At 37.9% G+C, this 1153433-nt stretch overlaps 3 protein-coding genes and 2 pseudogenes across 9 annotated transcripts in view; 3 read left to right on the plus strand and 2 right to left on the minus strand.

Annotated features, from left to right (window-relative positions):
* The window catches only part of MBOAT1 (membrane bound glycerophospholipid O-acyltransferase 1), a gene marked incomplete at its 5' end in the record, with an annotated part of 100554 nt that extends 94394 nt beyond the window's left edge, over positions 1 to 6160 (minus strand). The window contains one exon of the mRNA XM_081056470.1: positions 6065 to 6160. Coding sequence (XP_080912596.1) covers positions 6065 to 6160 — 96 coding nt within the window. The remainder of the gene's footprint in view (positions 1 to 6064) is intronic.
* A 147523-nt stretch (positions 6161 to 153683) lies between these two features.
* On the plus strand, positions 153684 to 228594 carry E2F3 (E2F transcription factor 3; the record flags this gene model as incomplete). Of its 4 annotated transcripts, none has more annotated exons than XM_081056371.1 (7): positions 153684 to 154070; positions 215651 to 215762; positions 216990 to 217209; positions 218540 to 218698; positions 221682 to 221796; positions 222904 to 223039; positions 225060 to 228594. In XM_081056371.1, 7 exons carry the CDS (start codon positions 153684 to 153686, stop codon positions 225320 to 225322), a joined length of 1392 nt encoding a protein of 463 aa, XP_080912497.1. In that variant the 3' UTR covers positions 225323 to 228594. The 4 variants fall into 4 exon arrangements, with proteins under 4 accessions (XP_080912497.1, XP_080912498.1, XP_080912499.1 ...); XM_081056372.1 differs by having other exon boundaries at positions 217008 to 217209; XM_081056373.1 differs by lacking the exon at positions 153684 to 154070 and adding an exon at positions 155008 to 155257.
* A 32465-nt stretch (positions 228595 to 261059) lies between these two features.
* CDKAL1 (CDKAL1 threonylcarbamoyladenosine tRNA methylthiotransferase) lies at positions 261060 to 890272 on the plus strand. 2 transcript variants are annotated; one of them, XM_081056268.1, is made up of 16 exons: positions 261060 to 261162; positions 261966 to 262009; positions 284233 to 284408; positions 285871 to 285983; positions 372103 to 372187; positions 444340 to 444436; positions 458147 to 458195; positions 479916 to 480036; positions 552980 to 553083; positions 639422 to 639588; positions 677990 to 678135; positions 731360 to 731540; positions 764146 to 764208; positions 856124 to 856207; positions 859182 to 859346; positions 888840 to 890272. In XM_081056268.1, exons 3-16 carry the CDS (start codon positions 284239 to 284241, stop codon positions 889023 to 889025), a joined length of 1731 nt encoding a protein of 576 aa, XP_080912394.1. In that variant the 5' UTR covers positions 261060 to 261162; positions 261966 to 262009; positions 284233 to 284238; the 3' UTR covers positions 889026 to 890272. The 2 variants fall into 2 exon arrangements, with proteins under 2 accessions (XP_080912394.1, XP_080912395.1); XM_081056269.1 differs by lacking the exon at positions 261966 to 262009 and having other exon boundaries at positions 261068 to 261162; positions 888840 to 890240.
* LOC308500909 (small ribosomal subunit protein eS8-like) lies at positions 719506 to 721528 on the minus strand (annotated as a pseudogene). Its single transcript has 2 exons — positions 721525 to 721528; positions 719506 to 720126 (listed from the first exon to the last, which is right to left on the minus strand). The product of its transcript is annotated as a small ribosomal subunit protein eS8-like (transcript).
* Positions 845857 to 846412, plus strand: LOC308500828 (large ribosomal subunit protein uL22-like; annotated as a pseudogene). Its single transcript has one exon. The product of its transcript is annotated as a large ribosomal subunit protein uL22-like (transcript).
* Positions 890273 to 1153433: the final 263161 nt, after the last annotated feature.

A 1153433-nucleotide genomic window follows, 5' to 3' on the forward strand; every position in this document is an offset into this window, starting at 1 on the left:
TACTCCACACCTCTGCACGCGCTGTTCTTTCTACTCACTTTGCCTGATAAATTCTCCTTCATCCTTCGAGACCCAAGTGTTCCCCCTGTCCTAAGAGATGGTGTCTGATGACCACGCCTCTTCCCCTTCCACTGTGACTGATTAACTAGTATCCTAATTATCCTTCGACAGCAGTGGTTCTCAAACTTATGGGCACATCAGCTGAAGGACTCCTTACATAACCTGTGGCTGGGCCTGTCCACAGAGCAGCAGATGGGGGCACTAGGCAGAGAACGTACATTTCTAACAGGTCTCCAGGCTGAGGCTGTACATAGCTGTCCCTGAGGCTGGTCCAGGGACTACACGTGAGCAACTTTTGTTGATGTTATGTGTCCCCCACCCCACAATGAGTTTTTTGATAATGGGCCCCATATTACTCAAGTTTGAATCATCACAGCCTAGCACAACACCAGGAATTCCTGGAACACAATAGAAATGCAATACTTGTTTGCATTTAACCAAATTATTTTCCTCCTGAAGCTTAATCGTATCAGAGAATGAAGGGGAAATTAAGCAGGAAGAAGAGACCTGACTTTGCAGGAACTACTGAGGCTAAAAAAGAAAAATAAAGTGGCTCTGTGCTACACTAATGTTCTGTGGCCTGCCATACGCATCCTGAGCTGGAATGAACCAGAAAGCCCCATGGTGAAGAGAGGATTGTTGAAGTCAGAAACACAAGGGGACAGCCTGGGGGTGGCATCATCTTGGGGGCAGGGGGAGAGTTAGGTTCAGGAGCCTTCCTCCCATAAAGGCCAATCTATTGTCCACTTTAAAAACGACGCCCTGTATAACGAAGTTTGATCATGTATATCAGTAACATTGGCATATGTGATAATGAATAAATGTCACTAATGATGAACATTTATTGAGCACCTACTATTTCCTTGGAATACAAGGAGGGATACAACCTGGACCTCAAAGAAACTTTAGTTTGAAATTCAGCATATAAACCCAGAAAGATAACTAACAGTATAAGGTAACGTTTACTAAATGTCAAATGTAAACTGTGTCAAAGGTCAACAGTAAATTCTACAGGAGTCCTGTGTCCTATGGCTTTCCCTTTTCTGGTCCACCAAGGCTCCACCTACAAACCGCTCTCAGCACCTCACAGGTGTGAGCATACCACACTTATATACTTATATGGGTGCTTTGTCTCCTCCACAGGAGTGAAAGCTCCTCCAGAATGGGGAAGACATTGATTTTTTTTCATCCTTGTATTTCTACCGCCTGGCCAGGTACCTAGCACTAATAGTGTTAAATAAATATTTAATCGATTTAATAATGACTGTGGAATGTGAGCTGAGCTTTTAAGGAAGGGCAAGATTTAGATTAAAAAAAAGAACTGAAGGTTGGGCTTTCCAAGAATGGGCAAGGGAACAAATAAGGTGACTAAAAGCGCCAGACAGGTAAAGAAACTTGGGGTCAGAGGCTCCAGTGGAATAATCAGCCCCCTGCCAGGTTGAACATGCCAGGACTTCAGAGCTGGTCTACATTCATCCAGCTTTTTAAACTGTAACACAAGCTTACATTAATAGTCCTAAACCTTTGCTACTTTAATCTCAAAATCATTTCCTGGATTCTTATGTTCTGGTCTATTTTTCCCTTGCCCCTGTTTTCTGCCGATTAAATGAGAGAGAGACAGAGAGAGAGAAGAAAGAAACCCAAAGAATCCTAATTTAACACTGAATTAACATTTTATGCAAACACAAAATTTGGGGTGCCAGTCAGTAAAAATAGCTTTGGCACCCAGAATGCCCTACCACCAAAGTGGAAATTCCCTAAAGCCGGGAAACAGTTCCTCAGCTTTCACAGCAACTAGGCTATAACGTGCACCACACAAATTAATAAGGTCAATATTGCATGTATCCTGGTACCTGAGTCAACCTTGTAAACTCAGATTGTGTCACACTCCACAACCAAAACAAAGTGAACAGGGCAGGAGCAGATGATTTAAACAAGAAATGAAACACTCATCCTCCGTTCCTTGATTCCCCCTACATGGGAAAGAAAAGTTCTTACCTAGAGTTCCCAGGTGGGAATTCCCGCCCAGTCTCAGGAATTCTTTTTCCCTTTCCTGTTCCCGAATCCAGAGATTTGTTTTCCAGAGAACTGTTTTCTGTTCTCCACGATGAATCATTTCCACAAAGTGACGGCAATACTATCACCCACCTGGGTTCAAGGAGCCAATTTCCCGACCAACTTTTCTCGGGATTCGGGAATGGAAAAGCGAAAAAAATTCCCCAGAACAGGCGGGGATTCCCATCTGGAAACCCTAGCGATAAATAGGAAAAATGTCTAAGAGATAATTGTGAGTACGTTTATTTCCCATTGTGGGTATTACTGGGTTCAAGGAGCCAATTTTCCTGACTTCCCGACCAACCTTTCTTGGGATTCGGGAACGGGAAAGCGAAAAAAATTCCTGAGAACGGGTTGGAATTTCTGCCTGGAAACCCTATTCTTACCTAACTTATCCTGGGTAAGTGAAGCTTTATATCTGAATAATCCTACTAATTGCTGGAGCTCCATATTTGCTGGACAGACAGGGACTCACTACTTCAGAAATTAAATTCTCAACAAACTCATCTGTGAGGTGTCTGTGGCGGTCCATAAGTCATCGCTCATTTCCGATGGTCTATCTGAATAGCTGTGCTCCACCTGTTTCTAATTAAATAAAATGATCTTACATTTAACATCTTTAGAAGGATGTAAGACAAATAAAAGTCTCTGGAAACTAAAAGCACAGACTTTTTTCTTCAGTATAGTCACAGTTGCACACAGGTTTCCCCCAGGAGTTAACAGAACAGGTAATGGAAGAATCAGATGAAAAATAATAAAAGAGTTCTTCACTCACATAAGAGAGTTCTCAACATTTCAGTTTTCACAAATAATAAAGTGTTTGACACAGGGAGATCCAGAAGCCAAAGATATTCTCAGAAGTGCATTCAATTCAGAAATGACAAATGTACATGTGAAATGTTAAGACCTCATTGGGAAAAAAATTCAGTGTCTTTAAGTGACATGTGAAGAACTATTTTTGTAACTTGAGGCATATATTTATAATTTTTAGCATATCACCACCCAACAAAAGTCACTCTTTTATGGGACAGGAACAAATGTTTATCAAAGACTACACTCTTATCCTTGTATTTTCCTCCAGATCTGGCTCTACCTTTCTCTTCCCTATTCTGTGCCCAGGGAGGAGCCCCTGCAGATGACATTACCCAGGAGCCCCAGGCCAACCATCTTTGGGAGGGGTCTGACCTCCCCAAATGGAGATGGAAGGCTGTGGGGTGGGAGAAGGGCTGAGCTTCTCTCCTGGCAAGGCTTGAGTATAGCTCTCACTGGGCAGGTGCACCAGGATTTCTACCCCCTTTCCCTTCAGCACCCCCGTCATCTTGGTACCTGAACATCATTTGTCAGTTCCCTTAATGCTGCCCACACCCCTCTAAGTAGTTCATTAGTTGAATTCTGTTTCCTGCCAGGATGCTGTCTGATACAAGGACCTTCCTGAAGTGGGGCATTTTATATCCATATAAAATTTCGCCTGGCCAGGTGGCTCAGGCGGTTAGAGTCCCATGCTTCTAACTCCGAAGGCTGCCAGTTCGATTCCCACATGGGCCAGCGGGCTCTCAACCACAAAGTTGCCGGTTCAATTCCTCGCGTCCTGCAAGGGATGGTGGGCTCTGCCCCCTGCAACTAAGATTGAACACAGCACCTTGAGCTGAGCTGCCGCTGAGCTCCCGGATGGCTCAGTTGGTTGGAGCGCATCCTCTGAACCACAAAGGTTGCCAATTCGATTCCTCTACTCCCACAAGGGATGGTGGGCAGCGCCCCCTGCAACTAGCAACAGCAACTAGACCTGGAGCTGAGCTGCGCCCTCCACAACTAAGATTGAAAGGACAACAACTTGACTTGGAAAAAAAGTCCTGGAAGTACACACTGTTCCCCAATAAAGTCCTGTTCCCCTTCCCCCAATAAAATCTTAAAAAAGAAAAAATTCTCAACTCCAAACTGTAGGTCTTCCTGCCATCTCCCATTTTACACATGAGCATGCTGAGGCTCTGAGAGGGTAGAGTATTAGCCATGGTCACAAAGGAAGTTTGCTGATAGAGTAGAAATTACATCCAGGTCAGTCTGACATCTAAGATGTTAAAAAGCCCTTGAAAGTGTGAGGGAGAAAAACACATCAAGCTTGCAAAGTCTCAAGCCACACTTTAGCTTCAAACGACATTATTTATGGTTTGGGATTTTTCCCTGGGTCAAAAACAAGCTAGCTGGGGCATTGCCCTATACAGTAGGCTTCTTCCACCAATAGTCATTCGGATTTGACCCTGCTGGAGGGCAGAGGAATTGTCCTAAGATCTAAGAGATCACAGGTGCTCCTTCCTTGCCCATCACCCACATTCTTCTTTCAGTTCATCCCAGAAATACCTCCCTCCCCGCCTTAAACATCCCTAAGGCTCTTTTGTTCTCTTTTATAAATTGAAAACAGGGTTCCTCTGACAGAAATCCAGGAGGTTGAAGATGTAGTTACAAAGCACTCAATAACATCATACTGGCACCTCCCAGTCATAATTCACCAGGTTCCATTAACAGTCTCTCTTTCCATACACAAGGCCGCCCTGGATTCCACTCTCTAGTTGTGCAGAATAGCTTAAAACAGAAAATTCAATTAAAATAAATTCTGATGGGGTGGGGGTCGGGGAGTAGGTACAAAACAAACTCCCCTTAAGGAAATTCCTCTATGAGTTATACTCATTTCAGGGCGAAAGACTTAGCTGTTATTTCTGCCTATTTCTAGGTCCCTGGGTCTCTTTCCCCTCTGTACACACCGAAGAGTAACTTACAAAAGCACAAGTTAGCATACCTCTCCCAAGTTCTTAGCTTTCTGGATTTTGCAACTGATAAGGCAATGGTGAGATCAGGTGGGGTTCTGAATCAGATCCGCAGAGAGAGCCTGCCAGGTAGAACGGTGGCTCAGTAAATAGTATCTGAGTAAGGCAACCACCAGTTCTCACTTCCTCATTGCTGGAAAAAGGTGAGGGGAAAGGCCAGCAGGTATGCTTTTGTTTGCAGAACAGAAGGGGGGGGGGAAAGATCACTAGTGAGAGGCAGAGAAAGAAACCTGGGCAAAAACTCAATATGAAACAAAACAGGCAGGAGTCCAGCACACTCCACCCGATTCCATTTAAATCAACATGTATTTATTGACTCAATACTAAATACGGGGCAGATCTAGCCTGCAGCACCTAAAAGAGATGTGAAAATGAGTTAAGAGCCTCAATGCTCAGGAAGATTTCTTACCAGGACTTACTGTTCTTTATTGCCGGTTTCAATTTTAATGGTAGCAGATGGTATGGTACCATCCAAATAACCTGAACAACGCCCCTCTTCTCCCACTAACCGGTCCTATTGGGGAGCCTGGAAGCTCAAGGATAAACGGAATAAACCAAGGCACTGGGAAAACCACTGTCCTGTGTCCCTCCTCCCATTCCAATGAACAGCACACAGGGTGCAAAGTAACTGTCGCTCTGATTTGACAAGTCTCACTGCTTAAGCTTAAAACCCCGGTCTCTCGTTCAAAAACTATAGGTCATAGCCTCTAGATTCATCGGGCATACTTTTTAAGGAGAGTCATCTAAATTAAAAATAAGAAGGCCTTAACTCCACTGAGGGAAGAAACAACTGATTCATCTATCAGAAGACTTTTACAACTTGGGAACAGGAAACAAGGCAACCCAAAACTTAAAAAAAAAAAAAAAAAAAAGAAACAAAGTTCATTCGAACCTGTCCGGCAGGGTCTTTTATTTATTTATCTATTTATTTGTTTATTTATTTATTTATTTTCACATTCATAGGAGAAAAACACAAACTAAAAAAAAAAAAAAAAAAAAAAGCCCACCTGTGTAGTTTGCAGCTGTGTAAACTCTGCTATGGGGGCGGGGATGGAAAGAGGTAACACTTCCCCAAAAGGCTCCCCACCCGCACTGGCTCGGGGAGGGTGTCCTGCCCCCGGCGCGCTCACCTGGTCGAGCGGGATCCCCAGGAGCTGGCTGAGCGGGTGCAGGCAGGTGGAGCCCGTGGTGCGGTAGGAGAGGCTGGCAGGCGGCTGGGCTGCCATCCCGCATCTTCGGGAGGCGGCTGCCCCGGCCACGGCCCGCGCCCCCCTCCTCGGCGGCCTTCCGCCCCGATGCTCGTGGGTGGCCGCCTCGAGGGGTTTCCGGCCGCCTCGCCCGCGGGGACCCAGGGGCGCGGCCGGGGGACACGATCCGACGCCACCTAGCCGCGCGCAAACTTAGCGTGGGCGCTGCGGCCGGGGCGCCGTGGGAGGGCCGTGCCCCGCGCGCCGCTTCCCGCTCCCTCCTCTCGGCGCTCATTGGCCCGGCCGCCGGGACGGGACGGAGGGAGGGAGGGAGGGAGGGAGGCAGGAAAAGTGGGGACGCGGAGCCCGGCGCCGAGCGCCACCCGGCCCGCCCAGCCCGGCCTGAGCCCACGCTTCGGGCGGCCCCGGAGGCCCGAGGCGTGTCTCGTCCTCCTCCGAGCTGGCCGTCGGGTCTCCCCAACACACCACGCGACCTCCCCGCGGCCACCCAGGCGCGAGCCTTTCACTAGGGCGCACCCTGGCCCCACCCTGTTTACGCACAGACAGTCACCCCTTTCTGTACCCGCACGGGCTAAGATTTCCGGCGCTTTCTTTTCGAGTTTTCTCCCTCACAGTCCTTGCAGCAGAGGGTTAATCTGCCTGTGGCTGGAGCCCAAGGACACCCCCGTGCTGCCAGCCAGCGCCCCAGCACCCAGATGCCCTTTCTTGAGTTTCATCACTAACAACTGCACTGAACTTGAAATGGCCAGGCCAGAGTTTCTCAACCCACGTCCCCTGTCCAGGAGCAAAAAAGTCCCCACCACCACTCCTTGTCTCCATGGAGATTTTATAGGTGAGGTCTAAAAACGGACCAGAATTGAAGCAATGTTCCTCTTGTCTGGAGCAAGATGATAGCTTAAGTGAAGGGTTGAAATCACTATTTTAAAAACATCAACACTTAGATATAAACTGCCACAAACGTTCTCCTGATGCTGTAGTACAGTTAATGTTAAAAGAACGATTAGATGACGGAGTATCAAGCGAATAGATCAGCTACACGGCAGATTAAATAGGCTCCTGGAGGACTGGATATGATTCCAAGGTTTATGAGAGCTTGTCGAAGTAAGAAACGTCCAAACCTATAGAAAATTTTTACAAGAGTTTCTTTGAGCCAAACTGATGTCATGTGCCAGGGAGCAAGATCTCAAATGCTCCGCAGATTCATAATTTTGCCTTTGAAATTAAGGAGGGGATGCAAGGAAGGTTGGAGAAAGCAAAGCAGGGATTGGATTACAGGATAGTAAAGAAGGTTAGCTCTCTTGAGGGTTAATATCCCCACGGAGGGACATTACTTCAGGCATTTCAAAAGTGTGTGAACGTTGATGCACAAGAATAATGGACAGGACTGGCTTAGTAACTTGCACTAAGGAAGCTACAGACTGGGTGTGACTACCCACCATGAGCTGCCCATCTAGGGATTTATGATCAGATCACCCTATCAGGTGACTTTCCATGGGACCCCTGGTTTTGATCCACAAGCTGCACCATGAACACAGGGCTTTCTTTTCCTTCCCTTTTATCCCTGTTGCAATTATCTGTCAGTTGTAAATTCTTAATAATACTTATGTTAGAAATAACTTTATACACGTTGTTTCATTTAGCAGTGACAGTGACCCATATGGCAGTTATTATAATCTCTATTTACAGATGAGAAAACTGGAGCTTAGAGAACTTAAGAAACTTGGTTTTATTTAGGGAAGTGAAGTAAAACATGTCTGTCTGATTCCAGAGCCTGGATCCTGGGTAATTATGCCATGTTGTCTCCTCCAAAACAAAGCATTTATCTCTTTATCAAGAGGCCCACCCACACACCTATGCAGGCCTGTCTGTCTGTGGACAGGCATTATATTTATTGCTCAAAATGAGGTGTCTGGAGTGATGCTATAGGCACTCTGTCTCCCCTTTTCTAGCTGCAGTAGAATGAGCTGCAGTAGAATGAGGCTTGATGTCAAGGTCAGGTTTTTAATCTCCCGTATGAAACCATGCTCAGAATGTGAAGTCATCCAGAAGATCCAGTGCTCATCCTGATGACTGGTCTGAAATTAAAGGCCAGACAGAAAGACCTGACAAAGCTTCTGGCATGTTTCAGGAAGGCAGTATCCTACTATGCACTGATAAAAACTCCACACCAGCCACAGGCCAGTCCAGACCTAGCCAAAGATACTCAACAATACTGAATTGAAATAGTCCTCAAAGTTTTCAAAGGCATAACCCCTCAGGAAGATAAAGTTCTAATGATACAATCCGTCTACACTCAGCCAAAGATAGTCACCAACAAAACCATCAACAATGATCTCACCCATGTAAAACTAAGTTTACCATTTTAATACTACCACATATTTATGTAATGATATTGTATATTCACAAAGCATATTCATTTGCTTTGCCCTTTGACCCTCCCAACCACTCAGGTTAGAAGGGCAGGTGTTATCATTTTTATTATTATACCATCATCGTCTCTATTTTTATGCATAAGAATACCAATTTCTGGTAAGTTACAGCTAGCTTATACAGCTCCCAGACAACAAAAGTAGGATTCAAACTTTTCCATTGTTCTTCTGAACAGGATTCTTTTCATTATGCTAGGAGTCCACCTTCAGGAAAACAGCAGAAATTGTTGCCTGCATCTGACATTAAACACCACGCTTAACATTTGAGCACAGATCTGCAGAATGGTCTAAACTGACCCAAATTGTATGGTATCATTCTTGCTTTTTAAACAGTTTCTTTAAGCATTATCCATAAAACCATAGGGAACTTAGATTTTGCAATGAGTGCTCAGTTTTTTTTAATGTCTTAACTCAATCAGTCTGCATTTGTTTGGAACATATATTGCCACCTACCTGCCTAACATTGTTTCAGGTGGAGATCACAGTTAAACAATCTGTTTATATTTGTGCATGTTCAGAAAATGAATCGACATAACTAAACACCTATCAGATTTTGCTATTACTGCTGAGTGATAGCATGTTTCCCTAAGAATATTGTATCATTTAGTCACTCAAGGTAAATCAACACAAATCAGCTCAGCATGCTGACTTACATACAACATCCATCAGGGAGATGCTGATATGTCTACAGACAAAAGAACCCAAAATGATATACAAACCTCTGAAAGAAAACAGCTATGAGAAATACGAAGCAGAAATCGGTCACTGGTAACTGAATGCAGAAATAAAGCTTGCTAACAAAACCTCATCAACTAAAAATACGACTTTGTACAACTTCTGAGTGGTCGGGACCGGAGCTGAAAATGTAGAAGAGAAACAGATAATGAAAATGTAAAGAATCCAGCCTTTAGAGCAAAACAAAACTGCATCTGAAAGCCAGTACTGCCTTTTACTGGTTTTGTGAATTTGAGCAAATCCATTAAATTCCTCGAGCCTCTGTTTTCTCCTTTATAAAGTGGGTATAAGACTTATGATCTCTTATAACTGGTATAAGTATTGAAGGAAAGATTATATGTGAAATAACTTGTCACAAAGTGATGGATCAAAAAATATTAATTAACTCTGCTTAGCTGAAGCTTACCCTTTACGAGCTAACACTTTTTAACTTTGGTCCTTTGGGAAGATCTTCCTAAAATGCGTTCCTGAATATTTAAATGGAGTTAGTGATCATAACTGAATTCTTAGTGATGGGTCGGCATTACTGTAAACAGGAACCCATCCTGCAATACTTGATGTCGTGGAGTCCATTGATGTGTCAAGAGTTTGTCCTTGCACTAAACTATGCCCAAAACGGTAAACTTTCTAAATTACTGTGTCTATTTTCCAGTTTTCAGTCTCCTCTTCTGCTCTCATATTTTGCTTGTCACAGCCTTACCTGCTATTTTGGTTCTCCTAGGACCTGGGGAACTCTACAGAATGCTTTAGAATCACTGGGCTTTGAAAGATAAGTGCCTAAGGAGTTCTTCAAGAAGTACTTCAATTTTAAGTAAACTTTATGCTGTCTATCTTGGATACTCAGAGGCCTTTTTTTCTTATTTCCTGCTTCTTTGGCTGTGTTCCAGATAGTTACTCTTGCCAAAGATGTGTGCTATAAAGTGTGATTGAAGATAATATTTGAGAATATAGAGATAGGCAAAAAACCTCTCTACTTATGCTGCCAGGATTCTCTGGCTGGGCAGGGCAGGACTTAGTCTGGTGCCCTGGAGCCTTCGGTGTCCTGAGGTGCTCGGCTCCCACCCTCTTCACCTTTCCAGCCCAGCCTCACTCTTGGTGTTATCATCGGGGTCACTGTCGTCTTGGTCTTCAGGAGCTCCAAAGCATCAACCCTTTACCCCAGATCTTATATTCACGTCGAAGACCATTTGGACTCTCCCTCAACTCTCGTGTTTGTACCTTCCTCTTCACTCTTGTATTTGTACCTTACTCTTCAGGCTCTGTTCTGCAGTTTGGCCCAATGACAGTGCCAAGCATAACAATGTTTCAGAATGAATGGATTTCCTGGCAATCAGTACAGCCAACGGGACTCATGACTGTCTCTTCTCCTGTTGTTCACAGCTAGTGTGGTCCTCGGTTAGCACTTTAGGCTGGCCAACCCCAACTGCCGAGTGTACACTCTGTTATCTATAGGACTCAAGTAGGTATTTGCCCCTATTTCTTGGTATTCTTCCCATACTCCTCATGTGCCATTTCTGAAACTTTTATTCATTTGTAAACATTTTTTGATCATTATTAATCAATTCTCTCAGAGTATTCTATAAAACAACTTTAGATTTTTACAAAATTATGCTAATGGGTACTCATGTCAATTGCAATCTCCAAGAAAGGGACATGAAGCTTAGTTGACGACAGGACATTTTTTGCGTACATGGTGCACCCTTCAGAATTAGCATTCCCTAGACTCACCTGGGGAAACAGTGCTTTTGCTTTGAGGATTGATGCGACAATCAGCAAATAGTTATTGAGGAGCAATTACTTATAAAGCACTCTTCTAGGTGCTTGGGATAGACATCAACTGCAAACAGACAAAAACTCCTCCTTTGCTGGAGCTTATACTCTTCCAGGGAAAGACATAAACAAACAAAAAAAATCATTTAAAAATCATATTGATATGTCAGAAGATGATAAGTACATAGAGTCAAAGGAAAGTACAGCAGGGTAAAGGGGTGAATGGGGGCAGGGTACATAGGTTGCAGGGTTTCATAGGGCGGTCAGGGCAGTCCTCATTGAGAAGGTCACATTTGAATAAAGACCTGAAGGAAGCCACAGAGTTAACTGAGCAGATATCTGGGCAAAGAACTTTCCAGAAAGAAGAACTGTGCAGAGCAAAGACCCTAAGGCAGGAGCAGACCTGGCAGGGTGGAGAAAGATCAGGAAGGCTGGCCAGGAAGGCTGGTGCAGAGTGAGTGAGGTAAGAGAGGGAGGAGATTGGGCAGCAAGGTATGGGGTGGGGGGCAGGCAGCCTATAAGGACCTCGGAGACCATTACAAGAACTTCCGCTGCTCCTCTGATTGCTAAGGCTTGTCATTGTAGGGATCTGAGCAGAGGAGTGTCCATACTCTTTAAACAACTACTCTGCCTTTTCCCTCCCCTGGTAACCACCATTCTGCTTTCTATTTCTATGAATTTGACTATTTTACATATGTCATGTTAGTGGAATCATAAAGTATTTGTCTTTTGGGTACTGGCTTATTTCACACAGCATAATGTCCTCAAGGTTCATCCATGTCATCACTTGTGACCGGCTTTCCTTCCTTGTTAAGGCTGCACCATATTCCGTTATACGTAGAGACCCCATTTTGTTTATCCATTTATCTGCTGATGGACCCTTGGATTGCTTCCATCACTTTGATATTATACGTAGGGCTGCTATGAAAATAGGCATGCAAAATTTATTTGAGACCCTGCTTTTAATTCTTTTAGACATATACCCAGAACTGGAATTACAGTACCATATTGCAGTTATATTTTTAATTTTTTGAGGAAATATCATACTGTTTTCCATAGCAGTTGTGACATTTTACAATCCCAACAACAGTGCACAAGGCTTCCATTTCTCCAGATACTAGCCAACACTTGTTTTTTGTTTTGTTTTGTTTTTGTTTTTTTCATTTTTGTTTTGTGATAGTAGCTCTCCTAACAATGAGGTGATCTCTCATTACGGTTTTGACTTGCATTTCTCTGATGATTAGTGATGTTGAAGCACATTTTCATATGTTTCTTGGCCATCCGCATGTCATCTTTAAAGAAATGTCTATTCAATAACCACCTTTGGGTGTTGCTCAGCTTGAATTGATGTATGCTCAAATAAACTCTTGAAAATGTTTTAAAAAAATGTCTATTCAAGTTCTTTGCCCATTTTTTTAGTCAGATTATTTGATTTTTTATTGTTGAATTGCAGGAATTTTCTTCTAATCTGGATATCAACTTCTTATCAGATATATGATGGGCAAATATTTTCTTCAATAGGTTGCCTTTTCACTTTGTTAATTATATCCTTTAATGCACAAAAGTTTTTAAGTTTGATATAGTCCCATTTGTCTCTTTTCACTTTTGTTGCTTGTGCTTTTGGTCTCATATCCAAGAAATCATTGCCAAATCCAATATCATGATAATTTTTCCCCTATGATTTTTTTTCTAGGAGTTTTCTAGTTTTAGGTTTTATGTTTAGATCTTTAATCCGTTTTAATTTGGGGTATGATGTAAGGGTCCAACTACATTCTTTTGCATGAGGATAGCCAGTTTTCCCAGCACCATTTGTTGAAGACACTGTCCTTTGCCCATTGGTTAGTCTTGACACCCAGCACTAAGGTTTATCTGAATGCCCCTATTTTCAATGTAAAACTATTGAACTATCTCTTTGCTTACCAAGCTCTTTAAAATTCAGCCCATAAAAGGGCTTATCATTTTCATACATAAAAACATTTTTTTCCCTGAGAGGAATTCTCCTGCCAGCTGTGAAAATATTACATTTTGCCCCAACTATTACACCTATGAACCCAGTCTTCCTGGGCTGCAGTTTCCCAGTGTGTGTGTGTGTGTGTGTGTGTGTGTGTGTGTGTGTGTGTGTGTGTGTGTAATAAAACTGCTCTGCAAACATTGTATATTTTTAAAGCTATATTGAGATACATCATATGTATAAGTGTAGTAATATATGTATATATATATATATATATATAATTTAAATAAAACTCATCAAATAAAACAATATGCATGTTCCCACAACCCATTTTAGGAAATAGAACATAAGGATATCATCAAACAGTGCCCTTCAAATAAAGGTTGGAGCCCCTGACTCTAACTCTCACCCTCACCCCACTCAGGTACATGAGGACTTTCTGGAGGATCCATAAGTATCTACCAGTTTAAGGAAATCTATTTCTAGATACACAAATTTCATATATACTCTTCCTAACCCCAGTTTGCCTGAGAACTCTTGAATTCACAATAAGGACTTCCACTTGAGCGCAGCACCCACTGCAAATCTCACAGTGGCCGGGGTCCTGGGTGGCCAGGTCTCCTGAAGGATTAAGCGAGGCATTGTATACCCACGGGTCTTCCTTTGTTTCCTATTTTATATGTATTTCTGTTAAGAGCAAAGCATGAATTTTAGAATTGAGTGTTTTGTCTCCTGTTAAAATGTTCTGAAGTCAGATCTATGGTGATAAAAAGAATGGGGGTGACCATAATGATTTTCAATTTCTTCTTCCCCAGCTCACTTTCAAAAAATGAGGAAGAGTCCTGGGAGAGCAAACCAAGGAGAACGTGGGCAAGGAATATTCAACACTTGGGCTTTTTCCATATATTTAAAAATAAGCATTTCTTTTCCACTATTCTCAATCCTCTTTCGTAGGATGTGTCATTTGCTGGAAATAAAAACATCTTGATCAGCTGAAGAAGCAAAATGATTCTGATTCTTTTCCATGTAACTGGAATGTTTTCTGGGACTGCCAAAATTTTCAAGGTAAGTTTTGGTGGAACCCAAAGATAAAACTTTGATGTAACTTCTTTCCATCTTAGTATGTGGTATTGAAAATGCAGTAGTTAAAAACTATTTTATCACCTATATTAGGAATCTTTTTGTAATGACAGTGATTCCTCATCTTATTTCGTCCTACAAAATGCTTACCATTTTCTACCTCCTATTAATAAAATAATCTTAAATGAACTAACTGCTAGTCCCACCATTCTTACCAGTGTAAACCTTTCTCTTCATTAAAAGCCTAGATCATAATTCTTCTGATAAAGAATGCATTTCCAATAAAATTTACTTTTTGTTAATTATTTCTCAACATTTATAATATATTTAAGGAGATTTGATAAGTGTATACTAATAATTAAAAAAAGAACTCAATCTAGAAGAATTTTTTTAATCTTCATGAAATGAGATAAACGTTATGAATAACATTTAATTTTGCTTTGGATCAGTATGATAAGGTAATCAGAGAACATGATCAAGCATAAAATGTATCAGGACAAAAGTTTGTGAAGGAAGTGAAATAGAAATATGATTCAGATAGAAAAAGGAAAGATTTACATATTTTTAATGTTAAAGATCTTGTTTGTGTATGTTTTAAATGGTTGGTTGGTGATAGTATCAAACTTTTATAACTTTATGTTCTATTAAATACTTTTAAAAGTGAGATATGATAGTCTTATTTTTAAATGTCAGTATTTACAACATGCTAGAAATTACATTTTTTGCAACTATTTCAACTTAGAAGAAAAAAATTTAAATGTTAACTTTAAAATGTAGAAGCAAATACATGGTTTTTCAAAATTCTTAATAGGAATAAGTAAGCAAAATATGTGACTTAAAAAGCCCTAGGTTCGCCTTCTCAATGTATCACCATCTCACAAAGGTAACAGTTATTTGAATGTTATGCTAAGTATGTATTTTCTTCTTCTTGTAGCTCTACCATATACGTACATGTACATATCTAACCATACCCGTATATTGCTAGGTTTAGCTGATTTTGACCTCTACATAAGAATTCCCTCATTTTTGTTGTTTTTCTTCACTCAATAATATGTTTCTGAGATTCACTGATAGAAATGTGTTAAAACAGCTGAATTATTTTCACTGCTGTGTAGTAGTCCTTTGCATAAAATGTACCACAACTTAGTTAACAATTATCTGGTCTGTTTGATATCTGGAAACAATTGAATCCAGATTTTTGTGTTTAAAAACCTCACATAACAATGCTGTCATGAATATTCTTGACCCCTGGTAAACATGTAAAACAATTTCTCTGTAGTGTGCACTTAGGAGTGAATATTGCTGGCTCATTAGCTAAATGCACTGTCAACAATCGAAGGTAAGGCCAAGTAGTATCCCACAGTGGTTGTTCCAACTTGCCAGTCCTCCTGCAATGTATGAAACTCCCAACGCTCCCACCATATCTTCACTAACGCTTGGTATTGGCAGCCTTTTTAATTTTTGTCAAACTGGTGAGGGTGAGGAACTTTTATTATTTTTTTTCTTATTAGCAATGAAGTCAAGCATATTTTCATTTGTCTAGAGACCACTCATGTGTCCGCTTCTCTGAAATATCTATTGATGACTTTCGCCTGTCTTTCTATGATTTGTTTTGTGCTTTATTTATTTTTAGGAGTATTTGATAAGTTCTGGATACTAGTGCTGAACATTTGTTAGTCATAATTGTAGCAAATATTTTTCCCCAGCCTGTAGCTTGTGTTTCACTCTCTTTGTTTTTAAATACATAATCTTAATTTAAATTTAGTCATACTTATCCGTCTTTTTCTTTATTGCTGCCTCTTACTTAAGAAATCCATCTCACCCAAAATTCACAAATAAACTTATTCTCTACTGTCTCCTGAATTTTTTTAATTAATAGATTTATATTTTTTGAGCGGTTTTAGATTTACAGAAAAACCGAATGGAAAGTACTAAGAGTTACCACATACCTTCCACTCCCAGTTTCCTCTATTATTTACATCTTGTATTAGTACGGTACATTTGTTACAATTGATGAGTCAATAGTGATACATTATTATTAAGTAAAGTTCATAGGATACATTAGCGTTCACTCTTTGTGTTATCCATTCTATGGGTTTTGACAAACATATAATGACATGTATCCATCATCACTGTATCAAACAGTATAGTTTCACTATTCTAAATGTATTCTGTGTTCTACTTAATCATATCTCTCTCCCTGCCCCTCCCCTTCCATCCTCCGCCTCTGTAGTTTTTTGCCTTATCCAGAATGTCATATAGTTGAAGTCACACACCATGTAGTCTTTTCAGATTGGCTCTTTTCGTTTAGCAACATGTTTTTAAAGTTCCTCCATGTTTTCTCATGGCTTAACAACTCATTCATCACTGAATACTACTGAATAATATTCTATTGTATGCAAGCACTACAGTTGTTTATACTTTCACACGCTAAAGGACATCTTGGTTGCCTAAAATTTTTTAGAGTTTGGTTTTATACTGAAGTACCTGTCTAATCTGGAATTAATTCCTGTGTATGACATGATATAGAATTCATGTTCCATTTTTTTCCCACATGGATTATCAGATGTTCCAGAATCTTTTTTAACTTGTCCATCTTTTTCCTGCTGATCCAGTTCTATCCTATATCAAGTTTTTATTTTTGCGTTGATCTGTTTCTCAGCTCACTATCTGATTCCACTGGTCTGTCTGTCTACCCTGGGCCTATACCACAATATCAATTACAATAGATGTGTTACAAGTCTTGGTACCTGGTAGGGCATGTTTCACCACATGGTTCTTCAGGAGCGTCTTAACTAATCTGGGACCTTCTTCCATATAAATTTTAGAACCAGTTGGTTGGTTCCATGAAAAACTGGAGATTTCGTTGGAATTGTATTGAGTCTATTTCTTAATTTGTGGAGAAATTCTCAATTTGTGGAGAACTAAAATCTTTACAACATATAGAGCCTTTTGCTCCATGAGTATAGTTTTCCCTCTCCTTATTCAGATCTTCTTACAGTTTTTTATAAAGTTCTATCATTTTCTATATATATATGTATTAATCATTTTTATGAGATCTATTCTAGGTACTTTATATGTTGCACTTATAAATGTTCTTTTCTTTACATCTGTTTGCTTTAATTTAAGTTTGAAATTCATCTATCTTACATGTAGCAACCTTTTAAATTTGTATTATTAATCTTATTTATTTATATATAGATTTTTTTGAGTTCTCTAAGTACAAAAATCGTATTATCTTCTTAAAAAGGTTGTGGTTTATTTCCTCCTTTCTAATCCTTATATTTGTATTTCTTTTTCTTATCTTATTGAGCTGCCTAGAACCTTGAGTACTTTTGTAGAATTTGATAAGACGTAGTTTTCTCCTTAAATGCTTTATTAGGGGAACTAAGCACATCAATATCATGCAGTGTGATGGGAAATAAGAATTGTTTAGGTAAAGTGTATGAAAACTAAATAAGGCCATATTTAATTCCTCCTTAGAAGATAGAGGTCAGGTCCTGCCATGTGTTTCTCATTATAGCTTAAAAGTATAAATTAATATTTTGCTCACTAAAGTTAATTATATAACCATTCACAAAGACAAGTAGAAAATTGTTTTTGAAGTGAGAAGATAGATTTTTAAAACCATTAATCATTTTATCTGCACATTTATTGGACATATATTTAAAATGCCTTTACGTGACATTGACCCAAATCATATGATGATAGACATACAAACACAGTCGGCTCTCAGTTATTAACTGGGGAAGGGGGAGCAGCTCTGTTTAAACAGTGCAACATTTTTGTGTCAATTGGTCCTTCCAAGAAAATAACTAACATATGGGGCTCACATGCAATCCATGACAGACATAGTAGTAAAAGCATATTGGTTAAAAATTTTGCTCATATTGAGTTAAATTCTGCCTTCCTGAAACACTTAACCACTATTCCTAGTTCTGCCAAATAAAAGGATGAAATAAAATATATTTTCTTCCAATTGACAGTAGTTAAAGTCTATGAAAACATCTCTCTCTCTCTTCTAAGCCTCTACTTTTCTTGGCTAAACTCCTATTTCTTCAGCAACAGTGTGATTTTAAGATCCCATATCTTCCTAGTCACCCTCCTACTGAGAACCTATTGTTTGTCTTAAAAACCTATTATTTGTCTCTCTTAAAAACCATTACACAAAACTGAAAACAATCTTCCGAGACATGATCAGTGCAGTATAGATGGAGTATCATCTATGTGATGATACCTCAGTGCAGTAGCATCAGCTGTTTCTAGAAGTTAAAACTATCCCTGTCATATAGAAGTAAATTTACATTATTTCATTTGGTTCCCGGGGATAGAACTGAGACCTATTGTTATGTATTTCAGGAAGTCAGATTTCAACTTATTCTGAGTAAGAATTTCTAAGAGCCATTTCCACACAAATAGCTATTAGACCATCTGTCCTCCATCTTATACTTCTCAACAGGCTTTTTCTTCATTTTCATTGCTTCTTTTAGTTCCAAATGACAGAAATCCCATTTGAAGTATTTTTAGGCAATTTTTTTTTAAAGGCAGAGGTTTATTGGCTTATATAACTAAGTAGGCGGATACCTGACAAGTTCAAGAGTATTTGCACTTCACAGGCATCTAGATCCAGGGTCTCAATGCTTTCAGGATTGGTCTTTTGCCATCTCTAGGCTTCGCTTTCCTCTGTGGTGGTTCCACTTTTATGCAATGATCCCTGTAAGATTTTAAGATGGCTGCCTGCAGTTCCAGGCTAATGTCCTACCCTCTCAGCAACCAGAGTGATTCTGTTCTCCCAGTAGAAATCTTAGAAGTGAGTCTCACTGGCTCTGGATAGGCCATGTGCCCAACTCTGAACCAAGCAAGGATGAAGCACTCTGATTGGCCAGGCCTGTACCACATGCCCATGCGTGGGGCTCGGAATTGCATTCACTCAACCCAATTCTCTTGATTGAAAGTGGTGGAGGAGTAATTTTCCAAGAATTAAAATAGGGTTCTGTTATCAAAAGAAGAAAGAATGGATGTCAGGTTTTCAATAAAAACAAACGTCCTCTTCAGCTGTAAATTTCAGATGTTTATCCCTGTTAAATTGAACTCATTTTTCTAATTCAAATATTGAGCTCTTCACTAGCTAGCACATGGTTTTGGTTTAATCACTTAACCCCTTTGAGTTTATTTACTCTGTAAAATGAAGGAGAGAAAGAGGTGAACTAATCACCAAAGCTATTTCCACTCTTAATTCCGTCATTTCGTGATATATATATTGAGTGGAGAAAAACAGGACTTTAAAATATATTCTCAATTGAGAGCAATGATAAAATTAAAATTTCTGTGACTATAAGGTTTATAAAGTATGTGAGCTCCCTGGGAATCCCTAAATTAAGTTCTAAAAATAATCATTGAGTGCCTACTATCAATCAGCAAGTACTCCTCGAAAAAGGCTCTCGGGAAATATTCAAGAGAGGAATTCTGATTTCATAATTGCAAATGATCACCAAAAAGTGGGGGGAGGATCTAAAGACATAATTTCAATTGCAGACTCTATTTAACTCTGATTTAAAATATATATATATATATATATATATATATATATTCAGGAAAGGTGGAAGGAAGGAAAATATGATATTAACTTATAAGGGTAAGCAAAATATGATAGTGACTTATAAGAAATAACAAGAAGTCTAAAAACCAGAATTATTTGAGGCTTGCCTTGTGAGACATGGCAGCACGTGGAGAGGGAAAACAAGGGTCTTAAATTCACTATTTGCTGACTTTGGGAATTTGAGCAACTTACTACATCTAACTCTATTTCCCAATCTGTAAAATGGATATAATGATTTTTCCTCAAGAGAATGGAATGATATCAAATAAAGCTACAGGCCATAAGCAGTCACTCAACAGATTCCCCTTCTTTCTCCAACAGGCCTGACCTTATGTATGTTTTTATCAATGACTTGTCCGAAATCATGGACACTTTCCTTGATATCACAAATGACATGAAACTAAAGAAACAGGAACTATATCAGATGAAAGTCAGAGTTCAGAAAGGTTTCCCACTAACTTGCTATGTGATCTTTGGCATTTGTAAAACAATTTGAACCTCAGTTGCCTCATCTAGAAAATTATGATAATTATATATTTTTTTAAATTGCAGACTGCTGTGAAGAGTAAATTAAATCATTTGTGAAAACGTGTCTAAATGTAAAGCTCTGTATAAATCAGTGATCACTCAAGGTGCCCAGTTTAGACCCCCAAGTGGTACACTGTACAAAGGGCTGCATTTAAGGAAGCACCATTCACTTCATCATCATCATAGATGCAGTGTATCCACTGCAACAATTTTCTGACTGGTGGCAACAAAGTGCCTTTGCTACAAAATTGATATATTATAACAATTTTCCAACAAAGGAATGTAAAGTGCTTTGAAAAGGGGAAGGCTTTTTTCTAATTTTCGGGAAAGCAATTTATAGACTAGAGCGTCCCTGTGGCTATTATTCCAATTAATTCCAAATTACTGAATGAAACTAGTACATAAAATCTATGGAGAAGAGTGTTTGTAACAATTATAACTTTGAAAACAAAATCAATGGAGTGAGCTCCCTGTCATTCAGGGTATTCAAGAAAAGACTGATTCACCAATAATAAAGGATATTATATTAGAAACCGTTAGATCAAGTAAAAGTTAGAATTGATCATCGCTACAGGAAAGGGAGTTAATGTTAAAGCATCAACTGTGTGTTGGGTATTCTGCTAGAAGTTCACATACTGTTATCTCAGTGAATCCTGATAAGAGTCCTTCAAACTTTGTGTCATTATTCCTGTTTTAAAGATGAGGCAGTCGAGTAACTTGCCAAAATTCATATAAAGCTAGTAAGTGGCAGTTAAGAGACTATCAGACTCTATACTCGTTTCCTGTTGCTGTTGTAACCAATTACCACTAACTTTCTGGCTTCAAACAACAGAATTTCTTTTATCACAATTCTGGAGATCAGAAGTCCAAAAATAGGTTTCACTGGGCTCAAATCAAGATATCAGTAGGGCAGCATTCCTTTCTGGAGACTTTGGAGAAAAGCCTACTTTCTTCTCTTTTCTATCTCTAGAGGCCGCTCACAATCCTTGGCCAATGAGCCTCGTCCACCTGCAAAGCCAGCAGTGGCTGGCCAAGCCTTTCTCACATCACGTCACTGGGATACTAATTCTTCTGCTTCCGTCTTTTGTCTTTAAGAATCTTCGTGGTTATACTGTGTCCCACTGGATATTATCCCTACCTTCAAGTCAGCTGATTAACAACCTTCATTCCACCTGCAACTTTAATTCCCGCTTGCTAAGTAAAGTAAAACATTCGCAGGTTATCGGGATTAGGACGTAGATATCTTTGGAGGGCCATTATTCTACCTGCACGGACTCCAAAGCCCTTGTTCTTCTTTACATCGTACTCCCTTCTCCCTGCATCTCTAACATCCTTTCCAAGTCTCAATGAATCTTATAGAAAATGTAGAAGAAAAAGAGAAGACATGGTCCCTGTTCTTAAGGAACTTCTAGGGACAAGACTAACCTGTGTAAAGTGCAGCACCCAGTTTGGGTCTGCGAGCGACATAGCCTGTGATAGACACCACAGCTAGACCTCAGTTTACAAAATCTCTGGCTATGGACACTTAGTACTCATTTTTATCCTATCACTGCTGTCTGTGCTCATGAAAACAACTTTTTAACTTTTTGAATGCAAATGGGGAGGACACAGAACTGATTCGTGGTTGGGCAGCACAGAGAAAGTGATGTCCCAAGGGAAGAAGAAAAAGGGACATGTGATGAGGAGGAAGTGGCAAGGTGAAGTCACAGAGGCAGGGAAGGCCCAGGGAGGGTGACCGAAGGACTGTGGAGGGGGCAGAAGAGGCAGCAACATGACATGTGTCAGAGGCCCATGTAAGAAACATCCAAACCTGAAGAAAACTTTTATAAGAGTTTCTTTGAGCCAAACTGATGTCACATGCCAAGGAGCAAGACCTCAAATGCTCCACAGAATAACAGTTTTGCAGCTCTTTTTGCACATTTGAAATTAAGGGAGCGATGTAAGGAAGGTTGGAGAAAGCAAGGCAGGGATTGGATTACAGGTTAGTTAAGAAGGTTAGCTCTCTTGAGGGTTAATATCCCCTTGGAGGGGTATTCCTTCTGGCATTTCAAAGCCATGTTAACCCAGATGCACAAGAACAATGGACAGGGCTGGCTTAAAACCTTTCACTAAAGAAGTTATACCCTGGGCGTGACTACCCACCGTGAGCTGCCCAGTTAGGGATTTATGATCAGATCTCCCTGTGAGGTTACTTTCTATAGGACCCCTTTTTTTTCATCCACAATAGATTAATACCTCGCCACCAGTGAGGCCAATGATCTGGGGCAAGAACGGCAAGAGGAAGAAAATGTGAAGAAAAAGATTTCTGTTTTCTGGTACTGTGGTCACTTCAGAAAGCAGCTTTTGGAAATGTGAATGTGGTTGCTGATAAATATTTAGCCTCCCTAAACTGTTTTCAGACGCAGACTTTTGGGGTGCCAACTACTTGATAAGATGTTGAAGATAGGAAAAGGACTGTATTTTTGTTCTGAAATGGTGTTAGTTTAATCATTCTGTCTTTTTTATAGTTATCGGAAGAATATGTATTAATTGTAGAGAGGGTCAGAATGTCAACAGCATTTTTTTTTTAAGGAGCGTATAGCTCACAGTGGCCCACGTAGGGATCGAACTGGCAACCTTCGTGTTATTAGCACCACGCTCTAACCAACTGAGCTAAATGGCCAACCCAGTATCAACAGCATTCAAAAGGAGCAGATCTCCCTGTAAGCATTTATATTCACCTCTCCACCAATGGCTGCTATAAATTATAGGCAAATTGAAAGAAAAGTAGTAAGTTTGATGACCACTGGATACAGCCAAAATGTTTTTCAGTAAAAAACATCAACAACAAATGTATTACTATATCTACCATTATTGATTTTATTCCAGATGAGTGTCTCAATGTGGCTCAGGATTCCAAATATTTTGTTGAGCTGACCCACCTTTTAAAGTCCTTTAAACTATCAACATTTCTTTTTATTATGTTCTGCATAGAGGAAGAAATGCTTTCATGTTACTAAATTGCACCTCACCTATCTAGAGTAGTTGCCTCTAATAGGTATGGCCACGGCTACACCTAAGTCTTTTGTGTGTTCAGGCCAAGTGAGAATTCTGTGGCTGGAGACCAGTTCTTTCCATCCTTTGGAACTTATTCATTAAAATTAGTTGAGCTGCTTTTTCAAACCTAGGATCCCATTTACTCAGATGCTCATTTAATGGAGACTATGGGGCCATAAAAAAAATTGTTATTTCTCTCTCTTCCTTTCACTTTTCAAAATTACATTTTACAGTCCATTTTCTTAGAGGATCCCACCTATTCTTCAAACTTCCAAGCCAACACTTGAGTCATGTATTCTCCAAGGGTAGGTTTTGTTTAGGTGTGTCAAGCTTTAAACAAAAGTTCACAACCTTGGCTGTATCAGAATCCCCTGGTAGACTTTTATAAATTACTGATGGGAGGGCAGTCTTCCAGTCCAATTAAACTAAAACCTCCAGAGGTGATCCCCAGCAAAACATAGATGAGCTTATTCTAAAATTTGTATGGAAAGGCAAAGGACCTAGATCGCTAAAACAATTTTGAAAAACAAGAAAGTGGAGAGAATCACTCCATCTGATATTAATGGAGAAACTGACCTAAGATGGTTTCCTGCCATGTGGAACTGACCTAAAATGATGGCCAGAGAGGAGAGAGAAGTCCCCAACCTAAGCCCCAGCCCACTTCCAAGCCACACCCCGAGCCAATCACCAGAGGACACCTATCCCTTCCCCTATTCAAGGAAGTCCCCAACCCATAAAAACCTGCTCAAAACCTTGCTAGGGGCTCAGTCTTTTGGGAGAGATCCTGCTGAGCCCGCAGGCGTAATAAAGCTGACCTTTCTAATTCTCTGAGTGCCGCTTGGGTTCTTTCCGGTCCTGGTATCCGTAACAGTATTAAGGCTTACATAGCTACAGCAATCAAGGCAATGTGCTATTGAGGGAGGGAGATACCTAGGTCAATGGAACAGAAAAGAGAACCTAGAAATAGACCCACATAAATATGCCCAACTGATTTTTGACAAAGATGGAAGAGTAATTCAATGGAGAAAGGATAGACTTTTCGAGCAGTGGTGCAGGAGCAACTGGATGTGCACAGGCAAAAATGAATCTCATTAACCTCATACCTTATTCAAAAATTAAAATGAATAACAGACAAATATAAAATAGAAAACTCTAAATCTTTTATTAAAAAAAAAAAACATAAGAGAAAATCTTCAGGACCTACGGCTACATGAAGAGTTCTTAGACTTGAAGACAAAAGTTTTGTGACCCCACAAATGGGCCTGCGTCACCTAGCTGGGCTTCTGTCCCTGGTAAGTTCCTACCCCATCCTAACTCTGTCTTTGAGAACAGCAAGGCCCACAGTTAACAGTGCGTTCTCAAGAAAGGACTAGTTAAAACCAGCTAAGACTAAGATGGCTACCGTGGTGACCTCCAGAAGACCTTAAATTTCATCATAATCTAATCTCCATCTTACACGACACATCTAGGGCGCCATAACAATTGACAATGACTGGAAGAAACTAATAAAAGAAACAGAAGAAAAGGCAGAACTCTGATTCTGAGAACGTTACCGCCTCCTTCCAGAAAAACCAGGAATATTCCTCCCGTCATCTACCTAGACTCAACCCCACCAAATATCAAGAGGTGCTCAATCCTGAGTAGACCAGAAGCAGATTTGAGAGCTAGGCTCCTGCTTCTCCATTCTCTGGCTAGTGAATAAAATTTGTGTTGTGAACACTCACTTTCTGTCTTCTGTAACTGGCTTCGCAACACCTAATGGGAAAAGAACCCCGCTTGAGGTCCTTGAAAAGGAGACTTTCACCCCTTAGGTAGCAGCACGATTCATAAAAGGAAAAATTGAGAAACTGGATCTCATTGAAGTTAAAAACTTCTCCTTGGGGGTAGCCGGTTAGCTCAGTTGGTTAGAGCGCGATGCTAGTGACACTAGTTTCCGACTTGATCCCCACATGGGCCAGTGTGAGCTGTGCCCTCCACAACAAGACTGAAACAACTACTTGACATGGATATGATGGGTCCTGGAAAAACACACTTAAATAAATAAATAAAAGTAATTAATTAATTAATTTAGTAAATGAATAGATAGGATAAATTTTTAAAATAAACAAAAACTTCTCCTCTGTGGAAGATGCTCATAAGATAATAAAAAGACAAACTACAGAGTGAGAGAAAATATTTACAAATCATATACCCAACAAAAGAGTTATTTCTAGAAAATACAAAGAGCTTTCAAAATCAATGGTAAAAATCAAACAATCCAATTTTAGAATGGATCAAATCATAAAGGGGTATTTCACCCAAGAGGTTATACAAGTGGCAAATAAGCCCATGAAAAAAATATTCAACATCATCAGTGATCAAGGAATTGAAAATTAAAACCATGAAATATTACTACATGCCCATTCGAATGACTAATAAAAAAAATGGTGACACCAGCAAATGCTGGCAAGGATGGGGAGAAACTGGACTACTTATCCATTGCTAGTGGGTATAGAAAGTTTTTCCACTCTGGAAAATTATTTGGCAGCTTCTTATAAAACTAAACGCACACTTAGCATATGACACAGCAATTCCACATGTGATCATTTTTCCCAGAGAAATGAAAACTGAGATTCGCACAGAAACCTGTACATGAATATTTATAGCAGCTTGATTCATAACAGCCCCAAATTGGAAATTGCCCAAATATCTTTCAATGGGTGAATGGTTAAACAAGCCATGGTACATCTGTACTACAGAATGCTACACAAGTTGATACATGCAACAACTTAGATGAATTTCAAGGAAATTATGCTGAGAGAAAAAAGCTTATCTCAAAATATGACACATCATACAATCACATTTAATGTGGGAAAGGAACAAACTTTCCTCCACCCTCAAAGTTCTTCTTGGTGGCTAAATAACCAAATAGACATGAGACAGATTAGCAAGAGAAAATAACCAAATTTAATACATATATATGTATGGGAACCCCGCATACATGAGAGCGTCAGGGACAGAAAGGCAACATGGCTATACAAGACATCCTGAACTAGGGATGAGGGAAAGTACCTTGGGGGCTTCAAAATGTCAATGCAAGATGAAGGTCAATGCAAGATGATAAGAAGATCAGAACTTCAGTACACAGAAGTTTGCCCTGTCCTATAGATAGGTCAAAAGAAGTTATCTTTAATCATCTATTATGGACAAGGCCTCTAATTCAAATTCTTCAAGGTAGTTAAGGAGGGTAGGTATAAGGTTCTCTTGAGCCTACGACTAAAGTTGCTCAAATAATCTGCATACCACAGAGACACATCTTGGGGTGACTCGTTCTGGACCCCCACAATAACATTCTCGAAATACCAAATTAGAGGGATGGAAAACAGATGAGTTGCTGCCAGGGGTTAGAGATGGGAGGATAGAACGAGGAAGCCTTTTGGTGATGGCACAGATCTGTATGTTGATTAGGATGGTGGCTACGTAAATCTATACCCGTGGTAAAATTGCATAGAAATACACACAAACACGCATAGATGAGCATATGTAAAACTGGTGACATCTCAATCAGCTCTGTGGACTGTACCACTGTCATTTTCCTGGAATTGATATCGTACCACAGTGTGTGATATTATCATTGGGGAAACTGGGTGAAGGGTACATGGAGCCTCCCTGTGCATTTTGTTTTTCTTTTTGCAATTTCCTGTGGGTTTATAATTATTTCCAAGTAAAGCTTTGAAGCAAAAAACAAAATAAAATACTGATGCTTGGGCCCTGTTCCAGACCAATTAGATGCAAATCTCCTGGGATGAGATAGGACATCAGTATTTTTTAAACCCTCTCCAGATGATTCTATCATGTGCATTCAGGGTTGAACCACTGTTTTAAGCAAGCATAGATTTCCGAAAACATATAAATTAAGACGATGATAACTTGCATTATAAAAAGAACCTTTGTTCTAGAATACAAAATCGACCACAAGCGATTCAAATAATGAGCCCTGTAACTCACTCAAGAAATCTCAGGTACACATTAACTTTTAGGAGCACATGTATCTATTGCTCATGCTGAAGCACACGGCCAGAGCTGTGGAGGTATTGCTATAAAGGAAAATGAGTGTTTTTTAAATAGATGTATGTCTGCCAGTAACTGCTGTCCTTACTGGTCATTTTTGTAAATATTACCATTTGATGGCAGTGCTCAAAACAGTATCAGAACTTGCGTGTTAGAAAGCCCTCGATCCATCCCTACCATTCAAAGAGTCTGGTACAAGAGTGCCAACTGAGACCATAAGTCTACATAATTATAAGTTACAGATCAAACTAACAGTTAAATAAAATGTGTTCCATCCTTCTCACTTGACAAATATGACTTCAGAATAAAAGAAAAATAAAAAATGACGTGTAAAGCCATGGTTTTTATATGATGGAAATTCAGCAAAACATCAAAGGCAACTGAGTTGAATTACTATTGCAGATGTTTGGATATTTTGTGGATGGGTTAGCAAACTTGGATGTGTAAAAAAAATTAAGATGTATAATTTGTAAATTATTTATTTCAGAAAATTTCTTTTTCTTTCCCACCTATCAGTAAAAACCACTGGTTATGCTGTACTAATTAAGATTGCCACATAATTTGTGTTTTATTGATGATAATGATTTAAAAAATTAAAAAATGAAATGTATTTGTAATCCAAGTATATATAATTCAAATACATTTTCATAAAAATATGAGATAAAAATCAAAATATTAAAATTATCTACATATATAATTTCCAAAAAAAGTCATTTTTCTTCCAAACTTTTAAAATCACCTATTAGAATAGGTGGCAGATTACAAATTATAATTAGTGAATATTAAAATTTATATCAAATTCAAGTTGAAATTTTGGGGAGTTTTCTGAGAGTTTTAATTACACATTACTAAATATTTATAAAAATAGCTACTCACAATTTTAGTCTTCAATGTTCATCCAGTACCGAATGTAAAGAATTATAATCATACTTCAAACATGTTCCTTCGAGACCTACATATCTATTTTAAAATAATACCAATTGCTTAATGTTGCAAAATCTTTTTCATCTATGATGTGCAATTCTCGTTAAACTACCTCCCCAGTCACAAATTGTAACATAAAGATAAGGGTGAAAATAGATGCTGGGAAATGATTCTTCCTTAAGTAAGAATCTTTGGATTCAGCTAAGAAAATACATTACACTAATTTATTAATTTATCTTTTCCCTTACCTAATCACACCTACTGCGCAAAACTACCCAGCTCTCCAAAGCAGTATAGGCAGATAGGACCTCACAGCGTTCAGACATTTGCCTTCTGTGTCGGGGATCATGCAGGAGCTGTAGAGATGTAGCTCCCTGGGGCCTGAACAGGGTTCATCATGAGGGCAGATGTTTTAAGGATACAAGTTGTACTGTACCAGTGTTGAACACTAGACCCTGAGTGACAGAGGTTCCACGCGTTCTTTATTTTTAAGTGCCTTTGTGATATCTGCAGGGGCACCTCTAAATCGCAGGCCAAGTATCAGGACTTAACTCCCCCAGGATTAAGGGCAGTCTGGCATATGTTTCATACTATGTGTCATTTTATTATTTACATATCAATTGTGAATCTGACCCATTTGATTACCAACTTTATTTACCATACTGGGCTCAAAATAGCTTTCGCTCTAAAAATTATGCCTGTCTACCAACGAGGGTCTTTCACCACTGAAATATTGCCAAAGACTATGCTGGACTCCAACGGAGAATCCAAAACCATGTGAACAGCGGCAGCTTCTCTGGAATATTGGTGTAGATTCTCAAGGTACAGCATTACAAAATAACAATACTGATTTGTTTGTTACATATCCTGTCATTTTAAAATCCTGTCTTGAAAGCTCATGAGTACCTGGGTACAGCTCTGCAAAAATTAGCTGTGGCTCAGGAAGCTTTCGAGCAGATAGGGAGGTTTGAAGGTTATCACAAACTGGGGCTTGATAATAAAGAAAAGAGAAGACAGTGGAGCTCTGGGAAATCTAACTCACAGAAGCTAAGCCCATGAAAAGTGAGGCAGTTCAGAAGCAGGGGAGGGGGCTTGTATTGTGACGATGGTTGTGGTGAACTTGGAATGACAAGTTGAGAGATGGATAAGCAGATCAGACTGACGGACCAGAACCTGAAGTGTTCAAGCGTGCTGAAGAACAGTCCTCTCAAAGGAAGGCAAACATGAGGGAGAGATGAAGAGTCTTATTATTAAATCCAAATTGGCAGAGACTGGGGCTGAGCTTGCTAAGAAATTGACAACCACACTGGAAAAGACAATTGATGATTTGGAAAGCTAAATTGACATGTACCAAAGAAAGGCATCTCTAAACAGAGAATGCTGGGTCAGACTTTGCTGGACCTTCTTGGGGTGTGAAGCACCCTCATTCCAGCACGTGGCTGCTCCCTCCAGACCTCATCTGACCCTACCTGCCCAGAACTGACCTTTAAACTGAGGGCTGACTTTTACCTGGAAGGCTGCTTTCTTCTCCATCCTCTCCCTTTTCCCACACTGCCTATGCCACTCTCCCCAGAGATCCCAGCTAGGGCCTGGGCCAAACACCTTTGGGAACAACATTTAAAGAAATATGAGTGGCAGAATAGTGTCTTTAAAAACATGTGATGTACCCATTTTGCAATTACCTTTATTGAGGTTGTTTGTAAAACATTTCAGATTATTCTACAGCTCTTAAACTGTATCTAAGCATATTCTCCATTTAAGAAGACAGCTTTTCAGCCTAATGCATGTTCTTCCCTTTCTCCTTACCGGAGCCAAACATAGAAACTTTATTGTTCCATAACCAGGACCATCCAAACAAGAAAGATGATTGTGGGAAGAGCTTGCACAACTCCAGAAATAAAATCCCCAAGCTTAAGGCATCCAAGGGCAGGCTTCTAAGTTGTTAGTGACCAAACAAAGAAACGTGATGAGACTGATATATAAAAACCGAATCTTTATCTCATGCTTTCTCTAATCATCCCCCAACAGAACCACTCACAGATCATGCGCTCCATATGTTATGCTGTCTACTTCCTCCCATATCTTCTTTGGAAATTACTTTTTCGCCCCTGATTTAGTCAAGCAAAACTTATCAATTGTTCCTAAATCAAAAGTTCCCTGAGTTTCTTCTACAGGGAAATGGCATTTCAAGACTATAATCAGGCACTAAGGATGCTTATTGCTACTAGGTTGATCATTGTTTCTAGGTATCTTTGGGGCCCAAATCAGAGTAGTTTGTTTTGTTTTTACTCTTTTAAAATAAAATATCTCACAGGTTCATACTTCCTATTCAAATTCAAGACTACAAGGCATTTACTCAACATTTTCCATGTTATATCTGTGAATGAGTCTTTTCTCTTCCACACTGAGAATATTGGTTCTTAAGGTCACAAAGGATAAGGTTATAATATCCATAATCACCCATTTATTTATCTCATGTTACACACATGATGATCTCAGAGTAACAATCTTATTATTTTTTGTAGTTGTACTATCCCTACACTCTCTGCGTGTATACTCATTGCATTCCATACTGTCTCCATTTGAGCCCTGATTTTATTATTCTACATGATTCTGCAAGTAACTACTTGTTCAATGTTCCTCATCAATTCTAAGATCAACATCTCCCTAGTCACCTTGGTTCTTTGAAGACTGTTTTCCAGTAGATTCCTTAGGAAGGACTCATGAAAATAATATTCTCCGAATTTTATAGGTTGAAAACAGATTATTTGTGCCCTTCATACTTGAAATTCAGTTTTCCTGTACATAACATCCTTGGCTCTCATGTTCTTTCCTTGAGTACTTAAAATATTACTCCATTTTCTCCTGGCATAAAGTATTGCTGAAAAATCTGATGATAATCTAAATTTATGCCCCTCATAAATAACATGATCTTTCTGGCTAGATGCCCGAAGGATTTTTTTTTTCTATAAAGTCTAGTAATTTTACTAAAGTCTTTGTGTTGGCCATTCTGGGTCAATATTATCAAGTACATAATATGCTCTTTTCAATATAGAATTGAATTTTCAATAGAATTAAAAAATATATTTTTTATTTCAAAATTTTTTCTGGAATTAGAATTTATAATATTTGTTCTGTTCCCTAGTTGGTATTTTCCTTCAAAAATTTCTAGTATCTGTATTTTGTAACTTCTTTGCCTCTGTTCAATAATTGTCAGTTTCTCTCAAATCCTTTTATATATTTCTTCATTTATTTTTGATTTTTAAAAATTTCCTTTTCATCTTCTTTATTTTTTTCACCTATTTCTCTTAAGGCATTTGCTCTTTTGTTCCTTCTAGTTTTGTTTTGAGAAGTTATTTATTCTTTTTTTAAAATTAAATTTATTGGGGTGACTTTACTTAGTTCTGTCAACACATTCTGAGTCTTTCTGATTCTGATTTTGTTTTTCTTTCACTTCTTGTATCATTTTCTTATTACCTTTTAGCTCATTTTGAAGTGGAAGATTACAATTTTGATGTGCCCCGTGGATATGTCTTTCTGCTGTGCTTTCATTGTCTCTAGAGATATTATTTTTCTCTTTATTATTGTTTTTTTTTATAATAACGTTGTGTAGGATTTGAGAACTATAAATTTCTCCTGGTTATTTTACGTGAATCTGATTTCCTAAACTTTTAGAAAAAGGCGTGATTCAGGTTAGCTTTCCTAACTTCATGGAACTCCCACTTCGATTGCTTGTGAGCAACAGAATGTAATTAATGTAGTGTTAAAAAATAAAGTGGCTTGCTTTCTGAGATTTCTTGGGTGTGTCTTCCCTGACATTTATCTGGATTTTCTCTTTATTTCCTCTCTCTTGTCTCTGTCCACTACTAGCATATTTTCTTCAACGTGGAGTGTCATCTTGTTAGGGAGTCCTGGTGAACCAGTTTTGAGAGTCCATGCATTTCCAGCTTCTTCAGACCTTACAGCAGGCCCCTTGCTCTCATTTGCTATTAAATTGTGTAAAATCTCTCCTGCCTTCAGCTACTGGCTATTTTAGTGTTCTCTGCTCTAAGGGCCATCGGATGTCCTAGCATTTCCTACTGCTTTCTCTTACACAGATGTTGATACCATGCAGACCCTGTGTTTTGGTATTGGTGTTGATGTTTTGACTTCACCCACTTATATTTTGGAATTTGTGAAGATATATTGTCATTTAGTTTTATTGTAAATGCTGTCCATAGGTTTTGGGTTTTGCTATCTTGTTTCCCTGTTTTTTAATAAACTTCTTTATTTTGGAATGATTTTATATTTACAGAGAAGTTGTAAAGGCAGTACAGAAAATTTCAGTATACCACTCCCCCAGTTTCCCTCATTGTTAATATCTGATATTACCATGATACATTTGTCAAAACTAAGAAACTGACCGTGGTATATTATGATTGACTAAACTCCAGACTTTATTTGGATTTCATCATTTTTCCATTAGTGTTATCTTTCTGATCCAAGATCCAAATTCATTTAGTCTCCTCTGATCCGTCATAGTTTCAAGTCTTTCTTTAGTGGTCATGACTTTGAGACTCTTGAGGAGAACTGGCCAGATATCGTATAGAATGCTCCCCAATCTGAGTTTGTCTGAGATTTTTCACATTATGGCACTGCGCTTATAGGTTTTTAGAAAGAATACCACAGAGATGAAGAGCCCTTCTCATTATACCATATCAGGAGGCACATGACATCCACATGACATCAGTTGATTAAGTAAGGTGGTTCAGGTTTCTCCAGTGTATGTTTCTATTTTTCCCTGTATATACACTATTCTTTACAAGTGAGTCACTAATTCCAGCCCACTGTAAAGGGAGGGATGGCAGGAATTAAGTTCCATCTCTTGAGGAGGTAGGACAGGGGTGGAGAACCTATGTATATTATTTGGAATTCTGTTTTTTACTTATTTATTAAAACATTTATTTGTATCATTATGGACTCATATATTTATTTTATACTTTGGATTATAATCCAGTGCTGTTTTACTTTTTATGTTACTCAAATTTTTGCAGCCCTGACTATTGGGAGCTCTTTGAGGTTGGCTGTCTTTTTTTTTATGTGGGGATTCAGAGAGTTTTAAACACTTTGCCACTACTGCCTTCGCCCCTGCTTGCATTTTTCCATTATTTCTTTTTGTAAACATTACTTCACATAATTATGGTCATAAACATATTCACAAAATTCTATATTCTTATTTGCTATTTAAGTTCTTTCTGTCTCTGCTCTACACAGAGCATTTCACTTGTGGGAACTATACTTTGCAAGCTACAGATATGCCCCATTATTTCCTGAGTATTAGTTTTTCTGGTTTTCTAAAAGGGGGAAAAGAAGAAAAAAAAGAAAAAAAATATATATGTATATAAATTTATCCAAATTGCCCAGGATATTTACACTGAAAACTACAAAACACATTAAAAACAGAGAAATTAAAGAAGATCTAAATAAATGGAGAGATTATACTACATTCATGGACTGAAAGACTCAATATTATTAATATGGCAATTCTTCCCAAATTGGTCTACAGATTCAATAAAATTCCCATCTAAATTCTAGACCTTTTTTTTTAATCAGAATTTATAAGGTTTAAAAAACGACTTATATGGAAGCACACAGGATCTAAAATAATGAAAGCAATTTGCAAAGACAATAAAGTCGAACATCCAGAGGAAGCAGTATCTCAAGTGGCCTTGTCAAGCTGGAGCCCATGCTGTTGGGTGCACATGTAGCTTCCATCTCTGCTACGATGGCCACTCTATCCACAAGCCCAGTTCTACGATGGCCAGTGACAGAGACCTATTAATGTCAACTGGCCTGAATCATTTTGCCTCCTTGGTGGTTTGATGTGTCTTCCATGGTTCATACTTTCTGATGGGTATTAATATGTGATACAAAAATCTTCACATTTTCATATGGCCATCCATATGTCTCTAACCCAGACCTCCTTGTCTCTGATCTTCCAGTCCTTTCCCTTCCAAGCTCCTGACCCTCTGGCCAGGCCACTGACCGTGGCCCAGGAATCTGTGACTTGACATGTAGAGCCACTTCTCCTTCCACACAAAGTAGATGACAAGCTTTGCCCATTTGAGAAGATCTCCTCCACCTACTATCTTTCAAGTCCACCCTGAGTATGGCTATAATGCAGCTGCTATCCATTCTCAGGTTGTACCCACATACTGAGCCAATCACCCACAAACCATCTTGGGCTTTTCCCCACTTCTGGCTGTATGGGACCTACCATATAGGTAGAGCACTAGTGAAATTGTGGCAGGTGACACAAAGGTTGAGGCTAACTGTTTATGAGCTGACTCATTCCGTCTGGTCCTGATCGGGCTCTATCTCAGATGTACAATTTCAGTCTTATGATGGACTGCAGCTGGGTCTGTCTGACTTTATGATCTTGTATTCTTACAAACACATTCTAATTGACAGTGCTAGTCATGAAGTTACCTGGTGACCCACATGCAAGCTTTCCATCTCTACCTGGACCCAATCATATGCTAGGAGCTATTTTTCAAAAGGCATATAATTTTGTGGTAATGGCACAGCCTTGCTTCAGAACTCCAGAGGCCTGCTTTGTGATTCTCTCACCCAGGACTTGATATAAAATCCACACTGCAACTTTTTCAATCACTGATACCTCAACGCCACAAGATCTGCTAGTTGCATGACCCAGTTGAGCCTTTTCCTGTACCATGACCTACTCAAAACTGGCAATCTGTCAGGCCTCCCGGTGGTGAGTTGTAGCCATATCCCCAAGGGTAGGATATATTGCCTCTAAACCTCATAGAGGCCCACCGGGCACTGTGCTCCCTTCTTTGTGTTAGGGCATGCAAGATGCAGCAAGCAGTCTTTACTTCAGAGGGTATGTATCAACACACCCCTGTCCGCTGGACCCCTGAACACTGTCCTGAACAGAAGGTCCCTGAATCTTTGTAGCGTTTATTTTTCATCCTCTGGAGCACATGTACCTCACCAAGGCCTCCAATTTTCTCAGTGCCTCTTACTCATCCTGCCTGATCAGCAGGGGTTGACTGACAGAATGGACCAGTGTGTATAGCACTATTTCAAATATCAAAAAATTGGAAATAACTAAATATCCGTCGATATCCATGATTTAATAAATCACTGTATAATATCTCATAAATGAACATGCAGCCATGAAAAGGAAACAGGTCTATAAACACACAAAGATCTCTATGATATGGTATAATTACACGGAAAAACCAAATTACAGAGTACTAGGTGTAGTCTGAGCCAGTTTATGTAAAAGGAATAAATCTGTTTGTGTACGGACAGAAAAGATGTGAAAGGATACGCAGTAAACTGTTGTGTCAGGGGATTTCCCTAGGGTTGACAATAAAATATGGGAATGAGAATTGGGGAAGAGAGCTTTCAGTTTTAATTTCTCCAAGACTGTCAGGAAATTCTGTGTTGCTCAATAAGGCTTTGGACGCAATGGCACGATTTTGAGGACACGCAGAGATACCATGTTTTTAGCTCAGATGTCACATGTCTGAAATAGGAAGCCCATGAATTACAGGGGAAATGCACATCCTAGTATATACACTTTTCCATATGACAATATGGTCTTCAAGTTTATCACTTTTGAACACTACGTAGTAGTTCATGGAGAGGTTGTATCCACTTACTTAAGCTTTCCCTTCCTCTTAAACAATTTTCCTGAAATTTTCCCTGGTTTCCATATAATTATATTTGAACATGCAAGTTTAAAAAACTCTTTGAGACTGTATCCTTAAATAAATCCCTGCCAGGTCAAAATATATAATCCTCTCTGCGATGCATGTTACCTGTTACTAGTTATCTGTTAATTCATGTTAATTCATGTTACTGGTTATCCTCCAGAATGACTGTCACTTCCAAGTGACACTGTCCAAAACAATCACCATATTCTCAACTTCCTGGAGATTTATTCAGTTAGCTTTAGTTGTATTCATTCTTCTGTGTACATCACATCAAAGGCTAGAGAAGCCTGCCTGCATTATTTTAAAGGGGGCAAGCCCACTTTCTGTCAGTGCACTAGCCAAGACCTCACTGTCCAGAGTTTCTCTACCATGTGAGAACAAGAGTCACTAAACTTCCCTGCAGTAATGGTGTCATTCTCCAATAGGTGACCTGAATAGATAAAACATAATCAAATATAATCTTTAATGGTAATATAGGTTTAAGAACAATGGGGTTAAATCAAGCTTTAAGATTTTCCTTTTTACCAGATATTGCAATGCTTTTAATATGCTAAGTTACATTGTGAATCTCCAATAAAGGAATAAAATATTCACCCTTTCCAAAACTTATTTGACCACGAACCTGTTTTTTCTTTCATGAACATATCTCCTGGTTAATGTTTTGTGCGACTCACTTTAGGAAACATTACTCAATACGATGGAAACAACACATGTGGCTTTTTTTTTTTTTTTACATAAAAGCTTTTCATTTTACTCTGCCACAATAAATTGCAATTACCACGGACTGTGAAATTTGTGATATTCCTCTTTTCAGTTGTTTAATCACTGTTCCAGTTGTAGTACTAGCGTCCACATCTCTACTCTACTCTGCATCAGTAGTATGCTTTCATTTTAAATTTAAAATTTTTCCATACTTACAGATTTGCCCTTTAAGATTTTCAATCCTTAATACAGGAGGTAAGACTTATTGACCAATAACTAAAGGATAGACTACTGAAAAAAGGTTTAAAGATATAATTAAAATAACATTTAAATGTATTTACCGATTATGATTCACATCCGTATCACTATAACTTGTGCTCTCTGCATGAAATATTTAAATAAACACACTGCAGTGTTACACTGGTACATGAAAATATAATTCAAACTGAGTCAATCCATTGATGAATTAGATAGGTGATGTATTCATGTGTAATACTAGATCTGTCTCTCTCTCTCTCTCTCTCTCACACACACACACACACACACAAAACACATGCACTACAATACAATTGTATCTTACGTGATACAGTGGTATCACTGTTATCACAAAGTGAAATAAAGTTTTACCCAAATGGTAGAGTTGTATTTAATGAGAAAGTATTTTTCACTGCTTCAGTTTTCTAAGTTAAAATAAAATTAATGAAAATTAAATGAAATGTGAAATGCAGTTCCTCAGTTACACGAGCCATATTGCAGGTGTTCATCAGCCACATCTAACTAGTAGCGCCCACACTGGGTGGTAGTTCAAGGGAAATGCAGGGACATAGAGGAGCTTATCAAGAAAAGAGAGAGACTGGCACACACTGTGCACTGAGGAGATGCTGATGATGTGGATGGAGAGTGGGTACCACACAGTGATGAACAGTGTCCCCAAGGAGATAGGAGGACATATGATGCACAGGGACCAGGCTTGGAAAGGAGGAGGGGCATCTTACTCCAGCCCTAAAGCTGCCACCATGTCCTTCTACTCCATCTCTGTATCTCTGTCCACCTCCATGTCTAAAAAAAAGTACATAAGATTAAAGTCTCCAAAGATGATTATGAAGGAAGGAGAGGCAGTATGAGATATTTTAAAAGAGCATAACCTGTAGCATCAGATAGACCGGGGTTCAAATCCTGTTTCTACCATATACTAAGTGACTTTTGTCAAGTTATTTGAACTTCTGAGCCTACTTCCTTGTAATTAAAGTGGGGAAGAAACTCCTTACCTTAAAGAACGGTATGAAAATTAAATAAGACAGTTTACAAAAATAAATGCTCAGTGCAGTAACTGCCTCTTTAGAAGCTCTCAGTCTCTCATAGCAGATAGTAAGAACACTCCTCACCTATTTTGCAAATTTGCCTGAAACTATGTCTGAACACTATGAGAACCCCAAGCCAGAATATAATAATGGAACTCAACAGAACTGTCAAAGAACAGAATACTAATGGTGGACTGAGGGCATCATGGGAGATTTAGACATTTTCTAAAGTGCTGTCCCTTAAGCACCATCCTTTTAGGTAAGGCTTTCTGCAGCTAAATCTCCTGCCCTCACATCACCGTAACTATGAGACAGAGGGAGCATAAGTTATAAGTTAAAGATGGTCAGATATCCTAGTCTGGTATCATATGTTTGGCCTTTTTTCTCTGTCTCCCTGAAAATCTAAACTCGGTGTGACAGGTCACAAAGTACTTGAGAGGTTCCCACAGTTTTGTGGGTGGGACACCTTTCCTAGACTCTTGAAAAAGGCAATCTTTGGTTTTCTGGTAGCCAAATCAGCTCAGAATAAGCCCAGACAATGCCCAGTGGTGAGGGACCCTGCTCTGGGGAAAATACCCAGCCTCCCTCCCTGCCTCCCCAGAACCCCATTAGTAAGCTCTAGGGGTGCTGAGGAATAGAGAAGTTTTTGCCCCTCCAAAGCTCCCACTTCTCCCCCAGTCACCTTCCCTACCTCCACTAATTGGTTAGAAGTTCTAGTCACTCTATACGTCATTTTTGTGGAGTAATTTCCCCAGCAGTAAATCAAAGCACTGTTATAAGAGTGGGTGTGCAGAATGATTTGATGACTTATAAAAATGATCAGTCTTCATAAAGCCTATATGCAGGTGTTTTATTATGAGGCATTTCAAGCAGACAATAAAGGAGGGAGAACAAAATAGCAGGCCCTTAGTCACCACCATCCAGATTGTTCTCATTTCCCCCATCTTTACTTCAGATATTTATAAGGAAATAAAAAATCACAGCTGTAGTTGAAGTCCTCTTTATACCTCTTCTTGAAGTTGCAGTTATTATTATATTTTAACTTTAACCTTAAATACTAGGTTTTGAGCACGTTACTGATAAATCTGAAAACAGCATTCAAAGGCAAAGTGAAGTTTTTCCTCTCGGGTTGCTATTGGCTTTAATTTAGCTAATCTTAAGGCAGGGTTTTCTTCTTGTTTATAATGGCTTTTTTTTTCATTTTTCAAAGAATCTCAAAAACAGAATTAGAATTCATTGTGTTATTCGGTAGTGAACAAAAATCAGATCTAAATTTACTTTGAAATTCCTACCTGCTTTCAATCTATTAAGGATTAAAATGCTCAAAGATGTCATACACAAGAAGATCTTGTGTATTTTCACAAGGTGAGATATTTGATTTTATGTTGTATTTCCCCGTAGAGCAGCCATGTAGCATTGCAAAAATCCCAACAAAAATAACTGAGTGCGGCTCTTGCCCAATGGAGTCTCTTGCTATTCAGTGGTCTTTTTTTCATTTCCATCAAAATCTGAATGTTTAGTTATATACCAATTCATCCAAATTTACAGAACTTGGGGTGAGAGCCCAGCACATGTAATAACTACGTATTTTTAGTTATTAGCTAAATTTCAGTCAGCATCTAAGTTTTTACATCTTAGGAGACTGCACTGTTCAGAAGTTTAGTAGTTTTTTGTTATTTCCCCAGAACCCAATTGGAAAAATCCAAATTTCTTCATCTTCCCCTTAAACTTATTAATTCAGATTACTCTTTCAGAGAGCATTGTATGCTCACTCTCAAAGAACAAAATCTGTATAAGCATGTGCTCTCTTTCCCCACCTACAGGTCAAAGAGTACAACAACATAATCTTTCCAACATACTTTCTTTGCAGAGTTCATAAACCTTCTCAAACTCTACAAAATTATCGTATTTTCCTCCAACAAAGGAATTTCTGTAACACTTTCTACTTCCTTTAATTTGATACTACATTCTGTCTTGTACTACAGTTATTTGTGAACAAATCCTGTATCTCCTTTCAGACACTGGATATCTTAACGGGCAGGTTTCTGTCTTACCCGTTCTTTTTACCCTCCATAGCATCTAACTCAGTGCTTTGCAGAGATAAAAATGAATGAAAGAACAAATGACAAAATAGACAAAAATATAAATTTGGCCATAGATTCTCATTTATCCCCATTTGGTGTTGGTTATATAAGATGACAACCATAAGAAGACACTCCCTGGCAGTGTGATGTACGGTATAACCATGCTGCTGTATGGAAAGAATGTGACCGTGGGGATCAAATTCTTACTTTTTTTTTTTCTTTTATCCTAGCTCTGCCACTAGCCAGTTAGGAAGTCATTGGTTAAGTGACAATTTATCCCAGCCTTGCTTTCCCTTTCTCTAAAATAAAGATAATAATAGCTATCTTGTGAAATGTGTGACTATTAACATAGCATAAGAGAAAGTGCTTGCTCTCATAACAAATAAACAATAACTATCATGACTGTTCCTGGAGAAGGCGCTTACTCATAGAAAGATGGAGGCTCCAGGCTCCGTTCCTGGCTGTGCCACAGGTTGACGAGCTGTACAACCTCGAGCAAGTCATTCACCCTCTCTGGAACTCCCTTTTCTCATTGATGAAATTGAAACATTATATGTATAATCTTTGAGGCCTCTCCCAGCAATGTGATTTAGAAAATAAATGTGTACCATTTCAATTCATTATCATAGTATGTCTGAGTTGAGGAACTCTACAATTTCTCTTTAAAAAAAAAAAAATAGCAACAGAGTTGCCAGAGTGATAACAACTACTACTTACAAGTTTGTTTCCCTGTGAGAAAATAAAAATTCAACTTTAAAAAAAAAAACAATCTATGTATCTTTCAGAAAAGAATATGTAATTGCTTTTATATATGACATCTCCCACTGAGCATATATTTGCTTCAACATATTTTTGCTGAATGAATGAATAATGTTTTAGTGGGTATTTGCCAAAAGTTCAAGAATAATAATTCCTATTTGCTACCAGGTTTGATTCTTTATAGACAGGCAGCTTAGCTTTTTTTTCTCCCCAAATTGGCTTTGAGTCACTGATATGATTCATAACTTTAAGAAAACAGGTTGAACCTGAAATTGCAGGAAATGAGCTAAGGAGCACACTACAAGTGAAAGGGAGATACCCCCACCAGAAAAAAAGGCAGTTCTTCTTTTCATTTTCAAGTTTCAGTATAAACCGAGGAAATGTCAACTAATAGCTTTATTCTCATCTTTGATTACATTGGTTAAAATAGTAAAATCAAATGCAAAGTACAGAGCAATTAAATCTCCAAGATCCAAATGGTGCATTTTTTAGGTGTGGCCAGCTTCCCACTCCACCTCCAGATGAGTCACTCCATAGAAGGTCAGAGAGGAAGATGAACTGACATTTGTGGGCTAATGTCAGTTAGCCATTGGCTTTCAGGAGATCCAGATCAGGCCTTGACCCACGAGAAAATTATGATGTCTGACACAGAGACACTGATGGCAAGAGCTAAGAGATGCCTATCAGAGAAAGAGGTGAAGATGACCTAGCACCAGCAGCCTTGCTCATATCCTTTAAAAGATGAGAGATGGCAAAGGAACAAGATGCATGGGCATCACTGAGAAGGAGGTCTACAGAAAGTCTGCCATGTTTGAAGAAGGACCCTAAAAGGTAAATGGCTAGTTTCCGTTTCCTGCTTTCAATATCCTTTCTGCAATTCAAATTTCCAGTAATATTCGGAAGACACTTTGCCTTCTCCTGGGCTATTTTCCCATGGTGAATGTTGTATCCTGGTATTTGTCCAGAAACCCATAAAAGCAATTATTCTGGGGAAGTAAACAAGACACTCTGGGAGAGTATAACACTGTTAAATAGGCACCAGGTGATTTCAACCCTTAGTCAAGTGCAAGGAAGTTACCTAGTACCCACCCTATCACATGGGCAAGAAAGGCTCCTGCTTTGGACCCATACTTCAGAGAGCTCACTCTTGCTCTTCTCTGGCCATGCCCTTTTTTTTATGGCCAAAGGGACACACCAACCTGGAGCTTATTACCTCTCTTCCAAATGACACTCCAGGTACGAAAAACTCTGGAGTTCCTTTCCTAAATGACCCTGAACTCTCTTCCAGGGCCTGCACTGGTCTCTTCTCTGGGTCTGCACCAACAGTGAACAGAACAGCCAGGATATCCACTCCTAGCCCTCTGGGTGGCCACAGACAGCTGTTGAGGAGGTGGTGAAAGGTGGACGGAGCTTATATGTGTCCACATACAAGATGTCCACACGTGCCATGTAGCACAAGACCCCTATAGTACAGTATGAAGCTTATAGTGAAAAGAGAAGAGGGGTGACATACAATAGAAAGTGGTCCAAGAATTCTAAAGTTGACCTTGTCTTCCATCATGAAAGTACATTCGTCAGTATAGGAAGATAGAATATATTTTGTTAAATAGGTTGTTAGCTTGGTTTATAACTTACACCTATGACATGCAGGCCTCCTTTTATACTCTTGCCTGGGCCCTGCAAATGGTGAAAGTAGGGTGAGTATGCCATGGATTTCAATAAAAGACTGGTTATTATTATTGCTTTTATGCTGATAACAGTAGTTTGAATTTGGTCAGTAGTAAAGAATTATTTCTCCGATACATATCAATTTTTCAGTCTGTCAAAGAGATTGTTATATTCTATATTCTACAGCAATTTCAACAGAATGACAATAATCGAGGACAATACCACAAGAAAGGCTATAGTCTTTAGTGTAAAGGAAAACGAAGGTGTCACGTTGGATTACAGTTTCTAGAAGTAACTCCAGTGCTCATTTTACTTAAATTTCGAGACACTTTTGTCTAAGCATCTTTATGAAAGGACAATGTCAGTTCTGCGTATTTAGCAAATTAATGCATTTTCTGTTCATGTTAGAAGGAGAACTACCAAAATATTTAAGCATATTTAATTCTAAAAAATGTTTAGTAGATCTCAAAATTTGCACTATTACTTTTGTAACTATCTGGAGCTGCCATGTTCACTTGCCTTGCTGCTCTGCAAATCACAAAAATACAAAAATACACAAAGTCTTGTTAAATGCATCCTGACGCAGTACAAAATTCTGTTCTACAGTGTGTCTCTAACATAGTTTAAGGAACCTAGGTGCCAGAAAAACTCATTACCACAGAATGTTGCTTGGGCTCTGGTTCTAATAGAACTCTCGGGGAATAGCATCGTTGTAAAATGCCAAGGACCACAAACGCAGATGTTCTGAAAGTGTTCACAAAAAATGGGGAAGGATATATTTTACTCTTCTTAGCTTCCTTGCCATATTATTTGGGCTTTGTGCATTCAGCTAATGATTTAAAATAGATATTAAATTCCATCATCTTATTCATTTGGTTACGCAGGGTACAGTGTTAAAAGAACATCTTGAATATAAGTTTACTCACTGCAGGGGAGACCCAACCCTATAAGAATGATGCCTATCCAGGTAAAAATATCAACAGCCCCATTCAAAGTGCTCAGAAGAAGGGAACATAGCCTCCCTCGTTTCTGCCCTTCCAGAGGAGTGCAGGTACCCCAGGTAAATCCTTTCACAAACCCCAGGTATTATTCAGGCTGTTCTTCTTTGCCCTGAAGTACCATGTTGCTTTCACTCTCTTTGCAGCCCTCTTGGCTGCTAATTGCCTTGCCTTACCAATTCGACACCAAGCTGGCATTTACTTCCTAGCTGCTGGAACACAGTCACGGCTGTCACAGCAAGCACCACAGAGGCTCCCCTGCCATCCTCTACCCTGACCTGGCCACGCATCACTGGTTCCACCACCGCTGGCTTTGTTTGCTCTCTCACTAGTACATTAGTTCCTTGGAAACGCTGAGAAAAGAACGGACATCTGGGCTATAGATTTTCTGTTGCCCAATGCAGGTCCTTGATGTTGCTCTTTCACCAGAGCAAAATGAGTCAAGGCAGTTCTGTAATTTTCTGTACAGAAGGGCTGGAGAGTTCCATTCATTTTCTCTGATTAGCACCCTGTGCAATATCCTCTCCTCCAGGATGGTCTTTCAGCATCTTATAAGTCCCTTATCAGAATACCGACCATGTTTCCCTGAAAATAAGACCTAGCCGGACAATCAGCTCTAATGCGTCTTTTGGAGCAAAAATTAATATAAGACCCAGTCTTATTTTACTATAGTATAAGATCGGGTCTTATCTAACATAACACAATATAAGACCGGGTCTTATATTAATTTTTGTTCCAAAAGATACATTACAGCTTATTGTCTGGCTAGGTCTTATTTTGGGGGAAACATGGCACTTGTCTGTATATCTCCTCGTATTTATTTGTCCACAAATACTGTGAGGGCAGGGACTGTATTTACCTTGCAAACTATTATTTGTCTAGCACCTGGTCCTGCCACACCATGAATGTCCTATAAAAGTTCCTTAAACTGAACTGAACCTCAAAACTTTGGGCAAAAACTGTGCAGGCATCTTTCAGAACTATAGTGTATGTCCTTCCCCAGCCTTCAACCACATTCCCAGCCCAACAATCTGAAACTATGATCAAAGAGAAAACCCACTATCACTTGGGTCTCCAGGCCAAGCCCTCCAGGGCATATGGAAGTTGTTCTGGATATCTGATTTGCATTTTAGTCTTGGTGACTGAGGTTTCAAAATTAGGGGTGGAAGGTGGAAGAAGCACATTTCTGTTAGGATCCACGAGGAACACCGCATAAGCTCCCTGCCATTGAAACCTTTCTCTGCATTGTAAGTGCTTTGAGCTTCAAACTGTAGCCCCACTGTGTCTGCTTACCTGTCTTGGTTGAGTGGTAGAAATGGGATTAGGAGAGATAGGTACTGTAGAAACAGAGTAGAAGAATAACACATAGAAGAGATATGTTCAATCTTAACTCTTATGCCAACAAAGTCATAATTAACTAATTTATAATGTCATTGTCCTTTAGAAGGGATACTTCTAACTTTCCTTCTGGCATTTGGCATTTGTATGTGATACTACTAGAAACAGTTCTTATCAGAGCTTGGGCTGTAACTGTGCCCGCCAAGACAAGCCCAGCTGGTTTGGGGCCACAGTTGCCATTTGCAGAACCATCGTGATTGTTTATAAATTGGTCTCTTTGACAGAGAGCCTTTGTGGGTCAAACAGCCTCAGGCATAGCCTCGGCTACAGTTCTTAGCAACCAATGAAGAGCACTCTTTAAAGTTTTTCTTTTGTCTTTCAACTTGGTGTACTATAGTTCACAAGATGGAAAATAATGACATTTTCTTCCTGACAATTCATTTCAGAATAATTTAGTATAATGATCATAGCAGGAAAGAATGGATGAGATTCTATTGATATAAGACAGAAAGGTATTAACCTTCAATTTATCATCCAACAAACATTTCTGGAATATCTAGCTGGGTTAGTTAGGTATTAGGTGGTAAAAATGTGAAATGACATAGAATGTCTCAGATAGCTAATAGTTTAACCTGGGAGAAAGACTTAAGTAAACCAGCAATTATAGCAAGTCTATTTGGTAAATGTTCTGATAGATTTATACTTCAGTAGGGAGGAATAGTTGGAGTACAAAAAGGGCATTCAATCAGACTGGGGGAGGTGGTGTCAGGAAATACTTGTAAGATGCATGCTTAGGCTGAATCTTAAAGACCACGTATGATATGCAGAAGATGAAGGGGGGAAGAGAGAGCAAGGGCATTCTGGAGAGAGGCCTTCTTAGTACATGCAAAGGTGCAGAAGTACAAAACTGTGGTATGTCCTAGGACTACAAATATGGCTAGAGAAAGGGGCAGGCTGGGGAGTGGTGAGAGGTGGAGCTACACAAATTGTCTAGAGCCAAACTGTGGAGAAGCTAGAGTGCTAAGCTCAATTTAAAGGAAGACAGATTGGCTTAGGCTGTCCACTGTACTGTAATGCTACAAAGGTTACGTAACAGAGTAAACTTCTCTCTCTTTCTTTCCCTCTCTCTAACTTTAATTCTAGCCTGCATTTCTCCCATGGCCTTCAGGCTAATGGTTCCTGCTATAGATATGCTAATTGACTAAAGGAATTCCACTTGAGTATTATTCAAAAACAGCCATTTGTCAGAAGGAGTCTTTGCTGAAGAGGAGGGGAAATATGTGTATAACAATGATTGTTTATCAAAGATTTGGAGGCATCTCAGGACTGGACTCAGATCAATGGGTGTTAACTGACCAACCGGGAACAAAGAGATTTGGAGATTATCCACTCTTCCTTGGACACCTGTTGGCACCTGGGTGGGGGGGCCACCACATAAAGGTATGGGGCTGGCTCAACTATAACAGGAGGACACACAAGGGACATTCCTGGAGTACTGGTGCAAGTGACCAGGGAGACTGTGTCACTGGGCCCCACAGGGCACCTACTTCATAAGGCCACCTACCCAAGACTGGGAGACATAAGCAGATTTACCTAATATATACAAACAAATACAGAAAGGCAGCCAAAATGAGGAAGCAAAGAAACATATTTCAAATGAAAGAACAGGAGAAAACTCTAGAAAAGGAACTAAATGAAATGGAAGCAAGTAAACTTACAGACACAGACTTCAAAACAAGGGTTATAAGGATGCTCAAGGAACTTAGGGGAAAAGTAGGTGAACTCTGAGAATTGCAACAAAGTGATAGTAAGCATACAGAAGGACATAGAATCCATGGGGAAAAAAACAGTCAGAAATGAAGAATACAACAACTGAAATGAAGAATGCACTAGAACGAATCACCAATAGACTAGACGAAGCAGAAAATCAAATCAACAATCTGAAAGACAAGGTAGCATAAAACACCCAGTCAGAACAGCAAAAAGAAAAAAGAATAAAAAAATAAGGATAGTGTAAGAGACCTCTGGGACACATCAAGCATAACAACATTCACACCACAGCAGTACCAGAAGGAGAAGAGAGAGAACAAGGGATTGAGAAGTTATTTGAAGAAATAATGCTGAAAACTTCCCTAACCTGGTTAAGGAAATAGATATACAATCTCTGGAAGCATAGACTCCCAAACAAGATGAACCCAAAGAAGTCCACACCAAGACACATCATAATTAAAATGCCCAAGTTTCAAGAGAAAGGGAGAATCTTAAAAGCAGCAAGAGAAGGGCAACTACTTACTTACAAGGGAACTCCCGTAAGATTGTCGGCTGATTTCTCAACAGAAAATTTGCAGGAAAGAAGGGATTCACATGAAATATTCAAAGTAATAAAAAACCAAGGACCTACAACCAAGACTACTCCACTCAGCAAGGCTATTATTTAAAATTGAAGGAGAAATAAATAGCTTCCCAGACAAGAAAAAGCTAAAGGAGTTAATCACCACCAAACCAGTACTACAAGAAATGTTAAAAGGACTTCTTTGAGAAGATGAAGGAGGAAAGAGAACATAAATATGAATAATAAAATGACAATAACTATGTATCTATCAATAACCACTTTAAATGTAAATGTATTAAGTGCTCCAATCAAAAGACATCAGGTAGCTGAATAGATAAGAAAATAAAACCCATACATATGTTGTCCCAAGAGACTCACTTCAGATCGAAAGACATACACAGACTAAAAGTAAAGGGATGAAAAGATATTTCATGTGAATGGAAAGGAAACAGGAAAAAGCTGCAGTAACAATACTTATTTCAGACAAAATGGACTTTATAACAAAGGCTGTAATAAGAGACAAAGAGGGACATTACAAAATGGTAAAGGGATCTATCCAACAAGAGTCTGTAACGCTTATAAACACTTATGCACCCAACACAGGAGCACCTAAATATATAAAGCAAATATTAACGATATAAAGGGAGTGCTCAACAGTCATACAATCATAGTAGGGGATTTTAACATCCCCATGGATACCAATGAACAGATCATCACAACAGAAAATCAACAAGGAAACAGCGCCCTTAAATGACACACTAAACCAAGATGATTTTAATTGATATTTTTTAAGCATTTCACCCCAAAGCAGCAGAATATACATTCTTTGCAAGTGCACCTGGAACATTTTCCAAGACAGACCAAATAAGGCCACAAAACAAGTCTCAATAAATTTAAGAAGATTAAAATCATATTAAGCATGTTCTCTGACCATAATGATATGAAACTAGATATCAATTACAGGGAAAAAAACCTGAAAAACACACAAACACCTGGACACTAAATAACATGCTACTAAATAATGAATAGGTTAGGAATGAGAACAAAGAAGAAATCAAAACATACCTTGAGACAAATGAAAATGAAAACACAATGACCCAAACTCTATGGGACACTGCTAAGTCAGTTCTAAGAGGGAAATTTATAGCAATACAGGCCTACCTCAAGAACTAAAAAAAAAAAATAATCTAAACTTACACTTAAAGAAACTAGAAAAAGAACAGCAAACAAAGCCCAAAGAGAGCACAAGGAAGAAAATAATAAACATCAGAGGAAAAAAAAATGAAACAGAATATTAAAAAACACACAAAAAATCAATGAAACCAAGAGCTTCATGGAATGCCCAATTGAAATGATAAACGAAATTGATAAACCTTTAGCCAGGTTCATCAAGGAAAAAAGAGAGAGGACCCAAATAAATAAAATCATAAATGAAAGAGGAGAAAAGACAACTGACACCACAGAAATACAAAGGATTATGAGAAAATATTACGAGCAAGTATATGCCAACAAATTGGGCAATCTGGGAGAAGTGGGTAAATTCCTAGAAATATACAATCTTCCAAGAAGAAACAGAATGAATCAAGAAAAAGCAGAAAATCTGAACAGATCAATCACTTCTAACGAAATTAGTGAAATAAGTCAGGTCAAGCAAGCTAAGCAAAGGTTATAACGCTTTGCCCCTTGTCAGCCTCTGAGACTCTTTTGGAGGCCTTAGAGGGACCGTATAATAAAAGTTTATTTATTTGAGAAATAATTTGTTTGGGATCATAAAATGAGAAAGATGCTCAGTCCGTGGGGAGGGCCCTGGAAGAACACAGAGTAGTCGCAGATCCCCACTGAGTATCTTCAGGGAGAGCCTGGACAGCTTCTAGCGAGCAAAGATGATAAATAGAAAGTAATTTCACAAGCCATGAGGTCTACAAAGGGCCTGGAAGATAGCATGAAAAGTGTCCTCATGTAGTGAGTTGTCTTTATGGTTTTATTCCAGTGCCATATGTGGTAGTAATAGTGACAACTAAGTTTTCACATTCCACTCTTGTTATAAGAGCTTCGCATATGTGTATAATAAGTCATTTCGTCCTATTAACAACCCATGGAGTCGGTATTATTATTATTATTATTTTCATTTTATACACAAGGAAACTGATATATAGAAAGAATGCTTGGCTCCTAAGTGGTGAAGTAGCCACTTGAACGTAGCTGGTATGAGGACATGTGAACATACACATACCCCCAGGGTGGGGTTCTTATAGGAACTGCTCATCCCTTCTCCTCAGTGGGGTACTAAGAATGACCAAGGTGGTGACTGTCAGGGACCAGTCAGAAGGGCTGTCCAACACAAACAAATGTACCAGCGGTCGTGGGTCATGTACTGGGTGCTAAGTCACCACCCATCACAGAAGCTGCTCACTGCTCACTCCGGCCCAAAGAAGGGAACCTGACCCAGGCTGAGTCAACAGAGAGCCTACCTACCGCCTGACCACAGTGATGATACAAGAGGTGGGCATGAGAATCCAATCTGCACCGTCTGATCCCTTCCCTAGGACCTTTCCAACTGAAATTCAGAGATTAAAAAACACCTCTCGTGGTTAATTCTTTCAGAATGTGACTTTGACACTTGCTGAGAGCCACTTTTTCTGTTAGGCAGAGGATGCCCATCTCTATTAATAGAGCAGGAAGCTTAGGTGGAACAGATGAGAGAGAGAGACAGAGAGAGAGAGACAGAGAGAGAGACAGAGACAGAGACACAGAGAGAGAGAGACAGAGAGACAGAAACACAGAGAGACAGAGAGAGAGAGACAGTGATTGGGAAACCACCAACAATGTTAAGGTTTCCGGTTCCAGTCCATGGGACGCCAGAAAGGCTCTGGGTCCTGCTGATGGTCCTTTGAGCTACCTCTCTGATCTTCAGAAGAATCACTTTTTGTTTAATGTAGTTTAGGTTGGTTTCTGTCACTTGCTCCTCAGTGCCCTGTCGGAACCCTCTTGGACCTTTATGCAGCTCCATCAGTCCCTGTCCTGGGTCTTGGTCAGCTGTGAGGTGCTTCTGAAGCCCACACACACCACATCCCATGCCAGTCCGCATCTGACCATACCATCTGCCTTCTGACCCGTGTATTGCAGAGATTTCAGTCATTTACACCTACAATTCTCAAAGTTCAGTTTTGTATTCATATAGCCATCTATCTAGATATTCCCACTTTAATTGCTATTGTACAAATCTAAGAAAATGCGGAAGTACAAGAAGTGCTCTAAATGACAAGCTTAATCCTTGTCTTTAAGAACAAAATGAGTAATTTATAGGTAAAATGTAGGCTGGAAAATTTTTCTAGAAGTCTGTTCCTTTCATAGTCTCTAGTGATAGCTGGGGGGAAAATGGGTACTTCCTTTCTCTTTGAAGTTTTGTTTTTTAACTATTTCATCTCCATTGTTTGTGAGTATGACTAAATATTTTGCCTGATGTACACCTGAGTTTGTACTCTAGTAGGCCACACTGTCTCTAAATACATACACAAAAATTGAAGTACTTGAAGGTATAATTAGTGAATCAAAGATGACAACCAGGAAAAGGTGAGATTTAATTTACTTATGTGTTTCTTCTAGGAGTTTTGACTTAAGGAATAAATCTTAGATTCCAACCAAGTTCCGTCTCATTTGGTTCTGACTTTCTTGTAGGATGGCTTTGTGAATGATAAACCAATAGAAACTTTCTCCTAACAGACCACATATCCTTTAGATCACCTTCCAGGGTTTTCAACATAAACACAGAAAGCTCTTGGTCCTTTTCCACTCCTGTTAGCTCTGAGGACAAGCCTGTCGACCAAAGCAATCTGGAAAGTGCTTCCATTTTCTGGGTGATGCAAGAGAAAACCACTTACAATAACTGTCACTCAAGAAGTGTTTACCGAGGGCCACCTTCAGGAAGGAAAGCAATGGCAAAGGCAACAGAGGAGGCCAGTGCCAAGGGGGTTGGCTGCCCCGAAGGCTCTAAGCAAAACTGCAAAAATGGGAAAAATTTACCTGCCTTCTTCCTTTTCTTAGGGTCTCTTCTCCCTTCTGTACCTATTCTTTTCCTAATATAACCAGTGTTTTTATGCAGTCCCACCCACTCCTCGACCTGCCATTCATTCATTCCTATATACACACATGTATTCATTCGATAAATATATATTGGGTATCTACCATGTGTTAGGCCCTGTTCTAGGCAGTGGTGAAACAGCAGTGAATAAACAAAGTTCCCAGCCCTCAAGGTGGTAGATAGAAAGAAATCAATAATAGGTCTGATGTTGATAAGTGCTGTGGAGAAAAATTAACTAGGTTAAGGGGGATAGACAGTAAAGCTGTGTGAGCTATAAATTTTTATTTATTGTTTTTATGTTATTGTTAATTTCATTTTTGGTCAAAGAAGTGTCTGCTGGAAATAGGAGACACAATGGAAGTGAGGGGCAAACCATGTAGAGATGGGATGCTGGAGGCAAGAAGGCTCCGTCAGAGGAAACCACAAAAACAAAGACCCTAAAACTGGAGAATGCTTGGAATGTTATAGAAACAGTAGGGAATCCCGGGGCAAACCATGTAGAGATGGGATGCTGGAGGCAAGAAGGCTCCGTCAGAGGAAACCACAAAAACAAAGACCCTAAAACTGGAGAATGCTTGGAATGTTATAGAAACAGTAGGGAATCCGCCTGGCTGGGGTCACATGAGTGAGACGCATGAATGGAGAGGAGGAGCAGGCCAGATCCTAAAGGCATGGAGAGAAGGGTTTGGGTTTCTTTGTGTGATATAGGAATGACTGGAGGGTTCTGAGCAGAATCTGTGCCTAAACCTGACGAAAATTCTATTTAACACTGTGTCCTAAACTTCTAGGAAGGGCCAGGTATATATAAGGTACTCAATAAATGTATGTTGAATTGAATCAAGTTGGGTAACTTAGTACAGGCTTTACATAAAACAAGAGTTTTTGAGCTGAGACTCAAAGGGTAAAGAGTTTATCCAGGTGACAAATGGCCTATGGGCTAAATTTATCAACCATCCTGACACCTTTTCCCACCCTGAAAATAAAATGATCTCTCCTTACTTAGTATAAACCTGGGAAAGGGGAGGAGGATTTAAATCACAGATCTCTAAGGTCTAAAATCTTTACATCAGTAAGTATCCAGTAAAGGTGGTAAGAGAATATTTTTTTTTTAACTTTTATTTGTGTTTTTCCAGGACCCGTCGGCTCCAAGTCAAGTAGTTGTTTTAATCTAGTTGTAAAGGGCACAGCTCACACTGGCCCACGCGAGGATCGAATCAGCAACCCTAGTGTTGCGAGCATTGAGCTCTAACCAACTGAGCTAACTGATGTCCCTGACAGAATATATTTTTCTTCTTGTTACGAAGAAGTCCATAAACCAAACCCCAAATCATAAACCATAAAGGAAAAAATTAATTAATCTCTTCGGTATATTAAAGTGGCATGGCATGGAAAGAAAAACAATATTTAGAATATAACTGAAAAGGTATATAAAAGATGTCTGATAAATCAATGAGAAAAAGATAACGACGTATAAAATGAAAGAAGGACATAAACTGTCCATACCCAAAAAGGAATTCCAAGTGACAAACATGAATGGATGCTCAATTATGAGTAATCAGACAGATGCAAATTTAAACACTAGGCAGATGCCATTTCCCACCCATCAGGCAAAAATTAGTTTGAAGGTACTAAGTGTTGGCAACAATGTTCAGCAGCACAAAGTCACTACTTGCTGCTCATAACATGTTACAAGCATTCTGGAACCCAGTTTGGCCTCTTTCATAAAGCCCAACATATAACCTAGAGAAATTCTACAAGTATTTACATAAGGAGACAATACCAATAATGTTTACAACAGTACTAAGAAAAAATAAATTTGAAGTACCCTAAATATACAATAGTTAAATGTATAAATCATAGAGTTGCTATTTACAACAGCATAGCTGCCTAAGTATTCTAAAAAGTCATCTCATTGAAAAACATCCAGATGCTGGATTAATTACCAAAAACATGTTTTAAATGCATTGCTAAGGCGTGAAAAGTAAGAGAAGTTCCCATAGCACCCTCCATCCCAGAAAACAAAACGTGCAGATTTCTGAAATCAGAGCAGTACATGAATACAGAAGCTGGGACTTGCCTGGGGGCAAATGCTAATTCCATAAATGTAAAGCTGAGGCTTAACAGCCCGCTGCAGGAGGAACAGAATACTAGGACATGGTCCCTCAAAAGCCTGAGTGGTTCTGAACCTGTGACCCACACACTCACTTATATTTGGGACCTGAAAGGGCCTAGCTATCTGTGACAGCATAGACCAGAAGAAACACTCTCTGCTTATAGCAAGAAAATCCATCTCTACCAGACAAACTCCATCTCTACCAAAGGAAAAGAAAAAAAACTCACATGAGAATTTCTATCACTAAGTTTATCTACATGTGGATCTGAGCTTACAATTTAAATATTTGTGCAACTTCTAAATACCAAATTGAGAACTTAAATTAAAATGGCCCCAGGTTATTAGTACCACCCAGGGCAAAATTAAACAAATGCAAATCCCCACTGGAGGAAAACATCCTTATCTCAGGCTTCCCCACAGATTAAGTTTTGCCAAATATGAGTTCATAATTGTTGTGGCTGCTCACTGGTGGGTTGTGGAAGAATTCACGAGGCAGGTAGAAACACAGAAGGAAGACTTATTAAAATAAGAGGAGGATCAGCTGGGTGAAGTCTAGGCTGAAGTAAATAGAAACATTGAAACTAGTTTGCATAGTAAATGTATAGTAAACAGAGTCATTATGTTTTGGGGAAAAGAAGACAAAGAAAAGAAAGGAAAGAAAGTTTTCAAAAAGTCCCAAACTAAATTACACTTGTTAAGTCGAATTATACCAGAGGTCCAAATCTCAAAATAGGAGATTTAGTGCCACCATTATAATTCCTCTTGTCTTATCAACAATCTAAATGCATGAAGCACCTGAGGGAGGAAATTCCACAAGCAAGAGTCAGCAGAAATAACAAACAAAATATCTAGAGTTCCCAATGGCTTCAGAGGTTGCAATTATGAAACACTGTATGATCAGAATATAAAATAACTGTATACGATATTTAAAGACATAACAGTTGGAATTTCAAGATGTACAAGGAACAAGTACAATTAAATATGTCTGGGGAGATTTGAAAAAAAATGCCTAATAGAAATTCTAAAAAAGAAAAGACTAATCATTGAAAAAAGAAATGGAGTGGATACATAAAAAAGCAGACACATGATAGCAGAAAAGACAATTAGTGAAACAGTAGATAGATCTGAAGAAATTGCATATAAAATAGTACAGAGAAAAAAAGTAGAAGAAAAATATGAAGGAAAGGTTAAGAAAGAGAGCCTAAAATACATGTAATGAGAGTTCTGAGGAGTACAAATGACAGTATTTGTATATTGTCTTGAAGACATAATAGCTAAGAATGCCCTATAATTGATAACAGGTATAAATTTTCAAATTTTGGGAAAATAGAAATAAAAATATACCTGTGTAGGACACAGTACAGTAAAACTTCAGAAAATCAAAGCTAGAAAGATCAAAACAGCACTCATATTGCTGGAGGGAATGCAAAATGCTACAGCCACATTCAAAAACAGTTGGCAATTTCTCGTAGTTAAACATACATTTACCATAAAACCCAGCAATCCCACTGTTAGCTATTTACTCAAGAGAAATTAAGATATATATTGATGACTGTAAATAAAAGTCAACTAGGTATTCTGTCACCAAGAGGGGTTTATTTGGGGAAAAGAAAAGATTGCAATCTGGTATGTGCAGACATGGCAAACCACATGCATCAAAGAGTAGTTAGAAGAGGAAGTTCTTTTACAGAGGAGAAGAAGTTAAGAGGAGGGGCTGCTATAGCCATAGAGCTTTACTGTTACCCTAGAGTTCTTCCCGTAGTGCTTTCATGATTGACATAGGGTGTGAGAGCTCCAACAACAGGCTCTCTGGTTTCCTGTCTTGTTTAAGGTCTCTGTATAAAATATGACAATATCCACAAAACCCTTATATGTAAATTTTTATAGCAGCTTTATTCACAAATCACCAAAAACTGGAAATAGTCCAAATGTCTTTCAACAAAGGAACAGATAAACAACTTGTGGTACATCCATTCGATTAGATACTAGCAATAAAAAGGAACAAATTAAAAATACACACAATATGGATAAATCTTAAAACATTATGCTAAATGATATGATATCCAGTAAAGAGTGAAACTATAGAGACAGATCAGTGTTTGCAAAGACTATGAATGGGGGAGGAAACTGACTACAAATGGACACTAGGGAACTTTTTATAGGATGACAAAAATATTCTATATCTTGACTGGTGATGGCTGATAAATTATATGTTTGTCAAAATTCATAGAACTTTACATCTAAAAAGGGTGAATTTTATTGTGTGTATATTATACATTTTTAAACCTGAATTTATTTTTTAAATGTTTAAAGAAGGTGGGAAATCATCCAGAGATAAAGGACAGATCACGGTAAAGAAATTAAAATTATACTGACAGCAGACTCCTCAACAACAGGAAAATCCAGACGACATTGGAAAAATAAATGATGAGATAAAATAACTGTCAACCTAGAGTTATATATCAACCCCCTCAAAAAAATATATGATTCACAATTGAGGGTAAAATAATTTTTAGATTAAAAAATAATTAGAAAGAATTAAATTTCAGTGGGCATAGAGAGGGAAATATAAGCTCTGCAGATCCATTCGCCACCAAAACTGGTGAAAATTATGACCTTTGGAAAAAAAACAATCTAAATTCTTTGAAAATGGACCCAAGGATATACAGAAATTAAAGAAACATTGACTCAAAAAAATCTACTGAAATTTAGTAAGAACAACGAAAGTCTGTGGTATTTGAACAGAGCTTCCCTCCCCCAACACAACTCAGCAAATGAAAATTTCACTCTAAAAACAAAAACACAGGGCTCCTTCTTTCCTAGCTCTCAATCAGGGAGCTATCTTCTCAGGGGAAACAGAATGTCAGCATTTTTTGTGGTGCCTCCAGCTACCTGTTACTGAAGCAAAGTTCCAGACAAGAGTGGCCAAGAGATGTAGCTCCCTTTTTTTCACCCAAACACCATTTATGGGATGGAGGCTCTACCTTCGGTGTGGCACTGCTGAGAATACTGGGACCCTGATTGCTCTTGACCCAGCTTGTAAGGCAGTTCAAGGATAACCTAAGGAAACTTGGGACTACTGTCCCTCCTCTACCACCAAGAAGTTAGCTCTTAAAGTGAAAGTGATAAATAAATAAATAAATAAATAATTAATTAAAAATAAAATAAAAAAAAGTGAAAGTGTCTCTCAGGGAGAAGTGTGCCATTGCCCCTATTTGCTTTCTCCAGAGCCAGGCTCAGAGACTTGCAGAGAAGCAGACCATAAAACTAATAACTCCTAATCACTTTGCAAAGGTAATGACTTTATTTGCAACAGAGTGTAGAGAAGTTCAAGTCTACAGGCACTCTCAAAAAAAAATTATAAAAAAAAAACAAATGGAAATTCTGGAATTGAATAGTATAATAACTGAAAAGTTCACTAGAAAAGCTCAACAGAAATTTGATCTAACAGAAGAAAGAATTAGTGTACTTGAAGAAAGATTAGTGTAGATTATGCAGTTCTAAGAAGAGAGAGAAAAGAGAATAAAAATGAACAGAGCAGCAGAGAATTGTGGGACACCATTAAGTACACCCATATACTTGTATGTGTACCAGAAGGAGAGAAGAAAGAAAGTAATAGAAAAAGTATATAAAGAAATAATTACTAAAAATTCCTCCAAATTTATCAAAAAACAATAAGCTACACATCCAGGAAGACCAGTTAGATAAATGCAAAGAAATCTACAAATATCATAGTAAAACTACTAAAAACCAAAGACAAGGAGTAAGAGAAAAATAACTTATCAATTACAAGGGAACTTGAATATGATCAACAACTACCTTTTGAGCAGGAACAATGGAGGCCAGAAGACAGTGGTATAACATACTCAAAGTATCAAAGGAAAAAATATTCAATCAAGAATCCTATATTCAGCAAAGCTATCTTTCAAAAATGAAGGCTAAATAAAGACATTCCCAGATAAACAAAACTGAGAGCATTTGTTGACAGCAGACCTGCTTTACAAAAAATATTAAAGGAAGTTCTACAGGATGAAAGGAAGTGATTCCAGATGATAATTTGAATTCACATGAAAAATAAAGAGCACTGGGAAAGCTAATTATATAATTACAAAATACAGTACAAGTGTACCTCATTTTGTTGTGCTTCACTTTATTGCACTTCTCAGATAATATAACTTTTTTACAAATTCAAGGTAAGACCCTCCACTAGCAAAAAGACTATGACTTACTGAAAGCTCAGATGATTTAGCATTTTTGTTGCAATAAAGTGTTTTTTTGTTAAGGCATGAACATTGATATTTTTAAGACATAATGTTACTGCACACTTAATAGACTACAGTATAGTATAAACATAACTTTTATATGCACTGGGAAACAAAAAATTCATGTGAGTCACTTAATTGCAATATTCACTTTACTACAGTGGTCTGGAACCAAACCAGCAATATCTCTGAGGTATGCCTGTATAAATGCACGTCTTTCTTCTTTTTCTCTTAACTGATTTGCAAAGCAGTTGTCTAAAGCAAGAACTGTTAGACCTATAATATATATAAACGTAATGTATTTACCAATAAAAGCACAAAAGAGCTGTATGGGAGCAAAGTTGTACTGGGCTGAAGAAATGATTCCAGCTGGCAACTCCACAAGAATAAATGAAGAGAACCAGAAATAATAATATGCTTGTGAGAGTACCACAAATGTTAAATAAGCTTAAGATAACAAAAGCTATAAATATATACTTGTTCTCTTTTTTTCTCTCAGCTTCCTTAAAAAGACATAAAATTATAAAAAGTAATAATTATAGCAATGTACTGTCGGGTTTATAACATTTATAGATGTAAAGTGTATAACAATCATATCACAAAAAAGGAGGAAAATAGAATAGAGCTAAACAGGAGTAATGTTTCTATATCTCACTGGAATTAAGTTCATATAAATCTGAAGCTGATTGTGAAAAGTTCTGATATATATGAGAAGCTTTAGAGGAGCCAAAAAAAACAAAAAAGCAAAAAATAGTAACAAAATGGAGAAAAAGGCAATTCAATGGAGAAAAGGTAGTCTTTTCAACAAATTGTGCTGAAACAACTGAGCATCCACTTGCGAAAAAGATGAATCTAGGCACAGACTTTACATCTTTTACAAAAATGTACTCAAAGTGAATCATAGACCTAAATGTAAAATGTAACTGTTAATCTTCTAGAAGGTAACGTAGGAGAACATATAGATGACCTTGGGTTTGGTGATGATTTTTTAGATACAACACCAAAAGGTTGATCTATGAAAGAAAAAATTAATAAGTTGGGTCAAATAAGAAATTAAAAAGGATATTAGAAACCACTTAGGAATGAAAACGAAGACACAGCACACCAAAACTTATGGGATGCAGCTAAAGCAGTGCTTAGGGGGAAATTTATTATTGTAAATGTATATATTAAGAAAGAGGAAAGATCTAAATCAATAATCTAACCTTCCACCTTAAGATACTGGAATAAGAATAACAAATTAAACCTAAAATAAGTAGAAGAAAGGAAATAGGAAAGATTACTATAACTAATAACAACTAATACATAACTAATACTATAATAACCAACAATAGTTATTAGAGAAACAGAAAAAAAATCAATGCAACTGAAACTGGTTCTTTGAAAAGATCAACAAAATTAACAAATCTTAAGCTACAATGACCAAGGAAAAAGAGAGAAAAATCTAATTAGCAGAATCAGAAATGAAAGAGGGAAATTCTACCAAGCTTACAGGAAAAAAATTATAAAGGAATGCTATAACCAATTGTATGCCAATAAATTAGATAACCTAGATTATATGGACAAATTCCTTAGGAAGACACAAACTGCTAAAACTGACTAAAGAAGAAATAAATGATCTGAATACACATATAACAAATTCTGAGATTGAATTTGTAATCAAAACACTACCCCCATACACTCAAAAGCCCAGGACAAGATGGCTTCAACAACAAAATCTATCAAATATTTAAAGAATTACTACCAACTCTTCAAAAATTCTTCTAAATATTTAGAAGAGGAGGGAACACTTCCCAACTCATTCTATGACTCCAGCACTAACCTGATTCCAAAACCAGACAAGGACACCACAAGAAAACTAAACACCATCATGTCATGAATATGGATGCCAAAATCCTCAACAAAATACTAGCAAACCAAATTCAGCAATATTGTATATAAAAAAAATGATACACCATGACCAAGTAGGATTTATCCTAGAAATGAAAAGTTGCTTTAACATCTAAAAAATCAGTTAATGTAATATACCATATCAACTGAATAAAAAGAACCACAAGATCATCTCAATAGATTGAAGAAACAGCATTTGACAAAAATCCAACAACATTTCGTGATTTAAAAAAAAATTAACTAGGAATATATAAGAGAATTTTCTCAACTTGATAGAGGGCATTTATGAAAAATCTACAGCTAAAATTGTACTTAATGACAAAAAACTTAATTTTCCTTCTAAGATTAGGAACGGGACAAGAATGTCTGTTGTCACCACTTCAATTCAACATTGTACTGGAAGTTCTAGCTATGGCCATTGGGCAAGAAAAATTAAAAGGCATCCAGATTTGAAAGGGACAAGTATAACTGCCTCTTTTTGCAGGTGATATGATCTTGCATATACAAAATCCTAATGATTCCACTGAAAGATTATTAAACTAATAAATGAGTTCCTCAAAAACTATAATATATGATCAATATACAAAAATCAATTCTATTTCTATGCTTTTGTAATGAACAATCTGTAATTAAGAAAATGTAATTAAGAAAACAATTCCATTTATAATAGCATCAAAAAGAATAACACATTTAGGAATGAGTTGAACAAAAGAAGTGTAATGCTATACTTTGAAAACTACAAAACATTGCTGAAAAAACTTAAAGAAGATCTAAACAAATGTAAGAACATCCAATGTTCATGGATTGGAAGACTTAATATTGTTACGATGGCAATAGTACTCAAATTGATCTATAGATTCAATGCAGTTTCTAACAGAATTCCAACTGACTTCTTTGTAGAAATTGGCAGGCTCATTTAAAATTTATATGGAATTACCAGAATAGCTGAAACAATCTTGAGAAAGAGCTACAAAGTTGGAAGATTCACACTTCTTGATTTCATAACTTACTACAAAGCAATGATAATCAAGACACTGTGGTAGCATGAGGGAAGACATATAGATTAATAGAATAGAAACGATAACTCAGAAATAAAACCATGTGTCCATGGCCTCCAAGACCATTCAATGTGGGAAAGAATAATCTTTTCAACAAATGGTGCTGGGACTACTGGATAGCCACATACAAAATAAATAAACAAACAAACAAACAAAGTAGAACCTCCATTTCACAACATACATAAAAATTAAACCAAAATGAACCACAGAGCTTAATGTAAGAGCTAATATTGTAAATTCTTAGAAGAAAATATAGGAGTAAGTCTTCATGACCTTGGATTTGGCAATGGATTCTTAGGTATGACACCAAAAACATGAACAAAGAGAAAAAATAAATTGGAGTTCTAAAAAATTAAAAACATTTGTGCTTCAAAATACACTATTAAGAAACTAAAATAAACAACCCACAGAATCAGAGAAAATATTTGCTAATCAAATATCTGATAAGGGGCACATATCTAGAATATATAAACAACACTTACAACTTAACAATAAAAAAGCAAATAAGCCAATTTAAAAATTGGGCAAAGGATCTAAAATGAAAAGCCATTTCTTCAAGGAAGACATACAAATGGTCAACAAGCACATGAAAAAATGCTTAACGTCATTGCTCATCAAGGAAATGCAAATCAAACCACAATGAGATATCATTTCACAACCACTAGGATGGATAGAATCAAAAAGTCAGGTAATAACACACGTTGGTGAGGATGTATAGAAATTGGAACCTTCATACACTTCTGGTGGGAATGTAAAGTGGTGCACTTTGAAAAACAGTCTTTCAGTTCCTCATATGATTAAACATAGAGTTACCGTGATCCAGCAATTCCTACGTATATACCCAAGAGAAATGAAAAGGTGTCCTCACAAGAACTTGTATACAAATGTTTATAACAGCATTATTCATAACAGCCAAAAGTTAGAAACAGCCCAAATGTCAATCAGCTGATGAATGGATGAACAAAATGTGGTATATTCATGCAATAGAATGTAATTTGCCCATAAAATAGAATGAAGTACTAATATGTGCTGCAACATAAATGACCCTTAAAACATTATGTTGAAGAAGCCAGACGCAATATACTGCATATTGTATGAAATGTCCAGAATAGGCATTTGTATGCTTTTGTATGAAATGTCCAGAATATGCAAATCCATAGAGACAGAAAGTAGATTAGTGGTGGCCAGGGGCTGGGGAGAAAGGAGAAATGGGAAGTGTATTTGTTTTCTATGGCTGCTATAAGAAATTACCACAAACTGGATGGCTTAAAAACTATAGAAATTTATTCTCTCATAGTTCTGGAAGATAGAAGTCATAAATCAAAGGTTTCAGCAGAAACATGCTCCCCCTGAAGGCCACAGGGAAGAATCCTTCCTGGCCTTTTTCTATTTTTTGGTAGCTGCGGGCATTCCTTGGCTTTCCATGGCTTATAGCTGCATCACCTTAATCTTTGTCTCTGTTTTAACATGACTGTCTTTCCTGAGTTTTTCTGTGTGTCTTCTCCTCTTCTTGTAAGGACACTAGTCATTGAATTTAGGAGCCATACCAATTCAGTGTGATTTCATCTTAACTAATTACATGTGCAAAGACCTTATTTCCAAATATGGTCATATTCTGAGATTCCGGGTAGGCATGAATTTTAAGGGGACACTATTCAACACACTATAGGGAGTGACTACTAACAGGTACAAGTTTTCTTTATGAAAATGTCCTAAAATTGACTGGTGATGCTGCACATTTCTGTGAATAAACAAAAAGCCATTTAGTTATACACTTTAAATGGGGAATATGGCATTTAAATATGGCATGTTAATTATATCTCAAAAAAGGTATCAATAAAGGAAAAAGAATCAACAAACCCCAATAAAGTAACTTCTAAGAGATATACAGAAAGAAGAAGAAACATGATCCCAAAAGGAAGATCTGAGGTGTAGGAAGGAATGGTTTACATGAGCCGGAAGATAAGTCTCTGAAGGTCAAGGACTTCATTTTGTTGACTGCTTGAGTCCCCAAACCTACAGTAGGTGTTCCAAAAATATGTGTTGGATAGATGGTTAATGGGCAAACAGATTGGTAAATACGGGCATAAATCTAAAAAACATTTTCATTAATTAATATCTAATTTTTGTGGTGAAAAACAAATAAACAAGGTAAAACAATGTGAACAATAGCATGTAAGCTGGGAGAATGTGTTCAGCGTTAGAGCAATGAAATTGTAGAATTTTTGAGGCATAGACTAAAGATATAGATTAACTTTGGACTTCATAAATCAAATATGCATGAAAATACTTTAAAAGGAACAATTAAGAGAATAAAAAGGGTATATCTTCTTAGCTAATTGAGCAAAAACTTGGAAAAAAAAGGTAAGGGAAACTCAATTAATCCAGTGAAATGCTGGAAAAGAGGATATAGATAATGTAAGACAATTAGAAAACAAAACAAGAGGGCATTAAAAATAATCCAAACACATAAAAAATAGATATAAATAGACTAAATCTTCCATTTAAAAGACAGATTGTTATATAAGATTAAAAACAAGTCCAGCTAAATACTAAAGAAATACATCTAAAACATACGCACACAGTTGGGAAGCACGCACACATACACACACCCTTAACCCAAATCCTGGAACCAAATGTAGTTCCAAATTCAGATTAATTTTAATTTAAGAAATTAATCCAGGGCATATATTACTTAATACTCCCAGTGTGGTTTGAGGCAGCACCTCATAATCAAATACAATCATATTTCTGAGAGGAACATATCAATATTCACACTAAGTTGAATCACATCAAGACTATAAATAGTTTCACATCAGCAATTCATTTGCTACCAAATGAATTATGAACAAAACTTTGTTCTCAGAGCTTTTTGATTTTCATAACAGCAGATAATGGAATTGTAGACCAGAACCAGGCAAATATTAGCCAAAAGAACTGGTATTTCTGTGGCAATATTAAACAAAATAGGTTCTAAGGCACACATTATTAGGTGTTACCAAATAATGATAAATTTTTTCAAAGATGGTATGTTCTTTTTATTGTCTAGAGAACACTAGTGTGCTTTATTTATTTTATTTTATTATTTATTTATTTTATTAGTTTCAGGTGTACAAAATATAATGATTTGACACTTCAACCCCTCACAAACCGCCCCTCCAGTTTACTACTACTCTGACATCGTACATAGCTGTTACAACATCACTGACTATATTCCCTATGCTGTACTTTACATCCCGTGATGATATGTATATATAATTATACTTAACATACAATGTTATTCTACTTCAGTTTCAGGTGTATACTGCCGTGGTCAGACATCTACACAATCTCTGAAGTGATCCCCCTGAAGTCCAGTGTCCATCTGGCACCTTACATGATCTTTACAACATTATTGGTTATATTCCCCATACTGTATTTCACATCACCATGACTATTTTGTAATATTTTAAAAGATTCACTTCACGTGGAAGATATAACAATTCTAAATTCATATACTTTTATTGAGATAGACTCCAAATATAAAGAAAAATTGATGGTACAATTATGTGTACACACCAAATAATTTCCAAATTATTATATCCTGTCTGTTCAGTATTTCAGTGTATATCTTGTAGTCCCAACTAAATTACAATTAAATCAGTAATGTGTGGTGTTTTCACGGAGGAATGTCTTCCAAGTGAAAGGCACTGGGTGAGGCTCTTTATACTCATGACCTCCTTTGAGCTACCTGACCCTACAAAGTGGGACTTGGTGTCCCCTTGTTGCAACAAGGGAAGTTAAGTAATTCACCCTAAGTCACACTGCTAAGTATCAGAGTTTGGATTTAAATTTAATTCTATTTGACTCCAAAGATCCAAGATCTTTTCAAGGTATGGTGAAATAAGCATAAGACATTGTCTATTGATTTAGGGAAATTAAAATGGCAGCCATTATACAGAATTAAAATCAGAACAAGGGATTTATACATACTACCGATTATCATTTTCCAGGAGGCATATTACCAAGTGTCCATGCACGGGAGACATGTTCTACGGGCTTACACAATCATCATCCTCTTTCATCTCCCCAGATCTTGCCATTTTCTCCCTGACTTTGAAATGAGGTGAATTTACAGTCAATCCCAAGATATTTTGATGTGTCTTAGCCTTAAACTCATATTATGCTTTTAACACAAAAATGTAGAGTTGTTTGAGTAAGAAATGAATTTAGAATTTAAAGCCTTGTAAAACCATTTGAAATGTTTTTTCTACTCTCATTCACCAATTAACCCCCATAAAATAGAAAGAGAAAATAATTATAACAGAAATTGGTCACAGTAACAGCGGTTGGCATAAAAATATACAATACAAAATAGTCTAGAAATAAAAACAACATATTTCCCTTTATGTTTAAATAGCACCAAAGTCTACTCAGGAAGTAAAATCATACAGGGTGTACTTCTCTTCACCACCGATATCAGAGAATGCTCAAGACAAAACACTGCTCCCGCCTCACAAAGAACCTCGGAGCAAGATGGAGGAGTGCGTACTCACAATTCACCACAAGAGGGCGCGCTTATCAAAAGGGAGTGGAAGGTCATCCTGCCCTAAATATGCACCGGAAGAGTAAATCCCTGTCTAAAGCGGTTGAGAATATTTTTATAATCAGGGGCTGCTGCTAGAATTGGTAACACAACGATCCAAATTAAGATTTTTCTCCAATACTATTTTTGTGTTGTCAATCCCATTTCTAAAATGAATTATTAGAGATATTATTTAAAGAATAACAAATTTTCCTGTCTGTACAGTAAAACAAACACCAGATGCATTGCTCACATAAAATAATTCTAGTAAGCATCAGTTTAAATGAATTTTATTTTAGGTGGACTTCACCAAAAATCGGAGAGTAAAAGGGTTTCAGCCTGCATGTCCCTTTTAGAAAGGAAGATGTGAATTTAAACCTTGTATCCCTTAAAAACTATTGAAGAGTAAAAAACTTGAGTTCAAATTCCAGTTTTATTATCTTTCAAAAGTGTGCATAGCAATGGTCTCATCCTCATTGTCTCTCCAAGTCATTGGTATAGCGTTTCTGTCACTTAACTCAGATCCTATAGATCTGATCCAGCAACCACGAAACTATCCAGCTTCCAGGTACCTACCAGCCAAGAGGTGGTGTGTGTCCTTGCGGGCAGGCTCTGGGGTCAGGCATTTCTGTGTTTGAACTACCTCCATCTTCTACTACCTACATATGGCCTTGGGTTAGTCTTTTAATCTGCCTATGTCTCTGTTTCCTTATCTGTAAAATGGAAATAATAATAATAGTACCTACTCTAGAGAGCAATTGTAAGGAGTCAATGAGATAAATAATATAGAGTATACAGTAAAGTGCTTAGTCCAAGAATATACTCAAATGTTAATTATTATAACCGATTTATTCACAGATATGTAGTGAGCACTCACAGTGTGCTGTGTACTATGTATTCTAGGTGCTTGTGAAACATCCATGAACAAAATTGGGAATAATCCCTGCCACCGAGGGCTTGCATTCTGGCAAGGGAACGCAGATAGTAAATAGTATGCATTCTAAGAAAATAAAGCAAACCAGAAGGTAATTGGTTATAAGTGCTATGAAAAAGAAAAGAAGTGGTGCAGACTACAGAGACTTGAGAAGGCCAGTTACGGTTTAAATAGTATGGTCTGGTAGACCTCATTTTATGGGTGGGGCTTAAGAAACAAGGAGAAGGTGTGGGGAGAATATGGAGTGGAGTGGGAGCATTTAGGCAAAGGGAACAGCCAGTTCAATGGCCCTGCAGCAGAAATGTGCCCACCTTGTTCCACAACAGCAAAGGAACCCAGGACAGCTGGAGTAGAGAGCACATCTCCAAACTGAATGACCCATTCTCACATCAAACTACATGAGGTCCAAAACAAAACATGGGGTCTTCCCCCTTTCAAACCTTCTGCCATATTTTCACTCTTTATTAATGTTAAATTCTTCCAAGATCGTACCTTAGAAGTCATTTTTACTTAAAAAAAAATTTTTAGACATGAAAATTTTTTATTTGAATTTTTAAAATCTTAAATTATAAAAGATTTCAAACATATGGAAAATCCCATGAAATGTTAACTCTTTTTTTCACTGTTGTCCCCCCAGAGCTTAGAACACAGCCTGTAACTTAGTAGCAATTCAATGAGTGTTTGTCTGTTTTTTTATTAGTTTCAGATATACAAAGCAATGTAATAGTTAGACATTTACACCCCTTACAAAGTGATAACCCAATCCCACGCTACTACCCCTCTGACATCTTACATAGCTATTACAATACCATTGACTATATTCCCTATGTTGTACTCCACCACATCCCGTGACTATATATACCTGTATATTTAGTTATAGTTGACATTCAGTATTATTCTACTTCAGCTTCAGGTGTATAGCGCATTGCACACAGTCTATGAAGCCATCCCCCTGATAAATCCAGTGCCCATCGGGCACCTTATGTGATCTTTACAACATTGTTGATTATATTCTCCATAGTATATTAACTACCAATTTGTATTTCTTAATACCTTTTTGCCCTGTCCCCAACCCCATTCCCACCTATCACCCTGATAGAACTACTACTTATCTGGCACCATTCCTAGTTATTATAACAATATTGACCATAGTCCTTATGCTACTGTGTTTCCCCGGAAATAAGACCTAGCCGGACAATCAGCTCTAATGCATCTTTTGGAGCAAAAATTAATATAAGACCCGGTCTTATACTATATTATATTATATAAGACCTGGTCTTATATTATGTAAGACCCAGTATTATATTATATTATATTATATTATATTATATTATATTATATTATATTATAATTAAAGACCCAGTTTTATATGACAGTAAAATAAGACCGGGTATTATATTAATTTTTGCTCCAAAAGACACAGTAGAGCTGATTGTCTGACTAGGTCTTATTTTCGGGGAAACACGGTATACTGAAGTCATTTAAAAATTCCTTCTCTACTTCGTTCCTTATGCTCTTTTTTCTTTTTAGTATCTTTGGATTTATCCTTTTCTTTCCATCTTTGCTATCATGACACGGAGACAAATATTTGACCCTAAGACTGGAAAAGGTATGGTGCCCTTCTTTAAGTTGCAAAGGTCTATAAAACTTCATGAAAGCTGAGGATTTCTCATTTTTAGGTACCTGCCCCTGCTTTGTCCCTGAGTATGAGCTTAGTCTGCCTCTCAGGTATCCAACACTGCTATCTTATCACCCAGCTCACTTCTAAGTTAGTTCAGTAGTTTCTTAACAAGTCAGGCCTTCAGTACCTCCCAGTTATAATCTATACAACACAAACCCTTCTAATTGACCTTCCTAAGATGTTGCCTTCATTGGTCATGTCTCCACTTAAGGACTTGTAATGACCACGTATTTATTACTTACCAGGAAAGTCTAAATTGCAATGCCTGGCCTCATAATTATGAACAACCTGAGGTCAAAAACCTCGTTTTAAACTTCTGTTGCAGTCCAAGAAATGCATAGCATGGTGAATGATACATGTAGACACTCAACACTTGAATTGATTTGAAAAGAAAATTGAAAGAAAAAAAAATAAAACTCACATAGTACCAAATTCTTCCAGCTCTGAGGACCATATTGGTTTGTTGTTGTTGTTTAAAGTCAGGTTTATTAAGGTATAATTCACCTACAGTAAGATTTACTCTTTATAGTGTACAATCTCTGAGTTTTGACAAATGCATATGGTTATGTAACCATGGTCATAATGAAGATATAGAACACAGAGTTTAGCACTCTAAAACATTCCCTTATGTCTCTTTGTAGTCCCCCCCTCCTCCCCCTAGCAATCATTAATCTGTTTCCTATTCCTATCGTTCCTTTTCTGCATGTCATATAAATGGAATCATCCAGTATATTAACTTCTGAGCCTGGCTTCTTTCACTTAGTATAATGTATTTGAGATTTATCCATTTTGTTGCAGATATCAATAGTTTGTTCCTTTTTCTATTATGTGAATGGACTACAGTCTGTTTATACATTTACCAGCTGAAGAACATTTAGGAGGTTTCCAGTTTGGGGCCATTATGAATAAAGCTGCTATAATCACTCATGTACAGGTTTTTGTATGAACATGTTTTCATTTTTCTTGGATAAATGCATGAAAGTGGAACTGGTGGAGCATGTGGTATGCTTAACTTTTTAAGGAAATGCCAGACTGTTTTTTAAAGTGGCTGTAACCGTTTTACATTCCCACCAGCAACACAGGACATTCCAGTTGTTCCCAATCCTCACCAGCACTTGACAGCTCACTTTCTTTTTTTTAAATTATTTTACCAATTCTAACAGGCATATTTCATTGTGGTTTCAATTATGCACTTTCCTCATGACAATGTTGAGCATCTTTTCCTGTGCTTACTTGCCATCTGTATGTGTTCCTTGATAAAATGCCTATTCAAATATTTTGTCATTTGTAATTGCTTTGTTTTCTTATTGTTGAGTTTTGCGAACTCTTTATAATTCTAGGTACAAGACCTTTAACAAATATGTTTTGCAAATACTTTCTCCTGGTCTATGGATTGTCTTTTCAAAAAAATTTGCATATAATCGAATTCACATTGGTGTACAATCTAGGAGGTTTAACACTTGCATAGATTCTTGTAAACACCACCACAAAAAACATATACTACATGCTATTACCCTCATGTCCCCCTTTTGGTCAGACCCTTTCCCCTCCCCCTCCTCTGACAACTCGTTCTCTGTTCCTATAGTTTTGCCTTTTCTAGTATCTCAAGTAAACGAAATAACATAGTATGCAATCTTTTGAGACTGGCTTCTTTCACATAGCGTGATGCTGAGTGCTTGTCTCTTATATGGATAGTCCACCGTTTATCAAGTTGCCCACTAAAGGATACTTAAGCTGTTACACGTTTTTTGGCAATGAGGATTTTTGGAAAATAAATGTAATACTCATGAAGAATAAAAACAAAATATTAGACATTGTTGAAAACAACAGATTCGAGCCACACTGTTGAGAAAGTCAGTGGAGAAGGGTTGTCAGGAAAGTGGAGACAAAGGGTATTGTGGGACCACCTCCATTAGGATGACATATCCACAAGGCATAAGAAGAACAAAAATCAGTCTGAGGAGTATCGTGAGCCAGAAAGGCAGCCCAGGTTAACACTGTACTTGCAGCTGAAAGCAGAAAATGTGATTGACATGTTGGTAACAGCAACCATCCGAAGCTACAAGCATATTAACTATTTTCCTTACGTGTATATAATTTCTCCTTCCTACTTCTCAGAAAGTGTTATAATAATAAAAAGCTATTTGGACTAGAACATCTAAATCCTAAATCAGAAAGTTCAGAAGCCATATGGGCGAAGCAGAAGAAAAAAATTCAGCTGAGAATCGGAAATGAGATGCTGATTTGTTCTCTGAGTTTCCTATATAGATTCCAGGGCAAAAAGAGAATTGTGGTTCTTTTGGTTGTTAATTGGAGGAAAATCGGTTTTTCAGGAGAAAAATACGTTTTCCTGTCACTAAATTCTCACGTAAATTTGTCACATAATTTCTTACTCGTGTATATAAAAGGCCCATAAGAAATATTGAATACCATCATGAAAACAACAGTTTTGCAAGAGATGCAAAAATTCCTTCATAGGAAATTGCACTGAATCCATCTTCAGCATAATCTATCAGAATATGGAATGTGGGAAAATTTGATGTATTTATACCCAGTTTCTCAAACATGGTCAGTGTTGAAAATCACCTGAGGCTACTTGATACACATGCAAATTCCTAAGCCCTACCCCATACCAACTAAATCAAAATTTTGGGGGGAGCGGGAAGAGGACAGTGCACTGGAACTGGGTACATTAAAGTTTGAGAAACACCTCTATAAAAAATTATGGCTGCTTTTAGGTCATATAATAATGCAGAAACATAAATGGAGAGGTTTAGGAAAATGAATAATTAACATATCCTTTAAATCGCTTCTCTTGATATTAATTGTTTCTGCTGTGCTTTTGGCAGCCAATTAAGAGCAGAGTCTCTGGTAAGTGCCTGGGGTGCAAACCTTTGGTATTATTAACTGAACCTCATTAATTCAAACGCTTTGAAGTGTGTAAGTCTACAAAAGAAGCTGTACTATTGCTCATATCTCTAAAAATCTTGATAACCATATTAATAAAGAAAATAAGAGGTTGAGCGTACTTTTGTGTCTATTTGCCCAACCTGCTTCAAGCATATTAGCATGCTGCATATCAGTGTCCATCACCAACAAGACATAAACACAGACCAGGAGGCCCCGGACTTGGAAATACCTTGCCAGCAGCTTTAGTTTATGTGTGGACCTGAAAGTCATAAACAACAGTTCTTTTAAAATAGTCTCAGGTTTAGATTGTGCTCCCACGGTTAGCTGCGGTTACTGAAGTGTTACAGTCTATGTTTCATGCATCTCCTTATTCTTGCTGCAGGAAACCATGAGAGGATTTGACAAGTTTCTCTTTAAAAGCAGGGCAAATAGAAGAGGCTAGCCAGTGATAAATAACTGGAAGTTTCAAGTCAAGAAAACATCTTGCATTTATTTGCTGTTCCCATTGATGCTTAGATCTGGTGCATGCCCGAAGCTCTTGCTCTCCATATACTTCCTGGGAGAAGAGGCCAGCCTGTATAACAATATCCAAGGTCATTATCTGTGTCTGGCTGCAAATACCATTTGTTAAGCCCTTGTGGGCATGTGTGAAATGCTGGATGTGAAAAGCCCCAGTAAGAGCTTATTTCAGAGGGGAAAAATAATACCACCTTAACATCGAAAGACATGTTCGAATAACTTGAATGTCTAAAACCCAATAGAAAAATAGAAAGAATACTCCCACTGAAAATAACACCATGTTGAACTTTAAATCCATAAAATAAAAAACACCATTTTTTGCCTATCAGAATGTGCAAAGAAAATCAATTCACCACTACCACTGTTAGCTTTGAAAAAATTTGAAAAACAAAATATGTGAACATTATATTTGACTTACTGATTATATTTAACTTTCATTTGTATTTAACTCAAACCTTTCTGTCTCATGGAATGAAAAATTTTGATTGTTTTCATTCAATATGGACTACCCTTTCTTTTCCCCACCCCCATCTTCAACTCTCAAGGAATGTATTTCCTAGAGGAGTTTTAAGGTCTGTGTTCTCATTTCTGCACTGTACATTGTATTACATATACATCTAAATACATATTTTGCAACGTTTGCCCTTAAATAACTTTGATTTGGCTGATTACCCTAACGCCTGATTCCTTTTCAATCCTGCAGTTGATAATAGCTGGAAGTTCCCTGAGTGTTCCCCAATTTTAAAACATTAAATCTTTTAGACTCATTCCAGGCCATTTCCTTTTCTTGTCCTTGACTCTTTCATGAAATGACCCCTTTTAGTTCAGCCAAATGTAAACAAAATTGAATTTTAGCTCGGTTCTTACAAGAGCTGTGTTTAGACTATGATTTGCTCTAGGCCAGTGCTTTTCAAAGGGAAGATTTTCATCTCTGGGTTCCTTGAAGGTGAAAGATGGCAGGGATCAGGAAGGCAGGATTTAAAAATACATATATATATGTATATATATTTGTCATTCATAACATATATTAGAGAAGAAAATAAGCTTTAGATGCAAGTAAAAAGCAACTAAGCATGGAGGGTCACTTACATAATTCAAAAATGCAAAATTATCCTATAACTCATTAAAATAGCTATTTATTTATACCCCATCTTATTTCAGAATGGATCTTATTATGTAATTCCATTTATATGAAAGGTCCAAACTAAGCAAATCTGAAGAGACAGAAAGTAGATTGGTGGTTGCCTGGGGCTGGGAGACGGGGATGGGGAGAAATGAGTAATGGGTACAGGGTTTCTTTTTGGAGTAATGAAAATGTCCTAAAATTAGGTAGTGGTGATGGTTGCACAACTCTGTGAATATACTAAAAACCACTGAATTGTACACTTTATTTTATTATTTTTGAATGGTATTTTTATTAGTTTCAAATGTGCAAAACAACCTAGTTATTAGACATTGATATACCTCCCCAAGTAATAACCCCAATAAGTCTATTACCAAATGTGACACTGTAGCTATTAGAATAGTATTGACTATATTTCCTATGCTGTACTATAGATCCCTGTGACTATATTTTAAATTGTAGTTGACATTCATTATTATTTTATATTAGTTTCTGGTGATTAGACATAGTGATTAGACATTTATATAATTTATGAAGTGATCTCCCCAATAAGTCTAGTGGAAATGTACACTTTAAAAGGGTGAATTTTATGGTTATGTACATTATATCCCAATAAAGTCTTTATTTTAACAAATGGATTTATATAGTTCCTCTCAGTCAATAAGAAGATGATAGAACAATCCAATGGAAAATGGGCAAAGGATATGTATTGGAAACTCACATAGAAGGAACCACAATTAGACAAATAAGTATGGAAACAGACAGGATATCACAGGTGGTTGGGGAAAATGCAAAACAACACAACGAGATATTTCTAACCCATTATATTGGCAAAAATTGTAACACTCTAAATGATAGCAGGATGTCGGAGTGAGAATCGCATACATAACTGGTAGGGATTTAAATTGGTACAACAGCTTTGGAGGGCAATTTGGCAATATTTCAAATTTAAAATAAGCATATTCTACAACACAGCAGTTGCTTTCCTCAGTGTACTCTCACATATTGGAACAAAGATATACGCACAGAGACATCCATTAGCACTGTTTATAATAGGGAAAAATGGAAACAACTCAAATATCTATCAATAAAGGGATGGAGAACTAAACCATGGTGCATATATACACTTTTGGAATACTATACACCGTGTTTCCCTGAAAATAAAACCTAGCTGGACAATCAGCTCTAATGTGTCTTTTGGAGCAATATAAGACCTGGTCTTATTTTACTATAAGACCCAGTCTTATATTAATGTTTGCTCTAAAAGACACATTAGAGCTGATTGTCCAACTAGGTCTTATTTTTGGGGAAACAAGGTAGCACCAAAATAAATAAGTTAGATTTACCAGAAGAATGTATTTACAAAATATATGCCACAGGATTTTTTTTAAGGGAGGTAGAATAGGAAAAATAAGATTAAGCTAAAGATTTTATGCACAAAATGAGGTTTGGCTCTCCTGCAGACCCTAAACTTTCAGCCAGTGCAGAAAGGGAAATCTGATCGACTAAAGAACTAAACTGTGATGTAAAAACATACAACTCTGCCTGACTAAGATCAGAGAGAAACTTCCTCCAGGATTTTCAGAAAGAGGCCACCATGTAAGGTGAATAATAAGCAATGTCATCCTGTCATCTACAGAACCGACTCTCATCTACACAGAGCTGCACTTTCCAAATTTCTGTCTTTATCGGAAGATTCGTTTTTGAGAGCAGGGGTAAGAAGCTGAGACGACAAAGTAGTCTCCTGGGCCGGCACAGTGTTTAAAATTGTTAAATTTCAATGCCTTAGGTGGGACATATGCTTAGAATGACGCTATCGAAGAGAACTTTCTGCAGTGATGAAATGTTCTCTGCCGGCACAGGTGGCTGCCAGCTGAGTATGTGTGGCTAGTTTGAGGGAGGGACTGAATGAAAATTTGACTTGATTTTAACTAATTTTAATTTAAATATTCACATATGGCTAGTGGTGACATTAGAGTATAGTAAAAGCTCTAGAAGGCCACAGCCCCTACCATTCTCTTCTTTATTAACCCTCCCACCCACCAGCATCACACATTTAATAGGTTATCTGGCCCCTGGAGGTGCTTTTTTGAACTCATGTTCTAAAGTACCAAGTCTTGAAGAATGGACAGATTGCAATATTATTGTATATTCTCTCTCATTCCTTTATTTAATTAATATTCATTCTACCTGTGAGGTATCAGGTCTGTGTCAGACACAGCATTTACAATCTCAAGGGCAGCATAGGCAAATTTGGGACAGCATTGTGGGATAAGCAGTACATGTGGTAGGAGAAAAGCAAGGTCAACAGGGAGCATACAGGATGGTGGTGTTAGAAAACCTACCCTGAACTTGATGGGACAGAGGCGTGCCCTGTCAGGGACAACTAACAATATGTACAAGCCGGCTGGAGTGGGAGCAGTTCTCAGAAGAGGAACCAGCATGGCTTGTTCTAGGGGTTCAAAGAAATTCACTAGAATTTAGAATGTGGGGGTGGGTGATTGTTAAAGATTGGCAGGAGTGAGATCACGCAGGATATTTGAACTGTGTGAGACTGACTTTGGACTTTGTCCTGAGGGCAATAGAAAAACCACTGAAATTTTTTAAGCGGAGGAAGACATTCCTGTCCTCTCTACATTGAAAATAAATCTACCAGAATGACCATATGATCCAGCAACTCCACTTCTGGGTATTTACCCCAAAGAATTGAAAGCAGGGACTCCAATATATCAGTACATACCCACGTTCACAGCAGCATTATTCATAGTAGCCAAAAGGTGGATACAACCCAGGTGTCCACTGACATATGAATGGATAAATAAAATGTGATCTATACATACAATGAATGACTCAGCCTTAAAAAGGAAGGAAATTCTGACACATACTACATCATGGATAAACCTTGACGACATTATACTTTATATGAGGTACCTAGAATAGTCCAATTCATAGAAAAAGAAAGAATGGTGGCGGCCAGGGGCTGGAGGAAAGGGGAGATGGGGAGTTACTGTTTAACGGGTAGAGTTTCACTCTGAGAAGATGTAAACGTCCTAGAGATGAAGAGTGGTGATGGTTGCACAATATGTGAATGTATTTAGTGCCACTAAACTGTACACTTAAAGGAGGTTAAAAAAGGAAATTTTATGTTATGTCTATTTTACCACAATAAAAATAATAAAATAAATCCTTCATCGCCTCTTGCTAAAACAATGCATAAGCCTCCTAAATGCAACCATCTTTGATCCCTCACAGTTTATTTTCTACATAGCAGGGAGAGTGATAGTTTTGAAACATAAGTCAGGTCACGTCTAATCCTTGCTGAAAAGCTTTCAGTAGGGGTGGGCCCTGGCAATCTGGTCCCTCATCACCTCTCTGGCCTCATCTCCTCCACTCCCACTCTGGCTCACCCCACTCCAGCCCCAGTGGCCTCTGTGGGGCTCTCTGAACACAGTAAGCCAACTTCTACTTTAAGGTCTTCTCTCTGAAAATTCTTTCCTCTGCTATTCCCGTAGTTTGCTTCCTCATTTCATGATGCCCCAATATCACCCCACAGGCACCTTCCTTGACCACCTGATCTAAAAACATTCCTTCCTTGCTTTTCTTTATATAGCATTTACAGATGGTCCCTGACTTACAATGGCTTGACTCACCATTTTATTTGACTTCATGATGGTGTGAAAGTGATACACATTCCATAGAAACCATCCTTTGAATTTTGAATGCTGACCTTTTCCCAGGGTGGTGATATGCGGTACAATTCTTTCTCATGATGCTGAGCAGTGGCAGGGTGTCACAGCTCCCCATAATCCACACGATCACAACCGATACACTGCAGTGTGCTGTGTTGCCACAGTTTTTGGATATTTTGTTCTGAGCATGTTTAAGCTTGGCTAAGCTAAGCTATGATGTTTGGTAGGTTAGGTGTATTAAATGTATCTTTGACTTACAATATTTGGAATTTACCATGTAATCCCATCATAAATTGAGGAGTGCCTGTGTATGTACATGCTGGTTAATTTGTTTGTTGTCTGTCTCTTAAGTTCCATGAAGGCAAGAACTTTGTTTCTGGTTTTGTACACTATGGAATCCCCAGTGACTGGAACAGTGCCGGGCATGTAGGAAACATTTGAAGGATATTTGCTGAGTGAAAGAATAATTACATTTGTAGTTTAGAAAGATTGTGAAAATGGATTGCAGTGGAAGACTAGAATAGGAGAAACCTACTGGGTGGCTTCTGTAGAAATCACACAAGCAGCTGACATGGCCAGGGGTGGCAATGGGGGGCACTGAGAGATTTAGGGACAGAAAGATATTTAGAAGAGAGAATCAAAAGGCTGGATGGAGAGCTCATTCACTGAGCTAGAAAACTCAGGAGGAGGAGATTTGCGGGAGAAGATGAGCTCTGTTTTAAACTCATTGAGTGGACTATCCCCACAGAGATGTTCAGTGGGCAGTTAGACACGTTCAGCAGAGAGATCTGGGCTAGAAATGTAGATTTAGCAACTCATAAATGTAATTTTAGTGGAAATTTTGACAACTGTTGAGCGGCAGTTAGTTGGAGGTTACACTTTTTGAAAAAATACGTGACTGTACATATTCAACACTACCAATTAATTTCAGACCCATGGGCTTTCACAGTCAGTCAAGCTGGTCATATTTTTAAAACTGCATGGAAGGCAGGAAATAAAACTTCTGTTTTATTTTTTTTAAAAAAAAGGTAGAATACTAGAATACTGCTCCTCTTGTTTTTTTAAACTGCAACTGGGTCCATTTTAATAGAGGATATCCAATCCTAAGCCATACATTCTATAATCCATCTACAAATTAAACATATAAATTAATGTTCAGCCTTCATGAGAGCATCATTATCCTTTGTATTTCAAATAAATCGTCTAATCCAACTTTGTTATTCCACACATGTGGAAATAAAATCCCTCAGACATTACTGACCTACCTAAAGTCACACAGTTGGACATTGGCAGAGTCAGAACTAGAATACAGATCTCTGACTCTGTTTCAAACTCATTCATAATTATGGGCAAATTGTTTTGATTTTTGTTTTGGTCAATCCCTGGAACGACTGCTTCAAAATTGTGCCTCATGACTGCACTGCAGTTTACCAAGACCACAGTTACCTGGATATCCTGCAGTCAGACATCTGTTCCATCCAGTGAAGCTATTGTCAGACAGCATGTTTTCACTCTTTATTACTTTTCAGCAACGTTGAACTCACTGTTAAATATGTAGTAAAACTGCTTGAGAATAAAGATATGACCCCCAGGCATGCTCAGATCTCACATTACTAAAAGGTACAGCCATTTCTGCCTTCTAAATTTAAAGCCTAGACTTCGATACCTCTCAAAGGCTCTCCTTGAATGAATGTCTTACTCATGGAAAGCATCCTTAGATGGTGTCCCTAAGATTCAAAATGTAGCGACCACTTCAAGCAGTGAAAACCTTACATTAGAGACAGAATGAAGTAGCACCTCAATTGTGATGGTCAACCAGCCAGAACTAGTCATTTTTCTGGCCATTCCAGAAAAGAATAGTAGCAGACTCTTTGAAAGGCTACCCCAAAGCCTTCCAACCTCTTCTTCCTTGCAGCGGCTGGAAGTGGCCAACTGACCCAACGGAGAGCCGTGAGACATAAGCAAAATCTTCCCAGGCTGCTGTGGGAAATTTAGCATGAACCGCCAGCTCCCTTTCCCCCTTTGGACAAGAAGGCTTGAACTACAGCAGCTATCTTGCATTTAGGAAGGAAAAGGCCAAGGGAATCATACAATGTAGGCCCTATCATTGTCTAACTACTGACCTGAAACCCACCAACTCCAGTAGATGTGTTTTGTTTCCCACAACTAAACAAAGTTGTGGCCAAAACACTAATGAAATAACTCCAATTGAAAGGATTGGGGGATAGGATGGGGCCTATCAGAATATTTGTGGGTGGGGTCCAGTTTTATATTTACATCTATCTATCAATTGATCTATCTATCTATCTATCTATCTACCTATCTATCTATCTATCTATCTACCTATCTATCTATGTGAAAGTCCCCAATACCTTCTCTCCCAGTTGGGAACTACTTGTATAAGGTTTTCTTAATCGGTCTAGTTTTACCTCTTTTTCAGAGCCACACAATCAACTATGAAAAAAAGGACCTATAACAGAAAGTCGGTATCTGGAGACAACTTCCATACACATGAAAACTTTCCTAATTTGGTAAGCTCTGAATCATGGATATCAGAAGATATCCATGAAATTATACAAACCATTACAGACACTCTTAGGGAATTTGTGACCAAGTGCTGAAGAGAAATCTGCTTTGTCCAGCCAGGACTGGCTCCACGCTTGTCCTTACAGAACCCTGTAACATCCCACTCCCTCGTCTGTGCAGTATGTGGGGCCTCTGCTGACTAAGCTGTTGTGAGCCCTGGGCTCTGTTGCTGTAGATGCGTTGGCCACATCACGGTAAACCATCTGCTAAATTTGCCTGCATCTATCATTCTGCAAAGATCACGGTTCAATTTGTTCTACCACACTGATTCCAAAGCTCCCTGATTGATAATGTTTGTCAATTCAAAAGTCAAGCTCTTGCCAACAATGGGTTGGTTGTGTTTCTTAGATCCTTTGTGGTTTTCCTCCAAGTCTTAAAAATTAACATTAATAGTAGGCCTTTGAAATCCGGAGGCATTTCCTTGGTTCCCCAACTTTGCAGGAAATAACTGGGCAGATAACTGAACAATATTTTGTCATCCTCCTTGAATTTATCACCAGCCCAGGAAATCTATAAAACTGGTGAAATCTGTAAAAATTGGCCCTTCCTGGCTCTGATAGATTACCTCTTGACACCTGCAGAGCTTCTTCTTCTCCCAGCTGCCACCTGATGACTCTCGGCCTGCCCAGAACCACCCCCTGAGAAGTCTATACACATGTGTCCCAGCCAATCATCTGCCACATTGGAGGAAGCGACGACTCATGAATAAGCCAGCCTAGACTTAAGGTTTTATACTGCCTGGGCACTGACCCTTTCATAACCACCCCAAATCTAAAGGGATGAACCTGATGGTACTACTTCCGGCACCAGTGACGGATTGCTCGGAGACATTCTGTGGCAACACCAACCCCAGAATGTGCAGACCCAGCCTGCCTTCGTTAGGAAGCCTCTGCATTCTCCTGTGAGACATTCTAATTATTCCAGCACTTAAAAATAACAAAATCAAGACAAATACAATCTGTACATGTTTTATTGGTCTTCTTCCTATTATCATCTATTTCTTAAACGAAGTCATCTTTTTAGTTAATCATGTAAGTTAGAACACGGTGCCAATGCTTGCTGTGGTGGAAATCCTAGACGCTCACCCACTGGCTGACCTGTATACCATATCACTGGAACCATACACAAGCAAAACTTTCTGCCAGAACAAGCCAGAAAAGCAGCGCATTGGGTCACTTCAGATCAGTGGCTTTCTCCAGTGACCACTAAGGATCATCTGGCTGGTCTCTGAGTACGTGAACGTTCTCTACTGTGACCTAGGCTATATTTTTGTTTCATGAATGAATTTCTTTGTTTATTCTTTTTAGTACACATGAAACATCACCTGATTGTTCTCTCATTAAGTGCATCATTAGACTCCCCCACTAATTCCGGAAATTATTTTTTTCAGTGGTATGTGGAAGCGGGCAAAGTAACCTGTTATGTCCCTGTCCTACTGCAGTGGGATGAAGAAAAAAAGCATAACAATTACAATAGCGATGTTCTAAGTACTTAAGACTGATGTCATCACTAATTTCAAAAGTCCTTATAATCATAGTCGCCACTCACACCTCCTGCCAGATCTTTCAGGTCCTGTTAAAAAGAGCCTCTAAAATCATAGGAACTGTATTCAAAGTAATTTAAGAAAACCAACTTTACAGCTTTGCAAAAATAGCCCGCTGGGAATTATTGGTGTCATTTCCCAGCTCCACAGACTGCCTGGTGTGAATTTCACCTGCCACTTGCTAGTACCCCCGGGCTTGATTCAGGACAGCCTGAGAAGTAAACAGGAGACTTGCAGAAATATTATTAGAAGGGGGCCCCTTGTCCCATGAGTATTTTTCTATTTCTCCCTTGCTCTCTGTAGAATGGACTCCCAGCCTAAAAATGCTACCTCTTAGAAGAAGCCTAATAAGCAGTGGGCAAATGCATTCTGGTCTATGATGCAAAGCAAGCCCATGCTGCTCATTCTTATGGGATAAAAACAAACCAACATGTATTGCCAGGAACATGAAGTCAAGGATGGAGGATTTCATCTTAGAGGCTGCTTCTGTCACACGATAGCAGGTGCTCGAACACATCCAGACCTGTTAACCAGTCCTGCTGTGTGCCCTTCTCTCCCTGGATTGCCCTGGGTGGGATTTCACAGGAGGCCTCTGCTCTTCCAGGTGTGAAACAAGCACAGTGATGAGCTCACATGTTAGCTATGACAGTGAGGATTGGCCTCACAGCCATGTCACTGTCTAATTTGTGTCGTTTTACTTGCCTGCACCTGCAAGACCCACATGGAAATCTGCACAGGGAATATCTGTTTCTCTGTCTTTATCACAATCTCTTTTCCTGTTCCTGCTGCTGCACTGTCTCTCTAGTTCTACTAACTTCCATCTGGCTGCCAATTCCTTCCCACAAAGCCAGATGGAATTACAACCCAATGCTGTACAATTTGAATGTGGGTTACCTACTTGTTCGATACATCCTATTTGTACTTCAATAAAATGAGAATCTTTGAACATCATAAAATTATGATTACTTTTTAGTGTTGCATGTTCAAAGGTCACAAAGAAATATAGGAAGGAGAGTCTTATCCAGTTTCTTTTTAACATTGTATGCTTCTAATCAACCTAATGGGATTACATAGTGAATTTGTGTAAGAAGTAATTTTGCACCTATTGCCTATTAATGTGGGGCGGGGGGGGGCGGGGGGAGTAGGGGAATGACAGTGCCATCATGCAATGACTTAGGTCCGGCTTACCAAATTCCTGCAGTGACTTTGTTAGGTAATGACACTCTTAAATACTTGAAGGATTAGAAAAACCCAGGGCTGGAGAGACAAATATTGATCTGTCAAACAATGTCAATGCAGTCAGCGGTTTTCCTTACTTTAAATTCTGAAGGGAATTAGACTCAATATTAATTTTATGACAAATTTTTCAAAACCTAGACCCAAATCACTGCTTCTCAAAAAATCTTTGAGAAGCAATACACTTAACAATATAATATTTAGAAGCAGTATTGCCTAATGTGAAGAGCTGAGCAATTAGGCTTTAGACTGAGATAGGTGCTCTGCTACTCACCAGCTGTACGAACTTGAGCAGATTACTAAGCTTTGGCTTCCACATCTGAAAAAGAAGAATGAGAGTATTGTGGTGATGTTTAAATGCCATTATGAAGATAAAAGAGGCACAACATAACGGGTGAAGTGGAGTCCCTGACTTGGAATCAGATCCTGACACCGTTGCTTACTAGTTATATGACTTTGTGCAAATCATATAACCTCTCTGAGCTTAAATAATGCTCTGACAAATCTTATAGGGCTGCTGTAGAATCAAATGAGACTATAGCACAGGGGTCAGCAGACTTATTTTTGAAGAGTAAGACAGTAAGTATTTTAGGCTTTGCGGGCCATATGGTCTTTGTCACAACTACTCAACTCTGCCCTTATCACACAAAAGCAGTCATAGATAATGTCCAAATGAATGGGCATGGCTGTGTTCCCATAAAATTTTATTTATGAAAACAGAAGATAAGCCCATTTTGTCCATCGGCCATAGTTTGCTAATTTCTACTCTAGTAAATTATTGATAAATGATAAAACTAGTAAAAAAAACACAATACGTAACATAATTGACAATAGATGAGATAACAAGAAAGAATTAAAGATTCTATCTAGACATCTATATGTTTAACACACTAACTCCACGTTAGAGATCCATATTATTTCTATGAACAATAGTACAGGTCACTTCCTTCTGACAAAATCCTTTAATAAGACACACAGGGTTGTAATTTCTGGGGCAGAGGGAGAAGACAAATGCAAAAACAACAAAGACCAAAAAGACAAGTTTTCAAATCTAAACTTAAATGAAAAGGACTTAAATGAAAAGAATTATAAAACTGACAGGGAGAGCAAAATCACAGAAAACAAGTTATGCACTATGGTAGATGTGGCAAAATACAGCCATACCTCAGAGACACTGCAGGTTCAGGTCCAGACCACCACAATAAAGTGATCCGTAATCTTTTTGCTGGTGCAGAGTCTTGTCTTCAATTTGTAAAAAAAAAAAAAAAAAAAAAAAAAAAAAAAAAAAAAAAAAAGACAACATCTGTGGAGATAATAATACGAGATATGCCTATACTCCCCAAAGACTCTAAGGCAGGAAGAATCACCTGATATTAACTAGGTTTGAGAACGAAAGAAGAAAATGTGACTACAAAATAATAACACACAGCAATACAGAAAGGTATCAAGAAACTTGGACACTGTTGATATAACAAAATAAATCCATGAATTTGTAAAGAATACAATTAATGGAACATCGATGGTGTACTTAGAAAACAAAAATCACAGCTAAATAGCACACAATTGATATGAATAGAAAAAAAATGGCAACCTGAATGTAAAGAATAAGAAATTCCAACTTAAGGATAATAGAGGAACTAAAGCAAACACATAAGGCCTGAATGGAAATCACTGTTGCCAGACACTGCTAGCTGCCTCTTCAGTATCCACTCTTGTGAGCATGAGGAACCACGAGGTAAAAAAACCTCACGCTACGGATGGCAGAGTAGAAAAATAGAAGGAACCTGGTGACTGATGGGAACCGTGATTGATGACGTCATACAGCGGGTAGCCCAGCCCAGGACTGCCCGCTTCCATGCTTCCTGGCATGTGAGAAAAATTAACTGTATTTGATTTTGCCACTCGAGTTCAGTTTTTCTTACAGGCAGTTGAATATAATCCCTAACTGCTGTTCATGCCATATATTATCAAGTCCAGGATGCTGTAGATGTAAGACGCACCTTTATCTTATGCACAGTTTATTAAGAAAACAATGTTGACAATTATACTATAACACAATACCATGATAATCCTTTTCAATATGTAATTGGCCACACCTGTCGTTCTTGCTTTGAAATTTCATCTATTCTGAAGGATTTTCCAGTGTTTCCCGCCATGCATTTCATTGTAGAGGGATGACAAGCAAATCTTTTACACATATCTCAGTGACTAGACCAAATCTAACTGTGGGCATCTTCTTTTCTTAGGTCCCACAAAGCACTCAGCTGTTGTTTTACAAGGCCACTGTGTATTGTTATGTAGCTTATACTTTGCACAAGAGTATCTGACCAAGTGGGACAAATGAGGCCTGAAATCAAGCCTGAACTCTAATTAATATTTTGGCACGTGGTTGCCACCAAAAGGAGATCGAGGAAATTTTTACACACACAGTTGTAATTTCTGGGGCAGAGGGGGAAGAAAAATGCAAAAACAACAAAGACCAAAAAGACAAGCTTTCAAATCTAAATATTTTAACAGGACATCTCATCTCATCTACCTGGAAAGGAGCCTTGTTCCGCTTTGCACAAAGGTTCTGTGTGTAGCCGCGCGGGGCTGGCACTAGGTATATGGTGGAGAAAAGGAGAGCCATGGTTCCTGACTTCATAGTTCTCGAAGACTTGTGAGGAAGAAGGATAAAAAAGTGCAACATGATGATGAGTGTGAAGGAGAATATCAAGGCTCTGGGAACACAAGACAAGAGTGCCTAACAGCAGGATGGGGGTGGTGGTCAGGAGAGGCTGAAACCTCAATGCCGAGGGGGCCTTAGCTAGGTGAAGGGGGACAGGTGGGGAGGAAGCCCATGACAGGAAGAGGGAACCTTGTGTGGGATGGCTGGGAGGAATGAAAGGAACATGTTTCGGTGGAGGCAAGAGTGATTTTATGAAAAGAATGTGAAGAGGGATATTTTTCAAATGGTGAAAAATGATGTGCTGACAAGCAGAAGTAAATAACCTGGGGTCGTGTGGGCCGTGATCATGAACTAGACTTCATCCTGAGGCAAATGGAGGCCTCCTACAGGGCTGTAAGCAGGAGGGTGTCATGTTCAGATTTGTGATGGTTCAGAAGACACCGTGGTCACTGTGTGGAGAATGGATTGGAGATATAAGTTAGCAATCTATCTCATAGTCCAAGCATGATATAGTGGTGGTATCGACAGGATTGGTAGCACAGGGGGCAGAGAACAGTAAATGGATTTGAGAAATATTTAGAAGGTACAGCTGACAAAATCATGTTAGATTGCCTTCTGAGGAGAGAAAGGTTCTGAGGAAAACTGAAGTGAAAAGAGAAAGACAATAGTCTGGGAGGAAACCAGAAGGTGTGCCAGATGGCCACATCATCTACGGAACTGGAGAAGAAGAACAGATATGATTAAGGGACAAGATGCTTCTGTTTCACACATGTTGAGTGTGAGGAACCCGTGAGATATTCATTTGCAGATAACTCTGTCCATTTCTCCTCAGCTGCCCACTTCCTGCCATGCTTTTCACACCAGCTTGTCTCCTCTTGCCTGTTCTCTTGCTCTCCTGAATCCAAGGCCTCCCAGGCTCAGGTCTCCAATTCCCATCAGAGGAAGCAATTAAAAATTAAAACATAGGAAATAATAAAGATTAATAATGTAATACTCCCTACAGAAGACATTTAACGATTTAATATCAGAGTCTGAAGCATCTGCTTTAGTTGGATTATGTCCCGTGGCCTGGACCTTCCCCCAAATGATGGTTTGGTATTCATCTTACATCTGCTGATTAAAAACGGTCTACAGTGGGATCTTTCTCGAAAGACAACAAGAAAATCACTGAAAGACAAATTCTAACATCTTTCCTTAGAGCCACCAGGGGTTCCATTTGCCCCGGTAGATGGATCACAACAGGACTAAATTAGATCCATGATTTTAACATGGCATTTACTTGTGGTACTCTTTGGTCTAAGGACAAATTTCCGAGAAATAGAACCTGAGATGGAAATTCTTGTGCAAGTGATTGGAGGAATGCTCCTGGGGAAGCAGAACAGGGTAGGGTGGAAAAGCTGCCTGAGGATGTGGTCTCAGCTGGAGCGCAGTGTCATCCTGATCCCTGAGGGGCCCAGGAGCCACTCTATACCACTGAGTCATTACCACTAGGCAAGAGGCCAGCCTTTTGTATCATTGGCTGAGGGCAGCTAAGTGGGGTTATAACCTCCAAGCAGCCCTATGCCAAGGGCAATTCTTTGACCAAGGGGGCAGCTGTGGCTTACAGGGAATCAATGTTTACAGCAACTGGAAGATGGGTGCACCAGGCTTGGTAAAGGGAAGCTAGAAAGAGAACTGATGGCTTTCTTCAAACACATCTTACCTGGAAGCCTAATAGATATAAAGGAAAACACACACACACGCACGCACGCACGCACGCACGCACGCACACACACACACACACACACACACACTTCTGGTAGATGGGCCTGCCTGTGCCTCTTTCCCCGAGGCACTTTCACAGAAAATCCTTAAGCTCCTTATCACCTCCAGAAGAAGAGAAAGCTCATCAGTCTGAGAAATTATAGGGGTAAACAGTAACCCCTGTGTTAATTAATGTTTAAACATGTTAGAAAAGTAAATAAATTAGATAAGATCATTATCATCTCAAAAAGATATAAAGAGTTTAAAGCACACTTTTAAAACCCTATGAAAGAAGAAAGAATAGCAAAAATAAAGATACATCTTTACAAGGAGATGCAAAAAAAAAAAGTATGACCAGCTCAATTATTGGACCCAATGCACATTTAGTGCTTTATAAAGATTTGTATATAAAGGAATTGAATTAAATCCCCCAAAACATTGTATACTGAATATTTAACGTAACACCAGAACACCATGTGAGGAAAATATAGGCAGAAAGAGAACTGAAATTTGAAATGTCAGTATTCTTAAATTCATATGTTGAAGCCCTAACTCCCAGCACCTTCGACCTGATTTGGAGAGAGGGTCTTTATAGAGAAAATCAAGTTAAAAGGTCATTCGGGTTAACCTTAATCCAATATGAGTGGTGTCCTTACAAAGAGGGGAAATTTGGACACAGATTCACACATAGAAGGAAGAATATGTGAAGAGACGTAGGGAGAGGACAGTCATCTACAAGCAGTGGAGAAGGGCCTTCCCTCACAGCTCTCAGAAGGAATCAACCTGCCAACACCTTGATCTTGGACTTCTAGCCTACAGAACTGTGAGGTAAGAAATGTCTGTTGCTTAAGGCCCCCAACCCACCCCACCCCATGGTGCTATGTTACAGCAGCCCCAGGAAACCAATTCATATGCCAAGGAGCATGCTTGGGGAAACACTGAGGAAGGGGGGGTATAGCTTGCCTATTTGATTACGAGAAAAAGAAGAGCTGCTATCTCATTGTTTGATTTCAAAGGGAAATCAATAAAGTCATTATAGAATAAAAGGTACACTACACAACAAACCCTCAGAACATCATGAGAGGAAAAAATAGGCAGAAATAGAATGGAAATTTGAAATATCAGTGTTCTATCTGACTAATCAGGAGAATCCAGATTTAATGAAGAAAGTGTGGAGTTAGTCAGTATAATAAATTCAGTAGAATTAACAGACCTGTGGAATCATAGATGTTAATACATTGTTTTCCAGTGTAATGAATCACCAAAAATATCAATCAAATAAGGCACAGAAAATTTCTTTATATAAAGAAAAAGAGACAGAGATTCTACATACCACATTCCCAAAGTCAAAAAGAGTGCAATTTGAAATAAAGAACAATAGCAGAATTGATTAAAATTTTAGCATAATCTCTTAGTAACCTTCATCAGAGGAGAAATCAACTACATAATTCCAGTATATTTTAAAGAATATATTCATACTGTACAATATACTCACATGAGCAACAATATATACAATTGAACATATGGCTGACACATAATTATGTAAACAATATGCAAGTAATGCATAAAAATTGTCTTTTGGTTGTGGCACTGAGCCTTAATTTTTTTTATGTTATGAATTTTCTAAATTATCTGCTTTTTAAAAAGGAAGAAAAGCATTAAGAGAAAGTAGGAAAAGGAGAACAAATAAATTAAGCATAAATAAAGTAGGAAAAAGCTGTAGGATCAATAACAAGAAGTTCTTTGATAATTTTTAAAAAGTGTTTATCATTGAAATACGAGGAAAACTCAAATTCAGTGCCAGAAAAAAAGCTATTGCAATTTGATTCAAAATTTTTTATTTCACTGCAATGGAGAAATGTTACGTTCAATGGTATATTAAAACACTTGATAACCAAAATGAAATGGATAAATTTTTTAAAATATCAAATATAAAAAGCTAACAGAAATAGCAGAAATGCAAGGTCTCATTCTCATTGGTGTAGCCTCCTGAAGAATACCTTGTGAGGGTTTCTGAGAACTTTTTAAAAAGTAGTGTACAGACACCAATTACCTCTGTTATTACACCCGTGAGTGAAAAATTAACAACAGGAGACTGTTTTAATAGACTTATTATAGTAGAGAAAAAAATCCAACAGAACAAAATAGAAAAAATAGGAAAAGCTCTTTCAACATAATTAAAGGAAAGGAAGAGGAGAAAAGGCCCCTGGCCCTGCTGAATTTGCAAATATTTCAAATAAATAATTCTATCACAGGTTGTTTCAAAAAACTGGAAAAGACAATATGTTTCTGAACCGATTTTATAAGTTAAACATGGATTTGTTTCCTAAGCCTAAGGCCAACATCAAAAAAGAAAATTATAACTATTAGCATAGATGCAAAGGAAAAAAGGGAGAAAAGGAGAGAGAGAAGAAAAGGGAGGGAAAAGGTGGGAGGAAGATAGGAAGTAAGGCAGCAAAGGATGAAAAAATAAAATTATGCCAAACATCAAAACACAAATGATCACTGATGAACAAGTTAGGTTTATTTCAGGAATGCAAGGTTAATATAACACATAAAACATTATCAACATGATTCATCATATTAACAGAAAAGACTAAAGATCATATCATTATATGAATAGGTACGAAGTATTTGATTGAAATACAAAGAAAGTATTTGATTGAATACAAAATATTTTCTTGGTTACAACTCTAGGAATTTTTCTTTCCTAATTTGATACAGAGTGTGCTTTTTTAAAACTGATAGTAACTATTAACACTTAGCACAGATTAGAAATGTGCAGCTTAAAAACAAGCATATGTCAAATTTCCCTTTGTCATTAATCCTACTTAATATTGTATCAGAAAGGTTGTTCTTCAGTGTGCTCCAATGTTCATTGCAGCTTTATTTATGGTGGCCAAGACATGGAAACAACCAAAACGTCATTCAATAGATGAATGGATAAAGAAGTTGTGGTATATATACACAATGGAAGGCTATTCGGCAGTAAGAAAAGATGAAATAGGACCATTTGTGACAACATGGATGGATCTTGAGATTATAATGCTAAGCGAAATAAGTCAGACAGAAAAAGCAGAGAATCCTATGATTTCACTGATATGTGGTATATAAACCAAAAACAACAAAAGAACAAGACAAACAAATGAGAAACAAAAACTCACAGACACAGACAATAGTTTAGTGGTTCCCGTAGGGTAAGGGGGTTGGGGGGTGGGAGATGAGGGTAAGGGGGATCAAATATATGGTGATGGAAGGAGAACTGACTCTGGGTGGTGAACACACAATGTGATTTATAGATGATGTAATACAGAATTGCACCTGAAATCTATGTAACTTTACTAACAATTGTCACCCCAATAAACTTTAATTAAAAAAAAAGAAAAACTGAAAAAACAAATAAATAAATGTTTTCTATTTCAAAAAAATATATTTGTTAATATTTGTTAATTTGTCATTTTAAATAAGATCAAAGAGATGCCAATATAGAAAAACGAAAAAATAAAATGTGACTTTTTAAACAAAATATTATAAATGTTTCATGAAGAAGCAGGTTATAAGGAAGATCCATACATTTTAATTGAATTGCTATAAATTAGTGACATACTGTAAAAAACAACCAATGAAACAGATGTGTTTGTTCTAGAAAACAAAAAACATGATTATGAAAATGAATGCAAATCAGGAAAGGGGTCACTATTTAATGAATATTATTGGGATAACTAAGTATCAATATCAAGAATTATGTGAATTATTAGCTTATGTTGTACAACAAAACAAAGCCTATTTTTAAAATTATAAGCTATGAGAGTATTACAGCCATCGAGTCTTGGAAGTCACTATTGTCAATCAAAAATAAGATATCAAAGTAGCATGAAAAAAAACAGCCAAACAACACATATGAAATTCATAAGCTTACCATTCATTATGGAAATCAAAATGTAAATAACTCTAGGATCCACCTTCTGAATGAGCTAAAAGTGATTTATATAATAGAAATCCAATACTTTGGGATTGTATAGAAATAGGTATACTAACAATAGCTGGTAAACTATAAAGTGGTATGTCTTTCCAGAAAGCAATCTGACAATATTTAAAAGCATTATTAAATTGTTTTGAATGTTGACAAAATAGTTATAACTTGGAAATATAGTCTCTTTTCTCTCAAAATTCCAAATTTTAAAGTAACAATTTACACATAAATAAATGTTCAATGGCAGCACTTTAACAGCAAGATGTTACAAAGAGCCCAAATGCTCAATAATATGGAGACGCTTAAGCAGATGATGGTGAATGCCATGAGGAGTGCCTCCTTTCTCTTTCATAACCCTCTCAGTGAATGACAGCACCACCTAACCCAACAGAGAAACCTGACTGTTTTCTGTACCTTATTCCAGCCCTTCCCCCATCTATTAGCTTCCTAACTGGTCTTGCCCCAATGTCATACTCCTCCAACTCATTTTCTGCAGTGGTGCCAGGGTGCTAATTGTAAAATTTAAATTTACTTAAACCCATCCCCCTCCACAATTGCCCATAAAAATAAAATCTAAACAGCCTGGCATCCAATGTTCTCCAAGACCTGACCCTACCTACCAGTTTATTTCTTCCCTCTCCCCACCTCATCACACACATGCCCTATTCTCTAAGCATATGGACAATTTTTAGTTCCACAAGTCCATCATGCTGTGACAACCTTATGCTTTAGCCTAGGGTGCCCTCCTCTGTCCTCTTGTCCTCCTGACAAACACACCTCATCTTTTAACCTCAACTCAAGCTTCACTTCCCTAAAAATCCTTCCTCATATAGCAGGGTTGAAATGTATGCACTTCATCTCGGATATGCAAAAATATATTACTATGTTTATTTGCTCTATATTATATTATTCCTGCTAATGAAAGGGGTACCTGAATTTGTCAGTTAAAAGGAATTTAGTCTCTTTAGGTTTAAAACAGTTGCTTTCGGGAAGACTGGGAAGTTTCCAACTCCTCATGAGACAATTTCTTCCCTTTCAAGGAAACTCCTGCACCCACCACTACCACCACTTCCCACGATGGCATCTGAATGCAAGGAAATACGTATCTTCAACACACCTCAGCCACCTCCCTGGCTTTAATGAGATACTTGCCTTATCAGGTTTCCAAAGGTATTGAACTGGTAGCTGCTGAGATAGGGCTTGTCCAGCATGTTTTTTGTGTGTTTGCTTGGTTGGTTGGTTGGCTTTTTGACATTGTGATGATACCAGCTGCAAAAATCTGCGACCTCTGGCATGGTCCCGAATGAGGAAGCCTCCTCATTCTGGGCCCAGGTGCCTTTCTACTCTGTTTTTTCAGCCCTTTAACAGCCCTGTTCTGAGTCATGTGGCGGTTCTAGATGTCCTCAGTGCCGGGTGCAGACTGCTGGCACCTGCCATGCTGTCTCAGACTCACAAATTTAGACCATCCTCTGCCAATGCTATTCTGTTTTTCTTGTGTCACACGGCATGTGACAATGTGATGAATTTATCCCGAACAATACACAAAGAAACAAGGAACTGCCCCAATTTTCTTGGTTGCTACAAAACCACCTGGCTCTTTCTACGCGATTTCCCAGCCCTGAAGACAGAGTCCAACACTGATGACTAACCTCTTGCCCTTCTCCTCCTCTCCCCAAAGCACCGTCTCTTAGTGCTGGAATGGGTCTCTAATTTCCCTCTCTGACCTATAGGAGTTACTTACATCAGTGCTCCTCAAAAGTGGATGTGAATATAAATCACCTGGGGACGCTATTCAAATGCAGATTCTAATTCAATGGTTCTGGAATGGGGCCCAAGAGTCTGCATTTCTAACAAGCTCCCCGGCACCTCCCACCAGGTTGTTTATGACCCCTCTTTGAGAAGCAGGGCTGATCATTCCTCTTTCAGTGGATTTTATTTGCTTCCCCCACTCTATCTTCTTGGGACAATAATAGCAGACAAGGTACAGGGAAAGGAAATAGGTGAGCAATGGGAAAAGATGTCAAGAGGTATTTCACAAATATTATCCCAGTTAGGCTGAGCACCACGACCTTTCCTCTCCCATAGGAACGCGGCGGCTTCTTTGAAACTCCCTGTATGCTATACAAATTTCTGCCGTTGCTCCTGTATTTGATTATATGTATTTCTCCTTCACTATACTATAATTTCCTTGAAAATGTAGATCAGAATCCCCAAACTGGTGGCGACAGGCTGCATATGGCCCCACAGATGTTTTGTGTTACCATCACAGTGTTTTTAAACTATATAAATCGGTTGCCAAATGCAAAGCTCTGATTCTCAGCCCCAACTGCACATTAAAATCACCTGGAAAACTTTCCAAAAATGTCACTCCTGGAGTCCGACCCCTCTTAGCGATTGTGCTTTAATTTGTCTGGGAAGGGTCCTAGACATCACTATTTGTTTTTAATAAACTTTTTTATTGTAGAACAGTTTGAGGTTTACAGAATTATTGCAAAGATAGTACTGAGTATTTTCCTATACTCACATCCAGTTGCCCAGCCTTAACCTCTTACATTATAATGATGACAATTTGTCACAATTAATGAACCATACTGATACATTCTTCTTATTATTATTAACTAATGCCGTACTTTATTCAGACTTTTGTGGTTTTCCCCTGATGTCCTTTTCTGTTCCAGATCCCATCCAGGTTACCACATTACGTTTAGTTGTCATGTCTCCTTACGCTGCTCTTGGTCATCAGTTTCTCAGACGTACCTTGGTTTTGATGACTTGGACAGTCCTGAGAACTAAACAGGTATTTTAGAATGTCCTCACTTGGGATTTGTCTGGTGTTTTCCTCATGATTAGACTGGAGTAGGCATCAGTATTGTTTAAAGATCCCTAGGTTATTCGAATGTCCAGCTCATGTTTTAAAAAATCATCGATTTTAAGAATGTGAAAAGTTCACTTGAGAGTTCAGAATTCTGGCTTCTCTTGACATGTGAGGAGATCTGAACACATCGAGACCGCAATCCTTCACAGGAACAAATGACTGGCGATGAAAAGTGGTTGCCAGCACCCACCAGTCCTCCACAAATCACTTCACCATTGGCCTTCATCTCCTCTCTCCCAGTGTAGACCTTAATTTTATCTTTTATGTGTAACATCTAGCTAGCATGGTACCTGGAACAAAAGTATACACTTGATAAATGGTCATTAAGAAAACGAATGAGTTTATAAAGGAAATAACATATAGTTACTGAAAATGGCAAATTTGTGTATTATATGATCAGGTTAAAATATTGGGGCAAATATTGCCGATTGGTTTACTCAACATTCATTCCAACCGACTTTCTGTATTATAGAGACTCGAAGGCTAAAAGCTGCATTTCCTAGACTCTCATGCAGCTAGATTTCCTCATGGGAGGGTAGTCCTGACAACTTTATCTTGCCAAAACTTGGAAGGAGGAATGAAGCCACGTAAGAAGGAATAGGGGTTTTTCTCTATGCCTAGTGGTGGAGACATTTGGTTATTCTGAGACCAGTTGTATCCTGGTTGGTACCGAGGCAGTGTGATTCTGGGGCCCAGAGAGGACCAGTCCTGCTGTGTGGTTCTCAGGGATGCTCCTTAAGCACAGCTTCGTTAAGTCTACTCTTTCATCCTCCCGACAATTTCTCTGTAAACTTACAGGATGAATTCTGTTATCCTCATTTACTCATCTTAAATGACATAATAATTGGTCAGAAACTCCTGATTGCTTACCCAGTACCCATTCTTTTCTTCAGTAATGCCTATATTTGGGAAGTGTAAATGTGTCACCCTCTAAAAACATATGCTCTATTTCCATATTGCCTTGCAGAATGAATGGCCAAGGAGGTGATACGGGGGACTTTGGACAGGGCTTCTGAGGAAGCTCTTTAAAGGGATCTACTCTCCTAGCAGGTACTCACATCCTCTTCCAACTTGGATGTGATGTTTTCAGTACCAGTGGCTTCTGGTGAAGATGGAAGCCCCATGCTAAGCATGGCAGAGAAGAAAGCCAGAAGGAGGCTGGATATTGACGCCACTGTGGTACAATCTGAGCAGCCCTCTACTACTTGCTTCCAGCCTTGCTGTTATATGAAAGAAAAACAAAACTGTCTTGCTTAAGCTACTAATATTTAGGGATCTCAGTTCCTAATATTTAGGGATCTCAATTACTATACTAAGTGTATAGTAATTTCTTAATAATACAATATAATGTAACATAATATCCAGCTGGCAATGAAATTTTTTGAGTGTTTTTAGCCCTAGGGAAAGGGGCCAACTTGGACATCTCACGTGTCTAATCTCCTTTGAACCATCAAAGTATCTCCCTCCACCTCCAAGCCAGTTTAAGGTCTCTGGAAGCTTGTCTAGGGAGTCAAGCCTAAGAGGGTGAAGGATAGCCCTGTTGTCTGGCAAGGGGATTCTCATCAGTCCTTTCACATTTTCACAAATCCAACAGAGCCCTAGGGAGAGATTGAGGAAAGGATGGTGGTCAAGGCTCCAGATTTATTTGTTTACACAGTGCTTCCTAAATATTCAGTGTGTGTGCACTGCTTTCCAGGCACTGAGCCCCAGCAACGGATGAACTCGCAGGTCCCTGCCCTCAGGGAGGGTACACTCTAGTGGGGCCTCTGCAAAGAAGCAGAGGTGGTACAGAATCAGTCTAGTGGTGATGACTGTGCAGGTGAAAATGGAGAAGAAATATGCCACCTGACCTCAGCCGTGAAGGCTCTGCAGTCTGGAATAGAGCCCCTGGTCCTTTTAGGGAGGGTTTCTCTCAGGCCAGCCATCATTCTCTAATCTGCCCTCCCCACTGGGATACAAGCTGGACATATGGCTCACCAGTTTCCCTGTTACTTTGCAAGTTATGGATAGGAATGCCAGCCCTCATATTCTGGGAATGGAAGAGAGAAAGCTGGGGCACAACGCGCTTGGAGAAGGGGTAGTAGAGGACTGGTTAAATGTTTAGAAAATCTTGGTTTTTAGAGACAGAAGTCAATTAGAATGTACATTGATTGTAACCATTCTTTTTTTATAATTAAAAATTTTTTATTAAGTGTATTGGGTGACAATGGTTAGTTAAATGGCACAGGTTTCAAGTGTACATTTCTATAATACATCTGTGTATCACATTGTATGTATGCTCTTATGAACATAGAAGGTGAACAGCATGGGAGGAACTTGATCTCACTAACTTGTCACAGGAACTCTGGAAAAGAGGTATTATTATCTACATTTTACAACTAAGATCAATGTTTAGAGAACTTAATTATCTAGGTTGGGTACAGTAAGAAATCAAAATAGCCTATCGGACTCTGAGGTCGTGTTCTATCCACCTCACTATTTTCCCTGTTCCAGGCCAGCCTACAGCTAAAGCCAGTAGAGAATATTGCCTGTCTTTATCAAGCAAACCTTGCAAATTCAAAACATAGCCACAGCAGTCATCCCATAAGAAGTGTTGCTGCCTACGACGTAGGCTGTCCAGCTTGGAGGAGGCATATGCATTTATGAATTTAGTGTTTTTCAGTAGTATTTTATTTTCTCAAGAGTATACTCAATCATAAGAAATATTTGACAATGCAATAATTTGCCCTTTTTTTTCCTTGTAATTTACATGACCTGTTCTTGCTGTGCAGGGGATTTAATGCCAATTAATACTTCCCTAAAGAGAGAAAAATATTTTATCTTGCCATTTTCACCTGCTCAGTCTTTAACTAAGACTGTAGGGTGTTCAGCAATATTCACCAGTTAATGGAACTGAACACACTAGGGGAAATTAGAGGGAAAAAAGGGAGTTGCCAGAAATTTTTTCCAGACCACTGGTTCCTCCTAGAACTAATTAACTTGAGGCATGTAGGAAGAGAGATTGTATGTCTTATGGCCAGTAGGAGGGTAGGCTAGTTACCAACTGTTTTTCTCCCCAGGCTGAGGAAACTTACTCCCCCAGACAGAATCCCTCTCCACTACCCAGATCACACTCGGAATGTCTCTCTAAATTTGTACTTACCACACATCTATCACCTCAGTATCAGGAATGATATCCTTTCATTAATGTCTCTATATCAAAATTCAGTGTTGGTGGCAAAGGACATAAAAACAAATTCAAATTTGTTTAAGCCAAAGGGAGTTAAAAGAAAAAAAAAGAAAAGAAATCTATTGGCTCATAAAACTGAAACGTTCAGGTCCAGTGCCAAACTGATTTAGCCTGGATCCAGAGACTCTAAAAATACTTTCAGAATTCCATTTTTCTCCATTAGCTCTGCCTCCCACTTTGGGCTTACGTGCTCTGTCCTGGCAATTGCAGGCTCACTTCATTCTTACTATTAGTAATCCGGGGAGAAAGATATGTTCCTGGTGCTTCCCTCTTAAATCCCTGGTTTCCTACTGATTGGAGAAACCTGAGTGACTCAGCCGCCTCTGAGCCAAATCACTAGCTAGGGGGATTCAGTGCAGTGATTGGCCAGCCCTGAGGCACATGCTCCATCCCTGCTTGGGGTGGGGACTCTCTAAACCATGTGGACTTTGCCAGGAAGAGTGGCAGTGATTCTCTAAAAGAAATTCATGGAGTTCTTACCAGAGGAAAAGATGGGATGGATAGTACATGACAAAAAAAAAACACATGTTCCTGCAGTATCCTTACTGCCTACCGTAGTGCTACTATAAAGACTCTAGGAGCTCAGAAGTCTTTATTAGAATTTATTGTTGAAGGAGGAGATACTGCCTGGTGCAGACCTATGCCTGGAGTCATGCCCTGCCTCAGGCACCCTATGGTATTGGTAAGTGATGCCCATCTTGCCTTTCTTTTCACTTGGCTCCTCTCCTCTGAGTTCTGACTCCAACCTGGTAAGTTGCACTTGATCCTAAGTAATTTTCTCTGTTTCACAACATGTCTTCTATTTCCAATCATGACCAGTCTTCCCTCTTTCCACCGAAGTAGAGCTCTTTAGCAGGCCAGACCCAAGTTTCCTCCCTTCTTGGTCTAAAGAACTTAAATGAGACACTAATTGGGCCAGGTACATTGCTACACCAGGATGAAGGAGAGGAAGTAAAGGAATGCCAGAACTGAAATTCTATTCTCTAGATCCCCCATTCCATCCTCTTTCCAAGCAACCCCTGGCCTCTTTTCCATGGTTTATCTGGGTTAGATACGGAAAGTAAGTCCAGTGGCCTTTCAAGATGGCAGCAATTAGTGTCTAAACAGTTACAGCTGCACTGGTAAAGTTCCATCTCAGTGTATTTTCTAATTGGCCCAGAAACATTGTGTCCTTGAAACAGTAAATCAATAGCTAAATGTTATATAGCATCTGTGAAAAGACACACTTATCTCCAGGCTGCTGTAATTTTGGAAGCAGTCTCCTACTGCTCTCAAAGAACTCGGAGTTGACTCAGTCTTCTTATATTATAAAACTCATATGCTAAGTCAGCATAACCAGATGGTAGCAATCCTCTTTGTTTTCCTACAATAATTACCTTTCCCTGTCTTTCTTCCTAATTGATGTGCTTATTTAAAGTTTTACATTGAACGAGTTCTGACAATCAAGTTCGCAAACTTGTTGCAACGATGTTGCTAACCTTTTCTGATATCAGAGGGATTATTCAATGTGAATTTGTACCAACTGCACAAACAGTTAATCAAGTTTTCTCTTTGGAAGTGCTGAAAAGGCTGCATGAAAAAGTTAGACGACCTGAATTTTTCGCCAGCAATTCCTGACTCTTGCATTACGACAATGTACCAGCTCACATGACACACACATGACACTCCCTCACAGTGTATGAGGGAGTTTTTAGCCAGTAAACAAATAAGTGTATTGGAACGCCCTTCCTACTCACCTGATCTGGCCCCCAATGACTTCTTTCTTTACCCAAAGATAAAGGAAATATTGAAAATAAGACATTTTGATGACATTCAGAACATCAAGGGTAATGACATCTCTGATGGCCATTCCAGAAAAAGAGTTCCAAAATTGCTTTGAAGGGTGGATTAGGCGCTGGCATCAGTGCATAGCTTCCCAAGGGGAGTACTTCGAAGGTAACCATAATGATATTCAGCAATGAGGTATGTAGCACTTTTTCTGGAATGAGTTTGAGAACTTAATTGTATGACCTTATATATAACAATAATTAAACTAATCATAAATTTGTGCTCCAGAGGATAAAAATTCAATATATTTCACCAACCATATCTTTTAAACAAACCTGAAATTTAAGACATTAAATGTAGTTATGTATTCCAGTTAGGCATCATATATGAAGCTTGGAGCAACCAATAAACTTGATTTCTTATGCATGCCAAGTAGGGACTTGTGTAAGAGAATGGGGAAGTAATCATCCAGGGGACTTGATGAGTACCTGAGGAATTAGAATATCACTTTACTACACTTTAGTCAGAGGAAACTGAAAGTAAAATACAGCATAGCTTGTAATAAGAGTTGTATTCCATATCTGTGCAGTGTATTTCTTCATAGTATTTTGTAATCCTTATCTTGGTAATCTTCATAACCACAGGGGGAGTTGCGTAGGCAGTCAATGACTCCATTTTACAGATAAAGAAATTGAGGTCCAGAATAATTGAGTTTCTCAAAGTCACATACATCAGAGATAACACTGGGAATCAGATCTACTCTTAATTATCAGTCAGTCCAGAACTTCACCTACTCATATTTTTAGATGCTAAGACCCACCCAGCTTGGTTATTAACCTTTATCCTATATACTGTTGTTCTTTCTGTCTTCCTTGAAATCCTGTTCTTAATATCTTCCCAGATGTCAATTCTCTTCCTGACACCAGAATTTTTTTTCTAATCCTTATTTTTCTCTCAGTATAAATTGATTTCCTGTTTGTGTTTCTGAAGCTCATGAGTGCATTTATTTTACCAGCTAAAAGACATGAGACAAAATCCGTGTGGCATACATTGAAATGCAGTTAAGTTGTTAAGTGGAGCACAAAACGTTGCAAAAATCAAAATGCAAAAGGTTGATGGATGCCCAGTGTTTAGGTTTTATATTATTCAGCACTCATTTCCAGGAAGCATATGTCCGTCCGTCCCTGATAGAAGTCTAAATTTAACAAATTTATTTTTTTCAGCCAGTTTTAAATAACTATTAATTTCCCAAGAGTATAACTTCCTTTAGGGGTTATAGTAAAAAGCCTTTGCAATACCTCTCATGGTTAGGTGACAGAAGAGTCACTCCTTTGGTTTTTAAATATGCTTTCGACAGCCAATAAGTAAAATGTTCAGAATGCTTTCTATGGCTTGCATTAAATACCAAACTCTTTCTTGATCATATCAGTTGTTCTTACACATATCGCAGCTTCCAAAAGGGGAAGCATTTATTTAGCATGAATTCCTTTCTAAAATGCAGTGTCTTCTAGGCCTTGTCTCCCTAATAGAAAATGTATTGTTGAAAATTAAGTACAGAGAATAAAGAATCGATATTTGATTAGACCTTCGATAGAGAGGTAGCTCATATTGGTTAACAAATTGGGCTTCAGAGAGATGTGGATTCAGAGCCCAACTCAGCTGCCTTGGAAAGTCACTTGATTTCCTGTACCTGTCCCCTTACCTATGAAACCTAATGATACCTACCATGTTTCCCCCAAAATAAGACCTAACTGGAAAAATAAGCCCTAGCATGATTTTTCAGGATGACATCCCCTGAACGTAAGCCCTAATGCAGCTTTTGGAGCAAAAGTTAATATAAGCCTGGTTTTATTTTGGGGAAAACACAGTACTTCCTAGCATCTAGGTGAAGCTAAAATGAGATGATGTATATAAAGTCTATTCTATGAATAGCAATTATTTGAGGGTACGTTTACAAAAATAAATAAGACTTTTAACTGCCCTGTGTGTAGGAGAGTCTTCAAAGCTATTTGTCACTGATGATTAGTGATAACTTGAGCCATGCGTTCTTTTCTGACCATTGTACACCTATTGGCATAGATGAGGCCCAAGACAGCAAGTCACCAGGTATCCATTTATAACTTGAATGAATACAGGTTCTCTGATCTGCTTGTAGTAGAGCTTTATACTTCCATAAGAAATAAGAGAATTGACTTTCTCTCTCAACAACGAGGAGAGAGACAGAGTTCTTTCCACTTCCTCCAGGGTCACGGAGAGGTAGTAGTGTATCCTAGATTAGAGAACTGCACTGGTTATCTTGTTTTAAATAGAAAATGTTTGTAGATGTGATGGAATTCAACTTAACTATGTTTTGCAAATGATCTAATTTGAAGCTGAGGTTAAGGCAAAAAACCTGAACGAGAGCTGGAACTCATCCTCTGACACCACTGTGGCCATAAGGCAGCTGAGCCGTCAGAGCTTGGATGTAACCCAAACTCAGTTTCTCTTCCTTTTCTGTGTGGTGTATTTTACAAACATGCAGGAAAATCCTGTGGCCAATCTATACTTATATATAACCAACAAGGCAGCTGTAATTACCAGCAGCTCCATTAGCAGGGCTTTATTTATGAGCCTCCCAGTCTTTCCTTCAGGTTCACTCTGTTACAGGTGTGGAGAGCCCTGTGGATTCCCTGCTGACCAGACTGCTGGTGCTCACAGCATGGATGGAGCTCAGTAGCACTTCTGTTTCCTGTGTGAATGAGGCAGACATCATGGTGTTCTACTGGTGGGAATCAGTTAGCTTCAGTCAGACCAATAATCACCTAGGAGCCACTGACTCCACCATCTGGCCTACCTGTGGACAAACAGCCCCATCACAGCCCCATCACGCGGCCATCACCACCCCTAGGAAGCAAATCAATAAGACTCCTTCATGTGGAGGGCGGTGGGCAGTCCTACTAGAGGAACATCGTCATATCATCATTACTGGGAACAGCCATGCCAAGTGTACATTAGGAATAAGGTAGGAAGAGTGAGAACGTGGAATGATTTAGGAAGCAGGAATCAGAGAAATAAGCATGAGGTTATGTTGGTTAGCTATTATTATTGTAACTTTTTAAAACCACAGAATATATGTGTGTGTACACGAGGGCCAAAAGAGTTAACTAGTGTGTATTAACCAACAATGTTTATTGCAATATTGAGTTGCATGTGGTTGAAAGTCCATCAGAAGTATCTAAATTCTGCCCATCGTTTAAGGCCTAACTTAAGTATCATGGTTTCAAAAAGCCTACCAGCACAAGAAGAATCTCTCCTCTAATCTGACCTTCCATTCTATTTATTGTCTATCAAAAGGTTTCATAATTTTTAAAGCCATAAAACTCTTAACTGAGGACAAAACTTCTGCAGAAGCCCATATGGAAATCAGACAGAAGCAGAGGGTTTCTGTCAAAGTGGAGATGTGATAGCCTACGTATCTCTCCACTGATAGTCTGAGGAACACTGGGCTACCTTAGAACGGCCTTTGAAAAATGCTTGCCTGTATCACTTAGCTGCCAGTTAATTGGCATACATTATTATATGTTTTTTCCTAAGTCTTGTGCATGTGCTAACTAGATTACACATTTCTAAAGGACAAAGACTCAAATGAAAGACAACAGCAAGGGCTGGAGTCTAGGAGATGGGGGTTCTGGGCCTAGAGCTGCCAGTAGCCAAACCTTGCACAGGAGTCCACTCAACACGCTGGGTCTGCACAGGGCAAACTAGACAGTATATAAGAAATGTGACCATAATTCCCAGTTTCAATGATAGTCCTGGTTTACATGTGCTATAAACCAATTCAAGTAATTATTTTGAAGACCCCTTTCACTCTCAAAATCCTCCCAATTTTGATGACCAATCATATAACCTTCCACATTTAAGGCCACATTGTGATCCAGCAAAGGACTAAGGACTTAATGACTCGATATATATTAAATTAATTCACAAGAAGACATGTTTATTAACCTAAAGGAGCTCAAAAAACTAATTGAGGGGTGACCTACACATATGAAGCTTCTAGAAATTAATACAAACCAGTGTGTAGTGAAGAGTGGTAAATTGTGAGATAAACGAGAAGGGCTACAGGCAGACCTGTGTTCTCTGTACTACAGGCAGTCATTCTCATCATAGCACATTAGATTTTAACAACAGAGCCAGGGACAGAGGTCAGATGAAGAAAGGCCAGGACCAGACTCCGCATGTAACATGATTGGGGCAACAGGGATTACAAGGTAGTGTGTGTCAGGGAGGCAGAGTGTGGGCCTGGTTAGACAGCTAGCTGGTTGGCAGTGCTCCACAAAGTGAGGCAATCGGCGGCAATCCAGGCAGGCAGTTGGTGTCAGGGAGGTCCATATGTGGATAGACCAACAGCAGTGGGGCCAGTATAGCACAGGAAAGCCAGGCGTTGGGTCCTGGCAACCTCATGCAACCTCTAGCCCTGGAGGCTAGAACAGGGCACAGCGGTTTGGGCAGGGACTTTCTGAAAGTCGGGGGAAAGTGAATGCTATAATTTGGGCTGACTTGGCTACAGGATATGCTGGGATCTCAATGGTGGGTGAGCACTCAAAGAATGAGCTGAAAATTGGCAGTGACCAAGCAAGAGGGATTAATTTGGTCTTGGACGTGGCCCCAAGGAGAGAAGCCAGCTGTCCAAACTGCAAACTACAATCTGACATGGGTTGGTGCCAGTGTTCAAATCCATCAGCAGGAGTCCAGTCCCTGCCTCTCCTGTTAGGCAGAAGCTAGAGCAAATCCCACGAGTTAAGGTAGGTCACTGCGCATGGCACATCCTCACCAAGGTGAAAGTTATAGTCGGTGAGGCTCAAGGTAGGGACTGGGAATCATGTCAAATCTTAGACAGTCAATCCAAAACTGGGTCATAAAACAAGAGTTCAACTGAGAATAGTTTCGGAGCTAAAGAGCCCAATGGGAGATTATGAAACTAGGAAAAAGGGTGAAGAATGGAGGGTCAGGGCATATAGGACACATCTCAGAGCAATTTCACGACAAAGCACAAACCCCCTGTGGTGGCCTCATATATAGCAGTTCAAACATGGGATGACATAGATGTACTTGAACTATTGAAAGAAGAGCTGAATGATGTGTGGTAACAACCATCTTCAGGGACAGATCATACATATTGTCAAGCAGCAGAGGGGTCCCTGGTTCTGGGAGAGTCTGGACAACTGAACATAAGACTCCACCTAGCAGCTGGAGACTGCAGGTGTAGCCCTCCAGGAAAGGAGATAGTCAAGACCCAAGGCAGGGTGTGAGGGCCTCAGCAATGTAGACTGGGGATCAGGGTGGAGCGTCAGTCCAGGAATAAAAGTCAGGATCTAGGACAGAGCGCAATCACATAGAGAAGACACACGCGTGTGAGGTGAAATGGGAAGCAGGAGCAGGTTAGACCTGCCCCAGGCCTACCAGATATTAGCCGAGGGCAGCAAGACTGTGGAGGGATAGAATTGGTCAATGCTCTGAACTCAGATTAATTGGGGTTTTAATCTTGATTCTATCATTTGCTGGCTATGAGACTGTCACCTAGTTAATTAACATCTCTGAGTTGTGGTTGCCTCATCTTTAAGATGGGGATAACAACATGTACTTGGCACGGTTGTTGTGAAGACTAAGTGATGTAATGTGTATGACGAACCAAGCTTGGTGCCTAGCACCATTATAGAAGCTCCATAAACAGAGCTATTACTATCATTAAGACTAAGTCCAAGCCACACCTATTGGAAGGGAGGCAGATGGAGCTTTTAATACACTGCCAGGCGGGTCCAGATTACCAAAGGCAATGGATGACATCCAGCCTGGAGATTTAAAGCTTAATGGTGCTGAGATAGGCAGAGACTCAGAGTGGGCTTGACCCCATAGAAAAGCAACAGCTAGTTTTCTAAGAATAGGAGTTTAGAGTCAGAGAAGGACCAGCTGTGGGATACTGACTTACTGGGCTCCATTTCCAGTGCAAGGAGCACGGAGCCTACGGGCAGGATCGAAACAACCTTTGCAGAAGGAGGAAAGGGACACAAGATTAGGAACCAACCAGCTCATTACACTGAAAGCCAGTTGACTCTGTATTCCAAAAACAAACAAATAAACAAACAAAAACAAAACCCTCCTTATTCAGGATCAATGGTACCTAAATCCTACCCTCATCTGTTCATTTTTTTGAATTAAATATTCTTCTCCCTAGGCATTATTGTTCCAAATGTAAGTGTTGCAGGATGTGGAACACGTTGAGTCATTTATAGTTGATGTATCCAGATCTCGATCTTCTGAGATGCCTGCAACTCCCCCAGAGACGTCATGAGGTCATTGACCTTCCCCACACACAAGGCAGCCAGCACCAGAAGAGAAGAGAAAGCATGTTTAGGACTATACAGCCTTCAGACAAAATCAAATAAAGATGGACGCTCACACAGTGTTTGTTTTCCACTTCCTGCTCACAATTGTGTTTCGTGCAAATCTAGTTTATACAATCAGTTGTCTTTGTGGGACAGAGGGTCCTAAATAACAAGAGGATTACAGGTATCTGGTCCTGGGGAAGATGCTCTAGAAAAGAAGGGAGAAGGGCATTGCACAATTTCCTTGCCATGGGGCCCAAACTTCCTTTGGTCTCCAGACTACCCCTGAAAAAGCTCATACCTATAAGTCGTGGACATTAAAATGGCTAAGGCAGCTTGATTTTTGGCTCCAAAGCTACATTGGAAATGTATGTGTGTGATGTGATTGGCTTGCAAAGGTTAAGTTTTCGACCTGTGCTGTGCATTATACAGTAGCCAAAGCCACACATGGCTCCCAAGCCCTTGAAATGTGGCTGGTCCAAATTGAGATGTGCTGTAAGTACAAAATACACTTTGGACTCCAAAGACTCATTACACAAAGGAAAAAAGAATGTAAAATGTCTCTTTAATAATTTTGTACATGGACTACATATTGAAATGATAATTCTTGGGATACGTTGGCTTAAATAAAATATATCATTGAAATTAATTCCACTTTTTAAAAACTTTTCAAAAGTGACTACTAAAATTTTTTCATTTCAATGTGGCTCACATTTATACGAGGTGTAATCAAACAATACAGTGAATATTCAAATAAAAAAATTATCACAGTAAAAGACACATTGCCATTAATCCCCCTCAAAATACTCCCCCTCGCTTCAAACACACTTATCCTATCACTGTTGCCACTTTCTGAAAATTCTGGAAGTCCTCTTTTGTGAGTGTATTTAGTTGCGCTGTTGTGGCTGCCTTGATGTCCTGAATAATTTTGACTTTGGGGAAGAGCCAGAAGTCCCACGGTACAAGATCTGATGAATAAGGTGGATGAGGACACACCGTAATGTTTTTATTTAATAGAAATTGCCATATACCAGAAGCAATGTGTGACACGGAGCATTGTCATGATGGAGGATGATCTATGGCACACTTTAAAACACACCCTCTCTCGACAGTAGCTCACACCCGACTGACTACACTGAACAAGTTGAAATTTGTCACACACTGTTACTAAAGTTCGACACACTGTTTCCCGTATTGAAGATCCCTGCCTTTCCATTGGATGGCACTCAGCAGCAGCATTCACATATTTTGTGATCACAATGAAAAGGCTCTGTGTAACACATCATCGCTTCTGGTATGGCAATTTCTATCGCATAAGGTGTGTCCTCATCCATCGTATTCACCAAATCTTGTACTCTGCGACTTCTGGCTCTTCCCCAAAGTCAAAATGACCATGACAGGTAAACATTTTGAATCGATTCAAGACACCCAGGCAGCCATGACAGTGCAACTAAAGACACTCACGAAAGGACTTCCAGAACTGCTTCAGAAAGTGGCAAAAATGATGGGATAAATGTGTTCAAAGCGAGGGAGAGTATTTTGAGGGGGATTAATGGCAATATGTCTTTTACTGTAATAATTTTTTTTTATTTAAACATTCACCGTGTTTTTTAATCACACCACTATACCTATTGGACAGCACTGTTTTAGACAAATTGATGAGTTAATTTTGCCCAAGGAGCCCCAGACCCTGAAGTTCTGGGCATTCCTGCGAATTTCTCAGGGTGGTGGGGACCTGACCTCTGCCCGGCCACAAAGGGTTGAACACCTCTGATAAGAGGGAGGGTAGTGGCTCCAGACATTCAAAGATAACTAAACATTCCTTTTATCCCTGTTCTTGGGATCTGTTAGGGAAGTGCTACTGGTATCTTGCTTCTTATTAGACACAAAGCACACTTAAGCAGTTGAGAATCTCTCCTATCCTTCACCACCATCACCACCTTATGGTTCCTGCCTATGTTGAGAAACAGAAACTCTGCACTCTCTCTCTCTTTTTTTGCCCACTGGTACTATGGAGAACAGAGTCTCCTTTAAAGCATCTCGTACATTTCTGTCTTGGTGAGCTCAAGACTCTGTGTTAACACCCTCTCATCTAAATCCAAAAACCTGCTGTAGCTCCACTCGGATACTGGAATATTAGTTCGTTATTAGATTAACAATGACACAAACTTCACCTCATTTCTCTATTCATTGAACACATATTTATGTTTCATCTACTACTGCCCAGCACTGAAGAGAAGAGCTAACAAGCAGACAAACAGCTAACAAATGGCTAACCACCCAGCCATTTGTTTACCAGCATCGTTTGATGAGTCCATCACTCTCTGCTAGAGAACTTGTTTAAAGAACTTGTTTCACATGTGGCTTCTAGATATCCCATTATCTTAGTTCTTCCTAGTTTACTGTCCATTCCTCCATCTCCTGAACTAGTTCCTAATTGTCCTGATCTTAGAATATTAGAGTTCCCTTAGTCTCTCGGGCTCCTCTTTTTTATTGTCACAAGTTACGTCTCTGTCCCAATGACTGTAAATATACTCTGTGCCCTGACAACACCTCATCTTCTCCATGACCAAATGCCTGGTCCCAATCTCTGTTGTGGACCCCAGACTCATATAACCAGCTCACCCTTCAACATTTCCACTTGGATGTCTACGAGGCATCTCAGATGTAACACATTCAAAGTTAAATTTTGGTTTCTGCTCTCATTCCATATATTGAGAATCTATTCTTCTAGTTGTTCAGATTTAAAAAGAGAATGCTTGGGATCATCCCTGAGTTCTCTTTTTTTCACATCCCATTTCTAATCTGTCAGCAAATCCTACCAGCTCTACTTCAAAATCTATCCCGCTTCCTGACCATTCTCTCCATCTCAACCTCTGCTCCCTTGGGTTAAACCATTGTCATCACATATGGGGGATTATTACAATTGTTTCCCAATTGGTCTTCCTGCTATTATCGTTGCCTTCCTATAGAGTCTACTATTAAGTCAAAAGCCAGAGTGACTGTCATGCAGGGTGCCATGCGGGGTCTCAGCTCCCGTTCCCCACATAAGAACGCAGGACATGGTGAGGCCAAAAAGGAACACCCACGGAGCCATAGGTAGGGAAGTCATACCACTATAGTCTCGCTGGCGGCTGGGTTGGAGAAACAGGAAGCAGGAGGCACACTATCTGTAACCTGCAGTTCACTTGTCTCTGCCAACCAACCCCACTTGCTAGCTGCAATCCACCATGCTACCTGCAATCCGCTCTTGCTAGCTCAGCCACCATCTTTTTGCTAGGCCCCATTTTCTGCTAATGTAGCCACGGCAGTTATATTAGTGAACAATGGCTCACTGGTTACAGCTGACGGCCAACTAGCCACAGTTGATGGCCATTTACTACCTGAGCCAGCACCCCACCACGTGAGGCCGAGAGCCTAGAAACTGCACTCCTGGCTCTGTCCCCACAGTGACCCTCAAAAAGTGTTAAGTTCTAGCATGACACTGCCCTGTTCAGAACCCTCTCCCAACAACTTCCATCTCTCTCTACGTGAAATCCACAGTACTTACTGCGTCTCCCTGACCCACCAAACTCTCCCTCACTGTCTCCAACCCAGACGTTCTGGACTCTTTGTTTTCCTCAAACATCTCAGCCAAGCTGCTCCCACTTCAGAGGCTCTGACTTTGCTGTTGCCTCCACCTGGAAAACTCCTCACCAAGATATCTGCATAGCTTGCTTCCTTACTTCCGTCAGGTCTCTGCTCAGATGTCCCCTTGTCCAGGAGACCTTCTCTGACCATCTCGCATAAAGTAGCACTCTGCATCATACCTTTCTATTCCTTTACCCTGCTTGATTTTTCTTCCTGGAGGTCATCGCCACCTGATGTGTTGTATATTCACTTGCCTGTTCAGTGCCTGCCTTGCATTAGAATGCGAGTCCTCTGACACCAGCGAGTGCGTCCTTTTGTTCACTGCTGCCTCCTAGCATCTGGTACAGCACTTGGCACATTGTAAGTGCTCAATAAATATCTGTTGAATACGTGAAGGCAAAGAAGTGGTTTTCCTTCATCAAGATTATTGTTATAAGAGGCAAACAATAAACAAGTAAAAGAATAAAATACTTAAAATTACAAATTGTGGTGAGTACTGGGAGGAAGCTAACAGGTACTTCAGCTTTAAATAGGGTGATCAAAGGGGATCTTCTACAAAGAATAACATGTAGTTTGAGATTAGAAGTAAGAGATGGGCCAGCCCTACAAATGGGGAAAGAAGACCATTCTGGAAGGAAAAAATACATTCAAAGCAGGAATGTGTTTTATGCCTTTAAAGAATTGAAAGGGAACCAGGGGTAAAGAGGAAAATGGCAAGAGACAATGTTCAAGAGGTATCCAGAGACCAAACCATAAAGAACCTAGAGGACTAAGGCGGAGTTTAGATCTTATTCACATTTTGGTCGTAGAATAGACATGTTAGTGGCAAGTGGAGAGGAATATTTGACATGGTGTACAGAGATGGAATTTAGATCCAGACCATTAACTTCAGACCATTTAGCTTCTGCATAAAGTTTCTTAGTTAGGAATGGAATGGTCCTCACAAGGAGAATATAGACTGATCACCTGCAGCAGGGCTTCCAAGATGCCGTTTCCTGTGCAGGAAGCAACAGCATTCTCCCTCCATCAGAAGCAGCCCCCACTGCTCCAGCTCTTCTGTTATTTGGTCCCCCTTTAATTATGTAGTCAGTCTGACCTCACACTGCAACAAAATAAAACACATGACACTTCCAATCCCGTTGCCTCGTCCTGCTTCTTTTCTCTGCATCCTCACAGATGTCCCTGGGCCTTTGCTCATGCTGTTTCCCTGGGGGGAATATGCCCTGTACCTCATCCACACCTAAATCCTAGTTCTAGTTCTAAAATAACCATAAAATCAGATTTATAGGCCTCGATTATGATTTCAAATTTACTTTGTTTATTACTGTAGTTGGCTTAATTTCCCCTCTCCTACTCCCATGAGATATCCACATCCTAATGTCTGGAACCTGGGGATATTACTTTATGTGGCAAAAAAGGACTTTGTAGATGTGACTAAATTAAGGATCTTGACATGCAGAGATTATCCTGGATTACTTGGGTACATCCTAGATATAATAACACGTATCTTTACAAGACAGAAATGGGGAGAAAACATAGAGAAGAGGAAGGCAGAGACTGGAGTAATGCAGCCACAAGCCAGCAGGCCCCAGAAGCTGGAAAAGGCAAGAAACAGATTCTCTCCTAGAGTCTCTGCAGAGAGTGTGACCTTGTTGACATCTTGATTTTAATTAAGCCCAGTGATACTGATTTCAGATTTCTGGGTCACCAGAACAGTAAGAGAATACATTTCTGTTGTGTTACGCCTCCAAATTTGTAGTAATTTTTTACAACAGCCACAGGAAATTAATATAACTACCTTGCACTTGACCTTGACATCTTGTCCCTTTAGGTCATCATTGCTTCCCTATTGACTTTCCTGGTGACTTGCTAGGTATTTCCTGTTCTCTTACCCTTCTTGATGTTACACCTACCCATTCATATTTATCACATACTAGTTTCACAGGGTTTGTAGGTATTTTCTTCCTCCCGTTCTCTTCATCTTAAAGCCACAAATTCAAGCCAGCCAGACTGCAGGTAAATATCTTACCAGTGACAGTATCCAGGAGAGATCATCTCAGCAGGCCTGGGCTAGCTGGGAGGTAATAGAGTATGGACTAGGAGGTGGTTTGAGCTAGTAAGGTTGTTTTGTGTGTTTTTAACTTTGACAATACTAGGTGCCTGTAATTGTGATGACCAGAAAACAAAGGCTTTGGGCATTACTGTAGCCAGGAATTTGGGGACCTGAAATGCAAGGGAAAACTGACAAGACTTAATATCTGAATAGCTCTAGAGAATGAAGAAAATAGAAACAGCAGGTTTTAAACCCGAGTCACTGGAAAAATAAATACTAATACTGTTTACAGAAATGGACATACTAGGATGCAATGAGGGTTTTAGAGACAAAAATTATTAATATTTTATTTGAAATATTGAGTCTTAGGTAAGTGGAAATGACCACCTGAAAGGTCATCTTCTATAGAAAGTTCCCTCCTCAACTCTGGTGATTCCACGATCCTCTTGTCATGCCTTTATCGCAGCCCTAATAACCCTATATCATGATTCCTTCTTGTCTGTCTCCCTAACAGACTGTGAACTTCTTAAGAAAAGAGATTGTGTTTTCTATCTTCAGCACCAAATATACTAAGTAGGTACTTAATAAATACATTTTTAAATGAATAAGTGAATGAGATTGAGCTCCGCCAAAAGGTTCAGTCTGGAAAGGAAGATCTCGGAGTTCATGCCCACTGGCACGGGTGGCAGATGAAGCCATTATAAAGAGCACAGCTGAAATGATGACAGTTTGATCCGCTGTCATCTGGGGTCCACAGTAATAGGAGGTAGTTCTAGTTGATTTTTAAACTTTGACCTGATATTCTGGTGTCAAGGATTATCATAATCAAATAAGGAAGAAGACAAGAGTCTGAGGCATTGTCATCTATCCAGAGCTTTCATGAACTAAAAGTAATTCCTCATTTGCCAGCCAGTTCAAAGTTCACTTACCCTTATCACTGTTGTCATGCAACGTTATAATAAGCATCAGTCAGAGGCTTAAAGATATTCTGTATGTGACATGTCTGACTTCTGGGTACTGGTAATTATATTTTATGTCATATCAAAGATCTGGTCAGGTAGAAAGTGCTATAGGAAATATATATATTGTTGGATATTGCTACTCCTTAAAAGCTGCCAAAGGTATGTAGCATTCTTTAAAAATGCATTTCAATTGCTACTGCAGAATGCTTTCCCTTATATTCCCAGGTGGATCCTTTTGATACCCCCTGTAGGCATCAGGATATGGGGATCAACTTCTTCTAAATGCCAAAAGAAATAGATAATAATCCGGTCTGTTTTAGACACTGTTCTTACCTTCCTGGCCTGGACCTGCAGTTGGAATTCCCTGGGAATTTTATGATATATTGACCAAACTTAATTAAACCGAGGATCTGCTCTCTGTTTTCTGTCTGCCTTAGCAGAATCTACCCACAGTTATTCGATTCACACATTTACTAAGCTACTAATAGTACAAAGCCCTGTGCTAGGCTTCTGCTAGACACGAAGAGGAATAAGACCTCATCCCTGTCATTCAGCAGTCCCATGTCTGGGAAGTTAGGGTGTATGTACTTTAACACAGGAGACCTAAGACAAATACTGTAAAAGAAATGTAAAAAGCTATCAACTTGATCGCAAAGTTTACCCGTTCGTTGGGTTGAAATGGCCAAGATCTAAATTACTTATTTGAAATAGTAATGACTCTATCTGTAGACGTTTAAACTCTTGTTCTTTTAAGCAGTATTCAAGAGAAATACTGACTCCCTTGGTCCTCAGTCACTTCCTTATAATTAACTCAGACACGTTCTTCTCATGACCATCATTCTTGTTCCTCTACTTCTGGAGCCCCTGTTCAAATGTACACAATAAGGACAGGGATTATCTTTTAGAGAAATGCAGGAACAGTTCTAGGATGCCCTTGGGTAGCTTTTGTTTCTGTAGTTGCAGAATTCCTTTTTTACATTCTGTTTTATTATGATTTTCAGTTACAATTGACATTCAATATTATTTTATATTAGTTTCAGGTATACAGCATAGTGGTTAGACATTTATATAATTTATGCAGTAGTTCCCCCCAATTATTACTGATTTCCAGTTCCAATAGTTCAGCATCTTGTTACCTGGAAGCTTTTGACCACTAAGTTTCAACATTCACATGGCGCGAGTCTCCTTTCCAAAGGACCTTAGCAAACTCTTTCCCACTCTTTCCACCTGAGAGAGATTAATATTCTTACATGTCTCCACTACTACCCACGCTTTAAGCCAGACATTCAAAAATTGGATGAAACCAAATTTCAAATAGACCTCACTCCACCCTAACTTTTGATTATTGTAGCCCTGTAGTACAAGCTAATCCACCCTAACTTTTGAGAGATAATTATGTTTGAAGAAAATCACAGATATTTCTCTGAATTTCATTTTACCTAATCTTGTCATATAACTTTAAGGTAAATGGTACTTCAATGTGTGTGTGTGTGTGTGTGTGTGTGTCCTAATGTATATACAGTATATCCTCACTTAACATCGTCAATAGGTTCTGCAACTTTAAGCGAAATGACATATAACCAAACCACAGGCTAATTGATATAAACAAGAATTAAGTTCCTGCACTGTTATAATGAAACACTAAATAAAACACTGTTATTCGAGGACCTGCTGTGTGTGTGTGTGTGTGTGTGTGTACCCTAAAGCGCATATATAGTGTGCATGTGTGTGTGTGTAAACTTGTAATTTCAAAATTGGTTATTTTCAGAAACTGCACCTGCAATTAGAGCCGACTACAACAAGGCAGTAAGTGCTTTGATTGCGTCACACAGACTTCCAGACTTAAACTGTACGTGTGGTTAACTTAAGAAGAGAATACCATGCTTTGCCTCCACACCTTAGCTTGAGCAAGTCACTTAATCTAAATCTTAGTAATCTTTACAAAATAGGAGTGATAATATCTGCCCTTCTGAACTTTGAAAGTGGCTATGAGGAAAAATTGGATTATATTGATAAAACCACTTTATATAAAACAAGGGGGTTGTGGTTATAATTATAGTCATATGTCACTTAACAACAGGGATACCGTCTGAGAAATACATCACTAGGCAATTTCATCATCGTGTGAACATCAGAGCGCACTTACACAGCCGAGATGGTGCAGCCGACTACACACCTAGACTGTATGGTCTACACTACTGCTCCTAGGTTCCAAGCCTGTACAGCGTGTTACTGTACAAAATAACATGAAATTACATCAAGGACAAGAGAAAGCAACGCAATCAAAAGATGCAGTTAACACGAGAGGTGTGAGGCTGGTGTCACTGTCACATGGCATACTGTTTTACGGCAAACTTTTTTTTTTTTAAAGTAGAAAGAGCACACTCTAAAATAATGATAAAAAAGAATTTCGAGACTTTATTTCATTAAGAGGCAACTTCAGATTCTTGGTCTCGTTTGGAAGCCTCATAATAGGCATTCCACTCAGTTTTACCAATTTTAGCGTTGTTGTTGTCCAATTTTGTTTTAAGAAAATGAGGTTTGGGCATCTCAGAAGTTTCCTAGAGTAGACACTGATTTTCTGAATCGCTTTCAGTCAGATCTGCCCATTTAACTAAATATGTGCATCAAAATTGACCTTTGCTTTTAACCAGGTACTTGGCTGGGCTCCATGGAGGAGAAAGGGTCTTGAAATATTCAGATAGCTGAGATCCCATTTTTCAGAAACTTTTCTCTAGAACAAAGGGCCTAAGACAATCTACAACAGTTCGAGCAGCCTGTAGGTCAGATGCCAGCCAGACTCACTCTAGAATGGTCTGATCACAGAGGACCAGGCTGAAGGCTGAACGCCAGGTGTAGGAAAATAAGCGACCTTCAGAGGGTCCAGGTGTAGGCTGAGCTGGGTGGCACTCTTCTTAACGAGGTGGTATGGTTTAATACTGGGCCGAACTGACTAATTTCAGTAGAAAAAACCTCTGTCCCCAAAGGGATCTTTAGACAAAAGCCAGTTTAGTCTCAAAGGACAATTTGTTTCCGAAGAAACCAGGCGTGTGTGCCAAATCGAGTACGCATAGACAACATATAGACAAACATTTAAGGCCTCTTTAATACATGCACACACATACACACATACACACAAACCTCTAAACAGCTCCCGAATAAAACCCAAAGAGCTTCAAAACACACAAAGTGGAAGCTCAATTCCGGGTAAAAAAATTGAAATAATTAAATTAAATTAAAACAAAATAAAATAAAAATGATAGAAAGTATAATATGGTAAATGCATAAACTAGTACATAGTCATTTCTTATCATTACCCAGTAGTATGTACTGTACATAATGGTCTGTACTCTACTTTTATACAACTGGCAAAGCAGGTCTGTTTATATCAGCATCACCACATACACGTGAGTGACGTACTGTGTGATGACGTTACATTGGCTACGACATCACGAGGCAACAGGCATTTTTCAGCTCTATTACAATCTTATGGAACCACCTTTACATGTGTGGTCCATCATTGACTGGGGCATCGTCATGTGAGCATGACTGTATTCAAAAGTGTCTTCTAAACCTTTGGTTGCTTTGCTCTCTATAGACCACCAGACAACCTAGCTATTATGGGTATTGAAAGTGGACTTTTTTGTATTTCCATTAAATTTACATATAATCTTGGACCCAAAATATCTAAGACCAGAAGTTATTCTACTCAGAAAATTCTAGAACTTTACCAGTCATGTATTTAATAAGTGTTCTATTAAGTGTTCCTCTGTGTCTGGCACAGCAACAGGCCCTGGAGAGTCTAAGACAAGTAATTCAGAGTCCATGCCTATAAAGGACTTGGAAAATAGCCAAAAGATACAAATAAATACATGCAATAAAATTTTATAGCTGCTATCTAGAAGCATGTATGGAGAGGAAACAGCACAGAGGAGGGAGTGGTTGAGTCTAGCCGTGGGTGAGAAGTGTGACAAACTGCTGATTGCCTACCTAACAATCATCCTTTCCCCTTCCCCTTACATCACCTCCATTAAATAGACTTGAAAGTCAAATACTCCATTTCTCACCCTCCCTAGCAACTAAGCGTGCATGTGACATAGATGTGTTCAATGAGATGTGTGTAAATTTCTGGGAAAGTATTGCTTTCTTAATAAAAGGGCTTGTGGCAGACTGTGTTTTTCAAAGATGGCCATAACAGTATCTCCCACCCTACATGCTCTTCTTAAAACGTGATCTTGAATCTCCTCCCCTTAAGAGATGGGGTCAATGTCCTCTTCCCTTGATCCTGGAGTGAGCTTTGTGATTATTAGCTAGTAAAGGACAGTGGAAGTGATACCGTGATATCTGAGGCTAGATCATAAAATCACAATGTATTTCCACCTGATTCATTAGGATACTTGCTCCTGGAAGCCAGCACCCACGCTGCGAGGAAGCCCAAACTAGCCTATGCCAAGAGACCACATGGAGAAATGATGACTAGATGTTCTGGATGACAGCAGAGCAGAAATCCCAGTCAGCAGTCAGCACTCACAAGACATGTGAGTGAGGACCAATGGCAGCCCCCACCATTGAATCATGCCCAGCGTTCAAGTCTTTCTCGCTGAGATCCCAGACCCTGTAGAGCAGAGACGACCTTTCCCCACTGGGCTCCATACAAATTCCCATGCCATAGCATCTGTGAGTATAACAAAAGGGCTGTTTTTATACTACTTAACTTTGGGGTGATTGGTTTTGCATCTGGGATGCGGATATGACTGGCAGTACTTTTCTGTCTTCCTCCAGCCTTGATTCTAGCTGCTGAGCAGGGTAGGAGTGGGGAAAGTCTAAGACCATGTGGGGAAAGCATGATGTTGGCCCTCATTGACAATGTTTGATCTGCTGAGCCAACACCCACAACTGTCTATCTCCAGACCTCTTGAAATGTAAGAAAAATAAATAAGCTCTTGCTTGTTTATGCCATTGTATGCCAGATTATCTGTTACTTATAGTTACAAGCACCCTTAACTCATACAAGTGATCTCTACTGGTAAGATTTGGTGGATTCTTGGGGAATAAAATTTGATTTTAAAATGTCAACGACTGTCTAATCAGAATAAAATTAGAGATAGGAATGTAGTCTCATCTTCTGAGAAGTTTGGATGTGAAGAAAATGAGAGACTTTTATTACTGTTGGATTTTTGTCTTAGGGAACACTATATTCCTCTGATTTAAAAAAAAATATGTTGTCATATATAGACATGTCCTCAGATGACTATCAAGACAGTGGCCCTTTCCATCTGGGAATTTTCCAGCCCTATGGAGTCCTGGGCCAGTCTAACCTAGTTAAACTCTTGGCAGCAGCTTGTTTAAGCCCTGTCATGCAGAGTGCCTGCATCATGATGGTCAAATGGACTAGCATACCTGTGAATCAATTCCTCAAGAACAATACCACATATCACCCAGGGTACAGGGCAGTTTGGTGACCCATAATACCTTCCATACGACCAGCTGAAATATTTCTGCCATAGTAATTATAAATTCTCTCATCCATCTTTCCCATCCACCACAGAACTACAATTGTGCCTATTGGATAAGCTCCAGGTCAATCTCTGAGACACATCTCATGGAGCAAAGACTTGAGATGAAGTCTCTTTAAAAATGCAGCTAATTAAAGGGGGTCCTCTATAGATGGAATGACCTTGGTTGACTCTATATGTCATCTTTCCAGGTATCTAGAAGACTTCCGGATGTCTCTCTGAAGACATGGAAAGCTAAAAATGATCAACCAAGTGATTTCATCATCACTCACTGATGTGGACAAACAAAGCACCATTCTCAATTCCTTTTTTGTGTCGACATTACCAGAACCTGGGACTTAACCCATTGTTCTCCATAGATATTTCTTGAGGTGTGGCAAAGGGAACAACAGAATGTTCTGCAAAGCTGTCATTTTCAAGCCATCAGGTATGTGCCATAACTATAGACCAGGAATACCTGAACCACAGTTCATTCACTTTCTAGATACAGGCATGGTGATCAGGTCTCCAGCTATCTGGGCTGAGTTTCAGTCCTACGAAGAATGAAAACCAGGAACTGGAACAGTGGATGTGTTGGGTGCATGGGCCACATATGGTGAGAGTTCCATTAGATGGAGAGAGGGCTTGCAATGGATGGCCATCATATGTCTATAGCCCCATCTGCCCCCAAAATAAAGCAGCAGACTATTACCAAGCTCTTTCATCCTCTCCTGCAGAGGGCTGATAATACACCACCTTACCCGACTCAAACTGGCTTGGAGCCTAGGGGGAGGCAGATGGCTTTTTCTAGCAGACAGGGGCGTGTGTTGCTGTGAGTTGGGGACATGAAGGCAGGAACTTATCTCCTCTCCCCTCACCTCTCCCATTGCTAAGGCAAACGACTTTCATTAGCTGGGCTCAGCAACCATCAAAAAATTTTGGGGGTATTTCTTTTTAATTACAAATGGGAAAACACTAGCAGATACATGGAATTCTACCCACCCAGGAGAAAAGCCAGCAAAATTTAATATATATCTTCAGGACTCATTTCTATGTCCATGATAGAAACCCTAGGGTTCGTTGCCTGCATATTGTAGCAGCCTGAAATAATTTCAGCCCAAATATCTTGAAGAAGCATATGCTCCACAGGCATACTTTTAAAAAAAACAAAAAAAACTTTTCCTTCTCTTACCCACTGTCCCAAACACAACAGCTCTCCTCTCGCCTCTCAAACCCTTCAGAAAATATGTTCCTAGATCTAGCCAATGTGCTTTCCTTCTTCCTCCCCCTTTTTCATTCTTCTCAGTTCTCATCACAAAACAAGCCCAAAAGAGCTCATCTTGCAAGGCAGGTCCTTCCACAGAGAATGAGGGAAAGAAAACTACTGGGCAGAGTTGGAATTCTCCTTTGCAGGTGGAGAGAGGGGAAAGCTGAGATCATATATACTGGCAACATTTTCTAGTCTTATCTGTTTATTTTTTTTAATAAATGTTTTTCTGTATCAATAAATATTCTTCCATGTAATATTTTTGAATGGCTTCATAGTATTCCATTGGATGGATAAACTATACTTTCTTTAACCAAACCACTATTTAGTTCATTTTCAAGTTTCACATGAGGTCTGTGATAAATTTCATCATTACTTAAATTTTTGCACAGATCATCAATTATCAACTTAGGATAACTCTTCAAAAGTAGGGATTCTGATGCATTTGTTCAGGTATTTTTGGCCACATATGTGACATGCAGTGGCTTTCATAACATGGGACTGTATTTATATTGAGGATAAAGTGTGAACTGGTATTGTAGTCCAGCTCCACGATGTCAAGGACCCAGATTCTTTCTATCGTATGCCTCTGACATCCCTAGACATTGCTGTGGGCCATGTGATCTAAAAGCACATCTGTATTCCAGACAGCAGGACAAGGAAAAGGGGAAACAAAGGGCCACAACCATGTCCTTTTAGGGCTCAATCCTGAAGCTCTAGGTATCACTTCAGCTCTCGACTTATTGGCCAGCACTTACTCTTGTGCCCATTCCTAGCTGCAAAAGAAGCTGGGCATATAATCTTTATTCTGAGCAGCCTTGCTAAAAATTCTAATACCGTGGCTAAAGGGGTTAATGTGCATACATATTTTTGAGGTTTTTGATATATCCTACCTTACAGGTCTGCATAAAGATCATAGCAATTTATACTTTCATCACCCTACCAACACAGGATATTTAAAATATCTTGCCAAATTAATAACTGAAGATCATAGTGCTATTTTATTTTTCATTTCCTTAATTTCTAGTGATGTTTGCACCATTTTTTTACATTGAGTTTCTTCTCAGAAGTGATTTCAGCAATGGATTCTAAATGCAGAATTAAGTTGGAAGCCCAGATTTCAAAATTATAGACTCTCATAGGGTATTCCAGCTTGCCCACCATCTTCCAGGGCTGTTTTCTTAGACAATTCTAATCCTGGTTCTCAGGGATGGTCCCTTTTCTTTCACCACATATAAACGTACTGTTGCCAAGTAGGTCTGCCCTTAAATTTTGTTATTTCAAAGACTTTCATGTCATGGTGAGGCAGCCCCTTTGAGTCTAGGGGTATATTACTCAGAACTTGAAGGACTATTTCTTTGGGAATTTTAGCTAGACTAAGTTCAATGTTATCTTTATTTATTTAATGTTGCAGGTCACCCAAGACCACCAGTCCTAACTCAGACTAGATAGCATGATCCAGGGCCATAAAAACTCTTGTCAGGTCTGGGAGATGTCTGTTGTATCTGTCAGGAAAGGCTAGGTAATGCTGAGGTAACAAACACTTCCAAATTTCAGTGGCTTAAAAAAACAACATTCTTTTATGCATACCTTATTATCTATCCTGGCTCAGTGTTGGGGACTCTTCTCTAAGTTCCCCTTATAGAGGACCCAGGCTAGTAGAGCCTCAACCTCTGGAACATGGCCAGTCACTGGCATGGAAAATCATGCACCCACTCATAAAGGCCCTTACTCAGAAGTGGCATATGTTATTTCCACTCACATCTCATTGTCCAAAGCTAGTCCCCTGGCTACACTTAACTTCAAGAAGGAAGGAAGTGCAATTCTACCATGTGTCCGAAGGAAGAGAACCAGAAATACTGGGGAATATCACAAATGACTACCAGACCCCTATTCCAATGGAAGTGGGGGAAGTTTCCATGATTTAACTCTTTATAGGCAAGAAGACAAAATAAATCCATTTTTTATGTTTTATCTTGTTAATCTTTTAAATGAAACAAGTAATATGTGCTGTGTCAATAAAGATATTTTTGTTGCAAATCTCCAAATCAATTTAGGCTAACTTAAAGCAAAAGCAAAACAAATATAAGAAACTGGGTAACCCTAAAAATCAAGGTAACTCCTAAAACCTCAAGAAAGACAGAAAACAAGTAAAGTTCCGAGAATCTCTTTTGACACTGCCAAAAGAAGATTCGACTCCATTTCTATGTATCTGTATCAAGATTCAGGTTCAGCGAGTATCTGATTGGCCAAGTTCGGATGATACATATCCACTTTTATGTTGGGTGGTATGGGAAGATGGGAGATGAAAACGGAGGAGTTCTTTTAGTTCCTGAGACATCCAATCTTAATGGACTGAAGGCAAGGCAGTTACCCAAAGGAATGGACACTGATTAGAACAAAAGTAATAGATGTTTACAATGTGTGCTTATAATTTTTTAAAATAGAAAATAGGTATACAGAAGGGAAATTAAAATCATCTATATTCTCACCACAGATTATATTGTGGTATATAACCTTCAAGACATTTCTCTAATCACATACAATTGTCTCCTTGCAAAAACTGAGTCATATTGTTTATCTTGCATGGTAATTTGCCTTTTTTTCATGTAAAATACTTTGTGAAAACTCTATGTAAATAGCAACAGGATTCAAATATAATTTTTCATAAAGAGACTCAAATGGATTATAATCAAAGATAACGATCAATAGAATAAGTCATCAATATTAGAGTAAGAAGTTTGGAGTCCTGATTTCAAGACTTATAGTCTTACCATGAAAAACAACTACTACCAGTATATCTGAATTTCCATCTCTCTGTATATCTGTCCACCTACATATACACCTATCCATCATATAGCTAGCTACCTACTTTACCAGTCATGATGGGCTAGGTTATGCCCCACTAACAAACAACCCTGAAATTTCAGTGGCTTAATCAGTGTATTTCTCACATGTCCAGTGCAGGTTGGGGAGACTCTGCTCACCTAGGCAACTGGGAACTAGGGTAAGCAAAGCTCCATTTCAACCCAGCAGGTGCACAGAATATGACCAAGCACATCCAGGTTCTCAAAGCTTCACCCAGAAGTGACACCTCGTTCTACTGCCACTCACAGTTCATTGGCCAAAACAAGTTTCAAAAGAATTAGAACATTTGTAAGTGGCAAGTGCAAAGACGACACTTTGGGGTTTTTTTTTTTTGAGTTTATATCTAATTTAGTAGTAGAAATTACATTGGAATAAAGAATAAAAATTTTCCCAATTTACAAATCCTTTAAGAGGATAAGACGATTTAACCATATTAGTCAGTTTGCATCATAGACCATTTCCATTTCTATCTCAAACTATATTTTGTGCCTCCCCCTAATCCTCTGTTTGTATAATATCAAACCAACCAGAAAGTAAGGACATAGATAGCTGGTGCTGGTGACTTGCACAGAAGATGATTTTATGACATCCTAAAAAGCCCACTGTTATTCATTCTAGGTGATCGAAAACAATATATCATAGTTTTGATTATTTAAAGTATTTTTCAAAATATTCTGAGGAATTATAATAAATATTAACATTAGAGCATTACAATCAATGACATTGACCAGGAAACTATTATGAAAATAATACCAATAATAATATGTAGCTTTATTTCAAGTATTGCCTACTGAATATAATTAACTGATTAAATGTTTGAGGTATTTTTAAAAAGTGCTATAATATATAGATTATAAGGAAACAACATCTGTAGCCACTATGTAGTGTGTCTAGTTATATCAATCTGTTACATTTATTGACAGATCTGAAGAGTCCGTGGCCTTGGGGAAGAGCAAGAAGGAATAGGTCATCATCACAGGACACCTGAGCCAAGGACAAGTTGGGTACTACTGGAACCAAAGCATACAACCTTACGTTTTAGGTGGAAGCTGAGCTAGAAGCAAAGGTAGCTGACTGAGTCCTACTGGAAGCTACATATTTCAGGCAGACAGTTTCCAGGGATAACTTTTGATGAGACTAGACACAAATGCTTGTTATATAGCCAATACCATCAAGTCACTAGTAAATGTGCATCTGGCATGGGAAGAGAGAAAAGGGAGAAAGGATGAAACTCCAGAAATGATGGTTTGCAGGCCTTGGAAAGGGGAGCTGAGGCAGCAGAGGATGTCCTGAGGATCAGGGAAAGGTATGCTGGGGTTTATTTCCCCTCTCCTTGAATCGGGGAAGGTTTGTGACAACTTCAACCAACAGAGTAAGCAGAACTTACGCTGTGTGATTTCTGAACATGAGTAGCTGGAACGCTCACACCTGAGCTTCCATATAAACAACCTGACTACCTCAAGGCCGCCATGCTGTAAGGAAGCCTACCCACACAGATGCCAACTAAAACACTCCAGGGGACAGTCTTGGTCTTTACTTCACGCCTGTCTAGGCACCAAACTTGGGAATGAACAAACCTTCAGACGACCTCAGTCCCAAGCTACTAAGTCACTCCTCGCCTTCACGTGTTACGAACAGAGGCCCCACACGTCAACGGACAGACAAACCATTCTTCCTCTGTTGGATTCCTGATTCACAGAATCCGTGAAATTAATCAAATAATGTTTTAAGTCAAGTTTCTGGGTAATTTTTCCTGTAGCAATTGTAATCAGAACAAACATTCTTGGAGCTCTTGATATACCCTGTCAAACTGTTTTCCAGGCAGGTTGGAGCAATTTGGCCTCCCATTTAGAGTATATGAGAGCTCCCATCTTGCTGCACGTTATCCATCCTGACATGTTTCAGAGTTCATCTCTTATGTAATTTTTAAATTTTTACTGTGGAAAATGAATATTCACAAAAATGAATAAATAGGCTATAAATGAAAGCCCACGTGCCCGTCACCCACCTTCAGTCACTCCCACTCTTATTCCATCTCTTCCCCTTCCTACTCTTCTATCGGCAGATCTGATATATTTCCACATCACTCTTCTTAAATAAAAGTATATGTGCACTTCTTGGTCAATGAAGACCAGGAGTTCCCAGAAAGAGCTAGATAAAATAATAAACAACAATGGAGTAAGAAAATAAGGTATTACCAACTACATATTAAATACAGTGGTACCTCGGTTTTTGAACGTCTCCATTAACGAACATTTTGGTTTACAAATGCTCTTAACCTGGAAGTAAATGCTTTGGTGTTCGAACATGCCTCAGAAGTCGAACATGCCACTCGGCTTCTGCTGAGTACAAGATCCTGAGGCCTAGTTGTCGGCTGTTTTTGAACGTTTCAGAACCTGAACGGTCTTCTAGAATGGATTACATTAGAAAGCTGAGGTACCACTGTAGTTACAAGAAGCTAGGGACTATTTTAAACATATCACATATAACAACACATTTAAGCTTCATAGGAACTCTAAAAGGTAGGTAAAATTAATTATCGTCCCATTTTACAGATGAGAAAATAGAGGCACAGGAAACTAAGTAACTTGCTCAAGTTTGCACGGCTAGATAGTAAGTGGTAGAGACAAAAATTGAACCCAAGCAGTCTGGCTCCAAAACCTATGCTGATAATCACTCCACTACATCACGGCTCTTGAAGGAGACTGATTTCTGTGGCTGGTTATAGCAAATTAGTTTGTATAGCACACTGAACTGGTTCTCTGAGCCACCATTACCATGCAGTTATTGGGGAGATATTTAAAAGTTGGAGATAACATATGGTGACATTTTACCAGATGGCTCAAGTAGACATATTGCTGATTTATGTGTGCAGCCTTGTAAGGAAAAAGCCAGGCCAGAAAAGAGGAAAATGTGTTACAGTCTTAAAAGGTCAGGGTTTCTACTGTATATGGAGTAGGGTCTTTTTCATATTAAAAAGAAAAAAAAAATCCAACTTCTGGATTAATATGGAGGAATGGACCTGCCTAATAGCTATGAAATAATGGGGAAAAAAGCCAAAGCAAGTCCTTGAAAAAATTCACCAGGAACAATCAAATGAGGAAAGGAACACACTCCAATACTGCAAACCTCAAAAAAGTAGTTCAGGAAGGACACAAGATATGGGAGCCATGCATAGCAGCGTCTTGGTAGGGCTGCCAGCCCCAACTCCTCTCATGAGTCATAGAATCCTAAGCATTCCCATCAATACTCAAATCTGCAATGAGCTAATCTATGCGATCATCCTTTTCTGTTTTCTGATTGCAGTGAATGTAAATGGCTGCTGGAGCAAAATGGGGTGACATGGTCAACGGGAAGCACATGGATGGGAAAGCTGCAGGCTACCCTATTAACTGGAGAAGGGATCCAAAGCCTGTGGAAATGGAGTGCACCAAGTGGAATAAATCCTCAGATGGAAATAAACACAAAGCTTAGGGTTTCTAAGGAAAAGTGCACACAGCCTCAGCTAAACCCCCCTACCATGCATGCCCACAGGGTGGAAAAAAAAAAACAACAACAGGAAACAGCAAGCCTGCCAATTATACTACTTTGGGGAAAGCAAACTGGTCTCAGATAAGGTGGGAAGGCCGTCATAAAGTCACCCACACTCCATCAGAGCTAACAGGGTTTTGACAGAGCTGCCCAAATTTGAGCAAGATGAAAAGAATCAGCCCTGGCAAGGAGGCACCGATGCCTGAGGGGCTGAGGGTGGATTGGGGGGTGGAAGGAATAGTCTAATGAAAGACAAACACACACTGCAGCTTTCATGAAAATTTAATTCTAGGAGAAGAAAGAATTGCCCTTACCAGAGTCTCAAGGAGAAGGCAGAGCCACCCAGTGATCAAGAATTCAGAAGAAGACTATCATAGAGAGGATGGATTGAGGGGAAGAAGAGAGCCAGAAAGAGAATCCCATAAGAAGGAGTTCTCCTAAGGCCTAGCTTGGGAAGTCTGAAACCTGATTCCTTTGTGTGACTCAAGGGAGTTGTGGACAAAAAAAGGGGTCCTGTGGAAAGTAACCTCACCAGGTGATCTGATCATAAATTCTTAACTGAGCAGGTCATGGTGGATAGTCATATCCCAGGCATATAAAAGGTTTATATTTGCCTTAGCAAGCCTTGTCCACTTTGAAACAAGGGAAACCACCCTTAAGAGAGCACATAATCTTGTTAACTATCCAATCCCCACCTTGCTTTCTCCCACCTTCATGTAATCTTCCCTACATTCCCTCCTTAATTCAAACTGCATAAAAGAAGCTGCAAACTAGCATTCTAAGAAGGATTTGAGATAGTGCTTCCCAGCATTTGTTATCAGTTTGAGCTCAAATACACTCTTAAAAAATTCTCTACAGGACTGGACATTCCTTGTGTCAACAGAGTGATCCAGCTCTAGCTTTAGGACCATTATTGAACCCTTCAAAAAAAGTTATATGAGTACCATGGTGTGAGGTACTAAGCTCTTTTCATGTATTAGCTCATTTTTAGTCCTTACAGCCACCCAAGAGGTAGATACTATTATCACCCCATTTTACAGATAAGGAAACTTTAACTCAAGGGCACACAGCTAGTAAGGTGGTCTGGATCCAGTCTATCCTCTTACCATTACACCCCCTCGGCTCTCCTTTACTCAATAAAGGTTTACTCTTCCTCCAGAGCTAGAGGAGCCCAGTTAGTTTACTGGGTAGACAGGAGAACTAACCAGACTGCCCATCCTTGGAGAAATGAAGAGTTCTTTGATTGTCCTATCCCCAGAGAATAGCTGGGAAGGAGAAAGGCATCTGCCATGCGGTTATACTTTCTTTTGCTAACAAACCCTTATTTCATATGTAAATAACCAGTTGAAATTAATCTGATCTCTATTAAGTGTTAAGATCTTTCTCTTAGGTAAATGAAAAGCTCTTCACCAACAGGTTTAGCTTCCCAGGCTGTAGACTACACCCCTACATAAAACACCCACACAGGTACACACAGCTTGCAGCAGTGTTTTAACACAGACATAATTATGACTCACAAATAAGCATGGTTGGAGCATAAAGCACTCAACCAGAAGTTACATAAGAAAGTACAAAATGACATCCATTTTCTACTAGAGCCGTGCTAACAGGACACGTGGTGGGTTGGAGATTAAATTAACAGAGGCAGGATAGGCCATTTATTGTAATGAATTTCTGAAGGGGAGGATCTGTCTTGTAATCACTAGTCCACTGTGGGGGAGTGTAATATTCCACCAATTAAGAATAAGCTCAATAATAAGCCCAAGTATGGATTGCAAAGAGGCATTTGGCCTGCAAGCCAGTGACTCTATGTAGATGGACGCTTTCCCTCTGGACTCAGTATCTTGTGTTCTAGAGTTGATTAGCCTTAACTAATTCTCACATGTGCATGATAATGAATTTTGATAATTCCAAGGAAGTGCGTAAATTGTTTCAAACTCCGCAAATCAAGAAGAGGAAAGAGAGACAAAGCCGGGAGCCTCAGCTCAGGAGCGTGAGGGAACATGAAATGCCTACAGCAGGGAGGGCAGGAAAAACATTTGACCCAAATGCCATACTCGCCTCCCCATTTAGTCCCCATTATCTTAATTGCTCCTTGATCATTCTCTGAAATTTTTGACATATATGTGGATGGAAAACTTTGAGAATAGGAGGAGTGAAAGAAGTTGATTTTGACCCTACCTCCAATTCCATTCTTTATAAATACTGAGGGTGCCAAAGAAATGGATACACATGAATTGTATTCATTTTTTGTTATCTGTATATATTGAATATTACATTTTTAATACAGTTTTTTTCCTTTCATAAAATATGTATACATTTTTTGTACCCTCTGTATTTACCATATATGATTATTATTATTACTATTATTGTTTTCCCAATGGTACACTCACCTGTTGGCATACATAAAGGCATTAATTGTGAAGATAAGAGCTAGAAAATACAAGTGACCTAATGTGGAGAATAGTGACTGAGAGCTATATTGGCACAGATAAAACTCCCTCCCCAGGGGATATAACCTTGGTACAGGAAATGATCTCACATCTTGAGAAACTCTGGGGCCATCCCTAAGGCAATCATGGGTATTTAGAGTCAATATAGAATAAGTCAGTAAGAACCACTATTACTTAGAAACACCTTGAATATATAAGTACTTTGGGTGGACACATGTGTAGGGTTCAGAAGAAGGAAGTACGTCAGTGGAAGAATTTGGAAGAGTAGCAAGCAAGACATGGAAACAACCAAAATGTCCTTCGATAGATGAATGGATAAAGAAGTTGTGGTACATATACACAATGGAATACTATTCGGCGTTAAGGAAAGATGATATAGGAACATTTGTGACAACATGGATGGATCTCGAGAGAATAATGCTAAGTGAAACAAGTCAGACAGAAAAAGCAGAGAACCCTATGATTTCACTGATATGTGGTATATAAACCAAAAAGAACAAGACAAACAAATGAGAAACAAAAACTCATAGACACAGTCAATAATTTAGTGGTTACCAGAGGTAAGGGGGTGGGGGGTGGGTGGTGAGGGTAAAGGGGATCAAATATATGGTGATGGAAGGAGAACTGACTCTGAGTGGTGAACACACAATGGGATTTATAGACGATGTAATACAGAATTGTACACCTGAAATCTATGTAAATTTACTAACAATTGTCACCCCAATAAAATTAATTAAAAAAAAAAAAGAGTAGCAAGATAAGGAGAAGGACTGGGGGAAAACAATTTCACAGAAGCCAAAAAAGTAGAGTTTCAAGAAGATAGGGGAGAGGCTAAAGTGTCTAAATATTAGGCTTCCTGAAAATTTTACTCTTTAAAAAAAGTGTTTTCTGAATCTTACATATTCTCCTCACAGTCTCTCCCCACAAACTGTCCAACCACACACACTCTTCCTCAAGAGAGGTCCTCAGACCTCTTCTCACTTTCCAACCCGTCACTGAGTAATTCAATTTAGTATTTTCATTGTTTCAGCCACCTCCCCATCTACATACTGCCCATCTACACACTAAATACTCCCAAATTTATTCTTCCTACCTAGACCTCCCCCCATGGTTTGTGCTAATTTTTTTCAATTACAGGTATACCTCGAAGATATTGCAGGTTCGATTCCAGACCACCACAATAAAGCACGTCTCCCAATAAAGCGAATTGTAATCATTTTGCTAGCAGACAGTCTTGCCTTCAATTTGTAAAAAAAACACAACATCTGTAAAGCTCAATATAATGAAGCACAATAAAACAAGGTATGCCTGTACTTAATAAGAAATTTCACTGGGATGTCCCACAGACACAAATGAACCCTTTATTCTCCTCTTTAGTCTATAACTCTCAGCTGAACTCCCCATTATCTAATAATTATCCAAACTGGAAACTTGTGGGTCATCTTTGATAACTCCTTGTCCTTCAATCCTCATTTCTAATCCTGAGAATTGCCACCTTTGGCTCCTAAACATTTCTCAAGTTCATCACCCTTTTCCAGCCTGAGATTCAGCCTCTACCACCTCTACCACCAACATCTCTCTCCTCTACCACCATTCTGGTCTTCTGTTATTGGTCTCCCCATTTCTGGTCCTGCCTCCCTCAAATATATCCTTCCCACATTCTCAGAATCACCTGATTGCAAAGCTCACTATTTCACTCTCCTGTTTAAAATTGTCCATTTGCTGCCCATCATCCACGGACACTGTGGAAACAACCTAAGTGTCCATCAGTGAAAAAATGGATAAAGAAAATGTGGTATGTATATACAATGGAATATTACTCAGCCATAAAAAGGGAAATCTTGCCATTTGTGACAAAATGAATAGACCTTGAGGACATTATGCTAAGTGAAATGAGTTAGTCAGAAAAAGACAAATAATATGATCCCTTATAGTAGGGTTGAAAATTAAGTTCACAAACTCATCCTAGAAAAAGTGCTATATACCTCATTGCTGAATATCACTATGGTCACCTTTGAAGTGCTCCCCTTGGGAAGCTATGCATTGATGCCAGCACCTAGTCTACCCTTCAAAGCAATTGTGGAACTCTTTTTCTGGAATGGCCATCAGAGCTATCATGGTATTACCCTTGATGTTCTGAATGTCATTAAAATGTCTTCCTTTCAATATTTCCTTTATCTTTGGGTAAAGAAAGAAGTCAGTGGGAACCAGATCAGGAGAACAGGGAAGGTGTTGCAACGCAGTTATTTGTTTACTGGCTAAAATCTCCCTCACAGACAGTGCGTGCAAGCTGGTGCATTGTTGTGATGCAAGAGCCATGAATTGTTGGCAAAAAGTTCAGGTCATTTCGTCTAACTTTTTCACACAACCTTTTCAGCACTTCCAAATAGTAAACTTGGTTAACTGTTTGTCCAGTTGGTACAAATTCAAATGAATAATCCCTCTGATATCAAAAAAAGGTCAGCAACATTTGAACTGATGGGAATTATTTGTCGTGGAGAATTCGCTGACTTCCATTGTGCACTTTGATGCTTTGTTTCAGGATTGTATTGGTACACCCATGTTTCATCACCAGTGATAACATGGCTGTCATGCGTGGTGTCATGCGGGGTCTCAGCTCCCGCTCCCCACATAAGAACGCAGGACATGGCTAGGCCAAAAAGGAACACCCACGGAGCCATAGATAGGGGAGTCATACCATTATATTCTTGCTGGTGGCTGGGTTGGAGACACAGGAAGCAGGATCCACACGATTGATGCGCAATCTGCAGGCCGCTTTTCAGCCAACAAACCTCACTTGGCAACTGCAATCCGCCATGCTAACTGCAATCCGCCTTTCTGTAATCTGCAATCCTCAATCCATGCTTGCTAGTTTAGCCACAGCAGTTGTATCAGTGGCTAATGTCTAACCAGTAACAGCTGATGGCCAACTAGTCACAGCTGATGGCCATCTACTACCTGAGCCAACACCTTTCCACATGAGGCCGAGAGCCTGGAAACTGATCTCTGGGACTCTGTCCCCACAATGGGCCAAAACATCATCTTGCCTCTCCAAAAGGTCTTAGCAAACTTCAACTCTCCTTTGCTTTTGTTTATTGGTGAGCTCCTTTGGGACCATTTTTGCACACACATTTCTCATGCCAACATTTTCAGTTAAGATTTTCCTAACTGTTTCTGTATCGATGTTTACTTGGTCTGCTATGCTTCTCACAGTCAGCAATGATTTGGATACACAATTCTATGAAGTTTTTGTCGTGCAGGGTCTCAGCTCCCACTCCCCACCCAAGAACGCAGGACACGGTAAGGCCAAAAAGGAACACCCATGGAGCCATAGATAGGGAAGTCAAACCAATATATTCTCGCTGGCGGCTGGGCTGGAGACACAGGAAGCAGGATCTACATAATCTGCCTAACAGCAGTCCGCGCTTGCCAGCCACCATCTTCTTGCTAGCCCCCATTCCATTCCTGCTAGCGTAGCCACAACCGTTATATTAGTGGCCAATGGCTTACGGGTTACAGCTGATGGCCAACTAGCCACAGCTGATGGCATCTGATCACAGTTGATGGCCATTTACTACCCGAGCCAGCACCTTTCTATGTGAGGCCGAGAGCCTGGAAACTGTTTTTTTGGGGTTTTGTCCCCACACTCCACCCCTACAGGGTCTCGCCTCACAATCTACCCAACAAGCGTCTTCTGCGAGGGGCCCTGTGCAAGGAGCCTGGAGGTGAATGCAATATCCTGGACACAGCCAGGCTCTCTGAGCACAGCCAGGGTTTCTCAGGGCACCACCACAGTACTTCTGGGCACAGCCAGACATCCTGGGCTTCTTAGGGTACCACCTGTCTCCCCGGGCACAGCCAGGTTTTCTCAGGGCACCACCACAGTACTTCTGGGCACAGCCAGACTTCCTGGGCTTCTTAGGGTACCACCTGTCTCCCCGGGCACAGCCAGAGTTTCTCAGGGCACTGCCACTCTCTCTGGGCACAGCCAGACTTCCTGGACACAGCCAGGGCTCTCAGGGCACTGCCACTCTCTCTGGACACAGCCAGACTCCCTGGACACAGCCAGGGCCTCTCTGGGCACTGCCACTCTCTCTGGACACAGCCAGACTTCCTGGACACAGCCAGGGCCTCTCTGGGCACTGCCACTCTCTCTGGACACAGCCAGACTTCCTGGACACAGCCAGGGCCTCTCTGGGCACTGCCACTCTCTCTCTGGGCTTCTCGGGGTACTGTGCTGGAACAACAGCGGCTCACATCAAGGTGCTTACATATTATCAATGGCGGCCAGTCAAGACACAAAAGCAAACATCAAACCAGTCCCACTACATGGTGGTAAGTTCCCAAACAGTCAAGCGTCCATTAAATCAGGGATAGAAGGCAATTCCTCATAGTCCATAGTCATTCGCCAGGGCTGTCCTGGGGGTGAGGGATGACCTTGACCTCACCCTCATGTCCCACAGAGGACTCAGCAAGCGTTTCCTCCTGGGACAAGTCCCCCATCCAGGCTGCCTCAGCAAGCACCACAGGGCGGCAACAACCTTGGCTTTCTCCGCTTTCTCCGGCCTCTGCTGGTTGGGGAACCATCCACATCTTTCCACCCCTCCAAGGGAATCGAGCTCTCCGACAGCTGCTCCTCCTGGTCTTCCTGAGACTGAGCTTTCATATGCACAAACTGCTCCACTGCCCTTCGGAGAGCTTTGGCCAGCACCGTATCCTGCCGACTACGCCATGTGTCACGCGAGGAACCCTGCTCGCTGCGCCATTTGTCGTGCAGGGTCTCAGCTCCCACTCCACACCCAAGAACGCAGGACACGGTAAGGCCAAAAAGGAACACCCATGGAGCCATAGATAGGGAAGTCAAACCAATATATTCTCGCTGGCGGCTGGGCTGGAGACACAGGAAGCAGGATCTACATAATCTGCCTAACAGCAGTCCGCGCTTGCCAGCCACCATCTTTTTGCTAGCCCCCATTCCATTCCTGCTAGCGTAGCCACAACCGTTATATTAGTGGCCAATGGCTTATGGGTTACAGCTGACGGCCAACTAGCCACAGCTGATGGCATCTGATCACAGTTGATGGCCATTTACTACCAGAGCCAGCACCTTTCTATGTGAGGCCGAGAGCCTGGAAAATGTTTTTTTGGGGTTTTGTCCCCACAGTTTTGCAATGTTTTTGTCAGTTTTCGTTACTGTCCGCCCTGTCCTCTCTTCATCAGTGTTGTGTTCTTTCCCCTCAGAAAAACATTTAATCCATTTGTACACTGCCGTTTTCTTCATGGCATTATCCCCATAAATTTGGACTAACATGTCCCTGATTTTCTGATTTCACTTCCACTCTTGCCAAGTTTAACAGGAAATTTAATGTTTGTTCATTGCTCTAATTCAAGCTCAGACATTTTTGCAATGGCAGACAAAAACACGTAACAACAATAATGAACACCACTGTCATGTGGGAGACCCTGCTCGCTCCGCCATTTGTCATGCGGGGCCTCTAGTTCTGCTCCCCACATAAGAATGCAGGATGTGGCTAGGCCAAAAAGGAACACCCACGGAGCCATAGGTAGGGGAGTCATACCACTATAGTCTCACTGGTGGCACTATAGTCTCACTGGAGGCTGGAGTCACATGACCTGCAACCTGCTGTCTGCTTCTCTGCCTGCCAACCGACCGACTCACCAACCAATGCAGCCTGTTATATCAGTTATATCAGTTAATGCAGGCAGTTATATTAGTGGCTAATTGGCTAACTGGTTACAGCTGGCCGCCAACTAGCCAACAGCTGACGGCCATCTACTAACTGAGCCAACACCTTTCCATGTGAGGCCGAGAGCCTGGAAACTGCTCTCTAGGACTCTGTCCCCACAACCACTCAGCAATGCACCGCCACACGTCCACACAAACTCAGCGGTGAGACACTGATATACCATGGTTATGAAACCTCACTGAGCTGTTTGTACGGTGCTGCCAATGTAAGCTCACGATGGGAAGTTCATGAACTTAATTGTCAGGCCTACTATGTGGAATAAAAGAAAATGTGCTCATTGATTACAGAGAACAGATTGCTGGTTGCCAGAGGCAAGGGGTGGGAGGTGGACAAAAAGAGTGTCAATGGTCAAAGGTACAAACTTTCAGTTATAAAATAAAAAAGTCATGGGGATGTAATACACAGAATGGTGACTACAGTTAATAATACTGCATGGTATATTGGAAAGTTGCTTAAAAGTTCTCATCACCAGAAAAAAAAAAATTGTAACTGTATGGTACAGATGTTAACTAGACTTATTACGATCGTACTTTCACAATATATACTTATATCAAATCATTATGTTGTACACCTGAAACTAATATAATGTTATATGTCAATTATTAAAAAAAAAAACGTGTCCATTTGCTGCCCAGCAACCATTGGATAAAATCTATATGGGCCCTCCACCATCAAGCCCTCTTCAATCACCTTTCAACGCTCCCTTCCCCAAACTCCAACAACAATGAACTTCATGCGTTTCTGATTATACATGATGCTATTTTATCCCTCTAGATCTCAGCTTATGCCCCTAAACGCAGCCTAGCCTGACCATCTCATACTCATATTCTAAGACTCATCTCTGCTTTCTCCAAAAAGTTCATCTGATCCTTCCAGTTTTCTCCCCAATACTATGTATATTGTAGGATTTTCAGGTCATGCAGGTAAAACATTCAGAATAGTGCCTGGCTTAATGCCATCACTCCAGCTACTCCATTGCCTCCCATATTGTATTATAAGCACCTGATTTTATTTCTATTAGATATTGATCTCCTTGGGGACTTGCAGTATACCTTCCATTTGCCATCCAGATCTACTCTAGCCTCCTCCTTCCTGCTCTGCTCCAGTAGGCTGATGTACAGATTACGTCAAATGGCTTCCTCCTCTACCAACCTCCAATTGGTTTGGAAGGGGCACCTTGGGTAAGAGTGAGGTCAGGGAATTTATTCCCCAGCTCCCTCCGTGCTAGGTTGCCATCTGCTGACTACACCCTTGACTGAAGGCCATGTCCTGTCAAGAAGCATCCTCCAGCCCCATTTCAGGCCTAAGGATGACAATCTCTGCTATTACTAGCTTTACACTATCCCATATGGTTTCCCTAAATTCTGTCTACATTCTCCTCAAATGACCTGATTTGAAGTGCCATCTGTTTTCTGCTGGGATCCTAACTGACACAAGGGCAAAGATGGCTTCTCATTCATCTCTGGAGCCACACATCTAGCATAGTGGTTGGCATATAGTAGGTGCTCAAAAATTGTTGAATGAATAGTGAATAAATGTATCATCCTGCTGCAGTTTGCCAAGTCATGCCCAACTATGTCTGAGAAAACAGAAAGTGGTGGTAATTAATGAACTAATTAAATTTAGGTTCAAGAGGAGAAAGAAGGAGATGCTTCCAAAAACAGAGGTTGGAGATTAATGTCAACAGAAGGACTCAGAATTGGTTAGGATTAGAGGAAAGGGACAATGGTCTGAATCTTCCTGGTAGATATAAGAGAAGAGAAGTTCACCTTTGGAATGTGAAGAAGGTTGGAACAACTGATGTGAGAGACGAGATATGGAAGATATAGAAAAAAGAACTGTCGATTAGCAGAGAAAGCTGATTTGATGTTAGTATTGTTTTCTTTGCATTTGTACATATTTGTGGTATGCCAGGGCAATGATTCTCTGACTTGGATGTGGGAACTGAATTCAAATAAACATTGTACTGAACACTCCCACATGCCAGGTGTTGAGGTAGAATCTGGAGACATAGGAATGAATGAGACAATTTTTATCCTCAAAAAGTTCACATTACAGAGAGGAAGACAAACACATAATCAGATAATTTCAAAACCAACTGGTCAGTATTATGGTCTGTGGGAGCACCAACAGTCACAGAAGGGTTATCCAACCCAGCCTTGGGGAGAGAATGGGAAGGAACTCCAAAAAGGCTTCCTGAGGAGGTAAGCTCTCTGAGATGTCCTAAAAGAGTCAGCCAGGTGAAGAAGGGCAGCCTAGAGCTGGAGTAAGTACACTGAGCAGAAGAGATGGTCAAAGGGGGGAAAAGCGCAAGACCCCTCAGCCAACCTCAGGTCCAAGATCCAAACACTACGGCCTGCTCAGAAAACACTTTTGTTTTTATCGTTAGTTTTAATTACAAAAGATATTATTAAAACATGTCTATAAATAATTTTTAATAACCTAAAGAAGTTTTCAGCATATAAACAGTCTGCTTTTACCTCACTATCAATCCCCCTCCGGACTTCTGAGGTAAAGCCCCCTAACAGCTAAACAGGTTTCCCAGATTTTCTTCTATGTGTGGTGGAATAGCATTTCGGTATATTAGTCAGAATGGTTTTGTCTTCAATATTTGTTTGAGATGATTTTTTGGTAATTCTTCTATATTTGTTGACTCTTTTAGTCATACTTCTCACATACACACGCCATTAAAAAGGACCCTGAGGCAGGGGCATTGCAGGAATCGAGACGATTTATGGCCAAAGCCTTAGATTCCAAAGACCTGGAGGAAAGGTATTCTCAGTTCTTAATGTTACAGATCACAATCAATGCCCTGAAATATCTGGAGCTAAGAGCTCATGGCATGACCAGTAGTTGGGAAACAGAATTCCACCGGAGACTAGATAGGAAGTGGAATGATGGAAGGGACAAGATATGATGGGGGAGGGGCCTGTGCAGCTCAGGATGATAGGGGGGATATGAAGCAACCACGTTTATGGAAGAGGAGACTCCATCTTCCTCCCTGTGAGCAGCAGAGAGCCACCAGGGGGCCAAGGCAGTGTCTGCAGAAGGTCCAGCAGCCATTTGAATAAGCCGAGCCAATGAACACTTTAGCTGTTCTGGTTGATGTCTGGTGAGGCTTTCTGTAAACAGCAGCTCTGGACAGCCATCACTTGTCCAGCAGATATGATGCCTGTGCATGTCCCAGAACTTTGCTCTTTTCAAGGTCGTGGTCATTTATAGGGGTCTAAGACGGAGGATGGAGCCAGGATACCTCAGAAATGGTGATGTCGTAAAGCAAACCACCGCATCTGTATCCAGGAGCCTGAGGAGAGCCAGCCTGAGCCCTCTCTACCTCCTGGACAGAGGGGACCACAGCCCAACATAATTTGTACACAAGTGCAGAATACTGTTTAGCACTCATGGATCACACTTCACAGGCTATTGTATAATTTAATAGTTTTAACTTTCAGCACCTGGAACAGCAAGGATGAAGTAAGTCCTAAATAAATAATATTTGTTTAATAAGTGAACAATATATGGGTGATCTTTCCACACAGAATGTACAGACTTCCATTATTCTTTTTAATTGGCTGCACAGTACTCTACCATGTGGTATAATCTATTCAACTGTTTCCCTGCTAATGGGCATTTCAGCTAGTGTATTTCTGTAGATGAGATGCAAAGTGCAACTGCTGAACCAAAGTATATAGACATTTTGATAGATACTGCCAAATTGTCCTCCAAAAAGGATGTACTAATTTATACTCCTAGCAAAGGAAAATGATATGATAGCCAATGTTAACTGAGAGTTTCTCTTACCCAAGCACCTTCCCAAATGTTCCGCATGGGTTCATTAGTTTATTCCTTAAAGTAACCCTTTAAGACGATAGGCATTTTTATCTTTATTTTACATATTTAGCAACAGAAGCATAGATAAGTCAAATAACTTGACCAAAGTCATGGGTTAGTAAATTGGACTCCAGAGCATATGCTCTTAACCATGTGCCTCTCTAAGGAAGGGTATCTATTTCCCCGAACATTCACTACTAATAAGGGTTTATGCCTTTTGTCAATAATGTTGGTGAATGTACAATACGAGCTCCAAAGTGGATGTAAAGGATAAAAGAGTAGAATTCACATGGCTCCTTATCCAGTAGACCCAGATTTTAATACTTTTGTGACTCAACAAAAAGTTCTAACACTCTTACTGGCAGCATGAGAGTATCAGACAGCAATCTGAGTTAGACAGCAGAATCCACTCTAGCTAGTTTCAACAGAAATGAATGGATCATTACTATCAAAATTTATAGAATTTCTAAGAGTGTCAGAACCAGGTTTGGTGACCACACAGCCAGGAACAATGCCACCAGGAAAAACACCCAACCATACCAGGAGCCTGTCGAACACCAGAAAACCTCTCAGCTGCCGCTGAGACCACTGGACACCAGACAATTGTGCCACCATCCAGCTGCCTGGAAGAATCAGTCTCCAACACAGGATCCTATTTCCCCATGGGCTACCAGCTCATATTATTCACTCCACCTTTCAAATTTCTGGTGGAAGCTACTTGTAAGGGAGTCTGAGAAATGGATTGGTTCCTTTCTAGCCTCTGAAGTACAACACAGAAGGGTTTAGAGTGAGTTCTACAACTGACAGTTTCCACTACAAGTATAGCAGTCCTGCCTTTATCTGAGAAGGATACATTCCGAGACCCCCAGTGGATGCCTGAAACCATGGCTAGCCCTGAACCCTATATATACTACGTTTATCCCTATACATAGATAAAGTGTAATTTATAAAATAGTCACAATAAGAGATTAACAATAACATAAAAATAGAACAATTATTAGAATAGACTATAATAAAAGTGATGTGAATGGAGTCACTCATTTCAGGGGGTCCCTCACTGACGCCTCCCTATAGACTCGATGTTTTTGATTTAACACAATGCTATCACTCAGAACACATTTTCTGTTCACGTCTTCCACCCACAAATTTAACGCCTTTTCCATCTTAACTAAGCATTTATCATGTACTGTAGCTATAAGCTTGCAGTTTGAGGTGTGACAGCAAGCGTAGCACACATTTATTTTTCCTTCTTCACAATTTCACAAATAGAAGATTTGTATTTGTTCTTCTCATAGATCTTAGTGACCTCAGCATACAATTTTTTTTCTTTCCTTATTAAGTCGAGAACTTTCACCTTTCCACTTAGAGGAAAGCACTTTATGGCTTTTCTTTGGCATATGCGAGTTGCTGGTATCACTACTCTTGTGCTTTGGGGCCATGGTTAAGTAAAATAAGGGTTACTTGAACACAAGAACTGCGATACCAAGACAGTCAATTTGATAACCCAGCCGGCTCCTAAGTTACTAATGGTAGGGGAAGGTCTGCAGCAATGGAGAGGATGGACAAAAGGATGATTCACATCCCGGGAGTGCGGAGCAGACATCGCGAGATTTCAACACAACACTCAGAATGGCACACAATTTATAAATAACAAATTGTTTATTTCTGGAATTTTCCATTGAATATTTTCGAACCTTGGCTTGCCATGGGTAACTGAAACCACAGAAAGCAGAAGCATGATTGAGGGGGCACTATTATAAAGATACACCTTTTCTCCCTAAGAATTCAATAAAGTTTTGTCTTTCGTGAATGAGAAAAAAAGTGTGATCTATAAGTATCTTAATTTTTTACTGAATTGGCCTTCTTGCAATTTGTCATAAACATGAGGGCAGGGCTATGAGTGAGAACTAGGGGTTCCAGCTGTGGGGAGAACAAAGCACAGAACTGGAAACTGGTACATTTAACATTCCCAAACCAAGATAACTGATCACCTGTTAATATAAATATAACAGAGATGGATATCGGTGGCATTGCACCCTAGCAATGCCTTCTCTGCTTCTCTAGCCTTCTCTAGCCATGCCTTCTCTGCTCCTGAGAAGTGCAATCCCCACCACCACTTCCATCTGTCTACGTGGCTACTATAGGAGCTTCCTTATTTATTCACGCTTTTCCTAACTCTTGCACGACTACATCCGCCCAGACAAATGTGACCTGTCTGAGAGTAGGCACCTGACCCATGCTAAGACAATGAGTGCCTTTACCGGTAGCTTTGAATTTGTGACTCAGGGATGGAACCCCTAAAATATGAAACGAAAGAGCTGTCAGTAGCCCTGTCTCTTGCATATAGAGGAAGCCAGTCTGCAGTGAAATAAATGAAACCAACGCAAATGAGGGAAGCATGGTCGTAGAGAGTTCCAGGAGTGTTTGAGCTTCTGGTTCAAGCATTCCGAGTCCCATTTGCATTACAACCTCTTGTGACTTCCTGTATATAAATCAAGTTGAAGACACCATCAATTAAAAGATTCACCACGATGGTATGTATCTTATGTAAATATAGTTGCAATTAAACTATCGTCTACTATCAATTATTACTCATTTTATTTCAGAGATATTTTTAATTGTAATGCAAATTTATTTTGCTTTGTTTTGTTTTCTAATATCAACTGACATTTTTTTATTCCTATCCTCCCACTCCCTCCCCTTTGGAAACCATCAGCTTATTCTTTGTATCTATTGTTCTGTTTCTCTTTTATTTTGTGTTTTCATTTGTTTTATTAGATTTTACATTTCAGTGAAATCACATGGTATTCATTTCTCTTTCTCTGACTTATTTCACTTAGCATAATATCCTCTAGGTCCATACGTGTTGTCACAAATGGCAAGATTTCATTCTTTTTTTATAGCTGAGTAACATTCCATGATGTATACATCACATCTTCTTTATCTATTCAACTATAGATGGACATCTAGGTTGCTTCCATATCTTAATTATTACTAGTAATGCTTTAATGAACATAGGAGTGCCTATATCTTTTCAAATTAGCACTTTCGTTTCCTTCAGATAAATAGCCAGAATTGGAATTGCTGGATAATATAGCAGCTCTATTTTTATTTTTTTCAGGAATATCCATACTGTTTTCCACAGTGGCCACACTAATTTACAGTCCCACAAACAGTGTGTAAAGCTTCCTTTTCCTCTACATCTTTGCAATAAAATTGTAAAGCAAATTTTAGAAACAATAAAACAGAGTCATTATTCAACTCCTCCTTGGAGTCCAAGCAAATTCAAGTTGGCTTGCTTGACTTACAATCACAAGAGTAACTAATGCATTATGGACTTGCATATGTGAATATGATGCAAAGATAAGTTCCAACCTGGGAATAAGATAAAGTGAAAAAGACACAGCAGTAAGTACTTCTTAAGGGAAAAATTATTTCATGCAAGAATTATAAAGAGCATAAATTACCCTGAAAGTAATTGTGATTGCCAGTGTCCTCATTTACTCCAGTATTACTTGGAAGCACTCTAGTGACCCATTTTGAGGTGAAGAATTCATGACAGTAACAATAGTTTCAAGCAAGTCAGTTAGGATGTTTTCCTATAATTATCAAACGTAAACACAATTTTGAATATTGCTTAATATACGTGAACATCTCAAGAGTTAGAAAGCCCTCGGAATCCATCCTCCTAATATTATTAAATGGTATTCGAATAATTAGTGATGAAAGAATGATTCGAACTCAAGAAACCTTTAAACTCCACAAACAAGCAAACTTCTCTTTGGTAACAAAACAGTTTGGAAACTCAGATTTACCTTTGTCTGAGCAGGTAAAGGGCCCTATCTAAAAGCCCACTGAGATTTACAAACCATTAAAGGTAGTAGTCTCACCAAAAAGAATTTATGGAGCTAAACGAGAATTTATTCTTACATGTTCAACTGCCCTGTAGCCCAGTTTTACTTTAAATTTGGCTTGTGGTCTTGCTTCTGCCATAGTGGGAGCTGTGAACTCACACAGTCTGCCAGATGGCAGTGGGAAGTCCATTAGTTATGCATCACACATCCTGGTCAAAACTGAAAGAAATTATGCTCAGATTGAGAAGAGATGCTCAAGAGTAAGGCAATGATTAGAATTTTCTGTATTTTTACAGAAGATTTCACATAATCGTTGTCCATAAATAAATTCATTCTTATGATCTGCAGACCCCAATCTGGGATAACTTCCAAAGGAACTCCTCTCATGGTTTGGGTCAAAACGTGCATGTTTCCATAATGTTCCTTAGAGAATGCGAAAGAGCTGATGCCTTCTCAAGGTTGTCTCAAAAAGTCTGAGAATCAGAGTGTAAGCTAAGACATTAAATTGTGTCTTTCAGGGGAGGTCTGTTCTTTAATAGGTACTGGGGAGGAAACAGAGAAATTCAGCTACAAAGGAAGCTTATGAGAATCTTCGAGAGAACAGGCTTGATGAAAATAAATGGAAATGCAGTGTATAAATACTGCTAATGAGGAAGATTCTAAGTAGTACTTTGAAAGGGGCTGAGGGAGTCAAAGTGTATGAGAATTGCAAAGTTCATAATCTTTGAAATAAAATGTAGGCTTGTGTTTGTTGCTCATCAAAATCATAAGACTGTATTATAATCATACATTACCAGTTTTCCACTAAGCAGAAGACATTTATGTAGGGGCTTGTTCTGATTTACTCTCCTAAGAAAAGATCTTCCTTTTTGTTGCTTAAGGAGAGCCAATCACTGTAAATATGTCCATGAAAGCCAGTCCCAGCTCCACATTGAACTGTCTTTTTGGCAAGGAGCAAATGAATAAATATTTCTAGTCCTCGGTTTCCCCATTTATCAAATAAGAATAAAAATGCCTATCTTCCCCCACCCACGGGGTGCTGTGAAGAAAAACATCAGTGAGGGACATTTCAAAGGGGGAAAGCTCTGTCTCAGATGAAGAGAGGGGGAAACAAAATCTCTTTCTGCCCTATCCTCCAATTTTCTGAGAAAGCTAGAGGAAATTAACACACATTCACTGAGTGTCTATTATAATTCCAAAATTAGCTCTGAGGGTAGCTTAGAGGACCACAAACATGCAAGTGCAGTAATAAAAGAAGGAAAAATCGTGCACTGGAGTCTGGGGTGAGTGTGGCCATCTAGTTGTGAGGGATACAAGTGTAGACACCCTGCTCTCACAGAGCATCCAGCCTGGTGTCCGAGCTTGGCTCTGCATCAGAATCATCTAGGAAGCTGCTTAAGAACACAATGTCTGGGTGCCTCTCCCAGGTCCAGTGAATTGGAGCACCTGGAATGAAAAGGGTAGACTGGTACAGGAGATCTGATGATATCACTGGACTTCTCATTTGAACTTGCATCAATGTCAATGGGCTAATTAATTTATGTTCAGCAAGATTTTGTTTGAACAGAGAAGTCAACATCGAAAATAAAATAAACCTTTGATTTTGAACAACCATAGATCTAATGGGTTTCCTCATAGGCAAAAAATTATTTCTAGAATTTCATTCATTCATTCAACAAATATTTATTGTATGCCTATTGTAGCACCAGGATCTCAGCAGTGAGAACAACAAAGTCCCGCTCTTGTGAAGCTATCAGTGTCATACACTGGACATCTAGGCCCCGGCTTTTGTGTTTTTGTAGGTTTTACTCTTTAACTGAACCAGATGTTCTTCCCACAATTCCACACATCTCTTCTTATCCCACCCCTTTCTGCCATTTCTTCTTACCCCATCTCCTTTCTACCACCCTTTCTTCCCTCCAGAAAGTCATTTCTATTTATTCATAAACACAGATTTTAACATTTGTCCATCTGAAGCATATTAGTCCCTGCATATTTCTGCCATTGGTTCTGAACTAGGCAATGCAGTAAAACAAGTACGTCTGTGTAACATGTGCTTGTTCGCTTGTTTCATTTTCTTCTGGTTTATATTTAATATGACATGTGGGAAATATGTCCTGGAGCAAGATGTGTACATGTGCATACCTTGGGTAGATATGATTTGATGGGCAACACAGACATAAGCAATCAATCAACAAATATTTACGGAGACATTTCCAAATACATAAAACAAAGTCTTCATTCTCAAGAAATATATTAAGCTTCTTGTGTGGGACAACTCAGTAAAGGTACCAGAGGCGGGCTACCTCTGTTCAGTAATCTGAGAAGAGAAGACGGAAGGACCTTAAAGGTGACAGGCAAATAAAGTATCTTCTCTGGGAGTCCAAAGTCAAAATAATGTCTCAGAGTGAACAGTTTCCCATTAGGATTAGGTTCTCTCTCTCTCTCTCTCTCTCTCTCTCTCTCTCTCTCTCTCTCTCTCTCTCTCTCTCTCTCTCTCTCTCTCTCTCTCTCTCTGATGCAAGAATAGGGCAAGTGGGTCCCTATAAGAATAAACTTTTCATTGTTCCTGGTAGATATCTCACTAGCTTTGGGCAGGATGAAAACAAGGTCAACTCTAGATAAAACCAATCAGAGGGAAGGTAGCCCTCTGAGTGTCTTTTTCTCCTTCGTTCCTCGTACTCCCCCTCAGGTAGGCTTTCTCATCATCATGGATTCATCAGCACCTATTCCCATCTTTCTGCTCCTAGAAAACTGTTCCCCAAAGCCCACTGCGTGTCCTGCCTCCTTACTAGTACATGAGGATGCAGCATTCACACCCACCTCACACCTCCATTCATTAACAGGGTAGGGCCAGCTTCCCCTTGGTGGGTGGGCCTTTCTTCCTCCATGCTCCAGAATGTCCCACCCAAAGCTGGCTGGTCAAAGGGAGAGGATGCACTTCCCTGATAGAGAATGACCATTGTCCATGTAAGGAGTCTACCAGTCTCTCCAACAACCATCCAACCTCTTATTGTGTTTTCTCCACCACCAAATTTAGTCTCTTTCATCCAAATCCCTTAACATTGCTGGCAAATTTTAGCAGGTCAAGTAAATGATTCCATGCTAATCAGCCAATGGGAAAAGAGCCATGGAGCCCATAAACACTAATCCTATACCTCTCTCAGGTGTCATCTGTGAATTATTACAACCTCTAAAGACAATGTCCCAACCTTTGTTCTCTAACCCAAAGAAATGACTCCAAGGGAAGGAATTTTAGGCCAGAGTACAAAGGATAGGAGATATATTAGAACTGGAAGGACCTGTACCTCATACTATTGCATATAGGTCATCCCCAACCCAAAACTAGTTCAGCAACAAAAAATTCAGTAATCTTCTTGCAAGCCTCTTCTGCGAGAAGAGAAAAAAAATTAATGTATGCGTATACTTAAAGTAGTTTTCATGCTTTATAAATTTTCTACCATAGTTTAAGTTGAAAGGGTTTTCATACAACTATAATGTGTATTTCTCTATGTTTCCAATAAAATAACCTCAGAGTCCAAAAAAATTTTATAATAAAAGGTTGGGGGAAATAAACTTAAGAATTAAATATCAATTGTTTGATCTTAAACCAAGAACATATTATTTTTCTTTGAACTCTCAAACCATCATTGAGTAACTGAAAGATAAAAATCAAAATAAAATCAAGATATTTTTGGCTATTCATAAGAGCTTTTGTTTTGTTTTGAGTAACTGAAGATATAAACAGAAAATGTTATCCTGACCAAAAGAATGTGACTATTATTTATGAATAAGTTGTGAGCAAAGGCATTTACTTTTGTTATGTAGAATTTACCTGGTGTATTAGTATCCTAGAGTTGCTGTAAGTTGGTGGCTTAAAACGACAGAAATTTACTGTTTCACAGTTCTGGAGGCCAGAAATCTGGAATCAAGGTGTTGTCAGGACCTCACTCCCTCTTAAACCTGGAGGGAAATGCTTGCCTCTTCTAGGTTCCGGTAATTTGCTGGCAATTTTTGGCATTCCTTGGTTTGTGGCTACACATTCCAATCTCTGCCTTCATCATCTCATGACAATCTCCTGTGTCTCTATATCTTCACATAGCCATCTTCTTATCAGGACACCAGTCATGTGGGGTGAAGGGCCCATCCTATTCCAGTACAACCTCATTAAACTTAACCAGTTATATCTGCAATCACCCTGTTCCCACATAAGGTCACATTCTGAGGTCCTGGGGCTTAGGACTTCAACATATCCTTTGGGGCGGGGGGGACACAATTCAGGCCAAAACATCTAGGATTTGCAATTTTATTTGAGAATGACTTGGAAACCAGATCTTGTTCTCTGGAGAAGCTGGCTACTCAGTTTAAACCAGTGATGCATCTTCAGAGCTGTGTCATCCACAGGCCATTGGGCTCCCCTTTAGAGTCTCATAAGTTGTAAAAGGATCCTTGAATCAAGAATATGAACATATGAGTTAGAAATTCAGCTCTACCATCTAGCAGGTGTGACACTTTGGGCTGGGCGTTTAATCTCTATATCCCTCTGTGTTAGGTTTCTCAGGAAGTTAGAAACAGAGGGTAAAAGCTCTTAGCCTAGTTGTATATCGTGAATTTTTTTGAAATTCTAAACAAGAATGTATATTACTTGTAAAATTAAAATATTTTGATGTAAAAGGCATAAGGCTTTATAATCTGTAAAGTACTCACAAATGAAAATATTATTACATTTAATAAACCATACCCAATGTCTTAAAAATGTTAATATTCTTTCCAAAGTACTTACCACTCACCTTATGTTCCACTTGTGCAAATAAAGCATTGGAGGCAATCATTCCCAGCATTCTCACAGTTCCATATTCTCCCTCTTTCCTTTTCTTCCTCTTGCCCTTCACCTTTCTCATTTGCTCTTCTTCTGCTTTTCCACTGTTTGTCTCCGGGCTTCTTCTCTACCTAAGGGCATCCTCAAAGCACACAGGATGCTCTATCTATACGCACGCACTTGACATAAGGTTCTACCTCATGTGCGTGTGTGTGCACATGCCATGCAAGAACAGGACTAGTGAGTACCTAGAGGGATAAATTTTCACCTTTCCTCATGGTTATCTCTCCAGCTTTGGGCAGGATGAAAGTAAAGTCATCTCTAGGCAAAATCAAACTATAGGGAAAGACGGTCCTGTGAGCTTTCAAGTATTGAAACCGAAGGCCTAGAAAAGACTTACTAGCCAGCCCTGGATCACGGTCCCACCTTAGAATAGGCAGAAAAGGGCTCAGCCTCAACTTAATCACATGGTTCCTGGCAGTGGGGAAAAGGGGCCAGCAAGCAAAAGCAGTGGATGTTTTATGTATAGCTGCATGTGAGTATCACACACATATAATCCACATACATCTATTCACCCAACATTTACTAAGCATGTACTATGTGCTAAGCACCAAAAAGACAACGTTTAGTCAAGGAAAAAGATCTACTCTCAAGAGGTTCACAGTTTAGTGGAAGAGAGAAAAATAGAAAACAATCAGAAATCAATAAATTATCACTTTAATTCACATTACAGAAAAAAGAGAAGGAGACATCTAAGTCTGCCTTGGTTGTCTGGTTTAATTCACTATTATGTCTCACTTAGATCAGAAGTGGGTAAACTTTTTCTCTAAAAGGCCAGATAGTAGGTATTTTCAGCTTTGTGGGTTAACTGTCTCTGTCACCTCTACTCAACTCTGCCTTAGTAGCCTGAAAGCAACTGTAAACAATATGGAAACAAAGGTGCTTGGCTATGATCTAATAAAACTTTATTAATGGAAACCAAACTTTGAATTTCATTTAATTTTTCATGTGTCATGGGATACAGTCTTCTTTTGATTTTTTTCAACCATTAAAAATGTAAAACGTGTAAAAATCATGCTTAGATTGCAGGCTGTACAAAAACAGACGGTGGATCAGATTTGGCCCAGGGGCCACAGTTCACTCATCCCTGACCTAGATTTTTGCCACAGTCCCTGCCCCTCCAATCCATTCCTCACATTGCAGCCAGGAGTCCTTCTAAAAGCAAATCTTATCTTGTCACACCTCCGTCTCAATGAGTTTTCATTGCCTTAAGGATGAATTCCAAATGTCTTGATGATTATTTATAAGATTCATCATGATTCCCTGCTGAACGATTTTAATTTCCTTCAACAAACCATGCATTCATGTTCTCTGCTCCCTTTCTATACCACCTAAATAATACCTACTCATTCTTCTACCTATTTCCGACACCAGGAAGCCTTCCCTAAACTCTGCCCCAAGCCTGTGTTAGGTGGCCTTCTAAATTAATATTGCCTCACACTGCAGCATTTATTGTATTATAATTATTATTGTAACATATCGTTATACTATTATTATAATTCCGTTTGCTATTCTCTATTGTCAAGTTTGATAAGGACACCTTTAAGTCTGTTTCTCATTTATACCCACAGTTTCTAAATCAAGGTCTGGCATAAAGTAAGTGCTCAATAAACATTAATTGGACAAATGAATAATATTGGGAAGGGGTGATCTGAGAATGCTTCACAGAGGAGGTGTTCCCTGAGCTGAGTCTTAAAGGATGAATAATAGTTCTACTTTTGACAGGAAGTGATAGGTATCTTCAAGCAGAGTGACAACTACATCAGACATGAAAGCGGAAGAGAGGATTTGTGGAACTTCAGGTTGTTCATAATGACTGGAGTGCTTGTTGTCTGTTGGAAAATGATGTGAAATGAGACAAGGAAGATAACTTGAGAACCTGTAGGCTAAGATGAGGAATTCAGTCTTAACTCTACAGGTAATGGGGAGTCTCAGAAAGACAGTTTGTTAGATTCACATTTTAGAAAGTTCACTTAGATCTCATTGCCCATGTAGATAGTCTAGTCCAATTAAAGTGTTTAGGATAAAATAGAAAATATCATTTTGGCAGTAGAGGTCACTGGAGTTTGATAACAACTTCACATTAGGAAATAAATTTGGAGTCTGCAGCACCAGTTCATATATAAAATAAAGACCACGTGAATAAAGGAAATGTTAGTGAAAACATAGTGAAAGTATAGATTTGAAACTCAGGAAAAATGGCCAGGTTGGATATACAGAATTAGAAGAAGTCACAGCCCATGGAGAGGACATGCTATCTGATTCTCTAGCCCACTTGTGGCTATTTAAATTTGAATTTAAATTAATTAAATAGGTGAAGCGGGTTGAAAGGTGCAAACTTCCAGTTACAAATAAGTAAGTCATGGAGACATAATGTACAGCATGGTGACTGTAATTAATAATACCGTCTTGTAAAAAATAAGTAATAAGTAAATAGAACGTAAAAATTCATTGGTCACACTAGCTACAGTTCATGTAAGTATTAGCGACATGTGGCTAATGGCTAGCTACTCTATTTGATAGGGCAGACTCATCGGACATTTTCATTATTGTAGAAAGTTCTATTTGACAATACTACACTGACTGTAGTTGAAGTTGTAGCTAAGGTCAAGAATGTCCAGGGAGTTCTTCAAAAAGTTAAATGTAGACTTACCATATGACCCAGAAATTCCACTGCTAGGTATGTATGCAAAAGAATTGAATGCAGGGACTTGAACAGATATTTGTATACTGAGGTCATGACAACGTTATTCACAAAAGCCGAAAGGTGAAAGCAATCTAAACATTCCTCAACAGATGAATGGATAAACAAAATGTAGTATATACATACAATGGAATAGTATTCAGCCACGAAAGAAATGAAATTTTCACGTATCTTACAACATGGACGGACTTTGAAAACCTTATGCTAAGTGAAATAAGCCAGACACAGAAGGATAAATATTGTATAATCCCACTTATATGAGGTACCTAGAGCAGTCAAATTTAGAGACAGACAGTAAAATAGTGATTCCCAGGATCTAAGGGAAGTGAGACATGGTGGGGATTTATTGTTTAATGGGTGGGGAGTTTCTGTTGGTGATAATAAAAAAGTTTTGGGTAGGGGTAGCTGGTTAGCTCAGTTGGTTAGAGTGTGGTGCTAATAACACCAAGGTTGACAGTTTGACCCCTGCATTGGCCACTGTGAGCTGTGCCCTCTTTAAAAAAAAAAAAAAGTTTTGGGTATAGATAGTGGCGATGGTTACACAACTTTGTGGGTGTATTTAATGCCACTGAATTGTACACTTACAAGCGGTTCAAATGATAAATATTATGCTATGTATATTTTACTATAATAAAAATAAAAAAGACTGACATGAAATTTTTAAGAGAATAAAGAAGAAAATGGTGCCATCAAGGAGATCCAGAAGTTAGGGGACAGAATGGGGAAACAAGAGGGAGTGCTGTCAAGGAAACCTAGGTGGAAGAGAAAAAGGATTGTTCTTCCATCTCTCCTTCCCTGCATGGGAAAACAGGAAGGACATCTAAATAGGAAAACCAAAAATCCATAGGCAATATTTCCAACAAAACGTCGTGACAAGTAGCCCCACAAATTCCAAAATACGAATGAGTGGGGACAAACCACCAGGTGCCCCGAGAGCTGTATGGTATCAGCGCCTGTATATGAGGAAGGAGGAAAGAAGTGAGTGGTGCCTGTTGGACCAAAGAACAGGAGAAGCCCCAAAGAGCCAATGAATCTTCACTGCGATGCAAGGAAGCTGATGTGGGAAGGGCAGTTGAAACTGAGAGGGATTTTGCCCTCCAACAGCAGGTGAGAGCGAGGAACTATGGCCGCCTCACTGCTATCCTCAGATTTATCTTTACATTCCTTTTAAACATTAATTTTGAACCCACCACATTGGATTGTCATCAAAACAAAGCCATGTAGGCAAACATTTCCACAAGTGTTAAGGGAAAGGATAGCGATGAGCGATTTTCTTTCCAGTGTCTCTGAAAGGACTTGAAAATGCAAGCTGAAGAAGGGAAGTAGAAGCAAGTTGCTCAATTCCCTTGGGCAATGATTAGAATGAGACCTGGAACAGGAGGAAGCAGAGAAACGCAAGCTACCTTTTCCTAGTTGGGGGTCGGGTTGCGTCTCTTTCCTCATGGGTTTTAAATAGGGAACGTTGTTGACAGTGCGTGACGAATGGGCCTGTGGGTACTAAATCCATACATTTGTTTTGTTTGGTTTTCTGAATCTGTATTTTTCTTACAATAAAGATGTTTCAAAAAGGCAAGGAAACAGACACCTTTGAGATAGCACCTTTCTTTGCCATCAGTGTATTTTGTCTGAATCACATTACTTGTTAAGTGAGCAGGAAGAGCTTTAGTAAAAGAGGTAAATAGCAATCATCAAAAGTCTAAATAAATAGGCTAACAATGGTAACAATAGTTGTTAGATACTACATACAAGGGAATTTTCTGTGCCATACTTGTCTAAGAAGGTAATTTTTAGGACAGAGATTGCAAGATCATGGAGGCCTGTATGCCAGTGTTTCTCAAAGTGTGCTCTTTGGACCACCTGCGTCACAATTATCCGGCTTATCATGCAGGTTCCTGGGCTCCAACCAGAGATTCAGATTCAGTAGATGTGTCATTGAGAGCTTCTATGCCGGAAGTTCATCCTATTTTTATTTTAAAATACAGAAGCTCTACCCAAATAGTGCCTTCCTGGTCAAAGAACTGAAAACAAGAAACTCTACCCTGGTAACTAAACCACTATCTATAACTATAATGGTCAATTTTCTCGGATAAGCACTTAGAAATTTTGTTACTAGTGTTTGATGTGGTAATGACTTACGGACATGCTCCTCTTTCTTCCTAACCAGGAGATAAAATAGAGAATGTTATTTCTATGTGGGTAACTAACTGAACTGCAATATAAAAGCCTTAAAATCGTAAACTAGTCTTCTCCAGACCCTAAAATTTAAAACTATATACTCTAAATTCAATGTGGCAACCAGATTTGGCTGAACTAAATTAGAAGCACAATTTAAACTTTAGATGTTACAAGGGCATTCTGGGCTTGTGAACAGTTTCTTTAATCTTCTATACCTACAATTTTTCCATCTGAAGATTTAATATCGAATTCCCACGCAACTGTTGAATAGTATTGTTTCTTGGGAGTTATTTATATAAATCTTTTGGATGTTGGCAAAATTGTATTTCAAAATTGAAAATGAAGACTTTTCAGGAAGATTGTAACATTAAACTTTATATATAGCGTGTGTGTGTGTGTGTGTGTGTGTGTGTGAATAGGAATTCAGAGTTTATGTTAACTGGCAGGACAAGAAGAGGCAGGAAGATTAGAAACACCCATCAAGGCCTTCAGGAATACGAGTGGCATTCTTGCTATGGCAGTGAGAACTAATGGGAAGCAGTCCAAAGTCAGACAGCTGACTCTCGTGCTCTAGTGCTCAAAAACATTACCTGCAGGGACTTGTTAAATGAGATTCTTGGGTCGTGCCTCAAAGGATTCTGATCCACTAGGTTGGAGAAGAGCTCAGGAATCTGCATTTCTACAAGCTCTTTAGTTGAGTCAGTGCAAGGTAGTCAGTAAGCCATACTTTAAAAAATCTTCAACAGGGGCTATAGCCCACTCTGGAAATTAGTACCATTGGTGTCCAGTAAGGAATGGTATCTTGGCAGCAATACACAATAAGGTGAATAGCAGCTAAGAGGTATGAGGGTTCCGGTAGTCAGGCTAACAGACTGTATTAGTTTCCTATGGCTGCCATAATAAATTACCACAAACTAGGTAACTGAAAACAACAGATATTTATTCTATCACAAGTCTAGAGGGCAGAAGTCCAAAATCAAGGTGGCAGGGCTCAGCTCCCTCCAGAAGCTCTAGGGAAGATTCTGTTCCTTGTCACAATCACAGGTTCTGGAGATGAAGACTTAGATGTATTTAAAGCGGCACTGTTCAACCAACTACACAGGCCAATTCTGGGACAACTAGCTGCTTTGGGCCACTGTCAGAGCAAGGGAAAGCGGGGTGAGGTGGTAGTTGGCTCTAGTGCTGGAACAGTCTAACCTTTAAGGGAAGGTCAGAGGGCTGAGACTTAGGAACCAGCCAAAAGCTGGCCACTAATAGATGAGAAGGTTAGAGTACGAGAAGTAGCACAGCTGACTTTATTTTCTTACCCTGAACTGGAGTCAGGATTCTATAATCTCTACTAACCAGGACACAACTGTTTCCTTACTGTCGGACAAAGCTAAACTGCCACAGCAAGTGGATATCTAGGAGCAGTAACAAGATTAGAGGCTGGGAGTCAGAGGGGACTACAAAGAGGTGCAAAGCACAACCACACGAATAAGTAGAGTCATTAAAAGCTGCTCCTTACTGAGCACCTGCTACATGCCTGGCACTTTGCATTTATTATTGCCTCTTTTTATCCTAACCTTTCAATATGGGGCCCTATTTAACGTATGAGGAAACAGGCTTTTAAAGATTGTTATATAGCTAGTAAGTGGCACAGCCAGAATTTAAACCCAGATTACTCTGGCTAAAAAGCCCATTATCTTTCTACTAAAGTATGCCACTTCTCCACAAATTAATAGCCTACCTCAAAACTTTAGCATCTTGTCTTCCTCTTCTCTCTTTGAACCCTTCCCTCCACCTCCTCATCCTGGGACATACAAGGACAAAACATGTTTCTCGGCCAAATACCCTACATTAAAAATATAACTTGGCCACGGTTGAATGGTAAATATTTCAAAGTTTTCTAAACCAGAAGCACAGGTATGGATCTGGATTATGAACACTTGCTTCCCTGTGGCTGTGTCATAGCCATCTTACTGCAATCACTCGTGGAAACTCCAGTGGGGCTCACGTACACAATTCCAAGTCCTAAGTTTGTCTCTTATCTGAAGATGCAGGTCTATAAAGGCTGTATGTTGCAGCACCACTCACCCTCAACCCTCACCACCACCAAATGCACGCTACGAGTGACGTTCTGCCGGTGGTACTATCTAATTACAGGATTAGTATTCTCTATAGTGACCCACAGTGGAAAGCAACATTAATGGAACAATATGAAGGAAGTTGTTAATACATAGCCTCTAGCCCAACCAGGAACTGATGTACCACCTAATCTGCCCTAAAATTAGTGTCAGTTCTATGATGAATGTTTGGGTCAATAAATGTTCGGATACAAAGCCATGGATCCTCAAGCAGCTTGAATGCAAGACCAAAATATTCTGCCAGTTGCAAGATTTAACAGTACGTTTAGCTCATTCTGTATCAGACAAAGTAACAGGACTGGAATATTAAGGAGTCTGCCTGAACTGAAACATCTTTTCAGGCCTTTCATAAGACTGAGCATATGAGTTTTTGGAAATTACCGTTAATAATGATGATGATAATAATAAAGTCTTGGGAAAGGGCTTGAGGTATTGCGACCCTCATCACCCAGTGAGCACCAGCTCAGCAGCTATTTTGTGCAATCCTCAGTGATTGGAACTGCGTATGAAGACCTGTGTCGTACATCTTTCCCCACATTCCTGCAGGGGTCCCTTTTCCTGCTCAGTAGTCTCACAGGAGCAATCTTCAATTTTAAGAACTATGAATACTTTACACCCATACAGACGTCAATTTAACAGTAACATAATACTTTTCTGATGTCAATTTCTAGGTTAGTAAAAAATTCTTTTAAAATATTTTGGGATAGGTTTGGGTCGTCGTGTTTGCTTTTAGTCAGGTTACTTGCTGGGAAACCGAGATTGTCAGGCGCCGGTGCCAGTACACGCAGCAGGGTTGGTTGGGAGCAAGACGTCATCGTGGGAAGGGTGTACTTCTTCGGATTACTGTTTGGCGGATTAGAAACCCGCAGATCAGTCCTAGGTTAGCCCCGATTAACTGACCTGGGTGCTTCTGGGCCAGTGTGGGGTGTTTGCTAGAGTCAGACCAATATTGCGTGTGGTGAGACTGTGCTCGACAAAGCATTCAGTTAATTTTTATTTAAACCCCATCCAGGCTGATAATGAAGCTACCAGGAATGATCTGGAATGTTAACTAAATGGTGCCCGCTATCACGTCAGTCCAACCTTCTGCCCCCACGAAACTGTCTGCCCACATGCTTCTGTCTATCAGCCACGGCCTCCGGATCAGCTCTCGCCGCGGCATTGGTTGGAATTCAGGAAGGGAGAAACCCATGATTTAAAGGGCTCGGTTTCCACCTGCCAGGCATCCTCCGCATGGTCCAACTTGCCTTTGGCACAGATTTGGGAGAATCTCCGGTTGTTGTTCACTTATTACACTAACTCGTCAAAGGAAAGGGAGTTCCCAAAGATGTCCCCTTGGTCACCTTGACAATTTCCAAAAGCGAAACTTGCGCTCTAGATTGGATCGACACTGAGTCTGCGGGGCGCGGAATCCCTGCCCAGGTCAGCAGCGCCCGCCCGGCTAGTGGGCGGGGACTTGGGCGGAGCTCGTAGCGGGCGTGGTCTTCCGTGGGAAGAGGACAGGTTTTGCCCCACCTCCTAAAACTCCCTTTCCCAATCAAGGCGGTCTATGCAAATAGCAACCCGGTCGCCCAGGTAACCATGATGCATGGCAGCCAATGGAAGCTATCAAGTCCCGGTCCTGCTCTACGATTGGGACTGAAGTAAGGCGACAGAGGCCCAATGGGCTGTGGGAACGGTCCTCGGCGGGTTGAGGGGCGGGGATATGCAAATATGGTTTGAAAAGCCGGCGGGAAATCTGAGTTTCGCGGGAGGACCTTGGCGCGTAAACCGTATCCCTTCATTCATTGTCAGCAGCAGCTTCCTGGAGCCATTTTTCAGCTGCCGGCCGCAGCACCCGGGCTGCCGCCGCCGCCTCGCAATCCGTTGCATCGGCCGCCCCCGACGCCTCCAACCCCCCTCGGGGCCCGATATCCGTGCGGCCCGGACCCTCCTCTCTCCAGAGCCCCGATTATTTTTGGCCCCCGGGGCCCGTGCGGTGCCGAAAAATAAAAAGAGAGAGAAGGGGCTCGGAAGCGCCGGGCGGGGAGGAGAGAAGGAGAGACTTGGAAACTCCGACTGCAAATAATAAAGAAATTGAAAACAATACATTAATATACCATAGCAATAAAAAGAGCAGGACCGAGAGATGAGAAAGGGGATCCAGCCCGCCCTGGAGCAGTACCTGGTGACCGCCGGGGGTGGGGAGGGGGCGACAGTCGCCGCCGCCGCCGCAGCCTCCATGGACAAAAGGGCACTGCTAGCCAGCCCCGGCCTCCCCGCCGCTGCCGCTGCCGCCGCCGCCGCCCCGGGCGCGTACATCCAGATCCTCACCTCGAACACCTCCACCACCTCCTGTTCCTCCTCCCTCCATAGCGGCGCCGTCGCCGCCGGCCCCCTTCTCCCCAGTGTCCCCGGCGCGGAGCAGACCGCCGGCAGCCTTCTCTACACCACGCCGCACGGACCCTCCAGCAGAGCCGGGCTGCTGCAGCAGCCACCAGCGCTGGGACGCGGCGGCGGCGGCGGCGGCCCTCCGGTAATGCCCTCCGGTTCCCAGTGTCCCCAGCCCAGGCGGAGGGTGGGCTCGCACCTTGCGGGGTGGTGGGCGCGCTTCCCCGGGAGAGCGCGGGCCGAGTGCCGTGGGCCTCGGGGCTGCCCCTCCCACGAGAGTTTATTGTTAGACTTGCGCGCTCCCCTCAGCGCCCGTGGGGTCGGGGGGCTCCGCCAGGCGCGCGGGGTAGTGGGGAGCGCCTTGGCGCGAACCACACCGAACACTCGGAAACTTTTCGCGCCCCCCCTTCTTTTCCTGCACTTTTCCCTACCCCCATTCTCCCCTCCCCTCCAACTCGAAGCTTCCTCTTTCTCCGGCGTAGGATGGGGTCACGCCCCGGATGGAGAAGGGGGTGGGGGAGGGAGTCGTGAACTGGGGAGTGGGGGACTCCGGGGGGTGCAAAGCGGGGTGCCGTTGGGCTGACCGTACCCCATCGGTCTTGGCGGCCCCTCGCTGGCCAGGGGTCCCCAAAGCGTGCTCGGAGCGCAGGACCTCTGCCACACAGCGCTTGTCACATTTTGGATCCGTAACTCCCCGCAACAAAGGGGCCAGGGGCCGCGGAGCGCGCCGTGCGGGGAGGTGGTGGAGCTGGGAGCCAGGTGGGCGTGGGCTGTCTGGGGGTGAGGGGCTCGCCGGCTGGCGCCCGGGCCTGGGCGCATCCTGGCGGTGGCGGCGGCGGCGCCCGCGTGGCCCGAGTGCCCGGGCCTTCCTCGCCCGCCCCGGTCCTGCCCTTGACCCGCCTCTCCCCTTACCCCTTCCTTCTCCGCCCTATCCCCCTCCCCGCCCCCCGGCGACGGAGGGCGGGTGCGGCCGTGTTCCCGTCCCGCCGCCCGGGTCTGTCCCTCTCCCCGGGACCCGCCGGTGACGTTTCGCACACGTGCGCGGAGGACGCGCCTGTGACTGGGGAGGAGGCGGCGGCGGGAGGGGGCGCTGGAGGGGGAGAGGGGGCACCCACTTCCTCCTGCTCGCCGGCTCCCTGGCCTGGGACCGTCCCGGCGCCCTCGCACCCGCCCCCGGCACGGCCACCCTCCCTCTCCTCTCTCTACCCCCCTGCGGGCGCCCGCCCTCGCCCGGCGCCGCCGGTCTGCTCGGCCCTCCCGGCCCCTCTCCGGCAGCCCCCCCCCACCTCCCCCGGAGCCAGGCTGGTTTCGGAAATGCCCTTACAGCAGCAGGTTAGTGACCCGTACCGCGCGGGGGCCGCCGCGGGGGCACCGGATTCTGTTGGGGGCTGGAGCCGAGGGGGTAGGCGGTTGAGCGGGGTTTTGGAGTGGGAACTGGGGGTTGGGTGCTGGAGGGAAATGAGTAAGCAAGAAAAATCTAACTAAGTAAATGCCCCGGCCTCCGGTTCTAGGAACCTCGGGGTGCGAGTGTCCGCCGCAGGGAATGGGTTTGGTGTTTACGTGTATTTTATTTCTAGGGGGTGGGGGCTGTGGATGGGCGATTGAAAACCAGAGGGGGCTTCTCGCCAATGGCCGAGTTGAGCTCGATTTTCTGTCTTCCTTTCCTTGTGCTAGAGGGGGAGGGGGCGGGTCAGAGGGTTGGGTGTCCGTAGGATTCCCAGGCCACCCGCCACCCCCTCCCTTTGTCCCTGTAATATATAAAGCGCCTTTGAGAGATGATTTAGGTCAGTATGCGGCTTCTTTTTGTTGATACTAGAAAGAAGTGTGGCCGGGAGCCCCCCCCCCCTTTTCTCTCCTTCATTCCCTTCCTCCATGCCTCCTGTCTTCACTCTCGTGGTCAGGCTTGGCCCCCACGAGGCTAGAAACGATCCAGACTCTTTTAGATAAATGGTTGGTTGATAATACCAATCGTTGACCTCACCTTGTCTCAGCTCCAAATGGGTTTATTTTTTGGAGGATCAACATTTTGCAGGGGTCTTTAAGAAGGTCAGTACCTAGGTATACTTTGGGAAATGAGATGGGTTCTGGAATAATGAAAATTTTTATTTCCCTACTCTTCCCAATTTCTCCCCGGGGTTGGATCTTAACTGCTTTACAGCCCCAGAGATACTTACTTGGGAATGTGTGATACAGTCTCAAAGAAGGTGATCGTTTTTGTGTGTGGGTTTTTTTTTTGTTTCTGTTGTTTTTTTTTTTAGTGACTAGGGTCTGCCAGGCGGGTGGGAAACAGTACTGTACCTGCTTATACATGCAGTATCTGGTGTGCTGGATTCTCGGTCACAGGAATATTCCATGCTTTATTAGCATTAAATACTACTACTGACTTGACCTAAACATGCTTGGACATATTTTAAGCATATTTATCCCCTACACAGTTGTTACTATATCATAAACCTAACCTGAAACAACCAGCTATTGACATACTTCTTGGATTGGATTGAATTCAGATTTATGGGAGGGTAGTTTTGATAATGGGAATTTATGAGACCACCAGATTGCTTTTTTTTCTTTCTTTTTTTTTTTTTTAGGAATCTTAGCCTGCTTGTTGGGCCAGGTCTCCCAAACTGTCTAGCCAAACTTATGTAGTTCATTGTATTTAAAGTATAAAAAAATCACCCTCACCACCTTCCAAGTTATTTCAGAACCTTGCCCTCCTTGCCATGAGAATATAATTCCAAACTCATGAGCCCTGAATATAAAGTTTGAGTTTTTTCTTATCAAAATTATATTAGACTTCTATTTAAGTCTTGAAATTTATTGATATTCTTTCCCTAAACAGTAACCATAAACCGGGGGTTGCTAAGTAATTGGCTGAACAAAGAGACCATTTAAATACTTTGTGTCCAAAGAGTAGTTGAGAACTTGTGTTCAGGTGGTCGGAGTTGCAGACTCACGTGGTTCTTACTCTTATGTTCTGTCTCAAGAACATCTAAGAACTTAACCAGGAGCAAATTGTTCACCTTTTTTTAATGAGAAAAAAATATGTATGAGTACTAGCTTAGGTACTAGCTGATTGCCTCTCCTTTACAAGTTGTATGATACTATCTTAGGCAAATAATGCCTCAAAACAGTTTCTTCTCCTGTTTACATAGGGACAGTAACAGCACCGACTTGAAGGTTCTTTTTGAGAGTTCAGTATGATAATGCATGTAAAACACAGCACCTAGCAAATAGGAGACACCCAGTAGAATGAGTATGCAGAAATGTTATTTTGTGTAATTTAGAGAAATGGTATAAGACCACATGCACAGCTGCCCCTTTATTTACATATACGAGCAAAATGTTTAAAAGTTTTCTAAAGTGCAATGTAATTAATTATACCTCATTGATTTAGGTTTCTAAATCTATAAAACATGGCTACCCTAGCACTGGGTAAAATAGGGACAGTGTGACGGGCCTATATGGAGATGGTGTGATGCTGAACCGCTGAATGATCGAGCATGAGCTTGTGCCTTGTGTTGTGACAAATTTAAAGCAACTCATACTCACTTTTTTGCCTGAGTTCACTCCAAGCATGACTCATGGACTTGCCAACTTCTAGGTACATCCATGCTCAGTGGCTTTTGTAGAACTGAATCTCAATTGTCACCAAGTCAGACATGCACTAGATAAACTCAGTTTTAGATGGTGAACTGTTGGAAATGGAAGCATTCTAGAGAAACCAGTCAGAAGTGCTGTTTTCTGGAACAGAAAGGGCTTTTTCATGTTCTGCCTATTCTAAAAAGAAGCTGAAATTATTTCATTCTACTTCTAGAAAGTTTGGGCTCTGTTAATGCAAAAGACAATAGACTATTACATCTGATTTCATTTCATCCAGTCATAGCAACCCACTGATTATATTTGGAAAAGAACTCATAATGCTTGAAATTTCCCTGTAAGAATGGAGGAACCATAGGTGCTATTGCTGGGTCTCTTTTTTTTCCTGTACAACTATAAAAGAAGAAATATGCCAAGTTCCTGTGGTTCTGTACTCAATAATCTTGCTTCTGCTGAGATGTATAGTTGATGCCAAGTTTAAGCTAGGAGAGAATATTTAGTCACTGCATACCCCAAAATGGAAGTTTTAATATAATACACTGCCCAGACTCGGGGCAGTACAAATAGTTCAGTGCCATAATCAGTACCAAGGGCGCCACTCTAATCATCCCCTGAAACAAAGCACCCTTAAATGTGGCACTGTGAGCTAAGGAACCCAAGCTTGCGAACAGGAAAAGATTTTTTTTGTTTTGTTTTTCTATAAATCGTCACCTTGTGTAATACTTGGAAGAGTAGATTGTGAGATTAATGTGCTGTGTAAAGCTAACTTGAAAACAGAAAATAATACTCTAAGCTTAGACATGACTAACAGCACCTGGAGATTGAAAGACTTTGGGGAAAAGTTGCTTTTATTCTCATTTCCCAGAAGTACAATGCAGTAGTTTTCTTTTAACTCTTCGGTCTTCATTGCCATCCCCAAAGATACCTTTAACCCCTTTCCAAAGGACTTGGGCCCATTTGGCAAAGCTTCAAATATTCAGTTAATTTTCTGGCTGTTGATCTAAGGTGATTTACATGTGTTCCGTTTATACGTATGTCCAGTTTATATCTACTTTCCCAGGCTAACCAATTCCCATTCCTTTTTAACCACCTACTTTCTATGAACATCTTAGATTAGAATGAGTGAAAATCAATTGTCTATGCTCATCGAATCAAGTCCCTCATAGGTTCCCATGAAACCACCCCAAATAGTGCAAGGTAAAAAGTAGATTTTAGTTCTTATCAGATTGTTTCACTTTGTTTTTTAAAGAGAGGAACTTCCCTGAATTCTTGGAGGTACTAAGCATGTGGTTTAATGCATATTTTCATGCTTGTTAGCAGCTTAAAAATAGTGTTTCAGGGACTGTATTTACAATTGCTAAGAAGCATTTTCTACTAATCATTTTTTCATGGGACTAAGAAGGGAAGATAACTGGGAAAGCAGTAAATAGAGGAAACCACTAATGGTATCTCCTTCCTCCTACTCTGATCCTCTGTTTGGCTTCAATGAGTGACTTGGAAAATGTATCTTACACAAAAAAAGATACACAGCAGAAGATACAAAAAAGCAACAGTTAAGATGGGAACAGGAAACTTGGAGGAGGTGGGGGTTAATGTAGAGGAATAATGCATATAGCTTTTGCCTCAGTAAGAAATAAATTGGTTTATTTCCTGTTCCCACTTTTGCTTCAAGATACTCTTCCCCCAAAACCGTGTGCTTTTAGATCTCAAAGAAAGTATAAGTTACAGGAATGCCTTCTCAGTCCCCCCAGCCTGGAACCTTAACTGGGGATTAGTCTTATGACCAGGATGGCCACAATTGTGTACAATATGAGTTTGAACAAGAAGAGATAAAGCCCACTGGTTGCCAGATTGTATCACAAAGCCCACTGGCACTTTGCTGGAGAACCTGAGGGAAGCAGACCACCGCTTTGCTTTGTAAACTAAGGCAGCAGTTTATGTCAGTGGGAGGTTGATAGCAGTGAGAATTGACAGCTGAAGGACTAGGGAGCAGATGAAAAGAATAAATACAATGGACTTTAGTCTGCTTTCTGTTACTGTTCCTCATGTCTCTGGGGCCATTTGTAGTGTCCAGGCAACATTCTTATAACTTGACAGCCCCCAAGAACAATGCTTTAGGTTAGCATAGGCAATAGTCAATATTTCTGACAGTGTTAGAATCATAACATTTGAGAGCTGTAAAGCAACAGAATTATGTGTGACCCAATCCCCTTCACTTTGCATTAGAGGAAATCAAGAACCAATGCCGTTAAGTTACTTGCCCAAGGTCACAAGCTAGCTAGTGGCAAAGCTAGAACTGAAACTGGAGACTTGAATTCTTAGAAGCAGTCTCATTCACCACGAGAAAGTTAACTATGTCTCCCGTGCCCTACATGAGAAAATTGGGATGTGTAGAATACATTTTAGATTGCTGTCGGGAGTAGTTACATTTTTTTAAAATGTACATATACAGTATCCTTGGAACAGTTGGTTTTCTAGTAATTCATTCTCAAAAATACAAAAAAAGCAAAACTACTTTAGATGTTAAATGAAAGGGAATTTTTCAAATGGAAGCAATGACTGACATAATAAAAACATGATCGTATTTTTTAAAGCTTTGTTATTTGCAAATTTGATTGTTTTCTGTGGAAATGACATTTCTGGTGCTCAAAAAGGGAAACATACACTTCACAGAGAATAGAACCTAAAAGGATTTTTGACACTTCAGCAGAGACGCAATGCACAGTGTGGCTCTGGAATTGGAGGTTTTGTCCTGGGCCATCCATGTCCTGAGTGACTTACGGGGTTCAGAGGGCCCTGGGCCCTTGCCCACCAACATTAAATTAGGTGCTCTTCGTCCAGGAAAGTTGCTGGTTTAACAAAGTGGCTGATCAGTTAACTCTTTCAAGAGGCAGTCCCATCCCCCAAAAGCCAGAACTAATTTCCTTAAAATGTCTTTTTTTTACTTGTGGAACTGAGAAGCTTAAAAATAGAATCACTTCAAGCCTTGAAGCCTAAAAGTGAAACACAATCCAAGGTGGCTGTAGTTCACTGACTCACTAGGGGTAAAGACATATGGCTGGTTTATAACCCACAAACCAGAAAGGTGCCATGTGCAGGTCTGGTCTGACAGCCACTGAGCAGTAAGGAGCAGCTGATGAGAGCTGTAGTTACCAGTGAAGCTGGAAGCCCCCGGAAGATCTTTTGGCGGATCGAGTCCATCTTTCAGGGAGTGGAGGGGCAAAATGCCCTTGTTCCTCCCAGTCAGTTCATGCCTGGCCACCCTGGAGATCCTTTTGGCTCCTGCAGCATGCTCTTGATGGACTGCTGAGAAAGGCTTCTCCCTGCTGTTTTCAGGATCCTGAATGTGGTGGCTCTGGACACTTGAGTTGTAGGAAGTGAACTCAGAGCCTCTAGATTTCACCTCTGCTTTGCCCTTCTCATTTCTGATGCCTTGAGGCTCCAGAAATATACCGGAGCAGTAGCCCTGTGGCCCCACACCATCCTTCGTGACCCTTTCTAGGTCTGGCAGCCCATAGGAGAGGAGCAGGCTCACCCACACCCTCCACCTAAAAGGCGAAGTGAACAGCAGGCAGCTGAGTATTAAGAGGAAGACGATGGAGCCTAGAACCTGAGTGCCTGGCTCTTTCCGCTTACTAGCTGTGTGTCTTTGGGCGAATCACTTATCCTCTGTGTCTTAATTTCCTCACCTGTAGAATGGGGAAATAATTGTACCTACCCATGGGCTTAGGAAGATTAAATGAGTTCATATTTGTCATGTGCTTGGGAACTGCCCTTCCCGTTCACGGACGTCTATGGAGCCCGGCTGTCCTTTGTTGTTTGCTTTCTCAGCTAGTCCTAGTGTTCATTGAAACCCAAAACACCTTGCTAAAATTGGTGATAATGGGGAGGCGTGAACCATGGGCTGGTTTTCTCCTAAAGTATTCTAGGATCTTTGTATCTCTTCATAAGCTGTCCATTGACTTGGGAGAAAGACTGGAAGAATAAACTTATTATAATAGTACTTTTGGTAGTAATAGTGTTGTGACTAAAATCTTTATTTCTATGATTTAATGTGTTAATACGGTTGCACTGTTAATGTGATTTCACTTCTGTACAGTAAACTGTGGCCTAAGACTGAATGGCAGAAACCTGGGTGCCTGAGGTGTCCGGGCCCTGGCAGCCTGGGAAGCCCTAGTCAGGGGCAGGAGAGGGGCTGTCTCCCAGAGTCGGGGAACCTGCTTCTCGACCTTCATTTCCCATTCCCATCTCCCCTCTCACCCTTCGTTTTTTCTATTTTGTCTGTTCTTACCCCTCACCTCTCCCTCTGCCTAACTTTAGATGGATGCCAGAATTGCATCCCTCACTGGCTGCTTCCATGACTTACCAAATTAATTACAGCCTTTTCCTTAGCATTTGTGGTAAGGTGAAATCATGTCTTTCCCATTTTGTTTCCCATTCTTCCTTAGGTGGCTGAGGTTTTCCTTTCATTTCCACTCGTTTGCTGGGTTCTTTCTACTCCCACTCTACCTTGCTCTGGCTTCCAACCACTGGCCCATCAAGGAAACAGAATCTTCCCTGATTCCCCAGGGGCTTGGACCCCACCCATCCCTCCCTTTACTGCTTTCCTGTAGCGCGACTTGGTCTTCATCTTTGGTGTTCTTGACTTACCCCTCCAAATCTGCAAGCTGCGAGAAATCAACCTGTTTTTTGTTTTTCCATCCCTTCGTTCCTGCAATGCCTTCTGCATTGTAGAGTCTCAAATGTTAGAGAAGAGGTGTTTTCACTAGACACCTACAGTGTTTGGTGCTCCCGTCGTCCTGTTAGGGATGCAAAGAAGTATGGTGTTGTGATCTGCCCACTCTTGCATTTGCAGTCTCTTTGGGGAGACGGGCTTTTAACACAAGTCGATCGAAAGCAGAACTAAACAGGAGTCGGGAGGAAAGCAAGACGCATCTAGTCATCAGTTGTATGATGTCAGCAGGAAGTGCCAGCTGAGCCGTGACAATGGGGAGGCCGAGGCCATGGCTCATTGGTCACCATCAGTCTTAGACCACATTAGGGTACACATTTGAATCACCTGAGCGCTTTCAGAGAATACCAGTACTTGGGCCACACTCACTTTAATTAGAATCTCTGGAGGTGGAGTCCACACATGGGTAATTTTTTTTTTTACGTGTCCCGGATCATTTAATGCCCACTCTCAATTGGAACCACTGAGCTAAGTGGAGAGGGGAGATGGAGGAGGTTGTTCGTGGCTGGGAAAACATCATGAGGCAAAGGTAGGGAGGCAGAGGGTAGGTTAGCCTAAGAGACTGGTTGGACTGGAGTCAGTATGGGGGAGTCCCAGGACCTACTGTGAGCTATGTTGGTAAAATTGGTCTGGATAGGGATTGTGTTCCTACCAGGGCCAGGCAGTGAATTAATGGAGAGTGGGGGTAGGGTGGATAAGTGGTGTAGGGGTTGTGCTGGTACAGAGAAGAATGTCATATCAAAAGGGAGCCATGAGACCCTGTCCCAGGCCATGGCTACCAAAGGGGAAGGCAGGCCCCATTTGTTGCCACATATTCAACCTTAAAAGTGCCAGAAATCTTCCAGTTTTCAAATGTTGGCTCTATTAAAAAGGAAAATGTATAAGCCAAACAAAGTAGGTCTCTAGGCCAGATTTGGCTTATAGGCTGCCACTCAGCAGTGTCTGGTCTCTTGGATAAGAATAGCTAGTGTTTCTCAAGTGCCTGCGTGTATGGAGGGCACTAAACTAAGTGCTTCATGCGCATTAGCACATTATCCACATAACCTGTGAAGTGGGTACTATTATCATCTCGTTCTGCGTAGGAGGAAACAGACAGTGAAGGGTTAAGGGGCTGGCTCAGGGCTCCCCTGACGAGTGGAGCAAGGAAATTGAACCCAAGGAGCCAGGCACCAAGGTGTCAGCTTATTCCTGGTTTTTATCCTCTGTGTTCTCTGATACTAATTACGTAGTAGGAACCCAAGAGACCTGTAGGAACCCAAAAGAAATAAAACAGTCCAATGTTTTTCCAGGCTTACCTGATAATAAGAATTTCCTGTAGCACTGGTTCCAGATTCCCATTTCCAAGTTCCACCTCTGCCTTCAGTCAGAGAAGCGCCTAGGTCTTCTGATTTTCTGGAGCATTTGGGAGACACTGTTATACGTAGTTGAAAACGAGCAGAGGTTTCCTGAAGCTGGAATGACCAGGTGATACAGGAACCACCTGCAGAATCCGTGCACATTTTGTTCGTTTCAACTGCTGCTTCAGTTGGAGAGAGCAGCCCTGTAGAACCAGGTACCTGGGCCAGGTGTGTTGGTACCCTATGCCTACCCTTGTGGTACCAACTTCTGGATTTCCAGGTCATTGCCAAGGCAAACCATCCAATGATGAGTTACCCAAAACCCAAAGGAGGTAAAACAAGAAGGGTTTTCCAAAAGGTTGAGAAGCTTGGCTCCGGAGGTTCAAGTGCCAGGTATTGGCTGGGAACCAGGGCGGTGATGCCAGATGCCCTGCTCTGGAGGGCTGTGCTTTGCCCTGTCGTAGGAAGGCTTTTCATTCTGTCAGGCCTGGGCCTGTCTGGGTTACCAGGTGGACAAAAAGCTAGAAATTTCCCAGGGAAGAGAACCAGGGCATACTAGTTAGAGTATGGGTGCTATAGATTCGATAAGTCTGGAAGCAGGACAGCGATAGTGACAGTGTGAAAAGGCAGGATGGAAGTGAGGGAAGGCTAAGGGAGAAAAGAAATAGAAACCCTTTGACACCCAAGATGTTTAACTCCTGGAGCTAAAAGAATGGATGAAGTTGAGTTTGTCCTCTGTCAGGGCCTGTGCTGTGTGTCAGGAATGGTTAGTTTGGTATGAATTGATGGTGGGTGAAACCAGAGACCATCCGGCTTTCTAAGAGGCTAAGGAAATGAGGCCCTGGAAATGTGTGGCTTTGGTGGACGTCTTGATGAACAATCACAAGCCAAAAACTGGTCTCCCTTGCTTTAAAAAAAAAAAAAGTTAATGTGGGACCACCAAATCCTTCCATCATTTTCACTTCTCTCTCTATAATATGAAAACGAGACAGATTCATCAGGTTGATTTGGGGGATCGATACTGTCAGGGCTCCCAGAAACAAGCCATCAGATGTTATTTATTACATGCTTTACCAGATCTGGGCTTCTAGCTGCTCTGAGAAAGCCCACGGTTTGCAGCCTCTCAAAGCAAAGAGGCAGCTGGAGAGTGCTGTGCATAATAAAGAAAGCCCACGTCACTGTCTTGAACTAAGGTGGCTCTTTTGACCATTATGTCCTGATTTTGCTGATTAAAAAAAAAAAAAAAAACCTTGAATTTTTAGCTTGTTAAAATTTAAAACTGAGAGTCTTGGAGTCCTATTCTGGAGGAAAGAGCCATGGAAATTCTAACTATCTTTATAATTGATTTTTGAATATGTAACTAGTGTTGAATTGACTTGTTTTGAGTTGACTGGTTTTGCTGCTGTATTGAGCAGTGAAACTTGGGACAATCGCACTAATAGTCAAGCTCCCACCCTTTTGTGTTGCTGTTCCCTTATTCACATCTCAGACACCCTCATTCTTGGACTGGTCTTTACGTGGTGAGGTTTTCGGCCCGGGAGACTTGAAACGTGGTGGTGGGTATGGAAGGAATGTAGGACTTGAAGGTCTGCCTTCAGAAACGTGCCTTGTCACTTACCAGTATGTGTGACCTTTTACAAATTATATCCATGAGCTGTAGTTAGCTAAAATAGTGTTCTTGTCTCCTTCAGTGGTTGGAAGGATTAAATGAGATAGTGTTTATAGGAAATGTACTGTGTGTTCCTAACTAGTGTGTGCCCCCCACCGCGATCAAAACTCTCGAGTGTTGGTTGAATCTAGATTCTCTACATTTTACCCACTTCAGGGAAAACTATTGGACAGACACTGATCGAATACCCACTTTGTGCAGAATGCAGTTCCCAGTATTCTGGGGATTTCATAGGGAACTAACATCGATTCTCTTCTTGCCCTCAAGGAGTTTATCAGGAGATAAGGGAGATGAGATGAAACATGTTCTTCAGGAGCTTAAGACAAAAGACAGTGAATGCCATAAGAAAATTATTTTTTTTTAGCAACACATTTTTATTTTACATAACTTACAGTAGTATAATCCAGAATAGCCTTCACTCTTTAACTGCAAAATAAATGTCTTCTTTTTAAAAAAAAATTTATTGTTTTAACTTTTCTGTTACAGTTGACATACAATATGATATTAGTTTCAGGTGTACAACATAGTGTTAGACGTTTATATAGCTTATGAAGTGACCGCCCCTGTAAGTCTAGTACCCACTGACACCATACATAGTTATTACAATCCTAATGACTGTATTCCCTATGCTGTACTCTACATCCCCGTGACTGTTTTATAACTGGCAATTTGTACATCTTAATTGCTTCACCTTTTTCATCCATCCTTAAACCACCTCCCATCTGGCAACCAGCAAAATGTTTTCTGTATATGTAAGCTTATTTCTTTTGTAGATTCCACATATAAATGAAATCATACGACATTTGTCTTTCTCTGACTTATTTCACTTAGCATAGTACCCTCTAGGTCCATCCATGTTGTCGCAAATGGCAAGATTTCATTCTTTTTATGGCAGAGTAGTATTCCATTGTATAGATGTACCACATCTTCCTTATCCAGTCATCTAGGTTGCTTCCATATCTCGGCTATTGTAAATAATGTTGCAGTGAACGTAAGGATGCATGTCTTTTTGAAATTCGTGTTTTGGATTTCATCGGATAAATACCCAAAAGTGGGATTGCTAGGTCATAAGGTAGTTCCATTTTTAATTCTTTTGAGGAACCTTCATACTGTTTTCCATAGTGGCTGCACCAATTTACAATCCCACCAACAATGCACAAGGGTGCCATAAGAAAATATTGATGAAGTTTCAGAGGCATCCAAATGGGGGGGTCCGGGTGGGGGCAGAGAAGGCTTTAAGAAGTTTAAAACCAGAGCAGGGTTTTGGCACTGTTGACATTTTGGCCAGATACTTCTTTGTGGTGGGGGCTGCCGTGTGCATTGTGGGAAGTTTAGCAACAAGCCTGGCCTCCATTCACCAGGTGCCAGTAGTCCCTCCCAGTTATGATCAAAATTTTCTCTGGACATTGCTGGAGTGTCCCGGGGTGGGGGCAAAATCAACCCTCCTCCCATTGAGAACTACTGAACTGGACCTTTGACTTTGGCATGCCTAACGCTTCCATGGAACCCGAGAGCTGTGATTCACTGCTCCCACTCTTTATAGATGGTATAGCTGCCCTGTGTAGCCAGCTGAAGCCCTTTTCTGATCATGCGTTCTATGAATCTGCCACTCGAAGCTTCTCTGTAAGTTGGAGAAGAAAGGATCAAAGTCTGCAGTTCAGGGAAGGCCAAGGAAGTTTTGCATTTATCATTTACTCCGCTGGGCGATAAGGGAGACCTGCTCAGGACTAACTTCTCAGCATGGCTGTTGATCCCAGCTTCTCCATAGTAGTGGATGATTTGGACACATCACTTCCCCGCTAACCTATTTCCTTACCTGTGAAAATGGAATGCTGTAATGCATATAAAGCGCTGGCTCCAGCACCCGCCTGTGCCACACACTCCCAAATGTCTTTGCTGTTATTGTTACTAAGTCGAGCTTCCCTTTCAGGGCAGTTCAGCTGTTAGCAGCCATTTCCTTTTTTTTTTTTTTTTAATTTATTTTTTTTATTTATTTTTTTTTAATTAATTTATTTATTTATTAGTTTCAGGTGTGGGAGGGGGTTGGAGATAAGGGGAAAGGTGAAGGGATTTGGAAGCAGCTGGTAACCACAAGATGGCCTCAGGGTGTTTTTTTTTGAAAATTAATTTGGGGAAGGTATTCTATAATGTTGTAAAGATTTTGTTGGGTATCCGATGGACATGCGTCCTATTTGGGAGACCACCTCAGGGATACTGTGGATACCTGATCATGGCATTGTACACCAGAAGCTAAACATTAATGAAAGCCATTTCCTTTTTGTTGGTGCTTCTGTAACCACTTTCCCTTGCTCATCCATCCCCATGCTGGCCGGTTTCTGCCATGGGGCATCCCGATTCGTGTTGTTTAGTAGATGTGAATGAGGCATCTAGTATAGACCAGCCCCTGTTGTAGGTGTCGGGGAAACGGTAGTGTCAACACAGACAAAATTCCCTGCTTTTGAATGGCTTGTGTCATAATTGATGAAGATCTTGCCATGTAATAAATACTCTTTGATGGATTCTGGTCTGTTTTCTTTTTTTTTTTTTAGAACAGTAGTTCTTATATATGTTGGCCCGGACCAATAGCACTTGGGAGCTTGGTAGAAATGCAGACTTTCAGATCATACCCCAGATCTCCTGAGTCAGCAGGAGGGTTTAATAGGATCCCCAGGTCGTTCTTATGCACCACGTTTAAGAGCCACTGTTTGGTAAAAGATACCAAGAAAAAGACAGGGGAAAGCCTGAGGCCTTCATTGGGCTGCAGTGTTTTGTACATGGTGCCGTCAGAGAAGGTGTTGCTCATATAGTGCAATTCTAATAGGTGCAGAGCTTGCAAACGATAGTCTTTGGTGTATCAAGACAATTCAAAACTGGCAGTACCCCCCATCTCTTCCTGGGCCAGGTCTTCCTCCTTGAGATGGGAGGACCCTGCGCTCCACAGCACAGAACTTGATAACAAACGCTTGGCCACCTTTGGGCTTTTCATCATCTGGTGAACAGGGAGACTGTTTCCCTCCCTTTTCTCCAGAGACTTTTGACATGTTTGTGTGACAGTTATTTTCCTTCTTTTCGTTCTTTCTCTTCTAATCGTCCTCTTGTCTAGCACCATTAAACATCTTTATATCTATAATCCAATTGCCCGCCAGATGTACAAGTGAAGTGGTTGTTCTCCTTACATGTCTGGTAATTTGGGTGTTTAAAAATGTACGGAGTAAATGAAATGAGAGACCATGGAAAGCATCCAGCCTGGAGCTTGGGCACAGAGCGGCAGCCACTGGATAAATGTTGGTACAAGCCCTTTCCCCTACCCCCAACTCATTAGACAAACCAATAAAGGCATTGAATGGATAGCACAGTTCTTTGTGTTAAAAGCTGTCGGCTAGCTACTGACAGTTTGAATGGGTGTGTGAATAACCATCATATAAATTATAACAAATTATGGAATCAAAAGTTTTGATTATTTCAAACTTTTATTAAATTTATATGTAATTAAATAAACAACTTAAAAAGTCAAAAAAATAGGTGTTACCTGACTTGTTTTCATGAAGATGAATGGAGAACAAAAAGCAAAACAAAACAAAAAACCCTAATCAGATTGGCAGAAATTTTCCCTTCTGTACTGACCCAAACCTGGATCTACATTACAAGTAACTTGTCAATTTAACAGCCATCTTCACTTAACAAATGCTAATTAATTACAACCATGTTGAAAGGAGTGTTTGGGATAGATTGATAGTTCCTTTGATAAAAGGCTGTGTCTTGAAAATGCATGTGAAAGATTATAAAGCTTTATTTTAGCCCACGTTTGTCTTGGCGGTTCTCTTCTAAAAATGTCCCTGTGGCCATTGGTGGGCATTTCCTCCCTCATTCCGTCCACCTTCAGCCAAAACAACTTATGGTTACAGTGACAGTTTTAAGTTTGCCGTTTGTGGCTGATTGTATTATAGAGGTTAGGAAAGTAAGGCAAACAGTACTCATTTCTTGCTTCCTGCCTTGCTTGAGAAGGTGAAGATCAGCTTTTCTAAGTCCTGGACTTTGAAAGTTTGCTCCTCTATATAGCAAGGGTGGCCAAGGTGTGGCCCTTAACTGTCCTCCACCCCTGAAGTTCTGAATGACTCAGCTGCTGCCATCCTTTCCAAAACCAGGTCTGCAGACTGGCGTGCGGGCCTCCCTTCTTTCTGCCTTGTGGAGTTGAAGAAACTGGAATAGAGCCATGCTGTCTACGTAGCTGAGTTTTATAAATATTTTTTAGGTGGATCTAGGCATGTATTGTCACATTTGACAGTAACAAGTTGCCAAGTGTTGAGATCTTCTGAGTTTTGCTTTTCGTTTGCTGTAATAGAAGAATAATGTTAAACTGGTCTGTTGGTTGGCTATCCTTTTTAGGTCAGGTAGGTCTCCTGCTGTTTTTGCACCTTAGAGAAGAGATCTCAATAGGAATTGATAGGGGCCCCAACTTTGCATGATTACGAGCTCAGATTAATTGCTCTGGGGGACTACTTTGTGGTAGTCTGAAAATTGATGAACTAGAATGCAAACGTATTCATTTATCTGGACGAATATACTTGCCAAGTAGACAGTTGCAGAAATAAGCATTGCTTTGTGTTCCCAATCAGAAGATTATTAGCAGAGTCAGAATAAAGAAGCTGAAGGACTGTTAGTATCTTCCAGGTGTGACAGTTCCCTGGAATGTACCTGCAGAGGTGGCAGTCCTGTTGGCCGTTTAAAGGACATAATGGACCCTTGCATTTAGTCAGGTGTCCAGTGATGACTGTTATGAAACACTGACTTCATTGCCTTTTTCTTAAAGAAAAATACTTATTTTTAGTGCATGCTTATAATTTAAAGAAATCAAAGGATATATAAATCAATGGCGTAAAATTTAAAATACCTCCTAGTCTGTTCCCTCCTAGTTCTGCTTCCCTTCCTAGAGGTAACAGCCTTGCCCTTTTATATCCATTTGCAAATATATATTTTATATAAGAGTGCAAATTGTGGCTTGCAGTTTGTATGTAGCAAGGAATTAGACGTATTTCCATACTGATGTTCATTCTCCTTGGTATAGCTGCACTGCCACCCATGATACAAATATGCTACAATGTAGTTAGCTCTTCACATTTGATTGTTATTTCTCATTTTAACTGTTGATATTATAAACTGTGCTGTACTGAATATCCTTGTTCATATGTTTTTGTGCACGTGTGTATTTCTGTAGGCTAGATTTCTCTTTATTTCTCTCACAGGGCACATATAGTAAAATGCTGATACCTAAAGGCCGGATTGTCCTCCAAAAAGACTGAACTTGTTCTTGGTCCTATCGCCAGTGTAGACAGTGCCTGCTTCTCATACTCTTTCTGGTACTGGGTAACATTAGGCTTTTTGCAGTTTTGCCGGTGCCACTGGATGGTATTTTGGGTTTCCTTAGTGATTACCACTGTTACCACCACTACTGCTACTGGCTAATATTTATGGACTGCTTTTATGTGCCAGGGTTGTTTGAAGCACATTACATGAAATTTACTAATATAAACTTCGACATCCCTATGAATTCGGTATGATTATTGTCCTCGTTTTACAGACAACGAAAGAGTGGTGGATTTGTACATTTAATCCTTTATCAGTTTTATTTACAGGGCTGTTTATAATTTTCTTATTGATTTATTGGAACTTTTAATGAATTACATATATTAGACTTTCTCTAGTATGTTATGTGTCTGCGGTAAATATGTTTCCCCAGTTTATCATTTTTCTGTTAATTTTATCTATGTGATGTATTTCTGTCTCCAGAAGTTTTGCTTATTATTTTTAAATATAAAATCACCATTTTCACAGTTGATGAATTTGGTGGCTTTGTTTGGGAAAGACTTTACTAATTCCCAAGTTATAGCAATATTCTGTTCTCTTCTTCTGACTTCATAATTGTATTATTTTGACCTTTAACCTCTTTGGAAGGGTGAGTGTTACACACGAATGCGCATGTCATCAAGGATCTGTGTTGGTCTCTATCTGGACATTCTACTCTGCTCCGTCTGTATTTTTGTCTCCTTTCTAAGGAAACAGCACACTGCTTTAAATACAGTAGTTTTGTGTTATGTTTTGCTATAAATAGGGGGAAATCCTACTCTCATCTTATACTTGTTTTTGTTTTTCATTAAAATTAGAATTTTTGTCATTACACTTTTATTACTACACTTTCTTGCAGATTTATAAATTGGGGTTCTGTCTCCCTCAGCCACCATGAATTGAGGGTGATAAGAAAGGTAATAAATTGCCTACCTTGTTGGTAGTTCTGAACACCAGGAATGGTAATGAGCATGTATTATTTCATCTGATACAGCAACCCTTTCTCATCTGTAGATGAGAAAAGTGAGGCTCAGCAGGTAAGCAGTTTGCTCCAGTCTACACTTCTAGACAGTGATAGAACCAGGATTCCAGACCAAGTGATTTCAGACTTCTTTTTTAACCCTGATGCTACCCAGACCCATGGAGTCCCGTCCCGGGTTGTTTACAGGCCTTTGTCTAAGATGGTTACTAGTTGCCCCTGTGTTCTGCAGGCAGTCGGTGGCATGTACAGCGTTTATTGTGTGAAGTGGAAGGCCTAAGAAGATCTCTCCTGAGGATTCACATTGGAGCAGCAAGAGTTGAAAAACTCAGCTTTGCCAAGGGTATTTGTTCCAACTTAGGACATGAGTCCAGGTGGGACCACAGTGTAAAATAAAAGTGAGAGGGGAGAGAAATAATTTAGCAGATGCTTCTTCTTAGGCCCGACACTTCCTTAGCCCTCTCTCAGCTCTGAGAGCTATGGGTCTGGCTGTGGGTGGGAACATGGGTGAGGAGGACACAGTCCTGGACAACGAAGGACCAGGCATTCTGGTGGCAAAAGCCATAGACACCACCCCGGGAGTCTATACCTTTTCGAAGAAAAGGCAACACGTTAGCTGTCTGGTGGAGGAACAGAGGTCTGTAGTGGGTCTAGAAACGCTTCGCTCTAGAGGGGCATTTAAACAGGGCCATTTTCCTCTGCGTTTTAGTCGATCTACCTACCAGTATAAGCCATTCCATCCTGCAGGTAGTTGCCTCTTGAGTCGGTTTCTTGATTCTTAAGGGTGAACGTCAGGAAAGTAATTTTTTTTTGGAGAACTTTGAAACTGCCTCCCTCACAGAAGTCCAGCTGAGCTCCCACCGGGAGCCTTGGAAAAGTAATCCTATTTATTAGCAGTGGTATATTGATTTTGTGTGTGAAATGGACTCAAAGACCTGTGACAATGAGTCCATTTGAAATTATAATTTAAAATATCTAACAGAATAGCTGTGCAGAAATACTACCCCAGAATATAAATGATTAGATTTATAGTGAATTTCTCGAGTGCATGTAATTAAATTGGCAATGGGTAGGTCAAGTTCGTTTTCATATCCTAAATCCTTTAATTTACCTTTTCTTCAACAGTCACTGGTGTAAGCATAGAGGACTAGCTATTAAATCTTATAGGCCTTTATAAAAATATATAGTTGTGCTTTGTTCACGTATTCGTTTAATCAGTCCACGTTGCCCGATCTTGTATTTTAAAATAAAAGGCACCTCATCAAAGAATTCTCCTTTTTACTGTATGACTACACTCTTAATTTTGCGAAAGCCGACAGGTTTCCTTCCAAGTTGAAAGGTGAATGTGTAATTATTTTATTATTTATTTAGCACATGCTGCCTGACCTTGTTTTGTATGTCTGCAGTTATGGCTGGTATACCTACTCTGTTCCCGGCCTCCCAGTTCCTGGTGTCTCTCTGATCCCACCTAGTGTCGTTCTGGGATTATGACCACAGGTGGATCTGCTGGGGTCGCGCTGGTGGTGACCACACGTGCTGGTAACCCTGACGTCCGTCCTTGGCTGTGCCTCCACTGACCTGGGCTTTCTCTCCCTCCCAGGGCTTAAGGTGAATGTGCCCGCTCTGGTAGCTGTTTTTACTCCACATTTCCTTTAACATATACCTTCACTTCTTCCCTCCCATCCCCCCCGATACAACTACCCTGGCATCCTGGCTTTTTCCATTCTTGACAAATGATCTGTTCACTGTAACTGTAGCTCCGCTGTGCTGATATCTGTTGAAATTAGACCTAGAATCTAAATGTGGCTTCATGAAACGATGGGTGAGACATTTTTCTCTTCAAATAGTCTGTGGTCTACTGGCACTCCAAATCATCTTATCTCTCTACCTTCTCCACTGACACTGGGAGGGAAATGGGGTAATATGTGTCTGAAAGTGACTTAAAATGAAAAGTTCTCATAAGGAGCAGTGTTCACTGTTTTTTTGAATCTATAATAAAGTAGAGAGATGGTCACTACCATGGGTGCCTGCCTTCCCCAAGCATATTGAACACACTTCAACCTAATTGCATTTCTTATCACATAATAGGAATCAAGAACAAGAACCCTTCCTATGTTCGCTCTTATAGCTACTTCTGACCCTTATGATGATACTTTGTAACCCAAAGATTAAACGTTTCATTTATGCTTCTTGGACCGAGTTACCCAAACACTTTGTATTTGGTCCTTTTTCTCTTAGGAAAACAATAATTTGGTACTGAAACTACTCCTGCAAAGTAGATACGTGGCAAATGTGATTTTGTTGGTGCTGGAGGCAGGCCAGACTGCGTGGTGATTACTTACCCGGAAAAGGAGGCTGCTCAGGAGAGGGGTGGGCCAGGGCCTGGGCAAAGTGGAGTTTGCTGTGTAAGTCAGACTCAGGGGGCCTGGGGCCTGGGGTCTGGGGCCTGGCAAGCGTTCCAGCCTGGATGGAAGTGGATCAATTATTTCACCTCGGCTCGTTTCTTGTCTAGCAAATGTGAATCATCTTTTTGCCCCCTTTCCACACAGGCCTTCGATGACTTTGTCCACCAAGCCACAGAGACCCAACACTGTGGCCCTTAGATTCTTGGGGACCTTCGGGAGGTTCTGCTACTCAGGGTGGCCACTCATCTGACACCATGCATGGGAGTACCATCCCATCGGAGGTGACTCAGACCTTGTGCAAAGAGGGAATGCCAGTAGGAGTGGCGTCCCACCTACCACTTGCCACACCCCTTCTCATGCCAGACTTGGTGTCTCTTACTTCTCTTCAAAGTCCTAAGGGTTAATTATGATGTTTACTGTTTACAGTTGCATTCCTGATAATGCCCTTTCGGAGTGAGTTGGCACCAGTTCATTTTCAAGTCTAAGTAGATCTCAGAATCAGGGTGTGGTTCTTGAGTTTGTGGATGTTACAATCCTACGGAATCTGAATACCACTGCCTGTCGGTTGCTGGGACTTTGGTTCCTGCCCTCCAACAACTCACGGAACTGTCTTCTTGCTGAGATTCTGAGAAATACTGAGAAATGGTATTTCCGGGTTACAGGTGAGGAAACAGAATGAAAGTCAAGAGACATTGAGTGGCTTTTTCCATCCAAGATGAGAAAGGTGGTTAAGGGGTTAGACTTTGAAGTTACTCGGGTTTCAAATCTCACGAGGTGTGGGAGCTCTGGCAAGGTACTTACTTTGCTAGATCCGAGTTTCCTCATCCATGACTTGGGACAGTTAATGACCTACCCCTCAGGGTGATGGAGGGACTGAATGAGAATGCGTGTCTGGAACATGGAAGGTGTTCAGAAAGGTTAGCTCTTAACTATATATGTGGAGCAAGTGGAGAGATGGGACTGAAAACATGTCTCTGCTCTAAACCTTGTATATTAGCACTGGACTTCTTGTGTATAAAGAAAATTAGAACCGTCTTTAAAGAGACCTGTTTACCATAATTATATGTAAATGTATATAGACAATTTCAAGATAGATTTGGTGGAAATTGTGTTACAGTTTCTTCTCTCTCTTTTGTTATTCTAAGCTGCCCTACAATGATATTTTTAAAAATCGCTGATAACTCTGAACTGTGCAATTGCCAGGGGAGAGCCAAGGCACTAAAGGTTTTCCTAGGCCTGTGGTTCTCAACTGGGGACAGTTCACCCCTCCAGGAGTTATTTGGCAATGTCTGGAGACATTTTTGGTTGTCACAACTGGGGGTGGGGGGCAATACTACTGGCACCTAGTGGGTAGAGGCCCGGGATGCTGTTAAGCATCATCCTACAATGAATGGGACAGCCCCCTTCATGACAAAGAACTAGCAAGCTCAAAATACCAGTAGTGCTGCTGTTTAGAAGTGGTGCTTTCAGGTAATCCTGTTGCTATTGCTGTGAGGCTTTCTCCCCCTACTGCAGAGTCATAATAAGCCTTTTCAAATAAGGTGTATTTATTTTCTAAGGTACATTGGGTTTTCATAGAAAGTCCTGAAAAGCTAGGACCATTTCTCAAACTCTAAGGGGAGGAAGAGGCGGGAGAGGAAATGGTTTAGTTCTTGCATGTAGCTTGAGGTATGTGAAGCTTTCAGATCCAATCAGACATTTTCTCAACAGCTTTCTTTTTGTGTGTTTTTTCCCAGTATCACATAATCCACATTGATGTTTTAGTTTATGTAAATACTACTAAGTAAACAGTAGCATGCTATGAAAATGTTGTTCTTGCTACATATTAGTTGCTCTTTTTTATACAAGTAATACATGACTTTTTTTCTTACACATTGATTTATAGGGGAATTTCAATATTTGTTTTTAAACTATTTTATTTCCTTCAAATTGAGTTATCCTACCGTGTTTCCCTGAAAATAAGATCTAGCCAGACAATCAACTCTAATGCATCTTTTGGAGCAAAAATTAATATAAGACCCGCTGTTATTTTACTGTATTATAAGACCAGGTCTTTATAATATAATATAGTATAGTATAATATAATACCAGGTATAATATAATGTAATATAACATAATATAACATAATAGCGGGTCTTATATTAATTTTTGCTCCAAAACATGCATTAGAGCTGATTGTCCAGCTACATCTTATTTTCAGGGAAACACGGTAATTGTTAGAATGAACTATCAGTTCTAAAGTAAATCTTGTCTGTTAGAATAGGAACGTGTTCTAACTAGTCATGCTTTGAGCATTCTGCTGTAGTTTATCAAAGTTAAAACAGGAAGTTTATATTTTAAATAGAAATTCTACTTTTAAATTCTAATTTTGCTGGTTTCCCATTCTAGACTATTAAGGTAGATAGAGTTGCCATATAAAATACAGGATGCCAAGTTCAATTTGCATTTCAGATAGATAACAAATTTATATTTTTAGCATAAGTATATCCCATGCAGTGTTTGGGATATACTTATAATAAAAAAATTACTTGTTGTTTGTCTGAAATTATAGTTCAACTGAGTGTTCTGCGTTTTTTTGCTAAATCTGGTAGCCCTTAAAGATAAGATTCGGGGTAATTATTAAATACCATGAAATGTCACTCATGTCTAACGTCTCCCTCCATGACTTCATCTTGGAAGTTGTACTTTAGAAAAGTATTAAATAATCAATCTCAGAGAATTATTTGCCCCCCAAAAGGAAGTGATTTTCTGAAGGTAATTTAGAAAATTTGTTGTACAATCACATTCATTGATCTTTAAGGGTAGCTTGAGTGCACCGGAGTTTAGAAATCTCACCTGATGTTCAGAAGTGCCATATATTTAACCTACAACCTCAATTCTAGAGGTGAAACCTGGATGGGAGAGATAATCATTTTCATGGGTTGGCTTCCAGTAGTTACCTAGAACTTAAATGAAGTGATTGCACAATATCTAAACTCTTTCTGCTGGTCATAAGCAGTAGAATTCATTTCAGAACTGAAGGGCCAGTTACAATTGGAACAGGTTGAGTGTGAAAGAATTAAATTGTCTTGGGAAAAGAGCAAAAAAGCCCAACCAAAATTCTCATTTAAAATAGAGGATTTGCAAGAGTCTGTTGAAAGTGAGTGTGCCCCAAGTGCGTCCTCTTCAGCACTCCCTTCCATTATGTAATGACACCCCTGTTTACCTTTTGGGAGGAAAGCAGCTGTCAGGATGCCAGGATCTTTACATCTTTGTGGCCTCCAAATGGGTCCATCAGAAATCTTGCTGCCATCAGCTGCCTTAACGATGTTTTTGCCTGGAGAAAGAAGCAGCCGTGTCAGATGTGGTCAGCTAACCTAACCGCACATTCCCCGGGTTCCACATCATAGGCTTATGACCCACCTCCAGGGCTGCGTCAATCAGTGTCCTTGGAGCTCAGATTTCTCCCTCTGCCCCACACTGATAGTAGTTTGCCTCAGGTGTATTCAGCACTGCTGTTTTCTTTCTCCCAGGAAGTTCTCCAGTGCCACTTCCCCACACCACGCACTGCAACCCACAAGTCAAAGGAGTTACTCCCTGGGGGCAACCCTCTGCCCTTTGGGAATAGAAGAAAGCCAGTGCATAGATGTCCCTGTTTCCTAGAACAATTTTAAGGGGCATTCTGGATGCTTCCACGGAGGTCCCAGCAGAACTAAGCTCTTGTTACCCAGAGCCATGACTTGGTTCATATACCCTTAAATAACTCACCTGCCTCACTGTCCCTGTTCCTGCACTCCTTCCTGGGGTCCCTTCCAAATAAACTACCTGCACCCAAGTTCTTATCTCGGTCTCCATTTTTAGAAATATCTACATTTAGACACCCGTTGTATTAATGTTCTGGAGCTGCCATAACAAAATACCACTAACTGGGATGCTGAAACAACAGAAATTTATTTTTCACAGTTCTGGAGGCTGGGCTGGGCACTCCAAGATTAAGGTTAGGGTCAGTCAAGGCCCATAGGGTTGGTTTCCTCTGAGGCCTCTCCTTGGCTTACAGATGGCTGCCCTCTTGCTGCCTCTTCATATGGTCCTTGTACATTGGCACCCCAATGTCTCCCAGTGTGTCCAAATCTCCTGTTCTTACAAGGACACCAGTCAGATTGGATGAGGGTCCACCACAACAGCTTCATTTTAACTACTTCACCTCTTTAAAGGCCTGTCTCCAAACATAGTCACATTCTGAGGTCCTGAGGGTTAGGGCTTTAGCATAGGAATTTTGAGGTGGACACAATTCAGCTCATAACACCTACCTGTAAAGAAGAAAAGCTCCATCTAGAATACAAGCCACCCCAACATAATCATTTGGTCTCACGTTTATGGCCATTTTCCCCAAACTTTTCCATCTTGTCTACTATAGGGCCTTGGGGAGGTGGGTCTGTGAACTTAAAGGATTAAATTTATCGAGCAGCCTCTATGTGTCCACTTGTGCTCACTCTGTTCTGGAGAAGACACGCAAGGCAAGTTTGCTGCTGGCCTGAAGGAGCTTAAAATCTAAGACGACAAGACCATTAGTCGTTTATCAGCAGAGAACAATTTAGCTTTGTTTGATTTACACTATATGGCGCAGACTATAAACTTGGAAGTTTAAGGGTGTCATGCTGCTTTAGTAGGGTTGAGTTTCCTGTCACTGAAAGAATGGTTATATTATTATGGGTATGGTTGAATTAGGTGGATTTGGAACTTCTGCCCTGAAATTCTGTGATTGAGAGATCAGTGTGTGCTGGCGTATGTGAAAATGTGGTGGGTGGAAGGAAGAGGGGAAGATTATAGGAGAAATGAATAGAAATAGAGCCTCGTCCAGGGCCTTGGAAGAGACCAGAGGGTTTCTGTGAAGCACTGGGAAGAAATGTTGAACAGGGTGTGTATGGTAAGGTCGAGTGCAGTGAGGGACAGGGAATATTTTATATGTTTGAGCACGGGACCCACAGCACACAAGTGTTTCAGGAAGGTGTATTGGGCAGTTTTGTGCAGGAGGCAGGACAGGACCACAGACAACAACAGCGCTTTAGAGTACAGTAAGTGAAGAAGTCGGAGAGGCCCGTGCCAAGCTTCTTCCTGCCTCTGAGCCTTTGCCCTCTGAGCCTTGGCTCCAGGGCATTCCTGACTCAGCTGAAACTTCAGAAAGTTACTTGCCACCATCCAGTCTAAAATGCCTTTGCCCCACCAGTTAGGATCTTGTGTTCCCCCGGTGCCTAGAATGTTGGCTGGCACCAGGCGATCCGTGAACATTTGCTAAATGAATGAAGATCTTGAAATAGGATGGCAGTGAACGGACTAGCTGAGACTTGGGAGTTTAGAGCGTCACCCTAGGTTTCCTCAGTGCCTTCTTGATGGTTAACTCAAGACTTATATTGATGGACACAATTCAATTGATTGAGTTCAATTCAAACTTTTACTCCGTGCTTATTGTGTGTGCCGTGCTCAGTACTAATCAGATCTCAGGAAATCAAAGATGACGAAGAGTTTCAGGAAATGATAGTCCAGTGTATAGTTCAGAACCTGGGTCCCTGAATAGCATTCTAGATATTACTTCTTTATTTTTACCACCCTCCTCCCTTCCATTTATGAGTACAGGCAATAAACCACAATAGTATTGACAATACGTATAACTTTGTCACCCACAGAAATCACACATATTTTCATATCACATTACACTTGGTTTAGGTACCTTGAGATACTGTCTATGCTCCTCACGACGTACAGTCACTTTTTGACCTGCTACCGGATCTTTTTATTCAAAGCACATAGATTATTGTTTCATAACTTTATTTTTAATATTTTGAATAGCTATATTTCAATACAAAGTATTTCCTGTATAATCCTATGTAGTTTATTTTAGGTCTATAAAAACATTAGTCTGTGGGGGGTCTAGAAGCTTCACTAGGGGCCAAAGGAGTCTGTGGCACAAAAAAGGTGAAGACCCCTGGTAGAATTATATAAAAAGAGAGGATGCTATATTAGTGATGATTCCTATCAAAAATGGTCCCACCTTCCTGCTCTATACTCATTGATTCCCTTTGAATCTCTGCACCCCCATATCTTTTGTAAATTTCAGGATGTATCTTTTGTGAGAGATTCTTTTTTTATAGTTTGGTTGGAAGAGGTACTCACCTTGTCGGGACTGTAAGAGGATATTGCAAGCTTTGATGATTGAGCAGAAAAATCTTAGGACAGCTGGTCAAAACAAAGCTTGTCCGCCTCGTGGGAGGGACAGAGCTTTCCAAATGATGTTCTGGTTAACACCTTAATTAAAAAACAACCTAAATAAGTGATTGTGTCAAGAATTTATTAAAGGAAAATAACCATGAGCGAATCCCTATTGTGGTATTTAAAAAAAGGAATGCTGTGGTGGGAGTCAGGAGGCTTGAATTCTGAACTTGGCACAAGGGAGCCAGAAACTTCAGACTGGTCACTCAACAGTCCGTGATCCGTATAATTAGGGGGTGGGTGGGTCACTAAGATCTAAGGACCTCTGCACTTGAAGACACTACCCTTTGTGGCATAAATAGTTACAGTTTAAACTGGGATAACGAGGTGTCAGAAGAAAAATGTTCAAGTAACACATCCGTTTCGCTTCTCCTGTGCCACTTACATCTGAAGACCCATTAAAAGCATCTGTATGCATCAGTGGACTTCCCAGTATTACCAAGTGTTCTGCTTGTTCTTTCTCTAGAAAGTATACAGAGAAACACAGGTTTCTTCCAAAATGGCTTGAGTAAGTATAATTGTTGCACCTTGGAGCTTCACTACTTCGTTTCACATAGGACCAGAAGGGGACCAGGTCGTTGAACGTCCCTTCCCTGCCCTGACACCCCAGTCACTGCTGCAAGCTTTGTAACGCTTGTGTCGTCCTCAGTGTGAGGGAACGCTGGGGACTGTATCATAGGCAACGCTGAGCATGAAAAAGTTAGACGACCTGAACTTTTCGCCAACAATTCATGGCTGTTGCATCACGACAATGCACCAGCTCACACAGCACTGTCTGTGAGGGAGTTTTTAGCCTGTAAACAAATAACTGTATTGGAACACCCTCCCTACTCACCTGATCTGGCCCCCAGTGACTTCTTTCTTTACCCAAAGATAAAGGAAATATTGAAAGGAAGACATTTTGACGACATTCAGGACATCAAGGGCATCTATAAAAACATTAGTCTATAGGGAGGGCCATTCCAGAAAAAGAGTTCCACAATTGCTTTGAAGGGTAAACTAGGTGGCGTTGGTGCATAGCTTCCCAGGGGGAGCACTTCGAAGGTAACACTTCGAAAGTAGTGATATTCAGCAATGAAGTATGTAGCACTTTTTCTGCAATGAGTTCACAGACTTAATTATTGGACTTTGTATGATCAGAACATGCAGATAGAGTGGGGGTGGGGAATTTAGAAAGTGACCAGTTCCGGGCACAGGCATTGGAGAGGAGGGCACAGGAGTATGGCGTCAGAACAGTTGGCACCTGCGCCAGATGTTGTGTGTAGCACCTGTATGCAAATGGTTGTGGCCTCGGATGAGTGGGGTCCTGCTGGGTTATTTCAAGATATTTCTTGGTGGTTTTTATTCTTCCCAGCAACGGCTCTTCGAAGTAGTTGAGTGGTGTAGCGATTTACAGAGGAAGGCCTGGAGACCTAGGTTGGTTATAACTTCCCAAAGTCATGTAAAAAATTAATAGTCAACTCCCAATATGGGGGAGACATGTATTGCTTGCCTTTGGATTTGATGGTGGGACTAGACCACTTTAGGATAATAAAAGTCATAGAACTTTACCAAGTCAATTTATTAACTTAAAAAAAGAGAAAGAACTATGAGCATTATTAAAAGTCATTGAATTGCTGAATACCATAATTAATACCATAATTAAAAGGATACAGGAGATAAGAAGACTGGGTTCCTTTTGTTATTATACAGCAATCATAATAATAACAATAGTAATTAGTACTATTACACTTCTTTCTTTCCTTGATTTCTTGTCTGTCACAACCTGGGGAAAAGAAAGAATTTTACCAAAGATCGAACACTAAGGAACTGTCTTGATGAAACAGGAATGTTTGAGTTTTCTCTTAAAACGTTTCCGATAGAGTGGAGACTCTGGATTTTGTACTTCAGATGTTATCCCTTGTTAGTAGCCCCCACCTTGTTCCCCTCCGCCCTTCAAGAGAAGTACCAGGAGGAGTTGGAAAGGCAAGGGGAACACACTGCCTGTAATGTAAGTCCTTGAATTCTGGTAAAGTTCTGATACGGACTTATATGAAAGTGTAATAGTTAGGCCCAGTCATTCCTTTTAAAACATCAAAAATCAGTATTTCCAGGTGGGGTGTACTACTGAGAAATGGACGTCTGTTGGTTGGCCCTCGCTTATATGGAAAGTAAAACATCAGTTATTACCAACTACGGTGACTGGTAATTCTGAATAGAATTTATCAGCATTTGAAATGGCTTTAATTTAAAAGGAGTATTTTTTGTTTCCAGAGCAAGACTATTCTTTTTTTTTTTTTAAAGATTTTATTGGGGAAGGGGAACAAGACTTTATTGGGGAACAGTGTGTACTTCCAGGCCTTTATTCCAAGTCAAGTTGTTGTCCTTTCAATCTTAGTTGTGGAGGGTGCCGTTCAGCTTCAAGTTGTTGTCCTTTCAGTCTTAGTTGTGGAAGGCGAAGCTCAGCTCCAGGTTCAGTTGCTGTTGCTAGTTGCAGGGGGCGCAGCCCACCATCCCTTGCGGCAGTCGAACCAGCAACCTTGTGGTTGAGAGGATGGGTTCCAACCAACTGAGCCATCTGGGAGCTCAGCGGCAGCTCAGCTCCAGGTTCAGTTGCTGTTACTAGTTGCAGTGGGCAGAGCCCACCATCCCTTGTGGGACTCGAGGAATCAAACTGGCAACCTTGTGGTTGAGAGCCCACTGACCCATGTGGAATTGAACCGGCAGCCTTCGGAGTTCGCAGCATGGAGCTCCAACTGCCTGAGCCACCGGGCCAGCCCCAAGACTATTCTTTTTCTGTCTTCTAATAATACCCTTGATCTATCTGGAGAGTAGAAAAATGGCTGATGCAAATCAAGTTTGGAAATGAAACTCAACAGCATTGTAACCTACAGAAAACATTAAATAATTCTCAAAATGTTTGGTCTAAAGTGTTTCTATATTGTTTTACTTCTTAAACTGGGCAAGTTGCATTTTAGAACCCTGTTTTCGTTTAGAGAGAGTGGAGAGCCACTGAGTTGGAGAAGCATCTAGTATCCAGAGGAGGAAGAAAGCCTGCACTTTGAATGCTCAGTAGGAGTGAACAGAAGAAACTGAAGCTACTTAGTTTCATAATCAGCTTGATGGAGAAGGGACTTGAGCGATTCTCTACTTAGTCCTTGTGCTTTACTGATGAGGAAATCAAGTCTAAGAGAAACCCTTGCGTAGGCTCAGACAGAGCCAGTGGAAAGCAGCCTTTATCAGCACCACCTTCCTATGCAATCTGTATTTTCAGGCTGAGTTTGGTTATACTATTTATTCAATGACATGTGTTGACTAAGACTACTTGTGATGGTGAATACCACAGATTTGATTGGGTAATGTGATCTTTCTTATTTGCTTTAAGTTAACTTTAGCCTTTAGCATGGTGAGATGGAAAGGGCACTCAACTTGGATCCAGAAGGCTTGGGTTCAAGTTTCAACTTTGACATTAACTTTGCTTCAGCAAATCTGAGGGCCCTATTTTCATTTTCTTTTCTTAATTAAAATTTATTGGGGTGACAATGGTTAGTAAAATTATATAGGTTTCAAGTGTACAATTCTGTAGTACATCATCTATATACATCTATGAACATCACATTGTGTGTTCACCACCCAGAGTCAGTTCTCCTTCAATCACCATATATTTGACCCCTTTTACCCTCCTCTACCATCTCCCCTCTCCCCTTACCCTCTGGTAACCACTAAACTATTGTCTGAGTCTATGAATTTTTGTTTCTTTGTCTTGTTCCTTTGTTGCCTTCAGTTTTATATCCCACATGTCAGTGAAATCATATGGTTCTCGACTTTTTCTTTCTGACTTATTTTGCTTAGCATAATGATCTCAAGATCCATCCATGTTGTCACAAATGGTCCTATTTCATCTTTTCTTATGGCAGAATAGTATCCCATTGTGTATACATACCACAACTTCTTCATCCAGTCATCTTTCGAAGGACACTTTGGTTGTTTCCATGTCTTGGCCACCATAAATAAAGTTACAGTGAACATTGGAGCACATACATCTTTACGGATAAATGTTTTCAGATTTCTTTGGATATATACCCAGGAGAGGGATTGCTGGATCATATGGTAATTCTATTCTTAGTTTTTTGAGAAACCTCCGCACTGCCTTCCATAGCAGCTGCGCCAATCTGCATTCCTACCAACAGTGTATGAGGGTTCCTTTTTCTCCACAGCCTCTCCAACACTTGTTATTATTGCCATTCTGATTGATGATAGCCATTCTGACTAGTGTGAGGTGATACCTCATTGTAGTTTTTATTTGCATTTCTCTGATGATTTGTGATGTTGAGCATTTTTTCATATTGGAGAGGATCTCTTTATCGGAGAGGATCCTATTTTCTTTTCTTTAAATTAAAGTTTATTGGGGTGACAATTTTTAGTAAAGTTGCGTAGATTTCAGGGGTATGATTCTATAATACATATCTATATCTCACATTGTGTGTTCACCACCCAGAGTCAGTTCTCTTTCCATCACCATACATTAGAAGTCCTATTTTCTTAATCCATAAAATGGGAATAATAATACTCAGCTTATCCTTACACGGTTCTGAGAGTAAATTGTGAAGTTTTGTAAAAGTGTAAAGTACTGACTAAGAATGAGGGTTAATCACGCATCTTTGATGACAGGCAAAAAAAGACCCATTTTCAAATTTTGGTTACTTAAATGTATGTGATCTTACTACAAATTCTTTCTGTTTTTACTCTGATTATTTTTTCCCTTTAGAATTTATTTATGCTAGGAAAGATAGCATGACATTTTTGATTCTTTATTCAGTATATGTTAATTGCATTCTGTAGAGCCACAGGTCTGTTAAGCAAATGTTCAAATTTATATTGTGAAAATCCTAGCATGCTCTCCGTTTGGGAAATGGAGCATTGAGTAGTTTGATAAGATCATCGCCTTCAAACAGCCCACCTAGGCACAGCCTTGGTACCACAGATTGGAAGAAGATTTGGTAATTACACTCTTTAGTTCTTCTGTGAATATAGTGCTGATAGGGCAATTTGGGCAGCAGAGTGGATTTTTAGGCATGAATTATTTGGTCAGATTAGCCAGATAATTGCCAGCTGTCTCCTTTGCTCTTGCTCTGTAGACCCCAGCCTGAATAACTGTCTTCTGTTTACTCGTGCAAGCCAGTTGCTGGTTTCCATTTTCAAACAGAAATGAACTACATCTTAGAATGGTATTTTAATTGAGCTATTTTTGTTGCTGATTCAAAGATTCTCCATCTCTTGCCAAAGGAGTTGCCCAGTTCAGAACCCATTAATTTAGTTGATTTGGGGGCTTCCCGTGTTGACTTTGGGAAAGACTTAAATATGTTATAAAAGAGATTTGGAAGTAGATGGTATAAGGTTTTGTGACACATTCAAAACGTATCTTAAATTCTGACCAAACATTTTTCTACTAATTTTCCTAACTAAATGGAAACTCCAGCTGTATAAATAATGATTTTTGTTTGAAAATATTTCTTCCCTTGTTTTTAGAACCATCGGGGGAATTAAATTATAAATAAGTAGCAGCAAAGCACTACTTTGTCCATGTGAGACAGAATCCAAAATTGTTCAAATTTTGTTGAACTGAGTTCTAGAATATAGAGACCACCCTTCAGCCTGGGTTGATGAAGCAGGCTGCCCTTTGGTGGGGAGGAGGAAGAACCTTACTCAGGCTTACTCTTTTTGTCTGTCTTTATTCTACTTCTTAATTTATTTGCCCATTTCTCTGTGGGATCTGATTTTAATACTGCAGTTCTTTCCGTATACTCTTAACTGCAGTGACATGTCCCTCTGCAGCTGTGTTTCCCCCCCTCCCATTTTAGCTTTAAAAAACAAAAGAAAAGGTGAATTCACATTTCACTGATGTCACAAACCTCATCCTACTTAAGCAAATATAAAGTAAGTAACTATTTGACCAATACTGATATGTTTCTCTCTGTATGTTTGTGTTTTGTTTATAAACTCCAGTGGAGAAAGCAGTAGCCAATCAGCCTAGCCAGGATGCTGTACCCAGCACTTCTCCGTCTCCTGCAGTGAAATCTCCTCGTCAAAACGTGCTGTCTGGCCCCTTCATCGCACTTTTTTGAACTCCCATTACTGTATATCAAGGATTTATTCTTGTTACTGAACTATGAGCTTCATCACATAGTTTGAGCTCGTCTTTTGTTTGAGGGAGTTGTTTTCATTGTCTTCTTCATTCCACAAATACTTAAGCAGTGCATATTTTGTGACAGGTACATTATGAACAAAGAAATCATAAAAATTATTTAACTTGGTAATCCAGAAAAAGTTATAATAACTCAGATGAATAATGTCAACAGTATCTGACATTGGCATCTTTCCAGAATCATTCAGTGGAAACAGATGGCTGCTGTGACTTTTTACCTGAGCCCCAGCCTGCTTCTTATCAAGGCAGTTATAATTGGAGAAATGTGTCCATCAGTGCAAAGAAGAGAAGAGAAAATTCAGCCCCTGCATGAGGGAGAGCAAATGATTCACCCATCTGTACATGGAGGCTTGGCCCTCTCTCTCTCTCTCTCTCTCTCTTTTGTAAGAAGTCAGTGATACCAGTAGAAAAAGCCCATTTTTCTTACTTAGGATTTGGTCTGCTCTCTGGAACCCACTGAAGAAACTGAAGTTTTCTTTCCATAATGATCTTAAGTGTTGGTAGTTACTGGCTCTGTGAAAACACATTAAGAATGACTGATTTTCCTTTCGAAGTGGAGGTCGCTTGCTGGAACTAGCAGTGTGAAACATTAGGGCTAAGGATCATAAACCTCCTGTTTTCACTCTGGTTCTCAGATTTATTTGAGCCTCTTCTGTCAGGAGTAATTTCAGTGGACATTTTAAATGGGGAAATGGACAGATGGTCATAGAGAGGGGAAGTGGTCAGAGGCAGGGGGTGGGAAGACCCTGCAGTCCAGTGTGGACCAGCACGGGTGAGGGAGTCCTCTGGAAATCCTTGTTTTGTTTGTTTTATTGTTGTAAAATATGCATAACATAAAATTTACCATTTTTAGATATATGATTCAGTGACATTAGGTATATTTATAATGTTGTGCAACCATCACCACTATCAATTTCCAGAATATTGTCACCATCCATCCCTATCGGAAACTGTCCCCATTAAACAGTAACTCTCCATGCCCCTCCCTGCCTCATTCCCTGGTGACCACCATCCTCCTTGTCGTATCTATGAATTTGACAAGTCTAGCTGCCTCATATAAGGGGAATAGAATATTTGCCCTTTTGTATCTGTCTTACTTCACTTAGCATAATATCTTCGAGGTTCATCCATGTTGTAGCGTGTATCAAACTTTCAATCCTTTATATGGCTTAATAATATTCCTGTGTACATATCCTCCAGTTGTTTATCAATTCTTCTGTTGTTGATGGACTCTTGGGTTGTTTCCACCTTTGGCCTATTGTGAATAACACGGCTATGAACATTAGCCTAGAAGCATTGTCTGAGTTCCTGCTTCCATTTCCTTTGGGTATATACCCAGAAGTGGATCGCTGGATCATCGAGTATGTTTAACTTTTTGGGGAACTTCCAAACTTTTCCACAGTGGCTGCACCCTTTTACATTCCCGCCAGCTGTGCACAAGGCAGAGACCCTTGTTTTGACCCTTCTGAATGTCACCTAACTAATTTGCCTACCAAGGCCTCGTTCATCACTGTGTCTCCCATGAGTGACTACTTTTGCTGCTTGGTGAGTTGGCTTTGGTTGGGGAAGGAGCATTGTTTGTTTAGTTGTTACCTGGTCGGCTGCACCAGCCTATGTATGAGGTGAGGTACATGAAGGCCTCCTGTGGCCGTGGGTGACTGGTGCTGTGCCACTTTGCGTTCTCCCCTATACAGGGAGCCAGCGTGTGCTCAGCCTGCCTCCTCCAGAAACAGTATGCCTTTGAGTCTTTTCATTCTCCTGGTAACCATCTTCTTGATAGCTACAGGTTCATCTAAATGAAAAATTTATCTTGTGTTGTTTACCCAAAGAAAGGGCTCCTCACATGTCAGATATTGTTTTACCAATTATCTTGGTAAGTTCTGTACTTTTATTTCTTAAAGCAAAGTTTGGAATTTTTTGAGTTTCTGTAACATTTAACTTTTTGATACCTTTTTATCGTGTGGTAACATTCTAAGCAAAGTTTAGAATTATTTGAAATGCTCTCACACCTTCAGGGTGTGTGTGTGTGTGTGTGTGTGTGTGTGTGTGTGTGTGTTCGTGTGTGTGTTCTGGACATGCTTCTTTTCATTGACCAATATAGACAAAGCCTTTAGTGAACATTTAGGTTTCTCAAATAATCACGTTTGAGGAACTCTCAAATCCGTTTCTTTAAATTTAAACTTCGCAACATTTGTGTGAAGTTTGTGGTTCATGAGCACCATTCTCTTCTTTTGGCAGATAAGGAAACAAAAGTGTCTGTCAATGAGGAAAGCTGGACCTGCCCACAAACTCCCCTTGAGGTGCAGGCAGGGAGGGACTGATATGGGGGTGGGGGGGGCACACCACCGCCTGCAGTGGGAGCAGGCATGAGTGGGGACATAGGTGTCTGCTTTCATTTCTGCAGCTCTCTCCATAAATGTGTCCTTCACAGGTCCTCATTCTTTTCCTCCTCATGGAGTTATTGTGTAAGATATGTGCGTAACTGTCCTGTATCCCAATTCATCATTTCCCCGTATCTTCACTCTTTACAAAATACACACTTTCTTCATCTGAAATCCCCAGCGTGGGGTTATAAATAACATTTTCTGAAAACTCTGCTTCAGATACTGTCTCAGCCTGTGTGTACTCTGATGGCTTTGTTGTCTATGGAAATTATTGGACATTTAATTATGTTTACCTATATTGCATGTCGTCCATCAGATTAAAAGTTAATTGTTCTACCTTATTTATTTTAATTTCCAATCAAGTATTTTATTTTTGGTTAGCTTTGAACTGATAGGATGCTCTTCCCGGCTAGACTGAAAGCTTTTCAGAGACAGAAGTTATATATTAGTGTCCCCGCGGTGTCTGGTATACTGTAGGTATACACCACAATTCATGGTTTCATATCTTGCTTTTAGGCAAGGAGATCTTTACTGTTAGCTACTTACGAGTCATAGCAAATTCAGTCTTTGTGACATACACTTTATTCAAATCCTTTAGATGTTCGTTTTTCAGTAGAACAACCTAGTTGACACCTTGGGCAGATTAAAGATTTCTTAGTTCATTCCTTCACAAAGCACTTAGTATCTCTTATGATCCCTAGTGGGCCCTCAAAAACTATTAGTTCGACCTCCAATCAGGTTGTGGGTCTTTTTATTCCACTGTGTGTGAGTTCCTTCCTATCGCTGCGTCTGGGAGACAATGCAGGAAAGCAGTGTGCGTGCTTGTCCTTGGGACTTCTTGTTTCTATCCTCACACAAAAGCAAGATCCTTGGAAATGAAATGTTCTGTCTTGAACAAAAAAATGAAAAGAACAGAGAAAACATCTTTTCTTAACCATTCGATTCAAGACTTTGTTATTAAGTCTTGAGAAATGTTGCAAGTCAGTCCAAAGGTCTTGGGAAGTCCCCCTGAGTCATGAGTGGGTGTGGGAGGACTGGGCTGTGGACCTCTGCCGTGAGGATCTCTGGGCTTTTGCTCTAACGCACGCTGAGTTCCCCCAGGGCAGGGATCCCACTGAGCACCCAGGCCCAGCACAGCTCCTGGCATGTGATTAGGTGCTCGGTCTAGGCCTTTGAACTGAGCTGCCTTGGCTGTGCCACACTTGGCTTCAAGTTCCTCCTCACTCAGGGTAGGGAATGGGGAGCATGTCACGGTGAATTGTTCCTTTTCTGTAAGAATGAGTTTATTTTATAAATATTCTAAGACATGCATTTGTTTTCAGATCTCCACATGCATCTTACCATTGATCTTCCTGTACATTTCTTTATAAAAACAGTGGCACATCATTGCGATTACGTCTTGGAATCAGTAGCTGCTTAGAGCCGAGGAATTTGTTTTCTCATCACTCTCGGAGTTAAACTGGGTTCTTAGGCAGACTTGTTTTCAGGTCTCCACTTTGCCCCTTCCTAGCTGACATGGTTTCCTCATCTGTGATGTCCAAGTTGAGGGAAGATGAAACGATATTGTGTAGCATGGCAATTCCACTTTCAGCCGAGCCTCAGTACATATTTAGTGTAATTATCTCAGCAGAAGGTTAGAACTTAAACACTGGAAGTTACACTCCCACCCAGACTTACACTCCCTGGAAGGACTTACATTCCCACCTGGAGTGCCCACCGGGTGGACACGCACAGATGCTGTGGAACGCCACGGGCAGCACTTACGGCTGGCAGCAGTGCTGATCCCTGCTGTAAAATATCTGTTTGTGGAACAGGATATGAAAAGTGAAATTTGGAATCCACCCTCTGTATTATTTTTGACAGGATAGACAACTCAGACGTTTACAGGGACTCTAGAAACTTACAAGTGAAAAATAAATCTTAGCAAAAAAAGCAGTTTCATAAGATGTCACTGTTGTACTGCGTATTTATAAAGAAATGCAGCCACCTTGGACTCAGAAGATGGTGGTCTTTTAAATTGACTTTTTTGGGTACTATCAGGCTGTAGTCTAATAAGTTAGATTAACGCATAAGCTTGTGTCTTCTTGTCAGAGAAAATAGATGGGTCCTCAGAGCATAGAGGAGTGAGGTACCTCCACATTACCCTGTTTAGTGTCATTTTGAAAGGAACTAGGAACTACTGATGCCTGGTGTTTTGCAGCTTTTGACAGGAATGGGGGAAGGGCATGCCTCTCGTGAGGTTTCTTACCCAAGGGACAAATGAGGTAAGCAATACTGCATTCTTAGTTGTGTGTGTGTGTGTGTGTGTGTGTGTGTGTGTGTGTGTGTGTGAGAGAGAGAGAGAGAGAGAGAGAGAGAGAGAGAGAGAGAGAGAGATAGACAGACAGACAGAGCCTTGCCATTTTGCTTCATATCCAACCACCACCCCCAGCCCTCAGCATAGGGACGTAATCATAACCCAAAGCCAACACTTTCTCTGCTTGGGCCTCTAAACCAGAGCGGGTCTTGGAGGCAGTTCACCACCACACCAGACTGAGACCCACACCATCTTCGGCAATTCTTTTTTTCTGAATGTCAGTGATTTGCACTGAATCATCCTCTAAGGATAGGGGACCAGATAAAATAGAGAATATGTTTTGATATTATGTTACCTTGTGCACAGACTGCTATATAATCAGGAGTCAGAAATCTAAAGTATTTTGTCCACAAGTTGGCTTACAGTACATCCCTTCATTGTGAGCACTCACCAACAGAAGAACCCACCGTCATCGCCATAATTCATTCTTGGCAGTAAATTGGGTTTTTGGGTGACAGTAAGCTATCAGAATTAAGCAACCTGGAGTTCCACAGGCTCTGTTCATGAGTGCTGCAAGAGATGTTTTTGAGACCTCAGGTACCACCACTACATTTTGGAGATGAGCAGTTTGGAACCTAGAGAGGGGAAGTGACGATGCCAGAGTCATACGGTGAGTTAGGGCTATATCGAGGACCAGAAAACTGGTTGATTCTTGATACTCTGTCCCTGGGTCTTCTACTCCATGTCCTGGTGACACGAAGGGTAGGATTTGACTCAAGTTTCACTCCTGAGAGTTGATGTGAAAGGTTCTTCTCTTGTCTGACTTATTCTTTTTTTACACGTAGATTACAGGAGGTACCTTTAGAAACTGAGCACGGGATGCTGAAAAGCTAGTTTGCGTAGTGGGCCTTTTTTGGGTTGGTTGTCATGAGTGCTCTCCGTGCATAGCTTAGAAACATCTCCAGAGAAATAATAATCAGCTCTCCAAGGAGCCCTGTGCAGACTGGCATGTTCCTGTGCTTACTGGTAAATACCCTCCTGTAAATTCCTGGCATAGAGAGTCCGTACAGGAGGGGTTGGCTGACTTGTTTTCTTTCACTGATACATGATGATCATAGAAATGTAACTCAGGTGCCTTGGCATTAACCCAGAGTAAGTTAAATTCTTCTACCATTATTTTTTAAATTAACAAAACATTTGTATGAAGTTTATATTAAATTTTTATAATTGTTCTGGTAACAGCCGTCTGACCATAAGGGATGATTTTAAGATATGATATTTTAGGGAACCTGTAAGAATTGGCATCTCTTCAGGTAGACGTGGGTACTAAACCCCTTGGTTACTATGACTTATTTGTACACCGCATGTGGGGTTCTTTGTGCGGTATCTAAAGTGTCTCCTCATTTTGAGTTAGCTGTAATACAGGTTTGAGAGGTGGGGGAAAGGTAGATTGTATTTCTTGTCTGATCTGAGGAATTTTATGTCCCTGAAGTCTGTAATTAGGTGCATATGTTGATTGTTTATTAAAACAAGGGTGGAAGAGATTGCCACAGAGTGAAGAAAACCTATGGCAGACATCTGAGCTTCTCTTAAAAGCCTAGGCTGCAAAGAAATGTAAATTCATTTGGCTTAATTGGAAGAGAGTATTTATAGAAATTGAATGATCCTGTAAAACTAAAAGCCTGGCTTCTTTGGTCTTCAGAGACCTGCTGTAGTAAATGTTCTGAAAAGTCCTTCCCTGCAGAGTGGACTTTGCCATCTAATATCTGGTCTGGAGGTCAGCAACTTTGGCCTAGCCCTATCACTTGACTCATATTTACTAAGTACTATTTTTATTTTTATTTGGCTTTGAATTGTGTTGGAAACATCTACAGGAAAAAAATGTTAGGATATACCAACATTTTCTCATTTTTCATATAGTTCTCTGCAATTTGATTTCAATAACTATTACCAAGGAAGTTTTATAAGAAAATATACTTGAAAATCTTGCTCTCAGGCCAGTTCCTATCCACCCCGCCCTCCTATGCTTTTTACAAGTCGCCATTTCCATTAGTTTCTTGCGAATTCTTCCACTGTTCATGAAAATTCAAAAATTAAATATATTTTTGTATTTTTCCTTTCTTAGAAAAGATGACAACTACATGTTATTTTGTACCTTGTTTTTACATTTATTGATATACTTTAATAAGCTTTCCATATCGGGACATATAGAACTGCCTTGTAGTATTTTTTCGAGCTGTATAATATTCCATTGTATGAATATGTCATAGATATTATGAATGGGGTTTTAGATTCCTTCCCCTTTTTTTGGCTTTTATAGTCTTTCAGTCTTCTGCTGTTATGAACGAAATTGCATGTGCTTCACTTCATACATGTGCAGGCATATCTGCAGGGTAATTGCCTACAAGGAGGATTAGAGTTTTGACCAGAGTATATGTTCATATGCTCTTGTGATAGAGTCCGTTGCCTTCACTTGTTTCATTCTGCACTTCTACCAACAACTTGGAGAGTTTCAACAAAGTGGGTTATAACATTTTTCGATTTTTGCCAAGCTGATATGCAAAATATAATATCTCGATATGGTTTAAATTTGCACGCCTTTTTTAAAAAGTATGAAGTCAGACATCTTCTCATACGTTTAAAGACCCTTGTGTTTCTTTTTTGGCAAACTGTATGTTCCTGTAGTTAACTTTCTTTTCCATTGGGTTGTTGGTCTTTTTCTTATTGATTCATGGGGCCATTTATTAATAGTGAGATTAATTAGTTGTAAGTCCGTAATATGGTCTCCAAATAGTTTTCTCAGTTTAGCATTTTCTTTAGTCTTTGAAGTTTTTTGTTCGCTTCATACAGAAGTTAGATTTTACATAGCATGTTTTTTCCATTTTTCCTTTTATGGCTTCCAGATTTTGAGTCATAGAAAGCATCTTCCACTATCCCCCTTCCACATACACATACAGAAATTGACCCTTTTATTTTTTTCAGACTTTCTATATATTTTTACATTTAAATATTTGCTCCATTTGGTGTTTATCCTACTCTTCTATAAAGTACAGATTCAATTCAGCTTCATTTTTGTCCAGATGTTACTCAATTGACCTAACTACGTAAAAAGCACAGTTACCCCCACTTAAATGCCACAGTATAAAATAAACATTTCGTAAATGAAAAATATTTCCTTGCGAGACAAGAAACCATGGGTCAAAGTTCTTTTTTATGGGGTTAGGGGGATATTTTTAGGTTCTACTCTTTAACTGTAGATAGCTCTTACACTTTCTCCTCTAAGGGTAATGTTTACTCATGAGTGAATGAATGAAGTTAACTGAAGCCATCTGTTCCTCTGTCTAGAACAATGATAAAATTTTGCCTCGTGACATCTCAAGATTTATCTTAAGACAACGTCTCATTTCACTCACAGTAATTTGTCTCTTTATCACAAAGCCTAGAACAGGTTAGAAACCTTTTTAGTTACTCAAGGAGCATGTGGTTGGCGAGTCCTTACAGCAGTGGTTCTCAAAGTGTGGTCCCCACACCAGCAGCAGTATCACCTGGGAGCTTGTCGGAAATTCCCATCTTACACCCATAGAATCAGAGACCCAGTGGGGTGGGGCCCAACCATCTGCTTTTAACCGCCCCCCCCAGGTGATTCTGAGCATGCTCAAGTTGGAGACTCATGACCTTACAAGTTATATTTCATCTCTTAGAGGAAAATTGCAGCCTTTAGAGTGCTGCCCTCGCAGTGGGTAAGTTTGGTCCTTATCTTGACGTGGAAAAATGTAAAGACCAGCCGGAAATGACAGTGTCTGTTCTTTGACAGTGCTGTTCTTAGAGTAGAAAACTTCTCTGGGTTTTAACAGGAGTCGCAAAGATAGCTCACTAGTGCTTTGGACTAGTACATCTCACATCCAAAATTCTGCCGATCGGGTCAGTGCTTCCCTTTGTCATATAATAAAAAAACCAGCAAAACTGGTTTCTATAATATGCTAGGAAGTTTTATAGCATTGAAAACTTGTCTTACCCTACAAAAGCATCATTGTTTCTTCTTGCCTCTTGCCCCTCTGCCTTTAAAAATAATTTGATATCAGAACAGAATCATTTACCTCTGGTGACTGTTAGCCACACCGTAATTGTACTTACGTTTGGCAGGTTAAGGCAGGCTTCCTGTGAACACTAGTATCTTCTGAGCCTTCTTGGCATCCAGGATTCAGCTTTAGAGCAGTGGTTCGGAAACTTTTCTGGACCTTAGGATCATCCAGGTAGCTTTTTAAAATCCTTCCACCCAGACCACACTCCTGTAACTTAACCAGTTACCTCACGGGTGGGGCCCAGGGATCAGAATTTTTTAAATTTCCCACCCAATTTCAGTGTGTGTGTCCAAGTTTGAGAACCAGGACTTGTGCATTTGTTTTAAAGTGATTTTGGTTTGAACAAAAAGGAATAGAATAGGGACCAAATATCACATGCAGGAATGTGTTTTTGAAAATGCCAAATACAATCAGAATACGAAATATGTAGTTTAAATAACAACTTGCTTGAAACAAATCACCTCCTTTTTGCGTGACTTTCTCATCGTTTGAAGAACCCATGTTGCAGCATGTGTTTCTCTCTGCAGCCTCTGTATTTCATGTGTTTCTGTATCCTCTGTATTTCATAGTCACAGTCTGCTGATTTTGTTGGCTACAGGGAAAGTGACAAAGTGCCAGAGGGGTCAGTATTAGACATTCCCATTGGCTCTGCTTTGATGCATGTAGCAGATTGATTCAAACCCTCTTAGGAAACTTGGACCTCCAGAAGTCTCTGCTGTCTCCTGGGAAAGCTGTGGTCCTTTTTACACCTTTTCCCACCCTTTGGTCCATCAGATACGGCTTTCTCCATAGCAGCATTTGACAATCCCTCCTAGAAGTCCATGGTTTTAATAGTTGAACCTGTTGTACAGTATTCCTTGTAGCAAGTCATAGTTGGCTAAAGGGGAGATGAGGAATGGGTACAAAACTTGTTAAATGTCCTGCCTTTCCTGAAGACAGGACCCTGCTCATAATAAAATGAACGTTTTTTCACATTGGCCCTGGGTCAGGGTGTCCCAAATGATTTGACGAGGGTGCCATTTGGTCATACACAGTGTGGTAGGTAATAGGGTGGGAACAGAAATTATCTCATCCCTTTTACAACCCCAGGCAACTCTAGAACCAAACCCTTAGGAACCCAGCTCCTGACATGATCCAGTGGCCACGGCTGGGCCACGCCTCAGGTTTAACGTTAACAGTTGAAGAAGCTGGGAAAGAGCTACTGTGTGTTTGGCTACAAACTAAATCTCAAGTAAAGAGACTTTTGGTATTCTTAAATCTTTGCTTAGGATTCCATAATGGTTTTTGAAATGTATTTTCCTTGTGCTCATAACTGTAATCTAGTAAAAATTTCTGGTGAATTTAGTGTTTGCCAGGTTCTGGTCAGTACATGGGCAGGGAATCCTGCTCCAAGATGGTTAGCGCAAGGTGACAAAAGTGGTCAACGTATCAGTAGGTGAGGCTTCAGAGACACTCAAAAGCATTTAGGCCCTGGAAAGAAAGTATTACGGAGATTTTTCCAGTTCTCTGTTCACTTTGTACAAATGAGGAAACTGAGGCCCAGGATGGCTCTGTAACTTGGCCAAGCTTTCTTTCCTCCAGTCTCACAGTTAAAAAAAATTTTTTTAAGTTATATTTTACAAAGTGACAACAAAAATTACCGCCAATAATATCATAAAGAGCATTCTCCTAAATTGTGTTTCAAATGGTCCTCCCTTGCTTTTTATAAAAGGACTGGCTACACACACACACACACACACACACACACACACACGTTTCAGTAAGCAATGCAATGTGTGAGCACAAATAGAAATAGATTTTGTAAAAACTTAATGTCAGTCCATTAGTTGAAAAAAGTAATCACAAAATTCATTAATCATATGTTTAATAAAACTAAAGGGCTTTTAGACTGGTTAATTTTATTTTATAAAACTCTTAACATTCTCGGATATGTAAACTTTAACTGATTTGTAGGGATCATGAAGTTTTATTTATCACACAGATAAGTGTTTGTTATTTTTTTCAATAACAGGTATTTGTTTTGCATTGGTAATGTTAATTGCAAAAAAGTTAACACTGGTAATAGGAGTTTGTAAGTGACGCCTCAGCTAAGACCACATGCAGAGATCTTTAAAGCTCATTTGGGGTTATTCATCAAGAAAAGCAATGCCCACAAGTGAGCTTTGCAGGCTGAGAACCAGTGGAAGGAGAAGCAGTGGGAGAGGAGGTATGTGGGCCTCCAGAGGAGAAGAGAGTGTTTCTCTTTCATGTACCCCCCTTGCCTACATCTGGGAATAAGTATAGACTAGGGAGAAATTGTTCTCCAAATTGTCAGGTTCAATTAGAGTCCTTTTTGAGATCCTTAGTCTCCTCATTAACAAATATCTATTGAGGTAACATCTGGTGCCTAGCGTTGTTGTATATAGGCAAGAGGTAGAGATAAATGAGTTAGGAAAACACCACTCATGAAAAAGAAGACAAGCTCTCAGTGTAGCCACCGCGCTGAACCTGCCACTCACCATTGCCACATGAGTGGAAGTCCTGTTCAAATAAACTTGCTTTTCCTGTAATCATCAAGCTGCTGAATCGAGCCAGGTCCTTGATAAACTTTATAGTTTGTTATTGATCTTTATCGTTAATAAAGGTTAGCATTATCATCATCCCTTTCCTATACAACACACTAGCATTTTTTTTTCAAAACTCATTTAAAGAACATTTTTCTTTATCAATATGTTTCTTGAATTTAGCATTATCGAGTTTGTATATTTTCAGAGCTATTGCATCCCCAGTATTCCAGCCCACATTTTTGGTAGCCTTTATTTTGAGTATGCTTTTAAGATCTTTTTGTGTGCATTGGAAGGGTGAACATTATTTCATATGTATTTGTTAGCAGTCACTGCCGTAGGCCTTTCTGTTTGACTTTTGTTCTGTACCTCAAAGGCAGTGGCTCGTTATGAAGTAGAAGAAAGCTAAGACCTTGCTCTGAACCTTCAGTGGGTAAGTGAGAGAGGCTTCTGAATGCTGGTCTCTATCGGAATGTTGACCCTCCCACCGAGTATAACCGGAAGCTAAAGTCCGGTTGGGGTGCTATAACCTGGGGAATCATAAGATCGCAGAATGTGAGTGAAGGAATTTGACTCCTTTCAGATGTGTGCTTTTTCTATGTTTATGGCTGTATTGTTTTGCCCTGGACATCTATAATAAAAAGAGGGAATCCATACTTCGTGGTGTCCAGACTGAGGAGTCTGTAAATCCTAGGTCAAGCAGTGTCTCCTGGGGGGTCACTCTGCTGCCTGCTCTCCCTGCCTGGCTCCTCTCCGTCTCCACTCCCAGACAATTCCTCCATTTCTTTGGCCTTAGAAAGAGCACTAGTGGCCTTTTTGGGAGATAAATCTCCATTCTTTGATGTTTCTTTTTTAAATGTTCACTTCTCTTCTGAGAACCAGTCCATGTCTTACTGGTATTACCTGACTCCACTCACTTTCCAAGGATTCCATTCTATCCTTTAAACTCTTAAGAGATTTCTCAAAAACAGGTAGGCCTGACTGTAAAACCCTGTCATACAAAAGGGGTAAACCTGCATTTTTTGTGTGGGTAGTGTATTTTATATAAGCTGTTCCCCAGAAACAAGATGCTTCTTTAGTAATTACTGGGGGAAACAGTTAGAATAATGGAGGCTCTTCTATCATTGGCCCTGGTCTGGGTGTTTTAGGGTGATTCTCTCATCTCAAAAGTTGCTTAGTCCTGTATTTTCTTTGTTGGCGATCACGTGAATTTGGGTCTACCGTGTTTTCCCGAAAATAAGACTAGCCGGACCATCAGCTCTAATGCGTCTTTTGGCTCAAAAATTAATACAAGACTGGGTTAATATAATATAATATAATATAATATAATAACCGGGTCTTATTAATTTTTGCTCCAAAAGATGCATTAGAGCTGATGGTCTCGCTAGGTCTTATTTTTGGGGAAACACGGTGTGTAGGAGTTTCCACAGTTGTTTGCTGTTTAGTGCCGTTTAGTGGTGTAGCCAGAAAGAGCTCCAGTGGGAGGAATGATCTTGCGTGATCATCTGAAGAGACTCATTAATCCCAGGAACAATGACACCGGCTATAAAAACCAAGTACCACTTATACCATTAGATGAAGAGACTATTCTGAAATTCTCCTGTTATCAATATATTATGTTTAATATTAGGCTTCTGAATATTCAGAGTATCAGAGAATTGACGTTCTTATGTTTGCATTGAATTTTTTAAGTACAAAGAACTTTTCATCTTAACAAATTAAAAGTTTCCTACAGGGTCCACTTAATTAAAATAATCTATATGCAAGTGCATCGTAGGCATTGCATAAAATTTGGTTTCATCTCTGAAAATTTGGGAGTTCTAGGGAAGTGGAGATAGGTATTATAGAAATGGTCAATGATCCTAAAATCTGAAGGCTCCCATTCCCCCTTCCTCCTTTCCTTCCTCCTCCCACCCTTCCTTCCTTCTTTCTTTCTCTTTTCTTTCTTTCTTTCTTTCTTTCTTTCTTTCTTTCTTTCTTTCTTTCTTTCTTTCTTTCTTTCTTTCTTTCTTTCTTTCTTTCTTTCTTCCTTCCTTCCTTCCTTCCTTCCTTCCTTCCTTCCTTCCTTTCTCTCTTCCTCTCACTCTCTCTCTCTCTCTCTCTCCTTCCTTCCTTCCTTCCTTCCTTCCTTCCTTCCTTCCTTCCTTCCTTTCTCCCTCCCTCCCTCCCTCCCTCCCTCCCTCCCTCCCTCCCTCCCTCCCTCTCATCCATGTATATTCTTTCCCTGAATTTTATTCTTTGTCATTCTTCATGGAGGCTTCCCACACCATATCTCCCTGAAGCCCAGCCATCTCAGCACTTCTCATGGACTAGCTGGCCCCCACTCTTCTCACCTTTACCTGCTGGTTCCTCAAATTTGTCATGATCTCGCCGGTCCCTGGGCTTTGTTTTTCACCTGTGTTTTGTCTGTTTATATTCTATTTTCACCAATTGTTGAAATGCATTACAAGGATATGTATTGTCACGTACCTTCTCTCAGAAGTACATAGAGTGTACTGGCCTCCTTCGCCCTTCTTGCCTTCTTCATTGCTGTACTTCCTTCCAGGTTGTTTCTCTGTGTGTTCAACAGTGGTGCGTTTTGTTTTTTCATAGGAGACCATCTTGCAAATACTGTTCTGACTTGCTTTTTTCCTTACTACATAAAGCCAAAGAGGGACCTCACCGTAGAATGCTGCAGCTGTATAATGTTCTGTACTGTGGGTGTATGGACACTGTAGAGTGGTTTATTTAACCATTTCCTTACTCATGGACACTGGACATTTTGTTTTTCGTTTTGTTTTTGTTTTTTTCTTTAACTTCCCTCTGTTAAATATAATGCTGTAACAAACTTCCTTGTACAAGCCTGTATGTACTTTTTAAAGTTTTTCTCTTAGGATAAATTGATTCCCAGATGTACAATTGTAGGGTCAAAAACACATGCATGTTTAAAATGTTGATTTTATTACCATATTACCTTCCAAAATGGCCGGTCACATACCCACCCTTCTCCGTCACTAGCTCACTATCTGAATCACACTCATTTTTTATTTATTAAATTTACTATAAAATATTTCAGATACTATGGGTAGAAAGAAGAGCACCATGTAATGACATTAACAGTGTAGTTGAAGGCTATTTTGTTTCCTTCCCCAATTGCACAGTCCCTTTTTTTCTCTACGTTTCCCTATATTGTTCATACTTTTCTATATATGTATTATGCATGTATACCTTTGCTACATATTCTATTTAATGATCTTTTCAATGTTTTAAATTTTAATATTAGGATACTTTGTACCTTCTGTGGTATAGTTTTTACTCAGTATTAATTTGTGTGATTTATCTGTATTGATAACTATGGCCCAATACTAATGCTGCTTTATAAATTCTTGTTCACACCTCCTCGTGCATATGTGCAAGAAATTATGGTGCATACTGAGAAGTTGATGGATTTCACTAAGTATTGATGAAATGTTTCCCCAAAGGGGTTCCACTACCACCACCATCACCCTTTAGCAAAGTGTAATAGTTTTTGCATGTTTCCAACACTTGGTCTTTTCAGACTTTGCAATTTTTACCAATCTGATGGGTGTGAAAACATTGTCTCATTTTAACATACATATTTTAATGTTTTGACTATTTAGTACCCTCTCCTGGGAATTGCTTCATTTTTGTCTCAGCTATTTTTCTCTTGGGTTCTAGGCCCTTTTCTTGTTGGTTTCTACTAATTCCTTATCTATTCTGGATAAGATTGCCTAGGAGATTATGTGCATTGCACATATCTTCTCTTAATCTATGGCCTGACTTCATGATTTTATTGTGGTCTTTTAATGACTAGAATTAATTTTTGTGTGTGTTTTGAAGTAGGGATACAATGACATTTTTTTCGTCTCAGATAAACAGTTATCCCAGCACCATTTATTAGGTAGCCCATCCTTTCCAGTGGTCTGCAGTGCCCCTTTTGCAATATATGTCATTTCTATGTATGTGTGGAATTGTTTCTGGGTTTTCTATTCTGTTCTTTTGGTCTGCTAGTGAAGAATTCTTTCAGCTTTTGTATCCTCGGAAAAGTCCCTATTTTGCCTTTAGATTTTATTTCTTTGAAAGATATTCTTGATGGGTATGGAATTCTAGCTTGACAGTTTCTTTCAATACTTTTAAAGATGTTGCTACATTGTTACATAATGAGAAACCTGCTGTCATTTTTATTTCTCTGTTTATAACATTCCCCCTGACCGCTGGCTGCTTTTCTCTCTTTGTCACTGATTTTGAGCAAAATTAGATTATAGAATGCCTTGGTATAATTTTGACATTTCATGTGTTTGGGATTCATTGAGTTTCTTGAATCTGTAGGTTTATATCATCTATCTCTCTGCTTAACTTTTGAACGTAGGGGATACAGTTACATTAGCTTTTTTTTATGTCCTTGTCTACTAATTTTAACATTTGTGTCGGTTCTAGGTCAGTTTTGACTGACTGATTTTTCTCCTGAATATGGGTCATATTTTCAGGCTTCCTTCGAAGCCTGATAATCTTTGGTTGGATGATGGTCAGTGTAGGGTGCTAGACATTTTTGTATTCCTGTAATTATTCTTGGAGTTGTGTTTTCAGGTGCAGTTAAGTTTCTTAGAAACAGTTTGCTCTTTCAGGTCTTGCTTTGTTAGTTGGGACCAGAGCAGTATTTATTCTAGAGCTAATTTTGCCTCACCAAATGAGACAACACTCTTTTGGGTACTCTAGCCTGTGCCTCATGAATCATAAGTTTTATTTGTTTGTTTTTTGTTTTGTTTTTTGAGTCTGGTTGTTAGGAACAATTGTCAGAACAAGATGCCTACAATTTCAGACCCTGTGGACTCTCTAGGCAGTGTTTTCTATTCCTTTTAATTATTTGTTTTTCCTGGCCTTGGGTAGTTTCCTCACATGCAGGCACTGATTAGTACTTTGCTGAATCCTCAAGAGGGACCTTCTGCAGATTTCCAAGATTCTCTCTCTCTTGAACAATTTTCTCCTTTCCAGTAGTGTGTCCAAATTCTAGCTACTTTGATCTTTCCGGACTCTTACCTCGATCTTCTCAATTCAGGGAGTTTATTGGCCTCCACTTAGGTTCTTCTTATTACTGCAGCCTGGAAACTCCCAACCTCCAAATACAGGAATTGAGTTTGCCAGTAAATGGAAGTTCAGTGAACAGGAAAGCAGTACTTTCTGGAGTTCAGGTCATATATTGGATATTCCTGGCATGATGTAAAACCAGCAGATGTCAGCTTTCAGTTCTTTGTATTTCTTAAAGTAGCATTTTACTACTTGAAGAAGAAGTTCTTCAATTAGTTCTTAGGTTCCTAAGTCTTCAAAGAGTACTCTTACTTCTTGGAGTCCTTTTATCATGCTCCTGCACCGAGAGATAATTCGTGAAAATATGTCTACCAGGACCAAGTACCTTGACCCTTGGAGTCAGAGTGATAATTAAACATGTGCCCTTTTTCTGAGACTTAAGGTGCTAGCACTGTGCTGCAAGCCATTTTAGCAACTACGTTCTGAAGTAAGCTTCTGTGAACTGACTGGTTTAGATTCAGAACAGTTACCCTGAAATATCAACAATAACTCAATGGGAGAAAGTTTACTGACAAGATTTTTTTTTTTTTTTTTAAGATTTTTTTCATATTAGTAATGAAACAGTTGAATTTACTGCTCTGTAAAACTGATCTGTTGAACCCATAGTAAGACTTTCTTTATAGGTCTTCACTGCATCTTTAAACTATCTTTTTAGCTATGCGTCATTGAGGGCATAAAAAGGAATATCTCTGAGTGTTTAATTCTTTTCTATTTATGGCATGAGGTCCAACTATTCAAATGGGCAGCTTAAATTTGCTTTCATTTTTAATACTTGTTTGTAGTCCTTATGTATAACACAAAGCATGATAGAGACATCATGTTATTACCCAAAAAAGATGATTGACTTCCTCACTTTATAAAATTTTAGTATTTGATATGCACAGTATAAATATCCTTTAATAAAAACAATGCAGATTGCCGGCGGATAATAGTTTATTCCATGAGTCCACCAACTGGCCTGCCGGCCAGATCTAGTCCACTGCCTATTTTGCAAATAAAGTTTTATTGGAATACATCGAAGCCTGTTCATTTATGTATTCTGGCTGCTTTCTTGCTACAATGGCAGAGTTGAGTAGCTACAACAGAATTATGTCCCACAAGGTTTAAAATATTTACTACGTGGTATTTTACAGAAAATGTTTGTCAACTTGCGATTTATTCCATTGGTATTGAAGTGAGGTAAAATCTTAAGGCTAAAAACTAGGAATCAGAAAAGGAAGTAGAGATAAACTAAATAGTACTCTGGTGGGAGATTCAAGTACCATTGGGAGAGACATCTGAGCAGCAGAATTAGACCCTAAGCTTCATAACTACCCACCACTAAATATATTTTAAATACTTTTGCCAACCTCCAATTTGAAATTCAGATGTCTAAAGAGAGGAATTCTTAAGTTCCATTTTATGGGCGATAACTACATATTTAAGGTTGGCAATCATTTAAATTAAAGAAAAACCCATTATGAATTTGGTAATATAAATAAATTTAAAGCCATCTTTTAAGTTAGCAATTTCATTGCAGTTTTCCCTGCTGTTTATTTAGAGTTCGAAGAGAATAATAAGGCTTAAACATTGTATGGGGGATAAAAACTTTTGCCCACTCTGATTTAGATTCCACTATGAACTCACAGATATAAAGAGTCATTGTAGCATTTGTCTTATGAAAAATATTACTCATTTTCTCTTATTTCACCTGAGTAACGTTAGACCCATTTAATTTATTAATCAAACCTTTGAGTTAAGCTTCTTATCCATTTACTCTAAATTTGGTATAGATAGATGATGGATTCGATAGATAGGTAGGTAGTTAAGATAGATAGATAGATAGATAGATAGATAGATAGATAGATAGATAGATAGATAGATAGATATAGAGATAGAGATGGAGAGATAGAGATAGAGAATTAATCTGTAAAAGGTTTTTAGAGGGTTTTACTTTTTAAGATCAACAATCAATCTTGGGCTAGAAAAGCTTTAGGGCTTCAGCTTCTATTTACAAAAGAAATCATTGCCTCTGTTATGTGAGTTCATTTACTAATATAAAGTGCCTCACACAGTACCTTACACATAGTGAGGAGTCAGTACCACTTGCTGATAAATGACAGTTAAATTCGTAGAGGGACAGTTCTGGTTCAGAAAGGCAGGCTGTCATACATATTTATCTCCTTCCCCTTGAAACTCTACGAAAATAATAGTAAACAGAAATTTTTTAACTCTCATTTTAATTGAAAATGAGAGTGGGGCCGTTTAGTAGACAAAAGGATTTAACAGATTGTGGAATACAGAGAATGAATGGAGGGGTCACAGTCAGTAACACAGAGCAGAGGCAGCTATGGGCAAAGAGAGTGTCCGTCAGCTCTAGAGAGCCACCGAAGCTCCCGGACGACGAAACCAACAGTGGAAGGGGAACCATGTGAATGAAAGTCTTTATGCAGAATAAATGTCCAGAATCTAGGAGTCTTTTCCCCAGACAAGTAATTTTTGCGAAATCATCAAAATAAGTGAATTGGCTCTGTTCCCACATTTAAGGGTATTACTTCAGCTTCAATCATACAGCTCTCAGCAGTCAGTGTATTGCTTTATTTTTAAATATGAACGGACACAATGCTTGACTAGAAATTTGAGAAAAGACTACAACATTATAGAGTGAGATCAAGATTTGTTCTTTTCTTAATGGTAGGAAAAAATGACTATGAAGAAAACAGATTAAACAGGAAACAAAAGAAAATAAAAGAAATAGTGGCATCAGAGAGGCTATCCTATTCATGTAACAAGAGCAAAATGCTATAAAAATAGAGGGATCAGAAAGCAATACAAATGTTCTTGGAAATTAAAAATGTAGTTGCCCAGATTTTTTTTTTAAAGTTTAGTGAAGTGGAAGCGAAATTGGATGTAATAAGGACAAGTTGCACGACCAAAAAAAGAAAAGCAACCTGTTGTGTTTCCAATTTATTTTTTTATTTCTGTACTAATTTTAGATGAAGCATGCAATCACCTGTGAAATGTTTTGCATTAAAACTCGACGAAATAAAAAAAAGAAAAAGAAAAACAAAATAGAAAATAAGACCTTTAGAGGATCAATCCAAGAAGAGTAGGAATTCCAGAAAGAATAAATAATAGAGACAATGAGAGGAATGATTTACAGCATAGCTATTTCTTGTAGCTGAAGGCCAGCCAAACATGTAGTTTCTAGGAGCCCATGAGTTCCTCACGCAGTGAATGAGAAAAGATACACACCTGATTATGTGTTATAAAATTTTACAATAATGTGAGACAGGCCTGGAATCTTTCAGAGAGATTAAAAATTGAATAGCTTCAAAGGAATGAGACTCAGTGCCCACAAGTTTCTTGTCAACACTGGGTATAAAAACCCCTGGAACAGTGCCTTCAGAGTTCTGAAGGCAACTGATGTTCAGCCTTAAATTCTTTACCTAGCCAAACTATCAAGTGTGCAGGTGAAATGCACATTCCAAGTACCTAGGTGCAAGTTTCTCTTCCATACTATTTTTCAGATGTGTTCCAGAAAAACAACTGATTAGCAGTGGGATCAGGAAACTAACTCCTTTGCAAGCCACAGAAACCAGCTCTGGTTGACTTAAGCAAAAAAGGAATTTATTGCAAGGATATTGGATAACCCACTGAATTGTCAGGAAAATTAGAGAACAGACAGGAACAGGAAGGATCAATAGCCAGAATCACAGCCAAAATGTCAAACCAACGGAGTCCAGCAGCACTAGTCACTTCTCCCAGACTCTCACAGCCATCACCATTGGTCTGCTTCCTTGCCAGAGTGACTCCAGATTCCAAATCCTGGGTGATGTGTCTGCCTGTGCCAACCTAGATAATGGCCTTGGCCCAGGGTTCAGGGAAGCTGGGAATGGGCACTGGCGGTCTTCAGCATCTGTGGTACACAGGTGGCTGTGCCTCCCACCAAGACTGACAAAGCGGGAAACTTCTTAACCACAGCAGGGCAGGTTCAGAGACTGGGCAGTCAAAATGACAAGTGTCCACCTCCGACTTCAACACTGCAGAATGGGAGGGAAAACTGCAGAATGACAGCCATGCAGCAGACAGACTTGAGGAACAGTTGAGGGTCTAGACAACAAGAGGTGCGAGAATTTTAGGCAGGAGAAAAAGTGGGGACTTGATAGAATACCTGACAGGGTGGAGAGTTGGCAAAAGTTGAGGATATCGTGAGGGCAAATGGTGCCATCGAGCAGGAAAGAGAATTGGAAACTCCAAAGAAAACAGGAGCTGTGCAAGAAAGGAAATGCAATCTCAGTGTAGTATTCGACTCTGCAGTGAATGATATCTGTACGGTCAAAATGCCCATCACTGGTTTTTAATTTGAATAAAAATAATGATCTAACTAGTGAGAGAAAGGGTAGAAGAGAGGTGGGTGTGGTGTCATTGAAGAAAGTCTACATAAATAACAAAAATGGCTAAACCAAGAAAGAGCTTTTTAGTTAGAGATACAGAGGTGACCACTAAGAGAAATAGTAAAATTGGTTCCCTGGGGTGGTAGCCATTATAAGCATTCTGAGCTAGTGGATTTTTAAAAGCCATGTGTATTTACTTATTTTTAAATTGTGGTAAATTATTTTTAAAGACAAAATAAATACATAGAGAGGAAGGCAGTCACCAATTCATAAGTAAATGGCTTCTGTTCCAAAAGTTGTGAGTTAGTTTGAGGTCCCTTTTCCTTTAGAAACAATACTATATATGTGGTTAGATTTCCAAAAATAAATACAATTTATAGTGAAGTTAAAATACCCTAGGTGGGTAGCTTAAAAATCAAAAGAAGAAAAATGGCCTAAGTTTGGGGGCCATTCTAATAATCCAGCACGAATGATGGGGGGATTTAGCTGAGGTAGTGCGATGGGCATTCAGAGGAACAAATCAGAGAAAAGAGAGATTCTGCTCACCCACTGGTGGTAGCTGGGATGTGGGGTTTAAGGGGAAATCTCCACCAAGATAAATGCAAACTTGCTATTCCTGTCACCACATGCCTCTGTCAGGGCCTTCTGCATGCCCGTACAGTTCACCAGTTCTCCGAGATAATTTGGTTTCTGATTAGAGTTCTCACCTAATAGCTCATAGAGACACTGCTCCTGTTAGATGATGAATTAACCTCTGGCCTAAAAAGCCAGAGAAGATCTTAAAGCTCTTCGTCTTTGGTAATCTCATCTCGGAAAAAGGTTGACACCGTAAATGTGGTTATTGGCATAGCGTTAAGAGACCGTGACCTGGCGCCTGCTTCATCTTCTGCACCAAAGCCCCTCCCTACCCGCCATCACCTCCAAACCAGGGTCCATCCATGTCTCTAAGCCTCTGCTGGAGCTTGGACAGCTGCTCAAGTCCCAACTCCACTCCCTTCTCTGCGAGACAGAGCCCATTGGCCTCCCAGGACTTAGCTCAGGCACTGCTACCACTAACTGCCCTCTCCAGATCTCTACTCACTCTCCTTTCAGCCCTCCTGTACCCAACTGTGGGCTCATTGCAGTGTTGATCACGTATTTCCTGTTACTTGTTTGCCTGTAACCTCTTATATAGTGCGGACCACCATATCACCTTTCCAATCATCTCCCTATGCAGGGCCTCATACACAGCAGACTATAAATAATTGAATGGATTGAGAAACGGTCAGCCACATTCAGTTAATATGTAGTAATCACAGCTGGAAGCTAGGTATTCTTTTCTTAAAATCCTCAAGCCCTAACATAACCCACTGACCTGATGGCCAGAATCCAAGTGAGAATCAGTCAGCCGCTGTCTGGGCTCCAGCTGGAGATTCCCTCCGTTGGGTTATTTCACTAATGTACTTAATCTGTTCTTTTTATTTAATTTCCTTTTTTTTTTTTTTTTCCTATTTCCCTTCTTCCTCTGTTCAAAATGTCCTGTCTCTTGTTTGGCTTTGAGACAAAATGTATATGATAGTTTTTTCTTTCCCTTGCCCAGATCTGCTGTTAACTGGGGTGAAGGGAGTTGAGTTTAGTGTTCACGCCGTGCCTTTTTCTTGACTTAATTTTTCCTGTGGCTCAGTTGAATGGTAGATAAGAACACCACTTGCCTTCACCCCATGAAGCTGGGGTGCCCTTTCTGTAGCATAACCCATTTCTGTGTTGAACCCATAGCCATACAAATTGAATGGAACATAAGATTTTCAATAGTCGAAAAAATAAACTACCAGACTTCTTTTGTTGAACCTCAAATGGAAACGATTTTTGTTTTTCTTGTTATGCAAGTAACCCACGCTCACTTTAAAATGATTTAGAAATATAAAAAAAAAAAAACTAAGAAGAAAATCACCATAATCGGATCACCCAAAGATAGTCAGACTATTTAGTATGTATCCTTAGATGTCTTATTCCTATGAATATAATTTTTCTACAAAAATACCATTCACATCTGCTTTAAAAAAACATATATAGGGGCCAGCCCAGTAGCTCAGGTGGTTGTGTGCTGCAGTGGGCTACCATGTGCCGCCATGAGCTGCCCGCAGCCAGCATGAGTGGCCGGCAGCCGATGAGAGCTGCTATGAGCGGCCGACCAACCAATGACTGGCGACAAACTGTCTGGGCGGTGGGGGGACGGTGCAAGGTTCGTAATACCAGCATGGGCCAGGGAGCTGTGTCCTACACAACTAGACTGAGAAAACAACGGCTTGAACCGGAGTGAGGCTTGGGGGACTTACAGATGTGTATCATTAATTACATAGCATTCCGTTATATAAATGTACAATAAATTGCTGAATTTTTCTTCTGAGACTAGGCATTTATGTTGGACATATGTGGAAAAATATAAATATTCGAAAAACTGGTTGTGCTGTTTTTACTAGACAAACCCTGGGAACAACATAAATGTTCTCATATACCATGTTTCCCCAAAAATAAGATCTAGTCTGACCATCAGCTCTAATGCGTCTTTTGGAGCAAAAATTAATATAAGACCTGGTATTATATTATATTATATTATACCTGGTCTTATAGTAAAATAAGACTGGGCCTTATATTAATTTTTGCTCTAAAAGACACATTAGAGTTGATGGTCCAGCGAGGTCTTATTTTCAGGGAAACATGGTCCTCCAAGAAGTGGAAGAATTGCTAGATTGAAAGGTAAAAATTTAATGTGTATATAGACACATCACTTTTAAAAATACAAATACTACAGAACTATAAATATGAGATAAGTATCCCATATTTTAATTCTCAGAGATTACCCCCACTAACACTAGATATGAATCTTTCCCGACCTTTACCTCTGTGGATACATGGAAATTTTTGTAGTGAGTTCTGTAGTTTAATAATTTTTTACCCCTATGAGATCATATTATGTATATCTTCCTGCAACTTTAATTTTAACCCCTTTATATTTCTTGAGAATCTTTACAAACATTGCAGGATGGTAATGTTGTAACTTTGTGATTTACCTATCAAGCAACATTTGGAATTTATTCTTTGGTTCATTCAAAATAAATAGGTAAATGTGACTGAATGCATGCCATATGCAAGGCTCTGGGGAAACTTAAGTTGCTAAAGACCTGAGCTTTTGGTCTAGTGAGGAAACCTGGAGCTTATGTGTTATAATGGAAAAAATCATGCCCTGGCAGCCAAGAAGTTGCTATGACAACAGAGGAGGAACCTCTCAACTCTCCATCAGTCCAGGGAAGTTGTGATCCCTGACAAGTTACTTGAACAGACCTGGGTTCAAATCCTGGTACCTGTAACTTATTAACTGAGACTATCGGTAATCTTTCATTTCTGTGCTCAGTACAAGATGGGTATACTAATACCTACCCCACAATGTCATCATGAATATTTATTGGGAAAATGATTATAGTAGAGGAGTGTTGAATGTCTGTTGGTAGGTGTCTGGTTAAGTAAATAAATCGTGGTATATTAATTAATAGAATATTATGCAGCTATGAATAATAAGGTCATTCTATGTGTACTGATAGGAATCTAACTCTGAGATGTGTTATTACAGTAATATGTGGTTTGCTACCATTCATGTAAAAGTTTTTTTTAAAGGTGGGAGCTATATATCTATATGTGTACTTGTATTTACATAGGCTATCTAAAAGGATGTCGAAGTAAATAGTACTTGCCTTAAGGAGGGGAAGTAGGGCTGGAAAGTAGGAGAAAGATTTGCTTGCTATGTACAGCCATTTGCGCTGTTTGAATTGCCATGTGCATTTATTTAAAGGAAAAAAAATTTTAATTATGTAACTAAAACTCTTTAAGTGTAATCATAAGCTAAGATGGCATCAATTTAATACACTTCAAATATTTTTATGTGGAAATGTTTCACAATAATTTTATAAAATGGTTATAAGCAGGGACTGTGGTGTAGGCATGTTTACTGGCTGTGGGGTGTCGGAGGAGTTATTTAAGCACTCTAAACCTCAGTTTTCTTCTGTAAAATAGGAGATAATAATAACTACTTTGTGAAGTTGTCAGATGATAACACAATCGTTTGGAAAGCAATTAACATGGTGCATGACGTATTGTAAGCACTCAAATGTTCATTGTGTTCTAGTTAATACTAAAAGGCTATATCTATCAAGACCCTTGGTTGCCACAGGTAGTAATCTGCCTCAGTTGTCATCTAACAGAAAAGGAAGTTTGTTGGCTTACACAAATGAAAGTCTAGGGCAGGACTGCTTTGGGGTATGGCTGTGTCTGGCCACTTCCCTTGAAGGTACTGGGACTCAGTCCGTTTTCAGCTCTTCACTCCCTTTTCATGTTGGATCAGTTCCCAGGTAGCTCCAGGTATACACCCTAAGGCCGAATAACTCCCAGTGAAAAGAACCCAGTACTTTCCAACAAAAATCCCAGGATTGATTGATACACCTTGCTTCGGTCATGGGTCTATCCCTTAACCTTAGTCAAGGGACTGGAATGCACTGATTGGTGGGCCCAGATGGCAGTACTCACTTTTGTAACCTTGATGGAAGGGTCAGCTTAAGATGTTGAGCAATGTCTGGCCTTTATCTTCAGGTGTAGAGACATAGAAACCACCAGAACTAAGAAAAAATAGGGGTAGCAAATGCCAGGCAGATAGAAGCTATGGATGTTCCCCACAGCCCACTGCTTGGCTACCTGGCCATTAATCCTGTTGTTTTCATATGTATTTTCAGAAATGCATAACAGTGCAACCATTTCATTCCAGAACAGTGTGATTTTAGTGGGGACTGAGTTTCCAGAGAGGTGCTGTGTGGATGATGTGCATACTCATGGTATCCATCCAGACTGACTCCTGCTGAGGACCAGGTGGCTGGGCCTTCTACTAAGCACCAGATAGATTAGTTGCTCAACTAGTAGGGGCCGTGGAATGTGAAGATCTGTTTATAAGCTGAATAACTCTCAGTTCAGCAAGGTGTTCACACTAAAAGCAAACAAAAAGGAGACAACCGAGAGCTCTAGGAGGTTTTCCTCTGCCCTAAGACTCGGCCCAGGCAAGGGGGTGTAGGCAGAGACTACCTGCACTGTTCACATCCTCCCATCTACTTTTTGGTTTGTTTTACCGAGCATGTGTGCTTGAATTGGCTAAGGTAAGCAATAAAGTAATAGTGCTCCATCATATATTAAAATTCTTAGCCCTTCCCCAAGAGTCCAATTATTATACCCATCCTCAGATCTAAGACCTGCAAGTACTCTGTGGTCCTCTCAAGTCCAGTTCAGCCCCCACTCGCAAACAAGGGAAGAAAGATAATGGCAACCCAATAGCACCATCCGTTTGGAGAAGGAAAATGACAGAGCGGTTGCCTTCTATAGCCCGTCATGCCCTCCTCTACAGGAATGCTGGCACTTGGTGACTTGCTTGTGGAGTCAGTATGGCCCCCTGATTTCTACCCTCTCACAGCTCATTTCTTTTTGGCGTAGGTGTATAGGCTTAGTGGATGATTCTCTTAGAGCAGGGGTGACCAAACTTTTTTCAACGGTTTTCACCAAGGGCCATATGCGGTAAAATACACAAACAGCCGGGCCACTCACTCGAGGTGAAGTACATATTGCCTAACCTGGTTTATTTAAGTAAACTAAATATATTTTTGGAATTTGTTGCGGGCCAATTAACAATGGATTGTGAGCCGCAGTTGGCCCACGGGCCGCAGTTTGGACACCCCTGGTCTAGAGGGTGAGAATCATAGGCCTTTGTTTTCTCAGTGTAGGAATTATCTGGCGATAGAAGTGGCTTTAAAAGTGAGTAGATTTCCTATCTCGTATTTAGATTTGGTGAACTCTAGGCTTTGGTGCTTGGTAGCCAGAGTCACACGTCCTCACTCATCCTAGTCCCTAAAGTTCCAATCTCAGTTTCTTAGCAACAGAGTCCTGGGAATTTCCCTGGCCTACAGTTTACTGCTTCCATAGGCCTTTGCCTCGAAGCAATTTTAAACAGCAGCCTGGGATGGGGAGGCAAAACTAATATATCCCAGGCTGCTGGCCAGTGGGTGGTTCTTTATTGTAAGGGTTCAAGGACAGTACAGTGTTCAGGTCCCAAACCCTTTTCCCATTTGCCTCCTCCTGTGGACTTTAGCATGGGCAGAGACTACAGCTCTCTATCTTCTTGGGTTACTTTCTGCCGAGACAAAAATTGTCTCCATGGCAAAGCTCTTTTCTTACGCTAAACATTTAGGTAAGCCTGCCTCAAGTAAAGCTTGTCTCTATCAGTAATAATTTCCTGAAGGCCAGGAGAGGTGACCATTGCACTCAGGCACTCTTCCACAGGCTTGGCAGTCTCGCCATTGCACCTTAACCCATCTTGACTCAGCTAATCGCACAGGCTGTCACTTGCAACACTTACTTTCAGGTTCTCAACTCAAAGTGCTCCAAACAAAAAAAGAGGCTTTATTGGCTAATGTAATTGAAAAGTCTGGGGAAGACCAATTGTTGCCCCTGGTGTACCACCTGATCCAGAGTTTTGAATGGTGGCCTCAGACCCCATTCTCTCCACCTGTCCACGCTGCATTCCCCTGGAGGCTCCATCCTCAGGTAGCTCCCAGCTGCCAGCTTATCAACTTAACTGGGAGGGCACACACACTTCTTGCCATTAGTTCCAGAAAAATGCCCAGAGTCGGCCTTTGTTCACCCAGCTTTGGTTGTGTGCCACCCTGGGCAGTCACTGTGGGGCCAGGGGAGGGGAAGATGGACCACAGTGATTAGCCAGGCCTGAGTCACCTGTGTGCACTTAGGCTATGAGAGACAGGGCGTGCTTCTTAAAGAACAATCAGGGAGCTTGTCCTGATGAAGAGGGAATTTTGGTGGGCCAACTAAAAACAACAGGCCCATACAAAAATTAGAATATTGGGGAGGGGAAAATGAAGTTGAGGAAACGAATTTCCAAATTGTCATTTCTAGGCCTTTAGAGTACTATTTAGCCAACAAAAAGACAATGTGTGCCACAAATGTAAGCCACATAGCAAAAAATGAAGAGAGAAGGATATAGGTGAAATAATAATTTTAATACTATTTTACTTAATATTTTATAAAACCAAAATACTATCATTTTAACATGTCATCAGTATTAAAATTATTGAGATATTTGACCTTTTTGGTACTTAGTCTTCAAAATCCAGCGTGTATTTTAAATTTATAGCACTAATCAGTTCAGATGGGCCACGTGTGACTAGTGTCTTCCTGTAGTGAACAATACAAGTTTAGCTGATACCATTCCATAGAGAAGCTGAATATTTGTCATCAGCTGATAAGTTATTACTTGCATTTTTGTGTCATGGGGGGTTATTTTTAAATTGTGAATCACTAGAAGAATCTGCCCTAAAGTGAGTTTAAATACATACATGTGGAGTGTCTGGTAGGTGCCACATCTATCTGAACATCCATCATACCCATATAGTTAGTGCTCAACAATTACTTCTTTAATTGTCTGTCTTCTCTTTGGGACTCCAAGGCCTACGAAGGCGGAGACTCATCTATCTTCCTTATTCTGTCCCCTGGGTCCAGTTCCCAGTATGTAGAAGACACTGAGTGGATATTTTTAAAGTGAAATGAAAGTAAATTTAAAACTTAGGTGAGGACTTCTCATTTGCCAGGTTTGATGACAAAATGGCGAAACTAATACTAGTTGAAGCCCAAGGCTGAGTATTTGGTACTCTGATGAATGACCATTTGTAGTCTGTGACTAGTTGTGTTACTGTGCAATCACTGTCATTGAATGTGTGTGTGTAGAGAGAGAGAGAGAGAAAGAGAGAGAGAACGAGAGATGGATAGATAGATAGATAGATAGATAGATAGATAGATAGATAGATATTGGGTACCTACAGAAACCCAGGCTCTGTGCCAAGCACCAGGCATACAAAGATAAATGGGAAACAGTCCCTGCCTTAAAGGAAATGAAAAACAGGTTAGTAAAATAACTTATATCCAATAAGGGTTGTGATACAAATAAACACAGCATTTGGGGAGCACAAGGAAGGGGGTTCAACTCAGGTCAGAGATGGAGAGAGGCAGCAAAATTTCACTGGAAAACAATGAATTTAAGTTCCATGGTGCCTGCTATATTCTTAGTATCTAACCCCATGCCTGGCACATATGTTGAATCAATGAATAAATGAACAAAGTGGCTCCTAAACCTAGTCCTAAAGAATCATTGGATTTGTCCATCTGAGTGACATGATCATTGCAGGTAAAGAGAGAGTTTGCTTGCCAGCCCAGCCCTCAGATCTGGAACCATGGCTGTGGGGGATGGCGAGACCCTGACTAAGTGGGGCAGAGTTGGTGAGAGTGGGCATGAGCCTGCAGCATTTGTCAGGGGCCAGATCCCAAACAGCCTCACTTCCTTTGATTGTCTACCTGACCGGGGCAAAACGATTGTACTTTCTTATTCCAGGCCAAGCGAAGGCTGGAGCTAGGAGAAAGCGGTCATCAGTACCTCTCAGATGGTTTAAAAACCCCTAAGGGCAAAGGGAGAGCTGCACTGCGAAGTCCAGACAGTCCCAAAAGTAAGGATTCTTTCATCTCTGATGCTCTGGGGTGTGGATTTCCAACTTTCAAAGCTTGGGGCTGGACGGGTGCCAAGGTGTGAACAATTTTGGCATGTTTTGTTCTTTTTCACTTCTTGCTGTGCCTATCCAAAAAATAAATACAATGTCTGCAGACACCCAGCAAAAGGTTTACAGAGTCCCTCCAGTACCGAAATACTGGCTTGAGGGGAGGCCTCTGTAAATGTGTGCGGTTTCATTTTTCAACTCAGAATTCAAGCTCTTTGGCACATTCTATAATCAATTTTAATTTTAACTTTCCTCAACCGACATCACTTCAGAAACTGGGGCTCACGGGGTGTAGACAGACTGTGCCAGTTTAGTAATGTCTATATCAGCCCAAATCTCTAGCTCGGTGTAAGGCGGCCTAAGAATTCATAGAGACCAGTAAATTGCAGCTAGTTTCCCTTCCTGTTGAGTACAATCACCGTTTCTTCTGGAAAGAGAGAGAAAAGTAGGTTAGAAAAAGCTAAATAGTCCCTTAACGTCTCTGGCATTCAATGTAAAGGCTAAATTAGACTTTGTTCCCTCATTTCCTGTAGTTTATGAATTAGGCAATCCACAAATTGTGTGTGCTGCTAAATTAAACCCTTGACCTGTGCACCTGTAAGAGACTGGATACCAGATTAAATATAAGAAATTTTATTCAAGAAGGGTGGGGAGATTTGATTAAAAGACTTCCAGAGAGTCTTCATCCAAATGAAGCATTGCTTGAAGTATGATAACCAGCGATACATAGAGAGACACTGGAGCCTGAACGGCCATTTGAAGAGGGTCTGTCTGCACCCCATCACGAAATGCTGGAGAGATTCGTAACCTGGCCCCATCAGGTTAGGCTCCACGTGTGCTGATTCCATGGGGCTACAGCACTTTTTCATTTATTCAACAGATATTTTTGAGCACCTACTATGTGTGAGATACTTCAGTAGCCCCAGGTAATAGGGTAAGCCAAAGTAGAAACCACTGAGAAATTCACAGTAAAATGCTTTCTTCAGGGATTTTTACTGTCCCTTTCTTTTCTAATAAAGCAATTTATAGCTTTCTGTAACTTACAGCAACAACAGCTTTGCTTCCGATACTAATACTCGGGCTGCAGTGGGAAAGGGGGCTTGCTTAACTGCAAGAAACCCTTCATTTCTTTACCTTTCCCCCTACCCTCCACCCGCTCGGTTTTTGTTTTTCTTTAAGCTCCAAAATCTCCCTCAGAAAAAACACGGTATGATACATCACTTGGTCTGCTTACCAAGAAGTTCATTCAGCTACTGAGCCAGTCGCCTGATGGGGTCTTGGATTTGAACAAGGCAGCAGAGGTGCTGAAAGTGCAAAAGAGAAGGATTTATGATATCACCAATGTACTGGAAGGCATCCACCTCATTAAGAAGAAGTCTAAAAACAACGTGCAATGGATGTGAGTATGAGTCACGCCCCCCCCCCCTGCCCTTCCCTGCCTCTGATGGGGTCTTTTCAAACATGGGGCTTCCCCCCAGTCCCCACTTTCACATTCATGCCCACACTTCATTCCTTCGCTCTCCTACTCTTTTCTACACTCTCCTTCTCTCTTCCTTCCTCACTTTCTTTTAGGCCAGAAGTTCAAAGTTTCTTTACAAAGAGACTTATTTTGATATTGTCAGAGGTAAAAGGGTTTATGTTCGATTAGCCTCAAGCAAGGGGGCCGTGGCATGAACCAGGGTCCTGCAGATGTAATGTAGAATGCCATTCATTTGTTACCATGAGGTCTATATGTGAGCTCACGTGTGTCATCTCATCGATGCTCACCCATGTTTTGGGCTTGTCTCTCACAGAATTTGCAAATTAACTATGACTGTGTATTTACACCTCTCTGTATATGTAGAATCGCCAGATAGCTTTACCCATGGTTCTAATAGCAGATTAAGTCACTTTCTGTGTAAATTAAGGCAAGACTGAAATGCCGTAGTTCCTTCTAGAAAGCAGAGGTGATAGATTATCACCTATACACCCACATGTATAATTAAATGTATGATAATGTCATTTATTAATTATGGACAGAGCACTGAACCGCCAGTATTTTAGAAGGAACTATTAAAGCAAATTTGAAAGAATAAATCTTTTATGGGGTAGCTTTCAAAAAATACTACTTCAGATATGAAAAGATGAACAGGTAACTTTTTTGTACTTTTTTGGAATTTTGTGACGATTCGGTGATCCAAATTGGCCTGTGGTTTAGAGAAAATTTGGGGGTGTTGATCTGTGTTCTTAAATGCAGCACATCTATCTGTTTCCTTAACCTCCTTTTCCTTTTTAGTTTTTGGTATAAGACCATCAGAAATTACCTAGCTCTTTTGTGTTTTTGGATATTTTGTTGGATATTGAATCATTCCATCTTTTTTTACAAATTTTTCTGTCTATCTATGTCTTTTCCCCTTGGTAAGCATGTGGCAGGAGGGACCTGCCTTTCTTTGCCCCTCGAATTTGAGCCTTCTGAAGAAACAGGCCTCCGCTAGAGGAAAGAAACCTGAAAAACAGCAGTGTTTCTTCACTTAATTTCTATGGTGTGAAAAGTAAAGGACTGTATATATGAAAAAATACGTATAAATGTTCTAATTTTAACACTTGGCTAACGAGCAGTGTGACCGCCTCTATCAAGAGGGCACATTTACCAAAAGGACCACTTCTCCCTGCCCTCCCTTGATTGTCCTTTTCCCTCCCCCTCTTTAGCCTCTCAAGTAGCCATGAAGAGTCTGTGTTTGGGTTTCTAGGGGCTGCAGTCTGTCTGAGGACGGGGGCATGCTGGCCCAGTGTCAAGGCCTGTCAAAGGAAGTGACCGAGCTCAGTCAGGAAGAGAAGAAATTAGATGAGCTGATCCAAAGCTGCACCCTGGACCTCAAACTGTTAACCGAGGATTCAGAGAATCAAAGATATCCTTTGTGGCGCCTGATCATTGGGGGTTAGTGCTTTCTGGACTGTTTACAATCTTGACTTTTATGCACAAGATAGAATTTTACTGTGGTTTCATGTGTGTGTGAGAACCTATATATCTTTGTATTAGAAGTCAGTATTTCTGGAGAGAGAGTCATCAGACTATCATGTCTATTTTGATAACAAGGAGGGAACCGTTCTATAAAGCATTTTATTCCTGTGTGATTGGAACATATGGATACACTCATAGCGTAAGGCAACACTATTATAAGATACGTATGGTGTCAGTATTAATATTAATGACAACATTTAGCAGATTCAGCTTCGCTTCCCAGATTTTGGGTGGGAGTTAGCTGTCATTGTTGGGGTTCTCACATTCTATTTTCTTTTCATCAGATATTGGAGCAAGTGGAATTTGTTGAATCTGTCTGATTGAGCTATAGTTGAAGAAATTAAGAGTATAAGAAAATCATTCTATAACTTTTAAAGAGCATTATGCTGATTCACAACACCAGAAACTCCTCTCAGAAGCACCCCAAGGCCTGAGAAATCTCAATTTATCTGTTCACCTGTAAAAATGAGTCCTTTGAATAAAAATATAAAGAGCCAGTTCTTGTTCTCAGCTGGCTGACAATCTGTTGACCATCTCAGGGAAGCTGATTGTTTACCATCTCACTTCAGACAAAAGACTGGGGAGAGTACTTCATTATTTTTGGCAAGAAGAGTTTGCAATATTCTCAGTTATTAGTAGAAGACAAAAACCAATATTTTCCAATATTTTAAATTGCCCCATCTCTAATTTTAGTTCCAAATGCCTGATTGTTCCACATGTACATTTGTGAGACAGAAAATAAAATATGTCCTGCCCCGTTTTTACTCGTGTCTCCTCTAACAGGCTTTCCCTTGGAGGGTGTGGCGACATTTATTTTCCAATTCAGGTAGTTTTTTGAAATTGCAATTGTTCATTTCCTGTTGACCAAAAGATTAACCTTGTCAGCTGGTGATTAGTGAGACGAAGAAGAGGTGTGCTAATGTGAACCCCCAGTGGTGGTCAGAGTGGGTTTAAGGGGAAGAAACAAGAATAGCTGTAGCTGGGCTGTTTCATTCATTGTTTAGTTGGGAGCCCCAGCGAGGAGGAGATGTGGTAGTTACATGACTGACAGCTTGTGTTGTTTATAGCATTGTCACCTACATTAGCTTTCTCTGGGGCCTTTGTTGCAGAAAATGAAACCTTCTTGCAGGGGGCTGCTAACCCAAGAAGCAAATACAGGAGAGAGCCACAATAGAAGCACTTTTGAGTTTGTAAGATTCGAGAATGTGTTTGCACAATTTATTTCAATTTGCCATTCAGTTCCGAATTTGGTACAGCTTGTTCACAAATGTGTTGAAATTTTCCTTCCTGCAGCATGTTGAGTAATTGTAGATGAGTTTTTATTTTAATAAGTTCTTGTCACATAGCTTTTTGACAGTGGGGCTGTGGAGTAAGTACCTGCTTATCAGTTTCCCCAGTGTTCTCAGTTAAAATTCAGAACTGTCAAGACTTCTTATAAAGGTACCAGTTGACTTCCTTGATGAGAAAAATGGTGACCTAAAACCTAGTAGAATCCTGTTTGAGCAGTCCTGGTAAGCTCAACACTGAATTGGCTGTTGTCTCAACGATTGAGACTTAAAGAAGGTAGTCTGTGATAATGCCCCAAAATGTATCTGCAGGTTTGGGGTATATGTGCTTTTTTTCGGATCAGTAGGTTCATGGTTTCCTTCATTTTCTAATAAAAAGCTACTATTCTAAGGGACATTATTTTCTCTGGGCTCTCTTAAGTCCTATTTCTGTAATCAACATGTTCGATCACAGACTCTCTATTAGCTACATTCTATTACCTGTAGAATTGCCTTCATTGAGTTGTGACTTGCTATTTTATCCTAGGCATTTTGGGGTGGGTTAATAATTTAAAAATCAACTGGCTAAAGATGTTGTACGTTAATAATGTTACTCCGTGTCCCTTATATAAGAAAGCCATGCCACCTATTCTCTCTTAGTGCCAAGTAAAAGCCTGTCTCTCTAGGCAAGTTTGCATGAGTACTTTTATTACATAATAAGTACCATATTCTTTCCTGGTATCCTCTTAGGTTTGGCTTCCAGAGCACTTAAAAGAATTGTTCAGTGCTCAGAAGTAACTACCACGAGTACTGAAATACTATTTACTCTCTTTTCCTAAATCAGTGTTTCTCAAATTCATTCAGGTTGCAGAGCATCTGGAAGCTGCTTTCCTCCTTGTGAACACTGAAATATTGATAGCGTTAATAATGTGATACAAAGGATAATTTTTCTAGCATAAATTAATGACACTCTTATCTGTAGACAATATAGAATCACAACCAGCCCAGGTGCACTTAACAAAACAAGCTGCCTGCCGGACCAGTCTTCTGAGTTCTTCCACTAAATATATCTGTTTGCTACTCGTTCATTCATTTATTTGAGTGGCGGCAGACACATAGTTATGTAGCAGGTAGAAGCTATTGGAGTTTCCAAAAAATTATGATTACTAGAGCTTAATTTTATGTTTAGTTTTTTGTAAATTGGGATCTTCCATCGTGCACTTTGAGTGACAGCACACTTTTTTTGGAGTTCCAGTTCCTCTGGAATACCTCTGCTCCAGAGGAATCTGGTTTGAAAATCCCTGACCAAATTAGGTTTTGGTTTCTTTTGATACGTCATTTTAACTATTCTGCTTCTGTGTTTATTTCAATATTTTAAATAGCCGTGGACTTTTTAACAATGGACTGGAAAAGGCTATACATTTCTTTTGTTGTTTAGAATATCACTGAGAAAACAAGATGCGTGGGAATCTTTAAAGATCTAGGAGAGACAGACTTATTGTTATAAATCATAAAATACTTCAACATTTTTCCAGGCATCTATTTTATCTTTGTAACGGTTACATCTGAGGCAATTAGTTGGAAGATTTCCTTAACACTCATTACGTTAGCTTATGTTACATATCAAGATATTCGAAAAATTAGTGGCCTTAAAGACCAAACTGTTATAGTTGTGAAAGCCCCTCCAGAAACAAGACTTGAAGTGCCTGACCCAATAGAGGTAAGGAGACAACGTCTTTGTTCATCTGCAGAGATCTTTTTGGAATGCCTGAAGTTAAAGAATCATTGACTCATGGTTAAAGTTCATAGCCACCTAAAATCTTGAAAGTTATTTCCCCATCTTTTACTTAACCCTAATTTTAAAAACATTTCAATTGTTCAGTATGTATTAAGTGTCCAAAAAGACTAACTTTAACATCGCATGGCATTCGACTCAAAGTAGTATATGATGCCCTGTCCCTCTTGTACTTTCTTTTTTTCATAATTTGTTATCCAGCGGTTTTGATCACTTTGAACCAGTGGGGAATTTTATGTTGATTATTCTGAATATGGTCCCCACTATAACTATAAGGTAAAGAGACGTAGTAAAAAGAATATGCATGGAAAATAAAAAGAGAATGAAATTTGCAAGCTCCCATCTAGGATAGAGTTCTCAACTTAAATGATAATAGCTCTATGACCTAGATGAAGAAGAATTTTAAATATTAGTGTGCTACATTCTCTTATTAAACTTAGTTTTTAGCACTTAAGAATACTATTCATCCAGTGGTTATTAAAATTCAACATAAAAAAGCCCTACCATAAAGGAATAATAGCGTGGAAATACGGTATTTGGAGCATTTAAAGAAACTTTTAATACTTTGCAAAAAAAGTGAATATATTTAGAGAGCATAATCACCTCCTCTGTGGCAGGGGTCAGCAAACTTTTTCTTTAAAGGACCAGACAGTAGCTATTTTTGGCTTTGTGAACCATACAGTCTCTGTTGGGACTACTCAACTGTATAACTCTGCCATTATATAGCATGAGGGTTGTTGGGGGAGGGTGGGAGACAGCCAGAGGCAATCCTTAAACAATGGGAATAGACGTGACTCTGCCAATCTAACTTTATGTACAAAATCAGTTGGTGGTCTGGATTTGGCCCTTGTGCCATAGTTTGCTGACCCCTTGCTTTAGAGGATGCCAGTCATTGATAAAGGTGGACTACCTGTGAAAAAAGCAAAGTGACCTATGAAAATTACCCTTTCCATTTTTTGATGAAAATTACTGTAGCTTTCATTTCTAAAAGAGCTTTCATTTTGAACTTTTCTCATTATTTTCTGTTCATAGAGCCTACAAATACACTTGGCAAGTACCCAAGGACCCATTGAGGTTTACTTGTGTCCAGAAGAGACGGAAACACACAGTCCAATGAAAGCAAACAACCAAGACCACAATGGAAATATCCCTAAACCCACTTCCAAAGGTAAATATTCTGCTTTTGTAATTTGGAAACTATGTTAAAAATGAAGGTGACTAGGAGAATCCTGTATCAAAACCACAAGTCTAGGCAAGAAACAAAATCTTCTGTTGTTATTGTTATTCAGCTATCATTTTTTCACAGGCATTCTGACTAGTTTATGGAATAAAATAATGATCTTGGGCTCATGACTCCTCTACCCACTAATGGAGCCTCTCACGCTTTTGCTATTGGCAGAAACCATTTCTTTACAGTGTTTGGGAAAAAACCAACTAAAGCAAGAAGTGAAGCTGAGAGCTGTCTGAGTGAATCATCAGCTACATTTGGCCACACACCTTTGCCTGATGCTACAGAGAACATTAGAGAGAGAGATAAAAAAAAAGTTTGGAGAGAAAATCCTCTATCAAAGAAGTTTTGTTTTAATTCCTGCCCCTCTTCCCAATGTGATGGAGAGGGGCTATGGGAGGAAACCACCCCCAAAAATAAATCTAACTACTTCTTCCACTGTTCCTAGAGCAAAGGAAACTCTTTGCAGTCTTTTTTTATTTTTTATTTTTAAGATTGGGGGATGTGTATTTAGTTTTTTTCCCCTACTGTCTTCCAATATAGCAGCAAGAATAAGAATGTTTAAGTGAATAGGTCTGATTTAATACTGATCAAAAAAATACACTAGTCCTCCCAGTGGATGCCTGAAACTGGGGATGGTACTGAACCCTATACAGTTGACTTGATCAGTGAGGTAGTTAGGGGCACCAACGCCCTCACAGTTGAAACTCTGCATATAATTTTTTTGACTCCCCAGAAACTTAAGTTATCCCTCAGTATCTGCAGGGGATTGGTTCCAGGACCCCCGTGTACTCTGAACCGCAGATCGAAGACATTAACAAGTATTTATTGAAAAAAAATCTCTGTATAAGTGGACCCGTGTAGTTCAAATCTGTGTTGTTCAAGGGTCCACTGCATATACTGTTTGTTTTTCTTTATAAATTAGGCACAGTAAGAGATGAACCACAATAACTAGTAATAGAATAGAACGATTGTACCAATATACTACAATAAAAGTTATGTGAATGTAGTCTCTCTCTCTCTTAAAATATCTTATTGAACCATGCACACCTTTCTTCATGTGATGATGTGAAATGATACAGTGCCTACATGATGAGATGAAGTGAGGTGAATGACATAGGTATTTCAGTGTAGCATTAGGCTACTACAAAGGTTACTTGAACACCAGCAGTTCATCTGATAACCAAGGCAGCTCCTGAGAGACTAACAGGACCAGGAGCATCTACGGTGTGGAGACGCTGGACAAAGAAAGGGATGATTCACGTCCCAAGCATGACAGACTAGTACAGCACGAGATTTCATCATGCTACTCAGAACGGTGGCAATTTAACAGTAATGAATCATTTATTTATTGGAATTTCCCACTTAATATTTCCAGACCGCGGTTCACTGGCGGTAACTAATTGCAGAAAGCAAAAGCACAGGTAAGGGGGGACTACTGTACAGCACATCAGATGGTAAAACAAAAGTCCATTTTTTCCCCATAGACATTCAAAGTGAATATGTCTTAATATTTGTATTTTTAGAGGTATCTTTAATAAGCTGGTTGTTTAAAAAAAAAAAAAAGACTACCTAAATTGAAATTGGTGAGTTTCTACTAGGGAGTCAACTGTGCAATATGTATGTTTTGTTTTGTTTTTCTTTAAACAATGACTAGTTGATAACAGAGAGAAGTTTTTGAACTTATGAGCCTTTAATCTTTGAAGCTAACAGTATTTGTTTGCTAACAGTAGGTAGGCATTTTAAAAGATGAGTGAGTAGTCTAGAACTAAAAAGGTTGCCAAGTCACTGCGAACAACGCTGTTAGCATAAGTCATCTATATCATGTCTTCTAATTGTCATTAGCAGAGGGTGAATGCTTTTACAACAGCAACATGGATGCTTTGCCCCAGGCTCCATCAAAAAACATCATTTTGATTTTCTCCTAATTTATTTTTGTGTTTCCACCAATTTTTTTCAGACTTGGCTTCAAGCAACTCAGGACATAATGACTGCTCGATTTCTATGGCAAACCTTTCTCCTTTGGCCTCCCCAGCCAACCTTTTACAGCAGACTGAGGACCAAATTCCTTCCAACCTAGAAGGACCGTTTGTGAACTTACTGCCTCCCCTGCTCCAAGAAGACTATCTCCTAAGCCTGGGGGAGGAAGAAGGCATCAGCGATCTCTTTGATGCTTATGATTTGGAAAAGCTCCCGCTGGTGGAAGACTTTATGTGTAGTTGATTATGCTTTGTGAACTCCCCTTATAAACCGATATTTTTTTATTATGGAACCAGAACATCTGTCATGCAGTGTTGTCCCTTCCTACCTTCTTCCTCCAAGATAGTATCATGAAGTAAACTACAAACTTCAGAACAAAGCTGACATTTTAATGAATTTTTTTTTTTTTTAATAATTGTCTAAGCGCACAGTTGCAGGCTCCCTTGGGAAACCCCTGCTTTGCCCCAGGCTCCAAAATCTCCTGGATGAGTCAGCAAGTGAGAAAATGTGCAATCAGGTGTCTCTCACCCGTACTTTTCCTCCCTCCCTCCTGGATTGGCTTGCTGTGCCTGACGGATGGGCTGTAGAGTGGGGTCTGGCCACCTGGCCCACTGGAAAACAGCAATCTTCCTTAATAGCATTTCAAGCCGTGCCTTCTCCACAGAATGCATGTCTTTGGGGTCTGCTAATATGGAATGGAACTGCAGGAACTATAAACTTGAAGTCATGCAAAAGTATGAGATGGATTTCTTCAGCTCTTAGGAATATTTAAATTACTGTCATAATTCAGTGTAAGCTATGGACTGTGTGTCCCACTAGGAGGTCAAGAGACCCTCCACAGCCTTTCGGATGAAGAGCCTGTTTTCAAATACTTGTTGCAGATACAGAATAGTCAAGTTCTGCCACTCTCAGCTGTTGTGGATTTTCCTGTCTCCATAAACCACTCCCACTCCCCTGCCCCCAATGTATTTGTGAGTTTAAAGTTGATTTGTAGCAAATGCCTACTTAGGAGTTCTTTGTGGATTGTTCTAGACGGTTTTATTTTATTAGCTGCCATTTAAGCATTCCTGTGGCACCCATCACCATTTCATTTTAATTGTTTACTTTGCAGCATTTTTTGCTAATTCAAATTATTTAAGCAGGGGTAGAGAACCTCTCTGATCAGAACATCTAAACATGTGTGATCTACGGTTTATTTAACAGCCCCTGCAAGAAGCATTGCCCCATCTGGCTTCCTTTCCCGGAGGGGGAGCTCAGAGCTAGTCGGTCCTGGAGCTCGCTGACATTGGTGGCCCATTTGGAAGGAGAACCAGGCCAGATGACATAGCAGTCCCAAGGAGCAGCATGTGTGGGTCCCTCCGTCCTTGGGCTTCCCGGGGCCCCGTAACCGGGGAAAGGGCTCTCTTCCACTGCACTCAGGGAGACCACTTCTCAGGATGGGGTCAGATGGAGAGGCCTCTAGGGAGAAAGATATCCCATTGTGTGAGTGGCATTCTATCAGTGGCATTTACTTGAGCTGGTGAGCATAGGGAGCCCCCACTTTGTGGGGGCTGCAAACCCCTGGCCAGAACCTGTTCCCCTTCCTCCTTGAAGGAGTAAGTTGCACCAAGGGAAGTGTGGACATAGAAAATGAAGCGATAGAATGCCCAAGTGTTTTCCCGCTTTACTCTTCAGGAACCATGTCCCAGGTTGGAGACTGTGTCAGCTGCAAATCCTACCAGCTGTGTCCCAGAATGGCATTCCCATTGGCCAGTGGAGATGGCCATTTCCCCCTGGGAATGTGACATAGTACCTCAAATCCATTTCTTGGATGCTAAAGACCGCGGGAATGAGGGAGTCTTATAAAAAATAAACCTCAAAACGAACAGTGAAACTGAAATGCTATGTGCCTGACACAGTGGTAGACACATAGTAGGCACTCGATTCATGTGTGTAATTGAATTGAAAACATCCCTTAGGAAAAATACAAAACAAAAAACCATGAACGCCCCAGCCAGTTTACTCTAGGTAGATTTCCACAATATGCAAAGTGGTGGTGGGGTGAAAACCATGACACCAGCACTTTAAATAATTTGTGTAGGTATGCATGGGTGTGTGTTTGGGAAGAAAAACAAAGGTGCAGTTTATCCTCCTTTTTCTTCTGCCTCCATCCTTAGCCTCCTCCCTTCACACACACTGGACTTGGTACAAATATATCGGTGTGGTCCAAGATGAAGTATTGGGGTGGGGGAGGGAGGGAGAGCTTTGTGTCAAGTGCCTACTGGAAATGCACTGTGGGGTTTTTTCCTGTATGGGAAACCAATTATGCCAAGCTTTTCCCCATTTCCCATATTTATCTCATCTGGTTAGCTGCCTCTGCTTCCAGCTTTGTGTAATTCTCTTTGCCAGCTGCACAAAGCTGATTTTTTTTCCAAAGTCTAAAGACTGAGCTCACCTGGCTAGGTTGTTGTGTGTTTTGTTGACTTTCTCGTTAAACCTTTTCGTAATGTAATGCTGTATTTATTGTTTTAAAAAAATGAAAGGAATACTAATAAGTCTTAAAAGTTCCTTCATGCATAAGATTTTTCCAGTTAATGGGCTTAACTGGTGTACATTAATTAAATGTCCATACTGTATTCTGTTTGCATAAGTCATTTTCTTTTTGGCACAGTATCTGGCACACGAAGTGGGTTAGTACTCCAATACTTGTGTTACTTTAAGTCTAAGTATGCCGGTTTCCTGGTACCATTGAGTTGCTGCTATTAAAGCTCACACATGAAATGGCTAAAAGTTACAAGTGTGCGAATTATGACTGCGTGAGCCTTAGAAAATAAACTGTATAAAGGGCAACACATGAGCTGTCAAACAGTGTTAGGTGTGTGTTTATATGTACAGATTTTGTGCATAGCAATTGTTTTATTTAAGTTGATATGTAGTCTACTCACATTTTCATTATCTAGCAATTTTGTACAAAGATAGCAGTTAATTTGTAAACACTGCCAGAATATTTTCTAGCTGGTTTGTAATTTTTTAAGAGTGTTATTTTGTTTCTGTTTTTGTTGTGGTTCTTGTTTTCATTTTTTGTTGTAAGTGTAGATCTGTAAATAAAATTGCAGTATTTAAAGCTTTAGCTTTCAGGAAAAAGAAGTAAGAACTCAGCGTGTGCATGACAACTCGTGTGTATGAGAGGAGGGATTTGAAGGAAGATGCCTTGTAGAGTGAGTCAGGTGGCAATTGTCAGATTGTGGGAATTTCTTTTCCTATGGGGTACTTGATTTTGTCAAAAGGAAGTGTTTCTCCCAAAAATTGGGAGAAGGCAAACTACTAATCAGTTTAGCTTTGTGTTGTGTGCTAGTTTAAAAAAGAAAATGTGTAATATAATGTAAAAAAAAAAAAAAGCTTTTATGATGGATTTTGTAAATAAATTTGTTACAGGGTAACCTGTTCTCTAGCTGTGATCTTACCACTTCAAATGGGTGTAATTTGAATAAATTTTGTATGGTAAAGGATCAATAAAATGATTTTTTTTAAGAGTTTAGACTTGTGGATGGATTTTCTTACATTAATTTCATTTGTAAAGACAATCTGACAAGTTAAGGTGAAAGTTTGCACAAAAGTATAAAACTCTATATGTCTTACCTTTTATTTAGGACTTCAGGAACATTTATTTGGGACTCCACAAATATTTGTGCAGCACCTGTGGTGTGTTCCCCACTTTGGGAAGCACAGACACTTGCCATATCTCTGACCTCCTGCAGAGACCACTCCCAGATACTGAAGAAGGATTTTAATACTGAGAATGTGACAATTCAATTTTTATTCCTCATAAGGAGTATGAAGTATAAATTGTATTTCTTAAGATTGGTAATTACCTCCTTTGTTCAGGATTTATTTCTTGTAATGACATCTATGGCAGATTAGGACTTTTTTGACTACCATGTCACACTCCTAACTCTGAGCTCATCATCTAAGAATTTCAAAATGTGTACCCCATGGGTGCGCGCGCACACACACACACACACACACACACACAATCAATCAATACACAAGAGTATAAAAGAAACATTTCTGGCTCCCTAGTCTATTCACCCCAGAGGTAGCCACTATTTTCATTTTTCTTGATGTGTATCCTTCCAATCCAGTTGTTTTCTAGGCATATATAAACATGTGCATGCACATGTGTATTTTGACAAAATTATACCTACTATATGCTGATTTTTAGCTTTTTTTTCTTACTAAGTACATCTTAGACAAATTTCCACCTTTGTACTTACAGATTATGTTCACTCTCTTCTAAGGCTGTATAATATTTCAGTGATTAAAAATTTATTTAGGTAATTTCCTGTTTGAGAGATTTTCACTTTGCTATAAAAATAATATGTAACGTTTATTGAATGCTTGTATTATGCCAGGTACTATTTTTTAATGTAATAAAATATGTATAGCATAAAATTAACCATTAGTGACATTTAATGCATTCACAATGTTGTATAATATCACTGTTCCAGGACATCATCCCAAAAGGAAACCCCATGTCCATTAAGCAGTCCCTCCCCATCTCCTGTTCCCAGCCCCTGGCAATTACTATGGATTTACGTATGGATTTCTGTCCTTATGGATTTACCTATTCTGGATATTCCTATAAATGGAGTCATACAATACGTGACCTTTTGTCTGCCTTTTTTCACTTAGCATAATGTCCTCAAGGTTCATCCAAGTTATAGCATGCCTCAATACTTCATTCCTTTTTATGCCTGAATAACATTCCATTGTGTGGTTATACCACATTCTGTTTATCCATTCATGAGTTGATGGAAATTTGGGTTGTTTAAACCTTTGGGCTGTTGGAATGCCAGGTACTATTATAAGTGCTGTATATGTGCCCTCTGTTTTTTCAAAGCATACATCACTAGCTAATATATATGTTATCGCTTGCCTCTTCCAGAATGTAAGCTCAGTGAGGAGAGGTACTTTGTATTGTGCACTATTATATCCCCAGTTCTTGGAATAGTGCCTGGCAAATAATGAGCACATAATACATATTTAAATGAGTTATTCCTACTTTGTAGATGAGCAGTCTGAGGTTTAAGAATGTAAAAAAAAAAAAAACCCAATGGCAACACATTAATATAATGGGCTCAAAGCTTTTTCACTTGTGCTGTCATCTCTTTTTTTCTTACATTTTTGCTTTCATCCTTAGTTCTGCCTGAAGTCCCATTTTCCCAGAATTTGGGTACTTAATTTCTGTCATCCAGCTTACTATCTACCCAGGGATTTGCACTTTTGGTCAGCAGGTATTCTATAGTCAAGCCAGTGATAAAAGATAAACAAAATGATACAAAGATGTATTTCTTCTTCCAGTTCGACTTCTGAAGGCAGGGCGTGGTGGAACCTAACATAAAACAAGAATTGCCCATATACAAACACGGTTGAAAAATGTAGACAAGATAAATTTGAATCAATCTTGTAGGGCTGCATCCTTTAAATGTGAATGTCTGACTAGGATATGTAAATATTTTATAATTCAGAACCTTCCTTGAGTATTGTTTCAGAAATGGGCTCACTATTCTGGGAATAATTTAGAAATCCATCTCAATAATATTAAGAGATTAAAAATAAAACCGTTATAGAAAAGTTAATTGTATTCACTCAGTGTCCATTAAGAGAAACTTGTTCATTTATTCATTCAGTTACTCTTTGAATATAAAAGGATTATATATGCCAAGGACTTGTAGGTGCTGGAATCCAAATAGAAATAGGCATAGTTCCTGTCAGCAAGAAGAAGTGAATAGGCTAGTTAGGGGAATAACAAGTTTTAGCTACAAGTATAGTAAATACTGAAGGCCAGATACTGAATTAAGTCATTTGTCTTTCTGAAGCCATATTTGGAAGCTTTGGAAGGACTGATGGTCAGAAGCAGAAATGGAAATGAAGGAAGGATGTAGCCTTTACCAAGTAGGAGAGATTCTGATCTGGGTTGATTTAGGGACCGGTGCATCTAGATACCCAAACAGGCACAACTCACATAAACCAACATTCATTTTCTAGGATTTAGGGAGCTGGGGAGTCTCAATGTACATCTCGACTACAACCCTGATTTCATGAAAGAAAAGGACAAGAGCCAATGGTAGGTCATGCAATGGGACATTAATAAGAATTTCTGCACTGGCTACTCTGAATTAACTAGCCAGGAATCAATTTTGAGTTAAAGGAAGTAACGTTCATAGCAGAAAGTTGAATGCAAAAGCAAGCTTTTCACTGTGTCCTTAAATCTGGGACTGAAGACTGAAAGACAAACAGAAAAGTCTATTAAAATATTCTAACGTGTTATTAACACTAGCAATTACTATTGTGCTTTGTGTGTGTGAAGAAAGTTCTGGAGTTCCTTATGGTGGATTGTGTGGGAATAGCTGTGGGAAACAGAAGGGACAGGGTTCTGTGTTATCAGGAATGTGCCTCAGAAATAACACTGGAAACTCCAGCAGTGCTTCTGTTGGGACGTTTTAGGACTTGAATATGTACCATGTAACAGAATAGATAGAGTTAGTTTTTAGGGGGAAGGGAGGATATATGTATTTTCTCTTTCCTACATCAGTTTCAGTGGCTGCCTGCACACAAGTCAGGAACACAGAAACATGGGAATTAAAAACCCACGGAATTAAGATAAACCAAAAACATTAATCAAGGCCCAATTTTTCAATGCAGACAAAACCATGTTAACTGGCAAGAATTACAGAATCACAGAATTTAAGTTGGAAGGCAGCCTCATATCCAACAAGGAGCTGGTTTCATCATGTGACAATTCAGTTATCACGTTTTTTTTTTCACCAAAAAAACACTCCCCAGAATCCTAGTCCAAAGCCCTTTCTGCTATATCCATAAGGTCTCTTCGTTCCTCTGCTCTAACATGCAAATGTGCCTCTTCCCAGACTTGGCCCTGGAACCATAGCCTGGCTGTCATTCGTAATTTTGAATTCACACAAGTTTCTGGAAGAGCCCCGTCATATTGTCCACTAGCACTGCGATTCCCTCTACTCTTCGTTTCATGGTTGCATGCGAGATACTGTTATCCTCTGTGTCTGTGCTGTGCGTGACAAATGGGGAGAGATAGAAGCTGTTGGAAGTAGAAGTCTGGAGGACTTCTCAGTGATTCTTTGGTCCTCAGTCTTTGATAAAAATAGATTTGCTCTATTTAAATAGAGGAAGAATCGAATTGACAGTGGCTTCTGAGTAGGATGTTTCATTTCCCCCTTAAAAGACTCAGGTTTCTCTTCCTGTACAGAGCACTTTTCAGCTTCAGAAGCCTTCAAGACATTGTGTATCTTATCCCTGAATAGTTCTTAGCATTGTACAGGACTTTACAGTTTACGAGTATTTTCATATCCATTGTCTCTTCATCTAAAGCCATCAGTAACTGATGGCAACAGCTGCATAAGTAACCAATCAATCTAAAAATGACAAAACAGTATGCGGACAGTGATGTAAACAGAGGAAGAGAAGCATTTAGCTTTAAGCCACACTCTGGAGATCCAAGGAGCAATTCCACAGGACAGACCTGAAATAATGACATCACTACATAAAAATGAAATCATGTCAACAAGGAGAGCTTGTTTAAATGGGTTAAGAATAGGAATAGAGATTGAATGTGCTTAGAAATGGGAGAAGAGAAGGAGACCCAATAAGCTTTAAAAAAGCCACGAACTAAATTCTGCCCTTGGCAAGAAACTAAAGAATAGGTATTCCTTTAGTCAAAGAGAAGGTGCCATTACCACACAGAGTTTGGGTATCTATTAAGGGAATAAAACGGGTGCAAGGGCAAGAGTAGGGGTGTAATGAAGGAAAGGAGAAGAAAGTATAGAAATAATTCCTTTACTTGGTCCTGGGAAGGAGATAACCAGCAAGCAGGACCAACATTATTTGTCAGTGCAGAAAACAGATTGGAGAGGACTCCCGCTCTGGTAACATGGCAGATTAGATAGCCAGGAAACCTTCCTGTTACAGACATGTAGATTACACAGAAAAAAATAATTTTATTGTGTTACTGAGATTACAGGGAATTCCCAAGGGCCAGAAGAATTTAAAAAAAAGAAAAGAAAAGAAAAAACTGAGCTGAAAAGAAAGGTTGAGGAGCATACATGTGGGAAAGACAGGTATACCTAAGAACAGCTACCAATTTTATTGCCAATATTGTTGCTGACATTGAGAAAAAATAGTCCTGGGCCAACAGAGAAAGACTGAAGTACTGAACCTAAGATGCCCAGATGAAGCCAGAGAAATTGGGAGAAGGCTGTAGTCATGGCCACCTCCCTGGCTTTTAGAAGAGCCAAATCCTCTCTGGACAAAAAGCATCCTTAATATAAGACCACAGGCTGGATCTCCCAAATATGAGCTCCCAACCAAAGATCATCAAATACATAAGGAAATAAACTGGCATTAGTAGCAGAAGTAGCAAACCTCAGAGTTAGACCTCAAAGGATTCAAATGATGGAATTGTCAGATACAGAATAGAAAATGAGTAGGTATGAAATCTTAAAGAAATAAAAGTGGTATCAGAAAAATGAGCAACACGAGGTGATTGAAACCTGCCACTTAGATTAGAAAAAGAATAAAATGTTAGAAATTGAAAATATAATTGTTGAAGAAAAAAATGACAGAGAACCAGCAGATTAGATACAGCAAAAGAGATCATAATAAACTGGAAAGTAAAACTGACAAAATTACCCAGAATGTAGCATGGAGAGAAAAGAAGATGGAAAATATAAAGAAATATTAAGAGACAGGGAGCAGGAATTGGAATTTTTTTTTTCCTGTAAAGAGCCAGATAATAAATATTTTAGGCATTGTGGGTCTTAAGGTCTTTGTCAAAACCACTCAACTTGCTTCTGTAACATGAAAGCAGCCCTAAGCAATATAAATAAATGAGCATGGCTGTATTCCAATAAAACTTAATTATGAATTTGACGGTCATGTAATTTTCACGAGTCATGAAATAATATTCCCCTTTTGATTTTTTTCAGCCATTTTAAAAATGCAAAAATTGTTTTTAGTTCATAGTTGTACCCAAAAAGGTGGTGGGTGGTTTCAGGTCCAACGTGTAAAACCTGTAGAAATTATCACTCCTATCCTGACAGCAAGAAAAATACTGAACAATGTGAAAATCAACAACTCTCCTTAGATGCACCAGAGAATTGAAGTCTCCAGCACAAAGCACAGCCCTAAAAACTGAAGGGAAAAGCGAATCAGAGCTCACCCAGAGCAGACACTCAACTGGAAGCAGCAACTGGGATGAAACTTAAAAGAGTAATTGACTAATTGTTGGGGTCTGAGGGTGAACTCCTTTGAGTTATAAAATCTCCTAAGGACCCAGTCTCAAGAGAAGAAGCTGTCACACTTTCACTAGATTCTCCTCCAGGATTCCCACCAGATTCTCAGGGTGAAGAGCTGAGAAAATGTCTCTCATGTTTCTAGCAGGGGGAGGGAAAAAGTAAGTATTCTGAAATATTCCCAGAGCATTCTGTTCTCTTTAACAAAAGTCTGCCCTCAAGGAAAACTATTTTACCAGAGCCTAACCGACGTGGATTTTGTCGGAGTCTAAATGATGTGGGGAAACGGAAATACCCAGTTTCAGCCCTTTCTAGCCTTCCTATCCCATCTAAGGGGAAAAACAAAACAAAACTGAGAAACTTGTGACGTTTACAGCCCAGAGACACTAAAAGACTAAGACCTAATCATAGAATGCTTTACTTCTCCCATATCTTACCACAACATGAATAGGGCTGTGTAGAATTATAGGGGACTACATGGAAAAACCTGCTTGTTTTTCCTCAGACTTTATTTAAAAGGGAATCTCTAAGAAAAACCCAAAGACAATAGGAAAGACAAAGTCAAAGACACTAGAGGAAATTTTAGCCACTGACACCAAAGCTGCAGCAAACAGTACACACAGCCTAATTCCTAGACAGGTAAACCTAAAACCCCACACTAAAGCCCTGTCTACCTCATTTCTTTTTACCCTACACATAATGTCTGACTTTTTGCAAAAAATGACAAGGCATGATAAAAGACAACAAACAAAGTTTAAAGAGGCAAAGCAAGCATCAGAACCCGATTCCAGAGGTCTGAAATTATGAGAGGGGGTATTTTAAATAACTGTCATTAGGATGCTAAGGGCTCTAATAGAAAAAGAGGACTTTATGCCAGAACAGATGGGCAATGTAAGCAGAGAGACAGAAGCTCGAAGAAAGAGGTGAAAGGAAATGCTAGAAATTAAAAACACAGACAGAATGCCTTTGATGGACACACCAGTAGATTTGAGATGGACGAGGAAAGAATCAGTGAGCTTGAAGATATGTAAATATAAATTTTCCAAACCAAAAAGCAAGGAGAAAAGAGAATGAAAAAAAAAGGAACAGAGTATCCTAAAACAGTGGGGAAATTACAAAAGATGTCACATGAGCTTATTGGGAAAGCCAGAAGGAAAAGAAAGAGAGAATGGAGAAAAAAAAAATTTTTTTTTAAGTAATAATGGCTGAGAATTTTCCAAAAGTAATGACAAACACCAAAACAAGGTGGGGCCCCCAAATTCCAGAAGGATCCAGGTAAGGGATGGACAGGTTCTTTGACAACCAACTGGTCTTTAGAGTTCCAAACGTGATATTTCATTGCCCAGTGTATTGCTAACTAATTGTAGAGGAATAACATACCATAGATTGAGTTCATGTTTTTTGGTTTTTTATTTGCTGTGTGGTGCAGTAAAGGCTTCTGATGGAGAGATGAAAATAGAGAATTGGGTAGAATTAAGAGAAAAGCACAGCTTTACAAATCATTATTATTTTTTTTAATTTTTTTAATTTATTGAGATGACAATTGTTAGTGAAATTACATAGATTTCAAGTATACAATTCTGTATTACATCATCTATAAATACCATTGTGTGTTCACCATTATTATTATTTTTTAAAGCCAAGAATTAAATCAGAAGCAAGAAACTTAGAAGATAAGCAGGGAGACAGAAAATTTGGAGTTTTACGGTCTTGGACTACTGAGTAGTTTGGTTTGCCCTTTTTTGAAATGCTGATGTGCGCAGAGTGCCAGAAAACTCCCTTGATAAAAAGTGCTTTTCCTCCAGGCTTCTTGTCCAGCGGTGTTCACCTACCTTCTCCTCAAAGGCCCCACGACTTGCTTATGGATCGGTTTCAACAAGGTCCACGCTGACGAGAGCAGTAGCCTCCATTGATTCTGCGCTGTGTGCTTGCTCTGTCCTGTTCCTAACAATGTCATGAAAATACTAGGGAAAGAAAACCAGAGTAAGAAAGGCCTTTCTGAGCCATTCTTGCTGAGGTACTCCTTGCTTCTGTCTCAGCTCAAATTCCACGGCTTACTTTGTTTGTATCATCTTTGCATTCCCTTACATCTTCCCCCTCTCAGGTCCACTGTGTGTCAGGCTATCCCAATCAGTGTGAACTGGTCTTGGATGTGCCTGCCCAGTACTGACCCTGCCCCTCACTGCCCTAGCCCAGATGCCCTCCTTCCACACAGGGTTAGTATTTGGCAACTTGGGGCTTGTGATTCCAGTTCTGGTTACCACAGCATGCAGTTAATGGAAGAGCAGAGACAATAAAATAATATTCTATTAAATATTGTCTGGAAGTAGCCATTCAACTCATTTTAAAAATCTATAGAACTCTGCTCTTTTCGCCCCATTTATTGTACTCTGCGGGGAAATGTCACCTACTCCATACATATTTTTCATCCTTTAATTATTTAGCTTCTTAAGTTAAACTTACAAAAAGGTCTGCTCTTCATGGTGAGATTACTAATTTTCTCCTCTTGTATTTCTTTTGGCAATATCTAGCAAAACTGAAATAGATGTTAACCTCTTAATGAAATACTGTTTCATTTAAGAGAACTTCTCATTTTAGGATGACTCTTTCTTACCAGGGCAAGGAGGAGACATGATAATAGAAAAGGAAATGGAGACTATTCTCTGACCTCTTCCTATTTTGGTGTCTACCACTTAAAGCTGCCACACTCAGGACTGCTTGCAGGTTACCAAATAAACATCACACGGAAAGCCTCAACTCTTGGAGTTAAGTATGATAATAAGTTTCTATTGCTTCAATTACAAAAAAATTTAATGGCTTCAACATAACCTCCCAAACTTAATTACATAGCAGTGTAATTAAGGAGATTTTTCCAGTTTGTTCAGGAAAGTTTAATGCCAGCAATATTTATTAGGATATCTATATCTATGTATCTATGTATCTATGTATCTACGTATGTATGTATGTATGTATGTATCTATCTATCTATTAAAATGTTACACAGCCATAAAAAGAAGGAAGGCCTGTCATTTACAACATGGATGGATTTTCAGTGTATTATGCTAAGTAAAATAAATCAAAAGGAGAAAGGCAAATACTGTATGATCTCACTTGTGTGTGGAATCTAAAAAGCAAAGTTAGATACAGAGAACAGATTGGCGGTTGCCAAGAGGTTGGGGGGTGGGTGTGGGTAAAATGGGTGAAGATAGTTAAAAGGTACAAACTTCCAATTAAAAATACATAACTTCTGGGGATATAATGTACAGCCTGTTGACTGTACTTAAAAAAAGCAAAAAACAAAAACAACCTAGTGAGGCAATTAAGAATGAAAAAAATGAGAGTTGTCTTAAAGATAATGTAGATAGGAACAAGATTAGTGTGCAAAATGCATCTAAGAATTTCTCTGAGACTCTTCATAGAAAGAACACTGCTCAAATGTAGTAAACAACAAAAATTGTTCAGTGCAGCAAATGTTTATTGAGCAACAGTGGTGGTTAATCTTAATGTGTCAATTTGGCTGGGCCATGGTGCCCAAATATGTGATCAAACTTTATTCTGGATGTTTCTGTGAGGATGTTTTTGGCTGAAATTAACATTTAAATCTGCATGCAGCATCTATGCAGTACAAAATTTTAGTGTCTGCCCCTCCTCCCTTCTCCACTGTCAAACCATAGGGCCACAGGTGGACGCTCTATTATTACAGGACACTCTTTTCCTACACTCAGCGGGTTGAATACAGTCTCTTCCCAATGAATTGGAACTGGGGTTAAGAGAGACTAATGTCTGTTTCGTGAATGGAGAAGATGTAACCATTCAGGAGTGTTGTACAGCCATCTTCCACGTGAACTGAGAAGCAGAGAAAGCCACGGCAATTAGAGAAAAAGAAGGTGAGAGAAGCAGAGATGAGAGACAAAGAGAGTAATGAAGCAAGCTGCATTCTCACCCTTATAATAAATTCCCTGTTATTTAATTGGGCTTGAGTTTATTTTTGTTACTTGCTATCAAAAGATCTTAACTAATATAAGCTTGTGTTCGAAACAATTTGTCAGCCACTAGGGATTCAGAAATAAAAAAAGATATGGTTCTCATCCCACTACATCCAACTCCCCACCAAAAAAAAGACATGGTCCCTTTCAGTACCCAAGGGAGAGGTACCCATGTCAGACAATAAAATCGACATAGTATAGCAAGTGAGCAGATATTTACTCTGGCCAGATTTAGAAAACAAAAATAAAAACAAAGTAGGATGCCTGTGTTAAATTTCAAATTCAGATGACAATAAACAATTTTTTAGTATAAGTGTTTCCAAAATATTTTATCTGGCAACCTTAGAGATATACTGTATACAGATATTAGAGAAGGGAGACTTAAACCAAACTGAGGTGTCTGTCTGAGAAATCTTGGGGGTTTTAATTAATTAATTAATTAATTAATTACATTAGTTCTTTCCTGGAGAAAAGAATACTTGGGTAGAGTTTTGAAACATAAGAGTTTCCCAGGTGAACAAAGTTGGGCGGACTATTTGAATAAAATAAACCACATAACCAAAGGTACAGAAGCATGACACTGCAGTGTGTGTGTGTGTGTGTGTGTGTGTGTGTGTGTGTGTGTAGAGAACTCAAGCACTCTGATATCACAAAAGCTCACAAGTGCCAGGCAGTGAGATTAAAAATGTCTGTAAATGTATTAGGATTAAGGTGACATGCTAAACACAAACAATGATTTCCTTTTCTGTGCATACAACTATTGGAAAGTCAGGAAAGATATTTTAAAAGCAGTAATTCATAATGACACCATAAATTTAGAAGGGCTGTAGGCAGCAGATAAAAGAGTTGAGGAATTCCTGGAAAATAGAACATTTATAGTATCAGGTTAGCAAAGACACAAGATGGAGAAACTGTAGCCAAAACACAAACAGGAGAAAGTCACTTCAGTGATATTTCAAGGGTAAGAATAAATATTCCTGTAAAAAGCCCAAGTTCATTGTATTGTCAATAAACAGAAGAAAAAAGAAGAGCCTCAACGCATTATTATGACAATTATCAAATGATCTTACTTGGAACAGAAGAATCTGTTGGAACCCCCTCCCAGCCCCATGTACTACCCCACAGTTTGCTCCCAGAATAAAGGCTTGAGAATGTTTTTTTTCTAAGCATGACAAGGAAGGCCTGAGAGTTAGAATTATCATGGATATGTGAGTCAGAGTGCACAGTAAGGAACAGCCAGAGGTAACTTTAGACTTTGGCCAAGACTACAGAGGGTGAAAAATTCCGTACTAAAATCATGAGCACTGCTCTTTAAAAGGAAGAGAAAACTGAGTTTCAGAAGAGAAGTAGAAGTCTCCAAGTAAAAATAAGGTGCCACCATAACCACAAGACAAGACCACTGTCTCTCTCTCTCTCTCTCTCTCTCTCTCTCTTTCTCTCTCTCTCTCTCTCTCTCTGTATCTATATAGGGATAGACAGAGATATCTATATCTCTATATAGAGATACATATGTACTAAGTATATATTATCTTTCTACCTTGATAAACACTCCTTTATAACAAAATTTTTAAACTACAAATTCATGGTTTTGCAAAATATCAATGATTTAATTAGTATTACATGTGTCTGCATATTCTGTTGATAAACCAATCATGTTTAAATGTGTAAAAAAATCTAAAAATTTATAAATTATTATATATTTATTCCATAACATTTATTTTTCTTGACCATTTTAGCAAAATCACTAACTATATTTTCAGTAATTGTCAGAGATTAAACACAAAATGTAATTATATATAAAATGTACAAAATTTAAATTGTTTTATCAAAATTAACATAAATGTGAAAATTATTTTTCATATGTTTTTAAAAACGTTAATTTCTTCTAAAATATTTAAAATTATTAAAATTAAATGACAAACTATAAATTAAAGTTAATGTATATTGAATTTTTAAAGCTGAAATTTAAATTTAATTAAAACATTTTTTATTTAAATGTTAATTTTTAAATAAAATACACTAAAAGTCATAAATTTAGTTTTCATTGGCCATCTAGTTGCCAATAGAATCAGCGTTTTGCTACATAGCTCTTATGTCTTAATTTAAGAATAATATAAATTGTTTAATATTGCAAAGTCTTATTCAGCTGCCATGTACAATTGTTTCGAATACTGAGCTAATTCATGAAAATCTCCAGATCCACAAAGGCAAGCAAGAAAATGGATACTCAGTCTTCATAGAAAATAATCTTTTATTATGTAAGAAACTATTGCATTCATCTTGAGAGCAAGGATTTGTCACAGTAATTAATTTGTATTTTCTTTTTCTGCAGCGTTTCTGTCTCTCAAATCTTCCCTACTGAAGCAATACTCATTTATGAAATTGATAGGGCACAACTTACAAATCTTCATGGCCTTTGAATGGGATTGTCCTTTTTCGTTTCTAGGTCATAGACAGGGCATGAGGAATAGTGTTTCTCTGGGGCTTGCACAGTGTTAGCTTCTTTAGGGATGCAGGTCTTGCTGTGCCAGGACTGAGTGCCTATCCTGCGTGGAAAAAGCATCTATGTATTCTTTAATCATGTATTTGTGTGCAGAGTCCGGGTCTCAGAGCATAAATGCCCCTACTCTGCACCTTGCTGCAGGATTCATCAGAAATAGTTTTCTGTGATCAAAACTTGAATCCACTGATAGGTGACCAGAGTCTTGCTTTGAGCATAGAAATAAGTTGTTTAATCTAGACCCACGCAGCAAATTTTAACAAGAAAGAAAAAAAAATAAAACAAAGGAAGAAACACCTAACAAAAATCAATACTACGAAAGAGGCACCAAATGCAACAAATAATAAAACTGAGACTTGTATACACAGTGTCAATAAGAGGAGAGGCAGGCAATGTCCAGAGCCTGACAGGCCTGATTATTCGCACTAAGGAGCCTAGACTTTATAAAGCTGTCAGACGGCCAGGGAAGTTTTACAACAGGGAATGGCTTTATCAAATTTATGTTGTAGACATATCACTGCAGTGTAAAAAACACTTTCAAGGGGAATAATATTAGAGTCAGGAAACAATTTAGGAATCTGTTTAATAGTCCAGATACGAGTTGATGGAGGCTTGAACTAAGGCAGTTGTGAGTAGGGATAAAGAAAATAGTCTGAAAGTACTTCATAGGTATAATCATTAGAACACAATGATTGATTGGATGTAAAGAATTAGAATAGAATCAGTGAAAGATATAATAATATCCAGTTTCTGGTGTTTTGACTGTTTGGATCATCGTTATTAATTAATTTTGAAAAACAGAAAGAAACATATTTGGTTAAAATTAAAAGATAACAGGCATAACAATAACAGCAAATAATAATGGATAATATTTATTGAGTTTCTACTATGTGTTGCCTATAATTCCATTTTATTATTTAAAATATCTACTTCTATTACTTCAGTTAATGCTATAAACATTCTGAAGACTAGATACTATTACTTAGACCCTTTTGACGGAGGAGGAGACTGAGATGTTAGCAAGGTTAAGTAACTTGCCAAAACTCACAGACAATACCCTTAATAAGCAGTGTTATCCTTAAAGAGCTAATAGTTTATTAGGATTGTTTCTTAAAATGTCTGCTGTGGGGACAAAGCCCCAAAGAGCAGTTTCCAGGCTCTGGGCCTCACATAGAAAGGTGCTGGCTCGGGTAGTAAATGGCCATTAACTGTGATCAGATGGCCATCAGCTGTGGCTAGTTGGCCGTCAGCTGTAACCCGTAAGCCATTGGTCACTAATATAACTGCTGTGGCTACGCTAGCAGAAAAAAATGGGGGCTAGCGAGAAGATGGTGGCTGGCAAGGGTGGACTGCTGTTAGGACGGCGGGTTGCAGATTACGTAGATACTGCTTCCTGTGTCTCCAGCCCAGCTGCCAGTGAGAATATATTGGTTTGACTCCCCTATCTATGGTTCCGTGGGTGTTCCTTTTTGGCCTCACCATGTCCTGCGTTCTTATGTGGGGAGCGGGACCAGAGACCCCGCAGGCCACCCTGCACGACAAATGGCGCAGCGAGCAGCGTCCCCCGCACAACACATGGCGTAGTCGGCAGGATACGATGCTGGCCAAAGCTCCCCAAAGTGTGGTGGAGCAGTTTGTGTGTGAGTCTGAGGAAGACCAGGAGGAGCAGCTGCCGGAGAGCTGGACCCCGTGGAGGGGTGGGAAGACGTGGATGGTTCCCCAACCAGCACTGGCCAGAGAAAGCAAAGGACATTGCGGCCATGTGGGCTGGGAAGTGCTTGCTGACGCAGCTTGGATGCAGTACTTGTCCTGGGAGGAAACACTTGCTGAGTCCTCCATGGGAGATGAGAGTGAGGTAAAGGTCGTCCCTCACCCCCAGGACAGCCCTGGTGAATGACTATGGACTATGGGGAATTGCCTTCCGTCCCTAATTTATTGGACCACTTGACTGTTTGGGAACATACCACCATGTAGTGGAACTGGCAGATGTTTGCTTTTGTGTCTTGACCGGCCGCCATCGAGAATATGTAAGCACCTTGACTGTGAGCCGCTGTTGTTCCAGCACGGTACCCCGAGAGGCCCAGAGAGAGTGGCAGTGCCCTGAGAGGCCCTGGCTGTGCCCGGGGAGACAGGTGGTACCCTAAGAAGCCCAGGAAGTCTGGCTGTGACCAGAAGTACTGGGGTGGCACCCTGAGAAACCCTGGCTGTTCCTGGGGAGACAGGTGGTACCCTAAGAAGCCCAGGAAGTCTGGCTGTGCCCAGAAGTACTGGTGGTGCCCTGAGAAACCCTGGCTGTACTCAGAGAGCCTGGCTGTGTCTGGGATATTGCATTCATCTCCAGGCTCCTTGCACAGGGCCCCTCGCGGAAGACGCTTGTCGCGTAGATTGTGAGGCGAGACCCTGTAGGGGTGGACTGTGGGGACAAAACCCCAAAAAGCAGTTTCCAGGCTCTCGGCCTCACATAGAAAGGTGCTGGCTCGGGTAGTAAATGGCCATTAACTGTGATCAGATGGCCATCAGCTGTGGTTAGTTGGCCGTCAGCTGTAACCCGTAAGCCATTGGTCACTAATATAACTGCTGTGGCTATGCTAGCAGAAAAAAATGGCCGCTAGCAAGAGCGGATTGCAGAGAGGCGGATGCCGCCAGCGAGAATATAGTGATACGACTTCCCTACTTATGTCTCTGTGGGTGTTCCCTTTTGGCCTCACCATGTCCTGCGTTCTTATGTGGGGAGCGGGACCAGAGACCCCACCTGACACCCCGCACGACATCTGCTTTAATCTATCGCTGCATAGAACAATACCAAAACTTATTGGCTTAAAACAACACTTTATCTCCTATGGTTTCTGTGGTCAGGAGTTCAGGGGCAGCTCAGGTAGGTGGTTCTAGCTTGAGGTGTCTTGTGAGTTTATAATCAAGATGTCAGCTAGGTGGGTAGTCATCTGAAGGCTTGAGTAGGACTGGAGGAATCACTTCAAGTTGGCTCACACTCTTGGTTGGTACATTGGTGCTGGTTGTCGGCAGAAGGTCTCAGTTCTTTTCCACGTGGGCCTCTTCACAGGACTGCTGGAATTTCCTCAAGATATGGCTGCTGACTTCCCCAGAGTGAACGATCCAAGAAAGAAAAAGACAAAGCCACAATGTCTTTTTTGCCCTAGGCTCAGAAAACACACACTGCCATTTCCTCAATATCCTATTGGTTACCCAGGTCAGCTGGATTCAGGGTGAGATGGGCATCTGTCAAGATGAACGTCATTGGGGTCATCTTGGATACTGGCTGCCACATGTCCTTTAATATGGCCTCCTGGCATTCAGTCATAGTACCTTTGTACGGGGCGGTCTAGCTCTCAGCTCATCTGACTTAATCCACAGATAGATTTTTAGAGACAAGCATGTACTCCATGCCCTTAAGGCAATCCTATATTAATATTGTATCTGTCAGCCAAGCTTTATTTTATGTTGAGCATCAGGAAATTTGACCTTGTAATCCCTGACAATTTCCCTGAGGCCAATCAACCTCTCTTGGGGGTTAGCGGTATAGAAGGCTCAGCATAAATGACCTCTGCCTGCTTCTAAACCTCATCTCAGGCTACTCTCTCTCCAACTGATACACTCCAGGTTCACTGGCCCTTTTGCCTACCTCGGAACCTTTGAATTTGCAGTTCTCTCTGCCTGGAATGCTTTCACTGCTTCCTCACACTCTCCCTCTCCCTTGGCCACCGTTTATTCTAGGCTTCAGCTTCCATGTCACCACCTCAGAAGGAACTGCCCTGCACACGTGGGACTCCAATGGAGCAATGGCCTCTCATAAATGGGGGCAGAGACCTCTGTCCTTCCATGAAGCAGATGAAAAGAAATGTCTTCTGTTCAGGAAAGCAGCTCCATTAGCACCCTCATGGGGAAGGAAGAAAGAGCACCATTTGTCATTGTTGTTATGAATAATAATAAAGACAGCTATTGCCACCGCCACCATTCGTCAGTACTCAGAGAGCGGTGGCACCCTGGTCCTCATCTCCTTCAAGAATTCACTTGCATGAAAACAATTGTGATTAAAAGGGACTTTCCCAAAGATGTCAGAGAAGAATGAAAAGAAAACAATCTGGGGGAAAAATGTCCCTTAGTTTTCCGTTTCAAAGCAACTTTCTTCACTGATCTGACATAGGGATATTTTTTCCATGGCTGTGCTGTAAATGTTTACCAACCAGCTCTTTGGGGGGTGGGAAGGGTTTATTTGTAAAGTTGCCAGCTGCTGTGGTATAATTACTCTCACATGTTTGATTTCACACTACCAACATGATGTCACTGAACACAAAGGTGTAAAGAGATGCCAACAACCAGCCCTTGGGAGCCAGTAGGAGCCAGCTCCGGCACAGCCTAACACTCCTTCAACACCAGCCTCCCTGATTCCTTCTTCTTCCTCACAGATTCACTCCATCCCTCGCTCCTACCATCAAACTTTGCATATCCAAACCCTATTCAACATTCAGAAAGACAAAAGGCCTTTAGTTGACAGGGTGCACCACAGAAAGCAGTATTTTGATAGCAGAGCTTGACTCTTAGGGTCTTAGTCCCAAGAAAAACATTAAAATGTTTCTTCTCTACTCCTGTAGTAGGTGACAAGACTAATCCAAGAGAATGTTAAGTTCCTCTATCTCCTTGTATGTACATCGTCTCATTTATAATCCCCATAATGATCATTTGGCACATTATCTCAATTTTCCAATTAGGAAGTTGAAGTTCAGGGAGTTTAAGTGACTTGCTCAAATCCAGTGAATTAGGAAGTAGTATAACTAGGATTTGCAGCTAGGGCTGTGTGATTCCATGTCAGGGCTCTGAATCCTTACCTTCCAGTAAGTGCACCTGTGAACACATTGCTGTCATTGAATCTGATTGGAAAGTACTGATACAGTCATTTCTCAGCCCCAGAACTTTCCCAGGGTGTTGCTGGAGAATTACAGAATTAGCACTCTGACTCAAATAAACAAAGTGAGTTTTAAATAAGGAAATTCATAAAACGCTTTTGTGTCGACTATGCACAAAACACAGAGCCAGATAGAGTTACGGGTATGAACCTGGGACCAAAGACATTTTCAACATTTGTAGAAAAGCAATGAATTAAGTCGTTTTACGCCAAATCCCATGAAGCGCTGCATCTTGGGGGAAATCCAGGGAATAACTGTTAACTGTACAAAGTTTCAATATGTCAGGTGGGATCCTTAGAAAATCAGTTCATACTAGTTATACTCAGTTTTTGGTGGCCAGCATCTATTCACCCTTCTTTTAATTAACAGTGCCCAATTTCTTCTGGGGAATCCTCACCTCCCCAACCTTCAGTTCAGGGGCTTTAGGTGGTATTCGTATCGTATCCTACTTCTAAAGAGTTCGTGAGGGGTGAATTTTGTGGTATACGAACTATATCTCAATAAAGCTGTTATTTAAGTAATAGAGTTCCTGTGACTCAGTTTGGCTAATTAGAATATTGCATTCTCCTGGCTAATGTGAATTTGTTCAGGATCAAGCTAATAAAAAGAAATGAGACTTTTCTGGGATTGCTGAAAGGCACATCTAAAAAAAAAATTTTTTTATTGAATTGAATCTGGGAAGATGATTTTACAGATGGCCATCTTGTTACCACATGGAGCCAGAGATAAAACCAACCTTTTCGAGACAAGAAATTGAGATGGTATTCTCATGACATTTTTGTTTAACCTTCCTCCCAACCCAGCCTTGACAAGACTTTTCAGTAACATAAGCACAATAACTTATTTTTCTTCATTTAAGCTAATTTGGATTGTGGTTTCTATTATTGTGACTAAAAAGAAGTTCTACATGGTGAAGAAATTCATACCAGAACTGGAATGTAAAAGACACTATAGCTGCAGAAGCATCTAAGTAAAGGGTAGTTTCAATAAGAGTGAAGACCCCCCCCCCTTTCCTAGACTGGAAAGTTGGTAACTCTTAATGCTTAATATGAAGTAGGAAACAGCTGATCAAATGACTATCCTGTATTTTATCTTAGGACTCAGATCATTTATTGACAAAAGACGGAATATTAGAGAACACAGAACAATGTCAGAATTTTAGAATGTGTTGGCTATGTCTTGTGGCCTATGTTATGGTTCTCCTAAAAGGAGAGCTTAGGTTAAACATGGCTGAAATCTGAAATCTAAGAGCTAGCATCAATATTTTAAAAAGACTCTTGATCCCGTAGATCCCATCCAACCACCTCTCTTAATGTGCTTCTGCCTGACAAAGTGGGCAATTACCATGTTACAAAAATGTGGCTGGACTGCTGGTCTGGAGCAGATAAGCTTCACCTACCTGCCCCCGAACGTCATTTTGATTTGCTCAAGACAGATGTGGAGATGAAGGCCATTAAGCTAAGAATTACTGAAGAACAACAGAGCACTGGAGTCTGTTGCAAAGAAACAGAAGCCCATAGGGCCAGTTCTAGACTCAACTAGTTGTCTGGCTTTGGTTATTAGCCCAGAGAATTGCATGGAAGCAAGGGCTTCTTACTAAACTCCAAGTCTGGCAAATAAAGACTAACGGTTTTTTCATATCTAAAGCTTTTGTCACATTATTAGTAGCTAAAAAGGTGTGACCTCAGGAGGGGAAATCCTTTCCAATATCCACCTTAAATGTGGCCCTGAAAGAAAAGGGACCATTTTGGCCGATGAAGAAACTTGCTCCAAGGTTGGGGGCCTTGGTAGTTCTGTCTCGCAGTGTATGATGCAAGTACTCTTGTCTTTTGCAAAGAAGGGTTGTTGGAGGCTTGGTAACAGAAACAGAAGATGTTTCTGCACTTTTATTCCTGATTCTGTTCCCCAGGCACTTTGGCATTGGGAATAGAGTATTGTGTCAGTTCCAGGCTATCGGGAAGCAGATGCTGATGAAGTTAGGAGTGCAGAAGGTTTATTAGGGGCTGGCACAGGAATCCCCAGGGAGTAAACAACAACAGCATTATACTACTCTAAAAAAAGATTTACTGGGAGTAATGTCTGTAAAAGATAAAGTTGGGGCAAGTTGGATTGGGTAGGGAAAACCTTCAGTTGACAATGCAGATCATACAATATCTGAGTCAATGCAATGGACAGCTCCTCAGCAAACTGCAATTACAGTAGCCTGCACTGGACAGACATGGCTAGATATGAATAAGCCTGTCATGCTTAATCATTGCCTGGCAGGGTTTCCCAGGAAGAGCATGGCCTCAGCTGAGAAGCTGGGCTGGGTCCTGAAGGTGCTGCTGATGGAGGCTGTTAGCCAGTTGCACTCTTCACAGCTGAGCAGTATGTTCTTTCTTGAGAGCAGATCTGTTGGTTGCACTTCCACGGCTACCATAGTGTGATTAGTGGATTTGACTATCTTGGAAATTTGATTCTCTCATTACCATCATTACCGTTATACATTGGGTATGCTGGGGTGTGTGTGTGTGCTTATGTTATTTTTATCATTTAGGTTGGGCTTTGCTACATTATATGGAGTCACCCAGAGGACTTAGACATGTGTTTTAATGAAGTGACTAGATAGGACTTTGAGTTGTCTTATTTTGAGGATGGAGTGGTTGTGTTTTGGTTGCATATGGTATTCCTGTATGGATGGATGGGCATGTTTTAAGCTATATATATGGGGAAACGGTGTGTGGAAATGTTGAGCTACTAGAAGGAATGAACTGAATAATGAAAATCCATTTTGCTACTCAGGAGCCATTCATCATTCTTAAAAAAAATACTCCAATTTTCCTCTATGGAACCACCCTGTCTCACACAACCAGTTCAGGCGCCTTAGAGAGAGCTTATTTCACCTTTGCCTCCAGAAGTAGGCGTGGCTTATCCTTAACCAATCAGTGCACTGCATTCCCTGTGTCATAATGATTCTACAAGGATAGGCAGAAGACTCAGTCAGAGTCAATGACATGCAATAAAGCTTTTTCTTTCTTTTTTTTTTTTTAAAGATTATTGAATGGAAAGTAATTTTTTTTTCTCTCCTGGATTTGAATCTGAAAAGTGGCCTGGAAGCTAATGACAACCATCTTGACACCTTGTAGAGTTTGAGCATAAAAATGAAGTAAAGATGAATGACAGAGTCAAGAGATGTAGTGAGATGGGTCCTAGGTGAAATTATTCGAGGCTCTAAATCCGCTTTTGTCTGCAGCCTTATCCATCCTAAGATTTAAATGTCCCCTATTTTACTTTAGATACACATACACACACACGCACACACACACACACACACATCACCCCCACACATACATAATATGTATGTATACACATATATACATATGCCGTTCCATTTATATTTACTTCTATATTTTAAAAACTAGTTCACACTGACATCTGCAATTCAAATCCAATACCACAGAGTTCATTCTTATTCTCTTTCATTTCCTATTTATATTCTCTTATTTGACAGTAAGACACTTGGCTCCCATTATCCTCAATATATTAACTTACTTGCTTAATCCTTCTGTATGTAACTGATCTCCCATTGTGTCCACCAAATCTCCTCCTCTGTCACCCTCCTCGCCCCACTTGGAATCTGATTTCTATAAAAATAAATATTATTTTTCCTTTATAATTTTATATTCCTTTTGATTTGCCAGCTGTTTCTGCATTCTTGTTTCTAATTCCTACGTTTTTTCTCTTTACTGTGTTATAGATGCCATTTGTTCATTATATTAGTCTCTTAAAAAAGCAGCTTTTGACTTCATTTGTGAAGTGTATTTTTAATTTCTAACATTATTAGGCTTTCAGTATTTTTTCACTCAGATTAAAAATTTTTCTTTTCTAATATCTGAAATTGAATGTTTATTTAATTGTCTATTAGGAATAAAATGATTTGAAAGCACATATTTTTTTCTAAGATCAGTTTTCTTGCATTTCAAGGTTTTTGAGAAGTACTTTATTGTTATTTTAAATAGACCTTTATTGTATTCTTAATTTTCTCCTCGATAAGTCTATTATTTAGGAGAATTAAAATATGTTTTCATGTAATTAGGTTTGTTTGTTTCATACTTTTGTTTTTAATTTCTGTTTTTATCACAACTGATGGCCTAGAGAACATTTTGTGTGCACTATAGAGTTCCTCTACCTCATTTAATGTATTACAAATATCAATTAATTCTACATTTGAAGACGGCAGGGCCTTTTATACTGTACTTCATTTACTCAGTTTCTCACCTTGACACTGGAGAATTAGAATCTCCAATATAATTTTGATTCTGTCAATTGCCTGAATTTCTAACAAACACATATACACTGAGGCTTTGACACTTGGTTCACGTTCTTCTCTGCCTAACTTCTGCCACATTCATAGGTAAATTATACGTTCCATTTCTTAGTGTCAAGAGTTCTTTAATCTCTACCCAACTCTTACTTCCTTTCAATAGCCCTCTCTTCAGGCCACATCCTGGACCTTGTTACAACTTGGGACTCTTCTACCTTTGATATCTCACTCTCAGGCCACATCCTTCCTCTCCATTCCTTACTCCCACAAAGAAGCAAACTCATCGAACCCTACCCTTCAGCCCCTCAGTTCTTTCCCTTTTTCTAGTTGGGTTTATCCCATTTGGGATTCTCTTTCTTCTCAACCCAACTTCACCCTCATTTTCAGCCACCTCAACTTCATTGTCACTGGTACCTTCAAGTTACTTCCTCTCTTATTTTTCTATTCTGTCGTACCAAGATATTCATCTGCCTTCTCTGCTACTACCTTCAGCAACTGCAGAATTAGTGATTCTTGATTGACAATGAGAAACAAACTGGAGCTAGTTTCAAAGAAAGAAATTAACATGAGGACTCAAATTTGTACCCTCAGAGAACCAAAGTTAAGAAAGTAGTCTGAGATTTAAAGGACCAGAATTAGGATTTCTCTGCTCATTATTCATCTCTGCTTCTCTCTGCCTGACTGCTGTTTGCGTCTCTCATTCTCTCTCTCTAGAACAGCCTTCTCTTCTCCCACAGTCACATGGAAGCTGTCTAACATACAACTCCTCTGTTAGAGAGGTATTGGACTGGTATTGGACTGGTACCAAAACTGATATTGGACTCTCTTAGTCTCAGTTGAGAAACCATGACAAAAGAGCTCTGATTAGCCCAGTTTTGGTCGGGATCAACTCTAGATCAATCAACTAGGGTCATAAGGGCATGGTCATATTTTATAAAAATGGCAGCCGGGGACCCATAGTTGTTACCATGTGCTCATTCATGAATCTTTTGCCTGGTAGGAGGATATGATGAAGGGGCTTGCTCAGGTTATATGTACTCATGAAATCCGGTACTGTGGTCAGAGAAATACTAGGTTCTAATTTCACGGGTCTTACTAGCCCACTAGTTGAGGTGGGAGTAGTCCATGGCCTCCTTAACCACATAGAATCAGAGTAGGTTCTTCTGGAAAAGAAAGTAGAACTATCTGAAACAGTTGCTAAATGGTAGATAAGGAAGCTGAGAACCTTCCTGGTGATTAATTATCATCTCTTTATTGAAAGTTTAATACGTGTAAGGCCAGACTATGAGCTGAGTACATTTTTACTCAACATGACTTCATTGTTTTATTTGAAGTTCAAAAACAAAAAACCTTAGAATGTTAAAAATACTCTCATTCATTGCTAAATACTGAATGTTTTCTTTCAAAGTCAAATATAAATGACTTTATTTTGGATTAACTATACCATTGTTTCCTTCCATTTGCCAATATAATCAACAATCAATTAAATAAACTTACGTGTGTCATTTGTCTAATAATACATCATAATTATGTAAAAACAAATCAACTTCAGGGAATCCAGTTTTGCTTTGGGCAAATTCATTTAGAATATGAATTCTGGTCATATTTATATGTAACATAATTAAATATATGCTTTGAAAATAAATGCTATAATTATTCAGAGTGCCTTTTTACTAAACATGTTTTCTGCCTCCTTATAAATCATTTACTGAGAAATTAGAGAGGGTAAATATAACAACACAAGGAATTAGTCTTGCTTCCTTTATTTTGTCCTAGTTGCTTTTTCTTTTGATCTCTGCTCTCACTCTCCTATTGAATCAGAAACAATCCCAAAGAGGGTCTTTGAGAAATGTGGAATAATCAAATAAATCAAATAAACCAAAACTGAATACTCTCCTCCCTTCCCTCTGAGCTGTTGCAGTATAACCTGGTTTTTCAGTAGCTTCAGGGGATAAATTCTCATGAAATCAGCTTGCAAGGATTGTTTGTTCCTGGGCAGTTTCTGATTGTTAACGGGCTCCTCACCTTTGTTATTCCCACCACTCACTCTTAAAGAGACTTGCTCTCAGTGTAATTGCAAATCTCTGAATTTCCCCTACAGATTTATCGCTTGTAAGAAAATATTTGGAAAGAAGCCATTGAGAGATGTGGCTAATAGAGAGCATTTAATGAATGCATTTTCTTTTCTTCTCTTTTCTTTTCTTTTTTTTTTTTTAACAAAAGCCACTCGTGTCCTATAGTTAAAAAAGGAAGAAGAAAAGAATTGTCTCTTCTCACATCTTCCTGGCAGTGACCACATTCTAATACTTGCCAGTAAACTATATTTCCAGAATAATATTTTAGTTGACTCTTGCTGGTCATTGCTAACGTCTTATTAGAAAACTCTTGTTTTGGAAAAAAGTCACGTTTCTTTAAGTTTGATTTTAAAAATAACATCAGCCAAATGTATTTAAGTTTTTAAAGTAGGTAAACAACCTTGATTTAGTCTCCAAATATTATCTCAGGCACTATGATATAATGCTTAGAAAATAGACACTGTCCTTTCTCAGGAATATCACTGAATAGTTTCCTCTGTACTAAATCATCAATTTCCTCATCTCCAAGGGATTCTTGTTGTTTGGCATATAAACGTGCTCATGTTTCTCCTATCTTAAAAAAATTCTTTCTTTTTGAACCCACTTTCTCCACTGTTACAGTCCCATATTTCTGCTACTCTGCAGCAAATCTTCAAAGTTGTCTATATGTGCTCTCTCCAATTCTTGTCCTTTCTTCATCCTTGAATCCATTCAACTGTTACCCACAGCACTCCACCCAAACTACCCTTCCAAGTTGCTCAATTCAATGATTACTTCTTAGACTTCGTTTCACTTACCCTGTTAGCACAAGTGGACACAGCTGACCTCCTCCATGCTGTACTTTTATCCTTTGGCATCTGGGATATCACATTCTTAGTTTTCTTCCTACCTCACTAGTTGCTCCTTCTCATTTTTCTTTGCTGGATCTTTCTCTTCTCCCTCATCTTGATATCTGAGTGCCCCAAGCCTATGTCTTTGGTCCACTTCATATTTATATTCATTCCATAGCTATCTCATCCAGTGTTTTGGCTTTACATATCACCTATATGCCAATGACGCCCAAATTTATAGCTTCATTTCAAACTTTTCACCTAACTTCAGATTCATAACTCTGTCAAGTTGATGATCCCATTGGATGTCTACTAGACATCAAGTTAAGCAGGTTTAAAAATGAGCTCCTGAAGCAACAACACCCAGTAGCAATGAGCACATCTAGTGCTTATCTCTTGGTTTCTAAATACCATTTCTCACTAAAAGGAACCAAGACTCCTTGGAGAATTGGCTGATTCCAGGCATGGGGCAGAGAAAGTACAAGATGAGCCTGGAGCATCTTATGGTTCCAGAAAATAAGGAAGTGCTTAAAAAAAAATAATGCAGACATGTCAAAAGAATATAGAAGCCAACCTGAAAGCCAATGGCCAAATCTGGGATAATCCAAGTCTCAAAATAATGCTAGTAATAGATTATAAGCACCAGAATAAATATCCATGAGTCCCCACTAATATAAATAAATAATTGAACAGATAAATAAATGATGAGAACGGACAGCTCATCTAATAATAAAAGTGGAAGGAATAGTGGAAATGGAAAACTACGTTTTGGCAAACAGCACAGTGATAATTGTTGCCTATGAGAATCATTAATGGATGTCAAAATTAGTAGGTAAATACATGCTGAGAAACGAGATACTTATATAATCTCAAAGTTTCTTCCCACAAGACACTAATAACAAAGGGGAAAACCATAATTTTACATGGAAGAGAATGTTTTTAAAGTACATCACTGGTAGTGAGACATATCAACATCACATGCCTCCTTGGTGTAATGGGCTGAGAGGGGCACGGCATCGCTTTTGTAACAGCATTGCCAGAAATTTATAACAATGACCAACTCAAATTGAGGGTTGTCTTACAAAATAACTGATCAATATTCTTTTTTTGTGTGTTTTAAAGATTTATTGGGGAAGGGGAACAGGACTTTATTGGGGAACAGTGTGTACTTCCAGGACTTTTTTCCAAGTCAAGTTGTTGTCTTTTCAATCTTAGCTGTGGAGGGCGCCGTTCAGCTTCAAGTTGTTGTCCTTTTAGTCTTAGTTGTGGAGGGCGCAGCTCAGCTCCAGGTCCAGTTGCCATTTCTAGTTGCAGGGGGCGCAGCCCACCATCCCTTGCGGGAGTCAAACCAGCAACCTTGTGGTTGAGAGGACGCACTCCAACCAACTGAGCCATTTGGGAGCTCAGCGGCAGCTCAGCTCAAGGTACTGTGTTTAATCTTAGTTGCAGGGGGCGGAGCCCACCATCCCTTGTGGGACTCGAGGAATTGAACTGGCAACTTTGTGGTTGAGAGCCCACTGGCCCACGTGGGAATCGAACCGGCAGCCTTTGGAGTTTGGAGCATGGAGCTCTAACCGCCTGAGCCACTGGGCCGGCACCATGATCAATATTCTTAAAAAATGTTAAGGTCATGAAAGACAAAGAAAGAAGGAGGAACTGTCCTAGACTGGGACAGTTAATAGTATCATAGCAATGTTAATTTCCCAGTTAATAATTATACTTCAGTTATGTAAAATGTTATCATCTGAGGAAGCTTGGTGAAAGTTGCACATTAATTAATTGAAATTGTTTTGAAACTTCAAAAAATCTGAATTGAAAAAGAAAAAATGTAATAAAAAGTTTAAAAATGTATATATATATATATATATATATATATATATATATATATATATATATATATATAAATACCCGGAATTCCTATCTCCCTTGTAGCAATCTATTTCATCTCCATTGATGGCATGGCGGTTTCATTCTTCTTGGAGTCCAGACCAAAATCTTTGAAATCACCCTTTGTTTCTGGTTCTCCCCGCCCTCATACTCTAAATCCAATCTACAGGAAATTTCATGAGTTGTGTCCTCAAATATGTCCAGAATCTAACTACTTCTTATCACCTGTACTGTAACCTCCCTAGTCGAAGATACCATCAGTGCTTGCATGGATTATTGCAACAACTTTGTCACTGACTCCTTGAGCCACTCCTCTTCTTATAACCCTCTAATGGCTCCCATTTCTTTCAGAGCAAAAGCCAAAGTTCTGACTATGGCCTAGGGGCCATACATGATCTGGTTTTGTTCACTCTTTGACCTCCTTTCTTATCACTCACTCACTCACTCACTCACTCACTCACTCACTCACTCACTCCATTCCAACCACTCTGATCTTCCTGCTATCTCTTGAACTGACCAGGTGTGCTCCTCCCTTAAAGCCTTTCTACTGGCTGCTCCCTTATCCTTGAATTTCCTCTTTCTTCCCCCACACATTCCTTGGCTAATCTCATTATCTTTTTCAAGCCTTTGCTTAAAGGTCTTTTAGTTGGCCTCCTCTGACCACCATCTTTACAAATTGTAAGCTCTCCCTCTTGGTTCTCCTTAATCTCCTGCAAATTTTCGGCCATTTTTATCACCTTTGAAAGCAAAGTATAATTTTTATTTATGTCATATTTATTGTATATTGTCTATCTCTACCTGCTAGCATAGAAATTCTTAAGAAGGTAGAGATCCTGGTGTGTTTTTTTCTCTGAGCATTAATAAAGTCCTTGGTACACTGTGTACACTCAATATGTGGCTCAGTAAGTTTATTATTTATTGATTCATATATTACTGAAGGACAGAAAATATCATCTGTCTCTTTCCCATAGAGATACTTATAAGCAATCAGGGAGTTAGACAACAGATGCAAATTATTTGTTTAAAAGTCAAGAGAATATGTAAAAATAAGAAGCTGAGTCAGGACTATTTTAGTTGCAAGGGAAAGAAACCCACTCACATTAGCTGAAGGGATACAAACCAGGGGATTTACTAATTCACAAAACTGAACAGCTCAGAAGTAAACCTAGCTCCAGGCACCCCGGATGTAGGGGGCTTTCAGTTGTCTTCAGAACTTCTTGATTCCTCCCCTTCATTGCTCAACTCTACTTTCTTCTGAAATGGCTTGTGTGTCAGGAAGGTGTTCTCCACAGGAAGTCCCGAAGCTCCATCGCAGATTCTCCCAGTTGAGTGAGAGCCTAGAATTCACGCTGGCCTGGCTTGGGTTACCCTCGCTGTGGCCAAGGTGTGTGGTGTTCTCATCGCTCTGGTCTGGGCCATAGGCACAGCCCCCAAAACACTTATCTGAGAGAGGGAGAAGGAAAAGATGAAATTATAGAATTGAGGCAAACCAATTTGTGACAAGTGATAGAATTGAATAGCTGGTATTAGAAGTACATAGCACTCTGACCCCTAGTGGTTAGTTTACATGGAGAAAATTCAGCATTAGTCCAAATGCAACAATAGCAGGTGAATTTATTTCACATCATCTTTTCCTATGATCTTTTTTTCAATTTATTTAAGAACATTGGTGTCCTTCGCTTTAGTCTTCTACGTTGAAGTTTTCTCCCATTTGGGGCAAATTGTCTTTTGACACAGTTCTCGTATCCCTTCTTTTCCCCCTATCTCTACAGTCACCATCTTTCTTCTTGGCTTCATACTTAGACCACTGTCATAGTATCCTAACTTATTTCCTTATCTTCAGTATTTTATGAAAAGCAACACCTGAAAAATCTCCCTAAAAACTGCTTTAGTTGTATGGTGCCCAGCTGGGGAATTAACTCTGACAATGTATCAGATGCAATCAAAATCCCTGGGTCTAGCATTAATTGTCATGTGCCCCTTCGTACTTTTTCACTTGAGAAAATATAGTTAGCTTTCTGTCACATGCAATGGGAAGCTAACATAAATAATAATATATTTCCATAATATATATTGATCTGTTGAAGTTTAAAAATTGAGAACACTTATTACTTTTACTTTTCTTATCTCTATATAAGAATAGATTAATCCATTTGATTGATTTAATCTTAAATTCCTTCCTTCCTTCCTTCCTTCCTTCCTTCCTTCCTTCCTTCCTTCCTTCCTTCCTTCCTTCCTTCCTTCCTTCCTTCCTTCCTTCCTTCCAAAAGTTTATTGAGGAATATTGGGGAAGAGTGTGTTTCTCCAGGGCCCAACAGCTCCAAGTCATTGCCCTTCAATCTAGTTGTGGAGGGCACAGCTTAGCTTCAAGCCCAGTCACCATTTTCAATCTTTAGTTGCAGGGGCCGCACTCAGAACATCATCCCACATTGAACCGGCAACCTTGTTGAGATCTCACTCTCTAACCAACTAAGCCATCCAGCCGCCCCTCTGGAAGCTTAGTGGCAGCTCATTGTCAATCTAGTTATGGAGGGTGCAGCTCACTGGCCTATGTGGGAATCTAACCGGCAACCCTGTTGCTCAGAGCTCGTGCTCTAACTGAGCAGCCCTAGATTAATCCATTTTAAATTTCATTCTATTAAACTTCTCTAATATTCTACACAGAAAATTTCAGGTATGTTTCTTATCATTTTTAAGAGTGAATTAAGGGTATAATTTATTTCTCAGGAAAAGATATTGATTGGGATAAATTTATAAGCACACTGGCTAATTGCTCAGATCATAAACTAAATCTAAAATATGTTTTTCTAAATTTTTACAATTTTCATATTTTATTCTTTCTTGGTTAGTGGCTGAGATAGCAAGCACTCTCTAACTTCATTATTGCCTATATTTTCTCTTCAGTTTCTATACAGACTAACATGAAAAATTGAATCAATCATTCTGAAGGCTTATAGATTTTATTTCACATTCCCCTTATCTTTTTCTGTTTTGTTATCTAATTGAAGTTTTGCGTTTTAATGAAAGCATACACTTTCTATCTTCTGAAGTATTCATATAGCCTTTTTTAAAAAACTGAAGTCAGATTGCCTAAGCTCCAGTTTTCTCCTCTGTAAAAAGAGGATAATAAAATTATAATAATAGTACTCCTAATTTATCAGATTACTTAGAGAGTTATTGTGATGAATAAATTTGATAATTCACGTAGACGCTTAGTGCAGTTACTGACACACATTTCTAAGTTCTCAAAAGTGCTAGTTTTTACTATTATTTTTTATAGATTCACTTGCATTTTTAGTGCCTTTGCATACGCCAACTATTTACCATCAAACGTCTCATATCCAGCATTTAGTATTATATTGTAGGTTGAAAAAAACAATAACATTATGGATTGTCTATTCTTGTGAAGTTTACAATCTAATTTGAGGGACAAAGAATAAAGAGTTAAAATTTATAAACAAAATGTGGTATGAACACTATGGAATGTTATTCAGCCTTAAAAAGTTCTTACATTCTACAAGTGGATGAAACTCAAAGGCATTATGCTAAGTGAAATACGTCAGTTACAAAAGGACAAATATTGTATAATTCCATTTATATGAGGTATCTAGAGCAGTCAAATTCATATAGACAGAAACTAGAATGGTGGTTGCCAGAGGCTGGGGAGGGGAGAAGGAAAGGTGAGTTATTTAACCCTTACAGAGTTTTAGTTTGGGAGATGAAAAGGTTTTGGAAATGAATGGTAGTGATGGTTGCACAAAAAATGTGAATGCATTCAATGCAGAAATGATTAAAATGGTAAATTATATATTATGTATCTATCTGTTACCACAATAAAAAAAAAGATTTAAAATTTACGTCTTCATGTAAGGGAAAATTAAAGTTCAACACTGCAGTGCAACAGATAAACTAGTAAATTATAAATTATTAAATGTCATTTTAATTTTATTCATAAAATGTATCCATTTTATTTCTCTAATAAATAATACATTTTCGTGGCTCAAAAATAAAAAGTACAAAGTAATATACAGGGAGAAGTTAATCTTTCTTTAGAGACTCAGTTCCTTTTCCCAGAGACAATCAGTTACTTACATATCCTACTAGAGAGTCTACCTATCTCCCTATCTCCCAATAGCTAACCTCATATACTGTATGCACTATGTTCCAACTCTCTTTTTCCACTCAAGGATGTCTTAGATAACGCATTCAATGAAAACTTGTTCTTCTTAAGAGCTGTATAGGTACCATAATATATTTAATCAATCCCTTATTGAGAAGCCAAGAAGAGTTTTCATTCTTTTACTATTTCAAATAATGTTTCAAAGAATAATCTAGCACATATGTCATTTTGTGTAACTGTGAGCATTTCTGCAAGATAATTTCCTAGAGGGAGGGTCACTGGCTTTTCAAATGATTCAGATTAAAAGTGTCTTCAGATTTCACCAAAGCAGTATTTAGCATTAGTTGCTTTATCCCCAAACTTGAAAATATCCTTGTATCCTTTTCTTTGGCACCCATCAATTACAAATTCTTGCTGATTTTATCTCCTCAGCATCTCTTCTGTCCTCCCTTTCTAGTTTCCATTCCTCATAGCCAACAACTCAACTTAGGCTTTCACTATTTCTTCATGTCTGAAGTGTTGTCCTTGATCCATTCTTTTGAGAGAACAATCTGCATATTTTTATGCTACCTAATACATCCAAAATTAGATCTAATGTCTCAATTTTAGCAAACAAGGCTCACCTTAATCTGGTGCTTGCACTTTCCCTCTCCAGTCTTCTCTACCGTCAACCCAGCTTTACACTTTTTGCTTTTATGATGTACAATAGTTTATAATTTAAGGCCTCCGTGCATTTGGTTTCACTGTCTTCCCAGCCTGGAATACCTTTGTCCATTTCCCTTACTTTATCCATGTGGGAAGTGTTGACCTCTTTATGAAAGAGGAGGAAGCTTCCCTTTGTGCTCCATGTGTCTGCATTCATCTTCTATGGTGATCGCTATTAACTAGTGAAACTTTCTTTGAAGTAGGCTGAAATAATGCTGGGAGTGGTCTTTGTCCGTCCTAGCTCCAGCATCCAGCACAATGTTAGAGGTCATGTGGTGTACACTAAACAAAATTTCTTTAACTGAGTTTAACTAGATCTTGGGGAAAAGGGGTGGAGTCATTTGTTCATTCTTATGTTTACTGAGTGGCTATTATGTGCAAGATTATGTGTTAGGCAGTGGGATTGATTAGAACCAAGGAGAAGATAACCTTTTGAAAGGGATGGGGCAACATAACCATACATTTATCACCAGGTGAGGACTGCAGTAGACTCCAGGTCATAGTTTAGATTCTTTTAGGGATATGTACGAGTATGAGCAAAGGGTGGCATTGTAATTAGAGGGAATTACACTAGGAATGACATCTATAAAATAAAACAATTGCTCCAAATCACTGTGAAACCCCAGAGTCAGACAGAAAGCTCATGATTTCTGACTTCCTGTTTACGGCCCATGGTCTCCACTTTTTAAAGTGGAGATGCTTTTCTGGTGAACAGAAGGTCAAATACAGTGTCTTGAGTAAAAGACACTGTTTAAACATGAGGTAACACATGTAAGACAGGTCAGTGTCAGTATACTCAATGAAAGTTCTTTTTCTCTGCTAAACTGTCTTCTAAGCATTCAGAAAAACTTGCTTGGTGTTAAATGATCTATATTAAGTTTAATCTACCAATTGCTGTTTCTCTATCTTTTCTATTCTCTTCCCTAATATGATCTCTTTTCACAAAAGGTTGAGGAAGCCAGTGAACTGTAATAAAATGAGCAGGTTTTTGGGGATTCAGCTAGACCTGGATTCATAACAGAGGGCAGTTACTACTAGTGGAGTAACTTTGGAAAAGTACTAAACTTTGGGCAAGTATTTAAATCCCCAGTTTACTCTTTTGTAAAATAAAATAGTAAGTAGGTCAGGAGAAAATGTTTATGTAAAACTCTTGCCTTAACACAGTGCTTCACACATAGTAACAGCTCAGAAGTAAGCTATCAATCGATGTTAAGAACCCGATGCCTCGGGAGCGCATTTATGCTTCTGCAAGCAAAGGAAATGTAAGCGTAATCACTATTAAATTAAATTAAACCAGAACGCGCACTTCAGCATTGACGGGATTGGATCGCTCCCGGCCACCGTAGCCGCGCATGCGTAGATAACGTGGCGGGACGTAGGTGTCATGGCGAGCTCCATCTGAAGTCTCCGCAGGTTGGGGAGAGCGGCGTGTGGTCTATTTCACTTTGGACTGGTATGTTATTTCCTGACTACTGGGTAAGGGAGGCCGGTGGATCTGTGAGGGGCTGAGTGTGGCTGGAGCTCCTTTTATGGCGGAGCCTCGTTTCTCCAGTTTCAGTCTTTTTTGGCCCTTTGCTTGTTTGTTTCGCAGTTAACTGGCCGGCTGGGTTGGGGGAACAGGGAGGCTGGTAACACAGCGAGAAGTGAGGACCGGGTCGTTGGCCTCAGGTGCTGCAGGGCTGCAAGGAGTGGTTGAGGGACCTCGTTCCTTAGTGTCCAGTTTAACTCCATTCATTTTCCCACTTTCCAGAATCCATTAGTGAATTTGTGGCCCGGGAGGAGGCTGTCGCAGTCAGCTGGCTTTCACAGCCGTATCTCATTGGGAATTGAAACTGACGTTAGGAGAGCAGGTGTCTTGTTTTTTTCACTTCTCGTTTATTCATCAGACCTCTCTCGGAGTCTCGGGGCAACGCGTGTCTTTCGGATGGAAGGTGATCTAGACGTCTACTTCATTGCCTTATTCCTTTTTTCTTTTTCTTTTTTTTTTTGTAGTTGGTATTCCTTGAATCACGCAGACGTGTTGTAGGGCTTGCTGGATAGTATGACCATGGCTCAGTCATGGCAACTATGGCAGAAGTCAACACACCTGTTTTAATCAGAAAGGGTTTGGAAATAGTGTGGAACATTATTAACCTTGCTGTGTAAAGCAGCCTTCTCTAGAGTCTAATCCCTTTTAGGAAGTTTCAAAGGGTCCTGACTGTGGTTTTTGGAACTTAACTGCAAATTTCCTTTTTCTGAGAAGTTTTTATTTTCCAGACTCTTCTTTCAAGAGGATTTGAGACTACTTGCAGGCAATCAAGGTACTCATTTGTTTTATTTTTTAAAGGTTTTTATTAAAATGTAGTTAACATACAATATTATATTAGTTTCAGGTGTCATTGTCGTCATGAGTTATTCAACAGTACCCACCTGGCACTATGCATAGTTATTACCCTATTATTGATGACATTCCCTGTGCTAAAGGAGTGATCACCGTAATAAGTCTAGCAACCGTCTAACACCATACCATGCTATCACATTATTGACTATATTTTTTATGCTGTATCCCCAAGACTTATTTGTTTTATACCGGGAAATTTGAACTTCTTATTCCCCTTTATCCTCCTCCCCTTTTTAATTTTTCAATTACAGTTGACGTTCAGTATTATTTTATATTAATTCAGGTGTATAGCATAGTGGTTAGACATTTACATAATTTACAAAGTGATCCCCCTGACTAGTACCCACCTGGCACTATGCATAGTTACACCCCTCACAAAGTGATAACCCCCACAACCTACTGCCCCTGTGACATTGTATATAACTGTTATAAACCATTGACTGTGTTCCCTATACTGAATTTTATTTACATCCTGTGACTAATATATATATTTAATTATAGTTGACATTTAACATTATTCTACTTCAGCTTCAGGTGTATAGCTCAGTGGTCAGGCATCTATACAGTCTATGATGTGATCCTCCAGATAAATCCAGTACCCATCTGACAACATACATAGTCTTTACAACATTATTGATTATATTCCCCATACTGTATTTCATATCTCTGTGACTATTTTGTGACTAACAATTTGTATTTTCTAATCACTTCACCTTCTCCCCCATCCACACCCTACTCCCATCTAGCAACAATCAGTTTTTTCTCTATATCTCTGAGTCTATTTCTGTTTTGTTTGCTCATTTATTCTGTTCTTTAGATTCCACATATAACTGAGATCATATAATTGCCTTATAATTGATCATATTTCCTATGCTTTATATCCCCATGACTATTTTATAACTGCCACTTTGTATTTCTTAATCCCTTCATCTTTTTCACCCTGCCCCCAACCACCCTCCCGTCTATCACCGCAATATATCTAGTACCCATCTGATACCATACATAATTATTACAGTATTATTGACTATATTTCTTATGCTATACCCTACATCCCCATGATTACTGTGTAACAACCAATTTATACTTCTTAATCCCTTCTCCCTTTTCATCCATCCCCAATCCCCGTCCCATCTGGCAACCATCAAAATGTTCTCTGTATCTATGAATTTGTTTCAGTTCTTTTTATTTTTTTTTATTTTGTTCTTTAGATTCCACTTATAAGTGAAATCATACGACATTTGTCTTTTGCTGTCTGACTTATACTTAGCACAATACCCTCTAGGTCCATGTTGTCACAGATGGCAAGATTCAGTTTTTTTAACAGTTGACTAATACTCCATTATGTACCACCTCTTCTTTATCCATTCATCCATTCTGGGACACCCAGGTTGCCTTCATATCTTGGCTATTGTAAATAATGCTGCAGTGAACATATACATGAGCATGTCTCCTTGAAGTAGCGATTTTGGTTTCTTTGGATAAACACCCAGAAGTGGGATTACTAGGGCCTTCTTTGTCTCTTGTTATTGTCTATGTTTTAAAGTCTGTTTTGTCATATAGGCGTTGCTACTCCAGCTTTTTTGTTTGTTTGTTTCCATTTTCATGAAATGTCTTTTTCCATCCCTTTCAATCTGTGTGTATCTTTCTGTCTGAAGCAAGTCTCTTGTAGGCAGCATATGTAAGGGTCTTGTTTTCTTATCCATTCAGCAACCCCCCCCCCCCCCCCCGCCACCCTGCCCTGCAAACCCCTGTCTTTTGATTGGAGCATTTAATCCTATTATGTTGAAAGTAATTGTTGATAGGTATATAGTGATTTTATTTAGCCATTTTATTTGTGTTTTATTTTTTATTTTTTTATTTTTTGGTTTTAAAGAAGTTCCTCTAAGATTCTGTGTAATTATGGTTTGGTGGTGATGAACTGCTTTAGCTTTTTTGTCTGGGAAGCTTTTCATCTGTCCTTCAATTCTGAATGATAGCTTTGCTGGGTAGAGTAATCTTGGTTGTAGGTCCTGGCTTTTCATCACTTTGCATATTTCCTGCCAATACCTTCTGGCCTTCAAAGTGTCTGTTGGGAAATCAGGTGGCAGTCTTACGGGCACTCTCTTGTACATAACTCATTGCTTTCCTCTTGCTGCTTTTAAGATGCTGTGTTTGTCTTTAATCTTTGGCTTTTTAATTATGATGTGTCTTGGTGTTGGCCTCTTTGGGTTCATCTTGTTTGGAACTATCTGTGCTTCCTGGGCTTGTATATCTCTTTTGTTCGCTAGGTTAGGGGAGTTTTCCATCATTATTTCTTCAAATAGGTTTTCAATTCCTTGCTTTCTTCTCTTTCTGGTATCCCTATAAACAAATGTTGGTATGCTTGATGTTGTCCTAGAGGCCCCTGAAACTGTCCTCATTTTTTTGGGTTCTTTTTTTTTTTGAGTTCTGATTGGATGTTTTCTGGTACTTATCTTATAAATCGCTGATTTGATCATCTGCTTCATCTAATCTACCTGTAATGTATTATTGATTACCTGTAATGTATTCTTCATTTCTGTTATTCTTTATTTCTGAGTGGTTCTTTTTTATGTTTTCTATCTCCATTTTTATGTTTCCTATCTCTTAGTTGAAGTTCTCCCTGATATCATTGAGCATCCTTATAACCAGTGTTTGGAACTCTGCATTTGGTAGACTGCTTGTCTCCATTTTGTTTAGTTCTTTTTCTGGACCTTTGTTGTGTTCTTTTATTTGGGGTATCTTTCTTTGTCTCCATTTTGGCCACCTCCCTGTGTTTGTTTCTGTGTATTAGGTAGGGCTGCTATATATCTTGATCTTAGTAGAGTGGCCTTATGTAGTAGGTGTGCTGTGGGACTTAGTGGCATGGTCTTCCATGTCACCTGACTTGTGCACTCCAGGTATGTCCCTTTTGTGACTTGTGTGTGTCTTCCTGTTGTAGTTGAGTCCTGGTTGCTGTTTGCCTATCAGTGGGAGGGATCGACCCCTGGGCTCACTGGTTGTGAGGACTGGCTGTGACAACAGTGGAGGAGTTGTGGTAAATGGGCTCTCTCCAGAGCAGGATCTACCTCACAGGGCTCTGATGCCTGCCTAATCTGCCCTTTGGTGTGTCATCCATGGAGGCGGCTGGGTGATGCTCCAGCTCGTATTGAAGCTGGCTGCTGGGTGCGCCAGCCCCAGGGCCACCTGGGAGGGGACCTGCTGTAGGTCAAGTTCAGCTGCAGCCCTCTACCCCACTTGGATCCACCCAATAGGAGTGGCCAATCCACAGATGGCCACTGCCCTTGCTGTGCCTGAAGGGCCTTGAGAGGCCAGATCACAAACCAAAGCCAGCTGCCGCTAGTGCCAGGCTTAGGGCTGTGCAGCTAGAGGTACAGGACATACTCGAGCCAGATGCTGTTTGTCTGGGTTTTGTGAACTTTTGAGAGACCCTAGGAAAGTCTGTAGCATGAGCCAGGGCAGGCGGTTTGTATGAAAAAGCCACTGGAAGCTGCTTGTGTGTGTCTAAAAGTTGGGTGGGACTGGGTCTCAGAATTACCTGGTTGTGGCAAATGAATGGTGTTAGCCAGCTTGAGGGAAACTCAGATATGGCAGCTCCCTGCGTCTACATGCTGGGAAGGGCTCAACAAAGAAACAGTGGCTTCTGCCAGATCCTCCATCGCGAGAAAGCTCCTCCTTCAGCCTTCATCCTGACGCCAGACAATTCAGTTCCTCCCTGTATGTCCCTATCTCCAGCTGCGGCTCCAGTGCCGGAGCTCAGCCAGTGATTCCATTGGTGAGTAAATCCATGCACGGTCCCTTTAAGAAGAGTACCTGGGACTCCAGCTGCCCTCGGTCTCACTCAGCCACGATCTCCACTGGTTTTCACAATCAGAAATTATGGGGATTTTTCTCGCTGGCACTGGAACCCTGGTCTGGGGAGCCTGGTTTAGTGCTGGGACTCCCTTGCTCCTTCAAGGGGGACCTCTGCAGCCAAGATATCCTTTCCAATTTTTTTTTCCATTTTTTTCATTTTTTTCCTTTTCCAATTTTTAATGGTCACTCATGGGTGTGGGACCAGCTGGTTCCGTGTCTCTTCCCCTCCTACCAGTCTTGAGGTGGCTTCTTCTGTATATCCTTAGGTGTAGGTCTTTGGTTCAGCAAGATCTTAGGCGATTCTCATGGTTGTTTTATAGTTTAGTTGTAATTTTGATGTGGTCGTGAGAGAAGGTGAGCACTGTGTTGACCTACTGCGCCATCTTGACCAGAGCTTCCTGTACTCATTTATGTTAGACCTTTTATATTTGAGTGACATGTTACACATTATAATGTGCAGAAAGCCTAAGTTCTTAGTAATTTTGCCACCAATATTGTATGGGAATGCCATAATCTTCATATCACTAAGTCCAAGAAACATTTTCATGCATTTTACTTAACCTTTTATCTGCATTGAGTAGCACTGATTATGTTCATTTCTTCGACATGCTCTCTGCCTTCACCTTCTATGAACTACTGATTTTTTTCCTTCTCTGGTGACTGCTTCTTGGTTGCCATTAAAAGCTCGTTCTCTTCTCTTTGGCAGTTAAATTTGGAATTCCTCAAGGCTTGGTCCCTTTCCTTTTCTGTTTTCTTTCTCTCTGGGTGTTCTAATCCACATCCTTGTCAACATTATTATTCTCTGTCTTTTTGATTTCTAGCAAGCCTAGTGGGTGTGAAGTGGTTAGCTAATGTCAACTAATGATGTTGACATCTTTTCATGTGCTTATTGGCCATTTTTATGTTTTTGGAGAAATGTCTATTCAGATTCTTTGCCCATATTTTATACTGGATTATTTGTCTTTCTGTTGTTGAGTTGTAAGTTTTTTTAAATGTATTCTGATACTAGACCTTTATCAGACATATGATTTGCAAATCTTTTCTCCCATTGTTTGAGTTGTCTTTTCACTTTCTTGATAGTGTCCTTTGAAACATATATTTTTAAAATTTTGGTGATATCCAGTCTGTTTTTTCTTTTGTTGCTTATTCATTTTGGTGTCATAACCAAGAATCAGTGCTTAATCTAACTAATGTCATGAAGTTTTACACCTGTGTTTTCTTCTGAGAGTTTTGTAGTATTAGCTTTTTTGGTATGTGATCCATTTTCAGTTAATTTTTGGATATGATGTGAGTTAGGAATCCAACTTAATTCTTTGCATGTGTGGCTATCCTGTTGTTTCAGCAGCATTTATTGAAAAAACTGTTCTTTTCCCCATTGAGTTTTTTTGGCACCCTTGTTGAAAATTAGCTGATCACGTAATATATTTTGACAAGTATTCTAGATGATTTTTATGAAATAATAAGTCAGACAGTGATTCTTAAACTTTATTGCATATCAGAATCACCTGGAAAGTTTTTAAAGATTGCTGGGCTTTCCTTAGAATATCTGATTTGGTAGGTCTAGGTCCTCAAGACCTCTCATTTTTAACAAGTTACCCAGTGATTCTGATTGTGCTGGTCTGGGAACCACATTTTGAAAACTACTGGTGTAGGACTTTGTTTCACAACTGTGGCTATACACATGAGAACTATTGGAAAGTTTAAAAAAAATATTGATGCTTAATCTCTGTCCCCAGAGGTTGATTGAACTGTACTGAAGCTCAGTTTTAGGTAGTTTCCAAAAGCGCGTCACATGAATACACATGAATACTATAAGCACTCAAAACAGAGCCTCTGCTGGAAGAGAATGGTGGTTCTTGATCAGGGTGTTTAGTGGAATCACCTGGGCAGGTTTTACGTTTGCATCCCTATGTTCTTGTCTTGAAGATTCTAATTCAGAATGCGACCTGGGTAATTGATATTATAACAGCTCTCCTAACAAATCACCTGTGTAAATTACTAGTACTCTATGATATTGCATTCTCTTTTCTTTCTATCATTTTCACTATTTCCCTTTTCACTGACTCTGTTTTATTTTATTTTTTTTAAGATTTTATTGGGAAGGGGAACAGGACTTTATTGGGGAACAATGTGTACTTCCATGACTTTTTTTCAAGTCAAGTTGTGGTCCTGTCAGTCTTAGTTGTGGAGGGTGCTATTCAGCTTCAAGTTGTTGTCCTTTCAGTCTTAGTTGTGGAAGGTGCAGCTCAGCTCCAGGTCCAATTGCTGTTGTTAGTTGCAGGGGGCGCAGCCCACCATCCCTTGCGGGAGTCGAACCAGCAACTTTGTGTTTGAGAGGATGCGCTCCAACCAACTGAGCCATTTGGGAGCTCAGCAGCAGCTCAGCTTAAGGTGCCATGTTCAATCTTAGTTGCAGGGGGCGCTGCCCACCATCCCTTGTGGAGCTCGAGGAATTGAATTGGCAACCTTGTGGTTGAGAGGACACGCTCCAACCAACTGAGCCATCCGGGAGCTCAGCAGCAGCTCAGTTCAAGGTGCTGTGTTCAGTGTTCTTAGTTGCAGGGGGCAGAGCCCACCATCCCTTGCGGGACTTGAGGAGTTGAATCGGCAACCTTGTGGTTGAGAGCCCACTGGCCCATGTGGGAATCGAACCGGCAGCCTTCGGAGTTAGGAGCATGGAGCTCTAACTGCCTGAGCCACCAGGCCGGCCCTCACTGACTCTGTTTTTATTCCCTTTATCAAACTTGATTTCCTCTACCTTTTAGAAATAACTTTATATGATCCTGTTGTTCCATTATCTTGCTTTTCTTTTGTTCTCAAATTTCCGTTTCCTTATTAGTTATTCAAAAACTTCTAAAGGCTAACGATTCCCTCTAACTGTTGGAAGTAAAAACTTTATTACTAGTGATGAGTGAGATTGTTTAGGTGCTATGATGTGCTGCTAAGTTTAGGGACCTCTACATTTTATTGTCTTTGTCTCCATTGCCTTCCTAGAAGGAATTTCTATGAATGGAATTGCTCAGTCAAGGGATATCTATGTTTTAAAGTTTGATATGTACTGCCAGTTTTATGCTTTCAGCCAGCAGTAGGGTGTTTGTCAGTCTTTTTTGCCAGTGGGATAGATGAAAATTCATGTTTAAATACTTGCCATTAGTGTATGTGAGTATTCTTTCCTATGCTTATTGGCTATTTGCATTTCTTAAGTGATTTCCTGTATTTCCTTTGCCCTCTTCCCCCCTTTTCTTTTTTGGCATGTGTTTATATCTTAGGGTCACGTTAGATTCTCGCATTGTTTGTGCTTTGCCTATGAGGCAGAGCCATAGTGGGAGAGTGTGGTGTTGAGAGAAGGCCTAGTGTTGCCATGCAGCAGCCTACCTGTCTGTCTCCTCGTACTTGCCACTAAAGCAAGGAGAGTTTGTGAGACGGATCCTTTCAGGGACTTTGCTTCACCTTTGTGCGTACACCTTATGTTTCCCTGTTTGGCTACGAAAAGATGGCTGGCTAGTCAATGACGAGTAAGATTCCCCATGGTGAGGACAACCCAAGCCAGACACAGCCACTTGGGGACCATCTGGGGAACTTGCCGGGTCGGTAGAGATGGGCACAGCCTCCCACCGTCCCCCGGCTAAGGAGAGCCTCTGCCTCTGTGGCTGTCTTCCTTCCTGCACCTGCAGGGGAAGTGACTCAATGATATGCTCTCCATCTGTTTATATCCATAAAGGTTTTGTACCTTGGGGAAGTACGTATCCTGAGACTGCAGTTCCATTGCCTGCAGGCAAGTGTGATTGGCTTAAATCAGTTTCCTATTATAATGTATGGGATTCACAGATCTTGAGGTTGACAAGCTTTACTTCTTTTACTTCCACACCTAGCTAAGCAAAGCCATGCGTTGGCACAATTCGGGACTCAGTCTTTGAGGCTTGAGTCCCTTGGCCCCTGCTTGCACTCTACTCTTGTCTGCTGTCTTTCTTAACCTTGTGCCACCCTTCTCACTTCCCACTGCTCTTGTCGTGTTGGACACTACAGCCTAGGTACTTATTCTGGGTCTATCAGTGTGCAAATCTTTTAGCTTCTCTGGACTTCAGTTCTGTAAAATAAGAGGCTTAGCAATGTTCTCTACTTCTCTAACTCTGTGATATTGGATGTCTGCTGCAACAAACCCCTCTTCTTCCATTCTGTTTTCCTTCTGTTTTCTATGGGATGTTAAAATTGTGTAATTTCTAAAAGGTGACTTTTAATATGTCATTCAATTCATAGTTCTTCGGTAGCTTTTTAGTAACATTCAGTGGTACTACCTGGTCTTAGCCGTTCTCACTTACCTTAATTATTTCATAAAATAGTAGTGATAGGGGTTAGGAATTTACTTCAACTTTTCTCCTGTATTGTGGAAGGATTAGCTGAATTCAACATAAACAAGAATTTTATTCAGTCAGTTAGCAAATATTGTGTCCCTGTTAGGTAGGCATTATTATAGGTGTTGTAGATATAGTGGTGAAAAAGAGATACCCCTTTGTTCTTGTGGAGCTTACATTGTAATGAGAAAGACGTGGTTATATATATGCTATCAGGTAGGTAAGTGTTATGAAGAAAAATGAAGCACAAAGCAGGGTTAGAGGTTAGTGAGTATGTATGGGAATGCTTGGTCAGTGTGTGGTTATTTTAGACCTTCAGAAAGGCCACTCCAAGGAGGTGTCATTTGAGTAGATAAGTAGGCAGCAAGGCCTGCAGATATCTGGGGAATGATAGTCCAGTCTGAGGAATAGCAATTGTGAAGGCCCCTGAGTCAGAAACTAGTTTGGCATACTCAGAATATCTAAAAGGTTAGTATAGTTGGTGCAGAGTGGGCGGTGGCAGAGGAGGCAGGTAGGGGCCATATTTTGTTAAACTGGGTAGTCTACAGTAAAGAATACTGAGAATGTGCAATATGCTAGACATACGAGTAGTTCTAGGTATCACTTGGGGTAAAAGAGTGAACAAAGCACAAAAAAACCTTTATTCTCACAGAGTATATTCTAATAGAAATAGGTAGACAGGAACAAAATAATGAAAACACCTAAGCAGGTGATGAAGTGCCATGGTAAGAAAACAAGGTGGAGAACTGGAATAGGAAGTGAGTGTGTACATAGTGAGGTGGGAGTTGCTCAGACAGCCTCACTGGTGACATTTGTGAAGTCCTGAAGGGCTTGAAGGCATTCTAGGCAAGAATAAGATCCTGAGCTAAGTGTACTTGGTATGTGTGAAATGGCACGGTATGTGTGAAATGGCACGGTCAAGTGGAGTGAGGGGTGAGTGGTGGGAAGTAGGGTCAGAGAGGTAACACGAAACTGATTATATATGTCCTTGGAAATATTTGGAGTGATTTTGGGTTGTTATTCGAAAGTGGAAGACGTTGGAAGGTTTTGATAACAAGCTCGAAATGAGGTTTTTAAAGGGATTAGGTTTTAAGGGTATCCCTGGCTTCTGTGCTGAAATGTCAAGAATTAAGAATAGAAGCAGGAAGACTAATTGCCAGTAATCTAGGCAAGAGTTGACATTGGTTTAGACCAAGTGTATAACAACAGATATGGTCAGAAACAGTCAGACTCTGAATGTATTTTGAAGATAGAGCTAACAGGATTTTGCTGGTGGATTGGATGCGAGTGAAGGAAGGTGGACTCAGGGATGATTCCAGGGTCTTCGATCTGAGCAGGTAGAAGGTTGGGATTGCCTTTAAATGAGATGGGGAAAGTTGTGGAAGGATCAGGTGTGGTGTTTGCGTGTGGGGTAAGGTGGGGAGAAGATCAAGAGTTCTCTTTTTCCAAGATCAGATGAGATCGGGCGCGTTCAGGCTGGTATGGCCGTAGACAAGAGTTCTCTTTTTGACTTTTGAAGTTTGAAATAACTATTAGACATTGAAGTAGGGGTGTCGGATAGGCAGTTTGACGTGAGTCTGAAGTTCAGGGGAGGGTTGGGGCTGGTTGTATAAGCATATGGGTGTTATTTCAAGGCCATGGGACTGGATGAGATCAGGATATGTCTATAACTAGAGAAGAGAAGAAATCCTATAATGGGGACACTCCGGCATTGAGAAGTTGGAGAGATGAGGAGGAACCGCAAAGGATACTTAAATTGCTAATGTGGTAGGAGGAAAACTCGGAGAGTGTGGTGTCCCAGAAGCCAGTGAAGAAAATGACTTAAGGAGGGAATGGTCAGTAGTGTCAAATGCTGCAGTTGGGCTCATATAAGGGAATTGATCATTGAGATCAATGAGAATTGATCATTGTACGTATTGTTGGAAGTCATTGAAATGACAGGCAGCTTTGGTGGAGTGGTGAGGGTGAAAGCCTGGTTCATGAAAGAATGGGATGGGGAAATTGGAGATTGTAAGTATAGATAGCTCTTGCAAGGAGTTTTCCTTTAAAAGAGAAAAATGATAGAGGAAGTAAGTGAAGGAAGTGGGGTCAAGTAAGATTTTTGTATTTTAAATTGGAAAAGTAATAGTATGTTTATATCCGGATAGTAATGATGCAGTAGCGAGACAGTTAGTGATGATGCCAGAAGAGGGAGCGTTGCTGAATTCTTTGCTTGAGTAGGTCAGAGTAGAAGGATTGTTCTTAGTGAGGTGGACAGTTATTCATAGTAACAGATTGGTAGGCAGAGTACATGGGCAAAGAATCATTTTCCTGGTAAACGAAGGAAGTCATCCATCTGTGTGGAATGTGGGTGGGGATCTGGGATCAGCTTCATTCAAGCTTTCTGTATTCAGTACCATCTTTACCGTCATTAGGAGAAAATCTGTGAGAAATTTTCAGAAAATTCCTAAGATAAACGAGTGTAAGTGTCTTTAGTGAGGTTCTTCATAGTCTTTGCTCTACCAGTACATTTGGGTATCTGTTAGGCAGAATTTCCTAAATTTATATGACTGCAGAACCATTTTTCATTGATAGTTAACATATTAAATAAATAGAACGAATTTGAGAGACTAACTTAGTTCATTTCACCTTATCTAGTTTGCTGAGTTGGCCAGGGCTCTTGTTTGAAAGAGAGAAAACTCAACTCAAACTAATTTAAGTCACAGAGGAAATTTATTGGCTCACATGATTGGGCAGAGTGACATACGGCTTCAGGCATTGGTTAGATCCAGTGACTCAAATAATATCAGTATGGCTGTGTATCTTTCCAGCTCTTACTAGGCTTCATTCTTTAGTTAGACTTCTGCCTTGTGACTGGCAGATGGTCCCTAGCATACTCAAGGTGACATCTTGCCAACTTAGCCACTTCCATGAAAAGAGAAGCCATCTCTCCTGTTAGCTTTGGCATAGAAGTCTTTGTGATCAATCTGATTGGCTAGGCTTGTCATATCCAACCCTGAACCAATCACTGTGGCCAGGATCCTCCTGGGTTATTTTGACGGGACTGGGTCACGTGCCACATTTCTGTGTCTGTGGAAGGAGGAGGCCTGTGATTGACAATCCTGCAATGCCCATGTGGTATGCACGTTAACTCTAATGTAGCCAGATCTTGATTGCCATCTGGATTATTTCTAATCTTTTGCTCTTGGTTGCAATGTAAAGCTAGCTTAGATTTGAACACAGGTTTATCTGATTTATAGGGCATAATTAGTCACAGTTGTAAAGAGTATATTACAGTAAAGGGTACAAAATGAGTCTGGCTGGAAGCCACTGTTAATTGAAAGTTGTTAATGGAAAAATGGGAATCTGGCAATTGAAGAGAAGGAAAATTCATCGGAAAGGCTTGAGACCAGAGGAGAGTAGGATCCTGAACACTGGTTTAAGCGGCCCAGATGAAGAATAGTGGTCACTGAGTGTGACCATACATTAAGTAGTCAGTAGAGTATTGCATGGCATGTGGGCTCTGCCTCATTAGACCTGGAATCCTTGTTGTGCTCTTTGGGTAAGTTAGCTTCTTTGTGTTTCAGATTGCTCTTTAAAGTGAGGGTAATAACACTACCTCCCTCATGGAGTTGTGAATGGTTAATGAGGTGATCCTGTGAGAACTTGCTTCGTGTCTGGACATAGTATTAGTAGTAGTACTACAGTAAGTATATTCATGTCCATTTTCTTTGGCTTTCCTTTTTATTTTTCCTGGTAGTTTATTTTTCTTTTAAGTATTTTAACATAATTGTAGATTCACTTATAGTTATAAAAATTATGTGGCGATGTTGTATACTTTACCCAGTTTTCCCCGATGGTAATGTCTTGCAAAACTGTAATCCAATATCACAGCAACGAGGATGTTGACATTGATATAGTCATAATATAGGAATATTTCCATCACCACAAGGATCTCTCATGTTCCCCTTTTATAGTCACATTGACTTTCCTCCCACCCATCCTGTCCTTAGTTCTTGGCAACCACTATTCTGTTCTCCATTTCTATAATTTTGTTATTTAAATCTCAAGTATGTTGTATAAATGTAATCATACAGTATGTGACCTTTTTGGATTGGCTGTATTCACTCTTCATGACTCACTGGAGACTCATCCAGGTTGTTGCATGTATCAATAATACATTCTTTTTCATTGCTGAGTAGTAATCTGTGGTATGGATGTACCACAGTATGTTTAACCATTCAGCCCATTGAGGGCATTTAGGTTGTTTCCAGGTTTTGGCTATTACAAAGAAAGCTGCTGTAAATGTTTGTGTTCAGGTTTTTGTGTGATTAGAAATCTTTGTTTCTCTTGGATAACCCCAAGAAATACAGTTGCCAGGCTGCATTGTAGTTGCATGATTAGTTTTTTAAAAACAGTGGTAAACGTTTTTCCAGAACAACTGTACTATTTTATATTTTTATATACCAGGACTGTATGAACGATTCAGTTACTCTGCATCCTGGCAGCCTTTAGTGTTTTTATTATTTATCATTTAAGCCATTCTGATAGATGTGTCGTGAGATCTCAATGTGGTTTTAATTTGTATTTCTCTCATGGTTAGTAATGTTGAATCTCTTTTCATGTGCTCATTTGCCTTCTGTATATCCTCTTAGATGAAATATCTCTTTATGTTCTTTGTCCATTTTCTAATTTTATTGGTTGTTTTAGTATTGTATTTTGAGTTCTGCATTACCAATCCTTTGTCAGATACGTGATTTGCAAATATTTTTTTCCACTGTGTTGCTTGACTTTTCATTCTTTTCATTTTCATTCTCAAAAGGATCTTTTGCAGAACAGAAGTTTTTAATTTTGATGATGTCTAGATTTATTAATTTTTCTTTTTATGGATTGTGATTTTTGGTGTCAAGTCTAAGAATTCTTCATCTAGCTTTAGGTCTAGATTTTCTCTTATGAATTTTTCTAAGAATTCTTCATCTAGCTTTAGGTCTAGAAGATTTTCTCTTATGAATTTTTCTAAAAGTTTTACATTTTATATTTAAATGTACATTTAAATTTTATATTTATTTTTACATTTACATTTTATATTTATAGTTTTACATTTTATATTTTAACTCATGATACATTTTGAATTAATTTTTGTACAAAGTACGAGATTTAGGTTGTGGTTTATTTTCTTTTGTCTATAAATGTCCGGTTCCTCCAGCACTAAGTGTTGAAAAGGCTATCTTTCCTCCATTGAATTGGTTTTGCACTTGTGTGAAAAATCACTTGGGGATATTTGTGTGGATCTATGTTCAGGTTTTCTGTTCCATTTTGTTGATCTATGTTTCTATTCTTCTACCAATAGTACACAGTCTTGATTGCTATAGCTGTATAATAAGTATTAAAATTGGATTACGTCACAGAAATGGCAGCATGAGGAGAGCTTCTTGAAATCTGCCTGGAAGATACAACAAATTGAACAGCTATAAGTCAAAAAAGGATTCCCTGGGCAGGCCTTGTGGCTCAGGTGGTTGGAGCTCTGTTCTCCTAACGCTGAAGGCTGCTGGTTCAATTCCCACATGGGCCAGTGGGCTCTCAACCACAAAGTTGCTGGTTGGATTCCTTGACTCTCACAAGGGATGGTGGGCTGCGCCCCCTGCAACTAAATTGAGCACAGCACCTTGAACTGAGCTGCCGCTGATCTCCCGGATGGCTCAGTTGATTGGAGGAGTCCTCTCCACCACAAGGTTGCCGTTGCCGGTTCCACTCCTGCAAGGAGTGGTGGGCTGCGCCCCCTGCAACTAACGACGGCCACTGGACCTGGAGCTGAGCTGTGCCCTCCACGAGTAAGATAGAAAGGACAACAACTTGACTTGGAAAAATCCCTGGAAGTACACACTGTCCCCCAATAAAGTCCTGTTCCCCTTCCCCAATTAAAAAAAAAAATCTTAAAAATAAAAAGAAAAAGGATTCCCTGTGCAGTACACAGGCATGTCTGAGAGACCTACAAATTGAATCACCTAAAGGTATGCAAATTTAGTGAGGGGGTGGGGAAAGAAAGGAGGAAGTGCAGAGATATGGGCTGTGAGCCACAGGCCACAGACCGGAGCTCAGAGCAAACAAGGTAACAAGGCAGATCAGAAATAAAATGAAAAGTCTCCAGAAAATGAACTTAAAGACATGGGAATATGTGATTTAAATGACAGAGAATTCAAGACTGCAGTTCTGAAAAAACTCAATGAGATGCAAGAAAGCACAGATAGGTAGTTGAATGAACTCAGAAATACAATCAAAGAACAAAATGAACATTTTACCAAATAGATTGAAATTTTAAAAAAGAACCAAATAGAAATTCTTGAGATTAAGAACTCAGTAAAAGAAATGAAGAGTGAAATAACCAGCTTAGATAATAGAGCTGAAGATGGAAGATGGAAGAAGAGAGAGACTTGAGAGTTAAAAGAAATGAACTCTACAAGAACTTTCTGACTCTATCAGAAAGAGCAACATAAGAATAATGGGTATACCAGAAGGAGAAGAAAGGGAGAAGGGAACAGACAGAAAGTATATTCAAATAAATAGTTAATGAGAACTTTCCAAACTTGTGGAAAGAACTGGATCTTCAAATCCAAGAAGCAAGTAGAACACCTAATTACCTCAATCCTAACAGGTATGTTACATTGAAGCTGTCAATAATTAATGACAAAGAATTCTCAAGGCAGCCAGGGAAAGAAAAGCCGTAACCTATAAAGTAGAGCCCATTAGATTGCCATCAGATTTTTCAGCAGAAACTCTATAAGCCAGGAGGGAGTGGACTCAAATTTTCATACTATTGAAAGAGAGAAATTATGTAGCAAGAGTAATATATCCCGCAAAGCTATCCTTTAGATATGAAGGAGTAATAAAGATCTTTCCAGACATACAGAAACTGAAGGAATTTTCTAACAAACGATCTGCATTACAAGAACTACTGAAGGATGCTATTCAACGTGAAACAAAAAATCAGAAGAATACAAAACCATGAGGAGTATTATGAACAGACAGACAGAAGCAGGAAATGGCAACTCCTACACAAAATAGGGCACTATACACTTAAACATAACATACAGGGTAAAGAAGAAAAAGAAAAACACTTAAAGAAGAAAAAGACAACTTGCTACTGCAGTGCAGGCAGGAATCAACTCAAATAGGGATACTTTGTGACAACAAAAACATAAAAGGGGGGAGTCTAAAGGTCTGAACTGGCATAAGGGAATGGAGAAAGTAAGTATGCTGAAGAAAATGGAATACTCTATGAAACTTTCTTTTACATAAGCATAATGGTAACCACTCAAAAAAAAAAATCCAGAACTGAACTATATAACGTACTAAAAGAAGACACAGAGAGAAAAATCATGGAATACCACCACACAGAAATAATAGACAACAACAAAAAGGTGAAACAATGGAGACACAGTCTTACCAGAAAACCAAAGATAGAATGATAGGAAATTCTCACATATCAATAATCACCCTAAATGTAAATGGACTGAACTCGCCAATAAAAAGGCACAGAGTAGCAGATTGGATCAAAAAACTAAATCCAACCATATTCTGCTTCCAAGAGACACATCTCAGCTACAAGGACAAATATAGACTCAAAGTGAAAGGGTGGAAATTGACACTCCAAACAAATGGTATCCAGAGAAAAGCAGGGTTAGGCATACTGATTTCACTGATAGGTGGTATATAAACCAAAAACAAGGAAAGAACAAAACGAACAAATGAAAAACAAAAACTCATAGACACAGACAATAGTTTAGTGGTTACCAGACAGTAAGGGAGGAGGGGTGTGGTAGATGAGGGTAAAGGAGATCAAATATTTGGTGATGGAAGGAGAACTGACTCGGTGGTGAAGACACAATGGGATTTATAGATGATGTAATACAGAATTGTACACCTGAAATCTATGTAACATTACTAACAATTGTTACCCCAATAAACTTTAGTTAAAAAAAAAAAAAGATAGTAGATGAAATAGACTTCAGGATAAAAAAGGTAACATGAGACAAAGATGGACATTTCATAATGATAAAGGGGACTATACAACAAAAAGACATAACAGTCATCAATATTTATGCCCCCAATCAGGGAGTACCAAAATATACCAAGCAACTACTAAAAGAACTAAAGGGAGAAATTGATCAAAACGCAATTATATTAGGGGACCTAGATACATCATTGACAGCTATGGACAGATCAAACAGAAAATAAAGAAAGAAATAGCAGCCCTAAATGACACACTAGATGAAATGGACATAATTGACATTCATAGAGCACTTCATCCTAGAACATCAGACTGTATGGTCTTTCCTAGTGTACATAGAACATTCTCAAGGATAAGACCATATATTGGAACAGAAAACTAGCCTCAGCAAATTTAAAGATTGAAATCATACCAAGCATACTTTCTGATCACAAGGCTTCGAAATTGGATATCAACTGCAAAAAGAACTCGGGAAGAACCACAAATCTGTGGAGATTAAACCACATACTTTTAAAGAACAACTGGGTCAAAGAAGAAATGAGAGGAGATATGAAAAGATACATACTGTGTTTCCCAGAAAATAAGACCTAAACCATTCCATCAGCTTTAATGCATCTTTTGGAGGAAAAATTAAGATGAGACCAGGTCTTATTTTAACATAAGACCTGGTTTTATATAAGACTCGGTATGTAATGTAATAATATAACATATGATATAATACAATACAATATAATACAATACAATACAATACAACACAACACAATACAATACAATACAATATAATACTGGGTATAATATACTACTGGGTCTTATAATAATTTTTGCTCCAAAAGACGCATTAGAGCTGATGGTCCAGCTAGGTTTTATTTTTGGGGAAACACGGTAGAAACAAATGAGAATGAACATACATCCTATCAAAATTATTTAGATGCAGTGAAAGCAGTTTTAAGAGGGAAATTTATATCATGACAGGTCTATCTCAAGGATGAAGAAAAGTCCCAGATAAACAACCTCACATTACACCTTAAAGAACTCGAAAAAGAACAAATGAAACCCAAAGTAAGCAGAAGGAAAGAAATAATAAAAATCAGACCAGAACTAAATGAAATAGAGAACAAAAAGACAATAGAAAAAATTAATGCAACAAAGTGTTTGTTCTTTGAAAAGATTAATAAAATTGACAAACCCTTGGCTAGACGCACTAAGATACAAAGAGAAAAGACACAAATAAAATCAGAAATGAAAGAGAAGTTACCACGGATGCCACAGAAATACAAAAGATCCTCCAAGAATACTATGAAGACCTATATGCCACCAGATTCAATAACCTACAAGAAATGGACAAGTTCCTAGAAGCATATAGCTTTCCTAGACTGAATCACGAAGAATTGGAAAATCTAAATAGACTGATCAACAGTAAGGAAATTGAATCAGTCATCCCAAAAGCAAAAGTCAACTACCAGATGGCTTCACTACTGAATTCTACCAAACATTCAAACAGGATCTAACATCGGACCTTCTCAAATTGTTCCAAAAAACTAAAGAAGAGGCAATTCTCCCAAACTCATTTTATGAGGCCAACATTACCCTGATACCAAAACCTGGTAACGATAACACAAAAAAAAGAAAATTACAGACCAATATCGCTGATGAATACAGATGCAAAAATCCTAAACAAAATTCTAGCAAATTGAATACAACAATGCGTTAAAAATTATACATCACGATCAAGTGGGATTCATCCCAGGGGCACAAGGATGGTTCAATACATGCAAATCGATCAATGTGATACACCCATAAACAAAATAAAAGATGAAAATGTTATATGATTGTAACAATAGATGCAGAAAATGCATTTGACAAGATACAATATCCATTTATGATTAAAACAGTTAATAAAATGGGTATGGAAGGAAAATACCTTAACATAATAAAGGCCATATATGACAGACCCTCAGCTAATATCATAATTAATGGTAAAAATTGAAGCCCTTCACTTTATGTTTAGGAACAAGACAAGGTTGTTCCCTGTCACCACTGTTATTCAACATAGTATTGGAAATCGTGGCCAGAGCAATCAGGCAAGAGAAAGATATAAAAGGCATCCAAATTGGGAATGAAGTAGTTAAATTGTGACCTTTACAGATGACATGCTTTATATAGAAAATACAAAAGACTCCACCAAAAAGCTGTTAGAAACAATAAACAATTACAGTCAAGTTGCCGGCTATAAAATCAACATACAAAAATCCATTGCATTCCTATTATACTAACAATTAAATTTCAGATAAAGAAATTTAAAAAAAGTTCCTTTTGCAATTGCAACAGAAAGGAAATACCTAGGAATAAACCTAACCAAGGATGCGAAGGACCTATACACTGAAAACTATAAGACATTTTAAAAAGAAATTGAAGAATACACAAAGAAGTGGAAAGACATTCTGTGTTCATGGATTGGAAGACTCAACATAGTTAAAATGACGATATTGCCCAAAGCAATATACAGATTAAATGCAATCCCCATCAAAATCCTAATAGCATTTTTTAAAGAAATAGGATAAAAAGTCATCAGATTTGTATGGAACCACAAAAGACCCCAAACAGGCAAAGCAATCCTAAGAAAAAAGAATAATGCTGGAGGTATCACACTCCCTGACTTCAGTTTATACTCCCGAGAAACAGTAATCAAAACAGCATGGTATTGGCAGAAAAACAGAAACACAGACCAGTGGAATAGAATTGAAAACCAAGAAATAAACCCATGTCATATGGACAGATAATTTTAAACAAAGGAGTCAAAAATACACAATGGAGAATAGAAAGCCTCTTCAATAAATGGTGCTGGGAGAATTGGAAAGCCACGTGCAAAAGAATTAAACTAGACTGCTATCTGTCATTGTGTACCAAAATTAACTGAAAATGGGTCAAAGACCTAAACATCAGACCTGAAACAATAAATTGAATAGAAGAAAATATGCTAAACTTCCGGACCCTGGTCAAAGAAGATTTTATGAATTTGCCTTCAAATGCAAGGGAAGTAAAAGCTAAAATAAATAAATGGGACTATATCTAACTAAAAACTTTCTTCACAGCAAAAGAAACCATCCACAAAACAGAGGCAACCAACTGAATGGGACAAGATATTTGCAAACAACACCTCCGATAAGGGGCTAATATCCAAAATATATAAGGAACTCTTACAACCTAACAACAAAAAGACAAACAATGCAGTTATGGGCCGAAGACCTGAATAGACATTTCTCCAGAGAGGTCATACGGATGGCCAATAGACATGAAAAGATGCAGAACATCACTAATCATCAGAGAAATGCAAATAAAAACCACAATATCACTTCATACCTGTTAGAATGGCTATCGTCAACAAGACAAGTGATAAGTATTGGAGAGGCTGTGGAGAAAAAAGGAACCTTCATGTACTGTTGGTAAGAATGCTGCCTCTATGGAAGGCAGTGTGGAGGTTCCTCAAAAAATTAAGAATAGAATTATCATATGATCTAGCAATCCCTCTCCTGGGTATATACCGAAAAAATCTGAAAACATTTATCTGTGAAGATGTAAGTGCTCTGATGTTCATTGCAGCTTTACTTATGGTGGCCAAGACATGGAAACAAAGTGTCCCTCGATAGATGATGGGATAAAGATGTGGTATATATAACAATGGAATACTACTCTGCCATAAGAAAAGATGAAATACTGCCATTTGCGACAGCATGGATGGATCTTGAGATTATTATGCTAAGCGAAATAAGTCAGATAGAAAAAATCGAGAACCATATGACTTCAATGATATGTATGATGTAAAAGTGAAAGCAACAAACTAACAATACAAACAAATAAAGAAACAAAAACTCACAGACACAGACAATAGTTTAGTGGTTACCAGAGGGTAAGGGGGGGAGGGCGGATAGTAGAAGAGGGTAAAAGGAGTTAAATATATGGTGATCGAAGGAGAACTGACTCTGGGTGGTGAATACACAATGTGATATATAGATGATGTATTACAGAATTGTACGTTTGAAACCTATGTAATTTTACTAACCATTGTCATTCCAAAGAATTTTAATAAAAAGTATTAAAATCGGGCAGGCCAATTGTTTTCACTTTATTGTTTTTTTACCCGTTGTTTTAGATATGTTAATTTCTTTTCCTTTCCATATAAATTTTTTAAAGGTTGTTTTATTTTTAATTGGCGAATATTGGAGAACAGTGTGTTTCTCTAGGGCCCATCAGCTCCAAGTCATTGTCCTTCAATCTAGTTGTGGAGGGCACAGCTCAGCTCCAAGTCCAGTTGTTGTTTTCAGTCTTTAGTTGCAGAGAGTGCAGCCCACCATACCATGTGGGAATTTAACTTGCAACCTTGTTGTTGAGAGCTCATGGTCTAATCAACTGAGCCATACACCCGCCCCTCCGGCAGCTCATTGTCTTCAATCTAGTTGTGGAGGGTGCAGCTCACTGGCCCATGTGGGCATTGAACCAGCAACCCTGTTGTTCAGAGCTCGCACTCTAACCAACCGAGCCGCCCGGCCGCCCCTCCATATAAATTTTGGAACAGTTTATCTCTACAAAATATCTTGCTGGGATTTTGATGGGAATTTTAAACTTTTGTATCAGTTTGGACTTCACTGACACTGTCAGGTGGGGATGGGCCTTCATTACTGGTTGTTTGGTTTGGAAATTCAGGATACCTAGTTGGCATTCTTTGATTCTACCCTGATGCGGTGTGTTGGGGCGCCTCATTATAGCCTCAGATGGGAGAAGTCAGGTCTCCCCATTCGGCCTTTGTGGCTTGTCTGGAGACGGGACTATAGTTTCGTGTTTTGTAAGGTTTTTTTTTTTTTTTTTTTTTTTAGTGGAATGGTTATTGTTTAAGAGTTTTCTGTCTTGCTACGCTGCCCCCTGACGGGTTCTTTTATAAGAAAACAGGCTTTGTTGGGGTTTTTGTCGTTTGTTTCTGTTGCTACTTCTGGTTTGCTGGCTCCTTCAGTTCCAAATCTGGGATATAAGAGGCAAAATAAACCCTAAGGACCTCACCACTGAGTTGTTCCTTGGTTTCCAAAGTCCCTAGCCTGTCTGCCTTCTTTTCTACACTTGTGAAACTCTTGTGTTTATTTTATCCAGAGTTTTAGCTATGTTTGGCAGGAGGGATAGGGAAAAGTATGTCTGTTCTATCTTCCTGGAAGTTGTGTCTACATTTTCTTTTCTTAATTACAAAAATGTTGAGCATTCAGGAAAGTAGAACAGGACAATGAACACCAACATATCTGTTCCGTTGATTTAAGAGTTGTGTTTTCCATATGTCTTAATCTAATTTTTGTTTTAGCACATTATAGGCATGACATTTCAGCTCCAATATTCAATGTGCATCTCTGAAAAATAAGATTTTAAAACAATATATATGAAAAAATGTATTCAGTGTCAACAACGTAAGAGTTTTAAACATAAGGACAGTACTTTATATCTAATGATTTATAGTAATACCTTAATATTATCTGATACGAAGTTTGTATTTTGATTTCCCTAGTTGTTCCCGAAATGTCTTAAAGCTGGTTGGACAAAATGAGATCCAAACAAGAGCATGAGTTGCATTTAGTTGTTAGTCTTTTAAGTCTGCTTTGATCTTGACCAGTTCCGCTGCTTTCTTTTCCTCCATGATAGTGATTTGTTGACGACATAGTTCCATTTGAACCTTGGAATGTCCCACTGTCAGTAGGATTTGCTTCATTTGTTTCCTTGTGTTTCTTTAGCTCTGCATTTTCTGTAAATTTGAAGCTAAATCTAAAGGCTTTATTGGATTCAAGTTCAGCAAGGATATTTCCTAAGTGATGCTATGTTAAACACATATTTCTGTTATATGTTAACACACATATGTTAAACACAGATTTTTCTGAGGGATTCATAAGCTTGTATCACTTACTCCCTTTTTATGTGAAGAGGAAGATGCCATCTGCATCCTGTGATTCTCTGCTGGATGACATAGAAGATATTGTGTCACAAGAAGATTCACGGCCACAAGATAGGCATTTTGCAAGAAAGTACATTGTTCCAAAGGTGCGAAGGCGAAATACCCAAAAATATTTACAAGAGGAAAACAGTCCACCAAGTGATAGGTAAGCTTTTTTTTTTAAAATTCAGTATCATTCCAGGGGAGAAGCTGGTACTATTGGTCTATGTGATACGCACAAGATCTCTTTTAAAAAATCTGTGAACTTTTTAGAGGAAATATGTAGATTTATTTTTTTATTTGAATATTTTTTAATTTAGCAAAGTAATTGGTTAAAAAAAGGTGTCAAAATGTATGTTCCTTGAAGGCAGGGCCTATGACAGTATTTGGCATAAAGATAGGATCCCCCTCATCTCTTTGATGTTACTGCAGTTGGTATGTAATTTTGTGTTATTTCCAAATTAAAACTTTTGCTGGAATTTGTGGTTGCTTTTTCTTAGCAAATTTACAGTTACTTATGGATCAGTTAAAGAATTGAGCACAAATAAGTTATTGTGCTGTTTACAGTATATGTTAGGTCTTTAGTGAAATTCTAATACAACCAAGACATGATTATGCAGTTATATAGTTTTAATATGCCTATATTTATTCTAGTAAATTGTTGAAAATTTTAATACACTTGATTATTTGGTTTGGAACATTAAACTTTTAAAATCTATGAACTTAAAATTTGCTTATATATTAATGACTGAAGTTTATCAAATTTGTCCTGAACATGTTCTTAAGGTAATTTCTGTTTAATTATAAATGATTAGGGCAATCTACGTTGAAAGTCCTTTTTTTCCTCTTCCTAAAACGATTACATTTTTAGAACTCTTATTTTTATATCTGAAGTACTTTCAATGATGCTATAGGGTGACAGTTTTTTCATTTTGATTTAGTTATTTTAATCTGTAAGTTATACAGTAAAGATTGTAATTAGTATATCCTGTCTTTATGAGTAGGTACCATGTTTCCCCAAAAATAAGACCTAGCTGGACAGTCAGGTCGAATGCGTCTTTTGGAGCAAAAATTAGTATAAGACCCGGTCTTATTTCCCTATTAGACCGGGTCTTATATAATATTATGTATAATATAATATATGACCAGGTCTTATATTACTTTTTGCTCCAAAAGACACATTAGAGCTGATTGTCCAGCTAGGTCTTATTTTGGGGGAAATGTGGTAGATGTACTTAGTTTTTTTTCTTTATTTGCCGTTGTTATTGGAACCATTTTCTTTGTGATTTTTATTGGTGTGTACCATTCTATGAGTTGAACTTAGTGGTAGTACATTAGTAGTACTGAATTTAAAATACAATTCAGAGAAAAGGGAGGGTTTTTTTTTTTCTTCTTTTTTTCTTGTAGAGTCTTACTGTCTTAAGTCTGTGGTTATTTTCTTGATTTCAGACTTTTGGTGTAATAACAGGTCATGGATTAAGTTGTTGCATTTAATGAATAGCTTGTGAATAGGTTACAGTGAGTGTATTTTTTTTTTTTTTGCATAATTTGCCCAGATATCATCTAGTACTTTTTATTTTAAAAATCCCTTAAAGAGACTTACTTTGTTTTTATTGATTGTTTAATAGCAATATTCCAGGCATACAGAAAATTTGGATACGAACATGGGGTTGTTCTCATAATAACTCAGATGGAGAATATATGGCTGGACAACTTGCTGCTTATGGATATAAAATTACAGGTAATGAGATCGGTAATGTATATTATTCATTAAATTTTTCAGAGCTAATTTTTTAGAGGTATGTATTCTAGATTCAGCAAGTAAACATAACTTAATTATTTTAAGGAAAAACAAAAAGGTAGCTATTAAACATTGCCTGCATAACTACAGATACCATATTTGAAAAAAAAACTTTAAAAACTTTTTTGAAATACCTTAAGACTTACAGAAAAGTAATAAATTATAGAATTTGCATAAACCCTTCACCTCCCTTCCTCTAATATCACCATCTTGCATAATTATAGTTTAATTAATAAACTAGGAAATTAATATTGCAATAGTGTTATCTAAACTATAGGTCTTTTTGAATTTGGCAATTTTCCCATTTATATTCTTTTTCTGTTCCAGGAGCCAATCTAAGATCTCACCTTTCATTTATTTGTAATGTCTCCTTAGATGACAGTTCCTCAGTTTTTTCTTGTCTTTTATGACCTTGAACTTCTGAATAAAAACGGATCATTTTGTAGAATGCCCTCAACTCGGGTTTGTCTGATGTTTTCTCTTGAATTAGACTAAGGCTATGCATTTTTGGCAAGAAGAGCACAGAGGTGATATCCTTCTCAGTGCATCATATCAGGGGGTTCGTGATGTCAATGTGTCTTATTACTAGTGTAATAAGAAATCTGTCTGCCAGATTTCTTCACAGTACAGTTAATGTTTTTCTCATTTGAGTAAGTATTCTGTCCTCAACCTTTTGTCTATTTTAGTATCTGTCAGTGAAATCTTTCTGCAGTAGTTATTACTGCATTGTTTGCTTTACAGTGATGTTGTGCTTTCTTTCTTTCACATTTATTAATTAGAGTTCTTATGAAAGGAAGAGCTATCCTTTCTGCCCCATTTACTTACGTATTTATATCAGTATGGACTTACGGATTTTTTTTCTTCAATGGGTTATAGTTTGATACTATCATTATTTATTTTGCTGCTCATAGTTCCAGCTTTGGCCATAGGACCTCGTTCAGGCTGGCTCCTGTGTCTTCTCAACATGCCCCCATTCTTGTTTGAGCACTTCCTTATTTTCTGGCACCACAAGATGGGCTAGTCTCATATTTCCCTTCCCCAGGTCTTGGAAGCAACTACTTTTCCAATCCCTTTTATTGGAACCCCTAATCCCTTTTATTAGGAGAATGTGTTTAGAACCAGATCAGAGATCTGGACACTATGTATGCTCATTGTCACCATAAAGTGTCAGGGCTCCTGGGTCCTCCCAATGAATTGAGCTAGTAAATGTATGCATACACACATCTGTATCCGTTGCTGTGTTTATATGTGTGTATATTTAATGGCACCATAATTTGAGTGCTTTGTGACAGGCACTGGCTCAATGCTTCATATATGTTATCTTGCTTAGTTCTTGTGATATGAGGAAATATTGGCATCCCTACCTTTACAGGTGAGAGTGGAGAGGTTGTATCTTACCTTAAATCACATGGGCAGTGAATGCTCTGTCACTCCAAAACACTGCTCTGCACCACTGTTGTATACCTCACAGTTGCCTTTGTATGTATAATGGGTAAGTCCTAGCTTTAAGATAGCATGCGAGGATTGGAAACTTACCCCTTTCATAATGTTTTCTTCAGCAACTAAATGATTGTTTGTCATCAACTGTGTGTTTTTAATAACTTATTCTTTAGATAGAAAAGTTGGTGTTAATACTTTTGTTCTTTAAGATAAAAGACTCAAAATATATACTTTTAGAATTCTCTGTATTCAATAGTAATTTTTGGTATAGTTTAGTTTGGAATTGCTCTAACACATTGTGATGGTACAGTTTGAGTATTAAGAAAATAGCCTTTAAGATAATTTCCTGAAACATTAAAAAATCAGAGCCTGACTTTCCTAGTTGATATTAATTATCTAGCACATTTTAATTTAAATTTTAGTCCATTAGCGGTTTGTGTGTGGTCTAAGCACTCTTCTGTGTGAAAGAACAGTCCTGTTGTGTTTATTTTGATTTCTTATTTGGGAATAGTAGAAAGGGAAAATTAAGGAAGCAGTCACTTGAATATGAAATTAATTTTTCTTACAAATGTAGTATATTTTATATACTTGCATTACTTGCATATGTTTGTATTTTACGTGCTGTTGATTACCCCACTTTAGAAATGTATCTTCCATTTTTGTCTGGCTGGCATGTAACAGACTGTAGGATCACGTTCCTCACTTGTCTAGATGCTATAGGCCCAGAAAATATGAACAATATTAGCTCTATAAAACATTTAAGAAGGAAATATCTACAGATTTTATATTTAGATTTGATATATGATATGAATGATTTCTGGATTACTTATGCCAAGTAGTCTCTTTCATTATTGTGGAATAGTGGGAGTTCATAAAAATTACATAACGTAATTTATAATGTTTTATTAATCAAGTGTAGACCTAAAATATTTTCATTTAATTGTAAAATTGATTAAAATAGGTATAAAATATGAATTATATATAATGTAAACATATTGAAAACAGTATACAGAGAAATTCAAAATTAGCTCTCAATTACCAATAGTAGATAGTTTTACTATTTGAGGGAGAAAGAGATTATGTGAATATATACTTGAAATTACTGTTTTTTTTTTGGGTTTTGGAGAAGTTTATTAGACAGCTATAGTAACTGGAAAGCTTACTACCAGAAACTCTCAGATGCAGTTTTGAGACCGGTTTTGAGTTGCAGCAATTAGTGTATAACTAACAACAACAAGTTAGAGTGCTGGAGTTGCAGAATTTTTCCAAATGATGGTAGGTTCAAGGTCAGCTCTTCTCACCACTTCTATTCCAGTGTGTCCTTGAGTAGGAGAAAGGGGTTGCAGCTAGGTAATGCATCCACAATTGTGTCAACCCCCAGATCTCCTTTGGGAGGTGCTCTTTGTCACATGTGTCCTGGTGGGAAAGTAGTTCCAGCCCAGTGGTCTAGGCCCTCAGCACCCCACTCCTGGACCACACTCCCAGCTTTCTTTCTCAGGTTCTCTTCTGTGCTTTAATAGTTATATTTATCGTGATAGACTTGCACACCCATATATGGAAAGGTAATCCACACAATGGTTAAAATCAGTGTTCAAGGCCTTTCTGTTTTCCTCACAATTTTTTGGAGAGTGAAGGCCAAGAACCTCTTTCTCTAAGATCTCTATGTACAGCAGTCTCCCATCTGTTGACTTTGGAGAGCCCTGGTAGGGACACTTTTGTGACACTGGTGTGTATGAAGATGTTGCCTTTCCCTTAGGCTTCTGACAAGGCCAGAGGCCTGGGTCACCTCCCCGCCATGCTTCTGACCCACCGGGGCCTTCCCAGTAACAGCCTGCGGGGGCCTCGCGGCAGAGCCAGCTGTCCCAGCAGTGCCCAAGTAGACAGCTGCTGATACCCAGTCATCTGATCTTTCCAGTAGGCCTCAGATTTATATAATCAACATGATTTATCATCTTGAATGGTACTATTTTCGGGTCTTTTAATGCCATGAATTGAAATGGCTGGTTTTAACTCTGTAATACCAGGAATATAATTCTTCCAGTGCAGGCTTGTTCATTACCTCTTTCAAACCCTTTTTATTTTGAGGAAAGTTTTCATAACTTATAAAATAGTGCCTACTTGTTTCTCATTTCAAAGAATGAAACTTATTGAGGAGAAATGATGTCCTTCCCTTAAACTCAGAACAATTAATTATATCGTGGATACATGTTTGCATAATAAAGATAAATTGATATCACGGAAAGCCATCAGACTGGCCCTGTAGGTACAGTGACTTTTTAAAGAAATATATTTGAATGCATACATTCCATGAGTGTGTTCTTCAAGTAAGCAATTTTTGTAGACTAAACTTTTTCTTCCCCTTTGGTTATTGTTTTTGGATTATTTCTTTTGGAGATGTTGGTATATCATTTTCAATGTCTTCATTGGTGGCAGGCAGATCGTCATATCTTGAGAGCACATATAGTGTTAGAATGGTCACAGGTTATTTGAGGCCAAATATGAATAAAGTATATGATATGATATTGAACAGTACTGTTTTAGGTAAAAAATAAGGCATTTTTGTGTATCTTAATTGATTCTGAAAACTGTTCTAAAAGAGTTCAAAAAATATTTACAGTGGTGATTCTTCTACTTTTTGGGTCTCTTCAGAACCTCACGACTCTTACATAATTTCAGCAAAGAACTCATAACGATTGCCCAGCCCAATAAAGTGTGGTCTCCCAAGGTGACTGTTTTAGAGATAGCCCTCATTTAGGTATAGACGTGGTAGAGATGTGTTGGAAAGAGGTGTTTAGTTTGTAGTCATGTCTGCCGTAAGTGAATATAGCATATGCTTTCTGGTCTGTGGAAAAGACTCCTTCATAAGCCCGTCAGCTGAGGTTCTAGTTCATAAACACAGGAGAATAATGTGTGTTATATATGAAATATTTGTGATAAGCACACGTAAGTCAAAATAGAGTGTTTAGCTTGGGTGCCCACAGTTTCAGAGACATTTTAAAATTGCTAGGCTGTTACAATTCTTGTTAGTTTCTTTGTGTATTTGTATATAGTTAACTCATCAAATGTTCTCTGAACATAATATGTGTTACAGAGCATAGTGCTAGAGGTGTAAAGACACACATGAACTAGACATGGGATTCCAGCAGACAAGAAGTTTATTATTTTTTGGAAAAGGAAAAGCCTTCAGACTGTATGTTAACTCTTAGAAGTTATTTTAGTAAATTGTCAAGCTCTAATGTTTCTTTATTTGGTTTTTATAACAAAGGGGAAGTAGGACCTGCTTCATTAAAAGTCTTTCCAATTTATATTTTAGAAATGCTTGGTGATAATATTAAGTCAGATTATAATATCTTATGTTTGAATAAAGAAAATTAATATCTCTTTGTAGAAAGAAATAAACACTAATTTATTTGGTATAGGAGGTAGTATTGTAATTGAATAACTGTAGTATATTTCCTGGACCTGGCCATTTAATTTGAAAGTGTTTTAAATTTTAAGATAGTTCAATGGGATGTATTAGATCGATATGTCCAATGTTTGCGTAAAGAATACTTTTTATTTATCTTAATTGATTCTGAAATACATTCAAGAATACATTCAAGGGCCACACTTGTGGTCAGTAGAATTTTAAGAACATTAAAGCTACACTTTTATGTTTGAACTTGGATTTGTGGAAATTACACTTGTATATAATTAAAGTATGAGTGGACATAAAGTTTCTTAAAACAATAATAAAACTTTGCTTGCTTTCTTATCTCAGTTTTAAGAAATGATAACTATGACACTTCACATTGATACCTTGAGTTTATCTATGTAATAAAATAATTAAGATAAGATGTAGATTAATTCTGTGGGAAGCTAAAAAGGCAGTGAACTTCAACTTCAAATTACAGCTAAATGAAAAATGTGTATTATGCTTCTCTTAGGTGGCAATATTTTGTGCCAGTTAGTTTTATGTGTAAAATCAGGATTTTTGTATACATTTTCACGGAAGGGAGCTGAACTGGTTAAAAGCTACTGTGTGTTAGGCATTTTACATAAATTATTGCAAGGATCAAATGAAATAACTCTGGAATGAAGTTTCTGCATATTTCAAGATGAGGAGCTTGAGCCAGAGAGGAGGGCCCATGACAGCGTTGTGTTACACACAGTATCACTCAACTCACGTGTGCGGGGACTGACACTGAGACATAACTTGTCTGTCGCCACAGCCTCTGTTCTTTGCACTATGCTGTATAGTCTCTGAAAGTTGATATTTTAAAGGTATTTCAGTTAGAAATTGAATAATATTAATAACTTTTATTAGTGTAGTGTTTATCTCTGCCCATCATTTTGAAATTTCTCTTTTAGAAGAAGTCTTTTCTATATGAACCTTATTAACCCCCCCTTTTTTTTGAGGGGAGCAAGGGCGATACGTACCACTGGACTCCATACCGTAGGAACATACTCAGTTTATTAATTTCAGTGCTGAGTTAGGAGTTGGAAGTAAGCTCTTTCTTATAGAGAGCAGTGTCAGCTGACAGCTACCTGGTCCCTTCCTACCTCCTTAATTCTAAATGCAAGGTCATCTCCCAGTGGAACATAAATGTATTATCTTGATTTTTGTATTCTTCTTGAACCTCTAACGGAATTCAGTGAAAGAATCATTCACTATCTTAGTCCAGGGGTCTTAACTTGCCTTCCACATGTACCTTGTTAATCTAGCCTTCTTGGTTTTTCACCATCACTGCGATTATTTAAATGTGTGTAATGTCTTACAGTTTGTAAAATGTGTTCATATTTATTGTCAATTTTGTGTAGCTTAGACCTGAATATAAAGACACAACAAGGGCTTTGTTAACTTAGGCTTTTAAAAAATTATTTAAAATATCCTGATATTTAGATTTCTGAATTAAATTGTATGTATTAGTAATAAGTATTTACAATGAGTTTAGTTATGTGCTGACTAGAACGTTTTTCGTACTGTCACCCATAGTTTTTTTGTAGAGATGCTTTATTCTGTAGCCAAAGGTGATGCCTTTTATTTGAAGGTTCAGAAGTCCATCTGGAATTTTAGTGAAAATAAATTTTATTCTGATCATTTGCATAGTGTGTGTAATGCAAGTGGTGACCATCAGCTTACAGATAAAGTTGAATCTTAGTAGTATTTTAAACTTCAGAAGTTAAACAAATAAAGGTTGTACAAGGAGAAACAAAGCCTTTCCTATACATTAAATTAGGAACCGTATCTGTTGATCTATAAAATGTCCTCCTTATGTGGGCATTTCAGGCTAATTTTACAAGCTTTTACTATTTCTATATATCCAATGTGATGGAAAACTATAATCCTAAAATAATTATTTAAAAGTACTTCCTTAACTTGCAAGTAATTCACTTTCACCTTCCCCTCCTAGCTACTGTGGAAGTACTCTTATTAAGTTGTTTGTGGGAATTACTAAGAATATTCTTCCTAAGCCTTAATTGTTTTCCAGTTATTTTTGCCACTATTATTTTACATTTCAAGTTGAGAATTTTATTAAAAGCTGGCTTTGTGTGAGGATCTGACAGCACATGGAAAGCAGAAGGAGATATTTTTTCAGGGTGTGACTTCCATCAAAATAAGAGAGAGTGATATACCAACTGGCAGGGATGACAATTGTTAATGGATCACTGAGCTGTATTCCTTCTATCGGTCTCTCCAAGGAACTCAACTTTCAAGAATAGAAGTCTCAAAGTCTCCCTACCTTTGCTTTGATCTCCCTAGACAACGCAAGCAAAACAACGCACAATGTTAGGATTTGCTAAGAGAAAACAATTTGGAGATATCTAAATGTAGAATGAGACCTCTAGGCACATTGCGTTATAGTATGCATGGTAAACAGTTGGGTTGAAATAATAAATGTATGAACCAGATAGCCTTCTTTTTTTTTTTTTTTTTTTAACAGACCCTGTGTTATATAGGTAGATGCAGTTTTGGAATCCTATCCTTGGAGTTATGGAATGGCTACCCTGAGCTGGGAAAATCATTTTGTGATCTCAGAAGGAGTTGAGTAAAGAAAATTTGCTCTTCATACCACATTTCCCTTTTGTTGAGAAAAGTAGACTGGGAATGGTGACAAAGCAAACAAATGTATTGGTTGAAGTTGTAGAAGATGAGCAGCAATTTAAGGGGATTAAAATAACGACTTTTCAACTGTAAATTGCAGAGGACAGACTTGATTTCCTAAATAAAACCGAAGACTGAAATGAAAGTCAACATAAGAGAATTAAGTAGTGCGCATGTACAGGCGAGCCTGCGAGCAAGCATCAAGCATGCGTACGTGCGCGGGTATGTGTGAATGAAAGACTCCATTTGGAAGGATGTGGACAGGTGTAACTGAAAAACCACTTGTATATAATTGGTTTTAAAAATGCTTTGATTGGAAGGCCATTGAGACATATAATTCATTGCCATATGTTATGCATAACTTGCTGGAAAACTGTCACTGTTGTCTTTGTGGCCTCAGGGATAAGTATACCTTATAGAAGTGTAACAACGTTGGTGTGTCACCTGAAAATGGATCTGAATATGTACGTTTTTTTAGGAAAGCATTGTGGTACAGATATTGTATAGCTTAATTGGCATATTGTGATCAATTTTTCTACATTATGAAAAATTTTTAAACAACTTTATTGAAGTAAAATTTCCATTATATTTAATCATAAAATTTACCTATTTTACCTATAAGTTCTTATAAAGAGGTTGTCTTTATTTTAAAATGAGTCCCAGATGACTGAGAAATGGGAGAAAATTGCTTTTCCTTACATATGCAATTGTATTATGCTTTATAATAAAACTGAATACGATTCTGTATTCAGATTTCTAAAATTTAAATTATACATGCTAAAATTTTTGTTTACGTTTTGTGATGCTTTAGTGGAATGTAACATTTCAAGAAGATGTTTTAATACATTTTAAAGGGGTGCTATACTCTGGTTTCTCTTCAGATCATATAAATCTTTCGCTTTTTTTTTTAAAGGGGTGCTGGGATTCTTCATTAATGTGATATACAACAGGGTGCATACTGATTTTTCTGATCTATATATTCTGGGCTTTTTTTTCCTTCTTTACACAGGGCATGGAGATAACATAGTTTCTGTTATTTTTCATCTTGTTGGTCCAGGAATTTCCTGTTGTCATGAGATAAAACAAAAACTATGTGTGTTTGAACCAGCACTCCCCTAAGTGGCACTAGTTTTGATTTTGTACTAAATTGTGTGTGATCTCTTTTACAAATTAAGTTGTGTAAACTTTTTTTAATCTCAAGCAGTATTTTCTTTTATATTTGAGAGTGAACTTGCATGGTTGATTAGAATCTTCACCTTTTAAAGAGATGAAGAGAAAAATCTAGTTCACTCTTGTGAATTCTAAAATATTTTGGTTCCAGGTCCAAATTTTTCTTTGCTTGGTACTATGAGGTCTGACAATTAAATTTACGAACTTGTTGCAACGATGTTGCTAACCTTTTTTGATATCAACGGGATTATTCATTATAAATTTGAACCAACTGGATCAACAGGTAATCAAGTTTACTATTTGGAAGTGCTGGAAAGGCTGCGTGAAAAAGTTAGACGACCTGAACTTTTCACCAATTCATGGCTCTTGCATCACAACAAGGCACCAGCTCACACGGCACTGTCTGTGAGGGAGTTTTTAGCCAATAAACAAATAACTATTGGAACACCCTCCCTACTTATCTGATCTGGCCCCCAATGACTTCTTTCTTTACCCAAAGATAAAGGAAATATTGAAAGGAAGACATTTTGATGACATTCACAATATCAATGGTAATACGATGACAGCTCTGATGGCCATTCCAGAAAAAGAGTTCCAAAATTGCTTTGAAGGGTGGTCGAGGTGCTGTTGTTTATGCATAGCTTCCCAAGGGTAGTACTTTGAAGGTGACCGTGGAGATATTCTGCAGAGAGCTATGTAGCACTTTTTCTGGGATGAGTTCACAAACTAAATTGTCTGACCTTGTATGTCCAAAGTGAGTGCCCAGGAATAGAGAATAACTCGCATGGTAATTAAATTATTTTGATAAAAGTTTTAAATTCTCAGTTTTTTCACTAGTAGATGTTGGAAAAGTTCATTATGTTTAATTGTCTTTTTTTGGGAACTTGATCATCTTTTACCCTGTTCCAGTTTTAGTCTGATCTTTTCAGGTCACTTGAACCTATTGTTTGTATTTCTTGTAGCATATAAATAGTAATACTTCAACTCATGTGTAGTTGTATTAATTTTTTGTGAATAAACTGCTGTGCAGTGCTAACTTGTGTTAAGATGAGGAGTCTTCAAAATTGCTGGCATTCTGGTCTTGAACCACTTATTTTCCAGAATTTTTATGAGAGACAAATCAACGTAGACCCATAGATTTTTAGAAATTTGACATTTGATTAATTGCTTAATGATTCAAATTACTCTGAGATTTTATAAAACATTTTTTTGCTAATTTAGAAATAATTTTTTTAAGAAGATGAGCAGATGATAAATTACCATGAAAGCTTCACTTAAAAATATATTTTTTGCATTGTCATATGTGATTTTGGGGGAAAACAATTTTTTTCAGATGTTGACACTTGAATGTGTAAAATAGTTTTGCTGATTTTTGGCCTTAATTTAAAATTTTAGTGGGTTTGGCTTAAAGAAATGATGTATTTTTAGCTCTTGGACAATAGATGGCAGTGTTGTCTTACGTGATCCCTAGTAGCTATAACATATGAAAAGTCAATTTCACGGTACAAATAGTCTTCTTATAAAATTGTTAGATGTCATTAAATTGGTTAACACTTTATTTTTTATGATTTATTGCTTTTTAAACTTTTTACTCGTATTTATATAAGAATTGGACAAATTGACCTTTTCAGAGGCAGTGTGATGTGCAGGTATCATCAGCCCACCTTATACGCTGGAGAACAGATGTGAAATAATTCTTTCACTGATTTACTGGCTGACGTCTGCATGGCTGTGTTGCCCTGACTGTGCTACTTAGAATGTGGTCATTGAACTCTTGCCCATACAAACCGACTGAGGTGGGAGTTTTGAATCTAAGGGCAAACATTTGTTACCTTTACCATTGCATTGATTTCACACTTACTAAAAGCTAAACTTTGCATAAAATGCAACTTGAATTGCTCATTAGTCCTCAAATATATTATTAACATGTAAGGTTAAAGAGGCTTACTATGAAAAGAGAATGGCGTCAACTACAGCCCTTAAAAATGCCCCCACCCGTTTACACTTTAACAACATGTTTTTGATGGTTAATTTAAGGGGAACTGATTTGAATACCCCAGGCCGTTGCAGAGACTTTCCTTTTGGTCCTCCCTTCAGTGTAGCTTGGCTGGTGATTCTCAAATTTAAGAGTTTGTAAGAATTTTTGCACAGTGTTATACACATAGATTCATGTATATCATAAATATGTGTGATTTAATGGCCTTTTATTTGCAGTAAATGTGACTATACATTAGATCACCTAATCTGATCATTTTTGATCCAAACTCCTTGTGTACACTGTACATCTATTTGCACTGCTGCCATTCAGCTTATGTCCCTGACTTAGAGACACAGAGCGAATGGTACCCGAGCTAGTGCCTATCTTGGGATAATTTATCTGTTTTACATGTTCTCTCCCATGGCATTGGAGTTCCTTCTTTCTGTCTTAGTCATCTTTACCTTTGACATCTCAGACGCACTGTTGATTAGTTCCTCTGATTAGTGACTATAGTCAGCTATTAAGTCAGACTGTAAAACCAGCTATTGTCGTGCATTAGCTATATGGCTTTGGGCAAATGACAATATGCGTGTGCTTCAGTATCCTCGTTTATTTGATGACGATGACAACAGTCCTTTCTAAAGATTAAATGCGATTCAGTGTGTATTTAGCATTACCATTACCATTATTAAACATAGTACCTGGCGCAAGATAGGAATTTGGGTGTTTTTTGTGTGTGCATTGGTGAAGAAGTAAAAACAATTTTTTGATTATAATATATTAAAGTAACTTTATTTTTACCTTTATAGCAGAATAAAAAAAGTATATTCTAAAAGTTAAATAAATGTGGTATGTGGTGTGTGTGCATGTGGGAATCCCTTGAGCTTTTCAGGAGAATCCCATTTAGGTGGCTGTCAACTCCGGTCTGCAAAGTCTTGACATGTCTTGGATAAGATCCTCGTACTATCACTTTTCCTGACATGGACACTACAAATTATATTGAATCAGAAATCTAATTTAATCTATTCTTATTAAATTGGAAGCAGTAATTGCTTTCAATTTAATGGGATTGAATTCAGTATTAGAAATTTTGATGGTCTTTCAAACTTAATAACATTTGGTTATATATATTTTCATTTATTTGTGTGTATGCATGTGTACTTGCAGAGAGAAGTGATCTTGGAGTATGACTCGTATTTAAATGTTGAGTTACTTGCAATGTTGGGTAAGGGAGCATGGTACAAGGGTGGCAGTAAGAATGTCACTTCTCATTGCCCCTCCCCCTTTCTACCAGGGAATAAAGCAGAGAGAAATAAAACTACGGGCCTTCAAAATGGGATTTTCATACATTCGGAAATAGGGGAAGGAAATTAAGAGCCTCTAGAGAAGATCTGGAATGTTGTTTATCTTTGAGGGTAAGCAAGCCACCCTCCTAATGATGAAGAAAGAGTTGTGGGTGAAATGAAATCCTTCAAAAATTTATTCTTTATATTCATTCTTTCCCACTAAATCATTTTTAGTAATAGCTAAGTTTACCAATTTTCATGTTTTATACTGTGCTATTTCTTGACTATGTTATGAACAAGAGGTGAGGCTAATTAATGACCCAAATACATTTCTGAGTTAATGTCTAATTATTGCATTTGATCATGGATTCTGTTACATAGAAGATGCAGTACTATGGCCTACCTCTCCGGCTCCCACTTTGCTTTTGCACTTTTCCTGTTTTCAGTAACCATTTAGCTACCATCACATCAGCCATTGTCTTTCTTGCTTTCTTTTTAATTGAGTTGCAATGTAATTTGAGATGGAATCATTACTTATTAACTGATTTTGTAATTTGCTCTATAAAAAACTACTTGATGACTACAATTTGAGTAAAATTTATAGCAACAAGTGAATCAAAGATAAATATAGATCATTGAGAATATTTTCTTCTTTCCATGTGAGAGCTGAATTGTTAGTTGGCTTATAAAAATAAAGGAATGTGAGGGTGCGCCAGCATAATTATGTTACGGTCTAATAAAACCCTTCAGGAAATCATTGAGAGATGTAAAAGTGGAAGACATTGAAAATGGTGTACAGATCTAAATATGAGATCAAATTAAGGCAAAGAAGCTTTAGGGAGAGCATTTGAAGCTTATTTCCATCTCATTTGTATTAGCTTTTTACCTTGTGACTTAGGTAAGTTGAAATTCATGTATAAAACATAAACAAGGGCTGTTTTTCCTGGGAAAAAAAAAGAACCCTTCACAGTTTTAAATATAGGTTCTTTTTCTATTAGCATAGAGATAGGAAGAATAGAGTATTGAAGAGTTTTTGCATTTGTGAAATGTAAACAGGTATGTGAATGTATTCAGTGTTTGTGTACTCTTCATGTAATAATTTAAATATAAATATCTTTTCCTTGCTAAATGTTTATAAAATAAATTATGAAAACAATAAAATTACTTTGCAGAATCTTATGCAATGTAGAAGCGTGTGCATTACTTGTAACAGGAAAATTATGGGATTTGACTCATACTTTTTAAGGAATTAATTTTGGAATTTAAAAAGTAGCAATTTTGAGCCAATGATAGCTCAACCATTCTTTTTTCCCCAGATTAGTCTTTATTTTTATTAAAAAAAAAAATATTTTTTTGAGTTACAGTTGACTTCAACGTTGTATTAGTTTCAGCACAGTGGTTAGACATTTATATGATTTATGCAGAGATCCCCTGATTAGTCTAGTACCCACCTGGTACTATACATAGTTGTTACAACACTATTGACTATATTCTATAGGCTGTACTATATATCCCTAGGACTATTTTGTAATTGCCAATTTGTATTTCTTAAATCCCTTCACCTTTTTCACCCAGCTCTCCAACCTGTCTCCCCTCGGGCAACCATCATTTTAGTCTCTGTATCTATGATTGTTTCTGTTTTTGCTTGTTCTTTTTATTACGTTCTTTAGTTTCCACATATAAATGAGGTCATATGGCATTTGTCTTTCTTAGTCTGACCTATTTCACTTAGGATAACACACTCTAGGTTCATCCATGTTGTCTCAAGTGGAAAGAGTTCATTCTTCTTTTATGGTCAAATAATATTCCTTTGTGTATATGTGCCACGTCTTCTTTATTCAGTCATCTATTGCTGGGCACTTGGGTTGCGTCCACATCTTGGCTCTTGTAAAGAGTGCTGCATTGAACATATATGAACATTGCATATATGTTTGCGAATGAGTGTCTTGAATTTCTTTGGATAAATACCCAGAAATAGCTTAATCATTTTTAACTGAAGGATGTTTATTAAATAAGTCATTAAAATTTTCTAAGCCTCCATTTTCTTCGAAATTAAGTGATGCTCTCCCAACCTCATGAAACCAAATGAAAACATATACAGTAGGTAATATTTTAGTTTTTGATAATTATTTATAAATTAAAAAATGAATAACATTTATTAAGCTTGACTGTTATTATATTATAAACTGACGACTTTTGAATTCCTTGCTTTCATCTGCTACATTTCAGATGTTTTTGTACAATTTAGGAGCTCAGTTCTTAAATATACCGAAAGGTGGCACTGTTTACCTATGTTTAAAATTTTAATTTGCTTTTTGTGAAAAAATGTTGGATGTTTTATCTGCAGATGTATTAAATTGAGGTTATATTTTTTTATATTTAATTTTCTGTTTTGTAAATGGATCTTCAATTCATGTAAGATTTACAAGACCAGGTTTCACTTTAATTTTGAAATGGTTTGGAATTTCAGATATTTAACAATCATTTCATAGACATAAACTCCTGTGTAATACAGTGTAATTAATGATAAAACCTTGTATTAATGTGACAGCTAATGTTTCATGGAAAACATAGTTGCTTTTGTATAGCAAAAACCATTAATTTTTTTAAGCCTCTAAGAACAATCCAGTGATTAAAACATAACGGCCATAAATAAATGATTTGTGTGGCTTTTAGGTGACACCACATAGGTTGATGCATTTTGGAATGTTATTTTATTTTAAAAGTACCTTTGAAAATTTAGCCAAGTCTTTCATTGTTTGAATTTCCTACTGGCAGTGTTGTGATGAAAGGAAGATCTAGGTTCTATGAATAGCTTCTCTTGGTGAGAAATGCAAAAATTAGATAATATGAATTTGACTTGAAGTGAAGATTATTTATATAGCAGGATGTGGTAAATACACTTCCTATACAGTTAGGTGAAAACCTCCTGATTGTTCATTCCTGGAGCATATTACATCCAACACAGTTTATGACCCAAACAAGATAATACAAGCAGGATATTTTTATGTCCAATTAAAGCTATCTAAAGAATTTGCCAATGATTTTTACTGGAAGCAGAAAAGCACAAAACACTTCTGTTACTAATATAAAATGCCTAATTCTTGTTTTGGGGATAAAGTTAAGAAACCTAAAATAATTTCAAGTGTCTTTCCACTGGTTTTTAAAATTTAAAAGTAGAAAATGTTTCAAGTGAACATGTGTGTTTCAATTTTTATTGTTTTTCTTTGTATATCACTTTTAAGGTGATATTCTCATCTTTAAAAATAGAATTTACTCTTTTCCCATTGAAAATTCATCGTGATAACTCTGAAGTGACTGCCTCAGTTCCTAAATGTATGTAGTTTGGGGAAAGTGGAGACACTTGGCAGTTAGGGTTTATGTTCATGTGAGTGTATGTGCTTATATTTAAATGTTCCCTTTTACTGCTGCCTTTGTTGATGTTGGTAATACGATACACATGTGATTTATCTTAATTTTTAAAAACGCATAATTAAAGGAGGATTTGATTATTCGGCAACTGTTCCAGTAGCCAAGACTATCATTTATATATTTTCTTTCAGTATTTGACAATTGTTCTGTGAGCTATGAATAGTGTGAAAAATAGAAGGAATGTATTATAACACTTCAATACTTCAGAGCCCATACTTTGAGGATATTCTTATTGTAGAGGTTAAAAAATAGTGTTTTAATTATTTAGCAAGAATCTGATCTGCTATTTCACCTTTTTTTGTAAATGTAAAATTCTGTGCATTTGGTAAATAACAAAGGTTTATTTTCTAAATGATTTGGTGGTTTCAGATTTTTGTAAGGAAATTATAAAAGCAAAAATGTACTTAGAATGACTTTTAAAAACTTGTTTCTGGACACTAAATGGAAAAAGACAGCTAAGTGTCCCAAAAATGCTTTCAACAGTTTCCCCCCCCCCTTCCTCCCCTTTGCCCCCCTCCTCCCTCCATCCCCACCCAGGCTCTCTGTAATTTCAAATTTGCCTCTCATGGTAGGAGGTGAAGTAGTCAAATGTAATATTATACAAGCAGTATTTTTTTCTCCAAATAATACTGGTGATTAAAAGAAATCCAATCAAACAGCATTATATATTCGTTATGAAAAAAACATCTATCATGCGGGCTTCATCTAAGGCTCCTTTAGATGCTTTATAATAATGTGCTAATTTATGCTGATGATCTTACCTCATGACCCTTTTGTGTGGCATAGATATGTTAATATGTTACATCTTTTTAAATTTGAGTCCTCTGTGTTGGTTGAAAATGCTTGTTAGTCCATAGTAGCACTCTGCAGTCTGTGTCAAAGACTGGACAAGAACAAGAAAAGTGTATTTTTAGAATCAGTTTCTTTAAGCATACATTAGTAATAGAGGAAATTATAAAATAGATGTAATTTTAATAAGACTGAACATTCACTGAAAATAGTAAGTACTCCAAGTACTGTCAGCTTTTAATTAGGAAAGGGAGTTGGGTCATTGGTTTTATTAAGCAAGGGCTTATTAACATCTTTTGATTTTTTTCTTTGTTTTTAAAAATATCAATAAAAAATATAAGAGTGAGGAATAAACATAACAGGTAGTTTTTAAGAAGTCAGCCATTTTATTACACCCATTTTTCTATAATGTAAATTTGGTTACGTGTCTAAAAATCCCCATGGGAAGAGAATACTACATATATGTGGCTGAAGATTTCAAGACCTTATGATGAGAACAGGGTAAGGAAGACCAAGATCTAAAACACGTGGGAGAACTAAAATATTTTTGAAAATTTGTTAAAAAGTTTCATAGAAGGAAAACAGTTCATATGACTTAAATATAATTCGTTTATTATCCTTCTTCACCCACAGAAACTTCTTTTAAATTTTTATCTTTTCTACAGAAAATATTTACACTAGGAGGGAATTTTTTTCCTTTTTTATTTTTATTTTTTATATATATTTAGCCCTTCATCTGAAAGTGTAATGCTCCTTTAGCTTTGCCTTAGAGTTGCTACCTCCTTCCTATTGTTCCGTCTCATTTTGAACTGGCAGACAGGGATCCACTCAAATGTCAGAGAAACCTGGGGAAATTTTTAAGTTAGCATGCTCGGTATAACTGAAAAAATATTTTTCAAACCTCTCTGGGCCTGTGATCCCTTATCTGTAAAATGGGTTATGGAGTTGTTGGGAAAATTAATAAATGGTTGATAAATGTTAGCTATTATTATATTAAGTATTGATAAAGAAGAATCACCATTATATATGTTTTAAATCTGAGTCTCTGAAATGAACTGGTAACTTAATGGAATTTGATTTAAACATGTATTTATTTAATCCCTTTTAATCTCTCCTTAAATGTCTTTTAGTTTTATGTGCTTTTATCTTGCATGTCTTTTTCTGTTGGTGAGTGCTAAGTAGGAAATGAGGCAAAATAGGGTACTGAAATAACATAATAAATAGATGGCTTCTTTGGGGAACCAGTGAGGCAGCATGGGGCGATTTCATAGAAGGAATAGGAGATGAGGAGGTGGAAGATTTGAGGTCTTGCTTCAAAGATGATACTGATTATTAGTGAACTCATTTATTTTTTTCAGCTTTTTAAATCTCATCTGAGGGATAATTCATTTTGACTGTTCCAGAAGTGTGAGGGACAGGTCAGTGTTTTTTCACACACATTGTCTCACTTTGAAAGTGGTAGAGCACTATGTTAAGAAATGCCAGGTGTGAAATCCTTCTTGAACATATCTAACTTCATTCCTCCTTACCCTGTTTCCGCCCACAACACACCTCAACTCAAGATCTTCCTTAACACCACACTATGATCTCTACTTGTAGCACTTTAATATTAAGAGTATTGGAATTTTTGTTTACATAGCTCTCCTATTAGACTGATCTTCAGTACAGATATAACCCATTTTTTTTGTATTCATAGTACCTACTACCATATTTGGCCTGTAATAAGCAATGTTTGTTGAATAAGTTTGTATCAATATTCATGTCATTCATGAGAAATAATTAAAATTTACTGAATGATTATATAGAGTACAGATTTGGTTTCTCATTTGTGTTGCTCTTTTTTACTATTTGGTGTAAAACTGATGATTTTTTTTACCTCCTGAAAGAATTAAATTTAGCATTTTTCTAGTTCAAATAGTCTTTTATAAATTCCTGAGACCCTTTTATGAGCCTTGCCATAGTAAATGGCCTTATTGGTGCTTAACAAATGTTGTGATTCATGGGCACTTAAGTATAGATTTCATGCATAAAGTGACTGAATAAAATAGGCACATTGTTCTTTGTTAGTTTTCTCAATTGGTTCTTTTAATTTTCCTGTTCTTACTGGTGATACCTTAAGGCATCTGGCCAGTGTTGAGTATTTCTTCCTGACTCATCATTCTTTCTGCCACCTGCCAAAGAAATGCTTTTACTTTAGTCAAGAACATTTGGAGTTAGATTTCATTATTGGTGTAGGTCACGGACCACCTGATAAGTCTAACCATATCATACTAATTAGCATTGACTGCCAGCTACTAGAATGTTTAATTCTGGTGCTATACTATTTTAAACTTAAAGATGTTGTGGAGGATGGAAAAACCCTTTATCTGAATGTGAAACTAGCCACCAAATTTGAAGATTGTTTTCCCATTCACAGTGCAATTTCCCTTTGTGTGAAGTCCAGTAGATTGTATTAAATTTATTTTTATATAGTCTTTCAGGATCATTAGAATTTTTCTTTCACTGTAGTTAAATCACTCTTCCTGAGATAATTTAAATAAGAGGAAATTGAGAGCTGGGAATTAAAAAGGAAGAAAAATGACTGATAGGTCATACGTAGAGGTTTTAACCTTCCATCCAGGAAAAGATACTTCTGGGCCCTGGTACATACCATCTTACATCTGAAAGCTGGGAGGAAACTGAGATATGTGTTGGAGAGTTCCTGGAACCTTGTGGGACCCAGAAAATGGGAGTCTGTTATAGTAAGAAGGGAATCGATTGGACTTAAAATGTTTGGATACAATGAACGCTTCTTAGAAAGCATTTTATCGGTTACAAGTCAAAAAAAATTTACTCACATTTCAATGAAATTGTAGACAGGAAATTCTGAATTTTCTAGAGAACCTTAGAGTGCAGCAACAGTCATTACTAACTGGAAGAGTAAAATACCACGTGTAAATCCTCTCTTTTAGTACTACAGTATATTGTAGTAAATTTAAAATACTTGGTAGGGAATTCCATGGGTTCCTTTTCTACCTTTGGTCTCCTTATCTTCCCATTAGATCTTAACATTCCTCCCAAATATATTCTCTTGCTGTGGGAATTTATGGAAACATTAGCTCCCTGACTGGGGGGAGACTACTTTCCAGATATATTTCTACAGGGGGAAACCTATGTAAATCTCTTGAGAGAGGGTTGTGTTGAGCATAAAGAATAAGTACTATAGGTGGGAGAACGGATAAGAAGAAACTTGCCCGTAAAGTGGCATCTTTTAAGTTAGATTCTGTGCAAGGTTGACCACCTGCCTTGTGATCTTAGCCAAGCCATTTAATCTTTCTGAGCCTCAGTTTATTTACATATAAAATGAATGAGTTGAACTCCAGTGTTCTCTGGTTCTCTATAAATTCACTTATTCATTAGATATTCATCGTATGCCTGTGGTGCTTGCTGTGTATTCAGCAGTAAACAAGACAGATATGGTCTGACCCTTGTAAGAAGACTCCTATCTCCCTATCTCTGTTGATCTGTCCTTCTCCCAGTCCTTACCTTATCTAGTAATTGGGTGGATAATGAGAAAATGAAGCAATGCGAAATGATTAATTACAATTTGGGAGAACCTGTCTGCTTTTATTTACAAAGTGGATCAGCATTTTGGGGAAAAACAACTTATAAAGAACATAGTTTACATAGTTAAAAATGTTGCTAAAATGAAGAAGTGAATTATCTGTTAGTGGAAATTACTGGGTGACTTGGGAGTGAGAGAAGTGAAAGACTGAGAATGATCTTAAGTTAATAGAAAAGATTTATCCTTGACATTGGAAAGTAATTTAAAAAAGTACTTCAGCTTTTTGGGGTTAGTTATTCATGCTGTTATGTATGCTATAAGTCAGATTTACACATCATTTTTTTGGGGGGCAGCGAACCTCATTGGTATGAGTCAGCTCTGCTATCTTGAGCATTATTGCCTTTAGTCTGGAGAACTGAAATTTATTATCTCGCAAAAAAGGGGAAAATAATTTGAATAGAGTTAATAACAATGAGAGGAGTAAACTTTTACTTAAGTAATATAGTAAGGCATCCAAAAGGAAAAATCCTGCATTTGGCCTCTAGATCCACAATGACATTCTAGTCTGTGCAGGTTGGTTCAAGAGCTTTTAACAGTTGGAGGCAGCCAGATTAGCTCCATAGAATTTAAAACTCTGACTTCTCCCAAGATACTGAGGAAAGCAACTCGATTGGTTATCAGGTAGCGAGAGTAAGTTCAATTTTCTTCAGACCTACGACAATGAGAGGTTGGTTCTAGCATATCTAATGCTTAAGTTTCAAGGCTACCTCTATGTGAGCGCTGTTTTGGGGAGATAACCTTGTAACACATACATTTTAATGAGTACATTACTTTTACCACCTGCTAAAGTAGACTTGGAGTGACTACTGACCCGAAGTGAATGCCTGTGTTCAATATTAATATGGCATGTCTGGGTCCAGACAGCAATCTTTCATTTTGACATGCACATAGTCAAAGTAAATTAATGTTTAAAACCCGAACACTTTAAGTTCAGCCAGTGTGTGCATTCCATAATAATCCTTCAGAAGCAGTTTACATAGAAATGCTGAGTGCTTTCTTATACTTTATTTATTATAGGTATGGGTCCACATTGCAGTATTTGTAACAAGATTTATCCAGTGCTATTTTTGTGACTCACTTGTCTTGCGGTGGCTAAAGAAATTCATTAGTTTAGGATTTAGTCTTTCCATGTTTTAAATAAAATTACATTGTTTTTATATATTTATGCCTGGCAAGATAATAGCCTTTCAGTTATATAACTTTCAGTTATATTGTTTTTACATTTTTTTATTAAGCTAATTCCTTACTTTATTCCTGCTGGAATAATCACAAAGACTTGAAAGTATAGTAGTAATTTTTAATAAACTTGACTTGGAAATAGTGTCTATTTGTGACTATCTGTGTAACAAGAATATTGCTGGAGCGTTTTTCTTTTCTTCCTTACTACCATTTACTAAACTGGCCTTTATTGGTTAAAAAGACATTCATGGCAGATGTGGTAATGGGGAAATTATATTAACATTTAAGTATTAAATTAGCTTGTAGCCAGAGTCTCCTACTAATATGATGACATTTAGTAAGTTCAGGATTTTAAGGACCGTTGCACAAGTCATTGTTACACATTTCCTGTTTGCTTTTTAAAAAAAAGTATGTTAGATCTGCTTTTCCAGATGGAAAAATTCCATTGTGGATTTTAATGTTGTTAGTATTTTACCTTGCTTGTCAGTGTCTGTTATTTATGTATTAAGAATATGTGTATAGTGACCATACGAGAATAGTATGTGATTGGCGACATATGAAAACAAGACAGTTTTCATAACACTTTTACAGTTTAATTTCAAAGAAAAATCTCAAGTTACATTTATTAGCAAACATATTTCAGCTCTAGGGAGTTTTTCATTCTCCAAAAAGATGGCAGATGGAAGTGAACCTAATATGTATTTAAAGAAAATATGCTGCATTTATTTTAAATTATCTCTCTTACATCAGCATGATGCTTTTATATTTTGTCTTAGAGTTATAATAAATGCCATACTTTTATTATAAAAATCAAAATTAGATTTTTCGATGAATGACTGTTTTCTGTTCAGAAATAAGTACGACATTTGCTTTAGAAATACTTTTTAGAAAGTAGACCATCAAATAACTGTTAGATTATACTTAATACATTTATAGTTTTCTGAATCTTGGATATTCCTAATATCAGAAAAATATGTATTTTACCCATGGTACAATGGATTTAGATTGGGTTTGGAAACTCTGTACAGAGAACACCTATTGTTTCCATTGAATGATGTATGCCCTATAGAGATGAATTTTTTGACCCTCTGCTCTTCCAGTAATAATGGATTTGCACTGATTTGAGCATAGTTTCCCACTTGGTCCTGTTTTCACTTCTCATGTGTGATGGCTGGCTGGCAAAATTAAACATCTGTTTTGTGCCTGTGGAAGGCAGTGTAACTAGCTGGCTCATACTGGTTCAAATTTACAATGCTGACTTGATTAGAATGCTATCACTACCTGAATTAACTAGTTGGGGATAAATTGCTTATAGCATATGAACATACTCTTTTTTGTTCTGCTGCATGGGGAATTTTTGTCCTCCTGTAAGGTTTCATAAAAGGATGTATATATTAGCTTAGGTTAATTGGAAAATCAGCATTTTAATACCACCTCTCCCTCAGAGAGTTTGTGAGTGATTTCTACAAAAACAATATATGAGATTATATGATTGGGCTTATTGTTTCTGACGTGATTTTAATTTGCTTTTTATAATTTTTCCATGAAAATGCAGTGATGTTGCACCTCTAGAAAGATTAAGGAGTTTAGGTAGAATGTGTGCACATGTGAGTTTTTATGGTGTCTTACACATTTGTACAAATACACTAGAGAGTAAATGAATTTTGTTTAAGTAATAAGACCTCTCAGAAAGTAAGTAGTACTATGGAGTCCTTGGAGGTCTTCAGGCTATTTTGCTATAAGCTACTCCTGTACCTCCAGTGATACAAATATGACAAGCAGACATTTTCTTTGGTGGAAAGTAGTTCACAGCAGACTGTGATACATACTTCTTACAGCTTTTTGGACTTATTTTAGGGGGCTGGCTACAGAGAGCAAAATGTGTGCATGATTACATATAATCAAGGTTAATTTTTATCAAGGGTCACCATGTTTTTGCTATGGTCTGACAGTCACGACCTACATTGAAAGAGCCCTGTGGGTCTGTCTGATGTATTTTTACTTGATGTCTGGATACTTTATTTCAGATGCTTGTCAGTTTCATTATATATTATTGTTTGCGGCTCTTGCTGGATTTTCAGGTATACCATAAAATCAGAGCTCTTTGCAATTAGATTGTCACAAGGGAGCTTCTGTTTCATGGTGTGAAAACACTCCTTAATCTTGAAGGATGAGTAATTTTGGGGACATATTCGATTTGATTTTGTGTTATATTCAACTGGTAGCTTATTTTGAAATAGAGTAGACTTTAGCCCTACAACCAAGATTCCAGATTTGGTTCAGTTAATTCATTCTTCAATTAGTTCTTCTTGGGGAAAATAGTTTGGAATTTTCAACTCAAATGCATTTTCCTTGCTTAAGAAAAATCCAGATGAGTACTTCATTTCACAACATATAGCAAATAAGGAGGATTTATAAGAGAAATTTACAAATATTTCCCCCTTTTGCTGGTACAAATGGAATGAGGGGTAGTGCTTTTAAAAATGTGATTTAGGACATTTTGGTAACTCAAAGACAAAACTTTATGGCAGTTAAAAATGGATATTTGGTTTTGGAGTTTTGAAATCATATTTAATTTTGGCCATATCTATCTTAGTAGTTTAAAGGATAAACAGTTCAAACAGTAAGAAAAAAGCAGTTTGTGTTTTGTCAGTTTTCAACTTTAGATATCAGCAAATCATTGCTGAAGCCTTCTTTATCTTTTGTTTGCACAAAAAACCTGTTAGAATTATGTCTGGGGGGACCATCTGCTGTGGTTCCCAGTCTTGTCAGTGTGATAAGGGATAAGCTGTATAAACAGGGGCACCACAAGAGAGAGAGAGAGAGAGAGAGAGAGAGAGAGAGAGAGAGAGAGAGAGAGAGAGAGAGAGAGAGAGAAGAGAAGCAGGCTGCTTTTAGGAAGAGAAAAGTATGATGTGGATTTAATTTTATGAGGTAGACAACAGAAAGTCATAGGATTTTGCCAGAGAATCAGGATTGAGGCTGTAATGTATTTATTTAGAAACCACAGGTCCATGTTATTTGAATGGTTTGTCTTCACATTAATATTATATCTTCCTTTTTGATTATATGGTTCCTATTTTGGAGGACAAGCTTTTAAAAGCTCTTTGAAAATATTTCAGTATAGCATTTGACATTGCAGTATTTTGCAGATTGCCTGTTTATTTTTTGGATTTTTTCCCCCCTAGCTGTTAATTTTTCTCTGAGTTGAATCCTCAGAAATCATCCTTTTCCTTTTTCATTTGCAGTGAAGTCATGGTGCTTCATAAGGAACAAGCCAGTCATTTCCATGGCAACACACTCTATCAAAACATCACAAATCTATCTTGCCCCTTACCTTTACACTTTCAAGTTCAAGACGAAAGAGGTGTGTAAGCAGTGGCATTGTTCTTATAGCATATTGGAATATAGTAGGATTGGAGGAGGGGGAGAAAATTCAATTAAAATATTAATCTCAAAAGTACCTTAAATGCACTTAGCTCTGTGTGTGTGTGTGTATGTTTTCTTTTATATTGAATTAAACAATGTTTTTAGCATGGAAAAATGAAAATGCCAAAAAAAAATGGTTTGAAGACTGATCATTTAATATGTATGAGACCAGTAAAAGAATAAAAAGAATAATAACTAACCTATATTATACATGTAAACATATTATCATATCAGTCACTCCAGTCATGAGAAGGCTGCCTTTGCTTAAAGGCTCTAGCACATTCTCATCAGTTATTTTGGCTTAAGGCAGTATTAAATCAGCATGATAGTGATACCTTGAACTTTTAAATGAGTTCCAGAATTTTGTCATTTTTTTCCTATTATGAGGTGCTAGTGAGATGATGTGATTGCTTGTTTATGGGGTGGGAGACTAACCAATGTTTCATTACTGAAAATTCCATTCCCATTGATACCAGGTATGATGGAGCACGTTAAATTTAATTTTTAATAATTAAAAAGTATTTTCTGCAACAACTCTGTATAGTGGCTGGTGGGTACTAGACTAACCAGGGGGATCACTGCATAAATTATATAAATGTTTAACCACTTAACCACGGTGCTATACATCTGAAACTAATATAAAACAATACTGAATGTCAACCTGTACCTGAAAAAAATAAATAATTAGAAAGTATTTTCAAGATACATTTGATTTCTTTCCCATACATATTTTGCAAAATTCCCGGGCTTTATTGGGCGTTATTGGTGTGACCGGTGAAGAGGTAAACGTTTCCCCGTGTTCCCTGTTGCGTACTTACTTACCTCGCGGGGCTTCCGTGCTAGTCCTTTCTGTAGTCTCTCTGCTTTACTCCCGACATAGGCTCACCTGCCTGACTCCTCCCATTTGACGGCAGGCTACCTGGCGGCAGGAGCTTTTTTTTCTCTGCATGGAGCAAGTGTTCAGTTCAAGAGAATAGTGATCAGAATGAATGGAGTTAGTTGTGATAAACTTTTTTTCTATGGCAAAGGTAAACCTTTTTCTATTCTAATTATTTTTTCTGTGTATGTATAAAATGAAGTGGGAATGTGTTCTACGCACCTATTTTGTATCTGTTTAATTCTACAGTGTATTGGGTGTCTTGGACCCACCCCAGGTACTGGTCCAGGCCTCATATGCAGCCATCACAAGAGAAGCCTTAAGCCTGCCTCTTTCCCCACTGCCTTCCTTTCTGGCGAGCTAACCCTGGGTCCACTCTGTTGTGGGACAAGGAGGTGAAGGTGAAGGTTTTCAGCCTACTGGCACCACTTACTTGGTGGACTGCATTAACATTTTTTATTATGAAATAATTGACAGAGAAAAGGACTGAAAGAATAAGATGAGGAACAGTTTATATACCCTCTGTGTCCAGATTGAGAAGTCGAACATTACTGCTATAGCTGAAGCTCCCTTATGTATGGAGTGGGGGTTAGGTGGGAGTACACTTTTCATCTCCCTTCTTTCCGGTTTACTCCAGAAAAGCTTCAGCCTTCAAAGGAAATCTTCCCCTCCTCTGTGCTTTCATAGACCCAGCCCAGGTCTGTGTGTAGATTGAATCTGCCAGTGTGTTATAACCATCTGTTCCCATGTCTGTCACCTCTAACAGGCCGTGCTCCAGCTTTGTGTTCCCGGCACCGTACACAGTGGCCTGGGTAGAACAGGTGCTCAGGAAGTGCTTGTTGCATGAATGAGTGAATAGGTACAGTTCTTTTCTCACAAACACCATTTTAATGGAGGGTTCTGTTTAGCAAAACTATTTCCATGCCTAGTCCATAGCTCTAGAGCCTTGCCTGTCTGATTTGAACAAATTGAATTAAACATAAAATCCTGTAGAACAGATGCATTTACAAGTCTCTGCTCACACAGCTGCTGGTCTATTTAATAAAAACATTGCTTTTTGATTGAGTATTCATAGTCTTTCTTTTTGTTAACTCTATTAGTGTTGTGGTGTAAGCACAGACTACAAACTCGCTGGGATGAGTGGAAGAATTAGCCACCGATCAGAACTAAGACAAGAAGAAATGGATACAATGGGTGTAAATAGGAAGCATAGGGAAAAGGTTTTATTTTTAGGTGTAGTTGTAATAAAGAGAAAAAATACATATATTGGTCCTCCTTGGACTGGAACTCATAAGTCTTTGAGCCCATATTTCTCAGGTAATTATTCTAATCTTCCCTCTCTTAAATCACCTAGGTATAACATTCCTATTCTAAATTAGAAAGAATCTATACAGAGGCTTTGGCTTTTTAAAAATTTTAAACATTCAGGTATGATTTATATCCAATAAAACGTACAGGTCTTAAGTGTTTAGTTCAATGAATTTTTTTCCCCATTTTATACATTCATGTACCACCACCTAAAGAAGACAGAATATTTTATCCCCCCCAAAAATTTTGTTCTGCCTTTTCCCAATAAATCCTCCCTTCACCCCCCTTCTGTAGCAGCCACTCTCTAGGTCTGTTCATGCTTATTTGTAAGAGTCACAAACTGAGTTATATAATATGTAACCTTTTGTGTCTGGCTTTCATTCAAAATAATGTTTTTGAGATTCATTCAGGTTGCATGTATAAATTCCATTTTCTTCTAACAAAACTGTGTACACTAGCTACCAAATTTAAATTTATTTTTACTTTACAGCTGTGAGATTGAGTAATGCTTTTTTTAGGAGTATTAATAGAGTTAATGACAACAACTCACATTTATGGAGTGCTAGCCCCCATGCTAACTGCTTTTCATGCATTATCTTGCTGCATTCTGTGATGATGATCTGTTGAAATTAGTTCTCTGTGGCAGATATATTGCGTGAAAGTTTTGACATCTGATGAAGGACTTGATATTTGCCAGAAGAAATTATCTTGTGTTCTGAAATTCTGATTGTTTTCCTCTGGACTAAGCAATGTTTATTGTTGGTTTTGATAAGCTGAAATATGAACCAAGAAGAAAAATATAAAAGGCCAATGGGAAAGAGGCATGGGGTAGGGAAGAAAGTGCAATGGCTCAGTTTAGATTCCCCTTACTTCTGTGGTTGACTGAAGATTTGACTTTGGGTGGTGAGCTCAATGCAGTATATAGATGATATAATATAGAATTGTACACGTGAGACCTATATAATTTCATTAACCAATGTTACCCCAATAAATTTAATAAAAAAGATTCTCCTTACACTGGCTGCAATGAAATAGCCTTTGTATATATTAATGTGAAAAGTTGTTGTGTTAAGCCTTTCAAAGATGCTTATAATAATGCAATACCCATTTTTCTGTTTTGAATTGTATCAGTCTAGAGTTTTTACGTGTAGATTTTGTTTTGCACTTAAATAATATCTACTATGTGCCAGATGCTGTCCTAATTGGTTTACATACATTAATTCTTACAATTCTGCAAAGTGTGAATGTTTTCTTTTGAATCTTTGTTTTGCACAAGAAGGTGCAGAGGCACTGAGAGGCTGAAAGAGTGACCACAGTCACACAGGTAGTGAGGGTGAAGCAGGGCTCCGTATCCAGGCAGGCTGGTCTCAGAGCCCATGCTTTTAACTCCTACATGGTTTGCAGCAAATCCCCTGTCCCTAACGACACTCTACTTTTTCTTGATCCTGGTGGTGATGCTGGATGAGTATTGGGAGGGTTAATAAGGATTGACAATATCCAAACAGATGTAGTGATTGGGGCTTATTTTCATGACTTGTATAAAACATGAAATAGGTCTTGAAATTGTAGGGTTTTGTGTGTTTTGGAAGGGGGAAAGAGTATATTTAGGAAGGAACTATTTATAATTTGAAATCTGTGGCAGTAATAGAGTGAGTACTTGAAGCCTCAGCAAAGCTAATCGTGCAACCAGTGTTGTATTTAAGCCTGTATGTATAGTAGATTGATGTTTCTCCACTATACATAGTTGTCTGTAGACCCTATGGAGGTGAGAGACTCACATTTATTGCAGGGAAGCTCTCTGAATGTATGTCTGTGTTTTCTTAGTCACTGTCAGTTGAAAGTATTATACCATGATGTGGGTTGTTGTGCTCAGAAAGATGGGACACATCTACACTAGGTCCTTGACTTTGGGAATTTAGTATTTGGGGTTCAGTTATTTCCGAGCACACAGAAAGTCCATGACATTTAGAGTTGCCGGGTTGTGAGAATTAAATAAAAATAGTGTATGTAGGAACTAGCTGTGAGAAGGCCAGAGTACAGATTCTAGTCATTTGGTTAGTGAGTGAACCTCGCAGAGCTTCCCGCAAGTCACTTCGGATATTCATGGATTTGGGAAGGTCTCAGAATGCCTTCGTTTACCCTTCGAGGGGCCTGTTGCTTTCAATCCTTTCCACGTTGGCTTGCAGGTCTCTTCCCTGGACTCAGGCCTTGGGAGCTCCTCCTGCCCCTTCGTCCTCTTTCACTTCTGTTCAGTTTTGAAAGATGAAGTTCCTGTATGTTTATTCTCTAACTCCCCTCTCCTGGTGATAACAGGCTGTTTATGGTTGTCACCTTTCTTAGCTGTGCGTTAAAGCATACTGGATAGTATTTTGTCTTTTTATCACTGGGCTGTTAGCTCTTGTGTCTCTCCCCTCAACTCATGGTTAGGTCAGTTTTTCATCGGCACTTTTTCTACCTTTACTTTTTCATTTTAAAGTACATTATTAATTTTCCCAAGAGAAGCCCAGATGTTTTTGCTGCTCGGCCTCCAGAGCCTCAGTAACCTCTTGATACAGTAGATATCTCATTGCTTACTAAGTTGGAACATTGTACTTTGTAAAAACTTTGAATGTGGTGATTATGATATACATTTTTGAAGTCAGACTTCCATTTTATCGTACTATACTGTAATTTGAAAAAATTTACACACATTTCACAAAGATATCATATACCCTCCCTTTGGTCAAGGTTGCTATAAATACACAATTCTTTAGTAAAGGAGTATTGTTTTCACATACTAGCTCGTAAGATGTGCTTCCTGAACTTGGTTTAGGTAGAAGCCTTGTAATTCTTTGAATATCATAAGGAGTCATTCTCATAGGGCCTGCTCAGTGTGTACTGACTCCGTAAAATATACTGAGTTACGTATTGTGGGGACAGAGCATCCTTATAAAGCACTCATTCTTTTAAGACTTGAAACGTGTGAAGCTAATGTGTTGGGCAAACCAAGTATAATTCCTTTTCTTAGAGTTTAGGTAAATATTTGAAGAAAAATTTTATATGCTATGCTTAACTCTTAATTTATCACATTAACCTTTATTAATCTTCATTTTTAATGTTCTTCCTCATGAAATACAGGTATTAAAGAGATCCAAGGAGTGTAACAGAACCAGTAATGATGGCTGCTTTCGCAGACCTACAATTGAACAGTGGGAGATTTACAGCCAGTACGAAGTGCCTGTAGTAATCGTTAAAGTACAGTCTCCAGTTTTGCTATTATTTTACTTATCTGTGATTTACAATAAATATCTTAAAATTGCAGGTTTTGCCTTTTGCAATAAAATACATCAGTAAATAATGTCGCAACCTTTAACACCCTAGTTTTTGGCCTGGAAATTCATGGTAATATTTAAAACGTACTTAGCTTTTACTGTGTGCTAGGCATTTTTCAGAGCACTGTACATATATTAACTTCATGTTAAGGATTATGCATGGTTTTCAAAAATGAATGCTAAATCTTTCTTGAAAAATACAACAAAGCTTACTTGCATACCCTAGATTTGGAAAGCCCTACCACCCCCACCCTTTGAAAACATGTGCATTCAAATATATAAAATATATTTTGAAAAATAGACATATAGAAAATTAATTGCTTTTTGGGAAGGAAAGATTTTCTTCATGTGTCTAACCCATAAAATACTTTGATTGTTTTTTCATTAAGACATTTTACAGAGACATGTTCATATATATTAATTCTAACATATTGCTTAACTATTCAGCATATCTATGAGATATAATGCTATGTGCCAAGGGAAATACTTTAAAAAATGAAAAGATTTGGTTCTTGTCTTTATTTTTTTAGTTATCTCAAATGGCAGATAAGGACAATCCTAGTGTAATATGATGCCCGTTTTCCCACTGAGAAGATTAAATAAATGTTTTTATGAACTGTAATATATAAACTTCATGAATGAAGATGAAATTGTCAAATAGCCTTATGTTTAATTAAGTTATACATACATACATATTTAAAATTGCATTCTATGAAATAATTTGAAAATTATTATTTTCTCCCCTAGCTTTTCCTTAAGTAATTTTATTTAAACTATTCCAGGGCATCTCCAACGCAAAAGTTTTTCTCTCTCTAGAATCACATTTTGAGTGGACCAACACAGTTTTCTAGACTTCACGTCTATTTGACTTGTTTGAAACAATATGTTGTTTGAAATCCAACATATTTTAAATCTATGATGTGGTTCCTGGAAATTTTCTCCCATGTGCCTGTTCTTATAATTAAAGAGGAGTTGGTTTTGTCTTTCCTCCTGTGGAAGCATTTATGTTGATCTGTACAATGTAACCACTTATTACCTTGTGTCCCCGAAAATAAGACCTAGCCGGACTGGCAGCTCTAATACGTCTTTTGGAGCAAAAATTAATGTAAGACCTGGTCCTATATACTATAATATATAATACAATACAATAGAATATGTAATATAATATAATATATAATATATAATATAATACTGGGTCTTATTTCGGGGAAATGGTATAATGCTTATAAAAATTAATCTTTGAAAGGCTTGTTCCCAGTGATATCCAACACTTGCTAGTGTGAGGTTGTACTCCTGACTGGGAGTTTTATCTGGATGACATCTCCTTGTTGCTGTTTTTGCTGATTTCCAGTGACTGATTCAGGTGACTTCTCCAGGCTTCCAGAGATGCCTGCTGCTCAGGGGAATGTCTTTTCCAAATGATACTCCATTATTAAGAATAAGGGAGTGGAGATAGTAAGAGCTCTGGGTAATAAGAAAGACATTATTAGAAATATAAAACAATTCCCTCTTTTCTAAGAGATATTTTTTTGGTGAAGAGTAAACTATGCCTTAACATTTGGGCATTTGTTTAGTAGCTGGCTGACACCTCTTGGAAAGAGTAGATAGGTTTTATTTTAGCCCACTTTTTTCTTGCTATACTGTCACCATTGCATACTGTTTTCCCTTGCCATGGATTTAGCTTTTTTTTTTTTTTTTAAATCGTTTTTCTTTGTTTTCACATTTCTCTGTTTCATATTACCTTGTTAGGTTTGTTTTCCTCCTTTAGTTAAATGAAGAACATTTGTCACGACTGATGTATTCAGTATTATAAATATCTGTAACTCATATTGGGTGTGAGAATAATGTTCTGATGGTGAAGATCCTACCAAATTGACTTCCAGTATATATTGACGTATTTCAGGAATGAAATGTTCCTGTGCTCTTTGCTTGCAGAGTAAAACTTTAATATTTGACATCAGACCTGTGCAGTGTGGAAAGACAAAATACACTCCTAAAATATTTGCATGATAATCTACAGAACAAAGCATTTAGTGGGAGTGGTGGTAAAATTTTTCCAGGGCCAACATTTGACTTGAATACTCTGGGAGAACATTTTTTTTTTTTTTAATGGATGGCAAGTTGCACAGTTGAAAAACAGGTTTTTATAATGGAAGTGCTAAGAATCTTAGCTATAGTGGTGTGACTGGTATTGTTACAATAGATATAATAGATGTATTGCATTATTTAATCAAACACTTTTATTAGTAAAAGCTCCACCCTCCGATTAGTTTCAGCATGCTTGTTGCAGAGAATGATTCCTCTCGACAATTTTAGCGACTCACAACATTTTTGAGAGACTAAGAATTTTTTTTGTCTGTGTCTATTGTTTTTGTCTTTTGTCTATTGTTTTGCAGACAATAGTTTAGTGGTTACCAGAGGGTAAGGGGGCAGAGGGGTGGTAAATGAGGGTAAAGGGAATGAGGGTAAAGGGGATCAAATATATGGAGATGGAAGGAGAACTGACTGCGTGGTGAACACACAATGGGATTTATAGATGATGTAATACAGAATTGTACACCTGAAATCTATGTAAATTTACTAACAGTTGTCACCCCAATAAACTTTAATTAAAACAAAACAAAAAAAGGAGTAGCTTGCAAAAAAAAAAAAAAGAATTTTTGTATCTTTGTCAAGTTTTAACAGATTTAATAAGTCTAAATTTATTTTATGAAAAATACTACTTTAAACTAGGAAAGTAAGTATAGGAAACAGCCCAGATGTATTCCAGATTAGAGGATATGACTTTGCCTCTTTAATGAACATCAGTAATGTCTGCTGGCTACCCCCCCCCACTCCTTCCCCTAATGTTTCTGCTTATATTTCACATTTGATTTGTTTTCAATATCCTTACTCTTAGGGGCTCAGGAAATTGAATTATATTTTATATATTTAATTTCCAATCTCATTCTTATTTTACGAATCTGTACAATTTCTTAAGACTTTTTATAACTAGAGGTCTGTAGTGTCTATGAGTCTGGGAGGGTAGGAGGGAAATACCTACCACATAGGAGTGGGGTTTACAGTGGGGAAGGCATTCTGTAGTGTGCTTAAAGGCAAAGGGACTCAATTCAGTCAGAGACACAATTGAATCAGAGACACTGATTCAGAACAGACCCATTGGTCTGTTCTGAATCAACAGACCAAGTGTCCTCGGGGTCAGTCAGAATCTGGTACAGAGTTGCTAGTTGGGGATTTTAATCCAACAGGAAGGAAGTTCTTTCAATACAAGGAAGTTGGACACAACACTTCCACCTCCATCTGAGTGTGTGTTTGTGTGTGGGGGGGAGGCAGGGAGTGGGAGTGGGGGGCAGGCATGCAGTTGATAGCTTTGACCCCTTTGCTCCTGTGAAATGTTGAGTCTTCACAGTACAGAACTGACTGGTAAGTCTTGCACAAGTTAAGGCTGAAGCTGAGGTCCCTGGGTGGCTGGGTAGTTCTAAGAATGTATTTGTTTATTCACTCGTTCAGTAGGACTATTGAATAATTTAATGTGTGCCAGTTTGCTGGTAATGGGATTACAAAGATGACTAAAACAGTTCATTCCTCTGAAAAGGTGTGAATCTAGTGAAGCATCCAGCTATTTAGAACCATCAGAAGAGACTATCTGCACATCTGCAATACGAAATCTACCTGCCTGCATGAGTTTGCTTCTTGTATATGCTCTAGGACACCTTCACTCGATCGAGGACTGGTCTGAGGCCAACTTTATCTCTGTGCACTCATCCCCCCTCACCTGCTGGAGGACATCGCTCCTGCAGTTTTCTTCTTTCTCTTGGATTATTTTCCTTCTTTACTGGATCATTCCTATCATCAAACATGCTTTGATACATCTTATCTTAAAATAATCTCCTTCCTTAATACTGTATTCTCTCCAGCTATTCATTTCTTTCTGCTTTTTGTAGCAGAACTCCTTGTAGGCAGTTGTTCATACTTGCTGCTTCCCCTCCTGTCTATTTTACTCCGGTCAGGCATCGGGGTAACATGCTCTTGTCAGATTCACCAGTGACCTCTGTATGGCCAAGTGCAACTGTCACGTCTGAGTCCTTGGTCTTTCTGTATCTGTTAGCATTTGACACAACTGACCACTCTTTCCTTCATGAAATACTTTCAGTGGGCTTCCTACTAGATACCACTCCCTCTTGGTTATTAGTTCTTTCCCCATTTCATTGGCTGTTCTTCAGTCATCTTTGTTGGTTCCTCCTTGTATTATATCTAAATGTTGGATGTAATACTTCTGTGTTTTACTTCAGCACCTATATTCACTCATTGGGAATTTTATGGAGCTTTATAAGTCTTAAGTACTCTTCTATATATTGACACTTCCCAAATATATATTTCCAAATCTTATCTCTGCTTTGAACCCTGGACTCTTTGCATATATATTAATATCATCTGAATTTGGATCTTTAATAGACATGTCTGTTTCATGTGTCTAACCCTCCTAGTCTCCCTCACAAATCTCCTCTGTACTTTTTCTATCTCAGCAAAAGGAATCTGCGGGTTTTCTTGTTGTTTGGGCCCAAAATTTTGGAATCAGGGATAACTACTCTTGTTTTCACATCCCACATTGAATCTATCTGCAAATCTTGGCTCTACCTTTAAAACATATCCAGAGTCCTGCCATTTTTTAAATCATTTCTATTTAGGCCACCACCTTGGTCTAAGCCAGCGTCATCATCTTGCCTAAATTATAATAACTGCCTGATTTATCTCTCTGGTTCTCTCAGACCCCCTGTTCCCTCCCCGCCCAACCTTCCTCCTCCTGCAATGATGGTAATGTTCTGTTTTACACTGTCTAATATCGCAGCCATTGGTCACGTGTGGCTCTTAAGCACTTGAAATCTGGTTAGTGCAGCTGAGGCACTGAATTTTAAATTTTGTTTAATTTAAATCAGTTCATATGTAAATAGCCACGTTAATGAAAGCCAGAGTTTTCATCATGACTTGTGAGGGTTAGATAAGCTGAACCCCTCTTACTTCTCTGACTTCACCTTCTACTACCACTGTAACCCAATTTTCTTGCTGTTCTTTGCACAAACCAAGCATGTGCTCACAGTTGCTTTTACCTTGGCCTGGAATGCTCTTCCAGATACCCACTTGTTGCCTTCCCTCATTTCACGTCTTTGCTTAAATGTTGTCTCATCAGTTCTTCTCTGACCACCCTATATAAAATAGCATCCTTCCCTAACTCTCCATGTCTGACCTTTTTTTCCTTTGAGTAATGATCTCTGCCTGATGTATTAAAATTTGTTCATGATCTGTTTCTTCCCCAGTAGAATGTAAGTTCTCTGAGAGCCTCACGTGTTGATACTGTTGTATCACCCAGAGCTTAGGATACTTACCAGTCTACAGTAGGCACTCAGTAAATATTTAGTTAACGAACAGGAATTGGAGTCCAGGTGATAATACTCTTATTGGCGTATGAATGAAGATTTCTTATATTACAGAGGAAATTAGGAACGACTTCAACCTCAGGACTTGGGAAAGCTTCGTAGAGACAATGAAGTTTGAACTAGGCTTTAAAGAATAAATAGAAATTTTTAAAATTTTAGTAGAGAAATTAAAATCACGATCTAGTTTGTAGTTCCCCTTGTTTTAAAGAATTGTGACATTTAGGCAACACAAATGTATATATGAGTCCTGTTATGTGGTGGACACTGTGCTGGGCCCTGGTGATGCAGAAATGAATAAGATTAATAAGATGCTCTTTCTCCCGAGAACTCAATGCATATGATAATATTGTAGTATCCAATATTGGAAATAGAGTAAAGTAGTGAAAAGTTTAAGTTAAGCTTTAATTTTGTTAACATTTTATATGGTGTATTTAATTATTTAACAATTAAGAGAAAAGCTGTCTATTTGATTCCATCAGCACCTATATGACCATTCCTTCTAACAGTTGATGTACGGCAAGCTGTTGTTGATAGGGATCAAATTTTTTTCCCACCTCCCTCCTCTTTTTCTCATTATAGGATGGGAGTTCTATAGGAAGCTGAGACAATAAAATACATCAATTGTCTACAAACTTTAGAAAATTGCAAATTTTATATATCGAGATATTTATTTCAAAAAAGAAGCACTGACTAGGTTTATATGATAATCTTGAACTGCTACAGAACAGATACTATGTGAATACTTGATGAATTTAATGCCTGTTAAAATCCAGTAATAAATTGAGACTGTGCCTTAGTTCCCCTTTCATAACAGTTTGTGGTTCATTTAGGTATTCTGGGTGATGAACGGGCTTTTCAAAAATCCTCTTTCTTTTCTACAACCCAGAGTATATTCTTCAAAGCTTCCTTCGACATCCCCTGGTCACCCAAGAAAATTCATCTTTCCTTGTAGCTGCCTATGTTACTCTTGTTTCTTTGAGCCCACCTTTGAATTTAGGACTTGTAAAATTATAAACGTTTGTAAATGTTTGATCTCTATGTCCATGGAACAGCTTTAAAAATCTTCTTTAATCTCTGAGATGAGGCAGTCAAGAGTAAGGCATCTTCGATTACAGAATCTCTTTGAAGTTTTCTTTCTATTTCAGTTTTTCCCTCTAGCACTCCTACTTTCAGTGGCTCTGAGGTGGGTTTTTTAATAAATCTTCCCCCCGCTTTTGCTTAGGTCTGCTTGGCAGTCTTTCAAAAGTTTGGAGGCAACATTAGTAAAATTATACTTTGGTTGAACTTTATTGTTTTTAAACTCTGCTTTTCTACTAAGGTGGATGCTTGGGGTAGAAAGAGATACTTTAAAAAAATATTTTTTATCTACTTTACATTTTTATTGCTGCTTCTGTTGTAGATATCATAGTCCTAAGAATGAGCTGTTATTTTCCTTGACTAGACTGGAAAGCTCAAATTAATCAAGCTGTCTTGCGTCTAGATTAGCTACTATCTATTTTTGTTTCATAGGATTCTATACATGTTCTATTTTATGAAATGGAAAAATTGAAATCTTGTAATGCGGGATTTTCTTTTGTGGTTTTACATGAATCAAAGCCTTGGTCCAGGCAATAATATTAAATATCTTACTAGAAGATATCTTGTTATTTTTGCCTTTAAGGAGCCCTGTGTGAAATTACTAGTGGTCTTTTTGTCTTTGTGTATGTCTACTGTGCTACACTAAGAAATTTGCTTTACGTTTTGTGACCAGATTCATGTCTTATGAATGTTCAGTCTAGATAGCATTAATCAGAACCATTAAAATGTATGTATCGGGGGTGGCTGGTTACCTCAGTTGGTTAGAGCACGTTGCTCTTAACAAGGTTGCCAGTTCGATCCCCACATGGGCCACTGTGAGCTGTGTCCTCCACAAGTAGATTGAAACAACTACTTGACTTGGAGCTGATGGGTCCTGGAAAAACACCTAAAATAAATAAAAAAGAAAAAAATGTATGTATCGTAATATCTTATGTGATTGGGTTTGCTTCTGTTTTCTCCTTTATACTTAATATTCTATGGGTGCGCGCAATCTATTTGATTTTAGATGTAATTGATGTTCTTTCTTACTGAAAACCAATGAAATTGAAAGACTTAACTTTGTTAAGTAGTGTTTTTGTTTCTTTAATTTTGTAATTAATAATTATTGTTTCTCAAGTTTCCTCTGGTGGGTATTCTCATGGAACATTCCAGGATCCTATAGTGCTTTTTGTTTGATTAGAAAGTTATTCATTACTTGCCTCTCAGTTCTTTAGGAAAGTGAAGGGTCTCCTAATTCACATTAGTGAGATTGAATTTCAGAAAAAGAATATACCACAAAAAATACTTTCTTACATATTTTATTAGGTAGTCTTTCTCTTATTTAGATGAAATATTAAGAATGAAGTTCATTGACTATAGAATTGTATTGCTGTATTTTAGGCATTAAAGAGGTGATATAAGAAAGAAAGCAGGTAAGAAGAATGTATGTGATGGACCTAGGTTGTGTGTAAGTCCAAGGGCCTCTTTTTCACTTGCTCTGTGACCTTGAGTCAGTTGTTTATCCTCTATACTCAGTTTTCTCATCTGTAAAATAGGATAATAGTACCTATTCCATATGGTTGTTATGAATAATAAATAAATTTAAAATATTTAGGACATTTTAGAAGTGCTTAGAAGTGTGTTGAGAAGAAAAACTCAATAGTATTAGGCAGCTGCTACTATTATTACGTTATTGTTTTTAGTAGTATCAATAGATAGGCCTGTGTTTGGATTCTTGCTTTGTCATTTAATAGTTATGGGACTTTCCCAGCTTACTTTATTTTGAATCTGAGTTTTCATCTTTAAAATGAAGATTATGTTATGTTGTACCTGATGAAGTCATCATGAGGATTGGAGAGGGAAAACGTAAATGACCCTACTATGGGCAGAGTAGGGGTACCATAGTTTTTTATAGTAATTGCAGTTTTATGTTTTTTCTTCCTGAAAACCCGTCTGATAGCCATATGTTCCCTTAATCTATTGTAATATTTAACTGTGTACTGCTCAATGGATCTACAGAGAGTTTTTAAAAGGAGGAACTCCTTTGGAATTCAGGGTTTTAGACACAATTGAAATAAATCTCTTAATTGCAGGCTGTGAGAGAAACATGGTGGGATCACTAAGTTTCCACTACTGAGCATTCAAAATAATGTGAGTGCTGAGCCAAGATTTTCTCCCTCCTCTATCTCCGATCTATTATTCCCTCCTCTCTGTCCATTACTGTCTGTTAACCAGTTGTTAGGGTGGCTGAAGTGATGGTGCAGACACAGGATTGCCATCCCTTTGTTTTAGAGTGATGGCATGGGGGCCACAAAAAGCTGCCAAGACATGAAGGATTAAAAGGTTCAAAAGACGAAGTTGCATTTTCTTAAATTCTTCTATTTGTAATGATTATAGTTACAAAAAGCATTGAATTCTTTTGGAATCTAGGGAGGGGCGGTGGAGTGGGCCAGTTTTGTATCACAATTTGCCTTAGCTAATGTCCCACACGGATTTTTTTTTCCCCAGAAGGCAAAATTGTTTCTAAACTGAAACCTCAGCTTACTGAGCTGAATATTGATTTTGAGGGCTGCATAGTGATGACTGAAAAATAGATTACAGCCATTTTTGAAGAGAGAATGCATTTGAACTTTTACATTGCGTTTACCATGTGCTACATGTCTGATACGTCTTGCTAAAGCAATTCATTAATGACATGACCTCCTGTCATGAGCCTAGACACGTTTTAAATTCATAAATGGTGGCCTACTGAGAAATGTCTGTTGTGCTCATTAAAATATACACATGAAACTAGAATCAAATTAAACATTTCAAATAGTTAATTTTATCTACTCTTAATAATTAGTTTTTGGCACTGAGAATAAAGGTAATTAAAATAGATTTGCTACATGCTATAAGATTTCTGTTTCAGGAAGATGAAAGGGGACATTTATTTTTCATATACTGAAACATTGGCATTTTTGCTTTTATTCTCTGGAGTTTTGTAACAAAAGAACTTACTGAGTTTTTTTGTTAATTACAAAACTATAATTATAAAATATCTTTAATGCTTTTTAGTCTACCTGAATTTAATTGCAGTCTGTTGGTATGTTAAAATTCCATCTTTAACTTCTGCAGTTAATAGAAAAGCATTTTCTGCTACTGTGGTGTATTGTCACATTATTTTATTTACATTTTTATTAATTGAATATTTACAATGGGTTATATTGTTACATGGTTTAAAATACTTAAATATGAAAAGATTTACAGGCAAAAGTTTGTTTCTACCTGAATTCCTTATTTTCTCAGTTCTAATATCCTCTTCAGATTAAAAAAACCTGTTTCTTGTGTATCCTTCCATAAAAATGCAAACAAATACAAATACATATCTTTATTTTTTTCCCTATTATCACATTTTTAAAAAGTAGAAATCCAGAGATGCAAGCTAATGGATAATAAAGATTAGTTGTTAGGTAATAACTTGGAAAGTACAAAGTCACAATATTTTGGAAATCAGTTCATTCAATTATGTATCCCTTCCTACCTCTCCTATTAGTTCAGGTTGAGTGCACGTACACGTTTGCTTCTTGAGAATAGAGAGTTCCTGGAGGAGACCTACCCTTTCTGGAACTGTTTCTGTTTGACCCATCCTATGCAAACTTACTCACTCATGCAAACACTGGGTGCTTTATACAAATATTGCCACCTGTATTTATTATTTGTGTTTCTCAAAGGAGTTTTTGGTAAAAATTTGCATAATGACATGGCTTATTTGGCTTTGTATATTTTTAAGAGTTCAAATGCTGTGGATGTGAAAGATTATAGTGTGTACCAAATAAAAAGGTGCTGTGACAGGCAACGTTCTCAGGATAACTCTGTCTTAGGTATTTAAGTCTAATTTGCATATTGAATCTAGACCTATGATTATTAACCCACCTCCATTTACAGTTGATGAAAATTTGCATAAAATTGGTCTTCTTGATAGCTTGAGGTACATATAGTGAGCAAACTGTTAACTCCTTAGGTAGCATGTGTGACTCTGACTGACTGTCATGATGAAAAACTAATCTGAGCACATTCGGTATACTGATCATTTCTATAAATTAGCTGTGGTATCATGTCAAAATGTCAGAACATGTCTGACAGCTTGCCTTTTCACACTGGGAATGGTGGAGGGAATGTTTCAAATCCTAGCAGATGTGCTGCATCAAACCCTCTCCATATGACTCTCGTTTTTCGTAGGCACATCATTCACCAGGGGCACTGTGGCTTGTGATTTTATAATTTTGAAAGAAACTACACGAATTTTATTCACTGTATGTTGGTTCTTGCTTTATTTTTGGCATTAACTGACAATTTCCCAATCATCTGGTATTTTGTTTTCTTATTTGTTGTTTGGAGAAGGTAACTTTTTTTGTTAAATATTGTGTGGGTATATGCAGTGTAATGGTTTACTGCTGGCAGTGAGCAGATATAAGTCACCTTTTCAGATGAAGTTCCTGGCTATTTACAAAGGTTGATTACTTCTTAGAATAGAGATTGCCTCAGATTTTCAAAGGCAGAGGAAAATCACACCTCTTATTTTACCTTTCTACATCTGTGGTTAAACCTTTTGTAAACATATTGCTAAGGGTGTTAGGCCATTGAATAGACCTCTGTATTTGAACAGTTTGATTCTGTCATTTTTCATTGGAGTCATTATTCTTTGTAGGACCTCAGGGTGATACCACTTTTGAGGTGGTGACTGAACAAACCTCAGTCCTTAAATAATAAAATTTCTATTAATTTTTTCCCCTTTTGTTATGAGTAGTCTATGCCTTGAAAATAAGTTTTTAATAAGATGGTAATTAAATAATATTCAAGATACTTACTTTTATTTATAAAGGTTTGGTTGCCTCGAGCAAATCTAATGAGGTACAAAAACCTGAATGTGTGTGTGTGTGTGTGTGTGTGTGTATGTATAATATATATGGTAAACATAGCGTATAACAGTGTTTTTAAGTGTTTGTAACAGTATTTATAAATTATTTCTGGCTAGCAAGCACCCTTAATATATTTAAAATATTAGATTTGTAAAATTCACTTCATGTATAATATTGGATTAGGATGAGTGTTATACTGTGTAAAGTGAGACATACTTCTTTGAAACTTGGCATATTTTTTGTTCCCAAATTCTGTGGTGTACTGGATGATAAATAATTATGTTGTTAGTCAGATTGATCCCGGATCCCCTGAGGGAACTGGCATTTCCCATGGATGGAATTGCTAACTGTTTAGTCTTCCTGCCTTGTTCTCCCTGTGGCCCACACTTAGGTCAGATTACTGAGAAAATCAGTGTTATTGATGAATGTTGTGTACATGATTATAAAAGACTCAGTACCTCTGAGAAAGGGCAGAAACCCATAATTGAATGCAAATGGTGGCAACTTGTTTAATTTTGAGTTAATGTAGGTTAATCCAATGTCTTTGATCACTTGGGGATAGCACTACTTGGGGTCTGTCTAATAAAGATCATAGTGATTCTTATATTTTCTTTTAAATAAATTAGTATTTGAGGATAACAAAATTTTGTTAAATTTTAATAAAAGTTTTTTTTGGGGAGAATGTTAAGTGGTTTTTCAAGTTTTGAGTTTAATGAATGGAAGGAAAAAACTGAGAAATGATTTAAATTTGTCCTTGGAGAAGTGGAGGTCAGCACTCTCAAAGCTTCTCTGGTAGTGAGCTGGTAGTTGATGGGGATGAAGATGATGATAATATAGAGAAAAATCTGGGAAGATCTAGCCTATAAATACAAAACTTAAAAAATTAATATGTGATTATTGCATTGCTGAATTATAATGGAGGAAAGAACTCATGACCGCATTTAACTCAAATGTGTCTTGTAGCTAAGAAAACTGCAGCCCATAGAGAATGGAGGACTTGTATCAAGTTGTTGAACTAGTTAGTGGTAGCCTGGAATTCAGATTTTTAAAAAACTTTTATTGGGGAATATTGGGGGACAGTGTGTTTCTCCAGTAGTTGTCCTTCAATCTAGTTGTGGAGGGCGCAGCTCAGCTCCAAGTCCAGTCATCATTTTCAATCTTTAGTTGCAGGGGGCACACGCAACCCACCATCCCATGGAGGGAATTAAACCGGCAACTGTGTTGTTGAGACTCCGGCAGCTCAGTGGCAGCTTGTTCTTTTCAATCTAGTTGTGGAGGGCACGGCTCACTGGCCCATGTGGGAATTGAACCGGCAACACTGTTGTTAAGAGCTCGCGCTCTAACCAACTGAGCCAGCTGGCCGCCCCTGGAATTCAGATTTTATTTATTCATCCCAGCATCTTTTTCTGCATTATTCTCCTTCCATGTTATTTTGGTTATACAGCATGATTGGGTTACCAGATGGTTAGATATGATTGAGAAAGGAGGTAGGAAGACATAATGCAAAAGTTTATTTCACAGTTCTGCTCACGAACAGGGCTGCTGATAGTTAATAATAGTAGCTAAGGTGACATTGAGGGCTTTGCTATGTAGGAGGTGCTATGCAAAGAGCTTTTCAGTACTTACATGTAATCCTCAAAAGAGATTTATGAGGTAGGTAGCAACATTATATTATTTTGTGGGTGCAAAAGCTAAGTCTTAAAGAGATGACGTAATTTGCTAAAGACACCTACCTACTGAGCATGGGAGCATGAGATTTGAACTATCATATCCCATTCTGCTTCCCATTATATGTCAGTCAGCATATAAAGTAAAGCCTTTGAACAAACCCAAAGCCACTTGCAACTCTAACACCCCCTGACCCCTGGATTTAAACATTTGTTTTTCTTATAATTTTTTTTCTTTTTAATAATAATATGAAAGTTAGCTAATTGCATCTCACTGTAGCTTCCAAGAGGATAGACTCCTTCATGTGGTGGAGCTCATTCAGGAAGGTCTACCAATTCTTAGAAAGGAAGGAATGAGGTAAGCTTGCCAGTATTTGGTCCTCAGGATTTCAGACTTTTCCCCACTGGTGAATGATTTCTTTCTGAAGTGGTTTTAAATCATTTTTAAAATGGTATAATTGCAGTCTTTTGAGGATTGATGGCAAATGGATAAGTTACCCAATTAACCTTAGCTTGGAAAATTGGAATTCTTGCCTACCTCTTGTCTTTTCATCTTTTCTTCTTTTTCTGTGATTTGTCAGAGAGATTATTGATAGATTCAGCAGCCTCACCTGCTTGTTCTCTAATTACCCTGGGATATCAGTTACCTGGGCTGGATTGAGAGCAGCAAGGCACTTTATTCTTCTTACTCATCTTGGCCTCTGATTCTTTTTAACCATACATGTTTCTTGTATTCTTTTCTAATCTGAAGAAAATGGTCACATCCAGTTTCTCAAGGCACGGAAGAAAGCTCACTGGTAATCTTTTCTCTGGGTCTCCTTTATTGATTGGGACTGTAGTTCTGTTGTACCGATTAAATGTCAGAGGGGTGTAGATTCAGGGAGTGGCATCCATTTGTTTCCACTGTGGTTGGAAAGAAACAAGGAAGATATTGTGAGCACAGGTTGCAGTCTATGATTTTTTTCCCCCTCCTACAATTTCCTTTCTCTATTATTTGCTTCTGGCAAGCACCAACAAGAGAAGCACAGTGCAGACCTCAAAGATTTTGGGGCAAATCTGTGCCTTCTTCTGCAGATAATGATTCTTCTTTTGAGAAACAGCTTCTGGCTTGTATTGGGCCTTGCTAGAGACTAAATACCTAATCATGAGCTATCAGGTGACCATGTGGCCTGAGCTTCCCATTGTGAATTGAATGTTTTCTGATCCATTTAGCCATAGATTGGGAATGAACAGCAGCAATCCGTTATCAAATGGAAGTGTAAGAGACCAAACTTGGACAGGTCTGGAAGGTATTAGTAGGTTACATGAGCAGGTGGCTCACATTCCTTTAATGTCAACTTCTGTTTCACTGCTTCCTTTCTTAATCCATGACTTTGGCCTCCTGGTAATTCCTTGTGACCAGTTGAGCAAAGAAGAAACTTTGAGCCTGGTTTACAAATGAGTCTGCGTGATATGCTGGTACCATTCCAAAGCAGACACTGCAGACACTCCACTCACGATCAACCATGAATGACAATGGCGAAGGAAAATCCTACCAGTGGGCAAACTTTGAGCATTGTATTTTTTTTGCCTACGTTCTCTTTGGAGTGGAAGATGACCAGAGATAAAAATCTACATGGATTAATGGGCAGTTGTTAATGTTTTGTCTGGATGGTCAGGGACTTGGAATGAACAGGATCTGAAGACAAGGAAGTCTAGAAAAGAGGTGTGTGACGGACCACTCTCAATATCCGCAGACTGTAAAGACTGTGTCCCTTGCGAATGCCAACCAAAGGGCATCTACTGCAAAAGAAAGTCTTACTAATGTGGTACACAAAACAGTATGCTGTGTGGAAGTCACTTTACCTCTTTCTCCAGCTACCCTAGGGTTTGCTTAATTGACCTATGAAAAAGTGGCAATATTAGCAGGGCTGGAAGGTTCTTTGTTCAATAGTATGGACTTTCTCTTAACAAGGTTGACCTGGCTAATGCTGTTACTGAGAGCCTAATCTGCCAACAGCACAGTCCAACACTGAGTTCCTGTTATAGCACCATTCTTCAAGGAGCCAGCCAGCCTTCTGTTAGTGGTTCGTTGCATTGGGCCTCATCCATCATCGACAGGGCAAAGATTTATCCTCACTGGAATATCCATACGTTCTACATATGGATTTGCTTTCTCTACCTATACTGCTTCTGCCAGCACCACCAATTGTGGATTCACAGAATACTTTATCCACTGTCATGGCATTCTGTATTGTATTGCCTCTGATCAGGGAATTCATTCCATAACAAAGAAGGTATAGAACCAGCTCATGCTCTTGGAACTGACTGGTCTTGCCAAATACCCCATTACCTAAAGTAGCTGGCCTAATGGAAAGGTGGAATGGCTTACTGAATACTCCATGATAGCACCAGTTGAGAGATAATACCATGAAAGGGTAGGGTTCTGTTTTACAGGATGCAGTATGAACTTGGAATTAGAAGGTGCTGTCTCACCCACAGTCAGAATTCATGGCTCTGGAAATCAAGAGTTGGAAGTGGCTTTTCTCACTATTATATCTAATAGCCTATTAGGGAGTCAGAATGGCTTTTCTCACTATTACCTAATAACAGAACTTTTGCTACCTGTCCTAGGGATACTGAGCTCTGCTGATTTGGAGATCCTAGGCCCCAATGAAATAATATTTCCATTAGGGATCACAACAGTGGCTCCATTGAATTGGAAGATGAGGCTGCCAGTTGGCGATATTGGGGTCCCTATGCCACTGAATCAACAGGCAAAAACCAAACCAAAACAAGACAAAACAAAAAACAACAACAAAAAAACTAATTTATTTGCTAGAGTGATTGATCTTGATCAAGGGGAAATTGGATTGCTATTATATTATATAATGGAATGTAGGAATGAAATCCATGGGATTTTTTGGGGTACCTTTTAGTATTTCCATTTCCAATAGTAAAGGTCAATGGAAAACTACATCAGCCAAACGGGCAGAATGACTAATGACTTAGATCTTTCAAGAATAAAGGTTTGGGTCACTCTGCCAGGAAGAGAACCAGAGCAGTTGAAATAGTTTAATTTTTAGAGCTTCAATTTGAATCATTTTTAAAAAAAGTCTTTTCTGTCTGTGCTTAATGTTTTGAACATATGTAATATAGTTACAATAACTTTTCAATGTTTTCGTCTGTTAATTCTAACATCTGTGTCAGTTTTGATTTACTGATTTTTCTCCTCATGGGATTTTGTTTTCCTTAGTTTTTGCATGCCTGGTAATTTTTTATTGGATGCTGGACATTATCAATTTTACCTTGTCAAATGCTGGATATTGTATTCCTGTAAATATTTTTGTATTCCTGTACATATTCTTGAGCTTTTTTTCTGCAATCCTGTTAAATTACTTAGAAAAAGTGTGATCCTTTTGAGCATGACAGAACCATGCTCAGTCAAGGGCTGCTACTGAGGCAAGACCCTCCTATGTACTTTGCCCAATGTTCCATGAAGTTTTCCCATCTGGCTGGAGAGAGCAGGTGTTATTCCCATCCCTAAATGAGCTCTGGATACTTTACCTCCATTCTTTTGAGGTCATTCTTTCCTACTTTGGGTCGTTTCCTCCCATGTATGGATTGCTCAACACTCAGGATATCTGAAGAGCACGTTCCACAGATCTCTGGCATTCTCCTGCTCTGTGGCTCTCTTCTCTGGTGCTCTGTCCTGCCAACTGGAGCAAACCTTGGTTTCCCCAAACTCTTTACTCTCGTCTTCTGAATGCAGACTCGTCTGGACTGTCTTGGTCAACTACAATGCAGACTGGAAACTCTGTCAAGGTAATAATACTCTGGGGCAATTGTATGGCCTCCTCATTTGTATCCTCTCAGGGCTTATTGTCCTTCATTGTATGATGCTCAGTGTCTTGAAAATGGTTGTTTTATATATTTTGCACTTTTTTGGTTATTTTAGATGGGAGCTTTTAGTAAAGTGTTTGAGACCACATATTCATGTGACATTTAATAGGCTAAGATTAAACAGAAAAATATACTGATTATTTAGAAAGTTAAAAGAAACCTTTTTGTATGATGGGAGCCAGTTTTTAAACATTTATAACCTATAACCACTTCTTAATCATGGCAAGATATTTTGTTTTTAAGATTTGTGTCTTTAGATTTTTCCCCTCATAAATTGTAGAGCATAGAGAGGAAGCAGATAAGATCAACCTGATTGCTTCTGCATGTTTGTGTACATAGAGAAGCTGAATGTGTAGAATTTCAAGAAGATAATAGAGAAGTCTGAGAGTAGAGTTTGAGCACCAGAGAATTGTTTGTAAATAAATGCAGGATTAGAAAAGTGAGGATTTAAAAGAGGAGCTTTTGAAACAGCACAGTGTTCCTAAGGTCTTGTTGTGGATATATTTCTGTGTTATCTCTTTATTTGAGACCTGCTTAGTGTATGTTAGAAAATTTATCAGGCTGCGTGATGTTCATAAAACGCTGCAAAACAGTTAGATGTGAAATGGGAAAGAAAGTTAACTTTTGTGAAACTTTTCATAGAACCTATTTCAATTTATGGTGAAAATTGCAAAACTGTGTGTCTTCCACTGTATGAAGAAGGCTTTCTGGCTCTTTGTGTGAGATTATGAAGTGAGATTTTATTTATTTGGCTGCTTTTTGCCTTATTGTATGCAAGGCACTTTACACATGTTATCTCAGTTTGTCCTCTTGACAAATCCTGTGAGGTATGTGGTGTCAATCTCATTTTAAAGATGAAGATTTTGAGGTCTATAGGGTTTAGGTACCATTTCCTCCAAAATAAAACCTAGCCAGACAATCAGCTCTAATGCGTCTTTTGGAGCAAAAATTAGTTATAGTAAAATAAGACTGGATCTTATATTAATTTTTGTTCCAAAAGATGCATTAGAGCTGATTGGCTAGGTCTTATTTTTGGGGAAATATGGTAGTTTACTTAAGGTCACTGCTAGTAAGTAAGCAGGTATTGTACCTGGAACTTTGACTCGTAAGCATGTATTCTTTGTATCTCATCACACACATAGGTTGTGGGTTTATAGTTGCCTTCTCTGAAGATAATAGACAAAGATTTCTTTCCTTGGCTAACGAGCAAAAAACGGAACTGAAAGCAGTTCTTAGTTTATCAGTTTCTTCTGGTCACCACATTAACAGAAAAAGGGAAGTAAAGACTGAGTAGCCTGTCCAACCGAGGTTTTGTGTTTTCCCTATTATTCTGACTAACATAATTTTTGTTGAAATGCCCACACTTATTTTGTTGAAATGGTCATACGTGTTTTTAATAAAATTGTTACATATTTTTAAATGCGTATTTTAATCAGTTAACTATGCATTCTTGTTAAATGAGCAATAGACTTAGATTTTTATATCAGATGGCACATAGAGTCATAATGTTAGTTTTACAGAAGATTCAAAGAATCCCTTTCCCAAGTAAACTAAATCTGATCCTGAAGAACAATTTAAAACTATACAAGCAGAGTTATGATGAGAGGGGGTAAATGGCTACAGATATTTTGCCCTTTTTTCTCGGGTGAAGGGGTGATTGTAAGAATAGGGTAAAGTTGAACACATTCAGTGGCTGTATTTTTTTTTTTTTTTTTTTTTGGTTTAAGCCTATTGTATTATTAAGAATGTTAAAAAAAAGAATTTTAAAAAACGGTATATTGAGATAGTTCGTACTAGATAGCTCGTAGTACTTTAGATCTGAGTTTGTTCTGTTGTTCCGGAAGTAAATTAACTTATGTACAAGCTTACATAGTAGATTCTAAGATTCATCATTGGACACAGACGTTCACTGAACAAAGAAGTTTAGTGTACATCATAGAAACAATATTTTATTTGGGTAATGTCTAAAACCTGTGGCCAAAGTTGAGAAAGTTCTTTTTTTTTAAAAAAAAATTTTTATTGGGGAAGGAGAACAGGACTTTATTGGGGAACAGTGTGTACTTCCAGAACTTTTTTTTTTTTTTCCAAGTCAAGTTGTTGTCCTTTCAATCTTAGTTGTGGAGGGCGCAGCTCTGCTCCAGGCCCAGTTGCCGTTTTTTTCTAGTTGCAGGGGTCGCAGCCCACCAACCCTTGGGGGACTCAAGGAGTTGAACCGGCAACCTTGTGGTTGAGAGGACGCGCTCCAACCAACTGAGCCATCTGGGAGCTCGACGCAGCTCAGCTCAGGTGCTGTGCTCAATCTTAGTTGCAGGGGGCGGAGCCCACCATCCCTTGCGGGACTCGAGGAATTGAACTGGCAACCTTATGGCCGAGAGCCCACTGGCCCATGTGGGAATCGAACTGGCAGCCTTCAGAGTTAGGAGCATGGAGCTCCAAACGCCTGAGCCACCGGGCCTTCCCCAAAGTTAAGAAAGTTCTTGAATTAATAAAAACAATTTTCATTGCTTGTGAGAGTGAAGTTGGCGCTTTGCACACCTTGATTTTCTTGATACACTCTGTATACTTTAGGAGATGGAAAATGTTAAGAAACTGAAAATCTTCTACTTTTTAGGTTTTTTTCCTGGTCCCAGGTTAGTGTCAGTTCATATAACTGCATTGTACTATGTTCTCCTCTATCCAAAAACAAACAAGTAAATAAATCCAGTGTTCTATCCTTGACAGGAACACTATTTTGTTGGTGGCATATGGTTAGTCATTAGTTATATTTAATAATACACCTTCCTCATTTAATGGCACCATCTGTTAAAACTATGACTGATACCAGTAGAGAGGAAGGCAGTTATTTATTAGTTTGTGAGCACAGAGTAAACGAGAATGTGTCTGAGGTTGCCTGCAGTCAAGTACTTTACAACTGGTTTAGTCAAACAATTGGAGCTAGTGCTACCTTGGGAAACTAGATCAGGAAAGAGCATGACAATGCTTGTTTAGTGTCTTTATCTACTCTTAGCAAGGATAATGTGTTATAAAAAATAAATAACACATATAATATAGTTATTCAGAAACATTTGCATGATATACTTTGTTTTTAATGCTATCAAACGGCTGGTGTGTGTGTGTGTGATTTGCAGTTGCAGCCAGCATGATGAGAGTTGGAAAAGGTATTTTCAAAATGGTTTACAAGAATGATTTTTTTAAATAGACTTTTGAATTTGAGACAATTTTGTACAATAAAATAAATCTTAAAATCATTGGACTTTTATAAAATAAATCTTAAAATCATTGGACTTTTTAATTGATTTCTTTTCATGTTTATGACTTTATGTTGTGAAATAGTTTCATATTGCATGTATGGGATTATAGTAGAATTGCTGGTGGTGATGGAGGCCACTGGTTTGTTCATCACAGCCGTGTGTGTGTGTGTGTGTGTGTGTGTGTGTGTGTGTGTGTGTGTGTGTGAGAGAGAGAGAGAGAGAGAGAGAGAGAGAGAGAGAGAGAGAGAGAGAAGAGAGAGGGAGAGAGAGAGAGAGAGAGAGAGAGAGAGGGAGAGAGAGAGAGTATGCTATCACTCTTTATGTCTCCACCTGGGCTCTTGGGTCACATTTATTTATTTTTAATGTTTTTGACTTTGAAATGACATATGGTTGTGTTTTGGTTTGGTTTCCTCTTCACCCGCCCTTCTTGCCCAAACTCATTATAGGACCAATAACTGATATTCAGGTCAGACTTTTCCTTCCCTCTCTTTTGCTCTCCTTTTTTCAATTTCTCCCTTCTGTGAGTAAATCTTACCCAGATGATGAAAACAAAAATTAATGCAATATAAAAGGTAGTGAAATATGGCAACAGAATTCAACTTTGGCTTAGGATCTGTCTTGAATAGTTAGTTTTATCAGAAAAGGTCTGTGGTAGTAATTTCTCTGCCCTTGCGTGACTGAAAAATGTTTCATAATTGTTGGAAAGGGTGTCAGTTTTAAGATTGACTATAATTTTCCCAGATCTTTGAGGCATTCTTTCCTTTTAGAATGCAGTCTAACAGAGAAGAGGTCTGATGTCGATCTGTTTTTTTCTCTCTATAGGTATCTTTTTTTATTTTTCCTTTTTAGAAAATCTTATCGTTAACCTCAGCCTGAAATATCAGAAGGGTATTTCCAGGTGTGCATGATTTTTCAGTTATTACTTAGCACTCTATGGATTAGCAGTCAGAAGGCTCATGTCTTAGCTCTAGGAAGTTTTTTATTTTGTTCTTTATTTCCATACCTTTATTGTCTTTATCTTCTCTTTTTCTGGCAATCTTGTTATATGTGGTACGTTTGTGGACTGGTCCTCTATGCCTTTTAACTTTCCTCTCATATTTTCTAGTTGTCTTTTTGCTTTACTTTCTGGAATTCCCTTGACAATAGTACACTAAAATATACATTGTAGCAGTTAATTTTAGTGCATGTTTAAAAATCCATATATTCATTAACTATACCTGAAGAAATCTGTATTCAGCATTCCAAATTTTCATGCAGACTATTAACATTTTCTTGAATTTATATGTATATATTTTATAAGCTAGGATGGTAACCATCAGTAACTTATGTGCTTATCTGTCTTGCCTCTGGAATTTTGCCACATTTCTTTGCTGTAAATTACTTTCTTTTAGCCTTTTGCTTTTGTTGCTTCCTTTGTGGCCAGAAAAATGAGTCAGTTCACATCTACCCACCCCAACATAGTTTTCTTCTAGTTGTGACTATGTCATCAACTTCCTTTAGTGCAGAGAAACATTGCAGGCAAACTATGCATTGTTTCTTAGTAATATAGACTAGTAAATGTAATGGACAGTTGGTTGTGCTTGCCTCACTGGATGCAGAAGATATTCAGATGGTTTCAGTGAGAGAAAATGAGAGATTAAAAGTTATTTTAAAGTGATAGTATGTTTCAGGAGGCTAACTCTTTTATTCGTATATTTTGGATAGGGAAGGCTTTCTCTGTGACCAAGGACTAACACATTTGTTACGTATTTCAGTTTAAAATGAGTAGTTTATGTAAGCAAGACTCTGGTGTTTACTCTTACTGTAATGCTTTTGGATCAAGCTAAGAATATTAAAAACATTTTTCTGAATGGATTATTTATTCACATGGTACAAAACTCAAAAGAAACAAAGGATATACAGTAATAAGACTCCATCCATCTGCCTCAGCTGCTAAGTCTTTCTGAAGAAACCTAGTATTACAATTTCTCTTTCTCTATAAAAGATAGGGATTTGTAAGAATATATGTACTGCACAATTACACACACACACAAACACACACACACTTTTTTTTTTTTGCCTCCTCCTACTACATTAAAGCTAGCATACAATTCATACGATTTGCACCTTTTTAATTTGACAATATGATTTGGTGATCATTTTCTATCAGTTCATTACAAATGTCCTTATTCTATATTTTGAAGTAGTCTTGTGTTCTATTGTGTGGATATAGGATAATTTATTTAACCAGACCCTTTCTTCTAGACATTCATGTTGTTTCTGTTGTCTTTTGCTATTGCCAACAATGCTACAGGGATACCCACACCCGTGTTTGTGTTTCGTTTTGAACGTGTGTAAATATATCTGTAGAATGAAGACGTGACCATCATTATTGGTTTGAAAGGTGTATAGATTTATAATATTGATAGATATTGCCAAGTTGCTTTCCATAGAGAATAGTCATTGATACTCCCAGCAACAATGTATGAGCTTGCTAGCTTCCCCAGAGTCTTGCCAACATAGTATATTGTCTGCCGTTTTGATCTTTGCTAATCTGATGAATGTAAAATGGTATTTCAGTGTCTTTTAATTTGCATTTCTTAGAAGAGCTATTTTTATTTCCTTTTTTGTGACCTATGCATATCCCTGTACCATTTTTCTGTCGGATGATACTTACTAATTTGTAGGTACTCTCTGTTCAGGAAAGTAACTCTTTGTGATATGATTTCCAGGTTATCCCTTCTTTGTTGTATTTATTGTCTATGGTTGATTTTGTCATGAAGAAAATAATTTTTTTTTATACATTTAAACTCTACCAGTGTTTTTTTTTACTGTAAAATGATGACCGGAATTCCTTGCTCTGCTGTTGCTTTCATGGTTTGATTTTCTTACATTTAAATCTTTGAGCTAGGTGGAATTGAGTTACGTGTGACGCATGCATCCAGGTCTTCCCCTTTCCCAGAAGACGGACTAGCTCTCCTAACACCATTTATTGAGTCATTTATCATTTCTCCTCTAATTTGAAATGCCACCTTTACCTAGTACACTAAATTCTTATATACAGTTGTATTCTTTTTTCACAGTTACGTTTGTTTATTATGAAAAACTTCAAATATACACACAAGTAGAAGGAATAGTTCAATGAACCCCCTGTACCTATAAACAGCTTCAGTAGTTAAGATTCATGTCTTTCCTTTTATTCTGTTTTTGCTGAAGAATTTTAAAGCAATCCCAGATACTGTCATTTGACCTTTATATAATTTCTGCATGAGCTTTAAAAATATGTATATCTTTAAAGATAAGTTAAATATTTGACTGTTTAGTCCAAATTCCAGAAAAAAAAAAATTGCAGCTAACATTTGGTATCTCTGTTCTTGCTAGTAGTCAGTTGCTTCAGAGGGTAATATCGTGTTAGCCCTTTGGTTGTAATGTTGTATTAGCATGAAGCTTTCTCCCTGTACTTGTTTTTAGGAGAGGCCTGCCTCTGTGTACCAGACGTATTGGAATGTTTTATTAGTGTAGAGAAGTTCAGGTGATTTCACTAGTGGGCCACATAATGAGCAGTCTGTGTGTAGGCTGTATGAATGAAAAAATTGTAAGCAGTGGCTAACATAGCTAAATGTGTGGATGGGAGCAGGGGAGTGATATACAAATATAGCTTAATCTGTTTTTGACAGTGTATAGAAAACTTAATGTTAGAAATTGATAACCTTTTGATCAAATTCATGACTGCATTCTTGAGATTATGTCTTGTTTGATTCTAGAGTTGTACCTCTAAAATTAGTGCTCAGTTTCAGATTTGTCAGTTTCATGTGAGGAAAGACTCGTATACTTCCATAATGCCATATACTTCCATGATGCTGGGTGGGTACAAACATTTTACATAATTATAAATTTCAGTTTAGGTTATAGTATTTAACAATTACATTCTATGGGTAGTATGTTGCCTTTCAGTTTAATCTTAAAACTGAGCTAACCTCATAGGGCTTGTTCTTGATAATTCAATTATATCCTCAGATTTGTTTTCCAAAAGCAGCGTCAGAAACTTAAAACATGGTTCACATTCTTATACATCTATACAACTGTTGAAAATGAGAAATCATTTTCACCAAATATCCTTGCTGTTCATGAGGATTCACCCAAAACCTTGCAATGATGTAAAATGAATACCGATTTTAGTTATTTGCACAATTCATATATCCAATTTGGCTAGGAATTCTTCCTTTTTTGAACAATTCCACAGTTTCTCAATTTTTTGCCAGTCTGTGTGTTTATATGACTTGTTACAATCTGTTATTGTCTAGTGAGTCCCATAGATGTTTGACAGGTTCTTCCAAGCCCAGCAACTCCAAGAAGTAATTGGAGGAGGCATTTTTTCATTTATCTCACTGGCTTTTACTGCATAGTCATTTGATCAAATTAAAAGTCTTCATATTCAGCCTCAGCTTTTAAATATCCCCCTAACTTCTCTCTGTGTTCAGCTGACTTGGAAAGGTTACGGCACAGCATGGTCTCTTAATGAATGATTTAGTAGAAAGCTAGTCACACCTCCCTTTGACTTGACTAAACTGTTAGAATCTTCTTTGTTTCCTTGTGTTCAGTATAAGCAAATTACCTATGGCAAATATAATCCGTTTTTCCATGTTAGAATTTCTCAGTTTACTTGCGGTAGGCTTTCAGCCCAGTTATTAGTTCATACATGTTGGCTAAATTGGTAAAACAAAGTTTGGGCTGGAAATCTTATTTTCCACATATATAAAACCGTAGTTTATATTTGAGGAAAAAATTTTTTACTATTTCCCTCCAATAGACTGAGATGGTTTTACCTCAGTCTATTGGAGGGAAATAGTAAAATCTGAAATAGTATTAACCAGGCAGTGTGTATTTACCAAGATAGCTAAAAGATTTTCTGTTTTTATAAATTTAACATCCTTTCAGGACTACTAAATTTAGATTTACTGAAAATAATTATTAGTCCAGGTTCTTAAGGATTTTTTAAAGAATTTAAATATTTGTACTGCTGTTAAGCTTCTACAGTGTGCTGGATCTGTCCTATTAGCAACTTCGTACATATCGGCTTTAATCTTGGCAACAAATCTACAAAGTAAATATTCTCCCCAAATCATAGAGGAGGAAATGGAGCTCTAGAAGTTAAGTATCTTGGCTAATGTAACACGGCCAGTATGTGATGGAGATTTGAAGCTACGTTTCTGAATATAAAGCTCTTTCTTATTTTTCAACATTTGATGGTTTCTATTGATGAGAATGATTAATGCAAATGAGAAAGGTATCACACTTATACTTACTGTGTCTAAATTCCCTGACTATCTAACACCTACTTTTTGGGGGAAGGGAACTTTAGACTTTATAATACATAATTTTTTTTCCCTTAATGGGCTTTTTTTTTTTTTTTGGATAGTTTTAGATGTAAAGAAAAATTGAGCAGATGGTACAGAGAGTTCCTGCATATGCCTCCGTTCCCCCACGTCTTCCCCTATTGTTAACATCTTATGTTAGTATGATATATTCATTACAATTAATGAGCCAATATTGGTATGTTATTATTAACTAAAGTCCATAGTGTATTCAGATTTCCTTTGTTTTTACCTAATACCCATTTTCCATTTCAGTATGCCATCTAGGATATTACATTACATACATTTACTTGTTATGCTTCCTTAGGCTCCTCTTGCTGTGACAGTTTCTCAGACTTTCCTTTTTTTCTTTTTTTAATGATCTTGACAGTTTTAAGGGCTCCTGGTAATACTAATATATTGTAGGATATTTCTTCATTGGAATTTGTGTGGTGTTTTTCTCATGATTAGACTGGGGTTATGGATTTTTGGGAGGAAGACCACAGAAATAAAGTGCCATTTTCATATCATATCATATATCATATAATATCATATCATGTCACATCATATCAAACATGATTTATGACTGTCGACCTTGATCAGCTGCTCAAAATAGTGTTTGTCAGGTTTCTCCACTGTAATAATTACTGCCTCCAACTTTCTTTACTGAGTTCTTTTGAAGGAAGTCACTATGTGCAGTCCACCTGAAGGAGTGGAGTGTTGTATTACCCTCCTGTAGAGTGGAGTATCTACATAATTTATTTGGAATTTTCTGCATAGGAGATTTGTCTCTTCTCCCTCATTTATTAATTTATTCAATCATTTATATCCCCAGGGATGCGTATTTTGTACTTTGGATTATAATCCGACATAGCTTCATTTATTTTGTTACTTAAATTGTTCTAGCTTTGGCCTTTGGGAGGCACAGTTGCTCCTGTGTCCCTTTGACATACTCCCATCAGTGTTTTATTTTCTTAGTTTTTGGCCACTTTCTGCCACTTCAAGGTGCCACTCCAGGCTCATTTATATATTTTCTGCCCCATTCCTAGAATCAGCCATTTCTCCAAGGAGCCTTGGTTTCTTTTATTGGAGAAAGGTATTAGAAACCAAGGTTTGGTTGCTCTTTGTGCTTATTGCTACTGTTCGTTATTTATTTTAGACCATCTCAGATGGCAGATCAAGGAAATATGTATGTGTATACTAGCTGTTGTATATACACATATGTATAAATATTTCTACATTAAGTTAAACGTAAGTTCTTACCTATGTCTCCAACTCTAATTGATTAAAATTTCTTATATTTTTAGTGATTTTATTTTATTTTATTTTATTGGGTAACTGTGTTTTTTCTAGGACCCATCAGATCCAAGTCAAGTTGTTGTCCTTCCATCTAGTTGTCAAGGGCACAGCTCAGCTCCAAGTCCAGTTGCTGTTTTCAATCTAGTTGCAGGGGCTGCAGCCCACCACCCCTTGTGGGGATCGAACCGGCAACCTTGTTGTTAGGAGCACACGCTCTAACCAACTGAGCCATCTGGCTGCCCACCGGTAGCTCTGCTCAATTTGTTGTTTTCAATCTAGTTGTGGAGGGTGCAGCTCACTGGCCTATTTGGGAATTGAACCGGCAACCTTGTTGAGAGCACGTACTCTAACCAACAGAGCTAACTGACTGCCTGCCCCTATTTTTTAGTATTTTTAAAAACATTTTCTAAGTTTATGGCAGTTTTATCCTGTCCCGTAACAGACCCTTTTCTGATGTTGAGTTTTGGTTCTATATTTAGACTCAATATAGACTCAATGTTTACTCCCAGTTGTTTCATGTAAGGACTTCTCCATTGCTGAATCATTTTCATTCTTCCATGGATTATCTTTTTTTTTTTATGCTCAGGTCTTCCCCCTACCCCATTGTTCATGGATACTATATTTTCTAAGTATTTACTCATACGTTTGAAAAATTTTTTTTAAGTAAGAATTGCGACCTAAACTCCATCCGCATTTTGCATCCATCCGTTCCTACGATAGCTTGGTAGACCTCAGCTGTCAAAATGGTGAAGCAGATCGAGAATAAGTGTGCTTCTAAGGAAGCCTTGAACTGTGCAGAAGATAAACTTGTGGTAGTTGACTTCTCAGCCACGTGTGTGGGCCTTACTAACTGGTAAAGCCTTTGTTTCATTCCCTCTCTGAAAAGTTTTCCAGCATCGTGTTCCTTGAAGTAGATGTGGACCACTGTCAGGATATTGTTTCAGAGTGTGGAGTCAAATGCATGCCGCCCTTCCTGTTTTTAAAAAATGGACAAAAGATGGTTGAATTTTATGGAGCTCATAAAGAAAATCTTGAATCTGCAATCAACGATTTAATCTAATCATGTTTTCTGAAAACAACCAGCCATCGGGTCTTTAAAACTTGTAATTTTTTTTATTTATGAAAAGGAAAGATCAAGTAGAAAGATTCTACTCAACTGCCATCTGATTATAACTGAGAATAAAATATTCTGCCACGTGAAAAACTGTCTGGTGTCTTTGAATAGCTTTCACAATAAATGAAAGGTGGCTGTGAGATGATTGAAAAAAGATTGGGTCCTGAGAAGGAGATGTTTGAGCATTTTATCCATTCACTTTGTCGTTCTTATAGTATTGGTTTTTGATTTTGGATGAATAATATTGGCAATGGGAGTGGAGATAGTGGGTTGATAATTGAAATATTTTGTTTTCAGTTTTGTTTACTCTGCTTCCAGATGATAATTTAAAAAAGTCTAGATACACTGCTTGGCTCCTTCTCAGGGTAGGACACTTATGGTGTTTTTCTTTGCTAATTTTATTTCTTTTGTTGAGTTCATTGGGATTTCAAAAAGATAGGTTCAGCGATACTGTATTATTCCGCCATCTTTTACCTTGACCAGTAGATTTTTCTCCCAAACCTTTTCCCTCTCTGCCTACTGCTTCCTTAAATTTACTATTTACATTTATGTACAATTGTAATATATAATTGTTATCTTAGCTGTTTTTTTAATACAACTCTCATTTTGTAGATGGAGACTTAAGTAGAATTAGCTATCATTTGCATTAGAAACTGACACACTGATTTTTTTTTTCTTAACTAATCTGAAACAAAAAGGAGACTTGCATTTGCCAGGCTCTTTTTCAATAAAATGTTTTTGTGCCTAAGCATATTTTTGAGACTAATTATACTGTTTTTGTATGGATTTTGGGGGAAGAAAAATGTATATTAAAGGTGTTTTGTTGGATAGTGAGGCAATGAAATATAAGTCTGTTATTTCCAGGGCAAAGAAAGCATAACTTCCCTTAAAATAAATCGCTGTAGTCTTATTTCATTGTTCCAGAAAGCCTATTCTTTTTTTTTTTTTTGTAACAAACAGAAAAGAGTTTAAAGTTATAGTGAAATATACACCCTTATTTGAGAAGAATGATAATTTTTGAAACATCTTAAGATAATCAGTAGATAAACTAACTTTGTAAGTAACAAAAGCAAACTAGTAAGTTATATAGTGATCCATTTGGGACATGGGGAGTGAGATATGATATAATATAATATGACCTGCCAGCTTATTTTATAGCACGTAAGTTATTTAGTGTAGTCAAGATTTTAAGATGGTATCCTATGCAGTATACTTTCTCAACCTTAGTGGGAAAGGGAAATTGCTATGTTGTATTCAAATCTTGTTAAAATTTAACCTTATTGCTATGGTTTACAGAAGGAGTAGTATACCGGTTCAAAAATTTTTTATGTTGTGCAAGATGCTTGCTATATGTGTTTTACAAGAAAATTAGGGTGGATGTTCGTTATTTAGTAGGGGAGGTTTTGTTGGTTTCTAAGCCATGGTGCCTAACATAAAGAAAAATAGCTCTATGTAATACACCTTTATTTTATTACTGATATATTTTGATGTGCTTTTAAATACATTTGATTAAGGTTACAGAGTCTAGAGCAAGATTGCTAAACTCAAATCCCTGTTTTACCATTTGGTAATGCATGACCTTGGCCAAGTTACTTACAACATTGGTGCAACGAGTTCATGAACTTAATTGTCAGACAGAATTCATATTGCACTGTGTATTCATCACCCAAAGTCAGAGCTTCTTCCCTCACCATATATTTGATCCTCTTTACCCTTTTCTACCTCTTCTTCTCTCCCCTTTCTAAACTATTGTCTATGTATATGAGTTTTTGTCTTGTTTGTTGCTTTCAGTTTCATATCCCACATATGAGTGAAATCTTATGGTTCTTGATTTTTTCTGTCTGACTTATTTCACTTAGCATGATAATGTCAAGATCCACCCATGTTGTCGCAAATGGCAGTTATTTCATCTTTTCTTATGGCTGAGTAATATTCCATCGTTCATATATACCACAACTTCTTTATCGAATCATCTATCAAAGGATACTTTAGTTGTTTCCATGTCTTGGCCACCGTGAATAGGGGTTCATATATCTTTATGGATAAATGTTTTCAAATTTTGTGAGTAGATACCCATAAGAGGGTTTAGGCTCATATGATAATGCTATTCTTAATATTTTGAGGAAATTCCATACTATTTTTCATAGTGGCTGGACCAGTTTATGTTCCCACTATCAGTGTATAAGGGTTCCTTACCCCCCACACAACCTCTACAACACTTGTTATTTACTTGTCTTGTTGATGGCAGCCATTCTGACAGGTGTGAGGCGGTATCTCTTTGTAGTTTTTATTTGCATTTCCCTAATAGTTAGTGAAGTTGAGTTTCTTTTCATATATCTGTTGGCCATTTGTATGTCTTGTTAGGAGAAGTGTCTGTTCATGTCTTTTGCCCATTTTTAAATTTGGATTTTTTTGTTGTTGTTGTTGAGTTGTACGAGTTCTTTATATATTTTGGATATTAGCTCCTTATTGGAGGTGTTGTTTGCAAATGTCTTCCATTCGGTTTGTTGCCTCTTTGTTTTTCTGATGATTTCTTTTTCCGTGCAGAAGCTTTTTAGTTTGATATAGTCCCATCATTTATTTCTGCTTTTACTTCCCTTGCCTTTGAGGTCAAATTCATAAAATCCTCTCTGAGACCAAAGTCCATAATTTAGTATCTATGTTTCTTTCTATGCAGTTTGTTGTTTCAGGTCTTATGTTGAGGTCTTTGATCCATTTTAAATTAATTTTGGTTTATGGTGACAGATAGCGGTCTAGTTACATTCTTTTGCATGTGGCTTTCCAATATTCCCAGCACCATTTATTGAAGAGAGACTTCCCCCTTCCTCCCATCGTATGCTTCTGGCTTCTTTGTTGAAAATTATTTTGTCAATACATGTGGGTTTATTTCTGTGTTCTCAATTTTGTTCCCTTGGTCTGTGTGTCTGTTTTTCTGCCAATACCATGCTGTTTTGATTATCGTTGTTTTGTAAATTTAAAGTCAGGGAGTGTGATACCTCCAACTTTGTTCTTTTTTTCTCAGAATTGGTTTCGCTATTCAAGGTCTTTTGTCATTCCATACAAATCTGATGAGTTTTTGTTCTATTTCTTTAAAAAATACCACAGGGATTTTTATCGGGATTGCATTAAATCTGTATATTGTTTTGTATGGTCATTTTTTACTATATTGATTCTTCTAATCCATGAACATGGAATATCTTTCCATTTCTTTGTGTCTTCTTCAGTTTCTTTTAAAAATGTGTTAACAGATTTCAGTGTATAGGTCCTTCACATCCTTTGTTAAGTTTATTTCTACGTGTTTTATTATTTTTGTTGCAAATGCAAAATGAACTTTTTTCATTAATTGTTTGAAATTTCATTGTTAGTATATAGGGATGCAATGGATTTTTGTACATTTATTTTGTATCCTGCAACTTTACTGTATTTGTTTATCGTTTCTTATAGTTTTCTGGTGGAGTCTTTAGGATTTTCTTTATAAAGAATCATGTTGTCTGCAAAAAGTGACAATTTGACTTCTTCATTCCCAATTTGGATGCCTTTTTTTAGGGACGGAGTCCTAGAGAGCAGTTTCCAGGCTCTAGGTCTCATGTGGAAAAGTGCTGTCTCGGGTCGTATATGGCCATCAGGTATAATCAGATAGCCATCAGCTGTAACTAATTGTCCATCAGTTGTAACTGGTTAGCCATTAGCCACTAATATAAGTGCTGTGGCTATACTGGCAAGGTGGTTGCCAGAGAAGCGCATGGTGAGTAGGGGATTGTGTGGATCCTGCTTCCTGTATCGCCAGCCCAGCTGCCAGCGAGACTATAGTGGTATGAACCCCCATTCATGGCTCCGTGGGTGTTCCTTTTAGGCTTCACTATATTTCGTGTCCGCCCACCGAGAGGGACCAAAGACCCTGCATGACACTTTTATTTCTTTATCTTGCCTGATTGCTATAGCTAGGAAGGACCTGCAGTATTATGTTGAATAACAGTGGTGAGAGAGGGCATCCTTAGCTTGTTCCTGATCTCAGGGGAAAAGTTTTTCACCATTAAGTATGATAATAGCCGAGGGTTTGTCATATATGGCCTGTATTATGTTGAGGTACTTCTCTATGCATTTTATTAAGTGTTTTAATTATAGATGGATGCTGTATCTATGCTTTTTCTGCATCTATTGATAAGATCATATGATTTTTATCCTTTTGTTTATGTATCACATTGATCAATTTGCATCTATTGACCTCCTTTTGTTTGTTTTTGCTAAGAACTTTTCCTTCCTTCTGAAGATGCTGTTTGTTATCCTCTAACTCAGAGAAGTCCAGGCTGATAATAGGGTGTCCACCTCCTGTTACATCCTGTATATACAATATGAAAGTCTTGCTTTTGATGTAATTAGATCTCTACTTCTTTTTACCTTAATGCTCTCTTAACTTGGCACCACCTCGAGCCCACAAACTCATATGAAACTGGTCTGTGATTTCCCAGATTAGATCTAAGTGTTAGAATTAATTTAAAAACATCCATTTCTACAAATGGAATAGTAGGGAAAAACGAGACATGGAAATTTGAGAAATTTTTCAAATTATAGGATTACTTAGTATTAAATTTTTTACATAAGCTTCTGTATGTAATTCTGTACTATATTTCTGTGGAGTATATGGAAGCCAATTTTTTGTTTGTCTTATTCAGTTTATTGTATTTACATCAACAACTTGTGTTAGAACAGGCTATATAATAGAAATAGTTTCTCTGTTGTAATGATTTTGTTGAAACAAAATTCTGTCTCTAATGCTTCTATGCTTTTTGGCATCGATCTTATGATTATGGTTTATAAAATATCTCACCTCTATTCATTTGTTTTCTGAGTAGTAACATGATTTCCTAGAATACTTAGCACACTTAATTCAAAACGACAATATTTGCCTTTGCTCTGGTTGCCGTAAGATAAAACTCTAAAGTATTCTGGATAAAGATATTATAAAAAGTTAATTCCCAGGAAAAAATATTTTATTTGTATTGGAGTTTTTGTAAGAATTAAACCATAGATATGACTTGTATCTGTTTTTGTAACTGTGTGTAGAAATAGTTACATATTCTAGTCCACTTCAGCAAACTACTTTTGACTATACTGTAAAACTCTTCAATTATTTACATTAGCTCTCTTATGTACCAAATATAAAAAAGGCTATTAGAGTAAATTTTGTAGGTGAATTAAGTTAAAGTGTCCAGTCAATATACATCCATTTTGCCTTTTCTGCATTGGTTAGTTTCCAAAGAATTCCAGTAATGTGTATATTAGTCTAGAAATTTTCACACAGTTCTCACCAGGGAAATATGTGAAAGTCATTAAATTAATTAAAAGTTTAAATTTTTTTAACTTATGACAAATTCCTGAAAATTAGGGCTTTTTAATGAGTCAAGTTATATAGGTAGTGTGTAAAAGTCAATATACTGCTGTAAGGTACAGTTTAATAAGCATTTAGACATATTTGGCTGAAATGTGTTCTTTGTGTTTTAAGCCTCTTAAGTGATTTGTGATATTTAGATGTATTTTCCCAACGGTATTAGGTAGAAGTAAGGCATTGCAGTCAGTGAATTGCTTCTGGGTAGAGTGTAATATAAACAGATTTTGCTGTAGTTAAGATTATAAAATATCATCAAAGAGAATGTGGACTGTTATGTTAAAAAAATTAAGTCAGATTCTATACAATTGTAATTGGGAAACTCTACATCCCTTTGACTAATTTTAGCTTATCAGCCTTTCTTCCTGGCTTAGGCTGAAAACAATAGCCTGCTTTAATTGTGTTCCCTTTCCCCATCATTAAAGTCTGATTTAGGATCTGTGTTTTCTTTGCTGCTCTTACTTTGGGCAGAGTGGGGCTTGAGGATGTAGATGGAGTATACTTTTCTTCCTACTTCTTTTACTTTGTAATTTTTTACTATTTTTCCCCCTCCTAGACTCATGGATTTAGAGTGGTCTCATTCAGAGCCCCCTTTCTTTAGTTTTTCTTTTTCCTGATGGCCTGTGTCATATGCCAAATCTAGCTTCATTGTCTTATAATTGTTGGTGTTGGGAGAGGTCATTTCCCATCTGTCTCATTTTCCAAATAAGTTTTCTGCTAGAAAGTAAGCTGGTTGGAAGCAGAGGCCTTCGCTAAATCTTGATCACTTTCTGTTTTTGTAGCACCTAGAAGAGTGCCTAACACATACATAGTAGGCATTTAAAAGTACACATTGAATGAGAGAAAGGAAGTAAGGTCCAAAGAGGCTAAGGGAAATAATACGTGGGAATGTATTTTATAACATACAGTATCAAATTAATATTTGTTGTGAAAGTGCTCTAAAAGGCTTATTTAGAAAGATCAGTTATTTGTTATTAGTATTAATGCAATAGTAAATCATTATTCTTATTTAAAAATTAATTATTATTAGGTATCATATCCTGTGTTTAGTTAGGGATGCTTTTCATTGTATGTGAAAGAACACCTAATCAGTAATGGTTTAAACTAATGAGGATTTACTTTCCTTACAGAAGAAAAAGTTTGGACCGCCCTAAGACATTGGCTTAGCAGCTCAACATGTAGGGCCATTGTTCTGTAATTTTCTTGGCCTTTCCTTCACGGTGGCAACCAGTTGCTCTTGCTTTAATGCATCACCTTTCTGTTTGAGGCACCACGAAGGGGCATGAATCGACAGCAGCATCTCTTCCTCAGGAAATGAAAAGCCTTCCTGGAACACCTCTCTTCCCTTTCCCAGGAAACTGAAAGCCTTCTTGGAAGCCTCGCAGCACAGCAGACTTCCCCTTACCGGTCACCACAGCAGCTAACTGGAAGGGAGGCTGTGAGTGTGTGAGTTAGCTGCTCCAGCCAAGGGGAGAGGTGGGGGAAGGGAGAAGGAGTTTGGGAATAAGTATTGGGTTTGCTAGCCAGCAGTATCTGCAAAATATATCATTTTGGCTAGCCCAAATCCAAACATATGCTTCTTTTTATGGACACATTTTACAGGGATTGTGGTCATTGCCTCTCTGAGGGAGGTGATACCTTTTCTCACCCACGACTGCCTTGACCTCGGAGTCTACGATACCTGCTTCATGTATAGTTTTCTACATCATGTCTGGTGGTAGCTTGTCCTCTGGGGACCTACTGTCCCAGTATACCCAGCAAGCTACAGTGAATAAAGGAATAAGATGACTATAATAAATCCTCTGACTTATTAAGGGGAGAATTGGAACTCAAAATATTTTGTAACTGGTCCTCAAACATACCAGACACTGGCAAATGTGAATATTGAAGACTTCCTGTTCTGGCAGTGGATTAAATTCCTTAGTTAACTGATCTTGTTAACTGTCCTTGTTCACGTTCCCCGCGAGGCTTTTTTTTCTTCATCAAGTCTTGATTACTACAGTTATATAAGAAGGCTTGGGATCAGATAGACTGATTCCTCCCACTTTATTATTCTTCCTTTTTAAAATCGTTTTGCCTGTTTCAGGGACTTTTCCTTTCCATATAAATTTTGGAATAGGTTTGTCTCTGTCTACCAAAAACCATGCTGGGGTTTTGATAGGAATTGTGTTAAACTTATAAGCCAATTTTGGGGAGAATTGACATCTATACGATGGAGTATTCCAATCCATGAATGTGCTAAGTCTTTCCAATGATTTGGTCTTTAATTTCTTTCAACAAAATTTTAGAATTTCCAGCATACAGATTTGGTCCATATTTTGTTCGATTTATACCTAAGTATTTAATTTTCTTTGGCACGGTTGTAAGTGGTATTGCTTTCTTGATTTCAATTTTACTTACTAATTGTTAGAATATACAAATGTAATTGATTTTTGTTTGTTGATCTTATATTCTGCTACTTTGCTGAACACACTAGTTCTAGAAGCTTTTTGTTTTTTGTTTATTTCAATTACAGTTGAACATTCAATATTATTTTATATTAGTTTCAGGTATACAGCATAGTGGTTAAACAATTATATAATTTACAAAGCGATTCCCCCTGATTAGTACCCACCTGGAACTATATATAGTTTTTACAATATTACTGACTGTATTCCCTATGCTGTACTTTACATCCCTGTGACTATTTCATTACTACCATTTTGTACTTGTTAATCCCTTCCCCTTTTTCACCCAGCCTCCTAAACTCCCTCCCATCTGGTAACTGTCGGTTTTTTTCTCTGTATCTATGAGTTTGTGTCTGTTTTGTTTGTTCATTTATTTTATTCTTTAGGTTCTATATATAGGTAAGGTCATATGGTATTTGTCTTTCTCAGTCTGACTTATTTCACTTAGCATAATATCCTCTAGGTCCATCCATGTTGTTGCAAATGGTAAGATTGCATTATTTTTCTATGGCTGTATAATATTCCATTGTATATATGTACCACGTTTTTATCCAGTTTGTCTGTTGATGCGCACTTAGGTTGCTTCCGTATCTTGGCTATTGTAAACAATGCAGTCGTGAACATAGGCGTGCATATATCTTTTCAAATTAGTGTTTTGGATTTCTTCAAATAAATACCCAAAAGTAGGATTGCTAAGTCATAAGGTAGTTCTGTTTTTAATTTTTTGAAGAACCTCCAAACTGTTTTCCATAGTGGCTGCACCAATTTGCAATCCCACCACAGTGCACAAGGGTTTCCTTTTCTCCACATCCTTGCCAACACTTGTTTGTTAATTTATTGGTGATGGCCATTCTGACAGGTGTGAGGTGATATCTCATTGTTGTTTTAATGTTTATTTCTCTGATGATTAGTGATGTTGTGCATCTTTTTATATGTCTCTTGGTCAATAGACATTTGGAGAAATGTCTATTCAGGTCTTCTGCTCAGTTTTTAAATTGGATTGTTAGTTTTTTTGGTGTTGAGTTGCAAGAGTTCTTTATAATTTTGGATATTAATCCTTTATTGGATGTATCATTGTTGAGTATCTTCTCCTATTTAGTAGGTGGTCTTTTCATTTTTTTGGTGGTTTTTCTACAAGCTTTTTTGTAAATTCCTTGGGACTTTCTACATACATATTCATTTCATCTTCAAAAAAGAGATAGTTTTATTTCTTTCTTTCTGCTTTGTGTGCATTTTATATCCTTTTCTTCCTTCATTATGCTGGCTAGACCTTCCTGTACTGTGTTGAATATGACAGGTAAGATGGGTCATCCTTGCCTGGTTCCTGATCTTAAGCGGGAAATAATTCAATCTTTCACTGTTAAGTATGATGTTAGCTATAGGATTCTGGTAGATGCTCGTTATGTGTTTGAGGAAAATACTGTCTATTCCTAGTTTTCAGAGTGTTTTTATCATGACTAGGTGTTGGGTGCATTATACATATTTAAAAATACTGAGACAGGGAAACTGGACTATTTTTGAATTGGAAATAGGGTAGTAGGTGAATAATAGAATGTAAAGTCTGAATGTTACGTAATACATACAATACTTAAGCACCAAGTACATTATCTGGCTCTCAATCAACTTCACTTATTTCTCCATATGTAGGGAAAGATTTATGAATGTAATTATATGGGAATATTTTTTCTCTTGGACTTTTAAAATAAGTGCTCCTTTAATATAAACATTTTTAAAAAGCCCCACTTAGTCAATATCTTTATTGGTCTTGCTCCTGCCATTGTTCCCATAAAACTGACCTTTAATTTCCTATCAGGGCAAAAATACCTCCATGTGGATAGAGTCATGGTCCATGTTTTACGGTGCCTTTCATTCCCTTGTAAGATTTTTGTGGCAGCTGTATATTCTTACATCGTTGAGCAGCCTGCCTCTCCAATCCCCTCAAAACGTATAAAAAAGAAGAAAAAGGTGTTTACAGAAAAGTTGCAAGAACAGTATAGAAAATGTCTTTGTCTAAGCCATTTGATAGTAAGCTGTTCATTTGATGCCTTATCACCCCCACATACATACTTGTTTGTTTCCTGTAAAGTTCTTCTCCAAAACTACAACATAGCCTTCAAAAACAGGGAACTAACATGTAGACATCACTACCCCCTAATCCTTAGACCTCATTCATGGTGTTCTGCACATAATGCCTTTTATAGCAAGAGGATCCATTTTGGGATCACATCTCGCTTTGAGTTCTCATGTCTCTTTAAGACTCTTTTGATCTGGACCAGTTTTTCTCTCTTTCCTTCCTTTTTTATCTTTGACATTTTTGAGGAGTGCAGGCCAGTTATTTGAATGATTGACCCTCGATTTGTGTTTGTCTGATGTTTCTCATGAGTAAGTTCAAATTAAGCATCGTTGGCTGGAATATCTACACAGGTAATGCTGTTTTCCTTTGAGTGCATCCTATCAAGTGTCACCTGACTTTGATTTGTCCCATTATTGGTGATGTTAACTTTCACCTTCACCCTCTTCTTGTGCACTGATACCCCATACTGAGTCACCCTCCCATGCAGATGGCTTCCTCAGCCTGCTCGTGCTCTGACACCGTCTCCCCCTTGGGTGGGCTCTGCCACCCACCATGCCACAGCATGCTGTTCCTTGTTCAGCCCCACCCGACGGCTTTGTACTGAAAGGTATGGAAGGGGAGAGAGGATAGCAGCAGTCCGGTGTCCTCTTAATTGTTACATGCTTCTTCAGTCCCTGTTGTTTGCTGTCTCACCTATTCTTTCCACTTCATAGCTCTTTTCATGAGGGTTAGAGATAATTTATAACATTCTCAAAGTAAAATTTAGTTTTCACAGAGAAAAACAGATGACTATAAGCTGTGAATTAATGCGCAGGCTTAATTGTTTTGGGCACTATAAAAGATATAGGTCCTGTACATGTTTGTAAGGACAACCCACATCCCAGCACCTAACCTCAAAGGGGAAGTGGATAGTGCAGATTCAGGGAGCCTCAGCTCAGCCTTTAGAGCCAAAGACTGATCCTGCCCTTGCCGTGGGACTTCCAGTTTAGGCTGGCTCTTTTTGCAAGTCACGTCATCTTTCTTTCCCTGTTTCCTCATCCACGAGATGGGAATTGTAATACCTACCTTATGGGGCTCTTTGGGAGCTCAGATGAGATCACGTATTTGAAAATGCTTTGCAAGTGGTAAAATGCTATGCAAATTGGGTTTTTTATTTCTAATTTATTGCCTAGTCAAATTGAAATCTCTGGGAAATTAAGTCAAGCATTTTAATTACACTTGTGACTTCTAGGCAAATTCCCTCTGATTCATAAGGCAGAGAAGAGGTCAGCATAGTTTTACTTTTCACTGCCACTTTAATACCATTGTTCTGTCACCATTCCTCAGGCATACTCCTGATTGAAGTCCTGCCCACCCATTACACCTCGGACATATTTCCATCTTCTTGAGGATTTTTAACCCTGATGCAGAGTAGTCTCATGCGAGTGCCTGCTGTCTGTCATCTTTGGTGATAATCAGTACCACTCACCTCTGAGTTCTTTCATGCGCTTAACCATTGCTTGTGGCACAGTTCTGCCTGCATACGTCACTGGATAGGTATCTTAAAGTGAACGTGTCTAATGCTGAAGTTACGCGCCTCTCCTCTGACTGGCCCCTTCCTAGTGCTTCCATTTATGTTACTGGTGTCCCTCTGAATTAGCCTTCTAGCTCAGAAACCTTTAATTCTTCCTGCTGTCATTTCTCGTATCCTGTCTGTAATTAATTTCTTTTGTTTTTGCAAACATTTCTGTTCCACTTGAGCCTTCATTGCCACATAATTAAGAGCCTACTTCTGGCCCTTATTATCTAATCTCTATTCAAATAGCCTTCTTCACGGCCAGTGTTAGAAACTTGGCTTGCCAGGCCCAAGCCTGGACCTCTGTTGAATAATTGGATGAAGAAGACCCTTGGAGCCTAAACCAGCTCTGAGGAGCCAGCCCTTCTAGAAGAGCCAGTCAGATGAGACAACATGTCCCCAGAGGCCTGAAAGAACTTCCGGATGGGAGGGATCAGGCTTGGGGAAGAAGATCCCTCCCTCTTGTGAGGTAGGCCCAGACTCATGTGAGAAAGCCTCTGGGATCTAGGAAGACTTGATCTCTAGAACATAAGTGGCAGTATCTAAATATAGCTACTGTTAGCATTTTGGTACATTTCCTTCTAATCTATTTTTAATGATAGAGTTCTGCTTTTTCCCTTTTAATTTTTTATGATTGTCACTATATGTATAAACTGCATAATGTCTGTTAAATGAAAGCATTTTTCCATGATATTTCTGTAAATAGATTTCTTTTTTACTAGTGCCCAGTGTTCTATAGAATGAAAAACTGCTGCTATCTTTGTTCCTGTTAGAACAAGAAGATCCCCTGGGAGAAATACCAGATTCTCTGTCAGAGTTTGACCCCAGCTTCTGCTGAAAGCATTTCTCTGTGTTAACTTTTGATTATTGACAAGACCTTATCTGTTTGCCTCCTCATTTGGTCTGGGTGCTTACTCATTAACATGTCGTTCTTGATCTTTGGTGCTTTGTTTATTTATGTTTGCTGTCTGTTTCTTTCCTCTCTCTCTCCTTCCCTCCCTCCCTCTCATCCACTCACCCACCCACCCACCGACCCACAATAAGCATATTCTTTTCTAAGTCTTGAGCTCCATTCTTGGATTTGAAGATGAATAGTCCTTTGAGGGACTCCTACTAAGGGGGGTGACATGTGTATGAATCTTGGTCAGGATGTACCGCAAGCTCATCTGTGATCACAGAGGAAGCAGTGTCCTACTCTTTCTGAAGAACGATGGTACAGAAGGCTTCCTAGGGGAGGTGACATGTAACCGAGCTGAGAATGATGAGTAGGAGTTTGATAGGGCAGATGAGTGGAAGAGACATTTAGGCAGAGGGTACTGAAATGAGTGGTGATGGGATGGCTTAAGCTTGTCTCTAATTTTTTGTTGTTGTTTTGTTTTTTTAAATGCTTTATTGAGATAATTCTCATACTATACTCCATTTAAAGTACAATTCAGTAGCTTTTAGTATATTTGTAGTTTTGCATCCATCCCCACAGTCAATTTAAAACACTTCATTACCTCAAATAGAAGTTCTATATCCTTGAGCTGTTATCCCTCAGTACTCGCAGCTTTCCAGCCCTAGTCAATCACCAATCTACATTCCACCTCTTTGGACATTTCATTTAAGTGGAATCACACATGTGTTGTGTTGTGACTTACTTCTTTCATTTAGCACGTTTTCAAGGTCTATCCATGTTGTAACATGTATCAGTACTTCATTTCTTTTTATTGTCTAATAATATTCCATTGTATGGATATGCCATATTTTATTTATCCATTCATCAGTTGATGGGCATTTGGGTTTTTCCCACTTTTTGGCTATTAGGAATAATGCAGCTATGAACATTGATGTGTAAGTTTTTGTATGAACATACATTTTTATTTTTCTGGGGTATATATCCAGGAGAGGAAGTGCTGGATCATAAGTGAACTCTTTACTTAACAATTTGAGGAACTGCCAGACTATTTTCCAAATCAGCTATACTATTTTACATTCACATCTCCAGTTTTTCCATATCCTCACCAACACTTGTTATTACTATATTTTTATTTTTTTATTCTAGCCGTCCTAGTAGATGTGAAGTGGTATCTCATTATAGTTTTGATTTTTATATTTCCTGATGGCTGTTTATGTTGAGCATCATTTCATGTGGCTATGGGTTATTTATATATCTTTAGAGAAATGTCTATTCAGATCTCTTTTACCCATCTTGCATTGGATTATTTGTCTTTTTATTATTGAGTTGTAATAGTTCTTTAAGTTGTCTCTAGTTTTTTGAAGTAAAATGAAGACTAGAATACATTATTTTTGACTTTATAACTAGAAAATGAATTAAGTAATCAAAATAAAATTGGAATCATCTAAAAGAAACAAAATTTAAATCTGAAAAGTAGATTTGGAGTTAGGGGATATTAATATTAATTTTAAAAGGTGGTAACATGAATACATTCTACAAGTCCAATTCTAGTTAAATGATCTTAGTCATTTTATTAAGATAATTCTCCCTTTCTATGTACAGTGGTGTCAGATAATTAAATATTCACTTCTCTCTTCAGTGAGTCCCTAGCTACTGTGACAAATGAGTAAGGTTTTCTGATAGTTTTTCTTTCCCAAATAGTTCTTTAAGTCAATATTGTTTTTTCTTTTTGTGACTACTTGTTCTTTGTCTCAAATTGGTAAAACATATTGGTAATTTTAGAAAGTTTGGTATTCTCTTATTGGGATATTGTTTATTAATATCCATTAACTAATTGAACAACAATTAGTGGATGCCTACTATGTAGACAGCTGGTGCATTTTGTATCTTTCCAGGTGTCATATTCAATTTATCATTGGTGTGGAATGGACACTGGTCTTAAACTACTTCACTCACATTCAGTTTCATTATTTCATTTATAGATGATATTATTCTTAGCACTTTGACGTCTAGCAAACCTATGCCTAGTCTATAGCTTTAGTTTTGATTTGGATCTTTTCTCCCTTGGCAGTGTCCTGTGGATCTTTTTGTTTTGATTACCATTTGGTAATTGTTTTGATCCAGTAAGTTTGCTGGGTCAAATCCAGAGGTTTTTTTCTATTAGAGATGATGATATTCGGCAGATAATCTAAACTTCCCTTTAAGGAGATACTTCTGTACTCTAGAATCAGTCCTGGAAATGTACCATTCCCAGCAGATGACTTGAGTTATTGATTCATGCTAAATAATTGAAGGCTGTATATAATCTGAACAGATACCAGATGTTTAGCAAATTTACTAGTGAGTGGTTTCTTGGTACTTATGATATGCTCCTTGGCTAAATAGAACTCTTTTCAGTATATCGTTTTAAAAATATATGAGACAGGAAGGAAATTTTCCATGGAATACATGAATTTAAGGATACAACTGGACTGGCGCTCTGAAAAGTCATCTCTGCATTGTCCTGGGTCTGGCTCCCTACTCACTGCAGCCACCTCCTCAGCGTGTCTCTTCTGCTGATGTGTACTCAGGTTTTTTGCTGGAGTCCCCAAATTCTGACTCTTTTTAATCTGCTGCATTGGGTGACTGATGCACACTTTGTCATGTGGCTGAGGACACCAGCTCTGAAGGCTCCAAGGACTTAAAGGAGAAGAAGGAAGTTGAGGAGGCGGAGAGTAGAAGAGACATACCTGCTAATGGGAATGCTAATGAGGAAAGTGGAACAAAGAAGAGGAAAATGGTGATGTGAAGGGAGAGAATAGAGATGAAGATGAGGAGGCTGAGGCAGCTTTGGGCAAATGGGCCGCTGAAGATGATAGATATTGACATCAAAAAGTAGAAGAGCGATGAGGATGACTAGGCAGCAAAAAAGGAAAAAGGTAAATTAACCGCACACAAAAAAGCCGCTGTGACTCGTTCGTGGCCCCCCTTCCCACCTCAGACTCTAAACAATCTAAACGTGGTCACCTCCTGGTACAGAGGCCAGCTCAGCTGCCCAGTGTGAACAGAGCCGCCCACAGGCGACACGCTTTCCACCACTCGGCCAACACTGCAGTGTGAATTTGTAACAGGAGAGGACCAAACCTTCCAAGGCCTTGCTTTTTTTTCTTTAAAGTACTTTAAAGAGCAAAATTTATATTTTTAATTTACATTTTATATTTTTGTACGTATTGTTAGGGGCAGCCCTTTTTGATGATCTCCAGTGACCAAACCAGCCTTTGGAACAATCACTGTCCTACTTCTGACTCTGCATGTGGTGTGACCACGTTCATTATAATCTCAAAGGAGGAAAAAAACAACACCTTGTAAAAAAAGCAAAAACAACAACAGTAACAATACAGTCTTATTCCCAGCATTTCCATAACTTTTTGTGTATGTACCTGGCTGTATTATAAGTAGTTGGTTTTATGAGATGGCTAAGAGGGCCAAAGATAAAAGTTTTTTTTGTTTTTTGTTTTGTCTTGGAAGTTGCTGTTTATTTTTTGGTTTGTTTGATATATGTGTGAAACAATAAGAAATTTTATTTTGCTGAGTTCTAAAAAAAAAAAGATATAATTGTATTTTTTAACAATTCTTTTTTTATGTGTGTGTAGTAAATTCTCAATAATGACTTATTTTCTATCTTACCAAAATATAGTTTCAAATAACTGCCAATAGTATATATCTTGTTCACCTAGTTTTCAATTATCCATATATGTAGGTTTCCTTTGTTTCCTTGACAGTTTTCTCAGTTGCCTTAATGGCAACCATCCGGAAGCAGGAGATTATTGCAGTGCTCTAGGTGAGATGTAGTGTTTGGTGGCAGTGGAGATAAAGAGCAGACATTTTCACATTACTTTGGAGGTAAAATCCTTTGGGAGATGTTGGATTTGTTGTAGGAGATGGTGAAGTGTAAGGAATGATTAAAGATAACCCATAAGTTTCTGGTTTCACCATTTGGGTAAATGTGCCATTTATGGAGATGAGAAAGACTGGAAGAGGTAAGATTTAGTCATTTGCCTTTTGGCTCTGAGATTCAGTTTCCTGACTTTCTCTGCCTTCTGTATTGCATGGAACTGCACTTTATAGTCTTACTTACCTTTTGGCTTTTGTGTGTAGATTGGCCAACAGGAGGCACTGATGGAAGACTGAAGGATAAGAGTGGGGAGAAGGTAGGGTATTTTCCTCCCTCTCTTTTTGCTCTGGTTCCTGTCTCAGGAAGTGGCAGTTTCATTCCTGTGGTTTCAGTTCCTATCAGACAGCTCCTCCTTTGTCGTCCTCGCTCCTGATGGGCAGCGCCAGACATTGGTCTAGCACCTGCCAAATGATCACAGCTTCTGGGCTCTCTAGCCCTTAGGCTGGTCATGGTTTCCTGCTGTTACTCATCTTGGGATTGCTTCACCATTCCCCATTTGGTGTCTTGGCTTTTTCTTCACCCATCTAACCACACTTTTGTATTAATTTTTTATTATTTTAATGCCTAGACTGGTTTCTGTCTTCCTAATTAGAACCTTATGAAAATTTGAGAGTTCAGTTTTGGAAATGATTTGTGTCAAGTTTAATATTTCTTTGGTGCATTGCAGTGGAGATGTTATTAGGTGAGTTGGATAGTGAGCTCAGATAGATGTCCGAACTGAAAGTATAAATTTGGGTATCATCTCTCTGCATAATTAGTATTCAGAACCATGAGAGAGGAATGGTTGCAATCATCTAGTGAATAGATGAGAAGGGAACCAACATCTAGGTCCTGAAGAACTCTAATTCAGGGATTGCAGAAGAGGATGGATAAAGTAGAGAGGGTAGGGAGGTAAGAGGAAAATAGAGGAGGGATGCTGTTGATACTATAAAGAAAGGAATGTTTAGCAGCATTGTGCTACTATCTGTGTCATTTAGTGTCGGTTCCCATGATGAAAGTGGTTTCTAGAACTGGTGAGTGGTTGAAGGTCTTCACCAAAATGAAGAGTGAATGAGAGGTAACTATGTAGAGTTGATACAAAGAAACAGTTCTTTTGAGATGTTTGAATATGAAAGGAAGTAAAGAAATGGGGTGATTGCAGGAAGATTTAAGACACGCTATAGTTTTTACAATTGCTTTTTTACTTTGAAAATACTTAATTTTGGAATAGGTTTAAAAGTAAGTTAGTTATACAAGGGAAAGTCTTCCTCTTACCTTGTCTCCCATCAATTCTATTTTTATCCTTCCTCCCAATTTCTATCCATTGCTATCATTTGTTTCTTATATACATCCAAAGTTTTGTATACAAATAAAAGCAAATGTGACTATGTATTCTAGATTTCCAGTGGTAGCATAGTGTATATATTTTTTAGTGTCTTATTCTTTTCTCTGAAAAATGTCTGGAGATCTGTGTTATGACGTAGAGGTTATTCATTCCTTTTTATTTTGTAAGCAGATTTATAGGAATCTCAATTCGGAATATACTAAAATGTCTTTAACCAGTCACCTTTCACTATTACAAATGCTGTTGCAATGAATGACCTTGTACATTTGCAAGTTTGTTTACAGTAGGGGAAATTCTTAGAACTTCTTGGCCAGAGGATATGCCTTTGCCTTTTGGTGGATGTTGTCACATTGCCTCCACAGGTGGTGGTCTTACATTCCCATGAGCAAAGCGGGAGAGTGCTGCTTCCCCACATTCACAGCAGCACACTGTGTGTTTTTGACAATATAGGAAGTGAAAAATGGTACAGTTTTTTTCCCTTGTGCAGCTGTAATTTTCATTTATTAGGAATGGGGTCGAACATCTTTTTGTATGTTCAAGAGCCATCTGTGTTTCTTTTTTTTGGGAGCTCTTTGCCCATTTTTTTTTTTTGTTTTTTTTTTGTTAGATTTTGATGTTCTCAGTTTTGGAGTTTTACCTACTATGTCTGAGGGCCTAAAAGCTTGGTGTGGCAGGAACATAGCATACAAGATGGGCGTGGTGAGCAGTAGCTTAGGGGAGAGGTGTGGCGACCAGCTCAGGAATTGCCCTCTAAAGTCCATTTGGTGTGTACACCGCCTTTTAGTTTATAAACCTATGTAAAATGTAGAAATGGAGATCCTATTAGGGATTCTTTAGCTACAGTGACTTCTGAAGTAATTATATGTCAGGATCAACAGAGCAGTTTAATTTGGAAAGAGGATGGGGATATCAGCAATGTTCTCTTCTACATGGTCAGTGAAGGGTCTGTCTTGCACTCTGGTTTTAATTATTACCAGGCCTACTTAGCTATGTAATTAATTTCCAGTAGTTATTGGTAGAGTTTTTCCATCTATTACTTCTCATTTAAAGGAGAAAAAAATGCTCTTTTCCCTTCATACAGTGAACAGAGCTCAAGCTGACCCATGGTTTCTTCATTTGATTTCTGCGAAGCACCTGGCAAGATTACACTTTGCCTCGGCTGTCTGAAAGTAGAGCATTCCTGTGAAATCTTTCCAAAGCCGAAATGGCAGAAAACGAATGAGCAGTTACCATTAATTTGTACGGAAAATTTTTTGATTTTTCTGTGACTCCAAAAACAACCTACCAAATCATAACAAATAATACCTAAAATAACACTAACATACAGTAAAGGTGCTGCCATTTTAGATGCTTGGGTGCGCGCTGTCTCTGTAATGGCTCATTCGCTGCAAAACAAATGCTGAATGCTATTTTTGCTGTTTGCTTTTTTTTTGGTGAAAATGAAAATCTTCTTTGAGTGTTTTTGATTAGTGCAAAACAGGTTTTCATGTAGGTCTTTTGTACATTTGAAGTGGTGTAATGCAAACTTTCGCAAAGTGGGGGATACCTGTATTTTAAAAGCACAGACTTGTTCTGTGAGTAACCGCCAAGAGTAAGTGCTTCCCCTAGGAGCTCCTATGGTCTCCATCACTCAGAAATGCACAATCCCCAGCACTATACCGTGGAGGACTGTCGTGGGCTGGACAACTAGCAAAGCAGCAGTCTCACACACGTTTGTGTCTTCCCACAATGTCAGACTTTATTAAAATAAAGCTATGGATCTAGTAGTACTAACTCGGTGTACCACGGGCATTCACCAAGGCTCCAGTCAGAGGATAGCCTCCAATAGTTGCGGTAGAGAGGTTTCACATGAGGGTCACACAGGTTTGCAAGCACTAGGGTTAGGCAAAGAAAACAGTCTTAAGAAAGAAGGATGAGAGAGAGAGAGTCCGTTGTTCAGCGAGAGTCCCTACCCTCGGGGGTGTGTAGTGTTGGGTGTCATGCCGGACTGGTGAGATGGTCAGAAGGCGAGGCTCCGAGCGCTCTGTCTGGGATGAGTGCATGTGCGGCTGTCAGCTCGTCGGTTGCAGCCTGAGCGATGAGCTGTCAAAGAGCTCTGATTTTATGCTCGAGACTGGGTGCAGTGCGCCCATCTGCAGTCCAGTAAAGCCATCCAAATGGTCACACCTCACCCTGCATCTGGAGTTACGTGGTTAGGGCCTCACTGGGTATGCCTTTCACGTGATGCTGTGGCATGACTGTCACTTTATGACTGACATAACTATCAGAATTACTAGAGTCCATCTTGTGTTTGTAATTAATGCTCTATACAAGGGTCAATTCTTGCTTTGAGTATTTCCAGCTGGGAACTGTAGTTCTTTGTCAGTCTCTTATTTCTTCTCTCCCTTTCTCTCCTCTCCTACTGCTTCCTGTTTCTGTCCCCTTCTCCTCATTCTTCCAATCCTCCAACCCTAGCTGGCTAAAGGGAGAATACTTTCTCATGGATCACTTCCATTGCTTTTGTAAAAAGGTTTTGAAAACATGGTTACTCAATGCTGTGTTTTGCACAGTCCCTCTAAAGAACGATAAGTGAAATGTAGAAGAAAAAATTAATCCATCAACCTGAATTTTTATTATTAATTTTGTCTTTTATTGGTTTTAAGAAAATTATTATTCAAGACGCATCTTAAAGGTGCTTCTAAATTTTCTTATTAAAGCATATTCTATTTTTTGTAGGCTTTCAAGGATTTGTATTAACAAAGGTGCACACCCTGGGATGATTAAGTGTAATGGACATTTGTTCTGTGGTAAACACCCCCCAGCCCCTCCAAAACAAGCTGTTGGGTCAAAAACAAACTTTTTTCCCCTCTTTGTTCTTAGTGAATTTTTATTTATATCAGCGTGCTTAATTGCCCTACCTAAATCTTTCGATTTACTGTTTTATGCATATGCTGCTCCTCTAGTTGACTTTCACATGGAACAGTTGTGTAAAATAAATGTTTTGTTCTACTGAGTAGTGTTGATATGAACCATGCCCATCTCTTGTATAATGCCATGATTATGCAGAAGCCTGCAGGGGGAAGGGAAGATCTGTTGTTGGCAGAGTCAGCCTGTGCTTCGGAGCAATGATCCTGCACTCATGCATTCTCCCATTACTTGCACGTCTCTCACTGATGGAAAAGGCCAAGAACTGACATGTTCAAGATCTTGGAAATTTTGGAAAGAGCCACACAGCTCCTTTTGAAGCCCGATCGTTAGTCTTTGTAGAAATATCATCAGGCAAACTCAAGGCCATGTAATACTTCTGTATTTGTTTTTAGATATTCTCTGCATTATTTTTGATCAAGACGCAAAGAGCTACTAAGGAGGCATTCTAATTTCCTTAAATTTACAGTCCCTGGAGTCAGTTTGTCTGGATTTCTGATCCTGGTCCACACTTTTACTGTGTGATTTTAGGCAAGTTACTTTTCTAAGGCTTAGAGATTCCCCCTCTGTAAAACTGGAGTAACAAATTGGGAGGATTCAATGAAAACAAACAAACCCAAATTTGACATGCTTGGCTCATTGCTGAGCACAAACTGTGTACTCAGTAATGTTAGCTATTATCATTGCTAATCAGATTTTTGTTACTTTAGATTTAAAAGTAACATGTTTTATGTATATGAAGAAATAGTTTGGAAAGTAAATGTGTTTCGATTAAAACAAATATTAGTTTGTTTTTCTATCCTCACATTCAAAGTGGGTGATATGTCAATGACCATCATTTTCTTGGCTCATTGAGTACGAAAAGGCTTTTAGCAGTGGGGAGAAAAGTCCCCTGGAAAATGTATATCAGGCCACTGTTTTCTTGATGGATCACAGCAGGAAAATAGTTTATGTTCTCACCTTAAAATGAAAGAACACTGTTGACTGACTCTAAGCTCTATGGAAAAGGAAACTTAAAATAAAATAACAAAGGCTTGATTAGTTTTCTTAAATGAAAAAGGCAACATACGCTTTTAAAAATTCAAAGAATACAGGTGAATATAAATTAAATATTAATGTGACCCTTCACAGGATTAAACTATATAAAATTATAAAAATAATGTCCACGCAATTTAAAAGAAGAAAAGAGACGAAAATAAAAGGTACACAAGAGGCCGGCCTGGTGGCTCAGGCAGTTAGAGCTTCATGCTCCTTACCCTGAAGGCTGCTGGTTCGATTCCCACATGGGCCAGTGGGCTCTCAACCACAAGGTTGCTGGTTCAACTCCTGGAGTCCCACAGGGGATGGTGGGCTCTGTCCCCTGCAACTAAGATTGAACACGGCACCTTGAGCTGAGCTGCCGCTGAGCTCCCAGATGGCTCAGTTGGTTGGTGCGTGGGCTCTCAACCACAAGGTTGCCAGTTTAATTCCTCGAGTCCCGCAAGGGATGGTGGGCAGCACCCTCTGCAACTAAGATTGAAAGGACAACAACTTGACTTGGAAAAAAAAAGTCCTGGAAGTACACACTGTTCCCCAGTAAAGTCCTGTTCCCTTTCCCCAATAAAATCTTAAAAAGAAAAAAAAGGTACACAAATACTATATTGGAGGACGACTGAAACTTCCTCTCACTTCAAGGACAAACACCTCAGATAATTTCATATATATGCTTCTAGACATTTTCTTTGCTTAGAACAGAATTTCTCTTTTTCTCCTTTCCTTTTTAAAACACAAATGAAATATGAGACTTACTCTTCTGCACGTTGCTCTGTTTCACCTGAGAATATAACAGGGAGTATTATAAATCAGCACTTGCAGATTTATCTTTAAACAGCTAAATGGTGTTTTTAGATGCAGTCTCATAATTTATTTAACCAATCTCCTTCTAATGGATATATAAGCTTTCTAGGTCTTTTGTTATGTCTGTAAATCTTCAGTAAGAATTAAAATTATGTGTCTGTATATATGTGTGTATGTATGTGTTTGTGCATATATTGTGCGTATGTATATAAATATGCATGTGTGTGATGCAAGTATCCTACAGCCACGTGTAGGAGAAATTCTGAAGCACATAAAATTGAGAACTGTTCTTACATTGCATTCTAATTCCATCAGTGTATACTGCTGTCAGCTGAGGAAGAGGTTGGCAGCTTCCCCCTTCCTTTGCGAGCGTTAGGTAGTATCCGTACTTAATATTTTCCAATTTCATTTTGTGTTTTAAAAATTCAGTAAGATCAATGTGTTTCAGGATAAATTCCAAATAGAGCAAAGATCTAAGTATGAAACCATATGTGTAAAACATGGGTGAATTCCTGGGAGCCATCTGGGAGCAAAGGAAACTTTCTGATGATGACTCAAAATCCAGAAGCCATAAGAGGTTGATAAATTTGATATTTAAAATACAAAAGGTATGAAGAAATTATAAAAGAGTAAAATGACAAACTGGGAAAAAATACTATAACTTCTATCATAGACAAATAATTAATATCCTCTCTGTATATAGTATCTTTTTTTTTTTTTTTGTATATAGTATCTTTATGTGTCAGTAAATTAAAATTTGAGCTGGAAATGATTAGCCCTGTAGAAAAGTGGGCAGAAGATATGAACAGGTGGAAAACTGAAAAAAACCTGCAAATGATCCTTAAACATATGAAAAGATGCTCAGCTCATTCCTATTAAGAGAAATGCACATTAAATGCTCACCTGGCATTCTGTTTCCCACCAAACTGACAACCATACACAGGTTTGATAGCACACTCTGCGGGCGAGGCCAGGGACAGAGGCAACCTCATGCATTGCTCATGGGAGTGCAAAGTGAGACACCCCTTATGGAGGAGAATTGGACGGTATGCAATGGAATTACATATGAATTTATTCTTTGACCCAACAATCCCACTTTTTTGGACTTGATGCCAAAGATAATCTGGGAAAAAATACAAAATGATATATGTACAGTGCTATTTGTTGCAGCACTATGGTATGATCATGAAAGACTAAAGAATCAAATCTTGAGGTGTAGATTCCATCTGGTTAGCCTCAATTTCGTAGGCTTCCAAACCAGTCCTGATATCCCACCCAGCTCAGGCATTGGCGATATGTGGCTAATATGCCCATGAATTAACAGCGCTGTGGGCTGAATCTCAAAGTAGGTAGAATTCTTTTTTGGGTCCTCTCCAAGTCTGCGTCCCCAGGGGTGGTTGGTGCCTTTTTCCTGCCCTTCTCTTCCTTGATCTTTACTTGTCCATATACCTACCTACCTAGTCCCTTCTTTCTCCTGAGGGCCCTTCTTTAATACTGCTCCTCCCTCCCAGGCACTGGAGAACCTGACATGAATGCTCAGATTAAGGCACGACCAGAAGGCGTTCACCTTCTCTTCTCAGATATTTAATCCAATAACCAAATCATCTATTAGTGGTAGTAAATTCAAACACATATTTTATTTTGGGTGATCAAGTTTTGGAAAGGTAGGTCTTCTGGTATTTCTTGATTTTTCTAGATAGCGCCACTCTAAAGTAGACATGCTAAGCTGACTCTTTTCATCTGTTTCAAATGCATTTCACCCCATCCTGCCTCCCATGTTAATATTTGAAGTTAGGATGTATCTTAAAATTGGTAAGAACATGAATGTAATGCTGTGCTTTTCTTGAAGAGCTGTTGCAAAGTAGGTAGTGTTTCTTATAATTGGTGGCATCTTAGCATTTAGAACACTGGTAATGTGTTCATAAGGGGGCAAAACACGTAGATCAGTATTCTTTATTGGCAAATAGCCATACCTGATTTATTTTTCTCCTCACTCCTCTTTTGTAGTGAGTTTGTTTTCTGTTTTACTTAGTAAGAACGGGCTTTTGCTTGGTGATTGGGTTGGCACAGAGGAAGCAAATACTCAGAATTGAGAAAGGAAAATGAAGAAGTTTGGAGGGTCATATTATTTTTTTTTAACAGTACTAACTTGTATATGTATACCTTTTATTTTTTTTTAACACTACTAACTTGTATATGTATACCTTTCTTTCTTTTTTTTAGAGATTTTATTGAGGAAGAGAAACAGGACTTTATTGGGGAACAGTGTGTATTTCCAGGACTTTTTTCCAAGTCAAGTTGTTGTCCTTTCAGTCTTAGTTGTGGAGAGCGCAGCTCAGCTCCAGGTCCAGTTACCGTTGCTAGTTGCAGCGGGCGCAGCCCGCCATCCCTTGTGGGACTCGAGGAGTTGAACCGGCAACCTTGTGGTTGGGAGCCCACTGGCCCATGTGGCAATTGAACCAGCAGCCTTCGGAATTAGGAGCATGGAACTCTAATCGCCTGAGCCACCGGGCTGGCCAACATATATCTTTCTTGAACTCTTAGTGTTTAACATAACTGATTACTCCTATTTCAAATGCTTTCTTCTCTGCATTTCTATTATAGCATGTTTCCTAGTTTTTATCCTCTTGATTTATTGGCTCCTCCTTTTCAGTGTCCTCATCTCAACTTCTCGACCAGACGTTTGAATGATCCAGTGTTGTCTTCTACTTTTCTCTCTCTCCCCACCCCCCATATCCTCTCCTTAGGTGAACTCATCCATCCCTATAAATTCAGATATCTTCTATAGGGTTTTGATTCTCCCATTTGTGTCCCCAGCCTGAAAGACTCCCCTGAGCTTAGGTTTCATATACAAATGGCTGATCAGTATTTCTTGTTGGATATTTAATAGGGATCTCAAATATATATAGCGTGGCCAAAACAAAACAAAAAATCCCTTATTGGTTCTCTAGTCTCCAAATCTGATTCTTTCCAAACCCTCCCCATCTCAGTACATGGCACCACAAACATCTGATGCTCAGGTGACAATCCTTCCCATGTGCTTAGGAATCCTACTTGATTACTTCTTGCATGACTCATTTAATCTTTCAGCAAGTTCCCTTGATTTTACCTCCAAAAAACCTCTTTCTTCCGATCTTTGCAGATTTCTTCCCATTATTTGAGTTCCAATTCAGATTTGAACTTCTAAGGGAGACTGATTTTGATCAGCAAACCCCCCAATTATTCTTTGTCCATTTTCCTCTTTTATTGTCTTAATATCATTGACGGGTACCTGAAGTTGCCTTGCTTGTTTACCTGTTTTTTGTTTATATCAGACTTCCTCCTTAAGACTGGAAACTTCTTGAGGGTAGAAACTCTTGTCATAGCCATATCCCAGTTACGTAGAATGGAGCCTGGCATGTAGTAAATCCTCTGTGTTTTGGTTGTTGAGTGACTGATCTATGCTTGCAAGTAGAACAATCTCTTGACAATACTAAATAAAATACATTAACACAAAACCGAGTTCAGAAATATTGATAAGAACCTGTGTTCACTAGAAAAGAGGCATTCTCTTTGCGAGGTGGTTACTAAAAAATTAGGTAATTTCGTGGGCATTTTGGTGTATTCACAGGTTTCCTGTTGATTGTCACTACTGGGTTACCAGCATAGTATTCACTTTATTTTGAAAGTCAGTACATTCCAACATTGACAAAATTCCAGATAAAGTGGGACGATTTGCCTTATTTATTGCTGAAGTTCTCCTTGAGAGTGCTTTTGTTGAAATATAGTAAGAGTTGTCTGATGGCTTTAAGCTGACTGAATAGAAGAATGTGCCAGGATACCAAGCTGGCGTCTGGAACAGATAGTTCTGTCTTTGGTTTTTGTTTGTTTCAAATAAATCCACAACCTCTGTATTATTTTTTAATCATTAGCTAACAGACATCCATGACTTTTTCTCATCTGTATAATACATTGCTCATAGTTTTGCTTCATCTTTCGAAAGTTAACATTTGTTCAGTAAATATTTAATGAGTATCCACCATGTACATGCGAAACACTGTAATAAGTGCTGGGGATATAGCGGTGAATAAGGTAATGTCTCAGCCTTAAATATTTGGTAAATAAATTGGTGACTTTCTTGAAGCTTAGTTCAGAATATTAGTAGGGCCGCCTGAGCTTTAGGAGGTTGATAGAGTGCCATATGCACGTGGGCTCACACCTTTTCTCTCTGTCATCTTCCTCATTGTGCCTACTTGCATCTTGTTTAGTGTTCCATGGCTGTTTGAGTGTCTGTTCTGTGCCCCTGACTGGGTCAGGCCCTGGACCTTCAGATGTTTTCTTCAGGATTTCTTAAATAGTCATAAAGACAGATGGAAAAATGAATTCTTTTAATATAGAATTGTGAAGTGCCAGAGTAGTCTATGCACAGTGGATGGGAGTGTGGAGAGGAGGCGTCTAACAAACCCCCGGCTGAAACTAAAGGATGAGTAGGAATTAGCCAGGTGGGGAGCCAGGTGAAAGGGTTTATGAGTTGTCATTCCATGAAGAAAATAAATGTATTTTAGGAAGAGGAAATAGCACAAGCTTTAGAAATTCCAGGTGGTTTGGTGTGGCTGGAGGGAGAAATGAACATTGAAGTTGGGGGGTGGGGTGGTGGCTAGATCTGGATAGGCTTTGAATACCAATGTGAAATCATTGGAAGAGTTCAAGAGTACTATGCTCAGATTGCTATTAGAGGAATATCTTTCAGGGGACATAGTGGGGAATAGTGTGGAGAGAACTGGAAGAGGTAGATGAATACTCAACATTTCTGAGTTTGAGCAGGGAAGTGACATAACTGAATTTGTTTTATAAAAGGCCACTGTGGCTGTTGGGTGGTACGCATATGGGAGAGTGTTAATGGGAGGAGTGAGACAAGTTAGAAGGCATCATAGTATTCCCCTGATGTATAGTGATAAGGAGCTTCCCTTGCCTTTTTAACATTTCAAGAATTTTTGGATCTTGCCTGTTTATAAAAATATTTTACCATTTTTCTTGGGGAAAAACGATTTTGCCGAGTTACTGCAGTTCTGATGTGCTCTCATGTAATGCTCTCACTTGAAGTTACCTTCTCAGGCAGAGGTTGTACACACAGATGTCCGTATGTCCTTTTAGTTGTTCATGTCTTTTGACCTTAGCATCTGTTCTTATTGAAATACCATTGCAGGTGCTGCAGTTTTCAGTTTTGGTTTTCCTTTCCTTGGGGTAATCCTGTTTTAACGTGGAAGTCCTTTTAGGCAGCAAGGTAAATGAGAATAGCATCAAGCACTTCAGGCATTTATAAGTTCATTTCAATAAACATGATGGGTTTGGTTGAGTTATTGCATTGCTCTTGAGTTTATTATGGTATGTAACAGTATTTAATCAAATTGTTGAGAGGAATAAAAGCCTCACTTTGAGGTAAACTTTTAACTTTTTCAAGGAAGAGAAATTATATTTTTAATAATTTTTCAAACTGAAGAATATTCTGTGTATGATAATACATGTGCTTGAAAAATATTCACATGCAGCCCCAAAAGAGTCAATTAATTTCATATTCAGACGTTAAGATTGGGCCAGTTTCACTTTATTTTTTGGAAATTATTAAATACTCTCAGGTATTGAAAATATAGGAAGCAATTCTGATCTTCTTTATATTTTAAATGAAAAGATAATAGTACAGGTTATACATTTTAATGTTTATTTCTCATGAATATTTCAATATTATAGCAATTATTTATCGTGTTGTAATTGCTTGTTTACTTGGCTCTCTGCTACTTCTGTCTGCTCTCCCCCACTAGTCCCAGTGCCCCTTGGATATTTTTGACTGATTAAATGTGATACTTACTTTGCTTTTTTGTATTCATCTTTTTAATAGAAAATGCATCAGATGCAGATTTATGGCTCCTCAATAGTTGTACTGTAAAAAACCCTGCGGAAGACCACTTTAGAAACTCCATTAAGTAAGTAGAAGTTGATTTTTTTCTTATTTTTTATTTGTGAGGTAAGAGTTAATTTCAGGAAATTAGCTTTTAAAAGATTGATAATATAAATACGTATTCAGTATGTATCAAGAAGGTACGAGATGCACTTTTAAGATTCTATCGTTTTGAATTTATCTGACAATGAAACTGTAATGTAGACTTTTTGGTGGCTTGAGTATTTGTGAGGTTATCTAAGAGGTGACTTAAATTATTTGTTAAGTGTTAACGGTGTGCTTTTCTCAGGGAATCCAATCCACACTTTTTGAAACTACCTAAAGCAGTCCTTACCTCTTTTCTCCCTCCTGCCTGTTAGCACTGTTCTAGATGCTATTATAATAATGCCTTGCTTTGACTCAAGGAAAATACGGTTTGTTGAGGGAGATGCACATATTTATGTCCTTGGCTTTTGCTTTGTCCCCTCAAGTTAAAGTGAAAGAAGTATCTTTTTTTTTTTTCCATGTGCTCTGAATCTTAGCCCACCCACCATCTTAGAAACTTCATTCTATCAATTATTTACTCATTCTCCTGTAGTTTCACTTTCTCCTATCCCATTGATGCCTTTTCATTGGTATTTAAACATGCTCGGGTCTAATCAGCCCCATGTACCCATGTATCCCTTTAGCTACTGTCCTATTTTTCTTGCCTTCCCAGCTAGTCCTCAGATTCTTCATTTTCTAACATTACCTTCAAACTCATGCCCCTGCCCCCAAAATTGGTTTTATTATGAAATATACATAGGTAAGATTTATGAAAACTATACAGTTTAAATAATAATAAACTTAACACCTATACGTCCACCACCCAAGAAATAGGACATCGTCAAGACCTTAGAATCCTCATGTGTCCCTCTTCCAGTCATACCCTTAAAAATAGTAATTTTTATCCTGACTTCTGGGAGTCTTTCCCTTCCTTTTATTAGTATATGTGCTGCCGAAGTGAGCTCCCCTTACTTTTATTAGTAAGTAAGTCTATCATTTGTTAAGTGCATCTCTAAACAATGTGCTGTTTAGTTTTGCATGTTTTGGATTTTTATTTATTGGACTTACATTGTGTTCTGAGATTTGCTTCTTTTCCTCAGCATTATGCTTTTAGATTTATCCATGTTGCAGTATGTAAAGTAACTCTGGCCACTTGATGCATGAGTTTGCCACAGTTTATCCATTTTGTTATTGGTAGAGCTGTGAGTTTTTCCCAGTGTTTTGCTTGCATGAACACTGCTGCTATGAATATTTTGAACATGTTTTCTGGTGCACATGTGCAAGAGTTATTTTAGGATATACACCTAGGAGTTGAAATATTGAGTCACAGATGTGTGCATATTCAGACTAGTTGGCAAAGCCAATCCCTTTCCCTAAATGCATGTACCAGTTAGTGTTCACTTCCACCAGTAGTGGATTCTTGTAGTTTCAATTCTTGCTGATACTTGATATGTCTAAATTTTGCCAATCTGGTGGTGGAGACGGTTTCTGAGTGGTTTTAATTAGCATTCCCATGATTAATGATGTCAAGCATCGTTTTATGTTTGTTGGCCATTTGAATTTTCCTTTTTTTGTGAAATGGCTTTTAAAAAACGTTTTTTTCTGTTGGATTTCTTGTCTTTTTATTATTTATTTATGGGAACGCATTATACGTATTCTAGATGCTAATCCTTACTTGTTACACATGTTGCACATATCAGTTGTGTCTTATCTTTTCACTTTGTTTAGTGGTATTTTAGGATGAAGATAAATTCTGGTTTAAAATTTATCAGTCTTTCCCTTTGGGTCTGTGCTCTTAATTGCTTAAGAAATCTTTCCTTACCCTGAAGTGATTAAGATATTCTCTGTCGTGTCCAGCACAACACAGGCTGTGGGGAGGCGAGAAAAGGCAGCTTTGGGTTAAGCTTTAAGAAAGAAGCAGAGACTCAGTGCGGTTAAATCTCAGAGGGCCAAGGGTCTCGCAGCCTCGAAAGACTGGAGCCCCGAATCTGACCGACTGATGGCTTTTATGGATCACATACAAGGAAGCGGCATTGTTTTAGACACGGTCTGTGAAACTCATCCACTACGTCAAAAAATTACCTCAAACCGAAGTTATTTGTCCCAAAGCAGCCGAAGCATGTAGTCCCATGATGACTAAGGTGCGGTGTGCACCTCCCTGGGGGGCTGTCTCTCATGGTGAAATAGCTCCATGAGCTGAGCAGAAAGAGCCTGATCTTATTGCTATAAAGACCTCTCTCACAATTAGGTGAGAGGGAGCAGCAAGAGGCAGCAGCAGCTTTTCTCAAGCATGGGGGAACTGGAGGCAAGGCTCTTTCCCAGATCTCATAAGGCAGCTCATGGGGGTCTCAGTGGGGTTCCGTCTGGCTTGAGTTGTTTCCCCCCCCCTTGGGGAATCTTACTCGTCATTGACTGCAAACCCTTCTTTTGAAGACCAAACAGAGAGACACAAGGTGTAACAAGCTCAGTCCCAGAGAAGCACAGTCCCATAGACTCTTCTTTCCTTAAGGAAAGGTGTGGGGGGACAAATGGCTAGGCTGTTGTGTGACTGCAATTCTCCAATATTTTCTTCTAAAAGTATTACAGTTTTCACTTCTTACATTTAGATTTATAATCCATCTTGAGTTTTTTTTCTTCTCTTTTTGTACGGTACCAGGAAGGGCTCCTAATTTATCTTACATTTCAAAAAAAAAAATTGTATTTTTTATTCCAAGTAGACAGCATATTTTTCCAATATAATTTATTGTTTTATTTCTGTTTTTAAAAAATTGATCATTTCTTTTGATATATGTATTACCCACTGTCATATGTTGATGCTTGAGTGTCTAAGTCTGTCCCTGGGCTCTATTTAGTTTTATTGATCTATTTCTTTATTGTGGTGCTTATTCTACACAGTCATAATGAATACAGATTTGTATGAAGTCTAGATACTTGAAGGTACAGATCAGGAGTCCATTTAGAACAGAGTTGCAGTAGTCCAGGTACTGATGGCCTCATCTCAGGTGGTGGCATGCAGAGTTGGAAGGAAGGACTTGATTTGAGAAGGAAGAATTTTTTTTTTAATTAAAAACTTTAAAAAATTTAAATTTAAAATTAAAGTTGAGTGGGGTGACAGTGGTTAGTAAAGTAACATAGATTTCAGTATACAATTCTGTGTTACATCATCTATATATCACATTGTGTGTTCACCACCCAGAGTCAGTTCTCCTTCCATCACCATATAGTTGACCCCTTTACCCTTATCTACACTTTCAACATTGTTGAATATGACTCCAAGATCTCTGACTATAATGAAATAGGAAATTCCAGAAAGGGAGTTCAGTTAGAGGGAACACATGTTTTGGTTTTGAATTTGCTGTATTTGAAGTCACAGCTAAATATTGTAATAAAATAATGCCTAATATTTGATCCTTATCAATTGTCTTCTCTGTTGCAGGCACTGTTCAAAGTGCCTTACACCAATTGGATGTTACCTAGCTTAATTCTTGCAGTCTATCAAACTGTAGGTTTCGTTTGTAGTGGACACATGAAGCATCATCTGTTTGACAGATGAAGTTTTCCAAGTCTGTTCAGTTCATAAATGGTGGAGGTGGGATTTTGATCTAGGCAGTCTGACTGGAGTTTGTATGTTTAACCATTTTATTACTATGTTTCCCAGATAAAGATGGCAGATAAGCAGTTGTAGAATTGAGGCAGATATCAAAGAGACCAACCTTTGTGATACAGATTTTATATTGTTTGCATAGAAGTGATAGTTGAACGTGATGGCATCCTCAATGTAGAAATTATAGAAGGAGCATGGTGGGAGGCAGCGGAGGGTGGTGGAGATGTGGGATGGAACAGGGGAGCTAGGGTCACGTTTAGGAGCGAGAGAAGGAAGAAGTAAACAATGAGCAGAGAAGAGGTTTATCAGATGCTGCTCATTTTCAAAGAATGCTTTTTATTTTACGAGAAGTCTGTTGTGTTCTTAGATTATTGATTTTTTTCTCTAAGGGGAAGGTAAATATGACATAAAAGTATTTTTTGTGCTACTGATGCCCCCTAAGTACAGATCCCAGAGAATTTAGTTTCTCTGATTATCAGTCTTACAGTCTAATTAATGGCACTGTTTCTAGACAGTTTCTAAAAGTTTAAAGCCTCAAATATAACTTGTGTCAGTGGGTTTTGTTTTTTATATATATAAACTGTTGTGAATGTGGATCAGAATAATGTTGCTGGGTTTGATTGATTAAGTAAGGTAACCGTATAAGAAAAGTTTGTCATTGAAACACTACAGAGCTAGTGGAGGCAAGCACAGGTTCATTTTCATGCAATATTCTGCTTGATGGAAAGAAAATTTGAAAACAATGTTATAGGTGATTAAGTAGTTTTCAAAATGGCTTTGAAGGCTTTTGGTAGTTACGACTAGTTCTTGTTAACACCTAAGCTAACATCTGAATTGTTTCCAGAACATATATCACCCTGCAAAAAGCACAATGACAACATTGAGAAAACACCAAAATCAAGTGACATTGATACATTTAAAGACCTTAGTGATAGATGACCTACTCTTGTCAAGCATTTTGCTTTATTTAGATGCTTTCTTCCTTGTCATCACCATCTTCTCACTAAGAAAAAGAAAGATGAATAGTTCATAAACTTACTGTACCTTAAGGCTTGCTATCCACTTGTCCTCTATTATCCTCTAGCTCCATCCTTTCAGCCTCCTCTCTTGCATGATTTTTTCTTTTTTTTCCGTGATAGTGAGGCAACATTTAAATTCAGAGAGTCTAATAGGATGTTTCCTCTCTCCTTGTTTTGTTGTACCCAACCCCTTATGCTCAAATTGAAAGATTTACATGTATGGGCTGGGACCTACTCTTTCTAGTCTGGGGACCCTCTACAATAATGATTGCTTCGCTTTTCCACTTATCCCTTCTCACTTGTCATCACTTCTGCTCATTGGCTCGTTTTAAATGTATTCTTGGTATTTAACAGTTGTGTGTCTTTAATTCCCTACCACCTCATTTTATCTCTCTTGAGCCACTAGGCGGGAGACCATGTTGTTTTAACATGAAGTAAAGAATGATAACTCTGAAGGATTTACTGTCTTTCGTAGGATTAATACAACCTCCTTGATTAAGAGCCATGAATTGTGAATTCCTGACAAGACAACCATGGATTTTTGTTGTTGTTTGGCATTTCTCCTGGTGCTGGTCAAAAGTGTTAGTTTTGCAGCTTCACAGTGTAAACAATATCGGAAGGAGTATTATTTAACACTGGTGAATGAGAATATTGGCTGAAAATTATTTGGAAATCTTCATTTTTATAAACTAGTCCTGATAAGAGATCATTTCATCTTTAAATAATTCCTTAATCAAGTCAAGTTAACCAATACGAAAACGGAGATCTATATTAATCTGTAGGCTGTACTGTTCAGTACTACACTGGCTTTCTACAAGTTGATCTAATTACTAAAGTTTTACAGTGATGTTCCGATTGATAAAAGTGTAGGAGTTTTAAAGAGCAAAAATGGAGTTAAGAATAATTTTTTTTGGCTGCCTCTTGAACTTTGAAGTTTTCAATGCTGTTGCCTTTACTAATTTTGAAAAAATTGCTAATGAGCTCCATGATTTGTGATGGCAGCCTATTGGCTGCGTCTCTAACCTCTTGAGCATTTGCCAGTTGCCCCGTCCGTGTTTTATACATTATACCAATTTGATTTAGACATATGGCCTTTAACTTGAGGGGTTCTTGAGCAAACAAAGATGTTTTTGAAAGAGATCAAAAGTTTCAAAAAAACAAAATTTGCTCTTAATGAGAGTATCAAATAAGAAAACTCCTTAGTTAATGCTTTATAGAAATGTGGGATCTTTTCCATGCCACCTAAAGAAGGTCATTCAGAGGCTGGGGAAAATAAACACATCTTGTGTGTTCTGTATAAATGACAGAAAGAATAGCCAGCTTGCTTTGATCATAGACTGTCAACCTCTGTTTGACCTTGTGCATTATTAACCCAAATGGGCACTGTGGTTTAGCCCTACTGATAGTAGATAGACAAGAGTCACTAGTTCTTTGAACCACCTTTGCCTGTAGAAATAAATAGTAATGTTGAAGGAATGGTTTAGATACCTGACTTGAAATTACTTGAAAGAATCATTGGAAATATAAGGAGAAATGGACAAAGAAGAAAAGTGTGTGTTGAGACAGAGAATACCTGCTTTGTATAATGACTTATGTCGGACAGCTCCTTATATAGCATTCTGTTGATTAAACAGATTATTGGATGGCCATTCTGGTTGAGAAAAGACCTTTTTGCTTTATGTAGATTTAACTTTGAATTATTCATTGTAAATTGAAGTTGGGGGAGGTACCAGAATATTTCAACTTGAATTTGTAAAATGAATTTCCTTCAAAAAAGCTTGACTTATTAAGAACAGAGAAGTGCTTTTCCTCTCAGTTATTACTTATCCAGCTTAAAAGAAAATTAAAAAAAAAACCACTTGACTGGTTCTATTTTTAACTGGATTTGTTAGTAATCAAGTTATCTTTTTCTTTTTTCAATTAAGAAAAAATTAGCATTGGAAGATAAAACACCAACATTCAGTTTGGCCTTTTTGCAAGAAACAGGTTAAGTAACACAAATTGTTTTGTTAAGCATATGTTTTAATACTGTGGGTTGTGGATTTCTCTTTAAACTTAGGTATTTTAATTTTGGCTTTTCTAGCTGTATGAAATGGCTTTAGTTGAATATCAGTTTTACGTTATTGCTTAAAATGTCATTAGCAGGTATAGTGAATCACTATGTGCTTTTTCCAGTCGTAATCCCATTGTTTCAGCTATTCTTGCCTACCGAAATTTTCCCTTTGTTCAATTCAATACGTATTATTGATTAGGTATTGTCCAATGTGATTGCTTTTCTTTAAACAGTGCTATACTTTAATGAGTTTACACTTCCTCCTGCCATTTCCCATCTACTTCCATTGTTTGGATACTATTAATATCTATTTGCTGATTACTTCCAAATCTGTTTCTGACCCTAATCTCTCCTTTTAAGATCCAAACTTGTGTATCCCAATGCTTCCTGCATCTCTCCATGTAGACCAGCCTTTGACACTTCAAAGCATCATGTCAGAACCTTTTAACTACCTCGCCGTTTCCCCAGCTCGTGTTCCCATTCCTAGTGCCCATTGGTTTGGTTGCACAGTCACCTACTAGAGTGGGAGTTTCCCTTGATTCCCTGTTTCTGCCCCCTTCTTGCCGCCACATCCTCACGGTACTTCTGAAATATCTTTTCCTTCCTTCCCTTGACCCTTTCTCCTCTTTCCTTTTGCTCAGTGTTATTAGTGTTTTACTGTTTACACGGTAATAAAATGTTCCTCTTGGAACCTGCAGTGAACCACGGTGTTCTCATGTTTTATCAAATTGCCACCAACTAGACACATATCTTCTGAATTTAATGCTTTCTCTCCGTCCCTGTTGCTAAGGTCTTAGTCACGGTCCTCATTGTCTCTTGCTCATAATATTGCAATAGACTTTTAGCTCGTTCTCAGCTTCTTTTCTGCTCCAGTTCATGCTTTCCTCTCTCCTTCACACTCTGTAATGCTTCCTTCTCAGCTACAGGATACAGATGTAATTTCACCGTGTAACAAGGTCTGTTAAAACTTTTGTTCCTTGTCTACCTCTCTGACCTCTTTTTTTTGCTACTGCTCCATAGAGGAGTAATCATATATATATTCCTTTTCTCCTAATATATCTGACTTTTCAAACACATATGTTTGCACTTATTTTTCCTTTTCTCTGGACGATGCTCTCCCTTTCCCCCAAATGCATGCTATGTGCATGAGCATGTGCACACATGCTGTCTTTCTCTCTCACACACACATCCCATGTAATCCTGCCTAGCAACCTGTTCTTTTGGAACTCCTATCAAAGGTTATCTCCTTTCTAACTCCCACCTCTTACCACCAAGGTCCACAGGTAATCACCCTCTGTTCTGTGTTCGTCTTTATCCCAAACAAACATCTCTTGTTGCATATTACATTTTATTATTTGTTTACATATTTGGCTCTCTACTAGATTGTGAAGCTTGAGGTCAGGTTATTGACCTCAGGAAAATCCTTTTTTATGTAGTCTTTGATCCTCTGACTATCTCATGTAATAATTTTCTTTTTCTTGGGAAACAGATACCGTTAATAGAGTAAGACTGCTTGTCAGCTGTTCGAGGCATGCTCCCCCAAGGTCCGTGTGAATTGTCAGAAACCGTCTGTATTTGCACAAAGGGGAAAGAGCATTCTTTTTTTCAAATATTGTATTAAAGGACGTTCTTTTTTAGAAATCATGCTTTTTTGCCTTTTATGTTTTGCTTATGGAGTAGGAAGAAACCTGCCCCTTGTTGTCCTAAATGAGGCAGGAAACTTCTCTTTGTCGCTAGTGGTTCACAGTTTCTTTCCAGAGGGAAGTAGAAAAGGGGTAAGAACTCTTTCTGTCTTGGAGGGGCCCCTTGCTCATGCTGGCAGAAACTCAGCTGTGATTGGCTGGATCCTGTATTTCCTGGCAAACTGAGAGAGCTGAGCCAGTGTCAGGACCTTAGCCATTAGATTAATTGAAGCATCTCACCTTGAGTTAGAGGGTAGGAAAGGTGTAGATAAAACCCTGGTAGTGTTTAGCTTTGAGTTTGACACACAATTGTAATTACTCAGTACATGTTCGTATAATTATGTTGAACCGATGTTCTCCCTTTTTTGGGGAAGAAAATTTAGCATCATTCTGCTGTCAGTACATCAGCAAGTCATTGTTAGTATTTTATGTTAGGTATATTGTAAACTATATATTAATATCGTAGTACTTGTCTTACACTTGAGTATTAACTTTTCCAGTTATGATGAATGAACAAAAAACATCAGATATATCACTAAAGTGGGAGAGAAATCAATATGGCAGTTGTGGGGGAAGAAGTAGAAGTGTCAGAAAGGTTAACTTGATAAAGAATCTCTGTGAGAGGCGTTTACCAGTAAGGTCTCTTTGGGCACCGATATGGTCTTGCTTGTTACTGAGGGATTCTTGGTCTTTCGCACAATGCCTGGTAAACAGTAGACACTGAGTTATTCATTAGATTGAAGGCTGATTTGATGAAGACCAAGTTTCTCTGGTGAAGTTGCTACTTATGTGTTAGGTTTTCTTATCGTCTGCCATATGTGAATTCATATTATTCAAGTCTGAAGTCATGGTTCTGTTTAGTCTACTTTCTGTTGTTGCTAGGAGTTTGTATTGTTTTTTTCTCCGTCAGCTAGTCTGGGGTTAATAACGGTATTGGAGTAACATGCTTTCTGGAAACATAAATGAAGAGCTCTGTGTTGATTCCTAAAGTGAGGGGTGAGAGTTATATATAATTCAGAGCAGATTTTGACCAATTTCCTGTTACAGGCTTTAGTTGCTTGTCCCCTAACCATGGAAAAACATGGAGATGGATGGGACTGCAGGGAGATTATTATGTGATATGTCCCAGTGAGAAATTTGATTGGAAATAAAGGATAAAGTATATTTTACGGTTGAATTCCTGGTTGACTTAAAAAAAAAACACACCGATAACTTTGTAGTTGAAAGATTTCTTAATTTGCAAATCAGGAACAGAAAAAGCAGTTCAGATGGTAGTAAGCCAGTTTAAAATGCAAAACTGTGTTTTGTAGTTATCTGAAATCTTTTTGGAGAATAGTGTTTTGCATATTTCATGATTACTGTTACATCAACGGTTGCTTTGTTTTTGCCATTTTAAGCAAGAGAGTAAGTGAAAGAGGTCAGTGTATTATGTACTGGCAACAGCTGGCTGATAGCATTGAATACTTACGTAATTAAATATATGTGTTGGCTGTTGTCCTAACAACTCTGTAGGTGGAGGCCCCAGAAAGCATGCAGAAACTTGCTTTAGCAGGATTAAAGAAGAAATCAACATGATCTAAGCCTGTGCTTCCAGCCAAGAGTGATTTCCTATTGTTTTGTTTTGAAAGACATTCTACTTATTCTTGGTGTGTGTGTTTATACAACAGAGAAAAAAAGACGCTTGTGTTTTTTTCTCCCCTTGCTCTATGCTGTGAGTGTGAAAAACAATGCTTCTTAATTTTTAGTCAGTAGTGTTGCTTAATAACTGATAACAAATGAAGGAAAAAAATGCATGACCTTTAAACTTAACATAGGACATGATACTAAAATATTAACTGTTTCCTTACTTATGGTGGCTCTTAGCTTGAGGTGTCCTCTGGGCCATATTTAAAAAGTTACTTCAATTTGAGACTACACTAAGGCTTGGTTGTCTATGAATCATACAAAATTGGGATGGGTGGCATGGAAGGATAAATAAAATCCACAGTTAAAATGGACCTGTACTTTTAGCCAGTAGTCTTATCTGTGGATGCAAATCCTACTCAAAGTATCGTGTGTTTACTTCTATTACTGTTTTTATAGTTTAAGGGCTGAAGCCTCTGAGTACAGGCATTGATGCCTGGATGATACCTTTGTGGGAATTTGAAAAAGGTGCCAGTCCTTATGGACACAATTCTGCATGGCTGTGTGTGGCTGCCCCATGTAAATCACACTGCATTTTGATCGTCTCTGTCTGTACTCCATTTCAGAATTCCTTAGGGGTAGCCGCCGTGTCTTTTATCTGTATCCCAGTACCTGGTACACTGGTTGACAATGACAGTTGAACAAATGAAGTAATGGACTCATATGTTTGCTTTCTCTGTAGGTTTTCCCCATCCCTTCCATCCCCGACCTCCATCAGAACTTCTTTTGTAGCTTTTCATAGAACTTTTCCCATCTCTCTTTCCTATTAGATTGCATTACTTAGAAATTAAGGTCAGAGAAAACCCAAAAAGTGGAGGCTTAAGTAAGATAGGGAATTTATTTTTCTTTATATAATGCAAAGTACATAGTTAGGAAGTTGCTAGTTTTGATTTACCAATTCAGGGAATCTGAGGGCTAAGTCTCTGCAGTTTTATTCATCTATCCATTATGGTATAAAATGGTTGCTACTGTCCAGCCATCATATGTACTTTCCAAAAAAGGAGGAAGTACCAAAGGGGACAAGGCCAATAGTTTATCCCTTCTTTAAAGGAGGAAGTCTCATTCAAAACCCTGTGTTTATATCTCATTGGCTGGAACCATGTCACACAACTACCTCTGTTTGTAAGGGAGACTAGGAAATCTAGTGTATTTTCATTTGTTTTAGACAGGTCACATTGTTGCTTCCAACAGAATTGGAGTTGTATTAGTACGGAAGAAAGGGAGAATGTTCATTGGGAGCTAAAGATGTCTCTGCTGCAAGTTGTAATCTTTGGGGCAAGATACTTATTTTATTTATCTTTCTGCTCTATCAGAACCAGTGTATTGGATGAGGTCCTCAACATACTTGTAAACAAATGACCCTTTTTTCTCCTGTTTATTCAGAATGTTTAAGAAACAGCATAGTTGACATTTGAGAGCTTTTTCTGTTTTTGGTTACCCTGAACTGTCTCTGATGAAGTGCATAATAAAATACACAGGAGAAGCTTATGGCTTACATTTTGCACACACAAATAATAAAAATGATAAAAAAGAATACCGAAGGTACTTGAGTAATATTTTGTTACTCAAGAAGAAAAATAATCGCTTTCTGGCTGGTGCCACTGTCTGTGTCGAGTTTGAGTTCTCTCCACGTCTGCCTGGGTTTTCCTTCCATATCCCAAATTTGTGCCTGTGAGGTGAACTGGCCTATCTGAGTGAGGTGAGTGTGTGTGAGGGATGGAAGGGCGTCCTGTCCAGGGTGGGTCCTGCCTTGCCCCTGAGCTGCCAGGACAGGCTCTGGCCACCCTGGGCCAGGAACTGGAATCTGGGGTAGAAAAATCCTTATCTGATTTATTTTTGTTAATCTTTCTTAGATGTATGTAGAGCTCACATTTACTTCCGTGTTTAATATTCGAACCATGTGGGTTTTTGTTTAGAAGTTTGGTGATGTTTTTGTGACCAGAAATATGTGGTAGGAATTTCACCTTTGTTTCTATCAATTAGCCTGGGGTAAAATTGTTACACATCATTTGTCTTAAATTCGTGGATTCCAAGGACCTAAGTGAGGACTTACTGTAATGGGGATTTTCACATGCTTACTTTCTACTCTTAAGATGTACAATGATCATATTTGAGATGGAATCTATAAGGAAAGTATGTATCTTTCTGTTTCTGATACGTTTTTGTCATAAAAAAATTGTAAGCTTGGTTTAGAAACTAGAAATATTAAAAGAATTTAGACAAAAAACAAAAGGAGAGTTTAAAATGGACAATTATGGAAGGTCTTAACAAATTGGAAGACGGGTTGAGACAAGTTCCTTCTATAATTAGATGTTAGAAAACAGTATTTTATATAATTCTAAAAAGTTTGTTTCAGCTGAGAACAATGCTTCTTTTCACAAGGATGGAAATTTCGTTTTACATTTAACTTGAAAAAAAATGAAGAATTAGATGTAACCAGCAAAAATCTAACCAATGAGAAGAGTCCTATAAAACTTGGCTGTAGATTTTTATAGGTTGTCATCATTGGCTATTATTCGAGGAAAGTTAAGGATATCAAATTCTCATCCTAGAATGTGCTTGAACATTCTGTAAACTGTGATTTTGTGTCTCTGCAGAGATACCGTACTGAACCATTGTCACGAACTGCCCAGACATATTTATGTTCCAGTGGGGAGAGAGAGAGGGAGAGAGAGAGAGAGAATACATACATCTGCCTTTCTCAGTGTAAAAGAAAGAAACTGACAGAATCATATGATAGAAACTGTTTTGGGAAAAAATACAAATTAAGGTGTATATCAAAGATCTCTTATGCAATATGTTTTAGACATCAACAGCTTATCCTTTGTGCCAGCCAATGATGTGCTTTCTAGCTCATAAATTTCTATTATAAGAGGGATCAGATAAGCAAGTTTATTGCAAAACTAAAACATTTAATTTGATGCTTTCCTTAAAAGTCTGGATATTTTATGTTAGTTACTGAAGGGAAGGACTTGTTTTTCTTTAAATGAGAAAATTCTTTGAGTCAACTTTTTAAAATAGGATTTTGGTCATCCACAGTTGAAATGCTGATTAATTTATTGTTTTGATGTTTTTACTACTGTATGTTAATAAATAACACAGGTTTTGGTGTTCTTGATCTCTTAGATTAAACAATGGTAATTTGAAAAACACACGAAAAGCAAACTGGTGGATATTACGTTGAGCAAATCCTGGGCACATGTTTCAGATCCCTTCATTGTCCCACTGCCTAAGTAACTTGGGGCAACTGTGAGAGCCTTGGAACTGGGGGTTAGAGAACATAAATACAGCTGAGCTCCTGGGTCTTGGGAATAAGGTGCACCCCATAGTTCGGACTAGAAAAGGGGCCTCATCTGTCGTCCTAGTGAAGGTCAGAGACCTGGGTGTCTTTCTCTCTGCAGTGTTTCTGAACCTTTGCAGACCCAGTGCTCCTTTTGTATAACAATGTTTTGCAATGTACCCCTTATGTTCTGAAGTGAAATTCATGAATAATATAATCTATCTACACACATAATTACAAATTACACAGTGCTCTGAATATAACTACTATAAAGGAAAATAAACAGAAACATTAAAAATGTAATATATATTTCAAAATATAAACACTCAGGCACAAATGCACTAGAAGACCTGATGAAATAGCCTATTTGTAGAATTGCATTGAATATGGAGTAATGAATGCGGTCTGATATGTGTGTAGTCTTAGCAGCCCAAGTGCCAGGAATGACATTGCCCTACTCCTGTGCCTTTCCAGAATGGATGACAACTCTTGGTATAATTCCTTTTTTTTCCCCCTTGGTACAATTCTTAATGAAACAAAGTATACTTTCCCCTCCATTTTCACAGAAGTTGGATTCCTGAAAGTGACTAAGAAATACGTTGTGTTTATATATAAAATAGAGTTAGCTTCTAGGAGCAGATATTGTAAATATGTTCTTTACATGCATGAATTTTCAATGGGACATTCAGAACTCACACAGGACATGTGGAATTCTTTGTACAGGACAGACCTACGCTTTAGAAGACATCTAGTAGTTCTGACTTCCGGCTCCCAAAACCAGGAAGGTTTGACAGATTTAACCACCTAATGATTAAAGCACCCAAAACAAGATTTAAAACAAATCTATAGAGATTCAAAAAATTTATAATTTATATATGTATATATACATCAGATATATATATATATAAATATGTATATATATACACACACAAATACATGTACACGAATATATGTGTGTGTGTGTGTGTGTGTATGTATATATGAATAATGTCAAAGAGTGACTTAAATGAGACTGTCTTACTGAAAAATTTCCAAAGGGTATGAAAAGGCAATTTATGGAAGAGAAAATACAAGTGGCAAATAAACATGAAAGATTTTCGTTCTTACCAGTGATCAGAGAAATACAAATTAAAATGACATACTGTTTTGTCTTGAGTAGATTGGAGAGTAGATCCTGTGTTCCCTAATGCTGTGGGAAAATTTTTACTCTGATACATTGCTGGTAGGAGTTTGAATTACTATAATCTTCTAGGAGAGGAATTTATTGATAGTTATAAAATTAAAAAAATATGTATATACCTTGATTTAGTAATTTTGTTTTATGATTGTCTCCTAGAGATACTAAAATACTTGTCTGGAAAGATAGGATATAAAGTCAGTTATTGCATCATTGTTTATAACAGCAAAAAGTGTTAAATCTTAATCCTCCCTTCGCCTCCCTCCCTCCCTCCTTTCTTTCCTCCCTCTTTCCCTCCCTTTTTTTCTCACTCCATACTCTCTCTCTTTCCCTCCCTTTCTTCCTTCAACTATACAGGGGGTGCCAAAAAATGTATACAAGCAGACACTTAGGTCAACCTTTCTCAAGCAGTAGTTCGCCGCCGTAATCAGAAGTGTCTGGACACTGACGGTAACCACTTTGAGCACCTATTGTAATTTCAAAAGTCAATTTCAGAAGTCAAATGCGACGTATTCATTTTGTTATTGGTGTATACTGAGTATTACAATCTTAATAGTTTTCTCCTTTCTTAATATGTGTACACATTTTTTTGGCACCCTCTGAATATCCTGGAATAATTTCATACAGGTATATCTAAAGCTTCCTCAATTCTTTTTTTCTTTTTTGTGGATTCATAGAATACTTCTTTGTGCTTTTATTTATTTAAGGATTCATAGTGTTCTATTTTATATATATGACATTTTATTTGACCACTGACATATTGATAGATATTTAGGTTTTTTTCCTTATAGTTGGCTATTATAAATATCATTTACAAATACGTTTTGACTGGAACATTGCAGAGGATTACAAATTTTAAACTTGCATCCTGAAATAATATCATATCTACTTACTGAAAAGCTGTAAAAATAATGCAAATTCTTTCCACAGACCTTTCACTTAGCTTCCTCTCATGTTCATATTATATTTTACATTACCATAATGCAATTATCGAAACAGGAAATTAATATTGATCCAATACTATTAACTATTATACAGATCTTTTTAAAATTTTGTCTCTTTTCTGGTCCGGGATCCAATTTAGGATCCTGCATTGTATTTGGTTGTCATGTCACAACCTCTTCCAGTCTGGGACAGTTCTTCAGTTTGTCTTTGTCTTTTATGACATTGACACTTTTGAAGGGTAATGGTCAGTTCTGTTGTAGAGTATTGCCTAATTTGAGTTTTTCTGTGATATGCCTTCTAGATTAGATTCAAATGTCATGCATTTTATCAGGAATCTGTACAGGAGTGATATATGTCCTTCTCAGTGTGTCACAACCAGGAGAGTCAGGGTGTTACATCTCGTTAGTTAACTTTAACATGTAGTAACTAAGTGTTACATTTAGTTAAGGCGGTGGCTTTCAGCTTTTTCTATGATAAAATTACTATCTTCCTCTTTGGAATTAGTAAGTATGATACTTTGAGATTATACAGAGAATCTGTTTCTCATCATGCTTTTACCATTAATTTTAGCATTTGTTGATTATTCTTGTCTGCAACAATTAATATGGCATTTATCAAATGGTGATTTTTCTATTTCCATCATGTCATTGACATTAATTAATGAAATCTTACTGTAAGGAGGAGCTGACTTTTCCCTTGTTTATGTTTATTTATTCATTAATTTATATCTTTATGGAGTCAAAATTATTTATTTTATCTATGGGGGCATAATCCCTTAATATCATTATTTTGTTGCTTAAAGTTTTCTGGATTCACCCAATGGAAACTCCTTTTAGTTGGCTGTTTTCTGGTACCATAAGATACTCCAGGCTCACCTTGCACTTTCTTGCCTGAGTCCTTCCGTTGGTGAATGGTACACAGAAACCTAATGTGAGCACTAGGTGTATACTCTCTGCTACTGGGATGTCAGTGCTTGTAGGCACTGTGAGTGGACAGAGCGAGGAAATGTGTATGTGTACACAAGCATCTAGATTTCTACACCCACATGTATTAAAAAGCATGAGATCATACTACTCCCTTTGATTTTTTTGAAACAAATGTGTTGATTTAATAAAATAAGCAAAGTATTGACATGTTTCCATTTTTAACTCAGTATTATAAGCAATAGTAAGTCTGTTACTTGCTTATTTTGCTATGTTGTAATGAAAACAAAACCCAACTCTTGAAACTGTCAAAATTGATTATCTTAGAAATCCTTGTTTATAACTACACAATGTACAAAACATGGTGATATACTTAAAATTTTTTAAAAAAATTTTTTATTTACAGTTGACATTTAACATTATGTTAGTTTTATTTTCAGGTGTACAACACTGTGGTTAGACATTTATATAACTTACAAAGTGATCTCTGCAATACGTCTAGTAAACCCCTGACACTGTACATTGCTATAATATTATTGATTATATTCCCTATGCTGTACTTTACATCCCTGTGACTATTTTGTAACTGCCAATTTGTCCTTTCACTCAGTCCCCCAACCCACTCTCCCACCTAGCAATCATCAGTTTTGTTTTCAGTGTCTTTAAGAGTCTGTTTCTGTTTTGTTTTGTTTTTTAGATTCCACATATAAGTGAAATCATATGGTGTGTGTCTTTCTCTATCTGATCTATTTCACTTAGCATAATACCTTCTATGTCCATCTATGTAAGATTTCATTCTTTTTTATGTCCAAGTAATATTCTATTGTATATACAAGTATGCACCACATCTTTATCTAGTCGTCTGTTGATGGACACTTGGGTCTTGTTTTCTTATCCATTCAGCCAACCCTATGTCTTATGATTGGAGCATTTAATCCATTTACATTTAAAGTAATTATTGATAGATATGTAGCTGTTGCCATTTTGTTATTCATATTTTTATCTTGTCTTCTTCTACTTCTTCTTCTTCATCTTCGTCTTCGTCTTCGTCTTCATCTTCTTCTTCTTCGAAATTCCTTCAACATTTCTTGTAATATTGGTTTGGTGGTGATGAACTCATTTAGCATTTTCTTGTCTGGGAAGATCTTTCTCTCCTTTGATTCTAAATGATAGCCTTGCTGGGTTGTGTAGGTGTTTGCTTTTCATCGCTTTGAATATTTCATGCCAATCCCTTCTGTCCTGCAACGTTTCTGTTGAGAAATCAGCTGATAGTCTTATGGGAGTTCCCTTGTAATTAACTAACTGCTTTTCTCTTGCTGCTTTTAAGATTTCGTCTTTGTCTTTAATCTTGGGCATTTTAATTATGATGTGTCGTGGTGTGGCCTCTTTGGATTTATCTTGTTTGGGACTCTCTGTGCTTCCTGGTCTTGTATGTCTCTTTCCTTTGCCAGGCTAGGGAAGTTTTCAGTCATTATTTCTTTAAATAGATTCTCAATCGCTTGCGCTCTCTCTTTTTCTTCTGGTAGTCCTGTGGTGAGAATGTGGTTTTGCTTGATGTTGTCCCAAAGGTTCCTTAAGCTAGCCTCTTTTTTGAGGGGATTCTTTTTTCTTTTTGCTGTTTCGATTGAGTATTTCCCACTACCTTGTCTTCCAAATCACTGATACTGTTCTCTGTTTCATCTAATCTGCTATTGATTCCATGTAATATATTCTTTCTTCATTTCAATTATTGTATTCTTCATTTCTGACTGGTTCTTTTTTATGGTTTCTATCTCCTTTTTTATGTTTCCTATCTCTTTGTTGAAATTTTCACTGAGTTATCTGTTCTTCCCCTAACCTCAATGAGTATCCTTATAACCAGTATTTTTAGCTCTGTATCTGGTAGATTGCTTAGTTTGTTCTTGGAGTTTTGTCCTGTTCTTTCACTGGGGACATGTTTCTTTGTCTCCTCATTTTGGCTGCCTCCCTGTGTTTGTTTCTACATATTAGATAGATCTGCTAAGTCGTCCAGTCTTGATAGGGTAGCCTTATGTAGTAGGTGTCCTATGGTGCCCATTGGCACAGTGTCCCTGGTGACCTGAGCCAGGTACTCCAGGGTGATCCTTGTGTGGATTGTGCGTGCCCTGTTCTTGTTAGTTGAACCTTGGTTGCTGTTGGCATCTCATTGGGTGTAATTGACCTTCAGGCTGACTGGTTGTGAGGACTGGCTGTGACTACAAAGGATGAGTTTTGCGCAGGGGCTGAGCACACCAAGTGGGATTCACTGTAGTGGGGCTCTGATGCCTGCTGAGTCCACCCTTTGAATCTCTTGTGGAACTAACTGGGTGGTCACCAGGTATGTTGGTACTAGGACCTCTTGAGAAGGACTCTGGTGCAGGTCAAGGTCAGTTGCTGCCTATGCCCTACTTGGTGCCACCTGGTAGGAGCTACAAAGTGATCTACAGTTGGTAGCTGCCTGGGCTGGGCTTGGAGGCGCCTGGGAGAGGCTATGCTGTAAACCGATGTTGGCTGCCATTAGTGCCATGCTGGGTGCTGCTTACCAAGAGGTAAGTGTGCTGAGGCCAGCTGCTGTTTGTTTGAGGTTTGTGGACCTTTCAGAAATTTTAGGGAAGTCCACAGTGTGGGCTTGCCACTTGTGAGTAACAGCTGCTAAAAGAGGTTCTGGCCTGTGTATGAGGTGGGTGGGGTGGGTTCTCTGGGAATTACCAGGGTGGGGTGAGTCTGATGGAGACTCAGATTTATCCCCTTCCTGAGCCTGCAGGTTGGGTTGGGAGAGGGCTCACCAAAGGAACAAAATGGTGGAGAGAGCTGCCTCTCCAGCCCTCATGCTGAAGCCAGATAGTTCACTTTCTCTCTATATTTCCCTGGCACTTTTTGACTTTGCTGCCCATCAACTGGAGTTCAGAGCGAGTGCGTCCATCAGCAAGTGAGTCCATGCATGGCACCTTTAAGAGAAATGCCTGGGACTCCAGCAGCCCCCTGTCTAATCCAGACAGAATTCCCATTGATTTTTCACAGACAGATGTGGGCATTTCTCTTCCTGGCGCTGGTAGTCCAGGCTGGGGAGCTCGGTGTGAGGCTGGGACCCCTCACTCCTCAGAGGGGACCTCTGCATCTGCGATAGCCCTCCATGTGGGTGTGGGACCAACCCTGTTTTTGTCTCCGCCCCTCTTACCAGTCTTGATGTGGCTTCTTCTTTAAATCCTTAGTTATGAGAGTTCTGTTTATCTAGTCTTTAGGTGGTTCTCAAGGGTTGCTGTTCTATAATTTAGTTGTAATTTTGATGTGGTCGTGGGAGGAGGCAAGCGCACTGTTTACCTACTCTGCCAGCATGACAGAGGGAAGTCTCCCTTTGATTCTATTTTAACTGCATAGAATTTATTTCTGGCTTCCCCCTTTTTATATGTAACTTCATTTTATAACAGTGAAAAACACAGCTCTCATTGCTGATAGCATATTTATGTTATTTTTTTCACTTCAATTAAACACATAGAGTGGTTTCAGAATTACTAACCCATCATCCTGTGAAAAATACATTTTCTAACTAACTAAACTGTAATGTTTTTCCTAAGTCTTTTTTGTCTTTAGTCTTACAGTATGTAGTCAAAATGCTGCTTTGCAAAGTAAAATAGGTTGGTTTTTTCCTGTGCCTCCCCATTCAATATGGTTATTATTAACTTGTAATTTAATTAAGTTAATTTGTTACTATTTGTATTCCATTATGGATTCTGCCCACTTCCTGTCTGGTGTTATTATTTTCCTTTTTTAATATATGAAACATTCATTAGCACAGTTCTCAAAGTCAGAAGTATACTTTAGTATAGTTTACTCAGAGAAGTATCACTGACCACTCATTCTTTTTACCATCCCCACAAGTCTCTTCTTTCCATCTTGTGTCCCATTAGCTTCTGGTTTATTGTTTTTCATTTATTTTTATTTTTATGTACAAGCACAAGTCATGATTTTTCTATTTCTATCATGTGTTTTTTCATTTATTAATTGGAATTTTGCTGTGAGGAAGAACTTTTTTTTTCTCCCCCCTTTTTTTATTCAATTATTTATTTATATCAATGTAGACTCGGTTATTTATTCTGTGGTCATAAGCCCACAGAAAAATTATACAGAATTCTACATGCAGAATCCATGTAAATTTTTAAGATTTCCCTTTGCTTTTTACTTAAATGATAGCATATTGTAGATATTCTTTTATTCTTTGGTTTTTTTGTAATATAGCCTAGAAACTCATCAATTGATAGTGATTAGTCTCATTTTTTCTTATGACTACATAATACTCTGTTGAGTGGCTATATCATGGTTTATTCAACTACTTTGCTATGTGTGGGCAGTTAGGTTGTTTCCAATACTTTAAAGTTTGAAATTGTGCTGCAGTGAGTAAACTTTTGCATGTATATATTTGTATTGTTGGAAGTATATCCTCAGGATAAATTTCTTGACTGGAGATTGCTAGGTTGAAAGGAAAGTGCATATTTAGATATTACTAAAATAATCTCCAAATGTGTTGTAATAATTTGCTTTCTTACCAGCATTGTATGAAAATTTTATGTTTCAGCCCCTCATACAGAATGTTGTTGCTATAAACCATTATAATTTCATCATTCTGTAGGGGTGGATGATATCTCAAGGTTTTAATTTTTTAAATTTTCATTTCTCTAATTGTGAATAAGTTAGAATATTGTTTTTATATCTTTTTGTTAATTGTTTATGTCTTTTTCTTATTTTTCATCAGTTGTCTCAATTTTTATGGTTTGTTTTTATGTATTACAGGATATTTTTCTGTGATTTATGTTAAAAACATGTTCCTCCAGTTTTTCAGTTAAGTTTTGACTTATTGTGGTGTTTTTTGGACATATAAAATAATTTGTCATTAAATTTATAATTTTTTTGTGTGTGTGTGCTGGATTTTCAGTCATGGTTAAGTTTTAGCCTTTCTTACACTGAGGTTAAAGTAGGCTATACCATCTAGTGTTGTATAAGTATGCTCTGTGATATTGCACAATGACAAAATCGCCTAACGGCACATTTCTCGGAATGTATCCCTGTCATTAAGGGTGTATGACTGTATTTTATAATTATATATTTTATATTTGCTATGTTTCTCTAAGCTACACATATATATTATATATAAATTGTAAATATATATATATATTCAATTAATGGAATGTTATCATTTAGGAATAGTTATATTTTTATCCTAGTAGTTTTGTTTGTCTTTATAGCTTTCATATGTCTGTATTTCTCTTACTATTTAATTGCATATTATCTCTTGTGTTAGAGTTTAAATGGTATCCTTTGACTTTTGCCAACCAGTGAACAGGCTTTATTCTTGTTTCTTCTCCCTTTTCTTCACATTGTTTCCATTATTTCTGTTTTGTTACAACATACATTTGTATATTAAACTTGAAATTTCAAAGATTAATGTTCCCCACCTTTACTTTAATCTTAGAGCTACAGTTATGTATATGATAGGCTTATCACTCTTTTTGCTGAAATTTCTTTAGTAGTCTGTTGGTTGCATTAAGCTCATCCTGTAGTAGATTCTTCAAGAAGGGGCCATGGATTCTTATATGCTTAAAACTGTTTTTACATAGCATTGATACTTAAAGGACAGCTTGGTTGGATATAAAATCCATCATGTATACTTTCTTTCATTGAATTTCTTAAAAATGCTATTCCATTGTTGCATTGTAACTTTTAAAAAAAAATTAAAAAATTTTTCCATTACAATTCACATTCAGTAGTAGTTTACATTAGTTTCAGCATAGTGCTTAGACATTTATATAATTTATGAAGTGATCCCCTGATAAGTCTAGTACCCACCTGGCGTATGCATAGTTATTATAATTTATTGACTGTTCCCTATGCTATACTTTATATCCCGTGATTATTTTGTACTAATCTGTACTTCTTAATCCCTTCATCTTTTTCACCGGGTCCCCAACCTCCTCTCAACTGGTAATCATCAGTTTGTTCTGTCTATCTGTGAGTCTGTTTCTGTTTTTTTGTTCTTTAGATTCTACATATAAGTGAGATCATATGGCATCGCATCTTGTTTTAGACAGCTCTGATTCAAGTCAAATTTGTTTGCCTTTGTTCATTATTTTTTATCTTTTTTGCCTAGAGGCCTTGAGGATTCTTTTTTTTTTTCTTTATCTTTGAAGCCTAAGTGTTTACTAAGGTATGTCCTGGAGTTATTGTTCCAGGTAAATTCTCCCAGGTATTAGTTGGCTCTTTCAATATGTAGATTCAGATTTTTTGTTTCTGGAAGGTTTTCTTGGATTATAGTTTCAAATATTGGTTCTATTTTTTTTTAATGTTCTGGGACTCCAGTTTTATGAATGTTGTTCTTTCCTGTTTTCTAATGCTACCACTTTCTCACTTTTCTTTTTAAATCAGTTTTTCTTTTTTAAACTTTTATTTATTTAAGTGTATTTTTCCAGGACCCATCAGCTCTAAGTCAAGTTTTTGTTCCAATCTAGCTGTGGAGGGTGCAACTCACAGTGGCCCATGTGGGGATCGAACTGGCAACCTTATTAAGAGCACCATTCTCTAACCAACTGAGCTAACCGGCCACCCCCACTTTCTCACTTTTTAAAAACGTCTTTATCTCATTTTTATTATCTTGATTGTTTTACTGCATTTCTTCAATACTCCCTGTTAAGTGTTTATTAGAGTGAGAATCGATCTTTATATGGGATCATTTTTAGACGGGCTAGTTAAGAAGGCTTTTTGAAGGCATAGGTCAAAATCTAGATCTAAAAAGAGTTCTACAATATTTATTCATAGTATGTAAGAGAATATTCCAGACAGAGTATTAAAATACAAAAAAAAGCATCTTTATATATTATTTTCCTTGCCATTCCTACTGCTACCATTCTGATTACAGCCCTTTTCAGGCTAGGCTTGGATTGCTAAGAATGGAAATTATATGTGGGTTGTGTTTTGTTCTGTTTAGAACTAGCTGACAAAGGGTTCATTATGATCAGTGGCAGTGGATAGAATAAATTAAATGAATTATTTTCCTGTAAGTAATTTGTGGATATTATGTAAAGTGAATGAGTGGCATTGTTATCCATGGCATGGGTCACCTTGTAGATTAGACTACTGTAGATTAGATCCTTTTAGCCATTTCTTCAGCAAATATCTCTTAGGTGTTGAACAGTGTACTAGGCATTAGGGATATGGGTCCTGTCTTCAGCTATAAATAAGCTTCTTTAAAGGAGAGCTTTAAATCTATCTCTATTCTGTGTTGAATGACTTTCTAGGGAGATTCAGGTGTAATTAAATTGTGTACTTCCTGAAAGACGAATGAATGTTGCTTTTGAAATTTATTGGAAGAACATCTTCTAGAATACAGTGAATGATATTATCAACTATGTTGATTTTTCAAACCTTGTTTTGTAATAGACTCCCAAGTGTTGGTGGTTTTTAAAGATACAACATTATATTTGAAGTTAGTTTTCTTACAAATATGTGCCAAATTAAGGCAGTAAATATCCTGACAGTGAAAGCACTGTTACTAATGTTTAATTCTTTACATTCATTGCTCAAACCACTGCTATTCTAGGACTTGTCTTTTTCTTTTTTTAAGATGGTTAAAACTAGGACAGGTTGTCACTTTTCTGAAATTGTTCTTTCAATAAACAAGACTTTATTAAGATTGAGTGTTGTATGTCACTATCGACATCTGTGATTCTCTTTGTTCTGATTGAAAGAAAATCTTTACTTGCTACATGTAGCTTTATTTAGAAATCTGGCACAACAGGGAACTTTTGGATCAAATCTCAAGCCTTAAAAAAACATTGAAAAATATAATTTAACAATGTTGGTTCTGTTCAGAAAGGTGAAGCTGTTTACAACAGGGCAGAATTAAACCTGTATTTCTTGTTTGCTGTACTGCAAAGAGGTATCTTGTTTTATCATCAAAGTTTTCTGACATCAGGCTGTGATTTTCCAGAACAGAAAATAACAAGTTTTGATACCAGTGATACTAAAGTATTTAATGCCTGAAATGAACAATTGGTATTTTATAAGAAATGAGAAAACAAGTTAGGAAAGATACATGGTTTGAGTTTTGTTTGTTGCATTGCATTAGTTGGGGATATTTAGCTTAAGCCTCTTTCCAGTTGGCCTGCTTTACTTCAGTTGTTTCAGTGTTGTCATGAATACATTTACAGTTCTTTTAAAAGACGGCCTCTCTGTATAGGTGAATCCCTAGAAAGATCGCCATAGAAAGTTGTAATAACTCCTAGACATGATATGGAGTTTAAAATAGTTCTAGGCAGCATCAGCCCTGTGCATGCCGACCTTTGGGAAATCCAGTTCTTTCCTGCTGCTAATAATGTGTCCCCCTCACTCCCTGACCCACATGACTGGGCAGGCTTGAACCAATATCTGCCTCAGTCTAAGTTCTGTACTATGCTTTACAAATGTACTGAATTCTTACTTTCTGTGTTAGGGGCCAAGGATAAAAAAAAGTCGAGTGAGGCAGACTCCTGTCTTTTATTTGCTAGGCAAGACAGTACGCCAGAGTTTAATTTATTGTTTCTCATCCCCTAATCTAGCCTTCTTTGCTTTGTTGGGTGGAACTGGCCCTATAATAATTCTCCTTTGTTAGCGACTGCAATGTTAGCTCTGTCAGTAGAGGGTGCTGGAGGGAAACTGCACGGTGATAGGAAAGCACTTCTCTTCCTGGTTCCAGTCCTCCTTCCTTTTTCATTCACTGCAGGAGTCACGTGTGGGTCTGGAAGGCCTGGTGAAGCTCATATGAGAGTACAGATTCTGCTTCCTTTACAATGACATTGGGGGTCATATCCCTTCAGAAAGTCTGGTTCTAACTATACCATACCATTTGTTCTTCCCTGATCTTCCATTCCTTCTCTGACTGGATAACATTTATCTTTTATTATCTAGATCTAACAACACTTCCTTCTTTGAAGTCTTCCCTAAACTTCCAGCCCGTTACATTTCCTAACTTGCATTCCTTTAAAGCAGTCTATATTTACCATGGCTATATTGTCCTATGTACAGTAGTGCCTCCCATTCTTATCCTTGGGGGATATGTTCCAGGACCCCCAGTGGATGCCTGAAACCAGGGATAGTACCAAACCACATACGTTTATACATACATATATATACGTTTATACATACATACATATACATATATATAATATTACATATATATACGTTACATACGTTTATACATACATATATATACATATACATATAATATTACATATATATAGAAAGGATTTTATCACAATACTTAGAACAGCGTGCAATTGAAAACTTATGAATTATTTATTCTGGAATTATATATAATATAATATATATTATATACAGAAGGTGCCAAAAAATGTATATACATTGTAAGGAAGGAAATAACTGTATTAAAATTGTAATAATGTATACTGATAACAAAAGATGAATACAAATCATGTGTATACATTTTTTCCGCATCCCCGGTATATACATATAAATTAAATTTCCTGTAGGTATGTATGTATGTATAGGGAAAAAACATTGTGTGTATATATAAATGTATAAATTAGGCACAGTAACAGATTAACAACAATAACTAATAAAATAGAACAGTTACAACAGTGTACTAGAATAAAAGTTATGTGAATGTGCTCTGCCTCTCTCAAAATGACTTACTGTGCTGTACTCACCCTTCTTGCGATGCTGTGAGATGACGCAGTGCCTCTGAGATGGAGTGAGGTGACTGATGTAGGCTTTGTGCACGTAGCGTTGGGCTAGTGTTGACCTGAAGGATGATAAGGTTACTTGGACACAGGCACTGCAGTGCTGCCACAGTCTATCTGATGACCTAATTAGTAATTAGCATATAAAGGGTGGATATACTGAACAAAGGTGTGATTCACATCCTGATGGGAAAGAATTGTTCATTTCTGGAATTTTCCATTTACTATTTTTCGATTATGTTTAACCGCGAGTAACTGAAACCGTGGATCAGAGAAGGCTACTGTATTGTAATTTTTAGTTGACTTGTCTTTCTCTCCGAGAAAACTGTGAGCTCTTACTTATTTCAATATACCTAGTACCTACCATAGCCTCTCAATGCTTACTGAATTAATCTAAATCTACATTACTCTTCATTCCTTTTTTCTACGTAATAAAACATTGTTTCTGATGGAAAATAATAGCTGTCTTTTACTGAGTAATGTGTGAGGCATTTCTGTGTACTTTGTTTTATATGACCTTGTTTAACTTTGAAGAAACAAGTACTCTTAAAGGGGTTAAATATCTTGCTCCCAGGTTTACATGGCTAGGAATGACGGAGTTGGTTTTTAAATCTGGGTCTGTCCCATTCCAAAGACCCTTAAATGTTCAGAAGATATTAAAGGAGTTAAACAAGTTTTTTTTATGTTTTTCTTTTTTTGTATTTTCTAATATTTTCATTATAGTTAGCATAGATCCGTTAGAATACCATAGCAATCCAGCATTTGTTTAAAAATGTTGTTTTATTTATACTTAGAGATTAATCTGTTAGCAGAAAATTTTTTGTGGGTAGTGTCTTGTCCTCTTAATTGAATTAATAAAATGGTTCTTTTCATCTCTCACACAGTGATTTTTTAGGGAAAGAAAATCACAGGGGTAAAAAAACCATAATGTCCATTTTATGACTATTGTATAAATCCACCTAGGGATAAATAGTGTTTTCTTTGTCATTGATAGTTGTTTGTTAAAGACTTATGTTGTGACATTGATTTTCAAAGTCATAGATGCTTTATCTCAGAACTACTCAGAATTGAATGATAAGGAATTCTGTTTTTATTGTAAAAGGCTTATGTTTCATAAGGCTGGTTCATCTTGGTGTTAAAAAAATAGCTGATTTTCAGAAATATCATTGGTTTGTGATCCACAGACTTTTAAAAGTATTATTCTTCCCAATTATAAAAAAAAAGTATCTTGCAGATTTTAGAACATTTGGAAAACACAATTAAAAGTCACCTGTGTCCCCTTATGTAGTGGTTACCGTGGTTAACATGCTGGCATATGACTTTCCAATCTTTTTTCTGTATTGGTTTCTCTCTTAGATGAAATTTTTTTGTAGTATTTTTGTATCCCACTTAAAAAAAGAACACTTAGGTGTATTATGTGATATAACATTAATTTTAAATGACTGTGTAATATTTCATTTTATGGATATACTATAACTTAGGTACATTCTTTGGCTGAGTACTTAGATTTTATTCAATTTGGCCATCATTACAATAAATATATTATAGCTATCAAATGCATGAATATGAACATCTTTGGGCATAAATCTTTGTGTTCATTTCTTTTTTTTATGTAGATCAGATTTGTGCATGTGGGATTTTGGGTCAAAGACTGAGCATTTTAAGAACTCTAGACTTATGCTGTCATATTGTTCTCTAGAAAAAGTGTATCAGTTAGCCTCCTTACAGGCAGGGCATAAGAGCGACAGACACATTTTTCCCTCATGTGCTTTTAGAATTACCAATTTTGTCCTGGCTAATTTAATGGGGATTGGGACTATAGCTCATTGTTTAATAAGCGTTTCTTTTATTATGAATGAAATTGAACATTTTTATGTTTATTTGGGTTAGTTACCAACCAAAGAGTTAACGTTTATTTGGTTAGTGTTGTCTTTGTTAGATTTCATGTTTTTCCGGTATACTTATTTGAGCTTCTTATATATTAAGAATTAGCTGTAACAGAACTTTTAAAGTCAGGACTGCTTTACCATGCTTGAAAAACAATAATCAAAAATAAATTTAACATTCTGACCTTGAGACAAAGTTTTGCAGATCTAATGTAATTCATTTAATAATATTCCCATATACCCAACATTGTCTGCTTGAGTACTTTAATCAGTATTAAAAAAAGGAAATTGAGATAATGCTATGCTGTGACAATTATTTTGCTGATAAATAATGATGAATTTATTTTTTAAACAAAATGAATTGTGTATTTCATGCAACAAATATTATTTTCCTGGATATTTTAAAAAGTAGAAAATATCCAAGGGAAGAGGCAATAATGACTACATTCTTTAAAAACCTTGAGTGGGTAAGATGTTATGACCTCCCTACCACGACGTTTTGTGGCTCACATTTATAAGCTGCCGTTCGTTGTCCTGTCTCTTGTCTTTGGCTCTCTCTTCTCTCCAGCTTTCCTTCCTGGATCTTTGGACTAGCTCCTGCAGAAAATAGAAGTTCACAGTGGTGCTCTCTGGGCCAGGGCATCTCTGGGCCAGCTGACCCTGATCAGCCACTGCTGCTGAGAGCAGGTGCCTGTGCAGATGGCGTGGTGGGGCCAGCCTGCCTTCTGTTTGGTGGTGCTGGAGAAGGTGATTGATAGTACAGTTTACTCCGTGTAATGGTCTGAGGCAAGGGGAGCAAGCAGACCAGGCTGAATGGAAGTCAGAGCTGGCAGAACAAACACACACACACACTTAATTTAATCTGTAGTTTTATTCAACTTCCTTATTAATGCTCTTAACCAGTGGCCTTGGTGCTTGTTGTTTTGTTTCCTTGCCCCCCCTCTTGTATCTATCTTCTGTGGCAGCTGGTGATAGATACAGAAAGGGCTGAAAGCAGCTATCCTGAGTTGGAGAAGGAACTCGGCCCTCAATGCTTACATTCAATGAGGATGGTGAAAGTGGACTCCAGGCAGTGTAAAGGGAGCTCGTGATGGGCCCCAGTCTGGCATTTGTGTTTTCTTGTAGTTGTCTCCAAAATGGGGTGTACATATCTCTAGGGTAGATAAAACAATGCATTGGAAGTTGGGTGGGAAGAAAATAGTAAAAACTTCATTTTTATTACATTCTTTAAAATTTCCATTTCTGTGTCTGTTATGATGTGCACAATCAATTTGTAATAGCAATACAAGTATATAATTTATAAGTAAATATAAAAGTATATAAAGTGGAAGGTATGTTTAGAAGTTGCTAATTTTTAACTAAGTTTTCACAGCATACAGTTTTACATTTTCTAGGACTTTGTCTTATGGGATTTGTTGTATAGGTATGGCAGCTTTTGCTTATTTTTAATACTAGGAAATTAACTCATTAACATAAGGTTAGTGTCTACCTATTAAGAGTTTTTTTTTTTTTTAATTATTCCCTCTGAGTAAATCAGACTTAATAGAGTACATGTGAAGGGCATGAAGTCAAGGACAATTCTCACTGTATTTTTGGCTAGGATTTCATTCTGAATTTTAAAGTATTAAAATGACTAAGGACTTTAGAGATGACTAGTATAGAAGTATTCTCAGTTTATTTAACCTCAGATTCACCTGGAGTTTTATAACTGCTTTTGATAGCTTGCTCTTTGGAATCCCAAATTTCATGCGGTCTTGTGAATTCTGCCTACAACTAATAAATAAGTGTAATGATAATAATTTGTCTCTGTTTTTTTCATCTTTACTTCTTTTAAATGTTTGTCTATAATGTGTAAAACCATTCTGGACTTTTAATTTGGTGTTCAACAGAATTCCCATCTGGGTCACAGAGGGGTTATTTATTTTTTGGAACTCTGAAATTTCATTATTCTTGTGGTTCAAAAATCGTGAAACCTAAAGTCAAACTACTATAGAAAGCTTGCTGATGGGGAGTTTCAACTATGAGAATTTATAGTAATTAACATTTTTTCATTTTTTTCTTAAAAAAAGGTTATTTGGAGGCTTCATTTTTAGTTTTTATCTAAGAAAGAATAACCAAGCCTTTTGGATAAATTTGGAAAACCAGTGTTTTGGAAAACAAATAAGAGAAGATGGGAGCTGCCAACAGTGTTAAGAAGTTAAAAGAGAGCCGGAAGTGGCCACAGAGCAAGGGATCACATCTGAGCTGCTGTCAGAAGGGGTGGCCCTTCAGGGTCTAAGACAGCCTCTCCCTATTCAGCCTCCCTTCTCATTTGCTTGACAAATATATTCTAACTGCAAATATTTATTGCCTTTTCTGGTTAGTCAGAAATACTAACCATTTCTGGTAATTTACCCAGTTGAGTGAGATAAGGTATAGTAATTCTTGTTATTCAATTCCAGGTCACTAAAATCCCTTTGAGACAAAACTTTTAGAACTATCAGCTATATGAACTTTTTGTGTGTGTTTTATAAAGAGGAAGAGGAACAGTCACTTTGCTCTTTCCCAGAAACATAGAGTGAAGAACAGGACAAATGACTGAATTATCTTTCCAGAGAGTTGAGTTCTTTCAGGGACAAATGTTCAGTACTTAGTTAATATACTTTATATACCTAGCAATATACACATCAGCAGCTTTACTTTCTTGCCTATGGCTTCCTGAAAGATCAAGACCACAGGAATACTTTTGCCATCTCTTGTTATATTTCATCCATTCAATGAGGATGGTTAAAGTCTAATACTAAAAGCCTTTCGTAAGACTTAGTTATACTTGAACTGGGCATTGCTTACCTCAGAAAAGTCCCTAGTTTAAATAACTTGTCCTTTGTTCCGCGTGACATGAGTCACTTGAGAAACAGCCATCTACTTTCATAGGAGTCAGTTTTTATTCTGGATGCAGAAGAACCCCTTCAGTTCCACAGGAGAAGAATGGACTTCTCTACCTGTGTATCGGATGTTATTCTTTGAGTTGTGCAGAGAAGGTTCTGTGCCCACACTTTTTGCATATTCTCCATGATTATATTAATTTTGTCATGAAGCATCAACTTGGCAGAGGTAACATGAGCCATAGCTACATTGATGCTAAGGCCAAGGACGTCCCTTCTCCCTTTCTCCAAACTGCCCGTGGAGATAATGAAATACGTCATGACCCCTAATGTACAAGTACATAAAAACCAGAATGGAGGCTGTTTTCACTTCTTTTCACCTGTAGTAAGTAAGTAGAAAATGTTTTTAAGTTCCTATAGAATGCAGACCTGCTTTTTTCCCAGTCCGTAATTTTAAAAGCTATAGATACAGTATGTGCTTTTTAGGACTGTGTCTTTCTGGAAAAATATCAAGTTTTCTGGTACCTTCAGAACTGGATGTTTTCATTTTCCTACACAAAATTTGATACTGATAGGAATTTCCAGAATTGCTTTTTAAAAGGTATATAGGACATTTAGCCCACCAGCCAATGGCCCTGGGTTATCTGATGGACTTCTTCTGTATAAATTCTCTTTTTTTACCCCACCTTGCTGAAGGGGTTGCTGTCAAAATTGTCCTCTAGGACTGCTCAGGTTGTAGGTTCATCCAGATGTTCATAAATATACACGTTTCTCTTTTAGATCTGAGCTCACAAGTCATGTTAAATTGGACGAAGTAAATTTCTGTACCACAAGGGAGCTTCCGTTTTTCCATATTTGCTAAATCAGTTGCACCACCTAGGTTCTTGGTATCTGTTCTCACTACTTCCACCATTCTCTTGTTGTTTACCTTTTCTCTGGCTATGCAGATGCACTCTGGATTGCCACCCCTTCTGTAAGATGCTGTGTGTAGCCATCCTGGGTTTCGTTTATATATATGTTTTTTTATTGTGGGAAAATATACATAACATAAAGTTTACCATCTTAACCCTTTTCAGGTGTACACTTCAGTGGCATGAAATACATTCACGTTGCTCTGCAACCACGACTCGTGTCCATTTCCAGAACTTTTCATCATTCCAAACTGAAAGTCTGTATCAGTAAAGTATAAGTCCCGATTTTCTCCTGTCCCCAATCCTGGTAGTCACTGTTCTACTTTCTTTCTTTAGGAATTTGACTTCCAGGTACCTCATGTAAGTAGATTCATTAATATTTTAAAAAGAGATCTGAAAAAGCTGCCACCGCATTTTTTGAGTGCATGGCTTAAATCACCAGTTCAGTTTGCATTTTTTTTTAGGTATGGCCCCATAAGGCTTTCCACATTGGCTGGCTAGCGAGGAGCAAGGAAGTAATACATGGATAGACCCCAGAAATGATGAGCCCTCCTCAGACCGATTCTGAGACATTACCAAAAAATGAGAGTTCTTCCCTATATTTTTACAGTCCTCAGTGGTAGCAATGTTGTGCTTATAAAATAAGGAGAATTTTAAGTCACTTGAGGCACTAGACTTAGGTTCCTAGGCTCTAGAGATTTTTAAGGTTAGATTCTGAATTCTTTAAGAAAAAATTTTAAAGGCATCTGAAATTAGTAAAGGAAATAGAATCTGTCTTTTAGGAAAAAAGAATTAGTGGTCTAATAATTAGCAAAGACAAACGGTTATCTCTCTATAGCTAGTATACAGACATTTTTACTTTGAACTCTTTTTTTATCTCTATCCATCATTTCATGCTTGGATTAGAGAAAAATACTAGAGTTTTTATATTTAATAATTTTTTTAAGTACATATTTTAATAAAATTATTTACATTTTGACCAGCTATCTCTAAAATTATTTTTAATATAAGACAGATTAAATAGAAATATATTATCATGGGAGAATAATCACAACTTGTATAGATAGCATTTGAGTCAATGCAATGTAACCCTTTCATTCACTTTTTATAAGTAGTCCATGACCTTGTCTGCCGCTCACTTTCTAGCTTTCTCCATTTAGGACTTGAATCAAGCAATATGCATTGAAGAATATTTTGTATAATGTGGGTACTCAGCAGTCATTTCTCACAATGTCCATTTGTAATAAATTCAATGTTTTCCATGTTTGCACATGAGGATTAAAAAAATATTCCTGTATATTGCTTTATCAACAATTTGACTACTGAGATGATAATCTGACCGTTAGCAGCATTTTGGTGACTAGATAGAATGTTTTTTTCTTTTACCAGTTCATTCAACATGAAAAAAATCATTAGAGAGGTGCAAAAGGAAGAAAATTGGCCATTGTTTTCTAGGGTTGGATAAATTGGAAACTACAAGATACAGTACAGAAACTCGTGTGAAAATCCTGTCAAACATGACTGAAATAACCTGATTTTGATTAAAAAACCAAACCAAACTCCATTGAAATGTACGGATAATTCACATCTTTAAGTAAAATGGTTTGAAATTAAAAAATGCATTGTGCGTCATTTTTGAAAACAATGACTTCTTGAAGAGAGTTTTGGTTTCTGCTTTCGGTGAGATGTTTGAAATATCAAGTGAATTTTATTTCCTAATAGTTAAAATTTTATCTGTTTTTCAATGGTGTGTGATAGATCAAATATGAAGGCCACTTTTTTTATTTGAAAATATGAATTGTGTAATTTAAGGGAAAACTGGCTTAATGGAAAAAAACTGGTAATTGTTGGTTGACTGTTGATTACTCAGGCTGTAGTTCTTACTGAATTTTGAGTCACACACCATTTTAGTATCTGAAAAAAGCTACGGACATTCTCCCCTAACTAAACAAGCACATTCACAAGCATGAGAAAACTTTTCATACTTTTCAGTTGGATTTCTGGAAGGCTATATGTGGATGTCAAGTGAGAAATTCTTTTCAGTCTTTTCTTCTAAGGGTCGTGCGAATTGACATGTCAGCTTTGTCATGCACAACACTTAGTTTTCGCCAAACAGGTTTAAGGTAGGGGAGCTACTTTTCTATAGGACTCACACCATATTCTGCCACACAGAGCTATTTGTTAATCATTCATTAGTGAAACAAGCTCAAAACTACTAATATAGTTTGTTACATAATCTTAATGAAGGTTCAGATCTCTGTCCTTTTATGAGGTGTGATAACAAAAATATGGTGAATGTTTAAATTAAAAATAATTTATTACAGTAAAAGACATTGCCAATAATCCCTCTTAAAATACACCCCCCCCTCCACGCTTTGAACACACTTATCCATCATTCTTGCTACTTTCTGAAGCAATTCTGGAAGTCCTCTCTTGTGAGTGTCTTTAGTTGCACTGTGTGGCTGCCTCGATGTCTGAATCATTTTGACTCTGGGAAAGAGCCAGAAGTCACACGGTGCCATATCCGGTGAATAAGGTGGATGAGGACACATCGTAATGATATTATTTGACAGAAATTGCCATATACCAGAAGCGATGTGTGACACAGAGCGTTGTCATGATGGAGGATGATTTACGGCACACTTTAAAAGACACCTTGTCTCAACCGTAGCTCACACCCGACTGACTGCACCGAGCAAGTTGAAACTTGTCACACACTGTCACTAAGGTTTGAGGTGCCGCTTCCCTTATTGAAGATCCTTGCCTTTCCGTTGGATGAGACTCTGCAGCAGCATTCACCGTATTTTGTGATCATACCTCGTAGGTGCCTTGACCACCACTTTGTTTGAAAGGCTCATCTGGGCAAACAGTGACATTTTAGAAGTAGGATTTGGTTAATTTTATATTCAGCATCAGGCAACATGGGACCTTTTAGAGTTAAGTTTTGGGAGCGGTCTCTAAGGGTAGAGATTGTAGGCCTCACTGATTCTTGTGCCCTGTTCATTCAGAAGTGCGTAATGTCTTTAAATTTTTAGTCACTGTACATTTCTTGAATGCCATTACTTTCAATATGTGAAAACCCATTTCTAGCAAGAATCCTGCCATTCAACAAGCTACTATTTTTACAAATAAAAATTCATTTCTGAAATTTAATATATTAATTAGCCAACCTTGAGTTATTACTTGAGATACTGATAATAGAAGTATTTATAGTAGCTGTTTCTGGAATTGGATTTCTAGTTAGAGTGCCCTGGACTTTGCCTTCTTGACTATGGCTACTGGATACCTCTAGACTTGACGTTTGTCCTACACAAACATATCTCATTCTTGATGCTCAAATATTTTAAAGGAAGTGATAGGCATTGTAACAGCAGGTAGTAATTTGTATGCTTTATGTCACTGAGTTTCTTGTTTGTATACTCTCTTGCTTTTAATCATCTTCCTATCAGTAGTGGATTTTAGTCCCAGTTTTGTGGTATTCAGTGTGTATTCACATCAGTGCATTCCACTGTGTGTGGCTGTAAAATAGTGGCTCATAAATGAATTTTGGTTGAAGGACTGAACATTCAAATCCCCACTGAACAAATATTTAGACAACCTTTTTTTGTTTTTTTAGAATAACTTTAAATTTACATAAAAGTTGCAAAGATAGCTTCTGTATACCCTTTATTCAGTTTCCCGATTGTTAACATATTATATTACTATATTACATTTGTACCAACTAAGGAATTAACATTGATTGGCACATTACTATTAACCGAACACTGTACTTTAGTCAAATTTCAGTAGTTTTTCCTTCATGTCCTTTTGTGTTCCAGGATTCCACCCAGGGTACCACATTGCATTTAACTGTCATGTCATGTTAGTCTCCTCCAGTCTGTGACGGTTTCTTAGATGATCCTTGTTTTTGGTAGTTTTAAGGAGCACTGTTTTGTAGAATGTCAGTTGTTTTGTAGAATGGTTTTCAATTTGGGTTCGTCTGATGTTTTTCACATATTTAGAGTAGGGTTATGGGCTTTAGGGAGGAAGATCGCAGAGGTGAAGTACTATTCTTATTATACCATGTCAGGGGTACATCTAAACAGTTTAATTTTTAATATTTCAATCTCAGAATTGAGAGATGGGGAGAGCAAGAAGGTGGAATTGAAATCACTCAGTTTTGCCATGGTCAAAATTGTGGTAAAGATAAGGTGAGGGAACTGAATCTAAAAGAAAAATTTAAATTTATCTGGGGGAATTCAGCCTTTGGAATTCCTGTCATGCATCACTTCAGATGTTTGAAAGTTGGTAGTATTTATGTTATTTAAACACTTGACTTATATAAATCAGAGAAATGAAAAGGCCAGTGGTGTATAGATACCATGTTTCCCCGAAAATTAGACCTTGCCGGACAATCAGCTTTAATGCGTCTTTTGGAACCAAAATTCATGTAAGACCTGGCCTTATATTGTATTATGTTAGATAAGACCCGCTCTTATATTATAATAAAATAAGACTGAGTCTTATATTAATTTTTGCTCCAAAAGATACATTAGAGCAGATGGGCTGGCTAGGTCTTATTTTCGGGGAAACATGGTATCTATACACCACTGGCCTTTTCATTGCTCTGATTTGTATCAGTCAAGTGTTTAAATAACATAAATACTACCAACTCTCAAACATATAAAATTTTAATTAATATAAGACCGGCTCTTATGTTAATTTTTGCTCCAAAAGATGCATTAGAGCAGATGGTCGGGTTAGGTTTTATTTTCGGGGAAACATGGTATACGTCAAGGAAGAACTGCAATAATTTTTTCAAAATCTCTCAATCAATTTTTTGAAGTCAGAAAAATTCTTAATTGGATATTTTTTCTTTTCCTCTGCTGTTCTTTTGCATTAAGGTTTATGTTTTTCAAGCTGAGTTAATGATGTTGAAAAACAATTCAAAGCATTTGTCACCAAAGTAGTTTATTCTTTAATTAATGGTGAGGTGGTTTTGCAGACAGGCGACACACTTTGATGTATTATAGAGACTAACTAGTCTTGTTAGATATTGATTAGTAATGAATACATTACTGACATTTTTAATCATAAGAAAATTTCTTTTGAGGATAATTAATCAGATTCATGTATTTCTTAACCAGTGTAGGATTATCATCTTTTCGGTTACAAGAATGAACCTGCGTGCCTCTGCCCTGGGTAAATTCAGGATAGAGCAGGCCGGATTGTAGGTTTGTATTTTGATCTTTTATTAGGCAGATGAGAAGTGTACTTGCTTAAAAATTACTTTAAACTGCCTTTCCTGTTGAGTAGGTTTTGAACTACCTGCTTGACAGATGGTTTTGGAAGTAATTACTGAAATCATGTGTTTACCTGGACATGGACATGTGTTCACCAGATGTACCCTGTTTACCCAGAGCTGCTGATTTCTTAAAGAAATATACACCTTCTGGATAGAGTTGCATAACTTAGGAGAACGCATAAAAACTCAGCCAGACAGAGCTCTCAATCTCTCAGTTGCAGAATCAGCTGTAGTGAGAAAACCCACTTACATCTCTTAATGAGTGGTCAGGTTAGCCCAGACAACCACTTTCAGCATTCTGGATCTTTCCTTCTTTTGATTTACTTAGTACTTTAGTTTCACCTGTCTACAAAATTGTTTAACAAATAGCCCCCCAAAATGTAGATTCAACTGTAGAAATAGTGATCAATCAATGTTTTACTGTGATGGTTATGGTTGATTATATTGTTGTATTATTTTTACTTGATAGTTTTAGAAAAATGTTTTCCAAAGCACAATTTAAAGATTTGTCATTTTAGTCATTGCCCCAATTTCTAAATTCTGATTTTGGAGGTCTGGCTTTTGTATTAAGCACTTGTATATATATTTTTAACAACTCATTGGTAATTCCTATATTCATGAAGATTGAGTATAGCTACTTTAGTGTTTTATTCATTAACCATCAAAACCTAATTTATGTTTTCCACTTCGTTTCTATTTTACTTCTGTTAAAAAAAAGGTAAAAATTCATTGATAGTGACCCCTTTAACACGGGTGCATTAAGTTTTCAGTTTTGAAACTGAGTACATTTAACTGTCTGTAAACCCAGAGAAACAAGGAAAGTCATTGTTTCAAGATTTTGACAGGTGCAAAACTGTAAATAATTACAGGCCTGGGCAGAAACTAGAGCAGAAGTCGCATAGCAGCTGGCAGGCCTGACCTGTGACAGGTCTGACCTGGGTGAAGTTGCCTAAATTTCACGGCAGGCTCAGATTTGTTTTATAGTATGAAATTCACCTTCTGCTACAAAAAGATTCTACAGATTGAGACTAGATACCAGTTGCAAAGGGAGAAACATACAGGATATTGAGAAAGAAAACTGCCCATTGAGATACCTTTTGTATGACTTCAGGACCAGATGGAGCTTGTGTTGATGAGTTTTAAAATTGATTTACATGTTGACTGAAATAAATCACTTGACACCAAATGGTATATAGCAGGTATACCTGAGGGGGGTGGTCTGTTTTTCTGTTTTGTTTTTTTTTACAGTTTTTTTTAATGTTATCTATCTTTAAAACATTTTAATTTTTAGAGTTATGAGCATATCTGACTTATAAAGAGGAAAAAACAATTTTAATGATTTATATCTTGGTATATATCTGAGTTGTACTTTTCTAGGGCTTCATAAAGAGGAATGCAAATTTTTAATGATGTTGTATCACCTGCAGGTTCCGTTAGGCCATTCCCTACTTGAAAATGACCAGACTTATCGCCGGTCCATAAATAAGGTTGCCCATGGCTACGGTAGCAGCTCCCCTTCCACATACTGGGTTGTTATCCTGGGAAGCCGTAGTTAGAAAGACAGGTTCTGCTGCAGCAGAAATAAAAAGGCTGATGGGTTGGGGCCCAATCTAACCTATGGGTGGGTTTTCTTTGGCTTGTACAGTGTTTTAAAATTTTTGACAATTTTACACTGAAAAATGGATTTCTGGCTTCCTTGGAAAAATAGATGACATGGCAACACTGGGGCTGCATTCCTGCAGTTGGCTGGAACTGAGTAGTAGTTGCTCTTCTTTTGCTCTTGGGCCTGTACCAGTCATTCCCATTCCCTGTTGTTAATTCACTTCTGTCACCTACCTGTGGACATTTGAGTTAATGACCCTTGGACTAGAAGACGTGTGGGTTTAAGAATGGACAAACCTGAGGAGAACAGACAATTGTTTGGAGAGACTGATGGAGCCTTGATCCAGTGAAGATTGGGTTGCCTTATGTTATGTTCCTTCCATGTTCTCTCCATCTTATTTCATTTGACGCCTGCAGTTTTTTTCTCTTCACCGTTATGAGAATTATACCCACTAGAATTTAGAGTTGCTATGTTACCCCTAACCACCTTTAATAAAGTAACTATTCCAGGATTTGAGATAGGATAGGAGTTTTCTGAATGAGTACTAGTCCTTTAATTCACATAGTAATACTTCTTTTAATCAGCTAGTTTTTCTCCTCATTTTTAGTAGGAATCAGGTTTATTGAAGGATGAGAGTTTGATTTGAAAAGGAATGTAGACATTTTTAAAGCTCGGGGCATATCAAGAGTTAGGATATATAGTGGTGTGATGGCATGGTGGGTGATTTAAGAGAGCCCGACAGTACTGAGACCCTTTACAGAGTGGACAAGAGAAGTAGGAATATTCCAGAAATTAAAATTTTCCTAAAAAGGAGAGAGGAAATGGTTCTCTTCTTCTCTTTCATACCCCTGTACTATTTAGGATTTCAGCTCTTAGTACCCAGAGTATGTGGATAAATATGCCTTTTCTTTGTTTCTAGTTTGGATGAGAGGAGAGAATTGGAAAAGAGTTGAATTTCGTATGTCCAAGAATCTCACGACTAAAATGTATGAAAAATTAAAAAATTTTTCTCAATTATAAGTTGACTTTTGGCACATAGTTGACTCCTAAGTTGGGTGGTTCCGAGCTTTGTTAAATAAAGTTACTGAAGAAGAAGTGGTATAGACCTGGAATCAGGAAACTGTGGCCTGCAGGACAAATCTAATTTGCTGCCTGTTTTTGTAAATAAAGTTTTATTGGAACACAGTTGTATCCCCATTAGTATACATATACTGTCTATGGCACTTGTTACACTGCGAGGGCAGAGGTGAGTAGTTTTGACAGGGATCATATGGCCAGAAAAATCTAAAATATTTATTATCTGGCACTTTACAGAAAAAATATGCTGACTCTTGGTGTAAATGGTTCTCTTCCAAAGAAACAAAAACAGCCCTATTATGTGCTGTAAGTTATTTTTGTTGAAAATAAAGAGAATTAGACTTGTGATTGCTTTTCAAAATTTATATGGCCTTTTGGTGATCTTGCAAGTATTTTATACAGTTATTGTTCCATTTGAATGAAATGAAAAATTTATAATGTCTAGGATCACAATTGGGCAACATTTTTATGTCATTGACTACAGCTGTTTCTAGTGAAGATTATAATAGGAGTTAACAGGAAAACATGAAATAATATAGTTAGTAAAAACATAATATTACTAAAGATTAGTAAAATAAAAATTTTATTATGTTTTGGGCTACAGCTTCTATGGAGAGAAGACTATAATGGCAGTAAGTATGAAAACATGATGCTATTTAATTAATTTTACACGTCGTATTTTCAGGAATATATTTAATGCACAGATGTGCACATTAAATTATAGTGTTAATTTAAACTTCGTAAACTGCTAAAAGTTTTAATTACTAGGGAAATAGTGAAATTTCATTCAGTGATCAAATTAGACATTAATAAACTTAAGTGTTTATTGTTTTCCATTTTGAGAACATTTGGAAACAGGTGTATTGTGGGATTCATTCAGCGTGCTTGTTGAGTGACTCAAGAATTACGCACTGTTATAGGCACTGGGATTTCAGCACTGAATAAAAGAAAATACTTAGTGGGCTTATACATGGCAAGGAGAGAAAAATAAATAGCATTCATCGGCTGAATTATTTATTGAGCTGTACCAAGTGCTCTTTTAAGTCCTGAGGGCAGAGCAGTGAATAAAGCACATTTTCTTCTTTTATGTAGCTTACGTTTTATGTAGCTTACGTGAAGCTTCTCCAACATTAGTTGGAGAAGAGAAGTAACATGTAGTCGGGTAACAAATGCTATGAAGAAAATGAAAGCAAGTTCTTGGTAGGGATGGGGATGCTATTTTGTATAGCATGGTCAAGAAAGATTTCTCTTAATAAGATGCCATTTGAATGAGCAGATACCTGAGTGAAATATGGTCAAGAGTGGTGGGGAGATTTGAGGGAAGAACATTCCAGGCAGAGGGAAGAGCAGTGGAAAAACAGAGTTAAGTGTGTGCTTAATGGTTCAAGGAACACCAAGGAGAGGCCTTTGGTTGGTATAGAAAGAGCCAGAGGGAGAATGGTAGGAGATGAGTTATTTTCTGCTTAATGAATGGCTCAGGATATATAGTAAAGTCACATGGTACCAAGCTAAATTCTGTATGAAGTGCAATAGTATAAACTAGAAAATAAGGATCTATGGGAGATGTCTCTAGACGAGAAATCAGGATACAATAATTTGTTCGTTGTTCTTCAAATTAAATCTCACTTCTGTGAATCTCCTTGTGATTTACTCTTTCAAAATGGAATTCTACCTGATATAGTCCAGAGCTCTGAGGCCTGTATGAATTGTCAAATTTATGCTGTGCTAATACCTATCACAGGGTGGTCATCGGTTAATTTGCAACAAAGAATATGAGGTTTGGAATATGTGGGTCAGAAAGCTGGGGATGAGAATAACAGTTCACATTCAATTAAGGTGTGCATAGTCTGCAATAATTTTTCATTGTACTAGGGTTAAGGGGAGGATAGAAGTAGGATGATAATTAATAGTTGTAAATTTAAAAGTCAGCTTTATTCCAAGCGTTAATTTTTCCTGGAAGTGTTGTAAAAAATGGTCAAGTTCCTGAAATTATAGAAACACTGATCCTGGTATTTATAATTGTGAGGCATGCGAGGTAGCTGACCTCAAGTGTGAACTAATTAACTTAGGGCTTATATAATATGCTTTAGCAAAAATAGATATTTAAAAGTAATTGACTTTTTTTTTTGACTTTTACAAATGACAATATTTAGGATGTTTTAATTTATTTTAACATCACAGGGCATTTATATGGTGATTCAGTTTTAGCACAGGTAGGTATCAATAAACGTAATTTTGTTTCTGACATAATAAGATTATTACTTAAGCTTATTCACAAAGTACATATTTTATAAAGACGATCATCAATCACAACTATTATAAAGCTGCCGTATTTGAAACAGTACAGGTTTTTGAAACTTAGCAGTTAGAAATTATTATGAAATGCCATAGAAAGACAAGACAAATGCGTACCATTCAGAGCAGTATTTTACCAGGAAAGCCCCCACATGTAAATAAATAGGTTGGGTTTAAAAAGTTCTTTTGCAAATACTTTCTGGAATTCAGGACTCATTTTTCCTCAGGAGTAAAAATATACGTGGTAATTTGATTTTCAGGCAAACCCAAAATGTATTAGGAATCTATGTTTCATGGATTTTAGAGGACGCCAGCAGGTTTGAGCAGATCTAATTTCCAGTAAAAACCTACCTATAGTTTTTCTTTTCCTTGATGCTCTTGTTTCACCAGCAGCCTCCTTCTGGAGGCTGTTTAGGATTACTGTTGTATTTGCTGCCTGTGTCGCCACGTCTCCTGTGGTGGGTAAGGTAGTCTGTGTTCAGAGAGTTGTTTTATGAGTTGCATCTACAGACGAGGCAATTATTGACATTGCCAAACATTTAATCTTGTCACTAGCTCTTACCCAGGGGTCATGCCCATGATTATCTGCCACAAGAAAGCTGACGTGATGGGGAGAGTTGTGTCACTGACCACCTATTTGCTCCCCGCTTTTCAGGATGGCAGGAGGTGGTGAAGGTATAGCCAGTTGGGACAGGTGGGCTCTCTACGTCAGGCCCTACGGGGCTTCCTGTGGAGATTCTCTGCCTTATCTGCTGCTACATGAAGTATACCCACGCCTGGCACTTGTCGTACCTGGTGTGGGCACGCAGAGCTGTTTGTTGCTGGACATCGGCTGGAGTGTTGTGTGGTGGAGGAAAATGGGAAGGAGAGGAAAAAAAAATCACTTCATCTCACTTCTCTTACAGTAGGCTTTTTAAATTTCTTTTTCTTTTTGGTGAATTTGAGGTAGTGATTAGGTGCCCATAGGATGACTCAACCAGCTTCTGCCTACGTTACACTCTTAAATTTCTATTAAATGTATCTCACAATTTAAATTTTAATGACACTGAACATACCTTTCTTCTTACTCCGACTTTATTTCAGATTTGTAACATTTTACCTTATTTACTCAAACCAAAGTGTTCATTTAATTTAGCCACTTAATTTTACAACAGAGGAAATGGAATACCATCAAATATATAACTATATTTAAATACATGTATATATCATTTATATATGTTATACAAAGTAATAAATAATCCAGTAGTACAGCATATGTCTCACCTGCTGCTCTCTTTATGATGTGATGAGTCACATGAGTAATTGTATTACTTGTATAAAGTACTTGGAAGACAGTTTTACTTGCGTAAGTCCTGTGCTGCATGTCATAAAGATGAAAAGTTGGAGCCATCTGTTACTTAAAAAAAAAAAAAAAAAAAAATTACCCTAGTATACCACCTGGTGTTTAACTAGGCCTCAGGATTTGTTCCCGAAACAGCACTGCTTCACTGAACAAATATTGGGGTGAGGGAGTGGGCAGGGTTTGGTGATTACTTCTGTGACTTGGGAGGGGCCCTTTTCACTCAGTCTTGAACAGTGTTGTTTGGATCCTCGTTATTTCCTATTGTGGTTTGCCCATCATTAAAAACAATTTTGTCTTCATTTTGCAAATTGGATGTGAGGAGTAACATTACACAAAAACAACATTATACAATGATGGAGATAATGTTCTGTGCTGCATGATTTAATTTGGAGCCATGGATGGCCACCTGCTAGGCCTTTGTTCTTGTGACAGTCTGGCAAGTGGCCCCAGTGTTTTGGTTCTTTCCTTGGTCACGTGGCTGTGGAGATCTGCCTGGGTTAGTTGCAAACCATTAATCAGGTAGCACAGAATGATGGAATATTTGACTACTGGGTATTTGAATTAAGAAAACAAATCCCTTTTAAAGTTACTATTCAGCAATCACAGAATGCTTTTATCGTGTTGATATAACATCTGAGTCTTTACATTTTATCTAGGGCTAGCTTATTCTTATCTGCAACATAGAACAGAAATCTAGTAGTATTTGGCATTATGGTAACCCGCTACCATATAGCACCTGTCCGTTCACCCACTCTGGTGGGGTAACCATGTAATTCACTGACTAACCAGGGACACTTCTGAGAGTGACAGAGGGCCAGTGATAATTATTCTGGGATAAAAGGCATAGGCATAAACACAAAGACATATGGTCTCTATTTATAAGGTGTGGCCATTTTACCATCCTTTGTGATCAAGAATAACCAAATACTTCATACGTGTCAAAGGATGATTCTTGTGTTTAAATTGCATTAATTGTGGCTGGTATGTTGCCTCATACAAAATGGGCACTCAGTCAGCATTTGAAAATGGAATAAATATTTATATGTTTAAAAAAAACCCTTAAAGCTTCCTGCCAAATATATTTTTAAAATACTAACATATTAAAGCAGTTTTGGGTTAAAAATCCTCTGTATTGTCCTGATATTGAGGCCCAGTCTCAGGCGTCCTCGTCGTGATGTTACCTATTGACCTATGTTTGATTTCTGAAACCATTTTAATATGTAGTATATTATAAGGGTAGGGAAAGCACTTAAAATTGAAATTGTCTATTGTTCTGTATAAAATAATTTAAGCTACATACTAGAAGAGTGAGCAATTTAGTCAAGTGCTTATGACTTATCCCAGGAACTTATTTACTTTTCCTTGTTAAATTTGTTAAGCACTTCAATAACTACTTAACAATTCCTTAAATTTCTTCTGGGAAAACAGGAAGCCATGACATTGAATTTACTTGTCTGATAGTACCTAGTCAGAGACTTTTATATTTTATGCTAGGGAAAGATTGACATTTTGGATAATTTTTAAAGCTAATTTAAAATTTTTGTGTTTATCACGTTAGAAATTTTCTGTCTTTTAAAAACGTTTCTCTCTCTCTACAAGTCCTAATTTATTACATATTAGACATAGAAAAGGGTACAGGAATTTCTCTCCTTTCCCTTATGAGGTAATAAAATGGTGTTTCTAGCCTGACGGGCTATCTCATGAGAAGAACTGAATTCAGCTGAACTGGATTGTGGGTTCTGGGTTTTGGAAAGTCATCTGTGGTTTAGAGGGACTTTATGATGTAGGTTGGGAACTTGGGTGTTTTCTTCTGGTCTGAGGTAGGCTTTTTTTTTAAAAAAAGAGGTATTAAGAGATCTTGGGTTCTAGACCTCTTAATTAGCTTAATATCCTATTTGTCCTAGTCTCCCTGTTTCTAATAAGAAGGAGTTGAAAGATGCTATTTAGATTCCCATTTTTTCATTTTGTGTGTGCGTGTGTGTGTTTGTGTATGTGTATATTCTGATGATTTCATATCCTTGATTTTTTTACTGCATCTTTCCCTTTTTCTTCTGTACAATTTTGGTCCAATATCTTTCTCTTGATCTTTCAGCTTTTTCTTCTTGTTCTCAGGTCTTGCCTCTGACTTTTTTTCACTTTGAGTGAAAGAGTTCATGAAGTCTTCTTGTTTATTTCTACCCCAATTGTTCATAATATTCAGATACTAGTCATGATAGAACTTGCTTCAGTGCTTCACGGTTTTTATACTGTAGAACTAAATCCAGGAGGAAACTATTTATTCACTTGTTAATTATTTTTCTCTCCCTATTGCTATGTAAATTTCAAGGGCAGGCATTCTGCTTTGTTTACAGGTATATTGGCAGAGCTGGAAGTGTGCTGGTTGCCTAATAACAATTTTAAAAACAATGGATAGAAATGCTTTAGCTTCCTAGTAGTTTACAAAATCAGGTATTATTTAGGAAGAGTTTTGGAGTTCTTTTGGGTGATAGAAGGAGAACTGACTCGGTGGTGAACACACAATGTGATATATAGATGATGTGTTGCGGAATTGAACACCTGAAATCTATGTAACGTTACTAAGAATTGTCACCCCAGTAAACTTTAATTAAAAAAAAAAAACACAACACAACAACCTGAAACTTGGCTGGTAATTGAAACATCTAGTGAGAGAGAAAGTACTTTGGAGTGTTTCTTCTTATAATACTCTAGGTTTATAGTCTATTTCCTTCCTAGTGCTTGTTCCTAGACTTGATTTTGCTATATTATCAGTGGAGAGTCTTTTGGCTGCAAGTAATATAAAGCTCAACCGAAACTCACTTAAACAATAAGAAGGTGGATTGTTCTCACAAGTCCAAGAAGGTTTCAGAATGGGTTGGTTGAACTCAGTTGTTATATGAGATCCAGATTTGTTCTTTCTTTTTCCTCTCCCTTTTGCATTCTTGGCTTCATCTTTAAAGCTGGTTCTTTCTGTGTTATGAGGACAGGAGCAACAGATGAGTCCATATTTTCTTTGTTTACATCTAGTGGGAAAGGGACTGCCTTTTCTTTCTTTGAAGACCAGAGCAAGACTTTCCTCACCTATCATTGGTCCAGACTGGCTTGAGACTACTCACTCCTAAATATTGGCAAAGGAGATGGAATTACAGCCATCGGCTTGGACTAATCTTCTCAAGTGAAATAGATGTTGGCATCAATTATAACACTAAAATCTCATATGAATTAACCTTATAAATAAATTTCTAAAGACTGTTGATTTCCTGAGCCCCACCTTAAGACTTCCCAAAGTAATTAGGTTCATAACCAGGGTGAAGTCAACATTATTATGATAATTGCTTTAGTAGGGAAATTACAACATTTAAATTTAAAAATGTGATAATGTTTATTCTGTCTGCCCAAGTTTTTAATAAATATGACATGCTGTGTTTTTAAGAAGTAGAAAGTAGGTATGTGAAAGTCAGAACTGTGGCTTCCCCATTAAGTGTGTTTGCACTGACAACAATTGGTATGTTTAAATTATTTAAATAAAATCTTGTTGACTGGAAAAGTGGCAAAGATAACTAGGACATAGTGAAGCTTACTTAAAAAATAAAAAGTCAACATAGAAGGTAACATGCATCTGTCACCTTCACTTACTAAAAGGTTTTGGATTTACTTGAACATATAGTAATGGATTATTTTTGTTTGGCCAGGAATTCTCAGTAAGTGTTTAATAAGCATCCTGCAAGCATTATGATGTGTGGAGAAAGAAGTAAGTTAGGAATTAGAATCCAAATTTCTAGTTCTGGTTCTAGCCCTAACAATGTGATTTCTAGTAAAATATTGAATCTCAGTGAGCACTCATTTCTTTATCTGTAGAAGAGTTCCCCTTTAGTTTTCTAGAAATGTCTTTTTCTCTTCATTGCTTGTAACCACTCCTTTCCTGGGAGTTTAATAACATACCTCTTTTTTTTTTTAGAGGTTTGGCTTTTTAGTGGACTTAAGATCATATATAATTTAAGTTTAATTGAGCAAGGAGGGGCAAATAAAAAGTGAATCAAAGTTGTGAGATGGAAATAGGTATTCTGTCTTCAGTGCATATAGCAATTGTAGAAGAGTATTTCTGTTTTGGAATATACATATTAATTAATCATCAGAAAGTCAAATATTTTGTAGGTATAAACATATTACATTTTTGCCAATACTTGTAGCGCATTAGCCAAAGATGAGCTTCTACTGTCCTCTGCCATTTGGAATGGTGTCAGACTAATAAGTTTGTGCAATGCAGACACATAGATTGACTCCCTAGGTCACTTATAATTCAATAAAAAGAGATTTGGATTTAGAGTCACAACAGTGGGTTGAATTCTGGCTCTGCTAGTTAAGAGGAAAGCCTGGTAGTATAGTAGAATGATAATACGAACACTGGAGTCAAGCAGGTGGGAATGTGTTTGGTTTTACTACTTACATTGATATGTTTTGATGACTGGAGCTATTTCAGTTTGGATATTTTTGACTATAAGTAGCAGAAGACTCAACCAGAAGTATTTTGAACCATAAGGATTTTATCATCTCACACATAACAAGAAGTCTGGAGATGGACAGTTTGGTTTAATTTTATGACTTAACGATGTCTTCTGTCGCCACAGAGGCCTTCCACCTTCTGATGCCGCTGTTCGTAGCTTGTGGAAGCATTGCTGCAGTTAGCAGTAGTTTCAGAAATTATATGCAGTCATGACGACAGCCAGTGGAGAGATGTCTTGCCTCCCATAATTCTCTCTCTCTCTCTCTCTCTCTTTTATTCTTGAGGCAGCGTTTTCTTTATTTTCCAAATAAAGAATATTGAAAAGTAGCAATGTCTTTCTGAAAAAGGTTCTGTCTTCATCATATGATCCTTAAAAAGACAAGCATCTGAGCTGTTGACCACAGTCTGCCATAAGGAGCTGTAGCCCCAAAATGCTGAGCGGGGTCTACTTCGGAGTGGGGGGTACTGTTTTCCCCATAATTCTCTAAGGGAAGAGACTCATTCCCAGAAACTCCACTGCACACCATTGGCTAGAATTGGATCCCAAACTCAGACATAAAAGCTATTCACTAACAAGGAGAATGAGGGTATCATAACTGACATACACTATTTTTTACCTTCTCTGGGACTTTGAGTCTGGGGAAATGCTCTTTTGAGCACAGTGCCTCATAGAATGAACAACAAACAAAATCAGGTCTCTGCTAGCAAGAATAAAATGTGTGGGTTGGGAGGAGGGATCTGAATTGGCAAGCAATAGTGAGCTAACTATGTTGCTTAGAGTCTAGAAGGAGCTGCACATAAACCAAGAGAAGTTGATAACAGTGATAAATACAACATAGTCTACGATGGAGATATATGTCGGGCGCTACAGGAACACATAGGAAGAAAACCTAAGATCTAAGGCTGCAGTGGTCAGAAAAGATTTTTGTGCAGGAAATGACATCTGAATAATGAGGTCGGAATTAGTCGTGGAGCAGCACACCCTTCTTCCATGTTTATAAGAGGACAAAACCTAGTCATCATGGTGTTTTGGGACTATTTTAAGACAAGTTTTAGGACAAAAGTTTTGGATTCAATACTCAATCAGACTTAAGTCCCATTATCTATAGTATAACAACTAATGTTCAAAAATTATCCTTATTCTTCAAGAAAAAGTTACATGATAGCTTTCAAAGTGCCATATATTTTCAGTATGAAACACTCCTTCATCTGTGTTAGGTTCTAAGAATCAGAGGACTTGTAATTGTTCTGCTTTTACCTCTTGTGTACAAAGCAACCATTACTTACCTGATGTCTTGTAGTGAGATGAATATTTTGTAGAACAAAAACTAGGATGGCTTCCATTATTCAGGAAGCACAGGTAAGAGACTTTCCCCCTCTGACTTTGATGCAAAGCATATACCTGAGGTTAAGCATTCTGCTATATTATTTTACTTTTACTTGCATCCTTTAAATTTGTTTCTTCTTGAGTTTTGATTGAATGAATTGATTAATTAGAAAATACGTTAGACTAACCTGTTTTTTTCTTCTTCTAATGATTAGGAAGTGAAGCTCCATTTTCTGTTCTCTACCAGTACTTTTACATGTCTGTCTTCTCTTTAAATTATGCTAGTATCTTAAATTCTCTTAAAAGTGATGCTACTTCTTAAAAAGAGTGCATGAAGTATATAATTTTTGGTTAATAATCCTTATTCTCCACAGACATAGATATTGTATTAGGAGTTTGGTGTCTTTTTTTTTTTTCCTTTGTTCTTGTTACTGGGAATATAATGTCCCGTTATATTCATGGAGACCATTTGTAAGGCTAACCAACAGATTTTTCAGGTAAGCCAGAAAAATGATTTGGTAAACAGTTTTAGAAATGAATACTTAATAAACCTAACATTCATACGATGTACAATGATAATTCTTACCAAAAAACATTCCACAATGAGTGCATGTAAGAAACTAAAGTCACCTTTAATTTACATGGCTTTGTTTGTGTCAAATCTTAATGTGAGAAATACACTTTATCTTCTGTATTAGCAGGCTGTTTTAAAATACGTCTGTGATTCTAATTTTGATCACTTTTGGATTAAAACACCTTTGGAGTTTTAATAAAATTACCCTCTCTGTTAAAAAAAAAGAAAACATAAATGTTAGGAAAATGATTTGTAGGATATTCTTTAAGCAGTTAAAAAATATTCTTATTTTTCCTAGTTGGTATTTCCTGACGTTTCTCCCCCTCTATGTTGCATGTATTGCTGTTTTAATAAAGAGGAGCATTAAAAGAAACTGTATGTTGAAAAATTGGAGAGGCAATTTTTACCATTTTGATGTGGGTTTATTTTACTGTTCGGGATATGGGCTTGTTTTACTATTCCATTCATAATTTTAGTCTTCTTTTTTAACTTACATGAGAAAGTGAGAGAAGACTAATGTGTAAATCATCTGAGAGGACAGTTGGATAGAATTTCAGTCATTTGACCTCTGCAGTAAACCAGGCAGTGTTCTGGCTGTGTGGTGATTAAGAGAGCTTCTCAGCCTGGTACAGGCGGAGGTAGCAAATAAATACAAATTTTAAAATAAGTAAAATACAGTATTTCGGTTTTGACAGGCTTGTTGATAAGAAAATAAGGCAGGCATAAGAATTAGGGAGAGTAGAGTGAAAGGAAGTCTGTTTTCTATGGGATGGTCAGAGAAAGCCTTTTAAAAAAGGTGACATTTGTGCCATTGCAAAGCTTTATGAAGAGCTGGGAAACAAGCTTTTAAAATATCGGACATAAAAACAAATAAAATACATCAGGCATATATGTTGGTACCCTTGGAGGTGAGAAAGAATAGAGGAGTTTTTCTGTTTGTTTTGCATGGGATGGGTATGGGAATAGGAAATCAAGAATTCTGTCTGGTTCGTGCTTAATTTGGGTAGCTTGCAAGATACCTGTCTTGGTAAGTTAAATATACAGGAGGTCGGGGCTTAAGATATAAATTTGGGAGTCATCGTCCTGTATATAAAGCCATTAGACTGAAGAAGATCACCTACAGAATTAGGGGACGCAGAGAAGGAGGAGTCCAAGGATTAGGGCCAGCAGAGGAGTCTCAGTGGAGGTAGAAGAAACCAGGGCAGTGTTTTGTCTCAGAAGTCGAGTGAAAGATGTGTTTTAAGAAGAGGAGTGATCAGCTGTGTAAGTGCTGCCCAGAGATTGAGTCAGATGAAGAGTGAGAATTGATCCAGTGAATTTGTCAAGAGGGAGCTCGGGCTTGTTCTTGGTGAGCAGTTTCAGTGGAGAGGTGCGGATATAAGAGTGATTTGAGAGGATTTAAAACAAAATGTGAGGCAAGGAAGTGAGACAGAGTGCAGATTGCATTTTAAAGGAGGTTGTCATACAGGGAAGCAGAAATGGAGCTAGAGCTGAATGCGGGATGGTGTAGAATCAAAGGAGAGACTTTATTTTGTATTTTTAAGGTAGGATGTCACTGCATATTTGTGTGCTGTTGGATATGATCCATTATAAAAGCAAAAAAATGCTTAGTAGTGGGAAGGAGGGTAATTACAAAGGGCGATCACAGGAGCAGAGTGTGCAGAAGGGGTTGGGGTGCTCGCACACAAGCAGAAGCGTTGGATTTACATGGGAGTAAGGACAGTTGATCTGTTTTAACAGGCGGGAAGACAAGTACAGTTATGCGCTGCTTAACAGCAGGGCTCTATTCTGAGAAATGCATCAGCCTTAGGCAACTCTGTCATTACGTAAACATCATAGAGTGCACTTACACAAACCTCGATGGTACAGCCTCCTGCACACCCAGGCTCTATGGTGTAGACTGCTGCTCCTAGGCTACAAGCCTGTACAGCGTGTTACTGTACAAAACAACATGATATTTAAGCACAAGAGAAATGACGCGATCAAGAGATGCAGCAAACTAGAGCTGTGAGGTTGCTGCAGGTGTAACACGGCGTACTGTTTTATAGCAAACTTGTTTTTAATAAGTAGAAAGTGCACCTAAAATAATGATAAAAGGTACAGTATAGTAAGTACGTAAACCATTAACATAGTCATTTATTACCATTATAAAGTGTTATGTACTCTGCGTAATTAATTGTATGTGCCATACTTTTATACAACTGGCAGCTCACCAGCATCACCACAAACACGTGAGTAATGTGTTGCTGCCTTGTCACTAGGTGTGATAGGAATGTTTCACCTCCATTGCAGTCTTAGGGGACTGTTGTCTTGTATGCGGCTCATCGTTATGCTGCACAGGACGATACGCGGGTACAGAGCAGGTAGGCTGATACTCGTAAAGGTAGTGGTGGAAAGAAACAGCAGTGCTCTGCAGATTTCCTCTATTTTTAAGTGGAAAAAGATGCACTCATCTGAGAACCTTAATGGGGAGAGGCCATGTTAGAGCAATAGAAAATGTTTGTTTTATTTTCTAAACACTACTTAAGAAATACATTCTCAGCAGTTGGTTTTTTGTTGTTGCTGTTCCAGTGGATTCTACACCATCCCGCATTCAGCTCTATGCCCCAATGTATTTTACGTGAACAAGGAAAGTGGCATTTCACTGAACCTTGTTTGCCATAAATCAGACCCCCGACCACTTTAAAGTATGGGGATTTGAAATTTAGAAACCTCATGTTTTGACCCTCTTTCTCTAGTTCTCTTAGTTTTCAACTGACAAAGTAGCGAAGATGGTTTCACTTAGTTCCGTGCCTCATCACTGGTTCTGCAGCATCTGGTGTCTTCTAGAACTTGAGAGTCGTTGAGCTCACTCTTTACAGAGTGAAATGTTTTGACTTGAGCAATTCTCATGGCCTGCCCCTCTACGAAGATGGCTGGGGTTGAAACATTTTAAAAAATTGTTATTAGTTTCAGGTGTACAAAACAACGAAGTGCTTAGACATATACACCCCTCACAAAGTGATAGCCCAACAAGACTCCTACTTATCTGACACTGTACACAGCTATTAAAATGCCATGGACTGTATTCCCTATATCCTGTGACTATATATTTTTAAATTATAGTTGACATTCAAAATTATTTTATATTAGTGTCAGGTGTATAGCACAGTGGTTAGGCATTTATGCAGTTTATGAAGTGATCCTCTGATGAGTTGACTACCCACATGGCACCATACGTAGTTTTTATAATATTATTGACTATATTCCCCATGTTGTATTTCACATCACATCCCCGTGACTGATATGTAACTACCAATTTGTACTTCTTAATCTCTTCACTTTTCTCACCCAGTCCTCCAACCCCCTTCCCATCTGGCAACCATCAGTTTGTTCTCTTTATGAGTCTATTTCTGTTTTGTTTGTTTATTCTGTTCTTTAGATACCACATGTAAGTGAGATCATATGGTGTTTGTATTTCTCAGTCTGACTTATTTCACTTAGGATAATACCATCTAGGTCCATCCATGTTGTCACAAGTGGTAAGATTTCATTCTTTTTTATGGTAGACTAATATTCCATTGTATAAATGTACCATAATATTTTATCCAGTCATCTGTTGATGGGCATTTCGGTTGTTTCTGTATCTTGACTATTGTGAATAGTGCTACAATAAATATAGGGGTGCATATACCTTTTCAAATTTGTGTTTTGGAATTTTTGGATAAATACCTAGGAATAGAATTTCTGGGTCATAAAGTAATTCTATTTTGAACTTTTTAAGGAACCCCCCATATCGTTTTCTATAGCGGCTGCACCAATTTGCAATCCTACCAACAGTACACAATTGTTTCCTTTTCTCTGCATTCTCCCCAACACTTGTTTGTTGATTTATTGGTGATAGCCATTCTATCAGATGTGAGGTGATGTCTCATTGTGGTTTTTATTTGCATTTCTCTGATGATTAGTGACGTTTTCATGTCTGTTGGCTATGCCCTCTTTGGAGAAATGTCTGTTTAGGTCCTCTGCCCAATTTTAATTGGATTGTTTGTTTTTGTGTGTGTGTTGATTTGTGTGAGCTTTTATATTTTAGATATTATTTCCTTATCAGATGTATTATTGGCAAATACCTTCTCCCATTCAGTAGGATGCCTTTTTGTTTTATTGATGGTTTCTTTTGCTGTGAAAAAACTTTTTAGTTTGATATAATCCCATATGTTTATTTTTTCTTGTACTTCCCTTGCCCAAGGGGATATATCAGTAAAAATACTATTCTGGATAATGTCTGCAAATTTACTTCCTATGTTTTCTTCTAGGAGTTTTATGGTTTCGGGTCTAACATTTAAGTCTTTAATCCATTTTGAATTTGTTCTTGTATGTGGCATGAGGAGTTGGTCCAGTTTCATTTTTTTGCATGTGACAGTCCAGTTTTTCCCAGCACCATTTATTGAATAGACTGTCTTTACCCGAATGTAAATTCTTGCTTCCATTGTCATAGATTAAATGACCATGTAAGAATGGATTTATTTCTGGGCTCTCTGTTCTGTTCCATTGATCTATGTATCTGATTTTATGCCTGTACCATGCTGTTTTGATTAGTATAGCCTTGTGGTATGATTTGATGTCAGGTCGCACAATACCTTCCACTTTGTTCTTATTTCTCAAGATTGCCATGGCTATTCATGGTCTTTTATGATTCCATATAAGTTTTAGGATTATATATTCTATTTCTGTGAAAAATACCATTAATATTTTGATAGGGATTGCATTACATCTATAGATGCTTTGGGTAGTATGGACATTTTAATTATATTAATTCTTCCTATTCAAGGGCATGGTATGTGTTTCCATTTATTTGTATCTTCTTTAATTTATCTCTTCAATGTGGTAATTTTCTGAGTACAGATCTTTTACTTCCTTGTAAAAATTTATTCCTAGGTATTTTTTGATGCAATTATAAATGAGATTGTTTTCTTAATTTCTATTTCTGTTAATTTGTTACTGGTGTATAAAAATGCAACAGATTTCTGAATATTAATTTTGTGTCCTGCTACTTGACTGAATTTATCAGTTCTAATAGGTTTATAGTAGAATCTTTGAGTTTCTCTCTATATAGTATGTCATTTGCAAATAGTGACTGTTTTATTTCTGTTTTCTCCAATTTGGATGTCCTTTATTTGTTTTCTTTGTTGTCTGATTGCTGTGACTAAGACTTCCAGTGCTATGTTGAATAAAAGTGGTGAAAGTGGACATCCTGATCTTAAGGGCAATACTTTTTGTTCCTGGCCTTAAGGGGAATACTTTTAGGTTTTCCCCGTTGAGTATGATGGTAGCTGTGGTTTTGTCATATATGGCCTTTATTATGTTGAGAATGTTCCCTCTATTCCCATTGTACTGAGAGTTTTTATTGTAAATTGATGCTGGATTTTGTCAAAGGCTTTTTCTGCATCTATTGATATGACCATATGATATTTTTCTTTCATTTTGTTTATGTGATGTATCACCATTAATTGATTTGTGGATATAGAACCAACCTTGCATTCCAGTAGTAAATCCCACTTGATTGTGGTATATGATCTTTTTGATGTATTGCTGAATTTGGTTTGTTAATATTTTGTTGAGGATTTTTGCATCGATGTTCCTCAGGGTTATCAGCCTATAGTTTTCTTTTTTACCAATGTCTTTGTCTGGTTTTGGAATTAGGGTAATGGTGGCCTCGTAAAATGAGCTTGGGAGCCTTCCCTCCTCTTGAATTTTTTGGAATAGTTTGAGAAGAATAGGTGTTAACTATTTTTTGAATCTTTGCTAAAATTCATCTGTGAAGCTACCTGGTTCAGGACTTTTGGTTGTTGGGAGATTGTTGATTACTAATTTTATTTCATTAGTAGTAATTAGTCAATTCAGATTTTGTTTCTTCTTGATTCAGTTTTGGAAGATTGTATGCTTCTAGGAATTTATCCACTTCTTCCATTTTGTCCAATTTGTCGGCATATAGTGGCTCATAGTATTTCTTAAATTTTTTGTATTTCTGTGGTGTCGTCACTTAATCTTTCATTTCTGATTTCATTTATTTGAATCCTCTTTTTTTTTTTTTTTTCCTGATAAGTCTGGTGAAAGGTTTGTCAAATTTCTTTCTTTTTTCCCCCCAGAAATCCAGCTTTGGTTTCATTGATCTTTTGTATTGTATTTTTTAGCTTCTATTTCATTCATTTCCACTCTGATCTTTAGTATTGCCTTTCTTGTACTTACTTTGGTCTTTGTTTGCTGTTCTTGAGACATTTTATTTTATGTTCAGATTTTAAAAAGATGTCTCACCCTTCTTCGGCAGGTACAGATCTCCTACATATATTCTGGGTGTTTTCTTTTTTTGGGGAGGTGGTACTCCAGTTACCTTTTTTTGCTTTAAGTATTATAGTAGAGACCAATGCTAATTCATCTTATTTTTGTAGTCCATTTCTAGCTAGCTGCTCTGAACCTTATGATCATCATTTGTAAATCGAGAATCCCACTTAACTCACAGATTCTTCCTGAGGATCACAGAGGCAGCATATGATGATATAGGTGAACATTGCTCTGGAAAAGCCTAAAGCAGTATAAAAAGAAAAAATCCTATTACCACGATGATAATTTTTATTATTCTTTAGAAGATATGCACAGTTGCACAGGGCTACCACTTAGATTCCTAACTTTCATCTTACAAAGACATTCATTTCTTGTTTTATTGTTATTTTCTTATTATTTTTTCTGTTAGAGGATTAATGTAATGACTTGGGTATTCAGGATTTTAACATGTGAGGTTGAAATTTGAACGCCACAAACTAGAGGTGAAAGAAAGGAAGCTGAATTTGTTGACTGTTTTTTATTTTTTATTATTCTAACCTTTGGAAACTACAAGCCTTCCCTCTTATCACACTTTTACAACTGGATATAAGAATCAGAATTTAAAATATGAAAAATGAAATTTTTTTCTTATATTTTCATTTGCTAATTTTCACTCTACTAAAGATAGTTTCTTCCTGTGTTAGCTAGATAGTTTCATATATATATGTATACACACAAACACACACATACACACACCCACACATTTAAAAAACTAAACATAGATGGCAGCTTCTTGGGGTCAGTTTTCAAAGAAGTTTTACCTTTTTCTGATTAAGAAAACCTATTTGGAAAAGAAAAGATTCCTAATGATGTCATTTTGCTACTGTGGTATTTCTTCTTAACCTTGTTGGATTTTGGTGGCAAGTGCTACTTTTGGGAGCAAATACTTCCCATCACAATCAAACACTTTTAGTGCTAGAATAAGCCTCAGAATTCATTGAACTATTTTCATGTATATGTGAGAAAATTAAGGCTCCGAGAAGAAGGATTGCCTTACTGTCAATTCGTGGCACTTCCATGACCCGTGTAGGTTTTCCTTCTTGAACCAGTCTGCCTGTTAAGTACAGTTGTGTTCTCAGAAAAAGTAGAGAAGTACCCATACACAGTACAGAAGGAGAGCAAGCAGAGATGTGTTCTGTGCATTCATGATTTTAATTTTCCAGTCAGTCTTTTCAGTGGTATACATGGTAATTAATTACCATAAAATAGAAAATAAGCTTTCTTGTGGAGCTGTTTTTGAAATCTCTTCAACAATAATTCTGTATTATTCTTTTCAGTGTCATTCTAGTTACCTCTGACGAGGATGGTCAGAGGACAGAATACAGTTTTGTTTGTACAAGCATACATCGGGGTTCTTCCAGCTAACTGTGACATCCTGTTTAGATACCATGGGTTAAAACCACTTTCTTGTGGGTTCTGAGATATATAGGGAGGTTTCAAAAGACTGTAGAGACAGCTACCACAGTTTTACTCCTATTCCCCTTTTTGTTTACTGGGAAATCTTTGGTTATTTAGTTCTAGAGTATTTTTTATTAACATTTTATTTTAACTTTATTGTAAAATACAATAAAAAATTTAAAAAATCACAGAAAAATGTATAGGTTAGTGGATTGTTTTATGTCAAACATACTTGTAACTACCACTTAGTTCAAGAAATAAGATGTTGCTTCGCCACTCTGGAACCCTTTCGTGTCCCCCATCATAGCCACAGCTCTCTCCCTACCCCCACAAGGCCACTGTCTTGATTTTTATAATCACTTTTCTGTGTTCCCTGATGGCTTTATCACCCTAGTTTTGTTCTTAGACAGTAAACCTAAATCTTGCCCATTAAAAAAATACCCAAACGTGTATTTTAAATCTCTCATAATCTGCATCTTTTTCCTTTCCGTCTGTTTCTTTTCCTTATAATTTACATGTTGAAAAACCTGGGTCTTTTAACCTATGGGCTTTCAGTAGTCTAGATTTTGCTGATTGCATATTCAAAGTGCCGTTCAACATGTTCCTCTGTCTTCTGTTTTTCCTGCAAATTGGCAGCTGGCTATAGAGCCTGGGTAAGACCAGGTTGTGTTGTTGTGTTGTATTACATTGTATTCTTTTGTCAGAAAATTCATAATGTGCGGTTGTTTCTTGTTTCGTGATTGCTGCATAATGCCCAGATTCATTATTTCTGTGGGGTTTGGAAAATGGTGATATCTTATCATCTTCTTGTCATAAATTAGCTGTAATAATTTTATAAGGAGATGTTTCCCTTCATCTGCTATTTACTCCTTGGTAAAGTTCATAGAGAAAGGCAGAATAAATTCTAAATTATTTTATTTACCCAGTTCCTAAGATAATGATTTATTTTCCTGCCATTCTCAGAAGGTGACTGATAGCCTCTGTATTTTTAAAATATGATTTAAAACTCATGTTTTAAACATACTTGGGCTTCTGTCAATTGCAATTCTTACGCACGTTCAAAGAGTCCTGTGTCTGACTTTTGGGAACCCCTTCCAATTGGCTCTGAGTTCTTTTGACATGATCCTGGTACTCTTTGATGGCTTCCTTGCTGTCAGGTGATATGATAAAATGATCCGAGTTCATTTGGTACATTTCCTGTCCCAAACTTTGAATCAGTTGATCTCTAAGAAGTTCTGCTTTCTTTTAATGGGAAATGGCACTTCATGTCCACATTTGGTGCTTTGCTTCTTTGTTAGTTATTGATTCTAAGCCTTTTCAGTGGTCTCGCTCTCTCTGTCTCTTTCTCTCTCATGAGTTCATATTGAAATTTCTAATTTACATGTAGGACTACAATATTTTTAGCGTAATCTCTCATATATCATACATACAGGGTGTGATAAAAAAGTACGGTGAATGCTGCTGCCAAGTGCCATCCAACAGAAATGTAGGGATCTGCATTACAGGAAGGGGCGCATCGAACCTTAGCAACAGTGTGTGACATGTTTCAGCTTGGTCGGTGCAGTCAGTCAGGTGTGAGCAATGGTTGAGCGAAGGTGTTTTTTAAATTGTGCTGTAAATATTAATCAGGAACCGCACATTAACATGAAATTTTGTTTCAAACTGCAAAAAAATGCTAAAGAAACATGAAATGTTAAAGTTAGTTTACGGTGATGCTGCAGTGACCATGAAGATGGTTTGCAAGTGGTTCAAGCGAATTTGTAATGGTTGTGAATCGATTGAAGCTTGGGATGTCCTTCAACATCAAAAACCCAGGAGAATGTTGAAAGAGTAAGCAAAATGATTCAATCAAACAGCGATTGACTATAGGGAAATTTCTAAGGATCTGAACATCTCTCATGGTTCCGTTCAAAGCATTTTAATTACAGATTTAAACATGAGAGGAGTGAGTGTGAAATTTGTTCCACGTGTTTTGACTGTCGAACAAAAGCAGTTGTCAGTTCTTTTGGAGTTGTGCAATCGTTCCGCTTCAGATTCCAACTTTTTAAGACATGTCATCACGGGAGATGAAACGTCGGTCTATGGTTATGATCCTGAGACCAAGGTTCACAGCTCTCACTGGAAATTACCCAATTCTCCGAGTGCAAAAAATTCATGTTGATCAAGATCTACTTGTAGCATCAAGGTGATGTTAATTGTGTTTTTTTGACTTTGATGGAATTGTGTGAGCTGAGTTTGTACCCAGGAACATTATGGTGAACTCTGAATACTGTAAGGGCTTATTAGAGTGTTTAAGGAACGAAATGCATAGAAAACAGCCTGAGAAATGGGCAAATGGTTTTATCTTCCATTATGACAATACTCCGTGTCACACATCCCTTCTGGTATGGCAATTGCAGTCAAATAAAAACTTTACCGTATGTCCTCATTCACTTTATTCACCGGATCTGGCACCGTGTGACTTCTGGCTCTTCCCCAAAGTCAAAATGACCATGAAAGGTAAATGTTTTGAATCCGTTCAGGACATCTCGGCAGCCATGACAGTGCAACTAAAGTCATTCACGAAAGAGGACTTCCAGCACTGCTTTAGAAAGTGGCAAGAAGGATGGGATTAAGTGTGTTCGAAGTGGGGGGGAGTTTTTGAGGTGGATTAATAGTAATGTGTCTTTTATTGTAATAATTTTTTTAAATTTAAACATTCACTGTATGTTTTAATCATACCTCATTCCTTCTTTAAGAATCCTAGTTTTCAAGAACATAGGGGATGATAGAATTAGAATTATCCCATAGTCCTCATTAGCTTTAATCCCACTTTACACATACTATAGTATCATCATCATCATCATAATACATGTACATACATGACCAATCATGATTACTGAAAAAGTAAACCTTTTTTTGCAAATGCTATCCCCATTCTCTTCCCAAATATTTTTAATGGGAATTCTATATTTACTTTGTCAAATCATAGAGCCATTACATACTCAGTCTCTCCTTTTTAACTTTTATTTGGTATTCATTCCATAGGTAACTATATATTTACTGCTTGACACTAGACTTTATGTAAATATCCTTATAGTTATTTTTGGTGTTTGAAGCTCATTTTTAATAGGTTCCTTAGGAATGTCTCCTGGGAATAACAGCCCCTTAGTTGTAACATGTTAACAGTTAGTGCTCTTAATACGTGGAAATCAATACTTTTGGGATATAAAACCCTTGGGTCATGTTTTCTTTCTGGCACAGAGCATTACTTTCAAAATCTAGTGACTGTAATTTTTTTGCCCCTTATAAGTCATGTGCTCTTTTTGTCCAGATGACCAAAGGAATTTTTAAGTTTTCTCTAGAGGTCACCAATTGTATTAGAACATGACTTTGTGTTGGTTTTTCTGGGGCATAATAAGATCTTTCAATACATAGTCAAATATTTAAAAGAAATTTTATGTCAGTTTTCTTGAATTACACTTTTTAGTATTCTGTTCCGTTGCTTTTGGGTTTCTTTTTCTTCTTCAGTAACTCCTCTTGTAGTATGGATTGTCTTTCCCTATCTTCAATATATGTCACTTTCTCTTGAATCCTTTGCTCTTGCTAAATTATTGTTAGTGCTACTAGCTTTTTATTAAATTAGTTTAGTATTCATGCATACTTAGTCATTTCATTTGTGAAGAAACCTTTTAAATTCCTTTTTCTGCTGATTGTATGCCTTTTTGCACGAGCTAGGGCCTCTTGTACAATATTGAATAACAGTGGTGAGAGTGGGCATCTTCCCTTGTTTCTCATCTTAGGGAGAAAACGTGATGTTAGTTGTAGGTTTATTATACACTTTTTTTTTTTTAAATCAGTGTGAGGAAGTTCTCTAATTTTTGTTTGCTGAGAGATTTTTCATGAATGGATTTTGAATTTTGTCAAATGCTTCTATTGAGATAATGATTTGGTTTTTCTTTTTCAGTATGTTATGTGTAAATGTGGTTCTATTTTAGGAGCTTTGACTCTATTTGTTTGCTTAGGGAGTGATAAAAAGATGACAGTACCACAACTGGCTGAAAATTGGCTTCCTTTTTCGGAATAGGGGAGTTGCTGGTCTTTTAAGTGTGGTGATTTTGGGACCCTGTGGTAGCTTTAAGTCATTTGGTGGCACTGTTCTGCTTGCCCTGTTGCAATGCTAATGTTTACAGGCCTGTATCTAAGACCTTTTATTTTTATATTGAGAGGTGTGCTTGTGGCCTTAACTTGTAGGTAAGTCTGGAAGCCAAGTGCTCCAGGGGCAAGGAGACTCAAATCATTGTTTGTCCATCTTTGATTATGTAGGTCAGCTTTTCTTAGACTCTTTCACCTTTGATTGATTAGGTTTTATATGGAAAAATCCCTTAAAAAAAGTTTTACACAAATTGCTCCACGATTTGGGTTGCTCATGGTCCCTTTCCCAGTTTTCCATCAATGTTATGGATTTACTCTCATTTACATTTATATTTGTCTTCTCTGTGGAGTTTGGGGAAGACACAGAAATATGTGTTTCTGGTCACTTGGTCATCTCAACCCTCTGCTGTGATCAAACTCATAATTTGGTTTTACCTTCTAGAAGGACTGAGAAGATAGTAAATTCACACATCTTATTTTCAAATTTTAAATAAGTCTCTGGTGACAGCAGCTGCTGTGGTTCCACTTATAACTTGTTCCTGCATGGCAATTTTTCTGTGGTAATTCTGGGTATAATTCTCTTACGCATATTTCTTTCAGATCCTACTTCTTTTGTTTCTAGCTCCAAATTAAGAATTTTTATGTTACTTCTGTGACCATACACTCTAACTATTTTCATGTGTAAAAACATAGATAACATGTAGTACTTTTCTTATTAGTTCTGAGATTAAAATGAGGTAACCTCAATCTAACAGTGTGTTGGTTTTCTGTTTCTCTCAATATATACATATGTATGTGTTTACTCACTTCTGTGCATTAGTAAAATATACAGTTACTTAATGGACCAATTAATTGATTAATTTCAGTAGATTCAGAGAAAAATCTTCACAAGGAAATGAAGCTTTTAAATTAGCCACAGATGTCAGCTAGTCTTAGTAATTAAAAAAAGCATCCCAAGAATGAAATACTTTATGTGTATAGAAGTGAAATGGAAAATTTTCATGGGATTAAAGCAAACCAGATCTTTTCTTTTCATCCTTAGCATATATAATTTTTGACCCCAGATATTTCATACTTGCTACATAGAGACTGTTCAATAACTATTAGTTGATTATATAAAAAATTTTTAGTTACTGCGGTCCTATGTGTTGTTTTTCATGTATACACACAGCTTTTTTATTGTTGCTGTACCTCATGGTGACAAAACTGAACATAAAAGAGGCCTTCTGAACATGTTTTACCTTTATGTGGTACAGAGGGAGTCCCTAGTCCTTTTCTATATGACTCTGCTGGGCTTTAGTTTCTTCTTTATAGTAGACAATGGTAATGAAGTAAGCCTCTTTTTGTTTTACATTATGGTATACTTTGGTTTGTTTAAGTCATATAGTGAAATGGTGTCATTCTCTTGGTTATTTACGTTGATAATTAGAGTTGTGGGTGATGTTAGTGTAATGAAGTTTATCTTTTGGCTGGCATTGCAAACAACAGAAGCTTGAGTGTCTCCCTCCCCCCAAAATGGATTCCATTTTGTCCATTTATGTTGGTATTAGGGCATTTTTCACACAAGACTAGAGGGCAGTGTCTGTTTTACTGAATTGCTTTGCTTTCTGGAGCTAGGAGTGAACAGTGGTTCCAAGATTTGTCTCTGATTATGCCAGCTATGCTGGTTGCTGCTGTAAGCAAAAAAAAAAAAAAAAAAAAAAAAAGTTTTTTTCCTTGTGAAGTTAAAAGTTGCATTTGTGACAAATACCTTTTTGATCTGAGGTCAGATTAATTATAAGCAATAGCTCTATTATTTTTCTGAAGATAGGGAAATATATATATATATATATACATATATATATGTATATATATGTATATATATATTTTAAGAAGTACTGTTGTAGGGAATGAAGGAGAGAGTTGAGGGGAAAATTGTGCTGTTTAAATACTAAGAAAATACTCTTAAGACTATGATAGTAATTCTTATAAATTGTCTATTTGATTTGTGAGAGTGAAAATCCTTTGAGGATTACCATAAAATTCAAATATTCAAATGTAGACGCATGGTGTTTACACCAATCAAATGCTGTCCCTCTGATTGGATTATCTATAATTCTGATGATGAACAACATAGATTCCTATTTAATGGTGGCCTTATTAAATTTTAAGAGATGGCTGTTAATTACAACTTTAGTTAATGACTGGTTCCACTCTGATGTCCTGATATGGGTTTTTCTTTCACTTATTAAGTTGCAAGAGTTTTTTGTAGATGTACCCTGAGGTATGTAAAGTTGTGGACCCAGAGAAGAAAGATTCATTTGATGTGAAGGCCGAGAAGGAACTTATCTGCTGAGATGAACTCCCCATAGTCAACTGAAGTCCCACATTTTATAATAGAACCTAGTGGCCATTTGCTGACAAGGACTTCTCACGTTCCCTGTGTACTGGGAAGAACCTCAGACTGAACTCTTGGCTTCCCGTGCTGTGCCATATTCCTTTAAGCCCCCTGATTCACTTGTTGTAAGGGAGTTCCTGGTTTTGGCTTTCAACTAATGGACTAAGACCTGCCTCATCCTATCAGAACTGCTCCATAACTACCAATCAGGACGTTAATGCTGACCAATCAGGACTGTGAGTTTTGGACCAATCAGAAGTGGTGAATTTAGATACCTTATTTACATAAAATGGACCTAATTGGGAACCTGCACAGGATCTTTTGCTATAATAGTTGGCTGCTTCTTTGTCTCAGTGGAACACAATTTGGGTTGCTACCTGAATCTGTATCTCCTGGGCTGCAGCTCCTTTTGCTCAAACAAATGATTTTTTTTTATTGTTTATTATAATCTAAAATTAACTTTGGTTTGCAAAATGAATCCTATCTAGGCATTGTCTTCATGGAGCTTATCTTCTTGGAAGGAAGAGATGTCTATTGAAAGAACTGTAGTACTGTATCAGTACTGTATCGGTCAGTGCCATAAGAACAGTACAGTTAATTTGGGACAGTGATTCATTTTGAATTAGCTTGTTCAGCAAGAGTATGTTAGATATGAGGTTTTTTTTAATAAAACTGTCTTGGTATTCACTACCTTAACATACTGGTATTTGCTGCCTCCTGCTCCTCAGAGGAAACCTTTTCATCCTGCAGGAGTTATAGCTTGCTGAAGCCCTTTTAAGGCAGCTTTGAAGGAAGTTAATCTCTTGTGTTGCATCTCTTCTGTAGGTGGGGAGTCCATGACCATGTAAATTAGCCAAGGAGACAGCCTTTGCAGACTCACCTTTCCCAGGTGCAAGTGTCTCCTTCTTGGACACTTCTTATTACATTAAATAACAAAGTTCTTGTTACCCTCTTGAAGAAATCAGCTTTTATATTAACTAATATCTCTTTGAAAATGTGACTTTGTACAAGATGTAAAAAGCTTGAAAATTTATTTAGAAACCTGTTACAAGTAAGTTGTTTGAAACAACTTTTTATGCAGACTATATAGCTAATTATAAATTCTAAATTTGCCTGGGTCTCCCACCAGAAACCAGGTTGGGATCTAATAGTACTCCAGGTCAAATTTTATACAGGAGGGAGCCAAAGTATGCATTTTCCTCCAGAATTTTTTATCCCTTTAATTCACTGTGTTTTGTGGGAACCAGAACTGTATATTTTCTTTATTCCATCCTCAAAATATAACATGGATTTGTGGTTTAATTTAATTTTAGTGTTTCTTGGTGAGTGTGATATTTAAAATGCAAGGGGATGTGCAAATTAGATGGTGAATTGAATAAATGTAACAGTTGGGTAGGGCATCTCTTCTTAATGTCACTTTGTTAAAGTCTTCTGATATACCCTTACATCCTTGAGTTTCCTTTTTTTCTTCCTATCTTTGTTCCTTTCCTCTGTTAAAGGATATCACCTTCTAACGTGTTTGCTATGAGCGGAGTATCAGGATATTGATCTTAGGGGAGGTGAACTAATTACAGATTTGCTTTTCATTTTATGAGGTTAGTCTCCATAATAGGAATATACATATCAGAATTGTAGGTTACTTTTTATGTTAATTCTTTTTTTACATTAAAAAAATTTTTCATTAGTTTCAGGTGTGTAGTAAGTACAACATATTAACTAGACATTTATATAACTCACAAAGTGATAACCCCAATAAGTCTGTTACCCATCTGACACTGTACATAATTGTTAGAATATTATTGACTATATTCCCTTTGCTGTACTGTATAACCCCATGACAGTTGTTTTAAAATTATAGTTGACATTTAATGTTACTTTCTATTAGTTTCAGGTATACAGTGTAGTGATTAGACATTTATATAACTTATGAAATGATCATCCAAATAAGTCTAGGGATGCCCATCAACACTATTCGTAGTTTTTACAATATCTTGACATTTATGATTTATATACATGTATATGATTTATATACAATTGTATTTGGGGTGCCTCTTTCTCTCTCTCTCTCTCTCTCTCTCTCTCTCTCTCTCTCTCTCTCTCTGTCTCTTTACTCGTGGTTGCCTTGATAAAGTTTGGTGGACACTAGTTTGTAAACTTGTTTGTACTTATTAATGAACTATCCTTTTACTTCAAGTTTCCATTTATATTTGTTTAATTTGCATATATATGGGTTTTTTTTTTGCTTTTTCAACTTCATGTGTATTCCTCGAAGCACAAATTCCTATTGATATCTTACTGGCCTGTAATTACACATTGTACACATAATAGGCACAAAATAGTTTATTAGTGAAATTGTGAAAATCATATTAGATGAAGTTGTTGATTTTCATTATTTATTTACTCCAGAAATTTTCATAGATTGATTGCATAACAGTTAGAAATGATGGCCATAGATTAAGTAAAAAGTTAAATAACGTATTGAGAACTAATACTTGACAAAAGAAAGAGAAGAATCAATATTATGGCTTACTGACACTATTTAGTATGGGGCCACTCAGCCCTACGGATCTTGGTAAGCTCTGATTTAAGACATCATTATGTCTAAGCAAAGGGCAGTGATGGACGACTGCCGGAATTGTCTTCGCTTTGACAACTGGCAAGCTATTTAATCTTTCTGAACCTCAGTTTTCTGTTTTGTAAAATGAAATGACAGGGCGAGAAAAGTTTTGGATGTCTCTTACAGATGTCCAATTCTATATGTACAGTGATTATGTAAGGCAGCCAACTACAGGTGCAATTAGATTCACTATATATTCACATTATATTATATGGTAATATATAATCATTATATATGTATATTATGTGTATATATACAGATAAGAAATGTGAGCATGCCATGTATGTTATTAGGTTGGTGCAAAAGTAATTGCGGTTTTTGTAATTTTTTAACCTTTTAAATCACAGTTACTCTTGCACCCACCTAATAGAAACATTTTCTTTAGAATGGTTACATAGTTTTTGACCAAACATGATTTGGGATGTAGACCAGTGTAAGGGATAAAGCTTTGGGAGGTAAAAGAAAGCAAATTGGGATTAGTAAGGTGAAGCTGCATGAGTTAGAATTTAATAATGAGAACATCTGGGTAGAAACAGGTATTCAGTGATTAAACAGGAAGTTTGAAGTAATGAACTCTCTGCCTCTGAGGAAATAAAGCAGAGGCCACATGACCACTTATAAAGGAATATTGTAGAAAATACTGACCATTTGGGTAAAACATGTTCAATTGGGAAAGCTTTCTCTCCAAAAGGAGCTCTACCAATGTTGGGGGGGGCTCTTTCAGGTTACCCAGAGCAAGTTAGGAAAGTTGATAGGGAGTGCTATGGCACATCCATCGTCCTAGGTGGTCCCAGCCCTGGGGTGACGCCTTACCACAGATGCTGCCGACGTCTTTCCCGCGCCCTAATTTTATGTCATGCTTTTCAGAACAGTGTCATGAGTGTCTTCTTTATTTTCTTAATTCCTTATCCAAGAGAGATACTTGTTATATACAGTTTGGAATATTTTCTTTCAGAATTTATTCCATGCATATGCCTTCTTGAAACCTTTATAAACATGGAACATAGTTTACGTCCCATTCTATAACTTGGTGTTTTCTTATAACCTTATGTATTGTGGACATGTCTCCATGTCAGCACTTGTAGCTTTTCATAATTCTTTTAAATAATAGTGAACATTTATGAAGTCCTTACTGTGTGCCAGCACCTTTTGAAGTACATTTCATTTATTAATACATTTAACTCGCACAACTTCATGAGGTAGGAACTTCTATTACAAACGCAGAAACTAAAGCACAGAGAGGTGAGGTGATTCACCTACAATTACCTAGTAAATAGCAGAGCCAGTATTTGAACCCAGGCAGTCTGGCTCCAGAGCCTGGGCCCTTAATCAACTTCCCTACCGTGTTTCTCAAATGACTGTGACATTCCTTTATATGCCCATGCCCTCATTCATTTAACTACTTCTTCATGGATGGACTTGGAGTGCCCCTGTCCCCGTTGTTTTCCTCCTACAGTGTACCGGGCTCTGTTCTAAGTCTAGTAATATTTCTGTGAACCAAAATATAGCCCAAAACCCTATCCTTATGAAATTCATACTCTGGGTGGGGGACAGACTATTAAAAAAAATTGAGCAAATTGTATAGTACAGGAGAAGGTGAGAGGCAGTATAAAGCAGCGAAGGGAATGGTGGTGTGTCTGTGGGATGTCACCGTTTCAAATGGTTGGAAGGTGACCTGTGAGCAAAGACCTGGCAGATAAAAGGAAGTGAGCTGTGTGGATGCCTGGGCAGCACGTGGGAAGGTCCCGTGTGGAAGCCTGTGTAGCTGGAGTAGAGTAAGTGAGGAAAAGGGAAGGAGGAAAGAAGGGAGGAACGCCAGGTGGTATAGAGCCTTGTAGGCCATCAGTAAGAACTTTGATTTTAATCTTTGTGAGATAAAGCTCCATGAGAAGATTTTGAGGAAGACGGTGCTGTGTTTTGGTTTGCATTTTTTCAAAAGATCCCTCTGACTGCTGTTGAGACTAAACTATAACAAAGGTAGAAGGAAGCCGGGGAGAAATGTTAGTGGCTTCGACCAGGATGGAATCAGTGGAGGTGGTGGAAAGTGGTTGGAACATGGACATATGAGGTGTGATCACAAGATACAGTGAATGTTTAAATCAAAAAAATGTATTACACTAAAAGACACATTGCCATTAATCCCCCTCAAAATACTCCCCCTCGCTTTGAATACATTTATCCCATAGTTCTTGCCACTTTCTGAAGCAGTTCTGGAAGTCCTCTTTTGTGAGTGTCTTTACTTCATCCTCCATCATGACAACGCTCTGTGTTACTCATTGCTTCTGGTGCAGCAATTTCTGTCAAATAAAAACATTACGGTGTATCCTCATTTACCTTATTCACTGGATCTGGCACCGTGGGACCTCTGGCTCTTCCCCAAAATCAAAATGACCATGAAAGGTAAACATTTTGAATCAATTCAGGACATCTCGGCAGCCATGACAGTGCAACTAAAGACACTCAGGAAAGAGGACTTCCAGAAGCATCTTCTTGAATATCAATTTCTCATCTGTGAAATAATATGTCATCTTTATGTGTTTGCTATGATGCTGTCTGTCAATTTTAAGATTCTGTACAGATTATTTCTTATATTTGGTGCTTGCCAGAAATGAGGGAACGTTTCTTTATGTTTTCTATATTAAGTTCATGCTCTAGACAAGGCTGAGTTTCTATTTTAATTTAGAAATATGTTTCAAGAAAATATGAATGATTATATTGAATTAACTTTACATTTAGTTTTCATTTTAATTAACATTTCAAGGCCATCTAAAATGAAGATATGGAAATTGGTATTTTTTCATTTCTTAAGGTCTTATTCTTATCAGCATTTCTATTTTGAAAAGTAAAGCTTTTAAAAATATGTCTATGCTGGTATGTTTCTAACGATATTTTTTCCCCAGACTTTTATTAACCTGAACAAAGCTTACTAAGCAAAAGGAATAGGATGTAAGAAGGGAATGTTTAGAACAAGAATAATCTTTGGGAAATTGCCTTAAAACTTTTGCTACTTTATTTGGTCACATAAAAGTGTGGCATTAATATTTCATAACTGGTATGATTTTTGGCTTAGATTATAGTTCTGGTCTTCTCTTTCATTTTAAAGCCAAATTCAATAAAAGCATGAAATAATATTTTAAATAAATTACTTAATCAAGCATCTCTATTTTGAAGTTTTCCTCTTAATTTTCTGGTGTTCTGCTTACTCCCTTATAATCATCTTTGGACTGTTTCATGACTCGATCTAATGTTTATACTGTCACCAGAACATTTTCCCTCAGTTGTTACATATTGGCTGTACTATTTTCTAATGGGTTACATAACTGGACTAACATAATGGTTACCTTGATGAAGTGCCATATAAATGCTAACCATGATTATTATTGTTGTTACAGTATTGTTTTTAGTGGTGATGTTACCTTTTTTTCGTTTTCTGCACTAATATTTTTATTCTGTGGAAATGTTTTTACTTCTCTAAACAACCTTAAAGTTTTGTGTTCAATTGGATTCTCTCCACCCCCTTAGGGACCAGTGTATCCCTTATCATCAACTATCTCTCTGGAATACCTTGCTAAAACCTACCCCAAGTTTCACTCCCAGCCATCTGACTTGCATTTCCAGAGACTTGATGGGCATCAGTGGATCCTTAGATTTAGTTTTTTCTATGTGAATGTCTTACTTCCTATTCCAGTTCTCAGCCAGCTTCTCCTGACAGCTAGTGGCTGTCTTTTTGTTTTCTTAGGCTAAGGATCAGCAAATCTGGCCTTTGGGCCAAATCTCACCTGCTGCTTGTTTTTATAAATGAAGTTTTATTGGAAAACAGACACACCTCTTTGTTTCAGTATTGTGTATGGCTGCTTTTGCTCTATGGTGGCAGCATTAAGGAGTTGCAAGAGAGACCTATGACCAACAAAGCCTAAAGTATTTACAATCTGGCCCTTTCTAGAAAATGTTTGCTAATCCCCGCCTTAGACTCAAAAGCTTGACATCTCCTTTGATTCCTCCTTTGGATTTCCCAAGTATATTCTAGCAAGAGAACTAGTCTCTTTTTCTTTAATGGTCTTCTTCCCCTTTCCTTTCCCCTTCGTGTCTCTCTCTCTCTCTCTCTCTCTCTCTCTCTCTCTCTCTCTCTCTCTCTCTCTCTCTCTCTCTCTCTCCTCTATTTTTCTAAATGTGGATCTTCCCCATATATTCAAGTCCTCACATCCTTTTGCCAAGGGTATTAATTTCCTCACCTCTTGGCTTCTTTTCCCACTGTATTTCATTTTGTATTTTACCTTGTCACCAGTGTCATTTTCTCGAAGCTCGGCTCCACTCTGTGTCCACTCTGCTACCAAAGATAAAGAGATTTCCTCATTGCCCACTAAATTAAATACTGTCCAGCTGCTTTCTTAAGGCTCCTTCTACAATATATGCCCTAGCCGTCTCCTTTGTAAATTCTTATCAAGTCTCCTTATAAAGTCTTTCTATAATGAAATCACGCCCCTCCTGTCTTCCTTCTTGTCTTTGTCAGTGGTGTAACAACCACTGCCTGGAGCTTTCTCTGCCTCCATTTTCACCCTCTCCAACTCCTGTTTCCTTTTAACCTTCTCTCATTTTTTTTTTTTGTGTGCAGCTTTTTCCTGTCTTTTCTTAGGTGCATGTTCTTTTCCCTCCATGATACTTTACCTGTACATCTTTCTGTCACTAGGTTATTTTACTTGATGCTGTTTTTTTTTTTAAATGTCCTTTTACATCTTTATCCATTATAAGCCATGAGATTGTTGAGTGCAAGGTACATGCCTTTCTCTTTATCCTGTTCACTCACTATCATGTCTTAGTTGTGCTTACTAATTAAGTAATTGAATCACATTATAGGGAGAACGCACTTTACGTGGATTTAATTATTGGTGACCTCACGGATTCTCTTGGATGTTTGGCAGTGATTTTAGGTGTTATGGCTACAGTTCTTGAGGAAGCCAGATGCTATTTCCTTGGATAGATTATTAATGTAAATGAAAAGATTTTTTTCATTTGATAAGGAATTTCATACTTATTACAAGAAAACTGTATGCAACAATGTGCTTGGTGCTGATAGAAAAGTAAAATCAAGGTCAGAGGTAGCAGTAGTTCTCTTGGGTATGATAAGCAATGTAGAAAGTCAGATTTTTTTGATTCAATTAATAAGTTTTTTCAGGATTCCAACTAGAAAAATTATACCAAAGTACTCTAAGAAGTTATTGAAATGGAACACAGTTACTGTTAAAATAATATTTATATTTTGCCTATTCATTCATTCATTCATTCATTCAGTCATTGTCTGCATACTTCCTATATCATATCATCTATGATGTGATTAATAGACACGTAATTCAGAAGTCTTGTTGTAATATGGTTTTTTTCCAGCAGTTGTAAGAAAATCTAGTTTCATGCTAGATAGGCTTGTTATTATTCAGAGAACTTAGATACACTAATAGAAGTTTCCACTGGGGCACTTGTGCGCAAAAGAATTCACACTGTTTTCTCTTCCATCTTTTAGAAAAGCTCAAGAGGAGAACAAGAAATTAGTGCTCGCTGGATGTGTTCCTCAAGCCCAGCCTCGTCAGGACTACCTAAAAGGACTGAGTATCCTAGGGGTAAGCGCGGACTGGATGGGTAAAAGGAAAATCTTACATTGTTAACACATGCGATGACTACATTTCATTTTCTAGTTGTATGTCATTTACCAGTGGTGTTACACGTATGGCTGTCCTCAGCTTCCTTCCCCTCATGCCACCCAAACTTTGTCACGTCTGTGTAACTTTTTCACCTTAGCACAAAAACATTATAGTATGGAATTTAAGACCCTTTATAAAAACCTGGTCATTGTCTGCCTGATCAGTACCGTCTCTCGCCGTTTGATTGTCATTTTCCCATCCCACTGAAGCACTTGTCATCCCTGGTACCTTCTCTGGAATGCTGCGCTTCTCATACTTCCCATCCCACCCAGGTCTCGGCTTGAGCATTACCCATTCAGGGAGGCCTTCTCCAACCACTCTGAGCCGTCCTCAGAGATCCCGTCTCTGGGTTCCCTTCGCTTACCGTGCACTTAGCCGTATTTCCTCTCTCTGCATTTCACAGAGTTACGATTTTCGGGTTCACGTACATGATTTTTTGAATAAAGCCTATCTATTTAAATTATTAGCTTTATGATGACAGCTTTTCAGTCTTTTTGGAAGCCCTCACTGTGTCTCGGAAACATTTCCCATGATGCCTGACAGACAGTAGGCACTCTGAGTGTTGGGTGACTGACTGACGGAATGACAGGTTATTTCTGTAGATTTCTGTTGTTGGCATGCTTTTTTTCCTGTTGGGCCGTCAGCTCTGTGAAGTCGGGAGATGGCTATCTGCCATCTCACTTACTCTTTGAGGCCATCCCTGTTCACAAAACGCCCAGAGGTAGTTGGCAGCCAGTCGGTATTTGTAGTCAGTATTTTTGTTGTTGTTGACTGCATGGCGGTGGTTCCCCATCCTTCCCACCATTCTACTGAAGTTATATTCAGTGTGCTAAGTAAGGATCTTTCAAAAGGCTTTAATGGTTTTTAAAAAATATAAAAACATTGTATGTTCATAGAAAAAATTTATATGAATAATTGGCAACCGGATTGAGATGTATTGGATTTTCCCTTATTTGATGTGCTGTTGACAGGTTCTTCTACTGTATTTTCAGTGTAATGAACTTGTTTTCTGCTGTGACGTCCTTGCCCCACTAGCAAATTTAATAATCTTTGAACAAACATTCTCGTGTTAAATAAACAAAACCTGAATGTTTGGGAACTTTAGTTTATTTTCACCATTTGTCTGTTTACATTTTGATTTCTTTTGGTTTAAGGAATGCAATGAATATCGACTTCTGAGTTACCTTTTCATGTCAGACTAACTTTTTTCGTAAACATAATCCTGCTGTGTTAGGGAAATAGGAAACTAGTTAGAATTCTATTTTAGAGATGGAATGTGGTAAAAGCTTGGGATTCATATTAGATTTCATCTGAAGGAATTAAATTACCAGAATAGTAGAATTTCTTTAGTATAACAAGACCCTCTTCTCTGTGTACATTATGATAACATTTTCTGGACTCCACTGTGTGCCATGGAGAGCTTAGTACATGTTAGAGTGCAGGGGAGATTCTCAAGATGGTGTAAGGGAGGGCGCCCAGTGTTGTTAATGTGGAAGGTGGTTTTCAGGGATAATAGAAACCCATGGATAATGACAAAGAAACGTTTTTTGTTTTTTTTTAAATTTAATCTAGCTCCCTTATTGTTCTGCCACCTAGTTTCAATTCATTACCTTTAAAATTCTTCAGATTTATGTTAGTTTGCTCCTATTGGAGAAATAACTTAAGAACACATTTTAAAAAGTGAATAGAAAGAAAATTCATAATTCCATCACTCTAAAACAATAATTATAACCTTGCTTATCCCCTTCAGATGTTTTTTTTTAAATTAAAGTTTATTGCGGTGACAAGAGTTAGTAAAGTTACATAGGTTTCAAGGGTACACTTCTGTAACACGTATATGGTGATGGAAGCAGAACTGACCCTTCAGATTTTGAACCTTTGCATATTTTACTCCTTATAATCTCCTAATTATTTTTTCTCCTTATTTTTCCATGAGCTTTTATTCCATGAGGTTTTAACTATTTTAAATTCTTCATTAATATTCTATTGAATATTTTACTGAACTATTCTTAATTGTTGGGTATAAGTATTTGATGAATTTGAGGAAATATATACATTAATGCCCACAAAAGACCTTTAATTTAAACTCAGTATATTGTGAAAAGTTGCCAAAAGTAGAATTACACTATCAGTAGCAAAGTTTTAGAGTTGTGACTTAATTTTATCTTCAGCATTTATCATTACTACTAAGCTGTAAGATAATTCCTTGTCCACATCATTTTATGGAGCATTTTTTCTGTAGCAGCTTTATGACATCATCGTAACTGACTCTATATATATAAAAATTGTGTACAAAGAGCTGAAAATTTTGAAAAAATAAATCTGGACTAGGAAACCCAAATCTATAGTTAGTGTTTCTCTCATAGAATTGTTACAATTGTTATAAAATCAGGAACCTTCTGAAATATAACGAGTTACAATGAAATAAAAAACGAATTATATTGGTTTGTACAAAGAAAAATACAATTCGGAAGTGTGAAAAAATATGAAGATGTTTAAATTCAGTGACTTGGGAAACTATTTTTAGGAGCATATTTGAAATTGTATTGCACATTTGATTTACAGACTGGGAGCAAACTGTTATTCCTTCACAGAATTTTTATGATGGAGAGCGTTAATAGAGGTGGAAGGAGAACAGCTGTAGCTGCATTCTGTGCTTTCACCTGTTAGGATTTGTTTTTGTCACCCCACAGTACAGGGAGGATGTGTCAGTTCTGTTGACTAAATGATTGAAATGAAAAGCTGCCTTTCGATGGGGATCTGTGGGTGAGCAAACTACTTATTGCACACCTGAGTTAAAAAGACATACTGTCCCATGTTTGCAAATGCTTATAGCATTTAAGAAGATATTTAATAAGTAAGAAAGATATTACCACCATTGTAACATGTTAATTTCCATCAATATCAGCTTTTGGAAATGGGGCTTTTAATTTGTTGGCATAATCAGAGATAGCAGTGTGGTGAGGGCACATAGTAATTGGTGATTTGATCCCTGGGCCTTTTTCATTCTCGGTCTCGCTGCTTCCTGAAACTATCTAGTTGTGATGAATATTATTTGTGTGGTGGTGCACAGAAAGAAAATAGAAGTGAAAACTGTCAACCAACCTCTAGGTCCAGAGGTTGACAGTAACCATCTCCCATCCTGGAGCACAAACCTGTCTAATTTTGTTTACATTAGGAGAAGAGAAAGAACAGATTTAAAACATAGATGTTTTGGGTGAAAAGATCTTTTTCAACCAAAATTTTTTTCCTAGCATGATTAAGTGAAGTTTATATTTTATGTCTAAACTATATGTATTTGTAGGTAACCAGTACAGAATCAAGATCTTTTACATTTTTTCAATATCTTGAAACATTTTACCTTACAGTGAAAAATTTTGTTTCTCTTTTGGCAGATAGTTATGGTTAATCATCCACCGTGGAGTGAGATTTCATGCAATGTCGTGTATATATATATACGTATATATATATACGTATATATATATATACGTATATATATATACGTATATATGTATGTATATTCATCACTGCTATTTGTTTAAATTGGTTACTCTGTCTAGTGTAGGTAGTTCCATGATCTTGTGACTATACCTGTTGAATCCTCCTTTCCTTCTCTTCAGCTCCTTGGTTGGCTGATAAGTTTGTTGTAGTCAATGAGAAAGGAGGATGTTCTTAGTTAAAGTCTGGTAGAAAAAAATAGTAGACTTCAGGACTCAGAAAGCCTGGCTTCAAATCCTGGGGCTGCTGCATTATTCTTCCTTCGATTGAGCGAGTATTTACTGAATGCCTACTATGTACTAGCTACTGGTCCAGGTGGGAGGAATGCAGCAGTGTAAAATCACCAGAGGTCCCTGCCCTCATGGAGCTTACATTCCAGCCTAGAATGTTTCCAGCCTCTTGGGCCCTATACTTACTAATCGAGAATCTTTATGTAAGGACCCACTGGAAATACACTTTGTGTCCATGGGTTAGAAGTTATGTTAGGAATAGATGGGTGAAATAATATGCATTTGCTTGATTGAGCTCTTCTTACCGTAGCGTTATTTCTCAATTATTGCAGTAATCATTATTATAAAAGACATGACATTTATTAGGAAGGTTGATTTTTACTCTGTTACAGGAAAGCATGTTTCCAAAAACTACATTTTTGTATAGATTTTCTGTGCTAATGAACAGGGACTGCATCTGAACTTGGTCTTCGTATTGATTCATTAGGTTTATCTTTGTAGTAATTGTATAATTTCTCTAGACACATCTGCAGAATTTTCTTTGGTGAGCTGAACAAAAGTGTGGTTTAACGTAGGTATCCGGTCATCACTGGGACTGTTACCGTGATTTAAACATCTTTTCAGGTAGGCTGCTCTAATCCTGAAAAGTCAAACAGCATGATGGCTATTTCAAATGTGAACGCTTTAATTTTGAAAATTATATGTATAAATAAAGCAGCATTTGAAAGATGCTATATTTGAGAATATTTCCATTATATACCATATTACAAAAGGTAAATGTATGAAGTGAAACAATGTCACAGTAATAGTGGCGTTGATGTGGAGGGCAAAGCTTTAGCAACTGTGTGAAGAGCCTTTATTCAGCTTTTCAGTCTATTTGCAGTTTGCTATGATGGACACTTACTTACAAGCTCTATTAAGCCAGGGATTTTGTTTGCTCTTATTTTACATTTTTACATTACTTTCTGTGCCTAGTACAGTGTCTCACTGAAATATTTGTTGACTTGAATACTTCTTAATTATAAGGTATGCATTTAACTTAATTTTTTCCATATTGTTCCTAGTTATTCCAGCAGCATTTAGTTTTGAAATTTTCCTTTCCTTCTTTTGTGTTGCTGACTCTATCATGTGTTTGTTTCTTAATTGGTGTATTAGTTTTTTTGTGTCCATAACAAATTACCATATATAACAGTTGCTTAAAACAATACACATTTATTTGGAGGTCAGAAGTTGGACATGGGTTTTACTGGACCAAAGTCAAGGTGTTGGCAGTGCTGCATTCTTTCCTGGATGCTCTAAGGGAGAGTTTTTTTCCAGCTTTTATAGCCCACTCACATTCCTTGATTTGGGGCCTCCTTCTCCCATCCTTAGGGAGCAGTGCCATCAGTCAGCTGTGAAGGACTCAAGTGAATAGATTGGGCCCATCTAGATAATCCAGGCTATTTTCCTCATCGCAAAGTCCTTAATCTTAATCACATCTGCAAAATCCATTTGCCATGTCAAGTAACATATTCATTGGTTTTGGGGATTCTGATGTGCACATGTTTGGGAGGCCATTTTTCTGTCTGCTACAGAAAGTATTGTTTATTAGTTAATGTTTTGCGTCTCTAATGTGTATTTTTGTTTCAGTTCTAACATTGCTGTTTTAAACTTAAGTACCACTTTAAAAATCATTTTTTACTTTGTAACATGTCCTATTATTTAATATAATATTCCAGTGTTCCAAATAATGGTTCTCTGTATAATTGAGTTTAGCACGTTCAATTTTGTTATAATTACTGAAAGATTTTTTCTCACTACAGAAAGTGTTATAGGTATTTTAATTGGATTTAAGAAGAAGTTCCTGGTACTGATACTCTTCCGTATAGCCTGGTCTCATTTTTCAATTAGTAATTTTTATCTCTTACTTAGTGTTAGTCACTCACTGGTATCAGTCAGGTAGAAAATATGCTTTGAGTTGTGTGTGGAATGTGCTGTCCTATCATTTTTGATGAAAGGGCTATTTCTACTATTGGGGAAAAACTTCTCAATGAAGATATGAAAGAAGATGAAAATATACTGGGAGATGAGAAAGCTTTGTTCAGAAAGTTAAACCACATGTACCATCAAATGCTCTTTTGTGTAATTCGTTGGCCAAGTTGTTCACAGGCTTGTGAATTCAAGAAATCTTCCTTCTGATAGAGTTGAAAGATGTTAAGATAACTTAGTGACTGCTGTGGATTTTCCCAAATTGAAATTAGGAAATTGAGCTCTGTTCCAATAAATACCATTTATAGAGGTAAGGACTTTGCTTAACAGCTTGGAGAAAATTTTTAGAGAGAATAGTATTTTTATAGAGAAGTCAGTCCTGCACTTGAACCTGTCAGATACTGATTATTAGATCAAACACCCTTTATGGTCAAAGTGAGAAACTTAAACATACATTTGATGGAAAAGGCTTTTTATATATATAGTTCTCAACGGAGCTAGGAAGAAAGACATTTTTTTCCCTTGTGAAAGTTGATAGAGTTTTTAGGTAATTTTAAAGTTTTGTCTGATATTTCATAATTAGAATGATTTCCTTATTTATTTATATACAATCAAAATTAAGAGAGCAAATGAGAACGTTCCTCTGTGTCTATGTTTATTTGTATCTATAATGTAGATACGCTTTCTTGCTCCTGAAAGGCTTTGAGATGTTTTGGGATAAAATCAAGGCATAGTAATACTCCAGCCAGATTCATGTTAAGTACAAAAAAGATTCACAACCAAATAACAGAAATGGGGATAAAGAGTTGTCTTTGAACATTTTCCATGGGATTAACCTGAGCAATGCTGTTAAAATTGTTCTTTTAACCCTCCCGTGACTTCTTTTGCAAGTAGAATAAAATCTAAACTGCATAGTATGAGCTACAAGATCTCAAATAATCTCTTCCTCTACTTATCTGACCTCATCTCCTACCACTGTGACCCTCATTCACCATCATTTCTGTGCCTCAGCCCTTTGATGTTCTCTTCGCCCTGGAGGTTCTTGTTGATGCTTCTGTCTTATGTGTGGTTCAGGTCACAGTGGCAACATTTCAAGTGTACAGTAACTGAATGTGGCTACCATGTTCGACAGTACAGCGTATCAACATTTCCATCATTGTAGAAAGTTCTGTTCGATAGCACTGTGCTAAACAATGAGGAAATTTCAGAACAGCACTTTTACTTGCTTTAGGTGCATTTGTATAGGTTTGTTTCTTCAATATGTGTTTAGCTGTAAATTTGGAAGGGTTCATAATAGCTGAATAAAATATTTTTATGGATTTCTTTTAAAAGTTCTGTAGCAGAATGACTCATTAATGTTATTTATGGATTGTTTATTCACCAACTCCTTTCTTCATTGTCGAGAACATATGGAGTCAGTAATAGAACATACTGCATGTCTTTTTTTTCTGTATATTTATAACTAAGTGCCTGAAGGACACAAGATACTGTTTTATTTATTTTACTTGAATTATATGCTATAGACTAGGCTCTTGTGTATTCAGGGCTACAATTTATAGTATTAATTAAGAACAGCTTTCCTTTTCTCCCCAGAATGAATTCAATATATTCTTCTTTAGTGTGTGTGAATCTTGAGTTTGTTCCTACTTGTGATTGTTTTTTCTTCTCTTGCTGCCTCCTGTCCTATCCTTGTTTGGCCTCCTAACTCCCATTTAAATTCCGCCCCCCCCCATCACTCTTCTTTCTCTTTGTTTTCTGTCTGCCCTTTTTTTCTCTCCCCACCTCACTGCTTCCTCCAATATCCTCCTTATGAAAAATGGAAATGACAGCATATTTTCATTAAATGACTTAATAAACGTCTCCCCTATTTGTTTGTAATCAAATACTTCTTGTACCCTTTTTCTTCAAGTTTGGAAGACCCTTCTTTTTCAAGTTCTGCGTTTCCCTCACACCAGCCGGTGGTTAAATTATCACATGTAGGCGACATTGATTTTTTCTGCCACAATAGCAAAAGTGATCAGTTTTCTAAATCAGAGGACATGTTTTCAGCTGTTATACATTCAAGCAAATTCTCTGACCATCAGGGTGAAAGAAAATCTCTATTTCTTCAACATCCTCCCACCCCCCCACACACTTAAACTTGACATAATTTTACGCTCACAGAAAAGCTGCAAAAATAATTACCATATACATGTTACCCAGATTCCCCAAATGTTAATATTTTAAAAATTTGCAATTACTCTCTTTTTATATATACACATTTTTTTTCTGATCCTGTTTTGTGTAATATGCAAACATGATGCCTCTCAACTTCTAAATACCCCTATATTTCAAAAATAAAGACATTCTCATACAAAAATAAAAATTAAAAAGAATTTTATATCACTATATATATTTTATATCACTATATATAAATATATATATTTATATATATATTTATAAAATATATGATATATATTTTATATCACTATAGTACAATTATAAAAATCAGGAAATAATATTGATATAATACTATATGTTAGTGTGCAAATCTTATTAATATCTTGCCAATTGTCCCAGTAATGCCCTTTATAAGAAAAGAAACATCCTAGATCCAAAGTTGCATTCAATTGTTAGTCTCTTTAGTCTGCTTTAATTTGGAATGTTTCAGTTTTTCCTTGAGTTTCATGACCTTGATTTGACATTAGAACATTTGACCACCCTCAACATTTTTTTTTTGTAATAAGAGCTTTTTTTGAGATATAATTCACATACCATACAATTCTCCCATTTCACATGTGTAATTCATTGGTTTTTAGTATATTTGCAGAGTTGTGAAGCCATCACCGGGATCAATTTTAGCATATTTTCATCACTCCAAAAAGAAATCCAATACTCCTTATCAGCTTCTCCCATTTCGTTCACCACACATCCATAGGCGAGTACTACTCTACTTTGTCTCTGAAGCGTACCCTATTCTGGCTATTTATTATACATAATTATAATACTTTTTGTCTGGCTTCTTTCACTTGGCATAGTGTTTTAACATATATCAATACTTCATTCCCTTTTATGGTTTAATGATATTTCATTGTATGAATATGTCACCTTTTGTTTATCAGTTAATGGAACTTTGGTTGTTTCCACCTTTGGCTATTATAAATAATGCTGCTATGAACTCTCATTTGCAAGTTTTTATGTCGACATATGTTTTCATTTCTGTTGGATACATAGCTAGGCTAGGAATTATTGGATCATATGATAACTCGATGTTTAACATTTGAGGTTCTGCCAGATTGTTTTCTAAAACAACTGCACCATTTTACTGCTTTCCCACTAGCAACGTATGAGGGTTCCAATTTCTCTGTATCTTCACCCACCTTGTTATTGTATGCTTTTTTATTATAGCCACCCTGGTGGGTATGAAGTAGTATCTCATTATGGTAAAGATACATAACATAAAACGTATTATTTTAACTAACTTTATGTGTACTGTTCAGTGGCATTAAATACATTCACGCTGTTGTGCAACCATCACCACCATCCATCTCCAGAACTCAAAATCTATACCCATTAAACAATAATTCTCCATTTCTACATTTTAGTTTTGATTTGCATTCCCTGGTGGACTAATGATGTTGAACATCTTCTCATGTGCTTATTGGCCATTTGTAAATGTTCCTTGGAGAAATGTCTTTTCAGACCTTTTGCCCATTTTTAAATGGTTTATTTGTGTTTGTGTAATTGAGTTATCTGAGTTGTTTGTATAGTCTGGATGTAAGTCCTTTATCAGATTTATTATTTGCAAATATTTTCTCTTCATTTTCTGTGTTGTCTTGTTACTTTCTTGATGGTGTTTTGTGATGCACCAAGAGGTTTTAATTTTAGTTTATCTTTTCTTTGTTGCTTATGTTTTTGGTGTAATATCTAAGAAACTGTTGTCTAGAGGAATCCAAGGTTCCTCTAGTGATTAACCAGATATGATTCTGTTTTCTTCTAAGAATTTTATGGTTGTAGCTTACCCTCAACTTTTTAACCTTTAACTGTTTCCTGCACTTGTGATTCTGACTCTTCTGTACAAATACGGTTGCTTATTCGGCCCAGGTGCTGCCAGACTGGGAGCAGTGCTCCCTTTGAGCTGTTATATCTCCAACTGCATACATAAGCATTGTTATTTTGGTTCCATCATTGAATTATCTCATAAGTTATTCCTTTTATTCTCTGTCTTCTTTCCTCAACTCATATCTTCTCATTCACCCACATCACTGGGAAATTTGACCCACTCTTCCTTATCCTACCATGTCTCTAATGTCTCGGGCAGTCTGAATGTCCTCATGTTGTCATGTCATCAACACTCTAACCTCTCTCCTTTTTCTCAACTCAAGTTGTTACCACTTTCATCCTGTTTTAGCAACTTGTTCTTATAACCCAATCTTAGACTTTACTGTTTTTCAAAAGTACTAAATGCTTGTATCTGTACCCTGATTATAAACTCCTGTATTCATTCCTCCTTTTTATCTTTCCTTCCTCTGTCCCTCTTTCCCACTCTCTCTTTTATTTCTTCCTTCTTTTCCCCAATCCCCAGCCACTTGTTTTCTCATTTCTGGCACTGCTTCTTTCCCTATCTAACCTATTCTCCAAGGTGTATCTTATCCAAAATTTATAATTATTTTCTTCCATATCCTTCAAATCCATCCATAAATCTTTCAGTGCTGTTTCCCTAGCTTTTTGAGCCATCGTGGTAGATGTTAGATGTTCAATAAATGATGACTGACAGACTCAATGAATGAATGACAGAATGAACAAACCTGGGAACTATCCATTTATCTAACTGTTTGGTTCCTACACGAGAATTACTGGGCTCTAAGAAAAATTACAGCTGTACGTGGAGTCATTGTTAAAAATTCATGGTTTCTAATTTCAACTGGTATCTTAATACTGTCCGGCAATTTTTATGTGTCCCTAGTCATCACTTTTGTTTGTTTTAAATAGATATTAAATTTTCAACAGGTATTTTAAACATTCACTTTGTTCTTATTTGACGGTATGCTTTCTCACTCGCAGCATAGCTTAGCATTGTGTGTGCCTTCAATGACAGTACTAGCTAGCATCCATTCCCAAGTTTTTCGTATAACCCCTTGTTTCACAAGAAGACAACTTGGCCCCGCTCCCGTTCTCAGCTTGTCTCTCTACCCTTGTTGTGGATCTTACCTACTCCACTTTCTGAACAAACTTGCTCCATCAGTTATTACTTTTATCTTCAACTACTTTTTCTCCACTCAGAATGTACATCCCATGCCCTCATCAATTAAGCACTCAATCAAAAGTTGAATTCATTAACCCAAACCCAAACATATATACACTCAGTTTCTCCTAGCTACCAGGAGTTCTCCTCTTCCTCCTTCCCTGTCTACCCAGCTTTTTGAAAGGTAGTCTATATTAGCTGTCACCATTTCACCATTTTCTTTCGTTTTCAACTATAATTGACATACAGTACTATATTAGTTTCAGGTGTACAATATAGTGATTAGAAATTTATCTAACTCACGACGTGATCACCCCACCGTTTTCTTATTTAAGATTCATTACTATTGAACTCCTCCCGCCTCCCCTAATTTCACTGAGCGCCTCGTTAAATCAGGCATACCCACTGTAGTCTTAATGTTGCTATCTCTGTAGCATTTGACACTGCTTGCTCCTCTTTGAACTTTTTGTTATCCTGGCTTTGATCACATTCTTTAAGGAAACTGCGTAGACTTTGTTAATAAAACCAGAACCTAATGCTTGTAATGATTCCAAGTAAGCACAATCTTCAGTTAGGTAGGTTTGTTTGGGACTAAAGATCCAACATTCTCTGAGATTTCCTTTGCTTTGACAGTTTCCTAATTATTATTGCTACTGCCACCAATCATGCTGGGCTCAGTGGTCAGAGGCAGAGCTGGATTCAAGTGTGTTCTCACAAGTCTTTCCTTATTTCCTGTAAGACAAAGGAAAATTTTAAAGAGATTCGCCATTGCATTTTTAATAAAATTTTTAAAAAAGGTTCTTTTTGTCTTAGTTGAGTTCTTTGCAGCATCGTTGTACAATAATGAAAGATGAGAAATAGCATAAATGTCCATCAGTATGGGAATGGATTAATGTGTTATGGGATCGGGGCAACTAGTAAAATGTACTGATGATGTATAGGGAACAAATCAAGGGGCAGGTTTTGTTTTATCTAGCATCTATCTATCTCATAATTTGTAAAAAAAAATATGTAACAGAACTACATCAGTTTTTCCTTATTCATGGTTTCACTTTCTGCAGTTTTGGTTATATGTAGTCAAGCACTATCTGGTTAAATGGAAATATTCAGAAATAAACAATTCATAAGGTTTATATTGAATGCTGTTCTGAGTAGCATGAACGAAATCTCGCGCCATCCCGCGCTGTCCTGCCCTTTCCCCTCCAGGACGTGAACCATCCCTTTGTCCAGCATCTCCACGCTGTATATGCTACCTGCCCATTAGTCACTTAGTAGCCGTCTTAGTTATGGGATCGGTTATAAGAGAGTGAGAGGACCACAGGAACATAACTTTTATTATAGTATAGTATTATAATTGCCCTATTTTGTTGTAAGTTATTGTTAATCTCTTGCTGTGACTAATTTTTAAATTAAACTTTACCATAGGTATGTGTGTATACTGTGTTTCCCCGAAAATAAGACCTACCCAGGCAATCAGCTCTAATGCATCTTTTGGAGCAAAAATTTATATAAAACCCCGTCTTACATAATATAATATATAATACCAGGTCTTATATTAATTTTTGCTCCAGAAGACGCATTGGAGCTGATTGTCCGTCTAGGTCTTATTTTCAGGGAAACATGGTAGGATAAAATATAGTACATAAAGGGCTCGATGCTATCTGTGGTTTCAGGCATCCACTGGGAATCTTGGAACGCATCCTTCCTGGATAAGGGGGACTACTGTATTTATAAATGTTTAGCACTGAAGAATGTCTTGGTATCTACTCATCGAGCTATTAGGAGTGATTTCATCTGAGAAGTGGAAATGGAAGATGGAGGATGTTAAGGGTTGCTTGATTTCCTCTTTATATTTCTGTTTTGTTTGAATTTTTTCAGTGAATATGTATTATAGCTTCTGTAATAAAACAGTGAAGAGTTGAGGATTTTTAAGGTAGAAGTAATATCAACTTATGATCTATTCTTTATGTGTTCCTTTAGCTTCTTTGCTTCTTTCATTTTCCTTCTAACCTTTAACCACTCTAATTCAGTCTCTCTGGTGAGCGTCTTCTAGCCTAATCCTGTATATCCCATAAGAGTCACCTTTGATTCCCTGAGAAGCATTCCTGGATCACTCAGTCAGATTTTATTACCTTTCCTCTGTGATCCCATGCCACCCTGGGAAATCTTCCTTAGGCACTGGTGTCTAGGGCAGGAACTGTTATTATTTGACTCCAGTGCATGGATGTGAGCACAGTACCCAGCACACGGTAGAAATTCATTAAAAGGGGTTTCAGTGTTAAATAATAAAGCATAGAACTTGGGGTAAATCTCCTTAATATCAGCATGTCTTTTTATGTAGGTTGTCATTTTATACCACTTTTCTTTAATCCCTGTGTGAAAGACATGTTTTAATTAAACTTCAGTTTATATCTTTGAACATTTTGAGTTTATGTTGATAGACTCTCCTAACAGAACTCCAGGCAGTTCATTCAAATGTAGTATTTCAATTGTCATTAGCGGTCAGGAGAGTGATAATTTCATACTGCATTGTAACATAAAACGTTAACATAGAATATTTTTTATAATATCTCCAAATGCATTAATTGAAGAAAACCTACATTCATGTGCTTAGAAAATGTGTAACGTTGACTTAAGCAGAAGGATAAACACAAATTAATATTTCTTCTCTGTGTAAACTGCTTGTCTAACAGTTGGTTTTCTTTTTAGGTTCAACAAATAGATCGAGTAGTGGAAGTTGTGGAGGAAACAATTAAAGGTAATTGTTGAAAGTGAGATAGCAGAGGTATAGATTGTTTGAACTATATTATAAAAATACCACTTAGTTTCTATTTATTGAGCATCTTTTTGAAAATTTTTGTTTTAGATATAAAAATCATAAAATTTGGTCCCTGATTGTTTCATGCATTGACTGGTCCCATATAGGAGACATATATTTGATTAGCTTTCAAGTGAGTCAGGTCTTAGTTTTTTTGTTTTTGTTCTTTTAAATCTTATTTTTATTGTTATTAAAATAGATTTAATTTATATGTCAGATCAGGAAGATAGAGTTTAAACAATTTTGAAATAAGGAAATGATTTTGTATGTTCTTTTCAGTTTTATTGCGATAATACTGACATTTGCGTGTTTTCATATCACATAATTAGTTGCAGTTTTCCTCTTTAAAAGTACTTTTAAGTGTTCAATTTTGATACCACTTCCAGGTGTAATTTTTATAGTTACTACACTAGAAAATAGAAGTAGAATTATGTTTTGCTTCTTTCATTAGCCAATGTTCATTGAAACAGATTCTTATAGATGTCACTGAGAAATAAGCCATCCTTAATTCTGTAGTTAATTTTTAAATAGTAATAGTTTATTTTCCTCTGTTAGATTAGCACAAATGAAAACCAGTAATATGATATTGAAATATTAAGTTAAATGAATTGAGGATCTCACTTAAAATTTTATCTTGTTATAAATGAGAAATTTGTGTTTTGTTTTTTTTAAACAAATAGACTACTTCCACCAAATAGATAATTTTAACCACATACTTTTCCTGCTGGCTTGTATCTACTACCTTCGATATGCTGTTATTAATGCTCATTAATTTTGAGTCTTTGATTTATTAGTGATTGATGATTACAGAATATGAGAATGAGACTATAGCTTAATCTGTTGAAATTCGAAAATAAAGTGAAATATGATTAAAATGTTTTAGTAGTGATAATTTTGAATGTTTTTTTTCAAACTATCCCTCAACCCCATCTTGGAGAATCCAGAAGTACTATCATTTATTGTGCACTTACAGTGTGACAAGCACTTCACGTGCATCAAGTCATGTAATCTCCACAAGAGTCCTGTCAAATAGTACAAATATTATACTCATTTTTCAGATGAGGACGTTAAAACACAAGAACACACAGCTATTAAGTGGCAGAGCTGGGATTTGAACCCTGGCCATTGTAGCTCCAGGGCCTGTGCTGTTAAGCTTGACTCTCTGTTCACACTGTGCTGTAACTTCTCTGCTCCCGCCCAGTGGGGAATCACTGCCTTAATGGTTGTTGGATTGAGCTGCTTAAAGCAGTGCTTTAGGATGCTTGAGGATATTGTTGCCTGATTTATCTTCTGTTAGAGAATCAGGTCCGTACTGGCCACACGATAAGTTTTTTAAAGACCTGAATGGAGGTGAAGATAACACAGGAGAAAATCTAGGTGACCTTGGGTATGGCAGTGACTTTTTAGATGCAACACCCAATGCATGATTCATGAAAGAAAGAATTGATAAGCTGGACTTCATTAAAATTAAAAATTTCTGCTCTGCAAAAGATACTATTGAGAGAATGAGAAGATAAGCCATAGACCATGAGAAAATATTTGGAAAAGATATATCTGATAAAGGACTCTTATTTAAAATATACAAAGAACTCTTGAAATTCATTAATAAGAAACTAAACAACCTGATTTAAAAAATAGGCCAAAGACCTGAACAGAAACTTCACAAAAGAACATATCACATGGCAAACACACGTATAAAGAGACATATGCTCCACATCATATGTCATTAGTGAGTTGGAAATGGCAACAACAGTGAGCTACCACCACACACGTATTGTAAGGGCCAGAATCTAAAACACTGACAAACCGAATGCTGACGAGGATGTGGAACAACAGGGTTCATAGCTGGGTGGAGTGCAAAATGGTACATCCACTTTGGAAAACAGTTTGGTGGTTTCTTACAAAACTAAACATACTCTTTCCATCTGATCCAGCAGTTGCACTCCTTAGTTCTTATCCAAAGGAGTTGAAAACTTATGTCCCCACAAAATCCTGCACACAGATATTTATAGCAGCTTTATTCATAATTGCAAAAACTTGGAAGCAACCAAGATTTCCTTCAGTGAATGGATGAATACACTGTGGTACTTCCAGATGGTGAAATATTACTCTGTGCTGAAAAGCCATGCGCTACGAAGCCATGATAAGACACGGAGGAAATGTAAAAGTACATTACTAAGAGAAAGAAGCCAATCTGAAAAGGCTACATACTCTATGATTCCAACCATATAACTTTCTGGAAAAGATAAAACTATGCAGACAGTAAAAAGATCAGTGGTTACCAGGGGTTAACGAAGGGGGAGAAAGGGTGACTAGATGGAGCACAGAGGATTTTTAGGGCAGTGGTCCTATTCTGTACGGTACTGTAATGTTGGTCCCTGTCATTGCACAGGTGTCCAAACCCAGAGAATGTACAGCACCATAAGTGAATGGTAACATAAGCTGTGGGTAATGATGTGTCTGTAGGTACATCGATTGTGATACATGTACCACCCTGGTGGGGGCTGTGGGTAAACCAATGGGGAGTGTGGTGGAGGAAGGGAGAGGATATGTGGGAACTTCCTACTTTCTGCTCAATTTTTTGCTGTGAACCTAAAGCCACTCTAGACATTAGTCTGTTAAAAATGATGAATAGTAATTAACGCTGTGCTCAGGAGGCTGCCAGATGGCTTGCAGAGATGTAACTTCTATAGGAAATCATAGAAGGTAAAGGTAAATTATATTGTTCTGCACTCACAATACGTTGACACCAAATGTTTAGGTTTTCTACACCCAGCAGTTCTGACACTGACTAATCAGAGTTAGTGCAGATGTCACAGGTTAAAGGCTTGGTCTCACAAGGCTGCCACCACTTCAGATGCCAATCGCAAGTCCAGATTGTCACCTGTGCTTCTGACAGGCCAACTTTAAATCAGGTTCCTACAACCCTCTCCTCAGATTGGATGATTTGCTAGAACAGCTCACAGGACTCAGGAAAGTCCTTTGCTTACTGTTACTACTTTATTATAAAGGATATAACTCAGGAGCACCCACATGGAAGAAATGCACAGGGCAGAGTATGTGGAAAGGGACACAGGTTCCATGCCCTCTGTGGGTGTGCCACCCTCCCAGCACCCCACTGTTTCACCAGCTTGGGAACTCTCCAAATCCTTAATTTGGGGTTTTCTGGAGGCTCTACTATGTTATATAAGTAGGATTGATCAAATCATTGGCCGTTGCTGATTGAACTTCACATGGTTGGCTCCTCTGGTTGCCACTCCCATCCTTCAAGAATTTCCCCATTAGCATAAACTCAGATACAGTCGAAAGGGGCTTATGATGAATGACAACAAAAAATACTCCACTCATCCCTGTCAATCAGGAAATTATGAGGTTTAGGAACTCTATCAAGACTGGGGATGAAGACCAAATTATGTTTTTTTATTATATCACAATATCACAGAAGGCCTATACCTACCTCCCTGTTGGGTTAATTAAGGATGGCTTCTTCTCACTGAGGAATTTGGGCTCAAGTGGGTTTATTGGCGAGATGGCAGTTGGATTTAATTCTAAGAGTCTACAGCACGATATGAGTTGAAGATGAAGTTGACAGGGATGTTTATTGGCAGGCCTGGCTTGAGGCTGGGAAGGCTGATGAATTGAGTCATAGTACTGCAACAAGAGACTTTTAGAGATGGAAGAAATTGTTTTTTAGGTGTCCTTAGTTTGCAGATGAGGAAGCTGAGCTAGGGAGGGATTAAGTGACTCATCTGAGATCTGGTTCATCAGAATAAGGCCTGTCAGTGAGCTTCTCTTCTTCATTTACTATTTCTATTGCCAATACTTCATCTAGACAGCACAAGTTAGTGAAATAATGTGGCCTTTGTAGCACTTAACTGGTTGCTCGTTGTCTTTCAGCATGTTACTTTTCTGAGGCTCAGTTTTCTGAGTTTAAAATTGAGAGGGTTAAATGGATAAGACTTTTGAGATATGCAGAACATACTAGGGGATCAATTCATATTAATGTCTATTTCTTACTACACTATCTCCTTAATACCTAGACTGCTGGAATAACCCAGCTGACCAGTGACTCTCCTTTCAGTCTGGTTGGATACTGCTGCCTCTGTCTTCATATTATTAGGTTGCTGCAAAAGTAATTGTGGCCTACAAGGTTAAAAATAATTGCAAACACCACAATTACTTTTGCACCAACCTAGTATTTTGCTTTCCTATGTATGCGCCTTCAGTAGTTGCCCATTACCCAAATTAATTTGCTACTTAGTGTGATCTTCTACCCCGATCTGCCATTTGCACTTTGTCTTCCGTTAGTTCCATACCTAGGCCTTTTGCTCCAACCAGTTGTGCCGTTTGTTGTGTCTTCTGTGTTACTTGTAGTTTGCTTCACTTTCATCTTAGGGTCTTGCACAGAAGTGGGCCAGTTCTGTTTGCCCTTCAAGATCCGTTCTTCACCCACTTCCACCTGCTGTGTGTTCATGGAGGCTGACCTGTGTGACTGGCGTCAGTGGATCCTTGCTATCTGGCGTCTAGTGGGATTTAGCCCTTTGGAGGTTGGAAGTGTGACTGGAGCCTGAGATAGGAGTGTTTGTTCCCCTCTCAGCCCCCCCTCCCACCTTCCCTGCTCATCCTGGATGGGTTGCTTCCCTCCCCTGAAGGCCACAGCTTCTGTCAGGTGGCCCCCTCTATTCTTCTTTTTCTCCAAGTTCCTGTAACTGTTCCTTTCTTTTGAGTTTTCAGGCCCAGGGGTGGAAACAGCCCACTGTCGCTAGCCTTAAGAGTACAGCATTGTTTCTGATTGGTTTTCCTAACCTTGCCAAACTTCAGTAAATAGTCCCTTTTTAAAAATCTCTTCAGTTTCGCAGTGTGCCATCTGCTTTGCTAGGACCCTGATTGATAAATGCTCTGTGGAGAAGCAAGGGTCCACACGGGAGGGCCAGATGGGCTGCAGCTCGACAACAGGGTTTTGCCCTCGCTGTCTGGTTCCACATTTGATTCCTTGGTCTCGCTTCACAGGTCTTTCCTGAACAGGTTTGGACATCAGCCTCTGCCACAGCCTGTTTTCATTCTTCTTATTATGCCTTATGCTGTACCAAGTAATGTTTTAAAAAATGTAGTCGTAAGATACATTGATGCTGAAAGCATTTAAATCTTGTCATTAACATAAAACTGTACAAAGCATATTCCATTTGTCTCAGTTGGAGCAAGATGGAACATTTTACCTTATTTTGAATGAATCCTTATTATTTCAATAGTGGCCTGAAAATTCCATCTATCTTATAGCATTTGTTTTAGGAGAGACCAGATTACAATGAATTTAGAATTTTCTTCTGTGTCATCTTAATAATTCAATAAAATATGTAACTGAATCTAGGAGAAGAAATACAGTGTTTAAAGGATTTATGTTCATTTCTTTCTTTTAAAAATACTCATAAGGGCCTTGGTCTTGGTTTACATGGTCATTAAAACTTTTTTTTGTGTGAAAACTCTGAAGGGAATACACATTTGTATTTCTTGTCATTTGTGTATATGAAGTCCTCAAAACAAAAAAAATCTTAAATAAATTCTTTGCAAAAGATAGTCTAACTGGATAATTTAAGACAAATAATTGCAAGTAAATATTGCCTATTGAAGTTAAAAAAAGTTTTTTACTATTAAGTCATATTTCTTCACCAGTCAGCCTCTAATAAAAGAGGTCTCTATTGTTATTGATACGTTTGCTGGTATTTCGTTCAGTCTAATTCCAAATGCCTCCAAGTGTTGGTAATTCAAGACTTTCCCTATATGGTACAATCTGTTCATTTAATTGATTTTCTGTTTCCCCTAACTTCTCAGTAACTAAAGTTATCTTGGATTAGAGCAGGGGTGTCCAAACTGCGGCCCGCGAGCCAACTGCGGCCTGTCATCCATTGTTAATTGGCCCACAGCAAATTCCAAAATTATATTTAGTTTAGTTAAATAAACCAGGTGAGGCAATACGTACTTCATCTCGAGTGAGTGGCCCGGCTGTTTGTGTATTTTACCACATATGGCCCTTGGTGAAAAACGTTGAAAAAAGTTTGGACACCCCTGGATTAGAGTGACCTAAATCCCTAGGGTGCTTCACCAAACAGCTCTTTCTTATTTAACACATTGCTATTAAAATTCACTCTGTCAGATTTTGTACTTTGCATATGATGCTAATTCAGAGCATAAACTCTTCGTAAGTACAACCGGAACTATATCAAGTGTGTTTTTATCAGTGTTAATGACGAACTGCCCTACAAAGTCCAATAAGATTTACTTGAGGATGTTTTCCAAGCATAATGAATAAGTGAATTGAGCTTGGATATGGAGCAATTTATATCTGCGACAGTATTGTACTACAAAGGTACATTTGCTCTTTCAGTGTTTGTTTTCAGTAAATAATTTTGTTGATTTTCAAAATATGCTTTGAAAAAACCCTTTTATGTATCCTCACGTGTAATTTTTGATTCAGTTAGTACAGGCTGAACATAGTGGAAAAAGTTGTGCATTTGATTGACATAATGGGCAATACGTCCTAGTCTCACCTGTGCAATTAAATAGATGGTAACTTCTAACTTCTAATAATTCAAGGAGCAAGGAATTTACTGCTGTTTTTTAGTTTTTGTCCATGAGCCTGTTCGTGTTATGCACCATGTTATATGTGATTACAGTGCGGTAGCCATTGCATTTTGCCACCTTCTTAAATGCATCAGTTTATGTCTTTTCCTTTCTTTTCCCTCCTTTGTTTCCCCCAAATTAACAATGGGATTCTAACCTACCTATTTTCCTCTGTACATCTGCATACATTATTTCTAGAATGAACTTCTTGTTGTTCATTGTACCTGTCTTAGGTACACTTTTTAAATAACAATATTTTTAGAAATAAGAGTTGGCAAATTTTTTTATAGTCCCTATAGTACCATAGGACTTTGAGTTGATTTTTCACATCACCTTATTCTATACCTTGGTTTGGAATAATGGCTGGAAAGGACTGTCGATGAGAGAAAACACCATGTCATATCTTGCCTGTATTTCTATGACTTCATAACTTAATTAGACAAATTATCAGTCCTGTTTCCAGCCGCACACATACTACTGAGCAGCAGCAGTATTATCATCTACAAAATATACAATAGATGCTCTTGAGTCTTCTTTAAACATTGTAAATGGTCATTATGTTTACTTTTGTTTTAAATAAAAATAGTTAAGTAACTTGAAGTTTGTCCAAACTTTGTCAGCCATCAACACCTTTAAAACTCAAATGAAAGCTTAAATGTATCCCCCCAGGTGGTTTCTGCTTCTTTATGATGGCTTCACAATTGTTTTATGTTTTTGGTTCGTCTTAAATTTAAGTACGTTGCTTTAATATGATCATTACTTATATTTCCTTTTCTATTTAAAGATGCTTTTTCTTATGATTTGAAACCACCTTTTACATATTAATGGAATTTATTTATATGAAGACTTGGGTATTTCATTAATTCCTGATTTCTTCATTTGGGGTGGGGCTGGGGAGAGTGCAGTGTGTTGAATAGTTTGTTATGTTGATGATCTTACTGTAGTTTTCACATACACTGTTATAATGGTTCACTGGGTTTGATTGCTCAAAACAGGAAAGGAAAGTACTTTAAGCTTTGAACCTCTCAGGTTTCCCATGACCCAATTCTACTGTTGTTAGTGGTCCACTGATCTGTCTGGTAAAGGAGCCCCATCCTTCCTCGTGTAAATATTAACAAGGGCTTGCCTACTGTGAAATTGGCCTTACATGTTAACTCTTGCAAATCTTGTCAGTGCCTTGCCAGACTGCATGAAGGTGAGAATAGAAGTGTTGTTCTTATAAGATGTATTATTGTAGTCTAGACTTTTGTGAAAACCGTTAATGTAAAATGGTTTATAAATTTAAACATCCCAATTTTTTAGTTTGTATATTAATTATTTTCATCAGGTATTTTATATTCTTCGATATGACAATTCGGAGTCCCAAGGTTCTAATTTCTCTTTAATAGGAGTTATTGATAAAAAATGTCAAGTAAATCAATTAATACTGATTTGAGGCTCACCTAGAAAACATGACAATATAATTTTAAAATATTTAATGTACTTAAAAATAGAAAAATGTTTTCATGGGGTGTGGTCTTCCTTTATTATGACTAACTTAAGACAATTGGCATGTGCTGTATTGCTTTATGCTCTGCATGCACATCATATGTGATTTAGTGTGCATCTTGAAAAGTTTTAGTCTTCATGGAAAGAATCTACTACTTTTGGTTGGTAAAATGTAGTGAGAATAGTTGAGACTATAAACTTAGAGAAAAATAACATTAGCAGCTTCATTACACTTTTCAAATAGAGGGTGAAGTTGTAGATTAATTGTGGTATTTTCTGTTTTGGTTTGACTGTTCTTAAAACAATAGTAAATCGTTGTGCTCGCTTCGGCAGCACATATACTAAAACAATAGTAAATCGTATTGATAATTCTCCTTTAGTACTTTATAGTTGGGTTCCCTAAAAATAGAAATATAAAGTAGAAACCAGGTGATATGAAAGTATCACAGTATCTAAAACTTCAATAGCAAAGTAAAATAAATATACAGTAAAGTTATGGTTATTCTTGAAAAATTTATTTCAAAACATACTTTATTTAAAAACAAAAATAGTCAATAAAATCACGTGTCACAGCAAAGTGAAAAAATTGGTAGTATAGAATATTTGGACACCTCAGATGTGAGTAGATAAAAGCTTTTAAACTGATTTTCGTTTTCTTGAAAAATTTGTTTGATAATTAGAAAAATTTACTCGATCAGACAGTTGTAGGATGTCATTTATTAGGTAATGCCATTGACCTTTCCTTAGAAAACTTAATATTGTTAGTAATGTTATAGAGAAAGCATGCTGGGTTAATTTTAACAGTTTGTAGCTAATCTTTTTAGATGTGCATCTTTTCTTTTAAAGGTTCATTCTGTAAAACTACTAAGCACGCAGCATACATATATATCTCATTTACTTCTGAGACTGAGAGAATAAGTACCAATTTCATCTGTTTACTAGTTTGAAGGGGAAAAGCTCATTTGCAGAATCTTCAGTTAGGATATCAACTATGGATGGATTTTAAAGAAGTTTATCAGTACTAGTCTTTTATAGTAAAGCATATGTTTTATTGAGTAATAAGGAAATAATAATTGAAATGTCCTTATAAAAGATGGTTTCTAATACATTCAGTCTTTATTGTAACTCTGAAAATTCAAGTGCACCTTTGCTTTAAGCTGCCTTGAAGTCTGTTGCTGTGATGGGTAAGAATCCTGGACTTAGAAAATAAAGAGCTGTGTTGAAATACTTGTTCTACTGCTAGCAGAGTCATATTTACCAACCCACACAATGTCACTGGCTCTCAGTTTCCTGAGTTGTACATTGTATGACATGGAATGTCCCTTCAAATCAGAAATTCTAAGAGTATTTGAGGCTGCAATATAAAAGTAAACTTCACAGTCTGTCATTACAATGAAATATCGACATTTTGGACAGTGCTCTCTAGTAAAATTTATTAGAATGTGACTAGCTTTTTCTTCCATCCTAATCTCTATATGCCACATTTTATTTTTTCTTTCCCCTTGCCATTTTACCTGCGTAATGAAGCTGAAGATGTTTGTGGCTAACGTACCATGCAATTTTCTGTCATATATCTCCAGTGAAGAGGGTCTGAAGGAAAGCACAGTTCTCTGACTTGTTCATCTTTACTCCATTCAGTTGTAACACTATCCTAGGTGGTGATGGGCAGTGTACTTCCCAGTGTTGCTTAAGAGTTTTGTGCTTTTTTTGAAGCAACTTTTCATTTCTACCCTGGGGCATGTTTATTTTCAAGACTTCAACAAGGCAATATTAGTCTTGGTGCCTGGAGTTGCTGGAGGAAAAAAATGCAAGGATTTAATGTAAGGTGAGAATATCCCCTGGAGTAGAGATTCTCAAGGGTGTTTACTGAGAGAGGAAGGGTAGCTGAAAAGACTCTTAGCCAGAGGGGCTCATAGCAGCGTGTTTTATTAGTACCTGGGAAAACTGGAGCGGTTGGAAATCTGCCATGTGGCCCCTCATCTAGATTTCATTGCCAGTGCAACCCCTGTTACAGCTGGGAAAGGATCACACCACTCAGGTGTCTTGGGATGGGGAAACAGCCATAGTTACCCATCTTGGTTCTCTAGGCACATATGCTAAGATTTACCCAGGATCATGTGCAATTCCTGTCATACTACTGTTTTCTTCCTCTTCCCTCATATTCAAGAAATTGTTTCAGAATGCGAGTGATTTAATAGGGATGACTTTGAATCTACTTTAATTTATAAATTTAAAAATCATTTATCGTTATCAATGTGATTATTTGTGACCTATTTCTAAGCCCTCCAGAGCTTTAAAAAAGATATGGGATCTGACTTTAACTTACAGTCTTTGAAAGTTTTGAAAATCTCCTGGCCACCTTGCTTTGGAAGAACGTCATTAGCTCTGTAGGTCTTGATAGGATTATAATTGCATTAATTGTAGTAGCAACTGTAATTAACTTCTGCCTAGCTCTCTGTAGCTTACCCTTTTCTTATACATTTGTTTGTACTCCACAGGAACCCTGACATCATAATTATACAGCTAGGCAGTGGTGTACTATAATTTGAAACCTAATCCTCTAATCTCATGTTCTTTACTTTAGGTTAAGCTGCTTACCTTGAATGGATGGAAGTGAGAAAGTGAGGCCCACTTATTATTTCCTTTCCTCATGCCTGTTGTTTAAGGTCATTTCTCATCCATTTCTAGTTCCCTTTCATACTCTTGCTTATATATTTTGTTCCTTCACATTTCTTGTTTCCTCTTGGATCTCTTTACCCCCTTTCAGTTTTGCTTGCCATTTTATTTTGTGCCAACCTAAAAACTTTTTTTTTTTTTTTGGTAAGGAGTTAATAAATATTTGTTATATTTAAAAATAATTTTGAATAGAATATTTTAGTCTTACCTTACTATAAAAGAGCTTAATTTAGGAAATAAGTGAGTAAAAGTGTTCTGTAAATGTAAGCAACCAATAAAAAAGCTAATCTAACCAATTTAAAAGCTAAAGAAGATAGTCTACAGAGAAAATTCTCTTTGATATGTCTTTTAAAGGTAATTTTTGAAGGTTTTCATGTGAAACACACTTAGTACAGTTTTTACTGTCAAATTGTTGCAGAGAACAAGGGTTCTTGTATCATTGCAGGAAGGCATTCCAGGACATCCGAAGAAGCCATGCGAACAAAGCCAAGCACACCATGGATTTATTAAAAGAAAGGAAATAGTACAGTACACTCAGGATGGTGTGAGAGTGGGCAGGCCCAGGTGAAGAGCAACTGCTCTGATGAACAGAGAAATTTAGGATTATATTCGAATGAGGGCGCGAAATATTTAGTGGTAGCTTATAGGTGTTCCCAGGCAGGTGCTTGCTGACTGCTCCTTTCCGAGGAGGGATTTTTGTTTTCTTTATTTGGCTCTTGTGGGAACTGTCAAGGCGGCACAGTGTGTGTGTGTGGATTTTTCCTGCCCACAACGCTAATAATATTATAATCCATTACAATTAGCTAAAGTTCACCTTGAGGGGCGAGATGGCCTCCTGGGTCTGCTCTTGGCCACCGGAAGCTAGTTCTGGCCCATCTGGTCGCTGCACCTTTTCCTCAGGATGTCATTCCTCAGTTCCTCATTCCTTTGTCTCTTCTCACCTCCTCCTGCCGTTCCTGCCCCCATACCTGCAGCCCTGTTCTTTCTGCCTCCAGTAACAAAATCGTTAGGTCAAGGGAATTCTCCCCCACTTTTTACAGATATGGCCTGTTTTCTAAATCCTAGTTTTGTATGTAGGCCAGATAAATATTGAAGATGTAACTAGAAAGATTTTGATGTAGAAAACTTTCAGTCTTTAACATTTCATAACCAGCATTAATTGTAATTTCTTAAAATTAAGTTTTAAAAATAACGTTTGATCAGTCTTAATTAGAAATCAGAACATATCTCCAGCCCATATACGTTTGACCTCATAAACTGTATTTAGAACCATTTTCATTTTTGAAAGTGCAGTTTTTCACAATGGGTCACCTAGATGCCAAGTCTTAATAAGTCTTTTTAGTGAAACCTGGTTTTAACAATCAGTGGATTTTAAGAAGTGAAGTGAATGACAAGGAGGAATTCTAGCAGAGAACTATGCTTGCTGTGTTAGAAGTATTGTGTTCAAATGTCCAGTGAAATGTATATATTCATGCTTATAAATTGTATCCTGCTTGTTCAGGCTCCCGCGCTACTGTCACCTGTCCTTGAAGCCTTCTCTGATCTTTCCCAGGAAAGGTGACCACTCTCTCATGGTGTCCCACTGTTCCGACAAACATTGATCAGACCACCACTGACACTTTATTCCAGTCATTTGTTTATAAGTCTGTTCTCAAGCACTTACGTCTCTTTAGGTAAGAAGTTATGTGGTGGCTGAGGACAGAATAGGTTTTTTTGTTGGGCGGGGGAAGGGTGTATTTTGGGAGTCTTTATGTTGCAAGTATATATTGATAAAATATTATTTCATATGTGATTTTTAAGCTCATCTGTAGTGCAAGACTTGTTTCAGTTATGCTTATGTATGAGTGTATTCTGTTGTGATGTGCAGTGTTCTTTGCTTTTTCTTAAACATTTCTATGCAGATTTCATTGTTGCCATTTCTATAGAAGGGAAACGGCAATAGATGCCCCTATTATAACTGTGAATTTAAAGCCAACCAGTAAGCTCCAGAAGCCTCCCTCCCTAACCTCCTCCCATTTACAGGGCCTCCATACGGCCGGCAGTACAAATGTGTCTAGTTCATCATTGGAGATTAAATGAAACGCACTAGGGACAGATATTTTTTTAAGATCCTTAGATGGAACAACTCTCCAGTTTTCTTTGCTTCCCATCTCTCCTCTGTCACATTTTATGGTTGCTTGAGTTGAATAGTAACAGTAGGAAACTTGAAATTTTCTTCCACAATTTAAAGTGGGTAAACGTGGCTTACAAATTCCTGTGGCTTTTACTTTACTGTTCTCGTTTCTAGCAGCTCGAATACCATTTTGTAAGGTTTGTTATCTCTGCTTTCATCACCTGTCAGTAATTTTGGGAATATAGGTTTGAGCATGAGCAGTGATTAAGTTCTGTATTGCTGCCACGGATGCTTTACATACTGAAACAGAAGCGTACATAGCTTTATTGCTTTAAACACTGAAGCCTTGGAGCTTCTTAACAAATTTAGAATTCAAGAATTGCAGTAAGATAGCCAGTGACCTGAGGAGTTCTTTTAAGGATCTGTACTCATGTGGAGTTATTGATGTGGGACTGCTTTGATTTTTGAGTGTTTTGATGTACACTTGATTTAGATTATGAAAAATAAATTGGCACCACACAAGTCTCCCACTGTCATAAAAAGTACATCCACTTACAAAAGATATAATTAAAACATAAAATTAAATGCTTATGGTAATTTGCCTCCAGAAGGTGTCTCCATTAGGGTAAGAAGACATTTTGGTTATGTGGATTGTTACATGTATCCTTTGTTTAATATGATGACCTTGAAAATAATTGGCACTATTGATTGTACAAGCAGTGCCGTGCAAATGGAAGAAAAAATTGCCTAAGAATGTTTCATTCCAATAAATGTTTTCAGCTTTCCATCTTCCATAGCTCTGGATCATACATAAATTTCACATCATTATAATTATGGTGTAGGACCCCTCCCTACTCTTTTTTTGGTAACATGAGTTTTGATATTAAATAATCCTTAAACTTCTAGGGATTTGCACTTTGTATTATGACCTTATCTTAGCTTCCTTTCCAACCCACTTGCCTGTCAGGTAAGGTGTTGGCTTCTTCATGCTTTTCATCTCTGGATGAAAACGCACTCTGGTAACATCAGGACATTAGGAGGTTCTCTTCACTGAGGCTTTGATTCATGTTTTGAATTCTGTCTTTTTGGACAGTTGATTCTTAACATTCTTTCCTTATTTTAATATCTCTTCTAGGTGTCATTGTTTTAGTTAACATTTAAATTTGTCATACTTGCTGAAATCTTAGTAGCTTAAATTGTAATGATTGTGTATTTTGGAGTCAATTCTAACACTTCACGTGAAGTTTTTCAACCTCGCCTTTGATAGAGCTGCTTCTAACATTTAATCCAACTTCTTTGTTTTACTTTGCTTTCTTTTCAAATGAGAATATTTCAAGGGAGGGTCACACTACAGTGTCAATATCAGAGAATGCTTGCTTTCTTGGGAAGTACCTACATATGAGGAATGACACTGAATGGAGTAGAGGAAAACTTTTGGTTACATTTTTGTTTTTCTTTGTAATTAAGTAGTTAAAAATGCCTGTGAAGGATATGTCAAATAATAGCTCCAAGCCTTTTGTAGAAAAACAGATTAATTGAGCATTCCTTTCTCATGTTCTTCAATAATATTCAAATTGAAGTGACTAAATTTACGTGAGAATTATCTGCAGTACAGTTACTCTTTTTTTCTTTTTGTTTGAATTGTGTGCCAGTCCTCTCCTGCCCTCTGTTCCCAGCTCCCAACACCATGTTGGATTGCTTTACTAGGAAGTTTTCCAGCAGTCTGATCTAGAGCTTAGGGTTCAGGCAGGTCTTCTGAATGTGTAGTTAACAGGACTGGATTTGTATGAAATGAGCAGTTAAGTAAGAGACCAAGAAAACTTGGCATAAGGCCTCTAGTGGTGGTGGAGGTGGGTGGTCACATATTAAGGAAACAATGAATGGCCATTAAAATCTGGTGGGAGGAATAAAGTATTGAAGGAAAGTCTGGCTGTTTTGTTTATAGAGCCTTTAGACGAAAAAGAAATTAAAGGGGGGAAAAATAAACAATAGGAGTCTAAGTTGCCAGCCAGATCACTGCTGCTTCTGTAATGTATAATGATATTCTAAAGCTAATTTGTACAAACCGCTTTAGCTTTGGGAACCAAAGGAGGGAAGATTGGTTTGTGTGTAGAAACGTAATTAATAAATTTGTAGTTTGTAGATAGTTTTTTCTGTCACTCAATATATGTGCTTATATTTCAGGGGTTGGTTCTTTTCTGTTTTTGAATGACCATTATAATTGGCTTTCTGACATGTTGACAAGACTGGGCTTTCTATATGGGTGGGATGTTTTCCCTCAGCTCTAAAAGTGTTCAGCGCAGCACTGTAGGATTTGGAAAAGATTTTTCACTCTTGAAGATCCATAAATAACATTGAATATTGATTCAACTAGTACGGCAATTATTGTACAAAACATGCTTGATTTTTTCACATAGATTTTTCATCAGTATTGTGAATTCACAAATATGCATATAATTACGAATTATATAAAAAAACTAGTCTTTGATTCAAAATTTTTGTGATATACAATAATTATAGCTAATGAAATGGTTTACTAACATTCTTCAGTGAATTAGATCACATGTAAAAACCAGCATGGAATCAGGGTTTTGTAGCATTTTATAAATAACTGCTAAAAGCCTCGGGCTTAAAATTAAATTTGTTTAAACAGGGCTGAATTTTCTGTGACACTTGTAAGTAACAACTTAGAACGATGTTTATTAAAGATGGCTAATAAATCCACTGAGACACATTGGATCATTATTTAGTGGAGATGAAATGTGAATGTGCATTTAAAATGGAAAAGATAAAAGATACCAGAAATATAATGTTTGAGTATGTCCCATTCTACATATAAGGCAATCTTCTTTTTTCACATTTGTATTAAAATTGCATTCTCCGTTTTAATCCCTTCACATCTTTATGGCTGTCTCTTCAGTGGTCTCTGGTTATTATCAGTTGATCTACTCACACTGAGCATCATTGTTCCCATCGGTTCTATTAATACTTTCTCCTTTCATTTCTTATTACATGTGATTGAACTGATGTAAAAACTGATGTTTTCACTCTCTTTTTCTTCCAACTCCATTGTCTTGATTTCTTTTTCCCTCTCTTTCTCTTCAATGAAATTTGCACTGGTCAGAAAATAAGTCAGGATTCATTGAGGGAGCATTCGTTTTCCATCAGCGCTAGGCGTCAGTGGCTAACCAGAAGGGATCAAACAAAGAAGCAGTGTGTGTGCGTGTGTGATTGTGGTCCTTGCCTCACGGTCCCTTCATAAGTACAGTATGTTTGTTTTCAGCATAAATTTCCTCCAAAAAAACTTAAAAAAAAAGAAAATCTTTTACATCTTTACTCCCTCAGCATGTTTCCCTGTTCCTCAGTTCTTGTTTCCTTTGCTTTCCAAGGACATGCCTTCTTTGAGACATCTCCTTTAGTTTTGTTCTTTATTTTGTCAAATTTAAGCTTGTTTTGGATGGTAACAATATTGATAACTGCACATATAATTGGTAATGATTTTCAGTATATGTTTTTATTCTATGGTTTGTAGATTTAAGAAGCTAATTTAAAACAAATTCTGTTTGAAAAAGAATTTTTATCTATGTATTAAATCGGTTAATTACATTATACAATTTTCACGTATAACAATAAAACTTTTATTCTGCTAATCCATTTTAAAAACTAATTGTTCTGTGGCTGAATTTCCTTCCTTTCATCTTTGAAGGAGGGACTTTTATACTATTTCCTATTTTGTCTTTAGTGTACAATATTTTCAATTAAAAAAAACCCAGACTATTGTTAGGTCTGCCGCTCTTTAATGAGTCATTGGATTGGAAAATAACTCGTATCATCAGGCAGAGATATGTTCCTCTATTTGCATGTAGATAGTGAAGATGAATAATTTATCAAATGTTATTAGTGGAGACTGCATATTACTCAACTCTCAGCAGGATGTAATGAAATTTGTCTCATGCTAGTATGAAAATAGCATGCCTTTGCATAGTCATTATTGAACTTTTGGCATCTCCCAGAGAACTATTTGTTATCATGCCAGTCTTGCTCACCTCTTCATTAACTGAACTATGGATTGAAGAGTTCACCTTATCTTGAAAATCTGTGAAATCTGGTATGCCCCATGGCTGCTTGACTCTAGCTATGTTTCCACATCAGAGCAAGAATTTTCAGAATGAATGAAGTATGTAATGTTTCTTATTAAAGTGATTAGTGCAAAAAGGGCTATGACTGATGTTCTTATTACTGATGGTTTTATTACTTCTGGTCATGAAAAACTGTATAGGAGATGTTTAAGCAGTATATCTTTCTGAAATGAAGGGGCGATGAAACATGTATATAATTGCTTAGAATCTTATTGCTGTGCTAATTACGTGTTTGAAGTTATTTTAAATAGTTGCTTTAAAAAAGGTGGCTTTGATTTGCTTGTGACATGATTGTGCGAGGAGGTCAACAGATCTCATAAGCAGTGATAAAGCTGGACAGTCAAAAACAAACCATTTCAGCACTCTGGAAATTGACTAAAAGCATTTATCCAACTGAGAAGTGTTTATTCATGAAAACAACTGAACTTTGGGTAAGGAAATGTGAGCCTGTGGTGTTTGTGCCTTGGGCACTCCCATTTTCCTTGCTCAGCACTATGGACAAAGTTGTTCAACCATGGTGAAGTAGGCTAAGCTTTACTGCTGCTCCCAAGACAGCTCAGTTAACTTGGAGAACTGTCAGTTAAAGTGGAGATTTTGATGGCAAATGATAGGGAGGGTCTTGGCTTTACCCTCCTGAAAGTTCTATGTCTGTTTGGCCCAGAATGGACAGGTGGACTAGCCAGGGATTTAACATGAACTTCTGGGATGTGAGACAGAAATAGGAGGTTTGATAAATCTCTACAGACTGTTAAGTTGCCTGGAGGTGGTGCACCTGTCCAGCTTAGGCTGAAGTGGGTCCAATCCACCCACACTTCCCTGCCTGCTGGAGCCTGCATGCACATCTATGTGGTGGTAGGAGAGGACCCAGAAAAGCCCAGGAGAAAGAAAAAGTTGGGGTGCACTTGAAAATGGCCCTAACTTTGAATGCCTTTACCAGCTCTTACAGAAATCCAATAGCAGATAGGAGAAATCTTATTGGCTCAAGGTGTTTGATCAGATGTGTGACCAGTCTTGCTTAAGAGCTATACAGATACGGAGTTGACCACTGGAAAGTTGTGCTTGGGGCGGGGGGAACCAAAACAAAGCTAAGGAGGGACATCAATGACTATATTGTGGAGAGACAGACTTTGTAGATCTAGTCAAGGTAAGTTAATAAACAAAAACAGCTTTTGGGCAGGGAGGAATCTGAATTGAGAGTTGCTACAAAATATCTAAAATATCCAGTATTCAACAAAATATTATGATACATGCAAAGAAACCAAGTATTACCATATTTAGGGAAAAAATGCAATACAAATTGTCTTTGACTAAAAATGTTGGATTTAGTAAAGACTCCCAAGTATTAAGTGAAACCATGTTAAATCATGGTGACAGTGACTTGAAAACAATCACAAAAAGGTAGACATTAGTAAAAAGAGCCAATAGAAATCTAGAGTTGAAAAGGAGAGTAACTGAAGTGAAATGGTCATTAGCAGTGCTCAATTTCAGATTTGAAGTGGCAGAAGAAAAAAAAATCAGTAAATTTGAGGATAGGCCAATGGAAATTAGCCAATCGGAAAAACAGAAGAAAAATGAGGACCTGTGGGTCCTCAAAGACCCAGGTCCCACAAAGACCTGTGGGACAACATGTAGCACACCAACAAGTATGTCATGGGAGTCATATGACATGGAGAGGACACAGGAAAAGTGCCAAAAAAATGAATAAAAAATACTGGATGAAAACTTTCCAAATTTGATGAAAAACATGACCTTATGGATCAAAAAGCTACATGAATCGCATACAGGAAAATTACAGAGATCCACAGCTAGATATGTCATACTCAAACTATTAAAAGACAGAGAAAATCTTGAAAACGTAAAAGAGAAATGGCAAATTATGTACAGGGGAGCAACAATAAGATTAGTAATTGACTTCTCATTAGAAGTAATAGAAATCAAAGGTAATAGAATGATATATTGCTCAAAGAAAAAATAACTGTCAACTAATAATTCTATATCTAGCAAAGGGTTCCTTCACAAATGAAGCACAATAAAAACATTCCCAAATTAAAAAAAATAATTTGTTGCTATAAAACTTTCTTTAGAAAAAATAGTAAAAATGTTTCAGACAGAAAGGAAGTGGTACCAAATGATAACTTCAGTTCTCAGGAGGAAATGAAGAGTGCTAGAAATGGTAATTATGTTGGTAAATATAAAGTACTATATAAATATATGTATTTCACATTTTCTCTTTAAAGACATACAGTTGTATAAAACAATATAGCACTGTATTTTTGGGCTTATACAACTATAAATGTGTGTGACAACAGTAGCACAAAGGAAGAGGAGGGGACAAATGACAGTTGGATAATTGAATATCCATATGCAAAAAATGAACTTAGACCTTTACTATACACAAAATGTAACAAAGGGGATCCTAGACCTAAATATAAGAGCTAAAACAAAACTTCTGGAAGAAAATGTAGAACTCTTTATGCCCTTGGGCTAGGCAAAGAGTTCTTAGATACAACAGCAAAAGCATGAGCTATAAAAGACAAAATTGATTAATTGAACTTTATTAAATTGAAAACATTTACTTTTCAAAAGATACTATCATGAATGTGATAGACTGAGAGAAAATATTTTGAAATCATTTATCTAATAAAGTTCTTGTAAGTAGAATGTATAAAGAATTCTTACAACTCAATAAGACAAATACTCCAATTAAAATATTGGAGTAGACATTTTTATTAGGATTTTTTCCAGAGAAAGAACCAATAGAACTGTGTGTGTGTGTGTGTGTGTGTGTGTGTTTATATAGAGCTGTATTAGAAGGAATTGGCTCACACAATTATGGAGGCTGAGAATTCTAAAGATCTGCGATCAGCAAGCTGAAGACTAAAGAGAGCCGAGGTGTAGTTTCAGTCCAAGTTCAAAGCCCTGATAATCAAGAGAGCTGATGGTGTAAGCTCCAATTTGCTCGTGGGCAGGCACAAGACCCAAGCAGAGCTGATATTTCAGTCAGAGTCTTCAGGCTGGAAGATGACCAGTCAGGCAGGAGGAATTCCCTCCTACTTGGCTTTTTTTTTGTTCTATTCAGGTCTTTGATCAGATAAGGTTCACCAGTGTTAGGGAGAGCCATTTGCTTTACTCAGTCCACTGATTCATATGTCAGTTTAATCCAGAAATACCATCACCAATGCATCCAAAATAACATTTAGCTAAATGTCTGGGCATCATGCATCCCACTCAAGTTGACACATAAAATTAACCATCACAACATTTTACCAAACAGGGCATACAAGTGGCTCAATATCACATAAAAAGGTGCTCAACATCACTGGGCATTACTGAAATGCGTATTCATTCAAATGACAATAATATACCACTATAGACACACTAGAATGGCTGTTGTCAAAAAAGTTGCAAATGAGGTCTTAGCAATGATGCGGAAAAACTCAAACCCTCATACATTGCATAAAATGTATCACCAATTCAGAAAACAGTTGTTTCTTATAAAGTTAAATATAAATTTACCACATGACCTAGCAATTCCATTTGTAGGAATCTGTCCAAGAGAAACGAAACCGTACATCTATACGAAGAGTTATATGCAAATATTCATAGAAGCATTATTATAATATATATTAATTGGAAACAATTCAAATGTCATCAGCTGGTGAACAGATTAATAAATGGAATATTTGGTATGGAAACAGGGATGGACTATAAATAAGCTTGAGGGAATTTTTGGGATGATAGAAATTTTCTAAAACAGGGTTTTTGTGATGATTGTGCAACTGTATATTTATTAGGTTGGTGCAAAAGTAACTGCAGTTTAGAAGGTTAAAAATAATTGCAAAAACCGCAATTACTTTTGCACTAACCTAATAAAATCATTGAATTGTTTGTTCACAATGGATAAATTGCATAGGATTTACCTCAGTAAAGTTATGAAAAATAATGTGTATGTACATAATGAGCAAATGACAAAATAAACAGAAAATAATAATTGGGGAATCTGAAAGAGATGGGAATTTTTTGTACTATTCTCCCATCTTTTCTACAACTCTAGTTATTCAAAATTATAAAAATTGTAATGGCTCTTAAAAGTGGTCTAATTTTCTTTTGTCATGTTTTTCAAAAGCAACTTCAAAAACTTTTGTCTGTTTTTAAAAATGCAATCCTAAAGTGTCATTTTCTTTCATCTTGTTTATTCTTCACATCTTTGATTTGCTGTTTGCTTTGAGCCGGTAATCTGCTTTTGCATTTACCCCCTGTAGTGCAAAACTGGCCTGCAGGCCCAGTGCCCAGGGGAACCGTTCCTGCTTCATACACATGTCTGGTCTGTGCTAGGGAGCATACCTTGTGGAATGACATTCTGAGGATGTGTGTTCCTCTCATCCATGCAGTTAAATGTGCCAGTATTATAAGCAAAGCACTTTTGACTGTAGGACGCGAACACAGCTGTTTTCCCCTTTGGCATTATTTTTCTTAGGTTCGATGAACACATCTTCTCTAGGTTGGGTTTTTTTTTATTCATAGAAGAAAAAAGTTAAATGCAAGAATTAACACATTTGATGAAAGCAGGGAATTAACGTGAAGTTGTGTGACTCATGCTAACATATATTTATGCTTTATTTGAAGGTCATTCTGTGAGGCTGCTGGGTCAGAAAAAGGATAATGGAAAACGGTTGGGGGGAGCACGACTGGATTTGCCTAAGATTAGGAAGAATCCACTGATAGAAATCATTTCCATCAATACCGGGTAAGCACTCAAACTTATACAATACTCAGTATACTCCTTGAATTCAGTCTTTTTGTTTTTCCTGGACATGTGACATAGAAAAGTAGTTGAACATTTTCATGAGGAAGAAAAATCAAAAAGCTCTATGGCACATGATTATAGTTCCCTGTAAAATGTTCAGATTACATTTGCAAGAAGATTTTATATCTTTGACTAATGTTATTCTAACTTCTTTTTGGTAATAACATGGATTTCTTTTTCCAGCTGTGCCCTTGATTGAAGTCTTTTTTAAAAAGAGTATTTTATTCTGTGCAATGGTTAACATACCCTTCATTCTTGACTATGTCTTCAATAAGGTGATAGTAAATACTGCCCAAGGTACTAACCATGTTTTGATTATTTACTCTCTGAAATACATATTTTAAAATGTCACCCTTATGAGCTTTAAAGTGAAAATAAGCATTGTAACGAAAAGTTAAGGACTCTTTTTTTTTTTTTTTTAAAGATTTTATTGTGGAAGGGGAACAGGACTTTATTGGGGAACAATGTACACTTCCAGGCCTTTTTTCCAAGTCAAGTTGTTGTCCTTTCAATCTTAGTTGTGGAGGGTGCCCTTTAGCTTCAAGTTGTTCTTTCAGTCTTAGTTGTGGAGGACACAATTCAGCTCCAGGTCCAGTTGCCATTTCTAGTTGCAGGGTGCACAGCCCACCATCCCTTGCAGGAGTCGAACCAGCAACCTTGTGGTTGAGAGGACGCACTCCAACCAACTGAGCTATCCGGGAGCTCAGTGGCAGCTCAGCTCAAGGTGCCATGTTCAATTTTTTAGCTGCAGGGGACGGAGCCCACCATCCCTTGCGGGACTCAAGGAATTGAACGGGCAACCTTGTGGTTGGGAGCCCACTGGCCCATGTGGGAATCGTACCGGCAGCCTTCGGAGTTAGGAGCATGGAGTTCTTACCACCTGTGCCACCGGGCCAGCCCGAAAGTTAAGGACTCTTAATCTCCGCATCTTAGAATCTGAAGTTCTTCTGCCTGATTATAACTCTTGGTGTACTCATTCATACTTGGTTTTATTTGCCTTTATTGAATTTGGTTCCTTTAAATTTTGACTCCCCCTGGAAAAGTCACTTGTTTCCCACTTTAATCTATGTTATTGTAGTCTGCAAGTTTGATGAGGCCATGGCCTTCTGGTCCTCAAATGGTGGGAGTCCGTCCATCCGTCCATTCACACAGCTACTTCACAAATCTAAGCTGTTCTGCCCTTTTTGATTTCATCTTCCTTTCCTGTTTTTAGAAATTGTTCCTCTGTCCCTGACTTTCTTTGTACTTTTTTCCTGTTGAGAGCAGGTGAACTGACCTTTCCTTGTCCAGTACCTTGCCACCTCTCTCTAAACCAGTGTCTTCATTTCCTCTTGCATTATTGTAACTATGTTGTTGCTGGTCCTCTTTTCTCTAGTCTTACCACTTTCTGGTTAATTCTTCACACTGCTGACAAAGACCAGGGAAGAACTCTTTTGGTTTCTTTTCTAAAAGCCCCATGAGGTGACTTTTAGTAGACTTGTATTATTTGTCATAGAACCATGTCTGGCCTTCAATGTTGAAGATTCAGAAACCTGGACATACTAGTGATTAAATCAGAATATGACCGTCAGAAGTGTAGTTTTTACACTGACCAGGGTGTCTAATATATTTTCTTTCTTGAATCTGAGCTAAATTTTAAGCATAAGGCTGTTTACTATTCCCTCTGTCTCAGTTATTGTTCTCCTTCCTTCAGATACGCATTTCATTTTTCACTCCTGATTTCCTATATAAAATTGCAGCATCCCTACATTCCCTCTCCACCATATTTTCCTCGATAACACTTTTCACTGTTGAAATTGTCTCCCCTCACTGGCATGTAATAAACTCCATGATGGCAGGGAGTTTTGACTCTCTTGTTTACTACTGCATACTTAATACGCAAAAGAATGTACATGGTAGGGATTTAATAAGTATTTACTTAATGAATGAGCCATCGAGTTGTGCAATTTGAAAGTTTAATGTTATTATGCTAAATTCTCTTCTCAGTACAGATTACCTTGCCAGTGGGACAAGAACAGCAAAGTCAAACTCTTTCCAAGAATCTCTCTCTCTCTTGCACTGATGTGCTTTTTTTTTTAATATGCAGAATTGATCACTTTTTTCTGGCAAGACATATTTAAATATGTTGATATGTTAGGGTCTGTCAAACTCTAGTGTATTAGGATCCATTTGGTCTCTACAAAGTGATTTTGCAGTTACTTGGACCTACTGAGTATCTATTTTAACAGTTTTTTAAGATTGTTTCTGTTCTAGTCTTTGTGTACTTCTCCATTTTGTCACTCCCCGCTGTGTACTTCAGTCTCCGGTTATACTGAACTACTTGAAATTTTCAAACTCAAGGTTCTTCTCTGTCTTTACTCCAGGCTTCTGTGAATGCTCTGGGATTTCCCCACTTGTCTTCTCCTTTCCCCATTCCCCTTTGTCGAGACTCTTCCTGTGGGCAATATGTGTCCCTTGTTTTGGGTGGCTGCTTGTTCCTCCCTCCATGACTGAGCTAAATCTCCCCTTCCGTTGTGCACATATAACATTCCCTATTGATCTTGATTGTGGTGCTTCTCAGACTGTATAATTTTATTTTCCACTAAATTGTAAGCTTCTTGGGTTCTGAAAGTATTTCACTTATCATTATATTATTTATTATCTCTGAGTTCAGTGTATAGTACAAAGTGAGTACTTAACACATATTTGTGGAATTAATGTGTTATTTTAAAGCCATTACTATGTTTTGTTGCCACACATTTTTTAAAAATTGGTTTTAGGAAGCCATTTTAAATAGCATTAAGTTAAAAGGTTTCATGTGTTACTTGAATTTCTCTTCTGCCGGATTAAGTATTTCTTAAAATGAGGCTATACTATAAACTTTTAAAAATCTCACTGGATATTTGCTATTCACTCTTGATCCTCTCATGTCTGTCATGTCACATTATAAAAGTGACCCTTAGTAAGTACATTAGCAGATTTGCTTTTGATCTTAAGAGAATTCATTCCCTACTATCTCTAATTAAGATTTGACTTTCAATGCTGTCTGACTACTAATCATTTTCCTGAATGACTTGTAGCCTTATCATTTGCTCTCAGATGAAAGCATCTCCATGAGTGTTTGTCCACAGTATCACTCTTAACATCTTTGCTTGAGTTTTATTTTATTTTGTTTTTATACCTCTAGTGGAGCTCATTGCTTTTTTTTTTACTCATATTTAAATGTTTTAAAAGAGTTATACCCATAATTATTTCTTTCAAAAAAATTATCCTTGTCAAAATCTTGATACTTTTCAAAGTTTTATTGCTTTCAAATTAAATATGGACTTACAAGTTACATGTAAATTTTCCAATTTTCATTTAGGAAAAGCATCCCATGTACAGCAAGTTTTATTATATGCATTAGTAAATTATTGAAGTTAGCTTTAGACTCTACAAAGTTATTATGCTTTGTTACATTTCTGACTAAAAATGTAAAAGGAATACATTAGTTGCTTTAGCCAATGAAGAAGTTAAAAATTTCAGATCATATTCGGGTTTGGATGAGCTGAGAGGATTACTTATTTGATCACACTGTGTGTAATAAGGAGTTCCTTTTATGTCTTAAGTAGCATTGACCTTTTATCTTTATATCCTCTATTACTTTTATGTTCAGTTGTTCATCTGTATTTATGTCTGTATATTGAGTGTATACATTTTAGTCTACTTGGATTATTGTTCCAGTTTACAGTGCTGTTTGTGTTTTCTGAAGTAGGCTTCTTGAGGTCAGCTGCCACTTGCCTAATACAATTCTTATTTCCAGACTGTCCCTCATGTGGTAAAGGCTCCCTGTAGAGGAAACATGAATAGGCACTTGCTTCTATAGTAGGATGATAAGACCGCTATATGGACATGCCTCTGAAAAACACGCGAGGATAAAGTTCATGAGAATTGCTCGTGTCTGTTGTGTGCTTGCTGTGAAATGTATACTTTTTCCTGTATGTAATCCTTGAAACAGCATCATGAGCTTTTTTAATAGATGAGGAAACTAAGATACAGATTGTTAAGTGACTTCATATTGTCATGCAGCTAGTAAATGACGGAGACTGAGACTTCCCTGTTTGCTCCATCAGATACTTTTGTGGATTCAGAGGAGCAAGGAATCTTTGCTGGAGTGGTCGGCAGAGAGGGGTCTTGTGGGAGCAGAATAATCTTGACATTATAGTGACTCCTGAAATGGGCCCTGAATGATAGATAGGTAGAATTTTGATAATGATGTATGGAAGTGTGTTTGGTTTCTATTGCTGTTATAACAAATTACTACAAACTGGGTGGTTTAAAACAACACAAATATATTATCTTACAGGCCTGGAGGTCAGAAGTCTAACATACATCTTACTGTGCTAAAATCAAGGCTGTTGGAGAGAAATCTGTTTATTGGATACTTTCAGCATCCATCAGCCACCTATGTTTCTTGCTTATGGTCTCCTCCTACCATCTTCAAAGCCAGCAACACTGTATATCTTTGTGTCTTCCGTAGTCACCTTTCCAACCGACCCTGACTCTCCATTTTTTCAGTGATTACATTGTGATTTATAGGGGCCACCTGGATAATCAAGGATTCTTTCCGCTTTTTAATGCCAGCTGATTAGCAACATTAATATCATATGCACTTTAATTCCCTTTTGGTATGCAAGGTTCCAAGGGTTTGTTTTGGACAGGTACAAGAGAAAATTATAGGTAGGGAAAAGAATGAACAAAAGCGCAGAAGTGGACCATGTAGTTTATGAAGTAGATAACTTTGTCCAGTTTGTCTGAAGTTTCCAGCATATATAGGGAAAAGTGGGATAAATTGTCTTTTATGTGAAGAATCTAATTGCCTTAAAGTGAGAAATTACACTTAATTCAGTGGTCAAGGGAAAGGAGAGCCACTGAAATCTGGGGCAGAGGTGAGAAGTAATCGTAGGGAGGCGTTAGCAAGGTTATTCTGGGACCAGCTTGTAATGTGGATGGATACAAGGAGACCACTGAGGGGGCTGTTAGCCTTCCAGCTAGGAAGGAGTGGGGCCTGCGTGGTACTTGTGGGACTGGAAAGCAAGGATGGCAGCAAGTTGTGGGAATGGTTTGAGAACACGGGCTTCGACCGACTCTGGTGGAATTATTTGTAAACATGGATTTGGAAGTTCCAAAGAATGGGTGGAGATAGAAATATAAGACAAAAGAGAAGCTTTAGTTACAGGGGTGAGAGTGAATGAGGTCATTAAAGGTGAGTGGTCAGTGCCTGTGTATAGGAAATCCTCTGTGAAGTAGGACTCAGGGATGGAAGTTTTATGAGTGTGCAATGACATACTGTCAGTTGCTTACGACCCCTTAAGGACAAATAATACTGGGATAGGAGAACCATTTTAGTACAGTGGGAAAATTAGAAACCAGGTTAGAAATTAGTAAGTTTTGCTACAGGAAGATTACTCTCTTGAGGAGTTCGACTATAAAGTAAGAGAGGTGGTCTTTCGAGACTAGAAATATATATATATATTTCTATATTACATCTATATTATATATATACGTATATATATATATATACGTATATATATATATATATATATATATACGTATATATATATAATCTGAGCTAGTTTAGAAGCAGGTGGGTAAAGACTTGAAATACAGAGGGTGCCAAAAAAAGTATACACTTTTTAAGAAAGGAAGAAAAACCTATTAAAATTGTAATACTCAATAGATACCCATAAAAAAAGATGAATACAAGTCATTCGTATACATTTTTTTGGCACCCCTGGTATATTGATGGGAGAAACTGTTTAAACCGGATCCTGGATACAGATAGAAAAGTAAGCCTTGGAAAGGAAGGGCACTTTTGTGCTTCCTGAGATGTCCTAGAAGTAGAGGGCCTGAGGAAGTGTAAGTGTAGAACTTACCATTTTATTTTTCTTGAAGTTCTTGACGACTTTAATGTGGTTCAGGTCCTTCATGCTATCAGGCAAAATAAAGGGCAGCGTTTCACTGTTATGTCCCTTTATATTTTAGTTAATATACCGCAGTCTTTGGATGACCATGACTTGTGCTAGGGCCATTTCTCGATTGCAACACATCCCTGCACCCTGCCTGGGACGTGTCAGTGTTTTTCTTCCCCCGCTTCCTCCCTGTGATGGTGAAGTTCAGTTATTACTCTACCTTACTTACGTACTTTTTATAAACTGGCAGTTATATGTCATGTGAGAGTCTCATTAAAAATTTGGCCAGAAATAATTTCTGAGACAAAGATATAAAACTCGAAGATTCACGGCAGAATGTTTCATTCTTCTCATTAAAATTAGTAGAGTGAGGTCATAATTCTGAAACACAACAGAGTAGGATCTGTGTGGATATTTATGTAGAAAAGTATCAATTACTTTCATGTGGAATCTAAAGAGCAAAGTAAATGAACAAACAAAACAGAAACAGACTCAGAGCTGACGGTTGCCAGATGGGAGAGGGAATGAGAAGGTAGGTGAAAAAGATGAAGGGATTAAGGAGTACAGATTGGCAATTACAAAATAGTCATGGGGACATAAAGTAAAGCACAGAGAATATAGTCAATAATATGGTAATAACCATGCATGGTGCCAGGTGGGTACTAGATTTGTCACTTTGTAAATTATATAAATGTCTAACCACTATGCTGTACACATGAAACTAATATAAAATAATGTTGGATGTCAACTGTGACTGAAAAAGAAAAGAGAAAGGTATCAATCAACTAAGTGCTGTGGGCAACATAATGGAGTCAGCATGTACATCCACAAAAGTAGTGAGCTGAGGTTGAAAAGCTCATTTTTCTTTCTTTTTTTTTTTTGGTCAGAGAACCCCATTTATGTGATTGCCTTATATTTTCTACTACTGAGAATGGAGTGTAGAGACAGAAGATAATGTAGGGGACAAAAAGTCAAAAAAATCAGAAATTGGACGATAAAGAAATATCTGTGCTTTATTTTGCCTTTTCGGTCACTAAAAAAGTCATCATTTTTGACAATACCTTGGTAGTTTTCGTTCTTCGAAAGCTGAGGGTTGAGTGCTGCTTAGCAGTTCTGATATAAGTTTCATCATTTTTTAGATACTATTATTAGGTTATCCCGAGTTTGAAGGGATAATCCTCTTCTGGGCTAAACACATCTTAGAAAATACTGTCTGACCCTGTAATACTTTGCTGATACTTTTTCTTTTAAGATTTATCTTGTCTTTCTTGTTATTTGGTATCTGTCAGACATAAAATGATGATATATGGGAACCTTTAAAGGGAATCTAATTTTCCTTGAGATTATGTACTTGAATTTATTACCATTTTAAAAAGTATCTGTTCCTTTTTCCCCTTTGTGACATCTTTGCTCCTGGAAAACAAACAAACTTGGATGTTTTCACTTTCTTTCTATAATGTCCAGAATTTATCAGTCCTTATTCCAATGCTAGATACATGGTGCTCTTCCAAGTACATATTTGAATGAATGAATGAAATAACAAGAATGCAAATTTGTTTCATGTATGTGAAGCTGCTTTTAGAGAAATATAATTACTACTAATGACATTTTGTTATTTTTCTCGTTCTAATGATTAAAGCATAAAACAGTTATTAATTAGATATTAATCATAATAATTAGTTATTAATTATAATAGTTGTGAAAATGTAATTATTATGTGCTAACCATAATACCTGGTATTGTGTTAGATATTATGATACATACAAACATAAACATTTCTCAAATCATGAAGTAACTAACATCCAATAAAATAATCCAAACCAGGCAGCTATGAACATAAGAGTTAATTGCAGATCCTGCGTGGAGAGGATTTGTATCTCATTCTGTTCTGTATTCTGGGCAATGCTGTCAGGTCGCAGCATGACATTCTCTCTAGGTGGTGACTCTTTAGACCTCTGAATTTAAGAGCTGTGAGATAACTCAGATATCCTCTCACTGTCCCTCCAGGAGATGCAGTGGCAGCAACACAGTAAAAAGGTATCCTTTCCCTTGATCTTTGTCATCAAACAAGACTACTGTGCACAGTGGAAAACAGAAGCCTCAAATGCTGTCTTTTTTATGGTACCCTTAAATTATAGCTTTTCAGAAAATTGCATTCCTTAAAAAACGATTTTTAGAGGTATTTAACTGGAACTGCTCTTTAAAAAGCTTGAATTAGGGTTCCAGAGAGATCCTGTTAGAAATTTGAATATATGTGGTTTCATCCTTATACTCAGGCGAATCTTTCTAATGTTTGGGAAAGTAAAATTTGGGATGTTTTACATTAGAATCTCTTTGAAATGACTATGTATTTAGTATATTCAATAATGATTCACTTAATCCTCATAGCGTAGCATGGTGTCAAGAAATAAGACCTTCTTTTTTTTTTTTTTTTTTTTTGTTCATGCTGTACTGTTGTTCACATATCCTCGTTGTATAAGCCACCATGGTCTTGTTCAGAATCTACTTTCTTGAGAATAGCTGCTGCCACCTTGGTGCTGCCCTCAGGCAGTATCCCAAGATGAAACATTTTCCTGAAAGACTTCAGCACACTTTAGAGTCATTCATTTACTTTAAAATTATGAGTCAGTATCTCTTTTTATATACTGGGCACTGCTGACTGCAAATTAACCTAAGCCAATTTTGTCATGCATAGCTCTTACGGATATTTTTTTTGGTGATAGATAATAGTAGCTACCAATGAGGATTAGTTGCTTTCCTATACACCAGCTGTCAGGTTATAATGAAAACAAGTCCCTGTCCAAAATCTGCAATAAGAATTTATTAAGCAAGGTGGCACAGCCCAGCTGTTCTTGTGAGCTTGGTGAAGTCCTAATTCTCTTCTCCTTTAGGTGATAAAATCAGACCTTGCCTGAAAGCTTCCTTTTAGCCAGTGGAGACAATATTGTCAGCCTTAGGCAAAGGGAACCCTCTACACAATGTCTACACAGTGTGCAGGGAGGGAGAGGAGGGACCAAGCCAGGATAATACCTGCAGGGTTCCGGCCAGTGCTACCCAACAGCTGCTCTGTGGACCAGTGTCCCGGGATTAACTATTGATGGCTGGTCTGCAGCAAGTATAGAAATCGAGAGCAAACATTTTAGAAACTTTCAAGGTACTTTATCATAGCTGCAATGTCTTATAATTCATTTTCACTGTACTTTACCAAAAAACATATTGATTTACAAGAGGTTGAAAATAAAGCTCCTGGTCTGTCACTATAGATAGTTTGAGAAGCATTGGTCTTGGCTAGTGTGTTGCAAGGTTTTTTACCCTAACCTGGAAAGTATTTAGCCAGTCCATGTATCTTGAGAGCCTCTGATTTCACCAATGACATCTCATTTCTGTTATCTTTTATATTATTAGTATTTAACCTCTACTTTCACAAATGAAAACTTATTTCTGTCATTTGTTACGCTAATTTGCAAAGCCTCTTCTGTTGACCAAAGATAAAAGACAGCTAAAACTTACCAACAAGGTAGGAACGCAGCTTTTCTTATTAAATACTAGCAAAGAGAGACTGTTCTTAGAGGTGTAGCTTAAAATTACTCGCACATTTTTTATTATGCTTGCTACATGAAATTCTTTTAAAAGTAAATTATAGACATCCAAGCATGGCCCATGAGAAACTTGAATCTAGAGGTTATAACTATTCTTTTGGCACATCCCTAAGATGAGCAGAGACCTGTTGTTATTCTTGGTTTTCTGTAAGCTTAAGGAGACCTGGAACCTTATCTCTTAATCATGAGCCTGGAATGTGGCTCCAGCCTATTTTGGGCAGTAAAATCCTTAGTACATTGGAGAGAGCTCTCTACTTGGGGTTTGGAGTCATACACACTGTTATTTTCTAGTTACATGACAAATAAGTTAGATAATCTTTACAGCCCATCTCTTTTCTAACATGGGAGCATGCTACCTACTGTATGTGTAGCCTGACACATTATGGGCAGTTTAATAAGTGTTTTTCTTAGAATGTTGATGTTGCTATATTCTATAGTTGACCAAAATTCTCCAAGATCCTTTCTCCCCCTCCTTTCTCTTTTGTACTATTTAGGCAAGAAAGTTGCTGGAACTAGAATTTAAATTTAGGTGCTTATCCAATTCATCATCAGCTCATCAGTCTCTACTTCATTTGTTCAGCTTTAAGTGACTATTTGAAAAATAAACTTAAAAAAATTAATCTTTGTTTCTCCCATAACTTCTAGTACAATGTCTTGCTCATAGTATTTACTCCATAAATATTTTAGTATTTGAGAGTACTAAAATATTATTCAGTGACAGCAGTGTTACTGAAATGCAAAGTTTTTTCTGGCTGATCTGGAATATAATTCTAATTACTTCTCTTTTGCTGTAAATGATTCTTTTGTAGAAAAAAGGATATGTTAATTTGGACTATGAATGAAGTGAAACTTAAACAATTAAATGTGTGAAATTGAAGTATTTATGGCAATTCTGAACTTGTTACATTTTTACTTTTATGCAAAAACCAGTGGTTCTGAAATTTGCAATTTTTTTGATGTCTTCAATGAAATACCCACATACCTTATTTTCACTTAAATATTGTACACATGAAATATTAAAGCAGTTTTATTATTACTGTGTTATAAAACTGTACTTGGGAAAGATCATTCATAAGAACAGTGGATGGCACTATTGGCTCATACCTGTGAAATAATGATGAAGTTGCCGAACTTTCAAATGCTGGTTCAATAAATGCCTTTAAGTAAGAGGCACAGGTAAACATTTTAGGCGGTATTAGGATGGGGATTTAATCTTAAGTTTTGTAAATTCTTTATGTAACCATTGTTGTATATAAACTTTGAAATTAATACATAACTTTCTTAGAAATTACATATAAAGAAATGACTGGTTTCTAATAATCACTTCAAATTCTGTCACGTTATATGCTATACCATTGTGCTAAGAAGTACATCTTACCACTTTTCTAATAAAATTATTTAGTTTAAGAAAGGGAAAATGAATTTGGATGAAAAAGAAAAAATGTAAAGATACTCAAATTTACGCACACCATTAAGGAAACCTTAGATACAAATTAATTGAGTAGAATGGTTACCACTTTCTTCAGTTTAGTTCATAGATTGTATAGTGAGGACATACATTAATTATAAATAATAATAAATGCTCTTACAGTTCAGAAAGTTGACTGCTTTATTTTATGTGTGTGAGACATTTATGTTTGCCCTTTAAGAAAACTAAGCAGCCCTGCATCTGAACATTCATTTATTCAACAAATGTGTTTTAACATTTTTTAAGTGCAGAGGATAGAAAGATGCTTCATTGGTGTCTGCCATTGAGAATCCCACAGGATAGAGAATAAAGCAAGCACAAAACAATTAAACTATAATATTGTAAGTATAGTAGTACAGAAGTAAACAAAGTCATCTTAGGACCTTGATGGATTGTTTGGATGAGTCAGAGAGCTCCCCTAGAAAGTGGATATTTAGGCCGTGTCTCAAGTTCATCTCATACTGTGTTTCCCCGAAAATAAAATCTAGCCGGATCATCAGCTCTAATGTGTCTTTTGGAGAAAAAAAATTACTATAATACCCGGTATTATGTTATATTGTATAAGACCCAGTCTTATAATAAAGTAAGACCGGGTCTTATAGTAATTTTTGCTCCAAAAGACACATTTTACTGATGGTCTGGCTAGGTCTTATTTTGGGGGAAACACGGTGGTGGGTTCAAAGGCAATTTCAGCAGGGGGAACTCCCTCCCCTCCCATGAACAGTGGTATTGATTGTGAAAAGCCATGTCTTATACAGAGAAGATAAGTGGGTCAGTGTGGCCATGTTTTGAATAAGGGATGGGAGGAGAAAGGTTAGAAAAACGTAGCCTGAGATTGCTTGAGTTCAAACTTAGCCTCATTATTTTATCATTTGCTGTGCGACATTGCGTAAGTTATTCAACCCCTCTATTGGTCTCAATTTTCTCTATAGAATGGGGATAATATTATTGTTGTGAGAATGAAGAGATCATCTGTTTAAAGTAATTAACACAATACCTGGCTCAGAATATTCAATATTATTATTATTTAGTTTATTACTATCACAATTATGCAGAAGACAAATCTCAGGCTTAATAAGATTGCAGTTTGCTTAAGACCATGAAGTAGTAAGTGGCAGAGTCATGACCCGAATCACATCATCTCACCAGTTCTTATAAACCGCAAGTGGCTTTAAGCCCAGTTTTCTACCCTTCCATTGGAACTGTAGTTATTTAGCTAGTTGAAAGGATAGTTTGTCAGTTAGAGCTCAAGTTTGAGACTAATATAGAGGACAGCCTACTAAACCTGAGAAAGGTGCTGCAGGCCCCAGATTTTTGCAGAGAGAATGGAAAATGAAGGTAGGCTAGGAGAATTTTTGCTGTATATTTTTATTGTACTGTATTAGCTGCCTCTTAAGATGCATTAAGTTCATCCAGTGGAATGGCATTTGAATTTCCTATCATGGTGTTTAAAGGATGGGACTGCTAAATCATGTAGATTTAGAGATAGATGACTACTGTACCCTCCTGTCTTGTTGTCTTTTTCTTTTTCTTTTTTTTTTTTTTAAAGCAGTGCTTGAATTAGGGTGCATGAAAATGGCTGGAGGACACAGTGGGCATGAACAGTTGGGTGTATACAAAGAGCTATCATCTGTCAGTTTTCCTGTTGCTTCAAGAAAACTCATTTTCCAGCCCCATCAGGAAGGGGGTTGGAAATCCCAAAATTGTGTAGCCCAGCTTTAATTAAGTATAATTGGATAATCATGTGATTGTGGACAAAGGCCTGTCAGTTTTTTAAATACAAAGATAATATACATCTCATATTTTTTTCTGAGATCCCCCTTCACTTTTATTTTACTGCATCGCAGCATGATAGCACACGTTATTTTATTTTTTCTAACCCTGACAAAGCAGAATGTTGTGTTTGGCTTTTTGAAAAGGCAATAGTGCATGTAGCTAAGACCTCATTTACTTTATCTGATGAAGTTGTCTCTGAAGAATGTCTATTTTTCTGTAAATCCACTGAGGAAACTGGGTTTAAGGCAAGGTCATTCTTTAAAATCCTGGTATCTGTTTTTAAACAATGTGTGTAGTGTTATGATTTGTCATATGTATTTCTGTGGTTCTTTTTAGGTGATCCTTAAAATAAGTATTAATTTTGAGAGCTATTATGGGTTTAGGAAAACCTTTGTACCTTGTAAAGTATATTTTATGTATTGTTCGATTACTGCTCTTGCGGAAAACATAAGCTATCTGAAGTGGGATTTCTAGTCTGTTCTCCTCCTCCCTCCCCACTTCCCTCATCTCTGTCATTCTTTTCCCCCCTACCCACATCTATATAAATTTATGAGAACAAGGTATGTAAGGCTGGATTTATTTATGTAGGACTCGAGCCCCTTGTGACTAGAGAATATAACCAATCAAGATTAGTGGTCCACTTTATTCATTGGTTTGTTCACACGTTGGTTTATTTATTCTTTGTACTCATTCACTAATTCATTCAACGGACATTGGCAGGATATCTATATGTATCAGATACTGGAAGTGCAATTAAAGAAACAAGGCTTACTTATTGTATCACTGCCCTCAAGAGTCTCACAGTTGAGTGTAGTTTAGTTAACGGGTTAAATAATTCTGTTTTAGTCTTCATCGAATATGATAATTGACATTATTTTTAAATATATGTGAGACTTACAGTTGTGTACCTAGAAATGACCACAAGTATGTAGAATGAATAAAATAGGACTTGTATAAACTATGATGGCTGAAAATGGCATGTACAACATTGGTAACATGTCAGCTAGTGGGATCCTCTTTGGTAATTGATTAATGTTGAGAATTCCGTCCCCATTGTCACATATTGTTAACACTCTGGATTTCAGGCAACCCATGATCCTTTGTGGATTCCATGCTTACTCTGTTAAAGTGAACGTATCTGATTTCATTTCTAAAGAATAGAATTGTTAAGACCCATTTTTGCCTACTCCAACTTCTTTTTCATTCTTATTTCTACTACTAGTCTCTTCCCCACGCCATTTTCCTACCTTAACTCTCAATTACATGCAAAGTGAGAAGCAAAACAATAAAAATAAGTACAAGGTATCAAGAGCAGCACTGATGGTGACAAGTTGAACACATTTTCTTTTCTTCAGATTTTTTGTTTTGTTGGGGAATGATGGGGAACAGTGTGTTTCTCCAGGGCCCATCAGCTCCAAGTCGTTGTCCTTCAATCCTGCCGTGGAGGGCACAGCTCAGCTCCAAGTCCAGTCCCTGTTTCCAATCTTAGCTGCAGGGAGCGCAGCCCACCATCCCATGCCGGAACTGAACCGACAACCCAACCCCGTTGTCAAGAGCCCCCGGGCACCAACCAACTAGCCATCCGGCCACCCCAAGTTGAACACAATTCAAAAAAGATTGTATCTGTGTCAAATGCCTATTAGAAGAGAGTGGAGGCTAAGGTTCTGCTACTGCTGAAAGCAGATTTTAGTGGTGTGCAGTGATGCCCTAGAGTGGCTACGTCGTGTTGGCATAATGCTAGTCTTTTGTTGACTTGCACTTACATATTTTGCTTTAAAGTTATATACCAAATGATGAATTTTGTTAAATTTATTGCAGCTTTGTTGTCCAAATATTCTATTTGGAATGTAACTAACATGCTTTAATGTTCCATTAACTTTAAATTCTTGTGCTAGATTTTCAAAGGCAAATGTAGATATATTAGGATTTTTGTTTTGATTTTTAATTTGATTATCTTATTCTTGCATACTCTAATTCAGAATCCAGCTGTGACTAGGACTCTTACATAGAGTATTTTCTGATATACTTCACGAATGCTTATTTGAAGCAACATCAGTATGACTTGTCTAATTTCTTAGTTTCTGTTCTTATTCCAATACTGCTTTGTTTATATCTTAATGATTCCTAGACAACTTTAATTGATTGATACTGTCATATCTGTATTTTATGATTTCTCTTATCTTGCACTCTCTATATCTCCTTTAAATTATTGCTTTGTTTCCTTCCTATTCTTTGATCTTCCATCTCTCCTGTCTTTTCATGAGGTGACATTATCATCAGGATACTTTGATTACTAGAACAGTTTGGTCTTTAGTACCACCAATGTGCTGTGTTCTCTTCATCTGATACAGAATTATTAGTTGTCTTTATTTTTTATTAAAGAGTGGAGGCTGGAAGAACTTTTTTCCTGAATTAAGATATATTGATAACAGCCAAAAAGTAACTTCTATGACTATTCATTCTTTTTAGAATACAGTACTTCATAAATTTACCTATGTCTTTTATTTTCTTGGTGTTTTGATGGTCTTAATTGCAATTAATTTTGTCATGTTTAACATGTGCTACTAGATATTAAAAAGCATAGATTTTCAAATATATTTCATTAGCATGAATTAACAGAAGTGTAATTATTATGTCAAGGTTAAGAACATTTTATGGGTCTTGGAATATAAACTCAAATTATTTTCTAAGCCATTCTTACTTACAATGCTAACAATTAAGAGGATACATATTTTATTCCACAATAAAGTGTTCATTATTATTCCCATTTTATGGTAATTGAGATTGAAGAAATTCAGTAATTTACCCAGAGCTACCATTTAGTATAAATGTAGCTAAAATTTGCAGCCTCATTTACTGAATGTGAGAGGCCATTTGGCTTGTGTTAAGAGCATAATTCTGGAGCCAAACTGTGTGGGTCTAAATCCTGGCTTCAGTGCTTATTATATAATTTTGGGCAAGTTTTTTGCATGTGAGTTTTTTCATCTCTAAAATGGGAATTATAATACCTGTTCCATAGTCTTGTTGTGAGGAGTAAGTATATCTGTGTGTAGCTTAGAATAGCATCTGGCAAGTAATAATTACTATATAAGTTATTGCTGTTATCGTCATTATTAATTAGACTGTGTTCTTTTTATTTATTTATTTTTACCCATGTAGAATGTTTATTCTTTCTTTCTAAAGCAACGTAGATGTTTTGGATAATCTAGTTACTGAACCATTCAGACATTTGAGTGAATGAGTGAATGAAGGAGGGAAGGCAAAAAAGAAGGGAGGGATGCAGGGAGGGAGTGAGCCTAGAGCCCACATTTTTTTTATTTCTATAAGTTATGATGTTTGTTTTGTGTAGTAGATAATAAAGAATTAGCCGAAGTTAGGTATATCTACTGTAAATATATGGATTTGTCATGTATAATATTTTCTTAACATAGTAGAGTAACATAGTTTGTGTAGTAAACAGCAGATTGATTTAAGCTGTTTATTAGGGTTAACTGCCTGAGATCTTTTGTCAACTGATGAGAATGAACTGAGGCCTTTTTATAAGGGATGGAAGAAAAAAAATCCTTTTAATTAGGGCTAGACTTAGAAAAGTATTTCATAATTCCCTTTATTATTTGTAGCCCCTTGGCCAAATTCCAAGTGCCCACACACCTTCTTAATACAAATCTGTTTTTGGATAATTAAAAATCTTTTTGAAAGATGTATGCATTCAGAAACTGTTAGAGCCGGAAAGATTTTAGAGATTTAAAATCGTCTTTTCGTAGATGATGAAACTGAGGCCCACTGGGCCTAACCGCCCAAAGTTTGGTGGCCTGCATATTGCATGTACTTGTAGGAGACTTTCGTTCATGACAGTATGAAAGAGGCTACTCTGACAGGTGGTGTACCTTCCCCTTTAGGATTTAGTGGTTAGTGGAAAGCGTAGAAGCTTTTGTGGTCTACAAGACTTCATTAAAATGATATTTTATGTTAGCTTGTATTGAAGTATGTATTTAGGTCAAAACACCAGAAAAGTGTCATCACTTTGGCCAATAATGTTTGGTGAATAAACAATGGAAAACAGTGAAATTATCTTTCTATTAAGTAAATTGGATTACATGGGAGAAAGAGGCTATTGAGACTTAAGACTTCTTTTCTAGTGTGTGGGAATGTTCACAAGAACTCCAGACTTCATATCTCCTTGTGTTCTTCTTCTAGTCACTCATTATTTGCCCCTCCCATCTGTATTTTTGGTTCTACTCTTTTCCTTTTATTCCTGTAGGTTTGTGTGTTTGTATCCTTAGCACCTAATAGTGACTAGCATATGGATGCTTTCAATAAAAAAAGTTTATGACTCAGTTTTCAAATGCTAGTGGTTTGTTTTCATTTTAAAGTCTCTCTTACTCTTTCCTGAGTGTGGAACGTGTATGCCGGCCTTTTTCAGTTTGTGTTTTCGTAGAGAATTAAGTCTAAACTTTTAAACCTGAGTGTTTTAAGGCTTTCATTGTATATAATGAATTAACTTCTCTCCAAGGTATTTAGATTGGTTAATAGTTGTGTACTATTGCTGGGAGAATTGAAAAAATAATCACTGAGATCATTTTCTGTAATACTTAAATATCTTGGAACACTTGTTGAGAAAACCTCATTTATTCACTTCATCAGACCTCCTAACATCATTCTTTTTCTTTTTTAAATAAATTTCCTTGTCTGTAGAAGTCAATTCGATGAGATGATTTCTAAGATCCTACCTAGTCTCCCTAAAGTCTCTGATTCTGTGTTGTTTTTTTAAATTAAAATTGATTGGAGTAGCAATTGTTAGTAAAGATACATAGATTTCAGGTGTACAATTCTGTAATACATCATCTATATATCACATTGTGTGTTCACCACCCAGAGTCAGTTCTCCTTCAATCACCATATATGTGACCCCTGTTACCCTCATCTACCAACCTCCTCTCCCCTTACCCTCTGGTAACCACTAAACAATTGTCTGTGTCTATGAGTTTTTGTTTCTTCATTTGTTTGTCTTGTTCCTTTGTTGCTTTCAGTTTTATATCCCACATATGAGTGAAGTCATTTGGTTCTCGACATTTTCTATCTGATTTATTTTGCTCAGTTTAATAATCTCAAGATCCATCCATGTTGTCGCAAATGGCACTATTTGACTAATACCATTCTTAAAGCTTATTTTTGTAAGGAGCATCGTCCTTGATTGATTGACTTCATTTTGATGTCAGTTGTTTCTTTAGTCCACATTTCCTTATGTTGCATAGACTTAGTTTTTACTAAGGGTTGTTGCTAAGTTTGCATTTTGCTGAATAAATTGCAGTAAATTTGGCTTATTCTTTAAAAACAAACATAAGCAATAAGTAGCTAATAGAATTCTCATATTCCCATATTTTCTCATGTAAAGCATGTATCACTTGAATGTGAAACTGGTTATCACTTGAGTGGGCTTGTATGTGAGCCTTGCTAGGACCATGACAACACGAGCTCCAAGGGCAAAGGACAGAGACGGGAACTGGTAGCTTGAGAATGGTTATCACCGACTCGGCCACCACAGCTACAGCTGATCCTTGAGAGTCAGCTCTGTTTTTAGGCATGGCATCTAACACTGGTAACTGAGTTCTTACTTTGAAAGGTGTCAACATTAGATGGGTCAGGGTTCATTTATATGAAAATAAAAGAAGAAATAATTTTACGCCTATGCGCATATGACAGGATTATCTATACAGAAAATCCCATGGAATCTATAATAAAACTCCTAGAATTCATAAGTGAGCTTATCAAAGATACAATGTAAACCTACAAAATTCAATCATATTTCTATATAGTAGCAATGTGCAATTAGAAACTGAAATAAAAGCTATTTACCAGTAGCTCTAAGAAAATTTACTTAGGTGTAAGTATTTAGGTATGAGTCTAACAAATCATATATAGGATTTGTATGTTGAAAGCTATTCAGAAGAAATCAAAGAAGAGCTAAACAAATAGACATATGATGTTTATGAATTGGAAGACTCAACACAGTAAAAATATTGATTCTCCCAAGATTCATCTATAGATTTAAAGTAATTTCAGTACAAGTTCCAGTTGTACTTTTTTAAAAAAATAGATATGGAGATTCTAAATTTCATATGGAAAGACAAAGGAACTAGAGTTATCTAAAATTGTTGTGAAAAAGAATTAAATTGGAGGAATCGCTCTACCCTATTTGAAAACTTATGACATAGTAGCTGCAATCAAGACAATGTGGTAATGGTGGAAGGATAGACATACAAATTGTTGGAAACAGAATATCAAGTCCCAAAACAGACCCACCCAAATTGGCCCGTTGAGTTTTGACAAAAGTGCCAAGTCTGTTCAAGGGGCGAGGCAGTGTTTTCATCAAATTGAGCTGGAATAATTGGATATCCATATGGAAAAAGGAAAAAAAACTTTGACTTAAATTTCACATATACATGAAAATTAACTCAAAAGGGATCAAGGATTCAAATGCTTAATTTTAAACTGTAAAAAGTATACAAATTTAAAGTCACATTTTTGTGACCTGTGGTGAGGCAGAGTTCTTAGATGCACTACCCAAAGCATGACCCACACAAGGCCAAAAGATGGACTTCATCACAATGAACTTTTGCTCTGTGAATGGTGATATTTAAGAGGATAAAAAGCAAGCTACAAACTGGGAGAAAATATTTACACACCCAAGCATGGGACTTATACCCACAAAATACAGGGAATGCTCAAAACTCAGTATGAAAATAAACAACCCAATTACAAAATGGGCAAAAGACATGAACAGACACTACTCCAAACAGGATATCCAGATGACAACTAAGTACATGTAAAGTTTTTCTGCATCGTTACCATTAGGGATCTGCAACTCATCTGTTAGACTAGCTGAAGTTAAGAAATACTGACAGTCCCAGGTGTTGTGGGGTTGCCAATCAACTACTCACTTTGTCATTGGTGGGGATGACAAATGATACAGCTGCTTTGTAAAACAGTTTTGCAGTTTCCTTAAAAATTTAAACATAAATTTAACCATGTAACCAGTAATCCCACTTCTGGGTGTGAGACATGAAAACATAAGTTCATAGCAAAACTTGTATACGAATGTTTATGGTAGCTCCTTTCCTAATTGTTCAAAAACGAAAACAATTCACATGTCCCTCAAGGGGTGAATTGATGAGTAAATTGCTATGGTACATCCATTCAATGGAATACTACTGAGCAATAAAGAAGAATGAATAATTGATACCCTCAGCATCTTGGATGTGCTCAAAAGCGTGTGCTGAGTGAAAGAAGCCAGTCATAAAAGGTTATATACTGTATGATTTATTTATAAGACACTCAAGAAAAGGAACCTGTGATTTTCAGTGGTTAGAGGTGGGGAGAGAATGTGCCTAAAAAGGAGTAGCAAGAAAGACTGTGTTGGGGTGATGGAACTCTTCTGTACCTTGTTGTTATAGTCGTTCCATGTACATGTGCTAAAATTCATAGAACTGCACACTCACCAAAAAGCATAGGATTTATATCCAGTTTTACTGTATGACAGTTGTTTGAAAAGTGAATTGATCCTGTGAAGAAAAAGTATACTGAGAAACGTTAAGGTGGAGAAGCAAGGTAGAGACTGAAATTTATGAGAAAAGGTTTACACTTCATTTAAATAGGAAGACAAGTCATCTAGACAGAGAGGGACATGGGTTTGGGCCTGAGTATTTGAGAAGAACTGAGCTTCAGGACAGTTGCTGCGGGTTAATGAAGCATTACTGATTTTATCCTCACTGGTGAATGGAATAGTGTCACCACTAGGAAATATGAGAATAATAATAAGACAGTTAAATGGCCGGATTATGTCATGGTTTGATTTATTAAATAAAACTATCTGGTGTCATTTCCCATTAAAAAAGACTATTTTTCCATGATTCCTCCCATTTGCTGTTTGTTGATCAGAAGACAACTTTTAGAAGTAGTCTGTTGTTGCTGGAGGTGGAAATGGGCAAAGGTGGGATCTGGTTAGAATGAAAATGTCACAGTCACAGAAGAAAGGATTGAACTGATAATTAAGCTGGGGTCAGTGTACTCTCCTTACCTTTATGCATTTGTGCATACCAGCCTTGCAATTTTTCTTGCTACCTTTTGCATAAAGAAATAATTACTATTTTGGAACTTGTTCCTATAAAAACTGCAAAAGTCTAACAGTGTACGGCTACTTTGACTTTTATCTTGATTTGTTGAAATTTAACTTTAAAAAAAATTTTTTTTAAACTTTTCCATTCAGATACTGCAAATTGTAATCAGGTCCTCATATTCACCATTTAATCATTTTAACCATCTATTTGGAAGAATTGCAAATCCCTTTTTTGCAGGGGCTGACTATGAAAATATGAAATGGTGGAAAATCAACAGCATGAATTCCCTACAGTATCTAGGAGCATTCAACCTCTCTGGAGCTGTTAGACCAGCACACACAGACACACACACACACACACACACACACACACACACACACACACACGCAAGCTGCTGTTGCTGCCTTTTTTTTTTAATCAAAAGAAGCTTTATTTGTGATAACCAAAAACTAGAATCAACTTATTGTCTATCAGCAAACAAAAGGACAAACAAATCATCATACAGGCATACAATAGAATGCTACCCAGCAAAATAAAGGAATTAGCTTTCTGATAACACGTACAAACATGGATGAAATTAAAAATAATTATGCAGAGAGAGAAGTGAGACAAAACTATTGCATACTACATTATATCATCTATATAAAATTACATAAAATGCAAACAAATCTATAGTTAAAAAGCAGAGCAATGGTTACCTGAGGCAAGAGGGCCTGGGAGGGGGAAAGGGCGGAATTACGCAGGTGTACAAAGAAACTTTTGGGGGTGATGTATATTCATTACCTTTATTGCAGTGATATATACACACACACACACACACACACACACACACACACACACACATATATGTTATATGTAACACTTCTCAAACTATCATGCCCAACTTTAATTCTTTTAATGCTTAATAGAAATTTAAATATGTTTTAATCATGTTCTTTTTTCTTCCCTTGTCCTCTGAAAAATTTCTAGTTCCTACCCATTACCCTAATATCTTCCTTAGAATATAAAGGAAAAAAAAATCAGAAGGGAGAAGATGGGGAAGAAAGCTAGAAGAGAGTATAAGCCATTTTGCTAACAGACTACCGGAGAGCACCTTTGTTTGCTTTCCCTAGCTTGAGCGCTTCCCATCTTCTGTCTCTCTCTCCTCTTCTCTCCCCCCACCCCACAACACACACGTGTACTCGGGAGGTTTTTCTTTTGTTCAGGCTTCTTACGGTGGTTATTGGCTTGTGATAGACTCTAAGAGCTCACATATCTGACTGTTCGGAATCACCTAGCTTCCCACATTAACTGTCTCTCTTCACATATATCATACATAATCCAGTTAGTGCTTTTGAGTGCATGTCATGTGATACAAGTGACAGAATGGAAGGTACAATGCAGAAAATTAACGTTACATGTAATTCATCCCAACTGGTTTATCAGCAGGAAGTTAGTAATGTTGTTCTTGTAAATTCCTTCCTATGTAATATACCTACATCTGTGAATACATTTCAATCAGTGATTGTTTTCACCAGTTTTGATTAATATCTGATGACTGCTGTAGACCCTTTCATAAAAAAAAGACACATGCACATACATGTTTAAATGTTTCTGTATAGTTTGATGGGGGTCATAGAATCCTTGAAATCCATGTTTTAGAACCCATATTAGAAACCTCTGATCTAGGAAGTGCTATTTATGATCTCCTTCCTCTTCTACTTGTTCCCTCTTCGCCCTCGTTGGGCAGAGTGCTAAGCCCTTGGGTTACCCATACTTTCACCTCTGAGGCATCTGTTCACTGGAGGGGTTGCCTGTAAAGAGTAGGCAGAGTTTCCTGTTCATTTTCACCATCAGACACGGTAATACCAAAGGTACAGTGGAAAGTTCCTAGGGTCTCCACTCCCCATGGCAACCCTGTTCCTTTGAGCGAAAGCTCAGTCTCTCTCCAATATAGTTTCCCCTTTCCTCTTGTTCCCCAGAAGCATCAGGGTAGGTGCAGCTTTTAGGTCAGGTGGACACATCATGACGCTAGTGGAGTGACCCTCCCTATTAATTCAACCTCACCGGGAATTTAAAAACCAGTTCAAGTGGGCTGTCATTAGGTGGATGTGAAAAGCTCTGCCCCGCGGATATCTTTGGGAATCCACATCTTTGTTTCAGTCAATGAATGGAATATATAGTACATCCAGCAAGACTGGGCATTAGGCTTCCTAAAAGGATCTGCAGACGGCACCATAGCAGGCTTGTTTATATTTTCCCAAAATTTTATTACGGAAAATTTCGAATAGCAAGATTGCAAGAATTTTACAGTGAATACCTCCTGTGCACTCACTGGGAAGATTCTATCATTACATTTTACTGCCCTTGTTATTATCACATATTTACTCATCCATCTAATGGTAGCCATCCATCAATCCATTTTTTTTTAACACATTTCAAATTAAATTGCAGACATCAGAACACTTCTCTCTAAATACTTCATGAGACACGTCATTAACTAGAGGTCAATATTTGTTTACAGCTTTTTAATGTAAAATTTAGAAACAATGCAATACATACATCTTGAGTACATTTACTGAGTTGTGACAAATACATACACCTGTGTAACATGGCATATTAAAAAGCTGTGGCCTAGGTATTACTCACATAATGTAAATAGAGTAACCCTTTTTGATTTATAAGGAAGTGTTGGTATATATTCTATGTTTGCTGTGTTAAGAAAAAGCTGTGTAAACACCTCTCTCTCTCTCTGTCTCTCTCTGTCTCTCCATGGAGTAAATGATAGATTACTTTTGCCAGTTTTGTGGTTTAGTTTTTAAATGTGTTATGGATTTTTAAGCATGTTCTTACACAACATGCTTAGCAAAATAATATTTTCTTTAAAGATATGTTTTCCTTACCACTGCAGTACTTGCTATTAACCCTTAAAAAGTGGGAATGAGTTCTTTTTCTTTAGCAATAGTTTTCTTCTTTTAATACTGAAAGCATATTCATGCCCGATACATTACATCCAATACAATAAACAAACAAACAAACAAACAGAAAAAGGAAAAAACACTTCCTGAAATATTCCCATGAGGGAGATAGGAGACAGTTTCACATTCAGGAGAAGTAGCTACTGGATAAAGAGAGAAATCAAAGGAGAAGGTAGGCCTTTTGGTAGAGTGAGTTCCTGGTGCATGTGGGGTTAAGAACGTAAGTGGAAGTACTTAGAACGATAATGTATTTCCTTCGCCTCAGAGGCAGGAGTTACCAGAAAAAGGTGAATGAATTTCAAGTTTTCAGTCTTGTTTAGGAAAACAAAATAAAATGTGATATTTAGATCATTTTTGAAAAAATTTTCCAAGATTATATTTTTTATTGTTTTCTATTCTGTTTACAAGTCTTGTATTCTGTTAAATCTTTGGATATATCTATACCATACCATTTTTTAATGACCACATATTTGGAATATATCTTTGAAGGTTTAGAAATGGCATATAGTTGTTCAGAAAGAATATCTTGAATGCACACTGTGTGCCAGCTACAATGCTAAGTGTAAAGATACGATGATAAAGGAGCAGTTGTGAGTGAATGGTAATTCAGAAAAGAAATGCGGTACTTCTTATGAACTCAGAGACAGTAAAAAGGGAGAGGCAAGAGTAATTGGGAGTAACTTTCTGTATTTTCTTATAGGAGTTTATTGGTTTCAGATCTTACATTTAAGTATTTAATCCATTTTGAATTTATTCTTGTATATGGTGTACGGAGGTGGTTCAGCTTCATTTTATTGCATGTGTCTGCTCAGGTTTCCCAGCACCATTTATTGAACAGACTGTCTTTACCCCAATGTAAATTCTTGCTTCCATTGTTGTAGATTAAATGACTATATAGGCTTGGATTTATTTCTCGGCTCTCTATTCTTTTGACACATTGATCTATATGTCTGTTTTTATGCCAATACCATGCTGTTTTGATTACTATAGCCTTGAGTATGATTTGATATCAGGTGTTGTGATACACTTTGTTCTTATTTCTCATGATTGCCATGGCTATTCCGGGTCTTTTATGGTTGCATATAAATTTTAGGATTGTATGTTCTATTTCTGTGAAAAATGTCCTTGGTAGTTTGATAGGAATTGTGTTGAATCTATATATTGCCTTAGGTAGTATGGACATTTTAACTATGTTAATTCTTCCTATCCATGAACATGGTATATATTTCCATTTATTTGTATCTTCTTTAATTTCTCTTTTCAGTGTCTTATTATTTTCTGAGTACAGGTCTTTTACTTCTTTGGTTAAATTTATTCCTAAGTATTTTATAGTTTTTGAAGCAATTGTAAATGGGACTGTTTTCTTAATTTCTCCTTCTGATAGTTTATTATTGGCATATACAAATGCAACTGATTCCTGAATATTAATTTTGTATCCTGCTACTTTACTAAATTCATTTATCAGTTCTAATAGTTTTTTGGTGGAGTCTTTGGGGTTCTCTCTATATAGTATCATGTTGTCTGCATATAATGACAATTTTACTTCTTCCTTACCAATTTGGATGCTTTTTATTTCTTTCTGTTGTCTGATTGCTGTGGCTAGAACTTCCAGAACTATGTTGAATAAAATTGGAGAAACATTATCCTTAGTAATATTTTTACTGATATTTCGTGTCAGGCAAACCAAATAAGAGAAAAAATAAACATATGGATTACATCAAACTAAAAAGTTTCTTCACAGCAAAGGAAACCATCAATAAAACAAAAATGCATCCTACTGAATGGGAGAAGATATTTGTCAATGATACCTCTGATAAGGGGTTAATATCCAAAATTTATAAAAAACTCATTCAACTCAACACCAAAAAAACAACCAATTAAAAAATGGGCAGAGGACACAAAGAGACATTTTTCTAAAGAGTACATACAGATGGCAAACAGACATATGAAAAAATGTTCAACCTCACTCATCATTAGAAAAATGCAAATAACTGCAATGAGATACCACCTCATCCCAGTCAAAATGGCTATCATCAATAAATTAACAAACAACAAGTGCTGGTGAGGATGTGGAGAAAAGAGATTCCTCGTGCACTGCTGGTGGGATTGCAGATTGGTGCAGCCACTATGGAAATCAATATGGAGGTATCTCCAAAATCTGAAAATGGAACTACCTATGACCCAGCAATTCCACTCTTAGGTATCTATGCAGAGCAATCCAAAACACTAATTTAAAAAAGTATATACACCCCTACGTTCGCTATTCACAATAGTCTGGACATGAAAACAATCAAAATATCCATCAGTAGATGACTAGATTAAGAAACTGTGGTACATTTATACAATTTAGTATTACTCGGCCATAAAGAAACATGAAATCTTACCATTTGCAGTGATATGGATGGACCTAGAGAACATTATGCTAAGTGAATTAAGTCAGGTGGAGAACGACAAATACCATATGATCTCACTTAAATGTGGAGTCTAAAGAATAGAATAAATGCGCAAACTAATCAGAAACAGTCTAAGAGATATAGAGAAAAAACTGAGGGTTGCTAGATGGGAATGGGGTGGAGATGAGGGAGAAGGTGAGGGGATTAGAAAACACAATCGGTAACCACAGGATTGCCATGGGGATACGAAAGACAGTTTGGGGAATATAATCAATAATGTAAAGATTTTTTAGGGTATCTATCTGATGGACACTTGTCTTATTAGGGAGACCACTTCATGGACGGTGCAGGTGCCTGACGGTGCAGTGTACACCTGGAGCTGAATAATACTGAATGTCAACTATAATTTTATATATATGTATATATATATATATATATATATATATTCACAGGATGTGGAGTACAGCATAAGGAATAGAGTCAGTGGAAGTGAAAGCTATATACGATGTCAGAGGGGTAGTAATTGGGGGAGAGGGGTTATCACTTTGTGAGGTGTGTAAATGTCTATTACATTGTTTTGTACACCTGAAATTACTAATTTAAAAAAAAGTAATTGGGACTAAGAATGCAGGTGTTTGGTTAGTTCACAGATTAGAAGCCTACAAGCTGCAGACCAATCTAGGTACTACTTTAATTGGTACAGCCTGTGATCCAAGAATGGTTTTTGCATTTCTGAACAGCTGGGGAAAAATCAAAAGAATAATAATATTTCAGGATCTGAACATTATGTGAAATTCAAATATCAATATCCATAAATACAGTTTTATTGGGAAACAGCCATACTTATTAAAAAAATTTATTGTGTATGACTGCATTTCATGGGACAGTGGTAGAGGTGAGCAGGGAGGACAGACTGTACGTGGTGGATGTGGTGCAGGAAACAGTTAATACAGGAGTCTGGGCTTGCTGTCTTTAGAAGGGCCTGGTGGGGGTTGGGGAGATGGAGAGTGGGGTTGGTTCTTTTCTAGCATCTGGCTTTAGAATTTTACTTAAGTTCATAAGACCGTTTAGCCTGCCTGGGGTACTTAACAACTTTTTTCCTTCTGGAAGTCTCCAGTTTTGATAGTAGTGATGTGTCATTGTGCCTCTGTGACTATCCCACCCCCAAAACAAAAACAAAAACAAAAACACAACAACTCTGCAACCCGAGTCTCAAGTGTGCTCTCCTAGGCTGAAATAGTGGACCTGTGTGTTATTACATTTTACTGTTGGAAAAAGGAGTGCATTTTGTGTGGCCTCTCCTGAGGGGGAAAAACATAGGAAGCCTGTGCAGGATTCCTCCAGTCTTCCCCTGATGGGTTCTTTTCTCTTGCTGATGGTGGTATTTAACTATAGTCTTGAGTGCAAAGGTCTCCTGGCTATTGTTAGTCCTTCTAGTGAATGGCCAAATATGTGGGTGGTCTCGGAACAGGTGCTCTCAGTGATGCATTGCTGCTCAGCACTTTACAAATCACAGTTGTAACTAACTCGACAGTGTTTTCACTGGACATGTATTGCTGTTTTTGTTTTGCTTTATTTTTATTACCAGGGCATACCCATCATTTGAAAACAAAGGAAGACAAACATATATTTTGAATGTCTCACTTTTAAGGCACAATGGAGTGTGGATTATTTTGTTATCAAATTAGGTGGCACAGAGCATGATGTTTACTACACAGTGACGCTCTCTACTGTGCTGAAAGAATACAACATGCCTTCACATTTCAGACGAAGCATTCATCGCAGTATTACTAATTCATAGGAAAGCAGCAGTCAGGAAAATTAGACAATTTAAAATGGAAGATTTTTTCACAGCAGAATTTTTTTACAAAATTAAAAAATGAAAATGAGGCTGCGACCAAATTATGTTTCTGATTGGCACTCCTGTTAGCTAACCAAGAAACGCCATTTATCAATAGTGATTTAATTAAGTCGTGTTTATTATAGCAGCTGAAAAAGTGTATCCAGTGAAAATAAACTTGTTTATTAGATATTAGGTAAGAACAGTTGCTCAAAGAGTTGAGGACATGGGGAGCAATGTCAATAGTTACTTACAAAACAAGACAAATGATTTGAAGTGGTTTTCTTTGGGCCCTTATTAGTTAACAGATGTTTCCAGTACTGCTCAATTGTTATAAGAGAAGTCAATGATGAATTTGAAGTGACAGAAGAATTAGCCTCTCTGAATAACCTGTGTGGAACGATTACAGGTGAAAATATTTACAAGGAAGTTAACACTAAATCAGTACAAGCTGATGTGGAATCTGCTAAGATGTGTTACAACTAATGATGGTAAAAATATTTGTGAAGCAGAAAAATTCTTAGACAAATTTACAAATTGGGAAAATGTAGGGTGTTTAAAGTGTATAGTTAGTTATTTGTTGTATTATTCATCAGCAGATACTTTGAGGAATATATTTGAATTTGTCATATACGCGTATTATTGAATCAGTGGTGTCTTTGGTGAACTTCATTTTTTTCTTACAGACTTAGCCATTGTCAGTTTCATGACTTTTTGTCAGAAACAAAAGCTCAATGTCTTGACTTGTCTTAGTACACAGCATTTGGTGACTTAGCACTGGCACAGTTTTACTGTGATTTTTTTTTTTTTTTTTGAGGTTGGGGCTGGAATCGAAATCTTTCTGAAGGAGAAAAACCATTCTCAACTACTGTTACTGAATACTAAATGGCATTTGAAATTAGGTTTTGCTAAAGATTTGATAATATTTCTTAATGAAATTAATCTAAAAGGAAAAGGTGAAATGGAACTTACACGTAAAACTCATATTGTAGTAAAGTCATTTTGATAGCAACTAATGTTTGCATCATACGTAATGTCAGGTTACTCTCTATGCTTAATAGGCTGTCAAAACTTAAACCAAGATGCGAGCTCTCCATTCCTACCCAGATTTGTAGCAGATAAATTTTCTGAGCTCAAACTACAGTTCTAGCAGCATTTCTAGACCTCAGTGCTAGACAGAGCAAAGGAAATTTTCATATTTCACAGTCCATTTAAGAGTGCAGTGAGCAACTCCCACCTAACCTTCATTGGAAGTGATTAATCTGCATTGTAATGACATGCTAAAAGACAAATAGCAAGAATAGAGTTCTGTAGATGCCTTTCAAGCGATGCATACGCCCGGGTAAAAATCACAGGCTTGTGTGTTGCTGTCAGTGTTTGCCATACCCATCTATGTGAAAAGACATTTTGAAAGATGAAATAAGTGAAATATCTTTCATATATCAGTATTAACAGGTGAACATTTGTTACCAATTTTGATGATAGGGGACATTAACTTTGAACCCAAGTTAAGTAAAATATCATTCCTCACAAAGAAAGAACTCCATTCTCATTAATAGACTTGTAGTACACAAAAAAAGTACTCTGTTATTATTATATTTTGAATTTTGTAAATAAAAAGCGAGTGGAAATTTGTTTTCTCTCATTGTATAAGTACCTACTTAATAATCTTTTGGCGGTAAAGCCTGGCCTGGAAAAATATTTACTATCTGGCCTTTTACAGGAAAAGTTTGCCACACCTTTGAAGTTGAATATGGAAGGGAGGTGATGGAAACAGGGCGAGATGATGCCCACAGTTTTGGGCTGGGACACTGTGGCATTGGGGTTGAGGGAGAAGAGATTTGGTGGTGAGACAAAGATGAGTAGTTGAATTTTGAGCTTGTGTTTGAGATGCCTGTGGGAGATTTTCAGCAGCCAATTGAAAATTTGGGTGTGGGTTTCAGGCAAGAAACTGGGACTAGATGTGCTGTCATTAGTAAAAGATAGAAATAGAAACCATGGGTGTGGTTTTTAATGTATTCTGTATTCCTTTGGAAAATAAATGCATTTTTCTGCTATGTTTTCTGTTATGAAACAAGGCTAAGTTTTCATGAAGTTCCTGAAATAATAGACTCTGGTCACTAAATAACTACTGTTCTTTCATTTTATTCTCTTGACTATGTCATACAATTCCCTTTCACCATTTATAACCTTAATTCTCAGCTACAATAGTTGAAGTGAATTCAGAAGATCTTTTTTGAAGGCAAAATGCGTGCATGCACTTTGGCTCCATCAGTGTTGCTTGTAGAAACCACAGTGTTTTTATCGGGGGAAAGCAAAAACTTGTTTACAGTGGAAAACATAACAAAATCTGTGATCTTTTTGCCTGAGGACTCTTTCCAAAACAACTTACTGTAACAGACATCCAAGGTCAGTATTTCCTAATTAAGACGATTCAGCTGGAGCTTCCAGTTGTAGCCATCACTCAGGGCCATTCCTCTCTCTCTCCCTCTCTCTCTCTCACACACACACACACATTCTTTCCTTAATACAGTGTGTATTTCAAGTTATTAGTCAGCATCCAGGACCCATGCCCTTTTTAGCCTAAAATAACACGATGGAGAAAGATGTTTTACTTCAGGTCACTAATGAGTTTTAATTTTTTTTTTTTTTGGGGGGGGGACTTTTTCTGAAACCAAATTTAGAAATCCAACATACTGAATAGGTATATCTCTTTGTCAGACAATTGTAAGAGAGAACTTATACATTGATATTTTAGTATAATAGGAATGCTTTTTGTATCTGGGGTACACGGGGACGAAACCCTGGCCTGGGGAGGCAACATACTTCTTTCTGTTCTTTCTTGTTCTCATAAGACTGCATCATTGTAGTGACTACTAAGTAAATATTTGTTCAGTTGAACTCAATAAAATCAGCTAAACAGAGGGTTAACAATTGGAGAATAAATAAATTTAGACAGGAAGAGAGGAGCCACTTAGAGATGAGTTGTTCTTCTTAAAGAATTTATAAAGTGACAAAAAAATCAGAGATTGGTTTGGCTTATCCATACTTTTTAAACATTTTTTATTCTTAGCTGATTTTTTTTTCACTTTGAAGATATGTAACTCCCGGAAGAATGATATTTTTATTTTTGAGGTTTTATGTATAGAAATTACTCAAGAATATTTACTTTGTTTAGCATTTTAATTTTATAATGTGACAAAAATTTAATAAATATAAGATAGAAAGGGAAGCAGTGAGTTAGTTTAAAGATGGATCTAAACCTATAAATGGACCTCCCTACAGACTGATAGTCATCCTTTTTATTGTGTATCCTATTTATTTTATTGTGTATCCTATTTTTCTACCTTGCACTCTTCTATAGTTCCTTTTTTTTTTTGAATTAGGGAAAACTTCAAACATATAGAAAAGACAGGGTAGTATAATGAACCCCGAAGTATTCACCAGGCTGCAATAATTATCAACTAATGGGCAACCCATATTATTTCATCTGTCTTCCACCACTCCCTGCCCCTTTCTTGCCACAGCACAACTGGATTATTTTGAAGCAAATTCAGGCATTGTATTATTAAACTAGTAAAACATCAATTACATATCTCCAAAGAGAAGATCTTGGTTGTTGTTTTTTCTTTATGGAGAAAGGGAAGGGGAAATGTAGAGGGAGGGAGGGAAAAAAGAGAGGAGAGCAAGAAACCAATCCAATACCATTGTCAAACGTAAAATTAAATTAATGTATTTCATTAATTTATTATGAAATTTACAGTATCAGAAATTTACAGAATTTTATCAGAAATTTACAGAAATATCACAGTATTTCATTACTGTGAACAAATACCCAATCAGTCTCAAAATGTTCAGAGTTGATGCTGTTGTTCATTCTCCTTCTCCCTCTCCTTTTTTCTCTCTTCCTACCCTCACCATCTTTATAATTGGATCTTTTGAATTGGGACCCAAAAGAGAGCCACACATTGCTTTTGGTTGATGTCGGAACCAGTCACAGCACTGGTTATGTGTCCAAGTTGACTATTAGACTCCCAAGACTCTAGTGACTTTAACATTGCTTTTATTTTGATTCATAGAAGGACAAAGAACAAGAGATAACAGGTGTAGCATCTTTATCTCATCGGGAGGCCTACCCTACCTACCCTAATATACAGCTTCTTTTAGCCCTCACCTGCATTGAACATTTCAACTGCCCTGCTTGAGCCAGCGCGTGTGGATGCCACCTTGACCCAGTGAAGACTCAACCGCGACCGTTCACTAATTCTTCTTACACCATTCTGTTCTGTAGGCCAAAGGCCTTCATACCATTTTCAAGTTAACTCAATCCAGGGGCAGTTCTGATGTTTCCAAGGAAACAAGTGTGAGAAGAGGGGCACGAGGTCATTCCCGGGTAAATCTGCATCAGCCTGGGCCAGTGTTCACCCTTTACTCATATGGTTTCTTAAGTATGTTTTCATCTGTTGTTTGGTTTTTTTCCTCTACAGTTTATTTTAGGAAACCAGTTTATTTGTCCAGAAGTCTCTCACATTCTGTATTTTGCTGATTGTTATTTCATGGTTTTATTTAATACGTTCCTTTATCCCCAGTTTAAGCTCTAACTGGGGATTAGATCTAACTGGAATTTAGATCTAGAGACTTGATCAGCCTTCCAAATTTTGTCAAGAATACTTTATAGCAGGTGGTGTGTACTGTTTATTGCATCATTTCAGGATGCTCATGTCTAGTTATTTTACTTCTGTTAGTCTGCTGTCTTAGTCCGTTTGGGCTGCTAGAACAAAAGACCACAGATTAATTTATAAACAACAGAAATGTATTCCTCACAGCTCATGAGTCTAGGAAGTCCGAGATTACGGCACCAGCATAGAATGATCACCTTACGGTGAGGGCTTTCCTCCTGGTTTATAGCCATCATGGTGGAAGGGGCCAGAGAACTCTGGTGGATTTCTTTACTAGGACACTAATCCCATTCATGAGGGCTCCACCCTTATGACCTATTCACCTCCCAAAGTTCCCACCTACTCATACCATCACTTTTGGGTATTAGGATTTCAACATAGGTGTTTTGGCAGGACACAAACATACAGACCATAGTATGTGGATTATGTGTTGTTGACTTACTTCAACTTTTATAAAGTTTTATTTATCATCTTTTTACTTAATGGTAAAAAAAAAAAAAAACTGGACAGTTGGCTAGATCAAGGGTAGGCAAACATATTCTGTAATGGACGAGATAAATATTTAAGGTTTTGTGGGTCACATAAGATCTCTATTAGTAATTTTCTTTGTGTCTTTACATGCCTTTACAATGTAAAAGCGATTATTAGCTCCCCAGTCATATAGAAACAGCATGGGCCAGATTTTACCAGCCAGCTGTACTTTGTTGACCTCTGGCGCCTATATCCATTATTTTATTAAGGATTGCAGAATGGCTTGATTTTAATTCTCCTCATATTGCTTCTTCATCTTTTAGCTTGTAATTCCTCAGAAAATATTTTTTTTCCCAATTACTTGGTTACCACGATATACAGTTTCTATAGAAAAGGCAAGGTGTATCCCTGATTCTTTCCCTTTTAATTATTGTTATTGAAAAAATGAGTTGGTTTCCTAAAATTCTTCAAAAGTAACAATGAAGTTTTGCTTTGTTTTTATTTTTTCACCAATAATCATTGTACACTTGTGGTATTTCTTTAAAATAAAAAAAAACACTTTTGATGTGTTTTAAACCATTGCATATTGGCTAGTGGGGCTCCTTCAGGTTGGCTCCTGGATCTTTTTGATATGGTCTCAGTAGTCTTTCTAGTGTACCAAGTAAAGAGTTTGACATGTACTTGCACCCATGAAACCACCACGACAATCACATAAAAATCATTTCACCCCCAAAGTATCCTCATGCTCCTTTATAATCCATTCCTCCCTCCATGTCCATCTGCAGACAGCCGACCTGCTTTCTGTCATTAAAGATTAGTTTCTATTTTGTAGAGTTTTATATGAACAAAATCATATAATATGTTCCCTTTTCCCCCAGCTTCTTTAATATAGCCTAGATTGTTAGATTCATTTATATTGTTGGATATATGATAATTCATGGCTTTTTCTTTGCTGAGTGGTATCCCATGGTAATGATAGATCAAAATTTGTCTGTTTACCTGTTTCTCTTTTCTGATTTCAAATAAAACTGCTTTGACCGTTGTTGTGGGGGTCTTTCCTTAGACAATTGCTTTCATTTCCTCTTGGTAAATACCCGTATCTAGGCATGGAATTGGCTGAACTGATTGTTCCATTTTATATTTCCATTAGCAATTCTTGTCAAGTCCAGTTTATATGCATTGTCTCCAACACTTGATGGAGTCAGTCAGTGTTAGCCATTGTAGGGGGTATGTAATTGTATCTCAGTGTGGTTTTAATTTTCATTCCTCTAATGACTAATGATGTTGAATATGCATGTATTTTTTTAGGTTTAGTGCCTGCTCAAATCTTTTGTCCTTTTGATTGGCTTGTTTAGTTTACTATTAATATTTAGTTCTGAGATTTGTATATATATTTTATTGGATACATACTTTTGCAAATATTTTTCTCCCAACATATGATTTGTCTTTTGGTTTTCTTAACATTGTTTTTTGAAAAGCAACAGTTTTAAATTTTGATGAAGTCTAATTTATAATATTATAACGTATAATTTGTACTTTTTTGTGATCTGGTTAAGAAATCTTTGTCCAATCCAAGGTCATTGACATTTACTCTTTTATTTTTTTTCTAGAAATTCTATAATTTTAGCTCTTGCATTTAGGTCTGTTATGTATTTTAGGTGAAGTTGTACATGTTTTATGAGGTAAATGTCCAGGTTTTTTCTTTTGTATAGATATACAATTGTTCCAGCACCATTTGTTGAAAAGATAATCCTTTCCCCTGTCTTGGAACCTTTGTCAGTAGTCAGTTGACAACATAGGTGTACATCTATTTCGGGACTATTCTGCTCCAATGATCTATGTATATTTCTTTGTACCAGTTCCACACTGGGTTGATTACTGTTGTTTGAAATCAATAGTTTAAGTCTTCTAATTCATTCTTCTTTTGAAAAACCAGTTATGCTATTATAGGTCTTTTGCATATCTGTAAATTTTAGAATCATCTTTTCTGTTTTTAACAAAAAGCCTGTTTTATAGTTTTCAATCCAATTGATAAGTTTAGTGTTTGTGCACTTTTTATGGAGTCATCTTTATTAGCTTTTCTAATTTTAAAATTAAAGATGTTTATTGAAAAAGCACTTACAAAATTTGGAAGAAGCACAAATAATAGGATAAAAATCAGCTAGTGTACCATCCAGAGATAGCTATTGTTCACAGTTTGGTAACATTTCATAGGTTGGTATGCATATAATTGCATGTTAATTTACCACTGAGTCAGTTTTCTGGGTGCATGCTTGTATTAGTTTCCTAGCGATATCATAACAAAGTATCACAAACTGATGGCTTAAAATAACAGAAATATTTTCTCTCACAGTTCCGAAGGCCAGAAATCCAAAATCAATGCTCCCTCTGAACGTAATTCTAATCCCTGCATTCATCTTCAGATGGCCTTCTTTCCTCTGTGTCTAAATTTCCCTGTTCTGATAAGGACACTAGTCATTGGATTAGGGCCCATCCTATCCAGTTAGGTCTTATCTTAACTTGATTATATCTGTAAAGACCCTATTTGCAAATAAAGTCACCTTCACAGGTTTCAAGTGGATATGAATTTTGGGGGTACAGTATTCAACCCAGTATACTATTCTATTGTTATTTTCCCTTATATTTATTTCAAGGTCTTCTTTGTATTTTTATTTCTATTAATAGAATTTTATAGTCTGCTGCTGGGAAAAATCTGTATTAGAGTATATCAGCATTGTAATGTGCTTAGCAGCTAGCTATACGTACATTTTACCCATAAATACAACTTTCCATCATTACCTAACAGAGCATCATCATAGAAAAGAGAAGCAGAGCTCATTAAATATCCTTAGAGCTTATATCCTAGTTAATTTTAGAAGATGAGAATTTTCTTTCTTATATCATTTTTGAAAATCATTTAACTGTATTATATATTAAGTGAACAGAATGAAAGTGGTGTTTTTTCAAGTTAAGAACCATAAAAAAGCAAATACGGTGAATCAAATTGTGTCATCAGACAACTCAAAAATATATATTGGTAGCTTCAGTGGGTTTTTTTGCTGTTGTTGTGGTTATTGATTGGTTCATTGGTTGATTGGTTGGTTTGATTAACGAGCTCTTCCTGGACCTTTTTCTTGATATCTATGCTTGCATAGCCTATAACGTTCTCTAGTCATCTTCCTCATTTTTCAAAGGAATGTTGATATACCATCTATACTGCTGTTTTTGTATTTCAAATTCAATGGCTGTTCCTTATTATGATAAATTAGTATTTACTGTTTAACATTCTAGACTAATTAAAATTAGTCTAGATAGAGGATTACGGAGGGCAGTATATGGACAAGGACCCAACATTTTTTGAGGACATTATGTGTAATATACTGTGTGACATTAACTTACATTATTTTTCCTTAATCCCTAAAACTTTCTGAAACATAAGTATTACACCCATTTTAAATATTACAAAGATGAAAACAAAATCACATCACTGAGTATTGGTATAGTTGGAATTAGAATTTAGTCCTTAATTTCCAAGATTTTGCTTATTTAATTCTTTTTATATTGATATATATATATATATATATATGTATATATATATATATATATATATATATATATATATATATATATATATATATATACATGCAGACTTCACTGTAGAGACAGAAGATATGTATAAACATCCTCTATGAAGGATGTTTAGAACATCTTCTAAAGTCTTCTATCTGGGTTCATCTTTAGGAGTTGAAGTCAAATTTTTCTCACTAGTTTTTTTAATTATTTAAATTCTCATATGTTATCTCTTCACAGTAATTACAGGTTTTAAAAAGTTCTATATTTGTCAGAAGGTCAGAAAAAGTAGTTGTCATGCTCATTCTCAAACTGCTTTTATTTTATGCTACTGATTTGTTTTATATTATTGGATTAAATAATATGTGGATTTTTAGGTGTTTTAAAACCCTATCTCAGAAGAATTGACTCGTTATTGTTGTTTGAAGGGTAATAGTGCCAGGAAGTTGCCCTCCATCTCCAGCAAATACAAAACACCATTTCTCTAATCAGCTTGGTGTGATCCAAGAAAGCACAGATGTACAACTATTAAGGGTTTTTACAATTTATACCAACAAGGACCCTTATAGGATTTTTGTGACAAAATCGCTTGATCTTATAGAATGCTTTATGCAAATGATGGCAGATTAGATGAACATGAGTATAAGCTGAAGTGCCTGGCTCTCCAAGAAGCTTCCTTTTTCCGACGAAAAGGTCTTTTTATTCTCTTTTCCGAACCCCGAATCCCCACTCCCTATCCCCATCAATCCAGTTTATCAAGTAGTCATTTATATTAGGGCTCAGGTCGTCCTGTCAGCGGTCCTCTCCTCAGACCGGTGAGTCATTCCCATGATGATGACTTATTTCACAATCTCTTGTTTGGTCTTGTGGGACCAAACGTCACACTGTCACAGTCAAGGTTTAGATTATGGTCTTTGATAACGTGTCTCCAACTGGAGCTTGCATTTTCTTCACCTTAGGAAATGTTTTTGGATTGAATCCTATAAACTTCTGGAATAGTAATGTCATGCGTGTCACATTTGTACCTCAGTCATGACTCACATACTATGGAGCAATAAACTCAAATTATTATACCATTATCAGATTGTCAGTATTATGAAAGCAATCCAATACGAACACTTATCTTTTTTTTTGTCTGAGTGTTTTGTCTTCAAGATAAGTGATCAGGTTCTTCTTATCTAAACCAAGCCAATGTTACTTTTCTATCTCCTGTAATTGAAATCAATTACCTTGAACCCAAAATTGTGGATCTGTATTATGACCACTGAAAATAGAGAAAAGTGTCTCTGTAATTGCCCAATCAGCGCATCAACTTTATGAGGCTTCTTTTAGACTGAAAGGTTAGGCTTTGTTAGATGCATTAAATGTATGTAAATATTTTAGAATTCATAGTAAAATTCTTATAAATATGTTATGCTGTGCCAGGATGGTGTATTTTTTTTTTTTTTAAATGCCACTGTTGCTCTGAAGTCACAGTGAGATGATGTGGTACCCTAGGGATCAAAGAGAGGGGCTCTTTGTTCTCTCTCTTTAGATACATTTTGATTATTGTATATATTTAGAATTTAGGTCTTATTAAATGTTTTAAAAATCTCTTCATTATATGTTATTAACTGGTACAGCATTTATGTGTTTCTTCATGGATGATGCGTGTGCTTGGTAGGTTTATACTTTATATTAAAACAATCATTTGGTTGAACTGTAGTTATTTGTGTTCATAAGTTACTCACTTGATCTTGTTGTTTAGAACAATTTCTGATAGCACCATTTTCAAATGGTGTTTTTTTTTTTTTATTTTGCTCCTTCAGTGTAGCTAGCATGCATTGTTGCAGAACCTTGACTTATATGTTTTATATGTTTATGTTTTATTTTCTCATGTTCTGTATGCCTAAATGTTTGTATGCTTTAAGTCATTGTTAGTTTGGCTGAGATGACACTCTGCTGGGCTATCCTGAAAAGTTTCAGGTGGGTTATAAGCAGATATCTCTTTTAATTGGAATGGGTAAAGGAATTAGAGTGTATTTTTTTTGACATTCTGATAGGTATGCCTTGTAGGTTTTTTCTGACTCCAAAAATTGATTTTCAGTTTTTTAGAGAAACGGTAGTATATTAATTGTTGCCAAATGTGTGTTTGTTTTGCTGCTTTTAGGGCTCTGTGCCTTGTATTCCTGATGGTCACACTTTTAGTGATGGAAAACACCATTAGGTTGGTGCAAAAGTAATTGCGGTTTAAAAGGATAAAAATAAATGTAAAAACTGTAGTTACTTTTGCACCAAGCTAATAACTAGATAATACCCGAAGGTAACTAGGTATTCAGGCATGAAGTGATACAAAAATCGTGACGCACATTCATCTTACCCTATATTGAAAGCTTTGTGATTTAAACAAATGAGACTCTTTTCTGTACTTCAAAACAAATACAAAGTGTGAAGATTTTTAAAATGTATTTGAATATTTTTATTTATATTCTGCTTTAACATGGATTTTTTTTTTTAATTTTAGAAATAGGAAGAGTGTATAAATACCATGTCCCAAAATTTTAGTTATTATTTTTGTTCAATATGTAAGAAGATACCTATGGGCTCCCCTCGGGTACAGGCCTCACCTGACCCCATCCAGGGGATGCCTAACGCTGATACCGAGGCTGCTTTGTACCCCAGCCCCCCCCATCTAGGAGAGACTTCCTATGCCTGGGCAGTGCCAAACGTCACAGGGCCAAACGCTGGTGTGTCACCTACCATGGGGACCAGTGCATTCCCTCCAAGAGTTTGTACATGCTTCCTGAAAGTAAGCAGAAGGTCATAGGCCTAAAAATGTGTTGACAACATTGTTACCTCTCACAGCTCTTCACAAGCAAGAATGCAGTGGTGCTGGCAGAAGAGGGTGTAGGTTTCTGGCTCTAATCACACCTCCTTTTAGTCCCTCTCCTTAGGTAGGCACATTCAGTCTGGTGGGGGTCAAGTTTTCATGCCTGGAAGCCATTCTGCTCAATGATGATAATGAAACCCCTGTGCATTGTGGATGGGAATGTAAATTGATGCAGACACTATGGTAAACAGTTTGGAGGTTTCTCAAAAAATTAAAAATATAGCTACCATATCATCCAGTAATCCCACTTCTAGGTATTTATCTGAAGAAAATGAAAACACTAACTTGAAAATATATTTGTACCGCTGTGTTCATTGCAAAATTATTCACAAGAGCCAAGATATGGAAACAACCTAAGTGTTCATTGAGAGATGAATGGAGAAAGAAAATGTGATACATATATCTGTCGAATGGAATATTATTCAGCCATAAAAAAGTAATTAAACCTTGCCATTTGTGACAACATGGATGGAACTTGTGGATATTATGTTAAGTGAAATAAGTCAGACAGAAAAAGACAAATACTGTATGATCTCTCTTACATAGGGAATCTAAAACCAAACCAAACCAACCCACCAAGCTCATTGATACAGAGAACGAATTGGTGGTTGTCAGAAGCGGGGGATAGGAGAAATGGGTGAATAGGGTATAAATCTATTAAAAAGTTAACGAAGGAAAATAAAATGTAATATTTAATGAGTACCTACACTGTTCTAGGCCTTTTCTAAGTAAATTAAAGATATAAATTTGTTTATCCTTCCCACCAGTGCTGTGAGCTAGGGACTCATATTATTCTGAATTTATAGATGAGGCAAAGAACAATTAAATAATTTATTTGCTTAAATTCACAAAGCTAGTAAAACACCAGGCTGGTGTTCCTAACCACAGGGTAACTTGCCTTTAAAGTGATTTCGCACTGTCTGTATGTGTAGACTTATTACTGACTTCTCTATTTCCTGTTCCACAAGGACATACATGCCTTATGAGGCTGTTCGTAAGGAGTGTTGGTCTGGATGATCTCATACATTTCTGGAAGCTTTTCTGACAGATTAGAGGTAATAAATTTAGCTTGATACCTGATATATAATACAACTTCAGTAAGTATTGATATAATTATATCATTATTAACCCAACGTTCTGGAAAGAGTTACATTTTACTTGTTTATGTGGCAATAAATTAATGAAAGAAAATTAGCTCCAGGTCAGCAATGTTCGGCCCATAGGCTAAACCCAGCCTGTGGCCTGTTTTGCTAAATAAAGTTGAATTGCAATACGGCCACACTCATTCACTTACAGATTATCTGTGGCTGACTTTGCTGTACAATAAGTAGCAGAACTGAGTAGTTGCAATAGAGACTGTATGGCCCTCAAAGCCTGAAATATTTACTATCTGCCTTTAGGAAAAGTCTGCCAACTCCAGATATAGAGCATTATTCCGAGTTTATGGTGTTATATATCTTACAGTACAGATCATAATACCATTTCAAACGTTGTTACAAATGAAGTAATGTTGAGGAGAGCAAATAGTAAACAGAGTGTGTTTGGTCATGACTCAGTATGGACTTACCTCGACAGAACTGATTTACTTACCAGATATCAAAAGGCAGAACTGAGAATGAAGTACTACCAGTGGCTAATGGAGCTGAACTATATATACCCAGTATTTTAGGCCCTCTTTCAGTCCCTCTCTCCGTGTACGGTGTGCACACCCTAAGTCTGTCCATAGGGTGCTTCTCAGCTAAGTTCTAGAATCTCATGACACAAGGTCACAAACCAAAGAGCATCATTTTTCCTGATGGTTTTAAATTTGGCTGCGGATCTCTGATACAATAAATACAAACTTCTCAACATGGTGTTCAGTCTTCTGTGGAGCCTGACTCTTGTCTTAACCACCACTGCTCTCCTATACACTCACTCTTATTCCCCACCCCCACTGCCTACCCCACCCCACCCCCAATCTCTAGGCAATTTGCTGTTCTCTCCCTCTGAAAGACAGTGTCATTCCTCTCCTTACCCCCTGGGATACAATTGTGAAATCCTACCTTCTTACTAGTGGCCTGTCTCGAATGCTGGAAAGAAAAGTCCAGAAAGGCTTTCCTGATTCCCCATTCCAGTTATGGTTGTTTCCTTCTGTGATTTGGCCAGTGCTGCATTCCGTGTCATTTTGTTCCTTATATACTGTTATCGTGCACTTGTCTTATTCCTTCCTATTAGACCCTTCTGACGATCCAGTGTTTTGTAAAGGATAAGTCCTCAGTAATTATAGAATTGAATTGATTTGATCTAACAAATGTTTATGTGATACACTTTAGTATTTTCTATTCTACTTTAATAAGTAAAAACTAAAATGCGGGTTACAACCCATAATTTGGAAAACTGTGCTTTAAGGTATTTTTTGTGGTTGGCCAAGATGGGTGGTTATTATGGCAAATTTTGAGATTGCCCCTTAGGTGGATTCAAGCGTGGGATGTATCTACCAAACGTGTTGTCCATTGTTGCTGCTGCTGCTGCTTTTCCTACTGTTGCTAAGGCTTTGGTTTTATGGTCTGTAGTATAGCTAAAAGTATGTGAAGCCTCTTAATCCTTTGTCAGAAGGGCCATGTTCTTCTATCAGGTGAACATGTAAATAGATGGTTTGAAAATTCTAAAGGCCCTGTATTAGTTTTCTGTTGTTGTACAGTCAGCCCTCAATATATCCAGGTTCTGCAACTATGGATTCAACCAACTGCAGATCGAAAATATTCAGAAAAAAAGTTACACTGTTGCTGACATAGGCCTGTGATAGTTGCGTCTGTACTGAACACAGACATGCTTTTCTCTTGTCATTGTTCTCTAAACAATACAATTAACCACTATTTACATAGTATTCACATTGTACTAGGTATTGTAAGGAATCTAGAGATGGTTGAAAGTATATGGGAAGATGTGCAAATGCAACACCATTTTATATAAGGGACATGACTATTGTGGATTTTCATCTCTCTGGGGAATCCTGGAACCAATTACCAGCTTATACCATGGGACAACTGTACAAGCTATCACCGCAAACATAGCCACTTAAAACAACACACATTTATTATCTCACCATGTCTGAAAGTCAGGAGTCAGAAGTCTGGGCACAGTTCAGAGGCCTTTGAAAGGCTGTGATCAAGGTCTTTGTGAGGGCTGAGTTCTCATCGGAAAGTCTGGGGAAGGATCTTCTTCTGAACTCACATAGTTGTTGGGAGCATTGAGTTCCTTGCAGGCTGTTGGATTGAGGGCTCAGTTTCTTGCTGGCTGTTTGTCAGAGGCCCCTGTCATTTCCCTGCCACGCGGCGCTCTCCACAGGGAACTTAAAACATGGCTGCTTGCTTCTTTAAAGCCAGTAAAGGAGAGCGTTTTCTTGCAAGGTAAGTGTTATGTAACTTAATCATGCAGGTGACAGCTTATCACCTTTGCTATGTTTTATTGGTTAGAAGTAACTTATGGATCCTGCCACACTTCAGGGGAAGAGGTTAGGTTACACAAGGGCATGAGTACCAGGAGGCAGGGCCTGTGGGGCTACCTAGCAATCTGTTAGCAAGAGGCCCATACGAGTACATGCATTTTTATTGTAGCCATCCATCGAGAAGAAGGGATATGGTTTGCCTATTTCTATTTAAAAAACTCCTGACTGTTAAAATGGCCTGTTATTTGATAGTGAAAAGAAGCAATATATACATTAGCTCTTCTGGGAGATAGCTTTTAATGAATTAGTAATTCTAGCTGAATTTATTGTTGTGTTTCTGCTATTTCCTACCAATTCTCCTAATGAGTAGGGTGGAGGGAGGGTGAATCAAATCTTGACATCTTGATAGAGTCTGAAATTGCTGATTGTTTCTTCCATTTTTAATCATCTTTTCCTTAGCTTCTAAGTAGCTCCTCTTCTGGTTCTCCTTCTTCCTTTTACTTTGTTCCTTGCACTCTTCCTCTCCTTTTATTGTTGTTTTAGTTTGTTTTTATTATTGTAGTTTAATCACTTTTGTTCTCCATATACCTTTTATATGCTCAGCAAGTGTGTTTTGAGAGTATGATTTAAATGACAGGGTAATAATTTTGAACTTGATTTAGTAAGCCAGAGGTTTTCAAAATGGGTCCTGATGGGACTGCAGGGTTCGTAGGGGTTATGAGTGAGAAGCTGAGTAGACAGAGCTAGAGCTGTAAATCAGTGCTGCTCAAATGTTACCCAGTACTGCTTTGTTAAGGATTTGTTACTGGTCTAAGGCAAGACACACACATAAATACAGAGTAAGTGCTTAGAAACTTGTCGGGTCTGTTTGTTCTGTTTTTGTTTTTGGTACTTTAGTTGTAAGTAATATTACATTGTGTCACACCCAATGCTTTTATGACAGCTCTCATGAACTTTTAAAGTATGGCTTGATTCTTCTTGGCAATATTTGTGACATGAAAGCATATTCCTTAGTGACAGGCTGTATTTACTGTAAATATTTTAAAAAGTGTTGCTGACAATGCAAGTCTAATTAATGAATTTTTAAATGGTCCCAGTGTGCTGTTCAAGAATAAAGAGAGGTTACTGGTACCAACCCAAGTTGATTATCAGTTGTGACTTAATGAAAGCATTGCCAAATTCTAAATATGGATCGGTTACGCAGACTGGCTCCAGGCCCCCTGCAGTCTCCTTGTTGGATTTATACCTCCTCTCTATTCTGTTTATTAGATCATTTGGGGAGATTACATTACATTAAATCTGTGGGAAATTAACTACTTTATCTTTACTCACGGATAGGACCAGAATTTGGTCCTGGGAGATGTGTTCTTACTACATGTAATTGTTTAATGTCCTCAGCAAACAGAACTCACATTTCAAGATGTGTAGCAACCTTCATTCTATCTGCAGCCTTTTTCCTTTCAGATAGAAACTGGAGTTTTGAGTAAGAATTTCTCTAAATGGGGCCGGCCCGGTGGCTCAGGCAGTTAGAGCTCCGTGCTCCTAACTCCGAAGGCTGCCGGTTTGATTCCCACATGGGCCAGTGGGCTCTCAACCACAAGGTTGCCAGTTCAATCCCTTGAGTCCTGCAAGGGACAGTGAGTCGTGCCCCCTGCAACTAAGATTGAACAAGGCACCTTGAGCTGAGCTGCCTCCCAGATGGCTCAGTTGGTTGGAGTGCATCCTCTCAACCACAAGGTTGCCGGTTCGGGTTCGACTCCCACAAAGGATGGTGGGCCGTGCCCCCTGCAACTAGCAATGGCAACTGGACCTGGAGCTGAGCTACGCCCTCCACAACTAAGATTGAAAGGACAACAACTTGACTTGGAAAAGAAAAAAATTCCTGGAAGTACACACTGTTCCCCAATGAAGTCCTGTTCCTCTTCCCCAATAAAAATCTTAAAAAAAAAAAAAAAGAAAAAAAAAAGAATTTCTCTAAATGGACGCCAGTTCCAGGTACCAGTGGTCTCAACCCAGCAGCCAGCTTGAGGAGAGACTGGTTGGCCTCATTGAGTTCATGTCGATACAGGGAGGAGGGAAACCTGCTGAGTGGATACAGTCAGGGTGACCAAAAGCCACTACTTTTTTCTCCTAAGTAGAATAGTTTCTTGCTCTGAGATATTTTACTCTCTTAGTTATAAAGTTTCCTTTTTGTTTTTCTTTCTTGGTTCTTTTGTGCAACTGCTATTTTCAGGTGTTTTGATTTTTTGGGGGGCGGGGGAAGTTATAAATGGACTTGTGTATTTTAGAGGTCAGGTTTAGAAGTCATCTCTCATCATGTGCCTATCTCTCTCTTTATTTTTAAACAGCACATGAGTGTCTGACTCGCACATGGTATTTCTTGCTTGGCAGGCTGGTGCCAGACTGAGTGTCTTTTGTTTTTAAGAGATAAACGTCTGGTGGTTTTTGTTTTGCTGTGAGACACATGTGAGTCATACTTATCTTGAACTATGTCTTCCCTCCAAACCTCTAATTATTTTGAACCACTTACCTATACCTCAGCATCTGGAAGCTAATGTGTTAAAATTTTTAACTGTGTGCCTGTTTATAAAGGTTTTTGATGAGTCATCTGTATTTTTCATTCCTTTGTAGGTTCATATAATTATTTCTTAATTGAATAAACTACCAATCCTGGTAGCAGTAGTTTTGTTTCTCTACTTATGTAGTGATTACAAAGTTAGAAAAAGATTAAAGAAAAAATTGTAGCCCTCAATATATGTGACTTACTTTCTCCTTGGTCTTGGATGGTACCAAAAATCTAGATCCATTATGTGTTTCCATCGATGAATTACACTTTGGAGTTCAGTGGCTCCTAGTTTTTTGTTTGTTTCTTAAAGTTTTTATACCAATACTATGATCAAAAAAACCATTGACATATTTTGTTATCGAAGAGCTTGTTCAACATAATCAAAATCATCTTTATTTCCCCACTGTATTACAACAGGTAACATGCGGAATGGCTAAGAGAACGGATGTGTGAGCCAGACTGTCTGGGATAATATACATATTAGCTCCACCCCCTAACCGATTGTGTGATATTTGTGAAATCAGTTTATTTCTCCAGGCTGCAGTTTCTTCTCTGTAAAATAGGGAATAATAGTAGTACCTACCTCATAAGGTAATTTTTAGGATTAACTTAATATATGTAAAGTCCGTACAACAGTGGCTGGCATGGCGCAGGAGGTGCATTGAAGTCTTAGCCATCATTGGCCATCTTTATAAAGACTGTGTAATTTACAAGTGGCTTGTTAATAACAACAGCATTTTATTAATGATTAAAGTATGTACTAGGATTTAACTTTTTTACAGGTGAAAATTTCCCGTATAAACCACTTTTTATTTATAACTTTTAGGAAATGAACAATTGAAGCGAAACACTTTTCATTATCAAGGCCAATTATGCAGTATTATTTTAATCATTAAAAAATAAAGAAGTTGTCCATGGAATTATGGAAGCCTACGTAATGTGGTTTTGCCTTTTTCTCGTTCTGTGTTCTTGTAACATTTGCTGAGTTCCTAACTGAAGACATAAAGACAGCTGATTTTCAGTAAAGCGACCAAGTCTTCCATGTCTTTTATCTATAACTTAAGTTTTCATTAAGTTACCACTTAAGTTTTCTTGACTGTTGATACACTCCCACATTATTGTTTTAAATAGTCTTTTTTTTATTGGGAACATTTCCTTGAACATTCACTTAGACTATCAAAAGAAGTTTTTGTTTGTGGTTGGAAAAAATGCCTTTAACCTGCCAACAGAACTTAAAATTGCATAAGAAAATGGGTGTTGATGCTGAGAAGTGGTGTGTAGGCAGCAGATCTCTTGTTCTGTCTGAAAACAGTGATGAAATACAAACAACAAATGTGGAATTGATGTTGCTCTATTTTAGTGTGGGAAAGACAACTTCAGAGTGGGAGAAAACTTCTGCTTTTTAAATAAACTTTTATTATATTTAGGCATGGGATTTTGTTGGCAATCATTGTAGGGATCATGGGGAAGCTAATTTCTATAAAAAGCACTGTGGTACCTGTTTCATTATATTTGTATTGAGAGTTTATAACTTGGGAGTCATTGTTGATCTGTAGGTGATCTGTTAACTTTTGAAATTATCTATGGAATTTTACTTTCATTTTGAAGTTTTTATTATGCATTAGTGTCATTAACCAATCTTTTGTTCTTTTTCCCCAAATTTTAGTGAATTACACATAAAATATATCATTTTAACAATTTTAAGTAGTTTAGTGGCATTGAGTATGTTAATATTTTTGTGCAACCATCACCACCATCCATCTCTAGAACTTTTTCATCATCCCAGAGTGAAACTCTGTACCCATTCCCATCCCCCACCTCCACCCCTGGCAACCACCATTCTACCTTCTGTCTTTATGAACTTGACTATTCTAGGTACCTCATATAAGTGGAATTATATAATATTTGTACCTCTGGCTCATCCATGTTTTTGTTTATATCAGAATTTCATTTTTTAAAGGCTGAATAACATTCCTTTATGTATATACCACATTTTGTTTATGTATTCACCCATTGAGGGACATTGGGGTTGTTTTTACCATTAGGCTATTTTGAATGCAGTACTGAATACTGCTATAAACATTGGTGTGCAAATATCTGTTTTAGCCTCTGCTTTTAATTCTTTTGTGTATGTACCCAGAAGTGGAATTGCTGGGTCATACAGTAAATCTATGTTTGATTTTTTGAGGAACCAGCATACTGTTTTCCACAGTGGCTAAGCCATTTTATATTCCTACTGTTTGTAGAAATTGGTGTTGTGTACATTTTTCTTGAGAATCAGTCAGTCGATTTCATTAAATCCTCAGAGTAAGTCACTGTTCTAGTATTTAGTCCTTAACAATTTTTAAAAAATTCTTAAGTACTTAATATAATGAATATTGTATTACAGATATTAGTTTTATTTTCCCTGTTTACTTGTTTCCTCATTGCACCAAAATTTCCTTCAGTAGATGAAATGCAAGGCATTATTCGTCAACTTGAGTCAGACAGGTTAACATGAAAATAGGTAACCCTAGGATATTTAGAATCCTGTGTTCAGCAGTCTTGAAAAGCAGTATTATTTTTCAGGTTCACCAAAAGACTCAGATGACAAAACACAAAATGTACCATCAAATATTTTATCTTAGGTCCTTCTGTACTGAGAGTATGGAAGTGGACTGGCATTAATAATTTTGATTTCAGATGCATAGATGAGACTGTATGTCAACAAACACGACTGTGTACCTTCAGGTCCTTGGATAAACTATTTTCAATGTGAATCTGATAATGCATTGGTTTATGTACATGCATTTTAACAAAAGGTTTGTTGTTTTCTTTAAAATGGATTATCAACCAATGATATTATCATAGTTGAATTGTTTTTCACCTAACTTTAGAATGATGACTAGCAAAAATAAATCGGTTAATGATAGTAAAGATATTCCCTTTCACTTCCTCCAAGCAAATAAGAGACCCAATGACAAAAAAAAATCCAATAATATCTTTTGTCCTGTGTCCTTGTTGCCCTTCACAATGATTGTATGAAGTTGAGCACAATAATTTGAGATAGTATTCAAGATTCTGTTCATTATATTTTATTTCCGAAGGCAGAGAATTTGTGCCATAAAGTGTGTGTGTGTTTTTTTTTTAATAAATGAATTTTGGAATCGTATATTTTGGGATCCAATTTTAAAATCCAAACAAACGAAAGAAAATTACATGTAACATGTAGCATAATTAAGCTTCAGTAGAAGAAGCGGTCTCCCCCGAGATCAGTGAGGCTGCTCTCCCAATCCCCCTCTCTCCCCTCTCCTCCCCTCCACTCCTGTCCCCCACAGTCCGTCTCACTTCTGCAGTCATGATCTGTTGTTGGTGGAACTCGGGCATATTTCAAATGTTGACTTTAGGCAGAAGAAAAGGTTGAGAACCACCAAATATTAAACCATATTTTAGAAAACCTGGGTTTTGCTTCTTCAGATTAATTAGCTAAATCACTTGGTCTCCTATTCTTATTTGTAAATGAGAAGATTGAACAAATAAAAGGATGTACTTTTTGAAGTTCTTTCTAACTCTAATTTTTTTGGGGGGGGTGGTAGGGTGGAGTATGATTTTGGGGTCTTAGCAAAACCCAAAATTCAGAAATCGAAAAAATTCCTTTGTAGAGTCTTTATAATATGTCTACTCTATAATTCTTACCTAGTTTCAAGAGAGGGACTGTCCCTCTTGTAAATATCGTGTCTCCAAATGCAAGGCATTTCTCAAAAGTTGCACATGCTGAGTTAATTGTTCCTGTTAGGAAAGGTAAAACATAATTGTGGCAAATGCCATTTAGTTGGTTCTTTGAAACTCCTAATGGGTTTTGGTGATATATCGGTTATTTGGATCCATATATTTCAACTGCAGATCAGAGATACCCTGATGATAATGAAATATGACTTGCATAACTCAGTGTTAAGAAATGTACCTTAATCCAGTGGTTTTGTCTGTATTTGTCTGTGATTTTCCTTAGCTATACCTCCTTTTGGCTTTTAACCTGTACTTTACAATCTCTAAAAGAAAGGGGCTGTGTTTTAAGAGCAAAACAATGGTTACCCAAGACTCTCAGTGCATTTCATTGATATGAATTTTGTCCTTGTACATTTCTGAACTAATTCCAGTTTCCATAAGAATGCCATGTGCTGATGGCTTAGGTATTAGTTCCTGAACTAAGCATTTACTAGGAAACGAAAGTGGATTTTCCTTTGATTAATTGCACCCTATGCTACAAGTGCTAGAGTTGCTTTCTCTTGATCTTTATGGATGACATGAGGGAAAAGAAGATTCCTGAACAAAACCAGTATTCTTTTAGGAAGGGGAATGGGAATAAGTCCAGGGCAGGAATCAAAGAACATACCCTATAGTTCCCTTTCCACTCCCAAACAGCTATATACATCTTTCCTCTTGTACATGTTCTTAACTAAAATTTACCCTTCAATGATATACCCTCACCACCTCCCAGCCCCCAAAGAGGGACATTTCCAAGTCTCATCTAGTTCCACTACCAGGATCTCTGGGTGACGTGTGGTCCTTTCTCAGGTCTGACGGAACTCCTCACAGAACCTGTGGGCAGGAATAACTTGCGTGTATTTGTTCATAATGCTGGAGCAAGAGCAGGATGATCGTAATAAAAATGCCCATTTTTAAAGGAGGATAATGGAAAACTGCACATATTGGTCACTCTTTCTTAGTCCAGAAATGGTGAGACTCCCTGTACTGGCCGGAAGTTAATTTCTTAGTCAGTGTATTTGACAGCAGGTGATTTTTTTATCTGACAGTGTCTCCTTTTTCCTCTGAGGTAGCCCTTGTGAAGGCCCACCCATTTGGGACCTGCATCTTCCATTAGTTTTCTCACAGTGCACGCCAGGGTGGAAGGAGGGACCTGGGGTGCCTCGGGCAGCGGTTCTCAGTGTGGGTCTCAGGACCAGCAGCAGTAGCAGGACTTGGAAGCACATTCTTGGCTGTCCCCCCGGACCTACGTAATCAGAACAAGAGCTCCAGCCCTGTCCTTTAGCAACACCTCCCAGAGCGTCAGGTGGACTCTCCGGTTTAAGAACCGTTGACTTGGACATTTAGCAGTTTTTGTGATTGGGCAAAGCAGCTTCCTTAGAAACTAAGGGGACTACCGGTCGGTTTATGGTTCGTTCCATTGGCAGTAACAGAATCAGAGACTTTGCCTGGTCATACTTTCTGAGCCTGTTAGAGCATGAAGCCTCCACCCGTATTTTGGGACCTTAATTTAAAGGCCACTGCCCTATGTTGGCCTCTGCTTGTTCCTTCCCTTTAGGCTGCATCTCAGCTGCATTTTCACACCGAAGTTTATTGTCTTCTTTGTGAAGCAAGGGCATGCCTGTTAGCTAGAGGTGCTTGGGAAAGGAAAGCTGTGGAAGTGGGGGTTAGGTGTCTTTAGGGCTCTAGTCTCATCTCCTGTGGAATCTCTAACTTCCCAGCCTCTGATTTCACCAGTCTTAGCTTGGTTTCCACAAGTGGGCTTTTTGTTTGCTTGGTTTGCTTTTGTTTTAACCCTAGTGGAGTCCACACTACTAGACTTTTAGCTTTTTGGGGGTTATAAACGAGGCAGAGAGGGCCTCGTGTATCAAAGATTTATTTCCTCCCCTCTCTGCTTTCAGCCTAAGCTTATCTTTATCTAGGTAAGAAGAAGTAGGCAACACATTTCATCATTCTTAATTTTTGTACCATTTAAGTTTCATTTACTTGAAGCAGCCATAATAAATGCTTGCAGTAATCATGAAATTTAAGGTATTAGTTCATTGGTTAAGAGACTCCTTATCAGTGTTAGAATTCTCTGTCACTTACAAGGACAGGAAGCAAATACGGTAAAATGAGTCCCCTCTCTTTTGTCTGGACTGTCACCCCCTATTGTCATGGCCTCATGGGGAGCAGTTGGCAAAGTATGGAATCCGTGGAAATAAAAAGCAGTGAACTATCATACAGTGCATAATATAGGTGAAAGACATCACACAAAAAAGAATGCACACTCTGTGATTCCATTTATAGAAAATTCTAGAAAACTAATTTAACATGAATACTAATTTACAGTGAAAGAACAGGTCCTAGGGTTCTGGGATTGGGTGCTGACGGAGTGACTGGAGGGAAAGAGGACAGAAACACACAGGAATTCTTTGCAGTTGATGGATACGTTCATCCTCTTGATTGAAGCGATGGTTTCAGATGTGTTCATATGTCATCACTTATCAAATTGCATACTTTAAATGCGTGCAGTTTATTGTATGCCAATTTTACTTCAGTAAAGCTATTAATATTATTGAAATACTTATTTGTTAAAATAATACATAGTCAGAAATGAAACAGCATCCTCCCTTCTCCTCCTGCTCCACAAACCTCTTGAAATTTCTTATAAATAGGAAGAGCTGGGTGCAAACACTAGTCCTGTCTCTTCACTAGCCTGTGTCTCATAAGCCCTTTTCAACTTCAGTTTTCTTACCTGAAAAAAATGGACCTTCTGCTGTCTGTACCAAGGATACCTCACAAAGAGGCTCTGCATATCTAAAGGAGGTGTGTGAGTGGGTGCTTCCCATCCTTTGAATTAGCTCCTCTTCCCCTTCCCTTTCCTTTTCCTGAGTCGTAGAAAGATACCCCATGGGTTTCTGCTCTGGCCACCATTTCCTCTATGTGGACGGAAAGAGAAAGTGAGAGTACATCTCCTATGGATAGGACACACCTGCTTTTTTAAGGGTAGTGAATTAGATAAGTACCTGTGTCATTAATTTGGAAGTGTTCTCCAGAAATGGCAGTGGGAAAAAAAAAAAGAAAAAGCATTGAAGTAAATCAAGTTGATGATTGTGTTACAAAGGCTGTTTGATTTGCTGAATTTCAGTCATTATAATCTACAAATGTAATAAATTTGCATATTATAAAATATTTCTTCTTAAAAATAAAGCAACACCATTAAGGTAAATATATCTAGACACTCAGCTCAAACTGCAGATGTTCTTTGCAAGTTGACTGTCGTTCCAGTTGAAAAGAAATAGATGATCTCGTTCCTTGAGTAAATGTTCTCTGGAATATGCATCTGATGAATAGTGACTGTGTAGGGTCTACAGCTGTTTCAAGTTAACATTTTTTTGTAGCTAACAAGTGACTTTTGTATAAGTAAGGGACACAAAAAGTTGTTTATTTGCTCAGCAATTAAAAGATCCCAAAATATAGAGTTTCTTTCAGAATTTACCATGTGTTATATATGTTTTAGTTGCTTTTAATGGTATTTTTCTTCTATAATGGTGAAATTTAGATGCCTTAGGATATGATATTTGGTTATAGATATCAGGAAATCAGTGGAATCATGTGTAGTAATCTAGCAAATTTTGATTTTGTATATTGAAATAGTATGACATGGGGCCTCTTAGTTACAAATGCCAGCCTCACCCCCCATTACTAACCTTGAATAAGTTGCTTAGTCTCATTCTGTTTCAGTTTCTTTATCTGTAAAAGAAGGACAGTTAAAACACAGAACTTATGAGGTTGCCGTAAGGATTTACAGTGATTTCATATATGTAAGGTGCTTATAATAGTACCTTGTACACAGTAAGCATTGTGTAACTATTAGCTTACCACTTATTGTTTTGCCAGCAAGAGTGTTTTATTTTTAAGAATCTGGACATGGAAAGATGATTTCTTCATACATTGGATACAAATTGAACATTTTAAAAATAAAATGTTTATTAGCTTGAAAATAGAGTTATTGAGAAAAACTTTGTGAGGCTTTTAACACATATTATCAGATTTATTTTCAGTAAATTTATACCAATTGTTACTCTCATCAGCAATCTATGAGAGTCCCTAGAAATGGAATTATTAAGCCAAATTGGCATGATTTTAGCTTGATAAATCTTAAAATGAAACAATTTAATCTAGGAAAAAAAGAAGTTAAATAAGAGGATATGTTTGGAAATATAAGGGAGAATTCTCCAATAGGATCGGTTGAAAAACAACAAAATAAACATTTAAGTGTAGGAAAAGACTCTAATCTGGGAAATGCTAATAAGTGGTATTTCCTGTAATTTGTTTGTACTGTTTGGGAACTGTGAGCACTCAGGTACCTGGCCTGATCTATAATATTTTGATAAACGTTCATACTGTATTGTATGGGTTGATTCTTTTAAACAAAAGACACTTTTCATACCTTGGTGTAGGCCAGTATGTCTACGCCTCCTGGGAGCCAGAGATTTCTTACCGTTCGTTTTTGCCTCCATCAAAGGGTGGTTCCTTCAGGGTTATACTCCGTGGGCTTCACCATCTCTTCGGAAGGCAGTTCTCCTCCACTGGTACATTGCTTGTCTCTAAAACAGTTCTTTAGTGTTCCTATTTGAGTTCATAAACTGACATATTTCCTCCGTCTGTGATACATTTTTACACCTTTTCCATCCTAATGTTTCTGAAAACAACATGGTTCTTTATAAAGGATTGCATTCTATATTTAATGGGGGGGAGAAAAGGGAAGTAGCTTTTATCACTCATCTCAAAGAAAAAGAGCTGTTACTGAATCAGTAGGGATTCTCACAAAGAAGTAAGGTGTACTGTGTACAAAGGAGAAGATGAACCGTTGTGCATGTGAGGGCTGAGTGGGAAAAGCTTTTCTCTAACGGAGGTTTTGGTGGTCAGCCCCTTAGCCAGTGATTGTACCTTCAGGACCTGCTGGCTCCCTCATTGTATCTCTGATATTTTGTCATGGCACTGCTTTAGGTAGTAATCTTCAAAAGGCAACAACAGGGTTGAATTTTATTTAGATTATTATAATGTTAATTAGAATTATAGCTCTCAGATTTGGAGAACTTGTTGAAATTAAAATGGTGGGTGACTGCATAAGTGCTTAGGCACTACTTTTCCATGTCAATGTAAAACACCTCCTGTCTCTCTTCATTATATAATCACACCGTTACTCAACCCAAACAATTTATTTTCCCACACAGTTTAGAAAATTATCTGAATTTTGCTTTCGAGTTTCAACATGGTTGAAATGTAAGATAGATTTTTATTTTTATTTTCCCAGGATATTTTTACCAGTGTGAGAACAATAACCTTTTATCCCAGGCGCCAAAACATGGTACCTGTTATATGTTATAGAATTAGCTTCGGCCAGTGTTTCCTGTGAGATTTTGCCCCAGCAGACGTCATCCTCCAAAACCACCGAGGAAGCAAAAACAATAGTTCTCCTTACTGAGATTCCTTTACTTTTTAACTATATTCAGATTTTTCTGGTTGGTGTGTTTAGCGTGTGGTTAAGTTAGTGAATCCTTTAGGAGATTAACACTTAGATAAGTCTTTCTTTAGTTTAATAGCAGGTAAGTGTTAACTCTTAAGCCACAGGAAGTAAATGTTATTTCTAATGTTATCATTGCATACATTTGGCTTCAATTCACGCATATAATAATAATACCACTTTTTGCAAATACGTACGCCTTGGTTACATTCTTACAGACCTTGATTCAGTACTTTGGTAAGGGGGTCAGGTATCTGTACCATAAAAGAGAAAAACAAATAAATAAAAAGATATACTCCAAGATGTAGAGAACCTTTTGGAGTAGAAGTGGGGAATCTCTCTCTCCCTCTCCTTCCCTCCGTTGTGTGTGTACTTGTCAATTCATATCTCTGGGACAAAGTCACTTTGTATGGGGTCTTCAAGTCTAAGTGGCCAATCAGGTATTTTTACTTCACTAGCAGCTATTATTTTGTGATTGTATACAGCTATCTCCACTGCAGTCTTTGAAAGATATAGATAATAGCCTAGCCTTAGTTTTCTGTTCCACTGTCATTGTTATATTAAGCTAAACAATGTAGGTGGACTAGAAGAAAATTTTTGGAGAAGTATGTGCTTTATGGCTGACAGAATTTCATCATCTTTCATGCTATTTTGGTAAACACATGGTACTATGGGTGTGGGACCTTGTCTCCCAGAGAGTAAACCACTAGCTACAAATATAACACTTTGAAATTTCAACTGGAATTATTGTTATTTATTAATTGTATTTCTTCTATGCCTGTATCAATTGGTATGTTACCTAATTTAGGCTACTATTCAGTTAAAGCCATTTTCTTGCTGTTTTTACCAGTACATCTTCAATTCTGAAGATTATAGAAATATAAGGAAACTTGGGTAAATGTTATAGAATCATCTACTGCAATAGTTTCTGTAGACCTTGATGGATTTTTGCTGGTCTCTGGTGAAATAAGAACTATAAAGAAAGTATAATGAGTTTTGCCTGAAGCTGCATGTGTGGTCCTTCATCGTGACACTTCTAGTTTGGTGTTAAAATAAGCTATTTTAATAAAGTAATGAAAGTACAGGGTAGTTTAACATTTTAAAATGCTTTTACTAGGCAAAATAAAAAGTTGGCACCCAATTTGGTGGCCAGTTTTAAGTATGTGCATTTTAAATTTATTGCTCTGTGACATCTCAGAGTCTGAGAACTACTGATACAAAATGTACAGAGAGTTAATATTGAAAATAGATGGTCTTGAGGGATGATAAGTTGACTCTTTGATTTCCCTTGTTGGGGAGTGTGTTTGGCATGGTTTGTTTGGGATGGTAGTTCCTGTGTAGGATCCCTGGCCTTGTGCTTTTAGTCTGCAAGCTTTAGTTTCCTGTTCCCCGCTGCTTAACCTTGAAGACAATGCTGATCCTTTGCCTGCAAATCCATATTGTTTCTCTGTGCCCTCTGTGTTCCTGACTTCCCTTTGCTGGAGCTTCCCCAAGCAGATGCAGGGAGAAATGCCAGCCCGTCTTTCTGTTTAGCACTGCTCCTGACTCTGTAACCAAGTCTTGGCTTGACATCTGGTCTGGTCCATTATGAAACCACCAGTAACTTTGAGTGTTTATTGATATACAAATAGTATATAAGGGACTGTGTTAAACGCTCCAGCAGATAGGAAAATGAATAAGATGTATTGTATATACCTATTCTTTAAGTAAATTGTAATCTGCTAAGAATATTAAGCACACAAATAATCATATATTCTTTTTATCTACTTTTTAAATTTTTGGTAAAACGTACATAACATGAAAGTTGCCGTCTTAACCACTTGTAAGTGTACATACAATTCAGTGGTATTAAATACATTAACATTGTTGTACAACAACCCCCGACGTCAATCCCCATAATTGTTGTCATTTTGTAAAACTGAAACTCTATACCCATCAAACAATAACTCCCATTCGCCCCTTCTCCCAGTCCCTGGCAACCACCATTCTACTTTCTGTCTCTGAATTGGACTACTCCAAACACCTCACAGGAGTGGAGTCATACAGTGTTTCATTGTTCTGTGACTGGCTTATTTCACTTAACATATTGTCCTCGCAATCCATCCATTTTGTAGCATATTGCAGAATTTCCTTCCTTTTAAAGGCTGAATAATATTCCATTGATTTTGCCTATTCATTAATTTGTCAATAGACATTTGGGTTGCTCCCCAGTTTTAGCTATTGTCTATAATGCTACTATTGCTATGAACATGAGTGTACCAGTATCTCTTTGAGACCCTGCTTTTAATTCTTTTGGGTGTATACCTAGAAGTGGAATTGCTGGATCATATGGTAATTCTACTTTTAATTCTTTGAAGAAGCACAATCCTATTTTCTACAGCTGCTGTACCATTTTACATTCCTACTAGCAGTGCACATGGAGTCTGATTTCTCCATATATTCTTCAACAGTTGCTGTTTTCTGGTTGTTTGATAGTAGCCATCCTAGTAGGTATGAGGTGGTATCTAGTTGTAGTTTTGATTTTATTTCCTTAATTATGAGTGCTGTGGAGTATCTTTTCATGTGCTTATTTGCTGTTAGTATATCTTCTCTGGAGAAATGTCTATTCAAGTCTTGCCCATTTTTGAATCTGTTTTTTCATTTTTTTTATTGGTGAGTTTTGAAGTTCTCTATGCATTCTGGGTATTGTCCCTTGTCAGATATATGATTTGCATATATTAGTTTTGATTCTGTGGGTTGCCTTTTTACTCTGTTTAATAGTGTCTTTTGATATAAAAGTAAATTTTCCTGAAGTCCAATTTATATATTCTTTTATCGTTGGTTTCCTATGCCTTTGCTGTCACATTCAAGAAACCATTGCCTTGTCCAATGTCATGAAAATTTTGTCCTGTGTTTTCTTCTAACAGTTTTATTGTCTTAGGTGTTACATATAGATTCTTGATCCTTTTTGAGTTAATTTTTATATATGATGTTAGATAAGGGTCCAGCTTTATTCTTTTGCATGTGAATTTATAGTTTTTCCAGTACCATTTGTTGAAAAAACTCTCCTTATCTCATTGAATGGTCTTGACACCTTTGAGAAAAATCATTTGACCGTGTATGTGAGTATTTCTATTTGGTTTATGTCTATATTTAGGCCATTACCACACTGTTTTGATTAACGTAGCTTTGTAGAAAGTTTTGAAATCAGTAAGTGTGAGTCCTCCACTTTTATTCCTTTTAAAGATTGTTTTAACTATTGGTGGTCCCTTTAGATTCCGTATGAATTTTAGCATGGCTTTTCTATTTTGCAAAAAACATTAGACTTTTGATGGAATTGCATTGAATTTGTATATTGCTTTGGGAATAACAATATTAAGTCTTCCAATCTATGAACATATGTGTTTTCATTTATTTATTATATCTTTGTCAATTTCTTTCAGCAATGTTTTGTAGTTTAAGTTTTTTACCTCTTTGGTTAAGTTAATTTTTAAGTATTTCCATGTTTTCCCGTGTATAATGTGCACTTTTTATGCCCAAATTTGTGAGGGGAAAAATAAGGATGCACATTATACTTGGGTAGTACTAATTCCATATCTATATAAATGTTTTTAATTCTTTTATTTATACTTATGAGTTAAAAGTGTAACTCTAGAAATCAATACAATATCCATATGCAAAATAATACCCTGGAATACGATAATAGGTTTTATGGAACAGGTTTTATGGAACTTACAACAACGAGTTCTTGGCCTTCTATGATGAGTGAAGATCATAAATTTTTTCCAGTACATAAAATTTCTTATACCTTGTATCTGTTCTTGTGCTTTATAATTACTTGTTACATAAAATTTCTTGTACCATAATATGTTAAAAAGTAAATGCTAAAATTTCTTTATGATACAAAGAAACAAGTACCTAAATGTAAACAAGTAAAAAGTTGAATTAGAAAATTAAAACGAAAGATTTTCCCCCTGAATGTTTGGGCCAAAAACGTGGGTGTATATATGGGAGTGCATTACACACGGCAAAATATGGTATGTTCTTTTTGATGCTGTTGTAAATGGAATTGTCTTTGCAATTCCTTTTTCAGGTTTTTGCGAATAGAAATGCAACTGATTTGTTTGTGTGTGTGTGTGTGTGTGTGTGTATGTGTGTGTGTGTATTGACTCGGTATCCTGCTACTTTGCTGAATTCATTTATTAGTTCTAACAGGATTCTTTTTCTGGAAATTTTATGATTTTTTTTTTTTACATATAATTTGGATGCATTTTATTTCTTTTACTTGCCTAATGCTCAGGCTACAACTTTCAATACTGTGTTACATAGAAGTGGTAAAAGTGGGCATCCTTGCCTTGCTCCTGATCTTGGAGGAAAAGCCTTCAGTCAGTTACCACTGAGAATGATGTTCACTGTGGGTTTTTTATACATGAACATTTTATTATGTTGAGGAAGTTTGTTTCTGTTCATCGTTTGTTGATTGTTTTTATAATGAAAGGCTGTTGAATTTTTTCAAATGGTTTTTCTGCATTAATTGATACGATCATGTGTTTTTTTGGCCCTTCATTCTGTTGATGTGGAATATTACATTGATCGATCTTTATATGTTGAACCATCCCTACATTCCAAAAATAAATCCCATGTGATCATGGTATATAATTCTTTCAATATGGTGCTGAATTCTGTGTGCTAGCATTTTGTTGAGGATTTTTACATCAGTGTTCATAAGGGATATTGACCTGAAATTTTCTATTCTTGCAGTGTCTTTATCTGGCTTTAGTATCAAGGTAATTCTTTATAGAATGAGTTAGGAAATGTTTCTTCCTCTTCAATTTTTTGGAATAGGTTGAGAATTGTTGGTATTTATTTGTTCACTGTGTGCTCAGTAGAATTCACCAGTGCACCATTCAGACTTTTTTCTTTTTCCTTCTATAAAAAAAGATAGTAGTATAGGTAAATTTTTAAAAGTATAATTCTGCGTTTTAATTTATTACAGAACTTATAATGTCTAAAGATGTTCTTCAAAAGGAAAAACTGAATATATCAAAACTTAGTTTTCATTTACTTTATGTAGTTCAGGTATTTAGTTTACATGTTATTATATATTTGAACCCTTTGAAATATTTTAATTTGTGAAAATTTATTGTTATTTCATTTGTTTAGTTTCTGTAATTTAAAACTATTCTACCACAAATGCTTTTTAAAATTTCAGAGTTAAACTTCTAAATTGCATGCGTAATGTGTCTCCGCTTTTGAGGTTTTAGTTCTTTTTTGGCCTGTGGTAATATAACAACTAGGTTAGTGTGGTGTGATAGCTTTATCCATCTCTCACAACAGTCTACGTCTGTCTGTTCAGGATTTTGCATCTTCCTTGCAGTTCAGCAGCCATCTTCTTTTTGGTTTTGGCTTTCAATAGTCAACCTTCAAAGATCTTTTGTTTTCTGAAAGTTGAAGAAACTGGCTCGGTGTTACTCTTAGACAGTTATTTAATTGTTTACAGATAACTGAAACTCTCTACTAATCGTTTGTGTAGTGAATCCTTATATTTCATTAAAGGTTTGTCATGTTGAAATGATTGGTATCATAATTTTTAATGATTGAGAAAATTGTTTTTAAACCAAATAGCATCAAAAAACTCATTCTTTTCTGATTTTGTACTGTGTATTTTCCTGTAGATTATAACAAATCTCTTTTCTTTTTCAATGGTAAGGCACAGCAGATTTAATGCTTGGTTAGTGCTATTATAACATGCTTAAAGATAGACGCTATAGAAATTTTTATTTTATTGAAGTAATATAAAGTATTTTGCAAACTGCAGGTAAGATGAACCTATCTTATACGATAAAGAGTTTAGAACTTCAAAAGCATATCACAACAACCTTAATTAACCCCAAGGGAGCAGTTTAGTGAAGAATGTGTTTAATTCTTAATTTAATACTTACGTTTACTGGTTTATTTTCATTATTATAAGTGTTTCCAAGTATCACTTCGTTTAAACTTTTTAAATTAAAAATGTATTTTCATGAGTGATTTTCCATGGGGCATACGTATCCACTTTTATTAAGTGAGCCATAAGGAAAATATTATTTAGTTTCTACAGTTGATTTATGCCAACCTATCAGTAACACATCTGTTCCACAAATCTAGGTACACCTGGAACATGATAATGCATAATTATTTCCTTACAGAATTGTTTAGAACAGCCACATTAAAAATCCATTGGCCGGCATTTATTGATCATTTACTAGGTGCAGAAATATTCTAACTGCTTTACATGTGTTAATTCCTTTATGTTATAAATGTTTAAAATACATGTTATGCATTCCTTCTCCTTCGGTTTTCCTTCCCCTTCTTCCAACCTGGTGTTCCTTAAGACAGTTGCTTTTAAGAAATAGCCAGCTCAGAAATACTGGTAGTAGCTTCTATTAAGATTGTCCACTTATGCAGCTCTCCACTGGTAGTAAAAATAAGAGAAAGGAATCAGGAGACCTAAAAGGAATCAGGAGACCTAAATAGTAAAAGGATATAAAGCAGATTCCCTGGATGGGTGCTGATTTAATTTGAGTGAATGCCAGTCGAATCACAGCTGAATGAATGGTGTGGCGTGCTGTATTGAGTGGATCATGGAGCCACTAGAGGTAAGGAGAAGGGCAGAGAGTGGTTGGCTTTGAGCACCTGAGAGATAGAGTTTTAAAAACACAGCAGGTCAAATGAGGAGATACAGTTTGCCACAGAGCCAGTTGGAGAATGAAAAACAGAACTCATAAACAACAAGGACGAAATAAATGGTTTGGACCAGTGGATGGACAAGAAGCCTAGCCTTAGATTTCCAAAGAATAAAGAGGGAAACACATGTTTTCAGCAAATAACTTCATATACAGAGGATGAGTATTGGCCATATCTTTGAATATATATACTATGTTATTTTATGTCATGTCGGATGATTGCCTATCTTATGGTTATATCTTATCTACATTTGTATGTAGGGAGGATGTTTAATAACATATTTATTCTGGGGAAGCAGCTTGGTATGAAAACAGTATCGAATTTTAAATTTGGCAGGCCTAGATTTGAACTTCAGCTGTTACAGGTCTTGGGCAAGCTTCTTGTCTGATTAACCCCCTCATTCAGCTGAGCTATATAACACTGACATATAGCACTGCATATGTTTAAGGTGTATAACATAATGACTTGAAGTATGTATATATTATGAAATATTTGCCATAGTAAGTTTAATCTATCTAAACATCTATCACCTTACACAGTTGCAGTTTTTCCTTCATAATAAGAACTTTTAAGATCTACTCTCTTAGCACCTTTCAGACATACTAATACAGTATTGATAAGCATATGCTATAAGCATGCTATACTTTAAATCCCCAGAACTTATTTATCTTATAACTGGAAGTTTGTACTTTTAGACCACCTTCGCCCATCACCCATTTCCCCAACAACCCCCCACAAACCCCACCCTCTGGCAACCACCAATTTTTTCCCGTTTCTGTGAGTTCTTTTTCTTTTTCAAATTCCACATGTAAGTGAGGTCATATAGTAGTTGTCTTTATCTGTCTGACTTATTTAACTTAGTATAATGCTCTCAAGCTCCATCCATGTTGTTGCAAATGTCAGGATTTTCTTCTTTTTATGGCTGAATGATATGCCATTTTGTGTGTGTGTGTGTGTGTGTGCGCATCACATTTTCTTTATCCATTTATCCATCCAGGGACACTTGTTATTTCTGTGAGTATATCTTGGCTATTGTAAACGTTGCAGTGAACATGGGGGTGCATATATCCTTTTGCGTTAGTGTTTTTGTTTTCTTCAGAGAAATGCCTAGAAGTAGAATTGCTGGATCATACGGTAGTTGTATTTTTAATTTTTTTGAGGACCTTCCATACTGTTTTCCACAGTGGCTATACCAATTTACTTTCCCATCAACAGTCTACAAGGGTTCGCTTTTTTTTCACACCCTGGCCCAGCACTTCTTAACTCTTGTCTTTTTGATACTAGCCTTTCTAACAGGTGTGAGGTGATATTTCACTCTGGTTTTGATTTGCATGTTCTTGATGATTAGTGATGTTGAGCATCTTTTCATGTACCGTTGGCCATTTGCATATCTTCTGTAGAAAAATGTCTATTCAAATTCTTTGGCCATTTTTTTAAATTGCATTATTTGTCTTTTTGCTATGGAATTGTATCAGTTCCTTGTATACTTTGGATATTAACCTTTTATCAGACATTATGAATTTCCTTATTTTGGAATAATAAGCAAATAGGATGAATCACTTACTAAATATGTGGTTTGCAAATATTTTCTCGCATTTCATAGGTTGCCTTTTCATTTTGTTGACTATTTCTTTTAGTGTGAAGAAGTTTTCAGTTTGACTTAGTTCTATTTGTTTATTTTTGCTTTTGTTGTTTGTATTTTAGGTGTCATATCCAAAACATTATTTTCAAGCTCAGTTTCAAGGAGCTTTTTACTATTTTTTTTTCCCCTAGTAGTTTTATGGTTTCTGGTCTTAACATTTAAGTCTTTAATCCATTTGGAGATAATTCTTGTGAGTGGTGTAAGTTAGTGACCTAGTTTCATTTTATCGCACGTGAATATCCAATTTTTTCAGCACCATTTATTGAGTACACTATCTTTTCCCCATTGAATATTCTTGGCCCTTTGTGAAATATTTGTTGTTTGTATATGCATGCATTTGTTTGAGCTCTTGATTCTCTTGCATTGCTCTGTTTGTCTTTTTATGCCAGTACTATACTGTTTTGTTTAATATAGCTTTGCAATACAATTTGAAATCAGGAAGTGGGATGATTGCAGCTTTGTTCTTCTTTTTCAGTATGTCTTTGGCTGTTTTGGCTCGTTTGTGCTTCCAAACAAATTTGAAGATATTTTTTTTCGGTAAAAAATGCCATTGGAATCTTGATAGGGATTGCATTGAGTCTGTAGGTGGCTTCGGGTAGTATGGACATTTTAACAATATTCAGTTTTTTAATCCATGAGCGCAGGATATCTTTCCAATTATTTGTGGGTGTTTTTTTCATCTCTTTTGTTATTGTTTTGTAGTTTTCAGTGTACAGATCTTTTACCTCCTTTGTTAATTTTTTTCCTAAGTATTTTATTGTTTTTATAAATGGAATCATTTTCTTAATTTCTTCTTTACATAAATTGTTGTTAGTGTATAGAAACTACTGGTTATGTTGATTTTGTATCCTGTGACTTTACTGAATTTGTTGATTAGATCCAACAGTTTTTTTGGTGTAATGTTTAGGAATATATATATATATATATATATATATACATACATACACATGCATATATAACATTGTATCGTATGCAAACAGACTTTTACTTCTTCCCTCTCTGATTCAGATGATTTTTATTGCTTTTTCTTGCCTGATTACTCTGGCTAAGACTTCCCGTGCTATGTTGAGTAGGAGTAGTGAGTGGACTCCTTGTTTCTGATCTTCAAGGAAAAGTTTTGAATCTTTCACCATTGGGTATGATGTTGGCTGTTGGCCAATCATATATGTTCTTTATTATGTTGAGGTACATTCCTTCTACACCCAATTTGTTGAGAGTTTCTTTTGATCATAAATGGATGTTGAATTTTGTCAAATGTTCTTTCTGTACCTATTGAGAAGATTATGTATGTTTTATCGTTCATTTGATTAATCTGATATATCACATTTATTGATTTTTGTATGTTGAACTGTCCTCATATCCCAGGGGTGAGTTCAACTTAATCAGGGTGTATGATGCTTTTCAGATGCTGTTGAATTCAGTTTGCTGGTATTTTGTTGATAATTTTTGCATCTGTATTCACAAGGTATATTGGCCTATAGTTTACTTTTTTTGTAGTTTCTGTATCTGGCTTTTATATTAGTATAACACTGGCCGCATAATATGTGTTGGAAGGGTTCCCCCTCATCTATTTTTTGGAAGGGTTTAGAAAGAATTGGCATTAACTTTTTTAAATTAAAGTTTATTGGGGTGACAATTGTTAGTAAAGTTACAAAAAATTCAGATGTACAATTCTGTAATACGTTATCTATATTTCACATTGTGTGTTCACCATCCAGAGTCAGTTCTCTTTCCATCACCATATATTAGACCCCGTTTACCCTCTTCTAGAGCCCCCTCTCCCTTTGCTCACCAATAGTTTTGCTAACCCCTAAACTATTGTCTATGTCCATGAGTTTTTGTTCCTTCATTTGTTTGTCTTATTATTTTGTTGTTTTCAGTTTTATATACCACATATCAGTGAAATCATATGGTTTTCTATTTTTTCTGTCTGATTTATTTCGCTTGGCATTATAATTTCAAGGTCCATCCATGTTGTCACTAATGGTACTATATCATCTTTTCTTACCACCAGATAGTATTCCGTTGTGTATGTATACCACAACTTCTTTATCTATTCATCTATCGAAGGACATTTTGGTTGTTTCCATGTCTTGGCCACTGTACATAAAGCTGCAGTGAACATTGGAGCACACATGTCTGTATGGATAAATGTTTTCAGATTTTGTTGGTAGATACCCAGGAGAGGGATTGCTGGGTCATATCGTAATTCTATTCATAATTTTTTGAGGAACCTCCATACTGCCTTCCATAGAAGATGCACCAGTCTGTATTCCCACCAACGGTGTATGACGGTTCCTTTTTCTCCACAGCCTCTCCAACACTTGTTACTATTTGTCTTGTTGATGATAGCCATTCTGACTGGGGTGAGGTGATACCTCATTGTGGTTTGTATTTGCATTTATTTGATGATTAGTGATGTTGAGCATTTTTTCTTATGTGTATTTGCCATCTGTATGTCCTCTTTATAGAAATGTCTCTTCAGGTCCTCTGCCTATTTTTCAACTGGGTTGTTTGTTCTTTTGTTGTTGAGTTGTATGAGTTCCTTGTATATTTTGGATATTAGCCCCTTATCCGACGCACTGTTTGCAAAAATCTTGTCCCATTCAGTTGGTTGCCTTTTTATTTTGTCGATGGTTTCTTTTGCTGCGCAGAAGCTTTTAAGTTTGATTTAGTCCCATTCATTTATTTTAGCTTTTACTTCCCTTGCCCTTGCAGTCAAATTCATAAAATACTCTTTGAACCTTAATTTTAGTACCTATGTTTGGTCCATAAGTTTAGTACCTATGTTTTCTTCTATGCAGTTTATTGTTTCAGGTCTTATGCTTAGGTCTTTGATCCATTTTGAATTAATTTTGGTACATGGTGACAGATAGCAGTTCAATTTCATTCTTTTGCACTGGCTTTCCAATTCTCCCAGCACCATTTATTGAAGAGGCTGTCTTTTCTGCATTATGCGTTTTTTTCTTCTTTGTCAAAAATTATCTGTCCGCATTTATGTGGGTTTATTTCTGGGTTCTCAGTTCTCTTCCATTGGTTGTGTGTCTGTTTTTCTGCCAATACCATGCTGTTTTGCTTATTGTTGCCTTGTAGTACAAGCTAAAGTCAGGGAGTGTGATACCTCCAGCATTGTTCTTTATTCTTAGGATTGCTTTGGCTGTTCGGGATCTTTTGTGGTTCCATACAAATCTGATGATTTTTTTGTTCTATTTCTTTAAAAAAAATGCCATTGGAATTTTGATGGGGATTGCATTAAATCTGTTTATTGCTTTGGGTAATATGGCCATGTTTAACTATATTGATTCTTCCAATCCCTGAGCACGGAATGTCTTTCCATTTCTTTGTGTCTTCTTCACTTTCTTTAAAAACTGCCTTATAGTTTTCAGCATATAGGTCTTTCACATCCTTGTTAAGTTTATTCCTAGGTATTTTATTCCTTTTGTTGCAATTGGAAAAGGAATTTTTTTTTTTATTTCTTTTTCTGAGATTTCATTGTTGGTATAAAGGAATGCAATGGACTTTTGTACATTGATTTTGTAGCTGGCAACTTTACTGTATTTGTTTATTATTTCTAATACATTTTTGGTGGAGTCTTCAGAGTTTTCCATATACAGCATCATGTCACCTGCAAAGAGTAACAATTTTAACTTCTTTATTCCCAATTTGGATACCTTTTACATCTTTCTCTTGCCTGATTTCTCTGGCGAGGACTTCCAACACTGTGTTCAAAACCAGAGGTGATAGGGGACAGCCCTGTCATGTTTCTGAACATAGAGCAAAGGGCTTCAGTTTTTCACGTTGTATTATGATATTAGCCAAGGGTTTGTCACATATGGCCTTTACTATGTTAAGGTATTTTTCTTCTATACCTATTTTATTAAGTGTTTTAATCATAAGTGGATGTTGTATCTTGTCAAATGCTTTTTCTGCATCAGTTGATGTAATCGTATGATTTTTGTCCTTTATTTTGTTTATGTGATGCATCACATTGATTGATTTGCATATGTTGAACCATCTTTGTGCCTCTGGGGTGAACCCAACTTGGTCATGATGAATAATCTTTTAATGCATTCATCGTTGCATTGGATTTGCTAGAATTTTGTGTAGGATTTTTGCATCTGTATTCATCAGAGATATTGGTCTATAGTTTTCTTTTTTTGTGTTATTCTTACTAGTTTTTGGTATCAGGGTAAGGCTGGCCTCATAGATGAATTAGGGAATATTTCTCTTCAATTTTTTTGGAAGAGTTTGAGTAGGACAGGTATTAGATCCTCTGTTAAGGTTTGGTAGAGTTCACTATTGAAACCATCTGGTTCTGGAGTTTTGCTTTTGGGAAGGTTTCGGGTGACTGATTCCGGTGAGTGATTGGTCTATTTAGATTTTCCACTTCTTCGTGATTCAGCCTAGGAAGGCTATATGTTTCTAAGAACTTGTCCATTTCTTCTAGGTTATTGAATTTGGTGGCATATAGTCCTTCATAGTATTCTTGGATGACCCTTTGTGTTTCTGTGGCATCTGTGATAACTTCCCCTCTTTCATTACTGATTTTGTTTATTAGTGTCTTTTCTCTTTTTATCTTAGTGAGTCTAGCCAACGGTTTGTCAATTTTATTAATCTTTTAAAAGAACCAGCTCTTTGTCAAGTTAATTTTTTTCTATTGTCTTTTTGTTCTCTATTTCATTTAGTTCTGCTCTGATTTTTATTATTTCCTTTCTTCTGCTGACCTTCGGTTTCTTTTGTTACCCTTTTTCTAGTTCTTTAAGGTGTAACATGAGGTTATTTATCTCGGATTTTTCTTGTTTCTTGAAAAAGGCTGTAATGATATAAATTTTCTTCTTAAAACTGCTTTCACTGCATCCCCAAAATTTTGGTAGGATGTATTTTCATTCTCATTTGTTTCTATGTATATCTTTTGATCTCTCTTCTTATTTCTTCTTTGACCTGGTCCTTCTTTAAAAGGATGTTGTTTAATCTTTACATATTTATGGTTTTTCCTGCTTTCTTTTTGCAGTTAATGTCCAATTTCAAAGCCTTGTGATCAGAGACCATGCTTGGTATGATTTCAGTCTTCTTAAATTTACCGAGGCTAGTTTTATTTCCCAATATATGGTCTATCCTTGAGAATGTTCCATGTACACTAGAAAAAAATGTGTAGTCTGATGTTCTAGGATGAAGTGCTCTATAAATGTCAATAATCTCCATTTCATCTAATGTGTCATTTAGGGCTGCTATTTCGTTATTTATTTTCTGTTTGGATGATGTATCCATAGCTGGCAATGATCTATTTAAGTCCCCGAGTATAATTATGTTTTGATCAATTTCTCCCTTTAGTTCTGTTAGTAGTTGCTTGGTACATTTTGGTGCTTCCTGATGGGGGCATAAATATTGATGACTGCTATGTCTTCTTCTTGTATAGTCCCCTTTACCATTATGAAATGTCCATCTTTGTCTCTTGTTACCTTGTTTATCCTGAAGTCTGTTTCATCTGATATCAATATGTCTACACCTGATTTTCTCTGGATACCATTTGCTTAGAGTGTCAATTTCCACCCTTTCACTTTGAGTCTATTCTTGTCTTTGTAGCTAAGATGTGTCTCTTGAAGGCTGCATATGGTCGGGTTTAGTTTTTTGATCCAATCTGCTACTTTGTGCCTTTTTATTTGTGAGTTCAGTCCATTTACATTTAGGGTGATTGTTGATATGTGAGAATTTCCTATCATTCTATCTTTGGTTTTCTGGTAAGACTGTGTCTCCATTGGTTCTTTACCTTTTTGTTGTCCATTATTTCTGTTTGGTGATATTCCATGATTTTCCCCTCTGTTTCTTTTATTACGTTACATCAGTTCTGGATTTTTTTTGAGTGGTTTATGTAAAGGAAAGTTTCATATGTGGAATATTCCATTTTTTTCAGCATGCTTACTTTCTCCATTCCCATGTTCCAGTTCAGGACTTTACTCTCTCCCCTTTTATGTTTTGGTTGGCACAAATTTTCTCTATTTATGTTAGCCTCCTTCAATATTTCTTGTAGTGCAGGTTATGTGTTAGAAAATTCCCTAACCTCTGTATGTCTGGAAAAGTCTTTATTCCTCCTTCATATCTAAAGGATGTCTTTGCTGGGTATATTATTCTTGACTCATGATTTCTCTGTTTCAATAGTTTGAATACTTCATTCCACTCCCTCCTGGCTTGTGGAATTTTTGCTGAAAAATCTGATGATAATCTAATGAGCTTTCCTTTGTAAGTTACAATCTTCTTTTCCCTGGCTGCCTTGAGGATTCTTTCTTTGTCGTTAATTTTTGACAGCTTCAATACAAGGCCTTGGAGAAGGCCTGTTGGGGTTGAAGTAATTAGGTGTTCTATTTGCTTCTTGATTTGAGTTTCCAATTCTTTCCACAAGTTTGGGAAGTTCTTGTTGACTATTTACTTGAATATACTCTCTGTTCCCTTCTCTCTTTCTTCTACTTCTGGTATGCCCACTATTCTCATATTGCTCTTTCTGATGGAGTCAGAAAGTTCTTGTAGAGTTCTTTCATTTGTTTTAAGTCTCAAGTCTCTTTTTTCTATCTGTGTCATTTCTAGATATCTGTCTTTGATGTCACTGATTCTTTCCTCCATCTGGTCAACTCTATTACCTAAGCTGGCTATTTCATTCTTCATTTCTTTTAATGACTTCTTAATCTCCAGAAATTCTATTTGGTTCTTTTTAAAAATTTCAATCTCTTTGGTAAAATGTTCGTTTTGTTCTTTGATTGTGTTTCTGAGTTCATTAAACTGCCTTTCTGTGTTTTCTTGCATCTCGTTGAGTTTTTTAAGAAGTGCAATCTTGAATTCTCTATCATTTAAGTCAGATATTTTCATGTCTTTAAGTTCATTTTCTGGAGACTTTTCATTTTTTTCCTGAGCTCTTTATTACCTTGGTTATTCATGGCAATTGCCGATTTATAATTTCTCTTCCTAGACATCTACAGGAGTGGGTTCTGCAACAGGTTGATAGAAAGAGGTCTTTCTTTTGTTTTCCAGTAGGTGTTGGTAGAATACTTTATTTTCTCTCTGACTGCAGCCTTTTATTCTCTCTCACACTGTAGTATTATATTTTCTCTGCACTATTCCAGCTTCTCACACAATGTGGGATTTCCTGGAAGGCGGGCTTCTCCTCTGTGAACAGTTCACCTGGGTCATAGGACACCAACTGCAGTTGGGGGATATGGAGAGTTTCTGAAGTTCCAAAGCTCTTCCTGCAGATTCAGAGCTTGTGTGTTTCAGCAACTGTTCTCTTCTGCAAGGATCTGCCCAGATAATTGAGGATAGGGGCGGGGTGCTTTGTGAGAGGTGGCCCATAGCAATGGCGGCGACCACCACCACAGCCAGTCCTGCTTCCATGGCTCCCTCCCCTTTGCTCGAACTGGTTGGGCCGCAAGTCCAGATTTCTCAGAAGTACAAACATTCTGTTTTTTTGATTGTACATTGCTACTGTACCACTTCTAGCACTGGGCAGGTGGGAGCAGAGTGAGCTCTGGGAGGGTTAAGAAGGGCCAGCTAGGCTCAGTGCCTAAGGCTTCCGTTCTCTGTTCTGCAGTGAAGGCATAAACCACCGTTTTCAGCCTTCTTCCCTCAGTCTTTTCTCCAAGGTCTCTGCTGTGTGCATTGGGTTTAGCTGTGTTATATGCTGCCCCCTCAGCCCTGTGGGCCCTAAGTGCAGCCCTAGCAGTCCGAGTTCCTCCCTCTCCCGCAGCTGCGGTAGTTCCGGGATGCAGCGTGCTTGGAGCACTGAGCTAGGTCTGCGTCCTGCGCCTGCGGCCCCGTTTCCACACTTCTCCCTTCCCTCCTACCCCTTCCCTCCTACCCCGCTCGCACAATTTGCCCACCTTTAGATGATTTCAGCAGTGGGCCTGTTCGTCTTGCCTGTCTGCTGTGCAGGGAGTCCTTTGTGGATTTATAGTTGTTCAATTTGTTGTAAATTCCACGGGAGATTTCAAGAGGCTCACCTCATGCCTCCATTTTTATGATGTCATGGCATTAATTTTTTAAATCTTTGATAACATTCACCAGTGAAACCATTTGGTCCAGGGCTTTTCTTGGTTCTGAAGTGTGTGATTACTTATTTAGTCTCCTTACTCATTATTGACCTGTTCAGATTTTCTATTCATGATTCAATCTTGGTAGGTTGTATGTTTCCTGGAATTTATCATTTCTTCTGGGTTGTTCAGTTTGTCGGCATCTTACAGATCTTATGATTCTTTGTATTTCTGTGGTATTAGCTTTATTATCTGACTTTTTTGAAGTAGGTTCTTTCTCTGTAAGATGGAAATATTGCCACCCATGTCTAGAAGCATCCAATGAGATAATTTGTAGAAACGTGTCTGGTGGTCAATCGGGGCTAAACAAAAGTGAGTTACTCGCCCAAGTAGACACAAATAAAAACAGTTTTCTCCTTTTTTTTTTTTTTTTTTTTGTTTTGGAATGGATAGAAATTGAAAAGAGAAGACACACAACAACTGTGAGACTAGAGCCTCTATTCACAAAAGAGAGGACACAATTTGTGTTTCATTTTTAAAAAAATGTAAATGACTTAGGAATTAAGTAATGTTAGCTGTTTAAGATTATGTGGTCAGTTAAACAATAAAAATAAAAATGTATGTTACTTAAGAGTCCCATGCAAAAATCATCAGAAATTAAGCATTGCTGAATACAGTGATTGATATTAACAAAATTGCAAGTTGGTAGGTATAATTATTAAAAGTTCACTTTTTCTCACTTTGAAATTTTAAAGCATTTATAAAATGATCTTTTAAAAACTTGCTATTTGTTGTAGCAATTGAATCACTAAAGAGATTTTGTTTTGTTTTTCATTGTTCTTGAGACTTACCTTTTTTGGCATAGGCCTATGTTATTATGTGTTTCTTTTTATTTTATAATAAGAAAATTAATGGTATTTTTAAATTACAAGAGTAGAACCAACATTTTAGTTTTTAAAAGACAAATTATCTAACATGTCTAAAGATTATTGGGAAATAATTCTATTTTTTAACTTTTCAAAACTAATGTTGTTATTCTACTTCTTTGCCCTCATCCTAGAGAGCATTCATTGGATATGTTTTTATATTTTTTTCTGATTTCAAGGAGTGAAAAATACTGGAAAATTTCTAAGGGCATACTTTTTTATGAGAATGCTGTGTTGCTTGTTTATTGTTATAGTAGTTAAAAATTAAGGGAATATGCTTTATCATTTCTGAATAACATGGTATATATAGGAGACACTGAAATTTTATTTTTGTGATCGCTTCACAAAATGCCAGTGGTTTAAAAACAATATGAGTCTTGAATTTCTTTTGATTAGTCTTTTTAAGCATTTATAAACTTTGCTCCTCATGAATATGTGCATTTGAAGACAATATTATATAATGTGTACAACCATTCTTGAAAAGTTGAAGCTTAAATAATTGCAAATTTCTGTGCCTGGTGGAAATGAAATAAATGTGAAGTATGGTAGAGATTTGTGTTTTATTTATATAAACTGATAAATATTACTAAAATAGCACTTTGGTGTTTGTTTGTTTTGTTTTTCCCATATTAAGTATGTACTGTCTTTATTATAATTTATTGCTATCATTTGAACAGGTGTCTCAATGCTTGTACCTACTGCAAAACTAAACATGCCAGAGGAAATTTGGCCAGTTATCCAATTGATGAACTAATAGATAGAGCCAAGCAGTCTTTTCAAGGTAAGAGTGTCTCTAGAATTATGTACAGTTTTAGTCTACTTAATAAATTATAGTAGTCTTTTAAGTAACACTTCACTTTCACTTTGCATACATGCTTCTTAGCTTTCTGAAGAATTTGCAAATATTTCACCTTATCTAATAGGAGATGTTGCTAGATTCAACCAATCAGGTTACAGTATTCATATTACTCTTCTTTCACCATTCTTTCATTTTTTTATTCTGACTCTAAGGTAAGTGACATAATTTGAACTTTATGACCCATCTTTAGATTCCATGGAAAAGACAAAAAGAAAAGAAATACATGACCTTCTTATATTAGTGAAGACCTTTGTGGACTAAGCAATACACTTGTTAATATTTCTTCTTTCTTTTGTCGTTTTTGGACCATTTAGAAAATAGAACTATTAAGTGTTTTTATTAGCACAAATGATTCTTGTGGGTGGCCAGCTACTTCTGAATCATCACTTGCTAGAAGATGTTATTGTCTAAGTATTTATCAGCACATAGTAAGACTTATCTTTTATATGAGTCATGGTTGCATCGACACGTAACTGCTTAAACCATGAACTTCCACTTCTGTCCTTGTTTATAATATGTGTATGTAACATTAATGTGTTATTTTAACACCCAACATGAGATAATCTATTGTTTCATAATGTTGTGGGTTAATAGTTATTGGCAATGTACTTTTCCTTTTAGTGAGTAACTTGGTGTACTGCTTACAGTACTTTCACACCCTGAACCTCAAAGTATGAGTTGAAAACGCATTTCTTTATTTAGTCTATGTAAAGCTTTTATCAACAAGAATTTGGAATGCTCTTTATAATAGAAAAATATTCTTGATTGATTTATTAACACCCCCCCATATTTTTTTCCTACTTTTATATTCTTAATTCAGTCCTCTCTTCCATTCCCAATCAACTTGTATTGAACAAGAAATAAAAAGAAACTCATTGACTCTTGTCAGTGTTCTGTTTTAGAGCCACGTCATTATCCAATCTGAGGAAAAGTTTGGGTAGCTGTCTTCTCTACCACAACTACTTCAAAGATTTTTCAAAACAGGCATAAACTTGCAATTTTAAGAATATATGTCAGGTAATGTAGATATTGAAACTATATGATCTATCCAGCAAACACTGCAAATGGAAGGCATATGAATTAATTAGTTCCTTTGAGGTACTTTTTTAACATTATGCATTCTTAAGTGCGACTACATATAACTTTTGAAAATGTTCTCATTTTACTCTGAAATTTATTTGAAAAATATAAATCTATTAAATCACTATGTAAGAAGTGAAAGTATTTTCTTGGCTCCCAGATATCTATCCTCACCTATAACCTATACTAACACTTCAATATAATTGCTTTGTGACTTAGTATGAACACATTTGTGTATTATATGTGACTTGAGGGAATAAAAAGAAAGGAGTAAACATAGTTTCTATAAAATGATTATAGAATTATTGTAAAGATATCCACCCAACTTAGCTCTCTGATTTTTCTTTCGAAATGCCCTCTGAGAAACAATGGTACAATGTGTTACTTCTGTCAGACTTTATTGGTGGTTAACATTGAAATATCCAGGTGGATTGGGCTACTTAAGATGAGTGCTTCGAAGACTATATATCAGAGTTTAGTAGTGACTTAGTGATTTAGAAGATTTGTATTACATTTGTCATTGTCAATAGGTATTTATGTGCCTTTTTATTTCCAATCATGAAATGATTGCAGTGTAAGGTTTTTCTGTTGTCTTGTTATCTGTATATTAGGGTTGAAACTGAATGCTAGTTTTTGGACAGGTGAGGTCATTTGCTTGCTATGTGGTACTGTTAGTAAAATAATGAGGTCATAACTTTCCAGATAAGCCATTTTATTTAGGAAACTTTTAAGTCGTGAAGTATTTGATGCTCTTTGCCATAAAAGAGTTTGAATTTGAAACCGTGCTCTGCTGCTTACCAGCCATGTGGTCTGAACAAGGTACTTGACCTCTCCAACCCATGGTTTTCTCATTACTATTATATTCGGTGTTGTTTCTTGTTACCATATTTCCCCGAAAGTAAGACCTAGCCGGACCATCAGCTCTAATGCGTCTTTTGGAGCAAAAATTAATATAAGACCCGGTGTTATGTTATGTGTTATATTATGTTATGTTATGTTATGTTTTATTATGTTTTGTTACGTTATGTTATGTTAATTATATAAGACCCGGTCTTAAAACACGCATTAGAACTGGTTGTCAGCTAGGTCTTATTTTCGGGGAAACACAGTAGAATATGAGATAACTTATATGAAATAATTGCCTGCATCCTTATTACAAAGAAGACATGTTACTTAAACTGAAGGGATTTAAAGTAAATCCAAAAAGAGAAATTTAATTTTGAGTGAGAATATTGGAATAGCGTAACAAACATTGGATGACTAGAAACAAATGACAGATTTTAATTGCTTGGTTTTATAATCCCTTTCCACCATAGGACAAATCAGTCTATAAGCTCACATTTTAAAGGCATTGAGTTTGTCCATTATTTTTTTCCTGCAAAAGACATTGCCTTCTACCATTATTAAATTATCTGCCTTATAATGAAAAATAAACATTATGGTTCTTTGAAAGGTTATATTCAGATGCAGAATCTAAATATGCTTCCAATAAGTTTTATCGCTATGTTTAAAGTCAGTGGAAATTAAATTTCCCACCCTGAAAATTACATTTGATTCTTTTTCTTAAAATTTTTAATGACTGTGTGTCAGAAATACAAAGTCATTTTTAAGAACTCTAAACCAATTGTAGAATGGGGATTAGAACCCAGGTTGCCTGTCATGTGATACAATTAAGATCACAATTTCTTCTGAATAGCATATTTATGAAATATTTCATATTCATAAAAATGTATTTCTTAGTAGTCTAATGAATGTGAAGAGACTAAGGGCTAACCCAAAGGCAGGGGAGCATTGAGAATCGATTCATGAAATCATTCTGAATGTAAATGGCTTCCCAAAGCACTAAAAATATGCTGACTATACATTCAGCTGCCAAAAAAATGAAAAAGACAGCTCATTAACTTTTAAAATGGATAGCATTAAAGTGAAAATTGTTTGTCTTTTTAGATGCAAACTTTAGTTCTCCTTTTACAAATATATCTTCTATTTAACTGGTTTCCTAATTTTTTTTTCCTCTTTTTCTCTCATTGAAATCCGGACCCCTTCACATTTTCATGGACTATTTTTACCTTCTCAATGTGTTTATCATTTTTGTGGGCAGTTCTGCCTATGAGTATAAGATTTACCAGGTCATTTCATTGTTCTAACAGACTGTTGGGAAACCTTCCCCCTCACGTCCTCACCTTTGCCAAGATTTAGGTTTTAAAAATTCCTGGGCATCACAGTGTCGGCTGGGATTCGACATGGTTGCATTTTAGATATCTGGAAAAACACATCAAGCAATGACCAGGACTTTGTTGAGGCCAGAATGAATTTACAAGCTAGTGTTTTCTAGCATATTTGTATTGATTTTTCTCTAGCAGCTAATCAATCAGTTTCAGTTGTATAAGTGATGGAGCAAACCTTTTTAAGTGTGCTGGGTGAGTGGTGTGGAAACAACACCTTTCACTGCTGTCTCTGGAATCACAATGTAGAGATGATGGATGAGCTGTTTTTATAGCTATCGTGTGCTTTGCTAGATCTCATTTGTGTGTTGCTACTTTTTTTCTCTCTCATAAATCTGAAAAACCTCTGCAAGATAAGTTGCATACACTGGTTATGGAAAGGTAAATAAATTAAGATGAAATAGTCAAAGAAGAGAGAAAATTTCTTGATGCTTAGTGGTTTTAGTATTAACGTTGGAATTTTAAAAATAATGAATTCTGTTTTATTTCAAGACTTTCAAAGATGCCATCTGTTGTATACAATATTAATTATGAAATGCAACTGGAAAACATTGCTTCCACTCTTTTAGATTGGAAAGGATATAAGCAATATTTGATTTTTGGATGTATAAACTTCAGATTGTTGAGTTGTACGGTTTGCATCAAGCCACACTTATTTGACTGATCACCTTTAGCAATGATTACTATATGTTGACTTTGATTAAGATCAAACAAATAGAGACCAATAATTGCATCTTATTAATTTATAAAGCAGTTATTTAAATGTCTCTTTTATTCCTTTAGTTTTTCATTTGTACCGTGTTCAAATAAAATTGAGTAATCTATTTCTTCTAAAGTATTAATATTGTTAATTTACATGTTTTTTTGTACATTGTCAACTCCCAACGATGATTTCAAGTAACTTACATTAAATGTATGTAATAGACCATGAAAATAAAAGCTGGATAAAATGCTGTATTGTATTTAGAAAGAGGGAAGATGATTTTACCAACTGGTAAATCCTGGCTCTCCAGAAGAGTAAGGAAAAGAGTGATTTATGTCATTTATATCACTTGATATGAATGTGTAAAAGGAATTATATAGTTTATAATGAGAAATGTACATGTTTCTAGGCTGTAAATAGTAAGAAGAGTTATTTTCATACATCTTTTTCTAAGAGGCATTGAATAATAAAATATAAATGCCTTTAGCTGGTAATACATAGAAATTCAAGATACAGTCTCTGCATGGCTTTTTCTTATGGTGATTCTTACAAAACCCCAAAATATAATATTAAATGTAACTTTGAAAATAATTTTAATGGGAGAGCTAAATAAATGCATGTAAAACATATTATTTGATAGGCAATATAGTGCCTAAAGAGCTACTGTATTTTGCCATGTATAATGTACACTTTTTGGACCAAATTTATGAGGGAAAAATAAGGATGTGTATTACACATGGGTAGTACTAATTCTGTATCTACATAAATGTTTTTAATTCTTTTATTTATGCTTATGAGTTAAAAGTGTAACTCTAGAAATCATAACAATATCCATACGTAAAATAATACCCTGGAATATGATAATCGGTTTTGTTGACCTTAAGACAAACTTGCAAGGATTCTTGGCCTTCTATGATGAGTAAATATCATAAATTTGTTACTGGTACATAAAAGGTCTTGTACCTTGTATCTGTTCTTGTGTTTTGTTATTATTTGTTACATAAAATTTCTTGTACCATAATATGTTAAAAAATAAATGCTAAAATTCCTTTATAATACAGAAAACAAATACCTAAATGTAAACAAATAAAAATTTGAATTAAAAAAATTAAAATGAAAGGTTTTCTCCCCCCATGAAAGTTTGGGCTGAAAACGTGGGTGCACATTATATGTAAGCGCATTATACACGGCAAAATATGGTATTTATCAATAAGACAATTTAAATAAGCTGAGATTAATCAATTTATTTTCAAGAATGTTAGTTAAAGCTATGCATGGCAAAGCTGAGTACAATTTACCTGATGTTTGGTACATTCAGATCTCTGAGTTTCTAAGTCAGTGGTGTTTAAACCTTTCTCCAATTGAAATTTGAAAGGTTAAGAGCAGAACTGCCATGTTTGAAGTAGAGGTGGAGGCCTGCTTAGTGATCCCTTGTCTCTGATACCTTTCCTCAGGACCTTTAGGGTCCAGCCTGAATTGGCTAATTTAGGTTAGTATTTTTCTGGCATATTTTGTAACACAGCAACCCAGAGGTGGCAGACATTTTCTTAAAGGGAATGATAGTAAATATTTTAGTTTTTAGGAAACACATGCTCTCTGTTGCAACTGTTCATTTCTGCCCTTGTAGCATGAAAACTGCCATAGACAGTACATAAATAATGGGTGTGGCTGTGTTCCAATAAAGCTTTATTTATAATAGGAGTTACGATGCAAAGGTACAATGGTCAACTTTGAGCAAAGCTAACTTTAAATAAGATTCTTTATGGCAGGCCTTCCTGTTGTCTCTAATATGCTAACACATCTCAGAAATCTATAAGAGAAGCATGTAGTCTTTAGGAACTATTATTGATCTAGAATAGATCACTGTTCTCCATCTGGCTGCTCATTGTAGTCACTTGTCAATTTTATAAAACCAAAACCAAACTTATGTATGTGTTTCATTTCTCACAATTGTGTCATAGTTTCTGAGTAAGGGGGGAGGCTGCATTTTCTACAGTACTGTGTGGGTGATTCTGATGTATAGCCAGAATTGAAAACTAGAATTCAGAACCGTTAGTTTTGATAATTCTTTGGTTGGAGCTACAAAATAAACTGACCCTCTCAACCTCTACTGGGAGAGATTGTGAGGAGGTAACCCTGGTTGACTAGTAAAGAATGAGCCAAGTTTAGGTGGTTGTAGGGACAACACAGTGTTGTTAATTTGCTGACTTACCTTGGTAGTTAATGGATGGTTTCGAAATGCAAAAAGTGCTTATTTAAGTTAGAAGGCTCAATGATTTCTGTCATCCCCAAGGTATCATGAAAGGGTCAGCTGCCATTTACAGAGTATTTGCTGTGCTGTGTGGGAATTAAAAAGATGAAAAAGACATGGTCCTTGTCTTCACGGAGCTCCTCCTAGTTTAGAAGGACAGAGTAGCAAGTTGGGCTAATGAAAATTAAAGTACACGTAAGCAGAATGCAAGTCTTTTGGTAACAAAAATCACTGAGCCTTTTAACTTAAATAAGCACCTTTGGATTTTGGAAACATCCATTATCTACCTATGGTGGTGTCAGCAAATTGATAACGCTGTGTTGCCCCTCCACCTTTCCTAACTCCTGGCATTCTTCACTAATCAACCAGGGTTTCTCCTCAGAATCCATGTCCATACATGGTTTTGTTAGTCACTGCCATTTGATCATGCTTAGTATTCTAGAGGAAATCTAGAATCTACTTGTCTTTCTGCATCTTAAGGTTTATGTGATGCTAGAGGTCTATGAAAGAAAGAAACAAACCGAACAATGACTCTTGAACTGAACTATTGGAATTACATAGTTGTTATTTTTCCATTCATTCCACAAATATTTATTGAGCATTTATTTAGAAATAGTTTGTGTTTCTGCTAAAAGGCACGTGCTTTAGAAAAGTGGGGGTAATAGTACATTATTATAATCAGACTTTGATTACCTCTTCCAATAAGATAGGCCAATGAGTAAGGTTTACTGATAATTGAGCAAACAGCTTATCATTGCTGTGGATAATAAAGATGCAGTCCCAAGGCTATTTTACAGAATGACATTTGTTCATAATTCTTTCAGTTTTCATAGTTCAGAATTCATATAATCCAAAGTACAAAAAACTTGGAGCTTCTGAGGATACCTTTTTGTATCCATCCTTAGGAAAACTAGAGTGTAATTATCCCCCACTGTTACTGGTGACTTTTATTTTTTTACTCTATGGTGTTCTACAGAATAACTTGCAAATATGTAAGTAAGTATAAATTATGTGTAAAATAATGAGACCTGGGAAAACAGATGAGAATAGCAAAGTCAAGATTTGGTGTGGGTTTGGAATGTAGGAAAGTAAGCCATAGTAACATAGGCAGTTTCAGTTTTGACTCTGAATTTCCTGAAAGCTTATTGTCTATAAGGAAAAAAAAAAGAGTTTGACATTAGGTTAGAAAGATAGTTTTCACATGGAGTTATGTAAGGAGTACAGAGAGATTCAGTAGGTCTCAACAGCATCCTTATAACATTCAAATGCACGTACTGTGTTTCTTAAAGTTGTGTACTTATTTTGGCATTCCTTATTAAATCTTTCACCCATGCCCTGAAGAGCATAAGACTCAGGAAGGATTTCTTGGGAGACTAAGACAATACATTCTGAGTATTTGTGAGTCTCTAGTGATACGGCCCCACTTCCATAGTCATTGGGCTCCACAGAGCAGTCCTGTAATCACGCCATAGAGGCTAACGGTCGCTCAAGGGTTTGCACACACAAGGTCATTTTGTGACGTGATACATCAGAGTGCAGGAAGCAGGTACTAGAATTTGTATTAATTTGTATTTCCTCAACTTTTAAAATTTTCATTCCTTGGTATATGTTTTACATTGTACATAATATATTAGTACAATGATGTGTGGGTATAATTAATAAATACACATCTATACACATATAGTCTTAACTTGTTTAATTCAGAAAAGTGATTTTTTTCAAAATGTGGAGACCACTGATTTAGAGAACAAATAGCCTGCCTGTTTTCCACTATAAATCTAATGATTTCAGCCAGGCATTTGGTCTGAGTAGGGCAGCAGAGTTCTTTGCTCTCTGTCAAAGTCCTAAGGTGCCCATATTCTGTTTTGACTGAGTGCAAATCCATATGCTTTTGAGATCAAATAAGCAAATAATGAAGTTTATGCCCTTTGGAGGAAAACTGAAGTACTTGAGGAAGACTCTTGCCACGTGTCTCTGCTCAGAGGTAGAGGTTATCCTCAGTAGCACGTGTTCCCCCATTCCGCCCGTCTGTGTTTTGGGTCACTGGAAGACTAAGCCAGAGGGCATCAGGGCAGGCAGATGTGACAGTGTGTAGATGGGTTTAGTAGGTGCTCAATAAATGTTGAATCAGTGGCTAATCCTGAATTGATTATGCCTGATGAAATTCCATATGTGACTTGGAACCTGTAATGAAAACATAGCCTGGAAAAGCTATATTTCTAAAGTGGGCAAGAGATATTGCTTCATTTCAGCTGCTCTTCAGGCGCAGTTGAGTACTGGGTCTTATAACACAGGCTTGATTTTATGACACCAGATATTTTAGTGGTGGTGGCTTTCCAAGATTTGCAACAGAAAAATTATTTACTTTTGGAAATTATTTCCTGATGTTAACAAGTGTCTGTCATTTTACTAAATGGTTATATCCACTTAGATCCACGTTTATAGTTATAAATAAATATATATTTGCTTTGATGTTGTTCTTTTACAAAACGGAATTCTACAAACAATTTTTTGTGACAAGGGGACAAAAGTTAACCAAGGGTTTGCTTTCAGAATTTGAACTGAGGCTGATCTATCTCTGGGATCCTTTTGGTGAACTTTAAAGACTGCATGTTAGTTTTGGAAAGTTGTTTAATGGAATTTTAATAGCCCTGGAAAGATGTGAAAGTGATACCGATACCTGGTGGTTTGTAAACCTGACCTTTGTGAGATGTTTTCTGGGCAAAAGTACTGTTTTATGATGCCAGCAGCTTTATTGATTCTGCAGAGTCTGCAGTTTTCTAACACTGGCTGTCAATTCATTCCAGCTGAAAAATTATTAAATTTCTTCTCCTGCTTGTGTGGATATTAAATTGCAGTAAACATGCTTGCACAATGTCAGGTATGGCGAGCACAATTTTCTGCATGAAAAAAATGTTTGTTAGTGAGACCTTGGCTGTTCTGCAGAGGTTATAAATTTCTTTATTTCTTTTTATTTGTTGCTCTCAGTTATATTTTTTATTTCTCTTGGTAAGTTCCAGCACATTTCTTGTTATTTGTAATATAAGAAAGAAGAGTTTGATTTAGATTGCTGACTTTAAAAACTATGCCCGTTAGTTAATCATTTCTGGTACTGTCAACAAAAGAAGGCATGAGAGGATTTAACCAGTGAAAATATAATTGGGGAAGAATGAGAAAGATCTGATGCAAGAATTAACTGAATGAGTAAGGGAAGGAATGAATGATTAGATGACCATACACTCCACATTGGTCTTTTTTATTTGTTGAATTTTAGTTAAGGAAGGTAAATGATGATGAGATGGTAATTATCTGTTAGACGTGGGTCTTAAACTTTACTGTTTCTGGGAATAGTCTTCGGCCCTCTGGGGTGTGTGTTCAAAATGCAAATAACTGGCCAGATTCCCAATTCAGTTGGTCTGCCATAGGCCCAGGAATTTGCATTTTCAAAGGATTCACTCCAAATGACTCAGATGCAGGTGTGTGAGGACCACTTGGAGAAGCTTTTGTCTGGAGAACTTTATTGATTAATACACTGAGTCATTTGATCAAAATATTCAGGGAAAGTGAAAGAAAAGTAACATTTCTGTGAGGAAATAAAGTAAAAATCTGAGCCAGTATTTCCCATGTCATAGATGTAGTGTGTGGACAAGATCCATTCTTCCCACATCCAGCCTTGCATCGGATTATTTTGGGGTGCTTTAAAATACAGTTTCTTAGGCTCCACCTCAGAAGGTTCTGATTCTGTGCACTAGGCTGAAGACTGGGAGTGTTTATTTTTAAAAGCAGTCTAGTTCTTTTGGATGCTGTAAGTTTATATAGAGTTTTCCTTCTTTAAGTATCATGTTTGTTCAGTTTGAGTTGGGCCTCTCAATGCATAATATCACACTGTAGTAATTAGAAGATCAGAGGCATTTTACTTCCTTAAATATGTTTTATAAAACAAGTATGTGTGTATTGTGGAAATCTTTTTTACTGTACCAGTATGATTGAAGTAATTAGCTAATTTGTTTTTATATGTATAGTAAGAATATGTAAATTTGTATAGTTTTGTAAATATCTTTATTTCTTTGAGATAAGGTATCCCTTTTTGTATTTCTCTTTATTTGAGAAGAATTAATTCAAGAAATGCTAGATCTATATTGGAAATCCACATTTCTACTAGTTGGGAAAGCACTTAATTTTGATATGGTGGAGGATCATGCAATTGTGAATAATAATGTTTACAAATTTTATAATAACCTGGAAAATGTTGTTTCATATTTTTCGTTTTAAAACATGCTGTAAAATCATATGTACTATACAATCACAACGATTTTTAGTAAGGGGTAAGCAAAAAGAAATAAGTACAGGACAAAAGGAGAAATTGAGCCAAAATATTACTTTTGTTGGAGAGACAAAGAGTATTTTAAACATTTTCCTGCTTTTAATATTTTGTAAATTCTCTATAACTACAGATCACTCTAGTTAGGCTACATAAACAGAATAAACTTCATTTTAAGAATTGCATGTTATCAGTTTTTCAGTGTAGAAAATTAGATCACATTTATTTGAAATAGAGTCACCTTTTATTACTTGCCTAAGATATGGCATGTCATTACTTGAAACATTTGGTAAACTACAATTTATTTGTACCTAACTTTGGAATTGATGGATTCTGTTTGATCATAGAACAACAGCGTGACATTCTGAGAATTTACTTTTGATATAATAAACTATATTAGGAAGGCTTCTTCAGGAGAAATCTGGAAGCCACCTGCCTTGCCCTATAGGTTTAATAACAATTTTATAAATAAATCAAAGAATTGCAGAATAGCAGGAAACTTTTGCTGTTATCTTTACCCGTTCATTTCCAGATGAGGAACCTGAAGCCTAAGCAGATCCTGGCCACCACCCTGGTTTCTGTATCACTGCACTGTGACTTCTTCAGCTCCTCACAATAGCACTAAGACCACGTGCTTTGTGTGTGTGGGGGTGGGGGGGACCGGGAGAGAAGTTTAGGGAAAGGCAAGTTGTTCTGGAAGTGCTGTCTCCTCACAAGAGGAGAGACTAAGTTCCTAAGTATTGGGTGGATTGCATTGGGAGGAAAATAGTTCTCTTCTGATTGAAGTCCTGGGGCCCCATACGACCTGACTGCACTCTTCACTCCAAGGTGATCTCCCCACAGTGTCTGGAACCTTCTATTATCCTGCTGCTCTTCCTTAGTTCCGTAAACATAGTACTTGCTGTTCCCCTTGCTTTGAAAGTCTTCACCTAAGGTCTTTGCATGGCCGTCTCTTTGGTATTCAAGTATCGGCTTACATGACACCTTCTCACAGGGCCCGTTTCTGACCAACCTTTCAAGGGAGTCTTTTCCCTCTTATTTTCTATCTTATCACACTGTTTATTCCCTCCAAAGCACTTAAATAATTTATACTTGATGGCCACTTGTTTCTTCGTTTCTTTATGTGCTCTTCACTCTGAGAGGTTAGTGAAAATGCCTGTTTTACTCATCACTGGATTTTAGAACTTGGCATAGCACAGGGCATATATACCATGTTTCCCGGAAAATATGACTCAGCAGGACAATCAGCTCTAATGCGTCTTTTGGAGCAAAAATTGATATAAGACCCGGTCTTATATCAATTTTTGCTCCAAAAGACGCATTAGAGCTGATTGCCCGGCTAGGTCTTATTTTCGGGGAAACATGATAGTAGGCCCATAATAAATATTTGTTGAATGAATACATGAATGAAAATCATAACTTATAAACTAATGGAATTCTATGAAATTTAGATCTATTTAAAAACATTCTTCGTAGTGTGATCTGTTTTCTTTTTAGAGCAAAGCATGGACAGTATAAGCTATATACATGGTTGTCTACGTCGTCATCTTATTTGGAATATATTTGCTTTCCCTACATACGGTCCCCAGTGGGTGTAAAGTGACAGGCGTCAGTAATGGGGGTAGGGACAGTAGCCGTGTTTCATGAGTCACGCTTGACACGGGGTGTGTGCGTCATCTGTTACATAAAATGAGCAGAGCTCAGAAATGTGGTGGAACCCAAAGTCCAAACCCAGAACAGTAGCCCAGAAAGCCATCAAAACAAAGAGATCTGGGTCAGAGTTCAAATCAGAGTATGAAACCAGAAAGATGGAGAGAAAAGAAGCCCAAGCATGTGGATAGTAAAGGGGAAAAAGTCCCAGTGATTAATAATTAATTATAATGGGTCATATTGCTTCTCACTTGCAGAATGTTGGATTTGACTCAGGGTTTAAGTGCTATGTGTGCAATAGACAAATTGTACATTGGGCATTAAAAAGTATTTGAAGTATTTAAGCTTAGTTGATTGCTCATAGATTTCATAAATATATTTTAGAATAATGTAAGAGTTAACAAATCCGGAGAATCAACATTTCCTGTTTTCTTCTCTCATCACAGCATGTGGATAAACTACTGAAAAATCCTAGCAGACTGTTACTTGGTGGCCTCACAGTATTCATGCTTTGTGGAGATAGACCCCTTCCACTCTGACAGACAGCTTGGCCATGTGTCGTGCTTTGGCCTGTGGAACATTAGAAAGCGTGATGCAAGCTGAGGTTTGATAAGCACTTACACACTGGGGCTTGTTCTTGTGGAATGTGGCTTGGAGCCCTGAGCCACCTTGGGAGGAGGTCCGATGCCACTGACATTGTCATATGGTCAAAGAGAAATGCGTAGGCAGCCCACAGATAGTCTAGCTTCCCAGCTGAGATGTGAACAAAGAAGCCACATTGAATGTTCCAGCCGCTACATTGATCAAAAGTACTGCCTAGGTTACAGAATTGTGAGCAGTAATTATTGTTTTAAGCCATTAACTTTTGTGTGGTGTAGTGTGCAACAAGTATATTGTTAGATTTTTTAAAAAAGTATTTTAATATTTAAGTGTCAAATGCCTTTATTATATTTATAATACCTTTTGAGATTAGCCAAACATATCCAGGATTGTTTTTCATTGAACTAAATATGGTGGTAATACTTGGGATTATGGTGTAAATAATAACTGGCATATCACCAGGAGCGATTAAACATAGAAAGAGTCAAAAATGACAGAGCCATGTAGTTTATAACCTACAATCTATAAGTAAGCCATTATATCACTGGGTGATAAGAGCAGTGATTCAGATAAAAATCGAAGGTACTATGGCATTTTGGTTAAGAATAGAATGGGTCAAATTCTGCTTTCATAGTTTGTTAGCTCTGTGGCCTTAACAAAGTTGTTTATTTTCAGTTTTCCAACCTGGAAAACAGGGGTAAAGCATACTTATTAGATAATCAGCATGGAGAGTCAACAAAATAACTTAACACTAAATGTGTGATGCTTTGAGAATACTTATAAAAAGTTGTTTATTATTATTGTTCTTAATGCTAACAATAAGAGGGCAAGAAAGAGGAAGAAGGACAGTAGAAAATAAGTGACTACCTAAGAAAATGCTGTTGCCATTTTACTGATTTTTTTTCTGTCTCTGTTCCGTATGTATTTGTTTATATACCCACATTCTTTCACATGCACGTGTCAGGGCTTCTGTGAAGAAACACTGACCTGTCGATGTGCTTCTTACATTTTAAAGTGCAATACAGATCACCTGGGGATTTTGTTAACTTGCAAATTTCGTTTCCTAGGTCTTGGATGGGGCCTGAGAATCTGCATTTTAAGCTCCCAGTTAATGCTGCTACTGCTGGTCCCTGGATCATACTAAGTAGAAAAGGCCCATAGGGTGATATGATATTCATGGCTCTTCATGTTTTGGCTTAAATCTCTTCAGCCATCCCCTCTCACCATTCTGCATCACATAGGGACATTGAATTTTTTCTTCATATGTCTGTGATAGTGCTTACCAGGTTTAAAATGATTTGTTTAAAGTTCATATCCTCCACTTTTACCTTCTCTGTGATAAGGACTGCTCAGGTCTTACTTATCTTGATATCACAGTTAATATTCAGTATATTTTATGAATGCACACGTGCCATTATTATTCTCATAACTGTAGACTAGAAACTTCATCTTTCACATTACATCCGGAAGTAGTGAATGTTCTAAGAACAAACTTTCTAAATGTCTGGGTATGGATCCTGGAGTTCGAAGGAATAGTCAGCCAGTAGCCTTGATTGGTAAATGAGAGAAAGATGGTTTGTTCACAGATGTGAAGTAATTTAGGAAGAGGATAATGTGGATTAGGCACATTTAAGAGTATTTTTGTGAATATTAATATACACCTATTAGATAGATAGATAGATACACAAATAATGGCAACCTAGGTAATATTTAAAACAAGGGGAATCCTTTACCTAGGAAATATTGAAGAAAACTGGAAATAAAAAGATAATATCTGTTTTCCTTAAAAAATTGGGTTGCTACATACTGTCTACAAGTTAATTTATTTATGTTTATTTCACATCTATATTTGTTCACTCTGGCTACATCTGTGCTTTATTTTTTAAACTTGAAATAATTTATATGTAACAATCTGACCTTCATTTACAATTGTACCAACTTGAAGATGTAATTCACTATGTAATTAGTTTTAGTATAGAAAAGGGAATAGGAGAAACTTGGCACTATGTTAAGTAGAGAATAAATTGAATAAAGATTTTTAAAATAATTTCTCTAACTGTATTAGTCCAGCATTTGAATGTTTCCAGCAATATTATTTCTACAACTAAATTTCCAAGTAGTAGGTACTTTTTGTAAGTTCGTAAATATTGCACTCACATGAAAATACACCTCTCCCCATGAATTTTGAAAATTTGTCATGTTTTGCTCAGATTGACTAAAATTTTGCATTTTATTGTATATGTCTTAAAATGATGACATTTAAAATAGGTTACTTTGAGTAAATAGAAGAGGACGGTTGAGTTTTCTTTTTTCTTTTCTTTTTTTTAGCACATCAGCCAAGTTAGTGTGCAGTTGAATCTTAATTGTTATTACTTTCATTTGTTTATTTAACAAACTTTGTCAAGTGCGTATTAAGTGGAGGAATTGTGATTGTGAAATGCTGTTTGCATTTTATATTTTCTGTAGTGAATGCTGGGACATTAGGAAAAACAATCTGTAATTTATAAGTATGACTTGAGAGCAGTTATGAAACGAATGTATATTTTTCTTCACTAAAATATAGAACTTGCTAAAATATAAGGTGCTACTTGAAGATAGCTGGCTTATTTAGAATAATTTAAATAAAAGGAAAACAAAATGTAAACTTTGACCAATGTATTTTAGGTAAGACAAGATATTTCTTAAATTGGGTATCAGCTGATTCTTGACATCTCATTGTGTAGTCAGTCAACATATTGCTAATTATTATTACACATGGACTCCAAGAAGCAAAATTTACTATCCCTAAGTAAATAAAAATTTATTTTATATGTTACATAGTATTTATTATAATCTACCATCAAAACACATAAAATAGAATCTTTGCATATCACTGATTTTATTTACTCCTTGTTTTATTTTCATTCTCATTTTTTTTCCATGAGTACAGGGATGATTATAAGTATAATTCAGAGATTATGCTGTTTTATGGGCCCTTATATTAATAAAAGTATCCAAGAAGTGGGTATCAAGTAATTTTCTGTATGGTTTTACATCTAGCTTTTCATTTCATCCTTATGTTCAGCAAGTGTAATTATAGCTGCTGGTGCTTGTTCCTGTTTTAGTGAAGCCCAGAGAGGTTATACTGCAAATCTGAGGAATAGTATTAAAACAGAGATTTCCTGATTGATGGGCCAGTGCACTTTGCACTATCGTATGCTGCCCCTCCGGGAAAATGCTGTGCTCAGATACTTGATATTGCAAATGCGTTGGTTGCTGTAGTGCAATTTAGTTTATTATGATAACAGGGGTCATTTCATCAGTTGGGATCATTTTGAGAGAAGCCCTTAGTGGAATTGCAGTTAGTGTTGTTGAATGGTGGCACTGACATGTTTCATGTCTTCAGTTTCATTGGTCGTCGCTGTTTCAAAAGATCAGATATTTATTAAAAACAACAAAATGCTAAAAATCAGGTCCAAGCAATAATTTTAGGTTCTAGGAACCTTAATACACTAAGAAAAGTATCTTGAGATGTGTTAGCAAATTAGAATACATTGAAGTACATTCATTAAGTCGTTCATAAAGACACATTTAAAACTAACCCTAATTTATAAAAATGCCTATTTTCAAGTGTGGAGATTAAAAATGCATAAAATAAAACTATTTCATATTTTAGAAGTGTATAGAAGATGGGTATTGTAGTGATGTCAGTTAGATGAGTTCTATGACATGTACCTATTATTTGGAGGCTTGGGATCCAGGAAGGTACTTTAAGCTTTGAATGTGCCCGTCAGAGGAGCTTGATTGCCTAAAAACCTATCTTCAACTCATGCCACAGATTTGGCATTAAAAGAACTGTGCATTTAAATTTGAAATGTATTCGTAAACCATTTCCTATTAAAAATGGATTTATAACTTGAAAACTGGAAATGCTGAGTAAATTCAGTTCATCTGTAGTTGCCAGTTGTGCCTGTTTTTAATTTTCAGCAATTGCATTTGTGGCCCGCACTTGTTTTGCTTTACTTTTTGAGAACCAGTGCTCCAAAGAAAGAAAAAATAAACCCACTTTTGTTCCTAGTTTATTTGCAAACCAGGTCAGACGCCCTTGATTAGCTCTCAGTTGGAGGATAATTTGAACCTTGACAGATTGAACCCAAACAGCAGGGTTTCTCGAGTCTGGCCAACAGATAGAAAAAAATAAAATAAAAGCTAATTCCAGTTCACAAGCCATACAACAGTACTGAATAAATGTGCAACTGTTAATGAATAGCTATTTCAAATATTTACAAAAGGCCCAAGAAAAAAGAAAAGATTAGCATCTTAGGCAGCTGTTCTAAGGGAAACCTATTAAAAATAAACATGATAAATGATGCTCGAGAGCTAATATATCTGTCAAATATCAAATACACTCGAAGAAAAAACAGTTTCAGGAAAAAAAAAGCTATAAAGACTTTTTTGGGCATGGCTATCTTGCTTTGTGATTTACACCAGAATTTTGTTCTTATTGTTTTTAAAATTCGTATTTTCTAATTCCTCAAATATTCATATGGATGTTTTATAGATTGTAAGGGCCTGGGTACCTGAATGGAATCATTTGAGTAGTGTCCATTGTGATTAAGTTGGTCAGAAACTGTAAAATTCACCTATATATACATGTGAATGAAGGCAGTGTTAATTGTTATTTTATGGGATTGCAGATGATATAATGGTTTGAATATGACAGTAATAATATTTTAGCAAGACGGCAATAGTGTTAGGAAATGCTCCCTAAAAATGGAAATTGTTATTGAAGCAGTGAGCAGTTATTGAAACTGGTTCCCAATAGTAACTGATTACAATACCGTTACTATTGTCTACATGTGCTTGTCAGTGTTTCTACAAATCCATCCTACCTTCTCCAAGTAAAAGGCCGTTTTGCAATTAGCTAAAATTAAAGCAAACTGTACTTGCCCTCTATTACTTAATGTAATAGACCTTGGCATTTTAGACTTAATCATTGTGTTTTTAACTATTTTATTGATACCTTGAAAATCTGTGGAAAGAAGCAATATGAGTTTTCTGAGGCTTGGATTTGTATTTCAATAGCTGGTGGAGGATCAAGTCCTATCTGATGAGTGAGTTTAGCCAGCAGCTCAGTATTCATATCTGTGTCTTACAGAATAAATCTCTCACAATTTTTTAGTTGGAAACTATTAAATCTTGGTTTCTGTGTCCAAGATGTCACTTAAAGGAAAGTCAATTATTAGCGGTATAGCCTTTGTGTATTTGGAGGTTGATGGATGATATGGATCTCCTGTATTAATAATTGAATATTTGAAAAGTTTAAAAATACTTATTTTGATTTGAGGTCATTTCTAATTAGTAAAAGTATGATTCTTTACCAGGAGTGTGGGTCATTAAAGTTCAAAAGACATGTTCATTGTTGAAGTGTACTCTTCGTAGGGAGTGATATCTGTGGTGCAAATATGAAGAAAGCAGTTTGGTCATGATTTCAACCAGAAGCCAGTTTGATGAGGTAGCGTGATGTACTGTTAGGCCCACTCTGTGTTTTCAGGCTGGTTTCAGACCCAGTGCACGAGCATGCCTTCCCCAACCCCTTCTACGGAGAATATTATTGGGGAGGCCGTGGTGAAGGCTGTCAGAGAATCTGGAACTGCATGATCCAGCCCCAGCCTGTTTCTCTCACTCCACATCCCAATCCTCTCCAGGGGTATGCTTTGTTTTAGCAGTATCTTTAGTGATCCATTTTCCCTGTCCCCACCCAAACTGGCATGATTGAATGCTCCATAATTACCTAATTATCTATCACCTAGAACAGCCTTTCATCACCATTCATTCATTTCTGCCCACTAATGTAAAGATTAGAAAATGGAAGGGAAATGACTAAAGAGCGTAAAACTGACGTACGAGTATAGAGGGGGCATGAAGGAGTAGTAAGATGAGGAACAAAGTTAGCCAAAGGAGTCTTTTCTTTTGAGCCACGTGTTGCTTTTGTATGGTAATGTTATTCTTATATTGCTGTTTATTTCTTGAAATATACACATGTACACATACACGCATGTGAGGGGAATTGTGTTATGATTTATACATATAAGAATGGCAGTATCAACGCTGTTGGTATTTTTAATGATGGCTTTCCTGTTTCTGCTGTGTTGAATGGGTACCAAATATCACCCTCATTGTAAAAGTGGTTTTAGTGAAATCTGAAAGAATCTGTTCTTACTCAGAAAAGGCTTTGGTTTGGGTTTGGGCTCCGTCGTTAACACTAAAGTTGCATGCTGTTCTGCAGTAATATTAGATCCTTAAACTTAGACTCCCTTTGTACTTCATCATTGTAATTTACACACTGGGTTGGTGCATTCTCTTCAAGACAGTTTGTCTTGCGCCTCCAGCTGCTCCCCAGTAGCCATTGTGCTGAATAAGCACTTATTTCAGTATGTCCTTGATACAATTAATGCGAGCATCTGCAGAAGCGGCGGCGGCGGCAGCAGCTGCATGGGCCGTATGGAAGCCAACTTCTGCTTACCATTGTGATAAAAGAAATAGTTTTGAGCTGGAAGCTAATGTCGGCTTATTTTTAGCATAAAAAGAGTTGCACCTGCCAGGGCTAGCAGAGGACTGAGGTTTGTTGATTACACGTTCTTGTTAGTGCCATTGTTATTGGTAAAATGGGCATGATGTCATTCTTATCAGACTGAATTGGCACCCTGTAGAGTGACAAATAATTTACCCTCTGCGGTTTTATCAGCATGGGCCGCATGTTAGAAGCAGCTAGAGTGCTGAGTTTTCACAGTTGAATGCTGTGGAACTGCAGAGGTGTATGAAAATGAAAGGGATTGATACTTGTAATCAGTGCACATAGTAACGGCCAAGGTGTAATGAAACATAAGCGCACATTTAGGGTAATTATGCTGCTACCAGGTGGGGCCCTGAGGCTTTGCTGTATGGAAGCTGCTGGAGGTGGCGGATGGACCGGGAGGAATCCTGCAGCACCATCTGGTCGCTTCTCATTTTCTCATTAATTCTTCTGTCCCCTAAGTCTGGGCTGCATTGACTTTGAACAGCACTTCATCTGTTCAGTATCTCATCTCATTTTCGTCGTGAGTTGCTTTCAATACTGGGTTGATATGATGTAATCCACAGTCTCAGCTATGTCAGATACATTAAAACAAATCATGGAGCTGATTTTTTTTTTATTTGAGGAAAGCTAACTGTCTTTAGTAACAGCCACATCACCATCTGATTCTAAATGATTTACCACTTTTGTAGTTATATTTACATAAGATAGAATAGCTGTTCAAGTTGGCCAAATGCACCTGGTCTTCCAAAATAATTTATAAATAAAAAATTGAAAGAGTAAATAGTTACAAAAGTATATTTTCTTTGGCAATTTAAAAATGTTTATGCTTTATTTCTACAGTCTGATGTAGTTTTGTCTCAAATATAACAAAAACTTATTTTTCAGTCAAGCTTGAGAATAAGAAAATTACAACGATGGTTGCACAACAGTATAAATATACTGGTGTCACTGAGCTGTGCACTTAAGAATTGTTAAATGTTTTTTAAAATAAGAAAATGGTAGTCAAGGTTGTATATTTTGCAGAGAAGTAAAATGCTTTAAACTTGCTAAATTAATTTTTTATGAGTATTTTCACATAACATTAAGAATAATATATTTAAGGCATCTAGCATAATGTTTCTAGGTAGTTCACATATGGGTGGGTGACTTCTTTAGTAATGTGAATATTAATATCACGAAAAATTTGAAAGGAATCTATAGTAATATTTATATAGCACATAGTATCAATAAAGTGCATCTGACTTTATGGTGGACTAAATGGTCGACTTTTTTATACTATGTATTATGTAACAGAGTGTAGTGTATTAGAATAATTTGGGCAATCATCTGGAGTCTGTGGTTACAATTAACTGACGTTACATTAGTGATTTCACAATCTTTAGTAAATACAAATATAGTATTTGTACAGTCTAAGTGGTTCTTTAAGAGCTTTCTATAAATACTAGAAATACCTCTATTAAAATTTTCCATCAAGAGAATTGCCATGCATTTTGCCAGTTCATTTCCATGGATTTTCCTAAAATGGAAAATGAGAGACAAACATATTACCGTGTTTCCCCGAAAATAAGACTGGGTCTTATATTAAGTTGTGCTCCAAAACACACATTAGGGTTTATGTTCAGGGGATGTCATCCTGAGAAATCTGCTAGGGCTTATTTTCCAATTAGGTCTTGTTTTCGGGGAAACATGGTAGCTTTTCCCAGAAACTCTGTAACACTCTCAGTGAAGTCCCTGCAGTGCTTGTCAGTGCTTGTCAGGGTCCTGGCACAGAGGCTTAGAGAGCATTTCTGTCGATGACAGTGGTACCATCTGAACGTCGCTTCAGAGATTCCTGACTGGTGTCCACATACCTCTGGCTCCATGAAAGGAGAGAGTTGTTAGCAATTTACTACTTTAAAGTGCCCAATTAATTTTTTTCCACATTTCCTTTGAATAAGGCACCTAAAAGATTGGTAAAATGTATCTTATTTCTCCCTCCATTCTTTTTATATAAATTCATTGAGGGCAGCAAATGAGAATAGGTTGAAACTCCTTCTAAGTTACCTCTTCTGAAATTATTTGATTATTACCTAATATGTAGTATGGTGGTGGACAGAATGGATGTCAGCAGCATTTTATTTCTCTCCTGAAGTTTATTCATTTGTGTTCAGAGCATTTAAATATCAGGATTTTCTTTTTCTTTTTTTTTTTTTTTTGATTTTCTTTTTTTCTGATACATTCTGTAGACATTAGCTGGCTCACCTGTTTACCAGGCTGTGAGCTTAGCAAAAGCCTGGATAAGGGGGTCAAACTATTTAAATTCTGGCTTGGCCATTAGCCAGGTATGTGACATTGAGCAAGTAATTTAACCTTTCTAAGCCTCAGTTTTCTCATCTGTATCCTGAAAATAGCAATCTTTTACCTTTCATAAATTGTGAGAATTCATGACATGTAATCTTAGCACAGGGCCTGTATGTAAGCACCCAGTAGACGGTTGCTGCTGTAACGGTTCTTTTTACCAAGAAATATGATTCAACACCTATGCTCTAATATTTAGATTACCTTCCCAGAAACCATTACACAGGAAAACACGAGAATAATTCATTATCCTGTGTGTACTAGTACTGCTTATTCTTCAAAAGACATATACCTACCTACACAGTTCCAAGATATTTAATAGGCAAGACACTAGGGCATTAATCAATTAAGAGAAATACTTACATATCCTTTCTTATGATGATATTTTTAAATGCATAAAATAAAATACATAGGCTTTAAAAGAAAACAAATTGTTGAAATGTCATTATAAATGCACGGAAAAGACATTTTGTGACGTAGTTTAATGTATGTGTTTCTGTATCAGTATATTAAATAACAAGATACATCTGTGTGTCTAGTAATGATCACAACAAAAACACAACAGCAACAATGACAGAAGCAAATACGCACACTTATCAGCATCAATAAAATAATCCAAAAATAATTGAGACCAGCAGGTTTGTGTTGTATTGGCCTTTGACCAACTTTCCCGGTGCTACCTGTCAGTCCCCTCCATGAGATTAGCTGTGTCTTCGAATTTTACACTAAATAGTTCCTTGTTACTCGATTATGATTCCAAATGCACTTACTATTTTATTTGAACTAGAATATAAAGTTTCCATGAAGTGAATATAATTTTCCGTTGAATCTATTTGTGTGCCATAGGTCTATAACATTCACTATTTACAAACAAGACATCTGTCCCTTTACCTGTGAGCAGAGAACGCTGAAGAACACAAAAGGCATGGAGTTCTGAAGTAGTATGGCCTGAGCTTGAGTAGATGCCTTTAAAATCCTGAATGTATTTCGACCAAAGTTGGAGCAGCTTGAAAGACCCAAGCACATTCCTTAGAGATTATAGTTGCATAGTTTTATATATCTCTAATTGTAAAAGGGAATACTCACAAAAATGTGTTTTTCAAAACATATTTAGGAACTTGTACTATTGAAAATATTTTTAGAGTAGCAACACTTCTTTTTTTAGTACTCTGAAAAGTTTACTTTTCCTAATATGCATCTTTCTGGTTATTTCTTCCAAAAGTTAATTCATTATTTTAGTTTTGATTATCAAAATTGTCCTCCCAAGCAAGTAAAAATAACTTCATTCAGCAAGAGTCATCGTAGTGTAGAGAAAGATTAATTTTGACTTTGAAGATGGTGTAGGAGCATAGAGGGGGTACCTTTAAGCTGGATTTCAAAGGATATGTAGGATTTGGTAGGTGTTAACATGGGAGAAGACACTCGCATTCTAGGCTGGAGAAATAATACGAGCAACTACTGACAGAACTGAAGATGTGTTTGAGTCAGGAGCCCTGTGCAATCTGAGTACTGGGTACATGACAGTTGTGCGATGGATTCTCTGGGGGCCATTTGTTGCAGCCTTATGTCCACAGCTAAGAAGCTTAGCCATTATTTTGTAGTTACTGGAAAGAAATCCACTTTTCCTTTTTCTTTTTTAATTCATCAGAGAACATGGGAACAAATCTGCATTTTAGGAAAATAATTCAGGCTATAATACGAAGAATGATTAGAAAAGGGAAACCTTAGAGACAGAGGAAATCATTAAAGGCTGTTCAGGTGTCCCAGGTGAGGGACTTCAACTCTAGTATTGGAAACTTTGAAAAGGATCGGTTAGAACCAAGGCTTTTTTAGAATACGGATTTTGAAAAATTGAAGAATGAGAAAAACAAAAAAACACACCACAGTCACAAATGACTGAGATTTGCAGCCTGAATGACTGGAAAAGGTTAGTCAGTAATGGAAATGAAGATAAAAAGGGACAACTTGTTTGGGAGGAAAGGGTAATTTTAGGCGTGGGCTCACTGTAATGTTGGAAGGCTTTCTTTGTGGAGAAATGTAGCTGTCCTTTACAAATTCTCATCTGAAGCTCTCTTAAGTTCAAGTTTGAATGAAGATTTGGGAGTCAAACATTGGAGCAGAAAGTTGAAGAGGTGTCAACTCTTTTGCAGAGCTTGGATAGGATGAGATTTAAGAAGAAATAATTGATGTGGCAATTAGGAACTCACTGATTATCTTAAGAAAACAATTCCATTAGCGTAGTCATTCCCATACTGTACTGTGTGTAAAATGACCCAGGAAGCTAGTCAAAAATGCAGATTAGGAACTATTTATCCCAGGTTTCTAGGACAAGGGCAGGGCCTGGAAGTCTGCTTATATAAGCACTCAGATGATGATGATGATGATGATGATGATGATGATGATGATGATAGTAGCTGATATATACATACAGTTTATATGCCAGGCACTGTTTTAAGTGGATTATGTTTATAATTATGGTCTCATAAGACCCCTATTTTACAAATGATAAAACTGAATCACAAAGAAGTTGTTAAATAACTTGCCCAAATTTACGTAGCCAGGAAATGGTGACTCTGCTGCCCCTGATCTTGACCACTGGGTTTATTCCCAGTTGAGACTGAGAATCGGTACCTTAGAGCAGGGCCCATCCAAGGTAGGTGCAGGAGGCCCGGCCACATCTAACAAGGCCCTTAGTCATGGCATTTGTTTCTGTGGGTGTTTTAAAAGGCATTGCTTTGTTTGATGTTACAGTTCTTGCAACACTGTTTTGACCTTGCTGAATTCTTAACATTCTTGAAACCTTAAAAAATATAAGTGAGTAGGCTTCTCCTCACTTCCAAGAGGCCCTTGGTCAGTGACTGCAGAGGCAGTTGGATTGTAGTGGAATGAGTAGCTTAGGGGAGGCAAGGAAATCAAATAGCTGGGGTATGGAGGTTAAAGAGTAGAGGTGGGTCCAGAATTCTGTGTAGAAGGGGCTTAAGGGTGGCAGTCCCAGCTGGAAGCACACTGGTGTCACTTAGAGTTACATTTATTTGTATTGCTTTGAAGGGCTTGGGTAGAAAGGAAAAATTGGAGTTGGGAGTGGGGTCAGGGGGAGATTGCTTAAGCCCCATAAAAACTACCCTTTGGTGAAGAACGGAAATGGTGTGGTAGATGATGAAATTGTATGGAGGGAGCAATATTTTTACATTATGGGCTACTTATGCAAGTTTCTTGATGACAAAGCAAAAGGAAGTGGAAAGAATTTGATCTTATTGGAGAGATGGATCTTATATGATGGGAGAACCATTTCAAAGGAGATGGGAGAGGAGAGTAAGATTAGACAAGCAAAAGAGTAGGGACACTTCCTACTCTGATATCAAGAGGGAAAAGGAGGGTTCGTGCCAAAAAAAAAAAATTGAGAAATTTTGAAGTGATGGAAGGTTAAAGACTTTCAAAATAATAAATGTCCTCTAACTCATTTACTAGGTAGGTAGCAAGGTCATTTGCTCCCAGGAAGCACTGGGGATTTGAGGAGAATGGTCGTACATCACCTGATTACTATATGTCTTTGTAGAGAAAAAAATAATAGAAGCTCTTAGGAGATGTTTTAGTATTTAGATTTAAAATATTTCATTTTTACTGTTGTTTCTGAGATGTGTAGGGGGGTTAGAAGACTGACTCCAGGAGGGGGCAGCAGCGCTATAAGCATTTAATTTGGGTATTTCCTTTTCTCTGTTCACTTGGCTTTCCAAAATGAGTAATGCGTTTTCTCTCCCTATTACTTTAACTAATGAAAAAACAGGGTCTATAAAGTTGTTTAATAATCTTACAATTTATTAATTTATTAGCCTTACATTACTAAACATAGCAATTGTGGAAAATACAAAGGTGCTGAAAATTATCCTTATGTATCATAGTATTATTTGAAAAATTTTGCTTTGATTTAGGCCTAATATTGTTCCATCTCTGCGTGTGACCTGTATAATAAATTCAAAAAAGGCTCACTAGCTTAAAAAATATTTTAAAATATAAACTGTGGGAATATAGGACTAATTGGGCTTGTTGAAAGAATTTTTAACACATAAACATTAATTTTTATTGAGCACAGCCTGAATTGAAAAAGGCTAAACTTACATGTTAAAATAATTTGGCAATCTAACTGCAGATTCAAAATTTCTGAAAATGTAAATAAATTAAAATGTAGGCAGTGTTTTGCCATCTGTAATGAATTAGCATTCCATTTTTTACCAGCTGCTGCTGGGGTTTTTGAAGCTGACTCAGGATCTGAACACACTGGTGGGTTGCTGCTGATAAATGTAAGAACCGGTAGTTTAAACTGACAGGGCTGAGCTGGTGATTAGACAAGTCACTGCAATTTGAGGCAGCAGAAATTCTTCCACTTGAGGCAGGAAGTAGGGATATACTGCATATACAGATGTCACCAACACAAGTGAGGAGGCTGGGCTGCTAAGGTGTCAGAACATTCGCGATGCCACCACTGTTGAGTGCGCAGTCATCCTTGGAGAAAAAGTATAGCAATCGTCTCTTATCTAGTAGACATATTTTAGTAAAAATGGCAATATTTGTACATTGCTGGGAAATTTTATACTACAGGTTAAATTCATTAATATTTTTTTCTTCTTGTATTCAATTTCCAAAGCCTTTCATTTGGAGAACAGAGGAGATAGTGATTTCTTGGAAAGAATTTGACTTGTCAAGTCAGACATACCTTGATGTGAATTCAGACTCTGTCACTTCTTAGGTGTGTGATCTTGTCCAACAAATTGCTTAATCTTTCTGAGCCTCAGTTTCCTCATCTGTAAAAGAGGGATCATATCTAGGAATTGTTAGGACAATTCATACTTCTTGGAAAGCCATCTGAGTATGATACTGTTTCTATAGGCCTGAACATATGCAAATAAAGGGAGAGAGATAATGGCCTGGTTTTGGTCATTGTTCCTTTCTGAGGGAATAAGGCCTATCCAGGTGATCTGTTATTTCCCACACCATGTTAAGATCTCTGATACTGGGAATAGTGATCAAGAAACAGACGTGAAGATTTAGCATTTGCTATGTAATAATGTGTCCGAATGGTAATATATTCATTTCACAGATACGAAATTACCTTTGTGGTTAGTATAGTTTTATTAGTTTTTCTGTAAGTGTAGACTTATCAAAAGGACAAATTTTTAGTAAAAGTTTTTCTTTGCTTCAGAATGGAAGCATTTTGGTGTCTTAAATGCTTACATTGTCTGTATCATGCAAACTTGATGCATTCTGATTCTATCAAATTAGTAACAAATCTAAGATTCAGTGTTTACTTATTAAACATTTTTTACTTGTATTTGAGGAAGACAGTTTTGAGTGTTTTGCTTTAGCATCTTTAAGTAATGAAAACAATTAGTGAAAAGATTGACCAATCCCCAGTATCTTTCCTCCTTATCCCCATCCCCCCACCCCACACACGTGATGTGTGTGCCTATCCCTCTACTTCTTTACTGTCAGTCTTCTCACAAATTGGACTTTTAGATATTATAAGTTTGCATGCTAGCCAAAGCCAGCTAAAAGTCAATACATTTATTCAGCCAACACATTTAGCATATAGTACGTGCTGGATATCGGAAGATGTAGAGGTGACAGTTATAACTGGCCTCGTAGAATTGACATTCTAATAAGGGTGGCGGGGGGATGGTGTGGGCTGCTGTGAATACAGGAGAATGCACAAACATTTACCCTTCGGTCTCGTCAGTGTGTGATAGAGAACACTTGTGTGGTTAGTGAAGCTTTTCCACAGGCCCTGGTGTAAAATACGGAACACATCACCAAAATTATATCTGGAACAGCACTTAGGACTCAGGTATGCAGATGCCTCAGCTGTTAAATGGGGATTCTGACGCTGACAGATTTGTGCATGTCATCTGCAAACCTTTGCAATCTCAGACCTGACCAGGTTCGAGGAATTTTTAGTCAAATATCGTGAAAGTATCTGGGAGTTTTCAGATTTGTCTTTGTCTAAACTTGCTGTCCTGTTCTCACTACCACAGAATCTTCAGGTGTCCTCACAGGCTGAACAGGACCAGGACGTACCTGTCTGGCCATTATACAGGCCAGCCTGCGCTCACTCACTGCCCCAGGACTAAGACTTGTGTCACTGATTTACTGGTGACTCACCGTGGATTACTCTGGCTGGCCCTGACTCTGCTTCGTCAGCTCTACTTCAGTATGAACTCAGAGAACCTGTTTGTGACCCTAAATTGGGTCTGTGTGCACTTCTTACCGTTACTCATCCACCAGTGACTCATGGCTCCGTTCTAATTTTAAATGTGTGCCTTGGGGGTCACTCTTCAGTGAGCCTTGCTTCTCTTCGAGGCAGAATCTCTTACTTTGTTTTGACTCAGCCCTTGAATGTTTGAAGTATCTGTGTTTGGCTCTGTATGGCTATAATCCTAGCTCTTTAGCCTGGAAATTTAGGCCACTTGTGGTCTCTATTTCCAGCCTTTGCCCTAACCACCCCACTTCCTGCTGCCCCTGTCAAACTCACCTACTTATATTTTTCCATATGTGTCTAGCTTTCCTACCAAGATGATGGGTCTTTGCTGACCCGGTTTCCTTCCTTCCTTCAGGCTGTTCTCAAAATTGTCATGTTGGTTTTGGAACTTGTGGTGATTTCTCCTACCAGAAGTCAGTTCTCCCTGCTGGACGCTATGGTATATTTAATGATATTCTACTTGCTCCACCTTGCATTGTAATATTTGTATTAGGTTTTATCACCCCTACTAGATGGTAAGATGTTTTAGTCCATATCCCACGTAGTATCTCAAACATGTAGGTTCTAAGTAACATTTTGCTAGTGGAGTGGAGACCCAGACTTTAGAGAGTTAACTGAGAACAGCAAGATGGAACGACCTTCTCATGTGTTCTTACTGAATAAGCTTCTCCCTGTTCCCCTGCCAACTTTGATCTACAGCTGCCCTTTCTCTGTTAACCTACCATAGAACCTACCTGCCCTGTACCTACACACAGCAGCTTTACACTATTGTCCTGGACTCTTTCAAGTATTAAACAAATCAGGAAAATTTTAAAGCCAACCACAACAACCCTATCAAGCCTTAAATAAATCTCTTCCTTCAGTGGTTGTTCCAGTACTAAGAGGATAGACAGGGATCTGCACACTCTGAAGACTGATTTTCAGGTGGGCTCTGTTCTGGTTCTGCTGACCCAGAAAGCCTCTAGTGCCACTGGCAAAGCCAGGCTCTCCCAAAGGGGAAAAGAACACTTCGGTGGTAGTAGGATGGTGAAGTAAGACTCTGATTGGTTTTAAAGTGTTGGTACTCCCTGGCTAGGAGGAGCAGAATACACCGTCTCACGTTAAAACTGCTCACGTATGCTTAAAGAAACTCTCAATAAATAATATTTCCTGCCTGTTATGTACAAGGCCCTTTAACAGTTTGCCATTTAATCCTCAAAACACCGTTTTTGGATAATCACTATTTCTGCTTTTGTAGATGAAGAACCTGAGAGTCAGAATTCATGCAGGAAGCAAAACTGTTCTGGGTTCAGGCTTACTGTTGTCTCTGCCTGGTATTTTGAAATGGAAACTTCATTCTCCTTTAATACTTGCTATCAGCAAATCCCTTCCTATCTTTGCTGGATTTCCCAGAGTTCTCGCTCCTGACTTCCTCTGACTTTTCTTACCTCTCTCCGGTTCTCAGAATCACCCCTGATTCCCTGGGCTTCTGGTTCCTGATCTGTGCAGCAATCACTGCTATTTGCTGCCCACATCCTGGAGTGATATTCAGTGAGGGAACCCAACCTACCATAACCAAAGAAGTTGACCAAGTTTTTTAAATAGAGTCTTTTCCCAATCATCCATTAAAAGGTTTACTCCTTTTAATTGTTTAAATTACTTCCTAATAGTTAAACCCTTTGGAAGTTTATAAATGCTTTTAAGGTCACCAGAGTATTATTAGGACACTTTTAAAGAGTTAATTGATTTTCTTGATACTCGACTTCCTATAAGGAGTCATTTTGATATATTGTGAACCGTAACCATTGTATGTACAAGAGATTTGCTGCGATAAATTACACTCTTTCATTTTTTTTTAAAAAAAGTTTACTCTGACCACTTTTTAATCACAGTATAAAATTTTGGTACTTACCCCCTTCTTTCTATTTCCAGCCTTTCCTCCTTTTCTGTTTCACTGCATTTTAAATCTGTGTGCCTCTTGCCTTTCTCACTTTTGGGTCTCTTTGGGTATTATGAGCAGGACTGTCTGCCGTGTTCTTGCCATTGCTTTCCTGTCAGAAAACAGTGTTTTGTTTACCAAGATAGTTTTCATTTTCTCGGTGGTTGTGACTTCAATGGTTGTTATTCTTTTATATTTTTATAAATAAATTCTATCTCTTCCTCCTCACACACAGAGAGGCACTTGGGCATCTTTTATTTACTGAAATTTCTGTAAATAATTCCCTTGTGCATCAACATGAAGAAGTTTGCAAGCGACTCCAGAATACTTAAATTGGGAATGTGAGTTAATAGTCAGTAGTTCTATATATTTTATGTTATGGATGGTTTATTTTGCTATTTTTCACCCTAGCTAAGAAACTAAATTCTTTCCGTTTTTACAACATGTTAATATAAAACCAAGATGCCATAATCTGTCATAATACTGGTCTTCTTGTTGTTTATACTTTTTTTCTGTGGCCTTTGTCTTATATGGTACATGTAAAGCCCCTGCATTCATATATAATGTGGGCGTGTAAAACATGTTTGAATGTCAGTTATCTAAAAGTTAATAATTGAGTTATATGTTAGAAAGGGGCGGGGGGAGTTGCTAAATTAAGTTTTCCAAAGGCTGATAAAAAAGATTATGAAATTTCTTATTATGGGTTCATGCTCGCCTGAGCAGCTCAGGTAGAACATTCACAGTGGACCTGGCTGGATGGCTTGGGAGGGGGTGATCCCTTGACAAGGGGTCACCAGCTCTCTAAGGGTTGGGGCAGTTATCCAGGCATCGCCTTAACTACTCTTTATCCAACTGGAACTTATATTTAATAGTCTTCCAGATAAAAATAGACGAGTAATTCCCCAAGTGTGATCCCAAACCAACAACATCCGCATCTTGGTTCTCACACTTTGAGGAACATCACAGCCACCTGGACGCCTTGTTCAAAACTCAGATTGCTGGGCCCCATTCCCAGACTTTATGATTCAGTGGGTCTGGAGTAGAGCTTGAGTATTTGCATTGCCTTCAAGTTCTAAGATGATGATGACGGCGGCGTTGGTCTGGGACTACACTTCAAGAAACTGAAAAATGACCTTCCTTTCTCCTGTGTGTAATTCTTTACCGTTTATATTTATAAATGTATATTCTGTACATATGGCCTAAATCTATACACTTTCATTTTCTATTCTATATCCTGTATATTTCTTATTTAGATTTTATTTTTAGATTCTTCTTCTTGTGAATGAACTCTATGAGTCCATTATGGTTTCTAATTTTATCACGTGTAAATGGGCAGCTGTTGGTTTTGCTATTTTTATGCAGACATTTTATTGAACTCTTATTAATTATTAATCCTGCAGCTTTTTAGTTGATACTTGTGGGCTTTCTAGGTAAACAACCATATTTTTCCATTTCTCTCATTGAACTCTGCTTATTCCTAAAACGGGTCTCTTTTGAAATGTTTTTGCTATGCTAGCATGTTGCTGTTATTTTCTTTTGTTGTTATGGTTTTATTTCTTACCTCTGTCCTCCTTAATGCATTTTTTTTATGCACTCTCAATCCTCCTGTTTCTTCCTCCAAAGTATTTTTTATTTATGTACTTTAAAATTTATTCTTTTTGGAAATTGTAACTGCCACTACAGTCAAGATACCAAACAGTTGTACCACCCACAAAAATGTCATTGTCCTTTTGTAGTCACACCCTCTTCTCACTGCAAACTCTACTAACTACAAATTTGTTTTCTGTCCCTATAGTTTTGCCTTTTCCAGGATGGCATATAAATAGTATGTAGCGTTGTGAATCTGGCTTTTTTCACTTATCATAATGTATTTGAGATTCATCCATATTGTTGCATGTTCATTTCTTTTTATTACTGAGTAGTATTCCATTGTGTGAATGTACCACAATTTGTTTATCTGTTCTCCAGTTGAAGGACCTCTGCACTGTTTCCAAATTTTGGCGGTTGTGAATAAAACCATTATAAACATTCACATATAGATTTTTATGAGAACACAACCAAGGCAATTTCTGATTTTTTTCACCTTTTTTTCCTTTTCATGTGGTCTTTATTTATTGTGATGCTTTTTTTTTCTCATAATGGCCTCTTCTGATTTCTAGAGTCTGTGTCCTTTTGTGTGTTGTTAAGAACAAGTTTCAAAACTGGAAAACAAATTTTTGTTTACATTTTATATCGATGGAATTAGTCTCTCTTTGGCACTCTGATTTCTTTTTGCTGTTGAAAATTTTATATGTTCTGTTTTCTTTGCTCATTGTTTGTGAGAGAGAAGTTTACAGTCTTTTGTGAGGTTTAGACAAAATTAGATACTTTAAGTATTACCATGAGTCTGACAGATTGTTATAGGGCCACACCTATAATTCTTCCAGAATGACCTTCCCAAATCCATTTTTTTAAAAAGATTTCATTGGGGAAGGGGAACAGGACTTTATTGGGGAACAGTGTGTACTTCCAGGACTTTTTTCCAAGTCAAGTTGTCCTTTCAATCTTAGTTGTGGAGGGTGCTGTTTAAGCTTCAAGTTGTTGTCCTTTTAGTCTTAGTTGTGGAGGGCGCAGCTCAGCTCCAGGTCCAGTTGCCGTTTCTAGTTGCAGGGGGCACAACCCACCATCCCTTGCAGGAGTCGAACCGGCAACCTTGTGGTTGAGAGGACGCACTCCAAACAACTAAGCCATCTGGGAGCTCAGCGGCAGCTCAGCTCAAGGTGCCGTGTTCAATCTTAGTTGCAGGGGGCGCTGCCCACGATCCCTTGCGGGTCTCGAGGTGTTGAACTAGCAACCTTGTGGTTGAGAGCCCACCTGGCCCATGTGGGAATCAAACCATCAGCATGGAGCTCCAACTGCCTGAGCCACCGGGCAGGCCCCACAAATCCATTTTGAAGGAAATAACAAAATCCAACTCTCACTTGGTGGCTGGATGGGAAAAGGAGCAGTGAGGGATTTGATTTGAGTACAGGTGTGAGTCTCTCTTCACTTTTTCTGCATGCACTGTTTTTCCAGTTGCTGCATTTTAGTCAGGGCAAATATGACAAAGTCCAGGCAGCTGCCCCTTTCCCATATGCAGCAGGCAGACTTGAAATATGGTCCCCAATACTGTCTCTGCTGTACATACCTCGTATAATGCCCTGCCTTGAATTTGGGCAGAATCTCTGACTGTCATGGGAGTATTCCTCCAGTCATTTTGTAGCCACATCTGGCTATTAAATATTGAAATGTGGCTAATGCAGCTGAACTACTGAATGTTTTGCTTACTTATTTTCATTAATCTAAAAATAAATAGCCACATGTAGCTAGTGGCGGCTCGAGTTACTAATGTGCTTACCAAAGTATTTGGAGTGAAGTGTACTGATGTCTGCATCTTAATTTGAAATACATAAAAAAATAAGAGGTAGTTATGTGGTAAAGTGTAATAGAATGTTTATCATAGAATCTGGGTGGTGGTTATATGGAGTTCATTGTAAAGTTATTTCAACTTTTTCTGTATATTTAAAAAGTTTTATAATATGATGGGTGGAAATCTTTCAAAGGACTTTATTGAAAAATTAATTACGCCCAGAAAGAGAAGCCCAAGACCAGATGGCTTCACTGGTGAATTCTACCCAACATTTGACACCAACCCTTCTCAGACTCTTAAACAAAAAAAAAAAAAAAAAAAAAAAAAAAAAAAAAAAAAAAAAGAGGAGAGATCTTTAAATAACTTATTCTCTGAGGCCAGCATTACTCTGATACGAAAGCCAGAAGAAGATATTAGAAGTACAAACAAGTGTCACTAAGGAATATGATGCAAAAATCTTCAGGAAAAATACCAGCAGATTAAATTCCACGGTATATTAAAAGGATTATACACCACCACCAAGTGGGACTTACCCCAGGAAGGCAGTGTTGGTTAAATATAGAAAATCAGTCCATGTAACACACCACATTAAATAATGAAGGGAAAAAAAACACAATCACCTCAATTGATACAGAAAAGGCATTTGACAAAATGGAACACCTCTGTATGATCAAAAACATTTAAAGTAACCCAAAGTAGAAGGGAACTTTCTCAACATGATAAAGAGTATTTATTTTAAAAGACCCTCAACTAACACCATGTTCAGCGGTAAAAGACTGAAAGCTTTCCCCTTAAGAACAGGAACAAGACAAAGATGCTTGCTTCCACCCCTGATATTGGACATTGTATTAGAAGTGCTTGCCAAAGCATTTAGACAGGAAAAGAAACAAAATGCGTCAAATTGGAAAGGGAGAAATAAAACTTTCTCTGTTCACAGAGTACATGATCTTATATACAAAAGAGCCCAGAGAATCCATAAGAAAGCCAAGAAATGAATTCAGAAAAAGTTGTAGGTTACACGAGCAGCACACAAAATCTGTTGTTTTTCTTTGCACTAGCAAAGAGGAATCAAAAACTAAAATTAAGACCACAGCTCCATTTACAGTAGTATCTAAAAGATTGAAACACCTAGGAATAAATTTAACCAAGGAAGTGAAAAAATGGTACGCTGAAAACTATAAAATATTAAAGAAAGAAATTAGAGAAGGCCTAACTAAGTGGGAAGACATTTGTGTTCATGGGTAGAAAGACAATATTGTAAAGAGGTCAGTATTATCCAAAGCAATGTACAGATTTAACACAACCCCTGTCAGTATCCTAGCAGCTTTTTTTTTTTTTTTTTTGGCAGAAATGGAAAACCCACTCCTTAAATTCATGTGGAATTGCAGGGGCCTCCAAATAGCTAAAACAATCTTTAAAAAAAAAATGAAGTTGGAAGACTCATACTTCCCAGTTTCAAAACCCCTTACCTCTGTGGCCAACTAATTTTTGACAAGGATATCAAGTCCATTCAATAGGGAAAGAATAGTCTCTTCACCAAATGGTACTGGGGTAGCTGGATTTCCTCATGCAAAAGCATAAGTTAGACCTTATGTCATATATAAAATGAGCTAAAATAATGAGACTTAGAAGAAAAAATAAAAATAAATCTTCATGACCTTGTATTTTTGCAATGAATTCTTAGATAATGTCACCAAAAGCACAAGCAGCAAAAAAAAAAAAAAAAAAATGATAAATCAGACTTCATCAAAATTTAAAACTTTCGTGCATCAAAGGACAATATCAAGAAACTGAAAAGACAGTTTATTGAATGGGAGAAAACATCTTTAAATCATAAATTTGATAAGAGTTTAATAACCAAAATATATAAGGAACTCCTGCAACTCAAAAACAAAAAGGCAACCTGATTAGAAAATGGGCAAAGGATTTGAATAGACATTTCTTTTAAGAAGATGAGCCCAAGGAAAAATGCTTAAAACATCATTAGTCATTAGCAAAATTCAAATTAAAACCACAATGAGATATATTTTACAATGGCTACGATGTCTGTAATTTTAAAAATGGAAAATAACAAGTGTTGGTGAGGACATGGAGAAATTGTAACACTTGTACATTGTTGGGTGGGAATATAAAATGGTTCAGGTACTGTGACTCTTCCTCAAAAAGTTAAATAGAATTAATGCTGCAGTGAACTCTGGTATACACGTATCTACTTGATACCCTGTTTTCAAGTCTTTTGGGTACATACCTAAGAGTAATATTCTATGACCCAGCAATTGAAAACAGGGAATCAAGTAGATACGTGTATACCAGAGTTCACTGCAGCATTAATTACAGTAGCCAAAAGGTAGAAACAACCTAAATGTCCATCAACAGATGAATGGATAAACAAAATGTGGTATATGCGTACAGTTCAATATTTTTTGCCAATTAAAAGGAATGAAGTTCTGATACATGCTATATAACATAATGAACCTTGAAAACATTATAATAAGTGAAATAAGCTAGACCCAAAAGGATAAATGTTGTATGATTCCACTAATATGAAATATCTTAAAATAGACAAATTCAGAGGTAGTAAGTAGGTTAGAGGTTACCAGGGGCTGAGGGAAAGGAAGAGTAGAGAGTTATTGCTTAATGGATAGAGTTTCTGTCTGTGAAGATGAAAAGTTTTGGAAATAGTGATAATAGTTGCACAATATTGTGAATGTAATAAATATCACTGAAATGTAAAATAAAAATTAAAACAGTTAAGATGAATAATCAAATAATCAAGTCATAGACTAGAGAAAATATTTGTAATACCTTTATTTGGCAAAGGATTGATATCCAGCATGTTAGGATTCTTAAAGTTCAATAATATAAAGATAAACAACTGAATTTTAAAACAGGCAAAATATTTGGAAGATACTTTACAAAAGAAGATGTACAAGTGACTAATAAGTCCATTAAAAAGTGTTCAATATCATGAGTCATCAAGGAAATGCAAATTTAAATTGCAATGAGTTATTGCTATACATTCAGTACAATTGCCAGGATTTAAAAGATTGACACTATTAAATGTTGGCGAAGATGTGGCGCAACAGGAATTTTTGTGCATCGTTGTTGGGAAGTGGGGTTTCCAACCACTTAGGAAAAAGTTCCCCAGTTTCTTATAAAAGTACACATACACTTGTCCTATGACCTAGCAATTCTATTTATTTACTGAGGAGAAATGAAAACAAATGGTCACAAAACACTTTGTAAAGGAATGTTTATAGCCATTTTATTCGTAATAGCCAAAGACATTAGAAGCAGCTCGTTTGTCAAAAAAGAATGCATAAACAAAATGCAGTTTATTCACACAATGGAATATTATTTAGCAATTAAAAGGAATGAACTACTGACATTAAGCAATAATGGAGATTTATGTCAAAAACATGCTCAAGGAAAGAAGCATTCCACAACAAAATACACAAGATATGATTCCATTTAGGTGAATCTCTCGAACAGGCAAAACTAATCTGTGGTAGAAAAATATTCAATATATTTGTTGCCTCTGAGATGTGGTAAGGGTGGGAGTTGGGGGAATGGTGGAGATTGATGGGTTCATGGGGTCACTTTCGGAGAGAGAGTGTGTTAATATTTCCTATCTTGAGAGAAGTTTCCGTTGTATTTGTCAAAACTCACTTCAGATCTGTGCATTTCATTTCATGTAAAATTTGCGTCAAATAAAAACTAGTTAATGGTATAAAAGATTTAATAGTAATTCTACGTATTGAAGATACCACACAGTGGCATAAAATTGCATGTTTTATGGGGCTGCTAGCACCGACCTTGGGGAGTTACAGCCTGTTTTACAACGTACTCTATGTGTATTAGTAACTCGTGCTTTCAGTTACACCGTGAGGTTCCTTGTGGCTTCATTATCACTTTGTAGACTCTGAGCAGGATGCCCAATGGTGTGTATGGAAACTTTCCGTACTCAAGAACGTCCTCTCTAGTGACGTCTTCAGTGCTAAGATTTGAACACTGTCAGCAGTTGTGAAGAAAAAAGTGCTCAGCAACATATGTGGTAGAAATAAGCAGTAGATAATTTGATATATTTTCAGGAATTAAAAGTATTTATAAAAATCATGTTTTGTCTATTTATGTCCATTGTAATTTCAAGCAATTTGATGGAAAAGAAATATACTTGTTATCAGAACCTTCTGGTGATACCTAGTTTTTTTCGTGAGCTCTCCAGTGTTTCTTTAATATTGCTTAAATAAAGATCACAGGAGGTGTTGTTCAAAATATATTTCTTACACACCTTTCCCGGAGATTCGGCCTCCAGGGTCTGGGATGGAAATCATGACATTTATCTTTCTAAAAAGTACATCAGGGAATTCGCATCATATTTTTCTGGAAACAGTTGCTTTCAGATTGTAGGTAAAGGCATCATACGAGAAGTACTCTTGTAATTTTTAGTGGTGACCAAAATAGCTTAATAATTCAATATAAAAATAAAAAGTCAGGTGGTATTATTTTATTGGATGTTTAATACAGTAACTGTAATTCCAGTCACTCTTCTAAATGCTTTGTTTGTATTACCTTGTTGAATATTCACAAAAGAAGTAGGTAGCTATTATGTCACATGACAGCTGAGGAAATAGGTCCAGTGATGACAAATAATTTGCTCAGTCACAAAGATAGAAGGTGGCAGTGTCAGGCTTTAAACCCAGAGGTTCTGGCTACAGAGCCCATGCTTTTTCCAGTCATTTGCTGGCTGCCATATGGGTTACAGGAAGAATGGCTTCTTCTTTTTGAGAGCTGGAAGGAATATGTCTACAGGAGAGCAATGAGACGTAATGGTGGCCCAGTACCTCCAGCCTTCTGCTCATATCTCCTTACTGGCTCTCGAAGCATAGCCATCTTGAACTGCGCAGGCGTTGGAAGGCTTTGGCTGGAGCTCTGTGGGCATGTTGAGCCTGGCCTTACCGCCGGTTAATAACACTTGCTATGGTGTGCGCAGCACGGAGGAGATGCCAAGTGGCTGTCAGTCATCTTCTGACCCTATCCCATGTCACCCTGTGCTGCCTATTCTGCTTATTTCTTATCAGGCTCATCTGCTTTTAATGACTGTCTTTCTTAGTTTTCTTTTTTTAGATTTAGTCTTATTTCCAGAGATTTCCCCCCAGCTCTACCTTCAGTTACTCTAGCATCTTTAGAGTTGCTGCTCTTTTGTGTCTTTTCTTTAGCACTTCTGTAACTTTTGCTTGTTGCGTATCTCTGTTAAAAATAAATGTTTGCACACTCACCACCCATGAGGAACCCGTACCAAAAAGTGGAATGCATGTTTGATAATTCAGAAGACATGGGGACATGCTAAACTGAAGTAGGGATGCAGTCAGCAAAATTCAGACTGTAAGAAACTTTACAGAATGAAAGACACGGTTTCTTTAACGAAGAAGAGGGGGCAGGAAGAGAAGGACCGTAGGGAGAGAGAGATAGAAGGGGAGCCTTACAGATTAAAAGATTTAAAAGTAATTGCAATGTGTGGACTGTATATGGATACATATTTAAACAAATTGTTTTAAAAAATGGAAAATTAAAAAATTGAATACTGGTAATATTTAAACATTATTTTTAGACAAAATTACCATATCTATGATTTGTCTTAAAAATCCCTGGCAGGGGCCGGGGTGTGGATAGCTGGTCATGGGTTATGTGAATTTGTTGAAGCTGGTTCATGAATACATGAGGATTTATTTTAATATACTGGTTATTTGTATCTGTGTTTGAAATTTTGTGTATAAAAAGTTGAAATAATATATGGGCTTTATAACCCTTCTTCATCTTCACAAAACCTCCAGAATTAATAAAGCAGTTCTTTAAAATTGATTCTGAGGAATTTTCATTGGCCTCATACTAACTATCCACTTGTACCTTGGTCTGCTATGATTTTGTTTCCGTATTTTCTGACAGGGTCTTTCGAGATAAACCATACTCTCAGGAAGCAGTTGCTTTAAGCTTCTGTCAATAGAGTCTGATCAGATTGGTTAAATTAAATGAATTCAACGGAGGCAAAGTCAAGTGGATGAGCCCCTCCTTGCCTTTCACTAAACATCTGCTCCTGGTGACAGGCTCACAAAGGTCAGTTTTCCTGATTTACCTCAGCTGAATTTGAGCAGCAGGTGCAGAGTTATTTGCTGCTTTTGTCCTGCACCTGTCTCACCTCAGGTAAGGAGAAACAGCTGTGGGAAGCAGAATAGCATTACCCTGTAGGTGGGTCTGGAATGATCCCAAATATGCAGCTGTTTGTGCGGCCTCATTTTTTAATAGCTGATATTTTTGAGTTGGCATCACCAAAGAAGGGCATTAGGACATCTTAATAAGGTGCTAAATTCTTTGGGATTTGACTGCAGTCAGTAAGATGATTCATTGCAGTCGCTGTACTGGTGCAGCTTACAGCCTGCCTCCATGAGGTGTTTGTTGGCCTGCTGTTGGCCTCAGAGCAAGAAAACAGTAGGGTTCAGTGCACCTGCCTCCCCACCATGTAACTAAATGGTTCTTGGCATATTCAGTTTAGATCTTGTGCCTGTAGCAACTGCTTTTCAATAATTATGATAAAGAGTAAGGGCTATGTTATGGGATATGTTAAGGTTGGATTATTTGAGTGAGGACGGCCTGGAGGAAAAATAATGTAAAATTTTAGGTGTATTTTGCCTCATTGCATAGCTTTTGTTGTGTACATAGCTACACTGATGTATATTGTTTCTCAAGTTTTCTGTCTGGTAGTATGTAAAATGTATAATGGTTAAGTAAGTACTTGACTTCTGCAGTCAGATGAATCACTGTTCTCCTGTTTGCTGAATCTACATGGCTTTGGAGACGTTATTTAACATCTCTGTTCTCAGTTGCCTATCTGCAGAGTGAGGATAATGACAGAGCTAACTCCACAGAGTTTTGGTGGGAATCAAATGAAGAAATGTGTGTAAAGGGCTGTTAGCAAAGGACAGGGGTGGAACAATTGCTCAAGCGATTATATGATTAATCGTGGTAGGAGAATGTGAGCATAAAGATTGGGTTTATAACTTTGAACATTTCTTACTAGGTTTCATATGAACAATAAAACCCTTGTCAAAGCATTCAAGTGGTGATTATAAATGAAATATAAATACATAGAAAAGAAACAAGTTTCAAACATTTTGTGCATTTTCATCGAGAGGAGAAGGGAATTCTTGTTCAGGATATCAGTACTTCATTTGCTCACTGGCTGTGAACTGAGTATCTAAAATGTTATTTTGGAGTCAGTCTGATGCAGTAATTTCTAATTCAGTGTAATATTGATCTCAACTATTTGATTCATAAAGTCAGCTTTAACTATTTTTTAGTCAAATATTGATTTGTAAATTAGTATATATATTCAACAAAAATTATTTTCTTGCTATACCATTCATATGGTCTTTTTAATTCTACAGTTGTTAGCTTACCAGCATTAGAACTTAGGGAAGAATTAACCTGTGATCTTCTATTCTATTATATACCCTTTTTGTTGTTGTTGTTGTGCTTTTTAACATATAGTAAATACCGTGTTCCCCCGAAAATAAGACCTAGCTGGACCATCAGCTCTCATGAGTCTTTTGGAGCAAAAAATTATATAAGACCGGTATTATTACATTATATTATATTATGTTAATTATATTATATTATATTATATTATATTATATATTATATAACCTGGTCTTATGTTATAGTAAAATAAGACCGGGTCTCATATTAATTTTTGCTCCAAAAGACGCATTAGAGCTGATAGTCCAGCTAGGTCTTATTTTCTGGGAAACATGGTGATTCTTCAAGTGGTATTGAGGAAAAAACACATTAACATCTTAAAATTTTAAAGTCTTAAATTGAAGTTGTTTCGCTTTTAAAAGAATTTTGAGTGATAATCTTTGTAAAGGCTACTCTTCTGAATCAGACTTTTTATTTAGAAAAGTTTGAAGGTCTTTTGTTTCATGTTTGAGTGTTATGCATGTAATAACTGACCCCACATTTACAGGGATAAACCATTGATTTATAGAGATAACCATCATTTTTATTTTTATAGTGTTATGTACTCTTTGACAAAAATTACACATGAAATATATAATGTGATATAGCAAAAAGTGGTGAATTTTCCCCAGAAAATGAACAAATGTTAGTATTATCACATGCTCTTTAGATTTTTTTTTCCAGAAATATTACAAATACAGTTGAAATTCCCTGTTCTGTCCTACCAGGTTTTATTCTCCTGCTTCTCTACCAGAAGTAACTGCTGTCATGAATTTGGTGTTTATTGTGTGTGTGTTGCAAGTTTATAATATTAATGTATTGTTTCATACTCTCAAATGTTTTTCAACTTTTTCATTTTCACTCAACCTTTTGTTTCATAGAGAGCTGTCCATGTTGGTCCATATATCTGTTTCACTCATTTTAATAGCTTTATAGTATTCCATTACATAGATTTAGAATTTATTCATCTGATGATGGATATTTGGTTTATTATTTCCAATTACAAACAATGGAATTGCAATGAATATCTTTGTACTTATTTGTTGCATCCATTCTGAGAGTTACGTCAAGGTTTATTGCCTCTAAGTGCAATTTGGGGTTAATGAATATGCTTATTTTTTTACTTTGCTGGATTTTACCTAAATGCTCTCATACACTCCTTCCGGGAGCGTTTAATTATTTTTATTTTCCCACATTCTTAGTTATTTATCTTGGAATTTAGAACGTAAAATGTCTATCAGAAGAATGAACACGAAGACCTTACTTCCTTTTGCGTGTGTGTGTGTGTGTAAGCTGATAGATCCATAGACAGACAGACAGGGAAGTATTTGTTCAGTAGGTGTTCGTCATCCTCGTGTCGATAATTTCCGTTAATACATTTCAGAGTCTGCAGATCTCTAAATTCGGTCAAGTCTCTGTCTTTTTAGCTTTGTTTAACTGCCACTATGTACAATGATTCCTGGAAAGAAAGGGAATGGCTTCCATTAATAATGTACTTGAATACGAGCACCACCATATCCAAACACACGCTCAGGTGCATGATTAGCCTGGGGAAATACGCATATTTTGATGGTCACTCTCTAAAATTGTGTTCCTCAACTTTTTTTACCCAGTGGCCCTTTTGAGGAAGCTAAAAGTCTTACTTTTTTTGCTCCACTGCAGCTTCTAACATGCTACCCTTACAGGATAGTCTCCAGTGTCACTGGATTATGTCAGAGAAAAATTAGCATTCTAGGCAGTGACGGAAAGGAAACACTGACAAATAACATTTAAGAGACTGGAATTGGAAGTGGCTTTCTTTCTTTTGAAATCATGTTATGAAATTTAAAAGTGGGATGTAGCAGAATAGGTAACGGTCTTTGGAAAAATATATTAGTAAGTAAAACATTTATATTAATATTGTCCATTTCATGTAAAATGCATATTTTCGCAGTTACTTAGATGTGTGTTTTCCACTGCTAAATAAATAAAGGGTAAAGAATATTTTAAATAAATAATAAAAGCCATGGATTTGGTTTTGTGGTTTAGAAATAAATATGTAATAGTTGGGTTTGATTTGTGAACTCATCAAATTAATGCAGTTCTTTTATTTTTCAGTTATTTTTTATTTTTCAATTCAGTTCAGGTTTCTGTACACCATGGTCGGAGACTGAGACTACTAGATGTTACTAAGCTGAGTGTGGAGTGTGGGAGGGATCACCAAGATGAAAACTCGCTCCCTCCTCTTGCCCTACCTTTCTCAAAATAAACCTCTCCTCTCAAAGATCTGTGACCTTGGAACTCTGTAGTATGTGCAACTCAATCAGGGTAAAACATTCTTGAGTTCAGAGGATAGTCCCAGAAGTTATTTTTTACTCAGGCTTGCTACTTGTAAAGGAAAATAAAATGGACATTAGACTTGGAATTTCTGTTGGTAAAGTGAATCTTAAAAAATTTCCCTTTGAAACTTATGTTTAAAAGATGGATGGATGTGTGATCCGATTCGCCTGGTAGGTAGTGTTGAGAAGTGTGTCTTTCTTGGCTAAATGTATCCAATAACTTGGAAACTAATTATTAAGTTTGAATCTTTTTCAGATTCCTACACTAGTAATATTGATTCCAAGTGGTCCCAGACAATTAATATGAAGTGTTAAATAAACAGCATTCCACATGGTTCTCTTTATGGAAAAGATGACCTTAGACCACAGCTGAGATGTAAAGGGTGGGTGAGGATGAAGGCTGGTCCTCTACTTCCAATCTCCTAATGCCGTAAGCCTTGAGAAAAGAGGGGAGGAACACTACCATGTGTCCCCAAAAAATAAGACCTAGCCAGACCATCAGCTCTAATGTGTCTTTTGGAGCAAAAATTAATGTAAGACCCGGTCTTATTTTACTATATTATTTTACTATAAGACCGGGTCTTATCTAACTTAATATAATATATGACCGGGTCTTATATTAATTTTTGCTCCGAAAGACGCATTAGAGCTGATGGTCTGGCTAGGTCTTATTTTTGGGGAAACACTGTAGTTAGGCTATTTTATGTTGTTGGCTTTGAGCCTTGGTTTCTAAGAATATCCCCATCTATACCCTTTCATTCAAGATGATTCAACTGTGGAGATTTATTCAGAAACAAATTAAGTCAATGAAGCACCACAAGAAAAGCTGCTGTATTTCCTAACCTACAGTTGAAATAAAGAGTGGGGATGGGAAGAAGCAGGCTCAGATGAAGAACTGATGAGCATGCCATGCCCTTAAAGGGGAGGCTGTCAACTTTGCCCCAAACCAGATTGAGAGTGAGGCCACATGTCATGGCCCCTTTGACCTTGGGCATCTCGAGACAGTCAGGTGCCTCAAATAACATACAGTACAACATAGAAAAAGCAAGTCTTTGTTAGGAAATTCTTCCTAGAAATAACTCCTAATTTTGTGTCTCTGTTACCTACCAAATCTTCAGTTTTATAGTTAGATAAGTCTACTTTTATAGTAACCACAGTCTTATCCCAATTATTTAGGGGAAAAATGATGTCTCTCTGTGTGTACAGAAAAAAAGACTGGATTGAAATAGCATATGTAATTGGTTATGTCTCAGTAATGGGATTTAGTTTTTTTAACTTTATATTCAATTAAATTTTTTTCAGAGAGTGTCCATAATCTTTTCTTCCTACAATCAACATGAATTAACTCCCCCTGAATTATAAAATAATCAAAAATACATAGTTAAAGCACTTAGTGGTTTTAATGCTACACAAATAGTAGGAGGATATATTGATGGCTGTGGTGGTTTCGTGGCTTATCTATTCATTTTTCAGTTAGATACCTTTGTAACTGATAAGTCAGTCTTTTTAAGATTGGATTTTATGAAAGACTGAGTCAAGGTCTGATGAACTGGTGAAATTAACTTTCTGGCTCTGTAGAGAAGTGCCTGAAAATGTAGCTGCTCTTTAGGGTACAGTCTTATTAATCAACAGATTTTTACTCATTTATTTCTGGTCAGGGAATGATAGCTCAGCTCCCTCTTGGGTATATTTTCGTTTGTGACTGCTGGATTCTGTAATGTGGGAGTACGTGGACTTTTTCTACTGTTTCACTTAGTTTGAGTTTTGTCTTATTTGCTTCTGCATATTTTTGTCCTGTTGATTTGTATGTCTTCCTGTCCCGCGTGTCTTCCTTTGTGCCTCTAGATTCTGTATTGGTCCTTTGTGGTGCATTCTCTCTGCCCATTTCTCTCTCTCTCTCTCTTAGCCTCTCTTCTTGTCCCTGATGGATGAGTTTGTAGCCCTGTCTGATGGGATATTCTGAGTGAGATCTTCAGGCAGACTAGACAGGAGAGACGGGAGCAGACTTGCTAAAGGTGACTGTCATTCTGAGAATGACCTCCTCTTTAGGCTTCCCTAGGTTCTTCTCAGGATGAACTCGTTTTTATAGGTATATTATCATTGTTCTAAAGCGACCTACTCTCTTGACCAATGACTGTTTTTCTTGGCATCTGAAATCTAAGAGATAAAAACCCAATTCTTCTTTCTAAATACTATGGATTCAATAACACTAACTGAGAGTACTGATAAACTAAATATTAAAAAACGAAATGTTATTTAAGTGATGCCATCATGAGAATTATTGAATAAAATAATGTTTTGTAAAATCAACCATATATAAATATTTTCTTATTCTCATAAACAATATAATTCTGTGTTTAAAATAATCCAATGATGAAACTTTTTATAAAATAATTTCTTCCTAATTTAGGTTTGCTCAAAGTAGCTTAAAATAAGATAAAATGGCTCCCAGGTTCTCCCATACAAAATATTAGTACCGAGCAGTATTGCAGACATCATGTTACTAAACTTCACATTTTATTTTTATAGAAATTGAGAGCAAGAGGGGCTAGGTGACTTACCTGTGTCATATAACTAGTTCTAGTAAATGTGACACAACCCAGATGCAGTCCCCTGGAATCCTTCCCCTTCTATTAGATTGGTGCAAAAGTAATTGCGGTTTTTGCTCTTATTTTTAACCTTTTAAACCGCAATTACTTTTGCATCAAGCTAGTAATTCTTTACCCACCACATCACACTTTGTCCTATTAATGGGGTATTATATTCAGGGCAGAGTGTGTCTTGTTCCTGCTGCAATAAATCTTGCCAATAGAATGATGCTGCTTTTAAAAACCATTTATTGGGGGCATAGTATTTACCACATATTGTGCTAAGCAATTTACATATCATTAATTTCATTTTTATTCTCACAACCCTGTGTAGTTGTTATTATTATCTACATTTTATTGATGAGGAAATTAAAGCACAGAGGTCCTGAGAGATTTGACCAAGGTAATGTCCATGTTTATTTTTTCTGACCATGCTGTGTTAGCTTTAAGCACTTAGAAAATGCTCAGTGACTAGAGATGCTGCCTGGACCCTCTGCTCTTAGTAATACTCGAGGACACAGTTTAAGATTATACTTGACCTTCTCAGTACTCTAGTCCTTAAATTTTACCTGCAGTAACTTTTGTTCAGAGAAAGTTTGAGATAAAATAGTCCTCCCACCCCTTAATTTATACGCGTACAGGATTTGGCATTCTAACTCACATGGTGAGGGTTTGGCCCAATCCCCATGAAAAGTGGTAAATAAACATATAGCTAAAATCACACTGAAGCCATTTTTCAAGACAAATAGGTAAAATGATGTTATAAGAACAATTTTTTTATATCTTCTACTATTTGAAAGGTAGTCTCCAATGTGCCATAGCAATATACTTCAGTGCTGATGATTTTGCTTCTCTAATAAATTGTGAGAAACTCAAGGCTTATATCTTAATCAGCGTTGTCACGTGGCCTGCCATGTTTGCACTTCAAATATTGCATGCTCTGATGCAATATGCAAATTAAAGCACCAGCACCGCAAGTAGATATTGCTTGTGGTCCATCACATATAGGCTACTTGAGTGAAAAAGGGTGCCATTAAATTTAATGATGAGGCTGTTATCAACTGTGTGCTTATTCAGTTTCCTCTCTAAACATGTGCTCCCTTGTGTTTCCTCTCTAAACATGTGCTCCCTTGTCAGAAATGTCATTTCTGAACAATACCTGTAGGGTAGAGTCATTTTCAACTTCCTCTTCATGGAATCAACTTGTTTTTGCTAATGGATTTCTTGGTAAAGCAGGAAAACAAAAACTCTGTTTTTCAAAATCTTACTGTAGTATCTCTGCCAAAGTAATGTGTTGTGAAAATGGTCAACATTCCTTAAGGAAATCTTTTATGAACATGTGATGGGATATTTTATCATTTGTGTATATCTTACTTCCTAGAAGTTAAATATTAAAATTAAATTTAAAAAGTATTATCTTGAAAAGTTTATGTCATTTACAACAGTTTTAGTCTCAATCACTGAAAATCAATGGAACATGCTCTTTTTGCTATTCATGACAAGGTAATGTCCATGGAGCTCACCTATTAAAATATGAACTCTTAGGTTGCCTTTGAAATCCAGAGATGACAGCCTTACTGTGCTTGTTCTGTGTGGGGAGGCGAGAGGGGGAGAGGGAGGAAAAGAAGCAGAGAAGGAAGGCGGACTAGTGTGTGAGTAGACAGTAGTGGAAGAGACATGCATGTTAAATAGCCCTTTTCATGATGATTATGGAGTTTTTATTTGTGACTGTTACCTTTATTTTCAGAGTCTGTTTTTTTCTGTTAGATTTTTTTGTCTAGTATTTTTATTCATGTGTAACATACATACAAAAATGCACAAACCTTAAGTGTGCAGTTTGATAATTCTTTAAACTGAAACCCAAAAAACATGAAACATGTAACCAGCACTCAGATTAAGAAATTGGGCATTCCCAACAACTCAGAAACCAGTTTCTTATCCCCAGGTTATCCACCTTGAGTAACCACTATCTTGACTCCTAATACTATGGATTAGTTGTGCCATTATGAATGGCTAGAGTAAGAATTTTGAACTTAATCTTAAGAACAATGAGAAGTTATTTCAAAAGGTTTGGTGCAGTAAGATGACATCATCTGACTGGCATTTGTGAAAGATTAGTAGTTGTAGTTTAGAGAACATGGTGTTGGGGTCCAGTGTGTAAGTGGAGGGACGAGATGAGAGGCTATTTGATGAAATCAGAGGTAGTTTGACCTGGTGCCATGGCCGTGGAGATGGAGGGAAACGGACAGATTCGTGACACACCTACACAGACACTCACACACATACACTCACACACGTACAGATAAATGCACTTGCCTACACAACTGATTAGCTCAAACAATTTAGATGTAAGATGTGAGGAAGAGGAAGGGGAGGTATTAATTGTTCCCAAGTTTATGGATAAGTTATAATGTCCTGAGTGTAGCAGACTGGAAGAAGCACACATTTGGCTAAGAAATTCTGGAATTCCAGTTAGAACATGTTATTTTGAAATAGTTGTGAGATATGTGATATCTCAAAGGGGGATTATCAAGGAGCCAGTTGAATATATAGCTCTATCCGAAGGAATCTGAACTGGAGATTTAAATTTGAGAGTTGTTGACATATAGATTACCTTTAAAACCATGGAAAATGATAAAATCTCTTAGAGATGGAGTATAGAGTAAAAAGCAATGATAACATTTAAAAAGGGATGGAATACAAAACTGGGAGGCGCAGGAAGGAAGAAGCAATCCCAAAGGTACTAACAGAAGAATGACTATTGGCGGTGGGATGACAGCAGGCTATCTAGGCAGTCTAAGCGGAGGATGGATGAAGGATGTGTTGAGGTGAAACCCTCCCAGGGGTGCAGCAAAGTAGTGATGTGCTCAGCTGTGATCCCATGGCTTTTGTCTACAAGTCACCCCCCTGTCGGGTACTGTGGCTGTCATTATGTTTATACGCCAAATGGCATGTAGTTGTAATAGGAAGTCACTAGTTTTTGAGGAAAAATGAGGAAGTTTGAATTTGTGCATGGAAAAGGCAAATTGTTTCTAATGTATCTGTTTGGTAGTCCTGTTCACCAAAAGGCTATGCCCAATTGCTATTTTGAGTAACGAAACTTAACTACCTTTTTCCTCCCCCCACACAGACATGCACACACACACACACACACACACACACACACACGCACGCATAGACACCTTTAATGCTGAATATGTGAATTTTGATTTCAAAGCTTTTCTGAGGATATTAGTCTGTGAAACACCATCTTCTGCAATCTACCAAGCATCATTATTTGGAGATGTGTTCCTGAATAAAGTGCTGCTGGAATTGGTAAATGCATGTTCATTACTTTACTCAGCCTGCGTTCCTTTGAGACTTTATAATTGGGCATCATTTTAGAAGTCTTGGGAGATCCATCTTGATGTTCCCCTTTTTAACTTTGCTGCTTTTATAGCGCCCTTACATATTTATTGGAAAAGATTAGATGATTTTCTGCTCCTATACGCTTTAGTTTGATTGCTCAATCATGATTGTATTTTCCATATAGTTGCACAGAGTAACTAAGAAAAAGAGAGAATGCTAGTAACAAAGGTGCTGCTTCTAAATAGAAAATGTTTTATTTGAAAGAAGTTATAACCACCCCTAAGGAACAAGTTAAACTTTGAAGTCCCTATGCATTTATATCATAGGACAGAGCTGGGCTTGCTTTATTTGTCATGATAAACATAAATACTTTTAGGGTTAGAAATTGTTGTCTTAAAAGTGACTCTGAAGAAAAACATAGTAATTAGAAAAAACAACACATGCTTAATCCTCTCACAATCATGGTCTAGAATATATGTATATCAGTCCAGGGTCAATCCAGGGAAGCAGAACCACTGTGAATTATGGGATAAGGGATTTAGCATAGGAAGTAGAGCTTCCACTGTGTGGGGAGAGGTGCAGGTCCAGGATGGAGTTGCAGGAGCAGAGAGTCAGAAGCCGGGTGTGCCCAGCTATGCAGTGGATGGTGAAGGAGAAGGTCATGGAGGGCTTTGGGGAGCTACCCTTACATGTAGCAGCCATCTCTGGATTTGCGGCCACGCATTGGGTGGTGGGCATTGGGCTCCCATTGGTCAACAGGGACAGACTTGCTCGAAGTAAAGTGGAGGGCAGTGAGGACAAGCTGTGACTCGCCAACATCTCTGCGACTCTGTCTCCATTTCTAATCATGACGACTTTCATTCAGAGAGTCGTGGCTGCTGCTTCACTTCTGCTTCCAAATCTCACGGGAAGTCCTTTGCTGGCTGTAACTCGGAACCGTACAGGAAGGGCATTCTGGGGATTCCGACTGAACTGCTCGACACTGGACACACTGTCACAACATGGAGTAACAGGGGCTCCTGAAATTGGTGTTTTTTCTCTACTCCTTCAAATACCAGAATTATTGAATGCAGACAAAAGAAATGTTAATGTATTTTTCACCAGAAGACAAAAAAAGACAGTCTTGAATATGCAAAAACAACTTAATAAGGATTGAGTACTGTCTAAATTTATCAGATTGGGATGAGTCTAAATATAATTACTTGAAAATATTTGGTATTGATTAAAAATATATTTTTTAAAAATAGAAATTACAAATATGAATTTAATTGAACATTTACAATGAATTCTTTTCTGAATCTTCATTGGCAAATAAAAAGGCACACTGGACCAGCCATCTTTCGATCTAGATTTTCATACTGACTTTGTCATAAACCAGCTATGTAACTTAACATAAATATTTAATTTTCCTCATCCTTATGTTTTTTATTTATGAAGATTCAAAGAAATAATGTATGTCGAAACTAAGATGTACTAGACAGTCTTCTGATATTACCATGTCTTTAGGGAAAAAAGTTTCCTCTAATTGATAGGATGTTAACTTATAAACATTTTTATCCTAAGTAACCTTCTAATGTATTACATATTAAGTTTGATTTCATTGAAGTCTGTCTCAATGCAATTGTAATGTGACAGAATGTTTTTATTAAAATTTCAATACTCTTATTTCTTGGGTATTTTTCTAAGAGGAATCTTCATTTATATTTTCAGTGGAAGTACTGGTTCAGCCTCAGTCATAAGAATATTAAATTCATTTTTGTCATGGAAATTACATCCTTGGGTGTCTTGCCGTGATATTTCTTAATGAATGCTAGACATTGGCTCTAGTGCATTCTCTAGTGAATTGGTTTTAGTGAATTCTCAAACTTGCTGGTTGTTTCCCCTTTGTGTTGCTTCATCCTTTGCTGATAAATGAAACTATATTAAATAAGTAGTCAAATACTGTAATTTTAAAATCCAAAAGCTAAAATAAGCTGTAAGGTGATAAAATTGTGCGTGTCCATCTGTGTGTGATTTGTGTGTCTGACGTGGTATGTATAATGCTCTTGTTGAATTTCAGCCTCTGTAGGACACAGTTCAAATTACACAGAGCTCAGAAATCTTTCCAAATATCTAGTACAAGAAGAAAGGTGGGATTAGGTAATCAGAATTGATGAAGTGACCAAAAATGTGTGAGATTGTCCAAAGAATAAATCACAGTTCAGCACCTTGAGAATTAATTAGTCTTTATTTACTCACTGTAATTTAGTTTTGTAAACCAATGATATCGTTGCCTAAAAAGGCCACTAATCATATCTAAACTATTAGGTTGGTACAAAAGTAATTGTGGCTTAAAAGATTAAAAATAATTGCAAAAACCACAATTCCTTTTGCACCAGCCTAATATTATTACACATTCAGTCAGTAAGATTTATTTAAATGCTTCAGGTGCTTCATTTAAAATCAACTTAAAATGCAGATTTTTTTTTTAATGTGGTACTTGCTTTGGTTTTGCTTTTTTTCCCTAGTATTTGAAACACATTTTAATACTTTGAGCTGTACCCAGACCACCCACAAACCAGGCCGTGTTCTGCCCTCAGATTCTCCACTTGTAGGGAGAAAGATTATTTCCCTGTGCCAGGAAGGTTTAGAATTGGAGGCAGTGGGAATACACTCCTGGGCAGGCCTCAGTTACAGCCAAAAGACAGGGTGGAACAGCAGGTACTCATTTCCATCAAGAGGTGGCCTTGGTTGCAGGGCAGTGTGAGTTTAGCTGGGTCATCCCTGGTGGAGTAAGCCCAGGGAAAAACAGTGTGACTAATGCAATTACCACACCCACTGTACCTCCCCAGAAGGTAAGCATTAATTTTCTGTGGTTATCTCGTCCTATTTCCTACATTCTCACCTTCTAAATTAGAAAAATGTTTGTTATTCCCAGCTGTTTATTTCTAGATTCTATTTTTACTTTATTCTTCTTCTTTGTACTAACAGTTCTTCAACTGTTCTTTGTCCTCATCAAACCCATTGTTTACCAAATGTCTTTTGTAAGAATCACCTTGGCTATTGGTTAAACCTATAGCTAGCTTTCCCAACCCCTTCCATGGAGAGTCTGATTTTGTGAGTTCGGGATGGAGCCTGGGAATTTGTATGAATGACAAGTACCTCTGGTAATTCTGATGGGGGAACTTGAGGCAATGCTGCCTCATGTTGCGTAGCTTAGTAGCTCAGTGTGGCAATGCACCAGCAACTCACCTGTAGGGGAAGGTGCCACCTCACTGAAAAAGTACTCATTTTATTTGAAATCCAAATTTAACTTCCTGTGGAGAAAATATATTTGTGCTGTAGAAACAGCTATTCGAACTTTGTAGCTTGGGAACCAGGTAAATTCTAGCCAAGAGTTAGAGTTCTCCTGAACTTACAATGTAGGTCCTGCTTCAAACCTCGTTTGGTGATAGTATCTTTACAGAGATAATCAAGCTAAGAGGAAGTCATTAGGATGGGCTGTAATCCAATATGACTGCTGTCCTTAATAGAAAGGGGAAATTTTGTTGACAGACACTCACGTAGAGAGAATCCCAGGTGAAGATCAAGGCAGCAATCAGGGTGATGCTTCCACAAACCAAGGAACCCCAAAGATTGCCAGTAACTCATCATAAGCTAGGACAAAAGCATCAGATTCTTCCTCACAGCCCTTGGAAGAAACCAACCCTCCTGACAACTGGTCTTGGACCTCCAGCCTCCAGAAAAGGAGTTTTTGTTAAGCCGCTCACTTTCTGGTACTTTGTAAGGCTAATCCCAGAAAACTAGTAAACATGGTGTGATGGAAATTGGGCTGATGAGCTCCCCCTCGCATGTGTGGAAAATCTGTTGAATGGAGGCTAGACCAGTAGCATGATCTCCATTTTACAAATGTAAAAGGTAAAGCTCAGAGTGATTAAATAATTTACCCACACTGACACAGCAAGTCATTGATTAAGGAGTTCATATTTACCACCATTTTATAACATAACGCATATGGAATATATGGAACTTATAAATGTGAAATATGTACATACGCGTGTATTTTTAATAACCTTTGTAGAGTGATTTTCGTGTGCCAGACACTTTATGTACATTAATTTAGTCTTTAGGATAACCACTGAGTTAGGTACCATTCATCAACTCCAATGTGTGGATGAAAACTGATGCTCAGTAAGAGAGAGCCTCATCTTCATTGCATGGTCGCTACCAAGTGGTGGAACCAAAAGTCAAGTCCAAGTCCTCTGGTTCCAAACACTGTTCTATTCTACTTCTAGACAAGACAAATTCTGTGCCAGCTAGTTGGCTCACTCAACAAAGGACTTGATGAAAGAAAAGAGGCTGTTTATTTTGTTGGAGTTTGTTTTTTTTTCTCTCTCTAGGATTATATACTTTGGTTCACGTGCTAATTTTGCACATGAATCAGTAATCTTTTATGTGGGCAGGTCACTCAAAATGCCATGGTTCATGAGTTTTACCAAAAATTAAAAGAACTCATACAAGTAAGGTTTTCATATTATCATAGAATTTTTATTTAGGTTCTTTTTATTTTGCCGTTAGACAAGAATAGACATAGCCAAATTTAATTTCTGGGTATTATGTTCTTACTAATGCTTAACAGTTTCCTTAAAGGTTTTCTGATGCAGAGAATAATACAGATCCTACCTCCCTCTTCTTCTTCTTTTATCTTTCTCAACTCCTGAGATTTGTGGTACAGACTTTTAGTCTTTGAGTTTTCACTGTAATGTTTCTGGTTCAGCATGTTAACAGTTAATGTTTGCTTAGTACATTGAAAAGGAAAATTTCTCACCAGAGGTGATTTCTGTCCTGCAGAGTGTGTGGCTTCTGAGATTTGTTATTTTTATGGGGTGGAGAAGTTTCTCCAGGCTATTTCTGTGAATGAGAGATCAAAGTCAGATGGATCTGACAACTTTCCTCTGAGAAGGACCACCCAATAGTTCGATAGTTTTGTATTTTTCTACCACATGGTGAATGTTGTACCCATGATCCACTGCATTTTCTTTTGAATGAAGTGTATGAAGAAGCCCCTGTTTCTGTTGTTGATTTTTACCAGGAAGCTATTGGACAATTTTATTATTGTTGTTTCTTTCAAATTTATAAAATTTTCCAAATTTTCCAGGGGTAAATTTTCCCTTTATCCCTGCCCCCCTAACTTCTATTTGGCTCCTATTTGTTTCCTTCTCCTTCATCTAAAGTGGAGTTTTGGTAAACCTATTTGATTTTCCCTGTCTGGGTAGAGAAGCAGCATGCTTTTCTGGACTGGGTCCTGCAGTAAAGAGTCAAGATTTTCCTGAGGTTAAGTTGGTCTAGTTTCTGCAGATGAGCAGGTTTATGAGGAAATTGGTATGTTAGTTAAGCCTTCAATTCCTAACCAAGGATAAGGCATGCAGGAGTATAGATGTAGGACCAGTGAGGTTGCTGTCCTGATTCAGGAAGAGCTGAATGAGACACATAATAAAGAATGAAATCTGAGGATCTCTCTTTTTTGTCTTTCATAGGTCACCCTGGCTTGAAAGAGCCCATGTTTCAGCCAAATTGTCACATTCTCAGGAATGTCTTCCCTGTACGTCCTCTAAAATAGCATCTGCTACCACCCAGACCTTCATGTTTTAATTGCTTTTCTAGATTTACTTTCCTACATAAGAATTTTTTTTATGATTTTGCTTATTATACGTTGGTTCATTTTCTACTGCCACCCCACCCCACTGTAGATTCCATGATAGTTTGGACTGTATATTTTCTTTGCTGTGTTGCTGTGTCCACAGAGCCTAGAACTTAATAAATGCTCAATAGAAATTGGTTGTAGAATTTTTGAATAGTTGTGTTCATGGCAGAGATATTAATACTACCTATCCCTGCATTATTTTCTAAAACACTACTATTTAAAGAAGATTTTAAAAACTTACTGCTCCTAGCACTTAGAACATAACAGTTTTCAGTAGTTTTACATAGCTCCCTAAAAAGGTCTTTAGTTATCGTTTGAAGTAATAGTCGATTTTTCTACCATTTTAATGTATGGATTTTCTGATAGTTCTGGTACAACTTTGACAAAATTTGTTTCTCATTTTTATATCTAAGGTATTGCTCACCTCCAAAGTCACATAATATACCTGAACATATTTTTACTTAGTTTATTATGGTGGGTGTAAAATTAGAGGTAGGGTAGTATGTTTTATTCCTTCTTACAGAATTTACTTGCTGAAATATTAATGGACTTTACAATAAGATGTTCTCATATCATATTTACTGAATCTGTTAAATTCTTAATCCTTGGCTAAGCAATATGCCTCTATTTCTATATATTATAAATGTATTTATATGTAAAGAATTGTATTTATTTTAAATGTATTCAGGTTTTGAAAATCAGAGATTACTGGATAATGGAAAAAAATAAGAATTGCTGAGAACAGACATCTCTGCTTATTTCCCAATCTTAGGGTACTGTGTTAGTCAAAGGTCTCCAGAGAAATAGAAACAATTGCACACACACACATACACACACACAGAGATTGATTGATTGGTTGATTGATTGATTTTAGTTAATTGGCTCACATGATTGTGGGGATTGACAAGTCTGAAATCTGGAGTGCAGGCTGGAAATTCTGGCAGGAATCACAGTCTTGAATTGGAAGGCAATCTCTAGGTAAAATTCCTTCCTTTTCTGGGAACCTCCAGTCTTTTGTCTTAAGGCCTTCCACTGATTGGAAGAGATCCACCTGTATTATGGATGATAATCTGATTAAGTCAGTCTACTGATTTAAATCTTAATCACATCTAAAAAATACCTTCATAGCAGCATCTGGACAGGTGGTTTGACCAAACAACTATGTACCATAACCTAGCTAAATTGATATATAGGAATTAATCATCACGGGGTAACATATGACCCAGCAGTCCCACTTCTTGGTATTTACCCTAGAGAAATGAAAATTTAAATGTACCCAAAAACCTATCAATGAATGTTCATAGTAGCTTTATTTGTAATAGCCGCAAACTAGAAAAAACCACAATGTCTTTTAACAAATGAATGGGTAAACAAACTGTGGTACGTTCATACGATGGAATACTGCTTAGCAATAAAAAGGAACAAGGTGTTGATATATGCAGCAGCTTGATTGGGTATCAAGAGCATTTTGTTGAGTTTAAAAAAAAAAAGCCAAGCTCAAATAATTAGGTACTGTGTGAGTCTATATAGAATATCCCTGAAATGACAAGATTATAGAGATGGAGAACAGATTAAGGATTGCCAGGAGTTAGGGGGGAGAGGTGTAATACTGACTATAAATGGATAGCATGAGGGTATTTGAGGGCTGATGGAACAGGTCTGTATGCCGATATGTGGTGATAGTTACATGAATCTATACATGCAATGAAATTTACAGAATGACTTCTCCTCTCCCCTGCTGAAAAAAGTGAATTTGTGGAAAAACTGGTAGAATCCATATGGGGGCTATAATTAACAAAATTCTAATAGTGTCAATTTTCTGGTGTTGATCATTGCTACTACCGTTATATACGAGGTCTGACAATTAGGTTCTTGAACTTGCCACCGTGCGCTTACATTGGCAGCAACAAACAGCTCAATAAGGTCATGACCTTAGTATATCGTCTCACAGCTGTATTCATGTCGATGTATGGTGGTGTCTTGCTGACTGATATTCATTATTGTTACTGTATGTTTTTGTGTGCTGTCATGAGAATGTCTGAGCTTGCATTAGAGCAGTGAATAAACGTTAAATTTCTTGTTAAACTTGGCAAGAGTGGAAGTGAAATCAGGGACATATTAATCCAAGTTTATGGGGATTATGCCATGAAGAAAATGGCAGTGTACAAATGGATGAAATATTTTTTTTGATGAGAGAGAACATGTCATTGATGAAGAGGGGTCAGGGCAGCCAGTAATAAGCAGAACTGAAGAAACATTGCAAAAATTATTCAAATTGTGCATCAGAATTATTGGCTGACTGTGAGAAGCATAGCAGACCAAGTAAACATCAATAGAGAAACAGGAAAATCTTAACTGAAAATCTTAGCATGAGAAAGGTGTGTGCAAAAATGTTCCCGAAGGAGCTCGCTGATGAACAAAAGCAAAGGAGAGTTGAAGTTTGCCAAGACCATGGAGAGGCAAAACCATGTTTTCGGCCGTGTTATCACTGATGATGAAAAATGGTGTTGAAACAACCGTGAAACATAGCGTCAAAGTACACAATGGAAGTCAGCCAATTTTTCACAACCACAGAAGTTCTGTCAGTCCAAATCAAGAGTCAAAACGATGTGGCTAACCTTTTTTGATGTCAGAGGGATTATTCATTATGAATTTGTACCAACTGGACGAACAGTTAACCAAGTTTACTATTTGGAAGTGCTGAAAAGGCTGCATGAACAAGTTAGATGACCTGAACTTTTCGCCAACAATTCATGGCTGTTGCATCACGACAATGCACCAGCTCACACTGCACTGTCTGTGAGGGAGCTTTTAGCCAGTAAACAAATAACTGCATTGGAAAACCCTCCCTACTCACCTGAGCTGGCCTCCAGTGACTTCTTTCTTTACCCGAAGATAAAGGAAATATTGAAAAGAAGACATTTTGATGACATTCAGGACATCAAGGGTAACACAATGGCAGCTCTGATGGCCATTCCAGAAAAAGAGTTCTGAAATTGCTTTGAAGGATGGACTTGGCATTGGCATCAGTGCATGGCTTCCCAAGGGGAATCCTTCGAAGGTGACTGTAGTGATATTCAGCAATGAGATATGTAGCACTTTTTCTAGGATGAGTTCGTGAACTTAATTGTCCGATTCTGTAAGATGATTTCTTTTGCAGAATCTGAGTGAAGGATACAAGAGAATCCTACGATTTTTGCAACTTCTGTGTTAGTCAAAAACTATTTCAAAATTAAACGTTGTTTAAAAGGAAGGCAAAAGACGTGAACGACCTATAGAAATCACTAGAGAAGTCACTGAAAATGGCAGGTAGGTTGGCAGAGAGGCGGAAGAATTAGGAGTGAAGCCCTGAAGTTGGACTGAACATGGTGGAGGTGAAGGTCAGGGAGGAGAAAGACTTGTGAAAGAGGCTATGTGTGGAGAAGTAGTAGGCAGAAGGATCAGATGCAGAGGGTAAGGCCTCATTGTGGACCTCAATTGCATGCTTGAGGCATTTGAGACCTTATCTCCAATGGACAAAAGAGGGAGCTTTCATGAGTTTTTTCACTAAGTCAGAATTCAGTGTAATTTAAAAGGACAGTTATGTTTTAGGTCTTTATACTTTTGCCTTTTCCTGAATGTTGAATAGTTAGAATGATATACTATGTAGCCTGTTCAAATTGGCTTCTTTCACTTAGTAATAGACATTTAAGTTTGTTCCATGTCTTTTTATGGCTTGATAGCTCTTTTCTTTTTAGTGCTGAATAATACTCCATTGTCTGAATGTGAAACAGTTTATTTATACATTTACCTGTTGAAGGACATCTTAGTTGCTTCCAGGTTTTGACAATTATAATTAAATCTGCTATAAACATCTATATACAGGTTTTTCTGTGGACACATTTTCAACTCCTTTGGGTTAGTAACAAAAGGAAACTGGATTGCTGGATTCTATGGTAAGAGTTGTTTAGTCTTGTCTGAAACTGCTATGCTATTTTCCAAAGTGGCTGCACCATTTTGCATTCCCACCAGCAATGAATGAGAGTTCCTGTTGCTCCACATCCTCGGTAGCATTTGGTGTTGTCCGTGTTCTGGATTTTGGCCATTTTGATAAGTGTGTAGTGGTATCTCTTTGTTGTTTTAATTTGCATTATCCTGATGACAGTTGACATGGAGCATCTTTTTATATGTTATTTTCTGTGTGTTTATCTTTGGAGAGATGTCTGATAAGGTCTTTGGCTTATATTTTAATTGGGTTGTTTATTTTTTTATTGTAGAGTTTTAAGAGTTATTTGTATGTTTTGAGATAACAGTCCTTCATCAGGTTTGTCTTTTCCCCCACTCTGTGGCTTGTCTTCTCATCCTCTTGATAATGTCTTTTACAGAGCAGTTTTTGATTTTAATGAGGTCCAGCTTATCAGTTACTTTTTTCATTTTGTACCTAAAAAGTAATCACCATACCTGAAGTCACTTGGGTTTTCTCATATATCATCTGCTAAGAGTTTTATAGTTTTGTGTTTTACATTTATGTCTGTGATCTATTTTGAGTTAATTTTTGTGAAGGGTGGCTGTGTCTAGATTAATTTTTTTACATGTGGATAGCTAGTTGTTATAGCACCATTTGTTGAAATGACTATCTTTGCTCCATTGTGTTGTCTTTTTTTCTTTGTTGAAGGTCAGTTCACAATATTTGTGGTCTATGGCTCTCTATTCTTGGTTACGTTGATTTATTTTTCTATTCTTTAATCATTGCCATACTGTACTGATTACTGTCATTTCATAGTAAATCTTGAAGTCTGGTAGTGTCAGTCTTCCAACTTTGTTGTTCCTTTTTCTCTTTGTCATTATTGTGTTGACTATTGTAGGTCTTTTGCCTCTCTACATAAACTTTAGAAACATTTTGTCAATAACTTGTTGGAATTTTAATTGGAATTAATATTGAATCTATAGGTCAACTTGGGAAGGACTGACGTCTTGACAATGTTAAGTCTTCCTATGTGTGAACACAGTATCTCTCCATTTATTTAGTTGTTTGATTTCATTCATCAGAGTTTTCTAGTTTTCCTCATACAGATCTTATACACATTTTGTTACATTTACACCTAAGTATTTAATTGTTGGGGGTGCTAATGTAAATGGTATTGTATTTTCAGTTTCAAATTCCCCTTGTTTATTGCTGGCATATAAGAAAGTGATTGACTACTGTTTATTGGCCCTGTATCCTGCAATCAGCTATAATCACTTATCATTTCCAGGATTTTGTTTGTTTGTTTGTTTTTTAAATTCTTTTAGATTTTCTACATAGATGACTATGTCATCTATGAACAAAGATAGTTTAATTTCTTCCTTCCCAATCTGTATATCTCATATTTCCTTTTCTTGTTTTATTGTATTACATAGTACTTCCAATATGATGTTGAAAAAGTGTGGTGAAAGAGGGTCTTTGTACCTGACCGCACATATTTTTGAAAGAAATTTAATATGCCATTTATATATCACAAGCTTTATCTGATTTAAAACGTTCTCTGGTAAAAAGTACTTATACATATGTTATTTTAAAAAGGAAAATGAGAAACATAATAATCTTGAATTATGTTGGAAGATATGAATGTAGTTAGTTATGTTTGGGGGCCTATCTTCCGATAAGCAAGTCTGCCTATTTCCCCCTTAATTGGAGAAGCATAAAATATGCACATTGCGTATAAGCACTGTGAAGTTTTGTGTGTATCCTTGTAATCATTTTAAGGCGTGTAATTGCATGTTGTTTGTTTTAGGACTTTAGCCTGCAGGTGGTATTTCTTTTACTTCCACTTCAGTCTCTTTATTTACTCATATTCCTATTCCTAATTATAGTTTGTACATGGTAGGCTACCTAAAATGACGCTAACTGTGATAGATATTAAGGAACAGTGATCAGGCCATCTTCACCGTGTTTATCCGTGCAGGATGCTGACGTAAGCAAGAACGCCAGCATGTATCTTCCTGGTCATTCGTACCCTTCAGTATCAGCCCACTGCCGTGCTGTGTATGTAACATCCTGGAATTCTTCACTTTTTAAGTCAGAACAAAGTGTTCATATAACAGTGGTGGTTCCAGTTGAATATACATGATTACTGATGAAAGTAGTTTTCTGTGAGAACTCAGAAAAAGCTAGTATGTCAGTGGCCATTGAGTTCCTGAAGGTGAAAGGGAAAGGGGGACAGGAAAGGGAGGATTGAAGGGGACAGTTGGTCGAGGTGTGTCGCAAGTCAGTATGGGGGCCTGATGCATCAGCTGTGCCTCTGAGGTTTGCAGAGGTTGAGGGTAACTAATAGTGGTTGAAAATGTTGGTACAAGGCAGTTAGGAATACTATTAGGTTGGTGCAAAAGGAATTGCGGATTTTGCAATTATTTTTATCCTGTTAAACCGCATACGTTATTAACAGTAGTACATTTAATTCATGATTGGAGACAGCACTAAAGCCAAGTCATATTTGTTTGCTGTATTTATGATTTAATAATTTGCTTTAAAACACATCTCTTTTCCAGGATGAAGGGATGAAGACTATTCATTTTCTTCTTTATGTGAGTGTTAATTGGGTTTTAGCAATTTAGAAAGCTGTTGGCATTAGTTGTGTTTTCTGGCTGCCGAGCACCTTTTGAACATTTTCCCTGTACTCAGGAGGCATTTCCAACCTCGTGATAATCACCTCCCCAAGAAGGAACCCAGAAAACTAACCTCCTTTGTCAGAGGGCGGGGGAATGGGACCTGGATTCCACCAGTAAACCTGAGTTCAGAAGTGAGCCCCGTGAGGACGGTGGCTCCACCTAGAAGCCGTTTTGCTAGCCTGGCTGGCGTGAGCGGCAGCCTGCTCTTGGGGGGTGGCCGTGTTTGCGAGGTTGAATTCTTGGCGCAGCAGAAACCCTAACAGTTTTCTCATTAGGCCTGTTTTGCACTATGTTGTGCATTGTTCCTGGGAGCTTACTATTGAGCCTCATTCTCAGTATCCTTTGAATAAATTCCTTTTCTGTGCGATTACTCGAATCAGCCGCTGTTGCTTACAACTGAGAACTAGAATAGTATCAATTATCAGTTAGCCTGTGGAGCATCTCAGGGTTCCCAAACTAAATCTGGCTGACTGTGTTTCAGTGACAGGAAAAGGCAGGGGGCCACATATGGGCTCAAAACTAGAATGAATGATACCGATTTTAGGACAGACCTAGAAATGTAGGCCTATACATGAGGAGTGAAGACCGAGTGCAAGATAAAGTTTGAGCCCTCTTTAGGAAAAGCTACCTCCAAGATGAGGTGAGGGTAGATATCAAAGTTAGTGAAGTGAGTAGAACAGGTTAGATTCATGCTTGACTGACAAGTTGAAATATGTGTGATCTTTTTCTAGATTTTAGAAAATTTTCGATTTCAATACAACTCTTTGATTTTGACCTTCCTTTGTTGTTATTTCCAAATTTGTCTTAAAAACTCTCCTTAATCAGATTCTTTGTCTACTAGATACAAAAGTGATTAAATCAAAATTATTTTTACTGATTTTAGAATTATGTATTGCCACCCACACTTCCAATTAGTTAGTATTAAAATAATGATGTTTAATTTCCAATTATTAGTGAGCAATATGCCCAAGAGAGCACTTACGAAAATATGCTTACAGAAATTGTGAAGCTGTGAAATTTTAATTCACATACTTGTAGTTTAGTCGATTTATACTAATATTGAGAGCTTTACTTACTCTTTCTGCAGAGAATTATTGATGCAGTAATTCGGGATTATGACAGACGGAGGCAGGATTACTTTAATAATGGTGGTCCACACTGCTAAGTGCTGTCTTTCTTGAGATTCTGTCTTAAAACTACCTCATACATATGTAACTGAAAGTTTGCTTCTTAAAATTTTTTATTAGAAAAATAAGATGGTAATAATAAAAACAGCTTTCACTTATTTAGTGCTAATGAGTTCCTGTCATTGTGTTAGATGTTTTACATAACGGTCTTTGAGCCATACAGCTCCCAGCAAGGCAACTTGTTATCCCTATCTTACAAAGAAAATAAGGCTGAGAGAGTTAAGTGACTTATTCATGGCTATTTAGGTCTGTTTTAAGTTGGTGTTTCAGAGTAAATTTAAATGAAACAAAAGGAGACTAAGGTACTTTTTCTTAAGAATCTTTCATTGTTACTTATCCTGAACCTGACCTCAGAGTTCAAGTAGTGTGGCCCATCTTAGCTTGTATCTTCAGAAAATAGTGTATCCTTAAGTTCCTGGACCATCCTTGGGCTTGATTTCACAGGCTATTTATCTTTCAGCAGCTGCCAATAACTACGAAGTATCACTTCGTTTCAGTCCCTGTTGGTGAAGTAATTTCCCATAGATTTGAGCTTTACTTTCTCCAGTTTCTATTTGTCACGCACGGCCAAACAGCAAACGAGGAAGAATTCTATGTGGAGAATTTAAACCCTCTTTGACTAGTTTCTCAACAACTGCAGATATCTCTACTATTTTCGTCTTTTAGGAAGACGGAATAAGCTAAACTTTTCAACTTTTCTTCTCATAGAGTTGCTGGGCCTGATTTACAGTTACTTAGAGGCCTTAATAAATTTGTACTCCGTAACTGTGAATGAAGAGCCCCAGGTAGGTTTTCCGGAGCTGTGTACTTAAAAGCACAGAATAGTTTTGAATCAACTATAACAAGATATTTGAACAAAATTCAAACTGGTTTTGTGACGAAAGCACATATTCTGAGCCAATGCCAGAGAGATGAACCATATCAAACGTATTTCAGTATCCTTGTGCTATTTGAGGAACAAACTTTATATTTGAATAAATCATTACCCCACCAACATTCAAAGGGTCCTCTGCACTTTATGTAATGAGTCATGTATTCAAAATGCAGACCAAAACCTTTTAAATGTCTTAGGTTACAAAGAAATCCTCATTTTGAAGTTTTTCTTACTTTTCCCTCTTACAATATTCCTGATTGCTGGGAAGTTTGTATGGGGGAGAGGGAGGAACTTAATGAAACAATGATCTTACCCGAGAAATGCAGGAGCCTTGAAGAAGGGGACAGTGTCTAAATTGAAGATTTTAAGTCCTTGTGCATCTCATAGTGCGTGCCCGGTGTGTGTGTGTGTGTGTGTGTGTGTGTGTGTGTGTGTGTACTATTTTGTGAAATATAACAGGCAAGCTGCTAAGTGAAAGAATGACAAGGGTAAACTGAGGGTTGCTTAGTTTCCCTGTGCATTGCATTCAATATTAGGCTTTAATTGTTTGTGTTAAACAGCTCCATGCTTTTTCACCCAGAACAGTCTGTATTTTATAAGGTCTGACTTAAGATTAGGTAAGAATAGAAAGATAGGGGTTGAATTTTATTATTTGACTTTATTCGAGTACTAACTCGCACTTAGGAAGCTTTTGTTCGTTACCGGTTTTTTAGTCTAAAGAATGTACAGAAATTTCCATCATTTACTAAATGGCTTGTAATTGAAGGTGTATCTATCATTTGAACTATCTATTAAAATGAATGAATAGCATAATTTATGTTTAAGGTATATATATATTAAGTATTAGGCCTAAGAGTCTTTATTGGGTAGGGTGGTATTTGATTCAAAAATGTATTATTAAGGCAAACTAGAAGTTATTTAAAAAGATAAAGCAATTTAAAAGATACAAAGATGTCTTGGATTCCATTACATACAGTAATCATGTTATAAATAGACACATCTATAAATCATACTAATCATAAAAATTGGGAGAATATTAGAACCTCAACCAATAGTCACAATGTCAAGCCAATGATATTGGTTAGTGAATACTGTGACATTTTGAAGAATGCTTCCAGTCAATTTTGTTTCTCTCTTTTATGATGGAGTGATGATATACATAAAAATGGGGGAAAGAGTTATTAACTATCTTGACATAAATGAAAATCTTGACAAGTTCCAGTATATTTTTCCCATAAGAATTTTAGGAAAATGAAATCATACATGTTGAAGAATAGTCTATAGAGCTAGTAATTGCTCAAGTATGGTTTTCTACAGATGATGTCCTAGAGTGGACCAGTATTGCATTTTATTTAGTAAATAGAATGAAAAACATTTAAAAGATATTGCTGCACAACATCAATATGGGAAATCTTGGTATCATCAACAGAATAAAAGAATCTAAATTAACTCTGTACGGTTTGGTCAGAAACATCAAAAGGTGTATCGAATGTTGAACTGTAAAGTTGTTTATGTAAAGGATTTGCACTAACCATGCGGGTGGTGCGAGGGTATCTGGGCAGCACACTTATTACGTCAAGGATATGTTGTTTTGTAATTGTTAACATTACTTTGGGGTAAACGGTATAAGTTTTGAGACATAAGTCTTCCATTACACTTTGGAGAAATTCATTGAAAATCGGTTAGAAAAAAAGACCTCTGAGAAAAAATTAAAAGAAATTGAAATTGTTTGATTCGAAGAGAAGAATCAAGAGATGAGGAGTTATAAGGAGAAGAGGGAACAGCTGTTTTCCATTTCTTTTAACAGAGAATAAGAACATTGTCTGGATATTAATGAGAGTGGAAAATATGCAGGCTGGTTTTGTAATAGTACCAGAAAGAAAGAGCGTCTTTTCTTTGCAATTTTGAATGCAGTATATAATTGTATCTCATAATAACTGCACGTACTCATTTGATAAATATGTATTGAATGTCTTCCGTAGAAAAACCAACTGTTAGATGCTGCTTCCTGTTAGCATACAGGAGACAAACCAGGGACTAGATGTAAGGCATCTTCCTAGTTCTGTGACTTTTGTGAAAGTAGTTAGCAGTTTAAGTGAGACTTCTTGAGAAATGGAAAATCTATATGATATCATTTCCGTGAGGTAATATCCTAAGATGTTAGATGTACAGTCAAGAATAGAATGGCTCTGTAGTTAATCACACTTTGATGTCAATTAAGCTGACCTTCATATCTGAGTCTGTTGAATATTCCTTAAGAAATGTCAAGAGAAGCAAGAGAAGGTTAGTAATGCTGCTTCTATTTTCTTTGTCATTATTTACAGTGTATTATGTACACAGTGTAATTCATCAGCCAACTTTAATTTCATAAGCTATTCATTGTGTTTAAACAGTGCCTTTCTTATATTAAATATTTATGTCAGTCTTCGAGAAGAATACATTAAAATGGCAGATGGGGGTCGTTTTCAACATTTCCTTGATTGAAGGCAAGGGACCCCCTTGTGAATTTATAGTCTGCTTTCAAAGAAAGTTCACAATGTCTGATAATAACCCAAGGAGGCAAGAATTCCACCAATTCCCAGCACTGTGATTTCAAAAGGCAATGGCTGCAAACAATCTTCATGCTTCAGCAGCTCCCATTTTGAAACTGTTTGCAAGGGCAGTGAAGAATGGTGAAAAAAAACATTTACAGTTGTATTGCTTATTAATAATTCAATAGGCATATACCTCTGTGCATTAATATTACTCTTTCATCGATTTTTAACCACAGTAGCAAAGATAATTGGAAAATCAAAATTTTGACATGTTAAACAGGGACGTATGTCCTAGACTCTAGAATTCTAGAACTTGAAAGGTGCTTTGGGAATCATGTCCTAGATTTCCTAAAGGAGGAATGTGCTTGTTTGCTTTACTGTTTTCTGTTTGTCTTGGTAACTAATAAGCCTGACTCTAGGAATAATGGTTATTTTCCCCCCTCAGAATGGTGTCTCCTAGTTAAACTTAGAAGAACTATACATTTTTAGTTACATTACCTTCTTTGATAGTCATCATGAAAGCTACTGTCTTTAATAAGAGCTTTATTGAATATAAAAAATAAATTTGTGATTTTTTTATTAAAACCTTGGAAGATTATATATTAACTGTAACGTGTGATTATTGATATTTGAGATGCTTCTTTCTTAACTAGTCTTTTCCCTTTCCGTGTTTCATGTCAAAGGGAAATGATTGTTTCTGAAAATCCTTTTTCAGAGATAGCTGCTTAGAGCAGCTATTTTATTATTTTTTGGTAAGAGCTTTGAAAGTCTCAAGCGAGAGAAACAATGACTCTCGTTGTATTTAAGTCACTCGACAGTCAATAGTGACTATCCTTGACGGATAGAGTGATTATTTTACAATTATACAAAATGTGTGGGTATATAGGGGTTCCATGGGTCGGCCTGTAATTTCAGAGTCCCTTTAAACTTACATTTTTAAAGTCATTGTCCAACAGTTATTAAGTGGGGATGTGAAGAAACCGATTTCATATAGTGAAATTGCATATCTTTATTTTAAAAAATGATTTATTGTTTGCATTGAGTGAGCATCATATTTTAGCATATAGTTCAGGAATTTTTCCACAAATGTGCTTCCAAGAATCTATGAACCCCCTGAAATATCAAGCAAAATGCCATGGGTGGCTTGTTTTGGGAAAAGGATCCATAACTTCCATCGGTGTCAAAGGGCATCTCTCACCCAAAAAGAGGAGTAAAATAGCCTGGACTAATCTTATTTTCCAGATGAAGGAAATGGGAATTCAGCAAAATCAAATGGCTTATTTAAAGTGAGACAATATTGGACGTGCTACAATTAAAATCCTTTCTTCTACTGGACTGTCGCTGAGCTTTCCAATATTTTTTAGAAGTTCGATGTTCAGAACCTGGAATTGAAAAAGTTGTGAACCTTTTCCATTCAAAAATCTATTCAACCCAAAATACCTGTAGCCAGAGTCTTGGATTCATGTCTCAGGAATATTGTTCTGCTTCCATCTTAGCTTGAAGATGTTATCTATCGAAGCTAGCCAATGTTCATTATATCTTGTAAGTGAAAGTAAAAAATGCCTCCTCCCCCTTGCTAATTTCAACCCTATCCAGTGGAAATATAGCCTCTCTCTGTCCTAGCATTTGTTAGAATACATCCCGGCAGTTCCAGACAATATGGAAGGCTCCCAGTAGACACTGAAAGGATCCTCACTTCAGGGTCCAAGCTTAGTGGGATAACTTTCTTGGGCAGATGGTGACAACAGATGGCTTTAATGTATGCAGCCACTCATTTGCTGGATTTTCTTTGGGGGTACTCCAGGTCTTCTCTGGGGATGGGGCACATAAAGGTATTATCCCTTTCTTCCTAGTACAGAAGGCTAGTCTTGGTGGTAAGGAAAGCAGGCTCCAGGGCAGCACAACGCAGGAGAAAATGGAAGGGAGAACACGGAAGAGCAGAAATGGTCCCCAGCAAGAGCAATAATAGGGAAAGTAAGATATAGCCAGGAAGGCTAGCATCATGTTAGTAGATGATTTTTGCTTTATGTTTGGCTTTTTCTTTTATAGTCATAATTATTAAAATGTGTGTGTGTGTGTGTGTGTGTAGCAAGCAGGATGTGGGATGATGTACTATTTTTATTTTTAATTTTTGCTGACAGACACCAGCCCTGAAGATCTGCCCCGGTCCACCTCAGTGGTTAGTAGCAGTTGTGTTCTTGCCCCCTGGCAGATGGGGTGCTGATGGCCCTTACTGCATATCATCCCAAAGCCACCTCACACCTACACCTCCTCCTCTCACCCCAAAGAATACAAAGGAAAAAGGCTCAGAGATGTGGCCACATTATTTTTTTCAAAGGGTGTCAGCTCCTGGTTTATAATTTTAGTACATGTTTAAATACTCTGAAACTATATTTTTTTAACTTGAACTCGTCTTCATAAAATTGGTTTACAAGGAAATTTCTTTATCAAGTTGATTTAGATTTAACAGATCAAAAATGTAAGTGATTTCGGGACTTCTTTCTTGACAAAAAGTACCCTGAAAAGCTGCATTAAAACAGCAAACCTAATTTTAAAAACATTTAATGAGTTAAAAAGCAGACTCAGACCAAACTAATGAAAGCTTCTTAAAAGAAGTCAGTAGAAGTGGTTTTAAGCATTTATTTCATTGCTTTTTTAACTCCTTGACTATTAACACTATAAACGTGAATTTGAGGGGAAAAATTAACTTGTTTTTGAACTCTATAAAAAGTATTTTTTTTTTCTTTTCATTAACTTTATTGTTTTTAAAGCCCTGCATGAAGCTCTATTTCTGTGCTTGGGTAGTTCCCATTTGCAAATGGGGCAGTTTCTGCATATAGGTCTGAACAGGCTATGCCATAATTATCCTTTTTATTGTAACTTTACTGTCAAAGAAGTAGTTTTCTCCTCCAAATGGAAACTCTAGAGTAACTCAAATGCCTTACTAAACATATTGTCATTTCCAATTTCCAAATGCAATGGCCCCTGGTCCAGCAAACAAAACCCACGCTGACACTTGGAATGGCTTTAGTATCTCCTCATTGTTACTTTGGCATCTCACATAATAGTAACAGCAGTAGTTGCTACTCTTTGTTTTTTACTCTGTGCCAGGCAGAGTGGGAATTGCTTTGTATGGATTATCTCATTTCATCAACTCTATGAACTGTGGGTATGATTATCTTCATCTCACAGCTGAAGAAACCTAAGCTCAGAGACATGTAGTTAGCTCCCTGAGGACTATCTAGCTAGTGAATGGCAGAGCCAGAGTGCTAACCCATGCTGAGTCGGAGGCTTACTGGAGCATGAGCCACTCTGCTATACTGATACATACATTAATTGATACACATTGAATGTTTCTTTCTAGTTACAATTCATCTTTGAAGCCACTTGAACTTATTCAACTAAGTGTATGTATACATGACCTTGTACCAGGTATCAGGTTCTTACTGCATATCATCCAGTGCTGAGTTCTTCACTGGAAACTTTGCTGTCATTGAATTGTAATAGTGCAAGGTCACTATGGTCATTTTGCAAACAAGACATAGGAGATATTAATGTGCTCATTGTCACTGGCTCTAGTGAGAGGCCATCCCAGCCAAACAAAGCTGTTCTTTTGTTGGATGAGAACTGCTCGGACAAAGTACACCAAGGGTTTAAAGGGCAGTTAAATTCTTTTTCAAAATGTCTGATGCTATTTGTCTCTGTGAGCATTTTATGAAAAATGATTTCCTACCCACAGTAACAGTGGAAAACTTTTTTTGAAAAAAAAAAATGTTTGAAGCATTTCCTTCCTTTCTGCCCCATCCCTTTCCTTCCTTTAACAAATATTAGTTGAGTGTTTAGTACATGCTGTAGTCATTGTGAAGAGCTGGAGGCACCTAAATGAATAAAACATACACCCTCACCTGAAAGAACCTCCAGATTTTTTTTTGAGCAACTACTGTGTATTGCTTACTTTGATGTTTACAGATAAAGGAGTAAAACCTCATAAAATCTTCAGGGGTTTGATTTCACAGTGTAGTTTATCTCCACATGTTTAATATGCATCTCAAATGTGGGGTTCTTTCTCTGTGCTGTAGTGCCCACACATAACCGTAAAATCTTGTCATTGTATCACATACTCGCCTCCCCCAATCCCGTGTTCCCTTCAACTGTGGTGGAAATCCTATACATCATGCTGACACATAAGCCATTTTGCAAGCTCTTTTTAAGAATTTGGAACCTGTATTCCTTTTGGGGATCAGTAATTGGGAAGCATGAAATCATAGTGAGTATTAACTAAATTCAAGGAGAGAATTTTAGAAGTCTTTTAAAGGAGTAAAAATATGTATATATTTTTTTAGGATTTTAATAATTAAATATGTTTAAGTTGTTGCTGTGTGCTCTCCTGAGTCCTAACCCATCGCGTGTCAAAGGGTGGTTATCAGTATCACCAGGTTATCACCCAGATGTACGTGAGTAGAATCTTGCCCACTCTGTCTCTCACTTGTATTTTTAAATGGATTATAGGTGATTCTTAAGCACAGTAGCAAGCACTTGAGACCCTTTTTCTTTTCAGTTTTGTTTGTATTTAAGCAGAAGCAGAAGCAACTGTGGTTTGGGTAAAAAATAAACTTCAGAGGGATGCCTGATGACTTGTGAAGTCTACAGGAACCCTCTGTAGATCTCTGCACACTGAGCTGACACAATGCCATCTGGCCCAAAGACCTCCCTTCCTGAAGAGAAGGGAGCTTCTTCAATGCTTTTTAGTAGGATGAGGCCAGAGCCCCAAACACCAAATTCTAGACTCTTGAAGACTCTCACTTCTTAGAGAATCTAATTTCCCAACCAACACAAAAGTGTTTCCCTAAAGGAAAATGGTGGGAGAGTTATTTTCTACTTTGTTCCAAAGAGACCTTTTTCTTTTTCTGATGAATTCGTGTAATCCTCACAGGCCCCTCCTAGAGGAACCCACCAAACACCATTAACTTTTATGCTTGCTATGAACTACCCTCTACTAAGTACTTTTTGTGTTATTGAATTTACTGTTGTTAGATTTAATAATTCTGTGAGGTGGTCATTATTTATCCTCCGGTCGGTTAAATAACTTGCCCAAAGACACTGAGATAATCATTAGAGGAGCTAGGAATCAGACCTGGGTTGGCTAAATCTTAAAATTATAGACTTATTTTCCTAAGGAGAGAAACATGGACGACGGAGCTTCCTACTGTGAATTACAAAACATCCATCCCATAAAGCCATCATCTTTCTGAACTCATAATCAGCAGAGTAGCACCGAGCGAAAGGACTTGCTTCAGCTCTCGGTAAAAAGGGGTCATCTCCTTTCTGAATTTAAGTGTTTACCTTACCCATGAGAATGTAGCACCCTTTGCCCCAGGGCAATAAAATAATTGTTTTGGTTTTAAAGGTCTTTCCTTCTGGCTCTTACAAGATTAGAATAAACAGAAGTGATGTTTATGTCAACAATGTTATTTAGCCAAATACGTGACACTGTCAATGTGACAGCTAGATGATAGTTGACTCTAAGAAAGTGGGTGATATGTATGAACTAAAAACTAGACACTTAAAATTAAGAATGTCTCTGCAACTGTAACTTTAGCACATTTGCCGGAATGTTATAATGTATTCACTGTAAAGTCTAGAAGCCTTATAAATATATGACTGGCAGTTGCCTCAGGCAGAAATCTTTTACAGATGCAATGAGATAAAAGTAATTAAGCTACATGTAGACTGATGGGTAATTAAATCCATGTGAAGCATTTTGTAACTAATTGCTATGTTCTAATCACAGATTGCTTTCTATTTGTCAAGGTAAGTGTATATAATTACACAGTCCTTATTTTCTTTAATCTGAAATCATCCCAGTTGGGTGAATATTTAAGCACTGTGAATCTTAGAATATTTGGTACATTTCTTGCATAAAGGTAATTTGCATATTTTTAATTTGAGGGCCTCTTATAGTAAATAGCTTTTAGTGTCACTGACAGCAGTTCTGTGGTCAATAGAGATTTCTACAGTCTAGATTCCTTGTTTACTTTTAAATTTATTTTTAATAGTCAAGTTGGTTTGTTATTTACTGAATGCTAGTAATGTTCAAAGCATTATATGGACTGTGATACTGATCACAGTAGTTTGAAAAGACCAACAATCAGTAAGTGGATTAAAAATAGACTATTTCGAGTGACACAGGTAAAATAAATAAATAAATAGCTTTGAGTTGCAGAGTCTTCGTATGAGAGGGCAGTGTGGTCAAAGCATGGCAGGTATGACAGGCATTTCTAGAGTCAGGGCTTAAGGGGATTTCATCTCTTGGTGAGAGTAGAATTTTGAACGTACACATACATCCAAAGCATGTTTTTTTGTTTGTTTTGTTTTGTTTTTGAAATACACCTTGCTTCTGCTGCTACGTGACACTAGACAGTGTGTTCCTGGGATGTCCTATGCAGCTTTGTGCTCTAAGCATAGTACCTGGCACATAGTACCTGGCACAGGAATGGCACTTGGTATTTGTGGAATTATTGTGTAACATGTAACATGTTGAGCAAGAGGGAATCAAAGGTCATTTTCTGCAAATTATCTTCATTTGTGAACTTCCTTTTCTCATTTTCTTAGTTGGATAGAGAGAGAGTTTTCTGACCTTCATGGCATATTTTAAGGCCATTGGATTTTTATAAAACCTTTCATTCTACGTTATACATACTTTTTATTGAATTTAAGTGTGTGACATCATTGTTTATTGGTAATGACTTTTAAAAAGACTTGCAATTTATAATGAATATTCTTTACCTTTGGTTTTCTCTAAGTAGTAACTATAACGAAAGGCATGGTTTTTCTAAGGCTAAGTTGGAATATGTTGGTTTATTTCTGTTCCAGCTGTTAAGGCTTCCTGCCCTGCGTGCTGTGCAGGATTGGACCCTTGTAGCTGCACACTGGACCTGCCTCCCTGCCCTCTTCTTCTTCAGATGTAAATGTCATGTTGATTCCTTTACGCCACTGTACCTCATCCCCTACATTTTCCTCTGTGTTAGTGCATATGTACATCATAAGAAATTAGATGTAACATATTATATCTTTATTCTAAATTTAATACTTCAAAAACATATTCTTTCCCATTGCTTGCTGATATTATCATCTTCACCTCTCCCGGGCCTTCTCCTTAGTTATATTTGCCTGGTTTGTAAATAGTTAACTTAAAATTTTTCTGTCCAGTTATTTTCTTTAGCTATCTTTCATAAATGTATCATCGGTTTTGTTGTTATGTGCCTTGGGAAATTTCACATAGGGCTCAGTGGTGACTATTTAATCTACTGCTTAGTAATGATAATGGCGGTCTATGACATGTTTCAGAGGGTAGTCTTTTAGTTTCTAATTGCAAACACAGTATATAAAATTCTTCTTCTTTAGGTAGTGTGTGAAGCTTGTTATTTGAAGAAGAATGTGTTCACTTGGTGGATTTTTTTTTAATAAGGTGATAATTTGTAGAAGCATCCTGACATTTGCTTCTACAAATTGAATCAGGAAGCTTTACTCGGTGCTGAGGGAAGTAGGCTGTTGATTTGCCTTAGACCCAGACTAGTTTGGGGCTGCAGGACAGCTGGTAAGCAGAGGTTTCCCACGTGAAGACTCTCTTGTCCTGGAAATCCGTACCCTGCCTTCATCTTCCTTTTTATATATTTTTATATACTTCCTTTTTATATATTCATCTTCCTTTTATATATTTTGAAATAAGTCCAGATGTACAAAAATATTTTAAAAATAGTCCAGAGTTCACAGGTACCCATCATCCAACTTCCTCAAATGTTAATATCTTACACGACCACAGTACACTAATCAATATCAGAAAAATTAACATTGATATAATGCTATTACGCTACCACAGACCATATTCACGTTTCGCCCATTACTCCACTAGTATCATTTTTCTGGTCCGGGATTCAATCCAGGATCCCATGTAACGTTTAGTTACCATGCATGTCGCCTGTCTAGTCACCTCCAGTCCGGACCAGTACCTTTGTCTTTCTCTGCATTTCGTAATCTTGATATTTTTGAAGTGCACTGGCCAGTTCTTATATAGCACCTCTCTCAATTTGGGTTTGTCTGATTTTTCTGCATGATTAAGTTCAGATTATGTATTTCTTGGCAAAAATTCCACCGAAGTGATGTGCACTTCCCATGGCATCATGATGTTGAGATGTCTCATTACTGGTGGGGTTCATTTTTATCACTTAGGTATGGTGGTGTCTGCCAAGTTTCTCCACCATGAAATTACTATTTATCTCAATTAATAAGTGTCTTATGGGGATAGACTTCAAGACTCTGCAAATATCCCATTTCTCCTCACGTGTACACTAACTTTAACATCCATCAATGATTCTTACCTCCAATGATTATTGCTCTGGTGTTTCTCAGATGGTGATTTTTCTACCTTTCTTTTTACATTTAGTAATTGGAATTATAAGGAAGGGATGTGCTTTTCCCTCTATTAATTTTTTTCAAATATTTATGTAAATATGGCTTGTGGACAGTTATTCTGTACTTCAAATTCTATTACTATCATTATGTTATTGCTCAAATTGTCCCAGATTGGCCATTGGGAACTTCTTTAGATTGGCTTCTGTGTTCTTTTCATATGCTATAATAATTCTTGAGCATTTCCTTTTTCTCTGGCACCAGACAAGGTTCCAGGTTCATTTGATGTTTTTTCTGCCCCAGTCCTAGAATCTACCATTTCTCTAAGCAACTCTTGTTGTTTTTATTGGAGAATGGTATTTGGAAACTAAGATCTGGCCACTATTTTGCTTATTGCTCCTCAGGTATCCTCTTCTAGCTTGATCCTTCACATTTCAAATTTGTGGAGCTCTGTTGGAATTGAAAAATACCCAGTGTACTTTTGTGTAAACTGATTATCTTCCAATGATTTTCTAGTGAAACTCTTTTTCCTATTAAAATAAAAGAATGCTCTTTTTTCTCATTTCCAAAGAAAAATACTAAGTTAATGGATAGAATCATCTCAATTTTCAGTATTTCTCAGAAAAAAATATTTTACCATTTGATGGTTACCCTCTTATTGGCTAGATATATAAAAGATGACAAATTAGTGCAAAAGTAAGAAACAAGTATTATTAACATAAGCTCAATTTATTATGATTATTTTTATAGTCTTTCTTTTTCCGTTAACTACATATATTCAGTATATTCTAGGCATTCGCTGTGTAATTCCTTCTCTAAAGGGAATAAGCAATTATATTTTGTGTTCTATTTGAAATAATATGACTTTCTTCTGTTCTTGTGAGTTAAATAAATGGAAGAACTGCAATTGTAGGTCCTGATTCAATTCCAAATGTTCTCATCCCTGCATCTTCTCCTTCTCCTCCATTCTTTCATGTTTTCTTTCTTCCTGACTTTTTCTCAGGTAAATAATTTAACCAACAAGTATTCATTGAATGCTTGCCATGTCTCAGGCACTGTCCTACTGCCAGAGATACATCAGTGAACAAAATAGATGAAAATCTCAGTCTTATGCTTTTATTCTAGCTGGGGGAGGGGTGGAGAGACAATACACAATAAAAATAATTAGAAGTAAATTATATGGTATGTTGGAAAGTGTTAACTTCTCTCCAATGTTTCTTCTGTATGATTCTCCCTCCGGCTGTATTCACTGAGAATGTCTCTCCATGGACATTGCTGGAGATCTTTAAAAGAAATGGTGAATGAAAGAGACCCTCTTAGGAGCTCATCTTAATCCATAATCAGTGGATGTCACATGAAATAACTTAAAAGAATGAGGGAATTTCAGAATACAGAATACGCTTTTTTTTTTCCATGAGGATTTTTATAGAATATTTAAGTGAACTCAAGTTTGAAGTATCAAAACGGTGCTTCCTGAAAGAAATTTGGCAGAATTAATAGAAGTAAATTAAAGTATTTTAAAAACTTTACCAATATACACTTATGGAAACAATAGCAGAATGATTTTGCTATAAGGGGCTGAGTTTGGGCCAGTGTAGTTACCTCAAGTATTCTATTTTCTTTTCAAAACATTTCTCCATACTTAGAAAATACCACAGTAACATACATATATTGGCTGCAGGAATGGAGGAAACCTTAGAGAGTTTCCTTGTAATGGTTTCTTCGAGGGCTCATGGGAGATAGTGGATGTTAGTTTTTATTAAATTAGCGTGAGTGCTTTGGTGATGATACTTCTTTTTTTCCAAAAGAAGTTGTGTGAATCAGACTTGGAAATTCGGAGCTTTTTAAAGGATTTCTATTCAACTCATGTGTTAGTTAACAATAAGCAAGTCATTGTCCCCAATAAGCAAGTGTTTGTTTCCTCATCTTTTATATTATGAGATAAATAATGGTTTACAATGGTTTACATCTTTGAATGTGTCAAAGTTAGGAAGGACTGCTATGGGTTGTAAAAACTGCATTACTGAACATATTTGAGAAACTTTTAAATAGTTTTAAATAGAATAATCGTCTTGCTATTTTTTGAACATTGTGAACTATATGAAATGCGTACGTCAAAGAAGACTTAACATAATACACAAAATGGATATAGTAGAATCGGGAGTTTGTTAATGGTATTTTTTATTAACTTTAATATTGTGCAAATTTTAATAAAATACAGCAACATAAGCAAATAAATAAAAACAAATGTAAGTAAATTAAGTATAAAATGTATAGGGTATAGTATCTTTCATTGATCAATCATATTATATAACTGAAGAATTTTCATTTTCTTTTGGTTATTTAGGAGAAAGTACAATTTATTAATGAATTCAAGTTCATGTTAATTCTTTCAGTTCTTGATTGTAAACCGTTCTGTAGTCTGTATAACAGTGCTGTCCAATAAAAATGCAATGTGAGCCATGCATGTAACTTAAACATTTCTAGTAGCCACATTAAGAAAAGTAAAAGGATATAGGTTCAATTTATTTTATAAGATATTTTAATATAATCATTTTCACGTATAATCAACATAATTCTTAATGAGACATTTACTTTTTTTTTTTCATACTGAGTCTTCGAAATCTGTGTACTTACAGCACATCTCAATTTGGGCAAGCATATTTCAAGTGCTCAATAGCCACAGGTAACTGGTGGCTATCATATTGGATAGTGCAAACTTACTTTTAATGCATTTCTTATTTTTAATGCTACTAAATAGTGCATTCTTTCAAGATTTTAGTTGGTACTTCTTTTGTTGACATAAGTACAGCCAGTTTTCTAGGTGTTCTCTTTGAGTCATTGAATTGGGATCAAAGAGTTCCTTTCTTGGAAGTTAAGAGATTAATTCTTATCCCTGCTGTGCTCCTGGTTGTTGTATAACTGTGGGCCAGTTGCTTAACTTTTCTGATCTTCAGAGTCTATGTTTTTGAAATGAAGTGATAAAGTCTTTTGGTATTTTCTAATTAGACAATTTTGATTCTTAAAATTATCTTTGTGTTTGTTAATCAAATACTACTTTGATCAATTACCCTAAGATGTATTGTGTTAGGCATAGTACCAAAGACAAAAAGGCATTATCTAGTGGAATCTATTTTTAGTGAGCTATGGTGAGTGGCCTGCTGATAGAACATGAAAAGAGAGAAAAGTAGCCTTAATTCACCCTCAAGTATAGAATTGTTAAAACCTTACATCATATCTGGGTACAAATGGAGAGACCTGAATTGGAATAACTGAGGCAAGGGAAGGGTGAGATCAGCAGAGCTATTGTTTTGTTGTTTTCCTCAGTGTCACCAACCAGTTACATTTTATCTTTCTTTGAAAAGTTGAATTATTGATGGTAAGAAATTGTCTGTTCCCCTTTATGAGGTAGGTATTTTAAAATGGCATTCTGTTTTCCCCTTAGGCTGCAGGAGAGTTAGCATTCTATTTTTAAATAGTGAATATTAGCTCTCTCGATTAGCCTCACATAGCAAAATTTAATAAATGTCATTGCACTTAATTATGCTTATAGAACAACTTATTTTAAAACACACTGACTTCATTGATTGTTTTAGCTTCTAAGTGTTTTATAAGACAAAAAATGATGGACTTTACCAATATTCATTTAATCACAGCGATTCTTTTTCATTATGTAGTAACCATGTTCATTATGTAGTAACCATTTTTTTACTTTTTTTTCACTTTTTACCTTTTATTCACCAGAAAACAACTATTTCAGATCTCTGCAACATTAGAACTGGAAAGGGCACAAGTTACAGTTACAAGATTATTTTAAGTAAACCACTTTTGGGTCAGGTGACAATTATAGTAGTTAAAAAGAGTAAAACTAATCTGAATTTTTCTATTTATCATTATATTTATTTTCTTGCTGTGGTAGGCAATTCTTGAGAGAGAGCCTATTTTTTTCTTTAATGAAGGAAGAACGACTTTTCCTCTCTCCTTTTCCTGCCTCATAAGAGGATTCTATTTTACTTATTTTTATTTGTCCTTCTTTCAGAAGTTGTAGCAGTACTTTCAACCTCTTTAAAGACTCTGAGTTTGTAGCAAATGTCGGTTTATTGGTTGTCAACTTAAATGATGCGAAGTGAGAACCTGGGGCCTAATAATAGTACTTAAGTTCTGTTGGGTGGAAAGAAGGAAGGAGAAAAGGAGAAGATATAAAAGACTGGTTCCACTTCCTTTCCCTCCAAGTGCTTCCAATTAGAAAACATAAAGGTGTTACTAGTCTCAGGTATTTTTACTTACTTCTGTTTAAATTTGTTAGTCTTGTTTCATGTATTTTAGTCAGTTATAATAAATTCCCCCCTCCAAAAAAAAGAGTGAAGGAAACTAATTTCTTTCAGAAAAACCAGGCAATTTCATGATCTGTTCATTCCTTTTTCTCATCCTTCTTAATACACCAAATCTAGTGATTTAAGAATTCTAAAACTGCATTGAATACTTATGAGCTTAAGCATGAGAGTATCTTAAAACATGGAGTTTCTGAGAGCCTTCACCAGCGAGTATAATATACATAGTGCATATGCATTGCAGATGAAAGCGGACAGGTTATCAACATGTAATTTTTGCTTTCCTACTCTGCTCTATGAGCTTGAGCCTCTTGTAGCAACTTACGTCACCAATTGTAAATCTCATCTAATTCTTCTTTTTCACCACAAACCCCTCACTCACTTTACCCCAACCACACTGACCTCTTTGTGGTTCCTTAGAAACTATAATCATGTTCATGCTTGTTCTTTGTACTCATATCCCCTCTGCTTCAAGTGCCCCTCCCTCAGATAGCTGAGCTCTGTTGCTTAGTACTTTGGTTCATTCAGGTTTCATGTCAAGGTGAGTCTTCTTCAACTATTCCCTGTAAAAAAACAATAACAGTGTCCTCTCCCAACCATTTTGTCAATCATTTCATTTATCGTGCTTTAAAAACTTTCACTAGCGCTTATTTTTACTTGACAGTGTATTATCGATCTCTTAGTTTATTGTCTCTCACAGTTGAATAAATTTCACGAGAGCAGAGACCTGGTCTCTAAGATCTAGAACAGCGTCTGGTATATAGTAATACTCAACAAATACTTGGTAGAAGAAGAATGAGTGAATGAATGGATGATATTTTATTTGTATTAGGACACCTAAACTTATACCTAATGAACCTTCCAACTGAACATAAGAATATAATAGAAAAATAGAAAACAACCTTTACTATTTAAATACTTGAAATACTAATTTATATTTAAAGTCACATTTTCCTAATTCTAACTGCAGAATTTCAGTTCTTATTTGATTTGCTGACGTTCCCTTTTGAGAAAGACCTTTAGGACTAATATTAAAATATGAGTCATACAAATATTCTATCCTTTTAAAATTTAAGTTCTATTTGTTTTTCATTCTTTAATTGAGTTCAGTGCCCCAAATAATGCAAAATCCTTTGCTCCCAAGTTTCCTTTATGCTCCAAACCATTCTATTAACTCTTTAAGTTAGTCTTGGAATCTAGATAAATTTCTATAATCACCATGATCAGCTGATAACACATCTTTTCTGAGAAAAAGGTACTGTATTGCAGGCATCCAGCTATTTCCTTTTTTCCTCTTCCTATTTCCTTTTGTATCTTTAGTGTTTGGACTGCTGGGAGTTGATTCTGTTGTGGTTTTTTAGAGACAAAATAGCATCTCTCCCCACATCTTGCTGAAACATCAGAGTCCGTTCATAGACACTGTTGTCTGTATTTCTCTAGGTGTGTTTAAAAAGCCCATATATGGAACAAAACACTCTGTGGTATTAAGTGGATATACTTAATCGGCCTCATTGAGGCTTATTGCAGATTTTGGACACTGGGGAGTCAGATGCCTTGTTTCCAGAAAATGTGTCAGCTTTTTGTGGTGTAATTTAGTTTGTTTTTAGCTTTCCATTATTTCCAGATTCTACAGAAGTATGGAAATAAACAATATTCTCTCTGATTATGACCTTTTGAAAAGAAATAAATTAAGTTGCTCATGTTTAGCAACATCATCAATTTATGCCAACAAGTTTTTTCTGTGTGTCACTATAATCACAGATGTCAGGATGCCCTGGAAATACTCTCTCTTTGTTAACTCTTGTTACTAAAGCAATATAAAAGGTATTTTTAAAGTTTAATTGTTTAATTAAATAGCTAATTTATCTATCTGCACTTACTTCTAAATAAAACATGATTTGTAGTCACTTGCTGTGCGCTCCAACATGACTGTAGAATAGTACGGAGCTTTAAGCAAGACTGCTAATCTAGTAGTGTAGAAAACTCATTGATATTTCTTTATTGGCTAATATAGAACTTAGTGCACTCCTGTACACGCTCTGTGTATATGCATGTGTATGGAACCAAAATGTATTGAATGCTTCCCAAGTGCTGTGCACCGTAATCGGTCCTAGGTGTCAGGGCTTTTTTAAAAAGATTTTTGCACCTCTGCTAGGTAGATACTTACATCCTATCAGGGGAGACAATTAAACCACTAATTATAATGCACTGTGATAACAGAATTTGCACAAAATGTTTGGGAGTACAGGAGAGCTGCATCTAAATGAGTCTGGGTGGTGAAAAAAGTTTCCTGGAAGACATATACATTATGCAAAGAGTAGAAGGCGTTTTAGATGGAGGGAACAGCATGTGCTCAAGCACAGAGGCCTGAGCTACAGAGAGTTGCACAAGGCAATACGATGGATTCAGCCTGGCTGCAGCCAAAGTGTCATCCAATGTTAAGCTGGCGAAGAGCAGTAATTGTATTGTGATTATGAGCAAGAATGTTCTTGATCTTAGAAGATATGTGCTGACTTATTTAGATTTAAAGTGCCATCATGTCTGCAAACAATTCTCAGATGGTTCAGGAAAAAACAATGTGTTTGTGGGTGTGGAAAGAGAGCGTGTCACAGATGTGACAAAATGTTATACATGAGTCTGAGTGAAACAGGAATAGGTGTTCATTGTAGTATTCGTGAAACTTTCCAGTAAATTTGGCATTATTCAAAAGAAAACATTAGAGAAAAAACCTTCAGATCACTGATAATTTTTGTTTCAAGTTTGTAAAAGTAGTAAAACGTGATATAATTGGAGAATTGGTTAATAATTTTCTTTTGTGGTGGCCTATTAATTGGGTTATCAGTGATGTAAAATTGTTATATGAAAGATAGCCTTAGTTAGTCTTCTTAGAATGCTATCTTTAATAAAATTGTCATGTAAATCCTTTTTCTATCTAACAGGATATTAACATAAACCCTTGAGTGTCTAATAATAGGATTAGAAGGGACCAAATAAGTTATATTGTCTGCTTCTCTATTTAAAGAAGAAGCTGAATAGGTAAAAGGCTGCCTATAAATATTGTTTTTTTAGAAGCATCTCCGTTGAATTTCCATGACCTTTCAAATGTTTAAACAGAGGGTCGTATTTATTTCTGAATTTTCTAAAATTATTGTTTTAAGAAGACAGAGCCTATAAAAATCTAATTAATATGCACTGTGACCCTTAAAAAAGAGCATCAGGAATCAAGAGCAGAGAATTGAATGAATATTAACTAAATGTAGCATAATGTATGCTTAATTTATATTCATAATTTATAAACATAATGTATGTTTAATTAATTTATAGTTTATTTAATTTATTTTTGACCATTGAGGAAAACGAAACCGGAAGGCTGGTATGGGATGGTGGAGGAAGAAGAGAGAATGGGATTTAGAGGAGGAAGGAAAGGCAGGGGAACAATGGAGAACAGAAGACAGGAGAATGGGAGAGAACATGTCTTCTGAGGAAGAAAGATTTAGCTGATTTTGAGGTGATTTTCTTTGTTTGGTTGATGTAGAATTTCTTGCCATCCAGTGCTCTTTAACTATTGATACCATTAATCATAGTTTACAATTTTCATATTTTTGTGATCCCTATTTTTAGAGACTCTACTTATAATGGAATAATTGAAGCAACTTATTATTGTGGAAATTTCCGTGGTGATAAAGCAAAGGCTACTAGAGAAATATCACTTCTCTGACCAGATGAAATCAATCTTCACCCATATTTTAATTTATTACAACGAAGCTCATACACAGGAAAATTATAGTGAGTCATAAATATTTGAAATTGAGTTTTGGCAAACTTTGATTTTCAAAAAAGATTTCTTTGTTGTGAGATTATTTTTTTGAGAATATTATCTTTCTTTTATTATTAACCTTTATGTCTTCTACTTTTTCCATCCTCTGTCATCTCACATCACTATGGAGCAGAGATCAGAATCTAGCTGTTGAGGTTGCTTGCTATTCAGGAAATAATAGCCGCATGTTTCAACTATAGGCTGGTCTGTAATTACTTCGGTAAAATGATAATGGATTCTAATAACTAAATTTTTCCCTTGTAAGATACATTTCATTTCTCCCTAGTATTTGCTGTTCTTTTTACCAAAATCCACACAACAAAAGGCTAGATGATCTGATGAACCTAATGTTCATTAGAAAAGTCATATAGACTGACCAATTTAAGGAAAATGAACGAAAGTCAGGTAGATGAACAATTTTAGGAAAAGTAAAATTTCACCTTGGTTGCTTGAAAAAAAAGATAATTTTTGTCTCTCAATTTTCCACCAACCACTTTTTTTTTTTTTTTTTTTGCTTTTTTTGCATGTATTTATTTTTACAGGCATGGGAGTTTTTACTGGACATTCACTGCTCTTATCTCAGTTCTTCCTGCTTGCTTCTCTTTTTCATTTCATGTATTTGTTTTTCTGATGTGTATTAATTACAGTCCACTTTATAGTGCAAACTGGGCCTATCTCACTGGGGCTGACATCGTATCCACTTCCAACCAGCCCAGTGCTCCCTTCATTTTGGTTTCTAATGCTGTGTTCTTCGATACCCACCCCCTGCACCAACGCCAGTAGGGATGTATGGGAAGTTCCCAGAGTGTCTGTCACTGGCCCTTTGCCAGCTCCTGGATAATAGCCAATCTTAGATCACAGAAGTTCAATGATGTCTCCGTATCTGTTATGAGCTGGAACTGCTGCAGGGCACATGGTAGGTAGCAGCCTAATAAAGGTCCGATGGGTAAATAAATAGATGTGCAAAGGAATATAGCTCATAACTGAAGTCCTTAAAGAATGAAGCTGTTTAGGGAAGCACTTCGGTCTGTAAGTATAGCCAATTAAGTGTGCAGATAGATGTATGCATGAGCCCCCATATCCATTAGTGATTACAGACTGCAGCCTTCAGTTTCCCTGGTGAATTCATATGCAAGCTGACCTGACAGGAACTGCTGGCACTGTGAGTAATCACAAGAATTCTCAGGGCAGAGGATGTCAGGCGTGAGGATTCCATACTTAGCTTCACCTGTAGGATGAAATCATTTTCTATATCCTAACTCTTCGAGGGATCAGCTTTCATTAGAATTCATGCTTGAAATACAGCCTTACAAAATCTGAACTTTCTCACATTGATTAAGAGCAAAATCATCTTTGACAAATGTTTGGATTGAATTGGCCAGGCACCGTTTTGCAGTCCAGGGGTTTCCCATTTTGCACGTGTTCTCTCATTTCATTGTGTCGTAAGTCAGGTTGCTATTATAGAGAGCGCTCTCGCAGCCTTCATCTTGGAGACATCAAGACCATTATTCCTGTTGTTGCTGATTTAGTATTACAGCTGCTTCCTCTTCATGTGATTTAATTTGAAGTTTCAGCCCACCAGGGGGCTATTGGTCCCCACCTATGCAGCTTTAAGAGCTGGCTGCTGTTTCTGCATGGATGTTATTTCCATTCCTATTCATGGTGATTTTTCCCCTTCTGTATTCATCTAGCAACAGCAAGGCACTGTTCCAGGAACTCGCTCTCTCTACATAAGGCGTAACATGGAACCATTTGGATGGAAAAATTATAAATTAAAATTATTCTGTTCATTTTAAAATATTCATATTGTGTTGCTCAAATGCCAGTAACTGGAAAATCACGGATAATGTCCTGTTTTTATAACCTTTTTCAGAGTGTATTAAAATCTGTTTGTGTTGTTACTTAGCCATCTCTTTTCCTGGGGTGGATTTTGTGATAAGATTTTTTTTTTTTTTAAAAAAGGTTGTATAAGTCCAGTGTCAGATGGCATATGTAATGTTAAAATAAAGATGATGCCACTAATTGCAACCCATTTTTAAAAATAAAATAATGTTTACTCCATGTGTAGAGAATATTTATAAAACTATAAGACTACAGAGGGAGACTATAAAATGGCAGACTATTTCTTTTAAGGATAAAAATTTTTTTATTAAGTGATTAAAACTAAGCAATGGTTTATTAATTTCTGGAACTGCATATTTAATTTAAATTAAGAAAACCCATATATTCATAACACTACTGACTTTCAAATACTAAAAACATCTCCAGCTTTTGAAATGGAGCTTTTTATTTTGATACCATCGATTTTCTATGCTAAGTCATTGATTTATTAATTTCAGGAAACTAAAATCCTATAATCCTATTTCTATCCCTGTATTTTCTATGTTGTATGGGTGTGGGTGAGGATGTGCGTGTTTTTGTGTGGATCGGCTACGTTTTCGATCAAGTAAATACCGTTTTTGATCAAGTAAATTATATCTCTTATACGAAAGGAAACAGTAGTGATTAGAGATCTTCGTGTATGTATTTTTTCACCTCTGTCACATGCAGTAAGGAGAGGGAAGATCTTTACTTTCTGTTTCTGTATTCTGTAAATTTTAAGTTCACATTCACATAAAAGCCATGTGTTTTATTTGTTGTCTCTCTTGGCTAGGAATATTTAAATGTATTTTTGAAATTCTTCTGTTCCATCAACTAAAGACAATTTAAAATTATAATTTTAAGACTCTTTCTAGAAACTTATACTTCTGGTTCAGGCTGTAGCCTTTCTTTGTGTACTTGGTGGGTGTGTTGAGGTTCTTCAGAAGCAACAAATCACTTTACATGAGCAAATTTCACAGGCCCATTGTACTGTTTGGTGAGTCTTGTGAATCCTTTGGCCTTTTAAAATAGGCTAATCCTTTCATTGAATATGCGTTCAGAAAGGTTCTGTGTGCCATGCAAACCTGGGTGGCTCTTGCTAACTCTGTTTTGTTCCTTTTACTTAATACTAAGTTATCTAAAAGTAGTTACTTTCGATTTTTAGAAGGAAGTTGCCATAGTCTGTAATAATTGAAGACAGGATTCTTTGTAACAACAATAGCAACGAAACATGCATACATTTTCCTAAGGTCTGATTGATGGAAAATTGGATGCAAGCTGTCAGTAAACAGGTTTTCCAACACAAATACTTAGTTTACACAGCAACCAACTTCTTGAATGCAGCCATACCATGCATTCTATTCTTAATTGAAAAAAGACGACAAATTAGAATAGTTACTACAGGAGAAATGGATACCTCATTATTAATGATTTGTGAGTTGAATCTTAACTACACTTGACATTTTTCCTTGGGTTGGTGACAGACTGATTAGTGAGTTAACTGCTGATAGCACCTATTCTGTAGAGTGACTGTGCAGTTCCTGGGCTTATGGTGTTCAATAAAATAGGCATTCTGTGTGATGGGCCTGAAGCTTTAGTCTTGATCAAAGTGCTTTGGAGGAAGCACGGTTGAACTGATTGGCGATGAATGTTAATCAGTCCGTAGGACGCACTGATAATTTACAGCATGGTTGTAACTCTCTGGTGTTCATAAAATGAACTTAATAACCCAGTGCCACCATGGGATAAGCTGCTTTTTTCCCTGCAATTGAATACCCAGACTGCCTGCATAATAACAGTGAGAAATACTGCATTAAAAAGGGTGAGCAGCTGTATGATGAAGGAAACAGCTCTGCAACAGATTTGTTAATTATCTCCTTTGATTCACAGAGGGTGTGTGTGAGATATGGTTGACCAGTGAAGACACAGGGGCTTATGGCAGAGATATTGGCACCGATCTCCCCGCACTACTGTGGAAACTGGTGGAAGTGATTCCTGAGGGAGCAATGCTGAGGCTTGGCATGACAAATCCACCCTATATTTTAGAGCATCTGGAGGTAAGGAAAAGCACCCCATTTCTATGCTGACGCAGACAAGAACCAATCCAGACAATGTGGCAACCTCAGCATCGGCACATGAGCTTCATTTAAAACCACTTTCACATTTTTAATTTTTTTTTTTTTTGTGGTCCCATGTTACCAAGAATGAATTGAGAATTCCAAATTCCCTTCTTTGTCAATCTGCACATCTTGTTTTTGCTTCTTCACCATTAATTAATGCTGCCATCTTGTCACAGTTCTTTGTTTCTTCTTTGCAGCCCTTCAGTTTTCCATTGCATAAATTTGCCGTAATTCCTCCTTGTATAGCCCTTATCTAGGTCAGGGCTGCTAATATGTTGCATTAATTTTGCAACCAACAGTGAACATCACATTATCTATTGTATGATTATTAGTCCTGTCTGCAGGGATACTGGGCTGTAAGTATGAGGATGTTTTAAATTTCATCCCTTTGTCCAGAGATAGTTAGGAGTGAGTAGATTCAAAGAGACACAAAGTTGGGTATTCTTCCATTTATTCTCTTGTGATCACTGCGAAAAAAGCAATTGTAATAATGTGAGATCCTTGGTTTCAGTTTAATGTCTTGCATGGATCAGGATGCTTACCTTCAAGTAGCCTACCACTGAACTAGAGAAATAGGTATGTGTACAGGTGACTGTGGTACCCGATGACAAATGCCACAATAAATATGAGGGAAGACTATAAACGGGGAGCAACCATTTAAATGATTCTAGCACATGCTAGGATCCATGATTGTTATTTGGGAAATAAAATAATATATAAAATATAGAAAATAAAATAATTATATTAGGCCCATATTTATGGAGAGGAAATTTAGTAAGTGCTGTTGGAAAGTCATATGCAAAGTATATGAACGAGTCACTTATATTTTTAATCAGTTGTGTCCTTTGCAGTTAGTTTTTTGCAGAAAAATAACATCCTAAAAATTTAGAAGCAAGTATAGTTGCTATAATTTAATGCAGAAATGCAAATGAATATTCAAAGACTTAAAAAATTGTTTCTGTTGATTTGATTTGAGGCCTATACTTGTTCAGTGTGTTGCTGAAAAGCTTTCCTAATATCAGCAACGCATTTAAAAAATTCTGGAAACAGTTGATAGCAATCTGATTGTTAATTATAAATATATGATGAAGCAATTTAGCGATTTCAGTTTTGTTAGTCATGTTTTCCTAGCCAAATCTTTTAGTAAAGCTATACAATTTATATGTTAACTTTGGTACTTTGGGCAGTGTAGGACAATTATTATTTGCTATTTAAAAATAAGTTGCAGGTGTGTCAGTTTTTACATACTTTTTAACTCAGCACTTGAGAAAGCAAGTGATTATTTGTAAAAATCAACTATGCTAAGAGCTATAGCAGTCTTGCTATATTTACAGTCGGTGTGAGACATACATTATGAAGACCAGATGAGCTAGATGTGTGATGGGTAGGAAGAGCAGTAAGTCCTACCAATAGACAGTCAGTAAACAATTTTGTCAGGGATCGAGGGAACCACGGTAGCCAGAGTCAGAGAAGTTCAGGTAGGGAGTTAACACGAGGTAATAAATTGTGTGCTGGCTCTGAGGAGACTAACCAAATATGTGGTGGAATAAATTCATCACTTCAATTAATTACAAGATTGCATAAACTAATACCGCATTTATGGCAAATCCTAATACTCAGCACCTAAAGTAGTATTAGTTGTTGACTTCTGAATAGATGCTCCAGGAGCGTGTCTAAAAAAATCAACAGAAGATGATAAATATAGCTTTATATTTTACCTGGAAAAACATCAGATGTTTAGTTCATAGACTGTGGTCAGAATGATAAGTTCTGATTGTCATGACACTACCATTTTTACATTCTTGCTGTAAGATATTTATAATGTTGGCCTTTCCTTCTACATTGTCATTTTTCTGAGTCAAGGATGTTGTCATATCCATCTCTGGACCTACCCCACCCAGGAACGGCTCAATAAATAGTGAATGAAAGAATGAATAAAGGAAGAGCCTTCTTCATAAAATAAATTGTAGAGCCCACTCTACACAAGGTGTGAAAATTAAGTTGGCAAACTCATTGCAACGCTGTTGCTAACCTTTTTTTAATATCAGAGGGATTATTCATTATGAATTTGTACCAACTGGACAAACAGTTAACCAAGTTTACTATATGGAAGTGCTGAAAAGACTGTGAGAAAAAGTTAGACGACCTGAACTTTTGGCCAGCAATTCATGGCTCTTGCATCACGACAATGTACAATGTGAGACAGTGCTCACAAGGCACTGTCTGTGAGGGAGTTTTTAGCCAGCAAACAAATAACTGTATTGAAACACCCTCCCTAATCACCAGCTGGCCTCCAATGACTTCTTTATTTACCTGAAGATAAAGGAAATATTGAAAGGAAGACATTTTGATGACATTCAGGACATCACAGTTAATATGATGACAGCTCTGATGGCCATTCCAGAAAAAGAGTTCCAAAATTTCTTTGAAGGGTGGACTAAGCACTGGCATCGGTACATAGCCTCTCAAGGGGAGTACTTCAAAGGTGACCGTAGTGATGTTGAGCAATGAGATATGTAGCACATTTTCTAGGATGAGTTCTCAAACTCAGTTGTCAGACCTCGTCCAGCCTTTGAAGTCTTAACATTCTGGCCAGAAGAGGCAGCAGAAGATGACAAAGTAAAGGAGCTTCAAGGGTGCGAGTTTGTCTAAAGAAAGCCACTCTTTCTTATGCACTTCCTAAACAGGGAGTATTTCAGTCCTTCTGTGTCACACCGAAGGAGAAAGCAGTCCAAAGGAAACAGATGAAAATGAAACAAGCAGAGGTGTGCAAGAGTGAAAGACCCACACTATTCAGAAGTAAGGGCTTGGAAATTTTTCCTTTGTTGCTTTGACTAAACCTTTACCCCACGGAAGTTCTCATTCTCCTTTGAGTGGAAGAGCCCAGAGTTTTCAGTGTTCCACAAACACATCCTTATGTAACAGGCCAGGTAACTGATTTCCAGAGGCTTTCCAGTGTGAAAAGGGATGTTGGGGAAGGGAGCCCAGACCTGGTAAGCCTCGGCCCGTGCTCACCAATACATTATTTCCCCATTTTCCTCCTGCTAAGCTTGGACCACTCTACAGAAATTACTTGACTTATCTAAAGAGTGCTGAAGAGAGTTCACCAATAAGAAGAAAAGAGCAGAAAACAGGAAAACAGAAAAATAAATAACCACAGTGAATGACAGGAACGATACAAGGAACCCACTCTTGAAATAACTACTCCGGTGCTTTAATACTCTTACAGCGACAGTTCCTTGAGAATTATATTGGTGGTATCCAACCTTCTTGGAAGATGCTTCATGGTACAGACTTTAATTATAGAGCACTTCACTGGGCAGTTCTCCTTCTTTGTTCTGTTAACTTCACATTCACCTGACTCCTGAGATTTTTTTTAAAAACCCTTTTGCCAGCTTATTTTATTTTATTTTTTTATCGAGCAGTTTAAAGGGGCAATCATTTAAAGGAAAATACCAAAGTTTCTATCATTATTTAAAAGTATGGGGTTGAAAAATAGATCTGTTGATAATACAGTTTATTAAATCTCCGTAGGTACAGAAGATACTTATTACAGTTAACATAGATGCACTTTGAAGGTATTATCAAGAATCTAGCATTATGTGGGGAACATTATATAGAAGATATTGAGTAAATGCGTAGTGAATAAAAGGAAAGAAGGGAGAATTCTTAATCCCTAACAGGCAGGAAAGTAGATGGAACATCGACAAACACTGTTTTTAACATATCACACGGCATTAAACAATATGGGATTCATTTTAAATGACGACATAACTGAGCAGGTGATATCTCAAGCATTTATATATGAAAAACCCTGAAACTGAAGAAACATAATAATGAGCTAATGTAATATTAAATTTGGATGTGAACTAGAAACAAGAGGTAAAGTAATAGATTAAAAAATATTTTACCTCATTTTAAAGTCTGTGATGCCTCTCCATTCCTCATAGGCTAAAGATAAGCTCTTTAGCATGACATACATGTTCTTAAGATGCTTCTTCCATTACGTCTGTTCTCTTCCTTTAGTACCCTGATGATGCCTCCTGTATGGCCTGTGTTGTTTGTTTGTTAATTTGTTTGTTTTTACCATTTTGGACTCCTGGAATTTTTACTTGAACTTTTTCTCATTCCGTACTTACCACATGATGGCAGTCGGTAATAATGAGTTAATCAGATACTAATATTTGCTACTATGTGTGTTGACTAAAATAATGCCCCTTTTGTGGCAAATAAGAGCTATGTTCCCTGTGTGTTTGCTTTCCTATTGCTATCACTAAGGTAATAATCCTGTCATCTTCTTCCTTCATGAAACTCTGACCTTATAGAAAGTGGAGTGGCTTGTGAATTTGATTACTCTTCAAACTACACCGCTTAGTTTTGTCCTCCTACTTGTTGGTAGCCCACAGCTAAGACATTAATTCAGACTGAACATGTTCCATGTGAACCCAACAAGCTGTGATGAGGCCAGTGACAGTGACACAGTGGCTACTCTAACTGAGCTGCAGAAGTCACTGGTAACCTTTGTCAGGACTGCGTCATCATCATCATCATCGTAATTATAATATCAGTGCAATTTATTGAGTGCTTATTATTTTCAAGAAACCACGCTGATTGCTCTACACACAATATATCTTTCCGGTCTTATCGTAAGCTAACTATATAGATACTGTTATCCTCATTGTGTTGATGCAGAAGCCAGGTCTTAGAAAGGTTTCCTAACTGGCCAAATTGCTTAACTAGTTAGCAGCTGAACTAGTTTTTAACCTTGTCTGGCTAAAATGCTTCCTACTATCCCCCATCTTCCATGAAGCCTTCTCAGGTGCTCCCAGATTCCTTCCTTGCTTTTTTACTCTGTCCGAGATATCTCTGCAACACTCAGTGCACTGAACCACAATTATTTATTTACATGTAAATCTAATAAAACTGTTTTCATCTTGAGGGAGACGCTGTCTTATTCATCTTTGCATTTCAGTGCCTGTGATAACACGCACTTTATAAATGTGTATTGAATGACGTGAGAGCTCTAAGTTTAGCTGTTTCTGACTGCGTATCATATACATTGAAGGATCTTCATATCAGTGCTGAGCATCGAGTTTGGAAGAGTTTGTAGGTGGTTTTAACATGTGTTTCTCATTTGAGTCATAGTTCTGTGAAGATACACTGGATGGTGGGGGAAAATCCACCTAAGGGATGTCTTTTATTGATTTGCTCTACTAAAATATAGTGAAGATAGTATCTTTAGGACTACCCACCGCAATTGAGCTCATTGTATGGTTATTGAATATGTAGATTATCTAGGTTCTGAGCTTCTTTCTTCTTCCTACTTTTTCGCCTTCACTGCTTTTTATAATCTCCATTAGAGAAGTCAGCAGTGAATGGTCAAGGAGGGGAAGTTAAAATCAGGTAGCTTGTCTTGTTTTTAGTTTTGTGTGTTAGGTTGGCTGGTAGGGAAAAGATAATAAAGCTGTTAAAACAGTAAGGGATATGAGAAGTATCTGTGGATTTTATTTATCTAAGCTATTCTTGCTCTCTCTGTGCTATGAATAATTAAAAATAAATGTTTTCTCCCTTTAAGATTTCTGTATGTCTTAAAATCACATCAGAATTTTAGTGTGTCATGTTCAGCCTGGTCTAGAGAGGCAAGTTGATTAATCTGGAGTGCAAATACTTGTTATTAAGGATTTTTCCTTCAAATAATGAATAAAGCAAATTATTTTTAAATTTATATTACTCTGTAAAATATTGCTGGACAATATTGACACTAATTGTCATGCTGGGTGTCACGTGGGGTCTCAGCTCCCGCTCCCCACATAAGAACACAGGATATGGTGAGGCCAAAAAGCAATACCCAGGGAGCCACAGATAGGGGAGTCATACCACTATATTCTCGCTGGTGGCTGGGTTGGAGACACAGGAAGCACGAGCCTGCTGTCCGCTTCTCTGCCAACCAACCAACCCCACTTGCTAGCTGCAATCCACTGTGCTAACCAATCCACTCTTGGTAGCTCAGCCACCATCTTCTTGCTGGCCCCCATTTTTCCTGCTAGCGTAGCCACAGCAGTTATATCAGTGACCAATGGCTCACTGGTTACAGCTGACGTCCAACTAGCCACAGCTGATGTCCACCCAATCACAGTTGATGGCCATTTTTACTACCTGAGCCAGCACCTTTCTATGTGAGGCCGAGAGCCTGGAAACTGCACTCCTAGCTCTGTCCCCACACTCCACCCCTACAGGGTTTCGCCTCACAAGTTACACGACAAGCGTCTTCGCGAGGGGCCCTGTGTGAGGAGCCTGGAAGTGAATGCAATATCCTGGACACAGCCAGGCTCTCTGGGCACAGCCAGGGTTTCTCAGGGTACCATCAGTCTTTCTGGCCACAGCCAGACTCCCTGGGCTTCCTAGGGTACTGCCAGACTTCCTGGGCTTCTTAGGGTACCACCAGTCTCCCCGGGCACAGCCAGAGCTCTCAGAGCACTGCCACACTCTCTGGGCACAGCCAGACCACCTGGACACAGCCAGGGTTTCTCAGGGCACTACCACTCTCTCTGGGCACAGCCAGACTTCCTGGGCTCAGCTAGGGTTCTCACATATTCTAGACAGCGGCCAGTTGAGACACAAAAGCAAACATCTGCCAGTTCCACTACATGGTGGTAGGTTCCCAAGCAAACAGTCAAGCGGTCCATTAAATTAGGGATAGAAGGCAATTCCCCATAGTCCATAGTCATTCTCCTGGGCTGTTCTGGGGGTGAGGGATGACCTTGACCTCACCCTCAGCCCCCACGGAGGACTCAGGAAGCGTTTCCTCCTGGGACTACAAGTCCTGCATCTGGCTGCCACAGCAAGAACTTCCCAGCCCACAGGGCTGCAATGACCTTTGCTTTCTCTGACTTGTGCTGATTGGGGAACCATCCACGTCTTCCCACCCCTCTACGGGGGTCCAGCTCTCTGGCAGCTGCTCCTCCTGGTCTTCCTGAGACTGAGTGTTCATACGCACAAACTGTTCTACCGCCTTTCGGAGAGCTTTGGCCGGCACCGTACCCTGCTCGCTGCGCCATGTGTCATGCTGCACCTGCGCCATGCCAGGTGTCATGCTGGGTCTCAGCTCCCACTCCCCACATAAAGCCAAAAAGGAACACCCACGGAGCCATAGATAGGGGAGTCATACCACTATATGCTCGCTAGTGGCTGGGCTGGAGACACAGGAAGCAGAAGCCACACAATCCACAACCTGCTGTCCGATTCTCTGCCAATCAACCAACCCCACTTACTAGCTGCAATCCGCCGTGCTAACTGCAATCCACACTTGCTAGCTCAGCCACCATCTTCTTGCTAGCCCCCATTTTCTGCTAGCGTAGCCACGGCAGTTTGGCTCACTGATTACAGCTGATGGCCAGCTAGCCACAGCGGATGGCCATCCAATCATAATTGATGGCCATTTACTACCCGAGTGAGCACCATTCCATGGGAGGGCGAGAGCCTGGAAACTGCACTCCTGGCTCTGTCCCCACACTAATATTCACATTGATATGACACTGCATTTTATTTAGCTTGAATGAAAATGTATAGTTTTTTATAAGATTTGTGTTTAGTATGTTCATATTATATACATTATATATGTTATATTATGTAAGGCTAATCATAAATAGTGATATTTTAAATGTTATATCTGTTTGGGGTTGAGCAATCTTACAATCACTACAACAAATCAGTTTCCCACGACGCTTGATTTATGCATATTTACTTCTTGTTAAAATGACCTTATATTCTAACCTAAGTGCATATTTAACAAAATTAATTTATCTGGTAAAAAACCATAGCTATCTGTCAAGAATTTTTACCACATGGTAATTTATGAACATTAATAGCATGTTTGGCTTGGCAAACTTGAAAATGCCTCATAGTTCCAAATAAGAACAAACTCCATCCCTGCTGTGCTTATGTTTCATCAAAGCCATACAGAATATCTAAACTGAAGTCAACAGTTCACATAGGGTCTTTACTTTTTTTTTTCCTTAAGGCTGATACTTTCCAACATAGTAAAAAAATACGCAAATAGATTTTGTGGTGTTGTATGCAAAATATTTTCCCCCTTTGATGCATAGAAAGATGTGCTAGATGATTTTGAGCAAGGAAATGGAAAGGAAAAGTTCTTTATTTCTGCTATCCACATGTAGCTTTTGGGACATATCAGTGTGTAGTTTGAGCTTATGATTGGCACCCAGTTTCTTGTTGATTATAATCATCAGCACTTTATTTCATTCTTAACCCGGCATTTGTGAATAGATTTAAAGAGGTCAGTGAAACCTCTGAAACTGAAAACCAAAGTTCGTGCCTATCTGAAAATTTAGGGGTGGAAAACCTTCACCAAATATTAAAAGGATTTATACCCGTAATAAAAAGTTTATCAGGCTTTACTGGGAGCCTAATGCTGAGAGCTGGGAGCAGCCCTTCTGAGAGTGAACATCCAATGACTTGACTATTTCTGATAAAAGATGCAGTTGAAATGCTGCTTCCGCTAGGCATGATTGCAGCCTCCACCCTATGTTCCAACTCTGCAGCCTGTTCATCCCTGTGGTCCTCACTTGTTGCCTTGTTCAGGCTTCAGCCCCTAACTGCAGCCCGGCCCAAGAAGCCTAAGCTTTTTTTGAACTCAGCAATCCCTCAGAAAAATTTGCATGGCTTGTTGCTTCCTATTACTGAGCCTCAGTTTGGAATAGTCATTCATTCAGTCTGGGTGATGAAGCCTCATGATTACACGCAGGCCAGAGGACCCAGAAAAGAAATGCATTCCTAAATAGATGCGATCTCAACAGACTACTCTTTGTTGCTACCCTCGCAGACACAGACTCAGTTTCATCAGGAAGCTTGTTTTATTCTTATCACCCAAGTATGTTTTCAGGGAAAATGAACTGTTTTATGGATGGATGTTTCACATCTTGATAATATTGGGCACCTCTGTCTTCCTGGGGAGAACAATGGGAAATGCCTTATTTAAGAATTTTATTTATGTGGCCAGCAGTAATTCACACAGAGACCTACCCTGTGGGCTTCACTGCTGTTCCCAGTTCCAGTTTCTAAATGACCAGATAGCATGTGTGGGAGTCTAGACTCAATGTAAGAATGTAAATGGTGAAATCATTTTTGGTTATCATAAAATGCTTTAATCTACTTTGTGGTAAAAACTATTTGAACTTCTCAACCACTAATATCATTTTCTTCTCTTGCCATTGGCATACGTGTAAGTTATTGAATACTCATAAAATCCAGTGACATATGGATATTTAGTCCCCAAAGAGAGGATCATTTTTCTGAGAGGAAAGGAACATAGGGATAAAGTGCATGTCAAGATGATGCATGAAAAGGACTCTGCAAAGCCTTTATAGAGAAACTGATGTCATAGTTAAGTATCTGGAACCGTGTGTGTGTATTAAAGTGGAACACCTACACACACACACATACACACACATATAATTCTAGAATACTTGAGAAGCCTAGAAATTTACATATTTCAATTGAGGCATACAAATATTCCTATTTCATCTTTTAGTATTCTAGTGTACATTTCTGTTTATAAAGGAGGGCATTAGATATGGTTTAATTTGCATCCTAAAAGGCATTTCACATTGCCATTGCCTTGAATCCTTAACTTTTTACACGAGTAGCTTAGAAAATTTCCATGTCACCTGTCAAAATTAGTATAGCTCAAACTCTGCAGTACACCATCTGTGGGCTTTATCTTCCGCATTAATTTAGGAAGTCTGTTCTGCTCTAGCCATTGAGAAAAGCTGCCTTAGATTTTCCTTCATAAGCACAGAGGACAGCTAGTACATAACACAACCAACATACTTTCCTTTACGCTTTTCTTTTGATTTTAGGATCATTTCTGTATTGATTTCTTTGCTCTGATAACCTATGAAAGGTTACCTTAGGCACTTGCTAATTCAGCATTTAATACAATGAAATTCTCGTATTTTATATCAGGCGGGTAATGGAATTTTTCAGGTGATTCGTGGTGTAGAACAGAAAGGTTGGTAATGCAGTTATGGTTCATAGATTAGTTGAGGGACATTCTGCATATTTTTCAGAAAGTGCAGTTTCTTAGTTCACTTCTATTTGTTTCGAATCTACTGAATTGTATTTATAGCCAATATGCATCTCTACTTTTTTCCACATCTTCCTTACCCTACCACAAAAATAAGCCACTTGAAATTAAGCTTTCAAAATTTAAATCCAAAATTATGTAATGTCACTTAACAGTAAATAATGATTGTGTCTGAAGTTGGAAACATAAGGGCTTTGAAATTATTATTATTATTAAGAATTCCTTTATGGGCGTGTTTTGTAGCAAAACTATCAAGTAGGTTATAATGGGCATGAATGGACTATGTACTAAATCATTTTTAGCATTAGAGGATGCTCTGTGTGGGCCAGAGAAAATCATACTGTTCAGAGTAATGTTGAAAGTTCTCCAATTGTTCATTATTTAGGGGGAAAACCTATTCTGTTCTTTCATGCATGTATTTTTGCAGGCTTTTAATAATCACCTTGAAAAGTTTGCTACATGTAAAGCATTGATAATTAGAGAAAATAATGTAGATAAGTCTTTCTCTAATATATGGCAACAAAGAAGTAACTTTCATAGTTACATGTTAAAATATATGTGAAAAGTAGTTTTATATCAACTTTTAATATACAGCATAATAGTGAATATAATCCTACATTCTGATCAGTTGAAATTTCAGACATGAATCTTTTAATTGATTTGCTACTATATTTTCAGCCTTTGTTTTTTCCACCACAACAGATCCTTATTTTTGTATCTTCTTTTTACTTTTTGAAATATAAAATAGTACATTTTCTTTCTTTCTTTCTTTATTCATTTATTTTTTTAAATTATAGTTGACCTTCAATATTATTTTATATTAGTTTCAGGTGTACAGCGTATTTGTTAGAACATTTATATAATTTAAGAAGCGATGCCCCAGATAAGTCTGGAACCCACGTGGCAGCATAGATAGTTATTACAGTATTATTGACCATATACCCTATACCCTATACTGTACTTTACATCCCCATGATTATTTTGTATTTACCAATCTGTACTTCTTAATTCCTTCACTTTTTCATCCATCTCCCCAAACCCTCCAATCTCTCAACCATCAGTTTATTCTTTGTATCTATGAGTCTATTTCTGTTTATTTATTCGTTTATTTTGTTCTTTAGATTTCACATGTAAGTGAAATCATACAGTATTTGTGTTTCTGTGTCTGATCTAGTTCACTTAGCACAATACTGTTTAGGTTCATCAATACTACAAATGGTAAGATTTCATTCTTTTTTATGTCCATGTAACATTCCATTGAATATATTACCACAAGTTCTTTATCCAGTTGCCTAGGACACCTAGGTTGCTTCCACATGTTGGCTACTATAAATAATGCTGCATGAACATAGGGATGCATATATCTTTTTGAATTAGTATTTTGGATTTGTTTGAATAAATACCCTGAAGTGGGATTGCTGGGTCACATGGTAGTTCTATTTTTATTTTTTGAGGAGTTTCCGTACTGTTTTCTACAGTGGCTGCACCAATTTGCAATCCCACCCAGTGCATCAGGGTTCCCTTTTCTCCACATCCACACCAACACTTGTTTGTTGATTTATTAACGTTAGCCATCCTGACAGGTGTGAGGTGATATCTCATTGTGGTTTTCATTTGCATTTCTCTGATGATTAATGATGTTGAGAATCTTTTCATATGTCTATTGGCCATGTGTATGTCCTCTTTGGAGAAATGTCTGTTCAGGTCCTCTGCCCATTTCTTCATTGGACTGTTTGTTTTTCTTGGTGCTAGTTGTATGAGTTATTTATAAATTTTGGATATTAACTTCTTATAAGATGTGTTTTTGGCGAGTATCTTCTCCCATTCAGTAGGCTGTCTTCATTTTGTTGATGGTTTCCTTTGCTGTGTAAAAATGTTTTAATTTAATGTATTTCATTAAAAAAATTTTTTCTTTTGTTTGCCTTGCCTGAGAAAATATATCAGAAAAAATACTACAAATGGCAATGTCAGAGAGTTTACAACCTATGTATTCTTCTAGGAGTTTTATGGTTGGGGTCTTACATTTAATCCATTTCAGTTTATTCTTCTATATGGTATAAGAAGTTGGTCTAGTTTCATTTTTTGTATGTATCTGTCTAATTTTCCAAACACCATTTATTGCGAATAATGTCTTTGGTCCATTCTATATTCTTGTCTCCTTGGTCATAGATCAATTGACCATATAAGCATGGGTTTATTTCTGGGCTCTCTCGTTCCATTGATCTATGTGTTCGTTGTTTTGCCAGTACCATGCTGTTTATATGGCCTTTTTAGTATAGTTCATATCAGGTAGTATGATTCCTCCAACTTAATTCTTCTTTCTCAAGATTGCTGTTGCTATTCGTGGTCTTTTGTGGTTCCATATAAATTTTAGGATTATTTGTTCTAGTTCTGTGAAAAATGCTGTTGGTATTTTGATAGGGATTGCATTCAATGTATAGATTGCTTTGGGTAGTATGGACATTTTAATGATGTTAATTCTTCCTATCCATGAGCAAGTTATATGCTTCTATTTATTTGTATTTTTTCAATCTTTTTCTTCAGTGTCTTACAGTTTTCCAAGTACAGGCTTTTTACCTCCTTGGTTATATTTTTTCCTAGGTATTTTATGTTATTGTTTTGATGCATTTGTAAATGGGATTGTTTTCTTAATTTCTCTTTCTAATAGTTTGCTATTGGTGTATAAAAATGTAACAATTTATGAATTTTAATTTTGTATTCTGCTACTTTACTGGATGCACTTATTAGTTTTAATACTTTTTTTGGTGGAATTGTTGGGGTTCTTTGTATGTAATATCATGTCATCTACTTCTTACTTTCCAATTTGGATACCTTTTATTTTGTTACTTGTCTGATTGCGGTGGCTAGGACTTCCAATACTATGTTGAATAAAAGTGGTGAAAGTGAACATCTTGTCTTATTCTTGATCTTAAGAAAAACATTTTTAGCTTTTCCCTGTTGAGTATGATGTTAGCTCTGGGTTTGTCATATGACATTTATTATATTGAGGTACATTCCCTCTATACCCCTACTTTACTGAAAGTTTATCGTAAATGAATGCTGGATTTTGTCAAATGCTTTTTCTGCATTTTCTGCATCCATTGACATGGTCATATGATTTTTATCCTTCATTTTGTTCATGTTAATCGATTTGCAGATATTGAGCCAACCTTGCATCCCAGGAATAAATCCCATTTGATCATGGTGTATGATCATTTCTATTTACTGCTAAATTTAGTTTGCTGATTATTTGTTGAGTATTTTTACATCATGTTCACCAGGAACTTTGGCTTATTTATTTATTTATTTATTTATTTATTTATTTATTTTTTGTAATGTCTTTGCCTGGTTTTGGAATCAGAATAACGGTAGCCTTGTAAAAATGAGCTTGGGAGCCTTACTTCCTCTTGGATTTTTTGAAATAGTTTGAGTAGCATAGGTGATAATTCTTTGACTGTTCAGTAAAATACACCTGTGAAACCATCCAGTCCAAGTCTTTTGTTTGTTGGGTGTTTTTTGATTACTGATTTGATTTCGTTAGTAGTAATCTGTCTGTTCATATTTTCCTTTTTATTTAGTCTTGCAAGTTGTATGTTTTTAGGAATTTATGCGTTTCTTCTAGATTGTCCAATTTGCTGGCATGTAATTGTTGATAGCATTTTCTTATAATCCTCTATATTTCTGACGTGTCAGTTGTTACTTCTCTTTCATTTCTGATTTTATTTATTTAGGACCTCTCTTTTTTCCTTGATGAGGCTAGTTAAAGGTTTATCAATTTTGTTTATCTTTTCGAAAAACCAGCTCTTGGCTTCATTGATCTTTTGTATTTTTCTTTTAACCTCTATTTCGTTTATTTCTACTCTTTATTATTTCCTTCCTTCTACTCACTTTGGGCTTTGTCTTTCTTTTTCTAGTTCCTTTAGATGTAAAGTCAGGTTGTCTATTTGAGTTTTTTCTTGTTTCTTGAGGTAGGCTTGTATTGCTATTAATTTCCCTTTTTTGGACTGCTTTTGCTGTGTCCAATAGATTTTGGGTCATTGAGTTTTCATTTTCATTTGTCTCAAGGTATCTTTTTTATTTCTTTCTTGTTCTCGTTGTTACCCCATTCATTGTTTAATAGCATGTTATTTAGCCTCCATATTTTTTTTAGTGTTGTTTTTTTTTTCCTTGTAGTTGATTTCTAGTTTCATGCCATTGTGGTGGAGAAAATGCTTGATATGATTTCAGTCATCTTAAATTTATTAAGACTTGTATTGTGGCCTAACATGTGATCTGTCCTGGGAAATGTTACATGTGCCCTTGAAAAGAATGTACATTCTGCTGCTGCTTTGGAGTGAAGTGTTCTAAAAATATCAATTAAGTCCATCTGGTCTAATGCGTCGTATAAGTCTGCTATTTCCTTATTGATTTTCTGTCTTAAAGATTTATCCATTGATGTCAGTCAGATGTTAAATTCCCCTGCTATGACTGCTAACTTTATGCAGATCTCTCCCTTTATGTCCATCAATATGTCCATCAATATTTGCTTTATATATCTAGGTGCTCCTATGTTGGGTTCCTAAATATTTACAAAGGTTATATCCTTTCATTGGATTGATCCCTTTATCATTATGAAATGTTTTTCTTTGTCTATTACAGTCTTTATTTAAAGCCTGTTTTGTCTGATAAAATTATTGCTACTCCAGCTGTTTTTTTTTTTTTTTGTTTCCATTTGCATGACATATTCCATTTCTTTACTTTCAGTCTGTGTGTCTCTTTTGATCTGAAGTGGGTCTTTTGTAGATAGCATATGTATGGGCTTTGTATTCTTATCTATTTACCTATCCTATGTCTTTTGATTGGAGTATTTAATCCATTTTCACTTAAGGTGATTATTGATAGGCATTTATTATTCATATTTATGTCCTTTCATCTTCTTCTTAAAGAAGTCCCTTTAACATTTCTTGTAATACTGCTTTAGTGGTGATGAGCTCCTTTAGTTTTGGGGGTTTTTGTTTGTTCGTTTCGTTTTGTTTTTTGTTTTTTGGTCTGGAATGCTCTTTACCTCTCCTTCAATTTTAAATGATAACCTTGCTGGATAGAGTAACCTTGGTTGTAGTTCCTTGCTTTTCATCACTTTGAATATTTCCTTCGAATCCCTTCCGGCCTGCAAAGTTTCTGCTGAAAAATCAGCTGACAGTGTTACAGGAGCTGCTTTATAAGTGACTAATTGCCTTTCTCTGGCTGCTGTTAAGATTCTCTCTTTGTCTTTAATCTTTAGCATTTTAATTAGGATGTATCTTGGTATGGGCATCTTTGAGTTGATCTTGTTTGGGACTCTGTGCTTCTTAGACTTGTATGTCTAATTCCTTTGCTGGGTTAGGGACATTTTCCTTCATATTTCTTTAAATATATTTTCAATCTCTTTTAATGCTCTTTTCCTTCTGGTACCCCTATGATGTGAATGTCGTTACACTTGATGTTGTCCCAGAGGTCCCTTAAACTATCCTTACCCTTTTAAAATTCTTTTTTCTTTTTGCTGTTAAGATTGGGTGTGTTTCTGCTTCCTTGTCTTCCAAATCACTGATTTAGTCCTCAACTTCATCTAATCTGCTGTTGACTCCTTCTAGTATATTCTTCATTTCAGATATTGTATTTTTCGTTTTTGACTGGTTCTTTTTTTTATTGGTTCTATGTCCTTTTGTATGCTTACTGTCTCTTTGTTGAAGTTCTCACTAAGTTCACCATTCTTCCCCTAAAGTTCTTTGAGCATCATTACAACCAATGTTTTGAAATCTGGATCTGGTAGATTGCTTTGCCTCCATTTCGTTTAGTTATTTTTTCTGGAGGTTTTTTCCTCGTCTTTCATTTGGGACATGTTTCTTTTTCTTCTCATTTTGGCTGTCTCTCTGTGTATGCTTCTATGCATTCGGTAGATCTGCTATGTCTCCCAGTCTTGGTAGGGTGGCCTCATGTAGTAGGCAACCTGGGGGGCCCAGTGGCACTGTGTCCTCGGTAATCTCAGTCGGGTGTTCCATGGGTGTCCATGGTGTGGGTTTTTGTGTGCCTTCCTGTTGTAGTTGAGACTTTCCTGATGTTGGCATGTCAGTGGGTGGGGTTTACCCTTAGATTGACTGGCTGTGAGCATGGCTGCCTACTGGCTGCCTACCACTGGAAAAGCTCACAAGCTGCTGTGAAGGGGCCAACCCCATGAAGTGGGATTTGCCTCATCGGGCTTTTGTGCCTGCTGAGAGCACTCTTTGGGTGTGTCACTTATGGAGCTAATTGGATGGTACTCTTGTGGTCAGAAGCCCGCCAACAGGTGTATTGGTTCTGGAGCCTCTTGGGTGAAACTCCGGTGCAAACCAAGTTCAGCTACTGCCTGAGACTGTCCCAGGGCTACCTGGAAGGAACTACAATTCAGTCCTTGGTTTGGTATTCAATCCTTTGCTGGGCCTGGAGATGCATGGGAGAGGCCACTCTGCAATCCAAGGATGGATGCTTTCAGTAGCAGGCCTGAGGTGGGCAGCAAAAGGCACAGGGCACCCCAAGTCCTGTTACCACCTGCCAGTTGCCCATAAGGCTCACCCACTGAAAGAGCCTTAGGCAGTATACAAGTTTTGTGAAGTAGATTCTCAGGGAGTCACCAGGGTAGGGTTAGTGGTTTTCACCAGGTTAATGGATATTCAGATTTGGCGCTAGTGCTGATCTTGGAGCCACTCAGCAAAAGACACAGAAGAGTTCGAGGCCAACTGTTGTCTGCCTGGGGCCTGTTGACCTTTGAGAGTTTTTAAGAAAGACTGCAGCATGGGCTGAGGCCAGCTGCCTACCACTGGAATAGCCTTTGGTAGTGAACGTTATGTGTGAGGCTGGGTCTCAGGGAGTCATCAGGGTAAGTGGTGTTCACGAGGTTAATGCAGATTCAGATTTGGCCATGTGGGGTCAGTGCTCAACACAGGAAGGATGACACCTGCTTGCAGGCTGTGTGGTAGAAGAGCTTAATACAGGGACAGTTGTGGCTGTCTCTCCAGCCCTCTCCCTGAAGCCATAAAACTTAGTTTCTCCCTGTATATCTCTGGCATCCCCAGAGCTGTTGTGCCTCCGCTGGATTCCAAAGTACCTGTGAGCAAGTGAGTCTGTGTGTGGGCTTATTAGGAGGATGCCTGGGTTTCCAGCCACCTTCTGTCTCACCCAGATGGACAAAATCTCTGCTCATATTCATCACCACATGTTTTGGGGGCTTTTTTTCCCAGCACTGGTGTTCCGTGCTATGGAGCCAAGTATGGTGCTAAGATCCCTCACTCCTCAGTGGGACCACTGCAACTGAGATATCCCTCCCAGTTCTCAACCACCAAACGTGGGTGTGGGATCAGCCTATTTCCTATCTCTGCCCCTTCTACTAGTTTCAGTGTGGCTTCTTTATGTCCTTAGTTATAGGACTTCTGTTCAACTAGGCTTCAGATGATTGTCCAGGTTGATTATTTCATAATATAGTTATAATTTTGATCTGGTCATGGGAGGAGGAGAGCATAGCAGTTTTCTACTCTGCCATCTTGATTGGAACTCTATTTTTGTTTCTTCATTCCTCTCTTACTGCTTTTTTATTAGTTTCCTAAGGTTGCTCTAACAAAGTACCACAAACCAAGTGTCTTAAAATAACAGAAAAATTTATTCTTTCAGTTTGGGAGGCCAAAGATCCAAACTCAAAATTTTGGCAGGGTTAGTTCCTTTCTTGAGGCTGTGAGGGAGAATCTTTTGCATTTTTCTCTCCCAGCTTCTGATGGTTGCTGGCAGTCCTTGGTATTCTTTGGCTGTTAGAGACATCACTGCAATCTCTATTTCACTCTTCACATGGTTTTCTCCTCTCTGTCTCTGTGTCCAAACTTTTTCTTCTTATAAGGGTACAAATCATTGGATTAGTGCCCAACCTAATTCAGTATGACCTCATTTAAACTTTATTACATCTGCAAAGACCCTACTTCCGAATCAGATCATATTCACAGGTACTGGGGGTAATGACTTCAACATATCTTTCTGTGACACATACTTCAACTTGCAACAGCCTACTTTTGTGGTAAACATATATTCTCTAGTGTGCCATTTTAATTCCCTTGTTTTATATTTAATATATATGATATATGATACACACACACACACACACAATTGCTTGAGGAATTACAATTAATGTTTTAATTTATAGCAATGTAGTTGAGGTTAATACTAACTTTATAATAATATACAAAAACTTTGCTCCTTGTATATTGCTCAAGCACTTCTTTGTGCTGTTGGTGGCATACAAATTATATGTCTATACAATGTATGCCCATCAACACATTTATAATTAGTGCTTTATGCAGTTGTGTTTTAAATTAAGAGTTACAAACAGAAACCACATTTATACTGTCTTTTATATTTACCTTTGTAGTTACCTTTACTGTTGTTCTTCATGTGAATTGGAGTTATTGTCCAGCGTCCTTTCATTTCAGCCTGAAGGACTCCATTTATTAGTTTTAACACAGCTCCGCTAACACTACATTTTCTTATTTTTTATTTATCTGGGGATGTCTTAATTTTTTTCTTTATTTTGAAAGGTAGCTTCTCTGGATATATATTTATTGGTTAACAGTCTTTTTCTTTCAACATTTTAAATATAGGCATTCCTTGGCAATATTGCGGATTCGGTTCCAGACCACCAAAATAAAGCTAGTATTGCCTTAAAGCAAGCCATAGTCTTTATCCTGATGGAGGGTCTTGGCCAGAATTTGCAAAAAAAAAAAAAAAAAAAAAAAAAAAAAAAAAAAAATTCACATCTGAGGCACAATAAAGCAAAGCTCAGTAAAATTAAGTAGGCTTGTATGTTATCCCACTGCTTTCTGGCCTGGTTGATTTCTAATGAGAAATCAACTTGATCTTATTGAGGATCCCTTGTATACATGATGAGCTGTTTTCTGTTACTGCTCTCAGGATTCTCTTTTTGTGTTTCAACAGTTTTATTGTGAGATGTCTAGGTATAGATCTCTTTGAGTTTGTCCTACCTAGAGTCCATAGAGCTTCTCGGAAGTGCATAGATTAATTTTTTTTGTTTTTCAAATTTGGAAGTTTGGGCTACTGTTTCTTAAAATATTCTTTCTGTGTTTTTCTTTCCTCTCCTTCTGGAATTTACATTATGTGTATGTTGGTATATTTGATGGTGTCCCGTAGATTTCTGAGACACTGCTAATTTTTATTTATTACTTTTTCCTTCTGTTCCTCACACTAATTATCTGCAATTGACCTGCCTTCAAGTTTGCTGATTTTTTTTCCTGCCTGTCCACATCTCCTGCTGAGCTCTGCTAGTGAATTTTTTATTTCAGTACTTGTAGTTTTCATACCAGAATTTCCATCTGTTTCTTTTCTTTTATCATTTCAATCTCATTGATAAGTCTTTATTTGGTGAGACATTTTCATGCTTTCCTTTAGTTCTTTAAACATGGTTTTCTTTTCTTATTTGAACATTTTTAAAATGATGACTTAAAATTATAGTCTAGTAAGTCCAATATCTAGGCTTTTGCCAGGACAGTTTCTATTGGCTGCTGTTTTTTCCCTGTGCATGTTTTATAATTTTTTTGTTGAAAACTAGACATTTAAATATACGTTTATGTATAACGTGGCAGCTCTGGAGCTCAGATACTTCTCCCCTCCCAGGGTTTTGTTGTTGTTTAATTCATGACTTTTCTTAATTAATTCAGTAGACTCTGTACTCTTTGTTATGTGTGGCCAGTGAAGTCTCTATTTAATTAGTTTAGTGGTCAGCTAATGATTGGACAAATATTTCCTTAAATATTTGGAAGCAGAAAGTCTCTCAGTCTTTGTAGAGGAGTCCTGTGTGCATATTAGAGAATGCCTTCAATGCTCAGTCAGGTTGCTTACAGCTCCATCCTTATCTTCACTTCCTGCTTGTGCAAAACCTTCAGTTTAGCCAGAGGTGAGAGCTGAGGGCCTTCTCAGGTCTTGACTGAACATGCACACAACCTGGACATGCACACCGCCTGATGTGTACGTGTGGTCTTCTAGAGTCCTAGGAATATTTCGGTGTTTTTCAAAGTCCCTTCTGGTCATCACATTTCCTAGCTTTTCCTTTAACGCTTTTTGGTTCACTTATTGTTTGCCCTAACTGTTATTCACAGCCTCAGGCAGCCATGATGTTAAACCATTACAGCTTATTATTTTTGACAAATGCCCCTGGGAAAAAGATTGTTCTCGTTGGGTAAGTGCCAGGTCAAGTTAAATAAGCAAACTCTGGGAATCAAGTCTTCCATGGAACCAGCAGGAAGGTCAGATAATGACAATTTTCTGGGAATGGGCCTTTGAAGGAGCTGCAACCCTCTCCAGTGGCTTCCAGGCTGCTGATTTTCACCATAATTGAAGGTTGTTGATTTTCAAGGCTACCACAGAACTGGGGAGTGGGAGGTGAGGAAATGGAAGATTTAAAATGTCACATAGCTCTCTGTTCCTAGATTCCTCTATTTTTCTTGAATAAATGCTCCCCAGATTGCTACAAGCCGTTAGTTAATATCCAGAGTTCTGAAAGAGTTGATTCTGACTGTCTTGTCACTGTCTCATTGCTTTTATGGAGGAGACGATTTTCAGAGATCTTTATTTTGCCATTCCTGCTGATATCAGTAAATATTATTTATGACTTGAAATGGACTGCCTCTATATCGTCAGGTCGTAAGTGTGTGTCTGGTTGCGTCAATTTTCTTGCTGAATTTTTGTGTTCCATGTCAAAGATGCCATCAGTCACTTATGGTGCCATCTGCCCTCATAAAGCTCTTGAGGAAGAGCTCATGTCATTAGTAGGTTGTGGACAGCAAAAGATCACTGTTAATTTAGTCTCTCAGTGGCCTGTAACAAACATTATCCTCACAGAAAGCACAAATATTTACAGACTGAACTGTATGCCTCATTAGATACTCATAGCTCTGGGCACCACATAGAAGCTAATATGGCATACATAGACTAAATCTATGACAATTAGTTGCTTTCCTCTCTTTTTTTTATTATTTTATTAACCTTATCAAGTATTATTTTGTTATTTCTATTCTAATAGATAATTCAACTTGCACAATCACTATCTTTTATATTATTGATGTTGCTGTTGGTCTCAATTCATAAAAATGCTTTGTATTCTTGATATATGATGTCCTTTACTATTCCATGTTCCATCATCTGTAGTCTTCCAGAAAGCTTTGCACATCAATAGATGAGGCGTATTGTTCATCAGAAAGTAGATATTTGCTGTTGATGCTGCTTTACTAAACTAAAATGACATCAAACTTCGATTCATAGCCATAAATTCTACAATTTACAATAAACTACTGGAAAATATTAGTAATTCAAGGATATTTAATTCCAAGAATAAAGAGTCATTTCGAAATCTGCAGTACATTGTTTTACTGTCATGGAAATAAATACAGATTTTAAAGTTCCTCAGTTGTATTACCAAGTTTTTGTTTAAATACGTTTTTGGTTTTTTATTTGTCATCCTTCTAACTGAACGGGTCATGATTGTATTGAAATGTTCACACAAACAGAAGACCTGGATCGGAGTCAGTTTTGTCATTAATCTGGCAAATTTGTTGAATCTTGATCACTTCATTCACATCTGAGTCTTTCTGAAAAGGAAACACCGTTTTGAAGGGATTAAGCTGAATGAGATAGATTTAAAATTTTCCATTTGATCTCTAATTCTGAGCCTTCTAAAATCTTTTCAAACACATTTTACTTGATGTGACCTAGAACTTAAAAGGAAAAAAGAGCATTTCAAAAAAATCGGTGTGCCATTTCATTATCTGGCGTTTGCTATGACATAATCATTTGAACACTTGCTTTGACAGTGGTATCATACTTACATAGTTCTGTGTCAGAGAGGCCTGGAACGAAAGGCTTTCTGTTTCCGTTTTGTGCCTGGAGAATCACTTGCTTGACTTGCGTCCTCTGTCCAACACCTGAGACACATTTCTTTTGGATAGCATCGCCCTGTGCACTTGCAAGTGCTTTTCATATTGTAAATCATACAGTATAAAAATGAACATTACAGGAAACCATATCCCAAAGATCTCTTTATTCTTCAAGGAATGATTGTTCTACAGACGGTCTTTTCTTGTTTCCCACCTGAAGAGGCACTGGAGATCATGTTTGTGTGTGGCTCCGTGAGGTGCCAGACACAGTCCTCTAGCATTCGCTCCCAAGCACACAAGGCGTGGCACACTCTCTATGCTCTCAGTGAGCCTTTATGTGTCTCCCAGGCACCAGCTTCGCTTCTTTTGTATTCTCTCAGTTTTATCAGTGGAAGCCTCTCAGTTTCTTGCCTCTCCTTTTCAAAGGCCTTACTATTTCTGGTAAGAAGTTTGCAAAAGAAAGCAAGATAAACAATAACCTACTTCTGTCTAAAATTTTAGACTACTGAGACAACATAGGGTTTACTAAACCAAAAATGTGTGTTCTTAAAAAATAAAATACTAAAACTTTTACTGGCAACTACTTTGGTTTTGTAATGTCTCACAGATGTGGCTACTCTGCTACTACGTAATCCAAATCCTAAAGGACATTTCACATCTAATGTTGCAAAGGTTCAACTTTGGACTAGGTTTTGTAAAGTCAGCTTGAAACAGATTCAACCAGTCTGTGGCTCTTCAGATCCTGCACTGATTCAGAGTTTCACATGTGGCTAGTGTTTTTCTTACAGTTATTAGTAGGTGCCACAGTGTAGGAAAAAGGGCAATTGGCTGTTTCTGCTATGATTAAAGGTAGAGGTTTGCTTTCACAGTCTTGCCGTTTCAAAATTTGATTCCTTTATTACATCCAGATGGGACTAAAGAAGGCCTTATATTGTGCTTTTCCTTACTGCAAAATATACAATTTTATATAGTAATGCAAAATCCTCTGTAAAAATATAAACAGGAAACAAATGTTAGTTAATAGTTTTATTACTGAGTGGTGAAATATAGTATATTCTTTTTGGGATAGACTGTGGGAATTTTTCTGTCGTGCACCCATTGTAATGTTCAGTAAAAATAAAATGAATTTAATCATCTTTTTATTATTGGTTATTGTTTTAGACATAAATAATCAATATTCTAAAATAGTAAAAATTTCATGAATGTGGATTTTTTTTTTTGAAGGAACATAGGTTTTTATTTGTTTAGGAAATCTTCTATTTTGGGCTGGAAAATTAAGATAAATTTGGGGACTAGCATAGTGTTTGAGCAATATCCTCCACTCTTCAACTGATTTGCTTTGTTATATGACCTCCTAGTATCTTATTTATCTTAAAAAGTATTGTAGTCTTAAGTTTCTATTTGATAATACTCTTAGTCTTTCATATTTATAAATGATGACAAATTATTTTGGATAATTATTCATTAGAAATTCTCTTGTGTAAAAAGATGTCCATCAATAGACATGGATGAATGGATTAAGAAGATATATAGATATAGATATGTAGATAGATATGTATGTAGATATATATAGATATATTTTTTTCTCAATAAAATATTCTCTAGCCATAAAAAATGAAGGAAATCCTGCCATTTGTGACAACCTGGATGGATCTTGAGGGCATTATGCTAAGTGAAATAAATCAGACACAGAAAGACAAATATTGTATGATATCATTTATATGTGGAATCTAAAAAAAAAAAGAGCTTATAAATACAGAGAACAGATTGGTGGTTGCCACAGGTAGGCGTTTGGGCACAAGCAAAATGGACTAAGGTTGTCAAAAGGTACAAACTTGCAGTTATCAAATGAATAAGTCCTGAGGATATCATGTACAGCATAAAGACTATTGTTAACAATACCGTATTGTATATTAGTTGCTAAGAGAATAGACCTAAAAAGCTGTCATCACAAGAAAAATAAATTTGTAACTATGTGGTGAGGAATGTTAACTAGACTTATTGTGGTGATCATTTTGAAATATACTCAAATATTGAATAATTTTATTGTACACCTGAAACTAATATGTTATACGTCAGTTATTCTCAGTTATTAACAAAATGACTTTGAAAGTTGGATCGTTGTGATGGCTGTGCAACTGTACAAATTTACTAAAATTTAGCAAACTGTACACTTAAAACAAAAAAAAATAAGAACATCTTCATGCTTAACACGCAGAAATTTAGGTATAAACTATCTAAAGTTGAAGTTTACCTAGAAGCACACACCAGATCATGGAAAACCCCAAAATGAGAATTGTAAACACTGAGTCTATAGTTTGTCTCACTGAAACACATTAGCTATTGGTAAAATTAGCTGCCTTTCAACTCAATTCAACAGGAAGATAGCAAATATTTTTTATGTATGATATGGTAGTGGAATGGTGGGTGGTGCTAATTAAAATGGAGAATGTAGTAATTGCCTCGTAGAGGTACAAAGTTCTGTAAATGGGAATTGGAAAGAAATTATTCTTTGTGTACATTGGGAAACGCAAGAGGAATTACTGATTGAAGTATATGGATGGGTTGTAGTAGCCAGGGGTAGCGTGTGGGGAGTTGCTTTCACGGCTGAGGGTGATATTTGAAGAAGGGTGAAAAGCCTAGAGCATGGCTGAGCAAACAGTAGGTCTGTTTTAAGTGGAGATATGTTTCTTTGGAATTGATATATGTTAGAAGGGGGAAGAAAGCCATCAATGGGAGATAAGATTGGAAAGGAGCCTAAGTCCTACAGGGAAAACTGCCAGACTACGGTGTTGGGACTTTGTGTCGTAGACCAGTGAGTGGTGTTGAAACCATGGCTTGGCATGACCCCAAAATAAGTTTTTTAAAATAATGGACTGCCTCATACATTTTTTGAATGATATTGAAATTTTTTCGTGTTAAATTTAAATAGCTGCAAAAGATGCAATCTCTGGCATATTTTAAATATGGAATGGTAAAATTGTTACATCACTCTTTCAAATGTATTGAATGAAATATAAAATAAAAAAAAAGGAAAATTTACATTATCCTCTTTTTTCCTGGAATTTGTATTTCCTTTTTACTTCTTCCACAGAATTCTATTAACATACTATATTTTTAAGCTTTAAAGTCTTCTATTGATCATTCTAACGTCCTTCTCTATATCAAAATATGTGTAGAGATTAAAATAAAAACATTGTGACCACAAGCCTCTAAGTATTTTTTAAAAACACTTTTTTAGTGAATTACTAAATTATATTATCAAAACTATAAATATTTATTAAGCATAAATATAAAACATCATTATAAATGAAGTCTTTATTTAAATGGATGGCAGGCATGGGAACATAAGTTGCTTTGAAAAGGCAGCTTCACTAAACCTTTGTTTGGTGACTTGACAGTGTTTAATAAAAGTTAGAAGGAGGTGTGAGGGAAGACCCCACATGAATCCTTTACCACAGACAGATCAGTTTTAGGAAAGGGTACAAATGGAAATTGAAGACCTGGAAATGGGTTCGTTTTTAAAGGACCCTTGCCTACTTGTTTGCTTCCCTCCCGGAAGACCCACACCTACACTATTGTTTGTGAAAAAGAAGCATGTGACCTGGACAGCGCAAAGTTGTGCTTAGGAGGTAGATAGGGCAAAATAGCAGAGACTTTGAGGGTTGAGTAGTATAAGAAACACATAGCAACTAATGGGGTTTAGTGAATGAAGGTGAGCTATTCAGAGATTTTGAAACTCTGTCACTGAGCAAGACACGGTTGCAATGCATTAGCAAGGAAATACTACGTTCATTTTTTTTCTTAAATCGAGATATAATTGACATAACATATTGGTTTCAGGTGTACAACATAATAGTTCTATGTATTTATTGCAAAATGCCTACCACAATAAGTCTAGTTGACATCGTCACCACACGTAATTAACATTTTGTGTGTATGTGATGGGAACTTTTAAGATCCACTCTTTTAGCAACTTTCAAATATGCAATACAGTATTTTTAGCTATAGTCACCATGTTATATTAATATTCCCTGGACATAGCCATTGTATAACTGGTAACTGGTACCTTTGCCCACCGGCACCGTTACCGAGTTAGCCTGCTCCTCACCCTCTGCCTCTGGCAACCACCATTCTGTTCTCTGTATCTATGAGCTCTTTTTTTTTTTTTTTTATTCCACATGTAAGTAAGATCATACAATATTTGCCTTTCTCTAACTAATATCAGCATAATATCCTCAAGGTCCATGCAGGTTGTCACAAATGGCAAGAGTTTCTTCATTTTTATGGCTGAATAATATTCATGTATACCACATTTGCTTTATCCATTCATTCATACTGAGGTTTTGTTTGTGTGTTTAAGGCATACAAAACAGTGCAATAGTTAGACATTTCACCCCTCACAAAGTGATAACTCCCCTCTCCCAATCCATTGCCCCTCTGACATCGTATGTATCTACTACAATTCCATTGACTCTATTCCCTATGCTATAAGTCCATATCCCGTGACTATATGTACATATATTAAAGTATAGTTGATGTACAATATTATTCAGCTTCAGGTGTACAGTGCAGTGATCAAGCCTCTACACCGTCTATAAAGTGGTCTCCCTAATAAGACATGTGCCCATCTGACACCCTACAAAATCTTTACATTATTGATTATATTCCCCAAAGAGTCTTTCATATCCCTGTGGCAATATTGTAGTTACCAATTTGTGCTGTCTAATCCCTCCCCTTCTCCCTCATCCCCCTGAGTTTGTTTTTAAACTTCATATATATAATCAACAATTGTAGAACATCACTCAATAGTTTATTAAGGGAAAAAAATTAAACACCCAGATAGGAATATTCCATTGGTTTTTCATTTTTTATAAGTAGTTTCAATGTGTGATCCTTAAACCTCCAAGGGGTTGGGCTTTCATTTCACTCAGCTGAAGACATTACAGAGTGTTAATTTTACTCAGGGCAGCATCAGTACTTAGGATAATTTTCTTCATTTGGAATGTGTTCTCCCACTTCTTGATACAATTTCTTTAGGGACACCCTTTTCAGAATAGTATCCGTTTTTTTCTAGATATCCTGTATGAACTATACCCATTGGGAATTCTATGGAGAAATTAGTTAGAGTCCTATGAGGATAGGACAAAAGTAATGATTCACACATTATATAGAAAAACTATTCATGATTGCCATCACGTTCCATTGTGGTTCACTGGAGCATATTACACATTTTTTTGACTCATCTTTGACACAGTTCTTTCTTTTCCTGTCCTCTATATTCTCAATCTCTAGCTAATTTTGAAATATTAAAAAAAAAGACAGAGTACTTTAGAAATCATTTTTTCTTACATAAGACAGAAAGGAATTCTTAGCATGAAATATGGTACATTATACTTTCTTAATCATTGTTATTTAGACCTGTGTTTATCCAGTTCTGATGCCAAGTAAACATCATGTATAAATGATATCTAACACATCTGATCATTGGAAAGATAAATTTCAAAGTCTGTTCTACTTTATTTTTTGAAAAAACACTTTACTCCTATAAAAATGGCAAAGTTTAAGATCTGAAAATACTTAATGTATAAATGATTGCTTCTGTTATCATTAGAGGGAACTGTTCAAAAAGGTACATCAGATTTTTGTATTTGTAAGAGGTCACATACTTTGACAGAAAGAAGGAAAATCAAAATCTTCATTTTTCTCTCTAATATGAAGATGTCTATTTTAATTGCATAGAATTTTAATTTCCATTTGATTAAAAAATAAAAGAACATTGAAAAAGTGGATCAAGTCTTAAAAAGGTAAATTTGGCTCATCAAATGGAAGTTTTTCCCGATCTTTCTTTACATGCTAGACGAGCTATCTAACCCTATAACCTTGGAGCCACAGTGTTTAATAAAGCAGCAGGTTAGAATCTCAGGAAATATTCTGACAAGGTGTTCTTAGACAAGCTAGCCTACCATACATTAACTGGAAATGCTTTCATTTCAGTTCTAATTAAAGAACTGACATGTCAAGCCAGTTTTACAACGTGAAAACAATTAAAGTAGAACAAGGAGGCAATATGTGTCTCTTTGTTGCCTTATGAAAATTATATGCCTGTTTATCAGTTTGCACTCAGATTCCATATTGTTCATTAGCAAAAGACTGCAGAGGTCCTATTAACTTATTATCATCTTATTTCAAGTAATGTAATGAGAGCTGTTTAATTTGTGCATTGTTGAGACATTTGAAAAAATCCACAGAATTCTAATAAATCCAACATAAGGGGAATTTTACAAACTAGCAAAATTTAAATTGTGTTTGATATGTGTGCTTGTCTGTCTGTATGGGTGTGTGTATGTATGTATATTATGTGTTGTGTTGGAGAGATTTCTCCACTGCTTCTTTCCATCACTGCTCCTAGAAATCATTAACATCTTCATGACTAGTTTGTGCTGTTCCTCTGGAATGACTTTAGGTTTCAGGAGAATCCCAGATCAGTCCACAGGAATGATGCTTTTGTTTGACAAATTGACGGAGTAGTGAGTAGGGGAGGGAAAATTTTTTTCCTTTACCTTTCTTAGGCTCTTTAGGTGGGGTTCTGTAAATTAGACTGACCAAAGACAGATTAACAAGAGAAAAACAAGTTTATTAACACTGCCTCACACATGTATGCATGGAGGCACCCAGAGATCAGTAACCCAAAGTGATTGGTGTTCAGAACTTGGGTTTATGTACCGTCTTATGCTAAAACAAAACAAGAGGGATTTGAGGCTTCAGGTCAGGAAGACAAGTTTTGGGAAGGTGATCAGGAAAAATATGGTAAAGAAGGATTGCTCAATAAGATTTATTATGCAGATTTAAGTCTTGACTTCACCATTGATAGGAGTTGTTAAAAGTCCTCCTCTTCCTAGTATGGAATTTCCATATTTTCCCCCAAATTTCCACTTTTATGTGGAAATTTTCTTTACAGGAGGGGAAACAAAGGCCCTGATTTTAGAGCTTTTTCTAGGTCTGCTGGTTCTCAGTGGCTTTTATAGCTCAAAATAATTCAGAGGCCAAAGAGACATATTTTGGGGTGGCATATTCTGGTACCTTTCAAGAGAGTGACTGTGTTTACATTCCACTGCACCATTTTGCTGTGGTGGGGAAGGTAGTTAATGTCTCTGTGTCTTAGATTGAGTAAAATCACTTCCAGGATTTGTTCAGAAATTTAAATGAGATAATGAGTGTGACTCAGCACGTTGTTTGGCACAGAAGGATGCTGATTGCTGCTATTATTATTATTATTATTATTATTATTATTGTTACTGTTACTACTACTATTATACCACTAATAATATTGTGATTTGGAAAGGGCTGAGAACTTTCTCGGTTCCTCTGATAATCATTCCATTTAAATGAATGTTTATGATCCATGTTTTTAAGACCAAATGTTTTAAAGGACTTTTAAGAATTCCCTTATGTTCTAATAAATTTTGGAGTGGGGAAAGAATTGCCCATCTCTCTTTTCCCCTTTTAATTTTATTCTCATTTTTTATATGCTTTTTGAACAAAGAAATGTCTTTCATGTCTATTTTTTCTACTCTCTCATCATAGCTCCAGGGACAACATTGCTCTAATGGTAGTAACTTCTTCAGGAGTGATTCTAAGATGTTTTGATGATTCTTATCTCTGACTCTCCTTTGTTTGTTGTTTTCATATTCATATTGCTTTCTCCTGTTATGCTAATATGGCAGCATTATGAGTCCCTTGAGAGTAAGTGCCTGGGTGATTTGGGACCTGCTTAGAAGAAAGGTATTCTTTCATTTTTTAAAGAAATTGAGCTCACACCGAGTGAAGTATTGTTAAAAAATATTATTAGCTTAATATTTTGTTCCTTGGAAATAATTTCACTTATTCTAAACCCACTGGATAGTATCAGATATACTTTTATAATGTAATTGTTTCAAGATGATAGTAAGAGTAATGAACATTTCTTTTGACAGTGATTGTTTTAACTATGATTAGTTTTTCTCGTTCCATTTTTCTGTTTTCCTAAGTCTCAACTATAAATATTTATTACTTTTACAATACAGAAAAGCATTCTTAAAAAAAAAACAACACTTTTTTTTTCATTATTTTATGTATTCTAATTATATATCTTTTTTTCTGAAAGTATGTGACAGGTTCAGCCTCATAAAATCTATAAGCCAAACCCCTGAAATGAGCAATTCTCTTTTTAAAATGATTTCAACAAAGAATGTTATATTTGGTATTGTGGGAAAAGGGGGAAATGTCCCTGTCCCTCTTCTGATTCTTTTTGGCTGGTTGAATAATCAGATCAATATGAGACAGATTGATAGGAGGAAATCAAATTTAATTTCACGCGCATGGGGACCTCATACATGAGAGTCTCAGAGACACATACAAGAGAGATTCAAAGACAAAAAGGGAAAGTTAGGTTTAGGTGACATTCTGAGCTAAGGATGAGGTGAGGCACCTTGAGGCTTCAGAGGGTCATTGCAGGAGGTTAAGAAGAGCAGAGGTTTAGTAATTAGAGGTTTGCCCTGTCATGTAAATACATCATAAAAGGTTATCTCTCATCAGATAACTTATCAGATAGCTTACTATGGGCAAGGCCCCTAATTCATGTTTGTCTAGATAGTTAAGGGCAGGGGCAGAAGTTTCTTTTGAGCCTGCAGGGTCTTGGTTGCCTTTAGCTCAAAGTAATCCGCATACCACAGAGGCACATCTTGGGGTGACTTGTTCTGAACCTGTACGATGGAAGAGTAAATAGGTAGAGAATCTTTAAATAATCCCCAAGTGTACTTTTTACTTTTCTAAAGTGTACTTTTAAAGATGTAATGGATATTATTAGGCTAAAAAGAGGCAAAATTGATATGACAGGTGACTGGATTATTTTACAAAAGAGACAGCCTTATATCTTACATACTGGTGTATGTCATGTGTTACCTGATGCAGTTTGCCTGGAAAATTTTTATGATTCAAAAGTGAACCCCATTTTGGGTGAAACCTTCTGTTGTTCATATAACAGTATATTTTTTCCTCCTCTGTTCTGCCTTTGTAACTGATATTCGCATCCATTCCAGTATTTATTGAAAATGGTTAGAAAAAGGACATTACACTCAGACAGACATACTTAGGTTCTAAATCCCGTTACTCCTACTGCTTTTCATTGTGGACATAGTATTTTAAACATCTCCAAATATTAGTTTTCTTCTTCTATAAAATGGCAATGTGTCAGTAGGATGCATTAGGTTATACTGTATAGCAAATGATCTCAAAATTCTCAGAGGCTTCTTGCAACAAAAATGTTATTTCTTGCTCATGCTATGTATCTATCATGGGTTGACTGAAGCTCTGTTCAGGTTGTCTCCATTTCAGAATTTAGACTGTGGAGTGGGGATGGGGGTGTTGAGGGGAGACATAGAGAACCACTAGTTTTAAACCTTCTGCCCAGAAATAGAACCTCTCATCTCTGCCCACATTTCATTGGCTGTTGCATGTCACACAGCTACTCCTGAGTATCACAAGGCAGAGATTATAACATTCCCCCAAGGAGAGAAACCATAATATTTGGCAAACACTGATATAATTTACCACAGAAATAACAAAAATACCTAACATCATCAAGGTAAGAGTCAAGTGACAAACACATAAACTGCTCAGCGAAGTACCTGACACAAGTAAGTGTACTGTCTTCAAAGGAGGCAGTTGTGTTTACATGCTTATAAAATGCATAGGAGGTTTTTGTCTTCTTGCATCCCCAACCCCAGAAACGGAGTTTGATGTTTAATAAACACATGCTCAGCTGCATTGTTTAGCATACCAAACAACTCTAACTAGCGCAGTTCTAATCACTAGAGCATTCTTTCTACTGTGTCCTGCCTAACACATGAAACAAAAGTTATATGAAAGTAGCCTCACTGGTATATCCACTTATACGGATATAATCAGACCGTAAATAAGTGAGTGAAATATTTTCAAGTAAATCTGCCTTTCCCCTGAATGCTTTAATTATTTATATTGTGTTTAAGAGTAGCTGATAGAATTGTCCGAGCTGAATGCTCAGTCTAACTGGGCTGCACTTTCCCCACTAAATTGACCAGGTATTGATTTGTTCTTTTAGTGTTTAGTGACTCAGTCTTTTAATGGAAAAAAGAAAACTATATATTGTACATGTTTTTTAACATATACGTGTTCACATTACATAGTGTTTGAATCACAGCAGATTTTACTGTTTTCCTTCGTTATTTTATTTTAAAATTAAGACTGTAAAATTGACGTTTTCATGTGCGTTCAGTTTTATGAATTCTAACCAATGTATAGATTTGTATAATCATCACCACCATCAGGATACAAGAACTGTTTTGATATCGTGGCCTTAGCACAGCAGAATCATAATTTAAAAATAAAACAAAACACTGATAATATCAGTTGAAAATAAATGTGTGTGTAATTACAGCTCTTAGCATTTTGACATTAATGTGTGTATTAATGTGTGTTTTTATCTCCACAATATAAAGTCTGGTTATTGACTGACACTGAGGTAAAATGGTAACCGTAAAGGGGAATTGAGCTACTTTTAACATTTCTATGAAAGCTCATTGAGCAGACTGTTTGCCTCAACTTATTTTAACACGAATAACCGATAGTGTTAACTCTTTGCTGTTTAGAAGTGAACTTCCTGTTAACATTAAGCTATAGATCAAGTGTAAATTAGAATCTGTCCACAATATCTAACCCTTTTCATTTGGGACGTAAGAATTGGAACTGTTCTTTTCTCACGCTCTTCTCATTCACTTTTTGATGCTTTTAAGGATAATTGATTGCTAAGGGTAGATGTAGGTGCTAATAATTCACTGAGTGACTCTTACAGTGTCATTAATGAAGTAGTGGGTAAAATATGACTCTGGTCTTATTTTATCTTGACTTATGTGACTTTGGCAGTGTTGAAGCCAACTCCAGAAATAGGATCTCATAAACGGCATTGCTGTTAGCTAGAAGTCTTTGTAGGACTTCCTCCGAAATAACCACGCTGATTAATTGATTGGGTCATTCAGTCATTCCTTCATTCAACTGTAATTCAAGTATTTAAGGGCCAGGCATTGACCAAAGAAATGGGGAGATACAGATAAAGTACAGCCTTAGGGTATAAGTATGTATGGTAAAATTACAGGACAGCGAAATAAGTGCTAATAGAAGTCAGAACAATGAGAGTAGAACTACCAATGGCCTGGAAAAGAGATATTTGAAATAACATAAAATTGCTACAACAGGGATGAACTTTGAAAACATGCCAAGTGAAACAAGCCAGACACAAAAGGATAAATATTGCATGATTTCCCTTACGAGGCACCTAGAACAGTCCAATTCATAGAGCTAGAAAGTAAATAGTGATGACCAAGGGCTGAGGGGCAAGGGACATGGGGGCTTATTTAATGGGTAGAGAATTTCAGTCTGGGATGATGAGAAAGTTCTGAAGGTGAATGCTGGTGATGATTGCACAACATCCCAAATGTACTTAACGGCACTGAGTTGTACACAGCAAAGTGGTAAAAATGGGAAATTGTATGTTATGTGTATTTTACCAAAAAAACCCACAAAAAATACAATAGGAAACAAACAAACAAACAAATATATATATATGTGTGTGTGTATATATATATATATATATATATATATAATTTATAGCCCCATCCCCTGTTCTTCTCTTTTTAAGAGAACCAGTTTTTTAAAAGAATTTTCATAACTTTTTCTGTCATCTTTCATATCTATTATAAGTTTTTCTAGTAAGATCTTATGTAACAGCTAATCTATCAAACCTATGCCATTAGATTATGTTCAAGTTCATACGTATGGGTGAAACTTGTTTTACTATCTTAATCAAGATAGTATTCAAAACATTTGGAATAGTTTTCCATGAAATGACATATTTAATAAATTCTTAAACTCCTATATTTCATTTAATTGAAAAAAATGCCTACATGCATTAATATGGATGACCCTTGAAAGCGTTTTAAGTAAATGAAGCCAGTTACAAAAGACCACATATTGTATGATTCTATTGTTGTGAAATGTCCAGAATAGGAAATTTATAGAGCTAGAAAATAGACTAGTAGTTGTTTAGGGCTAGGGGAAAGGAATTGTGGACTGGGGGACAACAGGAAGAGATTGCTAGTGGGTACAGGGTTTGTTTTAGGGGAATGAAAATATTCTAAAATTAGATTGTGGTGATAGTTGCACCATCCTGTGACTATACTAAAAAACATTTAATTTCATACCTTTTATGGGTGAATTGTATGATATGTGAGATATATCTCAAAAAGTTATTTTTAAAATGCTTAAAGGTAATGGTATAGTTTCTCTTTTTTTGAAGTCTCTCTTCGGCGTATATCTTAGCTTAGTTGGAAACAGCATAGCAATATAAATTTTAAATATGCATATACTTCCTAACAAAGCTGTAATCTGAGAAGTCTTTTTGATTTTTAACTATCACTATGAATGCAAAGACATCTGAATGCAAGTATGAGTATATTTTATATACTCTCATACTGAGTGACTTTGTTAAGCTGGTAGTTAATGTATATATTCAAAGAGAGGCAGAATATGATGATCAATCTAATGACTTCAGGGCAATAAAAATGGAACTTAATTCTTTTTAAAATGTACACATACACAGGATTGCTTTTAAAGATTAAGCCTGCTTCCATTCAATTCATTATTTTTTCTTTTTAAGTGTACTAAAAAAATAATAATATTGAGATGATTACCAATTTGTAATAGGAAATCTCCACGTAAAAAACACCAGATCGAAGAAACACTACTGTCTTGGTGATCTAGTTTGCCATCCTCTGGTCCCTGCCTGCAAAATGGTCACCATCTGTATTTTAAGCAGCCTTGATGTTTCAACCCTTAAATTATGAATGTTCTTATATTAACACAGATATGATTTGCATGATAGTTGCTACCAGAACTCCTCAATATTCTCTCTCCTCTCCTCTCCTCTCCTCTCCTCTCCTCTCCTCTCCTCTCCTCTCCTCTCCTCTCCTCTCCTCTCTTCTCCTCCTCTCTCCTCCTCCTCTCCCCCACCCCTCTTCTCTCATCTCCCTCCACATTCCCACTTTGAGTCTACTCAGACTCTCACCAGGCTCAGAGCTCAGGGTTGCTCAAGGCTGTCATTTCAACTGTTAGGCACATTTCAACTAATTGCTCCTTTTTTCTGGTTAACCTGGATCCCGCACATCATTTGTAAATTACTTCCATTAGAAAATACATTGTGATTCCAATCTAAAGCTCCAACAGACTTTCAGAAATATAGCCCATGGCGGGGCTACCTATAAAGTGTCTGAATTTTACTTACATGTATATTGACTTAGATATTCCCATAATTTTTCACGTCTTCCAAAAATCAAGGCAGGCCAATTATATGCTTGTTTACCTGCTTTAGCCAAACTAAACTACTATTAATTGAAAATTTGTCTTCTATCAAATAGCAATTATATTTTAAAGCTCTTTCTATGTATATTGATGTGGTTCTAACCCATACCTATATTTACATGTTTGGGGTATACTTAGCACTGTCCTAGTAGCCATTGCAGAGATCCAGAGAGAGGAGTAAAACAATTACTACTCTTGTAGAGGTTCGTTATCATATTGCAAGGCAGAACCAAGGAAACACCTTGGTGACACCAGGAACAGGTTGCTGAAGAATCATAGAGGAAAAAGTAAGCTCTTACACTAGAAAACCTATAAGCTGAACCTTAAAAATAGAGAAGAATTTTGAAAGGTGAAGAAACTACTACAAGTTATCCATAGCCAATAGTTCTGAGTGATAAGAGGGATAGAAGAAAAAAGAAAACAAAACAAAATATGTACTTTGTCTCTTTCTGGTATATTAATCTATGTGAAGTCATGAGTCTGTTAGTAGGAGAAATACAGACTTTAATGAAGGGGCAACTTTATTTTTATTTTGATTTTGTGTTCTGGTGCCTACCATTATAAAGTTGCAAAGCCTATAGTATGTATGAAGCTGAGGTAATTACTAGTGGGAAGTCTTATTTTGAGAGCCAAAGGGAAAAACCACCAAATTTATCCTCCTTGTTTGCTATTAACATTTTAATTTGTAAATTGTCATACTGTAACAGGGCAAGCTTCATCTAGTACAGTATCCTGTTTATAGTAAGTGGGCCACCCTGAGTGTTTCCAACAGAAACTGCACTGCCCCTTCTGGCCTGGGGTTACGTTTGCTGGGGCCACCTTTCAAATTTATTTTATGCAAATCAGTACAAATTATCTCTCCTTCATTTACTAGTTAAGGGAACCAGTTTATTGAAAAGCTGTTCTATTTATTGATGGGTTCCCATTAATCTTTATCAAAATGTGTTACCATGAACTTTAAATATGCTCCAAGGAAGAAGAGTAGATAGATCATTTACATATTGAGTGATTACATATAAGCACATACTGGATTATTTTATTTTATTTTCACAATAGTCCAGTAGCCCTATGAGGTGGGGATTACCACTCTCTCCATTCTTAGAAGAGAAAATCAAGGCACAGAGATTGAGAGTGAAATTTTATGTCACTAATTGTCTTATTTGTTAAGGTCATTTTTTACCACACTAGACATGTTGAAAGTTAACTAAAGCTGGGAGTCCTGCCCCTTAGAAAACAAAGATTTTTGTACAATTTTTTGTTTTTAATTTTTTCAATTTTTAAATTTTTCTGTTGGGGAATCTCGATCTTCTGGTGTGAGAAACCTGAAAGGCAGAGAATCATAGCAGAAGACCAGGTATTTACTACAGGGTCCATCATTATCCTGTTGCCCTGCCTCACACAGACACAATAGGTGTTGATTGAGGGTATGAAGAACTCATTGTCTAAATACCCAGCCAAGAAATGTAATGGTATCATGAAGAGAATTTTCAGATAATGTGTTAATCAGTTATTTTTCTGCTAAATAAGAAATTCTTCAACTCCAGTTCCAGTATAGTAACCTATATATAACAATGTATATATACCCATTAATTTCTGTTAGAGAAGGTAGATAAAGGATATCCATGAGTAATATTGTATGGTTATTTGGATTTCTTAGCCAAAGGGAATTTTTAAAACAACTAAGCTGCTACTAAGGTGACCGATTTAACTGCATTTTTCTTCCACTTTGGTAAAAATGCTAATTTTCAGTCAATGGGAAGAAAATGGAGAAACAAGGGGCATGGTTGATATGTATGTATGACTTGCTCCTGAATAACTGTATGGAATTAGCTGGCTCTTTGACTTCATAAAAATTCCTCAGAATAGTGTTCTAAGGGTGAAATGAGATAAATGGGAAAGTATTTTGAAAACTCAAGATCGTTGGACACATGCAAGTTAGTAAAAACCAGCTCCTTATCTCTATTGGATTCTTTTCACCCTTTCTCTTCTCCCCCTTTTTCTTCTTTGCCCTTCCTTTCCTCCCTTCCTCCCCCTGACCCCCCAGGTTGATGAAGACACAGCTTACAGCAGTGGAGAAGGGCTAAATTAGTCTTTTTTTTTATTGTTTGCATAAATGGTTAAGTTACCACAACTTTCCTTGCGTCAGTCTTTTTCCTACTCCCTTTCTATCCTTGGGGGAATTTTAAAACAATCTCTGAGTTTCCTAATTTGTTTCACTTAAATTTGCTCTCCTCGACTCTGCAAGATAGATTCTCTTCCTGTTCTTCCCTTATTTCCCTTTTTTTGGAACAATGCATCTTAAAATAGTTGTCAGTAGTGACCAGTGGTGAGCTTCATTGTCTGATACTGTGCCTTTTGCACAGTAAATACTCAAAAAATATGTGTTCATTAACTAGCTGACAAAGAAACATGAGTAATAAATTACTTTTTCTCCTTCAGTATTTAAAAAAAGCGTTGACTTGCCCTAAATTTGGAGACTTTTCAAGTACACAGGGTTATATGGCCTCAACTGTTTGCCTTAAAATTGTTGTTTCTCCTGTAATGTAACAGGCGGAATATAAAGCTACTTTGAGGCAACGGAGGAATGGTGTTTATTTTGAAGTACTCAAAAATCTTTTTAGGCATTACATGAGTTTAATAGCTGTTTTGTTACCTAAGAGAGATGAGGAACATGAAGAAATAACTCTCCTGTGGAATCCTCCAGAAGTAATATTAAATTCCCAAATGGCATCATAGAGGACTGCCAGTTGACGTTCACTTTAAGAGCCTAGATGATTGGTCTTCAGCTATGTTTATTTGCTTCCACTTGTTAGTATTGATCTGAGGGAAACCATTCCCTGATTTGTTAAAATGATTAATGTTTTCTCCTTCCATTGTTTTAAAGGAAATGGCTAAAATCCTTAATCATCCCAGAGTCTACGCTTTCCTGCACATACCAGTCCAGTCTGCCTCTGACACTGTACTCATGGAAATGAAAAGAGAGTACTGCGTGGCCGACTTCAAAAGAGTAGTGGATTTTCTGAAAGAGAAGTAAGTCTGTTAGTACTTAAGAAAATAACCGTTTCTTTTTTCTTTCAAAAGCATGTGGCAAAAATGCACTCATTGTAGCCACAATTAAAGGTACCAGAGAAAAGGCGAGACTTTTGAAGCTCTCAAAGCCTTTAAGTTTCCTTAGGCATCTTGATGTGGTTTTTCAGTTTCTCTTCAGTTTAAATCCACCTTCCTTCCATCTGTACATGACACACCATTAATTTGTGTAGTAGGATCGCCGGTCTTTCTAAGGTAACATGTATTGTGATTGTTTTTATACTGAGCATAATAGAAGAAAACTGCTTTAAGCTTTGCTCTGCTTAAATCTCATTTAATGTGGCCTTTTGAAAGCTGGTTTTGACAGGGAGGTAGGCCAAATCATGTCACTACAAAAAAGATAATTTCCTACTAAGTAGCATTTCTTGAAGAATATCTGGAATATCTTTGCTTTTACACACTATCCCTGTGGTGTACTTGAAGAATTGTGATTTATGAGGAGGTTTGGGGATTCTATTTTTTAAACTTCATACTGTTATTGACCAAAATTAAGACATTTGACACAATCTCAGACATGAATGATAATGTTGTTTACACAGAAAACACTTGCAGCCCATAATTATATTCTTCAAAATCCTTCTTCTCATCATCACCAAACACTGAATGTCTTCTGTGATTATACCCGGCAGGAAATGCTAGTTCTGGCCAACGTCACACAGAATTCTCTCAAGTCCAGGGTAGTTTTCTCCCTCTGGGGATATGTCATTTATCTTGGCATATTTGTGGCATGGGTCTTCCTACTTTCCACAGTTTATTTCCCCATAATTTTTTTCGTTTGTTGTTTTTCTTAATTAAGACACAACTTTTTATTTCCATCTTCTTGTTTATAATTATGTACCTTTTTACCATGTCGAAGTATTTCATGGATATGATGGCTTTATACAAATTGTGAGCAATTATTTTTTCCACCATCAATTAGTTACTTATCCCGACTGCATACAATGTTTTAAAATCTTTTTCTTCTTCTGTTTACTTTCTCCTTCCTTTTTCACCGTTCCTTCATGTGTCTTTCTTTCTTTTATTTTTTTCAACTCTAGGCATTTGTTGATTATCCTAACCACCAGAAATAAAGATACTTAGTGTAGATTCAAACAAATACAGCCAATTGTTTGAATATTCCAATCAATGAAGAGAAGGTATATTTATTCAGGGATTTCATAATTATAATCATTAAGTATATACAACCTTCAAAGTAGAAAACAGAATAATGACGGATCTCTGCCATCTCTAATACTTTCTTGGGCAGAACTGAGGTCAAAGTTAAAGAAGAAAGATTTGTATGTATCCCTCCTTTGCATTTATTCTAGCTTATTGTGGTAAACTTATCTCATTTAAGAGAGTCCTTTTGGGCATGCTGGTACTAGTGAATAGAATGTTTTCAAAATTGAAAATATATTGTTGCTCCTGTGAAATTTCTGCCTCTTACTTACTAGAGCAGTAGCAAGTAATGTGGTGCAGAATTCATACCTGTTGCACAAGACTTTGCCAAGTGTAGGCATGTATCCTGTTGTGCAGAATAGACTAGAACACTTTCCAAATAGTTGGTTGCATTAATATGATTCAGTGAGGTTTAGGAATCAACACCTCTCTTTTACCTCTATCTGGGTGAGTGCTGACTCTGTTGTTTGGGGAATTACTATGGCTACTTCACTGGGCAACAATTTCACAACAATATCAAGCCTTTTATGTTGCTCCAAAGATGGACCTGTTAAATCTGTTGCATCTTGAACAGTTGCAACAGCATCCATGAGCTATGGAGAGGTCAAAAGATGATCACATCAAAGTATGACAAAATAGTCTCCTGCATTTATTCATGGGCTAAGCTCAGTGTCCTTTCTTTGGATTCCAAGTTTCTCTGAGCATCCAGGTAGCTTTTCTAGAACCATTCCACTGGCTGGAAGACCTCAGAACCAAGTACTCTACCCAGCCCTGGAAATTTCAGAGATCCCTGGAAAGGATATTGGAGATGCCTGGAGAAAACACTCATCCCACACCCATCCATGTACAGTTTCAGTTGCAAATGCTATGAATGACCGGAATTGTAGAGTATGAGTCTAGCCACTTAATCTCCAAGAGTTTTTTGTTTTGTTTTGTTTTTCTTAATTAACTCTGTATTATGTATATTCGGTGAGGGCAGAAGCAGGCATGATATACAATTTCACACTTAGATTTTAACTTTATAATTTATAAAATGAATTTAAAAAACTGTAGGAGGCAGCTAGTAAGATACCTGATAAATAGAACTGATGACTGAGAAAAATTACAGGTACTCTTTGGAAAAGAAGAAATCACTAATTACTGATGTGGTAATCCTTGCAGTTTTAGACAGTTCATCCACCATAAAATTGTGTATTTCGTCCAGTCCTTCCTGTTGCTTGTAGTATAGCCTCACTCCTGTGAGGACACTATAATCCAGCTTTGCTCTTTAGTGAAAAAGTTTTCCTGTCCTCTCAGGGAGGCGCATCCAGCCAGGGAATAATTTTCAACTATGATGGACATTCAGAAATAATGTAAATATTTTAAGCAGACTTCTGCTCTGATATTCTCCTTATTTTTTTCCTACTTAGCTTTATGCCAAACAGATTAATGCTTAATGGAAACACCAAAGTTTCAGAGGTTCTGTGGAACCACTAGTTTGGATACCTGGTCTACCACAAAATTGTTTTGTCCAGTGTTTATTAAAATTCAACACAATAATATTGTCATTCTTAGAAAAAGGATCTAATATTTTATGCCTACCACTGTGTCATAAAATGATCCTAACTTCAAATGGTGTGTTTGATGCTCTCCTGTCCTGATTTTTAGCTCCTGTATAAGCATGCCCCTTTTCATTCACACCTTATTTCCTCTGAAGGCTTTTTTGTAATGACCCTTTAACAGATAAGTCTCATTTATTTTATTATTTCCAGCAGTGTGAGACTTCTCAGATATTCATGTTATGAATTAGGGATGAGGTATTTCTAATCTGTTTTCTCAAAAAAAAATCCAACCTTTAAAACAACCTACAGCACTTAAGACTGAAATCCAAGCAATGGGAGTTTACCTGAAGCTAGGACTTTAAACTATTAATTCAGCAGTATTTGTTGTACCCTGTTTCTCCAACAGTGGCAGTGAAATCTTTTTAATTAATTTTCTTTATAGTTGAAATTGGCCCGAGTTTTACCTGGGAGCAATAGAAGTTTACATATGAGCCAACTTGAAGCTGATTCATTATTTTCTTCATTTGTTTGAAAGTTGGCAACTGTTATCATAACAGCAGCTGGATTGACGATAACCTAGGAGTGTTGGCACATGTTGAGGCATATGGGAATTTATTAAATCATGCAACCTTTGCAAAGAAAAGTGTCTAAGTTACTTAATATACTGATTTAAAACAGCTGATTATGAGCAGACAATCGAATGACTTAAATTATTCTATTCAGATTTATTAATCTAGTTGGAAAATCAAGAAATTTGATACATTTTTTTTGAAATGGATAAAATGATTTCTGGAAATATGTAATTGGATTTGTAGGGATATTGAAGAAAACTATATAAAGCAAGAGGTGCAATTCTGGTTTTAGAAAGATTCGTGTTTTTGTTATTTTTAATAAATGCTACATAGATTATACTACTTTTATTAACTATCACTCAACTGTCTTTCCAGTTATCTTTTTAACAAATTATTGGGATAAAAAGAGTATAAAACTGGAATCATTTATCTTTATTTTCTTGTGCAATTTTGAAAGAGTTACTTACAACTGAGAGGATTTTTCACTTTGATATGTGCGGGATGATATAGTTAGGGTTCCCAGGAGCTGAGGCCTTGGACATAATTTCAATTGGATCTCCCCCATCTGAACAGCATTGTACTTATACAGTCACTCTTCAGAATAAACCACATATTCACATATATTTTAAAAATGACACTATACAGAGTTCTTCTCTCAAGTATATGTTCTAATGCTAAGTAAAAGAATCTCTGAGTCCTAAAATTCACACATGAATGTGGGAAAGAAATATGTAAGAATGTCCTATTGGTAGATGCATGTTAAGAAATGGAACAGTTTATATATTAAAAGAGCTGTCTGTTTACACAAATTATTTTGTTGGATGTCCAGTGGCCTTTTGGTTTATGTTAACTAGACCTTAAAACTTGGGGAACAAGATCCAACTCCCTTACTAACGACACTTTGAATTAATGACTACTTATGTTTTTACTTGCAAGTGACATAGACCTAAAGTAGGTTACACCTACTGTAGCATCTTTGTGTTGACTTTTTAATTCCGTGATATTATCCACCTCAGGATTTACCATTACCATTTGTTAATGCACAATGTACTGGGGACTTCTAGATTAATTTGTCTTGTGTCTTATAAAATATGAACCCTTTTAGCTTTGTGGTATATATTCACACACCCCTGAGTTGGCTACACCCAGAGATTTCCTATTGGTTGTGAAATGCCACAACCAATAACTAATGAGCACTCACGGGTAAGGGGAATTTTTTGTGGGGAGAACAAACTAGAAGGGAAGTGGCAGCCACTGTATACTCAGACACAAGTATACAGTGAAGGGACACAAGGGCACGAGCCAGGTCACTTTGGCAAGATGAGTTCTGTGAGTCACAGAGTTATCTCACGTTGTCCAGCCTATCATATGACCTACTTTTCCAGTCTATCTGCAAAAATGATGCTAACTCATTACCATCTGGATGGAGTTCTTTGTCTTCCCTTCATTAGTCCCAGTCATCCATGTGTCCTGGAACACAATCTGGTAAAAGACAAGTTATGTTAAATTTGTATTTTATTTTGGGTTTTTCTTTTTTTCTAGTTTTATTCCAAGTGGTTTGGAAACATAAGTAGCAATATTCATCAGAATAGAAGAAAAGAAATTGAAAAGAAAAGACTGATTCAGCAAGATTAGATAATTACGTTTTCTTCAGATGCATTCCCAGATGTGTTTCTGTTCACTGAATCTCAACCTCCAAAATAATTTAGGCAAAATACTTTCATCAGAGACGTTTTCTGGCTTTATTTCATCATTTCTAATATCTTTACCTCGGTTGTTATTTTGAGTGTCCCTAAGGTCTTGTTCACTTTATCTTTTCTCAAATTTCTTTCTGACGTAGTAAAGTTCTTTTCTTCCTCCTTTGCTCACTTGCTACGTTTAAATTTTTTCAAGAGAATAATACATATTATTGGAACAGTTACCTAGTAGAAAAATATTTACTTTTTTATTTTTCAACATGATATTGTATTTGGAAAATTTTGACATCATTTGCTAAATACCCTATTATTTGCGATTATCCCACATTTCATTCATAGTTTGAAGCAATTACATTTTCTATTGATTTAGCTTTCTGTTTTCCTTCCAGCCTGGTTAAGAGAGAAATCTCAGCATTACTAATCTCTTTCCATTTTTTCTTTCAGAGTGCTTTTCATATTTCATGGAGCTAATGTATTATGTCATAATGTTGTCCCAAAAACCTAGCCAAGTATGTAAGGATAGGTGTTTTTAATCTGCCCTTTATAAAATGAATGTCAGGGTTCACAGTACTTAAAAAAACTTTTTGAAAGCCCACAGTGAATTAATGCATAATAAAACTAGATCCTCATTTTCTGCTGTTTAGCAGTCTTCCTGCTGATTCTAATAATACATATTAAATAAATGATTCATATTTTCATTTATCAGTTTTGTGCTCAGCACTGTAATAAATGCAACCACAACACCAATCATAATATACTTAATATGGTACTAGTAATAAAACCAATAGACAATATTTTGGAGTTTTACTGCTATGAGGGCATTGCATGTACTGGTTTACTTAATCCTTAAGGCCCAAGGATGTTAAGCAGTTTCCCATGGCCATGCAGTTAGTGATAGAACTTTGATGAAAACTCAGGCCTGTGATTCCTGAGCCAGTACTCAGCCATTATGCTTTACTGTTGTTCTTCTCTAAGGCATGTTGCTCTTGCGATAGAGACAGTAATGTGGACTGAAAAGATATTAAGGAGATCAAATTTATACTGTGTTCTTAGAAGGATGAGGAAGGTATGCATGAGTGTCAAGGATGGCTCTTTGGTGTCTTAGCTAATGCCACAGTAGAAGATGAGTTACCCAGATCGGAGAATGAGAAGAAGAAGGAATTTGCGTGGGAAAGATAATGAGTTTGGTTTGGGGCATACGTATTGAATTTGAAATGCCTGTGTAGAAAATCCAGGGGAGAGCACCCAGGCTGTAGAAAATATGGGTCAAGAGCCCAGGAGGGAGCTCAGGGTTGAGAGATAAATGCTTGGGAGTAACCAGCATTTGAGTAGCAGAAGAGCTGTGGTGATGCAATCATCCAGAAGAAAGAAAATGGAAGGCTAAGAACAGAAGTCTAGGAACACCAATCTTTGAGCGACGGAAAAGGAAAGCGGATCCTGTGACAGGTGGAAAAGGCACGGGTAGGCCAGTGTAGGAGGAGACCCAGGGGGAAATGACACCACAGAAGCCAAGCGACGTTGGCAGTTTCAGGAAAATGAAAATGGCAAGGGTCAAATATCAACTACAGTTGCTTCCTGTAAGCGGACATGAGGCTAAGTGCTCTGGGTTATATATAAAAACAAAGTATTGTTTGATTGCTTTCCCAAAAACTGTAGGTGGTCAAAGCTATTTAGATGTAGTAATGTCTAAGACCAGAAAAAGTCTTTGTGGATCTTTGTTGACTGCTGCATCCCTAGTTCTTAGCACAGTTCTCGGTTTGTGCTCTTTGATCCTCATATCCTGGTACTGGAACCACGGCGCTGGGGTGTCCCCATTACTGTACTGAATCCACAGCACTGGGGATCCATCCCCGCGTCCCTGTACTGTACGCACAGCATTGGGGGATCCATCCCCGCGTCCCTGTACTGTACGCACAGCATTGGGGGATCCATCCCCGCGTCCCTGTACTGTACGCACAGCATTGGGGGATCCATCCCCGCGTCCCTGTACTGTACGCACAGCATTGGGGGATCCATCCCCGCGTCCCTGTACTGTACGCACAGCATTGGGGGATCCATCCCCGCGTCCCTGTACTGTACGCACAGCATTGGGGGATCCATCCCCGCGTCCCTGTACTGTACGCACAGCATTGGGGGATCCATCCCCGCGTCCCTGTACTGTACGCACAGCATTGGGGATCCAACCCCGCGTCCCTGTACTGTACGCACAGCATTGGGGATCCATCCCCGCGTCCCTGTACTGTACGCACAGCATTGGGGATCCATCCCCGCGTCCCTGTACTGTACGCACAGCATTGGGGATCCATCCCCGCGTCCCTGTACTGTACGCACAGCATTGGGGATCCATCCCCGCGTCCCTGTACTGTACGCACAGCATTGGGGATCCAACCCCGCGTCCCTGTACTGTACGCACAGCATTGGGGATCCATCCCCGCGTCCCTGTACTGTACGCACAGCATTGGGGATCCATCCCCGCGTCCCTGTACTGTACGCACAGCATTGGGGATCCAACCCCGCGTCCCTGTACTGTACGCACAGCATTGGGGATCCATCCCCGCGTCCCTGTACTGTACGCACAGCATTGGGGATCCATCCCCGCGTCCCTGTACTGTACGCACAGCATTGGGGATCCATCCCCGCGTCCCTGTACTGTACGCACAGCATTGGGGATCCAACCCCGCGTCCCTGTACTGTACGCACAGCATTGGGGATCCATCCCCGCGTCCCTGTACTGTACGCACAGCATTGGGGATCCATCCCCGCGTCCCTGTACTGTACGCACAGCATTGGGGATCCATCCCCGCGTCCCTGCACTGTACGCACAGCATTGGGGATCCATCCCCGCGTCCCTGCACTGTACGCACAGCATTGGGGATCCATCCCCGCGTCCCTGTACTGTACGCACAGCATTGGGGATCCAACCCCGCGTCCCTGTACTGTACGCACAGCATTGGGGATCCATCCCCGCGTCCCTGTACTGTACGCACAGCATTGGGGATCCAACCCCGCGTCCCTGTACTGTACGCACAGCATTGGGGATCCATCCCCGCGTCCCTGTACTGTACGCACAGCATTGGGGATCCATCCCCGCGTCCCTGTACTGTATGCACAGCACTGAGGGATCCAGACATCCATAATGTATCCACTGTGCCGAGGGACCCCACTTTGTCATACTGTAACCACGGATTAAGGGGCACAAGAAAAAGAGGCAGGGATAATACTTATTTGTTCAATTAATGGCACTAACTCTGGAACCAATAAGATTAAGGCTTAGAGTGGCATTTCTCAGTCTGTTTTAATTAAAGTTCCTTTTCATGAGCAAGAAAATCTCCTGGTCTTTGAAGAGAAATTGATATATTTCTTTTAGTTGAGCATAATGCTCTGTCTTCTGAGAGATTCTGTGTTCTATGAACCCCTGCTGGCTAATAACTAACAGAAATTATTAGGCAGCATGTATTGAGTGTAAAATATGTTGACTGTAACATACTCGGTTCTTCACAAGGATTAACTCACTTAATTTTCACAATAGTGTATACTAAAGAGGAAATATTATTACCCCCATTTTATAGATGAGGAAATTAAGGCACCTAGAGGTTAAGTGATTTGCCTAAAATCACTTTGCTAGTAACCGCAGAGTTCCAATTCATACACCAGACTGGGGACCTCCAAACTTTATTCATTGCCAGTATGGCATCTAGCCTTTCCAGATAGGATGCTTTTTAGAAACATTAAGGAGTATCGTACATTTCTAATTAAAAATTGAACTATGCTATGAAGTAGAAAATTTTAAATTGTACATGCCTTCTCCTAAAAATTTAGTATATCTTTCTATTTTCAGTATCCCTGCCTTTTTGCTTTCACTCCCCATCCAGACAGCGAGTTGCTGGGTAAGGGGGTGATAAGGAGCTATTCTTGAATGTGACCCTGTGGTGAAAAACTACAAATAGAAGTAAGGCCGAGGTTTATTTGTCACAATGTCTTTATCTGTAACTTCAGAGTTTCTTCGCGAAGTGTGTGTACAAGGACACATTTTAGATAAAATGCTGTACTAATGGTGGTTATGTGTTGCAGAGCTATTATCCTGTATAATCTGTGTTTCAAAGCCTTTGTAAGTATTCATTTCTACTTCCTATTCATCCTTCTTTGCTAGAACCAAGTATATTAAATATTCAGCTCAACTTCCTGCTTACCGACAGCCTTCAGTCCTAACACGGATCCATTTCATCACTTGCTACTGGCACAAGGAGAGTCATTACTCTTGCCTCTCTATACTCATCATCATGCTCTGATGAACATTTATTGAGTCCTCATTGTTATATCTAGAACCTTATGTTCTTGTAAGAAACCAGGAAGAAATCAAGGGAGCATGTACAGTGCATGTAATTTTGAATGCTGTACTGGACCTTGCAGTCATATCTGAAAGGTATGGTAACTGAGTCAGCAGCAGATAGTTAGGAAAAAATTGGGTAATGTAACCCATAATTGTCTTTAAAGAGTGAATCTCAGATTATTAAGATCTGACCAACTTAAATTCTGGAAGTAACACCAAAAAAAAATCACTATAAATTCATGTTAATTTCAAAAGAGCCTAAGTCCTGTGTTTACTTGACTAATATTTATTGGTTACAGACTGTGTAGGCATTTGTTAGGTGTAGAATATTAAGAGATTAGTCAAACTTGGTGACTGTCTTCTAGGAACTGACATTCTTAAATCGTGGTTAGTGTTATATAAATATTTATAGCCACATGTTTGATAAGTATAATAAAATCCCAACATTAACCCTGATATTGGGTCAGGGGGGAACATAAATGTTTATTATAGGCTTTCCATGGGTAAGAAACACTGAATTACAGTTGTTATGTGAAAACCAATCTTCCTTCTTTAGACAATTACGTACTATAGGTTTTATTTTGTCTATGATATAATAAAATCTATTATAGGGAAGGGCTTTAACTAGATTACATACACTCATACATGTATATTTATGTATATAAAAGTTATAGTTTGGTTTGTCTGCAAGTGACAGAAAAAAGAGTAATGACATCAAGAAAGTAAGCTTATTTTTCAGTTATGTAAATGAAATCCAGAGCTAGGCAATCGGGCTGTATCTGGCTTCAGCATATCAGGAATGCGGGATACAGCTTTCATTTCATCATGCGAGATGGCCCACTTGAGCGCCAGCCATCAAATTTGCATTCCAGTCTATAGGAAAGTGAGGGGAAATGGAGGGTATGTATTCCTTCCCTTCAGATACTTTCTGAAAGTCACTCATGTCACTTTAATTATATCCAATTGGTCAGAACCTCGTCACATGACTGCACTTAGCTGAAAGGCGGATCATTGTCGTCTTTAGTTGGGGTGGCCTTGTGTCCATCTGAAAACAAAGGGCCTTATTAAAAATAAGGGGAGGTGAGATAGTGGGGAACACTAGTAGTCTGCCACAGTGCGTCCCATTTGGCTACTCTTCTTGCTGCATACATGACGTCTAAGAGAGCTGTCTAAGAGAGATGACCAAGCCCGTCTAGTTACCCTGTCCTGTTGTACGTCCATGATCTCTGGTTGATGTGCTGTCCTCTTCAGCAGGTCTAGACATGGCTTGCTGAGGACCAGTGACTATAAACTAAAGGGCAGCCCTAAATTCCCCATTTAAAAATGGAGCAGCAATAAGATAATTACAATTTAATTGGAAAAAGGGAAACACACATCAGCTACTATTTGCTAGGGTTTATCAAACCCTGCTTGGTAGGAGTCACGAAGACTTTCCACCCTGGCACTGAGGACGCTCTTGCCCCATCTGATGGGCGCTGGTGTTCCTCTGTGGGAGAAACTCCAGAGTTCACTGTCCTCCATTGCCCCAGTCCTCAATGGCCCTCGCATAGGCAAACATTAAGGGGCGTGCTCTTCTGAGTGGGTTCTAATACTTCCCCGCCTTCCTTCTGGTGCTGGTTTGTGACCTGGAACTTTCTTTAAGAGATGTACAGTTGCAGGCTATACAGACAGCCCTGGTGTATCTTTTTTGCAACCCAATTCCCTCATAAACTTAGTATGCTTCCACTCTATTTGTTTCCAGTCAGTTCCATGGAGAAGTGTACTCAAGGACCATGTCTGGACACAGTTTTGACTCTGAAGACTCTATCTTTTATTTACTGACGTGTGTCCTCTCTTCTACCTCCCATCACCTCTGAATTCACTGATGAGCCCCTTGAGGCGATCCAAAGCACTCTTAACCCCATCACTGCCCGAAAACTGGGCCAATACATGAAAGGGCACGATTCTGCCCTCTCAGGGGGCTGTGGCATTGCAGCCAATGCTCGTAATTGCTTCACTTGGCTTTTGCAAACCCGCAAACCTCAAAATTATAGGACTTCCAGTCCAATTAGATAGTAATTAGGCTGTAATTCACAAACAGAGATTGATTTTCTTAGCAAAGTTCTGTTTTCTTAAATCTCATCTTGCAATTGGCCGGCCCTAGTCTGAGTTCCTTGTTGCTAAGAGCACTAAGGAGGAGGCAGCTAATATTTAACATTCTGAATTTTTTGTGACACTTCTGCTACTGACTTAGTTAACACTTGCTCTGTCTTCCACTATTGAGCAGGTGACAATTTGACCAAATAATTTGCTAACGTGTAACAGTAATTAGCTTTCCTGCCTGCACTGGTCCTTCCTACCTGCTGCCCAACTAAACCAATATCATACTTCTGGTTCTGTCACATGTAGTACTCCACATTGGGTCAGTTTTGGCTGTGAATGACCAAAATCACAAACTAATATCTCAAACAACATAGTTGTCTATTACTCTCTGACATTTAAAAAAAATAAAAGGAAGTAGTGATCTTGTGCTGGTGGGATGACCCTCAGTCCCCAGTAGCAGAGACCCAGGATTCTGTTTTATTGCTCAGCTTTCCTCAGCATGAGTTTCTGTGGTCCATGATGACTGCTTAGAACCCATCCATCAAGTCTGCATTCCAGCCAGCAAACAGGAGAGAGGTGAAGCAGGCTGCATCCCTCCCTAACTTGCAAGTTACTCTCTTGGAAGTTCTACATGACACTTTCACTTACAGCTCATTGATTAGGACTTGGACATTCCTAGCTTCAAGGGAAGCTGGGAAATAATAGTTTCTTCCAGGCATCCGTGTGTCTACCTAAAAAATCTGCTTCTGTGGGAGACGGAAGGAATCTGTCCCACAACATGTATTTTTTTATAAAGTTTTCATATTATAGTTTAATAACTGCCTCTAAAAAGAATTGAATTTGTAACCATAACTCTAAGCATCTATTTCTGAGTATCTGGTTATTTTTCTCTTGAGTATCATATTCTGTTTTGCACATGAGCCATTTTGTGCTTTTTATTTTTTTATTTTTGCTGGTAATAATGGTGTTTTCATTTTTTTAAACAGTATTTCTACAGAAACAACCTCACAAATTAAACAATATTTTGCCATATTATCAGTTATCTATTTTGAATGATTATTGAAAACACCATTTTGTGAAAAACTTAAAGAAATTTAACTTTTGTTTGTTTTTTTTTCTTTCTAATATCAAACAGGAATCAAAGTTACTGCAATATTTTTTGTCCTAGATTTCCTTTTTGTGGTGTATATGTAGCAATTGCCTCAGCCTCATGGTAAGTCTCTTCTTGTGGTCCCATACAATCTAGGGCATATCCTTCTACCCAGTCATTCCATCATACTAGATCAAATAATAGATTCAAGGTCTCACATATATTTATTCTGCTACCATCTCCAATTCAAGATGCCCAGTACATTGGAATTGGCATGCTGCCAGAATTACTAAATAGTTTCATGTTAGAACAGAAGAAATTGGAGAAAATCACATTTATCTTTCATTTGTCTGTGCAAGCTTATTTCCAGGCCAGCATTTCCTCCAATTTATGTAAGGTTACTTGCATGATGTATTTTTGGTTTAATTTATTTTAAGTGTCTTAAATTCTTAAAGGAATTTTCTCCTTATAAACTAATCTATTTTGATCAATGAAATCAGTAGTTTCTTGTTAAAGAAAATAGCCTTTAGAGTGAACAGATTTCTTTTTCCTTAATTATTATTTAGAGCAATTGTTTTTAGTCTAATCATGTAAGTAAGGCCAAGCATCAATCTTCTTTTAGAAAATGTCGTTTTAATTCCACTGTCCAATAATGATTGTTTTTTTCATATACTTTTCCCTAATTTATTGATTCAATCTTTTAATTGTATCATTGGAAAAATACATTATTGAGTTTTTTTCTTGAAAAATTTTATTTCATTGTCCACTTTGTTCTCACTCTTTACCAACTGTCCTAATTGGGTTTCATTCTTTTTTCTCCCTTTTAAATAACTTATGCTTTTATGAATCATGATATAATTAAAATTTTTTTGAGTGTTTTCTGCTTATAAAAAAGTCATATTCCATTTGAAAATTTTTATAGTATAATTTTCTGAATTTTACTTAAATGATAAAAGAAACATTTCTATAAGAAACTTTTTAGAACTTTAAGAATCTTGGTACATAGAGAGCTTAAGAAGAACCATTGATTAAATTGTAATAGATTTTAAAAAGTTATTTCTTGTGCGTAAAAGATATATGCATCATTTTCCCTTTCTGTAGGCTAAAATAAATCTCCATTTTCCCCAATTAAAAAAATATATATATACAAATATAAAAACATCATTAGCATAAAGATAATTAGCCTTAGAATTACGACTTTTTTTACTATACAACAGGTCCTTGAATAACTGTTTAACAATGTGTGTTAATGAGGAAAACAAACAAACAAACAAATCGATTCCCAGCAGGGGCGCCATTCCCTGTGTGGTTTTCACATTCTCCCTTCTCTGGGTACTCCAGTTTCCTCCCAATTCCCCAAGAAATGCAGTTAGGTGAACTGGCATGTCCACATTGTCCCAGTCTGAGTGTGAGGGTGTGTAAGAGCTCTGCCATGGAAGGGCATCTGTTCAGGGTGGGTCCTGCCTCGCCTCCTGAGCTGCTGGAGAGGCTCTGCCCACCATGACCCTGAATTGGAATAAACAGATTGGAAAATCATTATCTGACTTGTTTTTATTAACCCTTCTTAAATGTGTGTATAGCTCACATTTATGTCAGTGTTTAATATTTGAAGTCTTTTGGGTCTTTATTTAGAAGTTTGATGATTTTTTTTTTTTTTTGCCTAGACCTATGTCATAAGAACTTAACTCTCGTTTCTGTCAGTTAGGCTAGGGTTGAGTCAGTCGTTATACATCGTTTCACTTAAAGTTGTAGTTTCCAAGAACCTGTCCATGATGTGAAGTGAGGACTTACTGTATATTAATACTCACTGCCGTGACCTCAAATAATAATGATATTGATTACTAATATTTATTGAGCACTTAAAAGATCCCAGTCACTATTTAAATTGATTTATATATATAAACTCATTTAATTCTTTTAACAACCCTATGAGACAGGTACTGTTGACATCCACATTTCACCTGTGAGAACTGAAACACAGAGAGCTGGCGGTTCCGTAGAGAGTAGGTGGTGAGGAAAACTTGGAACCCAGGTTGCCAGGTGCCAGAGCGCTAGTGCTTTCTGTTGTGCTGCACTGTTAGATGTGCCATGCTCTGTAAATGAGTGCTGCTAAAACACTGGCTCAGAGACCAGTGGTCGTTTGTAAACTCTTTGTCGTCCATGTACAACAAGATTGTTGCTGAAATAGGAAGTAAGCACTGAGAAACTTCTACAGTAATTTGACATTGTCGAGACATCCATTTATGATGGGGTTTTTTTAAGGAATTCACTTTAGCCATGTTTCAGAAATGTCAGTCCATAATGAATTGGAGGAAAAACTGGTTTCTCACCACAGATAGTTCAAAAATCTCTGCTGTAAATAGAGGGCCTCTTTTTCAGCTGTTAGGTACTTTTAAATTCATAATTTCATTCAGTTCTCACAATAACCCTCCAAAGTACATGGTGCTATTTCCTGTGTTTTATGTTGAGAAACTAAAGACCAGAGAAGGCATATATGTAGTGGATCTGGAATTCATAGCGTGTTTTTAATTCCATAAAGCATAAAAACTATATTCTGTCCCTGGTGAAGTTCATTTTAGACCATTTAATTACCTATGTAAATTTGTTAAAACCTTTCAAGATAAATTTTCTTTATACCAATTATCTATATAAATGAGACATTAGATTGAATACATAAGGTTTTTAAAAAAATGTTAAAGACTCCTTAAACTTAAAATGATACAGCATACTTCTTTATTACTCCTTTGTTAAGGCATTATTTTGTGACCTCTTAGAGGCAATTCTTAACCTTTAAATGTTTATTGGCGACCCTAATTTCACTTAGTAAATATTTCTTAGAATGGGAAATTCAGATCTTTTTTGTGTCTGCTTCTAATTATAATGCAGAATGTGATTTAGCATCCTCCAGTTTCCTCATCTATAAAAAAAAGGCTGAGTTATGTCATTTTAAGTTCCAGTCTAACTAAAAAATTCTGTGATTTTTAAAAATTTGCTTAGCTTTTTTCTAATGCGTTTTAGTCTTTTCTATTTTCCAGTTATCCCTATTCTCCAGAAATCCTTATCAAGCCTGCCTTTCCAGAAGTCTGTTCCAACTGCACTTCATTCCTCTCATGGCCCAATTTCTCTAGAGAATGACTTCCCCTGCTGCCTGCCTCCACCTTCCCCACTTTCCATCCATTTCTTGATTTGCTGTAATTTGGTTTCTGCGTATTCTCCTTCATTGTAACTTCTTTTGTTAAATTCCTAATTGTGGACTCCAGCAGGCAGTCTTTCTTCCTTATGTTTTTCCTCTCTTAGGTTGGCCAACCTCTTCATCCTTGAATCAGTTTCAGTCTCAATGAGTCCTTCCCTTCCTCTGTTCCTCCCTCCTTTTCCCCTCCCCCCTTCATATACATATATCTCATGTATCTGACCATCTCTTAAATGATGTCTCTCCACCTGTGTGTTCCTCAAGCATTCAATCCCCACCTTTCACACTTAACTATTCCCTCCCTCCTCTTTGTCTTAGTGAAGGGTTGCACAATCCGTGCAACCAAATCAGAAGCACAGTTTTTGGACTTACCTCCCACCTTCATCCACCCAGTCTAATCTGCCACCCGGTTCCATGAATTTAATCTTCTAAATGACTTCATGTCTGCCTCCTCCCCAGACACTGCCCTCATTGAGGAGGTTCTCTAGACTTGTACCTGAATCCCTTCCCTAACTCCAGGCTCATTCCCTTTAATCCACCCTTCACTTTATTGCCAGAAATGTTCTTTCTATACCTTTTATTTCTTTGACCAAAATTCGTCCTCAGCTCCCCACTGCCTTCAGTCCATGAAACAATAACAACAGCAGTTATACCATCTACCGCTTACTGACTTGTACTAGCTGCCAGGAATTGTGCGCAGTGGTTTACATACATAACTTCCTTAGTTTATAGTTTATCACCATTGTGGTATTTACCACACTGTTCTGTGTTTGTGCGTGTCTCCCCCTAGAGACTCCTCGTCCCCCACATAACTTCATGAGTCTTTCCATGTGTATATCTTCAGCAACTACTACAGACCCTAAAACATAAACCCATTACATCTTTGTTGTATGAAGGATTCCTATTGTTGTTGCCATACGATGTGGCGATTTCGGAATCCTGCAGTAGAAATGCTCACAAGAAGGGCAGACAGCAAAGGCTTTGCTGGCTTGGGTGGAGATTAGCCTTAGGTCTGGGGGGGGGGGGCGAGCCCTGTTACTCCGCACGGCCCCCTTTCAAGTCCTTAGGCTGCATCATCCCCTGAAACAGCAGGACTTGAGAACAGGCAGAAATGACTATTTTTGTGGTTTGCTTCAGCGTATACAGGCAACCTACTATGAGCAACCTCACACCTACATGCTCCATATTTTAAGACAAAATAATTGTATTCTGTAGAGCACAGCCTTGGAAAGTCAGTTTCCTTCCTAGCTCTGAAAGACAGTGATTTCATTATTATTGTAAGATAGCTTGTTCTTCTAAGTTGTTTGATATTTCTTAAATGATTGACCTTCACACAGCATGGTATCTTATGTTTAGCTGCAAAAACTGTTTTAATTTAATTCCTCTATTTCTGAGAAGTTTTAAAGGGTGTAAACTGAGGTCATGAACACTTTTAGGTCAGGTTACCAATAGGAATTTGACATTTATATGAATAAGAATAATACCAAGAGTTACAAAAGCACATATAGAATTGCAAGGGCTATCGGAGCTCTGTGCTTGAGGCCATAAATTGATTGCTAGCAGGGGTCAAACAGGAGGCTGCTTTCTCTGTACAACCTCCCTTGGGTAAGCCATTGCAGTATTTGGTGCACGCAGAAAGGGCAGAGTCAATTTACTTCTTCTTCTTCAAAAAATTGCTGTAATATTTACCTCTTTGGGGAGGTATGGATTAATAGTACTTCTTATTTAGACGGCTATAGATAGAGCCCAACATTATTTTTCTAGAAATAATATGAAGCCAAGGGAAATAAATCTAATAATTTAGTCAAGTATATACAGACAGGCTCTGTTTGGTCCACCCTGTGTGTTTCAAGACAGGGTTTCATATTTCTATTTTTTTGCTGTAAGAGTTGCTGAGAGAGAAAAAAAAGTTGATTCCAAATGAACTAATTCGGTGCTAATTACCTAAAACAAAATGCTAAAACTAAAGTTGATTTTTAAAATATAAATATGTATATATTGCAATGTTTGCTGATGTTTATTTCCTATTATCTTAATAGAATGTATTCTTATAAAAATGAAATTACCATATGTGAAGTATTGGAATATACTTTTATATAAGTAATAGATATTGTATTTAGATATAAAATGGAAGAATGGTCTATTCTTTTGGAAATATTATGACATTGGGTGCTTTTGATAAAGATTAACTCTTAGGTCAAGCAAAACTTTAATGACCTAAAATTGAATATGTAAGTTTGTACATTATTATTTTGTTTCTAGTCATACTTTTTATTACTTATGGTGGTGAAGTTTTTCTTTGTGAAGATGGGAAGTAATTTCTTTGTATTCTACATTTCCTCATAGAATATAAATGAACTTATATCCACCTGTAAACTGGTTTGTTTTCTCAGTGGCACCATGGTGGTTGTACCTAGCCCACCTTACTTTATCTTTTTTGCTTTGCCATCTCTTGAATACCTCATGTTAGGTGTTTTGTTTTTAACTAATTGGTTTCTCTTGCCCTCGTCACTGAGTTATTCTTTTGCCTTTTTCTCTCTTCTCTCCTATCTTTAAGAGCAACTATTTCCAAATGCACCCACCGGTTACAACACTGAATGTATTATATTTTTTTGCTACTTAAGATCCCAGGAGATATTTTTGGTACTGCTGGTCAGATGCTGTGTGTAGAATTAGAATTCCTAAAGGGTTTTCTTTTGCATGAAAAAATAGACTGGAGGATAGATAGTATAGATATTAGTGGTGTAGGCTACAATTAGGTATGTGAAATTTAAATAACACCTTTGCTAGGAGCCTTAGAAGTTTCTCAGTTGTAGCCGTCGCATGTGGTTTTGCTGTTATGAATGATTAACTGTTATCTTGAATGGTGTCATTCGAGTGATTTTTAAAAAAATTTTCTTACTCTATTAATTGAATATGCATAGGAATCATTTCCCATATAAGTGGGCAAGCTATAACTCATTTAAGGCTATCCTTTAAAATGTTTCATGTGCCAGCAGGCCACTAGGAGATGCTAACTAACAAGATGGCTGTGTAATTTACTTGTTTCAACTAGTATTGAGGAAGGAATCTTAAAAGTTGCTTCCAGCTTAATTTTTACCTTTTATCAAAGCATTGTATTTATACAGAGGCCATTATCTCATTTTCTTTACTTCTTTGCTCAGTAAATATTTGATCTCCAAAATAAAAATGCTTCTCTAACACCAATATCCCAAATGGTATTTAGAAATTTTAGAAGCTGTTGCTAATCTTATTAGAAACAAAAGTTTCTTTCTCTTCTCTTTTTCTTTCATTCTTTTTTCAAAAAAGAAAAAAGAAGAGGAAAATTAAGAGATCTGATACGTGTTTTGCTAATTTAATTAATATGATCATGAACATATGGTATTGGAAGACAGCTTTGAAGTCATAGTCTGTCTTCCCTCATTTTCAACCAAAGCCCAGAGAAGTTTATATACATACATATATATCTATATGTATATATAGATATGTATATATTTATATATACATAAATTTTTTTATAGAATTGTCTTCTTTCAAGATTTTTTAATTTTTTTTTTTTTTACTGGGGATGGGAACAGGACTTTATTGGGGAACAGTGTGTATTTTCCAAGACTTTATTGGGGAACAGTGTGTTTTTCCCAGGACCCATCAGCTCCAAGCCAAGTTGTTGTCCTTTCAATCTTAGTTGTGGAGGGCGCAGCTCAGCTCCAAGTCCAAAATATATATATTTCACATCTATTTAATGGCAGGTTAGTCTCTAGTTTTTCTTGGTACTACCCAGGTGCCACACAAGTAAAAGTATCATTCTTTCAAAATATCAGATAGAAAAATACAAGTTGCTTCTCTCAAAATGACAGAATTATATGTTGGTTGTTTTAGAGATAGCCCCATATCTTCAACTAGTTTTTGCTGTTTTTGACAGACAGGAACTGTAGCAGATTCACAGTTACTATGATGCTTAATAATAATAATAATAATAATAATAATAATAATAACAATAATAATAATAAAAAGAATGCTGATACTTAAGTGTCTTATAACCCAGACATCACTTTGGTAGATATTCAAATGAAGTGCTGTCATAATTTTCTTCCTTGCATGAACTTTTGTGTGTGGGTAATCAAAATCAGAATATTGATGATAGGAAATTTAATTTAGCCCAGTAACTGAGAGCACAGGTGTAGGATCAGATAAACTAAGTTTAAATCCTGTGTATCTTTGTATATCGATCAAATTACTTAAACTCTTTGATCTCTGTAAAATGAAGATAATAATACCCTTCCTTTAAGTTTGTTGTGAGAATTAAATGAGGTGACATAAGTTAAGATAGGCTAAAAACAGTGCTTGGTAAGCACTCATTAAATTATTGTCGCTCCTTTCCACACAGAACAATACAGAACCCAGTCAATAAGTGATACCTAAAAAATAAAAAACATTTTTTTTATACATGATAGATAAAAGCCAATGAACATGGCTTTATTTAATCTAAAATACACAAAACAACAGTATGACAGAAGAAAAATACATTAACAATATTTTTCTGTCTTATTTTTTTTCTTTTTCTATTTTTTTTAATTGAAGTTTATTGGGGTAACAATGGTTACCCCAATGGTTAACTTATGTAGGTTGCAAGTGTACAATTCTGTAATACATTATCTATATTCTGTCTTATTTTTGTCTTCAAATTTTTATAAAATGTCTCTTTAGTTGGTAGAACACATCCAAAAAGTTGGGAAAGCAGTGAGCATGCAACGGTGACATATTAATCAAAGTCCACTAATGTCTGTAAGAATGGGGCCATCAGTTGGGGTCATCAGGGTTAAAATTAGACATTTTATTTTCAGGACCAGAGTTCCCATCACCATTTCTAGATCTTTCTTCCCATATTCACTCCATGCCCTAATTCAAGCTCCAGTAGTGCAGTCCTCCAAACATTTCAGTCTTTCCTCTTCTTTGTAAACCGTTGCTTGCCTAAAATACCTCACAGCAGTTGTCACTGGTGGTTAATTTTATATGTAGTCATTCTTATTGAAGTTGTTGTTGATTGATAATGTCTGGAAACTTCTTTCCTCGATAAAATTTGCATTTAGTTGGGGTTTTTAATGTCTTAAGGAAAAAGAAGTAACAGAAAATAGGTTAGGAACTCTGAAGGGCCAATATGCGAAATGTTTTTGTTCAGGAAGAAATTTCAGCACCTGTCGTGTGTGGTTTTATAATGGACCCACCAAAACACTTTGAAAAGCTACCAGTATATGGACTGGTACTAACTCCCATCAGTGCCTCCCTTTTTCTAGGCCCCAGGTAGGAAATTTAGTTGCATTTAAAATCAGGATTAGATATCTGATTTTTGGAGGGCATAAAACATTGTCTTGTTTCACTTTTTGTTTAAAAATAAATACATAAAAATATTGTATGGAGTTATTCCACAGGTTCGTGCCTAGCACCAGATATATTTTTTAGCATTATTTTTAGGGGGTAAATTATCTTCATCCTCTCACAGCCTGGCTGCTGCCCAGAGTCCTAGGAGATGTAATCAGGTTCAGTTAATTTGAAACAATAGAGTGTGGCGGGAACTTGGGTAAGTGGCGGGTGGACTGCACCCAGACTGTTGATTTAAGTTGTCAAGAGAGCCTGACTCAGACCAGGCATGAGTCATACTAGACACCAGTTTGGGTCAGCTGCTTTCACTGTAAACCATTACCAGTCAACTCTGCTTCTTTGGTGTGTGAGGAGGGGATGGGATGGCCCCTGTGGTCACGGTCCACCTCCTCCTCTTCCCTGCAGCCTGCACGGCCTGGCTGGGACATCCTTGATGACTTTGCTAAGTACAGGCTTAGGTTTCTTGATACCACTGAGGCCCATCACTGGTTATGTAGCCACTTGCTTCACTGAGGGAGCTGCCCATATGCCGTGTGCTGTGTGTCATTTCTGTTGATTTCTAACTTTTGTTGGTGATGTTTAATAAATGCATTAGTATTCCACATCGATAGCACTTCATGATTTTCCTAGGGAACTCATATCTGTCTAATATACTCGGCTAGGGCAGGGCAGGAATTACATTGCATCAGCATTAATCATCCTTGTTACCTTTTGATTAGATCATTCAAGTTAAACACTGTTTGGAAGAGTGATCTAAGGTTGAATGCATAAGGATAAATATGGGCAAAACATTAACAGTTTGTTTAATGTGAGGTGTGTTTTTTCCAAGTATGAAGGTAACAGTTTCTCAATTTGTAATTCTTTTTTTTTTTCTAGCATTAGCCTTTGAAAATAAGTAGTAATGATTTAAAATTTATTCCTACACAGATGGAAACTTGGTTCTCCCTCGGATGCCACTTTAAATTTATTTATTCTGAGGTGGCTTGAAGCCCGAGTGTAGGTGTGTTTCTTTCAGTACGTCCGATGAAAGGATAACTAAATTGAATGGTGAGGTACTATGAGGAACTAAACCTCAGAGGGTGATCCAAGGTGACTGTAACCTCACACCATCCTGTTGGTACCTGGCCCTGAGTCTCAGGAAACCTTGAGGGCACTGTTTTGATAACAATTGCCTTTGTGTTCTTTCTGTAAATTAGTTTTTGGTATGGAAAGCCAGAAAACTCAAGTCCTTTAAGTACATATGTCAAGTGAATTTCTTCTTCCATACCCTTACCAAACTTCGTACCCTAGTCTCTTTCCTGTTATAATGTTGAAAGTCTGCAAGTCGTTTAAATGATTTGCTTCTCAGTTATAGATCATTCCGTTTTCTAATGAGTAGAATTTTGTCTTCTAGACAAAGAATTTTGTCTGCTGACATTTCACTGGTTTTTATTTTACTTTCCAGTTTAGTTTTTATTTATCTTAGAACAGAGTGCACGTTTTCACAAGGATAGAAACAATAAACAGAATGACATGATATGTTTTTATTTACCATAGATCATATCCATTTAGCTTTACCATGGCAAAATGAGAACAAATCCATCATGGCTCTTTCGTTGTTTTCTACCGTGCCACTCACTTTAATGGGGTACGTTAGTTATTCATATGGTGTGACATGGGAAAGGAAAGGTATGATTGTTTTCTTTGGTTTGCATAATGTCTTCAAATGAGGGGAAACTGTCCTCAGTTGAAGAATGTTTCATGAGTTTTCGTGTGTGGCGTTCCCTTTTATATAAATGTGTAAATAAATATGTACTAGAGATAGTCAAATAATAAGACTCGGCAGTTATATTTTAGCCAAGAAAATGATAAGGTATATATATTTTCTTATGTTTGTCTGCTAGATTATACCTCACTATTATGAAATGAGAATTAACTTTAGAGATGAGTCAATAAATGTGTAAACAATACAAGCAATTTTCTTTCCTGGGACAAATTGTAGAACAGTTTGATAGGTGACCCGAGTGTGTTTTTCTAACATATTAAAATAATTTATTTATGCCTGAACTCAGGAATTGAGTAATTTACAGAGAAACATATGAGATGTTGAATTTTTTAAAATGCAGTTGAAGAAATCAGACAAAAAGAGAAAGATAATGTAGAAAAAAATGAGATGATGTCAATGGTAAGATTACTATAAAAAACACATGTCCTGCAGTGTCATACACTTATTAGACTTGGACTGCGTAGGGGACCACAAGCTATCTAGAAGCCAATTAATGTGAGATCCACTTGTCTGACTTGACCTTACTCTTTATAAAGTTAATATGTACGAAATCATTTTAAAATTGGTTCTAGTTCATTGTCATTTGTACAATCAGCCACCCCATCCTTTCCACTCTCCAAAATTCTTTTTGCTTTTTGGATTATAAAAATGGACAAAAGTAGTATCTTTTATCATTTTAATTAATAGACATATTTTTTCTGATAAGCATACATTCTCATCTATATGCTTTTCTTTATGTTTTCAGTTTGATTTTTCCTAAAGGCATACTTGTCTGCTTTAGTTTTGTATTTTGATTTTATTTTGCTTTATTTGTATTATAAATTTAAGCAAGTTTTAAAGAAATGCAGAAGTGAATGAATACTCCTCTAGAACTTTCAGGCCACCCCATCTGACTTATTTTTCCTTTTGGAGACAGATTTTGATTCGTTTGTGTATTTGGGGATAGGAAAGTAGTGAGCAATGAAATGAATATGAACAAAAGAGAAAATTAGAACTATTATTTTCTGTAGGCCTGAAAATTAAACTTTTTAGGGCATTCTCTGAATATTTAAATGCTCTAATCATTCTCTTTGGAATAAATAAATGGTAGTGATTTTATAAACCCCTGTTCCTACTTCTAGCTGCAGAGAAATCTATCAAGAGAAAGCAAGCTTCATTCTAAACTTCCCTGACAGCTTGTTCATTCATCTGCTTCCTTTTTGTTGGTGTATATTATGGATATGGAGTAACTTTATAGAAAAAAGAACACAATGAAGACTAAATTTCAACTTTATATATTCACTGAATTTACAACTGAACACTTATTAATTTATATTCATTTCTCTTTCATCATTATTTTGAATACACATTTCTATGATTCAGTGTTGTCCATATATTTTTCATTTTTAGAGGTTATATAAAATGTTATTAATTTTACATTTCCATCTTTGCAGTTATTCATCATTGTTAAACATTTGGATTGTTTTTGGAGTTTCTGTCACATAAAGAGTTGGCTAAGAATTCCTTCTCCTTTTTTTGAAATGGAGACCATAGAAGCAAGTTAAAATTAACTATATACACACAAATACATTTGCAGCTAATATATTAACATTAGATAATACAAAACTATTATACAGTACAGTCATATTTTTCTTTTTCTATCTGTAGATTGTAAGTAAATTATATATTCAAAGTATACTTTATAATTTTGCTCATTTTGCAGGGTTATTTTGAAATAGGCTGTGAAGGCATTTATTTGATTGGGAGTCAAGAAATTTGTTGTTGAGTTGGAAAAACTAATTTAATCTTTGTAGTTTCAATTTGTCTCATCTTCTGAATGAGATGCTTAGACTAAACAAACTCTAAAGTTCACTTTTCCTCTAAAATTCTATCGTTTTAATAACTTGGAACACAGTTTTACTGTTTTAAATAAATAAATAAATAAATAAATAAATAAATAAATAAATAAATAAATAAATAAACATGCTTATTATTGTAGCTTTGCTTTTATGATCTATTCTTGGTCTTACCTGTAATTTACTTAATGCCGAATCATAACCAGGAGGGCAACAGCCAATGTCTTTATTATTCCTGTGAGAAAGGCAGACTTTTATGATACATTTTCAAGGAATTAATTTTGGAGAATAGCAGAGACTGCCTCTGTGTGAAACCAGATATGCATGCAGTCTCATCTAAGATGTTACAAGAGAAAATGGTTTCATATCTGGGGATCTCTTTATCGGTTATTCGACATGAGTTTACGCATTATTTTGTCCATTTATACGGTAACGCTTTAGTGGGCTGCAGCCTCCTTATGTTCTCTTTCCTGTTCTTCATCCTTGTCGTGAACTCCCATCACTTGGTCTTTCCTAATTCTCGAATCATCTGGTTTCCGCCTGGCCTGCACCCCACTGTCCTCTCCGTCAGTGATGCCCTTTGATGACAGCTTTGGCATTCTTTTACTTCTGATCCTACCCACCCCTAGCGTTGGCCCTGCCGCCAGTACCCACTTTTCCCCTCCAGATTGCTAACTGTGCCTGCAGAAGCCTGGCTTAAACTTTACTAAAGTAGTCATGTTATTTAATAACCACTGAGCCCCCTTTGCTGTCCATTGGTCTGTTTTCTTTCTCAGTCCATTTCTCCATATTCATATTAGCCATATCCAATCTTTTTCAGCTAATCCAAGCATAATAATCCAACTTTACCCAGGCTATTCAGCAATAAGACCGAGTCTTATATTAACTTTTGCTTCAAAAGACACATTAGGGCTGATTGTCTGGCTGGGTCTTATTTTCGGGGAAACAGGATGCCTGCTAGACTTTTTAACCTTGATGTCCCATTAACACTTCAAATTCAGCTATGACAGAAATCATATTCCCTCTCCCAAGCCAGCCTTACTATTGTAAGGTTGTTATTTCACTTCATTGTACTTGTGCTTTCAAAGTTACCACGACTTAAAATTTATAGATTCTGAACTTGATGCCATTCTTTTTGTTCCCTACATCTAACATCTGATTGTCACTAACTCCTTTTTTTTTTTTTTTACCACTCTGAATGAACAAGAGAGAAAAGGGAGATGAAAGTAAAAGTAGAGAGAGAGTATTGGGAGTCAAGGTGATGGAGGTGGTCAGAAGAGAACCATTGTTTCCTTGGAGATTTCCTCCAAAACTTCTGTTTTGGGCTTGCCCTTTAGGATAAATACGGTAAGACATGTGGGTTGGTTGTCCTAATTTCAAGATTGTGTGAAGGTATGACCATCAATTTTCCATTAAATCCCTTGTTTTGATGCTTTCCTTAAATTATGTACTGGCATGCCATGATGAATTTTGTTTTCATTTGTTTTATAATAGGGAATGCATGCACATGGAAAAAAATTCAAAGCGCAAAAAGGGGACACATTGAAAAAGTAGGTCTCTCACTCCAGCCATTCAGTTTCTCCCTCTCTGGGGTGTTCTCCATTAGGGAGAAGAGTTGATTTAATTGTTCTTAGGGCCCATTCTCTTTCTAATTGAAGCTGACAGAGGTACTGCTGGTTATCTAGTTTTCCCTCATTTCATTGTTTTGATTCATTTTCTATTACTGTGTACCAAATTACCACAAACAATGACTTAACACAAATTTATCACCTCACAGTTTATGTAGATCAGAAGTATGGTGCAGTGGCTGGGTCCTCTGTGCAGGCTCTCACTAGGCTGAAATCCAGATCTTGGCAGGGGTCTGTATTCTCATTTCGGGCTGGGGTCTGGCAGTTACATGACTTAGGTCCCTGTATTCCTGCTAAGTTGTTTGGACACCATTCTGTGCTCCTAGAGGCCACCCACAGTTCCTTGCAGTGTGGCCCTCACAGGTAGTTCACAGCATGCATGTTTGTTTTGCTTTCTTCCAGGCCAGCCAAAGTACTTTTTTCTGACTTTTTCTGCCAAGAATGGCAAAAATCTGTTTTTATGAAAGAGCAACTAATTACGTCATGCCCACCAGTATAATCTCCTTATTTTAAGGTCAACTGATTTGAGACCTAATTATATCTGCAAGATCTCTTCACAGCAACAGGTAGTTTTGTGTTTGGTTGAATAACTAGAAGGTATCTGCCCACCAGGCACTGGGAAAGTTGGGATTCTGTTAGAATTCTGCCTACCACACTCTGCTTTGTGCTTTGTCTTGGGTTGTAAGGGCAGGGCTTGGCTAGGATATAGGGTGGAAAACAGTATCTTGGAGAGTAGAAGTCAGAATTGGGAGTGGGTGGAACCCAATGGAGTTGATCGTTTCCATATTGTAACTGGTACATACGTAGGTCTGTCCCATGCTTTAGAGACTGACCATGCTTCATCTCCTGTGTTTTTATACCCATACCAAGACCCAGTCTCTTGCAGTACATTACTTGCATGGCTTTTGAACACTATTTGTAAAATACTTTAATGCCCCCCTCTTTCTACCATTCTAGTGTTATTTCAACACTGACAACCCATGACCTTAAGTTCACCCCATCACTTCTTTTGTCAAATGAAGAATTACGAAAATGATGATTAATAGTGTCATATACAGTATGTTGGTCAGGTGGAATTAGGACAGAAAATGAAATTTGTAAATTTGCCAGTGATTAGATCATAATTTCATCACCCTGGGGCAGGAGCCAGGTTATGGAGGGCTTACCAGGAAGTTAGTAATGAGGAAGCAAAGCAGCAGAGATAGAGTGTTCTTCCAGAAGTCAATAAAGGAAAGGAAGAAAGGAAAATATTTGGAACCTGTTACAGAAGGGGGATAGAGGAGTTAGGCAAGACAAGCTGCATTATTTTTTTTTTTCTTAGTACAGGTGAGCCTGAATTGCAAGGGGAGAGTATGACAGAGTATACTAGAGAAAGCAGCATTATAGACAAAAAGCCCATAAGGGGTTCTAGAAAAGTGGAATCCAGAGCACAGTTATAAAGAAAGAAGCAAATGTGTTCCTCAGAATCTGGGAGGAAGTTACACCAAACTACACTGACATATGTGGATGAAGACAAAATTTTTGTGTTGCCAGATGGTCTCCATCTTCTCAGTTAAGGAGCCAATGTTATCTTCTGTCACCACTTGTTGGCTTTCCAGTCTTACTCCTGTGAGTCCCCAGCTGTACCTTTGAGCCATCATTGTCTTATCTCTGGAGATTATAACGTCCTTTAAGTATTTTTAATAAAAAATATTTATAAAATAAAAATCAGTGTGTGGAATTACACCTGTTGAATTTCAAATAAACGGCCAATTAAAGCAGCTCATAGATGAGCTAATCCGATAGGTTTTATTTTACAGACTGCATACAGTTTTTTAAAGCACACATGTAGCTTGATCCCAAGACCTAATAAAGCTAGCCAAATCACTAAGGAAAACATCTGTTTTGTTATCAGGCCAACATAAACTACTGCCTACAAGTTCAATACATAAAAGACTTGTTCATGTGAACATGGGGTTAGTTTAGTACAGCTGTTTGTTCATCCAAGCAAAAAATGGATAATCTAATCTCAGCACATGATTTTTGTTGTTATTTTTAAAATAACCAATTTTGGTTCAACTTGATAAATATAATGAAATCAAATATGAGCAATTCATGTATGACATTTTTCCTATCTAAACAAAAGGCACCACAAAGTACAAACATTCATTTTAGAAATTTTATTTGTGAATTGTAAACTCAATTACTTTCTAAATCTTTTAATCTAAATTTTACAATATGGTGAATTGCCTACATGTCATGTATAATGACAGTGTTTTCACTGGTACTCGTTTTAATGAAATAGGACAAAATTGAAATAGCAAATTAAGAACTTTTCATATTGAAATATTCATTCTGTTAATGTTTGTGTATGTTGACGTTAGTGCTTGAGATTCAATATGAATTTTATTTTAGCATCTTCCTCTCTTTATCAACAGCAATCTTAGGCCATCACAGAAACATATAATGTTTAATTAGCATTAAATATTGCCTCAAGAGTTAAGTTCTCAATAAGCAAGATTCTTAGACCCATTATTGGAGACTGAGTTTGTTTAAAATCCACCGAAATTCTCTTTATAGGATTATAAAGAGAATTATATAGAATAAATCATAGGTGATTCCTGAAACAAGGCACATCTAACCTAATACTCTGCTAGGTATCTCCTGTACTCTGATGCTTTTCTTCTATGACCACTATGATCTAGTGGTCATAGATTTTGTTTTAAGCCCAATTCATATTTGAAAGGAAAATTTTAGTTCTATATATATTTTAAACTAGTCAGGGTCGTTAGAAAAGCATCTAGTTTAGGGGTCAGCTTTTTGGGTAAAGGGCCTGGTAGTATTTTAGACTTTGTAAACTGAGAAACAAAATCAAGGATTTATCTATCATCTGTCTGTCTATATCTATCTAGCCATCCATCCAGAAAACAAATTTCTACAAATTTCTTACTGATGAAATTCAAAATATAATAATACTGTAGTACAATATTTAAAATACAGATCTACGAATAAGAAGAATGAAATTATTTGGACAACATTTAACTTACTGGGTTCAAAGTGTAATGTTCCCTTATCATCACAATGAATCACTAATGTTCATTTTTCATCTTTGATGTATAGTGCGATTTTATGTATTTCTTTTTTGAAAATGTCTTTTTACACAGATACGTAATGCCACATATTGATATGAATTCATGATATCAGTATACCCATTTTTATTGAACGTATCACTTGAAAGGCATTTATAGAAATGTATCAATTAGATCCTCCTCTCAATATTTGCCTTTTATCATATCAGTTACTTCTAATTGAAGGTTAGTGTAAGCTCCTCAATCACACAGTTAAATGGATTTTAAAATATGAACATTTCCTTTACACTTGAGACATGAGATCTGAAAAATGTGCTGCAATAGTTTGAGCTCAGAAAATAAATACACTGCAAATTTGTGTGGAAATGGAGAGCATGCTTATTGTTTTAACTTCTGATAGCATAGTAAATCTATGAACACCTTAATATTAGTTGTGATTTAAACAACTTTGTTGTTATAAATGACTTTACTGCAAGATAAGTTTCACATAAAGACAAAATTTGCTATGCAATACTAGGTCAAATTCATTAAAAAACATAATCAAATTTATAACAAAAGCTAATTTTCAAGACCGTTCAGTGCTTGATAATAATGATTGGATGAAGGTGGTTCTTCTCATTGAGAAAATTGGTTACCAACCCTGACCTCAAAAAAATCACAATCACAATATAACTTTACCACTGCTAAGCCTCTGAAGTGGTAGGTGGTAGGGCAAGTCAAAATACTCCTCTTCTGTTTCTGACAAAAATTCTGGAACTAATGAAAAATGTTGAGTCCACAGGAATGAATGAAATTCACTGTTGTCACTCTTGCCTCAATAATATATACCATTCAGATATTTCTACAAAATGCCTACTGATGAGTAGGCTTTCATTTTCACAAGCTTATAAATTTATCTGTCTACACCTTTTTTGTCTTTCACATATATTTTTAGCCACCATCAGTTGTAACACATCATAGCAGATTTCATTTCAGATTGTCATGAATTAGTGTTTTCTCAACATCTTTGAAGATTTTCTTGCCTGTAGTTGTTCCATGCGAACTATTCATAGAGGCTAATTTTCAGTCACTTCAGTTTTGACATTGACTCCACAAATGAACAAAGATAACTTAGCAGTATTTGGTATCACCTCTTGATTCGTCAGAGCCAAAGATTATCACTCAAATCATTTTCTCTTTTTTCGGTTAACTTTTAATATTGGTCTCCCTGTCCTCAACTCAATGTGAACATTGAGAAGAAGGTAGTGGGAAGAGAGGAGACCAGACAGATTATGGTGAGCCTACTAGCTTGCCATTCATAAAGAGAGATGTATATTCCAGGACATTGGTTTTTTTTTTGGACTTTGTTTGCTTGGCCTCACAATCCTTTATTGGAAAAAAAAAAAAAAACTCAAGGGAAAATCCAATCTGTAACAATTACATCTGAAGCTGTTTTGCTTGAAAAGTCAGGCTAGAAAGCATGGAGTGTCAAAGAGAAGGGGAGTTTACTGGAGCTGGAGTGTCACGTGTGAGAGTGGAGACCACGTGGTGCACTCCATGGGGGGCAGCCTTCTGGGTGGGGCTCACGGGAGAACAGAGTGGACAGGAATGGCCGCTTTCATTACTGTCCCTTCATTACTTCAAGCTTCAGCAAATGTTCTAAATCTACCAGTAAGAAGAACTGTAAAATCTACACCTTTAAGTGACTAGATGCACTCTGAAAAAGCTGATTTTTCCTCTTGCCTTTCGGAGATCTCCTTTTTGTGCACATCTGAAATTCCTTTTGATAGCAGTCATTTCTTTTTTTCTTGAACTTTCTTAACATATCATAGTATCTTAAAGGTTTATTTGAGAGATGGTCAGTAGATACAGCTTTTCCTCTATCAGTTTTACATTTCATCCTTCCTTTCCTCATCTATGAATCAAGAAAATATTAATTGTCCAGTACGTATAGCAGTGGATTTGGTAACAGCACTACCTACGAATGAATATTCATGAAGGAGGATTATATATGTCTTCTCACATTCAGCTTCTTCATTGAGAGCTGAGTCTATAGAAGCTGCTTGTACATGTGCACCATACAATAGTATAAATTAATTAGGTGTTTGTTGATGATATTGACAACTAGGAACTTCACTCCGCAATTAGTTTTCTTCTTTTTATACTGTTAACCTAATGGATAATGATCATTCCTCTCAGCAGCTAACCGTTAAGTTTTACAATGATAGTGAAAATTCAGCATAGAAATTAGCAGCTTGTGGAATATAGAGAACATTTAAGGTCTGTACCTCCATACTTGCATTTTTGTATGTTTAATTTCTTAACTAAACATTGATGAACTTCATAATTCCCGAAGGCTTTAACTAATTTTAACTTTTGGAAGCATATCTGTAAAAATGGAATCAAAACAGCTTTATGCCTAAGAAATCACTCAGCTATTTTTTCTTAGAGAATTGAAAAGTGTCGTTGAAACATGGGGGTTTGAGCCATTATGGACCAATGTCAGCCAATAGACATGCCATATAATTTTCTCTCTTTTGATGTCTACTGTTGCAATTTTTCTGTCCGTGCATGACAGTTTTCATGTTTTACATGAGGAGTTGTAACAAATGAGTGTATTTTCAGGGGCTGAGTTTGTGCACCGAACATTTCAGTCAGTTCCCATGAACAGCCCCCCCGGTGCAACCCTTAATAAATGCAAACTTTATTTTTAGCAATGACCTTTCGTAATGTGAGCCTTGATCCGTTGAGATGCTGTTCACTTTTGATGCATCTCCAAATCCCTTTTTTTATGCATTTTAAATCAACACACGCTTGCTCTGAATTTATGCATGTGGATAGACGGAGATGTAATTTAAACACATCTGTTCAAATATGCATTTCAGATCAACTTGGTGCCGGTTCTCATAATACGATGGAGTTTTTGACGGGTATTATATCCCTAAAGTACACACCAGATGGTATTTATTAGAGAATGAATAGAAATGAAGTTTGAGGATGTTGAGCTTTTTGTCTTAAGTCACTCATATTTTAGTCATAAAACAATAATGGTCTGATGACCTGTGCCCCTAAGATAAAGCTTCATGTGAGACTGTCCCTTTAGATCAGGGGTATCCAAACTGCAGCCCATGGGCCAACTGCGGCCCGCAATCCATTTTTAATTGGCCTGCAGCAAATTCCAAAAATATATTTAGTTTACTTAAATAAACCAGGTGAGGCAATATGTACTTCACCTCGAGTGAGTGGCCCAGCTGTTTGTGTGTTTTACCACATATGGCCCTTGGTGAAAAATGTTGAAAAAAGTTTGGACACCCCTGCTTTAGATGAATGTCTCTCAGTTAAGTTGAGATTAAAAATATTTTTTGTTAAGTAGTCTAGTCATTATCACTGAGAAAGTTAGATGAGAAAGGGATAAAGTAAATAATAAGTTGTTAACAATTAGGTACTAGCTACCATTAATACTTTGTAAATCATATAAACAATAGATTTAAATTGAATAGCTTTATTAAAAGTCCTCATTCACTTTAGATATATGTCAATGAATAGTCACAGATTTATTTTAAAAATACAGTGATACTTTGGGGTCATTATTTCAATGCCTAAAATAAGATTTCTTCATTAGTCTTCAAAGCTAAGTCCTCCTCCCCCCTAAATTACTTGTACTGAGAATAAATGACATAACCATTATACAGTGATCTAAAATTTATATACAAAAATCATTGCCTTTCAGATTTACCATTTTCAGTTGTGAGCTATGCTTAAATGATTGTCATTTCAATGAATATGGAAAACCATGACATAAGCAAGCATTGCTCTTCCCCTAATTCCTCACATCCCTCTCTCCTTCAAGCATCTATCCCCCTGTGAACCTTTATTTCTACACCTGCACAGGAGAAGCTGACAAGATTGAAGTAGCGCATGTGGTGGTGAGCCCTTGATGGGAGGGAGACCAGTGACTGGCAGGGTTTTCAGAGCTGTAATAACGAGCTTTTGTACTTATTTTCTTCTCTAGAATTTATAACACTGAGAACCAGTTCCAAAGAGCTGGATCAAGGATAAGAAACAAAATCTATATGCCGCATGCCTTTTTCATGCACTTGATAAGAAGCTATATTCTCAAGTCTACAATCAGATGCAAGTAAACCAGACTTAGATTACATCTGAGCTATTATTGACTTCTACAAACAACACCACAAATTAAGACTTTTTCTCAAAGATCGAGACAGAAGGAGTGCAAAAGGAAAGCGATGATTGGTGAGGTAACCTGCAGTTATGTTAGGCAGTAATAGGAAACATTTTAAAATATTTGAAATAATATAATTGCTTTACACTGGGAACACGTACATGAATAAAAGATGTTAGCAGGTGTCCTGCTAGTATGGCATCTCATGCTGTTGTATTTATTGGAAATATGCACACCATCAGCAGATTTAAATTTGTAAAAAGTAATTGAAACAGAAGGTTTGAATACAAAACTCAGGCTTAAAATCATGTAACTCCTTTCAACTGAATTTCCAATTTAATAAAATACAGTTTTTGTATTGTTACCTTTCTTAGATTTTTCACAATTACTCTGAAAATCATATTTTCTTGGTATTTCAGATTTTTCTTTTGAATACTTTAACACATAACATACAGTACTTGCCTATAACATTTGATTTCTCCAGTACATAATTTGATAAAGCTTTTTGTGGCATTTTTATTTTTGGATGACTAGAGACTTACTGTTTCGTGTATTTCTAGGTTATAATTCTTATGATTAGTAACCTACAGACTTTTAAACATGACATTATTATGCTCAGTGTGCAAAGACACATTTCCTTATTGTTTTATGTTCATCAGTAAAACTGATTTTCAGACAATAAATTTTACGGATAACACAGTTTTTAGCTTTAAATAAAGGAATGCACATACTGCAGTGCAATTTGCTTTCTGGTGAAAGTGTTCATTTTTCTGTTTTTCTTCTTCCTTTTGAACTGTTTTGTCCCTTGAATGTATTTAACTATCAGGGAAAATGTGGAGTCAAACTGCTCAAGTCTTAATCCATTTGAATTGGCCGCAGCTTCCTCCCCAGCATTTCTTACAGCTCTGTCCTCTTGCCTCATCATTTAACTGCAGACTCATTTCCTACCACCATACTCTACAACCAACACCATCATTCACCTCTGTTCCCGCCCCTCTGCTAACAAATACTTTTTTAGATCCTTACTGTGCACTGAGGAGTGAAAAACTAGATGTAACAGGTCCCTGCCCTCACGGCACTTAAAGTCCGTCCGTGACACAACAAACACTTCCATAGTAGCACTGGATACTCTGGTTTGTGTCTGGGTTAATTGCCTCACTCTTCTTCCAGGCCTAACACCCCAGAATCATGTGGACTCCCTTTTTTTCACTTTTCACTGTCTACACTCCCTTCCACCACTACCTTCCTCCACTCAGGTCAGTCACAGTTCCCATGATTATACCATCTCTTACTCCCCCTTTCCATCTCATCTCCACTCTTGCTGTCCTAACTGAGGCCCTCATTTTCTTCTGCTCTATCATCTTCCTCTCATCTAAGTCATTTTTAAGGTGTTGCCAGAATCATCTTACTGATCCACCTAAGCCTTTGGTATTTCCTTCTTGCCACACTTCTGCGTGCTGGTCCTAAGCTCCTTTTTAACCAGCAGATCCAGTACACCCTTTCATGCATGCTACATTCGATGGCGTTTGTTATTTGTGTCTTTTCTACCTGAATGCTTTGCTCTTGCTTTTCCTTCTGTGGAGAGTCTTTTTTCACTTTCTCTCTATGTCAGTGCAGTCCAAGACAGGAACCCCATGTGTCTTTTGAACATGTGGAATGTAGCAAGCCCAAATGGAGATGCGCTGTGAGTGCGAAATACACACTGGCTTTTAAAGACTTAGGAAGAAAAAAGGAGAATGTAACATATCTCATTAATTCTTATATTGATTGATTACATGTTGAAAATGATAATTTATGTACATTGGTTTAAATAAAATATTGTTAATTGCTCCTGTTTCTTTTTTAATGTGACTACTAGAAAACGTCAAGTTACATATGTTGCTCACATTGTATTTAGTGGACAGCATCTCCCTATACCATCTGCCTCTATCCTCTGAGCTCTCATGCCACTTTCCTAAAGGCTTCTTGCCTCTCTTTTCCCCTCTGCATTGCCTTACTGTAGGATTTATTATAATGCTCGTGAGGCACTTACTCATTGTGCATTGAATTATAGTTATTTATCAAGAGGTGGTATCCACTGAGTGAAGAGCTCAGGATTTGGAACCAAGATCCTTGGGTTCAAATGCAGTTCTGCCGTTTACAGTCCGTTCCCCCCTTAATCACAAAGAGATAGGTTCCAAGTCCCCTAGTGAATACCTGAAACAGCAGTTAGTACTGAACCCTTTATATACTATGTTTTTTCCTACACATGCATACCTATGATAAAATTTAATTTGTAAATTAGGTACAATAAGAATAACTAATGATAAAATAGGACAATTATAACAATATATTGTAATGAAAGTTATATGAGTAGAGTGTTGTCTCTCAAAATATTGTACTGTACTCACTTACAGGAAGCACTTTACAGCTTCTCTTTGGCATATCCGAATTGCCAGCATCACTACTCTTGCAGCTTGGGAGCGTTGTTAAATAAAATAAGGGTTCCTGGAGCACAAGTAATGCAAAATTATGTCAGTCGGTCAATCTGATAACTGAGAAGGCTGAGTGACTAAGGGGCAGGCAGTGTCTACAGTGTGGAGACGCTGGACAAAGGCATGGTTCATGTCTTGGGCAGGATGGAATGGGATGGGGTGAGATTTCATCACACTACTCAGAAGGGCATGCAATTTAAAATTAGCAAATTATTTCTAGAATTTTCCATTTAATATTTCTGGACTGCAGTTCACTGAAACAGTGGAAAGAGAAACTGGGGATAAGGGGGCACTGCTGTACTTACTGTGTGACCTGGTGGGAGTCATTGAACCTTTCTAAGCTTCAGTTTTTTTATGTGTAAAATAGAGATGATACTCATACCCACCTTATAAGAGTACTGGGAGGACTAAATGAGTTAATACATGGAAAGCACTTAGAACGTTTCCAGACATAAAGTGCAATATACATGTTTTCTATAACTACTAATACTGTCCTATCACTACTAGTGGTGAATGCCTAACTTATCTAGACTGAGATCTCTGAAGGCAGGTATAGCATCTTGTTTTCTTTATATAGCACAGTGCTAGAAAATAGAGCTACCTTCTATGATATTGATTAAATTCATTATCAACTTAATTGATAATATTGATTGAATTGAATTTTCACTGGGAAGTCATTCATCAAAGCCCAGAGACTCATCTGCCCACATTTTACAAAAATGATTTCAACATAAGGGTGAACTACATGAACTTTTAAGGTTCTTTCAGCCCTCTACCCCCCAATATGTGTGATAGTGGTTTTTTTATTCATTTTGTTTTCACTGTCCTTGGGGATACTTTCTAGGTGGGTCTCCTAGACATACTTCCAAGACTGCCCTTACCTCCTTTCATAAAGCATTTTGGACTTACTTAAGAATATGTTGTGCCTCTATGGTTTCACTGTTTGCTTTGCACTTTCATATATCTGAAAAGTATTCTGTTCAGCATCCTTATTTTAGTGGCAGTACTTACCTTTGCATTTTGCTCCCTTGGCATCATTTTCTTATAATTTTCTGTTATATTGTTTATGTTCACGTTTTATAAAAGTATCATAATACAATTAAAAATAATAATTCTTCAAGGCTAGCTGGAGAATAAGACTTTGACTTTAGTACATGGCTTAGGGTAGGAAACCTATGGTCACACACTATACAGCCCTGTATCTGGGACTTTGATGAAATAGTCATTACTTGTGTTTTACCACCTGGGTTTCTTCATTTACTTTTTTGGATCAGAAATTGATTCTGTTAAAGCTGTTTGCTAAAGGAACTGTTTGCTGTGATTGGGGGTACATTCATAGGTTGAAGTGGAATATAAACACTAGTGATATTACACTGTTTCAGTTAATTTCAGCAGATTCTACATTAAGAGGTGGCAATCTGCAGCTCTGTATGCCTTGTCACGCTCATAAACTTCTGCAGTTTTTTGTGTGTGTCTCTTCTCCCCCCAACTACCCAACTGGTGTTATTTCTAATTTCATCTTCTCTAAGGCTTATAATCCCATTTATTCCACCACTTCTCCTTATCCAACCTTTTCCTTTGTATGATATGGAGCCTGGCACTGTCAGTCATATCTCTGTTTATCCCCATTGGTGGCTGGAAATGCTGTGCAGCCCTCTAGTGTACTCATTCTGTTTTCTAATACCCTTCGTTGTAGCTATTCAATTACCATCGGTTGGGTTGACTCAGATTGTCTTTAAATCAGGCTTTCATCTAATAGAGTATGGTACCCTGATGCCTCTCTGGGTACATTGGTAGTCACGGACATTTTCTCCTTCTCTCTAAATCATGGCATAGAAACCTATTGCACGGGCTGTTGTTCCTGAGAATTACTCAGGTTAGCAGTTTGCGAGGCAGTAGTGAATGTTCAAATGCTGATTTCCCTATGCAAATACTTCACCTCTGCAAAGTAAAAATATCACCCCTTCCTTCTCATGGGGTTGTTTTGATGTCTGTGAAATGCCATGGGAAAAGGAGTATCAGTGTGTGGGTATTTGCAGCCATTAGTTGGATCTGAATTAAATGAAAGAGATGCTTTGGTTTTTGTGTCCAGCTATGAACTGTCCAGGACTCGGTATCAAGCACCACTACAGATATCTAAATATTCCTCAGATTCTTTTGCCAAAAATGATGTCATCAGAGCTACTTTCTAGACCTTGCATGATTTGGGACATGATGTGAAGTGTTAAAAATTAACAATATTTTTTGTTTTCTCACTGCCTCTCTCAGCCAAGGGCTAGTTATATCTATTAATGTTTCTAGTCTCATGGGATCCTATCTCTCAATTTGTAATTTTGGCACCACTGAGAATGTGTATGATAAAACCAGAGCTTTCATGAATATCTTTTTGTTCACTACGGGCACAGATATGATAATCTGCTGAGGATTTTTTTTTCTACATTTCTTTTCCTTGGGTAAAAGGATAAGTGAATAAAGCACAAGGAGTCAGAAAACCTAATCCCATGCTTTCTCTACTATTAACTAGTCATCGTTTGGGAAGAAAACACATATGAACTAGTCGCACATGAGCTACTAGCTCGGTATCAAGTTGATATTGTGGCATTTTCTGACACCAGCTCCTGTGAACCTTATTGAGCAGTTACTTTGTGTCATGAACTCTTTTAAGTGCTTTTCATATATTGACTCATTTGCTCTTCAAAGCAGCTAAGGAGAGGTACTATTTTCTCCATTTTATAGATGTGGCAATGGAAGCAGAGAGGGATGAAGTAATTGCCTGAGGTCGCACTGCAATAAGCAGTTAGAGTCTGGATCTGAATCCTAACTGTTTTCAGTCTGTGATCTGAAATGACAAACTGTCTCCCACGGATGGAGGCCCTCTGACTCACCTCTTTGCTTCCCCTGCCATATAGATAAAGACTAGAAGTTCACTTCTTGTACTTTAAAATAAAATCCTGAGATTTATATTAGTGAACGCAGGGCACTCATTAGTAGGTATGAATAAAGCGTATTACCTTATTGAGTTTATTTATTCGTCACCCCTGTCTTTTCCCAGCTCTCCCTTGCCCGTCACCTTTGATTCAACGGGCACCTTTATTGCGCCTCCACCGTCTGGGAGATCGCCGTGCTAGCTCCACCTCACTGCTGCAGAGACGGCTATGGCCTCATCCCAGTCTAGCAGGTGTTTATGATTTACTAGGAAGCTTAACACAATGAAACAAACGTGGAAGGTGCCAAGCAGATTGTAACAGGGCCATCACAGTGGTGTAAAGAAAGGAACTTGAATGAATTAAGATGCAGACAGAAACATCAGGAAAAATTTCATCAGAGAAATGGTCCACAAGTGATGAGAAATGTGGATAGGTGCTAGTAGATTGTGGACCAGGATTGCTCAAGAAGGAAGTATTCTGATTTGAATTCTATCAGTGAGAATTTTGTGATAGTGGAAAGGTTGATCCACACTTGCATTTTGGAGCATATCATATGCCCACTGTCCCCTCAAATTCACCCTGGGATGTCCTTAGGAGTAACTTAACAAAAATCAGCGTCATGGGCCTGGTTGGCTAGAATGTCTGCAGATAATAAATATTTTTGGCTTTGTGCAACAGACTCTGTTGCAACTATCACAGTTACTCAGCTCTGCCCCTGTACCCGAAGCAGCCATAGACAATATGTAAATGAACGTGTGTGGTTGTGTTCCAGTAAAACTTTATTTATAAAACAGGCAATGGCTGAATTTGGCCCTGAGCCATAGTTTGCCAACCCTTGATCTGATTTTTAGGGTAAACTCAATTTAAACAAAACATGAGTTCAACTAATAAGGGATAAAGCAAGTAATTGTGAATAATTCTGCTGTTTTGATGGCTTCTGGTTCCCTTCCTTCTTTCTCCCTCTCTCTATCTGTATTTTGTTTTCAGTATTATTTTTGATGATAACTATATAAATTGCATTTAGGATCGCATAAGACGTGAAATGTAAATGCCTCTGAGTGACATTTCTTGGTGATGACAACACTTTCATTAAAAGTAAAAATTTGCCTAATTTCTTATTTAGACTGCATATTAGAGGCAATTGCGCTATACTTGTGTAATTTTACAAATTATTCTTCCTGAAAACTGCTGTGTAGTCACCTTCCAATTATGCTTTCCCGTTAAAGAATGCTATGATCTGGGTTTGAGTCTCTAAAATTTCAATAAATGTATTCTTTTTAGAGTTTAATTTTTAAAGATTTAAGAAACTTACTCAACTTTGTAGTTTTTGCCCTGTCCTGATATTCGTTTAATTGGTTCTGCTAATGTGAATGCCCTTTCAAATATGAAAAAAATAAAGCAAGAGGGAAAAGTTGATTATTTCTGTAATTGGATTTTCTCTTGAATAAAATGATTGCACCCACTTTATCTTTCTGACTTAAGGGATGGGGGTGGGAGACCAATTTCTTTCATATTATAGTCAGAAGCAGACAGAAGGTATAGTCTGTTCCAAGGTATCAGAATAGTATATTGGTTTTGGTTGTAATTAATTATTGATGCTGAATATACTCAGGCCCCTGCTTTCATTCCCAAACCTAAATTTCCACTGTGTGTAAAATAATTCCATCCAGGAAGAATTCTAATTACTTTAGTAATTATCGTCTTATCTCTAAATGGAATTCAGACATTTGCTGCAGTTTATGAATGTTAGAAATGTTTCATTTCCTTTTTACCTTGAATAACAGAAAAATATACATTACTGAATCTGGCCTTATTGAACCTTATAATTTATGTTACCATAGAAACAGAAAAGCTCATAAAAATTGTGTTAACAGCACCATAGATAGTAAATACCTTCACTTTAACCAGCAATATCATACAATGATTTTAATAACAGATGTGCAAAAATTCTGTGAATTTTAATATGGTTCCTTTTAAATGTTATGACAATATTATCCAGTATACTTACTTTTAATTTTTAAAGCAATATCTTTGGTCTTATGTAAGGCTTTGTGGTTATTCCAAAACATTTGCTTTGTAATGCAAGCATAGTGTTACAGGATAAAAAACTTACTCAACATAGTACTTACTTAATTTTTAGTTAACAGTGATGATTATTTTGATTTTTGCTTGAAGCCAAACTGTGTGTTTTAGATTTATACCAGGTTTAGAAATGTAATGGATGACACTAAATTCTTTGGTGTCAACTGCCTCTGGTTGGCCCCCTCTCTTGTTTTTGGCCTATTTGACAATCATGTTTCTTTTGAGTTTCAGAAACATTCTTCCCATATAATTGATCAGTTTTTACCACAGATTTTTTTTTTCCCAGAACACAAAACATCTTTATTACAGGAATAAGCTAGGAGGAAGGATGATTTATTTGCCTTTCCAGGCCTTGATTTTCCTCAGCTAGAACTCCAGCTCCTTGCCCTCTAGCACACAGCCATCTGCCTGGCCACCCTGGCCTGGTCTTAAAGCGATGCATGCAAGAAGCGTGCCCTGCTGGGACTGCTCCTTAGAAGACTGCAGATTTGGGCATTCTTTTTCCTTTCATCATATTTCTTCTGAATTTTCTTTGATCGTGTTTTGTTTAAAATCTCTTCCTCTTCAGGAGTCAGCTTGGCCCCCATCTTGCGGCCCAGGGGCAGTGCATAGTGGGACTCATACCACTGTTGGAAAGGTGTGCTGTCAATGAGCACGAGCAGTTCTTTACAAGGATCTTGGTGCTTAGTCCTTAGGGTCTAGGGTCTTAGTTCGTAGTTGAATGCATTGCAGACCACATCAATAATCATTGTTCTGTGCGTATAACACTCCGAGCCCGAGGAGAAGTTCCCCACACCCCGTCTCCACGCACACGGACTGTGTGTATGTGGCTGGGACCAATCTTAGTGTTGGCTGCAGGGCATCCCAGCTCATATTTTCGCTTCTTTTGGGAGGGCTTTCTCTGGCCCCTGGTCTTGCGGCGCTTGTGCCAGTTGTCCGGAGAGATGCCTAAGGCTCAGTGCCGATTGGAAAGACAAAAAGTAGAGTCACAGTTTCGTTTGTCTGCCACATATATTTAATAGTTATCATTATTTTTGTTTTACTGTTCTAAATTGTAATTCCTCAGGATATCCAGATATTTGTAAAACTTTAGCAAATCATTTGCTATTTTATCCATATTCTGCTTCCTTTCCACGTTTCATACATGCTAGTTTTTACATCAAAAGAGTAAAACTACCAAATTGAAACTAAGGGAGCCATCTGAATATTTTGTTTTCTTATTAAAAGGAGTTTTATTACTTTTAAAAAGATACAATAATTTTTAAAACTAATTGCTACCAAATTTCTCTCACAGAGAAGCCTTGAAAGGCTATCTTTGGTTATAAATATCACTTACTACAATTAACATGTGAATTGTCTGTTAGCATGTAGATTTTGGTTACTATTTGAAAACAATTTCTTCAATTTGGTTTAAACTTCTCTCTAAAAATCAGAAATTTTATGTGTTCTACTTTGTAAAAGATTACAGATATTCATTTATTGGAATACATCTATATTTTTATTGTATTGTTTGCAAACAAATAGAATTGAGCTGTTTCTAAACCTATCTTTTTACCATTTATTTCCAATTGTATTACTTTAGTCTAAAAGAATATAGTCTGTGTATATGCAATCTCATTAAAGTAGTAGGATATGGACATTGGTGAGTTTGATTATTTTGGTCCGGATCCTGTTAGGAAAAAAAACTATGCTAGTTATTTCTACCAGAGGACATTCAATGGAGGAAATTCATTACAGACTGAAAAAGCAAAGATTGGGAGTTGCTTTGCAGTAGAGAGCAATGTCTACTGAAAGCAGTCACTACCACTAGGGCTATGGGAACAAAAGAAGAGGTTGTGTTCCTAGAAACTAGGAGCCAGGACCATGGGGTTGCTGCCTTGGAAACAGGAGGTAGCCACTTCCAGAAACACATAAGCTTCTTTCTGCTCCCACCTTCTGACCTCCTGTCCACGCCTCCTTTCTCAGGACCTAACAGGAAGCCAACTGCCAAAGGAACCAAATATGCTTTTTGGACTTCCAACCCCAGTATTACCGTACAGAATATATGAGCGTGAGGCTAAGAGACAGCAGTAATAATCCCAGTTTTTATCATCTCCCAAGTAATATCATAATTGACAGAGTGAGACCTGTTTTATGTTAACGGATTTTTCTGTTAGGTTAAACTTGATGAAATTAATGATACCTGACCATTTTTGATTTGCAAAACAGCAATGTCATCTAACTCACCTTACAGATTCTACTAAATCTACCACTGACATGATGATTATTTCACTCAGGTTAGTCAGATGAGCCTTACTTTCTCTGCTAGAAAAAAAATGTCTAATACACAGACTATCAAAGATTAACTATTACCCATTTTTCCTAATATTTTTTTGTCGATCCAAAAGCAGTCACAGAAATGATTCCTAATCTTATTTGGGTCACAGAAGGCTTTAAGAATCAGAAGAAAACAGTGGTCACTTCCCCCTGAAAAATACCATTTTTCATTCAATTTTAGAGGGTCCACAGACTCCAAGAAATTAACTCTAGAATGACATAAAGAAAGCGTATTGTTGGCATTGGCACTTTTTTTATTTAGTGTTTCTTTAATCTTCATTCATCATAAACATTCCTACCTGAAATGCATACTGTGGATATACACCGCCCTCTGAGTTTTCAGTAGGAGAGTGATTCTAGGTACTTCAGTGGTGATTGTCATAGAGAGAGACATAAACGGATGGATGGATGGTTTTTCAACCCTTATCTAAATATTTCAGTGTGTTTTCTGTTTTCAACCCAGGTTCTTTAAAAAAAAAAATTAAATGAAATTATGAAAATAAATTTAAAGCTCCTGAAAATTTTCTTAAACTTATTTGAAAGTGTCATATTGTTTCTCTTTAAATTTCCTCTTTCAGGATGACTAGAATGGTTCCTTGTAGTCATATATTGGTATTTGGGAAATAAGTTGTTTCCCTTCTTCTAGTCTTTTATGATGTCATGCTTTGAACATAATATTCTTTTAGCCTTAACCTTGCCATTTATTATCTCTGCCTTTCCCCCTTATTTGGCCATATTTCATTTGATTACACTCCGTCAAAAGTTTAGCTATTGGGACTTCTTAGAAGAAGTGTTAGAAAGGAATCTTGCTATGTCTCTGTCTTCAGAAAGGTTTTTGTTTTGTTTGTTTTTTTAATAGGTTTTTTGTGGGTATAATTTGGATACCATAAAATATGCACCAAATGTTAAATGTATAGTTTGAAGATTTTTAGTAAATTTATATATTTGTGCAACCAACATCACAATTTCGTTTTAGAATGCTTTACTTATGACAAAAAGTTCTTAATGCCTGTTTGGAGTCAATCCCTGCTCCCACCCCCAGCCCCAGGCAACCCCTGATCTGTTTTCTGTCTTTATAGTTTTGCTTCTTGTAGAAATTTCATGTAAATGGAATCAAACAATAAGTAATCCTTTGTGTTTTCAAAGCTCATTCATGTTGGTGCATGTATCAGTAGTTAGTTCTTTTATTTGTAAATATATTTCCATTATATGGATAGGCCACATTTTGTTTTTTTATTCATCAGTTGATAGACATTTGGACTGTTTCCATTTTGGAGCTATTATGAAGAATGCTGTTGAAAACAATCCACATGGAAGTTTTTGTGTGGACATATGTTTTAATTTCTCTCAGGTAGATAACTAGGAGTAGATTTTCTTACTCACAGTAAGTGGATGTTTAATTTTTTAAGAAACTGCCAAACTTTTCTGTAACATTTGAAATTCTCACCTACAATGAATAAGGGTTTCTTCACTTTTCTCTACATGCTCACCAACATTTGACATTTTTCAGTCCTTTTTGCAATATAGCCATTCTTCTGGATGAATGGCGTCTTATATGATTTTAACTTGCATTACTTGATTACTAACGAAGTTGAGCAACTTTTTGTGCACTACTATAGCTATTCATATACCTTCTTTAGTGAAGTGTTGGTAAAATTTATTGTTCATTATACAGTTTTGTTATTTGTATTCTTATTAATGGCATCTCCTCAGTAAGTCCGTTTTATCAATTGATCCAATTTTTTTTAATAGATTGTCATTTTGGTGTTGGTTATGCTAAGAAACCTTGGCCTAACATGAAGTTACAAAGATTTTCTCCTATATTTTCTTCTGGAAGTTTAGTAATTTTAGCTCTTATCTATATATCTTAGCATATATCTGTGATAGTAAAATATATTTTATGTATAATGTAAAGTAAGGGCCTAATGGCTTTCTTTTTTTCCCTTGCATCCGTTATCCAATTGTTCCATTGTCTCTTGCCTTGACAATTTAGTCAAAAATTAATTAACCATAAATGTATGGTTTTTATATTTTTGGACTCTAAATTGTTCTATCAATCTATCCTTATACTGCTACCGCACTGTCTTGATTACTGTAGTTTTCTAGTAGTTCTTTAAGTCAGGTTCATCCAGCCCATCAACTTTGTTCTTTTCAGAATTGTTTGACTATTTCCATGTACATTTTAGAATTAGCTTGTCAGCTTCTATAGCAAAGCATGATATTTTGGAAGCAGTTGCATTGAATGTGTATATCAATTTGAAGAGACACAGCATCATCACAATACTAAAACTTCCAGTTATATACAGAGGGTGACAAAAATATGTATACACATTTTAAGAAGGAAAAGCTGTATTAAAATTGTAATACTCAGTATATACCAATAACAAAAGATGAATAAAAGTCACGTTTGACTTCTGCAATGACAAGAGGTGCTCAAAGTCGTTACCATCAGCGTCCAGACACTTCTGATTACAGCAAACTACTGCTTGAGTAACATTGACCAAAGTGTCCACTTGTATACATTTTTTGGCACCCCCTCTATATTTTCCATTTATTTAGACATTCTTTAATTTCTCTCAGCAAATTTTAAGAAAAATCTCTAAATTCTCTGATTCTAGAGTACAGGTGTTACACTTCCCAAATTTATTCTTAAGTATTTTTTGTGCTATTGTGAATGAAATTGTTTTCTTGATTTCATTTTCTATTGTTCCTTATTAATATATAAAAATACAATTGATTTTTGTATGTTGATCTTTAGCTTTGCTTAACTCACTAATTCTAGTAGGTTCATTGGATTCTTTAAATTTTTTGCATACACGATCGTGTCATTGGCAAAAGACAAAAAAAAAAAAAGCTTATTTCTATCTTTTCATCCTATATGCTTTTAATTTCGTTTTGTCACCCTTCTTCACTGAGTAGAACTTCCAGTAATATGTTGGGTTAAAGAAGTGAGAACAGAAATCCTTGCCTTGTTACTAATCTTAGTGGGAAAGCTTTCAATCTTTGACCTATAAGTATCATAATAGCTATAGATCCTTTATCATGTTGAGGTTGTTTTTCCTTCTATTCCTTGTTTACTGAGAATTTTGATCATGAATGGGTATTGGATTTGTCAGCTGAATATTCTGCGTCTACTAAGGTCTCCTTTATTCTTTTAATATAGCTTATTGCCGTAATTGATATTTGCATGTCAAACCAAGCTTGTTTTCCTGAGATTAAAAACTTGGTCATGATATACAATGCTTTTTGTATGTTTCTGGGTTCACATTGCTAATATTTTGTTAAGAATTTTTGTTTCTGTGTTCATCATGGATATTGGTCTGGAGTTTATTTTTAATCTCTTTCTCTGGTCTTCAGATAGGCTACTGCTGTACTCATAAAATGAGTTCTTTTCCCATCTATCTTTGAAAAAGTTTTTGTAGAACTGGTTTTCTTCTTTCTTAAATGTTTGATGGAATTCACCAGTGAAGCCATCTGGGCCTGGGTTGTTTTTTGTTTTGTTTTCTTTTGCTTCGTTTTGTTGTTTTGGTGGTAAGATTTTTTAATTACAAATTTAATTTTTGTAATAGATAAAAGACTACTCAGATTTTCTGTTTATTTTTAAGTCTTTCTTTATAATGTATGTCTTTCAAGGAATTTGCCCATTCCATCTAAGTTTTTAATTTATTGGTATAAAATATACCCTTCGTTTCCCCCCTTTTTTTTTTTTTGACGTATAATTGATATACAGAATTCTGTTAGTTTCAGGTGTACATCATAGTGATTCAATATTTATATACATTGTGAAATGATCCCCATTATAAGTCTAGTTACCATCTATCACCTTACAAAGTTAATACAGTACTGACCTATATTCCCTATGCTGTATATTATATCCCCATGACTTGTTTATTTTATAACTGGAAGTTTATACCTCTTAATCCTCTTTACCTATTTTGCCCACCCTCTATTCCCGCCCCTCTCTGGTAACCACCAGTTTGTTTTCTGTATATATGACTATGTTTCTGTTTTGCATGTTTGTTTGTTTTGCTTTTTGATTTCACATATAAGTGTTTGTCTTTCTCTGTTTGATTTAATTCACTTAGCATAATACCCTCTAGGTCCATCCATGTTCTTGCAAATGGCAGGATTTTCTTCTTCTTTATTACTGAATAGTAGTCCATTGTACATAATTGTGTGGGAGGAAGAAACTTTATTCTACCCGCCAAGGTTTTTTTCGGCTGTTCTAATAATTAAATTTATGTGAGATATTAATAAGAAAAAATAACCAAATTTCATTACATACATATGGGAACCCCACATACACGAGAGAGTCAGAGATCCCACATACATGAGAGGTTCAGATACAGTAAGTTAAAATGAGGGATATATGAACTTCTGAGCTAAGGATGTTGTAGGGTACCTTGGGGCTTCAGAGGGAAAGAAGGTCATTTCAGAATAAAAAGAAGAGCAGATATTCAGTATTTAGTGCTTTGCCCTGTCATATAGGTAAGTCAAAAAGGTTATCCCTGATCATCTCTTATTGTGGGCAAGGCCCCTAATTTGAAATCTTCTGGGTAGTTAAAGGAGGACAGAAGTTTCTCTTGAGCCCATAGGGTCTCGGTTACCTTTAACTCAATCCTCATACCACAGAGGCACATCTTAGGGTTTTCTCAACCCCTACAGTATATACCACATCTTCTCTATCCATTCATCTATTGATGGACACTTAGGTTGCTTCCATATCTTTGCTATTGTAAATAATGCTGCAATGAACAAAGGGGTGCATATGTCTCTTCAAATGAGTGTTATAGCTTTCTGTGGATAAATACCCAGAAGTGGAATTGCAAGATCTTAACAGTAGTTCTGTTTTTAATTTTTGGAGGAATCTCCATACTGTTTTCATAGTGTCTGCAAATTGAAGACAACACAAATAAATGGAAAAACATATCGGTCTCATGGATTGGAAGAAACAATATTGTTAAAATGTCCATAATCCCCAATGCTGTCTACAGATTCACTATAATTCCCATCAAAATACCAATGGCATTTTCACAGAACTAGAAAAAAGAATGCTAAAATTTCTGTGGAACCACAAAGGACCCTGACACCAGCCAAAGCAATCTTGAGAAAGAAGAACAAAGGTGGAGGTATCATGCTCCCTGATTTTAAACTATACTACAAAACTATAGTAATCAAAACAGCATGAACTGGCATGAAGTTAGATACATAGATCCATGGAACATAATGGAGAGCCCAGAAATAAACCCAGACATATAGGGTCATTGATGACATCCTTTTAGTGTTGATGATGTCTGTAGTGCTGTCTCCTTCATGCCTGAATTTGGTCATTGTGTTTTGTTTCTTTGCAATCTAGCCAGTAGTGTGGTAATTTTGTTGATTTTTTTTTCTCAAATACACATGTATACCTTTATCTATATTGATTTTTCTCTATTTTCTCTTTTTGTTGACTTCTTATTATACCTTAATTATTTGCTTTATTTGTCTTACTTTGGGGTTGATTTGCTTCTCTTTTTCAGCTTCTTTAGGTGGAAGCTTAGATTATTGTGTTTACCTCTAACAGAGACATTTAAATCTATAAATTTCTTTTTAAGCACTCCTTCAGCAGCCTCCCATATGTTTAGATATAGTATTTATTTTCATTCAATTCAAGATATTTTTCCCCTCTGTACCTCCAACTTGCTTTTCCTGGAACTATTGAGTAATTGTCCTGGAATTAATCTCCATAGGACTAAAAAATGTTTCTTTTAATCATGTGTTTATGCCTAATAATTTTAATAGGTCTGATCCCTTTTCTGATCATTTTTATCTTTTTCTTCTGAGATATCAGCATCTGTATTAGTCTCACTTTTTTTCACTGTGGAATAGAAGCTAACAATTTATTGATCTAAAGCAAGAACTAGAGTCAACCTTTTTCATATCTTTGTCAGTGTAACATGAAATTGCAAAGTGAAAATCTTGAGATAATTTAAAGTCAACATTTTAATAGTATTTCAAATATAGCATCAGTTATGTTTATATGTGTATTTTTATTCAACGTAAATAAGTAAGTCTTAAAATGTTGGGGCTTTCTTAAATCCTGTCCAGCAAATAGGTAGTACTTTCCTCATATGTCCTGATAGATTTTGGAATCTTTTTCATTCATTCCATTTCCAAGTCATTTAATGAACCCATTTTGCCAGCAAATAGCTTGTATAAGTCGGATAAAATAATGGATCAAAATTTCTGTTATTTAACTTAAGTGAACATTTTCATTTTCATCTCTCTTTCAGAATTATTCTCTAATACTACTATGAAAACATAAATATAGAAGGTCTTTTAAATTTTAAAACACATAATACCTAGTAATTACATTCAGTAAACTGGCAGCTTTAATAAATTTATGGAAATTATTATTTTTTAAAATTTTAGTATTTTGAAATTTCATAGCTTCTCAAAAACAGCATTTACTCACAATTAGCATTTTAAATATTTGAATTAATATTGTATTTTACACGTCTTATAATTTCCTCAGAGCCACTTAAATCATATGTAATTTAGAATTTGGTCCACTTCAAACTTCTCTGATTTTCTCAGGTACTGAAAAGAATTATTTACTAGGCAAAGCAACACTGTAAATTTGAGATTTTTGTTGTTGTTGGTTCACTTAAGGGGCTGCATAATTTTTAAAAACATCGCATCATTTGCATATGTAAAATTAATGTATAGGTGAGCCTCATCAAACGTTAAAGTGCAGTCTCTACTTTGAAAACATTTTACAGGCAATCAGTTTATATTATTATGTACTTTGAAACCAGTTAAACTGCTTTTGCTTTTAAATACTGACTCACATAGGTCTTTTCAATAATTCATATTGGCCTATCCTCTCCCTTGTTATCAGTCAACTTTTTGTGTAGGTTATCAAATATATCCATTCATCGGAACATTTCCTTCCTTAACATTTATGGTGACTCCTACAAAGGTTTGTCTTTTCCTCTGTGGACCTTGAGGCCAAAGTAAGCAGGTGTTACATAATACTGAGCTCAACTGTACTGGATCAAGAGTATTGGGGGGTGCAGGGAAATCAGTAAGGTACTTTCCTGTGGGAATACCCCATAATCTAGTGCCAAGTTCATTTTAATTCACAGTCTAGAACAATAACCAGTTGTCTTTGTTTCTGCAGTGTTTTGTAAGCAGTTTCTAAGATTTTTTTTTTTTTAATTTCCTAGGGGAGATGGACTCTTCTGTGTTATTTCTGCTTTATCCATTACTTTTATTTTTAGTTGTGGATTTCTTTTGGTCAAGAGTAGTTATGTCAAGTGTAAAAATTAGCTAATTGTAGTTATTGATATAATTTTTCTATTTCACGTGCTTTAGTAAGTCTTGAAAAATGGTCTTTTTATCTAGTTTACCATTAAAGCATATGTTTATGATTTTCAAATGTAATTTTGATAATCACCCTTAACAAAGAAAAAAATGTTCTTATATCACAATAAAATTTAAATTTTTTTCAGATATACTGTTTTATTTTTCTCTATGCATATTGTCTTTTTCTATTTTATCATCATAGAGAAAAGTTGCTGTCCTTGTAACTTACTAATTAAAGTTCAGTCACATTAATAGCTAAATGAGAGTAAGAAGTCAAGAAAAATATATTTAAAGATAAATTTGTCGGGCCGGCCCGGTGGCTCAGGTGGTTGGAGCTCCATGCTCCTAACTCCAAAGGCTGCCAGTTCGATTCTCACATGGGCCAGTGGGCTCTCAACCACAAGGTTGCCAGTTTGATTAAAAAAAAAGAAAAGAAAAAAAAAATATAAATTTGTCATTCTTTCACACAGGAATTAAAGGACTGTGCAAACTAGGTATGGAAACACATTGTTTTAATGAAGCTGTTTGTATTAGGTATCCAGTAATTTAATTTTCCTCATTGTTACAACCTTTGATCTCTTTTATGCTCCCAAATATTGAGTATATCTTAATGAGATAAACTGTTCTATTCATTCTTATAAAATTGCATTGAGGTGATAGAAAAATTGTATAGGTAGGTATTCTGTGGTTTGAAATGTTTGAGGCTATTTTTTCCTGTTGTTCATGCATTCAGAATAATATTGGCGTTTTGGTTACTGTTAATGTTATTTTGTTGTTGTTACACTCAATATACAATAGAACATTGCGGCATACTTGAGAAATTCAGTGGCCACAGAGGAATGATTTTCAAGATGCTAACATTTGGGCCTATCAAAAACAAATGCCACTTGTTACCCAGTCACTCTATAATGAAGAGCTTTTAGTGCTTTACTCTTAAATATTAAAGGGCAGCAGGAGTCACTATTTATTGGTGGAAAGTCTCAACCATGAAGGAGAGGGACCAAAGTGAAAGAACCTGGAGGAAACAGAGTTACACTGAGCTGAGGAAAAATTGCAGAAAACTTGATTGAAACCCTCAGAGATAAGAAAAGTTGTTGCATCTCTAAAACAAAATCAGTATGCTGTGAAAAGGAACATTGGAGAATGAGAGAGTGCTGTCAGAAATGTAAAATAAGATATTCATTTAAATTTTTTCAATAGACGAGTTGGAAGATAAACTCAAATCTTCCAGAAAATGGAACAAAAGGACGAAGATGGAAAATAACAGTGAAAAGCTTAGAAAGGCGATTCAGTAGTTTCAACACTCAAAGAAGAGATGTCCCAGAGAGACAAAAAAGAGATTAAAAACAAGAACACAAGAAAGTTTTCTAGACCTAAAGACCACGAGTCTCCAGATTGTACCTTGTACAAAGATTTAAATACCTAACACAAGGCCTATTATCATAAAATTTAAAATAATTGAGAATAAATTTAATATTCTTAAAGTTTTCAAAAAAAACAGTGGGACACATATAAAGAAGTGTGCATCAGAGTGAATCTGGACATCTCGTAAGCAACCTTGCTAGCTTAAAAAATAATGGAACAATATGAAATTCTGATGGCTAACACTTTTCATTTGCGTGTGCTGTGTATGCACAGCCACTATCAGTCATGGATTGATACATGGTCAGACATGCTAATACATTAACAGAGTTTTCCTGGTACTCTTTTTGATGACACTTCTGAAAGAATGCGTCAGCAGAATTAGGGAAAATAGAATAATCAAGAATTAGAAAGACATAGGATCCAGGGAAAAGGATATCAAGGAGTAACATTTCAGTATTACAGCTGGTTCATTATGAAAGCAACACACACCTGAAGAAAATAGGAGTGGCATTTCTAGAGGTGGGGAGAAAATGGAATAGGTGAAATACATAATATATTGAGTGTTTAGAAAATAGTATTGGTTTTTGACAGATGTGATGGAGCTTCTGGAAAACATCAGCATAGGTACTTAGAATATTAAGCAGATTTTTTTATAGAGGTGGTTATGAACTCTAGGAAAAATTCAGCGTTGTGACTAAGAAAACAAATGAGTGTATACCAGTTGACTCCACAGTGAACAATATCTTTGCAGTTATACCAATGGAAATACTATTAATTTCACTAAAAATTGTGCAGTGATTATATAGGGAGAGGAGGGATAGAGTAGTTTAAAGAGCTAAATCCTCATATACCTTAATCAGTGAATATGGTCTAAAAATCAGTAAACCTAGAAATAGCAGAATTGGCATCCATCTTAAAATAAAGAAGAACAAAGAAACAACTCAAAGAATTAAAAATGGGTGCCTCTTGAAGATAACAAAGGGCCACTGCTTTTCATAAGCTTTTAGTATTTAGGACTCTAAAACTATTTGCAAATGTCCGTTTCCTAAAAATAAAATTTAATTTGAAAAGGAATAATGGTATTTATAATGTCAGGGAAATAGGATAATTATGGAGGGATTGTAGTCAATTTTTGTATTTTTGTTTCATTATTTTCTAGAGTTCCTGGAATAACTATTGCTACAGATATTATCTGTGGTTTTCCTGGAGAAACAGATCAGGATTTTCGAGAAACAGTGAAACTTGTTGAAGAGTACAAATTTCCAAGCCTCTTTATTAACCAATTTTACCCAAGACCAGGAACTCCTGCTGCAAAAATGGAACAAGTTCCAGCACAAGTGGTAAGATATTTTTTTTTGTAAGGTATTATATTTAGCCAACAGCTATAAAAATGCATCTGTGTTGCCTACCTGAACACAACTGGCTGGCTCATAGTATAACCCTTAAGTTTCAAAAGATGGGGAGTTTTCCAAGATGCTGTCAGGGCCGGGACCTCGGATGTGTTCAGTGAGCTTAAGCAACTAAAACATCATCTTTTTATCTTTTGAGAAATGAGGTTCGGATGACACTCGGGGGAAAAAATTAACTAATATCCAGTATTTGTCTATGTTTATAAAATAAATCTTTGGATGTTTCAAAATAAGACAACATTTAAATATCTGTGAGCAAAGAAGGCTTCATATTTTCCCTGCTTCTTAAGAGACCCTTTTCATAATTTGTTAATTACTGGATCTCATGTTTTCCTGTTTTTCCATGGGATAGATTTGATACTCACTGTCTCTCTGTCTGTCTATCTACTTTAGGTGTGTGTTGCTTTCACAGTGAACCTCGATATAATTTCACCCTTACATGTTTATAGATATATTACAGTAAGATGACTTTAATGTGAAAAAGTTTGAGATCCAGTGAAGGCAAACTGTTTCTCAGAATGCCTCAGAAATTAATAGTTTCAAACAAATATTTAGTTTCTAGATTCATTGGCTTAAGATGGAAAAATGTAAATAAGCCTAAAGAGGAAATAGAATTTTTTTAACCAAAAATTTTCTACTTTGTCTCTAATAACTAAAACAAATTGTGCCTTGCCATTTATTTCCCCCAAATCCTTTCATGATAAATACTAAAAGGAATAACCCAAAGGTTGTTATTGTTTTTCTATTATCATATGTGAATATCAAATATATAACGTATAGATTCTTATTTCAAAACAAATATATATAATATATAAATATATATTTAATAAAGCAAATTAAACAAACATATACACCCATATATAATTATATATAAATATATATATTTACAGATACATATTTATATTTTTCCCAGTAATACAGAAGTGAATATCATTCTTTTTTGTTTTCCCCAAATTTTCTTCATTTTTATTTTATAAGTTTCTGTGTATATAAGGATAAGGAAATATTTTATAGATAGACCTTTTACTTTTAGTTCTAATTTAATCAATAACAGAGCAGATTATATAACACCACAGATAATTAGCTTTTCACAAACATAAAAATAAGTCAAGTTAATTCATAATTTTAATATCTAAATTATAATTTTTATTGGGCTTTAGTTTACATACAGCAAATTTCACTCTTTTGGGTATACAGTTGTTTGAATTTTGATAAATGCATACACTAGTGTAACTACCACCACAATCAAGATATAGTAGAATGGTTTCATTAGCCCCTCCCCAAAACACAAATCCCTTTTATTTTTTTGTGGTCATTTACTCTTTCCATCCCCAGCTTCTGGCAACTACTGATCGGTGGTCCTTATAGTGTACTCTACTATTTTTTTAAACCTTATTTCGTTAATTTAGAAAGTTTCTTGAGCTGTAACATGTGCAGAAAAATGAACAGCTGTACATTTTCATAAAGTGAATACTTTTGTGTGATCACCAGTCAGATCAAGAAGTAGGACATTACCAGTAGCCCAGAGGTGCCCTTCCCTTTACCATCCTGTCCCACTCCTCAGCAGAATTTGTTAGACCTTATTCTAACACCATACATTAGTTTGACCTGTTTTTAAGTTTGATATAAATGAAAAAATTCATCAGGGTTTAAATGTTTGGCTCTTTTTTTAAGCTTTGTATCAGTGAGACGAGCCTGCTTTTTCAGGAAGTTATAGCTCATCCATTTTCATTGCTATATATATATAATGTTCCATTGCCTGCAAATCCCAATTTATTCAATCATAGTCTGTATCTCCAAGTGACTTGTGTATACATTAAAATCTGTGAAGTGCTGTTTCAGTTCACTGATCCTCTCCGTCTATTTTTACTCTGATGTCAAACCCATCTATGGAATTTCTAATTTTAGTTTATTTGTTACTTCTAGAATTATAATTTGATTATTTTTCATAGATTCCAGTGTTCTAGTGAAATTCTTCATATTTTCCTTTGTAGTTTTTGAACATATTACTCGATTATCTTAAAATCCATTCTGAATTCTCCAATTTCTGGATCTAATGTTAGTTTGTTTCTTTTGTCTTTTTTTTCCCTTTGACTCTGACCATTTGTCTTTCTTTCTCTGTACCCAATCATTTCTATTAAATGATGACCATTGCTGATTTTTTTTGAAATTGTTTTTCAGTCTTTCTGAGGATTGGTTTATTTCCCCTTTGCCTTTTTGAATGCAGCCTGTGTGTGCTGATGTTTAACAACTGACTCTCAGTGGGAAGTGTTCCGAGTTGTAGCATTTGCCCATTTCCATAGTGTAAATACATCCACTGTTGCCAGATTCAAACTACAAATGTGACATCACTGAACGTGGAATTGGGAAGCGATGCACGCAGTGAGCTCCTGTAGCTGGTAGAAAGCTGGATTCCACATACCACTGAGTAGAGCTCTTTCAGGCCTCAACTGAAATTCTGTGCTAGTTACTAAGGCCTTTCTTCATGGCGGGTCTTCAACTCAAACTTTTGTCTCCCAGGTTCCTGAGAATGCATAAGGCTCTGCATGCTTTCTGAGCCTCCTCACTTTTGATTGGCTGCTCAGCCCCCAGCCATTGTATACAAATTGATGAATGCTTGGAAGGGAAAAGTGGCTCCAAATATTGAGCTTATGGACTTCCCCTCTCTCTGGGATCGTGGTCCCTCAGGTCCTCACTGCCTTGGCAATATTTTATAAATTTTATTCACCTTTTCTAATTGTTCTTGGCAAGATATTGATTGGTCTGATACAATCTAGTTTGCCTTAGGCAGAAGCAGAACACAACTCATTGCATCAAATCAGCTTTCAGATGCTTTTCTGTTGTGCTTGTAAACATACTCACTTAGTATCTTCCTTACATATTTAGACTTTAGTCACCCAGTGCTGGCATAGCAGAAACTTTTGTTTCAGACTTTTTATTTCAGAGCAGTTTTGTGTTTACAACAAAACAGAATACACAGTACATAGAGTTCCCATAACGTGCCCTGCTCACACACACGTTCAGCCTCCCCCACTGTCAACATTAGAGCTTGTTACATCTGTGAAGCTACATTGACACATCATCCCCCACAATCATAGCTTACAACACATTTCACTTTTGGTATTGTACATTCTATGGGTTTGGACAAATGTGTAATGACATGAACCCACCATTACAGTATCAAATAGAATAATTTCACTGCTCTAAAAATCCTGTGCACCACCTTTTCATCCCTCCCTCCTCCGTAACACCTGGAAACCACTGGTATTTATACTGTCTCCATAGTTTTGTCTTTTCCAGATGTCCTGTAGTTGGAATGATACAGGATGTAACCTTTTCAAATTGGCATATTTCACTTAGTATTATGCATTTAAAGTCCCTCCATGTCTTTCCATGGCTTGATAGCTCATTTCATTTTAACACAACAGAAATGTATTGTCTCACAGTTCTTGAGACTAGAAGTCCAAAGGCAGGCCCCCTCTGTACCATGTATGGGAATTCTTCCTTGCTTCTTCCTAACTTTGGGTGGTTTGCTGGGAATCTTTTTTCCTTCGCTTGAGGCTGCATAATTCCAGTCTCTGACTTCATTGTCATAATGGTGTCCCTGTGTATCTCTGTGTTCTCATGGCTGTCTTCTCATAAGGACCCCAGTCATATTAGATTAGGGACCTACCCTACTCCTCCTCTTAACTACTTATATCCACAGTGACCCTTCTCCAAAAGGTCAGGGGTTAGGACTTCACCATATTTCTGTTTGGGGAGATACTACTCAATCTGCAACACTTCTCTCATTTCTGTAATTATGCTCCAGGTAAAAACTGTAGCCTGGAAGAGCTTCATTGTAAAATTTAGAACCTTAAGTAAAGGGAATTACACATTAATAATGAAACTTCAGAGATCTGCCATCAAAGAGGATATATGATGTGTATTGAGTCTTCTTTGTTCTCTTAAATTTATCAAAAATTAGCAATTGTCTACGCTACCTGTCAGGCAGTTTGTAAAACTACTTAGCAACTAGACTTTATTAAAATAAAACACTGCAACAAAATGGATAGCAATTCTTTCTTATCTAATTTATTTCCTGTTTCCTTGCCCAAAAAATCAACAGTGAAAGTAGAATTTAACCTATTATTGGAAGAAGAGTATAATACCAGTTGCTTTCAAACAACAGCTTTTTATTCTGGCTTTAGAATGTTTTAGTGGAAATATATTGTTTTCCTTGACATATTTTATTTCCGCTAAAAATCAAGCCCTTAACAATGTTCTTTTCCTATAAATGGCATAAAATAAATAATTTCAGTATACTTTTTCCTTTCTTTATAACTACTTTTATATGAATACTAGTATTAATATAAATAAATTCCAGTGTTTTTAATGTTTTATAGTAGAGCTGTGGTAAATGAAATAAAGTATGTGATTTTTTTTTAATCATTTAAATCACCAACTGAATGATTAAAGCATCATTCAGTTGACTTATTCATTTGCATATATGGGAGGGGTGGATTTTTTGCTAATGCTTCTAAAAAAAGAGTATAACTCTCTTAAGTTTATAATGAAAATAAATTAGGCAATATATTCTCATGAACAGGATAAACTAAAATTTATTTTTTTCTTAGCTTTTGCAAGATTACCAATGTAGAAGAGATTTAATAGTGAAATCACCTAAACCAAATGAGAATGACGTTAGAGTTTCAGGTGAAAGGTCAAATTTGCATGTTTATATTTTCTATTCCATTGAGTCTTCCTTCATTAATCTTCATTAATCTTAAGTAATTCTAACAATATTTGAAAGTTGTGGGTGAGATTCTAAGTCTGCCTAGAAAAGGTTGCTTAAGTTTAAAAAGTCTTTTCATCTTTAGCTATCAATTCCAAACTTTGTTTTTAAGAAAATTTTGATAAAAAATAATGGTGTGATGAAATCTTTGAGAGACCTATGAATTGAAAAAAAATCGTAAATGACAAAAGCTGCTGTTGGAATTCTTGTATTGGTTTAAAATGTTAAATTGTGATATTAAATCCACCTACTTGTTTGTCTTACGGTTTGGAACCAGAGTGTAAAGATAGTATCTTTAAATATATGTCATCATGAAAGAATCATAACACACTTACCTGCAATTTCTAGAATATTTGCCCTGAGGATAACGAGGCCACAGCACACTGCCTGCCTCAGCCTTGAGGTGTGTGAGTGTGTTCTGAGAGCGCTGGAGGGACATCCTTGGGGGCGATAGATACAGGCAGTTTTGATGAAACTGTCCACAGTAGACTTCCCTACAAGAGAGTTATTCAAACCAAGGCAAGATGACCACTTGGACTAGATCTTGAATAAGGAATGTTTTTAAATCATATGCAGGAGCTTATTCAATGCCATATTATGGTGCTCTCAAATCCAGAACATACTTCATTTAAAAAAGCAAAACAGAGAAATATAGCATATAGAAAGAATTTTGTCACTTTCTCTAAATGTTTCTAAAACTTCTTGTGTTTCTGAGTGTGATCCTAAAGTTTGACAACTCAGTATTTTAGAGAACATCAAGTTGCCTTAAGGGAAGGGATTCTGATACTTTTATATTATTAGAAACGTAATAACATTATTTAAACAGTTTGTGATTTTCAGATTAAACTTTTTTTGGGGGGTAGAGGAAAAAAATATTTTCAAGAGTTTTTATACTCTAGATTGTTAGGTGCGTTTTATCCTAGATTGATTCCCAAACACACCTATAGAGAAGCTTCCTTTTCTCAAGATTCTTTTTATTTTGACTTCTCTTTTTAGAAGAAATATCTAGGGATTCTTATGTAGTTAATTGTATTTGATCCCTCTAGTTTGTCATTTTAATTCCTTGTTTCTGGACATATCATTTGTTTTTTTATTTCGATTTTTTGATAGGGTTTTGTTTTTTGGTTCTTTCCTGACTGTAGTTTTGTTGTATATGGATTTCAGCAGATTACTTAACAGAGTCTTTCATGATGAAAAAGGGGAGTACCGTCGAGCTAGATTTTAATCCAAAGGGAGGTTTGGGAATCTTCTACCTTGTGTGAGTTTTAACACAGGTGGTGTTCATTTATCTAATGGAGAATTGAATTAATGATCTCTGAGGTCTTTGAAACTCTTCTTAATCGTTGATTCGCTGTCGTGATTTTAAGTCACCTTTCAAACCGTATTTAGAAAGTTTAGGTGCTTTCTTTTTCTAGATCATTGGCCTAAATATGTTTTCTGCATTTCCCAATTCTTTTACCTTTTATCTTATTATAAATATGATGACTTTTTGTTCATAATCAATTGACTTAAATTTTTCTGGAATAGGAACTAAGACTACTATGACATGATTAAATTAGTTGTTTACAGCGGCTCAAAAATGGCAGCAAGAGACCCACAGGCAGTGGTAGAGAGAATAGTGGGCCCCAAAGATGTCTCTCCTAATCCCAAAACCTGTGAATGTGTTACCTTACTTAGTAAAAAAGACTTTGCAGATATGATTAAGTTAAATCATTTGAAATGGGTAAATTATAACTAGCTTATCTGGGTGGGTTCAGTGTTACCACAAGGGTTCTTTGAAGAGGGGCACAAGAGGTTTAAAGTTAGAGGGAGGAGATGAGCGGACAGAAGCGGAGATCAAGGACAGGACTGAGCTAAAGAAAGCTGGCGGCCTGGAGAAGCTGGAAAAGGCAAGGTCTCCCCCAGAGCCGACAGAAGGATCATGCCTTCAACTTGGATCATGCCACCAGCTTGATTTTAAACCATAAGATACATTTCAGATGTCTGACCTTCAAAGCTGTACGATAACAAATTCGTGGTTTTTTAAGCCACTAAGTTTGTGATACTTACTGCAACAATAGGAAACTAATGTACTAACTATGGAATATTTTGATCTGAGAGCATTGTCTGGTTTTTTTTTTTAGACAGTGAAACTAATTGGTCTTTTAACCCTTTATGCTACCCAGAATTTGCTGTGACCATAGATGACATGTGTTCGTTCCTGGGTCTGTGAAAACTTGCACTTGATGCTATCCAACAGGCATAATAATCTTTAGGCCTCATCATACTAATGACATAACAAAAATAACAGTAAGAATTAACATTTAGTTAGTAATCAGTATGTAGCAGACATTGGTATGAGCACTTCACATCTATTACCTAATTTCATTCTCACAACTTGGTGAAGTAAGCACCATTATTATAGTTATTTTGCACGTGAGGAAACTGAGGCTCAGAGTCATGAATTACCTTCCTTAAGATCACAGAGAGAAGTCCCTGCCTCCCTTTCCACTGTTAGGTCTTGCCATTACTTTCAACACTCTTGATGCTCCCACAACACCCGGCTGCATACAGTTCCCAGCATGCCTCTGTGTTCACCTCCTGTCTCCACTTCTCTAGAGGGAGCACCACGTGAAGAAACCTGGGAATAAAGAGAACGCGGACAATTTAACGCGTGTGAAATGCATGATATTTAGGTCAGTAAGGTGTGTGGCAGGTCTCTGCTTGATTTTTGGTATGGTGGTTTTTGGTATAGGTAATTGTCAATGAATAAGTCCAGCGCAATAGGCAAGACTTCGACTGATGCCCTTCTAAGCCATGGGAAAGTAGCTTTAGACTGTCCTGTGGGGAGCAGCAGTGATCATGTCTGTGTGTGAAAGCTCATTCTAGTACTTGCAGTGGAGTGGGAATCGAAGAGTCAGAATGCCCAATTGGGAGATCATGCAAGACAGGTTTGGAGACTACCAGGTGGTTTTAAGAAATCTGTGTGACTTATTCCTAAGACTTTCAATGAGTATTCTTCTTTCGGACTTAATTATTCCAAATCCGAGATTTAGCTACATGTCAGCAAAGTTCTTCTGTGTTCAGGGGAGACCATTTACTCCATAGGTCACTTAATTGGCTTTGACAGATCAAACATTGGCAGGCCAGAACCGCCTTCCAGGACCTTGAATGTTCCTGAAATTTAGGGCAATTCCAGCTTGTTTCTGCCTTTGCTCCTGCGCTGGCTGCTGCTGTTGATGTTCTATTTCTTAATGGTCATGAGATTGCTCCGGGACCAGGCCTGGGCCTCTTCTACTTAAAAGGAGAAATGCCAGCTCCTCCAGACCCCTGCCCTTGTCTACTCTCTGTCCCTCTCCCACATGATGTTATCTGTACCCAGACTGTTTCTACAGGGCAGTTAAAGGATTGGCTTTTTCCTTGTAGCCTCTTTATCTTTCTTTATATTTTTGTTTTTCTAAGCACCATAAGATAAGCTTAGCGCGCGCGTGTGTGTTTGAACCTGTAGACAATTCTGGATTTAGGAACATTTAAAGAAGCTGGAGCTCCGACTGGATTATTCGTGTTTTTGAAAATCCATTTTAAATGGAGCACTTCCCTTTTGTTCTACTCTGACACTAAAAGACTAAAGGAAAGGAGGCGATACGTTAGGCGCTTTGAAGGATGTGAAAATAACAAGACTTGTTGAGTCTCAGCTGTATATAGGGACGTTTGCCAATGTTAATAATACCTTGGCTTTGCTATCAACCTCTTTGGTTGTCTACCATCTTGAACCTGAAATGTTACAGAATTTAACAAATGTGGTTAATTTGGAGTAAACCAAAGCAGAGTGTCTTGTCAAAATCTCATGAAAGAAAATAAGTGCTGTTTTTAAGAAGGAAGTGCCCTCGGGAGCGTGAAGCATGTGCGTGGATGTGGGCTGGCACGGTACTCCCTCCCCACCCCACGCAGGAACCGCAACACAGGCCCCACTGAGACACTACAGGAGTGAGGTATCACCGGTGAGGCCTCTCTTAGTTTTTACTGCCACAGGGGATTCTGTTTTTAAGAGCATGTTTCTAAATCCTCTCAGCCTAAATCATTCTCGCAGAAAATCCCAACCTTCTCTCATTAGATGCTCACTGCTCCCCCTAATTTTCTGCCCACTGAAGCTGACCTCTTGCCTGCCTGCCAGAACACTGCCTAGCTTTTTATTAAGTCCTGATGTTATATTGATCAACTGAATTCCATTATCACTTAAATCAGCTTTGTGTAGTCAAACCCATAGGACAAGACATGTACTAGACATGTGTAGACTGTAACTCCAGGAAGGAGCCATGGTTTTGTGGGATTGGTTTCTGTTCAGGATGGTAAAGATAAGAAAAGAAAAACACAGATTTTTGTTGATACCTAAAGCCCTTTCATGTGACTCTTCTGTTAATTACAAGCCATTGCAAGAAAAAAAAAATCAGTGTTGACTATAGTTTGGGATCATGGTTTATCTTGGGAATCTTAGTATTTCAAGTGTTCTAAAATAATCCAAATTTATGACAGTGAAAAGTCAGATGTGATTTGAGAGCTTTGAGTTCAATGATAGCAATTGTAATTTGCACTTCGTAGTGAGCCTATAGAAAATCTTAAAAAGAATAAAAAATAAAAAAAACCTTCTGTAGAAAAACTGCATTCAACTTGCTTTCTTATGATTGTTTAATTTTCTGCTTTTGGCATTTTATTTTTATCCTGCTTTTATGAATGTTACCAAAACAGTAGGAAGATGTGTGGTTATAAGTTCTTCTCTCAGATGGTAAATGTTAGTGGGTACAGGGTTGAGAAGGACTGAAGGAATTTATATTAAATAAAGAGAATATAAATTCTATCCTTTCGAAAATCATCTTTATTATATTTAAATCTAACTTTTTTTCAGTGGTGATTATGTGCCTTGTTTTATATAAGGTTTAGAAAAATTGCAAGGATCTACATAATTCTTTTATGCCTTTCATATGAACTTGATTTATTAAAATTGTAATATTCAATTTGAACTCACTTTTTCACATTTTATTACTTTAATAACAACTTGAGAAGTAAGTAGACTCTTTGAAACAACTTCTAAAAATAGAGAACCTTATAGTGATCCATCTTATTTTTTGCTCTTATATTATTTTTTCTATAACTATGGTTCGTTAACAACATCATATTTATAACCTTCCAAGGGACTTATAAGTGTATTTCCAACTATTAGAGCTTATGTTAAATATGTATTTAGGTCAACAGAATATATTTGGTAATTTAACATGACACTGTTTTCTAACTCTTGCCTTTTGAAACTATGTTTATTTCGTAATTAAGGACTAACAAATCCAATATGAGCAGATACGCATTTAAATAGATAAAAATGTACTCTATCTGAAATCTTATATCTAAGATAAATGTCCTGATCCTTTATTTTTGCTTATCATAATAAAGTACCTTTGTAAAAGTGGTATATAAATTAGAAGGGCAGGGAAAAGAAAACTTTCATTGAATGTTAATATGTGCCAGAAACAAACATAGTCTGTGCTTTTCGTGTGCTTTGTCTCATCTTATTCTTCCAACAATACTTTTAGCTATCTGCTATTATTTTTCACTTTACAGATGAGTTAACTGAGTCTCAGAGAAGTTAAGGACATTTGCCCAACGTTACATGACTATTAAGTGAAATGCCTGAGACTTAGACTCCGTCCTTCCTCTGACTCCATGGTCTTATAAACAGTAGAATATAAATATTTATTCCAGAAATAGAACATTTTTACCAAAAAAAGTGTTGGTTTACAAAGTTGTTATTCTACTATAGCAGTGATTTTTTGTTTATTTGTAGGCCCTAGAAAAATATTAAACTTCTTCAAAATGATTTTAAATGTATAGAAAAGTTGTAATGGAATATCTAGAGTATACCCTTTACCAAGATTCATCAGTTTATAACATTTTGCTAAATTTGTTCTTTCTCAAGAGATGAACAGAAAGACTGACTTAGAAATAGATCTTTTTTCCCTGAACAATTTCAAAGTAAATTACAGACATCAGAGTACAGACTTTAATTTTTAGGGTGTATTTCCTAAGAATGAGTTTCTTATGTAACCACAATATTGTTAGCAAATTCAGAGAATTTAATGTTGATACAATGCTTTATCTAATCTATATTTCATATTTCAATATCAAGAGGCCCAACAATGTCCTATTGTTTTTTTTCTGATATAGTACTCAGTTCAGGATAAAGTCTTATATTTAATTGTCATATCTCTTTACTCTCCTTTATATCTAGAAAGTTCCTCAGCTTTTCTTTATCTTTCATATTAATATATTGAAATACATTTTTAAAGAATACTGACCATTTATTTTATGGAATGTCCCTCAATTCGGGCTTGAATTTTTCTCATGGTTAGATTCATGTTATGTGTTGTGCCTGTTAAACTAAATAAATGATGTTGTGTCCTCAGAATATGACATCTGGAGGGAGACTATGTCCCTTTGCCTCTTATTAATGGTGTTAATTTTGATCATTTGGTTAAGGTATTGTCTGCTTTCTCCACTGTATAGTTATTCATTTTTAGCATAATTTTTAATCCCAAGTATTTAATTTGATCATAGAAGAAAGAAAAATGTAGGCCTTGAAAACTCAAAAATCTTAGTGATTTAGTTCACACTTTCAATTTTATGATGGCTTGAACTGCCGTAGTTACATAGTCTAAAAGATTTTTCATTTCTTAGTTTTAATCTAGTCTAAATCTTCAAATTATTTTTAACAGTTTTGAATCCTTAGACTATATATTCTTTTAATCAAGATACTTTAAGTGCAGTGATAGGGGAAACTAAAATTGGAAAGGCAGAAATGGATTTCATGGAAGTGCCTGTATATTTACACAGAATGTAGACTACCTTCAAAAGCTGTGCAGATCCAAAACTTTGTGTGAGGTCAAGAGCAACTAGGAAAACCCATGGATGAAATCACTTTAATTATCAGGGGAAAATCATAGTTCATGGGTGAGATATTTCTTCTGAAACACTGCTATACTCACCGATTCTATCTGGATATTACTCAATATCAAGGCATACAGTTGGAGTAAAAAATTACTTTTCATGCATTCTGTATTTCTTTATTGCTTCTTCTCTAGCTAGACCTTTGTTATCTGTGAAACCTCAGAGTAGCCTTTCAAATTACTTTCTCGGAGCTTTGAACTTGTTATTTAAGAACAAACAAACGTTAAAAAAGTGGAGGAAGACTTCTACATGTAAATCTTAGTTGGTTCTGGAATCAGGCACAAAAACGTGATTGATATCACTGGGGCCATTACAGAGTTAATGCAAAGCAGTAATTGATGGATCTCCTCCCAACTAACGTGATGGTAAGTCAGCAGAGAACCTCAGGAGCCCTAAGACCTCAGCCCTCCTTATTCTTACCAAGTTAACCGAGAGTCAGTCAAATGCTATTAAAATGAAAAGTGGTGCATTCTCCAAAGGTTTAAAAAGTTTATCCAAATAGGCAATTTGTCAGGTACCTGAAAGCTATCTGTCCCATTAAGGAACCTAAAAATCACTGTGAAATAGTTCAATTTGACTTTATTGAGTTATATGGGGGCTCACTGGAAGTGGAAAGAAAACTCTTACTGGTACTTCTCCCCCGAGTACCATGACCACAGCAGTCTTAGTGCCCACAATGACCAAGAACATGGGTTTGGGGAGTAATTTAAGACTCTTTGATCACTGCGGCAATCCTAACTCCTGCCATGGTAACAATTATACTTAAAACTACCATTAGGATAACATGAATGAATTTACCTAGTATCAAATAAGCCCCTCTATTCAAGGGCCTGAGCTGGTTGCCACACCACACGTCAAGATGCCTCCTATGTGTTCCTTACTCTTCAGTAGCATATAATCCAGAAAGGAAGACAAAGGTGATATAAATAGTGATAATACAAGACAGTGTGTCTCGAATGCTGTAAGAGTGACACAAAGGGCTCTTAAAACTTGGAGGCTCACGAGTGAGATGATCAAGGTCACTGTCCGAAAAAGTAACCTTTCAGCTTAGCTTTTCTCTATATGAAAAATATTAGGAGTGAGGTACAATTTGTTTCTAGAAAATTGTAAGAAGTCTGGTTCTTCCAAAGTGCAGGGTTTCTAGTGAATAATGGGGTGGTTTCAGGCCAGTCAAGGGAATTTTAACTCTAATCACACCAGACTCACAACCTCATTAGCCCTTGGGACTGTTCCTACCGTAGACAATGAGCTCAAGCTGAGCAATCAGACGTACGTTATCTGTATTTCACAGGCCACATTCACTCCTTAGATGTTTTCGAGCAGCAGAGTGAAACAATTTCAGCAGTATTGTAGGAAGATGAAATCAGGAACAATATGCAGGCTGTATCAAAGTGGAGAAAGGCTGCAGGCAGACATTGAGACAGTAAGGAAATAGTGTGGCCATCAGGTCAAGCGGTCCAAGCTTTGCTGGCAAATATGAGAGTAGGCAGAAAAGAATGAATGAGAGAGACTTTGAAGGAAGAATCTTAATCTACCGTCGACTTGTAAACTCGACGGTGCTTGTAGTTTCCACCTTGTATAGTGCCCACCACATGCCAAGCACAGATTCATTTTACCATTGAAGAAACTGAGGCACAAAGAGTATAACTTGCTGAAAGTCACAAGCCGGTGGTGGAGTTAGGCTCTAAAACCAAGCATTCTGTCTCTATACTCTGCTTCCTAACCACTCTATCTATAATAAACTCTAGTGGCAAGGGAGAAAGAAAAGCAGTGCCTAAAATAAAGCTCTGAGAGACTTAATTAAAATACAGAATCCTCAATTTCTATTTTAAATGTATAGGATTTTAGAGCCCAAATTTTACTCATTTAAAGGCAAAATGCTTTAACAAGCATGGCAACTTTAAAGATGTAAGAATCTGTGTTCACTGAGGCCTGGCAAGGTAAAGTTATTTACCCAGTGCTTCATCCGTGGTTGGGCCAAAATGAATGACTGCACGGTGGCGACAGGCAGATACCAGTCCTGTTCTCTCTGTTCGAAGGGGTGTCTGTAAGTGTTAGGGTCAGGCTCTGCATTGAGTTTCATCTCTAGTCCCACTGTGCCTGCCTAACAGTTTCCATGTTTTTCTTCACCCCAGGACCAGCTCCAAGTAAGGTCCAAGGCTTAAGCTCTTCCTCGCTATGCCCAAACTCCTTTTTCACTTTGACTTTTTTGCTAGTCTCTGTTGAAAACAGGAGAAAAACAATGGAAACTTTGAGGAAACTTACAAAGGTAAAAAAATATCATAATCATTCATCCTTAATTCTCAACTATCTTGCTAGATCCAGATGTAACTGTCCTAAAAACACATTTTTCCAGAAACATGTATGTAGTAAGCATTGATTAAAATGGTATGCTGAGCTCCTGTGGCCTACTGACTCGCTTCCTTATTAATTAATTAATTAATTAATTTGGTGTTGCTTAACTTGGCTTTATCTGTCTAATTATCCTTCCATAGGTTTTGTGGACTCCTTTCTTTCTGCATTTAGACCTAACAAAACAATGAGTATCATACACTTCATGAAACTGTGGGCAAATTATGTGTCTGGTACTCTTCATGCCAGATATCAGTGGAAATAGAATGAGACGGGGCACACTGTTTTTTATTAGAACTCTTCTTAGGGAAAGGGACTGTATTCTAGGTTGTAACTAAAACTTGGAGAAGCCACCTGAAATGGGGCTCCAGACTCCCAAAGCATATGAGGTATGATCAAACAATACTGTGAATATTTAAATAAAAAGAAAAATGATTGCAGTAAAAGACACATTGCCATTAATCCCTCTCAAAATACTCCCTCTTGCTTCAAACACTTATCCCATCATTCTTGCCACTTTCTGAAGAAGTTCTGGAAGTCCTCTTTCATGAGTGTCTTTAGTTGGCACTGTCGTGGCTGCCTCAATGTCCTGAATCATTTTGACTTTGGGAAAGAGCCAGAAGTCTCGTGGAACCAGATCCAGTGAATAAGGTAGATGATGACACACCATAATGTTTTCATTTGACAGAAATTGCCATATACCGGAAGCGATGTGTGACACGCAGTACTGTCATAATGGAGGATGATTTATGGCACACTTTAAAACACACCTTTCAACCGTAGCTCACACACGACTGACTGCACCAAACAAGTTGAAACTGGTCACGCACTGTTACTAAGGTTCGATGGGCACCTTAGTATTGAAGGTGCCCATATTGAAGAATAGTTTATAAGAGACCTTCATTTATCCCTAATTCTAGATCAATGGTTCTTAATATTTTTTGAGAATCTGATTTTACATATACCTATAAAATATTTACAACACACACATACATATGCACTCTTCACAGAAAAAAGCAGAAATGCCCCAAAATGTTAATATGTTTTTGGTATACCTAGATATCCTAAAGCCATCCATGGTCCTGATAAGGACCAATGTGCATAGTGACTTGTGTCACCTGGCTGGCTTACTTCCTGTCCATAGTAGAACAGCCATCTTAGGACATTTCCTTGTACATGTAAGACACCCTCAATGAATGCTTGTGGAACAGAATGAAAGATTAAATATAGGCTGACCACATAATTGCTGCAGAAGTTGGATAAAACGTTTGAGAAATTGGTTCATTTGTGAGAACAACATGCTTAAACATCTGGTTAGTGAATATTCTCCATATAAACCTAATAGAGGAAAACAGGTCAAGAACAAAGATAGTACTTCCAGAATCTGTGCTCACAGCGATCTGAAACAGAACGAAAAAGAGACCACTAACAAGATTAGTGCAATATGACCTGAAACTGGAAAAGTCCACAGAAGTAATTTACAAATGCTCTTTACATACAGTTGAAAGAACACACGTGATCTAGGTTAAATAATTGGTTGGATTTCTTTTTTACTGTTTCAGGTTTTGAGGGTGTAGAAGTTCTAGCAGAAGTAATCATGATTTATAATGAAAAAGGTGCAGCCTGATTCCAAACAACTAACCTAAAAGCAAAAGTTGAAGAGTATATACCTTGTTTAAAAGTTAGGGACCCCATTTATTACTTACTAATTTCTCCATATAGGAAAGGATTTATAATCATAGTTATTACATAGCTGAATTCTGAATGGCAGGTATATGGTATAATCACATTGGGAAGTGGAGATGGGATATATACATATGTAAAGGGGGTGAGCAGGGGAAGGAATGAAAACTCATCTTTCATAGCAAGAAATCAGTAGATTTACTAATACTGAAACATTATGAACAGCAGTAAAGTCATGTTCTTTAGCAGTATGGTCATATTAGTACCAAAATAATAAACTAAAAGAGTTGAAGATAGTTACTTCTATGGAAACAGAAATTCAAAACGGAAGCTAGGAAACTGTCGAGCTTGTTGAATCATTTAGGTTATACAGAAGTATAACTGATTTCGGATAACAACTGAAAAAATAAGCAAATGCTTCAGGGGGGTTAGGTTTAACAGAACTGCTAAAACCCAAGCAACATACCCCAAGAAAGACTACGCCAAGGCAAACTTTCCAACCTAGAACCTCGTTTAGGCACACATGAGTATAATGACCTAGGAAGATGCTGGCACTGAAAAAAAAAAAAGTAAAAAAAAAAAAAAAAAAAATATATATATATATATATATATATATATATATATATATATATATAGCATTCCTCTACAATTGATACGTTAATAAAGAACTTCCAACATTGCTCTGAAAATGTTTTAAAAAAATAAAAAAGTTTATGGTCATTTGTTCTTAGTGATAGAGGAAGCCAACAGATCCAGTTACTGACTGAAGGGAAGGAGGTTAGTTGACCCCCAACAACACAGGGGTTAGGGGACTTGAGCCCTTTGCAGTTGAAAATACGGGTATAATTCAATTCCCCCAAAACTTAACTAAGCTTACTGTTGACTGACTGGAAGTTCTGTGAATAACGTAAAGTCAATTAACACATATTTTGTATGTTATATGTATTATGTACTGTATTCTTAAAGTCAGCCAAAGAAAATATGTTATTAAGGAATCAGAAGGAAGAGAAAATATATTCACAATGTTGAAAAAAAATTTGTGTATAAGTGGACCTGTGCACTTTGAACCCGTGTTACTCAAGGGTCAGCCATTAACTGGGGACAAAATGGGTAGTGCATCCATTCCATAAATCTGAGTGAATGGATGAATTCCTACTATTAAAGTATAGTCATGAGCATTTTAAAAATATAAAGCACTATATGTCAAAAAAAGTGTGGACATTGACATTGATTAAAGTTACTTTAAGCATAACTCCTTTAAAATTTCACAGCCAGGTAGTTTATTCAGCTTTTTCTAAGACATTTGTCATTTTGCAGCCTAAACATGCATGCATGTTAATAACTACAGGCCTTTTTAAAACAAAAAAAAGAAAAAAAAGAAAAGCACCTTAGGACCCTCTCCCACTAAAAAGCCGAAAACATACAATGTGGATAGCAGGGTCCTTCACTGCTTAGCTAGCTCCTCCTTGCTGAAGAGGGAAGGAGAGGAAAGAGTCAGGAGATGAGATTGACCGGGATGTGAGGGTAGGATCCCGAGGCTGATGAACAGGCCTCCTCTAACCTGAGAAGATGCACTCAGTGACAGGCCCCCTAAGAATGGAGAGCCTGGCTGATGGATTACAGTACTTAAGCTCCCGAGTGGTCTGGGGGGGTGGACTCAGTTGAAGCATCACATTCTACGTATTTTCTTATCATTTAAAATGGTCAGCCCTGTCATAGGGTACGTACAGTCTCTGGGCATTTTTTTTCCCCTACTATATGAACATAAGTTAATTTCTCCGAAAGCTTTTCTGAATTTTATGTAACCAGAGTTGTTTGAGGTGTTGGTATGGGCATGGGAAAACCTCAGCTACTTCTTGTTGCTCCTGCCTGCCCTTTACCTAATTTTCCAGGCCCTCAGCCACCACCCCTTTCCCCACACCTGCACGCACACACATCCCTCTACCCTTCCTGCCAGTGGCTGAAAATGTCGCTTGGCTTAGAGCCAACCTCAGAAATTTTCATCCACTGGCTATCTGTGTAGTAACCCTGCTCTACAGTATGAAAAAGAATCGACTGAGTTCTGAAGTGACATGAGGACGAGAGCATGGAGAAGATTGAGCTGTATATTAAATTGTCTTCTGGTTATCAAATAAAGACTCCTTTATCATAAAGGCCAAAGATAAAAACAAAAATGTGTATGTTTAATATATGGAACAAAAATAAGTCTATTTCTGACGTAGTACTTGAGGAGAAGATAGGTCAAAAAGCCCAGCCACCCCTGAAATGAATTTTAGATTCCTATTATTGCTGTGATGGGACAGAAAGAGTGATGGTTGCCCTGCTGATAGAAATGATTTTTTACAGTAGGTGCTAAATTAGATGTAGAAAGTAGGAGAGTTATCAAGCCTACATTGTCATGTCTGACCTTCCAGGTGCCGGTCGTGGAATCATAATAAAAACGAGTTGTGGGCTTATCTAGAGATGCAGCAATAACTGGCACAGCACAATTTTCGAGCTTCTCTTCAAATGGGGTGATACCAAGGGTTATTCGGGGTCACGAAGGAGATGCATTGGTTTTGATCAGTTTTTAGAACAGTATAGCAACTTATCTGTGGGTCAGAGAAATTTCGTTTTCCCCATTCTTTTGTCATCATTTTTCCCCTGGGGGCTATGTGGATTAGCCTCTGGAAGCTGCTAGGAGGCTCTCAGTATTAATAGGGTTTATGCCGATCCACACTGCCCGACTCTGTATTTCACAGTTTTGTTCCCGAGCTCATCCTCACTGAATGTCAGATACAGTAAAGGCAGGTTACCATATCTTTATAAATAAAAGGAAGAGAAACATTTAATGACAATACAGAAATACCTAAAACTGCAGGATACTAATTAGAAAAACCCGTACTGCATTGATTTTATCTACTTGAAAAATACTGCTCTCGTAGTTACATCTCTAATACGACATTTTTGACTTTTGTTTAATTGTATTGTGTCTTTACTAAAATAATTTACAGGTATCAGACATGATTACTAAGCAAATAGGAAAAAGTTAAATAAAACCACTTGTTTCTAGCCTCTCCCTAATTTCAAATAATTTACAACATAGTAACAATTGAAAGACAAAAATAAAAACTGTAGTACAGAGAGAGAAGCAAATTTGTTGCCCCACACTATTTGCTGGTTGTGATGATGGGGCACACTTCAAGAGTTTTAACAGGGTACCTGCTAATCCTTCTAAAATATCCCTGTGCGAGTAGTTCTTGTCATGTGTTAAAGGAATGTTCTAAATTATAGAAATAATAGTGAAACCTCATCATACATGGGTAATATTTACATCTATGAATTGGTCTAGATATACTAAAATTGTGTGAAAGAAAATTTAACAGGAATTACATTGAAACCCATATTCTTTACTTTGTCAAATTGCTTAATTTCAAAGGAACCAAAGGGAGGGGGACACTGGTGGGGGCAAGATGTTTATTCTTGTTCTATTCTTGTTTCTAAGCTCGAAAACTGTGCTGTGCCAGTTATTGCTGCATCTCTAGATAAGCCCACAACTCGTTTTTATTATGATTCCACGACCGGCACCTGGAAGGTCAGACATGACAATGTAGGCTTGATAACTCTCCTACTTTCTACATCTAATTTAGCACCTACTGTAAAAAATCATTTCTATCAAGTGTTCGGTATGTTATAAAACCTAGTGTCTAATATTGTGGACAGCAAATCAGGAATCTACCTATATTCTGAACTGTTACTGGCTACTGTATTAAGGTAGGGCTAATCCATGTTATGTAGCTGTTGATTTGCCCTTTCCTAATATTCCTATACCCAGTGAAAGACACTGGATGCTGTCATTCCCTTATCCTGTATGTAACTTGTCAGAGATAGGAGCAAGCTTTATAAGGGAGCAGACATGTTAAGAAAAAGTTTGTGCAAGAAATATAAATTGACTCAAAAGCAGAATCCCGGGGGAAAGAAGTTTCAAATTCTGGAGTTTTTACAATTATCATGTTGAACTACCATTTATAGTTATGAAAATAATTTCAACGTAAAATAAATTTGCATTTGATTTAGTAATCTGTGTAAGAATCATGTACAGGTCATTCATTGGCACAGCAACTTGGTGAGCAGTATTAACACCAAGTGTTAATACCCAGAATTTTGGGGATTCCTTCAGCAAACATTTCAGTACTTACTGTGTGCCTGGTTCCTGGTTAAGTATAGTAATTGTTTATTCTCCCCAATAGTTTCAAAGCTCTGTTGAGTCTAACGGTCTCATTTGGCTTGCCTCCCCTCTCCCCGCGGCTTAGTATGTATGGTCCCTGCAGCATGGTGGACATGCGGTAAATATGTCAAAGGAATAAATGTGCCATTGAATTATTACTAAGTTTTAGAGCTTGGAGAATGAATTTTAGACATAGAGGGTAAGAAAAAAATTGTTTGGAAGGCTCTTATGAGGAATCAGAAGAGCAGCTGACTCTCTCCTCACAGAGGAGTGACCGAGGAGAGCTGAGAGGGCCTCGGGTCACCGATGGGACACAGATTGCTTGGGGGAAGAGACTGGAATAACATGAGGTGGGGATCAAGAGTCTGTAAGAAGAAAGACACAGGAATAGGGAAGCCTAGGTTACTGAAGTTGAAGTGTTGTGTCATGAATTGAGAGCCCGGAGGGAACAGTTGACCTGGGTGGATAGTTTGAGGGACTAGAAGGTTCGATGAAGGTAAAACCAAAATGTTTTGGGCCTAAGAGGGTGGCAGCATTTCTTGACAGCTCCCATATGCAAGGCACTTTAGTGAAGTGTTGTGGGGGGAAGAGATTCCACCCAGATGACCAAGATGTGGTTTCTGCCCTCAAAGAGGTGTAGGTACACAGTGAAAGTGGTAGAGACCTGTGTGAGCACATAGTTAAAAGGGTTCTTTTTGTTGGAGATCCAACATGAAAGAGGTGATCCTTGAACTGGATTTTTCAGAATGAATTTACCACATGGAGATGGTGAGGAAGGCATTGGAAAACACAGATCTGTCAGATCAAGACGTTGCCTTTGGAGTTAGTGGGGACAATGTGGCCAAGTCCTGATGCAGTACGTGAAACTTGATTCTCTGAGCATTAGGGAGTCTTTGAAGGTTTTTAAAGAGAAGAATGATGTTAGACGACGATGCACTAGAAAACCCACTCTGGCCTCAGAACAGACGTGGGTTAAGCAACGGTTCTAAACCCTGGCTCCACATCACCTGCAAAGATTTAGAAAATTTCAAATCCCAGGCTGCAGCCCAGATCAATTAAATCAGAATCTGTCAATGGAACTCAGACATCTGTATTAGTTAAATCCCCAGGCAATTCCATGTGCAGCCAGAGTTTCACACCAATGGTTTGGAGTAGGGGTTGGCAAACATCTTTCTGTAAAGGGCCAGGTCATCAATAGTTTTGGCTTTACAGGCCATACACTTTCTGCTGCAACCATTCAACTCTGCTGTTGTATCATGAAAGCAGCCACACACAGAACATGAAAGAATGAATGTGGTTGTGTTCCAATAAAACTTTACAATACTTTGAATATTTCATATTATTTTTATATGTCACCAGTGAGTCTTGTTCTTTTGGGATTTTTTTCAGCCATTTGAAAATGTGAAAACAAATTGAACTACAAAAAAATAGGTAGCCAATTATACTTGGCCCATGGACCATTTTTTGTCATCTCTTGATTTAGAGGGTGAAAATGGGACCCAGGGAGTCCAGGGTAGAAAATATTGACTACAATCATCCAGATATGAGGTGAACTCTCTTTTGTGGTCAGTTATAAGGGCAGAGTGAAGATAAGTGATTTTGAATTGATGTTTTTAGCAACTCATGTTCCCGTGCGCTGCTTCTGAACACCCAGAAGTTGCCACACAAAGGCACTTTGAATAAGCCATTGTGCGTCGGTAGTACTCAGTACCCCTGGACTCTCTTTTCACTTTGCAGTGATTTGTTTTATGTTGAAAAGCTGTTTCTTTTCTGACTGCTTGTCACGGCTACTCATTTTAGCAACACCTATTACTGCAAAGTACTTAAGTCTCCTTCCTTTCTTATGTGCCAGCCTTGCCTTTGTTTCCAGAGAATGACCTTTCCTTGCAAACAAATGTTCTCTTTAGAAAATAAGGTGAATTTGATATAAGAAGATAATGGCTACTTACATTTTACTTTATCAGCTACCACTGAATTAATGCAGTTTCCTATTTGCATTTTCTTCCAGCGTTTGTTGCCTAGTTAAGGACCTGCCAGGGTAAATGGTGCCACTGTGCCTCTACCAAGCCCACTGGGAAAACGAGGGCTGATGGTTACACCTTCAGTTCCACCAAGGTTATTTTAGAAACCACAAACCTGCAAAAAAAAAAAAAAAGTGTTTCCCATTGATAGCTACTGTGTTTTAGAATCAGTGGTAGATTTCCACATTTGCCTCGTTATTTTATTTAAATGCCATTACAGATGGGTGAACAAATTCACTTATCTATTTTTGAATTTTCACTCTTTAGAATTCTGCTGTTTTAATGCCCTCTGAGAAATGCTTACACTGTGCCCCGCCCCTCACTCCCCACCCCACCCCCACCCCCACTGTGGAGATTTGAGAAACTAAAGAACCTGATAACTCTCCTTGAATTTTGCTGTAACTGGGAGAGAAGGAAATTCAAGACTACAGTCAGAGTCAGCAGATAATCTCAATTATCTTGTTGCTCTTACTAGAAGGTAAGAGGTGAAAAAATCTGTCAATTTAGAGCAGCCATATTTTTCTTTATTTTCTCTACCATCCTCAGTTATTGCTCATAGAATATGAAAGTATTATATGTGCCTCATAAAGGAAAAGCAGGTGAGATTTTTGTAGCTTGTCTATTTTCCCAAGTATTTTTGCTTATTTAGATCACCAAACATACTTGTATTTCACATCATTGACATTTTCAACGGCTTTCTAAATATCGAGGTTCATGTTTAAATTCCAGGGACCTGTTTTTTCCTTCTTCTCAGCGATCTTGAATGATTATGACCACCTTAGGGACACCATCCAAATATATACAATATAAAAGTGAGATTGTGATTGAGTGCGGATAATGTCAAGTGCTTTTAATTAAGCCTCTGATGTTTCATACATCGATAATAAAATAAAGGGTCGGGGTTATTAAATTAGCTTTCCATTTATTTTTCAGAAGCACTCACCAAGTAGGGAACTAAATATATAACAGCCGCCTGTTCCCTGCAGCCAAAGCCTCAATGTGCCCCAGAGGAATTCCTGCGTAGAGTCCGTTTCTAAGTAAAGGAAGAGGTCAGGAAGTAAGGCAAAGCTTCAAACATAACATGGAGATTAAGAATGAAAAAAGCCTGCTAGAATTCAGAACCCAGAATGGCAGGAGCTGAAAGACAGTGGGGACCCTGTCTAGAAGAATAGAGGTTAACAGTGGTAAGGGACTTTAGACATCATCTTGGCGACTGGCTCTCAACTTGAGGCACACGTTGGAAAACCCACGAGCTTTTAAATAATAGGCTTGCCTAGATCCCACCATGCCAATTAAATCAGTGCCACTGGGGACTAGGACTGATATGTTTTAAAGACTCCCCAGTGCTTCTGACTTGCGACCAGAGTTGAGAACTAGGGGCCTACATAATCCAGCTTCCTCGTTGTACATGTGAAGCCCAGAGCAGGTACCTGGCCCAAGGTCAGAGAGCTATCATTTACTTGAATTTTAACCCCAGTCTTTTCCTCTCATCTTCTTGTCTCCTTCATTATGTATACTCTCTGTGTGATCACATCTCCTCTCCTGTTTTAAATTATCCCAAGAGGGTCGTGATTCCCAAATCTATGGTCTACATCTCTCTTCTAGCGCCTTACCCTTACATCTAACTTCCTTCTCATTATCCCTCCAAATGTCTCACAGCCAGCCACCTCAAACTCATTATATTGAAAGCTGAATTCCCCTCCTTCAGTTCCTCGGTCAGTGCAGGGCATTTCTTTTCCCTTGGTTATCTCAGCCAAAAATCTTGGAGTTTCCTCTGCTCTTCATTCCCTTGTGCTCCTATCCAATCAGTCACTAAGTGCTATCCATCCTGCCTTGTAGCTATTTCTCACGTTCATTCCACTTCCCCTCCTTGCCCCTAGCTTAATTTAGGGTGTTGTCATTTTTTCTGAACCATTGCTACATCCTCTCTCACACCTCTACCCTGGCTCCCACTCTCTGTCTTTAACACCATTAGGAAGTTCTTTCTGAAACACTAATTGGATCATTTGTCATGTTTCTTGCACCATGCGCTCTAATCATTTAGCCATTTCTTTGATTCAACAAAGCTACCTCCTTATCTCCCTGTCTCTGTGTGCCGATATCCAAGCTGCTTTCTTACAGTTTATATATGGCCTAATTTATCTACAGATTGAGTTCTTTTATGTCACCTTTTATCAGAAACTAAATTCTCATAAGCTATAATATTTTCGCTCCTCCACCCAATGCTGTTTCACTCTAGACTGAATTTAACAGGCCCAGCATTGCCGACCCCCTGACAACTGGAACCTGCCCCTGCAGGAAAAGTAATAGAAAACCCCAAGATGAAACTCAGACCTCCCTAAGTATCAGACCCCATCCTTGGTAGTCATTTCACTTGCCTCGTAAGGTTTCCTGGCTACTTCACTTTTCATCCTGAACTCAGCATCTCTTGTTGCTAAGCTCTGTCCTCACTGTGGTTCTCTGAGTCCCTGACTGGTTCTTCACCCTTGACCCCCCTTTGATTTTATCTTGCACCTCGTGGCCATTTCCACCCTTTTGCCTCTGCATGTGGTTCTCCGACTTGCCTTCTAAATGGTCTGCCCCTGGCGTGTCGTCACTAACCAGTCCTTGATCCCTAGCCTTTACTGCCTGGAATTTTGACCCCAGTCCTCTTGGAGTTTGTTAAGAATCTAACTGTCCCAATCCCCACCACAGCTTCATTGCCTTGTTGTCTCAAGTGCATGGACGTGACATACAGGCCAGCCATTCAGAACCTGACAGTCCAGTTAGTGAGTTGTCCTGGCTTCTTAGCTTTCACTCTTTCTTTTATGCTACTGCTTACCCTGTTGATTGGTTGACCACCTCTTAGGCTCTCTGCCAGAGAGGGGGAAGGAAAAACTAAGTGTGTTGAAACTCTGCTTTCTTATCATATTGGTTATACTTTAAACAAACAAACAAACAAACAAACAAACTCGATTTAGTGATTGCCCTAGAGTTTGCAATATATAATACATTTACAACTAATCCAAGTGAAAAAATCCACTATCACATAACACGATACTATTTCACGGATAGTGTACTTTATAATAACAACATAATCCTAATTCCTCCCTCGCCTCCCTTGTATCATTGCTGCCATTCATTTCATATGTATATAAGCATACATAATTGAATATGTTTGCTGTTATTTTTGAGCAAACTGTTATTTGCCAGATCAATTAAGAATAAGAAAATTGAAAGTTTTCATTTTACCTTTACTTATTCCTCCTTCAGTGCTCCTCTTCTCTTTATGTATAATAGATCTGAATTTCAGATCTATATTATTTTCCTTCTCTCTTTTAACATTTCTTGCAAGGGAGTTCTACTGTCAATAAATGTCCTCAACTTTTGTTTGAAAGCATGTTTATTTCTCCTTCACTTTTAAAGGATAATTTCACAAGGTACAGAATTCTAGGTTGGTGTCTTTTTTTCTTTCAATTCTTAAATATTTTATTCTCCTCTCTTGCTTGCATGGTTTCTGAGGAGAAGCTGGATAAATCCTTATCTTTGATCCTTCATAGGTAAGTGATCCCCACCACTCTCCCTCCCCCAGGCTTCTTTCAGAAAACTTTGATATGCCAAAGTTTTCTTGGCATTTGTCCTGTTTGGTATTCTCTGAGCTTCCTGAATCTGTAGTTTGGTGTCTGACATTAATTTGTGGAAAATTCTCAGTCATTGTTGTTTCAAATATTTCTTCTATTTTCTCTCTCTATTCTCCTCCTGGTATCCCCATTATGCATATGTTACACCTTTAGTAGTTGTTCCACAGTTCCTTGGATATTCTGCTGTTTTCAGTCTTTGTTCTCTCTGCCTTTTTGGTTTTTAAGGATTCTATATATATATCCTCTCACTCAGACTCTTTCCTCAGCTGTGTCCAGTCTACTAATAAACTATAAAGACATTCTTCAATTCTGTTAGTTTTTGAGCTCTAGCATTTCTTTTTGGTTCTTTCTTAGGATTTCCATCTCTGCTTACATTGCCCATCTGTTCTTGCGTGTTGTCTACTTTATCCATTGGAGTACTTAACATATAATAATAATTGTTTTAAATTCCCATTCTAAGAATTCCAGTATCTCTGCCAAGTCTGGTTCTCATGTTTGCTCTGTTTCTTCAAATTGTGTTTTCTGTTGTTGTTTTTTTGTCTTTTGGTGTGCCTTGTGAGTTTTCTTGATAGCTGGACATGATGTGCTGGTTAAAAGGAACTGCTGTCTTTTAGTGATGTGGTAGTAAGGTGTGGGGCGGGGAAGCGCCTGTACTCATTAGATCTCAGTCCTTTAGTGAGTCTGTGCTTCTGGACTGTGAACTTGACAAGTGTCTCTCAGGTTTTTCCTCCCTGCTTTAGATGGGACAGGAAGGCTCAGTGGGCTGCAGTTGAGTATTTCCCTTCCCAGCTCATTTAGGCTCTGATAATACCCAGCAGGTTAGGCTGTGGTTAACTAGTTTCCCCTGAAGGCAGGCCTCCTTAAGGACAGAGTTCACTTGTGTATTTCAAAATGCTTTCCTTTCCCCTCCCTCTGCCAGAAGGAAGCCCCAGGAGATTTTTCTCTGCTATTTGCTTTGGGCATCTGATCGAGCTCCAGGAGGTAAATTTCACAATATTGTGCCCCCCGCCCACCCCAACTGGATCTCCCTGGTGTTCTTAACTCTCAGAGTTATCTGCACTGAGCTGAGACTCCAGCATTTCATTAATTACAGTTCAGGCTTTTTTTTTTTTTTTTTTTTTTTTTACCTGAACACTGGTTTCTTCAGCAGCTTCATCCCAAGTCTCTGCTCCCAGGAGCGTCATTCACTGTATTTGCATTTTGCATGTTAGTCTCTCTAATTCTGGGGGCCACAGTTTTCTCTGTGTCCCTCCTCCCCTGCCTTCTGGATCCAAGAAGAATTGTTGATTTTTCTTCCTGTTCAGCTTGTTACGTGTTAGGATGGAATGGTGACTTCCAGGCTCCTGGCATGTGGACCAGGAAACTAAAAGTTAGTACATTGAAACTCAAACCTGCTCTTTTGGCTTCTTACCACAAAGTATGATGAAGGCTTACTGAAACATTAATATTTTTTTATAACATACCTTAAGCTTACCAAACTCTCTGAGAGCTTGTAGGCTTTATCATTTTATGAGAATACATATGTAGAAATGAAGTCCATAGTGTTATTATAGTTTTATCTGATAATAACACTGTTTTATTTGAGAGAGCTTTAATCTACAGTTGGAGAATGAGCACAGAAAGCATTGAATTAGTTTGGGGAACCAGGAAAAGTTGAATTGGTGGATATTGTTAAAATGTAATTGATTAGATAATATCACCTTCAAAATACAGGTTCTTATCACGTATCTGTTGCATACCTTTGATAAAAATTGAAATGATTACATTGTCTGGAAACCTGAACTGTTAAAAAAAAAAAAAAGAAAGCTCCATTGGGGCCTTTAGTTTTGTTTGGTTTTGTCTAAAAAGGGCAAAAAAAAGGACCTCTTTTGGCTATAAAAGGAGTCACCAGTGTTTTCTATCCTTGAAGAATGAAATACAAAAGCAATTTAGGAAATACCTATCAGATGGAAATCTGCAGATGTTTAGCTTCTCAGAAATCTAGAAGTTTTACCAAATTTCATACTGCCTCATCTTTTAGACCAAACTACAACCCACAGGGACTGCAGGACTCAGCATGTACTTACTTTTTAATAACTTCTCATCTCTGTGGCCTGATACTTGGGATTAATAATAAGATTAAGATTCAAGATACCTTGTACAATTCTGGGTGAGATGTTTGCCGTACTCACTGTACTTTGGCCACCCTCATTACAAGTTCATCACACAACTTGTTTAACATGTTTACTTTTTAAACACTTGGAGAATTAACAGGTGGTTGCATGACTGAGATGTTTGTTTTAACAGGCTAAAAAGTGGGAGGTAATTTAGACATACACTATGATGCAATAGGAAAATACCTAATTATTCTATTTTTGGCTCAGCTTTTAGTTTCAGTTAAAACTGTTGATAGCAAGGCTCAACAAGCCTAGCTTGTAGCATAGTACACTTAACATTGTCTTCATATGAAGAAACTGGCTCACTAGCCATACTGACAATGATGTTTCAGTTACTTGTACATGAAACCCTCTACCTGGCTTTAGTGCTAGAACTTAGTAAAAGGTCTCATCTCAGAGTATCTGTTATCAGCTGTTAGAATGTGAATATATATAGAAGGCTCTGAAAGCCCCATAGTTATTTCAGCATGCTCCGGAAGCCAACATATATTTACTATCTGAACATAGAAGACTCAGATAGTGAAATCCTGAAAACATGACAGCTAATTGTTATTTTGCCTAGTACACGCTTCCCGATGTGCCAGGATATAGGTTATGATTGGTTCATGGACTGTTCTCATTGAGTAAGTAGAAGGAACAAGGCATTTTGCTGGATCGTTAGTTGATCATTTGGTTTGGGGTCAGGGACTACTGTCAGAAATAAGCATGATCAAAGACACAGACTCACGATCAGGAATGGCTAACTCTTTCTGTAAAGAGCCAGATAGTAAAATACTTTAAGATTTATGAGCCATACAATATCTGTTGTAACCACTCAACTCTGCTGTTATAGCATGAAAACATTTATAGATAATAAAACTTTATTTACAAAAATAGGTGGTGGGTGGGATTGACCTAAAGGCCATCATTTGTCAACCCCCATTTTGGATCCCAGAAGATATAGCACTGAGCTATATGATTCTGATCTTATAGGAAAAATAGCAATGGTTTTCAGTTAACTGGGCTAGTACATATAACTTTCATTATTCATAGCCAAGACTTTACTATATTTACATATAATGAATCTGTTGTCAGGAAAAAAAAGCATTCTTTCCTCACTGGGTTCTTTGGGGGCTAATCTGAATAGTGTATTTAGATATCACTTACACCCCACTTCCTTCCCAAAATAAGTTGGGATAGCTTCTAATAAAAGGCATCTTTAGCTATCGAAAGCCATATAAAAATCAAAACCCACAATATAACCTCTGAATATTCCATATCCACCTGCCAACTCAAGCTGGTAGCTCAACCATTTCTGGGACTGAACAGTGCTGGGGACACCTCTCAAGTTTAATACTGATATGCTCCCTATTTTATCTTCTCTGGAATAATTTACTTTCTGGGGAAAAAAAATCCCCTGTTTTATATTAAGTCTCCTACCAATAGAAGTGTTTGTATCTGTCATTTTTCTTCTAATTGAAGTATAAGCCAAGAACTATTACGTCAACTAAGTGGGTGTATGGGAAGGAAAGAGAAAATTATAAGCTAATGAAAGCTTTGGTGGGCAAATGACCTGTTCAGAACAGATCCCAGGGCTCATAGAGCTACATCTCTGCTCTCTGAGGCAAAGGGATGTTCAATTACTTTCGAGTTTGACGGTCAGAAGCATACCTGAGAGGTGCACGGAGGAGGTGGGAATTCTGGCTGAGTGTCAGAGAGGATAACTTTTAGGGGTTGTCAGAATGTGAAAACAAAGCCAGGTAATTTGAAGAACTGCCAACCGGGGTGGTGGCTCCAAAGACAGTTCTGAAATACGGTAACTGATCTATGGGAAAACTACGTGTGTACAAATGACTCTGATACAAGGTCCTAATTAATATCAGATTTGAATACTTAGCCAAGTAGCTACAGAAAATCATATAGAACCTGGGCAGGGGGGGTTCTGCTTAGGTCCCTGGCATTGGGGAGGGATGCCAGAAATGCTCATGCAGACACTGGAATTTAAAGGAAGGAGCTACTTTCCTAGGAAACATGGGACCAGGTAAGGACTCACTCCCACGTGAAAGTAGAAGAAGCTCACTTACCTCGTAGTTGAGTTAAAAACATCAGAGTAGAACCAGAAGTGAGACGGGGCAGAATTAAGGACAAACAGGCCACTCATGAGAGAATTTTAAGATATGGTAGTAGCTAATCCTATGATGTACAAGAAATAAATTCTATAATTGGCAACTGGGAAGATGTTCAATATCTGTTTTAAATTTTTTGTATCTGTTCTATAAATTTAGAAATGTTCTAACCTGTCAGTGGAAAAGAGAAATTAAAAATTTCCTACTTAAGCTGCAATTTCTTCTCTCCTTCATTCTCGATGACAAGGCAAACTGGTATAGTGTTTGGCGGAGGGGTCCATTTGCCAGTATCTATCCAGGTAATGAACGTGAATATAGTTTGCTCCTGCAACTGGACTTCCATAATTTAGGTTTTTAAAAATGTATGCTTTCAAGCTTGTGAAGATATTTGTGCAAAGATAATCATTATATTAAAACATTGAAATGAATTGCAGAAAAAAATGCCATATTCTAGAAGTTTTGTGATTTGAGAACTCCATATATGGAATTGCAGGTCTGGATACACAAGTGTTTAAAGTTAGGCAGGGAGAAATTGTGAACTAGAAAAAGTAAATTTCAGCACACAGAGAATGATTCCCTTTCTTTGAAAGTAATAGTGATCCGTTGTGTGTGAGGATACGAGGAGTAACAATCCAGCTGGCAAACTCATCCTACCGTGTTTCCCCAAAAATAAGACCGGGTCGTATAGTAATTTTTGCTCCATTCAGGCTTATTTTCAGGGAATGTCTTATTTTTTCATGTACAACAATCTACGTTTATTAAAACAGTCATGTCATCTTCTTCTGGAACATCGTCATAATGTACTAAATGTGTCCATCTGGCTGAGATCTTAACTGGGGCTTATTTTGGGCGTAGGTCTTATATTCGGGGAAACACAGTAGTAAAAGTGCTACATACCTCATTGCTGAATATCACTACGATCACCTTCAAAGTACACCCCTTGGGAAGCTATGCACTGACACCTGCGCCTAGTCCACCCTTCAAAGCAATTTTGGAACTCTTTTTCTGGAATGGCCATCAGAGCTATCATGGTATTACCCTTGATGTCCTGAATGTCATCAAAATGTCTTCCTTTCAATATTTCCTTTATCTTTGGGTAAAGAAAGAAGTCACTGGGGGCCAGATCAGGTGAGTAGGGAGGGTGTTCCCATACAGTTGTTTGTTTCCTGGCTGTAAACTCCCTCACAGACAGTGCCGGGTGAGCTGGTGCATTGTCGTGATGCAAGAGCCATGAATTGTTGGCGAAAGGTTAAGATCATCTAACTTTTTCACACAGCTTTTTCAGCACTTCCAAACAGTAAACTTGGTTAACTGTTTGTCCAGTTGGTACAAATTCTAATGAATAATCCCTCTGATATCAAAAAAGGTTAGCAACATTATTGCAACAAGTTCGGAAACTTAATTATCAGACCTTCATATATGCACAGAAGATCTAGAATCATGCACACAATTTTGCATGGTGGTTATGGCGGGTATACAGATCACAGTGTATGAGAAAACAAGCTGATTCTTACAGTGGGTTATAATAAGAGAATCCCACACTTCACTATGACAGACCCTGGGGGTAAGGTTGGGGGGGCAGAGAGAACTTGAATATGCCTGAGTGCAGCTTGAGAAGAACATAACATACTAAATGAAAAAAGAACAATTTACATTGTATGCTACCATATGCTTAAAAAAATGTATATACAAACAACACACATACTTTGCAGGCATAAAATCTCTCAAAAGATACTTAGATAACATTATTTCCTAAAGGAGAAGGGTCTGGGTGGCTGAAGAGGAGGGTTGGCCTGGAAGGGAAACCTACCTTTCCAGTGTAGCCTTTTGTACCTTTTGAATTTTATACGGAGTGCAAGTGTTACCACTACTGCCCCCCTTTTTTAAAGGAAGAAATAAAAATGGAAAACTCTAAATAAAAAAAATTTTAAAAAAGTGAAAAGAGGCCTCCCTTTTCCTAACTATACACGAGGTTTACATGTCATCATCACAGATACTTGTAGTTGTATGTCTGTCTAACTCAGGTATTTCATTTATCCATTAATTTAGCAAGTATGTATTGAGCGCTTGTGGAGTGTGAAACACCATGCAAGGCACGTGGGCTATATATCAGTGACAGAACACAGGCAGCCCCACATAGATAGACCCCTGGTGTCACCAGGAGGTCATCAGAAGGTCTGTTGTTGAAATGGATGCATGTTCTTGCTCAGTTCAGAGTAACAGCAGTGGGCATTACAATAAAATCGAAGTTTCCTAAATGTGTTTGAGTTTTCTTTTCACATTTGTTTTGTGGTGTTTCTTTTTTTGTTTGTTTGTTTTTTTTCATTTCAGTCTCTGAGGTATGTGTTTAAATACAGAGTTTTGGATGATAATCAGTGTTTTAAATATGAAACCTTCTACGAAGAGGTTGCCTGGCTGGCCTGTGACAATGATCCACAAAGTGGCTTTGGTTTCTAATTGCATCATGTGTATCAGATTGACACTGTAGCCTCTCACCTTGCACAAGGAAGAATCTCTAAATAGATTCTTAAGATAAATAAACAATATCTTAATGCAGATAGAAAGACACAGATAAATATACATGTAGATCTATATTTACCTGTATGTTGCCACCATTAACTCAAATATTTATGTGTTCTTCCACAGAAAAAGCAAAGAACAAAAGACCTTTCTGGGGTATTTCATTCTTACAATCCATATGATCACAAGGTAAGAGACGCATGTGATTAGTGTATTGGGTAGAAGTCTTTCTCAATGTATAGCACAATTTTCACCTACATATAGTGATTTTGAATTACACTTACCAGTTCTGTTTACATATCCATTTTAATTTTCAGCTTGATCATCTAAAACAGCAAAGTTGTATTTCTGAACTAAAATTATTATATTTTATTCACATTAAAGTCTAGTTATATATTGCCCCTGAAATCTTAAAGACTGAAAAGACAGATTTGGGATTTTATTTATTTTTTTTTTTGGTTGATTTTTTTCTTAGCCAACACTGTAGTGATGGACTTGGTTTTTGAATTGGTAAGGATAGTTCCAGCTCTTGGTTCTCCATTGCGCCTGATAGAAAGTTATTTTCCTAAATAAAACCCCTAACAAAAAGCTGTGTAGAGCATTATATCTGAAATGTCCACTGACAAAGGTTTTACTACACAGAAGACTAAATTCTGTGGTAACCCCTGTGTATTATCCCACAGCTTTATATACCCATGGCCAGTATTGACTGATTTACACCTCATGCTCTCCACTTCCTGTATTTGGAGAATTCTCAGATCTTTTCATTTATAAGCATTTCACCATGTATTTGTAAGAGATAAGTCTCTTTAAAAGAAAAAGAATGACTGTTTTTAAAGGAAATGCTCAACACCACATCTTCCTAGGGAAATATATTACAAGATTTCTGAGAGTTGTGCAAAACTTCTATATCATGTAAGGTTCCAGTAAGACTGTTAATTTGAGGTGATTTCAGAAGCAAACAAAAATTTGCACAGTTGAATTGCTAATGTAAACTTAAATCTTTATCTATGAATTTACAAGGAGACATGTGGTGGGGATTATTTAACTAGCCAAAATAAGTAGTGTGAAAGCTACTTTCCTCAGTTGAGAATGTGAAGATGTCTGGATTCAGGAGGAAAAAATCATGCCAGTTGTTCATAGAAGTTGAATGAATTTGGATAGCTTCTAGTGTTTCTATAGTGACCAACTGACTTAAGCACCAAAAATTAATAGAAGAGGTGTTTATGCTCCATATGACCATGGCAATATAGGATACTAAAAATCATGTCATTTGAAGTCCCCTTTTTGAAGTTAAATCGATCACTTTGCAGAATACAGCAATTTTTTTGAAAGAGTTGAGAGAGTTAGTAGTGTCTGCTAATGCAAACGGAAGGTGCAGGCTGATAAGTAATACAACAGCGAAAGGGATGAGATTGGCCAGATTTCTGATTGAAAAGTTGCATTTTTTAGATGAAGCCATGTAATTAACATAAATGCAACAGTGGCTAAAGTTAACATTGAACAACAACAACAACAAAAGCCTGTGACAAATCAAAGGTTTTGCTTGACTTGTCTAAATTTTGCCCACTTCTAACATTTTAAAATTCACAGTTAAGGGAAATTCCATTATTCTTTTATTAGAACTCTTAATGGAACTTAGCCATTTGCAGCTTCTACCGGCTTCCTCTTCATATCCTTTGTGGCATTGTATCAAAGTCACCTCAGATTGCTTTGGCTTCCCCTGTGAAGACTTCATTCCTTTACAAATTAGTCATCAGGCAATGAGGAACTGAATATAAATGCTAGATGGAGTTCCTTTTGATCTTTGCTTTAAGATTGGTAATAAATTGTAAGTAGCTAGACTGCTTGCTTGATGAGTGATTTTGAAGCTTCCAAGGTTTGGCATGTTGGCATTCTGTTTTATTCTGTGTGTGAAGTGAGGGAAAAGAGAACCGTTTCCACCGAAGCAGCCCCTGCCCCTTTGAAGCCTCTCCCCATTTTTCCACACTCCGTCAGGGCAAGTCTGAGTTACTTTTAACCTTGTCTCATGTTGATTAATGTCCACAAAGACTAGAATCCGAGGCACTGAGCAGTAAGCACTCTTTTCTCAATTTCAGAACGTTCCTTTCCTGATAAATAAAATAATAGAAGGTTGTGATTCAAATTACATTGTCATTTTAGTTAACCAAATATGTTCAAACAAATTAGTCTTCAAGACAGATAGGTTTTAGTTTAAAACGTTTTGGTTAAAGTTGGTTTAAACATCTCATGCTCAGAGATGTGCCTGGGGTTACCTTTAGGTTAAATATATGCATATATCGTAAATGAAAGCTTATATAACAAAATATAGGCTGACTAGGATTTGCTTTAAGAAAGAATTCAAGGAGAGGAGTGGATAGGTAGAGTGAAATAAGGTTGGCCATGTGTTGAGGATTATTGAAAATGAATGATGGGTTTGTGGGAATTCATTATTCTATTCCGTGTATTTTTTTCTATATGATTGAAATTTTCCATAACAAAAAAAGATGCGAAAAGTAAAATAAACTGTGGTCTGCTCCTTGGAGTGAGTGTTACAATGTTCTTTTCCTCTCTAGCTAGATTCCTTTTATTGTTAATGTTTCCCTTGATGTCATTTTTACCGAAGAAAGGATACTCCACATTTCAGTGGGTTCATTATGCTGAGTAAACTCAGAAATACAACTCCTGTTCTTAAGTTGGCATAATTTCCTGAGGCTTCATCCCAAATTATAGTGGGTCACTTAAATGACAGCCTTGCCTACTAGACACTGCTAAAACAGTTGTAATTACAAAAGGTAGTTCGTAAAACCGTTTTGTTCTCAGGGAATCGGTTATATTTGCTCTTTTCTTTCCCCCCAACCAAGATTGCTCCTGCCTGACCCCAGATACAGGAAAGTCACCAGGATAAACAAACTGTGTTGTTTGAGTCAGGCCAGGTGCATTTCTTAATCGTGCCCGAAAGCCATTGTTTAGGTTGCAAATGGTCAGTTGATCTTGTCTTAAATGCTGTTACAAAAAGCAAAGAAAACTTAGAGCAAATGTGCACTCAGAATGAGTATTAAGGAAAATACCTCATCTGACGACAAATTTTGCTGGAGACTGGAAGAATTTCATTTTGGACTGTTATCTCTGGTTCCATGTCCATTTTAAAAAAAATGTTTTTCAGGAGTTCTTATATGATAGACTTACACAGAAAGACTTTGACTAAAGCTAAATTCCCACTTATCTGTCCTAATGAAAGACAACATTAGTGAAGGTAATCCAAAGTAACTGGTAATCTGATTGTATTTTGTACACTATATGCTTTCTTCTGTTGTTTTAATAAATACATAATAAACATAGCTTGTAATTTCCAAAAACACATCATACTAACTACCAGGAAAGGTTCAGGGCCAGAGGCTTTCTAGGTCACAGAAAGCCAACCTAGAATTGAGTTTTTCCTTCGGATAAGTCAAGGATAAGTACAGTAGGCTATAATCAGAACACTTTCATTAAAACTATGCAAATTAGCACGTGCTTTCTGTCTTTGGCCTGAAGGAAATATTGCCATGCATGTAAAAGATGTCTCTCTCTTTCTTATTTCCTTCCTTCCTTCTTTTCTTTCTTGTTAGATTTTATCAGAATTATGTGTTCAGGGGGATATCTAGGTTTATGACCTAAACACAGATGTCTGTAATCTGCTAATGTAAAAAGCTATTATAAAATATGAACATGCTTGGAAGGAAAAAGTTACAAAATTCTGTTTAGGTTTATAGTGGTTTTTAACATCTGCAAAGTCGACTAAGTTCCTAGACACACTTAACCTGTATGAATTGACACATACTCAACCATTAAAAGTCAGTCTTTAACAGGTTGTCACTATTAGAGTTTCTGTATTTTGTAAAATGGGCTTCTCATTTTCTTTTAGACTGTTGTTATTTTAATAATTTTCTACGTTTTTAGACATAAATCAGTGGACACACATGAGAAGTAACATTACTATGTAGCTCCTGTGTTGGTGAAGTAAGCTTTTTCTTATGATGACTAGTGTTATTTTAGTAATTTTTCTACATACATAGACATATATCAGTTGAACTGTAAACAAATGCATATGTCAAAAAAAACAGCTATGTATAAATATTCTTGACATAAGTTAACATATGAGTAGATAAAAAACAAACCTTAGTGCTTTACTCAACCAGAGGTCTTTCATGTAGCAATCTCAGCTATCTAACACACAACTCAGAACCTACAAGTAAGCCAATCTGCGCCCAGACTGTCAAAATTATTGTTTAATTCTCTCTTCCCACCTCATTACTTCTTCAGTCCCCTCCCCCTTCCACAAACAGTCCACTTAAAAAAAAAAAAAAAAAAAAAGCTAGTTCTAATAAACAAAGATGCCTGGTTTCCCAAACCACAGTCAACCCTAGCAGCCCAGCCGTTAAATAGAGGGTGGTTATTGCTTCAAGAAGTCAGAGCCCCATTAAGAAGTGGCAGCATACTAAATGAAGGCAAGGCCAAGGCTATAAAAACTATAAGTCATTAACAGAGGAACTCTAAAAATGCAGCTACCCATAACCACTTAATTTGGACCCAGGTACCCAAATATCCCCCTATATTTTAGTAGTCTCACAGTAAAATAATTGGGCCTCAATTACATCAAGAAACAGTTGTTTTGTTTTAAAATAGTAGAGATGTTTATAAGCTATTTTTAGGAACATTGATATTTTAAGACTAAATTGTTTATCTTGAGAACTCTCTTAGGAGCACCTGGTTCTTAAAAATGTTCGATAAAGGAAGTATTACTATAGAGAGTGGTTTAATGAAAGAGAAATAGCGAAAGTGGTTGAATGTGTGTTGGTGGTTGGGTAAAAGACACAAAATTTTGTGAGCATAAACGATGAGGAGGGTAGAATCAATATTTCCCCAAATTATTCATTTATATAATTAAATACTGTAAAGGTATTAAGTCTTTGAGAATTATTATAAGATATTTTTATCTTAAACATTATTCTAGGCATAACTTGAGTGGAATAATTAATGTTACTGGGTCAGCACAGTCCATTTTTAATTGCAGTGTTAAATATGCAAAAATATTGGTATGTGTTTCCATATTCTACAGGTCCTAAGACTACTGTAATACCTGTTGTTAATGCAAACATGTCTGGGAATCCATATCTTCTACTCGTGTACCATGAAATATAACAAAAAGTGCACAACATTTTCTGCAGCTCCTTTTGGACTGGAGCATACAGCAAAAATCGATTTCAAAAGTCTTATGGGGAAAAACAATCTTGGTTTCTACCACTGTCCTTTCTTTCTTAAGAGACCAATATTCTCTGTGACATCAAGTTTTGTAAATACATATATCATGCCTCCAGAAAAAGGAGCAGTTTCTTTTTGGAAATGATGTATTGATTTACATTTCTCCATTAATCAGATTTGTCTAGTGATTTCAGATAACAAAAGTCACTTTGCCCCGTTCTTTATGTTTGAAGAATAATGGCCATTTGACTCAATCCTGAGGCAGCCACAGGATTGTCAAGCCTTCATTATCCCCTGTGCTTTGAGTAACATAATGTAGCAACAGAGCGCTTTGAGTTGTTCTAGAGAGGGAAGTGGGAATTTGGATTATTGCCTGCTGGCCCCGTTGAGCTTTGAGCTATCTGCTGTCTGGAAATAGCAAATGCCGTTTTTAATGGATCCGGCACTCTACAATAGCCAGATTTTCATGGCACATGCAGATAAAGAAGCAAGTTATTGATTTGGCATGTTTGTGCCATGCTGAAAACAGTTCCCTGCAGCAGATTGTCCAAAGCCATTTGTGCACTTAACTCTATTCCCCATCTTTGGCAAAGACTAAAAACTGTTTAAAAGGTAATTTTAGTGATGTTGCTAAATATCAGAAACAATTGGATCAATGTCTAATTGAGTCCCTTTATTGTTATATTTTCACATGTCATCCTGAAATCATGCTCATGTTATGGCCTTGAAACACAGGGAAGTGAGCACTTCAGTAAATATTAAACCCATTTGTTGGCCCAGTCGTCTCTACTCTAAAGCCAAATGAATGACTCAGCCTCAAAATACAGGGCATACTAAATAAAGGAGCTCTCTTGATGTAAACGCTGTACTTTCATTTGTTAAAATAATCTTCCCTCTCAAGGTGACCATATAATTCTTACAGAAGATGCGGATACAGTTCAGCTGTTTGCTGCCTCAACAGCGGGTATCTGTAGCTACCCTTTTGCTTTCTGACCTGTGCCAATTAACATAAGACCAGGTCTTATATTAATTTTTGCTCCAAAGACACATTAGAGCTGATGGTCTAGGTCTTATTTTCGGGGAAACACGGTACGTATTTTTTCTCTTTTTCCTTCTAACATGGCATTGTTCTAAAAATTAGACATCTTTTTACATGTTAGTTAATTGTGTTACTGTATCTGCAGGGATAGGTGGTATTGGAAGTATGTGTAACTGGCAGAGATTTTAATGTTGTTGAAGTGATATACCCGGGACCTGGAGAAGCCCGCATTCTCTGCCAGTTATCCCGAGGATTGACAAAAAGCACTGAATCCGAGTGGATGATTATTATTATTCTTAAACTATTCAAAGTACACCACATAACTGACCCTATCCTCAAAGCTTAACATGCACACAAATTTATCAAATTTATCTTTATACCAACACTGTAAGATGAGTACTCTTATTATCCCCTGTGTTACAGATGAAGAAATTGTGGCATGGAGAGATAAGGTCAAGGTCACACAGCTCACGGGTTACAGAGCTGCTTGGCCGCAGAGTCCCTGCCTATCACCCCTATGCCACCCGTGCCATAGCTGACACTCCACAGTGTAAGACACGCTAATAAAAGGTGGATTGACAAGCAGCGCACGGTCAAGGTTGAAGTGGGCCTTCTTACCTACTTCTGTCTGCCTGACTCCAAATCTAAATCGAAGTAGGTAAGCTTTATGTGGAAATAGAGGTGTGAGACGCAGTAAAGAGAGACAGAGGACAGAGGTAGACAGGGGAGGAGCCTTGAATATTCCATTGAATGACCTCTCTGTAAAGCAGAAATATCCATGTGTTTTTGATGAAAATAATTTTCTTGCTCATTTTCATTGTTTTTGATGAGTAATTAAACGCTTGCTAAACAGAAGTTGTAATATAATGTCCTGTTTGCTAAATTTAGTCAAATGCAACTGAAGGCTGCTCATTTTCATTGTTTTCAGGTTTTGAAAATTTAAGCAGACCACCTTTTTCCAATATTAAAAATCTTAAATACCTTTGCTAAGCATGCTTTGATTAGGCCATGTCCCTTACATACGTTGCAACTTGAGTATAAGAATATTTATGGCTGTTATTTTCTGTCAAATTGCTTTATTAAAAGATTCATAACAACTTAAAAAAAAAAAAATAAATAAATAAATAAATAAATAAATAAATAAATAAAGCAGAAATAAAGCAACCAAGCTTATCCTAAAACCCCCACTCCCACCTCCACTCTTCCCCTGCCTGATTAATTCACCATCAGCCTGGGGCAAAGGAAAGTGGATTTAAGCGGGACTTCAGAGCTGATATGAGCAGAGACTAACACTGCCAGGAACTCTGTTTCTAATAGAGCCCCGTCTCACACGCTTTGCTCCCCGAATCCGCTCTGTGGAGGTGAGGGTGGGGCAGGTTGGCAGCACAGTGGTTCTAGCCAAAGGACTGGAATTCTTTCGGACCGACACAACGGGATGTCCAAGCCAGAGCAATAGAGTGAGTCAGAGCCTAAAAGCCTGAAGCACTGAGAAAGACTGAGGAGAGAATCACTGAGGTCATGATACATGCAGCTGGATAACGGCAACAGGCAAGTTAGAAACAGGCAGAATGCTGTCCTGTCCCGTTTATCAGGACACCAGCTAGCATTTGGGACTGCGTTCTATGGGCAGCTGGGGTCATGACGCAGAAGATGGACCTTTTTCCGGGTCGCTGCTGAAGAAGATCCTTTCCCCTCTACCACCCAACCCAAGCACTCCCAGGAATATTAGCAATAGGGAAAAGGCAAAGCTCATGATCAGATCCTTTGCTAACATTCAGTATAAAAGCATTGATTAAAAAGATAATCAAAGGAAGATCTACAGAGGTATAGCAGTTACTGTATTTGCAAATGATTTATCAATTCGAAAAATAACTGTTGCTGCTGTCATTGGTTATACGCTGCCTCTGTGAAGTTCACTAGCATAAGGAAGAACGAGGAAGAACGAGGAGTCGGGGACAAGGACCTGCATTGTACGTACCAAGAGCAGAGAATGTGTCTGTACCACCCATCCCTGGGCAGCTTGTCTCCCACTTCTCACCAGCCCCCCCACTGCTTTTCTTCTGTCATCAGTCTTTTCACCCAGTTAAAACGCATCACCATTCTTACAGCCTGCCCCAATGCTTTTTTTGTGTCTCACCACCAGTGTGCACCACCCCTTACCAACCTTTCCCATCTCCAATGGGACAACAGACTTGGCTAGGACACAATCCACTCGATAGGTTAGGGTTGCCAGAGTTAGCAAATAAAAGTACGGGACACCAAGTTAAATTTGAATTTCAGATAAACAATGAGTATTTTTTATTAGTATATAAGTATGTCCCGTACAATATGTGTGACATGTTTATACTAAAATTTTATTCATTTATCTGAAATTCATGTGTAACTGGGTGTATTATTATTATCTGGCAACCCTCATTGCATGTCATTACAGATTTCACTTTGGCAAACTGAGATAGAAAGATGAAAAGGAAAACATCTGAAAAGGAGAGAAATAAAACATTATTTTAAAACCTCCCCTGTATGTAATGTGAAGGATCTGAGAAAATTGGTTCTATTCCTCATGCCATCCTTATATACAGTGCCTGGTCTCCCGGTCAAAGGCTAACCCTTGTGTCAGATATAGTATTAAAACATTTCATATTTTAGCTCAGAAGATAATACAACTTACTCATTTGACTTTGGTTCTCTAAAATCTTAGGACAACATTTTACCCTGAGAAATCTGTCTGGACAATTGCTTGCTTCGAAGGCACACAGAAGTTATATTTCTGTTATATATATATCCATACCTTATTTTCAAGGAAGAAGAATATTCCCCCTGAAAAGCATCCTTTGTTTCTCAGCAATGCCTTCTTAGTACAATGAATGACTTCTTGGTAGCTAAAGTGATTTTCATGAAGATGTCCTGAGAAACACTGATGCTGGCGGTGCTTAGAACACGGAATGTAGGTTGGAATCCAGTAGAGAAAGGAGGAAGCTAGTATTGCTGTGCTCCTCTGTAGCTCTGCGGCTCAAGTTTGCAGACTGCCGAGAGCCCTGTGATTGGTGGAGTGTGAGTTGATGCTGATTGTGGGATGGGCTCGCAGGTCCGGCCTGTATCTTCCTCAGCACATGACTCACGGCCCCTGCTAGGCCCCAGTCTCTGCCTGTCTGGTCTCCTGTGATGACCAACCTTTGGTACAGACGGTGACTTGCGCAATTTCCAGAATTCTGTTGACAAAGAAGAGTGAAATGAAAGTATTTCCATGGGCCTATAACTCATTCTCTCTAGGGTTTTTGTGCAAGATTAAGAAGATGTGATTACAGTTAGCATCTCTGGTGCTTTTCTTATGTATCCGTTCACGCTCTTCTCTTGAAGTGGGAAAACTAGAGAGTTTAGCATATGGGGAGAAAATAAGTTAACCAGCTTCTTCTAACGATTGTTAATATTTTCCATTATTCAGCACTCTATCTTTGGGTGCCTTTCAGAATTCCAGAGATATTTTAAATCCACGTGTGTCAAATAAAAATAAAGGAGTTTTCAAAACTCAAGTTCTTTTTAATTTGACTCCATTATATGGAACACACATGGGTAAGAAAGGAGACTATTTCATTTTTAATTACTGCAAAGTAAAATAATCCAGCTGCTATGCATAAAACAGAAATCGCTAATTCAATTTAGATGTTTTTTTGGACAAGGATAATTTTAAAGCTGCTTGTTTGTCTTCGTTCCTCACTTTTTATTTCTTATCAACACTCTGTTTTTTCTAATTTAATTTAAAACAAAGTTTTAAGTTGATATGATTAAGGTTTTTTGGTTTGCTCTCTCCCTCAGCCCTGGGGGCCCCTTCCTTTCTATGTTTTTTTTTAGTTTGTCTCTCAATGCCAGCTGATTAGCTTCTCCTATTTTTTTGTTTTGTACTCATATTTATTGTTGTTCCACATACTTTTGCATTTCTCCACTTAATTTCTTAGATGTTCTTGCTTGTTACCCTCCATTATGTTTCTGCTTAGGGATGTAACTCTTCGGATCTTCAACATAGTAGATTCTGGTACTTGATTTCCCTTCCTTTGGAGATAGTAATATGAAATCAACACTGGGTTCATCCATTGTCCCTAATCTTAAACTACAGAGCTGAGAAGTCCCTTAGACACATAACCCCACCGCCTGCCCCCATTCCACCTCTACTGTACAGGTAAGGAAGAGGCCGCCTTGTCTTGCTGAAACCCAGATTAATTTCACCTTTTCTGCATCTTTTCTGATGCACACAGAGAATTGTATCTATGCCACCAAAATGACATGCATGTCTTTATTATCTGACTCATCATACTCTTAGAATTCAGTTCCATCTAGGATACGATGCTTATAATCCATGAGGCAGTAGGGCAAGATGGCAACAAATATTGCATTATAATTATTTTGCTCTGTTATAAACTTATTATTGACATAACTATTCCACTTTACTGCACTGTGGATGTCTTTAGGACAGGGGTCATATCTCACTTGTCTTTTTCTTCCCCTCCAGGAAAAATACCCTAAATTATGGACTAGAATGTGTTATATATATGAAGTGTATTTTATTTTTCTTTTGATCTACATACCATAACTATAAAAAGCACTTACCCATCATCCTACAGCAAATACAGGATAAAAGTCCTGTCTTTCAATTCCTAATTTGGGGCTCTGTCCATGTCACATAGTTGGCATGTTCTGGTAGTGATAACCACAGCTATGAGAGCAGGTACTAAGTATGTTCTCTGTTTTTAATTATAAAATAGGTAATACTTACACTTTACACCATCTTCAAAAAACGTCTCCTTCCTAACCCTGTCTTATAGACCCATGTTCTGCTTTCCAGAGGCAACCACTGTTTGTGTTTTTGTGTGTATAATTCTAAAGCTATTTTTTGCATAATCAAACACATACCTACATATATGTTCTTATATAGATATGGATATGCTTTTTTATTCAAACATTAGCATACTACAAATTATCTGTTTCTTTTTCACTTTATAGTATGTCTGGGAGATAATATCAATTGAGACATAAAGAGCTGCCTTGTTCCTTTGGTTTTAAATAGATATATATGTTCTATACCAGATATTTACCATCTTTATTTAACTAGACTCTTATTGCTAGGTCTTTGGGTGGCTTCTGAGCTTTGGATCTTACAGGCAGTGCTGCAGTGTATCATCTCACAAACATGCCATTTCATTCATGTATAGATACTAGCTAGGTGGTACATTTCTCGAAGTGGGATGGCTGGGTCACAAGGGCGTGCATTTCAATCGTGATCGGAATTGACAGATACCCGCTAAACAAGATATTCCAACGGATACTCCCATCAACGAGGCAAAACAGTGCTTGCTCCCCCACATCCTCCCCTACACACTGTATCAACTGACTTTCAAAATCCTTTCCTGTGAGGGAAAACATGGTATCTTATTATACAGAGGGTGCCAAAAAAATGTATGCACATTTTAAGAAAGGAAAAAAACTGTATTCTAATGGCAATACTTAATACTGATAACAAAAGATGAATACAAGTCATGTGTATACAGTTTTTTTGGCAACCCCGGTAGTTTTAATTTCTATTTCTTTTTTGAGTATAGCCACTCAGTTGTTAGAAATAGCCACAAAGATAGATAGAATGATTTGGTCTTTGATTTTATGTAGCTTCCTCCACATTCAAAACTTGAAGTTGACTCCTACACATACCAGCTGTGTGACCTTGCCGAGATACTTAACGTTTTCTTTACCTCTGTTTCTGCCTCCGCAAAGCAAGAATAATAATACTGTATGTATTTCATAGACTCTAAAACACTGTTAAGACTTGCCGTTAATTAAAGTGACACTGCCCATTATAATATTGAGACATCATTGATTAGAAGATATATCTCAAATTGAAAGATGCTAAAATTGTAAAGAAGAGATGTACATTTTAGAATGAATGAAATGTACTAGTACCTGCCTTATAGGAGTATTGTAAGGGTAAAATGGAGAACATCTGGACTAGCTCCCAGCACACAGTAAGTGCTCAGTAAATGTCTAGGACTATTCTTGCTGTAAAATGATAGTTACTAGAAAGCTCCACCACTAGTATTCAGCACATAGTACACTCTCAATAGCAGTTGCTGTTATTGTTATTAATGTAAAATTATGGTTATTAGAATGGAAGCAGGGATTTGGTCTGTTTTGTTTAACTCTGTTTCTCCAACACTTAAAACAGTGCTTGGCCTATGGGAGGTGCTCTATAAATGTTAGTTGATTCGAGAAGGTCATCTACTTCCTCTTCTAAAACTTCAGTCGAGGTATACGTAGAAATCTTAATTTTTCCTGAGTAGCAGATGCAGTGGTGTGGATCTTAGGGTTCTGTGGTCTTTCCTCTCCTCATCCCCGTACTCACCAAAACTTCTAGACCTTATCACAAACCACACGATTTCGTTTTTATTATAAAATAACAGCCCTGTGGAGCTCAGTGTAAACATTTAAAAGCGTTTATTTATGAACCCAAAAACTTTGAATACAAAGGAATCTTCAGAATATTTTTGGTATACTTTTTTCTCCCCTAAACACTAGTAGTCAAAGTGTGTTTCATGTCATCTACACAGGATCCTAACAAGAATTTTATAGGATTTGTGTAAGTCCTACATCTTAGCGCTTTGCATTTGTAAACTGGTTTTTTTGTAAACTGGTATACATTTGTATACTGGTTTTACAACTGAGGTAGTCTTGAATTCTTGTTATGCAGTATACCCACTACAGAAAGAAGAAAGGAATAAAACCTTTTGCTTTGAATGTGCCGTAATTTTTTTTTAACTGAACATGAGCTCTCGTGAGAAGTTTTTCCTTCTTCTTCCTGGCTAGAAGAATGTGGACTACAGGAAAGTCTGCATCTTCCTATCCTTCATACCGTGCTCTTTGAATTTTAGTATTTTTCACTTCAGCTGCTTGACTCGATAGCCTTTGCTTCATTTGACATGGTGATAGATATGCGAATGGTCCCTGCAACATAGGTCTCTCTCTCTGTTTCGAGTCTTTGAGAATTTAAAAAGTAATACTGATTTAGTGTCTTTAAAAAGAGGGCTTTCAGTATGTGTTTTTAATAAATATCTGTATGTATGTATATATGTGTATATATATGTAGGTGGATGGAAGGAAGCAACAAAGGGTGGGTGGTATGGGTGGATGGGTGGATGGATGGATGGATGGATAGATAGGTAGACAGACAGACAGACAGACAGACAGATATGCATGTCGTGCCTAAGATACAAACTCTGGCTAATATCAAGATTAGCTGGGATAACTTAATTCTTCACAGATACCCATGTTTTCTGGCTAATATTATTTTTCCCATCTTATAAGTGGCCTTAAAATTCTTTGAATGGCTTCAAGTGTACTGGAAAATTAATGTATTTGATAGTGCTTGAGTCAGAGTCTTGTTGAAAACTCAACCTGTTAGACCAGTACAGCACGTCCCTGCCCTCAGCCCTCTTGAGGAAGGAACTGAAGCACACTTGCTCTGTACAAGCATCTCAGTGTGGATGAAGGTCACTGCCACGTGCTATAAAAGTCCACTTTTATCACAGACCCATTTGTTGTTGTGTTTATCTGACTTTACAGTCACTTACCTTGTACTTACTTGAAGACGATAAGGTCAGCACCTGAAAGTTTGCTACAAAAAATTGAGGCAAACCTAATAGCTCCTACTGAAATCCTCCCACAGTCTGCAGGACGGTTTAGAACAACAGGTTAAAATTGCTGTCGAGCTATGACTAAATTAGTGCCCCAGAAGGTCAGCAGCTGCTATCACTTCAGGTCTGATTAGTGATTCAACATTCCTCTTTTGTAGTTGATGGGTTTAAACATTCACCGGTTTTCATTTCAGTTATAACTTGCAAATGTACTCATTTCTAAATCAAGACAAATGGTCTTAACTCATGGATGAAAAATCTTTCTCAAATTGAGTATTCATAATAAATTTTGAATATGTAACAGACATGTATTTTAAAAGTTCCCTCAAGGATTGCAAAACCCTTATCTAAGTGTATAATTTCCTAACATTTGGGTAATAGGTTCATAACGTAACGTAAGTATGTTAGTGTATTGCTCTCTACCACGGTTTCTTCTCCCCTCCCTGGCCTCACCCTCCAGGCTTCTCCTGATTTGTCTTTTTGACATCGCTGTTCCCCATTCACGATAGTATTCTGTTCCTTGAACACCCATGACTGCTCCCAGGCATCCCAAACATACATGCGGCAGGCTCCAGGCCATTTCCTTTCGGGTGGCACCTCAACCCTACTATATACAAGACTGAACTCATCTTCTCTCTCTGCTTCACACCCCTCCACCCCGCAACACATACGCTCTGTATTTGCTACGTGGATGAATAGTAACACATCTTTCTAGCTATTGAGCCACAAACCACAGTGTCATCCTGGACTCCTCCCTCTCCCTTTCCCCACTACTTTTGATTGGTCACATTTTTCTAACTCTACTCCTGTACTCCTGTAATTTATCTAGACTTGACCTCATCATGTACATTGCAGTTGTTTTTGTGTAGGCCCTTGGCAGTTCTCTGCCGGATTTCTTCATCTGTCTCAACACTGATTTTCCTATTTTCATTCCCACCGCCCTCCCAAACCTCAATCCATTCTTTCACTGCTTTGATGGGGATATTTGTAAAACACGGCTCAGACTGCTAATCCCCTGTGTAAAATGCTTCCACACAGCCCTTGGTCACTTACAGAGTAAAGTCCCAGCGTGATATGTAAGGTCCTCATGGCCCGAGCGCCTTCCCTTTCCCCTTGTACTCCAGCCCTACCAAGTTACATTCCATTCCCAACGACTCCACACTCTCTCTGTGCTCCCTATCTGTGTACAGCCTGTTTTCTGTTTCTGGAAGCTGCTGTCATCTCGTTCACCTGTTTCATCTTTCCTATGAGAACTCAAAGGCAGTCTTCCTTCTGGGAAGCCCTCCCTGCCTTCCTCTACTCCCCACCTCTCCAGGCTTAGGTGTCCCTTTTAGGGGCTCCCCCAACCTCATTGTCTTTCTGTTTCCTCAGATGACCCTGGATGTTTTAAGGACAGGGATTGTGTCCATAAGGATGGGGACAGGTCTGTAACCCTGAGCACTCGTGCAGTGGCTGACACATGGTAGATGCTCAATAAAACTTAAGGAACAAACGTGATTTTTTTAAATGTCTGACTGTCTCTTTTGCAGGGACTCCTGAATATATATCTCTGAAGCATCTTCTGTATTCCATGCACACACGGAAAATTAAAAAGCTTGTGGGGACAAGCAGTGGTTCCACGGGATTTCTATATTTCATATTTAATATGCATCTTTTCTATTCCCAGCTATGTTACGTTCATATAAAATTCAGACGAATGATTGGAAAGCAGGGTTTGCTTTCTTTTGCAGCTGCATAAAGAGTTTTGCAGCTGCATACAATCGCCTCATAGTGGAGAGATGCCCCTTCTGTACCAGAGGTTCACAAACTTGGCACGTTAGAATTACCTGGGGTGCTTTACCATATACATGTCTGCACAACTTGTGTGTATGTGTTGTATTGTTTCCAAACGTTCTAAGTGAGCAAATCACGTTAATCGGCTTCATGATAAAGTTACGCATTTCCTTCTCAGCGGAGCCCTTAACCCTATTCCTTTTCTGTATCTGCTGTCGGCTTTTTCCCCTTTTCCTGGCTCTTATCCTAAACCTTTACCATTTTCCTTAGCCCTCCTCATCCCTCACCCGTACCGGTATTGCGTGCATGTACATACACACTCAGACACACTGCCCCTTCATGAATTGGTCTACTTATATTGCTCAAACAGCAGACCTGAGTACACCATTTTCAATTTCTGGTTTTACCCATATTGTACTTAATCTGATAATGTGACATATCACTAAGGATCTTAATTGACTTATTAGATATTTTATTTAGGACTATGTTGTGAATAACCCAACTCATGCTGGCTTAAAAAGACAGTTTATATTTATAATTTACTGGCCTCCTTAATTGGACTGTCAAGGTAGATTCTGCCCCAAGCAAGGCTTCGTTCAGGACTCCCCTGGCATCACCGGTGGTAGCCTTTGCTGTATTACTTGGCAATCTTTGATATATTCCTCAGGCCCACCTCCTTGGGTTAGCAACGTGGCTGCCGCAGCCCTACTCCTCAGACTATCCAATAACAAAGAAGAGAGAAGCCCACTGTCCTGGAAAATCCATCTAAAGTTCCTTCAAACCTGATTGAGTACTGTGTTGATTGACATAAGCCAGTCAGGTTTCTCACCCCACATGCTGGTGGTGCAGGTAACTAGCTCAGACCACGTGGCTACAGCGTGAGGGGGGAAGGGCTGGTGAAGTCCCCAAGGCGTAAAGAATGAGTGCAGAAAAGACGTACAACCAATGTTCACAAGAATGCAGATTGTAAAAATATGTGTCTATTGGGTTTCATCAACATTTGAGCAATACTGTATATATTTAATTTGAAGTGTTATATATGTAATATATAGTAAAATTTCTGAGTCATATTGGAACTTGAATTTCTAGTGACATGAACACAGAAAAAGTAGTTATGTTCTATTTTTATAAGCAATATAAAAATTCACTCTTTCATTGAATTTGTGAGGTTTTTTTTACAAATAATAAAACTTAACTGCACTAAATATTAGAAGTATGCTATAATAGAGTCTGAAGAACTGACTTCAAATCAATATTGTGTCACTTGACTTTGGATAAGTTATTTTCTCTGATCACCAATTTTTTCATCTGTTAGATGCAGATATAAATAATACCTGTCTTATCTCACAGAGTCATTGTATCAAATGAGAAAATATGTGTTAAGGCATATAATAAAAGTCAGAGTTAACTTTTGTTTTTTTCCACTACCTCACTAAGTTGAGTTTACCTGGCCAAAGAAAATATTATTATAATTAAAATGTACTTCTGTTTTACTGATACATTGCCTTTATTACTTAAAACATGTTTCATTTTTATTTTTGTTTTTGTCTAAGGCCTCAGAGTGGCTTATATGAAAAGTACATAATAAGATGTTTTAGGACAAAATAAGAAGGGCTGTGTTGTTCACTCCCCAAATCTGAGTCATTGCTGCAGTTGAGAATAAAAGCCTGCTGTGCTCCTGGGAAGCAGAGGCAAACAAATAAACAGCTAAATGCACAGCTTTCATTTTGTAATAACGGAAAGTATATCATTCAGAGGACTGACAACCTTTTCTTAAGGCAAATCTCTAAATAGAATATATCCCATTAATCTTTCTATTAGGGGCACTGGACAGCATAATGGACCATTGTACCATAAAATTTATAAAACCCAATAAGCTTTGCAACTATTTTGGACAGTTTTCAGTAGAGAAGCACTCTAGCCTGGGTTTTAATGTCATTTTTCAGTCGTGTAATGTAGGCAATTTGCTTAACTTCTCTGAGTTCAGCTTTCTCATCTCTAAAATGGAGATTTAAAAAATAGTACCTACTTCACAGGATTATTATAAGGAGTAAGAAAGAGAATGTGTGTCGAAGAGATTGGTGCAGTGCTCTGAATGAGTAAGGGCTTACTAAATGTTTGTCCTTGCTACTATCAATTCCGTCAGTAAACATTTATAATTAGATATCTGCAAAAGAATATTACCGTGTTTCCCTGAAAATAAGACCTAGCCGGACCATCAGCTCTACTGCATCTTTTGGAGCAAAAATTAATATAAGACCCAGTGTTATGTTATGTTATGTTATGTTATGTTATGTTATGTTATGTTATGTTATATTATACACGGTCTTATTTTATAATAAAATTTTATAATAAAATAAGACCGGGTTTGTATTAATTTTTGCTCCAAAAGATGTATTAGAGCTGATGGTCTGGCTACATCTTATTTTCAGGGAAAGATGGTAGCAGTGAGGCAATTTTATTGTAATTAAAATATGCATGTGATTGAATACTAGAAAATATTACCAAGGTCCTTCAACTAGATAAAAATCGAACCAGCTGAAAATCTAAAGGAGAAAAATGAAAATGTTCTGGTTTTCTCTGAGCTGATTAAATTGTTCTATTTTTTTTTTTTAACAAGTCATTTTAGAATAGCACTGAGGCACTCCCAAGATTTCGTAACAATGAAAAGCCTGTGATGGGAAGGGTCATAAAGCTAACTAACATGTGTGACCCCAAAGGAGAACTTACAATTCACACTTTCACTAACAGTACCTGTACCTTGGAATACTGCTTAGATGTGTGTAGACTCATCAGTATATCGTAGACTAGTAGATGGGGTCTAATCATTCCCTTAAGTAAACAGTGTTGTCCTACAGGATATTATCTTTAAATTCTAACTCTAGCTTACCCAGAGGAAAAAAAGATAATTACACGGGTAACTCTAGGTATGACCCAAACTCAGATTACTTAGAATATTTACATGCTAATAAATTGGTGATAGATGCGTTTTTATGGTTGTCCCTTACATAGTCAAAGTATTAGGGCATGTATTTAGAATCATTAAGTGGGGGTAATTGTAAGATCAGCTTAATTCAGTCTCTTCTTTTTTCTTTCTTTTCAATTTAGATATGGAAACCTAGGTCCACAGGGGTTAAATTTCACAGGCAGTTGGCTAAATTAATAAAACTATACCTTGAAGTCAGATTTGCTGAGTCTGATAGGCCTTTCACTTCACCACACAAGATGTGGGTTTTTTTTTTTGTTTGTTTTGCTTTGTTTTTGGTGGGGGTTCATTATTTAATTTTGTGTAGCTATTATTGATTTTGAACATTTACATTCTACAAAATATGAACTTTTTTATTTCCAGTTATTCTGGCATTCAAAATTCTAGTACACTCCATCTTTCAGTGCACTGGACTTAACAGTTTCAGCCCCTCAGATTGATGGGAACTTGATTTGCCCAACTAAATATGAATTTCCAGATTACTTAGTAGCTTTCATCAGAGGCCATGCGTTCAGATCACGGAAGTTGCAGTGATACAGCATTACCCTACTACTGCTCTTGCGTTATATAGCCCTGCTGTGCGTTTCGAGAAAAGAAAGCAACTGTAACTTGCCCTTCTTACTTCTCTGTTGGTAGAAAGCTATAAAATTGACCAGGCTGGTAGTAGTTCTTTGCTCCCTGACAGACGTCTCCATAGCCAGCACCCAAAGAGCACCGTAGCAAGGGTTGGGAAAACAGAGTGGTGAGAAGAAAGTAAGGCAGAAATCGCCAGTGCCAGGACAAAGCTGCCAGGTAGAAGTGAATTTGATTTCTCTTTTGTCAGCAATACTGTAAGCCCTCTTACCCCTGGTTTTCCCTCTGCACAAGTGGCCGAAGTGGAACTAAAAGACATGTTCCAAAGACTAAGTAATGACACTGGGTAGTGTTTATGATATACCAAAGTTCAAAAGGCAGTTACAAAACAGTGTATTCAATATGATGCCAATATTATGTATCTGTGTTTCTGAATTTGTCTACCTTTTATATAATAATGATTTCTATGGGGATTAAAAGTAGTTAGTATTACTTTCTTTTAAAAAGACTGTGACTGCGCCAGAGAAAATTTGAATGCCTCTGGATTTTTAAAAATCTGGTTGGATCTTTTTATTTATTTATTTTCTGTATTGTCTGCTTTAAATGTACAAGTAAACATCACTATGAATTTTAGAAATACTAATTCTTCATGACACATACTGCCTTATAGTGTGTTTATCTCAGTTACATCTAGTTCTAGAAAGATTGCATTTCTGTGTCAGTTTAGTTTCCACTTTCTTGTTGGACCATTTTGATTATGTGGTCTTGTATGTTTCGATCGCAACAACTTTTCTTTCATACAATGCATCTTCATTACTTTGGTGTGGTCCATATCAGTATGTGTTTGTCAGAAAAGTCACCCTAAACAAGTCAACAGCAACCTGATGCTAACCACGCAATGCTCAAGTTTTCGTAGAAGTAAAACAGAGATACATTTCATGGGAGGGAGTTACTGAGAAAGTTGTCATTTAACATTCCTAACACTGGGTGGAAGAAACCATAAAAACTAGATGACAACTCTAAAACGTTATTGCTTAGTTCAGAGCATTTAGTTATTTATGTTAAATTTTCACTGATTTGAAGTAGTTTCAAGGGAGACCTGAAACTGTGTTAATCATGTAACATTAGTTATTCATTGAGCTTGCAAAACAGAGTCGTAATGTCTGCAAGGTCGGACTTATTTATTTTTAAATATTTTAAAGGAATATAGTTCATTACTTTCAAGTAATTAAACAAATTCAGCATTCCAAGGAGGAGTACTCTGTGATACTTTTTATGAGTAGATAAGATGGATATATTTTCTAAGATACCAGTAAGACTTTAAAAAGGAAGTGTAATTATTTAACCACTAAAAGGTTCTTAACCTCCCTGGTAATTAGCAGAATACAAATTTAAATTGCAGTAAAGTGTTATTTTCACGTATAAAATTTCTAAAGTTTTTTTTAAGTTGAGACTACTGAGTGTTGGATGACAATATAAATTTTAGAAAGAACCTTAAAGTTAGTATCAATAAGCTCAGCAATTCAGCTTCTGAAAATCTATTCTAAGGAAATAATCTTAAAGACAGAAATACCCCTTTTCACAAAAATGTTCACTGTATTATTGCTGAAAATGGGAGAGAGGAAAAACTGAAATGTTCACCAGTAAAGAAATTAATTATATAAGTAAATCATAGTATATATGTGTAGTAGAAAAATATCCAACTGATAAGTATTATTTACATATAATTTATAACAACATGGAAATGCTCATATTATAAGGGCAAAGATGGTAACAAAATTACGCATAAGTTAGGATGTCAGTCTATTTTAAAACAACATAATAATGAAGATAGAAGGAAATACTAAAATTTGAAAAACTCTCTTAAGCTCAATCACTCTACTTAGCCTTATTTATAGTAATATGCATAGCTATTCCTTTTTTCATTATTGCTACAAAAGTAAAAGTAGGCTGTTCTGTTCCCAAATTATCTCACATGTCAAGTTATGAGGATCATAATATAATTTTTATCTTAAAGCACAAATACCTTTAGATAACACATTTAGGTTTTCCAAATATTTTCATTTCCATTAGCTTTTATATTTGTGGTTTTTAATGTATTATTTAAGTATCTCACTTGGCTGCATAACTCTTCTGGAAGAAGTTTGTATTTCCTGGAATTTTCTCCTTGCCTACACGTCTGTCTATCTCCCAAAATGCCATGAAATTAGAATTCCGAAATGATATTCCAGTGGCTATTAGACATTGGAACCTATGTATTTGTTTTAAATTTTTTTGAGGTTCTAAAGCCTATATGGATTATTTAACATTTTCTAAGCACACATAATCCATTTACAAAGACAAAGCACCTTGTGTTTCTATAGTTATTTTTATGTAAAGCTATTAAAGGAACAGGAAACGTTTTTTCGACCACCTTTCTCCCTACAGCTGCCCCCAAAATAGTCATTAGTATTAAACATAACAGAGACTAAAATTGTTTCCCATGGATCCGTGGAGAAAGGCTGCAAAGTAACAATAAAGCATTTGGGGTTATTTATAATAAAGCCTGTGCAAGAGAAACAAGATGCCAACTCACGTGTCAGGCAGACAGTGGCAGCTGCTTTGTTACTACGTGGCACTGTCCCATCCTAAATCAAATGGGAAATGGGTACTGTTTGACAGATACTGTCATCAGTGCAAACATTATTAAAATAATTAAAAAGCTTCTAATTCTTTTTTTTTTTTTCTTTAAGCTTAAGAACTGGCTGTTTGGTTTGTTCAGGCTTTCCCAGCTCTGTTGTTCAGGGCTCCAGCCATGAGTGTTCCTGCGCCAGATTTTTTATTTAGCCAAGTCTGAGCTACGACTTTTTATCCCAGTGGGACAGTGCAGCTATGTTCTTGGCGTTTTCTGCCTATTACCAGTTAGGGTCTGTGAACAGAATCTCCATTTGTGAGAACCTCATTGTGGATAGCACGCAGTGGTCTTTTCATTTTGATTGATGGTTCTGGTTCTGCACCATCTGGCTTCTGATAGGCTGCATTAATCATATCCTGAACTAAGAAAGTGTAGACATGTCTGTTTAATATGTACCCATACATAATGTAGCATTAGTTATTCATTCAGCTTGCAGAACAGAATCATAATGTATGCAAGGTCTTTATATAGTAAAACATAAATATTAATATACGACCCATTAATGCTGCTTTTACTTGTACTAAGCTCCCCCTAGTACATTTGTTTATGAAGATTCAGGAATTAAGAGAAAGAAGACCATGTGCACATTTACATGAACATATATAGTTTTGCTGATGTCTCAGATGCATTTAGAGTGATGTATGTCTGTAATGCTTATCTTACCCATATTTACTTTATATCTCTCTCTAATTGCCTCTTAAAATACAGGTTATATGCAAGCTGCAACACAGAGTCACTTTTTCTCATGTGAATTATTTGCATCAAATGTAGGTCATTCGTTTGCTGGGATCTCTGGGGGTGCATGTAGCCCTGCTCTTTTGTGCTGTCTGCGGGCCCACTTTTGACACACTCTGTCCCCTGCTGTGTAATAATGTCCAGAAAAGAAAAGGAGAGGCCAGGAGAGACAGGATAGGAATTCACAAGTCAAACAAAGTTTGATCCAGATTTAGGACCATCATACTTATCAGTAGCTTAGATTTGGTTTTAGAAATGTGCTAGGACCTTTCCCAGTTAAGAGAGATTTGGTGTGCATTAATCATAGTCCTTTCGGTATCTGGAGGAGGGAGGGTAAGGGGATTTACGTTCTCCTGGGAAGTTACCTGGTACAGAATTGCTAAAGCATATTTCTTCAGGTAGAAATTAAAACCATAAGTTCATGAAACATATTTTATGCTTTATTAATTATGTTTTGTCATAACAGCACATTTTCCCATGTGGTTACATCTTCTCATATGTGACCCAATTTCAAAGTATGTATTTTAATGAATTATACTATTGAAGAATGAGTGAAGATTAATGCTTGTGTGCTGCAGAATGCAAAATACAGTCCACCTTGTCGCAGTAATCAATCATGAAATAATGCATGGGAAACAAGGCAGATGATCATCGTTTTGTTGAGAAATAAATAAACTATAGCTTCTGTTTGAAACATAATTTCATTGAGGTTAGTCACATAAGCACATGAACAATACCAATAGACACTGTAGAAAATGTTTAGACGGTCCAATCTGACATCTTAAGAGTTTAAGATATTAAGATAATATTCCATATAAAGATGGAAAAAATCATCTCAGGAGTAAAAATCAGTAAAATTAAATATTCAGCCCATCCATTTCTTATTTTAAAGCTATTCTTAGCTCTTCTAATAATGTAGATCCCATTATTGCTTAGTTCACTCTATTAATTGATTTTTTTAAAAAAATACACTCACTGCCAAGAACACTGCATTAACAAACTAGACAGTAGAAAATCTATAATAAGCAGGCTTATGACCATGACAACACTAATGTGATTCTAGGAATTTGTGAAAAGCACTGACTTTGCAGTGGTAGGTGGGGTTCATGTCTTGACCCTGCCATTCACCTCGCTGGATGATATTGAAAAGGGATTCCAAGTGGCTGGCCTATTTCCAGATTAACCCTCCTTTTAAGATGCATATTATTAGTGAGCTTTTGATCTAACAAAGAAATATCTTTAATAACCTCAAACTTGATTTCTAATCTTGAAAATGGAAATTATCCCTGCTGTACTTTTAGTTGTGAGAGTCAAATGAGGTAACGTGCATGTGCTATAAACTTTAAAATGCTATAAAAATATATGTACTGTCATTTTTGTTGATTAAGCTTTCCAGAATTTCACCTGTTGTAGTCATAAGAGTTTCCACAGCAATCCGTTCTCCTCCTATGTCACAGGAAATCTAAGAACCAGTGAAATGGTGAATACGTGTGTTTCCTGGTGCCTAGGCATCTCTAGTGTCAGTTCCCTCTAGAGTTTACAGCAGTGGTTGAAAGCTATATTTTCCCCTGTAAAGACCCATAGGCTAGTGAAATACAACATAATTTAATTTCCTTCTTCAAGTACCATATAAACTCTTGGTCTGTGCTTCTTGAAAATTAAAGAATTCATCCTGAGGCTTGGACAAGACTAAAAGGGGAAGGACTTTTAAAGCAAAACATTTCATTAGTTCAGGGAAGTGTGCCAACAAGACAGCTGTCCCAGGCCAGGCTTCACTTCTATTGAAGGACTGGTGCGTGCAGGAGGGAGGGCATGAACAGAAGGACAAGTTAGCGAACTAGACAGCTTCCCTTCCTTCACGAGTTGTCGTTAGACTTTCATTCAAAATGCAGTAAACTCCAGGAATGCCAAGTAAACCTTTTTCAAATATATAAATATAAAAACACGAGAGGTTTTTTTTTATTTGTTACATTTTAATGAATCTACACTATTATGTTTTTGCATTATCATGAATATATGAGCACTTACATTATTACTAATTTTTTTTTTAATTTTTATTGGGGAATAGTGGGGAACAATGTGTTTCTCCAGGGCCCATCAGCTCCAAGTTGTTATCCTTCAATCTAGTTGTGGAGGGCGCAGCTCAACTTTTCAAGATTGAAAAGTTGCCATTTTCAATTGCAGTTGCAGGGGGCACAGCCCATCATCACATGCGGGAATTGAACCGGCAACCTTGTTGTTGAGAGCTCATGTTCTAACCAGCTGAGCCATCCGGCTGCCACTCCAGAAACTCAGTGGCAGCTCGTTGTATTCAATCTAGTTGTGGAGGGCGCAGCTCACTGGCCCATGTGGGAATCGAACCGGCAACACTGTTGTTCAGAGCTTGTGCTCTAACCAAATGAGCCATCCGGCTGCCCCTACTACTGAATTTTAAGCACTTTTAAATGTTGCCAGCTTCTCTGAAGGGACATACCTATGGTTCTTCAAACCAGACAAAAGTAACTTCCATTCTAGGCTACATTTTGTGTTTACTTTGACTTAGGTGAAATTAGATGTTCTCTGTAAACTGTACATAGTATCTGTTGAAAGTGAACCAACATCTTAAGACACATAACCATAGAGCTGGGAGGAGTGTGGCTAGAGCTGAGCCCCTTGTTGACTCTCTAGTCTTGACTTCCTGTTGAACTCTATGGTAACTTCAGGGAGGGGGGAGGAATAATGGGGAGGGAGCCATGTTGGGCTTGGGCCCTTCTTTGCACGTGGGCGGCCAGTGGGCAAGACCAGCCCGCGAGTCAGCAGCGCTCCCTGGTTGTGTTTCTTTTTCTGAATAAACCATTTTCTTTTGGTGGATTATCTGGAGAATTACTTGGCCAGTTGACATACCACAGAGCAGACTTTTATACCTGTAAACAGTAAGTCTTGCCCTGATACCAGCATTATAAATGGAACTCAGTGATCATTCTATGAAATTTTATAAAACTCACGTTCATTTATTCAGTCACTGTATACAGGGCCTTAGAGATAATGTTGGGTCCTGTATCTCAGTGCACTCAAAGCGTGTTGGGGAGGATAGAGATTAATAGTTAATTTTAATTCTAACAGTCATACATAATAATTAATTACTGTGGTATTAGTAATGGAATTAATAACAAAATATAAATACATTTTAAAGGAACCATGTTATAACAACTGAAGGTCATTTGGAAAGGTCATTTGAAAGCACAAGGAATTCAGTACTGGATTAGCTTCACACCTAGAAACAGTTGTAGGAACCAAGCCCCATTCATTATTTGATTCAGAAAAATATATTTCTCATTCCCCTAAGACTTAAAAATGTCCACATTTTCCCCCTAAAACCCATATTTCAAGGTTCGTCTAAACTGTTGTGTCTCTTGTGCCAGTTCACCCAGAGCTTAATGATTCCAGCGTACCTTTTTGGGCTTCACATCTGGCTTAAATTATAACAGAGTATATACGTGTCCAAGTAACTGTCCAGTGCGTTTTCCTTAATAGCATTGCGCTCTCATGTGTTATTGCTTTTGACTCTATCTCAGATCATAAAGATAATACTGAGGAATTACTTCCTAGCTATCTCTCCTGTACGGCAATAAATTATTTTCCCTCTACTCCTCACAAAGGCCTCCAAGGTTATTGATAGTCCAGACTGATGTCTGCCACTGACATCTGCCCACCCCCCTTACTAATGTTCCTGCCCCATTTCCATAGCTGTAGGATACACTGATTGGAATAAAAGCAGGAAACTCTATTGGGAGAAGTGGACAGGGGATGGGCGGGGGAGGGGACAGTCATGCATTATGCAGTTGGTCAGCATTAACGTGAACAAAGGGTCACCAAGACTCATCACGTTTATAATGGGGAGAGAACATTTGCTTTTTAGAATTCCTCATTTCATAGTTAACCTTGTATGCTACAGTTAGTTTCAAGTTGATACTGTTCTTGCTAACAAAGCTATTTAATTTTAGTAATAGTTGATCAGCCTGTGTATTACTAGTTATAAGTTAATTCAGTTATTTACAGTCTCTACCTTCACTAAGGCAGATTTATCATTAAAGAAAGGAACTACTCTTCTTTTTTTTCCCACAGTGTATTACAGTTTTCAAAAGGTAGTTAAAGAAACCTCGAAATGATAAATAGGCTCGTCTTCCTCTAAATATATGAAATATTTGCCTTTTGAAAGAGTATTTTTATGATTTAGTTTTTTTTAATAAAACACAAATGTGAATTGGTTTTCTTTTCTAATTATTTCATTAAAATTCTTCATTAAAAGAATATGGGATAAAATGATAGTATAATTCCTGCTTAAGCTCATAATTTTCAGATGGCAGAAACACAGAATAATAAAAAGAAAGCTTCTTATATGGTTAATATAACTAAATATTAGATGACTTAGGAGGATGCTTGTCATAATCAAACAGCTTATAGGCCATGGTGTCCGTATTTTTCCCAAGAGTTGAACGTGTTAATATCTAGCTATCCAACTTTCCCTTCCACATTTACTGTTTATAAACATTTCTAGAACAGCTCTCGGTGTAATATATACATATGCTTTGTACTCAAGGGTTTCCTCCTCCCTCCTGTTAGTCTCATTTCAGTTTTATTATTGCTGTTTTATTCATTTTCCCCTTTTTCCCTTTAACATTAGCAAAACAATTCACTTTCAGATGTATACAGGGGTCATATTTTTGTTTCAAATGATGCTTGTAGCCCTCAACTCCAGAAGAACTGGGTAAATAGTTTATTACCGTCGATATTTTGTTTTGCAAAAGAAAATGGTTTTTCCAAATAAATCCCGTGGCTCTGCCATAATAACCAACATTATCAGGGTGTGTGTGTGTGTGTGTGTGTGTGTGTGTGTGTGTGTGTGAGAGAGAGAGAGAGAGAGAGAGAGAGAGAGAGAGAGAGAGAGAGAGAGAGAGAGAGAGTGTTTGGGGGAAGCCATCATTTTATCATTTTAACCACAGATAACCACAACCCAAAGCTTTTTTAAATGCCTATTCTTTTATAAATACAATTTTATTTCTAACATTTCTGTAATCCAAATTTGCTAAAACACGTAGCCAGCATGGTGTGGTTTAGAAAGAGCAAGTGCTTTGCCGTGCAAGTGGACCTGCCTTGGAATGTGCACTCTCTCATTTACCAACTGTAAAACATTGGGCACGTTTCCTAACCTGACCTTCACATTCGTCATCTAAAATAGGGAAAACAGTATCTCCTTTCTGTGAGAAATAAACCTCTGAAAACCGATTCGCTATAAGTACTCATAATTTCTTATCCATTTCTTTTCCCTTCCTTCTAAACAATTTAATATGCTCAGTAGCCTAGACACTTGGAAATACTGAATTATTAAGTATTTTCATGTTTTATTTCTCACGTCTTTCCATGGCAGTTGAGAAAAATACATTATAATGAAAACATACACATATAATGGATTAGCTCAGTCAAGCCCATTTTTTATACATAAAGTTAAAGTCAGACACAATCCTGGAGAAAAGTGTGAGGTTTCCCTCTTGTAGCAGTTAGTTCTCATCTTCCCCTTTTCATGACCTTTCCATTGCTTACGAACTCCACAACCTCTCGCTGTCTCCGGTCATCCACAGTCAAGCCTGCTTTCAGGAAAGAATGTGATAAACACATCCATTACAAGGTATAAATTATTGAAAAAGGTCAGTATGAGAATCTCCCTGGCTGTTTTCAGTTTAACAAAAGAGGCAAGAACTTAAGCCAAAGTATTAACTACTAATTGTTGATTCTCATATATTAATGAAACGTCCCATTTTCTAACACACTTTCTGGACCTTGTCAACTACAGTGTCCCTGAAAATTATAACTGGGAATTGGCTTTTTTTCCCCTTTAAGAGGCAACTTTTGATGACTTGTGACCCCAGCAAAAGAGATCCACAAATCACCTTCAAGCAGAAGCCCATTACACTTTGTGACCACATAGTCCAGTAAAATGCAGTGTCATCAAGGAAGGGAATTGGGAACAGAAGAGAAGACAGTAGCTATAGCACAACTACTAGACATAGTTATTTCTGGTCATCAGCATGTCCTAATAAAGAAACAATAGAGCTGGAGAAGGTAGAGAAAAATAACTTCCACCTTCAGTGCAAAATCAGTATTATTGTGCCTTTCCTTAAAATCTTAACTTACGGAAAATCTATGAAAGTGAATAAAATCTTGTTAATTATTAGGATGTAGATTACAGGTAAGAATATCTCTGTTTTTCTCAAGTAAATTAAAATAGTATTTTTTCCAAAACCCCTCATAAAGGACAGTCTGGGAAGACTTGTGGATAATTGTTGACAATCTTAGCTTTCTACTGACTGTCTGTTTCTCTGTTGCACTGTTCTGATGTAGGGTGTGGGTCAGATATGACAGATCAAGGAGAAGGAATAAAGAGGAATCCACTTAATTACTAAATATTTCCATGAAACATGCATAATACACTGTCCAACACTGGATTAAATGCTGCCCTGTGTATTTGCTTAATTATGTTTTACCATGTTTCCCAAAAATAAGACCTAGCCAGACAACCAGCTTTAATGTGTCTTTTGGAGCAAAAATTAATATAAGACCCAGTCTTATTTTACTATAAGACCCAGTCGTATAATATAATATAATGTAATATAATATAATATAATAACATAACATAATGTAATACCAGGTCTTATATTAATTTTTGCTCTAAAAGATGTATTAGAGCTGATTGTCTGGCTAGGTCTTATTTTCAGGGAAACAGCGTAGTAACTAGATTGTAAATTTCTCATGGATAGAGACTATGTCTTATATTTTCAAGTGCCCTTAAAGGAAACTAGACTAGGTTTTTAATAGGTTCTAAGTAAATACTTGCTGAATAGAATTGAATTTATGGTAAAGTTACTTACAAATTACTTGTGTAGAGGCCAGGTGTAAACACTAGAGGAGTCAGATGTGATTTTCTTTGGAAATTCCTTGGAAATGGCTTGTGTGGTTTTCCTTGCACATACCTTTAGGAGAGCACTTTAATTCAGACAAAATGGTACCGCAGTGTCTTTCCAAGAGACTTGTTCACTTTTTGACAAAATCATCCATCTACCCAACGTTCTCAACCAGGGTTGGTGTCATGATTTACCGGTATTTAGCGTCCAGGGGCCACGGATGCTAAACATCCTGAATATAGCGCAGCACGGTCCTTCATAAAAAGCAGTCATGCTCACGAGACCACTAGCACCCTCACTGAGAAGCATAGATGCCTTACAGTTTTTGCCTTTCCTACCATACAAACCCGGCTTATCCTCTGTGTGTGTAAGCCTTACTGAGCTACTTGATTCTTGATCATGCCAAGCCCTGTAGACTACTTTCTCTTTTTTGTTTCTTCTGCCCTTGTCCTGCTTTCTCCTCCAGTGAATGGCTTGTCATCTTTCAGGGCTGGGCTCAGGCACCATCTCCTCCAAGAAGCCTTTGCTTGTTACAAACCACAGGGGATAAGTGGCAGTTTTAAGTACTTTCAGAGCACTCTGCGCTTCCTTCTGCTGAGACATTTATCCCAGTGAATTGTGGTTACTTACTTTCTATCTCTCCCACTAGACTAAAAGCTACTTAAGCACAACTTGGATGTCCCCGGAACTCTCCCAGTGCCTGACACACACTGAGCACTTACTAGTTTATTTTTTGCATCAATCAATGACCTTTTCAGACAGGAATTAATTCATTTAGCAAATATTTATTGTGTACTTTTCATAACTAGAAAGAGCCTTTGCATGAGGCATGCTAGGATATCAGCAACACTGGCATCGTGGGTGGGGAGGGAAGAGGGAAGGCGAAAGGAAATTTCCTTTACAGTGGGGTTCTAGCTCAGACTTGATTCACTCAATATTTGTAAGACTAACAGCAGGAAGGGCCCAGCCAGTGCTGTTCTAAAGCATGATCCTCAGACCCAGTCAGTCCACAAGTATATTGATCTCAAATGAGGTAATCACAGAAGTTGGAGCAAGCATTGAGGAGTTTGACAGGATAATTTTATGTCTCTTGAATCTTATACTAACAATCTCGAGCCTTATACTTTGTATGTCTTTTTAATGTCTTTGTTCTAGTTACTAATTTTTATTGTATTTTATAAGTAAATTGGTTCCTGATACATCTGAAATACTTTTTTGGAAAGGAAAGGAAGGATGGAAGGTGGGAAAATTTTTTTAAAAGCTGGTCTTCACTGCAGGTGGTTTGAGCATTACTGGTGTAGGCGATCCCCATATTGTGACACATTTCTTTCATACCAGTTTCCAAGTTGGGCGCTGAAGGAGCAGCCACTTACTGGTTATTGTCTCCTTCCTTGTCTCTCTCCTGGCAAGGGAACGGCTAGCTTGAGAAAGAGGCAGGTGGTTAGGATTAGGGTCCTTTCTTAGTACCTAGAGTTCTGGATAAGACTGAATTGCACTTCTGACCTGACCTGAGCTACAGTACCAAGCAGAAGAACAACCAAAAAAAATCCACCTGTGTGAACAAGCCAGCCTGTCAAGAGTTTTAGGAGAGCTGGATTCCACAGAAATTTAGGTGCCCAGTTCTCACTTCAAGCAACAGGGTTTGTGCAATGAATTCTGGCACCTACCTCCCGGTGAGTGAGTGACCGACCACCAATGAATGCACTGTCCACCATTAGCTCAAGAACCATGTGAGGCTGGCTGGATTCATAGATAGAGGACCCTCACTGGCAGCAGTTGAGCGGGTTGTGGGAGGCAGTGGCTGCCAGGTCTAGCACAATGAGGCGCATCGTGCCAGATATGATAAAAAGATTCAGAGATGAGCAATTATGTGGATAATTTGAATCAAAAGCATAGGCAAGAGTACACCTTTAGGAAGAAAGGGTGTAGTAAGGCAGTCTTAAAGAATAAATATGAACTAGTTTGTGTACAACTTCAAGCAAGGACACATTATTTTTACAAAAGTATTACAAGAAGTCCGAGATGGTAATGGGAATAGTGCACGTATTGACTTAAATGAGAAGAGGTGTGACCCTCATAAAGATTGTTTATGCATAGCAGGGTTGAAGTGCCACATGATAAAACTCGTAAGCTTTACTTACAAGAGTTCTAAGTAATGTAGAAAAAAGAAAAAGAAAAAAATCTCCTGCCAGACAGAGTGTCTGCTCTGTTTGGAATAGAAGCATAAATATCTAATTTTCCTTGTTACAGAGAAGAATGCATGATCTATGCAGCATGGAGCCAGCTAATCATTCCATCAGTGTAGAGCTCAAAGTGTAGGGAACATAATTAATTTGCTGATTCAGCCTAATCCTCATTCTCAGATGGTGAAACAAATCTGTAAATTCATATTTCATTTAGTCATGTTTTACTTCTTAGAAGCGGAAAACAATGTTGCGAGAGAATCACAAATAAAAGCCACCAGTAGTGTAGGTCAGAATACCCTGAATTAGGGAAGTTAAAAACACACACACAGTAATAAATCTCTGAAAGCTTGTTTTTCTCTCCACATTTCTGTTTTGTAGGGTTTTTTTTTCTATTTAAGTGTTGTGTCTGTCATCAAAGCAAGTGTCTGTAATGATAATAAGTCACATCTGTGCAGAGTAGACCATATAACTTTTAATACTAGCATTTCGCCACAAAACCTCTTCTGTTAATTTTTTTGCCGAAGAAAAACAAGGGTGACTAACAGCCTCAAACAAAAGCTTTGTGTTTGTTTTTAAACAAAATTGGCTTGATGTTATTTAAATTAGAAATTGATATTTTATTTTTTGAATTTGTCAGGGTTTTATTTTTTAGCTGGGTCTTGCTAACCAACTGCCATTCCATGTTAGACGTTTTGGTCTCCTGATGTATTTGTAATAACAGAAGCAAATACATTTTCATTAGACCATAAAAAGGATCAGCTATGCACTCTCACATACAGTGCTCACGTGCAGCATAATTGTTTAATACTATTTTCCTTCCCCATGAAGTCAACCTGAAAGACAATTGATTGTGCCAAACACCATTTCTTAACGCTATAATTCTCCAGACCTGTGTCTCCAGGGACCCTTGTCAGGAGGGTAATTGTGTGTCTTGCTGCTCTCTGTTGAGCACCCAGTGACAGCCTCAGGTCGTAGAACAGTGCATCTCAGCCTACTGAACTGCCTGCTGTTGGGGGATAAAGAATGAATATCTCCCCATTAATGGCTAAGTGAAGAGGGAGTTTGAAAGTGAAGAGTACCAAAATGTTGGTACGCATATCGTATTCAGAAAAGACTAAACTACCGTTCTATATAAAGTTTTACTTTTTGCCTCAAAGTACAGAGATATACCAAAATCATCCTATAATTACTTCCGTTTTTATAGTATTTTATAGAACGCACTTTACATATGAATCTTCTTACCCCCCAGCTGTGTTCTCTTGAACAAGTCACATAACTTCCTGGATCCTCAGTTTTCTGATCTGTGAAAATGGGCATAACGTTACACATTGTCCTAGTAACTCCACAGAATTGTGAAGGTCAAATGACGTGGAACCTAAGAAAGGTATCTTCCCTTCACTAGAGTCAAGGCACATACATTCACTAACAAGTGTTTTCAAAGCGACTGCCATGTGGTAATAAGCACTGTGCCATGAGCAGGGAGCCCCATGGGAATGGACCCGGAGATGGGCTGGTGGGTGCTGAATCACCTTTTCCGTTCTTAAAAATGAAGATGAGACCAGACACAGTGAGGTTGGGGTGAGGAGACTGACAAGAAGAATGCCCTACCTTCACATAATTTCTGAGATTTCCTGTTTTAAATATTCTCATTTGCTCTAAATCAGAGATTTACACAAAGTGGCTTCGTCTTCATCAAGTATCCAAAATTAGTTCTGTATTGCTAGGTCGTGTCCTCTTAGGTTACCTCGAGGCTGAAGGATTTTAATGTCTTCCACATGTCTCTATGAGGTCTGCAGAGCTGGGTGACATGGAGCTCATTTGCATACACACAAGTCACGGCCTCTGTTTCCAGGCAGTCACATTTGCCTTCTCAGAACAACGTCCTAAGTGTTGAAAGTGTGCAGATTTTCGTGTGTGTGCTTAATGATGTAAAATAGAAAGTCTATAAAAATTTTAAAGCAAATTTTTTTTTTTTACTGAGCTTTTCACATTTACAATAACTATCTTCTTTGTAATAACTCCTTTAAAAAAATTCCCAAACCTTTGTTACATTATATGGAAAGAGATTTTTTTTTTCTCTCCTGTGAAACTGTGTTAGCAACATCCCAGAAAACTGGACTTCTCTATTAACCTTCAGGTCAAGCATCCATCTTGACACACATCTCTTTATTCCATCCCCTTTATAAAGAAGCAGTTTATTCTTAATTCCTAGCTTCTTTTTAGGGAGCATTCAAAGTTAATCTCAACAAAGAACAGTAAATCATATTTGCAGTCTGTGGTATTAGGAAATAGAGTGAAATCAAGTCAGTTTAGTACTAGAAAGACTCATAACAATCATCTTATCTAACCACTTCATTTTGCAATGAGGCAACCACAGCCCAGAGAAGCTAAGTGTCTGTCTAAAACCACATGGCTGATTTGTGGCCGATCCTATATAGTTCAGTGCTGTTGTCACTAGACAACATAAATAGTGCTATTTCTTAAAGGTTATGGTGGACTAGAATGTACCATTTTATTCAAATAAGTGCATGTGAAAACTGGCTTGTTGATTGTGCACTTCTAAACTGCTGTTACATGGTTCTGCCATTCTAATGGGTCTGGAGCATGTGTGATACAGTTGCCCTGTAATAGAAAACTTACCATCACATATGGCTTTGGGAGTCAGGGACCAGGCATTTGCCTCAGCTCCAGCATGTACTTCTGGGTTTTGGGGGTTTTTCCCTACTCTGAAATTAAAATAATAAAATGGCTGATATGACTGACTTAACAGCTCCGTGGAGTACTATTTTTCCATAAAAATTACAAAAAAATTATTTCTTATAGCTGAGAGGAAAAAATGTTTTTGATCTCTGACCCTAACTCTTCTAGTCTACCCTACAGATTCCAAGGTAGGTTCAGCTCAGAATAAATGCAGAATGACCCAACTACACCCAGTTTTCTTCCCTCTTAACCTGTGAGTTTTGGAGTGAGAAAGAAAATCTGTAGGGTCATTTCTGGAGCCTCGAGTGTATTCCTGGGATAGACTGGTTTCTCTAAGATATTCTTGAAGTTACCTTCCTATCCAGGGTTCCCACAGATCTCTGCGATTGTCCTCGGATCAAAATAAACCTCCTCTCCTCTGCACCTTCCCATGGGATTGAGGCCCAAATGTGCATTTCCCGAAGCCCGTCAGCAACAGCGGCCATGGCTGCCATGACCTGCCATGACCAAAGGCTGTTTTAGCCAGCACAGGCGGCCACTGGGTGGGAGGAAATGTCGATGCCTAAGAAACTGCCATCCGACAAGTAGTTCTTTGCTAGAAGTGTATCACAAGATCCAGGTGAGAACCAATTCGGGTTATTTTTGACACATGACGTCATTTTATTGAGATACTTCTTGACATATAACAAAAGAGTAGCTTTATTTAGTACAGAAAATGTTCAGCAAAATGAAAGACTGGAAAGCTTGCGTCTTCCACTTTATATTGTTTTTCACTTTATAAAAATGATTTTAACCTTTAATCGTCTGAAAAGTAGCGCCATGTGAGTAACTGACTTTCTCACCAGACTGGCAAGTAGAGTGTGATGGGGATTAGAGAAGCCTGTGGAGTTAGGAGATCATGCTGGACTCCCTGAGAGATCAGACCATCACACAGAGTCTCAGAAGTTAAAATAATAAAAATAACAAAGGCTAACCTACAGTTCTGTTTCCATAGCCAATTCACAGGAGCCTTCAAAGTTACAGAAGCCAAGCTGGTTAATGCCCTGCAACCAAAACCACCCTCTCTCCTTCAGTCATGTGGGATTCTGACTCTGCTTTGACTTGAGAACAAGCTAATTAGGGACTGATTTTTTCTTTTCTTTTTTTTTTTTTTGGAAAGAATGATTAATAATCACTTCCATTTGGTGGAATGTAATCTGTGGAGACAACATTAATATTTTACTATCTTATAAACCAACATAAGAAAGAAGGAAAAAAAACTATATATTCTTTTGTAACAAGTTATAAAATGATATATTTCATCTTGAATAATTAAACAAAAACATTTTTATTCACCTAATGTTACAATCATATTGCTAATGCCAGCTTAATGCTTGCTTTTTAACTAATTCATTTTCTCATTTGTGGCAATCTAGAAAGGTTTATTAAATCTAATGACTGTTTTAGGATTAAGTAGAGGAAAAAGTATGTTCTAATTACAGGGATGGAAAATGCCAACTAATTAACCAAAAACATGTACTTCCTTCCTCATAGATGTCTGGTCAGCCATATCTGAGATGAACTTGGGTTACCTAGCTCCCGAGTTTTTTAATCATGTTTTTAGATTTCATTTTTTACACCATCTGTACCATTAACATGACTGTAATTTCTGTCACCGTTGGAAGCTTCAATTAATAAATGTTTTGTTTTGGAGGGGGGTGGGAAAGCAGGCAAGAAGATGGAAGTGTTTATGAATGAAGCAAACGAAGAGACTGTACCTTATCTGGGTGGCCCTAAAGTGATGCTGGATATCTGCCAGTGGGAATTTGGTGTTGCTCTTTTGTGCCCCACCTTGTAACTGCCTTTACATGGAAACAATCTTAATTCATCCTTTTCTCCTAAGAAAATCTAATCTAATAGAAAATATAACCAGCTCATCAAATACTGAAATAACTTCATTCACATATAACAATATATGTACAGAATATATAATTTTTTTATCATATTCAGGAACATCTATTTGTCAGTGTTTTCTATGTGATGAACAATGTGCAGAATCACAGAACTATAGTTTTGAGTCCAAAATAAATTATTTTACCTTTTTTTTTTAAATCACCAGTTTTTCTGGATATGCTTTTCTTTTTTGTCTGGTAACTACTACTGCAGACTTTTTAAAACAGCACTGATTATGTTTTCAGAATCACAAAGAATGACCAGAGTTGTCTGTCTGTTTTCAGGCAATCATGTTAACTCGGTAGTTTATTGACTTCGGTTTCTGAATTTTGAATGATTCAGTTCATATCTTTTTTTATTAAAAGTTTAGTCGACATACACTAATATATTAGTTTCAGGTGTACAACATAGTGATTCAACACTTATATACCTTACAACGTGATCACCACAATAAGTCTAGTAACTATCTGTCAGAATACAAAGTTATGATGATATTATAGATTACATTCCCTGTACTGTACATTACATCCCCATCACTTATTTACTTTATAACCTGAAGTTTGTACCTCCGAATCCCCTTCACCTTTTCTATGCATTTTCCCACCCGCCTCCTCTGGCAACAATTAGCTTGTGGTCCGTATCTATCAGTCTGTTTCTATTTTGTTTTATTTGTTCGTTTGTATTGTTTTGTTTTTTCAGATTCCACATATAAGTGAAATCACACAGTATTTGTCTTTGTTTGTCTGACTTATTTCATTTAGAATAATGCCCTCTGGGTCCATCCATGTTGTCAAAAATGGCAAGATTTCATTCTTTTTATGGCTGAATAATATTCCATTGTGTTTGTTTATACATTCATCTATTGATGGACACCTAGTTTGCTTCCATATCTTGAATATAGTGCATATGTCTTTTTGAATTCGTGTTTTTGTTTTCTTCAGATAAATAATACCCAAAAGTGGAATTGCTGAGTTGTATGGTAGTTCCATTTTTTATTTTTTTTGAGGAACCTCTGTACTGTTTTCCATAGTGACTGTACCAGTTTGCAATCCTACCAACAGTGTACAAGGGAACACTGTGTACAAGGGAACACTGTTGGTAGGATTGCAAACTGGTACAGTCACTATTCTTCACATTCTCGCCAACACTTGTTTATTGTCTTTTTGATCATAGCCATACTGACAGGTATGATGTACTCTCTGGTGGCTTTGATTTGCATTTCCTTGATGATTACTGATGTTGAGTGTATTTTTATGTGTCTGGCCATCTGAATATCTTCTTTGAAGAAATGTCTACTCAGATCCTCTGCCCATTTCTTAACTGGATTGTTTTGTTTTCTTTGTTGTTTTTTTATGTTGAGTTGTATGAGTTTTTTATGTATGAGGTGTGATCAAAAAATGTGGTGAATGGGTACGTTAAAAAAATGTATTACAGTTAAAGACACATTGCCCTTAAACCCCCTCAAAATACACCCCCTCGCTTCGAACACACATATCTCATTGTTCTTGCCACTTTCTGAGGCAATTCTGGAAGTCCTCTTTCGTGAGTGTCTTTACTTCATCCTCCTTCATGACAACGCTCTTTGTCATTGCTTCTGGTACAGTAATTTCTGTCGAATAAAAGCATTACTGTGTGTCCTCATCAACCTTATTCACCGAATCTGTCACCGTGCGACTTCTGGCTCTTCCCCAAAGTCAAAATGACCACAAAAGATAAACATTTGGAATTGATTAAGGACATTGAGGCAGCTACGACAGTGCAACTAAAGACACTCACGAAAGAAGACTTCCGGAGCTGCTTCAGAAAGTGACAAGAATGGTGGGATAAGTGTGTTCGAAGTGAGGGGGAGTGTTGTGAGGGGGATTAATGGCAATGTGTCTTGTACTGTAATAATCTTTTTTTAATTTAAACATTCACTGTATTTTGTGATCACACCTCATATTTTGAATATTAACATGCTATCAGATATATCATTTGCAAATATCTTTTCCCATTGGGTAGGTTGTCTTTTGGTTTTGTTGATGAGTTTCCTTCACTATATAGAAGTTTTTTGTTTGATGTAATCGCATTTGTTTATTTTTGCTTTTGTCACTCTTGTCTGAGAAGATTCGAGGTCTGACAGTTAAGTTCATGAACTCATCCTAGAAAAAGTGCTACGTAACTTATTGTTGAATATCACTATGGTCACCTTTGAAGGACTCCTCTTGGGAAGCTACCCTGTTTCCCTGAAAATAAGACCCAGCCAGACAATCAGCTCTAATGAGTCTTTTGGAGCAAAAATTAATATTATACCCAGTCATATATTGTATTATATTATATAAGACCTGGTTTTATAGTAAAATAAGACCGGGTATTATATTATATTTTATATTATTATATTACATTATATTATAAAGACCTGGTTTTATAGTAAAAGAAGACCAGCTCTTATATTAATTTTTGCTCCAAAAGACACATTTGAGCTGATTGTCCGGCTAGGTCTTATTTTGGGGAAAACACGGCATGCACTTATGCCAGTGCCTAGTCAAAGCAATTTTGGAACTCTTTTTTTCTGGAATGGCCATCAGAGCTGTCGTCGTATTACCCTTGATGTCCTCAATATCATCAAAATGTCTTCCTTGTAATATTTCCTTTTCTTCGGGTAAAGAAAGAAGTCATTGGGGGCTACACCAGGTAAGTAGGGAGGGTGTTCCCATACAGTTATTTGTTTACTGGCTAAAAACTCCCCCACAGACAGTGCCGTGTGAGCTGGTGCATTGTCATGATGCAAGAGCCATGAATTGTTGGTGAAAAGTTGGGGTCGTCTAACTTTTTTACACAGCCTTTTCAGCACTTTCAAATAGTAAACTTGGTTAATTGTTTGTCCAGTAGGTACAAATTCATAATGAATAATCCCTCTGATGTCAAAAAAGGTTAGCAACATCATTGCAACAAGTTCACGAACTTAATTGTCTGACCTCATATATCCAAAAAGTGTTGCTAAGACTGATGACAGAGTTTACTGTCTGTTTTCTTCTTGGAGTTTTATGGTTTCTGGTCTTACAGTCAAATCCTTAATCCATTTTTAGTTTATTTTTGTATGTGGCATAGGAAAGTGGTCCAGTTTTGTTTTGTGTTTTTGTTTTGTTTGTTTATTTGTTGCAAGTATCTGTCCAACACCATTTATTGAAGAGACTGTCCTTTTCCCATTATATATTCTTTCCTCCTTTGTTGTAGATTAATTGACTGAATATGCATGGGATTATTTCTGGGCTCACTGTTATGTTCCATTGATCTGTGTGAGTTTTTGTGCCAGTACCATAGTTTGATATCAGGTAGCATGCTACCTCCAACTTTGTCCATCTCAGGATGGCTTTGGTTCTTCAGAGTCTTTTATGGTTCCATATAAATTTTGGGATTATTTGTTATAGTTCTGTTAAAAATACCATTGGTATTTTCATAGGGATTGCACTGAATCTGTAGATTGCTTTGGGTAGTATGGGCATTTTAATGATGTTAATTCTTCCAACCCATAAGCATTGTATATACTTACATTTATTTGTGTCTTCTTCAATTTCTTTCATCAACATCATATATTTTTCATAGTACAGGTTATCAGCTCCTTGGTTAAATTCCTGGATGTTTTATTCTTTTTGATGCAGTCAGAGATTTAAAAGTGTCTGTTTGTAATTGCAAACAGTGGTGCTATAGTGAAAAAAATGTAGAAATCAGTAATAAAATTGGGAGGTGGAGGGACAAGACACACTGCAAGCTGCAAACTATTGAACAAAATTATGTACACATACTTTCCTGTGGAAAAGATTACCATTCATGACTAAAAAATTATAAATTATATGAAATGAAGACTGAATTTTTTTGTTAAGTCCTAGAATACTAGGATGAAGTTTTACATCTGGAATCTTAAGAGACATTCGCTTTAGTATTGTGAAGGAAATATCAGCCTATATTGTATACCTGCTATATGCTGGGGGTTTAAGGATACAAATGATTTAGCTAGAAGCTTCCCTTGAGGAGCTTGCAGTGTAAATAAACATTGGGGGGACTAGGAGTTATAGCAAAATAGGAAATGTAGCAATTTCATTACAAAAAAAAATGTCTAAAGGGGCATTTATATACTAATAAAATAATTTTGGTAGTAGGCGATGGAAATAGCACTTATATGGTTACAATCATTTGTCGATAGTGGTCTTTTCACATTTGCAATTTTGTTGGCTCTACATCCTAAAGCCTTTGTGACTCCTCAAATTCCCAAACAACCTGATAGCTAATAGTTACAACCCTAAATTATGCTAATAAAAATAATTGAAAATTTAGAATGATGCCTTCAGTTCTTTCTGAAAGTGACTGTGTACAGTGACAGTAAAGAAGCCATGTAAAGATGGAAATCCTGGGAAGCTGGCTACATTCACCCTTTAAGTGAGTTCATCCCATCTGCCAATCTTGAAGTAATTTGGGAATTCCAAATTGTGCATCATCACAAATAGTTAATAGACATATGTGCGGAACATCCCAGTTCAAAGGAGTCCTGAGGCTCTCGAGAATGCCTACATTCACTGCTCATTTACCAAATAGCACACACTGCAGGGGCAAGAAAAACAGTGGGTGCTGGTTATCAGAAGCAAGGGACGTAGGTATTTCTTACTTGCCATGCTAAAAATCAAAACAGCTGATGATTTCGTAGAAAATGTCTGGTGTAACTATGCTTTCATGCATGGACTTTAGTCCAGGACAGGTTTTTCTAGCTATGTGTGCTTTGTAACGGAATTCCACAACTGAAGAGAACATTTCAGATGTGAGGTTTGTTGTACTGAAAGTTTCCCTATAACTAAATCTTCACCATTAAAACAAAACCTACTTAGATAGTAAAGGTGAGTGGATATCCAAAGCCTCCATAAAGTTTGCTTGAAACTTGGCTCTTACTGTCAGTTAGCCAGTCTTATCAATAAAACCACTGACCTTGGAATTGATCAGATTAAACATTCATGTCAACGTAATATTTAAAATGCTTTCAGATAATTGCCACAAAGTCTTATTAAATACAGCAGTTCGATTTCAAGGTTGTCCTGTCAACTTCATCCTGACAGGCTTTCCATATTCCATTGCTGGCTTTCTAACTTACTCTTCACCAGACTGAAATCAGAGTAATGAAAACAGTCAAACTGCTCATAAAATGTCACATTACTATGAGAGCACACATTATTTCTACAGATATGTTCTGTCACTCACTAGATCACTACTCAAATGACAGCAGTGCCTGCCTGAAACGTACTTTAAAAATGACAATTCCATACTGTAAAGACTACTTCAGCAGTAAAATTAACTGATTTGTCCCTTTGATCTCAGCCTACAAAAGATACCAAATGTTACTCAGAAATAAATAAAACATTTATAGAAAAGGGGAGAAAAGGTTATATGCTTCATTTTGCTTATCAATGTCATTTCCAAGCCAACAATTTTATTAGGGGTAGGGGTATGGTGACATGCTATTTTTAGTTTGTGGGGGAGAACTGTGACATTTAAAACAAATGTCACAGCATTTCTTCAATAAAAATCCATGCTGTCAGCTGCCTAGCTCTAGAGAATTATAGAAAAGCTGTACTGAACCAAAAGAGAAACAACAATAACTTGATTTTTAGTTTAACCCTCTCAGACTCAGTTTCAGTGTAGCTGGACAGAAATAACAGTTTTTGTTTGTTGTGTAGCTCTGGGAAGCAGACCTGTATTTGCACAGAGTATTTTTTAAAAGACTCTATTCTGTCTCCTTAAGAAATGACCCTGTGTTCAGCCAAAGCTTTGTGACCTGTTTTGTTCAGTGAGCCTTGAGGAGAAGCAGTTTTTTCACAAACAAAAGAACTCAAATACCTACTAAGATAACTATTCCATTATGAAAGCCAGAAAATAACTTTATTGATGATAAACAACAAAAAACAGAAGAGATAATTCTTAGAATTAAATATTTAAAAAACAGCAATGAGTATAGTTCTTGTTATGGTATGTTTTGCCCTTATCGCTTCCACTTTTTTTTTTTTTGGCATATCTTCACATTCTACCATGAAATATCTCTGGGTTGTTATTTAACTTTTCAGGGACAAGAGCCATATCTTACATTTCTCTAAATTCCCCACAGTGCCTAGCACAGTTCTTGATAAAATTATTGAACAGTGAAAGCACTGATTTGAGAAATATGGTTCATGTGTATTCTTTTAACTGTGTAGCTCTCCCTAGCATGCTGCCCCCCACCTCAAACACACACAATGGTTATTTTCAGCCTTTGTCATTCTCAAGGTTCAGAGCCTACTTTCACTCCACCCTCACTCCTATTGTATAATAATAATTAGGTTGGTGCAAAAGTCATTGCAGTTTAAAAGGTTAAAAATAATTGCAAAAAAAACCACAATTACTTTTGCACCAACCTAATAGTACTCTGCTGACAGTTACTTGTGTGCTTTTTAAATGGGTATTCTCATCTTCATTAAATGAGAAGGTGGAGACATCTGACTCTTTTGGTGTTCTTCCTTTCTTTTTGCAAATAATTCTGGGCTTTGTTCGTGATCTTTCCTTTCCTTCCTGTCTCAGAAGAGGTTCCTCTCTTCCTTGTGGAAGCTCTTCCTTCCCTGGACTTTCAATCAGGTTTCTCCAGTCTCCACTTTAACCTGCTGTCTTCTCTAACTACCATTAAATAGCTATATATGAATTGAGCACTCAATAGATACCAAGCATCGAGCCACGTAAAAAGGGAATACTCTTGAATAAAAAGGGAATACTCTTGAATAGAGTTCCTTCTCTTAAATAGCAGAAAACTGCCAAACTTATTCAACAGGAAACCTATTCTATCTATTGCCTCCACAAACATTCATTCAGCAAACATTTCGTGAGTCAAATTCTACTGTCGCAATGACTACTGACAACAGTCCTTGCTCTCCAGGATCAGAAAGTTGTGCTTTTCCCAGAGCCCATACCAGCTCTACGGCTCATTTGAACTTTTACTTATTTCCTTGCCCAAATTATAAAGTATGCTTTATATGTATACGTGATGCTTAATGCAGTTTTTCTTCAATTACTGTGAAGGCAATTTGAAGACAGACTTTTTCAAAAACTGAATTACTTTCTATATTTTGTACTCATTGCCTGACAGAGTACCCTAAACAGAAGGCCACCTCACCATGCAGCCACTTAGGGGACACCAAACACATCTCAATCTCAGTGCTCAAGAAATATTTTTGTTTGACTGTTAGGATATCAGCAATTTATGAAATGTCTCATTTTTAAAAATTTACTACTGAATCCCTTCTTTCTCGTACTCTTTTTAATCCCCGTAGTCTATAAAGCCATGTGAATAATTCATATTTTACTGGTTAGGAAGTAGGTGATGTTTTGAAAATTAATTTTTATGTGAATTAGATACATATGATTTAGTAATTTGCATATGCCCCCAATTACATTCCTAGCCTCCTAGTGTGCTTTTTCTAATAGTGTTTTGACATAACTTTTTAGTCCTCGTTATATATATTGACAACCTCATTGGCAGGGTGGAGGTAATACGATTTCATTTCATCATTCAGCATCATCATTTCTAACCATAGATTTTCAAATACAAAGAAAAATAATTGCTCCTGTATGGATTTACTTAAGACTTTAATGAATTAACCTAATGTCATTAGAACCTGAATTGCTTGTGCCTCTATTCTCATAAGTCAGTGAACATATGTCAGATTTGTTCTATTATGGCAAGCTGTGTAATCATCAGTAGCAATATTTTATATTAATCGTAATATAGGAGGTCTCACATCCCTATTTGTGTGCACATATGGGGAAAAGCACATAATTCTCTTAGCGAGCAACAGACTTCCTCTTAGGAAAGGAAATATCTTTGTTTAGGAAACTCTGGATAAACAGTTTAATGGACAAAGTAAGAACTTGAGGCCATGCGTTATAAGGAAAAAAGGCTATGAAAGATGGAACTCACTGCTCTGCTGTAGAAAACTATGAGTAATCCTTCTCTCAGTATCAGTGAGAGAAACAGTGATAAAAGACGGAAAGAAGCGGGGTGATAACTATTGTAATATTCAGTTTTAGGTGGTTTGCATTTTTCCCCTGTGTGCCCTTAATCACAAAACTAAGTCAGAAGACCAAAAATTGGGAGCTAGCTGTGACCTTGAGAATGAAAGTACCCTAGATGTTTAAAGTCATTTGGAGAAGGGCACTGAATTTTTTCCATAGGATAAGAAGTGGAAGATTGGATCTTAGACCTGAAGGAGCAGGAAGACCCCAAATGTCACCGGCATTTCATATATATTCATGCCAGGCTTTGAATCCCAGCTCTGCCTTATTAGCTATGTATCCTTGGAAAAGATACTTAATTGCTCTGTGCCTAAGTTTCCTCTTCCATAAAATAGAAATAATAAAAATACAGTTTTTCAGTGGGTTATCTTAATGCTGAAATTCACACATCAGAACGTATTAAAAAACTACTTTACATAGTGAGGATAGGATAAATGCCAGACACATCACACATACTCATGTAAAAACATAGAAGATTCGGGTTTGATTTATATGTATATGGTGAAACTTAATTACAAAGAAATTGTATATTGAAAACCCATTCTACAGAATCAAAATTGATTCAGTATCCCTTCTTTCTGATACCTTCATTTCTCCTTTAAGTGCATTTTGTACCTCAAATAATTAAATGATGAGTAATTTATTATCTATATGCCAATATTATTTGGCTCCGTATACTATCATGTATTTCAAAAGACCAGAATTTTATCAAAGTCTTGATAGATTTTCCAACCCTTATACATTTTCTCTTTGAGGGAAAATTAGTGCTTTCTTTCTAAAGCAGTATTGTAACTAGAACTCATTAGACATCAGTTTTAAAGTTTTAATCATTTGGCTCTTGTCTAAATGAAATGGATAAGTAGCTTTCATTGTAGAAGTTGTTAGTTTCAGTGGTTGCTAAATGCTGTACTCTGTAAAATACTAAAATGCAGGGATCATGATGCTTTCTTGAAAATGTAATTACTGTGTGTTTTGATTGCTTCCTTTTTGAAACCTTTAGGCCATTTAATGCTGACCAATTATGGTAGCCATTTATGTTCATGAGAATTATTTACCATATTGATTACAATATGCCTAGAAATTTAGTTATGGAAATAACTATAATTCAAATCTACATAATCTTCTAGAAAAACATGTTTACCTAAGTAATTGCTTTATTTTACCTAATTTTTCTCCAGAATTATTCTGTTGTTAATCAGTGTGTGTGTGTGTAGGGTAGGAATTAACTTTAAGAAGCTTACATTTAGTAATGATTTCTTTTATAATGGGGAGAGGACTTTTAATGTAAAATACAGTTGACCCTTGAACAATACCAGACCACCCATTCCCCCACCCCCACACAATCAAATCCCTATATAACTTGACTCCCTCAAAACTCAGTAAGAACATACTGTCAATTGGAAGCCTTCCCAATAACATAGTCAATTAACATACATTCTGTATGTTATATGTATTATATACTATGTTCTTACAATAAAATAAGCTAGAGAAAAGAAAATGTTATTAAAGAAGTCATAAGGAAGAGAAACTACACTTACAGTATTTGTTGAAAACAATCCACATATAAGTGGACCCACGTAGTTCAGACCATGTTGTTCAAGGTTACTGTATTCTCTCTTACCTCAACTCAAGATAGAAATAGAAATAGAAAACGTGAGAGGACAAGGGCAATAGTTGTCGGGGCAGGAAGGGAAAGGACTTTGATTTGGGAGGTTCATGAAGAAGTCTGACCTTGCCCAGGACATTCTAGCAGCCCCAAGACTTCCCGTTCCACCTCTGGACAACTTTCCTCATCTTTTTTCTCCATTTTCATGGTGTCTCATTTTTTACACCCAACAAGTTATTGTTATCGCTTCCTTCATTTTCAGTCTTAATAAAAAGAAAGCTCTATGAGAGCCAGGACTGTGCTTGCTGTATCCCCAGTACCTGGCACATTTAGAAGGTTAATGAGTATTTGTGGAATGAATTGGTTGATTAACTTATAAGTTACTTTGCAAATTGGTGATTATTCATTATATTCCAGATACCCATTTCCCATGCATTAGTTTTCAGTCTTGTTTTGGGAATAAAATTTCATAAAATCTGTGAGATGCGCAACCTGACGGTATGTACTAAGGTCTTCCAAATATACAGAGGAATATATTATAAAGAAATGGCCATGGGTCTGAGTAAAAACAAACTTATAAGAATGTTTATTACAGAACTGTTTATAATAATAAGATGGTAAAAGCAACCTAAATATCCAATAGTAAGTGATGAGTTAAATAAATATGCTACAATCATAAGATATAATGCCACGCAGTCACTAAAAATCATGTTATAGAAGAATATTTAATGACAGAGGAATGTTCATTGGTATGTCAAAATTTTTTAAGTATTACAAGATAATGTATAATGATATGTATAAATGATATCAATTTTATTAAAATAACCATTATACAGTTGCTTAGAAAAAAACACTGGTACAATATACACCACAGTGTTAGTAGTAGTTATCTCTAATTGACAGAATCCCAGGTCATTTGACGTTCTTCTTTGTGCCTTTCTAAATTTTTGGAAAAAATTTTTTTTTATTTCTTGGGGTGACAATTGTTAGTGAAATTACATAGATTTCAGGTGTACAATTCTGTGTTACATCATCTATAAATCCCATTGTATGTTCACCACCCAGAGTCAGTTCTCCTTTCATCACCATATATTTGATCCCCTTGACCCTCATCTTCCTCCCCCCACCCCCCTTACCCTCTGGTAGCCACTAAACTATTGTCTGTGTCTATGAGTTTTTGTTTGTTTTGTTCTTTTATTGTTTTTGGTTTATATACCACATATCTGTGAAATCATAGGGTTCTCTGCTTTTTCTGTCTGACTTATTTCGCTTAGCATTATACTCTCAAGATCCATCCATGTTGTCACAAATGTTCCTATATCATCTTTTCTTACCGCTGAATAGTATTCCATTGTGTATATATACCACGACTTCTTTATCCATTCATCTATCGAAGGACATTTTGGTTGTTTCCATGTCTTGGCCACCGTAAACAAAGCTGCAATGAACATTGGAGCACACGTGTCTTTAGGTATAAACGTTTTCAAATTTTTTTGGTAGATACCCAGGAGAGGGATTGCTGGGTCATATGGTAATTCTATTCATAATTTTTTGAGGAACCTCCACACTGCCATCCATAGCGGCTGCACCAGTCTGCATTCCCACCAACAGTGTATGAGGGTTCCTTTTTCTCCACAGCCTCTCCAACACTTGTTACTATTTGTCTTGTTGATGACAGCCATTCTGACTGGGGTGAGGTGATCTCTCATTGTGGTTTTTATTTGCATTTCTCTGAAGATTAGTGATGTTGAGCATTTTTTCATATGTCTATTTGCCATTTGTATGTCCTCTTTGGAGAAATGTCTCTTCAGGTTTTCTGCCCATTTTTCCATTGGGTTGTTTGTTTTTTTGTTGTTGAGCTTCATGAGTTCCTTGTATATTTTGGATATTAGCCCCTTATCGGAGGCACTGTTTGCAAAAATCTTCTCCCATTCAGTCGGTTGCCTCTTTATTTTGTCAATGGTTTCTTTTGCTGTGCAGAAGATTTTGTTTCATGTAGTCCCATTTGTTTATTTTAGGTTTTACTTCCATTGCCTTTGGAGTCAAATTCATAAAATGCTCTTTGAACCCAAGGTCCATAAGTTTAGTACCTATGTTTTCTTCTATGCAGTTTATTGTGTCAGGTCTTATGCTTAAGTCTTTGATCCATTTTGAATTAATTTTGGTACATGGTGACAGACAGCAGTCCAGTTTCATTCTTTTGCACGTGGCTATCCAATTCTGCCAGCACCATTTATTGAAGAGGCTGTCTTTCCTCCATTGTATGGAGGAAAGCTTCTTTGTCAAAAATTATCTGTCCATATTTATGTGGTTGTATTTCTGGGTTCTCCATTCTATTCCATTGGTCTATGTGTCTGTTTTTCTGCCAGTACCATGATGTTTTGATTATTGTAGCCCTGTAGTACAAACTAAAGTCAGGGAGTGTGATACGTCCAGTATTGTTCTTTTTTTTTAATATAGCTTTGGCTATTCGGGGTCTTTTGTGGTTCCAAACAAATCTGATGATTTTTTTGTTCTATTTCTTTAAAAAAATGCCATTGGGATTTTGATGGGGATTGCATTAAATCTGTATATTGCTTTGGGTAATATGGCCCTTTTAACTATGTTGATTCTTCCACGGAGAATGTCTTTCTTCCACGGAGAATGAGCACAGAATGTCTTTCCATTTCTTTGCGTCTTCTTCAATTTCTTTCAAAAATGTCTTATAGTTTTCAGCATATACGTCCTTCACATCCTTGGTTAAGTTTATTCCTAGGTATTTTATTCTTTCTGCTGCAATTGCAAAAGGAATTTTTTTGTGTTTCTTTTTCTGAGATTTCATTGTTAGTATATAAGAATGCAATGGACTTTTGTACGTTGATTTTTTTAGCCAGCAACTTTACTGTATTCGTTGATTGTTTCTAACATCTTTTTGGTGGAGTCTTTAGGGTTTTCTATATTTAGCGTCATGTCATATGCAAAGAGTGATAATTTAACTTCTTCATTCTCAATTTGGATGCCTTTTATTTCTTTCTCTTGCCTGATTGCTCTGGCAAGGACTTCCAACACTATGTTGAAAAGCAGAGGTGATAGGGGACAGCCCTGTCGTGTTCCTGAACGTAGAGCAAAGGGCTTCAGTTTTTCACCATTAATTATGAGATTAGCTGAGGGTTTGTCGTATATGGCCTTTATTATGTTGAGGTATTTTCCTTCTATACCTATTTTATTAAGTGTTTTAATCATAAATGGATGTTGTATCTTGTTAAATTCTTTTTCTGCATCAATTGATATAATCATATGATTTTTGTCCTTTATTTTGTTTATGTGATGTATCACATTGATGGATTTGCGGATGTTGAACCATCCTTGTGCCCTGGGGATGAACCCCACTTGGTCATGATGAATAATCTTTTTAATGCATTGTTGTATTCGATTTGCTAGAATTTTGTTTAGGATTTTTGCATCAGTATTCATCAGAGATATTGGTCTGTAGTTTTCTTTTTTTGTGTTGTCCTTACCAGGTTTTGGTATCAGGGTAATGCTGGCCTCATAAAATGAATTAGGGAGTACTGTCTCTTCTTCAATTTTTTGGAAGAGTTTGAGTAGGATTGGTATTAGATCCTGTTTGAAGGTTTGGTAAAATTCACTAGTGAAGCCATCTGGTCCCGGACTTTTGCTTTTGGGAAGGTTTTGGATGACTGATTCAATTTCGTTACTGGTGATTGGTCTGTTTAGATTTTCCAGTTCTTCATAGTTCAGACTTGGAAGGCTATATGTTTCTAAGAACTTATCCATTTTTTCTAGGTTATTGAATTTGGTGGCATATAGTCCTTCATAGTATTCTTGTATGATCCTTTGTATTTCTGTGGTGTCCGTGATAACTTCCCCTTTTTAATTTCTGATTTTGTTAATTAGTGTCTTCTCACTCTTTACCTTAGTGAGTCTAGCCAAGGGTTTGTTGATTTTGTTAATCTTTTCAGAGAACCAGATCTTTGTCACATTAATTTTTTCTATCGTCTTTTTGTTCTCTATTTCATTTAGTTCTGCTCTGATTTTTGTTATTTCCTTTCTTCTGCTGGCCTTCGGTTTCACTTGTTCTTCTTTTTCTAGTTCTTTAAGGTGTAACATGAGGTTATTTATTTGGGATTTTTCTTGTTTCTTGAGATAGGCCTGTAATGATATAAATTTCCCTCTTAAAACTGCTTTCTCTGCATCCCAAAAATTTTGGTAGGATTTATTTTCATTGTCATTTGTTTCTGTGTATCTTTTGATCTCTCCTCTAATTTCTTCTTTGACTCGGTCGTTCTTTAAAAGTATGTTGTTTAATCTGCATGTATTTGTGTTTTTTCCTGCTTTCTTTTTGCAGTTGATATCAAATTTCAAAGCCTTGTGATCAGAGAATATGCTTGGTATGATTTCAATCTTCTTAAATTTGCTTTTATGTCCCAATATATGGTCTATCCTTGAGAATGTTCCATGTACACTCGAAAAGAATGTATAGTCTGATGTTTTAGGATGAAGTGCTCTATATATGTCAATTATGTCCATTTCATCTAATGTGTCATTTAGGGCTGCTATTTTGTTATTTATTTTCTGTTTGGATGATCTATCCATATCTGTCAGTGATGTATTTAAGTCCCCTAGTATAATTGTATTTTGGTGCTCCCTGACTGGGGGCATAAATATTGATGACTGTTATGTCTTCTTGTTGTATAGTCCCCTTTACCATTATGAAATGTCCATCTTTGTCTCGTTACCTTTTTCACCCTGAAGTCTGTTTCATCTGATATCATTATGGCTACACCTGATTTTCTCTGGATACCATTTGCTTAGAGTGACAATTTCCACCCTTTCACTTAGAGTCTATGCTTGTCCTTGTAGCTGAGATGTGTCTCTTAGAGACAGCATATGGTTGGATTTAGTTTTTTGATCCAATCTGCTGCTCTGTGCCTTTTTATTGGTGAGTTCAGTGCATTTATATTTAGGGTGATTATTGATATGTGAGGATTTCCTATCATTCTATCTTTAGTTTTCTGGTAAGGCTGTGTCTCCATTGTTTCTTGCCTTTTTCTTGTCTATTATTTCTGTGTGGTGGTATTCTATGATGTTTCTCTCTGTTTCTTCTTTTATTACAATATATATTTCAGTTCTGGATATTTTTGAGTGGTTACCCTTAAGTTTATGTAAAAGAAAGTTTGAAATTTAGAATGTTCCATTTTCTTCGGCATGCTTACTTTCTCCATACCCATATTCTGGTTCAGGCCTTACTCTCCCCCTTTTTACGTTGCCACAAATTGTCCCTGTTGATGGTAGTCAAATAGCCTCCTTTAGTATTTTTTGTAGTGCAGGTCATGTATTAGAAAATTGCCTCAGCTTCCGTATGTCTGGAAAGGTCTTTATTCCTCCTTCATATCTAAAGGATATCTTTGCTGGATATATTATTCTTGGCTCATAATTTCTCTCTTTCAATAGTTGAATATTTGTTTCCACTCCCTCCTGGCTTGTAGAGTTTCTGCTGAAAAATCTGATGATAATCTAATGGACTTTCCTTTGTAGGTTACCGTCTTCTTTTCCCTGGCTGCCTTGAGGATTCTTTCTTTGTCGTTGATTTTAGACAGCTTCAATACAATGTGCCTTGGAGATGGCCTGTTGGGATTGAGGTAATTAGGTGTTCTATTTGCTTCTTGGATTCGAGGATCCAGTTCTTTCCACAAGTTTGGGAAGTTCTCATCGACGATTTGTTTGAATATATTCTCTGTTCCCTTCTCTCTTTCTTCTTCTTCTGGTATGCCCATTATTCTTATATTGCTCTTTCTGATAGAGTGAGAAAGTTCTTGTAGAGTTCTTTCATTTCTTTTAAGTCTCAAGTCTCTTTCTTCTTCCATCTGTGTAATTTCCAGGTTTCTATCTTCGATGTCACTGATTCTTTCCTCCATCTGGTCAATTCCACTACCTAAGCTGGTTATTTCATTCTTAATTTCTTCTATTGAGTTCTTAATCTCCAGAAATTCCATTTGGTTCTTTTTTAAAATTTCAACCTTTTTCGTAAAATGCTCATGTTCTTTGATTGCGTTTCTGCGTTCATTAAGTTGCCTTTCTGTGTTTTCTTGCATCTCATTGAGTTTTTTCAGAACTGCAATTTTGAATTCTCTGTCATTTAAGTCACATATTTCCATATCTTTAGGTTCATTTTCTGGAGACTTTTCACTTTCTTGCTGAGCTGTCTTGTTGCCTTGGTTATTCATGGCAATTACTGATTTATTATTTCTCTTCCTAGACATCTACAGGAGTGGCTTCTGCAACAGGTTGATAGGAAGTGGTCTTTCTTTTGTTTTCCAATACTTGTTGGTAGAATGTTTTATTTTCTCTTTGACTGCAGCTTTTTTTTTCCTCTCTCACACAGTAGTGCTATGTTTTCTCTGCACTATTCCAGCTTCTCACACAATAGGGGGATTCCCTGGGAGATGGGCTTCTCCTCTGTTAACAGTTCGCCTGGGTCATAGTGTGCCACATCCCTGTGGGGATGTGGAGAGCTTTTAAAGTTCCAAAGCTCTTCCTGCACCAGATTCAGAGCCTGTATGTTTCAGCAGTTCTGTTTACTCCTGCAGGGATCCGCCCAGACAGGTGGGACCAGGGGAGGGGTGAGTTGTGAGACGTGGCCCAGAGCAATGGCGGAGACCACCACCACAGCCGGTCCCTCTTCCAAAGCTCCCTCCCCTTTGCCGGAACTAGTTGGGCTGCGAATCTGTGTCTGCTGTCCACAGTTCTCAGAACAGCAAATGTTCTGTTCTTTTCATCTGACATTGCTACTGTTCAGCTTCTATAACCGGGCAGGTAGGGGCAAGGTGAGCTCTGGGAAGGTCGGGAGGGGGACGACTAGTCTCAGTGCCTAAGGCTTCCATTCTCTGCTCGGCAGTGAGGGCTTAAACCACCGTTTTCAGCCTTCTTCCCTCAGTCTTTCTCCAAGGTCTCTGCCGTGAGCCTTGGGTTCAGCCGTGTTATATGCTGCCCCCTCACCTTGTGGGCCATAAGCGGAGCCCTAGCAGTCTGAGATCTTCCCTCTCTGCAGCTGCGGTAGTTCCAGGATGCAGCGAGCTCGGAGCACTGAGCCAGGTCTGCGTCCTGCGCCCCCACAGCTCCGTCTCCACACTTCTCCTTTCCCTCCTTCCCCGCTCGCAGGATTCTCCCACCTTTAGGTGAATTCAGTAGTGGGCCTCTTTGTCTTGCCTGTCTGCTGTGCAGGGAGTCCTATGTGGAGTTATTGTTGTTCGATTAGTTGTAAATTCTATGGGAGCTTTACAGAGCCTCACCTCACGCTGCCATTTTCAAGATCAGAAAAATTTTAAAACAAGCATTTAATGCTTTTGTAAAGAAGGAAGGAAGAAAGGAAAGTTCTCCAGTGCCATTTTGTAGAATGTTGGGACAAGCCCGTGAGGACAGAATTGAAATAGGAATGGAAGGTGAGGAAGGAAGAGTATTCCGTGTAAGGAAGATAGAAAGAGATGGCTCAACAGTTCAGAGTAGCACCACTACAGAATTTGTATGGTGGGATTAATAGAATTCAAATATCTGGAAAGGTGCAGAGAGGAACCTGAGGAAGAGGATTGGTATGCATGCCTTTGTCCTCGCTTTGGCATGGAATCCTCCCCAAATTATCAAGCCATTTGAAGTAGGTAGGAAACAGGATACCTTGTAAGCTTTGCCACTGGGAAAGTTCTGCTGACTGCCTGGGTGGGTTTCTTCAGCGTAGGACTTATGTAAATTTTAGACATAAATTCCTTTGGCTCTTAATATGTGTTTATTGATTTCTTTTTCTGCACTTTGTTCATTGTTCCTACAGTGACATTTTGAAAGACATTAGGTGGAGTGAAAAGAGATGGGCTTTTGAGCTTGGCAAATTCAACAGGCATGATTTTGATCCCTGCTCTATCACTTAATAAGCTCTATGACCTTGCACAAATTTGTTTCCATGCTCTGAGCCAGTAGTGTGAAAATGAGGATAATAAACAAGCACCTCGCAGGGTCTTAAGATAAATATATGTAAAGTTGCTAGCTCAATACCTTTCACAATAATAGACAGCCAATACATGTTAGCTTCTATTCTTAAGATTGTCTTTCTCATTGTTCTTGATTACACGAACACAATTACAAAATCATATGCTTCTGTTGATTTCTTGTTTTGGTAAATTTTTTTACGTACGTAATGTAAAGCTAAGTCAAAATCTTGACCAGTAAAAGCAAGCTGTTTTGTTGGTTCTGAGTCACCCTAACGAAAATCAGTAGTTTTGTGGTACTTCGGTTTCATTGTGACAACCACCAGTCACCTAAAGGGCCTTATTGAAACAAACTGTCTTTGAGAAATGCCTGCATGTCATTCAGCCTTGTTATGGAAAACTGACAGACAGCTGGATGTGCCCAGAGGGACTGTGATTTCACTTCTCACTCCATAAGCAACATCCTTCTGTTGTGAATTAAATCTTCACAGTCAAAATCTGTGTCTGCATGTGCTTGTTTATTTGGAGAAGAAATGCTATTCAGAGGCTTTTTGTTTGTAGTAGTTGTGGAGCAATATGATATTTAAGTGAGCTTAACATTGGTCTAGTGCTGTTTCCATGTTAAGATTCCTCACAAGCATTTGTTTTTCTTTCTGGCCTTACTGTCACTTATTATTACGCCAACGGACAGGTTATAGTTTATACATATGTGTAAGTATGATGTTTTACATGTGTTTGTAACATATGAATATTGTATATATTCTGTATGTGAATTGACGTGTATATCTGAGGGTATGCACGTTAGCAAACTGGTTTCTATTTACACACAGGGAGGTTTCTTTTTGTCTGGTTTCACCCACCCTTACGTTATTCAAGAGGTAAATGCTGTTCTCTTATCTCATGTCCCAAGCTGAGTTCAGCATCTGGAGAAGCTTAAGGTCCCAATACATCAAATTATCCTGCTCAAACTGTTGTTTATTGCAGCCCATTTTGTCCTGTCATCCCAGTGACTGAATATCAAAGCTTTTCTTTCCATTGCCTTCAGCTTTCAGCATCTGCAGGGATCTGATATGCCGTTCCTGCTCTGCTCAGGGGGAAAAGCTCAAAGGATCACGATGAGGGCTGCAGGCACCCGGTAACTTCTCTGCTAAAGCTTGGGGTTGCTTTGTGCCCCACCATGTCCCTTCCTGGCCCACAAACATGTGCTCTGCTTTATGGGTTTCTTACATATTTCCATTTCTCTTCTTTTGAGACATGAGGAACTACAAGCAGATCACCGATGATAGTATTCATAGAACTACTGACAGTTTAAGTCTAGAAATTTAGCATGAATTTCATCACTAACTATAAGTATATGGTCTATAATCTGAGCTATTTAGATAAATAGAAATACTGTATCCTTTAAAACTCAGTCCAGAATAACTAAACATTGCACATGAATTTCCCATTTAACTTCTTAAATCTTCAAATTCTAACCTTTACACCTGGGTACCTAATTATGTATTTTTAGTTTTAGATAATTATAGTCATACATATAATTACATGTGATTTGTCTTTCCAGGAGAAGGATTTGTTGTGCCAAATGATGCTTTCATTTTCAGGGTAGAATGCACCTTCTTTTATTCAGATCAGAGGAAATCTGCCAATAGTGAAAATACCATAGTGATTACAGGCTAGGAAACATGCTTCTACTTAAAATCAGCTCAGGTCCAGGCAACCTTCTTCTCTTGCCTGGACAATAGCAGTTACCTTCTACCTGGTCCCTCTGCATTCGTACTTGTCTCCCTCTCAAATCTATTTGGCAAAGGGAAACGAAAATGATCTTTTATACCAACAAGCATGATTTATCACTTCTCTGCTTAAAACTCTTCATTGGCTTTGCATTGTTTTTAGGGAAAAGGCAAAACCCTTCTATGTATGAGACTGAATCTCCCCCTCCACCCCCCACTTCTTCTGCTCCCCCAAGCAGATGTTGTCCTTCCCACCGTGGGGCCTCGCCATGCTGTTCCTTTTCCTGAAATGCTGTTCCCACGCTTCTTCACCCCATTGGCTCCTGGTCACCGTGCAGATCTCAGCCCGCCAGCTTCTTCAGAGAACTTTTTCTAGACCTCTCTGACTAGGCCAAATCACCACATATACACTCTCATAGCAACAGGTGACACTCCTTTAACACATATCACACTGACCATCTTACATTTGTGTGATAATTTGTTCATGGTTCATGTCCCTCACTAGATTGTAAGTTCCATGAAGGCAGGGACCATTTGTGTGATAATTTGTTCATGGTTCATCTCCCTCACTAGATTGTAAGTTCCATGAAGGCAGGGACCATATGGGGTTTTGCTCACCATGACATAACCAGAGCCCAGCCCAATGCTTGACCTATGGCCCCTGCTCAGTGAAGAAGTACAGAAGAATGAAATGAAGATGATCATATATGTAACATATTCTGTCTTATGAAAGCATGTCCTCAGATGCCCTGGCTCATCGAGTTCTCACAGATTCCCACTCTTAACAGTGACAAGTAGTTTGCTTTATTACCACTGTTAAGATCTTACCTCCTTTGTATGTTTTGTGGTTTGCAGTGTAGACCCTACTACAGGCAAGGTTTGAGATTCAGAAACTTCCCTCAACTTCCACTAAGCGTGGTTGGGTTTGGGGATATGTTTACATAAGAAACAAAGGGGGGATATTATTGACACCCTAGCTATTCTTGAAAAAGGTCTTTGCATTGATTATTTTCATATTGTGTATTTCCAGAACAAAAGATGAAAAAAAAAACCTGTGACAACAAATGTATAGGATTTATTCTTGTGATTTTGGATTACCTTTTGCTGTTGTTCATTTGTGACTCTTCTCTGAGGAATCATTTGCTTATTTGGGCAGTGTGTAACATACTAGCACGGTCTGTAATTATTTTTACATATCTCCATTAAACCACGTATACCTAGGTTTGAAAGTTTCAGAAAAAAATCAATAAGAACCTTTTGAAATCACATCTGAGCCTCGTACCTTTTTGTTTTCATTTTGTCTTTTGATTGCATGGGGAAAAATGATTTTCTTTTTTATTCACTACAATATTGGGATACATATTTTTACTTAAACAGCGACTAACCCAGTCAAGAAACGAGCTACTGGAAAATTAGAAAAGGCAAATGAAGGAAAAACAAGGGTTGATCTTAATACAGGAAGCCCCTTTTGTTGGCTGCGGGTTACGATGAAGGTGGGGTCAAGGTAGAGAGAGAAGATGATCCCCGGTTGATGCCAGCCTGATCCTGGGTGTCAGCGCAGAGTTATGGCCTGGCTCCTGTGAGGTAAAAGATGTTATGGAAACCTTATATGAATGGGCCCATCCTCCTTAGGTACTCGCCGGCTACATTGTTTTCCTCCCCTCCAAAGATGGTGTTTAAGGTTGACATTATCAGAATAAAAATAATGGTACTTGCTATGTTTTTTCTAAACAGCAGCAGATAAGCAAACACCATTTCCTAAGCAACAGTGATTTCCTGCTTCATTAAAAGATTATTTATGTTCTGTGTAAAACAGTATTGAAATGGTAGTTCCAGCAAGCAAGTTGTATCTTTCTTTCCGATCAGTGTAAGAGATAAACTGTTACCAATAATTAAAGAGATGCCCACTGAACTGAGACTATACTGTTTAAGATAAAGAACTTTGGGTGGTTTTAATCACTTTTCGCCCTTCAAGAGAATTTATCCCCTTAATATATTTATAGAAGTGATCTATGTTTCAGATTTATAATGTTTCTGAATATGTTTTTAAATGTACACATAAAAATTAAATTTAGAGGAAAGAGTCTCAAAATCACTCTTCTGTAAAACTAACATATAAACTCTGCTTCTACATTGCCTCCTTTATGGGCTTGGAGTAATTAAGCAGACATAATATAACACATAGAGAAATTTATTAGGCTTTTATTAAGGCTTGATCATTTGAGTTTCAGATTTTAAACCTCAAAGGGCTCATAACTGTTGTCATTTTCTACTAAAAGCTACATTTCGAAAGAAGTTAAGCTGTGGTGCTAAGGAAAGGCGTATTTGAATGGAAAGTACAAAGTGCCATTTTCATGAATTCAGCACTTGAATGTAAGTGTCTAGTGTGCCTGGCATGACGCTTTTAATAAGTAATGCAGACACTGTTTCCAGGAGTTAATTTGTGACTGATATTTTCTTGAAACAGTGTTAATTGCAGGAAGTCAAGGTTTGAGATTCAGATATGCCTCGGTAAGAAGGGAGAGATTGGTTTCAAACTCCAAAAATATAAGTGACTAATTGGCCAGATTAATTTGAATCTTAGAAAGGTTTTCAATTTGATTATTGACTCAAGAAATACACTATGACAGTTCCAGGACTCAGCGGGGTGAATTCTGGAATGCTTTGAAACATTGAATAGCCGTCTTCTGGTTAAACAGGGTGTCCTTTCCGTTTTAATCTTTGTTTCTAAAATTCTGTCTCAAATGTATTAGTGAGTACGGTATCTTTGATTCAGAGTCTTTTTTCTGAGTGTTAATCTGTTTGGTACTGAAATTCTATCTATGGATACTGTATGGTATTGATTGAACTTTACTGACCCCACAAAATTCCCTAAAATTTTGCCTTTAAAAAAAAAAAATCCCTGAATATGAACCTTAATTTACTACTTTCTCCCAAGGTCTAGAGAACATCCAGTAACATTTCCTAGTGGCATGGTTGACAGGACAACAGACAGGCTTCTCTCCATATTGACTCCTATTTCTCCATAAAACTTCATCTTGTTGGGGTCATAAAAATGACCATTTCCCCAGCAAAGGCAACATTTTTAAATTTAACAGACTCTAGAACTAAAAGCTGTACTTTTGATAGAAAAAAAGGTCAATGGGGCTCAGAACTGTGAGGCTCCCTCCACAATTTTGCTGAGCCCCAGGATTTGAGTTGAATGAATTCCAGTGGATTGAGATTTTGCCCTAATATAGAAAATAAAAACAAAAACTACCCAGCGCAGTCAGGCTTAGCATCACATTTGTAGTTTCTCTGCCTCTTGTTTGTTCTAAAGGACCTATAATAAGACTGTCTTGATAGCTCATTTACTAGTATCACACCTGAACCCATCGATTATAATCCATCGGGGTGGATATACCTCCCACACAGAATAATATTAGGACGTCAGCCTCACAACACAAAGAATTTGGTCTTAAATTCATGCCTGCTGTATGAAGTAGCAAATGGTCTTTTTCACCTTCTCCCCACTCTTTTCAGTGCTGCCTCTTGAGAGGGCTGAGATGACATAAAATGGTTGTTTCTGGGCTTTGGTTGCTTCAACCGCCTTCCCGGGGTTTGTTTAATAACCTGTTCCACTTCACACCTCTCAGTACTGTAGAGGCCTCACATATATCACTAGCTGCAATAAGCTGGATCCTAGCCTCTTAAGCTTCACAATAACGCAAAACAAACACCAATGTGGGGCCACAGAGAGACCCCTCTGGAGTTGGGGGATAGAGTAGCTTTAGTGTCTTGATTTCAAATTGCAACCATTCCCCCTTTACCTCTGTGTTTCTTTTCTGCTCTTGTCACTTCCATTCTCCCTCAATGGCTCTCTAACCAATCAACCCATCTCCTTATTCTGTGGCGGCTCCTAAACCATAGACATTTGTTAGAGGAAAATCAGAAAATTGAAATTGAGTTCTACAACAAATCTTATCTTAAATTTTATAGTCTTAAAATAATGCTATCATTTTAATTACTAGTTGGGCTCCATGACCCCAGTCTTCCCCCTCTACCTCTAAATTGTAATCCAAGAAAGCTCTACCCCACTGCTCCTAACTACTGGACTATTAGATGGTAGTCCAGGATGATGTTTTCACCAATTTGACATAAAAATAAGGACAATACAACACAGTAAGTTTGAATTTACTATTTAAAAGAGTCTTCTTTAAAAATCCCTTCTTATTATGAAATGACTGTGATCATAAATACTAAATTTTCAAAGTATGTTCCTACTTGTAAAATAAAATGTGTTAACCTTATAAACAAACTGGGTTTTTTTAAAAAAACAGCTTTACCACTGCTACTACCACCCCCATTTAACTGGTGTTTAGAATCCAAAAGTCTAGGAACCGTAGATATAGCTGGAACATGAATATAACCACATCACTGCCATGCTTCACCCCAACAGCACCCACCTGTATCTACAGAAGCAATTCCAGGCGCTTCAACGTAACACACTAAGGCCTGGAACTGGTCCCTCTCTGCTTCCCATCGTCAGTTCCCACCATTCCCTCTGCAAGAACTAAACTGGCTTGATGGAATTCATTCCTAAAAGTACTGGCCTAGTAAAGATTTATCAATGATGGTATAGTGTAAACTGAGAAGCTCATATTCATAAGCAGAGTCAAAAATTGTTTGACATCCAAGACGAGATCAGGGTGCCTTCTCCCTTTTCATGGCTTGTTTCTGCTTGAGCCAGCCAGCCTTCCCCTCTTTATAAACCTGATTAACTAATACTCATCCTTGAAACTTGACGACCAGCTCCACTGTTAGTGTGCCGGTCTCGGTGCTCTGAACCTGTGCTTGTTGCTTTTATCAATATCAAAAACACATTCTATTGAAAAAAACCTCTTTCTTAATGTCTGTTGCCATTACCAAGCTGGAAAGTTCCACAAGGTAAGGGATCAGGCTTATTTGTTTTTGTGACCTTAGTACCCTCTCTGAAGCCTGTTAGAACTAAAACCAATGGCCTAGACAGCTACCCTGTGGTAATCAGGTTGGAAGCAAACACCCTCTCTTTCCTCCTCCCCACGTGTCTCTTCAGAGGAACAGACTTCCTTCCTGACTTAAAACCTTGCTGCAGAGTAACTGGCCACCTCTCTGACAGCGGCAAGATGGCCGCAGATCCCCTTCCTTCCACTTACTTGCTGCTTCCTGAAAGGAAGGATCACTTAGTGAGCGTCTGGCACAGGAGCTTCTACTGTTATGATTAGGCATAGACGTGATAATTGAATTACGGAAAAGGAGCCCTAAATGTAGGGGTGCAGATGTGTGCGAGAGCGTATCGTGTTCAGAGAACTTCATATAGTTCTTCAACATTGCCCAAAAAGGTGATAGTCCATATAAGAGTAAAAAGAGCTGAGAAATGTGCAAGCAGATGGGATTTGAATTTTTTCCTGTGTCAGGGGACCCATTAAGAGGTTTCCGGCGATTAGATTTGTATTTTATAAAGAACATCCTCCTACTGGTGTGAAGGCTTAAAAAGAGAAAGACAGGGAAAGAATGAGGGTAACAAAAAATAGTAGAACACCGGACAAGAAATGGTATAGACCTTCAGGCGTGCCAGGAACAGGTGACGTACTCCTCGCCTGCATTTTTTTTTTAAAGCTAATTGCTTTCATACCTTTCTGATAGGCCATTAACCAAATCAAAACTAATCATTAACCAAATCAAACATTAGTACAGGCATATTGTCCTTGTCTCGAATTTAACTACAGGCTTACCTTGAAGATATTGATGGTTGGGTTCCAGATCACCATAAAAAAGAGAGTTGTAATCTTTTTGCTGGTGGAAGGTCTTGCCTCCCATTTGTAAAAAACATACCTGTGAAGTGTAGTAAAGCAAAGTACAATAAAACAAGGTATGTCTGTATTAAAAACTTTCAGATAGACTTAGCTTTTAATAGACTAATCAAAGAGAGCATGGTGGAAATTTTTATTGAAAGGGAAAATTTTAGACCTGTGAATATTTGGAACATGGATTTTTTTAACGAGAGGAATAATCAAATAACTGATGAAGGAGAAGTTACTAAATCTACCATACTCCACTTTGTCTCACGTGTTGCTCCTAAACATCTATTTATATCTACATCAGTGCTTGATATTATGAGGGTGGGTGTGAAATTGGAATATGAAAAACCCAGACTGCTGGGTGACTTTGAGTTTGTCACTTAAGTTTGGGAAGCCTCAGTTTCCTTTGCTGTGTCCTGGAGATAATACTTTAAATAGTTGTCATGAGGAACAAATGTAGGTGAGAGTGATGTAAAATCAGAAAAGCAGCGTAGGCATTTCCGGCTTACCAACCCGTACATCTAACATGGGCTATTTTAAGCTTTTGGTTTATCCTCTGTTGCTTACGAATTTGGACTTCCTTTAAGTGTTTTGAGCCAGGTGAGAGGAGTGTAAGTATACTAATGCTGTTAAATTTTAATTTTTGAGTTGCTTTTCCAAACTATTTCTGCCAAATGCACCATCACAGCAGATTGACTCAATCACGCCTAATGAAAGTGACACCAAAAGTAACTGTGACTGGTTCATATGAACCTTGGAAGAGCTATTTAATAAATACCAGAAGATATTTAATTAGCTTAGAAATGAAGACAATGACTAGCTTATAACAGACATGAGGACCTTATCGAACAATAGTTACTCAACTTTGTCATTTTGCCTGTGTCATCAGAATTATTTAACCATCTTTCACCTCATTTTGGTCAAGAATATACACTCTGAACCATCAACAAAATGAAAAGACAACCCATTGAATGGGAGAAGATATTTGCAAATGATACATCCGATAAGGAAATGATATATCTGATAAGGGGTTAATATCCAAAATATATAAGGAACTCATAAAACTTAACACCAAAAATACAGTCCAATTAAAAAATAGGTGGGCAGCTGAATAGACATTTCTCCAAAGAGGGCATACACATGGCCAATAGACATATGGAAAGATGCTCAGCATCACTAATCATCAGAGAAATGCAAATGAAAACCACAATGAGGTATCACCTCATACCTGTCAAGATGGCTATCTATCATCAATAAATTGTTGGTGAGGATGTGGTTAAAAGGGAGCCCTCATATACTGTTGGTGGGATTGTAAATTAGTGCTGCCACTATGCAAAACAGTATGCAGGTTACTCAAAAAATTAAAAATAGCACTGCCATATGACCCATCAATTCTACTGCTGGGTATTTATCTGAAAAACAAAAACTAAAACACTAATTCAGAAAGATATATGCACCCCTATGTTCATTAAAGCATTACTAGTAATACGTAGCTAAGATATGGAAGCAACCTAGATCTTCATCAATAGATGAATGGATAAAGAAGATGTAGCGCACACACACACACACACACACACTGGAATATTATTCAGCAACAAAAAAATAATGAAATCTTACCATTTCTGACAACATGGATGGATCTATGGGATATTATGCTAAGTAAAATAAGTCAGACAAAGAATGACAAATATATAATTTTACTTACATGTGGAATCTGAAAAAAAACAAAACAAAATAGAAACAGTCCCATAGATACAGAGAACTAGCTGACGGTTGCTAAAGGAGTGAGGGATGAGGGATGGGAGCTTCTAAAAATATATACACTGTTCACATCAAATTTATGGGAAGTATAGAGGTCTCTGTTCTTTTCTGTGACACAATGAGAATGCCCACTCTCAAATGACTACTGCAAAGCTTGTAAACTGATTAAGTGACAAAACTTCTAAGTATGTTATACATAATGGCCACTTGACAGCACCTTGTCTAATGTATTATTCTTTGCCATTGAAGTAAATCAGGATTGTCATAGATTCCATTTTGTTTAAATTAATAAAATATATTTACCATGAAGCTTCATGAGCCTTTCTCAAGGAGACACAAGGACCTACAAGCTGATGTCAGAATATATGTCTGAGATTCTGAGGCCTCCTTTTCTTTCATTCTACAGATGTCTTCAGAAGCCCTGGAAACTGTTGGGTACTAATAGACTCTAGACATGCATGCCCGAGAAGGTGTAGTTTGTTACAAAGAGCTACAGAGTTGGCAAATATTATTGTTTGAAAGACAATAAGCCTAAGGAATGGTGAGATTATATTCCAGGCTCCATTTGGAGTGTCCTGTATGTAGCCAAAAATTGCAGTTGACTACAGGGAGCATGCTCACTAGTGACTTGAGTACAACAGCAGAAAATGAAGTTAAGTCAATCAGTGTATTCTTTGGGAAGGTGAGACATAACTTCCGACACCGATGAATTTAACCTTCTACTCCCGGTGAGAACCAGATTCCACACAGGCTACATCCAGGTGCTTGAGCTGTTTCATCAGTGTTGCTTATGAAGAGCATTTAAGATTAAAGCAAGACGGGATGATCCTCAGGGTCCTAAAATGTCACCCAGCCTCGAAAGACAACCCTTTTGAGCAGATGCTCTATAAGTAACATGGAAGTATAGAGAGATTAATTTTGATTCACCATTGGGAAGAAGTTTTAATATTTAACTGACAGGGCTACACATGAGGAAATTTTTTTGTGTGTAATTGTACATGTCCTTGAATTCAGAGCTATTGTCTTACAAATCAGAAAGTAGTACTCCACAATTGGGAAAAGTTGATAGGGGTAATTTCAAAATAAAACACATTCCATCTGTTTTCCAAGGACTAAAGGGACTAGTCTGAAAATCAGTGTGGTTTCAAAGAGCTATAAAAGCAATTTCTAATGTACCCATAGCCCAGGTAAATGTCAGGCTTTTAGCAGTTTTCTTTTAGGTAATACATTTACCCCTGAACCAGTAGCTCTCCAATATTGTTCTGTTTCTCTCCCTCTTGCTTCTTATTCCCATCTCTTTTTGTCACTCTCTTTCTTTCGTTCTCATACACCCCTTTACCCTCTTCTCCTTATAAATATCCTCCTTCTCCAAAACATAAATATGTAAGTGTATTATTTTATGCCCATGACAGGAGCTGATTTAAAGTTGATAGGCCTCTGGGGCTACAAGACAAAGTTCCAGATCAGTGGAGACTTGTGAGAAATTCATGTCAGAGGAGAGGAAGAAATTATTTCTTTAGAGAAAGTAGGAATCGATGCAGGATAATTTTTATCCACATGAAAGATATATGGGAAGAAGCAAAATAAGATGGTCTACAAGTTGAACATTTAAAAACAACCACAACAATTAGAATATTTTACAAAGTCCACTCTATGGCAATAATAGAGCTAAGCAGACATTACAAATGCTGTGCACCTGTGTCCCCATTGAAAACCTGTATAAATTTTTAAAAATGGTATTTACCGACTAGCGTAACCGTCGGTGGATTTGTCAGGTTTCTGACAGGATGAAGAAAAATGATAGAAAAGCTATCAGATTTTTCATGAATGTACATGAGATGAATTCATACCTACCAGTGAGACAAGCGAAATAATAGTGAAGACAGCTAATGATCTGTGGGGCATGCAAGAGAAGTTTAGTGTATGCTTTCTTCAGCTTCATCTAACAAAATGCCTAAAGCATGCCACCCGAGATTATCACCAGGACCGTATTTTACTATTACAGAAGATGGACTGGTTGACTGGAAAATCATGTAATATCATGTAATACTAGATTTAGAAGGGAAAATTACGAAAGCAGTCTTATTACTTATTTCATATATATTATTTACTTAACGGCTTTTTTAGGTTTCCTTTATAAAGTTTGGAGCAAAAAAATGATGACACTTTGTAAAATGTTGCTGATGCAATGAATGTTTTTCATATGGAAGGTATTGGAAGGTTTCATATGGAAGGTTTTTCATATGGAAGGTACTGATATTTTCATATGGAAGGTAGGGAGAACTTTATGCCATTTACAGAGGCTAGAAAGATAATACCCTAAACGTTGCATTGCTTTTAGCCGACACCATTTGGCTGTAGGCTCATAAAGTAGTAGTGTGTTTGCAGCTTTGTCATTAATTGCCAGTATTCTTAAATTACTTTAATACTAAATAGAAAGCTGAAGCAGTATTATAAGCAGAAATTACAATGTGGGGAGCAGAAGTCTTGATGATCTTTTTCATTACCCACCTTTATTAGTAAGATCTTTTAAATAGCTTTTATATGATTGTTTTAAAAATGATTATTGTAGAATATCTGAAAAGTAAGGTGCTTAAAAAAAAAAGTGAGGGTGCTAAAAAGTGTATACTCATTTTAAGAAAGGAAAAAACTGTATTAAAATAATTAATACTCAATATATACCAATAACAAAAGATGAATACAAGTCATGTGTAAACATTTTTTTGGAATCCCCGGTGTGTGTGTATATATATATATATATATATATATATATATATATGTATATCTCACCCATAATCCCACCACTCAGAATTAGCCATTATGACTTTTTTGGACTTATTTCCTTCCTTTACACTATGTTCATTTATTTTTACTTTACAATGCTGGTACTTTACAATGTTGTACTATACATACAGGTACTTACTTTAAAAAATGTTGTGAGCATTGTTTTATGTCATCCAAATTCTCAAAAAACCTTGTGTTTAATGGCTACATACTACACCGTCGAACGAATGCATCAGTTTATTAACTATTCTTCTGTTGTACCTAATGCTTTATTATTATAAATTACCCCAAAATAAGGATTTGTACACACATTGTTGTTGTGTCTCCATAGCCATTTTCTTTAGCTGTATTCCTAGAAGCACAATTACTAAGAGTATAGATATTATTAGGTTAAAGGTTTCTTGACAGATACCGCCAAATTGCTTTCTAGAAAAACTGCAATGTACACCCACACAACCCAGAGTACTCTTCAGTTTCAGAGATTAATTTTCTTTTGTATTGAAGAATGGTTCTTTTAATGCTATTGCTGTTGCTTTTATTTTGCTTATATGGCATTCAGATTTTTGTTTTGCATCTATACCCAGAGATTAAGATTAGTGTATGGTAGTGGATCTTAACTGTGGGGATTAGAGCATGATTTATTTAAGAATCTCATGAAAATCATGAACCTTCCTCTGAGAAATATGAACATACTAACAAAACTCCAAACTTCTACATATTTTAAAAGAACCATTGGCAGTCCTTCCCTAAAATATCATTGCTCACATGATGCTAAATGCTTTATTGGATTGTTTCATTTAATCTTCACAATCTGGGGCATCACAGAGGAAAGGAACTCGCTCCAAGTGGCATAGCTACTGAATAGTAAAGCTGAGAATCAAAATCCAGAACTTGTCCTCTGATCCATTGCATTCCATCACCTTGAGGTTAAGAAACCTTTGTCTTTATTATTCTTTGTCATGTGACTTTGTTCATCTTTTTTTTAGTCATAGCAATGCTGGCTTCCTAAAATCTAATGGGATAATTTGCCATATTTTTTCTATGCTCTGCATTTGTGTCAATAGCACGAGGTTCTCTGTTTCTTAAAAGTTAAGAGTTCATTGCTAAGAAGCTTCTTGCCTGGAGTCTTTTAAGATGAAATTATTTCATAACCTATTCAGTTGCTTGTATGCATATGTTTTCTTTTTTTATTATTTTGAGTTAATTTTTATAATACATTTCTACAATGACTACCCATTTCATTGATTTTCTTTTTCACAATTTTTATCATAGAGGTGTATGTAGCATTCTCTTGATTATTAGCGTGCCCTTTTCATTCCTTATTTTGTCTTTTATCTTTTTTCTTGATTAGTTTTGCTAAAATTTTGTCTGCTGCAGTATTGATTTGTTGTGTTTTATTTTGTTTTTGTGAGTCCCACCCCCGAATATGCTTGAATGATTAATTGTTCCCATTTTTATACTTTCTGTTTCTATTTTAAATTGTATTCCATTGTTCTGCATTTCTTAGGGTGTAGCTATGTTGGCATTGTTATTGTTCTGATTTTTGTAATTGTTAAAGTTGATTGTGGTTGTTGGTTTTATTCTTCCATGTCTAGTGTGTACTATTCTGATCTTTCTTTTTTCTAAGTTGATTTATTTGGAGGTTCTCTCTCCTCCTCCTTGGTCCGATGATTATTTAGGAAAGTGTTTTTAGTTTATATATGTGTTGTTTTCATAGGTTAATCTTTCAGTTTTGGGATAGTAGAATCCTAAATTAATTCCTTTAAGAAGTTTGACTATTGTAGGGAGAAATGAACATGCATTAATACTCATCTATGAGAAGAGAAGAGAAACCTGCATTTTCATTTTAATTCCATTCAGTTCAACAAATACAGAGGGTGCCAAAAAAAATTAATACACATTTTAAGAAAGGAAAAAAACTGTATTAAAATTGTAATACTCAATATATACTGATAATAAAAGATAAATACAAGTCACGTTTGACTTCTGCAATTACAAGAGGTGCTCAAAGTGGTTACCATCAGCATAATTTTAACACAGTTTTCTCCTTTCTTAAAATATGTATATATTTGTTTGGCATCCTCTGTATTTATTGATTGTACATTGTGTGCCAAGAGCTGTGCTAGGTACCATGCTTCCCCAAAAATAAGACCTACCCCCAAAATAAGCTCCAGTTAAGATCGTCAGCCGGATGGACGCATTTAGTACATTATGACGATGTTCCAGAAGAGGATGACATGACTGTATTTGAATAAATGTAGATTGTTGTACATGAAAAAACAAGACATCCACTGAAAATACACCCTAATGAATCTTTTGGAGCAAAAATTAATATAAGACCCGGTCTTATTTTGGGGGAAACACGGTAGGAACATGACAGTGAAAAAGTAGAAATAGTCTCCGTTATCATGAAACATTTAGTCTGGTAGATAATACAGACTAGCATACAAACAATTACTGGAAATACAAGAGAATTAACTAAAACAACTGAGCTACAAGATCCTATCAAAACTAAACTTAATAGAAAATGACAATTTAAATAGATGATGAAATAAGAAAATCTGAACAGACCAATTGCTAGTAAAGAGATTGAATCAGTAATCAAAAAACTCCCAATAGTACAGGACCACTGGCTCCTCTGGTGACTCCACCAAACATTCAAAGAAGAATATCAACCATTCTCAAACTCTTTCAAAAAATGGAAGAGGAGGGAACTCTTCAAAACTCATTAATGAAGCCAGCATTACCCTAATACCAAAATCAGACAAGGATGCCACAAGAAAAGGAAATTACAGGCCAATAACTGTGATGAATATAGATGCAAAATTCCTCAACTAAATATTAGCAAATCAAATTCAGCAATACATTTAAAAAAATCATACACCATGATCAAATGGGATTTATTCCAGAGATTACAAAGATGGTTCAACATCCACAAAGAAGTCAATGAGACACACCACATTAACAAAATGGAGGATGAAAATGATATGAACATCACCATAGATGCAGAAAAGCATTAGACAATATTCAACATTCATTTATAATAAAAACTCTCAGTAAGTGGGTGTAGAGGAAACGTACCTCAATATAGTAAAGGGCATATATAATAGGTTGACACCTAACATCATACTCAATGATGAATAGCTGAAAGGTGTTCTTCTAAGATCAGGAACAGGACAAGGGTGCCCACTCTCACCACTTTTATTCAACATAGTATTGGAAATCCTTACCAGAGTAATCAGGCAAGAACAAGAAATAAAAGGCAGCCAAATTGAAAAGGAAAAATATAAAACTGTCACTATTCACAGATGATGTGATATTATATACAGAAAACCCTAAAGATTTCATTTAAAAACTGTTAGAACTAACCGATGAATTCAGGAAAGTTGCAGGATACAAAATCAATACACAAACGTCTGCTGTGTTTCCTTACACTAATAACGAACTTAATTTCTCAGAAAGAGAAATTAAGACAATAACCCCATTTACATTTGCACCAAAAATTATAAAACACGTAGGAAAACATTTAACCAAAGAAGTAAAAGGTCTGTATACAGATGCTTCTCAACTTAACGATGGGGTTACATCCCAATAAACCTATCATAAAGTGAGGATATGGCAAGTCAATATGTGTTTAATATACCTATCCTACCAAACATAATAGCTTAGCCTAGTCTACCTTCAGTGTACTCAGAACATTTACATTAGCCTAGAGTTGGCCAAAATCATCTAACACAATGAATGCGCTGTACAATATCAGTTGTTTACCCGTGGTGATCATGTGGCTGACTGGGAGCTACAAGTCACTGCCACTGCCCAGCATCATAAGAGAGCATCGTACCGCATATCATTAGCCCTGGAAAAGATCAAAATTCAAAGTAGGGCTTCTACTGAATTCATACCACTTTTGCACCATTGTAAAGTCAACAAATCCTAAGTCAAACCATTTTAAGTCAGGGATCATCTCTATTGAGAACTACAAGATATTAATGAAAGAAATTAAAGAAGATATAAATGGAAAGATATTGTGTGGTTATGGGTTAGAAGAATCAATATTGTTAGAACATCCTTACTACCTTTAACAATCTACACATTCAATGCAATCCCAATCAAAATTCCAAAGGCATTTTTTTCACTGTAATAGAACAAATAATCCTAAAATTTTTATGGAACCGTGAAAGACCCTGAATAACCAAAGCAGTCTTGAGACAGAAAAACAAAGCTTTCTTCTTCTTTAATTTTTTCAGTGCTGAAGCTTTATAGTAGTGAAGAAAGAAGGGAAACTAGAGTTAATAGAAACTAATTCATAATTGATTTAGGGCATCATGTGCCCCAATTGTAAACCGTATTACAAAACCGTAGTAATTAAGACAGTATTGGCATAAAAACAGACACATAGATCAGTGGAACAGAATAAAGAGCCCAGAAATAAATCCACACACATATGGTCAATTTACAACAAAGGAGACAAGAATATACAATGGGAAAAGGACAGTCTCTTAAATAAATGGTGTTGGGAAAACTGGACCACTATCTTATACCATACACAAAAATTACTCAAAATGGATTAAAGACTTGAATGTAAGGCCTGATATCATAAAGTTCCTGGGAGAAAACATAAGTGGTAAGCAAAAGCAACAAAAGCGAAAATAAACATGTGGGATTACATCAAACTTAAAAGCTTCAGCACATCAAAGGAAACCATCAACAAAATAAAATGGCAACCTGCTGAATGATAGAAAATATTTTTAAATTATATATCTGATAAGGTGCTAATATCTAAAGTATTTAAAGAATTCCTACAACGTTTTAAAAATTAAATATATTGGGGTGACAATGGTTAGTAAAATTACATAGGTTTCAAGTATACAATTCTATAATACATGATCTATATATCACATTGTGTGCTCACCACCCAGAGTCCTACAACTTAACCACAAAAAAGCAAACAATCCAATTAAAAAATGGGCAGAAGATCTAAATAGATATTTTTCCGAAGAAGAGGGCTAATCAGATACATGACAAAATGCTCAACATCACCAGGCATTAGGGAAATGCAAATCAAAACCCAAATGAGGTATCACCTCACACCTGACAGAATGGCTATTCTCAAAAAGACAGGAAATAAGTGTTGTTGATGATGTGGAAAAAAGGGAACTCTTGTCTCTATTGGTAGGAATGTAAATTGGTGCAGCCCCTATAGAAAATAGTATGGAGGTTCCTCAACAAATCAAAAATAGAACTACCATATGGTCCAGCAATTACTCTTCTGGGTATTTATCGAAGAAAATGAAAACAGTAATTCAAAGAGATATCTGCACGCCATGTTCTTTGCAGCATTATTTACAATGGCAAAGATATGGAAACAACCTAAGTGTCCATCACACACATACACAAAATGGAATACTACTCAGCCATAAAAAACAATGAAATTTTGCCATTTGCGACAACATGGATAGTCCTTGAGGTCATCATGCTAAATGAAATAAGTCAGAGAAAGACAAATTGGTAGATGCCAAAGACAGGGGGCAGGGGAGAGGGGAGAAATGAGTGAAGGGAATCAAAAGGTAAAAAGAAAAAAACAATCTGGAAAGGTAAGAGCTTACAATACATGAAATAAGATTATTCATGAGTTAATTGTCGAAATAAGTGACATTAAATTGGGTTCATTATACTATTCTTAAAAAGAGGGGGTGGGAGGGAACTACAGTGTTTACACTGTAGCACATAGAATTTGGATTACACCAGGAGTTATCTGAGCTATTCTTGGGGAGAAGCCACATCACAACACAAAACAAGCTGTATATTGCTTGGTTTGGGGTTCCCTGATGAGACCTGATAGAAAATTTTTGTTTGACAGAAAAGATTGTTCAAAACCAAGTTAGTAGTTATGGAAGATTGTATAACTACTTTTTAATTTTTTTTTTTTTAAGATTTTACAAAATACAGGTGACATAACTAAGAAACTGGACTGGAGACACCCTCAGGTGACTTTCTGGGAGGCTGTTTTCTCTAAAAAAGTACATGCTGTGTTTCTGTTAACTCTAGCTTCCCTTCTTTCTTCACTACTATAATGCTTCAGTAATAAAATTTTTAAAAATATTTCTAACTTTTCTGTCTTCCACCATCCCTCTCTGGTTCTTTTTCTTTCTCCAATTTTATTAGTTTCAGGTGTACAAAACAAGATAATGATTAGACATTTACACCCCTCACAAAGTGAAAACCCCAACCCCATCTGACACCATACATAGCTATGGCAATACCATTGACTCTATGCTGTACTTTATATCCATGACTATATATATGATATATATGATATACGTATCTTTTATATCATATAGTCACGTGTTATATATATATCTATAGGTATATATATAATATATACATGTGTATATATATATATATATATATATTTGACATTCAGTATTATTTTATATTAGTTTCATTTTATATTAGTTTCAGGTGTACAACATAATGGTTAGACATTTATATAATTTATAAAGTGATCCCCTGATAAGTCTAGTACCCATCTAACACCATAAATAGTTTTTACAACATTATTGACTATATTCCCCATACTGTATTTCACATCCCTGTGACTATTTTGTGACTACCTATTTATACTTCAACCATCCCTCCAACCTCCCTCCCATCTAGTTCTTTCTTTAATGCAGAATATATTTATTTGTTTTCCTGACTGAGAGATAGATAAGTAAACAACTTTTAAGATGAATGAATGAATGAAATAGACAAGGATATCCTTCACAGTAGAAAGTAAGCAAATATGTGTGTGTGTATCTACAAATCTAACAAGAAATATACAAGATCTTGATGATGAAATTGATATTTTTTTGAAGAACATAAAAGATATATTGAAATTATAAAACATAACATTCCCAGATAGAACAATTTAATGTAATGGTAATGTCAACTCTCCCCGTATTATTTTACAGTGTCAATATAATCTTATTCAAAAGCCCAACAGGTTTTTTTGGATAAATTTTACTGCAAAACAGTAAACACTTCAATATAATGAATGGTGTAAGTTAAAAGATAACCAACAAACAAGGAAAAAATATTTGCAATAATTGTGATTCAGTAATTTTAACTCAACAGAAAAATGGGCAGAGATATTCAATGAACATATGAGAGGTATTTCATCTCACTGGCAATTAGAAAAATTAAAATAATAAAAATATTTAGTCACCTGTTTTGCTGGAAAAATTTTTTTTAACTGAATATATACAATGTTGGGTGTAGGAAAGGAAGACCTCATATACTAAGTGAGAACATACAAATTGATTAAAGCCATTTTGGGGGACAATTTAGTTGTTCCACTTAGAGAAATGCTCGCCCATGTGTCCAGAGGCGTGTATTGTTGTTAAGAGCAAAAAACAAAATGAGCCAAATGTCTATTCAGAAAAGTAGTTAAATTTTGACATATTCATTTTACGGCCTCCTGTGTGCTTGTTTAAAAAAGGAAGTATGACTTTATGTGGCAACTTTCTCCTCAGAACAGTGGGGGACCACTGTAGGGTTTTCAGTGGAGGTGTGACATGACCAGACTTGAGTTATTAAAATCTCTCTCTAAATGGATTATGGGAAATGAATCAGAGAGACAAAAAATAGAGGCAAGAATCCCACTATGAGGTGGTTAATCCAGTCGAGCATCGATGTTGACCCCATGATATGGCAGTCAGAACTGTTGTTAACACAACTGAAAAATACTCTTAGGTGGCCATACATGTTTGTATTGTATTATAAGGTGTATTTGTTGGACAGAAAGTGTAAAGCACTTTCCTAGGCAAGGATGATAAAATAGATTTCCTAACTGTAAAATCTATGTACTAATAGGTTTAATATGATAAGTTTTATTATTATTAGTTTTATTAAGTTTGTTTACCAAATGAGACTTTTCACCCTCCTCTTTTGAAACAATGGAGGTCATCCAGCTGACCACGCTAGTCTTTGTGCTTGACTATCAGGAAGCTCAGACAAATGCAGTGCTCAACTGCAGTGACCACATAGCTTAGATTTAAGGTACACTGCTTACCTTAAATGAAGTGGTCCCTGCTTCTCCACAGGAAGTGCATTCCAAGACTCCCAGGAGATGCCTGAAATCACAGATAGTGCCAAATGTATACTATGTTTTTTTCCTATATATACATACCTATGACAAAGTTTAATTTCTAAATCAGGCACATTAAGAGATTAACCACAAAAATAATGAAATAGAACAATTATGACGAAATACTGTAATAACAGTTATGTGAATGGTGTATCTCTCTCTCTCTCTGATAACTAAACTGGTAACCGAGACCGCACCTGAGTGACTAACGGGCAGGGAGGATGTGCTTCGTGGAGATGCTGGACAAAGGGATGATTCACTTTCTGGCTGTGACCAAGTGGTAGGGCTTGAGATTTCATCCCACTACTCAGAATGGTGCTCGATTTAAAACGTATGAATTGTTTACTTCTGGAATTTTGCATTTAATATTTTCAGACCACAGTTGACCACAGGTAACTAAAATCACAGAAAGCAAAACTGCAAATAAGGTGAGGACGGGGGGACTACTGTAGTCAGCCACCACTTTTTCCTCCATAGAGTTAATCTCTCATTTTTAAAAGCTACATGGTTGTGTGTACCTTTTGTTGTGCAGTCATTATCCATTTTAATAAAGTTGACAGGTTTAAAATTACTAATAAATAAAGGAGCATTAAAGTTATCATTTAAGGATTTTAGCTGCATAGTCCATTTTGATCCCTTCGTGCCTTTAAAGGTGCCATGTGGCTTTTATCTCCTAACGTTGTGAATATTTCATATTCGTTTAGCAAAGATCTTTTAATAAGAAAGGGGACATTTTAATGCCACAGCAGGCTACATGGTAGTTAGTTATGAGCTACCCCGGATTAATTAAGCATCTGTAACATCACCTTAAAACTGTAACTTGACTTTGAAATTGAAGAGGTAATGTTGCATGTTCGTTAAGAGCTCGGACTCTGGAGCCGGACTGCCAGGTTTGAACACAGGCTGTGCCTGGCACCTACCAGCTGTGGGACCATGGGCAAAGGTCTTAGCCCCTCAGGTCCCAGACAACTTCATGGGGTTGTTCTGAGCACCAAACTATGGTATTAGGTCAGTACAAAAGTAATTGCGATTTTTGCAATTATTTTTAACCTTTCAAACCACAATTACTTTTGCACCAACCTAATAGCTAGTATTTGTAAAGTGTTCACTATAGATAGATATAATATTTGTTAAGTTAAAAAAAAAAAGGAAGAAATGAAGAGTCTTTCTTAGCACATATCTTTAGACATCTATTTCATTTACGACTATGTGACAAGAGGAATGTTAAAAGTTTAAAGCTTTGGTTTTGTTTTTCTTGCGTGTAAGTATACTTCTAGAAGAAAAGAACATTTTTCTATATATTAATCAATTAAATTAAAACCAGACATTGTTTATGAGTGTTCATGGTGTTTAATTTGGCGTTACTGTTGTTTCCAAGGCCAAACAGTGAAATGGGAATGAAAAGGCTGTCGTTTAAAAAGATGTGCGAAAAAAGGCAAATGGGTATACTAAAGTTGCAACCCATATCCCCGGTGGTGAAATTTTTAGTCCGCTTGGGGTTTTTTGGGTTTTTTTTGTAAACTGTAGTCTGAATAAAGGAGTCCAAAATATTGCTTTGAATTCATGTGTATAGATAGCAGTACATGACAGATGACGTGTGCACTAAAATGTGAAATCTTACGAAGGACAAGCTGTGGCACAGGGTCTTCGTGCCCCTGGAGTCTGCAAAAGCCTTCGCAGGATGGAAGTTCATTCCTGAAAAGTAGTCCTCACTGACCTCTGACTATTAGAGAATGATGATTTTAAAATCCACAGCTCTGTTGTTACGTTGAATTATATACATACACATTCTTAAATTGGAATCATACTGAAATATACTTTTTTACACTTTTGAGTATTCTGTTAATAGACTTGAAGAGAATGAAAATCTATCAAATATTGCATTGTTTTTGAAGTTAGGTCTCTTCCCTTCTACTTTCGAAGATTTTCTTTCCTCCACTTTAATACACTAGCTTATTTCCACTTTATGACAGTTTTTATATATCATGATGATTATTTTTTGATAAATAGGGCATCATACACACACAGAAACACATTTTGTTTTGTAGAGCGTGTATCTGTGATCAAATACAAGGAAGAGCTAGATCTAGTTTGCAATGATTATGAATTTTTCATGGATTTAACAGCCTAATTCTGTTTGAAAACTTTAATATATGTGATTTTCTGGTACTCTCTTTTCATTGACTACTAAAAAAATGCATACATGATGGTAGTAGGTTTCCTGAACAAAACCAAAACACTTGATTTACAAAACAAAAGGCTTGATTTAAAGAATGTGATATGATGTTCAACCTCGCTAGGTAGTATTTAAGGTTTTCATCTGATTTTTTTTTTTTTTTTTGTAACAAGGAGATACATTATCTCAAAAATAACTGCTGGATCTACTTAAACATTTGTTCTGTAAGGAAATTGAAAAGTCATCATTTACAGATATATTTGATGATTTTTCCAAAAAGATAATGAAAGCAAACACATAGAGAAATAATTTATTTTTGATAAAAAAATGTTCTCAAAGCCTAGAAACCTAACCAGAAACATTGAACAAACCAATATGAGAAGTGCGATTTTTAAATGTAATCTTGGTATTTTAGCTGATGTTTTTATATATGTTTCTTTAATTGTAAAATAGTTAGATATACATATGCTTTTCCTGTTTTATAGATGGTAAAGGTGAATAGGTTCTCCAAACAAAAGTCAGACTCTCCCTTGAATTCAACCATTTTGCCATCCCTTGATAGTTTGGTCTGTCAACTAAATAAAAAATGTGACTTAAAAGATAGTAGCCTGTGTTACAGGCATAGGGCAGAAAAGGAGATAAGAAATGGAGATTCACCAGACAATCATATAGTATCCAAGGCAAGGGCAGTGAACTGGGGAGAGTAAGATGAGAGAGAAGAGGAAGCATTCATGAAATTATATTTCTTATCATCATTCTAAACTATATGACAGGAGTTATCTATTTACGGATCTTTTATAAGATAAAATTCTTGCACAAAGCCATTGCCTATTGTTTCTCTGTAAATCCTCCACCGTTTATGTCACAATTCCACTGAAAGTGAAGAAAACATGAATGTGCTATTAATATATTGTGCCCTGTGTAATTCTGAACTCAAATAACAAAGAGGAGGCCATATTTTTTAGCTTTGTTTGAAAAGTCGTTTTTAATGTTAATTTTAACTTGTATATAAGGCTTTTTAATTGGTTGAAAAGAGGGAGGGGTGACCTCGTGAAAGATGATCTTGTTAAAAGTCATTGCGAAAGGAATTAATCAAGTTCAAATGGCCCTGAGTTTCCAGACAATACCTTAATTGCTTGTCCAGTCATGGTCCTCTCTAGTTATAAGGCTGATATCAATATCTCCAACAACCTATTTTCATGCAGCAGTCGTTAGTTTCTTAAGAAGTGGGACCTGTTCTCATTTGTTAAGTGAACTGTCTACACCTGCACCTGACCGAGGGTCCGAGAGGACTTACCCAAGCACGGCAGCGTCTACGCGGACTCCACGTCCTGGGTGCAACACTGTAGTTGCTCCCGGGCAGAGCACAGCTCAGGGAGGGAGTCCAGCCAGCCACACTTTTCTTATTTTTTACCAAACAACATTTCCATTCTAAAATTGTTTCAGGGATGCTGCCACAATTCGTTTTACAAGTTTCAAAACTCTTTTTTGCCAGTATCCCTGTTATCTTTTAATCCAGGACAGAGCAAGTAATAGACTCATTAGAAGGGAAGTACTTTCTCTGCTGTTGGTGTGGCATTGTCTCACCTCTTTTCAGGTTGAGAAAAGGCCACACAACACCTTTGCAGAGAAGGTCTGGGATTTTTCCAAGACAGAGGAGAGGGTTCAGGTTGCCCACATGGAACAGGTGGGGGAGGTGGAGAATGAGAGAGAGAGAGAGAGAGAGAGAGAGAGAGAGAGAGAGATAATAAATGAGTTCATAATAGAAACATTACCTGAAATAGGCTTATGAAATTATTTGCCCTGAATCAACAATTCATTATCCTGAGTTTGCTTGTTAATAGTCACATGTTTCCTTCATTTTTCATTCTGGGGCTGTATTTAACCTCAAGACTCATGCTCAACAAATCATGTAGTAAACATGAAGATGCTTAGTTAAGGGCAAGTAGTTTCTTGAGGGCATTTCCCCTGTGTTTTTTAGGAAATGGTGGGGGGTGGGGAATGTATTTTAATAGTTAACGTTAAATTCATTTCATATTTTTTGCCTACTAGTTTCTAGCAAGCTAAAGAACTTAGAAATGATCATTTATTGATAATAATATATCTTTGTATTTTTAAAAATCAGAAATAAAATTTTTGTGACAGAATAACTTATTAACTACCACTTTCATAAAACACCGTGTTTACTTTGCTACACAAGTCTCTGTCTATGTATACTCCAAGTAAAAGATAACGATCGCTTTGAATTTTTGATTTTTTTTTTGTTTATTGATGTGACAATGGTTAGTAAAATTACATAGGTTTCAAGTATACATTTCTATAATACATCCTCTGTATGTCACGTTGTATGCTCACCACCCAGAGTCAGTTCTCTTTCCATCACCATGTATTTGACCCCCTTTACCCTCTTCTACAAACTAACAAAGGAACATGACAAAGAACAAAACAAAAACTCATAGACAGACAACAGTTTAGTGGTTGCCAGAGAGTGTGGGGAGTTGCGGAGAGTAGAAGAGAATTTTAACCATGGTGGTTAATAGAAGTAAGTAGTAGAAGCAAATTTTCTCCATATGTTGCTTGAACTTCCTCATGAATCCTTCCCACCCACTTACCCACCACCACCACCATTATTTGAAGCAATAAATCTGAGACCTTTAAGTTCATATTATTTGCCAGTCCCTGTGATACCAAAGAATGTATCAACGGGAGTAAACGAGTGGGGTTGGTAAACTCAGCTTTTTACAGCTCCAAGAGATTTTAGAAGCAAGCAGAAGTTAGTTGTCTGGTCCCAGTTGTAATTATCTAATCTTGCACTGATTTCTAGAAAGCTTCAAAGGGAGACATCCTAAACCAATCCGAAATAACTGTTAAGGAAACTGGATTAACATTTTGGACTCCAAAACTTCTTCTCAAATACTTTTTGGCCTACGTGTGAATGGCTCATGGGTTTACCAGTTTTGCTTTATTAATTTTTATTCAGTTTATGTGTTCCTATAAAGGGAACTAGTACGTCTTTTGAAGAACCTTTTGGGGTTTTGTCTTCTGATTATGATTTCACCAAATCATAATCATAAAAAGCAAGCACATACCACACATCTGACTTTCTTTTTCCCCACATTTCCTAATTTCTGAATTCTGAAAGTCCAAGGCATCTGCATCTTGCTGAAGTCAGTTTAGAAATCTAATCACAAATCGTGTGTTGACTTTAAGACAGTTTTCTTGGTCTATATTTGATATGTTGTAACTAAACACAAAGCAAAGAACTCTAGGTGACTATTTCGATGAACTATTTTAACAATTTCCCTTCTTTCTCCATTGATTAGTGAATGATGAAAAGGAAAATTCCTCTTCCGTTTCCCATCGTTTTTTACTTTACCATGTTGTGTGGTTACTACACTACTTATTTTTCTCTTAGGAGCTTGTTATGAGTGTGTTATTCAGGAAAGCACTAAATAAGTAGCAAAGAGATGGTGTGCCATTGTATGCTGCAGAAAACACTAGACGGGAGAGTTTGGCACATGGGAGCTCAGTCTTACTCACAAAGTAGCCTTGAGCAAGTTACTTAAATTCTCTGTGTTCTTCCTTCAGTTGGAAACAACAAAAAGTATATGTGAAGCTGAAAAATAAGGGACTATTATCAGCGCCCCTCACCAGCGTGGTACATTTGTTACAGTTAATGAACCTACACTGACAGGTCAGTGGAGGGAGGCTATGCATGTATAAGGGCAGGGAGATACATGGGAAGTCTCTGCACCCTCCCAATTTTTTGTGAACTTAAAACTGCTCTAAAAAATAAAGTTTAAAAAAAATAAAGTTTTTAATAAAAGCAAATAAACAAATTACTATGTCAGATAAGGTTATTACAGCTGCTGTTTGCTACGAAGGTGGCAAGAAAAATAAATGCACTTTTCCCATGTCCCTTAAGGAAATATAGAATTAAAGAATAACCTCACGGATAATTTGATTCCAATTTGGCGATTTTTCAAAAATGATCAATGCATGATAGTATAACTACAAAAATATAACTGTGTACTTGTTAAATTATTAAAAGAGCTGGTTCTTTCATTCATTTATTCAACAAATATTTATTGAGAACTATGTGCCAGCCTGGTGTTCAGCACTAAGGATATAGCTGCAAATAAAAGAAAATGGAATTTCACAAAATTGAGAATCTTGTGAGCTTTGACCTAGGTTATCTCCCTGAAAATATTTTAAGGTAGCAGCTTGCTCAAGGTAAACAGGATAGTTTGCCCTGCTCTAATGCCATGCATATGTACTGTTCTTAAACTTCACATTGTCCTGTGTACTGTGTAGTAACCAAGAATTGTTGTTTATCACGATTCTGTTATGTTAATGAAGTACTCATTTACAAATAACTGTTTTATCTGTAATTAAAATCAGGCAGAGTTCTTCAAAATAAAGACAGTTACAATGCATAGTCACTGGCCTGCGGTTTTGAATATGCAATTGCAAAACATTAAGAAAAGCATACCCTATTTGATCACTTTTAATGAATCTTTCACCTGGGTCCCACTGTAAGCCCCTCATGGTGTTCCTGTCATCCCACCCATATGCTTCCGAAAGCAGTAACCATCCTTGGGTCTGTGCGTGCCTACATATAAAATCAAAATCTGTAGGGTTTTTCTTTTTGGTCACATATAACCAAGTTTTTAAAAAAATCAAAGCGTTATTACTGTATCCTCAGTAAGATGATGCGTCCTTGACCACTTAGCAATCTAAAATTCATGTATCCAAAAGGAATTTTTCTTATCCTTTTGAAAGAAGAATGATAAATATTTAAACAGCCTTTAACTCTTTCAGGCAGGCACAGAACTATGTTTTAGAAATGACAAGAAGCTGTTCAGGGGTTTGTTGTTGTTGTTTTGTTTTGTTTTCCCCCAGTATCATTCATCTTTACAATAGCGACGAAAAAATGAGTTGTTGATTTATCAATATTGGACAGCTTTCCTCCTTTCTCCCCATTAAATATGCTTTGTCTTACTTCTCTGACAACCTTTTGAGTCATGGCTTTGAAAAGGGAGCACGAGAGTTATCTCTGCTTTTCAGGCAAGATTTCTCAAGGGGAGACAGCCAGCCCAGCAGGGCTGCTGACTGCTGCTTAAGGCTGACCCCACCCAGCCTTCTCCTTCCTTAGCTGTTTAGCAATGGTCTAGTCTGCATATATCCATACAGCGTTCTTTCTGAAAGTTTTTCCTGTTCTGAAGCAGTAATTGGATAGAGCCCCAAGACAGTTTTCTACTTAAAATTAAAATTTTCTTCTGACTACTTGAGTCAAAATATCCAGTGAGCGTTCTTCCCGTAAGCAGCCTGAGATGACCTCTGAAAATGGTTTGCTATTTGCTTGACCCACAGAACCCCACAAAATCATGTAAATCGAGAAGTTCAAATTTACATGTTCATTTTAAGAACACTCGTGAAACTGCCCAGGCCATCAAGGGTCTGCAAATCCGAAACGCCACCAAGTGCCTGGAGGATGTCACGTTACAGAGCAGTGTGTGCCATTCCATCATTACAGTGGTGGAGTTGGGAGGTGTGCCCAGGCCAGACAGTGGGGTTGGACGCAGGGTCGGTGGCCCAAAAAGAGAGCAGAATTTCTACTGCGTGTGCTTAAAAACGCAGAGAGTAATGCTGAACTTAAGGATTTAGATGCAGACGCCCTGGTCACTGAACACAGCCAGGGGAACAAAGTTCCCAAGATGCCGCGCAGAACTTACGGAGTTCACGGCCGGGTTCTCCTTAAATACACGAGCTTGCCCTGCCGCACCGAGATGGTCCCAGCTGAGAAAGAGCGGGTCGTTCCTAAGTCAGAAGAGGAGGATGCACGAAGAAAAAGGTCCCCCAGAAGAAGCTGAAGAAACAAAAACTTCTGGCCCGAGAGTAAATTCAGCATCAAATAAATGCTAATAAAAGTAAAAACAGAAAAGAAAAAGATATCCAGTAATAATGTTGAACTCATAAATGTGTTTCAGCTCACAGAGCTCTCTTCTGGTAGTGAATGGAAGGTGCATGAAATTTGGGGATTTCCTCATGGCAGTAGACGTGTTATCGGCTGTATTATCAATAGTAATCATACTTTTCCAGCACATACCCTGACTCCTAAAAGCAAGGTTGTAATCTGAAGATAACTCAAGATTCCAGCCTGATAATTATTTTAATTACTTCTTTCAGACAGGTAAACTGAATCCCCAAAATGTTGCTCCTGTTCATTCTTTCATTCATCCTTGCCTTCGGCAAATGTCGTTAATCCCAGACTGTGTGTCAGCTCTGGAAGTGAAAGGCAGGAGCAGTGGTGAGAAGACTAGTGACAAGCTGTCAGGGCCAGCCTCTAGCAAGTCCGGAGGACACTACTGCTACTGCTGCTGTCACCAAGGCCACTGCCCGCAGAACTTAGTATGCAGAGTAGGACACCTTACTGGTTGGATTCCTTGATGGGACTCTTCATTTAGAAACACAGGACGTGTGGCCTTACACGTTACGAATTTTGACCCCCTCCACATTTTTTTGGATGATGAAACGGGGGCTCAAAAGTGAAATGATTTGCTCTGCATCAAACAGCCAGTTAGTGGCATAGGTGGAACCAAAGGCTTCTTGGCTTCCTGATTCATGCTCTTCAAGCTCTCATTCAGTTGGCTGAGGTTCTGTCATAAAGGAAAGGAGATTGTACCTGTGTGCCCAGAAACTTTTTGTAAGACAGGCCGTGGTCTAAGAGATCGATCGCTGGGGAAAAAGATACAGAATTATCATGCTTTAAAATATAAACTCATAATAATGTGTTGCATTTGGATACTACTTTCTGGCCAACTTTAAAATATAAACAGGCAAGAAGTTTAAAAAAAAAAAAAACCACAATGTGATCTATCTATAAAACAGGAGAAATTCGGTAGGAGGGAGGATTTTTAAAAAATCCACTCTACCTGTCAGATGGAAGGCAGAACCCAGCTGGCTCTTGAATGTTGAGTAGGTCACCACCTAGAGAAGGGCCTTTCAGGATTTAGGTGATATCCCAAGTTTTGTTTTAACTGCAGACTGCCATGTGTGAGGTATGTATAGGATTAGAATATTTCACCTCAGCTCTCCGGTCTGTGTTAATGTCTTGAATATTCTCAAGGTCTCTAAATTCCATCAGGGCAGTAACTTTGCAGCCATTTGGAAAATCCAGACTTACTAAATAGGTTCAACAGAGTTTTCCCAGCTACTCGCTGAGTTGGCTCGGTTTCTGCTCTTTAGTCTCAGGAACAATTGCAGAAGTTCCTGTCTACATCTGTGATTAACAGATTTTCCTAGAGCAACTTGCAGACATGGCAGTGTTCAGTTTTAAGTAGACTATGTAATAAATAATGTGTTTGGCAGGAGAGGCCATTTAAAAAAAAAATCAAAGCAGCCCTCACAACTAAATTCCTTTTTGAGAGGTTTTACTGATCAAAAAATATCACTCAGAATTAGTTGTTTGGATTAAATAACTGCATCCTTTTCTCTCCCCTTTTTGCCCAACCCTTCCCCCAAAGTGGAATGACATGAAAAAGTATATAGGATTACTTGAAGCTTTCATCTTTCTTAGTAATCACCCTGGAAGAATATTTTGTTTTTATTCTTGGTTTAAGAAGACTCTTTCATTCTTCTCGGTTTAAATGTATAGAAAAAGTGCCCACATGTTCACCCGAAACCTCAATTTTCTTGTGTTGAATTTCGTATGTTTTCTCAGTTGTCTGTTGTCAAAGAGAGACTAGGTGTGAACCAAACTACTCCCATTTAAATCTCATGCTATGTGTATGTGTATGTGCATGCATGCTCACAGCTAATTGCTGGTGGCAATAAAACTTAGTAGAATTTCAATTTAGCTTCATTAACTCTGAGACCAAAGTAATTATTAAAGGGGGAAAACAATAGATGAAGTGAAACAAATAAATTTTCTTTAAATAAAGACGTTTTAGGGGGAACTAGCTTTTTTTTTTTTTTTGGGTCATCTTTGCCATCTCTCAATATTATATGCCTATAAACTGAGTAGCAGGACTTGTATGTGTTTGAAGGAGCTGCATTTTCACAGCAGGAGAGGAAATCGGGATAAAGCATTGAGAGGCAGGTGCACAGTAATACAAGTGAGCTCTTTCCCCTGCAGCCTGAATGCCAGGCCAATAAAGCAGAAGCTCTCAAGCTGAGCTCTCAGGATCTCCCAGAGCTAAGCCAAGAAGTGTGGGTGAGGGTGGAGGGGGAGCAGGAGAGAATAATTGTTACTCAGTCTTCTTTAATGAGATGTGTTGCCCACTGCTGAAAGATTGTGGCAGTGTCTTTTGTTATGCTAATTTGACACCATTAGAGTTTGGCTGTCTTTGATTTCAGCTTAATCCTTTCTGCTTCCTTAGCCTCAATCCCGGCTGGCAAATGGTTGAAAGATGGTGGTGTGTACTGCACGTGTTATTTATTGCTCACGTCTATGCTGAGTTCTTTGGTAACAGGGTTGATAACAAAAGATTTATCTTACCAAAGGCAGTATGTATTTTGGACATTCTTTTTTGGCTTTTTAAAAATGAATTTGACAATGATCAATTTCTGCCTTTTTCATCCAAATGCCATTGTTTTTTATATGGTTGCTTTTACAGCTACACAAAATGGGAGATGACAGATTGGAAAATTTAGGTGTCCTCTCCTTGAATGCCTGCGTTTCCCTAAAAACAAGCATGTTGATCACAGTTTAGCTTTTGGGGAGCTGCGGTCAACGAGAAAGATGGAAGCAAGAATAATTTAAAGGTCAAAAAGAGAAATTTAGCAATTCAAAATTCCTGCTTTTACAATTTATAGATATGTATGCATTTTTTCCTAAAATTAAAGTATTGCATTTACATGATTACTGCAATTAAGAGTGTTTGTGGTGAGTTAAAAAAAATTTTTTTTACATGACAAATGTCCTTCTGAAATAGTGAAATGGATGGTTTCTGTTAAATCTTTAAAAATTAGACAGTAATGCTTTAGAGCAGCTCTGTCTAGTGGAAATGTAGTATGAACCACAGATATTATATTAAGTTTTGTCTGGTATCTACACTAAAAAAGTAAAAAGAAACAGGTGAAATTTTAATAATATATTTTATTTAACCCAACATATCAAAAATATTTCAACATGTAATCAATATAAAATTAATGAAATAGTTTGCATTCTTTTATTCATGTTAAGTTTTTGAAACCTGGTACTTTATACTGGAGTGTTTTTTACAGCATCTCGATTGGGCTCAACAGCCATACATGGCTTGTGGCCATTGTACTGAATGGTGAAGGTTTGGAGTAAATCAGTTGTTCGCCTAAGAATAACTGTCAGGATAAAATCCATTTTTAATGTTATGGATAAAAATTATGAGCTGTATGACTTTGACCACATCATTTAATCTCCAATGAACCTTAGTTTTCTCATCAGTAAAATGAAGAGTTTGAACTAAATGACCTGTTAATTCCTCCACCCATGCCAGCTCTGAATTCATGATTCCAAAAATTCACATCTAGAGGCTGGGTGAGCTTGAACTTATCCATCTTTTCCTGTAATCTAATATTTGAAAAGGAGCCTTCTTCCACCACAGAAAAAATTGGAAGGTGTCCAGCATACCACACTCACACCTTTTGTCCTGAAAATGTCTGAATCTTTCTTTGAATTCTTTGGAGTCTTATACTGTTTTGATGAAGTGTAGTGTAGGAGACTTAAGGTACCAGGCTCGCTCAATGCTTCAGGCATGAGGGCTTTGAGCAAAGTTCTAAGGAGAGTTGGCAAGTCATTACTGTACAGTATTCGATTACATAAACACTGAATCTCTAAACCTTGGTCATCTGTTTTTTTTTTCCTTCTCTTTGTAATATGGCTAATTTATTGTGTCATCGGGGAAACAAACATTCTAAAGACACTTTCCAAGAAGGCAGTGTCTGTTCAGTAGTTCTGAGCGGTAAGTGTGATCACCTTTGTTCCTTTTTGAGAAGCTCATCAAAGAAGATTGGTCCAGACTTGCTGTGCAATGACTGATAAAAACCAATGAAAAAAGATCAGGAAGGTGGGAGTGATGGAGATAGATGTTCAATCTTACAATTGAATTTTTAATTAAAAAGGGTTCCATACGTATAATCCTGTATTGGTACCACTTAGCCATCCCATTAATAGGATCTCGTGGATAGATCTACGAGCACGCCGTAGGACTTTAGATAGTTTTAAATGTGGAGCGCTTTCCTGTACCACCTAGGCATTGTACTGTTTTCTTGGTGTGGGAAAAACAGAGCCATCATACTTGTGCCAGGTCTGTGATAAGGAAGGGCAACTTGTTTGGGTTTGTTAGTAGAGAGAGTAGATCTTACATTACATGTTCTTACCACAATTAAAAAAAAAATTCCACAAAAGCATTGTAGGTGACACCTTAGAATGTTCTAGAACACCAAAAAATGTACAGACAGGTGGTTACGACTTGGATGAGTTTTTAATTGGAAGTTCAGTCAGCACTTGGGTATAGATCTAAGATGCTGAAAAGGAATCAGGTTGGCATCTGTCATGGAACTGCTTGCTGTCAAGAATCAATAAAGCACCGTTACTAGACTATTACTGTTGGCTCTCAACCAGCAGATGAAATAGCTTTGTTATTAGGATTGGCATTTTGCCTCCAACTGGGAAGAGACTCCCTTGGGTTGTCTTTCTCTTACTGGAGTGGGCACATGGCTAGAAAAGAACCAGCCAGCGATTGAAGAAAACAGCACACAGGGCTGTTGTTAGAAGAAATGTCATAATCTGATTCAAGTGAACTACCCTGGATCTGGTCTTTGTATCGTGTATTATTGCTTTGGGAGAAAGGACTTTCAAGAAGCCAATTATTTTTCTGTTTTCCTTCATGGTTAGCTTATTTCTGATGAGGAAGAAATAATATGAAGAAGGAAAATAGGGCCACTAAGAAACTCATGGCAATTAATAATAGGTACATATACATTAAATACTTAAAGGTATGGATATTCTACCTCAAAGGCTCATTCTTCATCTTTTGAATATATTTAATCTTTTGAATATATTTAATCTTCATCTTTTGAATATATTTTGAATATATTTTATATATATTTAATATATTTAATATTAAAATAAATTACATATTTATTTTAATATATTTAATAAATAGAGCTAAAGCGTGTGTTTGTTTACACAGAAGATAATGTTTTCAAAAATTCTAATAGAATTTAATAGAATTCTAATAGTATTTTCTGTCATTGTGTAAGAGTCAGGTACAAGTCCAGCCCCTTTGACAATAACTGTCCACCATCTTCTCTCAAGAATCCTTAACTAGACCAATAAATTGATGGCGAGCATTTTGAATACAATGGACTGTAAGTCTCATTACTTGTTTTCTAGGTTATCATCATTTTTGACACATACTCCTGTGTCAGGGCCCTAGCCCTATTACATTATAGAATGGCATTGTGGAGTAAGGATGATTATTAAATTTTAATGTTATTGCTACTATTACTGTTGACTGTTTTGAGCATAACTATGCCTGGTTCTTTAATTCCAGCTTCTGCAGGGCCAGAAAACAGAAGTGTGCATAAACAGTCAGGAAAATTACTGTATACCCTAGAGACCCAGCATCGCATGCTCTGCCTGTTGTGAATGATGAATCAAAATGGAAAGGTTATCATTTTCATTAGCTAGGAAAGAACAAGACCATACTTTTCTCCAAGTGTAATTACAGTGGTTCACTGGCAATATTACACTGCAGTAATTAGTCTAAAGGTGTATGTGAGGGCAGGCTTTTGCACAGACACTAGAAATATTATTTCAGAATTTAAGGTCACAGCCTTGTGTTTAACATGTTCCAGGCAGCTTTGGGGGGGAAAAAACTAATTTGACTGGAACTAAAGAAAGACATTTGACATTTTCCAGAGTCATGCATTCAGAAACCAGCCAGGTAGAAAAATTGTTTTTTATTATCTACAAAAAAAAACATAGCTGCAGAAGTAGCATGTCAGAATATTTTGTAGGACAAACAGAGATAGAATTCAAGTTTATTAGGAACGTGATGTAAATAATTATGAGAGCTTTTGATATGTGTGTTTTAATCTCTACTTTTTCCCTAAGGCAATTGGACAGAAAAATTAATTGCTAGAAACTTTTCATGGGAAGCAAAACAATTTCTTTACCTTCTTGTGTTTTTAAGAAATAAGTATTTCTCTTACATCAGTCCTCAAATAGTATATATCTGTCCTTTGTGAATGTTTTTTGGATACTCTGAACAGTTATGTTGAAATATTGAACTTTAACCTAATCTAACCCTTCAGAGTAGAAATCGAATTGAAATTCTTTTCCAGAGCCGCATCTCAGGTTTTCTGTTTAAGGAAAACAAAAGAAGAGTAAAAAACAAAGCGAAGTGAAAAGTAAACTTGACATAAAGATTATGTTTAATTTCATATATGAGTTCAAAAGAAACTTTTTGCTTCTTCTAGTCCAAGGAGTACTTACACCAATAACATTTCTTACTGGGTTAAAAGTGAAGGCCCAGATACTCTGTTTAATTTTGGTATTGTCTGCCTGTCTTAAAACAATTCCTTTCAGTTTCTCTCTTTAAATCCTTATATAGCCATGTCGAATATTGTTTGTTTTATGACAAATTGGGAAATAGAGTATACTTGGATGAGCATTCATTCAGCAACCAAATTCTGTTGGAAATCACTGTTTTTTTAATGCTAGTGTGTTTCTTGTGTCTGTTCCCCGGCCATATGGCTAGAACTGATGTTTCTCACAACTTTAGGCGCTTGGGAAATTTTAAACCTAGATGTGACACAAATAACACAGCTTAACAGGTTATATACCATACTGAAAAATCTACCCAAAAACTGAATTTAAAAAAACGTTGCTTTTTGTTTGTCACAGATGTTTCTCTACTCAAGGAAAAGTCATGCCCCACAGAATTAGATTCATGATGCTGTATGTTTTCTACAAGTAGTAATTAAATAGGAGGCATCAAGTAGTGGGAATGGTTCCAAAGGTACCTCTTCCAGAGTTGCACCTGAACTCCCTGCTTCTTTAGCATCATTGTGATTTTGCTATTTGAAACAGCTGATTCTCTCAAAGGTCATATTTTATATTCACCTCATTGCAACTTTATTCTTTAAAAAAAGATAGATATAGATGTAGATATAGATATATTGAAGAGAACATTTGTTATTTGGGTTTTGTTGTTTTTTTTTAGGACATGTGGGAATACATTGTATCAGGTTTTAATCAAAGGCCTAGCTTTCTTATACTCATTTTTGCCCAATATCTTAAAGGGAATTTTAAGAGCCTAACCAAAGAGATTGAAAAAAAAAAATCTATGGCTGAGAGGACAAAAGGGTGAGTGGAGAGGTGTTTGCCACTATAAATTACTTCACATAGCAGTTTTCTTGAATCCCTTTGGCAAATAATAGTTAAATACTCACCTACAAATAGTTCTCTGGTGGTTGATCGAAATCCCTGCCCTCTTCTGTATAAACATAGCAAGTCTTTCTAACGCTCTGTGTATATATTACTGTCATCGTTATTATCTCCAGATAAAATAGAACAGCCCCAAAATGATAACTACCACTGTCCACATTAATTCTAACAAGAGGAAAGAAGCAGCATAACGTTTTCAGTGGCTCTACAATCTTATATTATTGTTAGATTAATTTCCTGAAAACTGAATGTTAGATAGAGTGTAATTGCAGATTTCCTTAAGAACCATTGACAGATACTTATCCTAAGTTATAAGCAACTCACACTGTGAAATGTGTGCAAACATTCTAAGTTTTCTTCCAGAAAAATATACTTCAGTGAAACCCGATATTTGTCAGTCTTTTTTAAATAAACAGCTTGAAGTCAAAGTTGGGGGAATTTTTTTTGTTGCTCCCTGATTTTCAAAAGAGATGAATACTGCAGAAACTTTTATTGGTTTTCAGGGAGTGAAATAAGTCTTTGATAAGTAATATTCCTAGAAACCTTACAACTTTTGGCTGAGAAGAGATAGTTAAAAAAAAAAAAGTAAATTATGGTGTATTTAGGTATTGGCATTGTATGATGGAGAAGGGAGGGTTTTTCTGTTTTTTATTTTTTAATTGTTAGGTGGTCTATTTAGTGCAGCTGTGTTTACGTTTCCTAAATGGTGACTGCCCGAACATGGTGGCAGATCCCTGCATATGAGAATAGGGATTGCTTCTCAAAAATCTTCTTACCAATGTGCTTTAAAATGGTTGTATTTATCAAGTAGCAATGGCAAAAATAATTCTGGCACAGTCGTTCAATATAGCTGGTTTGCTACATCAGACATTTTGACAACCTTATGAAAATAAGTAATTGATATTTTAAATGTTACATTTCACAGTGGAATAAACTTGGAAACGGTATGTCATGCAGGGTGTCATGCGGGGTCTCAGCTCCCGCTCCCCACACAAGAACGCAGGATTTGGCTAGGCCAAAAAGGAACACCCACGGAGCCATAGGTAGGGGAGTCATACCACTATAGTCTCACTGGAGGCTGGATTCACACAACGTGCGACCTGCTGTCCGCTTTTTTGCCAACTGACCGACTCTATGACTTCCCTCGACTCTCCTCGACTCCCCAACGTAGCCACGGCAGTTATATTAGTGGCCAGTGGCTCAATGGTTACAGCTGATGGCCAACTAGCCACAGCTTACGGCCATCTACTACCCGAGCCAGCACCTTTCCACTTTCTAGGCCGAGAGCCTGGAAACTGCTGTCTGGGGCTCCGTCCCCCCACGGTAGAATTTTTTAGAATAGCCACATTTCTTTAACCAATGTTTTGTCTGATTTAACTTCTTGGTTATTAAAAATGCATGCTTAGATCATAAATGTAGATTGATGCTATAGAGAATTAACAGTCCCATATTTTTGCTCTCTTTCTCTTAAAAAAAAAATCAACATGGGGTCATGGCTGCCACAAAGAGACAATTGCTTGTGACAGCGAAAATGTATATAAGTAAATAGCTGTGTGAATTAATCAGTAATTTCATGTGAAATGTTTAGGTGCAAGGACTTAATGACTAGTTTTTGGAGGCATTTTCTTTAGTATTGCCTCCCTCATAACTGAAATTAATGTTTATTACTATTCTTTCATATTGCCAAAATATTTTCATGAATTTGGATCAGAAGCAGCTTGTTCTGGCTTGTTTTGCAACTTTGTTTCAAGAAACAAAGGTATATTTAGAAGATTTTTATGTCTTAGAAGCCTTAATTATATTACTTATGTTGAAGGAGGAAATCTGATCAAGTTTTGTTTCATAGTTGTATAAGAAAATAAGATTTCATACTGTGCTCATTTTATATGACTTTGGTAATATATATACATATATATGTATAAATATAAATATATATATATATATATATATATATATATATATATATATATATATAATTAACTCTTTGTAGTTAATAATGGCTTTCAGGAAATTTGAGTCCTTGATTTTTATATTAGCTGTTAGGTAACTAGCATTCTAGAGTGTACTTTTAAGTTCAGGAGGACACTAACTGGTCCAGAACTATTTGGGCTGGCATTTATTTTGGATTCTCAGGTGTTTGCCCTTAATCTTTCCTTTTTTCTCCCCTTCTCTTCCCAGATTGGTGAAAGGCAGCAAGTGTTAGTAACAGAAGAATCCTTTGATTCCAAGTTTTACGTTGCACACAATCGATTCTATGAGCAGGTAAGAGACATTTCCATGTTCTTAACGTTTTCTCCAAAATAAAAAAGAGTTCTGAAAGTAGGTCAGTGTAGGCAAAAGGGACTTAAAAGTGAGGAGGGTTGTAGAGTCTCACTGCAGCAAGGCTATTTTGTAGCATGAAGCCAGCCCGGCTAACGTGGGGCTTATCTCTGTGGCTTAGTCTACAAACATTCTCTATAAAGGAATAAGTGTGTTTTAGTTTACATGAGTCTTTGACAGGGCCGGCCTTCAGCTTTGGGGAGTTTGGAACAGGCAGTTGCCCCTGCCAAAGTCCCCACAGCTGGCAAAGGAGAGGGGAAAGTCCTGCTCAGAGACAGGAAGGATGTCTGCATGGGCGACAACAGCGTGGAAGGGCAGGGATTTCCTCTCGCTGTCACAGCACTCATATAGGTTTGTTGGTTGCTTGGTTGTTTTGTTAGGTTCGTTTAGTTTTAGTGTTTGTTTGTTTTTTTAACTTCTACCTTGATAAAAATGCTGGGGCAAAGGGGAAAGAGTCTGTTCCTTGGATTCAACTCAAGTTGCGCAAACAACTCTGGAGAGCATTGTGAGGATCAAACCAACTTCACTTGGAGAGTTTTCTGCAAGGCCAACCCGAAAGGCTCCTTGCTTCCTTACTCCCTTTCTCTGCCTCCCCTGTAAGCCAACCTGCCTTGCCCCACCAGTAGCCAGACTTCTTTCCAGCATTTGGGACTCCACTTTCCCAACTGGTGAAGCAAGTCCCAAGTGACTAAAGAAAACTGTGTGCTCACTTCAGGGACATTAGGTTGTGGAGGTGGGACGTGCCCTCTTAGGTGGGAGATTCATGGGGAGAGAGGGATTTCATGGGTCATTCCTGGGTTGTGTTAACTTTTTACATCAAATGGGTTTTCCTCCTTTTTTGTTCCTTTCTCATCAAATTAGAAGTGAAATTTTTTTCTGTGGGTTGGGGCTGGAATTAGAGCATGGGAGGTCTCTTATGACCAGTGTAAACAAGTCAGGTAAGGGATGGTCAAGGGCAGCCAACTGTGTGTTGGAAAGCAGGACAGCAGAAGCCAGTGAGGCCACCAGCATTGATGTTCCCCAAGGAACAATCTCAGACTGGGCCCTGGGTCCTCCCAAAACATCAGGGGAGCTTTGCGAGGTTCAGACTACACATGCCCTGTCCTGTAGAGACTACAGTTGAGGAAGGATTTCCAACACTCCATGTTTGAGCTGAGTCTCTTCCCCAGTTTCCGTCTCATTAATTGACTCCAGAGAGCCATTTTCCTATTCAGGCCAACCTTCTGTTCAGCTGGGGAGGAGCTTGATTGTATTTTGGTTGCCTCTTCCCTCTCCTTTCTCTTGCCATCTGGGTTTTTGCCTCAGCAGGGAACTTTTTTTCCCCTTCGTTTTAAAGGCAATGGCATGCCTCATTAGCTGTTTCCTCCAATTTAAAGTAGTCGGGCTTTTTCCAATTATTAAAACCGGAGGGGGAAAAAACACTGAGCCCTTCATTCAGATCAAGGCAGCAGATCAAGGAGAGTGATTTTCCCCCAGAATAGTACCAAATCTCCCTGGGATAGTTTACTCCAGAGATTTTCTTGTTTTATAAAAACTGATGTAAAAGGGCTTTCATATTCTGATACTAAAGCTCTTTTAGTTCGCTTGCTTGCCAGGAGTAATTCACCACCCAGGTGACCTTTTTCCTATACTTTGATGAAGCAGTGTACTCAGTGGTCATAAAAAATCAAACTCAGAAAGACCAAGATCCAATTTTGCCTGTCAAAGAAATTGGCTGTGGAACTTCTGGCTCTCATCTGACTCTTTTTGTCTCTACAACTAAGCATATCAAAGATTTCATAGGAATTATTTTTCTAATAAGATGAGTTCCAGAAGTAAAGATTGTATCAAGATATCAAAGTATTGCTGGATTAGAATTAGTCTATTTATTTTGGATCCCAACTTTAAAAGATTGGCAAGTAGCTCCAGTACTAAAATAGAAGTGTGAGGGAGACATAATGCATACAAACTACCTATAAGTCCCAAAGGAGGGGAAACATTTGCTCGAGATAAACAAGTACTTTTATCAGAAATCTCTAGTGGAAAGAGACCATCTGACAGCTTCCTGTGAACTAGCCAAAGTACCCTTCAGGGTAGCTGGTTCTATGGGTAGGCAGAACTAACAAATACATGCATTTTTTAACAAAACAGAAGAAATGAATGGCAACCATTAGTTAAAGAAGTCATTTACCTCCAAGCACCCATGTTTGGGATATTGAAAAGATTGCTTTTAAATATTCTTTCTCTTCCTCCAAACCCCTTGCTCATGCATGCACATACACACACACGCGCACACACACATACACACAAACATGCAGGCCTTTATTTGAAGTGTTTACTCAAACCATTACTCTGACAGCTAACTTGGAAGGTATTAAAAGTCCGAGGCTTTCATCAGTGTTGTCTCAGTTTTCTTCATTGCACGGGACAGCCATGAGCAGAATATCAAAGGCCTGTCCAAAAGTGACTGACTGACTAACTGACTAACTGACTGCTGGGGGATTTCCCAGGTCTGCTTCCACATGCCTTAGGGCAACAGGCGTCCTGCAATGAAAGAGCACTGTCTGCAGCTCACCATTCCTCCCGTCACTGCTCCCGGAAGTGCCTTCTCTTCCTGCTAGGTCCCCAGGTCCTGGAGCAGCTGGAAGATAGAACCTACTTGGGATGGGATCCCAGAATAGAAAAGGGGCATTACTGGACAACTGAGGAATTCTGAATAAAGTATGGACTTCAGTTAATAGTAATATATCAATATTGGTTCATTAATGGTGACAAATGTATCATATTAATGTAAAATGTTAGTAGTAGGGAAACTGAGTGTGGGGTATGCAGGAACTCTCTGTGGTCTCTTTGCAATAATTCTATAAAACTAAGACTGTTCTAAAATTTCTAAAATTGTTTGTTTTACAAAATTAAGCGTTCTGAAATTTTTTTAAAGGTTTTAGTGCCAAAGAACCCCACATTCATGGGGAAAATGGTCGAAGTGGACATTTATGAATCAGGAAAGCATTTTATGAAAGGACGGCCAGTATCAGACGCCAAAGTATACACACCATCCATCAACAAACCGTTAGCGAAAGGAGAAGTCTCAGGTTTAACAAAGGTGAGTAAAAAAGATGCTTTCCTCTCCACCCTGCTAGTAAAACAGCAGCTGTGCAAGCACAATGATTCCAGAGCATGTTTCTGTTATCATTTATCGTTCCCTTTCTATGTATGCATAAGGTTTTAATCCTTTCTGACAGATTGAAATCTGAATTAGAAAGATGCAGTTTTGCTGATGCCTTTAGTTTTTTTCTTTTCTTTGCCTGTAAAGGGAGTAAGCTGTTTCTGCTTCTAGGCTAGAAGCAGAAGGCAAAAGCCATTATTTTCAGGTGAAGGATTTAACACCGAAGACGATCTGAGCCAGTATGTTTCTATGTCAGTAGATCCTGAGTGGAAGGGGGTAAGGAAAGGAGTATTTTCTTGCTTTACCAATCTGTTTATAATATAGTAAAAACATACCGTTAAACAGGCACTAAACCATGTTAGTGTATATTCTTATGGTACCTTTCTCTAGGGTGTCAGCCGCATGTCTGCTTTAGTCATGTGGAATGAAAATTAAACATTTTTTTTCTTTCTATAAAAAAGTAACCTGACCCCTGTTTTATACCTTGGTAAATATGGCTGTTTGCCAAACCCTCTCTTACATTTCATTGAGCCATAGTTGTAAAAGCTGATGGAGTGTGAAATGAAAATGTGTATCACATTTCTAAGCATCATTTGATGTCCTCTCTCCAACACAATTGTTAAGTACTCCAAGAAAAGCATATAGCAATGACTTAACATACGGGAAAAAGATAAGTGGTATTTATCTGGCCATATAATGCCAAAACTGTTTTAATACATGTATTATCTTTTCCCTCAAAATAAATTGCTGGGGCCGGTTAATTAAACTTTGGGAGGAGTGACAAAGAGGGTACTATTATCTGTATTCTCACTTAGTACGGTGATACACTCTGGTGTCCCCAAACACGAGTGACCCCTCTCACAAGCTTGACAAGTGCATGTGAAGAATCTGTGTGTGCAGCCATCTGGCTGATAATGGAAGGATGTCGAATAGCCTTTGTCCAAACCCTGCCAAGTGTGTCATCCTGCTCGACCAGGAGTGAACTCTAAAACTTGATAAGCAAAACCGTTAATGTTTGCTGTTGTTTTAAAAAATAAATGCTACTTGGGGGTTGGGATGGATGGCCAGGACAGAACAATGTAATCCAGCATTTTAATTATATTGCTAGAAAGGTGGGTGTTGATACATTAGCTAACACTTCAGAAATTTTAAAAGGAAATTGGCTTTTTTTTTTTTTTTGCTTTTCTGCACAGTGTGTATTACAAGCTTGATTTTAAATTGCCACAGTAAAAAGGGTTACAACAAATGGCAGTAGTGAGCAAATTATTATTTCAAAGGCCCTGACTGATTTAATTCCTTCGTGTATGCCTATTGAAAAGGATGGTGTTTTAAAATATCATCATTAATAATATATAAATCAGGAAAATTAGTACCCTTTTATTTCTTAACTATAATATTACTTTCTAGAAGGGCAGCCTCATTTAAATTCCATGGGGCAGCCTTTTCTACTCTACTCTTCCTTCCTCTGGCCTGTGAAAGGTGTTGTCATCAGTTCTGCCACCCGCCCACCTCTGAGCCACAATGGCCCAAAAGTCCGAGGGGCGATGAGGCTAAAGGTCAGTTAGGTGCTGGCCCCCATGGGCCTCTAGCAATAGTCTTCCAGCGTGCGTGAGGCCAAGGGGTCAGGAATATTGATTGGGGTGTTTACATTAAGGTAAACATCAAGCAAGTTCTTTGTCACCATTTGTGATTTCATATAAATTAATGAACGTAGCTTTGTGCTTCATTATTTGTCAGCTTCAAAGATATGTCGAACTCAGGGTCAAAAAGCCTTCGTTAATGAATTTGTCCTGATGATAAAATGTTTTTGCCGATGATATGAACCAAAATAAACTAAGCAAGAAGAGAACAGCTTTCATTTTTTTATATGCTTTAGAAGTAGATGAGAGAGGTTATAATCATGTCTCAGACATTTCGGGCTCTTTGAACACTGATCGAGGTTCGCGAATGAAAAAAAATCAGCTTAACTCTGCGGAGGAAGCCTTAGGTTCAGGTAAACCTGGGTGTGCATTTGGACCTGCCAGCTTACCCTGGGCACGTGATTCCTGAGCTTCAGTTTGGTCTGTTCATTGGGAATGATCATCTCTATCTCATAGGGTTGCTGAAAGGAATACATTCAATAGTGTATGTGAACCACCTAATCCTATTCCAGGACTGTAGTCAACGTTTACTAAGCGGTCATTGCCCTTCCCCCAAATCTAGTTGCATCTAGAAAAATCAGATTCCAAAGATGACCTGGCACTAACAATTTTGGTTTTGTTTGTTATTTTACCACGATCATCCGGCACGAGGGCAGGAGAAGGGGGTGAGTTTCTCTATTAGGATAATCTATTCAGTGCCTGAGAACTAATCCCATCAGAATTTCTTCCTTTCAGAATGTTCTAGGCTTTCCTGAGTTTTTCTGGAATGATAATCTGGAAAGGCCAAAGCCTTTAAAGCAAAATATCGTGTTAAAAAATTATTTTCCATAGTAAATGCATTTTTTTATTTGAGAATTTTATGGTTATTCTTTTAAGTATTTAGCCCCAAGCTACTTTGGACTTATTTTGTCTGAGAGAAGTACAACAGTTTAGAGGTGGAGGCGTAGGTTGGGTGAGAGTCATGAGATCTGGATTACAGAATTCGGACATTTGCGTGCCGTAACACATTGTGTGACCTTTTTACATCACTTAGGTTCCCTGAACCTCAGTTGTCTCTAAGATTCTGTGATTAAAATATTTCATTTGACAAAAATGGATTGAATGCTGACCCCATGGCAGGACTTTGAACTCTATAAATATTAATAGAAATCAGGCCTTGCATTTTCAAATAATAATAGGTAAATGCCCATAACATGAAGGAAAAGGAATGCTATGTTATAACCTAAGTCAAAAGGTTGCTGTCCACTAAGAAATTATATTCTAGTGGAAACAGTATGATTATTACTATTCCTCTTTTCAGTTTGGTTAGAGGAATGGAGGATTGGAAGAAGGGGAGAATAGGAAAGGTAGACAAAATTAACCTGACTAATTTTAGTGAAAATGGGTGCCAAAATGCCACCTCCAACCTAATAGGGAACATTTCTGAACAAGTGTTATTTAAGGATAATTTATTTCAGAAAACGGTTATGGAATAATTACCCAATGGAAGGCATTGTAGATTTCAAAGGGATAAATGTAAAAGAAAGGACAGAGCATGAACGATTGTCTGGAAAGTGTCAGGGGACTTTGTTTTTAAGAGGAAGAAGGAACGAGAGAAAGCAGGGGATACATAAGTTTTCATACCTGGTCTAGGGTGACAATTCTCAGGAATGGTCCCCAGACTTACAGCATCAGGAATATCTGGGAACTTGTTAAAAAGACAAACTCTCACACCTCAACCCAGACCTGAGTCAGAAACTCTGAGAGTGAGACCCAATAATCTGTTTTTGAACAAGCTCTCTGGGTAATGCTGATGCCTGGTGAAGTTTGAGAAGCACTCTTTTAGGAAAATGACTCTCAAGTAGGGAGCAGTGTTTGATATTTATAAAAGCAGTTTTAATATTTTAATGTATTATATGTAATAAGACCAAATTTTCACAGTACCAATTTCAGAAAATAGAGTTGAATGACTTCTTGGATGATGGATATTGTCTCTCATCTGTATATTAATAAATCTTCCTAAGGGGGTTATAAAAATGATGGTAGAGATAGACAAAAGTTGTATGTGAGTAAGGATGAGTTCGGGGGGCGGGGGTGCAAGCTTTTTAGTGAAACGGGCCAGAGGAATAGGAACCTTGAGAAAAACACAATTTTAAGACGTTAAGAGCATTGATATTTTACCATGTTCTCTCATGGAACCTAAAGGTATGGTAACATATCCTGTTCAATGTGGTGATCGTTTTTATACAATTGAAGTTTCCTTAGAAGATTGCTATGCTGTTGAGTCATTCCATGTGAATAAAAGCTATGCGTAAACACAACCTAATGTCACCTGTACCAAATCCATGACCATTTTGATAATATGAAAAATTATCTGAGAGCCATCATCAAAGATTGGGATCAATGAGTTGTTTTAGCTCTATTGTGGAAATTTTCTATTATTGAATTTTCGAGCATCCAGAAAAGTAGAGAGACTAGTATAATAATTTCACATACTCATCACCCACCTTTTACAGTTATCAACTTATAGTAGATCTTACATCATCTGTGCTCTTATTTACCACCTTCCCCTGCTTATTTTCGAGGAGGAAATCCCATTTATCATTTCATCTAAATATATCAGAAAATATCTCAAAAAGATGAAGATTCCTTTAAAAAAACTTAATCACAATATAGTATCACATTAAAAATAATGAACATTAATTTTTTATCCAACAGTATTCACATTTTGCAGTTTTTTAAAGTTTGTCTGGCTTGGTATACAAATAAGGTCTTCCATTCATTGCAATTAGTTGGTATGCCTTGTAAATCTTTTTTAATCCATAGGCTCTCTTTTCTCTTTTTGTATTGCAGTTTATTTGTAGAAGAAACCAGGTTGTTTGTCCTGTGGCATTTCCCACAGTGTGGAATTCACTAATTGCATCCGCTCATACAGTTTAACAGGGTTCTATGTTGCCTGTTTGTTTTATAAATTGGTGGTTAGACTTAGAGGCTTAATGAGATTCATATTTGAGTTTTTGACAGGAATATTTGTTATGGTGCTGTGCATTTCCATGATGAGGCATATAATGTCTGGTTGTCTCCCTTTATGATATTATAGTTGATGAGCATTCCTACATTCATTGAGTCACTGGGGGTTGCAAAATGGTAGCATTCTAAATCTGTCTTTCCTTCCTCATGTATTAGCTAAAAGTACTGCTATGAAGAAACTTTCTCATATCAATTTTTATTTACCATGAGGTACAGTTCATACAGGGAAGGTGAGTAAAGGGCTTGGTACCTTCTATTTACCAGTTTTCAAAATTTGAGTTAATTCCCTAGTGTCTTCCAAAAGTAAACAATGAGATTTTTCTTAGTATTACTATAAACTTACACATTTTTACATACTTGATATGCTTTTACCCATTGCAGTTACTATACTTAAGTGGTGCTCAAATGGTTGCATTTGGGGACAGTAGACGCTCTTCAGATTGGTTCCTCAATCCTTTTGACATTTTTTTCCCCAATTCATACTGTCCTCCAAGTCAAATTCAGGAATTGTCTGTCTTAACATCTGCAACTTCTTTTTCCACACTGAAAATCCCAGTTCCCTGTAACACAACATAATTACGCACTTGCTTTATCTTATAAAACTTACAGAACTATCTGATAATAACCATACCAACATGTGATTACTAAAAACGGTTTAAGTTGATTTTGTTTGTTCTTGTTCTTAGAGTGTATCTCTCTAAGGATGTACAGACAAATAATGGTTTTAAAGTCACCTGAAATAGATCTTCTCCATGTAGTTATAGCAACAAACCAATACACATTCGGAACATATGTTTCACTTTGTTTCCAGTCTTTTCTTAGAGGTTTTTTAAAATTTTATTTCATAATTATGTAAATTCTTTTGCAAAATCAACTCTATGAAAGTATGTTCTAAGGAATCCACATTCCGCTTACTCCTGTCCCTTCTACCCTGTGACCTCTCTTACCTATTTAAAGATGTGTTTGTTTTTGTTTTAGTTTTCACTTTATTCTTTCAGTGGTTCGACAAGTACATGGACGTATTTTCTGTCACGTTTTTTCTCAGATAAATTGTAGCCACTTTTGCTATTTTCACGTAACAGTATATCTTGTTGATGGTTACTGCCGAACAATACATAGAAATTCAGTGACTGTTTTCACTGATTCTTGTTAGGCTGTGAAACAGAATACATGAAAGTCTATATTGTTCTAGTCTGAGATGAATAATATTACCGTATGAAACCCAACATCTTTTCAGTCAAAGAAAAGGTAGAAGTATCTTCTAGAGACTGTTAGCTCCTACCTGTGCAGGAGTTGAGTGCAACATCCTGGAAGGCGTCACGGTGGCCAGAGAAACAGTAGGACAGTCAGAAGGTGGGAGTGGTCAGACATTTGGGCAAAACAAAAAAGGTTCAGAAGCTAACAATGGAAGTGAAAACCTGCATCCCAAAAAAGAAGACACTTTGGCCAGAGGACTTCAAAAAGTCTGAAGACCATCCTAATTTAGAAATGAATGCATCTCATTACCTTTATACATTCGATACCATTATACATTTGATGCATTTATCTTCCTTTGTTGAGTTCATGCTTACCAGACAGTCTTCTGATTATAATTTGCCTTCCTGTGCAAATCTCCCTGCAGGAAGAAAATAGGTTTGTTCAGCCCTGTAGACATGTGTCATTAATAAATTGGGATTCTAGTTTTATACACTGGTTTCCTGTGTCCAGTCCATGTACTCTTTCTTGTGGGTAAAGGTCAGTTTCTGAGCTTTCAAGGCTCTTTGCCAAACCCTGGGCCATGTTAAATCCCCAACTCAGCAAAGGCTACCTCATGTGGCCTCTTGAAAGACAGTAAGAGATTTTTCCTCCTTGTGTGCCCACCGTGCTGTTGGCTAAATACTCTATGCCTGCTGCTGTGACTCAAAGCCAGCACTTATGGGGCAAGTCCTGTGCTAAATAACTCACCTGCATTCACTGATATCATCCTGATAGCCCAGGGAGGAAATTACTGTTGTTTCTGCTTCACAGATAAGGAATCTGAGCATCAATACCTCAATAAATAACTTATCCAGAGTCACAGTTAAAAGGTAGGAGAGGCAAGCCAGGATTTATATCCAGGTCTTACCATCTTTCAAGCCTGTGTTTTTGTTTTTGAATTGTAGTAAGAATATGGTTGTTCAAATATCTCTTTGAGACCCTGCTTTCACTTATTTTGGGTATATACCCAGAAGTAGAACTACTAGATCATATGGCAATTGTACTTTTAGTTTTTTTAGGAACCGCCATACTGCTTTCCACAGTGGCTGCACCATTTTACATTCCTACCAGCTGTGCACAAGTGTTCCGATTTTTTCACATCCTCATCAACCCTTGTTATTTTCTGGGGTTTTGGTTTTGGTTTTGGTTTTTTTGGTAGTAGCCATCCTGATCAGTGTGAGGTCAAGCCTGGATTTTTTTTTTTTTTAATTAAAGTTTATTGGGGTGACAATTGTTAGTAAAGTTACATAGATTTCAGGTGTACAATTCTGTATTACATCATCTATATCCCATTGTGTGTTCACCACCCAGAGTCAGTTCTCCTTCCATCACCATATATTTAATCCCCCTTTACCCTCATCTACCACCTCCCTCCCCCCTTACTCTCTGGTAACCATTAAACTATTGTCTGTGTCTATGAGTTTTTGTTTCTCATTTGTTTGTCTTGTTCTTTTGTTGTTTTTGGTTTATATACCACATATTAGTGAAATCATAGGGTTCTCTGCTTTTTCTGTCTGACTTATTTCGCTTAGCATTATACTCTCAAGATCCATCCATGTTGTCACAAATGGTCCTATTTCATCTTTTCTTTTTTTTTTTTTAATTAATTTTATTGGGGTGACAATTGTTAGTAAATTTACATAGATTTCAGGTGTACAATTCTGTATTACATCGTCTATAAATCCCATTGCGTGTTCACCACCCAGAGTCAGTTCTCCTTCCATCACCATATATTTGATCCCCTTTACCCTCATCACCCACCCCCCACCCCCTTACCCTCTGGTAACCACTAAATTATTGTCTGTGTCTATGAGTTTTTGTTTCTCATTTGTTTGTCTTGTTCTTTTTGGTTTATATACCACATATCAGTGAAATCATAGGGTTCTCTGCTTTTTCTGTCTGACTTATTTCACTTAGCATTATTCTCTCGAGATCCATCCATGTTGTCACAAATGCTCCTATATCATCTTTCCTTAACGCCGAATAGTATTCCATTGTGTATATGTACCACAACTTCTTTATCCATTCATCTATCGAAGGACATTTTGGTTGTTTCCATGTCTTGGCCACCGTAAACAAAGCTGCAATGAACATTGGAGCACACGTGTCTCTATAGAGAAATGCTTTTATATTTTTGGGGTAGATACCCAGGAGAGCAATTGCTGGGTCATATGGTAATTCTATTCGTAATTTCTTGAGGAACCTCCACACTGCCTTCCATAGCGCAAGCCTGGATTTTTAAGCCCAGGTCCATGCTGCCTTCCGTTTTGATTTGCATGAGTCTTATTTGATAATTTCTGGACAATAGTTTCCTTTCACTTACCAAAGTTACACTGGATTACGGAGGGGGAGAATAAAATGATGAAAAATGGACAGGACAGTCATCTTCTCTGTGTTCTGTTAAAAGTCGTAGTCAAGTTATAACTCTGCCTTAGGAAGACAAGAAAATATGAACACTGCTGCTGCTTAACCAAGGCTAACTAGTTTTACTCCTGATGTTCCTCCTCTTTTTATGGCCTGTATTCTAAAAAATCACTTGAATCCTACAATTTCTAAGATCAATACTTAAGAAATCAGAGCTATTTAGTGTCTGGTAAAAGACAGAAAAGAAGAAAATTCTCTTCTAATTCTAAACTTATAAGCAGCCAGTTTTATTACAAAGTTTTTCTCATCTTGAGTGTATTCCTAGCAGTTAAGAATTGCTTAAAGAAAGAAAAAGTAGGGTGGTTTTGTGAAAAGAACTCAGGATTTGAAGTCTGTCAGGTTCTGTTCAAACAACAATTACAATTTCTCTGGTCTTGTACAGCTGACTTCCCTGAATCACAGTTTCTTCATTTGTAAAATGGACATAACTGATTCGCAAAGGATTAAATTAGGTAATGTGTATATAGTGCCTGGTACATAGTAGGTATATTAATATTTGATGAAGGAATTCAATAAATATAGCTTTAAAAACCACTAGTTTCCTAGTTTTTTAATTTTTTTACTTTCAATTTTTAAAAAAATACTTTGTTTCCATTGGTTTTCACTCTACAGTAGAGTATAGCAATTAAGAACATGGATTCTAGATTCTGATTACCTGGGTTTGAATCCTTGTTTCACCACTTACAAGAAATATGACCCTGGGAAAGTTGCTCAAGCTCTTTCCACCTCAGTTCTCTCCTCTGGAAATGGGGATAATAATACTGCGTTTCCCCAAAAATAAGACCTAAGCGGAAAAGAAGCCCTAGCATTATTTTTCAGGATGACATCCCCTGAACATAAGCCCTAATGCATCTTTTGGAGCAAAATATAATAAAAGACCCAGTCTTATTTTCGGGGAAACACGGTAGTAACGCACTTCATAGGAATTACATGGATATGGCTTAGCCGTCAGTAAATGTTGGCTACTATTAATATTACCATTATCAATTTGTGATTCAGGCCAAGGCACTATTTTACTTTAAGCAATGAAGGTAAAAAGCACAACCTTTTATCATTTTCAACGTAATCGTCAGCCGTGATATCCTACAAAATGGCAGATGAAAGCAGACCAACTTAGGAGTTTCCTCACATAATGAGAGTGACAAATTAACAGAAAAAGGCTCAAGAACAATCTTGTAGCATTGGCTATTCTTACTGACAGATATTTTTCCTCTTATTCTTTATGTCCCTTTTAAAAGAGAATATTCTAGAATGGAGAGCTGGACTTACCATTCTGTTTCTCACAAATGAAGAGAAGACTGCCCCAGGGTGTCTGGCTGCCACCTGTTTCTCATCTATTGGGACTTTGATCCTAATAATGGATTCACTTGAGCAGTTAGATAGCTCAGCACCAACACAGCCAACTGCGCTTAGAAAGGAAGCAGAAGTTTTCAAGGGTGGCATGGTTTGCCTCATTACCAGACAAAGGGCCAGCAGGATATTCAGGTGTACTGAGTTTTATGTACAGGCTATGCTGTATTTTCAGAGCTTTGACCCTTAGAAAAGCACCGTTAAAATGCTTTCCTCTCCGTCTAACATTCATTTCCAAAGCCACTGAAGTGAAAGGATCTATTAGTTCAGGGCCAGATTTGAAAGCACATGAAAACTGCATTCATGAGGTTAAGAAATGGCTTAATAATTAAGTTAAAACAGTTGAAAGTGGATCTGATTTCAAACAGATCAGTTAACCGTGTTAGAGGCAAATAAGGGCGTGTTCCTTCCTCCTTTTCCTTCCACCCCCAGACATTGGCTCCAACCCCAAGCAGTTTTTCTCATTTCTTGTTTTCTTTCTTAACTTTATATAAAATTGAGTTCTTCATTTGTCCGTATGGTAAATTGGTGTCACAAACAGTTAAAAGCATAGTCCATGTAATCTTTAGTCCATTTTCTCATATTTCATCTAATTAATTTCTTTTGCACACCCATTAGGGCATATTTGGGTTTCCCAGTCTAGATCCATAGGTTTTATTCTGTGCTGCTGAGCTATATTTTATTGGACATTACAGCTGAACTAGTATGATGATGTTGATTCAAAATGTGTTTGGTATGTTTGCATTACTTTCCATGCTCCAATTTGAGTACCATCCAAAGTATCATCAGAGCGAGCCAATGCTGAACAGTTAGCTTTCTTCATTTCACTTGCATCACCAATCATGCAATCACTGATGATAATTTTCCTCCTCTTGAGGCTTGTAGCTGTGGTATGGTGAAGGGAATGGCATGCATCAGGAACTAATTGTGAGTTGGTAATAATAGCTACCATGCAGTGAGCCTCTACTATGTGCTTAGTGTTAAGGCTTTTTACCCGTGTTACCTCAATTTATCATTCTAGCCTGACCTAGAACACATGAAGTATTCTTCACACTGCTCTGCATTCACAAAGAGACACTATAGGGTGGAATGGGCCGATACTTTTCCCACCTCTCTGTCCTTTGCCCACGTTGGGGGGAAGGAAACAGCTAAGGCAAAGGTATGGACAGACTCCCAGAGCAAGGAGGGGCTGAGGACAAAAGAAGAGATTCAGGCCCCCTGAGCTTGAATTACTCACACCCACATGCAGGTAATACCTGGTTTCTTATGATATGTTTCAGTATTATTGAACATAATGTTATCTAGGCACTAGACTGAATATTGGATATAGAAATAATAAATGTGATTTTGAACGTTAAGGAGATTTTCGTCTGGATTTTCTGGTAGTACTGCTATTCTGTTGTAACCCGTGTAGGGAGGGATTGGGGTGAGGGAGAGGGTCTTATGTAGGTGCCCTAGCTGCCCTGTGCAATATAATTGCTCTTGTGGTTGAAGTTTTATAGGTGATCTTTATCAAATCTAAATGAATTCATTAGGAACAAAAGTTATTCTTCATCATAAAAGCAACAAATGGAAAAAGCTTCCTTATGAAAACCAAAGCCATATTTCAGAAACCCCCAAACCTAAAAGGTCATCTGAGCCCAATCTCCATCCCTACTGGCTGGGGCAAGGCCGACTCCAGGAGAATATTATCTCCTTTGACATTTAAACCCAGGTGTCCAGAACAGCTCTTTCATGCTCTCATTTTGGCTACATTACTTTTCCTTCAAATATCTTTCCTTCTTACGCAGTCAACAATGATCAGTGCCAAGTATGACCATATGTCTCCGTTTATCGGCGACAGTCCTGGTTTTTACCTGCTGTCCTGATACAACTAATAGTAGTGCCCTTTTTATACCCCGCAAAGTATTTTGGTTTGGATGATAAAGTATATGGTCATCCTGTCAGTTCCTAAAATAGACACAGCACCGTGCCAAGCACTGCTTGGGATGCAGAAGTGTAAGAAGTGGTTCTTGCCCTCAAGGAGTCGAAAGTCTAGTTGGGAAGAGAAGATATGTGTGTATGAAACAAAATCTATATCAAGTACTACATTTGATGGCATCATATCATAAAGGATTGGAAGATAGGAAACCTCTGAAGACTTATGGTATGGGTCAGGGTTCTTTGTAGACAACAGAAAACAGTTCAGTTAGTTTAAACAGGAAGGAGTTTAAAAAGGGATACTAGACAGTTCACAGACTTGTTGGAAGGTCTGGGGAGTAGACTTTGCTGAGTTTTCCAGAAAAAAAACCCAGAACCACTTAGAGGCTGCTGGTAAGAGATATTTCCTCTGCCCTCTGCCCCAGCAAGGTAGAGCTCCCAAGTCCTATCTGCTTCCTCATGAAATTTACTTTACAATCAGTGTCTCACATGTGTTGTATCTGAGTTTGGAACCTAGGTCTCAAGATTGCACCCTAGGAACAAATATAGGATGGGGCATGTTCTTTGGAATCTATATTAGTAAGGTAGAATTTACAGTGTGGAGAACTATCAATATGGAGAGGGTATTCAAACAATTTCCACTACAGAGGATTTCATGGACGTGATGAGATTATAACTGGACTTCGAGGGTAAAAAGGACTTAATCAGGCAAATAAAGAAGGAAATTTTCCATATAAGAAATTTTTCTCAGTGAGAATTTTTTCTTTATTTATCTCCAAGTGATAGAATGCACAAAAATAAATATGGCTTTATTTGGGCATCCATTAGCAGATGTGGGCAGTTGGGAGGAGGTGGAAAATCACATTCACTATGAAGATTGGAACTTCCAGGTTTTAAAGTCCAATAGAGAATTTATGCCTAACTTATCATGGACTAATACATGTGATTTACTGTTTAACATGTTAGGTTAAACAGTAAATCACATGTATTAGTCCATGATAAGTTAGGCAGTAACAAATTAACTCTGAAATCTTAGCCTTAACATAACAAAGGTTTATTCCCTGCTCATGCTACAACACATCAAGTACTATTTAGTGGGCAGCTTGGAATCAGGTGTTGTCTGTTCCACACAGTCACTCAGGGACTCAGGTTGACTGCAAGAACAGAATTGCTATAGAACCAGGCTTTTCACTGCCCGCACAGGAATGGCATATGGCATTTCTCTTTACATCCATTGGCTAGAACTAGTACATGGCTCTACCTAACTTCAAGAGTTTGAGAAGTATATGTTCCTATATACATAGAAAGAAGCTACGGGTGAATACTAGAAGTTTCTACCTCGCATGTTGGAAAGTTTTTGAGCACAAGTGTAACAGCATAAGTCGTCTGTGTGAAGAAAAGCTCATGAGAGCCGGGGCTACCTGTCTGTTCTTTTCACCACCATTTCTGGGCCCGAGCACAGTGCATGGCTCAGAGTTGGTGCTCAGTACATATCTGTTGAATGAACTTGGCTTTCAGTGACATACAGGGTGGAATGGATGGTTTCTCTACCAGAGGCGGGGAAATTGAAAATACATGAAAAGGTTGAAATCTTCTGTTACTTCAATTTAGGAAATTAGTATATTCTTCAAGGGCTAAAAAAGTCACAGTCCAGCCACCCAACCTGCTCTTTGAAGTCATTTGACGTTTCAATAAGCAAATTGCAAAAGCGCCTTTTTAAACTGATAATAATCTTGCAAATTTAAGTTCTTTTCACAGGAACTGTAAGGATGCATACTTTAGAGCCGTGCATGCTTCTAACCAGAAATTTTAGTTTTCTTTCCTTTTACTTTCTAGTGATAGCTTGTTTCTCCTGTCATACTCAGGGTACTGACTTTGAGTGGTGCCTAAAATAATAGAACTGTGAATATCTTTGTTTTTAACATAGTTTGCAAAGTTTTAAATTGAAAGAGCTTTGGAGAAATAAATTTTCTCTTGTCCTTCTATCTCCCCAGTGCAATTCTGTAAAATTACTGAGAAATATAAATATTCAAGCCATATGTCAAGTTGACAGTTATCTAGTAGGAAGTCATCCTATAAAAATAGGATGCAATGCCTTTCAGATTTGCCACCACTTGAGAGAGAAATCCAAGGACCGCAAAAGTAAAGAACTTTTGCTGATGTACTTTATCATGATCAGCATTTTCCTTCTAGAGGCTCCTGGCTCCCAGGGCTTCTTTCTTGCAAGCATGCATTTAGAAAGAATCAGGTATCCCCAGTACATGAGCTTAGGGGTCATGATGTAAGGATTTGAAACTTTGACTCTGTCCCTAACTAACTACATGATCATTGGCTGGTCACTCTCTAGGTATGTTTCCTGTTTTATAAAATTGAGGGTAACACAATCCATTTGATAGGGTGATTTTGAAAGTGAAGTGAGATCATGCATGGGAAGCATTCAGAGCCATACCTGGCACATAGGAAGTGATCAGTGCATATGTGGTATGAAATTGGTAGCATGGTGATAGCCAGTAAAGATTCATCAAGGCCTAGTTAATCAAGATACTAATAATAATATGTCCACAGACATGGGTTATGTTTTGCCCAAATCACATATATATCATGAGAAGAAGACTTGGTCATTGGTCTTTTCAGGCATAATTTTTAACCAGCAACAGCATTTGTAAAGTACAGTTGCCTAAAATAAATACTTTGTTATTGTGATTAAGTTCCATTTTTTTACCGACTTTGAGTGGGTCTTTTCTGTTATCCTTCAGATGAGATCAGTTCCTCTGAACAATCACAGAGCACCCACAGTATATAATAGTGTTATTTGCTATGGGTCTTCTTCTTTTAAATATTCTTGTGGGAGGTGATTATCTCTTCTCTGAACTGTGTATCTGAAAATAAACAGAAACAATCTGCCTAACTGATCTCCCTATTTCTGCCCTCTATACAGATCAGATCATGTCTCTCTTCTGCTCATACCCATATGCTGGGATTCCACATGACCCAGCATATGTACCCACATATTGAAAGCAGGCACTCAAACAGATACTTGTATGCCAGTGTTCATAGCAGCATTATTCACAATAATGAAAAGGTGGAAACAACCCAAGTGTCCATCAACAAATGAATGGATAAACGAAATGCGGTATATACATACAATGTTATCCCTCTATAAAAACAAATGAGGTTCTGATACATACTGCCACATGGGTGAACCTTGAAAACATTATGCTAAGTGAAATAAGCCAGACACAAAAGGACAAATATTATATGGTGCTACTTATCTGAAAAATCTGGAATAGGCAAGTTCATAGAGACAGAAAGTAGATTTGAGGTTGTCAGGGGCTAAGGGTGGAGATGAGGAGTTATTTCTTAATGGTCACAGAGTTTCTGTTTGGAGTGATGAAAAAGTCTTAGAGATAGACAATGGTGTTGGCTATACAACATGACGATTTGTAATTAATGCCACTGAATTGTACACTTAATTTAAATGGTAAATTCTATTATATATGTGTATATCTTAAGACAATGAAAACTTAAAACTAAAGGGAAAAAATGTATGGTTTCCCAGTCACACTCAGAGTGGGATCCAAAGTCCCTGTGATGGCCTACAAGACTTAGTGCCTTGGCCCCTCCCCCATTGCTTCTCTGCTGTTATCGTTGCTCTTTCTCCCCGTCAGGCACTTTAGACCAGCCATACTGGTCTTCATGGTCCTTGAACTGGAACACAGCAGATACCCTCCCCCAGGAGGGCCTTTCCACTTGCTCATCCCTCTGCTTCTGAGCTTCTCTTAGACACTTATGTGACATGTCTGTCATCTCCTTCATTCAGGTCTCTGCTGAAAGATCCCCTTAGTAGTGAGGCCTTCCTGAGGAACCCTCTGTAAGATAGCCACCCCATCATCTGTCACACCCCCTTTTTGTACTCTTTTTTTCTCCATGACATAATTCCCCATCAGACATACTAAATATTTATGTGCTTCTTTGTCTCCAGTTATAGAAATGGAAGCCCCACCAATGAGGCTGGTATATTTTGCTTCATTCACTTCTTTGTCTTTAATGTTTAGAACAGTGCTTGGCATGGAGCCAATGCTGAGTAAATGTCTACTGAGTGAATGAATGAATGTATTTGTGCTGGAGATATAGGTTCATCCCTTACTAAAACGGAATACAGGACCAAATATCGGGTCATTCTATATTATCAGTTAGCTGTATTATTAGGTTAGTGCAAAAGTAATTGCGGTTTAAAAGGTTAAAAATGATTGCAGAAACCACAGTTACTTTTGTACCAACCCTATACAAATGCCTCATGACAAACCACCACCAAACCTTAGTGGAGTGCAGCTGATCTCAGCCGGGCTTACTCATGCATCTTCAGTCCACTGGAGGGTAGCTAAGCAACTCTTCTAATCTTGGTGGGGCTCACTGCCACGTCTGATAGTTCAGCTGCCCGATCTCAATGGCCTCAGCTGGGACTGTTGGGATGAATCCACTCTGTTCCGTGGGTCTCATCCTGTAACAGGCTAGCCTGGGCACGTTCTCACAGTGAAGGCAGAAGAAAAACAGCAAACAAGTGCTCTTCAAGCCTCGGCATGCTTTGTGTTTGATAACATCCCACTAGCCGAAGTAAGTCCCACAGTCAAGACCAGGGAGAACACCACAGAGCTCTGTGAGAGAAAGCACAGGTACAGGAGGTGTATGAAGGCTTGGGACCACTATTGCATTCATTCTGCCACACCTTAGGAAATCCCAGCTTTCTTGCTGGAGAGCTGCACATCTTTCCACCCTCTTTCTGTAGTCTCACAAGAATTCACATTCTGCTTCAAACTTAGATGCAGTCACTCCAGCTCTACAGTTGTATCTTGGTTTTAGATATTGAGTTGCAAAACTGGAAGGGTTGGATCTAATTTAAAAAAAAAAAAAAAAGACGAAACTCATTTTTCACATAAAGAATCCAAAATCTAAAAGTTAGTAGAAGTTAAGGAATTTTTCATGGTCTCCTATTAGGAAACTTTATAGAGTATGGTGGTGTTCTCTGACGTGTACGTATGTACCCAACAACTCAACTCAACATGATCACCTTTGGGGCCTGTGGTAGTCAGAAAAAGAGCCCCCCAAAGATGTCCATTGTCCTAATCCCAGGAACCTGTGGATATGTTAGGTTACTTGGAAAGGATGGGAGATTAAGTTATAGATGGACTTAATTTGCCAGTCAAATTGACCTTAAAGAAATTATCCTGGATTATCCAGGTGGGCCCAGTATAATCAAGATAATCCTTAAAATAACATGGCAGCAGGGAAATCAGAGGTCAGAGTGATGAGAATGCTGATTTTTGAAGATGGAAGGGGGTCGGGAGCCAAGGAATGCAAGCTGGAAAGGACGAGGAAATGTATTCTCCCCTCAAGCCTCCGAAGGACAACTACACCTCATTTGATTTTAGTCCAATGACGCTCATTTCAGGCTGCTGAACTCCAGAACTGTAAGATGATAAATTTGTGTTGTTTTAAGCCACTCAGTTTGTAGTAATTTGTTACAACAACCTTAGCAAATGAATACAGGGACTGATGTTATCCCATAGACTCCAACTAAAAAATGAGATGTGTTATTGGCAACTGAATGACTTTCTTGTTGGTCTGCAATGCCTCTGTTATAAATAATGTTTCCACATGTGTGTAAATCAGTTTCTAGTCCTATATTTGGCATCTTTTTGTATTAGTTATCTTTGGCTGTATAACAAATTACCTCAAAATTAGCAGCTTAAAGCAACAAATATTTATTATCTCAGTGCTTCTGTGGGTCAGAAATCTGGACTCAGCTTAGCTGGATGCCTTTGTCTCAATGCCTGTCATGAGGTTACAATCATTGTCACCCAGGAGTGTCATCTCAACTGAAGGCTCGGTGAAGGGGGGGGGGGGGCGAGTGGGAGGGGGGAGGATGTGCTTTTAAATTCACTCAGTGCTGTGCCAGGATTCAGTTTCTTGTGGGTTGTTAAACTGAGGTCTCAGTCCTTTGTTGGCTGTTGGTCAGAGGTCTCCCTCAGTTCCTTCTCATGTGGGCTTCTGCATAGGATAGCTCACAACATGGCCGCTGGCTTCCCTCAGGGCAGGCAAGCAGAGAGAGTGAGAAAGATGGAAACCATGGTTTTTTGTAACCTAATTTCAGGAATGACATCCCATCGTTTATGTTGAGTGTTATTAATTAGAAGCAAGTCAGTAAGTTTAACCCATAGTCAAGGGAAAAGAATTCCACAAGGATGTGAATACCAGGAGGCAGGGATCATTGGGGGCCATCTTAGAGGCTACCTGCCACACTTTTATAGTCAGATACATTATTAAATCTCTTCGTCTTCTCCCAGTTATTTTAAGTGACTTTTGATAGGATTATTATTTTTCACTTTTTAAAAAAGTGTTCATATTCAAACTAGAAAGAGAGAACGGGCATACCTTGGAATGGATTTTTGGAAGAACGCATAAGGGAACTTTGGACATGATAGAAAAATAGGTAGAGATGTGAACTTTCTTCAGGTGACTGAGTTTAGTGTAATTATAGTACATACCATGTAATTTTTTTTAACTAGTTTATCTGAATTTTCCAAGCTGAATAATATCGTAGTTATCTACAGGAAACATTTTACATGTTAGCTCATCATTTACGAGACTCTGAGACAGAACAAAGCACCTGCCATGTCCTTTATTCATTTTAGGCAGTTCATGGAGCTCAATGATGCTAAAACCTTATCTCCAATGTCATTGAAAATGATACTTAGAGCAGGATGAGAGGATTGCCTTGTATTTGGTCGGTGCAAAAGTAATTGTGGTTTTTGCAATTTTTAACCTTTTAAACTACAATACTTTTGCACCAACCTAATAATAGCAGTTAACATCACACGTGGCTTCTTTTTCGTTTAAAGCACAAACATCTGCCAACACACTATCCTGGTTACCTAACTGGAAGAAATCCTTAGGAGTAATTTTTTTGAGTTGAATTGATTGCTTAAAGATTAGCTTCAATACACCCAGTTGTTATATTCATCGACATCCTAGTTCACAGTTTCCTGCATCTACTTCATGGACTGTGGATGGTTTCCGTGTGGTTCTGTGGTGGTGGAAGGACTTCATCATCAGTAGAGCATCTTGACCCAAGTCACTTTTTCCGGCTTCCTTACGCTTTGCCACCCCTGTAGAGCAGCTTTCATTTGTACTCATGCTTATCTCCAGCCAACAATTGGGACTAGATTAGTTCAGATTTCTGCCACTATGGTGAACGTTGTGATTATAGACTTCAGAGTTCTAAGCGAGCTTCTTTGTTCCTTGTTTATTTCAAGACTGTGTGTGTGTGCGCGTATGTATGTGTGTATTTGTCTATACGCCTGTGGCTGATATTTATTTAGCAGAAGAGAGACCTACATAAGTTCTAGTAATTTCCAAACTTGGACATAGTAAATAAATAACTGGGGTTTTCCTTAAGTATGGCTAGTATGAAAACCTTCTCTTTGGAGAAATAAATTGATTAACAAAGAAGAAGTGAAAATAATGTACCTCCAGTTAAGACGCCAGACTTCTGATAACATACCCTTTTGGCAAAGCTTGCAACCTCATTTTTTGGTAGAACTCTAGAGGTTATGTATAAACAAATGACAGTGCTTTATTGTTGCATAGGTTTTTATACTGTATTATCTATTCTCTCTCTGATTCTTCTGCCCTACCCTGCCCCCCTCATTTTGGTCATTGTAACAAGTAAGACATTGAGAAAGTGTAAGTTGATTTGAATGGACATTGGTGCTAAGTTAAAGAAAGACTACGAAGGTTAAAGGTGCAGGTATTCAGATAGAAGCCTACAGCTGGAGGATCGGGAAGGCATTCCAACACTGAACGGCTACCTTTGTTCCTTCCTTATTATCAGGGACTGACGGAGCAGATGGTAAGAGGTGCTTCCTTAAATTTATATTTTGGGGAGTAATATGCACTTCTAATCAATAGCTTTCTGATAGGAAGATAATTTTTTATTCAAAGTAACCTTTTCAAAATCAGGAGATTTTGAGTTTTTTTCTGATAGTATACCCACACTGCAAAATGTATATTTTAAGAAAATGTCCTTGAATTGATCACGTATTTGGTTTCAATAGATTTTCTGCATAGGCCACATATTCAGGCTCAGTTCAAAGAAAAATGATTCTAAACTCTAATTGATCTTGAGTTTTGAGCCATCAAACGGTTTTTTTCTGCATCCCTCTTTGCGTCCACTTCAAGCTCTAACAGTGCCTCGGAGCCACAAGAAAAATGTACACATAATATTTTGAATCCATTAAAAGAAGTTAGGAGCTTACGAGTCATTTTCATTATCTCTTGAGTCAGATGAGATGAGAGCTTATTCAAAATAATTATTAGATGACGGGTAGATGCCAAGCTTTGGTTTTTGATATGATTATCTCTTTTCTTCATTTAGCGTGGTTCAAGTCAGCAGGTTGAGAGTTCTGAAAGAGAGGGATCACCAAGACCATGCAGGAGCACATCAAATCTTTTCCTTTGGTGAATGTCAAGGCAAAATTATTCAGACTATAATCCGAAATGCATTTGATCATCCAGTAGATAGTGTAATAATTTATGTTTGGCCTTATGAGCAAAGCCTTGTGTTTACTCTGCTTTCACCAAAATAAGATAAGAAAACCAAGATTATAGTGATTTTTTTTTTTTTTGGTGTGTGTATTTTTCAGCTTAAAATGTTTTCTTTGCGATTTTAATGACGTGATAGCAATTACGCACTTGAGGTGAGAGGGGGAGGGAAAAATTACATATGAATAACATCTGATTTATAATTGCTCATGCCCAAAAGTGATACAGAGAGACTCGTCAGTACTCTGCTGTCATTGCGTAATTCTGTGACAGAGGTTTTAAAATGTAAGTGTTCCCCAAAATAAAGGAAAAGTGTGATTGATTCCATGTTTAGTTTGTTGATCCTGTTACATGCTGCTGTACCAGTAATGCCGATGGGCAATGCATGTAACATTATTTACATAGACTTCAAGAACTAGAAGGTACTAACATCTTCGGTTTGGAGATAATTAGGCATCCCTAGTGATACGATGTTAAGATGCTCCTAATTTGAGGAATGTTTAGAAGAACAGTCGAGAAAGTAGCTGGCACCCTTGATCCCCTCCCTACAGGTCCTTGTATCTGCTAATGACACCACCCACAGGGCTAAGGTTGTCTGGCAATTCTAGAAAGGGAGATGGCATGTGGAGTACGATTGCAGGGCACTGGCCACACCTGCAGGTGTCAGGGACAGGAGAACTCATTTAGAAGCTGCACTGCAAGATAGGAAGACAGGTGGCAACTCTCTTACCAGGATATCTTTTATTTGAGCAGACCACCTGTTCCTCATTGAAACACATTTTGCAGCATGTTCACATGTGAGCAGATCAAGCACATGTGTGTATGTTCAGAGAAAACTCAGTGACATGCCATCTACAGGTCACATTCACAGACTCAGCAGGGCTCAGAACTGCACGACAGGTAGTGGGAAGTGTGTCTGCATGACCCGACGTTGGCTGTCCTGGAACGTCCTCCAGGGAAACACCAGATAACACCATTACGTGCATGAGAAAGTGCAGCAGTAAAGTGGATAAAGTCTGTTGGGTAGGAATCTTCATCCTGATAATTATTTTAATAATTCTGTAGTGCCTTGATTTTTCTCATTTCTTTATATAACGTGATAAATGGTATGTTACCACCAAGACTGAACTTAGGATGACTGTCATCTGCCTCACCATTGATACCTACTGTCTGTAAATTGGGCGAGTGCTTACAGCCAGGATTACGTCATGTTAACCACTTCCCAGGCAGTTGGGAGGATTACAGGAGCGAATGCGTGTAGAGTAGAGACCAGCTGGGCACATGGTGAATGTTCCATAAATACTGCTTAGAATTTCTACATGGAGCCTGTCCTCCACCTTTCTTGCAGGGTCCTTATGCTTCTGGTTCTGTGGCCATATTATATATTGTAATTCATAAATATTTTTGATGTGAAGGAGGGGGAACTGCAGGAGAAGCCTCTGAACAGCATGACTGTCTTCCATTGGAAGGCCAAGTCCATCCAGCTGCCCAGAAAAGGATACTTACAACTGTATGAAAATATATCTATAGGATACGAAAGAATAAGTAGAAATGCAAATATCCCTTTAGAGGATGTTGATTGATGACCTCCTGGGTACCCTTTCTTTCAAATCCTTGTTTCTTTGGCTGAAAGAGCTATTTGAGTAGGACAAATATGGCTGGTCCTGGAGGCTCATTTTCTTAGCAAGCAGCTACCTCAGCACGTCTGCATTAGCTCAAAGAAAGGAGGAGACCTCGGCAGAGGCTGAGCCCTGGAGCCCTCTCATCCTCCACCAGCAAGCTTCAGGGTCACCAGCCATACAGTCAGCGGGGGTCCCCTGTGCCCCTTGCCCTGTAAATGTGTGGAGTACTGGGCTTCTGTTGGAACTCGTTCTCTCGTGCTCTGCGCTACCTGAGTTGGGCACACTTTCTGGTGGGATAATGAGGTCTTGGGGAATCACGTATGCCATGAGTGGTAGTACAGTGATTTCCCCCCACCACCCCCAAAGACATCCCTGTTCTAAGCCCAGGAACCTGTGAACGTGTTACCTTCATGGCACAAGGGACTCAGAGGGTGTGGTTAAGGTAAAGATCTTAAGACGGGGAGCTTTTCCTGGATTATCCAACTGAGTCCAATGTAAATCACACAGGTGTTTATGGAAAAAAAAAACTTTGCTGGTGGCCTTAAAAATGCAGAAAAGGACCACAAGCCAGAGGCTGCAGGAGGTTTCTAGAAGCCAAGTAAAGGGCAAGGAAACAAATTGTCCCTTCGAGCCACCGAAAAGAATGCACCTTGATTGTAGAACTGCATACCTCCAGAATTAAAAGAGGATGAATTTGTATTAAAAACCTAGGTTTGTGGCAGTTTGGTAAAGTGCGCTAGAAAGCTGATACACCATGTTACTTCTCCGCTGGTAGTTTTTCCCAGTGACGGTATTTCTGTGTATACTGTGTACCATCTCTGTGTCCCATTTACCTGACAGTCTTGTAAGAAATACAAGAATAGGTAAGTGGCAATTCATAGGGAAAGATACTGGCACACACACACATGCATGTAGTACTGAGGAACAGGCAGAAATGCAAATATCCTTCCAGCTAACACTGTCCCCTCGAGGCCAGGCCCTGGGCAGCCACTGCAGAGTAAGGCCGGCCCGGCTCTGAAGGCGCACACGCAGGATCGTGCAGGAGACAGGAGTGGGCACGCCATTCACTACCGCTGACAGGCCTGAGGAGGGATGTGCAGCCCCGCGGAAGGGAGCACCTCACCCATCTTGTTCTGTCTGCTGCTTGACAGAGGTTTTTCCCACAGGAGGTCCTGGATGGTTGAGGCCTGAGAAAACAACAGTAAGAGAACAGTAAGAGAACACGGGGTAGTGTGTAGAGGGGAGATGGCTGGTGCAGGCAGGGCACAGAGCAAGGACAAAAAGATTTTCTGTAGAGTTGTGGGCTTGATAGTGACTTTTTTTCATTCCTTTTAGTTTCCTTTGAAAACAGCATTCCAATATTAGATATTAAAAGAAAACGCAGATATAAAAAAGGGGCCCTGCACGTCTGACAGTTGAATCCCTCTACATAAATTGTGGAATCCAGGTTTCGCTTCCTGTATGGGATGATTTTAGTTAGGAGCCTTTCCAGAAGACTCACTCCACAGATGGAGGGCCCAGAGGGTAAGAGGTGCTGACTTCACTATAGGCATAGCTTCTCCCTCCTGGGTGAGTACTTGCGAGGACAGTACCCAGGCAGGACTTAACCATCTCCAGACTGTGTATTGGTGCTGTGGGCGGCTCTGGCCTTCTCCATTTTCCAAGCCACAGTCCTGGAATGTAATAGTAGCCCTTTATTTAAACCTTTTGTCTTCTAGGCACTCTGCCTGCACTCTGGACATGTCATTTCTAAGCCTTTCAACATCTTACGGTAGATGTTGGTATCCCTACTTCATAGAAGAGGTGACTAGGATTAGAGAGCTTAACCCACTTGGCCAAGGTTAGACAGCTGATGAATGTCTGAACTTGGGTTCCGTTTCTGGTCTGCCCGAATTTGAAACCCTTACTCATTCATTGTACTGTATGCTTCCTGTGTAAGGAACAAAAAAAGCTTAAATTGATTAATCATATTTGAAAAGCAAATAAAAGTGACTTGGCAATTTTGTAAAAAGAACATCTGCGGCAGTTTACACATTCCATGAGAACCACAGAATACCATAGAATACATTGATCTTATTTGAGTTTTAAGTGTTCAAGACACTTAATATACATATCTCATTTGATCCCATAACAAACCCATGATATGCAAATACTAGCAGTAGCTCCATTTTGCAGGTGATTTTATATGGAAGCAAAGAGAGGGTAAATCATTGGCCCAGGAATCTTCCCATGGAGTTGGGATGACAGCCCAGCCCCAGCACCTCCTACTCCTAGAACTGGTTCCCATTTGTGCCCCAGGGTGTTAAATGTGCTCAGGTTGAAGCCTGCTTTGCTTTCCCCAACAACATGCATGTAACTGCTAAAGGGGGAATCATTAGAGTTGGACTATTGTTATATCCAACCAGACAGTAGTGATTAGAGATGGACTGTAGTAACAATTTCTCTTCCGTCTTCACTCATCTTTCACTGATTGAACTCCGATCCCTGAAGTTTCTGAAACTCTAAGTTGCTTTTGTTTTGTTTTGATTTTGGTGTATATACTTGTTTCCAATTTAACAGAGGTATTACTTTAATCGGATTTGATAAGCTGTAGTTTTAAAAATTCATAGACTACATTTAACAATTAGCAAACTAGGGAACAGTGAGATTTAAAAGGAAAAAAGTTTATCAGCTTTTCTTAGTGTGTCCTTCGTCTGCTATCATTGGATAAATACATGCATCTTTTTTGACTAAACAAAGGTCATATCCTGCCTTGTTTCAAATTTCTGTCTGTTTTGAAAAAGGCATTTCTAAATGGAATTGATTTCTTAAAAATCGTACGTCTGACAGTTGATGTCTGGTTAGTTTTAGTAAACAAAAGTTTCTCGTATTTGGTGCATTATAGTTTGAGAGATGCAATAACATCTTGAATTTCAGGAATTAGTCATTTTGATTATGTTTAAGAGGCTTAGGGAAGTTCCAAGCCTTCTGTTTACTTTCCACAGCGATTGCCGTACTAAGTTTTCCTCTATAGCTATTTATATACATTGGGGTGTGTGTGTAAACTTTTATCTTACTTTGGTTATTTATCATCACTACCTATAAGCACTTTTTATTTTCATTATGGAAATGCTGTGTTATTTTCTGTTCATGAATGCCACTTCTAACTGTACATAAATCTGCTCTAGTTGTGCATTTAGATGTTTGAGCATCTTGGACTTTATGAGAAAGTCCTTATATTTCATGTATTTCTAAATTACTTTTCCATCAGTAGCACAGTGGCAGTGACAATTGAAATGTACAAAGCTCGCGGCCTCCTGATTTCCCCTGTCATCTGAGAAACTTTTTTTCAGCCTTATATTTTAAGACATACTGTGAAACTCCTTTAATCAAGATCTTAGATTGGTAGGAGAGGAAGATAATGAAAGAAGCCCAGTGCTGTGGAGACAGGCTACATTTTCCCTCTCCTCCCCTGTTATCAAGCCCCCACCTTGATCTTAAGGAGAGAGGCAGGCCAAGTGGGCTCCCTGTGGCTGCATATGCATGCTGCTGTTCTCCGCATAATTCTGTGATTCAGACTCGCCCAGGAGGAACAGGAGAGAGGCCCGGCACAGAATATGTTTTATGGGTCAGTTATGTTCAACTGTGTTAAATGTTTGAGAGGTGGAGGGAGAAAAAAAATCAATGCCCAAGGAAGAGTGACTATGTTGAACACAACCACAGATCATTTACAATGGTAGGGAACTAGCATTTTGAGACAAAATTTTATGGCAAATGAGTGAGAAGGAGGCAGGGAAGAAATTTGGTGACACTGGCATCAAAAGTCGCAGGGTGTGAAGCTGAGAGCACAGGCGGATTACCTGTACCGCAGCTTTGTGAAGCAGAATGTCTGATGAACCCAACCAGAGACTTAAAGCTTTAAGGCTCGCCCAGGCCCGTCCCACGCAGCCTGACTCCTGGGCTGACAGCAGTGATCACCGATTGACAGCTTCTTGAATTGCAGGCGCAGAACCAAGGTCAGCATTCAGAACTCAGGGTGGGGCAGAGGTAGGTTTTCCCAAAGGCTAACAGAGCTTAACCTTCATGGCCCCACACTTTGAGGAGCCCCTTCCAACTTCCTCTACCTAATTTTGTATTCATTTTTCTGTTCTTAAAGAAAAGCTTCAGGCCGCTCAATATCTGCATCCACTCCTGGGACCTCCTGAAGTTACACACAGAAGTGTGAGTGGGGCTGTGTGCATATATGCACGGGCACTTCCACATTTTTCTGGGGACCAGTCTGTAGTCTCTATCAGCTTCTCAAAGCCGTGTGTGACTCAAAACTGTTAAATTTGGGCCTTGGAGAAATGAATCAGCCTCTTAGTTCTGGTCTTGTAAACCTAGACTTAGACAGTGATGGTTTAATTGCTAGAGGCAACAGCTCATGACTCATGTAGAAAAGTGCCCTGAATACATCACTGGACACATTGAACACAGGAGACATAGGCATGTTTTTGATTGGGTGCATCTCATCTGGAAGACACACCGTCATATTCATTCATTCATTCATTCATTCATTCATTCATTCATTCATTCACTGGTTCATTTCTAAACATGTACTGAGTATCTCCTCTATACCTGCAGCTGTGCAGGTTCCAAGAACCCTACACAGCCTCGCTACTTTTGAGGAGCTCACACAGCTTCTGCCATTTCAGCTACAGGACTCCATTCTTTCCCAAGCTTGCTATATCCATATGAGTGCTGGCCATGAGATCTCGAGGCTATTTTTAATAGAAATGAAACCTTGTCAACATATTCCCAATTCCAAAATACCAAGCAGAAAAAGTCAGTCTCCCAAGAGAGTGGTGTCCCGAGGCAGGGGGCTGCCCCCGCTGCAGGGCAGCTGCCCAGCGGTGTGCTCCTGGCTGAGGGCTCACAGTGCAGGGGCACCAGCATGTGTCCTGAGGCCCAGGTACCTGAGGAGCGCAGAAATAAATAATGGTTCGACTGCCATTGGGCTTAGAGATTAACCCCTGTGGTTAACGGCTTTGTTAGTTTTGCAATTAGTCTCCTACAGGCAAAGCAAGAATTCTTTCACATCTATCACATGTAACTTAGCTGGCGGATATTGGATTGTAAAACTCATCTTTATTTCCCCATTCCTATTCTTTGTACTTCTCACTACCCACTTTCTCTGAACTCAAATTCTATCAAAAGTCTGTTGTTCCCTCCTCTACAGGCTTCTGTCACCATCCTCTTCCGCCTCATCTATTGCCACAATTCTCTGCCCTCATTCTGCTTGCTCCCCTCAACCCACCTGGCCAGAGTAACCTCTGTAAAGTGCAGTTCCAGTGCTTCTGCTGTGCATGGTGAGCTGCGACTCCCCACTTCCCACACAGAGGCGATACGGTCACCAGGATATTGTTAGAGAGCTTGGAAGGGAAGAATAAGCCAAGTGGAATCTAGAGACATCTTGTGCTTCTGTGGATTTCTTGTTCTTCCACAGACAGACATGCCTCTGGGTAGCCCCCACTGCCCCCTGCCTTGTTCCTTCCATCCAGTATTCCCCTTCCCCCCATCCACCCCATCTCTCAGCATGTTATTCAAGTTTCAACTGAGGAGACACTAATTTTAAAGCCTGTACATAAGGTGGAAACTTTATGTAATGGAATCAAAATTATACTTCAAAACACTAGAACCACCTGAGAGTTGTGAGGTTTCCTCTGTCTATTTTTCCCCACAGCCACTAAAAAGCATCAAGGAACAGAGACTACCTAAAAGATAGTGCAGTCATGTCTCCTAGCTTTTCTTGCTCCCTCCAAGAAGGGTTTCCCAGCCTTTTCCATGTCTGGCACACAGAGAAAATGATAGTAGTTACATGGCACACCAGGGCAAATGGTGGGGGAGGGGGGTGGCTGCACGTAGGAGGCAGGTACCTCTAGCCACCCAGATCCTTTTAGGCCCCCCGAAGGTGGGGGGGGCAGTCCTTCTGCATCAATGGCCCAGCTGGGAATCTCTGTTATAAGGGACATGTTTGCTGAATAAAAATGGCTTCCATGGGTTTTTTTCCTTTTTTTTTTTCTGATACTTGTATCCTAAAAAGTTGGATTTGTGATATGACTCCACTTGACATAAATTCTGCCCTTCATGAATTCTGCCTTGATTCTCCATAAACACTGTTTATCTCTCTCATGTCGTTTTTGTATGATCTGGAAAATCATGAACTTGGTGTGACCCTTCAAGGGAAGGAACTGTGACTTACACCTCACGTGGGGCTGCCTGGTCCATGATGGGTGTTTGAATGTGCCTCTGTTGAAGGAATGATAGTTCCTTACGTTGAACTAAGAAGCTTCTGCGTAGAAAAGGAAACCATCAACAAAATGAAAAGGCAACCTTTTCTGAATGGGAGAAAATATTTGCAAATTATATATCTGATATTTGATAAGGTATTAATATCCAAAATATATAAAGAGCTCAAACAACTCAATAAGAAACAACAAAAAAAATCAGATTAAAAAAATGAGCAGAGGATCTGAATAGACATTTTTCCAAAGAGGACATGCCAACAGGTACATGGTGGCCAACAGGTACATGAAAAGATGCTCACCATCACTAGTCATCAAGGAAATGCAAATCAAACCCACAAGGAGATATCACCTCACACGTGTTAAAGTGACTCTTATTATAAAGACAAGACAGAACAAGTGTTGGCAAGAATGTTGTGAGAAGGGAATCCTTTGCACTGTTGGTGGGAATGTAAATCGGTGCAGCCACTATGGAAAACAGTATGGAGATTCCTCAAAAAATTTAAAACAGAACATACTGTATAGTGCAGTTATGCCATTTCTGGGTATTTATCCAAAGGAAACAAAAATACTAATTTGAAAAGATAAATGCACCCTCTGTTTATTGCATTATTTATAATAGCCAAGACCTGGAAGCCACCTGAGTGTCCGTTGATGCATGCATGGATAAAGAAGATGTGGTGTGTGTGCGCGCGCATGTGTGTTTATATACACACATACTATCAGACTGTTACTCAGCCCTTTATAAAAAGACTTCTTGCCATTTGTGACAACATCGTTCGACTTTGAGGGCATTATGCTAAGCAAAACAAATCAAACAGAGAAAGACAGAAAGACAAATACTGTATGGACTCACTCATATACGGACTCTAAACCAAAAAAAGAAAGAAAAACAAATGAAAAACCTGAGTTCATACATACAGAAAACAGATGTTGGTTGCCAGAGACAGGCAGTTGGGGGTGGGCAAAATGGGTGATAGGGGGTCAAAAGGGACAAGCTTCCATTTCTAAAATAAATAAATTCTAAGGATCAACTGTAGAGCATGGTACCTATAGTTAATAATACTGTAATGCATGTTTGAAAGTTGCTTTGAGAGTAGATCTAAAACTGGTCATCACAAGAAAAATAAATTTGTAACTTGTAGTGATGAATATTAACTAGACTTATTGTGCTGATCATTTCACAGCATGTAAGGACATCGAATCATTTTGGTGTACACCTGGAGCTAATACAATGTTCTATGTCAGTTACATCTCAGTGAGAAAAAGAAGTTCCTTCTAGTGACCCAGTACTTGATTGACATCACAATAGGGCTTTCTTTGCATTCTAAAATCATTTTCCCGTCTGTGTTTCTCTCTTTATAGGAATTCAGAAATACACTTGGAAATCACCTGAGCTCAATACTTCACACCTCTGCTGCAACCCAGCGGGACTCAGCGAGTTCCAGAATGGCACTGCACTTGCACCATCCTCAGCAATTGCTGCGGATGTCTGTGGGCCTGGCTCTGTTTGCTCTGCTTTTTGCTTTTTTGGTCAAGGTCTATAATTAAAACTCCACTAAATGAAGCATCTTTGAAGAAGAATAAATTCCTAATTAAAATCTTCAATGAACAGGAAAGCAGCCACATCGGTTCTCAAAGGCCATTAATTTACGCTGGTCTCACTGCGTCCTCTTCAGCCACACTTTTTAATGAGGCTCACCCTGTCTCACGTGGAGTTGGGCCCATTGGTTATTTGATCTAAAAACTAACAACAGCTGCCATAGCATATCTTTTAAATTAAGCCCCTTTTGGTTTATTTTTTAGCAAGAAATGCAAATGGTTGTATCTTCTTTAACTCTCCAATCTTGAAGTCAGAACCTAATCATACCGTGTGCCTACTCACCTTTTTCTTATGTGGGAAGAATTTTCCATCTTTAATAAACATATTTAAATGCACCTTCCTCTTTATACTTTGTTTGGAGTCCCGATGCTACGAACATCTTATTTTTCACAGCAGATGTGTTTCTGAAACGTTTATATTGAAACCTTTTTTTGGACCTTGAATCCTTTTGGAATGCACAAGGAGCCTGCCAGTTAAAGGACTCTCGGCAACAGTTTGAGAAGTGTGAGGAATCACCACTTCTTTGGTGCCCACCAACTTTCAAAAACTAGATTTGTCTAAAACAGCCAGGCCCTTTTTCTGACCAATAGCAACAAATGTGCATTTTTGACCAATGGCAACAAATGTTCATTTCTACCTGACATCATTAGCCTTTTCTAAATGATTAGCCTTTCACGATAAAAGAAATTGGTGCAATAAGCAAATCATATGACTATCAGAATTTAAAGAAGTTTCTTGGATTGTATCAGCACAGGGAAATGAGGTGCCCGGTGGTTACCATAGGACATTTTTCATCTTTAAACCCACGCTCCCACCCTGTTTAGCTCTTCCTTTTATTTGTATCTTTTAAGGAATACAAATTAAAATTGAATCATGTCATCAGTTGGTGAGTGTAAAAAAAACCCAGAATTTTAGTGTTAGTACATTTCTCCCATAACTGCTTTCTCCCATAACTGGTATATGAATCCAAAAGAAAGTCACATTGAAAAAACAAAGGATCTGCCTGAGAGTCCTAGAGAGGAACATCCACTGTGGATCAATCTCCCGGACTCCTCAGTCCTGCAGAGTGTCGGAGCCTGGCGGGCACTTCCTTTCTGGAGATACACGCGGTCATTTTTGTTGTTGTTGTTGTTGTTAATAAAGTGCATTCCTGTGTGGTACATATTTCTGAAAAACCTAGCAGAAGTGAAAACACTACTCCAAGTCTAGAGTCACACTATGTAGGACATAAGAAAAGCTTTCTACCTCTAACCCGGTTGGAGACAGAAAGTTTTTCTCTATTTCTCGAAGCTCACTCTTTCCCCACCATTTTCCTCTCACCCGCCTCATCTAATTTTTTCTTCTTCACTAGCTGTATGCTTTTCTTTCCTCCAGTCTCCTGCCTTCGATTTTTCTTCCTGTAAGAGAATGATACACCTGGCCGTCCAGCAGCCCCACTGTCACCTCACCGAACATGGTGGGGAACTTCAAGGATTGTTTTGACCATACAGGATGCTCCCCACTCTGTCCCGACTGTTTCTTACCCCCAGTTAGGCTGCAACTCCACTCTGCTCTTTGTTTCAGAAAGTTGCTTAGCCACTGCTCTGCTGCAGGGAGCACATCGTACATGGTATTGGGCATTGTATTTATTGGTGCCAGTTATGATGGGGGTGACAGGGGTTTGGAAATCCAGCTTACTTTTCTCCAGGACGTCCTGCTAGAGGGAGAGAGGAGAGAAGTGTGTGGTAGGTTTCGACAGCACAATTCTCTGTGGACAGGACTCTGAATGCAACTGCGTCAGGGAGCTGGAAGAGCAAGTGTGGTCGTCAGTAGCATCGTCGCCTTTCCAGCTCCACTCCTTCCTGCTCTCGGTGGTAGCCCTGGCTATGTGATGTGCTTTGGTCAGAGCAGGAGGAGTGGAAGTGTCATGTCTTTCTCTGCGGCAGACACGCTCAGAGCCCACATGCAGTCTGCCGTGTGTTCTTCCCACCACCAGGGTAAGCGTGTGCACATATGCCAAGACGAAACCTCTCAGCCTGGGTCCCGAGTAGTGTGAGGAGCAGAGCCCTCACATTAATGTGAGGACCAGCATGTACTAGGCATGCGTCAAACAACAGAGGAGCTTTGTCATGTTAAGCATCTGAGTTTTGGGAGTGATCTCTAGAACATTAGCTAGCCTATCCTGACCCATACAGAGTCAACCATGATAGGACAATTCATCTGCACTTCATAAATATAGCTGTTGTACCTCATGTTGTCTCTTCATGTTTTCCCTTACTACCAAAACTTTTTTTTAATTTAATTTTATTTTTTTTTCTGGCCTTCTCTGCTGAAAAAGGGAATTTGTAAAAAGATCTATCTTAGTTTGTTCAGGCTGCTATAATAGAATACCATAGACTGGGTGGCTTAAACAACACAAATTTATTTCTCATAGTTCTGAAGGCTGGAAAGGCCAAGATCCAGGTGCTGGCAGAAGTGGTAGCATGTGAGGGCCTACTTCCTGGTTCATAGATGGCCATCTTCTGGCTGTATCCTCATACGATGGAAGGGGTCTTTTCTTATAAAGGCACTACTCCCATTCATGAGGGCTCCACCCTCAACCCGGTCACCTCCTGAAGGCCCCACCTCCCACCATCACATTGGGAATTGGGTTTCAACATATGAATTTGCCGCACGGCACACATTCAATCTAGACCAAGATTTTTTCAATGCTTTGGCCAATTTTTTTCTTAAGGTAAACTATTAGAGTAAAACAGTTAGATGAAAATGTGTATAAATCATAGGAAACTGATAGATTTTCAAAAAGTGGACATACATTGTAACCAGTACCAGTAGACTCCCCATGCACCTTCCAAGCCATTAATTCTGCCCCCCAAAACTAACTACTATCCTTGTTTCTAACATCATAGACTGGCTTGCCTGTTTATGAGCTTTATATAAATGGCATCATATGGTATGCACTATTTCACGTCGGCCTTTGCTCAACGTTACTTGTGAGTCGCATCCAGTTGTGTGTAGCAGTAGTTCATTCATTTTCACTGCTGAATGGAATTCTATTGTATGAATATACCCCATCATATTTCACAATTCTACAGTTGAGTTTCCAATTTTTTGGCTATTGTGAATAATGCTACTGTAAACATGTGTTTTGATACACATATATAAGCACTTGTGTGCTGAACATATATCTAGAAGCCAAATTGCTGAGTTGGGGCATTTGCATATGCTCAGCTTCAGTAAATACTGCCAAATGGTTTTCTTAGGTGGTTGTCCCAATTTACATTCCCAGAAGCAGTATATGAGAGTTCTGGATGCAATCCATTTGTTGACATGAACTCTGCCATTCTTCCCACTATTTCTTCTCTCCGTACCCTTGACATTTCTTCGGCAGCGTTTATATCTGCCGTCTCCCATCCATGGGTCAGCTCCATTTTAATAAAAATCTTGATAGCCATTAACTGTCTAGCCCTTAAATGTGCCACACATCATGATGTGCACTTTACAAGTGTTAATCAGTCCTGAAAAAGCAACTTTTGGGATAGGTATTCTTATTCCCATTTTATTGCAAAAAAAAAAGTTTCTCTTTTCCTCTCTTTTCCTCCCTCCCTCCTTTCCTTTCTTTTCCCTTCCCTACTCTTTCCTTCCTACCTTCCTTCTTCCTTCCTTCTGTGTCTCCTGCTTCATCAAGGGTAAGGTAGTCCATAGGACAATGTAAAGAATTTTTTGGTAAAAGCTTTGTTACTGGGTAAAAGTGTATAATCATCAGCTTTCCATGTGCCATCCAGTCAAAATATGCTTTTCTCTGGACTTCTCTCCAGGTTGAAGTTTCAGTGTATATTATGTCACTTAGAATATGAGCTACAAATGAAGCTTCAAGAGGTTTTATCATTATAAAACAAACTAGAAAGAAAAATGAAGGGGGAGAAGTAGACAATGGAAGGGAAAAAATAGGAAGAGAAAGAAGAAAAAGGAAGAGAGGAAAAAAATATTCTTGAGACTTGCCTGGCACCCCCAGGGTTGTTCTGTGAACTCATAGGAGCACCCTGGGATGTTTTAAATTTCTGAGGGAAATACAGTGACATCTGTTAGATTCATGCAAACTACTACTCAAAATAGTTCACAATTTCAACACTAGAATTCACAACATTGTTTTGATGATACCTTATCTTTGTAAGACTGGATTTTTGGCACTTGCTTTGATAAAAAGCAAGTATCAAGTGAAAATCAATGTGGAACAAAATATGAAGGTGCTCTTAATTCAAGGTTTGAGGGTGCAGCGCCCAGCAGATGCACACTTTCCATTAATAAGTAATTACGGTAATTTTAGAATAAAATAAAAATATGTTTCTTTCAATTTACATGTATTTTTCAAACAGTTTTTAACAAGCTATGAGGACATAAATATTTACTAAGTTGTTAAACAGAATGGTTAGCTGTTTCTTTTGGCCTAGGGGGTGCCACGAATCAAGAAAACTTGAGAACTTATGCTCTGTGGTACACCCTAATTTAGAGGACCCATGTCACACTCATATTTAATATGGGGTCCTAATCACTTCTCAAAATATTTTCTCTGTATTTTACAGTTGATTTATGAATAGCACATGTTTGGTAAATTTACACTTATCTTACCCCTGAGCTTAAATTTTATGGTGTTCAAACCATAAAATTTGAGTTAAGAAATTATAAAGGAGTCAACTAGATTCCGATCACAGTTGTTTCCAATACAAATGTGAGGTCAATCAGAAAAGAGCATGAGGTTTTTGACATCTGTGAAAGTTTGGTTCAAATTCCAGCCAGTCCACTTTCTCTTTGTGAACCTCATCTATGAAACACTGGCAGATTCCTTTGTCGTGTCACTGAAAGACAACATCAGCTCACCACATATCAAGTACTGTGTCCTTGGCACACATCATTTCTTCCCCTTTCGTGATTACATTAGCCATTGAAACCTGAAAACCAACTTTGTAAATAAAGCTAGGTGTTTTAAATGCTGATATTAACACATGACCACCCAAAAGAATTATATATGGAATAAAAAGATTCCTGCCTCAAGGGGCTTAGAGTCTAATTCTAACAAATGGAGCAAAGGAAGAAAAATTCAAAGTAAATGGATTGCAGCTGTATTTGAGGAAATCAAATTAATGAATAGCATGGAGCACAGATTTGGGTGGCCGATCTTAGATCAAGAAGGAGGTTTTCCATGGCCAAAGATGAAAAGAGCAAACAGATTAATAGGGAAGCCTAGAAGTCATGCCCTCCCCCATCCTGCCTTGGGGGTAAAGGGAAATGCAGACACTATTATTCTTCATTAGTTTTCTGTCAATTATTTCCTACCAGTACTATTTCCTAAAGTTCTTTAGCCAAAACATCCCAACTGTGTAGCAGTTAAAGATTTCATTTGGTCTCTTGTGGTCTTCCTATTTTATGGGCATCTAAATACATTTGTGTATACTGATGAGGCAAATGCTGAGGGGTGGGGGAATACATATATAGACTTAGATCAAGGTAAGGGGAAAGTTGGAGTTCAGGAAAGCCTAAAGAACTGGGAATTTTAACTTTCGGTTTTATCTCATCTGCTTTTAATATACCTAATTAATCATAATAACTACAGATGTTATCCTACACTGATTACAAGGTCCAACCATTTAACTTCTGTTTTTACTTCCAGTTTCCATAAAAAGAGATAACATACAGGTGGTTTTTAAACAGACCTAAAGATTTTCAAATAGCGTAGATTAAAAAGCATGTTGTTCACTTATGACTTACTATACCTGGGCCTAACCTTTGTGAACTAAAGCATACCATCCATATAATGCATACATAAGTAATGAGTAATTACAAACTACAGCTTACTCTTAAACTGAGTGTTATCACCTTCAAAGAGTCCTTTGGAATAACTCTGATGACACTCAATCCTGAAAATCATTCCTGGTACTATCTTATGAATCTTTGCCCTTGTAGGAGGAATTTGTGTTATGATCTCTACTCATGGAGGTATAATTTGTGTTGAAATTACCAGAAATAATTTAAACATCTGGTGAGCGAAGTGTAAGATTGAACTAGGTGTATTGGGAGGAATCCCTAGGAAAATTCTTTTGTTGCTCTCGGCCCTCTTTAGAGAATCCCTTGAAGCAAGATTTCTTCCCTTAAACACTAAACTTTCCCCTTGGATAACATGAACAAAGAAAAGTCCTAGACCAGACGGCTTCACAGGTGAATTCCACAAAACATTTAAAGAATAATTAACACCAATCCTTCTCAAACTCTTTCCAAAAATGGAAGAGGAGAGAACACTTCCTAACTCATTCTATGAGGCCCGCATTACCCTGATATCACAACCTGATAAAGATACCAAAAGAAAAGGAAATGGCAAAACAGTATCTTAGGGATATAGATTAAAAAAATACACAAGAAAATATTAGTAAATTGACTTCAACAGTGAATTAAAAAAATGCAGGGGAGGTTCAACATAAAATCAATGTAACAACACATTAATAGAAAGAAGGGGGAAATGTGATCATCTCAATTGACTCTGCAAAGACAGAATCCACCACCCTTCATGACAAAAACCTCTTAGAAAACTAGAATAATAGAGGGGGAATTGCTCAACTCAGTAAAAGATGTTTATGAAAACCCACAGCTAACACCATGTTGAGTGAAAAGCTGAGAGTTTACCCCCGAAGATCAGGATCAAGGCAAGAGTGCCCACTTTTACAGCTGCCATGCAGCATTATATTGGAAGTTCTAGTGAGAGCTGTTAGCCAAGAAAAAGAAATAAAAGGCATCCAATTTGGAAAGGGAGAGGTAAAACTGTACTTGCAGATAACAGGATCCTATAGAGAAAATCCCAAAGATTCCGCAAGAAAGCTACTAAAACTAATAAACGAATTCAGCAAAGTGATAGATTTTAGGATCAATACACATAAATGAGTTGTCTTCCTATACACCAGCAATGAACAATACAAAAAAAAAGAATCAGAAAGCAATATCATGTACAGTAGTATCTAAAAGAATTAATACCGAGGAATAAATCTAACAAAAGGAGTAAAAGACTTGTATGCTGAAAACTATAGAACATTGCTGAAAAAATTTAAATATCTAAACAAACGAAAAGCTATTTCATGTTCATGGACAGGAAGACTCAACATGGTTAAAATGTCAATACTACCCAAAGCAAGCTACAGATTCAATGCAATCCCTATCAAAACAGCCTGTTTTTTTTTTTTAACAGAAACGGAAAAGCCAACCCTCAAATTCACATAGAATTACAAGGGGCCCCAAATAGCCAAAACAATCTTGAGAAAGAAGAATAAAGTTGAAAGGCTCACAAACACTTCCCAACTTCAAAACTTACAGCAAGGATACTACAACACGGTACTGACATAAGAACAGGCATAAAGACCAACAGAAAAAAAATAGAGATTCCAGAAATAAATCCTCACATACATGGTTATTTGATTTTCTTTTTAAAAGGATGGCAAGACTATTCAATAGAGAAAAGATAGTCTTTTTCAACAAATGGTGTTGGGGAAACTGGATATCCACATACAAAAGAATAAAATTGAACCCTTACCTTACACCACATCTGCAAATTAACTCAAAGTGAATAAAAGACCTAAATAAAGTTAAGATCTAAAATTATAAACCTCTTTAAAGAAAACATTGGGGAAAATCTTCATAACTTTGGATTTAGCAACAATTTCATAGATGCAACATCAAAAGAACAGGCAACAAAAGGAAAATATAGATAAATAGGACTTAATTAAAAGTAAGAACTTTCGTGCATCAAGGGACAACATAAGGAAAGCAAAAATACAACCTGCATCATGGGAGAAAAGATTTGCAACTCGTATCTCTTAGAAGAGATTAGTATCCAGAACATAAAAAGAACTCCTATCACTCAAAAACTAAAATGCAAACAACCCAATTTAAAAATGTCTAAAGGACTCAAATACACCTTTCTTCCAAGATTCACACATGGCGAATGAGCACATGAAAAGATGCTCAACATCATTACTCATTAGGGAAATGCAAATCAAGTTACAATGAGATATGACTTCAAACCCATTAGGATAGCTGCCATCAAAAAATACTCAGAAAATAACAAAGGTTGATAAGGGTGTGAAGTTGAAACCCCTATACATTGCTGGTGCAAATGTAAAATGGTGCAGCCACAATGGAAAATAGTTTGATATTTCTTCAAAATTTAAACCTACCATATGACACAGCAATTTCTCTCCTATCATATAGCCAAAAGAATGAAAGCAGGAACTTGAACAGATATCTGTACACCAGTGTTCATAGCAGCATTGTTCACAATAGCCAAAAGGTGGAAACACCCAAAATGTCCATTGATGGATGACTGCATAAACAAAATGTGTACCTACATACAATGGAATATTGCTCAGCCTTAAAAAGGAGTGAAGTTCTGATACATGCTACCGTGTGGAGGAATTTTGAAAACATTATGCTTAGTAAAATAAACCAGACACAGAAAGACAAATATTGTATGATTCCACCTGTATGAGGAACAAACAATAGACAAATAGACAAATTCACATGGCAGAAAGTAGAATAGAGGTTACCAGGAGTTGAGAGAAGGAAAAGGAGAGTTGCTTTCTAATGGGTGCAGAGTTTATGTTGGGTATGATGAAAGGTTTTACGTATCGATAATGGTGATGGTTACACAATACTGAATGTGTTTGATATCACTGAAACCACTGAATTATACACTTACAAATGGTTAAAATGATAATTTTATGTTATGCCTATTTTACCAACATGAAAAAGGGCATCGTAGTGTCAAAGTGCATGGTGAATTTGAGGAACAGTGTAGCTAGAGTGAAGAATCTATAAGGGAAGTAACGGAAAATTAGACGGAGACATAGACTCAGGTCACATTGTGAAGGGCTTTGATGCCCTTTAAGGAATCTAGACTTTCTTCAATAGTCAGATAAGAACTACTGTAGGCTTCTAAACTTTGCAGGCTCTGACGAGATTCCTGTCTGGAAAGATAAGCAGTGACGATGTGAGGGTGGCTCGTTCTCCTTCTGTTGCTCCGGGCCCAGGGGCTCCCCTGATCTTACCCTACACTGACACTTGCAGAAACAGGAAGTGTAGTAATCACTTTCTCAGGGGCCGTGAAGCAAGGCTTAGGGAGAGTTAAATCTCTGCTCTTGCATTTGAGTTTTTTCTCTGCTGCCACGCTTCTAAGTGTGTGCATTTCCAGGAGCGCCCTCAGCAGCCTCAGCACCGCCCCAGCACCGCCTGTCCGTGGTGGCTCCTGCGACTGCTGTTCTGACCCGGGTACTGCTGACACTGGGGGGTGCTTTGTGTTACAATTGTTGCTGTTATCATATAACTAAAACCGGATGTTGGATCCCATCATTATTTTAATTAAGATCGTGGCTCAGTAAGAGTCAAGCTCCTGTCTTTGTAATGCAGCATCTTTGATCCTTAATCTTTGCTTTGGCACTTCCACACTGAGTAGATTCTGGGGGCCTAGCAACCCTCTATCCCTCCAGCACCTGCTACCATCCCTGCTTATCAACTGTGATTGAAATGAGAGACGTGGCTTTCTGGATTTGATCTCCTGTATCTCAAATCTGTCAATACACCTGTTCAATTAAGAATTCATAGGCTCTATTCTCAATAAATGGAGGTGAGTACTTGACCGAAAAAACCACCTGTGATAACTAGCTCAGGCCATGAACTTAAAGAGCAGACGCTCCTGGTTTTATGTTTCTAATGGGGTTTTTTGTTTGTTTTTAGCCAGTATGATGTCTGCAACCTTACTTGGCATCATCAGTTGAGATATAAGGGGAGGGGTTCTGCTGCCCTATACACCGATTCATGCTCCACTACCCTCACCTCTAAACTTCACAGGACAACCCTAACTTCCCGATTATTGGCTCATTGTAGTGTTAAAATTTGTCATGTCTACAGGCCTGGAAAAACCAGACTGTAATTTGGTCTCAAGATCATGTTTTGACCCTGAGTAGGTAAACCTGATTATGGCACAGTCTCTCTCCCAGGAAACAATGGTGAATGGCCAATATCACGTCTCGTTTGTTTCCACATCCGAGAGTGAAATCAAAAGTCAAACAGGAAACAAACCAGAAGATGGAGCTTATGGAGTCTGGTCCCATCTAGAGGATCTTTAAAAATCTACTTTTAAACGGAGATACATTCAGGATGGGTTGGGTTTTTTGTCATTTAAGAGAGTGATCTAGAAACCTTCAAAGAAAAGTTTGCTATGGCTGTTGCCCCTGACCACTTCTCACCTGTCATGATTTTATGTCTTTTGCATCTCTGATTCCCTGACAGTTTTTCTTCTCGCACATTCTTCCTAAGTATCTCTAACCCCATCCACATAGGGTAAGATTTTCAAGCCACCAATTAAGACCTGTCTTCTCTTTACCCCTCTTAACACAACATCCTCAAAGGTTTTTCAAGTCAGAAAAGTTGCAAGTTCCAAAACAATCTCACAAAAAGAAAAAGTTGGTTAGGCAGTCTAAAAAATTAATCTTATTAAAGCAGCCTTAGGCGATCAGAATTACACAAGCTACAAGCAAATTAAGTAGCTAATAATGTTGTATTTCAGGTTGAAGAGCATTTTTAATGTCTCTAGACATACCAATCAAAAGGAAAGTTGGGGAGGGGGGAAGCAATTTAACACTAGCTTTCCCTCACGCTATGTGGCAAAGTCAAGCTGTCTATCTGAGGAGCTGCAGTAACTCTAATTAATATTGAAAGCAAAACCTGTGGCAACCCAACATTGAAGTAACAAATGCAAATTTCCACAAAGTCACCATCAGCTGCCTTCTGATATTCAATCCTAAACAGTGTTTTTTCTCTGTAATGTACTGAGGAGTTTAAACTATCCCACAATAATATTTGAAATTTGAGTTGAGATTTGAGTAGGTTGCACGGAAAGACTGCTCTTTCTCAACACTTGATAAAAGGGAACCAGTATGTCTCCCCACTTCACCTGGGACCTGGTCTTGTTTGAAAAGGCAGATGTGGCCAACCCCACAGGTCAGCCTAGAATAATAGTGAGAGGGGCTCACAGACCATGGAGTTGGACGCTTTTATTTTATAGATGGAGACACTGAGGTTAGGAAGCGTTCGTTAAGTCACTTGTTCAAAGCCTTCCCTCTAGTTTGGAGTGTTTCTATAGAACGATCCCAAGTGTTCTCTTTGTTGCTGAGATGTTTTGGGGTGAAACTCTGGACTTACCTGTGTCCACAGCTGTATCATAACTCAGTGCATCACCTGAGGCTCCCCTCACATCTAATGACAGAGCCCATGCAGCCCGGTTCCAACTTGGGCCTGACATGCCCCCTGAAGCTGTCTCCATCCCCTGCGTTCTCAGTCCTGACCCCAAGGAGAAGGCAGTGGGCGGTGCTGTGATGAACTGACCCAGATTGACTCTGGTCTCTCCCCTGCAATGGGGTTAGGGAAAGCTAGGCTATAAAAAGAAACTTGAGTGGAGTTGTAAAAGGGAATTCCTAGTCCTTGCACTCGTTATTACTGCTGTGTTATATTTTATAACACAGCAAACGACACTCTCAATTTTAGGCACTGGATCCGGAATCCCTGCCTTCTCCACACCTGGGGCACTGCAAACCTTCCTGTTTTCCTCCTAAGATTGACCCAGTGGCCCCGTTTACTCTCCACCAGGTTTGGTACCTTTGATTGAGCCAGATTCCCTGTGGCAGCTTCAACTCAGGGACGTCAGGGGGCCACCCTCTAGTGACAGTTACAACCCTGAGAGCCCAGGACTACCCAGGATTTCAGGGGCTGGTCATCTCACTCCATAATTCTGTTACCCATAAATGTTGCCTTTCATTCTACACTACTTTAAAAGACAAAACATCCTCACTCATCCTCTATCAGCAGGGACAATTTCTCAACACTTCGTGGCTGGCGTTAAGATTTGGGGCCTGTTGCTCGAGTTAGGGGGCACTCTCTGAGGCCATGAGAGGGCACGTGGAAGCCTTAGTAGTTGGAGTTTCTGTTCAACTGCTGGAGCAGGAACAGGAGGCCAGGGCTAAAACCCAGGATTGAAGATGGCGGGACGACCTGGACTGAACAGAAATAAAAAGGGTCTCGGATGACTACTTTGGAGGAAGCTGACGTCATTGTAATTTGCCATTATTGGTTTTGGAAATCACGTTTGCGGGTTGATTGGGTTGGCACAAGAGTCAAGGCAAATTGAAGCAATAGCCAAAAATACCTCTGATACAGGTAGCACTACTAGTAACAGTAAATAATAACAGGCTCTTCCTCCCCACCATCATCATCGTAATAATAGCTGCCAGGTACTTTCCCAAGCACGTCAAATATGTCAGCTCATTTAATCCTCAGAGTCACCCTGAAGAAGGAACTGTTACTCTAGATGAGGAAACTGAGGCATAGAAGAAGTGACTTGTCCCCGGTCGCTAGCTGCTAAGGGGCAGAGCCCAGATTATAACCCAGACCATGTGGTTCTAGAGTCCTGTGCTTCAGCAGTTTGCTTTCCTGCTCTCCAGCTGGAGGCTGCAGGACCTGCACTGAGCCTTAGTGTGTGGGGGCAGGGCAGGAGCAGATGCTGGGTCCATGATCACAGGTAGCTCAGCAGTGAGGATGGGGCTCAAGGGCATGGGAGGGCCCTGGGAGAAACAATCCCTCGTGGATTCGTTATGAAGAAGTGAAAGAGAAAGACCACTTGGCACCTGTTTGGTGAACACTTGCTATGTGCCAAACAGTGTGTTTGGCCTTGGGACAAAAAAATGTTAACAAGACAGACACTGTCCCTACCTTTGTGAAGCTTGGGGGCAATTGTAACCCAGCCACTTGAGGTAGAAAATGCAGGGAGTTTTCAGAGCATGGGAGGGACAACTCACCCAGATGGGGTACATCCACAGGCTTTTTACAAGGAAGGGGAGCCCACTGAGGATCGATACAAAGAATACTAAGTATTTTCAAAGGGCCAAGGACAGGTGTAATGAGACTGTGGGGCAAGCAAGGTGTATAAACCAGATTGCTGGAAGATGAGTGGATTCAGCCAGGCGAGAGGTGGGGTCGAATTCTGGGGAGCTGGGGTAGACGATTGGAGAAAAGTGGTATCAAATTCTACTGTATGAAATTTGCCCGAAAAATCATCAAATGAGGAAAAGTAAAGCCCAAGTCTGAATTTTCTCTAATGTCTAAAACAAAAAACTGCCACAGGCTGTATTTCCTAAGCATTTATATTTACCCCTTGTTTCCTTTCTGACCCTCCCTGGGGAAGAAACAGAAAAAAATTTAACTTAGTACTTCTATCTTCAGAGGGTGGCAGGTAACAGGTCCTTCCCTTTGCAGATAATTTTCTCTGTCTAAATGTTTTGTAATCAGATGTGGTAGTTCCAAATTCTCTTTATTCCAAACATAGCCAGGAAGCAATTTCTCAGACAGTTTAACTTTGATAGCAGGCAATTTTAATCCATTGCAAACATCAACTTGACATGGGCTTGCTGTCTTCATTATTTTAATTACACTTTGGGGCCATTTCCTCTCCCCTCCCCCTTCCAGGAAGGAGTGAATAGAAATTGGCAGCTTTTAATCTTATCATACCATGGACCAGATAATTTTGTGCTTAATAATGACATCATTTAGTTTCATACCTTAGCAATGAAATTTGTTTGTGAAACTCTTTATCTTAACCAAAAAAAAAAGAGAGAGAGAGAGAGAGAAAGTTACTTTTTTTGATGGGAGGTCACCCATCTCTGTCACACGGCTGTCTGTGCTGTTCTGAACAGCTGACAGTTTCTGTTAATTTACTTCCAGTCCCCAGTTCGACTTCCCATATGGAAAGCTGGAGTGATTTTTGAATAACAGCAAGTAATATCTGATGTGGCAGCAACTGGCAACTCTGACATTGAGCTTGGCTGTGGCCATTACCCAGGATTCCTCACTTCTCCTTGAGAAGCAATTACAATTTCACAGGCTGGAATTAAAATTCCCTGTGGTATGCAATAGAGCAACTGACACTGTCAAAGTGATTTCAAGCTGCTAATCTCTTGCTGGGGTATGAGTGAAAATAGAGTTCCTCCTCGTGGAAACGAAAGCCTGACAACTTTGAAACTTGGACTCTTTGATATATTTTAATTCACACCGAGGTCAGCAGGCACTGGCTTCCCCCAGCAAAATTTGTTATAGCACTGGAGTGCGGAAGATGGGTGTTTTCATAATGATGAAGGTGAAGTCGGGTTCGAGGGAGAAAGAAGAAGTGTTCAGACTGGGAATGAAAAGAATGGAAACAAGCCCTGGCTCTTGTATGAACCAATTGAGGAAAAAAGGGAACATGTACAAGCTCTGAGACCTAACCTGGGGGAGGGCACCTGTGGCAAATGCCCTTCATGGCAGTTCTCCTATGTATGAACATTCAGTCTGATTCTCCAAAGTCTTCAAGGAGATCCTCTTGTCACAACTCAGACTGGAGAAGCCCCACTCTCCAAGGACGAAACCAGAAGCTGTGTGTGATAACAGAAAGCTCAGACCTTTGGGCATTAGAACTGAATCAGATCCTGGCTTCTCTTACTCAGTGATCTTTCACACCAAAATGTAACCTCAACACTCAATTTCCTTTTCTGTCAAATGGGGTTCATAATCCCTACCTTGCTGAGCTGTGATGGATCAGGTGTGAAAGGTGCCCTTTACAGTGGCAAAGCCATAGTATATGCTGATTGAATATTAGCTGTCATTAACAAATAGAAAGGCTTCATTTCATCATAGGGTTTCTCAAACCTCATGACTTTTGTCTCAGCAAAGTACCCTCTCAGAATCATTTCCTTAACAGTTTGCTTCCAATCAACCATTTTGGAAACTTAAATTTATCGATTTTTAAAGAAAACTTTATATCACAAATGGAAAATTTTATCGCTTGCTATACATAGGTTATCATTTTAGAAAAATGAAAAATGTTAATAAATTCCATTTAGCATTGCTTAAAGGAGGCTCCAGGCTTGAGGCTTACAGGAGTCCGTTAAAAATCAAAACAAAAAAGAGGAGTCAGATACACGGTAGAGGTGTCACAGCTATGCTTCCTCCAGACTGAGGCTTTTCCCTCAGCTGAGGGCCCAGTCCACCTTCCTCCCCAGCTGCCCACCCCAGTTTGCATGTATGGACCTTATTAATTTCCATTAGATGGTTGGTCCATTTCCTGTGGCCTCCTTCTTGCATTTGAAAGTAGGGAAAGATGTTATCTAGCAGAGAAGTGCTCTGGGTTTTTGTTTGTTTGTTTTTCACTTTACTCCCTGGACGCTGATACGTGTTTACACATGAAAACACATGGGTAAAACTCATGTTCTTTCTTTCTTCCAGATGAACAAATGTGCAGCACCTACGAATGAGACTTGGTAATAATCCAAAAACATCTATTTCACTCCTGAATTTCTTGGTGGTCAAGGCCCTGGATGGGACAGAGCCAGGAGTCCTTTCACCCAGACCCTGGCCTCATTCCCTCCTTCCCTGAGTGTCCAGGCCCGAGTCCTGAAACCTCTCGTTCCTTTTCATGTTGTTCGATAACACCCTCAGTTAGTTTTGCTCTGACCAGTTTTTCTGAGGAAAATTATGAAGCAAGTATTTTCTCTGTAACTACCAAGTCACACTGCGTGATTTTAGTCTCCCCTCACACCCCCAATTTCATCTTTTTTCTTTTGATAGCGCTTTTCTGTAATTCTCCCACTAAGACAAGATCTGTTTCAGCTACATTTTAAAACTGTATTTAATGAAAAGATCAGCGATAGCCAGAAGTCCAAGACTAGTTTTAAGATGGCTACATCAGTATTTGGGGGATAAACAGGCAGGTTCAGATGAAGAGAAATTTAAATTTCTAAGGCAACCTTTCCATGTTGCGCTGTTGTGACCTCTTGGCGTGCTCCAGCAGCTCACACACCTCAGGTGACAACCTGACAACCCCTTGGAAAGTGTTGTCTGCTCATTCTCAGTCATATTGTTCACAATCTGACTCCAGAGTGAATCCAGGGGGAAATAATTATGCAAAAGAATGGAAATATTTATGACATTGAATAAAACTTAGATTTCGGAGGGAAACAAAATAATAAAATTGTTCTGTAAGAAGGCATATAAACACAAAGAAATTATTGAAATTAAGTAATAGATGAAATGTAATTCCTGGATTCATCTTTTATGTATAGTTATCACTTAGCATCAGGCAGTGACTTGGGCCAGTGGTTTCAATAAATACAGAGGTAGGATACCTTTTATTTTTCAACTTTTTTTGGCCAACATAGTGTCAAAACATTCTTTGGACTTCAAAGAGCGCTTATTTGTCTTGAGGAAGGTGTTTATACCGACAGTTATTACCAACTGTACTCTACTATCTCACAAATCTAATTGTTAAACAGAATACTGGTGTCAATGATAATCTATAATGTACTAAAATTCAGTCTGATTCTGTAAGTTTAATTCAATTAAAACCTCAACACTTTTCCCTGAGTAAAGACTCTAGACCTGAATGAATATAATTGCACAAAAAATTCCCCTTCAAGGAATCAAAGAAGCTCCTGTGTGTAAAATGTTGCATATGCTTATAAAATATAGTGTCTTATAAATGTCAGGGGTCATTTATTACATTTCCCTTTTTGGTACGCCATTTCCATTGATCATATTGGTCACAACTAAATTTAGAGCTGCAGTTCACCGGTGCTTGCAAGAGGTCATGTAAGGAACCCCGATATTGCCCCTCAAAGTCTTTCCTCCTCACTACTGGAATGCAACCTTTTATCTTTAAGTTGAGGTGAATTTCACATAACATTAAATTAACCATTTTATTTTTTGTTGTTTGTTTATTTGTTTTTAAGTTTTGTGTTAAAAAATATATAGCTAACATACAATATTATATCAGTTTCAGATTGAACAACCATAGTTGTTCACCATTTATATATCTAAAGAAATGATCACCATGATAAATCCAGCAACCATCTGATACAGTACCATGCTGTCACAATATTATTGACTATATTCCCCTACTGTCCATTATAGCCCCAAGACTTATTTGTTTTATACCTGGGAGTTTGAACCTCTTATTCCCCTTCACCTTCCCCCCCTTTTTAATTTTTCAAATACAGTTAACATTCTATATTATTTTGTATTAATTTTAAGTGTCCAGCATAGTGGTTAGATATTTGTACAATATAAGAAGTGATCGCTTAGTACCCATCTGGTACTATACATAGTTATCACCATATTATTGACTATATTCTCTGTTTTACTTTACATCCCCATTACTTTACATCCCCAAGTACAATTTGTACTTCTTAATCCCTTTACTTTGTTTACCCTGCCCATCTATCACCCCAACAGATCCAGTACCCATCTTACACCATACATAGTTATTATAATATTATTGATTATATTCCATCTGCTATACCCTACATCCCCACGACTACTTTGTAACAACCAGCTAGTACTTCTTAATCCATTCCCATTTTTCACCCACCTCTTCAATCCCCTCCCATCTGGCAACCATCAAAATGTACTTTGTACCTATGAGTGTGTTTCTCTTTTGTATGTTTGTTTATTTTGTTCTTTAGATTCCACATATAAGTGAAATCACATTGCATCTGTCTTTCTCTGCCTCACGTACTCCATTCAGCACAATACCTTCCAGGTCCACCCATGCCACTGCAGATGGCAAGAATCCATTCCCATCCGTACTCAAGCAGTATTCCATTGTATATATGTACTGTCTCATTTTTATCCAGTCTTCCTTCAACAGACACCCAGGCTGCCTCCACATCTTGGCCATTGTAAACAATGCTGCAATGAACATACGGATGCACATGTCCCCTCGAAGTAACATTTTGGGTTTCTTCAGATGAATACCCTGAAGTGGGATTACTGGGCCTTCTTAGTCTTGTTATAGACTTTGTTTTAAAGTCTATTTTGTCTGGTATAAGTATTGCGACCCCAGCCTTTTCTGTTTTTAGTTTGTTTGCTTGCTTTTTAATTTCCATTTTCATGAAATGTGCTTTCCCATCCCTTTACTTTCAGTCTGTGTGTGTCTTTCAATCTGAAGTGAGTATCTAATAGGCAGCATATGTAAGAGTTTTGTTTTCTCGTCCATTCAGCCACCCTTAGCTTTGATTGGAACACTTAATCCATTTACATTGAAAGTAATTGTTGATACATATGTAACTATTGCCGTTTTATTATTCATATTTTTCAAATCTTTTTTTGCTTTTTTTCATCTTAAAGAAGTCCCTTTAACATTCCTTGTAATACTTGTTTGGTGGCGTTTGAACTCCTTTAGCTTTTTCTGTCTGGGAAGCTCTTTACTTGTCCTTCCATTTTAAATGATAGCCTTGCCAGGTAGAGTAGTCTTAGTTATTGATCCTTGCTTTTCATCACTTTGAATATTTCCTGCCAATCCATTCTGGCCTGAAAAGTTTCTGTTGAGAAATTGGCTGACAGTCTTATGGGAGCTCCCTTATAAGTTATTAGTTGCCTTTCTCTTGCTGTTCTTAGGATTCTCTCTTTGTCTTTAAACTTTGCAATTTTAATTATAATGTGTGGCCTGTTTGGGTTCATCTTGTTTGGGGCTCTCTGTGCTTTCAGGGCTTATATGTCTATTTCCTTCACCAGATTAGGAAAGTTTGCAGTCATTATTTCTTCAAATAAGTTTTCAATCCCTTGCTTTCTCTCTTCTCCTTCTGGTATCCCTATGATGTGAATGTTGTTATGGTTAATGTTACCCCAGAGGTCTCTAAAAACTATCCTCATTTTTTTTTAATTCTTTTTTCTTTTTGCTGTTCTGATTGGGTGTTTTCTGCTACCTCGGTGTCCAAATTGTTGATTTGATCTTCTGCTTCATCTAATCTGATGGTGATTCTCCTAGTGTATTCTTCATTTCAGTTATTGTATTCTTCACTTCTGACTGGTTCATTTTCATAATTTCTATATCCTTTTTGATACTTGCTATCTCTTTGTTGAGGTTCTCACTAAGTTCCTTGAACGTCCTTATAACCATTGTTTTGAACTCTGTCTCTGGTAGGTGCTTGCCTCCATTTTGTTTAGTTCTTTCTCTGGATTTTTCTCCTATTCTTTCATTTGGGACACATTTCCTTATTTCCTCATTTTGTCTGACTCTCACTGTATGTTTCTATGTCTCCCAGTCTTGGGCAGGTGGCCTTATGTAGTAGGTGTCCTGTGGGGCCCAGTGGCACAGTCTCCCTGGTCCCTTGTGCTGAGTGCTCCAGGAGTGTCCCTTGTGTGGGTTGTGTGTGCCCTTCTGTTAGAGTTGAGCCTTGATTGCTATTGACAAATCAGTGGGTAGGATTGATCCTCAGGCTGATTGGCTGTGAGGTTTTGGCCATATCCACAGCTTATGGGCTGCTATACTGGGGGGCTTACTACATGGAGCAGGATTCACCCCAGTGGGCTCTTGTGCCTGGTGAGACTGCAGTTTGTATATGCCACTTGTGGGACTAATTGAGCAGTGCTCTCCCTGGTCTGAAGCCAACCTCTAAGTATATTGGTTCTGGGCCCTCTTGATAGGGACTCTGGTGTAGGATCAAGTCACCCACTGCCTGTTACCTATTGGGAACTACCTGGTAGGATCTACAAAGCAATCTATGATTGGTTGCTGCCTGTGCTGGACGTGGAGGCATGTGAGAGAGGCCACACTGTGAATTAAAGACAGCCTGGGGTAGCTCGGACAGACTTGGACACAGTGCTTGGACACACTGGACACACTGAGGCCTACTGCCACCTGCTGCCAGTTTCCAGTTACAGTAAAGTTTAGCTGCCAATAAAGCCTCCTGCAGTAGGGAGTGGGTGTGGCAAGATCTCAGTAAGTCAGCAGAGTGGAGCAGCGGAGCTCACCAGGCCAATGAGATTCAGATTTGGCCATAAGCGTAGCGGATGGGCTCAACACAGGAAAGATAGCCCCAGCCTGCCATCTGCACAGGAAAAGGGCCCCACACAGGGAAAATGCCTACTATCCTCCAGGCCTTCCCGCAAGGCCTCACGCCTCAGTCTGCCCCTCACATACCTCAGACGACCTCCGAGTCACTGTCTCTCTGCTGGAGTCCAGGGTAAGTGGCTGCGAGCGAGTCTGTGCACGAGCCCTTTAAAAAGATGTTTGAGTTTCCTACAGCCTTCCTTCCCACCCAGATGGTCAGAATCCCCACTGTTTTTCACAGCCAGATGTTAGGGCTCCTTTCCCAGCACCAGCTCCTGGCTGGGGAGCCTGTTGTGAGGCTGGGGTCCCTTGTTCCTCTGTGGGGAAACTCCATGGCTGAGATATCCCTCCCAATTTTCATCTGCCACACAGAGGTTTGAGGCCAGCCTGTTTCACATCTCCGCCCCCTCCTACCAGTCTCAATGCAGTTTCTTTACATCCATAGTTATAACACTTCTGTTCAGCTCTCAGATGGTTCTCCAGGTTGACTGTTCTATAATTTAGTTGTAATTTTGATGTGTTCACGGGATGAGGCAAGTGCAGTGTGTATCTACTCTGCCATCTTGGATCGTTCTTCCTAAATTAACCATTTTAAAATGAATATTTCCATGGGATTTAGCACATCGACAATGCCATGCAACCACCACCTCAATCTTTTTCTAAAACTTTTTCATCACAGAAATGGAAATTCTGTACCATTAAGCAATAACTCTTCATTCTCTTTTAGCCCCTAATAACTTCTATTCTATTATACTTTCTGTCTCTGTGAGTTTTCCCATTCTACAAAACTCACATAAGTGGAATCATAAATACCTGCCTTTTGTTTCCGGTTTATTTTACTTAGTATAATGTTTTCAATTCATGTTGTAACATGTATCCAACCTTTACACTTTTATGGCTGAATGATATTCAATTGTACATATATACATTTTTTAATCATTCATTTGTTGATGGATATTTAGGCTGTTCCCCTTTTTTGACTATTGTAACTAGTTCTATTATGAATGCACATATACCTGTATTTGTTTGAGTCCCTGTTTTCAATACGTTTGGGTATATACATAGGAGTGGAATTGCTGCGTCATATGCTAATCCTATGTTTAACTTTTTGAGGAACTGTCAAATTGCTTTCCTAGAAGTCCACCTTTGGCAACTAATGCTGTTGGATCATGCACTTCCATCTCCTTATCTTCTTAACAATTTGCTATAGAAATTTCCAAACATATCTGAAAGTTTAGAGTACAACAAACCCCATGTACCTACTCCTCACCTTCAATAGCCGTCAACCTTCTGCCACGCCTGTTTCATCTATTTCCCTTTACCCACTGCCCCACTTTTTAATTTTTACTGGAGTATTTTAAAATTAATACCAGACATCATGTGTTTTCCTCCAAAAAACTTAAGTATACAACTAAAAATAGGGAGCAGCTTCTTCTTAACAAAATTAACACTAATTCTTTAATGTCAAACAACACACAGTCTATGTTTACATTTCCACAATAGTCTTAAAATACTGTCTTGTATCTAATTTGTGTGAATAAGGATACAAATAAGATTCATTGTATTCGATTAGTTTATATTGGAAGTGTTCTTTAAATTGGTTTTCGTTTCTTGTCTTTTTATCCATGTTATTGACTTGTGAAAAAAACCAGGTCAGGTGTCTTATAGAATGTTCCCGTTGTGAAATAGACTAATATTTTCCTGGTAGTGTTGCTTATGTCCTCTCTTAAAATAAACATTTCAGTTCTGTAATAGTGAAACAAGCAATTCCTACAGCTGTCATCCTCAAGCTATAACACCAACAATAGGAATCACCTGAGATACTTTTTTTTTTAAAAGCAGATTCCTGGCCTTTGTGCCCCTGATTCCACTTTCTCCCCCCAGAGTCTGGCTAGAGCCCAGAAATATGCGTATTTTCATTACAAATTGTTTCTCAAGCAATTTGGATGCAGGTGGCCCCTACTACAAGGTTTATAGCAGCTTTATATGTAATTGCCAAAATCTGGAAGCCACCTCCCTGATGGTGATGGAGTTTTACCAGATTATCTTTGCTCCATAATCAGAAAAACAACTCTGTTCTGCTAAAGTAGATCCCAGAAGGTGCCCTAGGGGCACAGTGGAGATGACACAAACAGATTTCACCCTCTTCACAATTTGGCTAACTTTGGCCAATTCAGCTAGAGATCATTCTGATAATGCATTAAGCAACCAAGGGCCAGCTAGCTCGGGGATGAAGGCCCACTTTGGGAAAAGGTCACTATGCACGGCCCACACTTAAGGAGAGGGGAGTCCGGTTCTAGCTGACTGAGAGCTGAGTATCTACGTGAGTAATTTGGGATTCTTCTGAAATTTGTTCTTCCCCATTTATCTATTTATTTATTTATTTATTTATTTATTTATTTATTTATTTATTCAATTATTGATATCAGTATGGGCTCATGGATATTTATTTTATACTTTGAGCAACAGTTCAACACTATTTTATTTATTTTCTTGCTCAAATTGTCCCAGCTGTGGCCATTGGGAGCTCTTTCAGTTGGCTCCTATGTCCCTTTGATAAGCTTCAATTGATGTAGTGGGTTTTGTTTTGTTTTGAGTACTTCCTAACTTTATGATACTATTACTATGCTCTAGGCTCATCCTTCCCCAGTCCTAGAATCAACCATTTCCCTGAGGAGCCCTGTTTCCCTTTTTTGGAGAAGGTGTTAGAAACCAACATCTGGGGCCAGGTGTGCTCATTGCTACTAGGCTGTCATTGCTTTTAGACCCTCTCAGCTGACAGAGCCGGGAAATGTATGTAGAAACTACTAAACCGTGTATATATGAGTTTCTGTAAATATTTACATATGTAATCACCTGTATCTATATACATTAAGCCAAAAACTATGAGAGTTCATACTGATCTCTAAACTGTCTTCATCTCTAAACTGTTACCACATGTATCATTGTAGCCTGCTTTCCTTGCTTTCCTGTAAATTCCCACTCTAACAGTGAGAAACCATCCATCCTACCATCCATTATCTATCCATTAACGTAACTGTTCAGTTTTAGAATACATATGAAGAAGGTCTCACAATTAAGTTCGTGAACTTGTTGCAATGATGTTGCTAATCTTTTTTGATATCAGAGGAACTATAACTATCCATTATGAATGTGTACCAACTGGACAAACAGTTAACAAAGTTTACTATTTGGAAGTCCTCAAAAGGCTGCATGAAAAAGTTAGATGACCTGAACTTTTTGCCAACAATTCAAGGCTCTTGCATCACGACAATGCACCAGCTCACACAGCACTGTCTGTGAGGGAGTTTTTAGCCAGTAAACAAACAACTGTGTTGGAACACCCTCCCTATTCACCTGATCTGGCCCGCAGTGACTTCTTTCTTTATGCAAAGATAAAGGAAATATTGAAAGGAAGACATTTTCATGACATTCAGGACATCAAGGGTAATAGGACAGCTCTGATGGCCATTCCAGAAAGAGTTCCAAAATTGCCTTGAAGGGTGGACTAAGCACTGGCATTGGCACATAGCTTCCCAAGGGGAGTACTTGGAAGGTGACCATAGTGATATTCAGCAATGAGGCATGTAGCACTTTTTCTAGGATGAGTTCACAAACTTAATTGTCAGACCTCATAAGTCCCAGTTCTTGCCACTAGCCAGAACCAACACCTATAAAACCGCTCTGGAAATACATGTATTGTCCTTAATCAAAAGGGAAAGAAACCAACATATGCCTTTTTCATTTTTCTGGGCACAATAGAAAGTGCTTTACAGGAGCACTAACGTAATTAATAATCTTTAGATATAGTTCACTAATCCATATAGAACTGAGAGAGGACCTGTAAATAATGAGACAAATTAAAGAGGGGTATATTTTCTTTAAGGAAGCCCCCAAGCATTCCTCATAAACCTCAGAGAAGAAATCTAGAAATGGAGAGAAATTGAGCCCATAATGAAACAATGTTATTTATAACAACCTCAACTTTTAAAATGTCCCATATATAAAGAATCATTTTATCTGTCTTTTGAGTAACAACCAAACTGTCTTAAGCCACTTCACCACCAGCACAGGAAGTTGTTTAAAAACTGTTCTTTCCCATTAAAATTTCCCTCCATCTAAGGAAAGGGTCCTGCTCCCCTCTTGACATATCCATCCTTCCTCCTTTCTTTCTTCCAAACATTTAATGGTCTCTGTTATGTGTTATGCTCTGTTAAGTAATGGGGATGGAAAGGTGAAAGAGACACAGTCTCATGCAAATGGACCTAACAGTCTGTAGCCAGAAAGAAAACTCTGTAAACTACCATCTGGGGACGGTGGTTTACAGGAAATGTTCTGTGCTCAGAAATACTAGAAAAACAATAGTTTTGATTGTTTTGCATATATATCTATGTATCTATATATGTTTTTACACATGTATACAATAAATGGCACAGCCCTTAATTCTAGAATCATGAAGATTGACAAGTAGCCAGATTCAAGAAAACTTCAAAAAGTCATGGAACTAACAAGTGATGAACCAAGAAGAGAAAAAAAATAATAATAATGGCATTTTTCAAGTAGGTTATCCCTAAAATATAAATGTTCTCTGCCATGATGCTTTTGTTTCTTTCTTTTGTTTTTAATTCACACTTTCTGCCTTGACTTCTTTGTTACTTTTGCTGTGGCTACTTTTTTCTATTAGCTTTATCGTATCCCCTTTTTCTCTGGATGGTGTATCATCCAGTACAGACAAAGAGAGTAATTGTCTTGCATACAAGAAGTCCGTAGATAGGCTGGTATAATGGCTCTCCATGGCTGCAGAATCCCAGATTCTTTCTAGCTTTTAACTCCAATATTCTTAGTTTGCAGTGGTTGTAGCATGGCTGTCTAATCTCTAGCCTCCCATTTGTGCTTCAAGCAGGAAGAAGGAGAAGGAAAAGGATCAAAAGAGTTGGCTCCTTTTGAAGCGCTTTTCCGGAATCCTCACTCTTTAGCTTCCGCTTCTCTCATTGGGCAGAGATTTGTCACATGTTTACTCATAGTTGCAAGAAGCTGGAAAACGTAGTGTTTTAAAGCTGGGCACATTGTCACCAGACCAAAATTGGTGTCCCATTAGTAAAGAATAAAGAGAAGCATGGATGTTATACAGGCAACTAGCAGAGTAGTGTGTCCACCTTAAGTCATTCAGGCCATCCAGGACTGATGTGAATCCCCTTCTACAGTATTCCCTCATGTTTGTGTGTCCTTGGGCTGCACCATCTCCTTCATCCTTGTTTGATCCCAATGCTCAGGGCCTCATTAGGGCAGGACTCTCCCCATGGAATCGCCTACGGAACTTTAAAAGTCCCAGTGCCAGCTCACACTGCAGACAATTCCCATCAGACACTCTAGCGTACTGGTTCTCAACCTTGGCTGCACAGGAATCACCTGAGAAGTTTAAGAAATGCTGATACCTGGTGCCACTTCCAGAGAAAATGTCATTGGTCTGGGGTGAAGCCTGGGCATTTGGACTCTTAAAAGCTCCCCAGGTGATTTCTAATATGTAGCCAAGTTTGGGATTCACTGTGCTGCTAGCAAGACCCAGCCATCAATAGCTTTTAACGCCCCTCCCCCTCCCCCTAACCCCCGACCAGGTGACTTCAATGTGCAGCCGAGACTGAGAACCACTCCATCAGGGCAGCTTCCTTCTTAGCAGAAAGCTCGTTGGTTCTGGTTTGGGAGCAGCTGTGGGTTGTTCTGCCTGTTCTTAACATCCGGCATTTGGGAGTCCATATCACTTAGGCCTGTAGACGAGCCGCAGAGAAGAAGCTGTTTAAAGACAATGATTAAGAAAAAGGAGTAATTTAATCTCTACAGGCTTGTAAAACAATATTAATTGACATACAGATTTGTGAAGGACTGTGTCAGGAATTTGCCATCCTTCGACATTTTTACGTCTCCCATCCCTTCTCTGTGCGAGGGCCATCTCAACAGCTGAGTGAGATTTGCACGTTTTAATTGTGGGCAGTGGGGTGTGAGGGTGCAGTGGGTAGGGTGACGGAGTGGCCCTTCTGGATTTAATGGGTTTTCGTCCTGGAGATGGTCTGTGCCTTGTTCAAACTCTTATTAGGGATTTTGTTTTCGTCGGACCCGAGTCTATGGTCATACTATCCTTTTAATTCTGGAAGGGGGAGATGGTGCTATGTTCACAATCTGCCTTCTTGGAATTTAAAAAGAGGTCAAAACAAATATGAGCTTATTTTTTCCACTCATTTATAATTAATAGCAATTAAAAATTTAATATTATTGCTTGAAATATGTTTAAGCTGGATGATTTCACCTATGGCAGAATATATCATTTCGGGGAATTTGTTAGTGATTTTAAAATGCTTTTAAAGCATTTTCAGAGCTTGACCATTGCTCCAAAAGCTTGCTTTATGGACAGGCTAAGCTAAGGCCACTTTTGGGAATCACAGTTGGTTCTACAGCAAAGATGAAAGAGAGAATCAAACTGGAGACTCACTGATAATTACTATGAAAGGACATTTTGAAATTGAGAATGTAGGTCTGGCTGTCAGAGTCAAGGTGTGACCAAATATAAGGAGGGAGCTTCGTGGATAATTCCCAAAAATGTCACCCTGACTCATTCTATCTGTACATTGGTCCTTCCTGCAATTCATCCAAAGGTTTTCGTATTGACATATCTCTATTGGAGTATCCAATATAAATTGGAGTATCATATGAGTTTGTTATAATAATATATACCATGGTTTAAAAACCAATTTTGTACAGGTGCTATTCTAAGCCTTTTCTGCATATTACGTTATCTAATTTTTATAACAGCCCATCTTACAGAAAAATAATTGAGGCTGAGAGGAGTAAAGTGACTTGACTGAGGAAGTGACAGAGCTGGGATTTGAAACCAGATCTTACCTTAAAGGATTCCTTTCATTGCATTATTGGAAGAAAGAGGAGGAGGAAGGAAAAAGGAGAAGTGGAAGAAATCTGAGAAAATGTTACAGAAATACTCAACCATCTGCACCTAATTTTTCAAAATATTTCTACCTGATAACTCCACATCCACATTTATTTCTAGAGATGGGATAGTCATTTCATCAGCCATAGTAATACGGGGGTGGGGGGGATGGAGGTCATGAGAGGCCGTCACTAAGTGTGAACTGAATGCATGAGTGTGGTTTATGCCCATCTCCTCGGCTAGTAGGTGAGAGCTAGCGGGACCACCTGAGAGCACTAGTAGCCAACCAGTGTGTGCCTAGTTTTCACAACAGTGAGTAAACCATTGGCGGCTCCTATAAGCACAGAGTTGTTCTTATTGGGGAAAAAGACACATCTGTCTGTATCATTATGGAGCCCTCTATCTTCGCTGGAATGGTCAAAGTCAGCTAAAATTTGCAAAAGTGGTAAATACGGCCTCATCATCTGCTTTTGCAGTTCCTCCCTTCTGACTCTCTTTGAATTCGTATTCAGTAGGAATTTATTTGGTGCATTTTGTGTGTCCACCATTACCCTGAGCATTATGCATATCCCAACCTCCCAACCGTAATATTCAAACCAGAAATTTATTCTAAGTTTATTCCTATTTAGAAAAGTCTTAAGGCTAAAGTTGATTTTATGAATCGCTACTGGTTGCCAGTTGCTGACCACATAACATCTAAACACATCTTAGCCTGGGGTATGTTCTCACCACGTGGCTGCCAATCTCCCTTGCCAGTCGTGTCCATGGCAACTCATTCCAGCTCTTCTGAACTTTTCATTGTTTTCTGGGCCATGCTTGGTCAACTGAGGATTCCATGCCTTTGCTCATAGTGTGTTTTGTGTTTACAGTACTTTTTCCTCTTATTACTGTAGGGTACTCCTATTCATCCTTCAAAACCCTGCTCACACATCTTCCCTCGTAAGGGCTTCAGGCAAAGCGAGTTCCTTTATCTTCCGTTTCCATGACTGTTTACACTTCTGTGACAATATTTTCTATTAGATCTTCTCTCCCAGTAGAATTTGAAATCTTCGAGGTCTGGGACTATGTTTCATTTATCTTTGTCTCTTCCATGCCTGCCTATTAAGTAGTAGTTAAGTAGGGGTTTTGTTGAATAAGTTAATAAAACTGCACAAAATTGAAACTGTGTCAGATAACCTAGGATGTGGGGGGTGTTCTTATGGGCAGGAAAGATAGAAAAAAGTATCATTCTTAAAGATATAAATTTTAACAGATTTAGAGTGAGATGGTGGATATGAAGGAAATAAGCAGGGTATTTAAACCTGCTTAAAATGAATATATTGCATGGCAGTTATAAATATAAAGAAATTCAAAGTAGATATGTGGTGTCTGTTTATTTGAAATTGTTTCTGGAGAGTTCATGAAGGAGGTTAATTTGAAACCTATGCATGAGTGATGGGAAGGAAGAATCTCTTTAGTTGATAGGAAAATGGTCCCAGGGAGCCATTTGCATCAAGGAAAAAGAACACGAATCCAAAAGTGTGCATAAGCCAAGTGCCTGGCATCTGGCAGGTCCTGAGTAAATGCACGACATTGCTGGACTGTTTGGAGCGTCCCCCATGAGTGGAGCTGAACTCCGATGTTCAGCTAATTGAGAACAAACACTAGGGGTCAAATGAGGAATACAGTTATCGGCTTCATTACCCAAAGCATGCCTTTCCTGGAAAACTGTGGACAGTGTGCCCTCCACATCCTAAACCCAAGCCTAAAACCTAAACCCCAGCTGGCCTTCCTGCTTCGAGTCTCAAAGATGTGGGCTGGATTTCACCACTTACAGAGCTGGGTCTGCAATAAAGATGTTCAACCAGCACAGAAAGTCACAGTTACCTAAGAAACCCAGTCAGGGGCACAACAGAGCAAGCCAGAGAGTGGAGGAGGGAGCTAAGGGCTCCTAACCCTGCTTCTAGAAGCCAGACCCTACTCCCTCCACCAGAATGAAGACCACAGGGACGGAGAAGAGAAGCAGGCTCTCTGCCATCTTCACTAGTCAGTGGGAGAACCTGGGGAAAAAGGGGAGAGGAAGGCTGTTTCCTTCTCGATCCGGAATAAAAATGACCCCACCCACTAGTGCCACAGTCTTCCCAGGCAGATAAGTGACTCTTCTTTTTTGGAAGAGTGAGCAGGGTGTGGAAAGAGGAGCCACCAGCATTCTCTCTACATGGCTGTCTCCTTAGAAATGGGGTTAATTCTTTTCCCCTCTGCGGAAGTGTGGGCAGAAGGTGGAGTGGGATTAATAATTTCTGCAAAAGATGCGCTGAGCAGAAGGTGTTTCAGGGCTCAGTATGGCTGTCCTGCAAGTGGCAAAGGTGGGTGCAGAAAGATGAAGAGAATGGGGCTGTGCCTGAGTCATGGAGGCTGAGAGTGGCGTGGGCAGAGCAGAGGCTGACTTTCAGGCCTGTGGCTCTAGGTAGGTTGACAGTGTTGGAGGAGTAGTCATGCTTAATGGTGATCAAAAGAAAAGTCTTTTGAAAAGGAGGCAGGACCCATCAATGGGTTGGAATGAGTCAATTATCTGTCATGGCCAAATGGGTCAAGTCAAAAATAGCCTGGCATGTTTAATTCTCCTTTTTCATCTGAATTTGTGAAGGATTTGGTAACCCCATGTAACCGCCAACATTAGCAGAATCATAGTATGTAAGAGTTGAAAAGTACTGGATGACCAACTATTTTAACCCTCTTCTTTTACAAATGAAAAAACAGAGGCCAAGAAGGATTCTTTGTCAGCCTTACAGTTTGATTACACTCTCCGAAAACATCGTAAATCTCCTTAGTTGTTCTGTGGTGACACTCAAATGACTACCTTGTCATTTTCAAAAGGTGTCAGGTTTCGGATGTGAGGCACAAACCTACGATTTACAAGCATGCCTCTTCACATCACAACCTCTTTCGGATTCATCATTGACTACTGAAAATTTAAGGTCAGCGTGGTATGAAAGTCGTGTTAAACTATACAGTTAATGGAAGTAGCTTGTGCTAAATTGGCTATCTGCAAGCAGCTTTATGAGCCGTAAAAGTCCAACATCTTTCTTTCATTACCTTTAAAGTCTGTTTACATAAAAGATAACGGAAGGCCCAGCCAGAGTACTCAGAGAGAATTAGTGGGAGGGTCGAACAGGAAGGAATAATAGGAAGTCTGGTCATAACATAAATGACTGGACTGTTGAGACAAGAAGATTACAGACGGAGGACCTAGCACTTCGGTTATTTTTTCTAGAACTCACTTGTCACACTAATGTGGGACCAGGCTAAATATGGAGGACACAGTAAGGAAAGCCCTTGTGGCCGGAGCTTCCTTCTTCCTTTAACCCCATGTGATTTAACAAATGGTCTTCTACCTCCAGACGGCATACCACAGGCTGTACCATTAACACCCACACAAAATTGGATATTGGGCTAGTTTCTATGCCATACATATTTTCAGGGTCTTCTTTGTAAGTTCTTGGTGTTTCCAGCCTTGTTCCCTGCTAAGGTCTGAACGTAACCCCTCAAGTTCATATGTTGCATCCTAACCCTGAAAGGTGAAGGCATTTCAAGGCGGAGCTTTTGGGAGGTGATTAGGTCATGAGGGCAGAGCACTCATAAACGGGATTAGTGTTATTTTTTTCCAGCTTTATTGAGACATCATTGACATAATAACATTGTGTAACTTTAAGGTATACAATATGATGATTCAATACATGTATGTATTGCAAAATATTTACCACAGTAAGGTTATTTAACACATCTTTCACCTCAGTAATCATCATTTTCTTGTTGTTATGATGAGAACAGTGAAGTTCTACTCTCATAGCAACTTTTAAGTGTTAAGTATACAGCAATATTGCTAACTATGGTTTACCATACTGTACATTAAATCCCTGGAACTTAATCATCTTATAACTGAAAGTTTGTACCCTTTGCCAATATCTCCCCATTTCACTCAGCCTTCAGCCCCTGGGAACCATTCTACTCCCTGTTTCTCTGAGTTTGATGCTGTCAGATTCCACATGTAAGTGAGCTTACAGTATTTGTCTTTCTCTGTCTGACTTATTTCACTTAGCATGATTCCCTCAAACAGCAGGATTTTCTTCCTTTTTTGTATTCCAATATGTATGTGTGTGTGTGTGTGTGTGTGTGTGTGTGCGTGGTGTGTGTACATCTTCTTTATCCATTCATCCTTTCATGGATAGTTAGGTTCTTCCATGTGTTGGCTATTGTGAATAACACTGCAATGAACAGATATCTCTTCATAATACTGATTTTACCTCATTTGAATATATACCCAAAAGTAGGATTCCTGGATCATACGGTAGTTCTGTTTTTAATTTTGTGAATAAGCTCCATACTGTTTTCCATAGTGGCAGCACCAATTTACATTCCCAACTAGAGTGCACAAGTGTTCCCTTTTCTTCACATCCTTGCCAGCATTTGTTATCTCTAGTGTTTTTGATAACAGTCATTCTAACAGGTGTAAGATAACATCTCATTGTGGTTTGGATTTCACATTCCTTGATGATTAGTGATGTGGAGCACGATTTCATGTACTTGTTGGTTATTTGTATATATTCGTTGGAAAAGTGTCTATTCAGTTCCTGTGCCATTTTTTAAAATTAGATTCAATTTTTGCTATTGAGTTGTATGAGTTCCTTGCATATTTTAGACATTAACCCCTTATCTGGTATATGGTTTGCAAATATTTTCATCTATTCTCTATGTTGCTTTTTCATTTTATTGGTTTTTTTTTGGTTTTTTTTTTTTTTTGCTGTGCAGAAGCTTTTTAGTTCGATGTAGTCCCACTTATTTATTTTTGTTTTTGTTGCTATTGCTTTAGGTGTCATACCCAAAAATTCACTGCCAAGATTAACATCAAGGAGCTTTTTACGTATGTTTTCCTGTGGGAGGTTTATAGTTTCAGGCCTTTCATTCAAGTCTATAATCCATTTCAAGTTAATTTTTGTAAGAGGTGTAAAATAGAGGTCCAATTTCATTCTTTTGCACATGGGTCTCTACTTTTCCCACCACTATTTACTGAGGAAACTATCCTTTTCTCATCGTATATTCTTGGCTCCCTTGTCTGATATTAATTAACCATATAAGAAAGGGTTTATTTATGAGCTCTCAGTAGTGTTTCATCAATCTGTTTTTATGCCAGTACCGTTCTGTTTAGGTTATTATTATAGCTTTGTAATATACTTCGAAGTAAGGAAATGTGATGCTTGCAGCTTTGTTCTTTTTAAGATTGCTTTGGCTATTTTGGGTCTTTTGTAATTTCTCATGATTTTTAAGATTGTTATTTTCTATTTCTATGAAAAATGTCATAGGAATTTTGGTAGGGATTTTATTAAACCTATAGATGATTCTGGATAGTATGCACATTTTAACAGTATTAACTCTTCTGATCCACAAACATGCCATAGTTTTCCATTTATTTGTGTCTACCTCAATTTATTTTTTCAGTGTCCTATAGTTTTCAGTATATCGATCTTTTACTTCCTTGGTTAAGTTTATTCCTAAGTATCTTATTGTTTTAGATGCTATTGTAAATGCAGTTGTTTTCTTAATTTTTTTTCCAGCTAGTTCATTGTTAATGTATAGAAATGCAACTGATCTTTTTAGGTTGTTTTGTATCCTGCAGATTTACTGAATTCCTTTATTAAGTCTAACAGTTCTTTATGATTTTTTATATATGAGATCATATTATCAGCAAACAGTTTACTTCTTTTTTTCTGATTTGGATGACTTTTATTACTTTTCTTGCCTAATTGATGTGTCAGGACTTCCAGTACTATGTTGAATAAGAGTGTCGAGTGGACAGGGCAGCTGGATGGCTCAGTTGGTTAGAGCGCAAGCTCTGAGCAACAGGATTGCCGGTTAAATTCCCACATAAGCCAGTGAACTGCACCTGCCGCAACTAGATTGAAGACAACAACTTGAGCTGAGCTGCCACTGAGCTCCTGGTAGGGGGCTGGATGGCTCAGTTGGTTAAAGCATGAGCTCTTAACAACAGGGTTGCCAGTTTGACTCCCGCATGGGGTGGTGGGCTGTGCCCCCAGTAACTAAGATTGAACACAGCTCCTTGGGTGAGCTGCCACTAAGCTGCCAAGGGGTAGCCTGATGTGGCTCAGTTGGTTAGAGTGCAAGCTCTTAACAATAGGGTTGCCGGTTTGACTCCCGCATGGGATGGTGGGCTGTGCCCCCTGCAACTAGATTGAAAATGGTGACTGGGCTTAGAGCTGAGCTGCATCCTCCACAACTAAGATTGAAAGACAACAATTTGACTTGGAGCTGGGAAAAACACACTCACTCTTCCCCAATAAAGTCCTGGGGTCCTGGGAAAAACACACTGTTCCCCAATAAAGTCCTGGAAATAAACACTGTTCCCTTTCCCCAATAAAAATCTTAAAAAAAAAAAAAAGAGTGGACAACCTTGTTTTGTTCCTGATATTAGAGGGAAAGTTTTCAATCTTTCACCAAAATGATGTTAGCTGTGCATTTGTCATATATGACCTTTATTATGTTGAGGTATGTTCCTTCTATGGCCAGTTTCTTGAGAATTTTTATCATGAGTAGATATTTGAATTTTGTCAAATACTTTTTCTGCATTGAGATAGCATATGATTGTTATCTTTTATTCTATTAATATTAATATGCTGTATCACATTTATTTGTTTGCATATGTTGAACCATCCTTGCATTCTAGGGATAAATCCCACTTGATTGCAGTATATGCCTCTTAATATGGTGCTGAATTTGATTTCCTAGTATTATGTTGAGAATTCTTGAATCTATATATTCATCAGGTATGTTTGGCCTCAGTTTGCTTTTCTTGTAGGATCCTCCTCTAGCTTTGATACCAACTAATGCTGACCTTGTAAAACGAACTTGCTAGTATTCCCTCTTCTTCAATTTTTTGGAAGAGTTTGAGAAGAATTGGCATTAATTCTTTTTTAAATATTTGGTAGCATTCACTTGTGAAGCCATCGGTTTCAAGATTCTCTTTGGGGGGAAGTTTTTGTGATTTAGTCTCTTTACTTGTTATCGGTCTGCTCAAATTTTCTATTTCTTCATAATTCAGACTTGGTAGGTTGTATGTTTTTAGGAATTTATCCACTTCTCATTTATCCAATTTCTTGGCATATAATTGTTCATAGTAGTGTTTTATAATCCTTTATATGTCTATGCTATCAGTTGTAATGTCTCCTCTTTCATTTATAATTTTATTTATTTGATTGTGTTCTTCCCCCCCGCCCCCCACCTGGAAAGTATAGCTAAAATTTTATCAATTTTGCTTATCTTTTCAAAAAACCAATTCTTAGGTTTTTTTTTAATCTTTTCTATTATTTTTGTATTCTCTATTTTATTTATTTCTGCTCTCATCTTTATTATCTATCTCCTTCTGTTAACTTTAGGCTTAGTTTATTCTTGTTTTCCTAGTTACTAGAGGTGTAAAATGAGGTTGTTTATGTGAGAGCTTTCTTTTTTCTTAATGTAGGCATTTATCACTATAAACTTTCCTCAGCACTGCTTTTGCTGCATCCTATAAATTTTGGTATGTTGTCTTTCCATTTTTGTTTGTTTCATGATATTTTTTAATTTCCTTTTTAATTTCATCTTTGACACAGCAGCTGTTCAAGAGTGTGTTGTTAAATTTCCATGTATTTTCTTTTAATTTTCCAGTACTCCTTCTGTTATTTATTTCTACTTTCATACCATTGTGATTAGAAAAGATACTTGGTATGATATTAATCTTCTTAAATTTTCTGAGACTTGTTTTGTGACCTAACATATGATCTAACCTGTAGAATGTTTTGTGTGCACTTGAGAAGAATTGTATTCTGCTTTCTGTTGGGTGGAATATTCTACATATGTGTATATATTATGTCCATTTGGTATAAAGTATATTCAAGTCCAATGTTATCTTATTGATTTTCTTTTTGGATGATCTACCCATTGTTGAAAGTAAGGTATTGAAGTTCCCTATTAGTTTTGTATTGTTGCCTATCATTCCCTTCAAATCTGTTAGTTTTTGTCCTAATATATTTAGCTGCTCCAATGTTGGGTGCATTTATATATTTATATTTATATTTACAATTATTATATTGTCTTGATGAATTAACCACTTTATCATTATATAATTGACCTTCTTTGTCCCTTACACCAGTTTTACTTAAAAACTATTTTGTCTGATATAAGTATAGCTACTTCTGATTGCTTCAGTTTCCATTTGCATAGAATATCTTTTTCCATCCCCTCACTTTTAGCCAACATGTGTCCTTGAAGCTGAAGTGAGTCTCTTATAGGCAGTATATAGTTGGTTGTTTTTAAATCAATTCAACCATTCTGTGCCTTTTGATTAGAGAATTTAGTACATTTTTATTTAAAGTAATTATGACAGGTAAGGACTTACTATTGCCATCTTGTTGTTTTGTGGTTGTCTTGTAGTTTTTTTCATTCCTTTCTTCCTTTATTGCTGTCTACTTTTATGATTTGATGATATTCTATAATGGTATACCTTTGATTCTCTTCTCTTTACCTTGTGGTTTTAACCACTATAGTTTTTTGTTGTTTGGTTACCCTGTGGCCTACTTGAAACATCTTATAGCTATAAGATGTCTATTTTAAACTCATAAATTTGCAATCAAAACTTTATCCTTTTACTCGCCCCATAATTTATTTTTGATGTCATAGTTTGCATCTTTTTATATTGTGTATTCATTAAGAAATTATTGTAGATATAGCTATTTTTAATACTTTTGTCCTTTAATTTTTATATTAGATATAAGTAGTTAATACACCTCCATATTACAGTGTTAGTGTTCTAAATCTATTTATTTAACTTTACCAGTGTATTGTAAATTTTCATATGTTTTTATTTTACTAGTTATTGTCATTTTGTTTCAGCTTGAAGAATTCATTTCAGCATTTCTTGTAAGGTAGGTGTGATGATGATGAACTCCCTCAGCTTTTGTTTGTTAGGGAAAGTTCTTATCTCATCTTCATTTCTGAAGGACAACTTTGCTGGGTAAAATACTCTTGGTTGGCAGTATTCTCACCCATTCAACTCTTTGAACATATCACCCCACTCTCTCCTGGACTGCAAAAGTTTCCACTGAAAAATTCACTGATAGCCTTATGGGACTCCCTTGTATGAGAGAATTTTTTTCTCTTGCTACTTTAAAATTTTTCTTTGTCTTAGACTTTAGACAGTTTTATTACAATGTATCTTATGAGGAACATTTTGTATTGAAATTTGGGGATCACCTATTAGCTTCATGATCTTAGATGTCCAAATCTCTCTGTAGGTTTGGAGTTCTAAGCCATTATTTCTTTAAATAAGCTTTCTACCTCTTTTGTCCTCTCTTCTCCTTCTGGAACTCCAATGATATGTAGAATGTTTCTCTTAATGGTATCCGATATGTTCCATAGGCTTTCTTTATTTTTTGTTATTTTTTCTTTTTGTTTCTCTAAATGGATAATTTCAAATGTTCTATCTCTGTGCTCACTGATTGTTTCTTCTGCTTTATTCGGTCTGCTATTGAAGTTTTCTATTGAATTCTTCAGTGAAGTCATTGTATTGTTCAGCCCTAAACTTTCTGTTTGTCCTTTTTTAAATGTTTTCTCCTTGTTGAACTTTTCATTTTGTTCTTGTATTGTTTTCCCAATTTCATTAATTTGTTTAATCTATGTTCTCTTGTAGGTCTCTGAACATACTTAGAACAACTATTTTGAATTCTTTGTTGGGCAGTTTCTGTATCTCCATTTCTTTGGGAATTTATTGTGTTCCTTTGGTGAAGTCATATTTCCCTGATTCTTTACCAGAACATGACCATGTGGACACCCTGAGTTTGAACTTTCAGTCTCCAGGACTGTGAGAAATAATTTTCTGTTGTTTATAAGCAACCTTGTCTGTGGTATTTTGTTATAGCAGCCTGAAGTAGGCTTCCTACTTCATATATGAACAGCTCCCTAAATAAACCTGATGTGGTGTGGGTTGGATATTCACTTAGAGAGGAAATGCAGGTTATTTATTTTCCTGTTAAATTATTTGTTCTCCCTTAGAAGCCTCCCACTTCATAGGTAATTGTAGGAGAGGTAGAGTGATAGGAAAGGATAAGAAAATGGTTTTAATCTAATCCAAACTAGTAATCTAGTAATGCTGATATGACAGCTAACATGTAGAGAATAGCTAACATGTAGAGACAGCTAACATGAGAGTCAAGTGTGTGCAAGACTCTCTTCTAAGCATTTTACAAATATCAACTCATTTAACAATCATAACACAATGATATAGTTACCACTATTAACCCTTTATTAAAATTGGAAACCGAGGCACATAGTAAGGTTATATGGTGAGCCCAACGTCGCACATTGAGTAGTTGGTGGAGTGGGAACCTCTTTGACGACACAGATAAGTGATCAGTCTTAGATAGTTCTGCCATTCCCCTTGCTCTTTTTGAATGTGACATCTAGCAAGATCTAGGGAAGGGCTGTAGTGGCAGAGAAGGGACTGGTCCCTATATTCCTATAGTGACCTCTGTGTTCTCTCTAGTCTGGAGTGGTTGGACAAAGGTGCTACCTAGTCTGGGATCTCCTGTCTAGCATAAAAATGGGCTTTAGGCTTTCAACAGAAATTAAAGACCATCTTTAAAAATAAACATGACATGCACCCATTGAGCTTAGTATGCTCATAATATCTGTAGAACATGTTTGGGTGAAATGTAAATCCCTAACTCTCACTTTCAGACTAGGCTGAGGTAGTGGAGGTCCTCATTTGGAATTCAAGGATGAGGAATATAGCATTCCTCTTGTAGAATACACCAGAGGGAACATGTTATTCAAAATCCATTAGAATGACCCAGGTTGGAAGTTCCAGGAAACAACATTTTAGAATACTGTAGTATTTGCCACAGAAGATATGTCTGCAAGTAGAAGATAGAAATCAATTCCAGTCCTGGTGTGTATATAATAGGGCCCTTTGGCAAAGAGGCAGAGGTTACATGCCTTCTTGATGATCACACAGGAATACACTTGCTAGAGATTGTTTCATCGATGTGCAATGGGTTCCCTTGGGAAAGGACCTGGCTGAAAATAATGGTAGAGGACTCCCTTGAGAATGACTGGTTTATACCTCCAGGAATTTCTTCAAGGTCATTCATAACTAACAATTACATGGTGCATTTTAGTTCTTAGTGAGATACGAAAATATGCAAAGAAAAGTACAAAGAGAATTTTAGTCACAAAAGAACTTATCATTTGTATTCCCAAAGGAAGAAGCAGCCCAAATATCCATCAATGAATAAATGGATAAAATATGGTATATACTTACAATGGAATATTATTCAGCCTTACAAAGCCAGGAAATTCTAACACATGCAACAACATGGATGAAACATTAGGACACTATGACTGTGCTAAGTGACATTAAGCAATTTGTCAAAGTTATTATCTCCTTAAGGACATTATGCTAAGGCAGTCACAAGAAGACAAATATTATTGTATGAGTCTACTTACATACATGAGGCATATAGAATATTCGTATTCATAGAGACAAAAAGTAGAATGGTTATTCCCATGGACTGGGGAAGGGGAGAATAGAGAGTTGTTTAATGGCTATAGTGTTGTAGTTTTGCAAGATGAAAAGTTCTGGAGATTTGTGCTATGACAATGTGAATATACTTGACACTACTGAACTGTACACTTAGAAGTGGTTAAGATGGTAAATTTTATTTTTTCTGTATTTTACTCCAATTAAAAATGGAAAACAAAACAAAACATTTAACTCATCAAATCCAAAATGTGCCATTAAGATTGCAATAACTTGTTTCTGTGGTGAAGGAAAATGTCTCCTAAAGTATCTCTGTAATTCCCTTTTCTCAAACTACATAAGTTCAATTACATTGTGAAGCCCGTTTTATTCCTCTTAATATACTCCCCCAAGAACTTTTCTAAAAATTTTTCTACCTGAATGAAGGTCTATGTAGAAATTCTCTTGGTCCTGGCATAGATAGGGTGAATTCAATAATGAAAGTCTAGTGGATATTTTAAATCAGTAATCACCTCAGCTTTCTTGACAAATTGAAACATCTTTATTGCAACTTCATACTGCAATCTCTCCCTCCCTCCCTCCCTCCCACCCTCCCTCCTTCCCTCCCTCCTTCTCTTCCTCTCCTTTGTTGCTGGTCCACCCATTAGCTTTTAGTAAGGCTACACTCATTTTACCTACTTACTGCAACATACCTGCCAAGTGCTTTTGTAAATCACATCATGGGGCACAAGAGCAATTGGGTGAGAGTGTGGGGTGGTCAGCGCCAATTAGGCAAGGCCAAATGTCTGGGCTCAGAAAATATTTGTTGCATTTAATGAATCAAGGCATGAGTGAGATTTGAGGATGAATCTCATGCCCATGTGAAGGATGGTTAGTAACACTGGCCCACAAGGAGGCCTACAGCATCCTCATAATTAGTCACGAAGTGACAGTTTTAATCATGTAACAGAGTGTACATGGGCCTGTGCTGAGAATCACATCTCAAACAATGAAACACTCACACCAAAAATGATCCAATGCTAACAGCTCCTTACTGGCCTTTCCTGTTCTGTCGGCATATCTCGTCTTCTCACAGGAAGTACCTGTGGGAAAGCTGTCTACTGCTGGCACTGTTGCCAAATAGCTTCAAGCACCTCTGCCACTTGGCGTTCATCTCAGAGTTGAACTAAAGCAACGAGTTCTCTTCTTTCTGGGAGTGACATAGCATCGATTAGGTTTAGAGAAACATTCCTATGCTCTGCGTTTGAGCCCTCTACAAATTTGGGCTCAAAGCTGGTTTAAATGAACAGCTTTGAGACTTTAAGGAGAGGAAGTCATTTTAAAGAGATGCTAGACTGTTCCATTCACGAGGATATTAGTTTCCTCGGACTATTGTAACAAATCACCCCAAATCATGTGGCTTAAAATAAGAGAAACTTAGTCTTTCTCTGTTCTGGTGGCCGGAAATCTGAAATCAAGGTGTTGGCAGGGCCCGACTGCCTCCGAAATCTCTAGGGGTGAAGCCTCAATGTCTCATCCAGTTTCTGTGGCTCCAGGCGTCCTTTGACTCAGGGTTGCAGAATCCCGCCTCTGCCCTGTTTTCATGTGGCCTGCTCCCCTGTGTGTCTGAGTCTCTCAAACCTCCCTCTGCTTTTTTCTTATGAGAACATTTGTCATTGGGTTTAGGACTACCTTACATCCAGGATAATCTGATCTCGAGATCCTTAACTTAGTTACACCTGCAAAGATCTTTCTTCTAAATGAGATCACATTCACAGATTCTGGTGCTTAGGATTTGGACATATCTTTTGGAAAGCTAGTATTCAACCCACTGATTGTGGCAATGTTTCAGCTGAGATGGTGGGGAGAAAGCTAAAACCTCTTTGGAACAGTGCTAGCTAAGTCCTGCTCTGCATTTCTGTTCTCTGGGCAACAGGCCTCCCCAGCCTGAACCCAGGATCTCAGGAACTACGTCTCAGCACTCCCCACCACCCCTCCCCAACCTCCTACGATTTCCTGTCCTCTCCCCTCCAAGCAGAAAATACCCTTTTAAACACATGGGCCTGGAGAAGTGAAGCATTTTGTCAAGGTCATTCAACAAATTAGCAGAGACTGGGTTGGAGCTCAAGAGTTCCAGATTTCCAATCCAGTGTCATTTGTGAAATAGTTATTTTAAAATCATATTGTTGTGCTTGTAAAGCATGAGGAGTAGAGCTTTAGGATTGGAACCTTAAGCTGCCTGCATTCCTGGCAACCTTTACAGGCTGTTTCCAAAGAAACTTATCAGCCTGTCAACATTCTCACCAGCCCCTTACCTCCCCAGCGTCATAGGCACGACAAAGTGCAGACAAACGCTCTTCTCACAACCTCCTCAGCCAATTGCTATCTAGGCAGTTTTTCATGTCTCAAGTCCAAGGTGTATGATGGCAGCAACGTTCAGGCAGCTGAGCCATGCACTAGCTCTGTGAACTATGCTGTCAATTTTTATTTTAATCCTCCTTTATTCACAGTTTGATTTCATTTAGGATTGGCCTCACTTCCTGTTCAAATGCCAGGCCTGCGGCCCCACACTAACTGGCAGAACTATCTATCATCACTACAAAGAAAGAACTCTGCCCTCAGACTCTTGTAGAGGAGTTTGGCTTCTGGGTTGACTCAATCTTCCTGGACAGCTCCCATTCCTGAAGCAACAGAGAGGGACAAGGAATTCCATCTTTACTTTGTTTCTTGGAACTACACTGGCTTGGAAATCTATTTTTTTTTCTTTCTTTCTTAGATCATGTTTTTTGAGGGGGAGGAATTGATGTACCACATCATAGGTCTCTGAAATGATAGGCCCTTTGAAAAGATTTTGAAAGGGAAATGAATAAAGTATTCTGAATCCGGCTTTTGAGTGCTTATGAAGTCAGAAAATGCTCTCTTTATTTACTGCAGGATTCATTTCAGGTCAAACGTGAAGGCACGAAGCTGATTTTTCAGCAAACACTACATAGAAATGTAGTCTAGAAAACAGAAATGGGGCCAGAAAAGCTCATTTCCATGACATTTTCAGTTTGGCGTCTCAGAGTGACCAGCAGGAGCGACACAACTGCGAGGAAGGGCAGGACGCAGCTCCTGGCTGCTGCCTGGGGGAACACCCTGAAAGGTGTGCCCATTGTTTCACCCATATTCTCTGATGTCTGCCTTTTTGTAAAACTCATTTACAGTTGGTAGTTGTTGTTCTTTTCAATCAGAGAGGTTAAAGCCTAGAAAAGCAGATGGAAATGTGAGCTCAAATTTGAGCTGACTGGGAAGCCCAGATTTCAGGAACACCGAGAGGATAAAGTGAGTTGGATACAAATCAATTACATGAGAGCAGATGTTGGAACCAGGTTGGAAATAAGCAAGTATGAAGCTGGGAGCAGAAGACAAAAGCAAAAATGGTGTTCAGATCTTCTCTCTTTCCCAACACAAGGCCAAAAATCAGAGTATACTCCCCATGTGTATTCTCAAATTGAAATGACATGGGCCCTGTAAAAAAGGAGGGCATGTAGATTCCTGAAGTTTCCCACTCTTTTCAAGTTCAAAAACTATCATCTTCTCAAAGTCTTTCCAGTTTCCCTCCCATTTATTCTAAATTAGTTTATTCTCATGTACACCCATGAATGGAACTTTGTACTTCTTTTGAGTTACATGGAAATGATGAAACTGTGGTTCAGGGAATTGAAGAAATTTGATAAAGCTCACACAGCTAGTAATGCTCAAAGCCAGGACTCAAAACATGTAATTCCAACTTCATGGCCAGTGTCTTTTCCCTATTTGGGGGAAGATAAATAATTTAAGTACATAGAGTTTGATTTGCCAACATGGCACACATTTGGGGTTATGAAACATGTAACAATGGGTCAAGATCTATAAAAAGCCTAGACTGGGAATGTCATTTTGGGAGTAATGTACTTGAAAGTTATGAGACTGATGAGAATGTTCAGTGAGAGACTGTTGAAGGAAGCAAAAACTCTTGATGATGAACGCTAAAGGAATTCCCCAGTTTGAGGAATGAAGGAAAAAATGTGGGCAGGCGAAGGAGACAGAAGGAGCACTGAGAGAGATGGGAAGAGAACCAGGAAAGGCTAGTGCTGTAGAAACTAAATTATGATAGAGTTATAAGGAGGCAGTGGTCAAGAGGATTTAATTGGAGACAACAGTTTGTAGGGGATAAGATCCAAGAAGAGTCTGTTTGAATTAAAATTAAAGCAGCAATTGACCTTAGAGGTCTTAGTCTGGACTTCTTTTCTGAGTTCTGCACTTGTATACTGAAGTATTTACTTGACCTCTAATTATATATTCAGATGTCCTGAACTTACGTCTTCCTCCCTGTACTCCATTCCCCAAATCTGAGGCCATTCCATTGTTCTCATTTCAGTGATAGTGTTTATTATCTATTCTGTTATCCAAAAGTAGCCCTTTGTAACATCTTCCTTACCAACTGTATGGAATCCAGCATCTTCTTAGCTGCAAGGGAGGCTGGGAAATTGCCTGGAGTTGGCTTGGACCAGAGCTGGGCAAATGCTTTTTGTAAAGGGCCAAGTAGTAAATATTTGAGGCTTTGCAGGCCATGTGTTCTCAGTTGCAGCTACTCAAATCTGTCCTTGGAGTGTGAAAGCAGCCATAGACAATAAATAAATGAGTGGACATGTCTGTTTTGCAATAAAATTTTATTTACAAAACCAGGTGTAAGGCTAGATTTGGCCCAATGGTAGTTTGCCAACTGCTGGCTAGACAAAACATGGCTTACTTCTAAGAGTTGGGCACACTGTATCTCCAAACAAAGTCATGATTCTATAAGCAAAAAGTCAGAGGGGACTGGCTATTGGGGGGGGGCTGGCTATTAACAGTGTCTGCCATGTCTGGTCAGTGGTATTCATTTTTCAGGCAGGGGAACTGCCCCTTCCTATGACTAACAACAATGAACTGCTGGAGGTCTTGTTGAATGATGGAAACTGTGCTTTTGGTTTTTAATGAAGAGTGCAATTGAATTCCCCCCGCCCCCAACTATTGCTGGTAGAAGAGTTAGTCACTGATCAGTGACTTTGGCAAAGGGACACACTAATTCTACAAATCACCAAATTATAAAATTTCTGAACTGATGCTCTGGCTTTTGAAATGGGATGGAAGGAAAAGTAGGATTGAAATAGCTGGAGGGAGCTGTGAGGCCAGAGCACCTGTGCCGGGGTGTATGTTAATTTGTTTGGAAATATTTATCTATGCATTCAGAGATGGTGCACTTGATGAGTAACGAGATTTGTGCTGCACTTACATGCTTTTTCCTCCGCCTTTAATGCAATCAGTGCACATTATAGAGGCATGAATATGCAAATGATGAGTAAAGCTTGAATTTTTTAATTAAAAAAGCTAAATCAGGGGAATTATAAGCACCCAATTTAACATTTTAAATATGAAATGAAACGTTCTCCTTCATTCCCATTCATTGCCATGGATTTTGTTGATATTCTGTATGGAACTTGATTATTTTATGCCTATCCGTTTTTAAAGGAGTTGGCTTGGGTTTGGGTGAGATGAAGAGGAGTGGGGGTGGGGTCGGGGAGAAGGGTAAGATTGGGAGCAAAATGTCTGTCTAAAGATTGACTTTTTTTCCTGTCCTGGTTGATGTCGTTGGCACATGAAGCAGCTTATTGCTTGTGTACTCGTGAAGAGTACCAGCATATAACTACTCTGCTGGGAATTAAATTTCCAAAAGGAAGCATTTTCCCCACTCAATTTTCTCTTAATTCAGAAAAATTACTTTTGAATTGATGTAACACAGCAGCTTATAACAGTTCAATTATCCTCCCCCAGGAATAAATGCAGGCTTTTCTCTGCTGTCTTTTCAAACTGGTAAACAAATGCTCTCTCTTCAGGCTTCCGTCTTTCCGAAGAGGAAAGTGAGCTTCTGCTGGCGTGGGATTAAAGAATCCACATCGCAATCGGTTGATTATTTATTAAACACGTCCTCGTGTGGGATTCCGTACTGCCCATAATTAAATTACAAAGACCCATGCCAGGCTCTTTGGAGGTTAGACTCTTCTATGGTCTAAGCAGCTGGGTATTCTTGGCCAAGTGGCTGGTCATGATATTAATAGTAATTAATTATACCTTATAATTATGCAGCAATTTATTCAAAGTACTTCTTCCTGTGTGTCTTCATTTAATCTGAAACCTACCTCTGGGCCTCAGGAGGAGAACGGGTCAAGCTTTTTCAAAGTCCCTTTTGGAGCTACCACTATGAGTTCCATAAGGTGTTTAAGTGGGGGGCGGGGAAGAACGTGCTCGATTAATAATAATTGCACCAATTTTCACCCTAATTGATATGCTAGTGTGAACAAGTAGTAGGAAATTTAGTATGCAGTGACAAAACAATACTTGGTCCATGCTTGCCCATGAACTTTCAGAATTTGTAAAGCTTTGCACTTAGGTTTCCTGGTTTGGTCACTTTGTAAAAGGAAAATTTCTCCTGCAGTTGATCTTATCCCTAGGATTTTATGTCAGTTCCTATCCTCAGAGTTCAAGGCATGCAATCTGCAATTCTCCAAAGAATGTGAAATTCTTCAAAAGCTGAAACCCTTCTTGCCACAATGAAGAGACTACAAAGTGTTCAAGAAGTGACTCAATTTAGTGAACATGGGCATTCAATTTATAGCCACAGCAAAATTTTCACCCATGTCTCCCTATTACCTTGTCTTTTCTGAAATCTGGCAAGAGGATGCTTTATAACACCAGTTTAAACTAAAGGTTGCTTTTATTTACACCCAAGGGAGGAAAATATATATTTAAAAACATTGAAATAAATGTTTTCTTGTGGAATAATTCTAGATTTATAGGAAAGTTGCAAAGATCATGCAGAGTTCCTCTACACCCCACCCCGTTCCCTGGGCTGTTAACACCTTACATTATTGCAGTACCTTTGTCAAACCTAAGACACCAACACTGATACATTGCTGTTAACTAAAAACCAGACTTTATTTGGATTTCACCAGCTTCAGAAAAATATCTTTAAATTCCAGGTGCCTGAGTTTGTGTCCAGCTGTTTCAAATTCTATGAACCTGAGTGTATGGGATCAATGTTATTGAATCACAGAATGGCATAGTGATAAAGAATTTTAGGATTCACATAGTGCTAATGCATCCTCATAAACAAGGCAGATAAGCGTTTTGGGGAAACTGAAATCGCACAGGGCCAACATAACTTCAGTTGCACAGCATGCTCTGCCCAGACAGCTCTGACTAGTGGCCCCGTCAGTCTTGGCTGCCCTTTTCTTGGTGAGAAAGAATCCTGATATACACAGACACGCATTCATGACACATTGAAATGAAGAGTCCCTTATGTTGTCATGTGCAGAAAGATCCAAATTTCCATGGTCCTTTTAATCTATTAAAGGAAGAATTCAGTGGCATGAGCCATTACAGAACAGATAGGTGGGATTTACGAAAAGGGTGTGATTGAGGTGTATTTCCAGCTTTAAGCACTACAGCAGCAAAATGAGTCATCCTGACACTCTTCAGATTGCCTGGGAGTAGGCATATTATTTGGGCCATCTGTGTGGATATGGGTTAATCCCAGGTACGTGTAAGGTGGTGTGATCTTGCATGTCAACACAGCAAGGAGCGCAAGAAACACCCTGTCAACATGCATAACCATTAGTCTATCTACAGCTGATGCCTTTGAGCCATCTTACGGAGAATCAGGGCGACCCAAATGCATTCCTCCCTAGCAGTACAGATGGATACCAGGAAACCGAGCAGATGCATTGTAGCTAATCAGGCAGAGGCACAGCAGGGTAACTAAAAGCTGGGATTCACATGCCTTCATGAACCTTAATTAAAGAGCTTGGTGCCTCCTTTTGTTTTATCTGTTGCCAGTGTTTGGTCTCCTATTGTGACAGTCTTTTTTTTTTTCCATAACCATCAATTTGATGCGATAATCTAATGGGGCGACAATTCAGTACCATGTCTGTGAAAGAGCAGTAATGGTTGTGGCTGCCTGAGAGTTAAGGAGATGCCGCTCCTGCAGCCAAAGACCAGCACTTGTAAAAGCCAACTGCAAGGGAGGCGGAGAGAGGGTGGGAGGAATCGGGATACCTCAACTCATCCTGCACAGTTTTACACAACAGCCGACAGAAACCAACTGTCCTTAAGGGAGACAGCACTAAATTATTGAGCAGGCTCTTAACAGCAGGCAAGTGGAAAAGACATCTGCAGATTTGTGCTTCACACCCCAGTAATAAACACAGTGTTGAGAGAAGAAATCTATCCTAAAAAGCGTGGGGACGGGGACAGACTAACAGGCTCTTCCATCTTGCAGATTTGAGGCAGAGCTTGTTGTCTGGGCCTAATGCCCTTCCATGTGAGCTGGGGGAGGGAACGGGGCGGGGTTGAAAAAGAGATACCTAAGCTCATAAATAACTAGCTTTCTGTAGTTGAGTGATTGACACCACAGCAATACAAGAGAAGCCAAGGGAAAAGTGGGCACTGTGGAGAACGTAGGAAAATGTATCTTCACGCAGGGTCTGGATGAAACGGCCTGTTGCTCCTCAGATCAAGAACAAGAACAATCTCTTATTTGCCTTTCTCTTTCTAGTTCTTTGAATAGTCCCTGGCATGTAGAACTCGACTCAATATGTGTTTCTTGGGCCTGGTTTTGCAGGTGCTTTTAAATGATACAATCTCTTATTTGTCACTGGAAGACAATGACAAGGCACATTGTATCCTCACATTTTGCATCTAAAGAGAGTTGGATATCCTTGGGGAAAGCCAGGGATTAGGAATCAGAAGTCCTGGGGTCTATCTGTAGCCTGCCTTTTAAATTCAGAAGATCCTTTGCCAAGATATGTAACCTCTCTCTGTCCAGCTTCTCAGGAGGATCCTATCTGATAGTGACAAAGTTTGCCAATGGGCGTGTCAACCCGCTCCAGGCTATGCTGTCCCTTTACACCCTTATCACCCCTACATCTGTTAATACATAAATTCATATTTTTAGAAGACTGCCTCATACCCCTCCTTCCCTCACCCCCCAAAGCCATGAACTGCGGTTATAGGGATTAGAGAGACCATAGGCATCCAGAAATGAAGATATTGAGAAGGGTTGAGTGGTGGGCCTAAGCGTGAGATCCGCCCTGTTTTAAAGCCCCCGAATGCCCCAACTCTGGCTCTTCCGAGGAACTGTGCTCACTCACTCATCACTAAAAATGTTCAATCACAGTGGCCCAGGTTCAGTGACCTCATTTACTCATCCTGCAGTGCCTGCTTGACCTCAGCTCCCTGCTCCTGGCCCCTGGCTCTTGGACCATCTGGCTTCATATTCTGAATCGTGATATAGACCTCACGTCGACCATGTTTTGGTGACTCATTGGACATTTCCCGGCATGCTTCTCCTTAGAACACAATAGACCCAAGGTGGTGAAAGAAATGAATCTTGACATGTGTGAGTTGATGCCTGGTGTTTAGTCAATTACAATTAGTAAATTATTAAGTCAGTCCAGAAGCAGAAGCATAGACTCATTGTAATCTCGAATCTCACAAGAAACCAGCTGACTAACCATGTGGAAGAAGTATTCAGCCCCCATTTGGAGGAGCCCACCATGCGCTTTCTTCTAGTGGAAAAAGATTAGGGAAGAAACTATTTTATGAATCCTTTCTTGTTTGCTAATAACTTTTTCTTTAAAGCAATACCTTTCAAAAACTACAAAATACTTTATTTTCATTAGTTAGTTACTTGTGAACCAGAGTAAGGGGCTCATAAAAGAAACATTAATATTAAATATGAGTGAAGATTTGATTGGTTGGAGACACTTTAATTTTCCTTTCAATTAAACCTTCAAACATGTAATTTCCTGTTCTTGAATTTGTGACCTGCATGGCAGAGTGGAAAGTATGGATGTTGATTGGCCGTTTTGACTGAAGATGATAGTTGGCTAGTCTGGAGGCCCCTTGGAATTTCAAAGCCTTCAGTCTATAGCTCACGTGTTAACTTAGGCTTATTGTGAAAATATTTCTGGGCTCCAAAACAATTTCAGATTTGCGAAAAAGCACTTCGGGAGTTTGAGTGCAAGTCTGAGTTCATGTTTGTTATATCCCTGCACACACTACCATTTCTGTACCGCTAAAGGGCTAATGTTCGTTGGCTCTCAGCAAAATGTCTTAGAGAAATACACCTCTGTGCACGTTCAGCACTCCTGTAGTAGCATTTCTAACATGGATTGGGATTTGTGTTCATTGTCTACTGGTGACTCAGCATTTCTAAGTAAGCACATTGAATTTACTCCAGGGCATTTGGAAAAACACTGGAGTTTGGGAGCTGAGACAGCCCTTGCATTTTTTGTTACTCATCCTTACGGTTCAGCCAAAAGCAAAACATTGAATGACCACTGTGTAGGTGCTGACCAACCCCCCAGAAGCTTAGGACAGCTACACAGAGTGGAGAGGTCATTCTGAGAAGAGTGTAAATGGCAGTGAAACTAAAAAGTGAAAGTGACAGAAACAAGTTAACACACCCACAACCATCTTACCATTCTCACCAGAAATAACCTTCCCAGCAGATTGATTCTGGTGGCATTTTAACTGCTACTAGGGTACAAGTGCTGCAGTTTTCTATCAGAAACCCAGATCTATCTGAGTCAATTGACTCTCTAATTCATTAGGTGATTTTTTAAAAAAAGTTAGATTTAGCTACACACACTCTGAGCTGGTGAAGAACGCTACTGTTCACTACTTTAGGCTGCATCATGCAGTTCACAGAATTTTGACAACATAAAGGTGATGGGATGAAAACCAAGCTCATGATGTGTTTCTCTTTAGTCCTCCCTCTCCTACTGAACCTGACCCATCTCCCACGTGCATTCTTCATTTGAAATGTGCATGCGTAACAAAAAATATTGATGTGACCATGGAAATGGATTGAATAGAATGCGCCTTGGGCCCAGGCCTCTTAACTCCTCTTGCCCTTCCTGCTGCCTATTTCCATCCCACATTTATGCTTCTCTACCCCTTCCTGACCAGATGCAACCCAGCCTCTTGGGAAATCAAGACCTCTGAGGCTTATAATGTGACAATGTCCTCAGGTTTGTGATCCTTTGGCTTTTTTCTTTTTTGATGAGATTGGAAGTCCTTTTCCCACTTTCACCAGAGCTGTCTCACAGCTCTCCTACCCCCAACATTTTAGAGATTGCTCTGGGATGCTTTAGAACTGAGATGCCTGTCCTTGGCACCCTTCCTTTGAGTTTCTGTAAGGATAGCATAGTCCAGAGTTGTTTTAAGCTTTCCTTAGTAGCTATAAAGACAAGCAGACAAGACTGTTTGCGTCTCCAAAATGGTTTGGAAAATCCAGGACAGGCCCAAATAGGAGGGAACTTGGCTGTGGTTGGGTGTGGTGCTTGCCTTCCCTTCCTCAGCTGCCTGTAATGCTTGAGATTGCCCTAAATGGTTATATGAGAACTTCCTCTTATGATAACTAAACTGTTTATCTTCCCAGATCTTATCTCATGAGCAAAATTACCATTCCTAAACATGTCCTTTATAAATATCTTGAATTCAAGGGTCTCCTAGAGTTTCTGGGCATAAACATAATTTCAGGGATCCAAGCAGTGGCAGGCCAGTTATCTACTACGGTGTTTTCCCCAAAATAAGACCTAGCCGGACAATCAGCTCTAATAGGTCTTTTGGAGCTAAAATTAACATAAGACCCAGTGTTCTGTTCTGTTCTGTTCTGTTATGTTATGTTATGTTATGTTGTTATGTTATGTTATATTATACTCGATCTTATAGTATAGTAAAGTAAGACCGGGTCTTATATTAATTTTAGCTCCAAAGATGCATTACAGCTGACTGTCCGGCTGGATCTTATTTTCGGGGAAACAACAATATTAATAGAACTGCTTAAGTAATTAGGATTCTGATATGGAAATGAGTTCGGTGCCTCAGGAGACAGTGTGTTAGCTCCTCACGGCAGAAGAGATAAAGCTGAGGCCAGTGAGGACTCTACGGAGAGGATAGAAATATCTAATGGGCACAGGTGGCAGGCAGCCTCTGAGATGCGCCTCAGTGACCCCACCTCTTAGTATGCATGTCCTGTGTAATTCACCCCTCTTCAGCGTGGGATGGACCTTCTGACTTGCTTCTAATAAATACAACAGGTGATGGGATATTGCTTCAGATATTAGTTTTCAAAAGACTGTGACTTCTGTCTTGTTCATACTTCTCTTGCCTTCTCCTTTGCTTGCTTGATGATTTAGCTGCCTTATTGTAAGCTACTGTACGGAGAGGCTCACATGGTAAGGAATGGAGTAAGGCCTCTGGCCAACAGTTTATGAGGAACTGAGACCCCAGTCCAACAGCCCAGGAAGAACTGACTCCTGCCCACTATTTCTTCAGTGGGCCTGGAAGCAGATCCTTCCCCACTCCAGCCTTCAGATGACACTGGATTGGCAGCCTGTGAGAGGCCCTGAAGCAGAGGAGCCAAGTAAGCTGTACTTGGATTCCTGAACTACAGAAACTGAGAGATAAAAAGAAAATGTTATCATTTCAAGCCACGAAGTTTCCGAGTAATTTGTTATATAGTAGCAGGTAGTAATCCAGGATGTTGAACTGTTGACCTCTGCTATCCCTCCCAGACCTTGGATTTTTATGAGTTTTCAGGGGTTTAAAAAATGAGACTCAAAGGTATCAGCTATATTGATGTCTAAGCTGTTCTTTCTTTTTCTTCCTCCTCTCTTCTTATTAGATAAATAGTGGTGCTTATCTGCTGGGGTTCATTTTTCCTTGTATTCAGGCTTGTCAGCTCGCTGAAGCCTTATTAGGCTGGCCAGAGAAACTAATTCAGACAAGAGTCTTTGGGAATCCTAGTGAGTCTACCAGGAAAAGGAAGATACCATCTGGTGGCTAATGCAGTGTTCTTTGCATGTGAAATAAGAGCAATCACAGCTCAAATAAGCAATTCTCAGGTGTCATTGATTGCTCTGGGTCTGAGCAGTTCTTTCTAATCTAACCTATTATTTTCACCTTTCGAGTCTGCGCCCATCAGTGCTGGTACTGAATGGTTCCTTCAGTCATCTATTGGAGGAGCTGCCACAATTGCTTTCTGCATAGATATATTTGTGACTTAAATGCTATTGGTTCAATAAAAGAATTACAGTGCTTTATTGGGACTTGAGGAAGCCCAGGCAAGATTTTGCACTGCAGTCCCGAAGATCTATTACTCTGCCAGACCAGCTCACTTGAGTTAATGTTCTATATTAAGATTTCTAGTCTTCATTCCTAGAAACAGAGAGGCAAGTGACATGCTAATGCTTGATGTTGTTGAGAGACATAAAAGATGTAGTTTGAAATTTAAGTGATTTAAATAAAAGAAAAGTCTCAGCACAATGAACCAAATTGCCCTTCTTTTCCCACCAGGCACACAGGCAGACGTCACAATACTTGAGCAATGGTGTGTTTTAAACCAACAAAGTGGTCTAGAAGACAGAGCCTAAGGAATTCAATCGTGTGAAAAAAATCATCCTGTGCTCTCAGCATATCAAGTACCTAGAATACATTAGAAAAAAGTACAAGTGCCTATTTATGCTTCTAAAGAGTGTTCTGATTGCAAATTGTGACTAGCAGTTTATCTTAGGCTCTGTTTTTCTCTGGGTGTAAAGGTGGAGAGAGAACAAGAGAGGTTGAGGTGATTGGGATGCGTGGGGGAGTACAGCTCTCACTTTTATATCTCGTCCCAGTGGCTTGGTGTCATAGACAATTTCAGCCAATTTGTGTGTGCTCAATATGGTCGTTCTTAAATTCCACTTATTAGTACATGCAAGTTTCCATTTGCAAAGCTTTTCACAAAATGGTTTATTATAATATGTATTTCCTGTAACATACCAAAGAAGATAGATCCAAGAAGGAAACTGAGGAAATGGAAACCCAGAGGTTAAACCTTTCCATGTGTGATAAACTATAACATATACCATAAAATTGACGATTTTAGCCATCTTAAAGTATGCAATTTGGTAGCATTAAGTACATTCATCATGTTGTGCAACTATTATCACTGTCTAGCTTAGAACTTTTCATCACCCCAAGAGGAAGCCCCTTAGCCATTAAGTAGGCACTCCCCATCCTTCTCCTGCCAGCCCCTGGCAACCACTAATCTGCTTTCTCTCTCAATGGATTTGCCTACTTAGTGTATTAGATACACATGGAATCATATAATATGGCCTTTCATGTCCGCCTCTATCAGTATTGCATTCCTTTTTAATGACTGAATAATATTCCCTTGTACAGATATACCACATTTTGTTTATCCATTCATCAGTAGATGGACACAGGTTAAATGTTTTTAATATTAATTAAGAACATTAGTGAAAAGTATTTTAAGTATCTATGACCAATTAATAAATGACTATATTAATAATAATGATCACTTAGAAATAAATTTCAAAAATGGAGTACTTTCTTAGCCATCAGATCACAGGAATAGATACTTTTTTTTCTGACAGCAAGATTCGTTATTCATCTTTGTCTTCTAAAATATTCAGACGGAAAGATATTTGAAAGAAGTGAATGTCCTGAAAAAATGGATCTATTGAATGCTATAGGATATTTTTACTGGTTCTAGCATTGGCAGTCTGGAGCTCCTCTGGGGAAAAGGTGGTTCCATGATTACGGAGAGCCTTTTGGGTGGTTCCAGGAGGGAGGTCCAGGGGCTTTCTCTTAGGGTATATGTGTGTGGAGGCTCTGTTTCTGTGCCATTCTGGCTAGAATTTTTTCAGTGCATGAATGATTCTGCCTCAGGCAAGCAAATGATCATCCCCTATCTGAGACATGCTATGGATCTGGGGTTTCCGTTACTCCAGTGTTTCATCACTACAGCAGTATTACTGCTGTACCCGGCACTGTTGAGCTGCAGAATGGGATAGAATGTGGGATGGGAGAACCTACAGGCAGAGCTCTTGGCAGGGGTCTGAGATGGAGAGGTTTGGTTGGATGGACAGAGGTTTCTCTAACCCATAGTCACATGAGGACAATGTGTGTCATCAGAAACCTTGTGTTTAAATGCGAGTTGATTTGGGAACTTCTGAGGGTAGGTGGGTATCACAGACAAGAAGAATGGGGACACATTTTGTTCTATAGTTTCCATAGGTCTTGGCCAGTTTTAGTCAACTCAGCCATCTATGTTTGGAGACTTACATTAAAGTCTTCTTTCAAGATAATTCTCAAACTCTGGCACTTATAGCAGAGAGGAAAAATTCCAACTGCTTCTTAAACTGGGGAAGTGGGAACACAGGTGTTCGTAATTATATTCTTTACACCTTCTATAGATTTTATAAAAAATCATATATAACTTCTGATTCTGTAACAAATTCTTAAAATGTCCTACACAAGCCAAGATGTTACAATTAAAATGGATAATAATAGCTTTTCCTTCTAGAAAAACAGCCCATGCCCTTAATTAGATCACTGTGTATTCCACGCAGCATCTGTTTTTGTGGTGCTTGCTGGAAAGTCTAGAGGAGCGATACTGAATAATTATGCCCTCCATCCTATAGCACTGCACATCCCACAGGTGGTCTGCCAGGACCACTCCAATTTCTGGTACTGGAACATCTCCCTGGTCCACCTCTGCAGTTGTTGGGACAAGATCCCCGATTGGACTGTATCAAAGCCCAAGTAACTCATGAACCTGAAAATAATTTATCTACCTATGCAGGATGATTTCTGAGGGAAGCTGCATTGTCTTTCCAGAAATATTATTATAGTACCTTACACGATAATGCAGCATGTCCTGGAATAAATGCACATATTACATATGACTATAAGTGTAAAAGGAAACTAACAGAATCTGGAACATGGTTAGTGCTCGATACATGATCTTTCATTTTGAAAGCATTGGAAAAGGCCTATGTAAGGGGCCTAGAATATTTTCCAGGCGGAAAGGATATAAACAACTGAGGCATATGCCAGGCTATGTAGCACAACCTGCTAAACATTTGTATTTTTCTCTGCGACATGACCAAAAAGGTTCAGGTTAATTGTGTGTGGGTTCTGCACACCTCTCATGGTGGAGCTTCCGAATAGAGGCATAGAATTTGGTGAGACACTTCAAGGTTTCTTGAGTCCAGTTCTTCATGGAAAAAATGTAAATCCTTTCCAACATCTCTGCTAAGTGGGCATCCATTTGAACATCTGCCCCAGCAGGATCTCACTACTCTCTTTTCTGAAAATGAAACATTTGCCTATTTGTGCTTTTATGCACAGGCACTATTCCTCATAATTCTCAAGCAGATCAATTGCGTGATGAATCAGTTGCATTAATTATAAACTGTTGGAGGAAAGTTGTCCCTTAAGTTTTTTACTGCTTGTATCCATTTCCTAGGGCTATAGTAACAAAGTACCACAAACTGGATGGCTTAGAGACAACAGAAATGTGTTCTCTCACAGCTCTGGCGGCTGGACATCTGAAAGCAAGGTGTTGGCAAGGCCACGCTCTGTCTGAAGGCTGGAGATGCATCACTTCAATCTCTCCCTCTGAAGTCGCATGTCATTTTCCCTTTGTGTGTCTATGTCTCTTCTTTTCTTCTTTCAAGGGCACCAGTCATGTAGGATGAAGGGCCCAGGCTACACCAGTATGACCTCATCCTACCCTAACTAATGACGTCTGCAAACACCCTTTTTCCAAAGAAGTTCCCATTCTGAGGTAGTGGGAGTTAGCACTTCAACATATCTTTTTGGAGGACACAGTTCAACCCATAACACAACTCAGGCTATTTTTCCATGTTCAAAAAAAGTGACCTCAGCCCTGCTGAGTCCCTAGAGAAAAGATGTCTCAAGGTGTGTTAAGAACGAAGGAGCTGTGAGGATATCACCTGGCGCTCTTATACTCAGTGGTATTACTGAAGGTTTTACAACATTGCTGATCAAATGCTTGCTTGCTGAGTGTTATGATTTTATTCCCTCTGAGTTCTTATTAGATTTTCTTTTGTTTAATTTGAGTTACAATGCTGCTGTGCTTCTCAACCTTTTCAAACTCATATAATACCTTTTTACTTTATCATCTGTGTATCCCTACCAGCTAAACCAATTTTATTGAACTTTGATTTTGGAGATTTTTGTCAATAAACATTAGATCAATTCAATGTGCTTTGCCAGCTATACATGTCCAGTCTCTGCATTCTGAGGCCTTCTTCTGAGAGAGGGCATGCCCTTCACCCCCCACCTTGAGAGACTGCAATAATATATGCCGCTGTGATTTAGACTGGAGTGAGGGCAGAGCTTGCTAAAGAACTGCCCATAACCATTTTTTCTGAAACTCAATGCAATTTTCCATCCTATGTCTGAGAACAGGTGCTCCAAGTTTAATTAAGGTTGCTGCTTTGTAAGAGGTGATTGGGGGTCAGAGAGCGAGAGGAGGAGTTGAGTGGGAAATGGGTGTGAGGAGAGAAGATCACCCTACTCACCAGGGTTATCTGAATAGCTCCCTGAGGCACCTGAGATGCGATACACTGATCACTCCCACATCCCGGTCACTTGAATTATTTGCAGGCATTTCCATGGTAGGATTCCTGGTCTCCAGGTGGATTGGAAAGAGATAGTCCCAAATGTGGTCGGTATGGGGACACTGGTAAGTGAGAAAGTCTAGAGAAAGATATCACACAGAAGTTTAGAATAACACTGATTATAGTATATCTACTTTCCTTATTTGTGAGATTAAAAAAAAATCACTTCCAATTGACTGCAGGCTTATCAATTATTGTCTACACCATTTACCTTCCTTTGTTAATAGGCTAATTGGTTTTTAATGGTTATCAAAATAGTATCAACATTTTTGATAATTTTGTGAGTTGATGAGTCAAATCTGTGGTTATTGAAATAGTTTCAGCTAACACTGGTGAGAGAAAATTTAAAAACAAGTTGATTATTACCACTACGGTTTCACAATTTTACCAGCTCCTGGGGACATCTTCCTTTAAGAGGGCTCTGCCTACACACTTCTCAGCTCTCCACTTAGAGGTGGTTTACTCACTGCTTGGAGACTCAAGTGTCACCTTCTTTCAGTGAAGTGAGTCCTTTGCTACTTGGAGAAGGAATGGGAAGAGACGGGATGAGTGAGACAGGAAGGCTAGGAGAGCTGGGGTATACATTTCTCTTCTCCTTTGGGAATTCCATTTAACCCTGGGAAGAAAGCATTGCCCAAACCCTTAGGGTCCCTGGAGGAATGAGGAAATTCATAGCAGAAGAATTTGCTATGTGGGGGGCAAAGACGTGGGGGGCAGCCTAGTGCAGCAGAAGCTCTGCAGCTTCTGTTCAGAGCCTCAGAATGGATTCCTACACTTCCCATTGTATCGCTCGTGACCACCACTCCTTTTGCTTTTGTGATTAGCAAGATTTAGCAAGATTTAGAGCCCACTGGCATTTCTCATCTATTAGAAGAAAATAGTGTGCTAGATAGAACTGCAAACTCAGGATTTATCTCCTATGTTAAAATATAGGAACCAACTTGTTAAATTCTCTGAGAACTAATAAGAGCAAAATTATCATAATCATAATGTGATACACACACACACATATCCAAAAAAAGGTATACACATTTTAAGAAAGGAAAAAACTGTTAAAATTGTAATACTCAATATGTACCAATAACAAAAGATGAATACAAGTCATGTTTGACTTCTGCAATTATAAGAGGTGCTCAAAGTTGTTACCATCAGTGTCCAGATACTTCTGATTACAGCTTGAACAGCGTTAATCAAAGTGTCCACTTGTATACATTTTTTTTGGCACCCCCCCGGTATGTGTGTATACACACACACACACACACACACACACATATACACATATATATATACACATATAGCAAAATGTTTATTGCAGAATATTTAGCACATGCAAAAAAACCCTAAGAAGAAAATAAAACTACTTCTAATTCTACCATTTAATGATAACGATTGACATTTTGACATATCATTCATAAATACACACACACTCCCAATTTGAATTGTATTGCTTATACTGTTTTGGGATATTTTCCCCTTAATGATATTGTTAATGTTTTGTTACACTGTTAATTATTTCTCTAAAAATTACCTTAAATGACTACATAATATTTCATTGCATGGCTCTGACATAATTTTTCTAATCTTCTAATTATTGGACATTTGGCTTGTCTCTATTTTTCACCTTAAGTAATGCTACAATCAGCATCCTTGTATGAAACTGTTAGAACACATCCTTATCAGATAATTGCTTTGTTGTGTTCATTTCCCTGTTTTTTTTAATTTTCTCAATACATGTGTATTCACCTAGCAATAGCAATTTTAAGTTGTACTCATGTATTATATTAAGGAAGATGTTGTTTTCTTTGCTCCCATCCAGGAAGCAAGTGTATTTTCTGTGTTAAAAGAACTTCTTAAATTTAGGTAACTAGAATGAACTTAAAAATTATTATATTCAACTACAAAACACACTGGAGCATTGGACTGTGTATTAGTCTGCTTTGTCTGCCATAACAAAATACTGTAGACTAGTGGCTTAAATAGCAGATATTTATTGTCTCACAGTTCTAGAGGCTAAAGGTTTAAGAACAAGGTTCTGGTCAGTTCACATTCTGGTGAGGACTCTCTTCCTGGCTCTCAGACAGTCACCCTCTCGCTTCATTCTCGCATAGCCTTTTCTCGGTGTGCACATGCTCATGGAGAGAAAGTAAACTCTCTGGTGTCTCTTCTTATGAAGACACTAATCCAGTTGGACCAGAGCCCCACCCTTATGATGTCATTTAACCTTAATTACTTCCTTAGTTAGAGACCCCCATCTCTGAATATAGCCACATTGGGATTAGGGCTTCAACATATGAATGAAAGTAGACACATTTAGTCCAGAGCATTCTGTCCCTGGATCCCCCAAATTCATGTCCTTGTCACATGCAAAATACACTCATTCCATCCCAACAGCTCCCAAAGTCTTAACTCATTCCAGGCTTAACTCTACCACTGCATAGTGAACTTAGTGGCTTAACAAAACATACTTTTCTTAGCTCATTGTATCTGTCGGTCAGGAGCATCTGTTAAGGCCTCAAACAGCTGCAACCAAGATGTCAGCTTCACTGTATTCCATTTTTGAGCTCAGAATTATCATCCAAGCTCATGTGTTTGTTGGCTGAATTCAGTTCCTTGAAGTTGTAGGACTGAGGTCCCTCTTTTCTTGCGGGCTGTTAGTTATGGCCTGCTTTCACGTTCTCAAGGCCACCCAATGTTCTTTTCTGCCTGGCCCTTTTCCTTCTTTCAGCAGAAAATCTTTTTCAAGACTTTCACCTGATTAATTCAGGTCCAGCAAGGATAATCTCCTTTTTTGTTTACCTTGAAATCAACTGATTTGGGGCCTTACCTGTATTTGCAAAATCACTTCACCTTGGCAATATTTTGTTAGCTAGAAACCAGTCACAGTTTCTGCCCTCACCTGAGGGGCGTGTGCAAGGGCATGATGTACTGGGGTCACCTTAGAGTGTATCTGCCACAACCTATAAAGTTATACCTGATCAATCTGCTTTAGATTTTACTGAGTTCCTTTCTTGACACATAGTATTTCAGCTCTTAAACCTCCCCTTCTTCTCTTCCCCTTGCCCTCTCACTTGAGTTATATCACTTTATAAAAAATTAAATCTATGTATGAAGATTTTGTTACTTTGTTATGTAAATTATGGTGGACAGATGTCACATTTTGTAACTGCAGAGTCTCCTCTGAATAGTGTTGCTGTTTGTAAAGACTTATAATCTGCCAGGTGTTGCCCCTGTGTTTCTCCATTATCTTCTGGTTTCTAATTTCGATGTTGAGTTGCCTGCCATAGACTAAATTGTCCAAAATTCATATGTGGAAGCCTTATGCTGCAACATGCCTCTTCTTGGAGACATGGCTTTGCGGAGGTAATTAACATTAAATGATCTCATAAGGAAAAGAAGATAGAGAGCACGCTCTCTCTCCACATGCATAAAAGAAAGTGAGCTCACCACAAGAAGGTGGTTGTCTGCAAGCCAGAAAGAGAGCTCTCACTGATCTCGGCTTCCAGACTCTAGAGCTGTGAGAAAATAAGTTTCTGTTGTTTAAGTTGATGGATTTTGTTATGTCAGCCTGAGCAGATTAACCATGCCCAGTGCTGCTCTGACTCTGCTCCTTTGTGTGTAACCTAGGTTTCCTCTCTAGAAGTGTTTTGCTCTGTTGTTTGTTTCTAGTGTTATGAAATATGATAATGTATCTGGATATGGGTCATTTTTTTTTTTTAATTCACTTGATGGACATTTCCAACCTGGAGATTCAACTTGTTTACTTTAGTTTTAGACTTTTGCCTTGTATTATTATATTGTTCTCCCTAATGCTTTCTCTGTTTTCTTTTGCTGGAACTCCTATTATTTGGGTGTTGGACAGTCTTGTCTAACCCTTAATTTTCTTGCCCTTTTTTCCTATTGTCCACCTTTAGCATTTTTTAAAAAGTCTGTTTTATCATCCAATTGCTTTATTAAATTTACAAGTTTGGCTCCCATAATTTTAACTTCTAAGAGCTCTTAAATGCTGATAATTTAATTATCGAACAACACCTTATTCTTGTTTCATTTGTGCAATATCTTGAAGTTTTTCTTCTTTTTTTCTGCATTGTTTTTATTTCCTCTGAGTTGTTTTTCCAGGGAGGGGGCAGTATTTGTTTACTGTTTTCTCCATTTTGGAGGTTTTTCCTCAATAGAGGTTGAGAAAGAAATGAGGGTCAACTTGTTTCTCATATAGAATTCCAAATAATTTCCATCTTTATCTCCTATCTCATATGTATCTCATTCTTATGGAAACTGATGTCTTCAAAACCTGAGCTTTTTTGGATTTCTAACCTTCCAAATGGCTTATTTCTTAGCATGTCATTCCTACCAACACTTAAGCTTGAATGCTCCCTCCTCTGCAAAGTATTTACCATTCCTCCATCTTCTGTCTTTTTATATTGTTGTTTCTATTACAGACACCTTTTGGTCTCATTACACAGAGATTTTATGTTTTCATGTCTTTGTTATTTGGGGTGGTTTAAGGGATTATTTTTAGGAGAAGGGCCCAGAACCATGTTGACTCCACTATCTTGAGTCCAGGAACACTCAAGATCATTTTAGAATGTTTTCCCACTTCCCTGGGGGGAAGGGCAGGCTTTTGAGTCCCTGGTCACGATAATGGGATTTAAAGCCAGGAAAGGGCCTTTGCATGTCCCACAGTGGATCATTGAATGCAGAAGAAAACTGGAAAAATTCAATCCCATCAAGAATTTTCTGAAATGCAGAATATGAATAAATGGTCTATTTGAATTATGGCATTTCCTGTTTTATAATGCATGTTGCTTGTAACCAGTTGGTCAAAATTAGATTTCACAGAAACATTACATTTTGATTACAATGTTAGGATTCTACAGTAAGACATACAATGTGATTTGAAGTCCTCTGTCAGAGTGAATTTTTGTAAGCTGTACTTGTTCAGCCTTTAGAAGAATAGAAAAGCTGGCAATGCTCTCAGGACAGGATGAAGCATAGCATGGGAATAACCATGTCAGATTTAAACTGGGGGTGGTAGAATGCTGCCATTTAAAAAAAAGACAATCCAGGTGAAGATTAGCATTCCCCAATGACCAAAGGGAATGATGTGGGGCTTGGCTTTGGGCTTTTCCAGGGTTCAAAATGATATTCTGATTCCCTGCTCTCAAGGTTAGTGAAGGAATAATATTTTTGAAAAGGCTTAGTTATTTTGTATTTGCTATTTACCGAACTTGAAAAGAGTATGGTTTACATTAGCAGGACTTCTGCAAGTTGGGTGAAAGGGATTTAAAACCATTCCCTGGCTTGTATGAAAAATGAGCCCACAATTCCTGGCTTCTCAGAGTTCCTTGTGGGAGATGTTGTGTAAAAGGATTTGGTACATGCCTGGTTGGTACTGTGGGTCAAGCAACATCTGCATTTTTTTTAAATAAACGTTTTCTTGTAGAAGTGAAATTTTCTTCTTCAGAACTTTTCTTTTTAGTGCTAAGTAGATTGATTCATCCACACTACTATGTTTCCCTGAAAATAAGACCTAGCTGGACAATCAGCCTTAATGCATCTTTTGGAGCAAAAATTAATATAAGACCTGGTATATTATATTATGTTATGTGATGTTATGTTATGTTATATTATATTATATTAATATATTATATTATGACTCGGTCGTATATTGTAATAAAATAAGACTGGGTATTATATTAATTTTTGCTCCTCATTTGAGCTGATTGTCTGGCTAGGTCTTATTTTCGGGAAAACGCGGTAGTACTTAGAGAAGAATTGTCAACAGATTTAAGATACATATCTGAGGAGATTTTGTGGTGATTATTGTGTAACTGTTTTGGAGTCAGGGTTCTACACTTTCCTTCTAAACATTGTTTTGTGTTCCGGGAAAATTCCCAGTAGCCAAGCTTACAGGTGTATCTGAGCAAGGCAGCTTTTTCCTACAGGCGGACCTTCTGATATGATTTTAAACACTCAGAAAATGTCCCTACCTCTCCAAATAGTTTACTGACAATATTACCCCCTGATAAAGCCTTTTATTCTACATCTAGAGATAAATTCTCTATGTTAGCAACCTTGGGAGAGGTAACACATTGATACATATTTCCAAAGGCACAAGTGTCCCAGGTCCGATTATGAATCCGCTTCTCAGCATGGAAGTGACAGAAAGGAAGAGCTGGAGATGTCAATAAAATAGGAGGCAAGGGCTTGGTTAAAAGAAGGAATTTGTAGTGAGACAGGCAATATGATTTGAAAAACCACAAACTACTTAGCTGTCAGACTCAATTTTTAGAAACCCAAAGCCAGAAAGTTTGCAGAGACGAAGGAAGGCAATCTTTTTCTACTTTTAAATTTTGCAGAGGGCAAGGCTTGCAGATGGACTAGGAACCGGAAACTTTCCTGTCACATCTGGTACAAACGCAGATGACAGGTAGCAGCCCGGGTCCTGGAGTGTGGTTTCCCAGCACATCAGGCAAGCTCTAAACTCGGCTTTCTCCTCTGCCTGCCCAGAACAGTTTTCTTGACATACCCGGCCCCATGGACATCTTGGTGACGTGGCTCCAATCAGGAAGGATGCGAGTTACATTTCTAGAAGCATTTGCTTACAGTTTCCAACACTTAGTAAGGTAACAAGTTCATTTGTTTGAGAGGATAAAAGAGACCAAAAAAATTCTCAGCTTCTCTAAAACTAAGTGAGGATAGTTGTTAAAAGTAGTTCTTAAGGAGCAGAACCCCAACTTCTTTGTAATCCAGGAGAAAAGACTCTGGGTCCTGACATTCTCCAGCTTAATAATGTTCTTTAAAAAGTCACCTTGATCTACAACAATGGGTCCTTACTTATAAGAGATTTTTTTTTTTTAAAGCTGTTCCCTGGAAAATGTGTGTGCATGCATGCACAAGTGTACACTCTCCACTTTCAACTTTTAGGGGCCTTTCACATTTTCATATGAAGAAACTTGACCTACAGGACAAACCCCAATTGCATAAGCTTTCATCTTCATCTTCCATAATTTAGCCCCAAGGGACTTCTTCATTAAGGAATTATTCTTTGAGGCAAGATTGTGCCTGGAGAGTATGCAGAGTTCTAAGCCAAAGTGATGTGTAATAGTCTCCAGACATTATGTAAGGGAAGATATTGTGAGGGAGTATGTGAAGTGCTGAAGTGGGCTTTAAGTTTTATAATTTAACGAGTTTTGTAACTCTTAATAGTGTAACCCTAGGCGGGGAAATATTTCGTTTTTGGGGGTCTCAGTTTCCTCATCTGCGTAACTAAGGGTGGTTCGATGATCTCTCATTTCTCTTACCTCGGGAGTTTCTAGAGTTTATAATTCCAGGTTATCACCACCTCATGTGCCGCCAAGTCCACTCCCAAGAAATTTATTAGGTTACTTACAATGTAAGGGCACTGTAGAGAATCCCAAACCATGGAGTGTAGGACCCTGACCGCTTTGTTGAGAAGCAGGTCCAGGATGTTTTGAGTACACACAGCTTCTATCCCCAATCAGTGTCAGCCTCTAATACTCCCATCTTCTGGGGCCCTTTCTACAATTCTTTGAATTCTTGGTTGAAGAGTACCCACTGACTTATCACTGGGTAGGCCCAGCATTTGCATATTCCCTGTTACATTCATTTCCTTTTTTTGGGTTTCTTCAAAATTTATTTTTAATTACAGTTGACTTACAATATTATATTAGTTCAGGTGTACAAGATAGTGATTAGACATTTATATAACTTATGAAGTGATCACCTCAATAAGTCTAATACCCATCGGACACCATACACAATTACAATATTATTGACTATATTCCCTAGGCTGTACTTTATATCCTCATGACTATTTTTGATAACTGGCAATTTGTACTTCTTAATCTCTCCACCGTTTGCACTCATTTCTCCATCCTCACTGCATTCACTTCCTTTGAAAAGTGGATTTCCTGCTTCTGACTCACTTATCTACCTGGCCCTTCTAGTCATATCCACTCTTGGCAGAGATGTCTTGCCTGCCTGACTCATGTTGCCTTGCTCCTTTTGGCTGCTGGCTCCTCTGGCTGCCCTTATCGCAATATGACACAGAGATATGGCCTGCGAATGACCATCCCTTCTTCAGGGCATCTTTCTTTCTTAGTCTGTTTGGACTGCCAGAACAGAATTCCACTGACTGAGTGGCTTAAATAGCAGACATTTTTTTCTCAAAGTTATGGAGTCTGGAAATCTGAGATCAAGGTACCAGCATGGTCAAGTTCTGGCGAGAGCTCTCTTCCTGGTTTACAGATGGCTACCTTCTCACTGTGTGCTCACATAGGGGGGAGAGAGGGGACTCTGGTCTCCTCCAATTCTCACCATGTGGGTTCCATCTTCATTAGCTCATCTAAGCTTAATTACTTCCCAAAAGCTCTATCTCCAAACACCCCACATTGGGGGTTGAGGGCTTCAACATAAGGATTTGGGAGAAATGCAAACACCCTCCTCTCTGACTACAGACTAAAAAGGTAGAAGAAAGGACTGTCAAAGTTAAAAATAGAGACTTTGAAGCAAAGATAAGGAGAAGTAAGGAGCCTGAAGGTCTTTGGATTTTCATTCACCAAATATTTCCACTGTTTCTAATTTTAGCTTTAGAGAACCTTTCTCGACCCTCATCCAAACACCCTGATGCACATGTAATTTTCACACTGAAACATCTTCTAACTTGAGAGGAGAGGTTTTCTGGGAAAATACAGCACTTCGTTTTGAAACGAATGGTGTTGGTGGCAGCAATAGAAATAGAAGTTCTTAAACAATCCTCTTTCAGGTCTACATACCTTTTTCCTGAAAGAATCACCTACAGATTTCACGCATCCTCTGGCTATATGCTGGCTGGAGACAAGAGTCTGTCATAGACAACAAGAATATAATCTCTAGATAATTCCATCTTTGGCCTCAACAGAGCAGTGTTTCCACAGAGTTGCCTTTCAGAAGAAGGTCAAGATGAGCAAAGACCACCAAGCACATTTCAAGAAGGATATTAGATTTCAATGGGGCCAGGAGCTCAGAAGTGAGTTATTAGAGTTTTGTTTACTATACCCTCTGGCTATACTCTTAATTAGGTGGAACTGATAAGCTTGATAAATTCTGAACTATTGCTTTCTGTTTGCCAATAACAAAATATTACTGTGTAGGATGTTAAAGTTATTTTCCGCATCAAACCCTTTCTATTTTCCTGAAGATATCATTAGTATCCATTTCAATGGACCTTTTGTTTAGAGGGAGAAGAATGTCCTTTTTACCTTTTTTAATTAAAGCACCTTGGTGACTAATATACAATTTCTTTAGCCTTTCCTCTGAACTCCATTCTCTATACTTCCTTCTCTCCAGGGCTCTAGGATTTTGCTCTCTCAGGTAATAATTAGATCAAGCAAAGGATTCAGACACAGGTTATTTCTCTCCAACTCTAAGCATTTCTTAGCTTATATTTTCCTGTTCTTTTTTTTTTCTCTCCTTCATTTCCTTCATTCTTCCTTCTTCCCTCCCTCTTTTCCTTCCTTCCTTCTTTCCTTTCTAACTGTGAATTAAGCAAATCCTATTGTCACAGATCTCATACTTATAAACATTATATTCCTGTTTTTAAATAGTGAGAAGCTATATGGACAGTATTTTAAGGAACCGCAAACTACCAGCATGAACAACAACAACAACAACAAAAAACATAGAAAGAAAATATGTGTTTATGAAGCAATTGCATATATAGGCTTATACATACATTTAAACAAACATGACATACTGGAATATTTTCTTAGTAATGTTCTGAAACAATAATTATATCTTAATGAAATATTTAGTCATGTTTTAACAGGTCCAAGAATAGTTATTTTACTGTTCTTTTTGGAATGCAAACTTAGAAGTCTAAGAGTTCAATTAATTATCTCAGAGTTGAAACAGTTTGAATGTAGGATTTTTTTCTAGGGTGGTGTTGAATATAGATTTAAGTCTCGGTTCAGTTGCTTCAGTCTAGGAAGCTATCCTCTTGCTAACCCCCTCATTGAACAATATCTAGGAAGAATATTCCAAGTAATCTCACCTAGGTAATGAAGCACCTAGGTAAAGGGAAGCATATAGATTTTAGAAATGTACAGCAAATGAGATTGCCAAGAATATCTGTGGGAAGGAATAAATTAGCAACTATTCAAGCATGAGGTTAATGAGTTGTAAGTTACCCTCAAAACAGAAGAATGTGAAACAATAGGCTAAAATGCTCTTTTATTTTACATAGGAAGATTGTTTTTAGGGAGAAACTATTTAGGAAAACGGTACTTGAATCATTTTTGTAAAAGATTGTTCCTTTCAGAATTAATATCAGAAGTCTGACTTCTGGACAACAATTAGTTCAGGATATTTTCTGTGGTAGCACCATGTTATCCTGTGGCTGGGCCACTTTGAGGGAGTTATAAGAGAAGATTGTGGTAGAACACATAGAGGAGGAAAATAAAATTAAGGCTTAGACATGGCAAATATATGGATAAATATAAAATATTGTATAAATTTATTTTTCTTGTCTTCTAAGTTCTTCAAAAAAATTTAAAATTGTATAAAGCAATAATTATAGTACTGTATTGTTGGGTTTATGCTATATACACAGCAGATCTCAAATAACATTGTTCTGTTCAGCATTATTTTGTTATGACATTGATGAGGTACTGAGGGAACTTAACTCTTGTTTGTGTCAATTAGCCTCTGGTAAAATTAGTTTCATTATATGTCATTTTGCTTAAAGTTGCAGAGTCTACCAATGAGGACTGTGCATATAATATGTGTGGCAATAATAACATAAAGGAGGAGTGAGGAAATGGAGCTATATTGAAGCAAACATTCTATATTTTACCAGAATTAAGTCAGAATCAAACTGAGGTCGATTGTTGTTAAGTTGAGAGTCATGTTGTACCCCCTAGAGCAACCACTAAGAAAATAGCTTTAAAAAGAGAGTTAAAAAATAAAAAGGGGAATTAAAATAACACACTAGAAAATATCTATTTAACACAAAATAAAGTAGTACGAGAGAAACAGGAACAAACATGACGAAAACAAATAGCAAAATGTAAATCCAACCAAATAGATGATTACATTAGATGTGAGTGTACTAAACACCCAAAAGGCAGAGAGTGGATGAAAAAGCAAGATCTAACAATATGATGTCTGCAACAAATACACTTGAGGGTTAAAGTACAAATAAACTAAAGGTGAAAAGATAGAGAAAGTTTGAGAGGTTACATTAATATCAGACAAAGTAGACTTTAGTCAAAAAGTATTACTAGAGACAAAGAGGGATATTTTACAATGATAAAAGAATCAATAGAATAAGATATGGCAGTTATAAAGGTATACATATTTATGAACAGTGCCCCCAAAATACATGAACCAAAAACTAACAGAAGGAAAGAAGAAATGTTAAATTCACCAATCTGGAATGGAGATTTCAAAACTTCCCTTTCTATAATTGAGAAAATAAACAGAGAATGAGCAAAGATGTAGAAGACTTGAGCAATACTATCAAACTTGACCTAAATGGCCTAAAATGAAACTTACAGAACACTACACCCAACAACAACATAATACATATTCTTTTCAAGTACAAAAGAAATATTTTCCAGGATTGACCATATGCTATGTCATAATTCAAATCTTAATAAATTTAAAATGATTGAAACCAACCATAAAAGAATTAAGGTAGAAGTCTATAACAGAAAGATATTTGATGATTCACCAAATATAATACTTGGGAATTAAATGACATAATTCTAAATAACTCATGGATCAAATAAGACATCAAAAGGGACAGTACAAAATATTTTGAACTGAATGAAAATGAGAACGCAACATACCCAAAACTATGATGCATCTATGGTAGTACTTAGGCAGAAATTTATAGGTTTAAATACCTGTATTGAAAAGAGGTTCTCAGATCAATAATCTAAGCTTCTATTGTAAATGAGTAAAAGAAGAGCAAATTAAACCTGAAGCAAACAAAAGGAGGGAAATAAAGAGTAGAAATCACTGAAATAAAGCAAAAACATAATTCAGAAAACCAATGAAATCAAAGTAGGTTCTTTGAAGAGATGAAGAAAACTGATAAACCTTTAGTTAAACTGACCAAGCAAAAAGAGGAAAGAAAAGACACAAATCATCAAAATCAGGAACAAATGAAGAGGTATTACTACTGATTCTACAGAAATGAAAAATAATATAAAGGGAATATTATATAACTGCATGCCAACAAATTAGACAATTTGATGAGATGGACAAATTCCCAGACAGGCATTAATTACTAAAAGTGACTCAAAGGAAAAAGTAGAAAATGTGAATAAAATCATAACAAGTAAAGATATTGAAATAGTAACTAAAAACATTCCACAAAGAAAATCTCAGTTCCAGATGGCTTCACTGGTAAATTCTATCAACTATTGAAGGATGAAATAATACCAATTCTAGACAAACTCTTTCAGAAAATCGAAGAGGAAGAAACACTTCCCAACTTGTTTTTTGAAGTTACTATTACTCTGATAACAAAGCCAAACAAAGATAGCACAAGAAAAGAAAACAACATGTCAGTATTCCTCATGAACATAGATGCAAAAACTTAGAAAGTATTAGCAAACTGAATCTAGCAATATCACACACACACAAAAATCATACACCATGACCAAGTGAGATTCATCACCCAAACACAAGGTTGTTTTAACATCTGAAAATCAATTTGATGTAACGTACTACATTGATACAATAAAGGACCCAAAATACCCACATGATTAATTAATAATAATCTCTTAATAGTTAACTGAATGCTTTTACCATTCCTACTAAACTTCATACTAGAGGTTCTAACGAGTGAAATCAAACAAGAAAAAGAAATTAAAGGAAGAAATAAAACTGTTTTTGTTTGCAGATAACGTGATCCTACATAGAAAATCCTAAGGAAATTACAAATATGCTACCAAGACTAATATGAGTGTTCATCAAGTTTCTAGGATAAAAGATCATTATACACAAATCTGTTGCTTTTCTATGGCTTAGCAGCAAACAATCCAAAAATGAAAGTAGGAAACAATCCCATTTATAGTAACTTACAAAATAATAAAATGTTTCAGAAAAAAATTAACAAAACAGTAAGTCTTTTACACTGAAAATTGAAAAACATAGCTGACAGAAATTTAAGAAGATCTAAATAAAATGGAGAGATATCCCATGTTCATGGATTGGAACTTTCAATATTGTTAAGATGACAGTTCTCCCCAAATTGGACTATAGACTCAACACTACCCATATCAAAATATCAGCAGGCATTTTTTTTTTTTTTTTTTTTAGTATGAATTGGCAAACTGATCCTAAATATATATGAAAATGCAAAGGACCTAGCATAGCCAAAACAAATTTGAAAAAGAACAAGGACAAATTTGGACAACTTACACTACCCAATTTCAAAACTCAAAATCAAGGCACAGCAGCTAAGACTGTAGTATTAGTATAGGAAAAACATATAGATCAATGCAACAAAATTTAGCCTCCTGAAATAAACTGTTACATTTATGGTCTACTGATTTGGGGCAAGAGTACAAAGGCAGGTCAGTGGGAGAAAGGACAGTCTTTTTAACAAATGGTGTTGGAACAGTTGGCAATTTTTTTCCATAGGGGAAAAAGAAAGAAACCTTCACTTAAACCATACACAAAGATGAACTTAAAATAGATCATAGACTCAGATGTAAGACCTAAAGCTCTAAAACTTCTAGAAGAAAACATAGGAGAAAATCTTTGTGACCTTGGGTTAGCCAATGGTTACTTAGATAGGCATCAAAGTTACCTTCCATAAAAAAAAAAAAAGATAAGAATCAGGTCCTTGGGGTAAGCCCTTCGTGTCGGAATCATGGGACCAGTGAAGCTCAATTTCCGTTGGGGTCCTGAGGGGATATGATGCCACCTTGCTTCCATAAAGGGAAAGCCTATCTGAGATCTGAGAACAGAGGGAAGGAAACAAAGCCAATAGGTGAGGAGAGAGAGGCTTCCTGCTGACATAATCGAGGACACAGGAAGGAAAATCTCTCATAGATCCTCCTGCTCCCTCTGCCTCCTGAGTGATCCTGGTGCTTCTCTGTGTGGCCCTGAAGGGTGTGGTGTTCTCTCTCCTCTGGGAAATTATGGCTCACAGCTTGTTCCCTTGGGAACCATTCGTTGCTATTGGGACTTGCTGCGATCATTGTCTTCAGTCATTTCTCCATTAGTTGTCCTGATAATGTCCAAGCACTACATCACTACACGCTTCTCGACCTGGAAAGCCACAATTCTGTGTAGGGCTCTGAGACATCTTTCTGGAGCATCGGTTTATTACATGATTTGAGAAACCCACTACTTTAATAAGAACCACCTATACCCCACAAACATGGAAGAAAAGAGCAGGGGTGGGGAAAACAATCCCGTCTCTGAAGTTTCACTTGGGTGGGGGCGAGGGGTGAACCTGCAGTGAGGGCAGCCTCTCCTCTTGTCCCCCAGGGGGCCCAAGCTGTCCTCTAAGCTCACCAGGTATTTTAGGTATGGTGCTTCTTAAGGCCACACATGTGCCCTGGGTACCATTCTGATTTGAATCTGGTGCAGAGAATACTGGGACAGTTTGCACTCCTCTATCATCCCCAAGACCCAGTCCCTTACACAGCATGTACTTCTTGCACTGCTCCCAGCCACAGCTGTTTGTGTCCAGCCTCTGGCCGATCTCCCGCACCATGTGGCCGGCCTCCCTGGTACTCAGCATTTTCAAGTTCAGCATTTAATATTCAGGGAGAGTGGCTGACCTTACCAGAGTATTTTACTGTGGCCCTGCCTTGGCTGTCCACCCTTTAAGCATTACATTGTTTTTACTTGGTTCCACTTAACGCATTGCTTCTTGGTGGATGGCCAACAGCAGAGGTGGCTTAAAATAAGGGTCAGGAACCTTCTAGCCACCCTCTGACAACCCTGGCTGTGGCCCGAGGAAGAGGCTAGGGTCACATCATCAGGATGCCCAGTATGGAGGGAGTTTTCCATGTTTGTTCTCTCTGGGGCTCCACTACTGCACCAAAAAGTAGTGCTGCTGCTTTTGGTGCTGTGGGTGGAGCGGGACCCCCAAGGGTCACACTGGGGGGCTATGCTGGGAGTGGCAATCCTCGACTCTGGACTGTGTTGGGGAGTGCTGGTCCTTTGCTTTGGGCTGGGTTGGGGAGTGCTGGTCCTAGATTCCAGGCTGGGTTGAGGAATGTTGGTGCTGGATTCCAGGCGGTATTTGGGAGTGGCGTTCCTTGACAACAGGCTGACCGAAGAACTTGCTGGCTCTCCAGCCTTCTGGCCTGATGGCTGAACCTTGCAGGTTGGGGAAGGCCCAGGGCTGTTCACGTCTGAGGAAAGGGAGGGCCTTACTTTGATGGTGAGGCCCTTTACTTTGGGGTGTTTTTTTTTTGATGCTGAGGATCGGGCACGTGGCCATCAGTCTGTTGTAACTCCTGCGTGCCGTTGAGTCATAGATATGGTCCCGCTGAAACCCCATTTTCATTATCCTCTGGGTCACCCAGGGGTCCAGGTTGACACAGAGTGGTTCAATGTAAGGCCTGAGTTCCTCCTGGCCCAAGTTTAGCCATCGCTCCTTCATTAATATTTCTAGCATTCATCTGTCACTGGGGTTGACTGTCATTAATTTCTTCAAGATCTTTAGGCAGTCCAAAAATATGTAGGAGGAGACTTGGAAATGCCCTCTCAGTATCAGCCCCCGTAACTTATAGAAGCTTATTCCCATGAACGGCAGGGTCCCAGTGACCATCTTATAAAGCAGCACTCCCAGGCTCCACAGGTCTATTTTTGGGCCGCCATAGTCTTGGCCCAAGATGAGCTCTGCGGTGGCATAAGGGAGAGTGCCACAAAATGTGCTCAGCTGATAGCCGATGAACTCTTTGCTCAGGTCAAAGTCTATAACTTTTGCATTCCATTCTGAATCCAGAGGCATGTTCTCTGGCTTCAGGTTCCAGGGAACAATGCCCCTCTGGTGGCAGTACTCCTGGGCAGATACCAGCTGCTTGAAAATACCTTGAGCCTTGTTCTCATTCAGGCGGCCATGGTTTGTCAGGTAACTGCATGTCCAATCCGTGCACACGCTCCATAACAAGATACAGCGTTTCTTGAGTTTCAATAACCTCAAATAACTTCACAATGTTTGGGTAGTTCAACACCCTGAGGCAATGAAATTCTAAATGTCTGCAGGAGCCCTGCTGGTGAATGACTTTGACAGCTACCTCTGTTGTCATCAGAATGTGCCGGGCCAGCCTCACCTTGGCAAAGCTTCCCTGACCAGTGGTGTTCAGGAGCTTGTAATGGTCAATATCGGGCTCCTCATTAGTAGAGATGGCTGCAAGGTCATTCGACATGGTGACCTGCTAACTACATTAACAGATAATACTATCAATGCTAACTATGCTAACAAACAGTACTGATTATGCTAAGTATGTGAACTAGTACTAACAACGCTTACTACGTACTAGTACTAACTATGCTTCCTAACGATGCTAATAACTGATACTAACTATACTATGCTGATACTAATACTAACAATGCTAAATATGCTTTCTAATGATGCTAACAAGTGATAGTAAATAATTCTAACTGTACTAAATGTACTAACAATGCTAACTAAAAATCTTTTTTAAAAAATGAGAAAAAGAACAAGGAAAATAAAAAATGGAGAAAAACGAGAAAAGAACAAAGAAAAAAATTGAGAAAAAGAAAAGGAAAAAAGAAGACTGAGAAAAGGTTACAAAAATAAGAAAATGGAAAGGTATAAAGAAAAAAGAAAATGAGAAAAAGTATAAAGAAAAAAGAAAGTAAACAGAAAAAAAATGAAAGAGAAAACAAGCTCACTGGTCCAAGTCCGACAGGTCACCACAAATCAGCTTCCTGGACTATAGGGATAAAAACCTCGGCCCAGCCAGGACCTCATATAGGCTGTTTTGTAATTCTATCACAGTGGTGCTTTATGAGGTTGGAGCAAAACACGAACACTCATGGCTGGGCATAAGCCACAGTGGTTTTCTCACTCATTGGTGTCAAGACCCTTTTACTCTGAAAAAAAAAAAAAGAGAGAGAAAAGGACCCTAAAGAGCTTTTTGCTTATATGGAATATTTCATTAGAAATTAAAATTTGTAGGATGCTACAGTGACTTTTTCATTTATAATTTGAAAATCTGTCATAATTTTGTCTTTTAAAGACCTTATAGTGTCTGCACTTAAAATATTCAATTCCTTTTTCTTAAACTCTGATTTCTCTCAAAATGATGCTACAACTGAACTGATATCATGATATTATAGGAAAATGTTCTGTTACATAAGACCTGATAAGGTACATTATTAACATTTATAAAGCATCCTGTTTTTGCCAATAAGTTCCTAAGCAGATTTCTCATGAGAAACCACGGAAACCTGAGGGCAGTGGGTTGATATATTCAAAGCATTGAAGGAAAAGAGCTGTCAACTAAGAATTCTATATCTGGCAAAAGCATCCTTTAAAAATGAGAGAGACATTTAGACATTCTCAGATAAACCACAGCTGAGAGAGTTGTTTCCCACTAGACCTGCCCTGAATGAAGGGCATTCCGCAGGTTGCAAGGAAAGAATGCAGGGCAGTGACTCAAGCCTTAGGAAGGAATAAAAATCTCTGCTAAAAGTAAATGCATGGATGATTATAAAAGCCGGTACCATTGTAACCGTCATCTGTAGCTCTCCTTTATGTTTTCTACTTAAAAGACTACCGTATAAAAAACAATTATTAGTCTGTGTTCTGGGACATACAACGCATAAAGATGTAATTTGGTGACATCAATAACTGGGTGGGGTCAGAGCTGTGAAGGAACAGAGTTTTGCTATGTTCTAGAAGTTAAGCTGGTAAATATTCACATAAGAGTGTTATAACTTGAGGATGTTAGATCGTTCCGGTGACCAAAATATGTTCCTCATGCATATTTGTTCTTCATTGGAGGTTCTTGGCTCATAGAACCCTTGAAATTTCCTTAGCTATTTGAACAATTTGAACATTTTTCTATATTTGGTCTCTTATCCTCAGTTCCTGAAATCACTTCAGAGCTATCAAGGTGAAATGAGTTTCTTGCTAGTCATAATAAGTCCCTTTCTACCACCACTGGGTTTGTGTTAATGGACTGACTTTTGGAAAGCACTTAGGGATGAAGGCTGTTGCCAGGGAACCTGGTTATGAATAGAGGGTTGGAACTTTCAGTCCCACCGCCTGATTTCCACGGAGGGGAGTGGGGCAGCAGGTCAAATCAATCTCCAGTGGCCAATGAGTTCATCAATCATATCTATCTAAAGAAGCCTCCAAGAAACCCAAAAGAAGAGGGTTCAAGGAGCTTCCACGTTGGGGAACCAGAACACTTCCATGTGCCACCATGTTAGGCCCCAAACTCCACAGGGACAGAAGCTCCTTTTTTCGGGAACTTGTCCCACGTTATCTCTTCATCTAGCTGTTGATTTGTATCCTTTAATACCCCTTGTAATAAACTGGTAATCTAGTAAAAAAAAAAAAAAGATAAGTTGGACTTCATCAAAATTAAAATCTTTGCTATTCAAAAGACACCATTAAAAAAAGAAAAGGACAAGCCACAGATTAAGAGAAAAAAATGATTACAAATCTGATTAAGGACTTGTACCCAGAATACACACATGTCCAAACACACAGAGAAGATATAAATATATGTGTATATATATATATATATATATATATATATATTACTGCAAATCATATATTTGTAATAACTGATAGAGGGCTTGTATATGGAATATATTTTAAAATTATCTTACAACCAAATAATAAGACAATATCCCAATTGAAAATTGACAGAAGATTTAAATAGCCACGTCCCCAAAGAAGACATGCAAATGCTAATGAGTGTTTTAATAAGTGCTCCATATCACTAGTCAGTGGGAAAATACAAAGTAAAACCTCAGTAAGAAACCACTATATACCCACTCAAATGGCTGTAATCAAAGTCTAACAATACCAGTGTTGATGAGGATGTGGAGAAACTGGAACCCCAATACTTTGCTGGCAGGTATATAAAATGATACAACCAGTTGAGAAAACAGTTCGACATTTTTTTTAAAAGACTAAACATAGACTTAGCATACAAGTCAGCAATAACACTCTAGGGTATTTACCCAGAGAAATGAAAACACATGTCCACACAAAGACTTGAATGTGAATATTCATAACATCATTATTTATAAATAGTCCCAAACTGGACAGAAACCAAATGTCCAGTCATGGGTAAATAGACAAAATATGGCATATCCATATAATTCAGCAATAAAAAAAGAGTGAACGGTTGATAAACATTACAACATGAATGTACTTTAAAAACATTATGCAAAGTGAAAAAAGCCAGGCAGGAAAGACTACATGGTTCAATTTATATGAAATGTCCAGGAAACAGGTCAGTGGTTGGCTGCAACTGGTCCTGGGAATGAGGACTGGCAATAACCAGGCACCAGGGAGCTTTTTAGAAATGTTCTAGAACTGGATCATGGTGGTGGTGTGATTACTACACAACACACAAATGTGCTGAAAATCATCACATTTTACATTTACAGTGGATGAATTTTATGCAAATTGTACCTGAGCAGAGCTATTTAAAAACACCTTAAGGTTAGATATTCATGGAGGAGGTTGCTTGGTAGAACTGGCAAAAATTTTTCTACGTAATCTACAGGATTGGTGAAATATTTGTAAATCATATATCTGATAAGGAATTAATAGAGGTTAATAGCCTAAATATATAAAGAACTCATACAACTCAATAACAAAAAAACAAAAACAAAAATCCAGTGGAAAAAATGAGCAGAGGAACTGAACAGATGTTTTCATTTTCCAGGGAAGACATACAAATGGCCAATGGGTACATGAAAAAGTGCTCATCATCAGGAACATGCAAATCAAAACCACAATGAGATACCACCTCCGATCTATCAGAATGGCTATTATCAAAAACACGAGAGATAACAAGTGTCTGGGAGAATGTGGTGAAAGGAAATATATGCACTGTTGATGGGAGTGCAAATAGTTCAGCCACTATGGAAAACAGAATGGAGATTCCTCAAAAAATTGCAAATAGATCTACCTATGACCCAGCACCCCTTCTGGAAATTTGTCTAAAGGAAATGGAAACAGGATCTCAAAGAGATGTCTGCACTCCACTGTTCACTGAAACATTATTCACAATAACTAAGATATGGAAACAATATATATATGGAAATTATACACACACACCCATACATATACTGGAGGGGCCAAAAATATGTATACACATGACTTGTATTCATCTTTTGTTATCAGTATTTATTGAGTATTACAATTTTAACACAGCTTTTTCCTTTCTTAAAATGTGTATACATTTTTTGGCACTCTCTATATATTATTCAGCCATGAGAAAGAAGGAAATCCTGCTGTCTGTAACATTGATGAACTGTGAGAGTATTATGCTAAGTAAAATAAGTCAGACAGAGAAAGACAAATGCTGTATGATGTCTCTTATATGTAAAACCTAAAATAGTTAAACTCCTAGAAACAGAGTGGAGTGGTGGCTACCAGGATCTGGGGGGTGGGGGGATGGGAAGATATTAGTCAAGGGGTACAAACTTCCAGTTGTAAGATGAATAAGTTTTGAGGATCTAATGTCCTGCATGGTGATTATAGTTAATAATACTGTATCGTATACTTGAAAGTTGCTAAGAGTGTACATTTTAAATGTTTTTACCACAAGAAAAAAGAAGGTGATTGTGTGACGTGATGGAGGTGTTAGTTAATGCTGTGTTGGTAATCATTTTGTAATATGTGAGTGTGTATAAGTGTATCAAACAGCACTTCATACATCTTAAACTTGCACAATGTTATATGTCAACTATATCTCAATAACCCTGAGGGAAAAAAAGAAAAATATCTAGTCTTCCTTTCACTCTTAGTTGATTTTTAAAATGCTGGATTTCACTGAAGTTTGTTCTGGCGTGAAGCCTCACACTGCAGTAAGTGGTACAGCAGCCAACAGCGTTTCAAAATATGTTGTGTAACTGAGTAATTGGTACTGATGCTGATGCAATATATTTAATTCCAACAGAATATTTATCACCTCCCCAAATACTTTATAAATTTTCATTGTAGATTTTTAGAAATGACCTTTTACAATTTTGTAGGCAAATATATTTAGTGGACAATAGGAGAATTTGCTCTATAGATTATAACTATTATCATGTGCTTCTCTGAATTGGTTGAAGCCATTGTGGCCTAGCCAGGAAAAAGATGTGTTGTCAGAAACAAAAGTAATTGGCCTTTCTCTATAACTGTTTAATGGGAACTTGCATTACTGTGTATTAATGTATCCAAATTAGTGTCATTTTTCATGCAGCGGAAGTTTAGAAATCGAACCAGAAGAATGCTATCATTTCCTTTGTTTTACAAAAGTAAATCTGAACAGAATGGTCAATTATAATGTGGCTAGTTTGCATGTTCTGTAAGTACATTTTGTTTGGCCCATATCCACAAGAATAATGAAATTTTAGTATGTTGCATTAGAACCTTAATGATGCCTCTAATGCATGATATATATATATATATATATATATATATATATATATATATATATATATATTCTCTGCTTTGTCTTCTATCACTTAAATCACACTAACATATCATGTGGTATAAAGTCATAAGTCTGATTGTTAAAAAATACACATGCTAGAAATTATATCCCAATGACATCTACCACCTCATCACTTTCTGAGACTATAAGCTTATTAAAACAATGTTGCTCAAACCAGTTTTGACTGTTTAAAATAAATATAGCCAGAACTTGTCTCAGATTGTTTTTAGCAGTAAAGTTGACAAATCTTTGTGCTAAGAGGTTGTTTGGAAACAATTGGGAGTATTTCAGGGCCAAATTTGCTGATTAAGATGGTTTATCAGGTTGGAGAATGTAATTTTTAATTGGAAACAGATATCCCAGTTCAGTATTGAGATATATACCTCTTTGATTTACAAATTGTTTAAGGTATGGCAGTATCTATAGATATCAGAGCGCTGCTTTTTTTATGGAGATACATTTTCTAGTGAGAGGGTTTGCTGGGGCCTGGCTGTAGTGTCTGGGATGTCTGCCTTTTCTCCCTGGTTCTGAGGGAATTTTTCTCTTTATAAATCCCATTTATTTTCCCATCTTTGGCCTTCAGTCTCTTTCTCCAGCTGAAGGTTCCTGTCTCTTTGAGAGGAAAGGCCCACTACAGAGGGACTAGTCCCTTAATGAGGCACTTTGCCTCTTTCCCGTAAGGCCCCTCGTCCATGGCACACAGATACTCTGGGAGGGATAGGGATAGGGTTCAAATTTGAACCTTATACTGTATGCCAACTTCCTCCACCTTTTTGTCACTCAGGCTCAGTCATCCAGCCCACTCCACCCATTTTATTCCTGATGTGGTGGTTTTCTGTCAGCTGCTGTTGTTCCTCTGTTGTCTGCCAGCACCAGCCCTGACCCCTCCCACCCCAGAGACCATCAGTCATGTTAGTGGGTGTTGATGCCCACTCATGGACAGGGTTTGTGTTCTTTCTATAGGGCTCCTGAGCCCCGTTATACAGCAGAGTCTGTAACTGGATAATTGTTCAATTGTCCCTAAACACTTTCTAGGAATTAAGGAGACATTCTCCAGAATGCACAACAGACACCGAATATGGTGGGTGGGTATTACCTCTGCTCAGCCACGATATCGTTGGCATCCCTCATGTAAAAATTTTTATGTTCTGGCTCCTGTCTACCTCTCCAGGCTCCTCCCTGTCCATCCACCAGCCAACCTGAACTACATGCAATTTTCTAATTGGTCATGCACTCTGTTCTTGTTCATTCATCCAAACAAATGTTTGAGCATCTATTGTGTTCTGAGCTCACAAGACAGAATGTGACAGGTGAAGATTCTGGGGGTAGGATGAAGATGCTTACATTGTGGTGGGGGAGGAACTGAAACAATCACATAAACAAGAAAATATCATATCTCAACGGATACCATGAAGAAAATACGCTAGAGAGTGGGCTCTTTACGCTGGGGACCAGGAAAGTCCTCTCTGAGGAAGTGAGGTTTAATCTGAAATCTGAAGGACATCAGCTCATCTTGAGCACCTCTTGGACCAGGATAAGGAGTTTGTATTTTATTCTAAATATAGGAGAAGACACTGGAGAATTTTAAGCAGGGTAGTGATGTCTTATAATTTGCTTCTGGACATTGGATTTTAGAGGGGCATGGATAGAAGCAGGAAGACAAGTGAATTAGTTTGCCAGGAAAGCCATAATAAAATACGACAGACTGGGGAGCTTAAACAACAGAAATTTATTTCTCAGAGTTCTGGAGGCTGGAAGTTCGAGATCAAAGAGTCAGCAGGATTGGGTTCTCCTGAGGCCTCTCTCTTGGGCTTGCTGACGGCCACCTTCTTGCTGTGTCCTCACTTGGCCTTTCCTCCATGCAAGTGCATCCCTGGTGTCTCTGTGTGTGTCCTAATCTCCTCTTCTAAGGACACCCGTCAGAATGGATTAGGGCTCACCCTAAGGGCCTCATTTAAATTTAATCAATTAATTAAGCCTCTATCTCCACATATTAATGTACCTTTTAATGTACTAGGGGTTAGGGCTTTATCATATTAATTTGGTAGGGGACAGAGGACAAAACTCAGCCCATAACAACCAGTTAGGAGTTGTTATTAGGAGGTTATGGCTGAGTCCAGAGGAAAGAAGACAGGGCTTCTCCTAGGAGGTCATGTGAAGGTAGAACTAGATGGATTTGGAATATATTTTGCAGTAAAGTCAACAGGACTTGATGATGACATGTGGACAGGGAGGGAAAGAAATGGGATCAAGGGTGACTCCTAGGCTCTAGCTGGGGCCACTGGGTGGACAGTGGTGCCATTTGTTGAGAAGTGGGCTGCTATACCTTTGGACAGAGTTTTGCCTGTGTTGGGAATTCTCATTCATGCACACCCACAGTCTATCCACCCCAATGCCCACTCCGACACCCCACTCTTCCTTCTCATTCTGGCTAACTCCTACTCTTTCTTTAAAACTTCAGCTGGAGAGTTAGCTCCTCAGGGAAGTCTTCTCATCCCTTCTCCCATGCAGAGACATATTGGGTGACTGCCTCTTCTCCACACTTTCTTGGTACCCCGTGCTTATGCCTGTACACTCATAACAATGTCTTTTGGTGGCTGGGTTGCTTCTCTGTCTCCTCCATCAGACCATGAGGACAGCAAACACGGCTCAGTCATCACCATATTTCAGGGCCTAGAGCAGTGTCTGCACATGGTCCACAACAAATGTTTGTTTTTGAAATGGAATGAAGTTACTTGTGAGGTTTTAGTGGTCTCCATTAGGCTTCCCAGCTGCCACTTGGCAATGGTAAGTTTTGACATTTAGAGAATTTTTCCATTTATATCTTTTCAGCGTTGACCATGGCTATGCTTTTTAAGGTGCTGGTGATGTCCGTTTCAATGTGTGTTTATTTAAGACAGCAACATCTGGGGGGTTGTAATGAGTAGAGCAAACTGATGATTGCCACGTCTCAGATCCCACCTGCTTCAAAGGCTTCTCACGTGCTCATGTTGGCTGTATTATTTTAGCAAGATTTTCGATCACAATTTTCTCAGCCTTATTGGGATTTTGCAAGTATATTACTTTCCTTTGTTTTCATAAGTACCTTCAGTACAATATTAAATAAAGTTCATATGATTTCTTTTCAAATAGTGCCTCTCTTAACGTCCCCTGAATTATTATTTATTATGATGCTAAGTTCCTACAGTGTAATGTAGGCAGTGACAGACCCATAGAAGATCAACTTTTCTCTTGGCCTACACAGATCTTATACAGATGGTCCCTGACTTACGGTGGTTTGACTTACGATTTTATGACTTTACGATGGTGTGAAAGCAATATGAATTCAGCAGAAACCATACTTCAAATTTTGGTATTTTCCCAGACCAGCAATATGCTATAGCTACTCTCTCATACTGGGCAGCAGCAGCGGCGACACGCTGCTCCCATCAGCCACGTGACCCCGAGGGTCCACATCTGATACTCCACAGTGAATTCCATTGTGTTAGATGATTCTGCCCAACTGTAGGCTAATGCAAGTGTATGAGCATGTTTAAGGTAGGCGAGGCTAAGCTATAATGTTTGGCAGGTTAGGTGTATTAAATGCATTTTTTACTTATGCTATTTTCAATTTACCGAGGGTTTATCGAGAGGTAAGCCCACTGTGAATCGAGGAGCATCTGAACATGGAATGTATTGAGAGGGAGAGTGTCAGTACTCACGGCCAAATTCATGAGATAATCAGAATGAAACTTTAAACTGGAGAACCTGCTCTCAATTACCAGAGAGCTAATCAAAAGTTATCAAACACACCTCTGATGTGCACTAATTATAACGAAAGTCCCTGCATGTGGGTGTCTCTTCTTTGGGTTTTCTCTTTTTGCCTCCTTCTCCCTTCCACGTTTTTCTCTCTATATTCCCTCCTCACCTTTTTTCACCTCTACTTTCTCTGTTCACTCACTCACTACCTCTCATGTGTCCCTGTTGAGGAAAAAAAAAAAATGAGAAAATAATTACTATACATATATTATACAACTTATACATATATGTGGTTTGTACATATTCAGAGTTATATGGATTGCTTAAATATACATATTGCTTAGTATAAAGCTTCATAGTTCCAGTTTTTAATTTTTAAAATGGGTAAGTTGAATATTTTCTACTTCTCTACCTGTCAAAAGCCTTTTAGCTTTGTTTTTAATTTGTATGTGAGTCTTTCTTATTTATTTATTTTTCTTTCTAAGCATCACCTCCCCACTCCCTACTTAACCCTGTTGCATGCCTGCTTCAGGCTGAGCAAATAGAAGGGAGAGGAATGGTCTGAGATGTGCTGAGGAGGGGCTGGGGGCAGGGACTCCAGGTCACAAGGAGTGTGTTCCCCTTCACCTTTGCCCAAAGCTCTGGACCCAAAGCTTTGTTTAAAACAGGAGCTACATTTTCCTCCACAAATATCGGAAGCCATCTTTCCCATGACAGGGGTGCTTTGCTCCCATCCAGAGCCTCATTTCTCAGGGGCTGCTTAAGCTGCCAGCTCAGAGCACCATACCCAGGGGGAGGCTTCCCCAGACTCCCCCTCCTCACTGTCTCATCAGCACAAATGAACCAGAACATTCTCTGAAGTGACAGGACCCAGCAGATAGTGGCTTGATTTCTTTTGTGTGCATGGGTGTTATGCACAAGAAATCATTATTTTTGCTTAGATTGGGGTCATTTTCTTCCTTCTTTTACTACAGACCTGTAAATTTAATTATTTGGTCACTGCTGCTTTAATTAAAAAGTCTTACTTATCTTTAGAGGTTTCCTTTTTAAATTTCTAGAGATTAGGATTATCCACAGCACGTCAGCTCTTTTTATGTCCCTATACTATATGGTTTCTATAATGATATAAAATGAATTACGGAGATAGTTGAAGCTAATCATATTCTGCATTTCTCTTCTAATAATCCCAGATTACATTAATCATAAATGTCAGCAGTGTCTCTAGATGACTTCTTGACTTCTGACAAAAAGCCTTCATTTTGGCCCTTTAAATTCCAAGGTCAAGGAGAATGTAACATTCAGAATAATTATTAGCATTATTTTACCTTGACATTTCATCCCTGCTTCCAGTTTAACATTCCACCCAGGCAATGAAGACGAATGTCATCTTTCGATTCACTGGAGGGAATTACCCCAATTAAACTTGACTTAAAGGCTATTGGAAATGCTGTATTAATTTGCTGTTCTTCTTTAAAACAGAAAATATTTCATGAAGGAGAAGAATTTTCATTATAAGCATTAAGGATTTACCATGACATGAACAAGCAATTTTTGAATTGACTTTTTTCTCCCCGGGCTAGAATAATAATCACAGGGCACGTTGGCTGGACCAGGGTCTCCCTGTCAGTGGGCATTCCACTGGGGCAAGCCTCCTTCTTTTCCTTTTAGCTCAAAGGTCATCATTAATAGGTTTGTCACATCAAAAACGATTAGAAGTGTCTTTTAGAGAGTTTGGCCTTGCCATATAGCGGGGTTTCCTGCCTGTACAATTTCTTGATTATACTTCCTCTCCTGAAACATTCTCCTACCCCCCACCCCCACACATTAAAAAAAGTGTTGGGCTAAGGTTATTGGGGCATGTTCTAAAAAAGTCTCATCCTAAATTTGCTATTTAAGATGGGGGTGGTGAGCTACTTCCTAGAATATCAGCACCATGGAGACAGAGACCTTATCTGACTTTTCAATGCCATATCTCCCGCCCTTAAGACAGACTCAGGGAAGTATTTTTGGTGTAAGTGAAAGGAGGCTGTAAAACACAGGGACTGAGATTGTGAGCTCTGGAATCAGACAGGCTAGGATTGATCCCCATTTTGCCATCTACTGGTCTTGTATCATTGGCCAGTTAGGTCACCTTTCTAAGTCTCAGTATTTTCATCTGTAAATGGGGATAATTGTACCAACTTCATGGGGTTATTGAGAGAATTACATGAGATAATGCATGTAAAATGCTTAGTTCCAGCGTGGCAAACATGAAATCTTCCCAGCTATGCAGAGATGGGTCAGGGCTCATACCCTGAGCTCTTCCCTTGTCTGTTTTCTCTTGGCAGTTACCCTGGGGTGTGTGAAAAAACTAACTATCCATGTGCTGGGTAGTTTGGGGCCTCTATTTCATTGCAGTTGTTCACTTTCCAAGCTTCAGTCGTGAAGTTGTAGAAATCTAACCTCCTCCCTGAGATTCTAAGGCAGAATTCCTCAACCAGTCCTTCTTGACTGGGGTTCCTATTCTGGCAACCAATCTTAGCTTAGCTTAGTGCCTGGAGCAAGTTGCACTCTGGATGCTTGTCTATTTGGACTGCATTTCTGGACCTGACCTCCAATACCTCAGAATGGGACCTGCTCACCTGGATCTCACCTACACCTTCACAGCAGCCTTGCCTTCCCTGTTGACCTTGGCAGCATCCCCTGGATTTGGACGGTGTTAACCTGCCTGACCCCCATCTCCTGTGATGGGTGGCCTGACATGGGACACATCCATTCCCCTGCAGTCTGGCCTGACTCTTGGTTTCAGTCCCTTGTAGTTGTCATTTCATACAGCCACCTACCACTTGCCACTCCTTGATGTCGTCACCTGCACAAAGTTCATATTGCCTTGTAGTTGAGCTTGTCCTACTGTCATGTTCATTATAGCAAGGAACATTTCTTCCTAATGCTACTTTCTCACATATGCAAACAAAATAGCTTGTTCTAACATGCAAAAAAGTTAATTATACCCACGGACATTTAACAAATGTTGACATTAAGCTGTATTTGCTTCATATGTTAAAAGAACTGAATGGTACAGATACAGATGAATCCCCTTTCCAGATCCCTTCTTGGTACTATTTCCTCCTTGTCTCCTTCCTTGGGAGGAGGCACTAAGCTGAGGTTGGTCTTTTCCCTTCCATAGATGTTTTTATACGTTCACTATACATTTAGATATCCATAAGTTACATACCACATTGTTTTGTGTTCTAACATTTTATATAACTTACATTTTTAATGTATTATGCTAAATGTATTTGTCATAGGTTGAATGTGCTGTCCCCCCTAAATTCATATGTGGAAATCCTAACCCCCAAGTACCTCGGAATGGGACCTTATTTGGAAAAAGAGCTATTGCAGGTATCAGTTGAGTTACAATACGATTATACTGGATTAGGGTGATTGTCTGTGAATGGTGTCCTTATAGAAAGAATGTCATGGGAAGAGACAGAAGCATCGACAGAGGTAAGATGATGTGAAGGCATCATCACAAGGCGAGGAGCCCTGAGGTCCCAGGAACTAGGAGAGAGGCAGGGAGCAGATTCTCTCTCACAGCCCTCAGAGGGAACCAACCCTGCCTGCGTCGTGATCTCAGACTCCCAGCCTCTAAATTGGTGAAACCATACATTTCTGTCGTTTAAACCAGTTAGTCTGTGGTACGGTTATGGCAGCGCTAGCAAACTAACACAGTATCCTTCTGCAAAGGTGCTTTCTTTGCCTCGTAGATATGCTTTCTAGATTTAGCCATGTTGGAGAAAGCAGCCCACCACCCCTATCTTAAAAATCAAATGTAGGATGACAGGTTTTTTCAAAGAACATAGCCCAATAGCACAGGAAGGTCTTGTTTATTCTTTCATTCAGTAAAAATGTACTGAGCACCAATTATATGCTAAACCCTGAGGAGAGAGCAGGGAGGGTTAGTGAGCTAGGGAGAAAGCCTTTTAGGAATGAAGGGAAGTGACCCAGGCTGTGGACATATGCCAACAGAGAAGGGCAATGGGTAATGTGTTCGATGGCCAGTGGCTGCTAGGGAGAGGGCACAGGCTAGTGCTCGGTAGTGTCATATTCTGCAGCTGTTGGAACGCTCATTCTCAATTGCAGTGCTTCTCACACTTCATCAGCCTTCAGAATCACATGGAGGGCTTTTTATAACACAGATTTTTGGGCTCCTCTCCCAGGGTTCCTCATTCAGAAGGTCTGGGTGGAGCCCAAGAATTTGCATTCTACAAGTTCCCAGGTGATGCGAAGGCTTCTGGTATAGAAAACAGACTTTAAGAACCATTAGGATATATTGCATTTGATGACACACATTGTAGTTTGTACACGTATTTCCTTTTTTATTTAATAAATTAATTTTCAGCAGGATTTTTAAAAAATCTATGACATGTCCTGAGTTGTAAAACTTTTGCTCCGATTTTTTAAGTTTCTGATAGGGTTTTAGACATTTCAGTGTCCGTGGAACAGCATTTTACATTAGTTTCTCAATGAGCAGCTCCCACACCATGCAGGCAGGATGGGTTCAAAGCCCACACTTGTATATATTACAAGCTTGGATTTTATTTTCCATAGGACTGATGGTCTTTCCCCCTTCCCATCTAAGCCCCTGATAAATGGCAAGCTTTCTTAAGCTTTTTTTTTTACTGCTGCTTGGAGCCTGTGTGGAGTTTTGTCAGCCCCGGTTATGGACTGAATTGTATCTCTCCAAATTCTATGTTAAAACCCTAATACCCAGTCCCCTAGAATGCGATTGTATTTAGAGATAGGGCCTTTAAAGAGGTGATTAAGCTTAAATGAGGTTATAAGTGTGGGGTCCTGATCCCATAGGACTGGTGTCCTTATACAAAGAGGAAGTGACACCAGGGATGTGCATACAGAGGAAACCTGGGTGAGAACATAGGGAGACAGTGGCCATCTGCAAACCAGGAAGAGAGGCCTCGGGAGAAACAAAATCTGCTGGTACCTGGATCTTGGACTTCCAGCCTCCAGGCCTATCTATGAGAAGATAAATTTCTCTTAAGCTACCCAGTCTGTGGTGTTTCATTATGGTAGCCTGAGCAGACTAATAATAAAGCCCCTTTCAATGGCGGGGGTAGGTCTTCTCATGGGACTTTATCTTCTCATCACTGTCTAAAGGTAAAGGCTCTACTTCTTATCTCAGGGGCACTAGAAACTCACTGCTCTGCCTCTGGAAACTTTGGAAACCCAGCGAAAATCCTGGGGGCTGCTTCTCATCCACTCATACTCACTCCTCTGGCTTTGATTTCTTTCATTTCTGGCACCTGATAGTTTCCTGTATTTTCCTTGAAATTCAGCTCTCCCTCTACATTTTTAAATGTTAGATTTTATCCAATATTTGGGTATCTTTGCAACTGAAGGAATCCAGGCCACATCAGGTTAATTTGCCATATTGCTAGAAGTTCACTATTACATTCTTTAATTAATTAAACACTTCCTCGCATCCAATTTGATGTATATTTCATCAATGGTTTTCATAAGATAGTATTATCACCCTCAGGTTACAGATGGAAAAATAAAGATCAGAGTGTTAAAGTGATTTTCCCAGTGTTGATAGCTAATAAATAATAGGACTTATTCTGGAACCTACCAGGGCTCCTCCCACCCCACCCCAGTACCTATTACAGCCAAACTGCAATGGTAGCCTTTCTATAAAGTATGAGTGATTTTCTAGTTATACAGAATGGAGCTTTGTTTAAAAAGCCAGAGAATATGCTTGAAAACTCTCCAAATTTCAGAAAATGCTGCTAAAATTCTTCCAAGTAAAGCTGTGAGATGCTGTCAGAAACATCTACATTTGACTGTTTCTCTTCCATAATTCTAAAAGCGGCTTTCGAGAATCTGAGAAAACTCTCTTCCACACCATCCATGCCATCAGTCCCAAGAGACAGATTTTCATCTCTGTTTATGCCTGAAATTTAGCAGAAATTCTCTATTTTCTTCCAGTAGATTCCCGTGCCAGCATCCAAAGGATTTTCCTCTCTAGGATATAATCTTGGAAAACTTTAGCGTGCAATGTGTATTATGGGATGAGGAGTAGGGAAATATAACTTATCCATGAGGATATAGATTCTAAGTGCTCAGCTTAGAAATAGATTTTAAGGTGACTTTTTTCCTTACGCCCGTGGTGGGCTTGGGTATAGATAGGTCCTTGGGTATAAAGTAGGTCCTTTTTGGAGAGGAACATTTCCACATTGAGACAGCATTCTCTCCTGACTTAGCCCTCTGTTTGCTGCTCTGCATTTTGTAATTAGGATCTTGTGATCTGTCTTCATCCTTCATCCCCAGCCTGAGTTAAGCAAATTGCATGTTCTCCTTCCCCCTGTAAACTCTAGAAAGATCCTCTAGTTTCATTTAGACTCTCTCAATTCCTGCCCTAGGTTCATCCCATTTCCATTCACCTCCAGCCTTTTTTTTTTTTTCTTAATCTCACAGACACTTCTTGCCAACGCCCTTCAGTCACTGCCTTTCCTGAAACTCATTTCCTGGCTGGTCTCAAGAGAACCGCAGTGGATTTACATTTGATTCCTTTAGCTACTTATCTTTCTCTCTTCACATCGGCTGCTGGAGGGCCTCCAGTGAAACTTGTGGCCCGGCTTTTGCAGCATACTGGACCTTATCACATGTACTTTACATGCTAAAGTTACAGACTTCTTCCAACTGTTGCCTTCCCTCGTGTAATTCTGTTCCAGTTCCCTTACTGGCCTTTTTTAGCTCGTTATGTGGAACTGTCAGGTTGGTAGGCAAAATGTTTCCACATTAAACACTTTCCTGAATAAATACCAAAGGTCATTAGATTTTGCTTTTTTAAAAAAATATGGAACATTCTATTTTTATTTATTTTTGTTTTTTTCTTTCTTTTATCTCTTTTTCCTTTTGTTTTATATTTTCTTTCACTTTTTCTTATTAGTTTCAGGTGTACAGAACAACAGTGATTAGACATTTATATAATTCACAAAGTGATAACCTTAATAAGTGTATTACTATCTGACACTGTACATCGTTATTACAATATTATTGACTATATTCCCTATATTGCACTATATATCCCATGACTATTTTTTAAGTTATAGTTGACATTCAATATTATTTCATATTAGTTTCAGGTGTACAGCTAAATCTAACTATAGTTGGTATACAATATTATATTAATTTCAGGTGTACGATATACTGATTCAACATTTATATGCCTTATGATGTAATCATCACACTGAGTCTGTCACCATGCAAAGTTATCAGAATATTGACTATATTCCCCTTCACCTTTTTCACCCATCCTCCCACTCCTCTCTCCTCTGACAACCATCATTTTGATCTCTGTTGCTATTAGTCTGTTTTTGTTTTGTTCTGTTTATTGCTTTTTTAGATTCCACCTATAAATGAAGTCATACAGTATTTGTCTTTCTCTTTTTTCTGTGTGACTTATTTCATTTAGCATAATACTCTCTAGTTCCATCCATGTTGTTGCAAATGGCAAGATTTCATTCATTTTATGGCATATATATGTAATATATATCTATATATATAATAGATATTAATAGACAGATATTATAAATAATACCTATCTATCTATATCTGTATCTGTATCTAAATATATCACAAACATTTTCTCTATCCATTCATATATTGATGAACATCTAGGTTTCTTCCATTGTAAGTAATCCTGCAATAAACATAGGGGTTCATATATCTTTTTCAATTAGTGTTTTTGTTTTCTTTGGCTAAAAACCCAGAAGTGGAATTGTTGGGTCATATGGTAGTTCTATTTTTAATTTTTTCAGGAATCTTCATACTGTTTTTCATAGTGGCTGCACCAACCAAGTTACAATCCTACCAACAGTGCACTAGGGTTCCCCTTTCTTCACATTCCCTCCAACAGTTGTCATTTGTTGACTTTTTGATAATAGCCATTCTGACAGGTGTGAGGTAGTATCTCATTGTGGTTTTGATTTACATTTCCCTGCTGATATTGAGCATCTTTTCATATGTCTGTTGGCCATCTGTATATCTTCTTTGGAGAAATGTCTACTCATGTCCTTTGCCCATTTTTTGACCAGATTGTTTTGTTGTCGTTGTTGTTATTTAGTTGTATGAGTTCCATATATATATATATATATATATTTGGATATTAACCCTTATTGGATGTATCATTTGTGAATATTTTCTCCCATTCAGTAAGTTGTCTTCATTTTTTTGATGATTTGCTTTGCTGTGCAGACGATGTTTAGTTTTAGTTTGATGTAATCCCATTTGTTTATTTTTACTCTTGTTTCCCTTGCAGGAGGGGACATATGCAAAAAGATATTACTAAGACTGATGTCAAAGAGTTTACTACATATATTTCTTCTAGGAGCTTTATTTTCAAGTCTTCTATTTAAGTCTTTAATCCATTTTGAGTTTATTTTTGTACATGGAATAAAAGAGTGGTCCAGTTTCATTTTTTTTTTGTATGTATCTCTTCAGTTTTCCCAACACTACTTATTGATGATACGGTCATTTCTCCATTGTGTATTCTTGCCTTCTTTGTCATAATTGATCATACAACCAAAGATTCATTTCTGGGATCTCTGTTCTTTTCATTGATCTGTGTGTCTAATTTTGTGCCTGTACCATGCTCTTTTGGTTATTATACCTTTGTAATATAACTTAAAATCAGGGAGTGTGATAACTCCAATATTATTCTTCCTTCTCAAGATTGCTTTGGCTATTTGTGGTCTTTTATGGTTCGATAGGAATTTTAGGATTTTTTTTCTAGTTCTGAGAAGAGTGTCATTGGTATTTTCATAAGGATTGCACTGAATCTGTAGATTTCTTCACGTAGTATGGACATTTTAATGATACTAATCCTTTCAACTCATGAGCACTGTATATTCTTCCATTTATCTGTGTTCTCTTCAATTTCTTTCTTCAGTGTTCCTAATTTTTAAAGCACTTTTTATTTTCACAAAGTAATACACAAACTTGTTATTAAAAACAACTTGTTTAACTATTACATTGTTTTGTACACCTGGAATTAATAATAATAATAATAATAAACTTGTTAATGGAGAGTTATTCATGGATACAGAGTTTCAACTTTGCAAGATGAGAAAGTTCTGGAGATTGGTTGCACAACAATGTGAATATACTTAACATTACTGAAATGTACATTTAAAATGGTTAAGAAGATAAATTTATGTTATGTGTATTTTACCACAATTAAGAGAAAACCCAAAACAACTTGTCTTAAATTTTACATATTTTTGCAAGCTGCCCAAATCCTTTTTTGTAACAAGTCTACTTACAAGTTAATGTATAAGTTGTCTGCATTGCCACCATTCCATTCTGTCCATCTGACAATGGCATACAAAGTCTACCTTTGCTTCTATATGCATGTGTTTTTCAGGGACACAGAGCTATAGTCACAATTTGTGTTTGAGGCCAAAAAATTCTTCTTACCTACATGCATCATGGTGCTTCTTTTTTGTCACCCTTTCAGTGCATCAAAGAAACCCTGTCCAGACAGACGTGGACGCTCGGGGCCAAACACTCCTGTATGGTCCTTGTTGCCAGGATTGTCCCATTATAGTAGCACCCCCGTCTGAGTTCTCAGGCACACGCCATACTATAGCTAATCATGGAAAAGAAAGTTTATGTCTTTGGAGTAAGGTCATCTAGCTCTGTTTTCTTCTAATATATTAAAGAGGAGAAAACAAGGTTGAGGTCAAAGCCCACGTAGTCCTGTCAGCACAAAAGGCATTTCTCAACAAAACTGTGCCTGAAGCATCATGCTGACAAGAAGTCATGGGGATATCAAAGCAACATGGAGGTGTGGTCTCTTCTCAGAGCCAGGGGATGGGGATGGGGGGGAAGATGCCACTTGCACCTGCCCCATGCCCTTTGACGACTACTTCTGGCTTCACTGGGTGCTTACATGCTACCCACACACACAGCTGGCCTTAATTATGCCAGGAATCTGTTTAATTGTCTAACATGATTTAAAGCCTCTCGGGAGATTCAGGTGATTATTTCAAGCAGCAGGAATTTCTTACAAAATGGCTGGGGGGATTCAAAAATCAGAAACATAGCAACACTTGGATCATTTTTGAAGTGCATCTATTTTTATTTTCTTCCTGAGACGAATGTGCTTTTGGCAAAGTCTGTCCCTGAAATGATGAAGTCCAAAAGAAGGCAGGGGGCCCAGTGCACTAGGAAGTAAAGTGGGAAACAGAAATCCAACTGAGAATATTTGCCTGGGACTGCCTGTGTGAGTGAAGCCTTGGACAAAATAGAGCTGTCCTCATGTGGTAAGGGAACCGGATATTTACTGATAGCTCCTTACCTCACAGTAGTACTTCGTTCCAGCAGCGGCTTGTGCACATAATGAGAAATTACAGAGGTTTCTGCATCTGCAAATTAAATGCTCTTGGAGACTTTTCTAAACACAGCAAAAACGTCATCCAAATAATTGCTATGAAGGAATTTGGCTTCTCGGGTGGACTTTAAAAGTCTGTTAGCTTACCAAGATTTCCCATCTTTCCATTCCTACTGATGTATGTTGGCGAAGAAATCAACTAATAAAGCCTCTATATTCATTGTGTAGTTTTATACTTATCTCTTCTCTCTCTTAACCTATTTGGTGAGTCCTTGTTTTTGTGTTTCTCCTTGTTTTCTTAGCTCACCTTGAAAAGTGCTAGCACCTAGATATCTTAGAACAGCCAGCCACGTTTGACCCTGAAAGTAGTTTGTTAAGCAGTCAGTGTTTGGGGGTTTTCTTATTTATTTTTTATCAGTACTTCTCAATCCATTCTGTGCCCTCGGGTATTAAAAGTGGGTCATGATGGATAATACTTACGTTGTGCCAGGCACAATTCTTAGCTTTTTAAATAAATTAACTCATTTAGTCCTCTTAGAGTTTCTATCATTATCCTGCTCGAATAATGATATCCAACAGGAAGTAGAGGAATAGGCTGGTTAGGAAACTCTCCCAGTGTTTTCTAGGAAAGCTGGGAGGGGAACCCAGGCCTCACCCTCGTCACACACACTGGACTCACTGCCAGTAGGACCCCAGAAATGGTGTGCTGTGGTTGAACAACCAGGTTTCAAACAAACCAAAAGAGAGTCCTCTGTTCGTAGCCTTCGCTAACTTCCCTGGTTTAGTACTCTGGCTGATTTCAAGCTGCCAATGGGAATTCACCGGGCTCCCAAGCTTCTGAAAATGGAATCATCAGCTCATGCTGGCTCTGCATAACATCTATTTTCGTCAAGAACAACTGAGGGATGGTGTGTGTGCTGGGTGCAGCTGCTTTGACAAATATCCCACCACTGGATGTCTAGGGAGACTTTCCAGGGCTGGCTGGCTGCTTCTGGGCCTGCCTCCTGCCTCCTCAGCCAGTACGGACTCCTGGCTCTCATCCCTTTTTGACATCTCCTTCGTGTTGTGCCTGGACTCAGGAAGAGGCCTGCGAGCCCCACTCTAGGGTCAGGTGTAGGAGGACAGGGGCCAGCTTGCTTAGACAAATAAACACACAGGAAAACGAGTGGGATCTTTCTGGAGAAAGGGTGGTTCCGCTCCCTCCTTCTCTAGGTGAGAACCTGGGCTTAGTGAAGGTAACTGCCTGTGCCAGGGCGTTACTGTTAGTTTACGGCAGACCCATGTCTCTTGAGAAATGGGCCCTTTATTTTTAATACTATCAATAAGGACGTGTATGAGTACCTCCCCACCCCCCATGCTGATTTTCAATGATGCCCGCCCTTGGTTCACAGAAGAAACCAGTGGCACACGGGCAGTGAACTGTCAGAGAAGTGCCCAGCAGGAAGGGATGGCGGCCTCCCTGACCAAGGCTCTGTGAAGGACAACACAGTTGACCAGTGTCCATGCTTATGTTAAGGCTCTTGCTTTGATTCTTTGGGGATTGACCTTGTGGCATTCACATTGTGTCTCAGTACAGCTTTCCTTGAGGCCCTGGACTGGGCCTGCATTTTGCTTGCTGTCTACAAAGTCCTTAGGAATGGCTTAAATCCACACACATGGAATCAGCCCGTGAGCTTTTTGAAGGCAGGGGATGGGAGAGTTGCTTGTGGCAGCTTCTGCTGAGGTTGCTGCTGCACAGAAAGTGGATTTGGGGTGAAACACATGAGAGAACCAGAGTAGGTTTTTTAATTTTTGTTTTAATTTTTGATTGATTTGTGTGTTTTGGAGGTGTTTTTGTTGCTAAGGGGAAACCTCTCTGTGTTCTATTATCATTTTTATTTTCATGTTATACTGTTTACCGTACTGCATTTCAGCTCTGCTCTCTGGTTTCTAGTCTGGATTTCCACTGAGAGAAAAACCTCATTCCGTGTCATACGACATTCGGGGAATGAACTGCTCTGAGGGTGTGAGTGGGGAGAGTGGGGGCCTCACCTGTGGTGCAAGCCAGTGAGGCAGGAAATGACCCTCTTCATCATTCCTTCTGTGTCTGTGCCTGGTTCCATCCTAGTGGCTAGGCACCTTCATCACTGCTGCTGAGGCTGGACGAGCTTGTTAGACCTCTCCCTGCTTCCAGAGGGTTCTCTCTGAGTTTCAGACAGAATGATTAATGGCCCTTTGGACCAACCCTAAAAGACTGAGGAGACAAATGTACCTCATTCATGGGGAAACAAGCCCCAGGACATATGTTATCTAGGAAAAATGAGATGGCCAGTGAGCTGTTTCATTGGGTATTTATCAGCTTTATACTTTATTGTAGGATTTTATTTGGTTTTTATATACATATTGTGGACGGAAAAGGGATGTGTGTATTTTTGAGAGAAGTTAAAAGAAAGTAGTTTGTCCTAGTAAGTTGATTATTTCTGCATGGGGAAAAGGAGACAAACTGAGAAGGATGAGTAAAGCTGTAGGTTAGTGAAAAAGAAATATTAAGAAAGGAATTTTATATGAAAACCCAATTATGCTTACCCCCTAACTCAACATAGACTACTAATTATATTAATTCAGATAGAAGCTGAAGTGGATGTGTGTGTGTGTGTGTGTGTGTGTGTGTGTGTGTGTGTATGTGTATGTAAATGGCCCTCTATAATGGCTACTGAGGCACAGAAAATTTATTTATGAAACTCTTACTGTCTTCTGGCCTCTAGAAATTTTTAGATAGTAATTATAATTTACACCATTATATTCTTACAGCCTTAGCCCCTATTAAACCTTAAAGTTACAGTTCCCAGTTATATAACTAACAGAAATCAGACTGATAAATGACATTTGATTGCTTCCAATGTAAAGTAGACAGGCCATATTACATCAAGAAGGTAAATGGTTATGTCTCCAATCAAACTGGAATTCTGAATTTACCCAATTCTGGCATAGCGTATCCACCTCAACAAACAACAATATATATTATATGGGAAGGGGACATTTTGGGGGGAAGGATTAGACAATTCTTCTGTCATGCTAACTGATTTCTATTGTAATGATACCAGGTTTACAGGAAATACTATAGGAATATAATACAAATTAACTTGGCCTGAGGTTAATAAAACCCATGATAATATTGATACCGAAAATCCAATGTATTGGGAAATTGAACTTAATCCTCCCCACGAAATCCTTTCTATGGAAACTCGTAGGCCAAAAGAAAAATTAGAACTTCTAGATCATAAGGTAATAGAGAATCTTCATTCATCTGGCCAAACTTATCATAAGGTACAAATATCAGTTGATGAGGGAGGAAAACATATTATTAGTTTAATAAATAATTATGATAATGCATGTAAAGGGTTCTTCGGTTGGCTAGGATGTTTGCTCCCCTCAGACTCATATTTGTCTAATATTGGACACTTTCTGCTCCTAATCGGTGTTACTGGTTTAATACTATTGCTCTTGGTCCTAGTTTGTGCATGTTATACTAGATGCAAAAAAACAACATAAGACAGACAGAAAAATAAACTCAGATCATGATAGCTCAAAGATAAAAAAATGATCCAGAATATATTTAATAAAGACATGTAGGATCTGACTGCCTCCCATTTGCTCACCTTTTCTTTTAAATAAATAATTCGGCCTTGACTGTCTTCTAATGGTCTTGCCCCACCCAAAATGGTCCAACATTCAGCATGACAAATGCTGACACCAAGATTTCCTAGGAATGAGCCTTCTTAGCACTGTGGGACCAAGCTATCCAACCAAAAGGTTGGTCATCAATGCATCCTTAAGATTGACTTATGACCAAAAGGGGGAAAATGTGGATGGAAAAGGGGCCACATGTTAAACCTCACAAGCTCAGGGGACTGAAAATAACCACATAGGAGGCGTGAACATAAAAATTCCTAACTAAGGTGGACCAGGGTGGGAAGTCACATCCTTGGCCTGTACCTTTTTTGACAAAGGTCAATCTTTACCTTAAGTGAGCCTGTCTGTGGTCTTTTTGCATCTAAGATAACCTTTTGCAATGTAGAGTAATCCCTTTTTTCAGACCCACCCACCACACCACAGCAGGAAACTACAAAATCCCTCATTGTTATCTTGTTCCCCAAACACCACTTCTATGTTCTGTAAAAGGCTATTAACTATCCTGTACCCACCAATGTAAAAGAAGTGTGTGTCTCTCCATTTTGCTTTTTATCCGATCCCAGAGATTTCCCCACTTTGCTTTCTCACACCCCCTTAATCTACCACCAATGGATTTCCTGTAACCCTCCTCCTTTGATTCTAATGTATAAAATAAGTTGCAAAATGGCCATTTTCCGGAGCATTTTCTCAATCCGTTGAGACTTTGCTTCCTGGCAATTATCATCAGTTTGGCTCAAACTCTTATAAGCTTTCTCTTAGGCTGGATGTTTTTTTCATTGACAAGAAGCAATTAGGATTATATTGTATATACAGTGTTATAATCACCTTTTTAAACTTAATACAAAGTGAGAATTAAGCAGAATACTTTATGGAAAATATTGTAACATGCTGCTTAGTATCTAGTAAAGAAAAGTTAGTTGTTGTAGTCATTTTTATTTTCTTTCTGTCTCAAATGTCATTACCGATTTTATTTCTAATTATAAGCAATCCTATAACAAATATTTTTATAGATAAAGCCTTTCACAACCATTATTATTTTTTTAATATAATTCCTGGGAGGAGAATTGCTGGGTTGAAGGATATTCACTACTTCGTTAAATGACTCTTTACTGAGCCTTTACGCTCAGCCAGCAACTATCTCAGGAACCAGAAATAACCGGCAGGATAACAAGACATACATGGTAACTGCTCTGGTGGACTTTCCTCCAGGGAGACAGAAAACAATTACACGATTATAGGAACCAAAGAAAAGCAAATCCAAATGGCTAATAAACCTATGAAAAGATGTTTAACCTCCCGAGTAGGGAGGGGGAAATGCAAATTAAAATAACAAAGAGGTGCCACTTTACACCCACTAGATTGACAAAATAAACTAACAAACACAAACCGCCAGCCAGGATGTGGGTGCTCACGGATTCACAAAGCTGGCTGAAATGTGAATTATTGTTACTACCTTTTAGGAAAATAATCTGGCTACATGTATACAAAATAAAGTGTACACATACTTGAACTCAGCACTGCAGGAGTTTATCCCACAGAAATAGTATTTAATAACATACATATGAAGGAGATCTGAATATGCCCCCCAAAATATGCCACTTTGGCATGAGGATTATTTTGAGCTGGAGGATTCCTAGAAGGTCCTCTCTGCCCTCCCCCTTTCTGTGTCATAGAAAGGCCTAAATTTCCTTTGTAAAGGCATCCTTCCTCCCCTCTGCCATAACAGGAAGGAGAGGTGACTCTTATCACTGGAGACAACACTAACTTGAGTCTGCATAAATGAATATTACTAAAATGAACATTGTCTCCATTAATCCCCCCTATATATCTAGTTTTGTACAATTTATCACCCCTAAAAACCCAGATCCCTTTTCCTTTATCTTATCACTTCTCCACACTTTATCACCCTCTGTTAAAATGGTATGTAAGCCCTGGGACCTAACCACTTTTTTGGATTTTCCATTCTTTACCATGAAACTTCTGTGTGCATGTGTAATACACTTTTTCTCTTGTTAATTTGTCTTCGTTTCATTCGCAGGCCCCTGGAACTGAATTTGAGGGTAGAGGAAAAGGTTTATTTTCTCTTTTCCTTTCCTACACATTCAATAGTATTTATTACAGTGTTGCTCATAGTAGCAAAGATTTGGAAACAAAGAGATCAAAAGAGGAATTATGATATAGTCACTCCATGGGAATTTTTATGCATTTTTTATTACTTGTATAACATTATCCCATATATGTGATATGTGATGGGAGAAGAAGAAGGAGAAAGGAAAAAAATATTTTACAATAATGAAAAGGTATGTTTCTCTTTCAGTGACACACAAGCCAGCAAACTCATAAATATATGTATAAGCTTGTGTAGTTATATGATCAAGGAGAAATGTGTATACTAATACAGTATTAATATAGGCTACTGCGTATTAATATAGGTTACACCTTATCTTGTATTACTTTTGTAAAGTATCAAGTAAAGAGAATTTTAACAATTAACAGTTTTTCACTAATCAAATACGACAGAGAAGATTGAGAGTGTTCCGTGGGCATATAACAGAAGCACCTATCACCCCAACTCCAACTTAATTGTGTAGTAATATTATCCACCTGAAGGGCTAACTATAGGCTAGGTCCTTGTCCTGGATAAAGAGCCATGAATAGGCACACCTAGCAAGTCGTGGCCATAGTTACTGGTCATTGTTTTTACTGTTAGATATTATTCACTTGGATAGATTGCTGTTTCTTGGGCTCACTGTAGTTAATGAAAGAATTTTAACCAAGGCACAGATTTTAAAACAGATTATATGTAGGGCAGAAAAAGGGTCACTTTTCCGCTCTGGAGCATTCTGCTCTCTGATCCTCTCAAGTCTTTCATCAGTACGGTGGCTACCTTCCCTTTACCCATGCAGCAGGATTGCCAGCAGGAACACATGAGATTAAAAATACATGGAAAATGCCTAGCAGAAAACCTGGCACACGGTAAATCCTCCAAACATGTTCCTTGGTCTGAATCTGCCCACTCAGTCTCACAGAGCCATCATAAAGAACAAAGGAGGAACAGATGTGGGGGCGCTTTGGAAAGTGTGAGGCATGATACAAAAGTGAGGCAATAAGAAAGGCTGCGGGAGAGCCAGTTTAGGACCCAAGGGCCTTGGCATTCCCTTCAGTTCTTGGATATGCTCTTTGCATACTATCACTGCGAACTGTTTCACTAAGTTCAAGAAATCGGTTACTCGTCTCATGGCCGGAAGAAGGAGGAACTGGATGAAGTGAAGTGCTCCGCAGGAATGTCTGGCACAGAGTCCTTATTTCCAGAACTTTCCAGTGTGGCAGGTGTGATATTGTGCAGTCACCGAGAGCCTTGCCAAGGAGATTCGGTGCTAACTGCTGAACACGAAGGGGAAAGTCCCTTGCGGAGCCGTGTGTGCTGTTAAAGGCAAGTCACAGAAGAGGGTACAATAAATAGTTCCCAAACACTTTGCAGGCATTGAGACTTGGCCAATTTCAGCGTCAGAGTGTTTTGGCCTGCTCTGAAGTGTGGGGAGAAAAGTGATGAGACGAAGCTTGTCTCCTAGCATTCTTTTTATAATGTTCTGTGTGTACTAAGTGTCTCAGCGTACAAGGTGAAAATATTTGAAAAGAAAAGGAAAAAGGTACTGGTTTATGTTCACGAAAATGAAACCTTTGAGTATCACCTCTTTCCCTCTATATCCACCTAAAACACAGCAAGCGTTCCAGCTTTTATCAAATCCAGCTTTAATTATGCTGCACAATTTTTTTCTGTATGCTTTGACCTTGAGGTAGATATATCTGCTTCCAAACAGTTTCCAGTCCCAAATCTTCTTAGAGAAGAAATGGAGCTTTGTGATGGCTGGATGCAGCCACATGTACACCAGCTATGTACAGGAATGAGGCAAGGGCACCCTTGGTCTGTCGGAAGGTCAAAGTCAAAGGCCAAAGGTAAAGGATGAGTCCATAACCAAAAAAATATATATATTTCGGTGTTGAGTTCTGAGGTAAAAGTTTTGTCCTGCCTCCTTATTTACCCCTCTTTAATCTGCCCCTTCCTTGCTTGATGACCTAATTATCTTAAATTAGTCATGGTGGAAATCCTGTTAAATAAGTGACCTCTGCCAAAATCCCCTCCTGTTCTTACATCCTGTGGTCAGCTGAGGTAGCACTAGATAGTCATTAATTAACCTTTTAGTGCTTTCTATTTCTCTTGGCCACAAACTCACAAGGCTTTGGCGTAAAAAGAACAGCCACTAATCTCAGCTCAGTAGTATCCTGGGATTATGTGAAGAAGTATTCAGAAACATTGAGGGTACTGTGCAATCACTTAAAAAAAAAAAACAGTTGCAAAATTGCTATAGGTTGAAAGTCAGCTCTTTTGGGTGACTGTAGGACTGGCTCTGCCGCTATTTAGGAGGGCATGTAGCTTCACCTCTCCAGGCCTCCCTTTTCTCATACATAAAATGAAGAGATTGAATCGGAGGACTCTATGGTTCTTCTTTAAAAAAATCTAAGATTCGATAATTCCGCCGACCTCAGGCAACAGTTTAGGATTACCAGATGTAGTAATATCTGGGACATACTTATTCTAAAAACATATTCATTATTTATCTGAAATGCAAATTTAACTAGGTATTCTGTATTATATCTGGCAACCGTACAACAGTTAAAATATTGTTAGGAGGTGAGCAGCTACCCCTGGCTCTGTTCCCCTACCTGGGTAGCAAAGGGGACAAGCAGAAAGGGCCTATGACAACAGGTTCCCACCTGCCCCATCTCTCCGGCTAACCCCGGCTAGGAAAAGGCCCCATCCTCCCAGGCAGTGTTTCTCGGATCAGGGACATGTCACACTAAATTCTTTTGGGGCAGAAAAGCTCAAACTTATATTGGATTTGGCCTTATTTCCAATCGGCATTCAAAAAATAAATAACCAGAAAACTCTCTTTCACTACAAAAAGACAATTCTTTTTTCTTTCTCCATGGAATTCCGTTCTAACACATGGCCAAGGAGGTAGGTTGCTCTTCAACAGAAAATCTTGGACATTATGTACATGAGAATAAAATTCATTCCATGAAGGTGACATAGTTAGCACCTTAGTGAAAATAGGAGTTGTCAGAATCAAGAAGCAGGATTCGCCTTAAAAAGAAAAGCGGAGAAATTACATCTGTACAACATTTGATAGCTTACAGGATTTTTTCTTACATGGTTGGATTTAATTTTTACAAATATCCCAATAAAGAGGGTGTTGTGTTAGTTCAATTTTATAGGTAAAGCATTTGGCCTAGAAATGTTATTTACTCAAATTCCTCAGCTAGTAAATAATGACTTACCCAAATCCCTCAGCTCGTCAGTGGAAGAACCAGGTTCTTGAAACAGTGAACGCCTTTTCTCTACTCAGCTGCTCTGCTACGTGTGGACACTTCTAGAAGGGAGTCATGGATTGAAAGGGTCCCTGTGGAATTCAGAAAGAAAACGTCAATGCCTTTCTATGCTTTTGGCAGAATGGTAACACGTCAGTATTCCTCAGGCTCCTTTTTGCTTCCCCGCTCTTCTAGGCCTCTCCAAAAAGCCACAAGGCAGGGCTTTAGGAGCGGGCTGGTAAGAACCAACCAGTCTGATCAGCATTGTTTCAACAGAGGAGGAGACTGCCGCACTCAGGCTGTTGAAATGAGAACATAGTGGAGATTCAGGCGAGCCTCTGCTTGCTTCCTTTCCCTCCAGTGATGAGGCTGTGCTCAGCTCTAGAGGCTTGGGAAATAGAAAAGTTTGAATTCAGAATAGGTAATAAAGAACACACATATTTCCTACCAGGAGCTTTAGGAAAACTGCACACACTCTTCTTTCTTCTGTTGCCGATAGGGGAACACACCCTGCGAATGCTTGATCAGTGGCTAGGAATAACTCAGTCGCCACTGGTCAAATTCATTTCTGTGTTCTCTGGATGGATGGACTAGACTGGTTTACAGGGGCTGTTTGTGCCAAAAAAACTGGAAAATTGGACCAGGACTCTTACTATACAAGCTTCCCTATACGTCTCTGAAGATCAGCTAGTCTCAGGGCTTTAGATATTAAGTAGCATTGTTTTCTTGTACATTGAGAGTCTAGATGTTTTCCTGTGCAATTTTACAATAAGTTTACTGATTTTATATCTTATTATTTAATTGTTTAGCTCCTGGAAAATAAATTACATGCATCCTGTACGCTATGTGGATAACATTTATATTTATTCATTTCTAATTTTTATATATTTACATATTTTTGATCACCTTATGAAGAGGAATAAAACCCACTGAAACCATATTAGATCAATGACTTTAAGAAAATACATACTAGCTGAGATTATGGGGGACTTTACAGTTTCTTCTTTCCCTCTCATAAATATAAAATCCCTTAAAACCATTGTAACAGAAAGAAAACCTTCACTGCTGAAACCTACATCTAAAAACCGATCTCCTCAAATGCTTCCCAGTCTCATCTCTTTCTATCTGTTGACAAACAACACACATTAACATAATTGAGATAATTAAGGGCAGTGCCAGGTACTGTTATCATACAGGCTTCTGCAGTTCAGGGACTGCCAATTTCCGCTCCCTTCTAACAGCCTGAAGGCATGGAGATTAACACCTACAAAGTGTGGTGGTTTGAATATAGATGGGGGGAGAGAGACTGGCTGCTTCCTTTGATTAAAGCATTAGAAGAATAATTATTACAATAGTGAAATGGCTTCGGCCTTCTATTAAGATTTTTTTTTTCTCCTTCAGTTTACTATCTCTCTCTGAAACATTTTTTTCATTTCTCCATATGGCAAATTACTGTCATTGAAAATCTTACACTTCAAGTTGAGCACATTTTGTGTAGAGTGAGTTAGTGGTGCCCAAGACCGGGTAATTTTCATTATTGCTGAGGAGAGGCGAATATTACTTCTGGAGACCCAGCAGGCATTTTATTAAACAATTGTACCAGCTGGAAAACAAATTATTGCCTGTATTTGAAACTACCATTTAGAAATCAAATGCTTTCATTTCAATGGGAAGTAAGTGTTAGGACCAGCTAAGGTTCTCATGTCAGTGGATTTCCTAGCAGGCCAACCTAGACCCAAATCATGACCAATGTTAAGGTTGCTGTTTTTATACCAAGATTTGTGATTGCTTTTAACTCAGAAGCTGATTCCACTGTCACTCTTTCCTCTGTCTAAGGCTCTGCAATATTTATGAAGGCATAAAGGGAGGGAGACACACATCTTGGGCAAAATTCAAATGCAATATTAATGCACCTCTTCTTCAGCTCTGATTTCTACAAAATTATTACATAGACTATTGCTGCAGCCTCTGCGTCCTACTCTGTATGGTATGAGACAAGATGGGTACCACATTTTTGCAAAGGACGAAGCAATGCCTGCCATTATTTCTAAAGGTGGTGTGATCCAGAACGTGGTTCCATTCTTAGAAAACAAAACAAAACAAAACAAACAAAACAAAACAGAACCATGTTCTGCTAAAAGTAGCACAGACCATATTATCAACTAATATATCCATTCTGTATATTTAGTGGGAAAATGAAGTATATCAGGACAGTGTAATTTAGAAGGGTGGAGAGAGCCACATAATTTCCAGGGCAGGGTAAAGAGTGCTCTTTGGTGCATTTTTGGTGGAACTGATCTGTTTTGGCAGTCATTTCCAGTTTCCTTTTTTTTTTTCTATGCATAGTCTTTTTTTTTTTTTTGTAATGGAAAAATACAGCATAAGACCCTGAAAGTTAAGAAGTGGTTACTGAGAACATTGCTTATTATTTTCTTACTAAATTTGCTTACTGCTGCCTTCTTCATGGTTACCTGTTTATAAGTAAAATTAAGTGCCTTCTTGTCAGAAATTTAATTGAATTGGGTTTATTCAAATCCTGGGGGGGGGGGAGTGCCTTTTGGTAATTTCGTTCCTTGAAAATGTGCTATGCCTTTTGACCTAATTGATTAAAACAAAAGAGACTTCCATGTAATTGTGCAGGTCAGGAGCCCAGATAATTTTTTCAAGTGAATTGTCCTCCTCAGCCGTCCCCCAGGGTGCAGACTCTACCTCGTAATTTCTCAAGAGAGACAGAAGTCAACTTTGGGTAAACAGGCAGCTTTTCTGAAGATGATGAAACTGAAACAGAATTAAAATATTGTACTAGATTAAATGGGGGGGGCAGGAATTAGGGGAGGCTTGCTCTTTAGATAACAGAACTAGGAGGTTAGCCAGCTAGAATCCCATTTCAGTAGCTCAGAAACTAACTGTTAAAGAGGTGTTCCCACTGTTTAGAGCAGACTGAGAAAATGGAGCCAAGTACAGTACCATGACCCAGTTCTCTCTCTGGGAACCACAGTCCCTGGTGAAAGTTTGTGACCACCTTCAACTCCATTTAATTTGGCTGGTTGGTTGGTCCTGGGAGAAGATTTCTTTCCTCTCCACCTGCAGTCCCTCCTCCCATCCCAACAATGCTTCTCTCTGAAACCAAGGGAGGTGCTTTCTGCCTGTTCCAGAATCAGGAGAGGAGCTGAAATCAAGTCTGTGCGGTGGGCTTGGTATGAGGCCTGGGTACATGGAGATACAGAATTGCAGCAGCTCAATATGAGTGAAACATCTCTCTTTCTGCATTTGAAATTTAACAAAGAATACATTTAAAAAATTAAGTGCCTGTGTTCATTTCTGTTGCTGCTGTAACAAATTACCGTACACTGGTGGCTTAAAACAACAGAAATGCATTCTCTCGCAGTTTTGGAGGCTAAAAATCTAAAACCAAGGTGTCCGTAGGGCTGTACTCCCTTCAAAGGCTGTCGGAGAGAATCGATGTCTTGCCTCTTCCAGCTTCTGGTGACCATCAGCATCACTTGGCTTGTAGCTGAAGCACTCTAATCTCTGCCTCCATCTTCTCATCACTGTTTCCTCCGTGTATCTCTATTAAGGATACTTATCCTTGGACTTACGGTTCCCCCACAAGATCCATAATGATCTCGTCTCAAGATCCTTAACTTAATAACATCTGCAAAATCCATTTTCAAATACTATCACATTCAAAGTTTCTGGGAGTTAGGACGTGGACATATCTTTGGGGGTAGCATACCATCTAGCCCACTAAAGTACCCCAAACTGATTGTTTCTCATAGGAAGTTGTTCGGAAACAGATGCAATATTATAAATTGGTTGATTTGCATAAATATATTTCTTTCTTTTATATTTCTGGAACATTTGTTCCAGAAATGTTTTAAGATAGATCTATACATGATCATACATTGTTTATGAAATGGTGTGTATTCTAGATTTGTATTGTTCTTGCAGATATACTCTGTGGTCTCTGGGACTTGCAAGGAGTGCACATTCACAAAAGGAGGGAGAGGATATTTCTGCTCCTATCTTGCTCCTGTTGTATCAAGGACCTTGTCATCCCAGTTTTGCCTCAGCTCCTGGTAAGTTTCTCCCACAAGCTCTTTGAAAAACAATGATTCTCCACCTTCTTGCAATTATAGACACTTATTAACTGCTTGTTGACTCATGTTCTTTAAAGGAGGTTAAAGGGAAATTTTTTCTCAACATCCCAGATTTCTCCTTGATTAGGTAGCCAAAGATGAACATACAGAGGACCTCAATTGACCAGCAGCAACTCTTGCCTTGCAACAGGCAGTACAGCCAACAAACTTAAGTGAGACATGGTGACTGGGTTGTAAAATGAAAGCCATACTCTCTTCTTCTGTGTGCTTTTGCCCTGTTCCCTGAAGCTCACACACCATTCCTCTCTTGCACATCTTCCACAAAGGCAAAATTGTTAGTAAACTGAGTCAGAATCCCTCTTAGGGCAAATCCATATGTTCAACTCTAACTCCCCATAATCATGTCTAAATTCCAATTCTTGGATTTGGTGATAAAGGGTGAATGGAGTCCTTACTTAAACCTTGAGCAGTTTGCAGCCCGGATGCAGATATTCCTGGGTTCCCAGTCAAAAAGCCTTCAAAACATCATCAAAACTTCTTTCAGGGAACATTCAGTTCTTTGATTGGCTCAATGAAATATTATACTATTTGTACTTGGCATCTGGTGTCACAAAAAGGAGTATTCAGAAACTATGGACTATAACTAAACCCCATACTACACTACATCTTGGCTAGGTCCTGTGCCCTCTACTCAAGAGATTGCAAGGGAAAAGAGGCCCAAACATCAACTTGGATTGTGACCAATCAGATTAGCAATTCCTCCAAGGAATGAGAAAAAGCAGAGGCAGATATTGTGAGGAAAGAGCAAAATACATTTCCCTTCCAATTTTTTCAGTTACCTTGGTTGGACTGAACTTGAGTCTAGGATGTGATGGTCTCTGTTTCGTTCAGTTATCACTCTGCTGGGTCAAGGTTTGATCAGAATCCATGTTCTGTCTTAGTCAGGTGCTATGGGGCCTTAACCTGTCTGGTATCTTAGTCTGACATTTTTTTCTCTAAAATGCCTTCTTTTCTGTAGCTTATATTTATGCTTAGTGAAGGATTTCCTAGATTCTGATCCAAGAAGCACGACTCCTGAGAGCTGTGTTGACAAGAAGAATAAAAGGGATATAGTGTCTAATATGTTTGGAAAACTCAGCATGCTATAATCCCCTCTGGGAAATTCATAGTAAACATTAAAAGCCTCCTTAACCTTGGTTAATGAGGAGTTTTCCAAACTTATTTGACTCCTGAACTACTCTTTCACATAATACCTATTAATAGAAAGAGATACGTTCTAGAAAATACAGGCATATGAGAAGATATGTTGGACTATGAAACAGAAGGCCTGTGTCTCAATGTCCACTCTATAATTTTCTCACTGTTAGCATCAGATAACTTATTAGTGAGCCTCAATTGCCTTATATATAAAATGAGTGTACACAACACTCACCCATATCTACCAGGGTTGTGAGAAATGACATGTCTGTGAAAGCACTTCTGAAATAATAGATATTCAAAAATAGTTACGTCTGTGTACATCTATAACAGGAACATGGCCCACAGACTGACTCTGACCCCTGCCTGCTTTTGTAAATAAAGTTTTATTGGAACACAGACATGTTCATTTGTTTATATATCATCAATGGCTGCTGTTGCATTACAATAGCGAATTGAGTCATTGAGACAGAGGCCATATGGCTCAGAAAGCCCCCAATTTTTATTATTTGGTCCTTTATAGAATAAGTTCACTGACCCCTGATTTATAATAAGAATTAATTTATATTCAAGGATATGTTATGTCTGTGGGAGGAGAGATGACAGATGTGGCTCTGCTCCACTTGGGAAACTGTGACGTGAAATACAGATAGGGTAAAGCCATGACTTGGATTCTTGTCTCAGAGTGCCCAGGTGGCTCTCTTTCCATAACCAGGTAGATCAGGTGGTAAGGTCTCCAGGCCTAACAAGAAGGTGGTGAAATAACTGCACACAGACTTTCTCCAGATAATGACTTGGGTGACGAACATGCCTGGACAGTTGTAGCAAGTCTTGGAAGATTGCCCAGTCCACCCTGAGTAGAAAGAAGAGCCAAAGATAATGCAGCTCCAGGCCTTTGGAAGGGGCAGAGTGACAGTCTGTCACAAATGCATTACTGAAAGTTGTAGCTGAGAGCACAATGTTCTATGAGTTTTTTAAATTCTTAGGGCCCAGAGACAGGAACTCACTTGCAAGAGCAATTCTCAAACGATTAACAGAGCATTGAAACATCACAGTGACACTTCCAAACATGTCATCCTTGGGTCCTCTCTGGTGAGTGGGCTGGTGTTTAGGACGACTGGGTCTCCACTCTTAGACTGGCCACAACACAGTGAAATCAGTCTTCTGCAAATTCACCTCAATGAGTTTCTGAAGCTCAGCACCCTAAACTCAGTTGTTTCACATTCACAGACCAAGAATGCAAACAGTGAAACACAAGAACAAGGGGGCAGTTCCTGGAAAAAAGAATGTTCTCCACTTAGTAGGTGGGTGAGTAGCATGATAAGAGCTTTAACGCCAGGACCTAGATTATGGTGGTATCGCTACGGCTCCTGTTTCTGGTCTTCGCAGTCATGAGCTGCTAACAGCATCTGGCATCCATAACGTTTGGTTGAGGAATGCTTGCGGGGCTATTTGTGGAGCCTATCTCTGAGAACACACTTAAGACACCTCATATATTTCCAGCTTTCCTCCCCACCACGCGTGGGGGCGTAGGCTGTGATTATGTTTATGACGGGGAGGGATGAAATGTTTTGGAGAGTCACCATGACATTTCAATGCTCCGTTAATCTTTTGAGAATTGCTCTTGCAAGTGAAGACATACTACTAGTCCCTAAGGATTTTAGAAACTCACAGAAACAGAGTAAAAATCATAACTTAGAGTTGGATTAGCTAATTGTCATTCTGCCTCTTTTATCCTCCAGAGCAGTCAGCATCCTTAGCCATTTAGTGGCAAGTGGACTTTCCTCCCTCTTGGATTTCAAGTCCTGCAATCTGGGAACACTTTTACTCCCCAGGACTCTTTGGCCTTGCGCATCAGGCAGGTGATGCATTGCTGTCCCCAAATATACCGCCCTCACCCTTCTCCTGGCCTTATTCCTGCCATTCCCTTCACCTTGCCTCCCAATGCACCATCTTCATGAGGCCTTTCCTGACATGTCTAAGCTCTTTTCTCTGAACTCCTTCAGAACCTGAGCTCTATGCTGCTTAAATTAAACATTTAATTGATGCTATTTAGAGTCCACTTGGAAAAGTGTATTTGACTCTTCTCTCCAGCAAGAACATCAGCTTTTTGAAGGCAGAGACCATCTACTTCATTTGAGCCTACCCCACCAGTCTAAAATTGTGATTAGCGTATAATAGTTTGTCAGTAAATGCTGTTGAAAATGAGAATTTTGAACGTGGGTTTTTAGGGGCCTCTTTGTCTACTACATTTAGAAAACAATGACATGTTTCAGAGAGATACAGTAGAAGTTCCAGCTAAAGAGTGTTAGCTGCATTCATCCTAAGTCTCGGGGGCATCTGGAAAGCCAAGGGTAGACCCACCGAGACCTTTTCGCCTTTGATCCAAGGAGTTTCTTGGTAAGGAACTCACCCTCAGGGAAGAGAGAGTAAAGGGTCTTGATATTTGGACAAGGCCTATATAGACAAGTGAGGCTCAGGTAGGGTTCATTAGTTTCCTGGGGCTGCTGTAACAAAGTACCACAAAATGAGTGGCATAAAACAGTAAGAATTTGTTCTGTTGTAGCTCTGGAAGCTAGAAGTCCAAAAATCAAGTTGTTGGCACGTCCATGCTCCCTGCAAATCTTCTCGGGGAGGATCCTTCCTGACTTCTTTAAGCTTCTGCTAATTCCAGGTGTTCCTTGGCTTGTGGTTGGATCACTCCAGTTTCTGCCTATTTCTTCACACAGCCATCATCCCTGTGTGTGTCTATGTCTTCACCTGGCATTCTCTCCCTTATAAAAACAGCAGCTATATTAGATTCAGAGTCCATCCTAATGATCTCAACTTAATTACATCTGCAAAGACTATTTCCGAATAAGGTCACATTCACAGGTACTGGGCATTAGGACTTCAACACCTCGTTTTTTGGGGGACAGAATTCAACTTATAAGCAAGAGGCATCTTTAATAGTTATATATTGTGTTTCCCGAAAACAAGACCTAGCCGGACAATCAGTTCTACGTCTTTTGGAGCAAAAGTTAATATAAGACCCAGTATTATATTATATTATATTATATTATATTATATTATATTATATTATATTATATTATTATATGACCCAGCTTATATTATAGAAAAATAAGAACAGGTCTTATATTAATTTTTGCTCCAAAAGATGCATTAGAGCTGATTGCCCAATTAGGTCTTATTTTCAGGGAAACAGTGTTTAATACCATTCCTTTCTTTAAAGGCTGAGCTAAAAGCCTCTAAGGAGAGAAGTCAGTAAAAACATAGTATCTTTATAAAACATTGGTTTGTTATACATGTAAACATTGGTCATACATATGTATAACACTATCTTGGGGCGCTAAGTGGATTACAGGAGCTCCAACGTACAGTGGGGTTTCCTCCTGATAACTCCATCATAAGCTGAAAATATCATAAGTCAAAATGCATTGAATGCACCAAACCTACCAAACATCATATCTTAGCCTAGCCAACCTTAAACATGCTGAGAACACTTACATTAGCCAACACCTGGCAAAATCACCTACCACAATGGAATACACTGTAGAGTATGGCCTGTTGACCCTCTACGCCAGGGGTGTCCAAACTTTTTTCAACGTTTTTTTTACCAAGGGGCATATGTGGTAAAATACACAAACAGTCGGGCCACTCACTTGAGGTGAACTACGTATTGCCTCACCTGGTTTATTTAAGTACACTAAACATATTTTTGGAATTTGCTGCAGGCCAATTAACAATTGCGGACCACAGTTGGCCCACAGGCCGCAGTTTTGACACCCCTGCTCTAAGCTGATGGAGAGCTGAGCTCACTGCCACAGCCCAGCCTCAGGGAGAGAGTAGCTACCTTATACCCTAAGTCAAATTTGATGCAAAAGGTCAAAAGTCAAAATCTGAAGCACAGTTTCTACTGAATATATATTGCTTTCACACTGTCATAAAGTGGAAAGTCGTAAGTTGAACTATTGTAAATCAAAGAGTGTCTGTAGAAGTGCAATTATGGGGCGCTTTCTCCCCTGGAGCCTGGAATCTGGTGGGACCTGACCAGACAGCCCAGTCTGAGCAGAGCCAGGCCCACACTCACCTGGAGCGTCAAGGCAGCAGGAATGGGGGCTTTGACAGAAAGATGGACCTAGAGGCCTGTCCGTAAGCACTCTGGAGACAAGTCAGGCCAGACCAGAGACTGTGAGGGTGCTGTTCCCTCCTTCCCTCCCGGCCTCAGAATTCTCGCCCACCTCCAAACTTTCGTCTGTAGTGTTGTTCTTTTTGCTCACCTCTCACCATCCATGCTGTCCCTGCTTCACCTTCTACCCTTTCTTCCTTGCGTCAGGAGTGGAGCGAACTATTTCATGTAAGGGGGAAAAAAAGAAACGGTTTTCTCCGTTAGAGAGTGTCATCCATGGCTTTATAGTTCTCTTGACTCTGTTTTTCATTGTGCAGCTCTCCAGGAGAGTCTCGTTGCCTCTAAGAATGAAACTCCATTGGTTGTGCTTCGGTATGAATCTCCTGGAGAGGTGCTGTGGTCTCCGTTCCCCGACAGATTCAGAGCATTCTCTACCCTGCCCCACCCATGCCGTGGGGTAGATAGCCCCTTGTAGCTTTAGGTGTAGAGAGAGATTTCTAGAACATGCGAAGCCCCTTCTGCCCTCTCACTCTCCCTCTCCCCTCAAAGGGCAGAGAATAGAGATTCTAAGATGCTTCCAGGTAGCACAGATAACCCTCTGGCTTTGAAGCTCTGGCTGCATCCCCTTCCGACCCACCCCCACCCTGCCCAGAACTATGCAGTGGGTTAGAGCCCAGTGTATGTGCCTTGGACTGAGCCAACTTTTAAATGTCCCCAATCAGCTCTCTCATCACCCTTTTTATTTGGTTATGTGCATCATCTGTTCTGACGTAAAATAGGAATGAGGCTAATATCTATCTGCCTCTCAGTCTTGAGGCCCTAATTGGGTGTCTTGAGGGAAATCCTGGGGTGGAATGCTGTCTGTTGATTAGGGCCAGCGGAACCCGAGTGTTGCCAGGGAAGTGCTCCCCAGGAAGGCTGCAAAGGCAAGGTTGCATGGCAGCAGACACAGCCCTGGCAGACCCTGCAGAGCCCGGCCTCTGGGGATCTTGTGACTGGAAACATGAGCTTCTGCTGGTGTCACAGCCTTCTCCTAAGGGGCGGAGGGAGCAGGGAAGTAATGAGCTCACCCTTCCCCTCCCCGGCCAGCTTGGCTCTGTGCTGTGCCCTCGCTCACCTCCTTGTCACTGAGGCCCTTGGCAGGCTGGCGCTGACAGGGCAGAAGGCTGCTGTGGTCACAGGCGTGCCAGCCAGACTCCACCTGATGCTTCTGTGGAGTGTATAATCAGGGCATTAGAGGTAACTAGACAAACAGAAAGAACAAAGCAAAGGCCTGAGATTTGGGCCAATTTTTAGGAATGGAAAAATCGTTGTTAACATGAGAGTATCTCTGGATGCTATGTTCTCGCATAGGTCTGTGCTTACCTATTTACTGACAGAGGCATAATCATTAAATCACATTATCCCCTGACAATGTTCCCAGCAGCAACAAATCTCTTGGTATGTGATCGCATAGCAATAAAAATTTGTGACAGGCAGGATGCTGCTGGAGTGTGTAAAATAAATTTTAAAAACTAGGTTAAAACAGTAGGAGGCATGATAGCCTTGCAGAAATAAAAATGACAGTGTGAGATTGTCAATTCTAGAGCTTCTTTTCCTGAATAATCCATGAACTATTTTTAGCTTTTGGTTTTTTTTTTAGTGTGTAAAAATGATGATAATATCGCCTTTTCTCTCAGTTCCTACCCAGAGCTTCCCCATATTCCTCAAGTCTGGAATCAATATAATGCAAAACAAAGAAAAAGCGACCCAAAAAAGGATATTATTACTTGATAGACTAATAACTTGATTCAACAAAGTGGGTTCAGAATAAGTGATAGGAATGAGGGAGAAAGAAGTTGGGAATTTTAGGGAAATAAAGCATTCTTTCACGTTCTTAAAGAGAAACTGGTTATGATTTTCAGCCTGATATGAGTTTGTCAAGATTAATAACAACATTGATAATTTGAGTGGCCTATAATGCATGTGGCAGCATGGTTGCTGCCCTTTCTCATTAACTACTTAATCACACTTTCTCCCTGAGGAAGGGGTAACGTCACCTGTTTCACTGATGAGAAAACATACTTAAAAGACCCAATGACTTGCCAAGGGTCACACAATTTGTGGCTGTAAGAGATTGGCCATGATACCATGAGATAAGTGTCTTGAATGTTGATGTTCAAGCCTCCGTGTTCTGTGTCCCTGTTCTGCAGCTGCTCAGTTGTCTTGTATCATCTTTACCCTCCCCCTTTCCCAAGAAGCCGACCTTTGTACTGTGCCCTACAGCTTTCTGTGCTTCCAAAGCCTTAGCTACTTACCCAGCCTCCCAGGAATAGACTTAGAACAAATGGAGACGTTTCCTGCAGGCAAATCTGGAGGCCAAGTGATTAGGTCATTGTAGCCGTGGATCAATTAGAGGACTCGAAGCTTTCCCAGTTCCTGGCCTTCCCTTCCCATGCAGAGGTGGGCGGAAGTAATGCTGCCTCAGCGAGCAGACCCTGGGGTGGTGGGGGGGGAGAGTGGGGGGGGAGGGTGGCGGGTGGAACCAGGCTGGCACTCAGCTGTACTAACCCTATGGACTTACATGTTCTGAAAGGACAGCCCGTGAGATATACAAAAGTTCGTTTTCATCTCTGCTCTGGAGTGGTTTGTATGTGCTCTGATTAGAGACATCCACCCTCAGGGGAGGTTTGTTAGCTTTTGTAGTCCCCTGTTCCACCTTACAGAGGTAGCCCCTTCTAGGCTTCCCTTCTTGGATGTCTCCATCAGCCGCAGACGCTTTGTGGTTTAGCACAGGTAATGCTAGAAAACATTTTTCATTGTCGAGACAAGTGGTGTCCAATAGGCACAGACTGGCTGGGAACAATGTAAGGCACGTCTTCCCTTTCACACACAGGGTTAAGGATGCAGTGAGCCTGTCACTTGTACTTCGTGGCATAGCATTTTGTTTGGCCCTGATTCTGTTACTTGATACCCACTGGAAAATAAACCAAATCCTGCTGTGAGGGCTTGGGAATATGCGCCTCACATGAGCCTTTTTCAGAAAGCGTTTGTTGGAGTACCTAAAAGGGCAGAGACCTGGGCTTTACCTACTTTCCAAGAATGTGTACTGTGACTGCGTGTGTGTCTGTTTGCCAATAAGCATATATGCAATCAATCTCAGATTTGCTTTCTTTATGACATATACCTGGTGGTAAGTGCGTGTACCTGTTGTCCCCCTGGTGTGTTGGAGTTGCACACGTTGGCCCATATGGGTTCAAAAAAAGTTCGTTTGCACACTTTGTGTTCAGAGACATCACAAAGTAGCTTGAAATCCACCACCAAAATAGGCAAATGCTATACATCGGGACTTTTATTTTTCCTGGGAAAGCTGGTCGTTAAACATTTACCCACACACCACTGCCTCTAGCCTCTGGAGGCTAATTGAGAATGGCCAAATTAGTTTAGGATCGTTTGCAATAGCCCTATAATAAATCAACCTGCTTACCCCTATTTTTAGCCCATGATCATGCTCAAAAAAGATTTTAATTTGTCTTGTGAGAACCATAACGTGTGTGTATATTTACAAACAAGGCATGAAAATAATAAAAGCAACACACAATTAATACAGAATATTAAGATAATACAGAGAAGTAAAAATGCTGAAAAAAAAAATCACCCTTAGGTCTACCCTCCAAAGATAATATTCAAAATAGAATTTTGCAAAGTTAAGTTACTTGACCAAGCTTTACTTTTAAGAAAGCAAAAAAAAAAGAAAAGGGAGTGGGGGGCAAGCACTCTTTTTGATTATGTTGAAATGACGCTTATTCATTGTGGAAGGACAATTGGAAAGGTTAATTTTCAGTCTTTCATGATCACTTGAATTAGTCATGGTTTCCAAAAAGAAAACCTGCTTTTCCACAAACTTAAAAAAGTGCCAGTTGCCCTCCTTTTGTCTTAGATTCCAGTGTCCAAACAGTTACAATATTTGCTGACTTTTGTGTGTTAGCAGGACTTTTAGGGGTTATGAAATAATAAGCTACAGTTTGCTACATATGAGCTCCCTGAGAAACTGTCTTCTAAAATGAGTTCAGTCTTTGGAATCATTTAAAAACGAAGGCCTCTTCCAATTGCACCATGAGAAAGTCAGCAATAACTGTGCTGCATTTGAGTATCCACCAAGTGCAACTGTCAGGGTCTGGTTGGGTTAAGAAGCACGCATTAACTGAGATGTGTTTGCTTTGGAACTCAGACTATTTTAGAAATAAAGATCCAACTGTAATAAAAGAAACAGAGAGAAGACTCTTCTTACAAACCAGCACTTGTAACTTGTTACCCCACATTTTTAACGCTGTCACATTACAGATTTGAGCTGAACAGCCTGCACCTGGCACTGCTCAAGTAATCCCAATATATCCAACTGGCCGACCTTATAACCTTATAGGTCAGGACAATCCTCTCTGTCCTGAAAGCTCACCCACATGATATCATGAAAACACCCCTGATGGCTTATTTAAAGTAATGCTTGTGCCTATTCCAGAACTTTAAGATAAATATAAGCCCATAACAATAGCAATGCAGAATATTGAAGGCTGTTAGAATTGTACAGAACTCAGAATTGAGGTCCCTGCACTCATGATGTCTGCCTCTGATGGGGACATACACTAAGCATCAATTTATAAGACCTAGGAGAGCCCAAATTGCAGAGCAGGTGACATAAAACCTGTTGCTAAAATACTTCCGTCTACCAAGAGTGAACCCTAAAGGTAAACTATGGACTCTGGGGGATAATGATGTGTCAATGTAGGTTCATCAGTTGTAACAAAGGTACCCCTCTGGGGAGGCTGTGCACGTGTGGCCAGGGGGTAAACGGGGACTCTGTGTTTTCCTCTCAATTTTGCTGGGAACTGCTCTAAAAAATAAAAAGCTTTCATGTTCTAAGGTACCATTCCCAGGATGGGAATAGTCAACTGCTAGAGCTGTGACACTTCTGGCAGATACCAGGAAGCCAGGCCCCGAGTACTGTGTGTTTGGGTATGCTCTGGACCTTCAGTCATTAGAAAAAAAGGAAGAGAGGGAGGATGGAGAGAGAGAGAGAGAGAGAGAGAGAGAGAGGACAGGGAATGGGAGGAGAGGGGAAGGGAGGGGACGAGAGGGGAGGAGACTCATTTGAAAGCTTTTGTTTCCAAGAAACGTGTCAAAGGTTTGTATCAAAGATTTTCAGTTAAAAGTGACTGTGAGAGAGATGCTGCATTTTCATTATGGTTTCTTTGAGAACATTGTTCTCAAATTCAGAAAATTTAATTTGTGCTTTTCAATGTGGTCCAATAGAGAGGGGTGATAAAGGTCGAGCAAGGGAAAGAGTCAAAGGAAGAGTGATCTGCAGTATGACTCCTGGTATCACTCCTTCCTGCAAGTCCACAAATCTCTAGTAAGATCTGTAAAAAATAAAATAAAATAAAATTTTAAAATGCCTACTTTGACTGGATTTATTAAAATAATTGGAGAACGGGTTAAGTTTTGTGTTCTGGGAGTCTTAGAGATTGGAGGAAAGAGAAAAGCATGAAAGAGAATATGATTGTCAATGAAAAATAATTCAATTAGTACTGGTTTTCTTAACTGTAATGGTCAATTTGGGGAATATTGTTGCAGCCAGAAAGATCCCTCTGGTAAATACATTATACCCCTAACCTAGAAACCGCTGACATCAACACTTAAAATAGATGGTGGTTTGCAAACCGGTTTGATGATAGACTCGAGTTATCACACAGACGAACTTCAACTACTAGACCAATTTAATCAAAATGATGCTCAGAAGGTATAATAATGACTGCCAGGATAGTTCCAGTCGTGTGAGAAAATACTCATAATCTATTAATCCTAGAAGATTATTCCAGAAACAGAAATTACCTGGGGATTGGCTGGGTTTATTGTTAGAAGATGGCTCAAATCATGCTGAGAGGAAGTCATGACATCTGCTAAGGACTCTGAACTTGGCCAGAAAATCATATATCTCTTCTTGGTGACTGATTTCTGCAAGGTGGCTTTGATAAGACTTACTGCTTTTCAGTGTATTCACAATCAGACAAGAAAGAAGGTGCCAAGTTTTTAGTAGGATGCTCAAAGGCATATTTGGGAGAAATGTGTATGTGTGTTTGTGTGTGTACTTTCTTTTCTGCTAGATGTGGAGCAGATCTGAAACATCTTTCTGTTGGATTTACAGAGACTGGGAAGCATGATGAGAACAGGTATCTCAAGAGGTGGATAATTGAGCCCACACATATTCTGGGCCTCTGAGGTGGCAGGGCGTGTGAGAGGGCGTGGGATGGTTGGTAGAAGACCACAGCACCATGATAAGCTTGGCACTGAGGGAGTGATGTCAACACTTTGAGGGGATTATGTAGACAAGGGAATAATAGCAATACAACTAACCACAGACTGAGGAGAGGTTGCTCTTGCATTTTCCTGGACCCAAAGACTTGTTTTATTACCAGGGTAGTTACGGGTGCCCTACTATCTATATCAAGTTCCATTTTCATCTGCCTCCTCCACACCCTTTCCTAACTAGGTGTGAACCGTTCTCTGCCCTTACCAATGGTTAAGCTCTTATTGTCCATGATATGAGACCACTACCTGTGCCAGGTAGACATGTTTAAGAAATCTTTAACTCAGGGCTTCTCAACTCTGACTGTGAATTAGAGTTACCACGGGAGGATTTTAAACATCATGATCTCCACGCTCCAAATTTGATCTCAATTGGTATGGTGATAGGTTGGGTATTGGATTGAGAGGAAAGCATAGCCCAGTGTGGAAAACCATTTCTTAGCTGAATCTACATCTGGGTTCTGGGTAAGGTTTATCTTTTGCTTCTATGGTATTGACTTCTGTTGATTGGACTTTGTATTGACTATCCAGTCTGCCTGGGTTCTGACCTTTGATAATTATTTGTCTTGTTTCCTAACGTACTGTTTTCTTGGCCTCTGAAACTTGCATTTTCCTATACAAACCTTCTTGAATTTGGCTTTTCCTGGATAAAAGCTCAATCATGTCAAAAGATATTTTAGGGGAACCTTTGCCTCTAGTGGCCAGGACAGGATTTTCCAGTTCCTTCATCAGTTTCTGGCTGTGAGACACTACACACAGAGCACATTTGGCCATGGGGGCATCTGGGAACACAACCCCAAGGCTGTAATAACCAGTCTTCAGGGTTTTTGCGATCTCCATGGATCCTGCAGCTCAAGACCCAAGAGGGATCTGGAAGGTGCATGTGGCTTTCCAAGTTCTCCGGCTCAAAGCCAGCACTCTGATTACAGAATTTGATACATCTAGTACAGGTGGACATACAGGGTGATCAGTATTCATATTTTGCCTTAGTAAACTGTATTTATCAAATGAGGCAAATTTTTATTTCTGAAATGCCTGTCATCTACTGTATGACTCCTGTGTCTTGTCTAAACTTTATTTCATGATTGATAAAACAGAAAGGACAATGTGTGGCTTATGCCAGGATTTAGAAACAAGGTAGGACTCTCATAAACTTTTATTAGGCCTCACAAATACCTTCCTCACTCTGTATGTAAATCTTGAGGCACCGGCTCTCCAGCATTGCAGACAAAGAACTTTCCACATCTCAACAGCTTTGGTTAAAACCTCCAGGAGTCCTGGTCTCTTGAAAGTGAGAGGTTAAAAAAAAAAAAAAAAGTTTAGAAATTGTGAGCTCTTCCTTTGAAACTCTCATTTGCCTTCGAACCTACTCTTTTGCCTTAAAGAGGAGAGTCACCTATGTTACCCAGAGCTGGGGCTGATTGGGAGAAATGTTCAGTTCTGCAAAGCTAACCAGGTGTTTCATAGGATTATTTCTTTTTCTGTCTTACGTGTTTTTGCTAGGCAGATGGATGGTTTCCCAGAACTCAGATTCTGTGACCTGATGCACCACCCCTAGGTTATCAATCTGAAATTTGGCTTTAAAAACCTGCTTAGATATGGTTGCATTAAAAAAAAATAGAAAGGAAAACAAAATCTAACATCCAAATAGACTTTTAAGTAAAGAGGTCCTTGAAAGGTATTGAATCGTGTATTTGCTAAGTTAGGCAGAAATATTGTTTAAAGCAGCTTGATTCATTAAATTCCTCTTTGTTCATCATATAATTTATAATAGTTTTCTAGGTTTGCCCCTTTTTGTAGTTACCAGTAGGGTAGTGGTGCTAATTTTTCAAGAAACTGGAATAGGGATTTAAAATAAAATATGGGTTTAGTCTGCCTTGTGAAATTCAATGAAATCAATAAGAAGCTCCTAGGTTTGCATTCTTAGCATTGGGACCGAGGAGATGTTAAAGCACAAACATTTCCCAGTAATGAAACTTCAAGATGTGCTTCTTAATGGAAGATAATCAACTGCAATGCAAATTTAATGAACTCTGATTTTGAAATGCAGACCAAATCCTATATCTCATGGAAAATTAACCTAGTCAATAATCTCATTTGAGCTTTAAGCTGTGAGAACAATGCACCGACTGACCAAATCTGCCTTTTCAGATGCTCACCCCATGGAGGTGGCCATTCTTCTCAGGTTTGCCACCTGTTCCTACATAGTAAGCTATTGGCTAAATGCTACCACTCTTATCCTTAGCGAGGGGGCAGTTGAATTTACAGTAACCACCCATGAAATGTTAGCTGCTGTAAGACTTTGGGGAAAACAAAACAAAACTCTAGGCTCATGTGAAAGAAGAAGGAAGGAAAAACTCTTTCTCAGCCAAACTCAGTTCCAGTTTAACATGGGAATCCACCCTCCAAAAGGGGGACAGTTCCCCCTTTTCTCCCTCTGTCCTCCATTAAGTCCTGGGCAGCTTTTCTTAGTCTTTTGAACCACACATAATCTCTGTTGGCCCACCCTCCTCCTAAAATGGGGCTATTTGCCCTGCATCTACACTTCAAAGTGGAATTCCCTTCCATGATTCCATGACCTTTTGTCCTCCAAAGGTTCTCAGAGAAGGAGACCACCTGCAGAGTACTCTTCTTTCCCGTGTAAAACTACTTCCTGTGGTTACAGGGTGCTTCACCTCCCACCCTTTTAGGAGTGGCCAGCAACCAGTGGGTCCAAGATGTTTTTCTGGCTATTTTGATGAAGCACTCTAGTGCCAGGTTGAGCAGGCAGTTTAACATGTAGGTCTGAAACTGAGGAGAGAGGTCAAAGCTGGAGACATGGGTTTTGATCACCCCCATGGAGCCATTAGTTGACATCATTGCAGAAGGTAAGAATGTCAGCCAAGGAGATGGAAAATGGAAACAAAATTCCACAGTTCCCTGAATCCTGTGAAAAGTGTGGATAAGCTCCATGGGGACTGGTCTCTTGCATGTGAGAGAAAGGAGAGAGAGAGACAGAGACAGAGAGAGAGAGAGAGAGAGAGAGAGAGAGAGAGAGAGAATAGCAACTGGAAAGATACACTGCACAGAGAATACTTATGGCACAGAAAAAGGACGCAATGCAGTTTTGTGCAGTTTTTCCTAAGTCAATGAGGAATATAGGTTATTAAGCCTTTTGAAGACTATTTTGGAGGCAAACAAAGCCTTCTGTAGAAGTTAATTTATAAAGATTCATAGACTTGGTACTGAACAATTGTACTTAGAGTAAATGCATAGGAAGGTGAACACGTAACAATAACGTCCTGGAGACAATAAGGGGCCGCCAGAACAGTTGGGTGATTTGAAGTTCACAAACCACATATGGTGTATGTAGTGGGATCAAGACTTGAGATGAAGAGAGATTGTTTCCAAAGCCACACTAGTTAAAGGTTATCCCCACCCTGCCCCCCAGTTCCTAAGAGGAAAAGGAATTGAAGGCATGTGTCAAAACCCACTATGTAACTTTATAGTTCATTTTGTATAAGTAATCATAATAGGCATTGTAAACCAAATTTGGGTTGCCACACTTAGCCAATAAAAACACAGGATGCCTAGTTAAATTTGAATTTCAGATAAACAATAAACAGTGGTTTCAATGTCTGTCCATCCTATGCAATAGTCGTTGTGTGTTTTACAGGACAACCCTAAACTGAATCTAATTCTCATTAGAGGGTCGTACTGTATTCGGCATCTCAACCCAAACCGACTGTTTTTCCTCATAAGAACCCAAGTTAAAGGCCCTGTAGGTAAGTTCTTGTCCTCTGAACTGACTTGGTGTCCTTAGTAGCTCCACCACACGTTGTTTCTCTAATTTTTCTGTAATCTCCGTTTCCTTGTATACCAATGGCTTCAAGTAACACTCCAGGTTTCACCTCCCAAGCCTGCTAGGTCTTTCGTATCATTTTCTGGTGTTGACCATTTTCTTCTCGTTTTTTTTTTATCTTCTTTCTATGCACTCCTCTCCCACTTGGCTCTTCAGATGGCCCCTTGCTTCCCAAGGGTATCCTCCTCTCATCTGTACATTTCTTCTTCTTCCCACCCTATAGCTGGCAGCCAGCCTTGCCCCTTTCCAAGTTGTAGCCCAGCTTGGAGGATCATGGCTAAGACAGTGCTCTGCATCCTGCTTACCCCAGTTAGCAAGACAGACAGAGCTGACGGATCCTCTCTAATTATTCAAGTCAAGGATGTCATGCCCAGAGTGGTCCAGGCCAGGAGAGAAGTCCCTGTTATGGAGCGCTGTCTCTTTAAGGCTGAGATCCGCAAGGTGCCCACAGGGATGGACGCTTGGACATGCCTAATAGGGAGGGAGGAGTCAGTTTTAGAAATCACTTGGTTAAGGGAGAAGTGCATCTGAGAGTATTTTTACACTATTTTATTTTTTAATAACTAGGATTTAGGGGAAAGGGCATTGCACAATTTCCTTAGGAGCTCTAGACTCAAGCTCAAAGCCTAATCCCAAAGAACCCTAACTACTATGCAGTACCCCTGAAAAGTAATAAGGATGTCAATTGTCATTGAAAAATAAAAATTTAAAAAAATCAAACAAGTGAAAAAACAACCCTTTCATATTTATTCATCCTGAAATAAAAAGATTTTAATTTGAGCTGACAATCTCGACATTTCATTAGCACTGAAATCATGTAAAATCAAGTCATGTCACCATTAGTGTTTGTTATAGAGAAAGAATAAAATAAATAGAACCAACAGTGGCAGATGTCACCCAGTGGTTACAGAGAGGAGAAGATGACTTTCTTCCCCACTGATGTACTTAATTCCACTGAGTCCCTCAGAAGCTGCCTTCCCTGGTTATCTCTGTGCTGTTATCTCAGCATTCCTTACCACCTGGAGTCCTAAGAGTTCTGTTCTTGGCTCTTAGAGGCATTTTTACCTCTGCCCAGGCTGGTGGTGATAAATGCCATGCCTTTTTCAACTAGAGGTTATTTCTACCCGAGTTCTGCTGAACTATTTCTACCAGCTCAGTACCTGGGTACAGTTTCTGCAATGGCCCAGGGTGGATTAGATCTGGGCAGGATCAGGGCAAGCTCCAGGAACCACTCCCAGCTAGTTAAAACATTATTTCCATGTGAGCTAATGCCATTTCTACAGCTTTTCATGGAAACAGCTCAGCATTCTCTAGCAACATCTGGAATGACTCGCTCTCTCTTTTCCCTCGAAGCATGAACACTGTCAGAGAGTTTTACTTCATGTGACTATTTGCCCTGTAAATGTGATTATCGTTGTGACTGCATTTAGCCACATGGACAGATGAGTTTGTACATGTAAAAATCTTTGAGGCTGAGGCCAAACAAGGCCCCTTTCAGAAACAGATTTTTGCCACCCTTCAGTCCTTCTGGCTCACAGCTATTTTTACAGCAGCACTAGAGTCTGGAGTTTTGGGAACCAGCCAAATGTTTTGGGTGTGTCTGTGTAGACGCGAAGATTTTTGGGAAAAAAGCTGCAAAAGGAAACAATTTTCCTTCCCTTGATTTCTAAGCGTTTCTGTTAATCAGCATCATGTATGTGAGTGTTGTGCTAAATTGTTTTACATTTTGGGGTGTAGACTGTATTTTAATATTCTCTTTAATCTTGCTTTTCAGACCCTCTCGAGCCCTTTTTTCTACTGCCAAATCACTGACCTGTCTAACCTTTGCTGCAGGGATAAACTCTGACCTTCGTGGAAATTCCACCATCTCAGGAAAGGAAAACTTTAGCTCCAGCCAGGTCTAGAATTTTGCAATGAAGGGGAGCCAGAATGAGATTTTTATTGGAATAAGGCCCTATCAACTGCTTATCCAAAATGGACATTTTAAATTTCTTTTGTTAAAAAATTGTCTCTAGCATTATTATTTTGAAATAGTACGTAGCTTTAGTTGGTGCTTGCAAGTAGACTATTAAAAAAATCATAAAATAATAATAAACTCAATGTTTTCTCATAGTACACAGATCCTACATTCAAATGGTAAAATTTTATAATAATGACAAAAGCTCTTGATGTCACTAATATGAAAAGCTACTTCAGGAATTATTTAGTCTTTCTCTTCTCTATCTTCCCATATCCTTTCCCAATTCTGAAGGGCATTTTCAATCACTAAATACACTGTGATATTGTTTTTCAAAACTTTTAATTCCATGGGCTACGGAGGGTTTATTAAAATAGGCATGATTCCAAACACCATAGAAAAGGTATTTCTTTTTTTTTTTTTTGGATACTATTGAGCTATACTATTATACTTACCTTCCAAAGTGTTATTTGATTTCCAGGAAGAATTTATATATTAGTCTGAGGTCAGAATATTCAGCCAATATGTAAAGTGAAATAGAATTCTACAGTAGTTAAATTCAGACACCGAGTAAAGTTGTTTGCTATTGGTACGGAAACAGTGGAGCTAAGCTCTGGGAGAGCATAGTGGTGCCATCTTTCCAGATGGAAAGTCTGAGGGGCTCCAGAATATGGTGTAGAATCATTATTAGCTGGCTGATGAAATAAGAGTCAACAGGTAAAATGTTATAAGCATGAGCGCTTTTGCTCTCACATTCTCTTACTGGCATTTCATGGCCCCTCTTCTCTCCATCAAAAGTAGGAGAAACAAACAAACAAAATCTATATTGAGCCCCGATTATGTGCTGTGAGATATTTCAAAAGGAAAAGACCTGATTTTTACCTTACCACCCAACCTAGCTTGAGAGCTGACCTATGTTCACATGAACTCAGAGCCTTGCCAGAACAAGCCTAGCTTCCAACTTAGTAGTTTGAGATTTATGCTCTAGAAGGGACATCACAGTCAGCCCAGTCCCCTGGAGAGCGTGTTGAAAATCACACAATGTAATATATAGATGAAGGGTTACAGAATTGTACACTTGAAACCTATGTAACTTTACTAACCATTGTCACCCCTATAAACTTTAATAATAAATAAATAAATGGGAAAAAATGCAGATTACTGTCACTTCATCCTCTGAGGTTCTAATTTAGTTAGCAAGTCACAGGAACCAGGAATCTGCATTTTCATGAACACCCATGGTTTCTAAATGTAGCGAATCAAAGCTGTCCTCATTTATACCAGGCTTCATCTGTTAAGAAAATGTTAGGCAAGAGAGATGGGCCCCAGCTGATAAAATTTGCTCAGAACCTATGCACTGAAGGATAGAGAGCCTTGAGAATTAATGGGTCTATATCTATATCTACATATTTAAATTATATATATTATATATATATTTTTTAAGTATATATAATTATTTTATATATATAATTTAAAAACAAATATATATATAATTAAGTTATACAGAGGATGATGCCAAAAAATGTACACATACATTTATACATTTTTAAGTTATACAGAGAATGCCAAAAAATGTATACATATTTTAAGAAAGGAAAAAAACTGTATTAAAATTGTAATACTCAATATATACTGATAACAAAAGATGAATACAAGTCACATGCATACACTTTTTTTTTGGCACACCCGATATATATAGGCAGGTTTTATTTAAAATTGGAAAATATTAATGTTCCTTAGTAAAGAGAATTCTTTTTATACCACATGAGAACTATTTTTGGAAAATAATTCCAGCAGGGGGTTATTTCTCAAATTCTTTTAGCTGGATTCTAAAAAAATCATTCAAATCTGTTGTGAGGACTTCTTGTGTCAGAAAGTCTCTGTGTTATATGTATATAAGGGAGTTGTGTGCCCACAAGGAGTATATAAGTTGTATGTATATACGGGAGAGAAGGAGCAGAGCTGTGCAGTTTTCGTTCGGCTATTTGCTCCTCCAATAGTGCATGAAGTACAATTCTTATAACCAACTGTGGGAGGAAGTTAAAAACTTCTGAAAGAGACGTGTCACATTCTTGACACCAACAACTTATTTCAAAAGCTCAGCGGCAGTCCTATTTTCAGAGTTTCTAAACTGGCATAGATTTGAAGTGCCAGCTAGTTAGAGAAGGAAGAATATATTAATAGACTCAGGTGGTGTGACCCAGAGGAATGGTGATTTTTACATTATAAATAAGACTCCCAATTTTCACAACATCCTCATACCCACCTCCAATGTGCCACACTTTCTACAAATTGGTCATAAATCCTCAAGTTTCTATAATTGAGAACAGTGCCTCCTACTAAAAAAATTCCTGAGATATGTTAGCACATGGACTGCAATGCATGCTAAGCTTGAGAAACGGATCTCAATCCTTACCTCATAACATTCTTATTCAGTGTGTCTCGGTGAGGCCAGGCATGTGCATTTTAGCAAGCATTTTACTCCAAAGACTTTCTGATGGGGGTGATGCTTGGACTGCAGTTGGAGATCTTCTACCTTAAGTGTGCATGCCTGACATCCAATTCATTCTCCAGAAGAAGAGAGAACCCTGGGCCCATCATTCATGGGAAGTGTAGGGAATATGCAAGCTTAGGGCATAACACCACCCTCTTCACTCTTTTCTTCAGAATTAGCCCTTGATGATCATCTGATCTAGACAGGCATTTAAAATCTAGAAACAAATGACACAGAATATAAAAAGCTTTTCACCTTCTTAAGAAAAGTATGGTTAAGCTTGTCTGATGGTACTGCTTTTTAATGGGGGAGAAGGGTTTGACGCCTTTAAGTTTGTAATTCAATGAATAAATATCACTGGTGTTTGTTCTGGAGAATGGAGCACCAGCAGTGGAACAATCTCCCAGGCAGTTGGGGAACCCCCACCTCTTCATCCATTCTTCATCAGGAACATGCATACGCAACGTTCTGAGGGCACAGACACTTCTCTGTGAGGAAGATTGTGCTTGAACTTGTGACCGAGAGTTTGGGAAGTCTGCCGAGGAGACTGTTTGGGCATGAAGTTGATTTTTCCTTCAGGCTTTCCAAGAGTGGCAATGGCTTCAGAAATACTGAGTGTATGGAAATGGGGCTGGTCTTGGGTCAGAAGGAATAGGTCTCCCTGGCCAAGATTGAAATCCCAGGAAGATCTGAAAACTGAATGATCTTGAGTGAGGAACCACCTGGGAAAAGATGCGGGACCCTTTGCTGAAAAATGGAGGGGAAATCTCAGCCAGAGGGGTGTGGGAGTGGACCTCACACCTGGCACAGGGAGCTTCTCAGATCTACACGGAACCTCGGCCAACACTCATCCATGTTCTAGTCACCCAGTAAGTGCTGCCAGCAAGTAAAATGGGATACCCTTTGATACATTTACTCTGACCCTGAGTGCCAGTGATTTGTGTGCTCTAGAGTTGTGCCAAACGCCTAATTCAGTTAATATGTAAAAATTGCTATTTGTGCACATAATTTATTTTATTTTTTCTGTTTTATTTGTTCTTTAGATTCCACATATAAATGAAATCACAATGCATCTGTCTTTCTCTGACATACTCCACTCAGCACTATATCCTCCAGATCCATCCCTGTCACCACAGATGGCAAGAACCCATTTCTTTCCATGGTTGAGCAATACTCCACTGTATGTATATGCCACCTCCTCTTTATCCATTCATCCATTGACAGACACCCAGGCTGCCTCTCTATCTTGATCATTGTAAATAATGCTGCAATGAACATATGAATGCACGTGTCTCCTCAAAGTAGCATTTCAGTTTCTTCAGATAAATACCCAGAAATGGGATTACTGGGTTCTTCTATGTCTCTTGTTATAGCCTTTGTTTTAAAGTCTATTGCTATCCTACCTTTTGTTTGTTTGTTTCCATTTTCATGCAATATCTTTTCCCATCCATTCACTTTCAGTCTGTGTGTGTCTTTTGATCTGAAATGAGTCTCTTGAAGGTAGCATCTGTAAGGGTCTTGTTTTCTTATCCATTTAGCCACCCTATCTTTTGATTGGAGCATTTAATTCATTTACATTTAAAGTAATTGTTGATAGATATGTACTTATTGCCATTTTATTGTTTATATTTTTTATCTTGTTTTTTCTTTGTCTTCCTAAAAAGTCCTTCTACATTCCTTGTAATACTGGTTTGGTGGTGATGAATTCTTTTAGCTTTTTCTTGTCTGGGAAGCTCTTTATCTGTCCTTCGATTCTAAATGATAGCTTTGCTGGGTAGAGTAATCCTTGCTTTTCATTACTTTGAATATTTCCTGCCCGTCCCTCCTGGCCTGCAAAGTTTCTGTTAAAAAATCAACTGACAGTCTTATGGGAGCTTCCTTGTAGGTAACGAACTGCTTTTCTCTTGCTCCTTTTAAGAGTCCCTCTTTGTCTTTAAGCTTTGGCATTTTAATTATGATGTGTCTTGGTGTGGGCCTCTTTGGGTTCATTTGTTTAGGGCTTTCTGCACTTCCTGGGCTTGTAAAGCTATTTCCTTCACGAGGTTAGTAAGTTTTCCATCATTATTTTTTTCAGATAGGTTTTCAACTCCTTTTTCTGTCTCTTCTCCTTCTTGTACCCTTATGATGCAAATGTTGGTATGCTTGGTGTTGTCCCAAAGGCATCTTAAACTCTCCTCATTTTTTTGGATTATTTTTTCTTTTTGCTGTTCTGATTAAGTGTTTTCTGCTACCTTATCTGCTAAATTACTGATTCAGTCTTCTGCTTCATCTAATCTACTGTTGATTTCCCCTAATGTATTCTTCTTTTCAGTTATTGTATTCTTTATTTCTGACTGGTTCTTTTTTTATGTTTTTTATCTCCATTTTTATGTTTAGTGTCTCTTTTTTGAAGTTCTTTTTGAGATCACTGAACATCCTAATAACCAGTGTTTTCAACTCTGCATCTGATAGATTACTTGCTTCCATTTTATTTAGTTCTTTTCCTGGAGCTTTGGTCTGCTCTTTCATTTGGGACATGGTTCTTTGTTTCTCCATTTTGGCTGCCTCCCTGTGTTTGTTTCTATGTATTAGATAGGGCTGCTATTCTGCTTTGTCTCAGTAGAGTGGCCTTATGTAGTAGGTGTCCTGTGGGGCTCAGTGGCACAGTCTCCCTGGTCATCTAATCTGGGTGCTCCAGGTGTGTCCCTTGTATGGGTTGTGTATACCCACCTGTTGTAGTTGAGGCTTGGTTGCTGTTTGCACATCCATGGTAGGGATTGGCCCTCAGGCTGGTTGTGACTACAGTAGGGGAGTTATAGTGCAAGGGCTGACCCTACCGAGTAGGGTTCGCTTTAGTGGGGCTCTGGGGCCTGCCCAGTCTGTCCTATGGGTGTGTTGTCCTTGGAAGTGATTGGGGGATGCTCTGACTTGATCTGAAACTAGCCACCAGGTGTGGAAGCCCTGGGGCCTCCTGGGAGTGAACCTGCTGTAGGCTAAGTTTAGCCACACTCTGTGCCCTGCCCGGGGCTACCTGGCATGAGCCACAAAGCAATCTGCAGGTAGACACTACCCGCACTGGACTTAGGAGTGCCTCAGGAGGCCAGTCTGTGAACCAAGACTGGCTGCTACTAGTGCCAGCTTAGGGCTGCTCAATCAGAGATTTGGGACATGCTGAAGCCAGATGCTACTTGTTTGGGTTTTGAGAGAGTTTCAAAACTCTGCAGCATGAACTAAGACAGGTTGTTTGGATGGAAAAGCCACTGGAAGAGCTTGGGTATGCCCAAAAGTTGGGTTAGGCATGGTCTCAGGGAATCACTATGGCAGAGCAGATGAAAATTGATAGTTCGATGGAGACTCAGATATGGCATCTGCCTGTGTCTGCACACAGGGAGAGCTCAATAAAGAAACAATGGCTTCCTCCAGATACTCTGTCCAGTAGAAAACTGCCCCTCCAGCCCTCACCCTTCAGCCAGACAACTCAGTTCCTCCCCGTATATCCCTGATGCCTTTGGAGACACTGCCCCAGTGGTGAAGCTCAGAGCAAGTGAGTCCATCAGTGAGTCAGTCCGTGCATGGTCCCTTTAAGAGGAGTGCCTGGTAGTACAGCAGCCCTCTGTCTCACTCAGACATAATCTCTCTTGGTTTTTACAGCCAGAAGTTATGGAGACCTCTCTCCCCTGCACTGGGACCCTGGGCTGGGGAGCCTGATATGGGGCTGGGACTAAGGTATATCTCCGCAGCCAAGATATCCCTCCCAATTTTTAAGGGTCATGTATGGATGTGCAACCAACCGATTCCATGTCTCTGCTCCTCCTACCAGTCTCAAGGTGGCTTTTTCTATATGTTCATAGTTGTAGGGCTTCAGCTCAGCTAGACTTCAGGTGATTCTCAATGATGGTTGTTCTGTAGTTTAGTTGTAATTGATGTGGTCCTGAAAGGAGGTGAGCACAGTGTTTACCTGCTCCACCATCTTGATCAGAAAACAAAAACAAAAACAACAAACTGTACATAACTTATTTTAGACCCCTCATTTGATTATATGTTTGAAATCAGACTTGGGGGCAATTATTAAAAAGTGGGAAAAATTACCTTTCCTTTTCAAAAAGGCTATCATATCCTGGAAGTAACTTAGTCACAAGGATGTAAAGCACAGCATAGGAAATACAGTCAATAATGTTGTAATAACTATGTATAGTGTCAGATGGGTACTAGACTTGTCAAGGGATCACTTCATAAGTTATATAAATGTCTAACCACTATGTTGTACACCTGAAACTAATATAAAATAATATTGAAAGTCAATGTAATTGAAAAAAATTTTTAAAAGAAAAAAGAAATAACATGATAGGTGAAAACACTTCACTTGTTCTGTAAACAGCAGGCATTGTCTTAGATGTTGGGAGAAACAGGAATTAAAAGGCTGTGACTTAGTGGAAAAGATTTAAGAGATCTTCCTAAATATGTTTCCTGGATGAAGAAGTGCTTGCTCAAATGACTTGTTCAGATAGAACAGCTAGTGGAACTCAGGTGCATGTGTCTGGTCCATGTTCTTTCTGCTGCACCAGGCCTCTCCTGACAAAGCCACAGCCTCAGAGACAGTAGATAGAGAAGACATAAGAGAAATTATCATGCTTCCAGGCATAATTTTACAGATGAGGCAATGCAGTTAGGAGAAGAGATGGAAGGAGAGAAACTGCCATCAAGCAGAGCAACTAAGGACAGGATTAGTCAAGAGGAAAGTTGTTACAAAGTGCTGTAGAGAGGAACAACTTCAGGTGAGGGAATCAGAGAAGGCCTTAGGAAGGGATAGTATCAGTTGGAAGGACCTCGAACAAAGAAAGGAATGTAGAAGTCAGATGAGGAAGCAAGAGAAGGGACAGGAACCCAGATGCTGGAGAATGCTTGTGAAACTTGTGGTCCAGTCTGTTGTTGTAGATAAAGCTGAAAGGCGGGCTGGGGACAGTTCAATGTCAGGCTAAAGGTGCACCAGTTTGTGTCACTGATGTGTCACTGTGTCGCAGAACACGTGAGTACTGTGATCAAGCCCAGTTTTTAGGAAGATTAATCTGGAAGCAGCAGATAGGGTGGAATCATGTAGGGCAGGAATGGAGTCAGAGACAAAAGAGGTTTTGGCATAGTAACGAGAAGTGTTAATGAGAGCTTGAGCGCGGGCAGTGGCAATGATGGCCTTTGGGACACATGAACTGGAAGTGAAGCTGGGCCTGGTCAGGGAAAATTATGAGTTTGGTTTTAGCTCTATTGCATTTGAGATGTTGGCAGGCTGTTCCCATGACCATGTCCAGCTGGCAGCTAAGAAAATGAACCTGATCGTGGAAACACTGGGTTAAGGAATAGAACTTAGTAAGGAGCTGCCTATGTTTTTAGGGTCAGGAGGAGAGAGAAGAATGAGGGCAAGAGGTAGAAAAGGAGGCCTTGCTGCAACACAGCCTGACAGAAGCCAAGGAATCAAAGCATTTCAAAGACAAGAGGACAGTAAACAGTGTTGCCTCCTACAAGAAGCCAGGTCTGATCATCCTGGGGCTGGGTACAGTTGGTGTTAGTAATAGAAGCCAGAGGACAGAATAACTCGGTGTGGAAGTGAAGGAGTAATTTAAACTTACACCAAGGGAATAGTGTAGTTGATGGAAGGATTTTTTAAAAATTCATTCATTCATTCATTCATTTATTCACATTACTGTAGGAAAGACATAGGGAAGTACAAGAAGAGAGTGCAGAGATTGAAGATGTAAGCAGGCCGTGTCATGGAAATGGTTCAGAGAAGGTCAGAGAGGGTGGAATGAACAACAGCATAGAGCACAGGCATGGGAGAAGCCCTCTTTTCCTTCAGGACAAGATGGAAGTTGCTGGTGAGAGTACAGAGGAGGGAAGTTAAAAGAGAAAGGATGTTATTTAGTGGGTACAGAGTTTCAGTTTGGGATGATGAAAAAGCTCTGGAAATGGATGGTGGTGATGGTTGTACAACATTGTGAATGTACCTGGTACCACTGAACTGTACACGTAAGAATGGTGAAAATGGTACATTTTTAGTTAAGTATATTTTACAATAAAAAGAGAAAGGATGACCTTAATCTTTCAGTTAAGATGAAGGGTAGGCGGAGTGCTGTGAGGGGGACCTCAGGTGGAGCCACTGAGGGTGAGTTTACAGGCAATGCCATCAGAAGCCCACAAGCACTGGGTGCCAGAATGCCCCAGGTTTAAGGGTGATGTGAGCGAGTCTCTTTTTTCTTGGTAAAACTCTATCCTATCATGTTCATCTTTTACTTAAAACTTGTCAGTGGTTTCCCATTTCTCTGAGGATAAAATTCTAACTCTACCAGGACCTCCCAGATCTGGCCTGAGCTGAACGTTGCTTGCCTCCCTAACCGTGAGCCACACCATACTTCCCCTCAAACTCCTCAGCCACACAGAACTTCTCAGGTCCTCAGATGTACCCAGCATATTGTCTCCCCAAGGCAACTACATGTGCTGTTTCCTCTGAATGGCCCCTCTCATCCTTCAGGTTTCAGTTTGAATGTCCCCTCCTGAGAAAACCCTTGAAGTAACCTCCCTTCCCCCACTGTCCTTGATCACAGCATTCAGTCATTTCCTTTACAACACTTGTCATTGTGCAACGGTGTATGTAGTTGTGTGTCACTTGTTTATTTGTTGTTCCCCCACTACTCTGTGAATGTGATGGGCATAAGGATCACCATTTTTGTGCTGTTTATTCCCAGGGTCCAAACAAGTGCTTTTCACATGTAATAGGAACTTAGTAAATAGCTGTTGAATGAATGAATGAATGAATGAATGAATGAATGAATGAATGAATAGATCAATCACTTTACTTTTTGCAATAATGCCCATCAGCCTGGGCAGGAGAATAAAGAGCAGAGAGTGATTACAAAGGACTGGGAATGACAGTTGCGAGGGTAAGGAATTATGGGATGTTAGGAAGAACACTACTACTAATAAATGATCAATTCTGAAGTGCAGGCTGCAAATTGAAGTAATTGAAGCAGGAAGAAGGGAGATGGGCTGGATTAGGAAAGTCATCTCAACAAGCAGAAAAGCTGATCAAGAACATTCTGCCTGTCCAGTTTCATAATGAAGTATGTCAGTATGCGTGAACACGTATGAGAAGTTGAGGGTGGGGCAACTTAACATATTCCAGAGAAATGGATGCATAAATCCAGTAAGACCTAAAATAGAATGACTGAGGTGAAAGCACCGAAACAAGTGCACTGTGTAGCCATTGAGAGTGGGCAGACCAGAGAGCCCACTAGATTCCCACCGGATTTCCCAAGTGCCCAACTTGGTCTGAAACATAAGTAGCAAAAACTACCATTGAGTACTTGCTCCAAATCAGTGTTTGCAACAACCCTCACAACAATTTAATCCTCACAACAACCCTCTCTGGTAAATAATTTTTCTGAAGATCAAATGGTGAGCAAAGTGGCAGAACCCCCATTAAACTCAGGCCTCCATCTGCAGACTTGGGCTTCGCCCTCCTAGATTGTTACCATGTGTACAGGGCTTCACATTCATGGTCACTGCTATTCAGGAGATGCCAACCCACCGCAATCCTAGAGAGGATTGAAAATGAAGATAAAACCCTAAGAAGGTTGACAGAAGACAAATTTTCTATGTGCGCCTGTGAGACAATTAGTTGGTCCCTCATACAACATTTACTGACCAAATAACTTGCATTTGGGCCTAGAATCTTTTCTTTTGCAAAGGATTATTTAAAAATACCTTTCCCAGAGTATAACCTTTAATGGTTACTTGATTGGAAAGCTCTGAAAGCAGCACATATTGAGTCCCATTTGGAGTCATTCTTTCTCCCCTTTTTAAGTACCAAATGCTGTCTGTCTTTGGCACTTTGCAGATTGGACATAAGGTGTTGTCTTTAGGGGCGTAGAGTGAAAGCCATAATTTTCTGCCCTGCTTAATGCTGTATCAGATTTTAGTTTTCTGTTATAAAAATCATTAAGACCAGTAGTATAGGGAGCAGCTTTTGGGGTGGAGTTTTGTTGAAATTTCAGCTTGGGAGCTTGGAAGGAAAAAGTAAGATCAAAGTGAAGTAATACGAGGAAAGGTAAATATTAGGGAACTAGCCTGGAGAGGATGATGAAATGCCAGTCCATCTGACAGCTGATTTCCAAGGAGAAATGTACTTTCATGACCACCTCTCATATAAATACCCAACCAAATGGATTATTTTGGCACAAGTGAGTTCAGAAATTCTGCTTGATAATATTCACTCAACCTGCTTTGCCTTCCTGTTGATGTCAGTATTTTCCAGCCTAAGTTAGTGCTCATAAGCCACACGGAGGGTGTGATCCTGGGCAGAATGCCTTCCCCGAATCAGCCTCCTTTGGGCAATGGACAGACAGTTCCATCTGGGATCTGCAAGGATGTTTTTCAGTCCAGGCAGTAACAATCATAGGCCAAAATAAATCAGTCGGTGCTTCCAGAGATCTCTACTTCCTTTCCTGACTCCTGCTGAGCCCTGAATGAATGGTCTTATCAGTAATAAAGATATTAACATACTTAAGTGCAGAATTAGTGTGGCATGGCAGAGGAAATGTTGATGTTATAGCTCCATGAATTATTTTTCCTTATTTTTATTTACATCTGTGCTGCTCTCGGAGTGGCGGCAACACACACTGGAAAGATTCAAATAATGTTAAGGATACAGGAAGAAGGTTGTATGGGAAGCATAGGTTGAAAACAGTCCTAAGGATCACTGTCATCTTCATCAGACCACAGCTGTGTGGCAAAGAAATTAAACTTGTTAATAACCTGAAGTCGACGAGACTTACCAGAGATGAATAACTGAAATACATTACAGTTTGCATTTAATCATAAACAATGAAGATTCCTATTCGTTGCTGTGAGAATATCACACATTATTCTGTAAATGCAAAGCTGATCGAGAAACCCATGGGAAGCTATCTCAAGCTTACATGGTTACCCACACTCTTCAGGATGAGAGGGCCCTGTTCAGGAATCATAGCGTTTTAAATACAAAGGTATATTCATTTTCTAAGACTGCCATAACAAAGTACCATACACTGGGGGGCTTAAACGACAGAAATGTATTGTCTCACAGTTCTGGAGGCCAGAAGTCCGAGAGCAAGGTGTCAGCAGGACTGCGAGGGAGAATCTGTTCCAGGCCTCTCCTCTAGTTTCTGGTGGTTGCTGTCAATCTTTGGTGCTCCTTGGCTTAGAGAACCATCATCCTCATCTCTGCCTGCATTTTCACATGGTGTTTTCTTTGTGCGCAAGCGTTGTGTCCACATTTTTCCTTTTCTAACAACACCAGCCATATTTGATCAGGGACCGTTCTATTCTAGTATACTTAACTAATTACCTCTACAATGGCCCTATTTCCAAATAAGGTCACATTCTGAGGTGCTGTGAATTAGAACTTCAACATGTGAATTTGGGGAAACGCAATTCAACCCATAACAAAAGAGTCTGCCTCTTAACTTAGGAGGTTATTAACTAGTTTATAGAGTATATAGGCTTTTGATTTAGCCTTTCTTTTTCTTTTTTTTTCTCTTCTTTTCTTTCTTTCTTTCTTTCTTTCTTTCTTTCTTTCTTTCTTTCTTTCTTTCTTTCTTTCTCTCTCTCTTTCTCTCTCTCTCTCTCTCTCTCTCTCTCTCTCTCTCTCTCTCTCTCTCTCTCTCTCTCTCTTTCTTTCTTTCTTTCTTTCTTTTTTCTTTTTTTTCTGCCCAGATTCTTATAATGAAAGTTAAGTAAAGAAAGAAAGGGGAAAAAAGTAAATTTCAAGCCAGTGTATCTCACTTTGTTGCACTAAGCTTTGGTAACAGAATGGGGGTCAATGTGAGGCTTTTAGCTCATGGTGTGTATAGGTGGCTTCCGATCACCATGATAGATAATGAGGTGATGGCTGAATTTAAGTATAGAATACCGGACCTAATTATAAGTGACATCAATGAGGTCAAGATTGTCATCCAATTTGAAGTCAGGAGCCGCAATATTAATATGTCCTCTTCTAATGGCTCACTGCCATGTGATTTGTTTGACACCTTGGTCAAGTGTATATACGTAGCAGGTTCAGCTGTAGGCTGACCCCAGGAAACCCACACTCCGTGGGACAGAGCTGGCACATCCCTGCCTGGATGCCCAAGACTTGGGACAGTGCTGACATGCTGTTTGTCCTTGAAGCAGGTTGTGGTGCACTGGACCGGCTGGGACAGACTGGTGGGCTTCATACCAACAAACATGCTTGTTTGCAGGGCAAAAGGTGATGTAGCTCTTATTTTAAAAAACCGTCTTCCTTCCCATAAATCACTACACTACCTCATTTACCTTCTAACCCATTCTCAAGACCTCAGTCATGTTAGGCATGCAACTTTGCCCCATCTTTCCATCTCATTTACTTATTTTAGGGGAAATAATTTTAAGAGATTTCTCCTAGGGATATTATTCTGACATTTTGACCACCAGAGTTTTTCCAGAATGTTCTAAAACTCAGCAGTAACTTTTTAAGGTATCAAGAAGAAGCTGTTGAGAAAATGACATTTCATTTTACTAATTGCCATGCTGCATAGCTGTTAGAGGGCTGTGGTTAGGATTACGGGAGAAAAGCACCAGAGTGGATTACAACACCCACTGACCTTTTACCACCCGGCTGAAGCTCAGAAAACAAAACCAAATACCATCTTACTAAACCATACCTGCGTCTTTTCTGGGAAATACCCCAGAATACAAGTTTGTTTGTTTTTTAAGATGGTTTTCCTTGCCTGGGAGAGCAATACCGAAACTTAAGTCAATAAGGTTCTCATACTTCATAAGCATTTTGCTTCTTCGGGTTGGGATTGAGGCCTTTTTTTCCTTTTTTCTCTAGCACACATCAAATGCCTTAGATCGCAGTTTGTCCTGGCCAGGTTATGCAATTTTAATCTTAAAAATATGAAAATAAAAGACATGATTAAAGCTAAAACAGGACACTTTATTTTTAATCCAAAGGATGCAAAAACAGCAACAGAGAAGAAAAGAGCCTCATTAGAACCGTCTCTGAGGCAAGTGTACATTTCTCTGAGTTCCTTCTGTTCTCCCCACTGTTTTCTTTATCCCTGAGAATATCCCAACACTCTCAGCCTCCTCTATCTTGTCTCCCTTGGTGTAGCTCTCGTGTTCTAATTCTATCCCAGTTTCTTCCACTAAAATAATGAAACTTAGAAAACAAATTTAATTCAACGTCCTTGTAATAATGCATTTTTCCCTCTCAAGAATAAAGGGGGTTTGGGGACCAGGAGGTACTTGAACCAGTGAAATGAATTGCTATTGGTGTTGGGTAAGGTGGTCCCAGGTGGCAGAGGTGTCTTTTCCTACTGGAATAGACCCTGTTCAGAATAATGGCTAATATTTATTAAACACTTATTATGTGTGGGTATATTAACTCGTTTGTATTTTATAATATTCAATAATAAAATGTAAAACTGTTTCATTTCACAAGGGAGGAATTTGAGGTTGAAAGAAATTAAATTACTTCACAGGTCGCTCAGCTCTCTCTCCTGGCAGAGCTGGGCAAGGAACCTGGGTCTTTCTGACCAAAACATTAACCATTATTTTCTATCTAATAATAATGGGAGAAGAACCAGGAGAACAGAGAGGCAGAGATGACTTAGTGGTCTTGAAAGCAGAGTTACTTAAGATTCAGAAGTCGGAAGTGCCAGGGAAAGTCATTGAATTCCAGTATTTTCCATTCTCCTTTAGCCATGGGGAAGGGTGAGTGTGGTCTTGACTATCGATGAGGCCGGGCAAAGGTTAAAACTGAGGTTTAAATATCAAATGTATACATACAATGGACTATCATTCAGCCTTCAAAGGAAGAAATCCTGCCATATATGACAGCATGGATGAACCTGAAGGATGTTATGCTAAGTGAAATAAACCAGTTATAGAAGGACAAATACTGTATGATGCAACCTGTACGAGGAAGTTTAAATAGTCAAACTCATAGAAACAGAGAGTACATGGTGGTTGCTAGTAGGGTTTCCAGGTGGGAATTCCCATCCATTCTCAGGAATTTTTTTCGCTTTCCTGTTCCCGAATCCCAAGATATAAACTATTTTCTGTTCTCCATGATCAATCATTTCCACAATGTGATGGCAGATACTAGCAACCACCTGGGTTCAAGGAGCCGATTTTCCTGATTTCCCAACCAACTTTTCTTGGGATTTGGGAATGGAAAAGAGAAAAACCAAAAGAAATTCCTGAGAATGGGCGGGAATTTCCGCCTGGAAACCCTAGTTTCTAGGGTCGGGGTCAGGGGGTATGGGGAGTTGCTGTTCAACAGATACAAAGTTTCAGTTATGCAAAATGAGTAAGTTCTAGGGATCTGCTGTACAATGTTGTATCTACAGTTAACAATACCAGATTGTATACCTAAAAATCTGTTAAAAAGGTAGATATCATGTTTTGTATTCTTAACCACAATAAAAACAAGAACAAAAACAATCTCAGATGTGTAATAGGAGCAATCAACTTTTTCCAGCCATAGGACGGGGGCTTGGGGCAGGCAGAGGTAGAGAAAGTGAGTGATTAGATGGACCCTGAGTGGTGGACTTAGTGAGACAAAGGATGAGAGGCGGACACAAGGGAAGGGAGGGTGCTGGAGAGAGAATATTGGGGGGATCCAGAGTTCCACGCAGGTAAATGAGGAAACAGGCCAGTAACTTGTCTTTACGTGCTACTGTTGCCCTTTCCCTCTTGCTGGTGGCCTCCTGCTCACAGCGCGGTTTCTCTACTTGTAGCTGGCATGCCTATTTCCAAGTAGAAGAAGGGTAAAGAAAGGTGTCGGATGTGTCTGTCCCCTCTTATCAGGAAAACACTTTCAAGGACATTCCCAGAAGTCCTTTTGGCCAGAACTGGGGCTCATGGCTACCCTAGACTAAAAAGGAAGCTGGGAAGGTCGGTGAGCTGGGGCTTTGGCTACGAGCAAGAAAAGAATGGGTAAGCCAGCAACTGCATCTACTGCTGCTGGTGCTGCCACACCTTAGTGTAAACAACTGGTCAGTTTCCTTTTTACCTGAAATTACACTACGAGAAAGGAATTTTGACAAGTATGTAGGATGGAAATAGACCCAAGGTGAGAAAACGGAAGGATAGTTTCAATGTATGGTGTACTACTTTAAGAAGACAGGTCCCTGAGGAGTTCAAAGTGCAGATTGTTGTAGAGATAGCAAATAGCCAGGCAGTAGGGAGGGCTGGGGGGCCAAGGTGAAAGTAGGGCCAGGTGAGGAGACAGCAGTGATGAAAGCAGGATGCGATGACAACATTGATGACCCCAATATATTTTGTAGTTTTCCTGGGATTGACAACTCTTCCGATGTGCCAGTTGCTAAAAAAGCCTTTTTTCTTTCGTTTGCCATACAAACTTAACTTCACAAATGCCTGCCGTAACAAACAAACAAACAAACAAACAAACAAACAGAAACAAAACAAAAAACCCAGCCAGGACCCTTTGTAGATGATTAAGAAAGATGCTGGCAGCCCACAGCACAGCGAGGGCTGCAGGTGGAGGGCATAGGAACAGGCCCTTGTGGCTTTGGGTCACTTGCCTCATCACTGGTGCTGTTTGACTTCAGAGATGTGGGGCCATGATGATGTCCTGGAAACTGCCTGCACTTAGAGCTATTAGGGCCAATCTTGAATTTGTTTATCAAGAACAAGACCAGTTATGAAATTAGTTCAGCACAAGGAGCCAAACGGAGGGGAAATTCTGAATTATCCATTTAATTTCTTTTCTCTCATTTTTTCCACTTTTGTTTCTGTTGCACCTTGGATGTTCCTTTAGCTGGAAAGGCATCATTTTCCTCCCTCCCTGCTGCGAGGTCAAGGCACTGGGCTTGGGGAAGATCACTTACATTCTCCGTCTCCTGATAGATAGAGCTCCTGGAAGCTCTGGAAGGCAGACAATGACTTTTTGTGGACACCGCAGTGGGTGATTCGGCAAAGGTCATTTAGGGAGCTAGGGGACACCATGGGACCATCCATGGGACACCCAGTTGACCTCAGGGCTCACAGGAAGCCCAGACAAAAGGTTGTCCTTTGGTGTAACTTCTATCATTTCTGCTTCAAGCAATTGGCATCAAATTGCTGGAAGATGATTTTTTTTTTTTTCAAAGATGATTTTTTAAAACTTGCCTTATTTAAAGAGATTCTATTGATTTCTCATGCTACCACAGCTACTTCAGATTCCCAGTATGTGAGTAAGAGGGATTTATGAAAATGTTTTTATCTTCTAAAATTGTAATTCTTGAATGTTGGTGGATTCTTCTCCAATGTCCTCGGCATTGAACTCTGATGCATGCATCACCCTCCTCCCCTTTAAAGTCAAGCCCTCTCTTCCCAGACCAGGTTTTTGTACCTGATAATTTCATGTTACACTCTCATCCTTTGTATTACAAACAACAACAACAAAAAAACACCTAATCTTTAAAAATCAAGTATTTTTTATTTGGAAAAAGCCAGATGATGGCAATAGTTCAATTTATTTTAGAATTTTGATACTCTGGTGAGATTAATATACTAAGAATTTAGTGAATCATCTCAATTACCAAAATATATTTATCAAGTGCTGGTGCTAGAGAGGCTGTATTAGGCATTGTATAAAGAAAACAAACACATGATCATCTGGGAAGTAGTTTTTAATCTAGGGAATGAATTGCTATTTTCTATTCAAGTCCAAAAAATTAAGTTCAAAGTGATTTAAAAATTAATTGTTGTACAGTCAACTGTTTTTAGGTTCTTCTTTGCTTCCTCTGTGGTCTCACAGGTGTTTGTAGATGCCGCCATTGTAACATGTACCACACTGAATTTCAACTATCCATTTATTTGCCTGTCTCCTCTACCAGCCAGTAAGCTACTAAGTGATTTTGGATGAATAAATAAACGTCTGGGAATGGGAAGGAGAGTACAGCTGAACCATTATTAATGTGTTGAAGCACTTGTAAAAAAGGGTGGCAATTACTGGAACAGAAATGCACAGTGCAAGGCACAGACTTACTAAGATAACAGTATAAAAACACAAGAAATATTTTCATCTTACTCTGCCAAACTTAGGATCCTCTTGCCAGTGGAGAGCAGCAAGAGTGGACATGAAAGTTTTGTTTTCAGACCACTGGTATTTGCTTCTCCGTTCAACTCAGAGAGGATCCACCCTCATGCACACCCTCAGCATCTTATTTGGTTCCCACCACATTGGCCCCTGAGTTTGATATCCACTTAGATAACCTTTCTAAGTTATCGGCCTGCATATGTCATCCCTTCCCTAAGAGCCTCATCATCTAGTAAAAGAAAGCCAAGCCTCTCAGCATGACCTGCCTGCTGGGCTCCCCCACGTTCACACCCGCTCTGCACCAAATTGAGCAGGAGGTGTAGAATGGCCTTGAATTCCAAAGTGTATGTGGATTTAAGTTTCAAATACTATATACAACTTTTAGGGAAGCCCCCTTTCTAGTTCTAGAGCAGTGGTTCTCATAGTGGGAGTCCAGACCAGCAGCATCAGAGTTACCTGAGAACTTATCAGAAATGCAAACTCTTGGGTCCCACCGTAGACCCACTAAGGCAGAAACTGTAGGGCCAGGCCTCAGCAGAACAGAGTTTTTGAGGATAAGATCTAAAACTTTTGAAACATGAAAACATTTATCTGAAATGAAAAAGGCCTGTTGATGTTGTTGAAGTTCATTAGCCTCAAGGTCTGTCATGCCTCATTGGAGAGAGCAAAGGAGACAGTGGCAGATAGTGGACAGAGCATGGCTTTGAAGTTAGGGGATGCCTGAGTTAGAATCACACCCCCAACACTTAGAAGCTGACAAACTCCTTGACTTTCATGGGCCTTAGTTCCATCAAATGTGAATGGGGAATAATAATCCCTACCCTATAGGGGTATTGGGAGGATCAAATGGGACACAACATATGCAATGATGAACAAATGCTTCCCCCACCACCTGGTAAAACACTGATCCTGGATCACATTCACAAGGGGGTTTCAGGGTAGGACAGAATCCGTCTCTTTTGCACCTGAGGCCAGGCTGCCCCATGGCATCCCAGCAAGGTTACAGTTGCCAGATAAAACCAGGACACTCAGTTAAATCTGAATTTTAGATAAATGATGGATAGCTTTTTAGTTAGTATCAGTGTATCCCATATATCATTTAGGACATAGTTATGCTAAAAAATATTTTGTCATTTATCTGAAATTAAAATTTAACTGTTTGTCTTGTATTTTTATTTGCTAATCTGGCAAGCCAGGATGGCCTTAGGGTAAAAGCAATTTCCATGGCGAGACTTTTCTCCCCCATCCCTAACATTTGAATAAAGGCCGTTTCTGAATGGAATATGCTGGGCACTTCTGATGAGGAAAGCCAGCACCAGAAGACACTGGGGAATGTGGGCTCCAAAGGGGAGGCCCATCTAATTGCCTTGGAAATTTGGTGGGAGGGAAAGACAGAGGAAAGAGGATCGATGATGATGGTTGACACACCAGAGATTCTTGCCTCCACCAGAAAAATAATCGAAAGCCTCCCTCTTCCCCTTCCTCCCCACCCCAAGTACTTGTGGAGGTGAACTTGTGGTCACTGTGCAGTTGTACAAGTTTAAGTCAGATAACACATTAAAAGCATTAACTGTCCTTTTTAGGATTTTTAGGATTTTGTGGTACTTATTTTTATTTTCCAGTCTGATGCCAGACTGGAATGAGGCTTCACTAAACCTTGCAAACCGCTGGATCTTAAAGCATTTGCTTATTTCCAACCCTTTGAAAATGTTTAGCAGTTGAATTATTTAAACTAGAAAGAGATGCAGGAGTTAGAAGGGAAGGCTGCTGTGCCCCAGGCATAGCCAGGGGAGGGTGCTAAATGTGGTTATCAAGAGATCAAAGAACCCAGGAGAGACTCCTTTGATCTGCTGCTTGTCAGAGTTGCAATTAGATTTTTGAGGCTCTGCACTTGTCCACCCCCCTTCTTCACATTTCTCCTTTGGTTGTGGAAATGCTAGACCAAGGCATGGCCTAGAAACAGCCCCTGTGGATGTGGGACATCATCTTTCCTGGAGGAAAACCCCTTTTCTAAATACAGTTGCTGTCATTCATTAGTTTTGAGAGGAAAAAAGGTAAATATGAAATCCCCCAGTTATACCTGCAGATGCATGTCCCAGTGTGTGAGCTGATATTAATCAGCCTGTGGTTTCAGTGCTTTTCCTTTGATACAAACAGGAAAGGTATCCATTGGCTGGGACTAACTTTTGGTTGCCTACGTTTTCCAAATGTTTGGGGTGGGGAGACCCACGGGAGGTCAGTCAGATCTGAGCAAAGCGTGCTGTATACCCAAAATTCTACCTCTTTTGATTTCTGTGATTTTTATTTTCAAAATAACATAGGACTACCCAATTGCATTTAGAACCCTGCTCCGTCTTCCCTTTACCACGAAAGGTCTTCTTCATGGCTCTCTTCTAAGCAGCCTCTGCCTCATTCTGAGAATTTTTTTACACAACTTGTACTAGTCCCAAATGTTCAAGAATAATGGGTACATTTCTGCAGAAGAGTCAAATGCGTCATCCCTATCAGTCTGTTCAAGACACAGCGTGTCTGTTTATTTCCTTAATGGACAAGAGTTGGTATGTGTATTTCCTAATCCCGAGCTATTGAAATATTGATTCTCATCCTGACCTGGCCTCCTGGGAATGGAGCCAGTATATCTGCATCTCTCTGCTCCACATTTAGACTGCCTTCCTGCTGGCCTAGCCTGTGAACACCAGAATGAGATTAGATTTGTTTTGGGGCTGGAGAATGTAAATCCCAGTGAAATAGCTTTCTGGCCTCATTTCTATTTGACAGAATGGGGCAGCCATTTATAACATTTTTGGCCAGTGTTATCATGTGTTTACCCTAATATCCTTTTGCTTCTTTCTTCCTATTTCATTTAAATGTATATAGGCTGTCCCATGAGAAATCCTAGCTAAAGAGTCCATTTGAACGTCTGAAGAGAATTGTCTGAAAAATGTAATATATTTTACAAGAAATTTCAGAAAGATGAGTAATATTACACTACATCAACGATGTCTCCTGACATGAAAAATATTACAAGCCTTTCCATGACTTGTGTGATGATTGAATATACGAGATGAAAGATGGCTTAGAACAGTGATGTCACAACCTGGTGTTGGGCACAGAGTCAGACAGGCTATAATTCCATCCTATTTTTGAAGATGGAGGGATGGGGAATGTGTGTGCCATTGATCATCAGTTCGATGATGATGAATCATCGCACCCTGACAATATTTAGAAAACAGAACAAAGGTGAATCCTGAGGAGGCGACAAGGCCTTTCCATAACATGTTTAGAGTCTTCTAAACATTGTTTGACTCCCTTCATTATCCCTCTCTCATTCACCATTTAGACCCACACACTTATTCACCTGGACCAGGGTGATGAGTTCCTACTGGGCCTCACTTCTCAGTCTGTGGCTTCCAATATTCATTCTCTATACAATTGCCAGACTGAGGTTTTGAAAATGCCTGCTTGTTTACAGTACTCTAGGAGCTCCCTACTACCCAGAGTTCCATGCCCCTTTTCTAACATATACAGTCATCTGTGATCTGACCCGCTTCCCTCTGCAGACTTGGCTTTCTTTCAAACCCATCTTGAACTTCACCTTCCAGAAATACCAAAATGCTGGTTATCATGTTTGCTTTTACTCACGTGATTCCTTCTTCTTGGAGGTTCAAATCTTTCTCTTTCCCCTGACTTTCCCCTTGGAAACTCCCCTCAAGGACATCTTCTCCAGGAATCCTTCCACATTTGCCATCTCTCCCTCCATGAACTGCCCTTCCCTGTACTTCTTTGGTGGTGCCTGTGTTTGCCTCCATCACTGCCCTCACCACCTTTACTGATTTGGGGGGGGGGGGGGCGGCTCATTTAGCTCCTTACCTACTAACCTCCTCAGGAAGTAGGAGCATGCCCTGTTCACCTTCGCGTCCCGTATGATCCTTTCCATCTGTAGAACATGGACCATAGGAGGTGCTCAAGAGTGTTTTTGAACTAAATTTAAGAAAGGATGCTGAGAGGAGAAACAAAAATAATAAAGGCAAAAAGAAACAGGCATTGATAGCATTTTGATCTTGGTAACAACCCTTTGAGGAAGGATTATTCTCTCTGTTTTACTGATGAGGAAATTGAGGGTAATAGATATTTGGTCAATGGTCGCAGACAACAATTGGGGGAGCCATAACTGGAGTATGAACACCTAGAACAGCTCCAAGAAGGCATCAATAAGGATCGATAAATATCTGTTGAATTGAACTGGTTGCTAGAATATCTACAAGCATTACCCTTGAGTGGGTTCATCATCAAATCACATGTAGGAAGAGGTTCTTTAGAGGCTAATTTTTCTGCTTCTTTCTGTAGGGTTTTATTTTGACAGTACCAATTTGATATAGAAAAATTAGGTAACCGACTCCTGGATTTAAAATATTCATTCATTAGCTCCTGAAGCAAGTATTTATCAAGTACCTATTATATGCCAGGCACTGTGACAACACATGGGTGTGTGATTTAGAGTAAGAAAACCTGCCCCAATGAAGCTTTCCTGGAAAATAATCTGCCAGAAAAATCCCTCTAATAAAGCGAAATGAACTAACTGTTGACTCACCAGTGGATGAGATATTTTATCAGCCAGCCTCCTAAATCATGCACACTGGTAGACCCAAATCACCGAAACCAGAAGCATTTATGAATCTCCAAGGTGTTCTGGATCTTTTGGGTTTCTTAGTTGCAATAGAAAGACAATAAGCAGAAAAGGAATTTATTGAAAAGATTAGTTGGCTTAGAAAACCACTAGGACGGCTGGAGGACCAGGGAATTGGGCAGAAACAGAGTTAGGCACTGTACCAGGTCCTTGGCTAACATACCCCTGCAGAATGGGCCAGAAGGGATTCTGCTTCTGCCCACCAGTCACCATGGGCTGTGTGGCTGCTGCTTCTGAACTCTGATGCTTCTTGTACCACCAGAGAAAAATTATCCTCTGTCCCCACACCTTGCTGTCATCAGTTCCTGTTCCTTATGGCTAAGTATAATAGGTGATCCCTGTGCATACATAAGTCTATGTCCTGGCTGGAAGGGATGCTGGAAATGTGGGTATCTATCTCTGCAGCTAATCTAGAAGGTCAGAGTCTCTGCCTCCCCAAAAGCCTTATACAGAGAAGAATTCTCCAACCATAGGAAGGGCAGCTGGACAGCCAAAAACATGAATTTCCATTATAGTCACTAGGATTAATTTTTTTTAAATCTTAGGATTGAGGTATTTCACCAATGGGCACATAGTACAATATGAAGATGAATAAATATATATCTTTTCTAACACTATTACTTAAATTATTGAACTGCCTAGGGTAATTAGCTTCAGTGTGTTATAGAAATAGTGGTTCAAGTTTTACCATATGCATTTCTTTCTAGAAATAGTAAAAAAATGAAACAATAATATATTGTGACAATACATGTTTCCCTCCCTCCTTCCCTTCCTTCCTTCCTTCCTTCCTTCCTTCCTTCCTTCCTTCCTTCCTTCCTTTCTTCCTTCCTTGATTCTGAAAACACTTATCAAGTGCCTACTATATACCAGGCACTGTGCTTGGTACTAGAAAATGAAAGATAAATAAGACTCGTTCTTTACTATCAAGTTGTCCCTAACATCATGGGGGAGAGACAGACATGGAACAAGTAATTTCCCTGCAATATAACAGGTGCTAAGATAGAAATATAAACAGAATTCAGTCGAGACACAACAGGTGGTGTGTTCCTCTTTACCCTGTGGAAATGAGAGGTTAGAGTAAAGTTTCATAGAGGAAGTGACACCTGAATTGAGTCTTTTAAGATGTAAATGGTCACCAAGCTAAAAGGCAGAGGGACATTCCCAAGTGTGGGGCGTGACTCAATGAGAGAATGAGGTCATAAAAAAAAGGTGGCTAGTCAGGGCATCTCTGAGAGCTTGGAATGTCTGGGATGTAGTGTATGGGGAGAATGAGGAGGCAGGCGGCCCATGTGAAGTAAAGCCTGAATGAAATAAAGTTAAAGGCAGGGTATAAAGTGAAAGGAATTCCTTGTTACATGCAAAGGGGGTTGGAACTTAACCTTGATGGGCTACACAGCCACTGAAGGAATAACATGATCCAATGGACATTTTCAAAAGATCACTTTGGTGGCAATGGCGAGAAAGATCTTGAGTGGGATCAAAGACCAGGGGACCCGTTAGGAAATTATCACAGTCCAAGTGGAAGGTGGTAAGATCCTGAAGTACTGCAGTAACAGTGGGAAAATGGAATTGTGGAAATGAAGTAACTTTTTACAGATTGGACTCTGTAGTTTGTATGGCCGAGGGGAAGGCTGGTGGTACCTTTCACCAGAGACCTGAGAGGAATCATAGGACTCAGTTTAGGGGAGAGGGGGCTGCTTGGGTGGAGCCTAAGTTAACACATTAGGCTTTAATCTGGGTGGAGATGTAGTATTGGTTGCACATAAAGGAAGAGTGTTCACCAGGTCGAAAATAAGAGATTCATCTCCATAATTACCTTTCCAAGAAATCTCTAGGCATCCCTAGTGACTAGAGAAAACTAATAACATATGTCTCAAAATATGAAACTGGAAAAGTCAGTCTTAGTCTCTAAATTCCGAAGTAGGAGTTCAAGTCTTCCCCCTCCTAAATCTCAGACTCTTTAAAGAAAATAATACTATATTTAGGGGGAGATGCAAGTTTTGACAATGGAGAAGACACTGGGTTGAAAGTTAGCTTTGTGTTTTCTATACAAATTCTACCCATGACTTGCTTTGTAATGGGGGTAAATTAACCTGGACTTTATTAGTTCTTTTCGACAAAATGAGAACTAAATGGTCTCTGCAGTCCCTTTTGGTTCTAAAGCGGCCTGAATGAGTGGAGTCCCACCTTGGGTATAAATGAAACCCTTTCATTTTTCAAATTGAATCTAGCTTGGGCTTCCAGAGATTGGCAACACATCCAATCCATCTCTCTAAATTATCCAGGTTACTCAATTCTAGTAATAACACATCCTGGAGACAAAACTGCCATAGATGCCCAGTCAACTAAGTAGCCTGCTTGGGGCTGCATTTGCTGCCTTACTGTTGGCCCAAACTGTGCTTCATACTCTCCTGTGACAATGCCATTACTGACCCAGATCTTTGTGCTGAGTGGCTCTTTATTGCAGGATGATGACACACTCTCCAGGTCCACAGCTCTTGGTTTGTTTTTCCTTGCTCGGCGGTTTCCAACCCCACACCCACATTGTCGGCCCTAAACCAAAACTGCCTCTTTATCCCTCTGCTGTTGTACCATTGGGTCATGTTTCTAGACCCTCCCTTTGCCATCATGATGTGTCCCCCTGTGGGACCCTCAGTGTATTTTCCTGCTAGCAGACCTGGGTCAGTCTACTCTAATCAACCAGAGACTAGTTAGTAGACATAGCCATTTACTTTATATTAAAGTTATTCTTTCTGGAGCAAGGGTTACCTCAAAGAGGGTTTGCCATCTCTAAGATAGAGAAGTGGCTGCAAACTTTAAATAACTACTTACTTTCATTGAAAAATAAAAACAATTCTGATTTACCAGGCACCCATTAAACATTAAATGTCTCTATATAAAGGATGAACAATAGTAAGAGAAAGGGGGACACAAAAGGAGAGAACCGGAAAGAACTCTGAGAAGTGAAATATTTGTCAGTTGACATCTCATTAAGCAGACACAGTCGCTGGCTGGAAATAATATGCCAGGATCCACTTTGCAAATGAAGCTGTGGGAAATTCTTGTGGTGTGTGGGTCGGGGGTTGTCCATCATTATAAGAAAGATGGGTTGTACACCACCCACCCATCCATCAACCCTCTGCATATGGCAGCCACATGCTGTGAACTGCCCTTCCAGCTTCTCCCAGTTTGGATATGAAAGCAAGGGCCAACCATGCACTGCCTGGGGGTGAGAATGTCCACCCTACAACATCACAGAAGAGTGGGTGGAGCTAAGCCAACAAGTGAAACTGCTGAGTGATTTTCAAAGAGAAAGGGCAGCTTTGCAAAGCAGTGTGGGGAAAGCAAGCTGGACTGATGCACGAGGAGGCAAAAACAACCCAGAAAAACATTACCATTCTTGCATAATCAACCACTGAATATGTGTCATCAAACACGAGACCATCCTTACCTGGCAAAAACACAGCTGAAATACATCATTTAAGTAGTTTTTCATTATTACTGAGCCCAGCATGGCCTTGAACTGATAACCATCCCATAACAAGAATACTGACGTGATAGCTTGAAGTGCAGGAACACTTTATTTTCTTCATAATCAAGATGAAAATGTTGTGGGTGCAGAGCCAGAGAATATCCTTGTATTGGATATTTTTTGGTGCCTTAAATTTAAACAGCTGTTTTTTCTTTTTTTTCTTTCTTTCTTTCTTTCTTTTTTTTTTTTTTTTTTTTTTTTGCAATAACTGCATTATCCTAGTAAACTTTTTGAGATGCAATTAATGGTTTGGGTTTTATTGGGGAAAATACATTCATCTTAAAGATGGTGCGCATCTTTAGCAAAGAATCAACATTTTATTCTCTAGAGATGAGTTCATTGAGAAGCAGGATACTGTTTCTGCTTTGTATTCATCCAGTGTGTCAGGCAGATATTAAAGAGAGGCCAGCAGATTGACTTCAGCCATGCCAGACTGATGTGCAGAGCATGAAATACACAATGTATATAGTTCCAGGACCCTACATCCCATCTAATGAAAACATGCAAAAAGTGACTTGCTGATCCCTGGTTTCATAATTAAAAGTTTGCAGGAACAGACCCAGTCAAGAGAAGTGTTACACTTTTTCCTAACTAGTGGTTGCTATAATTAAAGTTATTAGTTAAGGAAGGGCTGTTACTTGGGGCGAAACAATCAGAAGGAAGTTTTAGCAATTAAGTCAAACTCACTGTGGTTGTGAGGTTTGGGGTTTCCCCCCCTTTTTTCTTTCTGGAAAACAAAACAACCTCAGGCAAGTGTTCTGTACTTCTCAGAGAGCATCTTGACTCTGTAGTGACTGGAGAACAAACAGCAAACAGTGAACTGTACTGTTGACTCTATCAGCAAGTTAATTAAGAAAGCTGTTAGCAATGATAAAAAAAAAAAGAAGCCCACACATTTTCAGTTTGTATTGACAAAATCCATGACCTAGGCAGAATTGATGTTTGTTTAATACTAGGAAGACATGCTAGAGGCATTTAGAAGAACAGGCTGACAAAGAAAGCTTCGTCTAGTACAGGATGTCCCATATTAATAATGTAAGCAGAGTTGATCATTTGAAATCCCATGTGCTTTTTCCTGTCGTGTAAACCATGGCCTCAGATTCACTCTGAAAAGTCTAGTTCACTCCTCATGGTGCTAACTACCATAATGGAGCACCGGTTTAGGGGTTGGCAGACAGAGTTCTAGTCCTGGGTCTGAAACAAATGTGCTGTGGGGTTTGGGACAGTGGATTTCACTCTGGGTTTCCACTTCTAGACAATGTGTACCTTTAGGCCAGTCCAGTCTCAGGAACACAACAAGCCCACCTTCCCGTGTGGTATCTTCCACGGGGGGAAATCTGTTCAAAACTCGAAAGGATGGTAGGAACGAATGCAATGCCAGTGATGCAAGGGCACTGAGTGGCCCATCTTCTTGGGAGACAGCATTGTGTTGCTCCACCTGCTACCCGGGGTGTGGGGGTGGGGCGGGGGGTGGGGCGCGAATCCTGAAATCAGACCTGGACCAGGAAAAAGGTTATGCTTGTATGTCATCAACCTTGGGTTTAGCTCTCCCACTTCTCTTCCCATGGACTTCACTTGTTCCCAACAAGTGAAGGGGCCTTTGTCCCCTTGGAAACACCACAGCCCTTTCCTCACACCATCAAACAAGCGAGCACGAGTGCTTGTAGAATGGTTTAGGGGACATGGAAAAGGAGTAAAGAGGGTTCCTGCTGGACCTGGCATTGGCCTTCACCCCCTGCCCCCTTTCTCCCTTAGGGAGGTCACATGGGTGAATTCCCAGCTGGGACTGGCCTAGGGCAGCAGCCAGTATAGAAAAGAAAGCCAGAGAGCTCTGGGATGTAAGGGAGAGGTAGATGACAAATCTCTGACTGCAAATAAGAAAAGTCAGATGCATTCAAAATATTGTTTTAAGTCAGTTACTCACCACCTCACAGATGAATTAACAAATCATTTCTTGAGGCCTTTTCTGTCTGTCAGTATTTAAGCATCTTTAGTGACTAAGCTCTAAATTTAATCCTGTGATATATTAGACTCTTTTAAAGTCCAATGGTTAAAGATAAAAATATTGACTCCCAAAAGTGAGTTCAGAGATGTGATTAAGAAATAAAAATACATTTAAATGATCTCACTCATTAAATATAATGTCTGTGCATGGGAGCGACGATATTGTGCGGCTGGATGAAGCAACTAGATGGCATATGGAAAACCCCAAATGAAAATGAGGAGAGAGTTGTTAGAAGTTACATGGAAATGAGAGTAAGAACACTAATGACACAGATGATTTCTTTTTTAAGTGTCACCTCCATGTGAGAAATGTACAAAAATGAAAATTTAAGAATGTGGTCTCTATGGTAGGTCTGATTGATTGAAATTTAATGATAACAATGGAATGACATTGTAAACAATGGTATCAATTCACTTGGAAAGCTCTTCTCAATGCACTTGGAAAGCTCTTCGAATTACAAACTCTAGCGTCAATCACCTATAGAGCCTGACTATGGTTTTTCAGTTGAGTGAAACAGATGTCCAAACTTCAAAAATAAATTGACAGCAAAGTGGAAACAAAAGACAATGCAGAAATTGTGTTCCCAACTCATGTGATGAAATATTGGCTTATAAGATTTACAATACTGTGATAAACCTAACTAATTAGGAAACTGCCATCTTCATTTGAGACAAAGGTTACGACTCTTCAATTTCAGAAATCATGGGTTGGAAAGCTTGGATTTTTCTTTTATGGGGTCTTTTAAGACAACATATATTTGCTGATCTCTGACTCAGGTCTCACTGTAAACATACTACTAACGTTGCAGATACATTTTTAACTTCATTATTTTATTTATTTTAATTAATTTGAAATATTTGATACATGCAGACAAATCACAGAAGCTAATATTAGACACCCTGGGTAGCCAGCATCCTGCTTTAACATGCTAATATTTTGCCACATTTGCAATATTTATTTCATATTTTACATCTCATCCTTTTGTGTGACACTCAGAATAAATTTTACTCCAATTTTGAATTCACTAATCATTATGATTTTCTTGAATTTTATTTTTAGGCAAAATTTATATAGAGTAAAATGTACATTTAATAAATGTAAGTCCAATGACTTTTGACAGACATATACACCTGTGTAGAAAACATCTCTATGAAATGTACATTTTCATCACTCTGAAAAGTTCAATTGTGCCATGCTGCAGTTAGTGCCATTCAAGGAGCAAATCCTGTTTTATCACAATAGATTATTTTTGCCTGTTCTTAACTGTCATTTAAATGAAATTATATGGTATGCTCTCTTTTATGTCTGACTTCTTGAGCACAACATAATGGTTTTAAGATTTATCCATACTGTTGCATGTTTTAGTAATTTTTCTCTTTATATTGCTTAGTATTCAATTGTATGAATATGCAAGTTTCTTTATCCATTCTCTTGTTGATGGACTTTAGGGTTGTTTCCTGTTTGGGATTTTTATGAATAAAGTTTTAATGAACATTATTGAGCAAGTCTTTTTATGGATATATGTTTTTATTTTCTTGAGTTAGAATGGAATTGTTGAGATATAGGGAGGTACATTTTTAACTTTATAAAAAGCTGACAAACTTTTTTCATTGTTGTTGCTCCTTTCTGTATTCCCAGCAATATATGAGAGTGCCAGTTGCTGCATATTCTTGTCAACATTTGATGTTGTTAGTCTTTTAAATTATTATCTTTTTAGTGGAAATGAAGCAGTATCTCATTGTGGTTTTACTTTGCATTTCCTTGTTGACTAGGAATATTGAATGCCCTTTCATATTTTTTTTTTACCTTTTCAATCTACCTTGGTGAAATGTCTAAGTATTTTGCCCATTTGAATATGTTATCTTTTTTAAAAATATTGTTTTATAGGATTTTTATGTATTCTGTACTCAAGCCCTTTGTCATATATATATTGAACATTTTTCTTCTTTTCTGTGACTTGCTTTGTATTTTCTTAATGGTATATTTTGATTAGCAAAAATGCTTAATTTTTATTTTTCCTTTCCTGCTTTCTTTTGGGTTAATAAACATTTTTTGGTATCTATTTTATTTCCTCTATTGACTTTGTAACAAGCAGTTTTATATGTCATAGTTAACATACAATAAACTATACATATTTAAAGTGTACAATTTCAGTACATTTCGTCTTATGTGTATACTTGTGAAACCATTACCATACCAAGATAATAAACAATCCATCACTCCTAAAAGTTTCCTCAATGTTCCTTTGTAGTCTTTTTATCCCATCTCTTCTCCTCCCCCCTCTTTTTATCATCATGTATTGAATACTGATCTGCTTTCTGTCACTGTAGATTAGTTTGAATTTTTTAGAATTTTATACAAATGAAATCATACTATACATACTTTTTTTAAAATCTTGCTTGTTTCATCAGCATAATGAATTTTGATTTGTCTTTGTTGTTGAGCATATCAATAGTTCATGTCTTTCTATTACTGAGAAGTATTCCTTTTGCTTATCTACTTATCTACTGATGGACATTGGGATTGTGTTCAGTTTTGGGCTATTTTGCCCATATATATTATAAATTAAATTTCTATGAAAATTATGTTCAAATCTTTGTATTGATATATGCTTTATTTTCCCTTGGGTTAATATCTAGTAGTGGAATGGCTGGATCCTATGTTTAATATTTTAAGAAACCATCAAACTATTTTCCCAAGTGGTTGTGTCATTTTTTATTGGCATCAACAGTGTATGAATGTTTCAGTTGCTCCACATCTTCACCAGCACTGATCTGATCATTGCAATTTCAACCATTCTAATAAATGTTTCGTGACATCTCATTGTGGTTTTAATTTGCATATCCCTAGTGACTATGATTGAGCTTTTTTTTTCTGTCTGCTTAGTTTCTTCTTTGGTGACATATCTGTTTAAATATTTTGACCATTTAAAAGAATTCTGTTGTTGTTTTCTTATTATTGAATATGGGCGTTCTCTATTTTTTCTGGATACAAGTCTTTTATGAGATATGTGGTTTGAAAAAAAAAAAAAAATCCAGAGATATGTGGTTTGCAAGTATTTTCTCCCAGTTTGTAGCTGCTCTTTTTATCTTCTTCATTTTATTCTCATGACAGAAATTTCTGATTTTGATTAAGTCTAATTTATCAATTTGTTATTTTATTGTCTTACTTTTGGTGTCATACATAAGAAACCCTTGTTTTACCCAAGGTCATAGACATTTTGTACTATGTTTTCTTCTATAAGTTTTAGAGTTTGGGGTTTTATATCTAACTCTATGATCTACTTTGTGTTAAACTTTTTATATGGTGCAAGGTATTGATTGGACTTCTTTTTTTTTGCATATGGATATCTAATTGTGAAAGCAACATTAGTTAATATGTATTGACCTTTTAGGTATTCCTCTTTATATTTGTTTTTAATTGTTTCTCTAGGGTTTATACTATACATTCTTAATGTATCACAGTCCACTTGAATTAATCTTGTACCACTTCATATGGTACAAAAATATGAGACTCTTGTAATTGTATAATTCCATATACCCCCACTCTATCTTTTATAAATTCTCATATATTTTACTTTTATATATATCATAAAATCCATAACACAATAGTATTATAGTTAAACAGTCATTTTCTTTTTTAAAAAAATTAAAGATACGTGTTTGTGTAGTTTTTTTTTTCATTTATCCACATATTTGACTGGTTGTATTGATTTCTTTCTGTATAACTTACTGAGTTTCCATCTGTTATCATTTTCTTTGAGTCGGAGAACTTCCTTTAGCATTTCTTGAAGGGAGGATATGCTGCTTATAAATTTTCTCAGCTTTCTTTTATCCAGAAATTTATTTAAACCTCATTTATTGAAGGTTATTTTTACTGGCTGTAGAATTCTAGGTTGACAGTTTTATCTCTGTGTTTTATAGATACCAATCCATGTTTTCCACAATTAGTTGTCATTCATAATTCTTATCTTTGCCCCGATACACATGTACCTTTCTGAATGTTATATGATTTTTTCTTTGTTTCAGTGCTTTGACTAAATCATACCAAGGTATGATTTTCTTGATGATTGATATCTTTCATCAATTTTGGAAAATTCTCAGCTACTATTGCTTAAAATGTTTTCTCTATTCTCTCTGTTCTCCTTTTATATCTTCATTTACACTATGTTAGATAACTTTATATTATCCCACAGGTCACTGAGGCTTTGCTGATTTTTATTTTAATCTTCTTTCTCTGTGTTCATCAATTTGGAAAATTCTATGGAGCTATTTTCAAGGTCATTGACACTCTTTTCTGTAGTGAATGCCCAATCTGCTGTTAAGCTTATACAGGGGATCTTTCATTTAAGATTTTATATTTTTCAGCTTAGTATTTATTTTGGCTCCTTTTTTATCTATATAATTTTTATATTTTGACTGAGATTACCCATCTTTTACTTCACATTTATTCATGTTTTATTGCACATCCTTTGGCAAATTTATAATAGATGTCTCTAAATTATTATCTGCTAATTCTAACATCTGGGTCATTTTATGGTCTGTTTTCATTTTTTCCACCTTGATTATGGATTATACCATCTACTTCTTTGCAGGTCTAGTAATTTTGTATCGCATGCTAGACATTATTGATGATACATTGTAAGAAGAAGGGATTATGTTGTCTCCCTTTAAAGGATATTGAGTTTTGTTTTGGTAGCAGTTATATGTAGTTAGTTGTTGACCCTATCAGACTTTGTTTTAGGCTTTCTTAGTGTGGTCTATTACCACTTTTGTCCTGAGTTCTAGGGTATGGTCTTTACTTTGGGACATAGATAATACTCGTAAAATATGGCTTTTCTAGGGTCTCAATTTAATGTCTTATGTTTTTGAGTGTTCTCCACCCTGGCTGGGATACAATGCCAAAGTCTCTAAACTCTGTGTAATCTCTACTATCTCTTTTCAACTCTCAGCTTCCCAGCGGCAGGATTCACAGAGATAGGCCCAATACATGTGCTGCTCAGTTCTTAGTTCAGGAGCTGAGGGGAATTTCCATGCAGATTTCTTGGGTCCCCACTCTGTGTAGTTCCCTCTTTCCTCTAGCCATTGCCCCACCAATTCTAGCTGCCTCCAAAACACTGTTTGAACAGTAGTGGTAATATTAGGCAGCTCTATCTTGTTTCTAATTTTAGTAAAAATATATTTAATATTTCATTTTATTATTTGTTGGTTTCTGAAAAATACTCTTGGTTTGGAATTTCCTTCTATTTTTGTTTTACTTAAAGATTTTACCATGAATGCCTACTGAGTTGTATCAATTGCTCTTTTGTCATATATTGGTATAATCCTATATTTTCCCCTTAATTTATTAATGGATAAATTATACTGTTAAAATTCTTAATGCTCAGTCATTCTTGGATTTCTGTAATAAATCCTTATTTTATATGCTGCTAGGTATGCTTGTCAAATTTTTAGGCCATTAACATTTGAATTACTAAAATAGAACAATTAATTTTAAAATGCAGGGTGTTAAAAAAAGGAAAAATACTTATTAAGCTTCAGTCATTTTGTTTTACTTAAACCTACAAAGGCAAGTTGATTAATAACAGTAAAAGAAATTTATGACAACTGCTTATTAAAGACTGAGTTGATATTGTGAAGTGAAAAGAATTTAGAATACTAGCTCTGCCACTTATGATCTGAATAACCTTCTTTAAATGAGTTACCCTCTTGGAGCTTCAGTTATCTTCTTTGTGACATAGGTGTGCAAATCATACCTACCCTGTAGGGTTACTGTGAGTATCAAATGGGGTGATGGGTGTGAGCCTGTTTTGTACACTTGATCTTAGCCAAAAAGTTGAGAAGTGATGCCTGTTTTATAAATGGTAAGTTATTATACAATGTTAGTAGCTTTTTTCTTCCAGAATTTCTCCGCTTTATTTCTCCACCCATCCTTTCCCCCTTTTTAAAGACTTCATTATTTTAGACCAGTGTTAGGTTCACAGCAAAATTGAGAGGAAGGTATGGAGATTTCTCATATACTCTCTTCACCACACACGTGTAGCCTCCCCCATTATCAACATTCTCCACCAGAGAGGTACACATGTTACAATTGATGAAGCAACAAATATTTTTACTAAAATTAGAATCACATCATGATTACCCAAAGTCCATAGTTTAAATTAGGGTTCACTCTTGGTGTTGTGCATTCTATGGGTTAGGGAAAATGTATAATGACATGTATCTATCATTATGGTACTATACAAAGGATTTTCACTGCTCTGAAAGTCCTGTGTTCTGTCTATTCATCTCTTCCTCCCCAACATCCTGGCAATCACTTGGGGTCTTTTTACTGTTTCTATAGTTTTGCCATGGCTTTTATTACCAGTGGTCCCCAAGGACTATACAACTGACATATGACATTCTCTGTTTAGAGATGGGTTATGGGAAGATTCTCTCTTGACCCTCGTTGTCATTGTCCACTCTTAGATTCACTGTCCTGACTGCTGGGCCCTGAAGAAAGCATGAAAGGAAAGAAGAAATCCACTCTCACTTCTTGGGAAAGAGGTAAAAAGGAAAAGGGAAGATAAAAATTATACATTCCTGAATGGAAGAGAGAAATATAAAGGAAATTCAATTCTGGAGACTAGGACTGTGGCAAAGGCAGAGTTCTTACATTGTTTTCAACATCTGTTAGGATTATTTCATTATTTTTCAAAAAAAAAAAAAAGGAAATAATTTTAATGCTCCAATTTAACTGCCTTAAAGTTTATATACATTTTCAGATAAAGTCTTCGAAACCAAATCTCAAAATTTTAAGAAATAAAAAATGCATTCTAGATTTAAAAACGAACAAAAACTTTACAAAGATATTTTGTAACTTAATCTGCCTTTCTATTTCTGCTCAGATCCTTTATATATTCATTTCATGAACTCAAGCTCTAAATGCCTAAATGCACAACAGTAATTCTTATGAAGGGTTCTATATGGAAAGGGATCTTTTGAATGGCCAAAGAATGGTGAGCAAACCTCAGGATATAAAGCAGAAGAAAGCAGCTATTTTGTTTTGGAAAGCCATAGAAATGCTTTGGAATGGTCTTCAAGGAGCAGTCTCCAAGCCTTCAGTTCAATGTTATTAGGTTGGTGCAAAAGTAATTGAGGTTTAAAAGGTTAAAAATAAATGCAAAAACTGCAATTACTTTTGCACCAACCTAATAAATATTCAAGGCTGCCCTCATGCCAGACAATAAGAATAATGGACAGTTGTGAGCAATTCCAGAATTGAGTGTCCTAAAGAAAAATCCAATAAACATAATAAACCTATTTTTGGCTAGATGGCCAAGGTTCTACATGTACCTAGACAAAGTATTAATTAAACAAATGTGCACATATGCCCTCAACTTGTGGCTTTGGGCAATAAAGTCATTACATTGTGATATTAAGACTTAAGTACATTCACTTGAACTAATTTAACTTATGTTTCAGATAATGGGTCAGTAAAGTTCCTGGAATATGCTTCTTCTTACTATTTTTCTTTCTTATTTAAATTCAAGTTCACCCAGAGGTTTTAGTATTCTGGGAGATCTGATTTGCCCAAAATGGATGTAAAGAGAAGCCCCTCTATATTTATAGCCAGAACAGAGCATATTTGGCGATGAAATGAACATCCCCATAGTTCAGCTCTAAAACAGTGAAGAGAGGTAAAGAGAAGTTGGGTTGGGGGTAGGTGTCTGTTGGTGGCATGATGCACTTAGGTGATCTTCTGCTTTTCATCTGTAATGTTATCTGTTTGGTTAGTAGCCTCATTTGTTGTTTTTTCAGGAAAGATATTGCAAAGATAAACATGTGTTTCTATGTTGCTGTCCTTTTGGTTTCCACAATCCAAGATATAAGCCTGCCTGCTTTTCCATGTGTCTCCCTTGGGAGACTCAAAATTGATATATTAAGTTGGATTAGTTTGGGCTGATGCAAGGAAAGGTCAGAGATGATTCAAAAATAGTGATGGAAAAAGAATTAAAAAAAAAAAAAACCCAAGATGGCAGGAAAAAAGAAAAAATAGGAAGAAGTGAAAATGATGATTGATGTTGATGATGTAACTGAGAATTTTAAAGGCTGCAAAACATTGAGAAATAAAATTAACAACCTGGAAAATAAACTCAGATTAAGAAATGTTCAAGTGGAGGATAATCTTGATGGGGTGGAAGTAAGAGAGACAGTGACATTCCTCCCTTCTACCCCCCACATAGGACATTGCAGAACTGCTTTGGATGAATAATTTTTAATTCCTTCCATAAGCCATGTCCTAATTTTCCTGAAACTTGATGGAGTGACAGCACTCTGTATTTTACGTGTGAGATGAGAAATTCTTGCAGGGAAAAGGCTAATATCTTAAATTCCTCTGGCCTCTGATAGCTTTTTGTGTGTGTGGAGAAGCTGACAGAGCCACCACTTTGTTCTGTTGTATATAGGGCTTAAACCAAAGTTTTAAAGAGCTCTAAACATTCTGAGTCAAATGCTTATCTGGCTGACTCCAATGAGCATACCTAAAACATGTACTTACTCCCTTGGACTGTTATAATGATGGGTATCTTGTGAAAGTTGTGCTGAATCAAAAGAATTTTTTTAACTTGAAAGAGGAAAGTGTTTTAGAGAGGACGTGAAATGCAATACATTTTCTTTCTTCCTGATTCTACTTGGAGATTACCAGAACCTGTCCTAGAGTCATAGTGGGTGAGTGGTGGCCTTTTATGAGTGGGACTAGGTGTGGTGGATAATTATCACATGAATAGTAGACAACAGTAATTTAGCATTTGCTCTATGTCACATACTGTTTTAAGTGCTTTATGAGTATATGTATAAATTCTGTTAGTTTTCACTACAATAAAAAATGGCAGGTATTATTATCATCCACATTTTAAAGATGCAAAAAGCAAGCTGAGGAGAATCATTGGCTGAGGTCACACAACTATTCCAAGAGGCAGGATTCATTTTTGAGTTATTCTGCCTCCAGAATCCACACTTTCCACCTCAATACTGTAGTTCTGTGTTATATAAAGACACTGAAATTTAAAAAATAATCCATTTCTGGCTACTGGAGGAAAAACATAATCATTTATTTCAGGAATAGTCATGGTGGCAAGAGGAAGTCTCTTGTCTGTTACCCACTCATTTCATAAAATGAGTTTAAATACAAAACAAGTCTGAGCTTTTGCACTGCCAAAGAGTGCAGTAAGGTATGGAGTGAGCAAGAGAAGCACACATTCAGGAGGGACACTGTATTATCTCCCTGTCCTGAATGGGATCAACTTAGATGCATTCCTTTCTAAAAAAAATAAAAATAAAATATGGAGATAAAATTTAAAGAGTTAATTTTTATTTTTTTAATTGTTTTTATTTCCTTTGACATAATGGCTTGTTTAAATTACCCAGGAGCTGTGAATGATAAACAAAATGCTTTAATTAAGAGTACAGAAGAAAGAATGTGTTTTGAATCATGAAATCAGAAGATGTGAGAAGCTCCTGAGTTACCAGGAGCAGAGCTACTCTTAGAAGAAACGAAAGAGTTGGCTACTACACCCATCAGAGCAATAGGAAGCACAGTGTGTCTTAACATGATGGATATCTCAACACCACAGGGTTACAAATAACATCTGTTTTTTTCCACCAAAGAATAATTTAAACAGCTTCTCAACATGGTTGAAGCGGCTATAAGCTGGCCAATGTTCCTTGAAAGGTGGAAAGTGCATGTGGAACAAAACAGAGAGGAGCCTGGAAAGAAAGTGGAAGAGATTGGCCGCCAAAATAAACAAAACTGGGAACTCTGAAGGGGGATGAAAGAGAAACCAATGATGGCCACCAAACTACCATCAATTTTTTCTTCCTGCTTTGTAAGGTACAATGTTTGTGACAGAATGGAAGAAAGTATATGAGTTTGATAGCTTAGACTGGTGAGAGGAAAGGCACTGAAACTAATAGTTGTAAGAATTTAGAAAAAAAATCTTAAAAGCCATAGAATTCCATCAAAACTTAACAGCAACAGCTGTACATCTTGGATACCATTACTTAGAGTTAAAGGAAGGCTTAGCTTAGATCTCTACTTTCCACACTGATAGTAAAGCAAAGTTTAATTCTTTTTATGATGTTTCCTGGCCACATGAGTAAAATTCCTCAAAATTTTTCATGAGGAGAGATGGCCTAACATAACTTAGTTGTCTCTTTTGCAAAGAGACAATGTCCTTGTGATTTTGTTAACTAATTTATTTGTTATATCATAGATTAAGCTCATATTTGATGAAAATCCTGATGAATAAAACATGATCGGGGCAGCCAGATGGCTCAGTTGGTTAGAGCGCGAGCTCTGAACAACAGGGTTGCCAGTTCGATTCCCACATGGGCCAGTCAGCTGCACCCGCCATAACTAGATTGAAGACAACGAGCTGCCGCTGGACTGCTGGAAGGGAGGCCAGGTGGCTCCGTTGGTTAGAGTGCAAGCTGTCAACAAGGTTGCCGGTTCAATTTCCACAGGGGATGGTGGGCAGCTGTGCCCCCTGCAACCAATTGAAAATGGACTTGGAGCATTTTCTCCAAGTCCAGCAATTGGACTTGGAGCTGAGCTGCACCCTCCACAACTAGATGGAAGCTGATGGGCCCTGGAGAAACACACTGTTCCCCAACATTCCCCAATAAAATTTTAAAAAAGCAAAAAACACATGATCAGACAGGGATTATTACAGTGGACTAAGAATCCAGATTTTGTGTTTGGAGACACAGGCAAAGCAGGCACAATTTCTCTTGGCAAAATAATTTCTAATTGTGAAATGGGACAGCCCTCCTCGTTGCCCTTCAGTAGTACAGATTAATGAGATGGTGGTGTTGAATAATCATTCAGCACCAACACAGTGCTAGGCTTGACAACCTGTGAGTAGAGATTTGAGACCTTCAGGTGCTGCAATGCACAAGCCATCATTATCATTTGCAAGGTTTTAAATTTTGGGATTACATATACCATCTCTTATTGCAGATTGCTCATGGAGTTTCTCAAAGGCATTTTACTTCATGTTTTATGGTATAATACAATTATGATCAATTTCACGCACATCCAAAGAAAGAGGTGAGTTTTAGTTAGGTTTCATATGCGACATGAGAGTTTAGGATGACTCATTTCTAAGACAGTAAATACAATGCCACTTTACAACTGGGATGAAGAATGAAAAATTCTACTAAATACCTATATTCTCACAATGTATATTCTGTATCTATTTTCCAAAATTAATGCACTTTACGCTTTTATCATAAATTTAATACTCATTCATTAAAATATGGAAAAAACAGGAATAAATATAAATCTGTCTTAAAGGGTCAAGAACCTTGAGCAGTTTCACACATAGTGAGAGGTGGAAGACACATGAGGAAACCAAGGACTCTAATTTTCAAGACAATGCTGTCTTTACTAGATTATAATTGAGAGTTTAGCTACTTTAAAATTTTGCGTTTTTTTCATTTAACGTTGTGACAAAAGAGTATTTGACATAAAACTTTCTTAGGGGGAGGTATGATGTTCTATCAAGCACTCAAATAGTCTTTTTGAATGTTTAACAAGAAGCACGTTGTGGAATGTGATTGTTTAGGGTAAAGACCAGGAATGCTGGGATGTTTGTGCTGTGGTACCTAGATCTTGCTGGAAACACAGGTTATTTAGGGATTTTGAACAGCCAGCAGGAGGGGGCAATGACCACACCTGTCTTTATTTCTAGGAAGTCAGAGAGTGGTTTAGTAGGTTTTGATTGGGAAAGAGATAGAATCCTAGGAGGAATAAATTCTAAGATAAGAGAAGAAAAGGAAATTTGTTTCCTAGGGATCTTTGATGAAAGAAAGGATTAAAAAAAAAATCTCATCTATCTGGCATGGTTAAATTGCGTCTTTGAGCTGAGTGTATAAGGGTGTAAATTAGTTACTTCTAGGCGTTAGATCTATAGGGAATGGAAAAAAGTAAGAAACAAAACAAAGCAAAGCAAAAAAGTAATTTAACATAATACTCTCAAAAGCCAAAGTCGAGTAATGCTAGCACCCAGGTTTTCTAGGACATGGATTTTACGAAGACAAGATTGGAACCCTCCATTCCTCTTAGATGTCCACCCACCTACTTTGAGCCCTCCCCTACGCGGGTGCTCTGCTCTCTCCCAGGAAGCTGTTGGCTGTTCCTGCATGCGCTGTTTCCTGTACTCCCCAGTTTCCTTCCAGGAAATCACTCTATTCCCACAAAGACACAAATGTACCTTGTCAATGGATACGTCTCATGTGTAGATTTACTCTACAACTACTGAAGTATGAGACGCATTTCACTGTTTGGAAATTAATTTCCAATTCAGTCTCAACCTCTCTTGGCAAAGCTTTTGCAGCCAAGAGCTGCAGCTCAGGTCATTGTGCCTTGGGCAGCCCCCGACCTTTGCGCCCAGCAACCGGATCTATTTTCTCAGCAGAAGCACATGCACTGCCTCCTGCTGACAGACACTAGTTTTAACATTGGCTAATCACCAATAAAGTCTGGGAAGTGAGATTCATAGATGCTGATTGCATTTATTGCATAAATTAGTTCATTATTAAAATCAGGTCATTTGAACCCCTAAACCATTAACATGAAGGTTATTAACATAATTTCATAAGCTAATAAATCAAGCACAGGAAAAGAATTAAAGGGTTCTTAGTGATAAGTGTTTCTTCAGAGATTAAGGCACACAATTTTCTTATGCATATATTAACATTTTATGAGTGGATTCATGCAAGAGTGATTTTTTTCTCAGCTTACATGACTCGTATTTCGTCTTCTTTATACTCCGCTTCTGGAGCTCGTTTTCAAAATTAAGGTGTTTTATTTCCCTTTTCAAATAACTATAAAGCAATTTTCAACTGAACCCATTACCCTTCTGTGATATGTACTACCTACAAAATTCTTATCTTTTCACACTTCGTAGACTGCAAATGCTTTGGAGTAGGGGAGGAGACAAGGTAAAGTTGGAAAGAAAAAATATCTTGGATTGGTCTAAGATAATGCACTTTTCATTCCAGGTGAATGTATTCCTAGTCTTAAGAGGTTCTAGTGAAGTTCTAATTATTTCTCTAATTACAACACATACTGAGGTTAAGTGTTCTTATCAAATGGTGCATTAAAAATGAATTTTATTCTCAGGCTGGATCTAATAGGCAGAGATACTGGCCTGAACACACAGAAATTGGTTTTCTTGTTCATTTCACTTACCAGATTGTGAGAGATTCTGAAGGCCGGGGCCATCATTATCCAGTGCAATGATGTTGCCTAGAAACGAAGATAAGTTCCAATGTAAATTAGACTATAACAACTTTATCCTTTGTGCAATTTGTGTAATGTTTTTAGCAAATAGCAACTGATGGATCATAATTGAAGTACATGAAATGTTGTTAGCAAGCATTGCATGTGATTTTACAGGTGAAGTAGGGAGACGGGTGAGACTGGCAGTTTTTTCTAAGAACAAGGGTAGTGACAACAGCACATCTTCCCTCTACAATCTTCAGTGACTGCGAATATTCCTCTGAATAAAGTACAAACTTTCCCAGACTTCCTTCTGTCTGCCTGCTTAAAACCCTTTAGTGGTTTTTCATTGCTCTTAGGATTTAAGAACTAAACAAAAATAAACCCCAAAAAACATTTCTCAGCGTTGCCTATAAGCCCCAGGTGGTCCAGCCTGCCCTTATTGGTCCAGCCTTTTCTCCGAGCTTGCTTTGCGATGCTGCTTGCTTTCAGTTCTTCATAAATGCCGTTTTCCTTCCCATCATAGGACCTTTGCACAGGCTTTCCTTTCTGATTATAATACTCTTCTCTGATCTTCGAACTCATTAACTCCTATTCATTGTTCAGATCTCAACTCCAGGAAACCTTTCCTGACTTCTCTGATGAGGTCAAATCTTTCCTGGCTGTGATAATACCATGAATGTCTCATTTAAATATTTGTCACAGTTGCCATTTTTAATTTCATACTGTGGCTACTTTTTTAAATTGTCAACGTGCTGACATGGATAAAAACTCAAAATGAAATAAAAAGACTTATGCTAAGCTATCTAGCTTTGATTCCTGTCCTCACCTACCCCATTACTTCTCCCTTTAGAGGTAAACATTTTCTATGAGTTTCTTATTTATCTTTCCAGTATTTCTTTTTTGAAAGGATAAATACAAATACATATTGTGTCCCCCCATTTTTAATATAAAAGATAACGTAGTTTATACATGTTCTACACCATGCTTTTTCCTCCCTAACAATACGGTGGAGCTTATTCTACATCAAGACATAAACAACCCCTCTTCTTCTTTTTGCAGATGCATAGAATTCCACTGTATAACTCTTCCATTGTTGATGGAACCAGTTCCTTATGCTGACAGTTAAGTTGTTTTCAATCTTTTACTATTACAAATAAGCTGCAATTACTAATCACGTGTGTGCATGTTTCTGTATGTTATTTTATGCATGTGCAGGTTATATATAAATATCCAGAAGTAGGATTGCTGGGTCAAAGGACACATTCATCAGTTATTTTGGTAGATACCTCCAGATTACCCTCCCTGTGAACTGCACCTTCATCAGCAAAACATGAGCATCCATTTCTCCACAGTTTCACCAGGAGTGTTGTCTAACTTTTGTTTCGGAGGTGAGAAATGATACCCAGTGCAGTTTTAATGTGCATCTTCCTTATTTTGAGTAAGGTTGAGTATTTTGTCATGTGCTCAAGGACCACTTGTTGTTTTATGAATATGAACTGTCTGTCCATGTTCCTTGCCCGTTTTCTATTGGTTGCTTAAACTTTTCCTTCCTGTTATCTAGGTACTTTTTATTATGGAGGCTAGCCATTTATCTGTGATATGTGTTGCAGATATTTTCCCTGGTCTGTCATGTATCTTGTGACTTTCCACATGGTGTTTTGGATAGTTAACATCTATTTCCCCTGCTTAGAGACTAACACCAGGAGGGCAAGTCCCACATCTCTTTTGCTACCACTATGTTTCCCGAACCTGTTTCTTCATCGACGAGGTCAGACAATTAAGTTCATGAATTTGTTGCAATGATGGTGCTAACCGTTTTTGATATCAGAGGGATTATTCATTATGAATTTGTACCAACTGGACAGTTAACCAAGTTGACTATTTGGATGTGCTGAAAAGGCTTCATGAAAAAGTTAGATGACCTAAAATTTTCCCTAACAATCATGGCTCTTGTATCACAACAATGCACCAGCTCACAGGGCACTATCTGTGAGGGAGTTTTTAGCCAATAAACAAATAACTGTATTGGAGCACCCTCCCTACTCACCTGATCTGGCCCCCAATGACTTCTTTCTTTACCCAAAGATAAAGAAAATATTGGAAGGAAGACATTTTGATGACATTCAGGACATCAAGGATAATATGATGATGGCTCTGATAGCCATTCCAAAAAAAGAGTTCCAAAATTGCTTTGAAGGGTAAACTAGGCGCAGGTGTCGGTGCATAGCTTCCCAAGGGGAGTACTTCAAAGGTGACCGTAGTGATATTCAGCAAAGAGCTATGTAGCACTTTTTTTAGGATGAGTTCGCAAACTTAATTGACAAACCTCATGTAAAAAATGTGAACCTTGTTACAGATGGTCTTCAAGGACAATTCACCTCTGAAAGTCCACGATTCTGTTTGTTTGGGTTTTTTCCCCTTACACTTTGGTTTCCCATTTCCCCTGTCTTTCCCTACCTCTGCCTCTCTGTGATTGGGCCCAGGGACCTCACATATCTTTGGGAAATGTGGGCCTAACATAGAATTAGCTGAGAAGTGCCTAGAAAGGCTCCCTCCCTCAAGTAGCCCACCTAATTTTCATTTGAACATGCACCATTAGTGACACTTTCTGTCTTCTCAATTCCCACTAATTTTGTTTAGGTCTTTGTTACGTCTTGTCTGGACTTAAGCCAGTCTCCAAGATTCTCCACAGGCTCCTGTCTCTTCAACCTCCAGTCTACGTGCTGCCTCCAAATGACATTTCTTATAGAATAGCCTTGATCAGGATACTTTCTCATCTAACTTTCTTCTATGCTCATTTCTTTTATTATTAAAGTTCCAAGACCCTCACAATATGGTCTCAAACTACATTTTCAGCTGCAAGTTCATTATTTTATCCCTGATACCTTGTATTCCATCATGTAGGCGACTCATCACCATCAACTTCTATGTTCTTCTCAGGCTGGTCCTTCTAACTTACTTGTCTTTCTTTTATCCAGGTCTAATTCTATATATAAAGGATTACCCGTTTCTTACCATCTTCCTCTCAAGCTTGGGTTAAACTGCTTTCCGAGTGCCCTCATAATAGTTCAAATAAAAATTCACGTTTTGTGTTTTCTTGAGAGATGGCTCTCTATCTACCAGAGTATAATCTCTTTGAGGGCAAAAATGTGTTGTACTCTTATTAATCCTCATAGGCTTCTATAAGAAATAGTTTCTAAGGCATTTATTGATTAGAACTCAGTCTTTGAAACTTTAATTTTTATTTAATTTGCATGATATTCCTGGAATGGTAGTGAGTTAAGTCTTAAACAGATAAAAGTTAATTAGCTTAGGAGAGTTGTTTTTTTTCTTAAATTATGCTTCATGAAAACATAGTGTGCACCTTTGAGAGTGTGTGTGTGTGTGTGTGTGTGTGTGTATGTGTATACATGTGCACAGAGAATTGTATTGAAAGGGAGAGAAACTAAAGGTTAAAAGTGGAGAGTACTGAAGGGAACATTTTTAACTTTATAGTTTTGCAGGAAAGAGCAACTCTGCTCATTCCTGAAATGGCCTGTGTCATTATCTGAATTATATTTTCCCCATCTTTTTGATTTTGGATAAATTTACCCATGAAAAATTTTCTGGTTAACCCATAACCACCAGCCAGCCATCTTGTATTGCTCTGATAAGGTAGCATACTCTGCATGGATGTGTTGAGACATTATTGAAGCACTCTAATATATCTTGAGTTGTCTTTCATCCATTTTATCTCCTCTTTGAATTGTCCTTCCTGACAGTACTCTTTAATTTAATCTTGTTGCCCTTCCAGAGAAATAACTTATGATTATGGGATAATGAGAGAAGTCTTCAGGATATTTGATCTGGGTCAGATCCTATTGATCTCTCCCCACAACCCCCTCATTTAGCTCTGCCCAGGATTGCCTGGAATGAGGACTACTTTTTCCAGCCTCCCTTGCAGCTAGGTGTGGCCATGTTCTAAGTTCTGGTCAATGGCATGTAAGCTGAAGTGCCACATATAACTTCCAGAAATGTTGTTTTAAAATAATAAGGTGCCCTCTTTTGGACTCTTTCACCTTCCATCTGAGAAGGATGCCAAGGTAATGGATGGAAGCTTGAGAACCATATGAGATTGTGAATTGAAATGCTTAGGCTAAAAACTGGCAGTACAGCAAGATAGAAAGAGCTTGAGTCATCAATGACTTTCTGAACATAGACTGTTAGACTACCCACATCCAGACTTCTTTTACATGAAAGAGAAGTACGACTTCTGTCTGTTCTAGGTCTTCATTATTTAGGGTTTCATTATTCATGGCCAAGCCTAATTCTAATTGAATATAGTCATCGAAAAGAACAGGGCTTGAAGAATTACAAAGATCCCACAAATAAAACCCAAACTAATGTTATAGCTGGATAATTAATAATAACATTATTATTAAAAGGGAGAGAAAGAAGATCAAAATTATATGGTAAAGGACATGTTTCCTTCTCCTTGGTGAGAGCAGAGATAGTGCCTATAATGCAGTTTAAAGATTCTGCAAGGGCAGGAAGAGAGCTAAAGTGTGAACAAGAGGAAGCTGGAATATAATGAATACTGACATTTTAGACTATGAGTTGCTGGTTTTGAAACCTGAGAGATGTGGAATTTTGTGGCATGGCATCTTCATTTCTCAACCATAGAACTAATGTTTGTCTATGGTGATTAACATATTAAAATAACTTTTTATTAAAAAAACTTTCCTTATTTAAGTTCTTCTCAGGAATTTGAAAGTAGGGAGCAAAGAATTCCAGTCTGGCATTCTTTCACAAAGCTAACTACCCAAGGATAGTCTTGCCAAGAATGCAATGACATGGCCCTTACATACAGGTAGAGATATTGAGGTCCAGAAAGGAAAGTGACTCACCCTAAACCACCCAGCTAGTTAGTTCATAACAGAGATAGGCTTTGAATTTTGCTTCCTTGAGGAGTTCTCTCTCCTTGGCATCATTTTATCTACCACTTAATCTACTCTCCCATCAGAAAAATTGGTTGTGCCCTGGAAAACTGGGCTGAAGTGGAGTAGAATATTCATGTTTGCCATATAGGTCATGGGTAATCAAACACTGAGCTTTCATTTACCACCCACAGAAGAACAATTTAGCTTTCAAAATGTCTGCCAAAAAAATGTTCTTTCAAGTTGTGTGTCTTTCTGATTGTAAGAAATACATTTTGCAAGAGATAATATGTGATAAAGCAATTTGTGTGCTGAGAAGTGCAGTCCAACATAACACTCTAATGTCTATCCCACAGAGTTAGAAATTTCCAGGTCCCAAGAGCTCACAGATGGATCAATCATATTTGCAGTTACAAAGTTGTGCTTGGGATAATGAAATGAAAAAATAAATATAACTAACATTTTCTTTGGTACTATACGATGATTTCCCAAAGCATAGAACTTTTCAAACAATAATATTGTTATTTAAAAAAAAAAATTTGTTTATTTCTACTAAATCTTTCAGCATATTCCTTACTGATTACAAATTTCTAATACCTCTCTGTGTATAATGGTGTTAAATCCAAGTTGGATACAACAAATCTTAACATAAAGGGAGATATGCTTTTTCATATGTTCTCACCTCCATTGCTTTAGTAAAGTGGAGTATCTTAGAATCTTTGGTTTTTAACATTGAAAGAAACCTTTAGTTCAATATATTAATAACCCAATGCCCTCATTTATAAATGAGAAAAATTGAGGTTCTAAGAGAAGAAAGATTGTGTCCAAGTTCACAAAACTAGTTAAGATTTTAATACATATCTCTTCGATTCCTTTTATATCTTTGCAGAACAGATTAAAAAGAAATATTTTTTGCTCCCTTTTTGTTTTCTCACCCATCTAGCATTCCAGATGAAGTCCTATGTGTGGAATCATAAATATGGTACAGCAACGTACTACTATAAACAATTTATCAAATAATTATTATTTCTTTTACTCTGAAGGAACAAAATGTATCATAACCATTCATTCTTTCTCACTGTCATGGTCAGCTCTTCATGCATATGTTGAACTGACTGTTTTTTGCACTGAGGGGTGTGTGGGGGGTGTTGTGTGTGTGTGAAGATATCATGTGTTAACGGTTAATTAGTAGCATTTCAGAGCAGAAGTAGACCTTGCTAACACAGCCAAGTTTCTGTGTCAAGATGGTGCTGGATGCAGCGCCTTCTCTCAGGGATCAACAAAGCCCAACACAATGCAGACATTAGCCCAGGGGTAGGACAGGCTTCTTAGAGCAGCCAACATCCTCATTTGGCTGTTGTTCTGAGCAAACTGCTAGATGCCTGAAGATCCCTGGTAACCCAGCGCCACTCATAACACCTCTTACAGACATTCACGTGGCAGAAACGGCTGGCACCCAAAGAGGCAGCAAATACTTGGGAAAAGAGCTATAGTGTTAAGAGAAAGAGACTGAGGTTGTAGTCACCACACTTCCTCTAGATGGATGATCTTCCCACCTAATTCACCTGCATTTGTCAAAATAATATTTGGCCAAGCTTTCATTCCTTGGACAAAGTTATCAGGAAAGAGGAAAATAACAAAATGGCATGCTTTGGGGGGAGGAGGAGAGGTAATAACATATTAATATAAGATAACTAGGAGGTGATAAAATTCACATCTTCTATACATAATTTATTTCATCTGCTACTAACAGTATCGCTAGTGTATAAAACATCAAAGCTCTATTTAATGCATTCCAGGGAATTCAATATTTTACCTTTCTCAAAATTGATTAGGATGTAGTACTTTCCACTTTTCATTTCAGACATTTAGAATGAGAAGCACGCTTGCTTTCCTAGCTTCAACTCAGAAGAAAATAACTCATGAATTCATCAAGTATTTATTCAGCACCAACTCAATTTGCATGTAACTGTGCTTAGAGATACTGGGATGTGAGCTTGGACCGGCTCGATTCTTGGAGTACATTTCAGGCAACATGTAATTCATACAAACACCTGATTGAGTACCTTTTCTGGACCAAGCAAAGAAGGCTGTTTTGACATTATTATTTTGAGATTGCCACTTGGTAATTGCCACCTTCACTCTATTTTATTTCTCCCTTCACAGGGAATACAAAAAGTTCTGAACTCTTGTAACTAGTGTGTAATGAAAATGATTATTATGCAGAACCCAAAGAATAGAATTGGTTTCGCAATTACTTAGTGCTCCTGGAAGACAAACCACAGGGACTACTAACTAAACATGGCACATTAAAAAACAAAACAAAACATGATTATACCTCCAGTCCCTCTCAGTGTCCCACTAAGGTGACAGTAAGAGAAAGGAAGAGCACACATCAATAAGAACTATGAGAACAAAAGAGGAAATAGCAACATTTTGAAAGACAGAGAGCAAATGAATGGGCAACAACTGACTTACTAGAGAGGAGAAAGCAGAATTGCAAGAACCTGTAAGAAGCCCAAAATCAGGCTTAATGGAGCCACCGAGGGCTGCAGAGTGTCAGCTTAAGAAGCACCAGCTGCCTTGGAAGGATTGTGGGCAGGACTGAAACCAGGAGGAGGGGTTAAAAGTCTGTTTAAGGAGTAGTTCTCCCTAGACTCCTTGCAGTATCCTGTACTGCCCGCAACTGTCCATTCCCTACCCAGTACAGGACTGCAGGTTTATTCTCAAAAGAGCTTGACTGAGAAGGTCCTGGACTAGGGAACACCGCACACAGCTGAGGACACTCAAAGTCTCAAAAAGATGCCTCCAATGCACCATTTTCCAGGAATCTACTAGAGGATGTGCTCCTCCAAGTTGAGGAGAAAACTTAGAAAGACAAGCTATTAGCTAAGAAACAGGGCATTCTCCAGAAGAATGCAGCCAAAGTAACCGTGATTACTATGTAGCAGACCCCAAGAACACCCAGCCGGACTGCAAGAGAGTGACAGAGGGCTCCAGAGGGAGGGGTCCAAGAAGGTGAGGGAAGAAATCGGTAATCCATCTGTTGCACCTGTTCATAAGAAATGTATGCTTACTGTCAAGAGTTTGGAGCTGAATTTGTGGTAAGTACAAAGAAAAACTGTGCAAACTCCAAATAACACAATTATTTACTCTGAGAATCAGAGCAGAAATCTTTATATAAGAAAGAAAATACAACCCAAGTTTACTATGAGATCTAGTTATACATAAATGTCCATCTTTATAATCGGCAAACGCTGAATTCCGATTTAGTCCAATTGGTGACATATAAAGAGAATGGTGGCTATATAAAGAGAATGGTGGTGAGGGGAAGTACACATGTGTGTATATACCAGGGGTGCCAAAAGCATGTATACAAGTGGACTCTTTGGTCAACGTTGCTCAAGCAGTAGTTCACAGTAATCGGAAGTGTCTGGACGCTGATGGTAACCACTTTGAGCACCTCTTGTCATTGCAGAAGTCAAACGTGACTTGTATTCATTTTTATTATTGGTATGTATGGAGTATTACAATTTTAATAGTTTTTTTTCCTTTCTTAAAATGTGTATATGTGTTTTTGGCACCCTCTGTATACTATTTGTATGTAGTCGATTGCAAAAAGGCCCACAATTCTCTTCTCCTTGTATCTTTCACAATGTGACTTTATAGCATCTCTCATCAAGAGGTGAAGTCTATCTTTCTCTTCCCCACACATCAAACTGGTCTTGGGAGAGAATGCAACAGGAGTACCAGGAAGCCAGTTCTGAGCCTGGGCCTCAAGAAGCTTCACATGCTTCCACTCGCACTATTGGAACTCTGCCCATCCTCTGTGTGAACAAGCCTGGCCTAGCCTGCTAGAGGATGAAAGACCACATGAAGCGTGGACGAGCCACCCCAGCTGAAGGCATTTAGGCCAGCCAGCCCCCAGTCAACCCAGTAACTGAGCACAGCTGCATAAATGGGCTCAGCCAAGACTAGAAGGATCATCAAGCCTAGCCCCCTGTTCAAATTGCTGATCTGCAGAATTGTGAGTATATAAATGGATACTTTAAGCGAATTTGTTTTGGGGTGATTTGTTATGCAGCAAAAATGAATTGATACTGTGTGTATGTGTCTACAGGAAAGTGTTAATACAGTAAAGCTAACTTTTTGTGTTCTATAATGGGAAAGCTATACATCTATCTAAATCTGAAAAAATAAAGCAACACAGTGGAATCAGGTTATTTAGAAACTTGGAGACAAAAACAGTGAACAGATTCTAAAGTGGATATCTGAGGAGTATAAATCAGGGGTCAGAAGGCATAGAGGACTGTAATTTTCATTATAGTCTTTGTAGAATTTTTTTTTAATTATGTACACATTTCGTTTTGATAAAATTGCAAATTAAGGGGAAACAAAAGAGCACAATAATTAAACTTCCCAATTATTGACAGTTAGCTGGTGCAGAGCATCTGCCACCCCCAGCAACAGTCATGTGTTCAACACATGCCCTGGTGGCTAGAGGAATTTCCGACTGAGACACGGCCACAACCAACCCAATTTTGCCTTTTGATTAGTATTCAGTCTTTATGCTTGCATACTTGTGGTTAGTACACAGTGGGAGAATTGAAAAGAAGCACATGGCAAAGTTGGATGCAGTCTCAGACACTGCAGGTGTTCTCCAAGTTGCTAGTTTCCATTCTAATAGAGTCAAATAAGGACCTCAAACATCAAAAATAATGGAAAACTGGCAGCAATCAAAATCAGGGCATGGAAAAATTGGTCATTAGAAATTATTCTGTGGTAACATTGTTGACTTGGCATGGATAAAAAGTGGAGAAAATCGCCATATTCAACATGGTGAAGTGTCGCTGTACAAAGAGCACACACACCACAATGGGGGTCAAAATAGCTGTTGTCAGATGATCTCTGTCTTCTTCCCTGATACTACTCTCTGTGCTTTAAATATATTTTTCTATGTGTAATTATTATTTTTAAATGTGTCCATTAAATCCCTTCTCCTATATTAGGTTGGAAATAAGTAAGTAGTATGTAGAAAAGGCATATCATAAAATATGATACCAGACATGAAGTGATGTATTTATTAGTCAGAACAGGCTAGGGTAGGCTGTAGCAATGAGAAACCCCAAATCTCTGTGACTTAACATCTCAGGCTAGATATCCAAAGATGGGTCTTCAGAAGGACTCTGATTATCTAAGTCACTCAAAATCTAGGCTGACATATATATTTTGAGTGACTTAGATAATATATATATATGTTGCCACTATCGCTTCCTCTCAAAGCTGACCAAAGATGAGGCACATCACTTCTGGTCATATTTTATTAGCCACAACCACTCATTTGGCCATGTCTACATTCAAATGGGTGGGAAAATGCAATCCTACAATGTACTCAGAGGCACTGGAGTATTTGTGACATATTCCAACTATATCTTGTGCTTTCCTTGTTGTTCAACATAATCATACATCACGTAGAATATAAATTCGTTATGTTTATTTTTATCCAAAGTATAGGAACTTTCCCTAGATGTATTGTACTCCAGAAAATTATTATGCTTTAAAGGCAGATGATTAATCTGGCTAAAGAAGGAGGGCCTGGGAGGTTATATGAGGTACTAAAGTTATGTAAACTAATGTGGTTTCCTTTTTTTTCTTCGTGCGGTTTAATGATGCAGCACTGTATTTGCAGATCAATCTTGGTCTTCCTTAAGTGGTTTCTATAACAAGATAATTTTCTTTCACCCGATCACTAACCAATTTATTTTTGCTTCCAAGTGGAGTCTTATTTTTGCCTAAATTTTGAAAATTCTGAGTTTAATGGAACACCACTTTCTGACTGTTTAAGAAATATCCTGAGGTGGCCTGGAAATAAAAATGCAAATGTACCAATGAGAAAACTTTGTTTATCTAAATTTCAAAGCAAACGTTTCACTTTGAGAAGAAGTTAAGTCGAGCAGGGCGTACAGATCTGGAGGTTCAAAGAAGTATACTTTTCAGATGAGACAATGTGGAGGGAGTAAGGAGCAGGGTAGATTTCCATCTCTGGGGACTAAGGGAGGAAACTTATTTTCCTGCAGTTATTTCTGAAGAACTTCAATGAGAAGCCCTGGGCTTCTCTCTTGCATAAAAATGGAAATAAAGAAGAAGGGGTTCCAAATATTTAGCCAATGTCTCAAAAATGTCTCGCCAATGTCTTTGATCCAACAACTTCAAATACATTGTGCATCTAATCTAAGTATAGTTACACCTCCTCACTAAAAGCCAAACAACCAGAAAGCTGAAATAATCAGAACCCTTCATTGCAGGGGAGTAATAAAAACACATGGTAAGTAAACCAGTTGAAATCAGGCGTACCTTCTAAAGAAAAGCAATTTCCAGAATGTTACAGGGTTAGGATTGATTTCCGCCAATTTCTTAGCTTCTCTAAAACACGTGGCCCCTTCAGGCAGAAATAAACTTCACTGAGATGAGCTGCTTACCTAATTTGCTTCATTCTGTACTAAAAAGTCTTTGTTATGGAAGGTTCCAACTAGTCTGAATTATAAGTATTAAAGTCTTTAACATTAAGGGACCGAATGAGATCTGGTGTGAATATTTATACCCATGAGTATGTGTCATAAACTTCAAACTCTATCAAGGGTTTCTGAGTGGAACCCTCCTGTTCTTACTCTCTAGAACGCTGATAACATGTGATGACCAGGGGTCTGAAGGAGTGACGTGAGCTGGTGTGCTCTTTGGTCCTATGCCACATGCATGCAATACTTCTGACCTCAGACCTTTTACATTGCAAATGGCAATTTATGGGGTATAGATTCCTTTATCATATATATTCCATTATATAGACATAGATTTGTAGATTATTCACTTGTTCACCTGTCGTTCTTTTTATACTTTATTAATTGATTTCTGTAATCAGAGTTTCTCAACCTTGGCACTACTGATATTTGGGGTCGGTAATTCTTTGTTATGAGGGAAGGCTGTCCTGTGCATTGTAAGACATTTAACAGCATCCCAGGTCTCTACCAACTAGCTGTCAGTAGCACCTACTCCCTTTAGTTGTGACAAACAAAAATGTCTTCAGACATTGTCAAATGTCCCGTGGAGGCCAAAATCACCCCCACTGGAGGATCTCCAAGCTAGACCAGTGCTGTTCAACAGAAATCTAATGCAAGACACAAGTGCAAGCCTCAGAAGTAATTTTAAATTTTCTAGTATTACATAATACAAAAGGAAAAAGAAACGAGCAAAATAAATTCTAGTCTTTTTATGTATTATATATAAAACTATAAAATAAGTTATAGTTTTTTATTTCACCCAATATATTCAAAATATTATCATTTTAACATGTAACAATATATAAGATTATTTGTGAAATATTTTGCATAGTTTCTTGTTTTTGTTTTTTGCTTACTAAATCTTCAAAATCAGGTGTATATTTTATTATCACAGCACATCTCACTTTGAATGAGCCTCAATTCAAGGGCTCCGTAGTTACATGTGGCTAGTGAATCTCTTGTTGGGCAACACAGGTCTAAATGGCTTTTATAGACTTCATGTATGTGTCCCTCCAAAATTGGTATGCTGAAACCCTAACCCCCAATGAATGGTGTTAGGAGGTAGGTTTGGGAGGTAATTATATTCAGATGAGGTCATGAGGATGGAGCCCTCATGATGGATGGGATTAGCGTCCTTATAGGAAGAAATTAGAGTTGCTCTCTGGGCCATCTGAGGATACAATAGGAAGACTGCTGTTTGCAAACCAGAAAGGTGGCCCCCATCAGACAGCAAATCTGCCAAACCCTTGATCTTGGACTTCAGCCTCCAGAACTGTGAGCAATAAACATTTGTTATTTAAGCCACTCAATCTGTGGTATTCTGTTATAGAAACCTGAGCTAACTAAGACAGTGGCTTTGCTTTTTGTCCAGTATCTCCTGCAAAATACTGCCTGTTTTGCTTGTTGACAGCTTGGATGCCAAGGTTCTCTATCTCTGTAGCTAGAATATAAGTTCTAGAAAGTCAGGGACCATAATTATCATTCTCACAGCCTACCGCAGTGCCTGACACAAAATCAGCACCCATTATCGAATGAATATGAGTACTTGCATGTACCCAGGCATGATGCTTTCTCTCTGTTGACTGTGTCCTCTTGCTGGCTGTGGTGATGAAAAGAGCAGATAGTGCGGACTTTTCTGTTTAGTTACGTCAGGGCCATTTTGTGTGAGTACATTTGCACCTAAAGAATTGCACAACGAGAACTAAAGATATAACTGACCATCTACCATGTTCTTTGATTTATCAAAAAAAAAACCCTATATGCACAATATGATTACTATTAAATACATTATGGGAAATGGTAAATATATCTTAATTACCAATTTATCACAATGTTGGATTAATTAAAATTATCTATCAAGTATTCTGGGAGAATGGTAAGTTTGTAATTTTGTTTCATTGTATTAGGGTTTTGGATGAATCCTATTATAACACTGGTTAACAGAGCTGTGCGCAACAAGGAGGATAAAAGAAACCTCAACCATGGCCATCCTTCCCTGTAAGGAACCTTATTTTCGTTCAAGACTACCATTTAGAGAATTAAAACAGGTCACAGAATGACAATTGAATATGAGCTAGTGTCACTGGGTCTGTTTCTTCCTTGGTACGAATGATCTCCTCGTCTTTCTTTATATTTTCCTTTGTGTTGTTTCATTCATGAATCTCCTTGCCCTGACAACCATCTCCAGAAATGCTGACAAGATGATGAGTAACATACCCCAGCCCAAATTCTTTCCCTTTAATTTTTTTCTTCTAATCAGAGTGTTTTTGAAATCTTCTAATACCATCTGCTTTCCAAACTTGCAAGATCATCAAAACCTTTGGGGGGAGCTTTTTAAAAGACTAAAGGGACAGAAAATGGAAATGACAAAAAATAGATAAAGAGGATCATGAGAATTAGGACATTTCCAAACAGGCAGTAAAAAACCAATATAAAAGTGTGTCAGGCAGTTGACTTGTGGGGACAGAGCCAGGAGAGCAGTTTCCAGGCTCTCGGCCTTACATGGAAAGATGCTGGCTCAGTTATTGAATGGCCATCACCTATGATCAGATGGCCATCCGCTGTGGCTCGGTGGCCATCAGCTGTTGCCGGTTAGCCATTGGCCACTAATATAACTGCTGTGGCTGCGTTGGCAGGTTGGTTGGTTGGCAGAGAAGCGGACAGCAGATTGCGGCTAGCAGGTGCGGTTAGCAAGCGGATTGTGAATTGCGGATCGTGTTGATCCTACTTCTGTGTCTCAACCAGCCGCCACAGAGAATATAGTGGTATGACTCCTCTATCTATGGCTCTGTTGCTGTTCCTTTTTGGCCTCACCATATCCTGTGTTCTTGAGCGGGGAGCAGGAGCTGAGTCCCCGAATGACACTTATAATCATGTTATTTTTCTAGAAAAAGTCTAAAAGGACCCTGCCTCTAGAGATGGTATTTCATTCACACTGGTATGGGTCCTGATTGTTACATGTTTTTAAGCCTCACAGGTGATTTTGATGATCACCCATATTTGGGAACCAGTGGTTTAATTTCCAGTATGAATTAAAGAGAGAGTATGTGATAGGGAGACCTACCCTAAGACCCTTTGTTTTTCTGTTGTGATCCCTTCTCTGGGCTTAGTAAGATCATGTCCACTGGTGGGTAACATCCTGGACATAAATGAGGGTTAATGAAAAGTACTTTGAGCTAAAAACAAAGAGAGCAAAATTTGTTTTTATCTGTTATTGACAATCTTGTCTTTTATTCTAGCACTCAGTTTTTCTGCATGCAAAAAAGATTTTGTAAGCAATGATCCTTTATGTTTGTTGAAAATATGGTTCAAAATGAACCACATTTAGGCTGCAGAAAGTACATTCATTAAAACTATCATGATTATTCATTGGTATATAAAACAAAATATCACATTTGCTTCTCCATATTTCCCCCAAAACATTCTCTTACTATTTTATTCATTGGTAGAAAATCCCTTTTGTTGTTCCCATAAAAAACATCCTAAGACTCAGTCTGATGGAGATACAAACACAATAGGACCGCAGATACTTAATAGACAGACAAATATAGTAGATGGTTTCTCTGACCTCAAATAAAATCTCAAATTAACATAACACTAGTTTCATAAAATTATTTCTTATTGTTTCATAGTATAGTTTCAAACATATGTCCTCTTTTCTTATGTGGATAATATTTCATATTTGGTACATAGAAATTTAAAGCATTTATAGTATTCTTTTGTTAATATGTTCTAAATGATAGAGTTAATTTCAATGAGGCAGAAAACTGTGGTTAATAACTAAGTATGAAAATATGGCTAGTTAGAATTAATCTGCATATGTAAACTTAATTAACATTTATTCAGATCAAGTAATTTGCATAAAATGTTAAGGTTCTTTATTTTATGGCATGTTTTCATTTTGTTAAAGCTCTGATACTTTACGAATATCACAATTGCTCCAAACAGTTATTAATCTGAGATAATCAAGATGTTACAATGATAACTGAAATTTTGTAGTCAATTTATTTTCATGGATAGCCATTATTGTACGTGTATAATCTATCAAGTGTGTCTAGGATTGGTCTTCAGAGACAAAGAAAATACACATACTTATTTATCTATGTAAAATCTCATTGACCTGGATGGTGTCACCCAACATTAGGCTGTTTTGCCAAAAGGATACTCCTCTGATTAGTTTCATATTTCTTGTGAGGAGTGGCACACACATGGAAACCATCTCAGATCGGAGCCAGCACCATATGCCTCTTATAAAATACCACCCTCCGAGGCAGTGGAGGAAAGCTTTTTATTCCCATCTCCACCCAGTTTCCTGCAACTTCTGTGAAGTCACAGAACTGGGGGAAATAGTGATGCTTCCTGGCCTAGATTTATCACCATCTGGGAACCAGAATGAGATACTTGGTGCTGCCACCACCACTTTTATCTGCCACATTCTCAGAACTTCATCACCCACAGGGTGATTCTAGCCAATGAAAGTCACTTCATCCATTGGGAAGAGGAAGAGAAGTAGTGGGGAGTGAGTCCTGCCCAAAAACCTCCAGGCTGCTTCTTGCTACCACATCCTGTATAAAGATGCTTTAGGCTGGCTTCCAAGGCCCCACCCTGCCAGTTTCTCTCCTAAGCCAAATTGGTCTCACTAATCCATGAAGAGCCTCCTTTCTGCCTCTGTCCTAACTGAGGTTGTTGCTCTTCCCAGTTCTTCCAGGGGCAGCCGAAGTCTCAAGTCTCATAGCTGTCTCCCCTGGATCCTCCAGCTCACACTACTGTTCCTCCCTCTGACCTCACCATTTCATCTATAACAAGTAATTTAGAACCTAATTGTGTATTAGGATGTATTGTCCTTTGTTTCTTGTGTTAATTTTAATTCCCCAATTAAATTGTAAGCTCCTTCAGGATAACTTTTGTGACTGATGTCTATTTGCTAATCTCTCCTGCTTTCCCTTTCCTCCAGTAACCATCAGAGTGCTAAATCCGTAAGTGTTCAATAATTCATAGAATGTTAGAGTTGGGACTTTTAAATCCAACTAATAGATGGGCAAATAAACTCTGCTGTGTTAGAGAGAGAAAGCCACTTCCATAGCCCTTTGCTCTTTCCTCTCTCCCTCCTTCCCTTCTTTTTTTCCTTCCTCCTTCCCCCCCTTTCCCTCCCTCCTTCCCTTGCTTCCACGTTCATGCAGAGTTAGAATCTCTCCAATTATAACTTTTATTAATTTATTACTCAACAAAGATTCTTGCTGAACTCTGGGAATACAAAAGTGACTATAGCCAGGCTCAGTCTCTTGGGAAAGACAGATTAATGGATATGATACAGTGTGAAGAGAATTATGCTGGAAGAAGGTTTAAAATTTCTGCGAGAGCTTCTGCCTCCCTCTAAGGGTCATAGCTTTGCAGTCCTATAAGGTCACACCGATTGTTACTAAGGCTTAACTAGCATTGACTCACTTGTGAAAACCTGCTACAGATTCTTAGGAAGGAAATGAGTAAGGATGGCTTAAAATCATACAGGAAGTTTGCAAATTATACACCAGTTGTGTCCTACCAGTTCATTGCTAAGAATATTCTTTGGAACACCTTTTTCTAGTGTAAACACAGTTTTGCATAATGATTATGTCCTTGGGCTAGAACATAAGCCTGCTATATCCAGTATGTACTAAAGTTTAGCACAGCTTAATACTAATCCCATAGAATCTAACCATGTGTAAATTGATTGCTTCAGGAAGCAATCGAGTTCCAACTTTGCACATTGGGACCATAGCACCCTGCCCCCTCTCACTTGTTTTTCTCCTACCCCCACCGCACCATTTAGAGGGAGAGGAAGCACCTTCTTTCCCTCTTACCCCCATTTAGACAACATTGGGGTAAGTAGTCAGTTAGCCTCTCTCATGGCAGTCTGGGGTCAAAGTGTCAAGGAAGAACCCGGAGAACATCCAAGAAGATGAAAGAGCTCTGTGTACCATAGCCATATTTTCTCATTTTAAAATAGGGATAAGCAATGTGACAAAAGATTTTTAGACCCTTTTCTTCATAGAAGAGGCAATCTGGGAGATGGTTTGTCACCCATTTCTGAAATTTCTAAGACATTTTATCTGTTCCTGGGTTGTTGAAAGAATTAGAGATAATATATGTAAAGTATTTATCTACTTGAGTAGTAATGACAATTATGAATAAAATAAGTTTAGTATTTATCGATAGCTTAGTATTACAATTTATTGTATTTTCACCGTTAATTGTCACAACAACCCAGTGTACTATTACTGCCAATTTACAGATGAGAAACTGAGACTTAGAAGGTTAAGGCAGGCCACTCAGGAAATAAGTGGCAAGCTGAGATTCAAACCTGTGCAGTCTGATTACAGAGCCCAGAACTTTGGCTTTTGATGTTCCTGTTGGTAGGACCAGTAAAACAGACATTTAAAATAGAAACTGTCTTAGAAAATTTGGGACACAAAAATGCTCTTGGTGGTTTCCAGTAAGTAGGCTAAGGAGAGGGGGTAGAGGATCACGTGTTAAATTGTAAGGACACAACGTGAAGACCAAGAGGAGAGCTGGTTGGCTAGCACCATCTGTCCAGAATTTGACCCTGTTGCCCCACACGCCCACACCCCCAGGTCCCACGCACACTCCTGGGACCCATTGGAACTCCAGCTCCCTTTGTCTTCTACCCAGGGACCTGTTATCAAGTTTCCAGTTTTCACATGCATGGCTTTTGGAATCCAGGGTTCCTTTCTTCCTGAAACTCCCAGTTTTCTCATTTTGCCATCTTCCGGTGGACACATAGAAGTCTGCAGCTTTTGCCACCCCCACCCCTTCCTCTTCAGTTTCAACCAGGACAAAGATTCACTAGATAATACATGCTAACAGCAGGTTATTCCCAAACACGTTGTCTATACTAAAAATTACTGTTTGTTTTAGTAAAATCCCAGTCTCAGGGCACCACGGAGGACTGGTTTCTAGAACAGATGAAAAGAAGCATCAAGGGCTTTCAGAAAGTGGGGCTGTGCAGGAGGTTCATTTGGTAAACTGAGGCACCGCTACAGGTGGGTAGAAGAGGAAGAAGTGTCTGGCTTCTCTCTTGCTTTTCTCCCTTTGCCATGTCCCGTTTCCTGTTCTGATGTCACAGACGCTGCCCTTGCCCAGCCCAGGTGAGGTAAAGAATTGTGCCTGACAGCGGAGTGCCGAGGACAAGGGCTGGGGCAGCTGCTCTGAGTCTGCTTATGTGCAGGGGTAGGTATAACCTGGCCCAGTGAACTGCACTTGCCTGCACTATGGTTTTTTCCACAAAATTCACATGATCCATTTAACTTTTAAAAATTGGACACACAATGTAGAATCACTATAGAAAAATCAGGATGACTGTTCATGTAGACAGCCCTTTTTCTAATCTTTTTTTATTCCATCCAAATAATGGAACTTGTGGTCATATCAGCTGCCCACTCATCATTTGTGGTTTTATGCTAACTTCAGATTTGAGGGATAATCTTAGATTTAGCTTGCCCTGGCTTCATGAATATGAAGGACTTCAGTCACTCCTTTACTTCTAGTCCAGGCCAGAAACAGAAAATAGAATAAACTCTGTAAAATTAAAAATGACAAGGCAAGATAAATTTTAAGAACCAGCATATTAATTTTTTTAATTGAATGTATTCACAGTCCAGTTCCTTCCTTCCTTCCTTCCTTCCTTCCTTCCTTCCTTCCTTCCTTCCTTCCTTCCTTCCTCCCTCCCTCCCTCCCTCCCTCCCTCCCTCCCTTCCTCCCTCCCTCCCTCCCTTCCTTCCTCTGTCTCTATTTCTATCGCTATGTCTCTCCATCTCTCTCAATGATGTTTGCAAACTTGTAGAGAAATAAGTTGTCTCAGGAGCACTAAGTATTACAGCTGATAACAGTGAATGATGAAGAGGGAATTGGGCCAGAACTTTATATAGCTGTAAAACAATTCCATTAAGGGCTAGATAATATTAGGACAGAGGGATCCTGGAGTGATAATGGGAATTGTGTTCAGGTAACCTTGAAATTCCAGAAAGCATTTTGCAAAGAAGAAATGAAGTTGATGACTGTGTTTCATGTGAAGAGAAAGGAAAAGGGTACTGATTTACTGCAAAGGAATCACTCATTCCCTGGCTGACCATTGGAGTTTTGGGGGTCAGGACACTGCAGGACTAAAGTTTTGGGGACTTCACATTTCACATCTATAAAGGATGGGCAAGAGTTTGAGGAATATCGTGATAAATAGGAACCCAAGCCATTTGTCCCCTCACCTGAAAAGATGTGTGACCTGTTGGAGCAAGTTTAAATCCTAGTCCTGTTTAGGAAGCTTTGGTAACTGTGGTTACCAGAGATGCTCTAGATTTGTCCATACAAATACAATGGAGTAATAGGGATCTCTAAAGCATTGTCCTAACCAAAATAGTAAAACATGTATAATCTCTGGAATAAACCCATGTATTTTCTTCAGTTAATATTTATTGTGGGGCTATTACATGCAGCACGTTGTACAAGCTGCAGTGGTGAATGAAAAGTGGATCTTGCCTTCTCCTTCAGGAATCTAGTTCTGCAAAATGTCTCCTGGTTCTTGGTTTGCCAAGTGTGTAGGACTGTGGCCTGTGAGTGTGAAGATGGGGAAGGGAATCAGAAAGGGACATAAACTCGAAGCTTTAAGCCCGAAGAAAATGATCTTCTTACAGGTAAATACCATGTTTGTAATTGGAACAGAACCGACCAGAACTAAACTTTGCTTCTTGACTAATGGCATGTAACCTCTTAAAAATAACAGCAGGATAATTAATGGAGGTAAAATAATACAAAATTAACAATTGTAGGGACCACTTGCTGGAAAACTTCCTCCCGGGCTCCTTGATTTGTATATTCTACAGCTGCTTTCTCCCAGGGCCCAAAAGATAATTAAGAGGTGATAATGATACTTATCCTCCCTTATCAAAGTCATTAACACATTACTTCAGTTGTGAGGAGGCTAGCTATTGCTTGGTCCTAGAGATGCCACTTTCAGGAAACGTCTTTATTAGTCTGCCAGGGATTTCTGTTATGATGATAAAATTGCAGTTTGGGAATGACTTAGCAGGTTACATTCTCTGTGACTCTTGAGTGTTTTATTTCTGCAAACTTTGCAGGTTTCTGAGAACCCCTAGGGACATGCTGACTCTTGATTTGAGCTACAACTTTCCTTCTTTCAAAGTTGTTCAGTGAGAATCAGGCATGAAACTATCTCCTGTCCCTCAAATTACTCATCTATTATACTTGAAGATTTGGCTCAAACCCCCCTATCCACGGTGTCTTCTCCGAATTTAGACTCAGATAAAGACATTACAAATTCTGCCGACATCAACCAGTTCCCCTGCTTTAGTTAACAAGTGCTACTGTGTACAAATATTTGCTCAGATTATGATAAAGATTTTGTAACATCTTAGAAAAAAGATTTTAAACATCTTAGAAAAAATATAGGAGTATCTACACAGATGACTTTTCAGACTTTACGGATTTCTACAGATTAGAGAGAAGGAGCAAATGCAATCAGATTGGTTCTATAATCTCCTAGGCTTCGTTAGATTAAAAGAATAGTCTGTATGATTTTTCTGAGATTTGTGTTTAAATTATGTGATCCTTGATGGCAGAAGTGTATTCAATTTGTTGATCATAAGCCCCCTTAAAATCAGAGTTATGGGAGCTTAATTTTTTTTAAATAACTGCAAATTTATGCTAATAAATGTATACATTTCGAGAGTCAAATATTACTAAAGGGTTTTTAAAAATAAAGAAAAAAAAAACCCACAGCAATTCTCCTGCTCCACCCTCTTCTCAACCAGTCCCTGCAGGTAGTTACTTTTAACTAATGTGAGCAGTTTTTTGTTGTATTTACCTCTGTATTTCTAAGTAATATATACGCCCAACTAGATCAGTATTTAGTGACTATTACAGTTGGGGAGGATTTAAGCCTCCTATCCCACAACACTGCTTCCTCTTGTTCCTCTTTTTAGTTAAATCAATATTCAGGGTTTATATTATTATAACTTTGTAAATAATGTTAGCTACTGAGTTAACACTACACTATAATTACCTTTCCTTTCTTGTACAGCTTTTTGTTTTTCTTGGAGTTAATAATTGTCTGTTTTTTCATCAGCCTGGTTTTGTGTAACTTTTCCTACATTCTGCCACAAGTTCCAACAATCTCCCCAAAACTTTCCACAAGTAATACAGAACAGATAATCTATCAGAATCTAAAGACCTCCTTCCTGGAGCTGTTTTCTTCCTGTTCTAACCTGACTGTTTTTTCTTTCTGGCCCTTATACCACTGTTACCAGGGGACTTCCATCTGCCATCATCTTTGTGATTCCCTTCACCTCCTTCTTGTGTTAGAGACTTTACTCTCCGGTTCCCATGTTTTCTACTTTCTTGCTTTATTCCCTCATTTTGGTGACACACCCTTCCTGAGAAAGGGTGCATGTGAGGTAAATTTACTGAGAAATTTCCTGCCTAAAAATATCTTTATTCTACCCTTGCATTTGGGTAGTTTTGGCTGAGAATTGAGTTCTAGGTTAAAAATAATTCTCATTCTGAATTTAAAGGTATTGCACCATTATCTTCAGCATTGAGTGTTTCTGTTTTTAAGTCCAATGTCATTATGATTTTTATGTGAGCATGTGTTCCTTCTATAGTTCTGAAATTTCAAAAAGATATGCCTTGGTTGAGTCTTTTCTTACATATTTCATTGGGTGCTTGGTGGTTTTTTTAATCTAAGATCCATATCCTTTCTCTCATAGAACTCTTATTGATCAGCTATTGAACCTTCTGGATTAATCTCACATATTCTTATTTTTTCACTTTCTGTGTGTGTGTGTGTGTGTGTGTGTGTGTGTGTGTATACACACACACACATATATTATTAATATATATATTAATTCAGGAATCTTCTTAATTTCCAGTGAAACTTTTGTGTTCTAGGATTGTTCCATTTTTATTTTTTTTTATTTTTTAAACTTTTGTTTATTTTAAGTCTGTTTTTCCAGGACCTATCAGCTCCAAGTCAAGTAGCTGTTTCAATCTAGTTGTGGAGGGCACAGCTCACAGTGGCCCATGCAGGGGTCAAACCGGCGACTTTGTTGTTAAGAGCACTGCGCTCTAACCACTGAGCCAAATGGCTGCCCCTGTTCCATTTTTATAGCACATATTCTTGGTGCTATTTCAAGGATTCAATAAGTTCCTTAACCTCTCTGTGGAAATTTATCATATTTTATTGGTCGTGTTCTTACTTCACATGCCCATATTCAGTGTCCTATCTGTCTTCCCTCTGATTGCTTTGTTTTCTATTTCTTGTTTGTCTCTATATTTCATGTTGGAGGCTGTCCCTCAAATCTTGTGACCTTTGGATGTGAGGCAATCACATGCCAACTGAATGTTCTGTGTTTATGTGTGAGGCTCACTGACTGAGGAATTCACTATAGAATTATGGGGTGGTGAGTTAACATTTTTGCTAGGGTACCTCTGAATTCTGCAGGTCTTTTCCTTAAAGTCTTTTCATTTCTCCACAGAAGGATATTTTTAAAAGATTTTTATTAAAAATATAGCTAACATACAATATTATATTAGTTTCAGGGGTACACCATCGGTATTTAACATTTATATACCTGAAGAAGTGATCACCATGATAAGTCCAGCAACCATCTAACACTGTACCAAGCTATCACAATATTATTGACTATATGCCCTATGCTGTACATTACATCCTCATGACTTATTTGTTTTATACCTAGGGATTTGGACCTTTAATTCCCCTTCACTTTACCCCAGCTTTTTAAATTTATCCATTATAGTTGACATTCAATATTATTTTGTATTAATTTCAGGTTTACAGCACAGTGGTTAGACATTTATATAATTTAAGAAGTGACCCCCTGACTAGTCTAGCACCCACCTAGCACTATACATAGTAATTACCATATCATTGACTATATTCATTATGCTTTTCTTTACATCCCCATGACTATTTTGTAACTACCAATTTGTACTTTTAATCCCTTCACCTTTTTCACCCTGCCTTAATCTAACCCCCTCCCATCTATCACTCCAACAAATCTAGTACCCATCTGACACCATTGTAGTTATTGCAGTTATTACAATATTATTGATTATATTCCTTATGCTTCACCCTACATCCCCATGACTACTTTGTAACAACCAGTTGGTACTTCTTAGTCCCTTCCCCTCTTTTCACCCACACTCCCAACTCCCCTCCCATCTGGCAACCATCAAAATGTTTTCTATATCTATGAGTTTGTTTTCTTTGTTAATTTTGTCCTTATATTCCACATATAAGCAAACTCACATTGCATCTGTCTTTCTCTATCTGACACTCCACTCAGCACAATAACCCCCAGGTCCATCCAGGCCACCGCAGATGGCGAGAACCCATTCCCTTCCCTGGCCGAGCAATATTCCATTGCATATATGTACCACCTCCTCCTTATCCATTCATCAGTTGATAGACACCAGGCTGCCTCCACATCTTGGCCACTGTAAGTATGGCTGCACATGTCCCCTCAAAGTAGTGTTTGGGTTTCTTTGGATAAATACCCTGAAGTGGATTACTGGGTCTTCACTGTCTCTTCATATAGACTTCTTCTTCTTCTTTTTTTTTTATAAGTCTATTTTGTCTGGTTTAAATATTGCTACCCCGGTTTTTTTTTCCCATTTTCATGAAATATCTTTTCCCATTCCTTTACTTTCTGTGTGTGTCTTTCAATCTGAACTGAATCTCCTCACTGGTCCATGTAGGCAGCATATACAAGGGTTTTGTTTTCTTCAGCCCTCCTACATCTTTTTTTCTTGTTTTCTTTCAGCCCTCCTACATCTTTTTTTTTTTTAATCTTTATTGTGGAATATTGGGGAACAGTGTGTTTTTCCAGTACCCATCTGCTCCAAGTCAAGTCATTGTCCTTCAATCTAGTTGTGAAGGGCACAGCTCAGCTCCAAGTACAGTTGCCATTTTCAATCTTAGTTGCAGGGGGCGCAACCCACCATCCCATTGTGAATTGAACTGGCAACCTTGTTGTTAAGAGCTCACACTCTAACCAACTGAACCATCTGGCTACCCCACCAGCTGCTCAGTGGAGCTCGTTGTCTTCAATCTAGTTGTGGAGGGCACAGCTCACTGGCCCATGTGGGAATCGAATCAGTCCATGTTGTTAAGAGTTCATGCTCTAACCAACTGAGCCGTCCGGACACCCTCATCCCTCCTATGTCTTTTGATTGGAGCATTTAGTCCATTTACATTGAAAGTAATTTTGACAGATATGTAGCTATTACCATCTCATTCCTTATTTTTATTTTTATTTTGTTTTCCATCTTAGAGAAGTCCCTCTAACATGCCTTGTAATACTGGTTTGGTATTGATGAATTTCTGTAGCTCTTTCTTTTCTGAGAAGCTCTTTATCTGTCCTTCAATTTTAAAGGATAGAGTAGTCTCAGTTGTACTTTCCGCTTTTTATCATGTTGAATATTTCCTGCCAATCCTTTCTGGCCTGCAAAGTTTCTGTTGAGAAACCAGCTTTGGAAGCTCCCTTACAAGTTACTAGTTGCCTTTCTCTTGTTGCTTTTAAAATTCTCTCTTTGTCTTTAACCTTTGCATTTTAATTACAATGTGTCTTGATGTGGGACTGTTTGGGTTCATCTTGTTTGGGATTCTCTGTACTTCCTGGACTTGTATGTCTATTTCATTCGACAGGTTAGGAAAATTTCCAGTAATTATATCTTCAAATAGGTTCTCAATCCCTTCTTCTCTCTCTCCAAATTCTGGTACCCCTGTGATGTGAATGTTATTACACTTGAGGTTGTCCCAGAGGTCTCTTAAACTATCCTCATTTTGTTTTGGATTCTTTTCTTTTTGCTGTTCCTATTGGTGTTTCCTACTACCTTGTCCAAATCACAGATTTGATCCTCTGCTACATTTGGTCTGCTGGTGATTCCTTCTAGTGCATTTTTCATTTCAGTTATTGTATCCTTCATTTCTGACTGGTTCTTTTTTATGATTTCGGTGTCCTTTTTTTTATGCTTGTAATCTCTTTGTTGAAGTTCTCACTATTACCTTGAGTATCCTTATAACCATTATTTTGAACTCTGTCTCTGGTAGGTTGCTTGCCTCCATTTCGTTTAGTTCTTTTCCTGGATTTTTTTCTCCTGTTCTTTCATTTGGGATGCATTTCTCTGTTTCCTCATTTTGGTGGCCTTTGCTCTTTGTTTCTGCATATGGGGTAGATCTTCTATGTCTCCCAGTCTTGGCCAGGTGCCCTTATTTAGTAGGTGTCCTGTGGGGCCCAGTGGCACAGTCTGTCTTGTGTTTTGAGCTGGGTGTTCCAGAAGTGTCCCTTGTGCGGGTTGTGTGTGCTCTCTTTTTTTGTTGAGCCTTGATTGTTGTTGGCATGTCAGTGGGTTGGATTGACCTTCAGGCTGACTAGCTATGGGGTTTAGCCATATCTACTGCTTATGGGCTGCTGTGCAGGAGGTTTACCGCACTTAGCAGGCTCTGGTGCTTATTGAGACCACCCTTTGTGTGTGTCACTTGTGGGGCTAATTGGGCAGTGTTCTGCTGTGGTCTGAAGCCAGCCTGCAAGTATTGGTTCTGGGGCCTCTTGGGAGGGGCTCTGGTGCAGACCCAGGTTAGCCATTGCCTGTGACTGGCCAGGGGGTACCTGGTAAGAGCTACAAAGTGATCCACAGTTGTTTGCTGCCTTTGCTAAACCTGGAGGCACATAGGAGAGGTAATGCTGTGAACCAAGTGCGGCTGCCACCAGTACAAGGCCTGGGCTAACTCCGCAAAAAGCCAGGACACCTTGATACCTGCTGCCACCTGCTGGCTCCCTTAAGGTTCAGATACATTAAAGCCTCATGCAGTATGCAAGTTTAGTGAGGCAGGGTCTCAGGGAGTCACTAGAGTGGGTAGAGTTGTGGTCCCCTAATCACTGTCCCTCTGCTGGAGCCCAAGGTGAATGAGTCTGTGTGTGAGCTATTTAAGAAGATGCCTGGGTATCCCGCAGCTTCTGACCCACCCAAATGGTCAGAATCCCCACTTTTTCACAGCTAGATGTTATAGTGGCTCGTCTTCCTCGCAAGTACTCCAGGCTGGGGAACCTGGTGTGGAGGTCTGGGGTCTCTCGCTCCTCAGGGGGAACCTCCACAGCCGAGATATCCCTCCTGATTTTTAACTGCTCCACGGAGGTTTGAAGCCCATTCTGCATCTTTATCCCTCTTACCAGTTTCAATGTAACTTCTTTATATTTTGAGTTATGGGACTTCTGTTCAGCTAGACTTCAGATGGTTCTCCAGGTTGATTTTTCTATAATTTAGTTGTAATTTTAATGTGTTCACAGAAGGACACAGGCACAGTGTTCATCCACCATTTTGGATCTCTCCTAGAAGGATCTTTTCAAATATCTTCCTTCGTGTTATAAGCCTGGCTGTGGCTTTCTGGATGGCAGGTGGAAGAAGGAGGTTAGAAGGGTTTGATCATCAGACTTTTGCTAACATCCCCTGTTTCTCTGTCTTCTGTGCTTTGGATCCCTGGTCCTGAGCCTGTCTGATTCAATTTTGATAATAAGTCAACTGGGTGCGGGAGGCAATGATGATTGATGGTCCTAAGTAGCTAACTGTGCTTTACGTTGGCTTTCAGTCCACTGTTGACCTCATGCCAGCACTTTCTGCAGGCCCTGTACCTCCAATACCTGATTCTTCCTAAAATTCTGAAGGATGACTGGCTTGTTTCTGATTGGGTTGCCTTTATGGGCAAATAGAATCCGGCCTTTTCTGTTCTGCTTAATGTGTTATCACTGTTTCAACAGCTTGCATACAGCATGGATTTGTTGACATTCTTGTCCACTGTTACCTTTTTTGCTGTTCTGTTAATTCCTGTAGGTTTATACTTTTGTATTCTTTTATTAATACTTAAGTGAGTTTTCAGGAGGGAGTGTGTGTGTGTGTGTGTGTGTGTGTGTGTGTGTGTGTGTGTATCACATTTAAGTGAATATAAATTTTTTAATTTGATGATTATTTCTAAGATATAGCTTATTTTTTAAGATATGTTAGACTTTAATGCATTAATAAAATCAGAGTGAGAATTTACGACTATAAACCATATTAACATAACATTTATTTCAGCGTTGTTACCTGCAAAGACTATATCTTCCCTTATAAATTAAACCAATAATATACAAAAGTTGGATATTTTAACCAGGTTAAGACCACGGCCAGGGTTGTCTTTTCAGTCTTGTATTGACCATTCTTCTAGGACTTAGCATAGACTTTTGTAAGTAAACTTGAAAACAACAGCAATAATGAATTATTAGAGCTGCAGTTTTCTTCTTTCCTTCAGTAAACATTTAAATAATCACCTATAAGTGTAATGAATTGCTGTATGAGATGGAAATATCATGGTGAATGAAACAGAGCCCTTAGCCTAGAGAACTTCACAGTCTAGTGCAAAAGACTAAAAAGAAAACAGCCAAATATTAGGCATTGTAATTCATCTTAATTTAGAAATATATACCCCCCAAAAAAATAAGAAAGAAAGAAATACACACCCAATGCAATGAGAGTACCATTCCCCCTGAAGGTGACAGAAATGCCTACATCATTGTTTCTTGATACTCTTCATATAGAAATCCAAGGCCCTGGCTAGTGTGGAGGTTGGAAATGAGTCCATAGACTCATAGAACTATATGCTGTATCTTAGACATATAGCTATTATATATGCTATAGATAGATGATAGGTAAGTAGATTGATAGATAGTAGGTGATTGATAGATAGAAAGAAGATAGATAGATAGATAGATAGATAGATAGATAGATAGATAGATAGATAGATAGATAGATGTTATATTTTAGCAGGCTGTATACTTAGCAAAACATCACCAAAGATGGACAGAAGCTCTAAATACGACTTCGCCTCAGGAGTCTCCCCAAACTTTGCTCTTCATTGTTGATCCAGTAGTGTGTGGGGGTTCAAAAATGCGCTTCAGTGCTGACAAGAGCCCTGGGTAAGCCTTGAAAATGATGTTATGATTACAGTAATCATGTCATTGTTATTATTTGTGAACATGTCTGAGGGCAGGTTGAGGGTCTTATTCATTTCAGGGAGGTCCCCGTGGTGCAGGCAAAGGGTGTGGTCTGTGAAGCCCGGGGAGCTGGGTTTGAATTCCATGTATTAGTTGTGTGACTTGGTCAAGTTACTTGTTCTTGCTACACCTAAATTTCCTGTTATGTCAGCCTGAGGTAATAATACATGATTCACATATTTTTTGTGTTAAATGAACAAAACCAGATAAAGCGCCAATGGTAGTTCTCAATGGGAAGTAGATGCAGAATAAATGGTAGATATTATTTTTCTTCCTTCACCACAAGGTAGTGAAATTCTCAAGTACAGAGACCATATGCTTTTCTTACATGTAACCCTACACATAGCGCAGCTCTGGCCATGAGTTTGGCACTTAATGCATATTTACCAAATGAATGAAGAAATAAAACAATGTTTAGGTTCCACAGGTTGAGGTATTTTCCTGACATGGGAATCATTATTTGCTGCTTTCTTCCTGCAGACTGTACTTCCTTAACTACCTGGTAATACTAATAAGCCACCATTCTTTTTGGAGCTCCTGAATTATTTGTTCTACGGTACTGCAAATAGAGCTAAGGAACACTAACACTATTTTTTTTATTTTTTTTTATTTTTTTTTATTTTTTAATTAAATTTATTGGGGTGACAATTGTTAGTAAATTTACATAGATTTCAGGTGTACAATTCTGTATTACATCGTCTATAAATCCCATTGTACTAACACTATTTTTTAATGGCCAAATAACACTTCAGATCCAGCCCTGCTTATGCACACTGGGATATGGAATATAAAGAAGAATCCCTGAGGTAAATGAGGTATTTGAAGCAACAGATTGTCTCCATTTTTAGATTAAAAGACCATTTGGCAATCATTTCCTTTGGCAGCACCACAGATAAGAGTCTTTGGCTGTGAGGCTCTTCAATGACAGTGAGAGGCAAGAGGAGATGGTGAGACGAAGAGTTCATGTGTTTTTTTTCATGTGGAGTGTGGCGTTTTCCAGTCATATCTTCCATTCACTATTCCATTCATGAAAGCAACGTTTGACTAAACAATCCTTCATCATTTTCTAGCTCGAACAGTTACATTATATCAATTACATTACATTCCTAAAAAACAAAAACAAAAAAACAAAAAGCAGTCCTAGCTCAATGGCAACCTTACTGTAGCAATCTGGGCAGCATCTGCCTCTGCTCCCTGTAAAGTCAAAATTCCCTTGGCAACCACAACTTGGACCTTCACAGAATGCCCTAGCTACATAATTGGCATCACACAAGGTAGCACTGAGTTTCAATACCACTCTTTTGGTCAACTTTGTCCTCCCAGTTCGATTGGAGGTCCTTTGTGGATTGAGACCAAGCCTTCCTCTTTTATTCACCACTGTGCTGGGCACATGACCTTCTCTGAAGGGACCTACCTGCCAATGACCTTTTATCTGTTAGTGCTTCCTGAGCTCTCTGCAACCCCTGACTATTTGCAATACCTCCTTAGATTAAACTCTTTCACAAGACTTTTTTGATTCTCCAGTATTATCACTGATCATGTCTTTTTGTTTCATTCCCCAGGGGAATCTCATCTACTCCCAGAGCTCTAATCATGACTTCTATGCTAATGACAGCCAATCTACACACTCATTTCCACCTCTTAGGAAATTCATAATCAATATACCTAAAAGGAAATTTATTACCTTTTTTGCACAAATTAGTTTTCCTCTCTTTTGGAATTTATTTTATTCTGCTTTGTATTTATTTAGTTATTTTAGTATGTTTCTCTTGATTTTAAACTCCCTCTCTCCAACTATACCTATCGATCTAAATATATGTCAATATCAATCTCTCTCTCTATGTATATATATCCCCATATCCCTCTATCACTTGTCCTATGTAGAAGCCTAATGAATGTTTGATGGTTTATCTTGATTCACTATTCCTGCCTTTATCTTTAAATAAGATTGACCAGAAGGGCAGTACTTTCAATCCCATCAGAAGGAATAGCTTCAATGTGTTCTTTGGAGATTATATTGCTTCAGCTGAAAAGAGTTAAAAATAAAATTGTAAGGACATAAATACATAACATTTAAAAATTAGAAAAGGAAATTATTCGGCCATTACAACACCATATCAGCTTAACTGCAGTGTCTAAAACAGCCCAAGGCTGGATTTTTGAGTCATCGAGTGCTGAGATTAGACAAAAGTTTCTTCACTCTTATAGGGGACATGAGTTAAATCATCTTTTTCAGAATAGTCTTGGAGAATACAAGTTTTCATTATTTCCAAGAGATTTCGGGTGTGATCCTTGAAACAGAGGATAGATAAAGAGGTTGTCCTTTAAGTTCAAGAGTTATACAGACTCATGTTATCATAAGCACATGATGGCAAGACCATGGAACACATCATCTGCAGTGGATACTGTCACTGCCCCACCTTGGCTTGAGGAGGAAAGCCCACTGAACTTGCCGGCCGAAGGAAGTTTAGACTGCTAACGTGGTTCACTACCGCTGAAACTTCCCAATGATTCTTTCTTCTTGCTTGCAATCATCTATTGTGGCACTTATGGTTCACCAGTGTCTTATCTGCCCAAACATCCCAATCGTGCAAAGACTTATAGGTGAGGGATTCAGAATCTGCCATTTCAACTCTGCCGTGTCTCACTGGAGCCTCCGATCTCGTCTCTGTTTAGCCTGGACCGTTAAACTTATATGTGGTGCTTTTTCTCCACTCGACACTTGTAAAAGGGGCTGTGAAATTTACAGTGCAATTCATATCATGGCAAGAATACTTTAAAACAGTGGTTTACAGTGTTTAAGCAAACTGATTGGTCAGCAGGGATTTCTGCTGATGGTCCTTGAGACGTAGAGTTAAGAACAGCTGGCTGCATGTTTGTGTTTTGGGTTTTGAAATGCTTTGGTTTCTTGGGCCACGGTATCGTAGACTTCACTGCATTTTGAAGCCATGAACACAATAAATGACTTCTCTAAGAATCACTCTAAGGCTTACCTGGATCCCCCTCTCCTTTTTTTTTTTTTTTTTTTTGTTTTTGCACTCAGTAATCTATTGCTTATATTTAAAAGCTTTCTGGACACCATTTTACATTTAGCTGAATAGAGAGAACCAGTTTTTGATGAAGAATTATAATTCTTCTTCCAAAAATCTTGGCACCAGGAGTCAATTTGTAAATATATACATTTAGCTGGGTTGCTTTGACTCTCTCTATTTATGATGGTGGGTTTGGGTTGAATTCTCAGACCTGTACACGAACATTCACATGCCTCAGTGCTTTTTATTAAACTGGCATTTATATCTACAGAGTCTCCAGTTCTATCCCATAATATTGAATTTAGCTGGAGAAATTAGAAACAACAAAACTACATGTGACATTGAAATAAGAGTATATTAAGATTCTAGTCTTCTGGCAGTATTTCTACAAACAGTCCGACCTCATAGTAACAGTGCCAGATGGTTAAGTGAAAAGGCTGATGGACTTATAGATCTTTTGAGTTCAGTTAGCACAGAGTGTATTTCTCTGCTTCTCTGAGACTCATGCTGTCTGTAACCAGACATAATTAAAAGATTAAAGAGATGTTTGGAAATGTGAAGCTGGTCATTTTTTAATCAAGGAGATTGATTTTCCAATCCCAATGTGAAGGTGGAATTTTAAATAATTTATAGGGTAGAAACCAGTGGCTTGTCACAACTTGGCTAAAAGAATAAAGGCTAGGGGGAAAGAAGGACTTAATTTTCTTTTTTTCTTCTCTAAGTGCCTTGTGGAAAGAGGCATAAAAGGGAGTGAGCCATGATGTGGTTGTTATGGATGAGATGGTTCCCAGCCTCTGTATCTCTGCTGGAAGAATGAAGATTAGTTCGGTTCCCTCCCACCCTCCTTCCTTTTCCCCCTCTGGCTAGAGGTCTGGACATATTCTCTTCACGACTCAGCAACATTTCTCTTTTATCCTACAGATACCAGTCAGGTTTCAATCAGGTTAAAACCAGAGCCTCCTGAACAGGGATCGTGACTGCAGTACAGAGATGCTGCCATTAGCCAAGGGGGTGCATTCCAGAGACACATATTATCAGAAACTTTATAACCAGAGTCAGAATGCAGGAGGGCTAACGGAGGGTTCCATGGTGCTACTTCAGGGCACTTCTGGTACTAAAGGAAAAAAGAGTCTTCCAATATTATTGTGGGTTCCAGTAGATATGTACAAGAAGATGTTAAATAGGTGTCTAGAAGCCTTGGTGCTAAGGGGAAGAATTAATTAATTGATTAATTGATTGTTGGAAACCAGATGAAAGCCTCAGGGAGAGGATTGCCCGCAGAGGCTAATTTTTTTTTTTTTTTTAGGATATGGTTGGTTTGGGTTCAAGAAAGACTGAAAAAAATTATTTTGCTCCCAGGTTGGCTAAGTTGGCTGTTGTCCCTAAGTCAAGGGGTGGTGGGCAACAAAGAATCCCAGTGTTGGGTCCCTTGTGGGCTTACACCTATTGTAACACCTTTCCCCTTTCCCAAATGAGTTTTCAAGACTAAATCAGACTTCCTTTCAGACAAAACAATAGGCTTAGTGAAATTTCTGCACTTGGTTTGCCCTCATCCAAGATCTCTCTGTTGCTTTTAAAGTCTACTGTGGCTTTGTGCAAGTGTAGGGTAGAAGGAGAAACTCTTTTATTCCACAAATATCCTATGAGATAATAGTTTCCTAGGGATGAATTACCATTAAAGTGCATCGGTCAGTAAAAAGAAGTGATGGCAGGCCTTTCTCTTAGTCACCTGCCCTTGCTCTTGGGGAAGGGGTGGGATGGAGGAGAAGGTGAATGGGTGAAAGCTAAAGAGTAAACACTGTGCTGGGGGAAGTAGGAGGGGATTACTCCTGTCCCTCCTACAAGAGGTACAAGAAATACAGAAGAGGCCAGAGAGAAGATGGCCTCACATAGTATCTGCCTGCTGTTAATTTGGTTGAAACAATCAGAAGCTGGGAGCTAAAGCATTTGTGCTACTCATCAAGGTACATTAATTGAGTTACTATTTATTTATAGGAAATTTTCTTCCATAGAACTCACTGATTAGAAATACTGTTACTGACCCCTCCAGGCAGGGACCCAAACCAAGGTCCTCTGCCCAGGGCTGTTCGTGCCCATACAATGAGCCTGAGTTCAGTAAAGCAGAACAGAAACTTTATTCTTTGACCAAGCGATGGAGAAGGGTGAGCTCATGCTCTAAGGTACCTTCTTCCTGACTGGGAAGGAGCTTGCTGTATTTATAGTCTGTGGCACGGAGCGATTAAATTCTTTTAAGCATGCATAGTTATTCTTCTGTTGCACTCAGCCCTTTTGCACATGATGCCCCATCACCATGTTAGTCTTTGCGCTCTGCCGTCTTCATTTTCCTTTTCAGTTCCTAGTAAGCAAGCATAGCTTGTTACATAGGTTAGGTATTGAGAAACTTTAGGGTCTTTTGGATGATAGCCCGGTGGTAGTATCCCTGTAACAGGGGTCCAGAGCCTCTTCAATGAATTGGCTAAGCCTAGCCTTCTCCTTCTGGCAACTGAGATGGTGATGAATGGGTCAAATGTAGGGAGAGCAAACTAGCTCTCTCCAGGTAACAGACCGTGGGACTCAACATAACAATGAATTTCTGAAGACAAGCAGCATTCAAAGGCCCCATTTGCATTCATGCTTTATATCCCTGTATTCTTGTTCCTGTGTAAGATATAACTGGAAATTACTACATTACAGTTCTATCATTTCTAAGACTCTGGCAACTTGCCTATAACCCTAAAGCAGGATTTCTCAATTGCAACAAAACTGACATCTTGGGCTAGATATTCATTTTTAGGAGAGGCTGTGCTGTACATTGCAGAATGTTTAGCAGCACCCCTGGCCTCTAACCCCACGCGATGCCATTAGCACACACCCCCACCCCCCCGCCAACTGTGACAACCAACAATGTCTCCAGATATTGCCAATAACCCCTGGGAAAGTGGGGCAAAATTGCCCACAGTTGAGAATCACTGTTCTAAAGAAACCTATAATTTATATTGAATTAGTAAGCCAATTACAAATCAAGTTGAATCTGCACTTATTTATTAAGCTTTCCTATAAATAAATAATAAGACCACATTAGGCATGTGCCTGTGGGTTTCAGCTATACTGGAATCTTCTCTCATAATTGTTACCTACTCTGTTTGCACCAATGTTGCAATGCAGTCCTTACTAAAACGCTCAGCACACAAAGTTTGATGTTACTACCTTTCTTTCAACTCGCTTCCCTTTTTCTCTTTTTGTTGTGTCTTCCTCCTACTCTCTTGACCACCAACTGACTTAAATATGATACCTCTTTGAAGAATGTTTTCCAGAGGGCAATGCTTAGTGTAAAGACATGATTCACTAGTGGTAGAGATTCCGGCATCAAGGCCCAGGTAATCTGGGAGAGAGTTCTGCAAAGGAACCTCTCCAGTGTCCTTAAATCATACTAGGCAGAGGCCACCAAATACCTTTATTTGTATGCTTGGCTCTGTCTGAGCAGATCATGTTGTTAGTATCCACTAAGAACTGGCAGTAATAGAGTTTGGGGTAGCTTTGCTGGGAAATGGGTCTGGTTCTGAAGGGAAGGATCTCTTCTCAAAGGAAATGAAAGCTTTTTGCCCCAGGAAAGGACTACATTAATCAATGGTTCTTACAGAGAGCTCTTTGCCCAAGTAATTTTGGTCAGGTGAAGTATGTCAGCAAATTGAACCAGTGGTACCATCAGAGGTTATGAAATGCAGAGTCTAACTTTAATAAGGCTACCAGTAAATGTGGGAGTTATGGGTTAGTAATGGGGAATTTGGGTGAGTGAGAGCCAAAGGAAAGTTATTAAGACAAACCAACAACAACCTGTAGTAACCATAGAGAACTGTTCACTTGGACACATTATGAGAACCGACAGTGAAATTCCTATCTGCATTAACATTGTGTTGCAAATCCATGTTTGATCACCAGGCACATGTTCAAGGGAACCCCAGTCCTAAGGGTCTTCTAGTACCTAGAGGAGGAAGTAGAAATCCCCATGAGTAGTTAGAAGAGGAAATGGGCATTTGGGGCCATCAATACCTGGGTCTATCTAAAGATTGAGCTCTGTATAACACAACCAGTCCTTCCAATAGCAAAAGTTAGGCTATTCCTTACCACTCTTCTGGCTGAAAAGAGTAAAAAGGAAAGGATTTTGTTGGTTACAAATTCTATGCTATATATTCTGAAAGGTTCTTTCAATTGTCTTACTAGAAATACAAGTGATTATTCAAAATAATAAAATGAAATGAGACAAATTGGATGAACTCATAGACAATCCATTCCATGCTTCTAGCTTTCTTGAGCTGGGATACTGTTTTTATTAAGTACCCAATTTCCCTGAAATCTAGGGAGGAGAGGAGACAGTGTGACAAGCAAGCTGTGATCAATGACTCTCAGACCTCTCCTTTGAAATCAGCTCCTATCTATCTTCAGAGACACATTGTCTTTTGTCTGTACATATGTGTTGACTCTCTTTCCTGAACCATTTTGAGATGTCTGATGAAAACTGGATCTGGCACATGAATGCCTGCTGAGTTTCCAAGCTCTGTAATGACTGCTCCCCTCCCCACATAAATGATCTGCTTAGTGTAAGACAGGGCTGTCCGTTTTTTAGTTGACTTTCGAACATTGGGTAACTTACTCCTAGGTGATCTCATCCAGTTTCAGGGCTTAAATACCGTCTGATTGCTGACATCTCTTAAACTGCTGTTGTCCCTCAGTCCAGACTTCTACCTGAACTCCTGCTTCTTATTCAATATCACCACTTAGATGTCCCACAGGCATCTCAAACCTAACATGTTCAGAACTTAATTTGTGACTCCCATCCATCAAGCCTGTTCTCTTGCAATCGTCCCCATTTTAGCAAATGTCAACTCTACTCTTCCTTTCCTTCAATCAGGCCAAATCCCTTGATGTTATCTCATCTCCCATAACATCCAAGCCATCAGCAAAATTGTTGGCTCCACCTTCAAAGAACACCTACTCAGAGTCTAGTTATTTCTTACTGCCTCCATGTCTATATCTGGCCTAAGCCTCCCCGCCCCACACCTGCCCTGTCTCTTGCCTGGTTAAATGCAACAGCTTCCTAACTCATCTGTTTCTTCACCTGTGCCCTTCTAGTCTAGTTTCTCAGCAAAGCAGCTAGAGGGGTCATTTAAAAATTACAGTTCTGCTTAAAATCATCCAAATTCTTCCCATTTTAGAATCAAACCAATGTCCTATGGACAACAATTCCACACGTGATCCTTCTAATTACATTTCCTGCCCTTCCTTCGTCTCATTCACAGTGTTGCAGGCCCACTGTCCTCCTGTTTTTCCTTGAGCCCACCAAGAATTATTCTTCATCTGGGTCTTTCACTTAATATGACTATATTGCCCAGCTTGCTGTTTTTCCAGATAGCATCTTGGCTCCCTCTCTCACTAACACTGGGTTTCTGCTCACATGCCAGCTGACCAGTGACGGTGTACTTGACCCAACTGTCTGAAGCAAAACCTGGACCTTTCCTCCCATATACACCTCTCTACCCACCTATCCTATGTTAGATTTCTCTGTGGCATTTATCACTTTTACACTTACTTTTATGTTTCCTTTGTCTCTCATTACAGAGTTGTAGGTTTATGAGGGAAGGACTTCCTTTTGCTGACTGCTGTATCCTTAGGACCTATATCAATGACTAGTACATTCTAGCTGCTTAGCACACATTTATGGAATGAATGGTGCCTTGAAATTCCGTTTAAATGTTACTTTTGTAAGAAACCTTCCATGATCCTCTAAGGCTGGGCTAGATGTCCCTCCCATGGCTGTCTGTGCTTTCCCAATTACAGAGATTCCCATATTGCATGATGATTTCATGGTTAATTTATAAAAACTCCCTAAGAGCTGGAATACGTTTATCTTTTTCACTGATGAATCCCCAATTGTTTCAGGGTGGTCAGCACATTGTTAGCACAAAAATATTTGTTAAATTGAATATATATATTTGTGTATGTATATATATATATATATACATATATATATATAGAGAGAGAGAAAGAGAGAGTGAGAGTTATAATTTGAATCTAATGTCACATAATATAGAACTAGCTATTTTAAAGTATATAATTCAATAGTATTTTGTACATCCACAATATTGTCCAATCGTCACCTATTTGTAATTTCAAAACATTTTCATCCACCCAAAAGGAAATCCCATAAACATTTAGAAGTCACTTCCCATTCCCCAACTCACCCCAGCCCCTGGCAGCCATAATCCTGCTTTCTGTCTCTATTTACCTTTTCTGGATATTTCATACAATTGGGAACTTTTTGTCAACGGGGTCTTAATACATGTGACTTAGAATGTTTTTATTATAGCAAGACTGTTTATAATCCTATTGGCATGGATAGCAATAGGTTTAACCTGTATCTCTTTCTGTCGGGTGCATACCACTTGAAAAGGCCAAGTAAATTAATGTGAAGAACTTTCTTCTGAGTTATCACTGGTATTTTACCAGAAGCCTTTTCTTGTGCAATGGCCAATCCTTCAAGCTTTCATATTCCCCCCACCCCATCAAATGTCTTTCATCCCATTTTCCCCCCTCACAATTTGCCATCTCCTCCCTCACTCTTTCTTGATGATTGCTGGTATGACAGTATTGGCGATAAAAGACTAAAGCTGAAGGGGACTGATGAAAGTCCATAAAATCATGAAAGGTAGAGAAAATCTGTGAAGGACTTGTTCCCCAAGTCTAGAATCTTTTTGAAGCTTAAAACAATTAGTTTAAGGGGAAATGAAAAGAAGTAGTTCTATTTTTTGTAGCATATTGGATACCTACAGAACTTGTTACCCTGGTGAAAAGATAAATAGCTTTAGGGTTTAGACAAATATACAGACAATAAATCAATAACAGGCTGTTGAGAGGAAGCTGGGGAGAAGAATTAACATTGGAGGGCAATTATCATTCTCTCACACAAATGCTTCCTCAATGGGGCAGGCACTGGGCTGACTGGCCAAGGGTGGGCCCCATGGTGACATGTTAACTGCAGCCTTCTCAATTGATCTACTGACTGTCTCTTCCTCAGAAATCTTCCTGGAATTGCAGTCAGCTGCAGATTTTCAGAGGCTAGTTTTACAATCTATAAATGAACTCACCCTTGGGTCAGGGATTAACAAATTCTCGACTTTTGGCTATTTCAGAACTTAGAGGTAAGAGGGCGATAGAGTAAAAGAAAGACATGGAAACCAGTAAATTATTTCCCTTGTTACCAACAATGGATTCTAATTTTATCTTGGAGGAGGCAAAAAGAAAGTTTTGGGATTACTTTAGCAAGGTTAGTTATTAGAGAACAATTGAGAATTAGCTGAATGGTTTCAAAACTTTATATTTGATTAAACACCTTATTGCAGGAACAACACTTTCATTTTATGCTTTGACCTTAGCTTATGTCTTAACTTTTAGATTTTGTAGTAATTTATAATTTGTGTGTGGTGGGGGAGTAGTATATTAGCTTGAGCCTGGTGCACATAATTCAATCTACTGTAATATCTCAGTGCAACTGCCTGAAACTCATTTGGCCCCCAAATATTGTATTCTTTACTAGACTAATGTTATATGTACAGTTTAAACTAGGGCAGGACAAAGTTTATCTGAAACAAATAAGTGAATAATAATCAAATATTATTTACTTTTTCCAGTGAAAGTAGCTGCCTAGATGGATGGGCTGAAGGGAACTGAAACCAATTGTGGGGAGATTTATTTTCAAAAGCTTAGGCCTCTGAAAAGGAAATTAGAAAAACTCACCAGAGTTTTGACTCCTGAAATTAAGGATACGTTTTTCTCTCTCTCTTTTTAAATCTGGTGAAATTTAGCGTAAAAGTGAAAATGACATCAAGGTTTCAGGCACGATGCAGAGATTATTAATCTGGGAACAAAAGGCATTTGGCCAGTTAAAATAATAGTTTTAAACAAGGACTATAACTTTCCCAGCAATGGCTGCAACCCAATTAGGTCTTTCCAACTGGAGTTGAAGTTCGTTCTTTCAGATTATGCGGTTTGGCATAATACTGAATGAGTAAACTTTCTTAGATGGGGAAAATATAATCAGAAGGAAATAATGTCCTAGAGTAGCCTGCCCTTAGCCAGTATTTATGAATGGGGAAGGTACGTTTGCTAAAGAGGACGTGTGAAAGTCTAGGGGTGGGACGTCACTTGAGAAGAGACAACAAACCAGAAGACAAATGTTTTTGATCCGTGTGGTTTCCGGTAGGAAATAACTAATCGACTCACATGTATTTATTTAGGATCTACTTCTTGTCTAGTAGGTCTGTGCTCAGAGGATTAGGTCTGCAGGAACTTGTCTCATTTGGGATCTTTGCAACACTCATCATTGCGACTGCCATCAGCAGGGCAGGCCCTAAATCGTGAAACATGTGTCCAGCACTTTGAGCTTGTTATTTCATTGAATGGTGGCAAATCCCCTACAAGTGAGATATTATTCCCCCATTTTACAAGTAGGAAAACTCATGTTCAAAGAGATTAAGAAACTTGCCCAAAGTTCTTTATCAATGGCAGAGTCGCAAGAGAAAACCCCAGGTGTGCCCACATCAGCCCTATCCATGTATCATGCAGAATGTCTGCGCGTAAGTGTGTGAGCACATATGTTTATATGAAATATGGATTGTTGAACTCTGGGACAATTATAGGGATTTCTGGCCCATTTGTTTTACCAGTCTTCCCTGACTACAATAAAGGCCAAGATGATAGATCATTAACATTTTCCATTTGTATCACATTGTTCAGTTAACAGAAATTCAAATTAGGTGGTCAGAATCCCAGGCAATCCTCATAGTCCAAATAGTCAACATCACCATCTTTCTTAAAATTAAAACCAAAAAATTCTGCATTTTCAATATCTGTAAATCTTCTTAGAATTTACTGAGGTTTTTTTTTTGTTGTTGTTGTTTTTTAATCTAGGTAAAATCTTGTTCGTTTTAGTTCTCAATTATATTGAGGAAGTTTTAGTCCAAAACAAAGCTGAAATTTCCTTTTTCCAAAAACAAATTAGATATTTTCTCCAACTATTTCCACAGAAATATTATTATTATGTGGTATTACCATATTGTCAGTATGTATAACAGCTATTTTAAGTCATTTTAAGTTACCTTTGGCGCTTTAAACTTATTTTTAACACGCACATATATTAATGGCAAGGGACAAACCTTTTGTTCTTTCAAAGGTACTTCTTAACAAACAAACAAGGTACATCTAAATATTTTGGTTTTTATCTTGGCTAAAATTTATTTGAGGGACATATTTTTTTTTTTTTTGAGGGATGTAATTCATATACCATTAAATTCACCCTTTTAAAGTATACAATTCAGTGGTTTTTAGTATATCCATAAAGTTGCCAACCATCACATTTTCACTAGCCTTAAAAGAAACCCTAGCCCATTAATGATCACTTCCTATTCACCCCCAGACCTCTCAACTTTTGCCAATCACTAATCTACTTTCTGTTTCTATAGATTTGCCTATTCTGGACGTTTCATATAAATGGAATCATACAATATGTGGCCTTTTGTGTCTGGTTTTTTTCACATAGAACCATATTTTTAAGATTTATCTGTGGTGTAGATGTATCCGTAATTAATTCCTTTTTATGGCTGCATAATATTCTATTGTGTGGATATATACCATATTTTGTTTATATGTTCATCATTCTTTTTGAACATTTAGTTTGTTTCTATTTTCTGACTATTATGAATAAAACTGCTATGAACACTCACGTATAAGTTTTTGTGTGGAAATATGCTCTCAATTCTCTCACATATGTACAGGAATGAAATTGGATAATTTATATGGTAACTATGTTTAACTTAATGAAGCATTGCCAAACTGTTTCCTACAGCTGCTATACCATTTTACATTCCCACCAGTAAGGTATGGCCACCCTCCCTAATACTTGTTACTGGGTTTTTAAATTTTACTTTTTAATTATAGCTATCCTGGTGGGTATGAGGTGATATCTCATTGTGGTTTGTTTGGGTTTTTTTAGTTGATTTTTTTTTTTACAGGAATTTATTGGGGAACAGTGTGTACTTCCAGGCCTTTTTTCCAAGTCAAGTTGTTGTCCTTTCAGTCTTACTTGTGGAGGGCACAGCTCAGCTCCAGGTCCAGTTGCCATTGCTAGTTGCAGGGGGCGCAGCCCACCATCCCTTGTGGGAGTCGAACCAGCAACCTTGTGGTTGAGAAAATGCACTCCAACCAACTGAGCCATCTGAGGGCTCAGTGGCAGCTCAGCTCAAGGTGCCATGTTCAATCTTAGTTGCAGGGGGCCGAGCCCACCATCCCTTGCGGGACTCGAGGAATCAAACTGGCAACCTTGTGGTTGACAGCCCACTGGCCCATGTCGGAATCGAACCGGCAGCCCTTGGATTTAGAAGCATGGAGCTCCAAATGCCTGAGCCACGGGGCTGGCCCTCATTGTGGTTTTGATTTGTTTTTCCCTGATGACTAATATTGATAGTGAGCATCTTTTACATATGCTTGTTTACCATTGTATATCTTCTTTGGAGAAATGTCTCTTCAGGTCCTCTGCTCATTTTTATATTGGGTTGTTTGTCTTTTTGTTTTTAAGACTTCTTTATGTATTTCTTAGACTAGACCCTTCTGTGAAATATGATTTACAAATGGTTTCTCCTATTCGGAGGATTGTCTTTTAACTTTCTTGATAGTGTCCTTTGAAACACAAAGGTTTTTAGTTTTAATTAAGTCCAATTTATTTATTTCTTCTCTTGTTGTTTATGTTTTTGGTATCATGTCTAAGAATCCATTGCCTAATCCCAGATCAAAAAGATTTATGTTTGTGTTTCCTTCTCGGAGTTTTATAGTTTGTTCTTACATTTAAGTCTTCAATCCATTTTTGTACATGGTGTGAGGTAGGGTTCCCACTTCATTTTGGTTTTCTATTGCTAAAATTACATGTCTTTACAGAATAGCAGAGTGATTACAAGTTTAAGATCTATAGTACAACTGCTGGGTTTGAAACCCCTTTTCTTCAGCTACTAGGTGTGTGATCTTAAGGAAGTTCCCTAATTTCTCCATGTCTCACCTTTCTCATCTGTAAAGGGAGATAGAATAGTAATTCCCTCATCAGTGTGCTTTAAAATTCAAATCCTAGAACTGCCATAAGAATTGAGTCTGTTCATTTCAAGTGCTGACCCATAGGAAGCATTGCTTACCAGTGATAATCATCTCTAGCTCCTTACATTTGAACTTACATGAACTCTTCTTACATTTAGTATACCTCATCATCTCCTCTTGGTGTATGTTTTCAATGGTGCGCGTGCTGGCTTACTTACCCCACTGTCTTACCAAGAACAAGACTTAACAGATATTAATATACTTTGAGTGTTCCAAGATGGTGGGTTGTAGGTTGAGTTTATAGTTGTAGCTCACTACAAAAAGAAGCAAAGTATTTGGGAAAAGGCATTTCTAATCTTCACATAAATAAACAGACTAAAGCAAGGCAAGTGTATTAGTTTGCGAGGACTGCCATAAAAAAAGTACCATAAACAGGATGGTGTAAGTAACAGCAATTTATTTTTTCACAGTTCTGGAAGCTAGAATTTTGTCTTCAGTTTCCCGTTTTATCCTTTTTGGTGACCTCATCCACTTAGGCCCCATGGGGGCCAGTCATCTCATCCAACTAGCATCATTTTGATCACATAGAAAATTAGACACAAAAGCCCAATTCTTACTAAAATATGGAAGCAACTTAAAATGTTACCTGTCCATCCAATAATGGGTTTCTTACCCAGGTGGTACCACTGACCTATGAACTATGTATATTTGATTCCCAGTAGGAGGTAGTCCAACCCTGTTCATAACAAAGGAGACCAGCCCTGATTTGAATTTCAACACTGATGGCAGGGTGCTCTATAGTGGGTTCATCTGCTAGCAGTTGCCCCAGTGCTCCCTGCACAACTAAGCCTCATGCTCCAGGACCTGGTATGTCCCTTATGACCTATTTCTGCTAAGTACCCATCTGCAAACATGGGTTCAGTAGGAACCAGAAGTTACTTCTTCCAGGGCTGTTACATTTCGATGCAGAGGTGAAAACAGTGATTAACACTAAAACTGATGTATTTGTGGTAAAATTCAGACATTTGCAAAAATATAGTGAAGGAAAAGCTTTGGAGATGAGCACATTTCTGTGAACTCTAATCAGTTTCATGTGGGTAACTAACTGCCTTCGTAGCAAGTCGATCCCACTGAGATGAAAAGTCCTTAATTTGATTAGTTTGTTGAAAATACTTACCAGGAAACTTTCAGTTCACATAACAGGAAGTTTCCAGGTAATTTAGAATTACTTGTTTTCTACTGTGAACTCAGTATTCTTAAAAAAGAAAAGACAAGGGTTAGTGCTTCCTGAGAGTCAGCTTCAACTAATTAATACACAGTCACTAACTTCAACTAGGGGAGCGGGCAGGGGGTAAAAAGTGTCGCCTTAGGGACACTTTTGTCAAATGGATAACTCAAAAAAGTCATTCCTTTTGAGCTTGGAGTCATTAACTCCTCTAGTAACCAACTGTGAGAGTTATGTTTGAGCTTGTCTTGAAAATTACTTTATAAAAGGAATAGACAAAAGGCCGCTGACTTGGCTGCCAATTTATTTACACATCTTAAACAAGAAACTGAATATACTTGTTTTAAGACCCATTTGGAATACTACTGGTGCTCGCCAGTAATCTTATAGTGTCCATCTGTATTAGAATCAGCACCAGCTACAATGTGGGTCAGGCTTAAAAGTTGTTACAGACCTCAAAGTAACTCATTGCTTTGTGTGTGTTTTTTAATTCAGGAAAAATATTCAAATTCTTGTTCTTATATGCTCAATGATTGGAGCAGATTAACTCAAAGAAAACTCTTTTAGGACAGCTCACTATCTATATTGTACCTTGTGCCGCACATGGCAGCTCATCAAAGCACTGTCAGTTCTCTTGGTCCTTACTCATGTTGATGAATATGAGGAAGGGAGAGAGAATTCCAACAGTCATAGCGTGGGGCAGCATATTAGTTTGCTAGGGTGCTGTAACCAAGAACTACAAGGCGGGGTGGCTTAAGCCACAGAGATGTATTGTCTCTCATTTCTGAAGGCTTCTAAGTCTAAAATCAGGTGTTGAGGGCCATGAGGGAGGGATCTATTCCAGACTTTTCTCCTTGGCTTGTAGATGACCATCTTCTTCATATGTCTTCCCTTTATGACTGTCTCAATATCCCAATTTCTTCTTTTTATAAGGACACCAGTCATATTGGATTAGGACCCACCATAATGACTTCGTTTTAACTTGATGACCTCTGTAAAAACCCTATCTCCAAATAAGGTCCCACTCTAAGGTATTAGGTATTAAGACTTTAACATACGAATGGGGGGGGGTACAAAATTCAACCCACAATGAGGGGCAGGTGTGGCATGAGTGAAAACCCATGTAAGAACCACCCACTGCTATAAAGGCACTGATCTCCGGTGGCCACACTGATACACTCAGTACCATAACAAATGCTTTCAGTGTCTGGAAAATAAACCTCCTAAAAAATATCAGATTAAGTTCACTGTGTTCTATGAACTAGTGCACAAAAGTGTTTAATATCTTTTGGAAAGATTTTTCACCAAATGTGTAAAGAGTGAAAAGGCTCAGTATTTGCAGGACCATCATTTTAACTCTCAGAGACATTAACTTATATATCAATACCTCATTCACTGATTTTTTCATTCTGTAGTCAAATGCTCTACTTCTGAGTTATCCCCTGCTGCTTGATTCTTCATTCTGACTAACTGAGGTTCCTGTACACAATTGTGCTGTGGCCTATTTCCTACGTATCCAGTGGATGCCTAACATAATGTGTCTTCAGCATTGAGTAACTGAAAGGCAATTTTAATATGACACTTTGTTAAAATGTCACAGTTTGGGGACTGATTATCTGCCTTTTAGAATTTGGATTACTTTGTACATATCCCTTTGCCTCTCTGTGTTTCTCTTTCCTTGTCTATAACATACCTGCCTCATAGAGTTGCAGAGTCAGATGAAATAATGTAGGTACGCTCCTAGTTTAGGACCTGGTACATAGTAGAGGCTCAAAAAATGGTAATTCCTACTGTATTATTATATTTTGCATCATTATATACCATGATTGTGGATCAGGGGCCAGTTATGCAGAGTCCTCAGCCTGAGAGCAGGTGGGAAGGACCACTTGTCTGAGTTAGGGGCAGGATTTAGAAGCAGGATGATTCTGACAAGAGGGAAGTGATAAAAGGATGTGATATGACCCATATTCCCAACATCCCACATATCTCCATAAACTGCAAAAATCAGTGTCATGATAGGATTAGATTTCCTATGTAAGTTTGCATGAAATGGAGCTTGGTATGAATCTTGGGTTGGGTACAGGGTGGAGACAAAAAGTCAGAAGGGAGCAGAGACAAAGGAATCTATGAGTACATAAGATCTGAAACTCAGAGTGTTAAGTCCTTTCATCACCTATAAATAAGTGAACAAATGGGGGGGGGGTGAAGCCCATGTTATTTAAGATATGATTTATCTATTGATATAAAATCAGAAAACTCTCTTGAGTCAATCTTGTTACTTTCAACATTGTTCAATATAATTCATCCCTTACTTACCAGTTTTCCTTCCTAAAGCCCATTTTCTTGGCTTTGCTTTGGTTCTCTTTGTTGTTTGGTCACTGGTTTTGTCATTCATTTAATTCATCTCTCTGTGTAACTTTCTCCCATACAGTGTATTCAATTGTCCTTATTTCTTTCCCTACATTTCTGGCTATTTCTAATCACCTATATCCAGTTGGGGAGGTACCGCGATATTGAAGCAGTCCACCCTGATCAGCAGACAATTAAAAACTATCCAGTCTTCCTCTAAACCATTTTTTCCAGCATCATTCCTTACAAGAAACCCTCTAACCAGGGCAGATAACTGACTTATTCTCCTCCTGAGTTCCTATTTTCCATGTTATTTTGTCTCCCAAGAAAAATGCTGTTTATTTCCATCTCTTCTTCCCCTTTTCCTCACCACTTCCCATCCAATGCACATACATAGAAACTGGAGTTTTCAAGGTCAGCTCAAAAAACATCACTCCTGCCCTCCTAAGAAGAAACAATCCCACTGGTCCTCCCATTGTACTGTCTTCATATGTCATCACACACCTCACCAGACAGTATTTTCAGTTGTTTTCTTACCTACTGTGTTTCCCCGGAAGTAAGACCTAACTGGAAAATAAGCCCTAGCATGCTTTTTCAGGATGACATCCCCTGGACATAAGCCCAAATGCTTCTTCTGGAGCAAAATTAATATAAGACCTGGGCTTATTTTTGGGACAACACGGTATTTGCACTGCTGTAGTTCTCTTCCCCCAGAGCCATGCTCACTGCCTGACATAAATGGGAACTCAATACAAGTTTAACGACAGGGGTAAATGAATGAATGGAAGTGTATCATAATAGGGACAATCCAAAACATCAAATAATCCAAAAATAATCTATATGTGACTTTGGAATGTATTTTATACACACATTCAGAGAACATCAAACAGAAAACTTCAAACACAGCAGTGAAGCCAGCCTGTGCAGATCCCAGTCGGGTGGGGTGGCCTGGAAAAAGGGTGGGAACTCTAACAGGAAAGGAGGAACCTCTCACCAGCCAACTCCCCTTCCCCAGCCTCAGGGGCTTATCTAGAAATCAGAGAGACTCCAAATGATTTTGAGCTCAAGGGTACAGGGCCGGGTAATTAATAAATGATCATAATGCCTTTGGAAATCAAAGTGCTATGTAAATGTTAAATTTGAATAACACAAAAATAGTCATCTTTCATTATCTCCTTCAAAGATGTAAATGGCCTACTCTTTTTAATCTAAAGTGGGTTCAAGCAACAGCAGTAAGTTTAATGGGGAGGTTCCAAAAGATCCAGTGAACCCATTCAATGCTCTAAACTCAATTATAGTGCTGACACTCAGCCCTGAAAACAAATGACAGTAGCTAATGACAAGGGACAGTAATTAGAATGTTTTTAGAAAAATTACGTGGAAACAAAATTGTCAACAAAGCCCAGTCTAATATAGCTGTAAACAGCTTAAGTAAGATAATAGTGCAGCAGCCAATGGCCCAGATGACAAGAAGAAGATGTAACATACTCAGGGCCACAAATCAGTCTTCCAAGTGATTATGTACATTGTTTTTAACCTCCGTCTTTCTGGGTCATTCTAAATGTGGTGGAGAGCCAAGTGGCCTTGAACATTCTGCTGTTTAGTAAGTCTTATCCTGGTTCACGGGTATATGCTGGACAAGTCTCCCTTTCCCCTTTCCTTTGCATTTTTTGTTATCTTTGGCATTCATTTTTTAAAAACATGTGCCTCACTTGGAGCAAGTCCACTGAAGCAAACAGCCTTAAAACTTTCCAAACAGCCCGACTGTTGCGATCCCGCAGGCAGCCCAGATCCTGTGGAACATATCTCCCAGGGCTAACGGTGCTCGCAGAGATCCTGGCAGAAGAGTTTCTTGTTAGCTGTAATAGAAACAGACATTTACATATCTCAATTTTAATTCCCCGGAGACTGGTGCAGCTCAAGTCTGTGATAAGCTAGTCGGGGGACGGAGCATAGAGGAAAAAGGCATGGGTGGAGGAGGGTGTGGAAAAGAGACAAAAGGATACAGTGCAAGCCTTGCAACTGAAAAATGTTCTCTTAGTGCTTCATTAGTTACAGAGCAAAATGGGGGAACTTTGAGGAAGAGAGTTGCTTCAATAAATTGACACTTTTTCTCAGAAAAGCTCAAGTATAACTCCTCATTTGTAAAGTGTGTGTGTGTGTGTGTGTGTGTGGTGTGTGTGTGTGTGTGTGTGTGTGTGTAGGCAAAACAGACACCAAAAATACACTTTAAAAAAGAACGAAACCATACTAAGTGGAATTCTTTCTAAGATGTATATTCCACATGCTTCTTTCACTAGACAGCATCCCAAGTAGGGTAAATGTCTTGCTATTAAGGGTTCCAATGTTGTTATTAGAGCCAACTGCCATAGAAAATACTGGAATATAGTTATGCTTGGCACTCAATGTTAAATCATTTTCAAAGTGTTTTTGTCCACTTTGGAGTGGTTTTCTCTACCTCTGGATTTTACTGTCAGGCTGGCAGATGGCACTTTTTGCAACCCCATCCACTTTTCAATTTCCTGCTTCTCGTGTGCTATGGCCTGAAAATTCTAGCTTGTTAGAATTGTGGCAAGAATGAGCCTAACTGGCCTTTAATAGGCGCCTATGAGTAAAGTGCACAAGCTCTGACATTCATTTTGCTTGCTAGAATCCTTTTACTGTCTACCTTTACCTGTTTCTTCACCACATTCCCGAGATTTAAGCTAACTATATAAACAGGACCACTGAAATTAATAAAAGGTGAATTTATGGCATAGAATTTAGGCATCTGCTGGAGAGTTATATGAGATGCTTGGATTGCACATGACTTTATTTCAGTTCTTTGGCTTTTAATTTCATATTTTCCAAATGATACAATATGTAAAATCATATTTATTTTTAATTAATTTAATTTGTAAAATTTCCACTAACAGAATGAATATAATTCTATTATGAGAATTTTTCATACAAAGGAAAAAGAACAACGAAAAACTCCACAGCCCTATTACTCTACCACTGCCACACTTTGCACTTTGGTGTACTTCTTTTGATGTTTTTCCTACACGTGCTTTTGCAAACATAATTATATTGCCATCTTCTATACAAGTTTATATCCTGTTTTTAAAATGCACTGTTTTGTAACTGTTTCCCTCGTTGCTATCTATCTTTATGGCTATCCTTTTAATGACTACAGAATATTCCACTGAGTAGCTATTAATCATTTACTTCTCTGTTTTGTTATTATTGGAACTTTAGATTATTTTCAAATTTTCACTATTGCAGTAACTCTGCAATGAACTTCCTCCTGAAAGTAGCTTGTATTTGCTTGATTGATGGTCTTGGGATTATATCTTTTGAAATCCACAAGTGGAATTGCATAGAAAAGACTGATAATTTAGAACCAAGTCTTAGAAGAGAAAAATTGTGGATGGGTATTAGTAGTCACAGACAACAACTGAGAGCAGCTCCAAAACCAGTTGGCAGGACTCTCAGAGGTGAGACATATTGGGCTAGGGAAATGTTTCACAGCTCTGCTGATGTCTTCTCAAGTACATGCACTGCTGTACAGCAGTAACGAGGACTTTGTGATGTTCTAAATATGATAATGTGAAAAGTGTACAGGCGTCATCATCAAAATGTGGCAGATATGTAAGGAAATCTGTCTCAGGGTAGCAGTATGCCTGTATTCAGGTCAGTCTTGGGAGGGAAAATACTAGAAAAGAACTAGCCTGAGAGAATCCTTAGAAAAATCTTCATCTAGAAAAGATTTTTATCTTAAGACCAATGAGTGATTGCCTTATACGTCTTTCTTTACTAGAGGTCATACGAATGTATTGTGTGATTGTGGCAAGTACCAGAACACCCAAAATCAAAGCCTAAACATGAAGGGGCTTATTATTTCAGTTGACAAAAATTCATATATAATAATAATATTAATAATACTTAATTTAAGAAATAACAGGAACAAACTCCCAAGTATTTTTCTACACTCTTAACCTGTATTACTTCATTTACTCCTTTGTATAAGTCTCATGATATGTCCCCAGCTTGACATGAAGCAATAGAGGCAATAATTTGCTAAAGGTTACATAAACATTAGGTGTGATCTAATAGGTGGAAGATCCAGAATTTAAACCGAAGTCATCCTAATCCAGATTTTACTCTTTTAACTATTTTACCATGTTTCCCTGAAAATAAGACCAGGTCTTATATTAAGTTTTGCTCCAAAAGACTCATTGGGGCTTATTTTCAGGGGATGTCTTATTAAAAATCATGCTAGGGCTTATTTTCTGGTTATGTCTTATTTTCTGGGAAACACGGTAGTAGGGCTTTTCTCAGATAGTTAGTTTAGTGGTTCCATAATTTTAGAAAGAATGGAAAATATCGTTTCGACCATACCATTTGTTTTACGGTTGGTGGTCATTCTATTCAGTTGGTACCTGTAGTGTACTGGTTTTAAGCATTTGGTATATTACCCCTGGACATGGGTAATTTCAAGCTTCAAACTTTGCTATCTTTATCACATCGGCAGCATCTTCCTTCCTGGTTGAGGGAAGATCATTAATTTGAAGGATCACACGTAGGTTTGATGCAGTCTAGCAAAGAGGAGTTAGATTTTTTTCTTTCTCTCTCTGTCTCTCTCTGTCAGAACTTTTTATTAACTTCTTAAAAATTATAACATAGATACACAAATCTTAAATGTTCAGCTTGATATATAGCTTGATACATTTTTGTCGTAACACCCAATTAATTGCCACACAGATCAAAATTTCGAACCTAATCAGTACCTCATACCCCCTCCAAAATTCCCATAGTTGTTCTGATGAAATCTTTCACTTCTAGTTCCTTAAACATGTTCATCAGAGTTACTTTTACTTTCTTCTCTGATAACTCCAATATCTAAATTATCCTTTGGTCTATGTACATTGTCTGTTTCTTCTTTTGATTTCTGTCATTTGATCCCATTTGTTCATACACTAGTAAATTCTTTATTAAATGTTAGACGTTATGTATGAAAAAAAATTTAGACGGTGGCTGATGATATTTTTATCCAAAGAAGATTTAATTCTGTTCTGGAAGAATACATTCAGTTCTGGTGGAGGGTGGGTCTCAACTGTACCAACGCCCTTCGATCTTGCCAGATCCCAAATTTCAGCCTCTACTTGCTCATCCTCTGGAAATTGCAAACCCCAATTTTTCCCAGCATGGTGAAATGGCCCCTTGTTCCCAGCTGTCACTTTTTGCTCCCCACACCATTAATAGGTAGAGGTAGAACAAATGTGGGCCTTCTTTCATTATGTCTCCTATCTCTCCAGGATTTTGGCCACTCAAATCCTGTCTGCCCTGGTTGTTCTTTATGCCAATCAATAGTTGGTGTAAATATTTTATTTATTCTTCATGAGGAGGGAAAAATCTGTATCCAGAATGCCCCCAGCAGAATTCCCCTTAGGTCCCAATGGCAGAGATTTCTTAAAAGAGTGAATGATAAGGGGAATGAGACCATTATACATAATTTAGGTCAACTTGGGCATATGGGAGAATGGACATCTGAGCCAAATTGAGACTCTGCCAGAAAAAAAGTGGGGGGAGGGGGGAACTGGGATTCCCGACTATTTATTTATACAATGATGGTTTTCCTTACAAGAACTATCACATGTTTGGATTGTGTTGTGTTCTCCACGTTCTTACTCTTCTCCACATAGACCCACCTTCTGATTTAGGATCTTTATTTCTGCTTCGATTCCATTATTTTACAAGCTCTTGTGGACCCATTCTCTGCCTCTCTTTTTATCCCAGTCTAAAATTTGTCTAAAATATACAGAAGTGTAGCTCCATTATGAAGCATTTGATTGAAAATGCAATTTTCTTATGTGAAACCAAAATAACGTTTAAAAATGTGTTAAAATGCATCATAAAACATGGAAATGATATACAATTTTCTTCTCAATACCAATAATTCCAAATGTTATTTTAAAAATTCCTATTGAAAGTTTATAATACAGAAATTTATGTAAATTATTTACAGTTACATGTATGAGTATATTCTTGTTTTTAAAATTACTTGGCCATTATTGGTTATTTTGAAAATTATAGAAACGCACAAAGGAAAAAAACAAAATTAACCTCAATCTTACCATCCTGGGATATACCTTGTTAAATTTTTGGAGAATATCCACCTGATATTTTGTGTGTATGTGTGTGTGTGTGTGTGCGTGTGTGTGTATGTGTGTGTGTGTGTTTACACTGTGGATATTGTATACATTTTCAAAACAAACTTTTTCTTTTAATGTTTATTGAGTTTTTTCTTTTTAAATACAGAGAATTACTATAGTATTAGATTCTCTGAATATTGGAGCTATTTATTTAATGAAAACTATGTAAAAGTGAGAATGCCTTGATAAATCTTTTAACAATGTTTTCTCCATTTATATCATATGTCCACATATCCAGGGAGTTTTAAAGAAAAAAAATAAATAAATTTTATGAGTCAGGTCACAATGAAAACAAACGAGGAATTCAAAAATAACCTGTTGAGTTTCACACTGTCATGCTTACTACTTCACAGCAAACTTTGAGATTAAATTGTGACATTTCCAGACTGAGAATCCAGAGCTTTAAACCCTCGTCCTGTTTTATTTCACTAATGTTTGAAGAATGTTGGTGGTCTTGTAAGACAACCTATAAAAAGAGGGGAAATGGCCAACATCAGGGAAGAAAAACATGATTTCCTTCTTCTACTAGAAAATACAGCTGCTCACCCAAGATTAGTCTTTTATTGTGCCAAACCATTTATTGGGGTACAGAAAGAAAATATTAAAACTTTATTTTTATTTCTTCATTTAAAATTATATTTTCTGTAGATTTCTTATAATATATGTTGTACATTAATTACTACAGTGGGATATGTACATATTTTATAAATAAATAAGTATATGTATACTGGGGTTAATTAAAATTTCATGTATATTTACACAAAAAATATGAAATATTTTTTTAAAAACCTTTCTCGTCATAGGAGTACACAATCAAAACATTTGGAGATCACTGATTACCTTCCCTCAAAATCATTTCTTTACTGGAGTTTTTTCCAAGAGATTTTAAGTGGTGGATAATTATATCCTCACTGGAAAATGCACTGTTTCAAATTACTTTTTATATATGTCTTTTTGGAAACCAAACTAATTACTGAATGGAATCTGGCTAAGGAAGAGGACCTTCCCCAAGCCCTTCCTTGTGCTAATGGAGAAGATTCATCACTTGTTAGGCATTTGAATGCCCCTCTGTGTAGAGCACTGTTCTGAGCACAGTAAAGAAATAGACAGGATTAGACATGGTCCAGATGACTACCTACGATTTAAGGAAAAGTGAGGAGAGAGCTCTTAGTTCAGACTGGGTGTACAGGAAGGGGATTTCCAAGTGAAGGAGACTTCCATAGGCAAGGCAGTGCTGGGCCTCCTGGATAAGGAACCAAACCTAGCCATAGAGGTCTGGGAAGTATTTGGTCTGTTGGAGAAAAACATAATTCAAAGAGGCAAGAGTGATAGAAAGAGCTGTAGATTGGACTGGAATGGAGGTTTGAGCGCTGGTTCTACGATACGGTGCTAAAGAGTTTTAGTAACCGCCTGTAAGACACTTACTACCACCGCCATTTTTCTACGTGAAGAAACTGAAGCTCAGAAAAGGTCAGTTATAATGTGAATGTAGAGCAGAGCTGGCCTCTTATCCAACAATCTGTTCACTTTTAATTTACCACTCTTAGACATATAAAACAAAAATGCCGTATACAATGCTTTTCTGCATTATCGGTTAATTGTCATGTGGGTTTAGTAGAGGTAAGGTGAAACACCTAATAAGACCTAACAATTGCATTATGGATCCTTTTAAATCAATTATCTTTGAAAACTTGCTATAGTGTTCACAACTTCAGTCATTAAACTGTTAATGACAGAGACATAAATCTGAGTGCCTCCATGTCCGCCGTGTCTGAAAGTGCCTGGACCATAGCAGGTGCCCAATAAATGAGAAGGAAATAACGCCTGTCTTATTTACATTCTAGAGTAAAAAAGTCCATTAAATTTAAATGCAACCAGGGAAGTTGATTAGAGAACGTGCACACAAATACAGTTGAAATGAATTTATGTCCATTCATTATGGGTTTAAAATTTATTTATGAAAACTAGGGCCTTCGAATTTCCAGTTGACAGCTACCTAACTGTAGAATTAGACAGAACACGACGGTGGAAAGTACACAGGAGTCAGGAGTTAGACAGATTCAGGAAAACTCTTGGTTCTACACTTTATTTAACCGTGGATAAGACTTTATTTAACCTTGAATGATTTCTGTAAGTTTCAGTTTTCTTATCTGTGACATAGAAATAGTAATACTAGTTTGCAGGTCTGTTGGGAGGATTAGAGATATAAATTATGTGTAAAGTCCCTGTCACATAATAGGCACTCAATAAATTGTTGCTATTATTGTTATTTTCTATTTTAATTTTTTAAAAATTCTGTTACACTTCCAGACAAATAGTCATTTTGTTGGATGGCCTTCCAAGCTGGTGCAATCTGTGAATATGTTCTAGAACCATATAATTTTTTCAACCTTTGTACATTAAAATTAAATATAGAATAATCCTGTAGGTATGGATAACTTCAGCTCAGTTGTTTCATTTCTGGGGAAACACCACCATTTGTTTAGTAACTGATGTCAGAATAGGGTTAAATCAACCTACAGAATAGTAGTGAAATTGGGTTCAAATAAATCTGTCTGTTTATATGTAATTCCCTCCACTTTCTGATAGCATGAATAGTTTTATTAGAAAATAATCAGTGTGTGGATCTTTTTTTACCCCTACACATTCTCTCCACTTTCACTGCATAGATGCTCTTAATCTCAGTGATTCTTGTTGAGTTGGGTTCTTAACAGATAACAATGTATTTTAAGCATAGTATTTACTGCATTCTTCATTCTGTGGGGAAATTGATTTGATGGGAATAACAGATTTGGAGTTCCAACCCAGGGCAGTGTGAGAGTTTACAGAAAAAAATAACTCGGCAAAAGACACAATATCTTTAGAGAACTTTTTCCTCTCCAGAAAAGGCTAGCAGAGTCATCTTATTTTGTTGGAAACATAAATCTGTTATAAAATCAGTTGAGGATTCTGCAACTTAATGAAGCACATGCTTGTGAGCTTTACAGTTTCTAGACTCTCAGAGCATCCTACTTATTCTCTCAGGAATTTTTCATTAGAGGCTTGAGACATGTGAATTAATAGGGTTCACGATCCCCATTCTGTTTTTCCTCTAAGCAGGTCTCTTAAGAGTATTAATTTATGCATTCTATTTCATTAGAGACTTTAACACTAAAAATGTCAAATTATTACCCACATAATTTTTTGTCACTTATTAGTGAAGTCTCAGTGGTCAAGTTCCCCTTCACCTGAGAAGGTCCCATGAGATGAGTTCCAACTTCTTTGCTGTTTGCCTGCTGAAATTCAGCTCTCTGGAAATTCTGTGTGCCAATCTCAACCTGTAGGCGAATGTTACCTTTTAACCTTCAACTCCCCCTTCAAAAAAATACAAGTTTCATCCTGCTTGGTAGATGACGTTAGTTAAGTTCTAACAGCCCGATCTTCTTGGCCTTTGTGTCAGCCACACCATTTTCCCCGAATTATTTGCTTTTCTAGCAAAAATGAATTTTCTAAAAATGGAAATATCCCATATTGTAATGGGCTTCTATTTTGTGAAGCCCAAAGAGTTTCTAGAGGGGACTCTTTGCGGTTTGCTGAGCCTAGGCCAGTCTCCATAGAGGAAGAGTAAAGTGGGAGGACTCTAGGGGTTCCCACAGACCTCCTCCCTGCCTTCCTGTTGCAGTGCCCTGGCAACTCTAGGTCAAGGTGAGGGCTATGCAGAACTCGATATTAGAACCCTGATCTGAGCACTGGAGAATGAATCCATCAATTTAGAAGAGGTTTTTCCCTGACTTCAAAGGGTGATTGAGAGTAGGTCCAGACAGAAAGTAGAGTGGTGGGTGCCACGGAATGGGGGAAAGGAGAATGGGGAGTTATCAGAGCTACAAGATGAAAAGAGTTAGGGAGATGGATGGTGGTGATAGTTGCACAATATTATGAATATATTTAATACCACTGAACTGTACACTTAAAATGTAATTATAAATTTCATATTATGTATACTTTACCACATTTTTTTAGGTGGGGAAGAAAAGAGTAGGTTCAGAGATATCTGAATCCCAACTTTAAAGGAAATATACAGCTCACTGCAGCTTCAGAGTCCGAGGCAGCTTTGCACTCAGTCAAGTACCCTGTTTTCACTCTCATCACAGTCTCCTAAGAGGCCCACTGTGGGCTTGCAGCCATTGGTCAGACACTCAGCAGGACTAATTGCCTGTATCCTCTTGTGGGACCCTCTGTGCAGCTCACATTTGGTGGCCAAAGGGCAGTTCAGTGACTGCAAGTCCGAACTTCTCCTCCTCAGGCTTTGGTTGACTGATGAACCCAATTCCTCTCTGCTTTCAGGCCTCTCTAGATAACACAATTTGGAAACTGCTCTATCTTTGGGAAACTTTCACTTTAGGTGGTTTCCTACCCAGGGAGGAGATGGGATAAGTGCTCAGATACTCTAAAACTTCAAGTTCCCGAAATGCCAAAGGTTTTCCTGCACCATGACTTTTTCCTCATGAATCTCTCCTTGCAAACATTCCCAGGGAGAGAGTTGTTCTTATTTGAACCGCAAATTCTGTCTCTCCCAGGAAGAAAGGTCTCAAATTAGGTCTCTCACTCTTCTGCTCCATACCGTTTCATGATTTCACATCTCGACAAAAAAGAAGTGATTAAAATGGTCTTAGGGGCTGGGCCAGTGGTTCAGGTGGTTGGAGCTCCATGCTCCTAACTCTAAAGGCTGCCGGTTTGATTCCCACATGGGCCAGAGGGCTCTCAACCACAAGGTTGCCAGTTCAACTCCTCGAGTCCCGCAAGGATGGTGGGCTGCGCCTCCTGCAACTAACAATGGCAACTGGACCTGGAGCTGAACTGCGCCCTCCACAACTAAGACTGAAAGGACAACAACTTGAAGCTGAACGGCACCCTCCACAACTAAGATTGAAAGGACAACAACTTGACTTGGAAAAAAGGCCTGGAAGTGCACACTGTTCCCCAATAAAGTCCTGTTCCCCTTCCCCAATAAAATCTTTTTAAAAAATTATCTCAGGGATCTGCATGGTCTGCCTTTTGTCCCCTCTTGGACCTCCTGTGTCCTGCCTCTTTCTTACTCCACCCCAGCCTTACTCCACTGTCCCTCCAATGTAGCAAACATGCTTCTGTCTCAGGGTTTTGCACACACTGCCTCCTGCCCGGGACCCTCTTCTGCCTGTGTCTTCATAGCTCACTGCATAGCTCCCTTTACATCTTCATTCAATACCACCTCCTTTTCTGAGTACTCTATCTGAAATTAGAGGTATAATTCCCTATACTCTTCCCATTCTCCATCTCGGCTTTATTTTTATCCTCAGTACTCATTACTATCTAATGTACTATGTAGTTTGAAAACATATCTTATTATCTGCCTGTTTTTTTTTAATGTAAGCCCCATGATGGCAGGATCTTTCATCCTTTTGGTTCATTCCTGTATGTCAACCACCTAGAATAGTGCAGGGTACATATTAGGTGCTCAATGAACACTTGTTGAATAAATGAATGCATGAATGAAGAACAGACTGAGGGCAGGCCCAGGGCCATTAACTGCCATTCCAGACTGTGCTCAGCCAAGGATACCCAGCTTATTTTGCATGGGCCCATGGTTCTCAATGACGGCACCTCTGCAGACTCTGGTTGTGCCTTTGAAAGCCTGAAGTCTGCTGGCTCACCTCTTCATCGGTCATTGACCTGGCTGGAGATGTAATAAGTATTCCTTGGCTCTCTGTATGCATAAACTGAGAATCTCAAGCCTCACTCTCCTGTGAGTACAAATGAGATTATATTTACACTGAAATAGAAATCATAAGGGCTCTTAGCTTCCACCTCCCGTAGCTGCAGGACCTATCCACATCTCCCTCGATTTATTTCCATTTACATTCTTCCATTCCAACTTTTTCAAGGTGTCTGCCCACCATCTCCCCTGCCAGTGGCCTCTGGGGAAAGGTCCCCACCAGGCCTAGCCCCAGAACCACCTAGGAATCTCCTCTTCTCAGCACCACAGCTTCTCTGTGGGCTCTGGGGAGTGAGGAAGGGAGGGCAAACAGCCCTGTTTCTGCTCAAGACTTCAGCGAGCACAGCTGCTTCTGGGCCTGGGTCTACACATGGTTCGCATTTTACGGTTTATGGGCAAACCCTCAGACTGGTGGGGAGTGAAGAACTTGGATCCTCTCGTCTTCCTTTTCTTCTCCTTCCAGGTGCTCATGCGAAATAACACACTTCAGCTCATGCTGAACAAAGAAGTCTCCGCAAATGTACACTAAGGATGGGGCATCTGGAGTTGTCACCACGGGCCGGGAGCTTCCAGTGTCTGACCTTACGGGACACCTTATAACCCATCCTCATTCTATTCAAAAGGTCCCTTAGCGTGCTAGCCCACTGCCTGTTTCTGACTCTTAAATTCACTCATGGTGGATTAAGGGGCAATTCTATCTCTGCCCTCCTGGGAACACAACCCTAGTTCTCTCAGGGGTTTCTGGGGCAATCTGCTTCAGATTTTTGTGCACAAACCCATTTCTTTCTGTCTTTATACATAAGCTCATTGAATGAAGCACAAATCAGCATAGCCTGAATCGATTTAACATCAACTAGCCTTTTTGAAAACTAGTGGTCACAATTGAGCATTTCCTGGTAGAGAAACAAAATTACCCTCAAGTCATCTTCCCATGGTATCTTTCTTTAGTTTTAAGATCCAAAATTATGCCCTTTCCATATCCTTCCATGCACTTAGTCCCCCTCCCTTCACCCGCGCAAAGCCTCGGTCGATGTGTGACAATCTACAGGCCTTGGGTTTGAAAACTATGGATTTTAACAAAATAATGCACATCCTTCACAAGGGAATATGCTGTTTTCAGCATCTTTTAGTGATTTAGTTGTAGCCTACAAGATGTAAGCCGTGGAACTAGGAGATATCGTTGTCTGAAGTGACTGATGTTGGGTGCCCATTTCTGAATCATGAAGGACGGTCATATTGGAGTTATAAATGCTGCACGGTGAGCTCCCTGGAGCTGCTCCTGAGGCTGTGAGGACTTCCGGTGTCTCCCGGACCCCACCTCTCTCTGCCTGTGTGCACTCTGCCTTCTGACTCTCCTGTTATTTTACACCATTGCTTTGAACATTTCACCTACTTTGCTGCAGCTTTAGGACAAACTGAAATTTGCTGAAGCTCCCCACATGTGCTTCTCTTTTTAAATGGCTCAAAGCTGAAAAAACATTGAACATTCACTGTTCTCAGAGGAAGAAAAAAATATGTAGGGTTTGTCACTGCCAGGAAAAGTGGCACTAAACTTTCACCCAGAATTATATACTATCCTTTTCTCAGGGCTGTTTTTAAACACCCGGACTGGTTCTCACAGGGCAACAAGACAGCCTGCCCAAACGCGACTGCAGATTGCTTCAGACTCTCTTCTCCAGGAACCTGCACGTCCCAGTCCTGCTCCAGCTGCAGACTTTTGCTAGATAGTGGCCTGGCCTGCTGTCTTTCAGGTTCAGTCTGAAGTCCACAAGTTTTATACATAAATGTTTCTTGTGGAGAGGGTGTTTTAAGGTTGCTGCCCCACGAGTCTGTTTTTCCAGAAAATGTGAACTGTTATTATCAAATGTCTTTTACCCTTGTGACCTGAAACAAAGTAGCACAAAGGTTTGAAAGTCATAAACTTAAAAACAAAAACCTGCATACTCCAGCATTTTAATAAGTAAAAATGTCAATTTGCAATTAAGGCTCAAATTTTCAATCGCCTAAGTGGTCGACACTGATTCTACTTGGAATCGCTGCTGATTTATTTATTCTGGAAGAAATGCAATGCCATTATGTCTTGGTGACAACAGAAATAAGCTTTGGCCAGGTCTGTGCATAGTTTGGGGATGAAGAAAATAAGTTTTGAAAGGCAATGGGCATTGCTGATTATAGATTTTTATTAGGAACAGATGTGAGCCTGTGGTTTTTAGTGGTAGACAAACTGTTATTGAAACAAGCAGCTGACTAAGAACCGTGTATCTTTTTTTTTTTTTTTTGGAAAGAGAAATATTAACAAATTGAATTCATAATCTTTTTCTTCAAGGGATCACCCAATCATCAAAAACAAACTCTGAGATATTTATTTATGCATGTGTTGAATAGTGCACAAAGAGGAGGCAGCATTTTTGTTAACATTATCTCCGGGCTAAAGCAGAGGCTTAGAAAGTAATTAGAAAAACTTCTTTTACCACAGTGCAAAAGCTTCAGATCTCTCCACTTTAAATTTGCTTAAGGCTGTCCCCTTCTAACAGTTTCATCCTCTTAGGATACAGTGATGCTAATGCCAGGTAACATACTGTATGATCATTTTGCGTATTCCAGGGCTATTTTCCTCTTCCTTCAAGAAGAGCGTAAGCATGTCCAATTATTTGCTGTGCAATTTAGGGCTGGGTCAGCTAAGGGGGAGACTTCAGACGTTACTGATCATTTCCATCTCACTCTGCCATCCTCATTTGTCCCCAATCATTTATTGAGACCCCTTTATTTAAGAACACTCACCAGAAATTTCAAATGACACTTTCAATCATCTACCATTGGCCAGAGCTTATTCATATGGCCACACCTACCTTCAAAGGAGTCTGGGAAGTGGAGAGTTATTCTGAGTGGCCATGTGCCAAGTTTAAGAATCAGGGTTCAACTTTGTAGAAAAGTGGAATTGGTTATTGGGAATAATCGTAGACTGTACCACAAGCTTGTACTAATTTACACTCCTACTTATCAACAGGGTATAAGAGCTAGTTTTTCTCCATGTTTTCATTAAAATTTGGTATTGTCAGACACTTTCATTTTTGTCCATCTGATAGACACTCCTTTATTTTTAAAAAGTTTTACATCGATATCCTACTCACATCCCCTCCCCGATCACAGACAACCAAGCTAATGTATTTAGTATATATCTTTGTTTATATTGTTCATAATGGATATTTTTCAGTATGCATCTATTTTAATCTTTTAACTCATAAAACGTTGCATTATATGTCTTTTGTTTACTAAGTACTGTGTTTTTATGTTGCTATTGTGTACCATTGGATTGCTTCTAACTGCTACATAATAACCCTCACCCGTCTTACTCATCTGTCCTCCCAGTGATGGACACACAGATTGCCTCTAATTCGCCAACATTACTGACACTGTACAATGAGCCCTTGTGATGAGTATTATCATTTCAATGTTACTGATGAGAAAACTGAGGTTCAGAGAAGTTTAAAAATTTGCCCCAAGTCCCGTGGATTGCCCCAAGTCCCGTGGATGATGTACTCTACTGCATTATGCTAATGACCTCTAGAAAGAAAGAAAGAGTCCCAGAAAAAAAATCCACTTGTAAGTATAAAAGTTAAGTGTCTCTCTGGGCTGATTTCAGAGGTTCTAGGTAAGTTCTCCTGCTCCAAAATATCTCCTCCATTCAGTTTCAGTGAGGCCCAAATGTTAAAAGACGAGATTATTTTCTTTGGCTTAGTGATTCCTCTCTGATCAGAAACCAAATAGATTGTAAACCTCATTGGTTATTTATGCCTTCTGGTTAAATGAGTTTTTAGCTCCTTTCTGGAAGTAAAGGATTAGGTGAGCTGTACAGCTAGTGAGGTGTTAGAGGGCAGTGTATCAATTGCAACTGTATTCAGCTATGAATCTATGAAAACAGTGGCTTCAACAGATACCAGTTCGGTTTTCTTAGGGATTCTCAAAGCGTCCTCTCAGGCCAGCAGCTCCAGCATCACCTGGGAACTTGTTTCAGGCCCCCAACCCCAGACCTTCTGAATCAGACACTCTGGAGGAGGAGCCCAGAAACCTGTGCTTAATGAGTCCTCCAGGTAATTGCAATGGCTGCTGGAGTTTGGGAACGACAGGGTTCTCCTCTACAACAGGAAGCGCAGGGTTAAGCAGTCAGGGCTCACATGGCTCAGCGATGCCACTGAGGACCCCAGCTCCTTCTCTCCCCACCGCTCTGACATGCTTAGTGTATGGCTTTCATCTGAGTGGGAGCAAGATGCACTCTAGATGCCATATCTGTGCTCCAGGTAGGAAAGGAGGGCAAATTTAGGGTGGGTGTGGGGTCTGTGTCAAGAAAGCAAAACTCTCCCAGAAAGCCTCTGCTTATGTCTCCTTGACAATAAATGTCACACAGCCACGCCCAGATCCTGCAGAGTCTGGCTGTGCGTGAGTTCTGTGGGTACTGCCATTGTTCCCTTGCCTCCATGCGGGGATTCCGTTAGTAAGAAGCATGGGGGTGGGAGGAAGGGATTGAGGCTGTGTGCAGGCAATTCAGCAGGTTCTATTAACTGCACTTAAAAGCAGAGATGGGAGAGGCCAAAATAGAGAGGCAAGTGTCAAGAATGGACTTAACCTGCTTCCTAATTGTTGTGGAGGTTTTAATGTGGAGAGACGCGATCACCACTCTTTACAATCCCATACACTCCAGAGAGATTGCTGTTTCACCTTGCGGGGACAACAGTTGTTTGGATTTGTGGCCAGCAGTTCCTTTTTGTCCTCAGGGATAAGGGATCCATAATTCACAGTAACTAAATCTGAAACACTAGCCTCTTCACTGAGAATGTATTCTATCCTGCAGAAACCACAGAAGCGATTAGCAGTGGGACAGAAACAGATTAAGAAGGGCTTGTTAAGATGAGTTTGTTTACACGAACTCCCTGCAGCCCAGGGGAAGGGATCATCATTTATTTTTGCCTCTCGGCCTTGAGCTGCTTTTTTTTCCCTGAGTATCTCTGCCTGTTGACTTAACTCTCCAGTTCAGGGAGTTTTTCACTTACTTTCTACTTGGGAATAGGCCCCAGATTTGGAAAGAAAATAAATATCTTTAGCTTAGTCCTCCAAAGGCCAACTTTTGAAAAGAAAAGCCAAACCTGCCCTGTCTTAAAGTATTGGGTGGTTACAAAGTGCAAGAATGATCCTTTACTGGGTAGTCCTTGGGCAGGCAAACTTATTTCCTCCATCGAGCCTTCCTCCTGGGAGGGGTGGGGCCACCGCAGCTCACCGAGACCTTTCATGTTTCCCGTCTCCTAGGAGTGGGTTGTGCCCATCAACACTGCAGGTTGGTCCTACGAAAGTGCCAAACAAGCAGCTGCAGAGCCCAGAACTTTGAGCTGTTTGCAGCTCTTCTCTCTTTGTACCCCTGCCAACTCACACACACCTGGGATTTCACCAGCTGCCGTCCCACTGCAGCCCCCTTTCTACCACGTGACCTAATCCTCATTCCACCTGCTCCTCTTCAGAGCAGTAGCTCCATTCCCACCTTGCCTAAATAAGGCCTGGGGAGGTCTGAACAAGACCTAGGTTATTCATGCCGAAAACAGCCAACTCCCACTAATTTCATGGCAAATTACCAGGGATTATGGTTTACTGCAAAGAAAGACTGGAGCTGACAATCAGCTCGGTCATTTGGGGATCAAAGTGAATTGTACAGGAGCCCTTGGCTCCAGAATGGAACCAGATTCTCTGTATCTCTGCATGGTGTGTATATCGGACTGAGAATACAAACATGGCTGTCCCGATCTTACTTCTTTGCATCTAGATATTAGTTTGTTATTTTAAGACACAGCAATGGCTGACACAAATACTGCAGTTTGGGTTTTTTAAGTGAATGCAGGGCTTCTATTCCATTCAGCAAAGAGTTATTTTGTCCTTTCATTTCAGAAGTGTCTCGGGTGCTGGGGCAGTAAATCTGAATAATCCCAGATCTGTGTCTTCAGGGAGGTCAAAGTCCAGTAAAGGACTATCATATAAGTTTGACTATCTAGCTATTCGTATAAATTTGACTATCTGGTACCAGAAGTATAAAAATCTACAGAAACTACTAACTCTGATTGGGGATTAGCAATGATTTCACAGAGGAAGTGGCATTTGAGCTGAGTTTTGATAGATGGGTGGTAGTTTGCCCTTTCTCTTTTTGGGCAGACACTGAAGCGACTTCAAGTCAAGATCTTTTCTTTCATTGTGCCTGACATTGTTTTGCACCATTATTGCTCCTAACAATTCTGTGCATGACTACAGTCCAAGGCTACAAGCGGTAATCACCTTTGAAAACTGCCAGCAAACATGAATAACTCTTCTGGGGCCAAATTTTCTCAAGGAAGTAATAAAGGTACTCTTGTGGCAGTCAGCATGAAAGTCTCTTTCTGGCTCCCTCACTGCCTTGTGACTTGGGACATTATACATATCAATTCACTGCCTTTACCAATGTGTTTTCTTTATGATGGTGTTAATCCATCAACAAATGGGTTGTAAGCACTTACTATGTGCTTAGTACTATTCATTGCCACTTCTCTGAGTCACAAAAGTGCAACCAAGATGAAAAATGGGAAATATATTGCATGCTAAGGGCAATATATAAGTAAAGAAACAGCCTTGTTATTTTAAAACAGACAATCATTTCAGAAATCACAGGAGTGGCCAGTAAGTTTGCATGTAGTTTGCAGAGTTTCGAATTCGAATACCTTTGCTGAGGACTTTAAGCACTTCCCTTCACCACCACCACCACCACCCCGCCCCTGTTCCTCTCTTGTTTACAGATCCCTCACTGTGGTAGACTAGTAGGCTCCCGGGCTCCTCACCAATATTTCTGGATCTCTTTTTGGAAGCACAGGAGATTGCATTTCTTTAGTTTCTTGAGTTGAGGCATGGCCATATTGTTACATTTACCAGTGCAAAATGAGTGGAAATGGCATTTCATATCTGAGTCAAAGCACCTCATCACCAGTGCTTTGTGACACACCCCTCTTCTTCATCAGCTCCACGGAAGTCTATTTCCATAAGGAGGGGTGGTGCTAAGCCATCTGAAGGTGGTTAAACTCCCTGAAGAGTCACAGAAACCTGCTGTGGCCTTTGCTTAAGTGAAAATACAAAAACAAAACAACGAAGTTTTGAATTTCTTTGAAAGCCACTGAGATTTAAGGGTTGCTTGTTACTGTAGTATAACGTAGCCATCCTAACTGACACAAAAACTGATTAACCATTAACATAGAAGAGATTGGAGTAGATTAGATCACATACATACACCCTAGGTAGGATTGACAAACAGGTATTTCTGTCATGTTAAGGTCGGTTACATACAGCACATTACATAAATTATCTCATTTTAATTCTCACACGAGCACTATGTGATAGGTATTACTACTCACATCCTACAGGTGAGAATCACAGAGTTAAAGCTAATTGCCTGGGATTGCATAAAAGTGGCCAGGGTGGTGCCAAAGCCCAGGTTCTTTGCTTTATCCTCTCTGCTTCCCAGGATACTCATCTAGATTGGTCCCTCCTGATTGCATTATTTATACATATTCACCAAAGCCAAAGCCCACATGGACCAGGTACCTAGCTTCCATTCTTTTCAATGATATCTACTGTGAATCTACCTGAATTCTAAATCAAGTGTCTGATGGATGTCAGTGTCAAAGAAACCAGATACTGTGTTTCCCCGAAAATAAGACCCAGGTGGACAATCAGCTCTAATGCGTCTTTTGGAGCAAAAATTAATATAAAACCTGTTCTTATTTTACTATAGTATAGTAAATAGTATAATATAGTATAGTATACTATATATAATAGTATAGTATAGTATAGTATAATACCAGGTCTTACAAGACGTGGTATTATATTCATTTTTTTCTCCAAAAGACTCATTAGAACTGATTGTCTGGCTAAGTCTTATTTTTGGGGAAACAGTAGGAGAATGTAGTCAAAATGGGGCAAATCTGTCCCAACTGCTGGAAATGCAAACCAGATAATTGGCCAGTAGAATCATCATTAGGTTATATAAACCAAGCAAGATTTTTATGTGATATGTTGAGTAAAGAAACAAGCAAAAACCCCACAGAATTTCTAAAACTCTAAAATGTTTGTCCACTCTCTGTTTTTCTAGAAAAGGTGGTTGAAACCCAACCAAGATAAGTGTTTATCAGTCCTCTAACTTCAATGATCTCCAATAAACTTTTCACAATTTATTTCCTATAGTAATTTGTTTTGCTCGTACCCCTGACCATGGATAAAGTCCCCACATTGGCATATGGCCTTGCGGCCCAGCATCAGGTGACATACAGCACAGTGGAGCTCTATGAGGGCAGGGACCATGACAATCTCGTCAACTGGTAGGTCTCAGTGCCTAATTCGATGCTGGAAGGCAGTAAGCTATGAGAGACATTTGTTACATAGATAAAGTTAAAGAACCCAGGATCGCTGGCAAAGATAACAAAACAAACAGAAATAAGAACGCGGTTTTACCAAAATGAAAGGAAGACTTGCTTTCGCCTACGAGCTGGTTGTACACCCATAACTAAGTTGCATCGCTTTATCTGAAGTCTAAATTCAAAATGAAAAAATGCTTCCTCCCTGTATATTTAAGCTGAGTCTTAGGTTTTTCTTTTTTAGCACATTAATATAATAAGAATTGCATTACTATTTCTAATGTATTCTTTTGGTGAAGGCAAAAATTTAAATTGGGAGCTTTTGGAGAGTTTTGATTGGGGATGTGCTGGCATCTGGACTTGGCTTTTACAAATGGAAACAAAAGCTCAGTTCAATGGGCAGTGGACACACACTGCAAAGTAAGCTGCCAAAGTAGCAAGAGGCTGTTTGAAATCCATGTTCCTCTTTGATCTCTAATCGTCTGTATCAATAATACCCACCAGGCAACTGGACTGTTAGAAGTAGCCATTGCTTAAAAAAAAATAAACAGTTCTTTATTTGGTAAGTCTAATTTCAGTGTATGGATCATCATTCCATAGTGAAGGTAAAAGACAAAAGTCACCAGAGAGATTTAATCAAGTGTATATAAGCCTCTACGGTAGATGTTATAAAGATATAAAATACATCACACACATTAAATGTTGAGATGCCATGAGAGTCTGGCTCTAGGAATCTATAATTCGCCATGAATGTGACTGCTTTCTTTTGTTTGCATTAAGTGAATGCTGAACCCGTAGCTCCATTTTCTTTGCTTTCTGCAGTTTTTAACATGTCTATAGTGTTACAGAGAAGTTTAAATAAATGCCTTATCCACTAGCTCATTTGAGGGTAAGTGCTACGCCGATATCCCAACACCCTGAATGTTTTCATGCAGACTTTTTCCTACAGTCACGGGCATTCTCCTACATGACCCCAATATCACCACCAAAGACAGGAAATTAACATCGATACACTGCTGTCCACTAATCTTTAGAGCCTATTAAGAGTCTCCAATTGTCTCATCAATGTCTCAACTTTATAGCAAAAGGATCCAGTCTACAATCACACATTGCCTTTGGTTATTGCCCATCTTCCCTTTTCTTCTGTTGGAAACAGCCCTTCAATCTATCTTTGGTTTTCATGAGCCTGACACACTTTGAAGTGTACAGGACAGTTACTTTGTAGAATACAAAATCCCTCAATGTGGATTATCACTACTGTCTTGTGATTATATTCAGGTTTGGCATCTTTGGCAGGAACAACACAGAGGTGGTGCTCTGTTCTGTTTGTGTCATGATGGGTGGTATACAATTTCAATTTGTCTCCTTACAGGCACTGTTCAGTTCAGTTGCTTAAGATGATGTTTGCCAGTCTTCTCCACTGCAGAGTTACTTGTTGCCATGCAGCAGCCTACCCGTCCGTGTTCTCGTACATGCCCGTAAAGACAGGAGAGTCTGTGAGATGGATCCTTTCAGGGACTTTGCTTCACCTTTGTGCTTACACCTTATGTCTCCCTGTTTGGCCCCAACATATGGCTGGTCAGCCAATGATGGGTAAGATTCCCCATGGAGGGAAAAACCCAAGCCAGGCGGAGCCACGTGGGGACCAACAGGGGAACCTACGGGATTGATAGAGGTGGGCACAGCCCCCCACATTCCCCCTGCTAAGGAGAGCCTCTGCCTCTGTAGCTGCATTCCTTCCCACAACCTGCAGGGGAAGACATTCAGTGAGGTGCTCTCCATCTATTCATATGCATAAAGGTTTTGTCCCTTGGGGAAGTACTTATATCCTGAGACTTACAGTTCTGCTGCCTGCAGGCAAGGGTGATTGGCTTGAATCAGTTTCCTATTATAATGCATGGGATTCACAGATCTTGAGATTGACAAGCTTTATCTCCTTTACTTCCTCACCTAACTAATAAAACTTCTGTGTTGGCCCGATTTGGGGCTCAGTCCTTGAGGCTGGAGTCCCTTGGCCCTGCTTGCATTCTATTCTTGGCTACTGCATTTCTTAACCCTGCGCCACCCTCCTTGCTCCCCACAACTCTCGTCGTGCCTGCTGCAACAGTTACTCTTTTTTCTTTTCTAATGAAGGAGTATTCCGTGCCATGATATTTTGTAACTATGTAAATATTCCATTCCTCATCTGTTTTTTTACTTTATTTATTAATATGTAAAGATTCGTAGTTTCCTATTTTATTTGCTCTGTTAAATCTATTAATATACTTATTTATTTTACTGCTGAAATTATCCCACATTTGGCTAGGAGCCCATTCAAGTGTGATCCTGTGCTTTTTTTACCTGACTCCATCATTCTTTGAGCACTTATTTAGTTTCTCACACAAAAATGTGTTTCATGCTCATGTTATATTCTGCCTGCCGAACCCCGGAATTAGCCATTTCTCCAAGGAATCCTGGTTCCATTTGTGGAGAGGCCAAGATCTGGACCCTAAGTGTTCATTTCTTTCATAATGCTGCTGCAAAGCACACTCAGTGGACAGCGCTAGGGAATTTACATATAGATACACATGTTTACACACACCCTTATTTCTATAACCATCTAGATATTGAAAACCATGAGTTCATACTAATTTCTCCACTTCCAATTCCCATAGGTTCATTCTATTTTTCTCCCATTATGTGTTCGTAATTGGTACCTCCCTTCTCTGGTAGTTAAAAACATGGTACTGTAAACTGAATTGTGTCTCCCTAAAATCCATATTTTGAAGCCCTAACCCCCAAAGTGATGGCAGTTGGAAATGGGCCTTTTGGGAGGTAATTAGGTTTAGGTGAGGTCACGAAAGCAGGACCCTTGTCATGGATTTAGTGCCCATATAAGGAAAGGAAGAGAAACCAATGCCCTGTGGGGACACAGTGAGAAGCCAGCTGCATGAGAGCCAGGAAGAGACCCCTGCCTGCCAGAACTGGACCATGTCGACATCCCAATGTCAGACTTCCAGCCTCCAGAACCGTGAAAAAGTAACATTCTGTTGTTTAAGCCACTTAGTCTATGGTAGTTAGGTATGGCAGCCTGAGCCGACTAATACACATGGTTTCCATTACTCTTAATATACTTAATTTGATCAATCTCCCTCATTTAGTTTCCAACTCTCCACACTGGGCTACCCCTCCACGGGGACGCCCTCCTTGCCTGACTTGGATTCTGATTTTCCATTCTAGGCCATCATGTCTCCCTCCTCCCTGCACCATCCCCTGTGAAATTCTACTTTCCTTTGCTTAATCTAATGGCTTTGGGATGAAATTGTTCAGGAAGAGAAGGAAATAGATTTCATTTAGTTTAGAGGAACCTTAAAGATAATCTAATTCAACCATCTTATTTTATTTAGTAACTATTTAACTTCTAGGGGTAATTTTTCTTACGTTGACTAAAGAGAAATTGAGTCTTGTAAAAAAAAAGTTTTCATGAATGGAGTTGTGATTATAAAGAAGCTTCTGGAATCAAAACCTCTACTTTCTAGAAACTCCTTTTTATTTATAGAAGCTCCATGGTTACCTGGAATGATGGAAGAAGTAAGGCTACATAGCATCTCCTAAGTAACCAATGGCTATTAATGTCATTTTGTCATCCCAGTCAATGTAAATTTCTTGCCCCTCCTTTGCATTTCCAGTAGAGGGACTTGGGGAAGCCAGTGAACTGCACTATCACTCAAATATTTGTTTTGTGAAGAAACTAAAACAGGAAGGATCACTGGCCTTATTCTACAAACTAATATTGAACTAAGAGACACTGAATTAATTTTATTATGGTACACACACACAGATCCAACACAAAACAAAATAGGACATGTGATTTAACAAGTGTAAATGCATTTACAGAGACAATGGGAAAAGGTAACTACAGAGAGGCTGCACAGGAAAGTCTAGGCAACACAGTGCCCACACATAAGTGTCTTACTGTGGAATTGTGCAGGGCTTGGTCTATAGGAGAGACTACAGACCATTATGTGCCTTTAAAGATGGAGCAGATTTAGGGATGCGGCAGCAGAGAGGGAGGTAAACCTAAAATAAACAGAGAAAAGCAACAAAGGAACAAATGTCTTCATGAACCTGATTTGAGGAAGGGAGGAACTTATGAAAGTACAGTTAGAGAACAGAGCCTGCCTTGAGACGTTGAATGGATTTATGATCTCTTCAGCCACACGAAGTCTTTTAGATGGTGCATTTCAGATAGCATTGAGATCAGTTGTAAATATAATAGAAAACCCAATGATAGTGGCTTAAAGGAATAGGGATGGATTTTTCTTATTACCGTGTTTCCCTAAAAATAAGACTTACCTGGACCATCAGCTCTAATGCATCTTTTGGAACAAAAATTAATATTAGACCCAGTCTCATTTTACTATAATACAAAACCGGGTCTTAAATAATTATAATATAATATAATGTAATATAATATAATATAATATAATATAATATAATATAATATAATATAATATAATGACTGGGTCTTATATTAATTTTTGCTCCAAAAGATGCATTAGAGCTGATCGTCCAGCTAGGTCTTATTTTCGGGGAAACATGGTAAGTTTCGAGGTTAATGGTTGCTGGCAATGGTTCAAGACTTCAAAAATGTAAGACCAATGTCTTTGTGATTCTCTTGGCCTTTCCCCTCATGGTTCCAAGATGGCTACCATAGCTCCACGCATGACATCTGCATTTAAGACAAAAGGAAGGAAAAGTGGTATCGTCATGTTTTATATTTGTCATGTTTTATTAGGAAAACAAAAGCTTATACAGAGCCCGGCTCCATCACCAAACCCAGCAGATATTCACCCCCTGAACATTAACCTGAATTTTCACATCATCACATCTATTTACAAAGGAAGCTGGAAAAGTGAATAGTTAATTTTCCTAGCTTCTATAGTGGAGACAGGAAGGGAAAACGTGATTAGGAATGGGTGTTGGAGCTATCGATCTATATTTATCCACCGCAGGAAGACCAAACAATCATTTTTCATTCATCATTTAGAAGACAAAAGAAGTTTCAGTTGGATATAGGGAAGAAAATTTTTAATTAAATGTTTTTGGGTTAATAAGATTATATACGTTTAAAGTATACAATATTATAATACATTCTCTGTATATTACATTGTGTGCTCATCGTCCAAAGTCTAGTCTCCCCCATCACCATATATTTGACTCCCTTTACCGTCTTCAACCTCCCCCCATCTCCCTAACCCTCTGGTAACCTCATACTGTTGTCTGTGTCAATGAGTTAAAAAAAAAAAAAGAAAAAAGATTTTTAACCCGCTAGTCAGGCTACTGAGGCAGACAGTGATGCCTCTATCCTTGAAGATCTTCAAGTTGAGAAATATTCAATATTATATGTCTTAGAAGATTTAGACATTTAGTTGCCTGAAGCCTGCGTCAGGTGATTTGATTAGGTCTATGATTATTTGATTCACTATTTCAAAGCTGTAACTTCCATACCTCTCACAGCACTGTGAAATACAGCACAAGACAAGATGTTTATACCCTCTGATCCCCTCTTCATCAGTCCTTCTGCCCCTCTGTCTACTTCATTGGAAAATTTCCCAACAGCACTTTGCTTTTAAAGGTTCTAAGGGTAATGCTGTTGCTCTTATTCAAAACTAGCTTCAGGTATGTCAAGAAAAAAAGAAAAAAAGAACAGGATAACCAAGGTATAAGTAAAAGATCTGGAAATCAAGATGTGTTTAATTTACCAAAATGCTTTTGGATAAAGTTAAAAATTGATCCAAGGCCCCTATTAGGTAGATGGGAAGTAATTACTTGAATATGATGTGGGCTTTTTACAGCAGAGTCACAAAGCTTCCCTAGACATAATATTATACAAGATTATGTGTTATGCTGACTTCTAAAGTAAACGCATTTGTAAATCACTTGGCAAACGTGTGGAGAGCCCAGGGTTTATTTCTGCTTCATATTGCACTGTAGTCTTGGCTGCACCATGTTCCGTAATGGCAGCAGCTAACCTTTTCCAGACAATCCTTCATGCCCTGGAGCAGAGCAGACAATGTGCCATTGTGAACTTACACAAGATTTGCAAATGTGATGCAATTTAGATGTACCAGTGGCCTGAACTTCACAAACCTACCAAAGATTCTGGCTAGCCAATACTTGTCAGTTAGAAAGCATGAGGAAACTTGGGGTAAAGTCCCTTTACATGTTAGAAGATGATATAAAAGATACTTTCTCCCTCTGTGGTCTTTTAAGTGACCGGAATGAGAATTGGGATTGGTTTCACAATAACCAAACAAATCATCTCTTTCATACACATTTATTTTTATTACATGAATAGATTAGTTTAGGGAAACTTATTAGCTCCTGGTGCTTCTGCAGAGTTTTGAGAGCTGAAAGCTCTTGTTTTCACCACGCACCAGGCTCTTTGAAAGTTAGAGTTATCTCTATGTAATTTATCTCAAATTCATTTCACCCATTCAACAGATTTTTATTGAGTATCTTTTCATAAACTGGTGTTCTAAGTGTTAGAGGTATTTCCTATTGTGAAGTCACACAAAATTACAAAGTAGTTATTGTTATCTACATTGTAAAAATTAAGAAACTAAGGTCCAAAGAGAGAGAAAAAACAACTCTCAAGGCCACACAGCCAGTCCTTGGCAAAGCTGAGTGGAAAGCCTGGTCTGTTCCACTCCATATTCAAGGCTTTTTACTCAATATCTTTCTGCCTTCCTACTATGAACTGTCCTTAGCATAAAGGCCCATCATTGTAAATGTATGAAATCTTTTTTGAGACTTCAATTCATGATCATTTATAGTTATTCTGCCAAAATAGTTGATGTTCATGGTATAAGAATTGAAAGGGGACTCGGCCTTCATTAATTGGTGTAAAAGTTCACTCTGTCCTCTCTTCCCCAAAACTTGATTTCAGACAACTTTAAGTTGTAAGTAATGATAACCCATGCTTCCATTAACTGCCCCACAGGCTCACCTGAGGCTGAGAGTTAGATGGGTCCTGGTAGGAATATCCTCAGAGGGGTGAGGAAAGAACACCGAATCTGCAGTCAGGACCTGAGTTTCTGATCTGCTTGCTCACCATCTGCATTTAAGTTGTTTAAATTCTGTATGCTTCAAGTTCAGGGGTGTGAGAAACAAATGAGATGACATATATGAGAGGAGTTTGAAATTGGAAAAATAATATACAAAGGATTACCATTATCTAGCTTGTAAAGCAGAAGGGATTGAAAATGAAAGGCAGCATGAAAGAACACTTCAGCTCAATTCTACAAAATTTCTAATAAAGCGTTATTTAATTAGAGACTCCAGGGAGAGATAATGAAATTACACATTGTCTGTCACAGCCCCTTTCTTACTGGTATCTGGGGCATGAAATTCTGAAGAGTGTTCATTCTTCTTGAGCATAAGCACAACTGTGGTCGGGAATGGATCCATCTTGCCTCACCAATCTTCTAAAAGCCAAGTATGACAGTTTAGCAGAGAAAGATATCTAATGGGCTATCGATCACAGCTCCTGAATGGGAAGGTCGTCATGGATCAGAGGATAGTGAAGGGCAGCTAGCTGGTTTCCATTTGGTTGGTGAAGCCTGAATGGCCTCCATACACTGTGGGCAAGAATCACAGAGGCAGATTTTAAAGTGTCCTGCGGCCCAGAAAGGAAGGAAAGGGCACCAGAATGATTGGTGTTGGCTTAAAGGCCTCTGTCAAATGATGGTAGGAAATCTCTGATTCAGCTCTCCAACCCAGAGGCAGGGCACATCACCCTGCCCCATTCTTTTGCCTCCCCAAATCACCTCTCTATAACCCCAGTCTTCTTTATTCCTTACCCTCTTCAGCCTACTCCACGTTTCCAACCAGCTCGTTGGTCTCCAGATTTTCCACTGCTGTTTTTTAATTTTCTTATAACTCCTACTTGGAGAGATCAGCTGTTAGTCAAAAGCACACATGGTGTCTTCTAGAAACCACTTTAGAAAAATGGAGCTGTGAAATGCAGAAAAGGTGCTAGCAGGAGGGGAGTAAGCGGAACTGGACTTCTGTTCTCAAGTACTATGACATCTTGGGAAAGGCTTTTTACTTCGCTGAGCCTCAGTGTCCACATTTGTAAAAGTGGGAATTATCCTCGCTTGCTTATTCCATACAAATCAAATGTTTGTGGAAATGCTTGAAAACATTCTACAAATGCCAACAGTCCCGTTCTTCCCCCAGTGATCCTATGACAAAGGCAGTCATTCAGCTAATGATCATTGAATATTTTTGATGGGCCACACTGGGTTGGGCCCTAGAGAAACAACAATAAATCTGGCATTTTCCCTGAGCTCAGGGAGCTCACCTGGGGATGGGATTCAGCAGCACTAATTAAAATAGACTCTGCTAAGTCTCATAAGTGAATACCAGAAAGGTGCCCAGGTCAGACTGAAAGGTTTTACAAGGAGAGAGATAACAGAAGAGCTAACTCTGGAAGAATGATAGGTGAATTTTCTAGAAGGAGGGGGCAAAGGTCATTTCAGGGTACAAAGACAAGGAAAAAGAGAGTGAGAAAAGGTTAGAGTATAACAAGTATTTCAATATTGCTGGGGCCTAAAGTGAAGGGAGCAGGGAAAGATGACCCTGGAAAGTCGGGAAGGAGGCATGTCCTAGGTGGCATGCTGCACGCTCGTTATATTTACATAGTACTCATGGAGTGCCAGGTACTTTTCTAATACATCACATGAGTAATACTTTTAATTCTTTTGACAACCCATGAAATCAGTCCTAGTATTACCCATTGCTCATGGAAACGGAAATTGAAGCTCAGGGAAGTTAAGTAACTTGCCCACGGTCATGCAAATGGAAAGTTTGCCAAGGAATTGGTTTTTGCCCTGAGACGATTGAGAAGCCACTAAGAGATTTTCAGCAGGTTCTGAGGGGCCAGTTCAGATTTATTTACATTTATTCTAGTGCCTATCTGTTTCCAGTCATTTAGATAGTTTCTTGACAGTCTGCATAATTGATAAAGTATATGTCACTTTCTCATGTAGAAGTTTATGTTGTTTGCTTACATGATTAACTATCTCTTCGGTTTATCAATAAAGTAATCCAGTAATTGAAGTCTTCTGGGATGGGGTAGATTATAAATGGAAATTAATACTTAATGATCGCTTATACTTAATTAAACTTGGCTGATTTTGCTTTTCCTTCTTTCTCTAACAATCTTTTGTGAGGGTTAAACAGAAGAATTAGTGGACTTGAGAAATACGGAAACTTATAAAACAAATTATTTGAAATCCTTTTTTTTTAGTAATTTCTTTTCTAAGAATGTATCCCAAGCAGATAATCAAGCATACGAAGTTACCCACACAATAATCGTGAAGTCCACCTGACATTTGGGTAGCATATAGTCTTTCTAAACAGAATAAGTCTGGTTTATCACCACCAGCTAGGTTGGTAGGAAGCTCCATCATTTTTCTAAGTTTGAGTTTTCCTCTTCCATCCCTTGGGATTGTAGAGAATCGTTGAGCTGAGGCAGTACAAGAATTTAGGAAAGGTAGTTCCTAGGAGGTTTACTCTGTAGGCTTGATGCATTTTGTAAAGGCCAGCTCCTCTGCTGATGACATCAAACCCTCTGGACCAAACTCAATCCCAGGAATGTAGAGTAGTCCCCAAGTATCTCACCGTCCCCCTTTCAGGTCGTGCCACCTCCAGGATGCCACCACCTGCCTCCAAGTTTCCCAGAGATGTCTTCCCTCTTGAGAAATCACCACCTCATTCCCAGTCTGGGAATATCCCACCCTTCTGCTTCTAGACTGGCTCTTTCCCTCTTGACTCTAGAATGTCAAAGCCTCTAACCCTTTCCACCTTAGGACTCTCAGTTGACTCACCTCCCTGAGCACACACTTTTGAAAAAAAGGGCCTGTTGACTTGCCCATGAGACCAAGTAAAGTCCAGATGGCCATGACTCAAAGCCCCATGTGGGTCCTTGGGAGGAGAAGGAAAGAAAGACCTCTACTGTTTTATAATGAACCCACGGCCTAGAAAACAAGCTCAGTTTATTCTCAATATATGGGGTAGGACAATTAAGTTCGCAAACTCATCCTAGAAAAAATGCTACATACCTCATTGCTGAATATCACTATGGTCAACTTCGAAGTACTCCCTTTGGGAAGCTATGCACTGATGCCAGTCCCTAGTCCACCTTTCAAAGCAACTTTGGAACTCTTTTTCTGGAATGGCCATCAGAGCTGTCGTCGTATTATCCTCGATGTTCTGAATGTCATCAAAATGTCTTCCTTCCAATATTTCCTTTATCTTTGGGTAAAGAAAGAAGTCATTGGGGGCCAAATCAGGAGAGTAGGGAGGGTGTTCCCATACAGTTATTTGTTGACTGGCTAAAAACTCTCTCACAGACAGTGAGCTGGTGTATTGTCATGATGCAAGAGCCGTGAATTGTTGGCCAAAAGTTCAGGTTGTCTAACTTTCTCACATAGCCTTTTCAGCATTTCCAAACAGTAAACTTGGTTAACTGTTTGTCCAGTTGGTACAAATTCATAATGAATAATCCCTCTGATATCAAAAAAGGTTAACAACATCATTGCAACAATCATTCGCGAACTTAATTGACAGACTTGTATTCTGCCACATCCAATTTTTAATGTCATTCAATTACACCTATAATAGTGTAAATCTGGAAAAACTTAACTATCCCACTAATGGGGTTGTATATTGAAATAATATACAGCAATTAAAGGGTTCTGTTTTTAAAAACTATTTCAGTGATTTGGAAACACTCTTGATATGCTCATTTTTAAAAAGTAGGTTACAAAGAGGGACATGCAATCCAAATCCAGTCTTTAGAATTTATTACACATACACATACAGGATTGTATCATAGACAATCAGTGCTTGTCTCAGGATAGGTGGGATTATGATTGACATTTATTTTCCTTTTTATGCTTCTGTGCATTTTCCCAATTTCTTCCATGTATTTGCATTACTTTTGTAATGATACTCAGTGCACAGTGTAATGATGGTGTGTGGGAGGCAGGTATTGGTCCTTTTTCTGGACTCATTAACTCACTCAAATGAAGTAGTGACTTATCTTGGCAGACGTATTGGCTGGGAATAAGAAGTTAACTTGCAAAGGAAATAATAGTGTGAAAAGCAACATATAAGACACAGAGGGCAGGACAAAAACTGAAACCTTTATCAGGACAACATAATGCAGTATTTTTTAGAAGTTCTTTTTGTTTCTTCTTTAGAGATATAATAAGTGACACAAATATATATATTTTATTTTGGCAAAAATGAGTTCTTGGGCAACATTTAACTTTCAGAAATAGGACTGATATTTGAATATCTGTGTTGGATGGTGGGTCTTTCATTAATTCACTGTGTGATTGGGAACAACGCAACAACCTCTCTGGACTTTTAAGTTCTTCCTCTTTCATTTTTACTGTGTTATTTAACAAACGCTTCAGTAGCACCTGGTACATGCTAGCAACTCTCCTGAGTGTTTTGTAAATATTACCTAAATGAAGAAACTGTGAAACAAAGAGGGGTTAAAAGCTCATCAAAGGTCGCACAGACAGTGAGCATTAAAATCAGGATTCAAATCCCAGTGGGTTGTTGTGCTGGACTATATGACGTTAACATGTCTGTCATTTCTTGTGGGCAGAACACCTGCACAGCCCCAGACATGTTCCCTCTCCCTACTTCCTATATCTCCTTTTGTCCCTAGAATTTTCTTTTGGAAACCCAATTGAGACAATTATCACATTTATTCCAGGATTTATTTTTATAAAACAACAGCTTTCCTTCCATTGGGCATTAATTTCTTAACTTCCCTGTTTTACACTCACCTATTCAGTACTGAATATTGAATTCGGTGTAGTGAAAGAGAGCTCTTGTGTTCGGGTAGCTCAATAACATGGCACTGTTGGGTTCATACCCTTCAATGTGGCGATCCTAAGTGTCACCTACCTAACTCAGCTATCTGCTGGTTTTCTGGTTAGGTCAAGTGCAAACACCAGTTTACCATTTTGACATGCCAGGAGAGAGAGACAGGAAAATAGAGAGAGAGGAACTATTTTCACTTTTTTACATATAGAATGTTCTATATGAAAACGTGAAGTGGAAACTTCACATTTTTAGAATTTACTAATTACAAGAAAATTTTTGGAATAACAAACTCAACTAGAGAATGGGCTTGCTAGATTTTAATGAACAGCCTTCTTCCTTGTGCACTAACAGTAAAGATTTACTTGCCCACTAATGTAACAATGACCAACCAATCACATTTTTGAAGAATTGATCTTCAAAGGCTAGTTCAGGTGCAGGCCTGACCCCAGCATTTGCAAGGCCTGGGTGAGAGTACAAATGGAGACCTCCATACCATATTTTTAAATACTTAAAAGGTACAAATCATGCCAATATGATATTAAAAAATAAATTCTACTCTTACCTTAACAGATACACCTTCCTAAGACCAGAATTGAACTTAGGATTCTCCGTGCTCTGGTGTGTTCATTGTCAGAATGGGCAGTCGCCTCTGGCTTGACTCCTTCTTCTGCCCACTCCCAGTTCTTTCCTGCATTAGGAATGGTTTCTCCTACACTTATGGATAGTCCAGCTCACTCGAGGCAGCTCCCCAGCTGCTTCCTCTGTCACCTCTCAAGCTAGGAGTGCATACACAGTTCACACTCAGCTGTGCAGGCCAGGAGGTACAGGGATGTGTGTGGGAATACAGGACTCCAGGGTCTGGCTACCTGGAGCATGTGCTGGGAGCAGGGTGATGCACAGGATCTGGGTGGACATGTCCCTTGACCCACTGACTTCTTTCCCATGGGGAGGGCTGTGACAGGGAATGACAGTGGAGAGGCAAAGCAGGGCCCTCAAAAGTGAGAGGCCCAAAGCAGGGGACCCCTGGATGGGTCTGAAAGCTGTATTTCTCCGGTAGATCCTCAGTCATCTGCTATGTTTGGTGGAATGGAAAGGGTTAGGAGGTGAAGCAGTAGAACATGAATCTTCCAGGATGCTACTCTTTGGCCCTCTTAGAGGGAAAGATCCTGTGCCTCTTCTTTTGTTAAAATTAAGTTAAACTTAGGCTGGTAGCTATTCCACAATTTGATTTTCCAATATAGAATTCTGAAAGAATGAGGGCAGTCTAATTCAGAGGAAAACCCGGAGCGCTCACGCAGAAGCGCTTCATCCTTCATGGAGTTCTTTGGGTTGTTTCTGCTCCACCTTGAGCTGAACGCTGAGGATATTTTTAGGCTTGAAAAAGGAGGCGCGACTTTAATGGGAGGTCCATCAAGACAAGCAAATCTGAGCATAGGCAGAGAGGGTAGTCTGCCAGGATCACCCCAACTAACAGAGAGTCAGTTGAGTTCTAGGATGATGGCACATTCTGTTGGTACAATGCTGCTGCTGCTAAGAGTGACACTAACATATAGTGAGCACCAAGTAGGTGCCAGGCACTGTGTCAAATACATTATATCTAGCTAATAAAAGATATAATTATGTACATTATTTATGTATTTATTTTATTTAATCCAGCAACCCTTGAAGAAAACCTTAAAGTGGTTCAGGAACTTGGCCTGGAGTAACAAGCTAGCTAGATGGCAACACAAATTACAATCCAGGTTTATCTTCCTACAGAGCCTAAAGTCTCAATCAGTCTGTTACAACCAATTAGTGCTTTATAAAAATAGGCAAATTGGTGGAATTCCAGCCAAAGATAGACCTAGCTGGAACTGTCTAAGGATATCTTTAACATCTAATAAAAGCTTTAGGCATCCTGAACTGAATGAAGAAAGACAGCCTGAGGGAGAAGCCACCTAGAAAGCAATTGCCATGTGCACATGGACCAAAGACTAAGGAAAGGAGCTTTAGAATTTCCTCAACCCGTCGCGGGGTGAGGGTGGGGTGGGGTTTCAGGGCCAGGTGCATAACTTAAAAGGCAGGCCTGTGCTACTACTGCATACACATGCAATGGACCAGGGCTAGTGACTAGATGCTGCAGTCTACAAAACTTAGCAGATTTTGGAAGTATGGAGAATGTCCTCGATCCTCAGAGCTATACCAATACAAATCTTAGAGAAGCCTGATTTAGGATTCAATTAAGAGAGGAATGGACACATCTCATCCACAAGACTGGATCCAAGAGATGAATGCATGAAAAGGTCTTGAGAAGGCAATCCTTAATTCATTTGTTTTTATTAAGACCAAGAGAAACTGAATGCTTTAAAGTTTTCATGATTCTTTAAATCCCTAATCTTTGCTTCCCATAATTGTTTCTTTGAAACTGAATGTAGTAGAATGACTTGAAAAATGAAGATATTTGTTCCCTTGCTCTGAGAAAAAAAGTTTAGGAGTAGGGAGGAAGTGGAAAAGAGAAAGGTGAATGGGCAAAGTAGGGGAGGCAAGGCAAGAGGCAGAGAAGAACCCAAGTAGGAGAATAGCTAGTAATTATTCAGAGACAAATGGGATAACTTTTCATGGGCCTGAAGGAGAAGGAAAGGAAAGCTTGTCCAAAAACGGGAAGAGACTAGGAAATTAATGTATGTCCTGAGAGCTCCTCCATCCCAATACTGATGCGGACTTACCAGTGGTTCCCCGCTCTGTGGGTAAAGGTTTACCTGGGAGATGGGGATTGAGACTGGGAAGGACCTGTTTCCCTCCACCACAAATGGGGGGTTTGTACCTTCCAATTTAAAACACAGAACATGAGGGTTTGAATCCAACCACTCATCATATTAAAAAAATAGTGAATGCCTCATAAGAAATAACAGAATGTTGCCTTTCAAAATTCTGTCTTCATCATATATAAGTTTTACTTAAAGGAAAGCACTAAACAAATATTGAAGTTAAACACTTCAGCAGGCATATCCTTAGGGGTAAAATGTATTTGATGTCAACAATACTTTGAAATGCATCAAAATACTAAGATGGATTAATGGATGAACAGAGGGGTGGATAGTTGGATATAGCATATATGATCAAGCAAGGACAGTAAAACATTATTTATAAGGTCTAAGTGATTGTTATATGGGTGTTCACAACTTTGCAGTTTTTCTGTTTGTTTGCAAATTTTTAGAATAAAATGTTGGAGAGATTCTCTTAGTAGAGAGAAGACGCTCTTTTAAAAGACTGTACACAGACACAAGATTTTCAACCTTTTTTTATCATGCCATTTTTAAAAAGCTCCCTGAATAACGAGAGTGCTCTATCTTTACCTGTTTCTCTTGTGTCACCTGGCAGCCTAGTATATTGGTACTTGATAAAGGCATGTTTCATTACTATACACTTAAATCTTAGGGGAAATATATACTATGCTATTGTTCTTGTTACATGTTAGAGAAATCTCGTATCAACTACGAATATTCCATTTGACTATATATGAATGCATCTATTCACCACAATATTTGTTTCCTAGTTAACAGATTCGAAGTAGAGATTAATATATATTGTCCCTGAAGAGTTTTTTTGTTTGGTTGGTTGTTTTGGGTTTTTTTCCCTCTAAGTTGGACCTTAATAATGAGATGTAATCTAAAATACACTAATGTCCAGAAAAGACTGCAATTATCAAGTGATGAAATGTACACATTTTATCTTAAAGTACAAAGCATTCTTCTGGATTCTATGAGTGTGGTTCTGAGTATTTAAATTTTTAAATCACTCCTTGTAGCTGCAGCTGATGCAGTGATTGGGAGTTCAGAACAAGGAGGGAGGACATAATTTTTTCCCTATCTTTCTCATGTCCACCAACAAAACAAAACAAAACAAACAAGCTACAAAGAAGCATTGAGCCATGATTGTCTGAGATTCACCCAAATTAACCCCTAATAGTATACTTTTCACAGTTGATTATTTTTTTCAAATTACCTGCAATTGTAGTTATCCTTGTAGTCTTTGGTACCTATGCTATGCTTATTAGAGCATTCTAAGATACATCCATTAATAGTGGTAATAGTTATCAACAATAGATTAAAATATATCTAATAAACTTATTTTAAAATATTATGTTTGTTTACACTTAATTACTTAAATAGAGTTTGAAAAGAAAATTTAGTTTCAGGGAACTAGTGGAGTTCAAGATTTTTAAGTTAGCAGCTCTATATGATAAATATTTTCTTTTTGTAGCAAAACAGGTGAATTTCAATATCAGTAAGCACTAGCAAATGATAAGTCTTAGTGGCACTTACAATCTAAAGAAATAAAACAAACCCCTGATTTTCTAAGAATATAAAGTATAAATGCTTGAATCATAAAAGCTATCAGTTTCAAATTTGCTATTTTTATCAAGTGAATACGATGAATTTGAGTCCCAAAAAAGTAACAAACATCTGATTTCCAATTATTCTTCAATAATTTTAGGATACCGGTATTACTTAAATATCAGACATGTAAACCAGTTTGTTCAATCAATAATTAATTACCATGCTCAGACTTTGATTACTGAAGAGTTTTAAAATGCCAAAAATTAAAAGCCCTTTGCAGAATATCCAGGCTATGTTTCTGTTGTTGTTGTTTTGTTTGTTTGTTAATAAAAAAGAAAAGACTGTCACATAGGCACTGTGGATATGTGAAAAGCCCTTTGTCATCAACAGCCACGCCACTTTCTGGAAAGATAAGAATAATAGTATTAGAAATGTGGGCTATCTAAAGAAAACAATATGGTAACATAATGGGCATTTAGTGAATTGCTTACTATTTTTAAACAAACTATTTACTAAGTAAAACTGTTTTCCTCTTTCCTTTGAAAAGCATTAAAACCTTGAATGTATTTAGATAAAGTGAACAAAAAACTATAGTTAAATCACTTTTTAAAAATGACGCATTTTCATTTGTATTTTTTAAACAGCACAGAACAAAAAAAATGTTAGTTAGCCTGAGGATTGTGAGAATAAAAGTAAGTGGAAAGAAAGTATAGCACAGAAAACATATACCCACTGAAACAAGACAATGAACATTATCAGTTATACAAATGATTAGAAATACAACTTACCTCCTCTGACAAAGGTATTTGTGAGGGTGCAGGAAGGGACAAAGCCATGATAACAGATTAAGGAGCCTATCAGAGCTCAGGGTCTCAAACGAAATACTCACAGTTTGAGACAGGTAAGTTTCAGACCTACCTTCTCCCCAAAGATTGTCATCCCTCAAACTTAAGTCACATGACTAGTGGAACCCACATACTGTCTTCATGCTACTGAGGGTAATTCCAGAAGTCACTGTGCCTATAAATGATTACAGTCTGTTCTCCAATGAGGCTTTATCAACCATGCCACTTTCTCAGCTGGCACAATTAGCCCGAGATGAACCATGCAGCCTGTCAGAGAAAAAGTTCTCTCTCTTTTGGTTACGCTTTTACTAGAGAGCAGGCAGACACAAACACAACCAAAGTTGTACCAAAGCTTCATTTAATCACTCAGTCAAACATACATGCTTTTTAAATAAAGGCTGCGCCAGAGCTACTACTGAATGTGTCTCCTGAGCTGCATTTCAATCTGAGAAAATTTTTAACACATCACATCAGGATTATACTTCCCTGAAAGGACCTCTAACCTGAAAGCAGACAGGGATTTCAAAAACGAGACAAAGACATACACTTCATCTTGGCTGCATTTTTAAACCACTCTCCCAGAACAGAATCTTGCCTCCCTTTGCTAAACACACGCTTGTATACATTAAAATAAAAAGAGTATATAAATGAACAACACGGTGCTGTCCCATGTCAACAAATCAGCCCCAAATCCATGACAGGCTCACCATTTTCCCAAACAGGCATTTGGGGTATAGGCTTCGGGAAAAAATAACAAAAACGCAAAAATGCAAACCAAACACAAGAGACACTGTAACCTAGGAGAATGTTGTTGGCTAGGCTTTCAGAGGTAAGGTCTTACACACACTGTCTCACTTTTGTTCCGGTATGAGATAGATCCACGGTGCCAGGCATGGTGACATACAATGGGCATTAAAACCACACAGTCAGTCTTAGCAAATTAGGTAAGTTAGAGATCATTTGATGGTATTCTATTGTTGTTATTGTAATCACAGTTATTTTCCCTGGTAATGGTGCTTTCGTGATGAAGTGCAGTTCTCACAGGATAATTGTGAAAGATACCGAAAGATTCAGGGATGCAGCATCTGGTTTGAAAAGCTCTTCAGATTCAAATTGGCATTTTACTTTATCTTGAAAATTTATTAGAGATTCAGATCATGCTGGTTTAAATGGAAAGGTGAAAGCAGGGTAATTTCAATCTATGAATTATTCAATCTCAGCCTGGTGCAATTGCCATCCATGAACTGATGCTCTGACAGTCCCTTCGTAGAGCCTCCATTACGCTTGTCATTTTTATTTCTTTATCTACGATCTGTTTCTCAGTTACCAGGCTTGTCCCTTAGGGCTCGGCTTCACAAACCAAAGTATTTCGAATTGGCAGTAACCTAAATGTGCTGCTGTCTCAAATCGCCGTCTCCACCGGCTGTCTTTTTTTCCAAATCATTATAAACCACATCCATGATGATATCTGTTAGGCTGTTCGATCAGATGAATTAAACACACACACACACACACACACACACACACACACACACGGGCATCATTGCGAAGAAGAGTTATGTTCCGCTAACATCACAAGAGAAGATAAAGTGATGCTTTCTCCTTCCTTCTTTGTTGTCAGCGTGACCCATCCTAGTTGCACAGCAAGCATCACGCAGAAAGGAGCCAGTACTAGCAGGCTTGCCTGGCACCGTGATTTCCAACCAGAGCAGATGAAGACTGCGTGGAAGGCAGACTAATCCAGACAACTGTATACTTAGCGAGCACGATTATTTAGAGAATAAGAAGAAGCCATCGGATGACCGAAATTAGACTGCCATTCTCCCAGGCTCCACCTGCACACAGACTGCCGTCACAGCGATTCTCCACTTGATGGCTGGTCGTGTCACTGCTAGTCAACAGCTGTCCCCGTATCCAGAGAGGACTGGGATTGATTTAGGTCAGTGAGTCTGGCTTCTCCTTTAAACCGTGCTCTAACTGAGGACTGGGGATCTCCGCCAGCGCCTGTGACCAGCCTTAACTGTGAGCTGGGAGAGTCACACAGCATCAGTTCAGTGGAGTAGCCTGCACAGGCCCCGGCCAGACCAACCATAGCAAGCACTGTCTCCTTTGTCCTAGCCTTTTCCTGCAGGTCTAGCAGCGTGGCATAAGAAGCCCCCAAACTGTTCCCACCGGTGGTGGGAAACCAGCCGCGCTCCACCAGGCAGTTTGGCCACCAGGCTCCGAGCAGTACCTGCTCTGCTGAAAACTCACGCTGCCAAGTTAGAAGCCATCGTGTACATTCAGACTGCTTCTCTGCTGCTGGCTACACAAAGGTAAATAGTCCTCATGTAAGAAAGGCTAAGTGGTAGCAGGAAAAGAACACTTTGAAACTCGGTCGCTTTGTGCCTACTTGTCTGCCTTGGCTCTGCTGCACTGCGTCTAGGAAACGGCAGGACCGGAGCTCTGGCAGTTGTGATACTGCAGAAAGCAGCAGCTATGACACAGCAGTCAGCTGACTTGCAGGGTGTTATCAGTCAATGTCCTCCACAGAATCAGGCCAGTTGCTAGGGTGGCACCAGACAGATGACCTAGATTGTGAAGTGTGGCTTAAAGAGAGCAGCCTTTCTCCATCCACACCTGGCAGCCATCCTGCACACCTGGCTGGGACATCTTCCACTGCTTTTCTCTCAGGCAGAGTTTTTAATTCACCGCCTTCAGGACTTAACTATTTCTGTCCTGCATGCTAAGATGGCAGGGAATTCTTGGGGTGACTATACCAATGCCAAAACAGGTTAAAATCATCACTGTCCTTATTGTTTTCATTAGTTTCAATGTCAGAAGAATAACTGGGAGAATGCCTGCCCACGTTGCGGTTTTGAAAGCACACTTCATTTTTTAACAGCTAGAAATTGCCTTAAGCTATTTGTATGCTGTAATGAACTAGTAAATTGTACCTAGTGGAATGGCAAGAGCCATAGGAAAAACTGGAAGGTAAATTAGTCCAGCAGCAGCCTTCAATCATGGCCTGGTTGCTATAAAGCCGTGTGCGTGCTTTCTTGCAAAACGCAGGTTGTGCATTCCAATTAATCTAACAATGGAGCAAAAGCCTTATATGGTATTACCCCAGTGGGTTGAGGAATGCTAAAATAAGAAGGCAGTCATTACCAGGCATTGTTTAATGACTGTAATCATACTGAATTAATTTAACTTGCTGCAATGTTTAACAGAAAGTCAATTATAAATGTGTGCTAAAAGAATAGCAACACTAGTATTTGCATAGCACCTTCCTCTGAGGAGACATCCTCTGAAGATAAGCTCATACCCTCGACACTAACAGAGCACTCAGAATGTGCTAAGAGCTCTACAGAACCGTCCGTGGCCAGCCTCTCTGAAGACAGAAGCTTATGATTCTGAGTCAGACATGTACACGTTGCATGAATAGCATACTGAGGATTGACCTGAGCTAGTCACTCTGTAAGGATTCAGTGATGCCTTTTCCCATTTGTGTCTTATGAATTTTATTTTTCTGTTTGCTTCTCATTGGTTCTCTCGACATGCATCCTGCTCCAAAGAGGTAGTTTATAGACAGCAAACAGAGAGGTCAGAACTAGATAAAGAGCATCATCCATGGAATTGTAGAAGTACTACTATAAGTGTTAAGTGACATTTAAATAAAGGACTGATTCTACTTTGAGGCAGTGAGCTGGCAGGAATGAGCTGTAGGCCCCTGCTGAGGGATGTTACCGAGAGAGGGCCACAGATAGCCTCTCTTCTGCAGCTTTTCCAGCTCTTATTAGGGAATCCCAGGCTCATAAATTTGCCGTGCTACCTTCTTTTAAAACCAGCTGTCAGAAGATGGGTCCCAAATGACGCAAATACCAATAACTTGTAGTGTAATTCCTCAGAGGCACTGACATTTTTGAAGAAAATTAAGTGTCTAGAAATGGTACGGCTATCTAATTGGGGGTTTTCAAGCACCAATTCTCCAGGTGGGAAATCATTCCTGAGGCTCAAGGGGGCTTGCTAGGGGAACATCTCTCTTTCATCATATGGCAGGTGGTCGGGCTTATGGTGCTGACCTACCAGTTGGGTAGCTAAGGCTCAGCCTGGAACCCCCCAAAGCCAGTATGTGCCACAAATGTGGGTGATCAGTGTGGACAGCAGAGACTCTGGAAGTAACTCTCATCCTCCTCAGGACATCCTATCTTTATTCATGATTTCTCTCTCATCCTTGCCCACCAAGGAAAAAGTGGCCCAAGCATTGGTATTTTAAAAAAGCATCTACCATGTACCCAAGATGGAGAACTACCGATTAAATATGCAATGTATTCCTTTTTGCACATGTGAATTTGTGGTAAGAAATCCAAACATACTGTACGTATTTTCGTTGAATACAAGAATGAGAAAATAAAAATGAATCCTTAAATGTATCTATCTGTACTGTTAAAATTCTGTACAAATCAATAAAAAGGAAATAATTTTAACAAGAGAAAATCTATATAGTTGTGCTACACCTACGTGTCCCCTGCAACTGGGGACAGTGTAGCCACACATGGTAGTCACATCTTCCCAAAGCTCCTGCTTCCTTCCTCTCTTACAGCACTGGCCACCTTGTGTGTTGACTTTTTGTTCCCTTAGTGTCCTCCTCAGGGATCCTAAGGCTCTTGCAGGGCAGGGGCATAACACTTGCATCTTGATGACTCGTGCCTTCACTCTGCCTGGCAGGTGGCTTGTCTTTAGGATTTGTGAAAGGAATGAGGGGATGGTAAAGAACACCTTCCTGTTGGATAAGAAAGCTCAGAGACATCCAAGTTCCCAACATGAGAACATCAAGCTCTTCTTTCGTTGTAGATTATCCTGAAATAATACGCTTCCCAATGACTGAAAGAATGCTAATTCTCAACTCTAAATATTGACTTAAAACATATGTAGCTAAGAATTTTAAAAGGGTGTGTGTATGGAAACATGGATGACGTGCTTTATGAAATTCAATCAAAATGCTGTGTACATTTGAGGGCTCATAAATTTCATTTATTTTTAGATATTTAGAAAAATAAGGCATACATTTTATTTCCCTTTGCATTTTGGGCAGTGAAGCCAGTGAGGTGGTGGCGCTCCATGCCTTTGTTAGAAATCTGCCCTCTCCAGCACAGATAAGGGAAAAAATCTTCTGTTCCTAAGCCCTCTGGAAATCGCCATTTCTGACATATGCGTGTTATTTATTTATTTATTTATTTATTTATTTATTTATTTATTTAGCCATGCACTCGCTGGCAGTCTTGTGAAGTTGGATTACTTCTGAATAATACTTTTATATGCATATGCAATACAATAAATCGGATTACAAAGGAAAATAATTGTAGTAAACATCCTAGCTTAAGAAAGTTTGCCTTATGAAATCAAAATCCTTCGAAGGTGAATTTGCAAAGTGACTTTGATTGTCTTATTACCCAGTAAGAAAGGAAGTTTAATAAGCACTTAGACAAGATAAAGGGCTAGGAAGGGAAATAGATGACTGTATTTACTGAATTTCGATAAACTAACCGACTATTTCTTCTCAAAAGTGACCTTTTCAGTGACTAGCAGTTCCCCATTTTCACATTTAAAAAATACTACTATACTTTCATACTGTCAAATCACATTTTATAGACCCTTCCTAAGACTTCCAACTAAAAAAAAGTGAAGGCAATTGATTTTCTCAAATTTTGCTTTACATATGAGGGAGGAAATTGAAGCCCCCCAAAACTGAGTCTTGCTATAGCAGCATGTAAGTCAAGAAGTACTAAGGTCCAGGATGCCAATCTCTTAAACCTACATCAGACCACATCCTATTACATATTTAGTCAGTGATGTGCAGGAGTTGGTAAAAGCTGGGTACTGAGCCATTGGAAGCTTGAAATCAACCATAGTGGGAATATTTATACCATGGAAATGAATAGCCACTAAAGATCAGGGCTTTTTTTTTTTTTTCCCAGAGACCTGGTTTACATGTTGTAATATATTTAATGATACCAACTTGTAATCATGTGTTTCTTTATTTCAGCCCCAGAATCCAAAATGCTTAAGAATATAAAGCACAACAGTTAAGCATAAAGCTCTCAGGTCAGAGTGCCTCTCTTTGGAACTCATACCAGTGATTATCTCTGTGACCTTGGGCAAGTTCATTTACCCATTGGGATTCAACTTCCTCTTCTGTAAAACAGGGCTGATAATACTGTGTGCCTCACAGGTTGTTATGTATATTCATGTTGTGCATAAACTACTAGCATGGATTTTCACACATGATAAGCTCCCAATAGCTGTTAACCATGATTCTTTTCATCTTATTCCTCCTTCATCTTCACATTTAATCAGTCATCATTGTGGCAGGTTGACATTATTTGCATTGCAACAAGCAAAGGGTTTTTTTTTTTTTTTTAAGAGATTATAGGCAAAAAACAACAACAGAAAAACTATATACAACCAACCCGGGATTCGAAGGAGAGTTACCCTGTGGATCCTGACTCTTGTGGGTAATAGAGATTTGAAGGGCTGGTGTTAATTTTGCATAACTTCTGTAATCTAAGACAGTATCACAATTCAGCAGAGAAATTATTGATGGATATATTTTCAGTATGATTTTAGAGAAGTCAAATTAAAACTATACACTTTATTAGAGGTCACTATATGGAAACTGTGTAATCAGGTCTCTTGCTTCTATGGTTACATAGCCTCATTCATGAATATATTTTCACTTGTGGAGTCTAATGGCCAATTTGCACACCTGCTGGGACATACTATAATTTTCAGAGCTAAGAATTCCTCTATAAATGAGATTGAGCTTTGGTGGAAGAGACTTTGCTGGAGGGCCTGGAGGACTTAGTCCACAGAGGGCAAGGAGTTAGAAGATTAAGTCGGCTCTGTCCATTGGATATGAGCCAGTGAGACACCTTCTCTCCCTCTTTCTGTTGGCAGGGGCATGACCATGGATGGGTCCCACAGGTTCTGTCCCATCTCTGGGACTTCAATGCAATCCGACTGTAATTGAATGCAGGACCACTATTATAGGGAGAGGGTAGAGGAGCAGCTGAGAAGAGATGGAGCAGAACCACCCTCACTTCTACCATCCCAGTCCAATCACAAAAGGGTAATGTAATATTATTACCATGGTACCCTAGGCTCAAATAGAATCCCAAGGGAATACAAAATAAAGTCATGCAGTTCTTATGCACTGAGGTTACAGGCAGTATGTTCTATCAGTTCAAAGAAAGGACAGGTCACCTGGTTTTTCTTGTCCTGCCTCTTTCCACAGTTTGGTGGTCATCTGACCCACCCACTTTGCACTTGCTCATGGTCAGAGCAAGGTCCACTTCCAGAAAATGACATCAGATGTGACAACAGGAACTCTCTCAATGGCCAGGCCATAGCCAGGAGGAGCCTTCCAGCCCCTGAAGAAAAGTGTGTGTTTACTGATTTTTAAAAATTAAATTTATTGGGGTGACAATGGTTAGTAAAATTACATAGGTTTCAAGTGTGCATTTCTATACTACGTCATCTATATATCACATTGTGTGCTCACCACTCAAAGTCAGTTCTCCTTCCATCACCATATACGTATTTGACCCCCTTTACCCTGTTCTACCATCCCCTCTACCCCTTTACCCTCTGGTAACTACTAAACCATTGTCTGTGTCTATGAGTTTTTGTTTCTTTGTTTGTCTTGTTCCTTTGTTGTTTTCAGTTTTATATCCCACATATCAGTGAAATCATATGCTTCTTGACTTTTTCTGTCTGACTTATTTCTCTTAGCACAATAATCTCAAGATCCATCCATGTTATTGCAAATGGCAGTACTTCATCATTTCTTATGGCAGAGTGGCATTGAGTATGTATACCACATCTTTTTTATCCAATCTATTGAAGGACACTTTGGTTGTTTCCATTTGTTGGCCACTGTAAGTAATGCTGCAATGAACATTGGAGTACATATAGCTTTACAGATAAATGTTTTCAGATTTTTTTGGTATATACCCAGGAGAGGGATTGTTGAGTCAGTCATATGGTAATTCTATTTGTAATTTTTTGAGGAACCTCCACACTGGTATAGCAGCTGTACCAATTTACATTCCCACAAACAGTGTATGAGGGTTCCTTTTTCTCCACACCCTCTCCACACTTATTATTTGTCTCATTGATGATAGCCATTCTAACAGATGTGAGGTGATATCTCAGGATGGTTTTGATTGCATTTCCCTAACAGCTAGTAAAGTTGAGCATGTTTTCATATATCTGTTGGCCGTTTCTATGTCTTGGGAGAAGTGTCTGTTCAGATCTTCTGCCCATTTTCTAATTGGATTTTTGTTGTTGTTGTTGAGTTGTATGAGTTCTTTATATATTTTGAATATTAGTCCCTTATCGGAGGTGGTGTTGTTTGCAAATATCTTCTCCCATTCAGTTGGTTGCCTCTTTGCTATGTTGATGGTTTCTTTTGCTGTGCACAAGCCTGTTAGTTTGATATAGTCCCATTCATTTATTTTAGCTTTTACTTCCCTTGTCTTTGAGGTTAAATTCATAGAAACTTCTTTGAACCCAAGGTCCATAAGTTTAGTACCTATGCTTTATTCTATGTAGTTTATTGTTTCAGGTTTTATGTTTAGGACTTTGATCCATTTTGAGTTAATTCTGATATATGGTGACTGATAACAGATAGGTTTATTCTTTTGCATGTGACTTTCCAATTTTCCCAGCACCATTTAGTGAGAGTTTTTCTTTCCTCCATTGTACATTTTTGACTCCTTTGTCAAAAATTATCTGCCCATATTTATATGGGTTTATTTCTGGGTTTTCAATTCTATTGTATTGGTCTGTGTTTTTCTGCCAATACCATGCTGTTTTGATTATTGTCGCTTTGTAGTACAAGCTGAAGTCAGGGAGTGTGACACCTCCAGCCTTGTTCTTTTTTTTAGGATTGCTTTGGCTATTCAGAGTATTTTGTGATTCCATACAAATATGATGATTTTTTGGTTCTATTTCTTTAAAAAATGCCATTGGGGTTTTGATGGGGATTGTAATAAATCCATATATTGCTTTGGATAATATGATCATTTTAATTATGTTGATTCTTCCAATCCATGAACATGGAATATCTTTTCATTTCTTTGTGTCTTCTTCAATTTTTCTTTAAAAAAGTCTTATAAAATTTCAGTGTTTAGGTCCTTCACATCCTTTGTTAAGTTTATTCCTAGGTATTTTATTCTTTTTGTTGTAATTACAAAAGGAATTTTTTTCATTTCTTTTTCTGAAATTTCATTGTTAGTATATATAGGAAAGCTATGGATTTTTGTACATTTATTTTGTAGCCAGCAACTTTACTGTATTTGTTTATTGTTTCTAACAGCTTTTTGGTGGAGTCTTTAGGATTTTGTATATAAAGAATCATGTCATCTGCAAAAAGTGACAATTTAACTTCTTCATTCCCAATTTGGATGCCTTTTATTTCTTTCTCTTCCCTGATTGCTCTGGCGAGGACTTCCAATACTATGTTGAATAGAAGTGGTGATAGTGGAGAGCCCTGTCTTGTTCTTAAACATATAGTGAAGGGCTTCAGTTTTTTACAATTAATTATGATATTAGCTCAGGGACTGTCATAGCTGGCCTTTATTATGTTAAGGTATTTTCCTTCTATACTCATTTTGTTAAGTGTTTTAATCATAAATGGATGGTATATCTTCTAAAATGCTTTTTTCTGCACCTATTGATATAATCATGATTTTTGTCCTTTATTTTGTTTATGTGGTATATCACATTGATCAATTTGCATATGTTGAACCATCCTTGTGCCCCGGTGAGGAACCCCACTTGGTCATGATGTATAATCTTTTTAATGCATTGTTGCGTTTGATTTGCCAGAACTTTGTTTATGATTTTTGCATCTGTATTCATCAGAGATACTGGTCTGTAATTTTCTTTTTTTGTGTCAATCTTACCAGGTTTTGGTATCAGGGTAATGCTGGCCTCATAAAATGAATTAGGAAATATTGCCTCTTATTTAATTTTTTGAAAGAGTTTGAGGAGGATAGGTATTAGATACTATCTGAATGTTTGGTAGAATTCAACAGTGAAGCCATCTGGTCCTGGGCTTTTGCTTTTGAGAAGGCTTTGGATGACTGATTCATTTCCTTACTGTTGATCATTCTATTTAGATTTTCCAGTTCTTTGTGTTTTAGTCTAGGAAGACTGTATGTTTCTAAGAACTTGTCCATTTCTTCTAGGTTATTGAAATTGATAGCATATAGTCCTTCTTAGTATTCTTGTATGATCCTTTGTATTTCTGTGGTAATCACGGTAACTTTTCTTTCATTTTTGATTTTGTTTATTTGTGCCTTTTCTCTTTTTATCTTAGTGAGTCTAGCTAAGGGTTTGTCAATTTTATTAATCTTTTCAATGAATCAGCTCTTTGTTTCATTATGTTTTTCTATTGTCTTTTTGTTCTCTATTTCACTTAGTTCTGTTCTAATTTTTTAATTATTTCCTTCCTTCTGCTGACTTTGGGTTTCATTTGTTCTTTATTTTCTAGTTCTTTAAGGTGTAATGTTACATTGTTTATTTGGGATTTTCTTGTTTCTTGAGATAGGTGTATAATGATATAAATTTCTCTCTTATTACTGCTTTCGCTGCATCCGGATAATTTTGATATAAAGTATTTTCATTCTCATTTGTTTTTGTGTATCTTTTGATCTCTCCTTTTATTTCTTCTTTGACCCAGTCGTTCTTTATAGCATGTTGTTTAATCTCCACATATTTGGTTTTTCTTGCTTTCTTTTTGCGGTTGATATCCAATTTCAAAGCCTTGTGATCAGAGAATATGCTTGGTATGATTTTAGTCTTCTTAAATTTGCTGATGCTAGTATTATGTCCCAACAGATGGTCTATCCTTGAGAATGTTCCATGTACACTAGAAAAGAATGTATAGTCTAGTGTTCTAGGATGAAGTGCTTTATAAATGTCAATTATGTCCATTTGGTCTAATGTGTCATTTAACATTGATATTTCCTTACTGATTTTCTGTTTGGATGATCTATCCACAGTTGGCAATGACATATTTAGGTGCCCTACTATAATTGTGGGTGTTGTTTTTTTTTTCTTTTGGTCAATTTCTCCCTTTAGTTCTGTTAGTAGTTGCTTTGAATATTTTGGTGCTCCCTGATTGGGGGTATATATATTAATAAGTGTTCTGTCTTCTTGTTGTATTGTCCCCTTTATCATTATGAAATATCCATCTTTTTCTCTTGTTACTTTTTTTATCCTGAACTCTGTTTTGTCTGATAAAAGTATGGTTATACCCACTTTTCTCTGGATACCATTTGCTTGGAGTATCGATTTCCATCCTTTCACTTTGTGTCTATGTTTGTCCTTGTAGCTGAGATGTGCCTCTTGCAGGCAGCATATGGTTGGGTTTTGTTATTTGATCCGCTACTCTGTGCCATTTTATTGGTGAATTCAGTCCATTTACATTTAAGGTGATTATTGATATATGAGGATTTCCTATAGCCATTTTATGTTTTGTTTTTGTCACTGTCTCCATTGTTTCTTTGTCTTTTTGTTGCTGCTTGTTATTTTAGTGTGGTGATATTATATGACTTTTTCCCTCTGTTTCTTCTTTTTTTATATTATATGTCTTAGTTCTAGATTTTTTTTTTTTTTGGAGTGGTTACCAATAAGTTTATGTAAAAGAAAGTTTCTTATATACAGTAGTGTTTTTTCTTCAGCATGCTTCTTATCTCCATTCCCCTTTATAGATTCAGACCTTTACTCTCTCCTATTTTATGTTTTTGTTTTCACTAGTTATCCCTCCTTATGCTGTGAGTTAATTTCTGAGTTGCAAGTTTTCTTTTTAATCTCTTTTTCCTTTTTAAAACGTTTTTATCTTCTTTACCGTTTATGATATGTTTAAGTGTATATAGAGCCCTATTTTGTGAGAAGCCAGAACAGTGCAAGAGAAAATAAAATTCCCTTCCCTCCCCTATTCTCCCCTCTTTTCTCCTCTTGTATACCCATTATTCTTATGTTGTTCTTTCCGATGGAGTCAGAAAGTTCTTGTACAATTCTTTCATTTCTTTTCTTTTTTTTAAGTTAAAGTTTATTGGGGTACAATGGTTAGTAAAGTTACATAGGTTTCAGGTGTACAATTCTGTAATACATCATCTATATGTCACAGGAGGGGTGGTGGTAGATGAGGGTAAACAGGATCAAATATATGGAGACGGAAGGAGAACTTTCATTTAACTCTCAAGTTTCTCTCTTCTTCCATCTGTGTCATTTACAGATTTCTATCTTCGATATCACTAATTCTTTCCTCCATCTAGTCAACTCTATTTCCAAGCTGGCTATTTCATTCTTCATCTCTTACATTGAGTACTTCATCGCCAGAATTTCTATTTGGTTCTTTCTTAAAATTTCAGTCTCTTTGGTAAAATATTCATTTTGTTCATTGACTTGGTTCTTGAGTTCATTAAATTGCCTATGTGTGTTTTCTTGAATTTCACTGAGTTTTTTCAGAACTGCAATCTTGAATTCTCTGCCATTTAAGTCACATATTTACATGTGTTTAAGTTCATTTTCTGTAGATTTTTCATTTTCTTTCTGAGTTAACCTTGGTTATTCATGGCAGTTAATGACTCGTTTCTCTGCCTGAGCATCTACAGGGATGGGTTCTGCAGCAGAATGATATGAAAATGCTTTCTTTTGCTTTCCAGTAGGTGTTGCTGGAATGTTTTATTTTTTCTCTCCCGCTGAAGCCTTTTGTTTTCTCTCACACTGTAGAGTTTTATTTTCTCTTGCACTACTCTGGCTTCTCACGTGATGGGGCATTTCCTAGAAGGTGAGCTTCTCATCTGTGAGCAGTTCCCCGGGGTTTCAGGGGGTGATAGAGTTCTGAGTTTCTGAAACCCCAGTGCTACCTCTACAGTCTGTGTGTCTCAGCAACCGTGGTTGCCCATGCAGGGATCCACCCAGAAAGGTAGGGGCAGGGTGGGCTGTGAGAGACGGCTGGGGTGTTTGTGATTCCAAGCAATGGTGACAGCCCATGGCTGTCTTGCCCCTACAGTTCCTTCCCTATCACAGGAATTAGTCACATTGTGCATTTTGAAGGACTTCTCTCCAGTTCTCGGGGCTGTAGATATTCTTTTCTTTATTCTGACACTGCCACCATTTCTTCTGAAGCCCACTTCTAACGTTGGGAGGGTGGTGGTGGGGGTGAGTTCTGGGAGGGTGGGGGTGAGTTGGTCAGCCTCCGTGTCTTTGTTTTCTGTTTTCTACCTAGTAGTGAGGGCTTAAACCACAGTTCTCATCCTTCTGTATTCAGTCTTTGCTCCAAGGTCTCTGCTCCGAATTCTGGGTTCAGCTGTGTTATAGGCTGATCCCTCAGGTAGGAATGCGGGCCACAAGGAGTGCACCTACAGCCTGAATTCTTCCCTCTCTGGAGACTACAGTGAGCTCCAGACTGCATTCTGTGGCCCACAACCCACAGCTCTGCACTTCCCCCTTCTCTCCTCCCTTACTTGCCTGATTTGCCCACATTCAGTATTCAATGTGCAGATCTCTCAGACATGCTTGTGTGTTGCTCAGGTTATTTTTTGTTGAATTATAGCTGTTCAATTTGTTGTAACTTCCAGGAGAGATTTCAAAAAGCATTCCTCATGCTGCCATTTTTGTGATGTAAACCTGAGAAAAAGGTATTTGCAATCCAAATACCAATTTGGTATAATAATGGAACTTCAAAACAACAACAAAAACAGAAACAATTACCATTTAGTGAGTGTCTACATTGTGCCAGATGAGCATGATAACCTTAATCTTTTTGATCATAAATACAATAATACATACAAGGGCTGACATTAAGTTCGTGAACTTGTTGCAATGATGTTGCTAACCTCTCTTTGATAGCAGAGGGATTATTCATTATGAATTTGTACCAACTGGACAAGTAATTAACCAAGTTGACTATTTGGAAGTGCTGAATATGCTGCATGAAAAAATTAGATGACTTGAACTTTTTGCCAACAATTCATGGCTCTTGCATCATGACAATGTACCAGCTCACATGGCACTGTCTGTGAGGGAGTTTTTAGCCAGTAAACAAATCACTGTATTGGAACACCCTCCCTACTCACCTGATCTGGCCCCCAGTGACTTCTTTCTTTACCCAAAGATAAACAAAATATTGAAAAGAAGACATTCAGGACATCAAGGATAATACGATGACAGCTTGATGGCCATTCCAAAAAAAGAGTTCCAAAATTGCTTTGAAGGGTGGACTAGGCACTGGCATCAGTGCATCGCTTCCCAAGAGGAGTGCTTCAAAGGTGACCATAGTGATATTCAGCAATGAGTATGTCGCACTTTTTCTAGGATGTGTTTGCAAACTTAATTGTCCAACCTTGTACATGCATATAGCCAGAGTTCCAAATGCTTTACATATAATAACTCATTTAATCCATACAACAACCTTATTGGAAAGATAATATTATTATTCCTACATCAATTCCATTAGGTGGGAACTGTTATGCCCTGTTATTCCCTTTCACAAATAGGAAAATAGAGGCATGAAAACCAGAGTACTGTTCAAATCACATATCTGGTACAAATAGGCTTGTGTATTCAAACCCAGTTTGTCTGATCAAGGTTCAAATTCAAATCTGTGCTTTTAACTATTAATATTTAAATATACGCTGCCTGCGAATTAGTGTTATTTGTAATAGTCTCTACATGATTTGGAACTGTCTAGAGAAAGAAAGAAAAAATAGAAACTAGATTTGGAGTCACTCAGGGGAAGGGATAAAATCTAACATTTGGTAAATAGGGTAAATTATAAGAAAATAAGAAATTATTAGAAAACTAGGCTTTCATTAAAGTGTTCCTTTAATGATACTAGGTTGGTGCAAAAGTAATTGTTAAAAACAAATTAAAATTGTTTTTAAAATTTAAAAACAAATTGTTAAAAACAAAAGTAAAGGTTAAAAACAATTGCAAAAACCACAATTACTTTTGCACCATCCTAATATTTTAACTCAGTAGTATGCTGGTAAATTGGTTCTCTGAGGGAGCAGGGAGTTCTTGGCTTGTAGTATTTGCCAATTTCCATCGTGTAAATACTCCCACTGTGGCTGATTTCAAGATTCCAATAGTTTAACAACCAGTTTGCAAAATTCCTAAATATTTAACAAACATTTCTCACAAACTAGTTGGAGTTGGATTCAGCTCACCACAGTTTGAGCTCAAGGAGCAGATACACTGTCCCCTCCAGAATCTCATATCATTTTATAATACCTGTACATTCAACTCAGACTTCATGTTAAACACATGGCTCTCTGATTCTTCAAGACCTTAGGTAATCTCCTGTATCATTCTTACTCTACCTCTCAAATTGTGCACTTTTACCTGTTGTATTTAATGAAAGGTGTTTTTACTTTAGTTCTTGATTTTAAAAGAAACATGAGACATTTATACTTCTCTTTCATTGACTAATAAATCTAACAAATGGATGTGACTTTTTAAGTGACCCTTGATTGACTGGGTAAAATGAAGTTGGTCAGCCTTTCGGAGACCTAAGGAAACTGCAGGTGTATGTTTACATGTGTACATACATACAGGTCATTCAACAATATTTATAGCAAGCTCTGTAAAACTAGGGGCATGTACGAGCACACAATATTCACCATTTTGGATTGGCACCTTCCCGCACTTTCTCATACTTCAGCCATGCACAATGTTTTGAGGCCCCAACACTCATGCAAGTTACTCATAAGTACATGATTACCACGAGGTCATGATAAGAATTCAGACCTAGCAAATTAAATGGCAATTACCCTTTGAGAAACCATGTAACTCTAAGGATAATCACCATGTTCTGTGTAATTTTTAAAAGATCTTTGGGGGCACTAATTTGTAAAGCACATATAACCAAATGAATAATTACATAGCAAAGAGCTAAAAGGTAATTACAAAATAATTGCATGCTATTTGATCACTCCATGAAAACATGTTTAATAGAATATTCTTTTAAACTATTTCTTGTACCTGTCGAACACTTTAAAGTTATTCTTTTTCCTTAGTTCTGTTTAATGCTAACTCTTTTAAATAATGTTATTTGGTAAAATATGGTAACATGCAAGTTTTAAGTGTAGGTTAGAAAATTGGTATGAAGTTTAATTTTTTTCCTATATTAGAGAAAAGGTTCTTCGCTTTTAAAAGTTCTTCGTGAATGCAGTCTATTTTGGAAAACTATGTAGTGGTGCGAATTTCTTGTTTGTTTATTAATGCAGGACTCTTTCTAGTATCTGGATGTGTTTGCAATATGCTTTCAAACTATCACTAACTTCTTGTTCCATTTCATTCTAATTACAAGTCTGGCTGTATTTCTCTTTCCCCTTCTCTCTCTCTCCTCTCACCTCAGCAATGGAAACTAATAAAGGTCAGAGATAATAGTAAATATGTGCATGTGTGTGGCATGGGGGAGAGATCTTTGAGCTAGGAGATAGAAGACATTGGGCAGATCACTTACCTTCTCTAGCTCAGGCTTATTAATTTAAACTGAGAATAAAACCATTTTGTGAATAATGCACCCAAATGCATAATTCATGCAAGTGTACTTTGAGAAGTTTGAAGTGCCATTTTTAAATATAAGTACTAATATAATTGTTTTCTTTAAATTTGGAGTAATTCAAGAAATATAAAATGAGCTAGTTCTATACCAATTCTTACTCTCCACCCTCACTGCTCCTAGACCATGGTTCTCATTCGATCCTGTCTTTGGCAATTTCTTGTTCTTATCATGTTTTACAAGTGGTCAAGAACAAAAAACTGCTAAAAGCCGAATAAGTGGTAGAGAAATTATTCTGTGTATCTTAACAGATTAAGTTAATTATTGTTTCACTTCACCTTTAGGAAATTTTAGGTGTTTTTCCTTGAGAGATATTGCTTGCTACAATCCACAGAATACAGAAATGGTTGAAGAGTTGAAACTGGCAAGAATTAGAACTTTTCAACACCACCAGTGTTCTTAATATAGTATAGATTGTGAAATTTAGAAATATACTTACTTGTAGTTGAAACTTACAACCGTAAGTTGTAAGTTTCTCCATGCCTTTGTAAAATGACTTCCAAAAAGTTTTGCCACATTGACTCAAGGCTCTTCTAAGCTCAAAGGATGTGGTGCCGGGGAATGACAATCCCAGAGATAC

The sequence above is a fragment of the Rhinolophus hipposideros genome, assembly GCF_964194185.1.
Source record: "Rhinolophus hipposideros genome assembly, chromosome: 8".
Classification (NCBI taxonomy): Eukaryota; Metazoa; Chordata; class Mammalia; order Chiroptera; family Rhinolophidae; genus Rhinolophus; species Rhinolophus hipposideros.

Coding starts and splice junctions, on each gene's coding strand:
- CDKAL1 (XM_081056268.1), top strand. CDS start 284,239: ATGCCATCTGCATCCTGTGATTCTCTGCTGGATGACATAGAAGATATT. Junction 285,984..372,102: donor TTATGGATATAAAATTACAG/GTAATGAGATCG, acceptor TCTTTTTAATAG/AAAATGCATCAGATGCAGAT. Junction 859,347..888,839: donor AAGTCTCAGGTTTAACAAAG/GTGAGTAAAAAA, acceptor CTCTCTTTATAG/GAATTCAGAAATACACTTGG.